General features: G+C 41.8%; 2 protein-coding genes across 3 annotated transcripts; one reads left to right on the top strand and one right to left on the bottom strand.

Moving 5' to 3' along the window:
* Positions 1-227846: 227846 nt before the first annotated feature.
* Positions 227847-755922, bottom strand: COL11A1 (collagen type XI alpha 1 chain). Its single transcript, XM_033916645.1, has 67 exons — positions 755487-755922; positions 713428-713595; positions 682541-682754; positions 657920-658082; positions 631261-631389; positions 617165-617281; positions 616451-616558; positions 611426-611683; positions 597041-597103; positions 595696-595737; positions 590956-591018; positions 567326-567400; positions 558800-558886; positions 554664-554720; positions 551776-551829; positions 551615-551668; positions 550922-550975; positions 545256-545309; positions 531195-531248; positions 529217-529261; positions 526020-526073; positions 525447-525491; positions 523600-523653; positions 520972-521016; positions 512022-512075; positions 503044-503088; positions 496247-496300; positions 496114-496158; positions 491459-491512; positions 487254-487361; positions 483988-484041; positions 475534-475587; positions 468322-468366; positions 466751-466804; positions 466374-466418; positions 456046-456099; positions 445505-445558; positions 426187-426240; positions 421781-421888; positions 412348-412437; positions 408672-408725; positions 397348-397455; positions 396175-396282; positions 386433-386486; positions 378680-378733; positions 371594-371701; positions 355030-355083; positions 351560-351613; positions 351426-351479; positions 315291-315344; positions 308923-309030; positions 306223-306276; positions 301959-302012; positions 300481-300534; positions 281364-281417; positions 278565-278672; positions 278412-278465; positions 262096-262149; positions 258919-259026; positions 253213-253266; positions 253054-253089; positions 252911-252964; positions 252543-252792; positions 245285-245397; positions 240473-240541; positions 235313-235546; positions 227847-229453 (listed from the first exon to the last, which is right to left on the bottom strand). The coding sequence occupies exons 1-67, from the start codon at positions 755602-755604 to the stop codon at positions 229307-229309; spliced, it is 5454 nt and encodes a 1817-aa protein (XP_033772536.1). The 5' UTR covers positions 755605-755922; the 3' UTR covers positions 227847-229306.
* A 295830-nt stretch (positions 755923-1051752) lies between these two features.
* RNPC3 (RNA binding region (RNP1, RRM) containing 3) lies at positions 1051753-1152001 on the top strand. 2 transcript variants are annotated; one of them, XM_033916508.1, is made up of 15 exons: positions 1051753-1052048; positions 1057633-1057680; positions 1066850-1066968; positions 1071703-1071786; positions 1076448-1076559; positions 1099859-1099927; positions 1106578-1106729; positions 1108574-1108699; positions 1111296-1111420; positions 1111621-1111782; positions 1115714-1115808; positions 1115909-1115967; positions 1124924-1125056; positions 1131147-1131217; positions 1151819-1152001. In XM_033916508.1, the coding sequence occupies exons 1-14, from the start codon at positions 1051908-1051910 to the stop codon at positions 1131204-1131206; spliced, it is 1485 nt and encodes a 494-aa protein (XP_033772399.1). In that variant the 5' UTR covers positions 1051753-1051907; the 3' UTR covers positions 1131207-1131217; positions 1151819-1152001. The 2 variants fall into 2 exon arrangements, with proteins under 2 accessions (XP_033772399.1, XP_033772400.1); XM_033916509.1 differs by lacking the exon at positions 1151819-1152001 and adding an exon at positions 1143860-1146154.
* The last annotated feature ends 1432 nt before the right edge of the window (positions 1152002-1153433 follow it).

Here is a 1153433-nt window from a genome sequence, read left to right as displayed (position 1 = left end):
ACACTGTGTGGTGCAGGGGTTAGAGCTACCGCCTCAGCACCCTGAGGCTGTGGGTTCAAATCCCTCGTTGCTCCTTGTGACCCTGGGCAAGTCACTTAATCCCCTCATTGCCCCAGGTACACTAGATAGAGTTTGAGCCCACCGGGAAAGATAGGGAAATATGATAAAGTATCTGAATGTAAAACCACTTAGGATATAAGTGGTATATAAATAATAATATAAATAAATAAATAAAAATATACAGCAGGGATAGCCAGCTATCTGTGACTTAATCGATCAGTGCTTGCTGCTGACTGGTTTGAATATTGGGCATTGGTGTACTGAAAGTGAGAGGCACCTGGGTGGTGGCACCCCTCCCCCACCATCTTCTCCACACACCCCACCCCATCTGCTCCTTCCTCACTGCCACGCACACCCCTTCCCTTCCCCCATACCTCTTTAACCTTCATGGCGTGAGCAACAACCCCAACCTGCTGCTTGCACCAGCGTTGGCTCTTCCTCTGACATCACTTCCTAGGCATGGGTCCAGGAAGTGACATCAGAGGAAGAGCCGACGCTGGTGCAAGCAGGAGGTTGGGTTTGCTGCTCACACTGTGAAGGTTAAAGAAGTACGGGGGAAGGGACACATGCATGTGCAATAGTGGGGGCAGGGAAGGAGTAGGGAAGGAGAGGAAAATGGGCGCTGGCGCCCTTACTAAGACTACACCTGGGGTGGACCCCCTACCCCCCCTTACTATGCCACTGGGTGCTGGTATATTAGGCCAGGTGTTATCAGGCATAATTTACCAGTGCCTAACTCAGATTCCTAGTGATGCCTAAGTCAACCACACCTATTCTCCACTCCTAACCATGCCTACTTTTCAGGTAGATATTGGAAGGCACCTCCTCTTAGGAGTCGCTAAGTCCCCCATGGAATTCCATACATAACTTTTAATTTTAATTTTTTTTTTAAGCATTCAATTAATTTCAATGGCGTTATCAATTACCACACAATACAAAGGAAAAGTGCGACCCTATGTATATATGTGGAAACCAAAGAAAAGTGGGCAAGCAACACAAGTCAAACTGCTGTAGGGACAATCAATTTATTAAAATATCAATAAATTTTAAAATTAAAAATAACAAGTATACATATATAACATATGCAAAGAATGTGGCAGGCATACACAAGTCCTTTATGATAAAATATATACTGGACCCAGTCCTTCAGATTGTAATGTACACTGGACCCCAATACAGTCCGTGTTTCAGACAAAAAGGCCTTCTTCAGGGATATAAAGAATAGCCCAGTAGATGGTGCCAGAGTCCAATAAAAAATCAAGACAAATCCTATTGCCTGGCACAAATTTAAACATAAAAATACGCAGTCCTGAAAAAACGCCGCAGGAACTCGGGAGTCGCTGCTTGATTTTTTTTTTTTTTTTAAATCTGGCGCCATCTACTAGGCTATTCTTTATACCCCTGAGGAAAGCCTTTTTGGCCAAAACACGGACCGTGTACATTACTATCCGAAGGACTGGGGTCCAGTATATATTTTTTCATAAAGAACTTGTGTATGCCTGCCACATTCTGTGCATATGTTATATATTACATTACATTACATTAAGGATTTCTATTCCGCCATTACCTTGCAGTTCAAGGCGGATTACAAAAGAATTATCCAAGATGTATTACAACAAGAACTTACAAAAAAAAAAAAAAAATTGGTCATTTTCATAAAGAGTGAGAAATGGGTAAGGTTATTTGTTTGGGGTAGTTGGCTTTAGTGAGAGGTGGAGTTTGAGACTTGCAGTATTATTTCTTTTTTCAGAGTTTTCTTGAAGAGTATGGTCTTTATTTCTTTTCTAAAAGTCTTGTAGTCGAGGGATGCCCTCAGTAGATAGGCGATTTGGTTGTCTAGTTTGGCTGCTTGAGTGGCCAGGAGGCCATCATATAGTTTTTTCCGTTTGACCTCCTTAATTGGGGATATGAGAATGGGGTGTGAGTTTTCCTATGTCTGGTTGCGGTGTTTTGGATGAGGCGGTTATTCAGGTAGTTTGGACTGTCTCCGAATAAAGTCTTAAATAGTAGGCAGTAGAATTTAAATTGTATTCTTGCTGGGATCGGAAGCCAGTGCGATTGGAGATATACTTCTGTAATGTGATCATGTTTCTTTAATGAGTAGATGAGTCTTAGTGCTGTGTTTTGAATAGTTTGTAGTTGTTTTGTTATGGTTGTAAGGCATGGGAGGTAGAGGATATTACAGTAGTCAAGTAGGCCTAGTATTAAGGACTGAACTATGAGCTGGAATTGAGTTTTCTCGAAGAATTTCCGAACTTGTCTTAAGTTTCTCATGACTAAGAATGACTTTTGTATTGTTTTATTGATTTGCAGTTGCATGGTACAGCATCTGTCGATAGTTATTCCTAGCAGTTTTAGGGTTTGTATGGAGTAGTTGATTGCGTTGATTTCAATGTTAGTTATGGTTGGTATTTTGTTCTTTTCTAGGAAGATGAATTTCATTTTATCTGGGTTCAATTTCAGTTTGTGATCTTTCATCCAGGTTGCTATTGATTTTAGTGTTTGGTATATTGTGTTCGTCATGGAGAGTTCAGGTTGATTGAAGGGTATGAGAATGGTAATGTCATCGGCATAGCTGTAGGAAGTTATGCCTTGTTTGTCCAGGTGAGAGCTGAGGGAGGCTTTATAGAGATTGAAAAGAGTCGGGGGTAGAGGGGATCCTTGGGGAACTCCGCAGGGGTTTGACCAAGGTTCAGATTTTTGTTTGTCTGATTTTACTCTATAGGTTTTTGATTTAAGGAATCCTTCAAACCATGTGTATATTTTATCTGTGATACCTATTGTATCCAGGATTTGTAGTAGAATGTTATGGTCCACCAAGTCGAATGCAGCGGTAAGATCTAGTTGTATGAGCATCATTTTTTTTCCTGTGCTGAGATGTTGTCTGGCTGTGTCCAAGAGAGATCCGAGTAGTGTTTCCATGCTGAAGTTGTTTCTGAAGCCGGATTGTGTGGGATGGAGTATGTTATGATTTTCTAGGTAATTGGAGAGGAATTTGGCAACTAGTCCTTCTATTATTTTGACGTAGAGTGGAATATAGGCAATGGGTCTGTAGTTGGCTGTTTGGTCTATCGGTCCTTTGGGGTCTTTGAGGATCGGGGTGATGATGATTTTGCTGAGGTTGGTAGGGTAGTGGCCGTTTATTAGCGAGATTTGTATCCAGTTTAGAAGAAGAGCGCGGAATTTTGTGCTGGATGTATACTTGTTATTTTAATTTTGAAATTTGTTGATATTTAAATAAATTGATTGCCCCTACATCAGTTTGACTAGTGTCCCTTCCCCACTTTCTGTGGTCAATTACCACGCCATATAAATTAAATCAATTAATTTAGGTTAGGTGCTGATTTTAATCAGGCATAGCCAGCTAGCCTTAATTAGGGCCCTCAGTTCACTTTGTAAATTAGAGGCATTAAAATATGCATTAACTAAGCCCAACTTTATAAAATTGTTCTCATTGTGGGTAAATTTATGCAGCAATTTCCATGTATAAATGTTTAACAGTTATATTATGCGGAGCTAGACACTTGTTTAAAGTAGCTGAATCACAAAACTGTGCCTACTTTTATAGGAAAAGTGCAGAATCTTTCTTACGGGAATAGTTTTAAAGAAATTATTAGATACACTTTTATATGTGTGCATGTTCTTTATGTATTTACATCTTAATTAGAGAAGCTGTGAATTTATGCAAAGAGGATTTGTAGGCTACTAGAGGTCCAATTTAGAAAAGCACATGGGTGCCTATGTGCCTTTATAAAATAAAACCTCAACACTGAGAAAGAAAGAAATCAAATATTCATTTTAAAAAAAATCTCTCATATGCCCCAAGAACTCATAACTGAAAACACACAGAAAAAAAATTTGACCCATTAGAAGAACGAAAACCTCTGTCCCTCAATTATGGTGAATCTCTCAAGCTCAATCAGTCTAGAGTAATTTGAAAAGTAGGCTGATGATTGAACTTGAATGTTTCACTGTAAATGAATAACAGCAGTTTATTTCTTCTAATATTTTGAAAATTTGTATTTTACATTTTGGAGGGATCCCTTGATCAAGCTGGTGTGATTCTCTAACCAGCGCCTGTTAGAGAATCAGGGCAATTAGGTGGGGTTAGGCATCTGTCCATGATTCTGTATAGGATACCGGTGTGCAATTCTCAGCTGCTTCCTAGGCGTCTGCTGAGACTGGCGTCCTATACAGAATCTGCCCCAAAAAGTGCAAACTGGTTGCACATGCATGTGCTATCAGGAAAAAGCGCAGGTTGTTTGCAACTAGTGTATACTCTTTGCAAACAGTACACACTCTTTTATGCGTGCCGTGGACCAGCAGAAGAACTAACAAATCGATTCTGGAAGAGATCAAACTGGCTATGTCACTAGAAGCTCAAATGATGAAGATACGACTGTCAGAAGAGAAAGATCATTGGAGATGGACATCATGTTTGGAAAGATTGAAGAAACCAGGTGAAGAGGAAAACCTGCAATCAGATGACTGGACACATTGAAAACAACCATGAGGATGACACTGGAGGACCTTACTGGACTAGTATAAAATGATATATTTTTGAATCTGTAATTTATCAAGTTGCTAGGACTCAAGAACAAGTCGATGGCATTTAAGAAGAAGAAGATGACACACTCTTTCAAAATAATGCTTGATCTTTCAGAACAGTGTGTGCAATCGCCAACACAAAAAAGTAACGTAAAATGTAATGTTTTATTTCCTGCTCATTTTCATTTGATAACACGAAATGGCATGGGAGCTATCATTCAGTATAACAAAAGAGCATGGGAGCTATCCTTGACATTTCCTATATTGTTTCAAACAATTGCACATCCCTATGACCTGATGGTTAGAGCAGAGGGTTGCACACCATAGAAGCCATACTTTGTTATGTTAAGAAAATCACTTAACTCTCCATTGCTTTAGGTGCTAATTTAGGGGTCCTTTTACTACAAGCATTAGATGCTAATACATGCTTACTACAGCAAAAGTGACCTAATGCAGGCTGCACTAAAGCATCATGCATTAGTTTTTGAATGTACGCATGCTGTGAGGTAAATATTTCTTTGGAACTTTTTCAGGAGGCATGTCAGTGGTGAAGAATAGATGTTCCTGCTTTAACCAGTTAGTGTATCTACATGACCATGTGCTAATTATCTAGCACATGGATAATGTGGGAGCCCCTTATCGCCTGCCAAATAGGTGGCAGTAAGTGCTACCATAGCAATTGTTTAAAATGACCTCATGTTAACAGCAACATTAGTGACTGGCCATTAGTGAAATAAATATGAAATAGGAGGTTTCAAATCTGACAAAAATGGTCTTGGCATGTGGGAATGACACCTCCCCCCCTCTTAACAGACCACTAAGGATATTTGTTACCACGGCTTAGTAAAAGGACCCCTTAGATAGTAAGTCCTCTGGGAACAGGAAATTATCCACTGTACCTGAATATATAACTTGCCTTGAAATTCTACTGAAAAAAAGGCACAAGCTAAATCCATGACGAAGTTGGACAAGAAATTCTCTGAGATGAAGCAATGAATAATACATTGATGAAGTTGATGATGGATTATATGAGATGATTCTAAGGGCTCCTTTTACTAAGATGAACTAGCGTTTTTAGCGCACGCACAAGATTAGCGCACGCTAACTGAAAAATTACCGCCTGCGGGCGTGGGGCATTTTAGCGTGCGCTGTGTGCGCTAAAACCGCTAGCGTACCTTTGAAAAAGGAGCCCTGAGCTATGGCCAAAGTCTAAAATCTCACATAAAGGAGGTGTACTTGGCATAAGAAGAGTCATTGGATACAAATAGATCTATTTGTCAATGTCAGTAAATAACTTTCATCCACAAATCTCTTAAAGTCTAAAATGAATGCAGCATTATTAACAATCTGAAGGTGCTTCTCATAACATTTTATGGATTGATGTGCATATCATGATAATTCCATTGCAATCCATGATGTTCCTCAAGGGTTAGAGGAGAACTGATGATTGGCCGGGATGCCATGAATAGTTTTATGCTGGTAATTAATGTTTCCTGCTGAGACAATAACTTTCAATTATAAATTTATTTATGCATAGTATCGTATATAAACATATATTATGTTAGCAGACATAACAGTCTGGAGGTAATGAATGACATAACTAAAGAGTTTCAGGTCATAATTTTAAAATGAACAGCCTTTAAGAGTATACATCCATTTTATACTATTGAAGCTATGTATGTATTAAAAAGTAAAAAATAATAACATTTCTACTGATGGCTTGAATAATTAGGAAGAATAAGAGTTTGATAACCATATTTCAAATCATTTGCTATTATTTCTAGAATATGTTGCATTGTTTATTTTTGAATATGTGCAAAGTAGCTTTGGAGCTGAATAAATAAAATACAGTTGATTAGATTTTGCTTTGCCAATGTGACACTTTATACCCCTTCCAAATTATATTTTGTTAAAATAACTATTTGTATTTTTTTTCATGTATAAAATATTCAAAAGCTCTTGGCAAGTGAAACAATTCACATGGAAACATATAAATACTGCAATTCTATGCTATTGAATCTTTTTTTTTTTCCTTTTCCTAATGATTTTTAAGCTTCTGAAAATAAGAGAGAGGTGTACTATACAAGATGTTCCTGATTTCCAATTAGTTTTATTAGCAATTATTTACTTTCTATAGGACAAAATGGTGCCTAATTGTAGGTCTATCATATGAAATTAGAACTTGATTTAGATGATAATACTTTAGATTGTAATGAAGGCATTCGGATTTGAGACCGTGTATTAAAATAGGTAATGATTACATAATGAACTCAAAGGTAAAAAAGATCAGTGCACTATAATCCTCTTGTATGGTTGCAGTAAGGTTGGTGAATATCATTGCAGATGTTAGGTTCAGACATTTTCCAGAAACTTCAGCAACATCTTATTCAAGTTTCAAGTTTATTAATTACTTGATATACTGTCTATCACAAATATCTAAATGGTTTACAATAAAATTAATAATATAGGGGTCTTTTTACTAAGGCACGCTAATCGATTTAGCGCGCTAAATGCTAAGGTGCCCATTACATTCTATGGGTGCCTTAGCATTTAACAAGCGCTAATCTGTAGCGCTCTAAATCAGTTAGCGCACCTTAGTAAAAGGACCCCATAAAAAATAAAAACAGCTCTAGTTAAAAATAAAGGGGAGGAGACAGACTAAATGAGACTAACATGAAACCAGGAGGAAAAGGGGGGCATAGGAAATATAATTACATCGAGATAATATATATATATATATTTTTTAAGTAAGGGAAATGGAAAATCACAATAGGGTTAGAATCACATCTTGGAAAAAGTTTGTCAACCTCAGCTGGAAAGTTGAATGTCAAGTACTAAAAGCATCTTTGAATAAGAAAGTTTTGAGTTTAGATTTGAATTTCTTCAAAGAAGATTCTAATCAAAGGTCAAGGGGCATAGCATTCCAAAGTGAGGGGGCCATAAGTGAAAAAATTGTCTTATGGGCAGTGTCATAGACAATTCATGGATGGAGGGGATTACAGATAGATTCTGATTGTTAGACCTCAGAATCCTTGAAGAGGTATAACGGGTAAGAAGTTTATCAATAAAAGCTAGACCGGTGCTATTTAACTTATTTATAAATGATCTGGAAATTGGAACGACGAGTAAGATTAAATTTGTAGATGACACTAAACTGTTCAAAGTTGTTAAAACGCATGCAGATTGTGAAAAATTGCAAGCGGACCTTAGGAAATTTGAAGACTGGGCATCCAAATGGCAGTTGAAATTTAATGTGGACAAATGCAAAGTGATGCACATTGGGAAGAATAACCTGAATCACAGTTATCGGATGTTAGGGTCCACATTGGGGATTAGTGCCCAAGAAAAGGATCTGGGTATCATTGTAGACAATACAATGAAACCTTCCGCCCAATGTGTGGTGGCGGCCAAAAAAGCAAACAGGATGCTATGAATTATTTAAAAAAGGGATGGTTAGCAAGACTAAGAAAATTATAATGCCCCTATATTGCTCCATGGTGCAACCTCATCTGGAGTATTGTGTTCAATTATGGTCTCCTTATCTCAAGAAATATATAGTGGTGCTAGAAAAGGACTAAAACAAGCTTCATCGCTTTTTACCCTAACCTATTGTTTTTCCCTTTTATTGTGCTCTTTTTCCTCACAATTGTAGTTCTCACCCTTCCTCCCTACTTTTTGAAGTTAGTCCATACATCTCATTATGCGTCTTACTAATCTATGTTGGTATTGTTTAGTATCCCTAACTTTTAAATTGTTTTTATGTAATTTTTATATTGTACACTGCTTAGAAACCTGCTTAAGTGGTTTAAATTTTTTTTAATAAACTTGAAACTTCAAAGAAGAGCGACCAAGAGGATGGAACTCCTCTCGTATTAGGAAAGACTAAAACGGTTAGGGCTCTTCAGCTTGGAAAAGAGACAGCTGAGGGGAGATATGATTGAAGTCTACAAAATCCTGAGTGGAGTAGAATGGGTACAAGTGAATCGATTTTTCATTCCGTTAAAACTTACAAAGACTTTGGGACATGCGATGAAGTTACATGGAAATACTTTTAAAACTAATAGGAGGAAATTTTTGTTCACACAGAGAATCGTTAAGATCTGGAACGCGTTGCCAGAGGATGTGGTAAGAGCAGAGAGTGTAGCTGGTTTTAAGAAAGTTTGGACAAGTTCCTGTCGGAAAAGTCCATAGTCTGTTATTGAGAAAGACATGAAAGAAACCACTGCTTGCATGGAATATTGCTACTCCTTGGGTTTTGGCCAGGTACTAGTGACCTGGATTGGCCAACGTGAGAACGGGCTGCTGGGCTTGATGGACCATTTGTCTGACCTAGTAAGGCTACTCTTATGTTCTTAATGTAAGAAGAAATATGGGCCAGTAGATGAGACAGGCCTGTGATAGAGATTTTTTTTCCCTCTGGTATCTTGTGCAATGGCCATAATGAGGGGGCATGTCAAAATGCACCAACACCTAGGTAAGTACACACTGTATCTCTCATCTTCCCCCTTCTCTGCAGTTCTAGAGTTTGCTGACCTCTTTCTCTACACATCAAGCTGCATAGGCCTGTGACGAGTCACCTGTACCTCTGGCTGCATGTGTGGCTTTTTTAGCTTTAGCTGCTTAAATAGTCACTGGATGCATCTCATTGCTGAACCTAGCTATTCCGTTTGTCAACCATAGCCACAACAACCTCAATGACTTTGATCTTCATGTGAAATTGACCCATTTTTGCCATTCCCATACTTCATCTAGTTGAGCTAAATTGCTAAGCTTCTTTCCTGCGCCTTGTGGTGGCTTAACTTCATCATTATCCTTGCTACAGAGTGTGTTCCTTATTTGGCCCTTGCTTCATTCATGCCACAGAGGGCATTCACCAGATATACTGTTTAGCCAATGTTTGCATCTGCTAAAATGAAATTTCAAGTTGGGGGACAATGGAAACCTTTTTGCTGCTACTGCATTACTTGAAGCTGTGGCTTTTTCATGTGACCGGTCATGGATTTGATTTACCACCTTTCTGTGGTACAATTAAAATGGTTTACATACATTCTCTGTCCCTACTGAGCTCACAATTGAATCTCTGTACCTGGGGCAATGACGAATTAAGTGACTTGTCCAGGGTCACAAGGTACTACAGTAGGAATTGAACCCAATGCCTCCAGTTCACAGCCCACTGCACTAACCATTAGGCTACTCCTTCACTCAGTAACACAAATTGCATTGCATTTTTTATCTTGAATTATGTACACTGATTCTGGCACGATTAATAATTGAGAGGCATACAAATAAAGAAATTCAAAAGTTCCCAATAGATACAACTGGGAAACATGGCTATATGGGTAATCGAGGCCAGCAGCGTGCCAGATTTTAGGAATAAAGGGGACGCCCATGTGGGATCCCTACGTGGGTCAGGGCAAAGGGTCTATAGAGTGGGCAGACTTGATGGGCCTTGGCCCTTTTCTGCCGTCATTTTTCTATGTTTCTATGTTTCTATATGGATATTTTCATTTGATTTCACATCTTACCCACCCACCCCTTCCTCTTCCCGTTAAAGCTATCATTGAAATGCTTTCATGCTTCCCTTGTATATACTGATATTTGCCAACATTTGTTTATTTCTGATATGAAGAAGAAGGATTACCTTTGAAAGCTCATCATAACATGCATTGAGCTAGTCCAATGAAAAATGTATTACCTTATTTCCTTTGTTTTTGTTTTATTTCTATATAACACTTTATGAGGTTACTCAAAGAGAGGAATTCTATAAATTGTGTTAAAAAAAATCTATAAAGGGCACTGAACCCAGAACACCCTGACCCTCTGGGGTCAGTGCCCTTTATAGAATAATACTTAGGGGTCCTTTTACTACGGCACGCTAATCAATTTAGCGTGCACTAGAAATTAGCACGTGATAAATCAGGTTTCAAGTTTATTAAGTTTTTATATACCGCCTATCAAGGTTTTCTAAGTGGTTTTACTTTTTCCCTATCTGTCCCGGTGGGCTCACAATCTATCTAATGTACCTGGGGCTATGGAGGATTGAGTGACTTGCCCAGGGTCACAAGGAGCAGCACGGGGTTTGAACCCACAACCCCAGGGTGCTGAGGCTGTAGCTCCAACCACTGTGCCACACACTCCTCAGTTAGTGCACCTTAGTAAACTGACCCCTTAGAGATGATTTCATGTCCAAAGTTGGGCACAGGTATTTACACTGACTGAAACCTGATATAAATGCAGGTGACCAACTTGGTGTGCTGAAGGTAATTGTTGTGGCAATTCTGAACTATGTTTGAAAATTAACCTCCCCTTTTACAAAACCATATTGCAGGTTTTAGCGCCAGCTTTGGCGATAACAGCTCCAATGCTCATAGGAATTCTATGAGCATTGGAGCTACTACCACCACAGCCAGAGCTAAAAACCATGCTATGGTTTTGTAAAAATGGGAGCGGGGGGGGAGGGGGATTGAAGCATACATAAATATTTTGTATATTTATTTTTTTCTGAGTATAATTTTTTTGACAATTGATTTGAGTGCACAGTCTATAAGTTTTTATTTTTATTAGTAAATTGAAGAAAATTTCATATAAAGTATAGTGGTACCTCGGTTTACGAGTGCACCGGTTTGCGAGTGTTTTGCAAGACGAGCAAAGCATTTGCAAACTTGGTGCCTCGTAAACCGAGCTTGCCTCGCTGTACGAGCGCCCCCCCCCCCCCGCGAACCGGCACCCTCCCCCCGTGATCCGGCACCCCTCCGCCGCCACCCCCCCTGCCGCCATCGGGCACCCCCCCGCCGCAACCTGAGATCCCCCAACCCACCCGAACCCTCTTCTTACTTCCAGTGTAGCCTCCGCATCGGCACCGGCACCAGCATGTCCTGTGCGTTGGTGCCGGTGCCCGAAAATCTGCTTCCTGTGCTGGGCCTTGAGCATGTGCGCATGCTCAAGGCCCAGCACAGGAAGCAGATTTTCGGGCACCGGCACCAACGCACAGGACATGCTGGTGCCGGTGGCAATGCCGATGCGGAGGCTACACTGGAAGTAAGAAGAGGGTTCGGGTGGGTTGGGGGATCTCAGGTCGCGGCGTGGGGGTGCTGGTGGTGGCGGGGGGGTGCATGATGGCGGCGGGGGGTGCACGATGGCGGTGGGGGGTGCCGGATCACGGGGGGAAGGTGCTGGTTCGCAGGGGGGGGCCTTCGGGGGGAGCAATGCCGGTTCTCGTGGGGGGGGAGCAGCGCTGCTGGCCTCGGGGGGGGAACATATCAAAGCAAGTTTCCTTTACTTCCTATGGGGAAACTTGCTTTGATATACGAGCATTTTGGATTACGAGCATGCTCCTGGAACGGATTATGCTCGTAATCCAAGGTACCACTGTATTATCAAGAAGTCATGAAATTTAAAACAAACTTGCTTTTTGGACATATGTAGAGGTACAATGGAACAGTCAAACACAAAGGGTTAGATTCCATAAAGGACACCTACATTCAGTGCCACTGGACACCCTAATTGCAGACGCCTAGTGATGCCTAACTAAAGTCCGTGTACAGGCTAAATTGTTTTAACTAGCTTTAAAAGGTGTGGTAATTGATTGCAACATTGAAGTTAATTGATAATTTTTTTTTTCAAAATATAACTAATTAACCACTTCTATCTTACTGTAAAAGTACAGTATAGACCAGACATGTGCAACTCCGGTCCTCAAGGGCCGGAATCCAATCGTGTTTTCAGGATTTCCCCAATGAATATGCATTGAAAGCAGTGCATGCAAATGGATCTCATGCATATTCATTGGGAAAATCCTGAAAACCCAATTGGATTCTGGCCCTCGAGGACTGGAGTTGCCCATGTCTGGTATAGACAGTCTTATAAAACAAGAGTCGTGTCTCTTACACATAAAAATCTTGTGAGTACTGAATCTCAGAGAATAGGCATGGTTGACTTACTGGTGCCTACCTCTAGGATACCTATCAATGCCTAAGCATGCGTAGGCATCAAAACCAGGTGGATCAGTGCCTACAATGTTGGTGCATTGTATAATCTGGCCCAAATTGTTTAGTCTTTCAAAAATACAAAAGACACAAAATAGTATATTCAGAATAAAAAAGGAGAAAATACTTTTTTTCAGTCAATACACTCCGGCCCCTATTCTATTGTATATATGTCACCTAAAATACCAGCGCCAACTAGTGCAGCACTAAGTGTGATTTTATAAAAGTTAGACACACTATGTAGACTCAGGTTTAGCACCACCTAAGTGGCTTTAGGTGCTGTTAGGCATCCTAACTTTTAGGCATACCACATGTATGCCAGGGTTTTCTAGGCCTCAAAGCCTGCACCTAAGTTAGACGCACAATGGTATCTATATCAAAAACAGGCACCTAACTGGAAAACACACCCACAGTCAGCTTCTAATCATGCCTACTTTTAATTATACGCTTTGAACTAGGTACCTACTTTTTATAGAATCACGCTTTTCAAGTTAGGCACTTAAAACTTTTAATAAGTTCAATTAAAGGCAATTATGAGATGGTAAATATTTAATTGGCACCAATTAAGCCTACCAATTAAGTTAGACACCTACATTGGCTATGCGTACCAATGTGAGTGCCTAACTTTAGGTAGACTTTATATAATTTGGGATCAATTCATAATTAAGCTCTGGATGTAATTAAAAAAAAGTTAATGTAGCATGGATTAAAAAAGGTTTGGACAAATTCCTGGAAGAAAAGTCCATAGACCATAATTAAGGTCGATCTGAGAAAAGACACTGCTTATGCCTCTAGGTGAGTAAGATAGAAACTATCTACTTTCTACTATCTACTTTTGGAGATCTATCAGGTAGTTGTGACTTGATTTTATCACTGTTGGAAAAAGGTTACTGGGATGATGAACCTTAATTTTGACACAGAATGTCAATTCTTATGTACTTAAAATCACGACTTTGATAAATAGGGCCAATTACCTCCATAAAAATATCTAAGTTAACATATCTATGACTTTTAACATTCTTTGCTTTGCTTTTCTTTTGATGTTCAGTGTGCATTAAAATCTGCAGTACTTTGAATTAATTGTTTTAAGAAACAATTCAATGGCATTTAATGATATGAGATACTGGGAGTTAATTAAATAATAACAGGCTGTTAATGGAATAATAGTATAATTAACTTGCAAAAGTTAAAATTAAATGTTTCTAAATAGCTTTCTTTCAACATGGGATGAGTTAGGTAATGAAAGTTGAAGTTAATCTTGAAACAATAAAAAAATAATAGGTTTATATTTAATGGTTCATAGTATTTCACATTTGTGCATGTGATATGGGAAGGTGTGCTCAATTGTACTGTGTGATAGCTGTCACATCATTCTTTTGTCTAGTCAGAAAGGATGCAGATTTGGAGAGGATAATTTTATCCCATTTTCATGCACAAAACATAAGAATTATCATACTGGGACAGACTGAAAGTACATCAAGCCCTGTTTCCAACAGTGGCCACCCCAGGTCCCAAATACCTAACAGAAACCCAGAGTAGCAACATTCCAGAGCTGAGATTGTGATGTCATAATGCCTCATTCCACCAATGCCTAAGAGCCAAACTCATAAGTGAGGTCACAATGGCTTGATTGTCCTATACTTGGCTCACATAAGAATATAAGAATTGTCATACTGAGACAGACCAAAGGTCCATCAAGATCAGCATCCTGTTTCCAACAGTGGCCAACCCAGGTCCCAAGTACCTAGCAAGATCCCAATAAGTAAAACAGATTTTATGCTGCTTATCCTTGGAATAAACAGTAGATTTCTCAAAGCTATCTCTAATTTATTTATTCAGTTTTCTATACTGTTCTCCCAGGGGAACTTAGAATGGTTTGCATGAATTTTACTCAGGTACTCAAGCATTTTCCCCTGTCTGTCCTGGTGGGCTCACAATCTATTTAATGTACCTGGGGCAATGGGGGGTGTCAGCATAGCTATTGCTAGCAATCAGCATTTGCAGTTGGCATAACTAATGTCAGCAAAGGCCTATGGGAAATTATATCAATCTGACTCTGGCATGTGAATGCAGATAGACCCTGAGTGCAAGAAGACGGTTTTAAGTAGCCCTAATTAAATCAACTTGCAAATCTCTTTCTCTGTCTATCATTTTCTTTATCTATGGAACCCGAAGCTTAGACCATCACCCCATCCCCCTTTCTCTCTCTCTCTCTCTCTCTCTCTCTCTCAGGCTCTCCCTAGAACTTCAGACTCTCTGTCTCTTTGCCTCTGAACTATGTAAGGCAGGGAAACTGCTTTGCTCTCTACTTAATTGTAATGCTTCTAAATATTGCTTTTCTGTAAGCCTATTTCTATAATATATTCTTTATGCAAACACCTCTGGCTGTGTTTCTTATTTGATTCTACTCCTGGTGAATCTTCTGTGAGGGAACTGAACCCGGGACCTGGCATGTGTAAGGGCGCCTCTCAGGTAACCCCTACCACCTCACCTTGTGGGGGACCTGACGATTCAAACCTTACAGGGGGATTAAGTGACATGCTGAGGGTCAGAAGGAGCAGTGTGGGTTTGAACCTACAACCTCAGGGTGCTGAAGCTGTAGCTTTAACCACTGCACCAAACTCTCCCCTTATGGGCTTCTCGTTTAGGAAATTATTTAAACCTATTTTAAACTCTGCTAAACTAACTGATTTCATCACATTCTCTGACAATGAATTCCAGAGTTTAACTGCATAGGGTATGAAAAAATATTTTATCCGGTTTGTTTTAAATCTACTACTTAGTAGCTTCATCACATGACACCTAGTCCTAGTGTTTTTGGAAAGAGTAAACAAGCAATTCACATTTACCCTTTCCACTATACTCAATATTTTATAGACTTCTATGATATTCCACCTGAGCCATCTCTTCTATAAGCTGAAGAACCCTAGCCATGTTAGCCTCTCCTCATTGGAAAGTTGTCCCAAACCTTTTATTATTTTTGTTGCTCTTCTCTGTACCTTATATAATTCTGCTAAATCTTTTTTGAGAAATGGTGACCAGAACTGTACATAGTATTCAAGTTATGGCTGTACCATAGAGCGATACAAGGGCATTATAACATTCATTAATATTCAACAATTTTTTATTGATGACTGCATAAGAATACAATAAGACAGATAGTATAACGTATTCACAATGAACATGAGGAACATAGCATTACAACTGAACAGGACAATGCAGATCACCTATTATAAAATAGAAGAAACATCCCACCCTCGCAACCCCCTGCCCCAAAAAAAACCCCAAAACCCATGACCGATGTCTCATGCCTGTCAGCCATCACCAGATCTATCATTGTTACATGGAATTCAAAATATCACTGTGGGCTCAGGATGGTAAAGGCTGGATATAAGGATCCCAAATTTGAAGGAAAAGTTTTTATTTGCATTTGGGGCTAAGTCTAGCCACTCTATGTTTGAGTGACAACAGGTCATGCAATCTATGTCTCCAATATTAGTAAGAAGGGTGATCTCCCCCATCCCAAAGAGAAAGAATCACCTTCATCCCCAACACTCCCACTTTTCTCATAAAAGAACGTTGACCACGGAAAGGAGCAAAAGTACTATTACAGACTCCCATTATGCCAAAAAGTACTTGCACAATAAAGTGATGTAAGTGGTGTTTTTAGAATAGGGATGTTCCATGGATGAGATTAGGTCAGTAGTCTCAAACACTGCCTCTTCCAAAATGGCAGGCCTTCTCCTTCCTGGTGCATTCTGGGATGCACTGGGAGTGGCCTATGACTCTGATTGGCCAGATACCAAAGGCCAAGCCTATGGGAGTATTGGTTGCCTTATCTAAAAAAGATTCAAATAATAGCAACCAAGATGATAAAGGGGATGAAACTCCTCTTGTATAAGGAAAGACTAAATAGGTTAGGGCTCTTCAGCTTGGAAAAAATATGACTGATGGGAGATATGACTGAAGTCTGCAAAATCCTGAGTAATGTAGAATGGGTACAAGTGGATTGATTTGTTTACTCTATCAAAATTACAAAGACTACGGAACACTCAATGAAGTTACAGGGAGATAGTTTTAAAACCAATAAGAGGAAATATTTTTTTACTCAGAGAATAGTTAATCTCTGGATTGACAGAGGACGCATTAACAGAGGACATGGTAAGAGTGATTAACATGTATAGTAGCTGGTTTTATAAAAAGGTTTGGACAAGTTCCTGGAGGAGAAATCTATAGTGTGCTATTGAGGCAGACATGGGGGAAACCAATCCTTGCCCTGTTTTGGTAGCAAGAAATGTTGCTCCTATTTGGGTTTATGCTCAAGAATTGGCCACCATGAAGGCGGGATGCTGGACTAGAATAATCATTGGTCTTACCCAGAACAGGCTGTTCATATGTTCTTATGCATACCTCAAAGTAGTAGGTGCCTACCAATTAATTAATTTTTAATGGTTATTAATGGCGCTTTCAATTAAGCAAATTAAATTAAGTGCCTAGATTGACTAGGTGTGCCAATCTAGGTGCCTAACTATAGGCATCATTTCTAGAATCCGGGCCTAAGTTAGCATTCTGTAAAGGTCATTCACCTCAGAGTGCTCTTTGCAAAATTCTAATTTAGCGACGATCATTTCAGCACCTAAATTCTCTCTGTTGAGTGTAGTTACCTGTGTAGAATTAAGATGACCTTTATAGGGAGAAGAATTGATAGATTATAGTTCTGAAAACACATGATCCTTGCCAGAATATAATGTGTCAGGGCTAGATTCTCAAAATTCCACATAAAAATACCAACGGGCCGCTATTGCAGCCATTATAGTAGTGAGTCATTCTCCATAAAACGCTCATGCAAATGAGGTTGGTGGAAAATAGTGAATATTCGCTAAATTTGTATGTGCCCATCGCTGGTGATAGTGATGGGCACATGCATACCCCCAATAAAACACCCCAAACAGCAAACCAAGCTGGCGAAGTCAAGCAACCCTCCAACCCACAGCGGGAAAGATGCCCATTCTCTGCCCATCAAGCAATACCCCCCAGCACTCTCTTGGCATCAGTGAAAGAGATGCCCACGCTCCTCCGCTGCCAAGCAACACATACCCCAACACCCCCTTGGCAGCAGGAGAGATGCTCATGCTTTCCCGCAACTACCCCATGTCTCTGACGACCCCCCACCCTCTTCCCCTTACCTTACATAGATGGCTGGCAGGAGGGATGCCTACTCCCTCCAGCCAGCTGGTCTACCACTTCAAAATGGCCGGTCATCCTCTCCACAGGATGCCCTAGGATGCACCAGAGAGAAGCCTAAGGCTCTGATTGGCCCAGATGCATAAGGCCCTTTAAACAACCTGGCCAAAATTTAATCCTACATACCACGAGAAGCCAATTATGCTACATGAGGAATGATGCCACAAAGCCAAAAGGCTTTGCATGATGAATCAATCTGACAGCTGTATTTTGTGTGATTTGAAGCCTCCACTACCTATCAGCCAGATTCAATTATAAATTTAGGTGTTTGTTTTTCAGCTCATTAAAAGTTATTTGAGGACACAAAAATTCAGTATATATTGATGTTTCCAAATAATAGTTATTATTGCCGGGTACGTTTTCTAGTGGAATTAACACAGAAAAGGCAGAAAAACAGAATGGAGGAGTCAAACCATGCTGGTGAGGGTTAGAGTACTAGAAGTGGGGTTTTTTGTGTTGATTTGATAAACACTTATTTTAGGGGATCTTTTACTGAAACACATTAGAAAATGGGCTTAGGATGTTTTAGCATGGGACCTTCCTATATATTAAAGCCCATTTTTAAGGTTTCCTTAAAACAAGGCTTTATTTCCTTTTGCATTTTGCCCTTATTTATTTCAAAATTTTTATACACAAATATCCTATGTGGATTAAAAGCAAAAACAAGCAAAACATTTATTTAAAAAAATAATAAAACAAAACATCACATGGACTTCATATCACCAATACTCTCCTCTCCATATGCTTCCATATGCCTTCCTGCTACTATCACACTTCACAAGATGTGCTAAAATATATGGGATAACTTACTGCCTCCTATTTTTGCTCCTGGGGGAATTCTGCTTAACTACACAATGCAGAATTTGTGCTGAATGCCTCAGCAGTGCAGAACATTTCTTAAATTATGCATGATCCATTCCATCTCAAACCTTTTATTTCCATCTGTTCTCAACATTTTAATTCACTCACTTGTGCTAAGCCATATAGACTACTGCAATTCACTCTACTCAGGCATCAACATAAAAGAAATACAATGTTTATAATTAATTCAGAATAAGGCAATAAAACATCAATGGAAAACGAAATTTTGGTAATTTGATACCACTCTTAAATTCAGCTTACTGGCTACCAGTACATCATTGACTTACTTATAAAATACTGCTCCTGGTTTACAAAATTTGCCAATCACAAGCTTCCCCCCCCCCCACCTCACTTTATCTTGAAAATCTTTTAATCTGCTACATACCCTTTCATACCACTCACAACATCTTCTCATTGTACCCTCTTTCAGACAAATAACTTATTAACTAATTTGTAAAACTATCTTCAGACCCACCTCCTGGAATTCTCTTCCCAATGAACTTAGAAAGGAATCTACCTAAGATTGCTTTAAGACAATGCTCATGACATTTTTTAAAGGACTTTTTCACATTTTTTTCAATGACACTTTCACTGTTACACATACCACACCTTCTTCTCCTTTAAGATTCTGAATCTGAGAGGAGGGCACAGAAGTCTAGCTGTACTTTCCCTACTCCTATCCTGTCAATTGTAATTCCTTTTTATCTCTCTTCTTTTCTATACATCTCTCTACTAGAACTATTTAAATGTTATAATGTAAACTGTATTGATGTTTTACAAAATGCAGTATATTAAGCGTAATAAACTTGATCATGCAGAATTTTACCTTTTGTGCACAGATTCCAGCTGCAGGAAGATGAGGAGAAACATACAGGGGCCCCTTTACTAAGTTGTAGCAAGCACTAATGTGAGCTTACTGCAGGGTAAAAGGCATTACTTTGGGGTGCACTCATACAGCTCATGGTAGTTTTGTGTTTGGCGTGTACTACCCATGCACTAAAAAAATAGAAAATATAATAGTGCAGCTACATCACCATGCAATAACTGATTAGCATATTGTTAGCGGGGGGTGGGGGGAGGGGGTTATCACCTAGACATCTCTGCAGGCTTTTTTAGCAGTGTCTCAGGAAGATCATATAAATTCTCAGTGAAGTTATCTCTTATCTAATGGCCACCCTCAGCTCCAAATAGCATCTGTTGCAAAATTTCACCAGCTGGGGGTCTACTCCAACTTCTTTATATGGAAGGATTACTCATGAGTCATGACTGGCATCACTAGAACAGAATTCTGTATTAATGATCCTCCTGCTCACATTTGATCCAGCAAGTGTCGGAATACCTGAACAGGAAAGCTATAGAAATAGAGTCCTAGCATCTGGGTTCAGAGTCACTTTGGGCCAGAGGAACGTTCCTTACCACCCTCTATGGTGGATGTTCCTAGCAGGCACTACTGCATATGTAATTGTTTCTCCTCTGCATGCCAAACATAATTATCAGTCAATTCAATGATAGGAAGCTTAGCTGTCTTTGATCACTAAACACATTTATGGTTCCCCATTGTTATATAAGAAATAAAGTTTTCCAAATGCAGCCTTTCAACTCATGTTGGCCATCTTGAATCCTCAACTTGCAGCAACCATCTTAGATCCATATTGCCAGCCAATGTTAATATACTATAAGCACATGTTTTTCTTTATAGTTTACAATGGTTTAGAAATGTACAGCTAGCCAATAAAATGCTGATGACAGATCATTAGTGATCAGAGGTAGAAAATAAAAATAAGACAAATAGCAATAAGAATAGAATACTAAAATCAGAAAATGAACCCAGCAGTCACCAACAGGGAACATAAACAAAAAAAAAAGGCTACTATCAGCCATTTTTGAATACATGTAGCATCAAAATTATATTTGACCCAAAGAATCTTTGAGGACAGTTTTAATAACTATGTGTTGTAGAGCTACAACTCTGGACACAGTCAAGTTAGATGCCTAATTAAGCTTATGTCTAAACAGAAAAAAAATATCTGCTTTCATTAAATTGGTCCTATTACCTTCTTCTTTAAATGGAGCCCCTAATAAAGTCTTTAGGGTAAAGCTTTATTTTTTACTAGCAGGTAATAAACTTCCTCCTACAAACAAGGGAGTCATACAGAAGACTGCACTCCAGCTGCCTGTGGTGAAATGCATGCTGGAAGTGATTCTCTCATCTCATCTCTGGCCTCTAAGAGCAGATACTAGCCAACTTTTTAATAATGCAGATAATGAAACCCCATGATATGCATAGTTTTAATAGCGATGTGGTCCTGTTTGTTGACCAAACAGGAGTATTTAACGTAGGTGCTTAGCAACAGAAAATGTTCTAATTTAAAATAAGTACTGGAGAAGAAATAGTTGCACCTCATTAGCAAAATGTCACTAAAGATCTCTATTTATGCAACTGTCACTTTCGTCAAAGGTTAACTCCTGCAGCAGTTTTTGGGAAGTTATATCATGCATCCAATTGACTTCAGTGTGATACTCTAGCAAGCACTGATTAGCTAGATATGTGAGGAGGAGGTGATAAAATAAAAGTAAAAACAACGCTAATGTACTGATTATATCACCTGCTGAGTTGGAATTTATTTCAGCTGAGCAGGAAACGAGTATTAAGATATGATATTCTGATACACTGTAAAGACGGGCTTGGGACAAATCTATGGGAATAAGTGCTTTCCCATTTAGTTTACTTGATTTCTTTATCCTCTTTCTTTTCCTATTGCTTTATGAATGGATAGATTATTTTTATTTCCTTTGAAATATATATTTATATCCATATATCTCTCTATATATATGTAAATCTATCCAGATAGAAAGATGTAAAGAGAGAGAGACATATTTGTTTTGCCTTTTTCTTATGCCACTATATTTACAGTGATATTATTGTTTAAAAGCTTATACATAAACATTTTAATACACCCCTGCAGGCTGAAGAAGTATGTTGGGGGAGGCGGCGGAGTTTATGTGTGTGAAGGAGAGGGGTTATTGTATTTAATTTAATTGCTTTGTGTTTTTGCATACTGTGATGCTGTTCTTATGTGTTGTGATGGTCTCTGAATGTTTTTTTGAAAACCCTCTAGTGTGCTTTTTTTTCTGGATATGATGAGAAATAAATAAGTAAATTGAATTGAGATCTATTGACACCATCTTTGAATATACAGTTGATAGGAACCTCAGAAGCAGGTTTAAGCACACTGGCCTGGAGGTAAGTCTGCACTGATACCTCTCTGGCTGCAGCCATCATCAGAACTTCATTTTGGGGCTTATTCTATAAAAGGCGCTTAAAATTGGGTTTACTAAACTGTGAAAGAACTTCTTACTGCAGGCCAGCAAAGTAAATGCTCTGACGCTCATAGAAATTAAATGAGCTTCGGATCATTTATCTCACCAGCCCACAGTAAGAAGCACTTCCTTAGTTTAGTAAAAAAACATCCTTATTTGGCAAAATACCCTTAATAGTCTCTATAATTGGGAAAAAAATAATTGGGCGATAGGCATCTGTCCAATTCTGTAAAAGATAAGTGCTTATCACATGGTGCTTAGTGGCGCCTAATGCCTAAGTGGGCATTTTCTATGGGTGGAGCATGACTTAGGCACTGCTAAATGCAGACCGCTTCATTTAGCTGCTTTTGCAGTTTGGCATACTGCCAACTCCTGCTGTAGCTGCTCCACTTTGGCATTTGCAACCTCTATTTTGGCCTGATAGTTATACCTCTGAACTGTTAAAATGCAGACTTGTCCTCTGCCCCCCCTTACTATGCATTGGCCAGAGAGATGGGAGGAAGGATGAAGGGGGAAGGATGGAAGGAGGAGGGAAGGGGTCAGGCAATGGAAGGAAAGGGGAGAGAGAGGAAGATAGGTGTTGGATAGGTGGAGAGAGTGGATCAGGTGCTGGATGGAAGGGAGGAGAAAGAGAGTAGGTGCAGACATTGGGTAGAAGAGGAGAGAGGGGCAGATGCTGGATGGAAGGGGAGATGAAATAACATTGTATAGAAGGGAGGAGAGGGGGCAGATGCTGAATGGAACAGGAGAGAGGAGGTTAGGCTCTGGGTAGTAAGGGGAGGGGAGAACTGGTCAGGTGCTAGATAGAAGGGGTAGGGAGAGAGGGAGTCAGGTGCTGGATGGAAGGGGAGATATGGGCAGACACTGGATGAGAGAGAGAAGGGGAAGATGCTAGATAGAAGTGGGAGGAAACAGACTGAATGGAAGGGAGGATAAGGTGCAGTCTCTAGATGGAAGAGGAGGGAAGAGGTCATGTGCTGGATGGAAGGAGAAGAGAGATGAGTCAGGCACTGGATGGAAGGGAGGAGAGAGGGGTGCAGACATGGATGGAAGGGGAGAGAGGAGGTCAGGCACTGGATGGAAGGGGAGGGGAGAAAATGGTCAGGCACTGGATAGGAGATAGGAGAGAGAGGAGTCAGATGTTGAATGGAAGGGGATGGAGGGAGGGAGGGGTCAGGCACTGGAAGGAAGAGAGGTAAGAGAGAGATGGTGTAGACACTTGATGGAACGGGAGTGAGAGAGAGGGGCAGATGCTAGATGGAAGGGGTAAGAGAGGAGGTAAGTGTTGGATAGAAAGGGGATGTGGATCGGGTGCTGGATGGAAGGGAGGAGAAAGAGAGGGTGCAAACACTGAATGGAAGAGGGAGAGAAAAGGTCAGGTGCTGAATGAAAGGGGGAGAGAGGTCAGGCACTGGATGGAAAGAGAAGAGAGAAGAGGCAGACACTAGATATAAGGGAGGGAAGAGGGAGGGACAAATGCTAGATGGGGAGAGAGGGGCAGATGTTGTTTGGAAGGGGAGAAGAGGAGAGGTAGCAGATAGTAAAATTAAGGGGAAGAGGGAGGAGGGGCAGATGCTGGATAGAAATGGGAGACAGAGTTAAACGCTGGATGGGAGAGAAGAAAGAGGATAGAGTTAGTGAGAGACTGGGAAATAAGAAGAAATTAAATAAGAGACCACAGTGAGGGAAAGATATAGAAAGCTGTAAGTAGATATTCTTAAAAAAAAAAAAGGAAACTGTAGACTGTATAGTAGGATATAATTAAATCAGGACATTGGCAGAAAAATAAATTGAAGAAAGCTAAGTGGAAAAGGAGAAGAATGAAGAGAAAAATGACAAATTGACAGGAAATCTTGGCAAGAGAGTTAAGCGTGAGAATTAAGAGGAAAATAAGGAAAACAGAAACCAGAGACTGGGACAAACCTATTTAGAAAAAGTAAATTAGCAGATAACAGAGGTAGAAAAAGAATGAAATTTATTTTTAGTTTAGGCTAAAAGTACTGTGACAGATGTTTTAATAAATATTAGCAATGAAAATGGAAATAAGGTGATATCTTTTCATTGGACTACTTTTCATACATTTTTTATTCATGTTTGGAGACCAAACCCTTCTTCCTCAGGTCAGAACAGGATACCATAACTTCTGTATAATGTCTTGACCTGAGGAAAGAAGTTTTAAGGCTCCTTTTACAAATCTGCACTAGCGGTTTTAACACATGCACCGGATTAGCACACGCTATAACGCATGCTAGCCGGAAATCTACCACCTGCTCAAAAGGAGGTGCTAGCGGCCAGCGTGTGCGGCAATTTAGCTCACGCTATTCCACGCGTTAAGGCCCTAGCAAAGCTTTGTAAAAGGAGTCCTTAGCCTCTAAAAGCTAATTGAAAAATGTATGTAGTCCAATAAAATGGTATATTACCCACATATTGTTTTCTTTGTATTTGTTAACCGATATTGTAATGATTGTAGTGTATCAGTTTTTGAAATTTTCTTCTGCTATCTTTATATTTTGCATAATACAGGGAACGTGCATCATTTTTTCAGTGTTGCACTGTAGCTTCTTGGGTAAGCATCGGGGAGTAGGCTGGAGAACATGGGAGGGGGGGCGCTGTAGAGGATAGCATCAAGGAGGGGGTTGTAGAGCTGTCCCAAATATTGTTTATAACCCATTATCAGTAGTAAAATAATATTTTAGTAGCTTTACGATTTTCATTTTTCTGCCACGTTCATCTTTTTGAGTTAATTAGATATAGAATGGTACAGCTGAATTAAATATTGTTACACTAGTGACTAGTAGATGGAATTCCTATTAAAGCAGCAGTTATTGGGGTCTGAGAGAGGAGAAGCTTTTTGATGTGATGATCTGGGTATTTGATTTTATTACATTTTTAAATAGAGGTAAAATGGGGTTGATTAGCCTTGTTGTTTTTGCTGCTTTAAAAGAGAAAAAGGAAGCATTTCTTGTAGAACATGGCATTAAGGAAAGCAGATGTTTCAGTGTGCTTTGTGTAGTTTAATTTTGTGGTTACCATTATATATTGTATATTGTTATTAAGATTATATTGCATGTACCGGTATATAATGAATGAATGGAAGAAATGTCATTACAATTAATATTATTATTATGGGGGTAGGGTCTGAGGTGGTGCTTGGGCACCCCCAAACAAGTAGGTGTTCCGCATCCCCTGCCTGAGCCAGTTATCACTCAGGCACTGACAGGAAAGGTGACATTTAACAATGAGCTGTGGTTTACTGCCGTCATTTTAACTTTGCAGTAATTTGCGTACTCATTGATTATAGCATGCGGTATTTTTTTTTTTTTTGCACTGGTTTGGCAATAGAAAGTGGGCTCTACCACGAGGCTTTCTACATGGGCCCCTCAGTCCTCTGACTTGTTAAGTAAGCAGATAAAGCTAGGCCAGCATAAAGGATAAACTAATTTTATCCTCCATGCTAACCGTACACCAGTGGTCTCAAACTCAAACCCTTTGCAGGGCCACATTTTGGATTTGTAGGTACTTGGAGGGCCTCAGAAAAAATAGTTAACGTCTTATTAAAGAAATGACAATTTTGCATGAGGTAAAACTCTTTATAGTTTATAAATCTTTCCTTTTGGCTAAGTCTTAATAATAATATTGTCATTTATAGCTAAAGAGACATATGATCAAGAAACTGTTTTATTTTGCTTTTGTGATTATGATAAACATACTGAGGGCCTCAAAATAGTACCTGGCGGGCCGCATGCGGCCTCCGGGCTGCGAGTTTGAGACCACTGCCGTACACCAATCTAAATATCGGTCGGTATGCTGTTGGGTTCTGGTGATCTCTGCAACCTGGATACTCGATGCTGGTGCCCAGACACAGCCCAGCATCAAATATCCAGGCTCAGTTCTGGGTGCTGCTATAAGTGGCTTAAAAACAACCAACCACTGTGAGCCTAATATTGACCCCCCTCCCCCCCACACACACACATTTTACAGTTTCTAATATTTATTTATTGTTCAAGTGGTTGGTATTAACTAGAAATGAAAGTTGCAGGATTTTTTTTTTTAATCTAGTTAAGTGAATATCCATCAATCACATATGCTATGTGAGCAGTATTTGTTTCACACAAGAGATATCTTTAAAGCAGAAAAATAAACAGCTCATTGCACTGCATTTGGCAAGAAAAACACTGTTTTGTAAATGATCTCCCATTCTCTTTTCTAAGGTGGGACATATTATTTGTGCTATTGATTAAAGCAGGTCAGAAATGTTAACTGTTCTCCATCATCTATCACAGCAGCAAAAGGTAAGCCTAAACATTACTAAATTCCCAGCAGTCAGATCTAGAAACAAGACTAAATTCCACTGCCATGACTCTAAAAACTACAGTTTATTTGTGCAAGTTTTGCAAAAAGCAATTAACAGCAAGCAAGAATTTAATGAAATAATGTTGCGGTTCCCATAGGCACCATTTGGAATGAACATTACAAAGATCTAACACTTCCAAACAGTTTACATTAAGGCATGATTAATGCCATTAGAAAATATATAGATTCAAATGAAAAGATATAGCTAATTAAGAAAGCATTAATTTTACTGTTTGCAATTTACTGCTTACATCTCTAGATGTTTTTCCTTGAGGACTAATGGAATCCAAACTGGCATTCGCAACATAAATATTTATGCCATCTACGCTAGGGCTCAATTTAAAAGACTGGTTCCAGCTTATAAAGCTTTGTACAGCTTGGCTTCCTCCATCTTTCTACATGGCTCCTGCAGAATATTCCTGTGAGGCCTATTTGATTTGCTCAGGAGACCCTTGTAGAAATATTTTCCTCAAACTGAGGTGAAACTAAAGTACCTGTAAAAGATCCTTTCCTGAGATGTTCCCCATTTACAGAATGATCTGCTAAAACAAAACTGTGCTGCAGACAGTGGTTTTAAACCTCTCTTGATGTGGCTTTTATGTCCCGATGACCTGACTTATTTTCGGCTTATTAGTTTTGTGGAAAATTCATAATTATACATTTTTGGAAAACAAGTTTACTTTGATACCTATTTCCAGATTTTATTAGTTTGTTTATTAGATTGTTTGTTTTTTTTTTAAATATTGTGTATGTGACATGGGTAATACTTTCAGAAAGTAATTATATAAAAAGGCCATTAGCTTTAGGTACTAAAGATATGATGAAGGAAAGACAAACATCTAGATAAGGATGTGCCCAATTTCACCTACCATATTTTTTGTTCCATAAGATGAATCCCCCCCCCCCTCCCAAAGTGGGTAGAAATGTCTGTGCATCTTATAGAGCAAATATTGCGTCACAGACCATGATGTGCAGTGTTCTCCCTGGCATCTTTTAGCGCTTTACCCGACTAATTTAGGTGAGCCAGGGAAACTTGCAGTATATACAGGAGGGATCCATCCCAGCCGACTAACAATTTTTTACCCCCTCCCCCCCTCGGTACCTTTTTTTGCCTTTTTTAATTCTTTTGGTCCAGTGGTGAATAGGCAGGAATGAGCTTTTTGCACTCCAGCCTGGCCCCGCACTGCTCCCTGAATGGCTAAATTTGCCCATAGGGATTTACTCATTCAAGACTAAATATGGAGAGAAGTGGATAGAATGGTTTGTGTCTTCCCTTTCAAAAATATTGAAACAGTCTATCATCGAACATTGGCATGTTGTACATCTTATATCAGAAACTTTTGATGAACCCCCATAATAACATTCACCAGGGGTAAGAATATAGGAGAAATGCTTGCCAAGCATAGATATCAGACCAAATATACCCATTGTGGAAACTGTCAATGGTGTGAATACACAATTGAGGGTACTGAGTGGGTGGTACCACTAAAAGGTACAGTATAAGGATTACTTAATATACCGATACTACATAAAAAAGCAAGAATGTATTGTGATATATGAAATAAAAGTCCATGTGATTTAGTATAAGTTGGACGCAGTGGTAGATTGATACACATTCGGCTCAATGAACATAAGTCAAAAATCACTACACAAAATCAACAATCAACCTTGGTACAACATTGGCAAGAACAGCAACACCAAGTGATGAGTCATTTATCAAGTTACAGAAGGATGGGAGGGAGGTAATTACAAACGTTTATTAAACTATAAGGAACAACGGTGGATATACCAACTAAATACAGTAAATCCAAATGGCTTGAATTTGGAACTTGAATGGTCAACTATTTCATAAAGGAGAATCTATAGTTTAATTACACTCACCTATTAAGTTTATTTTTTATGCCTATTATTTGTGTATATATAAGGAGATATTTCTTTAAATGGGTCCAGAGTGTCAGAGTGTTGTTGTCAATAAAGTTCTATATGAAGCCATCAAAAAAATGCCTCAAGAAGAAGCAATGTTTATTGAGGCTTGTTTAAGTATGGTTTATTTCAGATATTATTAGAAGACTAAATCTTGATTTTGGTTACAGGGGACATTCTTGATACAGCCAATATAGGTGAAACATGTCGGAAAAACCTGTCCCAGGCTGACAATCAGCTAGCACACAGATAGGTGCTGCATAGCTTTGCAAAACATATGTGAAGTTTTATATGAAGTTCTATACTAAACTAAAAAAGCTGATCAATTTCAACAAGAATTGATGTAGAATGCCGTGCAAGATTCCAGTTGGTATAATAATTAACCATGGGAAAGCACATTCTGAAGTTATAGCTTAAATGCTTAATATACACCTTCAAATTTGTAATTAGAGGGTACACCAATACATATGATTGGTAGAAAAACATCCAAGTCAAAAGCACAACCCAGTCCCACCCACAGCATGGATATCTGTCTAGATAGAATATAAGTTTCAAAAATAGCAAATTGGAAGGATTTGACAAGAAAAACATCTATCTGCCCCTTAATGCCACAGTTTGGACATTTTTTTCTTTTCTTTTCTTTTTAAATGAGCGCCATAATGTTAGAACTTTATTCAAATTTGAGATAGTATTTTCAAACAACAATTTCTAATATGATAATAATTTCAAGGCTATATTGCCAACAGATAATGAAACATGCCTTATTTGAAAATGCTGGAAAAAAGTAGTAGAATATGAATCAACCCTAGGAGGTGCAGAGTGAGTGCTCGCTTGGTTTGGATTGTTTTTGAGTAGTCAACAGTTCTATGTGTGGCAGGGAATAAATTACTGTACCTGGATTACTGCTGACTTGGAAGTGCCTCAGGGATCATCTCTGTTGGGCCTGCTTTTTAATATCTACAGAACATAGTCCGGGTATTTAAGCTGCTTTCTTGTTTAGCTCTGAACAATACACGTTATGCTGATGACTTAGGGTTTTTTCCCTGTTGAAACTTCAATTAACTCAGCCACTGAGTACTTGGCTTTCTGTGTAGATACCATAAAAAAGTGGATGACAACAAATCAATTTCAATCGAATGTGGGAAAAATACAGGAGATGTTACAATCCAGATCTAATATGTGCCCTGCCCAGAAAGTTTGGTGGCTGAGAGATGTACCATCCCACCCACTATTAAAAGAACTTCGGTATCTTGATATTACGTATACTAGATACCTCTCATCCAGGAAAGAAATCTTTCTAGCCTGTTAGTTCAGTTTTGTAGGCATCAAATAAACCTTCACAATTAAAAGAATAATGGGAAGGCAAGTTACATAGAACCATCACTTTCAGATTCCTAAATGTAGAAACTATAGGATAGATATTCAGCCCATGGTGGTCAATGTTTTTATTTTTATTTTTTTAATGCTGATAGCTGAATTATCCCAGATATTAAGGCCTCCTTTTACTAAGGTGCACTAGCATTTTTAGTGCACGCTGGATATTACCGTGCGCTACGCCACTAGAACTAATGCCAGCTCAATGCTGGCGTTAAGGTTTAGCACATGCGGCAATTCAACGTGCGCTATTCCGTGCGTTAATGCCCTAACGCAGCTTAGTAAAAGGAGCCCTCAGTGTCAGGTCATGTCTGGGCACCAGCATTATATATTGAAAACTAATTTTGCTAGGGCTGGCTGCTGGAGCTTATGCAGCTCCTGGTAAATATCCAACCAAATTTAAATTCAAAAATATTGAAATGAGTCCTACAATAACTTATATATTTTGGCCAAGATGAGGAGAGAGAGATATTTTAAAAAAAAAAAAATCAAGGGGCCTCTTGTTGAGCTTGTTAGTGTTTCTGTCCCCTAAGAACTATTTTAATATTTAAAAAGCTTACCAGAAAAATGTAGTTTTAAAATTAAGAACATGTAAACTGACTAATTTTGTTAGCTATAATAAATTATTTAATAATAAGCCAAAAAATAAATATAGGAAACAGAATGCCGACCAGGGTTCAATAGATATAAATGTTATGGCTAGTATCCCTTAATCTGTTCAATTCCTTCCTTAAGCTTTGTTATCCCAGAGGTGATAAAATGCACAGAAGCACAGCTTGAATTAAATAAGTTTATTGTAAGAAATTAGTTTAATGAAATTACAGAGAAAAATCTTGTACAAATGGTTAATGTGTAACTGGATGGCAAACAACTATATTTTCAAACAAACTTGTCAAATATTTAAGTTCTTCTAAGCTCTCTTTCTTCTTTTATTTCATTAATCTGGATCAGTTCTCTCTCCTACATGAAACTCAATCTGGTTTTAGACCGTTATTCAGTACTGAGACAGTAATTGCGGCTATTTTAGACAATCTGCGCCTACTGTTTAGTAAGGGCCTTAATGCCCTGGTTATGCAATTCGATATAAGTTCTGCCTTTGATCTAGTAGACCACGGGAAACTGCTGCAATGCCTAGACGCCATTGGTATCAGGGACGAGGTGCTGAATTGGTTCCGTGGCTTCCTTATGTCCCGCACTTATCAAGTACGTTTTAATTATGAACTTTCAGAAACCTGGAGCAATCCATCCGGTGTGCCACAAGGATATCCGCTATCTCCATTGCTCTTCAACGTCTACATGTCCTCACTAGGCACGCAGCTAACCCAGTTAGAGATAAAACTATTTAGTTATGCAGATGATTTTACGATCATCATCCCATTCATTAATGCTATCTCTGAAACTATTCCTAAAGCTTCAGAAGCCATAAACGTGATAGAGCACTGGATGACAACCTTTAGCTCAAACTTAATTCAGAAAAGACAACTTTCTTAGTTGCTTCGCCACATCCGCTTGACACCAAATCACCACTATGTATCAATAATCTTAATTACCTTATCCAACCTACCATAAAGATACTAGGTATAACTTTGGATCAGTGCCTAACCATGAGAGACCAGGTGGACTCCTTGATCAGAAAGGGATTTTTCACTCTCTGGAAACTCCGATCCATTAAAGCTTATTTCGATACAGCAGCATTCAGAACCCTAGTCCAATCCCTCGTACTGAGTCTACTTGACTACTGTAACATCGCCTATTTAGCAATTTTGCAAAAGAACATGCAGCGTTTACAATTGATGCAAAATGCAGCGGTCAAACTGATCTTTGGGCTGAGGAAGTTTGACCACGTGACACCCTACTACCGGCAGCTGCATTGGCTGCCAATGGAGGCGCGCGTAAAATTTAAATTTGCCTGCTTCTGCTTCAAAGCACTACACGGACTTGCCCCTAATATATAACTGACCTTTTCATCTTCTCAGCCAATAGACACAAGAGAAGCTCACATTCCAACTTCGTTTCAGCCCCAGTGAGAGGTTGTAAACTGAAAAAACACCATGAACATCTTCTCTCGCACCAAGCAGCATCATAGGGTAAAGACCTAGAACAATTGCTTTCGCCCACTACTTATGAGGAATTTAGGAAACGTCTGAAAACACACCTGTTCCTAAAGTATCTAGACAACTGATCCTCTCTTCTCTCTCCCCTCTATAACGATTAACTTGTTCTATTGATCACTCTCTCCTCAAAAATGGATTTCCTGTCCTATTAACCCTCTTTCTTCCTCCCCTCTTAAAGTCAATCAATTTGTACCTTTGCTTAATCTTTGTAAACCGCATAGAACTTCACGGTATTGCAGTATATAAGCTGTTATTATTAGTATTAATATATATATATTACCCAAGTGTCTCTCTTAGATTGGCCTTCAAGCTTCACGGCAGCCATCTTCATCAAAGGAAAGGAGGAAGTATTCTTCTCTCAACCTCTGACTCAGTCTCTTATATATCTTAAACCACACATCTGTCTGAATGGAAAAAAAAATCCCCAAATGTCATATTATTGTGTCCTAAGGCAATCTGATTATGCATTCTTCCGGGGGGGGGGAGGGGCTCTTAAAAGTAGGTGTACTCTACCCCTGCAAACCCTATATTCTCAAATTACCTCATTGGTGCAGCTCCATACAGGCCATCAGCCTTTCTCAGAACTCACTATCTTATCTGGGTCATTATGAGCTTCATTACCTTAGGTATCAGTTTTGCAGGGGACAATGTCATGTTGACCCAACAATATGTATCCCTCATTGGATATGCCTTGGTGCTTCTTGAACATATACTGAATGGGGATTCAAGTCAAATAGTGTGATTTGGGAAAAATATTTGAAAAACAATCAAAGGTGACAATCATTCTGAAAAACAGCCAGACTTGCCACATAAGCTTTTCAGCCATCTTAGATAGACAAACTTCCCCTGTTATCTATTTTATATAATTTACATTTAACTTACTATTCCACTGTTATCCCAAAATTCATATAACATTGTTATAGATATTTTTATCTTAAAACTGACAACGGTGAATATCGACAGTGAAGGTAGTTAAGGCCAAATTGTACATTTACCCTCTAATGATCATTAAATGGTAATAACCTGCATTATACAGTATTACTATAATGTATATCAATATAAGTTAATGCAAGGACATAGATGTGAGATACTTGAACTCAGTGCTGGCAGGAGAAATTGCAAATCACTCCTGGGGTAGAGTGGGGGCACAGGATGGTGGGGATATTTGGTGAAGATAGGGATATTCAGGAGTAGAAATATTTTTGGGGGAGAGATTAGTGATGAATGTTTGGGGGGGGGGGTGAATTGTGATGCAGGGGGTCTTCAAGAGGGGGTTGTGTTTCCAGTATACTTTTGAGGGAGAGTACTCTATTAATGCTCATCCCCTTAAGATGTTGACCAGAAGCACTGGGCTGTGGGATAATGGTCTGATACTTTGGGGCAGTATGAATAAGGCTACTTGCGAGGTTAATCACAAACTTCATCATTATTCATGTACCGCAGTAGTCACTAACTTGAGGTATAGACAATTTGCAGATTGGTGACTCCTGCAGTGATGATAAAAGGTGTTCTTCTAATATAGCTTAATAACTAAGCCCCCCCCCACCCCGCCCCCACAATCAAAACTGTGGTGGAACCTGTTGAAGGAGTTGGTTATAGAGGCAAATAAGGGCATAATCAAAAAATAAATGCTTCCAAAAAACACACCTAATTCAGCACTTGGATGTTTTGCTTGCCAGTTTTTGAAACCAGTTTTCGGGATGTCTACCAGGACATTTTGCCCAATGTGCATCCAAGGATCAAGGGGGCATGTTGGAGGCATGTAAATGAGTGGGCTTAGACCTGGATGTTTTGCAGCTATAATTGAACATTTCTTAAGACGTCCTGGATAGAACTTGGACGTTTTGAGCTAGAATTGTTTTTGAAGCATCTAAGTGCCAAAAAGTTACCTAAACTGAACAGATGACCACTGGAGGAACTAAGTAATGACTCCCCCAGTGGTCACACTCACCCAGTGGTCACACATCCCCTCCCACCCCACAAAACTGAATGAAAAAAATATATACCTGTCTCTCAAATAGTACCACCAGGTATAGGAAAGCCTACTAGATTAGCACACAAGTGTCTTAAGTAGCCTATTGAGTGGGCTAGTGAACCATAGAAGGAGCCAGGCCCATAAGCCAGTCTAACCAATACATTTATGGTGGAAAGTATGAGCTCACCAAAACCCTACTATACTGCTATATAGGTGTCACGTGCAGCCATAATGATTATTGGAGTCATAGGCAGGTGGTTATTGTAAGCATTAGGGGAGTTTTGAGGGGCTCACCCTAAATTATAAGGGGGTTATGGTGAGATGTACAAGTGGTACTCTTTAGGTGAAGTTCACAGCAGTACTTTCTAAGGTGTCCCACTGCTCTGTTGGTATGCACCTCCTACGTCCCAATGCAGACCATTTGGATGTTTTCAACTTGGACATTTTTTTGGGATCAAAAATGGGGTATAACTTTGGATATTCTGATGGTTTAGATATCCTTACAGCCTGGATGTCCAAGTAGACCATTTTTTAAAAAAATGGTTGCTTGGATGCTTCCAACTTTAGACATTTTGCGGGAAACATCCAAAGTCAGACTTAGATGTCCTTTATAAAATGGCATTCCACGTGTAAGAATAGTGGAAGAGTAAAATCCAGTTCCATGTTATGAGTATCTGAAGTTAATAGAATTTCTATACCATGGAGTCCAAGATAGGAAGGGCCTATCACCAGCGTGTGTGTTATAGAAGTAACTTTATATAAAACATTTTCCACATGTACCGGTAAATCATGTTTTGCATGCTAAAAAGAACTCTAATAAAATTGTTTCTAGGTATATAATCTGTACATAGGTGTTTCACAGGGCATAGTGTAGGTGGAGATAGGCTGACATTGCAATGTACAGAATATGTTAATTTTATATACAAATATATTTTATTGAGCAATCAAAAACACCAACAGAGCAACGATACAAAAGACAAGTCAGCTCAATATTTTTGGTATGCAAAACCCAAACCCCACAAACCGCAGCCCCTCCCCCCGAACAAACCCCCCCCTACCCCTAAGTGTGTTAATTTTATAAAACATGTACGTGAATATATAAAGGATCATTTTATATCATTAAGGCTAGAAGGGGAGGTAGGTTCATATTTTAGGCCTATATCATGAAGACCCCTTTTACTAAGTTGTGTTAGGTGCTAACACATATCTAATGCAACTTAAAATGCGGTACTGTGAGATGTACTGTCAAATTAACAGTATGTTAAAAAAAAAATTTTAGTTCAATAAATTTGTATTATATTTACAAATATAAACAACCCATAACAGATTTACATAATAAAGGCAATAGGGATTAACCTTGCCCATACAATATTAGTCACAGTTAATAAGTTTATTAACAGGTAATCAGGACACACAATGATGGTAGTACTAATACCAACTACCAATAAAAATATTTTGCTGTCTTTTTCTGTTTGCTTTTGGATGGTGTATGTCAGGGGTCAGAGAGTGGGCATTCCTGTGCTAAACTGTTGTGCTGAGCTGTTAATTTTTCACCGCTGGGGGGAAAAAAAAAATTCAGGCATGCTGCCATTTACAATTATATCATGGGATGTTTGCAGTTCTCTGAAAAAGCGTTACTCCTATATCTAAGGCTTTTTATATTTGGCCAGAAACTGCTTTTCCCCAAACAATATTCCCTATCATCTAGGAACTGGAGGTGTCATCACCAGAGGCTGTTTTGAGAAAAATGGTTTAATTAGATTTGTATTAGAGCCTGAGCATGCATCTATTTACAGTATCATTAAAGCCTTCATGGGATCTAGGGTCGGAACCTTTCCTGGTATTATTCACATAAATCAGGAGGAAAGGAAACATTCCCTTGCTTTGCTTGCTGATATATTAAACTGTGTGTTACGTCTGTTCTGCTAAATGCTAAATTGAGGCGGTCCAGAGGAGGGCGACGAAAATGATAGGAGGCTTGCGCCAGAAGACGTATGAGGAGAGACTGGAAGCCCTGAATATGTATACCCTAGAGGAAAGGAGAGACAGGGGAGATATGATTCAGACGTTCAAATACTTAAAGGGTATTAACGTAGAACAAAATCTTTTCCAGAGAAAGGAAAATGGTAAAACCAGAGGACATAATTTGAGGTTGAGGGGTGGTAGATTCAGGGGCAATGTTAGGAAATTCTACTTTACGGAGAGGGTGGTGGATGCCTGGAATGCGCTCCCGAGAGAGGTGGTGGAGAGTAAAACTGTGACTGAGTTCAAAGAAGCGTGGGATGAACACAGAAGATTGAGAATCAGAAAATAATATTAAAGATTGAACTAGGCCAGTTACTGGGCAGACTTGTACGGTCTGTGTCTGTGCATGGCCGTTTGGAGGAGGATGGGCAGGGGAGGACTTCAATGGTTGGGAGGGTGTAGATGGGCTGGAGTAAGTCTTAACAGAGATTTCGGCAGTTGGAACCCAAGCACAGTACCGGGTAAAGCTTTGGATTCTCGCCCAGAAATAGCTAAGAAGAAAAAAATAAAATAAAATAATAATTTAAATTGAATCAGGTTGGGCAGACTGGATGGACCATTCGGGTCTTTATCTGCCGTCATCTACTATGTTACTATGTTACTATGTATATAAAAATGTTGATTAGGAAGTTACTTTTTGTCAAATATGCACATATTGATTTTAAAGATTAACCTCAATGAAACTACAAGCACGTGCGTATACCTGCTTTTTCCTATGCACAAAACCTTACATGAATGTTCATGTAAATCCAAAATTATGCATATGAATTCAACCCCTGCCCCAGGGTCTATTATAACAGTCCAAGATAATCCTAACTCTTCTCACCTTGGGGTCTACATCCCCAATTCTATATGTCATGTCTGTCTGTCCAAGTTAGATTGTAAGCTCTTCAGAGCAGGGATCGTCTATTAAATGTCAAATGTACAGCACTGTGTATGCTTTTCAGTGCTATAGAAATGATACATAGTAATAGTACAACTACGTAATCCAGAACGCAGTGGCTCACTTAATTTCTAAACTTTCTAAGTTTGATTATGTGAGTCCTATTTTTTATGATCTTCACTGTCTCCCAATGCATGAGTGAATTACCTTTAAGACACTATCACTGTTTCTAACTAAACTGCAGAATAGCTTCTTACTGCAGGCCAGCAAGATAAATGCTCCGATGCTCATAGGAATTGAATGAGCATTGGAGTATTTACCTCACTGGCTCGTGATAAGAAGCTCTTTTGCGATTTAGTAAAAGGAGCCCTTTAGTTTTTAAACTTGGCAATGGATTGCTGCTCCCTGTGACCCTGGGCAATTCACTTAATCCTCCACTGCCCCAGATATATTAGATAGACCGTGAGCCCACCAGGACAGTTTGGAAAAATGCTTGAAGTGCCTGTACGTAAACTGCTTTGAGTGTGGTTGTAAAACTACAAAAAGTTGGTATATAAGTCCCAATCCCTTTCCCTGATGTCATAATGTCTCATTCCACCAATACCTAAGAGCCAACCTCATCAGTGATGTCACAATGGCTTCATTGTTCTATACTTGGCTCACTTCTGATATTGTATTGGAGGAGAGTATGGCACAGTAGTTAGAGCTATAGCCTCAGTAATCTGGGGTTGTGGGTAGAGAATGACACGGGGACAAATTTGTCCGCGTCCCCATAGGAACTCAATTTCCCCCGACCCGTCCCTGTGAGTTTTGTCGCTGTCCTTGTCCCTCCCCATTCCTGTAAGCTCTGCCTTAACTGCACAAGCCTTGAATACTTATGATTTTAAAGTGTTTTAGGTTTGTGTAGATGAGGATGGAGCTTGTAGGGATGGGGCAAGGACAGGAAAATAACTCACGGGGATGGGACAGGAAAATGAGTTCCCATGGAGATGGAGAAAAATTTGTCCCCGTGCCATTCTCTAGTTCTGGGTTCAAACCCCACACTGCTCCCTGTGGTCCTGGGCAAGTCACTTAATCCTCCACTGCCCCAGGGGGGACGGCTATGGGATATTGATGGGCAGGTCAGGGGCATTCCCAGAATTTAGGTACAATGTTACAGAATATCTGCATTTGCTTGACTAACTGCTATTAGTTGGGCATCTACATCATCATTTGGCAGACATAAATGCTCACACCCAAACTTAGGCACAAAAGCCCTGATTCTATCAAAGACATCTACAGTTATGTGCCTAGATTGATGCGTGTAGCCATTCTAGGCGCATAACTTAATTTTATTTTAATTGGCCTAATCAGCGCTGAAAGCACCATTAAAAACAAAAGCTCGGTAAGCGCCTACCACTTCGAGGTAGGCATCTACACCAGCAAGTAGGCATGGTTAGTGGTAGATTCAAGGCAGATTCAGGGTAGAGTTTGAGCATGGTCTGACTTAGGAACCTACCTTAGGCACACTTATTTAGGCCAAGAAAACCCTGGCCTAAATGGCAGTGCCCCTAAGGATTCAACACCTATCAGTGCCAAAAAAATGCTTAGGCGCCAGTAGGTACAATTCTATAAATTGGGCCTAGTGTTAGATTGACATCTATGAGAAATGGTGCTAATGAGTTAGATGCTGTTTATAGAATCAGGGCTGAAAAGCACTCAACTCTACAGCAGTATTCCAGAAAGGATGCTCCACACTGAGAGTCCTTTACAGAATACTACCTTAGCACGGATCATTCCAGCACCTAACTTAAGAACATAAGAACATAAGCAGTGCCTCTGCCGGGTCAGACCAGAGGTCCATCCCGCCCAGCAGTCCGCCCCCGCGGCGGCCCAACAGGTCATGACCTGCCTTAATCACCAGAAGGGGCCCCCTTTGGACGTCATTTATTGAATCTAACCATAACTAAGCGCACTTGAGTAAAAGGGGTCCTTTATGAGCTTTCTGTTTATGAGCAGTTTTAGACTGGCACTACACAAAGCTATATCTCCCTTCCTTAATTATTCTAGACAGTATGTTGGCACTTTTTGTGCCTTCCTGAGAAGCAGATGTATTATTGATGCAGGAAAAAAAACTGCATGATGTTATGCTAGGGGACAAAAGATCAGTTACAGAATAATAATGTTCATTAATGTCTCTGTGATAAGACAGCATAGCATCTAAAAGAAAGGAAAATGAAATTATTGATGTATATTTTATATATTTCCTGAAGAGTGTCTATCCTCACTGGATATCATGCTATGGTTCTATTTTTTCTCTCTACTTAAGCCTTGTTGATGTTTCTTCCTTCAATATTCTATCCAGCTCTTTTGTTTTGCATTCATTGCTTGAACTTTGCTCACATTGAATCGTGTCTTAAGAGTTTCTCTGCCATTTGCTGCTTATATACTTGTGCTTTCTTCATCCAATAAGTGGCTAATAGTCCAAAAAAATCATTATCTTTGGACGCGCAAGATCATTTATGTAGTGCAACCTGCCTTGGCAAGCATTTGATTGTATGTGTGCAAATGACTCCTATTGTGCGAGAAGTGACATGGCGCTCTTACCCAACATGGCTTTTCTGAATTTCTGAAAGCTGGCACTGTTATTTGTTTATAGACAGGTATCCTGTTCAGTTTTGACTAGAAGTGGATGATGGGGAAAGCAAATAGCATTTCAGTCTTTGATCTGTCAAAGTCCATAATAGAAAAAAACAATTGTAAAATGTACTTAACAGCCAGTTGCAGCACTGGAATTGTAAAGTTTAAAACTGTTCCATATAGAAATATAAGGCTGCTGTGACTGCAATCAAGTACATGTAGGTGCATTGATACCTGGTTACAATAGTTTTCTCTAATGGAATCTGAGCATTCAGATGCTGTTCTGGAATAGGCTCTAACCACTTGGCATCGAGCACCTAAAAAGAGGTGCCCACTTATATGATTGCTTTCACACTCCTATGCACGTACTTGTATATTATATAAAATACACATGTACATCTCCGCTTCAACAAAATTAAACTATACCTTTGAGAATTTTGGGGCACAGATCACTCACCTAGGCTCTTACCATACTTTCTGTGTGCATAGTTTTTACATGTGCATGCAATTACACAATTATATAAAAAGTGTATTTCTGTGGCTAAGACAGGCATTACCCACAAAAATGGCTTGTAATATGCATGTGTCCACTACTTGATATGATGCTCTTATAAGTAATTGTTTTTAATTCTGCCTTTAATTTTAACATATATATTTATTCTACAGTATTTGTTAGTTATCCTTAAGAAACAGGCCGGAGTGACTAGCAAGGCCTGCCACAAAAGGAAGGGCCTCCCGGGTCGAGATGAGGAGAGAAGCAGAGGGGAAGGAAGGAGCAGAGAAGCCAATAGGGAAGGGGGTGGGGCAAGGCGAGTGGCAGGCTTCCTTTAAAGTGGGTCATCACTCAACATAGCAATCTTTTCAGTGGCACCCTCCCACCCTCTGTGCTAAATGTCAGCGTACTGCCAGCATAACTGCTAGGGCAGCATCTGAGCTTGTTGTAGCAGGTAGAATTGGTGGCTCAGGGGGCCACAAGATGAGCAGGGGGGCCCATGTAGGAAGGAAAGGTATTAGGATTTGTGCCACTCTAAAGTGAAGGCTTCTACCCCTCAATGGCTGAGAAGCCCCTCTAGGATGGAGGGGAATGCCTGAGAAGTGACCAGCGGTACCCATTCACTTGAATGGTGAAAGGGGAACAGGGGCAGTCAGCAGGGCCTGAGAAGCTTGGACGGTGGCTCGGGTCAAGTGGGAGTAGAGCACAGCTTGAACGGTGGTGTCTACTCAAATACAATCAGCTACACACTCAATGAATGACTATTGTAAATGGCTGTGGCCTCAGTTTCCCCTGCTTTGTGTGATAGTGTGGCCCCAGGGTCAGTAGGACAGCTACTAGCCAGGGTAAAAATTAGTAATAGATAAGTAGTTATTGTTAATGATAAGCATTACTGTACCTAAGTAGAAATTAAGTTGCATGTTGGTGATAATTGCTGTATTGATTATCATTATGTAATCATGTTGCGACCTAAATAAACTTCTCTTAGCAGCAAGAAGACCTGGCTGAGGCCTCCCCAATTTTGTGTGATTTTTCAATGTGTTGTATATTCATAGGTGTGACACTTGTCCTTATATCTGACACTGAGGTACCTGCTGTCAGTGTTGGGCAGCTATTGAATATTTGGATAATAGGACAATACAAATGTACTATTATGGACTACTATCACAGGTTGCTTTATTAATAAATTATATTTTGATGGCTACTGGCTGTTGCCATTGGCTGCTTCTTTGCTGGACTTACAGCTTACAGCAGCCATTTTTTGTGCCTCTTTCTTCTGGGTTTATAAAAGTGTCCACCATTGGTGCAGGAGTTTAAGATTCACCTTATTTTATTGGTTGTTTATAAAATGACCCCCATGTATATTTATAATGATTTTATTATGTATGTATGTACATTATAATCACATCCCTGAGAATTTTTATATTTATATCTCTTCTATTTTGATTGAACTTCACTGGCTTTCAATATGTTATAGAGTCTACTGTAAGTCTGTCTGTCTAGCATACAAAGTAGTCTACAGTATAAACTAATGAATAACGAGCTATGTGACCTTTTCTCTTCATAAACTCCTGACAGGATATATCCTCTCACATTTCAACTTTATTTGATACACTGACAATAATAAAAAATATATTTAAACAGTTTACAATAAAATTGAAGGGCAAAAGAAAATAAAGAAACCACATAAAGAGCCCCAAGACAGTCATATTACTATACATCAAGGGTTCTCAACCCATTTCTCAGAACACACCAAACCGGACAGGTTTTCATGATGTCCATAGTGAATAGGTCAAAAACAAAACAGCAGACCAGCATAAAAACTATGGGGCTCATAATCGAAAGAGAAAAACGTCAAAAAACCAGCCTAAGTTGGCACTTGGACGAACATTTCTCAAAAACGTCCAAGTGCCGATAATAAAAATGGGTTTTGGACGTATTTCTAAATGACCTAGGCCTTCATAGTGCCGTTGAACAACCAAAGCTAAACAGGGCGTTTCGGGAAGCATGTCGAGGTGGGACGTGGGCCGGCTTAGACTTAGTCGTACAGCATGTATAACCAGAAGTTTTACAACAGAGCCTAGATGGAACTTGGACTTGTGACTTAGACCATGTAAAACATGGTTTAAGTCACAAAAACACATCTAAAGTCACCAGATAAATACTGCAAACACATAAAACAGACTCCCATACACTACCCCAGTGATCACCAACCCCCCCACCCCCATAAAAATTTTAATCATAACTTTAAAATTCAGCCTTCAGACCATCATCACCTGGCCGCCTGGCATAGAAAAGCCTAGTTGTCCGCCCAGAGGCAGCTTAAGTCGTCTTGGGGGTGGGTTAGGGACTCATGGAGAGGAGGACCCTTGCCCATAAGCCCCTGTAATCACTGCATTGATACTTAAACATGTGCACTCTCCTATACACCCCCAAGACCCTTTTGTACTGGCATATAAGTGGCTCCTACAGCCATAAGGGCTATTGGGGTGGTAGAAAAGTTGGTCTAGGGGATTCTGGAGATGGTTTGGGGGGCTCACCCTCACCTATAAGGGAGCTGTAGGAAGGAGAAGACATGGCACCCTTTTTATGAAGTTCACAACAGTGCCTTGTAAGGTACCCCACTATTTAGGTAGCATGTCTGGGTGTGCAGTCTATCACTTTGCAGACTCCTCCCATGTCCAACAGGGCTTGTTCTAGATGTTTTGGACTCGGACGGAAAGTTGGATGAAAATGTGGTATAAAGATAGACAATTTAGTAGCTTGGACGATCAGATCGGCAGGGCGTATAATTAGACGATTTTCAAAATGAAAAAAGGTTGGATGTATCTTTTGAAAATGTGTCTTAAGCTGTTTTTTACTTTGGATGACTTGCGAGATGGACGTAAACGGACTTAGACGTCCCTTTCGATTATGCCCCTCTATGCGTTCTGAGAATCAGATGAAACTTAAAATTCTGTCATCGAAAGTGGTAAGATCAACTAGAATTTGTCAATCTATGCTGTCAATACAAGGAGCAGTACTGTGGCATCTTCAAATGTAATGCAATTTAGAAAATGCATAAAAACTATCCTCCTCTTTTACAAATGCATAGCGCGGGTTTTAGCACCAGCAGCGGCAGTAACTTCTTCGACGCTCATAGAATTCCTATGCCCGTTGGAGCAGTTACCACCGCTTTTGGCGCTAAAACCCATGCTATTCATTCATAAAAGAGGGGGTATGTTATTTGAGAGGGAATATAAATGAATTGATTTTTCTTGACTTTTTGGCAGGCAGGCCTGTTTATTTTTGTGTTTTTAAATAAATTTCTGTGTATATACGAGTAAATACAAGAAAAAGTGTACATTTTAATGTTTTAATTGTATGTTGAATATTTGTTTGACATTGCTGTATTGCAGCCTTGACTTACTGTTGAATGTTTAATTTACTGTGAATGTTATTTTTTGTAACCCGTTCTGAGCTCCTGGGAGGACGGGATAGAAATTGAAATAAATAAAGTATTATGAATGTTGTTATGTAACCTGCTCAGAACTGTGGATGTAACAGGCTATAAAATATTTAAATATATATACAGTATATATATTTTATTATTATTATTATTGTAACAGACACTGACAATTCTCAATTGCCTGAGCTGGCCATGTTTCGCTCCCACTGGGGTTGCATCAGGGGCTAAGGCAAAAACAGGTCAGTGACAATCTACAATTGTAAACACAGCACACAGCAGTCTACTTTTAAGCACAGCTTTCTGTTCAGGTTGCTAACAGTTTAGCTGTGGACATAGCTCTTAGAACCTGAGAACCACTTCTAAATGCTATCTAGAATGTGTATTTTAAGTCACTTAGAAGGTCTTTCCCTTTGGCAGTATATTAAATGATAATAAACTTGAAACCACTGCTATAGAGATTGGGGGAGGGGAGGGGAATAGAACAGTAATTCCCCAGAACTGTCCTGGGGAATCTCCAGCCAGTTAGATTCTCAGGATATCTACAATGGATGTGTCCGAGACAGATTTGCATACTAAGGAATCAGTGAATGCAAAATTAACCTCATGAATATTCATTGTCAATATCCTGAAAACTTGACTGGCTGGTGTATCACTGGAGTAGAGGGAAGAATTTCTTATTGTGTCTTTTCAATGTTGTGAACATATTTGGAATTTGTACAAGAACATTCTCTATTGCCGAGTGACAATATTTTCTTAAACCATTTAAACCATTCTTCTCCAATAAAGCTTTTGATGACTGCCTACAACATTAATCTTATTTAGGTTTGAAGTGTCATGGCACACATTGAAAGTGTTCTAGCATAACATAGCTGCTAGAGCCTGATAACATCTTTGGATTATTATACGTATTAGTATTTGCATATAAAGATGATGATATTTTGACTTGTTTGTTTTATATCTGACTTGATATGAAATGCTTTGACTATACATTGTTCAGATGTGCAATGATGGCTGGTTTAAAATCCTAATAAACGAAAATAAAATGAAAAAGTATGGAAACCACATAAAGATACCTATGCTTTTATGGCATGATTACTTGTATGCAAACCATTGTCCTCATGTAAACCATGTTTTATAAAATTATCCTATATTTGGATTAGGTAAATGGCAGCTTTAATTAAAAAGGAAGGCTACCAAAAAAAGCTTATACCAGACTATTTTACTCAGTGGGAAGAAAAGCATCTGACTATTTTGATTAAGGTCTTTTTTGATGCCTCCTTTTTTAATGAAGCTGACATTTACTCAATCTGTAATGTTTTGTCTGTTCTTTCAATATATTCGTTTAATCCTTTGTTGTTTATAGACTTCATAATTCTTAAATGGCCAGAAGGTGTTCTATAGAATGTATTTTATAGTACCTGGCTTCTATGTTAATTTTGCTGGAGAGTGTGGCGCAGTGGTTAAAGCTACAGCCTCAGCACCCTGAGGTTGTGGGTTCAAACCCACGCTGCTCCTTGTGAACCTGGGCAAGTCACTTAATCCCCCCATTGTCCCAGGTACATTAGACAGATTGTGAGCCTGCCGGGACAGACAGGGAAATATGCTTGAGTACCTGAATAAATGCATGTAAACCGTTCTCAGCGCTCCTGGGAGAACGGTATAGAAAATTGAATAAATAAATATTGAAACTGTAAATTAAAGCATGATACATATCTGGAGTTTTTATTGGTTTACAATTGCAAGCTATTTCTTAGAAACCTTAGAGCTAATGTAAGGGATGACACTATGAGAAGTTTTTCTTTTTAATAATCAGTGCTGCATACATCTAGCATTGCTATAGAAATAAGAGGATTAGCTGGCCAACACTCATTTTGGTGCCTTAAATGTTAGACCTGTTTCTGGGTATATTTGGCCTGCTAATTCCAAAAATGGCACCAGTTTTCTCCTATCAGCTCTAGTTCAACACACAAGAAGCTCCTTTCATAAGACTTCCAAGAGTGGGATCTGCTGGAACAATCTGCATAAGATTCCAACAACAGTCTGACACCACACGCCACACTCAACTCATGTACAATATTAAACTACCTTCAGCAAATGATTTAGCACAGCATTTCGACTCAAAAATTAAAAACCTAAGAAAAAACTGTTTGGCAAATGACACTAACGGTAATCAAATAGCCAACATACAAGGAAATGAAATACCAGCAAACATGATCTGGAGTTCCTTTCAAGATTTAGAATGGAACAAGTATATCAAACTATATAACAAATACTCTAAATCATACTGCAGTCTGGACACATGGCCCCCAGAAATTATGAAAGCGGCTCCTTTAGAATTTAAACTATCTCTGCTGAATTACTTAGCCCATAACCTAAAAAATGGAAAATTCCTCACTAATAATGGTCACATAATAATAACCCCAATTCCAAAAAATAATAAAGAATCATCAGCGCTGGTAACCAACTATAGACCAATAGCATCCATTCCATTCATCGTAAAAATCATGGAAGGATTGGTACATTCCCAACTGATGGAATATTTTGATCAGTTCTCTCTCTTGCATGAAACCCAATCTGGCTTTAGACTTCTGTTCAGTACTGAGACAGTAATTGCGGCTATCTTAGATAATCTGTGTCTCTTGTTCAGTAAGGGCCTTAATGCCCTGATCATGCAATTTGATATAAGCTCTGCCTTTGACCTAGTCGACCATGGGAAAATGCTACAATGCCTAGATACAATTGGCATTAGGGAAGAGGTATTGGACTGGTTCCAAGGCTTACTTATGTCCCGTACCTATCAAGTACATTTCAATTACAATCTCTCCAATACTTGGAGCAATCCATCTGGCGTACCGCAAGGATCACCACTATCCTCATTGCTTTTCAATGTCTACATGTCCTCACTAGGTGCGCAATTGACCCAGCTGGAGATAAAACTATTCAGCTACGCAGATGACTTTACGATCATCATTCCATTTAATAACTCTCTCTCGGAAATTACTCCCAAGGCATCAGAAGCACTAAATTTGATGGAGCAATGGATGACTGAATTCAAACTGAAACTTAATTCAGAAAAAACAAAATTTTTGTAGCTTCGCCACACCCGCTCGACACCAAAACACCGCTATGCATTAATAACCTTAGTTATCCTATTCAGTCTACTATGAAGGTACTGGGTGTAACACTAGACCAGTGCTTAACCATGAAGGACCAGGTAGATTCCTTAATCAGAAAGGGATTTTTCACTCTCTGGAAACTCCGATCCATTAAAGCATATTTTGATAGGCCAGCATTTAGACTCCTGGTACAATCCCTCATACTGAGTCAAATTGATTTCCCAAAAGAATATGCGACGATTACAATTAATGCAAAATGCAGCAGTCAGACTGATTTTCAGGCTGAAGAAGTTTGATCATGTGACACCTTACTACCGACAGCTGCATTGGCTACCGATGGAGGCACGCGTAAAGTTTAAGTTCGCTTGTTTCTGCTTTAAAGTACTATATGCAGTAGCGTACCTAGGGAGGACAGGGGGGGGCGGTCCGCCCCGGGTGCACGCCCCAAGAGGGTGCACAGGAGAGAGCTGAGTGTTCTCCCTAGGGCAGGGGTGCCCAATTCGACGGGTAGCTCGCCAAGGCAAAGTGAATCGATCACCCAGGACTCACTTTGCCTTGGCGATCTATCGGGCCGATCAGTCTTCCTCTCCCCAATGTCAATTCTGCCGTCGGAGAGGAAGTTCGGGCTAGCCAATCGCTGCCTGGCTGGGCGGAACTTCCTCTCCGACGGCAGAATTGACGTCGGGGAGAGGAATGCTGGTCGGCCCGAAGCAGGGAAAGCATGGGGCGTCGGCGGTGTCGGCGGCGGCTTTGTGGCCTGTTATCAATTGGTGGTGATTTGGGTCCTGTTCCCCAATGGCAGCAGTAGTGGCAGTGGCTTGGGGAAGGGCAGGGAGAAAGAAAGAAAGGGGGCAGACAGGGAGACAGAAGGAAAGAAGAGAAACAGAAAAAAAGAAAGGAGGCGTGAAGAGAGAAAGAAAGAAAGGTCAGGGAGAGAGGAAGAAAAAGTTGGGGGAGGGAATGAGGTGTAGAGGAGAGGAAGCATACAGGCTGAAAGAAAGATTGGATGAATAGTCAGAAGAAGAAAGTGTAACCAGAGACTCATGAAATCACCAGACAAGGTAGGAAAAATGATTTTATTTTAAATTTAGTGATCAAAATGTGTCTGAATTTATATCTGCTGTCTATATTTTACAATATGGTCCCCTTTTACTAAACCGCAATAGTGTTTTTTAGCGCAGGGAGCCTATGAGCGTCCAGAGCAGCGCTGGGCATTCAGCGCAGCTCCCTGCGCTAAAAACTGCTTTTGTGGTTTAGTAAAAAGGGAGGGGGTGGGTATTTGCCTATTTTTGTATGGTTGTTATTGAGGTGACAGTGCATAGAGTCATCTGCTTTGACCTCTTTGAAAAAACCCCGGAATAGGAATGATAATTAACAATTCTATGCGTACAGTGTGCGTTGTGTTTTTTTTTTTAATTTTATTGTTGGTAGATCATTTTGACTTGGCCACAAAGGTATGGGGGAGGAAGGGAGGGGAGCTGCTGAAAGACATCTAGTAATCCTTGCAGGCTTGACTGTGCAGGGAATTATTTTTGTAAAATCATGTTTTGTTATGTGACTGGCATTATTTAGACTTTAATTTCTATGAATGAATAGAATGAAATTGCTTGTTTTTATGTGTGTGCGCTGAAGGAAAGTGGAGAGTGAGTGGGCTGAGGACGCTGAAGGGAAATGGGGAAGAGAGAGTGGGGAGAAGACGCTGATTTATAAATTGACAATTGTACAGAATATTGTTTCTTTTTATACTTTAATATAAACAATTCAAAGCTTGTGTGGATGGAATCAGGTGGTTTGCGGGGATGGGGACCGAGCTTACGGGGATTAGTCCAATAAAATGGTATTTTTTATTTCTTATTATTTGTTTTATTTTTATTTGTTAATTTGTAAAGTTGTGATTGTTATGTATCGGTTTTTTCAAATTTACATCTACTGTCTTTATATTTTGCACTGTATTAGAGGACATGTGTTACTGTTTTTGTGGTGTTGCATTGTATCCAGGGTCTGGTTTCTTGGCGGTTCAGTTTAACTTTTGTCTACATATTTCTATTTTTAGTTTGTGATTATTCCATATTGGGCGAGGGTGTATCTCTGTTCTGTGTGTATGAAAAGAACATAGTTTTCAGTTGGCATTGACTACAGGATCAATTGACTGTACGGGATCTGGCTTGTTTAGTTTTACAATGTATGTGTTGGTGTTCTAGTGCTCATTGCAGTGTTTAAGATGCTGCCTTTTCCTAGGTACACTCTTGTTCTGCGATATGTGGATTGTTACTAAAAGTCATATTTTTCATATAGATGGGGGGGGGGGGTGTCAAAAAATGATGGGCCCCGGGTGCCACATACCCTAGGTATGCCACTGACTATATGGACTAGCTCCTAAATACATAACTGAACTTTTCTCCTTCTCAGGCAACAAACATAAGAGAAGTTCACATTCGATCTTCGTTCCCCTTCCAGTTAGAGGATGTAAACTCAAAAGACACCATCAACACCTTTTCTCACATCAGGCAGCACTATGGGGTAAAGGTCTAGAACAATTGCTTATGCCTACTACTTATGGGGAATTCAGGAATCGCCTAAAAACATATCTGTTCCTGAAATATCTAGGCAGCTGACCCGTACAACTCTTTCTCCTCAATAACTGATCCCTTGAGCTGTTAATCACTAGCTTTCACCCTGTTAAGTTCAATCTATTTGTACCTTCTTTTAATCTTTGTAAACCGCATAGAACTTCACGGTCCTGCGGTATATAAACTGTTGTTATTATTATCATGTATACATCCCATCTTCCTTGGTATCTGGCTTCCATTGCTTTTATGCCTTGGTGAAGACTTTCAGATTGCTCTTCGCTTAAATCACCAAGGTTCTCTGAAAAGCGATCTAAGTGACTGTGCAGATAATGAACTTTAACACTCATGTTACAGTCAAGCTTGTTAAAATGAAAGAGCATATCCTCTACTAATTGTGTCTAGTTCTCTGCCTTCTTGTTGCCAAGAATGTTTTTCACGAAAAGAACAAATGAAGACCAGGCACATGATTTGATTTCATTCACTTATGCAATGAAATGTGGATCATTTATAAGTTGTCTGATCTGTGAACCTTCAAAAATTCCTACCTTCAATTTTTCTATTGTAAGTACATGTAACATATATGCAATAGGGCTCATAATCAAAACAGAAATACTTCTAAAACCCGCCCAAATCAGCACTTGGACAACCTAAAAGACAGGTTGTCCAAGTGCCGATAATCAAAATGGGTTTTTAGATGTATCCAGAGACTTTTTAGGCCTCTGAATCCCACTGTGTGCCCAGAACTAAAAGAGGTGCTTTTGAAGGAGTGGGTAGCGTGGGATGTGGACAGAATGTGGGCCTACCTAGACTTAGTCATACTGCAGGGATAATCAAAAGTTTTATGAGGCTGCCTGGATGGAACTTATACATTGTGACTTAGGCAATCTAAAAACAAGTCTAAGTGCCCAGAAGGTATCCAAAGTGCCCAGATAATCACTGCAGACACAAAGTACAGACCCCCACACACTTCCCCAGTGATCACTGACATCCAACCCCCACACACAAACACACACCGCCATAAAAATCTGAATATAAACGTACATACCTGCCTCCAGAACATCAGCGCCTGGCATAGGAAAGCCTAGTAGAGCTGCACAGAGGTGGCTTAAATAGATGGCGGGGGGGGGGGGGTTAGTGAACAATAGAGAGGAGGATCCAGGCCCATAAGCCACTCTAACCACTACATTCATGATTGAAAATGTGAGTCTACCAAAAAAAAAACCCTAAACCCTACTGTACTGCCATATAGGTGACACCTGCAGCCATAAGAGCTATTGGGGATATAGACAGGTAGGTATAGTAGGTTTTGGGGGGCTCACCATGACCTGCAAGGGAGTTGTGGTGAGATGTTTATGTGGCACCCTTTTTGTGAAGTTCACAGCAGTGCCCTGTAAGGTACCTCACTACTCTGTTGCTATGTCTGAGTGGTCAGTCCATCATTTTGCTGGCCCCTCCCACATCCTAAAGGTCTTGTACTAGGTGTTTCAAACTTGGACAATTTTTGGGAAGAGAATATAGTATAAAGATAGACATACTAGCTGCCTGGATGATCAAACGGCTGGATGTAGAAGTAGACAATAGATTCCTAAGGTCTTAATTTTTTCTACCAATTGAAAATCTAAACAATTGATCCTAGGCACCAACCACAATCAGTTTTTTTTGTGTTTGTGTGTGTGTGTGAAACCTACATATCTACTGGGTTTTTTTTTTTTCAAATTCAATAACAATTCATGGCTACCAAACCAATCATATAGTTTCTCTAATTTCTCATTGATATCTATCATCATCTTGAATGTCTTTTACAAAAAGCAACAGCTGGATGTCGTCCGCAAATAGATGAAACCAACAATATGGCTAGAGGAACCAAACAACAAATTAAATAAAAGCAGTGATAGAGATGATCCCTGTGGATACAAATGGCAATATCAAGGCATGACCTGCAATTAAAAAAAAAAAATAGGGGAATGCCCCAAAAAGTGTCATGTAAAATTAGCAGCTACTGCACAATAAAATCCCTTCTTAAGTTGTGATAACTGCAAGTTAGAGCATGTTTTAGTAAAAGGGCCCTTAAATAGTGCTAATTAATGAGTGGGTCTATGTAGCAAGCTTTTGACAATGGGGTATGTAGGAGTTGTCGACGGCAGAAAAGAAATTATCACCTCAGAAATGCTGTGACATCCCTAACCCTTGAAGGGGAAATTTGAAAAAAGAAGATCTAGGGGAAGAAAGATAAACAAATCCTCTTATTCTAAAGCTCTAGAAAATAATTCAACAGCTAACACAGCAATATAAACTTACAATAACCAAACAAATCTTATTTTTTAGATAAATCAGGTAGAACTCTTGATGTCAAAGAAAAAGAAAAAAATTACCTCAATTTGCAATATTTCTTCCCTCAGGAAGGTGGAGATTTGAGATCTATAGGCTTTTATAAAGCTCTGAAATATTGACTCCCACAGTGCTGGGACTTCAAAGAGTACAATTAATTTGCCTCCCCCTTTGAAGTGGAGATAAAAGAAAAAAAAATAAGTGCTAGAGCAAGCAAACTTAAAATCCTTCAAACAAGAAAAATAAACTAATCTACTAAAGCTATAGGTCCCAATATTGAGAAAATACTGAGGTCTTGATGCTCATAGCTCAGACAACACAGCATTAAATACCATGTTGGGAGTGATATATATATATATTTTTTTTACTGGTGATGCTCAGCACAATAGCATACAAAGTTTTTGTAAACCCAGTGTACCGTATTTTCACGCATATAACGCGCGCGTTATACGCGTTTTTACCTACCGCGCATACCCCTCGCGCGTTATATGCGTGAGCGCGGTATACAAAAGTTTTAAAACATAGTTCCCACCCCGCCCGACGCCCGATTCACCCCCCCAGCAGGACCGCTCGCACCCCCACCCCGAACGACCGCTCGCACGCGCTCCCACCCGCACCCGCATCCACGATCGGAGCAAGAGGGAGCCCAAGCCCTCTTGCCCGGTCGACTCCCCGACGTCCGATACATCCCCCCCCCCCGGCAGGACCGCCGACTTCCCGACAATATCGGGCCAGAAGGGAGCCCAAACCCTCCTGGCCACGGCGACCCCCTAACCCCACCCCGCACTACATTACGGGCAGGAGGGATCCCAGGCCCTCCTGCCCTCGACGCAAACCCCCCTCCCCCCAACGACCGCCCCCCCCAAGAACCTCCGACCGCCCCCCAGCCGACCCGCGATCCCCCTGGCGACCCCCACGACCCCCCACCCCCCTTCCCCGTACCTTTGGTAGTTGGCCGGACAGACGGGAGCCAAACCCGCCTGTCCGGCAGGCAGCCAACGAAGGAATGAGGCCGGATTGGCCCATCCATCCTAAAGCTCCGCCTACTGGTGGGGCCTAAGGCGCGTGGGCCAATCAGAATAGGCCCTGGAGCCTTAGGTCCCACCTGGGGGCGCGGCCTGAGGCACATGGTCGGGTTGGGCCCATGTGCCTCAGGCCGCGCCCCCAGGTGGGACCTAAGGCTCCAGGGCCTATTCTGATTGGCCCACGCGCCTTAGGCCCCACCAGTAGGCGGAGCTTTAGGATGGATGGGCCAATCCGGCCTCATTCCTTCGTTGGCTGCCTGCCGGACAGGCGGGTTTGGCTCCCGTCTGTCCGGCCAACTACCAAAGGTACGGGGAAGGGGGGTGGGGGGGTCGTGGGGGTCGCCAGGGGGGTCGCGGGTCGGCTGGGGTGGCGGTCGGAGGTTCTTGGGGGGGGCGGTCGTTGGGGGGGAGGGGGGTTTGCGTCGAGGGCAGGAGGGCCTGGGATCCCTCCTGCCCGTAATGTAGTGCGGGGTGGGGTTAGGGGGTCGCCGTGGCCAGGAGGGTTTGGCTCCCTTCTGGCCCAACTACCAAAGGTACGGGGAAGGGGGGTGGGGGGGTCGCCAGGGGGGTCGCGGGTCGGCTGGGGGGGCGGTCGGAGGTTCTTGGGGGGGGCGGTCGTTGGGGGGAGGGGGGTTTGCGTCGAGGGCAGGAGGGCCTGGGATCCCTCCTGCCCGTAATGTAGTGCGGGGTGGGGTTAGGGGGTCGCCGTGGCCAGGAGGATTTGGGCTCCCTCCTGGCCCGATATTGTTGGGGAGTCGGCGGTCCTTCGGGGGGAGGGATGTATCGGACGTCGGGGGGGGGGCATCAGGCTTTCAGGATGGGGACAGACCTTCAAGGGGGGACAGTGCACGGAAGTCAGGGGGGGGTGAACGGAGAGTCGGGACAGCGCACGGAAAGTCAGGGCGGGCGAAAGGAGCGTCGGGCAGCATGCGCGGTATACCCGTGAGCGCGGTATACCAAAGTTTTTGTACATATCATCGTGATTTCTGCGCGCTATACCCGTGTGCGCGTTTTATACGGGTGCGCGTTATTTGCGTGAAAATACGGTATATATTTAAAAAAAAAAAATAGAGGCATACTATTCGTGTGGTAAAAGAGGGGAAGAACGGTGCCTGGTGCCTGCTCAGAAGAGCAATCACTAAATACAGCTCCTCCTCCTGCCTGCAGCCTCCCTTCTCCTTCCTTCTGTCCAGCTGCCATTAGCTGAGAGTCAGCAGAGGGGAGAGCAGCAGCTGCAAGCATAGCTGAATTGTGGCTTTCTGGCAATGGAATCGCCAATCAACTGTTTTGTTTTTTGTTTTTATGTGAGCAGCTCTTGTGCGTGTGAACACAAGAGCTGTGCCCATCCCTACCTCCCTCACATCCATCGATACCCCCAGCAGTCCATTGCCCTCTATCTCCCCTCCTCTTGAACCCCCTAACACCCAAAAACACTTGGGGGCCTCTTCTACTAAACCATGCTGAATGACTCGTGCTGCTCCCGATGCTCATAAGAACTCTATGAGCGTCGGGAGCTGCGCGGGCCATTCAGCGCGGCTACCCGCGCTAAAACCGCTAACGCAGTTTAGTGGAATAGGGGGTTGGTGGTCCAGTGGGCCATTCCCTACCTGGCTATGTGCCCTGGGACCCCAACTCCCCACACCCGTACATTGTTGTAGAAAAGTTTGGCAGGAGGAATGCCCACTCCTTCCTGCCTCGGATCCTCCTCTTCAAAATGAAGGGCCTTCTCCTTCCTGAAGCATTATGGGATGCGCTGGGAGGGACCTAAAGCCCTGATTGGCTCAGACACCTAAGGTTCCTCCTAGTTCATCTCAAGATGCACCAGGAAGGGGAAGGTCCATCATTTTGAAGTTGGGCCTGAGGCAGGAGAGAGTGGCCATTCATCCTTCTGAACATTTCTACAAAATGGATGGGGGGGGAGGCAAGGGGGACTATGGACATCTGGAGGGGATTGGAGGGAGAGATGAGATTATTTTTAATGTATCTGAGCTGTCATATAGTTTTACTTTCCTGTCAGTGCCTAAGCCAATCAGCACTAAGACACCAATAGAAAAGTAAGGCTACATCAGCTCAGACTCTGCCGTTAAAGATGTCTGATGGGCTCAAGAGATCTTTAAGATTCATCTGGCACATGAATGCAGTTCTTAAAGGGAGCTGCTTGAAAGCTTCACCCAAACTCAAGACCTCCCAATATCGACATATTGCCTTCACTACTCTAGAGATTCCAGGGGAGTATTGTAGGACACATCACTACTTCTGCTTCCTGAATGTTTATCATCTTCAGATTCATAATTGAGTCATTTGCATTGTACAAGGCTGCAAAGTAGACAGTGAAGAGGTTTTTTTTATGCCAGTGAGGTTCCCTTTACCCCCCAAAAAATCTATCATTGAATTTATACAAAACGATAGGTGGGGTTCTGAGGCTTTTTCCTCCTCCATATGTCATTCCAAAGTAGCTATAATGAAATTTTTGTGACTCAATGTTCTGAATAGCGTTCACAGTATATACGATTGTTGTGTGAAGTTTCAATAAACAGTAGTGTTTGTTTATTGTGCTATTATCAGTTTTTGAGTGAGAGACATTAAGAACAGAGCTTAGATCCGATTTCCAATGCCAGACTTTTGATGTGAGGATTTAAACCAACTGAAACATGTTGTAAATTTTATAAACTGTATATGTGATTTTTTAAAGATTATTTTTCATATTTTATATATATATATCTGATATGTTTTTATGATTATTTTTAATAAATTGTTATTGCCCTAAATATAGATGTGTATAGTCCCTTCCCCACTTGTTTTTTGCTCTGTTCTGCTCTGTAATAATAATAATAATAATAATAACATGGGGTTGAGTTTTCCTGTCTCTTGTGGAGTAAATTCTGGAATGCAATTTAGGCACAGATCTACAGTATTCAGTAATACTGCACGCATCATTAGGGAATGTCACCTACCTCCGTGCCCCCTTTTGAGTTACATGGTATAAGATTTACGTGTGGAATATGTGTGTGCACAAATCCAAATTGTTGCCAATTAATGCCAATAATTGTCAGCACACAATTACCAGTGCTAATGGCTTATTAGCCAATTTAATTGTACACAAATCTCAGGATAGCTGCAATTTTGCATGCCATTTCTAGAATCCTGGGATAGGGGATAGTCTAGACCCAATTCTATCCAACCTCTTCCCAGAAATCTACTTGTTTACGTAGATGTTATTTATATAATAGGTCTGAGGTGGGCACCTATTTTTATCCAAGTTTATAAAGACACATAGGCACCTGCCCAAGAAAAGCTGTACAAATTGTGATGGCTCCAAGGTGGTGGAACACCCTTCCAAAAGAATTAAAACTAGAAAGGGACAGCAGAAATTTGTGCACATGTGCACCGGGGCAGGGCCTAAGGCCCACATTCGCGGTGTGCAGGAGGAGAAGGAGCAGCAGGACTTTGTGGTTCATCCTGCTCTGGAAGACAGCAGCGCTGGAGGCCTAAGGAGCAGGAGGGACTGAGCACCTCTCCTACTCCCAACTTTTAGGTTCAGGGGAGGTGTCGGGCCAGTTCGGGCCAGTCCAGTCAGGGTGGTGTGGTGGGCCGGTCGGGGGGTGGGCTGGGCCAGGTGGTGACTCGCGTGCCTGTCGTAGGGGGGGGAGGAGAGTGATGGGGTGACTCAGTTGGTAGCAGGGCAGGAGGAGTTTGCATCCCTCCTGCCATATTTGTGCGGACTGGGATGGCAGCATCTGGTGGTGGCAGGAGGGAGTGGGCATCCCTCCTGCTATTTGTGGGTCACTGGGGGGGGATCATGTTTGTTGGGGGAGGGGGCCCTCAGTCATTTTTTGACAGGCCTGTCTGTCTTTTCATTTTTTTTTTTAATGGGGCAGATATTTTGCGTGTGTAACACACGCAAAATATCTGTGCCATGGGAAAAAATGAATACAAAAGACAGGCAGGCCTGTTAAAAAACCTGCAGACCTGTCGGTAACTTACCGACAGGTCTGCAGCAGTTGGGTTTGACAATAGTCAAACCTGATTCAAAATAGCAAGCAATTGTTAATGAATCAATCGCTTGACTATTTTGCATGGGGTTTTACTAATTTGCATGTGAAGATCGGAATCGGATCGCTAGAGGCCTTAGTGAATAGTGCAGGAGGGAAATCTGGTCGCAAAGGGGTCACAAACTGATCGGTACACGATCGGTTTGCTTTGTGAATCTAGCCCTATGTGCGCAATTAAGCAGAATTAGTATGAACGCAGTACACAATACCAATTTAGGTGTATACAGTATATAAAAAGATAGACTGAATATGGTATAAATATGTGCATATATGATGATGATTATGTTTAATTATGTCTGTATTGAAAACCATCTCAGAAAACGCTAACGCTGTATTGTAACACTTCTACTAAAGCTCATGTATTATAACACCTTTACAGAAGCTCATGCGACACCTTTTCAGAAGCTAATGTAAACCACACTGAATTGACTCCCCAGCCAATAGTAGCAGTATAGAAGCTTTCAATAAACAATACAATGAAACCCTGGACACTTACACACCACTTTGATCAACACGAGATTTGCATAATAATGAGGTGTTTTGCACTATTGATCAACGACATGCACTATTTATCATTTGGCACATTATTCTTCTATGGTGTGCCTATTGACAAATAAAAGTTTATTTTACATTAATTTATCTTATCTTTAGGGGACAGACCTTGATACAGCGGCTAAGGTGAAACATGATTCATGTCAGCAGAGTAGTCCCCTGACCAGCCTGGATTTATCAAAGATAAGTTGGATTTATTTTTTTTTAAAAAAGAAAAAAGTATTGATTTGAAAATTAAGAAATATGTGAAATATGTGCCTGGAATGAAATTTAAAGAGCAAATCTGTGGAAGCAGGGCCTGTGCTAATGTATAAATCCTGGGTTGCTATGAAATTTTGAGCCATTTTGGATGACATCGCTGAGGTCCCGTTAAGGGAATGAGAGTATATTTCTAGCGTAATTTACAGACAAGGACATTTAGGGCTCCTTTAACAATGCTGCGCTAGGGCCTTAATGCGTGGAATAGCGCATGCTAAATTGCCGCACGCGCTAGCCGCTACTGCTTCCTATTGAGCAGGCGGTAGATTTTGGGCTAATTTGCACTATAGTGCACGCTAATCCAGTATGTGCATTAAAAACGCTAGCGCACCTTTGTAAAAGGAGCCCTTACTGTTTAACACCCAGAGACCCAGTGTTGTAATATTACAACATCACATTTAAGGCTACAAAATAAACCCTCCCCCATTTTTTTTCTTTTTAAAACTTCATGTACATTACTAATAGAACCTATTGTTCAGTTCTGCAACACCATTGGATGGTTGAATGTGTAAATAGGTCTGTTTATCTGGCCATGAAGTCATACAACCCTGTTGCCTGCTTTGGAGTATATCATCTTGTTGTTTTGGACGGGATACATCAGGACTAAAGTAAGTAAAAAGCTTGAAATATTTTTTTATGTGATCATTAATATGTGTAGATCATGCAGATTTTATGACATCATTGAATATACTGATTTTAAGAGATTTAGAGCTGGTTATTTCTATGTTGTAATTTTACAACAGTGGGTCAAAGTGATAGCAAGGTTTTGTCTGCACTCCCCTGAGACCCAGTGTTGTAATATTACAACATCACATTTAAGGCTACAAAATAAACCCTCCCCCATTTTTTTTCTTTTTAAAACTTCATGTACATTACTAATAGAACCTATTGTTCAGTTCTGCAACACCATTGGATGGTTGAATGTGTAAATAGGTCTGTTTATCTGGCCATGAAGTCATACAACCCTGTTGCCTGCTTTGGAGTATATCATCTTGTTGTTTTGGACGGGATACATCAGGACTAAAGTAAGTAAAAAGCTTGAAATATTTTTTTATGTGATCATTAATATGTGTAGATCATGCAGATTTTATGACATCATTGAATATACTGATTTTAAGAGATTTAGAGCTGGTTATTTCTATGTTGTAATTTTACAACAGTGGGTCAAAGTGATAGCAAGGTTTTGTCTGCACTCCCCTGAGACCCAGTGTTGTAATATTACAACATCACATTTAAGGCTACAAAATAAACCCTCCCCCATTTTTTTTCTTTTTAAAACTTCATGTACATTACTAATAGAACCTATTGTTCAGTTCTGCAACACCATTGGATGGTTGAATGTGTAAATAGGTCTGTTTATCTGGCCATGAAGTCATACAATCCTGTTGCCTGCTTTGGAGTAATGATGTCCATTCCCTCTGCACACCACTGGAGTACTTTCAGAAGTTTGTGACAGAAGATATGATCAACGCTCTGGCAGATAACACAAATCAGTACAGTTTTCAGAAGAAAGGATCATCTATAAACACAAACACAAAGGAAATAGAGCAAATGATTGGCATGTATCTGAAGATGGGTCTTGTCCAAATGCCTGGAGTCCGTATGTACTGGGAAGCAGACACAAGATACAGTCCTGTCGCTGATGTAATGTCACGAAACAGATTCCAGTCTCTGTTGACATCATTACATTTTGTGAACAATCTAACCGTGTCTGAGATGGAACAAAAAAGTGACAAACTCTGGAAACTCAGACCATGGCTTGATGCTTTCAGAGAGAAATGCCTAAAAGTGGTCCCTGAAGAACATAACTCTGTTGATGAAATGATGATCCCTTTCAGGGGGAAATTCAGCAGCATCAAACAGTACATGCATGGCAAGCCAAACCCATGGGGGTTCAAGCTGTGGGCAAGGACTGGAATCTCTGGTATACTTTGTGATTTTGATGTGTACCAAGGCAGTGTGAATGGAATACGGGCAAGATCTGAACTTGGACTATCAGGGGATGTTGTGATGAAACTTGCTTCCACACTTCCACATAGTCACAACTACAAGATCTATGCAGACAACTTTTTCACCAGCATCCCATTGATAGTTAGGCTGCTGGATTGTGGAATTCATTACACAGGAACAGCCAGACAAGTGCACCTTCCAAACTGTAATCTTGAGGATGAGAAAAGCTTGAAGAAAAAGGGAAGAGGAAGCTTTGATGTCAGAGTGGAGTCAAATCACAACATTTGTGCTGTGAAATGGTTTGACAACAGACAGGTTACACTTGTGTCTTCCTTTGCTGGCCCACAACCAGTGGAGAAGATTCAACGCTGGGACAAAACTGCCAAAAGATTTGTTGAAGTTGAGAGGCCTTATATCGTGGCTGCCTATAACAAATTCATGGGCGGAGTGGATTTGTTAGACTCATTTGCAGCAAAATACAAGTTTCCACTGAAGTCCTACCGCTGGTACCTTTACATCTTCTGGCACACCATTAACCTAGCTGTGATCAATGCTTGGCTCCTGTACAAAAGGGACTGCAAAGCTTTGGATATCCCAAAGAAACAGATGCTAAACAGGAGAATGTTTCAGGCCCAGTTGGCATCTTCTCTTATCCTGATCGGAACGGCTGGGTCAGTGTCAAAGCGAGGGCGACCATCTGCAAGCCCAGTTTCATCAAGAAGGGGCACCTTGACTTCCCAAAAGAGGCAGTTTACAGATGATGGAGGTTCTTCAGCTGCCATGACAGCCAAAAAGTCAAATGCACACCCTCCAAAGGAAGTTTGCAAGGACATGATTGGACATTTTCCCATCAAAGCCGATAGAGGACGGTGCCGACACTGTGCAAAAGGCTATACCAACACACTTTGCAGGAAGTGCAATGTTCGCCTGTGCTTTTCAGAGCAAAATAACTGTTTTTGGAACTACCATAACTGAATAAATGAACAAATAAAACATGCACATATAGGGCTCGATTCACAAAACCGTGCTATGAAGATAGCACAAGTGCTATTTCATAGCGTGGCCGTTTTTACCCGTATTTGCGCTAACATGAAATTTTTTGTGCAAAAACACGAAATTTCTTGATTACCGCTGATAGAAGTCAATGGGCGCTTCACAGGGAAAAATTTGCGTTTTTATATGATACTCATTTTTTGTATTAAATTGATAATAAAAATTACTTTTTTCTTTATTATACTATTGTTGTTGTGTATATACATAAACTTAGGTGGGTCTTTATAAGCTGTAAAGTACAAATAAACTTTTAATTATTCCTTACATGTGTTCAGAGAGAGAGTGACACTATTGAAATTCTGCTACCTTACAGGCCCAGCGTTGCAATTTTACAACATCCTCCCCAAAAGTTACTAAAATGTCAAAATAAAAAAAAAAAACACTGATTTAGGGATCACAAGCCTCCTATAACAACATGTGAACGTTCGAAAACATTTTTTTACATTTTTTTCTATATTTGGGTCTCTGGGGGATATTGGCAAATAGTGTGCATTATTGAGAAATGGATTATCAGTGTACACAGTGGTGGTGGATTTTAGAAAGAGCATATACCTATAAATCAGAATTGAGACATCCAAGTTGGGACATCTCAGTATTTTAGAACAGATTTTGCTGAAGCAGAGTCTGTCTTTTTGTTGGTGGTGGTTTTTTTTTGGGGGGTACTGCTTTTCAAAACCATGAAATTCTAAGACATTAAAATGAAAAGTACATTTATCTCCAAAACAAAAAAAACAACAGAGCTTTCTTTTTAAATAAATTAATACATTATCGATAAACAGTACTATGCTAGCCCCCATATAGGAGAGACCAAGAATAGGTAAGTTTAGAAGAAGATAGGCAATAAAAAATAAAAAAGTTTACCCACAAGAGAAGCATGGAAAAGTGCTCCCCCCCTTCCATATACACTTATGGTCCTAAGTTACAGTAACACTATGGAATTCCTTTGGAATAATTCCTTTATTATCCAAGAAAAACTGCAGCTGAGAAGGCAATAAAAACACATATCTAACACCATTCAAATTTATTAAGTATTTACATGGATAGCACAACTGAAATGTTGCACCAGGAGTCAAATCATGCAGATAAAAATCTAAAAACAGCTACCTTTTTGTTCTGTGTCTATCTTAATATAGCTGTGAAGCTGCAATCTGTTTTCTTAAAAAAAATATTCACGATAAAGCTTCTCTATTCTGAAAAAATACAAAAGATATAAAGTGGATCTAGACTTTTGCTGAAGTCTTCAAGATTTCAGTCAGACTCTAACTAATCAGAAGATATCTGATAAACTAATCAGAAGATAAACTAATCAGAAGATATCTCAACTTATTCCAATCTTACCTAGGAGCTATGATGCTTTTAAGTTGGCAAAGGAATATAATATATTTTATTCAAAGGAGGGAGACCTGACTCATCATATTTAAAGACTTACTTATGGAATCTATAAAATACATCATCATATCCTGAGCAAAAGTAGGCCGTAAAGATTTTACCTTTAGGGGCTGATTCTATAAACGGCACCTAAATCAGCCAGCGCCTAAACAAACTTAGGCCATAAATAAATTTGGGAACAATCTATTTCAGAAAGACTGTTGCTGCCAATAGGGATGTTTAAACAAAAAGAAAAAGAAAAACAGCAGCATATTTCAATCAATTAATTTTGTGAAATTCCACAGTGCTCAGATTAAGAAGACATCTTAAACAGCCAAATGAGAGATTACAATCTCCAAGAAGAGTTTGGAAATCGGGTTCTTTGAACTAGCCCTAGCCGAAACACATCAGAACCTACCACTGGCAAAAATTGAGATAAGTGCACTTTCAAGTAATAATTCAGTCAGCATGATATCGGATAACTGAAAACTAATATGTGATATTACCTCACTTTTTTATGCTGATTCCAGAACTGTTCTTAGTTTTCTTCTATCACGTACAGTTTTTTCACAATTGTTTTTTTTTTTGTTCAAATATTTTATTGATTTTAATATACAATGTACATTAAGTACAAAAAGAGAAATGTTAACGAGGCAAGATACAGACATGTTGAACATATAAATGAAATGCATACAATAATATCCATGTGATACAACAAGCTGATCTAAGCCTAAAGATGTATTGCTGTGCCAGTAGGTAATGAGTATTGTTGGTGGGTAAATTCCCCAATACTTGGAGGGAAATTTCTCAATACAGACCTGCTAGTTGTTATTTTGTGACCTTGGAAGTGTTGTTTATCTCAGACGCTTGCATTACCAGTGCTGTTCTCATTTTATTTTTCTATTGTGATTGCAGGTACGCAAGTTTGTGAACAATCCAAACATTTTCTGTTAAATTTGTGGAAATTATACAGTGCTTAAGCATAGAACGGATATAACAGACTTTGTGAAAAAAAGATTACTATGCTTATTTTAAAGTGAAATTTGGTGACCAGGATAAGGCATGGGTGCCAAAGAAAGTTTGCCGCTATTGTGCTGAGAGGTTAAGACTGTGGACAAAAGGAAAGAAAACGTGCGTGCCATTTGCAATTCCTATGGTGTGGAGAGAGCTTAAATACCACCTTAATGACTTACTTCTGTTTAGTTAATTTTCAGGGGTGCAATTCAAAAAATAAGAACTAAATTGTGTAACAAAGCATTCCTTCAGCCATATTAGACCAGTTCCAAATGGAGAAGACCTGCATGCTCCTCTTCTTCCAGCTGTTTTAGAGAACCTTACAAAGAGACCCACAAGAAGGCAAAAAGGTCAAGGGTTCCCAGAGTGGTAGTGAAACAGTGCCTCCAACAAAGGTTAAATCAATAACCAATAAATAGGTATCAGGATTTTACTAATAAGTATCAGGATTTTACAAGGGACAGCGACGGGAGCAAGGCGCCAACACTTCACGCATCAAGGTGGCGCCGGGAAGGCGTACACCTACACACCATCATAGGATACCAGAGTGTGTGTTTTTAAATCAAAATAACACTATCACCAAAAAAGTGCAAAATAAACACAGGGCACTGTTACAACAACCAAACAGGGAACCTCCCAGCCAACTACCAAAAATTTTTTTTAAAAAAGCAAAACTTAGCTTCAAAAGATTTTCATCCAATGTCCAAGGGAAGTGAGACAGGGCAGATGGAACACCAGAAGACCAGGTTTCAACCAGCCTGGTTTCGGGAACAAGTCCCTTCCTCAGGAACCCATAACTGAACAAATCAATCAATGGCAATCCTCCAGGAGATCTGGGAAGAAAGGAGGAGCCTACCATTCTTGGGAACCCTTGACCTTTTTGCCTTCTTGTGGGTCTCTTTGTAAGGTTCTCTGGTAATTTTTGTTTTGGGAGTTTGTTGTAAGTTTTAGAGAACCTGGCAGAAGATGATATTTGAAAGTATACTTGACGCAATCACCAAAGATGATACTGATGTTGTGTACCAGCCTGAATACGACTTTATTCCACAACAGTTCTCAGAGCGAACTTAATGACCTAGTACGTGATTTGAATTTGCCTAAGGAATCTGCAGGTCTACTTGGCTCCCAGCTTAAAAATAAGAACTTTCTGGAACCAGGAACACATTACTCACGGTACAGACACAGAGAAAAAGAACTACCGGTAGTTCCTTTATTCTCACATAATGATTCCTTGGCATACTGCAATAACATAAATGAGTTAATGCACTTCTATGGCACTGAACATTAATGGAACACTGTTTGCTTTTTGTTTTGTTACAGGGTAGTCACAAAATAAATTAGGACAGTTCTTTACAATATTTTTAAAACGTGTTTGTTATAAAAACTGACCTCATGTGAAATGGTGTTTGAATACATTTGCGCTTACAGTAGTTAAAATCGTGAAAACATAACTTCTTATTTTGTGTAAAAACCTGATGTGATAGGCAAAATGGACGTCATTTCTAGAGTCAGCATACAAAATTGATACTAGAACGACTACCGTTAAGAAATCATCTGAGTAAAAGTTTTAAAATGCAGACTGGTGATATGTTAGCAAGATATAAGGGTCCCACTAGTTTTGACTGGTGGGACTATAACATTAGATAAGCGAGTCATCGGAAAAAGGTTAGGGGTAGATATAGGTGGGGGGGAGGGATAGGATGGGAGAGAACATTGAGGTAGGAAGAAAAGAAAAAGGGGATTGGGTGTTTGTCAGGGTTGTGAGGGTGCTTGTGAGATTGTAGAAGCAGGATTGGTCAAGAAAGGTGGGAATGCTGATTGGAGGAGAGTTTGTGTGGAGTTTGAGCGGGAGAATCATTTTGGGAATTGGAGGGAGGTAGGCGGTTGGTTTGGTGGTTGGTGGATAGGAAGTTTCTCGCCCGCCCACCCGTATTGGAGGAGGCTGGAGGGATTGTTGGGAACGGGATGGTGAAGGGGAGAATTTATGGTTCCGGGTCTATGGGTTAGGGAGGTGAGGGGAGGGTAGTCACAGCTTGACTGTGGGGAGGTTGCCGAATGGGTTAACAATATTATGAAATGCGGCTAGGGGATTGAATTAATATGTTGAAGGGGGAATTGAAATAGCTAACTCATGGGCGACACCGCCATGAGGTGGGGCATCAATGGGCAGCACTCATGGGCGGCACCGCCATGAGATAGGGGGGGGATGACCTGATGATACCGTAGGTCATCTTAGGGTGGAAGTGGGAAGGGTTTGAGAAGAGGAAGGAGCTACGTTCGTTACCCGAATAGCTCATGGGGAAAAGGGGTTTGGGGGATTGCCGCATTTGTGAATTGTGAATGTTAATAAAATTAAGTATTGAGTTGTAAGCATTGTTTGAGTTATTAAATAAAGCTGCGGCCAATTATTATGCCACATGAAGAGGTTGTATGTGTTTTATTGGAATGTTATAGACAATGTTAAGATGACTGATTGCGAATTCTAATGTTAATGATTGGTGCATTCCATAAGACATGCAATGATTGAGAGAGTTGGCTCAGAAGCGGTACAGCAGGCTTGATCCAGAGATCTTGTCTACAACCTCTGAGCACTGTGGAATTTCACAAAATGAATTGATTGAAATATACTGCTGTTTAATCACACTTAGGCGCCATTTACAGAATCTCAGCTAGAGGCACGTATAGAAAAACTTAGGCACCTGAAATGTAGGCAAGGGTTTTAAAAGCCCACATTTCAGGCGCCTAAGTTTTTGGAGAATCACACTTAATAGCACCTTAATAGCTCCACCCATAGAAACACCCACTGCTAAGAACCATCCAATAGGCGCCTATCTTTTATAGAATTTTTTTTTTTTTTTTAGCAATTACTGTCTATTAAGGCTATTTTGCCAATTAATCAAGGTATGAAAATGAAATAAACCAAAATGTTAATTAAATATCCAATACAAGATTAATATATAATAGAATTCAAGTTTCAAGTTTAATAGAGATTTTATTAATCACTTAATCATAATTCTAAACGATGTACATAATAATAAAATTACAAAATGTGGGGAACAATACAATAAATAACAAAAATCAGGTCTGACAAGACTATTGACAAATGTAACAAAACTAAGAACATAAGGGAAGAGAGGGATAAGAACTACAAATTATTTAAAAGTTAAAGAGATGTATAAGGAAGATACAGAAGGAAAGGGAAGTTAAAAATTACTTCAATAAAATTAGAGAGAAAAAGTAAAATTGATTGGAAGACTAAATGGCTAATTTTCAAAGGCGTCTTTAAAAAGAAAGCTCTTTAGTTTACTTTTGAATTTTTCTAAGTTGTGTTCTTCCCTCAAGTGAATAGGAAGTGAGTTCCAAGTTTGGGAGGCTGTAACAGAAAAATCAATTGCCGTCTAGTATTAATAATTCTAAGAGAGGGAATCGTCAGCAAGTGCTGTTCAGTAGATCTTAACATTCTATTGGAAGTATATGGAATTAATAACTTATAAATGAAAGCTGGAGTTTTGTAAAGAAGGGATTTGAATGTGAGCAAACATAGTTTATATGTTATCCGGTGAGCAACTGGAAGCCAGTGTGCTTTATTGAGAAGGGGTGTTACGTTATCAAACTTCTTGGCTTTGAATATGAGCTTGATAGAAGCATTCTGAATAATTTGTAGACGCTTGATTTCATTTTGAGCTATTCCCTTGAATAGGGCATTGCAATAATCGATTTTGGAAATCACGAGAGAGTGGATAAGAATATTGAGGGATTTAGTGCAGAGAAATTGTGAAACTGAGCGAATTTGGCGAAGCCTAAAGAAAGTTGATTTGATAATGCTACTAATGTGATCATGAAATCAAAAATAATTCCTAGAATCTTAATATTACTTACTGGTTGTAAGGGAGAGCCCTTAATAGAATGCTGTATTAAAACAGTAAATGATGGCAGATCCTCATTTTACTCCTCCTGCTGACTTAGCATTTTGATGTAATTATACACTTAATTGTAATAAATACAAGTCAGCTTATTCGGCTGATTAGGTTGTGTGTTTTTTTTGAAAGTTACTGCAAAGAGTCCATCATGAAGTATCCTCTTACAAGATTAACATCAAGATGCTAAAAACATGTACAATAGAGTTAGGCCCGTCAAGAGCTGTAGTCAGTTAGAATATTATAGTCCATTTTCTGTAGTCAGTACTATGGAGAATCAGATCAGTTGAAAGAGGGAACCTTATTGCCTGATAGAAATGCATTTTGGATTAAGTTGTGCAAGGGGTTTACATATTATCTATGAAAGTCACTGATTAGAAATGATTTTACACCTAATGTAAAGTCCTGCTTCATCTATGAAAAGGAGAAGGCATTGCTGAGTTCCTGAACAGGAACGCTGACCTAGAGGAATCTGCCAGTCAAAGAATATTTTCGAGTAGAATAAGAGGAAGATGACAGAGAGGCACTGCTATCTCAAAGTTATATACTGTAGGAAAGATTTGCAAATCTTTCAAAGCTAGATTTGCTAGAAAACTCACAGTGCTATGTGCTCATAATTATTAAAAGCATTATAAAAAGCATGCCAGTGATAGATGACTAATTCTGACATGAATGTATTCAGCTCTAATAAGATTTTTTTTTTCCAGAAAGCTATATCTTTTGAACTTCTCTGAGGTGTACTATACTTTGTTTCAGGTCCCTGTGGAATGTGTTGATGTTCTGTCATATGACATAAAAATTCAGTCAAATGCCTGAGGGCCTTTCAGCATCACTTTATCTGCTGCTATGATCAGGTTTAAATATATTCTTGAAGTCTGGCTGTAATTGTATAAAATAATATACTTCTGGAAAAAAATTCTTGGCATGAAAAATACAGAAAATGCATTTGGTATTCAAAAAACAGAAGGTCAAATACTTGATAGTCAGAATTAAATGGCATGGTACTTACCTTCAACTGAAAGAGCACACATGATGGTTTGACTCATTGGTTGATAATTTTTATATACTCGTATATTGCTAGATATACTGTACTGTGGATAAATACAGTTTGGCAAAGACTGGGTTATACTTATAATGTAGTATTCAAAAGCAAGGAGGTAACACTCCAAATGAAGATCAGACTTCTCCACGCACTCATTTTCTCAGTGGTCAGTTACGGATGCAAAAGCTGAACACTTTGGAAACAAGACAGAAATAATGACTCATTTGAGCTTTGGTGCTGGAGAAGGATTTTAGGCATGCCGTGGACCACCAGAACAGACAAATCAATTCTAGAAGAAATCAAATCAGCTATGTCACTCGAAGCCCAAATGATGAAGTTACAACTGTCTTATTTTGGTCACACCATTAGAAGAGAGAGACTGGCAAATGAAATTGATTGCATTGAAGGCACTGGAACAATTAACAGATAATCAACATGGACACTATGATTCAATTAATGATTTGTGGGTCCGACTAGATCTGATTTTACAAGTCTCCAGTAAAGAATGCTGAAATCTATGTTGGTTTAAAATTATATCAGTATGACAACTTGGTAACCAAGATATTTATACGACTATACTAGAAAAAATGATTTAGGGTTTAAGAATGGGAGGGGGGAGTAGAAAGGGGGAGGGAAGGAAGGGATGGAGGAGGGGAGGGGATGAGTATAATTGTATGATTATTCTATATGATAATTGTTGTAATATGTTGGTTCAAATAGCCCAGGAGGGGCTTAGAATTTGTCAATTATTTGAGATCTCTTTGGATTTTTAAATTTAAAAATAAATATATATTTTAAATACAGTGGCATTATCTGCAGATAGAGATTGGATATTGAAATTGTTCTTTAAAAATAGGATAAAGGATTTTTTTGGGAATGAACATTCAAATCTTTTCGATATTTCGAAGGATACCCAGAAAAGGTGATGTCAGTTTCTCTTGTTAAAACCTGAGGTGTTACAGATTGGAGGAGTTTTCTTCTTCCATTATCCATATAAATGCATAGTTAGGTTTCAATCCTTAAAATATGTTTTCTTTGATCCGAGCCAATTTTAAAATGCTTTATCCTGCAAACTCTTCCTCAAGCTTTCCCGCCACTGCCGTATACATTCAACCTCCAGCCCTGAAAATCCCTCCCCTCCCTCTTCCTCCCTTAGCACATCAAACAAATCATGTACCAACTCATCAGAGGGCTGCGGAGGCAATGAAAGGCCTGAGCTCGCAGCAACAGGAGCAGCCGCTGGTCCACTGGATATTAATAGCTGACCCAGATCAGGAATGGTCAGCTCAGTAACCTCAGATGCCCATCAGTGAGGCTGAGAAGCTGGCATGGCTTATATTACCCTTCCACCAGCAGACTGAGCACCTCTGACCCCAGAACATCGCCCCTGTCAGTTACCTGTACTTTGGGGACCCCTTCAGCTCTGCTCCAAAGACCCTTTCCCTCACCCAGCTTTTTTCCTGGTGTTGGCATATGTGAACCCTTATGAGGAGCCATCACCACCTGCTGTACCACTGCAAGATAGTTATTTTATTCAAGCTAAAATAATGCACACAAACACAAGACTCCACACAATACCAACAAATTCCCCCCCCCCCCGCAACTCTCCCTCTTCCAATCCACACGGCAGACTATCCTCACTAATAGACCATACCAGTAAAACACAGCCTCTCTCTACTGGCTCACCTTAAACCGCCAGTCAACCAAGGGATTCCTCAGGCCACAGAACACACTGCTTCCATTGATGGCGACGCCTACGCCATAAAGGCCAAACTGTGATGCTGACCATGCACATAATGCCAGCCCATGCCCTCGACTCTCCACACACAGCACCAAACCCAGAGAGATGCACCAACCTAACCTGGCCTGAGGTGCTGCTGCACACCAGAGCCCTGCCACACAGTCACTGACACCCCGCCTCACTATGAGAGATTTGTGGATCACAGCAACCTACCTGAATGTGCAGTGCCTCAATACTGGCCCATATTAACCCATATTAAGAGGTGTTCCCAGCTGGGCCCACCAATTGCCCACCGATGCATGCTCAAGATCCCCACCCCAGGACCAAACAAATGACTGCTACAGCACAAGGTAAAAGACACACAAATTTCTCAATTGCAATTCCTTACAGAAAACACCTCTCCCTCCCATACCCACCCATACTACAATAACCATGCCAAACCTGCCAAATTCCATTTCCCTCCTTTCCTTCCCAATCTCCATCCCACCAATCACCTGCTATCCCTGCTCCACCAATCAAATCCCTTTTCCTATTCAAATCCAAATCTCCAAATATAATTTTCCTATCCTATCCACTATCCAAATAACACCACCCTATACTTATTTATTTATTTATTTAATTCATTTCTCTCCCGTTTTCCCCAAAGAGCTCAGAACGGGTTACAGGTTAACATACATAATATACAATTAACAGGTTACAATTTACCATAGTTACAGTACAACTTTTTGATACAAGTTTTTATCCTAACTTGATATATACTAGAGATCTAATATCAATATACATATTATACAGTTTATAGGTTAAATTTGCCATAGTGACAGTTCAAGATGTTTCAATATAAGTTTTGTCCTAATGTGACATATACTAAGGATCTTGTACCAACATACATTTCTTTTTGATCCATCAGTCATGGTGGGAGAGTTAGGTGAAGAGGTATGTTTCTATTGCTTTCTTAAAGTTGAGGAGTCCTTCAAGGGATCTGATCTGCAGGGGCAGTTGATTCCAGTGACTCGGTGAGAAGTAGGAGTACGGACGTCATTTGGCAGTTTGCAGTTGAAGGGGATGGCCAGGGAGTTTTTTGAGGAGTATTTCATCCTGGGAGTTTCGCGATCTGGGCGTCACGGTTTACTCCTAGCGGTAGGTATAGTTGGGTGTCATCCGTGAAGGAGTGAATCCATTTTTTATATTTGCGAGCATATAGACAGTGGGTAATGTACAAAACTGGTTTTGTGGCTTTTTGAAAAATAGATCCTATGAAGTATATAGTGAAGGTAAATATTCCTCTTCATGGACAAAACTCATGTGGAGTTCCGCAGGGCTCCCCTTTGTCTCCAACATTGTTCAACATATATTTATTTCTTTGGCTCATCTATTACAAAGTTTAAATGTGATATTATATATATATGCTGATGATATTACAATACTAATATCTTGTAAAGCCTTTTCAAGTGAATTAATTAATCTGATATCAAATGTCTTGGAAAAGGTAGAACTGTGGATGTTGTAGTTCAAGTTGAAACTTAATTCTAAAAAACCCAAGATTTTTTTAGCTAGCCCCAATGATAAAATCCAGGAAACGATTATTCAACTGAATGGTCAAATTCTGGAAATAACTTTAGATTGCTGTTTAACTTAGGAAGCATACTGATCAATTGATCAAAAAATGCTATGTGATTCTATGGAAATTGAGGACTATTAAGAAATATTTTGATACAGAGTCTTTTAGGCTATTGGTTCAGTCTACTATATTGTCCACCCTAGACTATTGTAACATCATTTATCTGGGATTAACAAAAAAGACATTATTAAGACTGCAATTGGTTCAAAATGCCACTGTTCCTTTGATTTTTGGACTAAAGAAATATGACTATGTAAGTTCCTTTTACATCAAATTGCATTGGCTTCCATTCGAGGCCAGAGTGATTTTTAAATTTGGGTGCATCTGTTTTAAGGCACTTTTTGGTTTATTACCTTTTTATTGGTTTCTCATTTGAAATTATTTAAGTCAAATAAACATACAAGAAACTCCAGTATGTTAACCTTCCCCTCTTCAAAGGCGTGTCGTTATAAAAACTTCCTGGCTAGAACATTAGCATTTCAAGCAGGGAAGATGAACTCCTGGATATGTCCTTTGATTGTTCAATCTCGATCTTATTTCAAATTTAGGAAATTGTTGAAAACTTATTTATTCGACAAATTTGTATGTTAACTTTTAACAATATATTAGTGATGTTATATTTTAAATAGGTATAAGTATTTTATTGAATTGTATTTCTTCACTGAAATGTTTCAGTTTTTTCTTGTTGTAAACCATCCAGAACATCTGGTAGGGCGGTATATAAGAAAATAAATTATTATTATTATTTATCTATTTTATCCTGTAATATAAGTTTTCCATCCCTCCCAATTAGTAGCCTTGTTTAGTCAATGTTAATAGCCACTCAGCTTAATCTAGGTGACTGCTCAATTGCTTTATGTTCTAGGGAAAACAGAGTTAAGCACCAGTCAGCTATATTAGCATAACATAAATTTTTTGCTGCCTTAAACTATCTTTGTACTGTCTAGGGATTTATATTCATTTGAAACCAAAGTAAAAATACAATGAAACAGGATGTTTCTTTTTCAAATTAAATGGAATAAAGCCATCAATGGAATTTATTTGAATCGTAATCCATCGAGCAAAATTTCATGTTCAAAGCAGCTTACAGATTCACATTCATAATTAAAACTCATAGGTAAAACAAAGACATCCTCCCTCCCACATTATAATCTTTATTATCTGCCCAGAAGACCCATTATAGAAGAATGCTTTCAGGGCTTTTTGTTTAAGGGGTTACTGAGGGGTACCGAGTACTGGCACCCAGGGCAGGATTAATTCATTGAGGGCTCCTAGGCACACAAGTAACCTGGGCCCCTCTGCCCCGCCCCACCCCACCATGCACCCAGGTGGAAACAGGAAGCTACGTCAGAAGGAAGCTTTAGGCAAGCAGCACCACTTGCAAAATTACAGTTCCCGCTGCCTTTCTTACCTGCATTGCTTGTTTGTCTTACTTTCCGTCAATGGGGGGGGGGGGCCGCGTTCCCGATCGGGGAGGCCCATGTTGCCAATCAATGTTGGAGGGGCCCATCGCCGTTTAGAAAAAACAATGTTGATGCTCTCCTTCATCGGGCCCCCCTGACCATTTCGGGCCCTAGGCACGTGCCTACTTGGCCTATTGGTTAATCCTGCCCTGCTGGCACCTTTTCTATTGCTTGAGAAAAATGGTCCATGGTTCTCAAGTATTGATAAAAGATTTCAGGTTCTGTATACTCTGTGCCTGGTTACCCATATTACAAACCTCCCTGAACCAACTTAGTTAGTGGAGATATTCAGCTGCACTGCTAAGCTAAATGCCACTGAATATTGAGGCCAGTCATCTCTGTGTGAGTCTCTCATGCCTGGTTCGACCCCTTTGAATACCGAGCTCATTTTGTTTTATTTTGGTTTTTAATTGTGGCCCATATTCTATAAACAACACCTTAGATCAGGAACTCTTAGGTGCTCTACGAGGCTTAAATTAAGTGCAAAACGCCATTAAAAAAGTAAGTATTTTATAAAAAAATGTATCATGGCTACAGAGGCACTTTATGGGGCCTAACACCACTGTAGGCATGGCTAAAGCCAGAAGTCACACAAAATGTCTGGAAACTACGTATATTGCAATAATCCACTGGTATTCACACAATAATGCTGCATTCACAACGTCAATAAACACGCATTAAAAGATCGATTATCTAGCTGCTGGAAAAGATCCAAGATGGCTGCTGCAGTTTGTAGCTGCTGAGACGCTGTAAAAGTTTTCCTTTATTCTTTGAGATTTACCTCTTACAATGCCGAAGAGAAGGGGAAAGAGTGCTGGTGCAGCCTCCCGCCGCTCAGAAGTACCCTCATTCGGCTCAATTGATCAGCTTTTGCGGTGACTTCAATGAGAACAGACTGTGCCGGGGAATCGCCCGATTGAGAGTCTGCCGGGGAGTGATGTTAAGGAGGAACTCCCAGGGCTGGATACCACCTTGAGCCCCGACATTAGAGCTCTGCCTCCACAGCCCCAGAGAGCGAGCTCTCTGTGTGTGTTGGACATGTCCGAAGAGGCAGTGTTCTCCCCGCAGGAGACTAGTGAGAGCTCACTGATAAGCTCCGAAGGGGATTCTGGTAGTCCCGCGGAACAGCTTGTGACAGGAACATCAAGGGAGACAGACCAAGGCCGACAAGACGATTGGAATATGAGACATTTTCTGCACTTGGAGTTTTTCCTATATTAAATAAACCTCCTGAAGTTACACTGACTGCACTGTGGGACCTCGTAGCAAAGTTGGGAACTTCTTTAACTACGCAAGTAAAGGACTTGGGAGAAAAGCTAAAGGTACAAAGAGAGGAAATCACCATATTAAAACATATAATTTCAGTTAAAAAAGAATATCAGCAAAATTCCACAGAAGTAGTTTCAATTAAAAAAATACAGGAAGCCTTGATTACTGATAATTCTAAGGAGAAAACTAGAAATGCTGGAAAATGCGAGCAAATAATCTTTGTTTGGTGAACTTTCCAAAATTTTCCACAATTACATCAATAGATATGTTGAAACAGTACTTCATAGAAGTTTTAAAGATACCTGAGCAATCTATTCCTCCATTTGTTAGAGTGTACTTTCTTCCACAAAACCAAGAAAAACAGTTGAAAAGTAAAAACCAACAGCAGACACCGCTTGATGTTTCAAATCTTCTAGACGTTTCCGATACGACAGTGGCTACTCCATCGGCATTGTTGTTAACGGTAGCTTTGCTACCAGACAAGGAATGGATCCTCATAATGTTTTTTCAAAACAGATTTAAGGAATTCCTAAATCATAAGATTCTGATTTTTCCAGATGTTTCCAAGGAAACACAAAGAAGGAGGCGACAATTCTTTATTTTGAGACCAGCAGTAACTGAACTAGGTGGTATATTTTACCTGAGATATCCATGCAAGTGCATAATAAGATACCAATCGATTAAATATGTTTTCCTAGAACCTTCTCATTTATCCATTTTATCTCATTTATCCATTTTGTCCCTTAAACGCCCTGGAAAAGAAGAAAGTGCAACAACCTCAAAGAAATGAAAGATTGTCGACCAGCTACAACTTCAGGTTTTCCTATGTTTTTTTCATACCTAATTACTTTGTCACTCAGATTTAACCTTGGATCCTAATTGTTTGAGGACTTGAGATAGATTAAGAATGTTCTGTTTTCTTGTAACTGAGATTTGATTTATGTTTAATTAGACACTTTCAATTCTTAATCTAAGTTTTCTGCACAAGATATTGAATGCTTGGTGTATTAATTTGAAATTATATTTAAAAAAAAAGATCACTCCATTTAAACCAATTAAAGACAATTAGGTTGCACGCAGAACTAAGGCCCCCTTTTATCAAGCTGTGGTAGAGCATTTTAGCACTCAACGGTGAAGTAAATGCTACTGCGGCTTGATAAAAGAGGGCCTAAGTTAGGTGTTGCTAGGCATCTGTGATTAGGGTGCCTCGTGACGCCTAACTTGGGCACCAATTATAAAATCAAGCCCATAAGGGACTATCTTGAACTATGGTGGGTTGGGAGTGAGTTGAAGATGATACTGGAAAATAAGTACTTAGCAAATCCCTGCATTGGGTACAAAGTGCGCATACTCATAGAATAAAGCTATGATTTTTCATTTACAATAAATGTCTGATATCCTCTTTGTCTATGAAAAATTCAGAGGTAGGAAGAGCCAGGATGATTGCAACCTCTCATCTGATAAATAAGTTAATCGGCATGAAAAAGTAACCAATGTTTTAAATAAGTGAATCTTGTAAGAAAATAGTGACTCTTTTTTTGCAGCCTTTGGCAATTCAAAATGAAAGAGATAAATAGCCAAGTGCTCTTTTGCCTTATTTGCCTAAATGGGGGCTCTTTTAAAATGCAAATTTACAATATATACAAACTGAGCCAATGCAACAAGCTAATCCACTAAACTCAATCAAACTAACAAGAAAAATGAACCTTGAGAACTTGCCTAAGGCACGGAGCAACATGGGCATAGAATTTATGCATGAACATCTGTTCATTTTAATGAAATGTCTGCAATAACTAGCAATAAAACATTATTTTTCATTTTTTCTCTCTCTAGTCTTTCATTAGAAAGTGCATTGCTACACTAAAATTCATTAATTCATTTAACAATGTTAGAATAAAGAAAAAGGTTGATAGTATTACATTTTCAAAGATATTCACACCATACACAGTAACCATAGCTTTAAAATAATTACACAAAAAGGTTTAATTTCAACATTGTTAATAGTAGAGATAGCCGATAACAGTGTCAAAAACAGGTCTGTTATTCAAGGCAACCTCATGATTATTCATGAAGTTCATTGGCATACATGGATTCTTCTGGTTTATTTATAAATTGTGATACTTTTAAATAGCAGACTTATGTACAATGTTGAAGAAACAGAAAGTATGGATTCAATTCTATAAATGACGCCAAAAATTTGGCGCCAATAAAAAATATATTCTATAAACGGCACTCAAAGTTAGCCGCCATTTATAGAACAGCGCTTAGTGTTAGGATCTGTGCCTAACTTTAAGTGCAAGGATTTACACCAACTAAACTCTACTGAAAATTCTTGCACCTAAATTAGGCTATAGCAATACGCATAAATCACGTGAATGTCTCTGATTTATTTGTTAATTCAATTTTCTACACTGTTCTCCCAGGGAAGCTCAGAATGGTTTACATAAATTTATTCAGGTACTCATCATTTTTCCCTGTGGGCTCACAATCTATTTAATTTACCTGAGACAATGGGGGAATTAAGTGACTTGCCTAGGGTTACAAGGAGCAGCATGGGTTTGAACCCACAACCTCAAGGTGCTGAGGCTGTAGCTTTAACCACTGCTCTATTCTCCAGACACCTGAAGGGTTTCAGGCTAGCTGAACCCCTTATGCCAAGTGTTTATTTGGATGTTACAGAGTGTTACATCAGTAAGTGGGAACTTGTGTGAAAGGTTTTGTCCAAGTTCACCAGGGTTCAACACCGCCAAATGAACAAACGTGCTTGGCAGACATTACCCATTCACATCATTTTAAAACACTCTGTGGGCTAATCTAAAAATCTATAATTCATAGTGCAAAACAGTTTTTTTAAAGTGCTTTTTTACTTTTTCTCTTTAAGCTATAAATTAATGCAAGAATTGTTATCAATCGTCCAAAACCCTGGTGTCTATATTGTGTGGAGAATTAAATTTAAATAGGATTCAAATAAATAAATCAACAATGTTTTTAAATGACATTGGTGAAAAGCTCCTAAGAAGTATAAAGCCTGGTGAATTTTAAACCCTTAATAAAATGGCTGAAAAACAGAAACTTATCTGCAAACCACTGTTTTATTTTTTCATGCGGGGTGTCAGCTGATTGCCCTAGAGAGCTCCATTTTGTGTCCTTCGTCAGGGGCAACCTCAAGGACATCTCCCAAAGCAGTACGGCTCAAAAGCGGAGAACCAGCCCTCCTCCATCTATCCCTCCTACCCTCAAGCTCAAAGTGGCAGAAGCAGTTGACCCTCCTGAGCTGTGAACCCCCTCACTCACTCCCTCTCTCTCTTGGAACAGGCTGCTCATGACCGTCTCTGGCAGGGCTTTATCTCTGATGTGTCAGAAGTAACATGTCAGAGGAAAGGCCCTGCCAGGGCTGGCTTTGCACATCCTGTTTTGAGGCTGCCTCTTGCTGAACGCTGTGCTTCGGCTAAGAGAGGGAGCGAGGGAGTTTGCAGCTAAGGATCACCGTCTGTTTCTGCCACTAAGGGGCTTGAGGAAGGGAGGGAGTAGGGCTTTGAGGCTTAGGACCATTGTCACGCTGATACTTCAGGTTGAGAGGGAGGGGGGTTCATAGCTTCTTTGGGGCTTGAGGGAGGGAAGAGGGCTTTGCAGCTCAGGACTGCTGCCACACTAGTGCTTCGGGACGGGAGAGAGGGAGATTTGTAGCTGCTTCGGGGCTTGAAGGAGGATTTGCTGCTCAGTATGCTGCTGAATAGGTACTTCGTGTCAGGAGGGAGGTAGCGTTTGTGACTCAGGATTGCCACTGCTGGTGATTCAGGGGACACTTTTTTCCCACCGACAATTTTTTTGCCAGTTGGGTGAGAGTCACAGTTAACTGAAACTCCACTGTATATTTTATGGTGAGTCCTTCAAAACCCACCTAAAACTTATTGTACTCTCATGTACACCATAACAGTAGCCCTTATGCTTGCAGGTGTCATCTTTATGTAGGTACAGATGGTTTTGGTGGGTTCACCATACAATATAAGAAAGTTATATTGACCTGAGACATTTAAGATGACATTCTCTGCAGTAATTCTTAGAATGCCCTTCTGCGCCAATGTATGAGAGCCATATGGCTCTATTATACAGGCTGGACAGTACTGGTTTTTTCACATCTTTGGGTGGTGGGAGGGGATCAGTGACCACCGGGGGAGTAAGGAGGGGTCATGCCTTAATCCCTTCAGTGGTCATCTGGTCAGTTTGGGCATCATTTTAGCATTTAGATACTTTTAAAACAGGTCTAGCTCCAAACATCTAAAAAAAAAGCCCTGGACTTTTTTTTTAAAAGGTTTGATTATCCCTGCCAAGCGTCCAAGTCCTAAGCCTAACTAAAACATGCCTCTAAAATGCCCCCTTAAGATTTAGACACACTGGAAACAAAACAACCAGAAAGATGTCTAGAAAGTCTGTTTTGAGAATGCCCACTTGGATGTTTTGACTAGTAAGATGTTCAAGAGCTGGTTTATGCTGTCCTTTGGATGTCTATCTTTCTTTGAAAATGAGCTCCCTAGGCTATATACAGTATATATATAATTTAAATTATACATACATAAGCAATCCACATAGAAGCTGATATTCAGCATGCTACACAACAGCAAGATATGCAGATATTATTTTTAGGAAAGCTAAGTGTAGGCAAAATTTGAGTGGCTTAGCAGTTAAAGCTTCATCATAAAGTCTATGAAGAGAGAGTTAAAGATCTCAGTATGCCTACTTTGGAAGAAAGGCTGTTGACGGGAGATATATTAAAGACTTTTAAATAAAGCTCTGGAATGAAGGTGCCTAAAATGAAGGTGAAAAGAGATAGACTTAGGAGTAATCTAAGGAAATACTTCTTCATGGAATCAGTGGAGAACGTGTGGAAAGGAATGGCCTCTTGGTGGAGGTGATGGAGACAAAGACTGTATAGCAAAGCATAACATAACATAACATAGATTTCTAGACTTTATAACCTTGCGGTTTACAAAAGACTAAAATAAAATATAGCAAATTGGAAAATAAGATGAAAGTTTATGACCCAAAACTTAGTAAACAAATAAGTTTTCAAGTGTCTCGTAAATTCTAAATAATAAAATGAAACAGTGAACAACTGCTTAAAATCCTTATCCCAAATAGCTGCCTGTTATGAAAGCATATGTTCATTATACCATCCCTTCACCGATGAATAAACATAAAAATCATGGGTTTTACAAGAATATTTTTGAGTGGAAGCTAAAAATAAATTGATCAAGTACAATGGAACTTGACCCATCAGGACTCTATAGTAAATGCAACCTAGCTTGAAAATAATGCGTGCCTCAACCAGTAACCAATGTAATTCCTGAAACAAAGGGGTGACATGATCAAACTTTTTCAATTTATTACAGCATGTTCCTGAAATGGACACTGAACCCTTCAAATTTACCACTTAGTAGTTTTGGGTCAACAGCTTATGGATAACACAGCCTATGAAAAGCAAAAGTGAGTGGAGAAAGAGAAGATATTCAAGTACCAAGCAATACACTCAAAAACCATGAAACATTAGAAGACACCAAATGATTTCTCATTTTATTCAGTTTTAAAGACTTGATTAAAATGTTTATTTATTTATGAATTTAACATTTTATCAAACATTAAACCATCTTGTACAGAAAAGTTTTGAATAAGTGTAATTATACAGGTAATTCCTGTAAAATTATACAGGAATTATAAGTATAATTATACAGATATTGTAATGCATAATATTCGTATAGTTTAACTTAAACAAATCTCAAGTCCTCAATATATGATCCAAGATTTAAATGAGTGATTTAAAAATCAAATTTAAACTAGAAAAGAAGAAAACTAAGGGCTCCTTTTACTAAGCTGCACTAGCAGTTTTAGCACGCGCTACATGCTAACACCTCCATAGAGCTGGCGTTAGTATTTTCCACATAGCGCAGGGGTTAGCACATGCTAATCTTCAGCGCGCGCTAAAAACATTAGCACACCTTTGTAAAAGGAGCCCTAAGGGATCCTTTTACGAAGCCGCATTAGCGGTTTAATGTGCGTAATAGCGTGTGCTAAACTGCCGACCATGCTAGACACTAGCGCCAGCATTGAGTTGGCGTTATTTATAGCAGTGTAGCATGGGTTTAGCGCACGCTAAAACCTGCGTGCGCAAAAAACGCTAACGCGGCTTCGTAAAAGGAGCCCCAAGTATCTGTCGGTGAGGTCCGGGAAACATAAACTACTCCCTCAAGTCATTGTTCTGAAAGAAATGAATTTTCAAGTCTATCTTGCATGTTATATCTTACAAACTGCAGAAGAAAACTTTCTATGGCAGGATGCAACTACTATAGCAAGTGCCAGAGATTGAAATCATACTCCTGGCTTAGAAGTTAGGTTCATTACTGTCATGGTATGCATAAAATTAAGGAACGCAACAAATTCTTCTAAAAACAAGCCCCCTTATATTCAGCATTATTTAACCTGTCGGAAAAGGCTGCTGATTGGTTAAAAGCATTTTTTGCATATTTGGTGGGAGATAACCATTTTCTCCCACTGAATATTTGTGGTTAATGCCTACTGCTAAATCGGCTATGTTGTGTGACTTATCTGATTAGGAACGGATATTCAGTGTATGCCCCTAAAGTGGATATTTTAAATCAAAGTGCAGGAGATTTCCTTCTAGTAGCTAAAGACTGCAACGTGCCATGCTTGAGGTTCTCTCTGGAGCTGGGGAGCTTCCATAACTGTGAAAGCAGCAGCACTGGAGCTAGCAATTATTCTCATTGGCTGACCATGGGATTGCTTAATTAACTTCCTCGCTGCTTGCTCCATTTTGCTTATCCCACCCCCTTTGTGAGCAGGGGTATAAAACCTGTTTCTAAATGCAGGTTAGCAATGTGCTTGTTTAAGGCAAATAAATACCTGCTCCAGGACTATTTCTGTTCCCTTGAACCTTCTGCTCTGCCTCAGGTCATCCCTGCTGGTTTTCTTCACTGTGTGTATTAGGGTTTTGTACCTATTCCCTTCCACAATATGGAGTTCATAATTTAAAAAAAAAACAAAAAAACACGTCTAAAAAGTGTCCTAAATGACTACTTGGACGATCAAAAAGTCTGATCGTCCAAGCACCCATAACCAAAGCTGGTTTTTAGATGTATCTAAAAACAGCTTAGGCCTTTCCCCTGCCTCTAAATGCACAGAGAGAAAAGAGGTGTGTTTAGAGGAGGGGAAAGGGCGGGCAGTGGGTGGGAGGTGGGCCGACCTACACCAACAACACAACACATATAACCAAAACAGTTGACAGGTTGCCTAGTCGGCACTTAAACCTTTTTGACTTAGACGAAGTCAAACCAGGTCTAAGTGCCGAAAAAGGGGCCGCTGAGCTGATGGCCACTGGTGCGTTCAGTTCAGCGGCCCGGCAACCTACCCACCGCAACCATCACGGCAGGAGAGATGCCCAATCTCTCCAGCCGTGATACATCACCCCCCCAACAACGTTGGGACAAGAGGGAGCTCAAGCCCTCCTGCCCCGCGATCGCTAACCCCCCCGATTATGGTCGGCCAGGAGGGAGCCCAAGCCCTCCTGCCCCACGATCGCTAACCCTCCCCCCCCGATTACGGTCGGGCAGGAGGGAACCCAAGCCCTCCTGCCCTGGGCACCCGCGGCACCCCCGACAAGATCGGGGCAAGAGGGTACCCAAGCCTTCTTGCCCCGGCAATCCCCCCACCTACACGAATGGGCCAGGAGAGAGTCCAACCTCTCCTGGCCCCGGCGACACCTCCCCCCACACACCTACACGAACGGGCCAGGAGGGAGCCCAAGCCCGGCAGACCTGCCGGACGGGCGGGCTTGGCACCCATCCATCTGGTCAACATTAAAGGTACGGGGAAGGGGGGTGGGAGTGGAGGGGTCATGGGGTCGGCCGGGGGGGTCACAGGTCGGCGGGGGGTGGTCATTGGGGGAGGGGGATTGTGTCAAGGGCAGGAGGGCCTGGGATCCCTCCTGCCCATATTGTAGTGTGGGGTAGGGGGTCGCCGGGGCCAGGAGTGCTTGGACTCCCTTCTGGCCCGTTCGTTTAGGTGGGGGAGTCGCCGGGGCAAGAGGGTTTGGGCTCCCTCTTGCCCCGATGTTGTCGGGGGTGCCGCGGGTGCCTGGGTAAGGAGGGCTTGGGTTCCCTCCTGCCCGACCGTAATCAGGGGGGGGTAGCGATTGCGAGGCAGGAGGGCTTGAGCTCCCTCTTGCCCCGATGTTGTCGGGGGGGCCGCGGTTCGACGGGGCAAGAGAGCTTGGGCTCCCTCTTGTCCCGATGTTGTCGGGGGGGGGGGGTCGCGGTTCGACATGGCAGGAGTGCTTGGGCACCCTCCTGCCTGGATCATTGTGGGGGGGGGGGGGATTCTGTAACCGGTGTTGTTTTTGACAGACACCGGTTACAGAATCCAGCTTTTAGGCGAAGGACTGGCTCCTCCTTCGCCTAAAAGCCCTTCTGTTGGACGTTTGGGTCTTAGGCGTTATTTTGGTTCATTATGGCCAAAATGTGTAGATGTCGTGGGGGTGCACTTTTAGACGTAGTGGTGATCTGGGTGTTTAGTAGAGGCAGGCCATAATCAAAATAAGGACGTTAGTTTTGGTTATGGACACTTTCCCTGCTTCTGCTTTGAACATTTAAGGACTAAGGCCAAAAAGGGACTTAGATGGTTTTTTTGATTATGCCCCTCTACATATTTAAACAACTGGCTATGCAGAGTCTTATATAGTAAATAGATCTAATCTTTTATAATTGCTGTATGATTGGTGTTCATCTGTCCCTTGAGAGGTCACTAGGTAGATTTGTACTTCATCAAACTATAATGCATGATGACTTGGGATACAGGAAATCCTGCACATAGTGGGTTCTCAAACAGCTTACTGATCTGCACAAGCAACAGCATCGGAAGGTTATGACCCGGTTCCTGAGACAATATATGAAGATCTGAGTATTCTGGAGAGAATTGTCACCAGCAACGAGACATGAGAGTATCACTATGACCCGGAAAGCAAAAGACAAAGCATGGAGTGGAGGCATCTGTCTTCTCCAGTGAAGAATAAATTCAAACATGAGTCCTCCTCCCAAGAAAATTATGCTACTCTTTTTTGGGAACATGAAAAAGCCTATTGGCACATTTCCAAGTGCAAGGGCAAACAATGAATAGTGAAAATTACTGTGCATTGCTTTGAAATGAACTTAAACTTGCAATTTGCAGCAAAAGAAGAGGAATGTTGTCCAAAAAAGTTTTGCTGCACCATGTGAACCCAGGTCCTCATAAAACAGCAGCGACAGAAGAGACAGTGCAAGAGTTTGGATTTGAACGTCTTCCACATCCTTCTTACAGCCCAGATGTGGCGGCTAGCGATTATCATATCTTCAGTCCACTGAAGGAAATGCTTTGAGGTTGCAGCTACCTCTGATGATGAAGTAAAGGAAACAGTGCTCACCTGGCTTCAGGAGCAGCTGAAAAACTTCTTCTCTGCAGGAATGCAGAAGCTAGTTGAATGAAACAACAAATGTGTTGTCTTGCATGCGGACTATGTGGAAAAGTGATATGTTTAATTGCTCATAGTTACTTCTATTAAATGTATTTTGCCTTTACTTTTTGATTTACCCTCATACATTGGTGGCAGTAAACCCCATTTTGTATAGGATATTTATAAAGGAAATTGATACATCCAGAATTCCCCCTGGTGTTTTAAAAAAAAGCTCTGCAAAATGTAGTCTTTCCTAAAATATATAAGAGGATGCTGACAAATAGAGGTGTACTTATATGTGCCAGCACATATTGCAAAAAGCATCAATTTCACAAACCTAATGTTTAAAAAAACCCCAGTGGTACCACTCAGCAGTTTCTGTGTGTAAGCACCAGGCATAATACAAGTAAACACCATTGTTTGCTATTTCCATGTGTAAGCACTGACAACTGTTCATATAAGAGCCATGTTCCATAAAATTATATACAGTACATAAGTGCAGCCAAGTAATATGCAAATCCCCAAATAGAAATCTTTTCCCAAAATGGAAATGAAGCCCTGGTTGAAATGAGCGTTTTGCTAAAACATATGCATACTTTTGAAGAATTACTAAAGCTGATAAGGATATTTTAAAACTATACGTGTTTCCATTGTAAAATGGGAAATATACAGTACATATAATTTTTGCACCACCCAAACCATACACAAACTGCATCTTCTTTGACTGTACATCCTGGGTCTCTACAAGAGTAAATAGTGGCATTCAGAAACTGCCATTTATACATGTAAATGCCATTATTTATACCTGCAATTGCTGCACAAGGCTTCCAAATTGACCTCCAGTGTATTGTAAGTCATGTTAGGCTTGTTTTATGGAGTGACATTTAAACTGAAGTTAATAAATAGAATAAATAAATTGATGCAATGACTTTAATGCAATACTTTTCTATTGCCTTTGAAATCTTTTCAAATTGATATCAACTACATCCATGATAGCACCCAGTGCCAAGTGGGTGGAATGTGTAAATGACAAATCTCCTCCTTTATTTCTTAGATTTAACTATTTCATCCATTGCTACATACTTATTTTTCATGAAAAAAATGTAGGAATTTTCTTTATGCAGTTTAAGTTTTTGAACCTTTAAAAAAGAACAAAATATCGAAACAAACTCAAGTCAACTGCTTAAATCTTGTAACTGCATTAAAAAAAATTGCCATCTGTGGGAAGAAGTGAAATTCTTTTACTATTTGGATAGAATAGCTTTGAATCCAAACTATAAAGAGACATCCAAGTCTCATTACAACAGAAATCTATTTTTCTTTGTTTAGGCAACACTCCAAATAAACACCATTCGCATCAATCACATCAGCATGTACTGTATACGACAAAATGGAGTATGACTGATATTCCATGGCTGGCACATTCTGGTCCTAAACTGTAGAACCACTGAGCAGAATAGAGTTGATTTGCTTCATTAGGCTTAGAGGAATCATTTTGGGAAAAGGAAACATTCAAAATGCTAGAGATGAATGACATTACTTTTGTTTTACATTTTGGATCTGAAGGCCAGACTGAATGTTTTGTGTGACTTGAAATGTCTAATGTATCTCTATCCTAGCAGAAAATATGTCAGATTGAAATATTCTTCTACTGTTATGCAGCATGATAAATGAATTAAAATTGAAAAATAACAAAAAAAAAATATTGAACCAATATTTAAATTGTGTGGATGGCATTTTTTTTTAAAAGCCAGCCATGATGTTTGAATATACACCCAAATATTCAGCATTGGCTATCATCTAGATATTGGCTGTGAATATCCAGGTATGTTAGATAAAGGTGATGTTCACTGTCATTGTCTGGCTATCAATCCAGGTAATTTAAGACAACTTTTTTTTTCTCTCCTATGATTGTCGGATACCAATGCAACTCCTGGCTCTGCCACCATGCCACCCTGGTGGTGTCTGAATAGTCTACAATGATTTTCAATGTCATCCAGAAAACCTTGATGAACATCTATGGATGGCTCATATCAATGGTAGCACATGCTGCTATACAGATAACTCTCTTTGAATATTGAACCCTATATTTTTGCTATTAAATTTATGAATTTCCTTTTGATGTTGTTTTAGCTGCCATCTTAACTGCAGTTGGGTTTATCAATGTGCAAGAGACCTATTAATATGACTAAGTAGATAGGGCACAGAGAAATCTCTAGCACAATTTCTCTCATAATCATTTCACATTTTCACTCAGAGAATAGTTATGATCTGGAACACGTTGCCAAAGGTTGTGGTAAAAGTGGATAGCATAGCTGATTTTAAGAAAGGTTTGGACAAATTCCTGGAGGAAAAGTCCATAGTCTGTTATTAAGACATGGGGGAAGCCTCTGCTTGCCTTGGATCAGTAGCATGGAATGTTGCTACTCTTTGGGTTTTGGTCAGTACTAGTGATCTGGATTGGCCACCATGAGAACAAGATACTGGGCTTGATGGACCATTGGTCTGATCCAGTTTGGCTATTCTTATGTTCTTACATGAGCCAAGTATAGGACAATTAAACCATTGTAACATCACTGATGAGGTTAGCTCTGAAGCACTTTGGAATGAGGCTTTATGACATCACAATCTCACCTCTGGAATGTTTCTCTCATTGGGTTCTGGAATCTTGCAATTCTTTGAGATGCTGGAATGTTGCTACTCTTTGGGTTTTGATTTCAACAATAAGGGGTTAAAGGATATTTCACAATCACTTTATATTATTATAATTGGCATAGATATACCTTCAAACTATTTTTATTTTTTAAAACATATTTTTTGTCCTTTTTTTTTTCATTTATGACAAACCCAATTAAAACACCCTCAAGTGATCAACTAGGAGGATGGTATATCATACAATATGAACATTTTTCAGTGCATAGGACCTCACATAACATACGTTATCCCAAGTCCACATTCTGTCCAGTTTTCAAAAAAAATAATCATTTATACTATTACTTCCATCCCATCCCTTATCTTTCTATAATATTTCTATTAATGTGTATCTGTGCTTCAATTGTGTTCAGTTTCATCAATCCAACTGCCCCGTAGAACAACTATTTTTTCACTTGCTTAATATATAACTTAATTTTTCAAATCAGCAACACTTATCTTATACAGCAACCTGCTGATCCAACGTTGGATCACTGAACTTAAACTGCCCAACGCTCCACTTTTACTTGAGCGTTTCAGTCAACTGACCTTCATCGTGGGATATTGTAGTTGCTAGATTGAAACATTATATACAATCCACTGCGCAACTTCTTAGACCAAGAAGTTGTGCAGTGGTTTGCGCGGTGGATCGTATATAATGTTTCAATCTAGCTAACATGCTCTAGAGAAAGACTCCACGATTTCTTAAACTCCACAGGACTAGCTGAAACATTAGTCATAAAAAAATAGTCCAGTAAATTTCATAGACTTAAAAAAAATGTTTCCATTATCATTATAAATAGTGCACCATCATATACAGCTGGGTCACAAAATCAGTTATGCATAACTCTCTGGTTGTTTCCTAAGCATTGATCCAAAATAGCCCTTTTTGACAATTTCTTTCTAGTGTGCATTCATAAAAATGTTTTTAATCTCAGCAATTTACTACTACTACTTATCATTACTATAGCAGTACTAGATGTATGCAGCGTTGTACATTAAACATTCAAGAGACAGTCCCTGCTTCAGTAGAGCTTATAATCTAATCAAACAGGCAATCAGGATAAGTAGGGGGGTTAGGGAGTTTCTCAGGCATGGCTACTTTATAAGCAAATGGGTTAGGAGTTAAAAGCAACCTTGAAAAAGTGGGGTTTTAGCCTACATTTGAATACTGCCAGGGATGGAGCTTGACGAACTGACTCTAACAGTCTGTTTTAGGCATATGGTGCAGCATGAGAGAAAAGACATAGTCTGGAGTTGTCAGTAGAGGAGAAGGGTTCAGATAAAATAAAGGAGAGATGAGAAATGAGAGATATTGTGTTCAGAGTGAATGCACTTGTATGTCAATAAAGAGGAGTTAGGAATTGTATACAGAACTGGATAGGGAGCCAATGAAGTGACTTGAAGAGAGGAGTGATGTGAGCATAGTGACTCTGGCAGAGTATGCTATGCAGTAGAATTTTGAACTGATTGAAGGGAAGATAGTTAAGTTGAAGACTTGTGAAAAGCAAGTTGCAGTAGTCTAGGTGAAAGATGTTAAAGGTGTGGATAAGGCTTTTGGTAGAGTGCTCAGAGAGAAAGTCAGATTTTGGTGATATTATATAGAAAGAAATGACAGCTGTTGGTGGTCTGTTAGATTTACGCAGAGAAAGAGAGAGAGGTGTCAAAGATGACCCTGAGGTTGTGAGCCTACGAGACAAGGAGGATGAGAGTATTATCTTCTTAGATAGAGAGCAGGAAGAGTGGAGAGATAGGTTTAGGTGTAAGGATAAGTAGCTCAGTCAACAATTTGTGTCATAGAAACAGAAAAAGGAAGAAGGAGAAGGAAAAAAACTTGACCTTAAATGAATCCGTTCATCAGATGTTTTCTGATGCTTTGACAATCCTCCATTCATCCATCACTCATCTGACATATAAGATCATGTTTGGCCAGCTGAGGATGACTGGCTCGGTTCCATTTTTACTGATGATTAGAAAACAAAGGCTGTGCTCTACCAAATCCATTCTAAGCAGTATAGCCCACTATATAGAATTATAAGGGTAATATTTTTCTTTTGGAAGACTATAAAATGCATTAGAATGGTGTTTTTCATTAATGAATATTTGATAAGGCATGCATGTGCGCTTTTATGAAATAGTCTCCTGGAGTAATCCCCACTAGTGGAGAAATCTGCCTATATAAAATTAAATTGGCTCAAAAGTAGGTACACTTTGTTCATGTGCATACATTCCTCATGACTCCTCTCCTGTTCCATCTAAACAACACATCAGAGAACTCTTGGGCCTGGATTCTATAAATAGTGCCTATGTCAGCTAGCACCTTCAAAAAACAGTGCCAGCTATGTGTCAATAGATTAGTACTACCAGCAGCAAATAAAATAAATGGGGAGTTGGATCAAAGGATTTTTTTATTTAGTACCTAGTCTTTGGTGCTAAATATACTGTCCAGGACAGTTAGAATTGTGCATCAATGAGATATTCTTTTGAGACATGCTAGGTGGCGTTGAGTAACTTCAAACCTCCTGAGAAACCTCCTTGTTTCCTTTTGTTGATATCTGTTTTCATCTCCAAGCTACAGCAGTTTTTGTGAAAGTATGTTTTTGTGATCGGCTATTTTTTATCATGTGCGACCTCAATGAGCAGCATTACAGCATGAAGTTCTGTTATAAACTGGGCAAGACTGCTACAGAAACTTATGAAATGTTGAAAGCGGCTTATGGAGAACATGTCATGAGTCATGGAAGGTGTTTTGAATGGAATTCACACTTCAAAAGTAGTCATGAATCAGTAGAAGATGATTCATGAACTGGAAGTCCATTAACAGATGATGATCATGTTGATCAAGTGAGGGTTCTTGTGTGCATTAATCAGCAATTAATTGTTAGAAAAAAGTTGGGGATGTCTCGCGTTGTGGCAAAGTTTATTCCACAGTTGATGACCAACGACTAGAAGAACAACTGCATCATGATTTATCAGAATCTTCTTGAGCAGGCAAATGAAGATGAAACATTTCTTGATAACATAACTGGTAATGAGACATAGGTCCACGGTTATGACAGTTATGATGTGGAGAACCAAAACATTGCCAATATTGAAAAAAGCTCAAGAATACAGGCTATACACACCAGTCACTGCTGGCTCTACACAGGTACATGGGCTATATGCACCAGTCTATCAAAGTCTATACACCCTCAGTTGGCCAAACTGATCAAGACAAAGATATATAAAAATAAAAGATATTAGAGAGTACAAGTGAGGCAAGGGGCCAAAATGGGTCCCAAGCCCCCTCTATAAACAGCCAGGGGTCACCAATGAAGAGGCCGCTGCTAGCCCATCCAATGTATTTAAATGACCTCACACCGACAACCTAATTGCTGTATATAATATATGTTTAATAATAAGAAACAAAAGTCAGCTTACATTGATGCTTCCAAATAGGATATAGCAAACAGCAGTTAGGCTAACGGAAGAATAGTACAGAGTACCGGTAAGTCATGTGCCATCCAGTCCGTTCTAAAGCTTAAGTCAGCAGGTATGCTACTTTTATACCTTAGTTTAGTAGCCTAGGGTTAAGATTGCTACCTGGTTACTAATTACATACTTAAGAGCAAATTCTATAAGAAGCACCCAAAAGTTAGGCGCCGATATAGGCACAGTTCAGTGTGATTCAAGCACAATTGGGTACTGTTTAGTGAATTACGCTGAGCAGCACCTATTTTGGAGATGTCCATTAAATAGGCCAGCTCTAGGCACAACTAAAAGTAAGGCGCCCATGAGAATGCTTAAGCACGTGTATGAGCAGTGATTCTGTAAGAAGGCACTTAACACCTAGCCATGCCCACGCCTAACATGCATAGCACCTATTTTTTTGAAGGCCGCCTAAATTTTTAGAGGTGCCTTCTTACAGAATCGTGCTTTTATGATAGGTGCCTATGTTTCAATTAGTGCTGATTAAAAAGATTAATTGAGCTTGTTATTCAATTTAGATAGGTGCCTATCTAGATGGGTGCCTCTGAAATAGGTCCCTAATATTAGGTGCCAGTTACAGAATTCGGGCCTTAGTTTCTATTGGATTGTCACACTTGTCATTTTTGTTGATTGGATGACATACATACTGGCAATTGAGTCATAATAAAACATGGTGTCACTTGGTGTCAAATATGACTTCTCTGTTTTCCCTGACAATGCATTCTTAATACTAAGGTCAATGATCCCTGAGGGTGGGCACCCTCGCCCTCACTCCTAATCTTGCTTGTAGATTATCAACAGTGTTATTTACAGATGATATCATTTTGACCATGTCATCTTGACCTGACATTGTGGCTTTCTTGTGGCCCAAGCATTTCTTGGAATGTCCCAGAATAGAACATCCACAATTTGTCAAAGTCAACAGATGTTTGTCAGCTTCTAGGGCAAAGATGAAGTCCCCTTGCAAAAGTATTATTTGTGCTGACAGGAAAATATGCACCTTTCGCACAATTCATAGACCTTTAGGTAGGTTTGATTCAGCAGCACATAGCTCCTTCTGAGGGGAAATTTGGTCGAATGTCAGAGTGATGTTAACAGTTTTTTTTGACAGTCACAACATTGTTCACTATGAATTTCTGCCACAAGGACAAACTGTCAACCCAAATTACTATCTGAAAGTGTTGAAACGACTCTGTGAGAGAATCAGAAGGAAGCAACCCAAACTTTGGAGGGAGCAGTCATGGTTCCTACATCATATAGTGGACTAAAATACCTTTAAATGAAAATTATGTAGGTAACTATTTCCCATCTTATTATTTTAACTCCTGTATTCATTTTATTTGTTTATGAATTGTAATTAAACCTATCCTCCTCTTGTGTCCTGTAGTGCCATAGTTATAACAACGGTGTGGTTTTTGTTTTTGTTGGGGTTTTTTTTTCTTTTCTTACCCTGTTTTTATTACTATTTGTAAATTGCATTGGATTATGATATTGCGATCAAATCAAATTTATAAATAAACTTGATAACAATGCACCCACTCTTGCCATCATCAAAATTCACAAATTTTGCACAAAAATGTGATGACAGCCACCTTATTCTCCTAACGTGGCCTCTGCTGATTTGTTTCCTAAACTTAAATCCACACTGAAAGGGAAGCAATTTGACACCATTGAAGCCGTAAAGCAAAATTCAATGCAGCAACATTTGGTGATTCCTGAAGATGCGTTTAGGGACTGTTTCCAGAAGTGGAAACAAAGTTGGGAAAAGTGTATGTAACCATACCCCTTATAGAGGAAGCCCTGCCTTACTTTACCTTTAATTGTTGTAATCACTAAACAGGCCGATACCTCAGGCAGTACTTCTCTCTGAGGAGCGTGGGCACAATTAAATAGGGAAGGGGATAGGAAACTCAGTAAGTTTTTAAACAATGAGTTAGTAAGAATAAGTTAGATGATGAAATCTTACTTTAATATATAATAAATAACATATAATAAATAAATAGCATTATAATTAGTTTGGTTTTATAATTATATTTTTATCTAAAAAATTGCCCCAACTGGATCCAGCTCACATATCTAGGATAAATACAGTTTAAAAAATGATAAATTCTAAAAAAATAAAAATAAATTAAATGTCCCATATATATGGGCACAAAAATTAAATCTTATCTTCAAGATCAAAAATAATGGGGGATTATATATTTTGTTGGTTGAGATAGCTATTTTCAAACTGAGGAGCCTGATTTGAAAAAGATGCTTATATAGAAGGAAGATGTTTTCTTCCTTTAATTTTCCTTTGAAATAGATTTCTGTTATTAAATAGTGCACCTCTTCTTTTAATGAGGGCTAGATGGAATTTATGATTTTGTAATGATAATAATTATGTAAAATGATTTGTTATGTTTCCATATCTTGTTATTTGAAATTTCAAAATTAAAAAAAAAACAACAAAAACTTATCTTCAAGTTTATTTTCTTTGCCTTGGCTGGCTTAATTTTTCCTCCACGTTCAGGCTCTCAGGAATTTTGTCTGTCTTCTTAGTCTTCAGAGTATCAGCTGCAAAAAGGAAACTTACAGATCTTTACGTAGGTACGTCAGTCTTGCGCGCATTTGACTATGAACCCTAGGTACCATGCTTAGATGCATTTCTGGTGCCTACTTTTTAAACAACTTTTTAATTAGTTTTTAATGGTGCGGTCAATTACCGTGCCAATTAATGCAATTAAGTTAGCAATGGTAGGGCTTGTAAAGCATGCTTAACATATGAAATATGCTTTCTAAACTTTCTCCAATTAGGCACAATCATCAATACAAAACAAAATGAGAATTAAAAACCCACTTCTTCAATTTAGTCATGATCAATTGCTTATTGGAAGAAACAGGTCTTCACTTTTTTTTTTTTTTTCTCAGAATACTAAATGGTGAGGCTCAAGATGAAAATATACAAACTTGGGTGAGGCTGTGGTACAGATGAAAGCCCAGAGAAGCAGACGGAAACCGCTAAATAACAAAAACAGCAACATCAAAAATTTGAGAGAAGCAAAAAGCTAGGGAGCGCTTTGGAAAGTGATGAAACAACACATCATAAAATCCTGACATTAATGGCAATCTAGCTTAATTGATATTTAGGAACCTGGTGTTTGGCAGTAATACTCTTTATTTATGAGTTTTACTTTTTCGTGACTCTCTTTTTAAAGTGGTATCTAGCTAACTGATTTTATTTTCTGTTCTAGAGTACTGTATAGGAGTTGGTTATGAAAACTATTGTAGACAAAATCAGTTTTCCCAAATAGCATAATATAAATAATGGGCCAGTTATCTTGTCAGGAAATAAATATTCCATTCCATCAGAAGAGAAATAGTGCAGGAAGACAAACAGTTATAAAAATACATCAACAATGTCTGAGGTTGCAGGGGCGGATTGACAATGATCTGCACGTCCCAGGCACTAAGGGCAATGGGTCCCTAACCACCTTTCAAAAATATATTAGTGAAATTTGGGGAGAAGGGGCCCCCTTATTGCTCTGGGACCTTAGGCACTGCCTATTGTTTCAAGTTTCAAGTTTATTTCAGTATTTGATTAAACGCTTATCCTAAGGTACAAAGCGTTGTACAATAAATTTTAAAATTTATAGGATTTCAAGGAAACAAACAGTTTTTATTAATTAGACGTACATAACTTCTCAAGACTTAAAGAAACATTGGGAATGAAGGGAGAACTACAATTTTTATATAGGAAAAGTACATGAAAGGAAAAGTGCCATTTTAATAAATCCCCTTCCTTTTAATTGCTATGGGCAAGAAAAACTTATTCAATAGGCATCCTCACAAGATTATCGTATAATATTTTTTAGAATAATCTGCAGATTTCTTAGGGTAGTAAGGAATGGATTATATTGAGCTATTTAACATTTATTTATTTAATTTGTTTTATATCCCCTCCTCCCCAATGAGCTAAGAATGGGTTACAGATTAACAAACGTAAATTAGTCAAGGCAGGTTGCAGCATCTATGGAGTGGTCTAGATCCATATATATTTTGTACACATTTGTTTGGGAGGGACAGACTGGGAATCATTCAAGCTGGAGGATTTCTAATTAGCCCTTTGGAGCCAGTCATTTCAGATAGAGCATGTAGGCTGTGTGACTAAAAACACGCAGAAGGTGAGTTAGTAATTGTTTTAAGGCAAACAAAGTAGAGCTGCTCATTAAAATATTTCTGCAGTAGGAGATAAATGAGTTTGTCCTTTTAGAAGCATTCCTATTGTAAAGTTTTAAAACAAGGGAGCAGATGAGCTAATGCGAATTAATGCAGTGCTGGGAGAGACTTGAAAATTTGAGATGTACTGACTAGTTCTGCGTAGTTTGCAGCCACATTAAAAAAAAGTCTACAGGATTGCCTAGAGACAACCTTGAATTAAAAATGCAAATCAAAGGAAGCATTCAAATGAACATTTGGTCATACAAATGAAGTTAGAAAATGCACCAATTACAAGGTTTGAAGTTACTCTGCTTAAGAGTTAAGTCTGAAATATAAAATGTACAGTATATGCACATATATCCATTTGAATGTAATGATGTTCCTCAAGTCCTGTGAAGGCGATGTACTGGAATCATTCCTAGAAACTCAGGTGCTCTCTGGAGAAATTTCTGAAGAGAAACTATTCCAGAAGAAGAAGAAGAAAAGCATCACATTGTTCATTATAACTGAAGGATGGAAGAAAGATTAGAAAATAGAAAAAAAAGGGCTTGATTTGAAGGGTCTCAATATGCCAACTTCAGGTCCACTTCAACTAAGCATGCTATATTTTAGGAAATGTGAAATTGTTTTCCACAAATCCCAACAGTACATTTGTTATAGAAAAATATGAAAAAAAACTTTTGCAAAGTACAGTGTTTGCATCCTTCCTAAAATGAACGGCCTATTGACAAATGGGATTAAGGCCTTGGAACATCCTCAAAATAGTTCTTACCAAGAGGTTCTAGTAAAATGTATTTATTTAATGTATTTATAACCCACATTATCTCATATTTCTAAGTGGGGTACAAATTAATAACACATACATAATGAAACAATTAACAATCCTGACATACAATAAAATTATGAATACATTACAATCAGAATTTTCAAATAAGATCTTAAACAGGTCATTGCTGGTTAAATGTCATAAGCTTTGGTAAAAAAAACAAAACAAAAAACCATCCTTTACTAAAGTGTAGCGCGAGTTTTAGCGCCGGCAGTGGTGGTAACTGCTTTAACGCTCATATAAAGGAAGGGGATAGTGCTTTTGAAATTGTAACAGCCCTGTTAAGGAATGCAGCTATAATAGTAACTTATTCCACCTCCTGGATCCTTCATTCTGAAATATCAATTCTCTGTATACTGTACAAACAATCTAAATTGTCTAAATGACAGAATATCCAACAATTGTTTATCAATTGAACGCAAACTGCATAAGGGCATATATAAGAGCATAACAGTTACAAGGAATAGGACCATCATTATTCAGCACCTTAAAAGTCAAACACATTGAGGGCATTTTCAATAGGATGTCTATGTCTGACTCTGGACATTTAAGGGAAACATCCATCCAAGGGTTCTGAAGGAACTAAAGGAAGAAATAGCAGAACTACTGCAGCAAATTTGCAACCTATCTCTGAAAACAGGTGTGATTCCGGAGGATTGGAAGATAGCCAACGTAACGCCCATCTTTAAAAAGGGATCAAGAGGGGACCCGGGAAACTACAGACCGGTGAGTCTGACCTCGGTTCCGGGGAAAATGGCGGAAGCACTGATAAAAGAAAACATCGATGAACATTTTGAAAGAAACGAACTTCTGAAAACCAGCCAACATGGTTTCTGCAGGGGAAGATCGTGCCTGACTAACTTACTGCACTTCTTCGAAGGAATTAACAAACAAATGGACAGAGGAGACCCCATAGACATCATATGGATTTCCAGAAAGCCTTTGACAAGGTGCCTCATGAACGTCTACTCCGGAAACTGAAGAACCATGGGGTGGACGGAGACGTGCATAGATGGATCAGAAACTGGTTAGAAGGTAGGAAACAGAGGGTAGGGGTGAAGGGCCACTACTCAGACTGGAGAAAGGTCACGAGTGGTGTTCCGCAGGGCTCAGTGCTCGGGCCACTGCTTTTTAACATATTCATAAATGATCTAGAAACAGGGACGAAGTGTGAGATAATAAAGTTTGCGGACGACACCAAACTATTCAGTAGAGCTCGGACAAAGGAGGACTGCGAAGAATTGCAAAGAGACTTGGACAAACTAGGAGAATGGGCAGAGAGATGGCAGATGAAATTCAATGTTGGGAAGTGTAAAGTATTGCATGTGGGAAGCAAAAACTCGAGGTATAATTATGCGATGGGAGGGAAGTTTTTGAATGAGAGTGCCCAAGAAAGGGACTTGGGGGTGATGGTAGACATGACAATGAAGCCGACAGCACAGTGCGCAGCTGCCGCTAAGAGAGCAAATAGAATGCTAGGTATAATCAAGAAAGGTATTAAAACCAGAACGAAAGAAGTTATCCTTCCGCTGTATCGGGCAATGGTGCGCCCACATCTTGAGTACTGCGTCCAGTATTGGTCACCGTACCTTAAGAAGGATATGGCATTGCTCGAGAGAGTTCAGAGGAGAGCAACACGACTGATTAAGGGGATGGAAAGCCTTTCATATGCTGAGAGATTGGAAAAACTGGGACTCTTTTCCCTAGAAAAGAGAAGATTAAGAGGGGATATGATAGAGACTTACAAGATCATGAAGGGCATAGAGAGAGTAGAGAGGGACAGATTCTTCAAACTTTCAGAGAATAAAAAAACAAGAGGGCATTCGGAAAAGTTGAAAGGAGGCAAATTCAAAACTAATGCTAGGAAATTCTTCTTTACACAACGGGTGGTGGACACCTGGAATACAATTCCAGAGGAAGTTATAGGGCAGAGTACAGTACTGGGGTTTAAGAAAGGTTTGGACAAATTCCTGCTGGAAAAGGGGATAGAGGGGTATAGATAGAAATTTACTGCACAGGTCCTGAACCTGTTGGGCCGCCGCGTGAGCGGACTGCTGGGCGCGATGGACCTCGGGTCTGACCCAGCGGAGGCATTTCTTATGTTCTTATCCAAAAATCAGGTGGAAAAAACATCTTTTTTTATAAAAAAAAGAAATAGCACAGCTAGAAAGCTCTTTCTTTTTTTTTTTTGCCATTATTTAAAAAAAGTCTAAACTAAAACATCCAAAACAAGCCATTTTCATGTAGGAGGGGCCAGCAGTTTTAATGGACTGGCCAGCAGTTTTAATGGACTGGCCATGCAGATATGCTAGCAGAGGGGGTACTGCTGTGACCTTCAAATTAAAGGTGACAGATACACATCTTGCCATAACCCCCCATAAATTATACATTGATCCCTCCAAAACATCCCCAAAACCTACTGTACCTACCTGTCCACCACCCCAATAACCCTTATGCCTGCATATCATTTATATCCAGTTCATCAATTTTTGCAAATCTTCATATAACTTAATTTCACTTCTTAAAAGATGTTCAGTTAGTATTTATAGAGCCATCAGAAGCGGCACCCCAACTACACAAAGTAGAAACTCGAGGGGCTTTCTTGCCACTAACACTTCCTCATAGGCTTCTATACTAATTTATCAAAGTTATTCCTAAGTTAATAAAGTTTATAATATAGTTTATAGCTTTTTAAATAATTTAAATTGTCATCTTTCAGTAGATCTTTCAATAGATAATGCTGAAAATTTCATCAACTTATCTTTTTAATCGTTCCGGTTCAGAAAATCTGATTCCAGGAACAGTAAGCCACCAACGCCGACATGCATGTTTCGTAAACAATACTTGTTCAGAGCATGGCACAATTTTTTATAGTTAAACACTCATTTAAACATGGCGGGAATCAGCTCTAATCCAGCGATAATGTTTCTGAATCATTATCGCTGGATTAGAGCTGATGCCCGCCATGTTTAAATGAGTGCTTAACTATAAAAAAAATTGAACTAACGGTTATGCGGTCTAGAATCTGTTATTAAATTATGTTATGTTATGCCAGACTGTGCTATCCTGGCGTGGGGGCCTGTAAAGAAGAGCATCGGGGAGGGGAGGCTGGAGAGCTTTTCTATGGACCTACTCCAAAGAGTAGTCACCAGGATTGTACATAATATTCTAAATGTCCAGGACCAGTGCATACAATTTTTTCCACATTTTTTTGTTTCAGAAAACTCTTAAAACTGAGATGAAGCAAGCCCATTACAGACTTTTTCCAAAGGAAACAAATCAAAAGACATGAAGGAGCACCACCACTTCCAGAGCTGGCAAAGGACAAACCAGATCTCCCTAATGATGCTGATAAAATGCACCCACTCCCGTCGACCTACTTGGATTGTGCTGCTGCTATAGTCATGACTGCTTCAGTGAATGCTGCATAGATCTTGCCAGACCCAATCAGCCAGAACATCCTATGGTATTGGCAAGTACTAAAAAGCTGCAAGGAGCTGGATCATCACAGTGAACTAGATCAGTTCAGTCAAATTGGTTCAAAGAGTTCAGCTGGCTAACTTTGTGTGAAACACGAGGCAAACTGTTCTGTACACAGTGCCGTTTCTGTTCAAGCAAAGGCCTAAACATGTCCCCAAAAATGGATGGTGCATTTACTATTAAAGGCTTTCAAAATAGGAAAAAAAAAAGCCATCCAGTGCTTCAAAGACCACGAAAGAACACAATGTCACCAGGAAGCCCCAGCTCAGATGCAAAGATTTATGCCGCATCAACCAACCCTTGCTACACAGCTTGATTCACAACTAAAGACTCAACAAAAATCAAATCGAAAAATGCTAGTTATGCAGTTAACATTGCTTCGTTTCCTTATGGCACAAGGACTAGCAACAATGGGTCATGATACTGAAAATGGCAATTTTTATCAACTTTTGCAACTTCGCTGTGAGGATAATCCTGAGCTTAACCACTGGCTTTCTATGAAAAAGTACATGTCCCGTGACATAATCAATGATTTAATTCACCTCCTTGCAATGGATGTCATACGGAAATTGCTAACAAGATCCATGAGATTGGAATTTACTCTCTTCATGCAGATGAAACTAGGGATATTAGCAACAAAGAACAGTTGGTCACTTTATTTCGCTGAGTTGATGAAAATTACAGTATACATGAGGATTTCATTGACCTTGTTGATATACCTAAAACAGATGCCTCTACCATCTATAATGTGCTCAACAATGTTCTGATACGTTGCAACATGCCAGTGGCACTGTGCAGGGGTAGGCTTATGATGGTGCAGCTGATATATCTGGTAAAATAAATGGTGTTGCTGCTCAGTTTAAGCAGAAAAATCCTGCGGCCATTCACATCCATTGCTTGGCACACTGCATAAATCTGTGCCTGCAAGATGCAGGGAAAAAAATGTAAAGTAATTAAGGATGCATTGGATTTGCTGCTAGAAGTGACCCATCTTATCAAGCAGTCTCCAAAGAGAAATCATTTATTTGAATCTTTGAAGACACAATTTAACCCAGAGAGTCAAAACTTGCGTACCCTTTGTCCAACACAATGGACAGTCTGCGCTGGTGCAATAAAATCCATCATAGATAACCACAAGGATGATTAAGGGCATGGAAAGCCTTTCATATGCTGAAAGGTTGGAGAGGCTGGGGCTCTTTACCCTGGAAAAGCGGAGACTTAGAGGGAACATCATAGAGACTTAAAAAATCATGAAAGGCATAGAGAAGGTGGAGAAGGACAGTTTCTTCAGACTAACCGGGCCAACAAAAACAAGAAGGCATTCAGAAAAATTGAAAGGAGACAGATTCAAAACGAATGCTAGGAAGTTCTTCTTCACTCAGAGAGTGGTGGACACCTGGAATGTGCTCCCAGTGGAGGTGATAGGGCAAAGTACAATATTGGGCTTCAAAAAGGGATTGGATGACTTCCTGAAGGAGAAGTGGATTGAAGGGTACAGATAGAGGGTAACTATACAGGTACTAAATGAATAGGGAATAAAGAATTTAGGTTAAGGACCACTTACAGGTCACGGACCTGGGGGGCCACCGTGGGAGCAGACTGCTGGGTACGATGGACCCCCTAGTCTGACCCGGCAGAGGCAATGCTTATGTTCTTATGACACAAATGAGTGAGGAGTCCCAAGATGAATATGATAGAAGAGCTTCTGGCATTTTGGCAATGCTAGAAAAATTCAATACATTTTATGGTCTGCGTCTCTCCCATCTTGTTTTCTCTGCCACTAAATAATTATCCAAATCAGTGCAAGCAGTTAATACAACACTACAGGATGCACAGACAGCAGTGAAAATAACACGTAGCTTTCTACTGCAGAAGCAGTCAGAAGAAGCCTCGGCAAATTTCTCTAAGTTAGTAGTGGAGGATGAAACAGATCTGACACATCTGACCAAGACACATGAGAATCCCAAAAAGGCTGGATGGGGGACAAGCTGGCTATGCTTTTCTGAGCCCAGAAGAATATTGCAGATGACACTACTATGAAGTTTTGGATCTGCTGATATGCGAACTGGCCCACCGTTTTGATCAGAGAGACATTGATGTGGCAGTTGAACTGGAGAAGCTTCTGCTCACAGCAGCTAAGGGAGACAATGTCATTTTTGGTCGCACAACTTTAGAATTGTATGCTAATGATTTTGATTTTGATTGTTCGCATGCACAGCTAAATATGTTGCCACATACTTTGAGAGAGTCTGGAAATGAGCTGCCAACAACAGTAATGACCATCAGAGCAATATCAGATGCAATGAATGCAGTGCCTGTGGCAAAGACACTCTTGCCACAGGTGCCCAAGCTTATACAATACCTGTGACAACAGCAACAGCTGAGAGATGCTTTTCTGCATCACGTCGTGTTAAAAATGATCTGCGATCTACGATGACACAGCTGAGACTAAATGAATGAATGTGTACCTATTGCCATAAAAAGCTCCTTGTACAGACAAATATTTCTGCAATTGCGTCAGAGTTTGTACTACAAAATGAGTGCAGAATAGCTTTCTTTGGAACGTTTGTCAAAAATGGACAATAAAATAGATCTTCCTAGCATCTCTCTAGACAGGTCCAGACAGTTGAGTTATGTACTTTAACCAGCAGATGGAGAAAAATTGGCTTCTGAAAACCTCCTGCCAAAATGCCAGCAGCTCTTCTACCATGTCCATTTGATATTTTAACTGTTTTACAGTTTATACTTATTTTGTGTACTTGTGATATATGCCCTGGGATCAGTAGCATGGAATGTTGCTATTAGCTGAGTGTCGGCCAGGTGCTTGTGGATTGGCCAGTGTGTGGGGCACAGGCCAATCCACCTAGAGGCTTTTAAGAGTTTGGGGTTAGAAATTGGGAGGGGGAGGGGACATAACTATATTGTATTTGTGTTGAGAGTGGGTATTGAATAACTCACAATGCTTCAAAGTTTGTGCAAGGGATGTTAATTAAAATTACTTAAAAAAAAGGAAACAGGATACTTTGCGAGATGGACTATTGGTCTGACCCAGTGTTTGTATTCTTATGCTCTTTGCAGGGCTTTGTATTACCTCTTGATGTATCTTGATCTACTTGTTTGACACTGAAGGGGAGTTTTCTGTAGCAGTTAGTGAGGTGCATTGCATATTTTAAAGTCATCTGCCTTGACCTCTCTAAAAAAAGTAGAATGTTATAAATAAAATTTTCTTTGCGTACAGTGTGCATTATGTAGTTTAATTTTGTGGTTATCATTATGTATTAAGATTATATTGTGCGTGTATGAAGAATGAATGGAAAAAATTATATTACAATTAGTATTATTATAGGGGTAGGATCTGGGGCGGAGATTGGGCAGGTCTGGGGCGGAGATCGGGTGAGTCAGGGGCAGAGCTTTCAGGCCCCCCCAAAAACAAAAAAGTGTTCCACTGCCTATGGAGTGTATATAAGGGGAATTTATGTGAAAGGACAAGATAGGATAGTTGAAGTGAGCTATGATGATAAGTTGGATGGTTTAGAAACATAGAAACATGGTGGCAGATAAAGACAAAATAGGCCATCCGGTCTGCCCATCCGCAGTAAGCATTATCTTTTCCTCTCTCTAAGAGATCCCACATGTCTATCCCAGGTTTTCTTGAAATCAGACACAGTCTCTGTCTCCACCACCTCTACTGGGAGACTGTTCCATGCATCTACCACCCTTTCTGTAAAAAAGTATTTCCATAGATTACTCCTGAGCCTATCACCTCTTAATTTAATCCTATGCCTCTCATTCCAGAGCTTCCTTTTAATTGAAAGAGATTCGACTCATGCGCATTTACGCCACATAATAATAATAATTTTATTTTTTGTATACCACCCAACCAATAGTTCTGGGAGGTTCACATCAAGAGAACTGTTATATTTTAGTGAAGGTACAAAATCAGAGAATACAAGAAAAAAGTTAGCGTACAAATTTTTCAAACAGGTAAGTTTTCATCAACTTTCTAAATACATATTAAGATTGTGAATGTGCAATCAAGGAGTTCATCCAAGAATTAATTTTTCCTGCTTGAAAAGCCAGTGTCTTATCCAAAAAACTTTTGAAACGGCAGGCTTTTGGAGTAGGGTACATAAACATACTAGAATTTCTTGTATTCTTACTTGACATGAATAATTTCAATTGAGAAGAGAGGCATGTTGGTAATAAACCAAAGAGTGCTTTAAAACAAATGCAACAAAATTTAAAGATGACTCTGGCTTCAAAAGAAAGCCAGTGGAGCTGCAAATAGAAAGGACTTACATGATCAAATTTTCACAAGCTGAAAATCAAACGTACTGCTGTATTTTGTACCAAACACAGTCTAGTAAATGTTTTCTTGGTTGACCTCAGGTAGGTGATATTACAATAATCTATAGCAGGGATCTCAAAGTCCCTCCTTGAGGGCCGCAATCCAGTCGGGTTTTCAGGATTTCCCCAATGAATATGCATTGAAAGCAGTGCATGCACATAGAACTCATGCATATTCATTGGGGAAATCCTGAAAACCCGACTGGATTGTGGCCCTCAAGAAGGGACTTTGAGATCCCTGATCTATAGGGTAGATAAAATAGTGGATTGTACTAGTATCCTAAAAGAAGCCAAGTCAAAGTACTTTTTTATAGTTCTTAATTTCCACAAGATCACAAAACATTTTTTAAATCACTTGGTCAGTATGATTCTCAAAAGTTAAGTGACAGTCTAGAGTTACTCCTAAGATTTTAATATTAGCAGCTATTTCAAAGTATTGGCAATTGAGTCAAATAGTAGTCTCCCTAAGTTTGTCATTCAATGAATGCTAGAAATATTCAATAAAAGGTGGACCGATGGAGATAGAAACAATCAGAAGAAATGTGTGCCTGATTGTATTCTGAAGGTCTATACAATAAAAATAAGTATACCAAGCTAAAAGATGTACCCTATAGTTTGGATGAATGGATTCAGCAGTACAATTTTATACTGGTGCTCATAGAAAAGATAAGTACCCCACCCTATAAGGGGGCAGCGGCGACAAAATGACCGAGGCCGTTGCCCAGAGAGGGAAGTGAAAGGGGGGAAACAGGGGCAGAGAATAGACAGGGTTAGAGGGCCAATTAGGAATTTAAGCATGGAGGGGTGGGGAGAGTGAGGGGGAGGGTGAGGGTGAGGCGATCCGAACTGAGGCAGAAGTCTCAGTTCAGCCTTCGCTATGGGAGCGTCGTGGCATTTGATTGTGCTCCTTGCAGCCAGGTGGGCCCGCTGGGTGAGTCTGGTCTCCATTGGCGAGGGCTGGAGCTTGTGGATTGGCGGCAGTGAACGGCGGGTCAGGGCTCGGTTCACCACGAGATGGAGTGAGGGCATGTGGAAAGGCAGTGCATGCCGGCGGTGAGGTGCCGCATGGATTCAGCAGTACAATTTTATACTGGTGCTTATAGTATGTAATTGAAAGTGATTGTATCAGTATATAGTAGCTCTAATTTTCAAGCAATATCTTCTACATTGGTGCCATGGCCTCTGAAATTGTGAATCAGGAGGTCTTCAGTTTCTCAGAACAACGGAGTTCTTTGATACAATGCCCCGCTATCCATGATGTGGTTGGGAATAGATATATGTTAGGTAGTTGGATGGACTTGGAAAATTTACACAAATGGTTCATCAGAGCTGAACTACATGAGAACACACTAGCACAATATGTGTCTAGGAAGATGATCCCTAGAGGATTAAGGATGCAAAAAGGCCCTACACTGTTTGCATCGGATAAGGCCTTTTTGGAAAAATGGTGTGCTATACTGAATAAATGCAGTATAGATCTCATGCTGCTTATTATTGAACAGATCATGAATGCTGAACAGGAATTAAAAAATAATACTGATAGCATGACAAGTTTGATGAAAGAGAAATATGATCAGCAGGAATTTGATAAACAAAGGGAGGATCTGAATAAAAACCTTGATGCGTTCAAAGATTCTGTAAAGCAAACTAAGATTAAAAAACTGAAAAGGGACGAAAGGGACTATAATTACAATCACGTCTATACATGGACGTTTAGAAAAAGTAAGATTCAGGTGAATAAACCATTTGATGAGGATCAATCCTCTACAGACACTGCATCCAGTACTGATGGGAGTTTAGTCTAGTCTTTGGTTTATATACCGGGTCATCTCCTAATAGAGCTCGACTCGGTTCACAAATAATTAAGACCAGAATATATAAAAGAATACGAACCTGAGAAAGAGAATGTGAAAATGCTATCAATTAGTCACTTCAGTAGGCAAACCATTAAGATATTGTGTGAAAAACAAAGTTTTTAAGGCTTTGTAAAATTGTTGTAACTGACCTATCAATCTTACAGAGTCAGGGAGCTTGTTCCAAATTTCTACCAGTTTGAACGCAAGAGATTGGCTAAGCTTCCCAAAAGATTTAATTCTTCTAAAAAAGGGGAACGATAATTTATATCCTCGAATGTAATCCTCGAATGGCAAGTTCTAGTAGTATTCCAATATAATGGAACTAAAGAATCAAATATTCCATAGAGAAGCTTAAAGATAACACATGCACACTTAAACTGGATCCTAAAAAAGAACTGGAAGCCAGTGGAGCTTTCTATCATTCAGATGGGTTGACCCAGAAAATATATTTAATTTGATTTACCTAGTATTTGTTTTACTTCTAAGATTTTAAGAAAGGTATTAAGTCAATCCATCACTGTGCAGCTCTGGCAAATGAAAAGCTAGATAAACCATATCAGATAATAGAAAGCTCACATCTGTCTTGCTGACTTGCTGTTCAAAACATTCAACTATAACAAAATCAAGTGCCATCAATCTTATGCTGGGTATTTAAATCTTTCAAAGAATATACCCTAATGCCGTAATTTCAGATTGAACTTCTTTAATTTCCATCTTCCACCACTCACATGCACCTAATGCCAAAACAGCATAATGTAGTTCCAATTGTGAGATAATGATAGCTTGGTTAGAATATTATTTGGAAATCAAATGATATGCTTACCAATAGAAACAAAAGCAGAAAATAAATGCATTATAATATACTCTTTTCATAGCCTTCATGCCTCTTTTTTGTGGTAAGTCATGTCTAACTACAAACCTCAACTCAATATTCCAAGGAAACTCCTTAAGAGCTAATATTTTTATATAATTGAATTATGAATATGTATTAAAGGACCATAAATTAGGGCTGAAACCCAGAGGATTGGAGTTACTATTTACAAGGTTCATACTTGTGCTAATTCAGTTTCTTTTTGTGCCTGTTACTTTGTTCCCAGTGTAGAAATACATAATTTATTTGGAAAAAAGAAAATGTTCCATTTTATCTATGCAGTACAGTTCATTGATGTTATTAATGTGTAGTAATATAATTCTGTCTAAGAATTAATTTCAGTGATTTGAATTGTACCTGAAGTATAATCATTTTTCAGGAAAATTCTAGGTGGTGACTACAGTTCAATCTATACTTAGAGATGTTATAAGACAAAAATACTCTGAAAAAACTTCCTATGTGATGAAATCTATTGAGAATTCTTATTGTTGCAAATACAGCTATAGTACCTAAAATTCTGATGCTTACAGTCAGTGGTTGATTCACCAGCACAGAAGACAATGTGAGCAAGTTTCAACAATCTTAAATAGGTGTGGTTTTCAAGACAGCTTTACTTTAGGTTGCATTTAAACCCCACATATAAGAACATAAGAACATAAGTATTGCCTCTGCTGGATCAGACCAGGGGTCCATCGCTCCCGCAGTGGCCCTCCAGGTCCTTGACCTGAAAGTTCCCACCACCTGAATTATTTATGCCCTAATCCTGAAGTACCTTTTATAGTAACCCTCTATTTATACCCTGTAATCCCTTTCTCCTTCAAGAAGTCATCTAAGCCCTTTTTGAAACCTATTATTGTAGTCTGTCCTATCACCTCTCCTGGAAGCGCATTCCAGGTGTCCACCACCCTCTGAGTGAAGTACTTCTGAGCATTCGTCTTGAATCTGTCTCCTTTCAGTTTTTCTGAGTGCCCTCTTGTTTTTTATGTCCCTGCCAGCCTGTTCAGTGTGGCTTACAAAATAGTCAATAGGACCAGTGTTGAATTAATAAGATACACCGATACACAAGTATATTTAATAAATCAATTTAAAGATTTTTAAAGATTGCTATATTTTGCACATTGGAGAAATTTAGGAGGAGGACCAAGGATTAAAATATGCTTTTATTCAGCTGAACAGCTGTCTCAGCTGACTTGTATGGAATGAAAAACCTGTCTGAAGTCCTTTCTCTTTTCTCCCTTCTCTTTTCTCCTCAAATAGATATGATGGTCTAACATTTAAAATTATAGAACATTTATTTAGAAGAATTTGGCTTCCTCCAAGAATTGACTATACAGTATACTTAATTATATATATTTCACTTTGGATGTAATTCGTTATTTGGGAGTGTGGAACAAGTACTTTCTTGTTTGTATGTATTACAAAATAATCAAACCAGAGAACTCAAATTCTATAAATTAACCACAATACATATAGAAAACATCATCTATATATATAAAATTGGAGGTATGTATGTGTGTATGTATGTGTGTGTGTATGTGCCGCGATCACGCAAAAACGGCTTGACCGATTTGAACGAAACTTGGTATGCAGATCCCTCACTACCTGGGATGATATGTTCTGGGGGTCTCGCGGCCCACCTGCACACGTGGGCGGAGCTACAAACATAAAATCAGATTTCACCCATTCATGTCAATGGAAAAAATGTAAAAAGCTGCCATTCTCACAGTAATTCAAAAACGGCTTGACCGATTTGAACAAAAATTGGTATGCAGATCCCTCACTACCTGTGGTGATATGTTCTGGGGGTCTCGCGGCCCACCTGCACACGTGGGCGGAGTTACAAACAGAAAATCGGATTTCACTCATTCATGTCAATGGAAAAAATGTAAAACGCTGCCATTCTCACAGTAATTCAAAAACGGCTTGACCGATTTGAACGAAACTTGGTATGCAGATCCCTCACTACCTGGGGTGATATGTTCTGGGTGTCTCCCGGCCCCCATGCACACGTGGGCGGAGCTACAAACAGAAAATCAGATTTGACCCATTCATGTCAATGGAAAAAATGTAAAAAGCTGCCATTCTCACAGTAATTTACAAACGGCTTGACCGATTTGAACGAAACTTGGTATGCAGATCCCTCACTACCTGGGGTGATATGTTCTGGGGGTCTCGTGGCCCTCCTGCACACGTGGGCGGAGCTACAAACAGAAAATCAGATTTCACCCATTCATGTCAATGGAAAAAATGTTAAAAGCTGCCATTCTCACTGTGACCAATTTGGACGAAACTTGGTATGCAGATCCCTCACTACCTGGGGTGATATGTTCTGGGGGTCTCGCGGCCCACCTGCACACGTGGGCGGAGATACAAACAGAAAATCAGATTTCACCCATTCATGTCAATGGAAAATATGTAAAAATCTGCCATTCTCACTGTAATTCAAAAACGGCTTGACTGATTTGGACGAAACTTGGTATGCAGATCCCTCACTACCTGGGGTGATATGTCCTGGGGGTCTCACGGCCCACAACTCTATTTTGCTTGCTCAAGGGTGGGTTCACCCAAGAATTTATATGTTCTTGCTCCAGGAGGTGAACCTAAAATTGTTGTTTATAATCACGTTTTGCGTTAGTTGTATTGTATTCATTTTGTCAAATATTTCACTTTATAATTTGAATATTGTACTTTTTATTAAGCTGTAAAAAAATACTTTCATTCACCACTATAAAGTATCTTTATTTGAATCCATTTACAGTGTTATTGCTATAATTAAATACCCGTGCAACGCCGAGGCATCAGCTAGTATAGCTAAAAAGAAAGGGCAGCCATTACAGATAAACATCAACGAATGCCCAAAAGAGTGGAGAAAAAGAGACATAAGAACATAAGAAGTGCCTTCACCGAATCAGACCTTAGGTCCATCTAGTCTGGCGACCCGCACACGCGGAGGCTAAGCTAAGTGTTCCCTGATGAAGACCCTGTTTTCCCGTATCCCTCAATGTGATTTGCAAGAAGGTGTACATCCAACTTGCTCTTGAATCCCAGAATGGTGGTCTCCGTCACAACCTCCTCCGGGAGAGCATTCCAAGCGTCCACCACTCATTGTGTGAACACTTAGGGCTCCTTTTACTAAGCTGCGCTAGCGGTTTCAGCGCACGCTTAATGCGTGCTAGATGCTAACGCCACCATTGGCGCGTAGCGCGGGAGGGCAGCGCATGCTAATCTGCAGCACACGCTAAAAACGCTAGTGCACCTTAGTAAAAGAGGGGGTTAGTCCCAATGATCCAGTCCAACAGTCCTGTTTAGGAGATACAGCATAATCACAGGTATTGTAAAACAAATCTCCACTCAAATGACATCCCAAAATATCAAAAGTGGTAATACACTTATCTTCCCAGCTGTATCCTGGGAAGTTCTGAAATAATCAAATCAAGACAGGTTTCTAGGAGACACGCCTCAGTGTTTCAACTTTCCTATACTTTCAGCCAACAAGCAAAGATTATTTAAAAGTTACAGAAAATCAATTAACTTCTAATAAAAATTTCCTGAACAAAAATGTTTTTTTAACATTCTCCAAAAATGCAGAAAATTAGTTTGAATTCAAATATCCAAAGGCAGACTTTTCCTCCAATTTGTAGCTTAGAACAAAAAAACAAATGAAAAGAGAGGTTTATATCTCACCTTTTTACAGGATGGTAAAATGCAATCTTCGAAATCTCTTGCTATGGCAGAAACATTGACTACTGGTAAGTTAATCAAGTGTAGCATGCAGTTAGAAGACGTCATAGATTATTTGACAGACCAGTGTACACAATTGATCGTATCTCAACTGGCAACCGATGTAATTTCAGTATAAATGGTGTTATACTCAAAGTAGATGATGGCAGATAAAGACCCGAATGGTCCATCCAGTCTGCCCAAACTGATTCAATTTTTTTTAAAAAATGTATTCTTCTTAGCTATTTCTGGGCAGGAATCAAATCTACCCGATACTGTGCTTAGGTTCCAACTACTTGAATTTCCGTCGAAGCTCAGTCCAGCCCATCTATACCCTCCCAGCCATTGAAGCCCTCCTTAGCCCATCCTCAACCAAAAGGCCATATACAGACACAGACCTGCAAGTCTGCCCAGTGCTGGCCTTAGTTCTTCAATATTTACTATTATTTTCTGATTCTAACATAGAAACATAGAAACATAGAAATAGACGGCAGATAAGGGCCCACGGCCCATCCAGTCTGCCCACCTTAATGTCCCTCCCCTACCTTTGCCCTGTGAATAGATCCCATGTGCCGATCCCATTTGGCCTTAAAATCAGGCACGCTGCTGGCCTCAATCACCTGTAGTGGAAGACTATTCCAGCGATCAACCACTCTTTCAGTGAAAAAGAATTTCCTGGTGTCACCTCGTAGTTTCCCGCCCCTGATTTTCTACGGATGCCCTCTTGTTGTCGTGGTACCCTTGAAAAAGAAGATATCTTCCTCCGCCTCGATGTGGCCCGTAAGATACTTGAACGTCTCGATCATGTCCCCCCTCTCTCTGCGCTCCTCGAGCGAGTATAGCTGTAATTTGTCAAGCCGTTTTTCGTATGGTAGATCCTTGAGTCCCGAGACCATCCGGGTGGCCATTCTTTGCACTGACTCCAGTCTCAGCACATCCTTGCGATAATGCGGCCTCCAGAATTGCACACAGTATTCCAGGTGGGGCCTCACCATGGATCTATACAATGGCATAATGACTTCTGCCATACGACTGACGAAACCCCTTCGTATGCAGCCCATGATTTGTCTTGCCTTGGACGAAGCCTGCTCCACTTGATTGGCAGACTTCATGTCCTCACTGACGATTACCCCCAAGTCTCGTTCTGCTACCGTTTTTGCTAGGATCTCGCCATTAAGGGTATAAGACTTGCATGGATTCTGGCTGCCCAGGTGCATAACTTTGCATTTTTTGGCATTGAAGTTGAGTTGCCATGTCCTAGACCATCGCTCCAGTAGGAGTAGGTCGTGCATCATGTTGTCGGGCACTGAATCTTTGTCTGTTGTGCATTTGCCCACTACATTACTCAGTTTGGCGTCATCGGCGAATAATGTTATTTTACCTCGAAGCCCTTCTGCCAAGTCTCTTATAAAGATGTTGAATAGGATTGGGCCCAAGACTGAGCCCTGTGGTACTCCACTAATCACCTCCGTCATTTCGGAGGGGGTGCCGTTCACCACCACCCTTTGGAGCCTCCTCCAAGCCAGCTCCCAACCCATTTCGTCAATGTGTTACCTAATCCTATAGAACTCATCTTGCTCAGTAACCTGCGGTGTGGTACGCTATCGAATGCTTTGCTAAAGTCCAGGTACACGATGTCCAGGGACTCCCCAATATCCAGCTTCCCCGTTACCCAGTCAAAGAAGCTGATCAGGTTGGATTGGCAGGATCTCCTCTTAGTAAATCCATGTTGTCGGGGATCCCGTAGATTCTCCTCATCCAGGATCTTATCTAATTGGCGTTTGATTAGAGTTTCCATTAGTTTGCTCACTATCGATGTTAGACTCACTGGTCTGTAGTTTGCTGTCTCCATCTTTGAGCCTTTCTTGTGGAGTGGAATGACGTTAGCCATCCTCCAGTCCAACGGGACGCTGCCTGTACTAAGGGAGAGGTTGAAGAGCGCGGACAGTGGCTCCGCCAATACATCACTCAGCTCCCTAAGCACCCTGGGGTGCAGGTTGTCCGGCCCCATTGCTTTGTTAACCTTGAGCTTTGACAGCTCACCGTAGACACTGCTGGGCGTAAACTCAAAGTTACTAAACGGGTCAACTGAGCCAACCCTTGTCTGTAGCTGAGGGCCGAGCCCTGGCGCTTCTCGGGTGAAGACTGAGCAGAAGTATTCATTTAATAGTTGGGCTTTTTCCGAATTCTTTTCCACATAGTCTCTGTCTGGTTTCCTAAGACGTACAATCCCGCCTGAGTTTTTTCTTCTATCACTGATATACCTGAAGATAGATCCTCTTTCTTCATCCCATGCTTTTCTGAACTCCGTCACTGTTTTCCTCTCTACCACCTCTCTCGGGAGCACAAATTTAAATAAACCAAACTTAAATAAACTAAAAATTAAACATACTGCAGTTTTCAGAGCCGATTGAAGTCAAATGATATTCAGATGTTTCATAGATTTTCTTTGAGCTTAGCCTATTTCCATAATAACTGAACTTGTTTCTGTCTATACCAGAACTTTATATTCATGAAGTGGAACATAAACAAAAAGTCAATATTCAAATGATGTAACTGGCTAGAAAAGGCTGCTTGTCAGTTAAATCACTTGTTTGGGGCTATCCACTAATTATCTGTGGCACATTATACATTACAGAAGCTGAAAATGAATAATTGGGGCCCAATTCTTTATTGTTTACCTATAAAATTGACACTGACTACTGTGGTGCTAAGTACAATTCTATAAAAGTTAAGCACACAGTATAGAAGCACATTTAGGGTTCCTTTTACGAAGCCGCGTTAGCGGCTTTATCGCACGCAACTTTTTAGAGCTAGCCGAAAAACTGCTGCCTGCTATTATGCGCGTTAAACCGCTAATACGGCTTCGTAAAAGGAGCCCTTAGTGCCATCTAAGCAATATTAGAAGCACAGTAACATGATGGTAGATAAAGGCCAAATGGCTCATCCAGTCTGCCCATCCGCAGTAACCATTATCTGTTCCTCTCTCCAAGAGATCCCATGTGCCTATCCCAGACTTTCTTGAATTCAGACACACTCTGTCTCCACCACCTCTTCCGGGAGACTGTTCCACGCATCTACCACCCTTTCTGTAAAAAAGTATTTCCTTAGATTACTCTGGAGCCTGTCGCCTCCTAACTTCATCCTATGCCCTCTCATTCCAGAGCTTCCTTTCAAATGAAAGAGACTCGACTCGTGCGCATTTATGTCACGTAGGTATTTGAACGTTTCTATCATATCTTCCCTCTTCCGCCTTTCCTTCTAAGGTGTCGCTAGGTGTCCTAACTTCAGGTGATCTGTATTTATGACAAAGTTTTCTTTGCTTAAATGCCTGCATAATGGCTCCAAATTCAAAAAGAGGTGTTTAATTGAAAAACGTGATCTGTTCCTAACCATGTCCACCTTTAGGTAAGTGTTTTGGACTAGGCACCTATATTTATAGAATTGTGCTTTTTGTGTTAGGCTTCTAAACTTCAATTAAGTCCCAGTAACAACAATTATGAGGTGTTCAGTGCCAATTATCGTTAATAAGTCTATTAACTAATTAAGTTAGTCATGCCAATATAGGTGCTTAACTTGAGGTAGACTACCGTATTTTCACTCATATACCGCGCACCCGTGTAAAACGCGCACACGGGTATAGCGCATGGGAAACTGTAATTTATGTAAATAAATTTTTATATACTGCGCACACCCGTATACCGCGCATGCCGCCCCGACTCTCCCGTCGCCGCCTGACTCTCCTTTCGCCCGCCCCGACTCTCCTCTGGCCACCCCGACTCTCCTTTCGGCAGCCCCGACTCTCCTCTCCCCCTTGAAGTCCTGTCCCCACCCTGAAAGCCTGATGCCCCCCGATGTCCGATTCACACCCCCCCCCGCAGGATCGCTCACACCCCACCCTGAAAGACCGCTCACACGCACTCGCACCCGCACCCCGAAGGACCGCTCGCATGCACTTGCACCCGCACCCGTACCCCCACCCCCACCCCGAAGGAGCGCTCGCACCCCCACAGCCTCCCGCCCCCCCCCCCATCATGTAGAAGCTCCTACCCTTGTCTTGCTGCTTCCTCTTCCGGCGGTCCCGGCCCTTCTGTGAGCCCTGCGTCTGCGCTGCTTCCTCTTCCGGCGGTCCCGCCCTTTCTCTGACGTGTGCGTGAAAATACGGTAAATAGAATTTGCTAGTTAGTGCCATAGATAGCTCTGAGTGGTGCCTACATTATAGGTGCGGCTCAGCACAGTTGTCCATCAAGAAGGTGCCGTTTATAGAATCATACCTATCAGTGCCTAAGCAGGTATCAATAGGCATCCTAGACATAGGTGCTGCTCCATTAGACCAGCTTTTCACTTGCCTGATTTGGTGGTCCCTATGTCAGATGCCTAACAACGCCTAACTCTGCCCATAACCACACCTACTTTTTAACATAGGCATCGTTAGATGTCGTTAGACATTGGATGATACCTTCGCTTAGAAGTCACTTAGGTATCCTAAGAATTCAGTGCCAAACTCTTAAATGGCTTAATTTTTTAAAAATTATTTTTTGCTGGTGGAAACTGGTTGGTCAATTGCCCCATCAATTAAACCAAATAAAAAATTAACCACCACCCCATTTACAAAATCGTAGCACGGTTTTTAGCACCAGCCATGGCAGTAACAGCTCTGATACTCATAGGAATTCTTTGCATGTCGGAGCTGTTACTGCTGCGGCCAGTACTAAAAACCAAAACCGCATTATAGTTTTGTAAAAAGTGTATATTGGTGGTGGGGGTGAAGGGGGAAGTAAGTTTGGCACAGATCCCAAACTTTGGAGTTGCTAGTGGCCACAATAAGTGTGCCTTTTATAGAATATGCCCACATGCCTATTTTGGGGCATTCTGGGGGCAGAGGCAGCACTTAATCACCAGGTTAACCACATAAATAAGGCTGACTTTTATGCTGTCCTATCTTTATGTGGTAATACACAGCTGCTTAAGTGCTGTCTATCGACTTAACTGGCTTTGTGTTAGCCGGCTCAGCAAAAAAAAGATATTTAATGCAGAAGCCTGGACAAGGATCAGCATTGAATATCTGTGAATAACACTGACGGTGGTCAGCAAAACACTCGCTGCCACTGGCTAAATATTTATGCCAAAGTGATTAAAAGGCAATTCTATCTGGATTTTCTTCTCCAGGTGAAACAATGATATACAAATTCATCAATGCTTACTCAGAATAAAATATTTTGTAATGATCTTGACGCACTGGTGAGGCACTGGTGAGGTTGTCATGGAATTACTGCCTCCTTCAACGTTCTAGAATAAGGTCATATTTTTCTTTTCTGACTAACCCCCTCTTTTACTAAGGCGTGCTAGCCAATTTAGCCTTAGTAAAATGACCCTCTTAGTGAGCTCTTGCCACCTCCAGGTCCTGAACGTATATCTTTAACCCTTTATTTGGCATTGTTGCTCACAAGCAACAAGTGTTTTCTATGCCTCTTACGGGAGATCTGCATCTCCAAATACCTGTTACTTATCACTGTTGCTCTCATTCAATATCAAGTTACATAAAGCAGCCATTTCACCATCTGCTAATTAAAAGGTTAAAGCTTTTTTTAATATAGTTATAGAAACCAGATGAAATTTTGCTAACCTGCTGGCACGCAATTTATCAAGAGCTGTTGGTGATCTTTCAATATTGTGTCTTACGTAATTTGAACATATACTTTGATGATTTACCATATATACTTGAATATAAGTCAATCCGAATATAAGTCGAGATCCCCATTTTCTCCATAAAAAGGAGGAAAAATGGTTGCCTCGAATATAAGTCAGGCAGCTTAATATTCAAGTGCCCTGCCCTGTCAGGCTCTGCACCCAGTTGAATTCCCTACATCCCCTGTCAGGCTCTGCACCCAGCCCCCTCCCTGCCAGGCACTCTACCAAGCCACCTTCTCTCCCTCCCCTGTCATGCTCTGCACCCATCCCCCTTCCTTCCTTCCTTCCCTCCCCTGTCAGACTCTGCACCCAGCACCCCTCCCTCCCTCCCAGGCTCTGCACCCTGTCCCCTTTCCCTGCCCTGTCCATCGTACCTCCTCTGCCAATCCCTGGTGGTCCAGAGGTACAGCATGCAGGAGTGAGCTTTCCATGCTCCTGCTCCACTGCTAACCCAGTCGGTCAGTGGCTGCCGCAAGTTCTGGTTTCTTCAGCCACTGAGCAGCACTGAGCAGGAGCGCGCTTTGGTGCTGCTGCTCAGCGCTGAGTGGCTTCCTGACTGGCTCCCAGGCACATAGAAAAATGCTGCTTGCAGGCAACATTATTTTTTTACCATGGGCTTCAGCAACCTGTGGTACTGGGATCTGGTGCAGTAAAAGGCACATTTTTATTGTAGCTTGAATTCCCCCCCCCCCCTTAATGCCCATATATTTCATGTGTAAATTTTGACACACTTTCTTGAATCTACTCCTAAGTGTGGTGAGAGGGGATTTTAGAGTTGGGGGAGCATCGCCAGCCCACAAACCCCTGTTTATGTAGGGGTAGGGGAGCAGGTTTTGGGTTTGCTATTTGGGAAGAGTGCCTGAATAGTGTGAAGCTTAAGCACGATTCTATAAAAGGCAGGCACACTTTATAGAATCACAAATAGTGGCACCTAAAGTGGGCTTAGGCATTGATAGGCATCCTAACATTAGGCCTACCCTATTTATGCCAGGGTTTCTTTGGCTTAAATGAGTGTACCCTAAGTTAGGCGCCTACTGGCACCTAAGTCCAAAACAGATGCCTAGATTTAAAACACACCCTTGATCTACCCCTTAACCATGCCTACTTTGGACTAGGCGCCTAACTTGAAGTGGTAGGTGCCTACCATCCAATTAAGTCCAATTAGCATTGATTATGAGGTACCGATTGTCAATTAATGGCACATATTAAGCCTTTTAATTAATTCAGTTAAGTGATTAGATTGGCTAGGCACACTGATCTAGGCGCCTAACTTACTACATCTTATTTAGAAGATAGTAGGTGCATCCATACTAAGGGGGGAATTTATCAGCGTGTGCTACTCTTAAGATGGGTTATTTTAACACAAGTCGTGCTATTGTAGCACAGGGGCCCAATTTATGCAATGAGACCTTGTGCTAAAATACCCTGACTTGTGGTAAAATAGCCCGTCTTAATGGTGGCACGCATTGATTAATTCCCCTCTACTGTATCAGTGCCAGCATGTGGTATGGTGCCAAACATTACCTGCAAAGTGGTCTATGTCCTAACCTTATCCCACTCTATAACAATCTATGTAGTTAGCATGAATAAGTGGTATTTCCATGCACCCAGGAAATAGTTATTGTCCACATATACTAACACAGGGTATTTATTTATTTATAACCCTCAAATCCACAATTCTAAGCAGGTAACAGAATCATTACATACATAATAAAACATATTAAAAACACAAAAATGCACACAGTCTAAAAAATAAATCCTGTCCCCATAACATAAGACTCAGACAATCATTAACAAAACAGACAAATTGCCTTAACGCTAACAACAAAAAACCTGAACTCAAGCAGCTAGCAACTTACCTTACAAACTGCGTGCTGTGGCAGATTCTAGGTGTGCCGTGAGACGCTGGCAAGGAGGCGAGGCGCTGGCTCCGGCTGATTGCTTACAGGACGTGCCTCGTGCGGTGAGAGGCACATCCTGTAGGCAGGAGCCTGTCCTCCTCTCCGCAGCTCTCCTTTTCTAGCACACCCCCACCACCACCACCACTGACGGTAATAGGAGGCTCAGGGCTGCGGATGAAGGTCATCCATGCATGTGCGGACATTGACATGATGATGTCACACAGGTGCGTGAGATCATCACATTGATGTCCGCGCATTTCCGGATGCTCTCCAGCCGCGGCCCCGCATTTATTGTGCTGCAGCTTCAAAACGTTTGCGGCACACTGCACTAGTGGCATGCAGTAATTCATAAGTAAAAGGGTCCTTAGGAAAAGTAAGGAGAAAATCAGATGCATGTGGAAATGTAGTCATGATAGCAATGGTTTGAGCTTAATGTTAATAAAAAGCATGTTCATGCAGTGAAGAAACTGGATACCATATCCAACATTTATGCTGCCAAGCAGTAGATAGCCCTCCAAAGTAAGCTCATTTACAGTCTGCCAAGGCCTAAAACTTAATTGTTCAGCCAGAAAGGTACATTCACCTGGCACAGCAATGGACGCCATGATTTTGAGAATGTAATTTTCCTTTAAATTGGAACAGCTCCCCCATCCCTTGTCCTGAAATTACTTTTTGAGTAATAAGCTAGATTAAAAACTAAGAATTTATTCTCTTACTTGGATTTGGGAATAGTAATGAAAAAAAAAGTATGTATCCAGTTTTGATGATAATGGTATCATCATATTTGGAATATACCTAAGGGTATCATGAAATATGCAGTACCGAGGTACAAGATATTGAGACTCAGCTTTGATGGAATGCAGAATGAAGTAAAAAAGTAATAATCATTTTCTTATTACAGAACGTAAATGTTTATTTAAGAAACTGTTATGAAAAAATCATTTCACATTCATTTCAATAAAGGCAGGTATGCAATCAAAAAATGAAATCCTTTTCGGTTCAATGAAGATGAAGAGTACCTGAAAGATAAAATGGAAGCATTTAGAAGTAAAGTGTCTCACAAATGGTTGAAAGATTGAGCAGAATATTAAAACATCTAGCAAAGGCAAACAAATTCGGTCTGAAAAACAGTGATTCTGTATCCAAGCAACTTTCATCCTGAGTATGTTTAGGAGGAGTAGAGGATGGTCCTAGTAGACTGTATAGTTGTCTGAAAGTCTGGGTTCAAATCCCACTAGTGGTCAGTAGGGAGGGGAGCACTGGCAAGCTTGTTTAAAGATGGCCACTAGATTCATTCTCGCCTATCCCAGAACTCCTGCCTAAGTAATTTTATGCATTTTTCAGAAGTCTATGCTGCCTACTTTAATATATTGTCTTAGTATATGCCCCTGTGGATTAGTTAAGCAGGTGGGAGAGGCAGTGCACACACCCAGGTAGCCAGAACACGGTCAGACAATTCAAAGGGAACGTGGTTCAGTACAGTTTCCATCAACAACCAGTAGTTTGGTTCTTCTCCTCCCCCACTCTCCCAAGGCTCTGATGGAAAGATCCTCAAAACTAAAATCTGCCTTTAACGTGCTCACTAAACCGGTTCCAGCCAGTTTAGTGTGTATGTTTTTTAGCAGCAGAATATCAAAACAACTTACCGAGGTCTTTTCTGAGTTTTCTAGCAGTCTTTGATACGGCCATGCAAATGTAATACAACGAGGTCATTAATATTACCCAATAACCTCTCTGAGTGATTCTCTAACCTCATTGTGCCACATTTGCAGCCAAAATCTGCCGCCAGGTCTGAGCTGTCATTGCCTTACTTTCTGATAAGAGCCTGAACACTGATTGGCTCAGGCACCGACAGGAAAGTAAGGTTTGACATCTCAGTCCCCCCACCAATGAAAATTAAAATAAAATAAAAAATTGAAGATCAGCAGGAGAGATGCCCACTCTCTCCTGCTCCATCACACAATCACCCAACATTGCTACACCCCCCTGCAGCGGGAGAGACGGCCACTCCCTCCTGCTGCCAAACAATGCCCCACCAACACTCCTCCAACAGCGGGAGAGATGCCCACTCGCTCCTGCTGCCGCCATCAAGCAATCCCTAACCTGACACCCTCCTGGCATTGGGAGAGATGCCCACTCCCTCCTGCCACCACACACCATTCCCACAACAACCCCCTGTGCCTCTCACAACTCCCCATCCCCCTTATATTGCTTACGATGGCTGACCGGAGGGATGCCTACTCCCTCTGGTCAGCAGGCCAGCCTCTTCAAAATGGCGGGCCTTCTCCTCCCTGGCGCATCCATGTGCTGTGGAGGGGCCTAAGACTCTGATTGGCCCAGGTTGTATAAGGCACTATAGGATGGGCCTTAGGCACCTGGGTAAATCAGAGCCTTAGGCCCCTCCTTGGTACATCCCAGGGTGAAGTGAAGGGGAAGGCCCATCACTGTGAAGAGGCGGGCCTGGCAGCCAGAGGAAGTAGGCATCCCTCTGGCCAGTCGAACTACAGAAGGTAGTGGGGGAGAGGGGTGTTGGGGGAGGTTGGGATTTTTGGGTTGGGGTTCAGGTCTTGGGGGTAGTGTCATGGGTTTGGGGGGGCCTGCTAGCAGGATGGAGTGGGCATCCTTCTTGCCTATTGCTGATTGGGGGTTTGTTTTGGGGTGGGCATCCCTCCTGCCAGTGGGCATCCCTCCTGCCAGTGTTGAGTGGGAGTTCAGGGGTGAGGGCAGGAGGCATTACACATCCCTCCTGCTGTGGACTGTGTCGGGTGGGGGTTCAGGGTGGTATGGGAGGGATTTGGCATCCTTTGTACTGTGGACAGTGTTGGGTAGCAGTTTGGAGGGGCAGCGGGAGGAATTGGGTTTCCCTCCTGCTGCTGACAGTGTCGGGTGGGTTCACCGACTGAATTGCGGTAGGGTTCAGAAGTTCCCTGTTGCAGCCACTCAGCTGATTGCAGCAGGGAGATTTCCTTGCCGCCATCAACTTAGCAGCCTTGTCTATTTGAAATGTAGGCCAGCATTTTAATGGCCTATAATTCAGGCACCTATTGCGGCCCTAGGGAGATACCTAGGGCCACTTCAGCTCGCCCAAGGCTACTTCTGTGCAAAACCACACCCATGCCTTGCCTTGGGTGAGCATCCCTAGATGCCTCACTGCACCTGCAACAGACACCTAAAGTGCAGGCAACCTGTCTCGGGGTTTTGTTGGTTTTTTTTTTAGAAAGTGTGTAGCCTGATTGACTGGTTCGACAGCTGTAGAATGCCTACAGCTGCCTACAATCGGGATGCCACTTATAGAATTTGCCCCCAAATGGATTAATATGCAATGCAAACAAATAAAAACTATTATAAGAGCACTTAAACATATTTCAGTATTTTGTGTCTTTTTGTATAATTTCCTAGAAATTCTAGGTCGGTAAACAACATATTACACAAAATTTAAAGCTAGTTGTTGATCTTCCCCATGAAATTGTGCTTTTTAAAATTATGGCATCTCCAAAATTGACACACCCTAATATACCAGACCCATTTAGTGAAAGAATTTTTTTTTTGTAGAAAGATCTCAGTCATCAGTAAAAATAGCTTAAGTAACAATGAAAAATAATGAACAGTGTGCGCTAATAAATAAAACAGTTGCTGAATCAATTAAATAGTGCAGAATAAATCTTTTAAAAATTTGATTGTAAAAAATGCATGAAACTATCAAAGTCAGAGGAGATAAATATTGTGCTAACTTTATGCCTATAATATTTAATTAAGGAATGACACAAAGGCAAAAAAAAAACAACCCAAAAACCCTAACAACAGTGTGCTTGGTGCAATGCTATATGTTTTGTTTTAATAACTATATGCAAATAACTGCATATGTTTCAGTGCCAGGAAAGCAGTCTGCCAGTCTAGCAATCCAGCCATTATCAATCACTTTCGAAATTTGACAAAGTTAAATAGTGTAAGTGAAAAAGGGGGACTCAGACTTGTTACAAAATTCTATAGCAGCAGTTCTATAAATTGGCACCTCCTTTTTTGGCACACCATTGCAGTGTAGGGAACATGAATTATCAGGACACTCTGATGCTATTACAGTATAGTAGTTGAGGCTGGTGTTAAAAGGGGGCAAACAGGGCAACTGCCCTGGGCCCCACAGCACCAAGCGCTAGAGATTTGATGTGATGCCAGTGACCCTCTTTGCATTTTAAAAGGTGAGGGGAGCTTCAGAACCAGGTAGGAAGAAGGAAAGGATATCCTAGCCTAAGGGGACTCCCTGGAGCAGCTATGTTTTAAATAAAGGGAGGGATACTGCATGGGAGGGTTTGTGATGGACCTGGAGGTGGAAGGGAAGGAAGGAGGAGGAAGGGGAGAGATGCTGGATGGGAGCACATTTGATTGGTGAGGAAATTGGATAAGGGGGCAGGGAGAAGAGGAATTGGGAGCCCTCTCCTTAATTTCTGCCCTGGGTCCCAGCATGTTTAACAATGGCCCTGATAGTAGTATAAGCCCACATTGATACATCAAAAAGAAGACACACTTGTTTATGCCAAATCAATGGCAGGCATAGGACAGTATTCTATTAGATGACACACCCACATCCCACCCATGCTGCTCCCCCATGTATGCCCCTCTCTCCATTGCAATGGTATGCCATTTACAGAATAGTGCTCTGGGCAAGCGTGAATGTAAATGGTGCCTATTCTGCATTTACATGCATCTACTACTGCTATCCATTCAGTCGCGTCTGACCCTTGGATACTCAGTAGGCCAGTCCTCGCCACGCTTCCCTGTTTTCCACGGCTTCTTTTACATAACATACCAACTACGGCGGTCGTGTGGCTAAGTTCTACGGTTTGGGGAAAGACCTGGTGACCAACCCCATAAAACCTTCACCATGAAACTCTGTGCATCAGAATCAATATGCTTACATGCATCAGACATATCTAATTGTAGATGTGCTTTATATAGAATTGCTCTGCACACAATAATCTGACATTATGTGGAAACTGACATAAAGGCTATTTCACTAAAATGGAATTTATGCATCGAGATCTGAATTTGATACACAGAACACGCAAACCCATTGTCAAGGGAACTTTTTATGGCACATTTCTGGAAAGGCTTATCCTCCTGATGATGACAAATCACCCTCTGCAATCCAGAGTCATTCAAAATAACAGCCTCATTGTTCGGGTTTTGAAAAGCTTCCAGCTTGGGACCACGTTGGGAAGGCATCTGTGCATGTGTGAATGCAACGCGGTGATATTGCGCGCATATGTGATGTCATCGCGTCATACCTGCATATGTGCAAATGCCTTCCAGATGTGGCTCCGAGCACAGGAACAGGTTGAGGGAGCGGGACTGGGGGGCGAGGCTTGGGAGGAAGGGGGTGTGACTTGGGTGGAAGGGGAGGGGCTACGAGTCTGGATTTTACAATAGTAAAATCTGGGTGAAACAAAGCCCACACACAGTCATGGGCGACCTTAGGCGGCCTTACATGTCTCCCCATTTAAATGTGTTGCTGATCTACAGCATTTAAAGACTATCTTTTGAAGTAGAAAGCCAGGGATATGAAATTGATGGAGTCCACTGCCATTTTCAACATACCAATTGCTCCTCATCTAGGTTGCCAGACATCCGGATTTACCCGGACATGTCCTCTCTTTAGAGGGCATGTCCGGGCGTCCGGATAGCTTTTCAAAACCCGGCACTTTGTTCGGGTTTTGAAAAGCTTCCAGCTTGGGACCACGTCGGGAAGGCATCTGCGCATGTGTGAATGCAACGCGGTGATATCACGCGCATAAGTGATGTCATCGCGTCATACCTGCATATGTGCAAATGCCTTCCTGATGTGGCTCCGAGCACAGGAACAGGTTGAGGGGGTGGGGCTGGGGGGCGAGGCTTGGGAGGAAGGGGGTGTGACTTGGGTGGAAGGGGAGGGGCTTCGAGTCTGGATTTTACAATAGTAAAATCTGGTAACCCTATCTTGGTCTATACATTTTTCTCCACACTTTGCCTAGTCCTGGCAGACTCAAGCAAAGCAGAGGTAGAACTGTCTATCAGATGTCTGGTATTTGGCTATCAGAGCAGAATTTAATTATGCTATATTCAAATATGTTGTCTTTCTTGCTACAATATAAATAAAGCAAATTGCAATACCATGAAACAATTCAAAATATCTAATACATACAAGACAAATAAAAAAAATGCAAGCAGAGGTAAGGACTATAAAGCTCCTCAAGTATCAATAAATGCAATAAAAGACTAAGAAAAAGTGGCAGAGAGATACGATTGCCCAAATTGTATCACGCACCACTAACCTGCTTCTTCTCTGGTACACAATTTCTTTCCATTTATCTTAAATCTTCCTTGGGCTTCTTGAAGAGAGAAACAAGAGGGCTTATAAAAATTGCCATAGTGGGACAAACTGAAAGTCCATCAAACACAGAATCCTATTTCCAACAGCAACCAACCCAGGTCCCAAGTACCTAGCTAGATCCCAAATATGTAAAACAGATTTTATAAAGCCAATGGACCCCATATTTTGTTTAAAAAAAACACTGTATCCCAAACAGTCAGCATTAATTTTCTCATATTTGTATGTATTACATACATTTGTCCACCAAAATGTGTAATTTAATCTATCATAATTTTTCCAATTTTTTTGGGATCATTTGAACAGCTATTCCAGTAAAGATCAGGAAGAGACAACTTTTATATTTATCGAGGGGAAGTTTAATGTGTAACATAGTACCACATATGTTAGTGAAATATCAGATTCTAATATAATATTTATTTGTCCCCAAATTGACTTCCAGAATTTAAATATCAGTGGACAAAAAAATAACAGATGATCTAAGGTCCCTATATCAGTATTACAGTGCCAGCATCTATTAGATTTGGAACTATCAAATTTTTGCAAACGAACTGGGGTCCAAAAAATCCTATGTAATAAAAATAACCATGTTTGCCTCATGGATGCTGACACTGTACACTTCAGTCTCCAAGACCAAATTCGTGGCCGAGATACAGAAATATACTGTTTAATCTTGAAGCTTCAAATATCTCTGAAACTATTTTTAGGTTTTTTATTCAAAATTCAGAAATTAATTTATACCACTGAGCAGGCTGATGTCCTACTAAATCTGCCTGTTAACAAATTAAGAGTTTTGGTTGTTCTAAGATTTTATCATTACACATCCAGGAGGGTGGGAGGTAATTGGAAAATATATATATATATATATTAAATTTTTGTTTTATTTGTTTTTTGTTTTTTTTTAATTTCTTTATTGATATTTTGAACTTGACAATGTATACATTTGAAAAATCGAGAAAAAAAAAACTATATGAAAATACACTATTAACATCAGAAATATTACAATAAAAATTTTAAATCCCTTCTTAACCTATAACAGTAATGATATTATATTATACTCATCAATATTATAGAATATTATGAAATTTATACCTCTAAATAAATAATACACCCCCACCCCCCACCCCCACCCACCCTGGATGTGCAAAGGAATCTAACATAAAGAAAAAGGAATCACTTTAATTATAATGTGACAAAATTAGTTAATGGACCCCAAATCCCCTTAAAGGATTTAACAAACCCTAAACGCTCTGCCATAATCTTTTCATATTTATATGTTGCACATACAGTTGCCCACCAAAAACTAAAATTAATCCTATCATGATTTTTCCAATTAGATGTGATCATTTGAACCCCTATTCCTGATAAGATCATGAAAAGGCGACTATTATTTCTATCCAAAGTGGGTTTATCATGCAGAATCATTCCAAAAATTATTGCTTCATATGTCAAAGGAATAGAGGATTGAAGAATATTATTAATTTGCCCCCAAATCGACTTCCAAAAGCCAAGTATCAATGGACAAAAAAATAAAAGATGATCCAAAGTCCCAATATCAATATGACAATGCCAACATCTATTAGATTTAGAACTATCTACTTTATTCAACCGAACTGGAGTCCAAAAAATTCTATGTAATAAAAACAACCATGTTTGTCTCATAGATGCTGACATTGTACATCTTAATCTCCAAGTCCAGATTCGTGGCCAACGAGAAACAGAAATATGCTGTTTTAACTCGATACTCCAAATATCTCTAAGACTATTTTTTGGTTTTTTATTTAAAAATCCAGAAATCAATTTATACCACTGGGCAGCCTGATGTCCTATTAAATCTGTTTGGTAGCAAAGGATTTGCAAGCTAAAATAAGTTTTCAAATTTTTCCATTCTGGGAACCCCATCTGAATAGCCTGCTTCAACTGCAAGCACCTATATTGTTGAGTGTTTGAAATACCAAATGAATGCTGCAGTTGTGAAAACTCAAGCAGATTACCATTAGAAATAAGATCATCTAATGTCCTAATATTTGCCTGCATCCAATTCTTCCAAGCGATTCCAGCACCGCCTATTTGAATCTTGGAGTTTAACCATAAGGACTGTAAAGTAGATTTCATTATTGGTACCTCTGTTAATTTATCAATAAATTTAATAGTTTTCCAAGTATCCAATAAAATTATATTGTCCTTAGCATATTTATGAAATCTGATACTTAATACATGTGGAAGTCTCATAGGGGACACCAAATTCCGTTCCAAATATAACCAATCTGGTTGATGATCAATAAGCTCAGGGAGGATCTAATACATACCTTGACGCAATATATAGGCTTGATGGTACCTATAAAAGTTTGGAAAATTTACCCCACCCTCCACAATTGATTTTTGCAACGATACTAAAGCAATTCTTGGTTTTTTCCCAAGCCAAACAAATTTTGTCAAAATATTATTTAATTTTTTGTAAAAGGACTCTTGAAAATAAACTGGTAACATACTCATTTGGTAACAAACTATAGGCAAAATCATCATCTTTACTGTTTGCACTCTCCCCCACCAAGAAATATGCAAAGGATTCCATTGCTCACACAATTCTGTAACTTTTAGTAATAAGGATTTTTCATTTACCTTCATTGTTTCTTCCAATGTACTTTTTATCCAAATTCCTAAATATTTTATTCCATCTTTCTTCCAACTAAACTGAAACGAATCAAATAAGCCTTTTATACAATGTACATTTAGTGGAAGAATTTCTATTTATTCCAATTTATTTTATAACCTGAAAATTTTCCAAATTTATCAATCAAATCCAATAAATGTGGAATGGTTGACTCCGGATTTCTCAAATGAATCAAAATATCATCTGCATAAGCAGAAATTTTATATTCCCGACATGCATAAGGAATACCTTCTATCTCCTTTGATTGTTGAATAGCTAAAAGTAGAGGTTCCAAAACAATATCAAATAACAAAGGAGATAATGGACAACCCTGTCTAACTCCCCTTTCTAAAAAGAACCTTTCTGAAAAAGTATTATTTATATATAATCTAGCAGATGGGGAGCTATACAGGGATTGAATCATTTGTATAAATCGAGAACTAATACCAAACCAATCCATTGCTTGATACATAAAAGTCCATTCTACCCGATCAAATGCTTTCTCTGCATCTAAAGAAACAAAGAAAGCCGGATCTTTCATATCCTTTGTTAAATGTAAAATATGAAAAGCTAATCTGGTGTTATTTGAAGAATGTCTTTGAGCAACAAAACCTGTTTGATGCATACCAATAATATAAGGGAGAGCCTTATTCAAACGCAAAGCCAATATTTTAGCTAACAATTTCCCATCAAAGAAATAGGCCTATAGTTTGAAACCAACATGGGATCTCTGTTTGGCTTAGGCAAAACTATTGTTAAAGCTTCTGCCATAGTACCTGAAATACAACCTTTATTTAGTTGAAACTGATATAATTTGAAAAGATGGGGTAACAAAATAGTTTGAAAAGAGTTAAAAAATTCTACCGCATATCCATCACTTCCTGGAGCAGATCCAACTCTAAGGGACTTTAAAGCCCTCTGAATTTCTTTTTGTGTTATAGGTGCTTCGAGATTTTCTTTCATATGATCAGGAATTTTAGGCCCATTAATCAACTTTAAAAATTCAAAACCATCTTTCTCTTTATTAAAATAATGCTCAGAAGAATACAAGCTTTCATAAAATAATTTTTTTTTTGTTTGTTTTATTTGTAATAAGTTACTTGGTATTATTATTTGATAGAAGGGTGGGTGAGTAAAGTAATGCTTTTTATATTAATTGTATGAAATGGTGTATTCTATGAAAATTGTTCTGTAATAAATGTAATACTCTAATGTAGTTTATAAAATAATAAAATAAAATAAAAATAAAACAGATTTTATCCTGCTTATCCTAGGAATAAACAGTGGATTCCCCCAAGCCATCTCAGTAAAGACTGATACGCTCTGTTTCGGCTTTTCTAGAACCAAAATCTATCAATATACTTATTCATTCTATGATTATGTCCAGATTAGATTACTGCAATTCTCTGTTATTTAATGTAACACAAAAAGAAAAGAAGAGACTTCAAATAATACAAAACACAGCAGTAAAACTCATTTATAAAGCCCAAAAATATGATCACGTTACACCTTTTTTAATCAAATCACATTGGCTGCCTATTAATCACCGAATTACTTTTAAAGTAGCTTTCCTGGTATTTAAAATACTATTATTTAATGAACCTCAGTTTATATCCAGAATGATCATACCATATCATTCATTACGTTCTCTTTGTTCGTCCTCCCAAGATTTACTATCAATTCCATCTTTAAAAATTGTAGGAACTAGGAGAAATGAAATGTTTTCTGTTATAGCCCCTCTAACCTGGAATGCTTTGCCACTTTTTATTAAAAAAGAAAAAGATCTTATCTCTTTTAAAAATCTTTTAAAAACTTTTTTATTCAATGATGCTTTTAATGATTAATCGACTAAACCATTCCTTTTTTATTTTTATTATTATTATTATTTATTTTTTTTCCTCTTCTCCTTCCCCTTCCCTGTGTTTTTTTACCCATTTTATGTCTTTTTTCCTAGTTAGTCTATTGTAACTTTTTACCCTCTTTTCCCTCTATATCAAGTCTGTCATTAAATTGAAGTAGGCCGCTGTCTAGGCCTACCTCGGAATGGAGACTCCACACACTATATACTGGTTTCAATAGGTATACATTTATTAACAAATCAGTAACAGCTTACAATTTCAAATCATTCAGCATATAATGGAACAGATGTGATCCTCAGGCCTGAGGGTCCTCTGATGTCTGTTCACCTTACTTCTGCTTATAGGCCTGATTTTATACATTTTTTGGTGGTCAATACCACGTTAGCCTAAATCACATGATACATCTTTATTGGTTGTTTTTCTTATACGTCAATACATAAGTAGATTCATTTATTGGCTTATCTATTTGTGTCATCTTATACGTCTGTCCAGTTTGCCGTAAGGCCTAACCTTTTCCCGCAAATGTCCTTTTCCCTTTACCATATATGCAATTCCGAGTCCAAAATTCCTTCTCTGCTGTGGTAACACATGATATATCTTGCTAAATAATGTTCTTGAGTACTCTGTTTTTCTGACCATGAGCTGTGTTCCTCTTTGCATAATATCCGGCCAGGTGCCATGCATCGGAATTGAAGTCTTGTTTCTTACAAGTTTTTGCTTACCATAGCTAACTCAGAAACAGAACATTTCTCAATCACTATAGGCCAGCTGGCAAGTGGGTTATGAAATATCTTTTACAGTTAATATACTGATTTATTAGAGCACGAGGGAGGGGAGGGGGTTTTTCTCTTGTGAGGTCTGGTTACTTCACCTTTATCCAAAGGACTTGTTTTGCTTCACCTGTATCACACCAGGTCTTCTTCTTCTTCATCTCATCCTCTTTTCCCTCTCATCCCCTCTTCAAAGCCCCTTCAGGTGGCTTTGACATCCGGATATTCGGGCAGGAGGTAGATTGTGTCAGTGTTCATACAGCACAGGCATAGGGCCACGTACTTGAAATTGTATATGGTAAAAATGAAAAGGACAAGTGCCCACCCATACTATACTAACCCGGAACAGAACAGCATAACATGTCACAATAAAATTATTAGTACAAGGTGATAACATGCGATCAATAACTAGGATAATATGCAACGGAAAAGTCAGGTAGGCATGACTGCAGAGCTTACACTAGTGTGTTAGAAACATCAGAATAAAGTACTGACGCGGTGGCGACAGGTGGAGGCTCTTGAGAGGGGAAATCAGCTGTTGGTGTTTCATAGGGAGGTATATCAAAATCAGCCAAGTCAAGATTATCAAAAATGTTGTGGATGGGTCTGTATAGGGGTCTCTATTTCAACATTTGGGATAGTTCGAGCAACTAGGCATCTGCAGGGGTTCATAATTTAATCTGATACGTTTTAATATATTCTCCTTTTATGGCTTCATCCTGTTATGAGCATACTACATCCAAAAGGGATGGAGGGATAAATTAACAAGTTAGATTATTTCCATGCTCTTCCAAAATAGCTGGGATCAGTGCAGACTCGGCTGGGTCCAGACGCCAGGGGTGAAAGTCCAGGTAACCACATCAAATCTTACGTCATCATCCTTCAGCTGGGCTCATTACTTCTTCTTCACTGCACTTCTCCTCAGCTTAGCAGCAAGAAAGGGGATGGAAAGAATCTAACTGGAAGGGAAAATAACTAGGGAGATATTGTGGGAGTCAAAACAGGATGAAAATGCATAAAGTCACAATCAAGAAAAACACCCAAATCTTGCAATAGGGCTGTTAGAAATAATTATCAACACATGAAAAAATATATATACTAATACTGCATGAGTCCATAAAAGAGTTAAAGTGCAAATTAATAAGTCCATAATTAAAGCTGTAGAAGTTCAAGGTCATAAAGGTCATCCTGTCTTTGGTAGCAACAGTCAGGAAGTCTTTGCTGGTAAGTCTAGGCGCTTTCTCTGGTAGCACGATCCTTCCTTTGGGGCTCATCCGTCATCAGGGTTTCATACAGCTGAAAATTTTTCATCGATGATATTTCAAATAGCATTAGTCCATAATTATGTAAATAAGTCATTAATTAATTAAAAGGGTGTAAACACGGATTCTCATGTAGCATACAGCTTCCTCTGATATGGCAATTGTCTTTGTGAAGTGATCCACAATTAATAAGGCAGAAATATCTGTACTGTATATATCATCTAACTTGTTTCCAACAATACCTGAGCAATATTACTAACAGGATAGGTACAGCGTTAAAAGATGACATACAAAAGAAAACAAAAACGTATCTGCTTTAATTCAAATAGACTAAGGTCTAATATATGTAATGGCTGAATTATATTTGTCAGCCTAAGGGATTTATAGTTACAATGGCATATGATGTTCAAAGGACAGGAGTAATATGCTAAACATAAATATGAATTAACAAAGAGTCAAACCCAAGCAAAAGGATGGCTAAGCTATAGCCTTAGACTTATTAACACATAGGTTATATTGAAACATACTAAAATAAAGATGATAAACCCTAAAAATTAAAAAATAGGATTTATGGGAGAAATGTCCTTCCCATGGGATTCTATCGAATCATGGGTTCAATTTTGTTTGACTCACTAATATTCAATCAGCAAAAAGACCTAAACTAAAATATTTTTGAATTCCAATCAATAGGACTAGACATTTCCTTCAGCAACTTATTAGAAAAGTTCTTAAGCAACAGTTAGAACCATTTTTTTTTAAATAAAGCCAAACGCTGATTGTATTGTATTAAACCAGAAAGTATTCCTGCGTGTATCAGAGAATATATAAGAAAAAGAGGAAGTAACATTTCTTTTACAAGTTCCAAGAAAAGGCAGAGAGAGAAAGACTGCTAGAAGTTTTTCAAAACTGTTATGATAAGTAAAGGAACAATAGTTTTTCCTTTTATATTGCTAATTATATTGAGTACTCATAAATGGAAATCTAGCAAAGTCATAGTTGTTTAGCTCATAATATATTTCATTAAGGGAAAAAAACCAAACAGAACAATACACATTGCTTAAAGCTAGACAAATAATTTCTCTAACAAGAAGTGAACAACCTTTAATGGGTTAACATTATAGAATATGTTTCTTTGTTGGAACACTCAAAAACTTGGCTTGGGGCTTAAGAAATAAAAAGCAGAAGTTATTCTCACTTCGGTATGTTAGCACAACATTAATTAATATTACCATTTGGGATAGGAGTGGATCATAAGAACCCTATGCAATATGTCCCAATTATTGTAGAACAAAAAGAACTCCCAAGCCCCGAGGCGAAAACTGTGATCAGGGGTAGAGACCGCCCACAAGGAGAATGGAGGAACTGAAATGTTCCACTCAAAATAACCTAAGAAAATATAACCATTTTCTTCTATTGCTTTCACGCAGCAGCCGTAAGATTGACCGGCTCCTGCTTAGCGTCAGCTGTTCCTGAGGAAGGGGGAGTACTCCCCCGAAACGGAGTCCCGTAGGACGTGTGGTGATACGCTGATCGCCTTTTTTGAAGAAGTTAAGTATCTTCTTTTGAACTTGCTGGTCGAATTTGGACACTTGTTTTCTGCTTGCCCCCCTGGATCAGGGGTAGAGACTACTCACTACGAGTGAAGATTAAGTAAGCACTTTAAGCACTTTTTGTGTTATTTTGCACTAAACTCACTGAGAGCCCAAGGATGTTTCACAGTTGACACCTTTTGGTGTAAGCCAGTGACAGCCGTTGCCTCCGTTCGGAGGTGGCTGTGTGACTGAGGGCTCTCTACACAATTCTAAGTTATATTTTCTTAGGTTATTTTGAGTGGAACATTTCAGTTCCTCCATTCTCCTTGTGGGCGGTCTCTACCCCTGATCACAGTTTTCGCCTCGGGGCTTGGGAGTTCTTTTTGTTCTTTGAGTGTTGCAGCTCCCATCTTTCCGGGTTTTTCTAGCTTCAGTCCAATTATTGTAGAGACATGAATAATGAAAAAAACAAAAAGAAAATAGCAACTAATAATTTCAAGTTAAAGAAATAGAGCACTACATTTCCCAGTGTCCTTAAACATAGACACATCAACCAGGAAGTAGCTCGGTATGTTTGTGTAACGGAAAAAGAGGAAGAAGAAGCATAACTCATTTCTTAAACTTTGATCACAGACAAAGAATAAGGTTTGAAATCGTTGTGGTGAGTAGTGAAAAATTAAATCTTCTTTCGTTATATTGGTAATTATAGTGAGCGCTCATAAATGGAAATCCACTCGTATTTCCATAAACACTGAAGTTGACACATGTCATAATACAACAAATAATAACTCATGTACTGGAAAACGGACCGACATAAAAATTATTTTTTTTTCTATTTAGAGTATTAGCATTAGGTGTTCTCTTCGAGTGCACTGTAGTGTTTCCTAACTCTAGAAAACAAATGATCGTTAGTAATGGGAAACGCCCATAATAAAAATCCCAGACCTAGAAAGACAAAGGGTGCGTTTATTTTTACATTGTCAGTTATACTTAATGCCTGTCAGTTATTTGGTTAGACATAATCACTCGTCACGAATCCTTCCTATTTACGTACACTATCTTTCTATGAACTTCAATAATTTGCTTATATATTCACTTCATTGCCAATCTAACATAACACTTTCTATTGACTTCCGGTATATGTCTCTTATCCCTTCTTTCCAATACTCTTTGTCTTTATATATAAAAACAATAGTGATCCTAATCTTTTCTGTAATTTTGTTCTTCTCTTTCTCAAAAACAATCCTTTATAATCCAGCAAACTTATATGAAATAAATAATTGTTTTAATGAAAGCTTATGGTAACATTGAAACACAGTTAAAATATATACTTCCCCTTTCAGTCTCATTCAATCTCATCCCCCTCACTCCCCCCAGTTTTTTTTTTTTTTTTTTCCTGGTTCGTGACCACAAAAGAACAGGAAACAAGAACCACGAGAGCAATGCTTTCGCTTTCCCATAAAGTGCCATATATTACACAGGCCAGTACACAAGCGACAGCTAAAATGTAAAGCATAAACGGAAGAACAAAGGAAGCCATCAGACAGCATGACAAGCTGAAAATATTACAGTAAAACGCAGACTCAGAGCTGTACTAAGGCTAGAAGACCCTCTCTTGTAAGTAGCAAAAAAAAAAATGAATCCATAAAAGCAGAACTAATAAGCCAAAACCCATACAAAATAGTGACCACACATGATAATACCACTTACACTAATAAAATCCAGGAAGACAACATATCAAGCGTAAATAAAGAAAGCTTGGCAAGGCAAGATGGTATGTCAGGGAAAGCAACGTCATAAGCAAGCAGTATGGTGACATCATAAGGGGCTAGGTAACACAAAGCACAATGCAGAGAAGAGGTGTATACTTTCGGCTCAACAATGGTAGGAAATATGGGGGCAGAAGGAGGAACAGGATTGTCTAAGCAATGGCTTAACAGAAGATCGGTGAAAAACCAACGGCAGATGGAAACAAGAGGGAAAAGGCAAGAGAAAGAAAAACTAGGGCTAGAGGCACAAGACAAATAATCATGGCTAGCACTGGCAGCCAGAGAAGAATAAAACAGGGGGATTCCTAATGTCAGCAAGAGTAGCGGGAGAAATCAGACATAATGGGCATGCCTGTTCAAGATGTGGATTCCCGAGACAGGAACACTGCCGTCTTCCCTGACTCTAAGAAACAAAATAGTCATTAGTAAAAAGAAAGAAACGTAGGTGGCAATATTAAAATCCTGGACCTATAAAGACAAAAAAGGTTGTTTTTTTTTTGTTTGTTTTTTTTTCCTTGCATTGTCACCTTGTCTATTAATTGGACATATATTTATTTCTTGTGCAAATACAGTTTCTGCTTTCTTCGTGCATTATCTTTCTCTGATCTCCAGTAATCTGTTTATAGTGTATGCGAAATCCGTCTGTGATCAAAAAACAAAAATAATGTCACCTTTATTCACCCCCCTCTTCACAGCTGTTGAAATGGAGCTCAACAGTTGTGAAATAACCTAAGAGATAGCAAATGGTGTGGTTAGTTTGGCAAGCCCCCACAGTCCACCTCTCTGGGCAGCCCACCCCTCTGGGTGGTCAATAATATACAAATCTACAGGGAGAGATTGTGATGGTAACAGGAACGGAGGAGCTTGTTTCTAGGTCAGACTAATAATGTATGTGTAAGAGGGGTTTATAGCCATGGGGCGCTTCCCCTCTGGATTCCCTTTAGAGGCTTATTAGACTACAGGAATAGATAAGAAATTAGGATGTGGAGCAGATCACCAGTGAGATGCTGACACAGGAAGTTAGTGTATGAGTCAGTGTCTGGTTGTGATCACAGACGAACAACGATGTGTGTCCCTGAACCCCTGTAGGTCATGTGCAATGACCCTGGGAAAAGATATCAGGACTCTCATGGAGAAGAGAGACTGAGAAAGATAGATTTGAAGACATATATTTCATGGGCGGTCAGTAGAGATTACTGGCATAAAGACCGCCCTCAAAAATATGCCTGAACACCAAGTATGCACCAGCCGGTACCAGGAGGAAAATTTAGGAAGAATGAGATAAAAGAAGTCAGGTATCAGTTCCCCAACACTTATGATAATGAAGGTTCACAAAGATGTATGCTGACAGAAAATGAATATATATAGATAACAGTAATAGGTCAGATTTAGAGATTATTTACCAAAGAGATATATATAGGTGACTGATTTCACATGGCACCAACGATGCGGATGCAGAGAAACATCAAAATGTAAGACAGTGGATTCATAGAAGCATCAAAATACAATATCACTATACAATGTAATATTACAAAATGGTTAACCTATGGACAGAAAAATGGAAGGCCAGGCGTTATCCGAGCAGAGGAAAGAATTCAACCAGCAATTGAATCAGTGTCTGTACCAAGGAAAGAGTTTGGAGAAGAAGTAAACATAAGATTTACACAGAGATAAAGTAATAACGGCCGTAAATATTGCTCCACTATATATGCTATCCTGGCTTCTTTTCTCACCAGTCTTTATGCTATGCTGGCTACTCTAGCACCAGTCCTTATGCTATGCTGGCTACTCTAACACCAGTCCTTTATGCTATGCTGGCTACTCTAACACCAGTCCCTTATACTACGCTTGCTACTTTAATGCCAGTCCTTACACTACGCTGGCTACTCTAACGCCAGTCCTTATACTATGCTGACTACTCTAACGCCAGTCCTTATACTAAGCTGACTACTCTAACGCCAGTCCTTATACTATGCTGACTACTCTAACGCCAGTCCTTATACTAAGCTGACTACTCTAACGCCAGTCCTTATACTATGCTGACTACTCTAACGCCAGTCCTTATACTATGCTGACTACTCTAACGCCAGTCCATATACTACTCTGCGTTACCCCCAAGTTCTTGTTTTATTTATTTATTTTTTTTCCTAACTGTAGCGTGAAGGACCAATAGGACAATTGAGGATGGGAACCCGGTCCCGGGCAAGGCAATGCAGAAAAACCGCTCCAGGGTCCGGGACCATCCAAATTTGACACCAGTGAGTCCTACGTAAAAACAAAAAGGAAAAAAAAATTAGTGCTGAAAAAGAAAATAGTGTATGAGGCAGAACATATTCAATTGCTGGTGAAAAAAGGAAATGAAGGAGAAGTGCGGCATAAAAAGGGGAACAAGATAAAGCAGGCAACACAGCAACTCTGTAAAATAAGGAAGTTCAGTTGAAAACAATGCATAAGTACAGAAATAAAACCCAGAATCAAACTTTCGGCCAAAAGTAATGGAGAGGCAATCTGACAAGCAGATTTTATGCCTGCAATCCAGTGAGGTCGTTTAAGGCTCGTGTCCTACACAGTCGTGGGTCACCATTGAAGTAGGCCGCTGTCTAGGCCTACCTCGGAATGGAGACTCCACACACTATATACTGGTTTCAATAGGTATACATTTATTAACAAATCAGTAACAGCTTACAATTTCAAATCATTCAGCATATAATGGAACAGATGTGATCCTCAGGCCTGAGGGTCCTCTGATGTCTGTTCACCTTACTTCTGCTTATAGGCCTGATTTTATACATTTTTTGGTGGTCAATACCACGTTAGCCTAAATCACATGATACATCTTTATTGGTTGTTTTTCTTATACGTCAATACATAAGTAGATTCATTTATTGGCTTATCTATTTGTGTCATCTTATACGTCTGTCCAGTTTGCCGTAAGGCCTAACCTTTTCCCGCAAATGTCCTTTTCCCTTTACCATATATGCAATTCCGAGTCCAAAATTCCTTCTCTGCTGTGGTAACACATGATATATCTTGCTAAATAATGTTCTTGAGTACTCTGTTTTTCTGACCATGAGCTGTGTTCCTCTTTGCATAATATCCGGCCAGGTGCCATGCATCGGAATTGAAGTCTTGTTTCTTACAAGTTTTTGCTTACCATAGCTAACTCAGAAACAGAACATTTCTCAATCACTATAGGCCAGCTGGCAAGTGGGTTATGAAATATCTTTTACAGTTAATATACTGATTTATTAGAGCACGAGGGAGGGGAGGGGGTTTTTCTCTTGTGAGGTCTGGTTACTTCACCTTTATCCAAAGGACTTGTTTTGCTTCACCTGTATCACACCAGGTCTTCTTCTTCTTCATCTCATCCTCTTTTCCCTCTCAAAATCTCAACATTTTAAAATACCCATCATAAATTTTGACTTTTTAATGTTTTGTTCTAATATTTGATTCTTAAAATGTTGTTTTATTTTAATTGTCCTAACAAATTTTGTCTCTTAAAATGCTGTTTTAAAAATTGTCTTAAAACTTGTATGTTTCCCTACACTGTTTTTTTTTAAATATTGTTCATCGCTTAGAATGTTTTAAATAGGCGATTTATCAAATAAAAATGAACTTGAACTTGAACATATAGACTTCTCTTTTAGACATAAAATTTAATTATCCAAACCTTTTTTAAACCCTGCTTATGAACCCACAGGAATGCAGTTGGTATGCACAGGAATGGTGGCAGGATGAATTGGGTACTCTTCCTTCTGTGGACATTCAGGAGTGGGGCTTCAGGAGTTCCAGCAGGAGAGACTAGGTATCCCTCCTGCCAGCCAACACTGTGGGGGGGGGGGGATGGGATGGGTTCCCTGTTATGGCTGCTAAACTGATCATGGCAGGGAGATTTCCTTGCTGTGATCAGTTCAGTGGCCACGTCTATTTGAAATATAGGTCAGCATTTTGCTAGCCTACATTTCAGGCACCTATTGTGGCCTTAGGGAGACGCCTCTAATCACCTAAGCTTGCCTAAGGCCACTTCTGGGTGAAACAAAGCCCACACACAGTCATGGGCGGCCTTACTTGTCTCCCTAGCCTCGTAAAAATGCCCAATTGGCTGGTTAGATAGCAGTAGGACACCTAGCACCGCCTACAATCAGGATGCCATGTAAAGAATTTGCTTCTTTGTGCAATACGTCCACAAACCCAGTAGGAAAAATGTCCACTTTCAAAGCTGTCAAACATCTATATTTTATTTTTGAAAATGAGCTATGTATAAGTTTTGGTCCTTAGGATGTCTATCTTTTTTGCCCATTTTCAAAAAAAAGTTTTGTAGACGTACCCACCAACTACCTTGTCTGATCGCAGCAGAGGAATCCCCATCAGCCCATTGGTTACCCATCAGTCACAGAATTTCATTCGAAACTCTTTTAGTAGCATTTAAAGTTCAATTCAATCACTCTCCCATGTTCCTTGACAGACTTCTAATCCCTTACGAATCCTCTAGGTCACTGAGATCATCTCAGCAACATCTACTAACCATTCCTTCAATCCGGCAGCTTTTTCACAACATAGCAAGTAAAACCATCTACTCAGTAGATGTACCAACACTTTGGAACACACATCGTCTTACCCTATGGCAAGAAACTAATTTCAATAACTTTAAAATTAATCTTAAAACTTTTCTCTTTAAAGATGCTTATGAGATCTACGATTGATAACAGGGAAAAAAATTCTATTAAATCAGTAAAGATGCTTGCTCTAATCAACCCCTTCCCTGATGTTTTTCCTGTACCTCTTCCTTTTATTTTAATATAGTATCCTTTTCTCCCCTCATTTTATTTTTGTCTCAATGGTTACTTTTAGTTTTATTTGTCATTCCCCTGATTTTTAACTATTTTTAAAAACATTTTAAAGATGTAAACCGCTTTGGTTTGTAAAAGCGCTATATCAAGACTAAACATGAAACTTGTTTCGGAAATTCCTGGCGGCTCAGCTGATGAGGATTCCCCCTGTCAGGATCAGCTGAGCTGCAGAGCCCTCCACTCCTGCACCTAACATCCCGCTGACATCCCTGGACCTCCCCCAACATCTCCTGACATCTCCCACATTCTCCTGACATCCTCAACATTGCCCTGACATCCCGGACCTCCTCTACATCCCCTGACATCTCCGCCCCCTCACATCCCCAATGTTCCTGGGAACCCCCCCTCCCATATCCCAGGCCCCCCCCCCCCTATCCTGGTACCTTCAGATGAGAAAATGACAGGAGGAAAGCTCACTCCCTCCTGCCTACAGGGCCATGTGCTGCAAATGACGGGGCTTCCCCCCTCCTAATGCATCCCTTTTCAATTCTTGCAAGCTGCAACCCCATACCTATCACCTACCTTCAATGGCATAAAAACCTCTCCCAATAATTCTTTCATCAACAACTCTACCTCACCCCTCTTCCCAGCTTTCCTACCCTAAAATCAAGTTTACCAAAATCCTCCCTATACCCACTTTCTTCTCCATATCCTTCAATCAAGGACCCACTCCCCTGTTACCAACCACTTTCCTTTAACCCTTCCTTTCCAAACCTCTCCCTATACTTCACTCTTCCCCCTTCCCCTCATGCATTCTCAGCAAAAGTTAATACACCCATAGCTGAGACCATGAGTGTTCCTAATCTCTGGAAAGCAAGGTTGCTTGCCAGTTATTAAAGGGAAAAAACCCCCCACAACTATTGAAGCAGACACGGTTGGAAGATGAAGCAAGAACTTTATTAATAGCTAAATTAAAAATTTAACTACTAAGAAAGTTCTTGTTTCATCTTTTATAATCTCTGTACATACTTGTGAACTCTTTCCACACTCTGTCCGAACCTACTGGCAAAATGCTCACCAGGTTATGGTTTGCAATTACAGTATATGCCATAGGTATTTCACAAGAACCCATTTACATGTGTAAATAGCATTTTACACACAAAAATGATTTACAAAATTACATATACAGCAGCACTGAATGTGAGTATTAAGTAAATGCTGGCGCCAGCATTTAAATTAAAATGCTGATGGCTACCACAGAATATTACTCTGAGACTTTTTTATGACTCTGAGAAACTATTTTCAATAATCCCAGAAAGGGTTATTTAAATAAATTCAGTTAACAGTCAACACTGTCTTAAGCATGAGAATCCTGAAGGAGGCAATTTCAGAAGCTTTAATGAAAAGTGTCATAAAAATGAATCTTATGGATTGCAATGGGACTCCCACAAAGTCATTATTTAAGCAACAGCCTAGGGACAGCAGTGAAACTAGAGAGTCGATAACTTGGCAGCATTTGTTGGGTAAAGGCTTAAAACAATGTTAAGAATCAGATCAGAGATTAAAGAAAGTAAGTGAAATATAGTTTCATGAAAAGAAAGTCATGCCTCACAAAGTTCAGAATTGTTTAGTGATAATGCTTGTTGTAAACTGAATAGATCTATGTCTATCTACAGATAAATGATTTAAATTTCAGCAAAATATTTTATGAAGTTTATTTTATTTATTTAATTCATTTTCTATCCTGTCCTCCCCAACGAGCTCAAAACAGGTTCCAAAAGAAACGTCTAAGTCCGATTTGGACATAGGGTGCTAGTCGCCCAAAGTTGGCACCGGTAAAATGTCCATTCTCAAAAAGTACGTCTAAACTCTTCCACTTTTCAAAAATCGTCTATCTGTCCAGACCGCCACTATGTCTATCTTTATACCACATTCTCAATCAAAAAGTCATCCAAGTTCCAAATGCCCAGAACAAGACCTTCTGGACGTGGGAGGGACCAGTATTGTGATGGACTGACACCACCCCCCCCCCCCAGACATGGCAAAAGAGCAGTGGAGCACAGCTGTTAACTTTACAAAAAAGGGTGCCACATAAACATCTCAGCAGAAATCCCTTATAGGTTATGGTGAGCCCAACAAAATACCCCAAAAACCCACTATACCTACCTGTCTATAACCCCAATAGCCCTTAGGGCTCCAGGTGGCACCTATATGGCAGTACAGTATGGTTTTCGGGGATTTTGATAGGCTCACATTTTCCACTATGAATGTAGTGGTTAGAGTTGCTTATGGGCCTGGGTCCTCCTGTCTGCAGTTCACTAGCCCACCCCTAGACTACTTAAGCCACCTCTGTGCAGCTCTACTAGGCTTTCCTTTGCCAGGTGCTGATGTTCCAATGGCAGGTATATACGTTTTTATTCTGAACTTGGGGGGGGGAGCAACGGGGTCAGTGAACATGGGGGAGTGTGTGCGGGTCTTTACTTTGTCTCTGCAGTGTTTATCTTGTCACTTTTGATACCTTTTGGGCACTTATATCTGTCTTTACATTGTATTCTAGACAGTGTTGAACTAAAGGCTCTTTAACAATTGTTCTTTTTATGTTAGATTTATGTTCTGCCAGACGGGTTTTAAACGGTCTCATTGTCATACCAACATAAACTTTGTGGCATGGGCAAATAATCAATAAATTAATAAATTAACAGTTTACTCAGGAGCCCTCCCTCTATGCTTTTCTTTCAAAATTCTTCTTCATATATCTTCCAATTTTAATTTTCAAATACACACTTTATTGATTCATTAATTTATCCATATAGCTTTTCCTAGGTGCACGTTCTGTAGCAGATGGTTAACTAGTCTTTTCTCTCTTTTTCTTTTTCCTAACCTCACTATAGCACTAGAATATACTCTCATGAATACCATCTCCACCACCACAGCAACTCCTTCAAAATAGTATAACTCACTACCGTATCCCGAATGTATTATTATTATTATTATTCATCACAGTAACCTATTATATACCTACTCTTTGCTTTGTAATTCTCCAGGAAAGGTCCAGACTTTCAATGTAACTTGCTATACACATGACTCTTTGTATTGTATTGATAACCCTCCTAGAAAAGTCCAGACTTCTAATTTGTATACTTACTCCTTGCTTTGTACTCTCCTGGAAATGTCCAGAGTCCAGACTATCAATTGTAACATGCTATATACGTGATTCTTAGTATTGTAACGCTCCTGGAAATGTCCAGACTACTAATTTGTAATCCGCTTAGAACCACAAGGTACAAGCGGAATAGAAATCACTAATGTAATGTAATGTAATATTAATCAAGGAAGAGTAATAAAACCTAAGGTGTAATCTAATCTCCTGATGAAGCTCTTAAGAAGGTGAAACGGAGACGCTCCGTTGAGCGAATTCAAAGTGCTAATGAATCAGCTGCGATCAGTAAATATTGGTTGAGTTGCCTGTTACAGCTTCCTGTCGCAAGAAACTGTCAGCTCCACAGCTATAGCTGTACTATATAAGCTAAGTACCATTTATTTTATTTAACAAATTGGGGTTGATGAAACAATGTGAGTTAAAATCAAAAGTACTGCCCTGAAAGGATACTGACAGATTTCTTTCACTACTAATATAGGTAGAAATAATATACAAAAAAATAAACATATAAAAAGAGAGAAATATAAAAAAAAGAGAGCACATATATTAGGCAAATAAAGACCAGTGATAGTTCACATTAGGTTGTCTGGGCAAGATTATATTCAAACCCAGTCAGCTGTTAACACTTGTGATCTTTCAGCCTATAAAAAACATAAATCTCCACATCATAAATTAGACAGTGGGTTGTATGTTAAAAACCTCTCTACACTTATCACTCTTTAAGGGGTACTTGTCTTAGGGCTCCTTTTACAAAGGTGTGCTAGGGCCTTAATGCGCGGAATAGTGTGCACTAAAATGCCATGTACGCTAGCCGCTACCGCCTCCTTTTAAGCAGGCGGAAGTTTTTCGGCTAGCGTGCACTATAGCGCACGCTAATCTTGTGCGCATGTTAAAAACGCTATCGCACCTTCATAAAAGGAGCCCTTAGACTTTATATACAGAGGATTAGTGTGTTCCAACATTCTGTGCCAGTGTTTCCTAATCTTTTCAAGTCCAAAGTGTATCCAACCTCCACAGAGTTGGCATGTCCAGTCAGAATTCAGCAACATGGAATTTACTAACATGCCAGCATATAGACAGAGCTGGAGGTATGTTCAAGGATAGGAATCTGTGCATGGTAATGAGCAGATGGTAGGGAAAAAAACAAAAATCCATAGTGAGAAATGAAGGCAGCAGAATAAGGAGCTGGGGCATATGGGTGATATACCCATGTTAGGTATCAGTTGAGAGCTGTCCATAGTGAAATAGAGCAGCAGATGAAAATAGAAGGGGGGGGGGGCACTTTATGAAGAATGAAACTGAACAGTGATTAAAACCCAAATAAATGTTACTGAAAAAAGAACTGCTGCAGATGTAGATAACCCAAAAAAGCATCTTGGAGATGGTAGGGAAATTTATGGGTAACAAGTGGACAGTTGGCAGGATAACATCAGCAGCTGCCCACTTTATATATACTGTACATTTCTGTTTCTCTCTCTCTCTCTCTCTCTTTCTCCTTGGAATCTGAACTTAATCCATTCCAGAACCCCATTCGAGTTCCAAAACGTTTGAGTTCCAAGACAATTTTTCCCATTGAAAAGAATAGAAACTGGATTAATCCGTTCCTTGGTCTTACAAACTCTGGCAGAAACTCTGGCAGAAACAGCAAGATCAGGCCCCCCAGCAGCAGAGGCAGCAAGATTGGGATCCCCAGCAGCAGAGGCAGCAAGAGTTACTTTGTTACTTGGCTGTGAGGGGGAAGATTTCCAGCCAATGGAAATCTATGGCTCCTCTATTGCTGGAGGGTTCATAGACAAAACTGCGAAAGACAAAGGCGCGCCGACAATTGAGCGCAAGACGGAGGCGCGCGCCAAAGAAAATTACAGTTTTTAGGGGCTCCGAAGGGGGGTTTTGTTGGGGAGCCCTCCCACTTTACTTAATACAGATCGCGGCGGCGTTGTGGGTGGTTTGGGGGGTTGTAACCCCCCTCATTATACTGTAAACTTAACTTTTTCCCTGTTTTTAGGGAAAAAGTGAAGTTTTCAGTAAAATGTGGGGGGTTACAACCCCCAAACCCCCCACAACGCCCCCACAACGCAGCGCGATCTATTTAAAGTAAAGTGTGGGGGGGTTCTCCCCAACACACCCCCGTCGGAGCCCCTAAAAACAGTTATTTTCTTCGGCACGCACCTCCGCGCTGCGCTCAGTTGTTGGCGTGCGCCTTTGTCTTCTGCGGTTTTGACCTGACACCTTGCTGGAGGGTTGGTTAGAGATTTAGGAAATTATTCCTTCTAGGACAGTTGATAGCAATATGGTGCCATAAGAAAGACAAAGTTTTAGAGTTATGAACTCAGCTCCATCACTATTTAAACCAAGGAGAATAGGAAGGGGTGGGAAAGAGGTTACTTCTGACTGTTAATATGTGGTGTTTATTGTTATGCTAGGTTGTTAAAATAGATATGTAATATGAATGCATCTGAAAATTAGTGTTTTGGTTTCTAACAGTGGAAATAAAAAAAAATTAAAATTGCCAAATAAATTGTTTCCAGTTCTGATCTATTTTTTGGTAGTTTAAGGGGGAATTCATTAATGAGTGCTAACCAATTTTGTACAGTAACTTAATTACCACATGCTAATGATTAGCATGTGCTAAATACTAAGATGCCTATTATATTCCTATGAGCGACAATAAAAATTTTAGAGGTCCAATTAGATTGGAATTTATCAATAAAATCACAGACGTTTTAGTTCAAAAAGGATTTGTAATGCTATGGAAGTTAAGGTCCAATTCATACTTATTTTGAACTTTATCCATTTCAACTGTTGGTGCAATCTCTTTTATTAAGTATCCTACATTATTGAAATATAATATACTTTGTGGGGTCCTATAAAAATTTCCAAAAGTTACAAATAATCCATAATTCTGCAGTGCATCTGATATTTAATCTGGAGAAATATGATCATCTTTCCATTTTTTACCAGAAATTACATTGGCTTCCAATATAAACCAGGGTATTATTCAAACTGGAATGTTTGTTATAAGATCATGTTTGATTTATGGTCTATTTATTTATTTAATGTACCAGTCTGTCCTGGTGATGAAGTGTCCCAGTGATGAAGTGTCCCAGTGATGGAATGTCCCAGTGATGAAGCATCCCAGTGATAGAATGTCCCAGTGATGAAATGGCCCAGAATGTCCCAGTGATGAAGTGTCCCAGTGATAGAATGTCCCAGTGATGGAATGTCCCGGTGATAGAATGTCCCAGTGATGAAGTGTCTCAATGATGAATTGTCTCAGTGATAAAATGTCCAGGTGATGAAATGGCCCTGTGATGAGCTGTTCCTGAGATTACGTGTCCAGGTGATTAAGTGTATCCGTGAAAAAATGTACAGGTATCTGGATGATGAAGTGTCCACGAGAATAAATGATTCTACTTTATCTCACTTTTCTATTTGCTAAACATTTCGAAAATTAATCTCTTTTCAAATTTTTCTTTTTTATTTTCTTCAGTTTTTATTTAATTGTTGTAAACTGTGTCGAGCTTCCTTTGATTGAAGACCCGGTATATAAAGTTAACCTTTAGTTTAGTTTAAAATGTTGCTACTCTTTGGGTTTTGGCCACTGTGAGAATGGACTATAGGGCTTGATGGACCACTGATCTGACTCAGTAAGGCTATTCTTATGTCCTTATGCACTAACAGAGTGGTTCACAAAATTTTTAAAACATACAGTAAAAATAACTATTTTACTAAAAGGAAAATAAATTTTTTTAAAAATAAAATTAAAAACTATTAAAAATAAAAAATAAAATAAAATTGTAGGCTACAGTGTTAGTAAATCCTAACCATTAGTTCCTTATTACTTATATTTTTTTATTTATCTTTGTTCATCATTTTATTTTCTTTACTAAAACAATCTTTGCAAATATTACTTATTTCGTTTTTCCATCAGTAATGGATGCAAGTATAAAAGATATGTAACCAATCTACTTTCCTACCAAGTTGCCAAATGGGAATCTATAATCCGACCGTTAATTTCACGATTATTCTCATACATGCATTTTAGAAGATTAATGAAAACTTAATTATTTAGTAAATTCAGAAAATGATTATTGTATGGTTTTAATTGATTGCAAAATCAACAGTTAATGTGCTGGTTTTATCTTTTTTTAAATCCCATGGACACAAGGTATTTGTGATTTATAAATAAAGTTTTATGTTATGTTATATACTAATGTAGCTAGCATGTGATAAATCACTTAGTACCCATTGATGAATTCCCCCCTTAATATTAGAGACTGATGCAGGTTTTTTTCTGAGTCTGGTCTGAGACCTTCTGATGAGTGATGAGTGATTGAAGTACTTCATTAGCCCTTAATGTGTACTTCTCTTATCAGCAACCATTTCTATGGATAAGTCATCTGATTCCTTTTTTGAATCCATGTTAATGTCATGTACTTCCATTGTTCTAATTATGAAGGTACTTCAACCTCTAAACCATCCACGATGTAAACCCCGCATTGTAACATCCATAAACCGAATGTAGGCCCTGTTTTTTTTTTTTGCTCCCTCAATAAACCCCTGGTAAAGGCCAATTCTAGTCACCATCCATCCGAACCCTAATGTCCACCCTGTGACATCCATAACCCGAATGTAGCCCTGATTTACAACATCAAGAAACTCTATGTAAGCCCTATGTAGCGCCCGATTCCAGTCGCCATTCATCCGCACCATACTGTCCAGCCTGTGATATAACACCATTCATAACCTTCGTAAAACAGAGCGTTCGTTCTTACCTCCCAGATGTTGACTCTCCTTCTGAGTAGGGGACTCTTTACGGTCTTATCTCCCTGATGCCTGAGAGTGATGTAAGCTGGTCCCAAGGCTAAGGTCTCCGGTAATAAGGTAATCAGCGAGGTGGTAAGTGATGATAGCATGGCCATGTAGCTGATGAAGTGAGTTGAGTGAGGCAAGAAAACAGTTAATAGAGGAGGTACGCACACATCTGTTGTCAGTAGCATCACCCCATATAAGGGCCCGGTATGGTCAAGGAGACCTCGAGGAAGGCAAATATGAGGGCTCAAGGCCTATGTCTTACTTCCCGTTCTGCAGGTAATAAGGTCATAAGCACGGTGGTAAATGATGATATCATGGCCGTGTTGCTGATGAAGAGAGTGAGTGAGGCATGAAAACAGTTAATACATGAGGTACGCATGAAGTGAGGGCAACACAAGCCTTGTCTGTAGCACCCCGTATAAGGGGCCGCCATGGTCATGGAGAAAACTCAAGGAAGCCAAATATGAGGGCTCAAAGCTGTAAGGTCTACGTCGTAGTTCCCCTCTGGCTAAGTAGGAATTCGTAGATGAATGGAGGAAGAAAATGATACCATGGAGACCAAGAGGATTCAGGGAGGATGAAAGTCTTGAGTGGTGAACAGACCCTGTTAAGGATGGTACCTAGATGCATAACCCTGGCGTGCTTAAGATGAGGAGCTGCTCCTGGCGCCCAACTCATGGGCGCCCCTACCCGGGAATGATCCATAGAAGCGATCTGTTGTTAGTCCCATCCTAAGGCCACTGGTAGAGGACATAGTGATTCGTTGGATAACATATTAATGATGAAGCAATTATGAGCTAACATTTATGATGTGGAAAAGGCTGGGATATGAAAGCAGATATCATTGTGTGTCTCCCATCACCTCTCATACAAGAAGTTGGTGGCTAAGGAAAGGGGTCTTTCTTTGTAACTCCACCAATCGGGACTCTCCAGCATGAGTTGAGTCTCTCGGTCTCAGGATAAATAGATAATGATTACAGCAGATGGGCAGCCTAGATGGTCCTGATGGGTCTCCCTCGCCATCCGGTTTATTGAAATACAGGGGACACATCATGGAGTGCCGTATATAATAGTTCCTCTGTAAAAAGGGGCAAACTAGGTGGACTTGATGAGGCTTCTTACAGAGGAGCAGACTCGCCGAGGGACAGACGTGATAGGCCACTTGGGGTCGGAAGGCCGAAGAGTGTGATATTCTTGGAACGGCCTCCCAGTGGAGTTGGTAAAGATAACAAATGTATATGAATTAAAGGAGGCGAGGGACAAGTACATAGAATCTTAAAGGGAATAAAAGAGTATGTATGGCATGGATGGGCCGAATGGATAAGCCATCTGATCTTTCCATGCTTATCACGTGGAAGTGTAAAGTGATGGATGTCAGTAAGCACAGGATGTTCAGGGCCGTACTTAGAGAGACTCCCCAGGAAAGAGACTTGGGAGTTCTGCGTGATAAGTTGATGAAGCTGTCCGTGCCATGTATAGCGGCGATGAAAAGGGGGGAAAACAGAATGCTAGATCGCGAAGGAATCAAAAATGACACGGTACTACTCGAAAGGGTCCAGAAATGCGACAGATGGTTACGTGGTAGGAGGAGGTGCCGTACTGTGAAAGATTACAGAAAATCGTCCTCTTCTTCCTCAAACAGAGGAGACTGAGAGGGGACATGATCGAAACATTCAAGGTACTGAAGGGAATAGACTTAGTAGATGAAGATAGGTTGATCACCTTCTCCAAGGTAAAGAGAACGAGAGTGCACTCTCTATAATCTCAAGGGGATAGGTTCCATACGAACGGCAGGAAGTTCCTCTTGACCCAGAGAGTGGGAGAAAACTGGAATACTATTCCGGAGTCTGTCATAGGGGAAAACACCCTCTATGTATTCAGGAGAAAGTAGACGAGTTCCGCTGAACCGGAACATATGCAGGCAGGGCCGACCAGAAGGCTGACACGTGAGTGGACTGCTGGGCACGCTGGACCGCCGGTCCGACCCAGCAGCCACAAATCTTGTGTTCTTAACTTCGGTGCTAAATTAATAAATGAAAACATACATATGTGAGAGAACAATAAAGGCAGTTGTGTGAGGAAACAAAGGTAACATGAGTGCAGAAATTTTTTTTTTTTTTTTAAACTTAATAAGAAACTACCCCATAATACAATCTGTCCAAATTGCTAAGCTATTAGATTTAAAGGTCCTCCGCAGTCAAATCCCCAGGATAAGAATTATAGTATCATTATAACATGATGATTGGACAGATGGCTAAGGTAGACATAACCCCGCAAAGCATAACATCCCCAAACTAAAACAGTAGTGAAGGCAGGTTCCATACATTTAAAACAGGCTGTGGCTTCCCCCATGTCTTTCTCAATATCAGACTATGGACTTTTCCTCCAGGAACTTGTCCAAACATTTATTAAAACCAGCTACAGTATCCGCTCTAGAGCTTAACTATTATTCTCTGAGTTGAAAAATATTTCCTCCTATTAGTTTTAAAAGTATTTCCCTGTAACGTCATCCCCCAGTCTGTGATTTTTTGATGGAGTGAAAATTGATCCGCTTGTACCCGTTCTACTCCACTCAGGGTTTTGTAGACTGCAATCATATCATTTCAAAGCTGAAGAGCCCTACTCTTTTTAGTCTTTCCTCATAGGAGAGGAGTTTCTTGCTGCCTCCTGGTGTTATCTCTGATCTGGTGAGAAAGGAATCACTGACAAGGAAGAAAGCTCTACTCTGAGGGCAGGTCCTCTGGATCAACAACAGGGCATAACACTGGAAATATGCCATAATTGGCCTACCTCACCCTCTGGCCCCTAGAGCAGGGGTGCCCGCACTTCTTTGGCTTGCGATCCACTTTCAAAATGACCAAGTGATACTCCTGACGCCGAGCGTGCCTCCGCCAGAGAGTACACGCCGCCAGCCAAGTGGCCGCTTGCGCTGCGGCCTCCACCCAGCTCCCGGCTAGACAGATCCCACCCGTGGGGCTGCCTTGCAAGCAGCGTCCCGGCGGGCCCCTCAGCTTGATCCAGTGTTATCACCAGGAATCCTGCTGTGTACATGCTGGGCTGGCGCGGTGGTGGCTGCGTGGCGACGAGGCCCGCGCTTCCCAGCCCCTCTCCTCCCCGCTCAGCCCAACACTCCATCCTCAGCCCGAAAAGGGGCCGAAGACCTGGCCGCGCAGGGCCCCAGGCAGGAGACGCCACGTGTACCGCAGGCCGACTCTCCATTTCGGCCCGGCCCCAGGCGCAACCAGGATGCTGGCCAGAGCACAACATGCCGCGTGTGCGGCGGCCATACTCCCGCTCCCACCAGGAAGGTGCTGCGCCGCCGGAGACGCCAACCACCCTTTCCGCGACGCACCGCCTAGGCACGTCGGGCCCGCGGCGTGATCTGGGCCGGCGACTCCCCTCCTTGGCCGTGGGCCGCAATGGGGCCAGCGGCTCGCGGCAAAGACAGTAACCGACCGGCGCTCCGGGGCGGTACACCCCCTGGCCGCGTGTGCAGCAGCCCAACCCCCTCTCTGCCTGGACTCACCTATCTGGCAGCTGCCTCAGTGTCCCTGTGGGGAAACCGACACCAGTCACAGACACTCCGGTGTGCCGCCGTCGGAGAGAGGACGCAGGAGAGGAAAGTTTGCCTGCACAGGTGAGGGAACAGACAGCAATGGAGGGTGGGAGGAAGGGAAGCCGCGTCCTTCTCCCGGGATCGCCGTATCGAAAGGGCGACCTCCCTTCCACTCACCACTATCCCCTAACCTGCCCACCCCCCCTGCTTCCTCAGTTGATTGGCCCTTCCTTCTCTTCCCTTCCCCCCCCTCCCATCCTTTTCGCACCGGCTTCAGCCGATTTGGCCACGCTCCTCCCTATACGGGATCGGAGCTTGTTCTTTCTCATTTATGAAATGATTGAAGGGCAGTTTTACTGGGAATGTTTGTTTCCACACCAATCGCATGGCATTTGTGATCTTTTTGTTTTGTCTGTGTCTTTGTGATGCTGGAGTTAAGGCTGTGTGTGCATACTTATTCCATGTGCATTATCTGTTACAGTCCTAAACTTTAACTGGGCTTGTTCCTCTTTCAGTTCTTGCAATGTCAAGCGCTTTAGTTATCTCATAAGATTTGCCTAGGCAGTCTTGTCAAACATTTGATTATACCTGCAACACAACTAAGTCTAGGTCAACCCACATCACGTCCATTTCCTTCCCTAACCACTCTTCCAAAACTGCCCCTTTCAACAGCGTCCTGAAGCTGTCCGTGGGGACAATGGGAAAGGCGATCGCTTCCCCTCCCTCCAGTGCAAAAGCCTGCCCCCCCTCGGACCAAGTCCCGCTGCTGCTGCCTACTGCCACTTCAAACACACACACACCCAGTCCGCCGCCACTGCTGACTGCCGACCGCTGCAACTAAAGCAGTAAGGTCCAGGCACCGGCCCACAAACCTTCTTCCCAACGTCAATTCTGATATAAGAGAGGAAGTTCCGGGCCAGCCAATCTGTTGTCTATATTTTGCACTATATTTGTCTATTTTTCTATAGTTACTGAGGTGACATTGCATATTTTAAAGTCATCTGCCTTGACATCTTTGAAACCCCCCAAATATAAATGATAATTAACATTTTCTCTGCATATAGTAGTTTTGTAGTTTTTTAAAATTTTATGGTTACCATTATGAATTAATAAGATATTATGTGTACATGAAAAATGAATGGAAGAAATTGGGGGCAGGGCTAGGGTGGGATTGGGGGCGGGACTGACAATTAATAGATGTCCCATTTTGATGAAAAAAATAAATAGTCACGTTACACTTGGACGACCTGTCTTTTAGATTGTCCAAGTGCCAACTTTGGCGGGTTTTTAGATGTGTTTACGTTTTGATTATGAGCCCCATAATATACAGTTAGGTTATAATTTTCATAGTTACAATACAAGTTTTTATTCTAATGTAACACATATTAAGGATCTAGTACCAATATATATTTCTTGGTAATCCACCGGCTGTAGGCAGGGGAATTAGGTGAAGAGGTATGTTTTTATTGCTTTCCTAAAGTTCAGGAGTCCTTCAAGGGATCTGATCTGTAGGCACAGTTGATTCCAGTGGTTTGGTATGAAGAGGAAGTAGGAAAATCGTTTGGTGGTTTGCAGTTGAAGGGCACAACCTGGAGGCATTTCGAGGCATGTTTCACCCTGGGAGCAAAGTGGCCTGTTCGGGACATATGTAACCTGGAGCCATGTTGTGCAAGGATTTCAATTCTAGAATCAGGCCCTTAAAGACACAACGTTTGGCTGGGGGACAGGGTCGTGGGCATGGAGGTTCTTTAGGAGTCTGACTGTTGCGTTTTGCATATGTTAGAGGCCTAGGGCTCCTTTTACTAAGCTGTGATAGCGTTTTTAGCGCGCTCAGAATTTTAGCACGTGCTAAACCTGCATTACACAGCTAGAACTAACTCCAGCATGTGCAGCAATTTAGCATGCGCTAAGCGTGCACTAAAACCGTTAACGCAAAAGGAACCCATAGAGTAGTTGGGTGAAGTGAGACTCAGAAAAGTAGTTCCTTATTTTTTGGAATTGTCACAGGTAGTAGAATCAGGAAGAGAGTTTCACATAAAAGGTTAATACTTAAGATGCAAAGTTACCCACAGTAGACTGACAATTTTCTGAAAGTCATAGATTAAAGAAGAGATTTTTCAGTCTTTTACCTGGATGGATATCTGCCAGGGAAAAATCACTTGACTGAATACTACACTACTCAAATGCAGCCAAATGCAGATGTGGATTACATAATAGGCAATAGTATAGGCTGGAGCCTAAATTTAGGCACCAAAACACACCTAGTTTATAGAATATAATGTTTAGGTGCATAATTGCTGCAAATAATTAGCTTTATGAGTATATGTGCTAGGTACTCATTTAGGGGCTACTTTATTAAGCTATAGCTTAGTTAACCCTTACAAAAGTCTCTTCCATGCACTATGGCCACTTTTTGCCACAGCTGGAAAGTGGCCAGTTTTCATAAGAACATAAAAGTTGTCAAACTAGGACAGACCAAAGGTCCATCAAGCACAGTATCTACCGTATTTTCACGCATATAACGCGCGCGTTATACGCGTTTTTACCTACCGCGCATACCCCTCGCGCGCTATATGCGTGAGCGCGGTATACAAAAGTTTTAAAACATAGTTCCCACCCCGCCCGACGCCCGATTCACCCCCCCAGCAGGACCGCTCGCACCCCCACCCCGAACGACCGCTCGCACGCGCTCCCACCCGCACCCGCATCCACGATCGGAGCAAGAGGGAGCCCAAGCCCTCTTGCCCGGCCGACTCCCCGACGTCCGATACACCCCCCCCCGGCAGGACCACTCGCACCCCCACCCCGAAGGACCGCCGACTTCCCGACAATATTGGGCCAGAAGGGAGCCCAAACCCTCCTGGCCAGACCGCTCGCACCCCCACCCCGAACGACCGCTCGCACGCGCTCCCACCCGCACCCGCATCCACGATCGGAGCAAGAGGGAGCCCAAGCCCTCTTGCCCGGCCGCCCCCCCGACGCCCGATACACCCCCCCCCCCCGGCAGGACCACTCGCACCCCCACCCCGAAGGACCGCCGACTTCCCGACAATATCGGGCCAGAAGGGAGCCCAAACCCTCCTGGCCAGACCGCTCGCACCCCCACCCCGAACGACCGCTCGCACGCGCTCCCACCCGCACCCGCATCCACGATCGGAGCAAGAGGGAGCCCAAGCCCTCTTGCCCGGCCGACTCCCCGACGTCCGATTCATCCCCCCCCCCGGCAGGACCACTCGCACCCCCACCCCGAAGGCCCGCCGACTTCCCGACAACATCGGGCCAGAAGGGAGCCCAAACCCTCCTGGCCACGGCGACCCCCTAACCCCACCCCGCACTACATTACGGGCAGGAGGGATCCCAGGCCCTCCTGCCCTCGACGCAAACCCCCCTCCCTCGAACGACCGCCCCCCCCCCCCAAGAACCTCCGACCGCCCCCCCAGCCGACCCGCGACCCCCCTGGCGACCCCCACGACCCCCCCACCCCCCTTCCCCGTACCTTTGGTAGTTGGGCCAGAAGGGAGCCCAAACCCTCCTGGCCACGGCGACCCCCTAACCCCACCCCGCACTACATTACGGGCAGGAGGGATCCCAGGCCCTCCTGCCCTCGACGCAAACCCCCCTCCCCCCCAACGACCGCCCCCCCCCAAGAACCTCCGACCGCCCCCCAGCCGACCCGCGATCCCCCTGGCGACCCCCACGACCCCCCCACCCCCCTTCCCCGTACCTTTGGTAGTTGGCCGGACAGACGGGAGCCAAACCCGCCTGTCCGGCAGGCAGCCAACGAAGGAATGAGGCCGGATTGGCCCATCCATCCTAAAGCTCCGCCTACTGGTGGGGCCTAAGGCGCGTGGGCCAATCAGAATAGGCCCTGGAGCCTTAGGTCCCACCTGGGGGCGCGGCCTGAGGCACATGGGCCCAACCCGACCATGTGCCTCAGGCCGCGCCCCCAGGTGGGACCTAAGGCTCCAGGGCCTATTCTGATTGGCCCACGCGCCTTAGGCCCCACCAGTAGGCGGAGCTTTAGGATGGATGGGCCAATCCGGTCTCATTCCTTCGTTGGCTGCCTGCCGGACAGGCGGGTTTGGCTCCCGTCTGTCCGGCCAACTACCAAAGGTACGGGGAAGGGGGGTGGGGGGGTCGTGGGGGTCGCCAGGGGGGTCGCGGGTCGGCTGGGGGGGCGGTCGGAGGTTCTTGGGGGGGGCGGTCATTGGGGGGGAGGGGGGTTTGCGTCGAGGGCAGGAGGGCCTGGGATCCCTCCTGCCCGTAATGTAGTGCGGGGTGGGGTTAGGGGATCGCCGTGGCCAGGAGGGTTTGGGCTCCCTTCTGGCCCAACTACCAAAGGTACGGGGAAGGGGGGGGGGGGGGTCGTGGGGGTCGCGGGTCGGCTGGGGGGCGGTCGGAGGTTCGTGGGGGGGGGGCGGGCGTTGGGGGGGGGGGGGTTTGCGTCGAGGGCAGGAGGGCCTGGGATCCCTCCTGCCCGTAATGTAGTGCGGGGTGGGGTTAGGGGGTCGCCGTGGCTAGGAGGATTTGGGCTCCCTCCTGGCCCGATATTGTTGGGGAGTCGGCGGTCCTTCGGGGGGGGGAGGGATGTATCGGACGTCGGGGGGGGCATCAGGCTTTCAGGATGGGGACAGACCTTCAAGGGGGGACAGTGCACGGAAGTCAGGGGGGGTGAACGGAGAGTCGGGACAGCGCACGGAAAGTCAGGGCGGGCGAAAGGAGCGTCGGGCAGCATGCGCGGTATACCCGTGAGCGCGGTATACCAAAGTTTTTGTACATATCATCGTGATTTCTGCGCGCTATACCCGTGTGCGCGTTTTATACGGGTGCGCGTTATTTGCGTGAAAATACGGTAGTTTCCAACTGTGACTGCCCAGGTCACAAATACCTGGCAAGATCCCAAGGAGTAAAACAGATTTTATGCTGCTTGTCCTAGGAATGAGCAGTGGATTTTCCCCATACCATTTTAATAATGGCTTGTAGGCTTGTCATTTAGGGAATTATCTAAACCTTTTTAAAACCCTGCTACGCTAACTGCTTTCATTACATTCTCCAACATCAGAGTTTAATTACATGTTGAGTGAAGAAATATTTTCTTCAGTTTGTTTTAAATCTACTACTTAGTAGCTTCATCTCAAGCCCCCTAGTTCTAGTATTTTTGGAAAGAGTATACAAGTGATTCACATCTACCTCTTCTACTCCACTCTGTATTTTATAGAGTTCTATCATATCTCCCCTGATCTGTCTTTTCCAAATTAATGGTCATGTCCTAATGTGTGCCATTAGCACATGGCCATTAACAAAAATTAGTGCATGAGCCCTTATCACCGCCTATATTGTAGGTGGTAAGGGCTCATGCGCTAATCCTGTGCTAATCAGTTTGTGTGTAGTAATTCAGCTGCACTAATTGATTAACACAGACACACCCACTCCCCACTTCCAGGCATGCCTCTTGCAGTTTTATACGAATATTCTATAAACCTCCTCAAACTTGAAAGGGTTTAATTACATCATCGGCAAAAAAAAAATTCCAGTCAATTAAACAATGCACTTTCTTATAATATGTAATGTCTTTGTTGTCTTTTAAATGTTGAAAAATAATAATGAAAAAATAATCAAACTTATCTTCATCAAATGGAGTAAATGGCACAATGCGGTCCTTCCGATGGTGGGGAGTATTTTGCTGACTGGCATTTTATGGACTAAATCTGAAAGAAAAATGTATCGTGAGCTCACCACTTCATACTTTTCAATCTACCAAATCCTCTAAAGTAAAATCATATTTAATATTGACACATATTTGTGCTCACGGCTCTGCAGAAAATTGCTGCCTGCTCCAGACTTCATCTTTACGTGTTAATGACCTCACTTCCGACCATGATTTTAACTCTTCAAGAAATTAACTTTATTAGAATTGCAATCAAAGCAAAACATAAAATATATGTAAATATATATATATGAAAAAATAAGGAATATGAAAAACACGTGAAGTATATGTTAAAAAAAGGTATGAGATGCATGTGAGAAAAAGAAGATTACTAGAAAAAAGTGTCACCATTCTTCTCGTCTGTATTTACAAACGAAAACACGTCCAACATACCGGAACCTGAGCAATTCTTCAACGGAAGTCAGGCAGAAAAATTAACATCCATAGAAGTGAGCCTTGAGGACGTTCGTAGGCAGATAGAAAAACTAAAAACTGACAAATCCCCGGGTCCGGATGGCATACATCCAAGGGTTCTGAAGGAATTAAAGGAGGAGATAGCGGAACTACTGCAGCAAATTTGCAACTTATCCCTGAAAACAGGCGAGATCCCGGAAGATTGGAAGATAGCCAACGTTACGCCCATCTTTAAAAAGGGATCAAGAGGTGACCCGGGAAACTACAGGCCGGTGAGCTTGACTTCGGTTCCGGGGAAAATGGCAGAAGCACTGATAAAAGAAAACATCGATCAACATTTTGAAAAACATGAACTTCTGATAACCAGCCAGCATGGTTTCTGCAAGGGAAGATCGTGCCTAACGAACTTATTGCACTTCTTCGAAGGGATCAACAAACGGATGGACAAAGGAGACACCATAGACATCATATATCTAGATTTCCAAAAAGCCTTTGACAAGGTGCCCCATGAACGTCTACTCCGGAAACTGAAGAACCATGGGGTGGAAGGAGACGTACATAGATGGATCAGAAACTGGTTGGAGGGTAGAAAACAAAGGGTAGGAGTGAAGGGTCACTACTCCGACTGGAGGAGGGTCACGAGTGGTGTCCCGCAGGGCTCGGTGCTCGGGCCGCTGCTATTTAATATCTTCATAAATGATCTAGAAACAGGAACAAAGTGCGAGATAATAAAATTTGCGGACGACACCAAACTATTTAATGGAGCTCGGACTACAGAGGACTGCGAAAAGTTGCAAAGGGACTTGAACAAATTAGAAGAATGGGCGGCGAAATGGCAGATGAAGTTCAACATTGAAAAATGTAAAGTATTACATGTGGGGAGCAGAAACTCGAGGTACAACTATACAATGGGAGGGATGTTATTGAATAAGAGTACCCAGGAAAGGGACTTGGGGGTAATGGTGGACATGACAATGAAGCCGTCGGCACAGTGTGCAGTGGCCGCTAAGAGAGCTAATAGAATGCTTGGTATAATCAAAAAGGGTATTACAGCCAGAACGAAAGAAGTTATCCTGCCATTGTATCGGGCGATGGTGCGCCCGCATTTGGAGTACTGTGTCCAATATTGGTCGCCGTATCTTAAGAAGGATATGGCGCTAGTCGAGAGGGTTCAAAGGAGAGCAACACGTCTGATAATAGGTATGGAAAACCTGTCATATTCTGAGAGATTGGAGAAGCTGGGTCTCTTTTCCCTGGAGAAGAGGAGACTTAGAGGGGATATGATAGAGACTTACAAGATCATGAAGGGCATAGAGAGAGTAGAGAGGGACAGATTCTTCGAACTTTCGAAAAATAAGAGAACAAGAGGGCATTCTGAAAAGTTGAAAGGGGACAGATTCAAAACAAATGCTAGGAAGTTCTTTTATACCCAACGTGTGGTGGACACCTGGAATGCGCTTCCAGAGGACGTTATAAGGCAGAGTACGGTACTGGGGTTCAAGAAAGGATTGGACAAATTCCTACTGGAAATGGGGATAGAGGGGTATAGATAGAAGATTACTGCACAGGTCCTGGACCTGTTGGGCCGCCACGTGAGCGGACTGCTGGGCACGATGGACCTCGGGTCTGACCCAGCAGAGGCATTTCTTATGTTCTTATGTTCTTATATATTAGTATTTAATCTTTGTGGTTCCTCAGAATTCAGACGAAAGATCCATTCTTGCTCTTTTTTTCAATAGCATGGTCCTCCTATCTCCATCCTAGTGCAGGGGAGAGACATAATCAATAACAGCAAATTTGAGATCACTCAATCAATGATTGTCCTTAACCCAATGTTGTACAATAGGTTCTGTAACCACAAGAGTGGAATTGTCCAAAACAGAGAGATGTGCACTGTAAAAAAGTGTCCTCCAATCCGTCTGATGATATGAAGATCTTTATTGTTCAAAACATCTAAATGACACATTCACGACTCAATGACACGACATGCACATGTTCCGGCCCTCAGGCCTGCCTCAGGAGTCTATAGATACATATATGAACATATAAAAAATAAATAAGTAAATCAATATGTTTTATATGTTCATATATGTATCTATAGACTCCTGAGGCAGGCCTGAGGGCCGAAACATGTACATGTCGAGTCACTGAGTCGTGAATGTGTCATTTAGATGTTTTGAACAATAAAGATCTTCATATCATCAGACGGATTGGAGGACACTTTTTTACAGTGCACATCTCTCTGTTTTGGACAATTCCACTCTTGTGATTACATATTCAGTTTTGTGGTGTTGTTTCCCCCCCCCCTTTTTTTTCTCTTCAGTACAATAGGTTCTTCCATTTTCTGATATGTTATGCTGCTTCTATGTTCACCCATCCTTGTGTGGAAGAACTGTGACGTTTGTTCAACATATAACTTAGGACAAGGACAAAAAAATCCTATATTCCACATGATCTGTGCTGCAGTTGGTTAGAGATCTTACATAATACTTCTGATTGTTTTACAGATGCTCAAAAAACTTACATTTACTAAACTTGGAGTGACCACCTTCATATTCACTTCGAACGCTGTTCACATTTGCAGAACTTAATCTTTCTTTTAAATTTGACAAACAACTATATGCTAACTCTCAATATTTTACTCTCAAAAGTTTTTTGAAGCTGTAGAACTGACCTGAACTGTATCTTAACACCCTTGTAAGCATTCAATCCTGTTTATTATTAGTGCTAATTTGAAACAGCAACAACAAAAAAATCTCTATTTAAATAGTTTGCTGTAGTGTGTGTGGGTGGTATTTAAAATAGACTCTGGATACCCCCTATCCAATAATCAGGTTTTCAAATTCTTGGACTGCTTCTCAGTGGCGTACCTAGGGTATGTGACACCCGGGGCCCATTGTTTTTTGACACATCCCCCCCATGTAAAAAAATATTTTTAGTAATATTCCCTCAAGTGCAAGCCATGAGGGGGGTGTTCCCAGCCTGGGAGTCTTGGTCCGGGAACTTCCCTTCTCACAGCCCGGATCCAAGGCTCTGGGTAGTCCCCGTGGCTCAGCATGTTCCCAGCCTTCTCTCCTAACCGATGGCCCTTTACCTTCCATGAAACTGAAAAAACTGCCGGCCTCGGCAATGATTCAGCTATGTCGCTCACGGCTCCCCTTCCTGCTTTCTGTGTCTGCCTCTGCCGCAATCCACCCAGGTGGAAATTGAAAGATGCGTCATTGGCAGACGCGGAAAGCAGGAAGGGGAGCCACGGGTGATGTAGCTGAATCACTGCCGAGGCTAGCAGTTTTTTCAGCTTCACAGTCGGAAAATGGCCATCGGACCAGACAGGCGAGAAGGCTGGGAACATGCTGGGTCATGGGGACTACCCAGAGCCTTGGGACCGGGCCGTGAGAAGGGAAGTTCCTGGACCATGACTCAAAGCTGGGCACACCCCTATCATGGCTTGCACCTGGGGTGGACCGCCCCTCCCCTCCTTGGTACGCCACTGCTGCTTCTTGAACTCACAAAAATCTGAACAAATTCTTCTAAAATGTACCAATGGTAAAAATAGCAAACTTTTCTTCAGAGCCATAGGATGGCAATTTCCAAAATCCAATAAAGTGTTTCTGTCTGTGTTCTTCCTATATACAATTTTTTTCCCTCTGAAGCAGCTGACGTGACCGACAAAAAATTTAGTTCTGCTTGACGAATGAAGTTGGAGTGTGTTTGAAGGCTGCTGTGAAGATTTTATCAGCGGAACTTCCCAGATTAGCTTTGCCTCATTGTGCATGCATGCTTCGGTTTGTGAATTTCCTTTGTTCACTGCAAGATGGACTGAATGGAAGCTGGAGTTTTTTTTATGCCGATGATTTTATGTAACAATATTAGCATTTGCTGGTTAATATTGCTAACTGTTTCTGAGGCTTTTTTTCTCCACCTCTTGTAAAGTGTTGCAGTGCATTTTTGGGTCTCTCACACTGTTAGTTTATTTTCAACAGGTTTAAAAAAATTTTGGGGATCAAATGTCTACCTATTGAATTCCCTTTTTATGTTGTGTGTTACTCAAAATTTAACACCAGAAAAAATCTGTGCTGAAAAGTATTCTATAACAGGCATTCCGAGACTGTGACCTCTTAAGAATAGCGCATAGTGCCAGGATCTGTGCTTTGGATGCAACTAAAACCAGGTGTAAATCCCAAATACTTGGGGGGATATTCTATAAATAGCTCCTACTCTTTGGAATTCGCTCCCTCTCAAACTTCGTATAGAAAAATCATTTCCAACATTTAAAACTCAGTTAAAAAGTTCACTATTTCTCTTAGGCATTTTCCTCATAAATTTCAGTTTTTAGGATTTTTTTTTTAACATATAGTACCTTTTCTTTTCTCCTTCCCTTTATAGCCTTTTTGTTTAAGATTTTATTGTAATGTTTTCCTATTCATCCCTTTTGTTCCAGTCGTACTTGTACGATATTGTTAGCTCGTTAGTTTGTTTTAATGCCCCTCCCCTTTTTATTCTTTTATTGTAAACTTCTTAGCTTTTAATTTTGGTATTATATTGGCGGTATATAAAATAAATTGAACTTGAATCTGCTGGCGCCTAAATAAAAGGTGCTGGAATTTGAGCCTACGTAGGCCCTTTACTGCACTTAACGCAACTATGGCTGTGGCTAATGCCGGAAGTGGCATTAGGCATCATAAAATGCCTACATAGATAGATGCACCACATAGATAGGCACCAGACATGTTGGCCTGGAAAACTCTATCATAGAGGCGCGATTGTAGAGCACCGTCGCACGACTGACGCATGATCAGCTGACGCTTGTTAGGCAGCTGCCGATGTCGGTACCCTGTGAAGAATCCAGGCCATAGGCACTATTTATAAATGGGTATGTAAGTGTGTTATTGCATGGATCTACCATTTTTGCTCCATTTCGGCACCTTACGTCCATTAGAGTGCTATTCCACACTGAGGCCCTCTTTTACCAAGGTGCGCTAGCCAATTAGCGTACACTAATCGATTTAGTACACGCTAAACACTAATGCATGCATGTTAGTGCATTTTATTAAAAGAGGGGGGGGGTGAATGTTTTGGATGGAAATAGCACTTAATGTTCAAAACCATATACAAAATCCCCCTGTACATTTAGATGGAGAGTCCTCAGAATGACATTTGGAATAAGTTGATCACTCTTGCTTAGGAACAGAATGGGAGCCCAGGAGTCTATTATGGGCTGGTGTGTGAACACCCTGCGAGGCAAGCAAGCATGATCTGGATTCAGCAAATTGTTATATTCACTTGACTAAATGATGGATGTCTGGGAGAGTCATACAGTTGGCTTGGAGAAACTCCAAGAGAATGAGGTAGCACGAACTAAGTTCAGCAATGATTGGGATGATGACAGGGACTGGGAAATTTATGTTGGAAAACATGATGGAAATGGAGCTCCAAGACTGTCAAGTTGAGATCACAGTGGAGCGATAATTAGTTCTAAAACAGGCACGTGTAAGAATTTCTGTAGCTTTTAACTCCTAAGTTTATCTTATTGAGTTTGGGGTTTTATTATTTATGTCTTGATGGACTGAGGGATGAAAGATGTGGCATCCAGATCGGCCATGGCCATTAATGTTATTAATTTTGTCTTTAGAAGATAATTGGACCAGCAACACCAATTTCAGTATCAAAGGACCTACTGTATAAAACCAATATTGTTCATTGTTTGAAATATTACAGTAAATACAAGAGGTTACTACTGTATAGTAAAAATGTAACAAAAATGTTATTTACAACCTGTCATTTTATGAAAGATATGTTTTTCTTAACTCTGAGAAAACATATTTCACAATTTATTGTATATATTGATTTGTATAAGCTTAGCTCACAGCTTATTTTCTTCACCAAACAATCTAAAAATGTAAAGCGTTCATGCCAAAAATGTTTATTAGCAAGCATACATAAATTATCTATTAATTAACTTCCAGTCTGCATGCCTTCTTGCTGTATGTTCCTCCAGGGTTTCCTTAGTGTAAAAAGGCAATTACACAAAAATGCTAACAAAGCACTGTAACAAATCCATCTGAAACAGCCCCTAAGTTGCTGGTACAAGTGCAATTATGAGAGCTCAGCTGAGTAGCCTTGCATTATTTGTTGGCGTTTATATAAGAGATCATAAATTTAAACAATGAATGTAGAGAGTGTACTTTATTTGAATTGATTTATAAACTATTCAGTCAAGCAGAGTCACTTTTAATAAACACATATCCTAAATCATTATCTGCACATGATGCATGTCTATGCAATGTTTGGCAATGGATAATATGTGCTAGAATCATTCAAAGTCCACCAGGGGGCAGTAATTAAAAGGTTGTGGATATTTTGGATTGTTTTGGTTTTAAAAACCTGTGCTTTGAATAATTGTGCCAAAATAATAGCATGGACAACCTGGACTATCAGCCTTCCTTCACACGACCTCCTTTCCAATCTTACCTAAAAAGATCTGTTCTCAATAAATATGGACAGCGAAGTTGGGAATAAAGGGCCACAATTTTATTGCCATCACATAGGCACGTGGTAATGTTCAATTCAATAAACCATAATAAAAACCCATTGCTTAGTCAACTATGCTGTGGCCTAGAAAGATGGTGTAGTGCCAGATCATCCCCAATTCCAGTCATAGGTCAATCCAATGCCACCTCCCTCTAGGTTGTTGCTACATCCCAGTTAGTATGGCCTCTCTGGATGTGACTGCATCCAGTCAAACCAATAGCATCTAAGAATGTCCCATTAAAGCCTCCTGCACCAAGCTGTGATAGTTTGTCTTTCTGTCCAGAAACTAATACAGAGAGGAATGAAGATATGATTAAAGAGGTCCATTCAGTTTTGCGCTTTTGTTTTAGAATTTATGTGCATTAAAAAACTGCACATTTACTACATAAAGGCCACCTTTTATCAAGCCACATTAGGGGTTTTTTTTATCACTGGTCTCTGTGGTAAAAGCTCCAATGCTCATATAATTCCTATGAGCGTCAGAGCTGCAGTGGCCGTCACTAAAAAACCCTAACGTAGCTTGATAAAAGGGGGCCCTTATGTGCATAGCCCCCCGCCACCCACAAATTGATTTAAAATTTATTTATGGGCATTTTTATACTGCTTAATCAAATTCTATAGGCATTACTTTTTGCAACATACCAAGGGACCCTTTTACTAAACTGCAGTAAAAAGGGGTCTTAGTGTGTGCTTATGTGGATCATTCCCTCATGCTAAGTCCATTTATCCCATAAGGGTAGAATTGCCAGTGTTTTCTATTTTTGAATTATTGACCAGTCAAATTTTCCCATTAGCGCCTGGCCATCTATTTTTTCCTAGGTGGTAAAGACTCACACACTAACCACATGCTAATCAGTGTGCAGAGATATAGGGCTCCTTTTACTAAGCTGCAATAGATTTTTTAGCGTGCGCAGAATTTTAGCATGTTAAACCCGCACTAAGCGGTTAGAATTAACGCCAGCTCAATGCTGGCATTAGCGTCTAGCGTGCATGGCAATTCTGCGCATGCTAAGCGCGTGCTAAAACCGCTATCACAGCTTAGTAAAAGGAGCCCATAGCTGTGCTAACCAATTAGCATAGAACACACTTAGGGTTCCTTTTACAAAGCTGCGCTAGGGCCTTAACACGCAGAATAGCGCGTGCTAAATTGCCATGCACGCTAGATGCTACCACCTCCTTTTGAGCAGGAGGTAGATTTTCGGCTAGCATGCTCTATATTGCGCGCTAATCTGGTGCACCTTCTTAAAAGGAGCTCTTACTCTCCACCCCCTGACCTTCCCTAGCACTATAAAAATTTAATCTGTTTCTTAGCAAGCGGGAAGTGTGTGTCCCACCATAAGGCTGTTTTTGCTGTGGTAAGCACTGGTTGGTGTTTACTGTAGCTTCATAAAGGGACACTTTTCTCCCGGCAGTGCACATGTGAACAGTTTCAGTTTTGATACAGCGAGCATTTATCTACTGACTTCCTTGAGTTGATGGAATTTGCTTTATCAGCTTCATGTGAGGACCTTTGGTGTTATCAGTTTACGAGTTGAATATCATATGCAATCCTGTCTTTTGATTTGATAAATCAACAATCGACCACTGACACATGTGGGTATGCCGAAATATGGCCCATGGCCCATGGAAATTTTGAGACTGTTAGTCCTGAGACAGAGCAATGAAGTATATTTTACCTATAGATTCTGAATCAAATTTTAAAAAGTATGCAGCTATTTTCTCTTTGAAACTTGTCATAGGTGCATGGAATTAATGTACTTTCCAGTGGGTATGCGAAAGAAACAGATCCCATATGGAATGTTCCAATACAAAATTTATTTATTAAAACAATCATAGAAACATAAGAGTTGCCATACCGGGACAGAATGAAAGTCCATCAAACCCAGTATCCTGTTTCTAACAGTGGCCAGCCCAGGTCACAAGTACTTGGCATGATCCCAAGGAGTAAAACAGGATTTTATATTGCATTCTAGGGAAATAAACAGTAGATTTCCCCAAGTCATTTTAATAATAGCTTATGGACTTTTGTTTTATGAAATTAGCTGAACCTTTTTTAAATCCTATTAAGATAATTGCTTTTACCACATTCTCCGGCAATGAATTCCAGAGTTTAATTACACATTGCGTGAAGAAATTTTTTTTTCCATTTTGTTTTAAATCTACTACTTACTAGCTTCATTGCATGCATCCTAGTCCTAGTATTTTTGGAAAGAGTAAACAAGCAGTTCACATCCATTCAGTATTTTATAGACCTCCATCTTTCCCTGAGCCTTCTCCAGGCTGAAGAGCCATAGACACTTTAGCCTTTCTTCATAGGGAAGTTGTCCTTCCCTTTTATTATCTTTATCACCCTTCTCTGTAGCTTTTCTAATCACACAATGTGATCCACATCTCAACCACTCTTGGGCTTCTTCAAAGGTATAATACTAAAAGTGGGAAGGCTAAAGGATTGAAGATCCTAACCTAAAATACACAGCAACATTCAATGCTCACAGCAGCATGGACACAGAGGGGCAGATTCTATAAATGGGCATCCTGATTGTAGGTGGTGGTACTCTGTCTGGCAGCCAATCAGGACACACTTTTTTTAAAAAAAATCCCTGAAACAGGCCACTTACACTGTAGGCGTTTGTCACGGGTGCAGGGAGATACCTAGGGCCACTTAAGTTTGCCCATTTTTCAGAGGCGGGCCTGCCGGCTGGAGGGAGTTAGCATGGGGGTGGGGGTAGTGGGTGTTGGGATAGTCTTAGATGTATGGGGTGGAGGTCTAGAGGTTTGGGTGGTCTGGAGGTTCAGGGGTGGCCCTGGTTGGGGGTGTCAGATTTGACCTTTCTTTATTAAAGGTATGGAGATGAGGGTAGGGGTATCGGGATGGTCTTAGGGATGTAGGGTGGGGGTCTAGAGGTTTGGGGTGTCAGGGGGATTGGCAGTTTGGGGTGTAACCGGTTACAGGGGTTAAGGGGGTTAAGGGTGGTGGCAGGAGGGAGTTGTCATCCCTCCTGCCAATGGTGTTTCGTGGAGGTTGGGGGATCACAGGCCGGTGGCAAGAGGAAGTGGGCATCCCTCCTGCTGATCTCGTGGGTACTTGATGGAGGGTCCCCTGCCACAGCCAATCATCTGATCATGGCAGGGTATTTTCCATCTGATCAGCTGATCCGGCAGGACTCCCCAAAGTTGTGGATTCTGGGAGGGCTGCCAGCTCATCTGATCGGGGATTCCCTTGCCGCAATCAGCTGATGGCAAAGGATCTCTCGATCAGGCAGTCACAATTCTGTAACTGGCGATAAGGGCACCAATTAGAGAATCAGGGGGTGGGGTGGGTAAGGCATCTGTATAGGACACCAATGTGTGATTCTCAGTCACTTCTTAGGAAGCTGCTGAGACCAGCATCCTATCCAGAATCTGCCCCAGACTGTTCTCAATGCCAACAGCAAACCAGTTGGTAGCAAACCTCAATAATTGGTTGTTAGTATCCAATTTTGTCTCATTTTAAGGAAAGGTACCAAGTCTTAGTGAACACTTACTTGAGAAATGAGGCAATAATATCAATTAAACTCCTATTTATTTTTTGAATTATACTGTTAATTGAAACGCTTTATCTGTGGCACATGAAATGATAGAAAGATGTGGTTTGTTGCATTGGAACCAGCATCTTCTTGATTACTTAGCCAGCTGAATAACTCAGTTTCCAAAACTTAATCCCTTTTCTTGGATTATGACACAATTATTGATGGTTAACATCTTATTAGCCAATTAAGTTTATTTATTTCCATATTTTCTAGACCATGCTATCCTGACATACTAGGCAGTTTGCAACAAAACATACATCTAATCTAATTTTCTATTTGTACGTCGTACATACCTAAACAGGCTCAATATACATAATATAAAATTATCAAATAATCTGACATAAAATAAAACATAAAACAAAACTCATGCTAAAATAAGTAATAAAGCACTAATATTCTGAATGACAAAGATTCTAGAGGCCCTGATCCTGATCTGACCCTTGAAATGGTGAAGTAATGGAAGTTGGGCCTTCTTGTTTTATCACTGGTAAATGGATGTCTTCTTCAATAAGGAAAGGAGTTTCTGGAGTCCAGGAAGCTCAGGAGATAACCTGGAGAGTAGCACCCCTTAACTTATCCAGAAAGGGAGAGATGTCCCTAAGATTGTCAAGGAAAAGAGAAGGTTTGATAGACCCTGGGAGGTCTAGACTGGAAAGGTAGCCAAGGTGGTGGTCCAGGAGCAGCCAATACACCAGGGCTCAGTGTAGAAGTATCCTTGATTCGGGTGGGGGTGGGGGGGGAATGAGAGTATTTCTATATTAGGACTGTGTTGATGAAATAAAACTATATAATTTGTGAGAAATAGGAATGGAATTCCAGATGGTCTAGAAATAAGAAATTATGTTAGTCATTGAAATGTGTTTGTCTTAATTTATTATTAAAAGGTTCTGCCTTTATGCATGCTTTGGGTTTTGATCTAAGATGTGTTCTCCATAAAGATGCTTCCCCGTTTAATGAACTACCCTTATGGGACATTCATCAATGCAAGGAGCTCGTCATCAATCAATAGCAAAGTAGATTAATTGCCTTCTTCTTTCATGCAATGTATAGCTTCAGAGTGATATAAAAGCAAGGATAGAGGAATTCAAATTAGAACTATGAGCAAAAAAACACTTCATGTTGGGGGAAGAAAATCATATGATGCTGATAATGATTAAGATTATTTTGGATCACATTCTTTTTGCAAAACAGTCTTGCAAGTCTCTTCTTGATAGCAAAGTATCTTCTGTTATAAGAATGTTAAGGTAAAAAAGACCTATCCTTACTGTATGAAAAACCAAGAGCAACAGAGGAATTTAATACCTGACTTGATAACTGATTCAATTTAGATTAGAATGGAGGGCCCTCAATAATCACAACTCACATGAGGGGAAATAAAAACCTTTAACAGAGAGTTGTCACTCAATAACCCACAAAGGGTAACTTGTGATACATCCCTGGGCCCTTATCGTATATTTGTGAAGTGCAAAAAGTGCAAAAATTATATGTGCCTTAAACAATAATCATGATGACTTAAACAGTACTAAGACTCTGCTGCTCTAAGAGTCATACATCAGCATCCAATTAAAGGTTACCACTGTAGCGATGTACACAGGGCAGGATTAATCAACAGGCCAAGTAGGCACGTGCCTAGGGCCCGAAATGGTCAGGGGGGTCCAATGAAGGAAGGCATCAACATTGTTTTTTCCAAACAGCGATGGGCCCCTCCAGCATCGATCGGGCTCCCCCTCCGATCGGCAACGTGGGCCCCACCCCCATCGACGGAAAGTAAGACAAGCAAGCAACGCGGGTAAGAAAAGCAACGGGAACTGTAATTGTGCAAGTGGTGCTGCTTGCCCAAAGCTTCCCTCTGACAAAGCTTCCTGTTTCCACCTGGGCGCATAGTGGGGTGGGGCAGGGCAGGGGGCCCAGTGTACTTGGGTGCCTAGGGGCCCTTGACCAATTAATCCTGCCCTGGATGTACACTCGACCTTGCTGGATCAAAAATGTAACAACAAACTGTACTTATCTTCGGGGTTGAAAAAGAAAAGTTCAACTGCCCCAAGATCGCTACACATGCTCATAAAGTCCAACAGGGCTCAGTTTTGAAGGAAGAACCTTCTTCATTGGGAACTACACACTGCTTCACATTAAAGATTTACTGTCAGCAAGTTGAAAAACAAAAAAGCAAATTTGAAAATGGCACTGCCAGAGAGGGAATGCCAACGGAATTTAAACTGCAGACCAAAAGCAGACGTCAAGCCATAAAAACAGCTGACCTGCGTGGAGACATCAGAATTAGTTAAGACCCAACGTCACCATAGCTAATATTACCCAACAGAAGTTTTAATAAAATACTCCAGACAAAAATGAAAAGAAGGAAAAAACACAAAAAAATACACCAGTGGTTAAATAGCACAGTTCCATTCTATGTAATCGTTTAACCCCTGTGGGGAGACACTTTGTAATTCGAAGAACCAAAACTGTTCCCACTGACCCAAAAGTGTCCCTATGATAATTGTCCGGTATTCTTTCAATAATAAACCATCTGAGGTCAGCAAACTGATGGTTATGCTCTAAACAATGAGGCATTGAAGGCGAGTTCTCAGATTTGGTATTGATCCTACTACGATGCTCGATCAATCTTGTGTGTACAGTACGTTGGGTCTTCCTCACATATATTAGCTGGTATGGACACATGATCACATATATGACCCAAGTAGATCTACAGGTTGTAACAGCCCTGAGTGTATAACACTTGCGTGATTTGGATGAGTCCAAGATTCACCTATAATGGCAGTGAAACAGATGTCACATTCGTCTTTCAACATGTGGAAACCCTTAAGATTACTTCTGCTGGGTTTCTGGAAACCTGAACACAGTGGCGTACCTAGGGTATGTGGCACCCGGGGCCCATCATTTTTTGACACCCCCCCATGTAAAAAAATATTTTTTGTAATGACCATGAAACGGAATAAATGGTCAGAATAGAAACAGGCAGTGAAAATTTTCTTATATTCCAAACATAACATAACATAACATAAATTATGTCTGAATTGTCATGACATCAGAAGTACATATGGAGTAGTTGCAGGTGATGCTTGGGACAGTTCTGATTGTGTTAGTTCGGTTTTATGTGTTTTTTTGAATAGAAGGGTTTTTATTTCTTTTTGAAGGTTTTGCAGTATGTGGTCGATGTCAATTGGTTGTAGGGTTGGGGGTCGAGTGTTGCAGCTCGAATGGCTAGGAGGTTGTCGAACAGTTTTTTTCTTTTGACGTTTTTGGTTGGAGGGTGTGTGAATGGTGTGTGAGTTCTCCTATGTCTGTTTGAAGTGGATTGAATTATTTAGTTGAAGAAATTAGTTACCCCCTCATCCCACACACATTAATTATCTTCCATTTTTGTTCCCATTATAAAAAACACTGATAAGTTCCCAGAAAAAAAAATACATTAAAATAAGAAGTGAAAACAAAGGCCCCTACAGATGAGAACATAACATAAGAATAGCCTAACTGGGTCAGACCAATGGTCCATCATGCCCAGTAGCCCATTCTCATGGTAGCCAATCCAGGTTACTAATACCTGGTCAAAACCCAAAGAGTAGCAACATTCCATGCTACCGATCCAGGGCAAGCAGACACTTCCCCCATGTCTTAATAACAGATTATGGACTTTTCCTCCAGGAATTTGTCCAAATCTTTCTTAAAACCAGCTACACTATCTGCTTTTACCATAACTTCTGGCCACTTCATTTTTAAGTTTAGATCTTTCCTTTCAAACAGAGACCTTGCTAGATGTCAAATACAGCACAAGGTAACTTCACATGGACTTAGCTGTGCAGGAAATGTGAATCTCCTCATACACCCACCATATAGTGCAAAAATGTGCAAAGGTCTGTTTTTTTCTTTCGATCACTACATAGCCTAATGCCACACAAGCAGCGCTGTTACAAACATATTCTGTAGGTCAATGCTAAGGATAACAAAGTTTCCTTCCTTGGACCAGAAGGAGATACTGATAAACCACTGGAAGAGATCCCAACACAACACCCAAAGACCCACTCAGTGTGTGAACCAGTTGAGTGGAGTGGACTAACTGGGGGGTGGAAATGGGCCCGGAGTTTGCTCAGCAGAATTTCCCAGACCACCTCTTCCTCTCAACACATTGACACGCTGCCACCACCACCACTAGAAACACCTCACTGGGTAGGCCAACTATGCTATAAACTTTATAAAACACATTATTATATTTTCTTATAAAGCACATATTTTAACTGAACTCTCTGACATCCTCAGCCTTTCCATTCACAAAAATAGAAGGAAGAAAAGTTCCCATTTCCTGCTGTTTCATGTCCCCGGCCTATACAATATTTTTTTTCTGCAGACCCTTCAAAAGTCTGACCAAATCCTCGTTTCACTTGCATTATAAAGTACTGAGGATGCCATCTCTCCCCAATCCCAGGTCCTAAAGTCTAAGACAGTAGCGCAAACTAATGCTGCCAGATTCAGGAAAAAAAATTTCGATTCGATTCAGCCTATTGAATTGGTTTTTCAATTCGATTTTCTTGCCCAGTTGGGTGATTTTTTTTCAAAACTCCTGGTGAGTTTTATAGCTTTTTCACCCCCTTTGGCTTCTCCTAACCACACTGGCGCTGTGGTGTAAATAAAATAAAGAAACAAAAAGGACTTTTCCTCTCTCTGTTAAATCCTAGCTCACGTTTGCAGTCCAACACCAGCTCTGTCAGGATACACATTTCAAATCTGACATATTATAATCACAAAACAGAAAATAAAATTAATTTTTCTACCTTTTGTTGGCTGGTTATATTTCAAATCTTGTTGGTCCAAGGCTCTGGTTTTCTTCTGATAACTTGCTTGCCAGGGTCTCCTTCTTTCTTCTTTCTGCGTGCTAACCATCCATCTGCCAACTCTGTCCTCCCTTTCCATTTCCCTTCCCTCCCCAGGAAGTCTGGTATCTTTCCTTTTTTTCATCTCCCTACACAGATCCACCTTTTCTTAACTACCCTTTCATCCGGCATCTCTCCCTCCTTCCCCACCACCCCAGAGTCCACCATCTCTCCCTTTCTTTTCCCAATTACCCTCCTATCCAGTATCTCTATCCCTCCTCCACACCATCCCTTGTGTCCAATTTCTCTCCCTTTCAGTTCCTTCCCTCCCTAAATCCCATGGTCCATCATTTCTCTCCCTCTCCTCTATTTTCAGACCCATTATTTCTTCATCCCCCCCCCCAAAGTTTGGCATATGCACATCTCTTTGAACACCCCCTTCCCTCCGTGTACTTCTAAACCAGGGTCCCCCCCAAAGGCCTGTCCCCCCTTAAAGGTCTGCCTGTCCCCCCTTGAAGGCCTGCACCCCCCTTGAAGGCCTGTCCCACCCCCTTGTAGGCCTGTCCCCCCCTTGAAGGCCTGTCCCTCCCCCTTGTAGGCCTGTCCCCCCACCTTGAAGACCTGCCTGCCTGTCCCCCTCTTGAAGGCCTGTCCCCCCCCTTGAAGGTCTGCACCCCCCCCGAAGGCCTGCACCCCCCTGAAGGCCTGTCCCACCCCCTTGTAGGCCTGCCCACCCCCTTGTAGGCCTGTCCCCCCTTGTAGACCTGTCCCCCCTTGAAGGCCTGCCTGCCCCCCCCTTGAAGGCCTGTCCCTCCCCCTTGAAGGTCTGCACACACCCCCGAAGGCCTGCCTGCCCCCCCTTGAAGGCCTGTCCCCCCCCTTGAAGGCCTGCCTACCTGCCTGCCCACCCGCCCCACCCCGAAGGACCGCTCGACCCCCTGGCCTCCCCGCACCACCTATGAAGCAGCACTACCTATGCTCCCGGCCTTGCCGTTCAGTCCCCACCACCACCACCACCACCCCCGAAGGACCGCTCGCCCCACTGACCTTCCTGCACCACCTATGAAGCAGCCGCAGCAGGATCGTGACGTCAGCTATCCCTGCGCTGCTTAGGCGCTGCTTCCTGCGCCGCGTTCCCGCCCCTCCTCTGACGTCAGAGGAGGGGCGGGACCACGGCGCAGGAAGCAGCGCCCAAGCAGCGCAGGGATACCTGCCCCTACCGCCTCCCCCTTGGTACGCCACTGCCTGAACACACTATTTTATCAGCTAGATTTTTGGGACGAGAGTAGGCAATACAAGGTTTCTCTCGAAATGCCTCATGTAGCTGAAGTATGTGCCAATGGCATCGTATACTTTTGGCTATCCGGGTTGCTTGATTTGAAAAGGTCAATACACAGACCATTCTGTCCTTATTGTTGGCTATATTGTTTTGTTGAAGAAGCAGTTCATGGTTCATGGTTGGCATAAAGTGCTCTAAAAAATGCTATTTGAAAAACGTTCCGAGGATAGCCCCACTTAAGGAAACGTCTGTACATTACTTGTGCCAGATTTTTAAATTCTTGAATAGTAGAGCAAATTCTGCTTGTGCGCAAAAATTGGCTTACAGGTAATGACTGTTTCAAGCATGTGTGGTGGCAGCTGTTATATCGAAAGTAATTGTTCTTATCGACTGGTTTTCTGTAGACCGTGGTTTCTAATACTGGAATGTTTTTGTACACCTGTGCATCCAGGAAGGAGATCTTATAATGGTTATACGTGATGGAAAATTTTAAATGCATGTCCTAAGTTGTTAATCCATTCCATAAAATCAGGTAATAATTCTTCAACATTGTCGATTAAGTGCAGCCAACCTTTAATGTGTTGGAACCAATAGGAAGAGTAAAGGTAATTTTCTTCAAACCTTGTGACATAAAGGTTGGCTATACTCGGAGTAGCAGCTGTCCCCCATGGCCACCCCGTGGTTTTGGAGAAAAAATTTATCATCAAAATAAAAATATTTATGTTAGAGCACTAACTTGGTCTTTGGGTTATATTTTTATAACAATGTTAAGAACATTCCTGAAGTTTTCTATATTTTCTCTTAGAAGAGGTTTGGTATGGTAGCATAGTAATATTTGGGCTATGGTTGGATGAGTCTGTCTCTCTTCCCAGTTCGATTTCACAATGAACTCAATTCACTCAAAGTAATTGTACCTAGGAGATGAACATCAAAATATCTGTACAAAAATTATTGTTGCCAAAGCCAGAAAATAATTGTGAGTTTAACAAAAAGAAGAGATATCAGGTTCACTGGAATATGTATTGTTCTCAGTCACATTCTGAATGACAAATTAAACAATTTCCAGAGTGCACCTTCTTAGTTTTAATTTGGATGCAGATTTTATATCTGTCAAACTTGTTGATTTTTTTTTTTACCATACAAATATTCATATCCCGATTCCCGAACACATGAAAAGCAGACTGGCTGACTGTATAGTTAAATGCCGCTAAATATCCCCACTGGTGGTAGGAAGCGATATGAATGGGCAGGAGGGGTCCTACCTATTTAAATCACTTTTATATCAGCCCCAGTGTTTTTATTTTACTTTCACCACTCTGTGTTTTTTTGTGCCTGACCATGTTCTTGTTTACGCTGCTAAGTGTCCTAGTTCTAATATATTCCTATTATTAAATGAAGATAGAGGTTTTGTGGCATGCAGAACATGTTTATAATTAACTCAAAAGAAGTTATATACTGTGTCAGACCAAAGGTCCAAGAGGATCTTCTATGCACTGTGTCACATATGCAAACATCATCTTTCAGGTGTACCCCAGTTGAAAAACGGTTGAAAACAACTGCTTGAACACACAATTTTGCTGTTCATCAGTCATTGACCCTTCAAAATCCTGTGTTGCTCCTTAAGAGCCAAGAGTATTGATTGAATATTAGGCAGTTAGAGCATCTGACTGCAGTCACATTTGAAAAGGGCAGACCAAGTGAAATGTGTGGGGGCTTTGTTTTAAGTTCACATACATTTGAGTTGATTTATTAACTTTATATGCTGCTTAACATGGCCAGAGTTTTAAAGGGGTCTGTAATAGAGGTTGTGTGATTGGCGTGTGTATATGCTGTGGTTTGGCAAAATCTAATGGGCGTGGTTATTTCTTTTTTTCACTTAATATCTTTTTGTATTCACTTCAGCAAAAGATGGGGATGAAGGTCCTAGATGTGCAATTTGGCATGCTGTCTATTGGAAGTTGTGATTGTTGTTTCCTTATTTAGGCTCGGTTCAATCTCTTTGAAGGGGATAATTTGCAGCATTGTTTTGCTTTTGCCTAGATCTTTCACTGGGAGGGTGAATCATGTAGGCTTGGCTGCTGGTTCATGTAGCTAATTTGTAAAGGCATCTGGATGGTAACATCATAGATGAAGAATTGCCTTTAGAAATTAGTGGCATTTAAATGATTTAGTACATTGTATGGTTCCCTAGTCTTAAGTATTTGCAAGATTTATATTGTAAACCTACAGTAGGAAGGAGCTGGCACTGCATCCTTCTGCTCCTGCTCTCAGGCTCTTTCAGCTTCTATAGCAGGGGATTAGAGACGAGAGCTGTCAGCTCCTGTAGCCCATGATAGGCTTCCTATCTCTCCACATGCCTGTTTGTACAGACACTAGAAAGGGGAGACAGCCAATGAGAAGCAATGTAGTGATAACAGAACTATCAGAGACAGAGAACTAAGATGAATAGACCTGTGATGCAAGCATGCTGACTTGATAATTGCAAACTCTTTCTTATTAGCCTTTATTTTCTTGTCATTATGAGCTTTTCAAGTTTCAAGTTTCAAGTTTCAAGTTTATTATATTATTTGATTAAACGCTTTTCAAAATACAAAGCGTTTTACAAAGAAATAAAATTAAATTTCTAAAATCACAAATACATTAGAATTAAAATTAACTTTTTTAAATTAAAAACAAACTGGGGTAAACAAACCACACGAGACAATGGGAAAGGAGGGAAAAAGAAAAAAAAATACAATTTGTAAAAAAAAAAAAAAAAAAAAGGAATCAGGTTTGGTTAGTACATAGGGAACTAGAAGAACTAAAAAGAAGGAGAAAATAATCTGAATTTGATGAAGAAAGAAGAAATTCGGAATTAATCATAAAATTAAACTTTTAGTTAAAAGCTTCTTTGAAAAGAAGACATTTTAAACTATTCTTGAATTTTTTCAAATCTTGTTCAAGCCGTAAATATAGGGGGAGTGAGTTCCAAATAGATGGGGCAGTAACTGAAAAGATCAGGTCACGGCGAGTACCAATGATTTTTAATGAGGGAACATAAAGGGTAGCTTGAGAGGAAGATCTAAGAACTCTTGACGAACAATAAGGAATTAGGAGCCTATCTATAAATGCAGGAGTATTATTTTTAATTGTTTTAAAAACTAAAAGAGCTATTTTATAAGTTATTCTGTATGAAATAGGCAACCAATGAGCGTTTTGAAGCAGAGGCGTGACATGATCGAATTTATTAGAACCTGAAATAACCTTTATAGCGGTGTTTTGTATGATTTGGAGGCGCCTTATATCCTTGAGATAAGCCCCCTTTAATAAGGAATTGCAGTAGTCTAATTTTGAAATTACTAGTGAGTGAATTAACACAGTTTCTCATAGGAGGATCTTGAACAAACTGAATGGGTTGAAGTTAGGACCCAAAGTAGTGAATTGGATTAGAAACTAGTCGATGGACAGATGTCAGATTGTGGTGGTTAATGGAATTCGTTTGGAGAAAGGAAAGGTGAGTATTGAAGTGCCTCAAGGATTGGTGCTGAGGCCTATTACATTACATTATATTTCTAGACGACAAAACCTTCCAGATCGATGTGGTTTATATAGAGACTGTACAATAACAGTGATTTACAAAAGAGCCATCATAATTATAAATTCCCCAAGAATCTTACAAATAAAGTACATTTCAGTAGCTTTCAAAAGTGCATATATGAACCTGAAGAAGCAAACAAATTATGAAGTTCAGTGTCCTAACTAGCTGCCTGATATGTAACCATTCATTGTAAGAATTTCTTGTAAACACAGCCTTGCATAGGGGGTAAAAACAAATAATGAGGTAACCCATAAAGGGTGATCTACCTTAAAAAGCATAAATTGATCCAATAGGTACCCAGGTGCTTGGCCATGTAACAAAGTATCCCAAATTTAAACATTACCCTTGCCTCAAATGGAAGCCAGTGAAGCTTTCTATAGTACGGGGTGGCATGATCAGATTTCCTCAAACCAGAAATCTGATGTACTGCTGTGTTCTAAATTTTATGTAATCTATCTAAGTTTGGCCATTGTCCTGCAAGCTGGGCCAAGTTACAATAATCTAATGTTCTAAATACCAGGGACTAAACCACAATTCTAAATGAAATAGGGCTCAAGTAAGATTTAGGGGTCCTTTTATTACGGCGCGCAAACTGATTTAGTGCACGTTAAAGATTAGCAAGCATTAAATGCTAAGGCATCCATTATATTCTATGGGCGCCTTAGTATTTAACGCGTGCTAATCTTTATAGTGCGCTAAATCAATTAGCGCACGTTAATAAAAGGATCCCTTAATCATGCGCAACTTCCATAAAGTAAAAAAAACATTTCTTAACCAGAGCAGCAGTGAATGTTTTCATGGATAAGTTCCTGTCCAAAAGGGCTCCTACAATTTTGATTTCTGAGTCAGTAGTATAGGTGACCCTGCTCAATGTCAGATTTTTTTTCTATTATCTTATTGGAAGGAGAAGTATAAAAGAACTTAGTTTTATCCAAATTAAGTTTTAATTTATATTCCCTCATCCAGCTGTTCACAGTATGTATAGAGGAGCATAATCAAAAGATACGTCTAAGTCCGTTTTGGGCCTAAGTTGCTAGTCGCCCAAAGTCGGACATGGGAAAAGTCCATTTTCGAAAAATACATCCCCAATTTTTTTTTTTTAAAAGCATTCAGACTGCTAAGTTATCTATCTTTATACCTAATTTTCATCCAAAAATTTGTCCAAGTCAAAAATGCCTAGAAAAAGACCTTTTGGATGTGGGCGGGGACAGAAAAGTGACGGACTGGACACCCAAACATTGTACCAGAGTATTGGGTTATCTTACAGGGCACTTCTGTGAACTTCACAAAAAGGGTGCCACATACGCATCTCACCGCAACAACCTTAGAGGTCATAGTGAGCCACCCCCAAACACCCCCCAGAACCTACTAGACCCACCTGTCTACCACCCCAATAGCCCTTATGGCTGCAGGTGTCACTTATATGGCAGTACATAAGGGGTTGGGGGGGTTGGGGGTTGCACATGTTACACCATGCCTGCAGTGCTTAGAGTGTCTTATGGGTCTGGGTTCTCCTCTCCATGGTTCACTAGCCCACCCCCACAGACCACTTAAGCCACCTCTGTGCAGCTCTACTAGGCTTTCCTATGCCAGGCTGCCAGGTGCTGATCTTCTGGAGGCAGATATGTGACGTTTTTATTACAAATTTTATGGTGATAGTGGTGGTAGTGGGGGGTCAGTGATCACTGGGGGAGTGTGTAGGGGTCTGTACTTTGTCCCTGCAGTGGTTATCTGGTCACTTTGGATACCTTCTTGTGACTTAGACCTGGTTTTAGATGGTCTAAATCAGTGATTCCCAACCCTGTCCTGGAGGAACACCAGGCCAATCGGGTTTTCAGGCTAGCCCTAATGAATATGCATGAGAGAGATTTGCATATGATGGAAGTGATAGGCATGCAAATTTGCTTCATGCATATTCATTAGGGCTAGCCTGAAAACCCAATTGGCCTGGTGTTCCTCCAGGACAGGGTTGGGAACCACTGGTCTAAATCACAACATCGAAGTTCCGTCTAGGCAGTGTTGTTAAACTTTCGGTTATACATGCAGTACGACTGCCCATGTCTCGCCCATGAGCTCTTTTACAAACATAGACAGAGTCGGATGACATAGGCAACCCGGGGGACCCTTGATACAGCACAGACGGTGCGAAACATGTCGGGTCATGTTCCCAGGGTTTAGCTGGCATAAGATAAGTACACTGAACCTCAGTATTTCTTACTATTACCTAATAAATTATTTATTTAAACATACTATTTAAACAAAAAGCACTTATAAATGAATGAAATAGCCAGTGATGATTGCACCACGTAATTTCTTCCTGCAGTAACAAGATATTACAGCGGTGGAGTGGTGGGGCTGAGGCTTTTTCATTTATCCACTCATGAGTCTGCAAGGTTAAGATTCTTATCCAGTATACACTTTTTATAATAGTTCTGAACTTATACTGGAATAAGGACTACTGAAACTAGTGCCATAGTTCTAACGAGCTTTATGTGATAGATCAGAGACATCAAAAATAGATGTAACTAATCTAAAAAGCTCCTTAGTATCTGGTTTAATTGGGTCAATTTTTGCTGAATAATGTTGCTTGTGTTTTTCTTTTAATTTCCTCTTGTATTCATTTATGCCCTTCCGCCAAGTTGATTTATCCTCCTTTGATTTAATTTTTAGCCAGTGCTTGTGAGCGACATTGCCAAAGAGTTAGAAGGTAAGGTTTGCCTTTTTGCAAATGATACCAAGGTTTGTAACAGAATGGACACTCCAGAGGGAGTGGAAAACATACAAAACTGGGAAGAATGGTCTATTTTATGGCAACTAAAATTCAATGCAAAGAAGTAAAGCTGGTACCTGGCAGACCTACATGATCTATATCCCGTATATAGCAGTTCGGTTTAGGATAGGCTTGGGAAGGCTTCAATGGGAGCCCCAGAAATTTGAAACGCGAGGTGGACTTTCACAGTCTGAATCCCGCAAACAATGAGATGGTTTGATAGGCTGAAGTGAGCTTCAACAGCAACTCCAATAGTTGGAACCAAAGGACAGTACTGGGCAAACTTCTAAGGTCTAAGGCCCAGAAATAACAAAGAAAAAAGACACTTTAATCATTAAATGTAATGCATGTAATTATAGGAAAAACTGTCTAAACTAAACTAAACCTTAAGTTTGTATACCGCATCATCTCCATAAAGATAGAGCTCGACACGGTTTACAGGTAATTCAGTAAATGAGGGAAGGACATAATAAGAAATTAGTGGTTATGAAGAGGATAGCTAGCTTTACATTTTAAATAGATAGCTTTACGTTTTGGAGAAAAGCCAAGTTTTCAGATGTTTTTGGAATAATTGGAATGAGCCTAGGTTCCACAGCTGTCATGTACTATGGGCTCCTTTTACAAAGGTGCGTTAGCGTTTTTAGCGCACGCACCAGATTAGCGCGCTACCTGAAAAACTACTGCTTGCTCAAGAGGAGGCAGTAGCGGATAGCATGTGCGGCATTTTAGCGCATGCTATTCTGCACGTTAAGGCCCTAACGCACCTTTGTAAAAGGAGCCCTATGTTACTATTAATAGCATTATTAACTCTAATTTTGAAACTGATTTATATTGATGTAGGCACCTACACTTTAGGTGCGACTTACAGATTTTGCCCCTATGTGCCAAGAAGGATTACTGTTATGTATAAATATGGTATTCTTGATGACTTGCAGTATACTAATAAAGAAGATATGAGAAAAAAGTGCACAATCTTAATTCTGTATAGACACCTTTTATTAAAGCGCGCTAACCAATTTATCACACGCTTTAGCATTTAGTGCACGCTAATCTTTAGCGTGCGCTAAATCGGTTAGCACGCCTTAATAAAAGGACCTCTATATGATCAAATGTGGATAAACAGCCATTAATCACCTTACTACACTTAGGCACTATTTTATATATTAGCACCAAGTGCTCTTATGCAAAGGGGTCGTGCACATGGGTAGAGCATAATAACATAATAACTGTTGACCAATAAAGATCTACATGGTTCATCCAGTCTGCCCAACCAGGATGCCAGAGTTGAATCTTGACGCTTCTTCATGATTAAACGCCGGTAAACTTAATCTCTGTCTCTCCCTACCAAACTGGGACAGGTCGTAGAAGTCTGCCCAGTACCACTTCTGCTTTTCAAATTGCCATTGAAGCCCACTCCGGCCTTGATCCCAATCTGGTTTTTTTGCCATTTAGAGGAGCAGACCATAGAAGTCTGCTCAACATTGGTCTTACTTCACAACCTCTGAAGCTGCTGTCAAAGCTCCCTCCACTTATGAGGTCATTTAAGTTTTACTTTAATTGTATCCCTCCTTTTTTCTAAATAGCATTACTCTGTGTTTATCCCATGCCTTCTTGATGGGGCCGATTCTATTCAATATGTTTGTGAGTGACATTGTCGAAGGGCAAGAACAAGTTGAATATGCATGAAAGCGATTTGCATACAATGGAGGCAGTGTATGCAAATCAACGTCATGAATATTCATGGTGGATAGCCCATAAACCTGACTGGCAAAAGGATACTTTTGAACCGATTCGGGAAACACTGACATATAGTGCTTTGCTGTTATATTTTTATTACTGGTCAATCATTTAAAATATTTAATATTAAGTCAATAAAATGGAAGATTTTTTTTTCAGATAAAACAGCAGTGAATCATAAAAACAGCAAATCAAAAACAAATGAACTTTGAGATATTTGGTAGGACTCCCTGGTTAATAAAACTTTCCACCCCCAACCCCCAAGTAGGGGTTTTCAATCCAGTCCCTCAGGACATATCTAACTAGTCAGGTTTTCAAAACACCCACCATAAATATTCATGCATAACCATTGTGTGTATCCTGCAAGTCTGACTGGCTAGACATGTTCAGAGGACTGGGTTGACCTGTCTTGCTGTAATACATTCTGAAGTTCCTAGAACACCAATGTCTGCAAACCAAAGCTAAGCTCTTCCAGATAATGAAAGTGTTAAAGCAAGTAGATGCATGCTTAAACTTTGCATACTAATATCCATGGCTGCCAACTGAAGTCAATTTATCCTGACTTAATTTGAATTAACTTGATGGGTCTTTTGACACATGCTATACTAACTAATTGTTGCTTATTTGGGTGCACTAAATCAGTCAGCGTGGCAATCAAAAGCTAAGCCAGATGTTCTTCGTTTTTTTTGATTGCCCAGAGCTTTAGGTTGTGAGTGGAGGCAGAAGAATCATTTTGCTGATTGACTTTTGTTAGCATCTGTCAGGACACCAATTGCATTACAGATACAACTGTCAAGCTAAGCAGAATGTCACTGCACAGAGTGGGAAATCACCACACTAAACACTGATTACATTTTTACCTTCTGACATGTTTGTACTCCTGCATTTTTCAATGTGTTTAATTATGCACTTGTGCAAATGGTGTGCATATGTATGGAGTGTATTATATGGGTTCATGTGTGTGCATGCATGCATACACACATGTGCACACACACTCACACATACAGTCATAAATATGTTTGGATCTTGGAAAGAAGAGGCATACATTAAAATTCCCCTCCATGTTTGATTGGTGAATTATTTGCATTATGTTAAGCTATTTTTACAAGTACCAAAAAACATATTCTATATTTATTTATTTATTTATGCATTTATTAGTATGTATCAACCTCTTTTTCATTATGACATTTACTCAAAACGGTTTACAATACACTAAATAGTAACCAGATACTCTACAGTACTGTATATAGGGTGCAGAAATCAGTGCTATTCTAAAGTATAAGCTGTGCTTAAAGTTAGATAGTTTACAGAATGCCTGGGAACAATGACTAAATTTAGGCACAGTAATTTGCACCAAGGAAAAGATGGTGCAAATGCCTGCACCTAAAAATGTACATCTCATTATCGTTAGGGATTTAAACGTCACATCTTCATCGGCCCCACTTTATCATCAACCTTATGCTACTCTCAATTTTAATGCATTTGGCCCCTCTTTTATAAAGGTGCGCTACGCGTTTTAACGTGGATTTAGTATGCACTAAATCAATGCGTGCGCTAACCACTTGAAATCCCTAAAATTGCTGAATTCATGACCACTAGTGTAAGGTAGTGGTGGTTGACAATTCCCTTCTGAGGGGTACAGAAGCATCCATCTACAGACCAGACATGGTTTCCCAGAAGGTATGCTGTCTGCCTTGTGCCAAAATCCAAGATGTTATGAAGAGATTGCCAAGACTTATCAAGTCTGATTATAATGCTGCTCATCTATGTTGGGTACTAATGATATTGCCAGGTACACCTGCAAACGTATCAAAAGTGACTTCATGGCTTTGGGAGGGAAAGTGAAGCAGTCAGGTGCGCAGGTGGTATTCTCATCCACCCTCCCTGTCAAGGGTAAGGTTCAGGTCAGAGAAGCACACAACCTGGAGATGAATGTGTGGCTAAGTGGATGGTGTTGTCAAGAGCGTTTTGGCTTCCTGGATAATGGGATGATTTTCCAAGGGCTGCTGAGAAGGGTTGGTATACACCTATCAAAGAAGGGAAGAATAGTGAAATGTCTTCAGTGGCAGTCTAGCTAATCTACTGAAGAGGGTTTTAAACTAGAAGTGATGAGGCAGGGTGATCAAAACCCCTGGGTAAGTATAAGCCCTCAGGTATGTAAATCACTGAATACTTCTACATGGATGGGAAAAGGGGGCAATGTCTGGAAAGTAGTATATACTAATACTTAAAGTATGGGAAACAAGTTTCTGGATCTAGAAACTATGATGGAAGAAGATGAGTTGGATATAGAGGCGATCACAGAGATGTGGTTCACAGAGAACCATGACTAGGATGTAGTTATACTGGGCTACAATCAGTTTAGGAAAGACAGGGTAGGAAGAAAAGGAGGGGAAGTAGCTATATACGTTAAAGATCATAGTAAACACAAAAACAAAAAAACTCTACAAGTTCAAATCACTCGATATCATAAAAAGTAGAGCTACAAAGAATACCAATTTCAAATAATAGCATCTGCAATATAAATGATCAGCTGATGGCAAGAAATAAGGCATAATTCTCTAACCAGCCCCTGTGATGTAGGCGCCGGTTAGAAAATCAGGGTGGTTAGGTGGGGTTAAGCATATGTTCATTAGGGCAGATGCGATTCTGTATAGGATGCCAGTCTGCGATTCTCAGCCGCTTCTTAGGTGGCTGCTGAGACGGCATCCTATACAGAATTTCCCCTTTTGTGTATGCAACCAAAATTTTGATTGCAATTTTTGATTGATTTTTTATTACAATTTTAGAGAATTTGGGGATATATGTAATTCCATGAGCATATACTTTCCTTTTTAAGCAGTGTCATAACCTGCTAACTAGATGGTTTCATAACAAAGAGTATAGAGAAAGTGGAAAAAAATGTCTATTTAACAAAGGAAATACATGTGAATACAGAAAGGTCCCAAATAGCACATAAAAACATAAAAGCTGTGCACATTGCCTATGGATGTTACATCATACAAACTTCAGAGGAAACTCTCTTTGACAGTGGTATAGTGTGTGTGTGTGTGGGGGGGGGGGAGCAGTCCACCCTGGGCGCCATTTTGGTGGGGACAGTGGCACTCTTCCTCCTCTCCGGTCAACAACGTGCTCTTCAAGACCCCATCGGCTCTCCCGCTGACATCAGAGGGAGAGCCAGCGGGGTCGTGAGGAACACGTTGTTGACTGCTATTAGATAATAAGAAAGCTGGATTTAGGAGAGTCCCTGGACATCGTGTACCTGGACTTCAGTAAAGCTTTTGATAGCGTCCCCCACCGCAGGTTATTGAGCAAGATGAAATCGATGGGATTAGGTGAAACACTAACCGCATGGGTCAATGATTGGCTAAGTGGTAGACTTCAGAGGGTGGTGGTTAACGGTACCCTCTCTAAAATGTTGGAGGTGACCAGTGGAGTGCCGCAGGGCTCGGTCTTGGGCCAGATCCTTTTCAACATATTCGTAGGAGACCTGATCCAGGGGCTTCAAGGTAAAATAACATTGTTTGCCGATGACGCTAAACTATGTAACATTGTAAGCATTGTAAGTAACAGCAATTTGTCCGACAGTATGACGCAGGACCTGCTTTTATTTGAACATTGGTCCTTGACCTGGCAGCTGAGCTTCAACACTAAAAAATGCAAGGTCATGCACCTTGGCAACAATAATCCGTGCAGAAAGTACACATTGAATGGTGAGACCTTGGCTAGAACTGCAGCAGAACGAGATTTAGGGGTGATCATTAGTGAAGACATGAAAACTGCCAATCAAGTGGAGAAGGCTTCATCCAAGGCTAGACAAATGCTGGGTTGTATCCGTAGAAGTTTTGTTAGTCGGAAGCCCGAGGTCCTAATTCCATTGTACAGAACCATGGTGAGACCTCATCTGGAGTACTGTGTACAATTCTGGAGGCCACATTACCGTAAAGATGTGCTGAGAGTTGAATCGGTTCAGCGAATGGCCACCAAGATGGTCTTGGGGCTCGAAGATCTCTCGTACAAGGAAAGGCTGAACAAATTGCGGCTATACTCTCTCGAAGAACATAGGGAGAGGGGAGACATGATTGAGACATTTAAGTATATCACTGGTCGTCTCGAGGTGGAAGATGATATTTCCTTTCTTAAAGGGCCCTCGGCCATAAGAGGGCATCCGCTGAAAATCAGGGGCAGAAAATTTCATGGCGGGACACCAGGAAGTATTTCTTTACTGAAAGAGTGATTAATCATTGGAATGAGCTTCCAGTGCAGGTGATTGAGGCCAGCAGCGTGCTAGATTTTAAGAATAAATGGGATGCCCATGTCGGATCTCTAAGAGGGTAGAGTTAAGGGGATGGGTCATCAGATTGCGATCTCTCAGAGGGTAGTTAAAGGGGAGGGTCAATAGAGTGGGCAGACTTGATGGGCTATGGCCCTTTTCTGCCGTCATTTTTCTATGTTTCTATGTTTATGGGGAAAGGGATCAGGAAAAGAGCGGGTGGGGGGAGCAGAGATTAGATATGTGTTTTGTGGGTTGTACCTTGGTTGTCCTTTCATATAGCTCTGTAAAATTGTTTCTCTGTACATGGAAGGACTTTAACATGCAGTCCTGAGGGGGCGCTGTGTAGCTGAGCATGTAAGAGGTTGTATTTAGGTGAGCTCCCACGAGGCCTACCTATATATTGGAAATAATTCACTGCTAATTTGAAGATATGACCTACATTTGCTTCTGAGTATAGTCCCATATGGCTGAATCAAGAAATCAGTCTTCGATGTGGCATTTACTGCTGTTTAGTCTGCTAAAAGATCTAAAACCGATCCTCTGTCTCCCCAGAAGGCAAGCACCATCAATGAACCATCAAATACCACTTTGGCATTGGTGATAATAGAGGAATTCACTGAAATCAAGGAGCTTCTGCATAACAGTTATTTAGCCATTAAAGACCTACAGGCAGGAGTCAATTCTCAAATAGAACAATTCCAAGTGCTGTGTCAGAAAATTCAAACACTAGACCCCCCCCCCCCTACAGTTGCTCTTGAAGTTAAATCCACCATATTGAATTTTCAATCCAGAACGATCCCTCTATTTGAAATTGAAATGGAAGACCTCACTAACCACAGTAGAATAAATAATCTGCATATTCTTGGAATTCCAGAATCTGCTGATGCGAATGACCTGATTGGTTTTTGTGTTAAACTTTTTCCAGAACTTTTAAATCTTCATTTCGATCTCCAGTGGAAACTGAAAGAGTTCATTGAGTCCCTTTGAGCAAGCTACACACCTCTATTTCCCAGAGTAATGTTGCTTAAGAACTTATTATCCGCTTATCTCCTAAGCGGCTTACTAGTAAACATACACAGTTGAGGTCAAATTTTGCCATACATTTTCCAATACATTATAAACATCAATCAGCTTTAATTTATTTATGTACGGTAATTTGTTTTCTAATCCGTTCTCCCCAATGAGCTCAGAATGGGTTACTGGTCAGCATACATAATATATATAATTACTGAGATATCAACTGATATTAACAACACTTATTGCAGCCAAAGCTAAAGCTCCTTTGAAATGCCAAGACCACACTATCCTCACATTACCTGATTTAGCTAAATCTACAGCGTTTAAGTGGAAACAATTTCTTGCTAGGTAGCTTGGACTAAAAAAAAACACTCAATATGGCTTGCTCTACTCAATTCATATGTGTATTACTCTCAATAATGTTACCAAAAATGTTGATTACCTAGAAGAGCTGCAGGATTATCTTCATCAACAAGGCTATAAATTGATGGATAATCAAGGATATCTAGCTACCTGAATTTTCTCATCTGAGGGCTGATATCACATCATACTTCTTGTTCTACTGGTCATATCTATTCAACATTGTCCCAAATGTTCATACTTTTAGGGCCTCTTCTATCAAACTGTGCTAGCAGTTTTTAGCACAGAGATCAGCGCTGAATGGCCCGCGCTGCTCCCGACACTCATAGAGTTCCTATGAGCATCGGGAGCAATGCGAGCCATTCAGCATGGCTCTCTGCTCTAAAAACTGCTAGTGCAGTTTGATAGAAGAGGCCCCTAATGTTGTTCCTTATGTTCTGATGTTCTGAAGAAGGCCTCTGGATCTCCTGCCATGCCTACTACTATCCCAACACATGTTTTTGTTTGGGGATTTTTTTCAATTTAATTGGGAATCACTTAGTTATGCTACCGTTTTCTTCCTGCCCACTAGTTATCCCCGTTGTTTACTGTTATGTACAGTAAGAATGTGCTATCTAATCTGTTATATTCACGTCTTGTATTAGATCTACAAAATTCTCAATGTCTAGTTTCTAGTAATCTAGAAACAGGATAGCTTCTGAATTTCACTATGTTTCTTTAAATGACAATGGCCTGAACAATGTGATTAAACAAAAGAAGATACTTATTTAGGTTCCCGTGAAAATAACTCGCTTGTTTATTCAGGAAATGCTCTTAAATCATAAAGAGTCATTGAAGTTGCAGACAAATTGGGTTAGTCAATAAGTATTTGCCCCTGCATTGGGGAAACATAATGGCATAGCAATCTTAATACACAAGCAAGCCAATCTGTCTATACTGTATCACAAGTCTAACCCAAACAGAAGGTGGGTTTTGGCCAGGTGTTATATAATGGTTCCATTAAACACATTGTCTATTTATGCATCCAACAAAGATGACCCTTGTTTTTTTAAGGTAGTATTCCATCTTCCAGAACTTGTCAGCCCTATACTACTATTGATTTGTGAAGAATTTAATGTATGTCTAGATCCATACTTAGATGGAAACTTTACAAGCAGAGGCTTTATCTCTAATACTCACCTAGCCTTGCATTCCTTCATGGTAGAATGTGGATTAGTGGATCCATTGATATTACTGAATCCAACTGGATATGATTATACATGCCTTTCTGATCCCCATTCTTCCTATTCATGTATTGCTTACTTTTTATTTTCTAACAACCAACTTGTCTACCAAAATCCATAGTATATTGGTTTCAGATCATGCAGCTATTAGTATAATACCTGAAGGTGACTTTTGCCATAGTCTACATTCCAGATGGAGATTTAATACATCATTACTCTCAGATCCATCCTTTATCATGGCAGTTGAACATTTTATTTCAGAGTATTTTCAGTTTAATGATGACATCTCTACTTCCATGACAATACAATCAGATGTTATGAAAGCTTCCCTTAGAGGTTTCATCATTAATTATGTTGCTAAAAATTGTAAATCAGATTTGAAAATTAAAGTTCAACTAGATTCACAAATAAAAAGCTCTAGAACTACATTATGCCAAAACAAATAGCACTATGCTTTATACTGATATATTGTGTCTTAAATACCAATATAAATGATTTGCATTGAAGAATCAGTAACTTTCTTATTTAATAGATTTGCTAAGTATCATGCTGAAGGGTATAAAGCAGGTTGTCTTATGGCGGCTTATTTGAAAACTAGAAAGCAAAAACAAAGGATATTGGGTATTAAATCTCCATCTGGTTAAATTGTTACAGATACTTCTCATATAAGTGAACTCTTTGTTGATTTTTATCACTGTTTATATACTTCTGAGAATGTCTGTTGAAGGCCAAGATTGAGGACTTTTTCCAGGATCTACTTCATTCTACTTTATCATCTGATGACCGTGAGCTTCTTGAAGGTCCTATAACCACTCAAGAGACTGATTTTGTCCTTAAGAGTATGAAGTCACATAAATCCCCTGGCAGTGATGGACTCCCAGTTGAATTTTATCATGCATTTCATGCTCAATTAATATCAGATTGCTTAAACTTTTTCAGTCCATCTCTAACAATCCTACTACTCCTTGTACATTTGATGAAGCTACGATTGTTGTGATTCCAAAGCCAGGTCGAGACCCTTTACAAACTAAAAGTTATCATTCCATTTCCTTAATCAATGTGGAAGCAACAATGAATGCTAAATATTAATCTCCAGATTAGCTCTTTTTAATGTAAACCGCCTAGAACTTTTGGTTATGGTGGTATAAAAGAATAAAATTATTATTATTATACCCTGCTTCATTCAGACTAAATATGATTCGTTCCCAATCGCTACTCCACTTCTAACACCTGCCTGTTATGCCATATGCTTCTTGCTGCTATAACTAAATTTGAACAAAGATGAGTCTATAAGCTAAATGTTGCCATTACAAAAAATTGGTATTTTTTGAAAGGTTTTTGAACTTTTTTTTACAGATATTAAGAGATTAAGGAATTTTCATGGTAGTGTAGAATGTTGATCATTATTGAATCAGTTCAGTTGGAGGTGGAGGTGGACAAATGATTATACAATTGAAGCCCAAGATGGAGATCTGGAATAACTGTGTATTATAAGAGATCCTACGATCTGATAACATGAAAAAATATATGATGTCTTTCCCCTAGTAATAATAGTTTATGATTACTGTTCAGTGAAGATGTTTTTTTTTTGTCTCAACCCCTTGTTTTCTGTGTTTAAACTTGAACCCATGGCAGCTATTTTTCTTGATGTGGAAAAGGCCTTTGATAGGGTCTAGTGGCCCTTTTTTATGTTTTGTGTTGGTTTGGGTTTGATAGGCATGTAATTGACATAATTTGTGTTTTATATATACAACCTAAAGCTCAGTTATGGATTAATTCCCATCTCTCTCAGTCTATTGTTTTATCCAGAGGGACCAGGCATGTTTCTCTCTGTCCCCTCTCCTTTTTGATCGGGATTTGGAACCCCTGGCAATTGCAATCTGTTATTTCACAGATATACAAGGTATTAAAATAAAATCACAGGAAGTTAAAATTTCATTATCCTTCTCCTTTACAAAGCTGCACTAGCGTTTTTAGCACTGGCCGCAGTGGTAACAGTTCAGATGCTCATAGGAATTCTATGAGCGTCGGAACTGTTACCACCACGGCCAGCACTAAAACGCTAGTGAAGCTTTGTAAAGGAGAGGGTATATGCAGATGACATGGTGGTGTATCTCTGATGTCACTCATTCGATTCTCTCCTTAATGAAGTTTATTAATGTGTTTTTTAAGATCTCTGGATGCAAGGTGAAGTGGGAAAAGTTTGATAATTAGATAACCAAAAAGGAAATAAAAACTATACTTTTCAAGAAATCCCTGAAAAAGGCTTAATACGAGTACCTTCCTTCTTCCCATCTTCTCCCTAACTCATTGATACTACCTGATCTACTCTTTGGAAATGACCTGTGATCTTACTTTGTAATCCTCCTTCTATAACTCTTTTGTAATCCGCCTTGAACTGCAAGGTAATGGCGGAATAGAAATCTCTAATGTAATGTAATGTCATCTTGCCTCTGAATATTTACTGTTGGAAACAAGAATGCTCCCAATTTCCTTTTAGTTGCACTTCATCAAAAATCAAATATTTAGGTATTCAGTTTTCTACAGATTTTGAGACAACCCTCTCTATCAATCATACCCAAGTGATTTCTACAGTTGAAGACATGTTGAAAAATTGGTCCACTTTATATCTCACCTGGTGGGGCCATCTTGAGACAATTAAGATGATGGTGACACCAATCATTAATTATACCTTAATGATGATGCCTTGTCTTTTAGACTATTCTTATTACAAACTGTTGGACTTTAAACTGATTTGACTTCTTTGGTTCAATAAAATTCCTAAGATTTCTTGGCATACTCTACAAAATACCAGATTTCATGTTGGAGTCAACTATTCTAACTTTTATAAATGTCACTGGGTATTTTTACTTTGACAAGAATGATATTGGTTTCAACAATATTCATCATCTTCTGTGACATCTAGATGGGTTGAGGTGGAACGACTTCTTTTTTCTCCTTTGGAATTTGGTTCTTTGATCAGCCATAAGATTCCACCACTAGTGTATCAGCAGTTTAGGATTTTCCCACATACAGTTATCACTAGCGATCATACAACCTGAGAGCAGTGTATATCACTAAGGGCTCCTTTTATGAAGGTGCATTAGGGCCTTAACATGCGGAATAGTGCACACTAAAATGCCACGCGCGCTAGCCACTACTGCCTCCTCTTGAGCAGGCGGTAGTTTTTCGGCTAGCGCACGATATAGCATTTTTTAGCACTGGCTGCATTGGTAACAGTTCAGAGGCTCATAGGAATTCTATGAGCATCGGAACTATTACCACCACGGCCAGCACTAAAAACACTAGTGTGGCTTTGTAAAGGTGGAAGGGGGTATATGCAGATGACATGGTGGTGTATCTCTGATGTCACTCATTCGATTTGCGCGCGCTAATCCAATGCGTGTGCTAAAAACACTAGCGCACCTTCATAAAAGGAACCCTAAGTTACTGAAGTTCTTTCTTACAAATATTTAATTAGTCTGATTCCTTACAGACTTTGTGCTCTCTCACCATTTAATTGTAACACATTTAGGAGTTCTTTATGCAATTTGATTTAGAAATTACTCCTATAGGAAATATTTTTGATTCAAGTAATCTAAAATTTGACCATTAACACATAACAAATTAACAGCACTCTGTTCTCTTTCAAGCACCTATGGGCCACTTCTCTTTTTCTAAGCAGGGAGAGGTGGAAAATGGCACATCTGGGAAGTGTGGTGGGAATATTCAGACCTGGGCTTAAATCTACTTATGTTGTCTCCTCCTTTCCCTGAACTAATCCCATTAACTCAGCTTTCACATTCATGAATGAGCTCTTCATTATTACTACTAATCATTTCTGTAGTGCTACTAGACATATGAAGTGCTGAACCCATTGTATTATGTGTGACTACCATGCCAGTCTGATAACTGGTTTCCTTTCTCCTTCCTTTTTTTTTTTTTTTTTAAGTTCAATAAGTTTTATTAAGTTTCAGCAGAAAGAAAAATAGGAAAAAACAACTGTATACAACAATAACAGTTCATGTTCCCAACAGCAGTAATACAGCTTATGCATACAATCCAGTACCATTATAGGTAAATTTTTTTTTTTTTTAAGTATCAACCAACAGTGTAGCAGTAGGTAAGAGATGGCAGAGAAATAGTCAGACATTAATTAAGAGAGTAAGAAATAACATTAGACCACATTGAGATAAAAGAATGGTGAGAGGGTCTATCTTTGTCCGCTAGGGACTTTTCATATTTGGCATATAAGCAAAAGGTGTTCCACCATTCATGTACATTGAGAGCTGAGAAGTCTTTCCAATGGGACAATATAGTCTTTATAGCTACCAGTAACATACATTGCAATAGCTTGCTATCTTTCTTATTAAGTTCACAGGACAGAGCAGCACTCCCTACAATAATTATCGCATAAGAGATATTATCAGTGATAGGTAAGATGTCACATATGATAGACCAAACCTTGGCCCAATAAGGACGCAATAAATCACATGAAAATAGCATATGTTCCAATGTGCCAACTTGTGAAGCACAAGACCAACAAAGATTGGAGGAAGTAGCAGACAATTTAGATAGTTTGTGGGGGGTCCAATACGCTTTGTGATACAAGAATAGGACCAATTGTTTGATCGCAGCTGATTTTAGAGCACCATACGATGTGAGCCATATAACCTCCCAAGCTTTGGGGGTTATTGAACACGATAAGTCTTTTATCCATATATCATACAAAGCACTGGGAGGTTGAAATTTCGTGAGTTTTAATAACTTGTACCAACGGGAGGCCTCTCCTTTCTTCAAGTTATATTCCTCACACCAGGATAATATAGTGGGAGTATCCGTGTGTAGTACAGTTCTTTTCATATAGTCACGTAAACAGTGATGTAATTGAAACCAATTATAAAATTGCAATGGAGAGAGTTGATACGTATCAGATATACTTGCAAATGTGGATAAATTTCCATTTACCATTAATTGTGAAATTGACCATATTCCAGCCTTAATCCAAGACTTCCATTCTATATGTTGACCTTGAATTTTTATTTGAGGGTTCAGCCAAATGGGAGAAAGAGTTGTAGAATTCCATTTAATATGTGCTATATTGTCCAATTCTCTCATCGCTGTAGCAGTAGATTGCAGGATCGGGTTAGTTTTCCTTTTGTTGGACAGAGTCATAAACGGAGAAAGACGCAAAAAGTCTTTGTGGTATAATTGACGTTCCAAAGTGAACCAAGTAGGAGTGATAGGAGATTGTCGGTCAATTATCCATTGAGAACCTTGTCGCCCCAAAAATGCAAGATGATATTCGTATAGACTGGGGAAATTCACACCCCCATGCTGTTTAAGACATTTCAGCTTTTTGAGATAATACAAAACACCGCCATTAAACTGATCCACAAAATAGGTAAATTCGAACACGTTACTCCGCTCCTTAGGGAGGCTCATTGGCTCCCAGTTACACACCGTATAACCTATAAAATTCTACTACTCTCCTTCAAAATTAAATCCTCTCATCTGCCTCTATTCTTAGACAAATTGTTAATCCCTCAAAGCTCTCCCCGTGCTCTGCGATCTACAGACCAAAAACTCCTCTTCGTCCCTTCACTAAAAGAATCATACTATACTAGAAAGACTAACTTTGCCGTAACAGCACCTACGCTATGGAACTCTCTCCCTCAATTCTTACGGGATGAAACCCATTTAGCCAAATTCAAAACTAATCTTAAAACTTTTCTATTTCAAGATGCCTTTAATAAATCCTAATCTCTTTTAACCACTTACTTATTACCTTATACCAACAGTCCTACTTCTTGCCACCAAAAATCCTACTTCTTGCTTTTCTCATTCCAATTTTTCTTGAGGATACCACTCACACCAAGCACCCTTGTCCTTATGTTCATTCCTCCCCTCTATCCCATTTCTTTTTATCTTATGTAACTTTTTCCCTCCTTCTTCTTTTAACCCCACAGTCACGTCTGTCTGTATATGTCTAATATGTTCTACCAATATATTTCTACACCCCATAACTAGTTTTTACTCTTATTTTAAAAAAAAAAAAAAATTTTATTTTTATTGTTAACCGGTCAGATATTTATTTTATGATCGGGATATCAAAAACCAATAAACTTGAAACTTGAAACTTGAAACTTGAGCGCTATTCTTGGAGATTTGTGATTCCATAAAAAGTCTGTTAATCTAGATTCCAGTTTAGCATATGTTGTAATAGGGAAGAGAAACGGTATCATGGAGAGAATATAGGTAAGTTTGGGAGCCAGGACCATTTTAATGGAATCTAAACGGCCCCACCAACTGAGTTTCAGGGGAGACCATTTTGATGTAACATCTTGGACAATTGATAGCAACAATTCTTCATTATAAAGCAATGTTTCTTCTATAGATGGAGCAAAATAAATACCAAGGTATTTCAACTTATTGGCTGAGTATTTAAGACCACATTGACGTACAACATCACTACAGTTATCGTTAGCCAAAGGCATGACCTCAGTCTTTGTGGAATTCAACTTGTATCCAGATATGGCAGAGTAGTTTGAAATGATCTGCAATAGTGAGGGAATGGAATCCAACGTCGAATAGATCATGATATCATCCGCATATGCTGAAATCTTAATGTCACAATCATTAATACGCATTCCAATGATATCAGGCGAAGAACGAATGGCAATTAGTAAAGGTTCCAATGCCATGTTGAATAGAAGCGGGGATAGGGGACAACCCTGTCTTGTGCCCCTGGTTGGTTGAAATGGCTCAGAGAAAACCTCATTAATTCTGATTTTGGTGCTAGGATGTGAGTATAATACCTTCAGCATGTGAATAAAAGCCTCTGGCACACCAAACCACTGTAATATTTTAAACATATAGACCCATTCAACACGGTCGAACGCCTTTTCCGCATCCAAGGCAATGGCCACCATTGGTTTTGAAGACAACGGTGCCTGTAAAAGCATATGAGCAAATAATCTAGTATTGTCACTAGAAAGACGGTTTTTCATGAATCCATTCTGATCTGGAGATATAATGCTGGGCAGTACCTCCGATAACCTATTTGCCAATAGTTTTGCATAAATCTTCGCATCAACATTAATCAGCGATAATGGTCTATAATTAGATACTTGTGTCGGATCTTTACCCGGTTTCGGTAGAACAATTGTAGTTGCTTCAGTGAACGTACCAGATGCTTCTCCTTGTTGAGCTAAAAAACCAAAGTATTGAGATAGGAATGGTAGAAGCTCATTCTTAAAGGCACAGTAAAATTCTACTGGTAATCCGTCAGGTCCTGGAGTTTTTTGTTTAGCCATGGATTGTAAGGCCTGTTCTATCTGAATGGATGAAATATCTTCAGCAAGTAGAGCTTGATCCGTATCCTGGAGAGTAGGGTGTTGCAAGCTCGAGAGAAAAGGTTGGAATAAATCAGAATCAGGATTTTCAGAGGTGTAGAGGTCATTATAAAAAGAATGAAATTCTTTACATATGTCCATACTATTATTCAGTATATGACCTCCGGGAGAACAGATTGCCGGAATGGAGGTTTTTTCAGATTGTATTTTTAAGTAGTTAGCGAGCTGGCGACCGGATTTGTTCATATTAGTATAATAATGTGCAGATTTCCTAAATATTTCTTTGGAGGCTTCTGAACTCAATAATAGATTATATTGGAATCTAAGTTTGTGTAATGAAGCTAGCGTATCAGGATTTGATAAGTCAGATAGGTGTTGTTGTTCCATGTTCTGAATTTGTTGCTCTATTAATCGAATTTCATTTTTGCGCTGTTTGCGTTTGTTTGCCGAGTAAGAGATAATAACACCTCTTATATAGGCCTTGAAGGCATCCCAGGTATATTGCCAAGAAGTATCTGTTACCAAGTTGAAATCAAAGTAATCCTTTATATATTTCTTAGTATGTAGTAAAAACTCGTCTTCAGACAACAGGGATGTATTAAGTCTCCACTGGTTCAGCTTAGGAGGGTTTCCTAAGTCATTAATTTGGAGTAGGATTGAGGCATGGTCAGAAACCGATATAGAGTTGATCTGCGCATCCATGATGTGTTGAGAAAGAGAAAAACTGATCAAAAAATAGTCTATCCGGGAGTATGAAACATGAGGTGGAGAGTAAAATGTATAAGAACGTTCACCTGGATGTAAAATACGCCATATGTCAATCAATTTTGTTTGGGACATTAGATCTTGAATACTAGTCCATGATTTGGTCGGTCTGTAAGATGACTTAGATTGTCTATCAAGCGTTTTATCTAGAATTTGGTTAAAATCACCTCCCAGTATGCAAGGTAAATCACCAGATGCAGCTATTAGATCAGCAATAGAATGGAAAAAGTTGGGGTCATCCACATTGGGGGCGTATATATTTATGATTTGCAGTGTGAAGTCACCAATCGCTAATGTTACAGCAATCCACCTCCCTTTATCATCTGTTTTATGTGATAATATTTTTACATCAGATCTTCTTTTTATCAAGATAAGAGTACCATTTTTTTTCCCCATTGCTGGAGAGAATATGGGGGGATAGGCCCATTTAGGTGAAATCTTGGCGGATTCAACTTGGGTTAAGTGAGTTTCTTGATATAGCACTATATCAGGGTTATAGTGTTCAGTATATCTAATTATTTTACAGCGCTTTATAGGGTTATTAAAACCTTTTACGTTTAAGGAAAAACAAGTAATAGTCATGACATAAATTATGAAAAAGATGTATTAGTACTCGTTAATGGATTTGAACCTGGAACAGAAGCACAGCACTCCAGTATCAGTATGGTTATACAAGGCGTCCAACCCCTCATAGATAATAAAAGAAACAAAATTATTAATGGGACATATAAGTCTATAGTATACATTAAGAGCATAATGAAATACTGCAATCTAAAATGCGACAGCGATACACTGCAAAGTATAGAACTGCAAATTGACAAATTGAAATTGCATATCAAATAAGTACAGCTACCGTTACTAGGAATCAGCAGTGACAATAATCTCAGACTCTCGTTAGCCCATAGACACTTTGAGATCTTTAGTAAAGTGGAAAATTGGCATGTCTGAATATGAACAAAGATCGTAAGTGCACAAATTCTGAGAGAGTAGTAAGGTACATCTGATACCCAGAGTGAGATGACAGCTGAAGTTAGACCTTTAATAATGTACATATAATGAAGAGGGAGTACCTTACAGTTAGATAAAAATAAGGATTTCCAAACAAGATATATTAAAAAAAAGAAAGAAAAAGAAGCAAGGAAAATCCAGAGTGATATAGGGTAAAAGTAAGGAGAAGTTTGTTTGTTGGTATAGTAAAAGCAGAGAAAATGTATTATATGTAGTGCTACTGGGTTGTAAGTACATGTTTGAAAAAGCATGACTGCTGTGAAAAGGAGAACATGAAATGAACAATAATAAGTAGAAAATACCATGGGTGAGCGAGCAGTACCTAGGGAGCATGGTAAATGTAACAACAGCTAAAATAACACACACTATTAGAAAAACATCTATAGGATCAGGGAAGTGCTAGCAGAAATGTAGCTCTTGGCAGATAACACAAAGCTCTTCCATAACAGTAATATGAGCAAACCAGATACCAAACCAATATAAAAGGTCAGTAGCAGGCAGAAGCAATACACATGCTTAGGTTTTGTCAATAGCAGTAGGCTGAAGACTCTCAATATAGTCGGCAAGGTCTGCTGGGTTAGTAAAGTCTCTGGTGTTATTATTGAAAGTGACACGCAGCCTAGCAGGATACAGGAGGCCATGTTTAGCTCCCATGGCCGATAGCTTCTGGCGATAAGCTAAAAGCTGCTTTCGTTTCTTGGCTGTTTCTTTTGAGAGTTCAGGTACAAACATCAGTTTATTGCTCTCAAACATATTTGGTGCATGCAGCTTCGCCTTTTGGAGTATAAGCTGAACATGAGCTTGGCGCAAGAACGTAATCACTATCGGTCGGGGAAATTTCGATGGACGAGCCACGTGCTGTGGAACTCGGTAAGCTGTATCAATCTCCAGTTTGACCTCAGGTGGTATTTTTAGGAGCTCTGGCAGCAGCGCAGCTAGAAATTCGGCGAGATCGCAAGCTTCCCTCCCTTCGGGTAAGCCGAGCAAACGCAAGCTGGTGCGTTTCGCTCTATTCTTTTCATCCTCCAAGGCTGCCTCCAGTCGTGTGATACGAGCGGTTTGTTTAAACAGTACCTTAATAGAATCTTCGGAGACCTGTAGTTTGGATTCAAGGGTGTCCGTCCTGCTTTTAACATTTGCGAATTCTTCTTTGAGAGTAGTGAGATCCGACTTCATATCATTTATATCCTGTTTGGTATCCAGGATAAGATCCCGGATCGAGTGCAACTCCACCATGAGGGAGGCCGCAGTTGGTTCTTCAGACTTTTCGTCTGTATTTTTTTGCGGAGACGGCGGCTCAGCGTTTTTACGTTTACCGGGTTTGGAAGTAGCCATCGTGAGCTATCGAAATATGTTGCCGGTGTAAACAAAGAAGGTGATAAGTAGACGTTTTTCTCGATTTATATTAAATTAGAGCTGGAGCACATTCACCATGCAGCCATCCCAGCCAGTGCTCACCAGCGCCCCCTCTCCTTCCTTTTTTGATTTTTTTTTTGTCCTTCTCTTTGGTATCCCTATCTTTTGCTTCCCATTTTGGCCACTTGTTTTCCCATCCTATTTTTGCCTCTACCTCTATCTCAGCTCTGGGTGATTTGCCCCTGCTCTCGCGATGGCATGGGTTCCTTTTAAAACTCATGCATCTTTAATTATCAACATATCATAAGTAACTTGCATTCAAGCCATTCACAAAAAGATTATGGAAAGCATGAGAAATAAAGGAACACATTTTGAATTACTTCTTTCCTGAGGTGTTCAAGAGTCATTTAATAAAAAAAAAATTCCCATATGTGATCTGTAAATGCTGGGTTATTTTTTACCTGTCTCTGTTTCTCTCTTTCTCTAGAGTTGCTAATGAAATTGTTAGAGAAACTCCATTATCATGTAATAAACAATTCTCGAACAGAACAGGATCATTTTATTATCTTTCCTTGGAGAGACACATAAATATGATTTCATTGCACTGTGTTTTAGAAATTCAACCACAGTAGAAGTAAAATGGTGACAATTTTTCAATAGACATTTCTTCTTTCTAATTTAGGAGCCTGTTTATTAAGCCATAATAAACAATGCTGAATTTGGCATGGGACATGCAGCTTTTAACAGGGAACATATTCTGTGCAGATGAAATGCGCATAAGACATGTTCATTTTGTAAAGAGAATTTAGGGGCAGATTTCCATAAAATAGCCTCCTTGAATGTGAACACCCATAGTAACATAGTAAATAACAGCAGATAACGACCTGAATGGTCCATCCAGTCTACCCAACAGTCACATACATTCAGAGACGTCGGAATGTTGCATGGTTGGGGGGGCAGGAGCTCCACTTTAGCCCCGGTGGGACCCTACAGCGCAGGTGCAGCCTCTCCCCAGTTCCTGACTCCCCACCCACCTCCTTCCAGCGTTGTAATTGTAAGTCTTCAGGCAGCCACTGCGCAGCGTCAGTGAGCAGGCTTGCCCCGGAAGTAGAATGAAGTGCTCCAGAGCAGGCTTGCTCATTGACTCGGCAGCTGCCCGAAGATTTAAAATTAGAAAACCAGGAAGTGAGTGGGAAGGCGGCACCATGAGAGAACACCAATCTTTGGGGAGGCCATGTGGCCTCCCCTGTTCCGACACCTATGCATGTATTATTAATTCATGATTAAATTGCCTTTCTTTAATAATAATAACAGTTTATATACCGCAGGACCATGAAGTTCTATGCGGTTTACAATGATTAAAAGGTATTACAGATTGAGTAGAATAAACAAAGTTCAGAGTTAGTGAATAACAGTTCTAAAGATCATTTGTTGAGGACTAAGATTGTGTAGGTCAGGTACCTAAGTACTTCAGGAACAGATGTGTTTTTAGGCGTTTGACACTTTATACTTCTGGGACATAAACCATAGAAGTCTACCCAATATTGTCCTTAGGTTCCAACTTCAGGAGTTGCCGTCAAAGCCCACTTCAGCCTATCCAAGCCATCTTGTCATTTCTGGGATACAGACAGTTTAAGTCTGCCTGGTGCTATCCTCTTGTTCCAAATTAATGGAGTAAGAACATAAGAATTGCCGCTGCTGGGTCAGACCAGTGGTCCATCATGCCCAGCAGTCCGCTCACACGGCGGCCCTCTGGTCAAAGACCAGCACCCTAACCAAGACTAGCCCTAACAGTGTATGTTCTTGTTCAGCAGGAACTTGTCTAACTTTGTCTTGAATCCCTGGAGGGTGTTTTCCCCTATAACAGCATCCGAAAGAGCGTTCCAGCTTTCTACCACTCTCTGGGTGAAGAAGAACTTCCTTACGTTTGTATGGAATCTATCCCCTTTCAACTTTAGCGAGTGCCCTCTCGTTCTCCCTACCTTGGAGAGGGTGAACAACCTGTCCTTATCCTATCCTATCTTAAACCAAATTATCATATGTAGGACGCAGATTGTGCAAGTCTACTCAGTACTGGTCTTAGTTCTTCACAGCTGGAGTCACTATCTATGCACTACTTGATACAAGTCACCCACACCTATGCATGCTTTCAGGTTTGCACAAATGTCCTGGCTTATTTCACATGTATCTGGGCATATTGTAACCCCTAACTACACCCAAACCCAGCCCCAAGAAGCTCTGTACTTATCTGAATAAAAGAAAGTATGAATTGGATCTATGTGTGTATTTAAGGGCTCCTTTTACTAAGGTGCGCTAGCGGTTTTAGCGCATGCTACAATGCCACACGCGCTAGACGCTAACACCTCCATAGAGCTTGTGCTAGTATTTTTCGTGTAGCGCATGGTTTGTGCACGCTAATCTTCAGTGCGTGCTATAAACGCTTGCACACCTTAATAAAATAATAATAATAATTTTATTCTTGTATACCGCCATACCCAAAAAGTTCTAGGCGGTTCACATTCATTAATTACAGTCCGCGGTGACACACGGATTTACAAAATTTTTAATAAAATTGCAGGCAATGAAGAAGGGGGTGTGGGGAACTCTATAACTGAGATTTAGCAGAGGTAGCGGTAAGACAGAGGGTAGGGTTGGTAAGCGCTAACGAGAGTGAGACCAAGTGTGGAGAGGGGGGGGAGGAGAGGGAACAGAAGGAACAGGGGAGAGTAGGAAAGGGGAGAAGCAGGGGGCAAGGGGGATTAAAAGCCCTGTTCGCGGAAGAGGTGCGTTTTGAGAAGTTTTCTAAAACTAAGGTAAGAGGGGGCCTCGAGTATCATTTGGGCAAGCCAAGGAGCCCTAAGTCTATTTCTCAATATTATAAATACTTACATCTACAAGTAAAATGCTGTTTTACCTGCAGATATGTTTTATAGGAGGGGTAGTTGAACACATTTTTCCTTGGGAGTACCCTAGTCCCAAACTCTACCTCCCCCTCCTCCCCTGGAGATTATGTCACCGAGTTTAACACCATTTCTTCTATTCATTCTTTACATAAGAATTGCCATACTGGGACAAGCCATAAGTCCATCAAGCCCAGTATCCTGTTTCAAACAGTGACCAACCCAAGTCCCTAGTACTTAACTAGATCCCAAGTAGTAAAACAGATTTTATGCTGCTTGCTATATAATCTAACTTAATAACTACAGAATGCTAACCGCAAAATTAAGTTACACACACACACACAAAAAAAAACCCAGGGCAGAGAAACTTATACTTAACTGTCATTTATATTCTGCTTTATCCAGGGAGTTCAGACAGATATGACATTTACATTTTAACTGTAAAACATCATGTAGACATGGAAGGCCCATTTTATTGCACATTTTAATCTTCCCACTTTTTTCTGAAAGATCAACTACAATGTCAAATTATACACCTGAAGATCTGCGTCCAACCAAAACTGCTCACCATGCTTAATTTATCTGGTTTTACCAAGAAAGACTTCAAATCTAAGAGATCAATATATAACCCCAAACCATCTAATTATTAGCTTTGTTATGGACATATGAACTATATGTCTGGATGGGCTTGTATTGTTAACATGTCACTAACCTTCTTGCTAAGGGTTTGCTGTGAACTCTCATTTGCTTAGGATGCAAAATCTGAATAGTTAGCTATCATTTTTTCCCCTTTCGGCAACACAAGTAAAGTCATTGACTTTGACCTATGGTCACATTCATAATGCCAGTCAAAGAACTGGATTATGTGCTATACTACCACTAAACATTTCTATAGCACTACAAGACATATTCAATGCTGTACACTTCTCCCTCCGTATTCGCGTTTAAAGCATTCATGGTTTTGATTATTCACGTTTTTTATCTTAATGGCTCCTCCCCCAAATTATATCAGCTTGCATAGAGAAATCGCTGATTCCAAGTGTTTACAGAGAAAATTGCTGGTTCCCAACACTTTCTTCACTGTGTTTTGCCTCTCCTTCAGGAACAGGCCAGGTCTCCCATCATGTTATTAATGGTTTCACTATATTCATGATGGTTTTTAATAGAAAACAGCGAATAACATATGAAAAAGTTATTTGCATTTTTTTTTTTTTTTTTGTATTTTGGTTCTGTTAATCCCCCATCACAGCGAATACGGAGAGAGAAGTATACATCAAAACATAGAAGAGGCAATCCCTAGGAGCTGGTTTCTTCCTTAAATTTCCATGTAAGTGTTTAATATCTTATGGAAAAGACAAGTACTGTATACTGCATATTTGAAGATTCATCTCAGAGAATTTCCTAAAAGATAAATTACCTCTTGATAAGAGTTTGAAAACGAATGCAGTGGTTGATGATAATAAGGACATTCAATTTAGGCCTTTATTTGCCTGTATGTGATATTTTTTTAAATTTCCTTTGTTATATTATAATGTTATTCAGCCCCACTGATGTGGACTAGATCATTGATACAATTTTATATTATCTATTCTTTACCTTTGTATTTTGATGTACCTAATTTTGTTATGTTTCTAACAAATATAAATCAATTAAAAAAAAAAGAAGAGGCAGTCCCTGCTCAAAAGAGGGATAGGGAAATGGATTGGGACTTGTATACTGCCTTTTTGTAGTTATACGACCACACTCAAAGCAGTTTACATACAAGTACTTCAAGCTTATAGTCTAGTCAAGACAGACAAACTGGACAAGATGCTGCATATATACAAAGTGCTTAGGTGGGGGAATTAAACAGAGGGAATGATAAGACAGATATTGGTGCTTAGAAGGTGGGTTGGAGTTTGGAATTGAAAGCATTTTCAAAAAAGTGGGCTATGAGTCTGGATTTGAATACTATCAGTGACGAAGCTTGACGTACCAAGTCTGGCAGCTCTAGGCATATGGTGCAACAAAGTAGAAGGGGAGAAGTCCGGAGTTGGCCATAAAGGAGAAGGGTACAGATAAGCGGGGTGCCGGAGGTGGGTGGGGGGAGTGTGGGAAAAGAGGAGAGATACTGAGGGAGCTGCAGAGTGAATACACTTGTTTTATCAATGCAGAATGCAATGTCTACCTTTAAATTTCAACAGGGATTTATCATAACTATCAGAAAGATTTCAATTCCAGGCTAATTTCACACAAACTGAAATATTGTCTTTGTGTAGGATTAATTATATTCTCACTTATCTATTTCACATTACTTTCATCACCACTTACTCTGTACCGATATTGTAACAATTTTATGTTTTCATATATTTTTCACCAGATCCCCTGAAGAAGACGTGTAGTTTGAAACACGGACCGTGTTGGGTCTCATATTTTAAATAAAGTGGTCTGTTTGTGCGCAACAATCTGTTTGTTCTAAATAAATTTTGGCTGCTTCTTTTGCATTGGTCTGCAGTACCTTTCTTTGTCTTTGGTTCATCTTATTTTTACTGCAGTTTTGTTGGATTTCCATTTTGTCCTTGTTGGATTAATTATAAAACCTCTGGATTTAGTGTTATTTTGAAGTAATTACCATAGTATGGGATTCATAATGCTGCCTTTTTTAACTTCAGTCCTCTTCCACTCCCCTCCTTGGTATGCAAATCTATCTCATGTATATTCACTGTGGATATCCAGAAGCCCCAACTGTCTTGATTGTACCCCAAGGACTGGGTTGAGAAGCACTGATCTAATTTATCATACATTTCAGCACAAGTGATGATGGAGGATAAAAGAAAAAAAACCAAAAAACATACAGAGTATGAGAAACTTTTAAAGATAAGATTAAATTGTATAGGAACGGTCAATGATGTATCTTCACAAAAAAAACCCATAAACACCAGAAAAAGAACCAGTCCAAAATTACAAAACACACAACAATATAATCTGAGAGTAAAGGTCCTTCTGAGCCACTAGCTAATCTCAGAAATGGAGAAAAAAAAGATTTTAGACACATTGATTTCCTCCTTTTACTTCCGTAATTCAAAGGTAGGGGCCAGAATACCATCATCTATCATAAAAAAATTTCCACTTCATTCCAGATTACAGCAAGAACGGGACAAAGGCAGGAACACCGAGTCAAAAAACAACATCAACACACTTATATCAACACACAATCCTTTCTTCTTTATCGGAAGCCCTCTGGCAGTTTGCTTTCAATTTGGTGTTCCTGCCTTTGAGTTTGGTCTCTCTGGTGTCCGTGAAAGGACATCTGAAGAATGGCATGTAAAAAATGGACGTCTGAAGAATGGCGTTCTGAGATAAGTGCATTAATGTTTTATTTTCAATTTGGTGTTCCTACCTTTGAGTTTAGTCCCTTTCTTGTGGCTGGAAGCTGGAATGAAGTGGAGTTTTATTTTGTTTTTTTTAATGATAGATGATGGTATTCTGGCTCCTGCCTTTGAATTACTGAAGTAATAGAAGGGAGTTTGTGCTTCGAGCTGAATCGGTCCAGCGAATGGCCACTAGAATGGTCTCCGGACTCAAGAGTCTCCCATACGAGGAAAGACTGGATAAACTGCAGCTCTACACTCTTGAGGAGCGTAGAGAAAGGGGAGACATGATTGAGACGTTTAAGTACATCACAGGTCGTGTCGAGGCAGAAAGCGATATATTCTTCCCTAAGGGTCCCTCGGTCACAAGGGGGCACCTGTTCAAACTCAGAGGAGGGAAATTTAGTGGTGACACCAGGAAGTATTTCTTTACGGAAAGGGTGGTGGATCAGTGGAACAAACTTCCGGTGCAAGTGGTCAAGGCCACCAGTGTACTCGACTTTAAAAACAAATGGGACATCCACGTGGGATCCTTATGGGGGTCGAGCTAGGGAACTGGGTCATTAGCACTCAGACTTGATGGGGTGGGTCAGAAGAGTGGGCAGACTTGATGGGCTGTAGCCCTTTTCTATGGGCCGTCATCTTTCTATGTTTCTATGTTTCTATGTTTCTATGAGTTGATGTGTCTGAAGTATTTTTTTTTCCACTTCTAAGAGAAGCTAGTGACTCCAGCCTCAGAAGGGCCTTTATTCTCAGATTACATTGTTGTGGCTTTTGTAATGACGTATCTTGTCATTTGATATAATTTGCTAAATAGAATGATTGAAAAAAAAAAAAAAAAGCCCAATTAGAACTATTGACCCAAACAACTACTTTATTGGTAACATTTCCATTAGAAATGGACCAAACTTTGGTTCTTAAATCTTATTTCTGTGTAATGGATAAACAGAATTTTGGTTCAAAGTTAAAGATATTTCCTGATTTATCAAGAATTACCCCCAAACAGCACCAAGAATTCCTGTTTTTAAGACTTAGGGCTCCTTTTACTAAGCTGTGATAGTGGTTTTAACACGCGCTTAGTGCGCACAGAATTGCCATGTGCGCTAGACACTAATGCCAGCATTGAACTAGCGTTAGTTCTAGCCGCGTAGGTTTAGCTCATGCTAAAATTCTGTGTGTGCTAAAAACGCTATCGCAGCCCTTAGAGTTATGGCGCATAGTCTGAAGTTCATTTTGAGATTTCCATGTTCATATACTATTTTTGATAATGTTCTTTAAACCTAAACAGCTGTCTGAGTTTCTTATGACAAAAATAGCTGAGGTTGGCTGATAGGTGTTCAGCAGTAGAAATGTGTTGTATCATTTTTGAAAATATTTCCTTAATTTTATTGCGCTTGTGATCTTGGATTCTAATAATTTGTGGTCAAAACTGAAATTTTGGGCTCCTTTTACGAAGGTGCGTTAAGGCCTTAATGCGCAGAATAGCACGCACTAAAATTCCACGCATGCTAGCCTCTACCGCCTCCTCTTGAGCAGGTGGTAGTTTTTGGCTAGTGCACGCTATAGCACGCGCTAATCCGGCGCGTGCGCTAAAAACGTTAGCGCCCCTTTGTAAAAGGAGCCCTTTATTTCCTACGTATAATTTCTTATTCCTGTTATCACAGTGGTATCACTTGTGATTGTCAAATGATAAATGGAATACTTTATACTTCAATAATAAATAGAAAAAAAAAATATCTAATTCTTCTTTCATTGGGTGATCAATAACACATGCAAATCTTGATACGTAATGCAAATTGCTCTTAGTTTTCACTATTCATGCTAAGCATACACTATTTGATATACTATTGCTATATGCGATGTAAGCAAATAAAATATCTGAAAGAAAACACTTCTTGAAGCAAAACAAATGAAAATCACTAGAAAATTTTAAACATAAAAAAACATGAAAATGATTTCAATATACACTTCTATTTAAAACTTAAATAATAAAGAAATTCTAGTATTTTTGCTACAGAAGAATCAAACCAAGATATCTAGCTGAACTCTGAAAGTCAAGCATATCTCAGGTGAAAAGACTGAACTATATAGCATGCAGTAGAAATGTACATAATGATATATGAAAGAATTGAAAGCACTAAATTCAGTTCACTGTGCTATTAAACTCACAGAAACATTATTCAGTGCTATTTTTTAATAACACTTTTGCACTGAATGATGTTTCATTCTTTATTCATTTAGCTTTATAACTGTCATTGTATTTCCCTTTCAGCCAGAGTATCTGCATCTGATTGCAATGTGTCATGGATATTGAGGACCAGAGTCACAAAATGTTAGATAATGATCTGCCCGTCTAGCTCAGTTAATTGCATCTACATATCAGTATGTTTGCTTATTAAATATATAGCTTCACTTTTAGAGAAAAATACTATTTATTTTTGGCAGAGTGGAAGGATAAGCCATTAAAGCCTTTTGCAGTGGTTTTAATATCCAAGGTATAATAGCATTAAGATATCTCCTGTGGTGATGCACGTTGTCATAGTAACAGTTCTCTTGTTTTGAGTCATTCAATATCATTTTGTCTTTCATTTCATGCCTTAATAAATACCTAGGATATACAAATGGCAGCAATGGAAATCACATCTCATTTCAGATCTTCATACAAACCAGCAGTGAGCATGATTATGACCGTTCTAGACAATGCTTAAAAATGATGTATTAAAATAATGATACCATTTCTGACTGCTGCATAACATCACGACTTCTAATGTGACTCTAGGATGGTCATTTTCAAAGCCCTATCAGTGATCTGGGAACATATCAATTGCCATTTAGATGTGCACTGTAAATCAAAATCACATGGTGAGAGAGGGACTTTGAGCTTTTTGGAATGCTGTGTACTTTGAGTCCTCAGTGAGCAGTTTCTAACTCCATTGATGTCACTTCTGGGTTCACTATCCTCTAGTGCAGGGGTAGGGAACTTCGGTCCTCGAGAGCCGTATTCCAGTCGGGTTTTTAGGATTTCCCCAATGAATATGCATTGAAAGCAGTGCATACAAATAGATATCATGCATATTCATTGGTGAAATCCTGAAAACCCGACAGGAATATGACTCTCAAGGACTGGAGTTCCCTACCCCTGCTCTAGTGGAATGGTCCCCAACCCTGTCCTGGAGAACTACCAGCCAGTCGGGTTTTGGGGATAGCCCTAATGAATATGCATGAGAGAGATTTGCATATAATGGAGGTGTCAGGCATGCAAATCTGCCCCATGCATATTCATTAGGGCTATCCCGAAAACCTGACAGGATTGCGGTCCTCCAGGACAGGGTTGGGGACCACTGCTCTAGTGTTATTTTGCCTAAAGCTGTGTGAGCCAGACCAGAGTTAAACATATAATAAAAAAATAAAGGTGAAAAAATAAAAAGAGAAAATCAGAAAAGAGATTTCTTTTTTTTTAATTTAAATCTTTATTAATTTTCAAAACTAATACAAAGTGCCATAAATTATACATTAATAACAAAATAAGCACTTAAGTTCCATTAATAACAATGCAGATAATGAATATCCCTCCCCTCCCATCCAACAATTTATACATATCCAGGATAGGGTGGGTGGGGGGCACCCACCTTATCCTGGATATGTATAAGAATAAACAAAAAATTTAAACAAAGACAACTATGTTGAATTAACAAAGGATGTCAATGGGCCCCAAACCAATTAAAATAATTTGCTCTTCTCTAACATGCAGTTTCATTGAGTGTCCCCCTAGTCTTTGTAATTTTTGATGGATTAAAAATCAATCCAATTGTACCCATTCTACTCTACTCAGGATTTTGTAGACTTCAATCATAACTCCCCTCAGCCATCTCTTTTCCAAGCTGAAGAGCCCTAACCGTTTTAGTCTTTCCTCATACGAGAGAAGTTCCTTCCCCTTTATCATCTTGGTCACTCTTCTTTGAACCTTTTCTAATGCCGCTATATCTTTTTTGAGATAAGGAGACTAGAATTGAACGCAATACTCCAGGTAAGGTCGCACCATGAGCGATACAGGGACATTATAACATTCTTAGTCTTGTTAACCATCCCTTTTTTAATAATTCTTAGTATCCTGTTTGCTTTTTTGGCCGTCACCGCCGCACACTGGGTGGAAGGTTTTATTGTATTGTCTACGATGACGCCTAGATCCTTTTCTTGGGTGCTAACCCACAAGATGGACCCTAGCGTTCGGTAACTGTGATTTCGCTATTCTTCCCAATGTGCATCACTTTGCATTTGTCCACATAAATTTCATCTGTCACTTGGACGCCCAGTCTTCCAATTTCCTAAGGTCAGCCTGCCGTTTTTCACCATTAAACATAATTAAAATGTGGGCACAAGCTGTTTGCTAGGTGACCATTTTTCTTAGTACTGTACAGTTATTTTTGATTGAAATTGTTTTTGTTTATTCTTGAATACGTTTACTATAAATTTTGACTAATATTTCATTGATTAATAGTATGAGAAGTAGTGATGTTATTACATGAGTGAATTTCCTATGATTTGTTAATGGTATCTCTCATTTCTTGTGACTGTTAATGGTATTTCTCTTTTCTTTTGACTCCTTCTAACTAGCTTTGTGAGTAGTCATTCTTCAAATTAATTCTCAATTGCTTTCCTTAGGTGCTTCCTTTTATTGTTAATATTTGGTGGGATTTCAAGGTAATAATTGTTTTCTTCACAACTAGAGAGATATCTTCATGATTAACAGGCTAGGGTTTAGTTCATTTTTAGTGAGTGAGTGGTCTGTCCTAATTTGATGTGGTATGTGGAGTTTGATAAGGAGTTCAGCAAAACATGATGATTTGATAGAATGATTTCTTTTAGGGGAAGGCAGATAGTAAATGATTTTTTTTTTTTTTAGCGGGGGAGATCCATGTCATTTCCAAGAATGTTATTCATTTTCATTTGGTCATTTTTTCAACACAGAAGCAAAGTAGCTGAGTGTGCACTCTTTAGAAAGAGGGCACATTAGGTGCAAACAGAGCTGTAGTGTTGTATCTGACGCTGTCTTTGGGCGAAACGTAGTCACATCAGGCATTTCTCACTGCAGATCATTTGCCTGCTTTACATTCCTGTAAATGATAAAATATAAGAACATAAGAACATTAGAATTGCCCCTGTCGGGTCAGACCGGAGGTCCATCGAGCCCGGCAGTCCACTCACGTGTCAGCCCCTCAGGTCCAAGACCTGATAGTGCTCATACCCTAAAACTGTTATACGCTTTTTGCTTATGACCTGTAGAGTAACCTTCTATCTATACCCTGTAATCCCCTTCACTTCCAGGAAGTCATCCAGCCCCATTTTGAAACCCAGTATTGTACTCTGTCCTATTACCTCATTTGGATGCGTGTTCCAGGTGTCCACCACCCTCTGAGTGAAGAAAAACTTCCTTGCATTCGTTTTGAATCTGTCTCCTCTCAGTTTTTCTGAATGACCTCTTGTTTTTGATGTCCCCGCTAGTCTGAAAAATCTGCCCCTATCCACCTTCTCTTTGCCTTTCATGATTTTATACATCTGTATCATGTCTCCTCTCAGTCTCCGCTTTTCCAGGGTAAAGAGCCCCAGTTTGTCTAACCTTTCGGAATATGAAAGGTTCTCCATTCCCTTTATCATCCTAGTCGCTCTCCTCTGGACCCTCTCAAGCACCGCCATGTCTTTCTTAAGGTACGGTGACCAGTATTGGACACAGTATTCCAGATGTGGTCGCACCATTGCTCGATACAATGGCAGGATAACTTCCTTCGTTCTGGTAGTGATACCTTTTTTGATAATGCCCAGCATTCTGTTTGCTTTCTTTGAGGCCGCTGCACATTGCGCTGCTGGTTTCATTGTTGTATCCACCACTACCCCCAGGTCTTTTTCTAGGGTGCCTTTCCCCAGCACCCTTCCTCCCATCGTATAGCTGTACATGGGGTTCCCTTTCCCCATGTGCAAGACCTTACATTTCTCCACGTTGAAGCTCATCTGCCATCTTTTTGCCCATTCACACAGTTTGTTCAGGTCGCTCTGTAATTCTTTGCATTCCTCAACAATTTCAACAATTTTTGTATCGTCCGCGAACTTGATAACTTCACACTTCGTGCCAGTTTCCAGATCGTTAATGAATATATTGAACAGCAGCGGTCCCAGCACAGAACCCTGTGGGACACCACTCGTGACCCCTTTCCAGTCAGAGTAGTTCAAGTTCAAGTTCAAGTTCAAGTTCACTTTATTTTTGATGAATCGCTTATTTAAAACATTCTAAGCGATGTACATTTAAATACAGATTATAAGAGAACATTCAGTCATATTAGTAAAACATTAAAAAAAACAATAAAGCACGTATTTGTTAAGTAATTAAAATTAAATAATACATTAAAAACAAACATGAAAAAGGGAGGAAAGGGGGGAAAAGTTACATATTTTCTAATGATGAAGAAAAAAAACATATATTAGGAAAAAACATAAAGTAGGGATGAAAAATAAAAAGAGAAAAATTATTCATTAAAAGCATCATTAAATAAAAAAGTTTTTAAGAGTTTTTTAAAAGAGATAATATCTCTATCCTTTCTAATAAAAAGAGGCAGAGTGTTCCAGAGTTGGGGAGCTAAAACAGAGAACATATCGTTTCTCCTTGTTCCCACAATTTTGAGTGAAGGGACCAAAAGTAATTCTTGTTGTGATGAGCGAAGAGTTCGATTAGAATGATAAGGGATAATCATTCTAGATATAAATTGAGGGGTGTTATATATTAGAACCTTAAAGACTAAAAATGCTATTTTAAAAGTTATGCGATGATTAATAGGTAGCCAGTGTGATTTAATAAGAAGGGGTGTTACATGGTCATATTTTTTTGCTTTATGTATAAGTTTTATGGCCGTATTTTGGATTATTTGGAGTCTTTTCTTTTCTTTTTGGGAAATATTGTATAGCAAAGAATTACAATAATCTAATTTGGAAATGATCATGGAGTGGACAAGGATATTAACAGATTTTGGTTCTAAGAAGGATGAAATGGATCTTATCAGACGTAATTTATAAAAACAGGATTTAACCGTTTGACTTATGTGATCATGAAAAGATAAGTTCGTATCAATTATAACTCCTAATATTTTTATGGATGAGACAGATTCAATTGGATTATTTTCAAGCAAAAAAGGAGAAATTAGTATAATGTCTTTTTTCCATGTAAATAACATTGTTTGTGTTTTTTGTATATTTAATGAGAGTTTATTATTACAGAGCCAATTTTTTATTGTATCCAATTTGGAGTTGATGGCTATAATTTCATCATATTTTCCGGGATCAAGTGGGTGGAGAAGTTGGATATCGTCAGCATAGGAAAAAGTTGTAAAACCTAGTGATTGACAAATTGTAAGAAAAGGTGAAAGAAAGATATTGAATAAAAGAGGAGATAGAATAGAACCCTGAGGTATACCAAAAGGCGAAGTGTAAGGGGTAGAGTAATCTTCTTTGATTATGACAGTTGAGGATCGGTTGGAAAGAAAGGATTGAAACCATTGTAGTACTTGTCCTCCAATACCGAAGGATTCCAAACGATTGAGTAGGAGAGCATGATCTATAGTGTCAAAGGCTACTGAAAGATCCAAAGAAAAAAGGGCGACCGATCTGTGATGGTCTAAGTAGTAATGAATGTTGGATACCAAGCCTAACATTGAATACTCTGTGTTATGGTGTTTCCGGAAACCGGTTTGATTAGGGTGCAGTACATTTGATGACTCAATGAAGTCAGTTAATTGTTCGAAAACCAGTTTTTCAGTTACTTTTGCTAGGAAAGGCAAGTTTGAAATTGGGCGATAATTGACTACGTCATTACGGTCAGCATTATATTTTTTCAATATTGGGGTGACGATAGCTTTTTTCCAATTAAGAGGGACAGTAGATGTAAGAAAACTCTGTTTAATAAGCGACTGTATATAGGGACCAAAGCAAGAAATGAATTTTTTCAAATAAAAAGGAGGGATTAGTTCTGAACGAGAATTTTTTAATTTAATTCTTTGAAGGACGCCTTCTATTTCTTTTAAGGTTGGAGTTTTAAAATTTAAACATTTGGATGTAGGTAGCGTGAGGTCAGTGTTATTGTGTAAGGTGTCGTCAAATTTCTTTGTAGTAAAAGTTTCTCGTATTAGTACAATTTTTTTACAGAAGTAATCAGCTAGATCTTGAGCTTTGAGTGTATTTTCCAAACTTTTACTACTACCCTCTGCTTCCTATCCGCCAGCCAATTTTGGATCCATCTGTGGACGTCCCCTTCCACCCCGTGGTTCCACAGTTTCTTCAGCAGGCGCTCATGGGGTACCTTGTCAAAGGCTTTTTGGAAATCCAGATATACTATGTCAATGGGGTTACCTTGGTCCAAATGTTTGCTTATCCCCTCGAAGAAATGCAGTAGATTCATTTGGCACGATCGTCCTTTACAGAAACCGTGCTGGCTTGTTCTCATCAGTTTGTTTTTTTCTATATGCTCATTGATACCTTCCCTGATCATTGATTCGACCATCTTTCCCGGAACTGAGGTCAAGCTCACCGGTCTATAGTTCCCCGGGTCGCCTCTCGATCCTTTTTTGAAGATTGGTGTAACATTTGCTATCCTCCAGTCTTCCAGGATTATCCCTGTTCTCAAGGATAGGTTGCATATATGCCTGAGTAACTCAGCTATTTCGTCTCTGAGCTCTTTCAGTATTTCGAACAGCTTTCAGAATTCATCGAATCCACTAACGCATTACACCCCAACCAAACAGGTTTTCGAAAATATCACAACACCGAATATTCTATGATTGGCCTTGTTACAAATATTCACTACTTTCTGGACCATCACAAATCCGTAGCACTCTTTTCCTTAGACTTAACGGCAGCCTTCGATACCATAGACCACGAAATTCTTCTCAACCGTCTACAATCATTAGGGATTGACGGCCAAATCTTACGCTGGCTAACATCCTTTCTTTCAAACCGAACTATGAGAGTTAAATTTAATGAGTCCTATTCCGATAATTTTTCCTTATCTTCGGGGGTTCCACAAGGATCTATATTATCCCCTCTGTTATTTAATATTTTCTTATCCCCATTTATCACAATGTCTCAGTCATTAGGATTTACAACCTTTTCATATGCAGACAATATTCAACTACTGCATCCTCTTAATCCAGAAAATATTGAAGAAATAAATACTATCACTAACAAATTAGAAAAAATGAAAACATGGTTAAACAATAACAAATTGGCTTTAAACACTCAAAAAACAAAAACCATGCTTTTTACTTGGAAGGGAGACATACTTCAAAAAACACCATTCAAACTTGACAATATTCCATTAGAATCAGTACCCAAATTGAAAATCCTCGGTGTAATAATCGATGTTGATTTATCCTTTCATGATCACATCAGTGCAATAGTTAAAACCTGTTTCTACAGATTACGGCTTCTACGTTCGATCTCTACTTTCTTGGAAACTAAATCTCTCAATATCTTAATCCACTCTCTCATCATTTCTAAACTGGACTATTGTAACGCTCTCCTAATTAACATAACCCAAAAAGAAAATAGACGTCTCCAAATTATCCAAAATACAGCAGTTAAATTAATATTTAATGCAAAGAAATTCGATCACGTTTCCCCCTTACTAATTAAATTACACTGGCTGCCCATAACCCATCGAATTACCTTTAAAATATTATTTTTAGTATATAAAACGTTAAGCACCAATGAACCCCAATTTATTTCAAAAATGATTGTCCCACACAATTCTGCTCGTTCTTTAAGATCTTCTTCATCAAACTTACTTTCAGTCCCATCGTTAAGAATCATAGGGACTAGACGCAATGATATATTCTCAGTAAAAGCTCCCACACTATGGAATGCCCTCCCAAACTTTATTAAAAATGAAACCGACCTTGTGGTATTTAAGAAAATCTTAAAAACATATTTATTCCAGGACGCATTTGACTTATAAAACATTGTCCTTTTAGGTTTCTGTATTCTTCTTTTTTTATCTTAACCCATTATTACCTTATTTGTTTTTATCCTTTGATGTCAAACTCTAACAAATAATAAGATTGTAACTTCTCCCCTCACTTCCCATCCTTTCCTGTTTGTCAATCTTCGTTTGTCCCATAAGTGATTTTATTAAATTAAATGTATGTCTGTCTCTTAAGTGACTTTGTAACCTAAATTTTATTACCACACTCTGATGGTTTTTTAACTGTACATCGCTTAGATTTTATGATAAGCGATTCATCAAATAAAGGTAAACTTGAACTTGAACTTGATCCCATCTGGGCCAGGAGATTTGTCAATTTTTAATCTATCTATCTGCCTGAGAACGTCTTCGAGGCTTACCTCCATGCATGATAATATTCCCTCTTGATTCCCCTTGAAGATTTTTCCGGTTCCGGTACATTAGATGTGTCTTCTTTTGTAAAGACCGATGTGAAGAACTTGTTTAGTCTATCAGCCACCTCTTTTTCCTCCTTCACCACTCCTTTCCTGTCTCCCTCATCCAGAGGTCCCACCTCCTCCCTCGCTGGCTGTTTCCCTTTTACATATCTGAAAAATGGTTTAAAATTTCTTGCTTCCTTGGTTAGTCTCTCCTCGTATTCTTTCTTGGCTTTTCTGACCACTCGGTGACATTCTTTCTGATGCTTCCTGTGCTCTTTCCAATTTGCTTCAGTTTTGTCCTTTTTCCACTTCCGAAATGATGTTTTCTTGTCTCCTATCACTGTCTTTACTTCATTGTTTATCCATGCTGGGTCTTTAGTCTGATTCTTATTGCATCCTTTCCTAAATCTGGGTACATATAGGTTTTGTGCCTCGCTTACCGTGTCCTTGAGTAGGGACCAGGCTTGCTCCACAGACCGAGCTTTCTTGGAGCTGTTTCTGAGCTTTTTCTTCACCATTTGTCTCATGGCATCATAGTTCCCTTTCTTGAAGTTAAACACTGTTCCCTTTGTTCTCTTCCCCTTTGGTAATCCTACTTCCACTTGGAACAGTATCATGTTGTGGTCACTGTTTCCTAGCGGTCGCATTACTTCCACTCCCTTTGCAGGTCCTTTTAGCCCGTTGAGGATCAGATCCAGGATCGCTGCCCCTCTCATTGGAGTCTGGACAAGTTGTTCCATGAAACAGTCTTGGACGGCTTCCAGGAACTCCATTTCCTTCGTGCATTTTTAATTTCCAAGACGCCAGTCTATCCCGGGGTAGTTGAAATCTCCCATAACTATAGTGTTAGCGTTCTCGCATTCCCTCTTCAGCTCAGCTACCATTTCTGTATCCTCTGCTTCCGATTACCCAGGTGGACGGTAGATCAGTCCCATCTTTATCTCGGATCCGTTTTTTCCTGGTATTTTAACCCACAATGACTCCAGTTGACCATTTGCCGCTGCTGTATCCACACTAGTTGAGTGAATGGATTCCCTTATGTACAGTGCTATTCCTCCTCCTTTCCTTTTCATGTTTTTTTTTTCCGCTCATTTTCATTTATAATGACAAACAATAGCAAGGGATATGTCATTGACATTTTGCATATCATTACAAATGAATGTCCATCCCTAAGAGCTCCTTTTACAAAGGCGCGCAAGTGGTTTTAGCGCACGCTATAATGCCATGCGTGCTAGCCGCTACTGCCTCCTTTTAAGCAGGCAGTAATTTTTCGGCTAGCGTGCGCTAATCTTGTGCATGCGCTAAAAACGCTAGCACACCTTAATAAAAGGAGCCCTAAGTTTATTTATCCCTGCTTTTTAAAATTTGTTTTCATGGTGATTTTTTAGAGTTTTTTTTTTTCCATTCTCTGAAATGTAGGCCAAAAGGGCTAATATAAGTGCCTGTTCTGATTTCTTTATATTTTTGTCTTTTTGCTTATAATTTTCTGTATAAGGGTTATTAAAATATAAAATTAAAATGAGTATATGTACATATTGCAAAGAAGCATGGTATGGATATGTTTTGCGTGGGACGGGCATTCCTTATTTCAGCTGAATTCTGCCTGTGTATGTCCACCCGAGATCAACATTGAGATTTTCCCTGCTCCCAGGGACATCTAGGTTATATAAAGGTGCTTGTGTTGTACAGCACTCTATTGGAAGGATTAGGGATTTTCACTTCCTTAATGCCCCTAGTTCCCCACCACCACCACAAAAAGCATAACACTGGCATTCGCATCACTCCTTATATAAATATTACTAAATAAAGACACATAACACTTAGTAATGGCAAGGCATGGGCCGCAGCTTTATTAAACTTAGTCATCAATTAATTCATATAACATAACATTTCATAATAAATAATTCAGTGTAGCTTAACAAACATAAACCTTAGAGCTATTCGGTGTCGAACTAGCTCAATTCACAAAACTCAAACCCCTTGATGCTAATCGGTGTCGAATTAGCTCAGCTCACCAAATTCATCACATTCCAGCAAACCCCACTTCCCCCAGCATGACTCGCGGTGTTGCAGAATCATGCCGGCCACCCATGGCGGTTCCTCACATGAGCAGACTAAGCACATATAATACATAACTTTATAAGCCACACTGTCCACAATTCACCCCCATAACACATCTCCGCAAAAGCTGCGACCAACCCATCCGCCACCCACCAAAACCAAACAACCAAAAAACTGGGAGGGCGGGCAGGGAACAAATTTAATCCTGCCTACCCACCTCTTCCCACACTCCCACCCTTTCCAAAAATTATTTAACCCGCCAAAAATCACCCTCAATCTCACACAATTCCTCAACCAATCACCCTTCCCCTTTCCTAACAACCAATCCTCCTGTCCTAGCACCCCGACAACCAATCCCTGCCATCCTTCAGCTCCCACTACCAACCCTCATATTCTAACCTCCCCACACCCCAGCTCACTATAACCATTGCATAAGGGTTCACTCAGCCACTGTTATCAGCTTACAGCTAAACTGTAAGCTCCCAAACTGGCAAATAGTGAGCACTGGGACAGCTTGGAGAACGTTTCTAAAATGACATGCATGCGCATATCAAAAAACCTATCACTTAAATTACTATCTGTGTTATAAGAGTTGTTGGGGGTTCTCGGAGAAAAACAGACCTCAGTCAACAACTCATAGAATAATATAATGCATATTCATTAGAGCGCAAATTATCATGGGTCTGAAAAAAAAAACCTCCACTAAAATCAAAAAGAAAAATCACTCATGCGTAGATACAGTCCATGTTTCTTAGTGAAAGTCCACAAGCAACTAACTTCTTAAATAATGGCAACGGTGATGTGCTTCAATCTCAATGGTAGTAATAAAAAAAGCTGTAGTGCAATCTTTCAGCAGCGTCATATAGAATTGACAAAAGCAGCATATAAGCAAAAATTAACAAAAAAACCATAACTTATCTTCATTGCTGTCTTCACCAACTTGTGTTGACATGTTGACCCCCCCATTAAAATTTCGTATGTTGACATTTGCAAAATGGATGCTGCCACTGAATAGAGTCAGTTCGCACTTGGCCATTCCTCATCGTACTTTAGAAAAGGCTCTACATTTGCACATCCTTTTTCTAAAATACCAGAGGAAATTGACAGATCCTGACTTGGCCATCTCAAATACGATTTGTACATTCTTTCTAAAATCTGGCTGGAAATAAATAATGAATCTAAAACACTAAGACCCAATAGAGGTTTTTACCGTGGCCCAGAGTGCTAAATGCTCCGATGCTGCTCTATTGTAGCTCAGTGAAAGGGGGTAATATTTTCATCCAAAATATATTCAGCTAGAGCTGCTACATTCGCTAAAAGGTTATACAACCCAGGCAATTGCCTTTCTATAAAACACGCTTTATACTCTCTTTACCCACATGCATTATGTATTAAGCAAAAGAGCAAATTCATTTCCAGCAAACTCTTCTGGAAAGCTTTGTTTATGCTTCTTATTTGCCTTTTATGGATTTTAAGTTTCAATGACATGTTTAAGGTGAGTATTTTGCTTTAAAATAACAAGTTTTCACTTTTTCCTATAATAATTTGCTGCTGCCCTGAAGAATATATTAGTGTACTAAGAACTGCATCCATTTAAGCCTCTGATCAACATGATGTATAAAGTGTCATTCATGGCAATAAAGCTCTGTGGTACAGAGATAAATGTCTCCTTAAACCAGCCTAACAAACATTTATTAAATGAGGAAAAAAAACAAAACACTGAATATTTGTACGTATTGCTTCATTTATGTGCCTCAGGGACATTATAGAATAATAACTTCTGTTGAATAACAATTATTAGTAAACTTGGCCTCTGGATATTAGATCAACATATGTATTTAAACGGTCTTTTACATGTGAGTGGGTACTTAATGTAGATCACTTGTTGTAGGTCTTTTTTAATTATGCCAGATAAAAGATTTAAATAGGATGTTTTCATTGGGAAATAAAATGAAGATAAGTTTGTCACTGTGACAGCATATTTTCTGTGCCCTCCTTTAAACCAGTCTAAGATCTGATTCTGTTCAACCTGTCACTGAGTCCACTAGCACTTTTTGGTTCAGTCTCTAGAGCTTAGCACCTTTGTTTTTGCTGATGACATCTAACTGATTATCTACACTGATCCACCTTGTCCTGATCTTTTTCCCTCAAATGACTATCTCTTTGCAAAGCTCTATCTAATTTCTAAAGCAATTTAGAGAACAGGTTGTGTCTCTCAGTCCATATTATTTTGTCTGTTTTACTAGGCCATGATCTCCCTTTAAAAACTTCCCTTAAAATCTTAGGATGTTTCTTTGACCCTCAGCTATCTTTTGATTATCAGATTGCTGCAGTGGTTAAGTATCGTTTTAAATTCTGCAGATCATCTGAACTGTTTGACATTTCTTTGACAAATCTGCTCTTCTTATATTGGTGCTCACACGCCTAATTTGTAGGTTCGCTATTGCAACTCACAGTATAATGGTGTACCTCTTATACTTGTATGTCATCTGCAAATAGTTCAGAACAATGCAATTAAACTAATGCATGGAAATATGAGCTTGTCACACCACTCTGTTCAAAGATGCTCATTGGATTCCAGTCTGTTATAATAGCATGTTTAAATTATTCATCCTGGTTTCAAAGTTGGTGGCCAAAATATAAACCTGGACTATGTAGATGATACAACGCTCAGCAGCAGAAGCAAAGAAGAAAAGCCAAAGTCGAAAGTCGTAACATAGAATTAGAACTGAACATAAACAAGATGAAGGTCTTGAACACAGAAAATGATGATTTTAAGCTTGAAGGTGATAGAAGAGAATATATAAAGTATTTCAATCTCCTGGTCTCTTTTGTAAACAAAGAAGCAACTAGCACGGAAGAAATACTCCACAGAATAGCACTTGGTTGCTCTTCATTGAAGGCTCTCGGCAAAGTATTCAAAGGCAAGGAAATAGCAGTCCAAATGAAGATCAGACTTGTCCATGCACTCATTTTCTCTGCGGTCAATTACGGATGTGAAAGCTGGACACTACAGAAACAAGACAGAAAGAAGATTGACTCATTTGAGCTTTGGTGCTGAAGAAGGAATTTATGCATGCCGTGGAATGCCAGAAAAATTAACAAATCGATTCTGGAAGAGATTAAACCAGCTATGTCACTGGAAGCCCAGATGATGAAGTTACGATTATTTTGGTCACACAGTCAGAAGGGAAAGATCATTGGAGAAGGGCATCATGTTTGGGAAGATTGAATGAAACAGGCGAAGAGGTTGACCTGCAATCAGATAGCTGAACACATTGAAAACAACCATGGGGATGATGCTGGAGAACCTTACTGGACTAGCACAAATTTCTTTTTAGATCTGTAGTTCATCAAGTTGCTAGGACTGGGTACAAGTCAACAGCACCTAACTAGCTAACCTTTTATGCTACTTATGTAATCTCTGGATTCCCTACTAGATACTTAAGATCCCAAGGACAAAACTGGAGGAACTGTGGAAATCCATTCTGAATTCTTGCTGCATAAATTTAAAAACATGCGTCTTTAATCAAGCCTTTGCAGATTTTATTCCTTGAAAAGATCTTTTTCTTTAAGTTATTTCTATTTGATGCTGTCTTACTTCTATTGTTTCTAATTTGCACTGTGCTATTTCATTTCCCCTCCTGTTTTGGCTCTTACTGTTGAAATCTTTGGGGCCAATTTTCAAATTATCAGAAACAGACGACTATCTCTGTTGGTTATGAAACCAGAAACCCAATGCCAGTCAATAGACACAGCGCCAGCATTGAATTTCTGGGTTATTTTTGGCTGGCTAAGATATAGGGCTCCTTTTACTAAGCTGCGATAGTGTTTTTAGCGCGCGCAGAATATTAGCACTCGTTAACCCCTCGCTACACGGCTAGAACTAACGCCAGCTCAATGGTGCCATTAGTGTCTAGCATGCGGGACAATGTAGCGCACGCTAAGTGTTCGCTAAAACCGCTATCGCAGCTTAGTAAAATGAGCCCATAGCCATCTAAGCTAATATTCATTGGCTAGCCTGCTAAATCCTAGTACCTAAAGTTAATTCTGCTTTTTAGGCAGATCTATTTGGCTGCTGAACTTAACTGGCCAGCTGCTGAATAGTGGCAGTGACGGGCTGTGTTGCGTGACATAACTGGTCACCATGCTAGTCACTGACCAGGATATTCTGCAGGAGATAGCCAGCTATCTTCCGCTGAATAACGGCAGATAGCTGGCTATGTACAATTTAGCCAGCCAGGAGCTGTTCCTGGCTAGCCCAAATAACACTAACCCCCCTCTTTGACAAAGGTACGCTAAGTTTTTTAGCGTGCGCTAAACATGCACTAAATGCTAACACGTGCATGTTATCCTAGGGACGCATTAGCAGTTAGCGCATGTATTGATTTAGTGCAGGCTACATCCTTGCTAGAACACTTAGTGCGCCTTTGTAAAAGAGGGCCTAAATATTAGGCAGTTTGTCTTTTATTTGATTTTATGTGATTTTATTATGTTTCTGGAATATGAATATTCTCCTAGTGTACACCTGAATGATGTGCTTTCCAGTGGTGGTATCAAATTTGTACATACATAGAAAGGGATTGTAGAACTTAATAGCAAGAATGAATGGGAAGTCTTGATAGGCCATATGGTTTTTATCTGCTGTCATTTTCCATGTTTCTGTCTGCCTCCGCCACCCTTGTTACCCTGAGATTTTAATAATCAGATTTAATTATCATGTTCATCCTGATACCATCTCTCTGGCATCTCTCCTCTGTCCCCCCACATACCTCTTGAAATGTTCACCAGCATGGCTAGCATCTTCCACTTGGTGGCTCTCTTCTGACATAGCTTCCTAGTCGTGGGACCAGAACGTGATGTCAGAAGAGAGCTGACACCAGCGCGAGCAACGAGTGGATGACGCTGCTTGCGCTGGTGAACATTTCAAGAGGTATGCAGGGGCAGGAGTGCTCAAGTGACAGGGAAGAGTGGAGGGACACATGGCACAGCAATGCTGGGTGCCAACTTCCCTCGCTACGCCATTGGCTCTGTTTATCTTTGTGACCTGTTTAAAATGGTAATTATCATATACTAACAATTGGCAGGTGTGTACTCTTAATACATTACTGTGAGCCTTTCAGGGACAGGGAAATATCTAGTGCAACTGAATGTAACTCACCTGTAGCTATTACTATAAAAGATGTGAGCTAAATCCAAATTAATACAATGCATGATGGCATATAGCAGGAAAAGTAACCTTAAGGATGTGCTGTGCCACCCAGATGTATGGGCAGCTCCCACTGTGAAACCTTGTGACTGCCTGAATGCAGTACTGTAATTACACAAGACCAGGGTGCTATATCTGTGGGTACTCGAATACCCCCGATGTTGAGCAAACTCCATCACTGTGAGGAGGGAGCATTCCTTTGAGTTGTGTGTAGCACTAGGGTACTCCTCCACGCTATGAAAAATACCATTTTGAGATGAGGAAACGGTACAAACTGTACTTTGTTTTTAATGTGTGGGTCTTTATCATGTATCAGCTGTTAAAATGGCAGATAATACACTGCAGTCAATGCCTTCAGAAAAACTGAAGTGATTAAGGTGCATTACAGCAATGTTGCTCTTTCACATGTGTTAAAAAGCAATAATATGTGCTAGATTGCCATAATGCATGTTGAGGTACCATGGGAAACACAGTAATGAGATATAATGCATGAAAATGCATGCAAAACAGCTCATTACTATGTAAATTGAATATTGTAGCTTGCAGCGAACAACAAAAGCTCTGTTATTCCTGGAAAAAAATAATGCCAGCAAAAGGTTGGGTGTTATTTACCCTGGCCAGGAACATTGGGTTACTAAGCTGCAGTTTGATGCTCCCTGGCCAGCACATGAAAGCTGCAGCTGTTTTCTCCTTCTTCCTCTTAATGGCTCCTAATACAACTCTCATCCCAAAGCTCCTCCCAGCCCCAAAAGACCCACATCTACCCTTCATTAGGTTGCCCCATCCCCGCAAGGCCAAACCTCACAAAATCCTTGGTGTCTAGTGGGGTTAAGGGCAGGAACAATTCTCAGCCTCTGCTGTTCCTGCTGGTGCTTGGTTAAAATGGCACCAACAACTCTAGTGGTAGTCTGGTAGTACTACAGCTGGGATCAAGCTGCCCTAGGTTAGTAACTTTCAAGATAGATCTATGCAAGTGAAAAAGCAATGGATGTATTTTTACTACTAAGCTGACTATAGATAGCAGGGTTCCACAAGAAAGTTGTCTGAACTTCTGTTCAATCTTTATCTGACATCGGTGAGTAACATATTTCATAAGTTAGGTATTAGTTATCATCTGTATGCAGACAATGTGCAGATTTTCTTTTCTCTGTCAGATTGGCAATGTGAGTTGAAGGATAAATCGACATTGCAATTAATGATTGGATAGATTGTCATAGATTAGTTTTGAATCTTGCAAAAACGAAGTTCATGTGGGTAAGAAGAGCTGAAGATCCATTATGGCCAGAAGTTGTTGAGGTAGATAGCATGGTGCTTACAGTGTGAAAGAAAAGGAAAGTTTTAGGTGTTTGGATAGATTCTCTTTTATCTATGAAGGATCAGGTTTTATCTGTCATTAAATCTGCTTTCTTTCAGATGCAGTTTTTGAGCAGATTAAAACCAATGCAGTCCCCTTATGATTTTCGTCTTGTCATTTAGAGTGCTGTATTGCAAAGTTTGGATCATTGTAATGCACTGTTTTGGGGTATGTCATCATCCAAATGTAGATCTTTACAAGTGGTTCAGAACGCTGCAGTGCGTTTAATCGTTGGTGGCAGTAAATTTGAGAATGTGACACCTTTACTATAAGAATTGCATTGGCTATCTTTTAAATCTCGAGTAGTGTTTAAGGTGACATTGATTTTTCAAGTAATTCACTAAGGGATACCATAATATCTTTCACTTGCCTTGATATTACATCAGCCCCATTAATCCTTAAGATTGGAGAACATGATGTGTTTATTTGTTGATGAGTTACATCATGTGAGGTATGCTAATAGCAAAGTTAGGGCTATTTCGGTGGCAGGGTTGAAGCTTTGGAATAATCTGGTTGGACAATTGAAAATGAATGAATAAAATTCAGTGTTTTAAAGTATTAAAAATATCTCTTTTTATAGAAGCTTTTTAAGTGGTTAAGTGACTGAAGGAATGAAGTGATTAATGGAAATTTTTTTAAATTTATATACCATCTAAAAACTAAGGCCCTCTTCTATCAAACTGCAATAGCAGTTTTTAGCGCAGGGAGCCACGCTGAATGGTCCGTGCTGCTCCCGATGTTCATAGGAACTCAATGAGCGTCGGGAGCAGCGTAGGTCATTCAGCACAGCTCTCTGCACTAAAAACTGCAAGCTCAGTCTGAGAGAAGAGGCCCTAAATGGTTTACAGTAATAAAACATACATAAAATTAATATTACAAAATAGGGTTATACAATCTTTGCTCTTAAAAAGTATCTTCTGCTCCAAAATCAACCAAATACATCACAAAAATGCTGTAACAAATAGCTGAGTTTTAAACTTTCTTAAATTGTAACCGATTTGAACATAATCATAACTGACCTACCACAGCTTAACACCAGCAATTAAAAAAGCCATTGCTCTGGTGTCTGCATATCTCCCCTGTAGTATCGGTTCCAATAACTTTTAGTTTTTGGATCGCAAGGATCTATTTGGTTCATAAGGTACCAGAACTTGGCGAAAATACCATGGTATTTGACGGTAAATAGTTTGATGAACCACAGAAAGCAACTTATACTGAATCCGAAATGCAACTGGCAGCCAATGCAATTTCTTTTAAACATGTGTAATATGTGCCATCCTATCAATTCCCATGACCAACCTAGCTGCAGTATTTTGTACTAACTGCAACTCTTTCTCTCGCTTTTGAAATGTTGAGGTAGAGAATGTTACAGTAGTCCAATCTTGACAAAACCATCCCTTGCACAAGTCCTAAAATCAAAATGGGAAATCAGCGATTTCAAATGATATAGCATGTGAAGTTGGATAAAACATACCTTTACAGTCTTAACTATCTGCCTTTTTATAGCTAAACCTGCTTTGTTTTATTGTGTTTTATATTGAATTTTGGTGTTTTTATCTTATGCTTATGCTTGTTTTTTTTTTTTTCTAATCTACTTAGGTATAAATGGAATATAAGTTAAAAAAAATAATTATAATATCCCCCCCCTTTTACAAAACTGTAGCGTGGTTTTTAGCACCGGTCACGATGGTAACAGCTCTGACGCTCCTAGAATTCCTATGAGAGTCGGAGCTGTTACCACCGCAGCCAGTGCTAAAAATCACTCTATGTTTGATTTTTTTAAGGGGGGGGTTATATAAACAAATAAATTAAGGTGTGGTAAAATCTCAGCTTTTACTGTACTTTAATACTCCCCCCCAAAAAAAAAAAATCACCTGTTGTCTGTCTTGCAAATACTTTAATGCAGTAGCCAACTTTTCTCTGGCTCAGAATCATGGTAGCCCTTTCAAAAATGCTAAAAAAATGTCCCCAATAGCTAACAAAGAGGTTTTTCAGTTATAATGAACAGGAAACATAATTAGACAACAACTTATCAATATCATATATGCATGTGTGTGTGTAAAATGTAGGTGACTAATGAAAAACTTTTAGGGATCCTTTTACAAAGGTGCGTTAGGGCCTTAACGCGCGGAATAGCGCGCTAAAATGCCACGCACGCTAGCCGCTCTTGAGCAGGCGGTAGTTTTTTGGCTAATCTGGTGCGTGCACTAAAAACGCTAGCGCACCTTTGTAAAAGGAGCCCTTAGTCTGGTAAGTGGTTACTTTAGTAAACAAGCCATTTGAAAACTGTCCACCCTTTCAGCAGATAAAATTAAGGATTGATTGGTATTTGAGTTTGTGTAATAGTAAGAACATATTATTTTGCTTTAACTGCATCAGTTTGTTCTCATTCTACAAATGCTGCTGTTCTAGACAACCACTTAGTCTGCCTAATGGTTAAGTTGGCACCATCAAGCTAATTATTTATTTTGGACATATAAAGTCACTCTGTTGTCAACAACAGCTGGAATTGGTTGGAGGAAGCTTACTGAGTGTGCTGAAACAGTGATCTTTGCTCAGTCTAAAGGCAAAATGCCAATAAGGATTGTCTACACATCAATTTCAAGCTGCCTCATTTACAAATCTTCAAATGCATATTTAGTTAAAGGATACAAAAGGAGCAGATCAATAGAAAAACGTAGAGAAAGGTCTTTGTTAGAATTTTAAAAACCCTCCCAAACTGGCATAACTAAGTACAAAAAATGAAGTTCAGCTTTTGTGAAATCTATTCAAAAATAAATCATATACTGAAAAAAATGTATCATTGAATGACAAGTTTTCTACCCCTTATCTAGAAAAGCACAGTTCCATTGCGTTCAGGCTCAGAAATCAAAAAAACATAGACGTCCAAAAGACTTCCTAAATCAGCACTTGGAGTGCCAATTATCAAAACCATTTTTCTGTATGTCTAGCGAGGTGTACGTTCAGAGCACATGATGGGCGTGGTAGAGGCGTGTTATGGGTGGGCTAGATATGACGTATTGCAGCAATAACACTGGTCAACATTCATTTTGGTGCCTCAAATGTTAGACCACATATAAATATGAAAGACTGATGGTGTAATGTTTGGGGACTAGTAAGTCCTTTAATGATGTATGGAGTCCATTGACTACTTTTGTTGCATTACAGTAAGGGTCATGCTTCTTCCCTTTTCATTAGATTCTTTACACATCCAGGGAGGGTGGGTGGGGGGAGGGAAATGTACGTTGAGGAGTTAAATTATTTAATTATAATATTGAAATCACATCATATGTATTATTGTATTAATAATTCAGATGAGGATGGGAGTAAATGATTGTTTAATGTAATCTATATATATAAAATCGGAGGTATGTATGTGTGTATGTGTGTGTGTATGTGCCGCGATCACGCAAAAACGGCTTGACCGATTTGAACGAAACTTGGTATGCAGATCCCTCACTACCTGGGATGATATGTTCTGGGGGTCTCGCGGCCCACCTGCACACGTGGGGGGAGCTACAAACATAAAATCAGATTTCACCCATTCATGTCAATGGAAAAAATGTAAAAAGCTGCCATTCTCACAGTAATTCAAAAACAGCTTGACCGATTTGAACGAAACTTGGTATGCAGATCCCTCACTACCTGGGGTGATATGTTCTGGGGATCTCGCAGCCCACCTGCATACATGGGCGGAGCTACAAACAGAAAATCAGATTTCACCCATTCATGTCAATGGAAAAAATGTAAAAAGCTGCCATTCTCACAGTAATTCACAAACGGCTTGACCGATTTGAACGAAACTTGGTATGCAGATCCCTCACTACCTGGGGTGATATGTTTTGGGGGTCTCGCGGCCCACAACTCTATGTTGCTTGCTCAAGGGTGGGTTCACCCAAGAATTTATATGTTCTTGCTCCAGGAGGTGAAACTAAAATTGTTGTTTATAATCACGTTTTGCGTTAGTTGTATTGTATTCATTTTGTCAAATATTTCACATTATAATTTGAATATTGTACTTTTTATTAAGCTGTAAAAAAATAATTTCATTCACCACTATAAAGTATCTTTATTTGAATCCATTTACAGTGTTATTGCTATAATTAAATACCCGTACAACGCCGGGGCATCAGCTAGTAATTGTATAGTTATTAGTGCGTTCTATGCAGTATTTATGATTTACCAATTGTATTGCAGTATCAAAGTTTGAAAATCAATAAAGATTTAAACAACAACAACAAAAAGTTAGACCTCTTTCTGGGTATATTTGACCTGCTGATTCCAAAAATGGTACCAGTTTTCTCTTATCAGCTCTAGTTTTTGAGATACAGAACATGTGCCATGTCACTCCGCACTCTGCTTGTCCATTACAAAATCAGGATACAACTAGCGGGAAAAAAAAATTAAACCATATCTAAGAAACTAGAGCTGATGCGGTCTATCCAGTGCAATTTTCTGAATCAGCACCTTACATAATCCCAGGAACAGGTAAAAAAACACAAGGCACTAATATATATATATATATTTGTGTGTGTGTGTGTGGGGGGGGGAGGGGGCCTTTGTAATCAAACATTTTTCAGGACACATTGTGGGATTATTTTGAACATGATACTAAACTTCCAGTGGGCAAGTGAGAAGCCTGGAACAACCCATTCACATTTGTATTTTCCAAGTATGTGCTTTATTTTGTTGGAAAGAATACTAAAGACAAAAAGAGCTGCAAGTATCTGGTACTTTCATTTTGACAGTTGATGTAAAATCCATGGGTAGAAGTTATCTGTAGCCTTTTAGTTGTATAGGCAGGATAGAAATTGCAACCATACTGTGATTATTTTCTGTAAATGATTTTTGGAAATAATTTAAATAAAGCTAGAGGATCAAGATCTAAGGTCCTCTTTTACTAAGCTGCAGTAGAGGTTTCTACCACGACCCAGAGTTCTAAATGCTTCGATGGTGCTCCAACGCTCAACCTGACAATATGAATACTTCTATTTAAACAAAATTTTGAAAAATTGCCTTGAAAGGTTGACTTTCTAAATAGGTTATTTGCAGTATAATAGCTGAATTGGAGAACCCCTTTTCAAATCAGAGGCCTGAATACCACAACCAAGCATGATTCCTTAGCAGTATGCAGGAGCACTATACTGTACATGAAGAGGGATCAAGTATTTTTAAGATATGGACATCCAGACAAAAGCAAACCATTTGCGCTGGGTTTTACTAAACTGCGGAAAAGTTTTCTTACCGCAAGCCAAAGAGGTAAATGTTCCAGCACTTATAGGAATAGAATGAGCTTTGAAGCATTTACCCCACAGGCCCACGGTAAGAAGCTCTTCCACAGTTTAGAAAAAGGAGCCATTGGATTGGCAGAACAGACATTTAAAATAAATAAAACATCAATTTCACATTAAATTGAACTATATTGATTTTTCAAACCTTCTATTGAATACTGTTTTGGTTTCAATGATAGGTGGTGTTAGCTGTTTCACTCCTGTTTCTTCTTTTCCTTCTTGATTGGATGTACACTTTATTTTGAGCCATCTTGTTTTAGTATTATTAGTCAACATGGCTTTAATATGTTTAGTTTACATGTTTTGAGAATAAAATGTGAGTTTTCTGTCATGAGTTAATGCCATTATGTGTACAAAAGCACAAATCAAATATATGCACCACTGAGCTACAATTTTGAGGTTGATACATCTGTTGAACTTTAGGCCTCCAGTTGGTGAATATTCACATTTACTTGTACAGGCCCCCTTTTACTAAGCTACAGTGGAAGTTTCTACCGTGGGCCGGCAAGTTCAATGCTCCAAAGCTCACAGGACTTCTGTGAGCATCGGAGCATTTACCTCTACTGTGACTTTGTAAAAGGATGAAGAGCAACAAAAAGAGATCCAACCAAATCTGCAGTGAAATCACCAAACCAGGAAAAACAAACCAAAACTGCAGACCATGTACAAGATGCAGGCAAAATTTATTGTACCAAAGTTAAAATGCAGTGATAGAAAACCTTTTTACCAACCAAGGATGATCATAAAAAGGTCTAATATGAAAATACATATTAAGGGCTAGAAAAGATCATTTGAAGATCGCATTCAAGACGCCAATAGTTTTTGTCTATGAAAGAACAGAAATTATGAGCCCGTGTACACAGACTTGGCTTTATTGATAACATTCATATTTACTCTTTGAAATGATGTTACAAACTTTGGTTAAAAATAAAGGAAACTCTAAACAACAAAAAGTTCACGTCATCCAAATTTTACATGCCTTGTTTTCATGATGCAAAATCAGTAAAAGTGAGCCAGTGGAATATAGAACCAAATAACTTAACAACTTATGTATGAAATAGTGACAAACATTTCATTTCAAGTCTTACAGATATCAGGAAAATAATTACAAAGGCGTTGTGTTGCAGATTTAAAATGCTAGTTGAGATAAAAAACCACACCAGTCTTCAGCAAGATTTGAATTGGGAATTGTTTTAGCTTCAGGACAGAAGGCAAGCAGTCCTCTCACATGTTGCTTAGCAACGAGGTAGAATCACATGACCTAGACATTGTCCTTAAATTGAAATTATTAGAAAGGTTACATGAATGGACTGGACAAATACAGTATATGGGTATGAAAAGGGATCTGCTTAAACAGAATCAAAGTAAATACTACACAAATCCATAAATAATTGTTTTAGACTCCAGTTTTAATATTTATATTGATCAAAGAAGCTATGCAAAGCAAATTCAAATAGGTACAAAAGCGGAATAGGCCTATGTCTCTGCACTGACTTCATACAGACACATTTTTTTATACATAAGTATTTGAATGTTCATACACATTCCCTCTCCCAAAAATATAAACTTGTTTATCTTAGTTATATACAGGTATGTAAATAAATTCTGGGATCAGATAAAATTATGAGGTATAGCATCAATGAACATTGCATCTTAACAGATGTTTCACTTGTTCGAAAATCAAACACTAACAGAGTTGCTTTGAATGAGTTCCTGACGTTCTTCCAGGTTTGTAGCTGTGGATTTGAGGAAACCTTTTTTGGGGTGATGACAAATAAACTGAGCTCTTCAACATCAATATATACAAAGAAAATTTATTAGAATCACAAAATCCAAATTAGATTCACTAGAAATCCCAATTTTCTTTTCCATATTACACAATACTCATTGTCAAGGTGATTTGCAATTGCTAAGAGAATCAAATGCAAGTGAAAGAGACAAGCAAGTTCTGCAAATGGACACAGAAATAATAGTATAGTACATAAAATAATTACACTTTATTAAACACATTTTAGCACCTTTTTTTGTTGCGTTGGAAGGAGCACCATGACATTCATTTCATATAGCATAAAAGGGAGATGCTCATAATGTTTATTTTATGTTTGTATGCCTCTGCCACAGCATCTTAGGTCCTTCAAAGTTTGCCAAATAAGTTTAAGTCATGTGATGCTGGCCAACAAATATTTTATAGATAGCATATACATATACAGCGAGACATTTTCAACCCCATCTTTATTTAAAACTTGCATGTGGCATGAAGTGAGTTGGTGGCACCAAGGTGAAATTGTTTGGTGGATCTGCTCTGTGTCTTAAGATTTAGCCCAGGAAACAGGCAGGGCCAACTTCGAAACCAAATTTCTGGTTCTGGTCTCCAAAGTCATTAAACATCACATCTACAATAGGCAGCTGGTCTATTTTTAGTGTGTTGATTTCAAGCACAGTCCTTCCATACCCCTTCTTCAACTGTAAGGAAAAAAAAAGAAGAAAGAAAAATTGCAAATCAAAGGCTTAAATATGAAGAACATTTATTTATTCAAATGTATTCAAGTACTTAATAATGTAGTAAGATCTATACATTCCTAAGCCAGAAGACATCCATAACTGCCCTTCAGAAACCTTCAAGATCATGAAGGGCATAGAAAAAATAGACAGGGACAGATTTTTCAAATTAAGGGGATCAACAAGTACAAGGGGGCACTCAGAGAAATTGAAAGGGGAGAAGTTTAGAACAAACGCTAGGAAGTTCTTTTTCACACAGAGGGTGGTGGATACATGGTACGCGCTATCGGAGGATGTGATAAACAGGAGCACGCTACAGGGGTTCAAAGAAGCTTTGGATAGGTACTTGGAAGACAAAGGGATTGAGGGGTACAGATAAGAGTAGAGGTAGATTATAGGGATGGGATTAGAGGTAAGTTATAAAATTAATCAGGGATCACTGTTCAGGCACTAGGCCTGATGGGCTGCCGCGGGAGCGGACCGCTGAGCAAGATGGACCTCTGGTCTGACTCAGCGGAGGCAACTTCTTATGTTCTTAGTGCTTATGATTTTGTCATGCATAAACATATGTTCTATTTGTTTTATGCATAATTTTAGTTAATGTTTTGTCAGCAGAAACTCAAGCTATTTTCTGGTGCAGTAGGCATTTCTCTAAACCCAGTTTTGTTTTGTTTTTACCTGAAATCACAGAGGAGGTAATAACTTGCCTAGATCAAAAGGAGTCTTTAATGGCAGAAGTAGGCTTTGAATCATGGCTCAGCCTGCCACTTTAACCACTAACCTACTTCTCCACTCTGCTATTTTAATTGTCCATATTCATGTTATGAATGCAAACATTTCCCAAACAGAATTTGATTTCATGGCTTCAAATGTTGTTAGAAACTCCTGATAATGTTAACCACTTTTGTGCGTGCTCTGGTACACTTAATTCTTTTACTCTGTCAATTTAATAACACTGTTGTGAATTATTACATAGAAATACAATTTAAATAGAAAAGAACAGGAAGACACACACCAGTACATTTTCTCAGTTAAATAACACTGAAATATGTTTAGCTAGAGAAAAAGTCTATCCACTGGTGACATGGAGGGGCATTTTCGATAGGACGTCTAAGTCCGACTTTGGACATTTCCACAAAGACATCCAAAAGTCAGATTGGGAAAGTGAACAATTTTGAAACCACAAGATGTCTATCTTCTTTTTTTCGAAAATGACTTATCTAGACGTTTTGGCCCTTAGGATGCCTATTTTTTTTGACCATTTTTGAAAATCAAAACATCCAAGTGCAAAATGTCCACAACAAGCCCATTTGTATGTGGGAGGGGCCAGCATTTTAATGGACTAACCACACAGACAGTGGGGTAGCTTAGAGGACACTGCTGTGAACCCCACATAAAGAGTGGCAGGTACACATTTCACCATAAGCTCCTTATAGTATATGGTGAGCCCTCACAAACTCCCACAAAACCTGCTATACCCACCTGTCTACCACCCTAATAGCCCTTATGGCTGCAGGTGGCACCTAGATGGCAGTCCAGTAAGTTTTGGTTGGGCTCACATTTTCCTCCATAAATGTCATGGGTAGCATGGGATCTGGATCTGGATCCTCCATCTATGATTCACTACACCATCCATCCACCAGGTTACTCCAGACACCTGCTTGCTGCTGTGCTAGGATTTCCCATAATATCTGCAGGTGTCATAGAGGCTGGCATGTACTGTTCCTTTCACATCTTTTTTTTTTTTTTTTTTTGGGGGGGGGGTATCAGTGACCACTGGAGGAGTATAGGGGGATTATGCCTTCATGCATCCAGTTGTCATCTTGTCAGTTTTGATAACTTTATTGCCTTTATTCACTTTTAAAACAGGTCTAACTCCAAGGGCCAAATTCTATAAACAGCGTCCCGATTGTAGGCGGTGGTATGCGTTCTACCGCTGTCTAACCAGCCAATGGGGACTAACATTTAAAAAAACAAAACCAAGGCAGGTCACCTACACTGTAAGTGTTTTCACAAGCCAAGGAAGATGTTTAGGGCCACTTAGGCTTACCTAAGGATAGGCGTAAGCATGGTTTCTTCCGGAAATGACCTTAGGCAAGCTTAGGCATCCCTAGGCATCTCCTTAGGGCCGCGATAGGCACTTGAAATGTAGGCCAGAAAAATGTTTGTCTACATTTCAAATTGGCGTGGCCGTTCAGCTGATCGTGGCAAGGGAATTTCCTTGCCGTGATCAATTTAGCATCCTCAACAGGGAAACTGTCTCCCCCCCATGAACTTGGCCAGCAGGAGGAATGCCCACACTCTCCTGCCAGCACCCCCCCCCACACACAAATGTCTGCGGCAGGCCCCATAGGAGGGGTCTTAGGCGAATGGGCCAACCAGAATCTTAGGCCTCATTCCCTGTGCATTCTGTGATGCACTGGGAGTGGTCTAAGACTCCGATTGGCCAGTTACCTTAGGCCACTCCCATAGTGGCTGGGGGGTTTCCTGCCACAGCCACTCAGCTGATCACAGAAAGGAGATTCTCTTGCCACGATCAGCTCAGTGGCAACACAATTCTCTAACCAATGCCTGTGACATGTATGCCGGTTAGAGAATTGGAGTGGTTAGACGTCTGTCTGTGATGACAGATGCAATATTATATAGGATGCCCATATGTGATTCTCAAAAGCCTCTTAGGCAACTGCTGAGACCGGGCATCCTATACAGAATCAGGCCCCAAATTTCTGTTTTTTATTTCTTCCCCCTCCCTAATGTTGTTTTGCCCTTATAGGTTTCCTTTACTATTTTTTAAAATTGTATTTCTTTACCTACTCCCTTCCTTCTGTATCATTAATTTGTCTTGTCAGTTGTATTTACATTGTCTGTTTCCCTTCAACTATTGTAATTTAATATTTTATACTTTGTACATCGCTTAGAATGTCAATAAGCGATTAATCAAATATTTAATAAACTTGGAAACTTGGTTTGATTATCCCTACAAGACATCCAAGTCCTAAGATCATCCTAATTACATCTCCAACATGTCCCTTTAAGATTTAGATGTACAGGAGGTAAAATGACCTGGAAGACATCTAAAAGGTCAATTTTGAAAATGAACACTTGAACACTTTGCGATTAAAACATTAAAGTACTGGTTTATGCCATCTTTTCTGGGTTGTTGTTTTTAAAAATAAGGCCCTTAATGAATATATTTTCTTGTATCAGGTATGTTTTCCTGTAATGAATATGTTTTCCTATAAATAAAACTAGAGTATACTATATATATACCCAGATATAAACCTATCCAAGTATAAACCGAGCTAGGAGCCCCCCCTCCAAAAAAAGGGGAAGAAAACTTAAATATAAACTGGGGGAAAGGTTATATAAATTCCGCTCCTTCCTCTCTCCCATGTGGTTTACCACATTTCTCCCTTTTCTCTCTCCCCTGTGGTGTCCAGCAATTTTCCTCTTACCTTCTTTCCCTGACTGATACTGTGGTAAGGAAGAGCAGAGTCCCACAGGTCAATGAGATTGCTGAATCTCTGAGTCCAAGGTGGTAACTTTCTCAGCTGATGCTGACAGAATCACAGTAAGCTGGTGCAGGGGCCTAGAACATCTTTAAGGGGTGGGAGTCAGCATGCCTTGAGCATATGCAGATGTTCAATGTCCCTGCATCAGTTAACTGCAATATTGTCAGTGTCAGCCAAGAGAGTTACCATCCCAGACTTGGTGATCCAGGGGCACTGTTGACCTGAGGGACCTGAGGGACTGTGCTCCTCCTTCTCACCTCATCCATCAAGGGAGGAAGGTAAGTAAATGCTGGCCACAACAGGGGCTACTTTTTGACCCTTTTTTAGGGGAGGGCAAACATTTAATGATTTATATTCAAGTACTATATATCTGGTAGATGGATAGAGGTCAACCACAACCCCCAACAATAAAACATTTTGAGTTCTAGATTCAGCACAGTAGTACCTATATAATTTTTTACATGTGGAAGGCCATTTTCTAAAAGGACATCTAAGTCTGATTTGGGCGTTTCCTGTAAGATATCCAAATTCGGAGGCACAGAAAAATCCATTTTCGAAAGGCGAACTGCTAGATGTCGTTCCCCCCTCCCTCTCCCCTCCCCCACACACACAATTTTTTTTTAATCACCTACTTGAACCTCTTGGATGACAGGACTTCCAAAGGACATTCAACCTAAGGATTAACTTTATACCCAATTTTTGACCACCGAAACATCCAAGTCCAAAACGTCCAAGTCCAGACCATTTGGGCATGGGAGGGACCAACATTGTAATGGACTGGCCACATAGACATGCTAACAGAGCAGTAGGACACCTCAGAGGGCACTGCTGTGAATTTCACATAAAGGGTACCAGATATATAACTTACATAACCCCCTTATAATTTGTGATGAGTCCCCCAAAACCTACTAAACCCACCTACCACCCCAATAGCTCTTCTGGCTACAGATTGCACCCATATGGTGGTTTTGGTGGGCTCACACTTTCCACCATAAATATAGTGGTTAGAGTGGCTTATGGGCCTGGGCCCTTCTCTCTATAGTTCACTGGCCCATCCACAAGACTACTTGTGTAATGCTTTACTAAGCTTTCCCATACCAAGTGCTGCTGTTCTAGAGACATGTATGTACTGCTTTATTCAGATTTATTCCATAGGAGTGTTTCTGTTCATAGGCATTTATAAATCATAAATATTGGTTTTTATGTTCAATATAATTAGGAGTTCTTTGGGGATTAAAAAAAAAAATACATATATTGTTGTCACTCATGAGTTATCAACACAGAAAATCGAGACATTCAAGTATCTCATGGGCCGCATCGAGGTAGAAGAAGATATCTTCTTTTTCAAGGGTCCCGCGGCAACAAGGGGGCATCCGTGGAAAACCAGGGGCGGGAAACTGCACGGGGACACCAGGAAATTCTTTTTCACTGAAAGGATGGTTGATCGCTGGAATAGTCTTCCACTTCAGGTTATTGAGGCCAGCAGCGTGCCTGATTTTAAGGCCAAATGGGATAGACACATGGGATCTATTCACAGAGAAAGGTAGGGGAGGATCTTTGGGGTGGGCAGACTAGATGGGCCGTGGCCCTGAATGGGGGATAACTGAATGGAGGATACAAGAAAACTAGGGAAGATTCCCTCCCCTCCCCCAGTATTTATCCAATTTATTTATTATTTGCATTGGGAGTGTTTTATTGGTGCTTATATAGGATGTATGGTTAAAAGTATATATAGTTTCATTTGTAAAAAAAAAAAAAAATCAGGAACCGTTCCTTGTGACCTTGGGCAAGTCACTTAACCCTCCATTGCTCTAGGTACCTTGGTTAGATTGTGAGCCTGCTGGGACAGATAGGGAAAATATTTAGGGCTCCTTTTACTAAGGTGCGCTAGGGCTTTAACACACAGAATAGCGTGCACTACATTGCCGCGCGCACTAGACCTTAATGCCAGCATTAAGCTGGCTTAGTTCTCGAAGTGTAGTGCACAGTAATTTCCTGCATGCGCTAAAAACGCTATCACACCTTAGTAAAAGGAGCCCTTAGAGTACCTGAAAGAAAAAACTGTATAATGACCTTAACTTCTCCAAGACAGGGTAGTATATCAAATACCAGTAACCATGAACACATGTAACATTCTACTTTTACAAGTTTGTTTGAAAGATATGATAGCTCGTTAAAGAGTCTTTTTACTACAGTACATTAAGATTTTGCACTTATGATGTGGTAAGTACAAATGCTGTACAATGACTTTTGAGTACGAATACTAATCCGTCATATTAAAGGGAAAAAATGATTCTGAATTTTTACTTACTGCACAACCATCATGAAGGGCTTTGATGTAAGGGTTGTTGTCATAAGACATTTCTTCATCGTTTGATCCTAGGAATCTCAGCGCTTTGTCATAGTTGTCAGATGATGCATCGTGCCAAGCTACTGACTGGTGACAGTTATAAGTGAAATTTTGCCTGGCAGAGGAGCTCAGTAGTTTAAGGAATGTCATTTGAACCATATTAATTGGATTTTCTTCAACATCCACATATGAGAGCTGAAAATAAAATCACAGAAACATTCAGCTTTTGTGGGTTGTTTTTTAGTCCAAACCAATGATTGCTGTTCACAGAAAACCGTATGAAAAGCTCAGTATTACCTTCATACAAAATCAGTTTCAGATATATTATACCTGCTTGTAGATATCAAGTAGAGAATGACACGGGGACAAATTTGTCCCCATCCCTGCAGGAACTCAATTTTCCCATCCCGTCCCTGCTGTCCATGTCCCTGCCCCATTCCTGTAAGCTCTGCCTTAACTACACAAGCCTCAAACATTTATGATTTTAAAGTGTTTGAGGTTTGTGCAGATGAGGACAGAACTTGCAGGAATGGGGCAGGGACAGGAAAAGAACTTAGTGGGATGGGATGGGAAAATGAGTTCCTGCAGGGACAGGAAAAAAATTGTCCTTATGTCATTCTCTAATATCTAGCATGGAGTTTCATTGTGAATCTCTACACATAGATCTATTAAATAGCAATAACTGAAATGGTGCTATATAGGAGTAGTTTTATATATATATATATATATATATATACACACACACATATATTTTGCATGTAAAGTATGTTTTCTGTGCAAAAATTAGCCCTTATGATGGACTTGGGGAAATCCACTGCTTATTCCTAGGATAGGATAAGCAGCATAAAATTTGTTTTACTCTTTGGGATCTTGCCAGGTACCAATGGTATGCCACAGAGGGGGCAGGGTGGTCCACCCTGGGTGTAGCTCATAACGGGATGCTCCGAGGGCCAGCATCATGGTTGGGAACTTTTTCCCCTTCTGGCAGAGCAGCAGCAGTTGTGATGGCTGTGCTGCCGATGGTAGAGGGGGAGTGACAAAAAAGATAAAGGGAGAGAGCAAGATACCCATTACAGGGAGAAGGAGAAAAATGCTGTGCCCAATTAGAGGGAAAGGGAGATGGAAGACCAGAGAAGGGAGAGAAGAGGAGAGAGAGAGGCCAGACTATATAGAAGGGAGGGAAAGGAAGGAAGGAAGGGAGATGCCAGACCATGGAGGGGAGGGGAGAAATGACAGGGCATAGAGGAGGAAGCAAAGGAGACAGATATGCCAGACCACAGGGAAAGGAGGGAAAGGAAGGAAAGATACCAGAGCATGAAGGGGGAGGGGAAAGAGAAGTGGAAGGGAAGGAGAGAAGGGAGAGACCAGGGCAAGGGAGGGAGGAAGGGAAGCAAACAAAGATGCCAGACCATGGAGTGGGTGGGGTGGGAAGTAAAGGAGAAGAGGAAATGCCAGAGCATGGAGGAGGGGTGGAGACAGAGAGAAAAATGGAGAGGGGGTGAAGCTGAAATGAATCCTATATAAAGAAGATAAAAGGCACAGGATAGACAGTTTATGGAAGGGGCATAGAAAGAGGGAAGATGCCATATGGAAGGGAGGGAGGGCACATACCAGATAGAAGAGAGAGGGTGGATAGTAGATGGAAGGGGCAGAGAGAGCGGTGTGATGCTGAATGGAAGGGAGAGAGAGGACATGTTGCATGGAAAGAAGTGATTCCTCTGTCCTATTAATCTCTTTCTCCTCAACAACGCATTTCCGGTCCTATTAACTCTCCTCTTCCCCCTCTTAATTTCAATCAATTTGTACCTCGCTTAACCTATTGTAAACCGCATAGAACTGAACGGTATTGCGGTATATAAACTGTTATTATTATTATTAAAGCAGAAATGACAAAAAGTAGATTTTTTTTTGTTTCATTAGAATAAAGTAGTATTGTAGCTGTATTAATAAACATTTGTAGTAGAAAATGGAAATAGGTAATCTTTTTACTGGACTAATTTTAATATATTTTTTTACTAACTTTCAGAGACCAAAACCCACTTCCTCAGATCAGGACAGAATACCATAACAGCAGTATACTCTATACTCCACTGACCTGAGGAAGTAAGTTTTGGCCTCTGAAAGCAAATTGAAGAATATATTAGACTAATAAAATGGTATTTCCTTATTTTTCATTTTTTGTCTTATTTCTATTTGTTAATTTGCAAGGTGATGATTTTTATTCGTCAGGGTATTTTTTTCAAATTTACATCTGCTACATATCTTTATATTTTGCACAGTATCAGGGGACATGTGCCATTATTTCTGTTTCTGTGGTGTTGCACTGCATGCAGAGTGTAGCTTCTTAGAAGTTCAATTCAATTCCATACTGGGCAAGGGTATATCTATGTTTTGTGTATATGAAAAGGACATGGTTTTCTGTTACCCTGACTGTGTAGGATCAATCTATATTAATCTGGCTTGTTTAGTTTTATAATGGACGTATTGATGTTCTAGGCCCTTTTCTATCAAACTGCGATGGCAGTTTTTAGCAAGGGGAGCCACTCTGAATGGCCTACATTGCTCATGACACTCATTAAGTTCCTATGAGCGTCGGGAGCAGCGCGAGCCATTCAGCATGGCTCCCCATGCTAAAAACTGCCATCGCAGTTTGATAGAAGAGGGTGCTAGTGCGCACTCCTGTGTTTAAGATGTTGCCTTTTCCTAAGTGTATATATAATTTTTTTTATATATAAAGGAGAGGGTGTTAAAAAATGATCAGCTCCGGGTGTGAAATATACTAGGTATACCACTGCCAAGTATTGTGACCAGTTACATAGTAGGGGGGCAGGGGGCAATCCACGCTGGGCACCATCTTGTCCCCCCGCTCCGTCCCCATCCATCTGTCGTGCGTGTGCAGTGCTTCCCTTCCCCCATGCCTCTGTAACGCTCCTGGCGAGAACAACCCTCAACCTGCTGTTGCACCAGCATCGGCTCTTCCTCTGACGTCATTTCCTGGACCTGCACCTAGGAAGTGACATCATAGGAAGAGCCGACGCTGGGATGACCGCAGATCGGGGGTTGCTGCTTGCGCCAGGAACGTTACGGAGGTACGGGGGAAGGGAAAGTTGTGTGTGTTCAGCAGGAGGGGGTGGGGAAGGTGTGTGTGGAGGTGGTGGTGGGGGTGTGGAAAAGATGGAAGGGGAGGGGTGCCACTGCCCTGGGAGCCTCTCATCCTCACTACGCCACTGATTGTGACCTGGGTTGAATACTGTTAGAAACAGGATACTGGGTTTGATGGACCTTCAGTCTGCCCCAGTAAGGCAACTCTTAAGTTATGTTATGCTATATTGTAAAGGGGATATATGCTGTCACAAAAGGATCTGCTCCAAGTCTGCTCTTGGGCCAGGATCGCAGCCCTCACACTTCTTACTGTTCGACACGCAGAAAATTGAATGGCTAAGTACAACGTTATATTTGCTGCATTTATCCAGCCATGTCCCCAAGCAACACAGAGCTTTCTTGTACCATTCTATACAGAACTACTTTCCAATTAAATAATATGGCTTCCCTCTCAACAGCCTATAACCTTAGTCAGTAAAGCTACAGCTGCTCATAGTACATACGAGTAATTTAGCTTTATTTTATACACCGAGAGTCATAACATATCTATGCAATTTACGAAAATATATATATATAAGGGGATACTGACACAAGGAAGGATCAAATAAGAAGATCTCAGGTAGAGAATAACATGAGTACTAATTTGTCTTCTTCCCCGCAGGAACTCATTTTCCCATCCCCGCGAGTTCTTTTCCTGTTCCTACCCTATTCCTTTAAGCTCTGCCTTAACCACACAAGCCTCAAACACTTATGATATTAAAGTGTTTGAGGCTTCTGCAGATGAGTGCAGAGCTTGCAGGAATGGGGTAGGAACAGGAAAAGAACTCGCGGGGATGGGAAAATGAGTTCCTGCGGGGATGGGAAAAAATTTGGCCCTGTGTCATTCTCTAAGCTCAGGTATAATAAAAGATTCATAAGTGTGTTCGTAGAGATGGGCAGCCAAAAACATGTATCTTTTTATTCATTCTGGACTAAATGTTATCAACCGTATATACTCTTTGCAAAGGAGTATACGCTAGTGGCCAGATTCAGTAAATAGCACCTGTTGGGCACTATTAAAGATCCCTGGTAAGTGCCAATTCTACAGCGGTCACTTAGTGCTAAACAACCATTATACTGTAGAACAGTACTTAGCATATATTCCTGCACCCAACTTTAGCCCCCTTTTATGAAGCCGCTTATCGCTGGCCGCGGCAGTATTAGCTCTGACGCTCAACAGAATTCCTATGAGCATCTGAGTTAATAGTGCCATGGCCAGCAATAACAAAGCTAACGCAGCTTCATAAGGGGGGGGGATGTTAGGCATGAGGACTTTTGTCTGCTGAAACCTGGTGTAAATTTTTGCACCCAGCTATTGAGAAAGAGTGAGGCCTCGTTGCATGTAAGAGGTAATTCCATTAAAGTCACCTGAAGTTAGGGGCTAGGATGCTGGGTGCTAAGCATCCTCAGATTGTGTGATAGAATACAGGAGTAAGTTGCATTTTAATATCTAACTGTAGTCATGTTATGTCATAAATGTCTTCCTCAGGTCTCATCAAAGGCAGAGAACCTTTGCCTTTGATGAGACCTGAGTAAGACATTTATGATATAATTTGATTGAAGATACAATAGTGGCTTCCTTATTGTAGATTAACTGAAGTCATGAGCACATACACCATGGAAAATGCCCCCCCCCCCCACTGTTAACAGAGAGTTTGGGAATTATCACACATTAATTTTGGCTCTTATCGTGCAGTAACTGCAAAATTTTATAATGCTTTAGCAAGTATGGCTCTATATGCATAAATCTATTCTTTCTGAATTTTTTATTTTATGTTTATTTATTTAAATTATTTATATATAGTAGGCATCAATAAGAATCGTTAAAAATATGAACTTCTTTTGTGACTTTCCTTTTGTGTTATGACAATTCAACATCAGCTGGATAAATCTGTTGAAATCTAATTTAGAAAATGCAATTTATAAAATACCTTTTATTTGCTATGGTCCGTTAAACTCATTATTTGGTTGTATACTTACCAGTTTACCTCTTTTAAATTCACTGAACCATGTTCCTGGATTTTCTTTTGGCCATGATGCAATTCTGACCTAATGGAAAGTTAGAATAAGAACTGTGAAAATTGAGTAAAGCTTCAGCCATCTATTTCAATACTTCTTGATTTAGGGGCCCTTTTACTAAAGTTAGAGCGCATGAGATGCCATGTAGTCCATTTTACATCTATTGTTATGTTATGTTAATCAGGTTCTCTATTCCGCCTTTACCTATTCAGTTCAAGGTCAGATTACAGGAGGTTGGGTCAGTTACCTAGGAAGGTACAATGAACAGTTTGACATGGACATTTCATAGGGCTGCTAGTACAGGTAGTACAGTATAATTATTAATATAGTTAGGTCATAGTTACAAATACATAGTTACAAGTACAAGAAGGTCATTGTTGTCTCTTCATTTTGTCCCAGGAGTTGCATTAGACAGTTTAAAAATGGGCTTTTACAATTACCATTTCAGGTACTTCAGAGTTAGCTCCCTATCTTGGAACAGAAATGCTTTTAAATGTTTTCTGAACCTGAGATAGTGGTCACAAGATCATAGTGTAAGCAGTAGTCGGTTCCAGCATTTTGCTAATTGATATTGGATGGATAAGGTAATTTGCCTGGCAAACTTTATATTGTTGCATGCTGGGAATTTTAAGTGGAAAAGATTTCTGATAGAATATCTGCTGGAGGAACCCTGGAGGGAGTCGGGGGGTCATTCTTAGCAGTTAGCACACTTGGTTTCCCCTTCAGTTTGTGAACATCAACTAATCTGAGTAGGATATGTTCCTTTGCATACACAGGGGCCACTAAGCTTTGTTAGACGCTAACGCACAAGCCTATCATAACAAAAATGGCCTAACACAGAACATGCTGAAGTTTTCTGCATTAGTTTTGCTATATGCATGCAGCTTTTGTTTTTGTTAAGAGGGGGAATGTCAAAGGTGGAGAATGGGTACGGAACCATTATTCAGCTAGTGCATTGACATTGATACACACTAACCAACATTATCTTTAATTTTTACTGGCTCCCGCACATGTGAAAAACATTTTCCCCTGAATTTTATAAACAGCGCAAAAAATTGTGCATGCAAATTTGGTAACGGGCTCAATTTGCAAGTCCATTCTAAAAATGGGCTCAGAGCATGGAAAAGTCCTGTGTAAGAATATGCTAAGCTCATTTCTTAGAGCAGCTTGGTAAAGGGCCCATAGTTTGGTTTCCTCTATTTCTTATACTTTTTGTTTTTTTTACTGGTTTAATATTTTGGAAACATGTTTACTTTTATTTTTAATTATGATATTCTAGAAATAAAAAAAGGTTTTAAAAAAAAGTAAAATCATAGAATGACATTTTTTTGAGAAATTGCCAAATATGTATTGTTAAATATATAACTGTAGAACAGTATTTATCACCTACCCCTAGTAACTGATCAATATTTACATAAAATCAAAGGATGCTGAAGAGAATTGAATGACTGCATTGTATATGCTTAGCTTAATTAAGAGATCACAGTTTACATATGACTCAAGTTCTCTGTTATCACAATGGAACAAATTGTCATTGTTGATGACTAGAGATAAAGCAACTAATATGAGATTAGTCTGACCCACTTCAGAAGCGGAAAAAGTTTTTAGTTCAGATTTTCTGAGTTCAGCAGGAATCAAATGCCGTTGGCTTGAATCTCATACAATTTTAAATCTCTTTTATTTTTTATAAATTTTATAATTTTCCTCACCCTTTCCCTTCATTTCTTCCCACTGTTTTTTTTTCTTTACTATAAAATTTTAATTTTCTTCCATATTTCCCTTTTGTTTAATTCCTTCTTCCCGACTTAGTATGCCTGTCCTTGTATTGTCTGCTCTAGTATTGTCTTTACCCATTATTTTATTTCTGATTTTAATTGTACAATGCTTTGAAATATATTGTAAAGCATTTTATTTCATTTTAAATAAACTATAGTCATTATTTAAGAAAAAAACATGACTATCTTTGAGAAAAGGTGACTAAAGAAATAGATTCAAACTGTTGAAAATGGCAGATTTGTCATGCCATGGGTCCATAAACAGTCTGAAAAAGTTATATGTTTTGTAACTTTTTTTTTCACATAAAAGGTTGGTAGATTGGACTGCTGTATGACAAACTGATTCCTCTAACAGGATTCATTTTTTGTTTCTGGTGATTTTAGTCACTTTTTCCCAGAGATGAACAAAAATAAATCTAAAAAAGTTAGTGGAAAACTCAGAAATCATGAGGACGTCATTAACTAGAAAAGAAAAAAAAAGTTGAAGTTTTCTGCATTAGTTTAGATCACATAGTTTAGAGCTGTGTCACCTGAATTCAACGTTTATCTCAAATTCTTGACTTCTGAGGTTGATCAGGGTCAGGAATGAGGCAGGCCTGGATTGGGTATAGGCAACAGAGGTATTTGCCTAGGGAATCAAATACTTAGACCAAAGAAAAGTGTGTTCCCACTTACTGCAGGGCTATGTGTAAGAGAACACTGTCATGGCACTCCACACCATGCCTCTACATGATTTCTGCTTCTATAACCTCTTGATCTCTGTTTCTTAATCTGCACTCTGATTGCAGGATTCTGGAAGACCTAGTACATAACTCCTGGCCAATTACTGTTAGTGCATTTGCTGGCCTAATATAAGCAGCACAGAATATTTCAATGGTTTATTTATTTTTAGTATTCATTTATCACTTATAGCCTAAGTGGTTTACATTCAGAGTACTCAAGCATTTTCCCCTATCTGTCCCGGTGGGCTCACACTCTACCTAATGTACCTAGGACAATGGGAGATTAAGGGCTCCTTTTACAAAGGCGCACTAGCGGTTTGACGTGTGTAATAGCACGTGCTAAACCGCCGGACGCGCTAGCCGCTACCGCCTCCTCTTGAGCAGGCAGTAGTTTTTGGCCAGCGCGGGGGTTAGCGCGTGATGAAAAGCCACGCGCGTTAACCCCGCTAGCACGGCTTTGTAAAAGGAGCCCTAACTAACTTGCCCAGGGTTACAAGGAGCAGCATGTGATTTGAACCTATAACCTCAGGGTGTTGAGACTGTGGCTCTAACCACTGAACCATACACTCCCCTATAAAGCATTTATATGGGCTGTACCTGCTGCTGACTGGGTAAGTATTTGTGAATATTGTCCCCCCCCCTTAAAAAATATGAAGTCAAACCACCTAATATTCAAAGCTATTTAATAGCTCCTGGCTGGTTAAATAGTGTTTGGCTGGTTGAGAGCTAATATTCAGCAGTAGATGGCAGCTGATTTTAAATGGTGATTGGTTATGCTTAGCGGCTAATTCATGCCATGCAAATAGCTGTTCTATCTTTGCCTGCTATTAGCAAACCAGCCAGAGCTTAAAATCAACTTAGCTAACTAAGTTTCAGCCAGCCAAAAATAGACCGGATAACCAATGCCAGTCATCGGAAATAACCCGGCATTAAATATCAGGGCTCAGTGTCAACCATGGGAGTTAGCCGGTCTCCCTCCTGCGGACTCAATATCAGCCACAAAATATTTTTGACTGGATGTAGAGAATGTCCTGAGCTGCAAATATCTAATTGTCTATTTATGTGGCTCATGAATTTGTTAGAAACAGAGACAAGAACAGTCTGATCTTTTATGCAATTCCTATGTTTAACATTATGGGGCTCATAATCAACACTTTAAAATGGCCAAAAACCAGCCTAAGTTGACACTTGGACATCCTAATAGCAGGGACGTCCAAGTGCCGATAATCAAAACCATGTTTCGAGCCAATCAGGGCCTTTGGCCCCTCCCACTGCATCCCAAAATGCATTGGGAGGGGGATGCCCCGTCATTTGCAGCACACAGCCCTCTAGGCAGGAGGGAGGGAGCTTCTCTCTTGACATTTTCTCATCCATGGATGTGGGAAGGAGGCCCAGGAATGTTGGGAAGGTGGGGGGTGGGGATGTAAGGGGAGATTTTGGATATCAAGGGCATGGGGATGTCAGGGGATGTCGGAGGAGGTCCTAGATTGTCAGGGAGATGTGGGGGATGTCAGGGGAAGTAGAAGAGGTCCGGGGATGTCAGGGGGAGGGGTGTAGGACTCTGCAGCTCAGCTGATCCTGGTAGGGGGAATCCTCATAGGCTGAACCGCCAGGAATCCCCAAAACTGACTTAGCTGATGAGGATTCTTTCTGTCGCGATCAGAAAAGGTAGTTGGTGGGTATGTCTACAAAACTTGCTTTTGTATGTTTTTCACGTGGACGCTTTTATTTTTGAAAATGGGCAATAAATGGAGATGTCATAAGGACCAAAATTTATAGTTAGCTCACTTTCAAAAATAAAAGATAGATGTTTGGCAGCTTTGAAAATGGACATTTTTCATAATGGGTTTGTGGACGTTTTGCACAAAACGTCCAACCTCAGACTAAGGGCTCCTTTTATCAAGGTGCGGTAGGCGGTTAACGCGCGGAATACCGCGCGTTCAACCGCCTGCCGCGCTAGTCGCTAACGCCTCCATTGAAGAGATGTTAGGTTTTTGGCTTGCCGCGGGGGTTAGCGTGTGATGAAATGTCCGACGCACTAACCCCCGTAGCGCACCTTGATAAAAGGAGCCCTAAGGCACACTTTAGATTATGCCCCTCCATGTCTGGTAAATCATAATTATAGAAAAAGAATTCTTATTTGAATAGTACTATTACTATTGTTAATACAGCAGAAAAAGCAGCATGTCAGGTTCAACAAAATAGTTTTGGCAGTGAAAAATGCAATTACATGAAGGTCTAAGAGACAAATATATAAAAATGACAGTAGTACTTACGCCTTCTGACTTCTTGTCTGCAAAGATACATGTCTCGCCCCCTGCCGTGAAGTTGCAATAAACTTTAAAGGAATCTCCAGTGCATCCCTGATTAGGATCAATCCAATATTCCCCTGAAATGTATCAAATATGTTAGAAATAAAATATTATCTCTTGCATTGAAAATTATTTAGTGGCAGTCTGCCATCTAGGTGCATTTTGATGATGTAACATGATGTCAAGATTGTGCATCAGACACGTTCACTTGCGCTGAACTACAAGCCATTTTCTGTGAGTAGTGTATTTCTTTTAGGGCCTCTTCTATCAAACTCTTTACCCACCCTCCCAATAGAAGGTTTAGTATATATATATATATTTACTTAAACAATGCACATTTTGGCCCTGATTCTCTAAAAGTGCGTCCCGATTTTAGGCAGCTGTAGGCGTCCTACAGCTGTCTAATCAGCCAATCGGGATGCACGTTTTTTTAAAAAAAATGCTCCCCAGGCAGGCTGCCTATATTGAAGGCGAGGCCCGCAAGACACCTAGGCCCTGATTCTGTATAGGACGCCCGGGAGAGGCGTCCTATTCAGAATCGGCCTAAACTAAACCCCGATTCTGTAACCGGCGTCCATGTTACAGACGCGGGTTAGAGAATCGGGTTAGATTAGACACGGCCCGCTACACTTATCGCGGCAAGGGATCTCTCTGCCGCTATAAGTATAGCGGGCTGTGGCCCCCTGACCGATCGCTGGCAGGAGGGTGCCCAAACCCTCCTGCCCGAAGACGCACCCCTCTCCCCGACACTACCGACCGCCCCTCCCCCACTACCAACCGCCCCCCCCCGACATTACTGATCTCCCCCCCGACAATATCGTTCGCTGACAGGAGGGTGCCCAATCCCTCCTGCCCGAAGACGCACCCCCCCGGCACTAACAACCCCCACTCCACCAAACCTGTTCTTACAGATGGGTCTTGCACGTCGAGCAAACAGGCACGCCTCGTCGAAATGAGGCAGGCCCACCCCTTCCCGGCCCATCCCGCCGAAGCCTAAGGCCTGATTGGCCCAGGCTCTAGAAGCCTGGACCAATCAGGCCTTAGGAATAGCGGGTCCGCCCATCCCTACTAAGTCTAAGGTCTGATTGGCCAATCAGGCCTTAGATTAAATGGGGATGGGCGGACCCACTATGCCTAAGGCCTGATTGGTCCAGGCTTCTAGAGCCTGGGCCAATCAGGCCTTAGGCTTCGGCGGGATGGGCCGGGAAGGGACGGGCCCGCCTCATTTTGACGAGGCGTGCCTGCTTGCTCGACGTGCAAGACCCATCTGTAAGAACAGGTTTGGTGGAGTGGGGGTTGTTAGCGCCGGGGGGGGGTGCGTCTTCGGGCAGGAGGGATTGGGCACCCTCCTGCCAGCGACCGATATTGTCGGGGGGGGGATCGGTAGTGTCGGGGGGGGCGGTCGGTAGTGTCGGGGAGGGGGTGCGTCTTCGGGCAGGAGGGTTTGGGCACCCTCCTGCCAGTGATTGGTCAGGGGCCACGGCCCGCTATACTTATAGCGGCAGAGAGATCCCTTGCCGCGATAAGTATAGCGGCCGCGTCTACTTACAATGTAGACCAGCATTTTGCTGGCCTACATTTTTAAGCTTCTCATCTACTAGGGAGACGCGTAGGGCCGCCTAGGTTCAGCCTAAGGCCCGCCTAAGGCCCTTAGACGAGCTTAGGCATCTTGCGGGTCTCCCTAGGCTCCCGGAGGCACCTTCAGGCCTGCCTGGGGAGCATTTTTTTTTTAAAAACGTGCATCCCGATTGGCTGATTAGACAGCTGTAGGACGTCTACAGCTGCCTAAAATCGGGACGCACTTTTAGAGAATCAGGGCCTTTATGTACATATAAAATGTGCATTGTTTAAGTAAATCATTATTAAACATATTTTGAGCATAAAATCAACCTGGAGTCCTCTTTAGCTGAAAAATAAAAGACCCATTCAGCTATATGAGGCTGCATCAAGCACGCCTAAGGGACACCTAAGTCATGTCCATCTAAGTTGCACCTAAATAGAGCCCAAAATACCTAGTTTTACAGTTCACATGCAATTTAGCAGCTGAGTGTGTGGTGCAGTCGGTCGGTCGGTCGACTCGCAATGGGAGGGTCAGTGAGGTCGGCTGCACAGCGGCGGTAGTGGCGGGGGGGGGGGGAGAGATGGAAACATGCTTCTCGAGGGTTATACTGCAAAGGGGGATGGGAGGGAGGCAGGCAGGCAGGCTGGTGTGTGGGACAAAGTCTGGAAAGCAGTGAGGGGGACGTAGGAAGGGGCACTGAGGGCACTAAGGACATAGGAGGCACTAAGGACATGGGAAGGAGGCACTGGGGACACTAAGGACACGGGCAATAAGGACATGGGAAGGAGGCACTGGGGGCAATAAGGACATGGGAAGGAGGCACTGGGGGCACTAAGGACATGGGAAGGAGGCACTAAGGACCTAGGAAGAGGCACTAAGGACATAGGAAGGAGCACTGAGGGCACTAAGGACATAGGAAGGGGTACTAAAGACATAGGAAGAGGCACTAAGGACATAGGAAGGAGGCACTGAAGGCACTAAGGACATAGGAGGCATTGAGGGCACTAAGGACATAGGATGGGACACTATGGACATAGGAAGGGGCCACGGAGAGACAGGCAGGCAGGGCGCAATATAGAAATACAGGCAGGCAGGGAGCCAGGGAGACACAGACAGAAAGAATGACAGACAGACAGCGTCCAAGAATAGAGAGAGACAAAGAAAAAAAAAAACCAGACAGACAGACATCTACTCTAACACTAGTAATATTATATTTCCTTAATGGAATGTACAGTTTCACTGAGGCCTTTTCCTCCTTGTACTAGAATTGTTAAATAGTGGTGTAAGCCTAGACATATTATTGTTAATTAATTAATTAACAGCAGCAGTGGGAGAGGGCAGTGTGCTTATTGGTTTTTCAGCACGCTTGGGCTGGATACCACTGGCCACTGGTGTAAAAATTGTTTAAAAAATTCAGGCAAAAAGAGAAGCTGGAGTAGTTTTGGTGGTAGGAGGGTGGAGTCAGTGTTGAATTACATGTGTAAATTTATATATTACTCTACCCAAAGTGTATGGGGCTCTTTTACTAAACTGTTAAGTGCTGATGCATGCTTAAGAGGGGGAAAAAGCTTGCCACAAAATGTGTTAAAGCATTTTTCTGTAATTTGTCTCTCAGTGAATGACAATTGTGCATTATTTTTTTTTTTTTTGGGGGGGGGTAATTTTTTGGGGGAACAGAGCATGCCATGGACAGGGAATGGACCTGGAAGTGTTATTCACCTAGTGCATTCATATTAGTGTATACTAATTGGATAATGCAGAGTTAATGTGAGATCAGTTAGCACTTCCTAAACAAGAAATGGTAAGGTCTCCCCCATTTAAAAAATAAATAAATAACCCCACCTTTAACCAAACCATGGTAGAAGTTTCTACCGTGGGCCGAAGCGGTAAATGCTCTTCCGCAGCTTCGATGCTCATAGGAATTCTATGAGTGTAAGAGCAGCGTCAGAGCATTTAGCACTCTGGGCCATGGTAAAAGCCTCTATCACGGCTTAGTAAAAAGGAGAGAGAGGGAAATAAATAAATATATTTGTTTGAAGTCCTACACACTACTGGAAAAATGAATGTAGGACCTAGAAAAAAAATTTTTAAATACGAGTGCCTTAAATATGGACTTATTGTGTAGGAAATTCCTTCATTAAAATGCAGTAAGCATATATTTTAGTGTGTTTTAGTAAAAAGGGTCCCTTAATTAGATAAACTAGAGAAACTGCCCTCCCTTTTATGATGCCACCCTAGTAGCTGCTGTGCAGCACAAGACCCGAAGCCCTTTAAATCTCTATGGTCTTCAGGAAAGTTACCACAGCGTCAGATGTTAGTGTGGTTTTGTAAAGGGGGAGGGGCTAATTTGGCCTATACTAACTAAACTAAACTAAACCTTAGGTTTGTATACCGCATCATCTCTACATTCGCAAAGCTCGACACGGTTAACAGGAGTTAGGGTAGAAAGGAACTCCAGAGGAGGGAAGGATGAAGAGGAAATTTAGAGGACTAGAATAATCAGAGAGGGAGGAAGAGTTACATTTTTGAGAATAACCAGGTTTTCAGATGTTTACGGAAGAGTTGGAGAGAGCTCTGATTCCTAAGAGGGGAGGTAACGTTGTTCCAGAGCTCAGTGATTCTAAAAGGGAGGGAGGAACCTAGTTTTCCTACAAGGGAGACGCCTTTTAGAGAGGGAAAGGAGAGTTTCAGTTTTTGGGTGGATCTGGTGGAATTGGGGTTAGAGGAATTTCAAGAAAGAGGAATAAAGGGGGGGGGGGAAGATGCCGTGTAGGATCTTGAAAGTAAGGCAGACACATTTGAAGTGGACTCTGGAGATTATTGGAAGCCAGTGGAGCTTGGACAAAAGCGGTGAGATGTGGTCGAATTTGCTTTTTGTGAAGATAAGCTTAGCAGCAGCATTCTGAATCCGCTGGAGTCTTTTGAAGATTTTTCTTTGTTAGGCTTAGGTAGATAGAGTTGCAATAGTCCAGTATGGAAAGGATGGTGGATTGGACAAGGACGGCAAAGTGTTTTTGATAGAAACAGGTCCTCACTTTCCTCAGCATGTGAAGGCTGAAGAAACATTTTTTTATTAGGGGGTTGAGGTGATCATTGAAGGAAAGTGTGGAGTCAATGATGACTCCCAGAATTTTACTTGAGTATTCAAGATGCAGAGTGGGGCCAGAGGACAGAGGGATGGAGGTGGACAGTTGGTCCAGTTTTGGGCCGAGCCATAGAAGTTTTGTTTTGGATTCGTTCAGTTTCATCTGCACAGTGTGGGCGCAGGATTGAAGGTTCGATATACATGAGGATATATTCGCAGAGAGGTTGGTGAGGTTCCGGTCGGTCTCAAGGAGGACAAAGATGTCATCTGCGTAAGTGTAAAGTGTTTCAAGGGGAGAGAGATGGAGGAGTTTAAGGGAGGACATATAAATGTTGAAAGGATAGGGGAGAGAGGTGAGCCTTGTGGGACTCCACAGATCGGGTTCCAGGGGGAGGAAGAAGTGCCCTTCATGTTGACTGTGTAGGAGCGGGAGCCTAAGAACTTCAAGAACCAGTCAAGGACTGTGGAGTTAATGCCTCTCTCGGTGAGTTGGTAAAGTAGGATATCATGATGGACGACATCAAAAGCTGCAGAGAGGTCGAATTGAAGAAGGACGAGAATGGAGATGTTGAACTAATAAACGTAGTACTTAAAACCATGGCAATATTAAAGGCGAAAACTAATATGATCTATCTATATATATAAATCATCAATTAGGATTGCAGCAACAATTATAGGAGAAAAAAAAGGCCTCAGCCTTTATGGAGTTAATCAAATCTGCAGGAAGATTGAACTGCATTTATTAATATGAATGAATAAGCCGGATAACTGAAGAACAGCTAAAAGACTATCTAAGATAAGTGGAAGAATATTAAAAAAATATGTAAAACTGTTTGGATGTTTATAAGCACAGTGATATATAGCACAAATTACTCGGATTTGTGAAAAATCAATAATATAATGAAACACACTTTCACAAGAAAAAACCAACAATGTCATGTAAAGAATGTAGGCAGTGCTGCTTTAGTTCCAGGGAGAAAGTTCAGACTGAACTGGAGGAAAAGCCTCAGACAAAAGCCCTCCCATCACCACAATGGTGGATAGAGGTGGTAGGGTGGTAACCTCACTGGCAAAAACCTCCGTTATACTCCCAACGTAATAAACTATAAGCAGGGCTGTCTATGCTTGATGCTTGTACCGATCAATTGAGATAAGTGGAAAGTTTTTTCTTCTATCAAGCATAGACAGCCCTGCTTATAGTTTATTACGTTGGGAGTATAACGGAGGTTTTTGCCAGTGAGGTTACCACCCTACCACCTCCATCCACCATTGTGGTGGTGGGAGGGCTTTTGTCTGAGGCTTTTCCTCTAGTTCAGTCTGAACTTTCTCCCTGGAACTAAAGCAGCACTGCCTACATTCTTTACATGACATTGTTGGTTTTTTCTTGTGAAAGTGTGTTTCATTATAAGCACAGTGATGCCAGTAAGAAAGGCTGAACAAATGGACCAATGAAGAGTGGAGCGAGCGATTCATATAATTCTGAAGGTCCACAAAATTTCTTGATAAGTTTTGTGAGATTTATAGATTTTGATTAGTCCATCAGAAATTGTTTGGTAACTAGTTTTACAGTGCATTCATTATTGAACACACAGAAATTTTTGGGTGGTCACACTAAAAAGCCTGTAAGTTTGCTTTGTTTAAATATAATATTCTACTTGGCACATAAACCTAAACAGTAATAACAAATGAAGCATTAAAATTTTGCATTGAAATTCCAAGCGGTTGCTGAGAAAACATCCCAAAATCTAAAGGGTTGCTTTTTTTGCCTCATCCTGTACTAAATATTTTAAGGCACATTAATGAAACAAATGTGTGTTAACTAATACACATCCATAGGTATCACATAACTTATAAACGCTCCAATTTCCCCAAAGCAAAATATGCTGCACTATAATCTTTAATTATAATAGAATGCTCTGGGCTTTCCTTCATAAAGATTTGTTTTAACAAGGGAATAGAAAGAGAACCAGTCTTTCTTGAATAAGGCCTATATTTGATGCATTTTCCATCTTAATTATAAATAGTACAAAATGACTTCATTCTTAGATCAAATAATATCATTGTTATTTCAAGCGAAAAATCTATTTTGTACTTAAAAACTAAATGGATTTAATGAGTCTTACTTTCATGTAGAAATGGGATTCTTTTCTTTTCAAAATTCACAATTTTCTGCTTTTTATTTATATATATCCAGGTAGAATTATCTCAGTACTTAGCATTTTTTATTGATTCAAGGACTAGCAGGAATGTCTCCTGTGAGACTACACCTCCGTTGTACTTCTGTCAGCATGGGTTACAACAGTGTTGACTGCCATGTTATCTGTCTCCTTAGTCTGAAGATGCTTCTATGTTGTAAAGGAGATACAGCAGGCATTCAATAAATATAAACATGATACAGGACTGTGATGGCTTTTACAGACAGCAGACTGAAATCCGCACCTACTGCAATGCCTACATGAAGCACAAGTCTGGTCCCTTACAAGTTGCTTAAATCATGAAATTATAAAAATTGCAATTTGCATCTTGGAAAATTGTCATCTCATTATTTTTAGGTTTCCCATATATCATTAACATACCGTCAGGGAATTCTGGATGGCACAACTGTAGATCTTTGCAAGTTCGGGCTGGGTTATTGTGTGTGCCCATTGGGTACTTCATGTGCTCAATGTCCTGCTTCAGAGAGTTTAGCGATCCAAAGATCTCTTCCATACCATCAGTATATTCCAGGATGTCATCACCTGCATCAGCCAGCATATCATCAGAGGACCTTCTTGACTTTTTAGATGAAAGGATTGGCAGAGGCTGTATGACATCTCCAGGGGGACCCTGAAAATTGAATACAATTTTTATAAAACCTCACTATCTTAGTTCAAGCTAAAATTTGATTAAAGAATATTTTACTAACTCCATAAAACTGTAATACTCATCACTGTATAATACTTACAGGAGGACCAGGTAATCCAGGTAAACCAGAATCACCTTTCTGACCAGCAAAACCCTACAAAGAAATGAAATATGAGGAGTACTGAAAGCCATGAAGCAGGTTTAAAGATGTGTATGCTACAGCTTTGGAGTCCGAATACTTACTGATGAACCTTTTGAGCCTTTAGATCCTTGAGGACCCTTGAAAACATAATAAAAATATAATTTATTGTTCATCTTTGCATATTAGAAAGTATGTTGAAAAATGTGCTGTATGAAGCTGAATACTAGACAATATTGTCTCATTTAGAAACAATTACTTACAGGTAAACCAGGAGGGCCAGGTGGCCCAAGAGGTCCAGAGGGGCCAGTAATACCCTACGGAAGACAGTTACACATAAAAATTTACCCTGTGTGTATATATAAACTTTAAAAAAAATATACTGAATGCTCTGTACAATAAAGGGCAATTTTAAATAATCAATGTGGGAGTTAGATGGTACGTGCTTGTGAACCCACATAACGTGTAGCTATACATCACAGATAAACTACCTGCAAGTTTCATTTTGAAAATTAGGTACAAGTTATGAAGCTATAAGATTAAAAGAAAGAAACAGAGGTAGAGAAAGGAGCATGTGAAGAGCAATGGAGACAATAGAAAACCCTTCAGATAATGAAGAGCTACATTTTCTAGGATTTGGACCATTCTACCATATCTTAAACCTATTCTTATTTAAAGATACTATTCAGTGTTTCTTTTCTAGCAAGATCAGTGTAGACCAGGGGTGTCAAAGTCCCTCCTCGAGGGCCGCAATCCAGTCGGGTTTTCAGGATTTCCCCCAATGAATATGCATGAGATCTATTAGCATACAATGAAAGCAGTGCATGCAAATAGATCTCATGCATCTTCATTGGGGGAAATCCTGAAAACCCGACTGGATTGCGGCCCTCGAGGAGGGACTTTGACACCCCTGGACTGTAGACCATGCTGTCATGCCTTCAAATTTGAAAAAAAAAATGGGTCAGTAATTTTAATACAGTCTACTGGAATGGTAAATTGTAATCTCTATATCTCTTGTGGTGCTTGAAATGTCATTACATGAATTATCCTTTATTACAGTGGATCTCTTACTGGACTCTTTCCTGGGACATGCTGAGTACTGCTTCAGGACTGCTCCTTGGTCTGGGTCTCGTTGCCTGGGATGCCATAATCAGCGCTTGAAGATAAGGAAGGGTGCTCTCTCTCTCTTGCTATTGGCTTCTAATCCCTTTCTCTTTTATCCAACTTTTATTTTTCTACTCTTCCTTTTGCTTCCTTTCCATGTACTAGTAGGATTGTCCAGAAAAACCTAAAGTTGGAAAAACTGTGTGAACTGAAGTTTTTCCCATGAACTTGATTGTGCTTGATCAGAATTTTTTAAAGCCTATTCTTGGGTCCCTCAAAGCCACTGATTATATAAAGCTCCATTTTTTCTTGGCTGTGTTGTTAACCACTTTCCTTACTGCTGAACAGTTTGTCAACACATTGAAGGTGGCTAACGACACAGAGGAGTGAGGTGTTAAACTGGTAACTGACTTTGCCACAGGCATCACCATGAAGTCTTGTTGCAAGAAGTTGAACAGCATCACAGCCTTTACCCTAATTACCTCAAGAAGACATTGATGACCAGATTCTGTAACCAGAGCCCATGTCAGTGGCTGCCTTAAAAACGGCTGCCAATCGTGTGTTGATCACTCGACAGTGCTGGTTACAGATTTGTGCCTGATTCAGCCAAGATAAGTGGCTCAAATGTAGGCCTGGAAAATTATGACCTACATTTCTGCTGCCTATCTTTGCCACTAGACCGCAGCAGCCATGAGCTGATTGTGACAGGGGAATTTATTCCCGATCAGCTGAGCCGGCAGGGCTCCTTGAAGCTGCAACTTTGGGAAGTCCTGCTGGCTGAGCTGATTGAGGAGGGGGGGAAATTCCCCCTTCCACAATCAGCTGAGCCGGCTGTGGCAGGCAGAGGACCCCCAATCGTAGGAGAGATGCCCACTCCCTCCTGCCTGACACCTGACCCCCCAACTGCGATAGGCAGGAGGGATGCCCATTCCCTCCTGCTGCCTGACACCTGAACCCGACACCCTTCCAACCATGATAGGCAGAAGGGATGCCCACTATGCATTAGGTATCCAGGCCAATGGAAATGTTTCGGATATCAGGCAAGACAAAGCATCCCTCTTGCTGATTGGGGAGGGGGGTGTCCTCTGTCCACTGCAGCTGGCTTAGCTGATTGCAGAAGGGGAATAAATAGCCCCCCCCCCCAATCAGCTGAGCCAGCTTTGGGGAGCCCTGTTGGCTCAGCTGATGGCTTCTGCGGTCTAGTAGCAAAAATAGGCAGCTGAAATGTAGATCAGGGTTTTCTAGGCCTACATTTCAGCCGCCTATCTTGACATGAATCATGGCTAGGTAGCTGCTTTAGCCCGCCTAATGTCACTTCCGGCATTGGCCATGCCTACTTTGGCGCTCTGTAGCCTAAAGTGTCTACCTAGCCATGATTTCAGCCGCCTTTTATTTAGGCGTCGGTAGGCGCTTCAACACTGCAGTTTTTTGCTGTTTCTTACGGTGTTTTTCAATTAACTTAGGCTTCGGCAGTGTGCCTACTGCCGCCTAAATTTAGGAACTGGTTATAGAATTTACCCCTGAATGCTTGAGTGTTTGAAACACCATTGGTAGATGACTACACTGAAGTGTATGGGTTTAGCTATTAATGAAGTATTTAACATTTCTGTTATTTTCCACAACAAATTGCAGATATTGAAGGTTCATACTGCTAGATCTTTTTGCTTAAAATGTCTTTTTATCGATGGATCATTGCTGAGAATGAAAACGTAAAAGTTAAAGCTATAATGCCGAGAAAGTTGCTCCATTAACAAAGCTTTATGCAATCAGTGGCTTTGAGGGACCCCAGGATGGGCTTTAAAAATGTTTTTTAAAAATTATTTTCTGATCAAACACAATCAAATTCATGGGATAAACTTCAATTCGCCCAATTTTTCCAACTTTAGGTTTTTCTGGACAACCCTAATGTACTAGCATTACGCAATCTTCTAGTGGCTTGTTTCCAAGTGGCCTAAATGCCCGTGCTTTTATGCTTGTCTTAACTGAATGATTTCCCAAGGTAAAGGGCTCCTTTTACTAAGCTGCGATAGCGTTTTTTGGTGCATGCAAAATTTCAACGTGTGCTAAACCCGCGCTACGCAGCTAGAACTAATGCCAGCTCAATGCTGGCGTTAGCATCTAGTGCATGCAGTAATTTAGCCTGCACTAAAGCGCGTGCTAAAACCACTCTTGCGGCTTCATACAAGGAGCCCATATTGTGGGTGATGATATATTACATGACTTTTTTGACCTAGTCATATAGCCCTCATATTAGAGAAATACAGTGGAACCTCGGTTTGCGAGTAACGCGGTTTGCGAGTTTTTTGCAAGACGAGCAAAACACTTAGCAAACTTTTGTCTCGTCAACCGAGCATGTTCCGATAAATGAGCACCTCCACCCACTCTAACCGGCATCGCACCCCCCGAACCGGCATTGAAAACTCCCTTCGCGAACGTCCCCCCCCCCCCCCCCACGAGAACCGCATCGCACCCCCGTGCTGGAAGCGGCATCCACCCACCCTCCCTCCCAAACATGTTCCTTACCCCATCTGCTGCTTGTGCGAGTGAAAGAAAGCTCCCGCCTCTTGCCTGGGCTGGGCCTTGAGTATCTGCGCATGCTCAAGACCTTCTGGCTCTCGTTCTCTCGAGATCTCGGAGAGAACGAGAGCCAGAAGGCCTTGAGCATGCGAATATGCTCAAGGCCCAGCCCAGGCAACAAGGCGGGAGCATTCTTTCACTTGCACAAGCATCAGATGGGGTAAGGGCTGAGCCTTGAGCATCTGCGCATGCTCAAGGCCTTCTGGCTCTCGTTCTCTCGAGATCTCGGAGAGAAAGAGAGCCTAAAGGCCTTGAGCATGCGCAGTTGCTCAAGGCCCAGCCCAGGCAACAAGGCGGGAGCATTCTTTCACTTGCACAAGCAGCAGGTGGGGTAAGGGCTGGGCCTTGAGCATCTATGCCTGCTCAAGGCCTTCTGGCTTTCGTTCTCTTGAGATCTCAGAGAGAACGAGAGCCAGAAGGCCTTGAGCATGCGCAGATGCTCAAGGCCCAGCCCAGGCAACAAGGCAGGAGCTTTCTTTAACTCGCACAAGCAGCAGATGGGGTAAGAAGCATGTTTGGGAGGGAGGGCGGACACATGCCACTTCCAGCACGGGGGTGCAATGCGGTTCTCGGGGGGAGGGGGAGATTGCAATGCCGGTTTGAGGGGTGCGATGCCGGTTAGAGCGGGGGGGAGGGGTTGATGGAGCAGCGCCGGTAGCCTCGGGGGGGGGGGGGGAGGGGGGGAGAAAGGAGAAGGTAGAACAAATCAAAGCGAGTTTCCATTCATTCCTATGGGGAAACTCGCTTTGATATACGAGTAACTTAATTTATGCATGCTTCTGGAACGAATTATGCTCGTAAACCAAGGTTCCACTTTATATAAATACTGCACCACATTTCTACATCTTACAGATTGCATTCATCAGTTATTTATATCTTAAGATAATTTTGGAACATTGCCAAAATTATTGCACTTTCAGTGAATATATCTACTCCTCAAAATATCTTCAGTTTTCTTCGATCCAATAATATACACAGTGGCCAGATAAACAAGACCTCTTACATACTTTCAAAATGTTTTGCAATTGTTTAAACATTTAGGGCTCCTTTTACTAGGGTGCGTTAGGGCTTTAATGCGCAAAATAGCATGGGCTAAATTGCCGCACGCGCTAGACCTTAACGCCAGCACTGAGCTGACGTTATTCTAGAAGCGTGCCATGCAGTGTAGCGCGCGGTAATTTCATGCGTGCGCTAAAAACGCTAGTGCACCTTAGTAAAAGGAACCCTAAGTATGACCTTTGAAAATACATTAGTCCAAACTTTCTCCTCCTTTTGTCAAGCTGTGGTAGAGGTTTTTAGCACGAGCCAGTGAGGTTAAGTGCTCCGACAATCACATGAATTCTATGGGCATCAGAGCATTTATTGAGCCAGCCTGCACCAAAACCTCTAGCACAGCTTGAGAAAGGTGGGCCGGTGGGGGGGGGGGGGGGGGTTATTAGGAATCTCACTTACCAAACACTTTGCAGCATATGCGTTATTTTGATGCAAAAAAATTTAAAAGCAATTTGATCTTCTTCGCTAAATGCCATTTTGCTAAAACAGACCTTAATAGTCATTTTTTGAATGATGTCATTTTGAAAACAGGGATCATCCAATTTTTAAATCATCTTGCAGCAACACCTTCCAATTATTGTCTTTTTTAAAAAAAATAATCATACATTTTTGGGGAGGTTATTTTGAAAAATGTGTGTGTGGACGGAATCCTGTTTTTTTCCAGACACTTGTACTGATATTCAGACCACCACCTGGCTACTTCCTGCAGTCTGCGGCGATCCCGAATATTCAATGCCACTGGCTCTATCCGACTACTGGCATTGAATATCTGGACCCAAGTTCACTGTCTTGGACTTAGCTAGCCAAGAGCAGAGCCACAAAAGACCTGCTTTTTAGGTGGGTCTATCCAGTGCCATAGTAAGAGGGGGCAGGAGGACTGCCCTGGGTGCCATCTTGGTAGGGGAGCTGACATATATCTAATTGCTAGCCTTAGCCAGCCAATCACTAAAAACTGGTGGTAACCGGCTATGTCGCACAACTTTGCCAAATACTGGCCAATCTGGCAAACCAGATAGACAGTGGGAGATAGCTGGTTATCTCCTGCTGAATATCGATGGATAACTGGCTCAATGGCCAGTGTTCCTGGCCAGCTAAGCACCACTGAATATCAGGGGGATTAGGTATAGTGGACATGCTGTAACATTATAAGCTATTCATGTAATAAATACCTGAACTAAACTAAAATTATATTCTGCAGAAAACATTTAAGTGAAAGAACAGCATAAAATACTAACAGAATCACCCTTGGTGCCAGCGGGACCCTGTGGGCCAGGAAGACCCCTGTCACCTTTTTCACCTTGCTCTCCAGGAGGACCAATTAAACCAATTAAACCTGGATGTCCCTAGAAAATATGCAAAGGAATAAGTTAGATGATATAGAACAAAATGCAAAAAAAAAAAAAAAATCCATTATAAATAGCAGTTCAATGTATACAGATATTCGAAGATTTGCTATTGGATTATTCTCTCTAGAAACATAGCAAGACCATTAAGTGAACAATCATGCTCAACATAATTTTCAGTCAAAAACATTATGAAGGAATAAGAACTTCTAATTTCTAATTTATGATGATGCCATATTTAAATGTTTATGTACAATTAAGGAATAATTTTACTAAGCTGCGGCAAACACAAACATGTTTACCATAGGGTACAATCACTGTCATGGGGCATTCTCGAGTGTCCTATGGTAGTTTTGAGATTGGTGTGTGCCTTCCACTCACTGAAAATTAGATTTATTTTTTAATCTCTGGGGGGGGGGGGGGGGTCAGAGGGTGGAGAGTATGCATGTACTGTCCTAATTGGCCTAGAAAATAGGTATCACAAGAGCTCACATGAAAATAATGTGTGGCCATTAATAGGGAAATGGAAAATTGGGCTGCATTAAAAGTGGCCTCAGCGCACATGAAAAGCCCATGCTGGTAAATAAAAGGACCCCTAAATTTGGACCAGATTCTGAAAGCGGAATCATTAGGAAGGTGCCGGTAGGCACTCTACCGGCACCAAAGTTAATTGTTTTAATTGGCTATTAAAAGCATGGAAATTGAACTATGGAGTTAAAAAACAATTAAAAACAAATTAAAAGAAAAAAAGTAGGCATCACGAGATGCCTACACAACACAGCAGACAGGCAAAAAGAAGTATACCTTGCCTTAGTGTATAAACAGTCTTACAAAAGGCAAGGGAGACAGATGTCTTTTCAATCAATGATCAAGTCTTTATGGAAACTATTGTCCCACCAAGGATCCTAGTTTCTGTGTATTGAAGTCGCCTTCCTCAGGCATAAACATGGTATAATAAAATCAAATGGCATTTAGACCCTAATACAAAACACATAAAGAGTGTGCATTAAAATAAACAGACTGATACCATAAAAAAACATATCATCAAAAAAATATGATACAATGATATTCAGAAAACAAAGGGCTCCTTTTACTAAGCTGCGATAGCGGTTTTAGCGCGCGATGAATTGCCGCACACACTAGACCTTAATGCCAGCATTGAGCTGGCGTTAAATTCTAATCTAATCTAATCTAATCTAAACCTTAAGTTTATATACCGCATCATCTCCATGAGAATGGAGCTCGACACGGTTTACAAGAACTTAAAATAGTGGGTAGAGAAGAAGAAAAAGGATTACATGAACTTATGTGTAGAAGGGGGGAGAGAAAGGGGGGAAGGATAGAGCTACAATTTGCTGAAAAGCCAGGTTTTCAGTTGTTTGCGGAATAACTGAAGGGAGCTCAGGTTCTGCAGCGGGGTGGTGAGGTCGTTCCAAAGACCTGTGATTTTGAAGAGAAGGGATTTTCCCAGTTTGCCTGAATAGTGGATGCCGCGTGGAGAGGGGAAGGCTAGTTCTAGCCGCGTAGCGCGGGTTTAGCGCATGCAAAAATGCTGTTTGTGCTAAAAACGCTATTGCAGCTTATTAAAAGGAGCCCCTGATCATTGGTTGAAAAGACGTCTCCCTTGCCTTTTGTAAGACTGTACAAAACACAGCGCCAGAATCAGATCTACGCAGATGCTTTGCGGCACCAAACGTCAAAAGAGGCATGGTTATGGGCGGAGTTGACCTTTGGCACCACTAAGTAGGATTCTACATTGAAGTTAGGCACTGGAAATGTAGGCCTGTAAAATCCTGGCCTACATTTCCAGCACCTACCTTTGGCACAGGCTGTGATTTTTAAAGGCGTCGCAATTGGAGTGACACATGACAATCACCATTTTTTCAGGTGCCTGCTGATTACGGCATCACTTTCAGAATCCGCATCTATTGCATATATATCTGCTTCCTCAATTTGCAAGAAGTCCAAGGCCTCTCTATACGTTAGAGTTGCCAAGGTTTCCCAGATGTCTAAGATAGTGACCATATCGTATAAACATATAAGAGGATGGCACTCTAAATATATTAAAGTGATAACATTTAGCATTTGAAAGGCTTACACTGTATATAAACTAAAATATATATCAAAAGAATATTAAGATATATGGCACAACAACCTCCTCCCCCTCATACTGCTCTTCCCCTTCTTCCCCTCCTCTTTTTGACTCTCTCTCTCTCCCTTCCCTTCTAACCTCAACTACATCGTTGCTTGTAACTGATAAAATGTTGTGAATCCGCTTGTAATCTCGGATCTTAATTAATTGATGTGAACCGCCTAGAACTCCCTGGGTATGGCAGTATACAAAAATAAAATTATTATTATTATTTGAAGGGTATGATTTTAATAGCATGTGGTGCTGAAAAGTTCTCAGCCCAACCAACCAGCTTCCTTAATTTTGAGCATTATTTTGTCACCATAGCTGAAAAAAGTGTTATTTTATTTCATTAAGTTTCAATTTGCAGAAGCAAAATTCTATGTTTTGGCATTGTTTCAGATCATTGATTGAATCATATCCAAGTCATTCTCTTCTTGGTTGGGCTGAGAAGTTTTCAGCACCTCCTCGCATATTTGGCACACAATAAAGTTAAATGGTTGAGATGATTATCTACTAACCTATCTTACCTTGCAGGAAATCCTATATGACATTAACACTTTGCTTAAATAAAGTGAATAATTCAAAAGAATTGCTAAGCATATTCAAATTTTAAAGGCATTTTTCAAATTGAAAATGTACAATTGAAGCCCAAGAAAAAGATACTAATAAAGAAAAAAGTAATACACGTGCTTAATCTTACAAAATATACAAAAGTCTGGATGGTGTTCAGACCACTCAGATCACTAATTCTATTTAAGTGATGGAACTTTATAAACAGACAGAGATTTCTGGCTATGAGGCATGCTTTTAAAGGCCCAATATAGAAGAAAATACATAGTGTAAATGGTCCTAAAAAAACATGACCAGCATTATAAATGCCCTAATTAACTCTAAAAAACTGGATAAAAATTGCTAATTTTGATGAAGGTACTTACTTTTTCACCTTTACTACCGTGATCTCCTTTCAGTCCAGGTAACCCAGGTGGACCCTGAAGATAACAAAACAATTCAGTTTATTAAATGTATCTACTTTTCCAAAGTTTCAAAGAACAGTTATAAAATTGTTTTTAAAACATCAAATTACAAATAAAATATCAGTATACAGATGCATTGCTTCACTATAGAAAAAAATGACAAATCATAAACAGCCAAATCTTATAACAGATTTAATAAAAACAGTAAACATTATTATCATGATCATACCACAGGGACTCAGAAACAGAACTGCCAAAAGATATAGGGGTCCTTTTATCAAGGTGCGGTAGGGGTTTAACGTGCAGAATACCGCGTGTTAAACCACCTGCCGCGCTAGTCGCTAACGCCTCCATTGATGAGGCATTAGTTTTTAGGCTTGCCGCAGGGGTTAGCACGTGATGAAATGTCCGACGCGCTAACCCCCGTAGTGCGCCTTGATAAAAGGAGCCCATAGTTGTGCCCATGCAAACAATTTTGAGGGTCTGATCACGCCCCCTGCCCCACCTCCTGTCACCCTCTCATATGACTTCCTGACACTACAAAGGGGAGGTTGGTAAGGTTTACTCCTGGCGGAATTCTGCCCACAAAAAAAATCCTTTCTGTGCACATAATTTGCAAATTCTGCAAGTTTATTTAACAACATTTAAACATATTTGTGCTAATTACTATCTAGAATTTCAGTACAATTCAGTATTTTCATTAATTTCCCCCCACCCTTTTTACAAAATTGAAGCGTGGTTTTTAGTGCCAGCCATGGCAGTAACAGCTCCGAGGCTCATAGAATTCCTAAAAGGGGGATAAATTATACTCGAGAAAACAAAGAACCTTCACGTTTTTCTTGCTCAGTGACTTTCTTCTAGCAGCACCTTTGTAAAAGCCCACCTTAGTGGTTTGATTGGTTTGTTTTCATAGTACTTCACATTGCCTTTATGTTGTTGAAAAACATTTCTGAAAGCTAACATAGTTCAATAAATTCAGAATAAAAAACATTTTTTTTTTTCTATTTTTTTTTTTGTTGTTTGTGCCATTTATTTTTCCTTTCACTTAGATCCCAGAGTCCCTTTTCTGCTTTCTCTCACCCCTGCCTCCCAGCCAGAATCTCATTCACCCCGTCCCCCCACCCAGCATTTCATTCACCTCTGCCACCCAGCAAGCATCTCTCTCACTCCTGTTCCTATTTGTCAGATATTGGGCTGGATATACATATTTCTGCACACCCTACAGGATTTGATTCATTCTATGAGTTGGTGGTTTGAGTGGCCGCCGCTTAATGGGGAGCAATGATATGCTGGGGGCTCTCACCATTTTAGCAGGTGTATGAGGGCATGAAACCAGGTGGCCAAAATTGTTGGGAAAAAGGGGGTGTTAATTCTGTGCAGTTTCTGTGTGAGAAGATAATAGTCTCGGTGTGAAACCACTGAGCTGAGGTGAGGTCTTAGCATCACTATAAGGCTCACTTTAATTTACATAAAGTATTCTCTGTGCTTTGTTGAAAAGAATGCTGGGTATTTGGGCTAGGTCAGCCTTTAGATGAAAAGGTTTAAGGGTAGGTAAGGTTGTCTGGATAGAATTGGGTTAAGATGTTATCTTTGACTAAAGTTGTGTTTGAATGGAAATAATTTAATAAGAGCGCTGCAGCCAATATTTCTCCATTAAAGTGCTTTGTAGTTTTATTGATTTAGGCATTTGCATTAATTGGTTTGATGCTGTGCAAGTGCCAGGGTTATGAATATCCTCTCATTATAAAGATAAAAATAACTTTCAGGAGTTGCAATAAATAGCAGGGTTTTGGTAAATTCTGTATTTTTTAAAATCTCCCCTATATTGGGTTGTGTTATTTTGAAATTGATAAGAATAACCCATAGATAAAACAACCCTGGTTTACTGATAGGATTTTGAAATCAACATTTCTTGACTTATAGATAAGTATACATGACATACAAGCCATAAATTTTAGCGGGAAATGTCTACTTTATAAATGGATCTGCCCACTATAAATTTATACATGTATGTCTACTTTATAAATGTCTACTTTATAAAGAATGGCTATAAAGAAGGAGAAGCTATGCTATAATGTCCAGTTCCCACGACCTTGAGAAAGTTCGGTGAAATACGTCGGGAAGGGGAATGGACTTTGAATAAGCTAAGTCTATTATTTATATATTTATATAAAATAATTGAAATAAGTAAATAGTTGGGAAATAGTACTAGGAATCCAGTGAGTGCACTAAAACCACTAGCGCGGCTTTGTTAAAAGAGCCCTATGTCTTTTATCCGCCTTCATAAAGCTATCTATTTAAAATGTAAAGCTAGCTAATCAGTGTTCCCGCTAAGGTGCGCTGGCCTGCGCTCGCGCACAAAATATTACATCGCAGCGCAAAGTTTCTCTTCACAGCGCACACACGCGTCGCAAAGGTAAGGGGAGGTAAGGTAAGGGGACGCATTGGGGGGATTGCACTTCCCCACAATTGCCATGCTTCGGTTCCTCTTCTTCCTTCCTTCCTCCCCCCCCCCCCCCGCGGGACCCTGCGGCACCATCAACTCTTACTCCCTCTAATGTCGGCCCTGCAGCTCCAGACTTCCTCGCACCTTCTCCCCTCCCCCTTTGGATCGCTATTATTTTAAATGTTATAGCCGCGGAGCTGTATCCATCAGTGGAGATGTCTAACCTCGGCCTGCCCCGGAACTCTTACTGCAACAGTGACTTCCTGTTCCTGCCTAGACGGGCGGCTGCTGCAGTAAGAGTTCCGGGGCAGGCCGAGGTTAGACATCTCCACTGATGGATACAGCTCCGCGGCTATAACATTTAAAATAATAGCGATCCAAAGGGGGAGGGGAGAAGGTGCGAGGAAGTCTGGAGCTGCAGGGCCGACATTAGAGGGAGTAAGAGTTGATGGTGCCACAGGGTCCCGCGGGGGGGGGGGGAGGAAGGAAGGAAGAAGAGGAACCGAAGCATGGCAATTGTGGGGAAGTGCAGAGCTGCAGGGAAGAGAGTTGCGGTACCCAGCGGGAGGGAGAAGGAAGAGGAGGGAGGGAATTAAAGGAGATGCCAGGGCTTGGAGCATAGGAGGAAGGTATGCCAGTCTAAGGGAAAAGGAAGGGGGAGATGTGAGAGCATGGAGGGGGAGCGAAAGATGGAAGAAAAGGAAAGGAGAGAGATGCCAGAGAATCAGGGAAGGGGAGATACCAGACTATGAGGAGAGGTGTGGGAGAGGGAAGGCGAGGAGAGAGATGCCAGACCAATGGGGTGAAAGGAGAGATGGAAGGGGGAGGCATACAGTTTCTGGAAGGGGCATAGAAGGAGAGAAGATGCCATATAGGGGAAGAGAGACGGCAGACAGTGAATGGAAGGAAGAGAGTTACAAGAAGATGAGGAAAGGAGAAACCACAGAAGACAAAGGTAGAAAAAAATTTCTATTTATTTATTGCTTTAGGAGACATGTGTCACTGTTTCTGTGAAGCATTGTATGCAGAGTCCAGCTTCTTGCTGGTTCAATTTAACCTTTGTCTATGTATTTTTATTTTATCCCCCCTTTTACAAAACTGTGAAGCGTTTTTAGCACCAGCCTTGGTGGTAGCAGCTCTGATGCTCAGAATTTTATGAGCATCAGAGCTGTTACCTCCGTAGCTAAAATCCACACTACAGTTTTGTAAAAGAGGGAGGGGTTAGTTTGTGATTACATATTCCTTACTAGACGAAGGTGTTTTCTGTGTTCTGTGTGTTCGAAAGACATGGTTTTCTGTTAGGATTGACGGTGTAGGATTGATCTGTGCTGGTCTGGCTTGTTTAGTTTTACAATGGGTGTATTGATGTACTGCTCACTGCAATATGTAAGATGCTGCCTTTTCCTAGGTACTCATGTGTGACGTGTGGTTTGTTACTAAAAATCATGTTTTTCTTACAGATGGGGGGGGGGTGCCAAAAAATGATGGGCCCCGGATGTTACATATGCTAGGTACGCCACTGTATGTAAAGATACCAGAAAGCTGGCGAAGCAAAAACTTCTAAGTTTTGAGTATTTAACCCTCCCACAATCTCACGGGCACTCGTTTCAAGTTTATTGAGATTTTGATTTAAACGCAATATCAAATATTTTCAATGCGTATAACAAAAATAAATTTGGGGAAATAAATAAAACCATTTGAACCAGTGTTCCCGCTAAGCTGCGCTGGCGTGCGCTGGTGCACAAAATATTACATCGCAGCGCACACGTTTCTCGTCACAGCGCACGATCGGAAGAGGCGTACAGCAGATGGCAGGGCGGCGAGAGGAGAATCGGGCGAGTTGGCTCATAACTTGCTGGCGCCCGATATTTTTGGCTCACGGTGAAAAAAGTTTGCTCACAACACCCGCCCGCTTAGAGGGAACACTGCTCTTCATAACCTCTAATTTCTTATTATATCCTTCCCTCATTTATTGAATTTACCTGTAAACCGTACTGAGCTCTATCTTTATGGAGTTGAGGCGGTATAACTTAAGGTTTAGTTTAGTTTGTTTCTAGGACAGTCCTTGTGGCTTTGGGCAAGTCACTTGCACAAATTTAGATTCTAATCCTGTGGGGACAGCAAAATATCTACTGTACTTGAATGTAATTTGCCTTAAACTATCACTGAAAAGGTGCGAACTAAATACTAAATAAATAAAATAACATCATTCATATGAGAAAGTGTTTACAAACAACTTGAAAAACTAAAAGTGGATGAAGCCATGGGGAGCAGATGAGATACTCAAACTACACCATTCATATTCAGTCTCATTATGAACCCAGATACTCAGCACTCTCAGAGTGAACAGTGGAGAAAAAGCCTCTGCTATAAGGAGCTCCCTCCCTGTTGAACCCCAACGGGGAATGTAAAACAGGTAGACTCACCCTCAGTCATTGGCTGAAAAAAATAACATTTTAACTGAAATGGATGGTGAATGCCTGCAACGCCCTCATTGGAAGTGGTTGGGACAAAAACAGTGACAGAATCAAAAAGGTGCGATAAATACAGAGGATCTATATTTAGCAATTGGAAAGTATCAAAGGAAAACAAATGCCAAGTGTAACCTGCAGAGAGTGGCAGGTACAGTCCTATATAAAGACACAGAGGCCCTGATTCTATAAAAGGCACCTATGTTTGGCACCTAGATTGTTTAATCAGCACTTTATAATTAGCTTAAATTCAAATTAATTGGGTGTTAGGCACCTAACACTAGAGAATGACACGGTGGATGCTACCTGCGGCTAGCCGCGAGTAGCCACGGGTAACCCGCCAAAACGGTGGAGAGGGGAAAGGTGCTCACCGCAGGTGCAGGGACTAGGCCATCCACTGCCCCTTGGAGCGGTGAATGGCCTTGTCCCTGAAGTTAAGGGAGGGAACGCAAGCGGTTGCCAATTGTACGCTACCCCCTCTCTCCTTCCTACCTTCCTACGAATCTATCTCCTTCCCTCCCCCTTACCTTTACGGAACATTTTAAGGTTTCAGAGTACTTGTTGAAAGCCGCCGGTGCCTACGTTCATTGCGTGCTTGTGTGGGCAGAAAATTCTCCTCTGACGCAACTTCTGGTTACATCAGAGGAGAAGCTTCTGCCGACACACGCACACGATGCACGTAGGCTCCGACGGCTTTCAAGAAGTACTCTGAAACCTTAAAACATGCCGAGAAGGTAAGAGGGAGGGAAGGAGATGCACGGACCGCGCGAGGGGTGCCAAAGGGCAGTGAGGTGGCAAGAGGGAAGGGTGGATGCTACGGGGACGAGGCAGTGAAGGTGACGGTGGGGACGGGGTGTTGAAGGGGATGGTGGTCCAGTGACGGGGCAGTGATGGGGACAGATTTTTTTCCCCGTGTCATTCTCTACCTAACACTTTCAGGTACACGCCTAGCCCAAGGCGCCTATCAGAAACTGGGTGTGGTTAAGGGCGGATCATGGGTGGATCTTGAGCATGATTTCTGTGTAAGCACATAAAATGGACTTAGGTGCCAGAATTTAGGCCAAGGAAACCTTGGCTTAAATAGGAGGTGCCTAAGTCCATTTTAGGCACGATTCTATAAACAGCGCCTAACTGAAGATTGACAGGCACTATCGGCCTCTTTTACAAAGTCACGCTAGCGGCTGCTCTGCGGTAACAGCCCCGAAGCCCATAGAGATTTAAAGGGCTTTGGTGCTGTTGCTGCATGGCAGCCGCTAACGCAGCTTTGTAAAAGAACCCATATGTGTTGGGTTCCTCGGTACCTATACCTTAGGCGCCATTTATAGAATCATGGCCAGAGGAGGTAACTTGCATGTTCTGCATAAATCAGCAAGTAAAAATTCTAGCCACCTTTCTTTGCAGAACAGATGGACCATGCTAGTCTTTATCTGCCATCTGTTACTATGTGATTATGTTATTTAGTACAATAAGTTCAAGTTATTCCCTTATTTTTATGTGTCTTTTAATTGTTGTGCTTTTAATTATGGGTCATTAGATTTAGACCATGTAATTTTAGATTTTTTATATCATTATTATTCATATTGTTTGGAAATTTTCAAAACAGCAGAGTCTCATAGCAACCAAAGATAACTTCAGCTTCTTTAGAATAAGTCAAAAATAATTGGAATGAAATTGTCTCTTTGTGTTCTGCTGTATCTTAAAAAATGAATAATCTAAAGTTTCAGATAATAGCAAATGTAAAGTTCTGGTGGTTGTAAAGAGATTTACATTTTCCAAGGGCTGCTCAGCAAAGATGATGCCCACCTATCAAAAAAGGGACAAAGGGGGAAATTCTACAAATAGTGCTGAAATGTAGGCACTGAAAAGATCGACTCTCAGCTGGTATTCTATAAAGGGCATCCAACCGTTATAGAATACCAGCACAGTGCACAGATTGGCCCGGATTCTATAAATAATGTCCCGATTGTAGGCGGCGGTAGGCGTCCCACCGCTGTCTAACCAACCAATCGGGACTCACGTTTTTTAAAAAACCTCCATTGGAGGTGCCTCCGGGATCCTAGGGAAGTGCGCAAGCCCTCCTAAACTCACCTAAGGCTAGGCATGGGTGTGGTTTGGCCCAGATGTAGCCTTAGGTGAACCTAGGCGGCCAAACACATCTCCTTAGGCCAGCAGGAGACGTGTGCAATGTAGGCCAGCAAAATGTGTGTGAGAAAAGATAGACATCAACTGATAGAATAGCATGCAGGGGAGATCTGCACACAGCTTCAATTAGGGACCAATACCCTGAGGTTGTGGGCTCAAATCCCATGTTGCTCCATGTGACCCTGGGCAAGTCACTTAATCCCCTATTACCCCAGGTACATTAGACAGAGTGTGAGCCCACCCAGAAAGATAGGGAAAAATGCTTGAATACCTGAATATAAATCACTTAAGCTATATACGTGGTATATAAATATTAGAAATAATAAGTGTTTTTTAAATCTCATTACATTATGCATGGTTCTTGGATCCGCTGTCTGGTCAATGCTCCTATAGGGTTAACAGTGGTCCCAAAGAAGGCTATATGTGATCTCAAGAAGGCCATATGGTCTCAAGAAGGCCATATGTGATCTCTGAAAATAGGAAGGAGATTGGGAACTACAGGCTGGGTAATGTGACTTCAGTAGTGAATAAATTGTGGAAATGTTGCTAAAGTAGAGGGCACTGCAGTTTCTGGAATCTAACATATTGCAGTATTCAAGGAATGTGGCTTTGCAAGAGGTAGTTTTCTTAGACTGGATGGCCAGAATGTTGGATTAAGGGAGACTGCTATTTTTCAGCCAAACCTTTCACACTCTCTTACATAGGCAACATATAAATAAACTAGGCACCCCAGTTACAGCTTTAAAATGGCTGTGTTAGAATCTGATTAAATAAAACTGATTGTCTCATTGTTTCTGCCACATTAGAGTCTTCTCAGGAAGAGAGCCCTTTAGATCTACTTCATTGGTGTCATTCATGCTTCTTCAGGATAAAGAAGCACTCCTGTGTGATTATTTTAAATCAAGGATATTGTCAGATTCTATACAAGTGCCTCTGGTCCAACACTGGAAATCATTGAAGCATGAGGTTAATAATATTTGATGGAGGCTTATAGATCAAGTGAATGAAGGGTAGGAGGGTAGTCATTATGAAAAATATTAAACTTTATGGAACAGAAATGGATTTATACGTTAAAATCAGTTGTCCTATTGGGCTTAAATCAGGAAATTGAATAGATGGCATTTCTGTAATCTGATTGGCTGATTTAGAACATGTGATTATTTCCAAAGGGTTTAAAAACATTAAAAAAAAGAAGCTATAGCCCTCTTTATGCAGAAGCAAGTACAGTATATGGATGACTAGCTGCAGTAATAAAGGGTGAGTGCCAAGAGAAGATTTATACTTTTGCTCTTATCTTAAAGTTATGATGGAGATCATTTGAGATAGAGAAGATATTTATTGAAGTTTTATGTTTATACGGGATGTCTTGAAAAAGCCAGAAGTTGAAACATGTTGGTATTGTAGCCGATGATATCAGATAAGTAAAATTCATAAAGCCTAAGGTTAACAAAAGATAAGTTGGTTTAAAAGGGAAAGAGAAAGGGAATGTGGTTTTTATATACACCAGTTGGACAAGGTGTATTAAACAGTTTACAATCAGGTACTCAAGCATTTTTCCTTATCTGTCCTGGCAGGCTCACAGTCTATCTAATATACCTGGAGCAGTGGAGGATTAAGTGACTTCCCCAAGGTCACAAGGAGCAGCACTGTAGCTCTAACCACAAAATGTTAAAAATAGTTTAAGGTGATGCTGCAGTGACTATGAAGATGGTTTACAAGTTGTGATTTCATAATGGTTACAAATCGGTTGAAGATAAGGAGAGATCGGGATGTCTTTCAATGTCAAAAAACCAAAACCCAAGAGAATGTTGAAAAAGTGAGCAAAATGATTTGATCAAACAGGCGATTGACTATTAGGGAAATTTCTGAGGATCTAAAAATCTCTTATGATTCCATTCAAAACATTTTAACAACAGATTTGAACATGAGGCGAGTGAGTGCGACCTGAGAAATGGGCAAATGGTTTCATCCTCCATCATGACAATGCTTCATGTCAAACATGGCTTCTAGTATGGCAATTTCTGTCAAATATAAACATTACAATGTGCCCTCATCCATTTTATTCGCCAGATCTGGCTCTGTGCATCTTCTGGTTCTTCCTCAAAGTCAAAATGATCTTGAAAGATAAACATTTTGAATAGATTCAGAACATCAAGGCAGCCACGATAGCACAACTAAAGACATTCACGAAAGAGCCCTTCCAGAAAGTGGCATGAACGATGGGATAAGTGTGTTCAAAGCCAGTTTCAATTGGCGTCTAATTTCTTTACTGAAAAGGTGGTGACTACATGGAACTACTTCCCAAGGGTAATGATAGAGATGAAGTACAAGCTGGTTTTACTGACCCAGAACAGCAGTTTTGTTTTTGTTTTTTTGAGAATCAGATCAGAGGGTTCACCGGTGATAAGAATTTTTAAGGATATCTTCAAAAGTGGTTTGGGGTTCAGTACCTGATGAACTATCAAGTTTGCACCAACATATGTACAGAAGAGCCAAAACATATAGGGCTAGTAATCAAATATTATTATCTACAAGACCCCCTGTACCCCACTATTTATTTCAGGTTACTATCCAATAAGCTGTAATGTGACCACTGGTGTATAGGATGCAGCATTATTTTGTTCTGTTACATTCATCAATGCCATGTGTGGCAAGCCAGCCAAGGTTGCTAGTTGCTTCCGCCAAGATAATTAAAAACTGAAATATTAAAATACTTAGGCAATTTCAAGTTTCAAGTTTATTATATAATTTGATTAATCGCCTATTCCGAATTCTAAGCGATGTACAGACTGATAAAAGTTACAAAGTTAAGGAAAACAAACATAACTGACAAGTGCTAAATCTACAAAAACATTTTAATAAGTCAACTTGCACATACAATCAAAAACATAGGGAAAACTAGGAATGAAATACAATCTGGTTATAAAGAAAAACAATTAGGGTTAAAAACAATAGGGAAGGGAAATAAAAACTATCAAAAAAGTCAAAAATAGATTAAGAGCCATAAGCAATTCATTTAATCATTGAATGCATCTTTAAAAAGAAGACTCTTGAGTTTGCTCTTAAATTTTTCGAAATTCTGATCCTCTCTTAGATAAATTGGTAGGGCATTCCAGGTTTGAGGTGCCGTGACTGAAAAAATAGACTGCTGCCGCGTGTTAATAATTTTAAGAGGGGATGACCAATAAATGTTGGTCATTTGACCTCAATAATCTAGATGAAGTATAAGGGATTAAAACTTTATAAATAGAAGCTGGGGTTTTAAATGTCAAAGACTTAAAAGTGAGCAGGCATAATTTGTACATTATACGATGAGCAACTGGAAGCCAATGTGCTTTTTTAAGTAAATGTGTGACATGATCAAATTTTTTGGCTTTCATGATAAGTTTGATTGCAAACAGTCAGAAGGAGTCAAGTTAAAATAGTTGCCTGCTGACAGAAAGAGAAAGACAAGGAGAGAGGAGAGGGCAGAGAGAGGAGCCCTTCCAAGAGAGAAGCAGCCTGCAGGAGCAAATGGACTATTCAACCAGGGGCAAGGAGAAACCCAAAGTAAGGGTTGAGTTGGCTGCTGTAAACGGACAGGAGAATGAACATGGCCATAAGAATAGGGTTTCCAGACATCCGGATTTCCCCAAACATGTCCTCAAATGGGGTCCAGACGGCTTTTCAAAACTCGGCACTTTGTCCGGGTTTTGAAAAGCTTTCCTTTGGGTATGAGGGTACCCGCGTATGCGCGAATACGACATGATGATGTAACATGCACGCGCGTGTGCGCATGACATCATTGAGTTGTATTGGATGTCCTGCCCAACGAGAACAGGCAGTGGGGGCTGGCCTGGGATGGATTGGAGGCGGGGCTGGGGCGGGCTTTGGGGCGGGATTGAGGGCATGATGGGGTGGAACAGGGGCGTGAATGTGTGAGACTGGGCAGCCCTGGTGGGCAGGTCCAGGGGCCTGGATTTTCCAGATAGAAAATCTGATAACCCTACATAGGAAAGGCCAGAGAACCCAATGAAGAGAAGACCCTGGGCATGTAAACCTTGGAGGAAACCTAGATAAGTTCCCAGAGGGTGGGAGTTAGTTTCTGAGTTGCAAGGTGCTGTGTGGTATACTAACTTCCTTGGCAACCCTGTGTGGGCAGTGTGCAGAGGTCCCTGTCAGAGAGGGAGAGTTCCCTGAGAAGGAGTGTCCCTGAGAACCTGGGAGAGGTCCCCAGGGGAAGGGCTTTCTGAAGCTGAGTGAAGCAGAGAGGGTCTAGAATGGAAGGACTTCCCTAGCAGTGAGAAGTACTAAATTAGAGCCCTGGGAAAGAAGAGAGCCTGCTAAGCTGAGATGGTTGTTGAGCCGCTTGCTGAGTGGGTGGCCAGGGTAAACCACTGTATGCTGAATAAGCTGTATGTCATACTATTTTGGAGCATGAGAAAGCCTAAATACTATAGTAGTGGGACTTGGTAAAGCACATGATTACAAGAGATTCAGTCTGTGGAAATGTTGATGTCTTTGTGTTGAACTAAGAGTTTATTTTGAACCCCATGCCTATGAAGAAAAAAGACTCAGAGCTTTGTACAAATAAAAGCTTTTTGTTGCAACTTCTGGAGTGCACAGATTGTGTGTCTGAGAAAGTCCAAGGTTTATTGGAAAATCCAGCCAGGACCGTGGCATATGGTCCCTACACTACCAACTTGGTTTATGATATGGGATATTTTTTTTTTGTAAAATTTTCATATAAACCACTTAGATTATTCAATAGGCAGTATATCAAAATAAACGTGAAACTTTTAATCTCCTGCTACAGTCTTTTCGGATGAGTATCCTGCAGACTTATTCCAGTGGCTTGTGACACATGTTGCTGAGTGTGCACTCAAGTTCATTTTATGAGATATTTCTAGGAAAGAAAATGTATCATGGTCTTTTGCATTTAGACTGTTCACCCTCAGAGTCTAAAATCTCACGCTCCACAGTTTAGCAGTGAAAGGATCCTTGCATTATGTAGGTTTTCATAGCTATAATTCAGTGGTTGGCAAAGAGCTTAATTTAAAGTCAAGGTGTGAAATATCAATAAGATGCTGTTTAGACCTCCCACGGATGCCATGGAAGTGACTGCAACGTTTACAAGGAAAACCATGCAAAGGAAACAATAATAGTTGAATTTCAGTATCTAGAATACAGCATTTTCCATTTCTGTAGGTAGTGCTCTGTTGTAGGCTACAGTATATCAGTATTCTTTCCACAGCTGCAGTCCACCGAAGTGCAAACAAAAGCAAGCAATCATCTGATTTGTAAGTAATGTGTTATGGCATAATTTAATTTTCTGGAATGAAAATACATTGTTGTATTGCACTTAGGCTGCTTGCTCAATTCCCAATAATTTACAATATAAAATATGATTTTCAATGCTATGTAAACTTAGACCCTGTAGTACCTAATGACTTTTAATTGATTTCCGCAAACAAGTACTCTACAATGGAAACAAAAGTATATAGTTGAAATGTGCTATCGCTTTTTGTTGTTCAATTTGTGAAGTGTAATTTTAAGCCAGTTTGCCTAGCTTGAGGGTAAGAATGCCTATATTTTTAGCCTACTTTGTAAACACATATACATCTATGGCTCTTATTTTAGACACTTTGGGGCAAATTCTAGAAATGGCTTCCCGATTGTAGGCAGTGGTAGGTGTCCTACCACTGTCTAAACAGCCAATCTTGAAATATGTTTTTTTGAAAAAATCCCCGAGGCAGGCCACCTACACTACAATCGCTGTTTGAAAATCAGCCAGAGAATCGACCAACAGTGATTGAGTCGCTATCTTTAGTGAATCTAGACCTTAGCAGTGTTTTTATAAAAGATAGATGCCTTGTCCAAAACACCTACCTAATAACGAGCATAGTTAGGGCTGGATCACAGGAATGTTTTAGAGTAGAGAGTTGCGCAGGGACAGAAATCCCACCCATCCCCACCCGTCCCTGCCAGGATCCTCTCCGTCCCCGCCAGGATCCTCTCCGTCCCCACCCGTCCCCGTCAGGATCCTCTCTGTCCCTACCCATCCCTGCAAGGAATTACCTCCATCCCCGCCCGTCCCCATAAAAAGCAGCAATTACTTCTGACAGGATCATCAATTCCACAGTTTCTTTTGTGTTTGCGCTGCTGTTTTCCTTGTGGAATCTCTTTGGTGGAACCCTTTTTTGTTTTCTGTTCAGGTAATTAACTTATAAACCCCCTCTTTTACTAAGGCTGACGTGTCCATTATATTATATGGACGAAACCTGCTTCCAAAGCCTTCCATCCCCGTGGGAGTCCTGTTGGCTAGAAGGGGGTCCCCGTGGGAGTCCCGTTGGCTAGAAGGGGGTCCCCGTGGGAGTCCCGTTGGCTAGAAGGGGGTCCCTGTGGGAATTCCGTGGCCAGAGGGGTGTCCCCGTGGGAGTCCCGTGGGTTAGAGGGGGGATTCCCACGGGACCCCCGGGATTCCCACGATCCCCATTCCCGTGCAGACCTCTATTTTAGAGTTAGACTCCTTTTTTGACAAGCATCATTGTGCACCTTAGGCGCATGCATTTAAGCCATGAAAACCCTGACACAAATATGGTTATCCAAAAAGCTAGGATGCTTAGAGACACCTAACGCTGCTTAGTCAGTATTAAGCATGATTCTTTATAGTACATCTAACTTTTATAGACTCACACTTAATGCAGCAGCACTAGTCAACGACAATATTTAGGTGACCTATAAAGAATTGGGCCATAGTGTGCTTTTCCAGTGGTTTATTCCATTTTGCTTTTAATAATCTGTTTTATTATAATTATTAACCAATAATGTAGTAATAAAACGTATACTGTATTAATTTCTCTAGCATGTGAATTCATTTCAGCATAACAAATGGGAGGAGCAAGACGGCAAATATATTTTGGATGTGTTCCCTTTGCATTGTATTGTATTGTCCAGGGAGGGAATTAAGGTCTGAAAATGGCATGGAGAGAGAGGAATGTGATGCATGTAAGGCACAGGTGTCAAAGTCGGTCCTTGAGGGCCACAATCCAGTCGGGTTTTCAGGATTTCCCCAATGAATATGCATGAGATCTATTAGCATACAATGAAAGCAGTGCATGCAAATAGATCTCATGCATATTCATTGGGGAAATCCCGAAAACCCGACTGGATTGCGGCCCTCAAGGAGGGACTTTGACATCCCTGATGTAAGGGTTGGGAATTCTTTGTTTTCAGTAGCAGGGTTGAAGTTTAGGAATACATTGCCAGGTCAGTTGTGTTTATGCAAGATTAGAGCTATCTTTAAAAAACCCCCAAAACGTTTGAAGACACAGTTATTTGTTGATGCGTTTATATGAGTAAAATAAGAATGGTCAGTAGGGTAGGCGGCAGGACAGCTTTTATTGAATATATGATGTATTGTTTTTAATTACTTTGTATTTTTTCAGTCACTGCACCTCAAATTTGGAATTCTCTCCCTATTTACTTAAGGGAAGAACGTAATCTGGAGAAATTTAAGAGTAATTTAAAAACTTTTCTTTTTAAGGATGCTTTTGATAATTAGTTAACAGTCCGCTGATTAAAATTTTTATTTTATTGTTTAATATTATGATTTATGTTTTCCTTGCCTTTCGTTTTTTACCCTGATTGTCTTACTTTTCTTTAAGGAATTTGTATTTCTTTCTCCGTTTTCCTTATGTTCACTGTTTGTTAAGTATGTCTTTTAGTCTGCTTGTATGTAAAAATCGTTAAAGTATTGTATTGTTTCCCTAATACTGTAATTTTTTTTTTTTAATGTTCATCGCTTAGAAATGTGATTAAGCGATTAATCAAAAATTTTATTAAACTTGAAACTTGAAAAACTTGAATGCTGATTGTAAACCACCTAGGATTTTTAGGTGGTATATACATTTTAAAATAAATAAATGATAATGGTAAGAATGAAGAAATATAGAAATTTGATGGCAGATAAAGGCCTCCTTCCCTTGCTATGTTCTGGTAACAGGTGACCTTTTACCAGATGTTGATTTACCACAGAAATCACCAATCTGCGGTATAACATTCCTGCAGGTTGCTGAAAACTGAAGTCAATTAACAATGTTATTTGCGAGCCACTCCACAAATAGTGTTATTCTAGCACCCTGGAGAATCAGACTTCCAAGCTGCGACCCAATTATCCTGGCTAACTTCCAGGATCTCTACCTCTCTGAGCCCAACCCTCTCTCTGATCCAAAAGCTCTTAAAATGAGCCCTCACCAAGCAAGACCCCCCCTTGATCCAGCCTACCCCAATCAAGACTCCCCCCTTTTTTCAACCCTCTGATCAAGCTCCCATTCATCAAAGGATCCCTCTAACCCCAGTGGTCAAACCTCTTAATTTCCTAGTGGTACAGTGGCTCCCAGACAAGAACAATCCCCAGTCACTCCTGCCCTTCTGGTGTCAATGCTCAAAAATGTCACCTTTAATAGTAATAGTGTGGACACCCCTAGCAGTAATAGTGTAAGGCTACAACTAGGAACACCGTTTTGAAGGAGGGCACTGGAAGGATAGGAACTACCAGGGATCACTTCTGCCCCAGGGACTCTTGTTCAGTGGGAGGCAGCATTGAAAGGGGGCTTTGTAAGTCATGGCAAGGAACAGTGGGCCAAAGCTTGGAAGCCTGAAACTCCAGGTTAGCAAAATAACCCCAGCTTTTACCTGGGGTTATTTTACCATCATTTTAAGTTTATAATGCGACTTTCAGTATGAATCCAATGTGCACCACAAGTTACATTATAGCATTTACATAGTAGTGAGCTGCTTTACATGCATGTGCATGATTTGCATGTCATTACTATGTAACCCAGGGTGACAAATATTGCTGCTTTAGGGCAAGACAACCTGTATTTGAGCTATTGTCTAACGGAAATTGGTAATTTCCCCCCTAAATGTTGCTGCTATCCACATCATTCAGATATTCAGTGCCAGCCACTATCCTGATAACGGTGCTGAATTTCTGGATATTTTTTAACTATTGTGACCAGAGTCTTAAAAATAATGGTAACTGCAGGGGTGAATATTGATGTGGTTATGATTATTCTCTAGTCTCTTCTTTATTTCCAATACGTTTGTAAAATAATTGTTTCTTGGCATTCTATTTTTGAAAGAGATTAAAAAAAAGATTTTTATGAGAAAGAAATAGCACCAAGTAGTGCTTTTCCTGGAGAGAATACTGAACTGCTAGAAGGATCAGCACTCACCATAGGACCAGGTGGACCATCCTGGCCTGCAGCTCCAGGAAGACCTTGTTCTCCCTATATAAACAAAAAAAGAGGTGACCAGATTGATATAGGATAAACACATTTGCAATATTAAAGCAATGATATTAAAAGTAGCATATTTTAAGTATTTACCACAGGACCAGGAATACCACGGAGGCCTTCTGGACCAGGTTTTCCTGTTGGACCCTGAGGACCAACTGGGCCTGTTTTCCCTTCAGGACCTTCTGCACCAGGTTCACCCTAGAAAAGAAAAAACATGTTTTTGTCTTTTCTTAAATTGGCACTTGCTATACCACAATTCTGAAAGGTTAAAGCGGCGGAAAAGACCTCCATAATCAGAAAGGATAGCACACATGCATTCATGAATAACAGGAAGCAATTGGCACGTATACATTCAGAGACAAAATTATGCTCCCAGTATAGAGACCTGGAGAGCTACTCATAAAAAAGTTAGTTAAAGACTTGCTCGAAAAAGTAGGGTTTTTGGGGGTTTTTTTTAGTGCTTTCTTGAAGATGGAAAGGGTTGGGAGACTCCTAATAGAGTGAGGCAAAGTGTTCCACAATTTTGGGGTGGCAAAGAAAAAAGCCACGTGTCTGGTTGCTATATAGTAGGCTTTGAAGAAGGGAGGGAGAACCAACTGATTGTCATCCAGGGAACAGAGTGATCTTGCTGGGGTGTAAGGAAGTATCAGATTAGCAAATCAGGGGTTCCTTCATGAAGTGTATTATAAGACAGATGCAAAATCTTAAACTGGAAACAATGTGATTGTGGAAGCCAGTGAAGAGATTTTAACAGAGGAATACCATGATCAGAGAGGCCTACAGTAAGAAAAGATAGCTCTCAGTTCAATGCAGCAAAATTTTCAAGATTCTGTACAACAGTGGTCCCCAACATTTTTGACACCAAGGACCGCTTTTATAGAAGCAAAGTTTTCCAGGGACCGGAAATGGGGGTAGGGGGAGGATTTGGGACAGTAGCACTGAACAGGCTGCTTCGCTGACTTCCCCGCCAGGGCCTTCCCTCTGCCATTGTGTCACTAATGATGTCATCAGTAATACAGTGGCAGAAGGAAGGCCCCAGGGAAGGCAGCGAAGCAGCCTGTTGAGTGCTGCTGCTGCTGCGCATTTCAGAACAGAGGTGGGATGGGAAGGAGGATTGGATACTCTCGCGGCCCGCTGTTCAGTGCTGCCGCCGCTGCACTTTTCAGAACAGAGGAGGAATGGGTACTCTCGAGGCCTAGCTGTCAGATGGCTGCGGACCGCTAGTGGGCCACAGACTGTGGGTTGGGGACCCCTGCTATACAACACTTAAATGTGCTATAGAGCTGTTTCTATTGGGTAGCACGTTTTCATAGATTTTTATATTAATATGCAATTTTCTAAACTTCTATACCTATGTCATTTTCAGGCATTTCTTACATGTCCAATTTATTTATTTGGTCCATTTTAAGGAACAGGGATCATAGTGATAAGAAGAGAGGAGGGAGATAGTAAATATACGTCCAAAATATATATATTTTTTTGAAAATCATCTGTCTGGACATCCAGGCGATTGATTGTCTAGACCGCCAGAACACATATCTTTATACCACATTTTCGACCAAAAATTAGTGCAAGTCCCAAACATCCAGACCAAGACCATTTGGACAGGGGAGGGGCCAGCATTGTGATGGACTGGCCACCCAGAAATGGCAATAGAGCAGTGGGGTACCCTATAGGGCACTGCTGCGAACTTAACAAAAAAGGTGTCACATAAACATCTTACCAGAACTCACTTATAGGTTATGGTGAGCCCCCCCCCAAACCCACTCTACCCACCTGTCTACAAACCTAATAGCCCTTATGGCTGCAGGTGGCATCTATATGGTAGTAGAGTAGGGTTTAGGGGGGTGGCCTCACATTTTCTACCATAAATGTAGTGGTTAGAGTAGCTTATGGGCCTGGGTCCTCCTCTCTATGCCTACCCCCAGACTACTTAAGACACTTGTATGCAGCTCTACTAGGCTTTCCTATACCAGGGACTGATGTTCAAGAGACAGATATGCACACTTTTATTCTGATCTTTGTGGGGGTGTGAGAGGGTCCCTGATCACTGAGGGAGTGTGTGTGTGTGTAGGGGGGTGTCTTTACTTTGTCTCTGCAGTGGTTATCTGGTCACTTTGGATACCTTTTTGGTACTTATACCTGTTTTCACTTTGTCTAACTCACATCGTATAAGTTTTGTCCAGGAAGTCTTGTAAAACATGGAACGCGCTTCCGGAGGTTGTGATAGGCCAGAGCACGCTACAGGGGTTCAAGGAAGGTTTAGATAGGTTCCTAAAGGATAAGGGAATTGAGGGGTACAGATAGAAGTAGAGATAGGTTATATGAATAGTCAGGGAACACTTCACAGGTCACAGACCTGATGGGCCGCCACGGGAGCGGACCGCTGGGCGCGATGGACCTCTGGTATGACCCAGTGGAGGCAACTTCTTATGTTCTTAACATTTGATTATTCCTGCAGGATGACTAAGTGTAGGTGCCATCACTGATTCTCCATTCATGGTTTATGGTTTAAAAGGGGACACTGGCAATACAATTCCTTCAAGTAGTGTGATTTGATTAGGCAGGGGAAGGGGATGGCAATAAAAGAGCATGGCTTGACGAAGTCACATATCATCAATAATACATCTTTTCCTCAACCATAGGTTATACTGCAGTGATTCGGTGGGACAAACCAATTCTTTTTCAAGGCAAACATATGCAGACTTTAGCACAGTTGTGGAATTGTAGTAGACCGGAGTCCTACTTATAATGTAATGAGTGCATTACATTTCAACAAAAAATTCCTTTCATAATACGAAAAACGAATTTACCAACATGAATGTGCATGGAAATATATTTATTTTTTTAAATAAAATCTTAAGATGAAAAAAAAGATTGTATTTTTACCTTTGCTCCTTTTTCACCTTGTCTTCCCCCAGCACCTACAGCTCCTGGAGGGCCCTATAAAATTAGAAGATAAAATAGTTCTATTAAAGATTTAAACAATAAAATAAAGCAGTGATAAATATGGTTAAGTCCTTTCTCGAAATCAAATTATGAATGTTGTTTATACAAACTGAAGTCATTCATCTGCAAAAATCAGCTCATCATTAAGAGAAAAATGGCTGCCACTATCATTTTGGAGATCAACTACTAATAGATTAATGCCCCTGTTTACCAAGATACATTATGGTATAATAAGATCCTTTTATTCAAGTGTGCTAAGCAATTAGCAGGGATTTTAGCACATACAACCATGCTAACTGCTGCCGCACATTCATAATGGCTAGTGTGGTAAAAATCCCACTCTAAGGTGGAAGTTCTTTAAATGGGCACTTCCTGTTAGGTGCCCCAATGATCTTCAAGGAGAACTTATTCTGTAAAGGCAGCAGGCACCCAAATTCCATTACAGAATACTAGCCTAACCTGGTATTAGCATGCCTTAAATTTAGGTGTTTGAACTTAGACCAGCCATAGAGCTAGCACAAGTCCAATGTCCGAATGCTGCAATAGAGTGTGTAACTTATAGTATTCTGCAAATTATGCATGCACCTGGGAGCCTACCTATGCTTGTCATATGCTCCACCCATGTAAATGCCCATCTCACTCCTCATTTTACCTTAAGTCACGTCAATAAGAGCTCCCGAAGAGTGCACTTGTTCACATATCCTTCAATAAAACTCTGTCACTACAAAAGGTTCCTAGAGAGAACCTTTTCTTTTCAGTCGGCCAAAATGAATACATGGCTTGCAAAAATCGCTTTAGACGCTTCCTCCTATCTAGACTTTAGAAAACAGATAAAAACCTATCTATTTAACAAGCCAGGATCTTAATGTCATTTTTTTCTTAATTCATTTTTACCCTTTTAAATTGTTTCTATTTCTCAACATAGTCAACTTTATTGTGTTGGTCCTTCTAATCTGATGTATACATTTGTACTGTTTATTGCATAGTATGTATTTGCATGATTGCTGTAAACTGCCTAGAACTTTCAGGTATACAAAAAATAAAATTATTATTATCTTGCATTTGTACACCTTTATAGACTAGTGCTTATGGCACTAAAAAGCAATGTTACTTACCGTAACAGTTGTTATCCAGGGACAGCAGGCAGCTATTCTCACTAGTGGGTGATGTCATCCGACAGAGCCCCGATACGGACATCTTGCAAGCATGTCTTGCTTGAAGAAACTCAGAAGTTTCGAGATGCCCGCACCGCGCATGCGCCAGTGCCTTCCCGCCCGATGTACCGGGCGTGTCTCCTCAGTTCAGGTAGCTAGCCTGAGAAGCCAACCCAGGGGAGGTGGGTGGGACGTGAGAATAGCTGCCTGCTGTCCCTGGATAACAACTGTTACGGTAAGTAACATTGCTTTATCCCAGGACAAGCAGGCAGGTATTCTCACTAGTGGGTGACCTCCAAGCTAACCTCAATGGGATGGTGGGAGAGTTGGCAACTTAAGAAAACAAATTTTGTAACACTGTTTGGCCAAACTGTCCATCCCGTCTGGAGAAAGTATCCAGACAATAATGAGAGGTGAATGTATGAACCGAGGACCAAGTGGCAGCCTTACATATCTCCTCAATCGGTGTCGATCTGAGGAAGGCTACAGAGGCTGCCATTGCTCTGACCTTATGGGCTGTGACCTTACAGGGAAGGGATAATCCAGCCTGGGCATAGCAGGAAGAGATACAAGCCGCCATCCAGTTAGAGATGGTGCGCTTCGATACAGGTCGTCCCAACTTGTTTGGATCAAAGGAGACGAAAAGTTGAGGAGCAGTTCTGTGTGGCTTTGTGCGATCCAAGTAGAAAGCTAGAGCACGTTTACAGTCCAGAGTGTGCAAAGCAGATTCCCCAGGATGAGAATGAGGCTTTGGAAAGAACACTGGAAGCACGATGGATTGGTTGATGTGAAATTCAGAGACCACTTTAGGCAAGAATTTTGGATGAGTACGGAGAACCACCTTGTCATGATGGAATACAGTGAACGGTGGATCCGCCACTAGGGCCTGAAGCTCACTGACCCGGCGAGCTGACGTGAGGGCCACCAGAAAAACCACCTTCCAGGTGAGATACTTAAGTGGAGCCGTGTTGAGAGGTTCAAACGGAGGCTTCATAAGATGAGACAGGACAACATTGAGATCCCAAACCACGGGAGGAGGTTTGATAGGAGGATTGACATGAAAAAGTCCTTTCATAAATTTGGAAACCACAGGATGAGCAGACAAAGGTTTCCCTTGTAGAGGCTGATGGAAAGCCGCAATAGCACTCAGGTGGACTCGTATAGAGGTAGACTTGAGACCAGACTGGGACAGGTGTAGAAGATAGTCCAATACAGAAGATAGGGAAGCTCGCTGAGGTTCCGTGGCATTGGAAATACACCAGGAAGAAAATCTAGTCCATTTTTGGGAATAGCATTGTCGAGTAGCAGGCTTCCTGGAAGCCTCCAAGACCTCCCTCACCGCTTGAGAGAACTGGTGAGGAGTTATGTTGAAAGGAACCAAGCTGTCAGGTGGAGAGACTGCAGGTTGGGATGAAGTAGTGAACCTTGATGTTGAGTAAGTAGTGAAGGAAACACTGGAAGAAGTACTGGCTCCCTGCTGCACAGTTGAAGTAGAAGGGAGTACCAAGGTTGTCTGGGCCACCGAGGAGCAATCAGAATCATGGTGGCATGGTCTGATCTCAACTTGACCAGAGTCTTCTGAATGAGAGGAAATGGAGGAAACGCATATAGGAAGCGATTCCCCCACTCCAGTAGAAAAGCGTCTGCCTCGAGGCGGAGAGGAGTGTAGATCCTGGAGCAAAACTGAGGCAGTTTGAAGTTGTGGGGGGCTGCAAAGAGGTCTATCTGAGGCGTTCCCCACAGAGCAAGGATCTGATGAAAAGGTTTGGAATGGAGCGTCCATTCGTGAGGCTGAAGAAGATGACTCAATTTGTCTGCCAAGACGTTGTCTTTCCCCTGAATGTAGACTGCTCTGAGGAAGGTGTTGTGGTGAACCGCCCAATCCCAGACTCGAAGAGCTTCCTGACAAAGAGGGGCCGAGCCCGTGCCCCCTTGTTTGTTGACATAATACATGGCGACCTGATTGTCTGTGCGAATAAGGACCACCATGTCGTGAAGCAGATGTTGAAAAGCTTGGAGAGCATTGAAGATGGCTCTGAGCTCCAGAAGATTGATTTGATGGATTCGTTCCGCACTGGTCCAGAACCCCTGAGTGCGAAGACCATCCAGATGGGCCCCCCATGCATAGTTCGATGAATCGGTCGTTAGAACTTTCTGGTGGGGAGGAGAATGAAACAGCAAACCTCTGGATAGATTCGAAGAGGTTATCCACCAGAGAAGAGACTGCCGTAGAGCAGGAGTGACCACAATGTGACGGGACAACGGGTCGGACACCTGAGTCCACTGAGATGCCAGGGTCCATTGAGGAATTCTGAGATGTAGTCTGGCAAAAGGCGTCACATGAACTGTAGATGCCATGTGGCCCAAGAGGACCATCATGTGTCTCGCCGAGATGGACGGGCGAGAAGACACCGACTGGCAGAGGAGAAGGAGAGCATCCATGCGTTGAAGAGGAAGGAATGCTCGAAGTTGAATGGTATCCAGAACAGCCCCGATAAAGGGGAGAGACTGGGAGGGCTGCAGATGTGACTTGGGGAAGTTGATCTCGAAGCCCAAACTCTGCAGGAAACAAATTGTAGTCAAGGTCACCGAAATGACCATGGAGCCGACGGTGCCTTGATGAGCCAGTCGTCGAGGTATGGAAACACCTGAAGACCCATGTTCCGAAGTGCAGCGGCCACCACCACCAGACACTTTGTGAAGACTCTGGGAGATGAGGAAAGGCCGAATGGAAGCACTCGATACTGCAGATGTAGATGTCCCACCCGAAATCTGAGAAACTTGCGGGAGGCCGGATGAATCGGGATGTGAGTGTAGGCTTCCTTGAGGTCCAGAGAGCATAACCAATCGTTCTGCTCGAGGAGGGGATAGAGAGAAGCAAGGGTAAGCATGCGGAACCGCTCCTTGACCAAAAACTTGTTGAGGACTCGAAGGTCCAAAATGGGACGCAGATCGCCCGTCTTCTTCGGGACCAGGAAGTACCGGGAGTAGAACCCCTGGTTTTGCTGATCTAATGGTACCGGCTCGACGGCCCGAAGCCGAAGCAGAGCCTGAGCCTCCTGGAGGAGAAGGGCGGTCTGCGTCGAGTTGGAAGGATACTCTCTTGGCGGGTGGTCCAGGGGGACCCGTTGGAAATGAAGAGAGTATCCCTCTCTTACGATGGTAAGGACCCAGAGGTCCGTGGTGATTGCCTCCCATCGATGACAAAAATGATGGAGACGACCCCCGATGGGAAAAACGGGAGGAGACAGAACGAAGTCGGTTATGCTCCCTGGAAGAGAGTCAAAAAGGCTGAGTAGCCTTGGGTGCAGCCGGCATCTGAGGCTTCTGCTGAGGCTTCTGAGGAGGCTGTCTCTTCGCAGGCTGCCTTGCAGGAGGAGTCTGCCTCGGCGGCCTAGAGGGACGAGACGGCCTAGAGGGACGAGACTGCTGAGGCTTAGGCTTAGGCCGCAGAATCGACTGGAAGGACTTCTCATGGTCCGAAAGCTTCTTAGTAACAGTCTCGATAGACTCATCGAACAGATCCGCCCCCGCACAAGGCACATTTGCAAGTCTGTCTTGGAGGTTCAGATCCATATCAATAGTATGAAGCCATGCCAGGCGACGCATGGCGACCGAAAAGGCCGCAGCACGTGCGAGAGTTCGAAGGCATCGTAGGAGGATTGCATCAGCTGCAGGCGTAACTGAGAAAGGGTCGCCACCACCTCTTCAAACTCGAATCGAGCCTGAGCATCAATAAAAGGGATGAACTTGCGGAGCACCGGCAAGAAGAAGTCCAAATATGAAGAGAAGAAGAAATTGTAATTGAGCACTCGAGTCGCCATCATCGAGTTCTGGTAGATACGTCTACCAAATTTATCCATCGTCCTCCCTTCACGGCCCGGTGGTACTGAGGCGTAAACCTGGGAGGGATGAGATCGTTTGAGGGAGGACTCGACCAGAAGTGACTGATGGGAAAGTTGCGCCCCCTCAAACCCCTTGTGATGGACGATGCGGTATCGAGCATCCAACTTACTGGGAACTGCAGGGATGGAATACGGTGTCTCAAAACAACGCATGAAAGTCTGATCAAGCAGTTTATGCAGAGGAAGGCGAAGCGTCTCCGCTGGGGGGTGAGGCAAGTGCATGGTGTCCAGATACTCCTTAGAATATCGAGAACCAGTGTCCAACGTCACATCCAAATCATCCGTCATTTGTCGAAGGAAGGATGAAAAAGATAGTTGGTCCGCCAGCGCCGGCCGGCGAGACGGACTAGAAGAAGTGGAAGCCTCCGGATCCAGAGAGAGCTGATAGCGGCAAGGAGAATAGGAGGTAGATGGTTCCTCATACTCCGGACCCTCAGGCGGGGATAAATCTGACGAGGAGTATCCCATACGCTGGATCTTCTTTTGCGGGGACACCTCCGAATGACGTGAGGAGTGTCGAGATGAGTGTCGAGATCGATGCCCCTCCCGGTGACGGGATGGGGAGCGAGATCTTCTGTGCATTGCACGATCCCCCGAAGCCTCCAAGGAATGGATGGGACTCGATGCAGTGGATCGCAGAGGTGGTAAGGATTCGGACTCACGCAGTGCCACCCAAGTCTGGTATGGAGTGCGGAAGAACTCTTCCTGCGATGCAGTATGCCCAGGACTTCGACTATCAGGGGCTGACACAGCACTCTGCTGTCGAGGGGGGCGTGATGGGCTCCAAAGGCGGCATATCACTAAATGAAGCCCGCCTGGAAACACCCGCCGCCCTCCGCCGATCCTCCTCGTCGAGCAGAGAGATCGTACGACGAGGAGGAGGGGGCGGGCCGCCCCCCGGGACCGAGACCGGGAGGTCACCCTGAATGGAGGCGATAAGCCGGGGTCCCATAGACTGCATAAGCTCGACAAATTGAGCTTCCAGCAGGGATCGCAGCGAAGCCGATATGGAGGGATCCGCACCGAAAGGGGGTCCTCCAGCACGGTCTTCGCGCTCCTTAGTGGCCAAGTGCTTTTGCTTGCTAGCTTTAGGCACTTTGATGACCACCGGAGGGACAGTGGAAGGCGGTACCTGAGCCGAGGAGACGGGGACAGGCACCGATGCTAAACCGGAAGCAGAAGTCGGAATGAACGATGCCGGCTTCACGATGCTAGATGCAGGAGTTGTCGATGCAGGCTTCGAACGAACTGGTGAAACCGCAGTGGAAGTTGAAGCAGACGGCTCTTTAGCAGACTCCATCTTAAACATCGACTCCCAAAGTAAGCAGCGCTGTTTGAACGATCGCGCAGTGAGCGTGGAACAAGGCCGGCACGATTTCGGAACGTGTTCTGGACCAAGACACTGAAGACAGCGTCGATGCGGGTCCGTCAACGAAATCGCACGCTGGCACTTGCTGCACTTTTTAAAACCGGTGATTGGCCGGGACATAGGCCGGAAAATGGTCGTCGCTAGGTCGAAGGCGCTCGGCCTAAGCCACGAGGCCGGCCCGGCCGAACCGCCGGAAGAAATAATTTTAACTTTTTTTTTTTTTTTTTTTTTTTTAAACAACTTAAAACTTGAAATTAAATCAAATAAACAACAAAACGCGGTAGTAAAGAAGGCAAATATACTGAAATTCAGTCAGCGCAGAATGAAGTGAAACTTCTCAGCTCCGCGGAAAGAAAAGAACTGAGGAGACACGCCCGGTACATCGGGCGGGAAGGCACTGGCGCATGCGCGGTGCGGGCATCTCGAAACTTCTGAGTTTCTTCAAGCAAGACATGCTTGCAAGATGTCCGTATCGGGGCTCTGTCGGATGACATCACCCACTAGTGAGAATACCTGCCTGCTTGTCCTGGGATAAAATGAGCTACTTCTTCGCTCATATACACATGCCATATACACAGGCTTCTAACTGCTGGGCAGCTATTTATAGAGTTGCTCATTAACTAGTAAATTTGTGCATGCAATTTAATTGAATAATAAGCCAATTAGCACCAATAATTGGGTGCTGACAATCAATTATCGGTGCTATTTGACAGCAAGGTCTGAGAGGCCTCAAACGGTGTCAACTCCTGAAATGGTTGACCATGTCCAGGACCTAATTTTGGCAGATTGTCAAATATCGGCTAAAACAATTGCTGAAACACATCTGGGTATGCAGAAGCTGACAGCCAAGTAGGTGTCCAAATGTCTGAATGCTGATGAGACACGAAGTCAAGTGGACACTTCCAAGTTGATTTTGCAGAATTTTGGGAATAACTAGTTGTGTTGATGAAACATGGTTACACCATTACGATCCTGAGACAAGACAATAGTCCATGCAATGGTGGCACTCAGATTCTTCAAGGTCAAGGAAATTCAAGAACCAAAAGTCAGCAGGAAAGGTCATGGCCAAAGTGTTTTCAGATCAGGAATATGTTATAATGAATGACTATCTTTTAAGGGGAAAATAGTTAATGTAGAATACTAGTGTGCTGTACTTAAAGAAGATATTAAAAGATAGAAGAAAATGCTTTTCAACTTATCTTCTGTTGATCGGTACACCAACGGTGGCCAGCGTTTCACAAATCTGCTGCCTCAGGGTGTAACACGTCCGATCAAGCTTTGAGTGGGACATCAAACGCGTCTCCTGCATCCAGGATGCAGGAGGCCCGTTGGTGTACCGATCAACAGAAGATAAGTTGAAAAGCATTTTCTTCTGTCTTTTAATATCTTCTTTTAAGTACAGCACAGCACAGAGCTTTTTTCATTTAAAAGAGGTTTTTTGCCAATGAGGTGAACGCCTAACCACCTTTAAACTACCTTTTGTGGAGGTGGGAGGGCCCTTGTCTGAGGCTTTTTCCTCCGTTTATAAATTGTCATTAAGCCTGAACTGTGTTGTTATTACACCATTTGACATGGTGCATTTTTCATAGCGAAAGCGTTTTCATACCTCTAATACTGTATGTCATATCTCAAAATAGATATAGCTTAATTAGAAAAGGCACAGAGAGGGTCGACTAAAATTATAAAAGAAATGGGATGACTTCCCTATGAGGAAAGGCTAAAGCAGCTAGGGCACATCAGTCTGGAGAAGAGATAGCTCAGGGGAGATATGATAGAAGTCTATAAAATATTGAGTGGAGTAGAACAGGTAGATGTGAATTGCTTGCTTACTCTTTTCAAAAATGCTAGTACTAGGGGGCATGTGATGAAGCTACAAAGCGGCCAGTAGTTTTAACTCCAGCAGCCTCCAACATGCTATTCACTATTATAACAGTGATATAACAATGGAGTTTATAACAGTGAATGGCGTGTTGGAGGCTGCTGGCGTTCAAATTACTGGCCTCTGAGGTTGAACAGTTGTAATGAGTTTACACCGCAATGCTGGAAATTCTAAGTGCTTAAAGCTAAGTAAAGCTTTTGTAAATTCTATCCCTGTGTAGAGTGGTGGGCTTGGACCTTAATTGAAATCTGCATTTTTTTGAAGTGGAGCTTTTTGGTGCCTATGATAAAATATGAGCAGCTAAAAATCTATGTTGATTGCCAAATCTATTAAAGTGCTTGAGGCTTTTTATCCACTTTATTATTAAATGTGGTTTTGTGGGCAAACCAACCGCAGGCTGGTAATATTGGTATAATCTGAGAAGTGTTACTTGTTACCAACATTATCATTACTTGTGTAATAATTTATCAGTTGAATAAAATGTTGTTCATGTCCAACATGATCCTTCTTCATTTGGATAACTTCTTACCATTGTTCTTCCAAAGTGGGCTGTGTATTAATTGGAACATCATATGAAGTTGCACACATTAGACATAAACCATCATAAGGAGTTAGCTTAGCAGGGTTTAAAAAAGGTTGGTACAATTTCCTAAAACTAAGGGCTCCTTTTACTAATCTGTGGTAGCGTTTTTAGTGCGTGCTGAAGATTAGCGCGAGCTAACCCCCTTGCTACACGGAAAACTAATGAAGGCGTTAGTGTCTAGCACGCGCGGCATTGTAGCGCGTGCTAAGTGCGCACTAAAACTGCTAGCGCAGCTTAGTAAAAGGAGCCCTAAAGTCCATACACCATTATTGGGAGGGATCTACAGCTTGTCCTGGGATAAGCAGCATAGAATCTATTTTATTCCTTGGGATCTTGTCAGGTACTTGTGACCTGGATTGGCCACTGTTAGAAACAGAATACTGGGCTTGATGGACTTTCAGTTTGTTCCAGTATGGTGATTGTTATGCTCTTATGTTATTTAGGCACACCCTATTCATGGCAGGGTTTTCTTGGCCTAAATGCCTGTACCTATGTTAGGCACCCAATGCTCCTAACTGAAATCCAGGTGCCTAACTTAAATACATGCCCATAATCTGCCCCTAACCGAACCCACTTTTAACTATGGGCTCCTTTTAATAAGCTGTGTTAGCGTTTTTAGCGCATGCAGCATTTTAGCACACGCTAAACCCACGCTACGCGGCTAGAACTAACGCCATCTCAAAGGTCTAGCGTGCATGGCAATGTAGTGCGTGCTATTCCGTGCATTAAAGCCCTAACGTGGCTTAGGTAAAGGAGCCCTGTGTTTTGTCCTAGGCGCTTAACTGTTGCTGCTCAGATATGTGGATATTGTATAGGGGAAAGTATACAATAGCTGTCTGCACAATTTCCTTTTCTGACAAAGCAATTATAATTTAAAGATTATACTGTATATAATTCTCAATGATTTTACTATATTTGACTAAAGTTGTGGCCAGCTTATTTCATAAAATATTAGTATGTGATCTTTATTTCTTTTTAGAGGGGAGAATGTTATGGAGGGTTGAGGCTGCAAGTGTTATAGTGGAGACAATGACCTCTATTGCACCTCCCTCCCCTCACACACACACACACACACACACACATGCACACTCCTGACTGAAAATAAATGCAGCAGGACAGAGAGATTAGACTTCTAAGTTTTTGCAAAACTGATCTTCATTGGAACAACAGAAAGTTCCAAAAATCAATTTTGAACTGTATGGGGGTTTTGATTACAAGTGCAGAAATCTGATGAAATTAATGACAATCCATATCAAGTAGGGCAGGCAGTACTTTTTGTAATGGTGCATATTCTCAGATTTTGGTTTGTATTCATCCTATTCCATCAAGATCAATAGGATCTTCAGAAAGAGTATCTTTCTAGCAAGCTACCTTTTCATCCTCCATTTCACAAATGCGTCCATTCATATGATAACCATTTGCATTTTAAAAAGATTCCAAAAGTTAACAATGAAATGTTTTCGCATCGAGGAGATGAAAGTGGCTTGATCTGAAGAACGCTTTCTTGTGAAACATTAGATGCCGTCTTTAAAATCAAGGAATGCAGCTGCAGCATCAATTAGGACCGCTAAAAACACTGTGATTGCTAAATTATAAATACAATGAATCATGATTGCCAAACAAAGGGGTTGCCTTCATTGTTAAACACTGCTTACACTGCAAAGATGCTGGAGGAACAGTTCTTTCTGACAAACACCACTGGCTTGGCACAGATGGTGCTTCTCCACAGAAAAAAAAAACCTGTTAATTGTTATTTATCTTACCCTCCTACATGTGAGTTCTCGTAGTGTCTTGTTAAATTTTAACTTGCATAAGGAGACTCCTCAACAATCATTTGAAATCCTGAAATGGTGCTGCATGAATGCATTTATTCTATCATCATAACATATTATTTCATTTGCAACAGATTTTGCCAGGATATTCTATCATGGCTAAAGAGCTGTGAGGCTACAATTTGTACAAAATAAGAGTGTTTCTAGGCCTCAGATTAAAATATCATATTTTTCCAGTTTGGGAAACCCTTCTTTAGCTCCTCACACTTTTATTAATTATGACAGTAAAACATTGTGTGTTATACAGTAAACCTCCGGATCATTAGACCTACCCAGATATTCAATGCCCAGAGCACTATATGCCCCAGCATTGAATATTGTCACAACCCCAGCCTTAAGACTAGGGTTGTGCCAGGTCTATCTCCTCCAAATCCAAGCCTTACCCTAAAAGGGCTAATCAGAGGGACAGGCTAAACTCAGACAAACAGATAGGGTCAGAGTTCCTATCAAACCATCAGGTTACAGAATCCTGGGGAGGGGAAGATGAGTGGGAGAACAGCCTGGAGCAGCGGGAGGTGCCTTACACAAAAGGACAGCCTAAGAGTCAGGCTCAGAGCTCAGCTAATGAACCACTGCTGGGGCCAATTAAGGCTAAACAGAAAACTCAGCAGAAGCAGCAGGTTGTTCCTCCCCCTCACAGGTTAGGGCGTGTCCAGCTCAGGGCTTTAGAGGCTGTGCTTAGGAAGAACAAGGCAGTCTACCCTGGGTCAGCCCAGGAAGGAGGCTCGAGGGACTGGGCTCCTGAATCCCCACAGAATCAGGACATTGAAATGGCAGATGTAACCACTGTCCCTGAGGCAAACCAGCCAGCCAGCCAAGACGCCATAGAACCTATGGATACTTCCCTGGAACCAGAGGAAATACACATGGATCAAAGTTAAGTTGGATTTCCTTGCTGTTTGTTTGCTTTTGGAATCTAGTTTTCTTTTAGGGCTGTCTGGAAGCACAAGGCAAGTGCAGACAGCGTGAGCAGTGCTGGGCTCACTGCTGCAGCTGTGCCTTATTGTGGGGACAGAGAAGAAAGTGTTTATTTTGAACATTTTGACTTTTGCCTTTTTCTATTTTGAGAGGGCTTTGTGAATGACTGTGTGAAAGGGGTAGTAGCGTGGGGAGAATCCATGTAAGATCCTCAGGGTGGGATTGTGGGGCCAATTCTTTGGCAATCTTTAAATAAAGTGGATTCAGCTACTCCCCTCCCCCACCAACTACCTGTTAAGTTGGCTGGGGTAGGCCTGCTAAAAACCAGGCCTAGGCAGCCCGTTCTGAGAGTGTTTAAAACACGGCGAATGACCAGTGTAAAGGCTGGGTAATTCCTGTAGCCTTAGTTTGCCCTTGTGACTGTGGGACTGACAGGGCAAGGCTACACTAGAACCATTTGAACTTACCTGCAAGAAAGGTGTGGGCTGTATTTTTTACAAGTCCCAATTTTCTGTTTATATTTGATTTTTGAGTTCAAAACTTGAACTGTGGCACTTTTGCTATTTGCAGAACTGTGATAAGCAATAAAGTTGGACACCAGTTCTTTTGGAAAAGCTTTATTGTTCCTGACATTTTTTTTTTTTTTTTCAACAAAGTTCCTTATAATGTCCAGCAGGAGGCACTAAAGATCCCACTCCTGATACCAATTGTGAGCCTGCCGGTGCCGGGTTTTGCAAATGGCCACCGACCAGGACTCAGAAAACACCGAACTTGTTGTGCCTTCAAAGGATGTTGAAGGTCCTGCTGGTTCTTATGAATATAATAATAATAAAAAAAATAACCCAAATGTCAGGAACAATAAAGCTTTTCCAAAAGAACTGGTGTCCAACTTTATTGCTTATCACAGTTCTGCAAATAGCAAAAGTGCCACAGTTCAAGTTTTGAACTCAAAAATCAAATATAAACAGAAAATTGGGACTTGTAAAAAATACAGCCCACACCTTTCTTGCAGGTAAGTTCAAATGGTTCTAGTGTAGCCTTGCCCTGTCAGTCCCACAGTCACAAGGTCAAATTAAGGCTACAGGAATTACCCAGCCTTTACACTGGTCATTCGCCGTGTTTTAAACACTCTCAGAACGGGCTGCCTAGGCCTGGTTTTTAGCAGGCCTACCCCAGCCAACTTAACAGGTAGTTGGTGGGGGAGGGGAGTAGCTGAATCCACTTTATTTAAAGATTGCCAAAGAATTGGCCCCACAATCCCACCCTGAGGATCTTACGTGGATTCTCCCCACGCTACTACCCCTTTCACACAGTCATTCACAAAGCCCTCTCAAAATAGAAAAAGGCAAAAGTCAAAATGTTCAAAATAAACACTTTCTTCTCTGTCCCCACAATAAGGCACAGCTGCAGCAGTGAGCCCAGCACTGCTCACGCTGTCTGCACTTGCCTTGTGCTTCCAGACAGCCCTAAAAGAAAACTAGATTCCAAAAGCAAACAAACAGCAAGGAAATCCAACTTAACTTTGATCCATGTGTATTTCCTCTGGTTCCAGGGAAGTATCCATAGGTTCTATGGCGTCTTGGCTGGCTGGCTGGTTTGCCTCAGGGACAGTGGTTACATCTGCCATTTCAATGTCCTGATTCTGTGGGGATTCAGGAGCCCAGTCCCTCGAGCCTCCTTCCTGGGCTGACCCAGGGTAGACTGCCTTGTTCTTCCTAAGCATAGCCTCTAAAGCCCTGAGCTGGACACGCCCTAACCTGTGAGGGGGAGGAACAACCTGCTGCTTCTGCTGAGTTTTCTGTTTAGCCTTAATTGGCCCCAGCAGTGGTTCATTAGCTGAGCTCTGAGCCTGACTCTTAGGCTGTCCTTTTGTGTAAGGCACCTCCCGCTGCTCCAGGCTGTTCTCCCACTCATCTTCCCCTCCCCAGGATTCTGTAACCTGATGGTTTGATAGGAACTCTGACCCTATCTGTTTGTCTGAGTTTAGCCTGTCTCTCTGATTAGCCCTTTTAGAGTAAGGCTTGGATTTGGAGGAGATAGACCTGGCACAACCCTAGTCTTAAGGCTGGGGTTGTGACAATATCCAGGGTTAGTTCAGCCCATGGCTGGAAGCAGCTTGCCATGGCCCGGATTCTGCAACCTACATTGTTGTCAGTGGCCACTTTAAAAACAGCCACCAATCATGTGTCAATCATGGGACAGCATCCGATATAGGTAGGAGCCCGAAATGTAGGCCAGGCACAATTCCGGTACTGAATTTTTAAGTGCTAGTAAGCACCAAATATTGTTTAAATGTTGTATTTTACTGAGCTTGGGCACCTACCAGTGCCTAAAAAATTGCCGCTGGTTATAGAATCTGGGCCTCACTGCCATAAGCTAAATATTGACCCCATAGGGCCATATTCTGTATATAATGCCTAAAAAATTGGTGCCAAAAAGGACGTAACTTAGACCTATTCTATAAACTGCACCTAACCTCAGAGGTGCTTTACACAAGAACAATATCTGCCCCATTAAAAAAAAAAAAGAGTTGCTCCTTCCCTCCCCCCCCCCGATGACAGTCCCCTCGCCACCCGTAACCAAAATAGAGGCAGGAACGTTGCTCATTCGCAACCCCCCCTCGCACCAGCTAAACAGCCTCACTTGCACTTCAATAAAAATCGGCAGGAGAGATGACAACTCTCTCCTGCTGCTGTGAACTTTCCTGCAGATTTGACCCCCTGCAGGACCCCTAAACCGACCCCTTCCCTCCCCTTCCCCATTTTACCAAAAATCAGCAGAAGGGATTTCCACTATTTTCTTCCACTGCATACCCCTCTGCCGCCCCCCACCCCAAACCACCCCCCCAACCCTTGAACCTCCCCCATACCTCTAAATTAATGATGACAGCAGGAGGGATGCCCAGAACCCTCCTGCTCGAAGGTCCGCCACTCCAAAATGGCAGCCCTTCCCTTTCCCAGTGCATATAAAGCAGAGCAAAGCTGCTGAGAGTTCCTTAATGAGAAACTGGATTCCATATCAATGATCATGCGTAGTTATACAACAAAAAGCAGCAAAGATTAAACTTTCAGAAGCCCATGTTTTACTATTTTTCTCATGATTTTATCTAAGTAAACTCACACAAATTAGACTTACTTTTAATTTGGTGCCCAATGTAAACTGCTTTTAAGTAGGAAGTTGCAATTTGGTATATGACATACATGCAAATTGATGATCGTAAATGAAGCCAAACTGCAGCTTTAGTAATCGGATCACTAAGTCACAGTGATCATTTACACCATTATAGATTTGCTTCTATTTGGTGGAGCTAAGAGTTGATTGTGTTATGGGCAAAAAAACAACAATAACAACCTATTAAGCATGTCAAGTTTATCCAAGCCTATTAAAGAGACCAATTTACTGTATTTTGTTAAACAGCCTTCAGCTTAAAGATGTAATTTATTCTAAAAGATGTAAAAACTGAGGCAGACCTAAAAATTGATGACTCTAGCACAGTTTTGTGATAGTATTGTTAGTTTACAGGTCCTGATTAATGACAGTGATAACATATAGCCTTGTGAGATTTTTCAGACACAATGTAGTAGAACGATATGATCAATCCATGGTCTACAGGAAATATAGCATTGATGTGCAAATTTGCTTCTATATTTATAACACAAAGAAGACATATTTTGAAAACAATAACTTAGTTGAAATGATTTATTTAACTTATTAGTGTAGACTAGAACTATAACATACCATCTGTGCTAACAGTAACCATAAAAGGATCATGCTGTGCTCTATGTACGGATAGCATAATTAAAAGGGTTGCTCATGTACAGATAGCCTAAGGCAGGGGAGTTAAAGTCCCTCCTCGAGGGCCGCAATCTAGTTGGGTTTTCAGGATTTCCCCAATGAATATGCATGAGATCCGTTTGCATGCACTGCTTTCATTGTATGCTAATAGATCTCATGCATATTCATTGGGGAAATCCTGAAAACCTGACTGGATTGTGGCCCTCGAGGAGGGACTTTGACACCCCTGGCCTAAGGGAACAGATACCCATGACCAGAGATCATGAGGCCAGTAGTTCAGTATCTGGGGACATACGTCCATGTTGACTACCACACAGGGAGAAGGTCATGTCTAAGTTTCAGGATCATCTAGTGCTCCTCTAGTAGCCTCTATATGCATCTACCCAACTGGCAATCCATCAAACCTGAGTAAAGGTCAAGACTAGGTCAAGGGGACATGGAAGTACACTTTGAAGGGATGAGGAGAAGTGGGGAGGATAAACTAAGGGGTTCTGATAGTGCTCTGGGCTTTTCTTTTTATGTCCCTTGCTGGAGTCATTGCATATTGTCTTCTCTCCCTGTCAGATTATTGGCTCAATTTAAAGAAATCTTGCTCTGAAGACATTTTAGGCTAGGTAAGTTTTGATACATTTTGCTTATGCATTGTTGAGGATAGTATTTTTAACCATATTAATAGTTTGCAAACTGTGATAAATTGTATTTACTTGATGGACTATTTGGATAGAATATGCCATTTTTGTCTTATACAATTATTTTTAGTGGAATTGAATTTCTCAGTAGAATTTGGAGGTAATCATGAGGAAGGTATGAATCACCCCGAATGGTGGAGAATCCAGACAACTGTAAGTTCTCTAGCATGAAGAACTCTGTTTGCTCTCTTGTCCTGACTATTAATCCATGACGCAGTTACAGTCTATTATTATTTGAAGGATCGATGATCTTGTTTGAATGGGACAGGCTGACTAGTATCATCTGGCAAAAAGCTGTCTCCAGAAGAGAGTTTTGATCTTGCTTGCTTGCATGAGGTGAATCAATGATTTGGGGGCAACTCGTATCTTACTCATACCCCTTGTTTGATTCTTCGCCTTCCTCCTACCTTTCTGGTAAAGGGCGGAGCTAGGAAACAGATAGGAAGGCTTGGGTATCTGGACTAGATTCCCTTGTTAAGTCATAATAAAACTACAATATTTTGTATTTTCACTTGATCAAGCAGTACCTGTGTATCGATTATATATTATGTCATTTTATAAGGGATAAGAGTGAGCCTGGGTTGATGATGGTTATGTTTGGGTATTTCATCAAGATTCACCAGAGATTTAGAATATGTACAAGGAATCTACGGGCCTGTTTTGCAAAGCCACGCTAGCGGCTGCTGCGCGGTAACAGCCTGAAGCCCATAAAGATTTAAAGGGCTTCGGGGCTGTTGCTACGCGTCAACCGCTAGCGTGGCTTTGTAAAACAGGCTGTATATCTCATGAATGATAAATGCTAAAAATAAATTAATTCATAGAACGCATGAAGTCTCTGAAATGTGATAACTGTTGCTGTATTTTTATATCATCTTTCCTTTTTTGATAGAACTTCTTATATTTTGTAATTTTTTATGTAACTTTAGAAACATTGAAAGATCAATATGCAAGAGTTAATTTTAAGAACTTTATTATACGTTAATTCCAAGGGGGTCAAATTTGTTTCCACATCAGGTCAAAATATAAATATAAAAATAATGAATGTTAAACAGGCCGACTGCAAATTTGTACATATTTGAATATTAAATTATATGCATGCTTTGCTTCTTCATTAAAATAATTTTATGGCATTTCTTTTGTATCCAGATAATTTATTTGGTCCTTTATGTGGTGGAAGGATGGAATCAACCTGGGCTACTGTTAAGATGTGTCCTTTCAACACTAACTTATGCTACCTTAGCACAGGTCTCATTTAATGCACCAAGACCTTGTTACTAATAACCCACATTAACAGTAAAATAACTTGGTTAATAGTAGCTCACACTGATAACTTCCCCCTTCAGTAGGAAAGAGAAAGGAGGATATAGAATAGAAGGGAATAGATGGGAGATGGTGAGAGAGAGGAACTCAGAATAGGGAAAGGAGAAGAAATCTTAGGTGGTAGGTTTGGAGGCAAGGGATCCTGTATTGTGAGAAGAAGGGATAGTCCACTCAACCCTACAGCCCTTTTGATCCTGAATACATCCCATAGCACCTATGATATCCCTAGTCATATCCCACAGCATATTCAGTCCTCTCACCCACTCTCTCCCCACACTGAAGCATTTGTGCCCTCTCCTCACTCACCTCGTCCTTTCGTGCTTATCTCTACAATCTCAGCTTCTGTCACTAAGTTTTGCTCCCCAAACAACTCATCTCAGTCACTTGCCTTTCCGTCACATATCACATTCTACTTCTCTCTCCAACTATCCCTTAGCGCATATATCTGTTTTTACATTGGTCCCATGTTGGCTTTTCATTTCCTTCTAGACCTTATGAAATGTATTTAATCTTTTCATTGTTGTGGGTTCTTGTTTGCTGCAGCATCAGCTCTCTCTCTCATCAGCTGTTTACCATTTCAGCATCCCGCTAACCCTCCTGCAAACCCTGGCCGCAGTGGGAGCTAATACAATTACTCCATGGCACTTTCTTCTTCCTCTCTCTTTGGTTGTATTTTCTCACTTGCTAGAAATGATCACAGTAACACTTCCATATTCATGACTTGGATTGCTACTGATCACTGCAGTCATTGTTTCCTCCTTCTTTGATCCCCAACAGGATGGATGAAGGCTAAGCCAAGCCAAATGAGAGACTCAGCAAGCCAGAAACAGCCTATGAGCTTAATGGTTGACACCCTTGCCTTCACTCCTCTAAAGGTATTTTTTTAATTTAAGTTCTGAAAATGAGCTCTTTGTAGTGGTAACTCCTAGGTAGTTATGGTGGTTTAATTGCATGTTTTAATGCAAAAAGAAACTATTTATTTAAAATATCATTTTCTATTTTGGAGCTACCATTTGCATAATTTTGGGCTATAAATGCCATGTACAATCTAGCAATTACACTAGAGATGGCACTATTTATAACTATACTTTTATAGTTGGGGATTCAACACCAAAAATATCAAATATATCACCCAACTTCCAGAATATTTAACTCTCCTACCAGTGTGCTTACAAACTTTCAACATGCTCTTATGATGTATTTTATATAACCGAATGTGGCCTCAGGTATACATCCTCCACTCCTGATAATGCTTAGTATCCAGTGAGAATACCGGTGTTCATAATCCTCATTGGCCTACATTCTTTTTTCCGGTTCTTTAAATTTTTTTTTAATTTGTGATTTTTTTTGGAGTTTTAGAAGTATTTTTGAAGTTTTTCTATATAGAAAAACTTTTATATAGAAAAACTTTTATATAGAAAAACTTCAAAAATACTTCTAAAACTCCTAAAAAATATCACAAATTTAAAAAAATTTAGGCGTATTTACCAAAACACGACCCATGTCATGTCCTAATAAAGTGAGCTTCCTTTATGTCTTGAAGGCACTTTGTGCTTTTTTTCTTCTCTAACAATTTACAAAAGCATGAAAATAGGCACAAATGAATAACTTACCCTCTTGCCTGGGGGACCAGGTGGACCAGCTTCTCCAGAAGGACCAGGAGGACCCTGAAATCATTGACATTTTTTTTATTTTAACATTAAAAATGACATTTCATATTTGTACATAACTATTTCCTTGAATTACATAAGCCAAATTTGAGTGCCGCATAACATTATGAAATTGTCTTTTCTTTACATTTTTCATATGTCACAAACATATACATAGGAATTTTAAAAGGCATTTTTACACATAGACCTCAAAACTGACATTCTGAAAATTCCCATCCTTGTTCATGAAACTTATATGCGTATTGCTACCACATGTATATGGAGGCTTACCTGGGGCAGGGTTAGAGAATGGAATAAACACACATGCAAACTTCTGTATTTCCAAAATCATGCTTATAATTTTACCTGGGAAAGGAACCCACACAATAGAATGTACAAATTTGTACATGTACTTTTATCTTGGTACGTTTCCAATGAAACATTTTTCCCTTTCTAAAACTGGTGCAAAGTTGGCGGGTAGAAACCACCTACAGATTTTTCATTTGGCTGCACAATTTGAAGCTTGACCGCAGAATGCAATATATTCTCATGACTTTTATACTCCAAAAACTGGACTAATCATTAACTTGGGATGGGAGCTTTTACAACCCCTGCAAAATATTTGCAATAAATGATGGGGTCGATATCCAAAATGATTGAAATAGCTCGGAGAGACTCCTGGCCATTTAAATCACCTGTCCAGGGTTAACCTGGAATTTTAAGCGGCACTTAACTAAATGGTGCTGCTGAAAATGCCCGGTTAGCGCCCAAGCCAAAACTGGCTATTTTTGATGCATTCTGGGGGAGGAGTTGGCACTTAACTGATTAAGTGCTGATTTTCAACATTTAATCTGCTAAGATAACAACATAAGTAGGACCACATAAAAACACTTAACTGGCCAAATTTTGTGTGGGTGTGTACATGTGTTATTAAAAGTCAGAGCTCGGACATGGCCCGGCATTGAATATTCAGGGATAAAGCTGCCAATGGTTAACAAAACACTGATTGCCACGGGCTCAATATTGGGCCCAATATAATTATGGAAGCATAAGTTATAACTGGTGACTCCCATATTAAGTTTAATATTTGCTACTATTGGACAGTTGCTTTTCTTTCTATCATTTCTTTTATGACTTATCTTATTTCTAATCAAGATAGTAGCAAAAAATGCCATATTGCACTCTAGCAAAGGTTTCCATAATTAGCTTCAATTTGTAAGATTTCAAGTTTACAAGATTGCAATTGTTAATAAACCCAAGATTAGCTCCTTAAGCTACAGGCAAATAGCTTTTAAGTCTGCTACAAATTGTCCTAGTCAACACCACTGAATACTGCAGTGGGTTGCTATTGCATACTTAGCTTTGTTGTAAAGTGTCACACATTTAATTTAACTAGAACGATTATGCACACAGATATGCACACATGAGGCTATTTTACTCACTTGTTGTCCAGGTTCACCATCCTCACCTTTGTCACCTGAGCCACCATCTTGACCCTAAGTGTGATAAAGAAAAAAGGGTAAAAGTTATATCAATCCATTATGGAAGTTATTCTTCTAACGTTATAAATTTAGGGATAAATATTCCACCTCCAATGGTCAGTGATTTTATTTTGTCACTTCTGCCAGCTTTATGCCTGGATATTCAATGCTGGGCCATGTCTGGGCACCTGCATTGAATATCCAGGTATGTTTGGACGACTGACACTTAACTGGTTAAGTTAAACCAGCCACAGAAAGGATTGCTATTGATGTGGTTCTATTTGGTCAGGTAACTTAACCATTTATGGGCTGAATATCAGCATTTAGGAGGGAATTCATCAATGTGTGCTACTGTTAAGATTAGGTATTTTGCCACAAGTTATGCTATTTTAGCACAAAGACTCATTGGATAAAATGGGAACCTGTGGTAAAATAACCTGTCTTAACAACAGCTTATATTGATTAATTCCCCCCTTAACCAGTTAAGTGCTGACTCTATTCTGACTCCACTACATAGCTTAAGCAATTACCGTATTTTCACTCATATACCGCGCACCCGTGTAAAACGCGCACACGGGTATAGCGCACGGGTAACTGTAATTTATGTAAATAAATTTTTATATACCGCACACACCCGTATACCGCGCATGCCGCCCCGACTCTCCCGTCACCGCCCGACACTCCTTTCGCCCGCCCCGACTCTCCTCTGGCCACCCCGACTCTCCTTTCGCCCGCCCCGACTCTCCTCTCCCCCTTGAAGTCCTGTCCCCACCCTGAAAGCCTGATGCCCCCCCCGACGTCCGATTCACCCCCCCGCAGGACCGCTCGACCCCCCACACCGAAGGACCGCTCGCACGCACTCCCACCCGCACCCCCACCCCCACCCCGAAGGACCGCTCGCACCCCCACAGCCTCCCGACCTCCCCCCATCATGTAGAAGCTCCTACCGTTGTCCTGCTGCTTCCTCTTGCCGGTCCCGGCCCTTCTGTGAGCCCTGCGTCTGCACTGCTTCCTCTTCCGGCAGTCCCGCCCTTTCTCTGACATCAGAGAAAGGGCGGAACCGCCGGAAGAGGAAGCAGCGCAGACGCAGGGCTCACAGAAGGGCCGGGACCACCAAGAGGAAGCAGAAGGACAACGGTAGGAGCTTCTACATGATGGGGGGGGGGGTCGGGAGGCTGTGGGGGTGCGAGCGGTTCTTCGGGGTGGGGGTGGGGGTGCGGGTGGGAGTGCGTGAGAGCGGTCCTTTGGGATGGGGGCGCGAGCGCTCCTGCAGGGGGGGGGTGAATCGGACATCAGGGGGGGGAACTATGTAAAAAAAAAGTTGTAAAACGCGCTCACGCGTATAACACGCAAGGTTATGCACGGTTTGTAAAAATCGTGTATAACGCACGCATTATATGCGTGAAAATACGGTAGTACCCGATTCTATATATCGCCATTCACTAGTGTGGTGTTAAGCGTGATTATATAAAAGTTAGGAGCACCGTATAGAATCACGCATAAATGTGTGTGCGTAAATGGTGCACACGACATCTAAGTCAAAAACAGATCCTTAACATGAAAACATGCTAAATGATCTGCCCCCAACCATGCCCACTTTTAAGTTAGCGCTTTGGCCTAGACGCATACCATTTTGTGGTATGCGCCTACCAAGTTGTATGGTTAACATTTAATTAACTCCAATTAACATCAATTATGAGGTTTTAATTGCCAATTATTGGTGTCGATTTGGCCTATTAATCAATTAAGTTAGGTGCCTATATCAGTAGTAGCCTTCTTCTGGACCAATTCCATCCTGTTTATATCTTTTTGAAGGTACAAACCCCAAAATTGTATACAATATTCTACATGAGGTCTCACCAGAGTCTTATACTAGAGCATCAATACCTCTTTTTCCTACTGGCCATTCCTTTCCTTATGCACCCAAGCATCTTTCTAGCTTTCACCGTCACCTTTTAAACCTGTTTGGCCACCTTACGATCGTCACATATTATCACACCCAAGCCCAGCTCCTCTTTCATGCACAAAAGTTCTTCACCTTCTAAACTGTACTGTTCCCTCTGGGTTTTGCAGTCTAAATGCACGACCTTGCATTTTGTAGCAATAAATCTTATCTGCCAAATTTCAGGCCATTCTTTGAGCTTCGCTAGGTCCTTCCTCATGCTATCCGCATTATCAGAGGTGTCTGCTCTTTTGCAGATTTTGGTATAATCCACAAAGAGGCAAATCTTACCTTAAAGCCCTTCTGACCCAGTCCATCACTTTGGGGCCCATACCACCTCTAGTGTACTCCCTCTCAGGGCAGGATTAATTCATCGAGGGCCCCAAGGCACACAAGTACACTGGGCCCCCTGCCCCGCCCCACCCCACCATGTGCCCAGGCGGAAACAGGAAGCTGCGTCAGAGGGAAGCTTTGGGCAAGCAGCACCGCTTGCACAATTACAGTTCCCATTGCCTTTCTTACCCGCATTGCTTGCTTGTCTTACTTTCTGTCGATGGGGGGGGGAGGGGCCGCGTTGCCGATCGATGCTGGAGAGGCCCATCGCCATTTGGAAAAAACAATGTTGATGCCCTCCTTCATCGGGCCCCCCTGAACATTTCGGGCCCTAGGCATGTGCCTACTAGGCCTATTGGTTAATCCTGCCCTGCTCCCTCTATCTAATTCTCTGGTTACCCAGTCAAAGAAATTGATCAGATTTATCTGACAAGACCTGACTCTAATGAATCCATGTTGCCTTGAATCTTGTAATACACTGAATTCCAGAAACTTCACTATTCTGATCATCAGTGGCACTATCTGCTTAAATGCTGCTGAATATCAGCAGATAGCCCCACCCAGGCAATTTAACCAGGCAGGAGCTTGTATGGGGTAAGCTAAATAGTTTACAGTTTATTATTTATATTCCAACTTTATACAAGGCAGATCAAACATCACATACATAATTTAAAACAATAAAAAAGTAGAAAACACTCATGCATGCATACTGCAAAACTGTCAGTGTAACATATATCAATGAGAACTTCAACACATTAGTCTTTCAAAAACAAAGATGCATCATTAAGGGGCATATTTCATCTGGCAAAAAATATGTCACGTCAACATTTTCATAAATTGACAGAAATCTTTCTGTTGTCGAAGATACACTGGAAGCATGTTCCATCCATTGGCCCAGCTCAGGAGAAAACACTTCTTCTTAATGTTTAATGTTGTAGAATTTTATGAGTTGAAATAACCAGGTCAAATAAAATAAAGTATCAGGCATACTAAGGGGTCCTTCTACTAAGCTGCAACAAAAATTGGCCTTAGCACAACTTTACGTGGGCCTTTTCCACGTTCTAGGGCCACTTTCTGCTAGCAACCAAGAAATGGCTAATTTTCCATTTTCTTTTCTTTTTTTTTTTTCCAAATCTTTATTCATTTTAACATATACATCAAGTGTATATTAAAATATGAACACAACATATTACATTATCACTTGATATACCAATGTTGCCATTAGCATGTGGCCATTAACAAAAAATTAGTACTTTAGCTCTTAAGCCCGGATTCTCGAACTGGCCAATCGCGTGTCAATTACACATCGGCACTGGTTTCATAATCACACCGCCGTGAAAGATAGGCACCAGAAATGTAGGCCAAGGTTTTCCAGGCCTGTATATCCAGCACCTATCTTCGAATGAATCACGCCTACATGGGTGCTTTAAGCCACCCAATGCCACTTCCAGTGTTGACCATGCCTACTTTTATTATCAGCAGCCTAAAGCATCTACATAGACACGCTTCCGGTGCTGATCTTTTAGGGATTGCTAAGCGTCTCAAATCTCAGTTAAAAAAAGCTGTTTGGATAGTGTTTTAAATAGAGGTATGGGAGTCTTCTGGTGCCTTGAAAATTGGCATAGGTTCGAGAATCCGGATCTTACCGAATTCCTATATTTTAGGCACTAAAGACTCACATGCTAATCTTGCAATAATCAGTTAGCTTGCAGTAATGTTGATGTATTAACAGATTAGTACAGACATGCTCACTCTCAGAACCCTCCAGATATGCCCCTGTGGTGAAAAAAATTAATATTATTTTTTAGCATGCCAGCAGTGCCTGATGGTATACCATTTTAAGCTGAAGTAAGCACGTGTTAGTGCTTACCACGGCTTGGTAAAAAGGCCCCCTAAGTTACGCTTGAAATAATGAAACTTTGTTTTCATAAATGTTGGTTGCATACTTACAGCAGTTCCAGGCTCACCAGGAGGACCAGGATCTCCAGGGAAACCAACAGGACCCTAACGAATGCAGAAAAGAAAAAAAAATGATTTTACAGGTCATCTGGAGATATAATAAAGCCATTGTGGGCATTTCTTGGTTAGGATTTAATATCTTTTGGGCAGATTTGTCCTGTTCGTCTATTTTAATTAGATTGTGAGCTCCACTGAGCAAGAATTTTCTCTTACATGTTTAATGCACAGCACTACATATGTCTAGCAGTGCTATAGAAATGTTAAGTATTTATTTATTTATTTATTGTTAGTATTTATATACCACTTATAGTCTAAGTGGTTTACATTCAGTTACTCAAGCATTTTCCCTGTCTGATCCAGGGGGCTCACAATCTATCTAATGTACCTGGGGCAATGGGGGGATTAAGTGATTTGCCCATGGTCACAAGGAACAGTGTAGGATCTGAACCCACAACCTCAGGGTGCTGAGGCTGTGGCTCTAACCAATACACCACACGGTAGTAGCAGTAGCAGTCATACTAAAGATCTCAGCTTTGTACTACATACTGACATATATATTTATGGGCTTGATTTTGACCTGCTAATTCAGCACATTATCTTTCTTTTAGAGGTTGATCTACTATTCAGTGGAGTTTCCTAAGGATTAGCAGTCCCATCTTACAAATGTTTGCTACAGAAGAAAATGAGCTTGGTAATACCCTTTCATTACCAAAATAGATCTGGGGCAGAGTCAATACCAGTGTAGTGAGCACCCTTGGCGAACCTTTAGTCTTATATCCCTCCCCTTTCCCCAAAATTAACTTTCAGGCCCTTAGCCTGCAGCCCTCTCACCCATCAAACTATGATAATAAAGCTCAGCAATCAAGCATTCTATCAAAAAAGCTGGTTAAAGAGTTTACTGATGTTTCTTTGAATTGTTGTGGATGTTATGATCTATTGTTTTGCTTTGATTTCAGCTGCAATCTGCTGCTCTGGGTAACATCCTGGTCTTACTTAATGGTTGGAACTGTCCTGCTTCATAGAAACTGGCAAAAAAGATAACTACATGTCACTGAGATGTAGCTATTTATTTTGTAAAAACTGACCTGTGTGCCAGTGTTTGAAAAAGTTTTAAAGAGAAATGAACAGCAGTGCATAATCTTTTTATGACTATAGATATGTCTCTATATATTTAAAAATAATAATAAAAATAAAATAAGTTAATCTTGATTCCCAGCAACTCAGTATTATGAAAGAACATTTCATGCAAAATGGAATATATACAAAATTTGATTATTTAAGATATGGCAAGCTTGCATTGTTTTCAAATGTGGCAGCATATGAAAAGGGTAAAATCCTTATTTCTTACCATTTTTGGAGTGTTTCAGGGTATTTTGTATGCTTTTTTACACACAAGCATTTGTAAACTAAATACATTAATTAGTGCATAAGCCTCATTGGGAGTTTATACACTGTATACTGGAAATTCCCCCCAATTCTATAAAAGGCGCTCCCAAATCGCACACAAAAATGTGGGCATGTGTCTAATTTGTGCAAACGATGTAATTCAGTAATGAATCAATTCGAACCAATAACTGGGCACCAACAATCAATTTTTGGCACTAATTGTAACAATTTGAATTTACATGCACATCTTGCATAAATTTTTTCTGTGAAAAGTGGGCATGACCTTTAGAGGGGAATGGGCAGGCCAAGCTGTTCAATATAGATGCTTGCAGTATTACAGAATGCAGGAGATCTGTGCCTAAATTAGTTGCAAGTACTGCATTTCCCCATATATAGGCCATAGCCTATATATTGGTTTTGCAAGCTGGCCCAGTGGGTGCGGCTTGCAAAACTGAGGCGGCCTATACAAGTTTTAACAATCATCCCCCCCACCTTACCTCCCTCATTGGACGGCCTGAATCGTTGCCGCCTCGAATCACGGCCAGCGGTGCAGGGCAGGAGAGATCGTTTCTATCGCCATCCTGGCCCCACGCTGCTTCCTGCTTGCCGATGCCATCAGTTCTTGCGGGACTTGCGAGTCTCGCGAGAACTGAACTGATGGCATTGGCACCTTTTATAGAAAGCACTCAGGGCCAGATTCTTTAAATGGTGCCTCATCTTAGTAGGTGCCAAGAAAAGTGGCACCTATTCCATGTCAATCATGTTTGTAGAATCACACTTAGTGGCGCCTAAATTGACATAGGCATGAGTAAGCGTCATAATGTTAGGCACCAGTATATTAAGCTAGGTGGTTTTTTTTGGCATAATATACCGGCACCTAAGGTAGACGCCTACCAGTGCCTAACTCAATTCACACCCAAGCTCCACCCCTAACTATACATACTTTCTGTGTAGGTACTTTGGTGTAGATGCTTGCCGAGTTAGGTACCTACCGGCTAATTCGTTTGGGTTTTTTATGGCTTTTTAATGGTACTTTCAATTAGCAACACCAATTAAACAAATTTTAAAAAATTTGTTAGGCACCTAGCTCAGTTGGCTCCCTGATCTAGGCACCTATTGATAGGCACTTTTTGTAGAATCAGGGCCTCAGCACTCATTTTTTGTGGTGCCCAAATTTTGGCACTATTTATTGAATCTAATGCTAACTAGCTTGTCTTTCATAGTGTGCTGATTCAACCAATTCAAATCTTGTGTGATTTGAAGAATAACTTTGCCCTTCTATGTAAGTTTTTTAGGATCACTTACTGGGTTTCCTTTTGGGCCATCTTCTCCTGATGGTCCCTTACCACCTGGAGGTCCAGCAGCACCATGCGGACCTGCTTCACCTTTTTCTCCCCTTTCACCTTTGGGCCCCTGGAAAAAGAGATGTGTTAATAGATGAATGCAAACTAAAGCTATTCAATCACAGAACACATGACAGAACGTCATGGCACATTTAAAGCTTGAATTACTCCTTTTACAAAGACTGGCAGCTTTCCTTGAGTTCTTTGGAATTCCAAGCCCATAGGTTTCCCTCTAAAGTAACCTGATCTTTCATATTTCCATTTTAATTCAACGAGTGTCTAGCAATTCTTTGTTGACCTAGGTTGCTAACTCTAGTTGAACTTTCCTAAAGGCATCATCACGTGACATTATGGATTTAAAGCTTCCTGAAGATTAATTTTATGAAGACAGTAGTTTTCCCCAGTGGAAAATAAGGGTAGAGTACAGGAATGCAAAGTATTACATAAAATATAATCCACATTGAAAATTGGTTAGTCTGTAAATCAGATCTCTTAAAGGGCAAAGAAGTTTATTTTGCTTTTGAGGCATGTTTCAATTGCATGTGTGTTAATTCTGTTATGGTCTTTAAAAAAATCCTACAAGGTAACACATTCAAAACATGACCAATATATTTGAAATATGCTTATTACACTAAACTATAAATGCTATATTTATCTTATAAAAATATGGGTTGCTTCTGAGCTTCTCTGCTCATCTTATCTTTGGCCTTTAACTTTAACATTAAAAATTTCCAGGAATATCTTAAAAAATTAAGAAGCCATAATGAATGAAAATCTGATTCACTGTTTGGTATCTTTCTTTAATAACAATAATAATAATAATAACAACAACAATTTATATACCACAGGACCGTGAAGTTCTATGGGGTTTACAATGATTAGAAATGTTACAGATTGAATGGAATAAACAAAATACAGACTTAGTGATCTAGGGATCGTTTGTTGAGGGCTAAGATTGTATAGGTTGGTTTCCTAAGTATTTCAGGAACAGATGTGTTTTTAGGTGTTTCCTGAATTTCCTATAAGTAGTAGGCACGAGTAATTGTTCTAGATCTTTACTCCATAGTGCCGCTTGATGTGAGAAAAGATATTGGTGATGACTTTTAAATTTACAACCTCTAACCGGTGGAGAAACAATGTTCGGGTGTGAGCTTTGCACCTCCCCTCTCACACACACAAAAAATAAATAAATAAATAAAAATCCAGGATCTATTAGATTCTAGAGCAGTGGTTTCTAACTTGTGGTTTGAGGACTCCTGTGGGTCTAAGAGATTGTTACAGGGATTCTTCAAGACACAGAGAAGATCAAAATATTTTCATGTTGTTGCAATTCATGTGAGCAGAATACAGAAACTGATGAAGAGTTGGAATCAGAAGTGGCTGTAGAGATGACAGTAAAGCATCAGGGGCTGTAGGGGCCAGAAGATGCAGCAGCTATTGGGATGGGATTAGAATTGGCTTCATAGGCTGAAAATAGGATCAGATAGGTGGTGGGGCTAGCAGTGGGGGTGCAATTAGAGGCAGCCTCAGAGACTATAAACAGGAGAATCACAAATAGCATCAGCCTGGAGGGCCTGTAAACAACAATGCAGCATCAATATGTGAGAAAAGGAAGAGGCACTGATGATAGGGATTAGCTGGAGGTAGGCAGAGAGAAAAAGAGAAAGGAGTGAGAGAGACTGCTAGTAACTGGCTGAGGGAGAGAGACTGAGAATGTTGGAAATTGACTAGGGGAAAAGAATGAGAGGCTGGTTATCAAGTCCCACCATCTTCAATCTTTCTCTCTCTCAGCCAAATCCTCAGTTGTTCCTACAAGTGCTCAGATTCAAAATGGCACTAGTTGACTCCTTGTGGTAGTCTCAGGATATTATTAGAGGCAGTGCATTTTTTCTAGCAAATACCAGGCCATTCTTCAGATGATCACTGAGGGACCCATCCCACAATAGACAGGCCCCTACAACCAACCACAGAATCCACGAAAGGCAGTACTGAGTGTACAGAACCTGAGGCTTAAAAAAAAAAAAATACTTGGGTAATTTTATCAAGCAATAGAAAAGGTGCCAGTACTCAGTACTCCTGAGTATCCCCTCAAAAGAAGCCCTGGCTAAGGGTAAATTTACTAAATAAGGTATTTACATCTACTAGCCACTAGAAAAAATCCATGATAGGGACTTGGGGATGGAAGGGTTTTTGCTTTGCATTGGGAGAATCAGGGGAAAGGAAATTTGTGCTTTTTGCCAGGAGTATCAAAGGTGAGGGGTTTATGTTACTAGCAATAGGCCCTTTGATGTTCATTAGGAGCATGGGACACCAACAGATGGCCTGGTGCTCTTGGGATGCCTCTTAAAGGTACAATGCCTTCACTTGCACCACTCTGGTCACCACTGGTAGTCCAATCTCATCCCTGATATCCCCCTGATAGTCCAATTCCATTTCCCCGTTCCACCAGAACCAACCAGTAGGGTTCTCTGAAGGCTAACAAGAGGGAGGAATAATCTCTAGTAACTCCTTCCTTGTTGTCTGGTGGCATCAAAATGGTCCCTGTAGACCACAAGCGGTCACAAAACTATTACTAGGATCAAAGAGCGCACACCCTAGTAGAAGCACTGTAAAGTAATCTCAAGGCGTTAGCTGGTGCCACTTTGAACCTAATAAGTGATGGGGGAGGTGCAACTTCAGATTACTCCTATCTCACTGACCAGGAAAATCCCAGCAGGTGATAGAGAGGTTTATGGGTGTGGGGATGTCAAGAGGGTCTGAGCGGTGGGGGAGATTGGACTTTGAACATTTGAGTGTTTAAGGATTGGATGGGAGGATAGGACATTGAGTCATGAAGATTCAGGGGAATAGAATTTTGAACATCTAGGGTTTGAGGGATATGGAGATGGAGCTTTGAATAGTGGGCTAGCTTGGAGGTTGGGAGGATGGGGCTTTTAATGCTGAGAGAGTTCAAGGAAGGAATTTAATTATCAGGTGTTGGGGATTGGGGAGATTTGCTGTTAGAAATGTTGGAAGGTGGGAGGGGGGGTAAGTTAATGCAGCCCAAAATCAGATTATTTAATATTAGTAGTCCTATCTGTTTTATTTCAGCCAGGAATCAAGTTTCTTTGGACTTGATGTGCTGCCCATCGTGGGAACATCTGGGCTGTTTACAACAATAATATTAAAGAGAGGGGGGAAAAAAAAAGAAAAATAAAGCAAATGATAAAAAATAGTAAAGGGAGAGGGTAAAAAGAAAGGGGAGTAAGAGGAACTACATTTATTCATAGGAAAGATGAGAAGGTAATAAATATCATAACTGTTGACACAGATTGTCCTAGCTGAAAGAGAAATGGAAAAGGTCAGGAGATTAATTGTATGCATTATTAAAGAGAAAAAAGGGTTTAAAGCAGATTTGAATGTGTGATATTCCTGGCAGAAGCACTGAAAATTTATGTTTACAGCAGGCGTTACCTGTGCTAAACTACATTATTTTACTGCAGCTATATAACAACACATTTTAGTTGGTAATCTCTGCTTTGCAGTGCAGTTTAGGTAGACAACCTCAGCTGTGCAAATATCAATTCTAAATCAAACTGGTCAAATTATGATTGGCTATATCTAGGGACATTTTCAGCTGGAAACCTAGCCTGAAAATTAGCCAATTATCTTCTCTGTTACATAGTTACATAATAAAGGCAGATAGAGACCTGAATGGTCCATCCAGATTGTCCAAGCATACACTCTCAATAATTTAATTTAAATTGTTCTTTTTCTTAGATATTTCTGGGTCAGAAACCCAGAGCTCTGCCCAGTATTGTGCATCTACTGGAATCTCCGTCGAAGCTCACTCCAGCTCATTTAAACCCTTCCAGTCCATCCTCAACTGAATGATCATATATATGACACAGACCGTGCAAGTTTGTACATTGGTGCAACTCTGTTCATTGGTTCTTGAAAAATTGACCCCCAATGGAACTAGAGTAAATATTTCTAGCATAGTAATGTGCAACTGATCCTCCCCCTGGGTGATCTGGCTAGTCACTGACCAGTCAATATTCAGTTGGTGGCGGTCAGTTTTTCTTTAAACATTTTGGCTTCTACCAGCTAAATTAGACCTGGATATTCAGTGCTAGAGCCTGGATATCTAGATCTGGAGAGGCCACCAGGATTTTGTGTTCTCCTAAGTTAACCCGGTAGCTATCCAGGTATTGCAAATTAATACTGGAAGTGCCTTCAAAACTCCTGATCACTATTTCCTCTAAGTTGAGTGGGAATCCTCCATCTACAAATCTGCCAGTGGGAGATACTGTTTCAATATCACATTTTCAATAGGGAGGGACAGGCAAACTGTGCAGGACTCTAGAGAACCTGCCATGTTTCTATGTGAAAACACATAGAAATATGATGGCAGATAAAGGCCAAATGGCTCACCCAGTCTGCCCATCCACAGTAACCATTATCTCTTCCTGTCTCTAAGAGATCCCACGTGCCTAACCCACACTTTCTTGAATTCAGACAAAGACTTTGGGTTCCTTTTACGAAGGCATGCTAGCAGGGTTAACATGCGTGACTTTTAATCACGCGCTAACCCCCGCGCTGGCCGAAAAACTACTGCCTGCTCAAGAGGAGGCGGTAGTGGCTAGCGCGTCTGGGAGTTTAGCGCGCGCTATTACATGTGCTAAACCACTAACACACCTTCATAAAAGGAGCCCTTTGTCTCTACCACCTCTTCCAGGAGACTGTTCCACGCATCTACCACCCTTTCTGTAAAAAAGTATTTCCTTAGATTACTCCTGAACCTATCACCCTCTCATTCCAGAGCTTCCTTTCAAATGAAAGAGACTCGACTCATGCACATTTATGCCACATAGGTATTTATATGTCTCCATGATAGCTCCCCTCTACAGCCTTTCCTCCAAAGTATACATATTGAGATCTTTGTCTGTCTCCATATGCCAATATTGAAGTGCCTTTCTACTCCCCTCCCCCTACACACACTAGTAACAATGCAGTTAGAGGACTCCCAATCAGATTACAGGGAACATTACTCCTGACTAGTGCTGCCCGATTTCCAATTCAAATCGATTCACTGATTCGAATCAACTCGTGTATAAAAAAAAATTGGCCTCACCAATTCGGTAACCAATCCTCCCTTCTCGCCCCCTAAAGCAGGAGCGGCAGCGCTACTTCTTGCTGACTTGCCACTGCCGCTGCTGTTTTAGAGGGTAATTAAGAAAAGGAGAGATGGTGGATCTGGGGATGGTGGGGTCCATCACTGCGGCTGCGGGGATGGAGACCAAGAAAAGGAAAGATGCCAGACCTCCATGGGAGGGAAGGGAAACAGAAGGGAGGACAGAGATGGAAGATGGATGGTTAGCGCCGAGAAAGAAGAAAACGACAAATGGGCAGGAGACCCTGGCAAGCAAATTATCAGAAGACAACCAAAGCGTGGGACAAACATGATTTGAATAATGACCAGACAACAAAAGGAAGAAAAAAATAATTTTATTTTCTGTTTTGTGATTACAATATGTCAGATTTGACATGTGTATCCTCCCTGAGCTGGTGTTAGATCGTGAACGTGAGCTAGGATTTAACAGAGAGAGGAAAAGTGTTTTTTGTTTATTTTGTTTACACCACAGCACCAGTGTGGGTAGGAGAGGGCAAATGGGGTGAAAAGGTTATAAAATAAACTCACCAGGATGTTTGAAAAAACACCCAATTAGGCTGGAAAATTGAATTGAATCAAATCAAAAAATCGATTCAATAGGCTGAATTCAATTGAGTCAAATTTTTTTTCCCCTGAATCGGGCAGCACTACTCCTGATTGCCCTGGCACTACAGTGCCATAATGGTCAGAGCAGATATTCAACCAGGTAGCCACATTCAATATTGACCCCTGAAAGATTTAATTCTGAATGAATGATTTGAAGTGTCTTGAAAGTGGAATAAAAACTACCTGCTGGTTTGTGTCCTCCCAAATCATTAATCATAAACATTGCCATGATTATAGTTCTTTTTCTAGATTTTCTCAGTTTGCTAAGCTATCTATTTAAATAGCTTAGCAAACTGAAGAAATCTAGAAAAAGAACTGTAATCATAGCAATGTTTATGATTAATGATTTGGGAGGACACATACCAGCAGGTAGTTTTTTATTCCACTTTCAAGACACTACAGATCAAGATATGCACTATAATTAAAGCAATAGTTTCATGCTTCATTGACACTGGGTATTGTTTATAGCAAAGACAATGTCAAGGAAGCACCTGAGACAAACATCAGTAATTTAATTACATAACTAAAATGCTTAATTATTTCTTGGATGCAGAGGGGAATCAAAGACTTACAGATGTGCCAGCTTCTCCGGGAGGTCCTGGGTTGCCAGCATCTCCTGGTTCACCCTATAAATAAAAAAAAAAAGATCAAAGTCAGAACAAGGAAGCATAGATAGTAGTTCATTTTCTTATTTTATTTATTTATATATTTTTTTAGTATCATTGTATATTCATTTTACAGTCAAATGAGTGAGTATTGTTTCATTAGGCACTTTATGATGACTAACGCCACTTTTGGCATTAGCTACACCTACAGTGGTGCAAGGCATCTTAAAGCACCTCCATATGTATGATTCTGGTGGTGCCTACATTTTTTCTTTTAAATGATTTTTTTTTCTTCTTTAAACGGTGCTTTCAACTTAAGTTAGGTGCCTAACTTAAGGAACCATTTATAGAAACCAGGTCAAAATATATATATTTTTTCCTTGGACAATACATACCATGCTGTTTTTAAGCACATCCCCCTAATAAATAAACTTGCTTAATTCTTATATTTTTTTTCCTCTTTGTCTTTCTTCAGTTGGTTGTAAGCTCTGTAGATCAGGAACTATTTCAGAGATGTATTAGTATAGCACTGTGTATGTGTAGCAATCTCGACTTTAATGCCTCTTACTCTGAACTGTGCTTTATCTACCAACCCTCAATCCACAGATCAATCCTCTCTTTCAACTTCTTCATTCCCTGGCTTCAACCAACCCTCTCAATCTCATCATATCAAGGTGATTAATTACTTGAAGCCTTCTTCAGTCACTGAGTCACTACCTGCCTATTTACTTAAGTGTTTTCTGTTCCTTTTATTACCTTTTATCTACTCCATGATAACAACTAGCCTGAACTTGGTTATGTTCCCTAATTCTTAGAAATGAGTTATCATAAGACCTTACCTTAAGGATCCTAAGGCAGATCCTTCATTGACTAGTGGCCAATTGCAAATCTTCCATTTCTATCTAAGATTGTAGAAAAATGTGTTTTTGCTTAATAGCTGATTACTTAAACACCACAAATGTTCTTCATCCTCAGAAGACTGATCTCATTTGCATCCCTTCACTGAGAAACTCTTTTGGGCTCACTAACTACAAATGACTAATCACTGATGAGATAATGCGGGAAGTGTGTGGTGAAGTGGTGCAGTGGTTAAAGCTACAGCCTCAGCACCATGAGGTTGTGGGTTCAAATCCCATGCTGCTCCTTGTGACCCTGGACAAGTCACTTAATCCCCCATTGCCCCAGGTACATTAGAAAGAGTGTGAGCCCACCAGGACAGATAGGGCTCCTTTTACGAAGGTGCGCTAAGAATTTTAGCGTACACACCGGATTAGCGTGCGCTATAGCGCACGTTAGCCGAAAATCTACCACCTGCTCAAAAGGAGGCGGTATCGGCTAGTGCGCATGGCAATTTAGCGTGCGCTATTCCGCACGTTATGGCCCTAACACGCCTTCGTAAAAGGAGCCCATAGGGAAAAATGCTTCAGTACCTAAATGTAAACCACTTAGGCCATAAGTGATATATTAATCTATTATAATAAAAGGTAAGCCGCGCATGCGCACTTCCTATGCGTGCGTCCGTTTTCCGTGAGCTGTAGCACACATAGGAAGTGAGCATGCACAGCTTACGGTCTGGCCTCACAAGGCAAGACAAGTTGATGTCGGCCGCGGCGGCTGCTGGTTTAAGTCCTATCTTGCATTGTTTACTGCTATAGCATATCAAACCTCTTTCATTTAGTGTATCCCAGGGTTCCATATTAGACCCTATTCTTTTCAACATGTTCTTAGCACACTTTGCCCTTCTTATCTGCATTACATTACATTAGGGATTTCTATTCCGCCATTACCTTGCGGTTCAAGGCGGATTACAAAAAAGTTATGAACATTGGATTACAAAGCGATATATGGTTCAGGTGGTTAGAGAGAGAGAAAAACAAAGGGAATTCCAAAAAGATCTGGTCATTTCTAGTCCCTGGATCTCACTTTTTATATTTATGCAGACAAAATCCAGATCCTTTTTCCCTCTTGATTCCCACTCTAATTTACCAAGGTCTTCTGGATTTGCTCACTGATTGGTTATTTGATAATGGCCTGAAATTTAATATAGGGGTCCTTTTATCAAGCTGTGGAAGGGGTTTAACGCACGTAATACCGCGCGTTAAACCGCCTGCCGCGCGCTAGCTGATAACGCCTGCATTGAGCAGGCGTTAGTTTTTTAGCCGGCCGCGGGGGTTAGCGCGTGATGAAATGTCCGACGCGCTAACCCCACTAGCGCGGTTTGATAAAAGGACCCCTAAGTCAAATCAGAAGCTATTTTCCCCTCTAACAACCAATGTCCCTTCTTTCCCGATCCAAGAATAAAAGGCACTTCTTTGCCCTTGAATGATTCCTTTAAAATTCTTGGTGTGATCATTCATAAAACTCTAACTTTAGTTTCTTTTTAACCCTTAGACTGTGTATGTTAAAGAGGCCGAGCCTAGGGTAGTCTGTCCAACATATTCATGCTGGCTTTGGTAGTCCCTAAACTTGATTAATGTAACTTATTATACCTGGGTATACAGTACTTTCAAATCAAGAGGTTGCAACTAATTTCAGAACATAGCCATTCATTTACTATTTGGACTTAGGAAGTTCCTCCATCTATGAGAACCCATTACCTGGATGAACACTGGCTCACCAATGTCTATTCAATAACTTTAAAAACACTAGTTATCAAACATCAAGTTTTGTCCTTGGTTTCTCCTTCCTTTTTGACAAATCTCTTCATTCCTTATACACCATCAAGAGCACTAATATTATCAAACTAAAACCACATAACCACACCAACTCGCCAGACAAACCCACCTTTACCAGTGAATTCTATATAGTCCACCTAAAGTTTTACACCTACATCAGCATTCCTAGCTGATGTAGGTGCCTTACTTAATTAATAGCCTTAATCAGCAGTGAAATTGGCTCTTACCACCTCATAATTGGCTTAAATTGGACTTGTTGGGGAGTCATCAAGGGGTGCTAACTGATTTAGTCCGTGCTAATGATAAGCGTATGCTAAACTCCAAGATGCACATAGGAATATAATGATGAATTCCCTACTTAACTGAAAGTTAGGGTTTGATTTGCTTCTCCTACCCACTTCCTTCCTCATCCACCAAGTCTGACCAATCCGTTGTAAATCCGATAAATTTGTTGTAATTCTGCCCTCTTCATCTACGAATTTGGCTAAATTTGTTGTAAATTTCCCTTTTTCATCTGCCAAGTTTGGCGACAGTTGTTGTAAATCCGATAAATTTGTTGTAAATCTACAAGTCTATGCGGATCCTAATCTAATTTATTGTAAACCGCCTAGAACTTGCTGGGTATGGCGGTATATAAGAATAAAATTATTATTATTATTATTATTATTAACCTGACACTCTGCGCCCGATCCGTGCAGGTCCGACCAATTCACGAAACAAAAAAATTAAAATGAGGGCGATCGGAGGAACGCCCCCCTCCGACCGCATGGATCGCTAGTGTGCGATCCTTATGCATGTGCAGACCATCTGCTTTCCCTGTAGATGGTCTGTGCATGGGTTTGGTGTCCGTTTTTTCCGGGTTGTTTTATTTTTATTGCCCCTGCTGGATTCACTAGTGACTTTAGGAGAGGGTAGGCAGCTATTAGTATCTATATCGATTCAATTGTATTTAAACTTGGCTCTCCCAAAATATAAAAGGGTTATGACTCCAGGAAGGTAAATTTCTACAGTAGAAGACCATCTGCTCTCTGCCCCTTCCAGCCGAGCGCTGCTCTTTCAGCCCTGACTCTCCTACTCTCTGCCGCCCTTCCCCGTAGTGCAGCCCCACTATGAAACCACGGGCTCGCACTGCGGGGAAAGGCAGCAGAGAGCAGGAGAGTCGGGGCAAAAAGGCAGGAGAATCAGGGCTGAGCAGGGCGGCCAGAGCAGGAGACTCGGGGCAGAGAGCAAGGTTTTAGCACAAGCGACTGGTCCTCGCCAGCCGCTAGTTTTTTGATCGGCCAGCCAGTCGGTGTGCCAGAAGAAAGTTTAGTGAATCACATCCTTCCTGCTTTGCATGCCAATTCCCCTCATTTGCCTGCACGGAACAGATCGGTACACAGGTTAGTGAATTGGGTTGGAGGGAAATCGGGTCACAAAGGGCTCACAAACCGATCGGTACACGATCGGTTTGCTTAGTGAATCTAGCCCTTAGTCTCCTAACATAAAAAACAAGACAAAAAAAAAACAATTCTATAAAAAGAAGGCACCTAATCCAAAGTGCCTACCTAAATGTGGGTGTGATTAGTGTGGGTGTGATGAGTGTGTTTTTGAGTACACCGGAAAGTACAAGAATTCCTACCTGCAAACACACTTCACTCTGCACAACCCCACACGTACAACCAGAAACAAAAACCCAAACTTTGCATACCCAAAGATCACAGGCTGCAAATACAAATCCTTTCTAGACAGAACCTTCAGGTTCCAAGCAAACAGACAGCAATCCTGGCTGGGAAACCACATAAATAAAGCCAGACAGACCTACAACACATTCCGAAAATCAATTAAAACCGCTCTATTTGACAAATTCCTTGCCTAATCAGATGACCTCTCTCAGGTATTATGTAACTTCTTTCTCTCATGTATTCCTTCCCTATGCTTCCCTAATCATCATGTAACTTCCTTCTTCTTGCATTGTGTAATTCGCTGATTGTCCAGCCTTCTTTCTATGTGAACCACCTAGAAGTCAGTTTGACTATAAATAATAATAATAATAATAATATTTTATTTTGTATACCGCCATACCCAGGGAGTTCAAGGCGGTTCACAACAGGTAGATGAATTACATACAGTGCGATTCGAAAAAAGAAGAACATAACAAGGCAATCGTGGGGACGAACTCGTTTACATAAACGATTTAGGAGGGGGAAGGGCTAAATACGGGATACATACAGTGTGCTGCAGTAGGATACAATACGGGATACATACAGAGTGCTGCAGTAGGATACAATAGAGTTTAAGAGAGGAAATTAGATAAGAGCATATTAGATGGAAACAGGGGGGGGGCAACCAACTTGGAGGAGGGGTGGAAAAGTAAGGGGGGGAGAGGGGAGAGGAGGGTTTAGATGGGGGAAGGGGGGGCTAAGGGATAGGTCTGTTGCAAAGGAGGGGTTTCATCAGTTTTCTAAGGAGGAGAGGGGGTAGCGTTACGGCGGACTATGGTGGAATAGAAAAATAAAGTTGTTATTATTATTATTATTAAGAAAGGGATAAAGATGATCCTCTTCACAGACTACTTTAGCCAATAATGCAACATAGAGGAGATAGCAGACTAGTACCCTCTAGGAACAGGATAGGATGAACAAAGTAGGGAAACCCAGAATTAAAAAGGATATGATAGACAAAGCACAGATAAGTAAAATTTCAGGAAGTTTGTGAATCCAAGATGAACATAGAACATGAAAGAGGTACTATGTGCTCAATTAAGTAGGATTAGTACGAACACAGTACACAATACCAATTTAGGTGTATATATAAGCAGGTAGATTGATTATGGGATAAATATGTGCATATATGATGATGACTGATTATCTTTAATTATGTCTGTATTGAAAATCATGACAGAAAATGCTAACTCTGTATTGTAACACCTCTACAGAAGCTCATGTAAACCGCTCTGAATTGACTTCCCTGTCATTAATAACAATATAGAACCTTTAAATAAACAATAAATAAAAAGTTAGGCTCAGGTATTTAAGCAAAAAAAGCCCTGGCATAAATAGGGTACCTAGTGACACTGGCCAACATTTCTGATGCCCAGGGTCTGTGGTAACGCTATTCTGGAAGAGACACCTGTCGGTGACTGACATGTAGCAGGTGCCCATTTTGTAGACATCTGTCACAGCAGGCATCACTTCCAGAATCAGCCCCTTACTGCCAGATTCTCTAAATGGCGCTGTTGGCGGCAGCCACCTTAAAAGTAGCCGCCGATTGGGTGTCAATCATGCGATGGCACCTCCGGGAAAGATAGGCACCAGAAATGTAGGCCAGGCCTACATTTCCTGCACCTGTTTTGATGTGAATCGCACCGAGAAGGTGCTTTACAACTTCTTACACCCCTTCCAGCTTTAGCCACGCCTGTAGTGGCATTAGGTGTCGGTAGGCTCCTTTGGAGGCACGATTGTTTAGGTGCCAGTAGGCACTCTGAATTTAAAGTTAGTTGGTATTTCAAATGGTGCTTCTGAGTTAACTTAGGCGCCAGTAGAGCGCTTACTGGCACCTAAGTTAAGGCACCGTTTATAGAATTTCCCCTTTAATGTCTCAGTCTCTACTGTTTAGAGTCATCTTTCCTTTTATTTTAGATTTGAACCCTCTCATCCATAGGTTTAAGTCACTATTAAAGACTCATTTTTTCTCCATGGCCTTTCCAACCAGATAACTGAAGCCTATAAACACATTTAATAATTATTTTTGATGACTGATACCAGTGCCCTCTGTTTTGCCCTCTTTCCTTTCTCCTTAAACATAACTATGTTGTGCTCTTTGGTTTCATATATAGTTGTAGTATAGCAGTTTTTTAAAAAATATCTATCCCTTATTTATTCATTTAAATTATTATAAACTGCTTAGCTGGTTTTTTTTCTTATGATTTGCAGTGTTTTAAATAAAAATGACCTTGACCTAGAAATATACGAGAGGAGTGCTGAAAAGTCCTCAGCCCAACCAACCAAATTCTGAGTATTATTTTGCCACTGTAACTGAAGAGTGTTTTCTTATTTTGTTAAGTGCCAATTTGCAGAAACAAAATTCTACGGGCTCCTTTTACTAAGGTGCGCTAGCGTTTTTAGCGCGCGCTAACCATGCACTAAATGAAAAATACTAACGCATGCTCTATGGAGGCGTTAGCGTTTAGCGCACGTGACACTGTAGCGCGCACTAAGCGTGAAATAAAACCGCTAGCATACCTTAGTAAAAGGAGCCCTATGTTATGACATTATTTCAGATCATTGATTGAACAATATGCACGTCATTCTCTTCTTGGCTGGGCTGAGAAATGTTCAGCCTCCTCGCTGTGTGAATAGTTTCAGTCTCTGGTAACCAGAGCTGAGATTATGATGTCATAATGGCTCATTTCACCAATAAAAGCTAACCTCATCAGTGAAATCACAATGGCTTGATTGTCCTATACTTGACTCACTTTTATTACATACAAGGAGGTACTGAAAATTTCTCAGCCCAATTAACCAGCTTTCTAAATTCTGAGCATTATTTTGCCACTGTAGCTGAAAAGAGTGTTATGTTATTTCGTTAAGTGCCAATTTGAAGATGCAAAATTCTATTTTTTATATTGTTTCAGATCATTGATTGAACCATATCCACATCATTATTTTTTTGGATGGGCTGAGAACTTTTCTGTGCCCCCTTGTAGGAATGCTAAATATAAAAAGTAGTATGATTTCTGATATCTAATATAATAAAATGATAGGCCGCGCATGCGCACTAAAAAAACATGTTCCCTTATCCGTCGCGAAAACACGAGTGCGCATGCGCGCGTTTTACGTCATCACCTACTCTCCACCTCGCGCCACCGATCACTGTCATCACCTGCTCTCCACCTCGCGCCACCGATCACTGTTCCTCCTGCACCATGCCATGCCAGGCATGTCCGCCGCCGGCTTCGAGCTCCTGGGGGCCGGCGGCGCGAGCCGCCCGGCGGTGCTGTGCTGAGGTCCCGCCTCCCGCTTCCACCCTACACGGCGCCGCCAGACCCGGCCCTACACTGAGATCCGCGATCAGGGTTGCCATGGAAACCCCGCCGCAGCCTCGTGGCTAGGTAGGGGGACAACAATCGCGCTTATGTTCAAGCCGCCACCACGACTCCTCTCTCGAACCGCACCAGGATCGAGAGAGGAGCTGCGGCGGGGGCTTGAGCATAAGCGCCATTGTTGTCCCCCTACCTAGCCGCGAGGCTGCAGCGGCCTTCCTCACCCAGCTCTCACGGCTGGCGGCCGGCGAACCCTAATGCTGACATTGAATCCAAGTAAACAACCGGGGCTGCCTAAAGAAACAAAGTTTCATGGTGCTTGACCCACCAAACAATTCCTGCCGTTGCTGAAATTTGCCCCACCGTTCCTTCCCTTCCTCCATCAGGTACAGTTCAGCTCCGCCTATGTTAAAAGGAGCTGCTTTGAAATTGGAGCCCTGCCGCCACCGTAACACGTTCCCTCTGCCGCGGTCTCATATGTCAGAGAAGGGGCGGGACCAAGGCAGACGGGGACGGATGCGGGAGGGGCTGCCGCTGCGAAGGGCTTTGGAGGGGGAGCCAGCCAGACCGCGAGTGTGGGGACGTTGTAAGCACGGATTGGTCAAGGAGCCGCCGCTGCCGAGGCTTTGAAATTGCTCTCCCACCGTCACTCCCTCCCGCCCCGGCTCTGCCTCTGCCCCTGCCCAGGTTCAAAAGCAGGAGACATCAAGCACCCGTTAATCTAACGGGCTTAAACACTAGTGTGTGTATGTATGTATATATATATATATATATAGAAGGGAACATATTCTCCAAATCCTAACAGCCTGGACAAAATCGAAAGAAGAAACTGAACATACTGCGCATCTCAAATCAATCTCTTTCAGATATGTGTTTCTATGTCTAGTTATGGGTGATTATTTTCTAGTTCAATGAACTGAGAAATCTACCCATATAATACTAGATTTCTAGTTAAACGGCCTGGTACTACGTTGTGTTTTTAGAATTACATATCTATGAAAATATAATACGATTTCTTCTACAACTGTGAAGGAGGGTTTGGTGGAAATGACAGCAACCCACACTCTTGGGTAATAACTTGCATTAAAATGTATAGCGTGGACCCTGAGTTGATTGAGTACATCAAGTTTATTGTGAAAATGTGCCAAACTATCCTCTATATAATTATCCTACGAAGGGCTACATGTCATTCCTAAAATCTAAATCCCTTAAGGAATATTTCAGAGAGATCCTCTACCTCCACTCTTGTGTTGTCTGACATTAACCTCTCCCTCTTTTTTACAAAATCATGGAAGTGGATTTTAGCACAGGCCGGCACGCTGAATGCTCTGCGCTGATCCCAACACTCAAAGGAACTCTATGAGTGGTCAGGAGCAGTGCAGAGCATTCAGTGCGCCAGCCTGTACTAAAAAACGCTTTTGCAGTTTTGTAAAAAAAGGGTGTGTGTGTAAATTTACATCATGCTCTTATTAAGTCATCAGACTTGGATGTAATCTTAATCTTACAGGCATTGATGAATCTCAACACACCTACTGTTTCTGGATAGCTCAAAACATAACTCCAGTGATCATCATTTGATGCACATTGGAGATCGCTCTGAGGAAAGGGATGTTACCAGTGGTTACCTCAAGGTTCTGTTTTTGGGCCTGTTCTTTTTAACATTTTTATAAACGATATTGCTGAAGGGTTGTCAGGTAAGATTTGCCTCTTTGCAGATAATACCAAAATCTGCAATAGAGTAGATACGTTGGATGGTGTAAATAGCATGAAGAAAGGTCTGGTGAAGCTTAAATAATGGTCTGTAATTTGGCAACTAAAATTTAATGCTAAGAAATGCAAGATCATACATTCGGGCTACAAAAACCCAAGGGAACGGTACAGATTAGGGAGTGAAGAGCTTATGTGCACGACAGAAGAGTGGGACTTGGGTATAATTGTATGTGATGATCTTAAGGTGGCCAAACAGGTTGAAAAAGTGATGGTAAAAGCTAGAAGGATGCTAGTTTGCATAGGGAGCGGTATGGCTAGTAGGAAAAAGGAGTTATGATGCACTGTATAAGACTTTGGTGAGACCTCATTAGAATATTGTATACAATTCTGGAGGCCGCACTTTCAAAAAAGATATAAAAAGGAAGGCTACTAAAATGGTATTTGGTCTTCATCATAAGGCATATGGGGACAGAATAAAGATCTCAATCTGTATGCTTCGGAGGAAAGGCAAGAGAGGGGAGATATGATAGAGATGTTTAAATACCTACGTAATGTAAATGCGCATGAGTCAAGTCTCTTTAATTTGAAAGGAAACTCTGCAATGAGAGGGCATAGGATGAAGTTAAGAAGTGATAGGCTCCGGAGTAATCTAAGGAAATACTTTTTTACAGAAAGGTTGGTAGATACATGGAACAGTCTCCCAGAAGAGGTGGTGGAGACAGAGACTGTGTCTGAATTCAAAAGGGCCTGGGATAGGCACATGGGATCTCTCGGAGAGAAAAAGATAATGGTTACTGCAGATGGGAAGACTAGTTGGGCCATTTGTCCTTTATCTGCCATCATGTTTCTATGTTTCTAATATACTACCTAATCCTAATCCCTTCTTCAGGGACATGGTGAGCGAGGCGCAAAATCTGTATATCCCCAGATTCAGGAAGGGGTGTAAAAAGAATCGAACAAAAGACCCGGCGTGGATAACCAAAACATTGAAGGAAGCGATAGGCAATAAGAAAAAATCATTCAAGAAATGGAAAAAGGACAAAACTGAGGGGAACTGGAAAGAGCACAAGAAGCATCAAAAAGAATGTCACCGTGAGGTTCGGAAAACCAAAAGAGAGTATGAAGAGAGGCTAGCCAGGGAAGCAAGAAATTTCAAACCATTCTTCAGATATGTTAAAGGGAAGCAGCCGGCTAGAGAAGAAGTGGGACCGCTGGACGACGGAGACAGGAAGGGAGTGGTGAAGGAGGAGAAGGTAGTGGCAGAAAGGCTTAACATGTTCTTCTCGTCTGTATTTACAAACGAAAACACGTCCAACATACCGGAACCTGAGCAATTCTTCAACGGAAGTCAGGCAGAAAAATTAACATCCATAGAAGTGAGCCTTGAGGACGTTCGTAGGCAGATAGAAAAACTAAAAACTGACAAATCCCCGAGTCCGGATGGCATACATCCAAGGGTTCTGAAGGAATTAAAGGAGGAGATAGCGGAACTACTGCAGCAAATTTGCAACTTATCCCTGAAAACAGGCGAGATCCCGGAAGATTGGAAGATAGCCAACGTTACGCCCATCTTTAAAAAGGGATCAAGAGGTGACCCGGGAAACTACAGGCCGGTGAGCCTGACTTCGGTTCCGGGGAAAATGGCAGAAGCACTGATAAAAGAAAACATCGATCAACATTTTGAAAACCATGAACTTCTGATAACCAGCCAGCATGGTTTCTGCAAGGGAAGATCGTGCCTAACGAACTTATTGCACTTCTTCGAAGGGATCAACAAACGGATGGACAAAGGAGACCCCATAGACATCATATATCTAGATTTCCAAAAAGCCTTTGACAAGGTGCCCCATGAACGTCTACTCTGGAAACTGAAGAACCATGGGATGGAAGGAGACGTACATAGATGGATCAGAAACTGGTTGGAGGATAGAAAACAAAGGGTAGGAGTGAAGGGTCACTACTCCGACTGGAGGAGGGTCACGAGTGGTGTCCCGCAGGGCTCGGTGCTCGGGCCGCTGCTATTTAATATCTTCATAAATGATCTAGAAACAGGAACGAAGTGCGAGATAATAAAATTTGCGAACGACACCAAACTATTTAATGGAGCTCGGACTACAGAGGACTGCGAAAAGTTGCAAAGGGACTTGAACAAATTAGAAGAATGGGCGGCGAAATGGCAGATGAAGTTCAACATTGAAAAATGTAAAGTATTACATGTGGGGAGCAGAAACTCGAGGTACAACTATACAATGGGAGGGATGTTATTGAATAAGAGTACCCAGGAAAGGGACTTGGGGGTAATGGTGGACATGACAATGAAGCCGTCGGCACAGTGTGCAGCGGCCGCTAAGAGAGCGAATAGAATGCTTGGTATAATCAAAAAGGGTATTACAGCCAGAACGAAAGAAGTTATCCTGCCGTTGTATCGGGCGATGGTGCGCCCACATTTGGAGTACTGCATCCAATATTGGTCGCCGTATCTTAAGAAGGATATGGCGTTAGTCGAGAGGGTTCAAAGGAGAGCAACACGTCTGATAATAGGTATGGAAAACCTGTCATATTCTGAGAGATTGGAGAAGCTGGGTCTCTTTTCCCTGGAGAAGAGGAGACTTAGAGGGGATATGATAGAGACTTACAAGATCATGAAGGGCATAGAGAGAGTAGAGAGGGACAGATTCTTTGAACTTTCGAAAAATAAGAGAACAAGAGGGCATTCGGAAAAGTTGAAAGGGGACAGATTCAAAACAAATGCTAGGAAGTTCTTCTTTACCCAACGTGTGGTGGACACCTGGAATGCGCTTCCAGAGGACGTTATAAGGCAGAGTATGGTACTGGGGTTCAAGAAAGGATTGGACAAATTCCTACTGGAAATGGGGATAGAGGGGTATAGATAGAAGATTACTGCACAGGTCCTGGACCTGTTGGGCCGCCGCGTGAGCGGACTGCTGGGCACAATGGACCTCGGGTCTGACCCAGCAGAGGCATTTCTTATGTTCTTATGTTCTTACTACAACTGTGCAATGTTAAGTTTCTCAGGTCACATCAGGATGATGTCTGAACAAATGTACAAAAACAAATTTCCATAGCCGAAAACTAAAGCAAACTGAAAATATCTCTCTGATAGAAAACTATAGTAGCAGGAGGGTATACCATTTTTCAAAATAATGGGTGTACAATAAGCAAATTTGGCTCACAAATAAGCCTATGATAGAGCTATAACATAAAATGTTCATGCGGTAAATATGTAGCATGATAAATATGAAAAGGTATGTGTCCCTTATAGAATCAAGCTAAGTGTCATTGTAATTTGCACCGATTTTTTTTTTTTCAACATATATAGAATCAGGCCCTTACTGACAAGAGATAAGGAAGAAAAAAAACCAGTTGGAAAATTAACCCACCCACCCCTTTACAAAGATCAATGATGCGGTCCTTTATCAGCGCCTCTACCATATTTCCCGGTACCAAGGTCAGACTCACCGGTCTGTAGCTTCCCGGATCTCCCCTCGAACCTTACTTGAACATCAGCATAACATTTGCCACTTTTCAGGAGGGGAGGAGGGGATCTGAAACCCACTGAGTGGAGGGGAGGGGCAAAGTTCCTTCATATTATATATTTCAAAATTTTTTTTAAAAACTCATTATTTTAATTGATTTATTAGAAATTTTCTGAGAACTTTGATGTATTATTATTAAATATTGTTATCCGCCTAGATGTATCTTTGTTAAATATTGTTGTTATCAGCCTAAATTCTGATAACTTAGAGCAGGCTATAAATGTTATACTGAATATAATCTTAATTTACCCACTCTGTTACGAGCATGAGCCCTTTGGAATAGCCTCTTAGAGTTTTGAAAATTATTCTTAGCACCTTTAAAAAGGAATTTTAACCCTCTGTGGCACTGGAGTAAGAGTTAATAAAGGTCATTTTTCAGTGTTATTTAATGTGTACCTTTCAGCTCACAATACCCTTTTTAAATAGCAAATACATTATAATGAAGTTTCTCAATAATGTGCTGTGATCTTCTTTTCTATTGATATTTCTCTTGCTGATACACTGGTTCTTGGAATTTAATCATGCTGTTCCAGAGTCACTCATGGATGAAGAGGAGTTTGTGAGCTCTGTCAGTCGCATGCTAATTAACCATTGTTGGGTGTGATCATGGAGCCCAGAAAGCACCAATCTCCTAGCAGAATAGTGATACAAAAAAGGAGATATCATCCAAGGAATTAGAGATAGAGATTAAATGTATTTTCAAAGCACTTAAGACACTCAAAGTTCCTTAGGTTATTGTGGTACTTTGAATGTCTAAGTGCTTTGAAAATTAGCCCCAATATGATCACAGGAATGGGAAAGGTATAAAGTGGAGAAGGTATTCCACTAAACTGTAAACTCTGAATCCTGATAAAGCTGTTTGTTAAGAGTTCAAGAGGGCATTGGTTAAACTGTGGGAAAGACAACCTTCGTAAGGCAGGTGAAGTGAAAGAAAAGACAGAGCAAGTCTTGGGATTTAAGAAAGTGAAATCAAGCTTTTCCGTTACATGAGGATGATGATATGCAATTATAGGCCAAATACACTATCTAAAGAACCATTTTAGTAAGAAATGTAAGAAAAGCAAGATTTGGGGGGGGGTAAATATTCAGCTGATGGCAGTCAGCAATTCTTTTTTTTCGTTGCCATAAGCTTTATGCACAAATAAACTAGTCAAAAATAGGATTGCTATTTATGCCGTCCTTTTTGGCCAGTTTAACTTTATTGGTTAAGGCTAAATATTGGCACTTAACCTGTTAATAATAATAATTTATCTGTATGCCGCCATACCGGGGAGGTTCTAAGCGGCTCACAACACAGGAAACAATACATACAATCCCATCAAAATATCCTGGTACAAGGAGCTACACATACATTTCAATAATACATCAGACTAAAAAGCATGCCATATAGATAGAAATAATGCAAGTGGTAAAAAGTGATAAAAAACATAATTAAGTTAAAAGAAAAACGTTAAGATATCAACTTATTTAAAAAATAAGTCTTTAACAATTTCCTAAAATCTAAATAAGAGGAAGCTTCTAACATCATTTTACTGAGTGCAGACTCCACCCTGACCTGCCCCAGACTGCACACTGAATCTAGTTTTTGGCGCCAAAAAGTTAGAGGGCAAATTCTATAAGAAGCGCCCAAAAGTTAGGGCCCCAATTCTGTAACCTAAAGTTAGGCACCTATTTTGGAGGCGCCCAACTAGATAGGCGTCTATCTAAATTGAACAACAAGCCCAATTAAGCTTTTCATTCAGCACTAATTGGAACTTAGGTGCCTATCAAGAAAAAGCAATTCTGAAACAAGGCATCTCTAAAAATTTAGGCAGCCTTCAAAACAATAGGCGCTATGCATGTTAGGCATGGGTGTGGCTTCTTGTTAGGCGCCTTGTTACAGAATTGCTGCTCTTAAGCGTGCATATGCGCTCACATGGGCGCCTACATTTTAGTTGTGTCTAGAGCTGGCCTATTCGCTAAACAGCACCCCATTGTACATGAATCACGCTGAAAGGTGCCTATATTAGCACCTAACTTTTGGCCACTTCTTATAGAATTTGCCTCTAAGTGACTTGCCCAGGGTCACAAGAGAAGTCCATAGGCCATTATTGAGATGGCTTAGGGAAATCCACTGCTTATTCTGAGGATAAGCAGCATAGAATCTAGTTTGCTACTTGGGATCTAGCTAGGTACTTGGCACCTGGGTTGGCCACTCTTTGAAACAGAATACTAGGCTTGATGAACCTTCGGTCTGTTCAAATATGACAATTTTTATGTTCTTAGGTGATCAAAGTATAGGACAATCAAGCCATTGTGACCTCACTTATGAGTTTGGCTCTTAGGCATTGGTGGAATGAGGCATTATGACTTCACAATCTCAGCTTTGGAATGTTGATACTCTTTGGGTTTCTATTAGGTACTTGGGACATGGGTTGGCCGCTGTTGAAAACAGGATGCTGGGCTTGATGGACCTTCAGTCTGTCCCAGTACGGCAATTCTTATGTTCTTAAATCATCAGTAATTATGAAGTTTCACAGATTGTAGAGAGCTGTCACACATCATCCTGTTGGCCCTTACTCTGAGCAGAATGTAATGCATAATAAAAAATTAAGGGGTTGATATTCAAAGTGATTTACCCAGGTTATCCACTAATATTCAGAGGTACTCAACCGTTACAGCCTGTTAGTGCTGCGGAATATCACCACAGACAGCTAAACTCAAAGCTGATCATTTTGTGAGTAGTCCGGGGGTAGGGTTGGACAAATATGACTGCATAAAATGTAGTCCTATCTTTTCCTTGTTTCCTGAATATCGCACTTAACTGCATAAGGGATAGCTGGCCTCACATAACCAGATTTTTCATGCCAGTGACTGGATATGGCCTAGCACTGACTATCTGGGCATAACACTGCTATTAGCCAAAATATTACTGACTATTTCTGGATGAATATTTACCCCTAAATTGTTTAATATGAATAAAAAGCAACCTTAATTTTATTTATAGACATGGGCCTCAGCAAGGCTGGTGGAAACTCTCAAGCTACCTAATTTCTAATGTTGTGTAGGGCCTATCTGATTCTGCTTCTTATGAGTCACAGGATAATGAGGCATTTGTAAACCATTAATGCAATTTTTGTTGTTTGGGCAAAATATTGGTGATTGTTTCTGACATGTAACTGTTTGAAAAATCACCATTTTAATTGCACTAGAAAGATATGCATAAAACCACATTCTTGGGTAGCACCATGCATTGGCTACTGAACAATTTAAAAAAAAAAAAGGTTAAAGCACTGAAAGAGAAAAATAAAAGCTTATACGATTAATTAAATAATCTATTTTTGTCTCATCACACAATAGGAATGGACACGGTTATGCTGTCTTCTCCTAACCATAACCCTCATGGCTACATTGTATGAAAAGAATAAAAAGGTCACATATTTCATGAGAGATAAAGAAGTTACAAAGCAATTAAAATAGTTTTTAATTTGCTCATGGCTTGTCTGTGCCTTTTATTTTGATTTATATTTTAACAGACATATAAATATTTTCATGAAAAATAAATGTGTGTTGTATTCATAATGCCAAGAGGTAGAATGCTGTACCGTGACATTAGAACTGCTGAGAAAAATTTGTTTTGGCAGAAATAGCACTTAGAGGGACAATAGTAGCTGCCGAATCCATGGATGACTGGACACAGGTGTCAGACTACAGTGGGACATAATATAATTGTCTGCAGGGTAAAAAACACTGGACTCCTAGGAGTTTAACACAACCAATGGGTTTATTTCATCTCATCCATTTTAAATAGCATCAAATCAGATCAGATAATTCACTAGTCACTGACAGTACTTTACGGGTCAGATTTTCCAGGGTTTCCAAGTTCTCAGTGGTCAGGCTCAGAGCACACAATGGTTCTGAGCAGATTCAAGGATACAGGTTCAGCATGCAAGAATATAGGAAGTCCTCTGTTTTTGAAGAGGGCTAATAACACTGGGAGAGCATTCTGTGAGCCTGGGAGGGGAATAGGTATAGCTGGGGAGTTATTTGGGGGTAAAGACAGGATTGGGATAATTGTGGAAGGGATGGGGAGTTTGAAGGGAAGGAGTAAAGGGTTAAGGAACTGCAGGGAGATAGGGTTGGTGAATAAGGACTGGTTGGGATCGTGTGGTAAAAGAAGGGAACAGGAGGATTGGTAGAGAGAGGATAGGGGTGAGGAAACCTGAAAGAGAAAGGTGAAGAAATTGGGCAGGAAGAGAATTTTGTTTTGGGTGGTGAGGGTGGTGAGAGGCTGGGTGAATAAAGTTGGCCCGCCTGGCCCTCCCTATATGGGGTGGAGAAATAAGGGGGAGGAATGGGTTGAGAGTGGTCGCAGCTAGCGTGGAAGAGAGGGTTGGAATACAAGAAGGTAATTTAACTAATCAGTAAGATGGGGGGTTCAGTGTATTTTAAGTGAGGTTCATGTGAGATACCACCTTGAGATGAAGCATGACCTTGAAGTATTGCAGGGTATGCATATGGAGTGGGGGAAAAATTGAAGACTGTATGAGGCAAAAGGGCAGCTAGTATGGTACCATCTAGCTGTAGAGGAAGCAAAAATTGTGTTATAATCTGATTATGTTAATTTTACAATTGTTAATGAATATTTTGTGTTAAAATAAAGCTGTGGCCAATGTTTTGCCACTGTGGATATGAATTAAAGATTAATTTGGGGTGGGGGGTTGAATGAAGTAAGCAAATACCAATGTTAGAATATTGGCTCTTGGGGGCGGAGCCTGACTGCCACGGAGATCAAACGCATGGAGTGACTGCTCCTCTGCACCTGCACCTACAAATCGTCAAAACGGCTTATCGGGTGTTGTTTCACCTAAAATAAAAGATTGCAGCTCTACCCGCACTCCTTATGTCTCCTCCGAAACTGTTCAAAACTGACTCTGGTGCGCCCGCGCCACTCAGCGGTAAGAGGCCTAAGCCGGACCTGTGCTCGCCCAACAAGATGGCGGCGAAGCATGACGACGCTTCGTTTGATCTCCTCCTTAAAGAGAAATGCTCTGTTCGGCATATAGTGCAGGAGCAGATTGAAGAAACCAAACTCCTGCGGGGGGAAATTGAGGCACTTAATTCCCAATTTGTAGATGCGTGTCACCGCCTCGATGCTCTGGAGGAAAAAGCTGCCACCATAAAAACGACTCAGGCGCTGGTTAACAAGCACGACAAGCTGATTATTTCTCTGCAACGGGACCTCGAGGACCTCTCCAATCGCAGTAGGAGATCCAACCTGAGAATTATTGGGCTGCCTGAAGGCTCAGATATGGTCTCTTTCTTATCTGCCTTCCTGCCTGCAACCCTGGGCCTCACCTTCTCGCCTCCTTTGGAGATAGAACGCGCTCACCGCGTGCCATCCCATCTTTCTCCACAAGCCTCTTCACCTCGACCCATACTAGCTAAACTACTCAGATTCCAACATGCGCTTCAGATCCTCACAGCTGCAAAATCTCGATCACAGCTGCTTCATCAGGGCAATAAATTTTTCATTGTTCTGGATTTGGCCAAGTCCACGGCGCTGAAGAGGAAGGCATTTCTGTCTCACCGGCAAGAGCTTAAAGATATTGGGGCCAAATATGATCTCATGTACCCAGTGCGGATGAAAGTGACCTACAACACCCGTACCACTTCCTACACAGATCCCGATGAGCTAGCAGCGTTTCTGGAATCTTTGAAAATGCGCTGATATGCTCTTGGCTGCTAATCTTTCTCTTTATGCTGTTTTATATGCACGCCTGATTAGCCTGGTTTTTTCTCACATTGCTTGTTTAGTTTTTAGGTGTGGAGATGTGTTAGTTGTTCCTACATGTGTTTCTTCTTCGTGCTCATAGGAGCACCCTTTAATTGTATATTCGCATGCATGAATGTGTGGCCCATTTCGGCTGTGCTTTGTGCTGATCTGTCTAGCTTCTTTTCTTTTTCCTTCTTATTCTTTTTCTTTCTCTACTTCTTCTCTGACAGGAGTGTCCTTATCATTAAGTTGATTTGTTCTTTGCTCTTATTGAACGATAGCAGAATTTGCTGTATTTTTGTACTGTTTATCTCTGCTTATGGCTGACTTACATGTTTTTTCCTTCAATGTGAATGGTTTGAATCATCCTATTAAACGGAAAAAGATAGCTAACTACATCAATGCCAAACATCCAGATGTAGTTTACCTACAAAAGACTCACCTTCCCCATGCTGCTGCTCTGAAATTTCAGTTGAGGGGCTACTACACTCATATAAGTTCTCCTGCAACTCCACGCAAAAAGAATGGTGTATCCATTCTGTTTAGTGTTAAATTATCACCAGTCATCCATTCCTCCAAAACAGACACTGAGGGTAGGTGGTATTTGGTACATGCTGCATTGCACTCAGTAGACTTCATATTCCTCAATATCTATGCCCCTGTTCTGGACCACCCAGAATTTTTCAGAGATCTTCAACTTACTTTATTAGACTATGGTTCCTGTTCTTTAATATTGGGTGGGGACTTTAATCAACTTCAAGATATTTATATTGACAGATCGTCGTCTTGTAAGCCCTCTAAATCCAAGTCTTTTTCAGCTTTGCATGCTCTTAAGGAAGCTTTCTCCCTTGTTGATCCCTGGCGCCTGTTACACCCGAAGGGCAAGGAGTACTTTCATTTTTCACCGCCACATAACACTTACTCCAGAATCGATTTTTTTCCTTCTGTCTTCTTCCCTCACTCAAACCCTGCTGGACGCTATCATACATCCGATTTCCCTCACTGATCATGCAGCAATCTCTCTACACATGATTACTTCTGCTCCTCGCAAAGATTCTTCTTCCGGCGCTTAAACAACTCTCTTCTCCTGGATGATGATATCGTTGAAAAGATTAAACTCTTTACTGTGGAATTTTTTGAACTTAACTCTAAAGATCCTGAGATTTGCCCCTCCATTGTCTGGGAGGCTTATAAAGCTTCTCTCAGAGGGGAATGATCAAACTTGCTTCCTGGAAAAAGAAGCTGTCTCTGAAAAAAGAGGAAGAATTGGAATCCTCCATCAAGGCCTTGGAACTGCAACACATGTCAGCTCACATATATGATCCGTCTATATTCCAACGTATCCAAAATCTTAAATATGAATATAATACTCTTCTTTCTTGTAAAGCCAGACGGGATTTATTTATCTCTGCTTCAGGTCATTATATGGGAGACAACCTTATGGGACGTCCACTGGCTCGATATCTTAAGACCAAATCAAAACGATTACATATCACAGCTGTTCAAACTCCATCCGGACAGACTGTTATGACCCAATCTTTGATTTCCTCTCAATTTGAGGAATTTTATTCTAACCTTTATGAATCGGACTTCTCCTCCTCAGAATCAGCTATAGACTCTTTTTTTGGCCTCCATTGACCATCCGACTTTACCAAACTCTCTCAAACTGGATTTAGATACTCCCATTGCAATATCCGAGATGAAACTGCAATAACCTCATTAGCTAACGGCAAGGCTTCTGGCCCTGATGGATTCACTAATGAATTATTTAAAAAGTTTCATGCTCTCTTAGCTCCGTATCTTCTCACATATTATAATTTCCTTCATTCCACACCGGACAAACAATTTAACTTCACTGAAGCCACTATTGTAGTTATCCCTAAGCCGGACAGAGACCCTACTTTGGTTAAAAATTTCAGACCCATCTCTCTTCTAAATCTTGATTATAAGATTCTGGCCAAACTCCTCTCTATGAGGCTTAATAGAGCGATCTCTTCTCTAATCCACAAAGATCAAGTGGGCTTTATTAAGAATAGGTTTATAGGGGATAACATAAGACTTTTTCATCATATCAATGCACACGCTAAAACTCTCCCTGAACCAGTGGTTGGCCTAGCCATTGATGCTGAGAAGGCTTTTGACCGTGTGGAATGGCCTTTTCTATTCCGGGTCTTGAATTGGTATAACTTTGGCCCATTTTTCACGGAGTGGATTAAAACCTTATACCGGCAACCTACCGCACGCATTCTGATTAATAACTCCCTCTCTAACAAATTTTCCCTTCACAGGGGGACCCGTCAGGGCTGCCCCCTTTCACCTCTACTGTTTAACTTGGCTTTGGAGCTTTTCCTCTCTGCCATTCGACAATGTCCCTTAATTAAAGGCATTACTTCTACTCACCGACAGATCAAGTTGGCAGCCTATGCAGACGATGTCCTCCTTTTCATATGGGAGCCCCTTGATTCTCTTCTTCCTTTTATTAGCATTGTTTCCCAGTACTCCCTGCTCTCTGGGTATCTAGTCAACTGGGAGAAATCGGAGCTTTTTCCCCTTAACGACCACATTTTATCCTCGGATCTCTCACATTTCCCTTTCCATTGGTCACAGGGGGCTGTGAAGTATCTGGGAATTCTAATTCACAAAGATCCACTTCATGCTCAAGACCTTAACATATCTAAACTTAAGTACCAGTTCCTAACTACTACTTCTCAATGGTCCCCGCTCTTCTTATCCTGGTGGGGCAGAATAGCTTCAATTAAGATGACCCTAGCCCCACAAATCAACTACACCCTTTCCATGCTTCCATCTTTATGCAAAAAGTCATTATTTCAGTGGCTCAACACCAAAATTTTGGATTTTATCTGGAATAAGAAAAAGCCCCGCATAGCTCTCATTAAGTTGAAGGCCTCTAAAGTTCATGGTGGCTTGAATTTGCCTGTTTTTCATTTATATTATACCGCCTCTTTGGCCAAATATGGAGCCCACTGGGTAAATGATCCACACCCTAAAGATCCTCCCTCCTGGCTTGAAATGGAGCATTTTATTTGTGCACCTTTCCATATTTCCTGCTTGACAACTATGCCAGTACCCAGATCACTGAGGAAGTATTCCCTGTTGAGTGCAACGCAGCATGCCCTTCATCTTTTACACGCAATGGAAGAGATTTCCATCAAAGATAGCCCTGATGTGTCCCTTTGGAATAACCCTATGTTCCAATGTCATGGTAAACCTGTTTCATGGAAAAAATGGCTACAGGCAGGTCTTTGGTTTCTTCATCAGCTGACTACTCCTACCTCTGTTGTTCCTTTTTCCACATTATGTTCTTTATATCAGCTACCTTTGTCTGCTTACTCACCAGGACAGCCAGAAGCAAACGACCTGGACCTGGAGGCCGAATTGAGACAGGTGTGCAAAAGTGGAAGGGTGGTGGTTATGGGGGATTTCAACTACCCGGGAATAGACTGGAACATTGGACACTCAAATTGCACGAGAGAAACTAAATTCCTAGAGGCGATGAGGGACTGTTTCATGGAGCAGCTGGTCACGGAACCAACGCGAGGGGATGCCACTCTGGACCTAATCCTCAATGGGCTAGAGAGACCCGCAAAGGAGGTGGTAGTACTAGCACCATTAGGGAACAGCGATCACAACATGATCCAGTATAAATTAAACATAGGAACATCAAAGGTGAAAAGAACCACAACGATAGCACTCAACTTCAGAAAAGGAAACTACGAGGCCATGAGGAAAATGGTGGGAAAAAAGCTCAGCAACAGCTCAAGGAAGATGAAGACCGTAGAGGAAGCCTGGACCCTGCTTAAGGGCACAGTGCACGAGGCACAAGACCTGTACGTCCCAAGGTTTAGGAAAGGGTGCAAAAAAAATCGAACTAGAAACCCAGCGTGGATAACAAATGCAGTTAAAAAGGCGATAAGCGACAAGAAATCATCCTTCAGAAAATGGAAAAAGGAACCAACAAAGGCAAACCAGAAAGAACACAAAATATACCAGAAAGAATGCCATCGAGAGGTCAGGAAAGCAAAGAGAGAATATGAGGAAAGACTGGCGGGAGAAGCAAGAAACTTCAAACCCTTCTTCAGGTATGTGAAAGGGAAACAACCAGCCAGAGAGGAAGTGGGACCACTGGACGACGGAGACAGGAAAGGAGTGATAAAGGAGGAAAAAGAGATAGCTGACAGGTTAAACAAATTCTTCTCGTCAGTCTTCACGAGAGAGGACACATCCAATATCCCAGAACCCGAGGAGATTATAAACGGAGACCACGATGAAAAGCTGGTCCAACTAGAGGCGAGCCAAGAAGATGTACTCTGACAGATAGACAGACTAAAGAGCGACAAGTCACCGGGTCCGGACGGCATCCACCCAAGGGTAATAAAAGAACTGAGAAACGAAATAGCGGAAACACTTTGTCAAATATGTAATCTATCCATGAGGACTGGGGAGATCCCAGAGGACTGGAAAATAGCAAATGTCACGCCCATCTTTAAGAAGGGATCAAGGGGTGACCCGGGAAACTACAGGCCGGTGAGCTTGACCTCGGTTCCGGGAAAGATGATGGAAGCACTGGTAAAGGACACAATCTGCGAACACATAGAAAACAAGGGACAACTAAAGGTGAGCCAGCATGGCTTCTGCAATGGAAGGTCGTGCCTCACAAACTTACTGTACTTCTTTGAGGGAATAAACAGCCAGATGGATAAGGGGGAATCCATAGACATCATTTACCTTGACTTCCAAAAAGCCTTCGACAAGGTACCTCACGAATGGCTACTTAAAAAGCTGTGGAACCACGGGTGCAAGGGGATGTCTACCGATGGATCAAACACTGGTTGGCAGGCAGGAAACAGAGGGTTGGAGTAAAGGGCCAATATTCAGACTGGCAATGGGTCACGAGCGGAGTTCCACAGGGGTCGGTGCTAGGACCTCTCCTGTTCAATATATTTATTAACGACCTGGAGACGGGGACAAAATGTGAGGTTATCAAATTTGCTGATGACACCAAACTCTGCAGCAGGGTTAGAAGCACAGAAGACTGTGAAGACCTGCAAAGGGACCTAACGAGACTAGAAGAATGGGCAAAAAAGTGGCAAATGAGTTTTAACGTAGAGAAATGCAAGGTCATGCATGTAGGGAAAAAGAACCTGATGTTCAGCTACAAAATGAGGGTGAGTGAGGGGTGAGCAACCTCGAAAGAGACCTGGGGGTGATGGTGGACTCAACATTAAAAATATCGGCACAGTGTGCGACAGCCTCAAAGAAAGCGAACAGAATGTTGGGTATCATTAAAAAGGGTATCACAACCAGGACGAAGGAAGTCATCAGGCCGCTGTATCGTGCAATGGTGCACCCACATCTGGAGTACTGTGTCCAGTAATGGTCGCCGCACCTCAAGAAGGACATGGCAGTACTTGAGGGGGTCCAGAGAGGAGCGACTAAACTGATAAAAGGTATGGAAAATTATTCATACGCTGACAGGTTGAAAATGCTGGGGTTGTTCTCCCTGGAAAGGCGGAGACTTAGAGGAGATATGATAGAAACCTTCAAAATCCTAAAGGGCATAGAAAGGGTAGACAGGGATAGATTCTTCAGACTGTGGGAAACCACAAGTACTAGGGGTCACTCAGAGAAATTGAAAGGGGACAGGTTTAGAACAAATGCTAGGAAGTTCTTTTTTACCCAGAGGGTGGTGGACACATGGAACGCGCTTTCGGAGGTTGTGATAGGCCAGAGCACAGTACATGGGTTCAAGGAAGGTTTAGATAGGTTCCTAAAGGATAAGGGGATTGAGGGGTACAGATAGAACTAGAGGAAGGTTATAGAAATGGTCAGAAACCACTTCACAGGTCACAGACCTGATGGGCCGCCGCGGGAGCGGACCGCTGGGCGCGATGGACCTCTGGTCTGACCCAGTGGAGGCAACTTCTTATGTTCTTAAATAAATAAATTAGCCGCCTAGATCGGTTAAGCACACTAATCTAGGCGCCTAACTTTAACATTTTTGTACGTAACATTGCTGAATGGTTGTCTGGTAAGATTTACCTCTTTGCAGATGAGACCAAAAGCTGCAAGAGTAGACACCCCTGATGGTACAGAAGACATGAGGAAGGACCTAATGAAGCTTGAGCAATGGTCTGAAATTTAGCAGCTAAGACTTAAGGGCAAATTCTATAAGAAGCGCCCAAAAGTTAGGTACCTAATTAGGCACTGTTCAGCGCGGTTCAAGTAAAATTGGGTACTGTTTAATGAATCACGCAGAGCGGAACCTATTTTGGCGGTGCCCATGAAATAGGCCAGCTCTAGGCATAACTAAAAGTTAGGCACCTAAGCATTTAAGCACGCTTATGAGCAGTGATTCTACAACAAGGCGCCTAATATGTAGCAATGCCCACAACTAACATGCATAGCTCCTATTTTTTTCAAGGCCGTCTAAATTTTTAGAGGCTCCTTGTTACAAAATTGCACTTTCTTGATAAGCGTCAGTTGGTCCAGGCGCCTAAGTCCCCTCCTCAGAGGATGGCAGGCCTGCCAGGCAGATGGGCTTGGGACCCGGCCACCAAGCCAACTAACTATAAGTGGAGGGGGGTGTCGAGGGTGGGGGTTGGGGGGTCACAGGGTTCAGGGAGACCAATTGGGGTTTAGGTGGGGCGGTCATGGGGGGGTGCATCATGGGCAGTAGGGCCTGGGATCCCTCTTGCCCGCATTGTAAGGGGGGGGGTTGCCATGGGCAGGAGGGCCTGGGATCCCTCCTGCCTATATTGTAAGGGGGGTGGAGGGGTGTATCATGGGGAGGAGGGCCTTGGATCCCTCCTGCCTATATTTTAAGGGGGTGGGGGGTCACGAGGCTCGCACCTCGGCAGGAGGGGTCGGGCTCCCTCCTGCTGGTATTGGTTCTGGGTTGGGATGTGGATCGCAGCAGGAGAGATTGGGCATCTCTCCTGCCATGATCACGATCACCCCTACAAACCACGGCATGAAAGATTGGGCATCTCTGTTGCTGCGGGTCGTGGCAGTTCGGGGTAGGGCGATCGTGATCGCGGCAGGGGAGATGAGCCATCTCTCCTGCCGCGATCGTTTCGGGGAGGGGGGGGGTTAGATTCTGTGACCGGTGGTGTTTTTGACAGATGCCGGGTACAGAATCCAGCTTTTAGGCAAAGGACTGGCCCCTCCTTCGCCTAAAATGTCTTGTTTTGGGCATTTGGGACTTAGGCTATTTTTTTGTCGATAACGTGATGTAAGTTTAGACGTAGTGGTGGTCTGGGCGTTTAAACTGCTGAATATAGAGGTAGTGTATATTTAGTTTAACAGAAGGACTTCATTCATATCACATCAAAAGACACAAAGGACAAAAAATGATAAATAACAAAACGGAGAAAAACAAACCTCACACACAGGCAGCCATAGAGGTAGGCCATTCTAAAAAAAAAAAACACCCTCATTTTGGGACATTTTTTTGAGAATGGACATTTTCCCTGCTGCTACTTTCAGCGTTTAGGGCTTTAGGCCAAAAGGGGATTAGACTTTTTTTTTTATTATGCGCCTCCACGTCACTTATCTGACAGTTCTTCAGCAGTGAAAAACCAAGTATTTTGCTGCACAGAGGGGTGAAAACTGTTCCTTTGTAGGCTGCTGTTCTGGTTTTATTTTTTGTTTTTCACTGCTGAACTGGCATGGCAACATCTGTAAAGACCTTTGAACTATGTCAATTTCAATAATGTTGGAACAGAACTTTCTCAACTGCCAACATAAGAACATAAGAATTGCCGCTGCTGGGTCAGACCAGTGGTCCATCGTGCCTAGCAGTCCGCTCATGCGGCGACCCTCTGGTCAAAGACCAGCGCCCTAACTGAGATTAGCCCTACCTGCGTACGTTCTGGTTCAGCAGGAACTTGTCTAACTTTGTCTTGAATCCCTGAAGGGTGTTTTCCCCTATAAAAGCCTCTGGAAGAGCATTCCAGTTTTCCCCCACTCTCTGGGTAAAGAATAACTTCCTTACGTTTGTACTGAATCTATCCCCTTTCAACTTTAGAGAGTGCCCTCTCGTTCTCCCTACCTTGGAGAGGGTGAACAACCTATCTTTATCTGCTAAATCTATTCCCTTCAGTATTTTGAATGTTTCGATCATGTCCCCTCTCAATCTCCTCTGTTTGAGGGAGAAGAGGCCCAGTTTCTCCAATCTTACGCTGTACGGCAGCTCCTCCAACCCCTTAACCATCTTAGTCGCTCTTCTCTGGACCCTTTTGAGTTGTACCGTGTCCTTCATCATGTACGGCGACCAGTGCTGGACGCAGTACTCCAGGTGAGGGCGCACCATGGCCTGGTACAGTGGCATGATAACCTTCTCCGATCTGTTCGTGATCCCTTTCTTTATCATTCCTAGCATTCTCTTTGACCTTTTCGCCGCCGCCGCTGCACATTGCACGGATGGCTTCATTGACTTGTCGATTAGAACTCCCAGTGATTGGAATAGTGATTTTAACACATTTTTGGGCCCAGGTTTCTAATTGCAAACCAAATTTTTTTATAGAAAGATTTCTTTGGTACATTATGTTATGTCACCCTGATTTGTTTGGGTCCATATACAAATATATGGGAGCAGTCCCCTGCTGTACATGTTTTGTCGAGAAAGAATGCATATTCATTAGGGATATTATGAAAACCATTCCCTTTCCTTTGTCTGTACCTCTAGGTGTTCACCATCACAAGCAACAAGGACTTCAACCTGCTCCTCGCGACCCCATCGTCTCTCTCACTGACGTCACTTCCTATGCGCAGCCCCGAAGTGATGTCAGCGTGAGAGATAACGCGGTCATGAGGAGCACGTTAAAGTTGCGGCTCACGGCGGTGATCAATTTGAGGTTTCGTGGGGAAGGGAAGGGGGCGCGTGCATGGCGAGGGGAAGAGTGGGAAGAGGTGGGGCTGAGAGGGGGAGGGGTACTGGCATCCCCACAAACATGGCGCTCGGGGTGTACTGCTCCCCGCCATCCCCCCCCCTTTACTATGCCACTGGGGAGCTGTTTGGGGGAGGTTGGAGAGATATAATTGGATTGGCGAGGGTTTGACCCTGACACCACTCTCCCCTTTAGAAGATAGTGGGCTCAAATTCGGGACCGTTATACCTGTGATGCTGGAGCAGAAATACCTGGCATTTCCAATCTACAACATACAAGGTCAATATACCGAGTCATTAACCAACAGATTAGTGACTCATGAAGTAAAACTGTAGCTTTTATCACAGCATAGTAACTAGCCCTGTTACTTTTAAAAAACAGGTCAAAATAAGAGTCTTTTGGATATTCCACATATATGCATCAGCTATAAAAAGCCATAGCATCTATTTTTATGTGATATATACTGTATATGTAGGCAGGTCAGGAGTAGAGAACAGTAGATCAGGGTGAAAATTCTATTTATTTGCAAATTGCGTGATTTGTGCCTATTATTTTCAGCACATACAATCACACACATCTACCTGCCTCAAAACAGCTTCAAAATGTATGCACCTACTGTACTTTCACTGGGGTGGTTTTATAAAGGCATGAAACACACATTGCCTTTTAAAACAGGTACAACCTATGCATTCTCTGCACCATAGCCTGAGTACCCTGTTACAAAAATACCCTGGATGTTAGTAACATGAGTTGTCAGCTTTTTACCTGAAGTTAGTCAGGAAATCGCAAGGCTTGCCACTGGGTTGCTAACAGTTCCCATTTCATGTAATGGCACATTTGGAATTCACAGTGGAAGCAACATATTTCCATTCCATTCCTTTTTTTTTTTTTTTTTTTCAATCTTCTAGAAACAGTGATCCCTTGGAAACAGGCTCTAACTATGGAGATTGTTTGAGATAATGCCAGGTACATTGCCCTCAGCTCAAAACATTCCTGTTGCGGGCAATTACCATAGGATAGAGCCTAATACTGCAGGAACAGCTGTTTGAAAGAAACGTTACAGGAAAAAAATGTTTGACGTTTAATAGTAAATTTAAAATCTCATGCTGAAAAATAAAATCTCATTCAGATTGCTGAAGTCAGGAAACTAGAACAGCCATGACATTTCTTAAAAGATAAATTTAGTGTTCTGTATCATGGCAAATCAAACTAAAGATATTACTACATTTATTTGTGACTAACTGAGCGAAAATAAGAACATATGAACATAAGATTTGCCGCTGCTGGGTCAGACCAGTGGTCCATCATACCCAGCAGTCCGCTCACGCGTCGGCCTTTAGGTGGGTTGCAAATGACAGAGATGAAAACTATAAAAATCTGGAGGGGCTACTTTTATTTTTGAATGCTTTATGTACTATAGGGATCTGTAGATTTGGAACCATATATATATTTTTTTTTTCACAACTTTGATATTTTTCTTATTCTACAGCCTAAACACTGCAGGTATCTAAAGTGGGGTATATGGTTTCTGTGATTAATTACTTTTTTATTGATAAACGTCTCCTTTTTTAAAGACATACGCTGGCTTTTACAAAGCCGTGGTAGAGATTTCTATCATGGACTAACAAGGTAAATGTATTTACTTCACCGTTCCATGAGGGCTGTAATTAGTCTATATCTGAGGCTGAAATTTTTCAGAGTTGTGCAGTTGGTATCCCTCTAAGTTGCATATCCCACTTTTGCTATCTTTTTGCTCAGAGGGTCACATTTTAATTTCATATTTATTAATTTATTATGTATTATTTATTTATTTATTATTATTTATTTATTATTAATTAATTAATTAATTTTAAGCTAATATGGCAGACAATACGATTGTATTGTCTGCCATATTAGCTTAAAATCCGTGATGGTGATTAACAGTAGAAAGCATACCTCATAGTGGTGCACTGTGGGGCATTCTGGAGGAAATTCCCAAGTAGGCATACACTCTGGATCATTGGTACTCAACCAGTGTGTATGCCACCATGAGGTTAGAGGGTTTTCTTGGCCTAAATACTGGTGCCTAAGTCCAAAACAGGTTCCTACATGCCAAACACGTCCACAATCTGCCCCTTACCATGCCTACTTTCTGGTAGATGTCTTAGACTAGGTGCCTGCTAGACAATTAATTGTAATTTAAGCCAATTATGAGGTGCTAATTGTTTGTTATTGGTGCTGATTAAGCTTTTTAACAAGGGGAAAGCCGATAGTTGATCTGACCTCGACACATCGGACCACAGTATCAAACAAGGATACTGAATCAGGAAATGGCGATAGAGGGCTAGAGACTGAATGGACACTTTTTGGTCATAAACCCAAAGATGCATTACAGGGACCCGAGAAGCAAATAGAGCTAAAGAGCAAGAAAAGGAGGAAACAGCCAGAACCAGAGGGCTACCCAAGCACAAAGAAGCGGGCAGAGGACGGGATAGACATACTACAGGAGAGGGATGAAGACGACACAGACACAGACACACCACAGGAGGAGGGTGAACAGAACGAGGCTCGGGGACTGGCAGCCGTGAGGAGATCGGCAGGAGCATCAATTCACGAGGAGATCCAAAAGAAAAGGTAACAAACCGGGACTTAAATTGCCTATACACAAATGCTAGGAGCCTAAGGACTAAAATGGGGGAGCTAGAAGTTATAGCCAGAAGTAAGGACTTAGACATAATAGGAATCACAGAGACATGGTGGTCCGAGGACAACAAATGGGATGTGGCCCTGCCAGGGTACAAACTCTACAGGAGGGACAGGGCACACAAGAAGGGTGGAGGAATAGCACTGTATATAAAGGACTCCATTCCTTCATCCAGGACAGAAACAACAATAAGGGCAGACAGTTTGGAGTCACTATGGGTTAAGCTGACAGGAGGGGAAGGAGCTGACATCAAATTGGGACTGTACTATCGCCCACCAGGACAGCCAGAAGCGAACGACCTGGACCTGGAGGCCGAATTGAGGCAGGTGTGCAAAAGTGGAAGGGTGGTGGTTATGGGGGATTTCAACTACCCGGGAATAGACTGGAACATTGGGCACTCAAATTGCACGAGAGAAACTAAATTCCTAGAGGCGATGAGGGACTGTTTCATGGAGCAGCTGGTCACGGAACCAACGCGAGGGGATGCCACTCTGGACCTAATCCTCAACGGGCTAGAGGGACCCGCAAAGGAGGTGGTAGTACTAGCACCATTAGGGAACAGCGATCACAACATGATCCAGTATAAATTAAACATAGGAACATCAAAGGTGAAAAGAACCACAATGACAGCACTCAACTTCAGAAAAGGAAACTACGAGGCCATGAGGAAAATGGTGGGAAAAAAGCTCAGCAACAGCTCAGGGAAGATGAAGACCGTAGAGGAAGCCTGGACCCTGCTTAAGGGCACAGTGCACGAGGCACAAGACCTGTACGTCCCAAGGTTTAGGAAAGGGTGCAAAAAAAATCGAACTACAAATCCAGCGTGGATAACAAATGCAGTTAAAAAGGCGATAAGCGACAAGAAATCATCCTTCAGAAAATGGAAAAAGGAACCAACAAAGGCAAACCAGAAAGAACACAAAAGACACCAGAAAGAATGCTATAAATCTGGAGGGGCTACTTTTATTTTTGAATGCTTTATGTACTATAGGGATCTGTAGATTGGAACTAGAGAATGACATGGTGACAAAATTCATCACCGTTCCCGTCCCCGCAGATAACCGCGGGAAATAATCCCATGTCATTTTCTAGTGTCTATTTCAACCTCAGTCCTTCTACACCAGCATTCTTCAATGCAAAGCTTGAGGGTCAGTGGTTGTGGCCATTCATACCCTGATTCTTCCCTCTCTCCTTAAAGAATGACATGAAGATGGTTTACCGCGGTTATCCGCGGGGACGGGAACGGTGATTAATTTTGTCACCGTGTCATTCTCTAATTGGAGCCATATAATTTTTTTTTCACAACTTGATATTTTTCTTATTCTACAGCCTAAACACTGCAGGTATCTAAAGTGGGGTATATGGTTTCTGTGATTAATTACTTTTTTATTGATAAACGTCTCCTTTTTTAAAGACATACGCTGGCTTTTACAAAGCCGTGGTAGAGATTTCTATCATGGACTAACAAGGTAAATGTATTTACTTCACCGTTCCATGAGGGCTGTAATTAGTCTATATCTGAGGCTGAAATTTTTCAGAGTTGTGCAGTTGGTATCCCTCTAAGTTGCATATCCCACTTTTGCTATCTTTTTGCTCAGAGGGTCACATTTTAATTTCATATTTATTAATTAAAATCGTATTGTCTGCCATATTAGCTTAAAATCCGTGATGGTGATTAACAGTAGAAAGCATACCTCATAGTGGTGCACTGTGGGGCATTCTGGAGGAAATTCCCAAGTAGGCATACACTCTGGATCATTGGTACTCAACCAGTGTGTATGCCACCATGAGGTTAGAGGTGAGTCATTTGCCACAAACTTTTCTTAACATAAGAATAGCCATATTGGGTCAGACCAGTGGTCCATCTAGCCACCCTTTATCCTGTTTCCAACAGTGGCCAATCCAGGTTACAAGTACCTGGCAGAAACCCAAATAGTAGCAACATTCTATGCTACTGATACCAGGGCAAGCAGTGAATTCTTGACTTATGTTTGAATGACTTTGAAATTAAGTGTACAGGCAGTCCCCATTTTATGATCATCTGACTTATGTCAAACTCATACTTATGAACGGGGGTCCTCGTTCTACCTTAGGTGTCCCAGCGGGCCCCTCTCCCTGCCTCCCAAGTCTCAACACGCCCCTCTTCCTCCGTCCCATGTTACAACATTCCCTCTCATCCCTCCCCTCCATTCTTTGCCCCAAGTATGTGCCTCCCTCCCATGGGTGTTTATCTTCTTCTGGCCAGCTCCTTTCTTCCAGCTGCAGTCATTTCTCTATACAGAGCCGTAGGCAGCAGCTCCTACACCCATCCCACATCTCAACCGGAAGCCTTCCCTCTGAGGAGCCGCTGCCCGTTGCTTTATGCAGAGAAATGACTGCGGCTGGAAGAGGGTTGGAGCTAGCCAGAAGAAGGTAAACACGCACGGGACGGAGGCACATACTTGGGGGACATAATAGAGGAAGGGAGGGAGGGAGGGAGAGGGTCATGTTGAGACACAGGAGGGAGAGAGAAGGGCGTATTGAGACTCAGGAGGGATGGAACATAAACTTCAGACAAAGGATGGAAGGAAGGAGAGAGGGGGCATTAATTTGGGACACAGAATGGAGGGAGGGGGAAACATGAGCCATAGGATGGAAGAATGGAGGGAGTGAGGGGAAGAGATGCTGAGGTGGGGAGGAAATAGGGGAATTGGGTGTTTGAGTGAGAAGAAAAGAGTGATTGTGCACATGGGGAGATGAAGAAAGAGGAAAATTGTTGGGCATAGGGAGGGAGAGAGAATTATTGGACATGGTGGTGGGAGAGGAGTGAGGTAGAGATGCATGGGGAAGAGAGAGATGAGAGGGAGTAATGTTGGATGTGGTGGTGGAGAGGGAAAAATGGGATGGATGGAAAGTAATGCAAGAGGGGCCTCAATAAGGTGAAGAAGATGAGAAGAATACTAGGATCCAAATTACATATAAATTCAACATAAGAACAGTTTAAAAAAACAGAACCCGGTCTTAACCCAGGGACTACCTGTACTATAGTTTTCTTAAATATTGCATTTCTACAGTGTTTCACATCATGGTCTATATAGCTTAATATACTGTGACATCAATCCAAATATGTATAGCTAGAGTAAGTGTTCCACCATAACAGCATGCTCTAGTACCATTAACACATATTACTAGTAACTAGGTTCCAATGCTTAAAATGGGACCTCTACCAAAATAATATACGTTCAAGTTCAATTTATTTGATATACCGCAAATATAAAATCAAGAGGCAAATCTAAGCAGTTTACAATAATAATTTAAAAAAGTAATAAAAACAATTAGATAATTTAAAAAAACGTTTAAGTCCCCGTTTGGCCTAAGACCCTAAACACTGAAAGTAGCAGCAGGGAAACGTCCATTCTGAAAAAAAACCATCCAAAATGAGGTATTTTTTTTAGAATGGCCTACATTTACGTTCAGCAGTTTAATCGCCCAGACCACCACTACGTTTAACCTTAAAACACATTCCCAACCAAAATATTGCCCAAGTCCCAAACGTCCAAAATACACATTGCTTTTATAAAGCAGGTAAAACCTATGCATTCTCTGCACCATAGCCTGGGCACCCTATTACAAAGTACCCTGGATGTTAGTAACATGAGTTGTCAGCTTTTTACCTGAAGTTAGTCAGGAAATCGCAAGGTTTACCAATGGGTGGCTAACAGTTCCCATTTCATGTAATGTACATTGGGAAGGTGAAGGAGAGGCCAGTCCTTCGCCTAAAAGCTGAATTCTATAACCGGGGTCTGTCAAAAACAACACCGGTTACAGAATCCATCCCAAACGATCGTGGCAGGAAAGATGCTAATCTCTCTTGCCACGACCACGATCCCCCCACCGAATGGCCGCAAACCGGTAGGACGGATCCCAAGCCCTTCTGCCGGCACACGTAAACCCCCAACAACACCGGCAGGAGGAAGCCCAGGTCCTCCTGCCGAAGATGGCCCCCACCCCACGTTAACCCCTGTGAACTTCACCACCATCTCGGACCCCCCTATACTAACCATAACTTTGGTCGGCAGTCCCCGGTCCAGCTGTCCAGCATCCCCCGATCCTAAGAATGGCGGGCCTGCCCCTTCCCAGTGCATTGTGGGATGCACAAGGAAGGAGCCCAGTTGTCTTAAGCACCTCCTATGGGTGGGGCCTTAGGCACTTGGGTTGGGTTGGCCTTAAGTGCCTGAGCCAATCATGCCCTAGGCCCTTCTGAGGATGGCTGGCCTGCCGTCTGGCTGGACCGGGGACCCATCCGGAAGCCAACGTTAAGGTTAGAGGGGGATAAGGAGTAGTGGTGGGGGGTCCAGGGTGGTGGTGGGTTGTTCGGAGGGTGGGGGGTTCGCAGGGGGTGGCGGGGCCATCTTCAACAAGAGGGCCTGAGCTCCCTCTTGCCAGTGTTATCAGAGGTTCAGGGTGTTAGCAGGAGGGCTTGGGATCTCTCCTGCTGGTTTGCGGCCGTTAGGGAGGATCGCAATAGTGGCAGGAGAGATTAGGCATCTCTCCTGCTGTGATTGTTGCGGTGGGGTGGGCAGGTTGCCAGGGCTGCTGAGCTGATTGTGGCAGCCATGATTGGCTCAGCGGACCCTATTCGGAACTTATACCTGTTTTGACTTGGTCTAAGTCAAAACGTATAAGTTCTGACTGGGTGATCTCCTTATACTTTTGGTTATACTTGCAGTACGACTAAGTCTAGTTTGGCCCATCTCCCGCCCACCTCCCGCCCTTTCCCCTCCTCTAAAAATGCATCTTTTCACTCTAGGCATTTAGAGGCAGGGTTAAGGCTTAAGCTGGTTTTAGATACGTTTAAAACCAGCTTTGATTATCAGTCCTTGGACGATCTGTCTTTTTGATCGTCCAAGTACCGATTTAGGCCACGTTTTGAACGTTTAAAAAAAATTATTATTATTATGAGCCCCTTAGGGTAAAAACAAAACAAACAATCAACAACAAAAAAGTAAGTCAAAAATGTGAAGAAAAACTATTGAGAACATGAGGAAAGAGGGAATCAGCGGATTACAATAAAAATAAAAATGTAGAGGAGAGGGATGAACAATGTGGTAAGGGAGGAAATAGAGAATTCAATTCAATTCTGCCCACACAGTAGAGAGGAAGAAGTATATTAAGAACTAAAGACCTTTAATTGTCCCTTAAAGGTTGCAAAGGATTTCTCTGAGTGAAGGTAAAAAGGAAGAAGAACACATTAATAACTAGCTGTTAAATATTTATTTCAAAAAACTTCTTATTTTCAAAGGTAAGTGACTATTTCAATGTGTTTTGAAAGTCAAATATAACTTTATGTGCTATAATTATGCATTGATATATACTTTAAAGGTGGGTAGTAATTACAGTCGTTATGTCTGACATTTAAGAACTGCAGATGCAATATTTACTCTTTCTCTTTGACATTTTATCACTAATGAGGCAATTTTCAGTTTGTCTGCATGCTTATTTTTAAAAGGAAACTTCTTATGGTCCCTTTGAAAATTTCTAGCTTGGTTCTATACAGAGGAACATGGAGCATTTGCTGGTATAACTGCCCAGTTGGAAGTACTTGAGGGGAGTTAAAATAAGTTTTCCACATAAACATAGCCCAGGGCAGTCTTGGCGCCCATTCTTCTCTCCTGTCAGGAATTGAAATTGTATTGCTTTTTGTAATGTAGCATGTTCTGTAATAAACTTGTATGATAAAAGATAAATACAACAAAAATGAACTGTATTTTACTCCGACTTAGAAGTAGGTGTTAATATCTGCTTTCTTACCTTGTCACCCACATGACCAACTGTGCCAACTGGACCTGGAGAACCTTGTGGGCCCTATAAAAAGAGCAACTTGGCTTAGGATGATATGCCTTTTTAACATCATATTTTATGCAAAAGTAATATGGGATTCTTACATCGGCTCCATTAGGACCTTGAGGACCTCTTGGTCCTGGAGGACCAGGTGGACCCTGTTTAAGAAAGAAAATAAAAACAATAATAAGTATCATTCAAATATTAATGTACTTGTGATATCATACATTATGGCCCTTATCCTAGAAGTTCTAATTTTGATTTGCATGTGCAAATACATTTATATGTGTATATCACAGATGTATTTACATGTAAATATAAGCTTTCTGAAACTGGGTATTACAAGTATAAATCCTCACCACACATAAATATCAAGTGGATGTGTTGTGGGCATATTTTGGGTATGTCAGAAATCTATACATGTATTCCCCATTTCATAAAGAGAATGTATGTAGATGACTCACTATTTGAGCTCATTTGGGACAGCTATTACAGAAGGGATTCAGGGAGTTCTCTCCCTTAATCTTTCCACTAAAAAATAAATATGGATTACAGACTTGGTTGTTAAATAATGGCATTGGCTGGCCGGCTAAGGATAACGGCCAAATATAGATCAGTCTTTTCGGCAGGTCTATCTGGCCACATGCCTTAGCAGGCCAGTTGATAAAAATCGGAAGAGTCCAGCTACGTTGCATGATTTAGCTAGTCACTGGACTGGCCAGTCAGTATGATATTCAGCAGGAAATAACCAGCTATCTCCCACTGAATATCGGTGGATAGCGGGCTAAATGGGACTTAGTCAGTCAGGAGCCACTCCTGGCTTGCAAAAATTCAGCTAAATATCACCAAAATAGCCTTGCCAATATCTTACACTAGGGTTACCAGATGCCCAGATTTCCTCAGACATGTCTTCTTTTAGAGCAGTGTTTTTCAACCTTTTTACACCTATGGACCGGCAGAAATAAAAGAATTATTCTGTGGACCGGTATCGGTCGGTGGACCAGCGGTTGAAGAACACTGGGCTAAGTTGTGGGCCAGACCCCGCCCATCTCTACACAATCTCCACCCCAGACACCGCCCCCATAATAGTACTAATTGTACCTTGGACGTCTCGTGCCTCATCTGGAAGCCTTCCCTCTGACGTTGCAACGTCAGAGAGAAGGCTTCCGGTTCAGGCGCAGGATGTCCGTAGGAGCCATCGCACATGGCTTTGTGCACTGAATCAGTTAGGAAGAGGGAGCTGGCTCGAAGATAATGCCGCATCGATCGCACCGTGGACCGGCAGTTGAAGAACACTGTGCTGGGCCTGATGCACTTGCTGGCCCTGTGGACTGGCAGGAAATTTCTGTGGACCGGCACTGGTCCATGGACCGGTGGTTGAAGAACACTGTTTTAGAGGACATGTCTGGGCGTTTGGACGGCTTTTCAAAACCTGGCACTGTGTCCAGGTTTTGAAAAGCTGGTGAGATCGGGGCCACAGGCCGAAGAGACGAGGTTTGGATTGTGGAACAGGGTGGGGCTGGGGTGGAACAGGGCAGACCCAGGAGCAGAACGGGACGGACCTAGGGCGGGGTCATGCATCCTCTTTTACCAGATGGAAAATTTGGTAACCCTATCTTACACCAAATATCATAAACAAAAAATCTCAACAAAAAACATTAAAAAGGAGGAAAGAGACATGCAAGCTGAGGGGTTTACTAAACAGTGTTTGGATTTAGCACTTAAGACAGGCTAGCACAGACATGGGCAAACTACGGTCCGTGGACCATATCTGGCCCGTTTCATTTTTTTAAACCAGCCCGCCGATCATCCAAACCCTGTCGACCGGGAACCCTACATACCTCCCTCCAGAGCAGCGTCGGGCCGGCAGCAATCTAAACAGGCTGTTTCGTGGCCTTCTCTCAGCGGGGAATTCCCTCTGTCACATCACTGATAATGTCATCAGTAACGCAGCACATGGAAGGCCCCGACGAGAGAAGGCTTCAAAGTAGCCTGTTTAGAGTGCTGCCGGCCCAACACTGCTCTGGAGGGAGGAATGTAGGGCTCGAGGTTGGGGGGATTTAGATGGGAAGGAAGGATGGAGTGTCAGCAGGGGTTCGGCTGCATGGCAGGGGTGGGTGCTAAAGGGTTCTGCTGCACAAGGGATGGGAGGGAAGGAAGGATAGAAGCTGGGCAAGGGTTCTGCTGCACAGGGGGATGGAGGGACAGAAAGATGCTTTTGGTCCGGCCCCTCTGTCAAATTTAAGAAACCACTGTGGCCCACGAGTCAAAAAGTTTGCCCACCCCTGGGCTAGCAGGTAAAGTCAATGGGGTCCTTTTACTTAACACCTTATAAAGGCTTACCATGGGACATGTGCTGGTATCCCGCTGCATATTTGCCTTTCTGTGTGCAAAAATATATTTTTAATTTTATTCTAAGGCATGTGTTAGGGGTTGAGAGTGGGTGTGGCAGAACTAATCAGTTAGTGCGTGAGGCATTGCCACACGGTAATTGATTAGCATGTACAAAATAGGCATCATAGGGGCTCATGATGTAAAGGTTTTTTTAATGGCCACACACAAATGGCAAAGTTAGCGCATGGCCACTAATTCAGAAAATGGGAAAAAGTACCATTTTCTGACCATGGATCAAGTGGCCTTTGTGTGCAGGAAAGACTCATATAACGGGCACACTAAGGGCGCCTTTTACTAAGGTGCGCTATGCGTTTTAGCGTGCGCTAAATATACATGCGCGCTAAACGCTAATGTGCCCATTATAAGTCTATGGATATGTTAGCATTTAGTGCACGTTAAAATGCTTGGCGCGCCTTTGTAAAAGAGGGTATAAGTCACTTTTGCTGTGGCTTTAATAAAAGGGCCCCAATATATCTTAAGTGCAAAGTCCACACAGACAAGTACTCAAACATGTTTTATCTATCAGTGCATAAGCCCTAACACTACCTGCTGATGTAGCAGCACATTTAAAAAATAATTTTATGGTTTTATTTTTAACTCTTTCTTTTTTTTTTTTTGTTTGTTTGACTTTGGGTTATTATTTTCTGACTGGTCACTCCTATGGAATGCTCTTTTTTTTAGATGGTGTTGTCATGTTTTGATGGTTTTTAGATGGGCCTGTTGATGAAATTCTTGAAAAATTTTACTTCAGATGATATACCACCCTATCTGGATTGCTTTCTAAGTTGTTTTAGCTCGTATTAATATGCACAATATTTTTGTATCAATTTGTTGTGTGATCATTTCCCCCAAACTTTAGGCCCCTTTAACAAAGCTGCAGTAGTGAGTCTTGGCATGGCAAATGCCACGCAGCCCATAGGAATTGAATGGGCTGTGTTGCATTTGCTGCATTGTGAATCGCTACCACGGCTTTGTAAAAGGGGCTGTTTGGTTTTTGGATATATTGAAAATGGCTATTCACAGAGGTTTAAAAGCTATTTGCTTCTACTTCTGTTAATACAATATTTTAATACCTTTTAATGGTGTGATCATTTCCACTGCTCTTTGGTTTTTGGATATGTTGAAATGATTACAAGAAGAGTTTTGAAGGGATTTTACTAATTTAACATAAAGTACTTACCATTGGACCAACATCACCATTTTCTCCCTTCTCACCGGGTGGGCCAGGTAGACCCTAATAATATAAAATAAATGTAAATATATTTGTGTATGATTGTTTCACACACATTTTAAAACATATTTTAAAATGAAATAGAAAAGCAGGATTCTTTTTAATATGCAAGAGGACAATAGAATATATTAAATAATTTTCACCTTATAGTAAAATATAAATGTACATAACCTAATGCCGTCATATTTCTATGTTTCTATAGAGAGAGAAAGAGATAATGGTTACTGCGGATGGGCAGTCTAGAAACACAGAAACATTTGACCTTTATCTACCGTCATGTTTCTGTGTTTCTCTTTCTAACTAAACTAAACTAACTAAACTAAACCTTACGTTTGTATACTGCATCATCTCCACAGAAGTAGAGCTTGGCACGGTTTACAAGAATTGATATAGAAAGGAACTACAATGAAAAGTAGAAGGACTTAGTAAAGAGAAGTTTAGAGGGACTTAGTATATCGAAGAGGGAGGGATCATTACATCTAACAATCCCACAGAAGCAAATGCAAAGACTACAAGTGATACAAAATGCAGCAGTCAGGATGATTTTCGGGCTGAAGAAGTCCGATCACATAACTCCTTCCTACCGACTCCTACACTGGCTGCCGATGGAGGCGCGCACGAAGTTCAAACTAGGATGTCTCTGCTTCAAAGTATTAAATGGTCTAGCCCCAGAATACATCACAGACCTCTTCTCATTCCCAACCAATAGACATGAAAGAAAAACACACATGAAATTTGTCTCCCCACCGGCTAGAGGGTGCAAATATAAGAGACACCATCAACAACTACTATCATATCAAGCAGCCATATGGGGTAAAGACCTAGGAAAACTAATCGCGCACACAAACAAATATGAAGAATTCAGGAAACACCTAAAAACCTACCTATTCCTGAAATACCTAGGCAACGAACCGGAACATCAACCCCCCTCGTAATATCACCACATACCTGAACTTGCAAACTATTAACCCAACCCCCAATCACTAAATATGAACACTCTATTCAACTTACGGAACATTTCTACTTCTGTGTAAACAACTTGGCACTTCCTGGCCTTGCAACACACAAACTGACGTTAACATTATTAATGTTATCAGATGTACACCGCTATACTCTTTAATTCGTTGTACGAGATATTCACTGCTATACTCTTCAATTCGCTGTACGTAAAGTTTCTCTTTATTTTTATTGTATTTACAGTTTCTTTTATTGTAAACAGTTTCTTATATTGTAAACTGCCTAGAAGTCGCAAGATTGTTGGCGGTATATAAAAATAAAGTTATTATTATTATTATTATTATTTTAGAGAAAAGCCAAGTTTTCAAATGTTTTCGGAAGAGTTGGAGGGAGGTCAGGCTCCGAAGCGGGGTAGTAAAGCTGTTCCAGAGTTCGGTGATCCTGAAGAAGAGGGAAGTCCCTAATTTTCCTGCATGAGATATGCCTTTTAAAGAGGGGAAGGATAGTTTGAATTTTTGAGTGGATCGGGTGGTGTTGGGATTAGAAGAGTTCCAAGATAGTGGAAAAAGGGGAGGCAGGATGCCATGTAGAGACTTGAAGGTTAGGCAGGCGCATTTGTAGTGAACCCTAAGGATTACTGGGAGCCAGTGAAGCTTAGACAGAAGCGGGGAGACGTGGTAAAATTTGCTTTTTGCGAAGATTAGTTTAGCTGCGGTGTTCTGAATCCGCTGGAGTCTATGAAGGTTACAGTAATCCAGTCTGGAAAGAATGATGGATTGTACGAGGACAGCAAAGTGTTGATGATGGAAGCAGGATCTCACTTTCCTTAATATGTAAAGATTGAAAAAGCATTTTTTTACTAAGGAATTAAGGTGGTCGTTGAAGGACAGTGTGGAATCAATGATGATGCCTAGAACTTTGCTTGAGTGCTCAAGCTGCAATGTGGTGCCAGAGGATAGTGGGATGAGGATGGGTAGCTGATCTAATTTTGGGCCGAGCCAAACTAGTTTTGTTTTGGTCTCGTTTAATTTCATTTGTACGGTGAGGGCCCAGGATTGGAGGTTCGATATACATGAAGAGATGTTCTTAGAGAGATTGGTGAGGTTAGAGTCGGTCTCGAGGAGGACATGGATGTCATCGGCGTAAGTGTAGAGTGTTTCCAAGGGGGACAGTTGGGAGATCTAAGAGGGAAATTATTAAGTTGTGGTACAGTAATAACACATGTATTTTCCTTTTAATTCATGTTAAATAGCAAATAATGTTTGTTATATCACTAGAACACATGCTAACGTATATTGCCATAGCATACAAAATAAGAGGCAAAGCATGGAAATGTATACAAAACACCTACCGGTAAATCAATGGCATAACTTTGCAGTTAGGTATAGTGTGGGTAGAGCAGCTATAGTGTGGGTAGAGCAAGGCCAGGATGCACAATTTCATGCATAAATGATTGAATACTGTGATGCTCTGTGATGTTCTTTCACAGTCTAGGTATATGCATTTATACTAGTTCTTTGGCTTGTGCAAGTGTTTGCACCTAAAATATTGGTGTGCATTTTACCTCTAATGCTAGCATTTATTAAAGAAAAGTAGGCACCTATTTTTATATAGAATAAGCTCCAAATAGGTGTTTTCTGGTGCCTATATAAAGATACATCTTTATATCCTCTTACGGCCTGATTCTATAAATGGTGCCTAACTTGGTAGATACTAGGAAAACAGCACCTACCACATTTCATTCACAGATAGGTTCAATTTGCAGAATTGTACCCAAATCAAGTTAGGCGTAGGGTTGCCAAAAGTCTGGGAAAAACCAGACATGTCCTCTTTTTAAAGGAGTGTCTGAACTGGCATTTGTTTTGGAAAACTCCGACGAGCTCCAGCCATGCCTGGAGGGCCTTTGAGCAAATGCAGATGATTTCACACACATATGCGCATGCTCCAGGCCCTCCAGATGCGGCTGGAGCTCATCCGGAAGAAGAGAGGAGGCTTTGTGTGGGTGGGGCTAGGGCAGACCAGTGGGGGGCTGGAGGCAGGATGGGGCAGGATCATGTGTCCTGGGTTTCCTGGAGAAAAATATGGTAACCCTAGTTAGGTGCAGGTAGGCATCTACAACTTAGCTGCCGGTAAATTAGGTCAGGGTTTTATTGGTCTAAAATACCGGCACCTAACTCAATCCATATGCCCCTAATCATACCTGCTTTTTATGTAGGTGCTGGTAGGTGCTTCAGTGTAGATGCCTACATCCAAGTTGTAGGCCCCAACAGGCAAATTATTTTTTTTTGTTTTCAATTTTCAGTGCCAATTAACAAAAGGGAAAGGGGTTGGGATTTGTATACCACCTTTTTGTAGTTTTACCAGCACACTCAAAGCAGTTTATATAAGGTACTTCAAGTATTTCCCCTGTCTGTCCCAGTTGGTTCACAATCTATTTAATGTACCAGAGACAGTGAAGGATTAAGTGGCTTGCCCAGGGATACAAGGAGAAGCATGGGGTTTGAACCCACAACTTCAAGGTGCTGAGGCTGAAGCTCTAACCACTACACCACACTCTCCTCAATTAGACACCTACAATGGCAGGAACCCCAATCTAGAATTAGGGCCTTAGTGTCAGGGGCATCAAGAGCACATGAAAAATGTGAGCCAGAGGTTATTGGACACTTTAATGTCTGTGCATAAATGTTAATTATATTGTAAGAATTAATCTAATGGACCCTTTTACTAAGGTACATCGGGCACTTACCCTCAGCTTACAATTAGGGGAATGGATCCCAGATATGCAGGTAATGAGCTGTTAACAATCAATTAACTAGCACTAATTAGGACTTACAAGCAGCTCTACCTATGTGCTATTCTATAATGCTATTCTATAATTCTAAATTGTCTCATGCGCAACTGAAGAGGAGATGTGGCCTGCGGAGGCCATGGGTGGCTCAGGTACATTCACAAAATTTCTGCATCAACCTGCCATTGGCTGCATATCAGCATTTAGACCAGTTTCATTAGGCATAAATCCTCACACCAAAGTTAGGTGTGAGAATCCATGCTAATCGCTAGTCTCTAAAGGTTGCTTAGTGTAAAAACCTACATTTGAGTCTATGAGCTCTTGTAGCATATCTATCAATAAAGTGACTTTTGAAGTATATACCCATGGGCGATTACTTGACATCCTCGCAACTCCATTGACATCCTCGCAACTTCATTTGGGTGCCATTTACTGGCCCTTAATGTGAGGTTAACGTGAAAACAGGCTAATGCACAACTGTCTTAAGGTGTTTTGCATTAAGGAATTTTTCAGAAATTTTCTCAGGGAGTATACTATGGGTCGGGAATAGGTGTGGAAAAATTAGCCAGCTATCTCATTATACCTACCACATTCTAACGGGCTAATCAAGGAAGTGCTAAGAATTCCTGCATTAACTCTGAGGAGGTACCATGTGCTAATGGGAACATATATATATGTTTCCAAGTTTTATTTAAAATTTGATTAAATGCTTATACAGATTTCTAAGCGATTTACAATTATGTCCTGAATAAAGAATATAATACTATAAGTACCTCTACTACCGTATTTTCACGCAAATAACGCGCACCCGTATAAAACGCGCACACGGGTATAGCGCGCAGAAATCACGATGATATGTACAAAAACTTTGGTATACCGCGCTCACGGGTATACCGCGCATGCTGCCCGACGCTCCTTTCGCCCGCCCTGACTTTCCGTGCGCTGTCCCGACTCTCCGTTCACCCCCCCTGACTTCCGTGCACTGTCCCCCCTTGAAGGTCTGTCCCCATCCTGAAAGCCTGATGCCCCCCCCGACGTCCGATACATCCCTCCCCCCCGAAGGACCGCCGACTCCCCAACAATATTGGGCCAGGAGGGAGCCCAAATCCTCCTGGCCACGGCGACCCCCTAACCCCACCCCGCACTACATTACGGGCAGGAGGGATCCCAGGCCCTCCTGCCCTCGACGCAAACCCCCCTCCCCCCAACGACCGCCCCCCCCAAGAACCTCCGACCGCCCCCCAGCCGACCCGCGACCCCCCTGGCGACCCCCACGACCCCCCCACCCCCCTTCCCCGTACCTTTGGTAGTTGGGCCAGAAGGGAGCCCAAACCCTCCTGGCCACGGCGACCCCCTAACCCCACCCCGCACTACATTACGGGCAGGAGGGATCCCAGGCCCTCCTGCCCTCGACGCAAACCCCCCCCCCCCCCAACGACCGCCCCCCCCAAGAACTTCCGACCGCCCCCCCAGCCGACCCGCGACCCCCCTGGCGACCCCCACGACCCCCCCCACCCCCCTTCCCCGTACCTTTGGTAGTTGGCCGGACAGACGGGAGCCAAACCCGCCTGTCCGGCAGGCAGCCAACGAAGAAATGAGGCCGGATTGGCCCATCCATCCTAAAGCTCCGCCTACTGGTGGGGCCTAAGGCGCGTGGGCCAATCAGAATAGGCCCTGGAGCCTTAGGTCCCACCTGGGGGCGCAGCCTGAGGCACATGGTCGGGTTGGGCCCATGTGCCTCAGGCCACGCCCCCAGGTGGGACCTAAGGCTCCAGGGCCTATTCTGATTGGCCCACGCGCCTTAGGCCCCACCAGTAGGCGGAGCTTTAGGATGGATGGGCCAATCCGGCCTCATTCCTTCGTTGGCTGCCTGCCGGACAGGCGGGTTTGGCTCCCGTCTGTCCGGCCAACTACCAAAGGTACGGGGAAGGGGGGTGGGGGGGTTGTGGGGGTCGCCAGGGGGGTCGCGGGTCGGCTGGGGGGCGGTCGGAGGTTCTTGGGGGGGGCGGTCGTTGGGGGGGAGGGGGGTTTGCGTCGAGGGCAGGAGGGCCTGGGATCCCTCCTGCCCGTAATGTAGTGCGGGGTGGGGTTAGGGGGTTGCCGTGGCCAGGAGGGTTTGGGCTCCCTTCTGGCCCGATATTGTCGGGAAGTCGGCGGTCCTTCGGGGTGGGGGTGCGAGTGGTCCTGCCGGGGGGGGGGATGTATCGGACGTCGGGGAGTCGGCCGGGCAAGAGGGCTTGGGCTCCCTCTTGCTCCGATCGTGGATGCGGGTCGGGTGGGAGCGCGTGCGAGCGGTCGTTCGGGGTGGGGGTGCGAGCGGTCTGGCCAGGAGGGTTTGGGCTCCCTTCTGGCCCGATATTGTCGGGAAGTCGGCGGTCCTTCGGGGTGGGGGTGCGAGTGGTCCTGCCGGGGGGGGATGTATCGGACGTCGGGGAGTCGGCCGGGCAAGAGGGCTTGGGCTCCCTCTTGCTCCGATCGTGGATGCGGGTGTGGGTGGGAGCGCGTGCGAGCGGTCGTTCGGGGTGGGGGTGCGAGCGGTCCTGCTGGGGGGGTGAATCGGGCGTCGGGCGGGGTGGGAACTATGTTTTAAAACTTTTGTATACCGCGCTCACGCATATAACGCGCGAGGGGTATGCGCGGTAGGTAAAAACACGTATAACGCGCGCGTTATATGCGTGAAAATACGGTAATTGCCGTCTTAGATTTGCAGCTATCATGAAGCAACATCTCATCTTTTGTAGTGTTAACTGCACAAGTCACAAAGGCCACTGATAAATAAAATAAGTGCTCTCAGTACCCTAAAGTGGCTGATTGGCTTAGAAAGTGGTTAAGTGGAAGGAGACAGAGGGTAGTGGTAAATGGAGTTTGCTCTGAGAAAAAAAAAGATGTTTTTAGTGGTGTGCCTCAGGGATCTATTCTTGCTCCATCTCTTTTTAACATTTTTATGAGCGATAGTGAGGAAGGACTGTCTGGTAAGGTTTGTCTCTTTGCAGATGGTACCAAACTCTATAATAGGGTGGACACCCCAGAGGGTGTGGATAGCATGAGGATGGATCTAGAGAACCTTGAAGAATGGTCCAGAAATTGGCAACTAAGATTTAATGCTAAAAAAAAAAAAAAATGCAGGGTTATGCACTTAGGCTGCAAAAATCCAAAGGAATGGTCTTGTATACGGGGTGAAGTCCTTCTGTGTATGAAAGAAAAGTGGGCCTTCGGGGTGATCATATCTGATGATCTTAAAGTGGCCAAACAGGTAGAAAAGATGATGGTCAAAGTCAGATGGATGTTTGGATGTATAGGATGAAGAATGCTATGCAGGAAAAAAAAGAAGTGATAGTGCCCTTGTATAAGTCTCTGGTGAGGCCCCATTTAGAATATTGTATGCAATTCTGGATACCACACCTACAAAATTGGTCAGTGATCTCGGTCATAGAGTAAATGGATACAGGCTTATAGATCTCAATATGTGTGCTCTGGAGGAAAGGTGGGAGAGAGCGGATATGATAGAGATGTTTAAATATCTCCTTAAGAAATTGGAAGGCTGGGTAGATGAAATTCAATGTGGACAAATGTAAAGAGATGCACATTGGTAAAAATATCCAAATCATAGTTACTTGATGCTAGGTTCCACCTTAGGAAACAGCACCCAAGAATAACATCTGGGTATCATTGTAGACACTACACGGAAATCTTCTGTCTCAGCAGTGAGAGACACAATAGTAGTTGGTGGTTCCTATGAGGGCTACTATCGTGTCTCTTACTGCTGTTTTTGATTGATACAAATCTGGACCTTACTTGTTTGTGATATTTTGCCAGATGAAGCTGAACTGAGGTTTTTTCTCCACATTTTTTGGGTTTTTTGGGTTGATGTTTGAGCGAGTGGGTCTGTGCATGAGTGCAGTGAGTGGACCTTGTTGTGTCGTGATGGGTTCCCTGGTTGTTTCCAATAGGGCATACACTTGAGTTCATTGGGATTAAATGATTTGCCCAGGAACAAAAATATTTACCGGTCGATATTCAACTGAAAGGAGGAAGTTCGGATAACACCCGTGGTCAGCGCTGAATGTTGGGCAATTTCCAGTAACTGGCATTTAATATCCAGGAATGGGGGGGGAGTTAGCCACTAAAAATTTAACTAAGTCAATATTCAGCACTGAATGGTTATGTCTATAGCAGCTAAAGATAGGACTGCAATTTACGTGGTCCAATTTAGTTGTTTCTAGCCTCTCAGCACTGAAAATTTTCAGTTATCATGCAATATTGCTGGTAAACCTTTAGCTGCTAACCATGAATATTCAGTGGAAATAACCAGTTATCTTGTCCTGAATATTTGTATTTAATCAGTTAAGTACTATTTAATTAGTCAGTGTCATTTATAGCCAGTTAAATAGTGCTTAATATCAGCCGGTTAACATTTAAAATGTTAAATGCAAAGGACCAAGCATAAAACAGCTTGTAGAAATCTTAAGGCTCTTCTCCATTAAAGAACAGATATCTTTAGTGACTTTATTAGGATAAAAGAGTTTAACTTTTTTTTGTACCCTAACAGTTCTGGAAGAAGAGGATGAAAGACTTCTCAGGAAACTACAAAGCCATGGAATAGAGGGAGATATACAAAGGTGGATAGGCAAATGGCTGGAAAACAGAAAGCAGAGAGTGGGCATAAATGGGAAGTTCTCAAACTGGGAGAAAGTGACTAGTGGTGTGCCCCAGGGCTCGGTACTTGGGCCGATCCTATTTAATATTTATATCAATGACCTGGAAGACGGAATATCCAGTGAGATCATTAAGTTTGCAGACGACACAAAGCTATGCCGGGCAATCAGATCGCAGGAGGATAGCGAGGAACTCCAGAGTAGAGAGTTGCGCGGGGACAGAAATCCCACCCGTCCCCACCCTTCCCCGCCAAAGTCTCACCCATCCCCACCCGTCCCCGTGAGGAATCCCACCCATCCCCACCCGTCCCCGTGAGGAATCCCTCCGTCCCCACCCGTCCCCATGAGGAATCCCCTCTGTCCCCGTCCGTCCCCGCCCGTCCCTATAAACTTCAGAAATAGTTATTTCATTTAATTATGCTACTGAATTAAAGGCTCTGGTAGAGACCCATTTACAAATAAGCAAAAAGACTTTATTAATTTGGAAATATTAATTGGGAAGAATACATACTTTGTGAACGGGTTTCTACCAGAGCCTCTTTTGTTTATAAATTTTTATCAACACAACTAATATACTACTTTATCCTGAAGCAAAAAAAAAGAAATAGAATTCTTTTCCTTCCTTTGTTGCCTGGTTTCTGCTTTCCTCATGTTCTCATTCAGTTCCTTCCATCCACTGTCTCTCTTCCTTCTGCGTCTTCCATTTGCTCTGTTACTGTGCCTCTCCCTTTCTCCCCCCTTCCAAATTGGTCTGGCACCCATCTTCTTCCCTCCGCTCCCCCCATAGTCTGACATCTCTCTTCTTCCCTGCCAGCGTCTTCTCCCCACTCTCTCTTCTCCATTTCCTTTCAGCGTCCTTCTCCCCCCCCATCTTCACCATGTCCTGTCAGCGTCCTTCTCCCCCCTCTGCTTCCCCATGTCCTTTCAGTGTCCTTCTCCCCCCTCTGTCTTCCCCATGTCCTTTCAGTGTCCTTCTCCCCCTCTGTCTTCCCCATGTCCTTTCAGCGTCCTTCTCCACCCCTTTGTATTCCCCATGTGCTTTCAGCGTCCTTATCCCCTCCCCGTCTTCCCCATGTTCTGTCAGCTTCCTTCTCCCCCTTCTGTCTTCCACAAATGCTTTCAGTGTCCTTCCTCCCCATCTTCCCCATGTCCTGTCAGTGTCCTTCTCCCCCTTCTGTCTTCCACAAATGCTTTCAGTGTCCTTCTCCCCCCCCCCCGTCTTCCCCATGGCCTTTCAGCGTTCTTCTCCACCCTCCTTCTCTCCCGCCCCGGGTGCAGCACAGCCGGCCAGGTCCCCTTACTTTTGTGGCGCTTCCCCGACCGACCGAATGACAACAGCCCCGGTCTGACAAACCTCCCTGCCCTTAACCGTGAATCTAAATTTCCTTCTTACAGCTGCTGTAAGAAGGTAATTTAGATTTGCGGTTAAGGGCAGGGAGGTTTGTCGGACCAGGGCTGTTGTCGGTTGGTCGGGGAAGAACCACAAAAGTAAGGGGACCTGGCCGGATGTGCTGCACCCGGGGCGGGGCGGATCGCCCCCCTCCCTTGGTAGCCACTCGAGCCGCGAGGCTACTCCTCCTTACCTACCCTGCCTGCAGCACAGAGCCGAACGGAAGTCTTCCCGACGTCAGCGCTGACGTCGGGAAGACTTTCGTTCGGCTCTGTGCTGGAAGCAGAGCAGGTAGGGAGAAAAGCCGCGCGACTTAGTACATACAGCCCCGCAGGAACCCCGCGACCCTCGGAGGCGTCCCCACGGGATCCCCGCGACCCTAGGGGGCGTCCCCATGGGATTCCCGCGACCCTAGGGGGACCCGAAGGGGGACCTAGGGATGCCCGCGGGTCCCGCAGGATTCCCATCGTCCCCGTTCCTGTGCAGCTCTCTACTCCAGAGCGACTTGTATCAGTTAGAGAAATGGGCAGAGCAATGGCAGATGAAGTTCAACGTGAAGAAATGCAAAGTAATGCATTTAGGTAGTAAGAATAAGGAACACAAGTATAGAATGTCAGGCGCAACTCTGGGTAAGAGCGAACAAGAAAAGGACCTGGGTGTACTGATAGATAGGACCCTGAAGCCATCGGCACAATGCGCGGCAGCGGCAAAGAAAGCAAACAGAATGTTAGGCATGATAAAGAAAGGAATCACGAGTAGATTGAAGAAAGTCATAATGCCGCTTTATAGAGCAACTAGTCTTTAAGCCCGTTACATTAACGGGTGCTAGAATATATGTTTGTTTGTCTTTCTTTATTTCTGTCTCTCTCTGCCGCTGACTTTCTTTCTTTCTGTCTCTCTCCCTGCCCCTGTCTCTTTTTTCTTTCCTTTCTGTCTCCCTCCCTCCCACTATCTGTCTTTCTTTCTCTCCCCACTACTTTCCGTCTGCTCCCCTTGTCCCTCAGACTTCCATTCAGCGGCTGTCCCTCCTCTCCCCCACACTTGCATTCAGTGTCTATCTCCCTCTCTCACCCCTTTTATCTACTGTTCACCCTCTTGTTTTTCCCCTTCCATTCACTGCCCTCTCTTCTCTTTTCATCCAGTGTCCGCCTTCTGTCTCTCTCTGTTCCATATGGCATCTCCTCCTTCCTTTCCCCCTTCCCCCTTCCTTTTCACTTGGTGTGGCATACCTTCCTCCTTCCCTGCATGCCCTGCCATGTCTTCTTCCCTCTAAGCCATTCTCTCCCCCTCTGCTCCCTTTCCTCCTTGAACTTCATCGAGCAGCAGCAGCATTCATAATTCATTGCTGTTGTCAGGCTTCAGGTCTTCCTCTCTGGCCGGTCCTGTCTTCATGAAAAAAGGAAGTAGGCAGGACCCGCCAGAGAGTAAGGCCTGAAGTTGGCAAGAGCAGCAAATTTTAAATGCTGCTGCTGCCCGAAGAAGCCAGGCCTTAACAACACAGCTTCCTCTGGCAGCCGCGAGTGCGAGGTAGGGATACCGCTGGACTACCATGTTTAAAAAAAAACCAAAACAAAACAACTTACCAACGATGGCGGCAGTGGGGGAGGGGGGGCGGTTTGAAAAGCCATCGGCCGTGAAGTACGCCACCTGCATACTTCACGGCCGACGGCTTTTCCGGACTTTAAAAACTTAGCGATGGCGGCAGTGCTCGGGAGGATTTGAAAAGGTGCCGCGGCTCCTCTGTCTAGTTTAAGTCCGAGGTAGGGTGAGAGGAGCCGACACGGAGAGCAGGAAGTCCAGCGCTAGCGGCAAGTGGTAGGTGCTTGAAACTTAAGTAAAGCTGGGGACTCGCACATGCGCACTCCTGCTTGGCCGCGGACCTACAGAACATGGAACAGGGATTTCAGATCACGAAAGTTGGAGTGCGCATGCGCGGCTAGCGTTTTATTATATAGGATGGTCAGACCACACTTGGAATACTGTGTCCAACATTGGTCTCCCAACCTAAAGAAGGATATAAAACTGCTGGAGAGGGTGCAGAGACGAGCAAAAAAGCTAATAAGAGGTATGGAGAACTTGGAATATGAGGAACGACTCAAGAAACTGGGACTGTTCTCCCTTGAGAAGAAGAGGCTGCGAGGGGACATGATCGAGACGTTCAAAATACTGAAAGGCATCGATAAAATAGAGCAGGAAAATAAATTATTTACATTGTCCAACGTGACACGGACAAGAGGACATGGTTTGAAGCTAAGGGGGGACAAGTCCAGGACAAATGTCAGGAAGTTCAGCTTCACGCAGCGAGTGGTAGACGCCTGGAATGCTCTCCCAAAGGAGGTTATTAAGGAATCCACTGTGCTAGGATTCAAATGCAAATTAGATGCATATCTCCTTACGAGAGGCATAGAGGGATATGGGTGACTAAAACTACATCAGGTGTATACCTGACTGGGCCTCCGCGTGTGCGGATCGCCGGACTCGATGGACCATGGGTCTGATCCGGAGATGGCAGTTCTTATGTTCTATCCTGCCAATGATTGACAATGGTAGGAGGAGTCACATCTTGGAGGGAAATTAATGGTATAAATCTCTAGCCAAGGGAAGTTTCCTTTGTTGTTGGCTCCTGCTTCCCTGGCTTTACACTAAACCTGAAGAAAAAAGGATTAGGGGGCAATGATAGATCCTATAAGGCTACTATATTTTCCACAAGTGACCAGCCTACCACCATATTCTTCCAATTAAAAATGGAGAAGTGCTGGATGATGAACAAGCCTTCAGAAATGGGGTGGAGAGACAGAGGGGGATCCTTGAAGAAGTACAAAATAAAGAAAGCCCATCTGAGGGCATTTACACTTAAAAGGGCTCCTAAGGACCTGAATAATCAGATAGGAGATTTACAGAAAAGCTTTCCTCTGGATAGAGGAGTATTCCTGGAGAATAAAACTGCAAAACAATTATTAGGAACTAGTGTTTAAGCCCGTTAACGGGTGCTAGAATATATGGCTGTCTGTCTTTCTTTCTTTATGTCTCTCTCCCTGCTCCTGTTTCTTTCTTCCTTTCTTTCTGTCTTTCTCCCTCCTGCAATTTTTTTCTCTCTCTCCCTGGCACCCTTTGCCTGTCTGTCTTTATTTCTGTGTCTCTCTGGTCCCCTGTCTGTCTTTATTTCTGTCTGTCTCTCTCCCTAGCCTCCTTTGTCTGTCTGTATTTCTTTCTGTGTCTCCCCCCCCCCCCCCACTTTCCTTTGCAGAAGCAGCAGTGCTATTTCCCTTCCCCTCCAGATCCCTGTGAAGTAGTAGCAGCATTTCCCCCCACCCACCCCCCATTCCCTTCTCTCCCCCCCCCACTTTCCTTTGCAGAAGCAGCAGCGGTATTTCTCTTTCCCTCCAGGTCCTTGCTGAAGCAGTAGCAGCATTTTCCCCCACCCCCCATTCCCTTCTCTCCCCCCCACTTTATTTTGCAGAAGCAGCTGTGATATTTCCCTTCCCCTCCAGATCTCTGAGAAGTAGTAGCAGCATTTCCCCCCACCCACCCCCCATTCCCTTCTCTCCCCCCCCACTTTCCTTTGCAGAAGCAGCAGTGCTATTTCCCTTCCCCTCCAGATCCCTGTGAAGAGGTAGCAGCATTTCCCCCCACCCACCCCCCCATTCCCTTCTCTCCCCCCCCTCACTTTCCTTTGCAGAAGCAGCAGCGGTATTTCTCTTTCCCTCCAGGTCCTTGCTGAAGCAGTAGCAGCATTTTCCCCCACCCCCCATTCCCTTCTCTCCCCCCCCACTTTATTTTGCAGAAGCAGCTGTGATATTTCCCTTCCCCTCCAGATCTCTGAGAAGTAGTAGCAGCATTTTCCCCCACCCACCCCCCATTCCCTTCTCTCCCCTACCACCACTTTCCTTTGCAGAAGCAGCAGCGGTTTTCCCTTCCCCTCCAAGTCCCTGCTGAGTAGTAGAAACATTTTCCCCCACCCCCCATTCCCTTCTTACCTTGAGCTGCCTTGCTCCGTTCGGCCCCTCCCCCTTCCCTTCCCGTGTGCTGGCCTGCTGCGGCTGAAGGTTTTTTTCGGCGACTCCTCCTGTTAAAACTCCCCCCCCTCCTCCTCCCGCAACCGCTCCTGTTCAAAGCGGCCTGCTGAGGTTCGCGGCCGCTGTAACGAACCTCGCAGGCCGCTCTCCATCTCGGTAGCGTGTTCCCTCTGACGCGATTGCGTCAGAGGGAACGTGCTACCATGTGGAGAGCGGCCTGCGAGGTTCGTTACAGCGGCCGCGAACCTCAGCAGGCCGCTTTGAACAGGAGCGGTAGCGGCTGTTGCAGGAGGATTTGGGGGGGGGGAATTCTTGAGCGGCGGCAGGACCATGAGGCGGGATTGAGTTTTTCGGCTTCCCCTATCTGGGGAAACCGCCGTGCCGAACTGAGCTGCGGTGGGGCCGTAGTAAGCGCAGGGCATGCTGCAGTCTTTGCGGCCACGGACATACGGATCATGGAAGCACGCTGATAAGACTGCGCATGCGCCGCCTACGGTTTTATTATATAGATTATGTCTATCAGGAATGATGTCTATAAGAAAACCTACTAAAGATTTTTACTGTTAGTTATTAAATTATTATTTACTTCTGCCTGTAAATAGTTGATGTTAAGAAGTTGTTCCATTGTTTGCCTGAGTAGCATAGGTTTAAGTAAATCTTTCTTGGGGTTCAGCATAAAATCTGTCCCCATACGCCTTATGAAGTAAACCACTGACTGACTAAAAGCAAAAGAGAATTGTGAAATGAATGGCTTACTCGTGAAAGCTCTTTCTGGCCTTGAACTCTCTACAAACTGTAATATGTTACTAACCAAAAAAAAAAAACCCATTGGGCAAGAAAGGGTTACACAATTCAATAGGGAATAATAGTGCTCTCACAAGGCATACAAACTCTAGTATTTTACAAAAGTAACCTGCTGGGCAAGAAAAGGTTACGCAGCTTAATGGAACCAATAGTGTTCTCACCAATTACCAAGCATTGTCTTCTTGCAGTTATATATTTTAGTGACTCACTCAATTTTATCTCATTTCTGCAACCATTTCTCTCCCGCTCCTTTCACTTTATAACTCTCCTGAACTTTGAGAATAAATGCCACCATGTAATGCAACCAGTAATGAATTTGTATATTCAGCTAATATCCTCTCTAGCTCACTTTGTATTGATCTGATGAAAGATAATAGCTCTTTTCTCCAATGTATTAAGGTGATACCATATATACTGTGCTTGATTTATTTCTATAACTCTTTCTTAATAAACTATAAGGAATGCTTAGGTGAAGGCTCAGAATCAAATTGTCTCCTGTCTTTTACAGTTCTATGAATGTCTTCACCCTTAGAAACTGTGCAATTTGTGAGCAAATGGTATCCAGAGCAATGCCAATACCTGTCCCATTTCCCTCATATGAAGAGCACTAAATAATTATGAAGTTTGGGCATCTGCTCTCATAAATGGAGGGCAGTTCAATAATCTCAAAAGCCATTTTATCTCATGGTGACTGAACCAACAAATCATATGTAAAGCTCTTTTCTACCAGTTTCTACTCCCACTGCACATTTTTTTCATCAATAAACCTTGAGTTATCGTTGCAATCAGCAGAATTTTTAGATGCTCTTGTTTTATGTACACACGTTATTCAGGTTTATTGTTCAATTTAGCCATTGCTGGCAATATTTCATTGATAAGGTGGTGGTTGTCAGAGGCTTTGCTCTTACCATGAGAACCATGACAAAGAAGGACAAAGAACTCCTAATTTTCAGAAAGAATTTGTTGAAATGTATGCATAGAGCAGATGCAGAAAAAAAAGAAGCAAATGAGGAAGTCCACTGATTTGGATCTGTGTTTATTTGAAGAATTTCAGAATATCTCATTCCTTAGTGTTAGTTAAGATGATGAGAAACCTATATCATCATGACCCTGTTTCTACTTTATTGAAATTGATAAGGGAGGGGGAAATTCTGTATAAGACGCTGTTTTCTGGAGGCGTCTAAGAAGAGGCTGAGAATCACATCTGCCCTAAGAGACAGATGTCTAACTGGCTCGATTCTCGAACCGGTGCCCATGTCACAGACACCGGTTAGAGAATCATGCCTGATCCCTACCTATCAGATGATCGAAGCACGGGAATTCTCCAGCTGACATCAGCTGAGTGGCTGTGCCAGGAAACCCCTCAATCCCCCCAATGAACTTGGCGGCAGGAGGTATGCCCAATTCCTCCTGCCACCACCCTCGAACCCCCCTGACACTGTCCGCAGCAGGAGGGATGTCCACTCTCTCCTGCCACCGACCCCATCAATCTCCCGAACCGCTGACACTCCTGACACCCCATATACATCCAATTGGCAGGAAGGATACCTACATCCTCCTGCCTCTGGTCCCGTCAATCCCCCGAACCACTGACACTCCTCAACACCCACCCAACACTCCCCAGCAGCCACCCAACACTCACCTGACACTCTGATACTCCCCAACACACCCTGACACTCCCTCACACACTAACATCCCCCATGACTCCTCCTGACCCTCCCCCCTCCCATACCTTTAGGAGATGGCAGGCCCGTCTCTTCCCAGTGCATTCTAGGAAGTGACCATGATCGTGGCCTTTGGTATCTGATCAATCGGAATATCTTAAGCCAGAATGCACTGGAAAGGAGGCCTAAGACGCTGGTTGTCCCCGGTACTTAAGGCCCCCCTTCCCATGTTAACACACCTGAAGACCGATGGGACCGGGTGGACCAGGAAAACCACGTGATCCTTCATCACCTTTCTGTCCAAACATTCCCTGCTGACCTCTTGGACCATGTTCCCCATCGCTTCCCTATAAAGTAAGAGAGAAACATCAATTTTAATTGTAAAGACTTTTTAATAAACTTTTATATCAAGATTATTGTCTCCACATGTGTTGATTTTTTTCTGATAAAATAGACAATAGCTGATACAATTTCTCAGCAGTCTCTCGGTGTTAATCAAATATTACATTTTGTGGACAATAAACTAATGTTAACAAAGCAATAAATATTTAATATCTTGCTAATACTTCTGTCCTAAAACTGCAAATTGGTTCACTTCCTTGGTTATTTTTTCATTTATTTTAGTTGGCAATACTCAAACAACTCAACACTTACGGGCCTTTGAGTCTTTATAAAATAGTACCTAAGTAGGGGCCTAATTGGCTTCTTAATCTACAGGCTCTGTTAGAAAATTACCCTCATATCATGTGCTTTATCTTTATATTTATAGACGAGTGGCCTAATGGTTAAAGCAGCAGGCAGAGAAACAAGGGAACCCAATTTAGATCCTATTGCAGCACCTTCAGACCATAGGAAAGTGTTTGAGGGGCATACATATCAGCATGGGCTACTAATAGAATGGGTTATTTTAACCACTAACATGATATTTTCTTATAGGTTCCATTTTATGCAATGAGATCTAATAATTGAGGTTAACAGTAAAATAACATGGCTTAGCCCATGTTGATAACTTCCTCCCTTAATTCTCCATTGCCCTAGGTGCAAACTTAAGATGGTGAGGCCTCAAGAGACAGAATGTAATAAGCGTTGAGTTGCAGCTATAAAGGTGTGAGCTAAATCCACATCCCATCTCATATACCGCATGGAGTGCAGCAGAGCTGTTTGCACATTGTCCCTTCCTTAAGCATGAGTCAAGTATAACTCATTAAAATTGCTTTTCATGTTTCACAAACATGCAAAAACTAAACTTTCAGCTGCGGCAGTGACTCTGTTAATTGAAATACCAGCACTGACATTTAAGGGGCACTATCACTAAAGAGTGCTAAGCTCTTAACATGTGCATAGTGCACACTAGCAGGTTATCACAGAATGCGTTAAAACTGCTTTGTAGTAATTTGACTGTTTGTGTATGCTAACCTGCACATTAGTTATTTTTAAATAAATATTTTTAGGAGGGTCCATGGATGGAGAGTGAGCATTTTTACATTATCCAGCTAGCATATAATGATTAGTGCACACTAACTAGATTAACACAGAGTTAAATGGGAGGCAAAAAGTGCTCCCACGTTGACTTTATGCAATTGCCACATGCTAATGACAATATTAACACATGACCTGCATTAAATATAATTTTTTAAAAATCTCTCCATCAGTGCCAAATTAAATATGAGCTTTGCATGCAGGAAAGTCCTGTGTTAAAATGCATTAAACTCAGATTTCACAAGGGTGGTTTAAAAAGTTTGGTAAAAAAGCAACTTAAACAATACACAAAACTGCGCTAGTTTTTTTTTTTTAGAGCTGGTCGCGGTGTTTAGAACTCCAGTGCTCATAGAAATCCTATGAGTGTTGGAGTTCTAAACACCGCGACCTAGGTAGCTGATTTGCACAATCTCTCCCATCACAATTTCCCATCTCAATCTCTCCCATAACAACTGATCCCTTAAACTGTTAGCCACTAATCTCCATCTATGTAAGTTCCACTCAATCTGTGGCATTTTCCTATTCATTGTTAACCACATAGAACTTCACGGTCCTGCGGTATATAAACTATTATTAATAATATTATTCTTACCACCATGGCCGGTGCTAAAAATGCTAGCGCAGCTTTGAAAAGGAGGGCCATAGTGTCCATCGAGGGCTATACTCTTAGTCCAGTTTTTTGGTAAGCTATTTTTCCTACAATAGTAAATAGTATTTTTTCCCCAATTATTGAGGCTATTAAGGGTATTTTGTCAATTAAGGTTCCCTTTTATCAAGCCACGTTAGGGTTTTATATCACCGGCCGCTGTGGTAAAAGCTCTGACACTCATAGAATTGCTATGAGCATCGGAGTTTTTACCACAGCGGCAAGCGATTAAAAAACTCTAATCAGGCGTGATAAAAGGAGGCCTAAGTTAGGTTCTTAAGAGGTGCCTTTTATAGAATCAGCCCAATACTGTGCACTGTCTCAAAAGAGTGCACACTATTATCAACAAATGATAAAAATAATTTTCAGATTTTTTTTCTACTTGATTTCATTTGATAACTGCATGCAATGACATACGCTATGGGGCTCATAATAATAATTTTTTAAAAAGTCTAAAAAGCGGCCTAAATGGGTACTTGGACGTTCAAAAAGCCTGATCGTCCAAGCAACCATAATCAAAGCTGGTTTTAGATATATCTAAAACCAGCTTAGGCCTTTCCCCTGCCTCTAAACGCATAGAGCCAAAAGAGGCGTTTTTAGAGGAGGGGAAAGGGCGGGTGGTGGGCAGGAGGTAGGCCAACCTAGACTTAGGCGTACAGCAGGTATAACCAAAACTTTAGGCAGGTTGCCTAGTCGACACTTATACGTTTTGACTTAGACCAAGTCAAAACAGGTATAAGTGCTGAAAAAGGGGCCGCTGAGCTGATTCCTGCAGCTCATCAGCCCCAGCAACCTGCCTATTGCTGCAGGAAAGATGGATCATCTTCCCTGCCGGCGATCCTTACCCCGAAGTGCCGCGGTTCAGAAAGGGGTGGGTGATCACCATCGCTGGCAGGAGAGATGAGCCATCTCTCCTGCAGTGATCAGCCCTCCCACCCCTACAACAATCCAGTCAGGAGGGAGCACAAGCCCTCCTGCCCCATGGCACCCCCGAACCCCCCCCCCGACACTATCGGGCAGGAGGGAGCTCAAGCCTTCCTGCCCTCGACGCAAGGGCCCCCCGAACCTCCGATTGCGACCCCCCCCCCACTGACCCGTGAGCCTCCCGTTGACCCCACGACCCCCCTCCCCATACCTTCAAAATTGTTGGTCTAGAACTGGAAACTGAAATAAGAGATGCCAACCTAGACGTGGTGGCGATATCTGAAACTTGGTTCACAGACGCACATGGGTGGGATATGGCTATACCGGGGTACAATTTACTTCGCCAGGACAGAGAGGGCAGGTTAGGTGGAGGGGTAACACTATACATTAAAGAGGACATCAAAACCACCAGGATCACAGACGTCAAGTACACCGGGGAGTCCCTCTGGGTAAACCTGGCAAGAGGTGGCAAAAAATGCCTGTATCTTGGTGTGGTATACAGACCTCCAAGACAACTGGAAGACAAGGATGCAAAATTAATTGAAGATATAGAGAATATCACTCTACAGGGCGACACTGTACTGCTAGGGGACTTCAACATGCCTGATACAGATTGGAACACATTTTCAGCAACAACCAGCAGCAGCAGGAGGCTTTTGACCTCCATAAAAGGAGTACATCTCAGACAGATGGTAACGGAGCCCACTAGGGCCCAGGCGATCCTAGACCTGGTACTCACCAACGGGGAAAGCGTCTCAGAGGTCTCGGTAGGAGATACGCTAGCTTCCAGCGACCATAACATGGTGTGGTTCAACCTTGGGAAAGGATTCCCTAAATCAAGCACAAAAACAAAGGTACTCAAATTCCAGGGCACCGACTTTACCCGCATGGGAGATTTCGTTCATCAGACGCTGCAGGACCAAGCAGAGACCGGTAATGTGGAAACTATGTGGTCGTACCTGAAATCATCCATACACGAAGCAACTAATTGCTACATTAAATCAGTAGATAAACGGCAAAGAAACAACAAACCCCAATGGTTCACTGAAGAGATTTCTCACCTCATTAAGGAGAAGAGAAAAGCATTTCTTTCCTACAAACGCACACAGAGAAGAGAAACTAAAGTAGAGTATAAGACCAGATATGCAGCGGTCAAAACAGCGGTTAGGGAGGCCAAACTTCGAGTGGAAGAAACTCTGGCAAAAAACATTAAAAAAGGGGACAAATCCTTCTTTAGGTACATCAGTGATAGGAAAAGGAACACAGACGGTATAGTACGCCTTAGAAGATCGGACGGAAACTACGTGGTGGCGGATTCCAAAAAAGCCGAACTACTAAATAAATACTTCTGCTCAGTCTTCACCTGCGAGGCACCGGGATACGGACCACAGTTGAAGGCAAAACAAAACGTGCAAGACCCGTTTCAGAATTTTGAGTTCACACCTGGGGATGTCTACAGTGAACTAACAAGGCTCAAGGTAAACAAGGCCATGGGACCGGACAATTTACACCCAAGAGTGCTCAGAGAATTGAGAGATGTTCTGGCGGAACCGTTGGCAGTGCTCTTCAATCTCTCACTAAGTACGGGGAAAGTTCCGTTGGACTGGAAAACAGCCAACGTCGTTCCTCTGCATAAAAAGGGCTGCAAGGCTGAGGCTTCGAACTATAGACCGGTAAGTCTCACCTCAATAGTGTGTAAACTCATGGAAACACTAATTAAACATAAATTAGATACGATCTTGAATGAGGGAAATCTCCGGGATCCCAATCAACATGGATTCACCAAGGGTAGGTCATGCCAGTCCAATCTTATCAGCTTCTTTGACTGGGTAACAAGAAGACTGGACTCAGTAGAGTCCTTGGACGTCGTATACCTGGACTTTTTTTTTTTTTTTCCTTTTTTATTAATATTATAAATTATTTAAATTGTATTTCCACCTTTTACCTACATGTTTCAATTTGTATTAATAGAACATAATGATTAGTCTGTATTTTGTCTTATTTGTATTTGTATTTGTCATCCCTGGTTTCTATTGTACATTACAATTATGTAATACGCATTGAAATATTTGATATTGCGTAAAATCAAAATTTAATAAACTTGAAACTTGACTTCAGCAAGGCTTTTGACAGCGTCCCACATCACAGGCTGCTGAACAAGATGAATTTGATGGGGCTGGGAAAGACTCTAACTGCATGGGTTAAAGATTGGCTTAGTGGCAGACTTCAGAGGGTAGTGGTTAACGGTACCCTCTCTAGAATGTCGGAGGTGACAAGCGGAGTGCCGCAGGGTTCAGTCCTTGGCCTACTCCTCTTCAACATATTCATTGGGGATCTGACTCAAGGGCTTCATGGTAAGGTAACCATATTCGCTGACGACGCCAAACTATGCAATATAGTAAACGACTACAATCTACAGGATACTATGGAGCATGACCTGCGTACTTTAGAACGTTGGTCCTCGATCTGGCAGCTGGGCTTCAACGCCAAGAAATGTAAGGTCATGCATCTCGGTAACGGAAATCCTTGCAGAACTTACACCCTGAATGGAGAAACTTTAACCAGGACTACGGCAGAACGAGACTTAGGAGTAATCATCAGTGATGACATGAAGGCTGCCACTCAAGTGGAAAAGGCTTCATCTAAAGCACGGCAGATGATAGGTTGTATCAAGAGAAGCTTTGTCAACAGGAAGCCTGAAGTCATGATGCCATTGTACAGAGCCATGGTGAGACCTCATCTGGAATACTGTGTGCAATTCTGGAAGCCACATTACCGTAAAGATGTGCTCAGAATTGAATCGGTTCAGCGGATGGCCACCAGGATGGTCTCGGGGCTAAAGGGTCTCCCGTACGAAGAAAGACTGAGCAAATTGCAGCTCTACACTCTCGAAGAGCGTAGGGAGAGGGGAGACATGATTGAGTCATTTAAGTACATCACAGGACGGGTCGAGGTGGAAGATGATATCTTTCTTCTCAAGGGACCCTCGACCACAAGAGGACATCCGCTCAAACTCAGGGGAGGGAAATTTCGTGGAGACACCAGGAAGTACTTCTTCACGGAGAGAGTGATCGAGCATTGGAACAAGCTTCCAGTGCAGGTGGTCGAGGCATGCAGCATCCCAGACTTCAAGAACAAATGGGATACCTATGTGGGATCCCTACGAGGGTCATGCCAAGGGATAGGATCACTAGGGTATGAACTTGAATGAGCGGGTCAGTAGAGTGACAGTATAAATACAATTATACTTTAGGGGGTCAGTAGACTTAAGAGGGTGGGTAAATAGTGTGGGCAGACTTGATGGGCTGTAGCCCTTATCTGCCGTCATCTTTCTATGTTTCTATGGACGGGTGCCAAGCCCGTCCGTCTGACAGGCCAGCCATCATTGAATGGCTGGCCTTAGAGCCTGATTGGCCCAGGCGGCTCAAATCCTGTCCACAGGTGGGGCCCGAGACGCCTGGGCCAACCGGAATAGGGCCAGTAGGCTTAGGCCTCTCCTGTGGGCGGGATTTGAGCCATCTGGCCAATCAGGCCCTAAGGCCAGCCATTCAACGATGGCTGGCCTGTCAGACAGACGGGCTTGGCACCCGTCCATCCGACCAACGATTCTGAAGGTACAAGGAGGGGGGTGGGGTGGGGTGGTCGTGGGGTCAGTGGGGGGGTTGCGGGTCGGTGGGGGGCAATTGGGGATTTGGGGGGATCCTTGCATCGAGGGCAGGAGGGCTTGGGCTCCCTCCTACCTGATAGTGTTGGGGGGGGGGGGTTCGGGGGTGCCGGGGAAGGAGGGGGGATTCTACTGCCCGGATCATTGGGGGGGGAGGGGGGATTCTGTAACCAGTGTTGTTTTTGACAGACACTGGTTACAGAATCCAGCTTTTAGGCGAAGGACTGGCTCCTCCTTCGCCTAAAAGCTCCTGTTTTGGGCGTTTGGGAGTTAGGCTTTTTTTAGGTTGATTATATGGTGTTAGTGTAGACGTAGTGGTGTTCTGGGCGTTTAAACAGCTGAACTTAAGAGGCCGGCCATTATGGCCTTTATCAAAAAAACTTCTTTTTAGACGTTTTTTTTTTTTTTTGATAATGGACATTTTCCCTGCTTCTACTTTCAATGTTTAAGGCCTTAGGCCAAAAGGGGAGTTAGACTTTTTTTTTTTTTATTATGCCCCTCCACGCCACTGGCATTTCCCATATAGTTTCAAACAAATGCCCATCCCTATATGATCCAATTTGGAGATAACATAATAGTGTTTTGGTGTGCTCTATAAATGACTTTACTCACTGCTGGACCAGGTGCTCCAATGGGACCTTGAAGACCAGGTGCACCAGGAGGCCCCTGGAAATAAAAAGAAATGACAATGAAATCTTTGAACTGTGAATTTTAAGAGACATGCAAGTACATTAATCATATTCATGCACTACACTAAACAAAATGTAATATTTTTAAAAGGATTATGTTTATTTTGTATTTGATATACAGTACCACCTTACTGTTATAGGCTGTTATAGGGTAAAACACCCTCCAGGGATTCAAGACAAAGTTAGACAAGTTCCTGCTGAACCAGAAAGTATGCAGGTAAGGCTAGTCTCAGTTAGGGCACTGGTCTTTGAACTAAGGGCCGCCATGTGAGCGGACTGCTGAGCACGATGGACCACTGGTCAAACCCAGCAGTGGCAATTCTTATGTTTATCCAATGAATGGGTCAAGGTAGTGCACAAAACCTATAAAATCATAAAACAAGAGTAAAGAGCCCTAATAAAAAAAACAGGATAGAAGCAATCAAACACACATGATAGGCACAAGCACTCTCAAGCTGCTGTGATGTCAGAGATTGTTGGCTGGACACCAGCTTGTCCAGTCAAATCTTGAGAAGCTTCATGAAAAAATGAAATGCTACTTTAATTTTTTGAAAGCAATGTTCAGAGCGAATATGAACAAATATTCCATTAGTTTGTAATAAGAAAAACAAAAATAAAACAAGCCCAAAATCTCTCCACATTGGTACAGTCATGAATTGTTTAGACATGTCTGCAGTCAGGAGAAAGGACAAATCTCTACCCTAAGGGGGCTTGAAGCAGGTCCAGGAGAAGTAACTGGGGCCTGACATAAAGGGAAAAGAGTTTCCCAATATCAATGTCTCCAGTTCAAAGCTAGGAAGTTGTACTTGGAGTGGAAGTAAGATCCCCAGGGGGCATTGGGAACTTAGGGAAGAGTGTGCATGTTCTCACAGCCATATGGTCTTAAGTAGAGACATGTGGTGGTATATATTGTATATGTGTGTGTAGTGCTTGTGGTGCTGGTAGGGGAGGGGGGTTACCAAACGTTTGGTAAAACCCGGACATGTTCTCTTTTTAGAGTATGGACTTTCCAAAACCCAGCAGTTTGTCCAGGTTTTAGAAAGTCCCAAACTCCGGCCACATCTGGAGGGCCTCCGAGCATGCACGAATGATGTCACACACATCTGCGCATGCTCGGATGCCCACCAGATGTAGCCCAGAGCTCGGGAAAGAAGAGATAAGGTTTTGTGGGAGTGAGGCTGAGGCATAATGGAGTGGGGCTGGGGGTAGAATAGGGCAGGATCATGTGTCCAGGATTTTTCGTCACTAAATATGATAACCCTAAAGCACAGTTACTTACCTGTAACAGGTGTTATCCAGGGACAGCAGACAGATATTCTCATAGATGGGTGATGTCATCTACAGAGCCCGATATGGACAGTGCTAAAGTCTACTGTCACTTTAAGCTTTAGCAAAGCTTCGAGACTGCCCACACCAAGCATGTGTGAGTGCCTTCCTGCCCAATACCAGCTCGCGAGGTCATCAGTTCTATGCCCAACTACAGAAGCCATCTAGGGGAGGTGTGTGGGCTGTGAGAATATTTACCTGCTGTCCCTGAATAACACCTGTTACAGGTAAGTAACTGTGCTTTATCCCAGGACAAGCAGGCAGCATATTCTCATAGATGGAACTCCCTAGCTTAACTGAAAAGTATGGAGGGAGAATTGGCCTTCCAGAAGAAAATAAATTCCGTAGCACTGCTTGGCTGAACTGACCATCTTTTCTGGAATAGCTTTCCAGACAGTAGTGAGATGTAAATGTGTGAATTGAGGACCAAGTAGCTGCTTTGCTAATATCCTCAATGGGAGTAGAACACAAAAAGGCCTCTAATGCCACCATAGCTCAGATATTGTATGCTGTAACACGTCCCTTGAATGGCAGCCCAGCCTGAGCATAGCTAAAAAGAAATGCATGTCACTAACGATGTGGAAATAGTTCATTTAATTAGAGGCACTCCTAATCTGTTAGGGTCAAAAGAGATGAACAGTTGAGGTAAAGACCTGTATAGCTTAGTCCTTTGTAAATAGTAAGCCAAGGCATGTTTACAGTCAACGTGAAAGAGCCATTTTCCCAGGATGAGAATGAAGCTTTGGAAAAAAACAGGGAACACAATGGATTAAGGTGAAATTCTGTGACTACTTTTGGAAGGAATTTAGGATAAGTTCTGAGGACCACCTTGTCGTGATGAAATACTGTATAAGGTGGGCCACAAACTAATACTTGAAGTTCACTCACTCATTCAGCTGAGGTGACACAGATCAAAAAGACTGCTTTCCAAGTGAGATACTTAAGATGAGTAGTTGCAAGAGGTTCAAATGAAGGCTTCATCAGAATAAAGAGAACTACACTTGGATCTCAACAACTGGAGGCAGTTTTGAGTGGATGTTTTGAGTTCAAGAGTCCTTTCATAAACCTGGAAATTAGCGGATGAGTAGCTAGAGGTTTATTATTGAAAGGGACATAATATGTAATAAAAATACTGAGGTGAGTTCTGACAGAAGTGTTTTTAAGCCCAGAGTTGGAAAGGTGCAGAAGGTAGTCCAACACTGAAGGAATGGAGATTACACTATGTGGTAAAATGGGTCCACTTGAATCACTAATATTTCTGAGTAGAAGTTGTCTGGAAGCAGCTATAATGGCTTCAACTGGGACAAAAAGATTAAAATCTTCTGAGCTCAATTTGAGAGGTACCAGAGACTGCAGGTTGGGATGTAAAACAGAACGTTGACTCTGAGTGAGCAGAGATGATAATATCTGTAATGAAATTGGATCTTTTACACTTATAAGCAGTAGGGAGAACCAAGGTTGTCTCGGCCACTGAGGATCTATGAGAAACATGGTGGTGGGTTCTCACATGAGTTTGAATAATGTTTTTAGAACAAGAGGGATTAGCGGAAACACATACAGGAACTTGTGTGACCAATCCAGAAGACATGCATCTGCTTCCAGAACTGTCTGGAGTAGAATTGATCACTTTATGGGAGTCAATCAAGGGGACGCAAAAATGTTTATCTGAAGAGTCCACCAAATTGAGAAGATGTGGCCCAAGACCTTAGAGTTGAGAGTCTACTCCTGCGGCTGAAGAAATTTGTTGAGCCTATTGGCCAGAGCATTCTGCTTTTCTTGCATGTATACTGCTTTGAGGAAAATATTTTGTGAAATTGACCATTTCCAGATATGAAAGTCTTCTTGAAACAGAAGAAGAGACCTTGTATCTCTCTGTGTGTTGATATAGTGCATTGGTACTTTATTGTATGTTCTGACAAGGAGAACCTGGATGAGAAGATGATCCCAAAATGTCCTGAGAGTATTTCAGATTGCCTGAAGCTCAAGCAAGTTAAAGTGTACTGCACTCTCTCGAGTGGACCGAACTCCTTGAGTTTGCAGACCATCAAGGTGAGCCCCCTGCAAGTACTCATGGAAACATTTGTCATGAGTACTTGCAGGTGTGGAGGCACATGGAACAGCAAACCCCTGGACAGATTTGCTGGCTGTTACCACCAGTTGAGAAATTGACTTAGAGGTGAGGAGACTTTGTTCCTGTGGGATAGTGGATCTGTGGCCAGAGACTTTTGAAATGCTAGAGTCCATTAGTGCAGATGGGCGAAGGGGTCACATGAACTGTGGATGGTACATGTCCCATGAGACACATTATCTGTCTTGCTGAAATTTTTTGAACAGTAGACATATGAGTGCAGAATTAAAGCAATGTTACCTGTCTCTGCTGGGACAAGCAAGCGCATAACAGATTAGTGTTGAGTACCACTTCTATAAACTGCATGATCTGAGATGGTTGAATATGAAAGCTTTGATAATTTACTTCAAATCCTAGAAGAGCTATGGTCGCCTGCGTAGCTGACTGGACTGCATGAGAAGATGCAGCTTTGATTATCCAGTCATCCAGATAAAGAAGTACTTGTCATGCAGGAGCAGAAAGAGTTGATGCTATCACAGTTAGGTATTTTATAGATACTGTGCAAAGGCTAGCATCTTGTGCTGAGGAAGGTGATGTCCAACGCAAAAGCAAAGGAACTTTCCATGGGCTAGATCAGGGGTAGGGAACTCCGGTCCTCGAGAGCCATATTCCAGTCGGGTTTTCAGGATTTCCCCAATGAATATGCATGAGATCTATTTGCATGCACTACTTTCAATGCATATTCATTGGGGAAATCCTGAAAACTCGACTGGAATATGGCTCTCGAGGTCCGGAGTTCCCTACCCCTGGGCTAGATGTATGGTGTTGTGTGTATATGCATCTTTGAGGTCTAGAGAGCACACTCACTCATCTTTGTCTACAAGTGGGCATAAAGATCCTAGGTATAGCATGCAAAACTTCTCTTTGGCCAAAAGTTGTTGAGAGCTCGGAGGACGAGAATTAGACGAAAGGCCTCCAATCATCTTTGGGATTTGAAAGTATTGTGAGTAAAAACCCTAATTTTTCTGACAAGGGGGTTCTGGCTCTATGATGTTGAGTTTTAGAAGAGACATAATTTCCTGAAGAAGAAGGGAAGTCTGTTGAGAATTGAAAGAAGGCTCCCTTGGAAGGTTGTTAAAGAGGCATGTTCAAAAAATTACGCACATGAGTAGCACTGGAAAGTGCATGAAGAACCTGGTTGATTCTGCTAAGAACCCGGATCATCCTGTTGAGAATCTGGGTGATTCTACTGAAAATAGGATTGACCCTTTGAAGGTGGATACGCTCTGCTGGTGACAAGTAAGCATTTGTAGAATCTCCTCCATTTTGTCACCAATAAGTGTTTGCCTGAACAAGGAATGTGTGATAGGCGATCTTGGACAGTGATCTGAAAGTCAGAGACACGGAGCAAGGAGATAGATCAGATGGAGTCTGAAGACTCCGGCCTCAGAGAACTTAGGCTCAGGGAAAGTGCATATTAAGAAAGGTTGGAGATAGATATAGAAGAACTGAAATGAAACTGGAGCTAAAGGCGAATGTGTGCAGCAGAGAACAAATTGCATAAAAAGTACAGTGGGATAGGTGTGTGGATTGCAGAGGTAGGTCAATATGGTACCGACACTCTGGTCCACACACTAAAAATCCCCACTTGCAGAAATCAGTGATACACATGGCCAGAGTGCAACAAATGCAGTTGACTGATGGTATGCATTGTCTTACTCAATGCTGAAGATACCTTGCATATATTGAAGCAGCATAGTAGATGCAAGTTGTGAATGGAAAACTTGTCATGCCCATCAGTATATGTTCATTGATAGATAGTACACGCTGGAGATTTAATGCTAGGATGTCCATGGCACTGTCTGGAAGAAGGACTGTGATAAGCAAATGGGAAGGGACATTTCATGGAAGAAACGGTACCGAGAGAGTCCTCCATCATTTAGTACTGCTACATCAATGTGGAGAAAAATAAAATTTGTATTTGTATTTATTTATTTATGCCCCGCCTTTCCCAAGGCGGGTCACAATAGAGTAATACACAAACAAAATTACATACAATACAACAAGCCTCCTAAAATTTCAAAGAGGCTACCATCACCTCACATCAAAAAAACTATAAATCAAGTCCCATATTTCATCTTACAGAAGAGGTGTTTCTTCAACATTTTCTTAAAACTACTCAAACTTGTTTTCTGTTGTAAATATCCCAGAAGCTTATTCCATTTCCGAGGACCCACACACAAAAATATGCTAGCTCTAGACACAGCTAGCCACAGCTGTTTCACTGTTGGAATATGTAGGTCATTGCGAGTCCCCGAGCACAACATGTACTGTGGTTCATATGGCAGAATGCTATCCATGAAACATTTCGGTGCCTTATTGTGTATACAAAGATGCACCATGACCAGTAATTTATAAAGAATTTGATGTTCTAATTTTAACCAATACAAATATATATATAGCATTCTGTTACATAAGAACCAGTACCAAGCACTGATGGATCTCAAATTATGACAAAGAGTGAGATCTGGTATCATATGGCCTCGATAAAAGAGGGTACTGAGAAATAATAACTGGTACCGAGCATCAACGGATCTTGACTTATGATAGAGAGAGCGAGATTCAGTACTGTAAGACCTTAATAAACTATATACAAGCTGGGCCAGTACTGATGTAGATGGGAAGGGCTTCAATGCCAATTAGCATTACATCTTCTTTGCCAGCCCTCCACAGTACAACTCCTGTTGTACATGCTGAAGTGGATGCACTAGTACCATGTACTATGAAGTAGGTGCATAAAGTGCAGCAGAGTGTCAAAACATTGGTAACCCCAAGAAAGAGGCACACTTCAGAAGTGACAGCCCGTATCGAAGAATGATGGCATTGATGTAAGAAATGTGAGTGACTCGATGCTATGGATGCCTTGATGCTTGTCTAGAACATAAGAATATAAGCAGTACTTCAGGTTTCTGTTTCCTACATGCAAGACTTTACATTTCTCTACATTAAACTTCATCTGCCATCTCATCGCCCACTCTTCTAGCTTATTCAGGTCCTTTTGTAATTCCTCGCAGTCCTCTATAGTTCCAACTCCACTGGCGACACCAGAAAGTATTTCTTCACAGAGAGAGTGGTTGATCATTGGAACAAGCTTCCAGTGCAGGTGATCGAGGCAGACAGCGTGCCAGACTTTAAGAATAAATGGGATACCCATGTGGGATCCCTATGAGGGTCAAGATAAGGAAATTGGGTCATTAGGGCATAGAAAGGGGGTGGGTAAGCAGAGTGGGCAGACTTGATGGGCTGTAGCCCTTTTCTGCCGTCATCTTCTATGTTTCTATGTTTCTATGAGTGAAAGTTCTGTCGGAAAACCATTGATGCCCTCAGTAAGGCTGAAGGCGTACAAGGTGGCAACAGGCCCAAAGTTAAAAACTAAGGAAAAACATATGATACAAAAAACTATGGTAGAGACACTAACTTAAAAAGAAAATAGCGGTTAAGAATAAAAGACAATTGAAGCGGGAAGGCAAACTTGACTGGAAGAAGTCCAGATACGTCATCTTCACTTCACATAAAATGAAAAACTGATGACCTTGCGAGCTGGCGTCAGGTGGGAAATCACTTGCACATGACACTTTAACACTGTCTGTAACAGGGCTCCGTAGATGATGTCACCCATCTGTGAGAATATGCGAGGTTTAGTGTATGGACACTAAACCTGCCCTAAGGGAATGCCTTTAGTGATTATGAAGTACTCCAGGCTCAGGAAAGAAAGGTTGAAACCTGAAGTATCTGGAGAAGTAATGGGACTAGAAGTGATGGACACCACTTTATAGAATGTCTACAAAGTCGTGCTCGTAACTTCTAATGAGTACAGCTCTGCAATATTCCTTTTAATTATTATTATGGACTGTTTATTTTACAGTACATCAATGAACCAAATTGTACTGGAACAAGGAAGCTTATTTGGAATTTTTCAAAGTGCAAAGTGCAAATAAAATGTATTAAGCAAAGTTCAGGACTTTGAAATGAATCCAGTGAATTTTAAATGCATGGGAAAATAGTTTTCACCTAACGCATCAAACAGTCTCAGATCTACAATCAGAAATGTGTGCAATAAAGGCAAGTTTGGGGAAAGTAAAGTCTAGAGAGGGAAAACAAAGCAAACTCTGCCTCAAACAGAAGTAAAATGCAACATGCAAATGTAATCTAAACATAATGAAACATGTATAAGGATGCACTATTCAACTGACTACACAGAAATGAGCAATTAAGAACTTACACTTTCTCCTTTATCACCTTTCCCTCCTTTCTGTCCAGATTCACCAATTTCACCCTGTAATTAAAAGACAGAAGTTAAGTTTCTTGTTCACAATGACCTACCATTTAACAGCAATCGTTATCACAGCATCTGTAAATGTCACACCTAACATGGTTATGGGGTGTCTCTTTTATTCTGTAATTTCAAGTGTGAAGGCCTTAGGGGTACTTTTGCATTGATTTCTCAACTCACATTGACAGACTAATCCTTGCATTGACTGGTAAACTGCAAAGCATGAAGAGACCTGCCTTTTACAATACACCATTTTTTTTAACATAAAATAAAATGCTACTTTTTAAACTTACTATGTTGTGTATTAATAACAATAAAGTCTTGCATAGCTGTTTCAACTGTTTTGGAGTGCCTTGAAAACACAGCTTGATACAAAATTCTATATAACTACTATGCTATATGTGGAAACAATTTATGTAGCTATAGCAGAACAACATTTCTAGTACTAATGCTAGGTCAGGCTTCTAGAAAAAATGCAAAACATCTAGATGTTGGCATATAAACCTGGGATATGCGTGCTGCCCTTTTTTGACAGCCTGACCCCTTGTGGTAGAACTTGGAACACAAAGGAGCAGAGTTAAGTGTGCAACACTCCTATTCCTACCGGACACCGCAGAATATGGGAACTTGGTAAGAGCAAGGTTGAGGGGATTGGGGTTGGAGGGTGGGGGTCTGCCCAGGAGCTTTCAGGTGTGTCTTTATGTAGGGGTGAGGTGTGATCAGATGCCTGGAGGGGGGTGTTGTTTCTTGTTAAAGATGAGAATAGGTTGCCTGGAGGGGAAGGGATGAAATTGGGTGGTAGAGGTGGCCTTGGCCTTTATACCTGCCTCTTCCAGTAGGCATGCTTTGGAGCATATGTGAATGCTGACATCTAGATTTTTTCAGAGCAACATGAATTCTTCTTGTAAAACATAGAATGTCCAAAATTAGAAGCACGGAAACATCCATTTTTGAAAACCAAACTGCTAGATACCCCCCAATTTTTATTTTTAAATGAAAAACACCTACTTGGATGTCTAGGTTGACAGGCTGTCCAACCCTCAGGATTTCTAACTTTATATGCCATTTTCTACCAAAGAAATGTCCTAGTTGAAAACTTCCAAATTCAGATCATTTAGATATGAGAGTGGCTAACATTGTAATGGACTGGCAACACAAACATGCCAACAGAGCAGTGGGACCTTAGAGGATACTACTGTGAACTTCACATAAAGAGTACCAGAAGTACATCTCACCATATACCCCTTATAATATATAGTGAGCCCTCAAAAACTCCTCCAAAACCTACTAGACCCACCTATCACCTCAATAGTCCTCATGGCTTCAGGTGGCACCTACTGTATATGGAATCAGAGTAGGGTTGTGGTGGGTTTTAGTGGACTCATACTTTCCACCCTAAATGTAGTGGTTAGAGTGGCTTATGAGCATGGATTCTCCTCTCTATGGCTCTTTAGCCCATCCACCAGGTTACTTGAGACACCTGTGTGATGCTCTACTAAGCTTTTCCATACCAAGTACTGCTGTTTTAGAGGGTGACGGGTCAAAAGCGCGCGAGGACAGAGGCGCGTCAACAACCCAGCGCAGACAACTGAGTGAAGGGCTTGATCGTGCCGAAGAAAAAACGTATTTTAAAGGGCTCTGACGGGGGTGTGGGGGGAACCCCACCCCCACTCTACTTAATAGGGATCGCGCTGCTTCACGCTGCCATGTTGGGGGTGTGTGGGGGGTGTAACCTAAAAAACAGGGAAAAAGTTAAGTTTCCAGTATAATGAGGGGGGTTACAACCCCCCAAATCCCCCACAGCCTCAGCGCAATCTCTATTAAGTAAAGTGGGGGGGGTTTCCCCACCAACACCCCCCGTCGGAGCCCTTTAAAATACGGTTTTTCTTCGGCGCGATCAAGTCCTGCGCTCAGTTGTCTGCGCTGGGTTGTCGGCGCGCCTTTGTCCTCGCGCGCTTTAGACTATGAACCATTTTAGAGACAGGTATATACTGTTTTATTCAGATCTTTGTGGAGTGGGAGAGGATTAGTGACCATTAGTGGAGTGGAGGGGGGGGTCATTATTTAATCCCTTCAGTGGTTATCTGGTAAGTTTAGGTATCTTTGTGGCACTTAAGACACTTCTAAAACAGGTCTAGTTCTGAACATCCAGGATGTTTTGAGAAAAATTCAAATGTTGCTACAAGATGTCCAAGTTAAACATGCCCAAAACATGCCTCCCAACACCCTTTCCCCCACCCACCCCCCGGAACTCTGTTTGCATAGCGAATGAAACATCTTGCTAGATTCACAGAAAAATGGTTTTGATTATTGGCACTTGGATGTCCCGATGATTGGGACATCCATGTGCCGACTTAGGTGGTTTGTTGGATGTTTTAGTTTTTTGATAATGAGCCCCATGGTGTTCATCACCATATGTAAATAGAGACTATCAAAAATTGCTATTTGTAGGTGTGTGAGGATCTACATATTTAAAAGCAGCTATGTACATGGAGGGATGCTTCTAAAATGAGGTTCATAATCACTTCTCTTTGTGGTTTTGAGCCGAAGAATACAGGCAGTCCCTTTTACCCAGGCTTAAAGTTAGTCATGGTTCATGTCTGTCTTTTATATGTTCCTCCTATGCCCATTTTTTATTATTGTAAATTGCTTAGAAATTTTTTATAAGTGTTTTTATACAATTTTAAATAAAACTTGAAACTTAAGAACACCCAACTTACGTCAGACTTGTACTTATGAACAGGGATCCTGCCTCTCCCTTCCTGTGTCAATGCGCCCCATCCTCCTCCCTTCCTGCCCAAACATGACCCTCCTCCTCCCTTCTGTGTCCCAACGTGCCCATCATCATCTTTCCCTCTGTTCTGCGTTCCAAATTTGTGCCCCCCACGAGTGTTTATCTCCTCTGGTCAGTTCCCTTTTCCCATTGCAGTTCTCTTTGCAAAGCCGCGGTTCACGGCTGACCCAGCAGTCTGACCCTTTGTGCCTCCTCTGGTCAGCTCTCTCCTCCCAGTGGCATTTCTCTTTGCAAAGTCACAGCCGCTGGCTCCAGCATGTGGCTCACAGCTGACCTGGAAGCCTTCCCTCACGTCAGTGGGAAAGCTTCTGGGTCAGCCGCAAGCTGTGTGCTGGAAGCAGTGGCCACGGCTTTATGAAGACAAGTGCCACTGGGAGGAGAGAGCCAGCCAGAGGAGGTAAACACCCACGGGAGGCATGAAGGGTCAGGCTGCTGGGTCAGCCGCGAGCCGCAGCTTTGCAAAGAGAACTGCGATGGGAGGGAAAGATGATGAGGGGCACGTTGAGACATGTAAGGGAGGAGGAGGGGTGTGTTGGCACTGGAAGAGAGAAGAAAGGTCGTGTTGGGACACAAAAGGAAGGGAGCACAAACTTCGGACAAAGGATGGAAGGAAGGAAGAAAGAAGGGAGGGTGTATGAACTTGGAAGATTGGATGGAACAATGGAGTGAGTGAGGGAAAGAGATGTTGAGGTGGGGAGAGAATAGAAAGTGAGCATTATTTGGCTTGGGTGTCTGAGTGAGAGGGAAAGAGAGACAGTTCACATGGGGAAATGAAGAAAGAGGTGGTGGGAGAGGCCTGAGGTACAGATGCATGGGGAAGAGAGAGATGAGAGGGCGAAATGTTGGATATGGTGGTGGAGAGGGAACAGTGGGACGGATGAAGAACAAAAGTGTAAACCTGCTATCTTTTCTTTATATTTAAAAAACATGTACTTTGTTTTGAAGACTGTTTCTTTAATGTTTAATGTTTTTACAGACTGTGTACTGTACAGGATCAAGTTCCATACAAATTCAACTTAAGAATGGTTTAAAAAACGGAACTTATTCTTAACTCGGGGACTGCCTGTACTTCAAATGGGTCTAGATTTGCAAAACTTTTCTGCGCAACTCCTCTTCTACCAACCTCGCTACGCTCATGTCACCCCTCTCCGTAAATCATTTCACTGGCTCCCTATACGCCTTCACATACAATTCAAGCTCCTATTGCTGACCTACAAATGTGTTCATTCTGCTGCCCCTCAATATCTTTCCTTGCTTCGCTCTCCTTATACACCTCCCAGAGAACTCCGTTCCTCAGATAAGTCACTTTTAACGTTACTTTTCTCCTCCACTGCCAATTCCAGACTTTGTTCCTTTCATCTAGCTGCCCCCTATGCCTGGAATAAATTACCCGAGTTTGTCCATCAAACCCCAACCCTTGTTTAAAAGCAGACTGAAAACTCACCATTTTGATATAGCTTTCAATCCTTAACCCTACTCCTCTTTGCTCCAGCCTACTGATTAACCGTTCCCCTTAACTGTATCCATGACATCCTGTTTGTCTTGCCTGTTTAGATTGTAAGCACTTTCGAGCAGGGACTGTTTTCTTACTCTTTGTGACTCTGTACAGTGCTGCATGCATCTGGTAGCGCTATAGAAATAATTAATAATAGTAGTATGTTGATGCTACCCACTTCCACTATCATCTCTAAAAGGTCCGACGGCGACAAGAGGACATACATGGAAAATCAGGGGCGGGAAATTGCACGGCGACACCAGGAAATACTTTTTCACCGAAAGAGTGGTTGACAGCTGGAATAGACTTCCACTTCAGGTGATCGAGGCGAGCAGCGTGCCTGATTTTAAGAAGAAATGGGATCGTCACAGAGATAAATAGGGGAGGGTCATTGGGGTGGGCAGACTAGATGGGCCGCGGCCCTTATCTGCCGTCTTTTTCTATGTTTCTATGTTTCTATGTCAACACGAGGCCCCCTATCCTCCTGGAGTACTGATTTTCAGGGAGGGAGGACTCTTCCATTCCCTTTCTACCTCATGGGTCAGAATTGAATAATAGCATCTAATTATAAAATTATGCAGACTTGGGGGATCTTTGTCAAAAAAAATGTTATAAGCAGATAAAATACCAAAAATGATTTTATGTTATGATGGAACTCAATTGACCTAAATTCTAAAGTTTTCAGTGTCATTCTTAACTCTGCATCAGAGATGAATCATCAGATCGCGCGTGTTTCTCAAAAGATATTTTTTAAATTGAAAGAGTTGCAATTAGTATGGTCTTATTTTCTCCAAATTACTTTAGAATACTTGTAGAGTGATTCATTTTATCAAAGCTGGACTATTGGAATTCTTTATATGCTTGAATAAATGAGAAACAATTGATTAGGCTGTTTCATTTGATTCCGAATATAGCTGCTAGAATGATTTTTATTTTTATATTGGTTACCTCTGAAGGCTTGTATAATTTTTAAACTCTGTTGTCTAGTCTTCAAAATCTTAGAAGGAATTGTCAAAGGTTCTGACTCAGTCTATTGCTTTAATAGGAAGTTCTTATGATAGCCAAGCTCAAAATGATCTTAAACAACTTAAACAAATATCTTGTGATAACATATTCCAAGATTTTATCATCTGAAACAAGCAAACTTTATATTAATATACATATATCGTTCTTTTAAGGGTATCAGGCGAAAATGTGTTTAGTAAATTTTGCTTGTTTCAGATGATAAAATGTTGGAATATGTTATCACAAGATATTTGTTTAAGTTGATCATATTTTCAGTTCCATAAGTCCTTGAAGATTTATTTGTTTTCAAAATTTTTATGTAACTTTTAATAAGATGTCCTGCTTTATTTTCCTGACTATATGCTTCAGTTTCTGCTCTTATTGTTAACCTGCTATGAACCTAGATTTAGGGATAATGTGGAATAGAAATATCTATTACTATTAAATGTTCCTAAATTCTGATATAACCCGTTTATGAGACTCTGAGGGCCAGAGTTGACCCATGAAATCAGGCTCCTGTAAGGACAAACAATCAATTATAAATAGAGAATGCATGGGTGCTGCCAATCAAAATACAGTACTAGGATCCCAGAACAGTATACATGAAAAAAAACCATACATGAAAATAGTTAGTTGTGCTTTTGAAAGGTATTGATTATACAGGGTTTATGTGCAGTTGGGGATTGGGTTGAGTGCGAGTAGGTTATTGGGAGGCTGAGGGAATGATTTGCAGTGTTTTATAATAAATAAAATTTGCTTGGCAGCCATATGATTTGGAGCTTATTTTGATCCAGAGGTTTCCTACTGCTCCTTTATATAAACAGCCCTGTTAAATCCAAGGCATGGCTCTTGTACCTTCAGCCCTGTTGAATCCAAGGCATGGCTCTTGTACCTTCAGCGTACATTTATAACTTCTTAGGGATTCTAGAGTTTCTATACAACTACACTTCTCCCTCCGTATTTGCGGTTTCAGCATTCGTAGTTTCGATTATTCACGTTTTTTAGCTTGCTGGCTCCTCCCCCCAAATTACATCAGCTTGCATAGACAAATTGCAGATTCCAAGCATTTACAGAGAAAATCGCTGATTCCCAGTACTTTCTTTCCATGTTTTGCCTCTCCTTCAGGAACAGACCAGGTCTCCCACCATGTTATTCGTAGTTTCACTATATTCACAATGGTTTTTAATAGAAAACAGCGAATAACATATGAAAAAGTTATTCACGTTTTTTTCTGTATTTACGGTTCTGTTAATCCCCTATTACAGTGAATACGGAGGAAGAAGTGTCTGGTCCAGGGCAATAACGAGCTATAACTCCACCCAGAGCAATCACGGGCACTGCGCACTCCACTCTGCTGCAAACACGGAATGCCTCCCTGTCTTCCTCCCACCCCTTTTCTCTCAACGCAGCATCTCCGTGACTCCCTTTCCTTCTCCTCCTCCCCAACTTCCTGAATCCCCCTCTCTTCAAACTTTCTTGTCCCGGCTAGAGGATCGCATCCAAAATGCACAGCAATTCTCTGCGGCACTTTCTGCCCCAGCACATTGCAAAGCACTTCTGGCTCCTGCTCACATAGCAACAGGAAGTGTGTGTTAAAAGGGATTGGGACACAGGAGTGCCTTGCAATGTGCTGGAGCAGGAGATTCTGCAGTATTGCTATGCATTTTGCAGTTCTAAAATTTGATGCCTAGAAGTACACACCACTTAGATACCTCAAAGGCATCACTAATTGACAGTTACCTATGTATACTGGTGCTACCTTATAGAATAGCATCTAAGTGCCATAGTGCCCAACTGCAAGTGCAATAGCACCCAACTGGGGAAGTCGTGAGTGTGTCTCCTAGTTATGTGGGTCGTAAAAGGACACACTTAAATATGGATACATCAATGCTGACATATGCTAGTATTCTATAATGGAATCTAGGCACCAAAATGCCATTTCAGAACTTGCACTAAGCACATGGCATTAGTGCCTAAACTTAGGCACCGATTTATAGAATCGCCCCAATATATTATACCTCTAGCTGAGCTGTACAAAAGCAGATATACCCAGATCATTATTTATAGCATAGGTCACCCATTCAGGAACTGCTGAAAAATTATCATTTGTGGCATGAAGCCTGATGTCTTTGATCAACCCTTGATTATCACTTAGGTTATTCAAGGCTATTATCACAGTCTGATTTGTCCACCTCTTTTACAGTCTCAAGCCTAGAAGGTTCGAGTGGGCGGTATAATAAATTTTAAATAAACTTGAAACTTAAAATTATTGACTATTGGGAGATACACTCAGAATGTTTCCTAAATGATCTAGGGAACTACATGATACATTTGTTTTGGGCAATAGAAATTTATAGTGTGCCTTATAAAAGTCAATGGGCTTTCTTGAAAAATCATAAAACACTGTTTGCCAATCAATGGCAGATTTTTTTTGTAATTAATTGACAAGACAAAAAGGAATGATATGACACCGAGTGATGCTGATACTCTGGTAGGTAATAGGAAAAACTCAGATGCTCAATAAAAAGGACGCAATATTGCTCTATTTCAATTAACATTTTAGGATCATGACTACAGGGGTTAAAAGGAAAAAAAAAAAAACACTTTAGGGTTGACTCTTCTAAAATGTCTGGACAAAAATGAAAAGTACAAGTATTCAAATATTATTCTACCCAGAACTCAGTGTTCTGCCAATAAATGCACTCTTGTAAAACAGCAAGATGTAGCTTTGCAGAATGACATGCAACTCGTCATTGGGTGAAAGTAAGAGGTGTCAGGTTAACAGTTAATCCAATGCCTTAACTGGTCAAATGACCTCTTTATCTCTCATACTGTCTATCTATTTGCACTGACTGAAACCTGGCTCTGCCTTGAAGACTCTACTTCTGACACTGTTGTCCTGGAGGTTACCTTCTCTCCCATACGCCTCGCACAGCTGGTTGTGGGGGTGGTATTGGGTTACTATTTTCACCATCTTATACATTTCAACCACATCTTCTACCTCAATCTCAAGTATCTCCTCCTTTTAAGCCTATTCCATCCAATTATTTGTTCTTTTACCTCTAAGAATAGCTGTCATTTATTGACCCCCCCCCTAGCAAGTCCCTCTCTTCCTTTCTCACAGATCTCGACTTCTGACTTTCCTTCTTTCTTGAACCCTTATCTCATTCCCTTATTCTTGGTGACTTCAACATCTATGCTAATGATCCCTCTTACACCACTAGGTTCATAGCTTTAATATCCTCATTTAACCTTCAGCTGTGCTCCACCACCCTTACACACCAGAATGGCCACTGCCTTCAGCTTGTCCTCTCCTCCAACTGTTCGATCACTAATCTCTTCACCTCAGTTGTTCTCTTTTCTGACCATCATCTGATAACCTTCACAACCCATCATCCTCTCTGTTTCCTCAGCTCCAACCTTGGGATCATCTATGACTCCTCTCTCTCCTTCTCTGCACAATCCACCAGATCACCAAAACCTGCCACTTCTTACCCTATAATATTGCCAAAATCTGATCCTTCCTCTCTAATAACACCACCAAAACCCTTATCCACACCCTTATCACCTTTTGCCTTGACTACTGCAATCTGCTTCTCACTGGTCTCCTGTTAAACCACTTTTGTCCCTTAAAGTCCATTTAAAAATATGCTGCATAACTCATATTCTGCCAGAGTCGCTATGGTCAAATCACCTCCCTCCTTATCCTTCTCTGTATATAGTTCAAACTACTTTTATTGACCTACAAGTGCATTCACTTTGTGACTCCTCAGTATCTCTTCTCCCTTATTTCTCCCTATACTCCTCCCCAGGAACTCTGATTATTGGGCAGGTCTCTCTTGTCTGTGCCCTACTCCTCCACAGCTAACTCCAGACTACATTCCTTCTCTCTTGCTGCACCATGTACCTGGAACAAACTGACTGAGTCAAGCCCTATCCCTGGCAGTATTCAATTCCAGACTAAAAGCCCATTTTTTTTTAGGTTGCTTTTAACACTTAACCCCCTCATCCTAAGGTGCCCAATGCAGCCTTCTTGTGACCCTGGGCAGATCACGGCACTGCATTGCCCCAGGTATAAAACTTAGATTGTGAGCCTGCTAGGGACAGAGATAGTACTGCGTATAATATGTACAGCGTTGCATAAGCCTAGTAGCTCTATAGAAATGATTAATAGTAGTAGTATAGTAGTAGTCGTATGGTGAATTCTACATTAACAGCTAATGCAGACAGAGGAGAAGAATAAGTGGAGGTTGTGCCTTACTGTTATTGTGACTAAGTTAACAACAAATATGGTAGATTATGAGGATTACTTAATGGCCCTGAAGGGGTGGCATATGAATAGTACCGTTGGTAAATATATAATCAAAATTGTAATATAAGAAATGGAAATTATTTACCTTATCTCCATCTTCACCTGGAGGGCCCTGTGGTCCAGCAGGGCCAGGAAGACCCACGGGACCTTGTATACCATCACGTCCAGCTGGACCTTGAGGTCCTTTTTCACCCTTTTATTAACAACAGAAACCATTTAACCTCATAGTAATCACTTAGACATTGCTTTTTTGTTATTATTATTAGAAAGTCTATTGCATATGTATATAAATGGCAACTAACTACTGAAATGATACAGGTCAGCTTAGATATACTGGGCCTGATACTCAAATGAACTTATCCTCTTCAATCCAAATAGTGCCGCTGAAATGTATCTAATTAATGACGACATTCAGTCCTCTAACTGGATAACTATCTGGAGAAAATTAGGACCACAGAACAGCCATGGTAGAGGTTTCTACTGTGGGCCGGTGAGGTAAATGCTGACATTACTAGAATTCCTAGAAGTGTTGGAGCATTTGCCTAGTCAGCCCGTGAAAGAAACCTCCAAGAAATAAATATACACAGCCAAGACTTGTGGAAAATTTTCAAATTTTGCAGCATATACACAAAAGTTTGCTATGTGCAAGGGGGCCAATTTGGAAAGTTCTTATACATGAGGCCTTACAAATATAAAAATACATAAAACGCTGACACATGTTTTAAATATGCAAAAAATCACCTCTGTATAAACACCAGCAAGTTAGTAAATTGTTGTCAATTGACCAAATACATTTTCTACTGTTGCAAGGTCAAAATATGAAGGAGCCAAAAATACATAAGATCAAATTAATGGACACAAATTTTACAGATATCTGAATGAATCAATAACAAAAATGTAGTATTACAAAAAAACAAAACCTCCTTTGAGAATTACATTGCAGCAGTGAGTTTATATAGTTTTAATCATGTACAGTTTTTCCAATTAAACATATTTAAAAAAGATCATCTAGCTTCACACACATAAATTATTGATAGTGCTTAAAGTCTTTAAGTAGAATAATTTCATAAAATAGAATAAAATTAAGACTCACATTTAATTGAATTTGAAAATTTTTTATAGTGTAAATATAAAGGGAGTACAGTGTTTATTTTGGATGCATGAAGAGAGGTAGTGAAGTGAAAAGCTAATAGTCTTGAATAAAAAATAATGTGTAAAATATAGCAAGACAGTACTCTTGTTTTCTAGAATTACTTACAGGGGCACCTTTCTCTCCTGCTGGACCAGGAGGACCTTGAGGACCTGGTCGTCCAGGTAAACCAATTGGACCCGCAGTACCAGCAGCTCCTCGTTCACCAGGTGACCCCTAGAACGGCAGGTTTATTGTTATTAGCATGTTGCATTTGGAAATGAAATCTCTATAAAACCTTGAAATATGAGGGTCATTTCATAAATAATGCACAGACTGGCAACATTGGGGAGTGAATGATACAATTGCAGTAAACCTTGTTTCACTTTCACTTCCGTGCTTGAAGCAGCAGGATGTGTGCTTAGGAGCTCTGTAGTCTACATAGTGTGGCTGTGACAAGTGTGGGAAATGGAGGCTGCAGGTGTCTCGGGTACTGTGTCTGTTGATGATCAGAGGTCGTACATTAAGATTGAAACTTTATGTGGCAAAAACCCAACAGAGTGGTGAGTTAACAGTGGACCGTTAAGAATAAATGGGATATCCACGTGGGATCCCTACGAGGGTCGAGTTAAGGAACTAGGTCATTAGCATTCAGACTTAATGGGGTGGGTCAATAGAGTGGGCAGACTTGATGGGCTGTGGCCGTTTTCTGCCGTCATCTTTCTATGTTTCTATGTTTCTTTTTTTTTTTTTTTAAGTTCAATAATTTTTATTAAGTATTTTAAAGGATACAAGAATCATTTAAAGTACATAGAAACAAAATAAAGCTTTCTGTATATAAAATATATAAATCTATGTTTAACTGTATAGGAGCAAAGGCTCCAATTATTAAAAATGTATGTAAGGGATATATAAGATAAAGATGAGAGAGAGCAGTAAAGAAAAAGGAAAGAAAAATGAAAGAGAGAAGAGAGGAGAAGAAAAGGATAACAGGAGTGTCTAAGAAGATGAGCGTACATAGGAATCTAAGAATGACCATGGAGATTTGTTGTATTTCAAGTTCATGCAGGTTCGGAATGTAACTCTCTTCTCACATGCGTAGGATTCAAATCTATGATACATACTCAGAGAGTTCCACCAAAAGGTATAATCTAATAGCGAGGGTGATTTCCAATTTTTTAGAATGTGCATGAGGGCAGTCACCAACATGGTATCAATGAGTTTGGGTGGACAATTTGATTGTGTGAAACATGGGTGTTGAGAGCGAAGGATTACAATGTCTATAGAGATTTCTTCTGAGCAGTTAGTAATAGATTGTATGGTGTTCCAGACATAGGTCCAAAAAGAGCGGACTAGAGTACAATGAAATAACATATGATCAAGAGTTCCTTCCTCTTTCAAACAGTTCCAGCAAACAGAGTCTTGCTTTAAGTTAGCTTTCCACATGCGAAGTGGGGTCCATATTGCCTGCCACATAAGGAAGTACATTGATTGTGATACTCTAGAAGATAAGAGCGGGCGATTTGTTGATGACCAGAAAAGCTCCCAATCAATGTCAGAAAGCGGAGTGGTAAGTATAGCGTCCCAGTGCTTCATAGAGTGAGGTGAAAAAGTGAAGGAGTGATCTCTTAAAATATTGTAGAAGGATGATATCGCCTTGCCTTTTAATAGAGACAGAGAAGACCAGTTGTAAATAGTATTTTTGGAAGTCATATAGTCAAATCGTATATGTAAAGACGGCAACACTCCAGTGAGAGAACGCCATTGTGAATAAGTAGAAGGAGGCAGCGAGTATGTAGAGCACAGTATATCGAATGGAATTAACGAGTTGAGGGTAGACAATTGATGGACAAACCATATACCTGCCCGCTGCCACCTTTTCCATGATAGAGATTTGTCGTGATTTTGAATTTTGGGATTGTTCCAAAGGGACATGAGTGGACTAACCTTAACTGAGATTTCAGTCAATGTATCTATAAGATAAAGAGCATGCTGCGTTGCACCCAATAAAGAGTATCTCTTTAAGTGCCTTGGTATTGACACCGTTAGTAAGCATGAGATGTGTAAAGGCGTACATAAAAAACATTCCATTTCAAACCAGGCAGGAAGATCTTGAGTGGGAAGATTTTGAGTGGAGGAGTTAGTGAGCCAGTAAGCTCCATATTTGGCTAATGAAGCAATATAATAGTGATAGAAATCAGGAAAGTTGAGACCACCGTTGATCTTAGAGGCTTTCAATTTGGCGAGAGCAATTCGAGGTTTTTTCTTGTTCCAAATGAATTCAGATATTTTCATATTTAGCCAATGAAATAATGATTTCCGGCATAACAGAGGGAGCATAGAAAGGATATAATTAATTTGAGGGGCCAGAGTCATTTTGATGGATGCAATTCTACCCCACCAGGATAGAAAGAGTGGAGTCCATCGAGATGTAGTGTTTAGAACTAGATTTTTGACTTTAGATATATTAAGATCTTGAGCATGAACCGAATCTTTATGTATTAAAATCCCCAAGTATTTCACAGCTTCATGTGACCATGAGAAAGGAAAATGAGCCAAATCTGATGGAAGTATATTATCATTTAAAGGGAAGATCTCTGATTTCTCCCAATTAACAGAGTATCCTGAAAGGAGGGAGTATTGAGTGATAATATGAATAAGATTGGGAAGGGAGAGTAAAGGGTCTCTCAGAAAAAGTAAAACATCATCAGCATAAGCTGCTAATTTGAAATCTCGATCAGAGGAGGGAATACCTTTAATTGAGGGACTTTGTCGTATAGCTGAAAGGAGTGGCTCTAACACTAAATTAAATAGCAATGGTGAGAGAGGACAGCCTTGTCGAGTACCTCTATGGAGGGGAAATTTATTGGATAAAGAGTTGTTAATCCTAATACGAGCTGTGGGTTGATGATATAGCGTTTTTATCCAGTTTGTAAAAAATGGGCCAAAATTATACCACTTCAGGACACGGAAAAGGAAAGGCCACTCCACTCGGTCAAAGGCTTTTTCAGCATCAATAGCTAGGCCTATTACAGGGTCTGACATTGTTTTAGCATGAGCGTTAATATAGTGAAATAGGCGCAGGTTGTCTCCTATATATCTTTGTTTAATGAACCCTGTTTGATCTTTATGTATAAGCAGTGGGATTATTTTGGTAAGTCTTAATGCAAGTAATTTTGCCATTATCTTGTAGTCTAAATTGAGGAGAGAGATGGGGCGAAAGTTTTTAACTAAAGTGTCATCTCTGTCAGGTTTAGGGATTACTACAATGGTGGCCTCAGTGAAATTGAATTGCTTGTCCGGAGTGGAGTGGAGGAAGTCATAATATTTAAGGAGATGAGGAGCTAGTAGGGTGCGAAATTGCTTAAAGAATTCGTTCGTGAAGCCGTCTGGGCCAGGGGCTTTCCCAGCAGGTAAGGAAGATATGGTAGTTTCGATTTCTAATATAGTTATTGGAGAATCAAGTTCCAATTTAACAGATTCTGGAATGGTCGGATGAGTTAAGGAGGTAAGAAATGAGTCTATATCTGCTTCAGGAGTGGTAGATTCAGATTGGTATAAAGAAGTATAGAATTTTTCAAATTGAGAGGAAATTAGAGATCTGGTTTTGACTAATTGACCTGATGGATTCTGAATAGCCGTTATATGTAGTCTTTTAGATTTATTTTTAAGGTATCTGGCCAAAGGACGACCCATTATATTATCTCCCATGTAATGACCAGAGTTAGAGATAAAAATATCACGCCTAGCTATATATGAAACTAAAGTATTATATTCATATTTAAGATTTTGAATACGTTGGAAAGTATTTGGGTCATGTATGTGATTAGACATATGTTGTAATTCTAAGGTTTTGATGGAGTTTTCTAAATCTTTTTCCTTTCTCATGGACTGTTTCTTTTTCCAAGAGGCAATTTTAATCAATTCGCCTCTAAGGGTTACTTTGTATGCTTCCCAGACAATGGAAGGGCAAATTTCAGGATCTTTAGAATTATTTTCAAAAAACTCCGCAGTGAAAGAATTGATTTTTTCAATAATTTCCTCGTCTAGCAGTAAGGCGTTGTTTAGCCGCCATGAGGGGGATTCCTTATGTGGGGCTGAGATGGATATATATAAAGAGATGGCAGCATGATCCGTGAGAGAGATTGGATGTATAATGGTATTGGTGAGATGTTTCTATGTTTCTAACAGTGGACCGTAGTACAGCTTCTCAGTGGAAATTCATTTTCAGAATGGTCATGTGAGCATAGATGATGATGCAAGACTAGGAAGGTCGAAATCAACAACTGATGAACGATGTGCGAAACGCATGGCTGATGCTCTTGAACAAGATCGTCATGCAACCTGCGAGGAACTGTATGAAACCATAGGGATTCCACCGACATCAATACACTGAATTCTGACAAATGATTTAAAAAAGAGAAAAATTCCCTGTTGATAATTCATTTTCCCATCCTGTCCCCTCGAGTTCTTTTCCTGTCCTTGCCCCATTCCTGTAAGCTCTGTCCTCATCTGCACAAGTCTCAGACAGGAACAGCGACAAATCTCATGGGGAAATTGAGTTCCTGCGGGGATGGGGACAAATTTGTCCCCCATGTCGTTCTCTATTGTGCATCACATTACTTTTAGGTTCACCCATTTAGACCAGCTAAAATCAGGCCTAAATACTTGTGCCTAAGTTGTGCACAGATCGGGCGTATTCTATAACAATGCACATAACTTTTAGAAATGCCCATGATCTTCCAATGCCCCTTCCCTGCCCGTGCCCCCTTTTCAAATTCATGCATTAGAAGCAGCACAAACTTTTTATAGAATCACACTTTTCAAGTTGTGTGCCTAACTTTTAATTAGTGCCAGTTAACATCAATTATGAGTTATTAATCAAGTTTCAAGTTTATTAGGTTTTTTTATATACCGCCTATCAAGGTTATCTAAGCGGTTTTACAATCAGTGCTGATTAGACCAATTAATCAAATTTTGAACACAAATCAGCTGTGCTCACCGATTTGCAAACACAATTTACAGCGCCAGATACAGAATGGGGGGGGGGGGGTATCATGTTTGGTAAGTGCAAAAACTTATTGCACTTTAGCAAAAGGATCTCTAAATACAATAAAAGTTAAACCTTTATCTGAGCCTAATTAAAAGCCATCCTAAACAAATGAACTTTCAATCCCCTATAAAATGCTAAATCTTTCTTCCACTTCTGCAATTCAGGTAAGGAGCTGTACAGATGTGGACCCATTATCAATAGAGAATGTGATCAAATAAATGTATCCTGGCTGTTTCCCCTCTCAACTGTGCCTCCTGAAACAAAAAGCTATTTGGATTTCATTGTTCAGCATATGTTGACTAGAGATTAGATGTTCCATTCACTTTCTCATGGGAATTTCAGCACTTTAAGGTATACTGAAAACACATTCAGAATTGTGAAACCTTCTTATAGCTGTTAAGGAGGGGTCATCTGTTATACAACGCCTCTGACAAATTGCCTTGATTGGCTTGTCTCCCTTCCCAGTCACATCAATGAGGAAGTGAGACCCAAGGTCATTTCTGCAGTACCACCTGTCATCCCTATATAGCTTTGTGACATTTACCAATTAAACAATACAAGTTTAGGGCAAATATTTATTGTAATGGTGATAACATATATAATGCATGAGCACTAATTTAATTGAGCCAGTTCATTAAAACTATTGTATTGGTTCCATTGCATAATAGCAAAATGTGCTGTATAATTGAATCCCTTAAGGACCTATTACAATGTGCACCTTTGAAAAAAAAAGCACACATTATTCTTTAATTAGATTAATTTATACCTGACATAGTCCTTAATATTATTCTTGAATCCTCAAAATCATAAATATACAAAAGGGAGTCCATGGCTAAAGGCAGTGTTATTTTCAGCCTGAAGTAGCTTGCAAGTTGGTCGAGGTGCAATTTACAAGCACTATTTAATCATTTGCATAAATAATGTAACATCTGGAGTGGTTAATATATCTAGTTAGATCTCCTTGTAAGAAAATTCACATAAAGCAAGTTGGTGCTATCTGGAAGCTATAATTTGAGGAATGAAAAGATACAGTACCACGGCAAGTAATTGCTAATTTTAAAATGTCTAGTCCTCACATTAATGATAAATCTTCAACATTGTGCCAAGAGGTTTAAAAATATTTCTAATCAGTAAAATAAGACAGAAAATAATAATTTCATGTATTTTGCATGAAACAAAAAGGTTTTCTTAGAAGAACACCAGATTCATCCGGTGTGAGCTGAGTTGAGGTAATATTTATTGGATTGGTAATATTTATTGGACTGGTATTTTTTGCTCTGGTAATATCTATTGGACTGGTAATATTTATTAGGTGGTGGGGTGGATGAAGGGGGGGGCAAATGGGAAGTATATTAGGTTAGGTCATGGGTTTATAGAGTAAGGATTGACATGTGTAGAAGAGGAGGTAAGAAAAGGTTAATAGACAGAGCTGGTAAGAAAGAAAGGGATTGGGGAGGTTTTGAAAAGATAGGGGTAGAGCAATCATGGGATTCGTTGGATGATTACGGCAGTATGGAGGGATTTCTGCAAGGAAAGGAGAATAGTAGAGCAGTCTCTTGAGGGCAACAATTATCTCACTCTTCCTCCCATGTGTGCTGGTGGTATGTTTTGTGTCAGTGTTGAGGGGGTTGCTTTACAGGTTTTATGTGGATTTGGGTAGGTTTGTTTGAGCTTTTGGGGTTGGGGGAGGTGGTCACAGTTTTGGGCGAGATAGAAAATGGAGTGTTGGCCAAGTTGGAGCTGTGAGATCAGCAGTTAATAAATAAATAAATGTAACACACGTAGGCGACACTGCTGTGAGGGGAAGCATGCCCTATGGGTCGTGTTTTGGGGGAATGTTATAGAGTTTAAAGGCTTAATGGGATCTAGTTTCAACACCGAATAGCTCCCTGGGGGGGGGGGGTGAAATATGCATTGGAGGTTTGTTAGTTTTGAACACGGATAGTATTATACATGGAGATAATATTAAGATAGATAATAAAGCTGCAGCCAAATATTTATTCCAATAAAATTGAGTTGTGCGATTATTGGTTGATGGTGTGTAGTTTTCAGTTGCAGGTCACAGAGTGTGAATGCTAATGTTATCAACCGCTGACACAGCAGAAGGAAACAATTGGTTAAATGTGGCTGCAGGACTAATATCTCACTTTCAAAGGCTTTATTGAATTTTTCCAAATGTTTATGTTTATTAAAAAAATTGGGTTTGCAAAACTTTACCATAGTTCAGTAAAAGATCTCCTAAATCTGCAATTTACTGCATTCCACAGATACGCTTTTCAAAAAGCAGAGAACTTGAAACAGTCATGAGCAGAAGATGGGTCTAATGAGCTGTTACTGTTTTATAAGTAGTTATTTTAAGGTTTTGCAGTTTATAATTTCTGAAATGTGTTTGGCATAGATGTAAATCCAGAAGCTGGGTGCTTTAAAGTGTAGTCTAGAGAGCTATCAATGTTTCACACCACTAACTTCTCATCCTGGATATCAAATTGGCCTGAGCTAGGTAATCTCATTGCCAAATAAATCCTATTTATGATTTCATGCTGAGTATGGCTTCCAAAAAAGACACAACCCAACTATAATTCAGTTCTATTCAGCTTCAATACAGATTGGGTTCCAGACTTATCAAATATTTTGTTACTTTTAACTGTGCATGACTGGAGAAATCTTCAATAACAGAAATCCGGTTAAATGTTTCACATTCTGTGCATCACTGTGGGCTCCTTTCACTAAGGTGCGCTAGCATTTTTAGCGCACACAGGAAATTACCGCGCGCTACACTTCTAGAACTAATGCCAGCTCAATACTGGCATTAAGGTCTAGTGCATGCGGCAATGTAGCACGCGCTATTCCACGCGTTAAAGCCTTGGCACACCTTAGTAAAAGGAGCCCTGTATTTCACTCTAACTTCTTTATTCTGTACTGGCCAGCTATATGGTCTGTCAAATCAAAACATCAGGTGAACTCTTTTGGAGGTAAAGTAGTGGGGAAAAGAGGTGGAGGTTTTAGGGTTAATACACAGACGTTCACAGTTGTGATATTTTATCAATACTCTATTTTTATGGAATAGCAAGATCTATATTAACATAGGTGTTTCATTTTTGCATATCATTCAAAATAATGCACATTAAAATGTGACAGCTTTTTAGGTAATCATCAATTTTGGGTATAATTTTATTATGCATTTTCCACATGCGGGACAAAGTTAATATAAAATTCAGCCAATGGAGTATACATGGTAGAACATGTATAATTTTATGGACAACATTTGCATGGAGTTACAAGGTGCATCTGTGTTTTATAAAATATTGCATACACTTCTCCCTCCGTATTCGCGGTTTCTGCACTCGTAATTTTGATTATTTGTGGGTTTTAGCTTGCTGGCTCCTCCCCCCAAAATTACATCATCCATGGGTGCAGATAAAAATTTTGGTGCGTTTTTCCAAGCACTGATTCCCAGCGTGCACAGAGAAAATTGCTGATTCTCACCACTTTCTTCACTGTGTTTTGCCTCTTCTTCAGGAACAAGCCAGGTCTCCCACCAAGTTATTCGCGGTTTAATATAAAACTGCAAATAACATATGAAAAAGTTATTTGCAGTTTTTTCTGTATTCGTGCGTCTGTTAATTCCCTATCAAAGCGAATACGGAGGGAGAAGTATATATGCATACAGCACACATATATAGTTACACTACCTGAGAGCATCTCTGCGTTACTGGGAATAATTATGGGAGATATAAAATTACTTTATCAGCATAATAGAAACTATTTTACACCTGGCTACATAAGTGGATGCAACTGGTAAATATGTAAATAGTGGTTACCTTTTTATGTGAGGAGAAAGATAAAATTGATATATTGATATATTGATACATTTGTTCAGGAAAAGATTGGATCATTTTCATGGTTCTCCCATATATGTTTATCCTGATGTTTCTTGCAGAACTCAATTGATTTGGCAGGCGTTTCTTAAAATGAGATCCAGTGCATTGTACCTGCAAATGACCTTTTGCCTGAAATTCCCTAGACAGTGTCAGGTGAAATTTCAAGGAAAAGGATTATTATTTTCTGGATCCTTCTCAGCTAGAGAGTTTGATACAAGTCCAGGAGTCAGCCAGGGTCACATCACATGGACAATTAAGAGGGAGGAATGCATGATTATGTCTATTGAGTTGTAATAGTATTTCAGGTATTTCAGCACCACAATCCACTCAGAGTGAGTGGACAGCTCCCAGCAGCACTAGCAGCTCCCAAGCAAATCAGATCCATATTATCATGCTCTCTACATGAGCTCCGCTACTTTGCTGGAATGCCAGTGACAGTGAACTTTACCCTGTCACAGTCTCCAAGGTGGTTTTGCCAAGTTTCCCTGCTATCTCTGCATTTGAGATAGCAGGGACACAAAGGCACACTACCAAATGCAGGACTTGCCACAGTGGACCAAGTTATTTGAAACAACATCAAATGGAAACCACTGGTAGATCCCCAGAAGGTGAAAATGCTACCACCACTGCACATCAAATTGGACCTATTGAAACAATTTTGCAGAGCTCTAGATGAGGAGTCGCCAACCTTCAAGTACTTTCAAGACATCTTCCCTAATCTGTCTGAGGCAAAAGTCAAAGCTAGTGTCTTCATCGGCTACAGATAAGGAAAATCCTGGAGTGCAAGGAATTTCCCGAGAAGCAAACTAGGAAGGAGAAACAGGCTTGGAACATCTTTGCTACAATTGTTTGTGGCTTCTTGAACAATCACAAGGCCAAAAACTATATGGAATTGGTTGAGATTCTGGTGAAGAATTACAGTAAAATGGGCTGTAGGATGTCTCTCAAAAGTCCATGTCCTTGATACTCATATTGATACATTCAAGGAGAACATGGGAGCATACTTAGAGGAGCAAGATGAGCACTTCCACCAGGATATACTAGACTTCAAATGTTGCTATAAAGGACAATATGAGAACATGGTGGAAGACTATATTTGGAGACTGATTCATGAAAGTGACTGACTTACAATATAATTGCAAATCTCAAAAAACTACTTACTTCTAAATCTTCTGTGGTCATCTTTGTATAACTTCAATATAAATACATGTTAATTGTGATTCATACATTAATTTTTATTACTATCATATGTGAATGAAAAGATGAAAATTTGACATTTTCACATTTTAAATAGCTAAATTACAAAATTTGGCTATCCTGATCACTAAAACAAATTTTTTTCGAAATAACAGACATTTTTTTAATACTTTTTAGGTATGAGCAAGTAAGAAATTACACTTACTACCAAGGCACAAAAATCACGTTACATAATGTTAAATTTACTGACACGAGTTGTTTAAAGTTGTTAAATCACAAGAGGATTGTGAAAAACTGCAAGTGGATCTTGTGAGCCTGTGAGACTGGACATCAAAATAGTAAATGACTTTTAATGTGACAAAATGAAAAGAGATGCATGTGGGAAAGAGGAACCAAAACTATAGTTACTCGATGCAGGGTTCGATGTTAAGAGTCACCTCCCAGGAAAAGGATCCAGGTGTCATTGTTGAGGATAAGTTAAAACCATCAGCTCAGTGTGTGACAGCGGCTAGGAAAGCAACTATAATGTTAAGAATTATCAGGAAAGGAAAGGAAAGGAAAACAAAGATGAGAATTTTATAATGCCCTTGTTTCACTCCACGGTGCGGCTGCACCTCAAATACTGTGTGCAATTCTGGTTGCCATATATCAAAAAAGATATAGCAGAATTAGAAAAGGTACAGAGATGGGTATATAGGTTGGAAACCCCCCGACTACAGTTAGAAGTGCTGGTGCTCCTGTTGGGGGGGAACCCCCCCCCAATACACTTAAAACTCCCATTTTTTCCTGTTCAGGAGTTTTCAGTGTAGTGGGGGGGGAGGGTTTCCCCCATACACCCCCAACGGGAGCGCCAGGACTTTTAACTATAGTGGGAAGGTTCCCTCCACACACCCCCTCAGAGTGTAAAAGATAAGGCTTTAAATAGGGTGAACCAGCGACGTGCATATGTCCGGTGCATTTTTGTTGGCGCGTGCTTGTAGACACAGCTTTGTGTGCCGCATTTTCGATGTGTCACCGTCTTAATGCTACATTTCCTGGTTTCAAGTGAATGTTCCCTAATGCATGTCACTGGACATTCTTGAAAAATGATAAAACTATGGCAGAATCTTTTAGTGAAATGTCAATACAGAAATGGAAATTTCTGACACAGTGAGATGCTGATACCCTGGTAGAAACAGAGACATTACAGATAATATATTGAATGTCTCAAAATTCCACTGTTGACATGATGCTGTGGGTTTTTCCTTATATGATGGAAAGTGCTGACAGACACATCACAGTATTCTAATAAATAATTTAAATTGAATGTTATTGCTACTCACAGCTGGGCCAGGTGGACCTTGTGGGCCTTCTCCTCCTTTAAGACCTCCGGGACCCTTAAAATGAAACAATAAATATTAATGACCTGATTAAAAGTAAAGAAGTATAACCTCATTTTATTGGTTTGCAAACATCAGAGTGGCTTATGTCTTAGTCACAGTCACTATACTGCAATACAAGGATTCCTATGTTTGAGTATCATGTCTTGCTATTTTTGAACTGGAGGTATTTGTGTCACGGAGTTAATGTTAGGACTCCTTTACAAAGGTGCGCTAGTGTTTTTAGCGCACGCACCGGATTATCGCACGCTATAGCATGCGCTAGCCGAAAAACTACCGCCTGCTCAAGAGGAGGTGGTAGCGGCTAGCGCGCGTGGCATTTTAGCGCGCGCTATTCTGCGCGTTAAGGCCCTAACGTACCTTTGTAAAAAGAGCCCTTAGTATGTCTAGGGAAGGTGCAAATTAACATATGGATAAGGGTGACAGAGGTATAGCTGGGGAGGGGCACAATGGGAGGGCTGCTAGTGATTGCAGTGGGTAGACCTGGTAGTGTCTAGGTAGGTCCTTCCTATGGTTTCCAATAGGGCATAATTCATTAGTTTTAGGAGTTTTGTATGTCCTTCCTGAGATTTTTTGGGGCTGCTACTCCCCCAATGGGACTTTGAATGAAACAACACCTATATGGATTAGTCCATCAGCCTCCCACCTGTGCCTATTTTATGAAAGGCCTGCTCACTTTGATGTCAAAGCCTGGCTACAGTTCTGACAGGCAATAGAAAAGTAAGTAATGACCTCCTGTTGGCTGGAAAGTGGTTAAAGTATAGGACGCAGATTAGGACTAAATGGTGTGTTTTCTGAATGGATAAAGGTAAAAACATACATTGCCCTAGAGACCTGTACTGCGACCAGTGCTGTTTAATATATTCGTAAATGAAATAGAAAAGAGAACAGAGAATGAAGTGATCAGATTTGCAGGTGAAATAAAACTATTCAAGGGAATATATTTTAGAAAAAAATTAGGTGTCATTTACATATGTGAAAAGTGAATTGTATACATGTACACTGTGTATCTATTTATCTATATACAACGGAATAAATTCTATATATGTTGCCTAAAAAAGTTGGCATTGAAAACATTGGTGCTTAATGCTATTCTATAAACCACCTCCAGAGTTAGGCATGATTTATAGAATCAGGCATAATGCTCATAACGCTTAGGCTCAGGCATTGATGCCAATGAAAGCGAGGCCTAAAGGCCTGTGCCTACGATGTGCGCAGATTGGACATATACTATAACAGTGTGTCTAACTTTTAGGAATGTCACCGTCCATGCTCTTCCCTTGGCCATGTCCCCTTTTAAGATCTGCACACTAGAATTTATATGCACCACTTTATTGAATATGTTTATTATCGTATGATAATCGGTGGGATTATCGTATGATACTGTATTATTTGGCATGTCAATGAGGGCTAAGAGCCAAATATCATCTAAAAATAATAGGCTTTTACTTATTATGACAGGAGTTGCCATGCAACAAATGACAATTGGAAAAATTGGAAGAGACTCAACTACAGTTTTGGGTGGAATTTGTATAAAATATATATAATGGAAAGAACATTAGCCACACAAAAAGGGAATTTTAATAAATTTTAAGATGTTTGGGGGCCATTAACAAATTATTGTAATGAATAGATACCATCTTTCCCTTAATAGTACAAGTGCATGAATGGGGGAGGGGGTAGTTTTTGGTCTTTCATTAATTGTATGGATTGATAGGAAATAATTTATTATTTGGTATATATGTACTATATTTGTTATGAAGGGAGGGGGATAAACTTTATAAATTGGATCATTGTAGAAAATCAAGTATTGTATCCATCAAAATATTGCTATTTTTTGATACACTTGTAAGTTATAAAAATGAATAAAGAATATTTAAAAAAAAAAAAAAAAAAAGAATATGTTTAGAAAGTAGGGTGCGTAAAATCTAATTTGTGGCAATTAGGCCTGCATTCTGTAAATGGCACTTTTGGCAGCCGCCAACTGTGTGTCAATCACATGACAGTGCCATTTAGAAAATGGTACCTCCAGCAAAGGTAGTCACCAGAAATGTAGGCCAGGGTTTCCAAGGCCTACATTTCCAGTGCTTACCTTTGACGTGAATTGCACCTGCGTAGGTGCTTTATGATGCCTAACACTACTTCTGGTATTAACCACACCTACAGTGGCATTGTGTGCCATAAAGTACCTATGTAGATGTGATTCTGACACCATTTTTTTAGGCGATGGTATATGAATTGCTCAGTTCACAATTAATCTTGTAAATTGCACTATTCACAGTGACCAGGAAATTTAGGCCACAAAGCCATTACCTGATGCTCCCAGGTGTATCTTAAAGGGGTCAGTTCACAATATTCTGTTCCTGTTTCCCTTCTCTTAATGATTCCTTCAATTGTATACCCCCTATGGAGCTCCCATCCTTCAAGGCAAGACCTCATTCCTGAAGTCCACTTACAGTATATGGCCTTTTGACCCCCACGCAGTACTGTAAATTACTGCTAGAATTTGTTTTTGTCTAATTTGAACCCTGAGCCAGAGCAACCCGGGATTGTTCCTGTTCCAACCCCACTAAAATTCAAGGATTATGCCAGGTAGGCCTGCAGAGAGGAGGAGAAGGCCTTTTGTTAATTGGGGAGGGGTTTGGGAAGAGGTTCTTGACTTAAGAACTTTTGAGAGAGGAGTGTGTGTTTGAGGGGACATCAAGAGGGAGGAGACAGGACAGCTCAGAATAGCACATGCCAACCCCTTTATAAAGTACCCAGGAGCATCAAACCATGACTTGGCAGCCCAGTGCTTCTGGGATAGAAAATTGCTGCCAGCTTTTTGGTAGGCCCTCATGCACCATAAGAACTACTTCTCTTTATTTCTAATCTATCAAGTGGACTAACATGGAACCCACACCACGTTATTTACTATTTTTCAAAATTCTCATGTTTTTGTAAACCCCCCCCCCAAAAAAAATAAAACAAAACCACTAAAGCTAATTCAACAAATCCTCAAACTTCTTTCTAGCTCATATATCTCTAACCAGGAGCAACCCCTTCTTACACAAGAGTGGTGCTACAGTATTTAGTCTCACTTGAGGCCACACTTCTCAATTCTTGTTCAGCAAGTTTAATCAAACTCTGGACAAGAGGCGTGAAAAGTTGAGAATGAAAAAGCAAAAGAAAAACTGATGTGGACTAGTTTTGGAACATTGTATAATCTGTTTCTTGATATTAATTCTTCAGCATTAATAGCTAGATTTTCTAAAGTGTGGTAGTTATTAACCATGATAAAGGCCTTAATACATGCTATAAATAAATAGTCCCGCTGCATAAAATGGGACCTGTGCTATACAGTATACAAAAGCATGCGTTAATGGGGGAGTGCATCTTAGGACATTCAGCTCTAAATGTTTCCTTACATTTACTATTCATGGGGAAATATCCTCATGAATGAAGGCTTAAGAGATCTGGAGGTAATGAATTTTTAATATAGATATATTGACGTGATATCAAATGTTTCTTCTTTCAGTGGAAAAATCCAACCTAGCAAATTCTTTTTATGTGTTCCCATTTTGCTTTTGCAAGTCAACTGTTTTGAAATTGCTATCATCATTATAGCTTGATTTCATACCTGAGCTCCTCCAAGACCTCTCTCTCCAGGAAATCCACGAAGTCCTGGTGGTCCACTTTTTCCACCAACTCCTTGAAGACCAGGATCTCCCTTTAAAATGAGTTAAATTGTGATCATTATTGATACCTGCCAATATTAGCCAGAAATTTCTCAGAATATACTGGAGTCTTAGACTCCTTTTAGCACCTGAGAGAAAGCATAAATCAGCCTTAAAGTTATTAAAAATATAAGAGTGAACATAGAAATTAATTGAAAATTTACTAATAAACCTTTGTGTATTAGTTCTAAAATAATCTAGAGCAGTGGTGCTTAAAACCTGTCTAGGAGGACCCCCAATCAGTTGGGTTTTCAAGATATCCCTAATGAATATGCATATTTGACTTTAGGACTTATCAATTCTATTCAATAGTTTTACTAATCCTATAGATTAGATAATACATATCATGAAAAATGATTCACTTAATAAATATCTATAATAATAAAACCCTAAGCGCGCATGCGCACTCCCACTTGCGTGTTCCGTGGTCAGTAGGTCCCTGGCAGATAGGAGTGCACATGCGCGCCTAGGGTTCTGTTTTCCTCTAAGCTAGTTCATTGTCGTCGCCGAACCTGAACCCCCATTGACCCTCCCACCCGAGACGACCACAAACCTCCCAGCTCCAGCAGCGTCCGCAGCACTCCAAACACGCTGCCTCGCGGCCCTCCACCACACTAGCAGAGGAAATCAGTGAGGTGGAGGGCCGCGAGGCAGCGTGTTTGGAGTACTGCGGACGCTGCTGGAGCCGGGAGGTTTGTGGTCATCTCACGGTGGGAGGGTCAATGGGCAGCAGCAGACTGCAAAGCAGCGCACCCAGAGCCCTGCGGATGCTGCCGGAGCCAGGAGGCCTGTCGGTCGACTTGCAATAAGAGGGTTAGTGGGACCGGCTGAACGGCGGCAGTAGTGGCAGGTGGGGAGGAAATGGAAACATGCTTCTCAAGGATTATATTGCAAATGGGGATGGGAGAGAGGCAGGCAGGCAGGCTAGCTTCGGAGGGTGGGGGTGGGACAAAGTCTGGAAGGCAGTGAGGGGGAAGGGGCACTGAGGGCACTAAGGACATAGGAGGTACTGAGGGAACTAAGGACACAGGACAGAGGCACTGGGGGCAATAAGGACACGGGAAGGAGACACTGGGGTACTAAGGACATGGGAAGGAGGCACTGGGGACACTAAGGACACAGGACGGAGACAATGGGGCACTAAGGATACAGGACGGAGGCACTGGGGGCAATAAGGACATGGGAAGGAGGCATTGGGGGCACTAAGGACACAGGAAGGAGTCACTGGGTGCACTAAGGACATGGGAAGGAGGCACTGGGGCCACTAAGGACATAGGAAGGGGTACTAAGGACATGGGAAGGAGGCACTGACATAGGAAGGGGCACTAAGGACATAGGAAGGGACACTTATTTATTTATTTAGATTTTTATCCCGTCCTCCCAGTAGCTCAGAACGGTTTACAAGTAAACATTCACAATGGAGTGAATTGGACATACAAGATTATACAGTAGATTTAAATACTTGGACATACAAGACTGTGCAGCAGTTTAGATATAGGGACTATACAGCAAATTAAGAACAGTAGTTTAAATATAAGTAGTTTAGTTTAGATACAAGTTATTTGAGTATAGGCTGAGAGTGGACTATACAGAAATTTAGGCAGAAGTTTAGAATGGAGAAAGAAGGGTAGAGGTGGGGTTTAAGGGGGTTGGGTGTATACTGAGGGTGACCTTTAGTTGAAGAGGAGGGTCTTTACCATTTTCCGGAATGTCATTAGTGAGTTCTGTAGTCTGAGTTGAGGGGGGAGTTGGTTCTATAGTTGGGGAATGAAGTGGCTGTAGGAGCGTTTGCGAACGGTTTCTGAGAGGAGGGACCTTCCGGGGGGAATGCATAGGCGTATCTCCGTTTCTGAGCGGAGGATGCGGGTGGGGATGTAGATGGGTAGCTTGGATTTTATGTAGGAGGGGGTGGTGGCATAAATTATTTTGTGTGCTATTGCCAGGGCCTTGAATGCACAGCGTTGGTTAATTGGGAGCCAGTGTTCAGCGCGGAGTGCTGGGGAGATGGGATCATGGTAGTTGAGGCTGTGTAGGAGGCGGATAGCTGCATTTTGGACCCGTTGGAGGCGCTTGAGATCTTTTTTGGTTATTCCATTAAATAGGGAGTTGCAGTAATCCAACTAAAGACATAGGAGGCACTGAGGGCAGTAAGGACATAGGAAGGAGACATTGAGGGCACTAAGGACATAGGATGGGACACTATGGACATAGGAAGGGGGCCATGGAGAGACAGGCAGGCATGGCGCAACAAAGAAATACAGGCCAGTGAGACAGAGAAAGAAAGAAAGGGAGACAGACAGGAGGCCAGGGAGAGACACAGACAGAAAGAATGACAGACAGATAGCATCCAAGAAGAAAGAGAGAGAGAGAGACAAAGAAAAAAAAAACCAGACAGACATCTACTCTAGCACCCATTAATGTAACGGGCTTAAACACTAGTAAGATATAACCTTTTTATTACAGAGTAATTAATTAATTTATCAATGTTATCATATAAATACCAAAATTAAACACATTCCATTCATCTAACAACCTTATTCTTAAAATATCACTAGGCTCCTAAATTTAGCAGCATAAAAAGTAAATGACAACAGGGGTAGAATTAGGGAAGGGATAAAGTTAGGAGCTTAGCAATGATTTTAAGCACGCTAGGGTCTGATTCTATACAGTGCAACCAAAGCTGTGTGCTCAAACCTATGTGCATAGCCGATTTGTGCGAGCAACTTAGGGACCCTTTTACAAAGCAGCGGTGGTGATGCTGCCGTGGTAAATGCACCAAAGCCCATAGGAATTGAATAGGCCTCAGCACATTTACCTTGGCAGCATCACTACTACAGCTTTGTAAAAGAGGCCTTTAATTGTTTAACAAGCTAATCAGCAGCAATGATTGATAATTAACATGAATTGGCACTAATTAGAATTTGCATGCGCAGCTTTCTAAGCATAAGGTATTCTAAGAAGTGGTGCATGTAAATTCTAGTGTATGAATGTCAAAGGGGGCATGGCCAGGGGAGGAGCATGGGCAGGTTGCGGGCATTCCTAAAAGTTAGGCGCACTGTCATCTGATCTGCTGATCTGCACACAACTTAGGCACAGGGATTTAAGCTTGGTTTTCATTGGCCTATGAGTGTGCCTAAATACTAGTCATGCATACAGGTGCAAAGCACGATTCTATAAACTTCAGAAGCATTTTAAAGACCTGCATTAAGCATCCTTTTCAGCACCAATTTATAGGCGTCATATATAGAATATGGCCCTGAGTTCATAAATTAAGGTCAGAAATCTAGGCAAATAGCAGGCCTAAATTTATAAGGGATGCATGCATAACTTAAACTCCTAAATTGAGATCAATTTTCATCTGAAAATGCAAGCTCTTAAGTTTGGTTAAAAATAGGCAACAATTTTAGGAGCCTAACTTAGAATCATAAATTTAAGAGCTCTGCCTCTTTTTTTTTTCTGAATTGCTGGTCCTTGCTGTTGGCATATATATAGAACAAGCTCCGATCCCATATAGGGAGGAGCGAGGCCAAATCGGCCGAAGCCGGAGCGAATAGATAGGTGGGGGGGGGGGAAGGGAGGAGGATAGGAAAGCGCCAATCAGCGAGGGATGGGAGGGGGGAGGGTTAGGAGAAGAAGGGGAAGCGGAAGGGAGGTCGCCCCTTTTCCCGACGGCGGTCCAAGGAGATCGACGTGACTTCCCTCCCGCTCACCCTACTGAAACATTTGTTTTCTTCTCACCTTGCTCCCGCGGAGCCAGAGGTCGGCAGGGCTTCCTCAGGGCGCCTCCGGCTCCAGTGTCCGTGGGCCAAGTGTGGGTTGGGATGTTGGGCCGCTGCACACGCGGCCGGGAGCATTTCCCCATCCATCGGCAGCGGAGGGGAGGTGGGGACGCGGCTTTCTGTGTCTGGTCCCTGTCGGGGCGGCCCTTGGCCCGGCTGCCAGCGTGCACTCTCCGGTGCACGCGCGGCGTGCTTCGCCTCGGATGCGCCTGCCTCTCTTGCTGCTGTCGGCCAGGGTACAGCCCGGGGGGAGGCGCGCACCGTGGGTCCTCGGCGTGACCAGGAGGTGGGATCGGGCCAGAGCGGCGGCCGGTCGCGGTCACGGCGTGGCCGGGATATGGGGTCGGGCCAGGCACGGGCGTTGAGCGCTATGGGAGGCGGGTGGCCGGGTTTGAGCGTCGAGCGCTCGGGGAGGCGGGTGGCCGGGTTTGAGCCACACTGCAAGCGGCCACTTAGATGGTAGAGCCGACTGCAGTGGGGGAGGGGGGCTGAGTGGCGCCCACGTGGCCGGAGTTCGTCCTCAGCTCCCCGATTGCTATGCGGGCCGCGTGCGCTGTGCTCGAGTCCCGATTTCCAATGAGGAGAGGGGGGGACGGCCCGCCCCCCACGGCTGTTCTTTCCGCCGCCCTGTTCGCGGCGTGCCTTCGCCCCAAAAGAATCTTGGCTTGCCTGACTTGTAGCAATTTGCTCATCTGAACACTCAAGACCTGATTTATCAAGGGAATTCTAGCATTCTGCGTCTGTACAGGAAACCTTTAAAAAGTTGAACTCAGAGTGTTTTAAAAGAAGTAATTTGTTAGCTTGCCGTCTGTGCATTCCTTAACGAGCTAAAAGAGTCTTTTCTTCTTTAGCTGAGTCTTAGGTCGGGATACAGAAGCATAGAGACATGATGGCAAATGGGGGCCAGGTGGCCCGTCTGGTCTGCCCATCCGCAGTGGCCATTATCTCTTGCTCTCTCCGAGCGACCGCTAGGGGGAGGGAGCCAATCCTGTTAGGGGCCGCTGCCCTCTCGAAGAGGTTGCCGCCAAGGTAGGCCCTGGTCCTCCCTATGGATCCAGCAGAGAGCTTCTGCGGCTCTGCAGAGGCCCGGCAGAGTGAGAGTTGACCACCCACGTGGCCCCTCTCTGCTTGAGCCTGCCTGAGGAGTTCTCAATGGGTATTACAAAATAATAATAATAATATATAACTAAATAAATAAATTTCCTTATTTTAGCTATTTGCCAATTATATGCTATTTGATTATATGCTATGCTATGCTATTACGCAATTATATCCACAGCTTTTGAAGGACATGCTATTTGATTAAATGCTATACTATTACGCAATTATATGCTATCCACAGTTATTATATTCTATTTAATTACATGCTATGCTATTACGCAATGATATGCTATCCACGGCTATTATATGCCATTTGATTGGGAGGGGGGAGGATTAAATGCTATACTATTACGCATTTATATCCTATCTACGGCTATTATATGCTATTTCATTAAATGCTATTAGACAATTATATTATATCCTAGGTCAGGCTATTTATGCTATTTCAGACTAGTATATGCCTTTAAAGGCCCTGCTAATAAGGCTATTATGCTATTTAAAGGCTCTTATATGCTATTTAAAGGCTATTTATATACTATTTAAGGCTCTTGTTGGTTATTCAACTGCTCTTATAGGCTATTCAAAAGCTCTTATATGCTATTTGAAGGCTCTTATATGCTATTTAAGGAGATTATATGCTATTTGAAGGCTCTTGTATGCTATTTGAAGGCTCTTGTATGCTATTTGAAGGCTCTTATATGCTATTTAAGGATATTATATGCTATTTAAAGGCTCTTGTATGCTATTTAAAGGCTCTGGTATGCTATTTAAAGGCAAGGCTCTTGTATGCTAAAAGGCTATTATATGCTATTTAAGGCTCTTATATGCTATTTAAAGGATCTTATATGCTATTAGATCCCATCATGTGATCCCAGAAGGAGTGCTTTACTAATACTAGGGCCTGTCTCGGGTTCCAATACACGTAGAACGTTACTGACAGTATTTATTCTTTTAGTACTTATTATAGCCATGCCAGCTCAACGTAAGCCACGATCAACAACTGCTGTGCTGCAAAGCCCACGGCTAGGAGTCAAAGACAGACGAGGACCACATGCGCTACAACATCAGCGGTGGCTTCTACGGCCACAACAGCAGCACCGGCTCCTACGGACGCACAGCCTCAGCACGGGGTGCGGTCGACGTCCGTCCCAGGTGAGTCATCACAAGCTGCTCCTACACCGACACACCTACCTCCAGCACCTGAGATTGCTACTGGTTAGCAGAGGAAAGGATGATATCACATGTGCTGTAACCACGCCCGCTTCACGAGTCTTATTAGCAATTCCTCTTCAACAAGACTTCGTATCCTGGGTATCATGTTTCTCCTCCATTCATGAATGATTTCCTCCTTAGCCAGTTAGCAGGCGTAAGAGTTGGGCGCCAGGAGCAGCTCCTCATCTTAAGCACGCCAGGGTTACACAGTCCACCACTCAAGACTTTCATCCTCCCTGAATCCTACAATCAAGGGGACCATATCCAGGTTGTATCAATCCCTCTGAAATAAGACTCTTAGTCTCCAGGGTTCATTTTCTTCCTCCATTCATCTACGAATTCCTACTTTGCCAGAGGGGACTACGATGTAGACCTTGAGCCCCCAAATTTGGCTTCCTCGAGTTTTCCCCATATACGGGGTGCTACAGGCAAGGGTGGTCTGGCCCTCACTTTATACGTACCTCATGTATTAACTGTTTTCGTGCCTCACTCTCTCTTCATCGGCAACATGGCCATGATATCATCATTTACCACCGTGCTTACAACCTTTAATGGGAAGACAGATGTAGGCTTTGAGCCCTCATTTACCATCCTCGAGGTCTCCTTGATCATACCGGGCCCTTATACGGGGTGATGCTACTGACAACAGATATGTACGTACCTCCTCTATTAACTGTTTGCTTCCATCACTCAACTCTCTTCATCAGCTACACGGCCTTGCTACTTACCACCTCGTTAATTACCTTATTACCGGAGACACATTCGCAGCCATCAGGAACATAAAAACGTAAGGAGTCCCCTACTCAGCAAGGAGCATCAACATCTGGGTTATTGATCTTGTAATCTGGGTCTACATTCGGGTTATGGATGATGTAGGGTGCCTAGAATTGGCCTTTAACAGTAAAATTAATTAGGTTACATAACCGCATGAGCGGCACCACCTTACATTTGTTGCGGGGTTTGCATCGTTTACCTTATAGTTTAGCAGAAGGACCTTCATAATTAAGTGACATTACCTCAACTGTGTTTTTACCCTAGATTGGTAGCAAAAGTTACAATTAGAAAATCATGGATATACATTCGGTTTATGGCTGTTACTATTCGGTTTGCATCAGAGTTAGGGATGAATGTTGCCTCGCATTTTGGTTCACAGTACCTCAAGGACCTTCATACTTATGTTTTACATTACGGGATTTCACGTTCGGCTTACTGCACCTCAAGAGAGGCTGAATGATCTTCATAATTACATTACCTCAATAGCGGTCCAACGCTTGAAATTATGTTTTGACTGGTCCCACATTCCGGGATTAGGGGGTTGACGGGATACTTAGGGTCAGGGGGTTAGTTACTGGGTATACGTACCTTGGGTATTGGTTTAACTTTGGTTCCGTGGGCGCTAGAGACCACGAACATTACACTTTGTCAAGAAAATGCGAACTGATAGTTTATCCTTAGCCAGCAGGCTTCCCCTCACTACCTTATTGTGGTCTGATATTATGTGGTCTGATATTATACCCCGGTGTGGTCTGATATTATGTGGTCTGATATACCCCGGTGAGTATGAAAATGTAGACAAATTGTTATCCTCAGCCAGAGACCACGAACAGTGTACACTTTCTCAAGAAAATGCGGACTGATAGTTTATCCTTAGCCAGCAGGCTTCACAAGTTAAATGTAGACAAATGGTTATCCTCAGCCAGCCAGCAGGCTTCCCCACATTACCTTATTGTGGTCGCATATTATACCCAGGTGAGTATGAAAAGGTGCGAGTTCTTACACAGCCGTGGAGATAACTCTCAAAAAAAATAAATAAAATAAAATTAACATCGGGCTAGATATATTCACCAGTTCTATCCAGATTGGCATATGTTACCGGGTGCGGGGCCGCAGCCATGACACTTGGGGGGAACCCGCGATAAGCGAGGTTTCGCTATCACGGGTAGTGGCAGGTAAGCACAGCATATGGGTAGAAGGCTGACATCTTTACAGTGGTTAAGACATGGGGCACGTCGCCTTGCTTGGACGGCAGGGGGCCAGGCCATGATCTTCACAACAACGTACAGCTGATGAGGGGACACCTCCTTGAACGGGAAGGGTCCGGTGAGATGGGGAAGCTTGTACGGCGCCCCACATTGTGCGGGATAGAGAGCCAGATGCTGTGCGCCTGACCATCAGTTCCTTATATGTTGCCCGGTGATGTACATCGTGTGTTATGCCATTTTCTGAAGTGCGGTTACAGTGTACAGTTCATCACCGTTCATGCTTGATTATGATGTTCAGTTGATAAGTTTGATGTAATTGTGCTGTTATGGCTGCGGCCAAATAAATTCCACTTGAGTTGACAAGCGCCTGAGTGTCATCATTGTGCAACGCTAGACCATGAAGGGTATGAGCAACAGTGCTGAGTGCACGATTTGAGAACAAGCTCCGATCCCATATAGGGAGGAGCGAGGCCAAATCGGCCGAAGCCGGAGCGAATAGATAGGTGGGGGGGGGGGGAAGGGAGGAGGATAGGAAAGCGCCAATCAGCGAGGGATGGGAGGGGGGAGGGTTAGGAGAAGAAGGGGAAGCGGAAGGGAGGTCGCCCCTTTTCCCGACGGCGGTCCAGGGAGATCGACGTGACTTCCCTCCCGCCCACCCTTCACTACTGTCGCAGCCAGTCTGGCAGGTAAGCACAGCATATGGGTAGAAGGCTGACATCTTTACAGTGGTTAAGACATGGGGCACGTCGCCTTGCTTGGACGGCAGGGGGCCAGGCCATGATCTTCACAACAACGTACAGCTGATGAGGGGACACCTCCTTGAACGGGAAGGGTCCGGTGAGATGGGGAAGCTTGTACGGCGCCCCACATTGTGCGGGATAGAGAACCAGATGCTGTGCGCCTGACCATCAGTTCCTTATATGTTGCCTGGTGATGTACATCGTGTGTTATGCCATTTTCTGAAGTGCGGTTACAGTGTACAGTTCATCACCGTTCATGCTTGATTATGATGTTCAGTTGATAACAGTTTGATGTAATTGTGCTGTTATGGCTGCGGCCAAATAAATTCCACTTGAGTTGACAAGCGCCTGAGTGTCATCATTGTGCAACGCTAGACCATGAAGGGTATGAGCAACAGTGCTGAGTGCACGATTTGATCACTTTGGCAGCTGTATTGTCATATGCATTTGCCATTTAGATTCAATATTATCTTATCTAATGCACGTGTTCATTGTTTGTAATTTTTTATTAGTAGAACATACCTTTGCTCCTTCTTTGCCTGCTGCACCTGGAAGGCCTTGTTCACCAGGTGGGCCAGGAGGACCAGGATGACCCCTTTCACCAATTGGACCAGTCTCACCAGTAGGCCCCTGAATGCAAATGTAAATATATATTTATCCCAGTGCTATAGCTTGAAAAATAGCTGATTATTTTATTTTGCTCCAGAAATAAATGCATTTTCTGATATTCAAATATTCAACCTTTCATCTCTATCAGATCTGCCAACTCTTCTCCCTCATTTTATGTTCTCAGTTTCATTCTAAAGTTCCTTTCTGTCTCTTACCCTGTTTACCCCAATTCATCTCTCAATTCAAGTTCTGCGTTTTCTCTGTTCTGGTCTGCCTTCTCATCATTTAATCCACTGGTCTTGTGAAATTGTGGCACTGAAGATTTCCATAAGATTTGTTTCTTAGCAACCATGTTTGATAAAAGGGCAGTAAAGTTCAATTGTTCTCACTGTGAAATCACCACATTCTAACCCCACTCTTGAAGAGAGAAAGAGCAAGTGTGTCAACATGTTTTCAAAGTTATAATTTTTCTTATTTTTTAAAGGAGTGCTTTTGAAGAATTATCACCCCTTTCATGAAGCCACATTAAGTTTTTTTTTAAATCGCAGGCCACGATGGTAAAATCTCCAGCACTCAAAGGATTTCTATGAGCGTCGGAGCTTTTACTGCTGCAGCCTGTAATTAAAAAAACCTGGACCCATGTCTAGGAAGTGACATCAGAGGAAGAACTGACACTGGCATGACAGCAGCTTGGGGGTTGCTGCTTGCACCAGGAATGTTACAAAGGTACAGGGGAAGAGAAGCAGCGTGCACGGCAGAAGGGGACAGGGAAGGAGCATGTGGAGGTGAGGGGCAGAGAAGAGGGCAGGGGCATCACCACCCTGGGCACCTCTCACCCTCACTGCGCCACTGCGCAGGTTGTCAGTTTATTAGAGACAGGGAAAGGAATAAACCCAGCAGCTGCTCTTCTCTGCTTCTGGGATGTGACTCTAGATTCCACCCTACCAATAGAGAAGAGAAAGAGGAGGAGGACAGAACCATCCTCCAACACAAGTCAGGTGAATTGTGAGTGATTTGTGGGAAAAGAGAGGAGATGGATGCTAAAAGATACAAGAAGAATAGGATAAGGGGATAAATGTTGGGGGGAGGGTGATTTGAGAAAGTGGTGAATGCAGAGCAGGAGATGAAGGAGTGATGAATGAAGGGGATGGTGAGTCAAGAGTAGGGATCAAATGCTATACATGTTAAGGTGGGGATGGGGAGAGGGTTAAAAATAATGAAAGCCAAAAAGGCCAGTTTCTTTCTTTCTTTCTTTTTTTTTTTTTTTTTTTTTTTTAGATTTTAAACAGGTTTGTGTTCTTGTTTGTATAAAAACTTGCTAACCATGCAAGTGATTTTTTGGTACTGGAACAGGTCTAGAAAAAGACAAGTTATTGAAGAGTAATTATTTTCTTTGCAGAGACTATGTGATGACAGTTTTGTGCATGCATGTTAACAAAATTTAAAATTAATGAGCAGCTTTGCATACTTATTTATCACAATGGCTCATTCATTTTTAATTGAAATAAACCTTCTCTCATCATAGACTAAATACCAGTGTTTATGACTGTGATGGAGAAATTTGTAAAAACTTGCTCAAAATGGGGGTTTCCTCAGTAAAATATGTGATGGGGCAGATATGGGTGGAATAAGGTGAGCCTGGGGCGGGTCTAAGGGGTCCAGATTTTCTGAACTGAAATCTAGTAACCCTAGGTATAAAGTATTATAGTTTTGCTGTACATCTTTGTATGTTAAGGTGCCAGTTTGAGAAGAACTTGATTAAAGTTCTTGAAAAATCAATTCATCAGTTGGAATTCATGACTATTTGGATTGATTAATGGCACCATCACTTTAGATTAAACATTAATCTACTGAAGCAGGCTAAAATTGAAGAAGAGGCCTATGGTTTATGCTGTGTTACATATCTTACACATCCTCACCACTTCTCGAGTATAACCCCTTCTTCAAACACAACTTTGTCAGAGCTTTTTTCGGGCTTCAGTACCATCACTCCTCCGCTGTTAAAATTTCTTTAGTGGGAAGAATTACGTGAGGGATCCTCGCTGGCCCATATTATTCATTTAAATATTTTCACTATTTGTAATACTTTAACTTTCTTTCATAAATATAAAGTGCAAAGTGCTTTATTATTTCATAGCTTATCTTTTTTGTTGCTTTTTATATTCAGCTGATATATCCAGTGCTGTTCTTTTTCATTTAAAGCCTTCTCTAGATTCTAGAGAATGCTTTAAATCAGGGGTGTCCAACCTTTTGGCTTCCCTGGGCCGCATTGGCTGAAAAAAATGTTTCTGGGGGCCGCACAAATGCGCAAACGCTGCAATAAGACAGAGGAGGGAGCCAGCAAGATGGTAAACACCCAGGGGCAGCAGAGGAAATCACTGCATTGCCCTCGACCGGGGCCACACAAAATCCTTCACGGGACCGCATGCGGCCCTCAGGCCGCAGGTTGGACACCCCTGCTTTAAATGAAAAAGAACAGCACTGGATATATCAGCTTGATACTGTAGAGCCAAGGGGGTTGAACAGTGAGGTGGAATGGCGTCTCTGATTGGCTAGCTGTTGCCCAATGAAGCGTGGGGGAAATCAGCTCTGATGATTGGAGGGGAAGATTTAAGTGAGGAGAAAGAGGCTGCCACCATCTTGCTCTTTGAAATCAGTAGGAGTCGGATGACAAAATCGACCACAGTAAGTGTAGGTTATGAGTTGGTATAAGGGAGGAGCGTTTTGAATGTAAAATGTTATTCTTAATGCTCTTATTTTGTATTGTAGGGAGATCTTTGAAACAGCATTCTGATGCAAAACATGTCGGGTCTGTCTCTCCCGGGTCTGAATATAAAAAGCAACTAAAAAGATAAGTTATAAAATAATAAAGCACTTTGCACTTTATATTTATGAAAGAAAGTTAAGGTATTACAAATAGTGAAAATATTTAAATGAATAATATGGGCCAGTGAGGATCTTTCATGTAATTCTTCCTGCTAAAGAAATTTTGACAGCGGTGGAGTGGTGGTACTGAGGCCTGAAAAAAAAGCTCTGACAAAGTTGTGTTTGAAAAACGGGTTATACTTGAGAAGTGGTGAGGATATGTTAAATTATTAAGAACATAAGAAGTTGCTTCAGCTGAGGCAGACCAGAGGTCCATCTCGCCCAACGGTCCGCTCCCGCGGCAGCCCATCAGGCCCATTGTCTGAGCAGTGGTCCCTGACTAGCTCTATAACCTATCTCTACTCCTATTCCTATAACTTACCTCTACTCCTATCCCTATTATTCCCGAGTAGAGGATTGTTTGAAAATACATCATTTATATCTGAACCTGTGTGTTACATATCTTGGCATACACATAAAAGGGAAGCTGAATATAATATATTTTAAGAGGAAAAGAAGTTTATGTCTGAAAAATTCAATCCTACATTTGATATACTTATGTTATTATTTCCACATCGTGAGAAAAGGCACTTTAATAGGTGCATGATGGAATAACAGAGAGAATGGAAAAACGTGTGTAATATTCACACTCTACAAAGTGTTCTTAAACCAGATAACTGACACATAGTACATCCATTTATTTGATAATTAGCAGAACCACAGGACATTCAAGAGTAGTAGAGATATAGTATGCTATATGATATATAACTTGCAAGCCTTCACGAGCACAGAATATTGTTTTTAAGCCTTAAGCCATTTTAAATGTTCTAAAAGTTCTAATATGTACTTTCCCATGTTTCTTCATGAAAAAGACCAGCCCTAGATTTTCTTATCACTTAAGCAGCCAGCAAGAAAATCATGGCAAAGGGGGTGGGGATGTTTCTATTGTCTGGCAGGAAGGAGTTGGCATCCTTCCTGCTGGTTGGGTGGGGATCCTCTGTCTGCCACAGCTAGCTCAACTGATCATGGCAGGGGAATCTGCCCCCCCCACCCCCACCCCGGAGCCATGCTGGCTCATCTGATTAGGGGGATACCCCTGCCAAGATCAGCTTATGGCTGCCGCAGTCTAGCAACAAAGATAAGCACACTGAAATGAAGGCCAGGGTTTTCCAGGCCTACATTTCAGCCGCCTATCTTGGCATGAATCAAGGCTAGGTAGTCACTGTAGCCCGCCTAATGCCACTTCCAGCACTGGCCATGCCTACTTTGGCATTCCACGGCCTAAAGTGGCTACCTAGCCCTAATTTCAGCGGCCTTATATTTAGGCGTCAGTAAGTGTTTCAACACTGCCATTTCTTGCTTTACAGCTATATTTCTGCAAGAAAATACCACAGTTTAATACAGTCACAAACAATTATTTTACTATGTGCAGTAGTAAATGTATAGGATGGTACCTGTGGACCTACGACCCCTCCTGGACCTGGAGGACCAGTTTTGCCTTGAAAGCCCTGAAAAGAGATCACATACAATAATTATTTTAGGTAGCAGCAGAAACAAACACCATATTGTTTTCATTATATCTATTCTGTCAGTAGAAAATTCAAAATTATTCATAAGGAGATTGTGGTTAAAAGGAAAAAAATCCTGTTTTGGGTGTCAGCAAGTGTAATAAAGAATAAGCAGCATATATAATTAACATAGGCAAAGCATTGAAAATAAAATCATGAATTTGATAGATCTAGAAATTAGAATAAATGCACCACTCAGACACTCACAAAATTGCAATGAAATTCTATAACAGCAATAAACTGAACTAAGACCTTCTTTTACTAAGCCGTGGTAGAGGTTTCTACTGTGTCCGGAGAACTAAATGTTCCAATGCTTTTAGGAATTCTTTGGGCGTTAGAGCAGCATTGGAGCATTTAGCATTCCAGGCCATGATAGAAACCTCTAACGTGGCTTAGTAAAGGGGGGAAGGGGTAAATTAGAAATACAGATCTAGCTGCTGTATTTGGAACTCTTGCTGTTACAAACTTATAATTCTATAATTTCAGTGACTTTCAAGAAATTTGTAAAATTTTATAAGTATTACAGCCCAGATTTTATAACAGCACCTGAAGTTAACTGGCTAGATTGGCACATCTAGCTGATCTAGGTGCATAAATTAGGCCATATGCTGCCCATATGCTGAGAGGCTGGATAAACTGGGGCTCTTCTCTCTGGAAAAGAGGAGGCTCAGGGGGGATATGATAGAGACCTTCAAAATACTTAGGGGCATAGAGAGGGTGGACAGGGACAGGTTCTTCAGACTAAAAGGGACGACAGGTACGAGGGGGCACTCAGAGAAACTGAAGGGAGATAGGTTCAAATCAAATGCAAGGAAGTTTTTCTTCACCCAAAGGGTCGTGGACAAATGGAATGCGCTCCCGGAGGAAGTGATCCGGCAGAGTACAGTACAGGGATTCAAACAGGGATTGGACAGATTCCTGAGGGAAAAGGGGATCGTGGGGTACTGAGGGAGGTGCTGGGGTGTTGCATAAGTATAGACAGCTCACCAGGTCGTGCTGGTGCAAGGCCGGAGGGTTAGGACATTGATGGGAAGATAGGACTTCGATGAGAAACCTAGGGGGCAAGGGGGCCCCTTCTGGTGATTAAGGCAGGTCATGACCTGTTGGGCTGCCGCGGGGGCGGACTGCTGGGCGGGATGGACCTCTGGTCTGACCCGGCAGAGGCACTGCTTATGTTCTTAATTGGTGCCAATAATTGAAAAGCACCATTAAAAACTAATAAGCAATTTAAAAATGAATTCCTTGGTAGGTGCCTGGAAGAAATTGCATTACAATGGGACGGGGTCTAGGGTGGAGCTTGGGCAGGTCTGGGAAAGGGCTTGAGCAGGTCTGGGGTGGAGCTTGGGTGGTTGGTGGTCGTGGGTACTCGGTTAACATTTGTTAGATTTAGGGGGGTACTTGGCTTGAACAAGTTGAGAAACACTGTGTTTGAATATAGACATTCAGGCCCTGATTCTCCAAAGTGCATCCCGATTTTAGGCGTCCTACAGCTGTCTAATCAGCCAATCGGGATGCACGTTTTTAAAAAAAAAAATGCTCCCCAGGCAAGCCTGAAGGCGCCTCCGGGAGCCTAGGGAGACCCGCAAGATGCCTAAGCTCGTCTAAGGGCCTTAGGCGGGCCTTAGGCTGAACCTAGGCGGCCCTACGCGTCTCCCTAGTAGAGGAGAAGCTTAAAATGTAGGCCAGCAAAATGCTGGCCTACATTGTAAGTAGACGCGGCCGCTATACTTATCGCGGCAAGGGATCTCTCTGCCACTATAAGTATAGCGGGCCGCGGCCCCCTGACCAGGAGGGTGCCCAAACCCTCTGCCCGAAGACGTACCCCCCCTCCACTACCGACCGCCACCCCGACACTATCGACCGCCCCCCCCCGACACTATCGACCGCCCCCCCGACATTACCGATCTCCCCCCCCCAACAATATCGATAGCTGGCAGGAGGGTGCCCAATCCCTCCTGCCCGAAGACGCACCCCCCCCCGGCGCTAACAACCCCCAAACCTCCACTCCACCAAACCTGTTCTTAGATGGGTCTTGCACGTCTTGAGCCAGCAGGCACGCCTCGTCTAAATGAAGCGGGCCCGCCCCTTCCCGGCCCATCCCGCCGAAGCCTAAGGCCTGATTGGCCCAGGCTCTAGAAGCCTGAACCAATCAGGCCTTAGGCATAGCGGGTCCGCCCATCCCCACTAAGTCTAAGGTCTGATTGGCCGTCTGTAACATGGATGCCGGTTACAGAATCGGGGTTTAGTTTAGGCCGATTCTGAATAGGACACCTCTCCCGGGCGTCCTATTCAGAATCAGGGCCTAGGTGTCTTGCGGGCCTCGCCTTCAATATAGGTGGCCTGCCTGGGGAGCATTTTTTTTTTAAAACGTGCATCCCGATTGGCTGATTAGACAGCTGTAGGATGCCTACAGCTGCCTAAAATCGGGACACACTTTTAGAGAATCAGGCCCTCATTCCCCTTCTGAAATGGGAATTAAATGTTCATTTTTTAGTCCTACCTATAACAATCCCAGACCACGTCTCCTTGCCATTTCACTTTCTTCGGCTTTAGACGTATACAGTATATCCTGCCTTTGTAAAGTTGGAACGTAAACATTTATCTTCCTTAAATGTCTAAGTGCCAGTTTATGCATGCCTAAATCACAAATGCTGCTTCTAGAATGCACATCATAATGAAGATGCAATGATATGAAAACCTAAACAGTAGAAAAACTGTTTCTCAACAGTGGCTCTTATTATTACTAACTTTAAAAAAAATGATTTGTACTTGTCTTATTTTATTCCTTGTGAAATATGAGATTATTTTTTTCCCAAATAGAGTATTATACTCCCTAGGAACTGCCAAGATCGCCTGAGGCCAATTACATGCTGTGTTATATTGTGGTAACTTTGTCAAGCTCTGAGCAACAGCCTGTTGATTTGGATCAATTGTGAAACATTAGTTCAGAAAAGGAACATGGATGTGTTATCCCCTAATCTAGTACTCAATGAAACAGTCCAGCTATCCAGTTTATAAATTCAACACCCCCTTCCCCCCCCCTTTTTTTTACAAAGCTGATGTAGCGGCTGCCATGTGGCAAATGCCCTGGTGCCCATTAAATCCTTATGGGCGTCGGAGTGATTACCATAGCAGCAGCCGCTACCGCAGCTTTGTAAAAGGAGACCTCAGTTTGCTGACTGAATTAATTCTCCTTTTCCAAAGTGTTTGTTCCCATTTGATCAGGGCCAGAATTAAATTGTCCCCAAACTGTGCAGACCCTACATGTGCTCTTTCTTTAGTAGCAAGAGAAGGGAATGCTAGTTTCAAATCTGTCTGTCCTTTGAGGTGTTGTAGATGTCAGAGAATAACAAAGACCTTCGAACACAGCCCAGCTGAAATTTAAATTGGTGCTAGATTTGATATGCCGCTATTTAGATAAGTATTAAGCAGTGCATAGCAGTTAGACATAGATTCCACAACAAGATTACAGTGGCTAACAATTAATTAAAAATACAGGGGTCCTTTTATCAAGGGGCGGTAGCGGTTTATCGCGCGTTAAACCGCCTGCCGCGCTAGTACCTAACGCCTCCATTGACAAGGCGTTAGGATTTTAGGCGCTAACCCCACAAGCGTGGCTTGATAAAAGGACCCCACAATTTACAAATGAAAATAACTCCATTATTAAAATAGAAAAGACCTACCGTATTTTCACTCATATACCGCGCACCCGTGTAAAACACGCACACGGGTATAGCGCGCGGGAAACTGTAATTTATATAAATAAATTTTTATATAGCGGGAACACCCGTATACCGCGCATGCTGCCCCGACTCTCCTTTCGCCCGCCCCGACTCTCCTCTCGCCGCCCCGACTCTCCTCTCCCCCTTGAAGTCCTGTCCCCCCTTGAAGTCCTGTCCCCACCCTGAAAGCCTGATGCCCCCCCCGACATCCGATTTACCTCCCCGCAGGACCGCTCGCACCCCCACCCCGAAGGACCGCTTGCACTCGCACCCGCACCCCCACCCCGAAGGAACGCGCACACCCCCACAGCCTCCTCCCCCCCCATCATGGAGAAGCTGCCTACCATTGTCCTGCTGCTTCCTCTGCCGGCGGTCCCGCCCCTTCTCTGAGCCCTGCGTCTGCGCTGCTTCCTCTTCCGGCGGTCCCACCCTTTCTCTGACGTCAGAGAAAGGGCGGGACCGCCGGAAGAGTAAGCAGCGCAGACGCAGGGCTCAGAGAAGGGGCGGGACCGCCAGCAGAGGAAGCAGCAGGACAACGGTAGGCAGCTTCTCCATGATGGGGGGGTGGGAGGCTGTAGGGGTGCGAGCGGTACTTCGGGGTGGGGGTGCGAGCGGTCCTTCGGGGTGGGGGTGCGAGCAGTCCTGTGGGGTGAATCAGACGTCGGGGGAGGGGAACTATGTAAAAAAAAATTTGTACAACGCGCTCACGAATTTAACACGCATGGTTATACTCGGTTTGTAAAATCGTGTATAACGCGCGCGTTATATGCGTGAAAATACGGTACCTCTGTCATACTAAGAACCTTTCACACTCAAAATATCAATCATTTTCATAATTGCAGATATATCAGTAAATCTTTACCTCTATTTCCTCAGACATATAAAATGTTTGACAAAAATAATAACTTTTAAGCATATTCTTATTTTTTTTCCTCAGCACACAAACATTTTGGGAGACCATTCCACAACTGTGGAGCTAAACAAACAACCAAAAAGTTCTCCCCCTTCAAATTCATATCTTGTTCTAGCTAAATGGGGAATTACCATCCTAAATTCCTGCAAAGATCTAAAAACCCAACCAAGAAGGGAATGATGTGGAGCCATGAAACTTACAAATTATTCCACATTTTCACCCCTAAGTTCGACACACTTAGTACATCATGTCTGAAGTTTCTGCAACCATTCCACAAAATACTCTGATGTTTGGTCACTGAAACACTGCTCTAATGCTGCAATCGCCCCTGAATCACTCAAAAATTGTCACCCTGTCAAATTATTTTTAAGATTTGGAAACTGAAGGTAGTCAGATGGAGCAAGATTAGGTGAGTAGGTTTTGTAGGTGGTAAGGCCCTGATTCTATAAATGGCACCTGAAGTTATATGCCTAGATTGCCATTCCTAGCTGATCTAAGGGCCTAACTTAATTTTTCAATTAGGCTTAATCGGTACTGATAATTGAAAAGTGTCATTAAAAGTAAATAAAAAGCAATTCATTCAAAAATTAATTATCTAGTAGGTGTCTAACTTGGTAGGTGCCTACCACTTTGATTTAGGTGTCTACTCTGAGATGCCTACCAGAAAGTAGGTATGGTTAGGAGCGGATTCTGGGTAGATTTTGGGTGTGGTCTGACTTCGCTGCCGGTAGGCACTTAACTTAGGTGTACTCATTTAAGCCAAGAAAACCCTAGCATAAATATAAATGGTAATGTGCCAAAGGTTTCAATGCCTACCAGTGCCTAAGACCTCTTAGGTGCCGTTAGGTGTAATTCTATAAACGGTGCCTAGCGGATGATTGGCAATTGCGTTTAATGGCGCCTTCAAGTTAGGCACCATTAATAGAATCAGGGCCTAATCCTGTATTAATCAGTTAGGGCATGGCAATGCCCATTTGCTAACCAATTAGTATAGCTGTGCCCGCTCTTTGCCTACTAAACATCCCCCAGTGCTAAAAATTAAATTAAATTTTTAGCACGTGAGTGATTTTAGCACGCTGTGATTACAAAACTACCATGAGACACCTGAGCGCACCCTGTAGTAGTGCATTTTTGCCTACGGTAAATGTGTCTTAGTGCATCAAGGGCCCCTAAATTTTGGATCTGAGGCAATGGAGGGCTAAGTGACTTGTCTAAAATCTCAATGATCCTCAGCGGGATTTGAACCCCGACTTTCCCTGGTAATACATATTATCTGTTCCTAATGTTTGGTAACTCAGCAGCAAACTAAAGGGTAGCAGAGCTGAAGCCTGGTGGCCATTTGGTAGCCAACTCAAAAACACTGGGCCCCTTTTATCAAGCTGCGCTAGAGGTTTTTTAGCATGAGCCTGTGCGGTAAATGCTCCGACACTCATTGAATTCCTATGAGCACTTATCTCTCCAGCCTGCGCTAGATAATCCTCTAGCGCGGCTTAAGAAAAGTGTGGTGGTGATGGTGGTGGGGGGGGAAGGGGGATTGATAGGTAAATTATTTTATTGTTGCCAGTAACCTCAGAATTTTTGTTTCTGTTACAGTACTGTTGAACATTACTTTTCACAAGACCAACAGGAAGATGCTGGACTGGGGAGCTAGGGCTGACTGAGAGCACAAATGTTGAAGAACCTGCATATACAGTATTTCCAGATTATCATATATGCTATTCTCTTCAATAAGTTGTATTAACATAAGAACATAAGCAGTGCCTTCGCCGGGTCAGACCATAGGTCCATCCTGCCCAGCAGTCCGCTCCCGCGGCGGCCCAAACAGGTCACGACCTGTCTGAATCACCAGAAGGGGCTCCCTTGCCACCTTGGTTTCTCATTGAAGTCCTATCTTCCCATCGAAGTCCTAACCCTCCGGTCTTGCACATGCACGACCTGGTTGGGTTTCTATACTTATTACCTGGTTAGCTTTCTATACTTGTGTTACATCCCAGCTCCTCCCTCAGTATCCCACGATCCCTTTATCCCTCAGGAATCCGTCCAATCCCTGTTTGAATCCCTGTACCGTACTCTGCCTGATCACTTCCTCCGGTAGCGCATTCCAAGTGTCCACGACCCTTTGGGTGAAAAAAAACTTCCTTGCATTTGTTTTGAACCTATCTCCCTTCAGTTTCTCCGAATGCCCCCTTGTACTTGTTGTCCCCTTCAGTCTGAAGAATCTGTCCCTATCCACCCTCTCTATGCCCCTCATGATCTTGAAGGTCTCTATCATATCTCCCCTGAGCCTCCTTTTTTCCAGAGAGAAGAGCCCCAGCCTATCCAACCTCTCGGCGTATGGGCAGTGTTCCAGCCCTTTTACCAGTTTCGTTGCTCTCCTTTGGACTCTCTCAAGTACCGCCATGTCCTTCTTGAGGTGCGGTGACCAATACTGAACGCAGTATTCCAGATGTGGACGCACCATCGCTCAATACAATGGCATGATGTATCAAGCGATGGTGCGTCCACATCTGGAATTATTTTTCCACCAATGTACTCAGTTCACTGTTTGGCTAAACTTCATCTGGGACTTTTCAGATATTCCATAAATCACTAAAGGCTCCTTTTACAAAGGTGCGCTAGCGGTTTTAGCACTAGCTGCTACCGCCTCCTTTTAAGCAGGCGGCAATTTTTCGGCTAGCTCGTGCTAATTTTGTGCGTGCGCTAAAAACTCTAGCACACCTTAGTGAAAGGAGCCCTAAATTTTCCTAGCATATCAAATCATATTCATAGGACTAACTTATAAACCACTGAATATTTTTCTAAAGTGTGTAGAATCCTCAGAGGGCTCACTTTCCTTTATTTAGAGTTCATAGAAGGATAATATGAGCCAATATCTTCAGTGGATCCTTTTTTTGGTTTGGTGGAGGCGCTCCCGTAATGCACTTTAAGAATAAGATAAGCTCTCATGCATCTTTTATTTGTTACTGCTAAGTTTGCACAAAAAACGGCTGCATTTGCACTTTATATACAAGAAGAAAAAGTAAAAAAAAAAACAAAAAAGGATCCGCTGGAGTGCATACATTGTGCATAATGCCATAAGTAACAAAGAGGGGAGATAGACAGTGAAGAAGTTTTCTTCTCTACTGTGTTCAAAAGTGCCCCTTCTATTCCCCCCCCCTTTTTTTTAAGAGTGGTATTCATACTGGGGAAACAGTTTCCCTTTTAAACTGTGCTAAACATTCAGCATCTGACTAAAATTCAGAGTAGCTATAAATTACAGGTGAACAAGTAGGGAAAGCATGCAGAGTATAGCTCGAGCACTTCTTTCCAACCTCCCTGCGAGCATTTATGCATGTGTGTGTCTGCGAATTTGTGTATGGGCTGTATCTGTTAAAAAAAAACAACAACAAGGAAACAACTCAAATGGAACATTTCTGCATTGTGCATTGTATGCACAACTCACAAGGTAATGTAATGAAAAATTTTTGCTCACATCAACTCGTCCTTTACTTGAAAAGAAAAATTGTGGCTTATGTCAACTCAGTCCTTAAGAGCAGTGTCTCGCAAACTTTGCTAAGCTGCGGCACACTAAACGTGGTGGTCACGGCTCGAGGGCGTCTGGGAATGAGAGGAAATCAACATGATGATGTCATGCACATGCGAAGGCCCTCCAGATGGGGCCCTGAGCCGCCAGTGAGTGGGGGTGGGGGGTGGGAGGGGGGGGGTGCTAGAAAGGAAGAAGTACGTAGAGAAGGAGAAGTGCCAGCACCGGCTGACTGCCTTCAGGATGTGGCTCTCACCGCAAGAGGCGTGCCCTCCTCCTCCCCAGCATCTCGTGGCACACAGTCTGCGATACACTGCCTTAGAGGTAACATTGGAGCTGCTGTCTCACTATTGTATGTTCAGAGTGGATGCGGGGACCCAGTCCCCCTTTCTACCCAGGTCAGTGTGGAAGGAATATCCCCCTCCTGTTTTCTAGAGGGGAGGGAGGACTCTGAAAAATTTTGCTTGGGGCCTGAAATTTAAACTAATGCCACTGACTCTGATTACTTTTTTATATATATGTACAAGATCATAAAGGGTATAGAGAAGGTAGAGTGGGGCAGATTCTTCAGACTGGCGGGGGAAACAAAAACAAGAGGGCACGCAAGAAAATTGAAGGAAGACAGATTCAGAACAAATGCTAGGAAGTTCTTCTTCACTCCAGGATGGTGGACCTGGAATGCGCTTCCGGAGGAGGTGGTAGAGCAGAGTACGATTTTGGGTTTCAAAAAGGGGTTGGACATGTTCTTGAAGGAAAAGGGGATTGAGGGGTATAGTTAGAGGGGTACTATAAAGGATAAAATGTCTTAAGTAAAGGATCACTACAGGTCACGGACCTGGGGGGCCGCCGCGAGTGCGGACTGCTGAGCACGATGGACCTATAGTCTGACTCAGCAGAGGCGATGCTTATGTTCTTATATCTTTCCATCCAAAACAACAATATGTAATTTAATTTCACCCGCTATTTGGCATATTAGATTTTAAAATAATGTATACTAAAGGGATCCAGGAGACAAAGACTTCAGGATATTATTAGAAATTAACATTTTGAACATATGAATCTCATCTATCATGCTTCTGCTCCTTCCCACCTATGCCCTCTGATTGAATGATATGAAAATTGCAGACCAGCTGTAAGTTGCAGGCATCATTTCAATGAGAATTATAAGAATGTGAATTTGTCATAGCAATTGACCCTTGATTTCTCAATGAAGACACTATGTAAATGCCAGGGTCAGGTCGTATAATTATTCTCCCTAGCTATCAGCAATTCCTCTATTATTTCTCCCTCATTTGCATGGGATGGCATCCAAAACATATCATATTTAGGAAATAAGTGCCAGCTTTTCTGGCATCTATAATTCAAAGGAGGACTTCAATTTGATCAGGTTTTTTGGTCTCTCTAACAGAATATCTATTACATGTTGTCATGTATGTCATCTGTGTGATTCACCCACGATGCTCAGTGCAATTCAGATAGTAGGAAAAAAACATATCTCCTCAAACCCATTTGACAATTAAGCAGAGAATCCACAAGCCCAAGCTACAATGGGTGCAAGGGACTACCATGGACTTTATTTCTCTGACCATGCCAATGAAGGCAATGATCAGAGCATATGTCAGGAAAATATATCCATAAGAATGACCCTGACTATAATGTAGTATTCAGAAATGCATAGCTGTAAGGAAATGTACCGGAAAGTGTTTAATCTCAGGTGCAATGAGATAAGTAGACTGACTGAAGTGTGCTCAGTATTACCTATTCACACCTTGCTCTTATTTTGTTTGCAGAATAAAAAGAAGGCTTAAGAAAATGCTGTGGCCTGAATCTATATCTTGCAGTTCAAACTATATCATATAGTAGAAGGTATTTGTCAAACCAATGTTAAAAGATGAACCTCTTCAGTCATCTCTTAAGTACCTTCTATTAAATCTTACTCTTCAGGCCCTCAGAAATGCCACCAGATGTTTAACACCTGGCTTTATGCATTCAATCTTCACCGGGTCACTTATGACAATAATTTTCTTAACTGCATTAGTACTTAACTTAGGTGGTGATGGTAAGGGATAAGTACGCCAACATGTTTCACCCTTAGGGGGTTTCCTCAGGGCCACAATCCCTCAACTAAAGTCTTTTCCATGCAATGCGACCACTCAATGACTCTTATTGTCATAAGTGACCCGGTGAACATTGAATGCATAAAGCCAGGTGTTATGAAAGGTTGTTGAACATCTGGTGGCATTTCTGAGGGCCTGAAGAGTAAGATTTAATAGAAGGTACTTAAGAGATGACTGAAGGGGTTCATCTTTTAACATTGGGTGGCCTGAATCCAAGCATGTGTGCATGCATGCGTGTCTGTGTGTGTGCAAGTGCACATTCATGCTTGCATGTGCATTTGTGTTTGATTGTCTCCTGTTTAATTACTCTGGTGTTGTATCCAATCCATACCAAATTTTCAGGACATGTCAGAGGAAGGAGAGCATGATGATACATGCATAGTGCAGACTGTAGATGCATGCCAGAAAGTAGGCTCAATTAGTTCTGGATGGAATGCCTTGGTTTTATCAGTTAAGTAGTGCAATGCATTCCATGACTTGAGCTTGTAATTGTTTTTGTTGCTGCTATTAGATACCGCAAATTAGATACCGCAGATTGATTTAAAATTAAATGGTGTGACTTAAGTTTGTTTAATTTAAGGTTGTAAATCACTCTTTTAATTGTTTTATCCTATGTAGTTTATTTTGTATCATAATTGACTTTTTAGATTTATTTTATATTAGATGCTTTGCAGCTGCTGTTTGACCAAAGTAAAATGGAAATCAGAAAAAAATAAATAAATCTAACTTTGCACATACATATTATTCTTTATTTTATTCATGTTGTAACCCATTTCTTTAGATTTGATTTTAAGAACAAGCTCCTATCCCGTTTAGGAAGGAGCGAGGCTAAATCGGCCGAAGCCGTTGAGCGGGAAGGGGGGGGGGGGCGAGAAGAAGGGCTAGGGCACAGAGGGCCGAGATAGGGATAGGGGAGGGCCAACGAAGAAGGCCAATCAGGGAAGAGTAGGAGCCGGGAAGTGGAGATAGCTTAGCCAGGGCGGAAGGGAGGTCGCCCCCTTTTTGGATCGTCACCCTTGACTACTGTCGCAGCCAGGTTGTTAGGGGTAAGCACAGCATATGAGTCACAGAGACACCTTCGCAGTGGTTAAGCAAAGGGGCAAGCCTCCTTGCTTGGACGGCGGGGAGGCCAGACCATGGTTTCACAGCAAAGTACTGCTGATGAAAGGACCCATCCTTGAACAGGCTGGGTCAGGAGAGCAGTGGGAAGCTTCTACAGCACCCCACAATGTGAGTTAATGGAGAGGCATTTGCTGTGCACCGGATCATGTGGTGGTTATATGTTGCATACTACTAACACGTGATGTATACAGAGAGTGGTATGTCATGGTTCATATGTTCAGTTGTGATGTACATTCGATTGTTGTTCATGACTGGTTATTCTGCTCAGTTGATTATGATTCATGCTTTGTTGTATTGTGCAGTTATGGCTGCGGCCAGAATAAAATTCCACACTGGTTGACGAACACCTGAGTATTGTCATTGTCTCATGATCAACGGTAAAGGGGGTAGAGCAACAAGTGCTGAGTGCACGATTTGTGTATAACTGGAACAATTTTCAATATGACGCACAGTGGGTTAGTTACTAAGGTGTGTTAATGTAATAACACACAATAATTATTTGTTCCTTAATGCATATTAAATGACAATAACCTGTTATATTACCACAACCCATTTTAGCTTTGGGTTACAGCAAGCTATCTAATGATGAAATGCAAAGCAAGCAAATACATGCAAAACACCTCAACCACAAAAATTGAGTGGATAAAAACATCTCAGATAGCTTCATGGTTGGGAGGGGGGGGGGGAAGGCTCCTGGGTTTATGCCATAGTGCCTGTAAAGATGGTGTTATAATGGTGGTTATAGAATAGCCTCAAGAAAATAAAATAAAAGTTATTAAATTTAAGATAATAAAGATAGAGTATTGTCAACTTAGGCGGATTGATAGTTCGCATGAGGCAGTTCTGACAAAGAAAAGTTCTTTAAATCAGACTGCCGTGAGCACTTGAGGTTTTCGTATCCCTATTGAGTCATAATCGTCTGGATATGAATAATTCAATTGATGGTGTATAAATGTTATTAATATAAGAATAAGAAAAAAAAGAACATAAGAGAAAAATATTTCTCCAACTCATCATTCTTTTCGCAAGGGAGGTTTGTCATTGGCATTAATATTGTAGGCTATAGGGTTGTAGAATAGCCCCATCTCTGTGCCATATTGTTTGGAGTTGGATACCAGCATTTACACCAGGTTTCAGCTGGTGTTATTATTTATTGGAGTGGAGATTTTTTTCTGATCCATGAAGCTATCTGAAATCTTTTTCTCCATTCCATTTTTGTTGTTGAGTGTGTAGAAAATTGGTTCCGTTAAGTGTTGTTTTTTTGTTTGGGGGGGAGACTGCTATTTTAATGCTATAGTGCCTATAAAAATGTTGTTATAAAACGTGGAATTAGAAGACACTTGGTTCCCCATAGACAAGGACGTAAGGCTGTTCTATAACCCCATGTGCAACTTTTAGGTACACCCCTACCACTCTCATGGCCATACCCCCGTTTTGAGTTGTACGCTAGAGATTGTAGGCACGTGAGGTTAAAAAATAGGGGCGCTATTCACACATTTCAATTAACTGAAATAATTAATATCCCCGGGAATGGGGCGCCCCAGCCAATCAGGTCCTTAGGCCCCTCCCACGTATCAGATGATGCATCGGGGCATGACCTAAGGCCACACTCGTCGGCAGAGGAGGTATGGAGCAGGGGGTACTGAGAACCCCTCCTGCTCCCAACAATATTAAGGTAATGGGAGAGGATGGGCCTTGCCCAGTCATCCTGCTGACCTCGGGGTAGGCCTGGAGCAGGAGGGAATGAGCACCCCTCCTGCTCCCAATGATTCTTAAGGTAGGGGGGGAGTAGCTGGGCCTTGCCCGCCGGCCTAGGTTGAGCTACAGGCAGGCAGGCAGGCAGGTTTAAACCACGGGCTCGCAGTGTGGGGAAGGGTGGGAGAGTCGGGGCAGGCAGGCAGGGTGTTCAGGTTCGGGGCAGGCAGGCAGACAGCGTGTTCAGGGCTGCAAGATAGGGGCTTACAGGCAGACAGCAGGGCAGCAGAAGGCAGGGCAGCCGGAAAGGGCTTCAGCAGTCACTTTTTTTTGATCGGTCAGTCCAGTCGGTGTTTCAGGGTTTTCTTTAGTGAATTGCGTCCCTGCCTATTTTGCATGCCGTTGCCCTCATTTGCATGCGTGGATTGGAGGATGGTCAGAAGACAGGTAAGTGAATCGGGACGGGGTCGCTAAGGGGTCGCAAACCGATTGGTGCACAATCTGTCTGCTTTGTGAATCTAGCCCTTAGTCCGCTCTGTGGTTCGATCTCATGCAGGCTGACTGATTCACAACGGGCCTGTATTCAAAGGAGGAGATCAGAGGAACACCCCCAACAACCTCACGGATCGCTCTTTAGCGATCCAGACACATGCGCAGACCCTCTACTTTGCCTGTTGATGGTCTGCACATGGTTTTGATGTCTGTGTTTTAGTTTTGTTTTTGTTTTTTTAATACTTTACTTTTTACTCGCGAGCCTATGGTTAAAACCACGGGCTTGGGTCGGAGCAGGAGAATCGGAGCAGAGATTGGGGTAGGAGAGTTGGGGCAGAGCTCAGAGTAGACAGCGGGGCTGGAAGATCGGGGCTGGAGATTCGGAGCAGAGATTGGGGCAGGAGAGTCAGGGCAGAGCTCGGGGCAGACAGCAGGGCTGGAAGATCGGGGCAGAGAGTAGGGCAGCAATGGAGCAGGAGAGTTGGAAGGGACGTGTATGACTGGTCCAAAGCAGTCGCTTCTGTTGATCGGCCTGCCCAGTTGGTGTCCCAGATTTGTTTAGTGAATCGCGTCCCTGCCTACTTTGCATGCCGTTTCCCCTCATTTGCATGCATAGATCGGAATCGGATCGGCACAAAGGTTAGTGAATCGGGTTGGAGGAAAATCAGATTGCAAAGGGGTCGCAAACCGGTTGGTACACGATCGGTTTGCTTAGCGAATCTAGCCCTAAGTGCCAGCTGAAAATCCAGCTCAAACTAGCTACTCCAGACCCCTCATAAGGTAATAAAATATAATTATTAAATGTATAGATTTCTTTAATTCTGTTTCACAGTTGAATTGCTATTTAATAGCGCTTCTTTAAGAAAATTTGGCAACTCCGCTGTATAGTCCAACACTATTGAATTTAACTGTAAAAGACAGTTATTATCATAAGTGGGCTTTTATATTTTTTTATAATGCACTTTGGAAAATCTACAATTGTTACATAAGAAGGAAGAGCTGACTCAGAATTGTTTAGTATGATGTTTTCAGAAATGGGTCTCCCAAATCAACAACCCCTGTTCTTTCATGGTTAGGGATTTCAGTCTTGCATAATTCTTTGCACAGCAGAAAGATTTGGGTTGGCTCGTGTCCAATGTGCTTTAATTAGCAGATATAAAAGTTATTAAGCAACACAAACTGTCCAATATACTATCAACAAATTAGGGACAAGAAAAGCTGGCTAAATAATTGGATACTTAAACAGAATATTAAAAAAAAAAAACTCCCACAAAATTATTACTTTGAAAAGATGTGAAAGAAACAAAAAGATTAAGTTTATTTAGGAATAACTGGAAGTGTTGAACTACATGGATGTGTGCAAACTTGCTCATTTTGAAGGGCAGTGTACCAGGTTTGTTAAACTGATCTTTATGCTAACTTCTTGCTTAAGAAAGGAAGCAATCGTAGTTCCACAATAACTTTTTGAGCAGCTGAATGTCTTGTTTTCAACTAAGAGAACAATACTAGGAAAGCAGATAAGCTCATAGTAGATGACGGCAGATAAAGACCCAAATGGTCCATCCCGTCTGCCCAACCTGATTCAATTTAAATTTAATTTTTTTTTTTTTTCTTTTTAGCTATATCTGGGCAAGAATCCAAAGCTCTACTCGGTACTGTGCTTGGGTTCCAACTGCCGAAGTCTCCTATTTTTATCAAATGAGGATGATTCAGCAGCAGAAGCCATATTAACGTAGGCACTCACACACCCTAGATTTCACTCCCACTCACTCTCTAACAAATCCATTAACACCCAAAACAATTACATTACATTACATTACATTACATTAGTGATTTTTATTCCGCTTGTACCTTGCGGTTCAAAGCGGATTACATAAGAAGAGAACTGGACATTTCCAGGATGGTACATGACAATAGAGAATACAGTTTGAGGATAGAGACTTAATAACAGAATGATAGTAAAGACTTAATAACATCGGAAGATGTTTTGGACGGCAGTGTTTTGGTTTCTTGGGGGATGGGGTGAGGGAGGTTAGGTAGATTGTATATGCTTTTTGAACAGCAGTGTTTTGATTTCTTTACGGAATGTCTTGAGGTCTGATGTTGTGGTTAACAATCTGGTGATGGACGGTTCGAGTTTTGCAGCATGTGTTGCCAGGAGGCTATCATAAAGCTTTTTGCGGTGAGTACCCTTGAGTGGTGGGTATGTGAATGATGTCAGTTTTCTTCTTGTTCTGGTTGGAAGGTTACGGTTTAGGCGGTCATTTAGGTAGGTGGGTGCAGTACCGTTAATTACTTTGAAGAGTAGACAGTATGGTTTGAATTGAATTCTGGCTCGAATCGGTAGCCAGTGTGAGTCTAGGTAGGCATTGGTGATGTGGTCAAATTTTCCGAGTGAGTAGATTAGTCTAAGGGCTGTGTTCTGAACAGTTTGAAGTTTTTTGATCATGTTTGTGGGGCATGGTAGATAAAGGATATTGCAGTAGTCCACGAGACCTAGTACCAGGGATTGTACAATTATCCTGTAGTGTTCTTTGTCAAAGAATTTCCTTATTTTTCTTAAGTTGCGCATTGTGAAGAATGCTTTTTGGGTAGTTTTGTTGATTTGGGTCTGCATAGTGCAGCATCTGTCTATCTGCACTCCCAAGATTCTGAGTGAGGTCTGGATTGGGTATTTGGTTGCTTTAATTTCTAGGTCTGTTATGGATGGGTTTTTGTCCGTTTCAAGCATTAGGAATTTGGTTTTGTCCGAGTTTAGTTTCAGTTTGTGGTTTGTCATCCATTTTTCTACTTCATCCAGAATTATTTCCAGGTGTCCTGTTGAGGTGTGGTCTTGGATTTCAAAGGGGAGGAGAATAGTTATGTCATCTGCGTAGCTGAATGATGTTACATTTAGGTTGTCTAAAGTGGTGCCGAGGGAGGAGATGAAGAGATTGAATAGAATGGGCGATAGTGGTGGCAAGAATACGGCCGCAGCTTTATGACCTTTTTGAAACATACCAGCATCGCATGTCAATATATCAGCATTACATCGCTTAAAATGGATTTCCTGTCCTATTAACCCTCTTTCTTCCTCCCCTCTTAAAGTCAATCAATTTGTACCTTTGCTTAATCTTTGTAAACTGCATAGAACTTCACAGTATTGCGGTATATAAGCTGTTTTTATTATTATTATTAACCTAGCATAAACAATGTCATATCCCTTGTCATTTCCCAGCAAGACAGTGTCATACTAGCTGCTAGGGTCAACTCCTCATAGGTCCGCGATACCACAGAACCTGAAACCCAAAATGCTTGAGGCGATGACGCACTCAAGCAAACCATATCCTTTCATCAAATTGACTGCCCCACAAACCTCAAACCCACTCCTCTTTCCGCCAAAGTTGTGACTGAGTTGTGCAAGCTACCCCACACCACTGGCTGCTCCTTTCTACATATAGTTTTGTCTAAAGCACTAATTTGGGTCAGCCCTTTAAGAAGGGATTAAGGAAGTTCACTCCCTTAATCCACCATTGCTTATGTCCCCTTCCAAATGAGAAATATATAAGAACTGTGGCATAATGGCAGACTTACACATATATGTGTCTAACACAGAGGCATACCTAGGGTATGTGACACCCGGGGCCCGTTGATTTTGACACCCCCTGCCATCATTTTTGACACCCCCCCTAATGTAAAAAAATATTTTTAGTAATGTTCCCCCCAGGTGCCAGCCATGAGGGAGTGTTCCCGGCCTAGGAGTCATGGTCAGGAACTTCCCTTCTCACGGCCCGGTGCCAAGGCTCTGGATAGTCCCTGTGGCCCAGCATGTTCCCAGCCTTCTCTCCCTTTACCTTCCGTGAAGCAGAAAAAACTGCCGGCCTTGGCAGTAATTCAGCTACATCACCTGCGGCTCCCCTTCCTGCTTTCCGTGTCTGCCTCTGAAATCCACGCTGGCAGAAACAGGAAGTTGCGTCATTGGCAGATGTAGAAAGCAGGAAGGGGAGCCACGGGCGACGTAGCTGAATCATTGCTGAGGCCGGCAGTTTTCCCGGACCATGACTCCCAAGCCAGGAACATCCCCTCATGGCTGGCACCCGGGTCAGACCGTCCGGTTCATAGTCAGTCGCGCGTGAGACACCAGCATGCCGACAATCGAGCGCTGACAATTCGGCGCAATAAAGAAGCACACCATGGGAAAACTTAGTTTTAAAGAGCTCCGAAGCGGGGTGTGAGTGGGAACCCCCCCCCTTTACTGTATAGTGTTTGCGCTGTTGTTGGGGGCGGTTTGGGGGGTTGGAACCCTCCATTATAGAGAAAACAGAACTTTTTCCAATTTTTGGGGGAAAAGTTCTGTTTTCTCTATAATGGGGAGGTTGCACCCCCCACACACCCCCAACAGCAGCACAAACACTATGCATCCACACACACCCCGTCAGAGCTTTTTAAAACTAAATTTTCTCGTGGTGTGCTTCTTTTTTGTGACGAATTGTCAGCGCTTGATTGTCAGCGCGCCTGTCTTGCGCGCGATTATCCCGTCACCGACCGCCCCCCCCCCCTTGGTATGTCACTGGTCTAGCATTTACACGTATGTGAAATACTCACTCACACCACATATCTAACTTGCTGAGTTTCCTCCATTCAGTCTTTCCATGTCCACCTATAAGGGGAAGGTGTATCTCACTGGTCGAGCTGCTGCCCCTGCACCCAGAGGTTATGAAATCAAATCCTAGTGCTGCTCCTTGTGACCCTGGGCAAGTCACTCAGCCCTCCAGTGTCCACCACTTTGAATGTCAGCTTTGAATGCCAAAGGCAGCACACAAGTCCCCATTCCCATCTTTGTGAAATGGCTGCAGGTAAATACAATCCCCCCTACACGCGTTGCAATATCCTAGAACAATTCTCTTGTGGGTGGGAAAGACTTCAAGTGCTCACAGATACTGCACATCGGATAGAACTAGTGCCATACCTTAAATGTGAGCTATCATTAGTCTTTAAAAAAAAAAACCTGAATTGCTTACTTTTTACTAATTTAAATTTAAATGTACTCCTGTATGCATTTTAGAAAAAAAAGGCTCTGTGTCGGCAGATCCTTTTCTAAAATATAACCAAAATTATACATGTCTCTACCTGGATTTGCCAATTCTTATTTCTAAGGTCTATGTGAAACGAGGCTTATTGTGTGCACTTGGATTCATCCTGTGCATAAGCTCAACCAATTTGCAATGACTTCTTTCAAAATTAATTCTGATTGTGCTTTTAAAGTCTTGGCTTCCGTAGCTGGCAGTTAATACTGGACTGAACTGCTGTGAGATGGCTCGTCCAGATAAAGGCAAGAATTCGGCCACTGCTCATGGATATTCTTCAAAGCAGATACTGTTGTTAATGTCATATATTGACACCTACAAATATTATTTTCATTTCAAAGTAGAAATAAAAACATTGTACAAACACCTGCTATTCGTGGGTTTTTTTTTCTATTTAAACATGCTCAGAACCTGAATAAAAGAAAACTGTGGGTTAATATTCAGAAGTACTTATGCCCCACTGAATAGGTCTCATATCTTTTACAGTTAAGGCATGGAACTCTTTTATATTATGTAACAACAAATGTTGTCCTATTCTGAATAAATGCACTTACGCTTTCTCCTCGCTGACCTGGATGACCAGGTAATCCGTCCTTTCCAGGTGGTCCCTAATTGGCAAAAGAACTGTATTAGTTCATCTCATAAACATCAGAAAAATAAAACTTGATAGAGTCTAATTTATTAAACTACATTTTATCCTTTGGATGTAAAATTATTATCATACCAGTTTATCAACAAAAAAACAACTGCATATGGTTGGGTTAGCCTATCAATTAAGGTTAAAGAGGGACCTCTAGTGGTAACTAATATTTATTTTAGGAATTATAACCTACGAAGAGTGTCGTCACGCTAGCACTCAAGAATATACAGAAATATAGTTTAACAAATAAAACAAAAATTAAAAATAGATAAATAAAATATAAAGTAATACATATTGCGCGGCATGCGCACTCCCATCGTGTGTTCCATTTTCCGTGCGCTGTAGGGCACAGCAGATAGGAGTGCGCATGCACGCAAAACACTCTCTCTCCTCCCCCGAGGCGGATGTCGGATGCGGCGGCTGTCGGCCGTGCTGTTCTTCGATCTGCCCTGCTCCTTGCCTTAGTATATTTTTAAGTTGAAAGACGAGGCAGATGTAGGACGCGGTGGCTGTCGGCCGTGGTGTTCTTCGGTCTGCCCTGCTCCTCACCCTGCTATTTTTAAGTTGAAAGACGAGGCAACGGCTCCTCTCAGGATCCCCACCTGCGTCAGAAGTCTGATGCAGTAGGGGATCTTGAGAGGAGCCGCAGCCGCCGCGTCTTTCAACTTAAAAATATACTAAGGCGAGTAGCAGGGCAGACCGATCTTCAAAATGGCCACAACTACAAAGTTGTTAAGGCAAACACTTTCACTAGAAATATGAACAGGGTGTCATGAAAAGTTAGTGCTGCTATAATTCCAATTAAGGGGGTGAGATGGGAAAGGAAGAGTTCTAAGACAGTCTGGAGCATTCCTAATGTAGCCGAGGCTGAAAGGGTTCACGAGGCACGTTGCCATTTGCGATGCAATACAGGAGAGGATAAGCAGTGATGCGGTAGGTTGGTTATGGTTTGATATTTTGTATTTTGCTTATGAGGATATGCTAAGGGTTATTTTACAGCTGCTTTAAATTGTTAATGAGGCCAGTGACTAGACCGTGCAGGGGGAGCAGGAAGGAGGTGATGATGGACAGGGGGGAGGTAAAACAAAGGGAGAAAGGCTGCTGCTGGATAAGGTGAGCAGTAATGGGGTGGTGGAGGACACAGGGGAGGTAAAAGGAAGGGATAATGGACAGGGAGCAGGCAAGGGGTGGTTGTGACAGCCAAGAAAAAAAAAAAAAAAGAAAAGACAGAAATACAGAAAGAAATAAAGACAGACACACACACATATATTCTAGCACCCGTTAATGTAACAGGCTATAAGACTAGTATATATATAATTATTATTTTTTTTTTTAATAACAAGGAAAACACTACCCACATGCTGTACTACTATACATATATGTGAGGAAATGATTTTAAAGGCATGGTCTTTCTCCTGAATCCCCATTAGTTTCCAGGATTTACTAAACTGACTTTCTGAGATATTTTGAAAAGCTTCAGACATCTTTAGCTCTGTCTCAGAAGAATTTATGTCTACACGTAATATTTTGAACACCACAGAGTTTAGGAAGATAGAGGATTTCATAAATAAAAATTCAATATGGTGAGAAAACAAGTTGATATGAAAATGAGCAAACACCAGAATCTCATATAAGAGAAACAGCAACAGAACTGTATTCTATTTCAGGGAATGTAATAACTATCCAAAATCCCTCTCTATCACACTGGGTGTTATTTAGATCTCTATTCTGTGAAATGTGCAGTGTGCACAAGTTATTATGAAACAAAGTAAATTCCTGTGAAATAATGGTTAAATATCCCCTGGGATAACTGAAATATGTTTTGAGCTCTGAGATACATATCTAAAGATACTGAAAGCCTTTAGTGGCTCAGGAATCTAGCAGCATAGTAGACTAAATGAGCGACAGTGAACAGAGGAGGAGGGAAAAATGAAACTATAGTATGATACTGCAGACTAAGTGAGAAAAATGAAGTCGACTCCACAGACATTTAAAGCAAGAATTAAAATGAAATGGCATGGCGCAAACTATGGGGTCCTTTTACAAATCATGATAAAAATATAATAAGACAAAACATGGTATGGTGAGACATAGCATGGTGAGTATAGTTCGGCTAAACATAGCAAACTAGGATTTAAAAGCAAACTAGATGCATATCATGAAGTTCTGCTTCACTCAGAGAGTGGTTGACACCTGGAATGCTCTCCCAGAGGAGGTTATTGCGGAATCGACCGTCCTAGGATTCAAAAGCAAACTAGATGCACATCTCCTTATGAGAGGCATTGAAGGATATGGGTGACTAAAAATTACGCCAGGTGTACACTTGGCAGGGCCTCCGCATGTGCGGATCGCTGGACTAGATGGACCGAAGGTCCGATCCGGAGAAAGCGCTTCTTATGTTCTTATGTTATCTCCTTACGAGAAGCATAGAGGGATATGGGCGACTAAAAATTACGCCAGGTGTACACTTGGCAGGGCCTCCGCTTGTGTGGATCGCTGGACTAGATGGACCGAAGGTCGATCCGGAGAAGGCGCTTCTTATGTTCTTATGTTATCTCCTTACGAGAAGCATAGAGGGATATGGGTGACTAAAAATTACGCCAGGTGTACACTTGGCAGGGCCTCCACTTGTGCGGATCGCTGGACTAGATGGACCGAAGGTCGATCCGGAGAAGGCGCTTCTTATGTTCTTATGTTATCTCCTTACGAGAAGCATAGAGGGATATGGGTGACTAAAAATTACGCCAGGTGTACACTTGGCAGGGCCTCCGCTTGTGCGGATCGCTGGACTAGATGGACCGAAGGTCCAATCCGGAGAAGGCGCTTCTTATGTTATCTCCTTACGAGAAGCATAGAGGGATATGGGCGACTAAAAATTACGCCAGGTGTACACTTGGCAGGGCCTCCGCTTGTGCGGATCGCTGGACTAGATGGACCGAAGGTCCGATCCGGAGAAGGCGCTTCTTATGTTCTTATGTTATCTCCTTACGAGAAGCATAGAGGGATATGGGTGACTAAAAATTACGCCAGGTGTACACTTGGCAGGGCCTCTGCTTGTGCGGATCGCTGGACTAGATGGACCAAAGGTCCGATCCGGAGAAGGCGCTTCTTATGTTCTTATGTTATCTCCTTACGAGAAGCATAGAGGGATATGGGTGACTAAAAATTACGCCAGGTGTACACTTGGCAGGGCCTCTGCTTGTGCGGATCGCTGGACTAGATGGACCAAAGGTCCGATCCGGAGAAGGCGCTTCTTATGTTCTTATGTTATCTCCTTACGAGAAGCATAGAGGGATATGGGTGACTAAAAATTACGCCAGGTGTACACCTGGCTGGGCCTCCGCGTGTGCGGATCGCCGAACTTGATAGACTGAAGGTCTGATCCGGAGATGGTGCTTCTTATGCTCTTATTTTCTTTTACTAAGGTGCGCTAACTGATTTAGCGCACGCTAAATATTAGCGTATGCTAAATGCTAATGTGCGCATTGTATTCTATGGACGCATTAGCATTTAGCACGCATTAAATTGGCTAGGGCGCCTTAGTAAAAGAGGGAGTCTAAGCACTATTTAGTGTTTATGGACATATTTAGAATATTGTAAGGCTGAGAGATGGCTGTCCCAATTTTTTTTTTTACATCTACTTAGATATGTTCAGCATGAATACAGTTTGTTTAAAAATACAAATAAGTCTTTTAGGGGAAAAATTGTAGAGGTCGGTCAGATCCTCTAAAATGTTGGTGTTAATTTGTCATAAACAAAAATGATTTTGTTTAAATAAAATTATATTTTTTCTTGTGTTATATGTATAATGAGGTTTTATGTTGATTATAAAAGAGTTCTATATATCCTGGTTAGATACAGGAACTAGTATGTACATACATGCGTGAATGGAGGGGGCAATTTTGATAGGATGTCTACGTCCGACTTTGAACATTTCCGCAAGGTTGCCCAAAAGTCGGATCGGGAAAATGACCATTTTCAAAACTGCAAGACGTCTAATATTTTTTTGAAAATGACTTGTCTAGGCATTCTGGCCCTTAGGACATCTATCTTTTTTTGGCCATTTTTGAAAATCTAAACTTCCAAATGTAAAACATCCAAAAGAAGCCCATTTGGATGTGAGACGGGTCAGCATATTAATGGACTGGTCACACAGACATGCCAGCAGAGCAGTGGGGCACCCTAGGGGGCACTGCTGTAAACTTCACATAAAGGGTGACAGCAGTGTTCCCGCTAAGCTGCGTTGGCCTGCGCTCGCGCACAAAATATTACATCGCAGCGCAAAGTTTCTCTTCACAGCGCACACACGCGTCGGTAAGGTAAGGGGACGCATTGGGGGGATTGCACTTCCCCACAATTGCCATGCTTCGGTTCCTCTTCTTCCTTCCTTCCTCCCCCCCCCCCCCCGCGGGACCCTGCGGCACCATCAACTCTTACTCCCTCTAATGTCGGCCCTGCAGCTCCAGACTTCCTCGCACCTTCTCCCCTCCCCCTTTGGATCGCTATTATTTTAAATGTTATAGCCGCGGAGCTGTATCCATCAGTGGAGATGTCTAACCTCGGCCTGCCCCGGAACTCTTACTGCAACAGTGACTTCCTGTTCCTGCCTAGACGGGCGGCTGCTGCAGTAAGAGTTCCGGGGCAGGCCGAGGTTAGACATCTCCACTGATGGATACAGCTCCGCGGCTATAACATTTAAAATAATAGCGATCCAAAGGGGGAGGGGAGAAGGTGCGAGGAAGTCTGGAGCTGCAGGGCCGACATTAGAGGGAGTAAGAGTTGATGGTGCCGCAGGGTCCCGCGGGGGGGGGGGGGGAGGAAGGAAGGAAGAAGAGGAACCGAAGCATGGCAATTGTGGGGAAGTGCAGAGCTGCAGGGAAGAGTGTTGCGGTACCCAGCTGGAGGGAGAAGGAAGATGAGGGAGGGAATTAAAGGAGATGCCAGGGCTTGGAGCGTAGGAGGAAGGTATGCCAGTCTAAGGGAAAAGGAAGGGGGAGATGTGAGAGCATGGAGGGGGAGCGAAAGATGGAAGAAAAGGAAAGGAGAGAGATGCCAGAGAATCAGGGAAGGGGAGATACCAGACTATGAGGAGAGGTGTGGGAGAGGGAAGGCGAGGAGAGAGATGCCAGACCAATGGGGTGAAAGGAGAGATGGAAGGGGGAGGCATACAGTTTCTGGAAGGGGCATAGAAGGAGAGAAGATGCCATATAGGGGAAGAGAGACGGCAGACAGTGGATGGAAGGAAGAGAGTTACAAGAAGATGAGGAAAGGAGAAACCACAGAAGACAAAGGTAGAAAAAAATTTCTATTTATTTATTGCTTTAGGAGACATGTGTCACTGTTTCTGTGAAGCATTGTATGCAGAGTCCAGCTTCTTGCTGGTTCAATTTAACCTTTGTCTATGTATTTTTATTTTATCCCCCCTTTTACAAAACTGTGAAGCGTTTTTAGCACCAGCCTTGGTGGTAGCAGCTCTGATGCTCAGAATTTTATGAGCATCAGAGCTGTTACCTCCGTAGCTAAAATCCACACTACAGTTTTGTAAAAGAGGGAGGGGTTAGTTTGTGATTACATATTCCTTACTAGGCGAAGGTGTTTTCTGTGTTCTGTGTGTTCGAAAGACATGGTTTTCTGTTAGGATTGACGGTGTAGGATTGATCTGTGCTGGTCTGGCTTGTTTAGTTTTACAATGGGTGTATTGATGTACTGCTCACTGCAATATGTAAGATGCTGCCTTTTCCTAGGTACTCATGTGTGACGTGTGGTTTGTTACTAAAAATCATGTTTTTCTTACAGATGGGGGGGGGGGGGTGCCAAAAAATGATGGGCCCCGGATGTTACATATGCTAGGTACGCCACTGTATGTAAAGATACCAGAAAGCTGGCGTAGCAAAAACTTCTAAGTTTTGAGTATTTAACCCTCCCACAATCTCACGGGCACTCGTTTCAAGTTTATTGAGATTTTGATTTAAACGCAATATCAAATATTTTCAATGCGTATAACAAAAATAAATTTGGGGAAATAAATAAAACCATTTGAACCAGTGTTCCCGCTAAGCTGCGCTGGCGTGCGCTGGCGCACAAAATATTACATCGCAGCGCACACGTTTCTCGTCACAGCGCACGATCGGAAGAGGCGTACGGCAGATGGCAGGGCGGCGAGAGGAGAATTGGGCGAGTTGGCTCATAACTTGCTGGCGCCCGATATTTTTGGCTCACGGTGAAAAAAGTTTGCTCACAACACCCGCCCGCTTAGAGGGAACACTGGTGACAGGTACATATTTTACCATAACCCCCCTTATGGTGAGCTTTCCAAAACTCCTCCAAAACTTAGGGCTCCTTTTACTAAAGTGTGCTAGCATTTTTAACGCACTGCACGCTACGCTTCTAGAACTAACACCAGCTCAATGCTGGCATTAAGGTCTAGCGCGTGCGGCAATGTAGCATGTCCTATTCCGTGGGTTAAAGCCCTAGTGCACCTTAGTAAAAGGAGCCCTTACTATGTCCACTTGTCTACCAACCCAATAGCCTTTATGGCTGCAGGTGTCGCCTACATGATAATACAGTAGGTTTGGGGTGATTTATTTAGTTAGTTAGTTACCCCCCTTTTACAAAACCGCAAAAGCATTTTTTAGTGCAAGCCGATGCGCTACATGTTCTGTGCTGCTCCTGACGCTCATAGGAACTCTGAGGGCTCCTTTTATTAGGTGCACTAGGGTATTAGTGCGCAGAAAAGCGCTTGCTGAATTGCCGTGTGAGCTAGACCTTAATGCCAGCATTGAGCTGGCATTATTTCCAGCCGCGTAGCGCACGGTAATATCCTGCATGCGCTAAAAACGCTAGCGCACCTTAGTAAAAGGAGCCTTGAGTGTCGGAAGCAGCACAAAGCATTCAGTGCGCCAGCCTGCGCTAAAAAAAATGCTATCACAGTTTTGTAAAAGGGGGGGGGTAGTTATTCACTTTTCTATACCATTCTCCCAGGGGAGCTCAGAACAGTTTACATGAATTTATTCAGGTACTCAAGCATTTTTCCCTGCCTGTCCCGGTGGGCTCACAATCTATCTAATATACCTGGGGAAGTCTGATAAAGATGGCAAAATAAAGTTTACAAATCATGATAAAAGTATAATATGACAAAACATGGTATGGTGAGACATTGCATGGTGAGTATAGTTCAGCTAAACAGCGTGATAAACATAGTATTACAAAGCATGGGTAACATAGTATGATATGACTAGCAAAAATGGTTAGGCAAGCATGTATGACAAAACATAGCATGGAAGACATGGAATGGCAATATTGTGTGGCAAGTATGGTATGAAAGATTGTAGCAGGACCAACATAGTACACTAAACAAAGTATAGTAAATATGGTATATAGTAAAGTATTGTAGGATAAGGATGGTGAACAGTGTGACAGAATGTGGTTGAACATTGGATGACAAAACATGACATGGTCAGAAAAGACTTAGAATAGCTAGACTTAGAACGGAGCATATCAGCTTTTGAGACTCGAGGCAGTAGAGAGTCAAGCCCTTTGCCAGAAGGTCTGTGGAATTTGGGTTTGTATACTCTCATAGAGGGTCAGGGTAGAGGTGAGCTTTAATTGCCTTCTTGAAGTTCAGGAGAACTTCTAACGATCTTATGTGGGTAGGTGGTTTGTTCAAGAGATGCAGTAGGTAGTGCGAGTAAGATCTTTTTTGGGCATTCTCAAGGTGGAAGGCATGTCCTAAGGGAGCACACAATCACTTTTCTTCTTGCAAGCAAAGCGGTCAGTTCTGTGCATAGGATGGAAGTTTGGAGGACATATAGGCCGGTCCCATGTCATAGAAGAGTTTGTAGGCCATTACTAGGCCTTTGAATAGACATTGTTTGTCAATCAGCATCCAGTGGGCAGCACGTAAAGTTGGGGTGATCGGGTCTCATATGTGGGGGTTCTTCAGGAGTCTGATGGCAGCATTTTGTACTTATTGTAGTCGATGGAGGTTTTTTGTAGTGAGGCCATTTAGGAGCGCATTTGCAGTAGTCCATACTGGAGAGGACAAAGGCGTAGAGTATCTGGGAGAAGTCCGATTCCAAAAAGTACCCTAAAATATAGTGGGTTCGTGGCGTAGCTGTCAGAGGTAGTAGAACAAGGTGGAAACTACTTGGGAGATATGATCAGAGTGAAAGGTAGCCGTCAAGGATCACCCCTAGGCTGCACACTTTTATCTTTGGCCATCAGGGTGCTCGATTCCCAGGAGATTGGGTGGGCAAATTCTGCGTCACTTCTCTGTATCCAGAGGAGCTCGGTTTTTGCCATGTTTAGTTGCAGCTTGTATCGGATCATCCAACTTTTTATTTCCGAGGCAGAGATTTGGGCATCTCGGTTGAAGTCTAGCAGTAGGTACATTTGTATGTCATTGGCAAATGAGTGGATTTTTATGTGATGTTTTAAGGCAGTCTATCACTGGTCTGATAAAGATGTTGAAAAGCAGGGGGGACAGGAGAGTGCCTTGCGGTACTCCATACTTTATTGGTTTGCGTTGCTATAGAGTAGATTTTAATAGGATGTTTTGAGTCCTATGGCACTCGATCACCGATTCCAATATTTGTGAGTCTGGCGAAGATGCAGGGGTGATTAATTCTATCAAGTGCGGCAAATGATGTCAGAGAAGGGGAGGGACCTTGGCAGAAAGAAGACAACTCGGACGACGTATGGCAGCTTGCAAAGATCGCTAGAGCCAGCGATCTTATGCAGGCTGCTGAATTTAGGTAAATTGATGCGGGGAAGGCCTTTTGGGGGGAGGGGGACTGTAGTCCTTCGTGGGGGGGTGCAGGTCTTCCGGGGGAGTGGTACATGCCTTTGGGGGAGGGGGGTTGTAGCCTTCCAGGGGGTTACAGGCCTTCAGAAGGGACAGGCAGGCCTTCAGGGGGGTGCAGGCTTTCAGGGGGGGGCATGTAGGTATTCAGGGGTGGGGTGTAGGCCTTCAGTGGGGAACATGCAAGCCTTCAAGGGTGGGGTGTAGGCCTTCAGGAGGGGACATGCAGGCCTTCAGGGGTGGGGTGTAGGCCTTCAGGGGTGGGGTGTAGGCCTTCAGGGGGGACATGCAGGCCTTCAGGGGTGGGGTGTAGGCCTTCAGGGGGGTGCAGGCCTTCAGGGGGGGACAGGCTGGCCTTCAGGGGTGGGGTGTAGGCCTTCAGAGGGGGTGCAGGCCTTCAGGGGGGACAGGCTGGCCTTCAGGGGTGGGGTGTAGGCCTTTAGGGGGGACATGCAGGCCTTCAGGGGTGGGGTGTAGGCCTTCAGGGGGGTGCAGATGTTCAGGGGAGGGGGCCCTGGTGTAGAAGTACACAGAGGGGGGGTCAAAGAGACACGCTTATGCCAGACTTTGGGGAAAGAAATAATGGTTTTAAAAACAGAGGAGAGGGAGAGAGATGGTGGACAATGGGATTTAGGGATGAAAAGAACAGAAAGGGAGAGATGGTGGACCCTGGGGTGGTGGGGAAGGAGGGAGAGATGCTGGATGAAGGGGTAGTTGAGAAAAGGTGGATCTGTGGATGGAACCAAGAAAAAGGAAAAATGCTAGACCTCCGGGAGAGGAAAGGGAAACGGAAGGGGAGGACAGAGATGGAAGATGGATGGTTAGCACAGAGAAAGAAGAAGACCCTGGCAAGCAAGTTATCAGAAGACAACCAGAGCCTGGGACCAACAAAATTTGAATAATGACCAGACAACAAAAGATAGAAAAAATAATTTTATTTTCTGTTTTGTGATTACAATATGTCAGATTTGAAACGTGTATCCTGCCAGAGCTGGTGTTAGACCGCAAACGTGAGCTAGGATTTAACACAGAGAGGAAAAGTCTTTTTTGTTTGTTTATTTCGTTTACAGCACGGCGCCAGTGTGGTTAGGAAAGGGTAAAGGGGGTGAAGAGGCTATAAAATAAACCCACCAGGATTTTTGAAAAAAACACCCAATTGGGCAGGAAAATCGAATTGAATCGAAAAATCGATTCAATAGGCTGAATCGAATCGAATTGAAATTTTTTTTCCTGAATCGGGCAGCACTAGTGCCTAGCCTAGGTAACATTTATAGAATTGGGGCCCAAATGTGCTTACGCCCACCACAACAGCATACTAATTTCACTCTTCTCACAGCTTCAGCATAATGCACAGAAAACCCTCTCAACAGCTGTGCATAAGCATCTATGGTAAAGAGTGTGTGGTAATTCATACATCTATTTGGGATCCACTCTTCATTGTTATTGTGTAAATTCTAATCAACGTCAATTAGTGATGATAATTATTACCACCCAATTGTCAGCACTAATTGGCTTGCTACTTGTTTTGAATATCAGCCCAAAAAAGTCCTAAACTCTACAAGCTGAAAGTCATTTTAATAGCATCCCATAAAACCTCAGCTATTAATTCTATTCAAACATAGTTTAGCAAAGCAAGGTCAACAAAAGATACTTACATGGGGTCCTTTTGGTCCTGGGAATCCAACAGGTCCCTGAGGTCCTTGAGGACCCTAAATATAGATATATAAAAATAAATAAATTCAATCAGATCCTATTAACATTCTCAGATTCAATTGGACAATGCATAAGAGTTTCTAAAAATATAGTAACGCAAAATAGTTATTCAAGGCATGGGCCCTTATGTAAATAATCTTAATACCTCAATTCAAGCGTTCTGACGTCTTAAGGATTCCTAGTAAGTGCTACAGGTCACAGCTCAAGCTGTGTAAATATAATTACATATGTAATTATGGCTGTTTCTGCCCAACTCATTAAGGAATTTGGAAGATTTGTCACTCTTCTCCCTCAATAGGTGGTAGAGCTGCTGCCTCCGCACCCAAAGGTTGCAAGATCAAATCTCATTGCTGATCCTTGTGACCCTGGGCAAGTCACTTAATCCTCCATTGCCCACCCCTTTGAGAATCAGCTTTGAATGCCAAAGCCACAAAAAGGTGGTACACATGTCCTTATTCCCTTTCCCTTTCTTAAATATTAAAATTAATGCCATTGTAGCAACCGTGGAAAACTGGTAGAATATACTATTTGTTTGGCTAGATATGTCTATTTTCCTGCATCCACTTTATTTTTAATTTCCAAAAATTGATCCAGAGAAAGATCTGCAATCCCTAGACTTCAAGGGGCCAAATTTATAATTGGGTATCAAGTTAGGCACCTACAGTAAATACAGCATGCTGACTGTGAATTTTATAATGGCATCTGGCATCAAGATTCTGTTATATAATACTAGGATAGGGGTGCCCAAAAAGTCGATTGCGATCGACCAGAAGATCGCGAAGGCAACGCGAGTCAATCACAGAGCTCATCCCGGACTCCATGATAGACTTGCATTGCCGTCGCATTCTACCTGCTTCCCGATGCGGTAAACAGAAGCACCTGGCCGACTAGCCTTCCCCTCCCCCCCCCAATGTCAATTCTGACACCGGAGAGGAAACCAATCGCTGCCTGCCTGGCCCGGAACTTCTTCTCTGACCTTAGAATTGGTGTCAGGGGGAAGGCTGGTCAGTCCGGCGCTTCTGTTTACCGCGTCAGGAAGCAGTGAGAGCTCACAACTCGGCGGTGGACGGCTTGGAGGCCTGCTCCCCGATGGTGGCAGCGGTGGCTTGGGGGAAGGGCAAGGAGAAAGAAAGACAAAGAAAGAAAGGGGGCAGGCAGAGAGACAGAAAGAAGGGAAACAGAAAGAAAAGGGGGGACAGGGAGACAGAAAGAAAGGAAACAGAAAGAAAGAAAGAAGGGGGCAGGGAGAAATAAAGAAAGTGGAGGGGGCAGGGAGAAAGGAAGAAAAAGTTGGGGGAGGGAATGAGGTCTGGAGGAGAGGAAGCATACAGGAGGCTGAAAGAAGGGAAGAAATATTGGATGCACAGTCAGAAGAAGAAAGTGCAACCAGAGACTCATGAAATCACCAGACAACAAAGGTAGGAAAAATAATTTTATATTCAATTTGGTGATCAAAATGTGTCCTTTTTGAGAATTTATATCTGTTGTCTATATTTTGCACTATGGCTCCCTTTTACTAAATCGCAATAGCGGTTTTTAGCGCAGGGAAGTGTCGAGAGGAGCGCAGGGCATTCAGCGCAGCTCTCTGCGCTAAAAACCACTATCACGGTTTAGTAAAAAGGAAGGGGGTATATTTGTCTATTTTTGTATAGTTGTTACTGAGGTGACTTTGCATCTGCCTTGACCTGTTTTTAAAAAACCCCGGAATATAAATGATAATTAACATTTTGTCTGCATACAGTGTGCTTTGTGTTTTTTTTAATTTTATTGTTGGTAGATCATTTTGACTTGGTCATTTTAAAAGTAGCTCGCAAGACCAATAAATGTGGGCTCCCCTGCACAGTGGAACCTTGGTTTACGAGCATAATTCATTCCAGAAGCATGCTCGTAAACCAAAATACTCATATATCAAAGCGAGTTTCCCCATAGGAAATAATGGAAACTCGCTTGATACGTTCCCACCCCCGCAACCCCCTGAGGTCAGCGGCGCTGCTCCCCTCCCCTGCTCGCAAAGCCTCCCCCCCCCCGCGCAAACCAGCACCCCCCACCCGAACAACTTGAAACTTACCCCCCGTCTGGCACCGGCACTCAGCCCACAGGACGTGCCGGTGCCGTTTGAAGAACTTCCTGTCTCTGTCGGGCCTTGAGCATGCATCTGCGCATGCCCAAGGCCTTCTAATTCTTCCTCTCACTGAGATTCTCGGAGATCTCTGAAAACCTTGGCGAGAGGGAGAATTAGAAGACCTTGAGCATGCGCAGATGCATACTCAAGGCCCGGCAGAGGCAGGAAGTTCTTCAAGCAGCACCGGCACGTCCTGTGGGATGCGTGTCAGTGCCAGACGGGGAGTAAGTTTCAAGTTGTTTGGGCGGGGGGTGCCAGTTCGAGCAGGGGGGCCTTTGCGAGTGGGGGAGAGCGATGCCGGTTCTCGGGGGTCTGGGGGGTGCTCGCAAATTGAGTCAACACTCGATTTGTGAGACAAGTTTTGTGAGAATGTTTTGCTCGTCTTGCAAAACACTTGCAAACCGGGTTACTCGCAAACCGAGGTTTGACTGTACTAGGATATGGCTCCTGACTGGTTAAATTACCTGTTTGGGACTAACTGCTAATTTTCAGTGGCACTTAAGGGAGATTTTAAAAAGGCTGCTAAGTGTATTAGGAGAAAGGGAAAAGGGATTGGAACTTGAATATTATCTTTTTATTGTAGCTTTACAACCACACTCAAAGCGGTTTACATACAAGCATTTTCCCTGGGGCTCACAATCTACCTAATATACCTGGGGCAGTGGGACTCAAGGAGCAGCGTGGGGTCGAAACCCACAACCTCAGGGTGATGAGGTTGTAACTCTAACCTCTGTGCCACACTCTGTGAGTGTAATCTCATTAGCGCATGCTAACCACTAACATTATATCCCTACGGATATCATTAGCAGTTAACGTATGCTAACATAATTAAATACGCCAATGCGTTAGCACATGCTGTCGCATTATGCACTCTTTGTTGAATTCCCCCTTAACTGGTTAATGCCACTGGAAAAAAAATTAAAAAAAAACTTAGGGGGATATTGTGTGAACAGCGAAAAACTTAGCTGTCTCTGCAAACCCAGAAATTCAATGCTGAGTACAGCTGGCTGCATATTGAATTCACAATAATTAGGAGTGCCCACTTATGTCATATCCATAGCAAGTGTAAATGTGTGTGCCTATATGTGATACTTGAGAGGGGAAATTCTATACGTGGCACTTACAATAACAAAAATCAGTTTCAGAGTTAACTGAATCATTAATGAGCTTTAACAAGCTTATAATGACAAAAAAAAATAAGGTTAACGGGGTGATAATAATAATAATAATAATAACAATTTATATACCGCAGGACCATGAAGTTCTATGCGGTTTACAATGATTAGAAATGCTACAAATTGAGTAGAATTAACATAGTTAAAATCTATTGATTAACAGCTCTAGAGATCAGTTATTGTGGGAGAGACTGTGCAAATCAGCTTCCTTTGTACTTTAGGAACAGATATGTTTTTAGGTGTCTCCTAAATTCTCCATAGGTATTGGCAAGCGTAAGTAATTGTTTCAGATCATTGTCCCATAAAGTTAGGCATGCTTTAGGCACCCAATCTAAATGGTTAATGAGCCAATTAAGGGGTCTTAACACCTAAAACCTGATTCTCTAAAGGACACCTAAAAAGTTAGACGTCTAAACAATGCTGAACGCTGCTGAACACAATTCTACAAAGGACGCCTAACTTAGGTGCCTAACTTTAGACGTGTTTTGCAGAATCATGGCCGAAATGTACGGTTCATAGACAACGGCGCGAAAGACAAAAGCGCGCGCCGACAATTGAGCGCAGTGCGCGCCACCGCGCCGCTCTAAATTAGTTTTTATGGGCTCCGACGGGGGGTTTTTTTGGGGAGCCCCCCCCAGTTTACTTAATAGACATCGCGCCGGCGTTATGGGGGGTTTGGGGGGTTGTAACCCTCCACATTTTACTGTAAACTGAACTTTTTCCCTAAAAACAGGGAAAAAGTGAAGTTTTCAGTAAAATGTGGGGGGGTTACAACCCCCCACACCCCCCACAACGCCCCCACAACGCAGCGCGATGTCTATTAAGTAAAGTGGGGGGTTCCCCCAAACACACACCCCCGTCGGAGCGCTAAAAACAGTCATTTAGAGCAGCGTGGCGGCGCGCGCTGCGCTCAATTGTCTGGGCGCGCCTTTGTCCCGGCGCGCTTTTGACCTGACACCGAAATGTACATTCACCCATAAAAGCATGGGACAGGCATGTGGGATCTCTTAGGGAGAGGAGGAGATAGTGGATGCTGCGGATGGACAAACTGGATTGACCATTTGGCCTTTTATCTAATGTCATGTTTCTATGTTTCAAAAAAGATATAGTGAAATTAGAAAAGGTAGAAAGAAGAGCAACAAAAATGACAAAAAGGAATGGGACGACTTCCCTATAAGGAAAGGCTAAAGAGGCTAGGGCTCTTTCTGGTGCCCAGAGTTGGATTTGGAAACTGGCGTGCACTTTTTAAAGAATAGTGCTTAGCGCCAATCTTTTCCAGTGCCCATTTTAAATGTCATTTAGAGAATTTCCTCTTTCATGTACAAAATACTAACACTTATTCACTTAACACACTCAAGAGGCATGTAAGGGTATGAAGGAAACTGTCCTTCAAGACTTCTTTCCATAAAAACTGTTTCTAGGCTCTTACACTATTATTCTACTCTTTCTTTGGATTCCTTGGGACTTGTGCAGAGCATATTTTATCTGGTATTTGGTTAATTTTCTTGACCTTATTTTTGTGTACATGCTGCCTAAATTTTCCAGAAATTTATACCCAGTTAGTTTAACAATACCATTTACTTGAGACCCTAGACAAGGTGCAGTTATATTCTACAGAATATAAGTTCTCTCCTCCAAAGGTTAATTTAATTATCTATACTGGTGAGGACAGCATCTAAGTGTAGCTGATTTTTCCAGCCTCTGGATTAAAATGATGCTTTAGACCAGGGGTGTCTAACCTGCGGCCCGAGGGCCGCATGCGGCCCAGTGAAGTATTTTGTGCTGCCCATTCGAGGGCAATACAGTGTTTTCCTCTGCTGCCCCCGGGTGTTTACCGTCTTGCCGACTCCCTCCTCTATCTTGCTGCAGCGTTTGCACATTTGTGCAGCCCCAGAAACATTTTTTTTCCACCAATGCGGCCCAGAGAAGCCAAAAGGTTGGACACCCTGCTTTAGACAGAGCTAGCTTTAAAATCATTCTTAGTTCTGAACATATAATAGAAATGATTCCAAATGTGAATGAGAGTATGAAATATATACGGTAGCACAGCAGTCTATATAGCCACTAGCATTTTGTGCCAGTAAATTCCTTTTTTTTGCCACATTGATCCTTAAAACAACAGGCTGCCCAGCATGCAAACTTTGTACTCTTTACAGACACAATAGATTTTGTAGATTTTCTAACCACTGAGCTTCCAGCTCCAAGGATATATGTGAGCAATAACCAAGAATATGAATTCAGTACAAGAAATGTTGTTTCTTCTGGCCTTAGAAGCTATTCTATAGTATTTACACATATTTCGCTAATTGATACAGACTTAACAAGGTAATTTTAGAAGAGGTGAGCAATCATTTTCATACATAAACACATGTTTACAGCAGGGGTGTCAAAGTCCCTCCTTAAGGGTCGCAATCCAGTCGGGTTTTCAGGATTTCCCCAATGAATATGCATGAGATCTACTTGCATGCACTGCTTTCATTGTATGCTAATAGATCTCATGCATATTCATTGGGGAAATCCTGAAAACCCAACTGGATTGCGGCCCTCGAGGAGGGACTTTGAGACCCCTGGTTTACAGGTTTAAACTAGCAAACATAAATCAGCAGCTATTTTAGGCTATTTTTATGTATGTGCAGTGGCAAAATGAGATTTAAAGATGGTCTGGCCAATTTTCAAAGTGGTTTAAGTGGAGATTTCAACAGGCATTTTGAAATGGAACCACAAGAGGCAGGAGCACCATGGGGGATGTGTTCCTGCACCCGACCCCCACTGGACCACCATGGAGACAGGTAGGCCTGGGGAGGCTCATTTGGAGGGAACTTAGAGCAACACAGCCTAGGGGTCCTATTGGTAAGGGGACTATTGGAAAATCCAGGAGAGTGATCAGGAATGTTTACATAAGAAGAAATATTATGTGGATGTCGGCCTGATATTCAGCTGGCGCCCTCCTTACTCTCTTATGGGGCCCTGACTGAATTTCAGCTGGGCCTGCATAAACTCTGGCCCCAATATTCACGGCCTCTTTTACAAAGCCGCACAGCAACAACCCCGAAGCCCTTTAAATCTCTATGGGCTTCGGGGCTGTTAGTGCAGCCGCTAGCGCGGCTTTGTTAAAGAGGCCGTTAGTGTTGGTGCTGAGATATTGCCTGGCTCTGAATACTGGGACCTAATTTAGCTGGTGACGGTTAGCCTCTAAAAAAAACGATGTCACTGACTGAATATCAGGAGGAGAGAGGTGGTATGATCTAGTATACATGTCTTCCATATTTTAGAATGACATATGAGGCAGTTCTATAACTGGGTACCCTGAGGCTGAGCAGTAAGAGTCTATTCTGTAACAGAATTTAAGCATGCCTCAAATTTAGCTAGCTCACTTACATCAGCCATAGAGGTGGCATCAACCCCTCCTTTTACAAAAGTGCAGAATAAATTTTTAGCGCCGGCCAGCACACTGAATGCTCTGCGCTCCTCCGACGGTCATAGAGTTTCTCTACTACGCCTTTTGTAAAAGTTGGGTGAAGCCGATTTCATAGTAGTATTATACTACAAAGAGACTAGCACATTAATTAGGAGATACAATTAAAAAAAAAAAAATCACTTAACATAAAAATTTCAGAAATAACAAAGTTTTAAGGATATGTACCCTGTATAAAATCACAATTAGTGCTGATTTTTTCCAGTGCCACCTAAGAGACATGTTTTATAAAATGCCCCCAAATCATCACCAACTAGAACAGCGGTGCTAAGTGTGATTCTGAAATGGACACCTAATTTTTACAGAATCAGGCTTAGCGCCATACTATTCAGCGCTGATTTTTTAGGTGACATATAGAGAATCGGGCCCTAAATGTTGTTCTATAAAAAGCATACACCTGTTAAAACAGTGCATAGCGCCAATTCCCACACCTAATTTTAAGCGTCAGACTTATCTTTCTGCTGAAATCTGGTATAAAAATATGGGTGCCCAAGTTTGGTGTACTGAGGCAGTATATTATAACTATGCGTACCACTCTTAGAACACCCCTGACACGCCTATGGCCATGCTCCCTTTTGACTTAGGTAGAGTTAGGTGCCATGCCCTAAAGAATAGTGCTCAGCTAGATGTGTGCAAAAAATTTTAATGAGTGCCTGTTAACTTCAATAATTTAGGGCTCAGTTATTGCTAGTTAAGGGCTTGTTATGCAACTAATTTTGTGCGCTCATATATGGGCGTACAAATCTGGGCACCATGTAAGAATCTAGAGGAAGGTGTTTAGCCTGTTACAATTTTTTGCAATCTTTTATAAAAAGATAAACTGTTTCCTAAGAGCCCTTCGACATTTTTGAACTGAACTAAACAGTGATGGGTCAAAAGCGTGCGAGGACTAAGGCGCGCCGACAACCGAGCACGGACAACTGAGCGCAGGGCTTAATCGTGCCGAAGAAAACCCGTATTTTAAAGGGCTTTGATGGGGGGGGGTGAGGGGGAAGCCACCCCACTCTACTTAATAGGGATCGCGCTGCCTCACGCTGCCATGTTGGGGGGCATGAGGGGTGTAACCCCCCACATTATACTGAAAACTTAACTTTTTCCCTAAAAAACAGGGAAAATGTTAAGTTTCCAGTATAATGAGGGGGGGGTTACAACCCCCCAAACCTCCCACAACGCCAGCGCAATCTCTATTAAGTAAAGTGGGGGGAGTTCCCCACTACGGTTTTTCTTCGGCACGATGAAGTCCTGTGCTCAATTGTCCGCGCTCGGTTGTCGGCGAGCCTTTGTCCTCGCGCGCTTTAGACTATGAACTGAACTAAACTGATCTCCCTTGTGCACTATACTATAACTTGGCGCTTAACTTTTGATGTGTACAGTCCACAAGGGGACGTGGCCATGGAAGTGGAATAGACAGGTCATGGGCACTCCCAAAAAGTTAAGCCTCAAGTTATAGAATAGTGCTGATCCATTCCCAACTTTGGGCGCTGAACATACACAAGGCATAATCTAGCGCCGAAAGGGAAAGAGAAATAGGATGGGACTTGATGCATCACTTGCCTTTGGTTACAATCAACGTAAATTACATATTATACACAGATACTTATTTTCTGCACATGGGACAATGGAGGGTTAAGTGACTTGTACAGAGTCATAAGGAGCTGTAGTGGCAATTGAATCACATTCCCCTGGTTCTCGGGCCATTGCATTAACCAACGGTTACTCCCAAAGTTAAGGACGGCCTGCGATCTAGGGTCCTGATTCTGTAAACAGCACCTAACTCCTAGGCGCTGCTCGGCACGGTTGTCAATCAGCTGCTAGGCGCCATTTACAGAATGTCTACTATTTCCTAACTTGACATAGGCGTCGCAAGGCATCCTAATGGTCGGCACTAGTACATTTACCAGCATCTACCATGGATACCTAATGACGCCTACGTCACACCACACCTATTCTCGGTTCCTAACCACGCCCACTTTTCAAGTAAGCATCATTAGGAACTCGACTTAGGTGTCAGTAGGTGCCATGCTGAATTCCATGTGTAACTTCAACTGTTAATGTTTTTTTTGTTTTTTTTTTAAATTACTTTTAATGGCGTTTTCAATTAAAACATCAATTAAAGTCAAATTTGGAGTTGCATGCGGAATTCGGCTAGGCCCCATTTAGGGCACCATTTATAAACTTTCCCCTTGGGTGCCATTTATAGAATAGGGGATCAGCATGGATTTTTCTTGGTGTGTAACATTCAGCGTTAGGTATAGAAACCCTTCTTAGCATGCACAATTTCGTATGCAAGCTATAGAATAGTATATATGATTCAGCAGAGAGAAATTATCTCACGGCATTAACCACCTTCATTCAGTTGTTTATTCATTAGTTATTCACTGTTCCTCAGCGGGCCACCACACACTCAAGCATTCTCATAGTGCATGGCTTTATGCTCCCACTCCTCATTGGAACCAGTTTATATTTTTGATATTATACTTATTTGCAATTATTTATGAATAAATATTAAATACTAAGAATACTTAGCTTTTGGCTCTTAGCAAGACGCTGTGCAGGGGGAGTTTGTATAAATACACCGACATGTTTCGCCCGTGCAAGTTAATGGGCTTTCTCAAGGTTCCCACTCCCTCTCACAAACATGCAACCACCATAGCGTCAAAACGAAGCATGTCGGTGTATTTATACAAACTCCCCCTGCACAGCGTCTTGCTAAGAGCCAAAAGCTAAAAGCTAAGTATTCTTAGTATTTAATATTTATTCATAAATAATTGCAAATAAGTATAATATCAAAAATATAAACTGGTTCCAATGAGGAGTGGGAGCATAAAGCCATGCACTATGAGAATGCTTGAGTGTGTGGTGGCCCGCTGAGGAACAGTGAATAACTAATGAATAAACAACTGAATGAAGGTGGTTAATGCCGTGAGATAATTTCTCTCTGCTGAATCATATATAGTTTAGCTTCTTCATTCTGAATTGACTTTAACATAGTGCCAAAGTTCACAGCTATAGAATAGTGGCAGTTATGTACATAGCTTAATTTATTAATGAGCTGCTAATTGAGGTTAACAAGCAATAATATACTTTAATTAACTGACGCTTATCGGTACTAATTTGCAGTTACACACGTAGCTGCCCCTAGTCAAGATTCTAGAAATTGGGCATGCAAAATCCATAGCATGCAGCCACAAGGGGGATGTGGACCTGGGGGAGAGGAATGGGGGTCAGGGGTCATGCTCTTATGAGCATGGGTTCTAGAATACTATCAGTTACATAACTAACTGCCAGTGTTAGGTGTAAGCATTTACACTAGCAATCTAGCTAAGAGCTCATCATCCTAGAACCCAACTTTAGGCGACCTTTAGATAATTTCCCCATAACTCTTAAATTTAGACTCCCTGTTATAGAATGAAGAAGTTAGTGTACAGGCACCATAATGAATGGTAAAAAAAACAGATGTAATACATTTTAGTATTCTTAAAATAATCTTTCACTTACACGCTCACCAGGTGGACCAGGAGGGCCATCATTGCCTGAAGTACCCTGTAAACAGCAGCAGATTAAGGGATTATAATCATGCGCAATCTGGATATTCATGTTTCAGAAGCAGTTTTTCATAAATTGAAATACGAGGGGCTGCTGAAAAGTTCTCAGCCCAAACAAGATGAAAATGATGGGGAGCCACAAAACTTTGCAAGGCATTCCACGCTTTCCTTGATGCTTTTCATTTCATTTCATTTCATACCACTGAAATGAAAAGTGTCAAGAAAAGTATGGAATAACTTATAAAATTCATGGCTCCACATCATTCTTTTCTTGGTTGGGCTGAGAACTTTACAACAGCCCCTTGTACATATGCAGCTACTGATAATTACCTTTGGACCTGGCTTTCCTGTGGGACCTCTTATTCCTCTAGAGCCACGTGGACCCTGAAAGGTTCATAACAAATGTTATACAACAAAGTAAAAGAAGACAGACAAAGACCTGCAAGGTCCAAGAGCCATACCTTCCACTCTGTGCAGGTTACAGTCATTCATGCTTAAACACTGGTTGGCAATTTGCTATCATTCCAACCACATATAGGCAATAAAGTATGATGGAGTCTTGAAACAGTATATGTTCAAACCCAAAGTGCTGCTAACAGTATTTAACTTGCTAATTTCCACATTAAGATACTTTCTCCTCCCAAGAGATATGCGCTGAAACATCTCATATACTTTCTAAAAAACTGAATCAAAAATGGAAATTCTATACAGTGGAACCTTGGTTTACGAGCATAATTCGTTCCAGAAGCATGCTCGTAAACCAAATTGCTCATATATCAAAGCTAGTTTCCCCATAGGAAGTAAGGGAAACTCGCATTGATTGGTTCCATCTCCTCCCCCCCCTCCCCGAGGCTACCGGCGCTGCTCCATTCCCCCCCTTGAGGAATCTGACGCTGCTCCAAACCCCTCCCCGCTATCCGGCTTCCCTCCCCTGCGAACCGGTATCCTCCCCCCACTCGCGTTGCCCCCCCTCCACCGCGATCCTACTTCCCCCCCCCGAGCACGTCAATGACACTTCCTTTACCCCGACTTGGCACCAGTGCCAGTGCCCGAAGATCCTCCCTCTTCTGGCGCAGCCTGAGCTGGGCGGTGCGTTGGAGATCCTCCCTCTTCTGGTCTGGGCTGGGCTGGACTGGCTTTGAGCATTTGCACATGCTCAAAGCCTTCTGGTCTCGCCCTCTCCGAGAGCGAGACCAGAAGGCTTTGAGCATGTGCAAATGCTCAAAGCCAGTCCAGCCCAGCCCAGCCCAGAAGAGGGAGGATCTTCGGGCACCAGCACTGGTGCCAAGTCGGGGTAAAGGAAGTGTCATTGACGTGCTCGGGGGGGATGTAGGATCGCGGGGGGGGGGGGGCGCAGACGCGAGGGGGGGATGCCGGATCGCTGGGGGGGATGCCGGATCGCGGAGGGGGGCGATCGCGGAGGGGGAGCGAGGCAAGCTCGGTTTACGAGGCACCAAATTTGCAAATGTTTTGCTCGTCTTGCAAAACACTCGCAAACCAGTGCACTCGTAAACCGTGGTACCACTGTAATTCTATTTGAAATAAAAATGCTCAAAGCCAGTCCAGCCCAGCCCAGCCCCCCACACATACACACACACCTTTATAAAACCACTAAAGTGTTTTTTAGTGCAGGCTGGCACGCTGAATGCTCTGCACTGCTCCCAATGCTCATAGAGTTCCTATGAGCGTTGGAAGCAGCGTAGAGCATTCAGCATACCAGCCTGCGCTAAAAACTACTTTCACAGTTTTGTAAAAAGGGGGGGGGGGTTATTTAGTTAGTTAGTTAGTTTAAAAATGTTTATACCGCATAAAACCTATGCAGTTTACATAAAACATACATAAAAATAAAAACAGTACTTACATATATGTCAACAATAATAACAAACGCAAATGTTACACACCGTTGGTCCTCGTTGCCCCCTTGGTCCTGATTTTCCAGCCCCACCCTGTTAAACACATTTTGAAATGCATTTTAATACATTGAATACAACAATGGAACAATGTTTTTAGATTCATAGCAACAGTGTGCAGACCCCTATGAGACAAAATGTTCTTTTTACATTGATTATGTGTATTGTATTTTATTTCACTAAAAATTACAATCAAGGGAGTGCTATTGGCAGTGAAATAGTCTCACTGGAATTTTCAGTTAAGCACTCAGCCATGCAAGACTGATTTATGATTGCAACATATTCTCTAATATAAAGCCCATGTACCTAATTTATAAGGAGCTATTGCTTATGTACTATTCATTGATGTGTAAAAAAAGAAAATAATTTAAAAACAATGGAATATAATAGAGCAAAAGTTTAGAAATTGTCCAAACTAATCTTGCTACAGAAGAAATATTTACTTAATGTTTTCAAGCTTCAAAAGACATTCCTACTGATCCATGAATGTTACAGTCTGACAGCTTTTCAAGATATCTGAGCTTAATAGGCATGACATAAATCTGCATAACCCAGGGTTACACAAGATTATAGAACAATGGAGAAAAATCAACTGGTCTGACTTTTCAGTCCACAGCTTCTGATCATAAATGTAACTCCTGCATTATGAGACAGCAAGCCACCACAGAGCTTGAAGTCACAAGTCCCCCTGACATTTCAAGTGATACAGTTGCTTATGCAAACAAACTTGAGAAGTTATGATTTCTTAGTGAAAGCAATTCATTTTCTTCTGTCATTTCTATGTATTTTGATGTTATTATTTTTGCAACTGGGCAGGGATCATTTATTTTGTTAAAAAAAATGTTTATTTAATTACATTTGTTTTCTTTTTCATTGGAAATAAGTACATGAAACAGATAATGATACAAAAAGGAAAAATCCAATTAAATAAAAATTATAAAAATGTCTGTGCATGTTGCCACTTGTTAAAATATGGTTGATTTTCAAACATAGAAACATGATGGCTGATAAAGGCCAAATGGCCCATCCTGTCTGCCCATCCACAGCATTCACTATCTTCTACTCTCCCAAAGAGATCCCACGCTTTCTTGGATTCAGGCTAGGCTCTTTGGCTGCAGTGCATCCAAAGTTCAAGGGGGGAGCATGTTGGAGGTGTTATGGGTTGGCTTAGGGCGGGCTTTCCACTTGGAAATTTTGCAGCCATAATCAAATATTTACCAAGATGTCCAGGATGCCATTTAGGCGTTCAGAGATAGATCTTTTTTAAAAGGGAATAAGGGCCAAAAAGATGCCCAAACTGATCAGATGACCACTGGAGGAATGAAGGCACTGACCCCCTCCCACCTACCCCCAAAGATCTGAATGAAACAGTACATACCTGTCTTTATAACAACAGGACATGGTATGGTAAATCCTAGTAGAGCAGCAAGCAGGTGTCTGGAGTAACTTAGTGGTTGGAGTAGTGAACCTTAGAGGGGTCCAGGGCCAATATCCCACTCTAACCACTACATTTATAGTGAAAAGTGTGAGCCCACAAAAATCCTACTACACAGACATATAGGTGATACCTGCAGCCATAAGAGCTATTGGGGTGGTAGACAGGTGGGTCTAGTAGGTTTGGGGGTTGTTTTGGAGGGCTCACCATATATTATAAAGGGAACTGCATAGGATATATGCAGTATATAAACTTTTAAAATAAATAAATTATAGTAAGATGTGTACCTGGCACCCTTTATGTGAAGTTCAAAGCAGTGTCCTCTAAGGTGTCTCATTGCTCTGCTGATATGTCTGTGTGTCCAATCTATTAAAAATGATGGCCCCTCCTATATGTAGACGGCTTATTTTGGAAGTGTTTAATCTGGATGTCCTATTTTTTAGAAAATGGCCAAAAAAAGATAGACATCTTGCTAGCTCAAGACGTCTAGCAGGTCATTTTCAAACAAAAAATGATAGACGTCTTGCGGTTTCAAAAATGGATATTTTCTCTACTGGATTTTTGGATGTCTTTCCCAAAACGTCCAAACTCAGATGTTGTTTTGAAAATGTCCCTCTGTGTACATAGAAATACCTCCCATCTCCCAAATTCATTAAATGGTGCTTGGAGTTGTGCATCCAAATTTGGGTGTATGTCCAATCTGTGTATGCAACTTAATTGAATAACGAGCCAACTAGCACTGATAATTGGCTTCTTAACAAGCAATTATTAACATTCAATTGGTTTTAGTTTAAATTTAGGTGTAGGATCTGCGCCTAAAATTTTATGTCCGATGTCAAAAAGGGGGCGTGGAAATGGGAGGGTCATGTATGGATCAGGGGCGTTCTTCAAAGTTACACGTATGATTATAGAATAAGGGGCATCTGCACCTAACATTGGATACAAGGGTTTGCACCATGTTTCCACTAGGGCGTAAGCCCTATTCTATAAACCGTGCCATCTGAACAGCATTTTTAACAGACTTTGGGTGCCTATTGGCACCTAAAAATCTGAACTGGTTTGAGAATCTAGCCCGAAATATAGAATTCAGTCCTGTATGGGTAAGTGCTACTGAAATTCCAGGTTACACCTTGTGAGTGGGAGTTATCTGGGTAGGAGTTTCTCCTAACCAGGTAACTTCTATTGAACATTAATCCCATTCGATTTAAAAATTGAGACTAGTATAATTTATGCTATGTGTAGGAAACCTTTTATTATCAGATGCTGGTGGTAAATGCATATTACACAATTCCCAACAGTATATTTGAATTGACCTCTATGAGCTTAATGTTCAAAGTGGCAGATATGTACTGCTGGTTTCTGACTGCCAAATAAACTTGATTGACAGGATAATGATGCATATTTATAACTGCCATTCTGAGATATCAGCATTTATGATCTCCAAGCTGCTATATCAGTTCTAAACAGCAGGATGACCTGTATCTAGTTGAGCTTGAAATAAAATGAAACCATGAAATTCTATGCAATCTACAGTTTATTATTACCATCTTTGGAAACAACATATTTCTATACTGGGTGATATTATGTTAGTCAATCAAGATGCACTTTATTAAAAGGAGACCCGCAATGCTGAGCGGGGTAGAAATGGTCTCTGTATAAGGTTAATGAACCAGAAAGGGACCATTTATTGACCTACTGAAGACAGTATATTTACCTAAAAACTTAGATCATTCCTTTTTAAACAATGTATCTTTTTTTTCCACTACTGAAGATAGTATCTCTACCTATTTAGCAAAGTTGCTTACCTGTAACAGTGGTTCTCCTTAGACAATTGAGAAATGCAGCCATGCTTTCTAGTGACATTCTATGTAACCAAGATGTCCAGCACTGTTCCCTCTAAGCTGAGGAGTCCTCCAATTGCATTGCTGCCAGTAGGTGGTGCTTTAATATTGTGCAGGTTCCCTGAAGTTCTGCAGACTTTGCCTGTCCCTAATTATTTAATATGTGATAGTGAAACAGCACCACTTACTGGCAGGACTGTAGATAGAGGACTCCTGCTCAGCTTAGAGTAGGGTTACCAGATTATTCAACAAAGAAACCCAGACACAAGGCCCCACCCCATTCTGGCCCAGCCCTGCCCCATTCTGCCCCCACAAAGCCTTGTCTTTCTCTTCCGACCTCCGGGCTACATCTGGAGGGCCTCTGAGCAAGCGAGGATGCATGTGACATCATCCGCACATGTTCAGAGGCCCTCCTGACACAGACAGGAGGTCGGGGCTTTCCAAAACCCATACAAATTACCAGGTTTTGGAAAGTCCATCCAGGCACACAGACAGACCTCTAAAAAGAGGACATGTCCAGGTTTTCTGGATGTCTGGTAACCCTAGATTAGAAGGAACAGTGCCTGTTACCCAGAGCCCTCCTCCAGCTTCAATTGTCTTTTTCTTTTTTTTTTTTTTTGTCTTAAGCAAGTCTGTGCAGAGATTCCTGGGTTCCTCTAAGCCAGTGTTCTTCAGCCACCGGTCCATGGACCAGTGCCGGTCCACAGAAATTTCCTGCCGGTCCACAGGGCCAGCACGTGCATTAGGCCCAAAACAGTGTTCTTCAACCGCCGGTCCACGGTGCGATCAATGTGGCGTTATCTTCGAGCCAACTCCCTCTTCCTAACTGATTCATTGCACAAAGCCACGGGCACTGGCTCCTACGGGCATCCTGGAAGGCTTCCAGATGAGGCGTGGGACGTGCAAGGTGCAATTAGTACTATTATGGAGGCGGTGTCTGGGGTGGAGATTGGGTAGAGATGGGCAGGGTCTGGCCCACAACTTAGCCCAGTGTTCTTCAACTGCTGGTCCAGGGACAGATGCCGGTCCACAGAATAATTATTTTATTTCTGCCGGTCCATAGGTGTAAAAAGGTTGAAAACCACTGCTCTAAGCATTCTATGAATATTCAATTGCCCTAGAGCTAACACTATATGAATTTTTTTGTGTGTATGTATGTAAGTGAAGAAAAAGTGATAGCTTAGCCATTCTGTAAGTCTTTTTCTTTTTAAGGGGTAAATTGGGAGGGAAGTGTTACTACATTTCCCTGCTGTCTACAGAGAATCTCAGTTTCAGGTAAGGCAAGATGTCTATTTCTTTGAATGACCTATGTAGATGTTTTGGCCCTTAGTACTTCTGTTTTTTTTTGGCCATTCTCAAATATAAAGACATCTGCATGAAAAACACACAAAAGCAATCTTTTTGGACATTCAAGCAGTCAGCATTCTCAGCTGTTCACAGATAGCTAAGCATTCTTAAGCACAGCAGAAGGGCACTCTGAGGATTACTGCAGAGAATTCCATATTAAATGTCCCAAGTACAGATGTCACGATAACTTGCTTATATTGTATGGTGAGCCCTCCAAAACCCACCCAAAACTTACTGTACCCATCTATATACCACAACAATAGCCCTTAATCCTGCAGGTATCATCTTTATGTAGGTACAGCAGGCTTTGAAGGGCTCACCATACAATATAAGCAAGTCCCACCTGGGACTTTTAATGTTATGTATCTCTATAGTAACCCTTAGAGAGCCATCCTGCTCTGCTATGGAGATGTAGGAGGGGGTACTGAAAAGTTCTCAGCCCAACCAACTTCCTAAATCTGGTGTTATTTTGCCACTGTAGCTGAAAAGAATGTTAATTTAATTTTGCAAAGTGCCAATCTGCAAACGTTAACGAAATAATCTAAAATAACACTCTTTTCAGCTACAGTGGCAAAATAACGTCAGAGTAGGTTGGGCTGAGAAGTTTTCAGCACCTCCTCATATGTGAGCCATGTGAATCTGTCATACAAGCTGGAAAATATTTTTCACATCTTTGGGATGTAGGAGGGGTTCAGTGACCACTGGGGGAATAAGGGGGGGGGGGAATCATGCCTTAATCCCTCTAGAGGTCATCTGGGCACCTTTTCAACTTTTAGATGCTTTTAAAACAGATCTAGCTCCAAACATCTAAAAAAAAAAACAACCCAGGACGCTTTATTAAAGGTTTGATTATGCCTGCTGAGCATACAGATCCTAAGCCTGCCAAAATATACCTCTAACACGCCCCCTTAAGATTTGGACGCACTGGAGTGAAAAGAAGCAGAAAGATGTCTAGAAAGTCTGTTCTAAGAATGCCCACTTGGACATTTTGACTAGTAAGACGTCCAGGTGCTCTGTCTTTTGGACATATCTTTTTTGAAAATTAGCCCCTTAGTCCTGCAATTTTCCTTTTTTTGGGTTCTATATTTTTCCGATGGAACAAAAAAAGTAGAAAATCACTGGGCTGTTTAGCCTTTGATAGAGACTGCCCCAACTTTGTTGATGGGGCTGAGAACTTTTTAGCAGCCCCTCATATGATATGCCACAGTGGGGAAGACTGCTTTCCTGGCTGCAGTGTCATATACACCATTTGAGGACTGAATAAGATGGTAGCTCAATTTCTGAAAGTCAATGTGCAACTGTTCTTGCTAAGAAGTAGGTGGCAACTGATCTGAATCTTCAAACTGTTAAAGCATCTGAAGTTTATGAACATTAGTTTTCAAATTCCACACTGCGCTTTGAAAACTTTTTTTCCCCAATAATATTGAGAGCCTTCTGATCCTTTCCAAGTGGAGCCTAGGGATTTGATTTATAAGATTTTGACTTTTTCAGAGCCACTTCTGATATTATGAATGAGGAGGTATCTAGAGCTGATCATGTCCTGGAACTGGGAGGACTTTTATCTCAAATCTAGAGACTGTATGATCTGGGAAAAAAAGGAGTCTTCCACATTCAGGGGTCCTTTTATCAAGCCGCGCTAGCAGGGTTAGCGCGTCGGACATTTCATCACGCGCTAACCCTCATGGCCGGCTAAAAAACTAACGCCTGCTCAATGCAGGCATTACTGGCTAGCACGGCAGGCGGTTTAACGTGCGGTATTACATGCATTAAACCCCTACCGCAGCTTGATAAAAGGACCCCTAAATGTAGATCCTATAAAACTTGATATGCTGGTAATACAACAATTTTAATAGGGTATCTTTCTGAGAAATATGCTTCAGCTTCTCCTTTTCTTTCTGAATAAAAGGAATCAGGTTTGGAAGCCACCTTATAAGTTGTAGGTGGACTTAGTCCTGAGTGAGGCAAAGTGGGGTTGGAGCTACAGTCCCAGGACTAAGAACCTAGCATTTTGAGATGAACTGCTGGACCTAAGAGAGGAAGCGCTCTCAGACTCAGCTGAAGCCACTTAAACTGGTGCTACCCCAGGGACAACCAAATCTGATCCTAGTGGAATAGACATAACAAATGGAGTCATTTTCTCTGGCAACCCTCACATCATGAGGGGTCACTGAGAACCATCAAAATAAAAGTAAAAAATGATAGCAATTTAAACTGGTGGCATGCCATTATCCAATAATGTTCTGCTCTGAGAGAGGAGGGAAGGGAAAAGGGCTGGCCAGTGGAATGAGAAGACTGGATCTTCATAGGCTGCTGAGGAGATGGAAATCTCTGAACAGATTCACTGAAGAAAAATATAAATGATCATTCATGCTGGAGCAGGGTTCTAGGCACCCTGGCTATTATCAGATAATATCACCTGCATATATCTCGCAAAGCAAACTAGTTGTTTGTATGTTTTTCTTTTTATGCTCACATCTTTCCTCCTTGTGAAAATAAAACAGAGTTCTTCAAAAGAGAACAAAAGTATAATTCTATTGTGATTTACCCACTTTTATAAAGATTTAGCAGAAGAAATCATACCCGTGCTCCTTTCTCTCCATTAGAGCCTGCAAATCCAGGGAAACCGATCGAACCCTAACAGGAAATTAAAAAAAAAAAAAGCAATTATAAGACATTTCCAGAAGACATTAATGACAGCACTGAATCTAGCTCTAAATAACCAGAATATATTTATTTATTTAAAATATTTAGAGACCACGTTATACAGGCAGGTAACAATAAACATATACAATAAGCCAAATAAGGCAATACTAGACAATGATAATCAAGCATTATATAACGGTATCTGCACTGAACCATACTCGTGGGTTACTGGTTTAACTTATCATGCAGGTCTTATTAGTGTCGGAAATATAGCTTACCATAAGACTTCAGATCCTGAATGCATTAAAGATATTAACAAATTTATATACACTTGAGATTAGTATTTCAATTCTCATTACTAAGCTCAATACTAAAATAATTTATTGGCAAGCGCCACTTCTTACCATTCTTTTGCAATGCTAGAGTTCATTTGCTATCAACCTAGTCAATTATGCTATCATGCAAGCTGATAGCAATGTATTTCTAATCACAACACGTGTCCATTTCGTAGCTTTAATTGACAAGGTAGCAAATGAGCTTCTTAGGGATGGAAATTGATCAGTTTCAAGAATGTACTGTTATTAGTGGTACAGATTTAATTACTTTCAAGGGATCCTTCTGGGTCAATAGTTGCTGTGCAGTGTTTCAAGAAAACCATAAATTCACATTTTGATAGAAGCGATATATTTAAAATTAGATGATAGTAGTGATATACTTAAAAGTAGACCCTCCCCCAAAGAGATACTAGTAGGTAGCGTTCTGTGATAATCAACTGCTTAACAGAGGAAAATGTTTGTCATTGTAAAGAATGACTCACATTATGTAGATATGTGAATGAACATTAGAAGGAATGGATGTTTAACCATTTATGAAAAGACAAATTGTTCATCCTGTAGAGGAATCATTTCCACTTTGTTCAGTGATTCCAGATCTTTACTTTGTATACAAAGTTAGTGGTACGACAGAGAAAATGTTGATAAATGAATGTACTCTAAGGAGAGCTTGGCAAAGCAATGTGATAAATCTGAGTCTCTTTAAACTAAAACAGCTATGAATTTTCAGAACGGCGGTTGTATTTACAAATGGTCTGAAAACCAGTTCCAAAAATTGCCTTGAAAACAGTACTCAAGCATTATAGGTTTCAGTCGCAGGTTTGTGAAAATTATCCCAGTAACTAAAACTGTCACAAGTAATATAGCAGTAGCCTACATAATGCTCATATAACAGATGGAGAGTGGGGTATAAGGGTTACAGCTACAGCTTCAGCACCCTGAGGTTGTGGGTTCAAACCCCATACTGCTCCCTGTGACCCTGGATAAATCGGTTAATCCTTCACTGCCTCAAGTACATTAGATGGTTCATAGTCAGTGGCGTGCGAGACACCAGCGCGCCGACAATCCAGAACTGACAATTCAGTGCAAGAAGCGTGCCACGGGAAAACTTATTTTTAAAGAGCTCCAACGGGGGGGGTGTGGGGTTAAACCCCCCCCCAACACACACACACTTTACTGCATAGTGTTCGCACTGCTGTTGGGGGGTTGGAACCCTCCATTTTAGAGAAAACGGAACTTTTTCTGATTTTTTTGGGGAAAGTTCAATTTTCTCTATAATGTGGGGGGTTGCACCCCCCTGCCCCCCCCCCAATGGCAGCACAAACACTATGCAGAAAAGTGGGGGGGGGGTTCCTCCCACACACCCCAAGTCGGAGCTCTTTAAAAATAAGTTTTCCCACGGCGCGCTTCTTTCTTACACCAAATTGTCAGCGCTGGATTGTCGGCGCGCTGGTGTCCGGCGTGCGATTATCCTGTCACCCATTAGATTGATTGTGAGGCTGCAGGAGCAAGATAAGGAAAATGCTTGAGTACCTGATTTATAACCTATTCTGAGCTCCTCTGGGAGGACGGACTAAAAAAATAAATAAATAAGCAAGCAGGATTATCAAGATAGAAGACAAGGCTGATGTACTGAGATGTCACTGCACAAGTATTCTTCATATGAGAAAAAGTGCAATATACCTACAAATGTGTAAAGATGGGAAAATTGCAGTATTTTGTCTCACTTCCAGCTCACCACACAATTGTTTCCCACGTACTCACCTTTATAGGACCCCCAGGGACCCCTGAAGAAGACTTTTTGTCGAAACGCGGACCGTGTTGGGTCCTGTATCCCTAGTGGACTAGGTCCTTTAAGGCTCTTATGTGGATGATTTACTTTTATGTGGATGGAATTATTTTATGTGGATGATTTTAGTGTACCTTTGGAACTTTGATACTTTCAAATAAAGTCCATTTAGGAACGTCGTCACTCCACAGAGTTTTTTGGTTTTCTCTGGATTTTCTTCTTTGTGGATATTTTGGGGTCAATTCCTTTTGTTATTTGCTTTTTCTATACAAAGCACATTATTGTGAAATGAGTTTGCAACAGCCTGCTTTATAATGGTAAACTTTCAAACGGATTTTGCTGCATGTGAAAACCAATTTAAATTCTGCATTTATGAGCTATTGTAATATAGAATCATGTTAAACAATCTCTTGAATGAGGAAACTTACAAAATCAACCTATGAAAAATGTCTTACAAACCTATTTTCAGAAAAAAAAAAGCAAGAAAAAATAAATACAGTTCAATGAGATATAAATATAATTTTTGATGCCTGTTTTGCAGCCCCTTTGTACAGAATGAGCATGTGTTTACTGAAGCCACTACACTTCTCCCTCGGTATTCACAGGGGTTAGGGGCAGAGCCGGACCGTGAAGTGTGAAAAATCGCGAATAACTTTGTGCCGGCTCTGACCCACCCCCGGACCTCGAGAGACTACGGGAGCTCACAGCAGCCATTTCCTATTGGCGATCTACACAAGGCAGGAGCATAGGAAGATTGCTCCTGCCCTGAAAGCCCGCTAGACCACCAGGTAAGGCCGGGATGCTGGGGGAAGGCGGGAAGGAGGCGGGGAAGGTCCGAAATAAAGGGTTCCCCCCCTAAAAATAACTGAATCCGCGAATGTTGAAACCGCGGATTCAGAGGGGGAAGTGTACTTCCTGTCAGATTTCCCCCTCCCACCCTTCCAGAGGGCCTCAAAACTCTGGGGGGCTAGAGGCCCACTATCATCTTCTTCCCCAGCTTGGGCCTTAGATTGACAGTGAAAAAACTTGCCTCCATCCCACTAAGTTCTGTTAACCTCAAGGTATTCTTTTCCCCTTCCTGAAAAACAAGATATATCCCAGGACTCCCCTGCATCCACTCCCCTTCAATCCTTCAGACCCACCCCAGAGTTTCAAATCCTGGAGGAGCCTTGGGCCCCTGTGTCATAGGGTGCATCAAACCTGCCTGAAGTTGAAAGAGGGGCAGCCTGCAAGCAAGCTTTGAGCCTCCCCCCCCCCCTAGGGTCAGTCCTGGGCCCCTTCATGTCTAGCATGTAGGAGGCAAAAATAATTCAAGTTTCACGTTTATGCAGAAATCTTCTATCCTACCCATCAGAGCTCTGTCTGAACGGTTTACAGAGTAAGAAAATAGAAGAGAGGGCTCACAGGAAACAGAAGACAGAAAGTCAGGGAAAGAGGGGTAGAACTACAATGTTCATAAGAAAGCAGGGACCAAAACACACAAGGGCCAAGTACAGCAGTTCGGTCTCCCTCTAGCACAATCCATTGAAAGAAATCAACTGTAGGTATCGACAAAGAGAAAAGATTGTATACCTATTTTAAATTGCTGTTAGGATGATATAGATCTAAGGTGTTGTGGGAGCTTATTCCACAACTCAGGACCTTGAACAGAGAAAATTGCATTGTGGGTAGTAACATAGATCATTTTGTGGAACAAGGATACAAGTGATCAGGTTGGGCAATAGGATTGCAGGCGTCATGAAAGAAACAGATGCTCACTGGAGCTACAGATTTTGTACACAAGTAGTGAGATCTTCTCTGTGATAGAGTGAGTGGGCTGCTTTGAGAAGGGTTGTATTTCCTTTGTCTATTAACAAGTTTGATGTCAGTGTTTTGCATTCAATTGGGAGAACACAGGAAAATGTGAGGAAAGATGGTAGAAAGGGAAGGAAAAATGGTTAAGGGAAAAAAGATAAATGAAGGAAAATAAGAATGTGAGGATAATTTGTAAGAAAGAAAATGAGGTAGAAATGAGGGGAAACAGGAAGGAAAAGAAAATAGAAAGAAAGAAAAGATAATGCAAGGAAAGGAGAAGGAACAATTCAGGCACACATAAGAAGGGTTAAAACTATTTGTTAAAGCTCTCTTGTTTGGAAATCCTCAGAAAGTAAAATGGCACTTTTTACCCATTGTATAGCAGACAAAATGTATGGAAATGTATGCAAATATGCTCCTGAATCATTTTAAAGAAAATCTATACTACAGAATTTACCACTCTGCTGCCAGAAAAAAAAAACAATAACAAAACCAGGGACTGTAATTATGGTGAGTTCAGCCTTTTGTGGTTGTTCATTATCAATCCAAATAAATATATATTTATGTACAAGTCACCTTTTCATGGCATAATCATTTTGAAGCACAAAAAGAAATATCATGGCATTTTTCAGAGCATCATGGTATTTAAGAAACACCCTGAGAGAAATGCCATCAGTCCTGAGGAAGAAGAGAGCTTCATGTGCCACTGGAGTGTGAATTCTACTGTTTTATAAGTCACAGGAAAAAAACAACAACGTTTGGAAATAAGATCTCCTTCCTACATGGGCATCAAGGGCTACAATAACACTACAGGAGGGAAGCAATGTAAATAGTAAATATCCCTAGGAGCCAGATAAGAAATGGAGGCTGAGATTATTCTGCTCATGTCTGCGAGTTGAAGGTAATTTTAGGAAGTCATTTTACACATATGTGACACATGCGTTTGAAAATTGTCTCATATAAAATACCTGCTGGAATAAGGTGCACACTTAGGCATGACAGCACATACTTTGCCAGTGTGTGTCCATTGGGTAGTGTCATTCAGTGCTATGGATAGTGAGTTAATTGCTTTCTGGCAGAATTTCAGTGGCTCTATTGAGTGGTGTAGTGAGGGACGTTAGCGCCTGGGGCGGTGGATCCCTGCATCGCCATGCTGTACGCCCTCGCTCTGGCCCGCTGCTTGAGCGCACCCTCTCCACCCAATCTTTTCATCACTTGAGCATCCCACAACCAGGAAGTGAATCATAGAAACATAGAAAATGACGGCAGAAAAGGGCTATAGCCCATCAAGTCTGCCCACTCTATTAACTCTCCCTAACTACCCTCCTAGAGATCACACTCAAGTGGCAATACCTTTACACTGCCCTCGTAGAGATCCGACATGGGCATCCCACTTAATCTTGAAATCAGGCACACTGTTGGCCATGATCACCTGCTCTGGGAGCTTGTTCCAATGGTCTTCCACTTCATGCCCCTGAGTTTCAGCGGATGCCATCAGATGGGAGCTTAGGCGGGTGTAAGCAGCAAGTGGAAGATGCTGCTCACGCTGGCAAATTTTTAAGGAGGTATGTGGGAGCAGAGAGGAGGAAAGGCACCAGTGCCCCCCCCCAAAGATGGCACTTGGGGTGGTCCCCCATCCCTCCCCCCCCCCCCCCCCCCCCCCGCTTACTACGCCACTATCTCTATCTCGTCTGAAGAGGCCTGTGAGAGCCAGAAGCACTTAATATTTTGCTGGCAGTTAAACCCAGATATTCAATGCCAGGCCATGTTCAGGCTTTGGCACAGCATTGGCTATGGGAGGGGCATGGGTATGTTAGGACATTGGCTTTGGCACTGGTTTTGCAATTAATCAGCTATGGGTCACTGCCATTGTTCCCTCTATGCTGAGCAGGAGTCCTGCATCTACAGACCTGCCAGTGAGTGGTGCTGTTTCACTATCACATTTTCAATATTCAGGGACAGGCAAAGTCTGCAGGACTCTAGGGAACCTGCCTGTCTCTAGTGCAGCGTATTGCATACTGTGTGCTGCAGTGGATTCTAGCTGTGCCGCGATATGCTGGCAAGGAGGTGAGGCGCTAGCACGGGCTCACTGCTTACAGGACATTCCTCTTGCAGCAAGAGACAAATCCCTGTAGACAGTCATCCGGCACTGATGACTCTCCTCCCCAGTGTCTCTCCTCCTCTCCCATTTCCCCTCCTCCAGGATCCCCCACTGGCGAAGTGACAGGTTCAGGGACAAGGCAGGAGGGCCTCCACACATTCACAAACATCAACGTATACATCCCAGGGTACTAAAAGAACTCAAACATGAAATTGCTGACCTAGTGTTAGTGATCTGTAACCTGTCGCTAAAATAACCTGTACTACCTGAAGATTGGAGGGTAGCCAATGTTACACTGATTTTTAAAAAGGGCTCCAGGGGAGATCCGGGAAATTACAAACCGGTAAGCCTCACTTCGGTGCCGGGCAAATTAGTAGAAACAATTATAAAAAATAAAATTGTGGAACACGTAGACAAACATGATTTAATGAGATGGAGTCAGCATGGGTTCAGCTGAGGGAGATCTTGCCTCACCAATTTGCTTGACTTCTTTGAAGGTGTGAATAAAGATGTGGATAAAGGTGAGCCGGTTGATATAGTGTATCTAGATTTTCAGAAAGCTTTTGATAAAGTTCCTCATGAGAGGCTTCTGAGAAAATTAAAGAGTCATGGGTTAGGTGGCAAAGTTCAGTTGTGGATTAGGAATTGGTTATTGGATAGAAAACAGAGGGTAGGGCTAAACGGTCATTTTTCTCATTGGAAGAAAGTAAACAGTGGAGTGCCGCAGGGGTCTGTACTGGGATCGGTGCTATTTAACTTATTTATAAATGATCTGGAAATTGGAATGATGAGTGAGGTGATTAAATTTGCAGATGGCACTAAACTGTTCAAAGTTGTTAAACCACATGTGGATTGTGAAAAATTGCAGGCAGACCTTAGGAAACTGGAAGACTGGGTGTCCAAGTGGCAGATGAAATTTAATGTGGACAAATGCAAAGTGATGCACATTGAGAAGAATAACCCGAATCACAGTTACTGGATGCTAGTGTCCACCTTGGGGATTAGTGCCCACGAAAAGAATCTGGGTGTCATCGTAGACAATAAGATTAAACCTTCTGTCCAATGTGCGGCAGCGGCCAAAAAAGCAAATAGGATACAAGGAATTATTTAAAAAGGGATGGTTAACAAGACTAAGAATGTTATAATGACCCTGTATCGCTCCATGGTGCGATCTCATCTGGAGTATTGCGTTCAATTCTGGCCTCCTTATCTCAAGAAAGATATAGTGGTGCTAGAAAAGATTCAAATAAGAACAACCAAGATGATAAAGGGGATGGAACTCCTCTCAGATGAGGAAAGACTAAAATGATTAGGGTTCTTCAGCTTGGAAAAGAGAAGGCTGAGGGGAGATATGATTGAAGTATACAAAATCCTGAGTGAAGTAGAATGGGTACAAGTGGATCAATCTTGCCAGGGTAAATGCAAGTGAAGAAGACCAACGGGGTGAGTATTAGAATATTAGAGAAAAGACGTATGTAAGGACGTACTGAGAATTGAGTCGGTTCAGCGCATGGCCACTAGGATGATCTTGGGGCTTAAGGATTTCTCATACAAGGACAGGCTGCACAGATTGCGGCTATACTCTCTCGAAGAGCGAAGGGAGAGGGGAGACATGATTGAGACATTTAAGTACATCACTGGCCGCATAGAGGTGGAAGACAACATTTTCTCTTTCAAGGGTCCGTCGGCCACAAGAGGACATCCGCTAAGAATCAGGGGCGGGAAATTTCATGGGGACACCAGGAAGTATTTCTTCACAGAAAGAGTGGTAGACCATTGGAACAAACTCCCAGAGCAAGTGATCGCGGCCAGCAGCATACAAGATTTTAAGAATAAATGGGATGCCCAAGTCGGATCTTTACGAGGGCAGTGATGCCACCTGTGAGCGACCCCTTAGGGGGTTGTTTGGGGAGGGTTAATGGAGTGGGCAGACTTGATGGGCTATGGCCCTTTTCTGCCTTCATCTTTCTATGTTTCTAAGGCATGAAAGAGAAGGAAGGAGGGGAAAGGAGGATAGAGGAGAATGAGGGGAAATAGACTGGGGGAAGAGAGGAAATAGTGTGAAGCAAAAGGAATAAGAAACTGGTTAAGGGGAAGAAGATTGATGATGGAAAATAAGAAGGTGATGTTCTTTTGGGAGTTAGAACCAGTCTCCTCTTCTCCTGCCAAAAATATATATTTTTTAAATTGGTGATACATGTGAAAATATGAAACATACTACAAGACTTGAATTAATTTCTATAGTAGCTTGTTGGCATGTGTTACCACACATTCATGTTTTTTAGTGGCCCCTATATGAAATATTAGGTAAGACAGTTGCAGATTATACAAGACTTGTTCACAGCATAAAGTTTCTCAGTCTAGAATAAAAGTACCTTTTGTCCTTGTCTTCCTGGATATCCTGGGAGGCCCGGGACACCGAGTTTACCCTGCAATCCAATTAGATGCAAATGCAGTATTTAGTAAAGTAAATTGTTTCATACAATTCCTATAATACCATTTTTGCTTATAATTGATATATTAAGGATAGAAACTCATTATTGCACATTCAGGTTGTTCAAGCACCTTAAAAGTTCTAGTGCAATGCATGCAAGATTACATTTAATGTGTACGAGTTACTTATGAGTTAATGTGGTGCAATCAATTTGTACATGTTATAAAGTACAAACACATGTTTTTAAAACAGTTATTAAACTGAACGTGTGAAATAATGAAAGAAAGGACCCCAAAATCAGAACTTTGTGTGGTAAATTATGCAAAAGTGGAAAAATACTTTTCGTTTTTGCACTTTTTTACCACATGAATCCCACTTTTATGGTCATTTTACAAAAGCCTGCTTCACAGTAGGAAACTCTAGCAGAGTATACATGACAGTTAAATTTCACATTCATAAGCTCCTGCAATATGGAAGAAAGCAGGCATGCAGAATGTCATGTCCATTTTTTTTTTTTATCAGTTCAAGCCTTTTATTGAAATTTTAACAGTACAATACAATACAAGAACCAAACCAAACCAAAAGGCAGGAAATATATGGCAAAGTACCAAAATATTAACTCTTACAAATGTGGATGCGGAAAAAAGGAAATACATAATGGAACATCGATTCTGCTGCAATGTGTCTGAAAGCAAGTTTTTTTGTAGAGCAAGGTGCCGTCTAAAATACGTGTGTGCGGGTGAATCCCCCGATGCAGGTCCATTGACCGAAACACTTCTAAAGGGTCAGTATATTAGCTGCACCCGAGCGTCGGGAGAACAATCTGAGCAGCGCTGGAGTCCTTGGGGACAATTAAATTAATTCTCACACGTTGTTTACTGTCATTTTAGAGTTCATTGCAGTGGAAGTTGATATTATATTTATTAAAGTTGTGTGAATAAAGGGTAGGATGGTGGGGGGGGGGGGGGGGAGAAACAAACGATTAAACAAATTTGAGACTGCTGAAGTGGGTATTGAAATAGCTGTGTGCTTTAGGAGGCCCCATGATCCTGATCCAATTTGTTCTGATTTTTCTCTCCTTCACCTTTATATCATCTCCTTTGCATATAAATATACTTTTTTTGGATTTTGGGTTGTTCTACAAGCAGATTTATTAAAAATATTTTGTAAAGGTGTTATAATAAAGGATAGCAGACTTTCTATGATATAGAGTCAGGGAGGTTCTGGTACACATTTTGAAGAAGATACAATACTTATTGCTACCTCAATTTCTGTGATGGTAACTGTGTTAACAATAGGTCTGTCAATGGCACAGATATTTTGCATGTATTACACATGCAAAATATATGCTCCATTAAAAAAATGTCCCCCGCCGAAGCCGCCCCCCAACCCAACCCAAAACAAATGGCAGGAGGGATGCCCACTCCCTGCTGCATCCAGACGCCTACCCAATACGTGGCAGCGATATGGCAGGAGGGATGCCCACTCCCTCCTACCACCGAAGGTCCCCTGCCGTCCCCCAAAGCCCCCAAAATGGCAGGAGGGATGCCCAATCCCTCCTGCCACCAGACTCCCCATGCCCCCCTACTGAACCACTGACACCCCCCAAAACCTCTGACACCCTCCCACCCCCCACCCAACACTGAAAGCAGGAAGCCCACAGAGAGGCCCCTGCTTCAGCCGCCGGGACCAAAATGATGCACTTCCCCTCCCTGGTGCATCATGTGATGCAGAAAGAGGGGCCAAAAGCCCTGATTGGTTAAGTCGCCTAAGGGACGTCTACTCACAGGGTTCACAAGTTGCCCCTGGCGCACCCACCTATCCCCTCCGCCCCCCCTCCCAAAGCAAATAGTTTTAAATTGGAGATTGAATATTTGCTGGAGGAGGGTTCTAGGCACCCTGACTATATCAGATAATATCACCAGAAAATGTGCCTGCATATATTTTGCTTTTCTACATAGCAAATTAGTTGGGGGGTTTTTGTTTGTTTCTTTTTATGCCCTACTTTGTCTGTACAGCAAAGAACAATTTCACATCTTTTCTCGTTGTGAAAATAAAATAGAGTTCTTCAAAAAAGAAAAAAGTATAATTCTATTGTGATTTTTACCCATTTTTATAAAGTTTTAAACTGGAGAGGGGTTATTTGAAGCTTTGAATAAGTGGTTGTTAATATGTTGAAGGTAATTGTTAAGGGAGGGGAGAGGGACTGGAGGGAACTTGGATTATTGCATTTGGGGATAGACACATCGGTAAGCCATGATGGGTATGCCTCAAATTCTGTATTAGAATAGTTGTTTACTTTTTGCTTTTGTACAATCATCAATAAAATAATTAATAAAAAATAAAATAAATACTTGAAAGGTATTAATATAGAGCCAAATCTTTTCTAGAGAAGGGAAAATGGTGAAACTAGAGGGCATAAATTGAGGCTGGGGGTGGTAGACTTTGGAGTAATGTTAGGGAAATTCTTTTTCATGGAGATGCTGGTGCATGCCTGGAATGCCCTCCTGAGGGAGGTGGTGGAGCGAAAAATGATAATGAAATTCAAAAAAGCATGGGATAAACACAGAAGATCTCTAATTGGAAAATGAATGTTATAAATTGAACTAAGGCCGGTACTGGGCTCACATGCACAGTCTGTGTCCCCTATATGGTGATTTGAGTTAGGATGGGCTGGGGAGGGCATTGATAATAATAATAATAAATTTATTCTTCTATACCGCCAATAATCGTGCGACTTCCAGGCGGTTCACATTTGAAGAGAGCTGGACAATCAATGAATTACAATATGCAGATAGTCAGTGAAATTACACTATGTAGAATCTTGAAATACAATATACAGTTTATTTGGTAGTTCATAGGGGACCTGTTAGGAATAGGAGCAAATTATAAAATACAAGTAATTTGGAACATGAAGACGTTGCTGGGCAGATTTTACAGTCTGTAGTTCACAAACGATGAGATGGTTGGATAGACTGGAGTGAGCTTTGATGGCAACTCCAGTAGTTGGAACCTAAGGACAGTACACTTTACAGTCTATGGCCCAGAAATATCAAAGAAATTTAATTTAGTCATGAATTTATAATGTGTGTAACTAATGGGCAGACTGGATGGACCGTTCAGGGGTTTATCTGCTGTCATTTACTATATTACCATGTTACTATGAATCCCTTAATCATTTCTTACTGTAACAAAATACTTATTTACCTTTTCACCTGCCAGGCCAGCACCTCCTGAGTCACCCATTGGACCTGCTCGACCTTTTGGACCTTCTGGACCATCTTCACCTCTTGGACCTAACTGCCCATTTTCACCCTACAAATTAATGAATTTGCAAATATTATTGATGATACTGCTTGTAATTTAAGCCCTTTATGTGCAAGGATTGATACAAATGGACGGCGCAGGTCCAGGGCATATGCGCTTTTTTATATAAATAGTGTCTTCTAAGCACACTTTATAGAATATCACTCAGCGGGAAGTTTTTTTCTGCTGATTTTTGAGACACCATATGAGTATATAGAATTCAGTTCTTAGTTTAATGCATTCATTTTAATATACCTTTTCTAATGCAAAGTATAAATTTTTAACCATGGAAAATTGACCATGCGCGGATTTATTCATAGGTTAATACAATTTTTCATTTAAATTTTCATAAATGTATACAATAATCTATCTCAGTTAAAAAATATGCCACAAACAATTATACCCACTTAAGAGAAGGAAAAAAAAACGCCATGAAGCAACAATCTACCCCCCCCCTTTTTTTATACAAAATTGCGCAAGAGGATTTTCATGCCAGCTGGCACACTGACCTCCCCCCTCCTTTATAAAGCCACGCTAATGTTTTTAGTGCCGGCCATGAAAGTAGCAGCTCAGATGCTCATAAAAATTCTATGAGTGTCGGAGCTGTTACCGTGGCAGCCAGCGCGAAAAACGCTAGTGTGGCTTTGTAAAAGAGGGGGGTGAATGTTCCGCGCTGCTCTAATGGTCACAGAGTTCAGCGTGCTGGCCGGTGCTAAACACCTGCCACATGGTTTTTGTAAAAGGGGATGGGGGATAAATGTTAATTGAACTTTTAATTGACTTGGTGCATTAAGGGGCATTATTTACTAAAGTAGTAAGTTATTGCACTTACTGTATATTAAGGGCCATATTCTATAAATGGGGCAGAAGTTTGGCAGCTGTAGGCACCCTACCGCTGCCTAACTTAATTGTTTTAATTGGCTCTAATCAGCAGGGTAATTGACGGTATCGTTTAAAACCAATTAAAAACTAGTTTAAAAAAGTAGGCACCGAGAGATGTCTAAAGTGTAGATACAGGAATTGCATCTACAGCAGGATGCCTAACGGTGCCCTACGCCTAAAGTGGACATGATTAGGGGTGGAGCAGGGGGTGTGATTCACTAAAGAACTTAGCTGTCTGCAATGTAGGCCACATTGCCGGCGCCTAAGTTTTCTGGTAGGCCCCGTTAGCCACAATTCTTTAAACAGTGCCTAAGCGTGATTGACAGGCGGCCAGTGACATTTTCATAGGCGGCTGCCTATTTAGGCGATGTTCACAGAATCTGGCCCTAAGTGTAAAACATAGGGTGCAGTAAGTGCAAAGTCCATCTGATAAATGCAGGCGATGAGACCAGCGTCGTCCCTACATTTTCCACAAAGGGCAGACAAAGCTTGGGACCTGCTTATATGGCAGAGGGCATGTGTCGATGTAGGCACTGTGCAACTGGTACAAGAAGTTGCAGCAGCCATTTTGAAGAGCCTTCAACAAAGGGTAAGGGCGAGGGGGCTTTGCTCCTGTCCCCCATGCCCCACTAAATCACCAGGAAAAAAAGTTAAACTGGGAGGGCCCTACCTAGACCACAGAGAGTTGGGGGGGGGGGGGTGGGGACACTGCATGGAAATGTGGGGTCAGCATCTTTTCCATCACACAGGCTATGGGGAAGGGGAAGGAAGAAGAGGCAAGTTGGGTTCATGGGCAGTAAAAAAAGAAAGTTATGTGGGTGCCGGTAATATTCATTGTTGGCACCCACATAGCTAAACAGCTTTTGAGCTGTCCTAAATTTGTCCTCTCAGCTATGCGAATGCCTAGGGTTACCAGATGTCCGGATTTCCCCGGACATGTCCGGGGGTCCGGATGGCTTTTCAAGACCCAGCACTTTGTCAGGGTTTTGAAAAGCCTCTTCAAATCGCGTCAGGCAGGGAAGATATCTGCGCCTGCGGGACTTCCGCCCTGCCCGACAAGAGCAGTCAACGAGGGGGAGTGGGGCTAGGGCGGGGATGGGCAGAACTGGGCGGGCCTGGGGGCAGGTCTAGGGGTCGGGATTTTCCAATTGGAAAATATGGCAACCCTAAGGATGCCGGCATTGAATATTGCCACCACTCGAAAAACGGCCAGCTCCTCCATGTTACTTCATATTTTCATATCACTGCATTGGCTGACCATGGAGTACAGAGTGAAGTATAAGTTGTTATTATTGTTTTATTTAAGTGTATATAATTTGTCACCAAAATATCTACAGGATGGTGTGACACCTGTGTGCGCTATCGACCACTGCACTCTGCTACACATTGTAATTTGGTTATTCTAACTCATAAGAAATTATGGGCTCCTTTTATCAAGCCGCGCTAGCGGGGTTAACGCGCGTGACGTTTCATCATGCACTAACCCCCGCGCTGGCCAAAAAACTACCGCCTGCTCAAGGAAGACGGTAGCAGCTAGCGCGGCCACTATTACATGCTTTAAACCGCTAGCGCGGCTTGGTAAAAGGAGCCCTATGTTTACAGTCTATCCCCCCCTTTTACAAATTGCATAAGAGGTTTTTTAGTACTGGCCATGCACTGAATTATCTGCGCTGCTCCAATGCTCACTGAGTTCCTATGAGCGTCGGAGCAGCGCAGAGCATTCAGCACGCAAAAGTGGGGTTTGAGATCTAAGGGGACCTGCTGAGTGGAATGTGCTGCCAGAATACATCAAATACTGTAAATTAGTCACTCTATGAAGTCATTTGCAGTGGCTAAATACGATATATAACTATGCTCAGAGACATGAAGGCAGATACCACAGCCTCACCACCCAATCATCGCATTGTTCAATACAGTTTCAGATGGATAACGAAGATAAATATTTAAACATGCTAAAGCCACACAGGCTATAAGCTCTACATCTTATATTAATAACTTGAAAAGCATTGAAAATTGCAAAATCTTAGCTGGTTCTGACATGACACGTTTTGGTACTGCTTCAGGGAACCGACAATGCACTTCAACCAAGGGCTCCTTTTATCAAGCCGCGCTAGCGGGGTTAACGCATGTGACTTTTCATCATGCGCTAACCCCCGCACAGGCCAAAAATAACAACCGCCTGCTCAAGAGGAGGCGGTAGCGGCTACCGCGGCCGGCAGTTTAACATGTGCTAGCGCGGCTTGATAAAAGGAGCCCAAAGTTTCAAAAAAAAATGGGTAGTGTAGTCTCGCAAAAATGTCAAAAATCTTTTTAGTCACTCAACATTCATAATCAGTTGAGTTACTTGCCCTTTCTTTGATTTTGACTGGGCCAGAATACATCAAGCAACAAAAAGATTTGTGTAAATGTAAAAAATTGGTTAAAGCGGCATCTGTTTTATAAGATGATGGCTGATGCCATTTATATGATGTGGCGACTCTAATGTTTTTTTGACATATTTGTTTTGTTTTCTTATTTTTTAATTGTGCGTGTTTGATTGTAATTCGCCTTGTTTAAAGGCACGATATAAATAATAAACTATAAACTCCTCCCCAGCACTGCCCCATGACCTGACTGATGTTTATGGGTGGTCAGAGCTGATATTCAGTGACACTTCCCTGTTCAGTGCAGCTGAATATCAAGGTTTAGGTGTACAGCCTCTGTCTATTAGTACTCCCAGGAGTTTTAAAGTGGGTTGGAAATGGTATGTTGTAGAGTTTATGACAAGGATTGTTATGGTTGGGGTTTTGTTATTTTCGAGTAGGATGAAGTTTGTTTTGTCCAGATTTAGTTTTAGTTTGTGGTCTTTCAACCAAATTGCTATTGCTTCAAGTGTTCTGTGTATTTTTTCTGTCATGGATGGTGCTGGTTGATTGAACGGAAGGAGAATGGTGATGTCGTCTGCATAGCTGTAGGAAGTTAGACCTTGTTTGTCTAGGTAGGAGCCGAGGGAGCAATATATAGGTTGAAGAGTGTGGGAGAAAGAGGTGATCCTTGGGGTACTCTGCAGGGGTTATACCACGGCTCAGATTTTTCTTTGTTTTAACTCTGATGATTTAACCTGCTGGGATCCTTTCCTGCCTGCTTAAATGGCTTTGAATACTGGGCCCTAAATATAAACAAATGCTACCAACCAAATCTGTAGTTAAAGAGGTAAAAAGCATATTGCTAAAAATAATACTTACTCTATCACCTTTAAGTCCCATATCACCTTTAAAGCCTGGGAATCCATCTTCACCCTGAACAATAACATACATCACAAACAGATGATTTAAAGGCCTTACAGGTAAAACAATGGGTTCTGTGTAATATGTTCTGCATTAAAAAAAAAAAAAAATCAGTTTATAACTGATAACACTTTTATATCAAACTTTGAACAGAGTCCAATTTAGGGCTCCTTTTACTAAGGTATGCTAGCGTTTTTAGCGCGTGCTACATTGCCGCGCACCCTAACCCCATGCTACGCGCCAAGAACTAACGCCAGCTCCATGGTGGCGTTAGTGTCTAGCGCGCGTGGCAATGCAGCGCGCGCGAAGCATGTGCTAAAACCACTAGCGCAGCTTAGTAAAAGGAGCCCTTATTTTATTTATTTAGGGGTCAATATTCAAGTCAATTTAACCAATGTGGCTCCTGGCCGGTTAAATTGCTAGTTGGGGGCAAACCAGTCATTTTATGCAGAAATTAACTGGTTAGTGCCAATAAAAATGACCAGTTCGCACATAATTTATTTATTTATTCAATTTTCTATGAACAAAACCATAGAAAATTGAATAAATAAATAAATTATGTGCGAACTGGTCATTTTTATTGGCACTAACCAGTTAATTTCTGCATAAAATGACTGGTTTGCCCCCAACTAGCAATTTAACCGGCCAGGAGCCACATTGGTTAAATTGACTTGAATATTGACCCCTAAATAAATAAAATAAGGGCTCCTTTTACTAAGCTGCGCTAGTGGTTTTAGCACATGCTTCGCGCGCGCTGCATTGCCACGCGCGCTAGACACTAACGCCACCATGGAGCTGGCGTTAGTTCTTGGCGCGTAGCATGGGGTTAGGGTGCACGGCAATGTAGCATGCGCTAAAAACGCCGATATTCTGTATTTAGTCAAGGTCACCACATAACTAGGACTGCATTAAAGTCCATAGGCCATTATTGAGATGGTTTGGGGAAATCCACTGATTATTCCTTGGATAAGCAGCATAAAATCTGTTTTACTACTTGGGATCTAGCTAGATCCTTGGGAGGGACCTGGGTTGGACACTGTTGGAAACAGGATACTGGGCTTAATGGAACTTCGGTCTGTCCCATTGTGCCAATTCTTATGTTCTTATCTTTATGTAGCACCCCATAGCCAGTTATGTGCTGAATATCACACTTACACTGGTTTTTACTAAACTGCGTAGAGGTTTCTACCGCGAGCCAGTGACGTAAACGCTCCAATGCTCATAGAATTCCTTTGAGTGTCGTAGCATTTGCCTCGCTGGCCCACGGTAGAAACCTCGACCATGGTTTAGTAGAAAGAGCCCTTAGCTAGCTATGGTGTTACTGGCTCTGTAAACCTGGAAATTGAATACAAGTGCCTGGACTTTAGATGTTGACCAAAACTTTTTTTTTTTTTTTCTTTTCGGATGAAACCGAAACTGCTACTGAAACTGTCCAAACACTTTCAACCGAGACCAATACTGCAGACAAAACTTGCCGCTTGGTTTCAACCAACGTCAAAACTGAAAACCAAAATTTGGTTGTGTGAACGTGAACCAAAGAAAACTAAGGACTCCTTTTATGAAACTGCAATAGCAGTTTCAACCGCGGGGAGTTACGCTGAATGGCCTGCGCTGCTCCCGACGCTCATTGAGTTCCTATGAGTGTCGGGAGCAGCGCGGGCCATGCAGCTATCGCGGTTTCGTAAAAGAGGGGTGACCGTAGTTCTTGTAGTCTGAAGCCCTTTGTTAAACCCAGAGGAGATTGCCCTCCGGTCCCATAAACTGGGAGCGCCATTTTAACGAGGACTTCTCAGCAAGTTTGTCAATTTAGGTTCCTAAGTCAATGCTGATATATGCTGGCTTTTACAAAACTATAGTAGAGGTTTCTACCATGGGCTGGCAAGGTAAATGTTTTAAGTTTCAAGTTTATTTAAATTTTATATACCACCTATCATGACTATCGTGAGTGTCGAAGCATTTACCTTACTGGCCTGCGGTAGAAACCTCTACTGCAGCTTTGTAAATAGGACCATAGTTAAATATCCTCTGAGATAGTAGCTTTGTCAGAACATGTTAAAAAAAAAAATCATGATTACCAGCTTTTTATGCATACACAAACTGTTTACAAGTAACAAAAGAAAGTAGCATTGAGATATTTCCCATATTGTAATTAGTAATACAAATGATTAAGGATGAGTATGATATAGAGTCTTAATAAAATAGGTAAAGGATTCCCAATCCCGGTCTATACTGCAAACATTATACCAGCCTGATGCACAATCCAGAACAAAAGAGGTCATTGATGTTACTGAATGCAAGGACTATATGCTCTGAAAAATTACAATCAAGAGCAATACCCTTCTCTAATTATTTTCTAATATATAAATTTTATTTCATGGTAATATCATTTTCCCATTAACACTATAAGCTGACCAGTAATTATATTTGAAAACATCTTCATCATACCCAACAGGGCCTGGAAATTCTTTAGAATCACCCAAATAGCATCCAATCCAGAATGCAAATAAAAATTTAAGTAAGGAAAGGCCATATTTTACCTCCAAGCAAAATTGCCTCCGCACAGATGGACCTCAGCTAATGAAAACTAAAACTAAAAGCCACAGTGCTTTTACAATGGTTGATGTTGAGCCACAGTTAGAGCTAATGTCATATCTCCACAGAGAGGCTAATGCCTAAGGAGCTTATCAGCTCAAATTTACAGATTTAAATTCCAAGAAAAAAAAAAGGATGCTATGGGATAATGTAAACAATCAAAACAAATCAACAAATCCCCTCAGAAAAACTTAAAACTACCAAGCATAAGTCATAGCAAAGAGGTGCTGCAAACATAGCAAACTGAAAGAAAAAGCCTCAGTTATACTGGCAAGGGAAACCCACTCCACCATCCATCCATCATAGGCAGAAAAAAAAAATCTTTCATTGCTATAAACATGCACCCTCTGTGATACAAAAAGGTCTAATTTGAAAAACCAGAGGAAAAACACATTTCTAATCCGCACAAAAGAAAAATAGCACATAAAACTATCTGTCACAAGCCAGCTTACGATTGTTTTGTAGTCTAAACTCTACTTCTTCAGGGCCTTCCTCATGCAGACAACACCACCTGGTGGGGACGCAGAGGAATGGCACATTAAACTGCTGTGCTATCTGCATGAGGATGGCCCTGAAGAAGTAAGTGTAAGGATCATTTGGGTGTTAAAATTATAGAATGCTAGCTCTTATGTGAGTGAATGTACATGTGCACAGTGAGTGTTGGATGAACGTCCAAAATATGCCCCCTTACTCTTTGGACATACTGCAGTGGTGCGCATTCCTTTTCTGCCTTTGCAGAATCAGAATTTGGACATTTCAAGCACATGGATACCATTTGGGCATTTTCAGATGCATGTATGCTTCGAAAATAAGCCCCTTGGTCTAGTCATCTGAGCAGCAGTTTTTTTAAAAAAAAGAAATTCACGGGGGTTCCGTTTCAGGAACTCCCGCAAATTTTGAAAAACCGCAAATACAGATTTTAGGCAGGGGAGACAGGAGAGGGCAGCTGTTTTGACACGCAGCTCCTGATTGGTAAAGCCCGACTTTAGTACAGGAAGAGGTGGTCGGAGCATACAACGAGTGATTTCCTTCACTCGCTGGTGCTATGGCTGCCCTCTCCTGCCTCTCAAGCTGCCCTCTCCTGCCTCCTCTGCCCGGTCTTTTGCGGTTGGAAAATACCGCCAATGACTGGGACTGCGAACCGCCGACCACAAATTTGCAGGGGAGCACTGTAATAAGACAGTTATTTGAGCAGATTTCTACTTTCACTTAAATTAAACCTATTCCCAAATATGTTGTTGTCACACAAATAGAATTTCAATGATACTGTGCGTTAGTGGTCCGATTCTGATAAGAATGCATTTTATTTATTTAGACACTCATCTCCCAGGAGTGAAGAAACTAAACCCCTATTTTACGAAACTGCAATAGCAGTTTCTAGCGCAGGGAGCCGCGCCGAATGGCTCGCGCTGCTTCCGACACTCATAGAAACTCAATGAGCGTCAGCAGCAGCCATTCATCGCGGCTCCCCACACTAGAAACTGCTATCGCAGTTTCGTAAAAAAAGGCCTAAGAGTTAACAAAATATAAAAAGAAGAAAAAAGCATGTGTGTGACAGTATTCATTTTTAGAAAATAAAATCTGAGGATTATCCTTTATTGGCTTTTGCTAACATATTCATTCTTAAAGCACTGAGGCGTTGAATCAAATTCAAGATTTGTCAGGGACAGTGAGTTAACAAGACGGTCTGTGCATGAAAAGCTTTGGGGTACCGGTTGCACTATCGGTGTGACTGAGTCAATTGTTTGCAGAACAGAAGGATATGAGTTAACATAATTATTCTGTACTCTGCCTACACTTCACCAGCAAGAACAAAGGTGTCATGAGAAGATAAAAAGAATGAGAGGCAAAATGAACGGTGGCCAGAATTATTCTGACATGCATCCGACTTCCACAGAGGTTTTAGATAACAAATGCTGCAACGTTCACTTGTTAACTAAATGCTACTTGGAAAATAGATTTTTATTGTACCCATGTAGAAGAAACAAATAACCACAAATGATAGATCACGTTATTCATACCTTTTCACCTTTGACACCTTTATGACCACGGACACCATCAGCACCCTATATGGAATGATCAGAAAAGTGTTACAGAGGCAATGTAGAGCGTTAGCATATTTTAAAGTCCTTTAATAAAATACAACAGGCATACCTTCACACCACGAGGACCGGGATAGCCAATGGGACCCTGCGGACCTGAAGGCCCCTACAACATACAGAAAAGTTAAAGCTTTTAGTCTATCACAGTCCATATATTACCAAAACAGCTCTACAAAGTACAATCAATTTTCTTTGACTGAGCAAGCTTATTGCAGTTGGAGTATCATTATAAATCTGGGAAACCGTGATCTGACATCCTTGCTCAGTTTTCCAGACTGCTACTGAAGTAAAAAAAAAAAAAAAAAAAATTGGGGCAGTGCAAGCAACTTTGAAAATGCAATGCAGATGTTACACACTACGCTTGTCAGCCTGCCAATGTCATCAGCTAGTGAACCGCTAACCAACTGGCCATAATTTGAAATGGAATCGATATGAATGGTACAGCAGTAAAAGTGCTAAAATAAATCTGAGCTCTCTTTTAAATATTACATTTGTAATGCAACATTCCACGAGTCGGGAGTTTACAGACTCCGTGACAAAAATTCTAAAGTTCAAAATATTAGAAATAGAATATAAAATAATTTATAACAACTGTGAGCCGGATTTTTTCTGAGACTGTCGGCATGATGTTCAGACTGCAGGACACATCTGTCTGTCTCTCGTGGTCCCCGGTGAAACGAGAAATGCAATGCCAGTGCCGTATCTGGCGACCGGCATTGAATTACCAGAATTTTGGGGGGGCCAGTCAAGAATAGCCGGCTACGCCGAAATTCAACAGCTGACTGGTCAAAGATAGACCCACTTTTTATGCAGGTCTCACAGGCTGCTGAACTTAGGTGACAATATGCTGCATATTGGCAATGATCGGTTATATTGCACAACATAACTAGTCCAAATTGATTGTTTTTATGCTTCCTCTGCTCCTGGTTGTATGTTCCCTTTGCAATTGTTAATAAAGATAATTGAAAAAAAAAAAAGAAAAGAAAAATAGCTTGTGCAACTATATATGAACAAACTGATTGCAACTGATTATTATATTTACCAAGATCTCCAAGACCCAAGACACTACTTGAACTTGTTTTGTGTCCTTGCTGGGGTGACATACTCATCATCGATCTTGTTGGATTTTTTTTTTTTTTAATATATAAATCTTTATTAATTTTAAAATGTTAACAGTGCCATATAATAAATTTAAACATAAACACTACACGGAACGCACTTTAAATATACAAATAATTTAAAAAAACAATAATTTTCTCCCCCCCCTCCTCCCCATAATTAATAGAAGAAGAAGTACATATTTAATTTCAATAATATAGATCAGTGGTTCCCAACCCTGTCCTGGAGGACTACTAGGCCAATCGGGTTTTCAGGATAACCCTAATGAATATGCATGAAGTAGATTTGTCACTTCCATTATATGCAAATCTCTCTCATGCAAATTCATTAGGGCTATCCTGAAAAGCCGACTGGCCTGGTGGTCCTCCAGGACAGGGTTGGGAACCACTGATACAGATAATTAAGTATAGCAAACAATAATACATTCCCCTCCCCTCACCCACCCACCCTGGATGTGTAAGGAAGTCAAATAAAAGGAAAGGTACATGACAGTTATTGTGACTCAATAAATGCAGTCAATGGGCTCCACACTATTTTGAATGCGTTACTATATCCCAAACATTCCACATTCATTCTTTCATACATGCAACTGTTGTTGGAGTTTTAATGCAGGCATTGATACCTTAATGCATCTATGTGGTGCTATATGTAATTTTAGGAAGAGCGCTTAACTTGTGGCCCGACGGCTACCCAGCCGTTTCACTGGTATGTTTCCTCAGGGGCAGTTGCTCTTCTCTTCAGTGTAATTTTTTAACACTGCTGAACGAGCTCTTACGACACCCCAACAAGGACACGAAACAAGTTCAAGTAGTGTCTTGGGTGTTTGAGGTCTTGGTAAATATAATAATCAGTTTGTTCAACATAGCTAGTCACCACACTATTTGTCGAACAGGGTATTCAACAGGATATAGCTGGTGATCTTCCGCTGAATATTGGCAGATAGCTAGCTATGGGCTGTTTATCTGGCCAGCTAAATAACAGTGAATATTGGGGCTTGTGACGGCTGGATGGAGTAAAGTGGCAGTGGCATTTCTTTACATATATTTCAATGGTGCCAGCTGTTCAAATGGAATGTATGCGTAAGTGGCAGCCTTGTCACTATTTCTACATATCAGTAGCACCTGCTTTTTCAGTAGCCTAACGTATGCAAAATAATTATGTTCAGGATGGCTGAATTTGTTGCTCTATGTATAAAGGGCAATTCTATAAAGTGGAACTGGTATTCAGACCATAGGAGGCCGGCCGGCTAACTCCCACGGTCGGCAATGACTATGGATATTCAATGTTGGCCCTTTTCTGGTGACTGGCATTGAATATTGGGAGGGGATGGGGTTGTGAGCGTAAACATAACGGACAAAATCAATATTCAGCGCTGGTCAGTTAAGTTTATAGCAGTCAAAGATAGAATTGCTATTTATGCAGCCTGATGTGGCCACTAAGGGCTCCTTTTACAAAGGTGCGCTAGTGTTTATAGCGCAGGCACCGGATTAGCGTGCGCTAGCCGAAAAACTACCGCCTGCTCAAGAGGAGGCAGTAGCGGCTAGCGCGCACGGCATTTTAGTGTGCACTATTCCGTGCGTTAAGGCCCTAACACACCTTTGTAAAAGGAGCCCTAAATGTGGCTGGTCAACCCTGAAAATTGCTGCTTATTGCACAAAATATCTGGTTAACTTTAAAAAAAAAAAATGATTCTTTATTTGGTGCAAATAATACAAGACGCAATAAACAAAAGGCAAAACCATGCCAAAAGAGTATACAATATGCAATACAATCATAAGGATAAACGACAAAAGTCAAATCCAGGTTCAACAAACTCTCAATAGGCACGTCAGTATTAAAGCACCAACCATTTTATATTAATAATAATAAAGTCCTAATTGCATAAGCCCGGAAGACAAAATAGTAAAAATGAAATGGAGATAAAGAGCTAAAGAAATTCTCCCTCCCCTCCTTTCTCACTCCTCCAAGTCTAACAGAAAATTACCAAACTGCTCCTGTTGTTTACCACACCCAAACAAAGCAATAGGAAAAAAACTTTATGCAATACCACAATATTATCAACATATCTGTTTAACAGCAGACTACGTTCCCTATGTGGCAATGATAACCAACATAGTTCCCAGATAGTTTGAAATTTCTTCCACCTGGGAGAATCCCCAGAACTGACTTAAAAATTTAACAGTTGGGTGAAGGCTTTAGAGACTCAAGACATCTGATTTTGTCTTTTGAAGCAACACCAAGGGGGGAAAAAAATGATGGAGGCTTTTATATCACACTGTCTAGCAATGCCATGGTGGGTGGGTTTCCCCCAAAATACCAGCTCTGATTCTATCATACAACTAACTAGAATGTTGGACTTACAGAGACCATGGGAAGTAGGGCTGATGCAAATACAATATCCCCATACTTAGAAGAATATTAAGGCATAGGAAATGTACACCACCACATTACAATCCGGAAAAGATATTATATGACCATGGGGAGTTTTTTTGGAAAGCATGAATGAAGACATTAGAAGCATCTATAAACCTACACCACCAAGAATCATATAGGACCCCAACACGCTTAGGCCCTGTTTATAGAATCTGACCCATAAAGGGTGCCTAACTTAATTGGCAAAATATCCTTAATAATCTCAACAATTAGTAAAAAAAGAAATGTAATTGGGTGATAGGTGCCTATCCAATTCTATAAAAGACAGGTGCCTATTGCATGGTGCTTAGCAGCACCTAACACCTAAGTGGGTGTTTCTATGGGCAGAGCATGACTTAGGCACCACTAAGCATGATTCTCCAAAAACTTAGGCGCCTGAAATGTAGCCCCTTTAAAACCCTGGCCTACATTTCAGCCACCTAAGTTTTTACATAGGTGCAACTAGCTGCGATTTTGTAAACGGTGCCTAAGTGTGATTGACACACGGCCAGCACTACTTTTGTAGGCACCGGTTGATTTAGGCACTGTTTATAGAATCAGCCCCTTACTGCCTAGATCAGGGATGCCCAAGTCCGGCCCTCGAGATCTACTGACAGGCCAGGTTTTCTGGATATCCACATGAATATGCATGAGAGAGATTTGCCTGCACTGCCTTCTTGGTATTCATGCATGTTCACTGTGGATATCCAGAAAACCTGACCTGTCTGTAAATCTCGAGGACCGGACTTGGGCAACCCTGGCCTACATAATAGGCGATGGTAGGGGCCCATGCGCTAATGGGAAAATTAGCACGTGGCCGAACATAGAAAAAAAAAAGTAGAAATTTAGCCACTTTACCCATATGGTAAAAATGGATTTAGCATGTAGAAATGACCCGTGCAGGCTTGCACTAATGCCACTTTTTACTAAAATTTGGTAAAAGGTCCTCTAAAATTTCAGGTTGTATTTTTTTTTTTTTTTGGTCTGGCAATCTTTTCTTTTTGTGATTTCAATTGCTTGAAACTTGCTTCAGTTAGAGCTATGGTATAAGTCTTTGTTAAAACGATACTGCATTTACCCCTCCACCAATAAAAAAGTGGAACTTCAGCTATAGTAAGCACACATTAGTAAAAAGGCCCCTTAGTCTGCAGTTCTGAATTACTTATAATTCAATTGCTTAAAAAAGAGCTCTAGTTATGAAAAGCTCATTTTAATTGAGGTACATTATTAATTGCAATACATGATTGAAATCGATTCCTTCCTTAGGTAGCTTCAAGTATTTTCACCAAATATAATAATAATAATTTTATTCTTATATATTGCCAAAGCCATGGTAGTTCGAGGTGGTTTAAAACAAGAAGAGCTGGAACAATCAGCGAAGAGGTTACAATTCAAAGTCGTCAATACAATCTTACATAATAGAAGAAGTGGAAAGCTAAATATTTCTTAGGTTACTGGTTGAATTAACAGCTATAAAAATTCTTAGTTTACAAATCGGTTGAACAAACTCGTTTTTACCAATTTTCTAAAATTGAAATAGGTTGAGGAATACGTGATAACGTTATTGAGCCAGTCGTTCCATTTGCCTGCCTGGAAAGCAAGTGTTCTGTCCAATATAGCACTAGGCCACATGATTAACCTTTTTTTTTTTCTTTCCAAAGCAGATAAAATGTTTAATTTTTAGAGGCCATGGCTGCTGGATAGCTTAAAATACCGCCATTGGCACTTTATAAAAAATAAAAAAATCACCAGCTGTTAAAATGACTCTGTTGAATATTCATGTACGAAGCATCCATATAACTGCTTCTATGCATAAGTTAGAACTGCTTTTGTTGCTGGTGTAACTATGGAAGTTATATACACAGAGGCCGAATTTCACTGTTCTGTGTACCAAGAATGTAGCCAGCCCTCCAATTTGGGGGGAGCCCAGGGGTGGACTAGGGGAGGCAATATTTTCCTCCTAACCCAAGCACGTTAAACATACCTTTACTTGTGGGGATGATGAAGCCCCGGCCAATAACAACAACATAAAAAATGCAGTGCCTGAGCTGGTTTGCCACCTCCTTGCACTGCTTTTGTAATGCAGAAGTCAGTGACGTCACCAAATCCAGGACTCCTGAAGCATTCCCAAACTGAGCATGTGCGAAAAGTCCCAAAGCTGGCAGCACACTGCACAGAGAGTGTTATAGAATAATGCTTAGAGGCAATTCCCTTCACCTGGTGTAAATGTTGGTGCCCATCTCTGAGCATTTTGGTGCAAAAATGGAGCTAGTCTATAACCCTGCATGCAACTTTTAGGAATACATCTGCCATTCCCCTGGCCATGCTCTCTTTTAACTTGCACGCTACAGTATTTTGGCACCAGGGCCATATAATAGAGTGTGGGGTGATGCTCATGCAAATTTCAATTGTTGCAAATGATCTACAATAATTGCAGAGTTGGTTTAAGGGAATACAGCACCCTGAGTAAACTTTTTCAGTGGCGATACCCCCACCTGGAATCTGTAATATCTCCATCTGCTGTCATCACCCCTCCCCAAGCTCTCATCCAGTATCTCCCCCTCTCTCTCAAGTCCCCTCCTCCTACTGGACCAGATGAGGCACTTTTGCAGGGCACTAGTTATAAAGGGCACCAAAATCCCAGTCCAGCATCTATGCCTCTAAAAGTTTGAAGGTAGACCAAACAGGAATTTTGGTACCCTTTATCACTGGCATCCTGGCTAGGGCTTCACCTGGTACATAGGTTGAGCCATCCCTGAATAATTAAGTTCAATTAATTGCAATTAATTAGCTTGAAAGCTAATTCATTTGCATGCAGATCTTTGATCCATGTGCAAATTTTGGTGCTGAGATTTCGGAGTCATATATAGAATTCGGTAGGGGGAGGGGCAGTAGTGGCCAGCATGAAACTGGAAGTTGCAATTCATGGTGAGTATTATTCTACTATGACCTGAACAAAGTTTATGATTTATTTATTCATTCATTCATTCATTCAATTTTCTGTACCATTCTCCCAGGGGAGCTCAGAACGGTTTACATGAATTTATTGAGTTACTCAAGCATTTTTCCTTGTCTTGACTAAATTCCTATCTATGCAACAAGTATTCATGACATAGCCAGAACAGCAATTAACTCGTACATAGCTCCAAGTCTAAACATTCACTAATAACTTACTGTGGGCTTTTTTCATTATGTTAATCCCTTAGCAGCTTAAAATAAGCAAGCTGAAGTGTTGGTTAGTTGCAAACATTTTTTTGAAGAGATAAATGAGAAGCGTGAATATGTTCACAGGAAACCATACAAAGGCATGAAACATACCAATGCGCCTTTCTCTCCAGATTGGCCCTCTTTGCCAGGATGACCCTAAAGACAAAAACAAAGGCACATGAACATAAACCAGATTTACCCTAGAAATTTTTTTTTTCCTTCTATCATTTCCACATTATAAAATACTGAAAAAGAGGCTTTTAAAAATTCAGTTATCTCTCAGGTAGAAATAGCCATGCTTCTAAGATAGGGGTGGACGACCACGGTCCTCGAGGGCCACAACCCAGTCATGTTTTCAAGATGTCTACAATTAATATGCACAAGATTGATTTGCATTTACTGCTTCCATTGCATGCATATTCATTGTAGATAGGGTTGCCATATGGCTCCAGAACAGGAGGACGGATTGAGACATCCGGGTTTTACTTCCATTGCTCTCAGTAGAAGTAAAACCCAGATGTTTCAATCCATCCTCCTTTTTCTGGAGCCATATGGCAACCCTAATTGTGGACATCTTGTTGAAAACCTGCCTAGATAACAGGAAACCAAAGTTGCCCACCCCTATTCTAAGAACTCCCAGATAAACTGACCCTGAAATCCTAAACTTCCCATACAGCTATTTATTTATTTGGTTTTACATCCCCATCCTACTAGGAGAGCTCAGAATGTGTTACATTTTTACATACATAATAATGCATCTTTACATACATAATAGTAGATGGCATAAACATTCATTTTAAAAACATACAGAATATTGATGTGTTCCAAAACTGTAACATAGCCAGTTATTTACGAGTAGGGTTACCAGATATCTGGATTTCCACGGACATTTTCTCCTTTTGAGGACATGTCCGGGGGTCTGGTCGGCTTTTCAAACCCCAGCACTTTGTCCGGGATTTGAAAAGCCTCCTCTCAATCACGTTGGGTAGGAGGCAATCCGCGCATGCATGGATTGCCTCCTGTCCGATCAAAGCAGGCAGCGGGGGAACGGAGCTAAGGCGGGAATGGGGCTGATATGGACGGGACTGAGGGCGACTCTAGGGTGTCCGGAGTTTACAATCGTAAAATCTTGCAACTCTATTTGCGGGCACATAATCAATTTTATTGTAAATGGCAGCAATAGCAGTAATTTTGAGTTCTAACACAACCAGTTATATGGCGCAATATAGCTAGTTAAGTCTGAGATCTTAGAAACAAACCAGTTATTATCTCAATGCCTGTGGCATAGCTACGGGTGGACCCGGTCGGGCCTGGGTCCACTCAGAATTCTGGAAATTTTTATAGAGAGTGCACAAGCAGAGAAAATGGAAGGTTACCCACAACACCTTAGTAAACCTGTCCATCCAGGCCTGGTAAAAGAAAGGAATTCTCTTACTGAACGAGTAGCTTAGCTATGTTCCAACTATTAGCAGTATTTCTGAGACTGTAATGTTAACTACACTGGTTGCCTTTTAATTTCTATGTATGAGGAACTAATCAAGGACAGTTACAGCTGCCTAAGATAATTAAAGACATCTGATACTAGAGTTCAGCTAATAAACCTTTTGGCAAAGACCTTGCAATGAATGACCAGCTGGCAGCTTTTGCTTTTTTTTTTTCTTTATGAATAAATTGTTAATTTCTGTACATAACCAATTTTGCATCTTTAAGATACATTATTTACTTCGAAGAACAGATAGTTGAAAAAAGATGTCTGAGAATTTCTCAAATTAATCGATAAATGTTAATATTCTTTTTTTTTTTTTTTAGTTTCATTACTGTTTCACTAATGTATTATTAACTTAAAGTTTGTTAACCGGGTCGAGTCCCCTTGGGAAATGATCTGGATTATATAAGACTGTAGATTAGATTAGATGAGATCTAACAGTAGATGCAATTAGCAACGATTTTTGTGTCACTTTGCTTTTCTGCTAGATATTTTTCATGAATGGCATATCATCTGATTTGTTTTAGACCATTCTTTTTTTTCCCCGCAATTAAATGCTTTCCTACAGAATTAAAAATTTGACAATAAATATTCATTTCAAAAATTCAGACACAAATTTCAGAATTGTTATAGGGCAAAAAAAAGTCTATATTTTAGTTGATGAGTTCTGCAACTTGGTACACTACATCTTACAGTGAAGTTGCCAGTGGTTTAGCAAAAGGACTATTGTTCTGCCATCACTTTCAGCCTCTTTTACATAGTCACGTGGCAACAGCCCTGAAGCCCTTTAAATTTCTATGGGCTTCGGGGCCATTAGCGCAGGGAAGCCGCTAGCGCAGCTTTGTAAAAGAGGCCCTTTGTGTGTGCTTATTATGCTATTTTGTATTTTTATTCCAGTTTGTATCTTGAACTACCTTCATGGCCTTACTTCATGGTGGTCAGTGCCATAGCGAGGGTGAGACGCACCTGGGGCGGTGTTCCCCTCCCCTGCCCTTGTCTCCGCCCTCCCGCTCCTTCCACAATCCCCCGTTCCCTTCCCCTGTATTTCTAGTTGTTCACCGCCATGAGCAACAACTTCAACGTGCTCCTCGCGACCCCATTGGCTCCCCTCTGATGTAATTTCCTATGCATTGTGCCTGAAAGTGATGTCAGTAGAAGAGCTGATGTGGCCACGAGGAGCACGTTGAAGGTGCTGCTCACGGCGGTGAACAGCTAGAGGTAAGGGGAAGGGAAGAGGTGGCGCACATGTGGTGAGGGGAGGAATGGGAAAAGGCAGGAGCAGAGAGGAGGAGGGGTGCCGGCCACCTGCCCCTCCCCCTTACTACGCCATTGATGGCACGACGAGTGAGGTGATTAATTTTGCGGACAATACAAAGTTATTCAGAGTAGTGAGGACACAGAAGGATTGTGAAGACCTACAAAGAGACATAAATATGCTCGAGGAATGGGCCACAAAATGGCAAATGGGGTTCAACGTGGATAAGTGCAAAGTGATCCATGTCGATAACAAAAATCATATGCACGAATATAAGATGTCTGGAGCTATACTCGGAGAAAGCCCCCAGGAAAGAGACTTGGGAGTACTTGTAGACAAGTTAATGAAACTGTCCGCGCAATGCACAGCAGTGACGAAAAGGGCAAACAGAATTCTAGGAATGATTAAGAAGGGGATCACAAACAGATCTGAAAAGGTTATCATGCAGTTATACCGGGCCATGGTACGCCCCACCTGGAATACTGTGTCCAACACTGATCGCCGTACGTGAAGAAGGGTCCAGAAAAGAGTGACAAAAATGGTTAAGGGACTAGGGGAGTAGCCATACAATGAGAGGCTATAGAAACTGGGCCTTTTCTCCCTTGAGAAGAGAAGACTGAGAGGGGACAAGATCGAAACATTCAAGATATTGAAGAGAATTGACTTAGTAGAGAAAGAGAGACTGTTTACCCTCTCCAAAGTGAAGAGAACGAGAGGGCACTTGCTAAATTTAGATGGGAAAAGATTCTGTACAAACGTAAAGAAGTTCTTCTTCACCCAGAGAGTGGTAGAAAACTGGAACGCTCTTCTGGAGGCTGTTATAGGGGAAAGCACTCTTCAGGGATTCAAGACAAGGTTGGATAAGTTCCTACTGGAACAGAACATACGCAAGTAAGGCTAGACTCAAATAGGACACTGGTCTTTGATCTAAGGGACACCGCATGAGCGGCCTGCTGGGCATGATGAACCACTGGTCTGACCCAGCAGCGGTAATTTTTATGTTCTTATAACTCTAAGCTTCTTGATCACCTTGAAGCATGTAAATCCCCTAAATAGGTGGCAGTAAGTATTCACATGGTAATATTTTTTATTTTTTAATGGTCGTGAGCTAATGCTAAGATGCCCATTATATTCCTATGGGCATCTTAGCATTTAGCACTCACAAATTGATACGCTAATGCGGTTAGCATGCATTAAATTGGTTAGTGCTCCTTGATCAGTTCCCCCCTTAATGACAAACAGCTGATGTCACATGCAAGCTACTTGCAGAAATAAAAAATATTCTGTGATAATATCCATATGACTTATTGTAACTCAAATTCCTTCTTTTTAAAAAGTTCACATTCTTTGTTTATATGTGGTTTATGCAACCTGCTATTTGAAAGTCAAATACTACATGCAAATTCTAATGTTTTTTGGGGTTTTTTTTACATTTGGTAGTGGTTAAAATAATAATCCTAATTTTGTAAAGAGCTGCTACTTTAAGAACATAGGAACATAAGAATAGTTATACTGGGTCAGACCAATGGTCCATCTAGCCCAGTGACCAATCCAGAAACCCAAACAGTAGCAACATTCTATGCTACCAATCTAGGGCAAGCAGTGGCTTCCCCCATGTCTGTCTCAATAGCAGACTATGGACTTTTCCTCCAGGAACTTGTCCAAAACATTTTAAAACCCACATCCTCTGGCAACTTTATAAATCTTTAGATTTCTTAGCTTTGGAAGCTTTCTACTTTTGATTACAGGGCCTCAGGTTTAGAAGGCAACAAAATATTCATCCATGGCTCTTCCCAGTAGACAATTGTGGTGTATAAGAAACAATATGGTATGGTAACTATCATGTTTCACCTTTTCCTCACCTATGATCAAAGGTCAGATTAGGACTCAGGACTCCTGTTCTGCCATGAGATGGCCCACAGATGTCACTATTAAAGAGGTCTTAGATTCTCTCTTCTCCCCAAAAGATATGAAATTCTCACAACACTCCCAATCTTAACTAGTCCACAGTAAGGATGAACCGATTTCTGACTATTAGAATAATCCTTATATTTAACTTTTCTATGCTAGCAATAAATCTTTAACAGTATTGAAAATGACACACCTCCCATATACAAAGACATGCTAGGCGGCTGTTGCACAGCAATGGCCCCAAAGTCCTTTAAATCCCTATAGGCTTCGTGGCAGTTACCGCAATGGTCCGAACTAAACGGTTTCATAAAAGAAGCCCTAAGCTATGTTAAGTGATTTCTTGTGATTAATGCGTTTTGGGCCCTTTTTTATCACACCACGGTAGAGGTTTTGACCATGGACCGGCAAGGCAATGCTGTGATGCTCATTCAATGTCTATAAGTGTCGGAGCATTTACTTTGCCAGCCCACAGTAAAAACCTCTACCGCGGTTTGATAAAAGTAGCCCTTTGTTTTATTCTAGCAACAATAAATTTTGATTTTTATCTCTTGACTTCCTCAGTACAACATCACGTTCAGCTAGGGATGCATAACTCAAATCACAAATAATTATCAGCCTATAGAATCCCCAGCAGTCATGCTGATCACATTAAGTGGAGCTGCAATTTTGGAGGTCTATTTGGGACCAAGTAAATAATATATTAGAAAATCCAGTGGCTTTATCTTAGGATACTATTTTATTTGGTATTCTTATGAGAGCTAAAAGTCAACTATCTGTGAATAATAACAAGCTTCTATTAGTAATGACAGGGGTTGACATGCAGCTTATTTTGAGAAACTGGAAAAACTGGGATATGTTAAGTTATTCATTTTGGTGGGAAACCCTATGTTTTACTTATAAAATGGAATGTTGTTTGGCCACACAACAGGGACGATTTAAGAATTTTATGGATGTTTGGGAGCCATTGGCTAAATATTGTAAAGAGGAATAATTTTTCATTTTGTGGACATGTAAACATGCACATCCTGGGGCAGGGGGAGGGGGGATGGAAATGGTATTGATATAGGAATTTATGAATAGTTTCATGAAGATTTTAATATATTTGTATTCGGTGGGAGGGAGGGGATAAAAATAATACAGCATTAATGTTATACATTTGTTGTGCATGGTTTGTAATACCCATATTTGTGATTCATTTGTTGCACAATTGTAGCTTGCAAAATCAATAAAGATTTATTAAAAAAAAAAATTGTGGATCCATCTCTTTGCAAAGGAACAAATCTGGGTGGAAATGTCCAATCAGAAAGGTGCACAATAAAAGTGTCTTTCAACTCATCTGATTGATCTTTATTCATCCAAAGTAACTCGCCGTCGTACCGCAGCCTTGCAGTAAAAGCCTTTAATTTTTCATTTACTGCAAGGCTGCGGTACGACGGCGTTTTGATACAAACGACATTTCAAGTGGTTTACATTATTGTTCATATATCCAAAGATCTTCAAGACTCCTGACGCAGGCCGTAAGGCCGAAACATGTACATGTCAGGTCGAGTTACTTTGGATGAATAAAGATCAATCAGATGAGTTGAAAGACACTTTTATTGTGCACCTTTCTGATTGGACATTTCCACCCAGATTTGTTCCTTTGTATTTTGTGGATTTGCTTCCCCTGTTATCTGTGCTCCATCTCTTTGCAACCAACTATAAACTGCATAGGCAACTCTAGGCATAGTTATATAAATGTTACTTAGCAGATAATTGACAATTGCACTCAACAGCGCCTACGAATTAGATGCTGTTTATAGAATCAGGGCCCTGATGGCTATTATAGTAGTGTATCTTTAGATGTAGTAGGTTTGTATCTGTTCCTGGAGGGCTTTTAATAACATATACAGGATTTAAGGTTAGATTTGTACCTGGGTCCCATTGTTTAAAGTTCACTGGACTGACCACTAGGCTGCCCCTTTGCTCTGCAGAGACATCTGTATGGCTACTTTTGTAGAATTGATACTAGATAGATGTTTTTGTGTCTGCTTTTCTGGCACTCATATTTTAAATATTTCATTTTGGAAAATGGTTGTTCATTTTTATGTCCCAATTCCTACTTGTACTGCACATTTTCATGATCCTCAGCTGGCTCTTCCTTCATGCATTTATATATAAAGTAAAAAATACATATAAAGTATGTATGTATGTATGTATATATAAAAGATCCGAGGACGATAATGGCTCATGCATATAACATTTATAATGCATAAAAGAAGAGCCAGCTGAGGATCATGCGAATGTACAGTATAAATCATTAAGGGGTAATTTTGTTTGAAAATATTAGTACTAAACCCCTATATAGAATAGTCAGAAGTACTGATCTGTGAAGACCAATTCTGACTTGGGCATTCTTTTGAAAATGTTCCTTTAAGAGTATAAAGTGGAATATGACTTTGTTTTGTTTCATTTCAGTTTTACTGTAAGTAGTGGGGGTGAGTTCATAAGGTTTGTGATGAGCTGGGAGTGAAAAGGAATGTTAAGGCTGGCCTTAGGTGTATGTTTGCACTACATTTTGTTAGCTCATGGTAGGTTTTTAATATTTATGTTTATGCATTTGATAATTTATGTGTTACGAGCTGAGGTACAGGGCACAGGGACAAATTTAACTCCATCTTGTCCTTACAAACTCTCTCTGTTCCTGCCCCATCCTTGCAAACTCTATCCTCATCCACACAAGCCTCAAACACTTTCAAATCATATGTGTTTGAGGCTTGTGTGATTAAGGAAAAGCTTTCAGGAATGGGCAGGGACAGAGTTTGTGGGGACAGAATAGGGATAAATTTGTCCCTGTGCCATTCTCTACAAGAAGCCGCTTTGACCATCCAGACATTGTGTTTTCCTAAGTAGCAAAAGTCTTCTGCTTAAATGATAGATGATAATATTTGGGTTAAGAGTTTGGGTGGAGAGGATTGGTCTATGTTAGTAGGAAAGGAATATGAAAGTTGGATGCTTTACAGGAACCTAAATTATGGTAGAAATATTGAAAATGATGGGAAATAAAAACTAGGGGCCTGATATTCAAAGAATGCATGCCCCTACCTTTAGAAAATTAAATTCCTAAAGTAAGATGGATTTTCAGCTGCAAAGTTAGACTCCTAAGGGCCTCTTTTACAAAGCCACAGTAGTAATGCCCCAGCAGCAAATGTATCAAAGCCTTTCACTTCCTATGGGTTTTGGCATATTTGCCACAGCAGAATCACTTCTGCAGCTTTGTAAAGGGACCCTAAATATGGCTGAGAATAAGTCAGAAATTTATGAGAATAACTTAAGAGCACAAATTTAGAAGTTGAGCTTTTTTAAAAAAAAAAAATGTTGGCCCTCTATGGGCCTGATTCTACCTAACTTGGTAGAAGCCTCCCAAAAGGCATCTACCGCATGTCATTCAAATTTAGGTGCTGTTTGTAGAATCATGCCTAACAGCACATAAATTGAGTTAGGCACCAGTGGGCCCACACATATTAAGTCAGGGGTTTCCTGGCCTAAAATATTGGGCATACTGGTACCTAACTCAATTTATTCCCAAACTCTGCCCTTAGCCACGCCTACTTTCCATGTAGGCACCAGTAGGTACATCAGTGTTGACACCTACATTGAAGCTTTAGGCATCTTCCGAATCTATTATGCCCGAGTCTATCGTCTATTACCTTCATTCAGTGTTTCCTTATGCCTGTTTTTTTCAGTCGAAAGAAACCTGCCATATCTCCTCTCTTCTTCCTCTCTTTCAAAGTATACATATTACATCTTTAAGTCTGACTCCATACGTTTTATGATGAAGACTGCAAATCACTATATTGTGATTACTGCCCTCTGGACTGACTTCATCTTGTTTATATCCTCTTGAATCTGGCCTCTAGAAATGTACTGAGAACTCCAAATGAGGTCTCACCAGAGAATTACCAGTATACAGAGACACTACCAATAGTTAAGCTCTGGAACGTGTTGCCAGAGGTTGTGGCAAAAACGGATAGTGCAGCTGGTTTTAAAAAGGGTTTGAACAAATTCCTGGAAGAAAAGTCCATAGTCTATTATTAAGCCATGGGGGAAGCCTCTGCTTGCCCTGGACTGGTAGCATGGAATGTTGCTACTCTTTGGGTTTAGGCCAGGTACTAGTGACCTGGATTGGCCACCGTGAAAACGGGCTACTGGGCTTGATGGACCATTGGCTATTCTTATATTCTTATGTTCTGGTCAATCCTCTTCCTATGCACTGAACCATCTTTCTGGCTTTTGATTTCACCTTTTCTATCTGTTTCCATCTTAAGATCATTAGATATGATCACCCCCAAGCTCTGTTCTTCTTTTGTGCACAAAAATACTTTACCTCCTTAGATGTAATACACATTGATTTTTTTTTTGGGGGGGGACTTGAAAATTTGACATATTATTACTTACAGGAGGTCCATCAGAACCAGAAAGTCCAGGAAGACCAGGCTTGCCGTGTGGCCCCTAGACAATAAATCATGAGAGTGTTAACATCAGACTAAGAGAAACACATTGCATAGTGCTAACACTGCAGAAAAGAATGGAGAAAAGGAAAGGGAAAATGTAATACGTTTACATCAAAGATAGGAGAAGATAATCCTAAATTTATTTTTATAATGCACATTTCTTTTCTTCATCTCTCACATGTTTTATCTTGCAATCAGAAGCCATATTGCACTTTTAAATTATGTAAAATATATTAGAGTCAACACAGAAAATTAAGGATAATGAACAAAAACACAACCAGCAAACAGAAACCTTTAAATTCTGGAAACATGAAAAGCTATTTTACTTTATAGCAATAGTTCTTAACATAGGGATCTTTTACTAAGGTGCGCTAACCGGTTTAGTGCACGCTAACGATTAACACGCACTAAATGCTAAAGTGCCCATTTTATTCTATTGGAACCTTGGCATTTAGCGCGCTAATCTTTAGTGCGCACTAAATCAATTAGCAAGCGCTAAATCGGTTAGCATGCCTTAGTAAAAGGAGCCCCCATAGTCTTTTGGGTTAGAAGCAGCAATTTGGGTTTCCAGGATTACCACAATGCATATACATGAGACAAATTTGCATGCATTACCTCTAATGTATGCAGATTTCCCTCATGCATATTCATTGTAAGTATTCTGAAAATCTTCCTGAGAAATGGATTGAGACCTACTGTACTGCTTCACATGTTCAAATATTATACAGAAAGATAATTCCTCTTTATGAAGAAAAACACCACATGGAAATGAGGACATTCTTTAGCCCTGAGCAATTACAGTATCTTGGACAATTAGTAACAGATGAAAGGTAAAATTTTGTGAATGACGGGGTAAAGCATATGCATTCAGTACGAGAAAAGCAAAGTCTGCTTTTCCTATCTCCACAGACAAAACAATATTGAATAATGTTGGAAACCTCTACATCAAAACGTGGCCTTTAACCAAGAAATATCATTTAAACATTGCTTTATTATTTTGAGTTTCAAAACGAGATGGATCATATGGGATTCTAATTGGTTCAAGACCAGAGCTAGATGAGAAATGATTTTATCAGGCTGGACTAAACTTTCTTTTCCTTCAGATCAGATTGAAGCTGAATTGTTATCCATTCTTAACACATAATAAATAGAATTACTCATTAAGGCAATACCACAGGCTCCATCTTCAGATAACTATCCTAAACTCGAGTTACATTTCTGAGATTATTTTTTCTGTGGAATTGCCAGCGGCTATCAAGCATGTAGAAAGTTAACATTACAGAGGAAAGATGGCTTTGGCTTTAAAGCAACTGGATACTACAAAAAGTTCACTGTTGAATTTTCTTTTATAGTTAAAAAAGTATGGGCCAGATTCTATAAACAGCACCTAAATTGACAGATGGCTTGAAAAAAGGCCCTGGCTGTATGTCAATCATCCTTAGGCACTGTTTATAGAATCGCACCTATGTTCTTTTCAGATTAACAGCGCCTATCTCTGTTTCCACCCACAAACATGCACATTTAGGCTTTAGGTACTGCTAGGTGCCATTCGATAGGTGCCTTCATGTTATAGAACTGGGTAGGCGCATATTGGCCAATTATGAGCTTGTTAGGTAATGAATGTAGGCACGGATTCAGGCACCTAGTGGTGCCTAACATTGGCATCCCTTATATAATCTGGCCCTATGGGAGAAATTCTAGAAATGGCACTTAAACTTAGGCGCTGTTTTAAGCTGAGCAGGAGTCCTCCACCCACAGTCTCACCAATAGAGGGTGCTGTTTTACTGTCACATTTTTCAATTGTGAGGGACAGGCAAGTTCTGCAGGACTCCAGGGAACATACCTGTCCTTAGCGACTGAAAATATTCCACCCCCTAGTGGTAGCAATGCAGCTGGAGGACACCTGCTCAGCTTAGAGGGAACACTAGGCGCCCTACTGGCACCTAAGTTAATTAACAAACTCTGTTGAAAATGGCAACAAAACCACAATGTTAAAGCGCCTATTGGTAACCAAAGAAAAGGTACCAGAATCATGCCTACATAGGTGCTTTACGGTGCCTAATGCCACAATGGGCATGGCTAAGGCCGAAAGTGACATTGGGTGCTGTACAGCACCTACATAAGCATGATTCATAGCAAGATAGGTGCCAGAAACGTAGGTCTGGAAAATCCTGGCCTACATTTCCGGTGCCTAGTTTTCTTGGAGGCATGAATCTCTATAGGTGACCACTTTTTAAGTGGCTGCTGATATCGGCACCCTATAGAGAATCCAAACCTTTGTGTCTATACTCCTATTTGCTTTTTAATTGCTATAGTAACATAGTAACATAGTAGATGACGGCAGATAAAGACCCGAATGGTCCATCCAGTCTGCCCAAACTGATTCAATTTAAATTTTTAAATTTTTTCTTCTTAGCTATTTCTGGGCAAGAATCATTTGCTAAAAATGTTGAGCACCTATTTTCACTGTTACAGACCCAATAGCAGCTATATTTTTCAATGATGACATTATTTTTAAATATTCTAGTCTAAAAATAATTCAAGTAAATCCATGAATAGTGTGGCAAGCTAGGAAGTTTGTCACTGGATATATAGCAGTTCACTACCAGAAGGACCCCAAGAGAATATACGAGGACAGTTTGAAAAGTTCAGTAAAACAACAAAAACAAACAAGATTAATATTTTTTAAAAAATTGTCAAAACGTATTTGTCCAGTGGGATGGAAAACTGAACGTTTGCTGGACTAAGAGTACAGGCCACTATGAAAAATACGTATGTTGAGAAAAATAACTGGTTTAAAAAAATATATATTAAAATCAAACTTTCAAACCACCCTCATATAAACACTCTAATAGGGAATGAGCTCATGACATTCTGGGAAATGTTGTCCTTAAGAGTCCTAGACTGATAGGAAGTGAGCCCATACTGGACAAAGGCAGTCTGAAAGATATAGAGAAAACCGTTAGCAGAACACAAGTAGTTAACCACCTGGAGTCAATTTAGAAAGCTGCTGGAATGAAACCAAATGCCTATGGAACCAAAATCAAGACAGTTGGCAGAAAAGGATGATTGGCAGCAGGATGGACAAAAGGAAAGGCGATGCATGGGCTCAGTTTTCAGACTTTGAAGTGAGGTGGGAGATTCATGGAAAGACGTACTAGAGTTTTAATGAGGAACTGTCAGCATATTTGGAAGCTCACAAAGACAATGGCAACAATTCTATAAATTGGCACCTCATTTTAGGTGCTACAAAAGGGCATACTTACCCCCTCTTTTACTAAGGTGCGTTAACCGATTAGCATGTGCTAATTGAATTAGTGCATGCTAAACGCTAATGCGTCCATAGACTAACATGCACGCGTTAGCGTTTAGCGCATGCTAAATCAATTAGCGCACACTAATCGGTTAGAGCACCTTAGTAAAAGAGGGCCTTAGTGTTAGTTCTATAATGGCTAATAGCACGCCTAAGTCATTATAGAATACTAGCACAAAGCTGCATTGGTGCACTGATTTTAAGACAACCACTTAATGGCCGGCATGTGAACATCCCTAAGTGCTCCATGAAACAGGTACAACTGATAGTATTCTATATGTTGCAAATATACATAGATTGGTGGCACACCCATTCTCAGAAGCAACAACAAAGGAAAAAGGCAAGGTAGATGTCCTATTCCTGCCAAAGATAAGCTTTATTGGTATAAATATAGTCCCAACAAGGATCCTGGTTTTGGCAGAAAAACTGCCTTCTTCAGGGGACAGAATAACTGAAAATGTTGTAAAATGGTGGACTAGTAGTAAAACCCTTTATAAAATCATAAAAACAAGTAAGACCAATTTTTTTTAAGATTTCATTTTACAACATTTCCAGTTATTCTGCCCCCTGAAGAAGGCAGTTTTTCTGCCGAAACCAGAATCTTTGTTAGGACTATATTTATATATATTCACATCAATGCCCCACGGAGTTCATCACATCTCTATTACATCTTGCATTAACAGAAAATTTCTTCACGGATGGGGACTCCTTATATTTACAAAAGAAAGGGGTAGCTATGGGTGCTACATGTGCCCTATCTATCGCCTGTCTTTATATGAAAGACTTTGAAGAACAATTCATATACGACAATCAGTGGGTACAATATATCAGAAGGTGGAAGAGATATATAGACGACGTCTTTCTTCTATGGGCAGGCTCTGATCAACAGTTAGCTCTGTTCTTTGAATGGTTAAATTCTAGAGACTCTCATATTGTATTTACAAAGCAACAATCATTGACCGGCATTAATTTTCTTGACATATGGATTTCCATCAATAACAACAAGTTGGAGACAAAATCAACGGACACTACCAGCCTTCTTCAGTATAGTAGCTGTCACCCTACAACTTTGAAGGACAGTCTACCTCTTTCTCAGTTTTTGAGGTATCGTAGAATTTGTACACACACTCAGGATTTTAAGACATCAGCAAAAAAACTGTTTAAACCTTTAAGGGATAGAGGATATCCTAAGAGTGTTTTGAAATCGAGCTATAGGAGGGCCAGATATAACCATCAAGACTGGCTACTACATAAAGACAATAATCAACAAATATCTCAGGAGTCTGAAGACCTTCAGGACTTCATGACGTGTGTACTTAGACATAATGTAGAGTCTCCTCAAATATCTAAAATCATACGTGAACACTGGAGAATACTATAAGGTCTTCCTTGTTTTGATAATGTTCAATTACGGCTAGCATACACGAGATCTCGAAATTTGAAAGAACATCTTAGTCTTAAACCTGATGATTCTACCCAGCGAGGGGACACTGCCGGCTATCATGCCAGTTGCGGAAGGTGCCAAATTTGTCCCTTAACAATACAGGAGTCCTCGTTCATTAATCCATCTAATCACAAAACATACATGTTAAGACATAGTACATCTTGCAGGTCGGATTTTGTCATTTATATGATACAGTGTCCTTGTCAAAAGTTGTATATAGGAAAAACTACGAGACCTTTCCATATTCGTATGTCAGAACATAAATCTTGCTTACATCTACAGAGGAAGGAAGCTCCTCTAGTAGCATATTGCTTATTGCAACAACATTCTTTTCAACAACTGAAGTGTATGGTTATAGATCAAGTTATAGCATCTTGCAGAGGGGGGGATAGGGGGAAAAAGTTACTTCAGGTAGAACAAAAGTGGATTGACAGACTTCAAACTGTTCATCCTAAAGGGTTAAATCTTTCCCTTAACTGGCAGGTTTTTTTCAATTAAACATTTCTTTTAAGTTAACATGCTTTTGACTAAACATTTTTTTGACTAAACATTTTTTCAATAGATAGTGTATTCAAAGTTGCGATCTTTGTACATTGCTTAATCACTGTTTGTGAATTTAATAGTACTTCATGCAAATATCAGGTTTTTCTTAATAATACAAATCTTAAATGTTCTTAAATATGTTTGCTAAACAAAATAATAATAACAATACCATACGTTTTCTAAACAACAAAAATTAAACAAAAAATAATTAGAGTCTTTTAGCACAAAATGGCTCCCAAACCTTTTGATTTTCCGGAAGTGAGGTCAGACGCCAAGAGAGTGCTTTAAAGTTTGAGTCTCCCGCTGATTTAGTTTGCATTTACACAGCGGGGAAGTGGGACTCAAACCGCAGTTCAGTAAGTACACAAAGTTAGTTTATTCCGAAATTCAAGTGCTTCGGTTTAATATTTATGATATGTGGTTGTTCTGGGGGGTTTTCTAGGACACTTTAACTCAACACGTTTGTGGAGTTGTGTGTTGGCCTAAGATAGGAGTTGAACTTAGGTTATTATTTTGATTGAGTATTTGAGGACTATATTTATACCAATAAAGTTTATCTTTGACTGGAATAGGACATCTACCTTGCCGTTTTCCTTTGTTGTTGCTTCATTGAGGTGAGGTTTGCCTCCCTTTTCCTTTGAGTTTGGCTGTGTATACCCATTCTCTGCCCATAAGTGCTCTATGGTCCTGATGATATAAATGATGCCTAAAACATAGGCACTAAGGAATGCAGTACTTAGCGCTTGTCAATCTTAGGTTAGGTGCTGTTTATAGAATTGTGCCTTGTGGTGCCTAAAGTGGACTTAGGTGCTGGTAGGTATGCTAACCTTAGGCGCACCTAAGTTAGGCGGTGGCACCTAATGGCACATAAATCCAAAACAGGTACCTAAATGCCAAACACACCCATGATCCACCCCTATCCACACCTCCTTTCTGGTAGGTGCCTTGGTCTAGATGCCTACCTGAAAGTGGTAGGCACCTACTGAGTTAGATATCTACCATCCAATTAATTTTCATTTAAACCAATTTTGAGGTGCTAATTGTTTGTTATAAGGGCCAATTAAGCTTTTTAAATAATTAAGGTCTCCTTTTATCAAGCAGCAGTAGAGCATTTTAGTGCTGGCCAATGAGATAAATGCTCTGATGCTCATTCAATTCCTATCGGCATTGGAGCATTTATCTCACTGGCCAGCATTAAAATGCTTTACCGCAGCTTGATAAAAGGAGACCTTAATTATTTAAAAAGCTTAATTGGCACTTATAACAAACAATTAGCACCTCAAAATTGGTTTAAATGAAAATTAATTGGATGGTAGATATCTAACTCAGTAGGTGCCTACCACTTTCAGGTAGGCATCTAGACCAAGGCACCTACCAGAAAGGAGGTGTGGATAGGGGTGGATCATGGGTGTGTTTAGCATGTACGTACCTCAATAAAAGGGGACCTAAGTTAGGCACCTAGATTGCCTAGGCGTACTGATCTAGGTGCCTAACTTCAGGCATCTTATATAGAACCTGGGCCTATATGATTTAAGCACACTGTATATAGAATAGCGCCTAGCACTTTCATGAATATGCCAATTATTGGGGCAAATAAATGCTGGTGTTTTATAAATCTGGTGTGCTATCGGCATCTATATTTAGGTGCCAGTTTATAGAATTGCATCTAGAATTGCATCTAATATATCAAAAAGCTGCTGATTTGAAACAATAGTGAATTCTTCAAATAGTGTAAGAGCTCATACACACACAAGTTCCCCAGGACCTCAGCAATACCACTCGGGGTTCGATTACTCTCATGGCCCTAGAGCTTTAAGTATCCAATCGTCAGTGGTCCAATATTATTCTTACATCGAGCTCTGAGTGGTATCGGTGAGGTCCTGGGGAACTTGTGTGTATGAGCTCTTACACTATTTGAAGAATTGACTATAGTAAGCTTAGGAGCTCTAAGAAAATAGTTGTATTGGTGGTTGAAATTATAGTGAGGCATCCACTTAGTAGATTGGCAGATGGTGAAACGGTTGCTTTATGTAACTTGATGTTGAACGAGAGCAACAGTGCCAAGTAAACAGGCATTTGGAGTTGCAGATTTCCCATAAGAGCCATAGAAGACACGTTCCTTCCATAAACTGTCCCTTTCTTTGTCCCTTCCATAAACTGTCTACTCTCTCCCCGTTCCATCCAGCCTGTGCCCCTTCTCTTCTTTATATATAATTCATTTCAACTTCATCCCTCACCATTTTTCACTTTCCTCGCTCTGTCTCCACCTCTTTCTCTTATGCTCTGGTATCTCTCTTTTTTATTTCCTTCCCTTCCTTCCCCCTTCTGGCATCTCTGTCTCCTTCCTTTCCCTCCCCGCTAGCATCTCTGTATTCCTTTTCTTCCCTCCCTCCTGGCATCTCTGTATTCCTTCCTTTCAGTCCCTCCTGGCATCTCTGTATTTTTTCACCCTCCATGCCCTGGTTAGCTAGCTGGCATCCATCCATTCATTCATCCCTCCCACTTCCTCCCTGTTATGACCTCCCTCCAGCCCTGCTCTGATATCCCTCCCATCCTCCCTCCCTGCTCTGGCATCCATCCTTCCATCCCTCCCTCCCTGCTCTGGTGGTTCTCCTTCCCTCCCCCTCCCCCCTGTGGTATGAACCTCTGCACTCTATCTTAATATCCCTAGTGATCTAGTGGCCTCTTTGGGGGCAGGAAAGAACTCAACTCTTTCCTGCCCCTGCCACTCCAAAGATTTTAAAGATGGCTTCTGAGACTTTGGCGGCAGCCTCGCGAGACTTTGTGAAATTTTGTGAGGCTGCCGTTTGAAGTTTCAGCAGCTATCTTGAAAAGCTTCAGAGCTTTGGCGTCTATAGTGGCAGCAGGAGCAGGAAAGAGTTGGGTTCCTTCTTGCCCCCAAACAGGCCACTAGACCATCAGGGATGTTAAATATTCCCATTGCCAAGGTATTACCATGCCAGCAGTTCCTATTTCCATGGCATTACCATGAATGGTCCACAGCCGTTGCATTAATATCAGGCATTTTGGTCTAGGTTGTCCCTGTTATCGTGAATCACAGAATTACTTTAGTAACAATTACCTTGTCACTCTACTGTGCATGCATAAATGTCAGGCACACCAATGCCAGGTTACGCTAGTATTCCATAATGGTATCTTGGTGCCCAATTGCCATTATAGAACAGATGCTCACTATGCCACATTAAGAAGCTGACGGGAGAGGCTGGTTTCCCTCTGTTGCTCTACTGTAACTGTACCATCTCTGTAGATTTCCAAGGAGGGTGAAGTCCTTGTATATACCAAGCTTTTTGTATTTGCACTTTTGGTTTCAGTGTTGTTCCTGTATCCTGTTGAACCCTTTCTAATAAAAATGATTAAAAAAAAAAAAAGAAGAAGTCTAATAGAAAACACCTACTTGTACAACAGCCAGCTTAATACACAGATCAAAAATCCAGGCTTAAGATTCCAATCACTTAGCAAATCACAGAGCAATAGTCAGGAAATTCAGCTATCATTAAATATTGATCTCTCTGTTATGAATTTGCTTATCTATATTTACCATATTCAAATATAACTAAATAACCTAGTACTTACTTTTTCACCAGGAGGGCCAATAAGACCTTGAGGACCAGGAAGACCCTATTAAAAGAAGAATTTGGCTTATTAGAGACCGGTCATAAAAATGTACATATACTTCCATCAGAACCAACAAACTGTTACATTTCTCTCTATTGGGACAACAGTGCTAGCAGATAGCAACATTTCTAACTGTTAAAATAAGCACAAAATGTACAACACCCATCTTTAGTTTAAAACAGAAGGATTAAAAAAACAAAACACTGGGACATACTGTATATGCAAGAGAACAAATTAACTAGAGACACAAAAGGGGGGTGGAGGGGGAAAATGCAATATTCAAACAAATAAAAAGTCAAAGGGGCTTACATAGTAGGAAGGGGTAAGGTTAAAATACTGCACTACTTAGGAATGAAGAAATTTTAAGGAGCAAAGGCATTCTTAAATAGAAAAGTCTTTAGATTTGTCCTGTATATGGGTAAGGAGGTTTCATTTCTGACATGGCTAGGAAGAGCATTCCATAAAGATGGGACTACTACAGAAAAGATTGTTTTATGTGTTGTGTCATAAAATATGTGACGAAGTGAAGGAATTGAAAGGAGATTTTGTTGGGAAGATCGTAATAATTGCGATGTGTGAGGGATTCATAGTATGTCAATGAAAGCTGGTGTGTTTTCTTGTTTTATTTTGAAATATGCATACTTGAAAATAATTTTCCTATCAATAGCCACCATAATACCAAATAATACTAGACACTTTTATTTCACTTGATAATATTTAATGATCTTTGGGATCTTTTTTACTAAGCTGCAGTAAGTACTAACACATGCTTACTGAAGGCTACAAAGCACTACTGTAAGTTATGTCCAGGTAGGGTTACCAGATTTTACTTTAGTAAAATCCGGACCCTAGACCCGCCCCCCCCAGGCCTGCCCAGTTCCACCAATCCCTGCCCCTGTTAGTGAAAGGGCCCTTTTATTTCTAAGGGCCCCTTTTACGAAGCCATTGTAGCCGTGCTGGAGTGGTAAATGCACTGAAGCCCATTCAATTCCCATAGGCATCGGTGCATTTACTGTGGCTTTGTAAAAGGGGCCCTAATTTTGTGAATTTTAATCCATATATTATCATGATTTTGTCCTCCTTCATTGCTCATTCCTTTACTGTGTTAATTTTTGGTTCATTATTTTTTTGTAATATAAATAATTAAAAAAAAGAAAACGCATGCCTATTTTTAATAATATTAACACATTCTTATGCAATATTTATGCAATATTTATATCTCAGTCAATATTTAGCTGCCTTGGTCAGTTTTTGTTTTGTTTTTAATGCTGACTGTAGAAGTCAAGTAACACCTAGATATTCAGCCACATGTCTGGATAGTGGCTGGCACTAGATAAGGCATCCAAATAGTGTCAATATTCAGTTTTCTATCCAGATAGCTTATCTGGAAAATTTAGGACAGATTTTATGTACTGCATTATCTGGGAAGCAGCGTGAATACTGTCCACCCATGCTCCACCTGGCACTATCCAAATAAAAGTCAATTCTATAAACTCAACATTAACAATTATGCATGTTATTTATTTATTTGTTTATTTTTATAGCCCATCTTCCCCAGGAGCCCAGAACAGGTTACAACAAAATAAAATTAGGTTCCATATTAATGGAAGCAGGTTATTTGTGTTGAAGTGTGTGTTTAATACTATTTTAACAAATATATACTACCTGTAGCAGGTCACTGCAACCCTACCTTTAGGGATGATTCCCCCAGCTCCCCTTATGTAATATGGGACATTTCTAGTAACTTTTGACTTTCTATCACACTGGACTGGTAGCCTCTGTGTTATTTTCTACTGTTCTTTTTTTTTTTTTTTCCTCTGTCTCAGTAGTAGCAAGCTCCATGCTTAGTTAACTGCATGGCTTGAAAAATCATTGTTCTGTTAAAAGCTTTTTACCATTTAGTACTGTTATCTCTAAAAATACAACATTATCCACAGCAAGCAGCTGAAATGCCCCTCTCAGTCCCTGAAGAAGGAAATTACACTGGTCGAGGGTGGACAGGAGCCATAATTATTCATAAGCAATAAACTTCAAGTTCATTTCTTCCTTTGTTTTGAGTTCTGTATTAAAGAATATTGCTTAAGGAATTGAGAGTCCAGTTTGATAATGTTCTGAGACTACGGTGCTGAAGGTTTGAGCTGCTGGTATCCTTCAGGAGAGCCAGAACAATGCATGCATTGCTAGGGGATGTATACATGAATGGAGTATGGATAGGCATAGGCAGAGCTCACACTTATTCAGGTAACTTATAGAAAACCCTACATTACATGCATCCCTGCCTCATTTAGGTATGTGACTAAATGTTAGGAGTGTTAATCACAGATTACATTAATATTCTATAATGCTAAGGGTCTAGGTTTCATTATAGAATAGGCTCCTACTACTTCCCATGGGGCACTTAAGTGGAGGCACCCATAATGCTGAGGCAGTCTATACTGATATTCAGCAGTGTTACCTGGGTAAGTGCTTTGAATACTGACTTATCTAAATACAAACATATCTGTGCATTCTAGTTCACAGGTAAAATAATATTTTTTTTGAAAAAATAAATTGTGCACTAGAAATGACTTGATTTTGTAAACTTACTTGTGGGCCTGGAATTCCTTGCTGGCCAGAGGGCCCAGGTTCACCCTGAGGACCCTAAGAAGAAATAGAGAGAAAAAAAAAATCATCAGATATCTTTTGCTTAAAATCTCTAAAATACTCTTGTCTTGAGAGCATTAATTTTTTATGAGGCTAGTTACTAAGCTGTGGTAAAAGTTTGCATTTCACTGCAGCTAAAAAAAAGTCACTAATCTCAGTATGGCAGCTTAGTGGCTCATGGTAAATGAATAATGCAACTTGTGATCAACCTTGCAATCTATCCCCTACTTTTATGAAGCCACTGCCACGTTAGGCTTTTTTTTTTTTATCACTGGCCGCAGTTGTAAAAACTCTGATGCTCATAGGAATTCAAAGAGTATCAGAGTTTTTACTGCCTTGGTAGGTGATAAAAAAGCCTAACGTGACTTCATAAAAGTGGGGGTTTGTTATTTTTCTCCTTGGCGTACACTTAAAGGGATCAGTATTTGCCAATTGCCATGTGGACCACCAACCTTCAGTCAAGGCCCTCAACTTTTCTGGAGAATCCCTGGACCCAGTGAAGTCCTCACCTCTAACCCCTGACCCACCTAAAGAAGATTCCTTACCCTTCTGAAAGACCTCTGCCCCTACCCCTAAAATAAACCCTTGGTCTTCTGCCTCCTCAAAATAAATTTCTTCAACTCTGACTCCCCTAAAAATTACCTCAGAAAACTTTCTGGGGTATATAGCAGCTTGACTTCTAACATAAATACTACTGTATGAAACCACTGTTAGGAATCAAAAGGCACTATTTTGAACCCAGAGCCAGACAGGACAAAAACAACTGTGGATTTCTGGGAGAGGAGAGGTCCTGATGGGTGTCTACAAGGGATGAAAGAGCTTGACTGGCTTAGTAGGATCTAGGGGGATGTTCCAACAGGAGGATTGGGGTGTCATGATTGAGGATAGGAGAGGGTTCCACATAGCAATTATCAAGCACTAGCCTTCTGTGATGGCCAGCATCAATCCAATGCTCTTGGATATTTTTTCATGAGTAATGCAGCTTGCAAAGTTCAACATAAACTTAATATTTTATTTGCATGATAATAAGGTGATTTGCATGCTTATTATACATTCCCATGTTGACTTAAACTAACATGCATTACAGTAAATTCATGCATATGGTTTTGCAATTTAACACACTTCGGGCTCCTTTTACTAAATATGTCTAACTTCAGGCATCTTATATGTGATTTAAGCACTGTATATAGAATAGCGCCTAGCACTTTCGTGAATATGCCAATTATTGGTGCAAATAAATGTTGGTGCTTTATAAATCTGGCGTGCTATCGGCATCTATATTTAGGTGCCAGTTTATAGAATTGCATCTAGAATTGAATCTAATGTATCAAAAAGCTTCTGATTTGAAACCATAGTAAATTCTTCAAATAGTGTAAGAGCTCATACACACACAAGTTCCCCAGGACCTCAGCAATACCACTCAGGGTTCAATTACTCTCATGGCCCTAAAGCTTTAAGTATCCAATCGTCACTGGTCCAATATTATTCTTACATCGAGCTCTGGGTGGTATCACTGAGGTCCTGGGGAAGTAAATGCTCCGACCCTCATAAACCTCTAGTGCTATTTATTAAAACCCAGTGTTTAAGAGGCAAACATTATCAGGTAACTTAATAGAAAGGCTTTAATACATCTAAGGTAGTCTTTTACTAAAGATTAATACCTATCAGCAGAATAGCCTGTAGGAATACGTAAAATGGGCCCTGTGGCAAATAAAACAAGTTAATCTTTAGTAAATCTTTTAAGCATATTTTCTTAAATATATATATATATATCTAAAAAGAATACATACCACATTTCCTTTGGGACCTGGTGGCCCATCAATACCAGCAACACCCTTTAGTGGGAAAAAAAACACTACTAATCATATCAGGGATTTTGTTTTGATGTCTAAATATAGTAAATGGAATAAATAAATATATTGATATATATATTTTTCAATTGTGATAATAACTTAAATAACTATATTCATATCACAATTAAAAGAATTAATGATTAATTTAAATATTGCTCAGACCCACAACAAATATCTTCCAGAAGTTATTACTTATTAGTATTTGCACAAGCACTTTATGACACCAGCTGCTTATTAGGTGACCATCAGAGAAATAGTAACCACCACAAAAGATAAGTTTATATTATAGTAAATGGATGTTGGATTGTTATATGGTGTTATAGACATCAAGAGTGCCATGATGGTCTGATGGCAACTGGTGTTGTGTGTTTTTACACTAGAACACTAAGGTTGTGGGTCTGAGCACTATTTAAATGAATAATTAATTATTTTAATTGTGATATGAATATAGTTATTTAAGTTGTCTAAATATAGTAGTCATTAGTAATGCAAGGGCTAAGCACTACATACAGGTTGTCCTGAAGGTCCAGACGGTCCTCTTGGCCCCAATAATCCTCTTGGACCCTAAAGGAAAAAACCCAATTCTTCTGTTTAAAATCTCTGGAATTAGTTAATTTGCATAAACAGTTTCTGTGTAAACAGCTTAAGCAATGCATGCTGTACATTTGATTTCTTCTGTTTACAACTACATTGTTATAACAGAGAAATACTTTTAAAACATTAAAAAAAAGTTCTTCTGCATGCTAAAATATATCATGTTAGTAGCTTTTTTCCATTTATTTTTATTTTCCAAAAACTGAATGCTATATATATTTCTAAATTAATGCATTTTGGATTCTTCTCTTAGTGACCACATTTTGTGTAACGCTGTTGTATTGCAAAAGCCAAAGAGACTGCAAAGATTCCTGAGTATGGGATGTCCATGAATATCATTGTAAAAGAAGGAAGATACTAGAAGCTGAGGTGGCAGTAATATAATATGCTAAAATTATAAAAAAAAGTTCTTTAAAACTGTCTGTCTGATACAAGCTTCTATTTGTATGTTATAGGTTGGTACCCGCATGATCAATTGGTATTATATAGACTTCTGACACATTTTATGTTTTGATGTTTATATTTTTATGTTAATACATTTATAAGTCAAATACAACCAGAAATAGAGTGATAAGAAATTTAGAAAAATGCAATTTTTGCATGTAACATTGTTTTTTAAGAAGGGGGGGGAGGGGGAACGAGGTGCGCCTTTGTCTGGAATATCTACCCCTTCCACTCCCAGGGTACACTGGAAAGGGGTCAGGAACCTGTGCCAATCAGAGCCTTTGGCCTCTCCCCAGTGCATCCCAGGATGCACCGGTATGGAGAAAGCACGCCACTTTGAAGGTTTGAGTGGTGGGGTTGTGGAGGGGGATTGGGGGTCACCAACCCTGGGACAGGAGTGAGTGAGCATCCCTCCTGCCAGTTTTTGGAAAAATGTATGGGGAGGTCCAAGGAAGGGGACGGCCCACTAGACCACCAGGCTTGTGTGGTGTGGGGTTGTGGGGGGAGTTGGGGGTCAGGGGTTCCCATCCCTGTAGCAGGAGGGAGTGGGCATCTCACCAAAGCCACTTCCTGCCCCCCAGACCTCCCCCCAACATATCTTCAAGATACAGGAGTGATGTTCACTTCTTTCCCATACTGCTGTCTTGCAAAACGGTGGTGTCTGAACCCCATGCAATGCATCCTGGGAATGTTTCCTTTATGTGGTAGTATGAGTGCAGATTACCAAATACAGCAAGGGGGGGGGGAGAGATTGGTTTAGTTTGGTTTGATTCGGAGAGAGGCAGGGGGGGAGGTCAGGGCTCTTAGACTATCTGGGATAAAAGGGGCCCATGCAGAATGCTATTCTGAAAGCAGGGGGGTTCAGGTCAGTGGGCCCTCTTTATTCTTCTTTGCTGTCTCAGACAGTACATTTTTAACATTGTGCTCTTTCAAAAATGTTTCTTTATTGCCATGGTTTCACTAATAGCTTCCTTAGCATGCATTGTGCAGCTGGTAATATGAACATAGATTGCTCATTTACCATGCATTCTGCCCACAGGAACTTTCTGCATCTCAACCCAGTCTTTCAGAAACTCCCAACCAGTTGAGCTTTCAGGATATATACAATGAATATCCATAAGATAAATTTGCATACAAGGAATGCATGCAAATCTGCATCCTTCATATTAACTGTGGCTATCTTGAAAACCCAGCTGGCTGGGGGTATCCCAAGAACCCCTGCATTAATATACATGGTACTTTTTTTTGTTCATTCTTATGACCCAAACTTACTCAGCTAATATCATACATTTTCACAAGGGTACGGTGCAACAGTAAAGATCCATAAACTGCGAGGTGCTGTTTTTAATATCCATGTACCATGTTTGGACAGGTTATCATTTTGACAGTGAAGTGTGTTGTTCATGTTTGGGGGTAACTTGTACTTTTCACAGATATAATAAGAATAAACATAACATGGCAAATTTACGTTAAAATGCTGTTCAGAGTTCTTCACGCGGCTCTTCCAATATACACATGAATCCTTGAAACTGTTTATTAAGATGGGGGTCTCAGAGCATGCATTCTTCTTGCCCTGCCTGTAGCTGGAAATTTCTGCTATTATAAAAATGTTTTCTTAATGTCCCTCAGTCTATCCATCTAAAATTGGATAATAATAAGAAAAGTACAACATGTGCAACTTGCCTATTATTTCTTCCTCTTTATGACTCTTTATTTAAAAAAAAAAACAACTATCAAGCAGTGTATTATATAATTCCATAGAAAATGAAATTTTATGCTATGCATTCTGAGGACAACGTTCAAAAGCTTATACACCTTTTCCAGAGTAAGCCCACCTAACAGAGGTAATTATTAAGCTATGGTAAAAATGTAATATTTTAACTCGGTGAACACAAAAAAGAATCCAACAAAGACTGCAGTAAACAAAAGGATGAGCAAAATACAAAACAAAAACTGCAGATAATCGGCTATTGTTGGTCTGATTACTTTCTGAAGGTCCATACAAATAAAATAATATACTTATAATGAAGTTTCAAAGTTTTACACCAACAAGGAATATGAGTTAAGGTGGATTCTTAGCCGTGGTTATGATATTATAATAACATAGACAACAGTTATATGATTTAATTGATGATACAACAGCAGTATTTAGTGAGTGTTTTATAATACCACTTCCAGCATTAGTCACATTTACAGTGGCATTAGGCATCGTAAACCACCTCCCTAAGCATGATTCATGGAAAAGGTAGGCACCAGAAATATAAGCCTTGAAAACCCTGGCCTACATTTCCAAAGCCACAATTTTGGAATTAAAGTACCCTGAGGTGCATTAAGTGGATCTGCACTAATGGTTAAGGCACTTTAAAACAGACAGATTCCCCTCCTCTCCCAATACCCCTGATAGTATGATTTCCCCAAGGTCTCTTGCTGGAAAGAGGAAAGGATGCTTCCTAGTAGTGGAACCACAAAACTACCACTAGGGGGTTTTCATGCCATTTTGGTTCCCAGTTCAGTCCAGGTGGGAATGAAGGGGATCCACCTGAGCCCACTGGACTCCCCAATGGGCTCGAATAAACTGTAAAGTTGAACTGTAACTCCGCATGGACCTTATGGAGTCTTCTAGCCTTACATTTTCATAAGTATAGACGTTAAAATTGAAATCTGCTTACCGGTTCACCTGGAAGACCTCTTGGTCCAATCTCTCCATCTTCTCCCTGTTATGATGAAAATGAAAGGAATCATGGAATAAGGAAGAAAGCAATAGCATATGTAATTCACCCAAGTCTTGGAATGGGAAGGGGGCAATATCCGAAGGCTCAGTGGCACTTAACTGGGTAGTACCACTGATTATCAGCTCTAATTGGCAATGCACACACTGGATAGGTTAGACTATTGGGGGTAGAGTTTGGGCAGAGCCATTACTTATCCAGTTAACTCAGTCCACTAACCAACTAAATAAATTTATAAAGTTAGGACAGTAAAAAGACTGTTCTAATTTTGTCTACTAAGTTAACTGGGCACCAGACTGAATATCGGCCACTGCTCAGTTAACTACTGGGTCACTGCACTAACCTAGATATTCAGTGCTGGAGGAGCATTGATTATCCAGAGTTAATTCAGTCTGTGGCTGTGAGTGGCTTACAAGCAGAGAATGACATGGGGCATTTGTCCCCATTCCTGTCCCCACAGATAACCGCAAGACACCATCCTGTGTCATTTTTTAGTGTCTATCTCAAGCTCAGTCCATCTACACCAGCATTCTTCAATGCAAGGCTTGAGGGCCAGTGGCTGCGCCCATTTATACTCTGATTCTTCCCTCTCTCCTTAAAGAATGACCCGGGGATGGTTTCCCATGGTTAACCACAGAGTCAGGGACAGTGACAAATTCTCCCACAGTGTCATTCTCTACCACAAACTGAATATTTGAGCCCAGGATATTACTCTTTGGAGTATCCATAATTGTTCAAGGAAATCTATTTATGACAGTGGGACTTGTGCAACCTACCAGCAGAATTGCAAGCAGACAGGAGGCGTTATGTGCATGTCTGTGTTGTCTCTCAATTTTTGTGGACTTGTATGTACAGTAGATGTTATAATATGTATACACACTGGATGGTCAGATGGATGGAGAAGATCTTCATTTAATACATTCATCTTATTCACAAAAACCCCCACATAAATATTCTTCCAGAAGAGCAGCCAAACTAGTCTATAACATCATAAACAAAAAAGAAGCTTGTGACACCTTATGGACTAACCAATTTATTAGAACATGAGTTCCAAGAATAAGAATCCATTTCATTTATTTTGTAAACAAAATAAGCAATTTTTTTTTTGATCCTTCACAATTAAGATTCTTTTTAGAAGGTAAGGGTTCTACTATATGTAAAATCTTGTCTTCATTGAGCCTTATCAGGACTTAGGGATCCGCTTACAAAGCCGCGCTAGCGGGGTTAGCGCATCGGACATTTAATCACGCACTAACCCCCGCGGCAAGCCAAAAACCTAATATCTCGTCAATGCAGGCGTTAGGGACTAGCGCGGCAGGCGGTTTAACGCACGATGTTCCGCACATTAAACCCCTACCGCGGCTTTGTAAAAGGTCCCCATAATATTTACCCCCCCTTTTTTTTTTTAACTAAGCCGTGGTAGAGGTTTCTACTGCGGCCCGGGATGCTAAATGCACCAATGCTGCTCCAATGCTCAAATAATTCCTATGAGCCTCGGAGCATTTAGCGCTCCAGGCCAAGATAGAAACTTCTTCTGCGCCTTAGTTAGAAGATAATTATTCCTTTTATCCTTTGTTATCTCATTGTAATCTCATCCTTCTATAGTCCAGCAGTGGACTATGACAGTTATAGGTTTCTTGGAATGCTGAAATTTTATTTCTGAATTTTGATTTAAAGATTGATTTTTAAAATTGTGCCTATATGCATATAAAATAATAGTAGAAAAAAGAGGGCAAGAATTTCTTCAGCTGCATCTGATAGAGTGGATTCTTGTTCTCAAAAGTCTGTGCTTTAAGAAATTGGTTAGTTTGTAAGATCCAACCAGTTCCTTTATTATAAAAATGGTTGGCTTGTATGCTGAAGACTAACTTTAAAATGTGTGCAGAACATAATTTTAAGAAGTTTATTGATAACTTACTCTTCCTCCATCATCGCCCGGGGAACCAGGGGGACCTTGAGTACCTCGTTCTCCCTGCAGAGAAAAATCACACTTATATTAAAATATAAGACTGAAATATAATGATTATGTTTCACACAGTTTATATTGGTGATAAAAGTAACACTTATTTATGGCAGGTCACTTTTCTTACCTTAAAATATCAAATTGCTGAACTATACAAAGTTAGCACCATGTCAGGTAGAAGCTATCAGGGCAACTACTGTATTTGCCAGCGTATAGGACACACTTTTTCCCCCTCAAAATAAACTTAAAATAAGGGGTGTGTCTTATACGCCAATAATCTACGTAAATTATGAGCTCTGCACCCTGTCCATCCTATCTCCTCTGCTGCTGGAATCCCTGGTAGTCCGGAGGTGCAGTGGGCAGGAGCTAGCTTCTAGACTGGCTCCGTGAATTCTTGCAAGAATTTGCGGGAGCCAGTCAGGAAGCTGGCATACTCTAGTTATCCTATAATGAAATCTTGTTGCCAGAATGCTTTGAAAGGACTTTCTCAAGAGAGTTTTATTCCTACAGAAGGAATGTGTGCTTTGTCTCAGCCACCATCACCTCCACTTCCTAAAATGATTTCCATCAAGCCTGTGGTATCTCCCCATAAAGTCCCAGAGCCAAAATTGACTTCCTCATAAATATATTTGATGGATGTTTGGACTGTGGTGAAATGGAGCCTGGAACACATTGCCAGAAGATGCGGTAACAGTGGTTAATGTAAATGAGTTTGAAAAAGGTATGGATAAATTCCTGGAGGCAAAGTTCATAGTATGCTCTTGAGACAGACATGAGGGAAGATACTGTTTGCTCTAGGATTGGTAGCATGGAATGTTGCTTCTACTTGGGTTTCTGTCAGGATTGGCCTTTGTGGAAACAGGATAGATGGACCATTGGTCTGACCCAGTATGGCTATTCTTATGTTCTTATGGACTGAAGCAAAGCTGCAGTGTTCAGTACAGCAGCTCTGTGATTTCACTCAGAATGTGGTTTCTAAAGCGGAGGATATAGATCAAAAGATTTCTCCTTTAGATGTCTCCTTAAAGAAAGTAGAATCTCAGACTGGTGTTTTGCAGCAAGCAGGGGCGTCCAATGTTAAGAATAGTCTGTTATCTGCACAGGAAACCTTAGCTGATGGAAAATTAGATGAGATCTTTCAATCTGAGATTTTTAAATTTTCATGTTTGCTCTTTACTCTCTGCAGAAATTCTACTAAGGAAATATCTGAAAGAAATGTTAAATTTGCCTACTGCTGACTCATTAATTATTACAAGATATTGGGGTTTTTTTGCCAGAGAGGGATTTAAGGAGAGCAGGCGGAGGGGGGTAGATAAGATCATAAGAATTGCCATACTGGGACAGACCAAAGGCCCACCAAACCCAGTATCCTGTTTCCAACAGTGACCAACCCAAGTCTCAAGTACCTAGCTAGATCCCAAGTAGTAAAACAGATTTAATGCTGCTTATCCTAGGAATAAGTGGTGGATTTCCCCTAAGACATCACAATAATGGCCTATGGACTTCTCTTTTAGGAAATTATCCAAACCTTTTTTAAACCCTGCTAAGCTAACTAATTTCACCATATTCTCCAGAACAAATTCCAGAGTTTACACGTTGTGTGAAGAAATATTTTCCCAGTTTGTTTTAAATCTACTACTTTAGTAGCTTCATTGCATGTCCCCTAGTCCTAGTATTTTTGGAAAGACTGAACGAGCGATTCACATCTATCCTTTCCACTCTACTTGGTATTTTACAGATCTCTATCATATCACCCCTGAGCAGTCTCTTCTCTAAGCTTAAGAGCCCTCGTCACTTTAGCCTCTCCTTATAGGGAAGTTATCCCAAACCTTTTATCATTTTTATCGCCTTTCTCTGTATCTTTTCTAATTCCACTATATCTTTTTTGAGATACGGCGACTGGAACTGCACAAAGTATTAAGTTGCAGCTGTACAAGGGCATTATAACATTCTCATCTTTGTTTTCCATTCCTTTCCTGATAATGCCTAACATTCTATTTGCTTTCTTAGCTGCTGCCTCACACTGAGCTGAGGATTTCAACGTATCCTCAACAATGACACCTAGATCCTTTTCCTGTGCAGTGACTCCTAGCAGAGAACCCAGCATCATGTAGCTGTAGTTTGGGTTCCTCTTTCCTATATGCATCACTTTGGATAATTTAACAGTTTTTCTTGAAACTTCTCAGGATGATATTGCCCAGCACTCCACTCTACTTGCTTTCATTTCTTTTGAAACAGATAAAGTATTGATCCTTAAGTATTATTTTAAGAAGGATTACTTGTGGAGGGAAACTACAGATATTTCCTGATGTATCTAGGACTTCCTAAACTAGGCAAAAAACAGTTTTTTCAATTTAAGTCAAGAGTTGGAAGCTATTTTTTTCTTAAAATTTTCATCCAAATGCTTGATTTCTTTTTCAGATACTAGTCATATTTTCTTTGAACCAGATCAACTGCAAACACTGATGCTGGATAGGAAAGTTAAATAGCATAATCATATGTAGGTTGTACTGTTAAGATCGCCTTAAACAAGATCAGGTCGCTTGGAAGTTTTCCTGGGAGCCATCATCATACTTCAACATCCCCTATAAATGAAATTATATTTAAATATCAGTATTAAGTTGAAGCCAGGCACTTATCTAAGGGGATGTCTTGGTGAATGCAGACATTTTGAATTGAGCACAGGGGGTTTTGTATTATTGAAGATGCTTTCCTGTTGAGTCACTTTGAACATTGATCAGCATTTCAAGTTGAGGCATCTGAGTGCCTGCAGTAATTCAGATAAGTGCCTGGCTTCAACTTAACACTGATATATAAATATAATTTCATTTATAGGAGACATGGGAGTGTGGTGATGGTTCCCAGGAAAACTTCCTAGTGGCTCATTTGCAGGAGTTCTGGGTATTGAACACTTCACATTCACAAAGTGACTGTTGTATCATTTTGATTATTGGAAATTCTAATAAGAATACATCTTACATCTAAAAATTTGTTTTCAGTATTTATATAGGATCTTGTGATAATTTAATGGGAATATTAATTTGGAAAATGGAAAAATGCCCTTTTTCTGGCTGCAGTAAAAATGGCCTGAGCAAGCTGAAAAGACCTGCATAAGGGCGCTCTAAGGTAACTTTGTAAAAGGACCTCTAAATTAAGTTAGATTTATAAATGGCACCATTCTATAGCCAAATAAAAGGTAAAAGTAGAACACTGAAGTTCCCAAAGTGTAGAACGGTACACCAAAACAAAAAATAGGAACTTTGACTATTTCAGCCTTTGTAACCAAAGCGGTGCTCAGAACCGTATAACGGTGAGAAAATCACGAGTCGGGGAATGCTCCCCTGTGAGTGTTTTCAGTCGTCTATCATTACACCATCTTCATCTGGTAGAAAGGGGATGAAATAGACTTCAACAAAATCGAATAGGAAGTGATGTAATTTTGGGAGCAGAGGAAAAGTTTTACTCTTGATTACAGTCAGCAAATGGGGGTTCTCTGAGGAAGCCACTGGCGAAACACGTCAGGACCCACTGGAGTGAAACAACTTCCTTTCTCCTTTATTTCAGTTAAGTTTAAAAAAACTTTTTTTTGTTAATTTATGAGATTTAGAACTTTTTTGGAGTTTGTTCTACACTACTAAGTACACTTGAGATTTTGTTGAAGTCTATTTCATGCCCTTTCTACCAAATGAAGATGGTGCATTGAAAGACGACTGAAAACACTCACAGGGGAGCATTCCCCGACTCGTGATTTTCTCACTGTTACACGGTTCTGAGCACCGCTTTGGTTACAAAGGCTGAAATAGTCAAAGTTCCTATTTTTTGTTTTGGTGTACCGTTCTATAGCCTCCATAAAAGCAAAAATTAACCAGTAAAAGAAAAAGCCTCAGAGCATTGGAGGTGTGGACCCACACACGCCCACCCTTACATTATCGGAAAAAATCATTTGCATGGAGGATAAATTAGCCTTTTGAGAGATCGCTAATTCCAGTGGGTGGCCCTGAAGCAGTGGCGATTTTGCCACAAAACGATTGTCAGCCCTTATCACTGCTATCTACATTAAAACAATGTGGGGCTCATAATCGAAATGAAAATATGTCTAAAATCCCACCTAAATTGGTACTTGGGCGATCTAAAAGACAAGTCATCCAAGTGCTGATAATCAAACTGGGTTTTAGACATATCGAAAAACGACTTAGGCCTTTTCAGTGCTGCTGTACACCCAGAGCTAAAAGGGACATTTTAGGAGGAGTGGTGAGAGCGGGATTCTGGAGGGACGTGGGCCGACCTAGACATAGTCGTACTACATGTATAACCGAAAGTTTAACGAGGCTGCCTAGACAGAACTTATAAGCAGCGACTTAGGCGATGTAAAAACAGGTCTAAGTGCCCAGAAGGCACTCAAAGTGATCAGATATCCACACACATTCCCCCAGTGATCACTGACCCCCCACACCACCATAAAAATTGGAATACAAACTTTACATATCTGCCTCCAGAACATCAGCACCTGGCGTTGAAAGGCTAGTAGAGCTGCACAGAGGTGGCTTATGCAGTTTAGGGGGTGAGCTAGTGAACCATAAAGAGGAGGACCAGACCCATAAGACACTCCAACCACTGCATTCATGATGAAAATGTGCACCCACAAACCCTACTGTACTGCCATATAGGTGCCACCTGCAGCTATAAGGGCTATTGGGGTTGTAGACAGGTGGGTATAGTAGGTTTTGGGGGCTCACCATGGCCTATAAGGGAGTTGTGGTGAGATGTTTATGTGGCACCATTTTATGACGGTCGCAGCAGTGCCCTATAAGGTGCCCCACTACTGTGTTGCCATGTCTGGGTGGCCAGTCCATCACTTTGCTAGCCCCTCCCATGTCCAAAAGGTCTTGTTCTAGGCGTTTTTGACTTGGACAAATTTTTGAATGAGAATGGGGTATAAAGATAAACGACTTAGCGGTCTGGACGATCAAACGGCTGGATGTATAATTAGACGATTCTCGAAAAACAAAATATTTTGGACATATTTTTTGAGAATAGACTTTGGATACTGCCAACTTTAGACAACTAGCGACTTAGGCCCAAAATGGACTTAGATGTTTCTTTTGATTATGCCCCTCTGTGTGTCTAATCGATAATTTTTTTGCTTACCTCAAGGCTAATTTAACCTCTATGCAAAAGTTCTTTTGCCAATGATGTAAGGGTGGGTGAGTGTGGGTTCACACCTCCAACTCTCTGAGGCTGGTTAATTTTTGCTTTGATGCACAAGCACTATTTATGGAGTGTATTTGCTTTTGATTTGAATTATTTTTTCTCCATTCACTGCTTTTTGACTATTTTATAGCCTGCATATTCAGCTATGCATGCTGCCCCCCTATAAAAAGTGCCAAAAACTGCATGCAGAATTTTGGTCATGTGCCCAAATTGCATGTGTAATTTAACTAAATTATAAACTAATTAGCACTGATAATTGGCATATTAATAAGCAATTATTGGCATTAATTACAATCAATTAAAGTTATGTGCATAAATTTATGAACTGGAGCCTAAATTTTATGGGTGAGTCAAAAAAGGGGTACAGAAATGGGTGGGTCATGGACAGATTAGAGGTGGCATGGATTACAGAATAGAGCTATTTTTTAGTGCCTATTTTTGGGGCACCATATATATAATTTAGCCCTAAGCATAAAATTGTGCAAGCAAGTTTGTAGAATGAAATCTAAAATAGATCTGATCATCTATAGGAAGCAGATATCAACATGCACTTTCCTTTAATTTTTACATGAATAAAAAACTTTCTCTGACTTGTGATTCTGTTATAATTACATGTTAAAGAACTGCCTACAAAGTGTTTTCTCCTCTTTAATCTTTAATTTTTACAAACTGAAACATCTATGCTCCCAATAGATTCAATTTTCTTTAATTTATGTTACGTTAACAAACATATGATGGTATTTCTAAGTAAGAATGACTACCCTAAGGGAGCTTGTAAGTACAAAACAGATGGGCAGCTCTAATGCTGCCTGACAGCCAGGAGAGAAGGCTGGATTTTTTATATTTTTTTTTGTCTCAAACCATCTAGGACTTGAGCAGAAGGGTATGTGACATGAATTGTAACTAGTATAATAATGGTACCCTCTACTGGCCACTAGGCAGATCTGCATATTCTTCAAGGGGTATCCTCATGGTGATTTTTTAGAAAAGAACAAAAAAGTACAGCTCTATATCATTGATTAGCTACAAAGACTAGGCTTCTACAGCATATGAACAGACTATCACACTAATATCACACAGTGCATGCAGGGTGAAACCCAGACTGGCAATGAACAAGCATGAGCTTCTGAATCAAGGAGTAGAAGAGAATTTTTAAACCTTAAAATATTAATAAGAATCCAGTGGACAGCATACTACAGCTCAAAGGCATACAAAATATATCTATGGCATGTTTCATACTTATGATGAATGTGTTATTTGTCTTAGGAAATGAAGGTCACATAATAAACTGCAGAGTTGCACACTCTTCTAGGATGTTTTGCACACTACTCATGGTTTAATTTTAAATTTGTTATACCTCTTTTTGTAACCATAATAGACAGGTTTATAATTTAAACTAGCATAGGGAGCAGGGGATTCAGTTGTCCCTGTCTGGAGTGCTATGGAAGAGGGGAGCAGAGTCCCGGAGGAGAGGACTGTTGCCAGCATCTTATGTCATCTGCAGATGCCAAGTTGTGGCAGATTTAAACAGACTCGTGCCACAGTCCTGTGCCTGATTGAAGCGCTGTGCCTTATTGAGGCGCTGTGGAGAAGGAGGGGAGGCCATGAGGAGAGAACTGTTGCTGTCGTCTGACTTCATCTGCAGACACCAAGCCGTGGCAGATTTCAAGAGCTTAGTGCTGTGGTCACGTGCCCATGAGCATGTGCCTGAAGGGGCATGACCAAAGGGGCATGCCCCTTCGGAGCCATTGAGATGCCATCGAGGACTTATTGAGGTGTACCTGAGGATTTGAATCTTTCTATTGATTGGCTGCTGTAATCTTCACTTTTCAAGGTATTTCGTATTTTCTTCTTAAAATTATTGATATGGGGAAAATGAAATGATCAGTTAGAGGACAACAAAGGAAGGTTCAAGATCCTATGGACTCCTTTGCTGTAATTAAAAATGTTTCTTCCACCACTGGTGTGAAATCCAGTTTTCCATTAAAGAGTAAAAGTAATTTAGAGGTTCCTTCTCCGAGTCCCGATCCACACTCACCACCTAATCCACCTAATGTGGTAGCAATCTCTGCTCCTGTAACTTCTGGCCTCTTAACAGCAATGTCTGAGATGATGTTGTCAACTACTGAGTTGTAGTCTAATGATAAGATGATTACAAAGTCCTCCCTTAAACCAGTTACATTTGGAAGCTGTATGAGGCAAGATTTTGGAATGATTGTTGCTGTTTTTGGAGTCTCGCCGCAGTGAGATCCAGAAAACAGCAACAATCATGACACTAGCCACAGAAGCCTAAGAGAACAAAACTCTACACTGGCAGAAGCGGTGGCGTGAACTTTCCTGCGTGCATATGTCGCCATGGGATTGTCGGTGCACCAAAGTTATTTGCACTTTTGACGGGTCACCAAAGACTATAGACTATGGATAATGGTCATTTAGTTTTATTGATTTATAAGTATTTTTTCAGATCCCTTACGTGCTTAGGATACTTCTGATTTCAGGTCTTTATCAACCTAGGAGTTGATATTCAGCCAGTATTTTATGACCACCACTGCTGTGATTGGAAATTCAATGTTAAGCTATGTTCAGGCTTTGGCACTGAGGGCTGGATTATGTAACTGGTGCTTTTTTGGCGGCCACCTTAAAAGCGACTGCCAATCGCGTGCTAATCATGCGATGGTGCCAGGTACAGAATAACACCTCCAGCAAAGGCAGGTGCCATAAATGTAGACCAGGGTTTTCCAGGCCTACATTTGTGGTGCCTACTTTTGATGCGAATCACACCTCCATAGGCGCTTTAAGCCACCTAATGCCACTTCCAGCATTAGTCACGCCCACAGTGGCATTAGGCAGCCTAAAGCGCTTACACAGGTGTGATTCCAGAGCCAAATGTTTGGGCACCAATAGGCACCTTGAAACTCATTTAAAAATAGTATTTAAATGGTGATTTTTACTGAGCTTGGGCACCTATTGGTGCTTAAAAAAATTGGTGCCAGTTAGATAATCTGGGCCTGAATTTCCAGGTTTATGGAGACAGCTAAAGCATAGCTGGTTAGGTGTGACATTCAGCACTTAACCAACTTTGGGGTACCATATAAAGATAGGACTGACTTTTATGTGATTATCTTGGCCAGTTAAGTGCTGAATATCAGGCTTGGTGTGGTGGGGGGCTGTTAGGGGGAGTTTATTCTCGGAGGGAGGGGGAACTTGCTGTCAGGGGGAGTCAGAGGAGGATGACCCACTAGACCATCAGGATTGGTATGTTGGGAGGTTGTCGGGGGTGCTTGCTATCAGAGGAGGTCCTGACCCTGCAGCAGGAGGGAGTGGGCATCCCTCCTGCCGATCTTCTGCATAGAATGGGGGGGGGGGGCATTGGCAGCGGTGGCAATGACGGGGGGCACTAGACCAGTGTTTTTCAACCTTTTTACACCTGTGGACCGGCATCGAACCATGGACCAGCGGTTGAAGAACACTGGGCTAAGTTGTGGGCCAGACCTTGCCCATCTCTACCCAATCTCCACCCCAGACCCCGCCCCCATAATAGTACTAATTGCACCTTGCACATCCCGTGCCTCATCTGGAAGCCTTCCCTCTGACATTGCAACGTCAGAGAGAAGGCTTCCGGTTCAGGCGCAGGACGCAAGTAGAAGCCACTGCACGTGGCTTTGTGCACTGAATCAGTGAGGAAGAGGGAGCTGGCTCGAAGATAACGCCGCATCGATCGCACCGTGGACCGGCAGTTGAAGAACACTGTTTTGGGCCTGATGCACGTGCTGGCCCTGTGGACCGGCAGGAAATTTCTGTGGACTGGCACTGGTCCATGGTTGAAGAACACTGCACTAGACCACCAGGCTTTTCTAGGGCTCCATTTACAAGGAATTGAGGCAATTTGTGGTGGTGGGTCTCAGCTGCTTTAGTTTCTTGTCAGTGCCTGAGCCAATCAGCGCTCAGGCACTGAAAGGAAAGTAAGGCTACAACAGCTCAGACTCTACCAGTAAATATCAGCCCAAATTTCTTGTAAATGGAGAGGCATTCCTTTTTGAGAATCACCTAGAGAAGTCATTTTAATATTAATGACCCTATTATACAACAGTTTTAATATTAATGACCTCATTGTACTACATTTGCATGGTACAATCGGAGGCTGCTAGAAAGCACAGAAAAGACTACGGTGAATCATTTTGATAACCGGGCAGTAAAATCTGTGCATTTATGATTGTTTAGCGCCATTGTTAAATGCACTGTGACTTTAGAGAAACTGGCCCTGAGTGCTGAAGCAAAGTGTGAACTTGGGAGCTCAAGCCGCTGGTTACCAAAGCTATATCCTGTGTAAAAGATTTAAATCAATTTTTAAATCTCTTATCTGATTTGCTATTATCAGCTGAGGATCTTTTTGCAGTTATGGGGTGTCACTATGGGGGCTTCGTTTGCCCTCTCAGCAGCAAATCTCTTCATGACTGAATTTGAACAAAGATGCATTCGTTACAGGAATTTGCAAGTGTGAAATGTTAGCTGTGGTACATCGATGATGTTTACATGCTTTGGAGTGGATCTGGGACCTTCTTGGACTCATTTGTAACTTTATTAAATTATTTGCATCCAACTATAAAATTTGATCTTACATTGCAGTGCATATCATTTCTGGAGGTAAAAATGCAGAATGCTGGGGGACGACTTTATACCTCTATGTACACTAAACCCAGAGATCGAAATACCTTATTGCAATTTGACAGTATGCATCCTATGCACTTGAAGCAGAGTTTTCCGTATTCCTAATTTCTACAATTTCTGCATCTGTGATTCATGGGCTTAATTTAAGCATGACATTGATGGAGAAATTCTATAAAAGAGGGTATCCTAAAATACTGGTTCGCTCAGCTTACAAGCGAGCCGTATACAGTAATAGGGATTTACTGCTACATCCAATGAAAAAGGAACAGGATGATCAGATGATAAACTGTATATTAAAATACACCTCAGTGTCACATGAACTGTCTTGCTGTATTGGTAAGCATTGGAATATTATGAAATCTCTTCTGCTGTTCTCTAATGTCAGATGTGTGATTTCATATGCTTGGAATAAGAACCTAACAGATAAATGATGTCACTTTGATGGCTGGTCTTCAGTGAGCAACAATAATTTTGGCCATAAGCGATGTGGCCAATGCTCTATTTGTGCTGTGACCAAAGAGGGTAATTCATTTACTATACATGATAAGGAATTTCAGATAAAGAGTGTGACTACCTGTCAATCTAAAGGTGTTATCTATTGTTTTAGACGTCACGAGCATTTAAAATAAGAATGATTGAACACCGCTCCTGCATTTCCACTCAGAAAACTGAAGCTCCAATAGTGTTGTGCTGTGTGGAATGGGGACACGGGTTTGAAGAGCTCTGTTGCACAATAATATCACAATCTTAGCTGAAGAGAAGGGACAATTTAAAATTTTCCCTGTGGCGGAAAGAACAGCAGTGGATCTTCAGAACTAAGACAGTGGAACTCTTAGGGCTTAATGGCCCTATTGAATGGCAGGCATTTTTCTAATGGACAATTATAATTTACATGTCTATAGTTAGAAGAATTTTATGCAGGAAGGATTAGAAGCTAAGCACTTTCCAGGCTATGGAGGATTAACTTCCTCAGATTATTTGAAGTGCATGTACTTTTAAATTTGAGCTTGTTTGTTATTGGGTCTGTTCCATAGCGTTCTGTCTTTTAGTACCATATATACTTGAATATAAGCTGAGATTTGGGTGCTAAAAAATGGCCCAAAAATGGGGGTCTTGGCTTATATTCGGATCAGGGCCCACTCACCCCGTAACCCAGACCTGTTGCAGATCTCCACTGGGCCTGTCATAAGACCTGGTGGGCCAACAGTGGGCCAGGACAGGATGGATTTCTACTGCCTCGGCCAACTGCAATGATTTTTATCTCCTTCTGGCCTCCCCTGTGTACCTTTGAAATCCCTAGTGGTCAAGCAGTGGGGCAGAGCAGGAGTGGTTTTTCCATGCTCCTGCCCCATGCTGAGCCACTAACTGAATGGCTGGTTTGCACTGCTGCTTATTCCTTTGGAGGGATTTTATTTTCAGGATTCAATTTAAAATTTTCTAGATCTTTGGATCACAGCAGTTTCAATGTATCCAGTAATCAGTGATGTCATAAGGGCGCCACCTACTGGATGTCTCTTGCACCCCTGAGGCAGGCTTTCATGCCAAAACATGGACCACGTCGGGTCTATAACACAAACTGAATATATGATAGAGACTGTTTTAACTTTTTAATAAATATTTATTCATTTATTCATCTCTGGTTGATATGCAAGGTTCCATCCCCACTTGTACTTTTTCATTGCTTCCTCATGGGGTTTGTTTCCTTGTTTTTGTTTTACAGTTCATAAGAAAGTACATAATAGGGAGTCGATATGTAAAGCAGAATGTAAGACTTGCTCACTGGTATCCACACAGCTCACTATCGTCAATGAGAGAAGATAGTAGACTGGAAGTATGTTTTTATGCCTCTTCATATTTGCACCCTATGTGGCTGTACCTCTCATACACTGCTTGGTATGGTTCTGATGGGTACACATTTACAACAGATATTTGATGTGGAGGATATTTTTTTAATGAAAAACCACAATTACTTTTGAAAATACAGAGCAAAAAGTACACATGCACTTTTGCTAATGCTACAGGTTCTAAAAAGACCCCTTAAAGAAGCATTGCCTGTAGAGAATTCAAAAAGTTCCTCAAAGTTGTGAGATCAGCCAACCTTGGCACCCCCGACACGATCGGGGCAAGAAGGAGCTCAAGCCCTCTTGCCCCCCCCCCGACTCCCCGACACGATCGGGGCAAAAAGGAACCCAAGCCCTCTTGACCCGCCGATTCCCCAACTCCCCGACAATATTGGGCCAGGAGGGAGCCCTCCTGGGGGCGGGGCCTGAGGCACATGGGCCCAACCCGACCATGTGCCTCAGGCCCCGCCCCCAGGAGGGACCTAAGGCTCCCGGGCCTATTCTGATTGGCCCAGGCGCCTTAGGCCCCACCAGTAGGCGCAGCTTTGGGACGGATGGGCCAATCCGGCCTCATTCCGTTGTTGGCTGCCTGCCGGACAGGCGGGTTTGGCTCCCGTCTGTCCGGCCAACTACAGAAAGGTACAGGGAAGGGGGTGGGGGTGTCGTGGGGGTCGGCCAGGGGGGTCACGGGTCGGCTGGGGGGGCGGTCGGAGATTCTTGGGGGGGCGGTCGTTGGGGGGAGGGGGGTTTGCGTCGAAGGCAGGAGGGGCTGGGATCCCTCCTGCCCGTAATGTAGTGCGGGGTGGGGGTAGGGGGTCGCCGTGGCCAGGAGGATTTGGGCTCCCTCCTGGCCCGAACAACTAGGGGGGGGGGGGGTCGCCAGGGCCAGGAGGACTTGGGCTCCCTCCTGGCCCGATATTGTCAGGGAGTTGGGGAGTCGGCGGGGCAAGAGGGCTTGGGCTCCCTTTTGCCCCGATCATGTCGGGGAGTCGGGGGGGGGGGGGCAAGAGGGCTTGAGCTCCCTCTTGCCCCGATCGTGTCGGGGTGCCAAGGTTGGCTGGGGCAAGAGGGCTTGAGCTCCCTCTTGCCCCGATCGTGTCGGGGAGTCGGCGGGGCAAAAGGGGAAGCAGCAGGACACCGGTAGGAGCTTCTACATGATGGGGGGGTCAGGAGGCTGTGGGGGTGTGAGCGGTCCTTCAGGGTGGGGGTGCGTGCGAGCGGTCCTTCGGGGTGGGGGTGCGAGCGGTCCTGCGGGGGGGGGATGAATCGGACGTCGGGGGGGGGGGGGCATCAGGCTTTCAGGGTGGGGACAGGACTTCAAGGGGGAGAGGAGAGTCGGGGCGGGCGAAAGAAGAGTCGGGGTGGCCAGAGGAGAGTCGGGGCGGGCGACTGGAGAGTCGGGCAGCATGCGCGGTATACGGGTGTGCACGGTATACAAAAATTTCTGTACATAAATTTTTGTTTTCTGCGCGCTATACCCGTGTGCGCGTTTTACACGGGTGCGCGTTATCTATGTGAAAATACGGTAAATAAAATAATACTTCACTAGTGATATGGGACTATGTGGTTCTACGTATTCCTCAAAATGATATGAAATATTTGCATGTTTCAGATAGGCAGGTTATAAGTGAATATATAATATTTCAGGAATGGCTCTCTGCATGGACCTACTGGACCTGGGGGGGGGGGGTGTCACATTATCAAGGTAGACGTTGCATAGTAGCCTACTCAGTTAGTTAGAAGATATGGAGAATAGAACCAGAAGGAATAACAGGAAACTGAGACCTATGAGGATAAAGTACAAGTTTTTCAGAGACTTTCCAAGAGATTGTCCTTATTGGGGAGTGGAGACCAGTCACAGAGCAGCACTTGCTTAAAGCTGAAAAGAGCTCATAGAGAGCTAGAACTGAAGAGATGGAAAGCATTTCCATGAGAAAGATATGTTTTTGAGGAAAGCTATGAGTCACTATAAGAGAATTCAAAGATTGGAATCTTCGATGACCTGTCTAATTTAATTAAAACTTTTTAATGCATACTATTCAGTATATCACGTTACTCTGAAGTTTAACATGCATTAAACTGTTGTAGCACATGCTAAATTTTTATTTTAAAGCACTTTAACAGATGGAATATGCACTAACAAAAAACACATCCCTTAAAATCATAATTCTGATGCTGCATTACCCTTTACTAAGGCTAGCCTTTTCATATGAGAAAAACAGTCATAAGCTGATATAATTCCTTTGTAATAAGATTGCAGTGGTCCCATTATATAAACAAGCACTTTAGTTCGTACCCTGTGGCCTTTATCACCAGGAAGACCAGGAAGACCATCAAAACCTCTATCACCCTGTAACAGAAAAATAAAATATGAATATTACCTACTGCACACCCTTACTGATGTATTTTAGTGTTAATCATTGTTATGTTATGTTAATCAGGTTTTCTATTCTGAGTTTACAGTACAAGGTCGGATTACAATGTAAGAAGTTGTGTCAAGAAGTATATCGATTACTCCAAAACTCAGGATTTTGGCATAATTGATACACTTCTTGACACATCGGACAAACTTTTTCATAAGTTACTTTGTTCGTTTTGCTTACCAAATTGAATTTTTGTTCCAAGCATTACAGTTATAAGGGAGAAAAGAATTGCAACATAATACTCCGCATTGAGGTTCAGACTCCTGAGGCAGGCGCCTTACGGCCGAAACACATACAGTTTATTAGCTCAAAATGCGTAAGAATGTTGAAAGAAAAAAAAGATATATATAGCTCAAATCAAATACAGTAGTACCTTGGATTACGAGTATAATCCGTTCCAGGAGCATGCTCGTAATCCAAAATGCTCGTTTATTAAAGCGAGTTTCCCCATAGGAAATAATGGAAACTTGCTTTGATGCGTTCCCCCCTCCCCGAGAACCGGCATTGCTCCCCTCAAAGGCCCCCCCTGCGATCAGGCACACCCCCCCTGCGATCCGGCACCCCCCCTGCCTCGAACCGGCACCCCCGCCACGATCCGACACCCCCCCGACATGATTGGGCACCCCCCGACACGATCCGACCCCCCCGACACGATTGGGCACCCCCCCGACACGATCCGATATCCCCCACCGACACAATTGGGCACCCCTCTCCCCCCCCCGCTGCTTCTTACCCTCATCTGGGCACTCTAGAAGGTCGGACTCCTCGTCTGCTGGACCTTGAGCATCTGAGCATGCTCAAGGCCTGCGAGTTCACGTTCAGAACGTGAACTCGCAGGCCTTGAGCATGCTCAGATGCTCAACGCCCAGCAGACGAGGGCCGATCTTCAAGAGTGCCCAGATGAAGGTAAGAAGCGGCGGGGGGGGGGGTCGGATCGTGTCGGGGGGGTCGGATCATGTCGGGGGGGTGCCCAATCGTGTCGGGGGGGTCGGATCATGTCGGGGGGGTGCCCAATCGTGGCAGGGGGGGTCAGATCGTGGCGGGGGGGTGCCGATTCGAGGCAGGGGGGGTGCCGGATTGCGGAGGGGGGGTGCTCGTAAATCGAGCCATGCTCGGTTTCCGAGGCACCGATTTTGCAAATGTTTTTCTTGTCTTGCAAAACACTTGCAAACCGGTGCACTCGTAAACCGAGGTACCACTGTAGTTATTTTTTCCAGCAATCCCATAAGTTTAATTTATAATGGATAGTGCTACTGAATACTTCACAAACCAAGTTGGCAATATCCAGATAGTGCCAGGGTAGTCCGGGATTGGAGTCTGGAATGGAGGACATATTATTCCAATAGCACCATTTTTCAGCACTGCTATCTATATTCCTTTAGACATCTCAGAATTAATTTAATTTTTCTAGAAAAATAACTGTCTGGTGGAACTGTTAACTCTTTTATTCTCCAGCTGAAAAGTATATCAAGTCTTTTAAGAAAATGGAAGATCATATTTTAGAGACACAGTCTATAGTGTAATGTCCCTATAACTCAGTCTGATTTAATATATATGTTAAATCAGACTGAGTTATATGGACATTACACTATAGACTGTGTCTATTTTTATGTTTCTTAATTTAATAAAGTATTCCCTTGGTTGATTATTGGACAAAAATTAGCATTTGGCCATTAATTCATAAAAAGGGGAAATGTGCCATTTTTTGGCCATACACAAGTGGTCTTAGCGCATGGAAAAGACCCACATAAGGGGTACGCTAAGGCCACTTTTACCTTGGTTTTGGTAAAATGCCTCCATTAAGTGCAAAGGCTGCACCTTGTATTTGATGAGGGCATGCAAAGCATATCCTATGTAATTAGCATGCATTAAACCTGATTGCAATTAGCATGCATTCACTTACCTGTGGATTCTATATATGGGTGCCAAAATGTGTGCACGGATCAATGATGCACATACAAATTAATTAGCTAAGAAACCATAATCTAGCAATAAAGTGATGTCAACAATCTATAGTAGTTAATAGGCAGTAATTAGATTCTGTGCAAGCATCTTCCTAAATGCTAGTCTATAACACCATGCCTCTAAACACCCCTAGCGTACAACTCAAAAGAGGGTGTAGCCAAGGGAGGGTAGGGGCATTCCAAACAATTGTTCATGTAGTTATAGAATACTACCATTTCTGTGCCCAAATGCCAAGAGTTGGGTGCTACTTCGTTATAGCAAATTACAGGGACTGTCTATAAACAATAGTCAGTAAAAGGCTATGTATATAATGGGAGACTGACTATATAATAAAGAAACTACCAGTGTGGAGAAAATGAATAACTCATTAGCTGTACACTCAGAGAAATGAAACTCTGAAGAGGGGGTGAGAACCTCCTCTTGGGGTAAGAGTTTACCATCCAATCATTGCATATGTTTCATGAAAAAACACTCTCTGAACACTGGTAAAACATGTATTGATAATTAGACTTGCTTGTAAGGCTGGCGTAAATATTCAAATTTCTTATGCCACAAATCTCACTGGATTGCTAGTTTGGAACACTTATCTTGTAAGTATAGCTCTCAAGGGTCTCAACGCGGCCCCGTTTCGTGTTCTGCTTCAGGAGACCCAGAAACACTTAATTGAACGATGTTCTCATTGAGACTCTGTACAAGAGTTACAGCTTTCCATGAGAAAATCTAAAATACAAAAACTTAAATCAGAACCACACAAACCGTAGAAAAATATACTTAAATAGTCTACGCTGTGGGAAAAGTTAATGTCTTATTGGCAAAGATGAGGCGGGAAACACAAGAAAATTCAAAAAAGTACATACCAATTGCAAACTTCCAAACGCCGGCATGTTTTAGCGGATTTGAAATTCTCAGTATTAGACACCATTGTTTCCACGAGAGGTGGTGACACAGCTAAGCTACTCTGGCGAAAGGAACAGAAATGGATACACGAACGTAATACTTTGCACCCTCAAGAACTTAACAATGAAATAGAATGGGTGGCTTTTCTCTGATGTGTTTGGGACTTTTCACAAATATCTTTTTACATTTTTTCATTTTTTACAGTTTTTTCATCTTTTCAATCATCTTTATTTACAGTGACAGTTGTTCATCCACAGCTGTAACTTTTTTCACGTTATGATGTCATCACGTTTGCATACAGAGCTCCCCTCCCCCTCCCTCCCCTTTGCTTTAAATCGGGTGAGGCAGGCAGGGCTCTCTGTTGCTTGGAACTTTGGAAGTTTGCAATTGGTATGTACTTTTTTGAATTTTCTTGTGTTTCCCGCCTCATCTTTGCCAATAAGACATTAACTTTTCCCACAGCGTAGACTATTTAAGTATATTTTTCTACGGTTTGTGTGGTTCTGATTTAAGTTTTTGTATTTTAGATTTTCTCATGGAAAGCTGTAACTCTTGTACAGAGTCTCAATGAGAACATTGTTCAATTAAGTGTTTCTGGGTCTCCTGAAGCAGAACACGAAACGGGGCCGCGTTGAGACCCTTGAGAGCTATACTTACAAGATAAGTGTTCCAAACTAGCAATCCAGTGAGATTTGTGGCATAAGAAATTTGAATATTTATGCCAGCCTTACAAGCAAGTCTAATTATCAATACATGTTTTACCAGTGTTCAGAGAGTGTTTTTTCATGAAACATATGCAATGATTGGATGGTAAACTCTTACCCCAAGAGGAGGTTCTCACCCCCTCTTCAGAGTTTCATTTCTCTGAGCGTACAGCTAATGAGTTATTCATTTTCTCCACACTGGTAGTTTCTTTATTATATAGTCAGTCTCCCATTATATAAGAGTTGGGTGCTGGCATTTATACCAGATTTCAGCTGGCATAAATACGAGTAGTTGGGTGCTATCGACTCATGCTCGAGTCCTAGTGGTTTCATGAATTACAGATCTAAAAAGAGATCAGTTTTATGCTTAAATACCAGCACTCAAATTTGGGCACAGGAATGGGCTATAAGGGCCAGATTCTATAAATGGCGCCAAACTCAGTAGGCACCTTGAAAAGCAACATCTAAAGCATGTCAATCAGTTAGGCGCCGTTTCTAGACTCGAACCTAGTGGCACCTAAATTGACATAGGAGCCAGTAGACATGTATGCCTTAGATGCCAGTATATTAAGCCAGGGTTTTCTTGGTCTGAAACACTGATGCATAAGGTAAGCATCTACAGGCGCCTAACTCAATCCATGCCCAAACTGCACCCCAAATTCGTGACTACTAGCAAATTAATTTAATCATTTTTTAATGGTGATTTCAATTAAGCCAATTACAAAAAATTAACCCTTCCCCCTTTTACAAAGTTATGCAAGAGGCTTTTAGAGCCAGCCGGTGCGTTGAATACTCTGCATTGCTCCGACGCTCTTAGGAACTCTGGCCCAAATTCTGTAACCAGCGCCTAAAGTTAGGCACCTATTTCGAAGGCGCCCAACTAGGTAGGCGCCCATTCAAATTGAATAACAAGCTCAATTAAGCTTTTTAATCAACGCTGATTGAAACACAGGCGCCTATCAAGAAAGAGTGATTCTGTAACAAGGCGCCTCTAAAAATTTAGGCGGCCTTCCAAAAAATAGGCGCTATGCACGTTAGGCGTGAACATGGCTACATATTAGGCGCTTTGTTGCATAATCGCTGCTCTTAAGTGTGCTTAAGCGCTCAGCTAGGTGCCTAACTTTTAGCTGTGCCTAGAGCTGGCCTATTTTCTGGGCACCTCCAAAATAGGTTCCGCTCAGCGTGATTCATTAAACAGCACCCAATTTTTCTTGAATCGCACTGAACAGTGCCTAATTAGGCACCTAACTTTTGGGCGCTTCTTATAGAATTTGCCCTTCTATGACCGTCAGAGCAGCACGGAGCATTCAGCACGCCGCAGGAGCTAAAAAAAACCTCTTATGCAGTTTTGTAAAAGGGAGGGGGAGGAGTTAGGCACCTTTTATAGAATCAGTCACTACATACTATTCTATAAAGAGCGCTCAGTTTGGAATGCTCTTTATAGAATGGCGCTCCACACCCATTTTTTTTTCCAGTTACTTAATATGGACCTTGAGGAAGCAGTAAATGAACCCTTGTGGCGCAGGGTAAGTACCATGTGCTAGCTGCAGTACGCAATCGATGCCCATTCTCTGCTCATGACCTGTCTAATCCCCACTCCCTAACACAGGGGTGTCAAAGTCCCTCCTTGAGGGCCGGAATCCAGTCGGGTTTTCAGGATTTCCCCAATGAATATGCATTGAAAGCAGTGCGTGCACATAGGATCTCATGCATATTCATTGGGGAAATCCTGAAAACCCGACTGGATTCCGGCCCTCGAGGACCGACTTTGACACCTGTGCCCTAACACAACATGCAATTAAGAAGAGAATTAGTGTGCTCTGTTATGACACCGTGGTAACAGTTACTGTGCTTGTGTGATAACAGCGCACACTAATTCAAGTGTTAACCGCTTTAATTGGCTTTATTAAAAGGGCAACATTGTTTATAAACTACACCTGGCTGCTTTAATTCTAAATGGTCTAACAACATACTTTTGCCCCAGATTCTCCTGGCATTCCCCTAGCTCCGTCAGCACCAGTACGACCCTATAAAACAAAACAAAAAAAGAAAACATGAAATTCTAGCATCATAATAACCATAATAATCAAGTATACATCTATGGTCTGTTTCCAAAATGACAAAGACAGGTCAGGATCAAATATGTGTATTTTATATCATGTATATATTATATGCTATGAGTATGGGTATTACATAACTCTATAGGAAAGGGGAACATATCTTAAGGTTGAAATTAGAGTAAAATGTTCTTAATTAGCAATATAGTTAAATTAGCAATATAGTTAGCTTAATCATTATCACTTTGATCTAATTAACTCTAATAAAGGCTAGTGGTATCATTTAGAACTCGCTATATGTGGTAAGCATGGTAGCATATAGAACTGCCTATAGGGGAAATGCATGAATACTTGAATAAATACATATAAACTGTTCTGAGCTCTTCTGGGAGAACAGTATAAAAAAAATTAACAAATATACAAAAATGAAATAGATATGGTAAGAAATTTCCAACTGCTTTGGTTGTGATGCCAGTGTTCAAACATGAAGGAGTGTAACCTGCAAAGAGTGGTGGACGCGGCTCCACCTGCCTTGTTGGGCAGATTAGATGAACCATGCGGATCCTTATCTGCCATCATGTACTGTGTTACATCGTGTCTGTTACATACCCTTTTTCCAGATTTTCCATTTGGACCAGCAGGACCTTGAATTCCTCGAGGACCCTTCATGCAAAGAAAATATTTTTGAGACAATGTAAATGAATGGACTGTAGAGAAACATCTTGCCAGTAATAAATAATAAAAGGATTTTTTAAAATCACATAGTTTACCTGTGGTCCCCCGTCTCCACTTTCACCTTTAGAACCAGGAGCTCCAGGTCCGCCCTATGCAGGATATCCAGAAAAGAATATAAGGATCAATTGCCAAAATCCAGAATTGTAATTAAGATATACTACTGTTATTTTTTATTCTGGATTTGTGTATGTGATTATTATAATCTGTTTAGAATATAAATTAGAATTGTATAGAATTATGTGCATAACCAAGATATAAATCCTATATAATAAAACGCTAGCCGCGCATGCGCACTCCTATCTGCGTGTTCCATGATCAGTAGGTCTGTGGCCGCAGGAGTGCGCATGCGTGAGCCCCCAGCCTTCTTCCCAGAACCTACCTTGGCCGCCAGCAGCGGCGGCTCCTCTCACGAGCCCCCAGCGCTTTCAGCTCCTGCTGCACGGGGCCCACGCCGAGCCATCCGACATTACCAGAGGCCTTATGCACGGCACGCATAGACGGCTCGGGGACCCAGTGAGAGGAGGCCAGCATCAGCAGACCAGATCTTCCCCATCCGAAGCCCTACGTCCGTTGCTATGCCCCTAAACTCCCACGCAGCCGACCTTGGAATCACTTTTAAAATCCGAAAACACTCCTTTGCCGGCTCCCCACTCGGTAAGGTTTTTCGCCATTCTGACCCTCCCATCCCTTCCCGACGTCTGATGGCTCACTTAGTCCTTTGCCGCCCCCCCCCTTCCCTTCCCACAGTCCCGACTACGAACCTGGCGATTGCAGCAGCATGTGCAGCAGTCTTCACACGCTGCTTCGGGCCCTTCTACTGCCCTGATTTGCTCTGCCGCATGTCTAATGATGTCATCAGGGACGTGCCAGAGTAAATCAGGACAGTAGAAGGACCCAAAGCAGCATGTGAAGACTGCTGCACACGCTGCTGGAATCGCCAGGTTCATAGTCGGGACAGCGGAAAGGGAAGGGAAGGGGGGGTCGGTAAGGGACTAAGGGAGCCGGACAGACCGCGGGAAAGGAAAGGGGGTAGAGGAAACGCTACTGCTGCTGCATAGGGAAGTGGTGTGGGGGGAGGGAAATGGAGGGGGAGGGTATGCTGCTTTGGCTGCTGCACAGGGAAGTGGTGGGAGAGAAATGCTGCTGCATAGGAGGCAGGGAGAGAGACAGATAGATAGAAAGAAAGACAGACAGACAGACGGTGGGAGGAAGGGAGACAGAAAGAAAAGAAGAAAGACACAGGGGCAGGGAGATACACAGAAACACAGACAGACAAAAGGGGCCAGGGACAGAGACAGACAGAAAGAAAGACAGCAGGAGGGAGAGAGAGAGATAGAAATAAAGACAGACAGACAGACATATATTCTAGCACCCGTTAATGTAACAGGCTAAAATACTAGTGTTAGCATAATATTTATAGAAGAAGGTAATTCTATAAAGTAGATTCTAACATTTACACTCCAGTTTTGCATGTGTATGTTTAGAATATTAGCATATATGTGCATATATGTCAATATTCTTCCTAAGTGCTATTCTGTAACTATGCACATATCTTCAACAGCATTTTGATTACAGGTAGTCACACACATAGATTATGGGAGGAGTATGGGCAGAGCTCACAATTACTTGCATAACATATAGAATACTATAGGTTATGTGTATATCTCTGGAACAGATGTGGGTACTTATTTCAGCTCTATGGCTACTTTAAGGGCTCCATTTACTAAGATGCGCTAGCGTTTTTAGCGTGCGCTAACCACACGCTAAATGAAAAATACTAATGCAAGCTCTATGGAGGCATTAGTAAAAGGAGCCCCAAGTGTTCACGCCTAAGTGCATACTTGTGTATTTATAATGTTAATATTCAGTTCAGGAAAATAGAACAGGTGATTGAGGCCAACAGCGTGGCAGATTTAAAAAATAAATGGGATATTCATGTGGGATCTCTAATGATGTAAGGGCAGGGGGTGGTGAGCAAAATCAAGGAGAAGGGTCACTAGAGTGGGCAGACTTGGTGGGCTTTGGCCCTTTTCTGCCGTCATTTTTCTATGTTTCTACATCTCTTTATAGAATAGGCTCTTACCAGGTGCCCTCTGAACCTCTAATTATAGGTGAATTACCCCCTTTGCATGAGATAATTCCCGTATTAATTGACAAAACTGAAAGAATGGGGAATTTGCAAGGGATGGGTGAGACCAGTGCTTTACATGTTCACTCAAAGATTCTTTTATTTTTTAAGTTTGGTGTAGAGTTTAGTCTGCTCATAAGTAGCTGGTCCTTAACTCATGCTTGAAAATATAGACTAAATCTATAGATAAATGAATTTCTAAAAATGGTGTGATTTTATGTTTAGGGAGCATCATTAACACAGTTGTACACAAATTCCACGGTGCTACACTATCTCTTAGGTTATATTGTTTTCCAGAGTTAAAGAGATAAGTATAGTCTTTTAACACTTCATTAGCTTGTTTACTGAAAACTTAAGTTCTGTGAAGTTTTTGCGTCCAAAGAAAGACATCAGATGGGCTAGACAGGTGATTCATCACCCCTACATTATGTTGTGGGTGTCTAATATACAATTAGGAGACTTCTGTTTTCAGAATAAATTGTTTATCTTGCAAGAGAAAACATAGCAATACAATAACTTGACTCAATTTACTTAAGCTTAAAGATGATTTCCATGGTTTGCAAAGGTCGTTGTAAGGATACGGGCTGAATACTGTGCTTGAATTCAATATCAGGACCTGTGATGTTAGTCAACGAAGAGCAGCACAGCCAAAAAGATGTGTAAAAACCAAGTTCAGTTTTATTGTGCAGGCATCAGATAAAACCCAAGTAGGAGTGGAAGTATAATCTGCTTACTGGAGTAAAAGCTATAGGTATTTAAAATTTTAAATTCAAAATTATATTTTGTTTTACATACCATTGGACCTGATCTTCCAGTAAGACCCATTGGACCAGGTGGACCTCTCATAGCAAGCTAAGAGACAGTAAAACAACAAAATTACCCGTTTTCAAGATGCACAGTACTGGTTATATAAACAGAGGGCCCAATTTCCTTTTATGAAGCTGCACGATTCTGTATTGTGATTCTATCACCCAATTCATTTTATTTTATTTTTCAATTATGAGCTTGTTAGAGCTCATAATTGAAGCCAATATACTAATTAAGATAGGCACATACAGAGTAACTTAGGTGCCTATTTATTTCGGTGCCTAACATTAGGCGCCCTTTATAGAATTTTCCAAGCAGGAAATGTGACAAGGCCAATTCGATTTATATGGGCTTCATTGCATTTGCCACATGGGAATTGCTCACAGATCACCAAATCTTCCCAGCATACCAAGACATAACGTTCATAATACTATCTTGTAGAACGTGAACTCTCAGGCCTTGAGCCTGTGCAGATGCTCAAGGCCCAGCAGAAGAGGAGGCCAATCTTTGGGCACCGGCACCAAGCAGAGGACATGCCGGTGCCAGTGCCCAGATGAGGGTAAGAAGCGGCCGGGGGGGGTGCCTGATCATGGCGGGGGTGTCCAATCGCGGCGGGGGGTGCAGGATCACAGGGGGGGCCTTCGGGGGGAGCAATGCCGCTTCTCGTGGGGGGGGGGAAACCCATCAAAGCGAGTTTCCATTATTTCCTATGGGGAAACTCGCTTTGATAAACGAGCATTTTGTATTACGAGCATGCTCCTGAAACGGATTATGCTCGTAATCTAAGATACCACTGTGTATTTAAACTTTTTCTTCTTATATATACAGTATTATGAACGTTTATGTCTTGATATGCTGGGAAGATTTGGTGATCTATGAATATCTGAATAGTCCCAGAAGAAGTTTAGCCAAATAGTGGACTGAGTACATGGGAATTGCTAGCATGGCTTTGTAATAGAAGTCTTTGAAGAGTTAAGCTCCTAAATCAGCCTCTGGAAATTTGTTAAGGCCCTTTTTACGAAGCCACTGTAGCGATGCACCAAAGCCTATGGGGTCCTTTTACTAAGGCCGTTTTAACGCATGCTAAATATTAGCGTGCGCCAAATGCTAACACATCCATTATAGTCTATGGACACGCTAGCGTTTAGCACGAGCTACAACGGCCTTAGTAAAAAGACCCCTATAGGAATTGAATGGGCTTTGGTGTATTTACCGCAGCAGCATCTGGCTTTGTAAAAGGGGTCCTAAATTTATAATAAAAATTTCACTAACTCTCCATTTTACAAAAGCACAATAGTGGCTACAACTCAGCGAATGCTCCGATGCCTACTGAATCCCTATGGGTTTTAGAATGATTACCGCGGCTCACCACGATAATCACCTTTGTAAAAGGGTGACTAAATTCTAGGTGACAACAGAGCTGGATATAGGGCATGGGAACAATGTTAAGAGTTTAGCACTAATTTTCAGCAGGATATTCCTAAATTAGATTCATAAATCATGGCTAATAAATGGAAGTCCAAAATGTAAACACAATCTATCTTTTCGAGTTGTTCTTCCTACATATACCTTCTCAGCCTGTCTTTATTTAGGATGAATATATTCCTTATATGGATAGCTCAGTTCTTTGGATTCCAGTTTTTGGGATCTTCATATTTTTACTTAGAAACAATTTTGATTGAACATTTGGGGCTCCTTTTACTAAGCCGTGTTAGGGCATTAACGTGCGGAATAGCGCGTGCTAAATTGCTGCGCGCTAGACGCTAATGCCAGCATTGAGCTTTTGTTAGTTCTAGCCATGTAGCGCGGGTTTAGCGCGTGCTAAAATGCTGCATGCACTAAAAACGCTAACGCAGCTTAGTAAAAGGAGCCCTTAAAGAAATGAAAACAATTTTAAATCTCAAAAAAATTTGGGGAATGACATTATACAGGAAGCATTCAGATAGAAACATTTTTTATACATTTTCACACTTTCCACCCTGGTAAGTTGAAAGAAGGATTGCCAATTAGTCAATATTTACAGCTTTACCACATTTATATATCAATCTTTGAAATTACAACTGATATAATAATATAATTACAACTGATATATATGGGTTACTAAAATAAAACATATTTACAAGCATGCTATGCACAAAGATCTTCTTTAAGTGTGTGGTACAAACACAAATAAAAGACACAGAAACCATCTAATGGTATAAACTGACTATACTGTAGTCCATTCAATGAATTGTCATCTTTAAATGCCTTTAAGATCAGCTTAAAAACATTCTTGTTCAAAGGTGCCTTTGGACTATAATCGTCCTTTTTAGGACATTTTAATCATTTCTCGATGCACTTTATTCTGTACGACTGTTGGTTGTTTTGTCTTCCCCCTTTTACGTTCCTCCCTTCTCCCTCCTTTTTCTTTATATCTTGTTCTTTCCTGTTCCCTATTGTCTCTGTCATGTAGGTGTATTATTATATTTTTCTTTTATTATGACATTGTACCATGTTCATTTGATTTTGTATTTTATGTATTTTACCTTTGTAAACTGCCTTGAAATTTGATTAGATGGTATAACAAATAAAACTTGAAACTCGAATATCATTGTTTCAAGCTAAACTCAATCAAAGGAATATAACTTATCCTCAAAATATAAAGATGATATTCTTCACAGAACACAAATAAAGAAACATTTAGGGGTGGTGGCAGCATGGAGGAAACAGCAGGCTACCCCCCACTTGGAACACAAAAGGGTGAACTCACAAATAATACATGGAAAGACGAGTGTATTACAATATGGAAACAATAATAGTATATGTACTGTATAAATAGGTAAGATTTACATTTATTTAGCTCATGTATTGTAACACCACTACTGAAGCTCATGTATTGTAACACCTTTGCTGAAGCTCATGCAAACTGCTCAGAATTGACTCTCTAATCATTAGTAGAGGTATAGACGCTTCCAATAAACAAAAAAAATACCCATTGACATAAATTCTATAGCACTGAAACAGCCAAGAACTTCAAAGCGCCTCTGGTTCAACAAGTCCTGTTTTCAAAATCTTTCTCAGGAACCAGCAATGGAAACTTTTTCAGGTGGTGCACCAGTGATTAGTAATAGCGGACATTCTCTCTCCGGCAGTTTCTCACTTTTTGCATTCTTCTTACTTAGCCGCAGCCAATCTATGGCACTCTGTTAGAGTCCTTGCAGTGCTAACATTTCAGAACTTCCCCAGTCAAATTCTCTGCAGGTTCCTAAGTGGAGGGCTCCTCTGGAGGCGTTTTAGAACTATTTTAATTCAGGCATTTGGCAATATCAGTGACGCTGAATTCATGTCAGCAGGCATTATTAAGATGTCATTACTTTTTTGATTGAGTTTAAGCTTAAAGCAGTGATATTCATTTGAATTTGCAGTAACAATTTATTGAAGGGTCTACAGTGAGTTACTCTACCACAAAAAAAGAAAGCACAACCCCACGTATGGAAATATTACAAAGCAAAAAAAGTGGGAAGGGACACTCCACGTCAGCCACAGAAACAATCAATTTATTACAAACATATAAATAATAAAAGCATATACAAATAAATGGCTAAAAATAAAGCATAAGGCAAGCTAGACCCCAGCACAAAAAGGACTTAAGGGCTCTCTGTGAAGCTTGCCTTATGTTTTATTTTTAGCCATTTATTTGTATATGCTTTTATTATTTATATGTTTGTAATAAATTTATTGTTTCCGCTACAGTGAGTTATCCCATTATTGAACATTATTTGGAAGTTTTATTTCTGTTTGCCCCATGCACATAAAGATCAATGATGGCCACTGAGTCAAAAAACTGATTTAGCAGGTATGTCATTGCATGTTAGGCTTTGACCACATTGGTAGCAGTGGTTTCACTTCCGATATCTTTTTCTTCTAAATACATACATTTTTTTAAATTATGATTTGATGGTGCCCATTTCATTTTTAAGGTTTTAGTCATTTGTTTAGTTGGTTTCTTAAATCAGTTTTAAGGTGTGCATTTTGGGGCAAAAAAAGCATACTGAGATATCTCAGCACCTTCATGAGGAATTGCGGTTTCAGAGCACCGAATTGGAAAGTTCTTAATTTTAAATAATCTGCCAATGATATTTTACCCTGGCCTGCTGAAGGATAGCCTGGGCTTGAGCTTCCTGGGCTGAAACAGCTGGACCCTTATCACCACCGCCACCAGCAAATCTAAACTGTAACCATTTGAAAAAGAAAAGAAAAAAATCATTATATATTGAATGAAATATATATCAGGTACTTACTTCATTCGTCATAACTTTGTGCCTGTTACTGAATAGATTAGTTTTCATCTCAGCCAGAGAAAAGTCAAATGGAATTTGAAAACAAGATATTTGTGATTTGTTTTCCTGATTATGATTCCTGATACAGAGTAGAACCTGAATTGGCAACTCCACATTTCTTTTTATTATCTTAAAAAATTTTTGTTTATAAAGATTGGACACAGAGAGTCCCCTAATCTCCAAATAATAAATTACAGAGACAGTTATTTCTAACTACTAATCCAGATTGTGATCAGAACATGGTGATGCAGTCCAGAAAGCTAGTCACAAGTTATACCCTACTGCAGGGGTAGGGAACTCCGGTTCTCGAGAGCCGTATTCTAGTCGGGTTTTCAGGATTTCCCCAATGAATATGCATGAGATCTATTTGCATGCACTGCTTTCAATACGGCTCTCGAGGACCGGAGTTCCCTACCCCTGACCTACTGTATCAACAGTAAATTAGAAGAGGGTGCCCAACCAACCAACCTCCTAAATTTTTATTTATTTATTTATTCAGTTTTCTATACCGTTCTCCCAAGGGAGCTCAGAACGGTTTACATTAATTTATTTAGGAACTCAAAAGCATTTTTCCCTATCAGTCCAGACGGGCTTACAAGCTGCCTAATGTACCTGGGGCAATGGGGGGATTAAGTGACTTGCCCAGGGTCACAAGGAGCAGCGTGGGTTTGAACCCACAACCCCAGGGTGCTGAGGCTGTAGCTTTAACCACTGCGCCACACACTCCCCTTTGAGCATTATTTTGCCACTGTAGCTGAAAAGACTGTTAAACTTATTTTGTTAAGTGCCAAATTTTCAGCAACAAAATTTTATGTTTTGACATTGTTTCAGATTATGGATTGAACTATATCCATTCTTTTCTTGATTGGGCTGAGAATTTTACAGCACCCCCACGTACTCAGACCATCTCTAATCACTTCATGACAGGGCAATACTAGTGATGAAACTTTAGAATTTATTTAGAAGAATGGGTCTACAATGGGCACCTGTCGAGACAGAATTTCAGTCTATGAAACTATTTCACAGCTCATCAATTATCATAGAACAGTTCTAAAACCATTCAGTTCCAACATTCATCTGAATTATATTGTTATGTTCCATAATGATTCATTATTCAGCATTGCTGACATTAAACAGTACTTTGGTTTTGGTGAAAGCATTTCAGTGCATTTAAACACATTTAATTTCATTCTTACCATATTTTTTATTTTTATTAATGATAATCATTGAAAAACAATATTGTTAAGAGCAATCACACTTTTTCTTTATTCTTATGATTCACAATAATAGGAAATGTGAGCCACCGAGACTCAGATTCTATAAACAGTGCTGTGGCAGCTGTCTTAAAAATGGCCGCTGATCGCATGTCAATCACTCAACAGCACTGCACCTTTGGGAAAGATAGGCACCAGAAATGTAGGCCTGACTTTTTGAGGCCTATATTTCCAGTGCCTATCTTTTAAGTGAATCACATCTGGAGAGGTGCTCAATGATGTGTAACACCACTTCTTGGCTTTAGTCCGCCTAACTTGGCATTAGGTCATCATAAAACACTTCCATAGGTGTGATCACGGTACTGTTATTTTTAGGCTCCAGTAGGCACCTAAATCTTTCTTTTAACAATTTTTTTCTGTTTAAATGGTGTTTTCAACTTAAGTTAGGTGCCACTAGGGTGAAGTTTATAGGTTCCAGGCCTAAATTTCTATTCCAGTTATAATTAAATTCACATTTTGGTCATAGCAGGAATTTTGTTTTTATAGAAATGAAAGCAAACAAAAATAAATTTCAGTATGATCAGACCTGGATTTATACACAAGCAAACTAGGCCTGTGCCTAGGGTGGCAAATTCTGGTAGTAGAACATTTGCTGAACCCTGCTGCCCTGTAAGTGACCAATGTACTTTGATTGCCACTTTGTATTGACAGCAAAAGGAGGTGAGCAGCAAGGCCAAACACAACCAACCTCTTGCCTACACAGCAAAAGCAACTGAGAGCCAGAGACAGAAATGGGCTGTTTGACCTCTTACCACCACCAAGAAGATGCTCCGTTGCTCCTGCCACTCTATAACTCCATTGCCATTCCCCGATGACCTCCCATTCTCTTTGGTTGCTCACTCCAGCAGCTTCTAATCTGATATGACTCCCTCCCTCACAATCCAACTAGCAAGTTCCCCGATTTCTTTCACTCCCCTTTCCTACAACAACTAACCTGAGTGTTACAGCTACAGTGCTGGTACTACTTTTCTCATAAGACAACATGTGTGGGGAATGAGTGAGCCCATGACCATGCGCTCACAGGTGCTGAACTATCCCCACCCTTCCATGTTTCCATATAAGCGGTGGAACCTGTAAGTGGAAGTGGATCATTCAATGCCTGCATATGCCACTTTTTGGCAATAGCAGAACTAAAAAGAGGACATGTCTGGGTTTTCCTAGACGTCTGGTAACCCTAGGCATAAAGTCAGCTGACATTAAGTCTTTCTGCAGTCTGTCTCTTCCTCCCCTGCAGGATCAGGTGGCAAGAGGAGGAAATAAACCACTGCACATCAGGTCACTTCCTACTCCTCTGCTGGCCTAGACTCTACTGTTTATGTGAACAATGAAGATGCATGGAAGGACTCATGTTTCATATAAGCAGTCTGGTCTAAGCCAGCAGAGCAGGAAGAAGTGGCTGCAATTCTCTTCCTCTTTCCTCACAATCTCTGTGGGAGATGGGGAGAGAGATCAAAGAGATCTTATCATGACTTCTTCACAGATTCTGCACAAAGGCCCTGATTCTCCAAAAGTGCGTCCCGATATTAGGCAGCTGTAGGCGTCCTACAGCTGTCTAATCAGCCAATCGGGATGCATGTTTTTTAAAAAAAATGCTCCCCAGGCAGGCCGCCTATGTTGAAGGCGAGGCCCGCAAGACACCTAGGCCCTGATTCTGTATAGGACTCCCGGGAGAGGCATCCTATTCAGAATCGGCCTACACTAAAACCCCGATTCTGTAACCGGCGTCCATGTTACAGACGCTGGTTAGAGAATGGGGTTAGATTAGACACGGCCCGCTATACTTATCGCGGCAAGGGATCTCTCTGCCGCTATAAATATAGCGGGCCGCGGCCTGTCCGATCGGATGCCCCCCCCTCCAACACTACCGACCGCCCCCCCCCGACACTACCAACCGCCCCCCCCCCCGACATTACCGATCTCCCTCCCACCCCAACACTACCGATCGCTGGCAGGAGAGTGTCCAATCCCTCCTGCCCGAAGACGCACCCCCCCCTCCTTGGCACTAACAACCCCCAAACCTCCAAACTAACCTGTTCTTCAGGCCAGATGGTTCTTGCCCGTCTAACCGGTAAGCCCGCCTCGTCGAAATGAGGCGGGCTCGCCCCTTCCCGGCCCATCCCGCCGAAGCCTAAGGCCTGATTGGCCCAGGCTCTAGAAGCCTGGACCAATCAGGCCTTAGGCATAGCGGGAGAGATCCCTTGCCGCGATAAGTATAGCGGCTTCGTCTACTTACAATGTAGACCAACATTTTGCTGGCCTACATTTTAAGGTTTCTTCCTCTACTAGGGAGACGCGTAGGGCCACCTAGGTTCGCCTAAGGCCCGCCTAAGGCCCTTAGGCGAGCTTAGGCGTCTTGCGGGTCTCCCTAGGCTCCGGAGGCACCTTCAGGCCTGCCTGGGGAGCATTTTTTTAAAAAAAACGTGCATCCCGATTGGCTAATTAGACAGCTGTAGGACGCCTACAGCTGCCTAATATCGGGACGCACTTTTGGAGAATCAGGGCCAAAAAGTACAGAATTCTGCATGTTGTAAGGAGGTGCACAATTGTACAGAATTCACTCAGGAGTGCCTCTTATAAAAGTACCTTTTTTCTGATGGTTACCACTTCTGTCCATTGTATCAATTAACTGCAGGCATTAATGCATTTACAGATTCTATATGCATATATTGTGACCAGCCAGGTATCCTCCCTGCCCAGGTCCCAGTTAGGACAAAAGAAAATGGAGGAGAAAAGAAATCAAGGAGAGGAATTGGGAAGGGACAGGTAGTTTCTGAGCTTGATAATTACATTGACCACCGGGGGAGCTCAAGAGGCCCTTGGAACACTGCCAGGGCTGACACTGCAGGGCGTCGCCCCAAGATATTTAAACCTGGTGCAGAGAACAGGAAAGGAAGCCAGCTAGGGAGAAGCTTTAAGCCCTTTCTCCCTAGAGAGCCCAGGGAGCCAAGCAGGTGCAACAGGCCTATTCCTATGGAGGTGATAGAGGCTGGCCAGGCTGAGGAATTAAATTTTCCAGAAGAACAGGACATGGAATTGGAAGAAAGCCTGACAGAGTTTGCTCCTGTGATTGTTGAGCCTATGCAGGTGAACTTGACTTCCACCTTCAAACAGTGAGTGTTGTTTGTGCTTATGAACTGTTTGAGAGACTATTTTTTTGAATACAAGCTAAGGAGTGATTGTATTTTGGGGAGAGGTTTTGCATACATCCTGGGTGGGAATTTTTGAAAGTCTATTTAAGGACTTTGTTTTGGCAAAACCTAGCACTCTCCTGACCTGGCAGTGAATGGAACTGGCCAGAGGCTTGTGAGGACTTTTAAGGCACTTGTGCTGAATGTATGCTATGAACTATTCTTGATTTGGGTTTTTGAAACTGCCTGCTTGGGAGCAGACAACCCTAGGACTGGGAGGGGGAGCAATCAAACCCTCTGCCACAACTGAAAAGAAACGTTGCTGAGCAAGTTAATGACTTTATTTGGGACTGTTATTTTTGCTGGTTGTGGTTTGCTACTTTTTTGGTGTGTTTTTTTTATAAAGAACATTCTGATAAGTTTGGCATCCATTTTTGAAAGTCTACTTACCTGGAGGATAAAAAGAAATAAAAGCTGATATTATTTTGATATTGAGAAGTAATTGTGCTGACTTTTGCTTTCTGGTTTTCTTTTCTCTTGGGTTCCTGTCTGGAATCCGGTCCTGCAGGGTGGCTCCAGTCCGGGCCACACGTCGGGGTGTTATTTTGTGGGCTATCCACTGAGTGTGCTATTAAACACTGGTTTTGGAGTTACAGTGGGCCACAATATATGATAATCATGTGGTCTTGTGTACTTCTACAAAGTTCCCAGTGGAAGAGTAAGGAGTTATCTTCCATGAATGCTACCATTCCATATCCATACAGCAAGGGCTACCAGCCCAACACTGAGCGGACTACATGTCCCAGACCATACTGGGCTTTATAGCTCAGTGCTGAGCTGCCTTAACAAGGTAACCCTGATGAGTGAGAGGGTGTGGTTCAGCAGGGAGGTGTTTATCTGCCACAGAGGGAATCATTGGAGAGAGGTCCCCATGAGAGAGAAAAGTCTCTGAGGAAGGAAGAAGCCCCAGGAAGAGAGAGATTTCCCCTTTCCTAGCTGCAGGCTGAAGGAGCCTTGGAAAGGTTTGGAATGTGTACAAGAACTTCAGGGGTAACTGGTCTCTACTGAAGCAGGGTAAGCCAAGCCCATAAGGAAAATAAATGTGGAAATAACTTAAGACTAAGAAAACTAAGCAGTTGTTTGTGCCTTTCCTGAGTCTGTGAGGAAACACTCAGGTCTCTAGAAAAATAAAAACTTTTTTGTGGTTGCGACTTTTTATAGTGGTTTTTTGTGCTGCTTTGAGTGCATGTGAGCAGGGTTCTGGGTGAGTCTGGAGTGGACTGGACTCTGCCACATTCCTTCCTATAGTTGTTTCTGATTTCCATATCAGTCAGCCTGAAATTATGCTTCTGTTCTACCCTCCATCATATGTAAATTCACAAAAATAATATATTCCACATGCTGGATTTTAAAGGTGCTTTATAAATCTATCTGCAAATAATTAGTTCTGGCAGCAGCAGGACATTTGTTTTCTTTAACTCTAATAAATCGGGTATGTCAGTCATGAATAGAAAATTGTCCATACATCAGACTGTATTTCATTAAAATCAATATTTAAAACAAACTAAGCAGCAAAACTAGACAAAGATGTTGTCAGAATCTTAGGTGTCATACCAGATTATAGAATTTTCTGGAAAGAAATCAAAACAATGTAATTTAGGCAATATGTCCTGCAATTCTAATCCAATGTTTTTCTAACAATAAGCCTTGAAACGTAATTCCCTGGAAATGTCCAGATACCTCCTAATGTAATCTGCCTAGAACTGAAAGGTTAAGGCAGAATAGAAGTCAATAAATATAATGTAAAATCAATATATAAAACAAACTAAACAAGTCCCAAAAACTGGGGAGGGGGGGAGACCTCAGTAAGCAAAAGATGAACTAACAATTTTTGCCTTAAGCATATTCTTAAAGGTTTCAACTTACCTTCTCCACCTGTATGTCCACTTGAGTTGTGAGGACTTAAAAACAGGCTAAGAACTCATAGCAACCCTCAGCTTGGGAGGCACCATTGAAATGCCTGTAGTGATCCTGTTTATCCATGAAGAAAATGTAGTTGCATTGCTGTAAAAGTGCATTTCATACATAGCAGGGTCCTACAACTAGATAATCCCTTCCATTCATGCCATGGTTGAAACTAGCTAGAAGGGTACTTTACTGAAGTGCAGGAATCCTGACACATGCTCAGAAAATCTTTCTAGAAGTTTCTGTGCTCTCAGTGAGTTGTTCCAGCTGGCTCCATCCAATGATGTTAACACTTGCGTGGCTATAGCATCCACCTGCTCCAGGTATGCAGCTATGCTTTCTCTTTCACTGTTTAGAATTCATCTACTTGAGATTCTGTTGCTATGATGCAATGCCCACCCTTTATTGTTGAGTTCCATATGGTTGCCATAGAGCACCCAATGAATACAGGTTCCATTGGCAGGTGAAAATGCACTAGTTTCATTAACTAGAAAGACATGAAGGCAGCTTTGGCAGGGGGCATCTAGAGCAGAAAAGGGAGGTCTAAATCTAAACTAAACTAAACGTTAGGTTTGTATACCGCATCTTCTCCGCAATCGTAGAGCTTGGCATGGTTTACAGGGCTAAGATAGAAAGGAACTCCAAAGGAGGGTTATAAGATTAAATGTAAAGAAGATATAGAGGGTACTAGGGTACCAGAGAGGAGGGAGGTGTTACATTTTTGAGAAAAGCCAAGTTTTCAGATGTTTTCGGAAGAGATGGAGGGAGCTCGAGTTTCGGAGAGGGGATTTAAGGTTGTTCCAGAGCTCAGTGATTCTAAAGGGGAGGGATGTCCCTGGTTTTCCAGCATGGGATATACCTTTTATAGAAGGGAAGGATAGTTTTAATTTTTGGGAGGATCTGGTGGAATTAGGATTAGATGAATTCCAAGATAGTGGAATAACGGGAGGAAGAATGCTGTGAAGGATCTTGAAAGTTAGGCAGGCACACTTGAAGTGGACCCTGGAGATTACTGGAAGCCAGTGAAGCTTGGACAGAAGTGGTGAGACGTGATCAAATTTACTTTTTGCAAAAATAAGCTTAGCTGAAGTCTGTGGAGGCTTTTCTTAGTTAGGCTTAAGTAGATAGAGTTGCAATAGTCTAATCTGGAGAGGATGATGGATTGTACAAGGATGGCAAAGTGTTTTTGATGGAAACAGGATCTCACTTTCCTCAGCATATGAAGGATTCCAGTTTATTTTATAAAAAGCTCCCAGTCCCAGTGGTTTTTTTTTTATAAAATATATATGGGGCCGAAGGAAATACAAGTGCATTCCTCTTCCATTCATTGGGAGTAACCATTTAAAAAAACCCAAGCAAACAAAACAAAAAGACGCGTTAAAAAAGAGCAGCATCAAAAGGCTTCAAATGCAAGTAGCAGAGCTTCACCTTTAAGTACCAATTCTGCAACCTACATGCATAAGCGCCATAATTTGGACATTGAACTACCGGTATTCCTTGCTTTTACAAAGCCGTGTTAGGCCTTTTTATTGCCGGTCGCGGTGGTATTAGCTCCATCGCTCATAGGAGTTCTATGAGCATCGGTGCTAGTACCGCCATGCTGGAGATAAAAAAGCCTAATGCGGCTTTGTAAACAAAAGGGGGGTAATATCAGGTATAAATTAAGGATCCAGAGAGTTAAGTACAATTGCCTCCCCAATCACTTTTATAAAACTATGACTGAAATGAGCAGTTTACTAATTGATGCAATTTTTTTTTTCTTCAATTAAATTGAATGTGTAAAACAAACCAATGATTGGGAGAAATATTCAAAAAAATGCCTGAAAATGAACTGGATATTTTTTACCTTCTACATTCTCGCTTTTTACTTACCTTGCTGTTTATTCTCCATTATCCTATAGTCTTGTACTTGCAGGACTGGGAAAAGAAATATAGATCTTGCATCTCAAAATGTGTATACTTACTGGTAACATAAACATAGTCCCTGGTGGACCTGGCAGCCCATCGGCTCCTGGAATACCAGCACGCCCTGGGAGACCCTATGAGAGTAAAACAATTTGTATAATAACCAAAGGAATCAAGTAAAATTATTTAATAAGAGAGTATTATAATGGAAAAACAAGTGCATCTGGACTTCAGACTGCAGCAGCAAAGCAGTGATATCAGCTTGTCTTGGTTGCCATTAATGTGGTGAGCTTTGGCAACCAGGCTCAGAATGCGAACTGCCAGCTGCAACAGATACCTCATGCTAAGGCAGTTATAAATTGTAGATTTACATGTTTATTTTTCAGCTAATGCAGCAGTGTATCTCAAACTGTGTGCCAGGGCTCAGTGGTATACCCCAAAGAGATTCCTGGTGTGCCATGAGAGATTCCAGAATTTTATTTTATTTTTACAAATTTTTCTTCATAGCAGACTACACAACATGTACATTGCATATGTAAGAGTCTGTCAATGTTATGAGCGTCTGTGCACGCAAGGATACAACTGCCCAGACAAGCGTCTTTCTTTGACATGATTGGTCCTTGAAAACTAATGGCAAGTAATTTTATTTTCACTGTTTAAGCAGTGGTTATCCTAACTTGGGCAACAAAGCAATCAAGGCTTTGTTACCGTTTGGATCTTCTTGTCTTTGCGAACTTGGATTTTCAGCTCTGACGGAAATTAAATTGGAAAAAAGAGAACGACTGCAGATGGTGGATGATGGAACGAGTTTTTGCTTGTCAACTATCGAACCACGTTTTGAGTCAATTTGCACTTAAAACAAGCACATCCATTGCATTGATTAGCAATTCTATCTATTTTACAATTACCTATACATGGTTTAAAGAACTTTAAATAAATAACTCTCAAATTTAATTTTTGCTGGTTTTGCAATTTTATAATTTCAGTTATAATATCCCTGAAAAGCACTTGCTCCATTTAGTGTGCCAGAGCTAAGAAAATTTTGAGAGATACTGTAATACAGCATTCCTTGAGGGTACAACAACCCAGCGTTTTTCAGTATTTTCATGATCTAGGCATCAAATATATACATTTAGAGAGATGTTGCCTTAGAAAATCCCAGGCTGGCAAGTAGAAAGGTGGGAAAATATTAGAAAGTGTGATTTTCTGGTATTTATCCAATAAAATCCTAGGTTTTATATCTAGAGTTTTTAAACATATTTTACTCAAGCAACAGCACCTATCAAGGTGACTTTGTCAGTCTGTCCATCTGTATTTGTAGGCATAAAGACACAGACATACATGCAGTAGCCTAATAAGGGGAGTGGATCGCCACAGGTGCAGTCTTCACGGGGGTATTGGTGCTGGTGCCTCTCTTCTCCACTCCCTCTTGTGGACCTCTTTAAATGTTCCACTTGCTCTTCACCCCAGCCCGGGCTCTAAACTGACGTCGTTGAGCATTTCATGAGTTACGTGGGGACGTGAAGCAGTGAGGCAGAGATGCACAGCACGGCGGGGAAGAGCAGGGGGACACATGGTGCAGTAATGCCGGGCACCACCGCCCCAGACACCAACCTCCCAAGCCATGCCACTGCATACATGCAAACCCCCTGACTTCATACAGCCCCCACAACCCTAATGAGACACACTTTACCATGACTTTTCACATACAGACCAACCGACATGCACACATTTGCAAACGGAGGAAGGGAAGCACTCCGTTTTCTTACACTGTAAACGATATGCAAAATTTAGTGCTGAAAAAAATTGGAGCGCAGTGGTATTCTATAAAGGCTACTCTTGGATGGGAGCCCTTTATAGAATAGCAATCCATGCTCATCTTTGGTCACAAGGTGTAAATCCCAACCTGTAAGCTAGACACGGACCCTGATATTCAGTCGTACAACACACATCTTTAGTGAATGCCTCTGGAATAACCATGTTCCCTTCTGAGTTGTGTACTACAATATTCATGCACGGATCTTTATAAAATAACGCCTAGGAAGATGCATGCTCAAATTGGTGCCAATTAGCACTAATAACTGATTGTTAACACAATTATTAGCATTAATAGGCTCGTTTAGTGAATTCAGTTGTGCGCACATCTGGAACAGCATGCAAATTTGTGTGCCATGTATTGAATTGCCCGCCACATGTGCACGTTTCAGCTTGTTTTAGTGGAGCTCACGGTTAAAGCCCATAATCAGAGGCTTTGCTTATATATGATGTTTCAAGTTTCAAGTTTATTTTAATTTGATGAATCGCTTATTCAAATTTACTAAGCGAGTCACAATTAAAAAGAAGATAAACATGTATTTAGACATATCGTTTAAAATTTAAAAATGATGGGTTAGACCGACAAACTTACAGACTAATCGATACATAAGGAATGGAGGGATAGAACTACTATTCAATGCTTTAAAGTAGAAAGAAGAACCATAGATGGAAAAAACATTAGGGAGGGAGTAGTATAAACCTGGAGGGTAACTAATTTAAGATTTGAGCATAATTTAAAGATTAAAAGCGTCTTTAAAAAGGAAACTTTTTAAGTTATATTGGGGCAAAGTGTTCCAAAGTTGCGGAGCCATCACTGAAAACATATCATGTCGTCGAGTTCTGATAACTTTCAGGGAGGGGACTACTATGAGATTTTGGTTAGTAGAGCGGAGAGAACGCGGTGTATTATAAGGGATAAGCATTCTATTAATAAATTGTGGTTCGTTGGTAGAAAGAGTGTTTCTGGAGATGTATTTGGCTCTAAAACCTATTGAGCCGTAAAGTGACGCATGCTATCATGAAAGGTGCTCTGACGGTATTTGTCCCAAAGAAAACCAGAAAAGGAGCAGAGGGGTGAAACTTCCACATAAACAAATGTGCGAAAGAAGGCATTATTTGTGGAAACAAGGACTGTGTTGGATCCTGTTACACACTGCTTCTGTTATGACCTGTTATCTCATTTTTGAGCTTTTATATTTTACATTTTTTAATAAACCTTTTTTACATATTGTTTTACACTCCTGTGTCATTCTTATCCTGTGTGGCCTTCTTCTACTTCTGTTTTTCTTTTGGACTCTCTGACAGTATTTGCCAGAGGTTAGAGCCCATATTGAACTATATTCACTGGAATAGCTTTCTTCAACCATTTTGATTCCTGTGCCTGGGATGTTCAGACATGGCTGGTATGCAACTAGACAAATGATTTGAATGTGACCCACTGTGCATAGCAAATCTCACATTTACACTGATTAGTCTTGCCTGTGGGCATCATTCTTTTTTTTTTTTTTTTCCAGAAATGAAAGACCACATAGTGCATTGCTAAGAAAAAAAAACTATACAGGATGGGCAAACTATTGGAAATAATTATTTGATACAAACACTGCCTTCGTTTTGTCCAGGTTCTGATTAGGTTGGATTTGGATTTAATTACTCTCTTTTCCAAACCCATGCTCAATGTGAGTTAAAATTCAGATATAGTAGGAAGGTTCCTTCCCCAGAGAGCTTACATTCTCAGTTGGCAGCTGAAATAACAGAGGGGGAAGCAATTTGTTTAACATGAAAAGGAGCATTAGTGTGTGTAGTAGCCACCATTATACTGTTGAAATCCTAAGATTTGGAAAGGAGAAGTTCAATCATTTAGGATTAGATTGTAAGCTCTTCTGAGCAAGGACCGTGTCTTAGATGCTCTAATTAACAGCGCTGCATAGCAGTGTTATAGAAATGATAAGTAGTAGTAGGCACATACTGCCTCTTTTAGAAAGCCGCGCTAGCAGCTGCTGCATGGCAACGGCCCCAAAGCCCTTTAAATATCTATGGGCTTCGGGGCATTAGCGCAGCACAGCAGTTAGCACAGCTTTGTAAAAGAGGCTGATAGTAAATGATGGCAGATAAAGACCCGAATGGTCCATCCAGTCTGGCCAACCATACCGCTCTATAAATTAATCATTTAATTTAAATGGTCCTTTTTCTTAGATATTTCTGAGCCAGAAACCCAGAGCTCTGCCCAATAGTGTGCTTAGGATCTATCTACTGGAGTCTCCATCATAGCTCACTTCAGCCCATCTAAACCATCCTAGCCATCGAAGCTCTCCACAGCCCATCCTCAACCGAATGTCCATATAAGGAACACAGCTGTGCAAGTCTGCCCAGTACTGGCCTTAGTTCCTTCAATATATGAATACACCATTATTTTCTGATTAGAGATCCTCTGTGTACATCTCACACTTGTTTGAACTCTGTCACCGTTTTCCTCTCCGGTACCTCCCTCGGTAGTGCATTCCAGGCATCCACCACTCTCTTCGTAAAGAAGAATTTCCTAACATTAGTCTTGAGTCTACCACCCCTCAAGCTCAGATTATGCTCTTTGGTTTTATCATTTTCCTTTCTCTGGAAAAGATTTTGCACTACGTTAGGTATACTAGAATGTAGTTCACCACAATGGTTGCTTTCTGTGGTGAAATAAAACTGCATAACTATTTTAATCAAATTTATGTAAAATATATTCTACTACTTACTGCTACTTGTCATTTCTACAGCGCTGCTAGACGCATGCAGCACTGTGCATTAAACATGCAAGAGAATCCATGCTCAACAGAGCATGCAATCTAATTAAAACAGACAAGTAGGAGTTAGGGAATCTCTCAGAGAGGAATAATAAAAAAAGTCATGGGTACTTTAGAAATGAGTAGGAGTTAAAAGCAGCCTCAAAAAAGTGAGCTTTTAGCCTAGATTTGAATACTGTAGGCTCCTTTTACAAAGGTGCGTTAGGGCCTTAACGCGCGGAATAGCGCGCGCTAAAAACGAGCCCTATGGCTATCTATGGTTGCCTTTTATTTGATATAATGCCATTCCTCCACAGATATAGTAGTAGTAGATATCAAAGTGGTTTACAATACATTAAATAGTAAGAAGGTACTCTAGGGATGGTTAACATCCATTATCTTAACATTTCTAGACCAACTGGTTACTGTGTTTTTAAGAGGTCTCCATTAGGAGATACCTATTTAAAAAAAGCTTGGCCTTACCATAATAGACAATGGCAATGCAAAAAGAACATAAAAAAACAATCCAGGGCAAATAACAAAATCCCAAAACATGGCCCCGGGAATAAGACGATAATTGAGCAAGGCCAAATTCCCCATCCTTCAAATTCAGAGAGCTCTCAAAGTAGACATTAAAATCACCTAAAACACACAAATTTGAATACCAAGAGGCTACCTCAGAGATGGTTAGAAAAATCTTGTGCAAAACCGCAAAGAATAAGGGTTTCAACAGAACAACAAAACTAACCCCCCTTCTTTTACAAAGGTGCGCTATACTTTTTAGCACGCGCTAAATAGTGCTCGCTAAACACGGGCTAAACGCTAATACGTGCATGTTATTCTATGGTTACATTAGCGGTTAGCGCGCGCGTTGATTTAGCACGCACTAAACGCGCACTAAAACGCTTAGCGCACCTTTGTAAAAGAGGGCCTAAGTCCACCTTACTGCTGAAAAGGATTAAAACCACAGAGAGAGCGAATGACAAGATTTCTTGTTGGGTTTCCATCTGAATGGAACTGATCCTTGGGCAGCATTTGGAAGCTATAGAGCTGTGAGAAAAAGCACAGATTTAAAGAACAAGCTCCCATCCCGTTCAGGGGGGGAGCGCGGCCAAATCGGCCGAAGCCGTTTCGAGGGGGGGGGACGGTAGGATTAAGGGTTAGGGAGAGGCAGAGAAGGGCAGGCCTGGATAGAGGAGGGGAGGGGCAGTGAGGAAGGCCAATCAAGGAAGAGCGGTCTAAGAAAGGGGAGAGGATAGCGGCAGTCTTGATGTAAAGTTGATTACTGTTCATGATTTATTGTACTGTGCAGTTGATTACTGTTCAAGATTTGTTGTATTGTGCAGTTATGGCTGTGGCCAAAATAAATTCCACACTTGTTGACGAGTATTGGAGTATTGTTATTGTCTCGTGATTGACGGCGGGGTTGGGATAGAGCAACAAGTGTTGAGTGCACGATTTGAGGACCGTACCAGATAAGTGACCTCTAGTGTACCTTTAACCCAGCTGTGAGTATTTCAACTATGCTGCAAGGTTTGGTTATACAGGTTGGAGGGTTTTTTTTTAATGCCAATGACTGATTTCATGACAGCGTTATACTACCAATGTTTATGATTGTCACTTTATTCTGCTACCATAGCAAATAGATTGTTATTCACTCTCTCTGTGGTTTTAATCCTTTTCAACAGTAAAGGACTAATTCAATCCACCTCAACCAGACACAGGAGAACCCACACACTATTCACACACCCACCAACCAAAAATGTCAAACAAAGAAAACTGTATGACAATCTACTGGCCACCAGAGCAGCGAAACTGGACAGACAACTCACCAACCTGCTGATTTCGACCACAGACTACAAAACCTTTAAAAAAAGAAACAAAAACTCTACTCTTCAAAAAATATATAAAACCAATATAACACAACCAGATCTGTCCCAGCTTCACCTGCAATACTATATACTCCTTAGCAAATTAGAAAATGTTCAAACTATTCCTTATGTATTTCTTAATATCATGACAATTCTTATGTAATCCGCCTTGAACCACAAGGTAATGGCAGAATAGAAATCACTAATGTAATGTAATGTAAAGTAGAGTTAATATAGAAAACTCTTGTCCCAGTCTGCAACAGTTAACTACGGAGAGCTATATATCAAAAGACTATGAAATGGAGGAACAGCAATCTGTACTATAATGGTATCTATACAGGGAAAAGAAAGTGCACATTTCCCAACTGGAGATATTGCTATTAAAACAAAGAGCTATACCACCCCCTGCTTTATTGAACTTGCTCTTAGCTAAAAAATTAAAATCAGGAGGAGAAGACTAGAATAATTCACCTTCCTCAAACAAGTCTCTGTAGCACTGGAAAATCTGACAGCCGTGTTCTACGATAAGGTCATTAACTAAAGCACATTTATTTCTAATCAATCAAACATTCAGCAATCCAACAGATACCTGATTCAATAAGATTTGAGAAACTGAAGCAGGTGAAGACGCAGGAATTGAATTTAAAAAAAAAGGTTTAAATTTCCATCCAACATCTAGTGCATGCTAAAATGTTTCTGCAAATGGGGTGATGTTTGTTACAATATCCTTCAAAATATCTAAATTATTTGATTTATTATATTCATATTGATGCTTTGTTATCTTCAGTTTACAATTTTCATTTAATCCCTACTTTTCTACAAGTTCTCCTATAGGTTTATCAGAGAGAACCACAAATGTTTTGTAATAAGGATAATCATTTTTCCTTTCTCTGTCTTTTAGATATAATTTTTTAATACTTATATAAGAAAACAGACAACCATGCAGTTTATATTAGATGCAGAAGGGGGGGGGGACGACACCTTTAGTACCTGATTGTAAAACCGCTTAGATAATCTTGATAGGCAGTATATAAAAACCTAATAAACTTGAAACTTATAGGTTAATAACTAGGGCAGATGCAAGAAAAATCCAAATTATTGCTAATTAACTCCAATTACTGATTGTTTTCACCTTGCTTGCTACTTAATTTGCATACACATCTGATTGAGCATCCATCTTTGAGCAACTACATAGAATTTTCCCCCATCCTGTTTAACCTCTTCATGAGTGCCCTCGGAAACATCAAATTTGATGATGAAAGCATAATGGCCTACGCAGATGACATTCTGCTCCTCATCGTCACAACCAACAACCAATCAGATGTCACCAACAAAGTCTCAATCAATATTGAAAGAATCCAAAATTGGGCAATAATCAAGACCAAACCAAAATCTTATACTTCCACACAGCCCAACAGACAGCACCGACACGCATCACTCGCCGATCGAGCCACACCCTCGCTGTCGATAAAATCTCCAAAATCCCAGGCTGCATTCTTGATTAGAAACATAGAAACATAGAAAGATGACGGCAGAAAAGGGCTACAGCCCATCAAGTCTGCCCACTCTACTGACCCACCCCATTAAGTCTGGGTGCTAATGACTTAGTTCTTTAGCTCACTTAGTTCTTTAGCTAACCATGGAAGCTCAAATCTCTAATATCCGGAAAATGTCCCTCTTCACCATGAGACAACTAAGACTCATCAGACCATACTTTCATCAGCATCACTTTGCTCTGATTGTACAGTCGATAATCCTACCACAGCTGTAACTGTGCCTACATGGGAATCAACACCGCTCTAATCCATAAAATGCAACTCATACAAAACACAGCTGTAAGACTAATTTTCAACCTGAAAAAATATGACTCGATATCAGCCTTCATCAAGCACTGATTACCCATCCCATCACAAATAAAATTTAAAACTTTGTGCATCATATAGCAAATAATTCACGGAAACTCAGCAGCTCCACTCATCCAGCTCTTCTCAAAGGCATGGTCTACCTCCCATTAAACCCTTAAAAGGATATTACTAAACCTTCCTTCAACAAATAATCTCCAATACAAGCAAATTTCTCACTCCATGCTTACCTTCCTAGGAGGGAAAACCTGGAATGACCTCACTGAAACGCCCAGAATGGAACCCAACTACACCACATTCTGGAAAAAAATGAAAACTTCCCTCTTTGACACTTGAACATCTCAGATCTTCCCCTGCCCAAATGTTCCCCCATTTCTCCTCCCCTTCTCTCCCAGACTCTCTCCGCTCCTCTCACTTCTCTTTGTAAGTCGCCTTGAGCATGCTTAGGTATGCGCGTTGCAGAAATAGAAGATTAGATTAGATTATACATTCTTTGAGTTGGGATTTTACTTAAAGCCTTTTGCAGCCAGCTCCTAATGCTGATCACATAAAGGTTTATGAATGCTGAAGTATGAGATAATAAAGGGTCTATACAGTATACAGTATAGGGTGAGCTAAATGGGTAGGAGGGCATCCTAATCGGTTAACTTATGCTGACTGAGTCCTGGCCTGAGAGTCGGTGGAACTGAACTGTGGAGCACTGCTGAATATCAGGGCTGACTGCTTTTGTGGTATCTGAGTACTAAGGGGAGGTACAAGGTGAAACTAAGACAAAGCCTGAAGTGATAAGGGCACCACTGATAGTCAACATTTGTATTCAGATTACTATCTGGGGAAGCTGGGCTGGATAAAATGCTATTCTAATCTATTTGACCAACTGACAATAAATTTCAGTGATATTCAGATACTTTCCAGGGCTTCATGATGAACTGGAAAATCAGTACCTATATCCAGGTATGGTCCAGTGCTTAATATTCAGTTCTAAATCAGTCCATGGTGGCCATTAAAAAAAAAAAAAAAAAAACCCCAAAACTGACTGCTATAGGCAAGGGATTCTCCTAAGGTCATATTGATAATCTAGGCCAGGGGTTGGCAACTTTTTTTTTAAAGCAAACAGTCATTTTATCCTAAATGTTTGATCCAAGGTTTACAAAGAGCCGCAATGGACAGAGAAGGGGGTTTGAGAAATTCCACGTCTCTCACTTTCTTTTCCATCCCCAAGGTCTATTTTATTTTTTCTTTCTCCCCTCCAACCCATCGCAGGTCTCTCCACCTCTCATCCTTCCTTTCCTCCCCTGCTCCACCCCCCAATCCATACCCCTGCCCCACCCCTCCAACCCATAGCTAAGGCTGTCTTCTTTCCCCAGGCCCCGACCCTTTGATCTCCCTCCCAGCCCCATGATTCCCCTTCCCCCCAAGATCCTACCTAGGTATCGGGTCCAGTGTAAGGGGGAGCCTTCAGGACAGGAGCATTGCCCTTTCATGGTAGCTCAGCTCAATGCCCTCCATCCCCCTCTACTCTGCCATGTATAGAAGTAAGAGGAACTGACTACAAAGTGCTGAGATTAAATCTGATACTGAAAATTGTTAAGTGTCCCATAGGAGTCAGACCTCGGATAATTTGCAAAGAACTGAACACACATTAGTTAGGGAATTTCAGCTGAGTAATGTTTGCATCAACCATTTCAAACACGTGATATTTTTCTCATTTATATCCAAAGTAATTTAGAGGCCAAATGTGTGCAAACATGTACTGGGTTCTAAATGAAAGTTCAGGACAAAGATGAATGTCAAAATGTGCGATGAACAATCATTCTATCTGTTGGGGTCACTCAGAAGCAAACATTTCAGGAAAATGCTAAATTCTTCCCTAATCCCTTCATTTCTGAATCAGAATGTCACATCAGGGGAAAAAAAAAAGCAGTTTTAGAACACATGCTGTGTGCAAATGCAGCAAAAGCCTAAGTATTCAGAATTGCAATAATGGCTAGATCAATATTTTCTCTAGCTTTCTTTAGTTGCAATAATGATGAAGTTTCTAAGAAATAATTTACTGATAAAAAGTTTCTCGAAGCCATCAAAGCCCTCCCCAGCCCATCCTCAACCCAACGGCCATATACGGACATAGACCATGCAAGTCTGCCTAGATCAGATAGGGGGTGGCGCTGATCAAAGTGTCTAACTTTAGGAATCATTTATAGAATTGGGGCCTAACTGCAAAGTGCAGTTTATGCCCAATCTTTGTCCATATGCTGCTTAGTCCACACCACTGTCCCGCATTAAGCATTTAGCCTAGGATTTTACCACATTGGGGGGACCCTTCAACTATGGTACGCTAACAAACTATCGTGCGTTAGTACCACACAGCCCATATGTATAACATGGGCCTTGTTGACACGTAAAGCTTGGTACAATGAAATGCTATTGAGTTCCAAGTGGTGCCGCTGAGGATCCTTTAAAACTGTATGGGAAAAATAGTAAAACCATAAGGGTATTCAAATGGTGGAATAATTATACTACCATATGTGAAACATTCTTGATTAAGGACCCTTGTGAAATTTTGATTGTGTTATTAGTGAATTTATTAACATGGGCCTTGTGGCATTTCATATGCACTAAATCCATTAGATCACTATTGGAAAAAGACCCCTGAATGTTTTAGTGCATGACAGCCATTAGCACTCACTTGTACTAACTGCTTTTTTGTAGTTTAGTAAAAGGGCTGCTACATAAATAAACCTCAACTTTTTGTTTTACCAGTATTAAAGGAGTAAAGGGAAAGTAAATGGTATGGATGAGCAGATTGGAAAGGTCATATGGTCATTATCTGCTGTCAGTTTCTAGGTTTCTATGGTAGTAGTTGCTGCATATTCTCGTTGTTAATCTGAATGTTTTATGGCAGATCTGTGTTCAAATTGTAATTGCTTTCCCTGTACAGAAAGTTGTATAGTTCAACTGCTTGCCTTATGTCTAATATATAAGGGGCAATTCTATAAAGTGGTGCCAAGAGATAGGTGTCCAAAGCACCATTAACTGTATTAGGAGCTATTCTATAAGGTAGCATCTAAGTGCCAATTGCATAGGGGAGCATATACGTTGGAGGAGTATGAGCAGACCAGGTATGCACATAGGCCTGGATTCTGAAAATGGCGTCAAACTGGCGGTTATCTGAAAAACAACAGGGGTCGTGTGTCACTCTGATTATGGGTGCCATTTTCAAACTCATGACCTGCGTCGAAGGCAGGTGCTGGAAATGTAGGCCAGGATTTTACAGGCCTACATTTCTGGTGCCTACCTTTGAGGTAAAAATCACGTTTAGGGGCGCTGAATGTCAACCCTAACCTTAAATATACCTCTTTGGACATTCAGGCCCAGATTCTCTAAAAGTGCGTCCCGATTTTAGACAGCTGTAGGCGTCCTACAGCTGTCTAATCAGCCAATCGGGATGCACGTTTTTAAAAAAAACAAAATGCTCCCCAGGCAGGCCGCCTATATTGAAGGCGAGGCCCTGATTCTGTATAGGACGCCCGGGAGAGGCGTCCTATTCAGAATCGGCCTAAACTAAACCCCGATTCTGTAACCGGCGTCCATGTTACAGACGCGGGTTAGAGAATCGGGTTAGATTAGACACGGCCCGCTACACTTATCGCGGCAAGGGATCTCTCTGCCGCTATAAGTACAGCGGGCCGCGGCCTGTCCGATCGGATGCCCCCCCCCCCGACACTACCGACCGACCGCCCGCCCCCCCCCGACACTACCGACCGCCCCCCCCCCCGACACTACTGATGCTGGCAGGAGAGTGTCCAATCCCTCCTGCCCGAAGACGGCACATCCCCCCCCCTGCTGCCCGAAGACGGCACACCACCCCCCGGCGCTAACAACCCCCAAACTAACCTGTTCTTCGGGCCAGACGGTTCTTTCCCGTCTAGCCGGTAAGCCCGCCTCGTCGAAATGAGGCGGGCTCGCCCCTTCCCGGCCCATCCCGCCGAAGCCTAAGGCCTGATTGGCCCAGGCTCTAGAAGCCTGGACCAATCAGGCCTTAGGCATAGCGGGTCCGCCCATCCCCACTAAGTCTAAGGTCTGATTGGCCAAGTGGGGATGGGCGGACCCGCTATGCCTAAGGCCTGATTGGTCCAGGCTTCTAGAGCCTGAGCCAATCAGGCCTTAGGCTTCGGCGGGATGGGCCGGGAAGGGGCGAGCCCGCCTCATTTCGACGAGGCGGGCTTACCGGCTAGACGGGAAAGAACCGTCTGGCCCGAAGAACAGGTTAGTTTGGGGGTTGTTAGCGCCGGGGGGTGGTGTGCAGTCTTCGGGCAGGAGGGGGGGGGTGCGCCGTCTTCGGGCAGGAGGGGGGGGGTGCGCCGTCTTCGGGCAGGAGGGGGGGGGGGTGCGCCGTCTTCGGGCAGGAGGGGGGGGGTGCGCCGTCTTCGGGCAGGAGGGGGGGGTGCGCCGTCTTCGGGCAGGAGGGGGGGTGCGCCGTCTTCGGGCAGGAGGGGGGGGGGTGCGCCGTCTTCGGGCAGGAGGGGGGGGGGGTGCGCCGTCTTCGGGCAGGAGGGATTGGGCACTCTCCTGCCAGCATCAGTAGTGTCGGGGGGGGGGGGGCATCCAATCGGACAGGCCGCGGCCCGCTATACTTATAGCGGCAGAGAGATCCCTTGCCGCGATAAGTATAGCAGCTGCGTCTACTTACAATGTAGACCAGCATTTTGCTGGCCTACATTTTTAAGGTTTCTTCCTCTACTAGGGAGACGCGTAGGGCCACCTAGGTTCGCCTAAGGCCCTTAGGCGAGCTTAGGCGTCTTGCGGGTCTCCCTAGGCTCCCGGAGGTGCCTTCAGGCCTGCCTGGGGAGCATTTTTTTTTTTTTAAACGTGCATCCCGATTGGCTGATTAGACAGCTGTAAGACGCCTACAGCTGCCTAAAATCGGGACGCACTTTTTGAGAATCTGGGCCTCAGTGCCACTAAGCATCTGCGTAGATGTGATTCTGGCGTGATGTTTTGTAGGTGCCTCGTGGCATCTATATTTTTTTTTTAAATTGGTTTTAATGGCATGATCAATTACCACGCCATTAATAGTCAATTAAAACAATTAACGTAGGTGCCAGTAGAGCACCTACCGGTGCCTTTCTATCAGCGCCACTTTCAGAATCTGGGCCATAGTTTATAGAATACCAGTGCTTTCTTTTCTAGGAAAAAAGGTACCAGTACTCATACAGGGCCAGCCTTAAGGGTGGGATCACAATCTATGGCTTCCCCCTTATAGTAGGCCTCCCCCCCGAATCCAAATCCATTTTGGGGATTATAATCGATTGTCATCTAAACTTTGAGGAGCGAGTTTCATCCGTGGTCGCTAAAGGTTTTGGGGCACTGAGACAGCTTAAAACCATTCGAGATTTGGGGGATGAGGCATCATTGCATATGTTAATTCATGCCTTTCCCCCTCTTCTACGAAACCGCACTAGCGGTTTTTAGCTCACAGAGCCACGCTGAATGGCCCGCTCTGCTCCCGACGCTCATTGAGCTCCTATGAGCGTTGGGAGCAGCGCAGACCATTCAGCGCAGCTGTCTGCACTAAAAAACGTTAGCACGGTTTCGTAGAAGAGGGGGTTTGTATTGTCTAAATTAGATTATGGTAATTCAGTATATGCAGGTATAGGGTCGGGACAGTTGAAGCACTTACAAACAGTGCAAAATGTTGCGATTAAAATGTTAGACCGTGCATATATTTGTGATCATGTGACACCTTTGTATTTAAAATTCCACTGGTTACCAATGGAATTTAGGATCAAATTTAAGATCTTGATGTTGGCATATAGAGCATTAGTTCAGCTACAGCCTTCATATCTTTCTAACTTGGTGTTATTTTGAGCCCCAAGATGTTTATTACGATCTTTGAATAACAAAGGAACAAGTGCTCTGATTTTACAACTAGACTTCAGCAGTGCTTTTGATCTTGTTGATCACAAAATAATGCTACACTGCCTAGATGAAATAGGATTTATGGGAAGAGTAAGGAACTGGATACAAGGTTTCCTAACAAAGAGATCATAACGTGTGGTTAGTGGTGGGACATACTCAAACTCCTAGAAAAACCTCTCGGGAGTACCACAGGGTTCACCACTATCACCTACTCTATTCAACATCTACATATCATCCTTAGGACACTTACTGCAAAAGCTAAACTTAAACTAGTACATATATGCAGATGACATATATGCAGATGACATTGTCCCAGTGAACAGCATAACAAACGAAACCTCAGAATACATTTCTCATATTATGACCAAAATAGAACATTGGACAATCAACTTCAAACTGAAAATAAACACAGAAAAAATAAAAGTCTTCCTTGCAAGCCCAACGGACAAAATTACCAAAACAATGTTACATATAAAAGATCACGACTACCTGATTACTAAAACAATAAAAATATTGGGAGTCACATTAGACACACATTTGGCAATGGTTGAACACACGAACATAGTGGTAAAAAAGTGTTTCCTGGCATTATGGAAGTTAAAGACCATCAAAAAATACTTTGACCCATTATCATTTAGATTATTAGTGCAATCGCTAGTGCTTTCTACACTGGACTATTGCAATATCGTTTATATGGGAATACCCAAAAAAACAGTGAGGAAACTTAGAATTGTTCAGAACATGGCAGTCCGCTTGATATTTGGATTGAAAAAAAGCGACCATGTTAGCCCCCACTACAGACTGCTGCACTGACTGCCAATGGAGGCACAAATAATATTCAAGTTCTCCTGCATATGTTTCAAGCTGGTTTGGGGACTAGCTCTTACCTACCTGCTACCTCACTTCGTACTATGCAGCCCTACAAGACAAACCAGAAACTGCAATCTATTTGCATACCCAAGCATTACCAGCTGTAAATACAAAACCTTTCTAGATAGAACATTTATGTACCAAGCAAACAAACAACAACACTGGCTAGACAACTACATTAATGGAGCTAGACTGACCTATGACGCTTTTAGAAAAGCCATAAAAACTGCCTTATTCGACAGTAACTACACCAAACACTAAATCAAATTCTATTGTTATTATTCTATTATTTCTAACATGTCCACCCCTATGTATAAGTCTGAAATTTTTTAACAATCTGTATATTATAATTCGCACATATTTAAAGATTCTGCATACTGTAATTCACTGACTATCTGCATATTGTAACTCGCTGACTGTCCAGCTCTCTTCAATGTAAACCGCCTAGAAGTCTAACGATTATGGCAGTATAGAAGAATAAAGTTATTATTATTATATCTCGAAGGAATATTTTGCTTCAACTAAAGAATGTGCATTCTTTTATTTAGTTCTGCGGTTATGGAATAACTTGCCCAAAGATATGAGAAAAGAAGAATCATACATAAATTTCAAAAGACATTTAAAAAGCACATTTTTTCCAATTGGCTTTTTCAAATTGACAAAATGAGTATGGGACAGTATAAATAAATCTGTATTTATGTAATGATTGATTTTTAAATGAAATTTTCAATTTGGATTAATTAGTTATGGTTTATTATTGAGATTTTGATTGTTATAGTATTTTATGAATTTAAAAACAAAAACAAAAAAAAAATAACATTTGCTTTTATTCTTTTCTTTTCTATTTTTAAATGGAGTTCTTTTCTTATTGAATGTGAAATATATATTGTAAACCGCTGGGTCCTTTTAGGCTGTTACGCGGCATATAAAGTTTTTAATAAACATAAACATTTTACGAGCTATGGAGCATATGAAAAAGCATCTTTGAAAAAAAGTACACACCCATGAGGCAGTACCTTTCCCTCATCTTTCCTCAGCCCTACCCTAAGTTAACCACTTTCTTTTTTCTTCCTTCAGAAGAAACCTCAACCCCACCCCCTTAGTCCAATACCTCACACTCTTCTGCCCTGTGCTCCCCTGTGACTCCAGCACCTCACCTTCTTCTACTTTGAGTCCCCCCATGGATCAAAAAACTCACCCTCTTCCGTTTGAAACACCCCCCAGGACTTCAGTGTCTCACCCTATTCTACGAAGCCCTCCATGACTCCAGTATCTCAGCTCCCCCCAGTGGCATAGTAAGGGGGGGTGGTCCACCTTGGGTGCCCTCGGTGATGGCACCAGCACCCGTCCTCTTCTCCACCCCCTGTTCTTTTCCACTCCTCCCCCCTGCCGGGCGCATGCCTTCACTTCCTCTCCATCTCTTTGTCGGCATGAGCAGCAACTTCAGCCAGCTGCTTGCACCAGAGTTAGCTCTCCTTCTGATGTCATTTCCATGTCCCATGCCTAGGAACTGATGTCAGAGGGAGAGCTGATGCTAACATGGGCAGCGAGTTGGCAATGTTGCTTGCACCGGTGAAGTTAAAAGAAGTACGGGGTAAGGAAAGGGTGTGTATGTGGCAGAGGAGTGGGAAAGGAGCAGGGGGTTGGAGAAGAGGGTGGGAACTTGGGCACTTCTCACCTTTGCTACGCCACTGGTTCACCCCTCCCCCATGTATCCAGAGCCTCACTCTCTTCTGTCTGCAGCGCCAGCCCCCTCCCCGAGTGGTTAAACCTCATCTCTATGCCAGTAGCTGCAGTCAGAATGAACTGCCTGGGCTGACCTGGAGCTTTTTCTCTGCAGTACGCCTGCCCCTCTGATGCAACTTCCTGTTTCTGCATGGATGGGACAGCTGCAGAAGAAAGTCTCTAGGTTGACCTAAGCAGTTTGCTCTGATTGCTGCTGCTGCCAAAGAACTGAGGTTTGACTGCTGGGGGGGATGAGTGGACTGGCAAGTATGGGGGGGGAAGGTGCCAATAAACTGTAACACTAAACACCAGCACAAAAACAGCCCTTTGATATTATTTGAAGGGTGATATATCAAGTATTTTAAAGTATTAAACTATAGAATTCTATAAATTTACACTTCACTTGGTGCACCTCAGTGCATCAACTTATTTCAGCCATTGACATGGTGTATAGGGGCACGCCTAAATATGGACAGAGCAATGACAACTTAGGCCAGTATTCCATAACAGAATCTAGGCTTGAAGGTTCCATTGCAGAATTGGTGCTAAGCACATGGCACTGGGGTAAGGCACATGCCACTAGACCAGTGATCCCCAACCCTGTCCTGGAGGACCTCCAGGCCAATCGGGTTTTCTGGATAGCCCTAATGAATATGCATGGAGCAGATTTGCATGCCTGTCACTTCCATTATATGCAAATCTCTCTCATGCATATTCATTAGGTCTAGCCTGAAAACCCGATTGGCCTGGTGATTCTCCAGGACAGAGTTGGGGACCACTGCACTAGACTAAAGAGCCAATTTATAGAATTGCCACCATAATGGATTGAATAAATATGAGAAATAGAACAAAAAAACAACAACCCAGTTTCATTTACCAAAAAGTATAGTATAATATGAGAGTCTACACTATAGTATATAATCCATTCCTACAATTTGATTCTTCTTCTAAATGTATAGTTAAAATATACAGAAGTAATACATACTGTATGATAGTATCTCAGTTTTCCTAGTCAATTATACATCTTAGAAACATATGGAACTAATCTAAGCCAACATAAAGAGGCTGTGGTTTTCATATGGGTCAGTAGTAAAATATGTCTAAAAAATTAAGGTCAAGAATCAGATAGCAATTTTTGGGTTATAGACACAATTCTTTTTTTGTCCCAGAAAATACTAGCTTGAGTCAAAAAAGAGAACAGCTCATGTTATAATTAAGGCATAGAACTGCTGGGACACGGCATTTGATACAATTCCATGTTGGGATATAGTTCAAAATAAATGATCTGAAAACAGAAAACGGAGCTCAACCTTTCAGTTTTCCTAACCATATATTAAGTGCCTTTGGTGCAGTAGCATTGACATAATTACATAGAAGACTAGGTTAAAAGAAGACTAGAGGTTTGATAACCATGAAAGAAGCTGAACTTGGCAAAGTTAATGCATCAGGAATAAGAAAAAAGAGGGAGACCAAAGGCTTACCAGGCATTTTCTTAGCATAGTATTCATTTAAACTGTGATATGATGATGACGATTTAACTCTTATTTATTTAGGGCTCTTTACCAAAGCAGCAGTAGAGGTTTCTATTGTGGGCTGAAGAGGTAAATGGTCCAACACTCATAGGAATTCTATGAGCATTGGAGCATTTACCTCACCGGCCCATGGTAGAAACCTCTACCATAGTGTTGTAAAAGCCAGTGCTAGCTAGTTATTTGTATAATCTTGATATACTCCTTTTCAGATAATGACCAAAGAAACTCAAGTGTTCACATCCCACTGTAAGTGGAATATTTCCAAAACAGAAGAACTTAAAATGAACTATCACCGGTTCAAAAATGCCATATATCTTTTGCTCTAATATTTTTTTAAAATTAGTATATACTAATTAAGTTGGCTGATTTAAATACAGTGGAACCTTGGTTTACGAGCATAATTTGTTCCAGAAGCATGCTCGTAAATCAATTTACTCATATATCAAAGTGAGTTTCCCCATAGGAAGTAAGGGAAACTCGCTTGATATGTTCCCCCCCCCCCCCGAGGCCACCGGTGCTGCTCCATCTTATCCCCCACCCCCGAGGCCACCGGCGCTGCTCCACACACCCCTTGTGATCCAGCACTCCCCCCGATCTGGCATCCCCCCCACTCGCGTTGCCCCCCCCCCGGCTGGCGCAATCCGGCATCCTCCACTCACCCACCCACCCAAGCACAATCTCTTACCCAGGAGAGAGCGAGAACTAGAAGGCCTTGAAGGCAGATGCTCAAGGCCTAGCACAAGGAAGAGGGAGGATTTTTGGGTACCGGCACCAGCATGTCCTGTGTGTTGGTGCTGGTGTCGGTGCCACATCGGGGTAAGAGATTGTGCTTGGGTGGGTGGGTAGGTGAGTGGAGGATGCCGGATCGTGGTGGCGGGGGGGGGGGGCAAGCGAGCAGGGGGATGCCGGATTGCAGGGGGATGCCTGATCGTAGGGGGGGGAGCACTCGCAAGTCGAGTCAACGCTCGGTTTGTGAGGCGCAGATTTTGCAAATGTTTTGCTCGTCTTGCAAAACACTCACAAACCGCGGCACTTGTCAACCGAAGCTTGACTGTATATCAAAAGATAAATCCAAAAATAAAACAAACTATCAGATATTGCACCTGTGAAAATATATAACCCCGGATAAGCAACATATAACTTTATAAAGCATAGAATACTTAGCTTTAATCCGGAGCCCAGGGCAACAGGAGGTCCTAGAACTTTATATTTTTGGAGGTATTGTTAATCTTGATATACTGCCAATTGTGTGTTAGCACATCAAGGTGGCTTACAATATAATTAATTAGTTAAACTAAACACTTTCAGAATGGTAAGATGCACTATGTCGGATGGTGTATTGGTGACACAGGACAGGCTAAATGAACATTTTAAAACGGAGGTAAAAGCCTCAGACAAGGGCCCTCCCACCTCCACAAAGGTGGAATAACGGTGGTGGAGCGTTCACCTCACTGGCTAAAAAACCTCCTTCAGATGAAACAAGCACTGTACTGCGTTGTAAATGGCTTAGAAGAAATCCAAGATAGATGAAAAAATAAATTCAACTTATCTTCTGTTGATCGGTACAATATAATTAAGCCAGGAGGAGGAAAGGGGGAGAGCAATAGGCAAAGAAGGAAAGGAAGGAAGTGGGAGACCAGGGGATTTATCTCTACTTGTCATCATATGCACACACATACTTACACATTATACAGTTGGTCTGACCAATGCATGTTGTTGCTGGTTAATAGGCTCGGAGGATATACTCCAAGATTTACTGTTCCTTCAACTAATAGGCAATCTATATTCTTTCTTTTTCTAGGACTAAGGGCTCCTTTTTCTAAGCTGCGTTAGGGCATTAACACGCAGAATAGCGCATGCTGAATTGCCGCGCGTGCTAGACCTTAACGCCAGCATTGAACTGGCGTAAGTTCTAGCCACGTAGCACACCCTGTTTCACGCGGTAATATCCTGCATGCACTAAAAACACTAGTGCACCTTAGTAAAAGGAGCCCTAAATATGTGACTGTGACTTTAAGTGTGATTTGCCCCAAATTTTGAGTACTTCTGAACAAGAATTTTCATCCAGAATTAAAGAAACTTAATTGAAAAAGTTCATATGCACATATCAAAGCCCACAATACTGGCCCGTTTATTTGGGTGACATTCAGACTACAATACAATATTCAAAATATATCCCATCAAGGTTATAATATTTATTCAAGTAACACCAAGAATTTGCTGAATCATCAGCAAATGCTTCAAATGGATTCACTTCATACCATTCAAATATTGCATAGAAGCTTGTCGTTGATCAATGTTATCATATCCATTTTAAATTCTCAACCATTTCCATTCTTTATAAGGTAAAAAAGAAAAAAAGACGTATCTGCTCATTAGAAACTGTTGCCTGGGGATTGCTTGATCCATTATGTTTCACCATAAGGCTGTCTCAAGGATGTCTCCTAGAGAATGACACGGTGATAAAATTCATCACCGTTCCTGTCCCCGCGGATAACCGCGGGAAATAATCCCATGTCATTTTCTAGTGTCTATTTCAACCTCGGTCCTTCTACACCAGCATTCTTCAAAGCAAAGCTTGCGGGTCAGTGGTTGTGGCCATTCATACTCTGATTCTTATGTGAGCCAAGGATAATGAAGCCATTGTGACATCACTGATGTGATTGGCTCTTAGGCACTGGTGGAATGAGGCATTATGACATCACAATATCTGCTCTGAATACCAGAGACTGTCATTCTGTAGTGTCTATCTCAGCCTCAGTCCTTTTACACCAGCATTCTTCAAAGCAAAGCTTGAGGGTCAGTGGTTGTGGCCATTCATACTCTGATTCTTCCCTTTCTCCTTACAGAATGACATGAAGATGGTTTCCCGCGGTTATCCGCGGGGACGGGAACGGTGATGAATTTTGTCACTGTGTCATTCTCTAATGTCTCCTATAAAATGAGCAAAGCTTCCCAACTTCAATTCACCGATTCCTATCACTACCCGTGTGTTTCAAACATATTTAGAACTTTATAGTGGTTTAACCTAATGTTGCCACATCACTCCTTCTCAACCGCTGAACTCTTGTTAAGATGGCAGCGGTGTTTTTTCATTTCCTTATAGTCATGTGATGACATCACAGAATCTGGATCCTCCCTCTAAAAAGGAATAGCTTCAAACGAGCGTCATCCAATCTATCTTTATATTCAAACCCTTTGGTGCTACTGTACTGAGTATAAATATCCATTACTGTTCTTCAAGACCTTTTAATTATAGGCACCCACCCTTCAGTCCCTTGAACAATGATTCTCCATTTAATCTCAGCAATTTGATGATTCTTATCATACCAAAGTTGGACTAATGGCGCCTGTAATGTTTTAGTTGCTAATCTTGACTTATGCTCATTTTTTCAGATATGCTTGGGTCTACTACTATGTCCTACATATATATTAAATCACATGAGCACTGTATTGCATAAACTACATTCCTGCTCTTACAGGTTATCAAAGTTCTTAATTTAATTGTTATATCTCTTCCAGGTACCTCCACTCTGTGCCTTCAATGACACTATCACACCATTGACAGGCTCCACAATGTGTATGTGTCTGCATCTCTACTTCTTCTTAACATTATGTCTAAGTTTTGTCATCAATTCCCCTATGTTTTTCCCTCTCCGATATGCCACCATAGAGGGCTCTACAAAATCTGGAATTAACAATTGCAAACCATGCCAATGCTTCCTTATCAGTTATCAACTGTGCCAATTTGGTGTGTGGAATTACACATACCAGTTTGTTTTCTTTCTGAGGAGTCTTATCTTGAAGTTAAAGATGTCTGTGGGCAAATTTTGCTCGTAGGTAAGTCTTCTGCACTGATTCTTTTTAGAGTACCCCCATTCCAAAAAACATTGTTGAAGGGTTTTAGATTCTTTTTTAAAGGACTCCATAGTATAGCATATCTGCCGCAGTCTCAAAAACTGACTCACCGGTACATTGTATTTCAATGTGTAAGGGTGAAAACTATGAAACTCAAGCAACATATTTCTTTCAACCAGTTTCCTAAATAATGAAGTGACCAGTCTATGTTATTGCTTCACTATGGTCATATCCCAAAATTTCACCTTTTGAGAATCATATGTCATTACAAATTTTATAATGAAAAGATCTTGAATTATAAAGAACAAAAATGAATATTTATACTCAGTACAGTAGCACCAAAGGGTTTGAATATTTCTATAGCACTATAGACGTACGCAGCACTGTATAGAGTCACAAAGAAGAAAACAGTCCTTGCTCGTAAGAGATTGGCTGACGTTCATTTGAAGCTATTCCTTTAAGAGGGAGAGTTTAGATTCTGTGATAAGGAAATGAGAAAACAAAGCCACCATCTTAACAACCACTGATGAGTTCAGCAGTTGAGAAGGAGTGATGTGGCAACATTAGGTAAAACCATTATAAAGTTGTAAATTGTTTGGAACACGTGGATAGTGATAGGAATCGGTGAATTGAAGTCAGAAAGCTTTGAATGATGAAGAGTAATGATTTATTTTTTAGGGGGCATCCTTGAGACAGCTTTATGGTGAAACATGTCGGATGAATCAGTCCCCAGCTGACAGTTTGAAATGAGCAGATAAGTCTTTTTTCTTTTTTCACCTTATAAAGAATGAACATTCTTGAGAATTTAAATGGATATAATAATACTGATTAATGATGAGCTTCAACACACTATTTGAATGGTATGAAGTGAAAACAATTGAAGAATTTTCTGATGATTCAGAAAAAAAAACTTAGGGCTCCTTTTACGAAGGTGCGCTAGTGTTTTTAGTGCACGCTAGCCGAAAAACTACCACCTGCTCAATAGGAGGAGCTAGCACGTGCGGCATTTTAGCGCATGTTATTTTGCTCGTTAAGGCCCTAACGTGTCTTTGTAAAAGGAGCCCTTAGTGTTACTTAAAGAATTATTATAACTTTGGTGGGATATATATTGAATATTGATATCATATCTACTATATAGCCCAGGCATATGCATATAGTATATCTAAAATAAACCTCAGTCTTGTCAGAGTCCTTATACTTCCTCTAATGTATCCTTAAAATTTGGTATAGAATCAACACCACAACGGATGCATTGGAGAGTCAAGTAAACTCACAACTCTGTTCTACTAAGGGTTGCCTGTTACTTTAATCAACGTTTAGGCTTGGCATGAGAAGGCAGTACTGCTATTTTAAATATGCTAAATATGTATTATGGTTAATTTTTAAATCATTCTATCATATTATGAATTCATTCTCAATCTTTCTGCTATATAAACGATCTAATGCTCACAGGCTATAGAAAGTAATCTACTTACCCTCTCACCAGGATCACCAGCAGGGCCAGGGGATCCATGTGAACCTGGAGAGCCCGTATGTCCCTAGAGAAAAAAAACCCATTATATCACATTTATAAAATTCAATTGACTTTTAAAAGATACAAAAATGATTACGCTTTCTCGTATTCATTCTGATTTAGTATCAACATTTCTGAGGATAAAGCTATGTTTAAGTCATAATATATCCTTTATTTCAGCTCCTCCTTCTAGCTGAGATTAAGAAACATCACACCCAGACTCAAATTAATTTTCATAGGATCTTGGCGAATGAAACAATGATCACAGGATATTTATTTTAAGTAAATGTCAATAAGCAAGATTTTTAATGTGAAGACAGCCCGTATCACTGCAGAATGGACTCAGGGAATGAGATTTTGGGCACAGGTTTCTAGTAAGCTGCACCATTTCAGGTGTGCTTGTAACATATGTACTTTTTACAAATTTTAAAAAGGAACCAATCCACCTGTTTTCATTTGGAAATTAGCAGTTGCAAAGTATGTATGCTAAATGAGTCCCTATAATGTGTAACTAGTTCAAAATATCATGGATAAAATGAGAATTCCCTGGACACGTATTATTTTTGTCCCATGATGCACTCAAATACACCCACCCATTTTTAATGCAGCTAAAACTTGTAGAACAAAGAACGTATACTTCTCACTCCGTATTCTCAGTTTCAGCAATCGCAGTTTCGATTATTTGCGGTTTTTCGCTTGCTGGCTCCTCCCCCCAATTACATCAGAGAAAATTGCTGATGCCCAGCACTTTGCTATCCGTGGTTTCAACATATTCACGAGGGTTTTTACTAGAAAACCGCAAATAACATATGAAAAAGTTATTTGTGGGTTTCTGTATTCGCAGGTCTGTTAATCCCTTATCACCGCGAATACGGAGGGAGAAGTGCTGTTCATATTCTGTTAGCTGCATTTGAGGACAGTTTACTTGGTTAATCCCTTTGAAAAATGCCATCTTTAAAAACAATTGGGCAAAACTACAATAAAAAGTATTCCATCTCATTCTGATTAGCATAAAGAGCACATTATAAGACAAATAAACAAGAAACAATAAGAAACTAGGAATACAATAAACACACACAAGAAAAAACAGCAATGCCATCAAGGAAAAACAGACTGATACTTAGAAGAGTGTAGTTACTATTGCCACTTTAAGAAAAAACAGTTTAAAATACTCAACAGCAATTAGCAAATGCTTTGCAACATTCAGGGGTGTAGTTACCAACATGGGATTTCATTAGACATGTTTCTTATCATTAATGCATGCTATTTTGGCACAGGTCTAATTTTATACAATGAGATTTGGGAAGAATTCACTAAAAAGCTTTAGAACCCTAAGTCACGTTAATTGGGCCTTAATATGACTTAAAAGGCCCTGTCGTTGCCTGACCTAAAATACCGCTGTGATAAATAAGTCACTGCAGGTTAGGTAGAACATAAGAACATAAGCAGTGCCTCTGCTGGGTCAGACCAGTAATGAGATATAAAATATGCAAATGTCCTAAGCCTGCTGGAAACTAAAGGTGACATGGCCTAGTGGTGGGTTTTGGGGGTCTCTTTCCAAATTTCTGCCCAAGTCTAATACTCGCACTGGCAGGATAAATATTTAAATTCTAACATATTCTAATCACAAAATAGAAAATAACATTATTTTGTTGACTGGTCATTTTATTTTTGAAGTCATGTTGGTCCCAGGCTCTAGTTTCTGTATCCCTTGTCAAGGTCTCCTGCTCATTTGACATTTCTTCTTTCTTCTTTATTTTATTCAATTTTCTACACCGTTCTCCCAAGGGAGATCAGAGTGATTTACATGAATTTATTTGAGGACCCAAGCATTTTTCCCTGTCTGTCCTGCTGGTTTCACAATCTATCTATTGTACCTGGGGAAATAGGGGGGGGTGGAATTAACCACCCCACCCCCACCCATTTTATGAAGCTGCATTAGGCTTTTATATCACCGTCCGTGGCGTTATTAGCTCTGATGCTCATAGGAACTATATGAGTCTCGGAGCTTTTACTCCACCACCAGTGATAAAAAAGTCAAACATGGCTTGAGAAATGGGGGGAGGGGATAAGTGATTCACCAAGAGTCACAAGGAGCAGTGTGGCTATACCTTTAACCACTGCACCAAACTCCCTCCCCCCTTTGCTCACCATTCATCTTTCATTTCTGTGTACTTATCTTTCCCTTCTCTCTGTCCCCATATAATTCTCTGTCCAGCATCTCACCTGTGCTCATCTCCCCACTTTTATCATCACTACTCTATGAAGCTCTTTTCTCTATTCATATTCCAGGAGAGCTGCTTTACTCACGTTACTCCTCTCTAAAGTCACTTCATTGGCTTCCCATCCATTTCTGAATACAATTCAAACTCCTCTTACTGACCTATAATTGCACTCACTCAGCTGCCCCTCACTATTTCTCTTCACTTATACCCCCTATGATTCCCCCCATGGGAGAGGCCTTAGGTGCCTGGGACAGTTAGGACCTTAGGCCCCTCCCCAGTGTATCCTGGGATACACCGGGAAGGGGAAGGCCCGCCTTTTTGAAGAGGTGGGCCAGTCAGCTGGAGTGAGTGAGCATCCTTTCTGCAGGTCTTCGAAAAAAGGTACAAAGGAGGGTCAGAGGGGTGGATGGCCCACTTGACCACCAACCTTGTGTGATGGGGGCTGTTGGGGAGAAGGGGGCTTTTTTTTATATATGTGCAGCCCTTATGTGGGTGCTGTGCATAAACAACAGCTGCACCCATTAAAAAAATAAATAAATAAAAAGCAGCCCCTGTTCTACTTGCTTGCCGGTTCAGGAAGGGCGAGCAGGGGCTGTTTTTTTTTTTTTTGTTTGTTTGGTTTTTTTGACAAGTAGGCAGGCAGGAGGAGGAGCAGGGATTCAGCAACCTGTGGTACTAGGATCCTGCATGTTGCAAAATCCCACGAGGCATCAAGACGCTGTAAGGGGCAAACTTTCACTACAGTTTGATGAATTCCCCCCAAAGGGCTAGATTGACTTACCTCGTTTCCTAGCCCAATCCGTGGCCGATCCCAACAGGCCCGACTAAGTCACAACATCCAAAAATTCAAATGAGGGCAATCCCTCTGACCGCGCGGATCACTAGTGTGCGATCCTGATGCAAGCGCAGACCATCTGCTTTCCCTGCTGTTGGCTCTGCCTAAGCATGCGTTCTGTGTCCGTTTTTGCATTTTTTTTTTTTTTTTTTAACGGGCCCCGACTCTCCTGCTCTCCCAACTTTTGTAGAAGGATGGCAACTTAAGGCTGGCTGTTAGGCAGAGATATGGGGTGGGTCACAGTCTCATCGCCGTAATTTTTTGCCCCGCAGAGCAAAACCAGTTAGAGAGATGAGGGGCAAGGGGGCATTGCTGTTTGTTTGGTCTTCCCCAGCACCAGAAAATCTACTGGAAATGCAAAGCAAGTCAAACACAGTGGCAGCCTCTTAAAAGCAGGCAATTGTCTCTTCTGCTCTCTGTCGCCCTTCTCCGCAGTGCAGTCCAGCTTTAAAACCACAGGCTCGCACTGCTTTTAAGAGGCTGCTGCTGCGTTTGACTGGGGCCTGGACCTGTTTTTACTTGTGAACACAGCTCCATCCCCTCAAAGGTGGTTTACTTTGCAGAGTCACTACTTGCTGGAAACAAGGACCAGTGAAAAACCTGGATAAGAAATTCTCAGTACAGACACATGACCCAAAACTGCCCCCCAAGCGCTGCTAGACATATGCAGAGCTGTATGCATCCTTAGCAGGCACTTCTTCTGTCCCCAGTGATCTGCCGCTGTTGTTGCAGCCACCGCTGACTCCTCTTTCCCGCTAGAAAAGTGCATCCATCCATCCACCTGCCCCCTCCCCCCTCCAGCCTCCGGTGCCAGGGAGAGCCAGAGCTTGCCAAGCAAGCCCGGAGGCCTGTCTCGCTCCAGCCGCCGAGGCCTGAGGCCTGGACCGACCCCAGCCTGGCCAGGGCTCTGCAGCCAAAGGGCATGTGAGAAAATGGATGCGGCCGGAGCACCCCCTTCCCGCCGCCTCACACCCCCCCCATAGCATTGTCACATGTATAATATAATGTTGTGGATGTCACCAGGGCAGGACCACTTGGCTCTCTGCCCTGGGCTGTTGGCTCTGCCTGCGCTATGCTGGTTAAGGATAAATATTAGCAGTGACTCCTTCTCTCTGCCCTGTACTCTTCTTCTGGGGCGGCAAGAGCAGGACTTGGCAGAGATGGGCTGCAGGGCTGGGATTTCAGGCCTGAGGACAGTCGGAAAGGACGTTTGTGACTGTTCCCCAGCAGTCGCTTCCTGTGTTGATCGGCCAGCCCAGTCGGTTTCAAAAAATTTCTTTGGTGAATCGCGTCCCTGCCTACTTTGCATGCCATTCCCCTCATTTGCATGCATGGATCAGAATCTGATCAGCACTGAGGTAAGTGAATTGGGCCGGAGTAAAATTGGGTCGCAAATGGATCGCAAACCAATCGGTACATGATCAGTTTGCTTAGTGAATCTAGCCCTTAGGGTCTACTAACTGGGATTAGCATTAAAATAACACATCTTAACTGTGGCCAACATTGAGAACTCCTCCCCTATGCCTATTAATTAGTCACACACTTGTCCAAACATACTTGGCACATCTACGTTTAAATAAATTAACAAGACAGTAATCACAATTATTTTTTAAGATCATAATAAAATAAGTAATATACATACTCGTGGTCCTTCTGGTCCAGGTGGCCCTTCAAAAAGCATCCCCTATACAGAAATATATACCATAACATAATTGAAATACACTACCATGTCTACATTCTTATAGTATCAATTGTATTCTTGTACCATTTATAGATTACTCAATTTATAATGATAATGCATAATAGTTTGCCTATAAAATGTGTCTGAATACTAAAATCAATATTAGCACATGTAGCCAATCTACATATAACATATACTTTTTTAAAATTTTTATTTATTTATTTTATTATTTATATACCACTTATATCCTAAGTGGTTACATTCAGGTACTTTATCATTTTTTCCTATCTGTCTCAGTGAGTTCAAACTCTATCTAGTGCCCAGGGTCACAAGGAGCAGTGAGGGATTTGAACCCACAGCCTCAGGGTGCTGAGGCTGTAGCTATAACCCTTGCACCACACACTCCCACATGCTGCTTTTTACACATGGAGATGGTTTAAAAACAAGGGCCTTTAATATGACTGGAGTCAGTGACATAGTGGAAAGCCCTTGTCACATCAATAGGCAGAAGCTGAGGGCAATATTTTTCTTTTGAAGAAAGAAGTTAGGCCATGAAGGGTATATTTAGGGACAATTTTAAAGCCTGCATGAACAAACACAAAAGTTGTCAGTTTTTTGTTACCTGTGGACTTTGCACATATTTTCAGACTGAAAGTACAAGTGGGCTTGATTTGCTCCAAGAAACATAACCCTGTGCAATTACAAGGGGCCACTGAAAAGTTCTCAGCCCAACCAACAAAGTTGAGGTAATCTCCATTGAGGACTATATAATTAGACCAGTGATATTTTTTTACTTTTTTTTGTTCTGTCAGAAATAAACAGAGCGAAAAATGTGGACAATTTCTGGACTAAGGGCTCCTTTTACTAAGATGCACTAGCGTTTTTAGCGCACGTAGGATATTAACGCGTGCTACGCGGCTAGAACTAATGCCAGCTCAAATACTGGCGTTCAGGTCTAGCGCCTGCGGCAATTCAGCGCGTGCTATTCCGTGTGTTAATGTGCTAACGAAGCTCAGTAAAAGGAGCCCTAAGTGTATAGCCCTCGATGGAGAATACCCCAACTTTGTTGGTAGGCCTGAGAACTTTTCAGCGACCCCTTGTACAGCTGCTAATTTTTGTAGGTAGCTTTTTTGCAAGAATAAGCATACATATTTTGAAAGGAATGAAGGACTGTCAGTAGTGGTCTATGTAGCTTTTTGTATCCATCTAAACTATGTCACTTAAGGTCATTTGCATCAATGTCCCTTCTCAGAACTATTGAATCTTCATAGTTTTCATTATTATACTTTGCAACAAATTCACTTACAGGCTCAATCACAGCAGGTTCTCCTTTTTGGCCCTTTTCCCCATATGTACCATAGGTATCTACCTGTGAAAGTAAAAAAAAAAAAAAAGAAGAAGTTGAAAACTCAATGCATTCTAATTATGACCATCCCTGGGGAAGGGTGATTAAATAGCAGATCCAAAATGCTGAGAATGGCCGATTTTTCATATCATAAATCCATAAGTAGTTTGAAAAAGTTACATGTTTGAACTTCTGTAACTTTTTATTATTTTTTTGTTTCTGGGGAATTTAGTCACCTTTTTTCCAGAGATGGTCATGATTGGGTAAGAAAAAATCTGTGGCTTACTGCTATTGTGGGTAGAAAAAAATGTAACATGTTGCAATGAAATTTCTGAACCATATTTAAAATCACCATATGAACACTTTAGAACACAGTTTAAAAATAAAATTCTTAACTTTTTAAAAAAATGGTTTTAAATACAGTGGTACCTCGGTTTACGAGTGCACCGGTTTGCGAGTGTTTTGCAAGACGAGCAAAACATTTGCAAAATCGGCACCTCGGAGATCTCGGAGAGAACGTGAACTCGCAGGCCTTGAGCATGCGCAGATGCTTAAGGCCCAGCAAGAAGAGGAGGCCGATCTTCGGGTACCGGCACCAACGCACAAGACATGCCAGTGCCGGTGCCCAGATGACAATAAGAAGCGGCGGGGGGGTGCCGAATCGTGGCGGGGGGTGCCGAATCACGGGGGGGGGAGGGTGCCGGATCGCAGGGGGGGCCTTCGGGGGGGAGCAATGCCGCTGGCCTCGTATCAAAGCGAGTTTCCATTATTTCCTATGGGGAAACTCGCTTTGATAAATGAGCATTTTGGATTACGAGCATGCTCCTGGAACGGATTATGCTCATAATCCAAGGTAACACTGTATTTTAAATGACTGAATGATTGATACTATGGGACTTGTTTACTAAACGGAGGTGAAATTTTGAACTTTCTGCACATTAAAAGCAAAAATTGACTTGTCTGAGCTTTGGTCAGCATCTGTCTTTTAGGGCTCCTTTTACGAAGCCGCGTTAGCGGCTTCAATGCACGCACCTTTTTAGCGCGCGCTAACCCCCATGCTAGCTGAAAAACTACCGTCTGCTGAAGAGGAGGCAGTAGCGGCTAGCGCAGCTGGCAAATTAGCGTGCGCTATTTCGTGCATTAAATCGCTAATGCGGCTTGGTAAAAGGAGCCCTTAGTTACTGTACAGGACAGACATTTGCTGCATGATAAATGCATTAGTAGATAGGGCACTAAGGCCCTGATTCTATAAAAGATGCCTACAGTTAGGCAACTAGATCAGTGTGCTTAAATAATCTAGGCACCTAATTTATCTCCCTCCCCCCTTTTACTAAACCTAGCTTTTCCTCCTCCCTTTTTACTTTTATCTAGGCATTCAATTATCTCCTCCCCTCCCTTTTACTAATATATAAAATCATTCAAGTTTCTACTGTGGCCCAGGTGCTAAATGCTCTGACACTGCTCTGATGCTCATAGTGCGGCTTAGTAAAAGGGGGGGGGGGGGGGTTAATTGGCTTAATCAGCATTGATAATTTAAAGTGCATTAAAAAAACAATTTTTAAATGATTTTTAAAAATTAATGTGCCAGTGGGCACCTTTCGGGGTGGGGTTTGGACGTGGATTGACTTAGGTGCCTACCTTAGGCACACTCTTTTAGGCCAAGAAAATCCTAGCCTAAATGGCAATGCTCCTATGGATTCAGTGCCTACAGGTGCCTAAAAATGCAGCACAGGATCAATCTGTATTAATCTGGCTTGTGAAAGTTTACAACGGGTATATTGATGTTCTAGTGCTCACTGCAATGTTTAAAATGCTTCCTTTTCCTAGGTGCACCCTTGTTGTGTGACTCATAGATCATTACTAAAAATATTTTTTTTTTATATAGAAGAGTTGGGAGGTGTTAAAAAATTATCAGCCCCATCTGTCAAATATACTAGGTATACCGCTGCCTCTTACCCAAGAAAAAGGTGGCTGTGGGAGCTTCCGAGCTGTGTTGCCTGGCTGGGCTGACCCCTGACTCCTCACAAGCAACATGGTTCATGGCTGGAAGCTCATCCCTTCAAGGCCTTGCCCTCTCAAGAGAGTGGGCCTATCAGAGCACTTAGGCCTATCCCCTTGCTGGAGCAGGCCTATGATTGGTGGAACTACTGGCCATGAGCAATGCAAGGCACGCTAGGTTTGGACGCTCAACATCCAATCGTAACATGCCTTCTAGAGAGGCTTGGGACACTGAAGCAATTACAGTATTTCAACCATGATCTCTCTTCGCTGAGCTATCGGTTGGAGGTTTTCCTGCTCCTGTTCACATGAAGTTGCTTCCCTGCCTTAGTCTGCCTGGATCCACAAATTTTATGTGAAGGGGTAGTGGAAATCGCTGTTGAGGAGGGAGGGGGGTAGAAATCCCCAAAACCACTGTTTGGGGGGAGGGTGTAGTGCAGCAGTCTCAAACACAAACCCTTTGCAGGGCCACATTTTGGATTTGTAGGTACTTGGAGGGCCGCATAAAAAATAATGTCTTATTAAAGAAATTACAACTTTGCATGAGGTAAGTACCTACAAATCTAAAATGTGGATTATCTTAAATCTGAAATTATCAGAAGGAATTAAGGAAATATTGATAAACTATAGTTAATAAATCTTTCCTTAATTGCTTCTGATCATTTCAGCTATACACAGCTGAAAGCAGTGCAACATGCAGAAAGTATAAAACTATCAAAGTATCAACTGCAAAGATTTTGGACCAAATACTTTGGACCAACTATTTTGAGGCCCTCGGTATTAAAAAGAATGATTCTTTATGGAAAACTTGTGCCTTAAGTGTCCGGTAGTTGCATCCCCAACCACCTTCAGCTCTCACCTCCTCCAGCACCGGACACACGCACAAGCTGCACTGCCTCCAATGGTTATCTTATGTTCTGGAACGTTACCCGACTCACGCAAGCTCTTTCCTGCGCCTGTACATGATTGTGAGGTGGAGTGGAGAGGTCAATCACGTACAGATGCAGCAAAGCACTTGTGTGAGGTTACAGCAGTGAGGCAGGCAACGTTCCAGAATGCGAGTGCCGGACACTTAAGGTACAAGTTTTCCATAAAGAATCATATTTTATAATACCGAGGGCCTCAAAATAGTACCTGGCAGGCTGCATGTGGCCCCCGGCCCGCGAGTTTAAGATTACTGGTGTACTGGAAACTGCAGTATGGGGGTGAGGATGGAGAAAATATTCTGGGGCAGGAAAAGAAGGAAAGCTGGGCAGAGAAGAGAAAATATTCAGGGGCAGGGGGATGTTGATAGGAAGGAAGAATTAATTTTTTTAGGGGGGCAGTAAAGCAGAGGAAGCTGCTGAAGCACATGAGGGGAGGGGTTTATACAGGTCATAGGGATGGATGCTGAATGGAAACATCACCCCCACTTTAGCACATGGGAAAGATCCCTATAAGGGGCGTGCTAAGGCCACTTTACATGGCTTTAGCAAAAGGGCCTCTTTGTTAGTGAGAAAATTATCAGTTGTGATTATTTAAATCTCATGAGTATCCTTAAGCAGCTGTCTTAAACTCTACATCTTTTTTATTATTATTTTCTTAGGTTATATTTCCCTTCTTGATTCCCAAAACGGGGTGGATGAAAGTTTATTGATATTTCCTATAAACTTGGTCTAATTTCTGTTTCACTCAAAGTTCTTTCTTTGAATTTTAATTTAAAATTGTTATAAATAAAACATAAGAAAAATAATGTCTTCCTGTCCTGGTATAAACTGCAACCTCAGGGCATCATCTTTTTTTAATATACATTACAAATTGCTACATTTTCTTAAGAGCACTATGAAAATAAAACTGTGGTAGAGCTATTATTTTTATTGAAAGCATCAATGTTTCCACTAAGCTGTGCAGGAGTCCTCCATCTACATTCCTGCCAGTGGGGGGTGCTGTTTCAATATCACATTTTCAACAACAAGGATTCTGCAGGACTCCAGATGACCTGCCTGTCCCTAGTGCAGTGATTTCCAACCCTGTCCTGGAGGAACACCAGGCCAATCGGATTTTCAGGCTAGCCCTAATGAATATGCATGAGAGAGATTTGCATATGATGGAAGTGATAGGCATGCAAATTTGCTTCATGCATATTCATTAGGGCTAGCCTGAAAACCCAATTGGCCTGGTGTTCCTCCAGGACAGGGTTGGGAACCACTGCCCTAGTGATTGAAAATACAGTGTTGAAGTACTACCCCCTACTTGCAGTAATGCTGGTCTCAAACTCAGTAATGCTGGTCTCCAACTCAAAACCTTTGCAGGGTCACATTTGGGATTTATAGGTACTTGGAGGGCCTCAGAAAAAAATAGTTTATTTCTTATTAAAGAAATGACAATTTTGCATGAGGTAAAACTCTTTATAGTTTATAAATCTTTCCTTTTAGCCAAGTCTTAATAATAATATTGTAATTTATAGCTAAAGAGACATATGATCAAGAAACCGTTGTATTTTACTTTTGCGATTATGATAAACATACCGAGGGCCTCAAAATAGTACCTGGCGGGGAACCCTGCATATCTTACAGGCAGAAAGCACTAGACACATTTGTTATTTGGGATTACATAAAAATGGCAGTTTGTAACAGCTTTCTCAAGCAACCAGAAACTACATTTATCCAGCATCTATCAATCCCCATGGGTGCCTGTTAACTGAGAGTCTACTGTATAATATACAGTATATATTTATTTATTTATATATATATATATATATATACAGTAGACTCTCATTTAACAGGCACCCATGGGGATTGATAGATGCTGGATAAATGTAGTTTCTGGTTGCTTGAGAGTTACTATTAAAAAATAGGCCTAACTAATATTATACCCTATACTATGCCATACCATAAACTGTTCCAGACAAACTACCAGACATGTGGTAGGCAAAGCATGGATGTACTCAGGTGTGGCGTGCCAGGTTTACACTTAAATTTTCACCAGAAATTGATTTTATTTTCATTTTTATTTAAAGTATTTCTTAGATTATTTTCTGGTTGCTTGAGAGTTCTGCTTAATTGAGTTCCAGTTAACAGAGAGTCTACTAGACTCTATAGCAGTAGAAATGTAATACAAAGATAAGTTAAAAATGTGAGGGTTAACAATGCATGACTACAAGATGCTGTTTAATCACTGCCCAACCCCAAAAACTCATTTAGGAGGGGGGGGTTCAAGATAGTTCTATACTTTTAGAGCTTAGGGATCCTTTTACTAAGCTGCGCTAGTAGTTTTAGCACGCGAGCTAGACGCTAACACCACCATCGAGCTGGCGTTAGTTCTTGGCGCGTAGCATGGGGTTAGCGCACGGGGCAATGCAGCACGCGCTAAAAAATGCTAGCGCACCTTAATAAAAGTAGCCCTTAGACTCCCACTGACTTGGAAGAAAGCCTTCAGTTACAGAGCTCCCATGATTTGGAATGATCGACCATTAAAACATAGGCCAGTTAACTTCTTCATTACTTTTAGAAAGCAACTGAAGGTCTTGCTTTTTTTTCTGTGTATTCTTTGGAGTAGTTTAAAAGCATTCATTTGTGATATACTATTTTATGTTATATTTTTGTTGCAATATTTGGTCTGTTTTAATTTATATTTGTGTGCTTAAATATTTTTGTGGGATTTTCTATGATTTTACTGTGAACTGTCTTATTGCTTTTAAATGTAGGTTAGGCAATCCAATGTTAACATAAACACACTGTTCATTTTGCAATTACAGAAAGGGTCCAAATCAGGATGCTTGGGGCTGGATCCTAATCCCCCTTTTTCCTTTTTGTTCCCCTGTCCATTTATTAAGAACATAAGAGTTATTGCTGCTGGGTCAGACCAGTGGTCCATCATGCCCAGCAGTCTGCTCATGCGGCGGCCCTTTTGGTCAAAGACCACCGCCCTAACCAACACTAGCCCTACCAGCGTACGTCCTTGTTCAGTATAAACTTGTCTAACTTAGTCTTGAATCCCTGGAGGGTGTTTTCCCCCAAGACAGCCTTCGGAAGAGCGTTCCAGTTTCCCACCACTCTCTGGGTGAAGAAGAACTTTCTTGCGTTGGTACGGAATCTATCCTCTTTTAACTTTAGAGAGTGCCCTCTCGTTCTCCCTACCTTGGAGAGGGTGAACAACCTGTCCTTATCTATTAAGTCTATTCCCTTCAGTTGAATGTTTCGATCATGTCCTCTCTCAATCTCCTCTGTTCAAGGGAGAAGAGGCCCAGTTTCTCTAATCTTTCCCTGTACGGCAGCTCCTCCAACCCCTTAACCATCTTAGTCGCTCTTTTCTGGACTCCTGCCCTTGGTATGTACCGTGTTTTTCTTCATGTATGGCGACCAGTGAGGTACGCAATACTCCAGGTGAGGATGCACCATGGCCAGGTACAGCGGCATGATAACCTTCTTCGATCTGTTTGTGATCCCCTTCTTTATCATTCCTAGCATTCTGTTCTCCCTTTTCGCCGCCGCCGCCACACATTGTGTAGACAGCTTCATCGACTTGTCTATCAGAACTCCCAAGTCCCTTTCCTGGGAAGTCTCTCCAAGTACCGCCCCGGACATCCTGTACTCGTGCTTGAGATTTTTGATACCGACATGCATCACTTTACACTTATCCATGTTGAACCTCATGTGCCATGTCGATGCCCATTCCTCGAACCTGATTACGTCACGTTGTAGATCTTCACAATCCCCCTGCGTCTTCACTACTCTGAATAACTTCATTTAATCACCTCGCTCGTCGTACCTATGTCCAGATCATTTATAAAGATGTTGAAGAGTACAGGTCCAAGCACCGAGCCCTGCGGCACCCCACTGGTGACGCTCTTCCAGTCTGAGTATTGCCCATTGACTCACTCTCTCTGTTTCCTATGCTTTAGCCAGTTTTTAATCCACATGAGTATTTCTCCCTCGATTCCATGGCTCGCAATTTTCTGAAGTAGTCATTCATGCGGAACCTTGTCAAACACCTTAAAGTCCAGAAATACAGTGTCGACCGGGTCGCCCTTGTCTATCTGCTTGTTTACTCCCTTGAAGAAGTGCAGCAAGTTTGTCAAACAAGATCTGCCTTTGCTGAAACCATGCTGGCTGGTCCTCATCAGACCGTGTCCGTCGAGGTGATCAATGATGCATTCCTTTATCGGCGCCTCTATCATCTTTCCCAGTACCGAGGTCAGACTCACCGGTCTGTAGTTTCCTGGGTTTCCCCTCAAACCTTTTTTGAAGATCGGTATAACATTTGTCAATTAACAATATAGAAGTAGAAGGGGGATAGAAAGGGTATTTAAATTGGGGGATGCTCAGAGGGGGAGGGGAGTTATCAACATGAGCTGCTGTTAAGTTGGGTTATTTTAGTACAGGTTCCCATTTTATGAAATAAGATCCTGTGGTAAAATTGCAAGGGCTGCAAGCTAATCACAGCTTCAGCTAATGTATTAATTAGTAATTGCAATATATTTTTTTTTTTTTACCACATTGTAGCATTTCCTGTTTCCTCCAAATGTCTCTTTCTCTCTCTTCCACTCCCAACTCCTGCCCTTGGTGTGTTCTGGCATCTTCCCCCCACTTGTGATTCAAAATAATACCATCTGCATTAAGTATCTTAAAGATGGTCTTCTGCCCATGCAGAGACAGGAAATGATTTATTTATTATTTATTTATTTATGTTAGTATTTATACACACTGCTTATAACCTAAGTGGTTTACATTCAGGTACAGTGGTGCCTCGCATAACGAACGCCTCGCACAGCGAACGCTGCGCACAACGAACTTCATGTCTTGCTTCCCACAATGAACTTCGTTTCACACAACGAAGTCGCCCGAGCTGCATCTTTCCGCGCAGGCACCGCGCTTAACTGCCCTCTCTCCGCCTGGCTCCCTGTGCAGTGGCGGACCGTCGGCTCGCAGGGGCCCGGCGCCTACTGCTGATGCGTTGGGGGGGGCGGAGCTACTCTTGCCGCTTCCCCGCCAGTAGAGCAGAGATCTGCCTTGCAGAAACAACTGCCCTCTGACCGGCCTTTATCGCTGAAACAAGCACTGGCGCTACAGCCGACACCCCGCCGAGAAGAGAAAGTGATGTCGGCAGGGAAAGAAGCACGGTATCAAGCAGCTGTGGGTCCTGCACCGCCGATAGCGTCCACATACCCTGCAGCGCATAACCCCGATGGTGTTTGCCGCTTCCCACACCGGAAACAACTTTTAACCACCTCTGCTGCCATGTTACTGCACCGAAAAAGAGAAAAAACTAACACCACAGAACATGAAAACCACCGGGCCAACCAAAAATAAGCCAAGAAAAAAAAAATGAACAAGTAAGTCCCAGTTTTTGCCGCTGAGACTCTGCCCTCTCTCACTGTAAAATTAGACTCTACTTAGTCTGTCTTTAAATTTAAAAAATGTGTGTTGTTTTAAAAAACAATTATGTTTTTAGATGTATCTAAATAAAAATAATAACAAAAAATTTATCTTTTTTTATGTCATCTTAGCATATTTTATGCTACAGAAAGAATTATTTTTTTTAACATGTATTGTTATGGGAAAACGCGTTTCACATAACGAACTTTTCGCATAACAAACTTGCTCCTGGAACCAATTAAGTTCGTTGTGTGAGGCACCACTGTACTCAAGTATTTCTCCCTATCTGTCCCAGTGGGCTCACAATCCGACTAATATACCTGGGGCAATGGAGTGTTAAGTGACTTGCCCGGGGTCACAAGGAGCAGCGCTGAATTTGAACACGCAACCTCAGGGTGCTTAGGCTACAGCCCTAACTACTAGGCCCCTCCTCCACTGTCAGAAGAAGCAGAATGGGCCACAGGGAAACCTGAGGGAGGAAGACTGTTGGTTTACATTTTATATACAGGTACTTATTTTGTACCTGGGACAATGTCGGGTTAAGTGACTTGTCCAAAATCACAAGGAGCTGTAGCGTAAAAAAAAATAAATAAGAAATAAAATACCTTAACTTGTGGGATCATGATTACATTTTTTAAATCAAATAATTGTGATCAAGAATTTTAATTGAAATGCATCCCTAAAAATAACCCAACTTTAGCCCACAAAAACTCCCCCCCCCTTCTGCCAGATGTCACTCCCTACTTTTTGATGAGATTCTCCACCCTTCTAAACTGACACATTAATCACATTGATACAGCCCACCTTAAATTAGCAGACTAAGGTTTGCCAGACATACCAGTAATAATTTACAAGTTGCACAGATATTTGTTAAAAAATGGAATGTGTCATAATTAATGAAACTGCAGCCAAATTTCATTGCGGTTTCTGTGTCAATGTGATTAATGTGTTAGATTTCTGTTCCAGGGGAGCAGGCAGGGTCTGTAATAGCTGCCACGGTTAATGTTGTCACAGGATCTGCAGTAAGGGAAGGGACGTAAGATAAATCTCGGGAAATGGTTACAGGTTTTAAGTTACATGTGATGTGTTTTAGAGGAAAATCAGATGGGATTTAAAACAAGTTAATTACCAAAAAAGAATATAGCAAAGACACCTATGATAAGGTTACTGCAACTCATTCATTTAAATTGTGGAGAAAAAAAGAGACCTCAGAAACAGATATGCCCATATACCTCAGCTGAACAATGTCATGCAAATGGAGTTAATCACAGATGTTGGTCTCTGAAAAAAAAACTCCACAAAGCGTAAATGTCAACGACATCAATCTTTGTATACTCATGCAGTGCAAACTTCTTAAACATAGGAGTACCTAAGGACAGAATTCAAAACTCAAAAAGAGTCCAAAATAAGAACATAAGACTAGCCTTACTGGGTTAGACCAATGGTCAATCAAGCCCAGTAGCCTATTCTTACGGTGGCCAATTCAGGTCACTAGTACCTGGCCAAAACCCAAGGAGTAGCAACATTCTATGCTACCAATCCATGGCAACCAGTGACTTCCCCCAAGTCTTTCTCAATAACAGACTATGGACTTTTCCTCCAGAAATTTGTCCAAACCTTTCTTAAAACAGCTCCACTATCCGCTCTTACCACAACCTCTGGCAATGCGTTCCAGAGCTTAACTATTCTCTGAATGAAAAAATAATTCCTCCTATTAGTTTAAAAAGTATTTCCCTGTAACTTCATCAAGTGACCTCTAGTCTTTCTAATTTTTGATGGAGTGAAAAATCGATCCACTTGTACCTGTTCTACTCCACTCAGGGTTTTGTAGACTTCAGTCATATCTTCCCTCAGCTATCTCTTTTCCAAGCTGAAGAGCCCCAACCTTTTTAGTCTTTCCTTATAAGAGAGGATTTCCATCCCCTTTATCATCTTGGTCGCTCTTCTTTGAACCTTTTCTAGCACTACTATATCTTTCTTGAGATAAGGAGACCAGAATTGAATGCAATACTCCAGATGAGGTCATACCACGGAGTGATACAGGGGCATTATAACATTCTTAGTCTTGTTAACCATCCCTTTTTTAAAATAATTCCTAGCATCCTATTTGCTTTTTTGGCTGTCGCCACACAGTGGTTCAAAACACAGGTGAATAATGCTAGGCTGTCAAAAAGCCAATTTCAGTTCTTATCAACTAACAAAGTTTCTTCAGCCAGAGCCGACAGAGGCCACGTTTCACATATCAGCTGTTTCAAGGGCACTGACAAAAGTATTTTCTCTAAACCACTAACTTATTAAAACAAAAAAAGAAAAAGTCTCCCATACCAGGCTCACCAGCAGATTACTAAAATTGTTGGGACAGGGTGATCAAAACCCTCAGGTAAGTGAATCACTAAATACTTCTACACAAATGGGAAAAAGGGGCAATGTCTGTGAAGCAATATATATACTAATGCTCAAAGTATGGGAAACAAGGTTCCAGATCTAAAGGCTGTGATGGAAGAGGCTGAGTTGGATTTAGTGGTGATCACGGAGATGTGGTTCATGGAGAACCATGACTGGGATATAGTTAATCTGTTCAGGAAAGGCAGAGTAGGAAAAAAAGTAGGGAGCGTGGTGTTATATGTTAAAGATCATATTAAAGCCACACAATTTCAAGATTTACTGGGTAAGGAAGAGGCTCTTTCTGGAAAGAGAGAATGGGAAATACATTTACATTGGTATGGAATACAGGCCTCCTTCACAGACAGAAGTGGACAGTGATTTAATAGAAGACATTCAAAATGTAGCAGGAAAAGGGGAAGTACTACTAATAGGTGACAACATCTGACAAGACCTGCCTCTAGTGAATCCATATTGTCTCGGGTTCTATAATCCACTGGATTCCAGAAATGTCACTATTCTCCGTTTTAAAAGTGTTTCCATTAATTTATTTACCACAGAAATCAGACTTAGGGCTCCTTTTACAAAGGTGCGCTAGCGTTTTTAGCACACGCACCGGATTAGCACACGCTATAACGTGCGCTACCTGAAAAACTACTGCCTGCTCAAGAGGAGGCGGTAGCATCTAGCACTTGTGGCATTTTAGTGCACGCTATTCCGCACATTAAGGCCCTAACGCACCTTTGTAAAAGGAGCCCTTACGGTCAAAACTGACATTGTGAGATTCCCTGTTCTGGACCCTCACTGTAACAGAGATGTTACAATCAGAGCAGTGATACTGAAAGGATAGCTAGGATATTACTCTCTCTCTCTTTCTCTCTCTCAGCCTTGTCTGTGCTGTCATTTGCTCTCCTACCCCCTTTTATGAAGCCACATTAAGGGGTTTTTTTTAACATAGGCCATGGCGGTAAAACTCCAATGCTCATAGAATTCATATGAGTATTGGAGCTTTTACCGCAGTAGCCTGCAATTAAAAAAAACTCCTAACGCAGCTTCATAAAAGGGAAGGTTAGCTATTTATTTCAAATTAACTATACCTCTCAAACTGCTTTCTCAGATTTTTTTTTCAACTCTGACGTCAGCAACATTTTTCAGTCTAGTACAATTCTCTGTGTCCTGTGTGTCTGAAAGCAGGATAGAAAATGATGCTGTGCTCTGCTTTCTATCGCTTGAGGTGTTGATGATATAATAAATCTTGGATCTGGTTATATATATATTTTTTTTTTGCCAGAGAAAATAGAAGATGTGGTTTCTTGATGAATTGTTAAGGAGATTATAAATTAATTTCTCACTACTTTATTTGGGATGATTAATTTGTTTTGCTCTCTGTTTCAGGCAGGATATATATATATATATATATATATATATAAAAAGCTGAGCTCCTACATTTATTCTCTATATAATTAGGCTCCTAAATTTGTGTCCTATTTTCTTTTTTAATTTTATCACTAGTTTTGATTGAAATTCTGAGATTAACACTTTACAACTGAGCATACAGCTTATATTCTATTTCGGAAGGAGTATGAAGCAGTTAGCAATAAGTAAAATCTCCGAGGGAACATTAACTATTAAAGTGCAATACAATATCAACAATTTGAAAATATCAATAATTTAAATTATCTCTTCCTTCCAAGAAAGGGATAAAAGGAGTCAAGATTTTTACTCAATCTTTGATTTTTAAGCCCTCTCAACTTTGAAATGATTTTCCACTCCTATTAAGGAGTTCCGGTTCACTCCAACTTTTTCGTAAATCTTTAAAAAACCATTTTATTTGCTAAACACTTCGAAAATTACCGTAATCTTCCGAAACTTAGTCTTATTCTTTATGGTTTTTATTTGTTAAGTTAATTATTGTAAACCGAGTCGAGCTTTCTTGGACTGATGTCTCGGTATATAAAGCCAAGCATTAGATTAGATTAGATATTACTCACCCATATTATCTTCTGAATAAAAAGGCATTTTTATGGCTTTATGAAACCATGAATAGGATGGTAACAATCTTATTTGTGATGGGAGATTGTTCAAAATTCTAGCTCCCAAAAACGTAATCTTCCCTTTTACAAAGCCTCATTAGGTCTTTTTTTTTTTTCACTGAAGGAAAGCCCGGTTTTGACTTTTGAACATTCCTAGCAATCAAGCAATTATTTGGTAATAAAATATATTCAGTGAGGCCTTCTGAAATAAGACCAGAGAAAGCTTTAAAGATCATACAAGCAACCATAATTTCCACTCTTATGAACTATAGCGGAATCTGGGGGCCTGATTCTATAAACGGCAACTAGCAGCGCCTAACTCCTAAGCGCCATTAAGTATGGTTATCAATCAACCGCTAGGCGTCATTTATAGAATTGTGCCTAGTGGCATCTAACTCAACTTAGGTGCTGGTAGACATCATAATGTTAGGAGCTGGTATATTAGGCCAGGGTTTTTCTGGCCTAATTTACCGGCACCTAATACAGATGCCTACTGATACCTAAGTCATACCATACCTATTCTTTGCCCCTAACCACACCTGCTTTGTAGGTAGGCAAAGATAAGCATGAGTAGGCGCCTCTTTGTAGGTGTCAGTAGGCCCCAGGCCAAGTTCCACCTCATAATTAGTAGGTTTTTTTAAAAATTTAGTTTTTAATGGCATGGTCAATTACCAATCCAAGTAAGCTAATTAAACAATTTTGAGTTCTATATGGAACTCAGCTAGGTGCTCCGGAACTAGACACCACTTTTAGAATCAGGGCTTAGGTGTCCAGATGCCATTATAGAATCCATGCTCCTCAGGCTGCATCAGCATACCTAAAAGAAAGTGTCCACTTATAGAATTACCACAGTAATGTGGGATATGAATGTTAAATCAAATTTAAGAGAAACAAGGCAGGAATAGGCTTATTTGACTGCTTTTAAAAAAAAACCTGTTAACATGATCACTAGTATTGTGTGCTTCTGCCTTTTCTTCCTCCAAAACTTGTTTCAGTTTGTCTGCCATCCATCTTCCCTGTGGATGCGATTGTCTGCCAAAACTGAATGGGATGAAATGGATCCCTTATTCATTTGATTTGTTTAAAGGTATACAAACCAAAAATGTCCTCATTTGTTTCATTGTACCATTCATCCAGAAACCTATATGCATCACTAATACATGTATAAAAATGCAACTTTTTCAAATGTGATCCTCAGTGATACGATTGTGATTCCTGTAGTGATACAATCATGATACCAGAAGTCCCAAAATATGCTATACCAGTAAAAAAAATAAATAAATAAACAACCCCACAAATTTTCAATGCATTCACAATTATTTCTGTCATTTTTGGAGATGGCAGGCCTGATTATGAACCTTAGAAAATACTTTAATCCTCTGTAAGGGCTTCTCACTAATATTACTACAGAGAAATCTATAGCATTAAGGTAAGTTATTTAAGAGGCTGTACTGGATTGAAAGAGTAAAGAATTCTAATTTACTAGCACCTATAAAAAAAAAACATAGTAACTTAGATTTTCCAGTACGAACACCATGTGAACATGTGGTGTTCACCATGTGATCATTATAACTTACATTGGTTTCTGTGACATCGATCTCAGCTGGTACCCCAGGACCAAATTCCTCCTCCATTGTGGGACTAGTTGGTTTTTCTTCATATTCTTTGTATTCATAAAAGTCATAAGGTCCTAAATCTCCATCTACCAGAACTTCAGGTTCACTGAGATCTACTTCTTTTTTCTCGTATTCTGTATCGTCGGGTTTTTTGGCCTCAGAATCATATTCCTCGCCTGTTATGTACTCTTCAGCAAATGATTCTTCAGTTGGCTTTTGCTAGGCACATAAGCAGTCAATATTGGGTGACATGAGGAATATGAGGTTAGTGTTAGTAAAAGCGAGTTATTCTTTGCCAGTTTTGCATGTTGACTTTTCATACAGAAACCAACAAGTACACCTGCTGCGTATTATCTTTCAATTAGTCACTGAAAATCTGCAGCCAATCTTTCAGATAAATCAAAAGATAATAATTTGTAAAACAGCTGCAAAGCAGTTATGCATTATTATTCTGTTCCATTAAACAATGTTAATGTTCTAGTAGGCAAAATAAACATTTGCTAGTTAAGGGCTAGAGCAAAGTAGCAATTCTTAGTTATACTAAGCAATTTCCCCATAGATGATTTGGGACTAATTGTATGAGGGCCCGCTGAAAAGTTCTCAGCCCAACCAAGAAGAGAATGATGCGGAGCCTTGAAACTTACAAGTTAATTCCACACTTTTCTTGACACTTTCATTTCATTTCATACCATACCATTATCTTCTTGGTTGGGCTAAGAACTTTCCAGCGGTCCCTCATGTAAGCCTTTTGTATTTCAAACAAAATTATGAAGGTACTTCTAAAAGGGGGCACCTTCTCTTAGATGCTTTGATGCCAAATGGTGAGAGATTATTCTATAATGACATCTGGACGCACAGATTCCATTATAGAACACTAGCGTAATCCAGCATCAATATGCCTAAAATTTATGTACCCTGAGTTGCACCAGCCATAGACATGATGTAACTGCAGTCATGTAAATCTAGCAAGGGCATGCATATCTTACAGCATTTTGTAAGTTATGCGCATAAGTGGGAGTCATGCCCATGCCCCGCCTATGCTCTACCCATGAATGTAACCAAACTTCCTTTTCAAGTTTTTGTTTGGTGCAACCAAACTTAGGCATGAATGGACATTATTCTATTATATGACACTTAACTTTTGGGAATGCCTATGACGCATGGGAAAAGTTAGGCACCAAATGTTGTAGAATAGTATGTGCAACTCCAATTAAGTACTTGTTAACACTAATTAAGTGTTTACTTGGTGCTTATCACCTATTAATCAATTGAGTTGCTGTGCAAATTCCAGACCAACTTTGCATGACTTTTATAGCATCTGGGAGGCAGCATTTAGTGCAGGCTAATTCTGTTAGTGCTCACTAAGCTTTATTAATTAGGCATCTATACCTTGTATACATGCCTTTACCCACAAACATGAGGTATTTTATAAATTTACATATGCAAGTGGTGCATAAAAGTAGACATTCTTTTATAGAATTGTTCTTCACACAAACAAAGTAAGCACTTATAAAATTGCCATAGGGTATACCGCACAAAAGAATACACTGCTAACAAGTAGGCACAGCATATGTGACATATGCTAAAGTGTTCCCAGGGCAGATGTTGGGTGGAGCTGGGAGGAAGTTGAAAGGTATGAGCATATATTATAGAATAGATGCCTTTCTTAGGTTGACCATTTGTGCCTGCCTCGTAGCAGGTGTACATTTGTATTCCTACTTTTCAGTGGGATCATTGGATTAACACAAATAAAATAGGAGCTGTGGAACTCCTTTTTGGTTTACAGGCCAAGGAAACCAAACTCCGCCCCCTCCCTCAAGCTTTATTTTTGCTGAACTCTATTATATAAAATATTAGTCAGCCCATGGGCCCAACTGGCCTCACCACTTCACTATTAATGTAAAATAAGTGCAACATATGCATGTATGTGCTTTTACAGTCTAGGAGCCCTATTATAAAATTACCCTCCATAAGGTGCTTTGGAACTGTGTGCATGGAGTGTTGCTACTATTGACTATATTTGTGACTTGAATGTTACACTTCTCCCTCCAGATTCGCGGGGGATAGGGGCAGAGCCGGACCGCGAATGGTGAAATACCGCAAATATCTTCTGGTCCGGTTCTGACCCACCCCCGCCTCCCTCCTGCCTTCCCCCCTGTATCCCGGCCTTACCTGGTGGTCTAGCAGGCTTTCGGGGCAGGAGCGATCTTCCTATGCTCCTGCCCCGTGCAGATCGCCAATAGGAAATAGCTGCCGTGAGTTCCCATAGTCTCTCGAGACTATGACGGGAACTCCCCACAGATATTTCCTATTGGCGATCTACACGGGGCAGGAGCGTAGGAAGATCGCTCCTGCCCCGAAAGCCCGCTAGACCACCAGGTAAGGCCGGGATGCCGGGGGGAAGGCTAAACTGTGGGGTTTTTTTCTTTTTTTTCCCCCTCCCCAAAAAATCGCGAATATGTGAAACTGTGATTGCCGAAACCGCGAATGTGGAGGGGGAAGTGTATATGTAATTTTATATTCTGATGTATTCCATGGTCTTGTCTGTTTTATTGGTTATAATGAGGTTCGTCTGATCCAGCCCAGGTGGAAGATTTTATTAAAGAGAAACCTTTGTTGAAAATTTAATTCCTAATATTCAGTTTATTTTTGGAGGATGATGTATAATATATATAATAGCCATTTGCCTGTTCCTAGATAGTAGATAGAAAGATTTGCTTTGATGTCTTATTTGTACTGGCGATCAGTTTTAATGTGGACTAGGACATGGTTGAATTAGTTTCCTTATATTATGTTAATCCCCGTTAGGGAATTTACATTTGTATTTTCTGTGTTCATTCATGCATGTTTGTTACAAAGATATTGTAATGAATAATCAAATAAATAAAGAATACAAAAAAAATAAAAAAAATAATGAGGTTCGTCGTTGAAATGACTTGTATGTTGAAGTGACTTGTAATTTTATATTTTGTATGTAAGTGTGCAATTTGTTTTATAGTGATGTTTGTGTTGATGTGATTTATATGTTAAATGTAATGCTTTATTTTGTATGTAAAAGTGTAACTCGCCCTGGATAAGGGCGGGGGATAAACAAACAAACCTGGATGGGCCACTTTTGGAAACAGAATTTTGGGATAGATGGACCATTGGTTTACCCACCAATATGAACACATTTGCACGTTAAAAATGACCTGTTTAGAATATGTGAATTTTCAGAAGCGTGCACACATTAAGTGAAATAATGCTGTCATGGAATCGCTCTTTTTGATGTAGGGGTAAAAGAGCCACATACAGGCTGGACATGCATTTTTTTTAGCCCAGCAGTAAACCGGACAATTTTTCAGTTTTTGTATTAATGGCCACATGTTAATGTTAAAATAATATCCTTAGTCAACCCACTATAGTTATGCTATCACTTAGAAGGGGTTATAATAAACATTAATCAATTCTAATTTTTTCTTACTCAATAGGGAAAAAACCTGAGTCAGAGCCATTAACCCATAGGGATCACAGAAGTGACATTTCACTCAGCTCACAATATAGTCATCAGCAAAATAATATTAAAAATTAGCAAAATTTGTGGCTAATATTTAGCACGCACTAAAACAGCTAGCATACCCTTAGTAAAAGGACCCCTTTATGAAATAAGTTATATTAAAGAAAAGAGAGATAAAGTTATAAAAGAGAAATAAAAGAAAAAAATTAATAAAGGTTTTTTTTGCCAATGACTGTATTGTGAGCTGAGTGAAATGTCACTTCTGTGATCCCTATGGGTTAATGGCAATGACTCTGACTTTTCAGCTGCGGTACGGTCGGTATGGCATCCGATGTTTGGTCATTGCTCCATGACTTCAGACAGCCGCGTTTAGAGGATGTGCGCATCTTCATACATTGTGTTTTTTGATACATCTGTTGAAGACTCTAAAGACTCCTGAGGCAGGCCGGTAGGCCGAAACATGTGCATGTCGAGTCATTGAGTCATTGGATGAATTTATGAGACATTGGATGAATAAAAGCATTTGAATTATCAGATGAGTCGAAGGACACTTTATTGGTGCATACCATTCTGATTGGGACAATTCCACTCTGGTTCTGTGCTTTTGAGTTTGTGGTTTTGTTTCCCCTGTTTTATTCTCCACACATTTATTGGGCATGACTCCCTTTATAAGATGGTTCCCACCAAGCTAAGCAAAGATGAAACAATATTCATATGAATAGTAAAAAAGTTTTTAAAAGCATTATTATAGGCTGGAGTGTTTTAGAGGTTTTTGTGAAATTTAAGCCATCACTTCCTTTGACAAGAGAGACATATGTTGTAAGGGCAATATAAGGACTTATGTGCTTTTTGAGCAAAGGGCTCCCAGAGCCAGCCCCAGAAGCATGCAAATGCTAATACAAAAAAATTACACCTGCTCCAAAAAAGATACTTTACCCAAACTGTGCCACTGAGAACACCTATGTGCAGATCATGTAAAAATAGGCACGCACTTTACAAAGACATACATTTTATACATCTATGGACATGCATTTTTATACATATTTCACCATGTAAATAACAAGCATTGCCCTAAATTTATAATAAAAAAACTCCAAATGCTGATTGGCCCAGGTGCTTAAGGTTACACCCATAGGAAAGGCCTTAGGCGCTTGGGCCAACCAGAATTGGGCCAGTTGCCTAAGGCCCCTCCTATGGGCGTAGCTTTAGGGTTAGGGGACCAATCAGTCCCTAGGCCCGCCATTTCGATGATGGCGGGCCTGCTGGCTATTATTTACTTACAGCACAACTGTAAGTTCTCAAATAATGCTCAGAATTTTGTTTTTTTTTGTAATATGTTAAAAATCTCAGTAAACATATTTAAATGGTGGGGAGGATTTCTTTGACAACATACAACTGAGAACCTATTAGTATTTCATTGAGCGTTATATGAATCTATCTAGGATTCTGAAATGTTTTTAGCCTTTTTCTTTTCAAAGTGTCATCATTACCTCATTTGTTCTAGTAGTTTGAACAGGAGATTCAGTTTGGGAATTTTCTGGAAATCCATAGTCAGTTTCCTCCACATTATACTCATGGATATCCTCCACAATGTTGGCCTAGTATCAAAGACAGAAAAAACATTATAAGGAAACCAGTGCATAATCAGTTTATATGATTAGCTAAAAAGGTATGCATCTAGTGGTGATAGGTCTATCTACATCTTGTGATCAGAGATCTTCCATTTCGGGAAGATATTGATCACATGTATGCTTCCTTTACCCCTAGTCTGTCTCTAGTTGCTTCTTGGTGATTGGTCAGGCCCTTCTTCTTCTGACTTGCAAATGTTTCCAATTTTTGGGATACGATCTTTCTAGAATTTTCCTTTATAATATAGGGCACTGTATTTATCTTCTTTTTGGAACTGAATTTCTCTTTCTGGAAAATGCAGTGAAAAAATGGAATGGAAAACATGAATAAGAAGAAAGGTCGTGCAGAGGATATGAATAAAGGAAGCAGAGCAAGACCAAATTCAAGGTCACCAGTCTTCAAGATTTTAGCTGCTAAATAAACAATTGTTATGGATTTGAGGTAAAAAAAAAACACAAAAAAAAACAACAATATACAACTGAGTGAAGGACTGAATGAAAAAGAGATGACATCTAATGACATTCCACATAATGATACCATGACACCGCACAACAAATGGACCAGGCTTGTTTTACCTCAGTTTGGGTTATTAAATCTTCAGTTTGTGTGGGTTCCTCTGTTGCAAATGGAATATCTTTATAATCCTCTTCCCCATACACATAGTCATAGTCGAATAAATCTTCTGGTGTGTACTATATTGCAAAGGAAAATATACCAGGAATTCTTAAGTTAGGTGCTGGAAATCGTCACATCAGTATTGAAAAGATGTCTTAATTTTTACTTTTTCAGTAAAAGTTAAGAAAATAGAGCAGTAAGTATGATGATGTTATCAAAGACCATTCAGAGAAAAAAAACCACATCACTCATACATTAGTTAGAGTGGTTTTTCTTTTGGTTGGTTTAATGCAGTGTTAATAAAGTAGCAAATAAAGGGTTCCTTTTATAAAGCTGCGGTAGAGGTTTCTACCGTGGGCTGTTAAGGTAAATACTCTGACGCTCATAGGAATTCTATAAGCGTTGGAGCATATATTTTGCTGGCCCGCAGTAGAAACTTCTACTGCATCTTTGAAAAAGCCAGCAAAGATCTTTGTGGAATTATTTAAGGGCTAAGGGGGGAATTCATCAATGGGCGCTACTGCATTAGCGCACACTAACAATTAGCGCACACTAAGGGCTCCTTTTATCAAGCCACGCTAGCGGGGTTAACGCGCGTAACTTTTCATCACGCATTAACCCCCGCACTGGCCAAAAACTACCGCCTGCTCAAGAGGAGGCGGTAGCGGCTAGCGTGGCTGGAAGTTTAACATGCGCTATTACGCGTGTTAAACCGTTAGCGCAGCTTCATAAAAGGAGCCCTAAATGCTAAAGACGCCACAGGAATATAATGTGCATCTTTAGTGTTTAGCACATACTAATGCATCAGCCCTTAAATTTTCAGTAGGGTTCCTAATTTTGCATGCCAAGGGGGTAATTTTATAAAGCTCTTTTCTTTATGCAAAGCCTGCATTACACACAAAATAGGGCTTTTATAAAATTGCGTAACTAGATATGCTTATAAAGAGAAGGCGCACAGAAAAGGCAAATTCTATATAGGGTGCCCAAAAAATCAGCTCTGAAAAAAATTCCTTAGCACTATTCTACAAACTGGATCTAAAGTTAAACATGGTTTATAGAATAGCACTTAGGGCTCCTTTTACTAAGGTGCGCTAGCGTTTTTAGTGCACACACGAAATTACCGCACGCTAAACCTCACGGAGCCCGTAGTGCAGAGACCCACAAGTAAATTTAGGCATGACCATTTACATCAATTAAAACCTGGGGTAAATCCCAGTGTCTAACTTAGGCACAAATCAGGCATATTCTATAACAGTGCACGTGAATTTTCAAAACTCCGAAGACCCACCCGTGCCCCTCCCATGGCAAAAGCCCCCTTTTCAGTTCCATGCACTAGAATTTACATGCACCTCTTTATAGAAATATGCCTAAAAAGATAAATGCGTAGATAATAATTAGTGCCAATAATTGCTTGTTAGTAACCAATTATCTGCGCTGATTGGCTCATTAATTAAGTTGTGCGCACATCCAAATTCACGCATGCAACTCAAAGCACCATATATAGAATCTGAGGATAAGTGCATGCCTGCCTTTATGTGATTTGCATGTACATTTTCTCAGGGTCATAATCTGGCTGGAGCAGAAGCAGGTTTGCAATGTACTTATGTATTTTGTGAAACACACAAGTACATGCATAGAGTACACACACACATATTTACACCTTCTTAGAAGCAGGTGTAAATTTGTGCATGGAAATTTGTATACTAGTCGAGCTAGATCTGGAGGTCTATTTAATATTAACACATAGGGCTCCTTTTACAAAGGTGCGTTAGGGCCTTAATACGCGGAATAGCGCGCGCTAAAATGCTGCGCCTGCTAGCCGCTACCACCTCCTCTTGAGCAGGCGGTAGTTTTTCGGGCAGCGCACGCTATAGCGCGCACTAATCCAGTGCGTGCGCTAAAAACGCTAGCGCACCTTTGTTAAAGGAGCCCATAGTCATCATCTTTATTGCCTTTATAAAATGGGTGTATTGTTGGACTTCTTACCTTGGTATCTTGTTAGCAAACCAAGCCCTAAAGATGCAATATTCAAAAGTTGCAGTCCAAGGAAAAGTTCATTTGAATATGTCTACCTTATTAACTTGACTCTATATAGCATACTATATAGGAGCAATTAGGTCCAGTCATGTTCATCCTGCTAGCTCTGCTATTCAGTTTTGTCTGGTTACATTTTAAGGGCTTCCTTGGAATACCTCTGATTCTGCCTCTACATAAGCAGATAAATTTTTTTTTTCTACCAGCCTTTTGATTGGTCAAACATTACTGGTTTGGGAGAATTGAAAACATAAAGATTTGTGTGGATAACTCATAATGTAACCAGAGATGTCTTTTGAATATTGCCCCCCCCCCCCACCATGCATAAATCCAACTAATATTCAAAGATCATATACCTGTGTGTTTTGTGTTTGAATAGTAGCTTTTTTTTGTTAAAATTATTTATTTAGATTTTTATCCCATCCTCCCAGTAGCTCAGAACGGTCTACAAGTAAACATTCACAATGGAGTGTAATTGGACATACAAGATTATACAGTAGATTTAAATGTTTGGACATACATGCAGATACATAACACTATCTTTTAAACAATGATATTATATGTGCATTTCCACTATGCATGAAAATTCCTGAACCTTTAATGTACATAGAAAGTTTTCTCCCATGACCAACTTTTGCTCTAGAGTCTTTCTCTTTACTAAATGTAAAATTATGTTTTTCTCAGATTCTGTGCTTGCTTTTAGCTGACTAAAAATCAGTACTGACATTTACATTTAGATTAAGACACTGGTATAATAGGTTTTAACAGCCATAGTTCCAATTAGAGGTCTAAATGTTATGGTGTGCTTGGTATTTCCAGTTACCATTCAGTAATGAGTCTAAATTAACAAGTAGTACTGTAACTGAAAACCTTTCAATGTTAATTCTTAAGACATTTCCAGAATATCAGGGAAGACAGCTTGTGCAGGTAGCACAAAGAAAAAGGCTGTACCTCACACTAACTGCACAGTAGAAAATTCATAATGAAGTTGATTACATCTCTTGATGTATAGATAGCTATAGCACGTTATCTGCCATGCCCATTCCATCCCAGGATATACCAGGAAGGAGGCCTAAGGCCTTGATTGGCCCAGATGCCTAAGGCCCATCCTACAGGAGGGGCTTTAGGCATCTGAGTCAATCAGAGCATTTGGCCCTCCCCGGTGCATCCCAAGATGCACCAGGAAAGGGAAGGCCCACCATTTTGTAGAGATGGGCCTACTGGCCGGAGGCAAAAAGCATCCCTCCAGCAAAGGTACAAGAGATGGGGGGGTACAGGGTAGTCTTAGGGGTATGGGGTTGGGTTCTAGAGGTTTGGGAGTGACGGAGAGGTATGGAGATATGTAGGAGGGGTGGCAGCAGGTATGTGGAAGGGAGGTATATGGGAGGGGGTATGTGGGAGGAGGCAGGGGGTATGTAGCAGGAGGTATGTGGAAGGGGTGGCAGCAGGAGGGAGTGGGCATCCCTCCTGCTGGGCTACTTTTTGGGTGTGGTGGGGTTTGAGGGGTGGCAGGAGGGATGAGCATCTCTCCTGCCATTAGTGCTTCATGGAGGAGTGTTGGGGGATTGCGGGCCAACAACATGAAGGAGTGAGCATCCCCCTACCGATTTCAGGGTACTTTTCGGGGAGTCCTCTGTCACAGCCACTCAGCTGATCACAGCAGGGTTATTTTCCCCTGATCAGCTGAGCCAGCAGGTCTCCCCAAAGCCACGGCTTCAGGGAGTCCTGCTGGCTCAGCTGATTGGGGATTCGCTTGCCGGAATCAGCTGAGCTGGCCGTGTCTACCTTTAGATTTTGAAATGTAGGCCAGCATTTTGCTGGCCTACATTTTAGGTGTCTGTCACAGCCCTAGGGAGACACTTAGGGCCATTTAAGCTTGCCCAAGGCCACATCCAGGTAAAACCATGCCCACACTCAGCCTTGGGCCTGCTTAAATGCCCCTAGGCATCTCTCTGTACCCATGACAAATCCCTATAATGTAGGTGACCTGCCTCGGGGTGTTTTTTTTTTTTAACATGCATCCCGATTGGCTGCCTAACGGCGGTAGGACATCTATCACCACCTATAATTGGGTCATCCATTTATGGAATCTGCCCCTTAATGCCAATCTTTTCCATTTTTGAGTGCCTTCTATGTATGGTAAAAACAGCTGCAAGATGCCAAAACAGGGTAGAAACGGCAAATCCATGTGAAAACATGCCTGCCTGTTTATAGAATAGCAGGTGTGTGTGTCCGCATGGATCTGCAAAGGCGGGCGGGACCATGGGAGGGGCATGGATGGGCCAGGGGCATTCCCTTAACATACACATAGCCCCTATTTTACAAAGGTGCGCTAAGCGTTTTAGTGTGGATTTAGCACGCGCTAAATCAACGTGTGTGCTAACTGCTAACATGTCCATAGGATAACGTTTAGCGTGTGTTTAGCATGCGCTAATATTTAGCGTGCACTAAAAAGCTTAGTGCACCTTTGTAAAAGAGGGGGATAGTATTATAGAATTTAAGGGAGCCACACATAACTTGCATGCTGAGAGTTACACGTGGAGGGGCATAACAAAAAAAAAGTCTAATTCCGCTTTTGGCCTAGGCCCTAAACGCTGAAAGCAGAAGCAGAGAAAATGTCCATTCTCAAAACAAAACGTCCAAAATGAGGGTTGTTGTTTTTTTTTAAATGGTCTACCTCTACGTTCAGCTGTAGACTACCACTACATTACCAACCAAAAAACAGCCTAAGTCCCAAATGCCCAAAACCAGACTTTTTAGGCGAAGGAGGGGCCAGTCCTTAGCCTAAAAGCTGGATTCTCTAACCGATGGCTCATATCCCCTGCCGCGATAGCGATTCCCCCCCCCAACCCCGAACTGCGGCACTTTGAGGGGAGGATCGTGGCAGGGGAGATGAGTCATCTCTCCTGCCACGATTGTCGCAGTGGGGATCGGGCAGGTTGCTCGGGCCGCGATCAGTTCAGCAGACCCTTTTTCGGCACTTATACCTGTTTTGATTTGGTCTAAGTCAAAACGTATAAGTGCCGACTAGGCAACCTGTTCAAACTTTTGGTCATACCTACTGTACGACTATGTCTAGGTCGGCCAACCTCCCGCCCACCTCCCGCCCACCTCCCGCCCTTTCCCCTCCTCTAAAAACGCCTCTTTTCGCTCTATGCGTTTAGAAGCAGGGGAAAGGCCTAAACTGGGTTTAGATATGTCTAAAACCAGCTTTGATTATCGATACTTGGATGATCTGGCTTTTTGATCGTCCAAGTACCGATTTAGGCCATTTTTTAGACCTTTTTTTGTTCTGATTATGAGCCCCCTAGAGTTTTAGGTGTCCAATTGGATAATTTGCTGACAGTGGACTATCAGGTCAAATTGGTTAGTAAGAAATTATTTGGGCTGTTAAGAAAACGTGGGGCTGTTTGAAAATATTTTGATAAATCAGTTTCTGTAGTTTTGGTTCAATCATTCATCCTATCCCAGACAGACTATCGCAAGTATGAGCAAGTATTTTATCAAATTTGTTTTAAAGACTACTACCAGTTACAGTAGTTTCATGGAGTATCCTGTAGTCCTAATACTAATATTTGACAGAGTAAAACCCTACTCTATTATCTTGATCCACATTGCAAAAAAAATGTAAACTCATCTATCACATTCTCTCTCAGACGCCTCTTCTCTTTCCTGTTTAGACTGTCTTTATAAAATTCATTTTTTTGTCTCTGCTTCCTTTCTACCTTTCTCTGCTCTTTTTTTTTTAAATTATTGTTTGCTATATCCTTTTTGGAATGCAATGGCCAGAGTTGCACACAACACTCAAGGTACGGTTACACCATGGATCAATGCATAAGCATTTATTACATTCCCATTTTTGTTTTCTATCCCTTTGTGAATAATTCCTAACATTCTATTTGCTTTTTGGCTGCTGCAGCAGAACTGGCTTTTAAAATTGCCCTCTGGTTTACGAAGTGCACACACGCAGCAGTTTGCTTTTCTCAAGTTGCCATGAGTTAGAACAGAATTGCCTTTGTATAAATGCAATAACCATCTGAAATAGTCATCAGTAGCACAGGGAAAAATTAAAACTTGTTATTCGCTGGCGGTAAAAGTATTTCCATCATGATCTCATAACGTCTTCACTAGCGTTAGCAGCATTCTTGAACTGCATCTCCAGTACGTGTGCATTTTCAATTAAGGGCATAGGCTGTTTTGATCATCAGACGCATTTCACAGGGAAGAAAAAAAAAAAATACCAGTAATTTGATCTTACTGTTGTGTCTCGAATGAATTATATAGAAGGACTGTGCCAACTAACTCTAAAGATACCAGGCTCCATTTTCAAAGAGGTTTTAAGCTAGGCACAACATAGAAGAAACTGTATTACAAATACACCACACAGTGGCTAATAACAGAAGTGGTATGAAAAGAATTTGTCAATGGGGAATTGCAACCTATACAGCAAAGAATGATGCCAAACTACAACAAATGCCTCTTCCAGTGTGTACTGCTTGTGTATCAATGTTAATATCTCAGCCGGCAACTTCTTCCTATCCACTTATCAAGAGGTAAGTGGTACAGTTAGTCCAATAACAAGGCATCACGTATATTTTTCTTGGTTTTTGTGTATACAAAGCCAGATGAAGTTGGGTGAACGGTCTGACAAGACAAATATGAAGTTAAGAGGTGATAGGCTCAGGAGTAATCTAAGGAAATACTTTTTTTACAGTCTCCCGGTAGAGGTGGTGGAGACAGAGACTGAGGCTGATTTTAAGAAAGCCTGGGATAGGCAAGTGGTATCTCTTAGAGAGAGGAAGAGTTAATGGTTGCTGCAGATGGGCAGATTGGATGGGCCATTTAGGGTTCATAGATAGTAACGCGGAAGACAAAGGCGCGCGTCGACAACTGAGCGCAAGACGGAGGCGCGCGCCGAAGAAAAAGACTGTTTTTAGGGGCTGCGACGGGGGGTTTTGTTGGGGAGCCCCCCCCCCACTTTACTTAATACAGATCGCAGTGGCGTTGTGGGGGGGTTTGGGGGTTGTAACCCCCCACATTTTAGTGAAAACGTAACTTTTTCCCTAAAAACAGGGAAAAAGTTAAGTTTTCAGTAAAATGTGGGGGGTTACAACCCCCCACAACGCGGCATGATCTTTATAAAGTAAAGTGGGGGGGGGGTTCCCCCCACACCCCCCATCGTAGCTCCTAAAAACAGTCTTTTTCTTCAGCGCGCACCTCCGCGCTGAGCTCAGTTGTCTGCTCGCGTCTTTGTCCCGGCACGCTTTTGACCTGACACCGCCATTTAGTTTTTATCTGCCATCATGTTTCTATGTTAGGTAAGAAGCCTGGATGAGAGAAACCCTCAACTTTAAAAACGACAAGCCTGATGTTTTGAGTAAAGGTATTGCTATCCCTGCATTCAAAAGCTAACAAAAAAATTTTTGTATCAAGCACTTTCTTAAAAACTGAATAGAATTTTAAACACATTTTTGGCAGAAGAGGTTTATATTTTTCTTTAGCATGACTTCACTGATATTTAAACGTTTGACTTGCACAGGACCAGCTTCAGCCATTTTTATGGTCTTTGACCTACAATATCTTGCTCTGCCTTGTGAAAAATAACAGTGCTGCTTTTTGCTGGCCTATGGTGGCATAAGTTCTTCCGCCAACTTTAGGGGGAGAGAGTATAGAACCCTTGTTTTTATCTTTCAATCAGTTCTCCCCTTACAGTGTGTTGAGAACTGGGCAGTGCAATGACTTCTTCTGATTGAGAATATAATATAGTCCTTCCTCTCTTGCCCAGGACTAATGCTACCCTTTAGAGGCTTGGTCGTGATGCAGCGGATCAACACTGAAGGGGGGACTTCTTCTTGGCAAAACATGTCGGAGATTACAGGTCCCTACCCGATGTTAAAGTTTGATTAACAGCGACTCATGTGATCAGCAAGCATGAAAAGCTAAGTATAAAATATAAAGTCGCTTAAGTATTGAAATTTTTAAAATTATTTATAGCACTAAGAGAAGCACTTAGTAACACACAAAATTTTTTAAGAATAATAAAGCCTGATGAGGATCAACTTGCCTTGAAACACCTCAACCAGGAATCAATCGGTTGGAGGCTGGCATATTCTGAAAACTTAAAATAAAAGCCTGAACACTCAATGAACACTTAAGAATATGATACAAGCTGCTGTATTTTAGTAATGGCAACCCTTTGAGTAAGATACCCAGGAGCCTATTTACCAAAGATACAATGTAATGTGCAGTTCTTTACACTTCATTTCAAAAAAGATATAGCAAAACTAGAAAAGCTACAGGGAAGGGCAACAAAAATGATTGAAGCTCTTGCAATGCAAACAGGCCAAATAGTTCAGGGCTCATCAGCATGGAAAAGAGATGATTGAAAAAGGATACCGTTGAGCTTTATAAAATTATTTACCCTGCCAAACAATACTAGTCCTAGGAATGCTCCATGAAATTAAGTCATAGCAGATTTAAAACAGATTAAAGAAAGCATTTTTCCAGTCAATGCACCACTTAGATGTGGATTTTGTGGATGGAGGTTTGGACACATTCTTTGATGACATATCGATTAATATTTAGCCAGGAGTTTATCACCTCTGTCTTCTAAGAGTGAATACTATGGAATGGGCTCCTCTGTTTCATACGTCCTGTTTGAATGAACTACTGCCAAAGACAGGATGCTGTACTCGACAGACCATTGGTCAAGCACAGCAAATTCTAATGATGTCCTACTAGGTACTTGTGACCTTGATTGCTACTGTTAGAAATAGGATACTGGGCTTGACGGACATTCATTTTGTCCGAGTATTGTGTTACTTACTCATATGTATGATAGCTCCAGAAAAAGGAGGACAACAGATTGAGACATCCAGGTTTTACTTCCATTGCTTGCAAGTAAAATCCAGATGTCTCAAGCTTGTCCTCCTTTTTCTGGAGCCGTATGGTAACCCTACTTGTATACATTTATGAGGGGTCTGCTGAAAAGTTCTCAGTCCAACCAAGAAGAGAATGATGTGGAGCCATGAAACCTGCAAGCTATTCCACACTTTTCTTGACACTTTTTCTTTCAATGATATGAAATGAAACAAAAAGTGTCAAGAAAAGTGTGGAATAACCTGTAAGTTTCATGGCTCTACATCATTCTCTTATTGGCTGGGCTGAGAGCTTTTCAGCGGACCCTCATATTCAAATGTAAAGCCCTCCGAATAACTGGAGGTGATCAGTGTATTTTTAAGTACACTTCCCTCTCCCCATTTGCGGTTTTCCTACTCGCGATTTCACATAATTGCGATTTTTTTTTGTGGGGGGCAGGAGGGAAAAAAACCCATATTTTTGTCTTCCCCCCGGCATCCTACCTTACCTGGTGGTCTAGCTGGTTTTCGGGGCAGGAGCGATCTTCCTACACTCCTGCCCTGTGCAGATAGCCATTAGGAAATGGCTGTGGGGAGTTCCCGTAGTCTCTCGAGAGACTACGGGAACTCCCCACAGCCATTTCTTAATGGCTATCTGCACGGGGCAGGAGCGTAGGAAGATCGCTCCTGCCCCGAAAACCGGCTAGACCACCAGGTAAGGCCAAGATGCCAGGGGAAGGCGGAAGGGAGGCAGGGGTGGGTCAGAGCCGGATATTCGCGGTTTTTCGCCATTCGCAGTCCGGCTCTGCCCCTATCCCCCGTGAATAATGAGGGAGAAGTGTACTGATTGTTGTCAGCTAAATTGTGCTCTGTTATTCAGTGCTAGGCCATGCCCGGCCATCAGCACTGAATATTGAAGCATAATTCTGCATAGCCTGCCCAGCCAAAATTCAGATGAACCCACATAAGTAGTTTTACCTCGTTTAAAAAAAATATCCATTCCCCTTCCCACTCTCCAATGCTTCTACTCTCCTCCCTCCTCCCTCCCCCTGCTCACGTCAAAGCCTCCCTGTCTGCCCACCCCTCCTAATGTGTACCTAGTGGTCCAGCGGGGGTCTTCAGGGGCAGGAGCACAGCCTCTTGCGCATGCCTCCTCACAATGCTTTTTGAAAATGGATACCGCGGCTGCTCGCAGTACCACATACATAAGTCATGGCTCCTTCCCAGCATCACTCCCTGATCAGACAATATTCAATGGCACTGCCCAGCTTAGTGCCACTGAATTCGGCATTTAACTGCCAATCATTGATTTAAGCAGGGCAGAGCATCTCTTGCCTGCTTAAATCACTCTGAATATTGAGCTCAAAGAGTTGTTATAATCTTTGGAATTAGTCAAACAAATGCCAATGCCTAAAATTTCATCCCTACTCAGTGGATACTTTAGCGCTGCTACAAATGGCAGCGTTGTAACATATAGTTTAATTTTGATTAATCAGTACTGATATTCTGCACTGATAAACATTCTGTCAGAGCAGACTTAAGCTGAATATCGGGGGTATGCATGGAATATATTCTCTTCTCCTCTTTGTTTTTGGCTTTCTTTTCATTACTCTTTGTTCTTTAAAATGAATTAAACTGAAAGAAGAAAAAAGGGTTGCACCATATTCCTTCCCCACCGCCAAAGTTTTTAAAAAGCTCCCCGCCCCCTCTGGCTCAGTATCAACTACAACATCCCTGTAGAGCCCTTTGACCACCTCCTTTGCACCATTCATGGGACTTCTATAGTCAGGCAAGAACCTCAACACTCCTTCTCATCTTTACTCAAAACAGTGCTGGTGTCGGTGCACTATTTTCAAAACTAGCAGCAAAGGTGAGGGGGTAAAAGGGACCCGAGGGATCTGATGTGTTCTGTGAGGCCTGTGGGTTTCAGAAGGAAGAACACTGATCCAAGTGGAAGACCAGAAGAATGCCCAGGCAGAGATTTTTTTTTATTTTTTTTTGGGGGGGCAGCAAAATGAAATTAAAAAAAATAAGCATTGTGTTCATTTTTCTCTCGTTTCATGTTGTATATTAAATGAAAATAAGAAATTCTGGGGCTGATATTTAAAAGCATTTAGCTGGGCAGCAACTCCTTCTTCCCACGCAGTATAAATGCCACTGAGATGTGAACATGCGTGGCATGGAGTCACAGATCACGGAGTTTGAAGTGCGCATGCGCACCAAGGATTTTATTATAGCGGTTAATTCATTAATCATGTCAATATTTCCACCATTTATAAATGTAGGCACAGATGGCCAGATTCTATAATTATGCACGCAACTGAAAGTAACGCCTCTCATCTGCACATGACCCACCCATTACCAACCCATTTTCACGCCCCCCTTTTTCAACTCATACCTTTTACACGCATAACTTGAAATTGATTTTAATTAGCACCAATAATTGCTTGTTAAGAAACCAATTATTGGTGCTAATTAGCTCGTCATTCAATTAAATTGTGAACAATTTGGGTACCTGACCAAAATTGCACACATAATTTTTAGCGCTTTATATAGAATTTGGGGTGAAGTGCTTGCATGACATCTGTGCGCTGACCAGTTAGCATCCGGTAATGTCAATGTGCTAACTGGTCAGAGAAGGAATATCCACTCTTTGCCCCTGCGCCCCCCTTCATAAAAATATTATGGTGCATGTTCTCAGTTATGGCCCCACATTCATGGAATCTTTTACCACAATACATTAGAGAACTAAAAGATCATTTAAAAAAACGTTAAAAACCTTTCTTTTTAAAGATGCGTACGGATCATAGGACACTAAAAAAATCAATTATTTTTTAACTGCAACCTGGATTCTTTTTTTTTTTTTTTTTTTTAAACAGCTATTATTACCCCCCTTCTTGTTCTTCCCTTTTATGTTTTTTCTTCTCTTCTATCAAAAATTGTAACTAGTCCCCCTCTTAACCACACATGTCTTGTAAGTCTTACCCACAAAATTATTTTAAAGTTATGTCTACACTCAGTTTGTTAAGTTTGTTAAATTTTAACTAACAACAAATTTGTTTTTATGTCAACATTAACATTTTATTTGTTTAATTTTATTAATTTATGTTGTTATTATTGTACATCGCCTAGTAATTTAAATAGGCGATTCATCAAGAATAAATAAACTTGAACTTGAACTTGCAGAGTAAGCACACGCACATTTGGAAGTTATCAGAGGACACCTGACCACGTCTCACAGTACGCCACTTCTGGCTATGTAAGACACGTGCTAGCGTCTAGGGCAGTTTAGCAAAAGGACCCCTTAGTTAGCAGAAATTTCAGCACTGCTACTTTCCACTCTTTTTGGATAATGAATGGTGACCCCTATCTGGATGTACTTTTTTTTGGTCCATTGTGGCCAGTGATTTTTTTTAAAAAAAAAACTGATCACCATGGGCTTAATATCAGGCAGTCTATTATTATTTTGTAACATTTTCATACTGCTTATGCTTATCATACACTACTATGTGATTGGAAAAAGACAATCCATCATTTTAATGAAATGAAATATCATTGCCATTTCCTATTTCAATCCAATTTTAAATCTCATGTTTAAATTAGGAAAGGTTAAGAAATGTAAGATACTCTTCCATTAAAATGACAAAGAAACACAGAGTAAATGGTAGGAGCAGAGATATCTACCATTATGATTGATTTGCTGGGTTTTCTTGAGACATTCACTTCTCTGCCTCATAAATGTCACAGTGTACTTAGGCACAGGACACAGTTTACCTTCTAAAGGACTATTGAAAGATTGAGAAAATAGGGGACTGCGATGACTACATAAGTCGTCCCTGGCCATATGGGAAACATTACTATGTAAGAAAGAAACAGGGGAAAAAAAACAACACCACAGACACAAATATGCAGCAACCAGAGTGGAATTGTCCAAAAAAGAATGATGTGCGCTAAAGAAGTGTCCTTCAATTCATCACTACCATTTCCAATCTACTGATCAAATCAATAGACATAAAAGAATTCCGAAAATAAATCAAAACTCATCTCTTCAAAAAATACTTTCCATCATCTTAACCTCAACATAGCACTAGAAAATACACACACGATCACCCCACCATAACTATACCTAAACATTGTACAACTCTCTTCATCAACCTACTATTCATCTACTATGAGCTCTAAATTTCTCCTGGAAACTTCCAGACTAATAATTGTAACTTGATACATTCCTGATTCTATGTACTGTAATATTCCTGAAATTGTCCAGTCTCTTAATTTGTAATCCGCTTAGAACCGCAAGGCACAAGCGGAATAGAAATCTGTAATGTAATGTATTGTAATCAGGTGAAATGACGATCTTTATTGTTCAAACATCAAATTGACCAATTGACTCGACGTGCGCATGTTTCGGCCATCAGGCCTGCCTCAGGAGTCTTGAAAGTCACTAATGATGATGTATGAGGTATACTAACACTCGAATGAATTTGACCACAAATCAATCAAAGAAGAGTGTCATGCCACGAGAAAAACGAATGCTGTCAGCGTTGTGGTTTTGCCCGGCTTTGCTCGCTCCTCCCTAGGAGTGTGAGCCATCTAACAGTACCCCTCCTGACGAAGATAATTACGAAACTCGAGTCGGGGGGTAGGAGAAACCCAAAGGAGTCATGTTTACAACAATATAGCACTTTTTGCACAATTTCACTTTCACAATTATCCAGTGGTTAAGATTGAAATCCAACCTGAGTAGAGATGCCAGATAAGTTGTTTCCAACATTTTTTTATTATCTGGTAGGAGGTTGGTAATGGGGCGGAAAAGACTATGATGGCCCCAGATTAACCACTGTGTATGTCATTTATGCACTGATGGTTTTATGGACTGAGCACTTTACTTATTTATAAACATTTAATTTTTGTATCGTTTTTTAAAGAAAGATCAATAAAGCTCTGATTTTAAGAAGTTGTTGAACAATAAAGATCGTCATTTCACCAGACGAACTGAAGGACACTTCTTTAGTGCACATCATTCTTTTTTTGGACAATTCCACTCTGGTTGCTGCTAAACATTACTATGTAAACACATAGATATCCTTAGCATTTCTTTTAAATATGTATTTGGCACACTTAACCCCCCCCCCCCTCACCAGATAAATGCTTCTGTTACTTACATTCTCAACTTCGGGGTCCTGAGCCTGAGCAGCATCGGGCCCAGGAGAATCACAGTCGGGACTGTAATGTTCACAGTAATCATAAGCTGCCCTGGGATCGTCAACAATCAAAAACTGCTGGATATCACCCTATAAAAAAATTTTTAAAAAAGAAACATAAATTCTGTTATCAAACATTTCACTGTACATATCATACTTTAACATAAAAAAGGGAAGAAATGCAACTTCTGGATATTATAGGGAGGATAATTTTATAAAGGTGTTTGTCATATAAAATTGAGTTTTAGATGTCGAAAAAACCATTTATAAAATACTGTGGCAGAAAAATGCTAATTGTTATCAAAAATCAAATATAAAACCATTTTTTTTTCTTTTGCATACAATATCCGTTCCCTTTGGAATGCAAACTACTTGTATTATCAATTGACCATAATGGAGAGTCAATTATAACATGGACTTTCCTGTGCTGGGTTGGCATTTTTTGTCAGTAGAAGAAAGAATGCCTGCCCTTGCCTAAAATTAAAACTTCTTGAAGAAGCAAGATAAGGCTTTCTCCTGAAGAAGCGGCAAGCAAAATGTGTTGAGAAAGCGGAGTTGCTTTTAAAGTCACTTTAGAAACATAGAAACATGATGGCAGATAAAGGCCAAATGGCTCATCCAGTCTGCCCATCCGCAGTAACCATTATTTCTTCCTCTCTCTAAGAGATCCCCCTTGCCTATCCCAGGCATGAAATCAGACACAGTCTCTGTCTCCACCATCTCTACTAGAAGACTGTTCCAGACTTCTCTCACCCTTTCTGTAAAAAAGTATTTCCTTAGATTACTCCTGAGCCTATCACCTCTTAACTTCATCCTATGCCCTATGAGATAATTTAGGATGCTCACATTATACTGTACTTGAGAGCACTATTTATGTATTTTCACTGAATAACCACCTGAGGGAATGAACAAGTATACATCATGCAGCAGAAAAGTTGACTTTTATAACTGACTCTCTGTTACGGATAATGAATGAATGTATGCAAAAGGGAAAAAAAATGATTTTGTAATTGCATTTTTTTGCTACTTCAGCTTGTCTGCGGTGTTCTTTGCTCACATGTTTAGAACAAGCTCCGATCCCGTATAGGGAGGAGCGTGGCCAAATCGGCCGAAGCTGGAGCGAAAAGGATGGGAGGGGGAAGGGGGAAGGAAGGAGAAAGAAGGGCCAATCAACAGAAGAAGCGGGGGGGGGGGTTAGGGGGATAGTGGTGAGCGGAAGGGAGGTCGCCTTTTCGATACGGCGATCCCGGGAGATTGTCATCATTGTTCCACGCTAGACCATGAGGGGTAAGAGCAACAGTGCTAAGTGCACGATTTGAAAGACAATAGACTGTTTTCAGTCCAATTCTTTATATGTGAGTTTGCAAACCATTGGACCCCTGAGGAAGGCGTGTTCGCTGAAACACGGACCGTGTAGGGTCCGGTTGGATTTTTATCACTGTATTTTTTATCATTACACTTTTTTAATTGAATTTTCATGTTTTTATATGTCAGTGTTCAATAAATTATCTCCAGAACATCTGTATCCACAGTTTTTTGTTTTCATCGGTGAATTTATTGAGAGACAGAAAATATATGGGAATGTTGCTCCTCTATGATGGCCTCCATAATACTGGTCTGTAACAACATGACTGCACAGGTGCAGCTTTAAGCACACAAGAACAATTATTAATAGTTATTTAAGGCTACGGTGAAGAGTATAAATAATTCTGTACCATTTAAATATTGGTGTTTGAGCTGAGTGGGTACTAGGACATATTGCATTTCCCTTATTGATATAATTTACTGTAATTGTCAAATCAACAGAAATAACTTACAGTTGAAGGCGCAGTATAACAATCTTGCCTTGTCAACTGAAAGTCCGTCTCAACCAACTCTCTCTCTCCCTCCAAAGAAGAGAGTTGAGATCCTCAGCACTTTGCTGAGAAAGATGCTGTAAATACTTTTCTTCTGTTACTACTGATACTACTGGTGAACACTCTGTAATATTACAGGTGTTTGCAAGAATAAAGCTTTAGCAGCTACATACTGGCAAGCATGTTTCTCACTAACTGCTCCAAGAGGGAAACTCGGAGGAGTGTGTGGTGTAGTGGTTAGATCCACAGCCTCCGCTCCCTGAGGTTGTAGATTCAAATCCCACACTTCTCCTTGTGATCCTGGGTAAGTCACTTAAACCCCCATTGCCCTATGTACATTAGATAGAGTGTGAGCCCACCAGGACAGATAGGGAAAAATGCTTGAGTACCTGAATGTAAACCACTTAGGCTATAAGTGTTATTTTTATTTACCACTTAGGCTCTAAGTGGTAAATAAATAAATAGTTTAGAGAACCAGGTAAGCTAATAAAAAAAGAAAAAAACAGTTCCATAATACAGGGATCTATTTTTAAATGCACAGATACCACATCTGCTGCAGGCAATGCTAAATATAAATATTGGGCTCTATATAATGTAATTTGCTTTTTATTTTTGACAGTTACAAATGAAAATATGAACTCAGATATCCAATAAAACAAGTAAGTGATTAAAGTGATCAAAATCAACCTGCCTGCCTGCCAGCAAACCCAGTGGGTAGTTTAGCTTTGATAATTGCTTCTCCGAAGATACCACCACAAAAGTGAAAATTTTATGTTCAGATACTTTTAAAAGCAGTCACTTTAAAACACAAGGCATATGTGTAAAGTCTAAGACTGTGCAAGCTATGTGTAGCCAATGCAGCCATACAGGTCGCAAGGAAAGCTGCCCATTGGCTTTCCCTTGTGATGACATCATAAAAGTGGGCGGGTCAGGAGTGCACCACATCTGTTGTGGGTGTGTCATACAGGGTGCTTTTGACACTTGCAACGCTCCTACAATCAAACTCATAAATACCACTGCTCACCACTCTCATGTACAATTCTGTCATAGAAGTCCTATTCTTTCTTCCTTGCATTCTGATCAGTAAAATATGTCAGTACACAAACTTCCATAAAGAAGTACAGTGTTGCCCCGGTCGTTTGTGGTTGGCGGTTCGCGGTCCCGGTCATTCGCGGTATTTTCTGACCACGAACCGCCGACAAGGAGAGAGCAGCCGAAGCGCTGCGAGTGCAAGAAATCACTCACGGTACGCTCCGACTGCCTCTTCCTGCACTAAGTCGGGCCTTATCCAATCAGGAGATGCTTTGACATGCAGCTCCTGATTGGATAAGGCTCGACTTAGTGCAGGAAGAGGCGGTCGGAGCATACCACAAGTGATTTCCTGCACTCGTGGTGCTCCGGCTGCTCTCCTGCTGCCTTCTTCAGGCTCCCCCTTGAAAAACCGTATTCGTGTTTTTTTGAGATTCGCGGGGGTTCCTGGAATGGAACCCCCGTGAATATCAGGGGAGTACTGTAGAAACATCTAAGATAGAAGACTGAATAATGCCAGTCATGTCTTTTTTAAAAAAAAAAAAACTTTATTAAGTTTTCAAAGCTAACAAAAAGTGCAAAACAATATACATACATATATTAATAATCATAATAAGCACTTATAATCAATTAGTATCAATACAAAAAAAGAAACCCTCTCCTATCCAACATTTTCCATCAAGGAATAAAACCAAACAAAAGATATACCCCCACTCTCCCCTGGATGTGTGTGTGTTAAAACAATGGAAAATAAAGATGAAAGACCACTATAATGAATCAACAAAAGATGTCAATGGACCCCAAACTAATTTGAATATCTTAGTATGCCCTAGCACAGGGGTGTCCAATGTCGGTCCTCGAGGGCCGCAGTCCAGTCGGATTTTCAGGATTCTCCCAATGAATATACATGAGGTCTATTTGCATGCACTGCTTTCATTGTGGAAATCCTGAAAACCCGACTGGATTGCGGCCCTCGAGGACCGACATTGGACACCCCTGCTAGCATGCCAGCATTCATTTTCTCATACTTATAACTTAAGCATAAATTTGCCCACCAAAAAGTAAAACTAAGGCGATCCCAATTTTTCCAATTACGAGTAACCATTTGCATGGCTATCCCGGTCATAATAAGGAAAAGCCGACATTTATATCTATCCAATGAGGGTTTAAGATGCAATATCATCCCAGATATGACAACATCATATGTCAATGGAATCGATGATTCCAGTATGGTATTGCACTTCTCCCTTCGTATTCACGGTTTCCATATCCACGGTTTCGCTTATTCGCGATTTTTCGTTGGCTGACTCCAACCCCCCCCTCCCTAATTATATCACTCTGAAAACTCCTTCCCACCCTCCCACCTTCTATGTAAGCAATCCCTCGGTTTCAAATCACTTTTGCTAAGGTCCCGAGGTTTCCTTTTCCCTAAGAGCAGCCTTTCACTTGACCTGACAGTGTAGCCTCTTGTCATGCCTCAGGCACCTCAAGAGGTTCACTTAGTCTTGAGACCCCATTTGCACCCGAGCCGAAAGGCAGAGAGAAACTTCCCACTTACCCAAAATCATCGCTTCCCTGACAGCGTCAAAGCCAGTGCTTAAAAAAAAGAAGCAACAATCCCCATCTTCTTTTCCAGGGGAGAGACAAAAAAAAAACAATTCCCCCCCCCTCATGTTGGAAATCAAGAGCTCGCTGCAGCTGGCGGAGAGGAGGGCTTTGAACGCTCGTCTGCTCAGCTGGAGCTGAAGGCTCATTGCCGGGAAGAAACGCCGGGGAGGAGGAGGAGAGAGAGACAGCCCCATATCGCAAGTGGCAGCGCTTCTTGGGGCTGTGGACACCCTGCAGGCAGGTCTCTGCACACCCTGCCATTGGCTGCAGAGGAAACTGTGACTCAGAATGAAAGGGGAACAAAAAGCGTCACGCACACAAATACACGGGAGGAAGGGGAGGGGGGCGAGCAAAAGGTGCAAATGGAGGGGGCCTGGAGCACGGTGAGCCGCTAATCGTTTACAAGGTAAGCAAGGGGCGGGGAGGCGATCATTGGTGCCGGCCGCCATGCACTAAACAGTGTGTACTTTCCCTCTGCTCAGGAGCTCTTTTAAATCCCCGTAGTACACTACTGCATTTGCGGTTTTAATGGTAAAAACGCCGACTTTTACAGAAAACCGCGAATAACGTATCAAAAAGTTATTCACGGTTTTTCCATATTCGTGCCTATATCCGGAACACATCCACTGCGAATACGGAGGGAGAAGTGTAATCTGTCGCCATATTGACTTCTAAAAGTTGAGTATCAAAGGACAATAGAACAGCAGATGATCTAGTGTCCCTATATCAAGATGGCAGTGCCAGCATCTATTAAATTTTGAACTATATGCCAGTCATGTCTAATGCCATTCTTTGAAAGACATCAACTGCCAGTACTGCAAAGATGTTATTACTTTCACCTCAATGTAGCAAACAAACTGAGTGAAAGCAAAACAAATCCTACATCAATAACAATAATTATCCTGGATAAAGACAAGACAAAATAAATAAACCATTTTTTTTCAGTGCCACTGTTAACAGAAGTTCTTAGCAAATGGTTTGTTTGTACTGTATACTCTTGGCATACAGCTCATTTTCATTATGAATATTTGTATGCTAACCTACATTAAAAAGAGCTTCTGACAACAGTGGTTTTCAAAAGTTTGGTTCTTTTTTTTTTGTTGGTGGTGGTGGTGGTTGCTTTTGACTACTTTTACCTGAAAGTGCAAGCTGTAAGAGTGGTTTCTACAATTCTGGAGATGAATCCTTTCGCCAGCTTGAATCTACTCAGGCATTCATTTTCCTCCAGTATGGGTCAAAACATTCTGCTATAAGATGTTATGCGTATCCTACAATTTGCATAAAATAATAGATGACTAAGCTTTTTATCCTGCGTTTATGGGGAGAAAGGTTTATAAATCATAAGAACAAAAGAATTGCCGCTGCTGGGTCAGACCAGTGGTCCATCGTGCCCGGCAGTCTGTTCCCGCGGCAGCCCCCAGATCAAAGACCAGTGCCCTAACTGAGTCTAGCCTTACCTGCGTACATTCTGGTTCAGCAGGAACTTGTCTAACATTGTCTTGAATCCCTGGAGGGTGTTTTCCCTTAAAACAGCCTCCGGAAGTGCGTTCCAGTTCTCCACCACCCTCTGGGTGAAGAAGAACTTACGTTTGTACGGAATCTATCCCCTTTTAACTTTAGAGAGTGCCCTCTCATTCTCCCTACCTTGGATAGAGTGAACAACCTGTCTTTATCTACTAAGTCTGTTCCCTTTAGTATCTTGAATGTTTCTATCATGTCCCCTCTCAGTCTCCTCTTTTCAAAGGAGAAGAGGCCCAGTTTCTCTAACCTCTTTTTGTACGGCAATTCCTCCAGCCCCTTTACCATTTTAGTCGCTCTTCTCTGGACCCTTTCGTGTCCTTCTTCATATGAATCACTAGGGCCCTTTTTACTATAGTGTGATAAATGTTTGCAATAAGTTTAAAAAAAAAAATAGCATGTGGCAAGTGCAAAGCCTGTATGGTAAATTCAGGGGGCCTGAGCATTTGCCCTGCATCTAGCATACAAGGCAGACACTTACTACAAGAACACTGCATTACATGACTGGACAAATCCACCAGTGTTATCTGACCAAGCATGTAATATGGCCCTGTCTGCCCTGCACCAGATCTGATTCCTCCTTGATCAATCCTGCCCAGATGTCACCCAACCTATCCAATCTTCTCTAGAAGACCATCCCCCAAGCTGATGAGAAAGTTCCTGGAGGAAAATTCCATAGTCTGCTATTGAGACAGACATGGGGGAAGCCATTGCTTGCTCTGGGATTGGTAGCATGGAATGTTGCTACTATTTGAATATCTTCTAGGTAAAGTCTTGCACATAGGGAAAGGGAATCCGATGTACAGCTATACGATGGGAGGGAGGGTATTGGGGGAAGGCAACCTTGAAAAAGGCTTGGGGGGTATTGGTGGACACAACGATGAAGCCAGCGGTACAATATGCAGGGGCCTCAAAAAAGGCGAACAGAATGTTGGGCATTATCAAAAAAGGTATCACTACCAGAATGAAGGAAGTTATCCTGCCGCTGTATAGAGCAATGGCACGCCCGCATCTGGAGTACTGCGTCCAGTACTGGTTGCCGTACCTTAAGAAGGATATGGTGATGCTTGAGAGGGTCCAGAGAAGAACAACAAAAATGTTTAAGGGCATGGAAAACCTTGCATATACCGAAAGGCTGGAGAAGCTGGGGCTCTTTACCCTGGAAAAGCGGAGATTTAGAGGGGACATGATAGAGAAGGTGGAGAGGGACAGATTCTTCAGGCTAGCGGGGACATAAAAAACAAGAGGGCATTCAGAAAAACTGAAAGGAGACAGATTCAAGACGAATGCTAGGAAGTACTTCTTCACTCAGAGGGTGGTGGACACCTGGAATGCGCTTCCAGGAGAGGTGATAGGACAGAGTACAATAATGGGTTTCAAAAAGGGCCTGGATGACTTCTTGAAGGAGATTACAGGGTATAGATAGAGGGGTATTATACAAGGTACTTCAGGATTAGGGCATAAACAATTCAGGTGGTGGGAATTTACAGGTCAAGGACCTGAGGGCCACCGCGGAAGCGGGCTGCTGGGCACGATGGACCCCCTGGTCTGACCCGGCAGAGGCAATACTTATGTTCTTATGTTCTTACTTGTAACCTGGATTGGCCACTGTGGAAACAGGATACTGGGCTAGATGGACCATTGGTCTGACCTAGTATGTTATGTATTGTAGCTCTTTGGTGAAAGTCTTCCTCCAGCACAAATCACTTCTCTAGCTATTCCAAGTTTCCAATATTATTTAAAATTTTCTATCCCACCCTATGGAGAATCTTCAGGGTGGCTTATAGTCTAAAACAAAATTTAATAACAATACAATGTACAAAAAATAAAAATGTCATGATACATAACATTAGGGGTCAAGAGGAGAAATACAAAAATTATAGCATGAGGAAAGGAAAATAATATTAGGGTCATTCTTCTGTTTTCCAAGATGCCAAAAGCTCTGCCCATTAAACCTGAGAGTTTGCATCGGGGAAAAAAGGTAGGTTTTCAAATTTTACTTGAACTTGTCAATGGAAGTTATTGATTTAAGGGCTCCTTTTCTGAAGCCACGTTAGCGGTTGAACGCGCGTAATAGCCCGCGCTAATTTGCCAGCCGCGCTAGCCACTACCGCCTCCTCTTGAGCAGGCGGTAGTTTTTCAGCTAGCTTGGGGGTTAGCGCGCGCTAAAAAGTTGCATGTGATAAAGCCGCTAATGCGGCTTCGTAAAAGGAGCCCTAAGCGTCAAAGGTATTGAATTCCAATACTTTGGACCGTTAAGAGAGAAAATTGTTTCTCTTATATGTTCATGTACAACATACAATATGTATACAATATGATATTTGACAGGGAGCTAATGAGCGTTTTCATAAATGATGATATATGATCAAATTTACAAAGTTTATGAATTACTCTAATAGCTGTGTTCTGTATTATCTGCAGTACTCTAGCTTAGAGGTCTACACGGGAACGGGGATCACGGGAATCCCGCGGGGGTCCCGCGGGAGTCCTGCAGGAATCCCCCCTAACCTACGGGACTCCCACGGGGACCCCCCTCTGGCCCAAGGGACTTCCACGGGGACCCCCCTCTAGCCAACGGGACTCCCACGGGGATGGAAGGCTTTGGAAGCAGGGTTCGTCCATATAATATAATGGACACGTCAGCCTTAGTAAAAGAGGGGGTTTATAAGTTAATTACCTAAACAGAAAACAAAAAAAGGGTTCCACCAAAGAGATTCCACAAGGAAAACAGCAGCGCAAACACAAAAGAAGTAATTGCTGCTTTTTATGGGGACGGGTGGCGATGGAGGTAATTCATTGTGGGGACGGGTGGGGACGGAGAGGATCCTGACGGGGATGGGTGGGGATGGAGAGGATATTGACGGGGATGGGTGGGGACGGAGAGGATCTTGGCAGGGACGGGTGGGGATGGGTGGGATTTCAGTCCCCGTGCAACTCTCTACTCTAGCTATCATCCAATTTCTCATTGTCTTTGTATACTAAGGTGCCTCAGAAAGCTGTTCTAGATCAACTTAGCGGCTTTATCGCACGCACATTTTTTGCATGCGCTAACCCCTGCGTTAGCTGAAAAACTACCACCTGCTCAATAGGAGACGGTAGCGGCTAGCACGGCCGCCAAATTAGCAAGTGCTATTACGCACATTGAACCGCTAACACGGCTTCGTAAAAGGAGCCCTTAGTGATTTTGTGAGCAAAAGGCAAATTTTACATAAATGTCAATCGGGGTATAGATCTTATCACAGCACAGAGTCTCTTTTGATATCTATTCTTAATGAAATATAATGGGTGGTCAGAGAAACGATGTATCAGAGCTGTTCCCGCCGCAGCCAGTGCTAAAAATGCCAGCGCAGCTTTGTAAAAAAGGGGGTAAGTTTTAGTAAATGTTGAAAAGGAGGGGGTAAGTTATGGTAGTTGTTCTATAGACTTGCATTGGTTTGAATCACATTTCTCTAATTGCTCTCAATTTGTATTTTGGAATCACGAGTCATCTTCTCATAGGAACTTAGAGACAGGTGTGCCACAAGGTTCGTTGCTTTCACCTCTGCTTTTTAATTTATATATTGTCCCTTTGTCAGTACTATTAGAGGGTTGGGGGTTTACCTTTCATCTTTTTGCTGATGATGTTGAAATAATTGTGTTTATAAAAGAAGATTAGCTTCAGCTGATGTCAAATTTCAATTGTAATCTAGGGGTCCTTTTACAAAGGCACGGTAGCGGTTTAACGCGCAGAATACCGCGCGTTAAACCGCCTGCCGCACTAGTACCTAACGCCTCCATTGACAAGGCGTTAGGATTTTAGGCTGCCGCGGGGGTTAGCGCGTGATGAAATGTCTGACGCGCTAACCCCCGTAGCACGCCTTGATTAAAGGAGCCCTTAGACTTCTTGGAAAAATGGCTGACAGATTACATTTTAAATCTAAATATTGAAAAATCAACTGCAATGAAGTTATCTCATAAGAGGATGCAAGGCCAATCCCTCTTAGAGATGAAATAACTATTTTGTGATTTTGCTGTGATAGTTTTCTGAAATTTAACAAATTAATCATGTAATTAAATTTTGCTTTTTTTTCCATTTAAGACAGGTTCGACAGCTGAAGTCTCTTTTGACTTAAGCCAATTTGGTGAAATTGGTGCTTGTATTTATCATAAGGCTCAACTGATTAAGTCCTATATCAGTGATTCAACAAAACTAAAGTCAAAAAGGACTCCAGTCAGTCCAAAATACCACAGCTTGTCTAAATAGTTGGCAGCAAAAGAGCAGATCATGTGACACCGATTCTGACTAACTTGCATTGGCTGCCAATATCAGCCAGAATTATTTTCAAAATCTTGTGTTTGGTCTTTAGACACAACAAAGTATCTTTTAGACACAGCAAAGTATGTTTCAGATACTTTAGTCAGACAAAATCATCAACATACTTTGCATTCTTCTATTTATTACAGCTTCCTTTACTTCAGACGATTACATTAACTTCTACAAGAAAAAGAGCTCTTAGTTATGTGGGACCATTCCTGTGGAATTCATTAGCCGGTGAAAACAGTTTAGCCAGATATTTTGGTTTTCACAAGATTTTGAAAACTTCGATATTCTAGAATGCTTCTTAATGAATTTTCATTCAACTTTTGCTTGTCTATCATTGCTTTGTAAGCTTATTTATTTGTACATGCAATGAGTTGTATTTTCTGTTGTATAATTGTATTTATTTAACTTTGGTATAAAGCGGTATATTGAATTAATAAATTAAATCCATTTTTAATCCCCACCCCCACCCCAGCAACCCCTGGGACTTACCTAGGTTCCACATTTTCTAATTTTCTCATGCTGTATATAGAAATTGCCTCACTACTATGAGGCCTGAGTCCATCGAGTCACTACCAAACAAGCTTCCTATTAACCAAACATCTAGCCCCTTCAGAATATGGCTATGCCTCACTATTTTTTGAAGAATATGCCTCCTATGTCTCTAACCACTGTTATGTAACCCTTTCTGGGATCTTTTGGGATGATGGGCTAAAAACAGCTAAATAACTAAATAAATAATATAATATACATGTAACTTAATATATTAATTACAAGGAAATACTTTTAAAACCAATAGGAGGAAATATTTTTTTTTTTCACTCAGAGAATAGTTACGAGGATAGCGTAGCTGGTTTTAAGAAAGGTTTGGACAATTTCCTGGAGGAAGAGTTCATAGTCTGTTATTGAGACAGACATGGGGAAGCCACTGCTTGCCCTGGATCAGTGGCATGGAATTTTGTTGCTCTTTGGTCTTTTGCTAGGTACTAGTGACCTGGATTGGGCACCATGAGGATGGGCTACTGGGCTTGATGGACCATCCATCTGACCTAGTAAGACTATTCTTATGTAGCTATTAATTAGCATTAAAAAAATAATTATTTGCTATAATTGGTATTAATTGGCATGAGTTGGCACTATCCCTATTCATCTAGGGGAACAGGGCAGAAATATTCTCCCTCTATTTCCATCTCTGGCTCTAGGGATCAAAATTGCACTTGTGATCTCTAGTCCTAGTCTTGAAGTACTACCATGGTAATACTACTAGTAGTCAGTCTTCTATTTCTTCTTATATGGAAGACTAATCCCTAGCTATAATACCATAAGACTACTTCTAGGAGTTATCAGTGTCATTTTGACACTCGGGGCTCCTTTTACTAAGCTGTGCTAGCGGTTTTAGCGTGTGCGCTAGACGCTAACGTCTCCATTGAGCTGGCGTTAGTTTTTACGTGTAGTGCGGGGGGGGGGGCAGCGAATGCTAATCTGCTGTGCGTGGTAAAAACGCTACTGCAGCTTAGTAAAAGGAGCCCTCAGCGTCACCAGAAACCAGACCACTCCCATCCTGTCTCTGTAGATGACCAAAGATTATGCCTGTGTAAGTCACAGGGTCGCTCTGCAGGAGAAGGGGGTATTTGGAGTGAGAGGCATGATCTTTTCACCGTAGAAGGGTCTTTACTATGGAGTCATATTTGAGAGGGGCTTGGGAATCAGATTAGTTGGGGGAGGGGGCTTCTGTGGGGCTTGTGAGGGTCCTATTAGCAGAAAGCAGAAGGAGAGAGCATAAACATGTGTGGCTTTATGTTTTGTAGACGATTAAGGGTAGCCAAGCTACCAAACTGCCAGTAGTGCTAAAAAGGTATCAAAGCAGACTAGATTATCACTGGAGGGATGTAGGCATGACCTCCCATACTTCCCCAGTGGTCACTTCGCCATGGATCACAAAAGCTACTTACACTATTCTGTCAACTGATGCAATTTTATATAGGTGTATAATTAGTGCCAACTCTATTCAACGGTCTCACGATGAAGAACATACAACGTCTCCAGCGTGTACAAAATGCGGCAATCAGACTACTATAAAACCTCTGTGCCTGTGGCCCTGTCTCTCAGGCTCTATCATTGGCTCACTGGCTGCCCACAGCCAAACATTGTGTCTTCACGGGCCTGATGTGAGAACTGACTGCAGCCAATTAGGGAGTGGCGCCGGACCAGGCAGGAACACAAACAGCACGCGCCTGCCTTCTGCGCCGCTCTGCCCGGCCCTGAACTGAAGAACCGTCCGGCGAGGAAGACAGGCAGGAGTGTGGAAAGGGGACTTAAAAAAAGGTATTGGGGGGGGTGGTGTTTGTGCCTGTGCTGCCTAGGGGGGGGAGGTGTCTCTGCTGCCTACGGGAGTGCCTTTGCTGTCTACAGGGGAAGTGCCAGTGCTGCCTAGCACCTAACTGGCATCATTTACTAAATCTACCCCTTAAAGGGCAAATCTGTAACTGGGTGTCTCCATTTATGTACCACTCATGTGTATCAATTTACAGAATACTAATACTTTCATAAGTACATAAGAATAGCCTCACTGGGTCAGACCATTGCTCCATCAAGCCCAGTAGCCCATTCTCATAGTGGCCAATCCAGGTCACTAATACCTGGCCAAAACCCAAGGAGTAGCAACATTCCATTCTAACGATCCAGGGCAAGCAGTGACTTCCCCTATGTCTTTCTCAATAACAAACTATGGACTTTTCCTCCAGGAACTTGTCCAAACCTTTCTAAAAACCAGCTACGCTATCCACTTTTACCACAACCTCTGGCAATGTGTTCCAAAGCATAACTATTCTGAGTGAAAAAATATTTCCTCTGAATCTAAAAGTAGATTTATTTGCTTATGGTTTTCTTGGGATTACCGGTACTTCACCAAGGAGAAAAATTCTCACTAGAGCATGAAATGGAAGTAAAGAACAAATTCCATAGAACACTGCTTTTACCAAAATGTGCTATTGTGTTTACAAGTTTATTTCTTCACTTTATAAACCACATTTAACCCAAATAAGACACTTGGAAGTGAAATGCAGTTGTCAAAAGAAAAAAAAAAGAAGGAAAAGGAAAGTCAAGAATGTCTTCAGATGGAAAGAAACAATGGGTCATAACTCCCACCCTTGAACACACAGAGACAATTGCAACCGCCAAGGCCCAGGTAATCAGATAACCAAATAACAAGAGTTACTGACCATACACTTATGAGAACAGAAGTGTTTTCAGAGCAGTCTTAAAACTGGAATAATTGGCTTTGCCCCAAGGCATGGAAGAAGAGCATTCCAAGAAAAGAAAAAAAAAAGCAACAAAACTAAAGGGAACATTTCTGGTTGTTTATAACAGTAAAATTACAATTTTGTTGGACTGAAAAAATTTAGCTCCCCAGTGCATAAAAATCTGTAGGCTTCCACCGTGTTGTCATTCTCTGGTACTTGTTCACTAGTTCAACTTCATGGGTGAGTATTTGTGAGTTCCTGGCTGCTTTAGATTGCAAAGCTCCTGGATTTTTATAAATTTTAGAGTGAGTTCCATTCTCAGGCAGCCATTTCCTGGCATGACATCACGAAGCTCCACATCTAGAATGCTTAAAGTATTTGTGCACTACTGCAACAAAGTCAGAAATACACACATACTCTGAAAGTCTTACCAGGCTATACCCATAACAGCTCCTCCCCCTTTTAAACTGTTCATGCTACAGTTGTAAATACTGACTTCTCCAAAATCTCTTACACATTTACCCCTTAGTTCTATATATGGTACATCAAAATTGTGCACGCAGACTTGGGTGTGTGCACACAGCAACCACATGTGAAGGTTGATTGAAAAGATTGGTAAAAAAAATCAAAGTGAAGCATATTTTTGGGAAAAAAATCCATTTTATATCTCACTTAGGCCCTTTTTCACAAAGGCACGCTCACGTGTTTTAGCGCAGATTTAGCATGCGCTAAATCAATGCGTGCGCTAACCGCTAATGCGTCCATAGGATAACATGCATGCGTTAGCATTTAGCGCGTGTTTAGCTTAGTGCACCTTTGTAAAAGAGGGGATTAGTCTCCATTGAGTGCACTTAGTCCAGCGAGTTTCCAGGCTTTGTCAACCTCTGCAAAATATCCATTGATTGCATTGATGACATCCTCATTCACCAACAATTTCTTCCCACTGAGCCAAATTTTTATGTTTGGGAACAGGAAAAAAAGTCAGACGGCCAAGTCCGAGGAATAGGAAGAATGAGGAATCAATTCAAAGCCCAATTCATGCAATTTTGCCATTGCAACAGCTGATGTGTGGAACGGCACATTATCCTGGTGAAAGAGCACTTTTTTTGTGCACCAGTCATCTTTCAAACAGTTCTTTCAACTCATCTTCCAAACAGTTTAACAATGCTGCATAATAGGCTCCTGTCACTGTTTTACCCTTTTCCAAGTAGTTGATCAGGATTATTCCTTGGGAATCTCAAACAACAACTCCATTACCTCCCTAACTGACAAAACGGTCTTCGCCTTCTTCAGTGCACTTTTACCAGTTGTTGTCCACTGCTTTGACTGCCGCTTTGACTTAGGTGTATAATGGTGGATCCAAATTTCATTCATGGTCACGAATCAATGAAAAAAATTCCTGCAGATTGTGATTAAACATCGCTAAACACTGCACTATCCTATTGTGTGCATTTCTGGTTGACAGTCAACAACGCTAGGAAGTTCTTTTTCACTCAGAGGGTAGTGGACACATGGAACGCGCTTCCAGAGGCTGTTGTAGACAAGAAAACATTAAATGGTTTCAAAGAAGGTTTGGATAGATTCCTAGAAGAAAAAGGGATTGGGGGGTATAGATAGGTATAGACCATTGCTCAGGCAATGGGCCTGATGGGCCGCCGCGGGAGCGGACCGCTGAGCAGGATGGACCTATGGTCTGCCTCAGTGGAGGCAACTTCTTATGTTCTTATGTTCTTAACAATCGAGACACCCATCGCTCACACAGCTTTTTCATGTGCAACTTTTATGCAGGATATTGTGCACTTGTTCACTTGAGATGCTTAGTCTCAGCAATCTCACGCACTTTCACTCGGTCTTCCTTAACAATATGATGGCTTTTTCAATCACATCCTTCATGGTGACCTCAACTGGGCATCCAGAGTATGCTTCATCTTTGGTGCATGTACGGCCATGTTTAAACAAATTTATCCAGAAATAAATAATCTTCAATACTGGTGCAGAGTCCTCTTGAACTTCATCCAACTCCGTTTTCACCTGCATGGCCATCCACTTCTTCAAATAAAAATGTTTTACTTTTGCACGTAACTCTTTTTTACCCAATTTTGTGATAAATATTAACATGGTTGATTCAAATTGTTGTCAAACATTAACTATGCTTCACATCTGATGAAACTTTGTCACAGATGGTTTGAAGAATGAAGCTACCAAACAGTGATGCCACTTAAAGGACTGTGGTACCATCTCATGGAAATTTACCAGACATTTCAAACAACCCTTGTAGTAACACACCATATAGCAATTTTCTTCCATCATAGTGGGAACCAGAAAAATTACCTATCAATCATAGAACACCTTTTAATACTTCAAACAATCCCCATGGCTTTCATTCAGTGTAATAATTGTGGCTCATTTGTTCTAAGGACAGTTATTTGGTAATTTAAGGCTTGCTCCATGTGTCTTCAACTGTCTTCTATGGGGGAGGAGTTCAACAGACTCAGACAAGAATTGACTGCAATTAAAGGATCTTCCAAAACTGCATTGCCTGCAGCCAACTTACCACCACTGTCACAGAGGTTAAAACAGCCTTGGAATAGATGGATAACTATAGCCTCTGGTAGAGCTTCATTAAGGCCTCCCGGGGATATGGAGTTTAATTTGAACATCCATCTAAGTTCACATAGGTTCAACCTACGTTCAGTATTACCTCCCTCCAATCCCACAATTATTTGATCTAGATCCCTCGGATTGGATAGCTCAGGTAGATCTGTAGTCTCTTTAGGAGGGGGTTCGCAGAACTAGACTCTGTTTATATATATATATATATACAGTATTTTTATTTCCAGCGAGTTTAGTTGTTAAAATAGAATCTTATATTGGATAGATTTTGAATTTCCCGGGGGCCGGATGTGATGTCATAGGGGTGGGAGTATTTCTGTCCTCAGCCAGTATGCCACGGCCATCTTTTGGAGAGCCGACGGCTGGATATGTGAGATATAACTAAGTAGGTGAGAGAAGCTTGCATGAATGAACAAGAGCTAGGGAATGTATCTCTTGAACATTAAATGTTATTGAAACATAATATGAGATTCTTTTGATTTTCAGCTTCTCCACTCGCCTTGAAAAAGAGAGCGAAACGCGTTGGCGATCGAGGGGATCTTATACTTTGGCTGAAAGTTGAAAGCTAAGTACATTCAAGCAAAAAATGAAAATAAAAGTTATATAAAAGTATTAAGATACAAATGATAATTTAATATAAAAAGTGAAAATTAAGAAAATATTATAATAGAGGTTCCTCCGGGAAATATGAGGAAGTAACCCTCTCGAGCTATGTTGCTTGGAGGGTAATCTGATATCCCTCTGGGCCTTTAAGGAGTAGTTTCAACGCTGGCAGTGTGACTGAATTGTATGTGGTTAACGTTAGAAGTGGCATTACTACAGAGGCACAACCCACATCAAAGGTAGGCATTGGAAATATAGGCCTGGAAAACCCTGGCCTACATTTCCAGTGCCTACTTTTGCCTGAGATGCAATTTTGTACCTGGTGCCCTTACATGATTGGCACACAATTGGCAGCCACTTTTAAGTGGCCGCCAAAAATGACATCGATTGCAGAATCCAGGCCTCAGTACCTAAATAGATATATTTAGTTGTCAAATAGGACTACATAAATAGCTGTCTTATCTTTAACCGCTAAAAATGTTAACTGTTCCGTACAAAATACCAACATAACCGATTTTTTTTTTAAAGGGTGTTCAATGCCAATGACCAGAAACAGCCTAGCATTAAATATCCAGGCTTAAGGCCAGCAGTGAACAATAAAAAGGCTGACCCTGCCTAGTGAATATTGGGCCCTACATTTTCAAATCATTGCTCATATTTTGTGCAACGTTCCTTCATATTTTTATCATCAGGTACCTGTGTAAGCAAATTTGCAAAAGAAAAACTCTGTTCACACTTTTTTTGTTGTTGTTGTTGTTTTAACACTGCGTGCCAGGTCTGTGGGTACTAAACAATCTACACATTTTGCGCCTTGGAGGACGGCTGGGAATTCCTTCAAAATGATTAAAAAAACATTTTAAAAGAATTTACTTAGCATATGTGGTTGTCCGCTGCTTGATAAATTAGTGGGGCTTACTGCAGCTAATGATCACAACCGCAAACTTTCAAGAAAGCCAGTAAAGTCAACACTTCATAAGCCTGCCACTTATAACCATTTAAACATAACCCTTTAAAAGTTTCCAAGGTAAGCCTCTGAAATAAGCCCAAAATTTAGATTGTGGTGTTTATTAATGTTCTACACAAATAAAGTGTTTTTGAAAGGATTAATGATCACAAATGGCATGCAATCAATTTACTCTGACAGTAGCATTTATTTAACTTGGACATTAAGATCAATTTGGTGAAATAGGTTTGGAGTAGATTTCCACGGTACGTAAATGTGGTTTCCTTGGCCTAGAAGCACAAATACTCTACTTATTTCATTCTCAGCATCTTTATACAGTAATGTCAGGCATTACTGTGTTTATTTTCAAGGTATAAGCTTTAAGTAAAAAACACTAAGGGCTCCTTTTACTAAGCTGCGCTAGTGGTATTAGCGCACGCTATATCGCCGTGCGCGCTACACGCTAATGCCTCCATAGAGCTGGCATTAGTATTTTTTGTGTAGCGTGAGGTTAGCGCGCGCTATAAATGCTAGCACAGCTTAGTAAAAGGAGCCCTAAGGTCCACGTCATATACCTTGTATGTGATATGATTGACGAATAGAGTACTGTTCCTTTTAAGCTGAGCAAGTTTCCTCCAACTGCAGTGCTGCCAGTAGGGGGTGGTCTTTCAATACTGTGTTTTCAATCATTAGGGACAGATAGATTCCCTGGAGTTCTGCAGAACTTGCCTGTCCTTCACTATCAAAATGTGACAGTGAAACAGCACTATCCATCTGCAGGACTTTAGGTGGAGGGCTATTGCTCATCTTAGAGGGAACAGTGGACCTAGAGCTGATGAAACTCATGAAAGTGGTTTGTTTTGAAAGTTGCATATTCACCATGGACAATGCCTAAAGAAGCCTAAGAAGTAATTAACCAGTGGAACAGGGAGTATATAAAGATAGGAGGAAATACTTTTTCACTGAAAGAACAGGTACACTCTGGAATGCTTTGCCAGAGGATGTGGTAGCATAGATTGATTTAAAAAAAGGTTTAGACAAGTTCCTGGAGGAAAAGTCCATCGACTCCTATTGAGACATGGGGGAGCAATTGCTTGCCCTGGGTTCGGTAGCATCGGATGTTGCTATTCTTTGGGTTTTTGACAGGTACTTGTGACCTGGATTGGTCACTGTGGAAACAGGATACTGGGCTAGATGGACCATGGGCCTGACCCAGTATGGCTTTGTTCTTATGTTTTATAAATGCTGACCACTACTGGCTAATGTGGACCCAGATATTCAGTGGCAAGACATATCTAGGCACCAGCACTGAACATTTGGGTCAGTAGTAGTACCCATATATTCAATGGCACACCCGCATAGCTAATGAAACTATTTACGCCATCCTATTCTTGCCCTGTTACCTATTTGGGCACTGCTTCTGAATACCACTGGTGCTCAGCTTCTGGCTTTGCCCAGTCTCTGCTCGCAAACTGCCCTGGCACTTGCCAGACATTGCAATGGCAATCAGAGAAGATATTCAGTGACACTGACTAGCTATTTAAGTTTGTTTGACTATCCGCTCTTGGCCTGTTCAATGTGATTCAACCAGGCAGTAGCCTCTCCTGACTGGTTAAATCATTTAAAGTATAGAAACAGAGAAAAATGAAGGCAGATAAAGACCATATGTCCTATCTAGTCTGCCTATCCATGTCATCTATTATCCCTTCCTCTTCCGTAGAGATCCAATGTACTTATCTTAAGTTTTCTTGAATTCAGATAGAAACATGACGGCGGATAAAGGCCAAATGGCCCATCTAGTCTGCCCATCCGCAGTAACCATTATCTTTCTCCCTCTGAGAGATCCCACATACATATCCCAGGACCTGTTGAATTCAGACACAGTCTCTGTTTCCACCACCTCTTCTGGGAGACTGTTTCATGCATCTACCACCCTTTCCATAAAAAAGTATTTCCTCAGATTAATCCGGAGCTTATCACCTCTTAACTTCATCCTATACCCTTTCATTGCAGAGTTTCCTTTCAAATGAAAGAGACTTGACTCATGCACATTTATATTACGTAGGTATTTAAATGTCTATCATATCTCTCCTCTCCCGCCTTACCTCCAAAGTATATAGATTGAGATCTTTAAGTCTGTCCGAAAATGCCTTCACTGGGAGGCCGTTCCATGAAAACATATTTTCTGAAGTTACTTCTGAATCTATCTCCTTTCACTTTCAGCCTATGCCCTCTCATCTTTATTTAAAAGAGACTCACCTCAGGCACATTTAAGAGCCATGTAGGTATTTAAACATCTTTATTATATCTCTCTTCTCAAATTCATATATATTGAGATCTTTAAGTCTGTCTCATGCACCCTAAGACAAGGACCTCTGATTATTTTAGTAGACTTCCTCTGGACCGATTCCATCCTGTTTATATTTTTTTGAAGGTGCAGTCTCCAGAATTGTATACAGTAATCCAAGTGAGGTCTCACCAGAGTCTTATACAGGGGCATCATTACCTCCTTTTCTCCTATTGACCATTCCTCTCCCTATGCACCCTAGCATCTTTCTAGCTTTCATCATCACCTTTTCTACCTGTTTGGCCACCTTAAGATCACACCCAAATCCCGCTTTTTCATGCACAAAAGTTCTTTACTCCCTAAACTGTATCATTCCTTGGGTTTTTGCAGCTCAAATACAGCTGTATTTCTTGGCATTAAATCTTAGCTGCCAAATTCTGGACCAAATTTTGAGCTTCACTAGGTCCTATCCACACCATCAAGGATGTCTACCCTATTGCACATTTAGGTATACCTTACCAGACAGCCCTATAGCAATATAACTTTCAAAAATTCCAAAAACAGCAGTCCTAAGAACTGAACCGCGTGGCATACCACTGGTTGCATCCCTTTCCTCAGAGTGAGGTCCATTTACCACTACTCTGTCGTCTTCTACTCAATCCAGTGGCGTAGTAAGGGGGTGAGGTCCACCCTGGGTGCCATCTTTTTTGGGACACCAGCATTCCACCTTCTCTCCATCCCCCCATGCCACTCTTCCCCTTGCCCCGTCCCTTCCCCCACACTTTTTATTACTTTGGCACGAACAGCCACCAACTTGCTGACCGCATCGGCTTCAGTCCTCTCTCTGATGTCACTTCCGGGACCCACATCTAGGAAGTGACGTCATAGAGAGCGCCAAAGCCAACGCGGGCAATAAGTTGGTGGCTGAATGCGCCAAAGTTAAAAAGTCCCCGGGAAGGGGTATGCGTGGGCAGGAAGGTGGGCGGGGGGAGTGCCACCGCCCCAGGCGCCGCTCACCCTCGCTACACAACGGACTCAATTGGCTCCTAATCCAGCCCATCACTTTGGGACAGATATCAAGGGTGCTTAGTTTATTTATTAGATGCCTGTGTGAAGCAGTGTCAAAGGCTTTGCTAAAATTTAGCACTGTCACTCTAGCCAACTCTCTGGTCACCCAGTCAAAGGCATTGATCAGATTTGTCTGACAAGACCCGCCTCTAGTGAAACCATGTTGCCTTGGGTCCTGTAATCCATTGGATTCCAGAAACTTCTCTATTCTCTGTTTTAAAAGCATTTCCATTAATTTACTTACCACAGAAGTCAAACTTAACAGCCCATAATTTATGTATATACCTTTATGTAGATATTCAACCTATCTATACGTTCCAGTCTGAGCGATGACTGTATCTTTATTTGGGCAAATTAACCATTGAAAGTTGTTACTCCTATTTCACTTTCAAATAATGTAGATTATAGCTTTTCCCAAATTCTGACCACTTTAAGGAGGTAATTTCTGCTACTTTATCCTTTGTGTTTTATAAAGACAAATAGGTGCTATAGTTAGGATTACTAGACGTCCAGATTTCCCCAGACTCGTTCTCCTTTTGAGGACATTCCAGGAGTCCGGATAGCTTTTCAAAACCTGGCACTTTGTCTGGGTTTTGAAAAGCCTCCTCATATCACGTCAGGCAGGGAGGAAGTCTGCGCATGCACAGACTTCCTGCCTGCCTGACAAGGTGGGACTGGAGGCGGGATTAGAATGGGGATGGGTGGAATTGGGTCTAGGGGGGTCCAGATTTTCCAAAATCTGGCAACCCTAGCTATAGTCAATATTTTTCCTTGCTGATTGATGAAACATTTTCTAAACACTTGCCACCACTGCTGAAGATAATCCCAGTAGTCAATATCAGTAACCAAACAGTGGTCAGCAGTGAGCCCCAGATTCTGTATAGGTTGCCCAAAGCTGGTTTATGTCACAGGTCAAACTGTAAAACAATCTTCCAGAAATCAACTGAGAGTGATTTTTTCCAAGTCCAAAGGGCATGACATTATCAAAAATTGTTATTTCCTCTTTTTTATATTTGGCAGCATAGACATGGAATTCTTTATCTACAAAACTAACCTCTGAATCAAATTATCTTCTTCTAAGAAATTATAGGGTTTTTTAAAGCCCTCTTTTACTAAGCCGTGGTAGAGGTTTCTACCATGGCCCGGAACACTAAATGCTCCGATGTTGCTCCGACGCTCATAGAAATTCTTTGAGTGCTGGAATAGTGTCAGCGCATTGAGCGCTCTGGGCCATGATAGAAACCTCTACCATGGCTTAGTATAAGGGGGAGACGGTTAGTTTGTTGACTTGATAAATCTGAAATAGATAATATTGATGTAACTCCAAGATAATTGATCTTGTTTTTGATTGTAATCCGCATGGTGTTAAATATGTTGACAGTATAAAAAAAAAGACAAATTTAGGGCTCCTTTTATGAAAGCGAGTTAGGGCCTTAACATGCGGAATAGCCCCACATGCGCTAAATTGCCCCACGCGCTAGCCGCTACTGCCTCCTTTTGAGCAGATGGTAGATTTTTGGCTAGCGGGCGTTATAGCGCGCGCTAATCTGGTGCATGCGCTAAAATGCTTAGCGCACCTCTTCTGCACTATTTCATGCTCCTGTATGACTCAGCACAGAACCGTTTGCTCCCACAGAGACCCCTTGAGATGCCCAAAGTCATAAAAGGATTTAAAATCCAGAATTCTGGAAAATAAAGTACATTTCAATTTAGGAGTTAGAAGTTTGGGGGTTTTTTTTGGTAGAAGTGTTTGACCTCAAAGAAGATTATAAATCAATCACATTTTAGATTTGGCTAGAGCAAAACAATCATTTAACTCATGTAATGAATATCTATCATATTAAAGTCTTCTCTAATTAGGAAGATTAACTCATCTTTCAGTAATGTAAAGATTTGATGACTATCATTTTGGCAATTAACCAATATATTTTACTGGGTTAATATGGCAGTACAACTCAGTATCTAATTTTTAATGTGGTTTAATACCTCAACCTGTCAACAATATATGCTGCTTCAACTCACTGCTAATTTCGTGTAAAATTAAATATTGCTCTATTAATTCTATAAGTGTCCACTATGACCAATATTTGCAAACCACTCTTCTGTTTTTCATATCCTGGCATCTTCTACAATAAGTCGATTTTCTAAAGGTATAGATGATTAATTGGAATTCCCAACATTCCTCATTTTTATTTCCAATCTCAATTTCCTATGTTCTTGATCATCTTAATAGGCAAATCTTAAGATAGAGAGTACAGTATCTGAACCTGCCTGGGTCAATATTTAGCTAGGGTGGTCAGCATTTTTTTTTTTCTTCTTCATGTGGCTGAGTTAAATCTGAATATTCAATGCAGATATTGAGATAGTAGATGGTACCGAGTATCTGGATTCAGCTGTCTGCTGGTGCTATCTGTATTGCAGCAACATTTGGCCCACTATTCCCCAGATTCTCTATAGGTCACCCAGAGTTGGGTGCTGGAATATCCAAGATCCACGTGTAACATAATGAGACAATGAGCGCCAATTGGCTACTTAACTGCTGCTAATTGGTGCTTGAAGTTGAGTGCAACCTCCCTTATAAATTGGAGCCTAACTTTTCCATACAATCATATAACCATAAAAGGGAAATGGCCATGGGAGGGACATAGGAAGGTCATAGACATTCCCAAATGTTAGGCACCAATTTATAGAACGGTGTCAATCGACTCCTAACTTTTGGTGTCAGAATTATACCTATGTAGGTCTGCTGTCCAAAGTTAGTTCACATAGAGGGGCATTTTCAATAGAACATCTAATTCTAACATGGGACGCTTCCCGCAAGACATTCATGGTGGGGAAATGTCCAGTTTCAAAGCCACTAGATGTCCAAATGTTTTTGAAAATAACCAATTTGGATGTCTTGGCCATTAGGACGTCCAACCTTAGGATGCCTAACTTTGTTTGCCATTTTCGACTACAAGAACATTCAAGTTCAAAATGTCTAAATACAGACTATTTGGTCATAGGAGGGTCCAGCATTGTAATGTATTGGCCACAAAGATGCCAACAGAGCAGTGGGTACCTTAGAGGGCACTGATGTAAACTTCACATAAAGGGTGCCTGATTTACATTTCACCTTAACTCCCTTATAATTTATGGTGAGCCCTTCAAAGCTCCCTCAAACCTACTGTACCCACCTGTCTACTACACCAATAGCCCTTATGGCTATAAGAGGTACCTATATGGCAGTATAGTAGAATTTTGGTGGCTCACACTTTCCACCACAAATGTAGTGGTTAAAATGGGATATGAGCCTGGGTCTCCCTTTCTATGGCTCACAGGGGGCAGAATGGGGAAAGCCACGTGTCATTCTTTTTTAAAGAGGAAATCTGGTAAACCAACACCTCCCAGAGACTTAAAAAAAAAACCCCTACATTTAAAGCCCTGGTGGTCCAGCAGTGAACCAGGGCAGGAGCGACCTTCCTATACTCACACCCCATGCAGAGCCACTATCTGAAATGGCTGCCACAAGTTCTTGCAGCAACTTGTGAGTTCCCGTGGTCTCGTGAGGTTGCCATGAGAACTCGCAGCAGCCATTTCAGATAGTGGCTCTGCATGGGGCAGGAGCGTAGGAAGTTCGCTCCTGTCCCAGTTCACCACCAGGACTTCAAAGGTAGTTTGTTTGTTTTTTATCTGGGAGGCGGGAGGGAGGTGGGATGTGTCAGAGTCAACTGAGATAGGATGCAGGTGGGATCCCTCCTCTCTCGGCCCACCACTCGACCACCCGGGCTTATGGCAGGCCCGAGGGAGGCCTGCAACAAGTATGGGAGGGGGCAAGTGGTGTCAGGTCAAAAGCGCGCCGAGACAAAAGCGCGCACAGACAACTGAGCGCAACGCGGAGGCGCGCGCCAAAGAAAATGACTGTTTTAAAGGGCTCCGATGGGGGTTGTGGGGGTGGAACCCCCCCACTTTACTTTATACAGATCGCGCCGCGTTGTGGGGGCATTGTGGGGGGTTTGGGGGGTTGTAACCCCCCCACATTTTACTGAAAACTTCACTTTTTCCCTAAAAAACAGGGAAACAGTTAAGTTTCCAGTATAATGAGGGCGGTTACAACCCCCCAAACCCCCCACAACGCCGCCGCGATCTGCATTAAGTAAAGTGGGGGAGTTCCCCAACAAAACCCCCCGTCGGAGCCCCTAAAAACACTCTTTTTCTTCGGCGCGCGCTTCCGTCTTGCGCTCAGTTGTCGGCGCGCACCTTTGTCTTCGGCGGTTTTGTCTATGAACCGGGCAAGTAGATGCTAACCCAAATATAAACTGAGACCCCCCATTTATGGGTCATTTTCTTAGCCCATAAATCTCAGTTTATATTTGATTACATACATTACAGTACTTCTTTCCCAGGTACATTTCTAAACTCTAAGACAAATGGTATGTTTTCTTTTTTTTTTTTTTTCTGACATTTTTCTATCTTTATATTTGCCCTCTAGGGGATGAGAGCATAATATTTCTCACTTTTATCTCTTAGGCTGGTTGATAGAGCCAACTCAACCATTAGGCACATTTAGGTAGCTTCCTAGGGCAGTAGCTTCGGGGTAGGGATAGGGGGCAGCAAAGGTCAGCTTCAGTCAAAGCAAAATAATTGAGTTTGGCTCAGGATCTGAGACCCATAAATGTGTACATTCACCTATAGGAAGCATGGCCACATTTCAAATAGCTCTTTAATTTGGTAAATGACTTTTAGAAATTGCTGTCATTTTGGTGTGGGTGAGTGAGTACACACAGCACTGTTAAATATTTATAATCATGATTTATTGGAAGAGATGGGGGGAGATAGATGACTTAAAGCTAATTGAAGGGAGGGGCTGAGGCTGAAGTTTGCCTAGTGACCCTTGAGTGCTTGCACTGGCCCTGCTTTTGAGATCCAGGAGGAATTGGATGCCGTCTCTCCCTGAACTTTACAATGGTAGTGCCTACCTGAGGTATCAGTGGTTTGAAGTAGTGGCCCTTTTGCAAATTAATTGCATATTAGCTAAGAGAAACCAGAGGAATGAGTTGCCCACCTGAAACCTCAAGGATATAGAAGTAGAATCAGTGAGGAGTTCTTCAAGTCCAAAGATTCTGAGGTTCTACATCTATACCTTAAGCAATTTACAATTATGGATTTATCCTTCTGAACTGTTTTTTGGACTGGTAAATGGTTTTCTTATTGAAACAGACCCAAAAAGCATTTTATTCATTCTAGCTTTGGCCCTGGGCATTGTCTCTCCAAACCCATCAGGACTCTTATCTAATCTGTGAACTGGTACCAGAAATTCTCATTCTTTTGTTTGTTTAAAGTATCAGCCATACTGCTTTTTTTTTCTTTCTTTCTTTCTTTCTTTCTTCTCTTCCAATTACACCCTTGCCCCTTGTAGGATGTCCCCTATACTTCCAACTATAGTTTCAACAATATATCTCCAAGGTCACCATATGAATTCTCTGACCTTGCCTGTTTTTACAGCAATATCAAGAATTTCTGCCAAGCGTTTTTTTCTACTGAATCACAAACAGAAAAATAACAAAGTCTTACCTCAAAAACCTCCTCGTCAAGAATTCGGGTTCCAAAGACTGAGATACCACTTGTGTCAATAATTCCTTTGTCGTGTCTGTCAAGTGGTTTTGTGGTTTTCTTTTTGCAGTCTACAATCATAGTAACAGTTTTCTTTTCCACACTGATAGCTACTCGATGCCACCTGACAAAGAATCAGAAAGCATTGCCTGTAATATAACACAGTATGCTCACAAATGTAATTTTCCTTGCAAAATCTGACCATTATAAGATATAGCAGAATTAGAAATGGTTCAACCAAGATGATAAAAGTGATGGAACTCCTCTTGTATCAGGAAAGACTAAAGAGATTAGGGCTCTTCAGTTTAGAAAAGAGATGGCTGAGGTGAGATAAGGTGTAGTGAATCAATTTTTTACTCCATCAAAAAATACAAAGACTGGAGGACACCCAATGAAGTTACAAGGAAATACTTTTTAAAATCAATAGGAGGAACTATTTTTTTTACTCAAAGAAGAGTTAAGCTCAGAAACTCATTGCCAGTGGATGTGATAACAGAGGTTAATGTACGAGCGGGTACTGAAAAGTTCTCAGCCCAACCAACCAACTTCCTAAATTCTGAGTGCCAATTTGTAGAAACAAAATTCTATGTTTTAACTTTGTTTCAGATCATTGATTGAACCACATCCACATCATTCTCTTCTTGGTTGGGCTGAGAACTTTTTAGCACCCCCCTCATAGATGGGTTTAAAAAGGTTTAGACAAGTTCCTGGAGGAAAAGTCCATAGTCTGCTAGTAAGACAGACATGGGGGAAATCAATGCTTGTTCTGGGATTAGTAGCATGGAATCTTGTTACTATTTGGGGTTCTGCCGGGTACTTGTGACCTGGATTGGCCACTGTTGGAAGCAGGATACTGGACTAGGTGGACCACTGGTCTGACTCATTATGGCTATTCTTTAAAAAAAAAAATAATAATAATATATGGCCTAATGTAATAAAACCACAGAAAAAAATCCAAGCTAAAAATGAGTTTACTACCATATTTAGAGGCCCAGTTACAAAACAGTGAATCTCTTCATAAAGGCAGTTTATAAAACCCAATAAATAAATGGGCTTAGTGTGTATTAATGTTGCATAAAAGGGTTTTTCGTTGTTTTTTTTTTAATTGCAGGTCCCACGCTCATTCTTCCATTAGCACACAAGACTTGCAAAAAAAATTAATGCCAGACCACATACTACCTCCTGTTTAAGCTAATGCTAAGTGCTTTTGCATTAACTAAGCGTTAGCCGGGTTGAGAGTGGCGCTGGGAGGTAAAAAAAAAGAAAGCAGGATGGCTGTAACTTTTTTTTTTTAAAGGAGAATGGGAATAACACCAGTGCTCTAGCTGATTATGCTTCCATGCACATTCTTCACCCACAACACTTCCCCTTCCAAAAATATTAGAAAAAACTAGTTAACACACTGTTCATATGCATTTACAGGCAAAATGCAGCAAAATGCTTTAAAGAATTAAGCCCACATTCTCCCTAATTCTCTAAAAAGCGTTGAAAATTGTGTCCAAAATTTAGGTACGTACCTAATTTGCACATGCAATTTAATTGAATAACCAACTAATCAGAGCCAACAATTGTCATTTTAAAAAGCAATTAACGGTGGTAATTAGAATTTATTACAAGTCATGTGCATATATTTAGGCATGGGATTCATGGGGGCACAGAAACAAGTGAATCATGGGCAGCTTGGGAGCGTTCCTTTAAGTTAAGCAGATAATTTTACAGAATAAAGAGCATATGTGCCTAAATTTAGGCATGGATATTTGCACCATGTTTTCATTGGTGTAAATGGCTGTGCCTAAAGTTAGGCATGATTCCGGGCTATTCTATTAACCATGCTTAACTTTAAGGGATCCTTTTACTAAGCTGCGCTAGCGTTTTTAGCACGCACTACACGCTAATGCCTCCATAGAGATGGTGTTAGTATTTTTTGTGTGGTGTGGGGTTAGCGCGTGCTAATCTCTAGTGCGTGCTAAAAACGCTAGCGCAGCTTAGTAAAAGGAGCCCTAAGTGTGGTTTATAAAATAGTGCTTTTTTAGATGCCATATATAAAATTTACCCCATTAATGCTTATGCCCTTTAGCAAAAGAGCCCCTTAGTTAGCTAAGGGTGTACAAATGAGGGTCCACACACAATATCTGAGCTATTCATAAAAATCATACTTAATGCAAGTTAAATAAAAATCTGGAGTAGAAATTACTTCTGTTCTATTGGAATTTCAAAACAGAAAATTAACTACTGAAATCTGAGCTGATAATTTCTACTTTTCAGTTGGATCTCTGGATATGCCCTCTCAAATAAAAATCAGTTCAAGGTAAGATAAGAGTGATGGGGTACATAAGAACATAAGCAGTGCCTCTGCTGGGTCAGACCAGAGGTCCATCACGCCCAGCATTCCGCTCATGCGGCGGCCCATCAGGTCCAGGATCTGTATAGTAATCCTCTATCTATCCCCTTCTATCCCCTTTTCCTTCAGGAAATTATCCAATCCCTTCTTGAACCCCAATACCGTACTCTCTCCTATCACACCCTCCGGAAGTGCATTCCAGGTTTCCACCCCCCTTTGGGTGAAGAAGAACTTCCTAGCATTGATTCTGAATTCGTCCCCTCTTAATTTTTCCGAATGCCCTCTCGTTCTTGTAGTTTTCAAAAGTTTGAAGAATCTGTCCCTCTCCACTTTCTCTATGCCCTTCATGATCTTGTAAGTCTCTATCATCTAATCTAATCTAATCTAAATCTTAAGTTTATATACCGCATCATCTCCATGAGAATGGAGCTCGACACGGTTTACAAGAACTTAAAATAGTGGGTAGAAAAGAAGAAAAAGGATTACATGAACTTATGTGTAGAAGGGGGGGAGAGAAAGGGGGGAAGGATAGAGCTACAATTTGCTGAAAAGCCAGGTGTGGGGAGGCATGGTCAGACTTGCGTTTTGAGAAGATCAGTTTGGCTGCAGTATTCTGGATTAGCTGGAGTCTTAGAATACTTTTTTTTGATAGATTTAAGTAGATGGCGTTGCAGTAATCTAGTTTGGAGAGGATGATGGATTGGACAAGGATGACAAAGTGTTGTTGGCTGAAGTAGGATCTAGCTTTCCTCAGCATGTGAAGGCTGAAAAAGCATGATTTTGCCAAGGAGTTGAGGTGGTCATTGAGGGAGAGAGAGGAATCGATAGTGATACCAAGGACCTTGCATGAGAACTCGAGCTGTAGTGTATCGCCTGTGGGTAGTGTGAAAAGTGTGGGCTGGTGTTCGAATTTTGGGCCGAGCCAGAGTAGTTTTGTTTTAGATTCGTTTAGTTTCATCTGTACCGAGAGGGACCAGGCACGGAGTCTCATTATGCAAGCTGTAATGTTTTCGTGGAGGTTGGTGAGGTTCTGGTCAGTCTCAAGGAGGACAAGGATGTCATCTGCATAAGTGTAGATTGTTTCCAGGGGGGATAGTTGAAAGAGTTTCATGGAGGACATGTAGATGTTAAAGAGAATAGGGGAAAGGGGTGATCCTTGAGGGACACCGCAAGATGGAGTCCAAGGAGTGGACATGGTGCCATTTGTGTTGACGGTGTAGGAACGGGAGCGTAAGAAGTTTGAGAACCACATTAGGACGGTGGAGTCGATTCCAATCTCGGAATCATGTCCCCTCTAAGTCTCCGCTTTTTCAGGGAAAAGAGCCTCAGTTTCTCTAATCTTTCAGCATATGAAAGGTTTTCCATACCTTTTATCAATTGTATCGCTCTTTTCTGGACCCTCTCGAGTATCGCCATATCCTTCTTAAGGTACAGTCACTATCACCCCCAATCACCACTGAGAAAATGCTGCATGGAACAAACACTATGCTAAAACCTGCTGGGTATAGGCTGTTCCCAGCAGGCCAAGCAAAGGAAGCTCATTTGCATGTTGAGTCAAATTGGAACAGATCTCACCCCAAGAGAAACAGGAGCTTGCAGAGAAGACCAAGAGCTCAGAAAGACAAGTGAGAGTTCCTGCCAATAGGAACTCTAAGAGTGACCCTTGGGAGGATGCATGCTGACATCCGCCTAACTCCCAGTAAGCTTAAACCTGAATTAACCAGTGACTAGTGGGTCCATGCGGTGGCGTAAGTAAGGGTGAGTGGCACCCCTACTCTACTCTCTTTCCTCCCCCCTGCAGCGTGTGCCCCCTTCCCTTTCCCCATACCTCTCCCCGCTTACTACGCCAGCGGTGCCATAGGGATCAAGGTACCGGAGGAGCATAATTGACTGGTGACCAGTGGGTTTGTGGGGACCAAGGTACCAGGAGAGCTGAATTGACCAGTGGTGACCAGAAGAGACCCAAGTGACCAGTAGTGAATGGGCGAGACCAGAGAGAAAGAGAGACCAGAGATGCCTGAGTGATCAGTCAGTAGTCTGCCAACAGTAGCAAAGTGACCGCTGAACAATAAGAACAGCTGGCTCAGTGCCATAAAACGCTGAGAGGCCCTTTTACCAAAATGACCTATGAGGGTGGTTTGAAAAGTTTGGTAAAAGAAATGTTAAACAAATATATATATTTTTTTTAATCAGTTATATTTTTCAACATATTCTCCATCATGGCCTGCACACTTTATCCAGCAAGTGTCCAGTTTTTCCATCTCGTCAGAAAAATAGATTTTGTCAATTTTTTTTTTTTTAATTGTTTAACTTGTGTTTTTACCAAACTTTTCAAACTGTCCTCATATTGTGGTGCCTAATTTAAGGCATCAAGTTACAGAATTACTGCCTAAATGACCACTTTTAACATTGGTTAGATCAAGCAGTTTTCACTACGTTGTGATATCTGAGTTTTAATTTATTATTTGATTTAACATTTTATTTTAACTTTTAAATTAAAAAAAAAATGTTCAAGTACCTTTATTTCTCAGTTTGACCCTTAGAAGTAATATCACAAGAATACTGCTAGAGGAAAAAAGGTGCCATTTTGCAGCTGACAGCCAACAGGGCAAGAGACTCTGGTGACTCTTCCTGCCTACCTCCCCCACTAGACACCAGGGAAATTCATGGTAGAGTGTGGGTGGTGAAGTAGGAGGATAAAGGTGTGATTGGGGGTAGGGGGGTCTGGATTGGGAGTGGTGTCCAGGTTCAGGAGGGATCTGATGTGGAGTTCCTGATTGGATGTATAAAGGTCTGAATGGGTTGATTCTGAATGAAGTAATCTGATTGGTGGGATCTCAATCAGAAAGCTAAATTTGGTTTGGAGAGGTCTGATGGGAGAACTCTGTTCAGGAGTAGGATTTGTTGTGAACATTGGGGCAGGCAGTATCCTTTGTAGACCAGCAACCCCTTTAAAAGATAATGTTCTCCATTATTCACATTGCTGCAGCATGTGATGCTCTGGCTTCAGCAATGCAAAAACCAAATTTACCATGCAAGTTACTAACCTGACTTGCACGCTAAATTGAGCTACGGTTAGATATGATATTTTGATGCAGCTTAGTAACTGCCTCTCTAAGTGAATGAATGGTCCATATACATTTTCATATGATAAACTTAAATGCTGCCTTTTATGTAATTCTATAATAGAAGCTATACGAGGGGGGTGCTGAAAAGCTCTCAGCCCAACCAAGAAGGAGAATGAAGTGGATATGGTTCAGTCAATGATCTGAAACAATAGTCGGTTAGGCTGGGAACTTTTCAGCATCCCCGCATAGAACAGATGCTTTACAAAATCTGTAAAACTGTCCTGCATAAAAAGACAAAAGGGCATTAATAAAGGCTGTTTCCTGAGGTTTACTTCCTTAAAAAGGAGGTATTGAATTTCATTTATATCAAACGGTTCTTCAGATCTCAGTAGTTTAAGTCAGGCTCAAACTTATAAGAATTATCAGTGCCTGCTCTAGAAATGTTGACTCTGCTCCCCATGCAAGTCTTTAAACGTATCACTAGGTTGCAAATGTAGATTAAGCTATTCTTTCTTCATTCTACCAAGTAATCAGATTCCTTTCATATACTATTTATCAACATGTAGGATTACCATATTTCTAAAAGTAAAAAGAGGACATGTGCCCCCCCCACCCACCTTGCCTCCCAGACCCACCCTGTTCTACCCCAGCCTTGCCCCCTTACAAACCTCATTTCCTCTCCTTCCCTGAGTTGGGGGCCATGTCTGGAGGGTCTCTGAGCATGCACAGGTGTGACATGATGACATCACATGGATGCATGTGACATCATCGTGTCGTATGCACTCATGTGCGGCAGCCTTCCAAGATGCAGTCCCGAGTTCTGACAGAGCTAGAGCCTTCCAAATCCTGGACAAACTGACAGGTTTTCCAAAACCTGTCTGGACACCCAACTGAAAAGAGAAACCTGTCCAGACACTCATCCAAAACCCGTCTGGACACTAAAACAGGGGTATCCAACCTGCGACCCATGAAGTATTTTGTGCAGCCCCGGTTGAGGGTGATGCAGTGTTTTCCTCTGCTGCCCCCAGGGGTTTACCATCTTGCCGGCTCCCTCCTCTGTCTTGCTGCAGCGTTTGCGCATTTATGCGGCCCCAGAAACATTTTTTTTCGGCCAATGCAGCCTAGGGAAACCAAAAGTTTGGACACCCCTGCTCTAAAAATAGAACATGAACGGGCAAATTCATACTTCTGGTAATTCTACCAACAGGCATGCTTCCACAGCAAAGCAGGGAATCTATATTTTCCTAAGAATGTGGTTTGTCTTTTAAATTTACTTTATGTTTTGACCTTGTGATATTTTAAGAGTGAGAAAACAGCAAGGCAAGCAGTCTACTAGATCTAGTAAGGAGGACAAAGAAGAAGTAGACCTTAGAATCACATTTTGACCCAGGAGAGGAAACGTTTGCCAGTTGGTAAAGTTTGTGGTTTTTACATCTATTGTTTCATTGTCCCTGACACAGCCTGTGTATGGCAAAACATGGTCAATGCCAGGCATCAGCTTTTAATCCCTGGGACTTTATGGGGCTCATAATCGAAAGAGAAAAATGTCCAAAAACCGGCCTAAGTTGGCACCTGGACGAACATTTCTCAAAAACGTCCAAGTGCCGAGAATAAAACCAGGTTTTGGACGTATTTCTAAACGACCTAGGCCTTCATAGTGCCGCTCAACGTCCAAAGCTAACCAGGGCGTTCTGGGAGGCGTGTCGAGGACGGGAGTTGGGCAGGACGTGGGCCAGCTTAGACTTAGTCGTACAGCATGTATAACCAAAAGTTTAACAACAGAGCCTAGACGGAACTTGGACGTTGTGACTTAGACCATGTAAAAACATGGTCTAAGTCACAAAAACCCACCTAAACTCACCAGATAAGCACTGAAAACACATAACACAGATCCCCACACACTACCCCAGTGATCACCAACCCCCCCCCACCCCCATAAAAATTATATTCACAACTTTAAATTTCAGCCTCCGCCTGGCATAGGAAAGCCTAGTCGTCCAGCCCAGAGGCAGCTTAAGTCATCTTGGGGGTAGGTTAGGGACCCATAGAGAAGAGGACCCATGCCCATAAGCCCCTGTAATCACTGCATTGATACTTAAACATTTGCACTATACACCTCCAAAACCCTTTTTGACTGGCATATAAGTGGCTCCTGCAGCCATAAGGGCTATTGGGGTATTAGATAAGTGAGTCTAGGGGATTCTGGAGGTGGTTTGGGGGTTCACCATCACCTATAAGGGAGCTGTAGTGAGAAGAAGCCATGGCACCCTTTTTGTGAAGTTCACAGCAGTGCCCTGTAAGGTACCCCACTATTTAGATTCCATGTTTGGGTGTTCAGTCCATCACTTTGCAGACCCCTCCCACGTCCAACAGGACTTGTTCTACGCGTTTTGGACTTGGATGGAAAGTTGGACGGAAATGTGGTATAAAGATGGACGATTTAGCGGCTTGGATGATCAGATCGGCAGAATATATAATTAGACGATTTTTGAAAGTAAAAAAAAGTTGGACGTCTCTTTCAAAAATGTGTCTTGTGCTCTTTTTAACTTTGGACGACTTGTGAGATGGACGTAAACGGACTTAGACGTCCCTTTTGATTATGCCCCTCCACATGCACAAATGAAGACTTTTATTGTGACTCTAAGGTCTACTTCTTCTTTCTCCTTTTGATATTTTAGGCATTTTTTGCAATACTGAAGGGAAACATTTTAATCAATTTTCAAAAAGATTTAAGCCACTCTGAACTTTTTTGAAAAAAAGAAAATCCTTCAGGTTGAAACTTATTACAAAGAAAAGAAACAAGGAGACCTACTGCTAACAATTTTATTTTACTAATACAGCCAACAAAATCACAGGAATTTCAAAAGACAGTTCTCATATGACAGCTCAAATGTACATAATTACAGTAGTGCCAGATGTCATGGTTTAAAAGTAACCATTCCTTTTCTATAATTTAAGACCTGCTCATTTTCTATTCTGTTTTGTGTATCTGTTCTAATGCATTCCGAAGGTTGTTTGATATCCATGGGGAGGACAATTTTATTAAAGGTGGCTTAACTTGTGTGGCAGGTCTGCACGAAAGACATACTAGGTTTTTTTTTTAAAAGAGGAAATATGCACATGTTCCCTTTGAAAATTACCCAACAGAAAGTACACACACATATATTTTCCATGCTTATGGACATATTTGATCACGTACATTTGAACATTAACCCCTTCTCAGTCCAGCTAGCCCTGGGAACGTTTCTTTTTTTTTGTAATTGTTTATTTAGAACATGCTTGCTCAGAACAAATACTATACATCAAATCCAAACATAGAATAAACACCCCCCCCCCCCATCTGCCAACAGCACAAGCAATGCAAGAGCAAGATTATCAAATATAGAAAACCCCAATACTACTCCCCCCTAAAGGCCCCCTCCTATTCCCCGAACAGACTACTCCCTCTCTAACCCTCCTGCCTACCCCTCCTTCCCCCCCCCCGCCCTCCCTCCAGAAGAGACAGTAGTAATACCCCATATCCCACTGGGCTTCTAGCCCAGAACACTTAGTAGGCAAAGTGCAAAATAACCAAGGAAAAAAGGAAAATACAGGGCTCTCAACAAATTTTTAGTCAAAGAAAAATTTTGAATGTTGTCCCTGGCATCCCTTTATCCCCTTCTAGATCAGAACGACTGGTTATGCTCTCTGGATCTCAAGGAGGCCTACACTCCCATTCATCCGACCTCCCGTCAATACCTCAGATTTCGGGTGGGGAAATCTGCATTATCAATACAGAGTGATGCTCTTTGGCCTCGCTTCCTCCCCCAGAGTGTTCACCAAGTGCCTGGTAGTGGTAGCAGCAGCTCTAAGGAACCATGGTCTTCAGGTATTTCCCTATCTAGACGACTGGCTCATCAAAGATTCGACATCTCAGGGGGTTATTATAGGGACCCAATGGACTATGTGGTTCCTACAAAGTTTGGGATTCGAAATCAACTTTCCCAAATCCCAACTTCAACCCTCACAGAATCTACAATTTATCGGAGCTGTTGTGGATACTATCCAACTCAGAGCATTCCTTCCACAACAACGTCTGGAAAATCTCCTTCAACTCTGTCATACAGTGTCTTCCCGCTCTTCCAACTCAGCGAGACACATGATGGTACTACTAGGTCACATGGCCTCCACAGTACATGTGACTCCTTTTGCCAGACTTCACCTCAGAATTCCTCAGTGGACCCTGGCTTCTCAATGGATACAGGTTTGCGACCCACTTTCTCAACACATAACAGTCACTCCTTCTTTGAAGCAGTCTCTCCGTTGGTGGATGCTCTCTTCTAATCTCTCCAGAGGCTTGCTTTTTCAAACGCCCCCCTCATCAGAAGGTCCTCATGACAGATTCTTCGACCTACGTTTGGGGCGCTCATCTCGATGGTCTCCGTACACAAGGCCACTGGACCAGTATGGATCGTCAATGTCACATCAATCTGTTGAAACTCAGAGCGATTTTCAAGGCTCTCAACACTTTTCAGCATCTTTTTCACGACTAGGTAGTCCTCATTCGGACAGACAACCAAGTCACCATGTATTATGTCAACAAACAGGGAGGGACGGGATCTGCCTCCCTTTGCCAAGAAGCTCTGAAGGTTTGGGACTGGGCAATCCGCCACCAGGGCCGGATTTTCCTATAGGCTAACTAGGCTTCAGCCTAGGGCCTCAAGATCAAGAGGGGCCTACATTCAAATTGTTAGCAAAATTAAAATTACACTATTCTACAAACAATGAACACTAAAACACTGAGTCCTGGTGGCGTGAGGTGTGCTTCTGTGTCACTCCTCATGGCGCCTGCGCCAGCGACTCATCAGCCGGGGGTGGGGAATCTGAATTGAACATGTGCTCCAGCTCCGGATCGGATCCCGCTGCTCCTCTCTCCCCCCCCCCTCCTACCCCTTTCCTGGCTCCGGAGGGGAATTGGTCTCAGCCCCGGGTGGGGGCCTCCGGTTCAGGTTCTCGACTTTTTTTTATTTATTATCCGTGTCACATTTTTTATGAAGGTTAGTACCGATAACAACATGTTTCATTTAACATATTGATATATATCACAGTAATGATGAATTTTATTATCTTTCATGTAATTTACAAACTTAAAAATGGGAGGTGCAAGGGCCTCATTAGTGGAATAGCCTAGGGCCTCTTTTCATCTAAATCCGGCTCTGTCCGCCACAACACCTTCCTCAAAGCTGTCTACATCCAAGGGGTGAAAAATTGCTTGGCGGACAACTTGAGTCATCTTCTGCAACCTCACGAATGGATTCTCCATTCCTCGCCTCTTCATCACATTTTTTCACAGTGGGGAACACCTCAGATAGACCTCTTTGCAGCTCCCCACAACTACAAACTGCCTCAGTTCTGCTCCAGGATATACTCTCCTCATCACCTCGAGGCAGATGCTTTTCTTCTGGAATGGACGAATCTCTTCCTCTATGCGTTCCCTCCATTCCCTCTCATTCTCAAGACTCTGGTCAAGTTGAAGAACGATCATGCCACCATGATTCTGATTGCTCCTCGGTGGCTGAGACAACCTTGGTACTCCCTTCTACTTCAACTCAGCAGCATACCTTCTACCAGTTTTTCCTTCTCTGCTTACACAGAGTCAGGGATCTCTGCTTCATCCCAATCTGCAGTCTCTACAACTGACAGCTTGGTACCTCTCAACATGACTCCTCTTCAGTTTTCTCAACCTGTCAGAGACATTTTAGAGGCTTCTAGGAAACCTACCACTAGACAATGCTATCACCAAAAATGGACTAGATTTTCTATGTGGTGTTTTTCTCATGATAAGGAGCCTCAACATTCCTCCTTAGCTTCTGTTTACGATTACCTTTTGTACTTATCCACTTCTGGCCTCAAGTCTACATTGATCCAAGTCCATCTCAGTGCAATTGCGGCTTTCCATCAGCCTATTGAAGGGAAACCCCTCTCTGCTTATCCGGTGGTTTCCAATTTCATGAAAGGACTTTTCAATGTCAAACCTCCTCTCAAACCGCCTCCTGTGGTTTGGGACCTCAATGTTCTTCTTGCTCAATTGATGAAACCTCCATTTGAACCAATGTCTATTGCTCATCTGAAGTATCTTACTTGGAAAGTGGTGTTTCTCATTGACCTCACTTCTGCTTGAAGAGTCAGTGAGCTGCAAGCTTTAGTTGCTGATCCACCTTTCACTGTGTTACATCATGACAAGATGATACTCCGTACTCATCCTAAATTCCTCCCTAAAGTGGTTTCAGAATTACATCTCAACCAATCCATTGTTCTTCCAGTGTTCTTTCCAAAGCCTCATTCTCATCCTGGAGAATCAGCTCTTCATACTCTGGACTGTAAAAGTGCTTTGGCCTTCTATTTGGAATGCACCAAACCACACAGAACTGCTCCTCAACTTTTTGTCTCCTTCGATCCAAGCAAGTTGGGACATCTGATCTCTAAGCGTACCATCTCCAACTGGATGGCTGATTGTATCTCATTCTGCTATGTCCAGGCTGGATTACCCCTACACAGTAGAGTCACAGCCCATAAAGTCAGAGCAATGGCAGCTTCAGTAGCTTTCCTCAGATCTACACCTATTGAGGAAATTTGCAAGGCTGCTACTTGGTCCTCGGTTCATACTTTCACTTCTCACTATTGTCTGGATGTTTTCTCCAGACGGGATGGCCAGTTTGGCCAGACAGTATTACAAAATTTATTTTCCTAAATTGCCAACACTCCCACCATCCCATTCTGGTTAGCTTGGAGGTCACCCATATGTGAGAATAGGCTGCCTGCTTGTCCTGGGATAAAGCACAGTTACTTACCGTAACAGGTGTTATCCAGGGACAGCAGGCAGCTATTCTCACAACCCACCCACCTCCCCTGGTTGGCTTCTCTGCTAGCTATCTGACCTGAGAAGACGCGTGGTGCGGTCGACTCGAAACTTCTAGTTTCTACAAGCAAGTCTGTTTGTGAGGCTTCTGCATCCGGGCTCCGTCGATGACATCACCCATATGTGAGAATAGGCTGCCTGCTTGTCCTGGGATAATCTATATTTCTCACAAACCCAACTCAAATTCTCCTGCATCATCGACAGAGTGGGCACCATAGGGCTCTCCCAATGAAAAGCCAGTACCAACCTGGCTGCCGTGAAAGCCAAACGGGCCAGCTTGTCTTGATTGCCACCCTTCCCGGGATCACCCCCAGCAAAGCAGTGTCTGCTTGGACCTCTATCTGGCACTGGAGAAGTTGACCCACATACCCAAACACCTCAGTCCAATACCCCGTGACCCTAGGACACACACACCACATATGGAAGAAGGCACCCTCGCCAGCAATCATCTGTACATGAAGTATACATTTTGCTAAACAAGGCTGGTGTAACATACCAATATACCAAAAGCTTAATTGCATTTTCCACTAACTGCGGTGCCACCGCTACAAGATGAATGCGCAGAGCAATCTGTTCCCATTCATCCCCAGTGTATTGGACCCCCCAAAATCCACCTCCCAGGCCCTCATATATGATGTCTTCTGATCTTTGTCGACCTGTAACATGATACAGGGCCGCCTGGGAACATTTCTAATCAGGTCATAATAACATAAGAGTTGCCATACTGGGACAGACCGAAGGCCTGGCAAGATCTCAAACAGAAAATAGATTTAATACTTCTTTTCCTAGGAATAAACAGTGGATTTTCCCAAGTCTATCAAATACACATATATGCATACAGACTATATGCATATACTCCAGGTAATCTTATAAAATGTTATTTTACATAATATACTGTTTTACCCATGGCAATGTTTTTTAAGACAATTCCTTAGTTCCTATTTGCACATAAAGGCAGAAATTCTATATATGGTGCTGAATGTTAGGAGCTACTTTTGTTCCACATTTTCAGCATGGGAAAGCATTCTGATAAATGCACAGCACTGAACTGGGGGCACAAATGGCAGAATTGCATGGCAACACACTTATGAGGGGGTGCTGAAAAGTTCTCAGTTCAACAAAGGAGAGAATGATGTGGACATGGTTCAATCAATGATCTGAAACAATGTCAAGAGAAACAAACAAAACTGCAGACTGTGTACAAGATGCAGGCAAAAATTTATTGTACCAAAATTAAAATGCAAATAAGTAAAATAAAACCCTTTTACCAATCAAGGGACCCGACACGGTCCGTGTTTCGGACAAACCTCGTCAGGGGTCCATGGTGAAAAAGGATGGGACATACCATAAAAAATGAAGATAAGTAACAAAGTGCCTATATATTGTGTTTGCCGAGTGTCGGGTCCCTTGATTGGTAAAAGGGTTTTATTTTACTTATTTGCATTTTAATTTTGGTACAATAAATTTTTGCCTACATCTTGTACACAGTCTGCAGTTTTGTTTGTTTCTCCTGCTTGTTTTTTTCTGCAACAAATAAGGCAGAGATAGTCACACCAGGGTTCACTAAGGGGGTGCTCAGGACCAAGACTGTGCACACCACGCAAACCGCGTACACACTATTATGGATAATATCAAATTTAAAGGGTGCTCTCAGTGTGAACAAGCAGCAATAGGAGTCAAGCTCCAACACTTCACGAATTAGGTAGAGGTAATATACCCCCACCCACACACCATCATTGAGCACCCTAGGTGTGCTGTAAATCAAAGTGAAAATATCCACCAATCTAAACCAATAAATCAAAACAGGTGAGTTAACAGGTGAAACCTGAGCGACCCCTGAATGAACCCTGCCAGCCAAGACCTCGACGCAACTCAATGAAACTAAATAAAAATCAAAAATCAAAATCAAAAAATCAGTAAACTTAACTGAAAGATGAAAACCGCATCACTGAAGCACCAAAATAAATCACGCCAGGCAAACAGGTTCAACCACGCTGGTTTCGGGGACGAGCCCTTCTTCAGGAACCCATGAACCCGACTGAGACAAAGGGGAGTCGGCTGGAGGGCGGGGTGCCCGAGAAACAACGCACCCACGCTAAAAAGCAGACAGCAAGCAACGTCATACACACATCAACCAATCACACGGGAGCACAAACACCAATCACACTAAAGTCCAGAGAGCCCTAAGGGAAAAAATAAAGAGAGCTCCAGGACAAGGCAGAAAACAACAGAAAAAGGCTAAATTATAGTGTGCCATTCTACACTCTCATTAAGCCCGTTAGGACAAACAGACTGTAATTGGAAAATCCAAAACTGCTCACGAAGGTTCAAATGAGCCTGTCTGTCGCCCCTGAAATCCCTGGGTACTTGCTCAAGAACGAACCAGGAGAGATCAGCGAACTGGTGGCCGTGTTCCACACAATGGGATACAAGGGGGGCAGAATGGATGGTAGTGTGAATCCTGCTCTTGTGTTCCTGGAGTCTAGTTCTGATCCTTCTGCTGGTACGTCCAACGTAGAGTAATGCACAAGGGCAGACGATGACATAGATAACCCATTCAGAGTCACATGACGTGTGATCCCTTAGTTGATAGGTACGTTGGGTACGAGGATGTTGCCAGCAAGAGATAGACAACGATAAGACACACATTTCACAGTGGCCACAAGGCTTGTGACTGCCCCCAGAACGATCCCGACTCCTGGTGGATAATAAGTCCTTTAGATTCTTGGGGCGGGAGAAAGCTATGCAGGGAGCTTCCCTGAACACTGCGTGGTGGTCCAACACATGCCAGTATTTTCTGACAATTTCGGCTATCTGATGGGCTTGACTGGAGAACGAGATGACACACACTTGATGAGCCCGCAAGAGCTCAGGGTTGGCGTAGCACGCTCTGCGATACGCACGTTTGATGGTCCACTCAGGATAGCCGCGAGCTTTAAAGCGTTGAGACAATAACTTGGCCTGAGCCTTAAACTCGGTCAACGTTGAGCAAATGCGGCGAATCCTGAGAAATTGCCCCACAGGAAGAGCCTGTCTTAACCTAGCCGGATGACAGGTGGTGTAGTGTAAGTAAGAGATCTGGTCAGTAGGTTTCTATGTCATCATCTGCCCTTGTGCATTACTCTACGTTGGACGTACCAGCAGAAGTATCAGAACTAGACTCTAGGAACACAAGAGCAGGATTCACACTACCACCCATTCTGCCCCCCTTGTATCCCATTGTGTGGAACACGGCCACCAGTTCGCTGATCTCTCCTGGTTCGTTCTTGAGCAAGTACCCAGGGATTTCAGGGGCGACAGACAGGCTCATTTGAACCTTCGTGAGCAGTTTTGGATTTTCCAATTACAGTCTGTTTGTCCTAACGGGCTTAATGAGAGTGTAGAATGGCACACTATAATTTAGCCTTTTTCTGTTGTTTTCTGCCTTGTCCTGGGGCTCTCTTTATTTTTTCCCTTAGGGCTCTCTGGACTTTAGTGTGATTGGTGCTTGTGCTCCCATGTGAAAATATCCACATGCGCTAAATTGGTTGATGTGTGTATGACATTGCTTGCTGTCTGCTTTTTAGCGTGGGTGCGTTGTTTCTCGGGCACCCCGCCCTCCAGCTGACTCCCCTTTGTCTCAGTCAGGTTCATGGGTTCCTGAAGAAGGGCTCGTCCCCGAAACCAGCGTGGTTGAACCTGTTTGCCTGGCGTACTTTATTTTGGTGCTTCAGTGATGCGGTTTTCATCTTTCAGTTAAGTTTACTGATTTTTTTTATTTTTATTTTTTATTTTTATTTAGTTTCATTGAGTTGCGTCGGGGTCTTGGCTGGCAGGGTTCATTCAGGGGTCGCTCAGGTTTCACCTGTTAATTCACCTGTTTTGATTTATTGGTTTAGATTGGTGGATATTTTCACTTTGATTTACAGCACACCTAGGGTGCTCAATGATGGTGTGTGGGTGGGGGTATATTACCTCTACCTAATTCGTGAAGTGTTGGCGCTTGACTCCTATCGCTGCTTGTTCACACTGAGAGCACCCTTTAAATTTGGTATTATCCATAATAGTGTGTACGCGGTTTGCGTGGTGTGCACAGTCTTGGTCCTGAGCGCCTCCTTAGTGAACCCTGGCGTGACTATCTCTGCCTTATTTGTTGTTTCTAGCTTAGGTTTTTGGCAGTTTTTTGGAGTGTATTTTGTGTTTGGTTTTTCTGCAGACAAAGTTGGACGTTCTCCTTTGTTTTGTTGCCCTGAAACAATGTCAAAACATAGAATTTTGTTTCCACAAATTGGCACTTAACAAAATAAGATAACACTCTTTTCAGCTACAGAAAAATAACATTCAGAATTTAGGAAACTGGTTGGTTAGACTGAGAACTTTTCAACACCCCCTTCATAAGAATAGCAGCTAAGGCCCTCTTTTACAAAGGTGCACTAAGCATTTTAGCACGCATTTAGCGCGTGATAAATCAACGTGTGTACTAACCGCTAACGCGTCCATAGGATAACATGCACGCATTAGCGTTTAGCGCATGTTTAGCGTGCACTAGTATTTAGCGCAGGCTAAAAAGCATAGCGCACCTTTGTAAAAGAGGGGGGGTAAGTGTTTCTGTGTGGATCTTGTGACAGGGAAAAGGCAGACGTCCCTAAAACCCCTACGTTTCAGTCTGCAAGCCATGAAATCAGCCCTGTCACCGAGAATAAACCCAAGAGTGAGGTTAATCGAGGACAGCAAAAGGCTCTAGCGATTAAAGAAATTCCTAGTCCAAAGGCTTATTTGCCCTGGCATAATAAAGGTCCTATGAATAAGAATCCAGGCCCACATTCCACATTTCTCACACCAGATAAAGACAAGAGAGGAGGTGGGGGTGGAACAAACAAGAGCAAAGAAAACACAGGAGAAAACTCTAGGGCACACAAGCCGGCTGCCTAAGCAGCAGCCAATTAGAGCCTCAGATTCACTTGTGGAAGTAGTTAAGCAGGCAAGGAATCTGCCATGAGGCAGGAGAGAGAACCTCATTCCAGGAGAAAGCTTCAACTGCTACTGCTATTTATCATTTCTATAGCGCTAAAAGGTATATGCAGTGCTGTACATTTAACATACAATAGTCAGTCCCTACTCAGAAGAGCTAACAATCTAATTTGATAGACAGGACATAGGGTTGGGGAGATTATGGTAGAGGAAATGATACAGTGGGTAAAGGTATCTGACAGCAGTGAGTGGGAGTTAAGAGTTGAAAGCAGTTTCAAAAAAGTGGGCTTTTAGCTTGGATATGAATACTGCTAGGGATGGAGCATCACAGTAAATCACATATAGAGTCTTACTTAGCTTATTAATCTTATTTATCTTATCTTATAGACCTCAGCGGTGCCACCTGTATACCAATAAACTTTTTGAACATACAGTATTCAGGCATCCATAGTCGTCATTGGCCTCAATATTTCACACTTTAAATGGTTTAAATGATCTATTTTAAATATTTATTTAAATATAGATACTCATCTTCATCAACATGGGTGGGGGTAGGCACTCCGACATAAACCTATGTTTCGCCCCAGAGGGCTTTATCAAGGAATTCCACCTTAAATCAAATGGTTCATGTTTCCCGCGTTTGCAGATTTAATCTGGTTAACGCAGGGAACATGAGCCATTAACCTGGCTTATGCGGGGAACATGAGCCGTTTGATTTAAGGGGGAATTCCTTGATAAAGCCCTCTGGGGTGAAACATAGGTCTATGTCAGAGTGCCTACCCCCACCCGCGTTGATGAAGATGAGTATCTATATTTAAATAAATATTTAAAATAGATTATTTAAACTATTTAAAGTATGAAATGTTGAGGTCGATGACGACTATGGATGCCTGAATATTGTATGTTCAAAAAGTTTAGTGGCATACAGGCGGCACCGCTGAGGTCTATAAGATAAGATAAATATGATTAATAAGCTAAGTAAGACTCTATATGTGATTTACTGTGATGGTTTGAAGTGGAGTCTGGGAAAAAGAATATAAAGTGAGCTGGTTGTCCAATTTGTATTGACAAAGGGATGGAGCATGACATATTGATTCAAGCAGCCTGTTCCAGGCATATGGTGTGACAAGAAAGAAGGGACGGAGTCTAGAGTTGGCAGTGGAAGAGAAGAGTACAAATAAGAGGGGCTTGCCCGATGAATGGATCTCATGGGGAGGAGCATAGGGGGAGATAAGTGAAGAGAGATATTGGTGGAGTTTGAACTGTATACCGAAATGAATGGGGAGCGAATGAGGTGACTTGAGGAGAGAGGTAATGTCAGAATAGCGGTTCTCATGGAATACGAGTCTTGTAGCAGCATTTTGAATGGATTGAAGAGGTGAGAGATGGGTGCGCGGGAAGCCTGAGAGAAGTACATTGCAGTAGTCTAAGCATGAGGTGATGAGAGTGTGGATAAGGATTTTGGTAGTATATTCAGAGAGGAGAGGATGGATTTTGGTAATATTATAGACGATGAAGCAACAGGTTTTGGTGATTTGTTGGATCTGAGCAGTGAAGGAGAGAGAGGAGTCAAAGATCACTCCAAGGTTGCGAACTGATGAGACAGGGAGGAAGATAGTGTTATCCACAGAAATAGAGAATGATGGGGGGGGGGGGGGGGAGGTGAGTTTAGGTAGAAAGATAAGGAGTTCAGTTTTAGCCATATTCAATTTGAGACATCCAAGCGTCAATATCGGACAGGCAGGCTAAGATTCAGGCCTGAATTCCTGCAGAGATATCTGGTGTGGAGAAGTAGATCTGGGAGTCATCAGCATAAAGGTTATATTGAAAACATGAGAGGAGATCAGTGTACCAAGAGAGCAAGTATATATGGAAAAGAGGAGAGGGTGCAGGACAGAGCCTTGGGGTACACAAATAGACAGTGGGATGGCAGTGGAGGAGGATCCACCGTAACATACACTGAAAGTACGATGGGAGAGATAGGAAGAAAGCCAGGAGAGAACAGAACCCTGGAAGGCAACCACAACAGGCAGCTGAAACCAGAACGCTCTATTCCTTTGAAGCAGTAGGGCAATTACAGATGCCCAACAATCACAGCCATTATTTATTTATTTAATTCATTTTCAATCCCATCCTCCCCAAAGAGCCCAGGGTGGGTTACAGGTCAACATACACGATATATAGTTAACAAGTTACGATTTGCTATAGTTACAGTCCAGGTTTTTTCAAGTACAAGTTGGTTGGTTGCGCTAAGAACTTTTCAGCACCCCCTCGTATGCATCCATTTATAGAATAGCAGCTAAAGTGTTTCTGTGTGAGAAAGGCTGACAAAAAGAACCCTTTAGAACCCAATCAAGCAGATAAGTCTCTACAGGGTACAAAACTAAAACCACATGAACAGGAGACATAAATGTTCTCACTGTCTGGGGAAAGTGGGAATGGGCATGGTTAGATGAAAGTATGGATTTTGAGGCATGTATTTCTGTTTGCTCAGATGGTGACAGAGAAATGCAATGGGAGTCAGAAGTTCAGACTTAATGTATGAGTGGTTTTAGCATGAGTGTGGTATTTATGAGTGTTAATGAGTGGTTATGAATGTTAAGCCAAGATGGAAGTAAGGTTAATATGCTGTCACAGTATTTTTTGTTATGGAGGAAATTTCCCAGTGGGGTGAGGGATTAATTAATCCTTCTTTACCAGAGATAGTAATATTTAAACCTTATTACCAGAGTATGGGAGGGGATACCATCCAAGGTAGGAATGCACTACAGTACCTCACTGAGTTAGATATAGTAAAGGCTCAGTGAATGACTGTTTCTAACAGCGAATAAGGTGAGAATAATTTAGCCTAGTGCACACTGCTATGAAAGAGCATGAGGATGTCTGGTAGATTTGCATAGTGGTCAGTTAATCCTGGAGGAATATAAGAAAACTGAAGCTACTTATAAGCAAGGCCAAGCTAAAAGCCAAGCTGGAACCGTGAGGGTCTGAGTGGAAAGCCCTATGTTGAACTGTGATGTACAGCCTGTTTAAACAAAGACTGACAGAAGCCAGTAATAAAGAATCCAGAACTTGAGGGCCTGGGATAGGCACGTGGGATCTGTCAGAGAGAGAAAGACATAACGGTTACTGCGGATGGGCAGACTAGATGGGCCATTTGGAAAGCCAAAAGGAAGAAATACTTTTGGGGCTTAATTTGAACTGCTATCCTGAAAAAGCAGCATGTGAGATTAGACTGTGGGAATACTATTATTTATGGCAATAATGTTGCACTAAATTTGGGGTGCAAATGAAGATACCTGCATGAACTCTTTTGTGTTTTGAAGTTTGTGGAATAATTAAGAAAGTTCACACTTATTTTGTAAGACATATTTTATTTTGAGTTTAAAATCCTACTTGGCCACTCCAGTTCCACTCGGCTGATGCAATGTTAGGGTTAAGGACAAGCCACTCGCTTCCCTTATATCTCGCCATAATCTGCAAAGGAAGCACGGCCTTGGGACGGGCAGGTGTGGGTTGGTGCATTCCCTTAAAATGCACACAGTGCTACAGAATTTGAGAAATCAACACCCAACTTGCTTGCCAGGATTTATAGCTGACTTCAGTTGGTGTAACTCCATGCACCCAAAGTTGAGCATGGATCCTGATATTACGCCGATTCTGGAACACCCATTTATAGAATACCATTCAGTGCTGACTTTTTTTCAGCACTGAATTTAGAGTACCATTTAGAGAACTTCCCCCAAAAGTCAAATTTAAAGATTGGCTTAGTTACACAGTTTGGAAACAGCTCATCTTTAGAGCCTGGTTTTAATTTTCTTCATCCTCTGGGATAAATCAGTGAGTAGAACCTGGTGGAAAAAAAAATTTCCTCTAATTTTTTTTTCTCCTTCGTCTCGTAACTGGAGTTGGTATGCAGTTCTTTGACAGCTGGATTAGCTTTGTGATGATTAGCAGCAGTAGCATTACCAATGTTGACATCTTCCCTTTTCTCCGCATCTGCTGTGTCTACTATAACTGTTCCTCAGTCACATGAAGACAATTCTGTAATCTTGGCACCTACATTTACATTTTCCATGCATGTATAAATAATTTCTCTGTGATTAGAATACTAACACTTACATGCGTAAGTATATGTGACCTACTGAGCAAAAAGGTAGCAAAAGTAGGGCATGCAACTTATTTATACCACAAGATAGAGGGATATCAACTGCATAACCTTTCAAAATTTCAGCCTCAGGTATGGACTAATTACATCCTTTAAAAAATGAGAAATATTTAACAATTCTAAAAAAGTCTGTTTTTCAGAAAAAATATAAAGAGATTTTTGCGCCAAAAATGGCCTAAAAATAGAGATCTCAGTTTATATTCAAGTCTCCTTGTAGTTACTGGTATTTCTTACTCTAGACCAGACATGGGCAACTCCGGTTCTCGAGGGCCGGAATCCAATCAGGTTTTCCCCCATGAATTTGCATTGAAAGCAGTGCATGCAAATAGATCTCATGCATATTCATGAAGGAAATCCTGAAAACCCAATTGGATTCTGGCCCTCGAGGACCGGAGTTGCCAATGTCTGCTCTAGACCCATTCCCCCTCCTTCATGGTTACCAGACTTTTTTCCTCTACCCTTGCTTGGCCTCTGTACCCCTTACAGTTATCAGGATTGTGTTGCGGTTCTTACTTCCTTCAGCAGATGCTGATAAATAAAGCTATGTGATGGGCTGGTGTTGCTGGCTCCTATCCTTTCTGAGTCTCTTGGAGAGGATGGAAGCTGGCAGGCCTTGAGCATGTGCAGATGCTCAAGGCCCAGCATGTATCTTTGTTTATCAATGTCTGTCGAATGAAGTAAGAACTGGAAGCAAAATCCTGATAATTGCATGGGATGTGAGGGGAAGGGGGTATGGAGTAAGAAATGTCCATCATCGGGAAGGATATTTGAGTTAACAGTTTTTTCTGCATTTTGGGGGAGAGGGAACTTTTATCTCAGTTTATATTTGAATAGGTATGTATTTGAACATATACAGTACTATAGTCAACGGAGAAACTAGTTCAATACGTCTATCAATTTGTTTTGAAGGGATCTCTCGGAAGTACTATATCAAATAGTTTAGGAAGGTTGAACAATTATAAATTAAGTCTTCTTTTAAAATTTACACGTTTACTCTTTCTGTGTATCATCCATTTATCCTTAATCAGGGCAAAGGTTACTTTTTGACCAGATTTAACTTCAAGTTTCAAATTTTATAAAATTTAATATACCGCTCATCATCTTTAATTTGCTAAACTTGCCTAGAGCTCTCCTTTAGCTATCCTGAAGATTTTGAGATCATCAACTCCAACTTCGTTAATACCCTCCAGACGCCATCCAGGGTAACTTCTGCAGGAAACAGAAAATTGGGATGTTTTATCATTTCCCTCTCTGGTGTTGCTGGAACCACAAGGGAGCTTTAACAGTGTCTTCAGCAAACAACGTCACCACTGCCTATTCCACTGACTCTGCAGGGCATAGAGGAGGACAACAATCCAGAGGAGATAATGATGATAAAGAAAGGAATCACGAGTAGATCGAAGAAAGTCATAATGCCGCTTTATAGAGCAATGGTCAGACCACACTTGGAATACTGTGTCCAACATTGGTCTCCCAACCTAAAGAAGGATATAAAACTGCTGGAGAAGGTGCAGAGACGAGCAACAAAGCTAATAAGAGGTATGGAGAACTTGGAATATGAGGAACGACTCAAGAAACTGGGACTGTTCTCCCTTGAGAAGAGGAGGCTGCGAGGGGACGTGATCGAGACGTTCAAAATGCTGAAAGGCATCGATAAATCAGAGCAGGAAAATAAATTATTTACATTGTCCAACGCGACACGGACAAGAGGACATGGTTTGAAGCTAAGGGGGGACAAGTCCAGGGCAAATGTCAGGAAGTTCTGCTTCACGCAGCGGGTGGTAGACGCCTGGAATGCTCTCCCAAAGGAGGTTATTAAGGAATCCACTGTGCTAGGATTCAAAGGCAAATTAGATGCACATCTCCTTACGAGAGGCATAGAGGGATATGGGTGACGAAAACTACATCAAGTGTATACCTGACTGGGCCTCCGCGTGTGCGGATCGCCGGACTCGATGGACCATGGGTCTGATCCGGAGATGGCAGTTCTTATGTTCTTATGATTCCAGGTCCAAGCTCTCTAATGAGCCTTCCTTAAGAAGAGCAACAGGTGTCTCGACTCCTACCTATTCCCTTCCTTTTCCAGATAGAGTGTGAGCCCACTGGGACAGATAGGGAAAATGCCTGAGTACCTGATTGTAAAACCGCATAGATAAACACCTAATAAATTTGAAACTTGAATAGAGAATATAGCAAAGTCTTAGAGGTATGAGTGCAAATTCTACTCGGAGTGACTCCAGCTCAGATTGTGTATCCATATTGACTCCGTCCCAATACCACTATTAAAAAAAAATGCCAGTTCTAGGTATGTTAAATTATTCTTATATTCATTGCATGAAGGCAGATTTTAGATAGAATGTAGAAATCTGAACTGAGAGTCCCAGAAAACACCATGTTGGATATCTATTTTCAACAACCTGGAACAAGACTGGTGAATAAAGATAAGTTTTAATCTCATTCACCTACTGTTATCATTGGTTTTCCATGTTGAAAATGGAACTGGGAATCCAGCTTGAACATGCCAAATTCTAGTAGTATTATAGAAAATGATCAGCCAATATATAGCTTTTTTCCAAAATACATGCAGGAATGGACATACATGTGCTGGCCATTTTCCCGTGGAAGATTTTTTGAAGCAGTTGCTCTCTTTCTAAAGATATTCCCCTGACGCAGCCACTTGGCGAAACAGGGCCTGTCGGGAATACTGAGTTCATTCTTTGAAAAGTGTGTCTGGTTCCATATTGGAGCAACGGATATTTATTTCCACTACTTGTGAGAGATGAATGGAAGATAAGTGCAAGTTTTTACAGTTTTTTGCTGGTTTTTTTTTTGCAGTTTAACTTGTGTATTTTAAACTGTATCTTTATGAATCTTTTCCATGGAGTTTTTTGACCTGGGATGTGTTTTGTATGGCAGTTTAAAACTGAACATATAGTTTCTTGATTATTTCCTTGAAACACTGAGGTCTTTTTCTCCATGTTAGTTACTTGCCTTTCAGCCTGTTTCCTTCCACTATTAGCAGTTTTATTCTGAATATTTGTTGGTTATTTTTTTGATTTTTTTGGGGATATTCAGCTTGTATACTTTTTATTAGATATATAAATGTAATCTAATCTACAATATGTGAATGCACAATGCTAATAAATGTTTTACTTACTTGCCATCTGCGATGTTGGTGCCTTTGAAAACAGGATATTCTTCAGAGGAAAGTTTACCATTTTGGTCATCATATAGGAAAACAGGAGATCTACCAACCTCGACGCCCAACTGCAGAATACCAAGTTCACTGTAAATTGATAGAAGGAAAGACTGGAGGCCTTTGGTAGGTTTTATTGTAAGCAAAATTGAAAAGTCTTTGGGAAAAACTCCACCTGAAAAACAAGAAAACAAACAAAGTTGATATATGCCTAGTCTTCCTAGAAATCCACCAGTCAAATAATATATATATACATGCATATAGTAGGCTACATTCTCACTCTGAGGGCTGCCACATCATTTTAAATGCATACATTTATGTTTATGCAGATTCACTGAAGTGGTGTCCGTCCAATTGGTGTCACTGAAAATCTTTGTATAACTTTAGATGGATATTTGGGGTTTTGCCAGGTACTTGTGACTTAGACTGGCCACTGTGCTAGATGGACCATTGGTCTGACCTAGTATGGCTATCTCCCAGGGTTCTCCATTGTCTCCAATCTTATTTAATATCTACATGAGTTAATTGAAACATTACGATTTGAATACCCGAGAAACTTTACTAACATATGCTGATGATATCTTCATATTACTTGAGGCTGATCCACATTTCGATAATTTGATATCCAATATTAACCATTGTATTATCAAACTTCAGTCCTGGGCGACAATGGTACAGATGAAATTAAATGCTGCCAAGACTAAGCTTTTATGGCTTGGCCCAAAGTTAGATTCTCTCCCTTCTGCTGTGATCTTAGACTCAGGAGAATCTTTGAAAATTGAATTTTCCTCATTAATACTGGGTATTGTTATCAATTCTTCACTTACATTTAAGGGCCAACTAAACTCGCTTATTAAAAAGTGTTTTTTCAGTCTCCGTGCTCTGAGAAGAGTGAGAGCATTTTTTCACCAATTTCTCTGTATTGGTTCAATCATTTTGTCAAGGTTAGATTACTGTAATTCAGTGTATTTGAGTCTTTCAAAGGTCAGTCCGCAGAGACTTCAATTAATACAGAACACTCCAGCTAAACTTTTTTTCAGTAAAAGTAAATTTGATCACGTAACCCCTCTGCTCAAGGAATTACATTGGCTTCCAGTGTATCTCAGAATTCAATTTAAGTGCATTTAAGATCCTATTTGACATTTTTGCCACTTTGATTCCCTTAGACTGGAATGTTCATAGATCTCATCTTGCCAGAAGTTCTCAAAATTAAAACTTACATTTCCCTCTCTCAGTGCTAAAAACAGAACCTTTAAGAGATTTAGTTATTCTTTTGCTTTTAAATTAACCGAGTTCTGGAATGCTTTACCACTTACATTAAGAAGCTTAGGTTCTTTTGCTATATTCCGGAAAGTTGTGAAAACTTTTTTGTTTGCTAAACATTTTGGAAATTAACTATTTCAGTCTACTCTTCCTTGTCAAATTTGTGTATTACTAGTTTTCTTTGTCCGTTACATTAACGGGTGTTAGAATAGATGTGTAGACTTAGGCATTTCTTTCTTTCTTTCTCTTTCTTTCTGTATGTCTGTGTTTTTTTTTCTCTCCCTGGCCCCCTGTCTGTCTTTCTTTTTTTCTGTTTCTCTCCCTGCCTGTTGTCTGTCTATATTTCTTTCTTTCTTTCTATCTCTCCCCCCTGTCCAGTAGGAATCCTTCCCTGCTCCCCCTGTCCATCAGTAGCCCTTCTTCCTTCCTTTTACCTCCCCCTGTCCAATAGCACCCCTTCCCTGCTCCCCCTGTCCATCAGTAGCCCTTCTTCCTTCCTTTTACCTCCCCCTGTCCAATAGCACCCCTTCCCTGCTCCCCCTGTCCATCAGTAGCCCTTCTTCCTTCCTTTTACCTCCCCCTGTCCAATAGCACCTCTTTCCTGCTCCCCCTGTCCAGCAGCACTTTATCAGTTTCCGTCCTTCTGCCTTAAACTATTAAACCTTTCCTCCCATTCCTCCTTCGTATTTCCCAGTTCAAAGCCACACCTGTTCCACTTCACTATTGGTTAGGAGAGTGGTGCGAACACCTCTCCCATTTGTTATTTTGGAGAATTTGTGCCTGTTACACACATTTGAGGGTGGAGTTGTTGGGGTTGCCAGAGCGATAACGTTGGATTAGAATTTTTTGGAGTGACGACGTTGGATTAGAGTTTTTGGAAGCCGTGGGGGGGGCGGTCTGTAATCCGCTATAATAAACACACTGACTGGAGGCGGGAGGGATCCGCTATAAACTTTGTGGGTCCGTGATCAGCTGAGGCAGGCACTGCGCGCATGTGCGGGCACGGCACCACAGATCACAGACCCACCAAGTTTGAAGTGCGCATGCGCGCTAAGGGTTTTATTCTAGCGGATGTTTTACATTATTGTTAACCGAGTCAAGCTCCTCTTGGTTGATAACTCAGTCTATAAAACCAAGTTTTAGTTTAGTTCACTTAGAATTACAGCTGCTATTTGTATAGTGGCTCTTAGAGGCATAGTTATCAACATGAACTACTGTTAAGACTGGTTATTTTACCACAATTCACTATGGAATAAATTGACAGGACCATTGTGATCACTTTCTGATATTCTGAAATTTAAAAATGTATTGAAAATTACTCTGTTTATAGAAGCTTTTAATTAGGGAGTAATGCTGTAATGATTTTATAGAATGTTGTTTTTAGGTATATGTTCGAAGTTATGTATGTATTTTTGTAAGCCGCTTAGGTTTATTTGGGTTAGAAATGTTATAAATAAATAATAAATAGAAAATGTGTGGATTCATAGGAATAATGGATATAATGTAAGTAATGACAGATGTCGTATGTGTCTCAGTGTTATGTATGAATATGTGACTTGCTCAGTGAAAAGGTATCGAAAGTGGGGTTACAAATAACAGAGATAAAAGTTTTAAAAGTCTGGGGGGAGGGTTAATTTTGGTTAACTTTAATTGTTGAAAGCTTTGTGTACTATAGGGTCAGTAGAATGAGTCGATGCAATTTTTTCAAAACTTTGATGTTTTTCATGATGTTTGCTGATGTTTGCTCATGTTAAAGATGTAATTAATCCATACCCGAGGCTGAAATTTTGCAAGATTATGCAGTTGATATCCCACTTTCTTGTGGTCACATACCCCACTTTTGGTTTGCTCAGCACGTCACATATTTAACCACATAGAGCTGTTTATGTATGTGGATGTCTGTGGTAGATGTCAAGGCATGGGGTGATGTGTGTCTGTCAGAGTATGTTGGGAGTGTGAAACTGTGGGGTTATGCTGGACATGTGTGTGAGTGTGTGTTTGGGAAGAATGAGAATGTGTTGGAGATAAGGGAATGGTATGTGTGTTGGACATTTGTGTATATTGGTATATGTATTGGGTATGCTGAGTGGATTAGATGTGGATGTAAGACAGGGTGAGTTCAAGTTTCAAGTTTATTAGGATTTTATATACCGCCTATCAAGGTTATCTAAGCGGTTTTTACAATCAGGTACTCAAGCATGGTGTGGGTGGAATGAGGGGTTGAGGGTATGCCACTATGTGTTGGTTGAAAAACTGGAGAAATTGAGTGTTTGTGTGGGAGAAGTTGGACAGGTTAGGCTTCTTTCTCCATCCTTCTGCATTAACTGTGTACCTACCCACCCACTTGAATTATTCCCCTTCATCTGAGTCATCCTCCCTTGTGTACTGTGACAGGTATAGGTCCTGTCAAGCTGGGAAAGGGGTTATCTTAGCATGAAGAAACCATAGCAGGGAGTTCTAGAGCCCTGATGGTGTCACCTGAAGGAAATAGCAGTGTTTCCTCATAGGATACAGGAAACTACATCTACCAAAAGGGCGAACAGAATGCTAGGAATGATTAAGAAGGGGATCACAAACAGATCTGAGAAGGTTATCATGCCACTGTACTGGGCCCTGGTGCGCCTCCACCTGTAATACTGCGTCCAACACTGGTCACCGTACATGAAAAAGGACATAGTACCACTCGGAAGGGTCCAGAGTAGAGCGACAAAAATTGTCAAGGGACTGGAGGAGTTGCCATACAATGAGAGGCTAGAGAAACTTCTCCCTTGAAAAGAGGGGACATGATCGAAACATTCAAGATATTGAAGGGAATTGACTTAGTAGAGAAAGAGAGATTGTTCATCCTCTCCAAGGTGAAGAGAACGAGAGGGCACTCTCTAAAGTTAAAAGGGGATAGATTCCACACAAACGCAAGGAAGTTCTTCTTCACCCAGAGAGTGGTAGAAATCTGGAACGCTCTTCCAAGAAGGTTAGATAAGTTCCTGCAGAACCAGAACGTACGCAGGTAAGGCTATACTCAAATAGGCACTGGTCTTTGACCTAAGGGCTACTGCATGAGCAGACTGCTGGGCACGATAGACCACTGGTCTGACCCAGCAGCGGCAATTCTTATGTTCTTATATCACAGAATCACATGAGCCCATCTCACAGACATCCACAGAACTCCAGAGGACCCATTCCTAAATTTTTAAAAAAGTCCCCAGGATCCCTCCCAAGGCTTAACAAATACCCTGGTGGTCCAGTGGACACCTTCTAAACCCCTCTGGAATGCTCCCTCACTTAGAAAGCCCTTGGTGATCCAGCAGACTCCTTCCTGGACCCTTCTAAATCCCCCTGGCCAAAAAAATATCCTTGGTGGTCCAGCGGATCCCCAACTCCAACAAGTCTCAACACATTATCCCTATTAGTCCAGTAGTTAAGTCGGACCTGCATCCCAGCTCAACCATCCTCCCTCCCTCTTCTCCATGTATGCCAGGACCTCCCCCAACCCCCTCCCCCCCAAAAAAAAAATGGTGGTACCCTGCCACTGCCTAGTGCATCCTGTAAGAGTTCTTTTCACCAGATAATCTGGGATGCCCTGGGAGAAGAAAAATTTATATGGTGTTTAGGTCTCTCCCAGGGCATTGATTGCTAAAATTAGACCAGTGTTTCTCTGGCACTGTAGCTCTACAGCACCAGAGGTTTGTGCATCTGCCCCTTGTAACAGATTCAGGTAAGGTGCGCCTGGTGTTTTCTCCTTATTCCAGAGGGATGGGCTGGGGGACTTTACCGCAGTGTACACTTCCTTTCCTTTCTATACCCCTGCACTCTCCCAGTACTTTCATGCCATCCATCCTGGCATCCCCTACCTACCTTCTTTATTACCCTCTTTCACTCCCTCCCTCTCCCTTCTTGTACTATTTCCACCACGAGGATGAGCGTTATAAGTGTAGAAATAGGGGGCTGTAGCAGCATGTAGATGGTATGGGTAGCTGTGGGTATATAGGCTTATCTTTCCTTTGCATTTTCATCTACTCCTGCACATCTATCCTCTTTGGGGTTTTTTTTTTTCCTTTTTCTACCCTTTGCTGTCCTCTCTTCTCCCTTACCCTGCCACAGAAACTTGCTCTCTTCCAATACATGTCCTCCCTCTCTATTCTATCTCCCTATATGTTCCCTTTTTTTCCCTTCTCTTTAATACTGTCCCTCACCTTACCCTCTCACATAAGAACTTAAGAACTTAAGAACATAACAGTTGCCGCTGCTGGGTCAGAGCGGTGGTCCATCCTGCCCAGCAGCCTGCTCACACGGCGGCCCCAGGTCAAACACCAGTGCTCTAAATGAATCCAGCCTCAACTGCATATGTCCCAGTTTAGCAGGAACTTGTCCAGCTTAGTCTTGAAACCCTGGAAGGTGTTTTCCCCTACAACAGCCTCCGAAAGAGCATTCCAGCTCTCCACCACTCTCTGGGTGAAGAAGAACTTCCTTACGTTTGTATGGAATCTATCCCCTTTCAACTTTACAGAGTGCTTTCTTGTTCTCCCTACCTTGGAGAGTGTGAATAGTCTGTCTTTATCTACTAAGTCTATTCCCTTCAGTATTTTGAATGTTTCGATCATGTCTCCTCTCAGTGTTCTCTTTTCAAGGGAGAAGAGGCCCAGTTTCTCTAATCTTTCACTGTACGGCAACTCCTTCAGCCCCTTAACCATCTTAGTTGCTCTTCTCTGGACCCTTTTGAGTAGTACCGTGTCCTTCATCATGTACGGTGACCAGTGCTAGACACAGTACTCCAGGTGAGGGCACACCATGGCCCGGTACAGCGGCATGATAACTTTCTCCAATCTGTTCGTGATCCCCTTCTTTATCATTCCTAGCATTCTGTTCGCCCTTTTTGCTGCCGCCGCATATTGCACAGACGGCTTCATCAACTTGTCAATCAGAACTCCTAAGTCTCTTTCATGGGAGTGCCCTCCAAGTACCACCCCGGACATCCTGTATTTGTGCATGAGATTTTTGTTACTGACATGCATCACTTTGCACTTATCCACGTTGAGCCTCATTTGCCATGTCGATGCCCATTTCTCGAGCTTGATTATGTCACTTTGTAGATATTCACAATCCCCCTGTGTCTTCACTACTCACCTGTCCCTCTTCTTTTTTCTTTTTAACCACACCACTTTCTTTATGCCCCACCCTTTTCTTTCTCCTGTCTTCCTTTAAACACACATCTTTTATGCTATACCTCCCCATTCTCTCCTCTTTAACTGAATTTCTGCCTTTTCTTTTTCTCCTCTCTAACCCTACCCCTTCCCTTTCCACTCTATCACCCCTCCCCCTTTTTTCCTCTATCCACTTATTTCCTTGTGCTCTGCTCCCTCACTATTCCTTCACTTTCTCTAACCCCACTCCTTTTTCAGCCCGCCCTTTCTCTCTGAGGCTCAGCCTAACTTTTCTGGCAGAATCAGGGGACTCCCACCAACTTTTCAGTGCATCTCAACCTCCTTATTGTAGAAAGGACTGGGGACAGCATTCTCTGCTGGTAGGACCTAGGAATTCCGGTCAGCTCTTTACTTTTCTCTCTGTTCTGATGAGGTGTGCTCATCTGTTTGTTCATGTACAGTGTGTGGCAGTGGCCAAAAAAGCAAATGGAAAGCTAGGAATTATTAGGAAAGGGATGGTAAATAAGGCTAAGAATATTATAATGCCTCTGTATCACTCCATGCTGCAATCTCATCTTGATTATTGCATTCAGTTCTGGTCGCCATATCTCAAAAGAGATATAGCAGAATTAGAAAAGGTTCAAAGAAGAGCAACCAAAATGATAAAGGGGATAGGACTCCTCTCGCATAAGGAAAGTCTAAAGAGGTTAGGGCTCTTCAGCCTGAAAAAGAGACAGCTGAGGGGTTGATATGATTCATGTCTACAATATCCTTAGTGGTATATAACAGGTAAAAAGTTAATTGATTTTTCGCTCTTTCAAAAAGTACAAAGACCAGGTGACATTTAATGAAATTACATGGAAATACTTTAAAAACAAACAGGAGGAAATAATTTTTCACTCAAAGAATAGTTAAGTTCTGGAACTCATTGCCTGAGGATGTGGTAATAGAAGTTAGCATTGCAGAGTTTGGATAAGTTTCTGGAGGAAAAGTCCTTAGTCTGCTACTGAGACAAACATGGGGGAAGCCACTGCTTGCCAGGGATTGGTAGCATGGAATGTTGCTATTACAAGAATTTGGAGTTCAATTTACAGCTTTCTACATTTGTGTGTCTTGAAAAATTCCAGCTAAAACAATTTTACAGTTTTGCTGCTTATCAAATTCTTCTCTCCCTGTATGTAAGTAGTAGTTTAACCTTTTTTGAAAGATATGTCTAGATTAGAAGAAGCAAAGTCAGCAGACTTTCAGCTTGGAACTACAAGCTACAGCTGGTAAAATATGAAAAATGAGTTGTTTATATTGTAAATCAGTTGCCAAGAACATTAAGTCAAGTATGCAAAATGGAGAATATAATTTTTATAAAGAATGTCATGGATATTAATTAAGGACTATGATGAACACCACAGAAGATTTTCCAAGACCTCATTGGGGCAGAATTTATTGTGTTCAGTCCACCAGTAAAATGAAAGATAAAATTCAAGTCCCTTCTTGCTGCACAAAAGATCCATGGAAGTTCATTTGCAGTAAAACTACATAATTTTAAAACTAGCATATACTTTCAAAACACAGGGGCCCCAGGACTTGGCACTCTTTCCCTTTGATGGCCCAACCTTATTTCCTATTTCCACGAAGTCAAGCAATTGTGCTTTCCTGGGGCTGCCTACTCCGCTGTCTCTACTGGTCCAATCTATCCATTCTGATATCAACAGTGGGCTCAAGGCTAATGCTTGAATCCTGTGGTGCTCAGGCCAGCAGAGTGTGTCCATGCACTGCTACGAATTATATCACACTGATATAGACAGATGGACACCAGACAAAAAGCAGAAACCAAACTTCTATCATTGTGTTTTGATAAAATGATACATTATAGCACTCCCAGAGGATTAAATTGAAATGTCAAAAAATATTAAAATGTGTTTGCCCAGTAAGTAAACCTAGGTCAATATTCAAGAGAGTTGTACTGTTTACTTTGAGAGTTAACTACACAGCTCTTTCTTTTTCAAAAATCTCATAATAGCAACTACAGTAGTTAAATTTTTACCAGACAGATACTGGCACTGTTCCCTCTAAGCCAGCGGTCTCAAACACGCGGCCCGCGAGCCGCATGTGGCTCTCCAGGTTTTATTTGCGGCCCGCGGTCTGAAGGCATAATTCTCTTCCTTTTGGAGCAGCAGCCGGCTTGTACGCTCAAAGCCGCGGGTTGGCGGCTCCTTGCGCTATCCACTCCTGTATCAGAAGCCTCTCTGATGTCACAACATCAGAGAGGCTTCAGACGCAAGCGCGGATCTTGCAAGGAGCCGCCACCCGCGGCTTTGAATGAACGAGCCGCCAGACACGCTGCTGCTCCAGTGGCGTACCAAGGGGGGGGGGGTCCACTGTTCTCTTCCCTGCAGGGCCGACCAACTCTGGTGGCCCGACGTCAATTCTGACGTCGAGAGGACGTTCTGGCTAGCCAATCACTGCCTGGCTACCCGGAACGTCCTTTCCGACGTTAGAATTGACATCGGGCAGTGAGAGTTGGTCTACCCCGTGCAGAAGAGAAGCAGGGAGATGGCCTGTTCCCGATAGCGGCAGCAGCAGCAGCAGCCTATTCCGCGGCGGCGGTGGCATGGGGGAGGGCAGGAAGGAAGGAAGAAAGAAAGAAAGAAGGTGGGGTGGGGACAGGGAGCCAGAAAAAAAGCAAAAAATGGGGCACGGAGGAAGGAAGAAAGAAGGAGGGGGGACAGGGAACCAGAAACAAAGCAAAAAATGGGGCACGGAATCAGAGAAAGACAGACAGAGAAAGAAAGAAAAAGTTGGGGGAGGGAATGAGGTCTGGAGGAGAGGAAGCATACAGGAGGCTGAAAGAAGGGAAGAAGTATTGGATGCACGGTCAGAAGAATAAAGTGCAACCAGAGACTGATGAAATTACCAAACAAAGGTAGGAAAATGATTTTATTTTCAATTTAGTGATTGAAATGTGCCAGTTTTGAGAAAGAAAAGATATTAAACTTTAAATGTGAGTGCTGCAGAAAAAATAGAGTACTTGGAGGGCCGCAGAAAAAATAGTTAATGTCTTATTAAAGAAATGACAATTTTGCATGAGGTAAAACTCTTTATAGTTTATATATCTTTCCTTTTAACTGCTAAAGGAAAGTTTTATAAACTATAAAGAGTTTTACCTCATGCAAAATTGTCATTTCTTTAATTAGGCATTATCAATTTTTTTCTGCGGCCCTCCAAGTACCTACAAACCCAAAATGTGGCCCCGCAAAGGGTTTGAGTTTGAGACCACTGCTCTAAGCCAAGCAGGTGTTCTCCACAGAGTTAGAGAAAGGAGTCCACAAATAATTGTGTTTTTAACTTGTATGTGTCCTTTATAGAATTTGCCCCTAAATGTCCAGAAGCAGTGAATACTGATTGTGATTTTTTCCAATTGGCAAGCTGAAGGTCTTGGAATATTTGGAGTAACAGCAGTGCAATAACTTATTCTGAAGGTGCTTAGCAAGAATGATGAATAGCCAGAATCTTCTTTGTCTACTGGTGTAGCAATCTAGTTGAGACTGAAAAGGGTTGACATTTTTTTTGCAGGAATTTTGGATAGGAATATTCCTCCATGTTTTCTGGCTGGACCAGCAGTAGGACTAGAGAAGGCAGGTTTAAGTCTTTATGGCAGTATTATCTGGGTCTGTCTATGCCTCTGTAGAGGCTGTACTATGAGGTGGAAAGAAACAAATGGAGGTGCATGGGTCACAATCCATATCTTGCAGAGGATCTGAAGTAATAGATGTGGTAGGGTGGCATGGCTGGTTTGTCTATAGAGGACAGTGCTGTTCTGAAACAAGTGTGGAGGGGGAGGGGGGCCTTGTAACAGAGCAGTACTTTCCTGTATGAATTTTTGTAGGAGCTAAAAAATTTTGGAAACAGACTATATTGGATTTGTCTGCTGAGGAGAAGCCTCTTACATTAGAGATGTCATAGTGGGCTGTTTTAAAGGCACAGGTTCAGATTCTGAGGGTCCCTAGGAGGAGCCTGAAGTTTTGACTTTCCCTGACTCTTATCAGAAGCAGGGGGTGGGGGACAGAAATGCTTGATTTAAATATTTTTGTGGATTTACCTGATGTTGAAAGGACTGCGAGGCTGAAACTGTGCCCATGGGAGCCTTCCCAGCTGCTTCCCTGCGCTTAAGAGAAGGAGACAATCCTTTCTTGGTTCACTGCTTTTTCCTCCTGACACCGGCGAATGTCTTTTGCCCTCCACTAGAGGTGCCAAAACAGGGCCCTGTGGGTAGGGAATGAGCAGTGCAGCCTGTGGCCTCGATGATATCATCTTGCCTCATGCGTGAAGAACCGCTGATGAGAGGCCTTTGATCAAGGTGTTTTCTGGGAGCAGAGTTAACATATTTTGGGTCGAAAACCCCCAGGTACATGGCCCCACCCCATTCTTCCCCAGCCCCGCCCAGTTCCACTTCAAGTACCTCCACTTTCTGCCTTCAGCCCCACCCACACAAAGCCTCTTTTCTTCTTTGATGAACTCCAGCCGCGTCTGGAGGGCCTGGAGCATACATGGATGTGTGTGATGTCATCTGCGCATGCTCAGAGGTCCTCTAGGTGCAGCTGGAGCTCGTTGGGGCTTTCCAAAACTGCTGGGTACCTGGACAGTCCTTTAAAAAGACTATGCCACTGGTGAACAGGAGAGAGGACTGATGCTGGATAAAAGGAGGGGATAAAGAAAAAGGGCAGACGGGGTAGAGGATAGAATTAGTGAGATACTGGTGGAATAAAAGGAAATGAAATAGGAGAGCTGGGGTAAGTGAAAAAGGTGGCAAGCTATAGGTAAACACAGTGAAAAGAGGGAAATTGAGGACTGGTTGCTAAGAAAGAATTTAATCTAGACAGAGGCAGAAAATAAAGAAAGCTGAAAGGAAAAGGAGGAAAGAGAAACACAGACAGGATATCCTGGCAAGAGTACAAAAAAAAAGGAATTCAGAAACTGGAGACTGAGACCGGTGGCATAGTAAGGGGATGGGGGTGGTGTTCTACCCCGGGTGCCATCTTGGTAGGGGCGCCAACTCCCGTCATCCTCTATGCCCCTCTCCTTCCCCACCCCACCCCCAACCTGCTTGCTCATGCCAGCATCGGCTCTTCCTCTGACATCACTTCCTGGACCCGCACCTAGGAAGTGATGTCAGAGCTAGATCCAACACTGGCACGAGCAGCAGGTTGGGGGTTGCTGCTCGCACCAGGAACATTAAAGAGGTACAGGGGAAGGGATGGGGTGCGCATGCATGTCAGGAGGGGGTGGGGAAGGAGCGGATGAGGTTGGGGGAGAAAATGGTGGGGTGCTACCACTACAGGTGCATCTTACCCTCGCTACGCCACTGACTGAGACCAATTCAATTGAAAATAAAGGTAGAAAAAAATGTATTTTCCATTTAAGATAAAGTAGTGTATGAGGGGCTGCTGAAAAGTTCTCAACCCAACCAAGAAGAAAATAATTTGTGCTATGAAATTTACAAGTTATTCCACACTTTTCTTGACACTTTTCATTATGGGTGGGGCTATAGCAGACTAACCTAGCAAAGTGAAAAAAGTAAAGGTTGGTTATAAACCAGTCAGTCTGAGAACCTGGGACTGGAGAAAGAAATGAAAGTACAGTATCTCCAGACTGGGATAGTAATTGACTTATTTGGACAATTGAAGTGAGAGAATTACTGTGTTTGAAACATTTAGGGGATATAACTAAAAATAAACCACTGTAGGACTTCTGGGGACTAATTGCCATTAATAAATTTGCATATTGGGGTAAGAACAATTTGCTTGGTTAGAGACTTTTCTCCTCTTGAATTAAAAACAAGGCAAAATCTTTGTATTGGTGAAGATCTTTTGTTGTGTTGATTTTGAGAAATGGTGAAATTTCTCAAAAACAGATAAATCAGTCTGAGTGTACTAGATAGCACCAAAAGGGACCCCTCTAAATTTGGCACTATGTCAACAATATGGTCCTCTTTTATTAAGCTGTGGTAGAAGTTTTTACTACTGCCTGGGTTGTTAAATGCTTCTCTGATGTTCATAGGAATACTTTGAGCTCCAGGCTGCTATAGAAATCTATACTGTGATTTTGTAAAAAAGGAATGCGGGGACTTGTATAAGCTGCTTTGGCATTTCAAAGCTGAAGGCACTGGAGGTATAAGTGACTTACCCAGGGTCACAAAAACACCAGTAGGATTTGATCTCACAACCTGTGGGTGCAGAGGCAGCAGCTCAACCAGTGAGCCACAGCCTTCTGGAATTTTCTAGATTGGAATCTTCCCTGGAGCTCTCAGAAGTAGCAGACAGGAATACTGTGCTAGGTACACAAGTCTCATATAACCTATCACCTTAGCAAGACATCTTTTGCTATGACTGTTCAGTCCTAAATGGATGAGGAGAAAACACTATTTTGCTACCCAATAAATGTTCATTTTTCAACTTAATAACTTTAGTTATAAATCTTTTAATACGAGTTCTTTCCAGCCGCCACAAAAGCAATTTTCTGGCCTTATCAATATTTAAACACATCTTAAACATTAAGCAGTATGAGAAACTCCCATGGAATTTAGTTCCTTTTTCACAATGAGGAGCTGCAAAGTATCTTTATCCCTAGTCAATGTATTAATAATTGTTCTTTCAGCCTTTTCAGCTTGGCCATATAATTTACCATATTTCACCTACGGTTTTTCTGTTGTTGCTGTGACTTTTTAAATTTAATTTTTTTTTTTTTTTTTTGCAAAGTTATCTATCTGTATCTTCAAAACTTCTCATCTATATCTCCCCTTCTAAATTAAGTTTTAGCTGTCCTAATAACAAAGAATCTGAATTCTTCAAAGGTATGTTTTTTGGCTTTACAATGTGTAACTAATGTTTTTTTTTTAAAGTCATCTTTTGATAATAGCTTTGGTGTTCAAGAATTCTCATCTTCAAGCATCTTTTTGCCTTGCTTACATATTTCTGACACAGATATACTAATGTGCTACACAGTGACATAGGACTAGATGGGCCTTCCCATGAAATTATCTCTCCCGAGGTAGTGGGGACCAGAGTGGGGGAGAGGAGGAAGAATCCTGTCAGAGCTCCAGTAAACAAATCATACAAAAAAAAAACAAATTCCAGTCTTTTTTTTCTGTTTTCAAGAAGATCCTTGGTATGTGTCGCGTTAGGATAAAAACTTGTATTGAAAAATCTTGCATTGTAACTATGACAAATTTAGCCTGTAAACTGTATATTATGGGACTCATAATCAAAACTTAAACGTGTCTAAAAACCCACCCAAGTCGGCACTTGGACGACCTAAAAGGCAAGTCGTCCAAGTGTCGATAATAAAACCGACTTTCTAGATGTATTCAGGGACTTTTGAGGCCTCTGAATGCCGCTGTGTGCCCGGAGTGGTTAAGGTGATTTTTGGGCGGGATGTGAGCCAACCTAGATTTAGTCGTTCTGCAGGAATAATCAAATGTTTCACGAGACTTCCTGGACAAAACTTATATAATGTCAGTTAGGCGATGTAAAAGCAGATATAAATGCCAAAAAAGTATTCATTGTGACCAGATAACCACTGATCCCCTCACACTGCCACAGATATCAGAATAAAAATGTACATACCTGTCTCTGGAACATCACCACCTGCTATAGGAAAGCTTACTAGAGCTATATTCAGGTGTCTTAAGTAGCCTGGGTGTGTGTGTGTGTGTGTGGGGGGGGGGGGTAGTTAACCGTAGAAAGGAGGACCCAGGCCCATAAGCCACTCTAACCACTACATTCATGGTGGAAAATGTGAGCCAACTAAAAAACAAACAAACCCTATTGTACTGCCAAATAGGTGCCACTTGCAGTCATAAGGGCTATTGGGGTTGTAAACAGGTGGGTTTAGTGTGTCTTGGGAGTGTTTTGGGGGGCTTGTCATAACCAATAAGGGAGTTCTGGTGAGATGTTTATGTGGCACTGCTCTGTTGCCATGTCTGAATAGCCAGTCCATTACAAGATTGGCCCCTCTCACATCCAAATGGTCATGTTCTTGACGTTTGGGACTTGGACAGAATTTTGGTTGAAAATGTGGTATAAAGATAGACATAGTGACGGTCTGGATGAACAATAGCCTGGACGTCAAGATAGATGGTTTTTCAAACAAAAATATTTAGATGTATTTTTTAAGAATGGACATTTTCCCACTGCCCCCTTTGGGCATCTAATGGCATACGACCAAATTTGACTTAGATGTTTGTTTTGATTATGCCTCTCCATGTATATTGGTATTAGACCCTAAGTATGTGTAAAGTTAGGATAAAAACTTGTACAAAAACTTATACTATAACTATGGTAACTTGTAGCCTGCTAACTGTATATTGTGTATTTTGACCTGTAACCCATTCCAAGCTCACTGGCAAGGACAGGAACGAAAATGAATGAATTAATAAATAAATAAATATGACAATAAGAACATAAGAATAGCCTTATTGGGTCAGACTAATAGTCCATCAAGAAGAGTAGCCCGTTCTCATGGTGGCAAATACAGTTCACTTGTACCTGGCCAAAACCCAAAGAGTAGCAACATTCCATGCTAAAGATCCAGGGCAAGCAGTGGCTTCCACCATGTGTTTCTCAATAAGACTATGGACTTTTCCTCCAGGAAATTGTCCAACCCTTTCATAGAACCAGTTACGCTATCCGCTCTTACCACAACCTCTGGCAATGCGTTCCAGAGCTTAATCATTCTCTGAGTGAAAAAATATTTCCTTCTATTGCTTTTAAAACTATTTCCCTGTAACTTTATTGAGTGTCCCCTAGTCTTTGTAATTTTGAAGGGCCCTAACCTTTTTAGTCTTTCCTCATGAGAGGAGTTCCATCCCCTTTTCAACTTGGTTGCTCTTCTTTTCTAGTGCCGCTATCTTTCTTGAGATAAAGAGAACAGAATTGAATGCAATACTCCAGGTGAGGTCGCATCATGGAGCGATACAGAGGCATTATAACTTTCTTATTCTTGTTAACCATCCTTTTTAAAATAATTCCTAGCATTTTCTTGGATTTTGGCAGCCGCTACACATTGGGCAGAGGGTTTCATTTTATTGTCTACAATGACACCCAGATCCTTTTATGGCCACTAACCCACAAGGTGAACACTTACATCTGGAAACTGTGATTTGAGTTAATCTTCCCAATGTGCATTACTTTGCATTTGTCCATATTAAATTTCAACTGCCACTTGGACATCCAGTCTTCCAATTTTCTAAAGTCTGCTTGCAAGTTTTCACAATCTGCATGCGTTTTAACAACTTTGAACAGTTTAGTTTCATCCGCAAATTGAATCACCTCACTCGTTGTTCCAATTTCCAGATCATCTAATATAATAAAATGCTAGACGCGCATGCGCACTCAGTTCTGCGTGATCTGAAATCCCTGATCCGTGAGATGTATGTCCGTGGCTTTGCAGACGTGTGCATGCGCGAGTCCCGAGCCTTACTGCTTCCCAGCCGCAACCCTTGCACTCCCTGCTCTCCAGATCGCGGTGTACAGACCGGTAGGGCACTGGGAGCTAGGGAGAAAGCAAGGGCTCAGTCTTCGTCGTCGTCTTTGCCCCTCCCCCCCCCAATCCCCGTTGAGCCTCCCACCCGATTTTCTCTTCTCACGGTCTGGCCGGCTACCTTAGTCCCTTGCCGCCGCCGCCACCCCCTTCCCTTCCCGCGGTCGACAAACCTCTTGGCTCCAGCAGCGGCCGCAGCACTGTGAACACGCTGCTTCGCGGCCTCTACTGCCTTGATTTGCTCTTCTGTTTCTCTGATGATGTCATCAGGGACACGGAAGAGCAAATCGGGGCAGTAGAGGCCGCGAAGTAGCGTGTTTACAGTGCTGCGGCCGCGGCAAGGGACTAGGGGAGCTGGCCAGACCGCAAGAAGAGAAAATCGGGTGGGCCACGAAGAGATAGGGAGGAACTGGGAAGAAGGAAGAGGAAGAGGGAGGAAGAGGGAAAGGGGCCTGCTTTGGGGGAGGGGTGTGCTTGGAGGCACACAGCTTTGCTTGGGGGGGAGACAGAAGGGGGGCCACGGAGAGACAGGGAGGAACTGGAGCGGGAGAGGGAAAGGGGCCTGCTTTGGAGGAGGGGTGAGCTTGGAGGCAGACAGTTTTGCTTGGGGGGGAGACAGAAGGGGGGCCACGGAGACACAGTCAGGGAGGAATTGGAGGGGTAGAGGGAAAGGGGTCTGCTTTGGGGGGAGGGGTGTGCTCGGAGGCAGACAGCTTTGCTTGGGAGGGGAGACAGAAGGGGGACCACGGAGACAGTGTCAGGGAGGAATTGGAGGGGTAGAGGGAAAGGGGGCTGCTTCGGGGGGAGGGGTGTGCTGGGAGGCAGATCATTTTGCTTAGGGGGGAAGACAGAAGGGGGGCTACGGAGAGACAGTTAGGGAGGAACTGGAGGGGGAGAGGGAAAGGTGGCTGCTTTCTAGCACCCGTTAATGTAACGGGCTTAAAGACTAGTTTATAAATAAGTCCCGCTACAGATCCCTGTGTCACACCACTGTTTACTCACCTCCATTCAGAAATGACCATTTAACCTTACCCTCTGTTTTCTATCCGATAATCAGTTCCTAATCCACAACTGAACTTTGCCACCTATCCCATGACTCTTTAATTTTCTAAGGAGCTTTTCATGAGGAACTTTGTCAAAAGCTTTCTGAAAACCTAGATATACGTCATCAACTGGATCACCTTTATCCACATGTTTATTCACACCTTCGTAGAAGTCAAGCAAACTGGTGAGACAAGATCTCCCTTGGCTAAACCCATCCTGACTCTGCCTCATTAAATCATGTTTGTCTATGTGTTCCACAATTTTATTTTTTATAATTGTTTCCACCATTTTGCCCAGCTTACTAGTCTGTAATTTCCTGGATCTTGTCATAACATTGGCCACCCTCCAATCTTCAGGTACTACAGACATTTTTAACGACGGGTTACAGATCACTAACAGCAGGTCAGCAATTTCATGTTTGAGATTTTTAGCACCATGAGATTTTTATACCATCCAGCCCAGGTGACTTATCACATTTTGACTTATCAATTTGGCTTAATACATCTTCCAGATTCACCAAGATTTCTTTCAGTTCCTCTGCATCATCATCCTTGAAAATCATTTCCGGTTCAGGTAGATTTTTTTTACATCTTCTTCTGTAAAGACTAAAGCAAATAATTCATTCAGTTTCTCCGCTATGGCCTTATCCTCCCTGAACGCTCCTTTTGCTCCTTGATCATCTATTGGTCCCACGGATTCCCTCACAAGTTTTCTGCATCTCATGTACCTAAAAAGCACAGTTACTTACCGTAACAGGTGTTATCCAGGGACAGCAGGCAGATATTCTTAACGTATGGGTGACGTCACCGACGGAGCCCCGGTACGGACCTTTTTAACTAGAAAGTTCTAGTTGGCCGCACCGCGCATGCGCGGGTGCCTTCCCGCCCGACGGAGGAGTGCGTGGTCTCCAGTTAAGATAAGCCAGCTAAGAAGCCAACCCGGGGAGGTGGGTGGGTCGTAAGAATATCTGCCTGCTGTCCCTGGATAACACCTGTTACGGTAAGTAACTGTGCTTTATCCCAGGACAAGCAGGCAGCATATTCTTAACGTATGGGTGACCTCCAAGCTAACAGAGAGGGAGGGGGGATGGTTGGCCATTAGGAAAATACATTTTGTAACACAGATTGGCCGAAGTGTCCATCCCGTCTGGAGAAGGTATCCAGACAGTAGTGAGTAGTGAACGTGTGAACTGAAGACCAAGTGGCCGCCTTGCAGATTTCCTCAATAGGCGTGGAACGGAGGAAAGCCACAGAAGCAGCCATAGCTCTGACCCTGTGGGCCGTGACAGCTCCTTCCAGTGACAGGCCGGCCCGAGCATAACAGAACGCAATACAGGCAGCAAGCCAATTGGACAGCGTTCGTTTAGAGACAGGACGACCCAGACGGTTGGGATCGAAGGTCAGAAAAAGTTGAGGAGAGGATCGGTGAGCCCTGGTACGGTCAAGGTAGTATGCAAGGGCACGTTTACAATCCAGTGTGTGTAAAGCCTGTTCCCCAGGATGAGAATGGGGTTTCGGGAAGAAGACAGGCAATACAATAGATTGGTTGAGGTGAAAAGCCGAAACCACCTTGGGAAGGAATTTAGGATGGGTACGCAGAACCACCTTGTCATGGTGAAAAACAGTGAACGGTGGATCGGCGACCAGTGCATGCAGCTCACTGACCCTCCTGGCAGAGGTGATGGCAATGAGGAAAAGCACCTTCCATGTGAGAAGTTTGAGCGAAGTAGTAGCAAGAGGCTCAAAAGGAGGTTTCATGAGGGTTGACAAAACCACATTTAGGTCCCAGACGACAGGAGGAGGCTGTAGAGGTGGTTTGATGTTGAAGAGGCCTCTTATGAAGCGGGAAACCAGAGGGTGAGCCGTGAGAGGTTTTCCGAGGATAGGCTCATGAAACGCAGTGATGGCACTGAGGTGGACTCTGATTGAGGTAGACTTGAGACCAGCCTCGGACAGAGAGAGCAGATAGTCCAGAATGGTCTCTACCGCCAATGAGGTGGGATTGTGATGATGCAGGAGGCACCAAGAGGAAAACCGGGTCCACTTCTGATGGTAACATTGGAGCGTGGAGGGTTTCCTGGAGGCATACAGAATGCGACGGACAGGCTGAGACAGGGTATCTGGAGAGGTCAGCCCGAGAGAAACCAAGCAGTCAGGTGGAGGGAAGACAGATTGGGGTGCAGTAGAGACAGATGCTGCTGTGTAAGCAGAGTAGGAAACACAGGAAGAGGAATGGGCTCCCTGGAGCTGAGCTGGAGCAGGAGGGAGAACCAGTGCTGTCGGGGCCACCGGGGGGCGATGAGAATCATGGTGGCCCTGTCCTTGCGGAGCTTGAACAAGGTCCGCGACATCAGAGGGAGCGGAGGAAAGGCATAGAGGAACCGATCCGTCCAGTCGAGTAGGAATGCATCTGGGGTCAGACGATGCGGAGAGAAGAGTCTGGAACAGAACTGGGGCAGCTGATGGTTGTGAGGAGCTGCAAATAAGTCCACTTGCGGGGTGCCCCAGCGAGCAAAAATGGAGTGGAGAGTAGGAGGGTCCAGGGTCCACTCGTGAGGTTGCAGGATGCGGCTGAGCTGGTCGGCCAGGGAGTTCTGTTCGCCCTGGATATAGACAGCCCTGAGGGACAGATTGTGGGCTATGGCCCAGGTCCAGATTCGGAGGGCCTCCTGACAAAGGGGACGAGATCCGGTGCCGCCTTGCTTGTTGATGTAGTACATGGCGACTTGGTTGTCCGTGCACAGGAGAAGAACCTGAGGGTAGAGGAGATGCTGGAAAGCCTTGAGAGCATAAAACATGGCTCTGAGCTCCAGGAAGTTGATGTGATGTTGACGCTCCTGAGGGGTCCAAAGTCCCTGGGTGCGGAGATCACCCAAGTGGGCCCCCCATGCATAGGGGGAAGCATCCGTGGTTATGACCATGGAATGAGGAGGCGGATGGAAGAGAAGTCCCCTGGAGAGATTTGAGGAGTTCAACCACCATTGAAGAGATTGCTGAAGAGACGATGTCACAGAGATGGGATGAGAAAGAAGATTCGTGGTCTGTGACCATTGGTTGGCAAGGGTCCATTGAGGTATCCTGAGGTGGAGTCGTGCCAGAGGAGTCACATGGACTGTTGAGGGCCATGTGGCCTAGAAGGACCATCATCTGGCGAGCAGGGATGGATGGATGAAGGAGCACCTGCCGGCAAAGGTGAAGTAGCGTCCGGTGCCGGTCGGCAGGAAGGAACGCCCTCATCTGATTGGTATCGAGAACTGCTCCGATGAACTGCAGGCGCTGCGTAGGAAGCAGGTGTGACTTGGGATAATTGATCTCGAACCCCAAGAGATGGAGGAAAGAGATGGTTTGATGAGTGGCTTGCAGCACAAGCGGAGATGTAGGTGCTTTCACCAACCAATCGTCCAAGTATGGGAACACTTGTAGGTTGTGGGACCTGAGAAAAGCCGCTACCACAATCAGGCACTTGGTGAACACCCTGGGTGATGATGCGAGACCAAAGGGCAGCACCTTGTACTGATAGTGGTGATTTTGTATCTGGAATCGGAGGTAGCGACGCGAAGCCTGATGGATTGGGATGTGAGTGTAGGCCTCCTTGAGGTCCAGGGAACATAGCCAGTCGTGTTGAGATAGAAGAGGATAAAGCGTGGCCAGGAGAGCATTCTGAACTTTTCTTTGACCAAACACTTGTTGAGGTTCCTGAGGTCTAAGATGGGACGAAGATCTCCCGTTTTCTTGGGTACCAGGAAGTAGCGGGAGTAAAATCCCTGACCCCTTTGGTCTGGAGGAACTTCTTCGATGGCATTGAGGAGGAGGAGGGATTGGACCTCCCTGAGGAGGAGAGGAGTTTGGGAGGAGTGAGAAGCAGACTCTATGGGAGGATGATCTATGGGAAGAGTCTGGAACCTTAGTGAGTATCCGTGGCGGATGATGTTGAGAACCCACAGGTCTGATGTGATGGCCTCCCAGCGTTGGAGAAAGATGGTGAGGCGGCCTCCGATAGGTTGAGGAAGAGGCATCGAAGGGTGGAGACTGGCTATGCCCTGGAGAAAGGAGTCAAAAGGGCTGAGGAGGTTTAGTCTGAGGGAGAGGCTTGGTCGCCTGGTGAGACTGAGAGCGAGCCTGAGTGTGCTGTTGTTGGCGAGGACGGCGAGATTGCTGCTGAGGAGGATTCAGCGGCCTGGCAGAGAATCGACGTTGATAAGAGGACTGAGGCCTGTATGGTCGTGCCGGTGGAGTTTTCTTTTTGGGTTTAATGAGGGTGTCCCATCTGGTCTCATGAGCCGAAAGTTTTTGTGTTGTGGTATCAAGAGACTCCCCAAAAAGTTCGTCACCAAGACAGGGCGCGTTGGCGAGACGGTCCTGGTGGTTTACATCAAGGTCAGACACCCTCAGCCAGGCTAGGCGTCGCATGGCCACAGCCAGTGCGGAGGCTCGTGAAGTAAGCTCGAAGGAATCGTAAATCGAGCGCACCATAAACTTTCTGAGCTGAAGGAGGTTGGAAATCTGCTGTTGGAAGAGTGGGACCTTACGCTCAGGTATATATTTTTCTAGAGCAGAAAGTTGTTGGACCAGGTGTTTCATATAAAATGAAAAATGAAAGGTGTAATTGTTGGCTCTGTTAGCCAGCATGGCATTCTGGTACAGGCGCTTTCCAAATTTGTCCATTGTCTTTCCCTCTCTGCCAGGAGGGGTGGAGGCATAAACGCTGGAGCCTTGAGATTTTTTGAGAGTGGACTCTACAAGGAGGCTCTCATGGGGCAATTGGGGTTTGTCAAATCCCGGAATAGGGATGACCCGGTATAAGCTGTCCAGTTTTTTAGGGGCACCTGGAACAGTCAACGGAGTCTCCAAATTTTTATAAAATGTTTCCCGGAGGATATCATGTACAGGAAGTTTAAGAAACTCCTTGGGAGGTTGGTCGAAGTCCAAAGCTTCTAAAAAGGCCTGGGACTTCTTAGAGTCGGACTCAAGGGGGATGGAGAGAGCCGCTGACATCTCCCGAAGGAACTTCGTAAAGGAGGATTGCTCAGGCTTAGAAGTGGTTTCAGCCATGGAGGGTTCCTCATCTGTGGAAGAGGCATCCTCCTCGGTACCGAGTGGGGATTGTTTCCCATAGGTCTGGGTCCCTGATAGCCGGTTCAGTATGGCGGGTTTTAGAAAGGGACTTGCCAGATCGCATGGATACGGTGCCGGGGGATGAAGACCGGCGTCGATCTCTGTCCCTGGAGGAATGGTGCCGATCCCGATCCCGAGACGACCGGCGTCGATCTGGGGCCTGGGAAGGGTCCTCTGCCGAGCAAGTCTGAAGTGCAGGCTGAGCAGATAAGACCGGCATGGATGTGTTCAACGGTACCGAGGGGGTGGATACCGGTGGAGCGGTGCGAAGCTCGGGCTGGACCGGTACCGGAAGGAGCGGTGCCAGTAAGGTTGGAAGGAGCTGTTGGAGTTGCTTCTGTAGCTGCTCCTGAAGCTTGTCCTGGAGGATGGCCGAGATTCGGTCCTCCAATGGGGGCACCGGTACCGCTTTAGATTTCTTCGGTACCATAGGTGCTGCTCGACGCTCCGGCGATGAGGAGGGCCGATGACGAGGCACTCACCGTGATCGGAGCGGAGCGTTTACGGGAGCGGCGGGACGTCGGAAGAACCGGGGTCACCGCTGTAGCTGGAGGTCGCTCAAGGGAAGTGGAAGGCTTCTTAGCCGGCTTACCTGGCGCTATCGACCCCGAAGGAGGATCAGGCGGTGTCGATGTGGTCGGTGCCGATTTAGGCGGTGCCGTCGACGTCGGGGCCTGATCCATGGTAGAACCGGTACCGAAAAGAATATTTTGCTGTATTTGCCGGTTCTTAAGAGTGCGTTTCTTGAGAGTAGCACAGCGGGTGCAGGTGTCAGCCCGATGCTCTGGACCCAAACACTGAAGGCACCAGTTGTGTGGGTCAGTTAAAGAGATCGGGCGTGCACACCGCTGGCACTTCTTGAAGCCCGGTTGAGGGGGCATGAAGGGAAACACGGCCTCCGCGAAATCAAACCCGGAGGCTTGGATGATTACAACAGGCCCCGCCGGGGCCGGCTGTAAAAATAAGGAAAAAGACACGAAAAGAATTTTTTTTTTTTTTTTTTTTAGAAGAATGAAGTCGAAAGACAAAAATAGAACCAAAATTGGATCAAAAATCGCGAGCAGGAAGGCAAATTGAGAGTTTTCAACGGCCGTTGAAAAGCACATGCATCTTCTTCGCTCCGCGGAAACGAAGAAACTGGAGACCACGCACTCCTCCGTCGGGCGGGAAGGCACCCGCGCATGCGCGGTGCGGCCAACTAGAACTTTCTAGTTAAAAAGGTCCGTACCGGGGCTCCGTCGGTGACGTCACCCATACGTTAAGAATATGCTGCCTGCTTGTCCTGGATAAAAATTGTTATGAGTTTTTGCCTCTTTTGCAAGTTTCTCTTCATATTCTCTCTTAGCTTTCTTTATCAATGCTGTGCATTTAACTTGCCAGTGCTTCTGTCTCTTCTTTTTTTTCTTCATTCAGATCCGTTTTCCATTCTTTAAAGAATGTATTTTTTGGGGCTTTAATAGCCTCTGTCACTTAACCTTTTAACCATGCCGGCTCTCATTTCCTCTTCATTACATCTTTACTAATACGTGGAATACATATAGTCTGGGCTTCCACTATGATATTTTTAAATAACATCCACGCTTGGTTTACAGTTCTAACCTTTGCAACTGATACTTTTAGCTTCTTTTTAACCATTTTCCTCATTTTATCATAGTCATCCTTTCGAAAATTATATGTCTCTACAGTATATTTCTTTTGCGACACCACTCCCAGTATCAGCTCAAATTTGATCACATTGTGATCACTGTTTCCCAGCAGTTAACTCCTGTACTATGCCTTGCATTCCATTAAGGAACAAATCTAAAATAGCTTCCTCTCTTGTTGGTTCCTGTACCAGTTGCTCCAAGAAGCAGTTATTTATGATATCTAGGAAATTTACCTCCCTAGTACTCCCTGATGTAACATTTAACCCTTCATATGCTGAAAATAAACGAGAAAGACCATTTTTCTACCTCAGCTTTTCATGCAAGGTTTCTGCCCATTGTTCTTCTCCATCCCACTGGCAATTCCATTGCCTTTTTACCTCACCCAATGTTCAATATTTTGCAACAGTTTGGTAGTTATTTCAACAGTCTATTTTAACTACACTTGATGTAGTGTATTCATTTATATGTATTAAATAGCAGTTAAGAATTAAGAGGTAGATTCAGTTAATCTAATCTAATCTAATCCTTAGGTTTGTATACCGCATCATCTCCACATTCGTAGAGCTCGACGCGGTTTACAGTAGGAGAAATAGGAAGGAACTACAACATAGGGTTAGAGGTAAAAGTGTGAAGAAAATTTAGAGGACTTGGGATGCCAAGATATAAGAGTTTCCTTGATTCCTAAGTTGGAGGGAGACTTACATTTTTTGAGAAAAGCCAAATTTTCAGATGTTTACGGAAAACTTGGAGAGAGCTCAAGTTCCGAAGAGGGGAGGTAAGGTTGTTCCAGAGCTCAGTGATTTTGAAGTGGAGGGAGGTCCCTAGCTTTCCTGTGTGGGAAATGACACCCAAAGTTAGGTACTAGCTGGGATAATGTGTGCTAAGCGCAAATTCTATAAAGGCAGTTCCGCATGGAACTCTGTCTTCATAGAATACTAGTTAAAGTGATTTTCGGGCTTAACTTTAGGTGCAAGTAATTACGCCTGCCGATGGCTTGTGTGAATACTCATGCCTTAACTATTGTCGGGTGCGGAAATAGAAGCACTGTATTCTGAATTCTGCACCTGAATTCTGAGAACTCCCCTGGCCATGGTCCTTTGGAGTTGCATGCAAGATGAATTAAGTGTGCAGGTTAAAGACTCGGAGCTAAAGAGGTTAGGGCTCTTCAGATTGGAAAAGAGATAGCTGAGGGGAGATATGATCGAAGTCTACAAAATCTTGAGTAGAGTAGAATGGGTACAAGTGGATTGATTTTTTACTGCATCAAGATTTACAAAGACTAGGAGACACTTGATGAAGTTACAGAGTAATACTTTTAAAATTAATAGGAGGAAATATTTTTCATCCGGAGAATAATTAAGCTTTGGAATGTGTTCCCAGAGGATGTGGTAAGAGTGGTTAATGTAGCCGTTTTGTTTTGTTTTTTTTAAAACAAGGTTTAGACAAGTTCCTGGGGGAAAAGTCCATAGTCTGATGTTGAGACAGACAAGGGGGAAGCCACTGCTTGCCCTGGATCAGTGGCATGGAATGCTGCTATTATTTGGGTTTTTGCCAGGTACTTGTGACTTGGATTGGCCTCTGTGAAGACGGGATACTGGGCTAGATAGACCATTGGTCTGACCCAGTAAGGCTATTCTTATCTTCTTAACCAATAATCAGTGCACATTAGCGCTTGTTAAGGCCAATTATTGATTGTTATCACCAATTTAGCCAATTACTGTAGCTAACTTTGTTTGACCTATACAGAATTTGGTTGGCAAGAGTTTGTCTTCTCCTGTATTTGTTGGAGTAGTTTAACTAACTAATAACTACTGAGACCAGAATAATGACTGAGTTTTAGTTTTCTATACGATGAGCACTATAGTAAACATAGTAACATATTAAATGATAGCATATAAAGACCCAAATGGTCCATCCAGTCTTCCCAAACATACACTTTCTATAATTTAATGATTTGATTTAAATTGTTCTTTTTCTTAGATATTTCTGGGCTAGAAAACAAATTATGTTTTCATTTACTAAAAGATCATATAAGTCAATAGTTTAAATGCTTGTCTGAATTTCATATACTGTACTATCAAAATTAGCAAATCCCAGATATAAAGAACATCTACTTAAACTATAGCAAAAAGTTCCAAAAGTGTCACTGTAGTGCCTACTGAGGGGCGCAACAAAAGGAGGATAATAAATAATATAATAAAAAATGATAGTAGTATTAAATGTGTGAGAAGACCTCAGTGCGGATTAGACAGTCAGGTGAATGAATTAACCTTTTTACACCTATGGACCGGCAGAAATAAAAAAATTATTCTGTGGACCGGCATCGGTCCATGGACCGGCGGTTGAAGAACACTGGGCTAAGTCGTGGGCCAGACCCTGCCCATCTCTCCACCCCAGACCCCACCCCCATAGTAGTACTAATTGCACCTCGCACGTCCCTTGCCTCATCTGACGTTGCAACGGTTCCGGTTTCGGAGCAGGATGCCTGTAGGAGCCACTGCCCATGGCTTTGTGCACTGAATCAGTTAGGAAGAGGGAGCTGGCTCGAAGATAACGCCGCATCGATTGCACTGTGGACCTGCGGTTGAAGAACACTGTTTTGGGCCTGATGCACCTGCTGGCCCTGTAGACTGGCAGGAAATTTCTGTGGACCGGCACTGGTCCATGGACCGGTGGTTGAAGAACACTGTTCTATACTATAATCTGTGTGTGGGTATCAGCCCAACACACCACACCATCATCGAGTCTTCACGTGTGTGCAATGAAACAGTGTAATAATAGTGTAATCATACCAAATAATTAATAAATCTATGTGCTCTCTATAGCTGTGCCCACTCATTCGGCAAAACAGGATAACTGCACAACATCAAAGGAAAATCAATCACTTATCTCGAAAGGAGCTCCAAAAGAATCTGGCTCCCATAGACGCTGCGGGGCTGCAGATGAAATAGAGACCACTCAAAAACTGTTGGTTCAACTTACTTCAGTTTCGGATACACATCCTTCTTCAGGAACCCTTAAAATTATTTGAGAGCTCAAAATGCTAGCAGCGAGACAACACGTCAGAGGCAGTTGAGAGGTAAAAACTGAGTGTTTGCCTTTTGAACAAGAGGTCGTAAAAGACGTCACTGAAAGCTCACAGGTTAAAATTCAAATAATAGTATTCCATTCTATGTTCTCATTTAGACCCTTAGGAAAAATGGAATTAAGTTCATAAATCCAGTATTGTTCACGATATTGAATATATTGTTTTTTTTTGTTACCAGTGAAATTATGAGGTAAGAAGTCATTGATAATCCATCTAAGTTGGTCAAACGTATGATGAAACTGCAAGCAGTGAGGAATCATGGGGACTGTAGTCATGGCAGTGTGAAGCCTGCTTTTGTATTCTATAGGACGAGTTCTAATGCATCTAAACGTGTGGCCCACATAGAGCAATTAGCAAGGGCAAATGATTATATACACAGCCCAAGACGTAATGCAAGATGTTTGTTGCTTAAGAACATAGGTTTTCTTGGTTTGAGGATTGCTCCAGGTGTTGTAAGTTAAAGAGGTATTATACATAGTGCATCAATTTGAATGTTTAATGTTGATCTAAGAGAGTGATCGTAGGACTGGTTTCTAAGCAGAATATATGACGATTTTAACGGATTGTGAACACTTTGAACACTGATTGGGTTAAGCTTATGGACTGCAGCAACAGAAGAAGAAGAGAAAGGAATTTGGATGGATTCATCTTGAGTTAAGTGCACACTGATTGTTTTCAATGAACTAAATACCTTAATGAATTTTGAAGATTAACAGATTATTCTAATTGATTAAATATGCAGGACAATGATAGCTCAAACCATTTTTTCACTGGATAGCACCTTGCACTTTAAAATTACTTTATTTTGTAGTCATATATATTTTATATAACATTATATAAAATATATATGACTACAAAATAAAGTAATAGTTCTGAGTATAGTTTAATGAGATAAACTGAATGTTAGCTAGTTTGTTTGACTATCCCATTGTGTAAGTTTGTGTTTAACCAAGGGATGTGTCACAGGGCAGACACATTCCAGAACCTTCCTAACCAACATACAATATAAAAGGCAGCCTGCTAAAGAAGGAGAAAGGACAAGTAAATGGAGCTGCCTGTGACATAGTGTGAATTAAGGAGAAACCTGTTTGGAATTGCTGTATGAGGATCTTAGGTAAAGGAATACCTTGGCAAGGCAAAACATTTATGAAAGGTACTAAATTTGAGAGAAAATCAGCTTAATGTTTTTCTTTTGGGTGTTTTCATTTCATTGCCAGCTGGGGTATAGATGGTAGGGAGGAAGCAAAATGTGTTTTGGGATCATAGGGCGTGGAAGCTGTTTTTTAAAAAGGGGGAATGTTGATGTAAAGCCTCCCAGAAGCGGTGGTCAGCTTCCATAGGAAAAGAGCTGATGTTTAGCATTTCACCATGAGTATAATAGTTCTGAGAAATCTGATAAAACAGAAGGTCTGTTTCAGAGCTTTTTCTTAGAGGCAAGAACCTGCAGTGTTGCTAGGCAGGATTGGCGGACTTAGGGAGTGGTCTTTGAAGGTGACTTTTCTGGTCTGTTCCTGAAGAAGTCCTTGGCCCTTTCATCCAGGAAAGCTGGTAACTGATGCAGATGAGGAGTACCCGGCACCTTCTCATCCTTGAGGGGTTGGCCAGGAGCCTCACCACCATGTATATTTCCTTTATAGAATGAGGAATGTACTGTACATGTAGGTTGTAGTCCCCAAGACCCAAATCAAGCTCAAATCACATCCCCCTGAAATCTCTGCTTGGTGTTGATCTCTACATGTAAGCAGTGGCTTTCTGAAATTGGTGTTTTTAGGTACAGTACAGAGCAATATGCCGGTGTAAGTGTCACTATTGCATAGTGCCAAAGAAAGCTTGTATTCGGAGTTCATAATTTTATGCATTATTTATTTTATTAATTATAGCCCATTATAACTATGCAGCTCACAAAATAGAAACATACGTAATAATAAAACAAGACAAGATGTAATGTTTACAGGCATCTTATAAAGTTATACAGTGATACCTTGGATTACGAGCATAATCCGTTCCAGAAGCATGCTCGTAAATCCAAAATGCTCATTTATTAAAGCGAGTTTCCCCATAGGAAATAACGGAAACTCGCTTTGATACGTTCCCCCCCCAACGAGAACCAGCATTGCTCCCCCTGAAGGCCACCCCTGTGATCCGGCACCCTCCCCCCAGCGATCCGGCACCCTCCCCCACTGTGATCTGGCACCTCCCTCCCCCCCCCCGCGATTCGAAACCCCCCCCGCCGCGATTGGGCACCCCTCCGCCACGATCGGGCACTCCCCACCCCCGCCACTTCTTACCGTTATCTGGGCCTGGGCACCGGCACCGGCATGTCCTGTGCGTTGGTGCCAGTGCCTGAAGATCTGCTTCCTCTTCTTGCTGGGCCTTGAGCATCTGCACATGCTCAAGGCCTGCGAGTTCACATCAGAGAGAACGTGAACTCGCAGGCCTTGAGCATGCACAGATGCTTGCCGGTGCCGGTGCCCAGGCCCAGAAGACGGTAAGAAGCAGCGGGGGGTTCCCAATCGTGGCAGGGGGTGCCGGATCGTGGGGGGAGGGTGGCCGGGTTGCAGGGGGGAGGGTGCAGGATCGCGGGGGGACACTCATAAAATCGAGCCACGCTTGGTTTCCGAGGCGCCGATTTTGCGAATGTTTTGCTCATCTTGCAAAACACTCGCAGATCGGTGCACTCGTAAACCTAAGTATCACTGTATTTGAAAATTATTTTTAGTCGCCTATGGCTCCCAGTACATTGGAAAAAGCTTTTTAAATACTTTTTGCCATATTTTCTTTGACTGAAATTTTTTTGCATTGATTTTCTCCCTGTCCACATAATTCTCAGAATAAATGCCATTTAACCAATGCCTCCATAACCAATGCTACTCAGGTGGTTTTTTTTCTCTCCTTTACCATAATATTAGTTTTCTTGTATCAAGTGTTTTTATTGCCTAGAATTGCTGTGCACCAGGTTATTATAACCTCTTTATTCTCCCTAATTTTCTGAGGGTCATGATCTCAAGACTTTTCTGGTTAACCACAGGAAACCATCCCCGTGTTATTCTTTGAGGATAGAGGGAAGAATCAGAGTATAAATAGGTAGAGCCACTGACTTCAAGCCTTACATTGAAGAATACTGGTATAGAAGGATCGAGGTTGAAATTGATACTAAAGAATGACACGGAATGGTTTCTCGCAGTTAACCGTGGGACCAGGGACAAATTCTGTCCCCGTGCCATTCTCCCCTTCTGTATAGGAATTTTTTTGTCATCAGAACTCCACAGCCAGCTATGAGAACAGTAATTGTTTCCATCCCTTACAGAATCTATTTATGTCTATCTATATAAACTTGCTATGAACCATCTTGTCTCTAATCCGCTGTTACGGGCTGTAGTTATCAATCACTCATCCTTAGTTCTTAATTCACCTGTCTGCAACATTCATGTTTCCAAATTAGATCAATGTTTGGTTCCTGGAGTAAAACATTGTATTTCTCTCTGTATTTGTGCATTTGCCAACTTGTTTTTCCTTGATTGTTTATTATTTTTTTCCCTTGTTTTCAGGGGCATAACCAGCAGTCAGTTTGGGGGGAAGGCCCACATATATTTATTCCATTTTCTATACCATTCTCTCAAGGAACTCAGAATGGTTTATCATGAATTTATTTATTTAATTTGTTTTCTATCTGTTTTCCCCAAAGATCTCAGAAGGGGTTAGACTAGAGTTAAATTTATTCAGGTGCTCAAGCATATTTCCAGTCTGTCCCAGTGGCTTTCATCTAATGTACCTAGGGCAATGGGGGATTAAGTAACTTGCCCAGGGTCACCAAGGAGCAGTATGGGATTTGAACCCACAACCATCAGGGTGCTGAGGCTGTAGCTTTAACCACTGCACCAAACACTTCCTTGTGCTCATCATTTCTTCCCCTCCCCAGCCCGCATTATGATCCTACCTCTGCTGGCAATGTAAAAAAAAAATTTAACAAAACAAATTATGACTTAAAGATATTATACTGGCTTTCTCAAAGACTTACCTGGGAATAACTGTTTTGTTGGAGCACTGAGTTGCGCATGTTTTGAACTGTGAAAGGCAGCGTCGGATCCTCGTGAATCTTTTCTGTTTGTGCAAAATCCTTCAGTTTTTGAAATTCCGTCAGGTAAGCTGTGAAATCCTAAGGCTTTTAGTACATCAGTGGGTTCAGCTGAGGAAAAAAATGAAACAAAATTAAATTGTTAGTGATCGCTTGACCACATCACAATAAATATGGACCAAATGATTTAATACCAATGTGGCAAAAATTTATATTGGTCTGAGAATAAAATTTGGTATCATTTCACTATTTTATACTTTCATTTTAAAATCTGCTAAAAGGTTTTGGGGTGCTTTTACTAAGCTGTGACAAGCACTACTGCAGGACACGCTTAGGCATTCCATAGTAGTGTTTAGTGCTGGGGGAGTGTTTAGGGTGGAGAGTATGCTCTGCAGTGGTGTAGTGAGGGTGAGAGGCACCAGGGCAGTGGCGCCCCCTGCCCTCTTTTCTGCTGTCCCCCCTGGCTCCTTCCCTGCCAGGCATGTACGCCCATTCCCTTCCCCCATACCTGTTTAATTTCTCTAGTGTTGGCAGCAACTCCAACTTGGATTGACTGCAGGATTGATCTGTACTAGTCTGGCTTATTTAGTTTTACAATGGGTGTATTGCTGTTGTATTTTTCACTGCAGTATGTAAGATGCTGCCTTTTCCTAGGTACTCGTGTGTGACGTGTGGCTTGTTACTAAAAATCATGTTTTTCGTACAGATGGGGGAGGGTGCCAAAAAATGATGGGCCCCGGGTGTCACACATGCTAGGTACGCCACTGCAGGAGGGAACCTCCCCCACCCCCGAACAATCGCGGCAGGAAGGATGCCAAGTCCCTCCTGCCTGGCACCCTCGAACCTCCCCCCCCCCCCCCCCCCGAATGATCGCGGCAAGAGGTGGCCTAAGGGATCTAGCCATTCGGAATCTTAAGCCACTCCCAGTGTATCCCAGAATGTACTGGGAGATGGGCCTAAGATTCCGGTTGACCCAGGTGCCTAAGACCCCCTCTTACAGGAGATCCCTCAGCGGCCGCGTCTGCTTATAATATAGGTCAGCAATTTGCTGGCCTACCTTGTACGCGTCTGCCACAGGCTTAGGGAAATGCGTATGGCTGCCAAGGTCCACCTAATACTACTTCCAGGCCAAGCCATGCCCACACCTAGCCTTAGGCGAGCTTAGGCAGGCTTGCACGCCTTCCTAGGTTCCCGGAGGCACACATTACGAGTGTTTTTGCCTCCAAGGCAATCTTCTTTTCAAATTCTCATTGCCTTCCTTACAGAACTTTGACTTCCTATTCCTTATGCTATTTCCTATTATCATCAGTCTGAACATTCTTCCATTTTATGAAGAATTATCTTTTAGTTCTAATAGCTTCTATCACCTCACATTTTAGCTATACTTTCTGTTTGGCCTTCCTTTTACCTTTTTTAATACGTGAGGGTATTTTTGAATACCTTTACTTCATGTAAATTTTTGACCTTTACAGCTTACCCAAGTAAGGTAGTCTGCTGTCACTTGCCTGAATATCTAGAAGCATGTTGAGTGCTTGTTAGTGAGCTACCCCAAACATACTACAGAGTCCATATTTTTGCATATGGCATATCAGTTTCACAGAGGCCTAGATAAAGGCTAGGACTGTGTTATTCAAGCTACTACTATTCTAATGTTCAACACTTCATGCTAGTGATCCCAGGGCAAGCAGTAGCTTCCTCCATGTCCAGGAACTTGTGCAAACCTTTCTTAAAAATCCAGATATGCTAACTGCAATTACTACATCATCCGGCAATGAGTTCCAAAGCTTTACTATTTTAATATTTAATATTAATATTTAATATTAATATTTATATCAATGACCTGGAAAACGGAACATCCAGTGAGATCATCAAGTTTGCAGACGACACAAAACTCTGCCGGGCAATCAAATCGCAGGAGGATAGTGAGGAACTCCAGAGCGATTTGTGTTGGTTAGAAAAATGGGCGGAGAAATGGCAGATGAAGTTCAGCGGCAAAGAAGGCAAATAGAATGTTGGGCATGATAAAGAAAGGAATCTCGAGTAGATCGGAGAAAGTTATAATGACGCTTTATAGGGCAATGGTCAGACCCCACTTGGAATACTGCGTCCAACATTGGTCTCCCTACCTAAAGAAGGATATAAAACTGCTGGAGAGGGTGCAGAGACGAGCAACTAAACTAGTGAAGGGTATGGAGAAACTGGAATATGAGGATCGACTTAAAACACTGGGATTGTTCTCCCTTGAGAAAAGGAGACTGCGTGGGGATATGATCGAGACCTTCAAAATACTGAAAGGAATCGACAAAATAGAGCAGAGAAGATTATTTACATTGTCCAATTTGACACGGACAAGAGGACATGAAATGAAGCTAAGGGGGGACAAGTTCAGGACTAATATCAGGAAGTTCTGCTTCACACAGAGAGTGGTTGACATCTGGAATACTCTCCCAGGGGAGATTATTGCGGAATCGACAGTCCTAGGCTTCAAAAGCAAACTAGATGCATATCTCCTTGAGAGAGGCATATAAAGATATGGTTGGCTATAAAATAAGCCAGGTGTATACCTTGCAGGGCCTCCGCGTGTGCGGATCGCCGGACTTGATGGACCGAAGGTCTGATCCGGAGATGGCGCTTCTTATGTTCTTATGAGTGAAAAAATATTTCCTCCTATTGGTTTTAAATTATTGCCATGTAATTTCATTGAGTGTCCTTTAGTCTTTTTACTTTCTGAAAGACTAAAAATCGATCCATTTTTACCCATTCTGTACCACTCAGGATTTTGTGGCCCTCAATCATATTCCTTCCTCCTCCCCCCCCCCCCCCCCGAGTCATTTCTTTTCCAGTCATAACCTTTTTAGCCTTTCCTCATATGAGAGGAGTTCCATCCTCGTTATCATTTTGGTCACTCTTCTGTGAATCTTTTCTAATTCTACCATATGCTTTTTTAATTTTATTTTTTTAGATACAGCAGTACTCAAGGTGAGGTAGTACCATGTAATGATATAAAGGCCTTATAATACTCTTAATCTTATTTACCATCCCTTTCCTAATAATTCCTAGCATCTTGTTTGCTTTTTTTGTCCACCACCACACACTGGGCAGAAGATTTTAGCATACTATCTACAATGACACCTATATTTTTTTTCTTGAGTGCCAACTCAACTATCAAATAACTAAGATTTGGATTATTCTGTCCAATGTGCATCACTTTGCATTTCTCTACATTATATTTCATCTGCTATGAGGATGCCCAGGATTCCAATTTCCTAATGTCTTCTGCAATTTTTTTCATAGTACACATGTGTTTTATCAACTCTGAATAGTTCAGTGTCATCTGCAAACAATTGTAAGGATAATGTTATTGTTAATCTAAATGCATGTGTGACCAATGTAGAACTCTGGTTAGCCGCAAATAAGTTGAAGCTAAATTATGACAAAAATGTTCTGGGTAAGAAGGTCGCACATTTTCTTTCCGTCCCTGAGATCAAAATGAAGAAGGTGGTTTTAACTTACTCCATTAGAAATTCAGCTCAGAATGTCAGATTTTAGGAAAGGAGTTTGGTTTGACTGATTCTTGAATATAAAAAAACAGATAGGTTCAGTTTTTCATCTATAGAGCATTCATTATCTGCATCCATATTCATACTAATTATACCTCTTCTAGACTGTTGCAGTGGCAACTTATATTCTTATGTAAGTTACACAGGTTGATGGGAGACATACCCGTGTCTTTCCCAAGCTCTACCCATATGCAACTCCCCCCTCCCCGCCAGCATTTCAGTGTGATGCAACTTACATGTGCCTCTATAGATTAGTTCTCAGGGCAAATGCCGACATACACAGCAATTAAGAAGCCATTCATATGAACATGTGACACCTGACTGCTTTAGAGAATGGCCCTTCATGTCTTTTTTTTTTCTAGAAACTGCTCTCCTTGGAATAGGTTTTGGCTTTTAAACCATCAGAGGATTTGCTTCCCTTTCGGCAACTATGTAAACTGTCATTTACACTGGTTAACCATTTAATTTTTGTGTGTTTGCTGCTCTGATTGTTACTGCTTATATGTTGTAAAACTGCCTTGCAGTATTTTTAGGATAAGCTGGCTTTAAGAATAATAAAGAAAAAAAAAGAAAGAATGGAAGTGTAAAACCATATGTACAAATTATCAGTTAAAATAAACTAACCCCCTCCCTTTTTTTTTTTACAAAGCTGTGGTAGTGCCTGCTGCGCGGCAAACGCTCTGATACCCATTAAATCCCTAAGGACATCGGAGCGATTACCACAGCAGCAACCACAACCGCGGCTTTGTGAAGGGAGCCCAAAATCATTGTGATCCTCCAAATTATCTGTGTCACCGTTACAGGGCAGGGTTGTCAAAACTATTAGTACTCACTGAAAGTATATTGAGCAGAAATCTAGCAAGAACAAATGGAAAGTGGACTCTAAGAAGATTTTCATACCAAAGCAGAAGGCCTCAATTATGTGTGCTTAGAAGATCTAGGAAAAATATTAAAAGGAGAAGGAATGGGGCCAAGCCACAACAGCAGGAAAATATTCACCTCCATTAGAATGGTATGTGAAATAAAAGCCTTCCTGACAAAGAAAAACCTAAGGCAAGTGATTCAGTTGGCAGTCCTTTCCCATGTGGAGTACTGCAATTCCGTTTGTTTGGGTGTGCCTAAAATAAATTGATTCCTAGGTTACAAATCAGGCAGAACACTGCTTCAAAACTAGTATTACGTGGCACCAAATGGGATCAGGCTACACCTGTTTTGCTTCAGCTTAGTCAATTACTAATTGGAAAAAAAAGGATTCTGTAAAATTTTAACAAATTATTTCTAAAATAATAAATGGGTTGGTGCCATGCGAGCCAAATGAATTGGCCAAAGTATATTGTCCTAACAGAACACTGACATCAGAGAGAGAATGTCTGTTGGAATCTACCAAAAACAGTATTGACTACTAGAGGGTGAACATTAAAATGCAAAGATGAGTAAACTAAATAAAGAAGTCTTGAGCGTGATAGACTTTAAGTTTTGTGACTATTCTTTATATTCCGCCTTTATACAAGGCGGATTACATTATATTCAAAATTTTAAATACAAAAAAATGCACAAAATGCTTAAATATACATACCACAAAACTGTCATTGTAACATATATCAACAAAGAAATTCATCACAATCGATTTTCCAAAAAGAAGGTGAGCTGATTACCAGTCAAAACCACAAATGTCCGCAACATTAAGAAGCATATTTTATCTGGCAAAAAAAATATGTTGCTTCAAAAGATAAAGGCTGAAGGGGTTTGAAGCATTGAGTTCTACCTTTTGGTAAAAGAAACCTTAGCTCTATTCTCTTATACCCTTTCCAAAATGCCCCTGCAGGCCCCCTTTTACTGTGAAGTATAAAATTCCCCTCCCCCACAAGTGAGAATGCCACTCAAAATGCCAAATAAAGATTTTCTTCACATGTGCATATACAAGACTAACCCCCCTCTTTTACTAAGTCCGATAGCATGGGCCAACACATTAAATGCTCTGACGCCCATAGGGATTGAGTGTGTGTTGGAGCATTTCACACATGGCACTCGGTCCCTCAGTTTAGTAAAAAGGAGCCTAAGTACTACACTGCATTCCCATTTATTAGAAATATAGCATTAAAATCCACTCCTATGCAGATGACATCCAGTTGCTCCTCCCACTAGGTGAAAACCGGTCGTCCCAAATTGCTAACCTCCAACACTGCCTCTCTGACATGAAAACTTGGATGTCAAACAACAAGCTTCAACTGAACGCCTCTAAAACCGAACTCCTATGGATCAGGAAAAAAAAGCACCAAATACACACGTCCTACACTAGCATGGGACTCTGCTCTACTAACGGCAACAGATCAGGTATGCAGCCTAGGAGTAACCTTAGACGGGCACCTATCCCTATCTGCACACATATCTCAAGTAGTCTCCACCTCCTTCTACTACCTTCGCCAACTGAGAAGGATTAAGCCCTACATCTCCACACCTGACCTCGCCCAACTCCTCTACGCATATGTCCACTCCAGAATGGATTACTGTAACTCCCTATTTAATGGCCTAACCAAAAATAATCTCAAACGCCTCCAACGGGTCCAAAATGCAGTTATCCGCCTCCTACACAACCTCAACTACCATGATCCCATCTCCTCAGCACTCCACGCCGAACACTGGCTCCCAATTAGCCAGCGCTGTGCTTTCAAGGCCCTGGCAATAGCCCACAAGAGATTTTATACCACCACCCCCTCCTACATAAAATCCAAGCTTCCCATCTACACCCCCACCCGCACCCTCCGCTCAAAATCAGAGATACGCCTATGCATTTCCCCCGGAAGGTCCCTCCTCTCAGAAACTGCCCGCAAACGATCCTACAGCCACTTCATTCCACATCTCTGGAACCAACTTCCCCCTCAACTCAGACAACAGAACTCATTACTGACATTCCGTAAAATGGTAAAAACCATCCTCTTCAACTAAAGATCACCCTCAGTCTTCACCCCCCCAAGCCCCACCTCTCTCTTCTCTCTTCTGTCCATCTTCTCCCTAAATCTCAGCACAGCCCTCTCTCAGTCTGTACTCTAATAAATTGTATCCAAACTCAAATAATTTGTACCAAACTAAACTACTTATACTTAAACTCTATTCTTAATGGCTGTATACTCCCTGTATTTGAACTACTACTCAGTCTTGTATGCCCAAATATTTAAACCTATTGTATATCTTAATGTCTAATTTCGCTCCATTGTGTATGTTCACTTGTTAGACCGTTCTGAGCTACTGGGAGGACGGGATAAAAATCTAAACAAACAAATAAATAAATAAATATTACATCATGACATAGTAATATGAAGGCAGATAAAGACTAACATAGCCCATACAGTCTGCCCAGAAAAGATGGCCAAGGTTGTACTAGCAACTTGTGGGGAGGTTGACTCCCCTTTGTCTTTTGAGTAACTGACATCTGGTGCAGTCTTCTCAGCTCTTTGCCTTTTATTGTTATTCTTTCATATGTTGAGTGGAAATGCTCAAAATGTATTTAATTGTAATGGTACATAGGAAACCTCTATGTTATCCCTTTTTGAATGCAGTCATTGTTTTTGACCCCACCACTTCTCATGGAAGAGAATTCTAGGCAGCCTCCATTTTCTCTGTACTGTTAACTGTGAGATATGAACACAGGATATCTCTTAGTATTGCCAAATTAGTACATATAGACACTTTCCCTAGGCTCTCTGTGGGATGTTAGTGGTAAAATTTGCATGGTGTAAAATTACAGGGTTCATATGCAAGTGATCATTTACTAACTGCCTATGACAATGGTGAACAGTAGAGAATAGTACAGCAAAAGAGGCAAGGGATGAATCCAGACAGTCAAGGCAATCTTTATTCAAATGTATAGTCCCAACAAGGATGCTAGTTTCGGCATCTAAAGAACGCCTTCCTCAGGGGACATAAAACTGACACTGTCGCTTGTAAGACACGCTGAAAATATATCACCAAACAAGCGATTGCCTTGACTGTCTAGACACCTCCCTTGCCTCTTTTGCTGTACTGTTCATATTTTGAGGCGAGGTATTTCTTCTTTCTCTTTGGTGAACAGTAGAGAATGACATGATGACAGAATTCATCACCATTCCTGTCCCCGCAAATAACCGCGGGAAACCATGCCCTTGCCATTCTTTAATGAGAGGGAAGAATCAGAGTATGAATGGGCACAACTACTGGCTCTCAAACCTTGCATTGAAGAATGCTGGTGTAGAAGGACTGAGGTTGATATAGATGCTAAAGAACAACACAGGATTGTTTCCTGCGGTTATCCGCGGGGACAGGAACAGTGATGAATTCTGTCACCATGTCACAACAGCTCCATAATCACCACTTCATGAATATCTCGACTGTCTCTCCCCAAACTTCACAGCATCAGCCTCTGTGCCCCTTCTCCCAGCCTCAACATCAGCTTCCAGTCCCCTCCTTCTAGTCCATGACTTCATCATCAGACTCAACCCCTTCCTCCCAATTCCCAGCATCAGCTTCAGCCTGCAGCTCCCTCCTCCCAGTCTTCATCTCTAGTATCGACCTCAACCTCCAGCTCTCTTCTCCAAGTCCCCAGTTTCTCTTTCAATGCCTAGTTCTGGTGGATTTCCCTGCCAGTTCCGAGTTGAATTTTTTGTAGGGCTAATTGAAGAATATTAGGTACCCAAACCTTCAAGTTTGTCCTGCTGACGCATTGTTCTGAGGCCTATGTGAGGTCAATAATAACAGGCTTCCTCTTTCTGCTGTGTTCACTGTTGAGAGTATGTAATTCTACTGGTAGGTGGCAGGGACCCTCTAAAAATGCTTAAAAAGTTGTAGGACCTCTCAGGAAGTCAGGTGTGCAGCGGGGGGGGGGGGGGGGGGGAGGTGTGGAATGGAGGATGGATGGATGCAAGTCCTGAATATTCGAACAGTTGGCTAGGGCAAGTGAGCTTTATTTTCTTCAGTTCATACATAGTATTGCGGTTGGAGGTGGGGGGGACAGGCAATGGTAGGTCTGAGCACATTTTGTTCTTTTGCTGGCACTTCATGGGTAGGGTTACCAGATTTATTTTCCATAAAAAAGAGGACATGTGACCCTGCCCCCATTCCACCCTGTTCCACCTCTAGCCCAGCCCCATCTCCTTTTCCATGCTCAGGGCTGTGTCTGGAGGGCCTCCAAGCATGCACAGATGTGATGCAATGACATCATACATCATAACATCACACTCGCGCATGCTCGGAGGCCCTCCAGACATGGCCCTGAGCTTGGGAAACCTGGTCAAATTACCAGACTTTGAAGATCCATCTGGGCACCTGGACATGTCTGGGTTTTCCCGGATATCTGGTAACCCTATTCATAGGCATACAGGGAAGCCAACCAGTGGGTTGGAAGCAGCAGAAAAAGCATTGACATTGACCAGGTAAGCCATGTGAAGAGAGAAGGTTGCAGCGTGCCAGATCATGGGTCTTTCTCTTTCTGCTGACATGGTGAGAGTAGAGAATGACACAGGAAAAAAATTGGTCCCTGTTACTGCCCTGTCCCCGCGACCATCGTCCCTGTCACTGCCCTGTCCCCGTGACCACTGTCCCCGCCCCATTCCTGTCCCCACAACCACTGTCCCCGCCCCGTCCCCATGCCCTCCCCGCAACTATTGTCCCCAAAGCATCCATACAAGCCTCAGTTCTGCAATATTTAGCTTATTCCTTCCTTATAAATCAAAGTTCTGGCTGCTAAACTAGAGAAAGATGTTCAGCTGGCAGGGCTTTGTTTTAAATTTTTATCAACATAACTAATATACTACTTTATCCTAAAGCAAAAAAAAAAAAAGAAAAGAAACAGAACTTTTTTTTCTACCTTTGTTGTCTGGTTTCTGCTTTCCTCATCGTCTCATTCAATTCCTTCCATCCACTGTCTACCTTCTCTCTGCATCTTCCATTTGCTCCATTACTGTGCCTCTCCCTTCACCCCCCCCCCCCCCCACCAATTGGTCTGGCATCCATCTTTTTCCCTCCGCTGCCCCCACAGTCTAGCATCTCTGTCTTCTTCCCTTCCAGTATCTTCTCCCCACTCTCTGTTCCCCATTTCCTTTCAGCATCTTCTTCCCACTCTGTCTTCCACATTTCCCTTCAGCGTCTGTTCCTCCCCAACCCCCCTTCTGCATCTGTTCCATTCCTTTCCACCACCGCCCTTCCCGCTCGCCACCCCGTTCAACGTCTGTTCCTTTCCACCGCCCTTCAGCACCCTGCAGCTCAGTCTGAGCATCTTCCTCCCTTCCCCTTACGTTCGTGGCACATTTGTGTAATTTGTGCAAGCCGCAGGAACCTTCCTGATGTCGCATGCATCTCGGGCAGAAGCTTCACCTCTGACGCAACCGGAAGTTGCTTCAAAGGAGAAGCTTCCACCCACAGACGCACGTGATTTCAGGCAGGCTCCAGTGGCTTGACAAATTACACTAACGTGCCACGAAAGTAAGGGGAGGGAGGGAGGGAGATAGATGCGGCCGGTAGGTAGGAAAGAGGTAGGGGGCTGCGCACAATCGGTGATCGCGCACGTTCCCTCCCTTAACTATAGAGACAAGGCCATTCACCACTCCATGGGGCGGTGGATGGCCTTGTCCACGTAGCTGCATTGAGCGGCCTTGTCCAAGTACCTGCAGTGAGCACTTTTTTCCCCCCATCGTTTCGGCAGGTTAGCCACAGGTAACAGCCACTGTGTCATTCTCTAGGTGAGAGGCTTGGAGGAGAATAAAGGAATCAGACCTTATGCTGCACTTAACTAGGGTTACCAGATGTCCTGGCACTTTACCCAGGTTTTGAAAAGCTTCCAACTTTGGGACAGCAACACAGTGATGTCACACGCCCACGCACGATGTCATCTCATTGCATGCATGGATGCCATCCTGACGCATCAACAGGTTAAGGGGGGTGAGGCTGGGGATGGGACAGGACGTGGTGTGATGTGATGTGGGCAGAACTGGGCGGGCTTGGAGGCATGGCCATGGGTCCAGATTTTCCTTCAGGAAATCTGGTAACCCTACACTTAACAATATTACCTAATGAAAGACCTGACCCTGTATATTTTGTATATCTTTTTGTTATGTTCCATGAGCTGTTTTTTTAAATTTAATTATTTATTTATAACTTTCAAATTAAATATCAAGCATTGTAACTTGTACAGAAAGTAATTAAACCTGTGAACATATTCTAATAAAGTTTCCACTTTAACAGTAAAAAATAATAAAGAAAACAAAAACATAGGTTTAACTTTACTCAAGTCCTCAAATAAGATCCTAGATTTAACACTTGGCGAGAAACAAAGAAATAAACAAGAAAGAATCATGGCTTAAAGCTGAGAGCAAAATGTCTAAATCAATCATTGAGCTCTTGATTTTTCTTTCTCCAAAAGGGAAAGTGACAAAAAGGTAGTTAACTGAAAGGGTTCAAAGAATACATACTTGTCTGGTGATACACAATACACTTACAGGGATGTCGTAAATAAAATGTAGCCCCTAAAGCTAAAACTCTTGGCTTAAGAAGAAGAAAATCACGCCTACGCTTCTGCGTCTCACGTGACAAATCAAGAAACATTTGTATTTTATAGCCAAGGAATTATTTCTGCCTATTCTTAAAGAATAGCTTCAAAATCCATGCTTTGTCAGGTTGAAGAGCTACTGATATTATTAATGTTGCTAGAGTTGCAATTTCTTTATCTGATGTCTCAAGCAAAGCTGAGACATCTGTTGCTTCTTGGTTAGTAGTCATTTGATATTGAACTTGACTACCAGAAGGCAAATTGTAAACCTGAGAGAACGGAGGTAAATGTTCCTCCGAAACTCCCATAATTTCCTGCAAATATCTTTTAATCATATCCCTAGGAGTCACCGTAGCGACCCTAGGGAAATTGATCAATCTTAGGTTGTTACTGTGAACACTATTCTCTAAAGTTTCAACTTTCCTCCTAAGATTTATATTGTCTTTAATTAGTGTCCCATGAGCTGTTTTTTAAATTTTGCTTTTTCATATTACATTGGATCTTGATAACCTGATGCTGCTTTATAAGTTGGAGTGAAGTACCGTATTTTCGCGGATATAACGCGCACCCGTGTAAAACGCGCACACGGGTATAGCGTGCAGAAATCACGATGATATGTACAAAAACTTTTGTATACCGCGCTCACGGGTATACCGCGCATGATGCCCGACGCTCCTTTCGCCCGCCCTGACTTTCCGTGCGCTGTCCCGACTCTCCGTTCACCCCCCCTGACTTCCGTGCACTGTCCCCCCTTGAAGTCCTGTCCCCCCTTGAAGGTCTGTCCCCCCTTGAAGGTCTGTCCCCATCCTGAAAGCCTGATGCCCCCCCCCGACGTCCGATACATCCCCCCCCCCCGGCAGGACCACTCGCACCCCCACCCTGAAGGACCGCCGACTCCCCAACAATATCGGGCCAGGAGGGAGCCCAAACCCTCCTGGCCACGGCGACCCCCTAACCCCACCCCGCACTATATTACGGGCAGGAGGGATCCCAGGCCCTCCTGCCCTCGACGCAAACCCCCTCCCCCCAACGACCGCCCCCCCCAAGAACCTCCGCCCGTCCCCCAGCCGACCCGCGACCCCCCTGGCCGACCCCCACGACACCCCCACCCGCCTTCCCCGTACCTTTGTGTAGTTGGGCCAGAAGGGAGCCCAAACCCTCCTGGCCACGGCGACCCCCTAACCCCACCCCGCACTACATTACGGGCAGGAGGGATCCCAGGCCCTCCTGCCCTCGACGCAAACCCCCCCCCCCCCCCAACGACCGCCCCCCCCAAGAACCTCCGACCGCCCCCCCCAGCCGACCCGCGACCCCCCTGGCCGACCCCCACGGCCCCCCCACCCCCCTCCCCCGTACCTTTGGTAGTTGGCCGGACAGACGGGGAGCCAAACCCGCCTGTCCGGCAGGCAGCCAACGAAGGAATGAGGCCGGATTGGCCCATCCGTCCTAAAGCTCCGCCTACTGGTGGGGCCTAAGGCGCGTGGGCCAATCAGAATAGGCCCTGGAGCCTTAGGTCCCACCTGGGGGCGCGGCCTGAGGCACATGGTCGGGTTGGGCCCATGTGCCTCAGGCCGCGCCCCCAGGTGGGACCTAAGGCTCCAGGGCCTATTCTGATTATCCCACGCGCCTTAGGCCCCACCAGTAGGCGGAGCTTTAGGACGGATGGGCCAATCCGGCCTCATTCCTTCGTTGGCTGCCTGCCGGACAGGCGGGTTTGGCTCCCGTCTGTCCGGCCAACTACCAAAGATACGGGGAAGGGGGGTGGGGGGGGTCGTGGGGGTCGGCCAGGGGGGTCGCGGGTCGGCTGGGGGGGCGGTCGGAGGTTCTTGGGGGGGGCGGTCGTTGGGGGGGGAGGGGGGTTTGTGTCGAGGGCAGGAGGGCCTGGGATCCCTCCTGCCCGTAATGTAGTGCGGGGTGGGGTTAGGGGGTCGCCGTGGCCAGGAGGGTTTGGGCTCCCTTCTGGCCCGATATTGTCGGGAAGTCGGCGGTCCTTCAGGGTGGGGGTGCGAGTGGTCCTGCCGGGGGGGGGGGATGTATCGGACGTCGGGGAGTCGGCCGGGCAAGAGGGCTTGGGCTCCCTCTTGCTCCGATCGTGGATGCGGGGGCGGGTGGGAGCGCGTGCGAGCGGTCGTTCGGGGGTGGGGGTTCGAGCGGTCCTGCTGTGGGGGTGAATCGGGCGTCGGGCGGGGTGGGAACTATGTTTAAAAACTTTTGTATACCGCGCTCAGGCATATAACGCGCGAGGGGTATGCGCGGTAGGTAAAAACGCGTATAACGCGCGCGTTATATCCGCGAAAATACGGTACTCTCCCTCCTGGCTACTAGGAGAGGTGAACTTGTGAATAGTGGATGTCTCAAGGGTTCCATTAGCGGTCAGGGATATGAAAGTAGAAAATCTTAGATTTGACATATCCTCACTGACCACCTTGTGAATATTTTTCTTTAAATGCATATCACTATCCATCATGGTAAGCTCTCATATTAAAAAAAAAAAAAAAAGAGTTAATTTTGTTAAACGATAGTAAAAAAAAAAAAAAAAAAAAGGCCTCATGTACAATAGTGGCAGTGACTGCATAAAAGAGATATGCATTTTGTTATAGGTTTCAGTTTAGAAAATGTATGTTTATAGGGAACAAAAACAAGAAACTCACAAGTGGAAAAAGCATGCAAAGCAGCTCAAGGAGTTCCTGTAGTTCCTTGTAATCGTAGGCAAGTCACTTAACTCAGTTTGTACTATGTAAGGTACAAACTCAGATTGAGAGCCCCCCGGGCCAGAAAACCAGAAAAATAGCTACGGTATGAGTGTACAGTGTTTTGATTGCTTTTAGGCTTATATTATATTATATTATAAAAATTAAAATAAAATTCTTTCAAGTCCCTCTACATCAGTGGTCTCAAACTCGCGGCCCGCCAGATACTATTTTGAGGCCCTCGGTATGTTTATTATAATCACAAAAGTAAAATAAAACAGTTTCTTGATCACATGTCTCTTTAGCTATACATTACAATATTATTATTAAGACTTAGCCAATGAGCTGGAAGAAGTGTCCATTTCTTTATAAAGCTGCTATCTCCAATAGATTAAAATGCTGGAGTGAGACAACTTCCTAACAACCTCATCTTTATTGCCAAGTTAAGTTATTTTACAACACTTGCACTTTAATCTATTGGAGATACCAGCTTTATAAAGAAATGGACACTTTAAAATAATATATTTATTCAGACACAATTTAAACCTTTCTACCGATTGAAGATGGTGTAATGACAAACTCTTGAAAACACTTACAGGGGTTCGTCCCCGGTTTCGTGATTTTCATACCATCTACTGGTTCTGAGCACCTTCTCGGTTATAAAGGATTATATATAATTTTTCATTGTCCCTCTGTTTTGTTTTGTCTTGTCATAATAAAAATTCAACGTACACTACATAAACTTAAATCAAACAAACATATCTCGTAATTGCAACATCAAAAGTCCTACAAATGGAGAAGGTTAAACAAACCCTTGACTCTTCATTTGACTTGAATCAATCAAGCTCCTCTCCATATCTCCATTCTCCACAGCCCCATCATAGAAGGCCACATTACTACATCCCTCTGTATGCTTCATTTCAAAAGGTATCCAATTCCACATGAGGCCCAATAACATAAAAATACTAAAGCCCAATATTGTTCAAAGTTAACCACTTTGTGAGACAGCACTTCCAGTAAAGACTTATTGGCTGATCTCAAGGACCACATCGGCTGATAAATATGTAGCTTTGAAGTGACTATAGCTGAAGTCTGTCCAGCTCAACATTTTAAAAACTGTACAAAGGCTTTTAAATTTTAGTTTGTATTCAATCGGAAGCCAATGCAATTCCGCCAGTATCAGGGAAATATGAACAAAGCAATTACAACCCACTAAAACCTTGTAAGGCCTTAAGCAGTAATCAAAGTAGGGTAATACAACATTCTGAAGTTAGCAGGTGCCAAAAAATCATTTGGTCCCTCTTTTACTAAGATGAGCTAACCGATTAGCGCGTGCTAAACGCTAACGTGTGCATGTTAGTCTATGGACGTGTTAGCATTTAGCGCGCTAATCGGTTAGCAACCTTAGTAAAAGAGGGGGTTAATCTTCTTAAGATTCATAATTTCAAAAATACTTTTTTTAATGATTTTCTGTACCTGACATTTCATTGTAAGTAAACTAACTAAACTAAATCTTAAGTTTATATACCGCATCCTCTCCATAATTATAGAGTTCAGCATGGTTTACAAGAACTTAATATAGGACGAATAACATAATGGGTTTGGAGGTTGAGTACAGGGAGGAGGAGAGCATTACATTTTTGTGAAAAGCCTAGTTTTCAGGTGCTTACGGAATAGTTGGAAGGAGCCCTGATTCCATAGTGGGGCAGTAAGATTATTCCAAAACCCTGTGAGGAATCCATCGTGACTGTGTTTTGAAGTTCACTACTGCCTGTCTGGATAACGTTTTGGATAGCACCCAGTCTGCCCCTAATACCATCTCACAAGTATTTGTTTATTTCATTCTTAATATAGTGCCTTTCTCTGGTACAATTCAAGTGGTTTATATATTACATAGCGGTGCTTTCTCTATCCCTAGTGGACACATCATCTAAGCTTTGTAGATTGGGCAATGGAAGGTCAAGTGACTTGTCTAAGGATCAGACTCACAAGGAGCCACAGTGGAAATTAAACTTGGTTCCCACTCCTCCATTTTATCCCCAACAAATTTTATGCATATAAGTCACCACACTGAAGTGCAAGGATAAGACATTGAGGATCCAATATTCAAAGTGATTTAAGCAGGCTGAAGAGGCTCTGGACTGCTTAAATTGCTGTTGCTGACTGCCAATATTCAAGCTGCCATGACCGCTCACGCAGCTTGACTACATGCTGCGGTGAGTGGTTGTGGCAGCCACAACAGACAGAAAAAAGGAGCAATGCTCCTGCTTTCAATGACCACCACTGCATCACTAGGGATCAAGGTAGGTCCAGGGCAGGGGGTGGGGGGAATACCTGACCCACTAAGGGATTGGAGGTGTGAGGGGAGGTTTTGGGGAGAGAGGAGTGGTTTGTGACTGCAGGCTGGGGGAAGGGAGGTTCAAATTTTGTAAAATAAGCTTATGTGGGTTCCAGCCCGATAATCAGCCAGGACCTATATAACTGTCTTATACGGGCACAACTGAATATTGTCCAGGGGCACACAAGCTCCAGGAGGCCAGGCTACCCAGAATTTTCCACAATATTCAATGCCAGTGCCCAGAAATAGCCCATTACTGAATATCAGGGGATACTTTAGCTGGTGACGATCAGCATTTATTTTTAAAAATGCTGAACGGCACCGGCTGAATATTAGAGGGGTGTCTGTTTAACTGACAACCAATATTTGGCTCCCTTTATTCATCCCCCCCCCCTCCATTTTATAAAACCGCTTAAGCAGTTTTTAGTGCCAGTCGGTACGCTGAATGCTGTGCGCTGTTCCGATGCTCATAGAGTTCCCATACGCACTGGAGCAGTGCACGACATTCAGCGTGCCAGCCAGCGCTAAAAACCACTTTTATAGTTTTGTAAAAGGGGTCGGGGGTTAGATTAGTACATTTTAAATCATTTGTACACTAACATGTTCGTTAAGTACATAGCTTTATCAATTCAAGTGGCTATTTCAGTTATGAAATTGCATACATAAAAATATCAGCTAAACTTCCTGGGTAAATGAGAGAGGATGAGGTTACTTGAGCTCATACTTAACTGCATATGGAATAACAGTGCACACAGTATAATTGCAGATGTGATTTTGCTTCTGTTCACTAACGGCACTGATTAAATCAGATTTTGCATCAGTAGCATAATTGTGGGCCTAAAGTTTTCCGTTTTAGAACAGCAAAATTCCTAAACCTCGCCTTGCAGTGCTCAGAAGTAGTGAGGCTATTAAAGTCCGAAGAAGGGGAAAGAGAGAGAAAATGAAAGGAAATAAAATGAAAGAGAAAATTAGAGGAAGAGAACTGAAACGAAGAAAAAGAATGCAGTAACCTTGAGCTTGATGCATTAAACAGCTGTGAGATAAAGGAAGGAACTTGAGTGACCCCTACAGACATGAACATCTGTTTAGCTGTTAATGGCTGCGTGTGGTGTTTTTCTGAATTCCTTCAGTCATAAAAGGCAAAATGTTATTTAGGTTATACCTATTGAAAAAAAAGAGAGATTTTGGAAAGCACAAAGAACTGAGCAACCTTGGTTGCCCCTTTGCTCTGCCCACAAACAATTTTTCTTCAATGATTTTACATAGGTTTTACCCAATTCTCCAAGGGCTCTAGTTCAAAGAAATCGACTGCTGCTCAGTGCCCAGGTGGTCTTCCTTTTGCATAGCTCACATATGGGATGGTGTAGGAAAGGCTCACTATTTTTAGAGTGTGGGGAGAGCACATACTTTAAGAAGCCATATGGCACACTATGTACTCTTTCAGCAGAATGCATTTGCGGTAAAACTTGCGCACCCACATATGCTAGAAAGGCAAACAGTCTGGAAATGACTTCATCATTCATATCCTATTTCTTAAGATCACACTACCAGAAACTAAATATAGCAAAGCTACCTACTAGCAGGCACAATGAGCTTCTGGTTGTAGTTAACTGTAAATGTGCAGACCTGTGTGGCAGGGTCAGAATGCAAGAATTAAAAAAAAAAAAAAAAAGAAAAATGCGACGCAGTGACATAGGCCTTCCCCTAAACCCCTGAAACAACCTTATACCTTCATTTTACCTCCTGTACTATAGACGTTTACATATGTATGCCCAGTTTTTTGCACTCACCTGGCTTCAACATGGCAAAGTGCTTTCTGTTTTTATCTCGCCTGCACTTTGAAACGCGCTTCCTCAGTCCCTTTGTACAGATCCTTCTTTCACCAAATGTAAAATTGAACTTAAAACACACCTCTTGGATCAGGTGTGCCCCTGACTGAAGTAACTTCAGTGATCATTCTGAGCCAAAATATCTTTTGACTCAGTTTCTCTCCCCTCCCCTCCATCCTCCTATCCCACTCAGTTTTTAGTTTTTTTTAACTGCCCCATTAATTGATGGTGTTCTTTTCTAAATCTCAGTTTATGCTTTGTAAACCACCTTGATATACTTTCTAGAAAAGGTGGTATATCAAATACAAAAAAAACATAAACCACAGAGCGCACCCTTCCAAAGTCACAGAGCCTATCCCAAAACCCTTTCATTCTTATTCCTCTAAAATGTATGGACTCCTTTTATCAAATCATGCGTTAGAGCTTTTTACCATGTGCTGGCGAGGTAAATGCTCGGATGCTCATAGAAACTGAATGAACATCAGAGCATTTACCTCACTGGCCTGTGATAAAAAGCTCTACCATGGTTTGATAAAAGGGGCCCCATGATTCTATATGATCCCCCTTTTCTAACTATCTTCCAACTATCAAATGAACCACCCAAGACAATCAGCCATCTTCTCTTTAGCTGCTGAATGATACATCACACAATAAACCACATGATCGATCCAAAGTACGATGCATTACTAAGATACAACCACAAAGCAAGCCAAGAAAAGATAATTAGTTTGACAATGCATGCCATAGGCAGTAGAATAGGTTGAGCCACTAAGGCCATGGGTCTATCGATATTTTTCCTAAATCAGCATCAGCAACTTGAATATTTGGTAGGGGCAGGGCTGGAGACTGGTTGCTATGGCCCTCCAATCAAAAAACCATAACTTCAAGCCAGCCTGGCTACAAACCCTTCATTACACACTCATTAATGGTCAAATTAATATTATTCAGCCTGCCATTCAACTTATTTTCAGTCTTTGAGTAGCATTTTCATTTGCTGAACCTTGTAAAACAGATGTTTATTACAGCCTTCTTTCCAAATCTGAAATTGGGTGAATCGAGCCTGTATAAAGAGGATCCTTCGGTAACAAAGCCATAACAGATTATAAATGAGCTTCTACAATAGAGGCCTTTTATCAGCAGCTATTCCTAAACTAAACTAAAACTTAGATTTATAGATCAGGTCATCACCAACAGGAGCTTAACTCGGTTAATAGTAAGAGAAAAAGGAGAATGGGCTAGATTACAAAAATATAGCTAATTTCCAAAATGTTAGCAAACAGGAATGTCTTTAAAGCTTTCTGAAATGAAAAGAAAAGGGATTAAGCTTCTTAGAGGATTTGACAAAACTGTTCCAAAGCTCTGTCAGATTGACTGACTATTTCTGAGAGATTTAGATTTATTCTTAAAAAGAAGGGAAAGAACGTTTCCATTTTTAAGAGCTTCTTGCCAGGTGTGATCTGTATACATACCAGTCTGAAGGAACAAGAGTGCTAAAAATATCAAATAAGATCTTAAATACAGTTTTGCTGACCTGCAGGTACTTTGCCATCATACAATTTTTTATAGGGGAGGGGGGGGATTAATTAATGGCACTAATAGATTTAGGCCCAGACTGTGTAACTAGTTGTCCAGCAGCCGTCTAAAAGCAGCCGCCGATCACGTGTCAATTACACGACGGCTGCCCGGGTACAGAATTGTGCTCCAGCAAAGGTAGGCACTGGTAGTTTAGGCCAGGGTTTTCGGCCTACATTTTACGGCGCCCACCTGTGGTGCTTTAGCCACCTAACACCACGTATACATTTGCTACGCCCACAGTGGCATGAAGCAGCCTAAAGCGCCTACAGAGGTGCAATTCTGGTGCTGATATTTTTAGGCGCTGGTAGGCGCCTTGAAACTCAGTTAGAAAATGTTGTTTCACCCGAGTTCTTTTACTGAGTTAGGGCACCATTTAGAGCAGGGGTGTCCAATTCGTCCTCGAGGGCCGCAGTCCAGTTGGATTTTCAGGATTACCCAATGAATATACATGAGGTCTATTTGCATGCACTGCTTTCATTGTATGCTAATAGATCTCATGCATATTCATTGGGGAAATCCTGAAAACCCGACTGGATTGCGGCCCTCGAGCACCGACATTGGACACCCCTGATTTAGAGAATCTGAGCCTTGGTACACTCTAACCAATTTAAGCGTTAGTGAACTCTAAATGTTAAGACACCCATAGGAATATAATGGGTGTCATCATTTACCCCCTTTTTACTAAGGTGCACTAAACGCTAATGTGTCCATAGACTAACATGCATTAGCGCGCGCTTAGTAAAAGAGGGGCCATTAGCAATGTGCTAATTGTTGGTGCACTCAAAATCTGTTAACGCCCCTTGATGAATTCCTCCCTTCACCTGTAAAGTGTGCACAGGGAAAGTGCGTGAAGCAAAGGGCGCTTTGGGATTTCAGAGTGAAATTCTAACTCATGCTCCAGTTGACCTGTCCATACCCTAGCACTGTCCTTTTCCCTATACGGAAAAAAAAGAACCTGTGCTGTGGACAGTGCATGTGCTTTTCCCTGCACAGAGGGAAAGCAATTTCCAACGGATGGGTAAACATGCATTTACCCCTGGCAATCATTTCTGAGATCTGCCCTCAATCATGAATTTGCAAAGGAGAAAATGGTTAGTAAATATAAAAAGTATGTACACCCAGTGGCTTAGTAAGGGTGGGGGCAGAGTCCGCCCCCGGAACTGTCTTCGTGAGGCACAGGGCACACGTTCTTCCTCTCTGCCCCCCCCCCCATGCCACATATGCATACCACTTTCCCTTTCCCCGTACCTCTGTAACGTTCCTGAGCAAGCAGCAACCCCCAAGCTGCTGTTGCGTCAGCATCGGCTCGAGTCCTCTGACATCACTTCCTGACCTGGACCTAGAAGTGAGTCAGGAGGAAGAGTCGACGCTGGCATGGACAGGAAGCTTGGGGGTTTGCTGCTTGCTCCAGGAACATTATAGAGGTCAGGGTAAGGGAAGCGGTGTGCAATGCGGCAGGAGGGGGAGGGGAAGGAGCAATGTGAGGTGGAGAAGAGGGCAGGGGAGGGGTGCCACCACCCCAGGATCCTCTCACACCTTGCAGACGCCACTGTACACACCTAAAGCAAGAGAGGGAGGTAGACATCTGTAAGATATTGTTCCCTAGAATCTGACTGAAACTCTTTTATTCAGTCTGACACTGCCTAGAAACATAGAAACATAGAAAGGAATGACGGCAGATAAAGGGCTATAGCCATCAAGGTACGTCCCACACTATTTAACCCACCCTCTTAAGTTCTACTGACCCCCTAAAGTAAAATTGTAGATTAATACTGTCACTCTACTGTACCCGCTCATTCCAAGTCCATACCCTAGTGACCCTATCTCTTGGCATGACCCTCGTAGGGATCCCACATAGGTATCCCATTTGTTCTTGAAGTCTGGGATGCTGCGTGCCTCAACCACCTGCACTGGAAGCTTGTTCCAATGCTCAATCACTCTCTCCATGAAGAAGTACTTCCTGGCGTCTCCACGAAACTTCTCTCCCCTGAGTTTGAGCGGATGTCCTCTTGTGGTCTAGGGTCCCTTGAGAAGAAAGATATCATCTTCCACCTCGACCCGTCCTGTGATGTACTTAAATGTCTCAATCATGTCTCCCCTCTCCCTACGCTCTTCGAGAGTGTAGAGCTGCAATTTGCTCAGTCTTTCTTCGTACGGGAGACCCTTTAGCCCCGAGACCATCCTGGTGGCCATCCGCTGAACCGATTCAATTCTGAGCACATCCTTACGGTAATGTGGCCTCCAAAATTGCACACAGTATTCCAGATGAGGTCTCACCATGGCTCTGTACAATGGCATCATGACTTCAGGTTTCCTGTTGACGCAGCTTCTCTTGATACAACCTATCATCTGCCGTGCTTTAGATGAAGCCTTCTCCACTTGAGTGGCTGCTTTCATGTCAGCACTGATGATTACTCCTAAGTCTCGTTCTGCCGTAGTCCTGGTTAAAGTTTCTCCATTCAGGGTGTAAGTTCTGCAAGGATTTCCGTTACCGAGATGCATGACCTTACATTTCTTGGCGTTGAAGCCCAGCTACCAGATCAAGGACCAACTTTCTAAAGTATGCAGGTCTTGCTCCATAGCATCCTGTAGATTATAGTTGTCTACTATACTGCATAGTTTGGCATCATCAGCGAATAAGGTTACCTTGCCTTGAAGCCCTTGAGTCAGATCCCCAATGAATATGTTGAAGAGGAGTGGGCCCAGGACTGAACCCTGTGGCACTCCGCTAGTCACCTCCGACATTTTAGAGAGGGTACCGTTAACCACCACCCTCTGAAGTCTGCCACTAAGCCAATCTTTAACCCATGCAGTTAGAGTCTCTCCTAATCCCATCGATTTCATCTTGTTCAGCAGCCTGCGGTGTGGGACGCTGTCAAACGCTTTGCTGAAGTCCAGGTACACGACATCCAAGGACTCTCCTGAGTCCAGTCTTCTTGTTACCCAGTCAAAGAAGCTGATTAGATTGGACTGGCATGACCTACCCTTGGTGAATCCATGTTGACTGGGATCCCGGAGCCTAGAGCTCTGTATTTGCACCACTGACAAAATATGCCCAGAAGCTATAGTGATCCACAGAAAATAGTTCTACAACAGGAAGGATTAGATACCCTGTTTTGCTATGCCAACCTTGACAGTATAAAATCAGAATCATTTGTAAAAAACGAAATAATAGATATTTTCCATTGTTGCTTTGCCTGAAGTTATACACATGCAGTGGGGTTCACCGCCTCACTAGATCTATGCAACCCCCCCCAAAAAAAAAAACAAAACTCATAAACCTTACGTTGGGTTTTACAAAACTGCGGTAGAGGTTTCTACCACAAGCTGGCGAGCTAAATGTTCCGATGCCCATAGAATTCCTTGGAGCATTTGCCTCGCCAGCCCACGGTAGAAACCTCTATTGCGGCTTTGTAAAAGGAACCCTTAATATGTAATGTAATGTAATGTAATTTATTTCTTATATACCGCTACATCCGTTAGGTTCTAAGCGGTTGACAAACCTTCTGTACTTCTTTGAGGGAATAAGCAGTCAGGTGGACAAAGGGGAACCCATAGACATCATTTACCTCGATTTTCAAAAGGCCTTTGACAAGGTGCCACATGAAAGGCTGCTTAGGAAGCTGTGGAACCACGGGGTGGGCGGGGATGTACACAGATGGATCAAGCACTGGCTGTCAGGTAGACTACAGAGGGTCGGAGTAAAGGGCCAATATTCTGACTGGCGGGGAGTCATGAGCGGTGTGCCGCAGGGATCGGTGCTGGGGCCGCTACTCTTCAACATATTTATCAATGACCTGGAAATGGAGGCAAAGTGTGAGGTTATAAAATTTGCAGACGATACCAAGCTCTGCGCCAGAGTTAGGACCAGGGAGGAGTGTGAGGAACTGCAAAGGGACCTCGATAAGCTGGAGGACTGGGCAAACAAATGGCAAATGCACTTTAACGTAGATAAATGCAAGGTCATGCACATAGGGAAAAAGAACCCGTTGTTCGAGTATAAAATGGGGGGGAGATTGCTGGAAGACACCGGACTTGAGAGAGACTTGGGTGTGCTAGTGGATCCATCCATGAAACCATCCGCACAGTGTGCAGCAGCCTCGAAGAAAGCCAACAGGATGCTGGGCATCATCAAGAGGGGCATATCAACCAGGACGCGGGAAGTCATCATGCCGCTGTATCGAGCGATGGTGCGCCCACATCTGGAATACTGCGTTCAATATTGGTCGCCGCACCTCAAGAAGGACATGGCAGTTCTTGAGAGAGTCCAAAGGAGGGCAACGAAACTGGTAAGAGGGCTGGAAAACTTCCCATATGCTGAGAGGCTGGATAAACTGGGGCTCTTCTCTCTGGAAAAAAGGAGGCTCAGGGGGATATGATAGAGACCTTCAAAATACTTAGGGGCATAGAGAGGGTGGACAGGGACAGGTTCTTCAGACTAAAAGGGACGACAGGTACAAGGGGGCACTCAGAGAAACTGAAGGGAGATAGGTTCAAATCAAATGCAAGGAAGTTTTTCTTCACCCAAAGGGTCGTGGACAAATGGAATGCGCTCCCGGAGGAAGTGATCCGGCAGAGTACAGTACAGGGATTCAAACAGGGATTGGACAGATTCCTGAGGGAAAAGGGGATCGTGGGGTACTGAGGGAGGTGCTGGGGTGTTGCATAAGTATAGACAGCTCACCAGGTCGTGCAGGTGCAAGGCCGGAGGGTTAGGACATTGATGTGAAGATAGGACTTCGATGAGAAACCTAGGGGGCAAGGGGGCCCCTTCTGGTGATTAAGGCAGGTCATGACCTGTTGGGCCGCCGCAGGGGCGGACTGCTGGGCGGGATGGACCTCTGGTCTGACCCGGCAGAGGCACTACTTATGTTCTTATGTTCTTATGTTCTTATACATTAAGATTAGAAATAAGAAAGGTACTTGAAAAATTCCCTTACTGTCCCGAAGGCTCACAATCTAACTAAAGTACCTGGAGGATAATAGAGAAGTGAAAAGTAGAGTTAGAGGAAAAATAAAAATAAAATAAACATTTTAACAAGACAGCATTGATCTAAATACTTTGGAAGGTAGAAGAGAGGAGAGAAAGGAATAGAAGCAGAAGGGGGAGCCGTTGAACAATAGAATTCTGGAGAAATTTAAATGATAGAAATAGAACAAAACAAAGACAAAAGGCAAAACAATAGATAAGATTAAAGATAAATCATAAGCTGGAAAGAAAAATAAAATAAAACTTTGTCTTCAATCCACGGTTTCAGCGTCAGTGATGAAGTGGAGCAAGTAAGTTTAGGAGGAGCGATTGACGTTTCCAGAAAGGGCTTCTTCAGGGAAGAGACTTGGCAGACAGTCCCAGGATGCCTATGTCTCTTCCCCTGCGATGTTCTCCCATCCATGCATTCCCTCCCAGACACACTGCCCGTGCCCCAGCCGTTCCAAGGAGGCTGCCCCAGATGAGGCCCACGGTGAATGCAGGATTCTCTCCTCTGCGGGAAAGCCGCCCGGAGCCGACAGTCGATCTTCTTAGCGGATTGCATGGGGGGAAGAGTTCACACTCTTGGTAGGATCGGGTCTGTGTGCTCTCGGTGGTTGCGGCTGGTCTCGTTGCTGCTTAGGTGTAAAAGCAGTTGATCTCCACTGCTGCTGATATTTAAAAGCAGGCAGATTGATCTCTCCAATGGACTGCAGGGGAGGAGTTCACACTCCTGGCAGGATCGGGTCTGTGGGCTCTTGGTGGTTGCGGTAGGTCTCGCTGCTGCTTGTATGTAAAAGCAGTTGTTTTCTACTGCTGCTGATATTTAAAGCAGGTAGATTGATCTCTTAAACGGGATATAGGGGGAGGAGCTCACATGCCTGGTTGGATCGGGGCAAGGACTCCTATTATAGGCTGCTTAGGTGTAAAAGCAGTTGATCTCCTACTTCTGATAATATTTAAAAGCAAGCATATTGATTTTTCCAACGGAATGCTGGGGGAAGAGCTTACTTGTTTGGCTGGATCAGGGCAAAGGGCTCTCGGTAGTGGTGGCTGGTCCTGTTGCTGCTTAGGTGTAAAAAACAGTTGATCTTCCTAGTGGACTGCAGGGGGAGGTGGAGCTCACACTCTTGGCTGGATCGGGTCTGTGTGCTCTTGGTAGTTGCGGATAGTTCCGCTGCTGCTGAGGTGTAAAAGCAGTTGATTTCCCACTGTTGCTGATATTTAAAAGCAGGTAGATTGATCTCTCCAATGGACTGCAGAGGGAGGAGCTCACATGCCTGGCTGGATCGGGGCAAAGGGCTCTTGGTAGTGGTGGCTGGTCCTGCTGCTGCTTAGGTGTAAAAGCAGTTGATTTTCCTAGCGAACTGCAGGGAGGGTGGAGCTCATATTTTTGCAGGACCGGGACTGTGGGTTTTTGGTGGGTTGGTCCCGTTGCTGCTTAGGTGTAAAAGCAATTGATCTCCCACTGCTGCTGATATTTAAAAGCAGGCAGATTGTCCAGGGAGAGGAGCTCTGCACTCAAACTGCCATCCTCCTCGCCTCCAAGTTCCGGAATTAATAGTGATCAGAGACATTTTATATGTGCTTTTCCAATAGGAATTGCCAAATATTTTGAAACACAATAAAGCTCAAAGCTCCAAATTTGTGACCACAGCAACTTGCAAAGAATAGGAACCAAGATGGTAATGATTTTGAATCGCTCTCAAAGTGGACGGGAATAGAACAATTCAACTAGAGATAAAAGCTTCTGTAAACGTTAGGAAATTCTCTCGAATTGTGTAGTTCTCCAATATCACCAACATCAATTAACGGCAACTCGATAAACGGAGGCAAAGGGAAATTAAATATATATTTTGAAAGATTTAGGGACACTTTTACTCAAACGTGTTAAGCATGAATTAATGCATCCTGGTGTTGGGAGATTTTAAGTTGTCAGATGTGGATTGAAATGTCTTTTCTGTAGAAGCTATCAAAAGTGGAGAGATCCTGAACTCTGTACAAAAGGATTCTTCTTGGGCAGATGGTAATTGAACCCAGAAGAAAAAGAGTGATACTGGACTGTATTTTTATACATATAAAAAGATTTCTAATGGCTTACTAGGTATCTACCTAAATTCCAATGACCTCACAGTATGATTTGATATAGCAGCCAAAGTGATTCCTGAATTTCAAAAACAGTGGAGTAGAAAAATGGGAAAACACCTACATGATGGGTAGGATGGGAAGATGTAAGAGATGTAAAGGTTCAGTGGAGTAAACTGTAAGAAATTATTAAGAAGTAACAAATCAAGTTGACTTTTCAAAAGAGGCAGTTGCGAAAGTACAAGAGTTATCTGAAAGAGACACAGAGAAGAAATTAATTCACTCCTAGTTCTCCTTCTTTTTCAAACCCTCATCTCTTTCTCTTATCTTTGGTGACTTAAGCATCCATGTTGATGACCCCTCTGACTCCTACACTTCCAGGTTTTTTATCCTAAGATCCTTAAACAATCTCCAGCTGTGCTCCACCTCCAAACTGAGTTCTCGCGGGAAGTGGCGCGGGACCAGGCAAACAACCTTGTGCACCGCTTCACTAAAGAGGAGTCAGCCAGCAGTCGGAGGAAGCCAGCCAGCCTGGTGCGCCGCTCTCAGCGAAGCGCCGCATCCAAAAGTTTTTTTTTAAAAAAAAGGTACGCGCGGGAGGCATCAGGGAGGAGGAAGAGGGCCAGGGCCTGCCTGCCACCTGCCTGGGGGGTAAGGAGGAAGAGACCGGGGCCTGCCTTGTGTGCCGTGTCCAGCGAGGGAGAGCGGCCGCATTAGAATAAGGTAAGGGGGCACACTTTGGGTATTCACTCCATAAGATGCACCCTAATTTCCACCCACTTTTTTTGGGGGAAAAAAGTGCGTCTAATGGAGTGAAAAATACGGCAAATACATTTTCCATTCTCTCGTTCAAGATTAACCCACAGTGACTCTTCCTAATATGTGATTTTAACATGTCAGATGTTGATTGGAATATCCCTATTGTGGGACCTTCTAGAAGAAGGGAAATCCTGTATCCTCTACAAGGAGAACTGCAACTGTTTGAGCTTTTGGTAATGGAGCCCATGTAGGATGTGCTATATTGAACTTAGGGCTCCTTTTGTCAAGCCGCGCTAGCGGTTTAACGTGTAATAGCGTGTGTTAAACCGCCAGCCACGCTAGCCACTACTGTCTCCTCTTGAGCAGGCGGTAGTTTTTGGCCAGCACAGGGGTTAGCGCATGATGAAAAGTCACACGCGTTAACCCTGCTAGCGTGGCTTGATAAAAGGAGCCCTTAGTGTTTACAAATGAGGAAAATGTTTTTGATGTTATAGTGGGAGATCATTGGCATCCAGTGCATGGTGCATGGTGTGGTTTAATATTAAGGTGTAGAGAGGTCTCTTTCAAAAATAAAGAATCTAGACTTTGAGAGTGGTTATTAAAAATGTTTTTTTAAGTATAAAGATATTACATTTCTGAATCAAAAAATTAGAATGTACCCAGACGTCTCCAGAATAACACAAAAAATGAGGAAACAATTTTTGCTTTTGAGACCCCAGGTTTTAAAATTAGGAGCAACTTTTGTATTAAGATTTCCATGCAAATGTTTGGTTAATTTTAAAGGAATTAAGTACATTTACTTTGATTCCACACAGTTATCTAGATTTATTGTAGATAGCGCAGTGGTGACAGTGAGCACCCCTACCAATAGACAAATATAACACTCGTAATTAGGAATTTTTGGGTCCATTTCAGGCTGTCTTCTTTTTTTTTTTTCCTTTGATTCTATTATTATGATGAAGTAATAATATCTGACTATTTGAAAACTCCTTCTCCAATTATTGTGGACTAATTTATGGTAGAAATATATTATATTTTCCATTGGGCAAGTCCCTCCTATTCATACCCTTCTCCTCCACTGCCACCTCCAGACTCCGTCCCTTCTATCTTGCTGCACCATATGCATGGAACAAACTGCCTGAATCATTACATCAGGTGCTGTCTCTAAACAGTCTTCAAATCCAAGTTAAAGGCCCACTTTTTCGATGCTGCTTTCTACTACTAACTCTCACTCACCATAAAATTATCCTTGTCCATCCTACCTCTGCAGGAAACTCCCCAACCCTATACAGTATGTCCGAAGAGCTGCATATGCTTTTCAGCACTATAGAAATGATAAATAGTAGCGGTAGAAGTAGTAGAAGTGAAATTGCAAAATTGGAAAAGATGAGGAGAAGTTGACGGGAGATGAGTTAAAACAGATGCTCAAGAAGGACAAGATAAAAGCAGAAATGCTACAGAATTTTGTGTGAAATTTATTGAAGGATGGCTTAGGAAATCATTGCCACTTGTTGGAAAAGATACACTTTGTAGAATAGTATACACCGCTTACACAACAAAGTGTTTGGTAGAGCTAGAAAAACCCGAAAGTTGGCAAAACCATGAGAAGCAGGCAGCTCAGATTCTGATGAGTATGCTGAAAGATCTGTTCAATGGCTCTTTGGAGATAGTTGTGGTTACGTGGGATGAGAGAAGGGCAGATAGGGTCAAAAAGGCAGCAGGGTGGAGGTTAGAAATTACAGACCTGTTAGTCTGACGTGGTGGTCTGAAAATTAATGGAAACTCTGTCTGAAAAAAAAGGATGGTACACGATTTCGAATTTGGTAAGATGTGTGATGTGAGGCAACGTGGGTTTTACTAAATAAAATCTGATCCATTCATTTGAAAATGAGATCAAACGCATTTGCTAGGGATGTGCATAAGGCAAATATTTTTAGTTCATTTTCTGTTTGTTTTACACTTTTTGGGGGGGTTTTCTGGCTCGTTAAATAAAACTTTTCACCCACAGTAGAATTTGTTAGTGCTAATTGATTTGATGTGTGCTAATTTGTAGCTTTGTGCTTGTTAAATTGATATAGTATGCACTAAACTTAAGGTCTGCTAACAAACCAAAGATCCCTTTGACAAGCCACAGTAGTGATTCCCACGCAGCAAATGCATCACAGCTACTCAGTTCCTATGGGCTCTCTTGCATTTGCCACACCAGTACTCACTACTGTGCTTTCTAAAAGGGGCCTCAAATGTGTGCCAACAAGCTGCATACATTGAAAACAAATTTCAGGAAAATACGTTGTTTCTTCAACAAAGTTTGGTTAATCTAACTAAATTTTGCAAACCCTGAATCAGAATATAGCCATGCAATATTTCTGTTGTGCAGGATTTGGCTGAAATGTGTAATTCACTTTCCACATAGAACCATGTACATCAGTGGTCTCAAACTGAAACCCTTTGCAGGGCTACATTTTGGATTTGTAGGTACGTGGAGGGCCAAAGAAAAAAATAGTTAATGCCTTATTAAAGAAATGACAATTTTGCATGAGGTAAAACTCTTCATATAGTTAATTAAATATTTTCTTTAACTTTTAAAGGAAAGATAATGCAAATATAGAAATTAGAAATTTTTAAAAATGAAGAAAATATTTCTCTAATTCATCAATATTATATATAAGGGAATCTTTCTGCTCTCACCATATCTATTTTTAGGTAGTCAACTGTTGAAGTGTCATTGATTCAAAATCTTCAACCAATTATTTTGCATGTACTTTTTGAAGCTGCTTGGCTGCCTCCCTGATTTCACTTCAGAGGCTCAGGGCAGAAGAGCCTAAAAGGGCAATTCTATAAATTGACTCTTTTTTTTTTTTCCTTTATTCATTTTCGAACTTACACTAAGTGTGACAATATATCCAAATAAATTAACAATAAATATATCACTTAATAATCATCAATGGTATAAATGATGTGCTCTTATCTCCCACCCTTCCCACCCTTTCCTATCATATAACCAATACCTTATACAATAAGTAACAATAAAATTACCCCTCTCCCCCCTCTCACAATTTGAACTTGTAAATTTAAGGGAAAAGAATGTCATCTAATCAGTACAATACTTTGTTTAATGGCTCCCACACATCTTGAAATTTTCTTATAAATTGACTCTTAAAAATAGGCAGCAATTGTGCGTATAAGTTATGGGATAATAGCACTAATGTACGTGACTGGCGCCATTAATTAGCATTTATGCATGCAGGCGCTATCTGCTGCTATTACATAATCACATAGTAAATAATAGCAGATAAAGACCTGTGTGGTCCATCCAGTCTGCCCAACAGTCGCTTTCATTATCAAGGCCATGTGGAACCATTTGACTTGCTAAGTTCCACTAATGAGAAATTTCTCAGTCCCTCTTGATGGTATTTAATGTTCATCTGACCTAATAGTGACACAATCACTTCTGCAGTTTCTTGCTGTGAGCTAGTGACAGGTGGCAAAATCTATAAAATGGCATAATAGATTTAGATGCCCCATGCCTTGTGCCACTATAAGTTGTCTATCCACCATCCCCACCCCCCGAGACATGCAAGACCTATACTCAGATGATATGAATGTGGGACAAAAATATGCACACTAGCTCCTGATCCATCCTTGCCATTTTCAGGGCTTATTATATGAATGAGAGCTGTATAGGCATAGCATATCTAAGATGATGCATTGTAGCACCAGTATATCAGCTCAAGTAAATTGCTCTGTATTAATACATCAATACAGAGATTAGGCTTTTTTGACACCATTGTATGAACTCGTAAACCATTCAGATTTGACTGGTTTCAGTCATTAGAAGGCGGTATATAAGCTTTGAATAAACAATAAATAAGTCTGCCCTGCATTGGCCTACTTCCCAGGTACCGAGGTAGCATCAAAACCCACTCCAACCCATCCCGATCTGTCTCGCCACATCTGGGACACAGACCTTAGAAGTCCATCTGGGCATCGGAATCGCTTCCCCACTGCTGGAGCTGCTGGCAAAAGGCTAATTTCAGCCCATCCCAATCTGTCTTCCCACATACAGGACACAGACCATAGAAGTCATTCCAGCATCGGCTTCACTTCTCCACTGCTATAACATATGCATCAAATTTGCTTACGGTGTGTCCAAGGGGGGCATAAATGAATGGAGTATGGCGAATCATGAGCGCGTATGAGATAGTCATGCAACTTACAGACATTTTAGAAACAGCTAAAACCTATCTTTTCTCCAAATACCTGACTAGTTGACTCATTCAAATAAACGATTTGTTAAATGTTTATAATCTTTTGTAAACCGCCTAGAACCTTTGGGAACGCGGTCTATAAGTATAATGTTAATGTTATGCACACTTAAGGGCACACCTAGGTGTAACTGCTGGCACCAACTTAGGCTAATATGCTATAGAGAAAGATGTTAGCTCTAACCGCACGGCATAGGGGAACCTTAAATACTTATGCCAGTTTATAGAATTGTCCACCTAAGTCACTAGTTACATAGAAAGAAAGAGCCGAAGCGATTTAGGGCTCCTTTTACTAAGCCGCGTATCGCGCATGCTAAATTGCCACCTGTGCTAGGACCTTAACGCCAGCATTGAGCTGGCATTAGTTCTAGTCGCGTAGCGTGGGTTAGCTGGCGCTAAAAACGCTACGCGGCTTAGTAAAAGGAGCCCTTAGTCACTATTAGATAAATCAGATAAACATTAAAGACTAGCAAGAGGAACGGATAACTTTCTTATTAGAAGCTAGAAGATAAATTAGCAACAGCATACCTGTAGAAATCTTTTGCCAACAAATCAAAAATTCATCATCTGGAAAAAAAAATAATCTCCACAAATATTTTTTTTTTTCTTATCATTGAGATAAGAAGACTGTGGCCCCTTTTACAAAGCTGTGCTAGTGATTCTGCCGGAGTGAATGCCCCAAAACCCATTCAGTTCCTGTGGGTCATTTACCACAGCTTTGCACAGGGGCAGCTTTTACCACAGCTTTGGGAAAGGTGCCCCTAGTCAGCATGGAGACACTCGGTTTTAGAGTGGAGGAGTGGCCTAATGGTTAAAGCAACGGGTTGAGAAGAAAGGAAGCCCAGTTCAAATCCTACTGTAGCTCCTTGTGGTTTGGGGTAAGTCAGGGGGGAATTCATCAGTGTGGGCTACTGTTAAGACAGGTTATTTTACCACAAGTTATGCTATTTTAGCACAATGTCTCGTTGTTTAGAATGGGCCTTATTTTTTAAAATAGCACAACTTGTGGTAAAATAACCTGTCTTAACAGTAGCCCACATTGATGAATTCCCCCCTTAGTTCCTGGGAGTCGTCCTTGACACAGCAGAAATAAAACACTTCACATACCCAGAAGACATCACAATTGTGCTTCCAATATCGACAGCCTCACCCGACGCCACTACTACCATCAACTAATGTTTTCACATTATAGAAAAATTGATCCTCATCTCAGCCCAGATAAGAGCAAAACCAAATTCATCTGGCTGGGTCCCCCCAACCAACCCACTGTACTCGCTGAAGATCACATGTGGCAACAAAGATTTACCCCCAGAACTATAAGCCCGAATTCTAGGAGTGGAAATAGACAACTGCCTAACCATGAAACACCACATGCATGCAATAATTAAATCATCATTCCACATGAAGCGAAACTAAGAACCATCAGAAAAAACTTTGATGAAGGAGCTTTCCAAATCCTAGTGCAATTCATAATTTTATCTAGGCTAGACTTCTGCAGCATGACACTTGCTCTTTGCTCAAAAACACTTTTATCCCACTTACAAGCAGTCCAAAATGCAGCAGTTAGCTGAAAATTAGAGAATGACACGGTGACAAAATTCATCACCGTTCCCGTCCCCGCGGATAACCGCGGGAAATAATCCCATGTCATTTTCTAGTGTCTATTTCAACCTCAGTCCTTCTACACCAGCATTCTTCAAAGCAAAGCTTGTGGGTCAGTGACTGTGCTTATGTGAGCCAAGGATAATGAAGCCATTGTGACATCACTGATGTGATTGGCTCTTAGGCACTGGTGGAATGAGGCATTATGACATCACAATATCTACTCTGAATACCAGAGACTGTCATTCTTTAGTGTCCTATCTCAGCCTCAGTCCTTCTACACCAGCATTCTTCAAAGCAAAGCTTGCGGGTCAGTGGTTGTGGCCATTCATACTCTGATTCTTCCCTCTCTCCTTACAGATATGACATGAAGAATGGTTTCCCGCGGTTATCTGCGGGGACGGGAATGGTGATGAATTTATGTCACCGTGTCATTCTCTACTGGAAATCTGAACACCTATAGCCCTTCTACATAAAACTACACTGGCTGCCCATAGCTGTGAGAATCAAGTTTAAAACATCACAGCCTTGAAGATCTTGGTGGGAAACACCCCCACCTATCTAACTGAACTAGTCACACAGCTTTGAGGTGCTGCCAATAGATACTCCACCCAAAACCTGATGCAACTCAAATTCCCATAATGCAAAAACATCAAGTCCATGAAACAACTCATCACGTCATCCACCCAATATCAAATAACAGAGTTCTGGATCCTCTACACTACGATTCTGTAATCATTACCTTAAATTCAGAAAACTTGTAAAAGCCTATTTGTATCAAGATGGAGAACCAGCCATGAACATATACCAATGATTAACTGGCATAATGATTCATCACTGACTAATAAAACTTCCTGAGAATATCTACCCTAAAGCTACTGTAACGGTACCGTCAATAACTTTGGACATTGTAATCTCCAGGGTAATCCTGTAACTGTAACCACAATAACTGTACACTGTAACCTTCTAGGTATTGTAACTCAGCTTCTGACATTGAACTGAATAGGTAAAGGTGGAATAGAAAACCTGATTAACATAGCATAACATTCTCCCATGGCAAATGTACTGAAGCCCATTCAATTCCTATGGGCTTTCGTGTATTTGCTGCGGGAGAATCGCCACTGTGGTTCTGGCAAAAGGGTCCCTTAATTCTCTATTGGCTAAGGTACAAACTCAGATTGTGAGCCCTCCAGGGATTAGAAAAATACCTACTATACTTAAATGTACACCACGTTCAATCTTGCATATGGTATATAAGAAATTAAAATAAATCCCACCAGCATGCTTATCTGCACAAAGTCAGATATTTTTTTAGCTGTGCATATACTCTGCCAGCCAGATTTATGGATAAAATGGTAAGATTTTTTCTCTTAAGAAAGGATGTATATATGATTTAAAAAATGTCATATCTGAACTTGAAACTTTTTTTGGAAAATTCTTTAAAAACCGACCCCCACTTTTACAAAGCCACAGTAGAGGTTTCCTACCGTGGCCCGGAGCACTAAATGCTCCAACGCTGCTCTGATGCTAATAGGAATTCTATTGGCGTCAGAAAAGCATCGGGAGCATTTAGTGCTCCGGGCTACAGTAGAAACCTCTCCCAGAGCTTAATAAATCGGGAGGGGTTGAGGGGGGGGGGGGAGTTGCTGAATGCAATTACCTAATTGGTTGAGTACATTAGTACAATGTCATATTCATGAATCCTCTGACCTATACACAACAAAATTTTACGACTTAAATGTGCACCAAAATGTGTTGAAAGTACTGTAGCAGAATTCACTAATCTGTCCAATCTGTATTTTGGTTTTGTTTAATATTTAGGGCTCCTTTTACAAATTTGTCCCCCGTGTCATTCTCTACTACTGTACCCTTCTCTTCAACCACCCAATTCTAGACTCCGTCCCTTCTACCTTGCTGCACCGTAAGCTTGGAACAGCCTGCCAGAATCCTTACAGCAGGCTCCATCTCTGGCAGTGTTCAAGGCCCAGTTAAAAGCCCACCTCTTTGAGAGTGTTTTTGACTCCTAACTCCTCTCACCTTGGATTCTGCATCCCCAACCCTAGATGTCATGTCTGTCTGTCCAAGTTAGATTGTAAGCTCTTCCGAGCAGGGACCATTTATAAATGTCAAAATGTACAGCGCTGCATATACCTTTCTGCGCTATATAAGTGATAAGTGGTAGTAGTCATTTTACAAGACAATATACAGCAGATGTATCTCCATCATAGCCCAAGCAGAGCTTTAAAAACAATGTCATGTTTATTCTGTTATTTAAATAGAGCCCATTAAATTGAACAAATTAATCCCCCCTTACAAAACTGTAGCAGTTTTTAGCGCTGGCCGCAGCAGTAACAGCTCTGACGCTCACAGAATTCCTCTGAGTATCGGAGCTGTTACCACCGCGGCCGGCGCTAAAAAACGCGCTACAGTTTTATAAAAAGGGAGGGAGGGTAAATATTTATATAACAAGAAAATTACTAAATCTGAAACAACTGTAAATACGCTTAGAGTAGAGTATATCATAAAGCACAGATCTAAACTTTTGTATGCATTAATACAATTTTCTTCTATGTACAGTATTCAAAAAATCCTAAGTATTTCAATGGTATTGTTTATTCTCTCTTTCCAAGTCTTCATTTCCATCTGTGCTTTATAGCAAGTTTTATTAGGGGGAAAGGGGGGTTGCAAGCAAGGCCTTTTTATAATTCTGATCCTATGTAGCATTAAAGATACTTTATACAAGAGTAAGAAAGAATTTGAAATTCTTCTAAGGGCTCCTTTTACAAAGGTGTGTTAGGGCCTTAACGCACGGAATAGCGCGCGCTAAAATGCCGTATGCGCTAGCCACTACTGCCTCCTCTTGAGCAGGCGGTAGTTTTTCGGGTAGCACGCGCTATAGCGTGCGCTAATCTGGTGCGTGCGCTAAAAATGCTAGCACACCTTTGTTAAAGGAGCCCTAAATTTTCTTTGCACATATTATACTTTTGTTGAAGCTGGCAAATGTGCCTTCAGCAAAAATGATTTTTCTTCTTGTCTATATAGCGATCATACTTCTGTGTCAGCAAACGCTCCTACAGCCACTTTATCCTTCGACTATGGAATCAGCTGCCTGCACAACCAGAAACACTAGACTCATTGGCTTTCCAAAGAGCAGTACGGACTCTCCTTATTCTGTTAAAATGACATCACCAAAGAGACTCCCTGCCCTATATGCCTCCTTCTATGTACTTCCTGTTTCTATCTAGTCCTGTCCTCGGATTTAGTTTGTGACTGTCTTCTTGTAGCCTGTTCTGAGCTTTTTGGGAGGACGGGATAAAAATCGAAATAAATAAATAAAAAGTGTGGCGGAGGCAAAACAAAACTGTTGACACATCCGTTTGGAATATCAATGTTTAAAAAAAATTTTAATTAGAGCAACTCGAACTGATCAGGCTCTCTGTCCTGTGCTCTGAAAGCATTTGCTGTGGAGATTGAACCATTTCACCTGCTGATCCCTGGGACTCCAACAATTTTTGGAAGTGGGACCACCAGCAGTAACTCAGTGTTTCCTTACGTTTCTCTCATTCATTTTTGTTTGATTGTTTTTTACTCTTACACTGTGAGAGAGATAGTTGTACGTCATGGTGGGGGGAAATCATGTTTGAAATAAGCACTTTTACCTTAACTGCAAATTTGCACCTATTTATTTTGAAAAACAAATGTCTAAAGTATGCCCTATAGCAGTGGTTCCCAACCCTGTCCTGGAGGAACACCAGGCCAATTGGGTTTTCAGGCTAGCCCTAATGAATATGCATGAAGCAAATTTGCATGCCTATCACTTCCATCATATGCAAATCTCTCTCATGCATATTCATTAGGGCTAGCCTGAAAACCCGATTGGCCTGGTGTTCCTCCAGGACAGGGTTGGGAATCACTGCCCTATAGAAATAATAGAGATATCAAAAGATTCTTTTTATACTTTGATTAATGTTTTACACCTCTCTTTATGAAGCTATACTAGTGTTTTTTATCGCTGGCCGCAGCGATAAAAGTTCCAATGCTCATAGAGCCAGCGATAAAAAAATGTTAACGTGGCTTCATAAATTGGGGGAGGAGGGGTGTTTAATGTGGCAATATAACCTTTGCTCCAGGAAGACTCTCACCGTGGCAGTGGCCCATCTTTGTTTCAATCAACACAGGCCCCAGATTCTTCTGAACATTTGTTGTGTACCCACTTTGGCATTTTTTTCTTTTCGAACACAGAAATCTCGGGACCCCTGGGGGAAGATGTTTTAATGGAAACAAGGACCGTGTCGGGTCCCCATTTTCTAAAGCAAATGTGGATTTGAACCGTCACGTGCTACTGCGCAACATTTTCTTGGCTGCGTCAAGTACATCTGTTCTGCAGTTTCCTTTGTTTTGGGGTTTTTTTTCATAATATAATCTATTTAATACATTTGTGAAACAATAGAAAGGCATCAAAATCGCATGTGACTTATTAAATAATTTTTGGCAAGACCCTCACGAAATATATAGGAGCTCCTTTACTAAAGCTGTTGCAAAAAGTTGTCTTAGTGCACCCCTTATGCTTTTCTGCACAGTAAGGCCACTTGAGCCCCAGCCGGAAAATGGCACATTTTCCCATTTTCTGAATGAATGGCCATGCGCTAATTTTGCCATTAGTGTGTGACCATTATAAAAACTTACCACATGAGCCCCTACTATCATCTATTATGTAGGCAATAAGGGCCCCCACACTGCACCCATGCTAATCAATTAGCGCAGGGCAATGCCTCACATGCTAACTGATTAGCTTTATCACACCCACTCTCCACCCCCTAACACACCCCCTTTGAGCAAAATATAAAAAACAGCATGTGGTATATGTGAGTAAGAAGTCACATTTACCATGGGGCGCCAGCACACTATGCTCTAGTGCTTACTGAAGTTTAGTAAAAGGATCCCATTGCAAATGTGACCTTTATTAGTGATAAACATTAACATCACATGTCATTGAGGGCTCTGGTATATAGGAACCCAACAAAAGGTGATATGCTTTTGAAATCGTCTCTGCGAGATGAAAAGAGCAAATTATATAGGTTGTGAGAAGGATTTAAAGAGATGCTTTTTAGAGATTAAATATCGTTTGTCTGCTCCAACTCTTTCTTCCATGAGACAGAGAACCCGAGGGGCCTGACGGACACCTGCTCTTTAAAGTAGTAAAATATATTATTAAGGGAAGCCCTTTTTATAGGTAAATCAATACATTATTATTACTAAGATTATAAGTAAACTTACTAAATAATCTTAGGAAATGTGACTGCTCTGCTGAGTTCAAAGACACACTTTATTTTGTAAACTGAATATTCTACCTAGTACCATTGTTTTCACCATTACACTTCGCCCTATGTATTCATGGGGGTTCGGGGCAGAGCCGGCCCGCGAATATGAAAAAACCGTGAATAATATTTGGGCCGGTTCTGCCCCTAACCCCCGCTTCCCCTGGCTATTTTAAGCCTTGAAAGCCCCCCCTTAAGCCTTACCTGGTGGTCTGGTGGGTTTTTAGGCAGGAACGATCTTTCCATGCTCCTGCCCCATGCAGATCGCTCACAGGAAATGGCTGCCTTGAGCCCCCGTAGGCTCTCGAGCCATTTCCTGTGAGCGATCTGCATGGGACAGGAGCGTGGGAAGATCATTCCTAACTGAAAACCCGCTAGACCACCAGGTAAGGCTTAAGGAGGAGGGGGGGGGGCTTTCAGGGCATAAATAGCCCGAAAAATGAAAGTGATTTTTTTTCATTTAAAACCGTGAATAAACGAATCCGTAGATACAGAATTCGTGAATATGGAGGGAGAAGTGTATATAAAATGGCACCATTGATACTCTCACTGGCGCCATTTATTATAATGCTCACACCCCCTCTTTTACTCATTTGCGGTAGAGGTTTCTACCATGGCCCAGAGTACTAAATGCTCCAACGCTGCTCCAGCACTCATACAGTTCCTAAGAGCGTTGGAGCAGCGTCGGAGCATTCGGCACTCCGGGCCGCAGTACTACCGTGGCTTAGTAAAAGGGACCACAGTGTTAATCATGGAGTCTACCCAATTGTGTACACTACCTAAAGATTCAAGGGGGGCGCTGAAAAGTTCTCCGCCCAATCAAGAACAGAATAACCTGGAAATGGTCCAATGAAGCAATGCCAAAACATAGAATTTTGTTTCTGCAAATTGGCACTTGACGAAATAAGATAACACTCTTTTCAGCCACAGTGGCAAAATAATGCTCAGAATTTAGGAAGCTGGTTGGTTGGGCTGAGAACTTTTCAGCGCCCCCCCTCATAGATCCGAATGACACATTAAATGGAATTGATTTAATCAAATCCTGGTGAAATAGAATGTGCAGTGATTGTGATTAAACATGAAAGTATTTTAAAATAAGGAGCCTATTGTCAGTAAAGTTGTAAACTGCGAGCTATTATATAGAGCAGGGGTAGGGAACTCCGATCCTCGAGAGCCGTATTCCAGTTGGGTTTTCAGGATTTCCCCAATGAATGTGCAGGAGATCTATTTGCATGCACTGCTTTCAATGCATATTCATCGGGGAAATCCTGAAAACCCGACTGGAATACAGCTCTCGAGGACCGGAGTTCCCTACCCCTGATAGAGGAACTGCTTCATTCATGATTCAGCCAAGTGATCACGACAGCAGTCTTTTCCAGCACCCCAAGTGACTATTCCTTGACTTTGAAGTTTTCATAATGATAGAGAATATCTAAATACTATTATTTTTAATTACCTCCTTGGTACTCTATGTGGGAAAATTTAGCACCCCTCTTGGCTAGAAATAAACTACTTCAGGAAGCTTAAATGACTATGTTCTTTTCCAGCAAATGTAAGAATGGGGACACGACCTAAAGATGTAATCTAGTATTTTAGGCTGTCCAGTTTTTTTCATTCTCTCCAACACTAAAAACTATCATTAAGCTTTTTAGCAAGTCAGATTTGATTTTCTTTGCTTACTGAATCTTACCTAAACTTTTCTATTATATGAACAGTGCTTTTATTTAGGAAAGAATGGATGCTTTATTACTAGTACTGTAGAATTTGCTTAAACACGCTGTCCTAACAACGATATAAGTTTGGAATGTTTCATACCTGATCAAATTCCCACATGATAAATGTCTACCACACCTTCTTTCTATTTGCAAATTTAATTACAAAATCATACTTATGTACCCAGATTTAACCAGTGCTGCATTATCAGTTATTATCCCGAGTTTGTTCATTAAACCAGCAGGGGGCAGAACAAACCAACATAGTTAACCAGGTAAAGACTGAATGGAAAACCTGATCACCTTTTTTAAAATTTCCTGCATACTAACAGGCAACTTCAAATTGGGAGCCAGCACCCTAACTAGCATATCACATTCCAAATCAAAGCAGACCAGAAGGCGTGCATAACAAGAAGCACACTGAAAAGATCATAGCCCTTAACATTTTAAGCGTGCTTTGAAATTCCTGCCAGTGGTTACCAATAAGATATCTTTAAATATGTGCACAGAAGTAAAACACCTCCAGCTGTGGGGTTTCTTTTAATACAGACGCTTAACCTGGCAGCTCCTGAAACTAGAGGATTAGCTTTTTGAAATGAATTGAGCTGTTGCAGGCAGTGGGTACAGTTTCTTGACTGGCTCTGTTATCCAATTTCACCCAGGAGTTTACGTTAAGACAGGGGTCTCAAAGTCCCTCCTCGAGGGCCGCAATCCAGTTGGGTTTTCAGGATTTCCCCAATGAATATGCATGAGATCTATGTGCATGCACCGCTTTCAATGCATATTCATTGGGGAAATCCTGAAAACCTGACTGGATTGCGGACCCCTCGAGGAGGGACTTTGAGATCCCTGCGTTAAGGTTTACGTTATTGCCATATCCCTCCCCCTTCCCTTCCCTGTACTTGTCTGACTGTGACAGTCCCCCCCCCATCCCCCAACGGAGAAACCCATCCATCTCTAGAAGGCTCATTAAACTCAAAAGGAATTCCACCCTGCTAACCGTGTTCATAGACACCTAACGGACCACTAGTCCCACTGGGCAACCGCTTACAGGAAGAAAAAATAAATCCTTCATGGCTAGCTTTAGCAGAAGCATTTACTGTTCATTTCTACTGTTTTACTATGCTATAACATCCAAGTCTTATTTCCAGATGGAATGTTTTCTTCTTGTCCCCCTATGATCCCTTTCATATCTTAATCTGGAAAAAAAGCAGTTTTAGAAACCTCCTGTATACAAGTAAAGGGCTGACAGAAGACAAAAAGTATGACTATTTTAACCCTTCTCTGTTTTCTATGAGGAAAAAAAAAAACAGCAACCCTGCTCAAGTCTTAAGATTTCATATCTTGTAGAGTTATTTCAAGGGAATGTAGCTGAAAAAAGAAAGTCACTGTCTACTTTGAAGCTGGCTAGAATTTACAATAAACTGTTGATAAAAATTAAATGTGGTCACAGTTGGCAAACCCCCCCCCCCCCCCCCCCCCCAGATATTTATGATCAGCAGGTTTTTCTCGTCTACTGCTTGTCTTTCTGTAAATGGACTAAGAATCTCCTTGGGGACTTAATTTAATTCCAGAAGTGATGCTTTTGGACTTTCTGGTGTTGAAACAAGGATCCCCCAATAACAGTCCCGTGTAATCTTATCTACTCAGCCTGTAGATCTGCTCCTCTAAAATCTTTCAGTTGTACTATTGATTTTTTTTTTTTTTTTCCTGCCACCTTTTCGGGGGAACTGACAAGGAGCGGATCTTTTGACGGCTTAGGAAACGATCCTTTCCTCTCTTACCTCCTCTGACCTCTGCCGCCTGCAGAACGAAAGTAAAAGTGACGAGAGCAGCGGTGATCACGGAATCCCAGCGCCGCCTTTTCGTCTTCCACCTTGTGGACCACCTCCGCACCTCCATGATCACAACCGAGAATAAAAAGCGGGGCAGCTTCACTTTGCACCACTTCCGACCCTTCCACAATCCCAGATGTAATTTCTCATACAGCCATAAGGGAAAACCAAAAGTTTTGGCTTTGCGATGGGGGGGAAAGAGGATTCCTGATGCGCTTGGTTGGGACTGGGGAGGGAGGGGGGGTTGGGGGACTACTTTTCTAGCCAGTCAGGGCAGGCCCTAGCTGCGATGCTTCCTCCCTGGTGTCCTTCCTTCAGACTGAGGAAGGCACGCGGGCTTTAATCAAAATGCAAAGAGTTTTCTCGATCCTCCTTCATGCTCCTCTGTCAGGGGGCAGGGCCACATCACCCAAGAGCCCCCCCCCCCCCAACCCACTGACATCCCCAGCTGTCCCCAGTAGCAAATCATAGACACGCTCTACCAAGCCAGGACCCCTCCCCACGCCAGCAGCTCAAACTCTGACTGTGTCCTCACCCTCCCTCTCTTCCCCCCCCCCAAAAAAAAAGGTGGGGTGGGGGGATATTTTACCAAGAATGAAAGGAATGGTAGGGAAGAGTGAGACTGAAGCAAACGGCTTCACTTGAAATACTAGCTCCTTTTTTTTTTTTTGCTGTCTCAGCTGTTCCTCCATCTCTTTTCTTGGAATTACCTTACGTTCACTGATAAAAGGATTGTGCAGAGGAGGGGCACTTAAAATCCATGGTCTGTCCCAAAAGTGCAATGCCCCTTCATGGGAAAATATTGACGGGCTTTTGATCCCGCTGCTTTATTTTGAACTATTCTCACTGACAAGGAACTGGAAATTGCAGGAAACAAAATACTGTAACGCATCACAGAGAGACATGGGACCCAGGCTAAATCTGTCAAGTCCAATGAATGCACTAAAAAAAAACAACAACCAAAAAAGCCAACATTCTGGGCAAATGATTAATACTACCCTCGCCTCAAATAGAGTGAATTAGTGAAATAGTGGAGTGTACACTGTTTTATTTGTGATTATTGTACTACAATCATATTGTAGTCAAATATCTGCCAGCAGGAGATCACTATAACATCGTTAAATTTCAGAATGCTTAGATATAATAAAATTAAGAAGCAAACCGTTGTCTATTGGAGTCATAATAAAATATGTAATCGTGCAACCTGTTTAAAAAGTTGTGTGTTTTTTTTTAAATGCAGACTTAAACTGGAAGGATCAGCTTTTTCCTAGGGAATATTTTCTAGGGAATAATTTGAGCTGGTGTCGATGAGTAGTAATTCTCGACTAGCTCTGTAATCTGATTTCGCCCAGGAGTTTGCACTAAGGCTACGATGGCCATGCCTTGTGTCCCTCCCCCTTCCCCGTACTTGTCTGAATGTGACAGTTCCTCATTTCAGGAAGCAGAAACACATCCAGCTAAAGAGGGGATCGTTACTTTCAAAGGAAATCTACCCTGCTAGCCACATTCACAGACACCTAAGAGACCTCTGGTCATTGCTCTCAGAATTTTAAAAAAACCTTCCTTTCTAGCTTTTACCAAATCAAAAGGGATGTTATCAATGTGGGCTACTGTTAAGATGTGTTATTTTACTGTTAGCAATTAGGTCTCATTGCATAAAATGGGACTTATAGTAGAATAGCACATTAGTGGTAAAATAATGTGTCTTAATGGTAGCCCACATTGATAACTGCTAATCATTTATACTCTTTTTCAGAGTTTTGCCTGATTTAACTACATATCCATGTCTAGACAATTTTCCTGTCCTGTGTGACCTGTTTCATTACCTTACCTTACATTACATTAGTGACTTCTATTCCGCCTGTACCTTGCAGTTCTAAGCGGATTACAGAGTAAGATAGCTGGACATTTCCAGGAATTTACAAATAACAGTATAAGGTAGCTAGACATTTCCAAGAAGTTACAATTTACAGTATAAGATAGCTGGATAACAGTATAAGGTAGTTGGACATTTCCAGGAAGTTACAATTTACAGCATAAGGTAGCTGGACATTGCCAAGAAGTTGCCTTTTTGGGGATGATTACATAGTAGATGCAGGGGACGCTTATATAGGGGATGCAAGGGAATTACAGAGTAAGGGTGTTGAATAGAAGGGAGTAGTTTTAGAGACCCCAACACTTCCTTGCAAGTGATGCATTTTAACTCACACCTTTTTTTTCCAAGGCAAGTTATGCTCAGATTTCCCTTCCCCTAGTGATCTCAAAATCTAAGTTTGCACCTGAGGGTTAAGTCAGGAGTGTCACAGCTGCTTTGGTGCATTCCTGCCCCACCCAGTTTGGTAACATCAGCATATGGGAGGCCAATGGATGGTTTACATTGTCATTGCAGCCTGCACAGCTGCACTGGCCACACATAGCTATGGCCTTGGGTTAAGTGACTTTCCCAAGGTCGCAAGCAGCCACGGTGTGACTCACACCAAGCTGCTTCATATGGCAAAAAAAAAAAAAGCTCCACTTCTTGTAAAGCAAACAGACAAAATGAGACCACTTGCACACGTGTGAGAGATAAGCAATGGTAAAAAAAAAAGAAGCACTGTAGCAGCCCTCAGAAAAACCACCATATAGAACAGCACGCCAAAAAGCTCATAAATCAATCATGTGGAATCAATTGTGTTTGATTAATACCCATTCTGTATGCAGGTTATTCCATAATGTGATGTTATTTTGCCAATAGGGTTTAGAAGTTATTTTCAGGTGCAGGTTTGCACGAAATTCTGAGCAAAGGACAAAGGAGAAGAGTTGAGTGAGTGGAATGTGATAAGTTTCAAGTTTCAAGTTTTTATTTGTATTTGATGAATCGCTTATTCAAGTTACTAAGCGATTTACAACTTCATAAAACAGGTTTATATAAGTAAGCAAAATAACTTAAAACTAACAGTTTTGAGACATACACGAAACGTGAAGGATAGAGGGGTAAAGTTACATCTTCAAAGCTTAAGAAAATAGACAAAAGACAAGGAAAAAACAATGGGATGGGTAAATAAAACTGCACCATAATATCTTCATCTAGAAGAAAGAAAGTTAAGGTGTAAAGTTTGGTGGGGGCACTGTAACCACTGGGCACCCACAGAGGTCATGAGTGCTGGACCTGATGAAAAAATCCAGGGCAAGGTACAGAAAAATATCTTTCTATATTATAATCACAGTGTCTTTTTTAATTCTTAATTAAATATAGTGAATATCTCAGAACCAACACCCGTGACTGGTGAATTCACCAAAATGGGGTTAATTGGGGGACCATCATTGAAATTCACTGTCCCCTCACCATCCTAATTTGTATATTTAAAATTTCAAAGTATAGTCACTTATCTTATAAATCGGATGGTTAGATCTTCATGTTATTCCCCATCGGTGAAGTATTTAACTTATGTGTATAAAGTGTTAAAAACCGCTGTAGTAACTCCTCCAAACATTATCCGGGTCCCCCCGACTCGAGTTTCGATAGATATCGTCTTCAGGGAAGGACTCTGTTAGAACGAGGATACAGGGTAATTATAGCATTAAAATATACTTTATCTTGAACATATTCGTAACGTGAAACCGCCACATTCATTGTTGATACTATAACTTAACTTTAACTCATTCAGCATGTATCATCTTATAACTCATTCAGCATGTATCATCTTATAACATTTTAAGAATTTCAACGGGGATCTTGATAAGAAAAGAACAAAGGTTCATCTATGAATGGGGTACATTAATCCCTAAGGGATTGAATCACGAGATAGAATGGTTGTCCCTTTAAATGGAACGGTATCAATGTAACAGTCTTCTTCCCCTCTGACATCACTTCCGCCTTCGATTGCGGCGTTTTCTCTAGACCTGTATATAAGGCCCGCACACAGGGTTTAAGTTCATTTAGCAACAGATGTCAGCCCTAAGCCTCTAAAAGGAGCCGATATAAGGTAAAAGACTATTGTTATAAGATGATACATGCTGAATGAGTTAAAGTTAAGTTATAGTATCAACAATGAATGTGGCGGTTTCACGTTACGAATATGTTCAAGATAAAGTATATTTTAATGCTATAATTACCCTGTATCCTCGTTCTAACAGAGTCCTTCCCTGAAGACGATATCTATCGAAACTCGAGTCGGGGGGACCCGGATAATGTTTGGAGGAGTTACTACAGCGGTTTTTAACACTTTATACACATAAGTTAAATACTTCACCGATGGGGAATAACATGAAGATCTAACCATCCGATTTATAAGATAAGTGACTATACTTTGAAATTTTAAATATACAAATTAGGATGGTGAGGGGACAGTGAATTTCAATGATGGTCCCCCAATTAACCCCATTTTGGTGAATTCACCAGTCACGGGTGTTGGTTCTGAGATATTCACTATATTTAATTAAGAATTAAAAAAGACACTGTGATTATAATATAGAAAGGTTTAAATTAATATCACAGTATATGAATTACATCTCTCCTTATAGAAGTGACAGAAAAATATCTACATGTTCCATTTCTGCTGGTCATTTCCTCCATAGTCCCCCACCTTATCCACCTCATCATTCCCCTTCTAATTCCCTACTTGAGCAGAGTATATAGATTCACCCTTTTGTCCTGTGTATCTGTTATAATTAGAGTGTAAGCTCTATTGGGCAGGGACTGTCTCTTGCATGTTTAACCTTTTCCTATCATAATAAATTTTACGTTACGCTGGTTCCAATCGTAATTATTTTAGCAAAGTTTTGTATTATTCACCGTTATCATTTACGCTATTGTAAACATAATGCAAATAAGTCATAAGTCTGTAAATTCAAATATTTTGTGTTCCTGGTTCTTTGTTAGTCCATACAGACTGTTTATCCACTATGTCATTTTTGGAATGTCCCGTCATCCGGGACACACGATAGGAAAAGGTTAATGTACAGTGCTGCAAGCGTCTGGAAGTGCTGCAGAAATAATAAGTTATTGTTGTCAAGTTCACAGAAGATTAATCCTTGGGTCATACAGATGACCAGAAGCCAGCAGTGTTGTAGGACAGGGTCTCCCAGGGCAGCCGTTTCAGATTTTGTCTGTATATCAGGTTTGTCAAAGTCATGAGTAATGATGGGTCACTATGGCAGCCACACATTCATTGATGGCCACACTAAAATATTCATCTTCCATTTTCTCCCCATTGCAATTACTTAGGATCCAATTTTATGTTAAATTTAGAATGCACATTAGATACTAAGATGCGGAACATGGAACTTTCATGTGAGTCACATGGCTGACACCCTGCTGTATAGCAAGCACATGGAATGCTAAAGAACAAGTCAACATAGACATTTGTCTCTTCTTGTAGTGGAGGAATCAACTAGCTGTTGGAGTAGTGGGTTGAGAATCAGGGAAACCACTTGCTCTGACATCTGTTGTGACCTTGGGAAAGTCACTTAAGCCTCCATTATCTCAAGAACAACTTTGATAAAAAGCTATACCTAGCTATACCTAATAGTAGCTATACCTACTAGGGATATATATATTCACTTTCAAACTTATAGTAAAAGAGGATGATTGAGAGCTTTCTTGTTTTGTTGACCTTAACTTCAGAATGAGCCAAATCCTAATCCACGTTCATTCACTTCTAGTGCCATTGCACTCTATATAGTCAGGAGGCACTTTGGGAGAGAGAGAAAGAAATGCTAGTTTTCCGACCTATAAAGTTGAAAATTTTGACAAGCAGCCAAAGAACTCTATCCCTGCCTCATTTCTCCCAAATGCTGATGATGGCAGCAAGTTCAGCAGCAATCTGAAAGCACAAATTTTGCTCTTGCATTCAAACATAGGAGCAAACCTCTTTATAATGGGAATGATGTCTCGCAATCAGGGTCCCATGAGAATATTGAGAGACACTTTTTTGAGGGAAGGCGCTGACCTGTGTGATAGCAGAATGCATGCTGCTGCCTGGCATCTCTGAGGAACCAGCCAGTGTCACCCCTGGTGGGTGGGAAGAGGATTTAGGATTGTGGGTACAGTTTGCTTTATGGGTGCAGGGTGCAGAAGTCAGGGTTTAAATATTGGGGTGGGAGGTTCAAAGAAGGGAGATCAAATATTTGAAGGGAGCCACTGGGGTTTGACTATCAGGAAAGATTAACAACAATGTGGGATGTTAGAGAGGAGTGCTACCATGGGAGAATGGCCACCTGCCATTATTTATGTTACTAGCTTGGATTTCACAGGTTATAAAGGTTCGGTCTCCAGAATTGTATACAATATTCTTAAATGAGATCTCACCAGTCTTATACAGGAGCATCATTACCTCGTACTACTCACCATTCCTCTCCCTATGCACCCAAACACCCTTCTAGCTTTCACCATCACCTTTTCTACCTGTTTGGCCACCTTAAGATCATCACATACAATCACACCCAAATCTTGCTCCTTTTTCGTACACAAACATTCTTGCGAATGAGTCGATGGCATAATGAAGAGAACGTCTTCACTGATAGTGCAATTCATCCACCTTATAGCAACAACTGGTGATAGCCTACTGAGGCTGAGTCAGAGGGACAGGGCTCAGACCAGACTGGAATTAAATGCCCTGAGGCTGAATAGATCAGAAAGGCCCTGAGACAAGAGATCTCCTGTAGAGGTCCTGAAGGCAAAGATTTTTGCAAGGTGATCTGGCTTAGGTTATAGTATCTGGTGGAGTTCCAGGAAAAAGGGAGGCCCTAGTCCAGACCTTGTATGCTGAGTGAGAGAATCCCAATACTGAGTACTTATAAGAGAGAAGGCTACTAAGGTAGGCTTAGCATCCCTAGATTGCTGAACTATGGTTGTGAGTAATGAAGACATATATGGAAGAGAGTAGCCATGCTTGTGGTGGACTAATGAAAGAGAGATTGTGTTTGAGAGATTTCTGTGACAAGTATTGAACCTGTGAGGAAACAAGCTTGTTTATTTCCCTTTTGACCTGAAACTGCCCTCTGGTGTATTTTCTGAGGGTTTCGTGCCTTCTTGCCAAATCATGTTATCACCATTGCTCAAGTTTCTGCAGCTCACATGTACGACCCTGCATTTGTTAGTATTAAATATTGGCTGCAAATTCCAGACCATTCCTCAAGCTTTGCTGGGTCCTTCCTCATCTCTACCCTATTGCAGACTTTGGTTTCATTCACAAAGAGGCAGACTTTTCCAGACAGCCCTTCAGCAATATCACTTACAAAATTGTTAAAAAGAATCAGCCCAAGAACCAAACCTTTTGCCACATAACAGGTAACATCCTTTTCCTCAGAGTGAACTATTTTTACCACTACTTTCTGTTGCTGTCCCCTAAACCAGTACCTAACGCAGTAAGTTACTTTAGGACACATACCAAGGGCACTCTATTTATTACTGTGTTTCCCTGAAAATAAGACCTACCCCGAAAATAAGCCCTAGCATGAGTTTTAGGATAGGTCTTACCCCTGAAAATAAGCCCTAGTCACCAGTAGCAGCAGCGCGTCCCTCCCCTCCCCCCTGCCACGACCCATCTCTCCCTCCCATCTGAACCGCGAGAAAGGAATACCTTATAACAACATCAGCAGCAATCTACACAGGCTGCTTCACAGCCTTCTATCTCCTGAGCGTTCCTCTTCCGTATCACTGATGATATCATCAGCAATGCAGCAGAGGAACACCCAGGAGATAGAAAGCCACGAAGCATCCTGTGTAGATTACTGCCGATGCTGTTATAAGGTATTCCTGTCTTGTGGTTCAGATGGGAAGGAGAGATGGGTCAGCGGGGGTGGGGTGGGGTGTGCGCAGCGGGCGGTGGGGAGATAGAAAGATGCTACATGGGGGGATGGGAGGAAGGGAGGGATACAAGCTGAAAAGCTTCTGCTGCACAGGGGGATGGAAGGGAGGGATAGAAAGATACTGCACAAGGGGATGCGTGAGAGGGGAGGAAAGATGTTGCACATGTGGGGGAGAGAAAAGAAATAGGAAGGATTGGGGTGGAGGAGAGAAAGGGAGAGATGATCATTCCATGAAAAAAAAATAAGACATCCCTGAAAATAAGACACTGTCATATTAATTTGGGGCCCAAATAAGGTACTAGGTCTTATTTTTGAGGAAACACGGTAATTGTCTATGTAGATCCAGGTCAAAGGTTTTACTAAAATCGAAATACACCATATCTAGTGCTCTCTCTTGATCCAAGTCTCTGGTCACCCTATCAAAGAAATTAATCAGATTTGTCTGACAAAACCTACCACTAGTGAAACCATTGGATTTCAAAAATTGAATTATTCTCTGTTTTAAAAGCTTTTCCATTAATTTACTTCCACAGAAGGAACCACATTCACCCTTCTCCAGTCTTTCAGTACCACTCCTGATTCTAGAGAAGCATTGAAAAGGTCAGCCAGACTCTCTGAACTTTCCTAAGTTCCTTCATTACCCTCATATGTATGCATCCGTATCCATTGTTTCTATCAATCAAACACTTGTTCAAATATTTTACAAAAGGGAAACTACCACAACCCACCCACTCTACCAAAACCCAACAGAAATGAGGTGTGAGATGAACAGGAAAAAACAAACAGACAAGCAAACAAATAGAAAATAAGGCAAAAAGTCAAAAGTTCAAAATATGACTCCTCACAGCTGGAGAAAAGGAATTCCAAAAGGCACTCCAAGTACAGTACGTGCAAATTTTTTTCCGGGTACTGAATCCATATTACGTATCTGGGTGCATTCCATTTTAAGAAAAGTAATCATCTGAAGTCTCCATTGATGTATAGAAGGACCGTTCGTATCCAACCATTTGAGCAGGATAACCGTTTTGCTATGAAGGACTGCACTCTTTAGAAAGGCAGAAAAACCTGATGGAGTGGGGGATTGCAATGAAAAGGTATCAAATAAAATTTGAGGTTCAAGTTTAACTCCACAAGTCCAAAGAGAGGAGATGGCTTGAAGCAACAAGTTTCAAGAATGTTGTACAGAGGGGCAAAGCCAAAACATATGTCCCAAGGTAGCATCTGAGGATCCACACTTAGGACAACAAGAGAAGGTGATGCCCAATAGGTGTGACCTCCGGGGTGAGATATGCAGGCGGAATGCAAACTTATATTATAACTCCCAAACAAGCGACATCCCATGTGGATTCCACTACCAACTGCTGAAATAGTTCTCCCTATTGAGAATCCCAGAACTCACTACTTCTGTAGGACCTTGCAACAGTTGGCATGTTAAAATCACCTATTAGTAGTACTTCCCCTTTCACAGCTATAGTTGAATGTTCTCAATTAAATCTCTGTCTATTTCTTCTCTCTATGAAGGAGGCCAGTGTAAATAATTTTCCATTCCCTCAGTGCCTCTTCTTTATCCTGTAGGCCTGGCAAATGTGTGTCTTTAACATTGCCATTAATACCTGCCACTCACTCTCCTTTTTTTTTCTATCTTGTCTTTACTGAACAGATTATAGCCCAGAATAACTATACCTCAGTCATAGTTCTCTGTGAGCCATATCTCTGTGACCATCATTAAATCCAAATCAGACTCTTTCACCACAGCTTCTAGAACCAAAACCTTATTTCCCATACTATGAACATTACAGTAGCTTCCAGACATTGCCCCTTTCCCAATTTTTGTAGAGGTATTTAATACTTCACTTGCCTGAAGGTTTATACTTACCCGGGAGCTTTGATCATTTAACTCCAATGATTCTAGTTTAAAGACCTCTTCATTAGGTTAGCCAGTCTGCTGCTGAAAACACTTCTTCCCTTCTTTGATAGATGAACACCATATCTGCTCAATAGCCCTAGGAAAAATATCCCATGGTCCAGGAAACTAAAACATTTTCAATGATACCATTTGAGCAGCCACATATTCATCTAGAAGATGTGAGCTTCTCTGTCTTTATCTTTACTCATGACAGGGAGGATTGACAACAATACCACCTGTGCTGCACCTGTCTGATTCACCTTCACTTCCAGAGCCATGAAGTCACTTTTGATATATTCCATGGAGTACCTAGCAGTATCATTTGTGTTAACATGGATGAGCAGCATCAGATAATAGTAATTAGGCTTGATGAGTCTCAGCAAACTTTGTAACATGTTTAATTTTGGTACCGAGCAGACACCATACCGCCCAGGACATTATGCTTGGTCTACAGATGGATGCCTCTGAACTCCTCAGAATTGCTAACCATCCCTATTTTTCACTTCCAGTAGTCAAGGATCCAGCAACTTTGGAGATTTTGAGCTTCAATTCTTCTTCACCCTGGGATGATCTCACTTCCTCCATTTCCAGGGCTTCAAACAAGTTCCTCAGTTCAAGGAAAGGTGGAGTCATCCTGGAGTGTGTTGTGATTTGAGTCCAGTTGTCCTTCTTCCCAACTATTGGAAACTTTTATTGGACTAATAATGCATTTAACAGCTTTCAAAAGCAACACCTTCTTTCTGACCCAAAGAAGGTGTTACCTTCAAAAGCTAGTCAAAAAAAGTAGCTTTTATTACTAATAATTATTTTTTATTTTTAATGTAGTCCAATAAAAAAAGTATCATCTTATCTTTGTTTTGGAAGCAAGGACTCCAGTGGCAGAGAGAAAGCCTGAACGGGTCTCTAGCAAGGGGGCCAACGAATCGGTAAGTCCGATTTTCTTCAATAACAAACCAATTCAAATCGATTCACCCAAAGTGAATCGGAGAATCGATTTGAATCGCGAATCGGGCAACACTGGTCTCCACCACTTCCTCTGGGAGATTGTTCCTCACATCTACCACCCTTTCTGTAAAAAAGTATTCCTTTAAATTACTCCTGAGCCTCTCACCTCTTAACTTCATCCTAGCTCCTCTCATTCTAGAGCTTCCTTTGAAATGCACAAGGGAGAAAGAGATCAACAATCACTCCCTGTCCTGGTGGCTGCAGTATAGTGGACCAGGGAGGGGGGGGGGGGGTTGCTAGGGAAGAGGGAGGACTTTGTTGTTGTTCCTTTCTTTTTTTTTTTTTTTTTTGGAGGGGGGAAGGTGGAGGGTGTGTGTGTGTTAGTTTTGTGCAGTCCAGGATAAATCTGAAAGAGAGAGAATCAGAAGGGTTCCATACTCCTAGCCTGTGCTGGAGATTATCCTGTTTGGTCTTGAGATTCCATTTGCTTGCTGGATTGAAGAAGAGGACTCCCAGACTTGTGAAGCTGCTACAAATTTTATGCTTGGAAGACATGCCAAGAAAGGCTGATTTGAAACTGTTCAGGAAAAAGTATTCCAATTATTCTATTGGAAAAAAGACATCTGCAGGTGCACTGTGAGAGAACTGAGAGAAAAAAATTATCTTGAGCTGAAAGGATATGCAAAGGAAACCATTTTGGCTCATTTTCAGAGTTTTGTCCTTTTATCCCAGTTTTTAGATACTTTATAATAATTCATATCACACATTGGGGATGGGAGACACGTTCCTATTAAAATGTTTTATTGCTCATTAGAACTGTTTAACATGCACAGAGTGACTTTAAATGCATTTTTATATAGATAAATATGCATTAAATTGATTTCACATGCACAAACGTTTTTTTCTGGTGAACTAACAAATGAAATGCATGTGCTAATGACCGCATGTTCCCTTTGCACATCAGATCTCTGTGCTTCTTTTGAGTTTTATTTTTCTACAATTTGGCCCCTTTTTTCTGTCCTGCTTTTCAGTCTCTGCTGACTTATGGAAATAAGGTCCTGCAATAAGCCTCAACACATGACTGCATCCCTTCAGGCTGCCCTGTTTATCTGTATGGATTGCACATAAGAGGTTATTCATTTGCATCAAGTATACCAGTGAAGGAGGCAAGTCTATTTGAGGGCCATGAAACTTCAAGTTATTCCTCAAAAAAACCCTCACTATATCCTACATAGCCTTCCAACTATAACCCTATCTCCCTCCTCCCCTTCTTATCCAAGCTATTAGAACATGCTGTTCACTGCCAGTGCCTGGACTTTCTTTCATCTCAAGCTATTCTTGACCCACGTCAATCGGGCTTTCACCCACTCCATTCCACAGAAACTCCCCTTGCTAAAGTCTCTTATGACCTGTTCCTGGCCAGATCCAATGGCCTCTACTCCATTCTCATCCTTCTATCTGCTGCTTTCATACTTTGATCAGTATCACCTCTATGCTGATGATTCCCAGATCTACTAGATCACACTAGATGTCTCTACAGGAATCCAATCCCAAGTCTCAGCCTGCTTGACTGACATTGCCACCTGAATGTTTCACCACCACCTAAAACTGAATATGCCTAAGACCAAGCTCCTTATCTTTTCACATAAACCCACTTCCCCCCTTCCACCATTCTCTATCTTTGTGGAAAACACTCTCTTCCTCCCTGTCTCATTGGCTCACAACCTCGGGGATATCTTTGACTCCTCTCTCTCCTTCTTTGCTCAAATCCAACAAACTGCTAAAGCCTGTTGTTTCTTCCGCTATATTATTACCAAAATCTTACCTCTCCTTTCCAAGCACTCTACCAAAACCCCTATCCACACTCTCATCACCTCATGCTTAGACTATTGCAACTTTCTTCTCTCAGGTCTTCCGCTCAACCATCTCTCTCTCCTTCAATTTGTGCAAAATTCTGCTGCACAGCTTATATTCCATGAGAGCCGCCACACTCACATTACCCCTCTCCTCAAGGCACTTCACTGGCTTCCCATACATTTCTAAATACAGTTTAAACTCCTCTTACTGACCTACAAGTGCACTCACTCATCAGCCCCTCAATATCTCTCCACACTTCTCTCCTCCTGTGCACCTCCCCATGATTCCATTAATCAGACAAGTCCCTCCTATCTGTACCCTTCTCCTCCACTGCCACCTCCAAACTCCATTCCTTCTATCTTGCTGCACCGTATGCATGGAATAAACTGTCTGAGTCATTACAGCAGGCACCATCTCTGGCAGTATTCAAATCCAAACTACAAGCCCACTTATTCGATGCTGCCTTCAACTTCTAACTCCCATTTACATTCTCTTTGCAGAGAACTTCCCAACCCCTATATGTCCTCTCTGTCTATCCAATTAGATGGTAAGATCTTCTGAGAAGGGACCCTCTATTGCATGCTGATTGTACAGCACTTTTCAGTGCTATTGTGACCTGTTCCCTTGCTTGGAAGAGATTCTCACTCCAGATTTATTTTTGTAGTCTTCTCACTGAGGGTTTTCCTCCACAGCAAGAGAACAGGTGTACAAATAAAATATTACTTCACCCAAATAAAAATATAATAACAGGTGAAACAGAATTGTAACATAGTTTAAGTTTCAAAATGTCAACAATTTTATTTAAAGATAAACGCTATATTTAGTGGAGAGCTAAATGTATATAACAATATTATAATTTTTGTTATCTAATAAAAGGGAAATTTGCATTTGTTTGACTATATAATAACATCCATTTCACAGATTTCAAGACAATTCTCACAATTTTATTCTCATGAACAGCTTCTAGCCAGCAAATCAAATAAGTAAAAATTTAACTTTACTGTCTAAACCTTTACTGCAATCAGCTAATCTATAACCAGTTAAGAATTAATGTCTTTTAGAATTTGATGCTTTGTGGTTTAAAAATTTTTTTTTTTCTTACTAATATCCCAGGAATGCTGGACTGGACACAGTATAAGCAGGTAAATACAAAACAAAGAAAAATCCAACGGGTGCAGTAAAAGGTGAATACCAAAAACAAAGAAAGGATTGAAGAGTAGAATGTACAAGGTACAGGAATGTTTATTAAAAGTCTATACCAGGGCTGCCCAAGTCTGGTCCTTGAGATCTACTGGCAGGCCAGATTTTCTGGATATCTACAATGAACGTGCATGAGAGAGATTTACATACCAAGAAGGCAGTGCAGGCAAATCTCTCTCATGCATATTCATTGTGGATATCCAGAAAACCTGGCCTGCCAATAGATCTCAAAGACTGGACTTGGGCAGCCCTGGTCTATACAAAATCGTAATTCAAAGAAAAGGCTCTCATATAATGGAGAACGGACCCAACACCTTCTGTGTTTCTGAGAAAAACTCCTTCCTCAGGGGTCCAAGATATCCAATGTATCACAAATAGAGAGTCATATGGAGAACAACAATATTGTATAAAATAATTGAAATTTTTGAATTGAAGGCAAAAACTTCTTCCAGGTCTGTGATAGGGGGATTAGATAGTACGGAATCATGTTTTGTTATCAAGTTAAGCTGTGGGGTTGGTTATCTTGGGGTATTCAAATCTTTAGTACTTTGCATTATTCTGTAGGTAGATTTATGGGTATAACAAGTTAGTGCTACATAAACAAGTCACGTGCATCTCTAGTTCCTAGGGCAATCCATAAATACCTTCTCAGATTTGGTAATTTTTGCCTACTTATACGAATACAGAGACCAGAGTTTTATGAAAGACTTTTATTATAGATATAAAAATATAATTCATAAGCCAACAGCAAATAATAACTAATTATTGTTCACAAAATATCCGAATACATATATAAAACTCAGTACATTATTATCACACAATACTTGCTAAGTAAATGAGTAAATACAACTAATTCTTATACACTAGGTAATACCTTATAAAAATAAATCCTTGATTATAGCAGCAGTCTAAAAATAGCTTATCACTAAAGGAGCTTCACTTTCCTTATCCCAAAGACAATAGAATTCTATCTAGCCCAACTGAAAAAAAATATAATTCCTTTCTCACCCTCAGATCAGGGAGATGGAATACATCCGTTTCCTCAGCACAGCAGCGGATAGAATTCTTCTGATCAGGAACAGTCCGTTAGTCACTGGAAAAGCTGTAAATTAGGTCTGCCACAGTTCCTTATGTGAGGTAAAAACCAGATCTGTATAAAGAGTTCTGTTTTCTTCACTCTGGCAGAGAGCTAGTCATAAGAGGTATCTTATCAGTTTTTATTACATTGCGGTGTGCAGAGAAACTTATGCGAAGATCCAAGCTTCCTTACATCCCAGCATAGACTACTTATTAATTAGACACCTTCTCCTTAGTTTTCAACAGATGACCTCCTTGGACCAATCCAGAAACAACACCAATTAGTAGCCTTTCTGTGTCTTCGTGTACCGGCCTTGAGAGAGAGGTTCCTCAGTAGATAAGAGACACATACCGATCATGGCAGCTCATCCCTCCTCCAACTTTCTCAGGAGCTGAGCTGGGCAGATGTCCTTGACTGAAGAAACACAGAGTTCTTGTAAACAAGCCCAGAATGCACCTGGCAGGCAGCAGAGGTGATTTTCTTGCAGCAGATGGTTCATACTTTTTGACATCAGTGAGAGAGAGGCCTAACGTTAGGTGTGAGGAAGGAACCACCCCTACAATTCAATAAGAAATAGTGTTCTGTATATGGGAGGTTTTAGGAGAGGTACATCACTGTTAACAGTGTCGTATAAGAAATGGAGGCGTTTTGTTAGTTGGCACCTTGATAGAAAGAGAAATTAGTAGTAACAGGTACTGTGTAGAGTATGTCATGAGAGCCGCACTGAATGACCTGCACTGCTCCCGACGCTCATAGGAACTCTATGAGCGTCAGGAGCAGCACGGGCCATTCTGCGTGGCTCTCCACGCTATAAATTGCTAGCGCGGTTTCGTAGAAGAGGAGATTAGTTTTCTAAAAGGATGTTTGACTCTATAATAATTTATTTTTTCTTATTCTGTTTTAGAGATGGTGCGGGCAAGAGTTATTTATTTATTTCTAAAATTTCTAGATCGCCTATACCTAAGCGGTTAACATTAAAACATTCACAATAGTTCAAGACAGCATACATAGATAACACTTTCAATTACAGTACAATCACATAGTAACATAACCTCCTCAAGATAACCTCAAAAACTAGAGGAAGTGATATATTATCAGTCTTTACTAAATTAAATCACAATGATCACAGTTCAAGATAACCTAACTAACTCTACAACAAGAATTCAGAAAAAGGCCTCAACATATAGTTCGGTCTTTAACATTTTCCTGAACTTTAACTGGACAGAACAGGTCCTCAGGATGCCAGGGAGGTTAGAGTGCCTATGACAGTTAGGGTCTTCTGAAGTAGCGATTAGTGAAACGCGTCAGGACCCCAGACTTAATACATACAGTATTGTCTCAAAAGTCTTCACCAAGTTGTCCTTTTTCATATAATTAAGGTTTTCAAACACTGTGGGCTCCTTTTACGAAGGTGCATTAGGGCCTTAACGCGCAGAATAGCGTGTGCTAAATTGCCCTGCGCACTAGCTGCTGCCGCCTCCTTTTGAGCAGACGGTAGATTTTCGGCTAGCGCATGCTATAGCACACGCTAATCCGGTGCATGCACTAAAACGCTTAGCGCGCCTTTGTAAAAGGAGCCCTTTGTGTGATATCAAGACTATAAACACTAAAAAGGAGCACTTGTGCAGTGATTGAGAAACAAGCCATTTTTGTGGCGGCCTATTTTAGCTCACTGTACGGTCTCTCTTCAACAGAGGTTCTCTGAGGACAATAAGTGACTTCTGTTAGTGGTATAAACTACTAATATACCTGAAGAATTATATTTAGCTCTTCACAGCCAGAGTCGCCATCAAAGCCCCATTCATCACATCTACACACATGCATCCATTTAAAGTTTTACTTCTTTTTTTTTAATGTCATCCATTTGTTGAAATATTTTCATTAAGTATTCCACATTAATATTTTATTTTAGATTCAATTATTTTGATTAATTTAGAAGTTAACACCCTCTTTTATAAAATCCGACTGCGCAGGCCAGTGTGGAAAATGCTCCAAAGCCCATAGGAATTGAACGGGCGTCGGAGCATTTGTCATGCGGCTCTCGGCTGCACAGCTTTGTAAAAGGGGGCCTAAATTTTGTTTTGTATTAGTGTAAGAGCTTTGGGCTCTTCACTGTAAACCATTTTCAAGCTAATAGGAGGAGATGGTATGCAAAAATTATCTTTATTGTTATATTTTATTATCCTAGACACATAGTTGACATGTTTATTTATAGATTTATATCCTGAGTTTATAAAATACCATGGCTTATTTTAAAGTTTTCAGCTTTTTTCTTCAGTTTATAGATGTCTGTTTCCCACCCAATCATACGGAGTACTGTAGTTTAATGATTTGGCAGAAAGTGCTACAAATGAAACCCATTATTTTATTGCTTCAGCAATCTGCCTAGCAAAAAGTAGGGTCTGGCTTGCTGCCATCCCTTGTAGACATGTTTTAACTTCCAATTTTTCCAACTATGCTGATAGTTTTTACAGGGCTCACTGAAATATGAAAAATAGATTGTTGCCTTCAAATACTAGTTGAAAAAACTTGAGAGGCCTTCTAGTACGAGTTGTCACATAGTTTTCAGGGCCTCTGTTCACAGCGAAATTATGGAAAATAGCTTTGAAAGTGGTTATACAGCATTACAACTCACAGCAGTCCAAACCAGGTATTAGTGAATGATTGAGCCTTTTCCAAAGGTTGGAAAGCTATAGAGCTAGAGGACATGATGTGAAGCTACCTGGAGTAAACTCAAAAGAAACATCTGGAAATATTATTTCACAGAAAGGGTGGTGGATGCTCAGAAAGCCATTCCGAAGAGGTGCTGGAATTCTAAAAAAAGAATGGGATGTATACTCTGCATCCCTAAAGAATAAGAACGTGGAACCACCTAAGCATATATAGAACACCTCAGCTAAAACAGTTGTGAAATAGCTTTGCACTTTTTTTTTAATTTTTTTGCTTATCGCTGATCTGAAGAAGGATTAACCATGATCTAGTTAGTCAAATAAAAAAGGTATCTCTTCTTTTTATTTTGTTTTATTTCATTTTATTACTACATATTTAGGGCAACCAGATTTTCCAAATGGAAAATCCAGAGCCATGGCCCCTCCCCCATGCCCTGCCCCATTCTGGCCGGCCACACCCCATAGCCCTGCCCCCAGCCCCGCTCCTTAACCTGCACGAGCAATGAGTGACATCGGATGGCATGCATACATGCACTGGTGTGATGCAATGATGTCACATGCATGCACGTGACATCACCATGTTGCATCTGCGCATGTGTCCGCGCACATGCGAATGCTGTCCCAATGTTGCTCATTGCCAGAAACTTTTCAAAACCATTCGTATCCCCGGACATGTCCTCAAAAAGAGGACATGTACGGGAAAATCCGGACATCTGGTAACCTTATACATGTGGAGGGGCAAAATCAAAAAAAGCGTCTAAGTCCCCTTTTGGCCTAAGTCCCTAAACGTCCAACCCAGAAGCAGGGAAAGTGTCTCTGCCTAAACGCCCAATCAACCTAAGGCTCCCGGGCCTATTCTGATTGGCCCAAGCGCCTGAGGCCCCACCAGTAGGTGGGGCTTTGGTTAGGCTGGGCCAATCCAGCCCCACTCGTCGGAGGACTGCCGGACGGACGGGCAGGTTTGGCACCTGTCTGTCCGGCCAACTTACCTAAAGGTACGGGGAAGGGGGGTGGGGGTGGGGGGGTCGTGGGGTCGGGCCGGGGGGTTGCGGGTTGGCTGGGAGGGGCGCCAATCGTGGGTTCTGGGGGGGGTGGACGTTGGGGGGAGAGGTTTTTTTTTTGAGGGCAGGAGGGCCTGGGATCCCTCCTGCATGTAATGTAGTGGGGGGTGGGGGTAGAGGATCGGCTGGACCAGGAGGGCTTGGGCTCCCTCCTGGCCCGAACGAGTCGGGGGGGGGGGAGCATGATCGGCAGGGCAAGAGGGCTTGGGCTCCCTGTTGCCCTGATGGAGTCGGGGAGTCGGGGGGGGGCAAGAGGGCTTGGGCTCCCTCTTGCCCCGATATGTCGGGGGTGCCGCGGTTGGCTGGGGCAAGAGGGCTTGAGCTCCCTCTTGCCCCGATGTTGTGTGTGGGGGGGAGTGATGCATCGCGGCAGGAGAGAAGCCTCATCTCCCCTACCGCGATGCCGTCACTCCTCTACCCGAACTGCCGCGGGTTGGGTAGAAGAGTGATGGCATCGCGGTAGGGGAGATGAGGCATTTCTCCTGCCGCGATGGTTAGGTTGCCGGGCCGCTGAACTGATGGCGCCAACGGCCATCAGCTCAGCGGCCCATTTTTCAGCACTTAGACCTGGTTTTATTTCGTCTAATTGAAAAAGGTCTAAGTGCCGACTAAACTGTATTGGTTATACCTGTTGTACACCTAGGTGTAGGTCGGCCTTTCCCCTCCTCTAAACACACCTCTTTTCTCTCTATGCGTTTAGAGGCAGGGGAAAGGCCTAAGTTGGTTTTAGATACGTCTAAAAACCAGCTTTGGTTATGGGTACTTGGACGATCAGGCTTTTTGATCGTCCAAGTAGCCACTTAGGACACTTTTTAGACGTTTTTTTAATTTTTTTAATTATCTTTAAGAATCATAGGGAAAGTAACTTAAACAGTGCAGTAGTTGTAACCCTAAGAACTAAGGGATGGTAGCACAGTGTGGCACTTACAAATCTAACCATCTTATTTGTCAAACTGGATAGGCCATATTGGTCTTTATCTGAAATCATTTATGAGGGGGTGCTGAAAAGTTCTCAGCCCAACCAACCAACTTCCTAAATTCAGAGTGTTATATTGCCACTTGTAGCTGAAAAGAGTGTTGCCTTATTTTGTAAAGTGCTAATTTGCAGAAATGAAATTTTATGTTTTTGACATTGCTGCAGATCATTGACTGAACCATATCCTCATCATTCTCTTCTTGGTTGGGCTGAGCCAATTTTGGCTTAGGCACTAGCGGTGAAATTCTATAACCAGTGCCTAAACTTAGACGATGCCTAAGTTAATTGAAAAACACCATCAGAAATGACAAAAAACAGCAGTGTTGAAGTGCCTACCGACACCTAATTAAAGACTAAAAAGGTTAGGGCTCTTTAGCTTAGCTTGTAAAAGAGACAGCTGAGGGGAGATATGATTAAAGTCTACAAAATCCTGAGTGAAGTAGAACGGGTACAAGTGGATCGATGTATCACTCCATCAAAAATTACAAAGACTAGGGGACACTCGAAGTTACAGGGAAATACTTTTAAAACCAATAGGAGGAAATATTTTTTCACTCAGATAATAGTTAAGTTCTGGAATGCGTTGCCAGAGGTTGTGGTAAGAGCAGATAGCAGAGCTGGTTTTAAGAAAGTTATCCCCAATCAGCTGAGTTAGCAGTGCTTCCTGAAGCCGTGAATTTAGGGAGTCCTGCCAGCTCAGCTGATCAGGGATGAAATACCCCTGCCACGATTAGCTGAGTGGCTGCAGCAGGGGACTCCCTGACATCAGCAGGAGGGATGCCCACTCCGTCCTGCTAGAAACCCTGAACCGCCCCTCAAACCCTGGCAGCAGAAGGGATGCCCAATTCCTCCTACCTGCAAGCCCCCCAGAACCAATGACCTGCCCCAACTTCTGATACTTCCCCCCCACACCCCTAAGCCCCAACCCTCCGACCTCTCCCCCCTACTTTTTGCTGTAAGGCCGGCCAGAGGGATGCCTATACCCTCTGGCAGGCAGGCCCACCACAATGGCAGGCCTTCCCCTTCCTGGTACCATCTTTTTTCTGTTTTAGACTTGGATAAAGTAGTGTGATTGCCATGCTTGTCCATTTTAAAGGGAATAAACACGAATAAAATCAAAAGAGGAAAATAAAGTGATATCTTTTTTGTTGGACTAACTTACATTACATTACATTACATTAGGGACTTCTATTCCGCCTATACCTTGCAGTTCAAGGCGGATTACAAAAGAGCTAACTGGACATTTCCAGTGAAGTTACAACAGTTTTGGGTTTTGTTTTTTTTTGGTTACAAGGGAGGAGAGGTACCTGGATTAATTTCGGAAGAACTTGCAAATTGGATATTAAATTGACTGTACGTTACTGTGTGATATAAAAATAGATTACAGTTAGAGTACAAATAAGATTACGTTACATTTCAGGGATCTGAATACTTGGTTGGTGTTTTGGGAAGGAAGAGATTATTTAAGTGGAGGTTTTGGTGAAGAATTTATCTTGGAGGAGGGGGAAGGGTTAGATTAAGATATCTGGATAAATTTTTTGAAAAGTAGGGTTTTGATTTCTTTTCGAAAAGTTTTGAAGTCGCCCATTGCCGTCAACAGGTTGGAGATGGAGTGGTTAAGTTTTGCTGCTTGCGTCGCCAGAAGGTTATCAAACATCTTTTTGCGCTGAGTGCCCTTGAGTGGAGGGAAGGCAAAAGGGTTTGGAGTTCTTCTTTATCTTGAGGTGAGGATCTGGTTTAGGCGGTTGTTTAGATAGGGGGGGGCAGAGCCGTTTAATGCTTTGAATAATAGACAGTAGAATTTGAATTGAATTCGTGCTTGCATAGGTAGCCAGTGAGAGTCTAGGAAGGCAGTTGTAATATGATCATTACACCAACATTACACCAACCTAATAGGCACAGAAACCCAAGACACCAAAAAACTATTCCAAATATTAAAAGATCTAACTAACACCAAACCCTATTTGACCACTAACAATAACTCCTCCCCTTCAGCCTCCCTCCTTGCTGAACACTTCAAGAATAAAATTACAAACACCAGAGCTACTCTCATTAGTAACCCAACCCACCTACTCGAAGTCACAATACTCCCCACAGAAAATGAATCTTGTGCTGCAGACAGATCTTGGTCCCAATTCCCTAAGATACATTGGACCGAATTCAACAAACTCTACAATAAGTACAGCCACGCATCATGTGAACTCAACCACTGCCCGCCATATCTCCTGTCATCAGCGAGCACTAAGTTCCGTACCTTACTCCTACACTGGATACAAACCATGCTCACAGATGGCATTTTCCTGAATGACCTCAGCGAAATCATCATCACCCCAATCTTAAAAGACCCAAAAGGACCAACAGACCTCTCATCCAACTACAGACCAATAGCCTCAATACCTCTATATATCAAACTAACAGAAGGATTAGTAGCCAAATTCCTCACCAACTATCTCGAGGACCATAACTTACTCCATCCCACGCAATCCGGCTTCAGAACTAACTTCAGTACAGAGACACTACTAGGCTCCCTTATCAAGTTTAGTTTCAAGTTTAATAATTGTTTTGATTAATCGCTTAATCATATTTCAAAGCGATGAACAAATTAAAATTACAATTTATGGGAAACAATACATAACAGAACAATACATAATGACATTCGAAATTAAAAATTGAACATTACAAACTTATATACACAAGGAAGGGGGGGGGAGATGAAATACAAAATCAATATAGAAAAGTAGAACAAAAAGGGAAAAATACAAAATGAGCAACAGAAAGACAATATAATATAGTACAATAAAATAATCTGAGCTGCGGAGAGTTTTGTTAATTATCAAAAGCATCTTTAAAGAGAAATGTTTAACAGCAAGACAACATCTCAGCATTGGAAAAAAATGCTGCTCATACAGTTGGACCTGACGGCGGCATTTGACCTGGTAGACCATAACATCCTACTGCAAATCTTGGACTCAATAGGCATCTCAGATAAAGTATACTCATGGTTTGAAGGTTTCTTAAAATCCAGAACATACAAAGTAAAATCAGACAAAGAAAAATCCAAACCTTACCTGAACAAACAAGGCCTATCCTCTTATAGCTATGCTGATGACATCACCATCCTCATTCCTTTCGACCAACCAGTGCTCTTAATGTCAGACACACTACACAGAACTCTAGCTACAGTTACGACTTGGATGGAAGACCACAAACTGAAACTCAACCCAGACAAAACTAAATTCATCCTCCTAGAAAATAACAAAATCCCAACCATAACCAATTTAATAATAATAATAATAATAACTTTATTCTTATATACCGCCAACAATCTTGCGACTTCTAGGCGGTTTATAATGAAGAGAAACTGTACAGACAGCGAATTACAGAGTATAGCATTGAACATCTAGTGATAGTAACAGGAGAGTTACAGGGTCTGTGTATTACAATTTAGAAATCAACTCTATCAACTACCCTTTGCAAACCACCCTAAAACTTTTAGGTATGACTATTGACAAAGGCTGCACCATGCAACCACTAATTAACAAAACAATACAGAAATCTTTCGCAGCTATGAGAAACCTTAGACAAGTCCGAAAATTCTTCGAAAAAACACAATTTCAGCTCCTAGTACAATCTCTAATCCTAAGTATCCTAGACTATTGCAACATCCTCTACCTCCCCTGCCCTGCAATAATGATTAAACAACTACAGACAATTCAGAATACAGCTCTGAGACTCGTCTATTCATTGAAAAAACATGATCACATTACTGAGGCATTCATCAATTCTCATTGGCTTCCAATCCAGAAAAGAATACAATTTAAATTCTACTGTATACTATTTAAAACTATAAATGGAGACAGCCCAACCTACCTAAACGACCGCCTCATCCAAACCACCTCTACCAGGCATAGAAAAACAAACACCCCATTCACTTACCCCCCAATCAAAGAAGTAAAACGGAAAAAACTATACAACGGACTACTGGCCACTCAGGCAGCGAAGATAGACAACCAAGTCTCCAACCTATTGACAACAACCCCAGACTACAAGATGTTCAGAAAGGAAATAAAAACTATACTCTTCAAGAAATCCCTTAATAAAGCTTAATACCATGATAAAGCTTAACCCCCCTCTTACCATCCCCTCCCTAACCCCAGATCCTACTTTTCCCTCTCTTGGAAACCTTCTCTGATCTAACGTTGTAACCCTTCTTCCATAACTCTTTTTGTAATCCGCTTTGAACCGAAAGGTAATGGCGGAATAGAAATCTGTAATGTAATGTAATGTAATCATATTTTCTCAGGGAGTAGATCAGTCTGAGGGCAGTGTTTTGTATAGTTGGCAATTGTATAATTGGAAACCTCCAATTAGGTATCCGGAGGGTATACGATAAGAACCTATTTTATAAAGGAATCTAGTTGCATGGAATTCTAGCAAAATTGGTTTTAAACATGCCTAACATTTAGTTTTGAAGTAAGTAGGTTTACCTAGGTATGGCAGCGATGTGAGTACTCTGTATAATATACATGTAAATGAGAGCATTGCCTTTGTTCCACCATTGTGCTCACCCCTTGCAAATACATGTTATATAAGCTGAGCAGGTATTTTCAGAACAATGCTTAGGTATCATATTACCATTTGCATCATAGGAACAATGCTTAGGTATCATATTACCATTTGCATACGTAAGTGTGAATACTGTACGAGGGGCTGCTGAAAAGTTCTCAGCCCAACCAACAAAGTTGGGGCAGTCTCTTTCGAGGTCTATACACTCAGTCCAGTGATTTTCCATGTTTTGTTTTTGTTCCGTCGGAAAAATACAGAACGGAAAAGGTTACCTTGGTTTATATTCAGATGGGTTTTTTTATTCGAATATATACAGTATATGGACTGATGCTCAGAACTCTGGTGCTAGAGCAAACAGCGCCCATCCAATGCCGCAGGAACAGTGTTGAAATACTGTCCTCCAATGCTGAAAAAGCATAATATATTCTAATTATATGTGCACTGTTTAAGGGGGAGGAATGTGTCTGGCACGTGTGCACGAGTTTCACTGAAGGGGATGCAAGGGGGAGGAATGTTGGGCATAGTGATGGAGGGAAAGATGTGGCATGGTGTTGGAGAGGGGTGATAGAAGGAGAAATGGGCATAAGGCTGGTGGGCAGTGGTGAAAAATGCTGCACATGATCTGAGGGATGAAAGAGGAAGAAAAGTTGGACTCATGGAAGGACAGAGAGAGATGTTGCTTAGGGAATGGAATGAGGTCAGGAGGAAGGAAGAAAGAAAGAAAGAAGTACAACCAGAGACTCATGAAATCACCAGACATCAAAGGTAGGAAAAATGATTTTATCTTCAATTTAGTGATCAAAATGTGTTTTGAGAATTTATATATGCTGTCTATAGTTTCTACTTTATTTATCTATTGTTCTATACTTGTTACTGAGGTGACATTGCATATTTTTAATTCATCTGCCTTGAGCTGTTTGAAAACCCCCCAAATATAAATGATAATTAACATTTTCTCTGTGTACAGTGTGCTTTGTGTTTTTATAATTTTGTGGTTACCAATATATATTAATAAGATTACCGTATATTGTGTGTATATGAAAAATGGATGGAAAAAATTACATTACAATTAGTACTATTATTATGGGGGTGGAGTTAGGGGCGGAATTTGGGCGGGTCAGGGGCAGAGTTTGGGCAGGTCTGGGGCAGAGCTTGGGCAGGGGTACTTGGTTGGTATTTGTTAGGCTTAGGGCAGGGGTGTCCAATGTCGGTCCTCGAGGGCCGCAATCCAGTCGGGTTTTCAGGATTTCCCCAATAAATATGCATGAGATCTATATACATGCACTGCTTTCAATGCATATTCATTGGGGAAATCCTAAAAACCCGACTGGATTGCGGCCCTCAAGGACCGACATTGGACACCCCTGGCTTAGGGAGTACTTGGCTTGAAAAGGTTGAGAAACACTGATCTAGTCTATTTTTGGCTGTTCTGAACTTAGCTAGCTACATTGATATTAAGCGCTGTCCAGCTAAGTTTATAGTGGCTAAAGATAGACCAACTATATAAGTAGTCTGATTTGGCTGCTAAACATTGCCAGTTAGTGCTTTAAATTTTGTGGATAACTGGCTAAACTATCCACTAGTTGCTAAGTGCTAATATTCAGTGGCCATCTCACATCAAATATTATCACATAGCGCTATGTAAGCAGCCATAAACCGTTCTTAGCTGGTTAAATATCAGGTGGCAAGTCAAATACAAAACAAAATAAATGTAATACATATAGATGTTTGAGCATGTATTTGTGTGTGGGGGGGTGGGGAAGGAGACAGAGAGAGAGACGTTGTAAGTATTTGTTCTTGGAACTTGTTAAAAGGTGAATTTGCATAATTTCTGTTTTGATTTGTTTGACTTTTGTTACAGAAAGACTTCTTAAAAGATAAACCTTTCCCCTTTAGAAAACCGATTCTAAAAGACCTGAAGTGTTTAGCAAGTTTTTAGAAAGTGGAAACTGGTCACTGGAGTTAATCAAAGAGGAGACGCAGGAAGTGTGCAATCAAGGAAAATTCAACACAGTGGGATTTGAAGCATATTGTGAGCTAGTACAGCTGATGCTGTCTGATGACTTTTAGTTCTGGCCACAAGTTGAAACTACCAATTTTTTGCCTGGCTTCCAGCTGTGTGAAACACATGAAATAACTAAATGCAAGGATGAAACAATCCATTTGTCAAAAAACATTCTCTTCTTTAAATAATGAAACGAATACAGTAGTAGGATCCTGGAAAGATTAGTAATAAATTATTTGATACCAATGCAATTCCCTCCATGCAAAAAAAGTAAGAGAGACGTTTATTAGATAAACAGAAAAAAATACCTCTTCCCCTAGTAGTCTCACATCCTTCCCCTTGTCTGCCTTGAATCCTTCATTCTGGGCTGTTGTGCCATTTCTTTGCTGACAGCTCCCCAGCTGCACAAATACACAAATAAAATTCCACCAGAAAAAAAAAAAAAAAAAAGATAACCAGTAATGGTACCTTTGATGCAAAAGCACCAATAAATGCTCATGTCCACATAGAATCCCTAAATAGCTGAAAGATAAGTACCTAAGAATAGAAATCATTCATATTTTATTTTATAATGGATAAATGCTGTGCTGTTTTACTATTAGCCCGCTTTTATGAAGCCGCATTAGGCTTTATTTTATTGCCAGCCATGGTGGTATTAGCTCCGACATTCATAGGAGTTCTATGAGTGTCCGAGCGTTTACTAACATGGCCTGCAAAAAAAAAAAGCCTAAAGCGGCTTCATAAAAAGTGGTTAGTTCTAGATTTCTCTTACTTCATATAATTTAATCACAGTCAGAAATTATATCAGCTCTTGGGAGTGCGGCGTGGCTACGGTGCCGACCGAGATGGATACATGCTAGTGTAGCTCCGTGTTACCCTGGCCTTTATGGTGATTTTTCAGCTGGTATAGCAGTCCCATTTTGCTTTCTGTGCAGTTTATCTAGTGGAAGCAGCTTTGCTCCTGTTTTTCAATGAGTGTTCGGATCCCGAGTCTGGATTTATCAAGTTTTGCATATGTACTGGAGGAGAGGCCTGCAAAACGTGTGGCCATGTCAGCATCAAGTAAATAGCAGGCAGCTGGAGCTTCAGTTGAAGTTCTGCCTTTGGACTCTTCCCAGAGTGTTACGGACTTGGCAGAGCTGATGCAGTTGGATCCTGTCTGCAAAATCTATGTGGGGATGAAAGAGATTCGATCCGATCTTAAAGCGGGGCGGGTGGATGTGGCTTCTCTTGGGGTGGAACTAAAAGCAGAGATCGTGGAGCTGTGTAATCGAGTAGATGAGCATGCCGAATCTTTGACTACGGTAGATAAGCATTTAGTCACCCTTCGTGAAAACTGTACTGCCCTGCAAGACAAACTCGAGGACTTGGAGAACTGCAGTCATCGCCACAATCTGCGTTTTCGGGGGTCTCCCTGAAGTTCCGACATATAACTGTTGGCGCTTTGCTACAGGTTGAAGAAGACACCATCCTTTTCGACAGAGCTCATTGGGCGTTGTGCCCGGGATGGGCCATTCGCTCAAAAGATATTGTGGCTTGTTTTACTAGCTATCCACTTAAAGAGCAAGTGTTACAAGCTATCTGGAAAAAAGATACTTTCTCCTGGGACTCTTATGTTATTGAGGTCTACCAGGATTTGTCTAGTGCCACATTACGTCACCAGGCAGACATGAAACCTTTTACTAGACATCTTCATGAGCTTAATATTAAGTATAAATGACAGCATCCCTTTGCCCTACTTTTTTATAAGGAAGGGAAGTTATGTCAGGTTCGGAATCTGCAGGAAGCGCAAGAGGTTTTTCCTCAAAAGTCTATGCTTACTACCTTGCAGGAGACTTCAGGCCCTTTAGTATTGAATTTGCGCCCTCAACCAAAATGGCAGCATCTTATCAAGGGCAAGGGATGTTTGTGACGCTAAAATGTATCATCTGGAGAGTCTGAAGTGAAATATGCTACCTGAGTTCTTGAACATCTTATGTCTTTGGACTTTTTTTCTGGTTTACTTTCAGCTACATTGTTGTTGATCTTGCGACACTCTAATTTTGCTGATTGCTGTAATTTTCTGCATTGCTAATTCTGATTAGTGGGGTTCCGCTTGCCAGTTATGAATATTGTTCAGGGTTGGCCTTAGTGTGCTCCCTCTTTTTTTCATTTCTGCTGTTATTGGTCTGGAATATTTGGTGTCAGGACCAGACTGTAGAATTTTGTTGGGGGACGGGCTGGGATTTTGCTAATGTTGGGGAGAGTTTGGGGACTCTTGTGAGTCTTTTGTATTTTTTATTTGGCTTTATCTTGTTTTGGGGGTAATGTTTATATTGAAGAAGTGAATTCTGCTATGTATGGGAGGGCTGTCTGGGTTGTGGGTTGGGCTTTCGTTTTATTTATTTTTTATCATCTTTTTCTGGTTAACTCATGACTGTCCTTAGGTGCCTTTCCTTGAATGTGAAGGGTTTAAATTCTTCTCTCAAGCGTCAACTTCTGTTCAGGGATTTATTACGCTCCTGAGCCCAGGTGGCCTTCATCCAAGAAATGCATTTGTTGGCAAAATATGAATATTGTTGTACACATCATGCTTTTTCTCAATTATATTTTGCCTCAAGCCTTCATACCAATAAGACTAGGGGGGTATTGATAGCATTGATAAGGGATTTGCCCTGGCAAGTTCATAAAATTATTAAAGATAAAGAGGGGGGGGGGGCGCTAGAGAGCCCGATCGATATGGTGGCTTGAGTCGCGAGCTCCCGTCCACAGCCCCGTTATTTTGAACTTTTCACTCATTTATCTGCATTGAATCTCCGATATCTATAGCTGCAACGATGCCTCAACCCAAGCAGGGTAAGATTGAGGCAGCCTTCGCTAGTACCTCAGGCGCCAAATGACCGAAACAGGATCCCCCGACGCCTACTAAGGGAGAAACGAACAGATCACGTGTTGACTCAGAGGCCACGATATCGGAGCAGCTGCAATTCATATCTAACATGATGTCTGAAAGCAAGGACGATATCAAAGATATCAAACATGAAATTATGAATCTTACCGAGAAAATATCAACCATGGATGCGAAAATGCAGGTGCTGGAACGGAAGTGCCTGTGTGTTGACGAGATCGCCACGAATCAGCACATGGATCGCAAAGCACTGCACGCACTAGAAGCGCAGCTAGAAGATCTGGGCAATCGTGGCCGACGCCATAATTTGCATCTGAATGGCCTTCATGAAGGGTCCGAGGGATCTAATGCCTGCAAGTTCTTCGAGGAATGGCTACCTAAAGTGATGTCTCTCACTTTCGACAGAGCCCTGGAGATTGAAAACATAATGTTTGAATTTTGGTTAGTAAGATCGTAACATTCATATCTAGCGTGTCCTGCCAGGAGCTGCAGAAACGGATGCCCAGGTATTTAAGATAATGGGGACACCACGTAAGGCCAAAGGGGGATATCATCATCTGAGTACAATACGAATTTAAAGGGAGTACCTCAATTTTGTCCCAATTGATGGTATAGCCTGATAAAGCACCAAAGTTCGAAAGAAGGGTAAGCACAGCCGGTAAGGTGGTCTCCGGATTGGAGACATAGAGAAGCACATCATCCGCAAAGGCGGACAGATGCACCTCTCGGGGGCCCACCTTTATACCCTGAATTGCAGCAGAGTTATCTAATCGTCATAGCAAGGGCTCTAGGCCCAGATTGAACAGGAGGAGCGATAGGGGACACCCCTGGCGAGTTCCTCGAGATAGGGAGAAATAAGAGGAGAAATGACCATTCACATTCAATCTGGCCCTAGGATTAGAGTACAAAAGGCTCACCATATCAATGAAGACTTCACCCAGTTGGAACCAGTGTAAGGTGTAAAATAAATATTTCCATTCCACATAGGCGAAAGCCTTTTCGGCATCGAGAGACATCACACATTGAGGAATGGAAACATTATGGGCGGCCTGCAACACATGACAGAGTACTCTAGAGTTATCAGCCGTAAGTCGGCCCTTAACAAAACCACATTGAGTAGGATGTATGAGCAATGGTAAAACCTTGGCGAGTCTATCTGCTAGAATCTTAGCATAGATTTTACAATCATAGTTAAGTAAAGATATTGGTCTATAATTTTTGGGTAGCAATGGGTCACACCCGGGTTTGGGAAATACCACAATATCCGCTTCAGCGAAAGTTCCCCCACTTGAACCCTTTTCCATACAGTCATTATAGAGCCGTAGGAGCAAGGGAATCATGGTGGTTTGAAAGGTTTTATAAAAAGCCAAGGGGAGACCATCACCTCCCGGGGCTTTACCAGAGCGTAGTCCATCAATGGCCACATTGACATCTGAAGCTGATAAGGGTTGATTAAGCTCCGCATGCAGTTTAGATGGAAAAGAAGGAGGCAACAAGTCCCGAAAGAATTCAGCAAAGTTGCTCTCAGAGGGAGTAACCCCCGAGGTATATAAGTTCTCATAAAAGGAGCGAAACTGGTCAGCTATGGCTACAGGGTCAGTGATGAGAGAGCCCCCTGGTTTAAGGGCAGTAATATGATGAGCTCTTTTTTTTGGTTTAAGATAGTTAGCTAACAGGGTACCCGCCTTGTTTCGATGTTCATAATACAAAGCACCCTCATGAAGCAACATTACGCCAGCTTGCTCAGACAGAAAGGTATTATATTGAAATTTCAACTTACAAATTTGTAGTAGATCCGAGGCATCTGAAGAGAGATGATATCTGACATCTAGGGATTTTATCTGGGCATCTAGATCTAGTAGGGATCTTTTACATAATTTGGCAAGATGAGCCGATTAAGCTATAATTCGACCCCTCAGGTACGCCTTGTAGGCATCCCAGACAGTCTGATATGAAACAAGCGGCGTATCATTGTGTAGGAGATATTCTGCTGTCCACGTCTCTACTTGGGATATGAACTCGTGGTACGTCGATAGAGCAATATTCAAACGCCATGAGGATGCTGAAGTTGAGGAGGTTGAAAGAATATAAGTTATTGAAATAGCTGAATGGTCCGAGAGAGGACAGGAGAGTATAGACGATGATTGTATAGAGCGTATGAGTGAATTAGAGAGTAAAAAGTAGTCCAGCCGCATAGCAGACGTGTGGGGCGCTGACCAAAAAGTGTATTCTAGGTCTTTGGGGTGAAATAGACGCCAAACATCAGCGAGATCATAGGACTGGAGAATATAAAGCAAAAGTGAATGCGTCGACGGTGGGCGATAAGAAGATTGAGACTTACGGTCCAAGTGTGAATCAAGAACTAAATTCCAATCTCCACCCACAATGATATTATCAGTAGAAAGGGAAGCCATCTCTTTAGATATCTCATGAAAGAACTTCGGATCTGCATTATTAGGTCAATATATCGAGATGAATGTATATCTACTAGAGGCTATGTCAAGGGTGACTGAAACCCATCGACCCTGAGAGTCATGGGAAGAACCAACTATAGTGTAGTGAAGGTGTTTAGAGAGTAAAATAGCAACCACCCCCCCCCCCCCTTAGTGGAAATAGCTGGGGAGAAAAAGCAATGAGAGACCCAATCCCTCTTTAGTTTGGCAGATTCAGTGACATTCAACTTGGTTTCTTGCAAAAAAAAAACCACCTGTGTGGAATGATGTTTACAATACAGCAACATTTTTTTTCTCTTGATTGGATGATTTAAGCCTCTAATGTTCAAGGATAACACTTTACACACTCCCACCATGGGAAAACATCATCAGAGTCAATATCAATAACAGTACTGCACCAGTGCATAAATCCTCATGCCAAGCAAATATCATATGTGGAAGCTGCTGCCGTGAGCTAAACCCAAATAGAAAAACCCCATACATACACACAATCACACATCCCCCCATCCCCCCAACAGTCATAACAACTCCCTCCCACCCACAAGGCAAAGGCCTTGCAACCATCCGCCCAACTGGCGACCCAAGGGCCTGGGGAGGGGAAGAGAGACACTCGACAGGGGGGCTATAAGTCAGCAGCCTCCCCTCCAGCAGCCCCGTACAACACCATGATGGCAGGATACAGTAGAATATAACAAAAGAACCAGTCACTCATAGCATAATATAGAACATTACAATAACATCTATCCAACTTCAAATTACTTCCCAGTCTAGTCAGGAAGAGAGAACATAAAAGATGACTAAGCAGTGACAGTAAATTAGTCAAGTATCCATGCGATGCAGATCTTCTTGTTCCTTCAGGAAACGGTCAACTTCGTCAGGATCTGTATAAGTTTTCGTACTGTTTTGGTATGTGATCTTAAATCGAGCCGGTGACAAAAGGCCATAGCGCGCCTCAATAGCTCTCAAACGAGGGCGCATGGCCAGAAACTTGCGTCGCTTTTCTGCAGTAGCTTTCGTGTAATCCGCTGAAATGTAGACGGTTTGGCCCTGCCATTCAGTTTTCTGCATGGTTTTCATTTTGTCCAAAATCAGGGCAACATGAGGAAAACGTAAGATTTTCATTACGACCGGTCTCGCCCGCTGCATTTGACCTGGTGGGGTAGACTAGAATCCATACGCATGATGATGACTCCCCAAATTTTATACGTACTACAAATGTTCCCTCTTCCTTTTCCACCTCTTTTCTTTAAAAAACTGGATAAGATTCTTGTACAATTTCTTTGGAATGGGAAGCCACCTCGCATTGCTCTGTCTACCCTTAAAAAGCCCTGGCATCTGGGTGGAGTGAATTTCCCCCACTTCTCTATATATGCCTCTGCGGCACTGTTACGAGGAGTCAGTAAATGGTTTCTGCCCCCGGAAAGTCCTGATTTACCTTATTGGGGGAAGCTTGAGAGGGATTTGGTGACTCCCTACTCTCTTGATAAGATCTGCTTTTCCTCTGGGGCTCCATGTCTTAGGAAGTGGGTGATCCTTTCTGGCTCTCAGAAGGCACTTCTACACCTTGGACGGGAGTTGCATTATCCCCTTTATTTATCTTTATACTCTCCTGTATGGGGTAACCCCCAGATCACTGTAGGCTCCCGAATGATCTATTGGTCTGTATGGATTGCATGTGGGATCTGGTATATAAGAGACTTACTGAGGGCAGGCACTCTGATGTCATTTTCCCAATTGCAGTCCGCCTACGGATTACCTCCCACCCAAACATATAGATGCATACAGCTCAGACATAGCATCTTTGCTACCTTTGGGGCTGATAAGCGACGTCTCCATCACACTCAAGTATCCCCTATCGTTCCTCTGCTGTCAGCTTGGAGTAATAAGCCTCATGTCATGTCTGTGATATATAATGTTTTCCGGACTACGGGTCCGCTCACATTACTGCCTGTACAAAGATTGTGGGAACGGGATCTATCTCTTTCCGTTTCTGAGAGTCAATGGAACCAGGTCTGGCGGCGATGCAATAGACCCCTGCACTCGGCCTCTATTAGACAGTCTCTGTTTTTTGTTCTTCACAAATCGCTTTGGACTCCAGTTAAACAACAACGAGCTGTATCCACTTCCTCCAATGAGTGCTGGAGATGTTTAACGTCTGTTGGAACTTTACAACATATATGCTTTTTGACTGTTCCTATGTTTCTGGTTTTTGGATGGAGGTTGGTGATATTGTGAGCCATATTATCCCCTCTCCTGAAGTACTGACTTATGATATGGTAATATTGCGATCAGCAGTATTTGAGCCTCCTCTCCCTCATCCTATGGAGACCTTGTTTGACATTCTTTGTGGATTGGCCATTAAGACTGTATTGCTTAATTGGAAGAAACAACGTCCAGTGTCTACCTCTCAATGGTGGTCTATGGTTCTCTCTGCCTATAAGTACGAGTCCAGAGTGGCCGAGTGCAGGAGTTCTCAATCGGCTTTTCGTAATGTCTGGGCTCCATTGATATCCTATTGTGATTGTACATCATGACCTGCTCTTCCGCTATGTACTTTCTGCAGCACTGTATATCCGGTGCCATTGTGTCCTAGACACTACTTATCTAAGTCATGCCTTCGTGTCTTAGTAAGCTTGCCATCTATGTATTTCTTATTGGATTGTTTATTTTGCTGCCTTGTGCTGTTGTGTTTATTTTTTGTATACTGTGTTTCTTTTCTTTAATAAAAATTGATTGACTTAAAAAAAAAAAAAAGATAAAGAGGGAAGATATTTGTTGCTCAAAGTGGCTCTGGGGACACAAATTTTTACTTTGGTGAATGTTTATTTTCCTAATGAGGGCCATGTTGCTTTCCTCCAATCACTTATGCAACTTCTTCTTCCTATAGTAGAGGGATATTTGCTTATGGGTGTAGACTTTAATCTAGCTCTTCGTCCCTCTTTTGATAGTTCTGCTTCTCAGGTGTCCTATGGTGCTTCTGCTAGGTTGGCTTTGGATAAATTTTTGACACTTTGGAATCTTTATGATCTCTGGAGGGAACTTCATCCAGGTATATGAGCTTACACTTTTTATTCTGTAGTACACAAGACCTTTTCTCGTATTGATTACTGGTTTGGAGATGCTTCTCTCCTTAGTCTATCAGTTGATGCAGAAATTTTGACTCATTCATGGTTGGATCATGCCTCAATGATTTTAGAGTTTTCTCTTCCACAACTTAGTTGTAAGGCTTTTGGTTGGCGCCTTAATGATGCCTTCTTGTTAGATTTTCAAAATTTGGAGCAGATTGAATAGGAACTTAAAGACTATCTATTAATGATATTCCTGATGTTACACCTGATATTCTCTGGGAGGGCCATAAAGTAGTTTTGAGGGGGCGATAGCCTTACAATCTTACCTGAGCAAAGTTAAGCTAGAACAGGAGACTTCCCAGATTCATGTTTTAGAAGTGAGGCTTAAAGTTCAAGAGAACTCATTTCATTGATATCATGATTTGCGACTTGACTTGCATAAGTTGCATTTGGAGACTTTGGAATGGGCGCGTCAAGTACATTTTGATTTTGGGAATAAGGCCAATAGGCTTTTAGAGCAAAAATTGAAACAGCAGGCGACACGAAATGTCATTTCTCCGGTATATGATTCTGATGGCTCATTATGTGTTTCTTCGGATTCTATTAGTGATGTTTTTTACTCAGTATTATTCTCAGTTATATACTCCAGAGCATTCCGCTTCATTAGCGGATATTGAACAATTTTTGGGATCGGTTTCTTTTCCTTCTTTGTTGTGCTCGGCCTTAGAAGACCTTTCTCATCCTATTGAGCTAGATGAAATTTTGGCTGCTATAAAAGCATTGTTGCGGCGCAAATCACCTGGCCCTGATGGCTTTTCTAATCACTATTATAAATGGTTTAGTGAAATTTTGGCCCCTTTACTTCTCCAGGTTTTTAATTCCTTGGACCAGCTGAGCAGCCATCCTTTTTCTTGGCACCTGGAGGCTATTACATTGATATTAAAACATGACAAGGATTCTTATCAGTGTCAATCTTATAGACCAATCTCTTTGTTAGGGACTGATTATAAGCTTTTTACAAAAATCTTAGACACATTGATACTTACCTGATTTAATCCATTAGGATCAGGCAGGCATCATTAGGGGTCATCACACCTTTGATAACATTCGTAGAGTTCTTCATGCCATTCAGGTTGCTAGAGATATGGATATTCCACTGTTATTATTGTCTCTCAACGCCAAAAAGGCATTCTATAGAGTGCATTGGCCTTTTCTATTTTCTGTTTTGCAAAAGATGGGTTTTGGGGGAGCTTTTTGTTCTGGTTGCATTTTTGAAGGTAAATCATTCTCATTCTGTAATTTTTTCCCTTAAAAGAACGACTAGGCAGGGGTGCCCCCTATCCCCGCTTTTGTTCACGGTGGTTATGGAGCCCCTTGTTGAATCTATTCAAGCCAGTGAAGAGATAAGGGGTATTTCCTGGAGTGGTTTCATTTGAAAGTAGTTATTTTTGCAGATGATGTCTTATTGACTCTTACGTGCCTGGAGCAGTCTTTGCCGCCAAAATTGTTGTTTTTGTTTATGGACAATCCACTTCCATATCCTAGATTGTTTTATTGACATCTTAAGCATTGGGTTTATCGTTACATTTGGAATTAACGACCTGCTTTGGCGATACAGTGTCCTAGGCGGAAAGGAAGGATGGGGGTTCCAAATTTTTATCTTTATTATAAAGTTGTTTGGCTTACTCATTCTTCTAAATTATGGATGCATTTAGAACAACAATGGATTTCCTCTACCCCTTTGTGGGCAGTACCCTGTCTGCCTGCCCCATTTATTCGAGCTATTGCTCGTCAAACTCCTTTGGCATTGCAGAATATCATGAACATCTGGGGAGCAGTTTGAAAGCAGTTTTTTACTGATAGAAAATTTTTTCTACTGACTTCTTTGGGTTATGTGCCTGATTTTCAACCAGCCCTTACGAATAGAACTTTTTTTTAGGTAAGGAAAGTCTGTGCTTTATACTCTTGGACAGCTCTGGGAGGAGAACCGGGTAGTTTCTTTCCCATTTTTACAAGATGAATATGGTTTATTAGCTCCTGATTCTTTTCGTTACACTCAAATACATACCTTTCTACAGCATTTTGCAGCTGATGACTTACCCCCTCTTTTACAAAGGTGCACTAAGCTCTTTAGTGCGCTAAATGCTAATGCATGCATGTTATCCTATGGACGCGTTAGTGGTTAGCGCACACGTTGATTTAGCATGTGCTAAATCTGCACTAAAACGCTTAGTGCGCCTTTGTAAAAGAGGGCCTTAGTGTTGGCTGAAACATTTGGAAAGAGCATTGGATAAAAGTACGTGTCGGGGGGTGATTTCTAGGATCTATTTGGCTCTAGTAAATTAGGTTCATAGACAGTAACGCAGAAGACAAAAGCGCGCGCCGACAACTGAGCGCAAGATGGAGGCGCGCGCCGAAGAAAAAGACTGCTTTTAGGGGCTGCGACGGGGGGTTTTGTTGGGGAGCCCCCCCACTTTACTTAATACATATCGCGGCGGCGTTGTGGGGGGTTTGGGGGGTTGTAGCCCCCACATTTTAGTGAAAATGTAACTTTTTCCCTAAAAACAGGGAAAAAGTTAAGTTTTCAGTAAAATGTGGGGGGTTACAACCCCCCAAACCCTCCACAACGCCCCCACAATGCGGCGCGATCTGTATTAAGTAAAGTGGGAGGGTTCCCACACACACAACCCGTCGTAGCCCCTAAAAACAGTCTTTTTCTTCGGCGCGCACCTCCGCGCTGCGCTCAGTTGTCTGCTCGCGCCTTTGTCCCGGCATACTTTTGACCTGACACCGTAAATTATGGAGATCTTATTTCTGCTTATAGACAGCGTTGGGAGAGGGACCTTCATTTAACTTTTACGACCCCGCAATGGGAGCATAGTATTTCTTCATTGCTAACGGTGTCTATAAATAGTACACTGTGGGAAAATGGTCATATAATGCTCTTTTGCTGGTATTATACACCAGCTCGGTTACGAGCTTGGTTTAATTTGGGTAATGGGGCCTGTTGGCGTGAGTGTGATGGGGAGGGTGACATGTTTCATATTTGGTGGGCCTGTCCCAAGATTTTTTGGATTTTGGAAGTCAGTTTATATTTTTAGCTCACCAGTTTACGGGGGTCTCCTATCCTGAACGGGCGGAGAATTGTCTTTTACAGATTTGCCCGTCTGGAGCAGCTCCCCTAGTTCATCGTTTGGTTTCCCATATTTTTGTAGCAGCCCGGTTAGTACTTGCTAGAGCTTGGAAATCTTCCTCACCCTCATCTGTGGTAGCTGTCCTTCATAAGTTGGATTTTGTTTTTCTAATGACTAAATTGACTGCATTATAGCCTGGATGAATAGTGGCTTTTCACAAAGTATGGGATCCATATATTACCTGGAAGACTTCTCTTTAGCTTTTTCTTTTTGAACATTCTTTCTGGCCCTTGAGAGTTCCTGGAAGGGATGGGGGTTCAGTTGGGATTGGGGGTTTTGTTTGTTTGTTTATTGTTATTGTGTAGTACATTTTTTTGCTGATCTACTGACATTTGTAGTCATCTTTCCTTGTTGGAAATTTATTGTGCAAATTATGTACTTTGGATTATCTTATAATAAAGAATCTTGGAAAAAAAGAAAAGAAATTATAACAGCTTTTAAGGGGAAATTTTCAGAAAGCAATTTATAGTTGAGTATACAAAGGGGTGCTGAAAAGGCCTCAGCCCAACCAAGAGGAGAATGACGTGGATGTGGTTCAATCAATGATCTGAAACAATGTCAAAACATAGAATTTCATTTCTGCAAATTGGTACTTAATGAAATAAGATAACACTCTTTTCATCTACAGTGGCAAAATAACGCTCAGAATTTAGGAAGTTTGGTGATTGGGCTGAGAACTTTTCAGCACCTCCTTGTATGTAAGAAAAGTGAGCCAAGTATAGGACAATCAAGCCATTGTGACATCACTGATGAGGTTGGCTCTTATTGGTGGAATGAGTCATTATGACTTCACAATTTCAGCTCTGGTTATCAGAGAATGAACCTCTTCACACAACGAGGAGGCTGAAAAGTTCTCAGCCCAACCAAGACGAGAATGGCATGGATATGGTTCAATCAATGATCTGACACAATGTCAAAATATAGAATTTCATTTCTACAAATTGGTATTTAACGAAATAAGATAACACTCTTTTCAGCTACCATGGCAAAATAACACTCAGAATTAAGGGAGTTAGTTGGTTGGGCTGAGAATTATTCAGCATCCACTCATATACCTATTTAAAAAGTAGGGTTTGCATGCCAACATTTTTCACTTTTTTTCATTGAATGGGTGATTTCTGCAGTGTTCCTTTTACTTGAATATTACATTCATTTTGTTTTGCTTTTGGTATGCATTATTTTTGCATTGCTTACAAATATGTTTATTGTCCTCTGGAATTATGCAAAAGTACTCGTATTCATAGGGGTACCGTATTTTCGCGGATATAACGCGCGCGTTATACGTGATTTTACGTACCGCGCATACCCCTCGCGCGTTATATGCCTGAGCGCGGTATACAAAAGTTTTTAAACATAGTTCCCACCCCGCCCGACGCCCGATTCACCCCCCCCAGCAGGACCGCTCGCACCCCCACCCCGAACGACCGCTCGCACGCGCTCCCACCCGCACCCGCATCCACGATCGGAGCAAGAGGGAGCCCAAGCCCTCTTGCCCGGCCGACTCCCCGACGTCCGATACACCCCCCCCCCCCCCGGCAGGACCACTCGCACCCTCACCCCGAAGGACCGCCGACTCCCCAACAATATCGGGCCAGGAGGGAGCCCAAACCCTCCTGGCCACGGCGACCCCCTATCCCCACCCCGCACTACATTACGGGCAGGAGGGATCCCAGGCCCTCCTGCCCTCGACGCAAACCCCCTCCCCCCAACGACCGCCCCCCCCCAAGAACCTCCGCCCGTCCCCCAGCCGACCCGCGACCCCCCTGGCCGACCCCCACGACACCCCCACCCGCCTTCCCCGTACTTTGTGTAGTTGGGCCAGAAGGGAGCCCAAACCCTCCTGGCCACGGCGACCCCCTAACCCCACCCCGCACTACATTACGGGCAGGAGGGATCCCAGGCCCTCCTGCCCTCGACGCAAACCCCCCTCCCTCCAACGACCGCCCCCCCCAAGAACCTCCGACCGCCCCCCCAGCCGACCCGCGACCCCCCTGGCCGACCCCCACGACCCCCCCACCCCCCTTCCCCGTACCTTTGGAAGTTGGCCGGACAGACGGGAGCCAAACCCGCCTGTCCGGCAGGCAGCCAACGAAGGAATGAGGCCGGATTGGCCCATCCGTCCTAAAGCTCCGCCTACTGGTGGGGCCTAAGGCGCGTGGGCCAATCAGAATAGGCCCTGGAGCCTTAGGTCCCACCTGGGGGCGCGGCCTGAGGCACATGGGCCAAACCCGACCATGTGTCTCAGGCCGCGCCCCCAGGTGGGACCTAAGGCTCCAGGGCCTATTCTGATTGGCCCACGCGCCTTAGGCCCCACCAGTAGGCGGAGCTTTAGGACGGATGGGCCAATCCGGCCTCATTCCTTCGTTGGCTGCCTGCCGCACAGGCGGGTTTGGCTCCCGTCTGTCCGGCCAACTTCCAAAGGTACGGGGAAGGGGGGTGGGGGGGGTCGTGGGGGTCGGCCAGGGGGGTCGCGGGTCGGCTGGGGGGGAGGGGGGTTTGCGTCGAGGGCAGGAGGGCCTGGGATCCCTCCTGCCCGTAATGTAGTGCGGGGTGGGGTTAGGGGGTCGCCGTGGCCAGGAGGATTTGGGCTCCCTCCTGGCCCAATATTGTCGGGGAGTCGGCGGTCCTTCGGGGTGGGGGTGCGAGTGGTCCTGCCGAGGGGGGAGAAGAATCGGACGTCGAGGGGGGGCATCAGGCTTTCAGGATGGGGACAGGACTTCAAGGGGGGACAGGCAGATCTTCAAGGGGGACAGGCAGACCTTCAAGGGGGACAGGACTTCAAGGGGGGACAGGCAGACCTTCAAGGGGGGACAGGCAGACCTTCAAGGGGGGACAGGACTTCAAGGGGGACAGGCACGGAGAGGCGGGGCAGTGCACCGAAAGTCAGGGCGGGTGAACGGTGAGTCGGGGCAACCAGAGGAGAGTCGGGGCAGTGCACCGAAAGTCAGGGTGAGTCGGGGCAACCAGAGGAGAGTCGGGGCAGTGCACCGAAAGTCAGGGTGAGTCGGGGCAACCAGATGAGAGTCGGGGAGGGCGAAAGGAGAGTCGGGGTGGCCAGAGGAGAGTCGGGGAGAGCGAAAGGAGAGTCGGGGTGGCCAGAGGAGAGTCGGGCAGCATGCGCGTTATATGCCTGAGCGCGGTATAGAAAAGTTTTTGTACATATCATCGTGATTTCTGCGCGCTATACCCCTGTGCGCGTTTTACAATGGTGCGCGTTATATCCGCGAAAATACGGTAGTTAGATGGTTTACATATGAGCTTTAAATTTAGATGAAATTGGTTATGAATTATTTTAATTGATTACCTTATTCAACAGGGTTTTTCAGCCCAGTCCTCAGGGAACCACAAGTCAGTCTGTTTTTTAAGACATCCATAATGAATATGCATAAGATATATTTGCATATAACGGAGGCAGTGCATATATTTAAAGTGTGCTGTGTCAGTGGTACTTATTTTTCATCAATCAGCAGTCGATTCTATGATCTTGGGATGTAATAATAATTTTCACAGTTAATGACATTTGTTTCCAGCTCCCCCCCCCAAAAAAAAAAAAAAACAAGAGTCAAAAAATTTCTGGATGTCCATTCCTAATATCAACCTGGCTATGCCATGGTCTGCAGTGCCCCCAAATTTATTCAGCATTTCAACTCTGTCCATACCACTGTCTTCCATATCTGACTCAAGCATGCCCTGGATTTATTACAAATCCTGACCTACCTCATTTCCACCAATAGAGTATCCTAGAGTTTGTCATCTTCTTTTTAGATTCTGTAATAAAATCAGCAAGGTCGTTATTCAAAACCATCTGGCCTCCCCATACTCATTTGTCTGACTTTTAACCATGTTCTCTCTTTGCAGACAACCCCACCCTTCATGGAAGCCTGATGCAGCCAAACAACCTTTGCTAGAATCCTGAGAAGGCAATTATGATATAGTACAGGCTCTAAACAGATTTATTTTTTTGTAAGTAGACTATGCAGACATCAAGAAACCACATGTGGAGATTATTAATACATCCCAGAAACACCACAGGATCTACTGCTGATTGATTAAACAAAAGCAGCACTGGCAAAGCACACTTTAAATACAAAGGTAAAATTTTGCATGAATCTTCTGTGTGCAACTCTGGTCACTACATCTCAAAAAATACCTCATTTTGGATCTAGCCATGAACTTGTGACCTGGATTGGCCACTGTTGGAAACAGGATACTAGGCTTGATTGACCTTTAGTCTGTCCGGTATGGCAACTCTTATATTCTTATGTTCTTAAACTGCTTAGCCCAGGTTTTCTCAAAGAGACAAACCAAATTGTTCTCTTACTCCTGCTTACATCACCGGCTTGAACCCATCCTACCTACCTTTTAAATTCAGTAATGAATTTGATGAATGAATTAAAGTATTGTAGTATTAACTGAATTTAAAAGGTAGGTAGGATGGGTTCAAGCCGGTGATGTAAGCAGGAGTAAGAGAACAATTTGGTTTGTCTCTTTGAGAAAACCCGGAATGGGTGCAACTCCGTGATCCGAGACTTGTTCCCTTATTAATAAAATCCTTTCAGTATCATTTTGGTTTTTGGTGGTTTATATATTTGATTTAATTAATAGGCAACCACCTGGGTTTTTTAGTTTACTCTTAAATTGCTTAGTACACAACCATCATGGAGGTATACTGTACACATGGGCATATCACTTAGTGATGCACACAACTTATAGAATACTATCAGTTGTGCATATTACGTGGTATACTTAGGTGCACACACTTACCCCAATCATTGACCTATCATAATTCATGTCTAACTTTTGATGCATCAATATGGCTTTGTGCTAATATTCTATGAGGCATGCCCTTAAATCATTATAGAATTGGAGCTACACACACCTTTGTGGTACCAATGAGGGACCAATTTTTAGAATTGCTACCTAAGGTTTAAATTTCTATATCATGCATTTCTTTTTTATAAATAAATCCAGTGAATATTCAAAGGGTCTGTATGTACCTTCAACAACACTGAAGAATGAGGTTAATACCAATTGCCTACTACGGGCCTGCCCGACCTTCAGTTAATCAATCATATTCTCGGTTGCAATCTCAAAACTCGGATTCATTGATTGGTTCATCAATCCTGGGGTTAAGATCAATGCCACATACTACCAGGACATCCTCGTGATGCAGAAGCTGTTGACAACGATCTGTCACATGTTGGGAGATCACTTTATCTTTCAACAGCACATCAGGCAAAGGACACTGTAGAAGTGCTACATCGGGAGACCCCAAACTTCATTGGTCTAGACCTCTGGCTTGTGAATTCACCAGACCTAAACCCAGTTGACTGCTGGATCTGGGGGATGATACAGGAATGGGTCTTCCAGACAGCGATATTTGACATCAATGACCTTAATCAGCATCTCATCTCTGTTTGGGCTGAGCTGAAGCAGAACGTCATTGATAAGTCCATAGATCAGTGATGGCCAAAGTAGAGGGTGTAACTTCATGCAAAGGGAGCACACTTTGAACATCTGCTTAATTGAATCAATACTTCTTGACTTTACGTTTATCTGCAAGATATGCCATAAAACATTTTGATATGTTCTTATTCAGTTCACTTCACAAGGTAATGTTGTGGTATAGGGGAAACATAGAAACATGATGGCAGATAAAGGCCAAATGGCCCATCCAGTCTGCCCATCCACAGTAACCATTATCTCTTCCTCTCTCTAAGAGATCCCACATGACCAGCCCAGGCTTCTTGAATTCTGACACAGTCTCTGTTTCCACCACCTTTTCCAGGAGACTGTTCCACGCATCTAACACCCTTTCTGTAAAAAAGTATTTCCTTACATTACTCCTGAGCCTATCACCTCTTAACTTCATCCTATGCCCTCTCATTTCAGAGCTTCCTTTCAAATAAAAGAGACTCAACTCATGTGCATTTACATCAAGTAGGTATTTAAACTTCTCTATCATATCTCTCCTCTCCTGCCTTTCCTCTGAAGTATACAGATTGAGATCATTAGGTCTGTCCCCATACACCTTATGATGAAGACTACGCACCATTTTCGTAGCCTTCCTCTGAACCGACTCCATCCTTTTTATAACTTTTTGAAGGTGCGGCTTCTAGAATTGTACACAATATTCTAAATGAGGTCTCACCAAAGTCTTATACAAGGGCATCAATACCACCTTTTTCTTACTGGCCATAGCTCTCCCTATGTACCCTAGCATCCTTCTAGCTTTCACCGTCACTTTTTCAACCTGTTCAGCCACCTTAAGATCTTCACATACAATCACACCCAAGTCCCAGTCTTCTGTAATGCAAATAAGTTCTTTACCTCCTAAACCAGGAATGTCAAAGTTCCTCCTCAAGGGCCGCAATCCAGTCGGGTTTTCAGGATTCCCCCAATGAATATGCATGAGATATATTAGCATACAATGAAAGCAGTGCATGCAAATAGATCTCATGCATATTCATTGGGGAAATCCTGAAAACCCGACTGGATTGCGACCCTCGAGGAGGGACTTTGACACCCCTGCCCTAAACTGTACAGTTCCCTTGGGTGTTTGCAGCCCAAATGCATGACTTTGCATTTCTTAGCATTAAATTTTAGCTGCCAAATTTCAGACCATTCTTCAAGCTTCGCCAGGTATTGCTTCATGTTATTTACACCATCCTGGGTGTATACTCTATTGCAGATTTTGGTGTCATCCGCAAAGAGACAAATCTTACCCAACAGCCTTTCAACAATATAGTTTATAAAAATGTTAAAAAAAGCCCAAGCCCAAGAATAGAATCTTGAGGCACACCACTGGTAACATCCCTTTCCTCAGAGTGATCTCCATTGATCACTACCCTCTGTCGCCTAACACTCCTTGACCCAGCCTGTCACTTTGAGACTAATCCTGAGGGCACTCAGTTTTTTTATTAGATGCCTGTGTGGAACACTGTAAAAGGTTTTTCTAAAATCTAAAAATACCACATCTAGCACACTCCCTCTATCTAATTCTCTGGTCACCCAGTCAAAGAAATTGATCAGATTTTGTCTGACAAGACCTACCTCTAATGAATCAATGTTACTTCCAGTCCAGTAATCCACAGGATTCCAGAAACTTTATCATTTTCTGTTTTAAAAGTGTTTTCATTAATTTGCTTACCATAGAAGTCAGACTTACTGGCCTGTAATTCCTTACTTCCACTTTTGTGGAGAGGGACCACATCCACCCTTCTCCAGTCCTCCGGTACCACTCCCAACACTAGAGACTCATTGAAAAGGTCAGTCAGCGGAGCCACCAGAAGTTCCCTAAGTTCCTTCAGCACCTTTGGATGTACACCATCCAGCCCTATCGCTTTGTCTACCTTTATTTTTGCTAGCTCCTCACAAACCATACCCTCTGAAAATTGAAAGGGTCTACCACTCCTCCATTCCTAGTCATGTTTGTCTTCTGAAGTCCTTCTCCTAGCGCTTCAGCCATAAACACAGAATAGAAATACTTGTTAAGCAATTCATCCTTTTCTTTATCAGCTTCTACATATTTCTCCCCTTCACCTTTGAGTCTTACAATGCCACTTTTACACTTCTTCCTATCACTAATATATCTAAAAAATGTCTTGTCTCTCCATTTTACCATGTCAGCTATTTTTTCTTCCATTTTCATCTTTGCTTTCTGATAAGATCTGCAGCCAAACTTATCATTTCCTGACTACTCGACCAGCCTATCTTAACTTTTCCAGATATTTTTGCTTGTCTTCCTCTTCCTGCAATCTTTTATAGTTTATGAAAGCTAACCTCTTATTCCTTATCTTCTCTGCTACTACTTTTGAGAACCAAAGCAGCCTTCTTTTCCTCTTACTTTTACTTACTTGCCTCACAAAAAAGTTTGTCACCCTTACAATTGTTCCTTTCAGTTTTGCCCACTGCATTTCCTCTCCTTCCAGATGTTCCCATCCAGACAACAATTCCTTGACATAAACCTATGTGGGTTCCATTACCAACTTCTGGATCAGTTCTCCTTGTAGAGAATCCAGGATCTCCCTTCTTCTAGAAGATCCCACAATAGAAATACCCCAATCAACATCTGGCATGTTAAAAACACCTATTAGTAAAACTTCCCATTTTTTAGATATATTCTGAATGTCTACTATTAAATCTCTGTCTACTTCTTCCATCTGTAATGTAAATATATTCACCATTCCCTCCACAATTTATCCACAGTGCCTCTTCCTTGCCCTGCAAATCTTGCAATTGTGTGGCTTCAATCTGATCTTTAACATATAATGCTACTCCCCCTCCTTTTCTTCCTACCCTGTCTTTCCTGAACAGATTATAGTCCGTTATAACTACATCCCAGACATGGTTCTCTGTGAGCCACATCTCCATGATTGCCACTATATCCAATTCATCTTCTTCCACCACAGCTTCTAGATCCAGAATCTTGTTTTCCATACTTTGAGCATTAGTATATACTACTTTCCAGACATTGCCCCCTTTTCCCATCCATGTAGAGGTATTCAGTTATTTACATACCTGAGGGCTTATACTCACCTTGGGGCTTTGATCACTCTGCCCCATCACTTTTAGTTTAAAGTCCTCTTCAGTAGATTAGCCAATCTGCTGACGAAGACACTTCTTCCCTTCTTTGATAGATGCACACCATCCCTGCTCAGCAGCCCAAGGAAAATCATCCTATGGTCCAGGTAGCCAAAACTCTTTCAATGACACCATCCACGTAGCCATGCATTCATCAACAGGATGCGAGCTTCTCTGCCCTGGCCTTTACCCTTGACAGGGAGGATGTACGAGAATACCACCTGCCACCTGACCGCTTCACCTTCTCTCCCAGAGCCACAATGTTGCTTTTAATACGTTCGCAGGGGTACCTGGCAGTATTGTTTGTGCCAATGTGGATGAACAGCATCAGATAATAGTCATCAGGCTTCATGAGTCTTGGCAAGCTCTCCGTAACATCTTAGATTTTGGCACCAGAAAGACAGCATACCTCTCGTGACATCATGTCTAGTCTGCAGGTAGATGTTTCTGTACCTCTCAGACGGGAATCGCCAACTACCACTATCTTACATTTTACATCAACTTCATTCAGGACGCAACGCACTAAATGTAATAAGAATCGGTTGAGTTTTGTGGAAGACACAACAAAAATATTTTGGTGTGGGGTTTTTTTTGGTTCACAGTGTATATGCGAGCTGCCAGAAACAGGATATTTATGTCCTGAGGCAGCTTTATAAGTAAAACGCTGGCCAACGTCGACATGTCAGATCGTCTGTACAGATAAGCACTGTTAATTTTTGTTCATTGCACAGAGCCATCTATTTAGGTTTCATTTTCATGAGGAGGTTTTTTATGCCTATGTGGTTTTGTTAACTAGTTATTTTCTCCACTCGATTTCTATAGGGTAGGGATGGGGATCTGAGGCTTTTTCCTCCTCTTCTTGAAAAAACTCTGGGATGTTTGGAGGGTCTGTTTATTCATTTGTGTAAGACTGGTTTATATGGTTTTGTTTCTAGTACCTGTTTTCTTTTTAATTTATTGTAGCACAAGTGTTTAATTGAGGTTTAATATTTTATTAATTCTCCAATTAGCGCACAATATCTGGCCACAACAAATGTGAGAGCATTGGGGTCCAGATTCTCAAACCGGCATCAATATCAGCAGCCGCCTTAAAAGTGGCCACCAATCGCATGTCAATCATGCCTCAGCGCCAGTTTCGGAATCGCGCTGACATGAAAGATAGGTGGCAGAAATGTAGGCCAGGGTTCTCCGGGCCTACATTTCCTGTGCCTATCTTTCCGTGAATCGCTCCTATGTAGGCACAATTTCAACACCAATTTTTAGGGGCTGGTATGCGCCTAAAAACATGTTTAAAAATATTGTTTGGGCGGCGTTTTTAACAGAGGTAAGAAGACCTACAAGCACCTAGAAAATCGGCTCCGGTTTGAGAATCCAGGCCTTAGTGCCTCCTATTTAAGAGACAGAAAGAAGACCCATGTTAACTGAACATTAGTCAACTAGTGAATTATAAATGCAGCATGCTACCTGGCTAACACTTCAACATGGATTACTGCACGGTAACTGCTAAACTAACCCCAAACCCCTTAACACAGTTTTGTGCTAGTAGTCACTGCATGGATTAAATGTTTAATGCACTTTAGTAAAAGGATCCCTAGTGTCAACATACCATAAGATGTTTATCTGTTCGCTGACCACATATTTAAAAGAGCATTTGCAGCAGTACCCCCACCCTCTACAAAGAGTACTGCTGGAAAAGCTCTTAAAATACCCACCCAAACAATTTTAAATAACAGAAACGTTTTGTTTGAAATCAAAAGCAAAGAAACAACGCAGAAGAGGTTTGCTTCAGATTTATGGAAAAATGGCTGTGTGGTCTTTATTAAAAATGAAATACAACATGTATCTATACGCCATGTGCAAATCTGTGAGATATTTTCAAGTTTCATAAGAACAGTGAAGTACTATGCATCATCTGTATACATGCTCAAGTGGTTTGCAATGATCTTTGAGGAAAAAAAAAATGGTATGAATGGAAGTTGTACTACTTAAAATGTTATTTAATAAAAAAATAATTCATGTAACCTCCATCATAGTTTAGTTTATCGATGCTTGATATACTGTCTCTGCTGGCACACAGATCAAAGCAGTTTACAATTTTCAACCAAAACAGACAATAGCAAAGGAACTATATAATACAGGAAATGGATGATAAGGTCACATCCTGAAGATAAATCTAAGGAAATAGCTAAGGCCATACAACCTTTATCTCGCATAGCATGGAATCCACTGAGAAGTGAGATCAGAGTGGTCTCTATTTTATGTTCTGACCTAAATCCAGATTGCCGGGGGTCAGGGCAAAAACGTTAATGGCATGATCCACCAGCCAGTTATAAACTAATTTTTTCTATCAATTTGTGAAGGAAACAGAGATTGGAGATTGATCCTTAAGTAGCAGAATCTCCAGGGTCACGATTTCCCTTCTTTAGAACTGTCTGTATGATAGCTGTTTTTCCAGGACAGTGGGACCTAGCCAAATGTTAGACTCTAGACAATTATCAAAGGAGTTAGTGGGAGTAATCCATGCCTTGATTCATTGATCCATTGAGAGGCAATCAACACAAAGTTGCATGTTGTCAATTTCAGTGAACTAAGGTCCTGATTCTATAAACGATGCCTAACTTCTAGGCACCAGTGAGTGTAATTGTCAACCATCTGCTAGAATCACACCTAGTAGTGCCTAAGGGCTCCTTTTACTAAGCTGCGATAGTGGTTTTAGCGCGCGCTTGGCGCACGCAGAATTGCACCGCATGCTAGACGCTAATGCCAGCATTGAGCTGGTGTTAGTTTTAGCCGCATAGTGTGGGTTTAGTACGCGTGGAAATTTTTCGTGCGCTAAAAACGCTATTGCAGCTTAGTAAAAGGAGCCCTAAGTGGTCTTAAGCACCAGTAGGCATTGAAGCCGTAGGCGCACTTTCATTTATGCCAGGATTTTCATGGCCTAAATGAGTACGCCTAAGTCAAACCATGCCCAATATTTGTTCAGAATCCATCTCTAACCATGCCTACTTGCTGGTAGGCGCCTTGGAGTAGACGCCTACCTTGAAGTGACAGGCACCTACCAAGTTAGGCATCTACCAACTAATTAATTTTTTTACTTGCTTTTTAATGACACTGTTCAATTAACAGTGCCAATTAAGAAAATTAGGTGTCTAGATTGGCTAGACACACCGATCTAGATGCCTAACTTCAGGCGCTATTTATAGAATCAAGGCCTAAATGCCTTAGACCAGGGCTGCCCAAGTCCGGTCCTCGAGATCTACTGACAGGCCTGGTTTTCAGGATATCCACAATGAATATGCATGAGAAAGATTTGCCTGCACTGCCTTCGTGGTATGCAAATCTCTCTCATGCATATTCATTGTGGATATCCTGAAAACCTGGCATGCCAGTAGATCTTGAGGACCGGACTTGGGCAGCCCTGCCTTAGACAAAGCACAGAATGTGCGCATTCAATTTTTTTTTAGTTCAAATCTTTTTAATGGAAGCATATCAAATGTTGACCACTGATGAGATAGGTGGCTGCTGATGTGTAGACTCCCAGCAACCTTGGCGGAAGGCGATGTTAAAGCATCCAAAGCTGTAGAGGTATCTGTATTAAAAGTTTATTGTAAGGTCTGGTTATTTTTGTTGAAATAACATGCTAAACTAGGGCATTTGCACTGGGCATGCTAGAATGAACTGAAGGGGATCTCTTGTGACTGATTTCTAAAACAATAGAGAACATTGTACAGACTGAGTTTGTGACTTAAATTATCTCCATTTGATTTCATTTATCCCCACTTGACTTAATTTATCCACTCTTGACCTAAATTAACTTGACAATTTAACTTGAATCAACTTAAATTAGCCCTAATTAACTTAATTTATCCCAACTTGATTTAAATTAACCACCTTAAATTAATCCAACTTGACTTAATTTTTCCTGACTGGGCTTAATTTATCTCTAGGCAACTTAAATTAACTTGACATGGTTTTATTTTTACTCACTTGATTTAAAATAACCTAATGGGACTTGTATTATCCAAACCTGATTTATGAACTGGTGTTCTATATAATAAACCATTTTATAAAAAGGAGACTTTGCATCTGCTAGCTCTTACTGTGAATATTAGTATAGAGTGCTTGTCCCAGCCCTAGTACATATATGTATTTTCAAAAGTAGCGGTTTGCCATCACCCTCTTTCAGGGCATGAAGAGTTAAGTGACTTTCCCAAGACCACAAGGGGCCAACATTGGATTTGAACTTGACCCTTCTGGTTCCCAGCCCGCTGCTACTCCTCTGCTCGGCAAAAGTCAATTTAGCCCATTGAAATGAGAATCAGAAATGAACCAAAAAGACATCAAAAATAGAGAAATAAGGCCAAAATCCAAAAATGTTTCACTCTTTGCACATTCCTAATATTTGAACAGTGGGCAAATAAATGCAAGTGACCCCTCCCCCCTTCAGCTAAATGCTAAGCCACAAATAGGAATACAATGGGTGGCTCGTCATTTAGCTTGCACTGCTCAGCTTGATAAAAGGGGAGGAAAGTTAGCAGAGGAGAGCTGTTCAGAGGAAGATCATGAGCTAATTTTTGACATGACATGTCCATAAGAACATAAGCATTGCTATACTGAGACAGACCAATGGTCCATCAAATCTAGTATCCTGTTTCCAGCATTGGCCAATCCATGTCACAAGTACCTGGATAGATCCCAAATAAGCAAATCAGATTTTATGCTGCTTATCCTAAAAATAAGCAGTGGATTTTCCAAAGTTCAACTTAATAATGGTTTATGGTCTTTTCTTTTTTTTTTTTTTTGTAAATTGTTTATTAATAAATTTTTCAAATATACAAAACAAAGACACAGAGGTTAAGCAAACAGATATCTACAATGTCACATTTTCTCCAACCTCTTCCCCCCAAATTATTATGGTCTTTTCTTTTAGGAAATTATCCAAACCTTTTTTAAACCCTGCTTAGCTAACTGATTTCAGCACAATCTCTGACAATGAATTCCAGAGTTTAATTACACATTGAGTGAATAAATAATTTCTCTGATTTGTTTTAAATCTACTACTTAGCAGCTTCATTGCATGCCCTCTAGACCTAATATTTTTTAGAAAGAATAAACAAGTGATTCATGTCTACCTATTGTACTCCACTTAGTATTTTATAGAACTCTTATCATACAGTAAATCCCCTGAGCCATCTCTTCTCTGAGCTGAAGGGACTTAGCCACTTTAGCCTTTCCTCATAAGGGAGTCATCCCTTCCACTTTATCATTTGTGTTGCCCTTTTCTGTACCTTTTCTAATTCCTCTATAAGATCATAAGAGTTGCCATAATGGGAGAGACCGAAAGACCATCAAATCCAGTATCCTGGTTTGCAGCAATGACCAATCCAGATCACAAGAACCTGGGAAGATCTCAAAGAAGTATAATAGATTTAACACTGCTTATTTTAGAAATATGCAGTGGATTTCCCCAAGTCTACTTAATAAAGGTTTATGGACTTTTCTTATAGGAAATTATCCAAACCTTTTTTTTTTAATCCTTCCTAAGCTAACTGCTTTTACCACATTCACTTGCAACAAATTCCAGAGTTTAATTACACATTGACTGAAGAAATATTTTTTTTCAGTTTGTTTTATGTAAATTTACTACTTATTAGCTTCATTGCATATCCCCTAGTCCTAGTATTTTTTGAAAGATCAAATATGTGATTCATATCTACTTGTTCCACACTCCATTTAGCATTTTATAAACCTATATATCTCATCTCTGCTGAGCTGACACTTCTCCAAGGTAAAGAGCCCTAGCAACTTTAGCCTTTCCTCATAGGGAAGTCATCCTATCCCCTATATCAGGAGTGCCCAAAAGGTCGATCGGGATCGACCAGATCGCAAAAGCAGCACGAGTCGATCGCAGAGTCCATCCCGGGCTCCATGATAGATTCGCATTGCCTTTGTGTTCTCCCCGTTCCCTGACACTGTAACAGTCCAGACTGCAGAAGCACCAGGCACACCAGCCTTCCCCCCTCCCCCCAACATCAATTCTGACGTCGGAGAGGAAGTTACAGGCCAGCCAATCACTGTATGGCTGGCCCGGAACTTCCTCTCTGATGTTAGAATTGACGTCAGGAGGAAGGCTGCTGGCCTGTTACTGCAGCAGGGAGCAGGGAGAACTCGGCGGCAACGGCAGCTTGGGGAGGTTGTTTAGCAGGCTGAGTTCAAGTTGCTGAGTGATAGTGCAGTGGCAGTGGGGGATATTTTTTGTGTTTGGGAGCTGTTGTAGAGGGAGGTATTTGTTGGGTTGAAAGGGAAGTTTTGGGAGTGATGAGTCAGTTGCCGGGGCTTTATTTTATCAGGTGGGGCATTTTGATGGAGGTAGGGCAGTGGTGGGGAATAATTTCAGAGTAGGGGCAGTTTGGAGGGTTGGGAGATTAGAGAACAGGGAGAAACAGCAGAAAGGAGGACTTGCCTAACTGATATGTACAGTATTCATGCAAGTGTCTGTGCTATAGGACCTGGAACTGCTTTTCTCTTTGAAATGCACTGAACCTTTTTTTTTTTCTTGGGAGGGGGAGGGCTTATTTCATTGGAACCCTATGGCTGCTGTGGCCCATTTTCAAAATCAATGTATCTTTTTATAATTTTTCCCACATGTCAAGTTTCATCCTATTCTGTTAAATTTTCAGAGTTATTTTGCCCTCAGTCAGACAGACAAAAAGTGAGACTTTCTCAATCCCTTTTGTACAATTCTTTCCAACTTCTATTGGTTTGGAAAGAATAAAAAGGAGGGGGAAAAAGTTTATTGTAAATGACTGTGGTGGAAGCTCCATTTAGTCTCAGTTTGGGGAGAAAGAAAGGACAGACAGAAAGAAAGACAGGTAGACAGACAAACAGGGAGACAGAAAGAGAGGGACAGAGAGAAATACAGAAAAAAAGAAAGGGGGGACAGGGAGACAGAGAGAAAGAAAGGGGGATAGGGAGGCAGAAAGAAAGAAAGGGGCAGGGAGAGAGAAAGAAAGGGGAGGGGGCAGGGAGAGAGGAAGAAAAAGTTGGACAGTCAGAAGAAGAAAGTGCAACCAGACTCATGAAATCACCAGACAACAAAGGTAGGAAAAATGATTTTATTTTCAATTTAGCGATCAAAATGTGTCCGTTTTGAGAATTTATATCTGCTGTCTCTATTTTGCAATAGCGTTTTTTAGCGCAGGGAGCCTATGAGCATCGAGAGCTGCGCAGCGCATTGAGTGCAGCTCCCTGCGCTAAAAACCGCTTTCGCGGATTAGTAAAAAGGGAGGGGGTATATTTGTCTATTTTTGTATAGTTGTTACTGAGGTGACATTGCATAAAGTCATCTGCCTTGACCTCTTTGAAAAAACCTCAGAATATAAATGATAATTAATATTTTCTCTGCGTACAGTGTGCTTTGTGGTTTTTTTTAATTTTATTGTTGGTAGATCATTTTGACTTTGACATTTTAAAAGTAGCTCCCAAGACCAAAAAGTGTGGGCACCCCTGCCCTATATCATTTTTTTTGCCCTTCTCAGTACCTTTTCTAATTCTGCTATAAGAACATAACAGTTGCCATATTGGGACAGATTGAAGGTCCATCAATCCCAGTATCCTGTTTCCAACGGTGGCCAACTCTGGTCTTAAGTACCTGGCAAGATCCCAAAGAGTAAAACTGTTTTTATAATGCGGTCACACCATGAAGTGATGCAAAGGCATTATAACATTCTCATTTTTCTTTGCCATTCCTTTCCTAATAATTCTTAACATTCTATTTGCTTTCTTTTCTGCCACTGCACACTGATCATCAATGATGATTCCTAGATCCTTTTCCTGGACCGTGATTACTAAATGTGGAATCTTACATCACGTAGCTATAGTTTAGGTTCATTTTTCCAACATCCAGTCTTCTCCAGACTATAGACCAAACAAAGCATTCTCTGTGTGTGTGTGTGTATGTATGTATGTACTTAGGGTTATCAGATTTTGACCCTGTGTCATTCTGCCCCTAGCTACGCCCTGTTCTGCCTCCAGCCCCACCCATCCTCAAAGCTTCATATTTGTTTTCCGACCTCCAGGCCGTGCCTGGAGGGTCTCCGAGCATGCACGGATGATTGTGACATCATCCGCACCTGCTCAGAGGTCCTCCAGACCCGGCAAGGAGGTCTGGGCTTTTTGAAACTCAGACAAACTACCAGTTTTTGGAAAGTCTGTCTGAGCACCCAGATAGTCCTCTCTAACAAATCTTAATGGTTTTATTACTAATGTTATGTATGGCATCTTGTGATTATGATTCCCAGAACTATGATGTTTAGTTTTCTTTTGTATAGTTATGATTATTTTGCTAAAACTTCAATAAAAAAACTTATTGAATTTTTTTTAAAAAAGAAGAAATGTCTAGGTTTTTCTGGATGTCCGGTAACCCCATGTATACAGTACACATGTGTGTCTGTCTGTCTCAGAAACACAAACGTACACTCTTTCTGACTTTCACTCTTTCTTTCTCAAGGGATTGTGAGAGCACTTTGGGAGAAAAGGCTGGGTGTGTTTGGTGTGAATTTGATCCATATGTAAAGGAACTGCAGTTTTCCTGTTTTCTTTTCCTCGTTTATGGTTTATTTTTCATTTGGTTGGAAGGGTGGAGCAGCTGGTTAAGTTGACTTTGGTCAGGAAAACCGTCTGAGGTGGCCAGTTCAGGTGGAAAATCTCTGCTTAGTGAAAAATGTGAAGTCTTTAACACTCTAGCATAGAATAAGAATCCTTCCTCCAGAAAGCGCTTCTGTGGAGGTGGACAACAGCAAGCTTAATAGTTACAAGAACATAAGGTTTACTTCCTGAATGAACAAAGCGCTTGAGGCTTTTGTAAATAGGCAAGTACAGTGGTGCCTCACACAACGAACTTAATTGGTTCCAGGAGCAAGTTTGTTATGCGAAAAGTTCGTTATGTGAAACGCGTTTTCCCATAACAATACATGTTAAAAAAAATAATTCGTTCTGCAGCATAAAATATGCTAAGATGACATAAAAAAAGATAAATTTGTCAAAATGGTGAAAATGGTGGTCTTGCTGAGGCCAAACTCTTTGACGAGGTCACACTGTTTTACCCCACATTCACTCCTTCTAATTATTTCCCGTTTCATTTCAACAGAAATCACCTTCCTGCTTTTTTTAGAAGCCATGATATATAAAAAATATTGAGTTTATCTTAAAAGGACGACTGTATACAGTGAGAGAGGGCAGAGTCTCAGCGGCAAAAACTGGGACTTAACTTTTCTTTTTCTTTTTTTTTTCTAGCATCGGGGAAGCGGCGAGAGTAGCTCCGCCCCCCCCCCCAACGCATCAGCAGTAGGCGCCGGGCCCCTCCATAAAAGGAGGCGAGCCGACGGTCCGCCACTGCACAGGGAGCCAGGCGAAGGGCTGTGAGAGAGGGCAGTTAAGCGCAGTGACTAACGACTGCCTGCAGTGCCTGCGCGGAAGGATGCAATACATCGGCAGCTCGGGCGACTTCGTTGTGTGAAACGAAGTTCGTTGTGTGAAACGAAGTTCGTTGTGTGAATCAAGACATGAAGTTCGTTGTGTGCAGCGTTCGTTGTGCGAGGCGTTCGTTATGCGAGGCACCACTGTATAGCAAAGGCAGTCATTTTAGAGGGGCTGTTACAGATGCTGCTTTTATCTCATACAGCTGCCCACTTCCTCAGCTCAAGTTTCTATTTCAACTGTGCCACCATTTTTGAGCAAAAAGCAATTAAGAGACTTGGGAGGAGGGATTTATCAATATGGGCTGCCATTAAGATGTGTTATTTTAGTAATTAGGGCCCAGATTCACTAAAGATAGTGATTCAATTGCTGTTGGCCGATTCCTGGCTGATTTTGAAACAGCGATTGATTCACTATCTTTTTTGTATGCACATGATTTGCACGGAGGTGCAAATCATGTGCATGCAAACTCTCCGACTCAATCATTCAGTGAGCGATTGAGTCGGGGCAGAGCCCTGACAATAGTGACAAGAGAAGCAGCCTCCTGTCACTGCTGTCAGGGCTTCAGCCGTTTTTATTTTTCCCTTTTTTTTTTTAATGGCACTGATATTTTGCCTATATTACATACACAAAATATCAGTCCAATTTTTTTTAAAAATTAAAAAAGCCCCCCCGACAAAGTTCCCCCACTTCCTCCCTCCATGAACCCCCCCTCTCTCAAAGCCCCCGCTGCCTGCCGCTGCCCGGCACTGCAAACGGATGGCAGGAGGGATGCTGACTCCCTCCTGCCATCGGCGCTCCCCCCACGCAATCCAAAATATAGCAGGAGGGATGCCATCAGACCGGCTCCTGACTCCCCCCCTCCAAAAAAAAAACAAACAGCAGGAGGGATGCCCACTCCCTCCTGCCACTGGACACGGATGCCCCGCTCCCTGTTTCCCTCTCCCTCTGTAAAAAAGTTGGGAGCAAGAGGGGTGCTCAGTCCCTCCTGCTCCGGAGGCCTCAATCCTGAACTGCAGGCCTTATGCGCCACCCCTTGGGAGGGGTCTGAGGCACCTAAGCCAATCAGGGACTTCCTTAGGGAGTAGCCTAAGAAGTCCCTGATTGGCCAAAGCCACTGTGCTGAAATGCTGCTGATCAAATAGAGAAACATGGCCGCGGCATTCTCACTGTGCTAAAATTCAAAAGCAAAGGACAGTCCCCTAATGTCACAAAGGGAATCCAAGATCTCATTGGAAGGGACGCTCCACTACAGAAATCAACAAAACTGATAGGTTCAGCAGGGTAGGATTAATTCTTTGAGGGCCCCTAGCCATGCCCCGCCCACACCCAACCCTCTGCCCCACCTACCCCACACCCTGCTCCACCCACATCCCGCCCCCATTTATTTACCTGTTTCTTATTTACTTCTTTATTTCCACTTGTATTTATTTTTTTCTTTTATTATAAAATTAAAAACAAACAACAAAAATTACCATACCAGTGCCAGTGTACAGTTTTAGTTCTATGCAAGCCCAAAACATCTCTGAACAAATCCCCCCTTCCTTCCCTTCCCACCTATTGCTCAGGACTTTAACTCTGAACCCTTTCCATATGTATATAAAAGTTTTCAAATGCATTGTAAAGCAGTAATACGTAGAAGGAAGAAGGTGTAGATGCCCCTGTACAGGTCATTGGTAAGGCCCCACTTGGAGTATTGTGTTCAGTTTTGGAGACCGTATCGGGCGAAGGGAATAAGAAGACTTGAAGCGGTCCAGAGGAGGGCGATGAAAATGATAGGAGGCTTGCGCCAGAAGACGTATGAGGAGAGACTGGAAGCCCTGAATATGTATACCCTAGAGGAAAGGAAAGACAGGGGAGATATGATTCAGACATTCAAATTCTTGAAGGGTATTAACGTAGAACATAATCTTTTCCAGAGAAAGGAAAATGGTAAAACCAGAGGACATAATTTGAGGTTGAGGGGTGGTAGATTCAAAGGCAATGTTAGGAAATTCTATTTTACGGAGAGGGTGGTGGATGCCTGGAATGCGCTCCCGAGAGAGGTGGTGGAGAGTAAAACTGTGACTGAGTTCAAAGAAGTGTGGGATGAACACAGAGGATCTAGAATCAGAAAATAATATTAAAAATTGAACTAAGGCCAGTACTGAGCAGACTTGCACGGTCTGTGTCTGTATATGGCCATTTGGTGGAGGATGGGCTGGGGAGGGCTTCAATGGCTGGGAGGGTGTAGATGGGCTGGAGTAGGTTTTAACGGAGATTTCAACAGTAGGAACCCAAGCACAGTACCGGGTAGAGCTTTGGATTCTTGCCCAGAAATAGCTAAGAAGAAAAAATTTAAAAAAATTTAAATTGAATCAGGTTGGGCAGACTGGATGGACCATTCAGGTCTTTATCTGCCGTCATCTACTATGTTATTATATGTTAAGTCTATATTAATACCCAAGTTTGCAACTCCTCTCCACTGCCTCACTCTATGTTATCCAACTTTAACCCATATGTATGCATAAACAACCAAATCTGTAACTCCTCTGGTACATTCCACTCCACGTATGTTAATTTGTAACAAAACAACAAGGCTAGCGGTCCACCAAAGAATCCAACGTGGAACAAAAGAAGATCGGCAGACAATAAGGAGATTCAATTCAGGTTTATTCAAGGTTCTCCCAAGAAGCCATGCCTGATGCATTTCGCCAAACAAGGCTGGTCAATGCTAACAGAAAACCATGTCTTTCATACACACAGAACCACCTTCACCCAGTATGGAATAAGTAATCACAAACTACCCCCCCCTCCTTTTTACAAAAGCATGGAAGAGGTTTTTAGCGCTGGCGGGCTGAATGTTCTGCACTGTTCTGACGATCATAGGAATTCTATGACCATCGGAGCAGTGCAGAGTATTCAGCATGCTGGTTTGTGCTACAAACCAAAGGAACTGTACAGTTTAGGGGTTGAAGAAACAGCGGTGCATATCCCCCAATACTGAACAAAATATAAAGACAGCAGATGCAAATTTGAAAAAAAGAGAAATAACAAATCACTTTACAAATTAACAAATAAAAATAAAACAAAAAATGGAAAATAAGATAATACCATTTTATTGGACTAATACATTTTTTAATTAGCTTTCAGAGAACAAACCCTCTTTCCTTAGGTCAATAAAGTATACTGCTGTTACAGTATCCTATCCTGACCTGAAGAAGGAGAATTTGGTCTTTGAAAGTTTGTCAAAAATGTATTAAAATTAGTCCAATAAAATGATCACCGTATTTCCATTTTCTGTTTCTAAACATTTATCAACACAGCTACAATACTACTTTATCCTAAAGCAAAAAAATAGAATTTTTTCTACCTTTGTCATGGGGTTTCTGCTTTCCTCATCTTCTTGTCATTCTCTTTCTTCCATCCACTGTATGCCCCTTCCAGAAACTGCCATCTCTCCTCCTGCCCCCCCTTTGGTCTGGCATCTATCATCTTCCCTCTGTTCCCTCATGATCTGGCATCTCTCTCCTTCCATCTGTACTTCCCTCCCCTTGTGGTTTTTAGCATCTCTCTCTTCTCATTTCCTTCACTCAGATCTGATATCTCTGTCTCCTTCCCCGTTCTCTAGCATCTCTCTCTCCTCTCTCTTCCCTTTCCTTTTTTTCTCTGGTCTACCTTCTCTATTTTCTGCCTCCGTCTAAATTAAATTATTTCTTACTATTCAGTCCTCAGTTTCCCTCTTTTCACTGTGTCTACCCACAGCATGCCACCCCTTTCCTTCAGCCCTCCACTATCTCACTAACTATATCTTCTTCCCCCATCCAGCATATGTCCTTTTTCTTGATCTCCTCCTTCCATGCAGTATGTGTTCTCTTTCTCCACTTCCATTCAGCATTTGCTTTCCCCTCTCAACTGACATCTGTCTACCCTTTTCTCTCCCCCTTCTCCCCACTTCCATCATCTGCCTCTTCTCTCAATCTCTCTCTTCTCCCCCCTTCCATCATCATCATCTGTCCCCTTCTCTCAATCTTTCCCTTTTCCTCCCTTCCATCATCATTATCTGCCCCCTTCTCAACCTCTCCCTCCACCCCAGGCCCATCTCCCTCCCTTCCCCTCACCTACTTTCTGATTTTTTTTCCAAACAGCAACAAGTAAGATCAGTAACGCCCCCCCCCCCCCCCAGCGACAGCACTTAAGATTGGCTACGGGCCCCCTCACATCAACAGCACTTCAGATTGGTATCATGGTGCTCACTCCAAAGTTTTCAAATTTAAGTTTCAAGTTTATTATGGATTTGATTAATCGCTTATTCAAAATTCTAAGCGATGTACAAAGGAGTAAAATAGTGAATTACAATTATCAAGGGGAAACCAACCAGATAAATACGACTGACTTGTCAAAACATATGGTACAAAAGGAAAAAATAGGGAAAGAAATACAAATTAAGTAAGACGAGTAAGAGAAAAACAATAGGAAGGGGGAAAACGGTGAGCTTCAAAGAAATTAAGAACTAAGGTTCAGTTGATGTACCTAATCTGATTTACTATTTGGTATACCTAACCTAATTTACTAGTTGTCAAATGCATCTTTAAAAAGAAAGCATTTTAACTTGCTCTTAAATCTATCTAAATTATGTTCTTCCCATACATGAATTGGGAGTAAATTCCATGTTTGGGGTGCTGTGACGGAGAAAATAAATTGCCGCCGTGTATTTATGGTTTTAAGTGAGGGAACTATTAAAAGATGTTGGTCAGTAGACCTGAGTAATCTTGTTGATGTATAGGGAATCAATAGTCTATGAATAAAGGCGGGAGTTTTATAGAGAAGAGATTTGAAAGTCAATAGACTTAATTTCTATGTTATGCGGTGTGCAACTGGAAGCCAATGCTCTTCCTTAAGTAGAGGTGTTACATGGTCAAATTTTTTTAGCTTTCCCTTATGAGTTTAATTGAAGCATTTTGAACGATCTGTAAACGTCGGATTTCTTTTTGGGTAATTCCTTTAAATAGCGCATTGCAATAGTCAATTTTTGAAATCACCAGGGAATGATTTAGTGTATTAAGTGACTCGGGGTATAAGAATTTAGAAACTGAACAAATTTGACGTGGTCTAAAGAAGGTAGACCTAACAATACTACTAATATGTTCATGATAGGTAAGTTTGCAAGCTTCCCTGTGATGCAGAAACAGGAAGCTGTGTCAGAGGGGAAGCTTTGGGTTGAGCACCATGTTGCCGATCTGAAGTGCTGTTGATGCTGTGGGGGCCCGTTGCCGATCTTAAGTGCTGTTGCAATTTGAAAAAAAAGGCAAGCTGAAGGGAGATGGTAAGGCAGCTGCTCTCTGTTTGCCCTCCTTCAACGGGCCCCCTCCCTTGATAATTTTGGGCCCTAGGCACGTGCCTACTGCGCCTATCCTTTAATTCGGCCCTGAGGTTTAGTGCTCAAAAAAAGCTCGCTGCGAGGGTTGACCTAATTGTTAAACACAAAGCTATGCAAGTTAATTTAAAAAATTAAGGCATAAGAGAAAATGTGAAAGCTTCCCCATGCTTTATTCTTTCTAGCAGCGATGTTTTAAGAGCTGAAAACCACTTTTAATCCACCACAGCCAGCCATTCTGCTTCCTCATTTAGGCCATATGGGACTACTGTATTCAACTCAAAGATCCATCTGAGCTCCTTTAAACTCAGGGGTTTTTTCATGATTGTCACTTTCCCACCCTACTTGTATCATGTCGATCACACTCCACTGCATGTCTTGTAGTGTGTGCTATAGGCGTATAATAAAACTTGAAACTTGAATGATGTACTAAAGGAGCTGTTTTTTGCGCAAACTTCTTGGTTAGAATAGCTGTGTGGGCTCTCAGAGCCATTTTTCTTTTAAATATTGACTTGTAAGGACTGTGATTTCACCACCATTAGATTACAGACTCCTGAGGCAGCCCCTATTGGGCCAAAACATGATCATGTCGAGTCTTGTGATGTAATAAAAGGAATTGTCCTTCGCTGTTTGATTTCAAGTAGTGGCTGTAGCCAGAAAGATGCTAGGCTGTAATGAAAGAAGAATAACCAATAGAAGAAGGAAGTTGTTGATGCCCCTATATAGGTCATTAGTGGGGCCACATTTGGAGTATTGTGTTCAGTTTTGGAGGCCGTATCTGGTGAAGGATATAAAAAAACTTGAAGTGGTTCAGAGGAAGGCAATGAAAATGGTAAGGGGTTTGAACCAAAAGAAGTATGAAAAGTGACTGGAATACATAACTATCTATATTCTGGAGAAGAGGAAGAGCAGGGGAGATACAATACAGATGTTTAAATACTTGAAAGCTATTAATATAGAACCAAATCTTTTCCAGAGAAGAGAAAATGGTAAAACTAGAGGGCATAATTTGAGGTTGCAAGGAGGAAGACTCAGGAGCAATGTTAGGAAATTCTTTTCCACGGAGAGTGTGGTAGATGCCTTGAATGCCTTCCTGAAGGAAGTGGTGGAAAGGAAAACAGTGATGGAATTCAAAAAAGCATGGGATAAACATAGAGGATCTCTAATTAGAAAATGAAGGATGTAAATTAAAGAACTAAGGCCAGTACTGCACAGATTTGCATGGTCTGTTTCCCATATGTGGTGATTTCATGTAGGATGGGCTGGGGAGGGCATCAATGGGACCTCCACTAACTTGGAACATGAAGATGTTACTGGACAGACTTTATGGTAGATATCCTGCAAACAGGATGGTTGGATAAGCTGAAAAATGTAAAGTTGAAAAATGTAAAGTACTACATGTGAGAAGCAAAAACCCGAGGTACAGCTATACGATGGGAGGGATGTTATTGAAGGAGAGTACCCAAGAAAGGGACTTGGGGGTAAAGGTGGACATGACAATGAAACTGACAGCACAGTGCGCAGCGGCCGCTAAGAGAGCAAATAGAATGCTAGGTATAATCAAGAAGGGTATTACTACCAGAACGAAAGAAGTTATCCTGCCGTTGTATCGGGTGATGGTGCGGCCGCATCTGGAGTACTGTGTCCAATATTGGTCGCCGTACCTTAAGAAGGATATGGCATTACTCGAGAGGGTTCAGAGGAGAGAGACATGTCTGATAGAAGGTATGGAAAACCTTTCATACGCTGAGAGATTGGAGAAACTGGGACTCTTTTCCCTGGAGAAGAGGAGACTTAGAGGGGACATGATTGAGACCTATAAGATCATGAAGGGCATAGAGAAAGTGGAGAGGGACAGATTCTTTAAACTTTCAAAAAATAAAAGAACAAGTTTAAAGGGGACAGATTCAAAACGAATGCTAGGAAGTTCTTCTTTACCCAATGTGTGGTGGACACCTAGAATGCGCTTCCACAGGGTGTAATAGGGCAGCATACGGTACTGGGGTTCAAGAAAGGATTGGACAATTTTCTGCTGGAAAAGGGGATAGAGGGGTATAGATAGAGGATTACTGTTGGGCCACCACGTGTGCAGACTGCTGGACACGATGGACCTCAGGTCTGACCCAGCGGAGGCATTGCTTATGTTCTTATGCTGGAATGAGCTTGGACAGCAACTTCAGCAAAGAAGAGACAAGTTAATTTAATCATGTATTTTTAATGTGTATAACTAATGGGCAGACTGGCTGGATCATTCAGGTCTTTATCTGCCGTTATTTACTATGCTCCTTTCCAGCTCTTCAGTTTTTGAAGACAAAAGGACAACAGCTTTATCCAAATCTGCAATTGCTTACCAGATCTAATCACAGAAGCTGGACAGGAAAGTAAAAAGGCAGGCAATTATAGCTCATCAAGCTGAGACAAAGTATTCTTTTCTGATTTGACTAAAGTTTCTGGTAGAACTGAGCCTAAAGGTTCTCCAATTTCACATCCAGCAAAGTTCACTTTTGTCCTTACCTCCTGAGGCTTTTCATTTCACTGCTTTCTGTGTTTGCAGATCCCCTCACCAGTTGAGACTCAGTACTGTATGACAGAGTTGCAGTAGGCCCAGGAAGCAACTGGCCATGCAATTACAATTACGGGGGTGAAGTGCAGGGATCTGAGCTCAAGCTGACATCACTCCCAAGAGAGTAATATGAAGCGTTGGACTCTCGTATTTGCTCCATTGGGTCAATAGATTCCACCGAAACTGAAGCAGTAGTCGTAAATTTGCCTATTAGACCTTGAATAGATGGTGCCTTTTGCTGAAGGGGTTGAGTAGTTGCCCATTCACAGAAAGAGGACACCTGCAGTGTGTCAGCATGTGGCAGTCATCTTGCCACCCATATTTGATTTCTATTTATTTTCAGCATAATATCAATGTCAGAATTTTATATGCCAGCACAAAGAAAAGGATCAACTCTTTGTCTGCCATAAACCTGCATTCTCCTCAAATTTCAGATTTTGCTAGTACTTCTGTGCCAACTTCAATATGGTCACCAGACAAAAAGTGTAATTGGGTGCAGGCATATGGTAGACAAAAAGTTGAAAAACTGGTACCTTGACCCTGTTCTAGCTGTTTCAGAAATTCCATCTATTCAGGATTTACAGAAAGAGTTAGAAAATTTTAAACTATTAAATATTATTTCATATTGGGACAATCTTCTCCACATGCAAATTATATAAAAGACCATTTTAAATACCTCAATGTTCCCTCTAAGGATTGATGAGGTGTGTGCAAATAAAAAATATGCATGAGGGACAAGTTACATACTCCACAAATTTATGAGCAGGCGCGCATGCGTACTCCTATCTGCGTGTTCTGTGAAGTCTAGGTCCGTGGCCGCAGGAGTGCGCATGCGCGAGTCCCCAGCCTTACTAGTATGTTCATGCTGTTTTTCAGTCTGCCCTGCCCCTTGCCTTGCCTTAGTGTATTTTTAAGCTGAAAGACGTGGCAGTGGCTCCTCTCACGATCCCCACCTGCGTCGGAAGTCCGATGCAGTCGGGGATCTTGAGAGGAGCCGCCGCTGCATCTTTCAACTTAAAATACACTAAGGCGAGCAGGGCAGACCGTAGATTCAAAAAACATTTCAGGCAGCGGTGCGGAGCGGCGGATGGAAAAAAAAAAGGCTCTGAGGAGGATGCGCAGGCACGGCGTCGCTCGATGGAGAACGACAAGTGCCGGACTCGCACCGCTTCCGTCCCCCTTTCGTGGTGCCGGCACCGGCGCTTGGCCTGAGCTGGCCGCCGCCGCTTCCTCTCACCTCCGCCCGCGCTCGATTCCAGTCGCCGCCCACTGCGTATTTTAGTGAGCGACATGAGAAAAATTATGAGCGATGCCAATGAAAATAGTGAGCAATCGCTCATGCGCTCAGCTTAGAGGGAACATTGCCCCTGATGCAGGCCTTTGGCCGAAACATTGGCAGTATTGGGTATTTGAAAATAAAAAAATATTTAGTCCCCAGTTCTGTAGGCTTGTACACTTTTTTGTTACTATAGAATTTTGTATGTAACAGAGATATACAATAAAAAATAATAAACCAATTTTGTAAATGTTTAAAAGCTAATAACGATGAATACAAATATAAAGATAACTTTTCTATTTATTGAATGTCTTTCTTTTCTTTGAATGCTCTGTATGGTACTTCACAACATTTATTTACAATGAGGAATAAGTCTACTTGTATAACCCTGAATATTAATGGATGGAGAATGTTAACAAAAGAACTGTTGTTTTTAAAAAGCTGATACACATAAAAAAAACAATATTTCCCTGTTACAAGAAGCACATACTGATGAACAGAATCAAGCAGATTGGTTCAAAGTTTGGAAAAGAGATGTTTTTCTTAGCCATCGTTCAAATAGAAGTGCTGGGGCGGTTGTTTTGTTTTCTGAAAACTTTTAACTTGATTCAGGAAACAGGTTCTTCCTTTTTCAAAAGTTGAACACAATTGTACCATACTGTGGGTTTGACAATATTCTTGTTTGTGTGGGAGATTTTAACTGTACAGTTAATGAATAAAATGAAACAAAATGGAAACTTCAATCAATTTTCCCATCTCATTTCAAATGAAAGTCAACCCTGATGTAAAAGGGGTATTCCTTAAGGTCCCAGTCTTCATTCCCAGTCCCAGACAGCCAGCAATGTGTCAAGCGTTTTTTTTATGATATACTTAATTAATATGTATGACAAATATTTGAATGCCTATCACCTCTACTGCATGCAAATATCTCTCATGTGTATTCATTAGGGATAGTCCAAGAAAGCATATGGGCAAACGATCCACAAAAATCCAAGAAAGTAGAATGCCAGTATAAGAATCTCAAAATTTATTCACTAAAACAAATGAAATACACAAATACTTAAGCCTGACACGGCCATGCTTTGCCCTACAAAGGGCCGCGTCAAGGGCTAAATGAAACTGTGGTGTTTTCCAAAAAAGTGTCATTAATTGGTAAAACTTACACTATATCCATGAACTGCTGCTAGAATGCAAGGTTTGCCAATTGGTGATACTTTTTAGAAAATGTCTCTTGGTTTCATTTAGCCCCTGATGCAGCCCTTTGTGGGTTTTAAGTATTTATGCATTTTATTTGTTTTACGTGGTGAATAAATTTTGAGATTCTTACACTGACATTTTGTCTTGCTGCCATATTCATTAGGGATATCCTGAAAACCTGACCTACTGGTGGTCCTGAAGGACTAGGAGTGATAGAAATCCAATGGGGCCTTGATATAGTGTCGGTTCTTAAAACAGCACTTAGGTATGTCTAAACCATTATAGAATACTAGCATAAAGGCTTGTTGGCACAACGAAACTTCAACATGCCCACTAAGTGAATTTGATACATACTTTAGAAAATAGACCTAGCACTTATGTTTGTAAATGTCAATTATTTATGTCAATGATGCACTGTTAACATCATTTATAACCTAAGGCCCGGATTCTCTAAACAGCGCGATCACGTGTCAATCACACGATGGCGCCATTTAGAGAATTGCGCCTCCAGCAAAAAAAGGCACTGAAAATGTAGGCCTTCATTTCTGGCATCTACCTTTAACGTGAATTGCACCTACATAGGTAAATGACATTTTTCACTTAACTTAGGCACCGGTAGGGCACCTACCGGTTTCTAAATTAAGGCACTGTTTATAGAATATGGGCCTAAATGCTTAGCATATGGTGCCAGCTTATAGAATTGTCCTTCTTGGCCTTAAGGAATAAACGAAAGTGGTAGGTAAGTAATGAACACAATATGCATATTACCTTATTAGTCATTCCTCTCTCCAAGCTATCAATACATATTGTATTTTACTCATCATTCCTCAGATTCTATACATGGTGCTATGAGCTGCACACACAAATTTGGGTGCTTATCCAATTAGCCTGTGCAACTTAATTGAATAATGAGCTAATCCGTGTCAATAATTAGGCAGTAATAATCAATTATCAACACTAATTGGCAATAATTAGCATTTACACATGCATCTTTTTAGGCAAATTCTAGTGCGCAGATCCAAAAAGGGAGCATGGCCATGGGAAAGGCATGGGGAGTCCAAAAACAAAAAGATGGAACAAAATGTCTCTGGATGCTATGAGTCTTTTGGCCCGGGGCCATAAAAAGTTATATAGCAGCATTCATGCATTTAACTTTGGCCCGCATTGAGGTGTCTCATCTTTATTAATTCTTATTTATTTCTAGCCAGTGGATAGTCTTTGAGAACTCAATACAAGGGTGCTGCCAATTCCTTTTCTGTTCTGTTATATTATAATTTTGGCAGTTTTTTCAGAGTTTTTTTTGGTTGCCTTTTTGGTAAAATATGATGCAGCCCGTTCAGTTTCCCATAGGCTGTGTTGCATGTGCTGCACTGGTATTCACTACTGTGGCTTTGTAAAAGGGGCCCTAAATGAATAATAGCAATGCTGCTGCCTCCTTTGTATAGCAGGGCTGAATACAGTATATGTAAACTCCACAGCTGGCATTTCACTTACTATGGTGACCGCAGCTGCTGAAATTTTCCCATAATAATAATAATGATCATAATACTATCAATCATTCTGAAAACCAGACTTGCTAGGGGATACTCCAAGATCAGCTTGAGAAACACTTTTCTACAGGGCTAATGATATGTATTATCATCTGCAAAATTAACAAGACAAATTGTTGTGTGAAATAATTAGTCCAGGCCATTCTTAACCTCCATTTATTCTGTCAGTTGTGTCGTATCATATTTTCTACTGAATAAATTCTGTATTGAATAAAAAAAAAGTTAAAGCAGGAATTGATGATGTACCTCTGAAACTTCTAAAATGAATTCAGTGGTTAAAATGGAATATAAGGCAAGCATTTGTGGACATCCCTTTTCAGGTATATGAAACTTGATGAATGAATGATTCAGCTTCTAGATTTTTTTTTCTGGTTTGTCTCCTAGTGCGCACATCACAAAGATGCCCTTTTTACTCACTAAAATCGGAAGACAAGACTACACCCTGTAACAAAATACCTACAGTGCAGTCAGAACTCTGTCAAATGGAATAAATAACTGCTGACAATAATTTAAGATTCTTAATGGGGTTTTTTTTTTTTTAGTCCAACATACCCCAATTGGTGTTTCCTAAAAACATTTCGGTCACCAAACCTTACTTGTATCATATCATCTCTCTTGCGCTCTCCTTTTCTCTAGCATATACAAATTCTCCAGTTTCTTCTCATATACTGTATCTTATGGCACAATCCATATACCATTTTTGTTGCCTTCTCTGAATAGACTCAAGTCTTTTTATGTCCTTAAAGAGATATGTCTTCCAAAACTGGATACAGTACTCCAAGTAGGGCCTCACCAATGACTTGTTCAGAGACATCAACACCTCCTTTTTTCTGCTGGTTACATCTCTCGCTGCAGCCTAGCATTGCTTGGGCATCATCCAATGCCTTGGTATACTGTTTCACCTTGAGATCCTCAGTCACTATCATCCCAAGGTCTCTCTCCTGATCCATGTGTGTCAATCTCCCACCCTCTAGCCATGTCAAGGCTTCAGATCCATAACCTCCAAGAATGGTTTGACTGACTGAATCATGCCACGTGTGAAAAGAGAAGAGCTCACCAGAACAGAGATTTCTAATTGGACACCCATACTGATGTATTCTTTTTGAAAGGATCAGCAGAGATTCCCAACCAAGTCTTTGGGACATACCCAGCCATTCAGTATTTTACGATACCCACACAATGAATATGTATGAAATAGATTTGCTCTCAATGTCCTCCTGTGGAGAGGAATCACATCTGTCAATCTCCAATTTTTCGAAAGTACTCCTGATTTTAATGAAGTATTGATAAAAGTTAGAAAAAAACTTGAAGAACTCCCATAGTTTACTTTTCTTATTTAATATGAACCCCAAAATACAAAATGACTAGACATTTTCAGGTAGTTAACAATTTTGGTTACAATGAAAAAGTACTGTATATTTGGGAGGCAACAACAAAGAATCCAACAGAACTGCAGTGAAATATCGAGTCGAAGAACAAAAACAAAAACTGCAGTGATGATGTACAGGACGCCACGTCTTTAATAAACAATCATAAAAATAAGATAATAAAACAGTTTGTATCCAAAAGGAATGATAAGACCGGACCCAATACTCCTTCCTCAGGGGTCCTAGAGTGTGTCAATACAAGAAAACCTGATGGATAAAATCTGGAATCAGCAATGAACAGCTGAGCAGACGTGAAAGCTCCTACTTGGTGCAGGGCAAAAGCAAAAGTGTATATTTGGACCACTCTTGGAATATTCAGCTTTGAAAGGCTGCTACTTACTCAAATGCATACTTATATATTATCTCAAAATATTGCACACATTAAGGAGAAAATTCTGGGAAGTTCCTAAAGTTAGGTACCTAACTTAATTAGTAAATTGTCTCCAATTATAAGCTTTAACAAGCTCATAATTGAAAAAAATAAAATTGGGAGATCGGCGCCTATCTTCTTGGATTGATTCTACAAAAGATAGTGTGTTTAGGGGTAGAGAAAGACTTAGGGCTCCTTTTATCAAGCCGCGCTAGCGGGGTTAACGCGCGCGATGTTTCATCACGCATTAACCCCCGCGCTGGCCTAAAAACTACTGCCTGCTCAAGGGAGGCGGTAGCGGCTAACGCAGCCGGCTGTTTAGCGTACGGTATTACACGCATTAAACCGCTAGCGCGGCTTGATAAAGGAGCCCTTAGGTGCAATTCTCTAAAGCAGTGTTTTTCACCTTTTTTGGGCAAAGGCACACTTGTTTCATGAAAAAAAATCACGAGGCACACCACCATTAGAAAATGTTAAAAAATTTAACTCTGTGCCTAATATTGACTATATATAAAGTAATTCTCTTGAATAGGAATCAAATAAACACAAAGAAAGTATTTTATAATTACTTTATTATGAAATATTAAGTAAACAGAATAGTGAAAAATTATAAAATACTTTATTCAGTGCGAAACCTGGGCCTGTTTGGCTGAACACAAAGCTGATATTCTGGCTGGAATCAAAGAAAGACACACACGTAGCTCTTCATCAACAGCTCTCTGTATTTGGTTTTTATAGCATACAAAAATAGACAAATATACCCTCCATCCTTTTTATTAAACCACAATAGCAGTTTTTAGCGCAGGGAGCTGCGCTGAATGCCCAGCGCTGCTCTTGACGCTCATAGGCTCCCTGCGCTAAAAAACCACTATTGCGGTTTAGTAAAAGGTGACCATATTGTAAAATATAGACAGCAGATATAAATTCAGAACTGTGCATAGTAAGTGAAGGGAAGTTTTCATCTCTGGGAATTTACCCAGTTAACTATTAAGTTATTTGGGCAAATTCCTTTGAAAACTGTGGTAATACTGCCTCCCACTTGCTAAATTTAAAATAAAATCATTTTTCCTACCTTGTCTGGTGATTTCTGGTTGCACTTTCTTCTTCTGACTGTGCATCCAATCTTTCTTCCCTTCTATCAGCCTGTATGCTTCTCTCCTCCACACCTCATTCCCTCCCCCAACTTTTTCTTCCTCTCTCCCTGACCTTTCTTTCTTTTTTTCTGTTTCTCTTCTTTCCTTCTGTTTCCCTGCCTGCCCCCTTTCTTTCTTTCTCCCTGCCGTTCCCCAAGCCACTGCCACTGCCGCTGCCATCGTGGGAACAGGACCCACCAATGGATAACAGGCCCCAAAGCTGACGCCGTACGCATGCTCGTCCCTGACGTCAATTCTGCAATCGGAGAGGAAGTTCCGCCTAGCCAGGCAGCGATTGGCTGGCCCGAACTTCCTCTACCGACTGCAGAATTGACGTCGGGGAGAAGAAGACTTATCGGCTCGATAGATTAGATCGCCAAGACAAAGTGAGTCCTGGGTGATCGACTCACTTTGCCTTGGCGAGCTACTGGCGCCCCTGCCTCGGACCCCTGTCAGCTCCGGGCCCCTGAATGCAGGACTGGTAGTACTGCCCTGATGGCGGCCCTGCGGCACACCAGGCAACATCTCGCGGCACACTAGTGTGCCGCGGAACAGCGGTTGAAAAACACTGCTCTAAAGGACCTTTAGGTGAATATAACGTAGATCTTTAAAACCCTGGCCTATATTACAGGTGCCTAGGTTTTAAGTTAGGCGCCACTATGCATGATTCTGTAATGGGCACCTAAGTGTGATTGACATACGATAGGTGCCTAACTTTTTTTAGGCACCAATTATTGAATCTGACCCTAAATGAATATGATTTCTTTGTGCAAAGGTCAGAGCAGTATCAATCTTGCATTTAGGGGTATATCTACCAATGCGCGCTAGCAAATGAGCTTAAAGCATGCTAATGTAGGATTTCCCTGTGCACTGAGCTCATTTCTAGAGTGCCCAGTATAACCCTTGTTTACCTGGATACTGGCAGAAGGGTCACACAAAGTTATTTATAAGTTTAAACCAAGGCTGGGACCAACTTTCATGCTGGCAGGCCAAAACAAGGACACATCAAACCAGTCCTCTCAGTACAAATAAGGGAGACCACACCATATATTGAACTCCAAAAACTCAGCTTTACTCTTCCAATTGTTGAAAGGGCACTTGCTTGAATCAGTAACAAAACGTCCAATTATAAACCAAATCTCCTCTTTATTCCATACTTCTTATTACCCTCTTCACATAGTAGTCCTTCCAATATCCTTTTAATGGTCAGTTGGTGAGAGATGACCCAAAAGACAAATTTGGCACCAGAACTAGCCCTTAAAACTCCTCTGGAGCAGTAGTCATTTCATTAAACTACACCCCCACCTCCCAGGATGTCCAAGGACTGTCTTGGCTTCTACTATGTTGAGCCTCTGGAAACTGCCAAAACTCACGAGATAGGTCCCTAACAGCTCCCCTGGAGCCAGCAAGTCTGTCCACTGCCTGAATTCTTTCTGAGCCCATATGCAGGTGCAGACAATTTTAAACCCCCAACTGTCAACTTTGCTAGGCAACCCTAATTACTAGTGCTGCTTTCTTTTTAAAGATGCATACGATTGACGTATCTCATGCATTTTCAATCTATTCTTACCTTTTACAAATTTTAATTATCCCCCAATCCTTTCCTTTCGTTTCTTTCCTCTATTTTTAATTTTTTTTAAGAATTGTAATTTTCCCCCTCTATCATTTTTGCCTTTCCTCCCCCCCCAAGTAAGTCTGTTTTTGTACTATTTTTTTGTTTATTGTATTTTTGATTTTAAAGTGTACAACGCTTTGAAATGTTATGTTAAATGTTTTATCAAATTTTAATAAAATATGAAACTATGAAACAGACAAGGGAAATATATACCGTATTTTCACTCATATACCGCGCACCTGTGTAAAACGCGCACCACGGGTATAGCGCGCAGGGAACACAAATTTATGTAAAGAAATTTTTATATACCGCGCATGCCACCCCGACTCTCCCGTCACCGCCCGACTCTCCTTTCGCCCGCCCCGACTCTCCTCTGGCCGCCCTGAGTCTCCTTTCGCCCGCCCAGACTCTCCTCTGGCCGCCCTGACTCTCCTTTCGCCCGCCCCGACTCTCCTCTCCCCCTTGAAGTCCTGTCCCCCCTTGAAGTCCTGTCCCCACCCTGAAAGTCTGATGCCCCCCCCCCGACGTCTGATTCACCCCCCCCCGCAGGACCGCTCGCACCCCCACCCCGAAGGACCGCTCGCACTCGCATTTTCACCCGCACCCCCACCCCGAAGGACCGCTCGCACCCCCACAGCCTCCCCACACCACCCCCCCCCATCATGGAGAAGTTGCCTACCGTTGTCCTGCTGCTTCCTCTGCCGGCGGTCCACCCCTTCTCTGAGCCCTGCGTCTGCGCTGCTTTCCTCTTCCGGCGATCCCGCCCTTTCTCTATACAACGCGCTCACACATATTATGCGCATGCGGTTTGTAAAAATCGTGTATAAACGCGCGCGTTATATGCGTGAAAATACGGTACACTCTATACACTTCACCTAAGGGCAAATTCTATAAGAAGTGCCTAAAATTTAGGCACCTAATTAGGCACTGTTCAGCGTGATTCAAGTAAAATTGGGTGCTGTTTAATAAATCACGCTGAGCAGAAACCAAGAAATAGGCCAGCTCTAGGCACAACTAAAAGTTAGGCGCCTAGCTGAGCATAGAAGCACGCTTAAGAGCAATGATTCTGCAACAAGGCGCCTAACATGTAGCCACGCCCAAAAAACTTTCATGTAAAAATCGCATTCAGTCTTGCTGGTTGCAAAGTAAAATCATATTTTTTTTCTCCCAGATTAAAAATTTGTCTGTGGAGCTTTGGCATTTTAATAGCACAGCCAAAATAAAAATGTTGTTTTAGAAGGAATAGAAGATGTCTTCATTTTAAATATAATTCCTGTGCCATGCTCCATGACTCTTAGGGTTTCCTCCCTTGAAGCCTTTCCGTTGCAATTGGCAACACTTGCTGTAGAGCAGAGCTCTCACAGCTGTATTGGTCAAGGAGAACACTGGAATCTTTGTAGATTTTTACTGGACCAACAAAAGAGAAGATGTTTTATAAGAGCAGTTAAGATCATATGGGTCCCTTCTTCAGATGTCAGTAGTTCATGCTGTGTCTGTAATATCGCACAAAGATTCATTTCTTTTTGTAAGCAAGAGGTAAAAACTGTCCTGTTCCTCACATGAAAGCATTTAAAACGCCCGGTGGATTGTAAACCATTGAAACACATTTTCAAAGGCTTACAAGTGGGTGCTGAAAAGTTCTCAGCCCAACCAACCAACTTCTTAAATTCAGAGCATTATTTTGCTCCTGTAGCTGAAAAAAAGTGTATCTTATTTTGTTAAGTGCCTATTTGCAGAAACAAAATTCAATATTTTGACATTGTTTCAGACCATTGATCGAACCATATCCATGTATCTTCTTGGTTGGGCTGAGAATTTTTCAGCACCTCATAGTTAGAATCACCTCTTGTCCAATAGACCAAGGGCTCATTTTATCAAGCCTCGCTAGCGGTTTAATGCACGTAATACCACACGCTAAACCGCCGGCTGCACTAGCCGCTACCGCCTCCCTTGAGCAGGCGGTAGTTTTTAGGCCAGCGCGGGGGTTAACGCATGATGAAACGTCGTGCGCGTTAACTCCGCTAGTGCGGCTTGATAAAAGGAGCCCCAACTGTTGAATCTTTGCTTATGGATTTTCAGTATCTTGAAAGAGTGCACAGACTTTCACAAATCACACACTTTTCCAGAGGACAACTGAAGGACATGTTTAAAAATAATAGATTAAAAATAAACATGTGCATAGATTAAAAATACACATGTGCACAAGAATGAAATATTAAAAAGCAATATCTGTGTTTGTTTCCAAGTTTTCAAGTTTATTTATCATTTGATATACTGTCTATCAAGCAGTAGCTAAACGGTTTACAATAGGCATAATATAAGAAAAATATAGTAAAGTAAAAAAAAAAATTAAAACCAATATCAGGTATGATATAATAAAACTGGGGTTAAAAATAGACAAGAACAGAAAGAGTTATGGGAGAGAACATTGGGGAGTATAATTACATTGAAATACAAAAAAAAGTAATAGTTTCAAACCAAGCATATAACTTGTACAATGCCTACATGGCTTGTACAATGCCAATGGGTTATATACTGGCACATAAAAACAAGCACAAGATTGACCCTTAACCCCACAGAAAATGCAAATTCAGCGAAAATGAAAACTCTGTGGAGATGGTGATGTTCAAGATGCAGGCTTTATTTAAAAATATACAAATTCATAATCCACATAAAATACATCTAGGACCCAAATCGTTGGGAAATATGGACCCAACACGGTCCGTGTTTCGACAATGTTGTCTTCCTCAGGGTTCCCTAAAAATCCTGATATAAAAACATGTGGATTAAAAACTGAAACAATAGTGAATCTTAATTCTGCGCCAGACATCGGGGAGGAGGAGAGGCACTAGCACTGGCTGATTGCCTACAGAATCTGCCTCTCACGGCAAGAGGCGTATCCTGTAGGCAGTCAGCCGGCACCAGCACCTCTCCTCCTTCCCGGCCCCTCTCCTTCTCGCCACATCTCTTCTCTTCCAGCATCCCCCACGGAGGGCCTTTGTGCGTGCGTGTGTGTGTGGATGTCGACGTGAGGAGATCACGTATGTGCTTGATGTCATCGCACCGATGTCCGTGCGATGCGGCTTTGCAAAGTTTGCGAGACACTGCATTACATGTTAGTTTAGATTCAATTTCATTATCAGCCCTAGGCAAAACTATTGAAGGTGGAGAGGTGGCCCAATCATCTAAAATTTTATTGATTTTAAATAGGCAAACTATAATTTGTTATAAGTGCTCACAGTTTAACTCTGGCAAATTCTATATAGCCCACCTAAAGTTAAGTGCCTACATCAGCATGCCTAGCCAATGTAGATGCCTAACTTAATTGGTTAATATGGGTAATTGGCACTTAACACCTCATAATTGCCTTTAATTAGACTTAATTGAAAGTTAGACACCTAACTCGAAAAACGTGATTCTATAAAAAGTAGGCACCTAGTCCAAAACACCTACCAAAAAATGGGCATGGTTAGGGGCATGTTTTTGAGTTAGGCACCTCTTTAGGTGCAGGTGTTTAGGCGAAGAAAATCCTGACATAAATATGTTGCATCTAAGGTTAGGATGTTTAGCAATGCCTAAAATTGCTTAGGTGGTGCTAAGCATGATTCTGTACCTGTGCACCTAACTTTTATAGAATTGTGCTTAGTGCCATACTAGTTGGCACCGATTTTTTTAGGCACCTATATAGAATCAGGCCCTATGTGCATATAACAGTGGCTTAGACAGTCTGAGTAAGGGAATTTAGGAGGCAAAGGTTGGGGGTGGGTGGTGATATAGTCAATATTGATTTAGGTGACAGAGAATACTGTGACCAGTCAGACTCTGTGCCTGACATGTTCCCATTTAAAAGCGCCAGGAAAGTCAGAACTAAGGCCAGAAATATTATCCCCAAGCCCAGAAAAGTTCAGCAGCCTAGGTTCCCCAATTACACTAAAGAGAACCTTGCAGAAAATGAGTTCTTCTCTGACAGCTCAGGGGTAGAATAAATGGAGATTCAGCCTAGCTTTGGAAGGTTTGTCTCCAAACCTATTAATATAAGGTTCAGGCAAAATGCCTGTTAGAAAGTCTTGTACTTTCCCGGACATCCACAGGGGGAGCCCAAGAGAGCCTCAGAGCAATACAGGCACACAGAGACAGAGAGCAGGGCATGGCTCATACACTGAAAAGCCAGCAGTGTTTGTTCCACAGTTAGAGAGGACAAGGAGAAGAGCTCTGACAGCCAGACCAGAGCAACCTAATAATCGTAAACTCATGGAGGTAGATGAAATAGTTCCAAGCCTGGAAGCTGAAGCCCTACCTCAGGAGGAACACTTGGAGATTTTTGAGCAGGTATTTCCAGAACCTGAAGCTATGGAAGTAGGTGTTGCCTGTAAGGCCTGCTGACTTTAAAACTTTTTTTTTTCAAAGTTTCCAAGACAAGCCACTGCTCTGAACAGTTTTGTTTGTGAATGCTGTTTGGGGGTTTTGTATGGACAATGTGTTGAATAACCAGCGACTAAGTTTGAAATAGTTTTTTTATTTTTGCTGCATGGGCTCACAGCACTGCTGAGGCCCGATCCAAGACCCCAGGTGGGGGCAGGGTACCTTCTTGTGCTACATAAGGGCCGTTGCTGGTGCACTACAATTTTGCTGAAAATGTTTTGCTTTGTGGAATTATATTTTTAATGAAGGAATTCAGAGGTAACTGAGAATTGTTTGGGGAGAAGTTTGTCAAGACCTTGGGTGGGATTCTATGAAAGCTTGTTTAGCAGTGAAGACAAACTTGACAATTCTCCTGCCTCAGCTCAGGAGCAGAGCTAAAGGTTTCCTGGATATTTCCTTTTGTGTTTTTGTATTTTGAAAGCTATGCAAGGCCTGGTTATATGTTAAAGTAGCTGGACTTTTGCTCCTTTCTGAGCAGGCCTGATTGGAAGGTCAGAGTAAGGCCTAGGCCCAAGTGAGGCCTAGTTTCTGCAGTTTGTGCTGGATTGATATAGGGCACAGTGACATTTATAAATCCTGAACTGCTGTTATTAACCTGGATTTTTTTCTACAAGTTTTGTGTTTTGCCATTTTGTTTTGCACAGTTGGGGGATAAAGAAACCTGAACGAGAATTCTGCAAACTTTGGAGACACAGCATTGAATGGTTTCATGATTCCTTTTTGATTTTGTTTGCTTAATACCTTGCCTGTAGGGCTGGACTCCTATTGAGCAGTACACTCGGTGCAGTAAAGCTGTGGTCCTCTAGGGGCTTTATCAGCCTAACCAGGGCCCGGTGGCCAAAATACTAAGAGAAAATTCAATAAGGATGGTGGTGGGCAACAGGGAATGGTTGGCTGGGAGAGAATAGGGCTGTGATTGGAGGTTGGTAGGGGAGTGAGCTGATTGGAAGTGATGTAATTTTGGTGTGTGTAATTTATTTTGGTGAGAGAGGACAAAAGGGAGGAAGCAGGTGGTGTGTGGGAAGTTAGTGAAGTATTTCCTGCTCTTTCTTCCCTGTTTTGTGGTTTGTTGCGGGGTGTTTGTAGGTATGGTTCTTCTTTGGAGAGGGAGGTTGTTTGCAGCTTTTGCTGTGGCAATAAAGAACTAGGAGCTGAAGGATGCTTTGCCTCAGTGTGGCTGGAAAATTGAGACCACGGGGAGCAAAGATGTTATGGAGTCTTTTTGTGTGTGACATCATCTCACAGGTACTGGTGGGGTCCAGTGATACCATGGGTCCTACTGGGGGAAGTGGAATTCTTGTGGATCTTGTGAATTTTGTATGTGAGGCTAGTTCAACATTGAATGACTCCATAAAGGGGATTGTAAGCCACAATGATGTGGAGAATATTTTGGAAACTGTTAAATTAGAAAATGTTAATTCTCATTTTGCTAAGACCTATGTTTTGCCACTAGCAATGTGTTTCTGTGTTATTTGTTGAGAGTATTCATGTTTTCTGGACTACAAAGAGTATGTGAATGTCATGTTATTTGCAATATATCAAGTAATAACTGGAACTTGAACTCAGTTCTGCTATATTCCTATTTCTAAAAGAACCCCATATCTGTAATTATTATATTTAATAAAACTCCACATATTTGGTAATTCTACCTTTCTTTCCATCACAATGACAGGTAAAGAAGAAAGATTTTTTGTGGAAAATGTGGTTCCTGCTACAATGGTGATGGCTTTGGCCTTGAGTTATGATCAACAGTGGATGATGTCTTTATGAATTAAAAAACTAGAAGAGACATATCTATGATTTGGACTGGTAGAGAAGAGACTCTCAAACAATTTTACAATTATTTCAATACATACCATACTACAATCAAATTCAAAATTGACTATTCCCCAGAAAAAGTCAGTTTTCTAGATACCACAGTCTCTATCACCAATGCTTACATACAAAAATCTATATACCCCCCCCCCACACACACACAAACTACAGAAAGATGCAGCTTCCTCCACAACTCCAGCTTCCACCCCAATAATACAAAGAAAAATTCATTATACACAGCCAAGCCTCACAATACCACCGTATCTGCTTTGACCCATGAGAAAGAGATAAACATCTACAAAAAGGATACAACCCATAAATAATCTCCAAGAATATTGTTTCATCCTTTAAAATACTAGAAAAAAACCTATTACACTATAAGAACAAGAAAGCCACAGAAAGGACCACCTTGGTAGTGACATACAATTCAGAGCTGGAAAATTATAAGAGATCTACAACCACTACTCTAAGAAGATGAATTACTAAAAGAAAAATCAGCCACCTAATCTGAAACAGAAACTGGTATAAAGGAAACTCCCTACACAAACCCACAAAGAAGAGAATGGCACACATCCTTGCAGTGTAGCAAGCTGTAAACTCTGCGAGCACATCTCAAAGGATCCCATGGTCACTCATATGGGAAAAACATTCAACATAAGGGGATCTTTCACATGCTGATCTTATAATACGGTATATGTCATTCAATGCAAAAAGTGCAAAGAAGGATGCCAGTTTGGTGAAACAGGTCAGATGTTAAAGACTAGGATTAATTTACACAGATATCATATTAAAAACAGCAATGTCAACCAGGATGTCACCTATTTCGGACAACACTGGATAAACTGAGCACCACATAAATGATTTTATGGTGAGGATACTAAAAGGAAATTTTTAAGACAATTCAAGAATGTAAGACCTTTGAAATCAAAATGATGAAATATTTTGATACCTACCAGACAGGACTTAACACAGAACTTGGCTTTCTTTCACTCTACAAAACATTTAATCTGTTTTGTCACCTTTCTGTCTCCTACTTAGCCAACCAGCCTTTAGCCATGTGACAGCCATGAGGTCAGAAACATGGACACTCCATTGCAAGATTGCATTATTGAAGAACAATGTGCAGTAGTGTACTTTCTTTGGGCAGAGGGAGTGAAACCTGTGGAAATTCACCATCGGATAATGACTCACTATGAACATAGCACCATGAATCAGCGAAAGGTTTATGAGTAGATAAAAAGGTTTAAAGCGGGAAGAATAGGTATAATCAACAAAGGTCATTCTGGTTGCTCATCAACATTGCACACACAAGAGCACATTGACAGGACGGATGCCTTAATTAGAGAAGACTGATGAATAACGGTGTCTCAATTGGCTGCAGATTTGAATATCTGCATTTGCCATAATGCATAATAATTTGCAAAATAGGTTCCCACACAGCTTACTGATCTGCACAAGTAACAGCATGTGGAGGTTGCGACCCAGTTCCTGAGATGGTATGAAGAAGATCTGAGTATTCTGGAGAGAATTATCACAAGTGATGAGACATGGGTGTATCACTGCAAACCAGAGAGCAAAAGACAAAGCATGATGAAGTAAAGGAAGCGGTGCTTACCTGGCTTCAGTAGCAGATGAAAAACTTCTTCTCTATAGGAATGCAGAAGCAAGTTGAATGATACAACAAATGTGTCATCTTGCATGGGGACTATGTGGAAAAGTGATATGTTCAATTGCTCACTTTTACTTCTATTAAAGTCGTTAAATGTATTTTGCATTTACTTTTTGGTTTACCTCGTATACTGATATTTGTTAACATTTGCTTATTTCTGATCTGAGTAAGAAGGGGTTACCTTGTTGCTGGACATTGTGCTCTTTTTCGTTGATGCCTCTGTTTGACCATTTCATCCATGTAACCTGGTTGTTTCTCTTGTGGACTCCCTAATAAAAATGATTAAAAAAAAAAAAAAAAAGCTAATCATGAAATGCATTAAGTTAATTCACCTTATTTTCTTTATGCTTTTATTTCTGTTTGCGGATGTCTTTTTTAAATAGACATGAAGTATTGTTTACTAAGAAAGAGCCAATGAAAGATGTTGATTTTATATCATATTAGTGATTGTTTTATGTTATTTGATTTGATTTTATGTATGGACTATTGTAACCCATTTTGGTTTTAAGCAGGATATGAGACTATTAAATATATAATAAATATTACCTTAAATTTGCATTTTATCCATACTGTTATTCAATGAGAATCAGCATTGATTGTAACCTGCCTTGAACTCCACTTAATGAGGATTTGGAGGGATATAAGACCATATCTAACATACTGTAACATAATAAAACCAAAATAAAATTAGCTATACTTCAAGGAAACGTTGTCTCGTCTAGGGCTCAAGGAAACAACGCTTCACTTTGTAGATTTCTTCCCAGCCTCTTGGTCTAAGTAACCTAGATCTGCACTCCATATCCATGTGAATGCTATCTTTGGTTGCCAACTGGTTCAAGTTGGGGACACTCCCCATTGCTCTGACAGCACCATTTCCACAATGGTACCAATTAACTACTGAATTTCAATTGCTTGTATCACATGTAAAACTTATTACAGGTGCCAGAATTTGGAATTATGTGCCACTACTATTACAAGACGAACACTGATTGCCAGCTTCATACAGGATTCCCTTTCAAATAGGGAACTCTTGATAATCTTTTTTCCTTTTGTGTTGCCTACTTCCAAACAAAACCATCAAGAATCCCATGTTCTGTGGATCAACATCTCCTAATTGTTCCTTTCCTCTGACATTTTGACTACTCACCTAGCTCCTTTTTTGCTGCCATAAGTCCATTTCACCTACTGCCCAGTATTCAGCCCAGGGCTCACAGCTGTGAGCTGAACTGACCACAGATCAATGCCACGGCAGGCACGGCTTCCAGGATTTAATATCTGGGTATCAGCAGTCACCCAAGAAGTTAACTGGCTACTGACCAATATTGAGACTGGTTTCTGGTTATCTTTAGTGCTTAAGTTAAGACAGCCTTTTTGCTGGCTTAACTTTATGTGATTACTTAGCAGGTTAGCAGACTGAAAATCGCTAACCCATGCATCAGCTCTACCCTACCATATCCAATCTATCTTACGTGTACTTTGTAATTTCCTTTCTCCCATACTCAATTCTCATACTTTTATGACTCATAATGTACTTTTTGCAAACTGCTTAGTTAGTACCTGGATGGGCAGTATATTCAGAACTTAATACATTTGAAATCTGAAGTTGTGCCATTTCTGTGTGGAACAACTGTGTATAACTTAAGTCCCTTCTGGATCACAACCAAGGATAAGGAAACTCTGATGGTGGTAGTAGGTAATTGGAAATTCCCACTTCCCCACTTGACCCCAAGAACCACAAAGGATGCTTTTCATTGGAGGTGGTTGACTCTGGTCCTGGCAGCCCAATAGCCTTCCAAATAATTTGTGGGTGTTCCTATGAATGCAAGGAAAATGTCTTGAGATAGTTACAGATGCTAATTTACATCCATAGTTAAATATTACTGAAAACTAGCCTTAAACTGTGATATCTAATTGGCTGCATTAATATTTTCAGAAATAATCAGTGTCTGTTGGTGTTATAACAATAATCTGAATGCTAAAATTTGAAGGGAAATATTCAAAGTCATTCTATGCAGGCAAATAGTGATATATATTCAAAAACTGGTCATCTGAAAATTGTCCCCTCTCCATCCATTCATACTGCTGAAAGTATGTATATTCTTCACAGTCCCCTGGATTCTATAGATGGTGAGCTGTGTGCGCAAATTTGGCCACATGGTCAAATTGCTTGTGCAACTTAATTGTTTAGTGAGCTAACAAACAATTATTGGAACTACTTGGCACAAATTAAAATTTACATGCACAACTTTCTAAGTGTATTCTATAAAGTGGTGCACGCAAATTCTAAGGCATAGATCTGAAAATGAGAGGGGCATGGGCAGGCTGAGGGCAGTCCTAAAAATTACGCGGACTGTTATTGAATATACCTGATCTGCATAGAATTTAGGTGTGGGCATTTACACTAGGGGCTCCTTTTACAAAGCCGCGCTAGGGCCTTAATACGTGAAATAGCATGTGCTAAATTGCCGCATGTGCTTGCCGCTACCGCCTCCTTTTGAGCAGGTGATAGATTTCTGGAAGGTTACAATCAATGCTGATTCTCATTGAATAACAGTATGGATAGAATGCAAATTTAAGGTAATATTTATTATATATTTAATAGTCTCATATCCTGCTTAAAACCAAAGTGGGTTACAATAGTCCATACATAAAATCAAATCAAATAACATAAAACAATCACTAATATGATATAAAATCAACATCTTTCATTGGCTCTTTCTTAGTAAACAATACTTCATGTCTATTTAAAAAAGACATCCGCAAACAGAAATAAAAGCATAAAGAAAATAAGGTGAATTAACTTAATGCATTTCATGATTAGCTTTTTTTTTTTTTTTAAATCATTTTTATTAGGGAGTCCACAAGAGAAACAACCAGGTTACATGGATGAAATGGTCAAAGAGATTTCCGGCTCCGGTGCATGCGATAAAACCGCTAGCGCGGCTTTGTAAAAGGAGCCCTAGGTTTTCATTGATGTAAATGGTCATGCCTATATTTTAGTCACAGGCCATAACGTTAGTTATGGTTTATAGAATTATTACATTACACTATATTAGTGTTTTCTATACCACCGATACCTTTCAGTTCCAGGTGGTTTACAAAAAGAGTTGGTCTGGGCATTCCCAGGGAGCTTACAGAGTTGACAGAGTGAGCTTATACGAATTGAAAACTAGCATGAGTGATGGGTTTTGGGGGAGGGTTTTAAAAGGTTTTTGATAAGCTCATTTGACAATTTTTTTAGAAAGTATAGTTTTCAGTTTTTTCCTGAATGTATACACACGTCACATCATCACAACTGAGCCAATTATGTTAAGCGCATTTCTTTTCCACATCGACTTTTCCGGCACCATATATAGAAACTGGCCCTATGTGTTTAGTTTAGGCTGCGTTTAGGAAAGTGTTCCTGGAGGCATGGTTTGGACTACACTGGAAAATAATAATTCAAACCTATCTGAAGCAAACCAAACCCACATTAAAAAACGGATACACTTGTGGTTCAGAATCAGATAGACAGAGCACAAGCATTAAAAGATGGTACCGAGTTCCCATGAAGTTTGTCCAAAATCAGATAGTTTGACAATTGACCTAATAACTTCATTATAGTAACAAGAATAGGAAATTTTTACAGGCACTATGTGATTTGAAATTAATAGCCATGTCTCTTATTACAACATTGGGTTTCGTACATTTCTGTACTCTCCCTGTGGCTTCTACTACTACTGAATATACGTCATCTAATTTGAAACAGACTTGCTGCTGGTTTGTGGACTGGATATATGAGATACCACTGAACAAGATCTAAAATACTGTTGCTAGACATTCCAACTAGAACTTTGCAGACAGGAATGTTCATCTGTCTGGGCAAGTCCCTTATAGCTAGAGGTTCCCTATAAATCTCAAAATGACAGCATCTACAAACTAAAGGTAGAATTAGAGTAGCTTTAAAAATCATAAACTTTCTAAACTAAACTAAATCTAAACTCTCACAGATTTAGAGGCTCCTCAGACTAATATATAGTGGATCCTAAGCTATTTTATTCAAGACTAAAGCCTGTGTTCTAAAATTTAAGGGGGCCTTTACCAAGATGCAGTAAAAAGTGTCCCACACTATTATTAGCACATAGGTTTCCCGCTCGCAGAGGCAACTTTTAGTGTGGCTCTAAAATGGCAGCATTTTCTTTCTTTTTTTTTTAATTCTTTCTTGATTTTTAATCAAAAACAGTGTCATACAAATGAAAGAACAAAAGATATTCCACATATTACACTATTATCTATACAGGTAACATAAATATCATTCAATAATTTCATTTTCCTGCATATAATAATATCATAATATATCCTAATATACAATACAAATAAAGAATAAAGTTACCCAAATATCACTATCAATATTTATTCCCCTCCCTCCAATCCCCCACCCCCCTGGATATGTAAAGATAAATAAACCAAAGAAAAGAAGAGATATGATGAAAATACATTATTATGTTTTTACAAATTTAATCAATGGGCTCCAAATTTTATTAAATACCTCACTATAACCCCTACATTCTGCATTAATTCGTTCGTATCTGTATGTAGTACACACATTCACCCACCAAAATGTATAATGGCAGCATTTTCTATTTTCTGAAAATTAGCGTGTGACCAGTAGCACGAGTGCTCATATTGCCACCTATATTCTAGGTTGTAAGGTATCCTGCACTAACCACGTGCTAATTAGTTAGCACATGATGATGTAGCTGTGCTAACAAATTAGAGCAGGGCATGCCTATGCTCTATCACCAAGCACACCCCCACACTTAAAAATAAAATCTATTTTATAGTACAGGGGAAGCACGTACTGATCCCATACCTACCATGAGTTGCCTGGGTGCATCCCACAGTAGTGCATTTTTAACCCGAATTAAGCACACATTAGTTCTTACTGCAGCTTAGTAATAGTTTCAAGTTTCTTTATTTTTGATATACCGTCTATCAAAACAAGTGTTTAAATGGTGTACAATATAAAAAGATTGTAGAAAACAATTAAAATAGGTAAATAAAAGTGATATTTTATCAAATATTAAAAATACTAGACAAATTCACATTGACGTACATGGAACAAAAGGGAAGTTGGAGAGGGAAAGGTTGTTTAAAATACATCGAAGTAAAATTAGTAAGAAAAGAAGGTAAATGGGGAGTGGTAAAACATTAAGATGGGGATCGCTTCAGAAGAAGCATTTGATGTTTCAAGGCTTCACAAGAATTAAAGGTTAGAGATGCGGAAGCTGGTACTAGAGAGTAAAGGCATCTTTAAAGAGAAAAGTTTTAAGTTTGGCTTTAGAACCTATACAGTAATATATATATATATATATATATATATATATATATATATATATATATATATATATATATATATATATATATACAATATTATATATATTTGGACCTGGAGGTGAGCCTAGTTTGTTTGTTTTTTTAATGCTTACTACTGAGTTTAATAAAAAAAAAAAAATATATATATATATGAGCCAGCCAATACTCAGTGCAAATTAACTGGCCAGGAACAGTCACTGACTGGTTAACTTGTGTCTTGGTGACTAACCAGGCATTTTCAGTGGCATTTAACTGGTTATCACTGGTGAAAAGACCTGGTTACGGCTAAAAAATAAGCCAGCAATATTCGGGGCATTCTCGGGGTATTCTGGAGGGCTGACTGCTCAAGTCCTGATATTTAGAACTTAAGCAGTCAGGTATAGTGGGCAAATAAGGCCTATTTTGGGTCACATGAACATCTTCTTTTCATATAGGTGCTAAAGTAAATATATGCCTATTATACAGAACTGCAGCTAACATATATCTGGGTAAATACCAACTAGTGGCACCTCTTACCCACATATTATAATTTTCTTTCTTTGTTAAAAAAAAAGTTTTATCCCACATATCACATCAATCTACACAGTTTACAATATACACACAAATAAATTAATAAGCAAGGAAGTGATAAATAGTAGTAGTAGTAGTAAGCTAACAACTAGGCTGTAAAAATTAGAATAAAACAGTGACAAAATACTTTTGGCAAATGAAAACAAACTATGATGGATATATTATCAGCCCTCACCCTTTCTTAGGTAGTACTAAAAGCTTTCTGAAAAAGATGCACTTTAACCCTTTCAGGACCATAAGGATCGTAGGCCAATTTTTGTAGTTTTGACGACATTTTTATGGTAAAAAGGGCTTGCAGATGCCAAAAAATTGATTTTTTTTGTGAAATATCATTATTTTTTTTTTTAAAAAATCAAACTTCTGGCTTATGGACAGTGTGGCAAGTGAATCTTCTCGTCAATCTGGCAACGACGCTAATGAATGAATGTCGGAACCAGTTTGTTTACATAAAGGCAGTATCATATGGAATCCGTACATATCAAATTTAGAACTGTAGACTATCCCAATCAAAATTTATAGGATTTTAAAGTTATGGGACAAATATGTCCCTTGGTCCTGAAAGGGTTAAAAGTCTTATGAAAAGTAGATACACTGGGATCTGACGAATAACATCAGGCAGGGAATTCCACATTTGTGGCCCTACCACACTAAAAACCCTAGAATCGGGGCAGGATTAATTTGTCAAGGGCCCCTAGGCACACAAGTACACTGGGCCCCCTGCCCCGCCCCACTCCACCATGTGCCCAGGCGGAAACAGGAAGCTGCGTCAGAGGGAAGCTTTGTGCAAGCAGCACCGCTTGCACAATTACAGTTCTCATTGCCTTTCTTACCCGCGTTGCTTTCTTGTCTTACTTTCCGTCGATTGAGGGGGGGAGGGGCCGCATTGCCGATCAGGGTGGGACTCGCATTGCCGATCGGGGAGGGGGGGGGGCCCGCGTTGCCAATCGATGCTGGAGGGGCCCTTCGCCGTTTGGAAAAAACAATTTTGATGCCCTCCTTCATCGGGCCCCCCTGACCATTTCGGGCCCTAGGCACGTGCTTACTTGGCCTATTGGTTAATCCTGCCCTGCCTAGAATGATTAGATGCTTTGTTATTAGACCCCAAAGAGGGCACATCCAGCAACTGCCATGATTCTGACCGTAATGACCAAATAGGCTCATACGGTGTAACAAAATCTAGCATTGCCCTCGCGGTACATGTTGAAGGCTCTTAAACATCAACACCAAGATCTTGAAGTAGACTCTTCATGAAACCAGAAGCCCATATAACTTAACCAATCCGAGAAATACCTCCAATCACTCTTGCAGCTGCATTCTGTGCTACTTACAGCGCCTTCAACACTATTTTTTAGGAAGTCCACAAAAGAGGGTATTGCAATAAGCAAATGCAGTAAAACAAAACATTGCATTACATGTTGAAATTTTTCTGCAGATAAAAGCTTACGCAGTCTCAATACTACCCAAATCTTTAAAAAAAACACCTTCCTTACTACTGAGGCAATATGCCCTCGGAAAGACAGAGAAGAATCCAATAATACCCCTAAACTTTTTATCTTTTGCTCTACTGGTATTACCACTCCATCATATTCAAGAGACAGGAGCATTCTGAAAATCAGTAACAGATAGCCACAACATTTTTGTCTTTGCAATATTCAGACAGTCCATTGTTTTTCATCCACTCTACAATAGCATCAAAATAAGCAGATAGCAGCCGAAAACCCTCGGAACAATCAGCAGGCACCTCAAAAAGAAATTGCAAATCATCTGCATATAGCCGATAATGAACTCTTAACTCCAAAAACAACTTGCTAAGTTGGACCATATATAAATTGAATAACATAGCAGATAGCGCCGAACCCTGAGATACTCCACATATGAGATCAAAAAATTCCGTTCGTACGTCTCCATTGGCCACACAAAAATCTGTTAGCAAGAAATAACTCAAATCATTTCAACACTGTTCCAGCCAATCCAAATGAACGCAGATGCTCTAAAAGTTGAAATAAGAAATGATTTTTCTTTTTCTTCTTCTATATCTCACCAACCGCTTTCATAAAGCGATCCCATCCCATTTGTTTTTTCCCTCTTCCCTCTTTCTCCCTTCTTCTTTTAACATGTAACTTTCCCCCACCCTCCCCATTTTGCCTCACTTTCAAGTTTGTCTAGTTATGTCCTCAGTGTGCACTTAGAATGTTCTTAAACTACCTATTTATTCAATTTTCTCATATTATTTTTATTGTACACCGGCCAGATACTTGCTGATGGTCGGTATATTAAAAACCAATAAACTTGAAACTTGAAATGCAGTAGCAACATCCAAAGACACTAACAGAAAATATTGCTCTTTATCAAAACCTTTACGTATGTGCTAGTATTCTCTACCATACCATACCATCCATCTATAATTGTGAAATTACAGAATTATCTTTTTTTACCTTTCTCTTCATGCATCATAATGTAGTCAAAACCATGTATCATAATTCTGTATACATTTCCTATCATGTGCTATTGGGCACTAATACTTAAAATGCATGCTTAAATCTCTGGACTCTACATCAAAATTTTAGGGAAATAAGCACAAAAATAGCTTTAGACCAATTTTTATGATTTTTCTGGAATCTTATCCTTAAAGTTGTACATTCTAGATATCTTAATTTATGAAGCCACGTTAGGCTTTTTTTTTTTTTATCACCGACCGTGGTGGTATTAACTCCCAAGCTCATAGGAATTTTAGGAACGTTGGAGCTAATACCACCACAGCTAGCATTAGAAGTCTAATGTGGCTTCTTAAAAGGAATCTTTAGTGTGGAGGGGCATTTTCAATATGATGTCCAAAAAAAACCAGTAGAGAAAAAGGCCATTTTCAAACCAGAAAAATGTCTCTCTTTTTTCAAAAAATAGACATTTCCAAGATTTGTTTGTCCTCAGTTTAAAAAAAAATATCCAAATGAAAAAGATTTGTTTGTCCTCAGTAAAAAAAAAATCCAATTGAAAAATGCACCAAACCAGCCATTGGGATATAGAAGGGGCCAGCATTCTTAGCAGACTGGCCACCCAGATATCCCAGCAGAGCTGTAGAGCAACCTAGGGGGGCACTACAGAGTGAACTTCACATAAATGGTTCCAGGTACACATCTCACTATTATTCTCTTACATTGTATGATGAGCCCTTCAAAACTCACTCAAAACTAGGGTTGCTAGATTTCCCAATCGGAAAATCTGGACCCCCCTAGACCCGCCCCAAAGCCCACCCAGTTCCGCCCATCCGTGCCCTATAATGCCATAATCCCGCCCCCTATCTCGCCCTAGCCCCCCCCCCCCCTCTTGTCGAGCAGGGAGGAAGCCTAGGAGATGAAAAAGACAAAATAAGAAAAAAAAGCTACTCACTAGACAACCCGATCCAAATATTAAATTTGCTAGTTCTCATTTCCCTGGAGAGATTCTTAAGATCCAAAAAAGATCTCAATTGATCTGGAACACAATATACATACTTATTACCAAGATAATGGACCATACATTTACATGGATATGCTAACAAAAAGGATCCCCAAGTCTCTTTACTTCTTCTCAAATTGAAATATATATATATATTTTCTTCTATCTTGTGTCACTTTCACTATGTCCGCATAAATCAATTTTTTTGTCCACAAAACAGCTTTTGAGAGTTACAAAAATATAATTTCATTATTGTATTTAGATCTTGTTCAAAAACTGAGACAATCAAAGTTGCTTTTTCCAACACATTTGTAAGTTAGGTCTCTAACAACTTTATACAACTTTTTGGATGATTTTTCTCTTTTGAAAATGAGCCCCTTAGTATCATATAAAGTATTTTTGTGCATGCTATAAATCAAAGTTCTGATGAGATCACAAATTGCAAGAGGAAAGCTAAAAATGTTTAGTAAAGTGCAACATCATCAAAAGAGTCCAAGCCTGGTATGTAATTTGTAATGTATCTGTACATTTATCTTTTTCTATATGCTATTGTTTAAGAGCCAGAAAAATTGTCATATGCCCTGAGTATGCTGTGAGGCACCACAAATAACTACGTATATGATTTCAAAATACCTGAGTAATCAGAAATAAGTATTCATGGGTTCTGTTCCAACAAGTAATCTCTTTCAATTTTTTGTATATAATCCTAATTCTTTGGACTTCATTTGCCCAAAGTTAGGACTTCCAAGAAGTTGTAGCAGAAAGTTTTATTCTCTAAAGTCTGCAAATATATGCATGCTGGGCCAGATTCTCTAAGCAGCGCTGTTAGCGGTGGCCACTTAGAAAAGTGATTCTGATCATGTTTTAATACTGTTTAGAGAATCGCATCACGTTGAAAGTAAGTACCAAAAATGTAGTCCAGAGTTTTACAGGCCTACATTTTCGGTTTCTACTTTCGATGAGAATTGTGTCCATAGAGGCACCTAACAGTCCCTATATCCGCTTCCAGCGTTAAGCACACCTACTTTAGACATAGGCACTAGTAGGCTTCTCTATGGATGAGAGTTGGATGCTGTCATTTGTAGATGCTTGCAAGTGTCTACATATTTATTAGATTTTAATTGGTTTTAAATGGTGCGGTCAATTACTGTGTAGTTTATCACCAATTAAATGAATTAAGTTAGGCATCGGTAGGGCATCTACTGTTACCTAATTTATGGCACATTATAGAGAATTTGGGCCTTTGTGTAAAACATGTTACAAAGGAGACACTAAAGCCGTTGAAAGTTAGGCGGTGATAGCTACCCTACCACTACCTAACTTAATTAGTGTAATTGCTTTTAATCAATGCAACAATTGATAGCATCATATAAAATCAATTAAAACATAATTAATAAAAAAAGACGGTGCCTCCACAAATAGCACCAGAACCATGACTATGGAGGCGCCTACCAGTGCCTAAGGGTAAAATAGGTGTGGTTAATGCCAGAAGTACCCTTAGGTGTCAGTAGGCACCTCTGTAGTTGCAATTCTCATCACAGATAGGTGTCAGAAATGTAGACCTTGAAAACCCTGGCCTACATTTCTGGCTCCTATCTGTGACAAGGCCGTGATTCTATAAGTGGTGTCAATGCATGATTGACATGCAATTGACACCGCTTTTGTGGTCGTCTGGCGATCACGGCGCTGCTTACAGAATGTAGGATGCCTACATTAGCTTTAATCCCAATCCCAGTCTACTTTTAATATATGTACTACCAACCCTCTCTAATAGAACATATGAAATGAACAAGCTAGGTTGGTATATTTCAATATGAAAATCTTCACTGAAATACCTCAGCCCCACCACTCCACCGCTATGTCAATTTCAAAAGCGGGAGATTTATGTGGTGCCTCATCATAGGTAATTCATTATTAAACGCTGTGTTTGTGTTCATACAAAAGTTTTTTTCTTTTTATACTTTTTTATAATAAATAAATTAGTGCAAAAGTGTATACTTAGCTTCTACACACATCTTTCACAGAATCTGCACTTGTGAGTCGGATGACTACGGCGACCTCGGTAAGCTAGAATTGAGATGGGGAAAGTTGGTTGTGGATTGATTTATGCATGGGGGGGAAGGTAGTACATTGAGTAACAGCTTCCCTAAGTATTTCTGTTTTACTTTCACACAGGGAGACCCTTGAGACAGCACGGTTTGTGCGAAACATGTCGGGTCAGACTCCCAGGTTCAGCTGTGTGTAGAAGCTAAGTATATACTTTTACACTAATTTATTTATTATAAAAAAAGTATAAAAAGAAAAAAACTTTTGTATGAACACAAACACAGCGTTTAATAATGAATTACCTATGATGAGGCACCACATAAATCTCCCGCTTTTGAAATTGACATAGCGGTGGAGTGGTGGGGCTGAGGTATTTCAGTGAAGATTTTCATATTGAAATATACCAACTTAGCTTGTTCATTTTGGATGCCTACATTAGGCACCATAATCAAGGATGCCTAGTAACACTTAACTTTGGAATCCATGGGCAACTTTTTTTTTAAATTGGTGTGGTAATTAACTGTACCAATTATCATACAGTCAAAAAAAAAACCCCCAACTTAAATCACCAATTAAGAGTTCCACATGGAACTCTTAGGATGCCTAAGTTGAGGCATTGTCCGATGCCTAATAATGCCTATCTGAAAAGTAGGTATGGTTAGGAGCAGATAATAGCCATGGTTAACTTAGGCATCTCTTGGCATCTGAGTTAGGTTCTGGTATATTAAGCCAAGTAAAACTTGGCCTAATGTACCGGCGTCTACCTCTAGGATGCCTAGCAATGCATAAGCATGCCTAGGCACCGCTAGGCAGGATTTTATAAAGGACACTTAGCAGTTGATTGTCATTTAGGCGCCATTTATTGTATCTGGCCCTTAAAGGGTGAGACAATGGTGTGTTTCATATAACATTTAGCAAAGTAGAAGAAATTGTCAAGAGGCTTCTGGTGCCTTACCACAGTTAGGCTGTTGAATTCCTTGGTTAGACATTGCCTCAAGCATAACAGCTAAATATAGCTACTGGGAAAAAAAATGGACATTCAGGATGCAGAGTTATGTTTGGAAAGGGAAAATATGCATGCAGAATATTTAAATGTGCATGCATTTTTCCAGCATGAAGTCAGACCACAGATTCAGCAAGTTCTAGACACGTGGATTATTATTTAACCTTAACTGCTTTATAGAATAATTTCAGAGTACCATGGTAGTCTCAATTTGAAAATTAGAAACAAGGTACCTGGAAAAAACAAACAAATAGTGAAGTCAATATTCTGTGCAATTTAAATAGCCAGAAACAACTCCTGGCTCATTAAACTGCCTGTTCGGGGCTAATTTTCAATGGCACTTAAGTGGTTAGCACGGGTGAAAATAACCAGTTAGTACCTAACTCAAAACTGGCTTTTGGGGTGTTCCTGGGGTGAAGGCAGCACATAACCACCCAGTTTAACTGCATAAAAGTTGGTCCTATCTTTATGCAGTAGCCCATAGCTGGTTAACTGCTGAATATCAGATTTAACTGGCTCAGCAGATAGGGTCTGGCACTGAATATCTGGAAATAATGCCAGAGGCCGTCAGAAAAGCACTGAGTGCCACCAGCTGAGTATCGATCCCAATACAATCCCATGCATTGAATTGCCTTGCTGAGAATTGAATCCCTACAACAGTGGTCTCCTGTGTGTGACCCCCCCCCAAGTTCTCCACTGCGGCACTCAAACAGTGGGGTTAAATGTTCTTTAAATCCTGTAAATGTGTTAATTTCAATTTTGTCCACTTGATGTGGAGGGGCATTTTCAATATGATGTCAGTAAATCGGTAAATATTTTTGGGAACATTTAGAAACATCTATTATAGAGGTTTCACATTATTCCAATATTCAACAGGACTATGAGACAATTCTATAATAGGGCTTGTTGAACGCTAAGAATATTAGCATATAGGTGCATATGGGTGTAAATGCCAAAACACTGCTTAAGCGCAATTTTGTAAGTAAACACACATTAATTCATATTTGTAAGGGGGCATAACAAAGATGACTGGCGCCTGGGGCAGTGGCACCCCTCTCCTGCCCTCTTCCCTGCCCCCCACCACCATATGTGCCCTTGCCCTTTCATCCTTTGGCTTTTCCCCTTACTGTTTTAACTTTGGCACGAGCAGTGAAGAACTGACTGCCCGCATCAGCTTTGGAGATCTCTCTGACATCACTTTATCCCAGAAGTGATGTCAGAGAGAGCTCCGAAGCTGGCACGAGCAGCCAGTTTTTAATTGCTCACGCCAAAGTTCATAAGGTATGGGGAAGGGGTATAGGCACGCGCAAGTGGCAGGGGGGAGGAGTGGGAAGGGGCAGAGAGAAGGAGGGGTGCCAGTGCCCTGAGGAAGACCATGCCTGGCATGGACCACCCCTCGCATCCCACCCTTACTGCGGCACTATGCATATACATAGGCTGAGTCTGGGGAGGATTCACATTTATGTGCATAACTTATTGAATATTTACATGCATCTCTCTGACATTTAGACCCAGATTCTCTATAGGATGCCTTGTCTCAGAAGCTGACGAGCGTCCTATATAGAATCGGGCCTAAGGCTGCCTAAAATAACCCAATTCTGTAACCAACATCAATGTTACAGACACCGTTTAGACAATCGGGTTATTGTAGACGGGGCTGCTACACTTATCGCGTCAAGGGATCTCCCTGCTGCCATAATTATAGCGGCCGCCAGTCCCCCCACCCTCCGAACGAATGCTGCAGGAGGGATGCCCAATCCCTCCTGCCCAGAACACCCCACACCCACCCCGAAGATCGCCGGCAGGAGGGTGCCCAATCTCTCCTGCTGAACCCCCCTCTGAATATTGCCAGTAGGAAGGTGCCCAATCCCTCCTACCGGAACACCCTTCACCCACCTCAAAGATCGCCGGCAGGAGGGTGCCCATTCCCTTCTGCCAGAACACCCCCACCAACCCCAAAGATCACCAGCAGGAGGGTGCCCAATCCCTCCTGCTGAAACACCCCTCGAAGATTGCCAGCAGGAGGGTGCCCAATCCCTCCTGCCAGAACACCCCTCCCTGAAGATCGCAGAAACCCACACATACTCCATACTCCATGGACCACCTCAATGAACCCCCCACCCTCCCTGTCCCTCAATGAAACCCCCCCAATCCCCCCCCCCGGATATCCTCCCCGCATGCTAACTTTTAAAGATGGCCAGACAGATGGGTCTTCCATCAGAATGAGGCAGGCCTGCCCCTTCCTGGTGGCAAGGGGGGACTGGGGAGGGTGGGGGTTTTTCAATGGGGGGTCCGGGGAGGGTGGGGGGTTTCTGCAATCTTTAGGGGGGGTGTTCCGGCAGGAGGGATTGGGCACCCCAAAAATAAACTGGATATGCAATGCTGGACACTGGGAATGGCTTGGCATTGAATATCTGGGCTCAGTACTGACCACAGGAGTCAGTCTGGCTAACTCCTGTGGTCAGAATATCAGCCCTTCTTTTGTACCTGGGGCAATGGAGGGTTAACTGACATGCCCAGGATATCAAGGCGCAGTTGTGGGAATTGAACCCAGTTTTCAGTGCCCTCAGCTAAATATAAGCATCATAAGATGCCAAATAATCTCTATGCTCCTCAACCCACCACTTTTGTTTTATACTGTATATTGCACTAGGGGGATACGTCTATACAAAAGCTATAATCCGCTCCAGGGTATTTAGTGTCATGGGCTCATGGCTGTGGAATGCACTTCCAGATGCGATACGTCAGATCCCTCTTTACTCTCCTTTTGAAAAGCCTTGAAGGCTTATTTTTTCCAGGAAGCTTTCACTGACTTATGAAAGGGAAAAGTGTACCTCAGAAGTGTATTTGTGGTGTTTTATTACAATTTTAATTGTAATTTTAATGTAATATTGTTTTATTTTATTGGTATGTATTTTGTAATCCACATAGATCTTTGTGATTTGCGGAATATAAATGTTTTTAAATAAATAAATAAGAGGCCACCTAGAGTTAGAAAGCAAGAGCACATGTACATTCTGGTATTCTAATCTTTTACACATGTGTGAGGACACATGCATGTGTACATGACCAAATCCTGGCCACACGCTATACTGTAGGTACATGCCAGTCTTCAGTGGGATATACTTTGCAGGTGGCCATTGACATGGGCGGGTTCTGGGTAGAGCAAATGGTGTTCACAATTGTGTGCCTAGATTATAAAATACTATGGGCTTCTTCTATCAAACGGCGCTAGCAGTTTGTAGCACGGTGAGCCTCACTGAATGGCTCACGCTGCCCCCGACGCTCATAGAGTTCCAATGAGCGTCGAGAGCAGCGCGGGCCATTCAGCGCGGCTCTCTGCGCTAAAAACTGCAAGCGCCGTTTGATAGAAGAGGCATTAAGATTCTATGGCAGGTATAAGTGCTTGTGTCTAAAATATTCTGTTACACTAGTATTCTGCAAACAAGTAGGCATTTTTATTTGTGGACTTTTCCTCCAGGAACTTGTCCAAACTTTGTTTTAAAATCAGTTATTCAAACTGTTGCTACCATATCCCCTGCAATGAATTCTAGAATTTAATTATTTCTTTAGTTATTTATTCGATATTGTAGCCCATCCTCCCAAGGGAGCTCAGAACGGATTGCAAATCAGGTACTCAAGCATTTTCCCTCTGTCCCAGTGGGTTCACAGTCAATCTAATGTACCTAGGGCAGTGGAGGATTAAGTGATTTGCCCAAGGCTACAAGGAGCAGCGTGGTATTTGAACTTACAACCTTACAACCACTACTTAATATCTTCATGGTATATCCCCTAGTTTTTGTGCTTTTTGAAAGAGTAGAGAAATGTGCTTCTATGGTTTGGATAGTCTGATGCAACTCATCATTCTGTACTTGCTGCTTTCTCAAATGTTGGTTCAAATCTCCTGGTTGCTTATTTAGGGCTCCTTTTATGAAGCCGCGTTAGCGGTTATAGCACATGCAGCTTTTTAGCGCACGATAAACCTACGCTACGCAGCTAGAACTAACGCCAGCTCAATGCACGGCTGGCAGTTTAGCGCATGCTATTACGCGCGTTAAACCGCTAACGCGGCTTCGTAAAAGGAGCCCTTAGCTCCTTCTGAGCTTCCCCTGTACAGTTAAGACTATATCAAGTTCTACAGTAAAAGCATAATATCTTTTTTAGGCCATCTCCCACACTGCCACTGGGGAGCCTGGATCTCACACTAAATGGCCTTCCTGTCCAATAACAGCAGGAAACCCCTTCATAAACCATTATTTCCTCCTGCTGCTGACCCTGCGGCAGCAGCAGATTATGGGGTTATTTTTATGAAGGCATTTCCTGGTGCCGCTGGATGGGGAGGCCACTTCTGCCACTAGCCACAAGGGGGGAGCTATAGGTAGGGTTGGGTGGACATGGTTGAGATGGGAGGAGCTAGGGGCAGGACTGGAAGAACTGTGAGTGGAGTGCGGTAGGGTAGGGTGTGGGCCTAAATCTCTCGCTGAGTGAGCTGGCCTCTTTGACAGTTCTGTAATATGACAGTTCTCACCTGTAAAGAAACCCAGGAACAGTGAGCAGGCAAGGTCCACAGGCAGCTTCTCAAAAACATGTAACACCTGTAGCCTGGAGGAAAGCAGAAATGATCTTCCAACTGCACCAGCTGACTTCCCTCTGGTGCTGGCAGAATATCAGATATCAGGTAAACTTCAAATGAGGATTTTAAGCAAAAATATAAGGATACTTACTGAGAAGACACAGTATAGATGCATGGATTCCACAGAGAAAAATCAGGATCAGGAAGGCAGCAAGGAAACTAAAGCACTAAGCAACACTTCAGAGGTCGAGACCAGATTCTGCAAAGAGGCCAAAGCCTAGGTTTGCATAAAAATGCAGCAGTAAAAAGAAGAAGTGACAAGCACAGAGCAGACTAAGATAGCCATCCAGTCAGCCTAGTGGAGTTTGCTGGCTGGAAGGTCAGAGGTTCAACCATGCAGGACCTTCCCAGGAGCTGAGCCCCCTGCAGATTGGTAGCAAAATCCCAATACTTTAAGGGATTGTGCCAGTTACTTGTGAACCGGATCAACCACTTTAGTAAATAGGATCTTGCTGGACCTTTGGTTTGACCCAGTAAGGCAACACTTATGTTTTAATGTAACTAAAGGGAAGAATAGTTAGAAATTAAGAGAGATCTTCACATTGGAATATCCCCACAAATGTAAAATAAAGCCAAAATGACTAATGTAAATTATCATATCAGCCTTTATAAAATAGACATTACATAGTAATCTTTTATATGTTTAGATACACATAGACAACCGGTTATGAAATTACTCCTATGTGTAACATTCATACCACACATACACCTAATCTATATCCCAGAAGTCCTCCTTGGAGTATTTATTTTTATGTGAATAGGTTAGTCTGCATATTTAAGATATAGGTACAGTTGAAGGTAGGGGATATTCCACTGTACCAGTTGATTCAGTTGAGCCCACTCTATTTTTAGTCATATAAGAGGCAATTAATGGTTTGAAAACGTACCCATAAATGCAGAAACTTATGAGCACAGCTTTTGATATTGAAAAACCGAGAACTAAATTTTGTAATCAGAAAATGGGTCCAGTACAAGACTAACATAATGTCTCCAATTTTGTTTTCAAAATTAGATGGATAAATTCTAAAAGATCTTTTCAGAACACAGCACTGAATCACTCTAAGTCCTATTAGCTGTGCAGATGCTTTCGTTGTTTACCCATCAGCGGGCTAATGCCTTAGGTCACTATTCACTCTGGTATGTCTGAGAAGCCAGAACTATAGGTTGTTTGAGGTTTTGCAGAGTAATGCAGTATAATTGCATCTGGCTAGTTATTTGCTTGCATCCTAATGTCAAGTAAAAGGAATTGATTGTTGAGATATTGCTAACTTTCTCTTAGAAGCATGAAAATGAAACACCAAACAGGAAAACTAATGATCTGATTTACTGATATTTTCTCCCCATAGACACACAATGGATGGAAATCAGACTGTAAGAAAGGTTATATGAGGGGAAACACAAATTAATTACACTTTAGGAAAAACATTAAAGCCTGGTATTATAGGAAATGTTTTAATAGACAAATTTCAGCTTTTAATTAGGAAGTTGAAATCAAGCATGATCAGAAACGCTCCCATTCCATGCTCAGGACCCAGTTGTAGGCTGAGTTCTTAAGTTTCAGTGCTTGAATAAGATGATGCATCAAAAGAGCTCTACCTTAATTATTAATTGAACAATATTTGGGGAAAGGGTAGCCTATCCCAAAAGGATTGGTTCTGCCTTAATCAGAGTACCATTAAAAAGGACATAGAAGTTTTAAGTTTCAAGTTTATTTCAAATTTACTATACCGCCCACTCAAACCTTCTGGGCGGTGTACAAAATACTTTAATATTATGCCAATTAAAAAATAATTTAGGCTAAAACAGGCCAGGAGGAGAAAAAACCCCCCAAAAACAACCCCTCAAAAAATGATTTACAGATATGGACGAACAGGAAGAAGGGATTGGAAATTGCAATTGATAGAAAAAGAGAAAACACTTAAAGGGAAAAACAAAAGGTTGGGGAAATAGAATGGAAACATTACTTAAAAATAAATCTAAGTTGTCCTGAAAAGGACAGTTTAGGTTACAAAGGCATCTCGGAAAAGGAATGTTTTTAACATGACCATGAATTTGATCAATGTTGTATTTTCCCGCAAGTAGTTGGGTAGGCTGTTCCAGAGAAAAGGTGCATTAACAGAAAAAATTGTATTCCTCATAGTACTGATCTGTTTTTAAACTAGATTATGGGGTGGGGGAGGGAGAGAAAAAAAAATACAGCATTCACTCAGGAACACACATTCAGATTGAGTTATTTTCAAAGGATACTGGAAAAAATGTGAAAATGTGAATATTTTGATAGGGAGGATGTCATAGAGGCTGAAATAGCTAAGGTGCATTTTAATAAAGAACACACAAATATAAACAATTCCACGTTGCTTCTATCAACTGCTAGACAGGTTGTCAATAAAATAAAAATCAGACTTTGAATTGTGTTTAAGCAAGTGCCAGAAGTCTAAGAAAAGATAGCAGAGCTAGAATGTGTAGTTCCAAATGAATATCCATAATACAATATCAGTAAAAAGCCTTTTGGGCAATTTCTAATAAATTTATTGTCAATCAATTTTTCAAGCTTTTTCAATTACATACATTTATAAATACCATTTATATAATCACACTATGCACATAACTAAATTCATATATTCCTTATAAAACTCAAAGGAGAAATTCAAGAAAAAAGATCCCCAATGAGATAGAAAACTCGGAGTGGATTTAAGTTCTTTCAATCACTGCTCTTTTCACTTTACCACTACCAGTTCCCTAATGTCTCAACATTGTATGCTATATGCTGCCTCAGTGATAAAATTTCCAATGATCTTAGCTGCAACTGATGTCCTGGTTTTCCACCACTCCAATCCTTAATGAAAATTTTTCTTCACCCAGCTCGACACCACATTATGGTGACACCGCATTGTGTTTCGCTGAACCAGCGTCTTCAGGAGCTGCAACTGCTTTGAGTTTTCATTGCACTATTCCATCGTGTCATGCTGTTGTTTTATCATATAGCTGCATCAACATGAGTTTCAAAGCCTCCGTATCAACTTCCTATACTGGTGCCAAAAGACAAATGCATTAAAATATATTATAAAAATTATTATTAAATGGATGGAACTCCACCAATAATGTATATCCCTCTCTGGCTTAGAGAAACATCTATTATAAAGAACTATTAATTTGGGGAAAGTTAGCTCACTTGGTTAAAACTTAACTAATTAAATATCAAGAACTAATGGGCTCCTTTTACTAAGCCGCGCTAGCGGTTTTAAGGCACGCACCGGATTAGCGCGTGCTATAGCGTGCACTAGCCAAAAATCTACCACCTGCTCAAAAGGAGGTGGTAGCAGCTAGTGCAAGTGAAAAATTAGTGTGCGCTATTCCGCGCGTTAAGGCCCTAGCGCGGCTTTGTAAAAGGAGCCCTATGACTCAGAACATTTATAAGCAAACTGAAAATTTATTTAAAAGCATTAAAATCAAGCAGGTACAGCAGTTACAGATAGGACTTTAAGCAAAAATAATAGTATTACTCAAGACAAAGTTTCTCTAAGGTTAAATGATTAAAGTTACTCACAAATGCTGGTTGAAAAGTCTTTAGGTCCGAGCACGTTTGCAGGAAGCACATGTAAATGCTGGTTGAAAAGTCCTTAAAAGGCCATCCTGTAGGTCCAAGCACATGTTTGCAGAAAGCACATGGCCATCCCCAGGAGAAAAGAGAGTGTCCAGCCTGGTTGGGATCCGATAGGAAAGAGAGAGAAGACCACATGGTATCCAGGCTTTTATAGATGTGGCTGGCTTGAAATGGTACCCATGATGCATAGAAACTCAGGGGCAGTCTCTGGCATAGATCAGGGCATTACCTCCAATGATCACAGAGTAGTTCTTCACCCCCTAAACTGTAGGGGAAAATAATTTCAACTATAGTTACATGATGCTGATTCTTTATTAGGAGTCATTACCCAGGAGAAGAATCCTGGGATTACTAGGACAGTCAGTGTGGTCACTATATTAAGCTAAGAGCTTGCACTGGCACTTAATAGTCTCCAGGTTGAGCTGGTAGAGACAAAGACTGTGTCTGAGTTCAAGAGAGCATGAGACAGGCAAGTGGGATCTCTTAGGGAGAGGAGGAGATAGTAGATGCTTTGGATGAGCAGGTGGGCCATTTAGGCTTTTATCTGCCTTCATGTTTCTAAATATAATTTGAAATGCTATCCATTTAATTAAATAGTGATCAGGAAGCTTGAAATAAAAAATTCACTGTTCAAAATAAACTGAAATAAACCCAATAAAGGAAAAAAAAAATACTTTTAACAAAGTTAAAATTGAAAATAAAGAAAATGTAAATGAGAGAAAAATGCATTAACATAAAACATTATATAAAAGCTATTTATCACTACTCCATTTTCCATAAGTCATAACTTTCGCAAACTAACTTTTGTTTCATCTGTCCAGCTACTGTTTTTATACTTTCAAAAAGCAGTGGTTAAAAGCTACCTTTGTACGATTTACAGTAAGCTTATTCAGCCTTAATTAATTATTCCAAACTGTTAGGCCAGTCTATGTCTCCTGCACAGAAGATTGGTTGACTTGATTAGATCTGGCATGTTTCTTATGCAAAGAATCTATGATGGTCTAGCCGCAGGAGCTGAACTGGTTTTGCCAAGAATAATGAAGATTCAATCATAAGCAGTGTCATTTACTACCAGCACTCGCTTCTACTGCTGAGGTATAATATTTGCCAAAGAACCCAATGCATAAAATGAGCCTTGCTGGAAACACTCCATGTTAACGGCATTAGTAAGTGCCGTCAGTAAAAGACCTCTAAAACAAGTAATCAAAATGTGGCCTCATCTTCAAACTCCTGTGATTATTTGTTAAGGGTAAAAATCGTAGTCCTTCTTTTATCAAACCACAGTAGAGCTTTTAACCGCAGGCCGGCGAGGTAAATGCTCTGACACTCATTCAATTCCTATGAGCTTTGGAGCATTTACCTCACCAGCTCACAGTGAAAGCTCTAACACAGTTTGATAAAAGAGGGCCATAGTAAATATCTTAGATCTTAGATCATTCAATCGGGTGGCCACGTCGTATAGAGCACACACAGTTCTGAGGGATTGTGCCCTGAGGAAACCCGAATAGGGTGAAACATGTTGGCAGTACTCTATCCCTCTTGGCTGAACCACCCAAGATAAGTTCTAACTTTTATCAACTATTTATTGAATTAACACGAAAATATAGCATTGCACAAAAAAAACTTTAAAAAACTAAAGAGACCCGATGACGATAGGGGGCATAAAGCCAGATGCTATGAGACATAATTGAGCATCTGGTGGCACCTCTGAGGGCCTGAAGACTTTTGTTAATAACCAGTTGCAATATAGAAGATATTGTGGGGAGGGCTATAATGTATGGTAAAACCACAAATCAAATACTGTAGAAGTGTGTAATATCCAGTAAAACTGCAAAATCACTTCCTTGCACACCTATATCAAAATATTCTATTTTTTATATATAAATTATGCCATGCCTCAGAGACCAAAGAATCAAACAACACTTGTTGAATCTTATATCGGTCAAAGCTCTCAATCATTGGCAGATGGCATTTTTTTAGTTGCTTAAACTTTTGCTTAAACTTTTTATAGAAAAGATTTTATACTTTTAATAAATTATCTTATAACTTTTAAATATAGATGTCAAAACATCTTATTTTCGCCACAAATATCATGAGGGTAATATCATAAGTGTCTCTATTTAAAACATGAGCACTTATCTTTGTAAGATGTTTGCACTGCTTTAATCCCTACGGGGCCACCGTTTCACCTGGCTTGGCTTCATCAGGGGAACGTGGACAGTGCCTGTAAAAGATGTTAAAGTGCATTTTTAACAACACTCAGATATTTGTATAAAATTCAATTACAAACTTTAATTTTAGGTATTGTAAACTACAGCAGACTTACGGAAACAGAAATTCCCTCAGCATACAAACTCATGAAAATGGCGCCGGAACCACCCGACGCTGAGCCCTTTAAATTACCAGCTGATTGAATGCCGGTGCGCCGTGAAAAACGTCAAAGACGCCAAAAACGTCCTGACGTTTGGTGAAATTCACCTGATCAAAAGGATCCAAAAAAAATTTTTTTTGGATCCTTTTGATCAGGTGAATTTCACCAAACGTCAGGACGTTTTTGGCGTCTTTGACGTTTTTCACGGCGCACCGGCATTCAATCAGCTGGTAATTTAAAGGGCTCAGCGTCGGGTGGTTCCGGCGCCATTTTCATGAGTTTGTATGCTGAGGGAATTTCTGTTTCCGTAAGTCTGCTGTAGTTTACAATACCTAAAATTAAAGTTTGTAATTGAATTTTATACAAATATCTGAGTGTTGTTAAAAATGCACTTTAACATCTTTTACAGGCACTGTCCACGTTCCCCTGATGAAGCCAAGCCAGGTGAAACGGTGGCCCCGTAGGGATTAAAGCAGTGCAAACATCTTACAAAGATAAGTGCTCATGTTTTAAATAGAGACACTTATGATATTACCCTCATGATATTTGTGGCGAAAATAAGATGTTTTGACATCTATATTTAAAAGTTATAAGATAATTTATTAAAAGTATAAAATCTTTTCTATAAAAAGTTTAAGCAAAAGTTTAAGCAACTAAAAAAATGCCATCTGCCAATGATTGAGAGCTTTGACCGATATAAGATTCAACAAGTGTTGTTTGATTCTTTGGTCTCTGAGGCATGGCATAATTTATATATAAAAAATAGAATATTTTGATATAGGTGTGCAAGGAAGTGATTTTGCAGTTTTATTTGAGGGCTATAATGTATCCCACCCCTTAGGTTGCAACAGTATGCATTCTTCTATAAATATTTTCCATCTATAAGCCTATATATCCAAGACTCAGACACTTACATCAGCTATAGATCTGGTGTAAATGCTCACACTTAGGTTACAGAAGACCACAATAAGTATAATCTACAAGGGACCCGCTGAAAAGTTCTCAGTCCAACCAAGAAGAGAATTATATGGAGCCATGGAACTTACAAGTTATTCTACCCTTCTCATGACACAACGTTTATGTCTAATTTGGACATATGGCGCTAGACGCCAAAAGTCGGCAGTGGGAAAATGCCCATTTTTGAAAAATACATCTTGAATTTTTTTTTCTCTGAAAAATCGTCTATCTGGACGTCTAGACTATTGTTTGTCCTTACTGCCAGAATGGCCATCTTTATACCACATTTTTGCCCAAACTTTTGTCCAAGACCATTGCCCAGAACAAGACCATTTGGATGTGGGAGGGGACAATCTTGTAATGGACTGGCCATCCAGACATGGCAACAAAACAGTGGGGCATCTTGGAAGGCACTGCTGTGAACTTCACAAAAAGGGTGCCATGTAAATATCTCACAGAACTCCCTTATAGGTTATGGTGAGCCCCTCCAAAACACCCCCAAAAACCACTATACCCACCTGTCTATAACCCCAATAGCCCTTATGGCTGCAGGTGGCACCTTTATGACAATAAAGTAGGGGTTTGGGGTGTTTTGATGGGTGAACATGTTTCTTCCATAAATGTAGTGGTTAGAGTGGCTTGTGGGCCTGGGTCCTTCTCTCTATGGTTCACTAGCCCACAACCCAGGCTATTTAAGACACTTGTGTACAATTCTACTAGGCTTTCCTATTTCAGGTGCTGATGTTCCGGAGGCAGGTATGTACTTTCTTATTCCAATCTTTATGGGTGTGTGAGTGGGTCAGTGAACACTGGGGGGGAGTGTGTAGGGGTCTTTACTTTGTTTCTGCAGTGGTTATATGGTCACTTTGGATACCGTTTTGGCACTTGTACCTATTTTTATATCGTCTAACTTACAATGTTTAAGTTTCATCCAGGATGTCTATTAAAACATTTGATTATTCCTGCAGGACGACTAAGTCTAAGTCAGTCTCCATTACACCCACATACAGCCCTAACCACTCCTCCAGATACACCCCTTTTAGCTCTGGGTGCACAGCAGGATTCAGAGGCTGAAAAAATCCCACAACACATCCAGAAAACCGGTTTATTGGCACTTGGACAAACTGTCTTTTAGGTCATCCAAGTGATGACTTGGGTGGGTTTTTAGATGTGTCCAAGTTTTGATTATGAGCCTCATAGGGAGCAATACTTGAGTATTTGTATTTATATCCCATCCTTCCAGAACAGCTCAGAACAGGTTACAAGTTTACATACATCATAAAACATAACAGGGTATAGTAATGTAGAGCATGACAGTACATTTTAGATCATGACAGAGTAGGACAATACATAGGGGAGCATGGTAATACTTATTAGTACATGACAGGACAAGACCTCATACAGTGGTGGGGATGTTATGAGTTTGGTATGACATTGTGGTAACTAATAGAACTTGACAGTACATTATAGTGCCTGACAGTACAAAGCATATAATAGTGCATGGCAGTGGATTATGATGCATGATAATACATGGTATGGCAGACAATACAATTAAGAGCATGGCTGGAACATAACAGTACATGACCTGGTAGGACAATGCATAACTGTGAAAGCATGGAATGTCTAGCAAAGTGTGGAAGTGTCATTACCTGAATATAAACCGCTTAGGCCAGGGGTGTCCAACTTACGGCCCCGTGAAGTATTTTGTGTGGCCCCGGTCAAGGGTGATACAGTGTTTTCCTCTGCTGCCACTGGGTGTTTACCGTCTTGCCGGCTCCCTCCTCTGTCTTGCTGCAGCATTTGCGCGTTTGTGCGGCCTCAGAAACATTTTTTTCAGCCAATGCGGCCCAGGGAAGCCAAAAGGTTGGACACCCCTGGCTTAGGCTATAAGCAGTATATAAATACTAAAAAGAAAGAAAGAAATACTTCCCCATAAGGACAATATTTGTTTATTTTAACATGAAGCAAGACCTATTACTAACATATTTAGGGGTTGATGTGGACACTCTGTAAGACATTGCAAATCATATAAATTTCTGCAGTTTAATTTTTGGCACTAGGAAATGTGAGCATGTCACCTCTACTGCAGAAATTACATTGGTTGCCTTTGAAAAATCATATTATATATAAGGTCCCAGTTTTCACTTACTGGTATCAGATTTTATACCAGGGAGGTCCACCCACAGTATTTAAAAGATGTGATACAGTTGTAAACTCCTGTATGCTCTTTGCGTTCAGCTACTGAGAGGAAGCTATCTGTACCAGCATTAACTACTTTTCACTGGGTTGAAACATCAGCTTTTCTGTATCTGGCCTAAGAGTATGGAATGCATTACCAGGTCATTTCTGATTTTGTTTGTCAGTACAGCAGTTTAGAAAAGTACTTAAAAAAACACTTGTCTATGCAGGATTTTTCCAATTCCTGAGTTTCAGTATGACAGTCTTTCAGTCTGCCTTTCTCGATATACTGTTGTTGTAAAGGTTTTTGTCAATACCTGTCTGAATTTTTTATGTATGGTTTTAAATGTAAGCCCAGTCAGAAAAAGCCCAGTTTTACTGACAGTTTGTTTGGTTAAGCTGCGCACATGTCATCATTGTTCGTACAACATGGTGACGGTACTAACATTTTAAGTCTGTGTCGGCTTTTTCTGACCATTAAGCAAAGCAGGAAATAATATGAAATGCCACCATGCTGAACTTTACCTACATGACAGGTACCTTTCTCAAGTAGGCTGGTATTGTTTAAAATAACCTTTTTTGTTTTGATTGCTTATTAATATCTGCACGATGTTTTTAACACAGTTTATTTCATATATATTCTTTGGCAGAGTGCACATTTTTGAAATTGCAGTATCACCCTAACTGATCGATATTCAAGCAATATTTTTCTTCTGCGGGTTCCTTGAAACAGATTTATGAAATGTGGTCCACGTCGGGACCCTTAAAACCCTGAGAGTTAAGTAAAAATTACTTTTGTTTCAATCAGATGCTTTAAGTTTCAGAATTTCACTATTTTTGAAAAATTCTTTCCTAGTATTTCATATGCAATGATCAGATGGCAGGTCTGGCTAAAGGGGCTTCTGTCCTTGGCAAGATTACACATTTCTGAGTATATGAAATTTCAACTAAGCTGTAGTGACTACATTAGATTTACAATTAGAGATCTCTGTTTTTTTGTGGTTTTAAATGTAAGCCACCTAGGGAGAGGCACAATATAAATTTTTTTAAATAAATAAAAGATAATGTTGAATGTAGCCAACTATAACCCAGGCATGCACCATGGAAGATTCCCTAAACTCTGCCGTGTAGCTCTAGCCTGCTCTGTATTTCCTCTGCTATTCTAGTCTTGCATCATTCTTTCCTGACCTAAGACTGACAGCTATGCTAAATTGTCCCAAAACTATGTGGCAATTTTGCTGATGTGAACAAATTCTAGGAATGAGCTTTGGTGAAATAACCTACATTTCCCCCCCCCCCCCGCTTGTTAAGCTAAAACATACTGTAATATGTTTAATTTAAGAACTCAAGATGTTGTTAATAGTTTGGGACTTTACTGAAATAGCTTTAATGACATTGTACTGGAAATTATTATTATTTTTTTTTTTTTAATATCACTCATTGCTTTGGGGTTCATGTAAATAAGTACTGAGGCAAAAGCTAACATTTTTTATGTTCGACCATGGAAACTCTTGTCATGAACACTGATTTAGTTTCGTTCCTTTTATTGCTCAAGTTAGTCACATGAAATGTTTTTCTTTGTTCACATCCAGCCCCCTGGCCTACAGTAGTTATTTGGCTGATTACTGGCACATGTTGTAGAGTAGTTTGCTGACCAAATGACCTGCAGAGTAAGCAGAAGAAAAGAATTAGGGTCAGAGGTTCCGCTCGTTTAAACTGAGGAATTGTGTGTTTTGCAGAGTGAGGTCATAGGATCCTTTAGGACAGGCCTGCATTGCAAACATAAGACTGAGGGACCTTTAAGACAGGCCTGCACCACAAATTGATGGACATGGCTTCTGCAGTTTTCCTTTGGTTCTTCGATCATTTAACATTCACTGCAGAGTTGTTGGATTTCCTTTCCTTCTGTAAAACATGTTTCTTCTTGCTATCCAGTGACAGTCTACTTTTCATTCTTAATATTTCCATACAATGGAACCTGTTCTGCTGACTTGCTCACATTAGCCCTTTTCTTTCTGAACAGTGTAAAATGGCACATAATATCTACAGCAAGAGAGGAAAAAAAAGCAAGTCATTTCACTCTCCATGCAGAACTCTTATCATTAGTCTTGTTGCCACATCATTTTCAGGGTCATTTTTAACTCTTGTTCAGTCACTAGGACTGACTCCATTTGTATATGCTGATGACCTGTACTGTCCCTTGAAGATTCTCTACCAACCACTATTTCAGATCTCAATCAAAAACTAAACCAACTATCCTCATGATTCCTCTCTAAAAAAAAACTCAAACTGAAAAATCCAGAGCACTGTTATTCACTAGACTCGCTTCTTCCATGCCAGACTTTAACACTTCTATAGTTGGTACCTTGGTTCCATTTGTCCTCACTTTAAAAATTCTAGGAGATACCTTTGATTCCGCCTTTTCATTCAGACTCACATCTCCCTGCGTTCTGAGAATTTGGCCTTACTGAAGACACCCGTGAATCCAAGACTTGTTGAGACAGGCAAAAGGACTTTTTGTTGTGCAGGAGTTAAGTTGTGGAACTCCTTAGTGGGCCAAATATGAAACTGCTGTGAAAAGGGTAGGTTCAGAAAAAGACTAAAGACGCAGCTTTTCGTAGATGCCTTTTTTTTTAGTTATCTTAGATAAAATTTCTGAATTATTCAAGAGCCCTATATGAGGATTGTAAGTAATTTTACTTTTATTAGATGAGTATTTTACTATTTATTTGTTTTTATTTTGTTGTCATTTTAACACTGTGTATGTAAGCCATGTAAACCGTTTAGTTTTAGACGGTATATAAATTTTTAAAATACAGTATATAAATATTATCATAAGTTCAAAATGATATCATCCCTAAGTCGTCTCTTCACTAATCAGGCGTTATGAGTATTCTATCATTCCCTATTAATCTCTCAATTGGACTGTTGTAACAGTTTATTGTATGTTATTATCAGTTTGAAAGAAATACACAGACTTTAATTAGTGCAATACACTGCTATCAAACTTATAACAAGCTCTAAGAAATTTGGACATGTGACACCTCTCCTCAAAGCAGAGCACCAGTTCCCCCATTTCTCATAGAATAACCTTTACTATGCTCTCATTAGGCATAAGGTATAGTCCTCTTGATACATTATTCCATATTCCCCCTCTTGTACCCTTTTATCAAACTGCGGTAGAGGTTTTTTAGCGTGGGCCGGCAAGTTAAGTGCTCTGACACTCATAGGAATTCTATGAGCATCGGAGCATTTACCGCACTGGCTAAAAACCTCTAGTGCAGCTTGTTAAAAGGAGCCTTAAGATCTTCTCAACCCAATCTATTACACATTCTATCACTCTGCTAAATCTGTCACAATTTCATTAGAACAACCTTCAGTGTACTAATATTAGAATTTGCATTCCCATCACCTGCAATTGAAAGCTAATCACCATCAATCAATAATCACACAACTCAATTTTATTGGAATAAATATTTGGCCGCAGTTTTGTTTTCTATCTGAATATTATCTCCACTTACAATACAATCCGTGTCCAAAAACCAACAAACCTCCAATGCATATTTCACACACCCCCAGGGAACTATTAGGTGTCGAAACTAGCTCCCGTTAAGTCTTTAAACTTAAAACATTCCCCCAAACATGACCCACGGTGATGCAAGGCCATGCTTCCCTTCCCCCCAAACATGATCCACGGTGAAGCAAGGCCATGCTTCCCCTCACAGCGGTATCGCATACGAGTGTTACATTTATTTATTTATTAACTGCTCATCTCCCAGATCCAACTGGGCCAAATCCCATTTTCCCCCTACCCAAAGCTGCGACCACCTCTCCCCAACCCCATATGCTCCACCAAACCCACCCAAGTCGACATATAACCTGTACACCCCCCTCTCCCCCACACATACACCCACAACACTGACACAAAGCATAACACCAGCACAAATGGGAGGGAGGGAGGGATAATCTTTTCCTGAAGAGACTACTCTACTGTTCCCCTTTCCTCACAGAATTCACTCCAGCCTGCCACAACATCCAACCAATCACGTGATTGCTCCACCCCATCACCTTAGAAACCTCCCTAATCATTTTTCTTTCTTACAAGCTCTGCCTATTAACCCTTTCTTAGATCCTCTTATAAACTTGTCAATCCTTATTCTACAGACCCTTGACAACACCTCATATATTCCCCTCACTCTCTGCCCTCCTCCCCCCATTTTACCCACACCATCATTCAATAAATATTACCAGCAGGTGACATCAACTCAGCTAATGTTATATCACACCAGATGAATCTGGTGTTATTCTTTATCCCCGCATTTTGGAATGTTCTACCCCTCCATCTTAGATTATCAACTTCTTATTCTGAATTCTATAGTTCGCTTAAGGCCTATTTATTCTGAGATGCCTCTCCCAACGAATTCAATACTATCACCCTGATTTCCTTTTAACGGTGATGGTCTGGATTGCAGTACTTTGGCACTATTTCACATCCCTTCTCTGTTCTCCTTATTTTGACTACTCTTTACGATCAATAAAGGAATTCATTTTTCCAACCCTCTCCTTTCCCCCTCCTTTCCTCTTTTAAATACTCTCCTTTTTATTACATAAGCATTAGCTGCTCAGTTAAATTTATTGTTAAATGCGTTGATGGCTCATTGCCATGAGCGGTATAACAAATTCTTAATAAAACTTGAATTTTAAAGAATAATGACAGTAGATATTGATAAATTGAAAATGTTGCTTTGCTTTGTAATCCCAGCTGGTTTGCTGTCAATGAATTTACAACAATAGTATGTCATGGCTGCTTTTCAATATCTATACTGTTTAGTGTGGATCTTGCAATTAACGGACACTGGATTTATCCCTGCTGAAACCTGGTGTAAGGCCAGCACCCAACTCAAGCACAGAAGTGGCATTATTGTGTAACATTGTGCCTAATCTGGGCATGTTCTCTGATCTGCCCATGCTCCTTCCAAGCATCTAAGGGCCATAAAGACCAGATGACCACTGGAGAGATGAAAGCATGGCCTACCACACTCCCCTAATGGTCACTGACCCCCCTCATACACCCCAAAAATGTGAAACAGTACATACCAGCCTCTATGACAGCTGCAAATATTATGGGCCATCCTAGAAGAGCAGCAAGCAGGTGTCTGGAGTAGCCTGTTAGGCAGTGTAGTGAACCATAGAGAAGTGGATCCTGGCCCATGTCCCATGCTACCCACAACATTTATGGTAGAAAGTGTGAGCCCACCAAAACCCATCCAAATCCTTCTGTACTGCCATATAGATGACACCCACAACAAGGCAGTAAAGTCAAGGGTTCAGAGAGTGGCCGCTGAAGACCCGTGTCTAAAACACAGCACAAATAGGTGCATAAATCACTAATAATAAAGAATAAATATAGGTGCCCTCAGTGTGAAGGAACAGCGAAGAGAGACAATGCTCTAACGCTAAAGCTTACAGGAGGGGGTCATAAACCACCACCCACACACCATCATCGGACATCTAAAGTGAAGTCAAAACAGTGAAAACACAATAAAAGTGCAAACTAATCAGGCAAAACTAATCAGTCAATCAGCGACCACTCTAAGAACCCCCCCCCCAGCCAACTCCCCAGGGCAAAAAATCAAAAAGCAAAAACTTAGTTGGTCTCCGGTGGCTTCTCATCTGCCCTACGGTGTGGTATCTGGTGGCTTCTTCATCTGTTCCACCCCCACCTTTGGATGAACTCTTTATTTCATCAGCAGAGTTTAATTATACTCATTTTAGCTGCACGTTCTAGTCCACATTTTACCCAGATGGTTGTTCACAGCAATGGACCCCCGATGAAGGCAAATGCATCTTCCGCGTAGGATCCCTTGTTTCAGGTCATCTACTGAAGCCCATTGCATTGCAACATCGTTTATCAGTTGATTTGCTGCATTTGGATTTAAATTCAACCACCATTAGTTTGTCAGTTACATTAGCACCATTTGGGACTAGCTACCGTATTTTCACGCATATAACGCGTGCGTTATACACGATTTTTACAAACCTTGCGCGTTATACGCGTGAACGCATTTTACAACTTTTTTTTTACATAGTTCCCCCCCCGACGTCCGATTCACCCCCCCGCAGGACCGCTCGCACCCCCACCCTGAAAGAACGCTCGCACGCGCTCGCACGCACTCGCACCCGCACCCCCACCCCGAAGGACCGCTCGCACGCACTCCCACCCACACCCGCACCCCCACCCCGAAGGACCGCTCGCACCCCCACAGCCTCCCGACCCCCCCCCATCATGTAGAAGCTCCTACCGTTGTCCTGCTGCTTCCTCTTGGCGGTCCCGGCCCTTCTGTGAGCCCTGCGTCTGCACTGCTTCCTCTTCCGGCGGTCCCGCCCTTTCTCTGATGTCAGAGAAAGGGCGGGACCGCTGGAAGAGGAAGCAGCAGGACAACGGTAGGAGCTTCTACATGATGGGGGGGGTCGGGAGGCTGTGGGGGTGTGAGCGGTCCTTTGGGGTGGGGGTGCGGGTGCGAGTGCGTGCGAGCGGTCCTTCGGGGTGGGGGTGCGGGTGCGAGTGCGTGCGAGCGGTCCTTAGGGGTGGGGGTACGAGCGGTCCTGTGGGGGGGGTGAATCGGACATCGGGGGGGCATCAGGCTTTCAGGGTGGGGACAGGACTTCAAGAGGGAGAGGAGAGTCGGGGCAGGCGAAAGGAGAGTCGGGATGGCCAGAGGAGAGTCGGGGCGGGCGAAAGGAGAGTCAGGCGGCGATGGGAGAGTCGGGGCGGCATGCGCGGTATACGGGTGTGCGCGGTATATAACAATTTATTTACATAAATTACAGTTTCCCATGCGCTATACCCGTGTGTGCGTTTTACACGGGTGCGCATTATCTACGTGAAAATAAGGTACTTATTTTATCGGCACAACATTTGGAACTTTATGCTTCACGATTCAGACTCATTGCCATTCTCTATTGTGAGCTATTAGTTGCCCTTACTGGATTATATATATATATATAAATATAAATATATATATATATATATAATTTTTTTTTTTTTTTACTATGTACATTGTTTTTATTATTTGTCATTTATTACTTTCATGTTAATAAACCTGCAACTTGCTGGTTCATTTACTCCACTTTTCCTGCTTCCCTGAATACCGGGTTTTGTTTGTTGGAAAGCCACTTGCCACAATGCTACTAGAAAAAGAAATTCTGTGGTGGTTGCCATGGCGGAGGATTTATGGAGAACCAAGAAGTTGACTATAGGAGATCAAACCAGCGTTTCTCACTATCTTTTCAGTTACCTATCCTTGCTAGTAGCAATCAAGAACGTTAAAATATCAGCCAGTACCCAGATAAAAAGAACTTCAGTTCCTTTTTAAACCATATATAGTATATTGTTGACTGCTTTGTGTCATGTAGCTATGCTCAAAGATTTCTCCTATTTTATGCTTACAGGAAACAATGCTAAGAAGATATGACACAAAATATTAGAGCTGTAGTTTATTTTCTAGATCCAAAAATCTAGGCAAGCTACAAATAAAACATCTGAAGTTACTAGTCCATCAAGTTAGGTTAAAGAAAGATTCAATTTGCCATTGCAATTATACAAACCAGTGTGTTTGTTTACCAAATATTAGCTGCATTTGCTTTGGCTCTCAAAGTGCTCTTGCTGAATCTTTGCCTCGTCGTCAGTTTACATGGGCAACTCTTCTGTTAATGTTGGCTGCCTTTAAATCAGTAGCACATTTCTTATATTTTGAGATGAAGACATAAAAAGATCTCTCTTTTTTTATTATTGTTTTAGAACAAAATTATGCTAGTTTAAGATTTGTATCGTGAACCCCTCCTCACACTACCTCACGTTTTCTGAGAGATAAAGGAAAGGATTATTTTGCTGAAATACATTTCCAAGCACAGGGGGGTGGTAGACCTTACACGCTTCTACAATATAACATAATCCATCGGTGGGTAAGCAAGCAACTGTGATACTGAGACTAGAGGGAACTGCAGTGGTGGGACATGCAAATAGATGGCGTTCACTAATTTGAGAAAATCACATAAGACTAATCTTTATACACATAAATATTTTAAACATTAAAAACTCAAAGACCATATATCTATATATATCCATATAGCTGTATTTATTTCTATCTATTACCCATGAAAGTGTTAGCGAGTGTTGCGTGCCAACTGCACAGAAGCCCATAGGAAGGAAGGAGATCGAGAGGGCTTTAAACTGAGGAGAGGGGGAAAGCCGACAGCTGATCTGATGTTGACGCTTCGGACAACAGTATCCAGAACAGATGCTGAACGGGCTGACTGCAGGGAGGAAACAGAGGGACCGGAAGATCTTAGAATCAGACAGCGAGGGAAACATCAGGTAAAGGGAGCTTGCTGGGAGAAGACTAAGGGGCATGGGGACACAGGGGGACTGGGTGGCACGAGGGCGAAAGCCGAGGGTAATATAGAGGTACCACAAGGCGAGGGGGATCAAACAGAGGCTCAAGGGATGATAGCCCAGGAGGGGGCCGGTAGGGCTAGAAAACCCAGAGGAAAAGCGGGGAAGTGGGGTGGCGGGAATGTGGGGAAGCTGAAAGCTAAGAGGGTAAAGGCTGAGGGCAAAGCAGAAGCACAGAGAGCGGGAAAACTGCCAGAAATCCAAGGGCAAGTGGCCCAGGTAAATGCAGAGGTGGAAGAAAAACGACGGGACCTGCGGTGCTTATACGCAAATGCAAGAAGCCTCATGGCCAAGATGGGTGAACTAGAAGTCGTGGCCAAGGGGGAGGACCTGGATATAATTGGAATTGTAGAAACCTGGTGGACAGAGGAAAATCAATGGGATGTGGCATTGCCGGGGTACAAGCTCTACAGGAGGGACAGGACCCACAAGAAGGGGGGAGGCATAGCAATATATATAAAGGACTCTATCCACTCGGTCGGGATGGATATGGCAACGAAGGCAGAGGGGCTGGAATCGCTATGGGTCAAATTACCGGGAAACAAGGGTGCAGGCATAAAACTGGGGCTGTACTATCGACCACCTGGTACGCCAGAGGGAGTCAGACATGACTTGGAAGCGGAATTGAGACAGGAATGCAGGACTGGAAGTGTAACAGTGATGGGGGACTTCAACTACCCGGGGATAGACTGGAGTACGGGTCACTCCAACTGCACTAGGGAGACAGGATTTGTAGAAGCTGTGAAGGACTGCTTCATGGAGCAACTAGTCAAAGAACCGACGCGAGGGGGTACTACTCTTGACCGCATCCTAAACGGATTAGGGGGGCCTGCAAGAGGGGTAGAAGTGGGAGGACCACTAGGCAACAGTGATCACAACATGATCAGATTCACATTAGAAAGAGGGACACCCATAGTAAGGAGGACCGCAACAACTGCGCTGAACTTCAAGAAAGGGAACTATGTTGCTATGAGGGAAATGGTGGGGAGGAAGCTCAGAAACATCTTTAGGATGGAGACTGTGGGAAGCACCTGGACCCTATTCAGGGACACCCTGCAGGAAGCACAGAGAATGTACGTCCCCAGTTTCAGGAAAGGCTGCAAGAACAAGCGATCAAAGGACCCGGTTTGGATGTCAACAGAAGTAAAGAGGGCGATAAATGACAAAAAAGTATCTTTCCGGAGATGGAAAAAGGACCCAACAGAGGAAAATCACCAGGCGCACAGGAAATGCCAAAAGGAATGCCACCGGGAGGTTAGAAAAGCAAAGGGGGAATACGAAGAGGGGCTGGCCAGGGAGTCGAAAAACTTCAAGGCATTCTTCAGTTACGTTAAGGGGAAGCGACCAGCGAGAGAGGAGGTGGGGCCGTTGGACGATGGGGACAGGAAGGGAGTGATTAAGGAGGATAAAGAGGTAGCTGAGAGGTTGAACATGTTCTTCTCATCGGTTTTCACGAGCGAAGACACATCTAATATACCGGACTCAGAGGAGCTCATGAGTGGGGAACAGGCTGAGAAATTAGAGCACATAGAGGTAAGTAAGGAGGATGTCCTCAAACAGATAGACAGGTTAAAATGCGGCAAATCACCGGGCCCGGACGGGATCCACCGAAGGGTTCTGAAGGAACTAAGACAGGAAATAGCGGTCACAATCCAACATGTTTGCAACCTATCCTTGAAAACTGGTGAAGTACCAGAGGACTGGAAATTGGCAAATGTCACACCTATCTTCAAGAAGGGATCGAGGGGTGACCCCGGGAACTACAGGCCGGTGAGCCTGACTTCAATTATAGGGAAGATGGTGGAAGCTATGATCAAGGATGGCATTTGCGAGCACATCGAGAGGAATGGCCTACTGAGAACAAGCCAGCACGGATTCTATAAGGGAAGGTCGTGCCTAACGAACCTTCTGTACTTCTTTGAGGGAATAAGCAGTCGGGTGGACAATGGGGAACCCATAGACATCATTTAACTCGATTTTCAAAAGGCTTTCGACAAGGTGCCACATGAAAGGCTGCTTAAGAAGCTGTGGAACCACGGGGTGGGAGGGGATGTGCACAGATGGATCAAGCACTGGTTGTTGGGTAGACTGCAGAGGGTCGGAGTAAAGGGTCAATATTCTGACTGGCGGGGAGTCACAAGCGGTGTACCACAGGGATCGGTGCTGGGGCCGTTACTCTTTAACATATTCATCAATGACCTGGAAAAGGAGGCAAAGTGCGAGGTTATAAAATTTGCAGACGATACCAAACTGTGCGGCAGAGTTAGGACCAGGGAGGAGTGTGAGGACCTACAAAAGGACCTGGACAAGCTGGAAGACTGGGCAAACAAATGGCAAATGCGCTTCAACGGGGACAAATGCAAGGTCATGCATATAGGGAAAAAGAACCCGTTGTTCAACTACAAATTGGGGGGGGTATTGTTGGGAGACAGCAGACTCGAGAGAGACTTGGGTGTGCTGGTGGATGCATCACTGAAGCCATCTGAACAGTGCGCAGCAGCCTCGAAAAAAGCCAACAGGATGCTGGGCATCATAAAGAAGGGCATAACAACCAGAACACGGGAAGTCATCATGCCATTATATCGAGCGATGGTGCGTCCACATCTGGAATACTGCATTCAGTATTGGTCGCCGCACCTCAAGAAGGACATGGCGGTACTTGAGAGAGTCCAAAGGAGAGCAACGAAAATGGTAAGAGGGCTGGAACACTGCCCATACGCCGAGAGGTTGGATAGGCTGGGGCTCTTCTCTCTGGAGAAAAGGAGGCTCAGGGGAGATATGATAGAGACCTTCAAGATCATGAGGGGCATAGAGAGGGTGGATAGGGACAGATTCTTCAGACTGAAGGGGACAGCAAATACGAGGGGGCATTCGGAGAAACTGAAGTGAGACAGGTTCAAAACAAATGCAAGGAAGTTTTTTTTCACCCAGAGGGTTGTGGACACTTGGAATGCACTACCGGAGGAAGTGATCAGGCAGAGTACGGTCCAGGGATTCAAACAGGGATTGGACGGATTCCTGAGGGATAAAGGGATCGTGGGATACTGAGGGAGGAGCTGGGATGTAACACAAGTATAGAAAGCTAACCAGGTAATGAGTATAGAAACCAACCAGGTCGTGCATGTGCAAGACCGGAGGGCTAGGACTTCGATAGGAAGGCAGGACTTAAAGGAGAAACCAAGGTGGCAAGGGAGCCCCTTCTGGTGATTAGACAGGTCGTGACCTGTTTGGGCCGCCGCGGGAGCGGACTGCTGGGCAGGATGGACCTATGGTCTGACCCGGCAGAGGCACTGCTTATGTTCTTTTGTTCTTTAAGCCCATAGGGATTTAAAGGGCTTCAGTATAGTTACTGTGCTGGCCCATGCTAATTGCTTTAGTAAAGATATCTATATCCATATCTATTTATCTCTCTCTTGGAGCCAGTTCAAATGGTATGGCTGGTTCAAATGGAATGGCTTTTGTTGCCACACTCAACATCAGGGATATCAGCATGCATGGACTTTCTCCGACGTGTGGGAACTACAATACCCAGAAACCAATGGGAAATAACATCAGTAGGAGAAGGTTTGGGAAAAACTCATCTGTGGCTATTATGAAGCTTGGGTCTAGCTCCCAGTTCAAATTTACCCATATTTAACATCAGTGCTTTAATTTTTTTCTACATTAATCTTGAACCCTAAAATATGCAAGCTCACCTATGAAAGCTGATTTGGAGGTATTAGAGTCTTGCATGAAACCATGGTATCATCAGCATACAGCAATATCTTATGGTCCTCCTCCTCCTACTATTTATCATTTCTATAGTGCTGAAAGGCATTCGCAGCACTATACATTGGATAAGTAATAATAGATGATCCCTTCTCTGAAGAGCCTACAATGTAGTTTGGACAGACAGGACATATAGGGGTAAGGAAGTTCCTTGCAGAGAGAATGATAGGAAGGACAGTCATAGATGATTTTATGGTGAGTTGAAAGCAGCCTCGAAAAAGTAGGCTTTTAGCTTGGATTTGAATACTGCAATAGTTGGAGCCTGACAATGACTCAGGCAATCTGTTCCATGCATATAGCAGAGTAAGATAGAAGGGATGGAATCTTGAGTTGGCAGTTGAAGAGAAGGGTATGGTTAGGAGGGACTTGCCTGATGAATGGAGTTCATGGGGGGAGGGGGAGCAAAGGGGGATATAAGTGAGGAGAAATACTGAGGAGCTATGGAGCGCACTTGTAGGTTAATAAAAGGAGCTTGAATTGTATTCGGAAATGTATGGGGCGCCAACGAAGTGATTTGAAGAGAGGGGTAATGTAGGTTTGGCGTCTCTTGCGGAATATATGTCGTGCAGCAGAATTTTGCATGGATTGGAGGGGAGAGAGATGGTTTTTAAGTTTTATAGTTTAAAGTCTGTACGTAGATTACAACTTTACATACACAATAAATATACAAAACATCATATGAAAATATCTCATTCATCTAATACAAACGAACATCAATAACCATATTGAGAAGACCTGAGAGAAGCAAGCTGAAGTAATCTAAACGAGAGGTGATGCAAGTGTGGATAAGGGATTTGGTAGTGTGCTTGGAAAGGAGAGGTCAGATTTTGGTAAAATTATAGAGGAAGAAACAAAAGGCTTTAGCAGTTTGTTGGATCTGAGTGGAGCAGGAGAGAGTAGTCAAAGATGACCTAGAGACTGCAAGTTGACAAGACAGGGAGGAGGAGAGTGTTGTCCTCAGAAGTAGAGAATGGGGGAAAGGGAATATGGGTTTAGGCGGAAAGATAAGGAGCTGAGTTTTAGCCATATTCAGTTTTAGATAGCTATGAGACATCCATGTGATAATGTTGGACAGGCAGGCTGAGACTCAGGTCTAGATTACTGTAGAGATATTTCTTGTGGAGAGGTAGATCTGGGAGTCATCAGCATCTGAACTGGTCTAATCCTTGTATTTCTACCACTAAAATAGGAAATCTTAAAATTTTCCCTTTTCCATTTAAAGTTCTCCTCCCCATTCTTTTATATAAAATTCTGTTCTAAATTTTTTTGTATATTAATTTATGAATTTCATCATCTTTTTATAGTGGTTTTTATAGGGTTAAATTTGCAATGAGCTCACTTGCTTTTCGTTTTTATTGATATATTTTGTTAAATTGAAAAAGAAGTTCTTGTTTCTGTACTTTGCTCCCAAATGAACAAGGGGCATTGTTTGCTATGTTTGGTTTTGACCATAATTATTAATTTCATGGGGGGGTTAATGGCAATTGTTGTGTACCTTTACATATTATGTCATTTACTCCCATTTTACAAAACCGCAATAGTGTTTTTTAGCGCAGGCTGGTGCGTGAATGCTCTGCGCTGCTCCCGACACTTGCAGAGATCCTATGAGCATCAGGAGCAGCACAGAGCATTCAGTGTGCCGGGCTGCGCTATAAATCGCTATCGCAGTTTTGTAAAATGAGGGAGGGGCTTAGTTTGTATGCTTTTTACTAAAGCGTGTTAAGATTTTGCACCCTGACATTAGAAATCAGTGCACATTATGTGTAAACACTGCACGCTGATTGCTGAGTGCACACCCAGCATGTCCTCAGGAATTAATACATGGGCAAGTGCATTAGCATGCATAGGATCTGATCGCAATTAGTGCAGCTGAATGTAGTGCCTCCTGTTGAGGAAGTGATAAAGTGAAGCCATGCTAAGTGCACAATGAAAGTTAGTGTACACTAAGTGACATGCGCTCAGGGCCAGATTTTGCATGGTGCGACCAAAGTTGCACACGCAAATCAGTACATACTACCAATTTGCATGCGTAACTTAATTGCTTAACAAGCTTGTCAGTGACGATAACTGGCAATTAACAAGTAATAACTGGTACTAATTAGCATTGATTATAGTTTATAGTTTATTTATTTATATTCCACCTTTAAACAAGGTGGGTCACAATAGTACACACATATTAATCATTACAAACATCCATAAATAACAAACAACGGGAAAAGCTCCAAGATAAAAAATATAAGCGCTCAACTCCATATTTCATTTTATAAAAAAAGATAGTGCATCAATAGTTTTTTTAAAGTATTCAAATCTCCATGTTGTTTATGTAAAATGGAATATTATTCCAAGTATCAGGGCCGACACAGGAAAAAGAACAGACTCTTGTTGTATGCAATCTCATTTGCTTTCAATTAGGGACATCCAAATCCCCAGCATCGACTGAGCGTAACCTTCGAGATGGCGTATATAAGGAAATGCGATCAATCAAGTATTTTGGTGCTATCCCACTACGCATAATTATGTTAGCAACAACAATTTGTGCTATATCCTGAATTAGAAGTTACACAAACAGTTTTCTAAATTAATTCTATAACGTGGTGCATGTAAATTCTAGTATGCTAATCTGGAAAGGGGGCTTGGCCAGGAGAGGGGCACAGGTGGATCATGAGATTTCCTAAAAGGTAAGTGCACTGGCGTAGAATGCACAACTTAGGTACAGGTATTTAGGCTTGGTTTTCATTGGCCTGAATGGATACGCCTAAATGTTAGTCATATATATGGGAGCTAAGTGTGATTCTCTAAACTGGGCATAAATTAATAGGTGTTTTATAGAATCGCGCTAAGCACTATCCTTTTTGGCACTGAGTTTTAGGTGTCGTATTTAGAATACGGCCCTCATTGTCTTATCCAACCAACACCCATGGCCCGCCCAGTTCTTGCCCCCTAACATCAGTCATATGGGAAAAAGATCTTTAAAATGTTACAACTGTTTAATGTGCTCAAATTGATTGCATGCATATTAATTCATAGGTTAATGCATTCTAAGTCAATATTGCTAGCACTACATTTTCAAAGGCACTCTAATGGACGAAATGCACACTACCAAATGTGTTTCATTATCATTTGGTCATCCAAACCTCACTAGTTTAGATGTGGTTCAGATAATTCAAAGCAGTCTGCCCAGAGAGTGAAGAAAATGCTTGCTTACTTCCTGAGAATTGTCAGACCTAAATAAGGCAAATTACATGGTTGGGAAGCTCTGGCCGCAGACAAGTTTACAGTCTAAGATCAGGGAGACAGTGTGGCTTATTCAAGGTATGAAAGAGGGCAATGGATAGGGGAATTAAATCTGAGTCATCAGACCTTGTTAAGTTTTCTGACCACCGTCCTGCTGTGGCAGTCCAGAATCACCAAAATAAAATTCAAGTGTTTAGACATCTTCAGAAAGTAACACAGTTTCTTTCAAACAAAGGTGTAAATTGTATTTCCTAAGAAACATAGAAATATAGGAAATATAGGCAGATAAATACAACGTGGCCTATCCAATCTGTCCATCCATGCCATCTACTATTTCTTCCTCTTGGTTTGAGATCCTATGTACTTGCCCTGAGCATTCTTCAATTCAGATAGTCTTCATCTCTACCACCTCCACCGGAGACATTCCATGAATTCCCCACCCTTTCCAAGAAGAAGTGTTTCCTCATGCTCCCTCATTCCAGAGCTTCCTTTCAAATTGAACGAGACTCACCTCCTATGCATTTATGCTACAGGTGTATTTAAGCATCTCTATCATATCTCTTTTATCCCACCTTTCTTCCAAAGTATGCATACACATTATTACATAGGCCACTGACCATTTTAGCAGCCACCCTCTGGGCTGACTCTATCCTGTTTATATCTTTTTGAAAGTGCGGTATCCAGAATTTTACACAGAGGCATTATCACTTTCTTTTTCCTGCTGGCCCTTTCTTTTCCTAGTCGAACAAAGAGACAAAATCCAACAAATCTGCAGTACGGGCACAGTAAATCAAAGACAAAAGAGAAAACTGCAGACCACTGTACAAGATGCAGGCAATGTTTATTACAATAAACAATTTGTGGTGTACAGATAGACCACCTTAGGACAGGTAAAGGGACCCGACACAGTCCGTGTTTCGATCAACACGTCTTCATCAGGGGTCCCTAGGGTGGTGGTGATAAAGTATGCTTGCAACAAATTTGACTGATCTGTAGAATGTGGTGTCCGCTAAAACTGTCACTGCCGAGCATTCTTCTATCACCTTTTCTACCTGTTGGCTCCTATAAAATCATTCACCACCAAGAAAGAATGTCAAATATTCTATATCCAAAACAACATCCAATATACTTCAGCACTACCTATGGTATACAACAAAAAAGGAGAAAAGACCTCAGTGTCTAATAGGGGTTCCAAACAAACTACCCTCATAGACAAGCCAATCTCATAAACTCAAGTTTGAGACCAGCAGACACATCCTCGGTCAAAAACTCCATGATAAGTGGTATTACATTATAAACAAAATACAATCTTTCAATATCATCGCTTATCTGAAAATGTTTAGCTGCTGTGCTGTTTCTATGCTCCACTGTGCCAATTTTTTCCTGCTTCTACGTTCCAGCACTATGTCTAAGGACTTTGGGAAAACCACATTTTCAGATAAGCGATGATACTGAAAGACTGTATTTTGTTTATAATGTAATACCACTTATCTTGGAGTTTTTGACCGAGGATGTGTCTGCTGGTCTCAAACTTGAGTTTTTGAGATTGGCTTGTCTATGTGGGTAGTTTGTTTGGAACCCCTATTAGACACTGAGGTCTTTTCTCCTATAAAATCATCACATATGATCACATCCAAGTCCTGTTCTTCTGTGCACAAACGTTCTTCACTTCCTAAACTGTGCTACTCCCTTGGGTTTTTCTATCTCAAATGCATGACTCTGCCTTTTTTAGCATTAAATCTTAGCTGCCAAATTCTGCATTGCCGCACGCGCTAGATGCTAACGCCACCATTGAGCTGGCATTAGTTTTTACGCGTAGCGTGGGAGGCAGCGCACGCTAAAAACGCTAGCGCACCTTAGTAAAAGGAGCCCTTAGCCAATCAGATTTTCAGAATATCCGCAATTAATCTGCATGCATTGCCTCTTTTCTAAGCAAATCTATTTTGCGCATATTCCTTGTGGATATCCTGAAACCCAACTGGTTAAGTGTCTCTCAAAGACTGGGTTTGAAAACCACTGCTCTATGAGATGTACTGTATATGTTTACATTGCACAGAGACATTTACTACTACTACTGCTGGACTTATCATGGCCTACAGCCTAGCTGCCCTGGGTAGGCCCACTCTTGCTATCAGAAGCTAAACAGGGTCAGGAGTAAAGAATGACACGGTGGTTGTTACCCGTCAAAACGGTGACCAAAAAAAAGGTCACCGCAAATTCGGTGACAAGGCCATTCACCGCCCCATGGAGCGGTGAATGGAAGCACGGGGCGGTGAACAAGTAGTGAATGTGCGGTGAACGAGCGTTCGATCTGGCAGCCCACTCTCTCCCGCCGTCCGTCCATGCATCTCCCTCCCTCCTTTTCCCTTATCTTTTCTTCTTGAAATTGGCGATTTCTATAAGGCTACGAGCTGTATTACAGCCGGAGCCTTGAAGTCGTGTCGCATTGCCTGCTGGAAAAAGTCTCCTCTGAAGCAACTTCCTGTTTCCGGTTGCATCGGAGGAGACTTTTCTAGCAGGCAACCCGACGCGACTTCAAGGCTCCGGCTGTAATACAGCTCGTAGCCTTATAGAAATCGCCAGTTTCAAGAAGAAAAGGTAAGGGAAAAGGAGGGAGGGAGGGAGGGAGGGAGGGAGGGAAATGCACGGCTGGCCAGCGGGAGGGAGCTGCTGGACCGCGTGAAGGGTGCTGGGGATGGTGGGATGGAGAGGAGAAGACGCTGAAGACGGTGACGGTGACGGGGCGGTGAAGAGGACGGCAGAGACAGGGACGGGGCGGTGAAAGAACCAGCGGGGACGGGGTGGTGCAGAGGTTGGTGGTCCGGGGATGGGACGGTGGTGGGGACAGAATTTTTCCCCGTGTCATTCTCTAGTCAGGAGGATGGGGGACCACTGGTGAGTACCAGGGTCTCATGTTCAGCAACAGAAACATTGGGCTCCTTTTACTAAGCTGCGATAGTGGTTTTAGCGCGCGCGCTGGACACTAATGCCAGCATTGAGCTGGCGTCAGTTCTAGCCGTGTAGCGCAGGTTTAGTACGTGCTAAAATCCTGCATGCGCTGAAAACGCTATCGCAGCTTAGTGAAAGGAGCACATAGTGGGGCCACACATCGTGTGGATGAAGGCAACGGCAAACCACTCCTATATTCCTCAAAACATCACAGGGAGGATTCCTCACTGTGCGTGCAGCCAGGGGTCAGTGGTTGACTCACAGCCATACACACACTGTACTCATCATTTCTTTCTCTTTTTTTGTAGTTCAGAATTTTTATTGAATTGTGTAATTTTAACATGACAATAGCCATGAAATGATACATAGCATTCAATGTGAACATCTGAAATCAAAACAAAAGAAGTCTAGCTCTCCAATAACATCATATACAATAAATCACAGTCAAATAAAAAAAACATAGGGGCAAAAATAATATGAGAAATAAGAGAAGGGTGACAGTAGAGCAGTGATTCCCAACCCTGTCCTGGAGGAACACCAGGCCAATCGGGTTTTCAGGCTAGCCCTAATGAATATGCATGAGAGAGATTTGCATATGATGGAAGTGATAGGCATGCAAATTTGCTTCATGCATATTCATTAGGGCTAGCCTGAAAACCCAATTGGCCTGGTGTTCCTCCAGGACAGGGTTGGGAACCACTGCAGTAGAGAAATAAAAATCACTCATCATGCAAGTATGTTTGATTTTCAAATGCATCTAGTAGACTAAGGGCTCCTTTTACTAAGCTGCGGTAGCGTTTTTGGCACGCGCTGCAGATTAGCGCGCACTAACCCCCCCCCCCCCGCGCTACACAGAAAAACTAACACCAGCTCAATGGAGGCATTAGCGTCTAGCGCGCATTGCACTGTAGCGTGCGCTAAGCGCACACTAAAACCGCTAGATGCAGCATAGTAAAAGGAGCCCTAAGAATCATTTTGAGTCTTATTTGAAACCTTAACATTCCCAACATTTTTTTAGTGAGCACATACAAGAAGCAGAAATGCTACATAGAAAGGAAAATATTACTATTACTAGACCTGCAGCAGATGCAGCCATCAGGTAACTGCTTTGCTTCCTTCTCCATGGTCATTCAATTGTGTTGCGTAATAGTTTTGTAACAAAAGATTAGTTTGGTTGCCAAAATGTAAATGGTTCACTAAAAGTAATCTGTATATCTGTACAGTCATTATACCACCTGCTATCTAGTTGAATATATCACAATAATAGAAGAGTAGTTTGGATATCATAGATAAATTAGGAACAGCAAAACAGAAGCCAATGCTTCAAATAAACAAGCAGGGGCAAAGCTATATCCATATTTTATCTATTGTAACTAAGACTTTAAAGATCCTTTATCTGTTGTAACAAGCCCCATTCCGGGCTATAATAGGATGACAGGACATTTATTGTCTTAATTGCCTTTTCATTTTGCTCTCAAGGATGTGCACATTGTAAGAATTTAGAAATGCCAGGAATGCCAACAAGTTTGTTCTAGTCATGCCTATATTTTCACACTAAGAACAGGTGGGGGACAGGATACCTGTTTCATAAGTTCCCTACGTCATGCTATATGAATGCGTTGAAGTGGCAGTCAGTGAGGTATTTTGGAGTGGATGATGGTTCCATTTCTCTCAGGTACCTTTTAAAGAGATTAGTCAATGATTTTTTGACACACAGGATCTTCTGGAAAATGTTGGATGCAAGAGTTTACCCTGGGGGGGGGGGGGACGTTACTATAATGTGATTAAAAATCTGGTATTTTACAGCCGTTTTGTGACCCCTGTGATCAAATTTGCAAGCTCCCAAGAAGCCCATTTTATAAGGGGTCAGTGCTATCAAATAGAAGATTCGCCTTCTCCAAATAAAAACTCCATTAAAACGTAGCCTCAGCTCCCCCCCCAGCTAAAAATTTATTTTATTGATCCTCAGGCTTTAGCCAAATAAACACTGCCCCCCACCCCCACCCCTTTTATAAAGCTATGCTGCTGAGCAGCACATGCTAAATGCTAAGCCGCCCATTGTAAAGTTAGTACTTTTAATTAAAGAATTGTAAGGACATCTTTTTTATCTAAGGAATTATATTTTTCCATAGAATTATTATGGCTTCTTTTTTATATAAATCGCCTTGAGCTAAATGATTTTAGAGTGATTCAGAAATCTTGTATTAGATTAGATTAGATTGTGGAATAGGGTCCATTCAATATGAATTAGAAAAGATACAGAAAAAGATAATAAAAATGATAAAGGGGATGGGATGACTTTCCTATGAGGAAAGGCTAAAAGCAGCTAGAGCTCTTCAGCCTGGAGAAGAAATGGCCCAGGAGAGATGTTATGGAGGTCTATAAAATACTGAGTGGAGTGGAACAGGTAGATGTGAATTGCTTGCTTACTCTTTCCAAAATTACTAGAACTAGGGAGCGTGCAATGTTGCTACTAAGTAATAGATTTTTATATATATTTTTTAAACCCAGAGAAAATATTTCTTCACTCAAGATGTAATTAAACTCTGAAATGTGTTGCCAAAGAATGTGTTGAAAGCAGTTAGCTCAGCAGGGTTTAAAAAAGATTTGGCAACCATCCTAAAATTCCAAAACCCACAGTTTATTCCTAGGATAAGCAGCATAATATCTGTTTTACTCTTTGGGATCTTGCTAGGTACTTGTGACCTGGTTCTGGCCACTGTTGGAAACAGAATACTGGGCTTGATGGACCTTTGACCTGTCCCAGTAGGGCAACTCTTATGTTCTAATGGATTAAGTTTGAAGGACCAAGACTGAGAACAAGGTTGTTGACTTGTTTAGTTAGCTATATGCTGAAGAACAACAGTGTGTAATATTTTGGATGATGGAATCCTGAAACCTAGCTATTGCATTTGTTTAAATTAAAAAGTAAAAGCAACCTCTATCTTATCTATTCCTATTTTAGGAAAACTTTACATATTTATAAGAAACATAATCTTTGTTATAATTAAATTTGGATTTCAAATTTGGCTGCTAACCATCTTTTCAAACCTGAGCTCAAGGGAAGAGAAAGGAGGAGTAAAATTGCAATACAGTGAAAGTTATTCCCATATATATATAAGTTTCTAAACCATGCCCATTTCTCTTTAGGATCTTCATTGTCTAACTGTACATATATTTTAGCTAGTGTTGGCAGGTTACCTCAGGAATGAAAGCATGACCTGAGATCTCTGCTTCTGACCTTTCTATTTTTCTATGAAGTTTCAAACTCATAGACACACCATGTGGAAATATTTCATTCCAAATCTAACAGCAAGAAATAATAATCTACTCCCTCGGTTATAATGAAGACTATTTTGATTTTTTTTCCCCAAAATGCAGAGAAAACCAAATGATTCCTGAATTGGTCTGATTTAGTATGGCTAACTAATTTATTCTCCTACAATCATGTTGTTTTAGTGGAGAAAGGAATCTCATAGTATCCTGAGATGAAAGTTTAAAAGAGAACAGAACTGACTAAACATCACAAAGATAATTTCATTTATAAGTTCATTAGGTCATGAATTCATTACTATTAAAGGATTTTTTTACGGGTTGGTCCCTGGTGGTTCAGGGACAAATGCTGAGCACTGCCATATGACGATCTGGATTCAAATCTAGGACCAGGCTTCTGCTTTAATAGAGAGGCAGCATTAGGATGCTGTGAAGACATTCTGGAGACAACCAAGGAGTAGAGTTGGCCAATGGAAATGGAGGCGTGAATCATCGGTGCCCAAAAAATCTTTATTAACTGACCCAATATGGACATGTTTCAGAACAATGCCTGCATCCTTTTGCTAACATAGTTCACCATTCTTTCTTACAAAGAGGTTCTTAAATGGTTTTTGTAGCTACCAAATTCTTGGAAAGTCTTCTTATTGTGATGCTATTTCTTGGCTATCTTCTGTATTTCTGTAACCTAATGAGTATCTGTCATTTTGCATATGGTTTCCTCATTAGGGAACTGTTTTGCATAATTACAGTGGTTTGCTGTTGTTACTATGTATTATGTTTGTTGTTGCTAAGTATTATGTTTGTACCACAGCACCTTCCTGTTCTAATGCTGTTAAATTGCCAAATGATTCTAGTATCCAGGGGTTGAATATGAACTGTGAAGTTGGGTTGCAGGCACTACAGCTGTATCTCAGAGTCACATTTCTGTTTCAAACCAGATTTGTCACTGTACTTTTACGCTGATCTACACAGGTGGAGAATTCTGGAAAATGGTAGCTGTCATCCAACTCAACAGCGTCAGTTACAAACATGCACTTCTGTCTTCTTCATTAGTGAATGTTAACATCATTAACATTATTATTAACTAGGTCCCATGAGATCCTGCAGTAAAACAACACGCATTAACGACACTAGTGCGATCTGAGGCAGTAGCACATGTTAGTAACTCTAGCTTCTAGTCAGAAGTACTTTAAAAAATCAAAGCACAGTTTCCCAAGAAAACAACTTGATATTAATGATTTTTCAAGGGCCAGAAGACAGAGCAGACAATACAGGTGCATATTATAAAACCATCATTTGTGTTTTGGTATCTATAAACTGGCACTTAGGGGCATAATTATTGACTAATCTTACTAATTTTAAGTGTGTTTTACAATCTGTGGTGTTATCCCATTTGGACTATTGTAACTTGATGCTGCTAGGTGTTCCCAAGAGTGTGATTCAGGCGTTACCCAGAACTAGATTATTCAAGTTCTGTTCGGTATTGGGAAATTTGACCATGTGTCTGAATTTTATGTGAAACGTGAAGATTGATTGAAACGTGAAACGTGAAACGTGAAGATTGATTTTAGGATACAATATAAATTGCTGCTATTAATCTATCTTTGCCTTCATGGAATGGCGCCGAGATAAGAACATAACATAAGAACATAAGAATTGCCGCTGCTGGGTCAGACCCGCTCACACGGCGGCCCTCTGGTCAAAGACCAGCACCCTAACTGAGACTAGCCTTACCAGTGTACATCCTTGTTCAGTAGGAAATTGTCTAACTTTGTCTTGAATTCCTGGAGGGTGTTTTCCCCTATGACAGCCTCCAGGAGAGCATTCTAGTTTTCCACCACTCTCTGGGTGAAGAAGAGCTTCCTTACGTTTGTACGGAATCTATCCCTTTCAATTTTAGAGAGTGCCCTCTCATTCTCCCTACCTTGGAGAGGGTGAACAACCTGTCCTTATCTACTAAGTCTATTCCCTTCAGTACCTTGAATGTTTCGATCATGTCCCCTCTCAATCTCCTCTGTTCGAGGGAGAATAGGCCCAGTTTCTCTAATCTTTCGCTGTATGGCAACTCCTCCAGCCCCTTTACCATCTTAGTCGCTCTTCTCTGGACCCTTTCGAATAGTATTTAACTAATTGTACAGTATATCTGAGTATGTACCATTACGTAGTTTATGTTCAGTCCAAGCTGGAGAGCTATATGTTCCTACTTTAAAGCAGGCAAGGTTGAAAGTCACAAGAGTGGGAGCTTTGTCTTATGCTGGTCCAGCTGCGTGGAATGCCATTCCGTTGTATATCAGAAAGCAAAAAGATGTGATTATTTTAAAGACGCTTTTGAAGAGAAATCTTTTTTGCGAAATGAAAAGCATGGATGGTGAGCATCTGTTACTAGTCAAATTGTGTGATATGTTGATGAAATTTTTATATGTGTGTCTTATGGCTGTTTGTAATGTGTCTTATGGCTATATGTGAATGTGGCATTGTAACACACTTTGTTAAAGGGGGGATAAAATCAAATCAACTATAAACTTGGGCTACCGTTAAGACTTGCTATTTTACTACTAACTCATGCTATTTTAGCATGAGACCTAGTTACTAATGACTGGGGTTAAGAATAAATAATCCACAAAAAATACGAGCTGACAAGCCGACAGCTCAAGCAGAGAGTGCCACAGTTAACTAATATTGTAGCAGCCCAAGAGAACCTTTGAGAAAGTCGGTGTTCCTGGTGAAACGAGTTCCGTTGGACCATAGCTCCCTATAACCACTAATATATGGCATGGTTGTTTGAGCATTTCATACTTGTTCAAGTATGATATATTATTTTAAAAATTTGCATGAAGTTAATTACAGTATATTTAAACAATAAGAATAGTAAAAATTGAATAGTAGTGAGAGGTTTTTCAGGACTGATGATAGAAATGTAGAACATTCTTAGTCTTGGTTAAGGTTTATTCCTGAAAATCAAGCTGGTTTCTGAGATCCTTTTTCCACTCATAGAAAGATATTTTATTTTGTTGGTGGGATTTTTTTTATGGATTGGTTCCAACGGATCCCCCATATCATCTTTCTTTGTATACCAGTTAAGAATAAATAACATATCTTAACATTAGCCCAAGTTGAGCTTGGATGTCAACTTCAGCATTTGGAACCTAGGACAATACCAGGTGGACTTTACGGTCTATGACCCAGAAATAACAAAGAAGAGACAAGTTAATTTAATCATTATTAACCCATTATCAGTATTTTTAATGGGTATAACTAATGGGAAGACTGGATGGACCATTAAGGTCTTTATCTGCCGTCATTTACTATGTTACTATAACCACTCCCTCCCTTCAAGCACTGTTAGAAAATTGATCTCTATATTTTGAAAAGCAGGCTGAGGGCGTTATAAGAGTGTGGATATCCTTGTGTGCATTTTATATCTGCTAGAAAGCAGGTACTTTAGTACCAGATTTTCAAAAGTAGCAGCCTATGGAGTTACAAGAAAGGTACATTTTTAGAGTGTATTAGAATGTATACTGATGTACATCTTTCTGTGCAAGCTAGAAATTTGTTTAGCAAATATATAAAATCGTATTTAATCAAAAAATGTTTATCATTTTTGAGCATAGCCACTTGTTAGGGGATTCTTTTTGTCCATGTATAATCATAAGAGTCAATATTCAAAGCAATTTAACTGGACAGGAGAATATTCTGTCCAGTTAAATTGACTGTGTTTGCCTATTCACTTAAATTCAGTGGTACTTAACCAGGTATTGCTGCTGAAAGTCACCACTGACTGCCCCTGTACTATCCAGGGCAGTCGGGGGGTGGGGCGATATCAGGGAATGTTTTAACTTTGCCCGGTTAACTATCGAAGTACAAGCACTGAACGTTGGTGCCCGGATAATTTCCAGGTTGTAGCCTCATCCTTGAATATTGCTTCCTGGTGCCCCTCACAACATTTCTCCAACCCTATCAAACAATTTACTCTGCTCCCTAACTCTCCTGCAAAGAGCAGACCCCTCCTTGACCCCTTTCCCCCCCCCCCCCAAGAGCAGTCCCTACTCCTCAAACTCCCCTAGCCTTTCTGACACTACTCAGGACTCCTTTTACTAAGCTGCGATAGCATTTTCAACACGCGCAGAATTGCCACGCGCACTAAACCCACACTACGTGGCTAGAACTAACACCAGCTCAATGCTGGCTTTAGTGTCTAGCGTGCGTGGCAATTCTGCACGCGCTAAGCGTGCGTTAAAAACACTATCGCAGCTTAGTAAAAGGAGCCCTCAGTGGTCTAGGGAGGTCATCAGGGCAGATGTGAACTCCAATTGCTCCTGCCAATGCCGGCTCCAGCAGCCTTGAAATGGTGGCCCTGACCTCTAGCCATAGTCTTACTTTGACCTTGAACTGATATTCAGCCTGCTACCCAGCTAGTTAAGGCAGCAAGCTGAATATTGCACCTACATGCAGATATTCAGGCCATGGCTAGAGGTCAGTGCAACCAGACATGCAGTTCTGGTACCCATATAGGTGTCAAGAGTGAATATCAGGGCCTATTTCTATCCACTGCAGTCAGTAAAAAAAAAAAAAATGCTCTCTGCTGTTGACTGATATTGACCAGGCAGTGCTTATTTTAACCAGCGGTAATGATGTCTGTTTTTCCAGTATCTCAACTCAGTGACATACCTTAAGGCAGGGGTGTCCAATGTCGGTCCTCGAGGGCCGCAATCCAGTCGGGTTTTCAGGATTTCCCCAATGAATATGCATTGAAAGCAGTGCATGCACATAGATCTCATGCATATTCATTGGGGAAATCCTGAAAACCCGACTGGATTGCGGCCCTCGAGGACCGACATTGGACACCCCTGCCTTAAGGTATATGTTTCATTTTATCCTGCAACCTTTGAAACTGCTATTAGTTTTGCATTGCAGCTTAGAAGATATACATGCTCTTAGAAGATATACATGCTCAGGGTTTGGATAGGTTCCTGGAGGAAAAGGGGATAGAGGGGTACAGATAGAACTTGAGGTAGGTTATAGAAGTGGCCAGAAACCACTTCACAGGTCGCGGACCTGATGGGCCGCCGCGGGAGCGGACCGCTGGGCGAGATGGACCTCTGGTCTGACCCAGTGGAGGCAACTTCTTATGTTCTTATGTTCTCTTAGAACAGTTAATTAGCTCTAGATACAGAGCATGGTACCTCTGAAATTCATGTAAATGACATGAAACCTCCTTTCAAAGAATACAAATTAGACGTGATCTCACACTTTTGCATGGAGGCCATAACAAAGACCAAGATTCTTTGCAGTTGTTAACCTTTATTTTATCTTTAATTGTTCTCCTTTCTATATTCAAATGTGGTAAAATGCCCATCGATTTCCATCATGAAAGAATTCTGTACCTCTGAACTCTGTTGATACCAACCATTAAATAATGTGGACTGGATTATTTTAACTTGCCACTGCATAGAAGGCAACATCTTCAATTAACTACTGATGAATCAGTGGAGGGAATGAGCTTTTCAAACACTAGCTTGATACATTCAAGCCAGGGTCGAATAGGCTTCCTTTCTATGAGATGGTCATAAATCTAAAGCAACCTTAAAACTTACACTAATATTACAAGGGCAGCACGTTGTGGAAAGACAACTGTAATACATTAATACACTTTATAGGCTAGCTTTATGCACATTTAGGAGAGTTTATATATATATATATATATATATATATATATATATATATATATATATATATATATATATATAAATCATATCAATTTATTTCCAAGAAAAAGTTGTGTTTCAGATTTAGAGTTTACGATCTATGCATAATCTCATCCACTCAGAATGATATGGAGTTAGGAATTTATTTTTCTGTTGGTGTTTGGGAAGGCAATGAGATTTAAGAGATTTACCCACAGAGAGTTATTCCAAAATATTACAGATGGAATTACTTTTCCAATTTTATTGTGGGTTGTGCCATGGATCCAATTACATCAGAAGATAACATGTTCAGAAGATTTAATCAAGGTCTACTAAGTTGAGCACAAGTTTACTTTATGTTGACTCTTATACTGGAACTATTTTTGAATGTTTTCATAGGTACCTAACTGCAGATGTGTTCAGTTTTTAATAGAGTTCAAAAAATAAAAAGCAAATTCTTGTTTGATCCAAGATTTTTGGCCAATCAGGATAAGAAAAGTAGGAGTCTATGTACTAAAGAACTAAGTATGATAAGAACATGTATATAGCCCAGAATCTTGCTTCCAGCAGTGGTCAATTCAGGTCACAAATACCTGAAAGAATCCTATGTTTACATGATTCTTTGCTACTGACCTCAGGGAGAAGATGTAGTGGCCTTCCTCATGTCTACCTGAATACAAGAATGTGTGCACTCCTATTTTCCAGTAACTTATCCAAACCTTTATTAAAGCTGGATACATACAGCCCCAATTCTATAAATGACACCTAAAGTTAAGCGCCTAGATCAGTGTGGCTGTAAAAAGCCTTAATTGGCACTGTTAATTGAAAATTGCAATTAAATTGCAATTAGTTACATGGTAGGAACCTACCACTTTGAGGTAGGTGTCTACTCCAAGGCGCATACCAGAAAATAGGCAGGGTAGATCATGGGTGTGTTTTGCATTAAAGGGGTAGATTATGGGCATGTTTTGACTTAGGAACACTCATTTAGGCCAAGAAAACACTGGCATAAATAGAATGCACCTAAGGTTTCAATGCCTATTGGTACCTAAGACTACTTTAGGCATCACTAGAAATGATTCTATATATGATGCCTAACTTAAGACTGACACTTGTATTCCTCGGCATCTACATGTTAGGCTTTGTTAACCATATCCTATAGCAACAAATTCCAGAGCTTAAAAATTCATTGAGTAAAAAATATTTTTCACCTATTTGTTTTAAAAGTATTACCATTTAACTTTATGGAGCATCCTCTCATCAATTCAAGTCCACTGATTCTATTCCACTTAGGATTTTGCAGATCTCTATCACATCCTCTCCCAGCCATCTTGTCTTCAAACTGAAAAGACCTAACCCAGTGGTCTGCAACCTTTTTCATGTAAAGAGCTGCAGTGTGAATGAGAGAGAGCTCCGAGGTCCACCAAAAAGTTTCAAGCTTCTTGGAGAATCTGGTCCAGGAATCAACAAGAGGGGGAGCTACTTTAGATTTAATCCTAAGTGGAATGCAAAGCATAGTACAAGAGAAAGTTATACAATAGTACGAGAGGTAACGGTGTTGGGTCCGCTGGGAAACAGTGATCATAATATGCTCAAAATTGAGCTGATATCTGGAATGACATCACTAAAGAAAACTACTGATAAAATGAGGAAATTAGTTAAAAAGAAGCTAAAAGATTTGGTGACTTTAAATCAAACATGGATGTTATTTAAAAATACTGTACCATTGTGGAAGCTCAGACCAGATGAATTCTATACATTAAGAAAGGTGGAAAGAAGAGCAAACGAGAGCCAGCATAGTTAAAAGGTAAAATAAAAGAGCATCATTCAAAAAAAAAAAAAAAATGGAAAAAGGATCTGAATGAAAGAAATAAGAAGCAAAATAGGCACTGGCAAGTTAGATGCAAAGCATTGATAAAGATGGCTAACAAGGAATATGAAGAGAAACTTGACAAAAAGGCAAAAACTCATAGTAACAACTTTTCAGGTATATCAAAAACAGAAAACCTGTGAGGGAATCCGTGGGACTGTTGTATCATCAAGGATCAAAAAGGGTACTTAAGGAGGATAAGGCTATAGCATATCTTTACAGAAGAAGATGTAAGAGATCTACATAACTGGAAATAGTTTTCAAGGGTGACAATGCAGAGGAACTGAAAGAAGATGTACTAAGCCAAATTGACAAATTAAAGAGTGATAAATCACCTGGACTGGATGATATACATCCCAGGGTACTGAAAGAACTGAAGCATGAAATTGCTGATCTGCTATTAGTGATCTGTAACCTATCGCTACAATTGTTGGTACTACCTGAAGATTAGAGGGTGGTCAATGTTAACGCTGATTTTTTTAAAAGGGTTCCAGAGGAGATCTGGGAAATTATAGATTGGCGAACCTGATTTCAGTGCCAGGAAGAATAGTTGAAACCATTATAAAAAGTAAAATTACAGAACAAGTAGGCAAATAGGTTTAATGGGACAGAGTCAGCGTGGGTTCAGCCAAGGGAGGTCTTGCATCACCAATTTGCTGCATCTTTTTGAAGGTACGAATAAACTTGTTGATAAAGATGAGCCAGCTGACGTATTGCATTTTGATTTTTAGAAAGTTTTTTTTTATAAAGTTCCTCTTAAGAGGCTCCTGAGCAAATTAGAGTCATGGGATAGGACTCAATGTTTTGTTGTGGATTAGGAATTGGTTACTGGACAGAAAACAGAGGGTAGGGTTAAATGTCCATTTTTCTCAATAGAGAAGGGTAAATAATGGTGTGCTGCAGGGATCTATACTGGGACTGGTATTATTTAACATACAGTATTTATAATTATATATAAACCACTTATATCCTGTGTTTACATTCAGGTACTTTATCATATTTCCCTCTCTTTCTTGGCAGGCTCAAACTCTATCTAGTGTACCTGGGGCAATGAGGGGATTAATTGACTTGCTCAGGGTCACAGGGAGGGATTTGAACCCATAACCTCAGGATGCTAAGACTGTAGCTCTAACCACTGCTCCACACATTCCACCAGTAATAAATGATCTGGAAATTGGAATGAGTGAGATGATTAAATTTGCAGATGACACTAAACTGTACAAAGTTTTTAAAACGCATGTGGACTGTGAAAATTTGCAGGCAGACCTTATGAAATTGGAAGACTGAGCATCCAAGTGGCAGATTAAATTTTTTTCAGTTCGATCATTTTTATTTATTTATAATAAAACACGCCATATACAATAATTACACAACAATATCTTCATCGTACATATCTATGCTATCGAAAATAGTATCCAAACAGAATACTTAATACCCCCCCCCCAGAAAAATAGAAATAGAATAGAAAAAGCAGCATGGATGTACACTATAAACAGCAATAATATGAGTGATGATAAAATTAATTTGTTATTTATGAATGTTATTGTTTACGGGCGTATAACTATATTGAATAAGAGGATTCCACGTTTTCTTAAATGACCTCAATGCACTCAACTTCTCAGCAGCAATCTGCTCATATTTGGCGGTGATACATACTAAATTCCACCATGTGATATATTCCACTGCAGAAGTATCCTTCAAGTGCTGAAGAATTATTTTAATTGCTACCGTTAGTAGAATGCGGAGTAATTTCACCTGACCTTCTGCCAATTTTAAATGAAGACCATGATGACCCAGGATCTTCGAAGGAACTCTTAAATCAAGCAGCCACCATACTTGAGCTCGCTAGCGCCCCCCCCCCCCCCTCGTGGCAGATGAAATTTAATGTGGACATATGCAAAGTGATATGCATTGGGAAGAATAATCCAAATCATAGTTACCAGATGCTAAGGCCTACCTTAGGGATCAGTGCAGAACTGTGTGCTATACTCGGGGCAAGATCGCACCATGGAGAGATACAGAGGCATTAAAATATTCTTGGTCTTATTTACCATCCCTTTCCTAATAATTTCTAGCAACATTTTGTTTTTTTTTTCTTTTGCCTGCCACCACACACTGAGCAAAAGATTTCAGTGTAGTGTCAACAATGACACCAAGATTTTTTACATGGGTATTGACTCCTAAGGTGGACCCTAGCATCAAATAACTAACCACTTAACCATAAAGATAGGACTGAATTTTATGCAGTCTTATGTATATGGTTAATAAGGCCGATTAAGCATTGAATATTAGCACTTAACTGGCCAAATGCTAACTTCGCACACGGAACACCCCCAAAATAGCTGGTTTTGAATTTGGTACTAACTAGTTCTTTTTTACTAGTTTTTTAGCCCGTTACATTAACGGGTGATAGAATAGAAAAATAACAAAACCCAACCAACAACCGTCAAGGGAATTTAAAAAAAAAATAAAAAAATACCCCATACCTTTTAAAATCTCTCCTGTCCTCGCTAGATAGCTCTCATACTCAGATTAGGAGTACGGATGTGAAGAGCAAGCGGCGTGCCGAAGCGGGAGCGCATAAGCTTGCTCCTCACATCCTCGCTCCTGACCTGCACAAGAGCTGTCTAGCGAGGGAGGGATATCGCTGGACCACTAGGCTTTTAAAAAAAAAAGGTACCAACGATGGCAGCAGTGCTGGGGGGGGGGAGGGCTTGAAAAGGTGCAGCGGCGGCGGTGCTGGGGGGGGGGTTTGAAAAGCCGCTCGCTCCTGACCTGAGCGAGAGCCGTCAACTTCGGTTGTTTAAATTTGCCACAGCAACTCCTATCTCGATCCCTGCCTTTGTAAACTTTGGCTGTGCAGTATGTCAACTTCGGCCTTGAAGTATGCCGCCTGCATCGACTTCGGCCGTGGAGTATAGGGTCTGTGACAGAGGGAATTTCATGAGCGCGCAAGCGCACTCTTGCCGGCCACAGACCTACAGATCAGGGATCAGGGAACATGCTGGTAAGAGTGCGCATGCGCGCTTAGGGTTTTATTATTATAGATGACTTGGTAGAACAGAACAGGCAATTTAACTGGCCAGGAGCTGATTCTGGCCAGTTAAATTTCACTGAATATCAACCCCTTAATAGAAAGGAAAATTCAGCAGTTCTGGTTCACTGCATTTATATTTCCTTTACATTTAGATAACACTTTTGCTTTACAGATGCAACTACCAGGTAAAATGAATCTGGCTGATATTCAAAGTGATTTAAACAGGCAGGGGAGGCTCCTGCCCATTTAAATCCCGTGGGGCTACCTAAACCCCAATATTCAGCAGTACTAAACCGGGTAGTGCACTAAGGGCTCCTTTTCCGAAGGTGCGCTAGTGGTTTTAGCGTGTGTATAGCGTGCGCTACAATGCCACGCGTCCTAGACGCTAACGCCTCCATAGAGCTGGCATTAGTGTTTTCCTTGTAGCGCAGAGTTAGCGTGCGGGGCATTGTAGCTTGTGCTAAAAACACTAGCGCACCTTCTTAAAAGGAGCCCTACGTGACACCTCTGACCATCCATAAAATACTGGGCAGGTCAGGGGCAGTACAGGAGATGGTGCTAGGGAGGAGCCTGGGTTATGCAGGCGTTGGCAACTGCATAGCTAGGTGGACAAATTTAGGATAACTCAAAAGCTGTCTTAATTCTACCCACATAGCTATATGGGTGCTAACCGAATATTGGTTGGCAGCTGCATACATTTTATAGTATATTATAAAGCTGCCTCCAATCCCTTTTCCAGCCTCCCAACACAGCATGAGAGGCCATGGCAGCTATTTTCTATGCAAAGCCACAAGATGCAGGAGAAAGAGTGTCCTGACCTTTCACTCTCAACTCTGAGAATTGTCAAGTAGCTTAAACTCATTGAATCTATAGGCTATAATATTACCAGGCTGGACTCTGTGATTCCTTAAACAACTTTCTTTAATACAGTTCAATTGCTCTCAAGGATTTCTTCTTCCGCAGAATCTACACTCAACCAGCACCTCCTATGACACAGACAAGTCGGGAATGTATTTTAACACATTTGGGGGGTCTTTTACTAAGAGGCATGCGCTAATTGCTAACGCGTCCATTATATTCTATGGATGCGCTAGCGTTTAGTGCGCGCAAAATCGGCTAGCACGCCTTAGTAAACGACCCCCTTTGTGAAGTGGTAATACTATGCTCCAACTTCTCTCACTAAGCTGTATTTCAGCTAGAAAACTTCAAAGATTAAAAACAGAAGGGGATCAGTACTTTCCTAAAGCTATGTGCAACTCTAAAATGGAGTCAGCTATCTTCACACATGAGCAGCAACCAGGAGAAAGGGGTGCTCAGACCACCAAGGATACCGAAGTGCACTCTGGGAGCTTGTCTTAAAGAAACACTCTCAGTGCTTACATATATGTATACACAAGTAATCTGCATTCATGAAAATGGAGGCAGAACAGAAGGGAATTCACTCGTGCCTCTAACAACCCTCAGAGACCACCAGGGACAGCAGGTAACATAACATAACATAAATTTTTTTTTTATATACCACAAAAGCCTTTCGATTCTATACAGTCTATGAGCATCAGAGTAGTGTCAGAGCATTTAATGCTCTGGGCCACAGTAGAAACCTCTATTACGGCTTAGTAAAACGGGGAGATTAATGAATATGAATAGCTGAACATAATCGGCACAGATATGGAATTTTATGTCTGCAGCTTTTGATTCTATTAATCATTAGTTTTTATTAGAAAAGCCTCCATCCTGAGGTTTGGTTTTAAATAGTTTTATATTAGTTCTGTCCAAAAAATATAGCAAGTAGTGATAAGGAATGACAGATCACTTTCTTGGTTTCTGAAAAGTATATTGTGACTGGTATAAGATTGTTTGCTAATGATATACAGTTTTTATTTCCTGTGTATGATGCCTATGATTACATGGATTCAATCTGTTTTTAATTTGGTTCAGAAATGGTTTTGTTGACACAAATTAAAATTATACATTGTAAAAAAACAGATTTATTATAAGGGGAGAGGAAGATAAAATACTTAAGAAATGAGAAATTCTGAAGCTTGGGACTGAAAAGATCGTAATAAATGTTTGGTTAGAGATGTAGAGTTTGGTTGGATCCAGATGTGAAGTTAAAGGGCCATGTTTCAAATATTTTTTAATTTAAAAATTATTCTCTAATTGTGTCCTTATTTGGTCCATGAGCATTTTAGAACTATTGCTCAGCCATGGTTATTACTTCATCTGTACTACTATAATAGTGTTTTAGCTAGTCAAAACTTAATATTTCATCTGAAACTAATGCAGAAAACAGCAATTTTGAATTCAGTTTAAGCTACCACTAATTTTTTGGGCTTAGCTTAGACCACGGTCTTTTGTATTGCAAAGGAAAATTTCCAACTATATTTCTCCTTACTTTTTCATTTTCAAATGTACCCTCTTTAGTAGATATTCATCCAGCAGAGTTTAGCACATGGTCTTTTTTGGTACTGTAGTTGCTTGGAAGTGGTAGAATGAGCTGCCCCTAATGTTACAGGTGGACAGTGATTTAAATGCATTTTAGGGAAGCAATTAAGGGCTAGATTTTATAAAGGACGTCTAACTTTAGACATCCACAATGTGGATATCCATCGATTTAGGCATCCAAATAAAGTGGATAATAAGTCCAATTAATGACTTTAACAAACTGAGCATACTAACGTGTCTACATAACACCTAAAATATAGGCGTTGCAAAAACAGGTCTACTTTTGAACGTGAGCTGGGCATTAGGGAGATGTGACTTAGGCGTCAATTGGGTGTCCACAAATAGGTGATCATGGCTTTATTTTTTGGGCTAAGGAGGACTCCAGGTTGATATTAAGGTCAATATATGTTTAATAATGCATTACTTAAGCTTAATAATGCATTACTAAGGGCTCATTTTACTAAGCTGCGCTAGCGGTTTTAGCGCATGTGCTAGATGCTAATGCCACCATTGAGCTGGCATTAGTTCTTGGTGCATAGTACGGGGGGGAAGCGGGTGCTAAAAACGCTACCGCAGTTTAGTAAAATGAGCCCTTAAGCAAAGCAAATGAAAAAATATATATATATTGCATACAAAACTTCTATTTTGGGGCTGAGGACTCCTATTTGATAATAATTGAAAAAGATGTTTAATAATGCATTACTCAAGCAAAGCACATAATATATATATATATTGCATACTAAACCTAATTTCCAAAAAGTTAAGAAAAAAAAAAAGAGATACACTTCTCACAATGGCTGTGCTTCAGAACAAGTAGATGTGTCTGATGTGCAATCTTGACATCATTATGATATCATCAATATGCACCTAGATGGCAGAATGCCACTAAAAAATAATAGGAACCCCCGCCAAAACAAAAGTTCCTTTGCCTCAGTTGTTAAACTAAACTAAACCTTAAGTTTGTATACTGCATCGTCTCCACAATCTTCTTTTTGGTCTCATAAAGAGTATGGATTGTGGACTTTCCAGGGCCTAAAAGGAAACATATTTACCCTGAGAAGGTTATGATGTCCTAAGGTATCTTCTCACATGGCAGGAACCCCTGCCGAAAAGAAAGCAGTTGTGGCTCCGTGGTTAAAGGAACTGCTGCCAATCAGGCCTTAGGCTTAGTGGGAATGGGCAGGGATGGGTGTACCTGCTATGCCTAAGGCCTGATTGGTCCAGGCTTCTAGAGCCTGGGCCAATCAGGCCTTAGGCTTAGCGGGGATGGCCCTGGAATGGGCGGGCCCGCCTCATTTCGACGAGGCGGGCTTACCGGCTGGACGGCAGCAAGATCCGTCCGGTTGGCCAACAATTAAGAGGTTAGTTGGGGGGAAGTTAATTGGGGGTAAGTTAGAGGGGGTAATCGGGGGGTATTAGCGTGAGGGGGTGGCCTTCCGGCAGGAGGGGTTGGACACCCTCCTGCCTGCGATTGGACAGGTGACCGCGGCCACCATACTTATTGCGGCAGGGAGATCCCTTGCCGCAATATGTGTAGCGGCCGCGTCTACTCAATAACCCGATTCTGTAACTTGGACGCCGGTTACAGAATCAGGGTTAGTGTAGGCCCGATTCTATATAGGACGCCCCTCCTGGGTGTTCTATACAGAATCCGGGCCTAAATGTGTGTTTCTTTCATATTGTACAGTATATGAGTATTTATAACTTATTTCAGAAATCTATTTGATATATAGATGAATTTTAATTCTTTTTTTTATACAGTGTGCCGCTATTTTTCAATTCAGATTCATAGTGGATTGCAAGAAGAAGAACCCTACATTAAGGGGAGCACTTATACCTAAAAGTTATTGCACAAAGAGATAAAATATCAAGAATAACATTTATCAAAAAATTAGGTCTTTAAAACTTTATGAAAAATAATATACAAATTCAGGACTTCTTATTTCTAAAGGAAGATTGTTCTATGTTTGAACTAAGAAAACAATCATACCAGATGACTCTTCCTAATTATTCTAAAAATGGTTGGAAACTGAAGTTTAAAGCTATAGTTACTCCATGTAGTAATACAATTAGCTGGAATATATAAAAGAGATGTAAAATTGTTTTGGAGCATTACCAAATAAATCCTTATGTACTAGACATGATACCTTAAACTTAATCCTGTTTCTAATTGAAATCCAGTGTAGTGTATACACAAGAGGTGAAGCCCATTCAAATTTTCTAACCAAAAAGATTAGTTCAAACCTTTTCAGATGTTCCATAGTAAATAGAATTGCAGTAGTCCAAATATGGCAATAATATTATTGACAAAGTTCTTCATATTCAAAAGGTTTCTACAGCTAACTCTGGAAGTTATTCAGATAAATCTTGAGTTTTTAATTCCTCCTCTTCCCACCAGCCAATTCACCAGCTAAATTTGGCCTGGAAAAATTCTTATCCAAGCAAAATTTAGCCTTTTAGGGAGAAGTAGAACTCTTACTCTTCATGAAAAACAGTTTGATTTTTGTCTGGCTGGTGCTGGCTAGCCAATGCCATTTTGATAATTCTTGTTGGCTAGATATGTGTTTTTAAAATTAATCAAAAAACTTGGTCTGGTTAACTGAAGAAAAAATATTTAGTCTGAACAAATTAGCTGGATAAAGTTAATTGCACTAAGGGCATTTGCAAACAATGACATTAATCCTCTGATAGGAGAATTTTTTTTTTTTTCAGGATCCAAAGCACAGGACTGCAACAATCCAGGAAGTAAGGATATGGATGTTCACTGACTTTCTTTTATTTTTCAATCATGTTTTGTTTATGAGATTCCACCTATTGTGGAGGGTACTTTTGTTTATCTGTCTGTCCATCCATCTATATTTAAAGATTTGTATGTCATTTAGCAAGCCTAACTTCAAAAGTATAACTTGTCCATTTAGCAGTCAAATTTTGTCTCAGAGGAAATAATTTTATAAAGCTATTTTCACCTGGAGGTGGTTCTAAATAGAAACATATAAACATGATGGCAGATAAAGGCCAAATAGCCCATCCAGTCTGCCCATCCACAGTAACCATTATCTCTTCCTCTTTCTAAGAGATCCCACATGTTTATCCCAGGCTTTCTTGTAATCAGACACAATCTCTGTCTCCACCACCTCTACTGGTAGACTGTTCCATGCATCTACCACCTTTTCTGTAAAAAATATTTCCTTAGGTTACTCCTGAGCCTATCACCTCTTAACTTCATCTTATGCTCTTTGATTCCAGAGCTTCCTTTCAAATGAAAGAGACTTGACTCATATGCATTTACGCCACATATGTATTTAAACATCTCTATCATATCTTCCCTCTCCCTTATTTCCTCCAAAGTATACAGATTGAGATCTCAGATTGAGATCTAATCTAATCTAATCCTTAGGTTTGTATACCACATCATCTCCACGTTTGTAGAGCTCGACGCGGTTTACAGTAGGAGAAATAGGAAGGAACTACAACAGAGGGTTAGAGGTAGAAGTGTGAAGAAAATTTAGAGGACTTGGGATGCCAAGATATAAGAGTTTCCTTGATTCCTAAGTTGGAGGGAGACTTACATTTTTTGAGAAAAGCCAGGTTTTCAGATGTTTGTGGAAAACTTGGAGAGAGCTCAAGTTCCGAAGAGGGGAGGTAAGGTTGTTCCAGAGCTCAGTGATTTTGAAGTGAAGGGAGGTCCCTAGTTTTCCTGTGTGGGAAATGCCTTTTAGCGAGGGGAAGGATAGTTTTAATTTGTGGGAGGATCTGGTGGTATTAGGGTTTGAGGAATTCCAAGAAAGAGGGATAAAGGGAGGGAGGATACCATATAGGATTTTGAAAGTTAAACAGGTGCATTTATAGTGGACCCTGGTGATTATCGGAAGCCAGTGGAGCTTGGCCAGGAGCGGGGAGACATGGTCAAATTTACTTTTAGCGAAGATGAGCATGGCCGCGGCATTCTGAATCCGTTGGAGTCTGTGGAGGTTTTTCTTAGTTAGGTTTAAGTAGATAGAGTTGCAATAGTCCAATCTGGAGAGGATGATGGATTGGACAAGGAGGGTAAAATGTTTTTGATGGAAGCAGGATCTAACTTTCCTCAGCATGTGAAGGCTGAAAAAGAATATTTTTTACCAAGGATTGGAGGTGGTCATTGAAGAACAATGTGGAATCAATGATGATGCCCAAGACCTTGCTCGAGAACTCAAGCTGCAGAGAGGAGCCAGAGGGTAGTGGGATGGAGGTGAGTAGGTGATCTAGTTTTGGACCGAGCCAAAGAAGTCTTGTTTTGGACTCATTCAATTTCATTTGCACAGTGTGGGCCCAGGATTGTAGGTTCATTATACAAGAGGATATGTTCTTAGACAGGTCGGTGAGGTTCGAATCGGTCTCGAGGAGGATGAGGATGTCGTCTGCATAAGTGTAAATTGTTTCAAGGGGGGATAGGTGGAGGAGTTTTAGGGAGGATATATAGATGTTGAAAAGGATAGGGGATAGTGGAGAGCCTTGTGGGACTCCACAATTTGGTTTTCATGGGGAGGATGAGGTGCCATTCATGTTAACAATGTAAGAACGAGAGCGGAGGAATTTAGAGAACCAACCTAGGACTGTGGAGTTGATACCTATCTCAGAGAGTTGGTAAACAAGAATATCGTGGTGAACAACGTCGAAAGCAGCGGAAAGGTCAAATTGTAGGAGGACGGTGAACTTGTTTCAAGAGTGAAGTTGATGAACCCTTGAAATCAGGGAAGACAGTAAGGATTTGATGCTGAAGTTAGGACGAAAGCCTTATTGATAGGGTAAAAGAATAGAGAATCTCTCTAAGTATGATGAGAGTTGGGAAGAAATGATGGACTTTAGTTAGGAGAGGGATATTTGCAATTGGGCGATAGCTGGATGGTATGGAAGGGTCAAGGTCAGATTTTTTCAGTAGTGGGGTCAAGGCGATATGACCCATTTCTGGGGAGAAATGGCCCGACTGAAGGGCGGAGTTTATGAGAATGGTGATAGAAGAAATAGCCTGAGCGGGAATGTTCTCCTATAGGTAAGAGGGGAATGGGTCCAAGGAGCAATTACAGGATTTCAGTTTGAGGCAGAGATTGAGGACCAGGGATTCAGATACGTGCTCAAAGGTGGTCCAGGATCTGTCAGCTGGGATAGGGTTAGAGACCATTAGGGTGGAAGTGGAATCGGTGGGCACTAGGGAGTTGTAAGAGACTGAAGGAGGGAAATAGCATCTCAAGGAAGAAAGGAGATCTTTAAACCTGCCCCATACGCCTTATGACGAAGACCAAGCATCATTTTAGTAGCCTTCCTCTGAACCGACTCCATCCTTTATATATCTTTTTGAAGGTGCGGTTTCCAGAATTGTACACAATATTCTAAATGAGGTCTCACCAGAGTCTTATAGAGGGGCATCAATACCTCCTTTTTCCTACTGGCCATACCTCTCCTTATGCACCCTAGCATCCTTCTAGCTTTCACCATCATCTTTTCAATCTGTTTGGCTTTTTATGAAACACCAACCAGTATAAAAATAAGCACCGTGATATAATGTCATGCATGACAAATAGTTCATGTGAAATGTTGAGATGGCCTAGTAAACACAGTGACCAGATATGACTGACAGTCTGATATGGTAGAATCACTAGCAGCTCAGTCTGCCTGATGTGTTACAAGTTCTGCTTTAACTTGGCACAAGAGAAAATATGTAGCAAGGTCAGTTAGCAGGCTATTTAAGAGGTAGAATGTGCACTACGAATGGTTGTTACTGCTGGTTTGAAGATAGAATCATATTAGTAGCTGTGGCTCTCTGGCAGATTGCAAGTGTAGAAGTAATTGGAAGATCTAGCTGAAATACAGGTGCTCACAAGGCCAAGTCTCCCTGGCAAAGTTTTACAGCGGGTCTAGAAGACTGGTTGCTCAAGCAATGACTACATATTTTTGACTGTATTATTACAGAGCTGTGTGGTTAGACATGGAAACAGTGGGATACTGGAGGAAGTAGGTATCCTGCACATTCATTTACCCAAAACGGTAAAGCAAAAGTTATGATAACTGGTCTTGGTTCTGTACATATATAATTCTAGAGGCCGAATGCATAAATCACAAGAAAGATGGAAGTTGAAGAGGCTGACTTTGACTTTTGTGTAAGACCTTAATACTTACCAGCTGCCACAAGTGCTCAGTTCTTCTTCCTTGATTCACCATTACTGGAAGATTCTTAACAGGGAATCCCTAGACCCCCATCTCCTTGCAGAGGGACATCATTGCATTGGGAATATGCCCCTCTATAGGTTGACCTTTTCATTGACAAACTGCTTCAGGGCCGTGTTTAGCTGTGGCCCTTAGTGTGGGCTATTAGATTCTATTCTTTGGATCTTTTGTAGGCTATTCAGCCTGGTTTCTGTAACCGGCACCGTTGTTGGTGGCCACCTTAAAAACGGCCGCCGATCATGTGTCTTATCACGCGATGGCACTGGATAAAGAATTGCGCCTCAGGCAAAGATAGGTATCAGAAATGTAGGTCAGGGTTTTCCAAGCCTACGTTTCTGGCGCCTATCTTTGAGGTGAATCACACCTCCGTAGGCACTTTAGGCCACCTAACGCCACTTCCAGCATTAGCCATGCCCATAGTGGCATTAGGCAGCCTAAAATACCTACAGAGGCATGATTCTGGCTCCAATATTTAGGCGCTGGTAGGTGCCTTGAAACTCAGCTAAAAACATTGTTTAAATGATTTTTTTTTACTGAGCTTGGGTGCCTAAAAAATTGGCACTGGCTAGAAAATCTGGATCTTAATATTTATTAGTTCTAACTTGGATTGGCTACATAGAGTACAATTTCTAAGAAACATTTTTACTAAAGGGCATTAAGCCCTAGTATACACTTAGGGCTCGATTCTATAAACAGTGCCTAATTTCTAGGTGCCATTGAGTGCAATTGTCAATCGTCCGCTAGGTGCCATGTATAGAATCATGCCTAACCACGCCTAAGTGATCTTAGGTGCTGTTAGGCATTAAAACCTTAGATGCACTCCCATTTATGCCAGAGTATTCTTGGCCTAAATGAGTGCACCTAAGTTAGACACCTACCAGTGGCAAAGTCAAAACATGACCAAACTTTGCCCAAAATCCACTCACATTCTGCCCCTAGCCAGATCTACTTGCTGCTAGGTGCCTCATAGTAGATACCCACCTCAAAGTGGCAGGTGCCTACCGAGTTAGTTGTCGACGAGCTATTTTTTAAAATTGTATTTAAATTGCTTTTTAATGGCGCTATTCAAGTCCCACATGCTCATGGAAAAATTAGCACAAAACCACAAAATAAAAAAATAAAATAAAAAGCTATATATATCACTACATTGAATCTGGGTTTAGCCCACGTTAAGATGCGCTAAGCTGGGTAGTGGCTAAGATGGAGGCATGAGCGTTTGGTGAAGAGTACCTGGTTCAACTTTGCAGAGAATAGTTTCTTTTTGCTTTGTTTAATATGCCATATACAAAGAGGGAGGGGACAGTTAAAGCCGTTCTCTCAATGGTTGCCACCTCTTTACCCATCCAACAGAAACTGGACAGGTACGCTGTCTAAGTCCTGCAATTTTCAGAAGGGAAGGGTCCTGCTTTAAGTGTGGAGGAAGGAGCATCCATGCTGTTGGAATCAGATACTTTATTGTTCCTGCCAGTTCCCAGCAATCCACCTTGTCCAGGGGAGCAGAGCTTTATGAGATGGAAGCTATCAAACAGACGCATCGAGTGGAGGGAGACAGACCCAATGAGTAAACTGAGGAGCAGGTGAACATAGGTGCTGCTATTGTTTTAGCATCTCTCAAGGTAGTAAGCTTGGAGAACATTCCATAGCAAGATTCACAAAATTAACCTTGAGTTCTCAACTGAACAGTCTCCCTCTCCTCCTGCCATTTCTGCTGACCCTTTGTTGACCCCTGCCACCCTTTCTTTCTTCCCTGAAATCACTGAAGGGGAAACTCCACACCTTCTTTCCTCCTCCAAATCTACCGCCTGTTCCTCTGATCCCACACCACCCATCTACTGATCACCATATCCCCTACTGTCATCCCCTCTATCTGCCTCAACCTATCGCTCTCCACTGCAACCATACCTGATGCCTTCAAACATGCCGTAGTTATGATAATCCTCAAAAAACCATCACTGCCTCTCCAGTTATGCCTCCTCCCCCTTCTTCCCTTCTTATCCAAATTATTTGAACAAACTGTCCACCACCACTGTCTTGACTTTCTTTCGGCTCAAACCATCCTCAACCTGCTTTAATCAGGCATCTACCCTCATCATTACACGGAAAATGCCCTTGCTAATGTTTCCAATTACCTTCTCCTAATCAAATCCAAAGGACTGTACTCATTCTCCTTGATCTATCTGTAGTGTAGACTACTACCTACTCATCAATCCGCTGTCCTCGCTTGGGTTCCAGGGCTGTTATTTCATGGTTTTCCTCATATCTTTCCCCTCACACTTTTATCTTAAGCTATGGAGGATCCAACTCTGTTGCTATCCCAGTCAGTGTACTTCAGGGCTCTGTCCTGGTACTCCTTCTTTTCTCAATCTACACTTCTTCTCATGGTACTCTAATCTCCTCCCATGGCTTCCAGTACCACCTCTTTGCTGATGACTCACAATCTACCTCCCTACACCGGAAATCTCTACAGGAATCCAGGCTCAAATCTCAGCCTGCCTATCTGACATTGTTACCTTCTTATCTTTTCTCTTAAACCCCTCCTCCATTCTCTATATCAGTGGAAAGCACTCTCATCCTCCCCATCTCAATGACTCACAATCTTGAGTCGTCTTTGAGCCATCTCTTTCATTCTCCTTGCAGATCCAATAGACCACCAAAACTTGTCACTACTTCCTCTACAATATCCCTAAAATCCATCCCTTCCTTTTTGAGCACACTACCAAGACCCTCATCCACACCCTGGTCACCTCTCACCTGGATTACTGCAACTTGCTTCTTGCAGGTCTCCACTAAGCCACATATCTCCCCTTCAATCTGTTCAGAACGCTGCTGCACGCCTTATATTCTGCCAGTGTCATTATGCTTACATTACTCCTCTACTCCCTAGCGGAGTAAAAGGAGCCCTTAATATAATGCAAATGAACAAGATAAACAACCTTGCAATCCAATAATAAATTAATTACATACCCCTCCCCCCCACCCATCCTGGATGTATATAATCAAAGGGCTAAATCCAATAATCAATCTTTACAAAATTTTGTCAATGGGTCCCAAACATCCTTAAATTTTTTATAATGTCCCAATTGTATTGCTCTCATATGTTCAAATTTATGTTTGGCACAAGGATTCTCACCAAAAACTATAGTTTAATCTATCCCAATTTTTCTAGTTTTTCAGAATAAATTGTTTAGTGACTCCCGTCATGATGAAAAGTAATTTGTTGTTATGGGAAGTTATTGGACTCTTGGCCCTCATTAATGTGCCAAACAGCACTGTATCATATGACAATGCCACTGGATTTTCGAATATTCTATTGATTTGACTCCAAATAGATTGCCAAAATTTAAATATCAAGGGATAAAAGAAAAGCAGATGATGCAGTGTCCCTATATCGAGATGACAGTTCCAGCATTTATTTGACTTAGAACTATCTAATTTTTGTAATCTAACAGGGATCCAAAAACTTCTATGCAACAAAAAAACATGTTTGTCTTATAGATGCTGACGTTGTACATCTCATCCTCTAAGTCCAAATTCGTGGCCATTGAGATGCAGAAATCTGCTGCTTGGCTTGTCACATCTTGATTTCTTCAAGAAATATTTGATTGAAAATTTAAAGTTGCCACAAGAAGCTATACCGTCTCTCAATAAAATATATTATTTACCTAATACAGGGGTAGGGAACTCCGGTCCTCGAGAGCCATATTCCAGTCAGGTTTTCAGGATTTCCTCAATGAATATGCATTGAAAGCAGTGCATGCAAATAGATCTCATGCATATTCATTGGGGAAATCCTGAAAACCCGACTGGAATACAGCTCTCGAGGACCGGAGGTCCCTACCCCTGACCTAATACATCAAAAATGGGAGAGGTGTTGAGAGAAGTTCAGTCCCAGATTGGTTTACCAGATGAGAAAAATGAACTTTCTTCTATTCTGGAAGACTCAATTTCTGAAATTCAAGAAAGAGCTACTTTGCTAGTTTCTATTGTTTTTGAGCAGGATTTAAATGCCATCATAAGTTTGTACTTCAGGCATAAGCAGACCTTGTTCTGTGGACAGAGAATATAGATTTATCTGGCTGTTATGAAATCTACCCAAGAGAAAAGGAAGGAATTTCTAGCTATGAGGGAGTATTTAGAAATAAAACAAAAACAACGGAAATAAGGTAATATTCTTTTTTTAATGGACTAACTTAATGCATTTTGGGGGATTCTCTTACCAGTGCCTTCATTGGCTAATAAGAGAATTGCAAATGATGTCAAAAATATGGAAATGCAGGCCAGAGTTTTACTGGCCTATATTTCTGGTGCCTATCTTTCTGTAAATTGCAGCTATGGAGGCGTATTCCAATGCCTAAGGTCACTTCTGGCATTGGCTACACCTATTGTGGCATTAGGCATCAGAAGGCATCTCCATAACCATGACTCCAAAGCCACTGCAGGTGACGATGGTAAGCCGCTATATTTCCTCTCTTAATTTCCTTGTAAGTAGGCTTTTAGAGCCACGGGACTCTTAAGTTAGGCAGCGGTTTACAGCTGCCTAACTTTGGGCATCCCATTAGGAATCTGGCCCTTTATAATTAGTTTTCAAAGGTAACCCCTTCTTCTTCAAAGAAGAAAAGAAGTTGGGAGCCTCCTTTTTACTGGCTTTTCCATACAAATTCGTTATCTTGGGATAAAATATGTTTTCTTTGCCCCTGATCAACTGAGGGCTTTTCTGGATCTGAAGACATTCTTAATGGGACAAAGTCATCTAGAAATTAGCTGGTATTATATAAAGTGGGGGATTACCGTATATACTCAAATTTAAACCAATCCGAATATAAACCAAGGTAACCTTTTTTTCCCCAAAAAAAGGAGGAAAAAAAGGTTGACTTGAATATAAACCGTGTGTGTGTGTTTAATATTCAAGTGCAGTGCCCTACCCTGCCAGGCTCTGCTTCCAGCTTTCCCCCCTCCCATCCCTCCCCTGCCTGGCAAGCTCTGCACACAGTCTGCCTCCCTCCCTGCTAGGCTCTGCACCCTGTTTGCCCTCCCTCCCTCTCTGCTCTGCCAGTCTCTGCATCCCTCCCTTACTCCCTTGCCTGCCTTACTTACCTTGCCCTTACTCTGCATCCCCTCCCTTACTCCCTCGCTTGCCCTTACTCCCTCGCCCGCATCCAGTCTCCCTCCCTCCCTGCCCTGTCAGGCTCTGCTTCCATCCCCCTCTCTCACTCACTCCCCTGCCAGTCTCTATACCCAGCCCACTTCCTTACTGCCCTGCCAGGTCCTTTACCCTGTCCCCTCCCCCCCCCCACACACACCTTCTGATGCCTTACAGGCCTCCACTAAATACTAACTCAATGGAAACAAGTCTATTCAATCACTAAATCAGCTACAACAACTTATATGAATCATTATCAACCTATTTTTTACTGTGCTCTCAGATGCCTGCACTGGTGAATCATCCAAGATATCTACCCAGTTGTTTTGCAGAAGAAAGGTATCTTTCATCGAGACCAGTATGATTAGAGATTTAAAAGTATAAATATGCTGTAATCAAGTGCAAAATAATCTTATATTAAAGTGCTTTAGTGCAATTAAACCAAAACAACAAAATAACAGAAACCAGCACTTATCTTTAAATCACTCTAGCGCCAGTATTTTAGTTGTAGCAATATAAAGTTCTTGTTGCCCAACGGGGACCCGTTTCACCTGTTTTAAGGCTTCATCAGGGGTCTACAATGTGGTGTGCAGCTACGTTCTACTAAAGAAGCAAAATGGTGCCTTACAGGCCTCCACCGGGTCTACCATAAGTTCTGGTGGGCCAGGAAAGGAGGGATCACTCCCATCTCCTGCCTCAGACAACTTTAACAATTTTTATCTCCCTCCTGCTAACCCCATCCCTCCCCCTCCCCCCATTTGCCTTTTAAATCCATGGTGGTTCAGCGCTGGGCCGAGACAGGAGGGATACCTTCTGTCTCGTGCCCCAGCCAACTTTAAACAACTTTTATATCCCTTCCGCTCACTCCACGTATCTGTTAAGTCCTTGGTGAACCAGTGGTGAACTGCGGCAGGAACGACCTTCCTTCACTCCTGCCCGTGCAGAGACGCTAGCTAATTGGTTACTGCAAGTTCTTGCTGGACCGCGAGAACTTCCGACAGCCAATTATCTAGTAGGTCTGCATAGGCAGAAGCCACCTTCCTTCATTCCCACACAGTTAGTGCATGCCAATCTGAAACTTATTGCACGGAGCGGGAGCATAACCCACGGTAAGCCATTTTAAACTGCAGAATGTGCATTCTAGCGCTTACTACAGCTTAGTAAAAGCCTCCCCGACCCCCCATTTTAACATCAGGCCCATGATTTATTTTCATAGAAAGAAAGATAACTGTATCCTTCAACCTAAATTACTTACTTTTTACTTTTGTCAAATGTATTATAGAACATTCAATTTGTCAACTGGACTTTCTGACAGATATATAATTACTATAGTTGAACTGAATGTTCAGGAAATATATAAAAAGACTGGAAGCAATATAATATAGTACTTAGATTCTGGTGCCTTGTGATTTCTAAAAGCTAAAAGTAAATTCAGCTTTTTGAAGCAACTGTAAGACTGCATGTTCCCAGCCACAGACATTTGTCTAACTTATTATCTGGACCCTGGCAATTACAGCTTATTTCTAAGGTCTTTATTTGTAAAAAAAAAAAAAAAATCCCTCATAGTTACTGTGGTTACATATTTTCCCATGGTACTGCTTACCTTTGCATCTGTATATATTTAAATTAAATTACTGGAATTCCAGAAATAACATGCAGATCCATATAGACTTGGGTACTGGATATTATGGTGATATATATGTGTGTAAAAACCTGGGGCTCCTTTTACAAATCCGCGCTAGAGGTTTAACATGCGTAATAGCGCGTGCTAAACCGTCAACTGCGCTAGCCGCTACCACCTCCTTTTGAGCAGGCGGTAGTTTTTTGGCTAGCGTAGGGGTTAGCGCGTGATTAAAAGTCATGTGCGATAAAGCCGCTAACGCGGCTTAGTAAAAGGAGCCCCTGGTTTACATGTTGAAATAGGCATTCAATGTAAGTAGAGATTTTAGAAAGGTCATTGCTTGCAAGTATACTGCATATATGACTTACAGTTGTTTCAAGTGGGTATGTTTAGGACATGGTTTTGGTGGGCTTTACAAGTATTTGTGTTTTAATGTTACAATGACAGTACACATATACTTCAAATAAGTTCCCCTTAGTATTTACACCTGCTCTGAGTCATGCCTAAGAGTCAGTTTTGCTCAATGGGACTTGGATTGTGCAATAATGATTGAGTGAACAACTGTGCTTATCTCTCTGGTATTGGAATAGGTTACCAATAGGACTTCGATGTCAATCAAATATGAGTCAGTTTAAACAGTTATTGAAGTAGCATCTGTTTCTTTAGGATTGTTATTCTTATTGGTTTGTTGTTTTAATACTCATATTATGTATTTTTGTACACTGTTTGGAATAAGGCGGTATATAAATTTTTAATAAAATGAAATGAAATTCCATTTTCTTTCTAGGACCCTGCATTCCAATTTCAGTGATACAGTCATTCAAGAGTAGTTGTGCTGTCATTGCTATAAAAATGCCTCCAAGTAAACGTAAGGCAATTGGCCAAGTGCAGCTACATCTAGAGCTTCAGAAACAGTCCAGCAGTGTGAGATCCAACTACAGGATATGAAAGAGAGATCTGCTACATCTAGAGCTTCAGAGACAGTACAACAGCGTGAGTAATAGAAGATTAGAATAAATAAATACCCAGGCAAAGCTGGGTAATCAGCTAGTATAGATATAAAAGGGTAAGTACATTACATTACATTAATGACTTCTATTCCGCACATACCTTGCAGTTCTGGGCGGATTACAAAAGAAACTAGCTGGACATTTCCAGGAAAATTACAATTTAGGGTTTTGGATTACAAAAAGATGACTGGACAGTTCCAGGAAATTTATAGTTTGGGGAGCTGTTTACATGGTTGAGACTTTGAAGAGAAAGAATTATGGAGAGGTAGAAAGTTTGAGGGGGAATTTGTAAGGAAGAAGGAGAACAGGGGGTAGAGTTAAGACATCTGGATAAATTTTTTGAATAGCAGGGTTTTAATTTCTTTTCAAAATGATTTGAAGTCACTCATTGTTAATAGCAAGTTGGAGATGGTGTGGTCAAGTTTTGCTGCTTGCGTCGCTAGTAGGTTGTCAAACATCTTCTTGCGCTGAGTGCCTTTGAATGGGGGGAAGGTAAATGGGGTCTGGGTTCTCCTTTGTCTAGTAGTGAGGTTTTTTTTTAGGCGGTTGTTTAGGTAAGTGGGGGCAGTACCATTTATTGCTTTGAATAATAGACTATTATTATTATTATTAAGTACTATTAAAAGGTGATTTTGATATCCCAGATGTTGATTGGGACATCCCTTTAGCAGGGTCATCTAGAAGTAGGGATATCCTGGATTATCTACAGAGAGAACTATTCCAGCAGCTGGGATGGGACCATTCTGGACTTATTCAAAATACTGCCATAAAAATCATCTTTAACGCCAATAAATTATTCTTGTTACCCTTCTTAAAAAAGCTCACTGGTTACCTATTTCCCACATGGATACCTTCAAAACCCTTCTTCTTGCTTTCAAAGTTCCATCCATTCATATGCCCCCATTCATAGACAGACTGCTAATCCCCTATGAATTCCATCGGTCACTACACTCTTCTCAACAATATCTTCTTGCAGTTCCTTCCGTCCGTCAGTCAGTTGTTTTATGATACAACATGCAAAACAATCTTTTCAGTTACCACCTCCCACATTATGAAACACCCAACCCCTGACCCTTAGACAAGAAACTAAACTCAATAACTTCATATCTGGTTTTAAAACATTTCTTTTCAAAGATGTTTATGAGATCTATTCCTAGGATTTATACCTATGAGACTCAGACTATTGGCTTAACAATAAAGACTACCTTTATCCCTTCCATTCTTTCCTTCCCCTTTCTATTAGTTTCATGCAATGTATCCTTCCCATTTACCCTTATGTAGCATGTTACGTCTGTATTTTTTATGTAAGTCAAGTTTCCCACTTTTTAAATATATTTTTTAAGTATTTTTTAAATTCTGTATAATTTTAAACTGCTTTGCATTTTAAAAGCGGTATATCAAGACCAAATAAAATTTAAACTTGAAACTTACCCCCACTTCTATTAAACTGCGCTAGCAGTTTGTAGCACACAGGGCCACGTTGAATGGCTTGTGCTGCTCCCGACGCTCATAGGAACTCTATGAGTGTCGGGAGTAGTGCAGGCCATTCAGTGAGGCTCACCGTGCTAAAAACTGCTAGCGCAGTTTAATAGAAGAAAGGGTTAGTGTTTCTGGTATTTTAATGGGTGATCAGAAGAACATAAGAATAGCTTTACTGGATTAGACCAATGGTTCATCTAGTCCAGTATCCCATCTTCATGGAGGCCAATCCAGATCACATATCAGGAAAGACTAAAGAGGTTAGGGCTCTTCAGCTTGGAAGAGAGATGGCTGAGGGGAGATATGATTGAAGTCTACAAAATCCTGAGTTGTGTAGAATGAGTATATGTTGATCAATTTTTTTACTGCATCAAGATTTTCAAAGACTAGGGGACACTCAATAAAGTTACAGAGTAATACCATTAAAACCAATAGGAGGAAATATTTTTTTCACTCAGAGAATAGATAAGCTCTGGAATGCGTTGCTAGAGGATGTGGTGAGAGAGGTTAATGTAGCTGGTTTTAAAAAAGGTTTGGACAAGTTCCTGGAGGAAAAGTCCATAATCTGCTGTTGAGACAGACATGTGCTGAAGCCACTGCTTGCCCTGGATCGGTAGCATGGAATGCTCCTACTATTTGGGTTTTAGCCAGGTACTTGTGACTTGGATCGGCCTCTGTGAAGACAGGATTCTGGGCTAGATAGACCATTGGTAAGACCCAGTAAGAATATTCTTATGTTATTCTAGGTAAATCATATCTGGTTCTATATTCTAGGTAAATCATATCTGGTTCTTCTAGAATACATCTTGTGCATGGGAGATTAATAAGTGTATTCCTTCCTCTCTCCTCCCTTATACCAACAGGTATCTATCACAAGTAAATTATCCAAAAATCTCAGTTGCTTGCCTTGCTTCCTCTGGCACCTCTCCCTGCTTCTCCGCGCCCCTAGTACTATCAAATTTAAGGTTACTCTCCAAATTAATATCACTACCAAACATCCCCCTCCCCTGTCCTTCAACATGTCGCCCACTTTCCTATAAACAAACTCTCCTTGCTTATAACCTTACTAGAATCATGTCCACCCCAGCTATTTTACCCAATATCTACCTGCTCTCTCTTTTGTTCTTTTAATACCCTTCACCACTTCATAACTTGAGCTGAGGACCTTACCATGCCAAGACATTACTTGAAGTTCACCTTTCTTGCCTTGTGTCCCACAGCAAATTTAACCAGCAACGAGGACAGTGCATGCAAATGTCTCTCTTGAATATTCATTGTTGATATCTTGAAAACCTAACTGATTGGGAAGCGCCCAGAACAGGTTTAGAAACCCTCTGCACTGAAATCTAAAGTGAGAATAGCTTTGTTTGTGGAGGGATGAGCAAGGACGGTGTCTATCTCCCCTTCAATTTATTTTTACAGAATCGAACAAATGAAGCTTCGTAAATTAATGTCAAAATCAGACTAAAGGATTTGCACACTTATGTTTCTCTTCCAAGTACTCAGCTAATACAAAACACACAGACACAACATACAGAGCATATGACAAATGGTTCAGCCTGCATTTAATTTAGGATCCATGTATAAGGTTAAAATGCCTTACTTATCATCAGTTCATAAACAAACATCACTAATAACTTTACAAGGCTTTTATTTATTTAATCCTGTAGCAATATATTTCATAAAGTCTTTGTTCGGATCTTTATATTATAAGCAAGTTGTTCTGTGCAGTCTTTTAACATAGCAAAATAGAGGCACGTTTACTAAAGTGCCTTAGGTTTTTGTACTTAATGAGGGCTAACAGCCCAAAACAATTCCCATTGTTTACTAACGCGCAGCGCTGGTTTTAGCGCCAGCAGCAGCGGTAAAACCTACGCCACACATTAGTAAAGAAGGGGGAATGTGTGTTAAGCATGAAGACTCTTCTGTAAGAGTTGGGAGTCCAGCGTTCTCCCAGTAGATTCCATATAGACAAGGTCTCTAATGCGCATTACTCCATGGCAAGATGAGCACTGATATACCCAATGTAGGGTTAAGAACATAAGAAGTTGCCTCCGCTGAGGCAGACCAAAGGTCCATCTCACCCAGCGTTCCTTTCCCGCGGCGGCCCTTCAGGCCTATTGCCTGAGCAGTGATCCCTGACTATTTCTATAACTTACCTCTTACTCCTATCCCTATAACCTACCTCTACTCCTATCTGTACCCCTCAATCCCTTTGTCCTCTAGGAACCTATCCAAACCTTCTTTGAAGCCCTGTAACGTGTTTCTGCCTATCACAGCCTCCGGAAGTGCGTTCCATGTATCCACCACCCTCTGGGTGATGAAGAACTTCCTGGCGTTTGTCCTAAACCTATCCCCTTTCAATTTCTCCGAGTGCCCCCTTGTACTTGTGGTTCCCCATAATTTGAAAAATCTGTCCCTGTCTACTTTTTCTATGCCCTTCAGGATCTTGAAGGTTTCTATCATGTCACCTCTAAGTTTCCGCTTCTCCAGGGAGAACAACCCCAGCTCCTTCAGTCTGTCAGTATACGAGAGGTTTTCCATTCCCTTAATTAGCTTAGTTGCTCTTCTCTGGACTCCCTCAAGCACTGCCATGTCCCTCCTGAGGTACGGCGACCAGTACTGGATGCAGTATTCCAGATGTGGGCGCACCATTGCACGATACAGTGGCAGGATGACTTCCTTCGTCCTGGTCGTGATACCCTTTTTGATGATACCCAACATTTTGTTTGCTTTCCTTGAGGCTGTGGTGCACTGCGCCGACGATTTCAGTGTCGTGTCTACCATCACTCCCAGGTCTCTTTCTAGGTTACTCACCCCTAGCGGTGATCCCCCCCATTTTGTAAGTGAACATCGGGTCCTTTTTCCCCACATGCATGACCTTGCATTTCCCTATGTTGAAGCTCATTTGCCACTTTTTGGTTACCAGATGTCCGGATTTGCAGATAGGTCCTCTTGTTAGAGGGCATGTCCGGGCATCTGGACAGCTTTTCAAAACCTGGCACTTTGTAAAGCAGATCACGTCAGGGACAACTGAGGCGACAAGGCTGAGGGGCATGTCAAGGGGGCGAGGCTGGGGTGTGGTGTGGGTATAACGGGATGGGGATGGGTGGAACTGGTCAGGCCTGGGGGTGGGTCTGTGGGCCCAGATTTTGCATAAGTAAAATCTGGTAACCCTAACCCAATGCCAGCCTTTGAGGTGGCATTAAATGAAAAAGCATTAATTGCACATTTAGCAGTTAGCACACATTATCTACCATGTGCTGACTGTGCTATGCAGTACACACCTACTCTCTCCCATCCCCTGCTTAGTCCCCTTCCATCTATTCTAGGGTTAGTGCTAGATATTTAATACACACTAAGCATTAGTGCACTTTGGTGCTTTCTGCCAGCACTATAACTTGCACTAAGGGCCAGACTCTATAAATGGCGCCTAAGCACGTCTACATTGTAGGTGCCGCTCGGTGCAGTTGTCAATCAACCGCTAAGTGCTATTTATAGAATCCTGCTTAGTGGCACCTAGGCATGTTTAGGTGTTGCTAGGCGTCCTAGAGGTAGGCACCTGTATATTAGGTTAGGTTTTACTGGGCCTAATTTACCAGCACCTAACTCAGACACCTAGGGATGCCTAAGTCAACCATGCTTATTCTCCACCCCTAACCATGTCTACTTTTCAGATATGTGTCGGAAGGCGCCTCTACTTAGGCGTCAATAGGCTGAACTCTTAATTGCTAATTTAAAATTATTTATTTTTTGAATGGCTGAAAATCAGCGCGGTCAATTACCATGCTGATTAAGCCAATTAAAAAAAAAGTTGCACATGGATTCCAAAGTTAGGCATTGCTAGGTGGCTGCAATTAGGGTGCCTAACATAGACATCCTTTATAGAATGTGGCTCTAAGGCCCAGATTCTCTAAACGACACCAGTATTTTAGGCGCTGGTAGGCGCCCAAGCTCAGTGAAAACTGCCATTTAAATGATGTTTTTCACTGATTTTCAAGGCGCCTACCAGTACCTAAACAATTGGCACTGAAATCGCTCCTCCGTAGGTGCCTTACAGCGACTAATGCCACTGTAGGCATGGTTAATGCCAGACGTGGCATTAGGTGCCGTAAATTGCCTATGGAGGTACAATTCATATCAAAGTTAGGTGCTGGAAATGTAGGCCTAGAACAAATTTATTGTACATCCATATGAATCCTGAATGGGTGGATATATAATAATAAAAAATGTTGAGACATTTCTCCCGAAGAAGAGTCATTTTTTTTTCCAAGCAGATAAGAACCTGCATGGTCCATCCAGTCTGCCCAACAAGGTGGCCAAAACCGTACTTGCCATACCCTGCAGATTACATTCCTTCTTCATTAACCACTGACATCATAAACAGGGCAGATGACAATTTGCCACAGCGCCATCCACTCATAAGAAGTTATATATGATGGAATCCTGGAACAGAATACCATAACACCATGCTAATTGTTCAAAGAGTGATTTTATTATGGTTGCAGCATATTCACATATCAATACATGATTAAATCAACAGTTCAACAATATTGCTAACTAACAACATTTTCCTTGCTAATTTCGACCTTAAGCTGTCTCCCCCTTCTCCATTTAGATACATTGAGGGGCATAATCGAAAGGGACGTCTAAGTCCGTTTACGTCCATCTCGCAAGTCATCCAAAGTAAAAAACAGCTTAGGACACATTTTTGAAAAATGCGTCCAATTTTTTTTTCGTTTCAAAAATCGTCTAATTATACGTCCTGCCGATCTGATCGTCCAAGCCACTAAATCGTCTATCTTTATACCACATTTTCGTCCAACTTTCCATCCAAGTCCAAAATGCCTAGAACAAGCCCTGTTGGACGTGGGAGGGGTCTGCAAAGTGATGGACTGCACACCCAGACATGCCACCTAAATAGTGGGGTACTTTACAGGGCACTACTGTGAACTTCACAAAAAGGGTGCCATGTCTTCTCCTCCCTACAGCTCCCTTATAGGTTACGGTGAGCCCCCCAAACCACCACCAGAATCCCCTAGACCCACTTATCTACCACCCCAATAGCCCTTATGGCTGCAGGAGCCACTTATATGCCAGTACAAAAGGGTTTTGGGGGTGTATAGGGGAGTGAACATGTTTAAGTATCAATGCAGTGATTACAGGGGCTTATGGGCATGGGTCCTCATCTCCATGAGTCCCTAACCCACCTCCAAGACGACTTAAGCTGCCTCTGGGCTGGACGACTAGGTTTTCCTATGCCAAGCGGCCAGGTGATGAGGGTCTGGAGGCTGAATTTTAAAGTTATGATTAAAATTTATATGGGGGTGGGGGGGTTGGTGATCACTGGGGTAGTGTGTGGGGATCTATTTTATATGTTTGCAGTGCTTATCTGGTGACTTTAGGTGGGTTTTTGTGACTTAGACCATGTTTTACATGGTCTAAGTCACAACGTCCAAGTTCCATTGACCTGGGCTGTATATATACATGCTGTGCGTCTAAGTCTAAGCCAGCCCATGTCCCGCCCAACTCCCGCCCTCGACACGCCTCCAGAAATGCCCCATTTAGCTTTGGTCATTCAGCGGCACTATGAAGGCCTAGGTCATTTAGAAATACGTCCAAAACCCGTTTTTATTTTCGGCACTTGGACGTTTTTGAGAAATGTTCGTCCAAGTGCCAACTTAGGCCTGTTTTTGGACGTTTTTCTCTTTCGATTATGAGCCCCATAGCATCCACGTTCATAGCATATGATATCAATGTGATAAAAAGTATGCATACTTGTTTCTGATTTGTTTTTGCCATAAATAGTAGTTATTCAGATGGTGGTGCTATGCTTTAAAATGGAAAATCAGAACTCTGCCACAGTTAAGTTACACCATCATCTTTGTTTAACTTTCCTCAAATAATATTGCAAAGAATTTCCAGCTGAGTTTCAAAAACATTCCACCTTGTTATACCTGCACTTGGAATGTCTCATACTCCAGCTTTAAAGATGGATCTCATTTTATGCAGGCAGATGAATTAGGAATGTGAAAATGGAAAATATTTTAGGCTCATTTTTAGATATCTGGCCTTTTTCTCACATTGAATGTTTTAATCCATGGAAACTGACTGTATATACAGTATGTTAATTTGTAGGCGAACATGCATTAAGTCATGAAAAGGGAAAATAATTGTAAATTTACAAAATCTTAGTTAGGGGATTAAAATAAAAGTCTCCAAGGTAAGCAAGTATAAAACCAAAACTCTCTAAAAATTAAAAGCACAAAATGACATTTCAGCTTATTACAGGGTCTTTCTGCATCTTTTCATTAGTTAGATGACTCAAATTAAATACTTCACATTATTATTAGATGATGATGATACAACCTTGATGAATCCAGCATTATCAGGTCTTAGCTAGAATTTTCATATCAGAATCCATGAGAGATTTTTCCAGGAGCTTGTCCAATATCCTTTCCTATCCAACTATATTAGATGCTCTGACCATGTCTTCTGGCAACAAATTCCACAACTTGATGGGCTTCAAATCAATAGATACTGTGTCCAATTAGTTTCAATGCATGTCCCCTAGTCATAGTACCATTTGAAAAAGTAAATAATCATTGCCTATTCATCTGTTGTACTCCCTTGTTTCTTCTATGGCCAGAGTAAAAGTTGTCAATACTGGGTTAAAGTGACCATAAGCAGCGGAACACATTTTCATTGGTGGGGGGAGGGGAGGGCAAAGGCTCCAGCCTAGCCCCAGCAGGATCCTGTGGCACGACCTCTCTCTCCAGCTACCAACTTCCCCACCCCTTCCCTGGTCGCTGTAATTTAAAATCTTCCTGCAGTCACCATGCAGCTTCAATGAGCAGGCCTGCCCCGGAAGTCTTCATTCTGCAGCGACTGGGAGGAGACTGGATGGGGGAGTAGAGCTATAACTGATTCTGACAGCCAATTTTTGTATGGAGGCCATGGCCCCTGTGGTTTCCCCCTTTCCAGCGCCTATGAAAGTGACTAGACTGTGAAAATATGGGAACGTACTGTAAAGATATATATTCATCAGTACCATTTACTATACATATGCTAAACTAAAATCCTTTTTAGGATATTCATCACTTCACAGCAGTTAAAGTATATTATATGTTCCTAACAAGAATATCCCTGACACTTGCTGGAGAAGATATGAGAAGAAAGGAACCATTAGGCATATGTTACAGGACATTAGCAAGCTGAAAACTTTCTGGGAAGATTTGACTAATGCTAAATATAATACAGTAGAATCTGTTATCCGGCATCCACGGATATTGGTAGATGCCAGAGAACTGTTTTCCCAGTTGATTGAGAGTGCTGTGTTAGAACACAGATCTCAACCCCCTTTCGTCCTTCCCTGAAGCACCAGTGAGACAGCATTCCTGAGCCACAAAGCCCTCCTCCCTCGACGCATCAGAGAAAAAGATCTGACAGGGCTGGCCACAAGCAGCCTGTTTTGAGGCTGCCGCCTGCTGACCAACTGTGCTATGGGTAAGGAAAGGAGGAAGTAAGGGAGGGAGCGAGGGGTCTCGAGGCTCGTGGCTGCTGCCTATTTCTGCAACATTGGGGCTTGAGGGAGGGGGGAGGGCTTTGTAGCTCAGGACCGCTGCCATGCTAGTGCTTTGGAACAGGAGGGAGGGGGGTTTGTGTCTCAGCTGTTTTGGGGCTTGGGGGCTTAAGGGAGGGGGATTTGCAGCTCAGGACGTTGCCTCTGGTGCTTCAGAGGGATTTTTTTTTCCCACCGGTGATTTTTTTTGCTTGTTGGGTGAGAGTGCCAGTTAACTGAGATTCTACTGTATGACATTGATGGAATGGTCTGTGATACCATTAGATTCTTCTCAATGTGATTGGACTCTGGGCATAGGCAGGGGAAGATAACAAATTACTTAATTTTAGCAGCAAGTCTGTGTACTGCATCAAGATGTAGGGAGATCCTTTGTCCAACAAAAAATTAACAGGATCAAGAATCTGCTCCACATTGTGTGACCAAGATCAAAGGGACTCTACAGATGTTTGAACAGATCTGGAGGCCTGTCCAGATCTTCTTGGAAAGTGGCTGACTAACAATTAGGTCTCACTGTATAAAACATTTTCCTCATTTTGGTGGGAAGTTATCAATGTGGGTTATTTTGCTGTTAACCCAATTATAAATAATATAAATAATCAGCTGGCAGAGCTTAGCATTTTTTAGCCACTTCCAGCATTACTCCTGGAAATTCAGTGCCAGGCTAGGTGAAGAGTTACCAGATTTCCTCTTTTAGATAACATGTCCATGCTTCTGGATGACTTTTCAAACCCAAGTTTTGAAAAGCTGGTGAGATCGGGGCCGGGGCTGGAGTGCATCTACACATGCACAGACGCACTCCAGCCCTGGCCCGAAGAGATGAAATTTGTGTGGGGCTGGTTTGGTGAGTGGGGCTGGGCTGGGGCCGGAGGGGTGTGGACCTGGAGGGCAGGATGGGGAAGGCCCAGGGGCAGAATGGGGTGGGGCCAAGCATCCTCTTTTACCAGATGGAAAATCTGGTAACCCTAGCTAGGTGTGATATGCAGGATGATAACGGAGCACTGAGATTCACCAAAGTGTCTTCTGTCGCGGCCAGGTCAGTGATGAAATTGTATTCCATGGCTTCTGATTTCCAGCAAGTATTTCCTCCGCCTAAGGTGGATTCTCTGGTGGCACAAGTTTCTAAGAGAACTTCTCTGCTTAATGAAGGATATTTAGGATCGCAGAGTGAACTTAGTTCTCAAGAGGCAGTTTGAGGCCTTAGCTTTAGGCCTTGAAGCTGTGGCTGTGACTTTCTTGTGATGTGGGCCTGCCTTAGGATGCTTTGCTAGACTTAAATGGAGGCACCAGGTTAAAGAATTGCTTCCCATGTATACTTTCTCTCTCCTGACCTAACTTCATCCATCTATTTTTAAGCAGTTAAAAAACATATGTACTATAAAACAGTGTGCTTACTTTAACATATTTAATGGTTGCAATAATTTTTAAAAATTTCTGCTATTGCCTCTGATAATAAGTTCACTGGGAGACCTATAAGCCAAGCTCTATGATTTCATGATAGTCTACAGTCTCATTAGTAGACAATGGTTTGTTTCAATGTGGTTTGCAAGGTGTTTCTACTAATGCAAGTCCATTTCCCATGGTTTTGCCCCATAATTCAACAAGGCAGAATAAAAGTTTGTGTTGGAATCTTCTAGGTTTTTTTCCAGGGGATTTTAAAATGATTTTTATTCACTCTCAGTGGTAAAGTTAGCAAAAATTGCAAAACTTTATGGATTTCATCATATCACATCTGTTTTTTCAAAGTGAGGGAATTGTTAATTTTATAGCTGTAGACTGGTGTCAAGCATCTTAATATGGAAATTAGTTTGGGTAACAAATATTGATCTGCTTTGGATTATGCTGAATTTGGCAGTGTCTAGTCAAGCAATTAGATTTCTTGGAAGAAAGGTAAGTATTCTATAACTAACACATGCTCACATCCATTGAATTTGCAGAAACCAGTGGTGACTTCACTCTCTAGTATGACATATCCACTTTGGCAGTGCTTCTCAACCCTCTCCTGAATGCACAGATCCCCACAATAAAAACGCATGAGATAGTTTTGCATCCAATGGGTCTCTTATATATATAGATCCATCCCATGCATATTCAGTTGTGGGAATTCTGAAAACCCAATTTTTCCCCTTTAATGTGCATTAACTTGATTAAGTTTCATTTTTATTTTGATATACCAACTATCAAATTGTCTAGGCAGTGTACATACATATTTAAAAGCAGAACATAGGTGTTCAGGGGAATCAAAAATACAAACATTAGACAAAGACATAGCATAAGTGGTAGGGAGGGAAAAACTAGTTATTCCTATATGCCTAATAACCAACACAAACAACAAAAAGAAGTGATATGTTAGGAAGTGGGGAAATATCTGTGCAGAAGAAAAACTAGAGAGACGAAAGAAAAAGAAGAAAAAATGAAAAAAAAAAAATTTTTTTTTTGAGGAAGGGAAGTTAAATAGCAAAAGCATCTTTAAATTAAAAAAGTTTTAAGATTAGATTTAAAGTTGCTCAGATTATCTTTCTTTCGAAGATAATTCGGAAGGATGTTCCATAAGTTGGGTGCTGTAACAGAAAAGATTGTTTTCCGAGAAGAATCAAAAAAAATATTGCGAACTGACAGAACCATGAGAAGATATTGATCTGCCGAGCGGAGCGATCTGACAGGGGAGAATGGTATTAGCAGACGATCGATGAATTCTGGTGTGTGTTGGCATCATGTTTTAAATGTTAACAGTGCAATTTTGTATGTTATCTGATGGTTAATGGGGAGCCAGTAGACGTTTTGAAGTAGAGGTGTGATGTGGTTGTATTTTTTTTTCTTATGAATAATTTTAATGGCAGTATTTTAAACAATTTGAAATCTTCTAATCTCCTTTTAGTAATCCCTTGATTAGTACATAATAAAAAAATGCAATTACAATGAATGTGTAAATGTAATCCTCTCTTCAAAAAAAAAAAATGGTGATGGAGCATATTCTAATTGTGCTCCAGAAACCAGCATGCCGACAATCGAGTGCTGACAAATAGGCACAAGACAAAGCACGCCGCGGGAAAACTTAGTTTAAAAGAGCTCTGACGGGGGTGTGTGTAGGGGAACCCCTCCCCCACTTTACTGCATAGTGTTTGCGCTGCAGTTGGGGGGGTGTGGGGGTGGAACCCCCCACATTATAGAGAAAATAGAACTTTTCCCGAAAAAAATCAGAAAAACTTCTGTTTTCTCTATAATGGAGGGTTCCAACCCCCCAACCCCACCCCCAATAGTAGCGCAAACACTGTGCAGTAAAGGGGGGGGCTTCCCACTCACACCCCGCTTCGGAGCTCTTTAAAACTAAGTTTTTCCGCGGCGCACTGGTGTCTTGCGCCAAATTGTCAGCACTCAATTGTCGGCGTGCTGGTGTCTCGTGCATGACTGACTATGAACCAAAAAAACTCACCTCTAAATCAAGAAAAATTCAAGGACAATGAAGAGCTTTTTATGTCTTGCTCATATTCTAAGTTTTTCATCTCCGATACTTTAAAAAAATACTTTTTTGACATTATGTTTTGTTTTGACGCTGAGAGCGGCATTTTTCATCAACGAATAAAGAAACACAACGTCAGAGCGATGCATTGCCACTTTCGAGTCTGATGTAGAAATCTTAGGGAGAATTTAAATCCGGGCCGATGTGGAGTAGCAGCTATCTTTTGTGCGTGGCGGCTTTCATAGAGAGTCCCTTTTTGAAGGTATGTTTGATTCAGCACGGACTCTTTTTGTTCTTGTATAACGGGGTTAGGAAAAGCTATGCTATCATATATTAATTTAAAATGTACATAAGAACATGAGAATTGCCGCTTCTGGGTCAGACCAGTGGTCCATCATGCCCAGCGTACGTCCTTGTTCAACAGAAACTTGTCTAACTTTGTCTTAAATCCCTGGAGGGTGTCTTCCCCTATGACAGACTCTGGAAGAGCGTTCCAGTTTTCTACCACTCTCTGGGTGAAGAAGAACTTCCTTACGTTTGTACGGAACCTATTCCCTTTCAACTTTAGAGAGTGCCCTCTCATTCTCCCTACCTTGTAGAGGGTTAACAACCTGTCCTTATCTACTAAGTCTATCCCCTTCAGTACCTTGAATGTTTCGATCATGTCCCCTCTCAATCTCCTCTGTTTGAGAGAGAAGAGGCCCAGTTTCTCTAATCTTTCGCTGTACGGCAGCTCCTCCAATCCCTTAACCACCTTAGTTGCTCTTCTCTGGACCCTTTTGAGTAGTACTGTGTCCTTCATGTACTGGGACCAGTGCTGTACGCAGTACTCCAGGTGAGGGCACACCATGGCCCGGTACAGCGGCATGATAACCTTCTCCGATTTGTTCGTGATCCCCTTCTTTATCATTCCTAGCATTCTGTTCGCCTTTTTCGCTGCCGCCACACATTGCATGGACAGCGTCAGCCACCAATCTGTACTGATACACCCTGAGGCAGCAGATAAGTTGAAGTTCCTGCACCTATTTTGTTAAACTCTAGTTTTTTGCATCACACAGAGCCTAAATTAAATATACAATATCAAGGTTGTTTTTTTTCTGCCTATGAGGATGGTGGGAAGGGCTTGTATCTGAGGCTTTTTCCATCCTTGACATATTGTATTGTTTGGCCTGTGTATATGCAGTTAATACCTTGTTGCATGGTCCATGTGAATTTGTGATTTATTTCAAAAGTCAGCATAAACCAGCATTCGGACATCTTACTAGTCAAAACGTCCAAGTGGGCATTCTCAAGACAGACTTTCTAGATGTCTTTCTGGTTGTTTTGTCTCCAGTGCTTCAGGGGGTGTGTTGGAGGTGTGTTTTGGGTGGGCTTAGGACTTGGAGACACTGCAGGGATAATCAAATCTTTTTTAAAAAAACATCTAGGGCTTTTTTTAGACTTTGGAGTTAGACCAGTTTTAAAAGTGTCTAAATGCTAAAAAGATTCCCAAATAGACCAGATGACCACTGGAGGAATTAAGGCATGATTTCCACCCCCCCCCCCTTACTCCTCCAGTGGTCACCGACCCCCCCCCCCCCCCATCACCCAAAGATGTGAATAAAATACCAGTACTGTCCAGCCTGTATGATAGATTCACATGGCTCACATACATCAGCAGAGCAGAGGGGCACTAAGGAATACTGCAGTGAATGTCATTAAAAGTCCCAGGTACAGATTTCATGATAACTTGCTTATATTATATGGTGAACCCTCCAAAGCCTATTGTACCTACATAAAGATGACACCTGCAGGCATAAGGGCTATTGTGATGTACACGTGGGTAAAGTAAGTTTTGGGTGGGTTTTGGAGGGGTCACCATACAATATAAGCAAGTTATAGTGACATCTGTGCCTGGTACTTTTAATATGGCATTCACTGCACTAATCCTTAGAGTGTCCCTCTGCTGTACTCAGGAATACTCAGCTGTCTGTGACAGTTTGCTAAGAATGCTGGCTGCTTGGACATCAGAAAAACTTGCACTTGTGCATTTTTCATGTGGACATCTTTATATTTGAGGATGGCCATAAAAAGATGTACTAAGGTCCCAAACATCTAGATAATTTCTTTTCAAACATTTTCTCTACTGGATTTCTGGACGTCTTTCCCAAGACGTCCAAACTCAGACTTAGACGTCCTATTGAAAATGCCGTTCTGTAGGTCTAGAACGTGTTTGCTTTTCACAGGATTTGTTTGCTGGCGCTTTGAAGGGATTCCTCCTTCTCCTCTGCTTTGCTTTGATATTTGTGCTTGCTCTGCAAAATTATATTTTCCTTCTAGCCTGGATTTTTATTTAGACTACCTCCATAACAATTTGACTTGCTAAGGTTTATCTCCCATGCTGTGTTTTGAAGAATCAATCACTAAATCAAGACACCATCATGTTAATTTCTATGACTGGGAATCCACAATTTTATTTTTTTTTTGAGGGGGGAAAAAGCCTTGCGAACTACTTTTGATGCTAAATAAACCATAATGTCACCATTAGGACTTAAATGAAAATTGAATGTCGACTGTCATAATCCCCTCCCCCCCTTTTTATAAAACTGCACTAGCATTTTTTAGTGCAGGTTGGCACACTAAATGCTCTGCTCCCAACACTCATAGAGTTCCTATGAGCATCGGGAGCAGCGCAGAGCATTCAGTGTACATGCATGCGCTAAAAACCGCTTTTGCGATTTTGTAAAAAGTGTGTGTGTAGGGGGGAAACATTAGGTACTGCTTGATTTTTTTGTATTGTTTTGTTAACACATGTCAGTCACCTTACCGTCTGCACAAACAAAAACTAAAAAGAAAATGCTGGTGCAAAGTACTGTCAGACTTTCTCTCTAGGTTGAATTATTTGAAAATTGCTTGCTAAAGATACAAGCTGACACTCTGTATAGTGGCATCCACCAAACTTTCAGAGAAAGGGGACCCACACCAGAGATGTCAGAGTTGGACACAGTGGGCCTGTGACCTGAACTTCAGGAAGGAAAGTACAGAACAAGTCTTTGGAGTTCATCCTGCTGCTGCCGCTATGGCTCTGCATCTTGCACTCTCTCTTAGTTCCTTTTGTGCATATCTGCATATCAGGCACCTTCTTTAAAATGTGCAGGTGATACCCTCTCTGTCGATCCCATGATACTGGTAATCAGTACGCAGGAAAAGTCAGCTATGAGTGCCGGACATATGAGGAAAGACTAAAACGGTTAGGGCTGTTCAGCTTGGAAAACAGACGGCCGAGGGGAGATATGATTGAAGTCTACAAAATCCTGAGTGGATTAGAATGGGTACAAGCAAATCGATTTTTCACTCCGTCAAAAATTTCAAAGACTGGGGGGGACACTCGATGAAGTTACAGTGAAATACTTTTAAAACCAATTGGAGGAAATTTTTTTCACTCAGAGAATAGTTTAGCTCTGGAACGCGTTGCCAGAGGTTGTGGTAAGAGCAGATAGTGTAGCTGGTTTTAAGAAAGGTTTGGACAAGTTCCTGGAGGAAAAGTCCATACTCTGTTATTGAGAAAGACACGGGGGAAGCCACTGCTTGCCCTGGATCAGTAGCATGGAATATTGCTACACTTTGGGTTTAGGCCAGGTACTGATGACCTGGATTGGCCACCATGATAACGGGCTACTGGGCTTGATGAACCATTGGTCTGACCCAGTGAGGCTATTCTTATGTTCTTATTTATTTTGTTTTCTAGCCTGTTTTCCCCAAAGAGTTCAGAACAGGTTACAGGTTTTGCTTGCTGTGCCAGCACAGAGCCTTAGGGATACAGAGACAATGGAAAGTGCAGGTGGGGATTATAACCAAACTGACTTCCAACAGCTTCTACCAACAAGGAGCCTCTCTGTGCTCTGCATCTCCTCTTTATTGCACTGCAAAGTGAAGCAAATGTACTTCATGATTCAGTGCTACCCTATTTTGCCTTGATGTTTGCTCCTCACTCACCTCCAGAGCACTGATGTCTCACGACTGCAGCCGATAATTTGGTTATAGGCTGAATGGCATTCGTTTTCCTAGCAGGGTCAGCCTTCCTCAGCCAGAAGGGTTGCTGGAGCTTTTGAGCCCTCGGGCAAAGACCCTTGCCCCACTACACACTCTTCAATCTTCCTCTGCAATTCAGTGTCACTTCCCTCAGATGCAGGATAAGTGTAAGATGCATTTTCTCTTCAGAGACCTTTTGCATGCAACAAAAATTAAAAAAATTATAGAAAACAGCTGCAGTTGCAAATCTGACAACAGCCGATGACACCATCTTAGATATATATATATGCAAATACTGGAGCTCTTGGTTATACAATTTACTAAAGTGATCTGTTGTTCTCATTTCAACATTAGAAGCTGTGTCTCCTTATTAGAAAGATGAATTCTTTCTTATGTTTAGAGGTTGATATTAATTTAGTTATGCATTTTTGGACAAATGTTACCGGTAAACAGGGAAAACTGTCAAGAAAAAATTACCGGTAGTCACAGAAATTAGCAACCGCTTTTTCAGTGAGCCCTTTCTCTATGAAAAAATAACACAGTTTTGAAAATGTAAAACTACATATCATTGCCTCCCCAAACCTAATTCCACCTCAGGAATGCTGCCATGACTTGTGGTTAAAGATGGTGGAGACCATGCATGAAGTTTTGTCTCTTTCTGAACTGCTCCAAGATCTGTGAATAAAAGTGCCCCTGGACTTTACTTCTAAAATGCAGACTTTTGAAAACTGGGCTATCAAAAGTGAATATTGTTTATTATTAGTTTCCACTGTTGAATGCTCCACAGCGAATGGCAAATAGCTTCTGTATTTGGCAGTGTTATTCCACTGGAATAAGATCTGTTGAGTGGCTAGGTTCCAGTATGTACATTTCCATTCTAGTATAGATAACATAAAGGGTTTCCTTCATGCAAGATTATAAAAGCCTTGACACTGGATGGAGCTTGACCATATATCATTCTTGATTGAATTCCTTTATCATAGAATTGCTTCCAGCAGCAAGAATATTCAAGCAAAACAAAATTCTACTTGTGTCAGGAAAATACCTGGAATGCATCCATTACTCCTAGAAATGGAAACCGTGTATTTAATAAGACATCTGTCAGATACTAAGGAGCCTAAACAAAATCAATGCATAGTTTGTTTGTTTTTTTAACGTAATCAGATTGCCCATTGGAAAACTCATCTATTATTTCTTTGAACTATTAATAATAAAAATTATGGTACAATAAATTACAGAAACCATGCAGAGTAAGATACAACTAACTGAAACAAGAAACCTTGAATACTGTCTGAGGTGCCTTTGTAATATTTTCCACAAAGTAAGGCTGAATAGTGGCAGCACAAAATATGTGTGGCAGGGAAGTAAAAGAAAATGAAAGAGCTCTTTTACTAAAGAGCTTTCAGTAGTTAACACTTGAATTAGCTCATGGTAACAGCTATTTCACTGACATGCCTTCAAGGCACTATCCCTCAAATTCTATATACAGCATCTAAAGTTGCGTACATACATCAGATGTACGCACAAAGCTTAATTAATTGATCGAATTGGCACTGGCCGTTGGTAATTAATACACAATAATTGATGTTAATTGGAGTTAATTGAAACTTACATGTACAACTTGGTAGGCCCACTACGCAAAATGCTAGGTGTCCAATTGAATGTTCGATTTTGGTAAAGGGGGAGTGGTTAGGGGAAGATTGCCGGTGTTCTTTTAAGTTATGCGCAAGTTATCAGCTTATGAGCCAATGTTCTCATAATTTAGGTGCCGGCATTTAGGCCATGTTTTCCTTAGCCTAAATGCGTGCACCTAAAAGTTACAATGCATAACCGGCGCTAAGGGTGATTCTACAAGTTAAGCATACATTTTTGTTGAATCGCACTTAGCACCACACTCGTTGGTACCAATGTTTTAGGCATGATATATAGAATCAGTCATATGTGACCCATTAAGCTAGACGATACCAAAAGTGAGGTATGTGACTATTTATACCACAAGATAGAGGGATATCAATTGCAAAATCCTGCAAAATTTCAGCCTTTGGTATGAACCTAATTGCATCTTTAAAAAGAGAAGCCTCTATTAATAAAAAGTACATTTTTCCAAAAAATGCTTTTGAAAAATGGCAGACTTAAAACAACGATATCTCTGTAAGTCAAAGGAAGTTATAGATAAAATTTTGTCCATGTTTTGTACAAATTGTGATCAAATTTCAAAAATGAAAGTTGCCCAAATTTACCCTACCAAGCTTTTAAAGCCTTTATCTTTTTTTTTTTTTTTTTTGTAACCCCACATTTTTGGCACTGTTTTGCTCAGTGGGTCACATATCCTGGAATGAGTAATTTATGCACAGGGAATAGGCATAGACTCCTTCTTGCATTTAAAACATGGTAACTGATACAGATAGCAAAGGTGCCCTTAATACCTCATAGCAGTCACTGGACTTACTATGTGGTAAGGCTTTATTTTTTCAATAAATAGCCCCCTCTTTTACAAAGGTATGCTAAGGGGCTCATAATCGAAAGAGAAAAACATCCAAAAACCGGCCTAAGTCGGTACTTGGACGAACATTTCCCCAAAACATCCAAGTGCCGATAATAAAAACGGGTTTTGGACGTATTTCTAAACGACCTAGGCCTTCATAGTGCCGCTGAACGACCAAAGTTAAACGGGGCGTTTCATGAGGAGTGTCGAGGGCGGGAGTGGGGCGGGATGTGGGCTGGCTTAGACTTAGTCGTACAGCATGTATAACCGAAAGTTATACAGCCCAGGATCAACAGAACTTGGACGTTGTGACTAGACCATATAAAACATGGTCTGTCACAAAAACCCACCTGAAGTCACCAGATAAGCACTGCAATCACATAAAACAGACCCCCACACACTACCCCAGTGATCACAGACTCCCCCCTACCCCCATAAAAATATTAATTACACCTTTAAAATTCAGCCTCCTGACCATCATCACCTGGCCGCCTGGCATGGGAAAGCCTAGTCGTCCAGCACAGAGGTGGCTTAAGTCATCTTGGGGGTGGGTTAGGGACCCATAGAAAGGAGGACCCATGCCCATAAGCCCCTGTAATCACTGCATTGATACTGAAACATGTGCACTCTCCTTTATGCCCCCAAAACCTTTTTTTACTAGCATATAAGTGGCTCCTGCAACCATAAGGGCTACTGGAGTGGTAGATAAGTGGATCTAGAGGATTCTGGAGGTGGTTTGGGGGGCTCACCATGACCTATAAGGGAGCTGTAGTGAGGAAAAGACATGACACCCTTTTTGTGAAGTTCAAAGCAGTGCCATGTAAGGTACCCCACTATTTAGGTGCCATGTCTAGATTTGCAGACCCTTCCCACGTCCAAGAGTGCTTGTTCTAGACATTTTTGACTTGGACGAAAAGTTGGATGGAAATGTGGTATACAGATGGACAATTTAGCGACTTGGACGATCAGATCAGCAGGACGTATAGTTAGACGATTTTCGAAACAAAAAAAATTTTGGACGTATTTTTTGAAAATGTGTCCTGGGCTTTTTTTTTGTTTGGACAACTTCCGACTTAGACGCACACAGACTTAGACGTCCCTTTCGATTATGCCCCTCTATGCGTTTTAGTGCAGATATAGCGTGCGCTAAATCAACATGTGTGCTAACCGCTAACGCGTCCATAGGATAACATGCATGCATTAGCGTTTAGCGTGTGTTTAGCATGCACTAATATTTAATGCACCTTTGTAAAAGAGGGGGTAAGTGTTCCTATTACTGAACGGCATTAGAGGTTTTTAGTGCTGGCCAGTGAGGTAAATGCTTCAACATCCATTAAAATTTCTATGAGTGTCAGAGCATTTACCTCACCGGCCCACGCTAAAAACCTCTAGCGCCGTTTAGTAAAACTCAGCATAGATGGTCAAGTGCTGAGAATGTCCCCAACAGTTAAAACAAAGGCTTTGCCATTACTGCATGGTAATTTGGTCACTTACCATATGGTAAGTACAAAACCCTACAGCACTTTAGATTTTAATTTCTTTTTGAATTCATCCAATGATTGTTCCAATCTTATAGGTGCAAGAAGGGCACTCTGGAATTTGTAACCAGAGAATGTGGTGAAATCAGTTAGCTTAGCGGGGTTTAAAAAAGGTTTAGACAATTTCCTAAAAGAGACGTCCACAGGCCATTATTGAGATGGCTTGGGGAAATCCACTGCTTATTCCTAGGATAAGCAGCATAAAATCTATTTTACTACCTGGGATCTAGTTAGGTACTTGGGACCTGGGTTGGCCACTAGCGGAAACAGGATACCGGGCTTGATGGACTTTTGGTCTGTCCCAGTATGGCAATTCTTTAGTTCTTTTAAAAAAAAATTATTATTATATATTTATTAGTTTTTCAAACTTAATTACCAAACATAACTTGAACAGAAAGCAAATATTAGACATATACATCATATTAAGCAATGTTAACAATAAGAATAAAAATAAACTGGCTAATTATGCTCAAGTCCTCAAATAAGATCCAAAAAGTTAATTTCTAGCGAGAACAAAAGAAATTCAATAAAGATTAAGGCTGGTTATAGCGTTGAGTGAAGGTGTATATTACATTTAAACAGGGCTCAAGTTTTTTCCTTTTCTAAGCAGGACAACGACAAAAAGGTTGTCAACTGGCTTGATTCAAAAAACATCAATGTAGTGGGTAACTAAGAAAGTATTCATACCAATACACCAAGAGAATTATAGCAACGGGAATTCAGATTTTGACCTCAGAGTTTAAAGTACTCATCCGGTCTGTCATTCGTCATTAATCCCTGCTGATATTCTCATATTTTATATACTTTTTGTAATCTTTTTGTTTTATATTCTATCACTTGTGTTGTCAATAAAATAGTATTATCAATAGTATAATGTTTAGATCACTTAGCTTCTTTTGCGAATATGCATTCTGTGATCTACTGGTTCACCAGTGCTGTCCCAGCATTAGATTAAATGTTCCCCCATGCCAACACGTTTCGCTTAACTTTATCAAGGCTGGGGAGTCTGCGGGAACATAAAGCACAAAGAAAACCCATTAATGTACAGTAGTAATTGCTTGGTGCAAAATATTAAGAAATTAGCACAACTTACCATAGTTTTAACTTTCATACTAACACGCCGGTAATAACCAAAAGATGGCCGCGGCGTGCACCCCACAATATAAATACACTCATCCCTTGACGTCACCTCCAATAGGGAGCGAACAGCTGAGAAATACAAAACTGTCAGAATACTAACAGGCTAGTTAGACGTCAGCCTGAGCTAGCCAATCAGAGGCTTCATTCAGTCCCTCCGGAGCCATAGAACCTAGCATGAACATCCAGCGCAATTCTTTTAAATTGAGATTCCTCTCTATATTTCCACCCTCCCACCCTACATAGACAGAGTCCAGTACCCTCCACCTCAGGTCATCCAGAGTATGGCCACATAGTTGCCAGTGTCGGATTCAAAAAAGACATATTTAACAGCATGATATAAAACAATACATTTACAAGGGTGCCGTAAATAAAAAGTGGCACCCAAAGACGTAACCCCAGGTTTCATCAACAAAACTTCACGGCGACGCTTCTGCGTCTCTCATGTCAAATCAGGGAACATTTGGGGCTCCTTTTACTAAGCTGCAATAGCGGTTTTAGCGCGCGCTAGACGCTAACGCCAGCATTGAGCTGGCGTTAATTCTAGCCGTGTAGCGCAGGTTTAGCATGTGCTAATTTTCTGCGTGCGCTAAAAACGCAATCGCAGCTTAGTAAAAAGAGCCTTTTTACTTTAAGACCTATAAATTCTTTTTGTCTGTTTTTAAAGAAAAGTTTTAACAACCATGTTTTATCAATTGAAAGAGCTACTGATATAATCAAAGTGGATGGCACTGCTGCCTCTTTATCAGATATTTCCAGCATTTCAGATACATTTAAAGGCTCTTGATCTGGTAAGGTTTTTAAAACTTGATTTTTATCAGGAAGATTGTATACACAAGAAAATGGGGGTAACATTTCCTCTGAAATTCCCAATGTTTCTAGTAAATATCTTTTAAGCATTTTCCTAGGTGTTACAGATGTAAGCCTAGGGAAGTTAATCAATCTTAAATTATTAAAACCTAAATTATTTTCAAGCATTTCCACTTTCCTTCTAAGATTGACATTGCCCTTTATCAAGTTCTCATGCAATTGTTTAAAAGTTATTATTTCCTGGTCATGTTTCTGAAGCAAGATATTAGAGGCAATCACTTCAACTTTCATATCTTTTAACTCTTTAGAATGTTCAAATAGTTTCCTTTCAATTTGCTGAAGATTGTGACTTATAATAATAATAATAATTTTATTCTTCTATACCACCATAATCGTGCGACTTCTAGGTGGTTTACATTGAAGAGAGCTGGACAATCAGCGAGTTACAATATGCAGATAGTCAGTGGAATTACAGTATGCAGAATCTTAAAAAGTAGCAAATTACATAACATTAGCATTCGCACTGCAACTGAAAGCTAATCACCACCAATCAATAATAACACAACTCAGTTTTATTGGAATAAATATTTGGCCGCAGTTTTATTATCTATCAAGGGACTGAGAGAAAATTCTTGGGCAAAGGGACTATGAGAGGCTTCTTGGATAAAGGGACAGAGGGGACACTTTTGGGCAAAGGGACCGAGTGGGAACTCTTGGACAAAGGGGCTGAGAGGGACTTTTTGGACAAAGGGACTGGGAGGGAACTTTTAGACAAAAGGGCTGAGTGGAAATCTTCAGAAAAAAGGCCCACAGATGCAATGCAGGGGCCCAGTGCCCAAACGAATCTAACAGGCATGGTTGAAAGAGAACAATGGGAGCAAGAGGACCATCCAAAAAAGGAGATACTGGATGGGGGCAAAACGGACACGCCACGGGAGGTGGATGACCGAGTAAAGGCAAGCCAGGTGGGAGCGCCGAGCCATGGAAAGAAAACAGCAGGGCGGGCGACAAATCAGGACCTATATTGCCTCTACACAAATGCGAGGAGCTTCAGGGCCAAAATGGGAGAGCTGGAAATTATAGCCAGTCAAAAAGCCCTGGACATAATTGGAATCACAGAAACGTGGTGGGCTGATGACAATAAATGGGATGTGGTCATACCAGGGTACAAACTTTACAGGAGAGACAGGACACACAAGAAGGGTGGAGGAATAGCGCTATACATAAAAGACTCCATACCCTCAACCAAAATGGAAACAGCAGTAAGGTCGGAAGGCTTGGAATCAATATGGGTTAAGCTACCAGGAGGATCTGGAGCAGACATCAAATTGGGTCTATACTATCGTCCGCCTGGCCAATCGGAAGAAATCGACCGGGACCTGGAGACGGAACTGCGGCAGGTATGCAAGAATGGAAGTGTGGTGGTGATGGGGGACTTCAACTACCCTGGGATAGACTGGAGTATCGGGCACTCAAGTTGCGAGAGAGAGACCAAATTCCTGGAGGCCACGAGGGACTGCTTCCTGGAACAGCTGGTCACGGAACCTACACGAGGAGAAGCTACTCTTGATCTAATCTTCAGTGGACTGGGGGGACCTGCAAAGGAAGTAGCGGTATTAGACCCACTGGGGAACAGCGATCACAACATGATCCAGTGCAGACTAGAACTGGGATCATCCAGGGTGAAAAGAACCACAACAACAGCGCTCAACTTCAGAAAAGGGAATTATGATGCAATGAGGAAAATGGTGGGGAAGAAACTCAACGGCAGCACAAGGAAGATAGAGTCCGTAGAAAGCGCCTGGACCCTGCTCAAGCGTACGGTGCACGAAGCACAGAACCTGTACTTCCCCAGGTTCAGAAAAGAGTGCAAGAAAAATCGAATAAAGAACCCAGCATGGATAACAGCAGCTGTAAAAAAGGCGATCAGTAACAAGAAATCATCGTTCAAAAAATGGAAACAGGACCAAACGCAGGCCAACCAAAAGGAACACAAGGAAAGCCAGAAGGAGTGCCACCAAGTGGTTAGGAGAGCAAAGAGGGAATATGAAGAGAGACTAGCGGGAGAGGCAAAAAATTTCAAATCATTCTTCAGGTACGTAAAGGGAAAGCAACCAGCGAGGGAGGAAGTGGGGCCCTTGGATGATGGGGATAGAAAGGGAGTAGTGAGGGAGGAAAAAGAAATAGCTGACAAGTTAAATGACTTCTTTACGTCGGTCTTCACGAGGGAGGACACATCCAACATTCCGGAACCAGAGGAAATAGAAAATGGAGATCAAGATAGCAAGCTGGTCCAATTAGAGGTGAGCCAGGAGGATGTCCTCAGGCAGATAGACAAGCTAAAGAGCGACAGGTCGCCAGGTCCGGACGGCATTCACCCAAGGGTGCTCAAGGAATTAAGGAATGAAATAGCAGAGACACTTCAGCAAATATGCAACCTATCCCTAAAAACTGGAGAGATCCCGGAGGACTGGAAAATAGCTAATGTCACGCCCATCTTCAAGAAGGGTTCGAGGGGCGACCCGGGAAACTATAGGCCGGTAAGCCTCACATCGGTCCCGGGAAAGATGATGGAGGCACTGATTAAGGACAGCATCTGTGACCATATCGAAAAAAATGGACAGCTAAGGTCGAGCCAGCATGGGTTCTGCAAGGGTAGGTCGTGCCTCACAAACTTGTTGTATTTCTTTGAGGGGGTAAATAACCAGGTGGACAAAGGAGAACCCATAGACATAATTTACCTAGACTTCCAGAAAGCCTTCGATAAGGTATCTGGTGTTCTATATACAGTTTGTTTAGAATTTCAGAGGGGCCCTTTTAGAAAGAAGTAGCGAATTACAAAATACCGTTTGTTAAGAATTTCAGAGGGGGCATATTAGGAAAAAAAGAAATGGAATTAGTGTTTGGTGTAGTTAATGTTTAGGTGATATATCTGTCGAATAAAGCAGTTTTTATTACTTTTCTAAAAGCGACGTAGGTCAATCTAGCTCCATTAATGTAGTTGTCTAGCCAGTGTTGTTGTTTGTTTGCTTGGTACATAAATGTTCTATCTAGAAAGGTTTTGTATTTACAGCCGGTAATGCTTGGATATGCAAATAGATTGCTGTTTCTGGTTTCCGGCCATAAGATCCCATACAGACTCCAGGGTTACCACTGCAGGTTTTTCAAGTGATATTAAGGATGTAGTAGTAGAAAAGTGCTCACCAGTCTGTAAACCTTCTTGTTGTCCACCCATTTGACCCAATCCGTCCACCGAAGTTGGAATTGACCCAGATATTCCAGTTGGACTCCTTTGAATTAGGGTTCCAACCTCCAAGCTCACCGCCGAGAGGTTACTTGCCTCTGGGGAGTAGAACGCACCAAGCTCCGGGGTTTCCTCGCTTCTGGGATAGCTGGCAATCTGAGGCAGTGGGGGCAGGGCTCTTACGTCAGGGCTCAGAGTTGTTTCTAGCCCAGGAAGAACCGCAGTGGTCTTGCCCATTCCCTGCGTCCACTGCAGGCTGCTTCCTGACTCCACCGACACCTCCTGCATCCGTCTCAAGAGCTCATCTATGTTGTTGAAAACAGGCACCCCGGTGTGCCGTGAGGTGGCAGCGGCACTCTGGCCTCTCTGTTTTGGCATCTTAGGTAAGAAAATATTCCTCTGCAGGAACTCTGCTCTGGAATGATCCTCTCACCGCATCCAGTCAATTCCATCTTGGATCCACCCCCCCATTATTATGTTCCAAAGGGAAGTCCCAGAGACACTGAAGATTTTTTAATGGTATCCAAGGTGATAACACAAAAGGGTGGTACTGACAAAACAATTTTTGCTGTAGGAAACATAATGCTTGGTTAGAATATAGAGAATCAAAAAACATGAGAGATATTCTGGAAAGCCAGTATTGAAGACCTTATAAACTAATACAAGAATTTTAAATAGGATCCTATGCCGAAGTGGTAACCAGTGTTCCTGATGGCGTCATAAGGTCACATAGTCAAAATTTCTGGAACCAGTTTTCAGTCTTTTAGCCTTGTTTTGAATTATCTGTAACCCTTTGATATCAGAAGCTTTGATACCATTAAGATGGTACAGTAATCATAAGAACATAAGAATAGCCTTACTGTTCTCACGGTGGCCATTCCAGGTCACTAGTACCTGGCCAAAATCCAAGGAGTAGCAACATTTCCTGCTACCGAAATAGGGCAAGCAGTGGCTTCCACCGTGTCTTTCTCAATAACAGCCTATGGACTTTTCCTCCAGGACTAATCACAAAGTCATGCACAAGAATCCTCAAATCTGCAGTTATACATAAAAGTTATACTGAATAAAGTCTATACAACTGAAATAGATATCTTTATCTTACATTCAGGCAGTCCAAGTCTAGTATGTGTAAAATTGCTTTAAAATTCTGATTTTTGAGGTTCTTTCTCACCCAAGTCGACATATAACATGTACACCCCCCACCCCACCCCACAACACTGACACAAAACATAACACCAGCACAAATGGGAGGGAGGGAAGAAGTGCTACTTCATGCACTTCCATTAGAATTTCAATTTAAGGAGGATTTGATACAATTTAGGAAGAAAAAGGCTCAATTTTTTGTTGGAGCCTTTGAAACAGTGCTATTTATTTATATTTCTTACAAAATTATAGGCATAGAGGGAAATGGGTGACTAAAATTATGCCAGGTGTACACCTGGCTGGGCCTCCGCATGTGCAGATCGCCGGACCTGATGGACCGAAGGTCTGATCCGGAGATGGCAGTTCTTATGTTATATTGTCTAACTGGTTAGGTCCCAGTTCCTGCTATACTCCACCCAAGCTCTGCCCATGGACCACCTTGGCATTAACTGAACAGTGCAAGTCAGTCTGTGGTGATATTCAGTTGTGATATCTGGTGAAGTGTGGTTGACTATCAATACTTGGGTGATCAGAAATGATTTAATCTTGCAGGAGCCTATCTTTGAATATTGGGTGATCTCTAGGATAACTATATTTTGAATATCATATGCATTTCCAGTTGCCCTACGTCAAAAAATATGATTCATATTCCCCTTATGAAGAAAGGTGAACAGATTAGGTCTTTGGGCTTAAAGGAGAGAAAACAGAGATGGGATAAAATAGAGGTTTACAAAATCATGAGTGGGGTAGAACTGGGAACTAGGGAATGGCAATGCCTTTAAACCATACCATTCCATGAAACTAACAAGTAGTAGATTTAAAACAAATTAGAAAATATACTTTTTTACCCAATGAACAATTTAACACTACCAAGGGTGCAAAACAAAACCAAAATCAAATCTACACAAAATTTAGAAATTCTGCAAAATTCTATGCTCTGCTAATTATCAAACTGAATTTTATTATAATCCATCCCTCATTACTCCCAATCCCAAGTTCTTCCCTAAATCTCAGCAATACAAGGTCAACATGGTTGTCTCATACCAGTTCAGCTTCATCAGTGCCGTGTCACTCCAGTTTTTTCCACATAAACTGCTTAGGTCTCTATTATTGGCCAAAAACTGCTAGTACCATTCAGTTTGTATTACAGAACTGTTTCGAGAGGTATGAATGAGTTTATTTAACACATTTATATCAAACATTATATGGTCTTAGGTTACAAATAACAAAATAAGGACTCCTCTTACTAAGGCAAACTAACATATTTACAGTAGCTTACGCTTACAATTAGTGTACACTGGGGCAGATTCTTTAAAGGACATCTAACTTTAGGCATCCACAATGTGGACATCCATCAACTTAGGCATTCAAATAAAGTGGATAAGCCAAATTAATGACTTTAACAAGCACTAATTGGAAGTTAGACGTCCAAAGGCTGGACATGATTCACAAAATAGGCATCTGCAATTTCGTGGATGCCCATCGGAAAAAGCTGCGTCTAAAAGGATAGGTATGAGCATGGCTAAGAAATAGATGTCCATTTACAGAATCACATGCCGCTGAGCATGCTAACGTGTCTACCTAACGGCTAAAATGTAGGCATTGCAAAAGCAGGTCTACTTTTGAGCATAAGCTGAGTGCTAGATGGATGTGACTTAGGCGTTACTTATGCATCTGCATATAGGTGAATGGGGCTTTATTTTGTGGGCATTACTTAAGCAAAACACATGCAAAAAATATATTTATTCCATACTAAACCTATTTTATTGGGTAAAGAGAACTCTTCTTTGATAATGATAAAAAAATATGTTTAATAATGTATTACTCATGCAAAGCACGTGAAAAATATATAGTATACCAAACCTTATTCCCATAAGGCTAAGAAAATAAGAAGAGAATCCCTACCCACAACGGCTGTGGTTCAGAGCAAGTGGACATGTCCGATGTACAATCTTCAAATGTCTGCACTATATATTCCTTAAAGGTGGCTAAAACATTCAACCCACAGTTAAGCCAGAATTTTATTACTCCAGCTAGACTAGCACCTTTATCCAGTCTTATCAAACCCTCAGCGCCACCACTCAGAACTTAAACTTCTCATTGTTTTAAAATTTACGTGCCAGCTCGTCATTGGGTTTGTTGTTTTCTTATCTCTATTCAAGAGCTTAATAGTTTAATATTTTTCTTTTTTATTCTATTTGTTCATTTTCAATAAGTTAATACTTAGCTTAGGCTAGAGATGTCAATGCCGTTGGGAATGTCAAAGCCAACATGTTTCGCGAGAACCGCTTTATCAAGGCTCCACCCCTAAAACATAACCAACAGAACCTCTTGTTTCTGTCAAAGTAATCATAGCCTTTAATATCTTCTTAAGCTTACCTTATCTCTGCCGACAACCATTGAATCTCTACGAGGCCGACGGCAGCGTTCTTATTTTTAAATATTAGAGGCCGCCCAATAGGCCCGGGCCACGTAATGATGTGTGCCCAGACGTATGGATCCTCCCCTTCAAATTACTCAGGATTCAATTGCAAACTCAACTTTTGTAATGTATTGTTTCTAGTATTGCTAATGTTGTGCTGTTTGAGATGAAAATTAGATTGGATTGGTCTGTAGCTTGTAATAGTTATTAAAATGAGTATTGTGTGAGCTAAAGTACACCAGCATTACATTCTAACCATTATTCTAACTGCTGTGCTATAGAATGAGCTATAAAATAATACCAATTCAGCTTTTATTATACTCTTCCGTGTAGGCATCGTTATGGCTACAGCATAGGCATTCTTACTGTGCCGTTTCGGAGCCCTATATTCCTTTTCTTCACTATTTCAAGATTGTAAGCTTTAACATAATAAAAAAATTTTAAAAAAACTAATATACTATGCCAACTTTAAAAGGATATTTAAAATATTTTAGTTTTGTTGAGATGTACTGACTGGGAACATCAGTGTAGAAGGGTGGAATTTTAACCTTTGTGCTATACAGGAAGCTGCATAGCAATTGTAAAATTTGCTCCTAGAAGGAATAGTTGTTTGAGCATTGTTTGGGTATTAGATAGATGTGGTTTGGACTTCAGAAAGACGTTAGTCTGATAGATGTGAGTTCTATGCATGGTATTTAGGCAACCATGTAAGTCATTCTTTGAGCTTTGTTTGGGCATCAGCTAGACGTTATTTGATACATGTTTCTATGAATGGGATTTAGGCAGATTTGGGACCTTTTCAAAGTGAACTTCAGGGATTTTATTTAGTTATCCAGCTACCACATAAACAGGACACATCCATACAAGCATACTGAATTTAAAACTGGCTAAAGAGGCAATGTTATTAGCACTCAAGACTTGAACCCCTGATATATGGAAGATAAAAAGCAGTGCCTTAAGGAATAGAGCTAAAGAGAGAAGTTCATTTAGAATTTGGTAACAGAGTCTCTACAGACTAAGCAGATGAGAAATGGCTTCTTGTCAAAGCTTTGAGAAGTAAAAAAAATGATTAAAAGTCAGTACAGGTGTGTTTGCCCAAACCACACCTAAAGCACGACCAATCAAATTTGAAAGTTTTCTGGTGGGATCAGATGCTGCTTAGTATAATAAGGTCCATCAAAGCAGCGTTTTTCTCTTTTAGGACTCCTATTCTGTGTTATTGCTTATGCTGATTTCTGAGACTTTACTTTTCTTGATTATCTTTTAACCTTTTCATTCCTATATCTGCCACAACTCTCTCCATTTCACAGGACTATTAGCAGCTATAGTAATTTGCAATTTTGATGTCTTTCTAACTTTTTTCATCTTTCCAGGTGACCATCCCACCAAGCCTAAGGCCTGATTGGCCCAGGCTTCTAGAGGCTCTGTTATCAAATTCTAAACAAAGTTCCCTCTATAGCTCTATGCCGCAAGGCACTGCTTTTATCTTCCATACATCAGGGGTTCAAGCCTTGAGTGCTGTTAGCAAATATTTGATATTCATTTTTCTACCAGAAAACCTTCAAACTGTATAGCCATTCCTTTGCTTAAACATATTTGAGTTGATCTTTAAAATGACCTGCAGCAATTCTCAGATGTCTAAGGCAGCATGTTCTCTCTCATCCTAAACCCCCTCCCCCACCCCAACACACACTCCTCAGGCATGAAACCACAACCAGCCAAGCTGAATTTACCAACAGGAATGTCTCTAGGATACATCTAAAAAACATGTACCTTCCTTCAACACCTGTCCAAGCCCTCTGAAGTTTTAGTAAACTCTTATACCTGTTGCCCTGTTTGGATATAGCATAAAAAGAAATCAGTTCCTTCCACAATGGCTTCTAGCTGAGAGCAGATTAATATATCTGATGCACCTGTGCATGCAAACTGCAGAATGCTGATGAAAAACAGCAAAGTCCACCAATTATGAGAGTTGTTAGGATACTGTTAAAATGAATGAAGGTGAGAGTGGGATTTGAACTGGTGAGCTTGAGAAGATGGATAAGGTGCAACAAAGTGCATTAACTTGGTGAACCACAAATGTCTTTGCTTTGTTATAGGAGAAGTTTCCTCCCATGACAGCTTAGGATGTCATAGCCATGGGAAGGTGAAAATAAGTTTTCCTGGAAAGGGAAATGTGCTGATAAAAACAGCAAAGTCCACCATCTACCAGGGGTGTCCAACCTCGGCCCTCGCCAGGTTGGGTTTTCAGGATTTCCCAAATGAATATGCATGAGATCTATTTGCATGCAATGGAAGCAGAGCATGCAAATAGATCTCATGCAAATTCATTGGGGACCTCTTAAAAACCTGACTGGATCGCGGCCCTTGAGGGCCAGTGTTGGACAACCTTGCTCGACCCTCTTAGAACAGCTAAAAGGAAGCTGTTAAAATGGGATTTGAACCAGTGAGCTTGAGAAGATGGACAAGGTACAACAAGGCACATTAACTTGGTGAGCCACAAATGCTTTCTTTGTGGTGACTGTGATATTCCTAAGCATATGATACATAGGTAGGTCAGTCAACTATGATATGACAGGACAGTAAGATCCACCTGACTAGAAACTGATGTAATTCAATGTGTTAAAATCCTGGGCTGATCATACAGAGGTTATAAGTTCAATAACCAGCACATCTTTTAATTGTGGCATTCTACCTTGAAGGTGCTCCTTGATGATCTCACAATGAGGTCAGCTTTATGCAGTTGCACATCTCCATTTTCAAAGAAGGAAAATGCATATTAAGGTCTGTATCTGGTTTTTCTATTTTTAAACTTTGAGAAATGAAGTAATGTGTGCAATATTGATATCTTTTTCATGTTCTTTCTTTGCTCTCTTAAAAGAGCTGATTGCAGCACTGTTTGGTGAGAAAAAAGGGGGTTCTTTTTAAGCAGGAAAGCCAAAGGTGGTGTATTGAGTAAATCATATTACTGTTTGGGCAGAAAAGTACTATATTTTCCATGCAATATGTGCATATTGATGTAACCTATTGATATGGTGGCTTATTAAATCTATTAGGAGGAGAAAAAGAGGAAAAAAATGATTCCTGAAGTCTATGTAGAAAATGTCATTTCAGAAGCCCAAAGCATGTCTATGTTCCTCCCATAGAAACTCGCGGTCAGCCCAAGCAGAAACCACATTTAGACCAGCTTTTCATTTGCCTACAATCTCCACGATGTTTAGGCGCAGTCTCCCGCCCAACTAGCGTCTATCTGGTATCTATCTTTAACCACGCCCAGGTTATGCCCTCGTTACGCCCACATCTATATAGTTGGATGAGACTTATCCAAACACTCACGTCTACCTAGCGTTTATATTCGAACTATGCCTAGGAGATGCCTAACCCCATCTAACTCCCAATTAACACTTGTTAAGACCCTCAAATCACTCGTTAACCACTTAAATCGGATGCTAAATGACACCTAACGTTAGGCACACTTTACAGAATTGGCGCCTTAGTGTATTCCTCAGATATTCCTTAGGCAGCCAATAAGCTGCAGAGGAGACAGGGCCATCAGGTTATAAGATATCAACCTTAAGTCCAGTTCTTCCCTGCAGCCTATTGGTTGGTTAAGCTTCCTTAGGACTGTCTGACCAATGGGCTACAGTTATCTTTGTATCACTTTCCATGCATCCAGCTTGAATTCACTTCATCTCTGTTCTCCCTTTTACATTTCATTTCTCTCTCCTCAGCCCCTCTTCCCTTGACAATCCTTTACCTATACTTCAGCTGTCCTGGCTTCTGTGCTGTTGGTGTATTCCTCAGACATTCCTTTTGGTTTAATTTTATTTAATATACAACCCTTTCTTAGATATTAATAGGGCATTAATATACTACCATTCCTTAGGCATAAGAACATAAGAATAGCCTTACGGAGTCCATCAAGCCCAGTTAGCCATTCTCACAGTGGCTAATCCAGGTCACTAGTACCTGACCAAAACCTAAGGATTAGCAATATTCCATGCTACCGATCCAGTGCAAGTAGTGGCTTCCCCCGTGTTTTTCTCAATAACAAACTATGGACTTTTCCTCCAGGAACTTGTCCATACCTTTCTTAAAACCAGCTATGCTATCCGCTCTTATCACATCCTCTGGCAATGCATTGCACAGCTTAAATATTCTCTGAGTAAAAAATCCTCCTGTTGGTTTTAAAACTATTTCCTTGTAACTTCATCGAGTGTCCTCTAGTCTTTGTAATTCATGACGAAGTGAAAAATCGATCCACTTGTACCCTTTCTACTCCACTCAGAATTTTGTAGACTTCAATCATATCTCCCCTCAGCCGTCTCTTTTCCAAGCAGAAGAGCCCTAACCTTTATAGTCTTTCCTCATATGAGAGGAGTTCCATCCCCTTTACCATCTTGGTCGCTCTTCTTTGAACCTTTTCTAGCGCCACTATATATTTCTTGATATGAGACCAGAATTGAATGCAATACTTCAGATGAGGTTGCACCATGGAGCCAAACAGGGGCATTATGACATTCTTAGTCTTGTTAACCATCCCTTTTTTAATAATTCCTAGCATCTTGTTTGCTTTTTTGTCTACCACTGAACATTGGGCAGGTTTCATTATGTTGTCTACGATAACACCCAGATCCTTTTCTTGGGCGCTAATCCCCAAGGCGGACCCTAGCATCCGGTGATTCAGGATATTCTTCCCAATGTGCATCACTTTGTATTTGTCCACATTAAATTTCATCTGCCATTTGGATGCCCAGTCTTCCAATTTCCTAAGGTCCGCCTGCAATTTTTCACAATCTGCATGCGTTTTAACAACTTTGAACAGTTTAATGTCATCTGCAAATTTAATCACCTCACTCATTGTTCTAATTTCCATATCATTTATAAATAAGTTAAATAGCACCAGTCCCAGTACTGATCCCTGCAGCACTCCATTGTTTACTCTACTCCGTTGAGAAAAATGAAAGGAACTCCATATCAAAAGTAAAAAGGACAGCATAGGATGGAAAAAGGGAAAACATAAAATAAAATAGAATAAAACATTCTGCAAACTGCCTCTCTAGTAAACCCTCATGACTCCAGAGTCATCTAACTGAATAGAAAGTGTTTTCTCAAAAAAAGGAGCATCTTCAGAAGTGTTCTAAATTTCAAATAAATTGATTTGATATACACTGTATTTGGAAGGGAATTCCAAAGGGATGGTGAAATGCAGAAAACAACTCTCTCTAGTTAGTTCCCCAGCCTGTTCTATGACCAGCATATTTAAGTCTTTCTTTTATTTGCTGCCGGCAGCCTTTCTGTAAGATGATCGCTTCCTGGGTTCAGGTTATGTCTTTAGAAAATGACAAAAGCGAAGATCTCTTTCTTGAAGAAATATTCTACATTCTTGAGTACAACTGTCATTAAAGCAAGAAAGAGGAACTGCAGAGGTATTTTTAACAAACTTAGGCTGTGTTTGCCTTTATGACATTCCACAAAGCATTCATATGGTTAGTTGCATTGATGGAATAGGCAAACAGTAAAAGATACTAAGACTCCTGATGCAGGCCATAAGGCCGATACACGTTCCTGTTGAGTCAATTGAGAAATTTGAGTTTGAACAATAAAGTATCACAACAGCTTTGGAAGTGCCTCCTAAGGTGCCCCACTGCTCTGTTGGTATGTCTCTGTGACCAGTCCATTAAAATGCCAGCCCTTTCCACATCCAAATGGTATGGATTTGGATGTTTTGAACTTGAATGGTTTTGTGGTCAAAAATGGTGAATAAAGTTAAATGTCCGAAGGGTTGTATATCCTGGCGACCAAGACATCTAAGTAGGCGATTAAAAAAAATTTGGATGTCTTGTGGTATTGCTAGTTTCGAAAATAGCCATTTCTCTGCCTACAACTTTGGATGTCTTGTGGGAAACGTCCAAAATCAGACTTAGATGTCCTATTGAAAATGGCCCTCCACCTGGTAAATGTCTGGGGAATTTAATACAGTATGTTATAATGTCTGGAAATTAATTTGACGATAATGTTTTACATGTGGAAAATGCAAGATGTTTAAAGTTTTTATTTTGATAATTGGTTATCAATTTATAAGTGAGAGAGGAGTGCAAATGCTGATATTATGTTAATGGTTTGATTTTATTTATTTATTTTTATTTCTTATATACTTCTTGCAAGCCCAAAAGCTATCCAAGCAGTGTACGAGGGCTGTTCAAAAAGTATCAGACCTTTATTCATAAAAAATACTCATATTCGGATACAACAATCTTATACTAATCTCCTTGGGACTTCCAATGGTTCTGCCATTGTCGGAAGCAGCACTGGAATGCCTCTTTTGAGATTGCTCGCAACTGGTCCGTCGTATTCTGCATGATGTCTTCTCTTGACTGAAATCAGGGTCATTTTCAACTTAGAGAAAAGCCAGAAGTCACACGGAACCATGTTGGGAGAGTAAGGAGCCTGAGGAATCACAGGTTTGTTGTGTTTGGCCAGGAAACTCCTACTCAAATGTGAAGAATGGGCAGGTTCGTTAGCAGCTTTGGCACAAACTTCACTGAAATTCTCCTGAAGCCCAAATTTTCTGTCAAAATGGAATGAACAGATCCAACACTGATGCTCGCCTCGTCTGCAAGTTTTCCTGATCATGATTTGATGATCCTGCATCACTAGGGTCCTCATTTGGCCAATGACAATCTAATTTCTGGATGTTGAGGGCCTACCAGAATGTGCTTCACTCTCCACTGATGTGTGGCCATATCTGAGGCGGTTGTACCACTCTTTTATCTTTGTGGTGCCCATTGTTTCATGCCCGAAGGCCTGTTGAATCATATGGATTGTTTCCACTTGGGAATCACCAAGCTTTACACAAAATTTAATGCAGTAGCGTTGTTCAACTTTTTCTGTCATTTTGTCAAAAAAGAAAATTCGATGGATCTCACGTACACTTCCTCACCAATTGGCGGTCTGAAAGCAATTGACAGCTTCTGTAGGCAGGAAAAAATTCAAGCATGCACATTAGGGTCCCTACACCAAACTGTGCCTCCTTAGCTTTATTTGTTTACATAAGAAAAATTAAGGTCTGATACTTGGAGGACTTGCAGTCTAAGGGCTCATTTTACTAAGGTTGCCAATGGATATAGTGTGCACTAATAATTAGTGTGCTCTAAATGCTATGAAGCCCATTTTATTCCTATTGGCATCTCAGCATTTAGCATACAATAAATCCATTAGCACACTTAAGTAAAAGGAGCCCTAAGTTTGTAAATGAGGTAATCAATGGTTAAATGCTTGCCTAAGATCAAAGGGAGCTGCAGTGGGATTCCCCAGTTCTCAGTTTGCTGCTTTGTGTGTGCTTTATTTCTGAAGATTAAGTAAGTTCATGTTGTTAACAGCTTAGGAATGTTGGATAGGCAGTCTATAAATGCTTAAATGAAAATGAAATAAAGATTTGTTGGAACAAACACTTTGTACTATAGTGTAGAGCAGTTTCCTCAGGACAACTAATCTGGCTTTCAGAATATCTATAATTAATATGTATGAGATGTATTTGCATACTCATTGTGGGAATTCAGTTCTGAAACCCAACTGGTTAGGTGTACATTGATGACTGAGTTGAGCAACTAGATTATACACTGATTTCGTTATACATATACAATGCAAGCTGCATGAAAAATTGCCATTTCTGGGTATGTTGAAGTTGGAGAGGAGGGACATATGCATATATTAGATTTTCAAAAGTTATCAGTACATTTTACAGTACATAAGTCCATCCCCAAATCTAACAGGTGCCTTTTTACATACAGTGCATGCTCTTGTACTCATGTATTACTTAATTTTCAAAGAGAAGTCAGTTGAATAGCTTATTTCCAAAATAAGCTATTCAACTGAAAGCTGAGTATACAGTATACAAAACAACGGCTTATCTTACTGCTAGGGGATTTACAGAAGGTTGCCCTGTATATTTCTGTATAGTTCAGCGTTTTCGCTGAATTATTTTACACGGGTTACTTGGTTCTTCAGCTTGCAGACAGATGGTACATTATGCTGAAGATCTAACTCCCATTTTTTATTCATGTTTCAGCAAGAATTTATCTTATTTTCAGTCTAACAGTTGTTTCCTATTTTTTTAAAGGGAGACATTGTCTGAAAGTTGAAATGAGAACCTCCTGTGATAAAATTAAAGCAATATTGTCTTTGTTCTGCTCTCCAGCTTGAATTTACAATAGTAGCTGTCTCATTTCTTTGCCAACATGTTCTACATATTTATATTCTCCACCCCACCCCTTTTCTGCTTACTAAGGAGCAGTACTGGAATTAATTAGGAAAACACCAACTTGACTATAAAGTAAGACAACTATTCTACTTTCATTTCTAATTAATTTTATTTAGAACAAACTGTTTTGCAACTTTTAAAATTTTATAGTAGGGAACAGATGATTGGAAAGTGTTGACATCCATCTTCCATCTCCAAGAATCCATCACCTATAAGGTTTTGATTTGGAAGTCTAAAGGGTTAACTAAGCCCCTCACTTGTAAACAGTAGAAGTTGTTTGACTTCCTTATTATGACGGCCCTTGAAGTTATCATGCATAATTGAACATATGTGTTGCCGTACTGGTCCATCTAGCCTAGAATGCTGTTTCCAACAGTGGTCAATCCAGGTCAACAAGTACCTGGCAAGATCCCAAAAGAGTAAAATAGATTTTATACTACTTATCCTTGGAATAAGCAGTGGTTGTTCCCAATTCCATCTTAATAATGGCTTATGAACTTTTCTTTTAGGAAATTATCCAAAGCTGAAAATTGGGCATGAATAATTAACTACAGGGCTAACTGGTATCAATTAAAATTTGTGTGCAATTTTTAGGCACCAGGATCTGGACATAAATGCTAAATGTGTATCTGAAAAGGGGGCACAGCAGTGGGAGGGGTATGGGTAGATCGAGAGGATTCCTGGAATATATATGCAGTTTTATAGAATAAAGAAGATATACTTGAAATTTAGGCATCAGGTAAATCCTTGTACCTAAAACTAGGCAAGGATCTCTGTGTCAAATGCTATTTTATAGACAGGGCCCAACGTAGTACAAAATTGTATTGGCACTGTATACAGAATCCAGCTCTTGGTAACCATAAACCCTCAAGATAAGTTTAAAAATATTTGAAGGACTTTTTGGAAATTCCTATGAGCAAATTACTCCCATGTGCATAGGTGCTTTATTTGCCTGGTAGATTGGAGGAACAAAGTGTTACTCCAGATGTAATGACCCTAGTCCTGAGACAGGAAATATTACTGCATTTTTGGAAACATCAGACTCAGATTTCAATACATCTGCCACCATGTTAGTAACATCTGCCTTGGTTGCTGATGAGGAATAGCTTATGAAAATGCATTGGCATAATTTGTTTACAATTTGAATGTCTGGGGCTTATCCTACAGAAAAAAAAATGAAAGCAATTTTTTGATGCGTCCTGGGGCACTAGAATTGGAGGCTTCTTTCTTCCCCTGTAAGGGCTCCTTTTCCAAAGCTGTTGTAGCGGCTACTACTGTGGTAATCGCTCCGATGCCCATAGGGATTTAATGGCCATTGGCATATTTGCCGCGCAGCAGCCGCTATCGCTGCTTTGTAAATGGTGGGGGATGGGGAGTGTGTTGTCTACTTTTCTTGCTTCAGCAGAGTTTCTGTGAGGTTGCCTGATCAGGTAGCTATCAGTATTTCTGAAAGATTGTCTCCAGTGAATTAGTTCTTCAGCCTAATTCTTAGTTCGCCACCATTTTTTTCTTTTATAACAGATAGTATGTTTTCTATGAGCGTTGGAGCATTTAGCACTCTGGGCCCCTGTAGAAACTGCTAGCATGGCTTAGCAAAAGGGGGAGGGGAGTTAACTAGATCATTAATGAAAACAAATTAAGGGATCGTTTTACTAAACGGCGGTAGAGGTTTCTTCCACAGGTCAGCGAGGTAAATACTCCAACACTCATAGGAATTCTATGAACATTGGAGCATTTACCTTACCGGTCCATGTTAGAAACCTGTACCACCATTTGGTAAAACCCAGCATAATACATTAAGGGAAAAAAATAATCAATCTAACCTATCAATTAAGCGAATAAGGAAATATACTATTTGGAAATATACTTATACATTTCTCTGTTAAGTCCACAAAAAGAAGGAAAAAGAGGCAAGGCACAATTCCAAGAAAAATATAAAACAATTTTAGGATAGAAGCTTCAAAACAGGCTATATAATTACAAAGTAGATGCAGATAGTTCAGCTTCATGTGGACAAGAAGCCATGAGCAGCAGCCTAGAGTCCAAAAATGAACTAAGATGTTGTGGTTCAAAAAAATACATATTTTGTTGACTGTAGCTGAACACATTTACAAGGAGAATTGAGCCAACCCCCCTCCCCCCCCCACCACCACCACCACCTGACTGCAAAACCCTATAACACAATTTCAGAAATGCCTGATGCTGTTGCTGGGTTTGTCTAGCAATATCAGGAAAAACTCCAATTTTGTGGTTCAAAAACAATTCTTGCAAACGGTGAAAAAACATTTTTAACATCCAGTCTATCAGGTTGCAAGACAAAATCTACTATCAATGTTGCAGTCTGTACCCCTACATTTTAATTTTCAATTGTCTGAATCAAGTTCAAATTATCAAAACTTATTTCTGATCCTTCTGCAATTGGTTGTTTTGTAGTTTTATTTGTATAAGGTAACAAAAAATTAAATCGTTGAAACAGTAGGATAAGATTATTCTGGTATCTTAAGTATTTCAGTCAGATACTGTTTAAATACTATAAGGGGGGCAATAGATGGAGACTTAGGAAAATTAATAAAGCATAAAGTCTTCATTCTCTGGTGATTTTCCAAAACTTTAATTTTCCTTTGCATAAAACATTCCCTTTAATCAATGTCAATTGCCCCTCCTTAAGTTTCAAAATTTCAGATTTATTCACTGACTCAGTTACTTCAAAAGTTTGTAGCTTATTCTCAATTTCATTTAATTTACCTCAGGAAGACTGGCCTTAAGTCACCATAGTAGATAGTTTCTGAGAAAAAGAAGACTCCAAACCCAGCAAAGCGTCCCAAATTGAATCTAATGTAATATGTACTGGTTTAACAAGCAGTAAGGACTTATTCAATTACCTTGGATAATCTCAACATGCTCTTCCTGCTTTCTCTCCACCTCGTTGAACAACCTGACAGAAACACTAACTGCAGCATCCCGTGCTGCAATTCTTGGTGGTTGTTTGCTTTAGTCTGTCCCTGCATATAGAATCTGAAAACCTTCTTCAGGAAACACCTGGGACATATCCAAAAGCATAGCCACTGGCATCATCAGGGTTCTTCAAACATTGGGGCTGAAAGAGATGTCTGCTACAAGCAAGGGGGGGGGGGGTCCTGTTCACCTTCCATTGCACAGGACCCGCAGCGAAGATGCTGGGACTACAAATCGATTCATGGGTTCCACAGGAACAGGAGCTGCAGGGTAAGCTCTTTGTTTTCCCCTTCTTTTAGGCATAGGTTGAAAGAAGAAGAATAACCGCTTAGGATATAAAAGTTGAGGAGCAAACAGAACAACTCGCAATGCTTCCTTCAATCCATCATCTTGACCCTGTTGATTGTTAATGGCTCATTAACTAATTAGTTTGCACACAGATCTTGAATTAGCACCCAAATTTGCATGCTGACTTTGAGCAACCTAAAATATATAGAATATGGGGGTCAGTGTAGAAAAGTGATTGAATTTATAAACCTCCAGAGACAGTGGATGAAGCAGTACTAAATAATGAACACAAATGCTCCAAAATGGTCTGCATTTGGACAAAAATATGCATTCCTCAGGGAGAAATTCTGTTGCCTAATTAACTTCTGACTGCATATACTCGAATATTCAATGATGGAGCCCAGACTAGAAGTCTGCATGGGAACGGGGATCGCAGGAATCCCGTGGGTATGGCGGGGGTCCCGTGGGAATCCCCCATAACCCACGGGACTCCCACGGGAATCCCCCATAACCCACGGGACTCCCACAGGGACCACCCTCTGGCCCACGGGACTCCCACGGGGACCCCCCTCTAGCCAACGGGACTCCCATGGGGATGGAAGGCTTTGGACACATCAGCCTTAGCAAAAGAGGGGGTTTATAAGTTAATTACCTGAACAGAAAACAAAAAAAGGGTTCCACCAAAGAGATTCCACAAGAAAAACAGCAAAAGAAACTGTGGAATTGATGATCCTGTCAGAAGTAATTGCTGCTTTTTATGGGGACGGGCGGGGATGGAGGTAATTCCTTGCGGGGATGGGTGGGGATGGAGAGGATCCTGGTGGGGACGGAGAGGATCCTGGCGGGGACGGGTGGGGACGGAAAGGATCCTGATGAGGACGGGCGGGGATGGGTGGGATTTCTGTCCCTGCGCAACTCTCTAGCCCAGACGTGGCCTGGCATTGAGTATCGAGGGTTAATTTAGCCCACGACTATATGTGGCTTTAAAAAGTACTACTAAGGGCTGAATATCTGCCATACTGTCTTTAGCTAGGGAAGTTATCAAAGTGGGCTATCAGTAAGAGATGTTATTTTACTATTTACCCAAGTTATTAGTAACTAGGTTTCATTGTATAAAATAGTAAGTGAGATAAACTAACACAAGTAAGTTGTAAACTTACACATTTTAATGGTAACCTATGTTGATAACTCTCTCCCCCCCCTAAGTGGTTTTAACTATGTAAAGCTCCTTATGTTGGAGCCAATTCTGTTTAATATCTTTGTGAGAAACATTGCTGAAAGGCTAGAAGGTAAGGATTGCCTTTTTGTGGATAATACCAAGATTTGTAACAGAGTGGACACCCCAGAGAGAGTGGAAAACATGAAAAAAAGATTTGCAAAAGTTAGAAGAATGGTCTAATGTTTGGCAACTAAAATTCAATTTGAAGAAATGCAGAGTGATGTATTTGGGGAGTAGATATTTGAGGGATCCGTATATACTAGAAGGTGAGAAGATGGGGGGGGGGAAGGACCTTGGGGTGATAGTGTCTGAAGATCTGAAGGCAACAAAACAATGTGACAAGGTGATAGCTCTAGTCCATGGAACTCAAAGTCTCTCCTTGAGGGCTGCAATCCAGTCAGGTTTTCAGGATTTCCCCAATGAATATGCATTGAAAGCAGTGCATGCACATAGATCTCATGTATATTCATTGGGGAAATCCTGAAAATCCGACTGGATTGCGGCCCTCAAGGAGGGACTTTGAGATCCCTGCTCTATTCAGAAGGATGATAGGCTGAATAGAGAGAGGTGTAACCAATAAAAAAAGGAGGTGTTGATGCCCCTGTGCAGGTCATTGGTGAGGCCCCACTTGGAGTACTGTGTTCAGTTCTGGAGACCTTATCAGGCGAAGGATATAAGAAGACTTCACGCAGCCCAAAGGAAGGTGACAAAAAAGTGCCAAAAGATGTATGAGAAGAGACTGGAAGAGCTGAATATATATATACACTAGAGGAGAGACAGGGGAGATATGATACAGACGTTTAAATACTTGAAAGGTATTAATAAAGAACCACATCTTTTCCAGAGAAGGGAAAACTAGAGGGCAAAAACTGAGGTTGCGAGATGGTAGACTTGGGAGTAATGTTAGGAAATTATTTTTCACGGAGAGGGTGGCTGATGCCTTGAATGCCCTCCTGAGAGAGGTGGTGATAAAAATAGTGATGGAATTCAAAAACACATGGGATGAACACAGAGGATCTCTAATTTGAAAATGAATGATATAAATTGAAGAACTAAGGCTGATACTGGGTTGACTTGCACAGTCTGTGTCCTATATATGGCAATTCAGTTTAGAATGGGCTGGGAAGGGCTTCAACAGAAACTCTAGTAATTTGGAACATGAGGACACTGCTGGGTAGGCATTTACGGTCTGTATCCCACAGATGAGGAAATGATTTGGATAGGCTGGAGTAAGCTTCAAAGGCAACTCCAGTAGACTGGAATCTAGGCAACTCCAGCTGCAGTAGGGAGACCAAGTTCCTGGATGCTGTAAGAATGGAAAACCTTTCATACACTGAGAGATTGGAGAAACTGGGTCTCTTTTCCCTGGAGAAGAGGAGACTTAGAGGGGATATGATAGAGACTTACAAGATCATGAAGGGCATAGAGAGAGTAGAGAGAGACAGATTCTTCAAACTTTCAAAAAATAAAAGAACAAGAGGGCATTCGGAAAAGTTGAAAGGGGACAGATTCAAAACAAATGTTAGGAAGTTCTTTACCCAACGTGTGGTGGACACCTGGAATGTGCTTCCAGAGGATGTAATAGGGCAGAGTACAGTACTGGGGTTTAAGAAAGGATTGGACAATTTCCTGCTGGAAAAGGGGATAGAAGGGTATAGATAGAGGATTACTGCACAGGTCCTGGACCTGTTGGGACGCCATGTGAGTGGGCTGTTGGGTGCAATGGACCTCAGGTCTGACCCAGCGAAGGAAAATACAAGAGGAAATGCAATTCTGGACTTAATTCGAAATGGTCTATGAAGACCAGCACAAGGTATAGAAGTAGAAGGGATGCTGGCAAACAGTGATCACAATATGATTTACTTCAACCTGGACACAGGAACAAAAAATCAATCCAGAACAACTGCCATGGCACTGAACTTCTGAAAAGGGAACTACGAAGGGATGAGAGTCATGGTGAGGAGGAAGATTAGGAAGAGGATAAGCTAGAGCAAGCATGGTCCCTTTTTAAGAACATGGTCACTGAGGTGCAAAATCTATATATACCACGTATCAACAAGGGTTCCAAGAGGAAAAAGAACAAGGAACCGGTGTGGCTCACTGCATCAGCAAAGGAAGCGATCAGAGACAAGAAGACTTCATTTAAGGAATGGAAAAGGACAAAAATGGACGAACACAGGAAAAAGCACAAACAACATCAAGGCAAGTACCATAAAGCGGTAAGAGGGGCCAAAAATGACTATGAGGAAAAAATAGCCAAGGAGGGAAATAATTTTAAGCCGTTTTTTCAATATATTAAGGGAAAACGACCCGCGAAGGATGCAGTGGGGCCGTTAGATGACCATGGAATAAAGGGAGTACTAAAGGAGGACAAAGCTATGACCGACAAACTGAACACATTTTTTGCGTCTGTACTTACATTACATTACATTACTGATTTCTATTCCGTCTCAACCTTGCAGTTCTGGGCGGATTACAAAAGAAACAACTGGACATTTCCAGGATAATTACAGAGAGAATTCTGGTCATTTCCAGGAGAAGTTATAAGAATAATTGAGCTGTATATTTCAAGAGCTACAAGATGCTATACAAATAGAAATAATGCAGATCCAGTATATATACCGTTAGGGAAGCAGTTGACATGCTTGAGGTAAAGAGAAGGGAACTGGTGAAGGGGGGAGGAGGGGGGAGTTGTGTTGAGGGGGGTCCAGTTGGGGTTAAGCCATCTGTATAAATTTTTTGAATATGTGGGTTTTGATTTCTATGCGAAAATATTTGTAGTCGTTTGTTGTTATCAGCAGGTTGGAGATAGTGTGGTCCAGTTTCGCTGCATGCGTCGCCAGCAGACTGTCAAATATCTTCTTACGCTGAGTGCCTTTGAGTGGGGGGTAGGTAAAAGGGGTCTTAGTTCTTCTTTGCCTAGTGGTGGCGTTTTGGTACAGGCGGTTGTTTAGGTAATTGGGGGCTGTGCCATTTATTGCTTTGAATAATAGACAGTATAGTTTGAATTGAATTTGTGCTTGCATTGGCAACCAGTGTGAGTCCAGGTAGGCCGCGGTGACGTGGTCAAATTTTCTCAGTGAGTAGATTAATCTGAGTGCAGTGTTTTGGATTGTCTGTAGTTGTTTTATCATTGTTGCAGGGCAAGGCAGATAGAGTATTTACTGAAGAGAATACATCCAATATAGCAGAAGCCGACAGGCTATACACAGGAAATGAAAAAGGGAAACTGACCGGGTTGACGGTCAGCCTAGAAGAGGTATTCAGGTAGATTGATAGGCTTAAAAACGATAAATCCCCGGGCCCAGATGGCATCCACCCGAGGGTAATCAAGGAACTGAAAGGGGTTATAGCTGAACTGCTTCAACTAATAGCCAATCTGTCGATCAAATCAGGAAAGATTCCGGAAGACTGGAAAGTGGCGAATGTTTTCAAGAAAGGTTTGAGAGGAAATCTGGGAAACTATAGACCATTGAGTCTGACTTCGGTACCGGAAAAGATGGTAGAGGCACTGATAATGATCACCTTGACAGACACAATCTGATGAGGACCAGCCAGCACAGCTTCAGGAAAGGAAGATCTTACTTGACAAACTTACTGCACTTCTTCGAGGGAGTAAACAGGCAGATAGACAAGGGTGACCCAGTTGACATCTTATATCTAGATTTTCAGAAGGCGTTCGACAAGGTCCTGCATGAACGTCTACTTCGAAAAATTGCAAGCCATGGAATCAAGGGTGATATACTCACATGGATTAAAAACTGGTTGGCAGATAGGAAACAGAGAGTGCGGGTAAATGGACAATACTCGGACTGGAAAAGCTTCACGAGTGGAGTGCCACAAGTTTCGGTGCTCGGGCCCATGCTCTTCAACATATTTATAAACGACTTGGAAATTGATACGACGAGTGAGGTGATTAAATTTGCGGACGACACAGTTATTCAGAGCAGTGAGGACACAGAAAGATTGCGAAGACCTACAACAAAACATAAACGCACTCGAGGAATAGGCCGCAAAATTGCAAATGAGGTTCAACGTGGATAAGTGCAAGGTGATGCATGTAAGCAACAAAAATCAGATGCACAAATACAGGATTCCGGCGCTGTACTCGAAGAGAGCCCCCAGGAAAGAGACTTGGGAGTGCTTGTAGACAAATCAATGAAGCCGTTCACGCAATGTGCGGCGGTGAAAAGGACGAACAGAATGCTAGGAATGATTATGAAGGGGATCACAAACAAATCTGAGAAGGTTATCATGCCACTGTACTGGGCCATGGTGCACCCCACCTAGAATATTGCATCTAACACTGGTTGTCGTACATGAAAAAGGACATAGTACTACTCGAAAGGGTCCAGAGAAGAGCAGCAAAAATGGTTAAAGGAGTGAAGGAGTTGGCATAAAATGAGAGGCTAGAGAAACTGGGTCTCTTCTCCCTTGAAAAAAGGAGACTGAGAGGGGACATGATCAAAACATTCAAGATATTGAAGGGAATTGACTTGGTAGAGAAAGAGAGATTGTTCACCCTCTCCAAGGTGAAGAGAATGAGAGGGCACTCTCTAAAGTTAAAAGGGGATAGATTCCATACAAACGTAAGGATGTTCTTCTTCACCCAGAGAGTGGTAGAAATCTGGAACACTCTTCCAGAGGCTGTTATAGGGGAAAGCACCCTCGAGGGATTCAAAAAAGAGTTAGGTAAGTTCCTCCTGAATTAGGTAAGGCTATACTCAAATTGGGCACTGGTCTTTGACCTAAGGGCCGTCACATGAGCAGACTGCTGAGCACGATGGACCGCTGGTCTGACCCAGCAGCGGAAATTCTTATGTTCAAGGACAGTACTGGGCAGACTTCTACAGTCTTTGACCCAGAAATATCAAAGAAAAAAAAATACAATTTAATTTAATCATGAATTTATAATGCATGTAACTATTGGGCAGACTGGATGGACCGTTCATGTCTCTATCTGCTGTCATTTACTATGTTACTATGTAACACAGGCCAGTTTTGTCCTCTTTATTCAAATTGCTACTGTAGATTTTGTATCCCTTACTCACTTCATTAGCCAAAACTTACTTAATGTCTCTTGCGTACATCTGTCTCTGATTATGATACCTTCCCTGCAGCATCAACTCCTCCTCCAAACAATGTTTTAAATATTTTTACATCAACATGCAAATTAATCATATTCTTGAATTTTAGTGATGACAATAACATGCGTTGTATGTCCTCATTTCTGTTTTCCATTATCTGCTAACATTTAACTTGCAGAATTCTACAAAGACAGTAGCTTAGAAATAGAATGCATGTCATTTTTGACTGTTGTCTGCACTCCTGGAACTTGTCAATGTCATTCCTTTTTCAGACATAAGCACAGTCTTTTCCAATTGTGCATGTTCTTTTAAGACAAAGATGACCAACATGACTCTGTATTATTAATTATAAAATGCCTTTAGACTAAGATTTGTGAACTATAGTCCATAAATCATTGAATGAGAATGGCAAGCAACAAAATTGTGGCTCACTAGCTGGATTAAAAACTAATTAGAAACAAAAGATGGCAGCAAATGGAATTTATTCTAGGAACAAGACGGAACCCATTTTATTTTCTTAATTATTTTTTTCTGCTTTGTTGTTGTCTTTCTTTATGCTCATCTAATTCTTAGATTCCATTTCATTGTTTCCTGCTATCTGATATTTCAGCCAGTGCGAGCAGTGCTTTGACTGCCCACTGCCAGTGTTAAACCTGGATATTCAATGCTGGGCCGTTTCTGGTGACCGGCATTGAATATCAGGGTTTTTCAACACCGGCTAGTGCATGACCAGTTAAGGCAATATTCAGACTTAACCAACTATGGCTTTGCATGCAAAGATAAAACAACTTAAAAAGCCAACAAAGCTAAATATCTGGATTTCAGAGGTCATGCCCCGAGAATTCTCCCAACATTGCCAACTTATTTTTTTGGTTCTAACAAGGGCATTTTCAGAGGCGATAACTGCAAATGCCTGGCTAGCCACCAAGATGCAAATTAACCAGTTGGCAGCTGTACCTGGCCAGTTAACTTGTGCTTGTATTTTTCTTTACCCAACATAAATGCTACCAGTCTCTACTCTCTCCTTCCTGCTCTCTCACACACATCCCTTACTTCTCTTCTCATACATTCTTTCTCACCACTTACTCATCTTTTCATTCTTCTCCCCATATGTGCCTCATCTTGCACATCTCCCTCATTTCTTCCTCTTCCCTCTTTGCTTCTCTATCCAGCAAACCTCCTTCTCCCTCTTTCCTTCTCTCTCCACTTTTGTTTTCCTACTCATTTCTTCTCCCACCATCTTCTCAGCTCTTTTCCCCCTCTTATCCTTCCTCTCCTCATGCCTTTTCCCACTTCTTCCCTCATACCTGGTCTCCCTTCTTTATCTCCTCCTCCCTATATCTTTCCTTATCTCTCCCCTCTTATCTCTCTCTGTACTTCTTTAATCCCATCTCTCACCAACCCCTCTCAAGCTCTATGATTCTTCCTCCCTCCCTCCCCTCTTACACTTCCATCCTTGCTGACACATTCTACCTCCATCCTACCTCTCCCCAAGTGTCCTTCCTCCCCTCTTCTTTTCCCCCCTAGGCATTTTCTTCATGTCTCTTTTCCTCCTCCTCAAACTCTCTCTTCCTCCCTTCCCTTTTCCCCCCCTCTTGGCAACACTCTCTTCCTCCCTCTTCCATCTCCTCCCTTGGCACATTATTTCTCTCCTCACTATCACATCCTAGGTATTCTCTCTTACGATTTCTCTCCTCAGGTACTCCTGTTCTTCTCACTTCCCCAGCATTAGCCCTCTTTCCTATCCTTGCCTGTTTTCCTAAGCGAAGAAGCTACAAGTTTCAATCCTTTTCTCTAAGCCCCATCATCTGCCCCTGTCTTACAGCCCCAGCATAACATCTCCAATGTCTGTACCTTCTTCCTACATCCAGGATCTACCTTTTTCTCTAGCTTCCAGCTCCCACAGCATCCCCCAACCCCTTCACTAAGACCAGGTCCCCCAACAGTCCTTGTCCTTTGTCCCAATCCCAGTATCAGTCCCTTCTCCCTGTCTAAGCCAGAGCATCGGCCCCCTTCTCCCACCTGCTCCCATATCAGCCTCCTTCTCTCATCATTATTTCTGTCCCTTAAATAAATCCCCTTATCCATTCTCCATCCCCAGAATTTTCCAGCATTAGCCCCTTTTTCTCACCCTCATCCCTAGAATCTTCCACGATCCCCCCTTATTTCATCTGCAGCCTACTTCTCCCACTCCTACCCTCAACATCAGCATCTCCATCCCAGAATTTTCCAGCATCAGCCCTCTTTTTCCAGCTCTATCTTTCATCATCTGCCCCTTTTCACCTATGTTGAACTAATGATTCCCTTCAGTGGCAGGAGCTTCCTCCTTCAATTCTCACTACTCTGTTAGTCTCAAAGAAGCTGTTTGCATTCAAATACATTTCCAAAACCTGAGGACAGGTTTAAGATGTTTAAGATGCGAGAGAGAGAGAGACTTCTATAATTTAACCAGCCAGCACTCAAAATTGACTTAACTGATTAAATTTGAAACAGCCAAAAAAATGGATATTCAATGCTGGCCAACAGAAATGGCTCAGCATTGAATAGTCATGGCCGATGCTGACCGCAGGAGTTAGCCAGCCTGCCTCCCATGGTCTGAATATCGACTAGAGGGACTTTTGCACAAACTAAGGGGCCAATTTACTAAAATGTACTGCAATCTGGGCTTAGCAAATTTTAAGTGGGATTTTCCCCACATGCTAAGCCCAGATTTTACACAGCACATCTGAGACTTAAAAAATATATATTTTACACAGGTCATGTGCTAATATATTATATTTCTTACTTAATAGGGAGATAAAACTTAGTATTCTGTGACAAGAATTATTCTGTAATATTGTGCTCACAGCTATAATTTATTAATAATAATATTGCTTTCCTTATATTGTTTTAAATATTATTGTGAAGTGCTCAGACCAAGTAACCCAAAATATAGTGAAGTCACTACAATGAGGTTAACAAGGGGACCATCATCGCCTTCACCTGTCCCCTGCCCTCCCTGGATGACCACAGACATTTTCAGATTAGTTTAATTTAATATACTTATCTGAATAGGAGGGTAGTTGGTTTCGTTAATTCTCATTGGTGACTGTGTACTAATAAAACTCATGTGCTCCATTAAAATTCTAGAACTGTTCATTCATTCTTCCAATCCCGTCCCCCCGACTCGAGTTTCGCCTCTTCATCAGGGAGGGACACTAAGGAAAAATCAAGTTCAAAATTCACAATTCAAACTACTTGAAACATAGTGTAACAAATCAGATTAACCCTAATGGTTCTGAGTACTATTTACTAAGTCCCAATGTATTGACTTAATCTTAATCTTTAAAGATCTTAAAGTTCCTATATTACCTGGTGATGGCTCACTGAAACCAGACTCATTCAAAGCAAACGGGCCAACTGAATCTATCTGCTCAGCTTGTGAGTTTTTAAAGCAAACAAACCGGAAGAAACTGCCAGAACGGCAACCGGAAATCAACTCTAAATTCAATTGAATTCACTGGAAAAAGAGTCATACTTTTAAACTGCTAGCCAGTCAATGTCTAAATGTAAACCCTTTGGGGCCAAGGTCTGCCAATTATATATGAAGCGTTGCTCTTTTTGTATTAATGCTTTGGATATATCACCCTCGGCAATATGTGTTTGAATCAATACCGTGTATTTCAGATCTTCTAATGAGTGAGACTGCTCCAGCCAATGGGAAACCAGGGGGGCGGAGATTCGACTTGTCCTGATGTTACTTAAATGTTCAATGATTCGGGTTTTAATCATTCGGATCGTTTGCCCTATGTAAATTTTTTTACATGGGCACTGTATATAATAAATCACCCCCCTAGATTCGCAATTGGTCCCTGTGTTCAAAATGAAATGCCGTCCGCCTGAACACAGTATTTCCACAAAGGTGGCCTCCAATATATAACGGCAGACCTTGCACTTGCCGCAGGGCTTATGGGGAGGCTTAGACACCGATCTCTGGTTATGCAAATTATGTTTTAACTGTTCACCCAAATTCTTTGCTCTTGAAAAGGCAAATTTAGGCAACTTTTGTAATATTGGATAATACTGTAGTATTGCCCAATGTTTTAATATAATATGTTTTATAGCGTTGCTATTGTTGGTATACGGCATAACGCAAACAATATTCTGATCTTTTTGTTTATTTTGATCTTTTAACATTAACCAGGGTTGGTGGCAATTTTTAGCTCTTTTCCAAGCCCTTCTAACGATTTTCCCAGGATATCCTCTTTGTGTAAACTTAGTGTACATTTCATTAGCCTCTTTATCGAAATCCGATTCCTCCGAGCAGATTCTCCGTATACGAAGAAACTGCCCGGTAGGGATACTGTTTCTCAGTGCTCGAGGATGAAAACTCTGGTATTGCAATAATGTATTACGGTCTGACATTTTTTTGTGGAGAGTGGTGGAGATATGTTGATTTTGTTTGAAGATCTTTATGTCTAAGAAAGATATTTGATCCTTATCTGATTTGTACGTGAATGCTATATTAGCATCCCTTTGATTGAGCTCCTCCAAAAATTGCTTTAGCATCTTCCCCACCACTCCACACAAAAAATGTCATCAATGAATCGCTTCCAGCAGGAAACGAATTGGAAATAAGGAAAATTGTAAACATGTGTTTCCTCATACTGAGTCATATATAGGCATGCCAACATGGGGGCAACTGTGGCCCCCATGGCCACTCCCTTCGTTTGGAGATATACCTCACTTTCAAATTTAAAATAATTATTGAAAATGACTATTTCTGCCAGATCTTTTAACAGGCGTCTCTTGGAGTTTGAAAAATTCAATTTCAGCAACTGGGATTCAACTAATTTAACTGCTTCATGTTGGGGTACATTAGTGTACAATGCAACTACATCAGCAGTTACTAAAATTGAATCTCCCGAGAACGTCTGTTCAGAACACTGTTCAATGAATTGTAGAAAATGAGTTGAATCCTTAATATATGACTCAGCATGAGGAACCAAATGTTTCAATTGACTGTCCAAATACTGGGAAATGGGTTCTAACACCGACCCTATCCCAACTACTATCGGGCGTCCCGGAGGTTTTTTGTCAGATTTGTGTATTTTGGGTATGAAATGTATTTTGGGAATCCTGGGAAAATCGTTAATAAGGAATCTCATTTCTTTAGGAGATAAAATTTGTTCTGTCTTAGCAGTATGTAATAACCCATCAATTTTTTGTTTGACTTCGGTTGTCGGATCTTGAGTCAGTAGCGTGTAATAGGAGCTATCCTGTAGTTGACGTAACGCTTCCCTCTTATAATCCCGATAATCCTGAATAACGATTCCCCCACCCTTATCTGCCCTGGAGATAATGATTGAACTGTCATCGTGTAGATCTTGTATAATTCTCCTCTGTTCATAGGTGAGCTTAGAATGACTAAACGATCTATTATGGGACTCCAAGCTTTGAACGTCCCTTAGTACTAATTTCTCAAAGGTAGTTATTAGAGGGTCCGGTTGATCTGGAGGCATCCAGGTAGATTTATATTTCAAACCTTCAGGTAAGGAGGAGTCGTTAGTCGGATTATCTTGGAAGAACTGTTTCAGTTTAATAGACCGGAAAAATCTCTGCAGGTGAACTCGAGTGTCAAAGGCCTTGTTAACCTCATTGTAGTGACTTCACTATATTTTGGGTTACTTGGTCTGAGCACTTCACAATAATATTTAAAACAATATAAGGAAAGCAATATTATTATTAATAAATCATAGCTGTGAGCACAATATTACAGACTAATATATTATATTACATTAGTGTCTTTTATTCTGCCAATATCTTGCAGTTCTAGGCGGATTACAAAACAAGTGTTCTGGACATATCCAGTAGAATTACAAAATAGATATCTAGTTGGAATGTTAGGATCCGGGGATAGTTATTCAGGGATAGTTATCCGGGGATAGTTATTCAGTTATATCATTAGCTTGCTTTGATAAATTTCCTGAATAACATGCTTTTTATTTCTCTCCTGAAGGTTTTGTAGTCTGGTGTTGTGATCAGTAGGTTGGAGAGGTGCTGGTCTAGTGTCGCTGCTTGAGTGGCTTGTGCCGTCGTACATTTTCTTGCGTTGTATGCCTTTGATTGGCACATGTGCTACCTGCTAGGATTCACACGTGAGCACTTACCACCCCTCAATTTAAGAGGTACTAGATGCTCTCATGTTAATGCTGTGTTATCGTGATAGTCCCCGCATGTCTGGCTACTGGCATTGAATTTCTGGTATATTTTTGGCTGGCCAAGATATAGCTGGCTCTGTCAGTATTCAGAGGCTAGTCGGCTCTAAAACTCATTGGCTACCCTTTTAGGCGGTTATCTTTGGCCACCAAACTTAGTCGATAAACTGCTGAATATTGGTGGTGAACGGCTGTGTCATGCGACATAGCAGCTCACCAGCCAATCCAAAGACCAGGATATTCAGCATGAGATAGCCTTCTATCCTCCACTGAATATCAGCAGATAGTCGGTTATGTGTTATTTAGACAGCTAAATACTGGGCCCCATGTGCTTCGCACACAACAGGGAAATTACTGCAAAAATTAAGGACCCCATAAGTGTGTGTCATTTAGGGGTTGTTATTCAGCCAGCAGTGGTGAGTGTTTTTCTAGTTGCTGCTAATGTAATTCCTGAATATTCAATGCTGGGCACTGAATTTGTATTTACAGAGCCAGCTATCTCTTATACTGTTAAGTCAAATATTCAGCCCTTAACCATATAAGCAACACCGCATAAAGATATGCAGTCCAACTTGACCGCTAAACTTAGGTGGTTAAATGTTGATAGGGTTATCAGACATCTGGGAAAACCCGGATATGTCCTCTTTTTAGAAGACTGTCTGGGTGTCCAGATGGATTTTCAAAACCTAGCAGTTTGTCTGGGTTTTGGAAGGCCCCGAGTCCAGGAAACATCTGGAGGGCCTCCAAGCTCAGGGAAGGAAAAGAGAAGAGGTTTGTATGGGGGTGGGGGCAGAATGGGACGAGGCTGGGGATGGAACAGGGCGGGACCACATGTCTTCTTTTTTTCTTATACAAATATGGTAACCCTTAGGGCTCCTTTTACTAAGGTGAGCTAGGGCATTAACGCGCAGAATAGCGCACACTACATTGCCGCACGCGTAAGACCTTAACGCCAGCATTGAGCTGGCGTTAGTTCTAGAAGCGTAGCGCACGGTGTAGCATGCGGTAATTTCCTGTATGCGCTAAAAAACGCTAGCGCACTTTAGTAAAAGGAGCCCTTAGTGTATCGACATTTAACCACATAAGTGCCATCTTTGCCCACAGACCTCCCACAAAATAGCCAGCCTTGAATCCAGTGGTTTGTGGTGAAATTCAGCAGTACTAACTGGTTACATGCCACTGACTCTCAGCACAAGCGATTTAACTGGCCAGGAGCTTCCACGAAAAATCTCCATTACAGACGAGTGTTCCACTCCATGTTTACATTCATGGGCGTAAAAACTTGGAACAACCTACCAGAAGCAATCAGAAAAGAAACTAGTCACACGCTATTCTGGAAGAAGCTGAAAACTCTTCCCTTTTGACACTGAATCTACGCACTTCACTCTTCTCCTCTCCCTCATTTTAGACCCTCCTTCTAGTCCTCCTTCTGGCCCTCTTCTGACCCCCACTATCTGTAAGTCGCCTAGAGCCTGAATAGGTATGAGCGACACACAAATGGAAGATTAGATTAGATTTCTGGCTGGTTAAAACACTTTGAATATTGACCTCTTATTTTTAAATACTGAATACAAAGGATTCATGATGAACTAGAATTTTCATAATTACCAAACCATTTTTACATACTGGAAAATGAATAACCAGGGTAATTGAGATGCATATCCTCCGAGACAATATTTCCAAGTCCTGGAAAAAATATTAGATATCACAGCCAACAAAATTATTCATCATTCCATAAAAGGTTTTACTGCTTCATGTTTTCATCTTGAGACCTAAATGGTTTGCCAAATGAAGACTAACTTTTAGTACAACAGCTGCACTATGTTTTGACTTTTATTTTTTATGGGAAATTATTTATCTATTTATTCAGCTATGATTATTAGGATTTATTTACCACGTTTTTGAAGAAATTCATCAGAAAGTGCACAGCAAATATACTTCAGATATACATAATAAACAATTACAACAGTAAAAATAAAAAACAACAGGATAGTATGCTTCTTACAATGTGACTACGATACACATTACAAAAATCTTAGACCGTGAATAGTGTAAGTAGAGGTAGAACATACAGATAATAGACAGATAAAGAAGATAGAGTCAGGAGTTTAGAGAGAAGATAGGCGTGACTACTTCAGGAAAAGGTGCAATTGTAGTAAGTCTTGCTACAGTAAGTAAAGTCAATGTTAGTCCTTTGGGGTTAGATTCTGTAAATGGTGCTCAAAGACAGGCACTGAAATGATGTGCGCTAAGCTAGTATTTTGATGGCAGTTAGGCACACAAATGCAGGTACAGTAAAACCTTGGTTTGCGAGCATAATTCATTCTAGAAGCATGCTTGTAATCCAAAGCACTCGTATATCAAAGCGAATTTCCCCATAGGAAATAAATAATGGACACTCAGACGATTTGTTCCACAACCCAAAAACTTTAATACAAAATAATATGCGTACTTTTATTGCAAGACCTCGCTCGTTTAGAACCGTCACTACTTTCCCGCAGCGTCAGAGAGAGAAGAACCATCAGCTTAGTTGTGAAGTGTGTATACTGAATGTGCATGTAATGCAAGAGTTAAAATTTAATCAAATGTTTTGCTTGTCTTGCAAAACACTTGCAAACCAAGTTACTTGCAATCCAAGGTTTTACTGTATTGTATAACATCATGCCTAATTTCTGTGAATGCCCCATGGCTATGCCCCTTTGGAGTTATGGACTAAAAATTTTTAGGCATAGGGCAGATCTGCACATAATCCCTAATTAACAAGCCCTTAATTGATAGTGCTTATTAGTGTTTATTAATGCCTAATTAGCTAATTAATTTATACATGGATCTGGGATCTGTAACAAACCGTAGGCGACCTATATAGAATCCAGTGGTACATATGTGACTAGCTAGTTAGTTGCCTTTTCACTTAAAGGCTTTCACCTGCTATATATATATATATACACATATATGAGGGAAGCTACTGCTTGCTCTGAGATGGGTAGCATGGAATGTTGCTACTATCTGGGTTTCTACCAGGTACTTGTGACCTGAATTGGACACTGTAGAAATGGTTTTACAGCCTTCTATCAGTTGTACTGTGACATTCTGAATCAACCGGAGATGGTTCAAACATTATGTAGCCACACCAATATAGAGTGCATTACAGTGATCCAGCCTGTATACAGAGAGGAGAATTTTCAACAATTGTACCCTGATATGAATTGTGAATAATATTTCCCTCCACCCCCTTTGTTAGCGTAGCACATAGCTCCATAGTGTGAATATGTCTACTAAAGTTCAAAGGGGAAGGACCAGTACGGAATGCACAGAAATTTCATTCCAAAATCCTAGTGTTTGCTAGCCGATGCCACCTTTGCCTAGCTGCAAGCAACACAGTCTACAGTACACAAATGGTCCCCTCTTCAAATGCAGGATAAGTGACCACAACCCAAAAGTATTAACTAATTTATTTATTTATTTATGCATTCATTCAGTTTTCTATACCATTCTCTCAGGGGAGCTCAGAACGGGAAAGTATTAATGTACACAAAATTTAAACTGAAACTCTAAGATGCAAAACTCTGCTTGCAGTTCAATAACAGAGAAAGATAGGCATGAATTTCCTCCTGTACAGTGCAAAATATAAAGCCAGCGGATGTATTCGTAACTTCTTAAACCTGACATATTTGAATATCTGAATTGAAAATAAAATCATTTTTTATCTTTGTTGTCTAGTGATTTTATTTTTCTAATCATCTTGTTCCCAGTGTCTAGTTCTGTTTTTCATTGTCTGTGGTTCATCTCTCTCTTTCCAGGGCCTCCTGTCCATTTGCTATGTTTTTTCTCCTCTTTTCTTCATTATTTTCTGTTCCAACATTCTTCTTGGTATTGATCTTTCATGTTCGTTTTTTTTTTCCATTTTTCAGCCTTCTCAAATCTATTTTATTTTCCATCTCTTCTCTTTCTCTCCATCCATGTGCAGCATCCCTCTCTTTTTCCTTCCATCCATGTGCAGCTTTTTCTTCCTCCCTTCCTTTCCATTCACATGAAGAACCTCCTTTTTCCCTCTCTCTTCCCTTCTCCTTCCCTCCATTCACATATATCTCCTTTCTCCCTCTTCCCCTTCCCTCCATCCATGTGCTGTATTTCTTCCCTTTCCTCATCCCTTCCATCTATAGTATGTGCAACATTTTCATCCAACTCTCTTCTCATCCATCGAACATTGCTCCTTTGTGTCCAGCATTTCTCTTTTAAAAAAAAATGTATTAATTTGTTACAAATTATATAACAAACATAAAAGAATATCAATTACAGACATCAGCATAAAGAAAATGCTCAATAATACAATCTAAAGGAAAAGAATTCAATGATCTAGTCCACATTATCTGGCCGCTAGTACCAATTTTAGCACATTTGAACCTGTTAACCTCTATTACATTCCGAGGGTTCCCAGGAAGAGGTAGATGAAGGGGAAATTGATAAATTAGTTTCACCTGATAGTTTGGATTTATCTCAATTTTTGGAGTCATCCAAAGGCACAATTACAAAACGGGCTACACTCTTGGTAGTTTTCAAAACGGAGTTAGAGAAGCAAACTATTTGAAGTTATATTTTACTTAAAAAAACAAGCTCTGTTTTGTGGCCAGCGAGTGATGATTTTCCCCAATGTCTCTAAACAGACTCAATTCAAAAGGAAGTAATTCCTAGCACTTAGGCCTAGAGCTTTAGCGATGGGTGCGACCTTTTTCTTGAAATTTCCATGCAAATGCCTTATCTCACATGCAAGTGATAAATATGTCTTCACAGACCCAGTCCAGTTAGATAGTTTTCTAAAAGATAAATCAGTGCAGACTGTACCTTTTGTCTCCTTATCTCTCCTACTTTTTTAGCATTGTTCCACCGAGCCCTTGTCCCTATGCCTCCTCCTCATTCAGCACCTCTTTACTGTGTCTCTGTTCCTCTCCATGTCCAGTTTTTCTACTTTCTTATCTATTTGATTTTTTAGCCCATCCTCCCAAAGGAGCTCAGAACGGGTTACAAATCAGGTACTGAAGCATTTTCCCTATCTGTCCCAGTGGGCTCACAATCTATCTAATGTACCTGGGGCAGTGGATGATTAAGTGATTTGCCTAGTGTCACAAGAAGCAGCAGAAGGTTTGAACCCACAACCTAAGGGCGCTGAGGCTGTAGCTCTAACCACTTCACCACATTCATATCTTCCCTTCTTTCTGTACCCCCCTCCAACTTCATAGCCAATATCTGTTCTTCTATCTCCCTTGACACTCCCAACCCCATGGTTCAATATCTCTCACTATCTCCTTCCACCATAGGTCCAGAATATGTTCCTTCTCTATCCTCCCCCCCCACCCAATTTAGACACCCTCTCTTCCCCTCTTATTTCTCTCTATCCTCAAAGATACAGTATTTTTCCCTACCTCTCTCTTCTTCTCCCCTCTGTGATCCTACAAAGCTGAATATCTTTGTCAGCAACAACTAATCCAGTATGTTGTCCCTGAGGCCTTCTCTCAACCATGCCCCATGTACATGGCAACAGACGTTGAGGCAGAGAGAAGCCCCCCTCCCCAGGGTCATTCAGAGGCAGCCTGGTTTAATTGCTGCTGGTGAAGACATCAAGTTTGGAAGACCTTGGGATAGGGAAAAGGAGAAATGTTGGAATTGCAAGAAGGGGGAAGGGAAGAGAGAAAAACCCAACATTAGGAGAAAGACTTGCCTGAGCCTCTGCTGTTCCTTCTGTTGAAAACCAGCTGGCAGAGAAAGTGAGCTCTTCAAAGACCTAATGCAGTGTTTTTCAATAAAAGGCCTGTGACATGAATCTAGCAGTTAAAAAAAAAAAAAGCCAAAATAGAATGATGGTGAGGACTTCCCAACCACCACCACTGTTTGATAGGTCTTACATTGAAGAACCCTGTTCTAGATTGTTCTTTTCTTCTTTAATGGTTCTTTTCTTCTTTAATTACCTACAAAAATGTACATCTTATATTTTTGCTCAGCAAATTGTACTTCTATACTACTGCCTTCTTAAGGTCGCTGCTCTCTTTATTTCCTCTGAATATTTGCATATTGTATTTTGCTGAATGTCCAGCACTCTTGATTGTAAACCGCCTAGAAGTCGCAAGATTGTGACTGTATAGAATAATAAAGTTATTATTATTATTATTAAATTTGTAGGCTTGATTTGATAACTGCTCATTTTCAGTATCAAGTATTTCTTGATACATGCTTTCAATCCAATGTGTAAAACCTGCATGCAAAATAGATATTTATCTAGCTGATAATTAGTTTCCATTTACTAAAAAGGCAAATATGCATTATCCAATTTGGCATGCAGTAGTAGTGATGTTTGAGCATAAAGTGATCATTGCTTAATTCTGCAACACTTTAATACATTGGCTTCTATGTGTTATCATAGGCAGTTACTATCCTGATGCTGCCACAGTGACCGGTTTCTATTGCCCGGTTGGCATTTGGGGAACAATAAACCACTGGGAAATTAAGGAGGCAACCCCCTTCCTAAACCCTCCAGTGGAGTGCTGCTCAGTAGCAGCTGTTTCAGAAAAGCTAAGGGCTCCTTTTACTAAGCTACGATAGCGTTTTTAGCGCGCGTTAAACCCGCGCTATGCAGCTAGAACTAACACCAGCTGAATGCTGGCGTTAGCGTCTAGCACGTGTGGCAATTTAGTGCACGCTAAGCATGCGCTAAAACCGCTATCGCAGCTTAGTAAAAGGAGCCCTAAATGTGCTCAATAGCACATTGGGATAGTAATTCTCAATGTCAGTCTTCTAAAAAAGGGATTAAATGTTACGCCCAGACCATGCCCCCTTGCCATCTGTATGCATTTGGGTTTGATACGTGTAAAATGAGGACAAATGTTTATCCTGCATAAATGCATAATCCTTCATAAGTGCTAGTTTATGCATGTATCAAATGTGAATGAGGGCCTTAAAGAAATCATGTAGGCTTAACTGATCAGGATATATAATTTAAACTGGGATAGTGCCATTTCATATGAAGCTGTCTCTAGGGCTAAGCAAGATCACACTGGTAAAAGTAAGACTCCGTTTCCTTCAAATCTGACTAAATGGTAACTACTTATCAGGCATTTCTACCACCAAATGTGTATATGTATGTATGTAGATATGTAAGAGGGCATTTCAAAAAGTAACAGCAAATTGAATATTTTGAGATATATAATTCAATTAGAGATACAAATTATCCCCCCTTTTTACAAAACCACTATAGCGGTTTTTAGCGCAGGCCAGCATGCTGAATGATCTGCGCTCCTCCCGACACTCAAACAGTTCCTATGAGCGTTGGGAGGAGTGCAGAGCATTCAGAGCACCAGCCGGTGCTATAAATCGCTATCGTTTTGTAAAAAAGGGGGGGGTTATATGTCATTTTTCTATATGATCACCCTCCTTTTCAACACACTTCTCACACCATTGTACCACCTTCATTATTCTGTTGGAAAAAAACCCACAAAACATTTTGGGTTATGCCTTCAACCAGGAATGCACCACTTCTTTAACCTTGTCATCGCTTCCAAATTCTTCGTCCTCTCAAAGCGACCTTCAAGGGTCCAAACACATGATAATCAGAGGGACCAAGATCAGGGCTGTTTGGAAAAATCTCAGTCTCTGAATGGTGTCAAGAATTACAGTGGCCGTGTGAGGGCGTGCGTTATCATGAAGAGAAGAACGCCTTTAGACAAAAGTCCTCTGTGACGGCTCCATATTTTTGGCTTCAGCTCTTCCTCCAACATTGCACTGTATTGGGCACTTTTCATTGTTTTACTCTTTTTCTGATGGTGCTCCAAAATTGGACCATTCATATTCCAGAAGAGAGTGAACAGGACCTTTCCAGCAGAGGATTGAGACTTGAACTTCTTCTTGACTTGAGATGATGTGTGACGCCATTGTGAAGTCTGCCTCTTGCTCTCAGGCTTGTAGCAATACACCCAAGTTTCGTCCCTTGTAACTGTTACAAAATTAATATTAAATGGATGGAACTTCACCAATAAGCTATATCACTCTCAAAGGGAGGAATATAACAAAGAAATATTAATATGGGGAAAGAAGCTCGCTTGATTAAAATTTAGCTCTATAATAATAATGTATTAAGTCAAAAAGACCAAGATTCAAAGCATTTGCAAACAAACTAGAATTTTATTTCTTATAGAGCAGGATTAATTATACAATTAAAATCAAGCAGGTATAGCAATTACAGATAGGATCTTTTGAGCTAGGAAAAATAGTACCACACAAGACAAAATGTTGCTAAAGCAGAAGACTCAATTTATCTGGATTCAAAAAAGTTACTCACGATGTGAATAGTCCTTAAAATGGTGAAGAGGCCGCATGGCCTAGTTGAGCACATGGCTGGTGGAAGCACATGGTCATCCCCAGGAGAAAAGAGAGTGTCCAGCCTTGGTGATCCAGGGAAAAGAGGAAAAAGAGAGAGTATGCAGAGTGTGTGTCTGGCTCTATAGATGTGCCTGGCTTGAAAACTGTACCCATGATGCATAGCTATTGTCCCATCCTGCAGCGCCATTTTCATTTGAGGTTTTTTTGCCTTTTGGCTAAGTTTGCTCACCTCTTTACCTTCTCCAGTTCAGTGCTACCACTCCAGAGGGAGGAAAAGTGATCCTCCGAAACAGAGCCCCATAGAGCTTCAGTATCGTAGCAAGAACTATGGACTGAATGTGTCTTACTGGACGCCTTTATATTGCAAGGATAAGTACCTGTTTTTCTAACTAATTGAACTGTTTGAATTTTGGACATCAGAGGAAGAACCTTGGTAGCTGAATCTCAAATAGACTTTGGACTCAGTAGCATTTATATGCATAATAGTGTATTAGAGAGATGAATGGTGATTGACATTGATTACATGATTTTGCACTTATTCACTGTAAAAAAATTTGGTCCAGGGATGTTTCACATTTGAATAACCCATTTGGGTTAATACAACTCTCAACCCGATGTTACAGGCTGGGTCTAATAATCGAGTTGTGAAAACTGAGGACCCATCACACACAAAAATTAAATTTATTAATTTATAAATTCTTTATTTACTCATTTCATCTCCAATAATCTCTCAATATACTATATTTTTTTTCCATGAAGAATTTGTTATACCATCCCTGAGGCTGGCATCACATCCAATCATGGAGCAGTCTTCAATTCCCTCTGTTTATAGGCAGATGAGGTCATCTGATTGAATCTTCTTTGAGTGGCTTAAAATAGTATGATGAGCTTCTATTGTTCTTGCACAATGGGGTAAGATACTGGCCTACATCCTGTTAAAGTTCTGTTTAGCTCTGGTATCCACCCTGGCCATGTCTTTGTCATGTACTTGACACTGTCTTAGGGTATATGGATCAGTCTTTTCTTTTGTAATAGGTACATTTAGCACAACACCTGGATAAGATGGCTGGAGGCAGGGCTGGACTCAAAACTTTTCAGAATCCCAGTTCAAGCAAACAATTTACTTCCAACAAAACTAGTAAACTTAATTTACCTCCAACAAAACTAAAAGCACACATTCTACTAAAGATGCAATTTCTCTTTTTTTTTTTAATTAAAAAATTTTCAAATATACATAATCAAGATTAACTTGTACAGAAAGCAAGATTCATGGGATAAAGAAAAAACATTCCAAAGATTATACAAATTCATAGAAAATAAAAATTTCCTAACTTAAATCCAGCTCAAATCCTCATTATAAGATCCAAAATTAAATTTAAATGGATTTAAAGCAATTTATTTATAGGAAAAAAAACAGTTATAGGTTGATCTGTGCTAAGGGCAGTCATCTATCTTTCATGAGCATTCTCCAGCCTCGACAGAGACAGTAATGTTGTCAGTTGTGAGAGCTCAAAGAAAACAAATTTATGTGATTTATAATGAATTATTCATTTACAGGGGTATCAAAGAAAAAAAATTAGCGCCCAAGGCTGTAATACCAGGTCTTAACAAAAGAAATTCTTTCCTACGCCTCTGTGTATCCCTGGCTAAATCAGGAAACATTCGAACTTTCAAACCTAAGAAGTCTTTGTGCTTATTTTTAAAGTATAATTTCAAAAGCCATGTTTTATCTAAAGCAAGAGCGACTGAAAGAAGCATAGCAGCCGGAATGGCTACTTTCCTATCAGAAGTCTCTAATAAGTCTGATACATCCAATGGATCTTGAATCACTTCTTGCTGGTTCTTTTGGTCCTTAACAAGAAGATAATAAACCTGTAGTAATGGAGGTATAGAGGACTCAGATATTTCCAATATTTCAGTTAAGTAACGATTTCCCTAGGAGTTGTTGTAGCAATTCTAGGGAAATTAATTAATCTAAGATTGTTACTTCTTGAAAAATTTTCTAGTGATTCAAGTTCTCTTCTTAGATTGGTATTATAGTATCCTTAATTAGTGTCTCCTGTATTAATTTTGAGGATTTAATGTCCTGTTGCTGATTTTCTAAATGTCATTTAAAGTCACAAGTTATTTTTTTCAAATCAGAAATATCTCTATCATGTTCTTTAAGTCGAGCTTCAATCTGTTGAATTTGGGGGGGTTATAGTTTTAGGTATATTAGCCACCAAGTCACACAGGGCATCCAAAGTTACTTCCTGGGGCTTATGAAATTGAGGAATTTGTAAATGTAAAGGCTTTAGCTCACCCACTGGCAAGTCTTCCTGTTGATGTTCTGGCTGGACTACACCAACCCCAGCAGCTGTTCCTTCCTCCAGATCCATGTTCAGGTTCCCTCAAAAAAGCTGGGAACCTGATTCTCCATTCCCCATAGTGATCTCCACTGCCTCTGGAGGAGGAAGCACTCCGACTCCCGGAAGCTCCCCTTCTCTCAGGGAACTGGTAGTCTGGGGATGCGGGGGCAGTGCTCGCATGTCAGGACTGAAGGTCATCTCAAGCCCCAAGAAGGACTGCTGAGTACCGCTTCTTTGCAGCGTCTCCAGCGGGGAGGTCTCTGATGCTATCGGCATGCCCTGCATGCGTCTGATGAGTTCCTCAATGTTGCCGACCATGGGAGCCCCTGAGCGTCACGAGGCACCAGCAATGCTTCTCCCTGTCCTCTTTGACATTTCTCAGGTAGGAAATTATAGTTACACCACTAAAAGTTCTTTACTAGAAGGAAACTCAGTGGAGCAAACACACAGCCAACCTATGCTGTCGCCATCTTGGATCCGCATCTATTTTTCTAAAGATGAATTTCTATAACAAACTATATACAAAATACTTATTAAATCTTGAAAGAGAGGAAGAGAAGGAAAAAGGTAGAGAGGGAAAAGAGAGAGAGGAGCTAATATAAAGAAAGAAAGAGAGACCTTTTTGTGTACGGAGTGTAGTAACATATGACAAAGTGGTATTATCATGCTACATAACGATATGTGCTAGGAAGCCTTCGCCTTCATCATTATATTGCACCAAAAAGGCTTTAGAAGTCTGCACACGAATCACCTTGTGCTCATCAGCATCCTAGGCACCAACTGTGCACACAACTTACTATACTTGAGAACCTCTGTGACAATGGTATGTGCAGGTCCATTTTCAATTACATGGCCAGAATTTCTAAAATGTGCCTGTTTTCACAAATGAGGGCGTCAGCATGACCCACCTTCTCATCAGTGATGGCTATGCATCTACCCATTCGTACACTTTTCTCTTACCAATGTAGGCATCTTCATACTGTTGCAATATTCTTCTATGAATTTCACAAGGTTTCACACCCTTTGACCTCAAAATTCTGATGACTGCTCGTTGTTGCTCCTCTACCAAGTAAACAGCTAAAGGTGCCACCATTTTGTATATGGTGCCCTACTGATTGAGTTTGCCATGCCATCTATTGGGCAGTGTTGACACTTCTTCTAAGAATGTATTTTCCCTGTGCAGGAGTTTGAAATGCTAGCAATGTTAATTTCATGAAATACTGTCAAGTTGCAGTTACTGTATTTTTCGCTCCATAAGATGCACTTTTTCCACCCCCAAAAAGGTGCAAATACACCTCCCCCTCCCCGAATACACCTTTCCTTCCCCCCCTTCGGTACCTTTTTAAAATTTTCTGTGCTCTCCTGCCGGATGGCTGTCTTTGTAAGCAGAGCAGAGCGGTGCGGCACGACACAGGAGCGTGACCTTTGCGCTTCCTGCCTGCCTCATTGAGAACTGACATCAGCCAATCACTGAGTGGTGCGGGACCAGGCAGGAAGCGCAAAGGTCGTGCTCCTGCGTCACGCCGCTCTGCTTTGCTTACAAAGACAGCCCAAGAGAGCACTGCAGCTTTAAAAAGGTATCGGGGCAGCTTCGGGCTGGCGGCTTCAGGTGCGGGCAGCTTTGGGCAGGTTCCTTCGCTGCAGGCAGCTTCAGACAGATTTCTTTGCTGCAGGCAGCTTCAGGTGCAGGCAGCTTCGGGTGCAGGCAGCTTCGGGTGCGGGCACTTCGGTCAGGTTCCTTCAGCTGCATGCAGCTTCGGGCAGGTTTCTTTACTGCAAGTAGCTGCAGATGCGAGCAGGTTTCTCTGCTGCAGGCAGCTTCGGGTGCAGGTGGCTTTAGGCTGCGGGAGGGCTGCTTCATGCTGCTTAGCACCAGACGTACCAGACCACCAGACACACTCCCCTGTAGAGGAGGAAATTTTTTTTCTTTGGTTTTTCCTCCTCTACAGGGGGGTGCGTCTTATGGAGAGGTGTGTCTTATAGACCAAAAAATACGGTAATTTTGAAATGCCCATATAAAAAAAAAATAGAAAAGGAGATCTAGAAATAAGACCCAAAGCGGAAGCAAGAGCTAAGACAGTTTGATATTTTGAGAAACTGAGGTGGTATACTAGCTTTTTTTCTGTAAAATAATAATCAGCAAAATAAAAAGTACTACAACCAAGATAATCTTTAAAAAAAGGAAGAAGAAATTGAAGCTGTCTTTTCCATCACCTTCAAAAGGGGAAAGGAATCCATGGCAGGATAGACCAATGTATTAAAAGGAGGTTACAATTATGCAAAAGGACAATAACCTGTGCCAGAGTAGATTTGATATTACAATAAAATGGGAACTTTATGCTGCTGTTAAATGAACAAAACAAGTATCTTAATACTCCCCTTTAACAAAAAATGTATAATGATGCCAAAATCAACAACAATTATGTAGCCTCGATTTCCTGTTATATATATATATATATATATATATATATATATATGTAACCAAGGTTAAAAACCCAGCAATTAGTTTAAAAAAATTTACCTTTTGATCCGCATTTGTGCTGGATCAAGTGCATGTTCGTAGTTCTCCTGAGCCGTGGTTGCGGCTGGTTTGGGGCCTGGGGGCAGCCTATGATGTCGGGCTGCCTGGATTTTGGGTTGGGGCAGAGCTCCCTGTCTGCCACGACCTGCTCGTTGTCAAGGGGCAGGTTAAAGTGGCGCTGGAAGCGCCAGAAGTTGGCCCAGCACACGGATACGGCAGTGGCAAAGGCCGCATGTGCTGGCCGTGTCCGTGCACATCAGTGGTGAATTTGCAGCTGAGATGCGCGCTGATGACGTCAGCGCACATATGTGTTGATGTCATCGGCGAACATCCACGCATGCGCGGAAGCGTATTTTTCCCAGCTTGGGCCTAGGAGGTCCGAAGAAAACTTTATTTTGGTGCCAGCAAGTGCTGGTGAAGAAGGGAAGGTCCGGAGGAGATGGGGGAACAGCTCCGGAGAGCCTTTTCCAAATATTTTAAAGCACAGGGGTTTTTTTATTTTTGAATTTCAGCGCATGCCCTGCCAGCATGAGGGTGCTGGGCAGGAGTTGTATGGTCGGCATGGCAACTGTGTCACTGGTTGGCTCATGTCTGGAACTTGCTGCTGGCTCGTGGAGGAAAAGAAAGTTTTAAAGAATTTTACTGTGGAAGAAAACTTCTTTTACGGTAAGGTTTTGGTAGTTTATTACTTTTCATTACTGCTGCTGGTTTTATTTTGTATTTTTATTTGGTAGAGTTTGGAATGTTAGCTTACTGACTTCTGCTCCAGGTTAAAGTTCCACATGTAGAAGTCAGCAGCCCTGCGGTTTTCTAAACTGTCACGGTGACAGTTTGGGTGGGTTTTTCTGTAGACAGCTGTGTGTTGGAAGTTGTCTGTGTTTTTGAAGGTAAATTTTGAGTTTATTAAAGAACGGTAATAATTTGGATTTGGTTAGAATACAGTATCTTGTTTGGAGTAATTTGTGTTGTAATAATAGTATTTCTGAAACATTTATTCAATGATTGGGGGTTTTTTTTTCCAAGTTTTAACCTTGGTGACATGCACTTGTGTTTTGGGGTTATAAGAGGTTTATTAAAATATTAGTTAATTGTGGTTGGGTATAGTTTAGGGCTATCTCAATTATTTATCCTTTTATATAGCTAGTTTAAAGTGGAATCTTGGGGAATAAGTTTTCTTTATTGATTTATTAATAGATAGAGTAGTAGGGATCATCAAGAACTCCAATCAACCGCTAGCCCACGCAAGAAAGAAAGAAGAGAAAAAGAAATACCTGTTATCTGAAGTGATCTGGCGAGAAACCTTCATTTGTGCTGAAAGATTTCTATTAGATGACCAGGAACTTGGACTAGGCAATTAGAGAAACTTTTTTCTGCGCTGTGTGGTAGCCATATCATATTGTTAATTTTAAATGCAAATTAAATTTATTTTATTGGAAATATTTGAGTGAAATAAATTTTTTATGCAGCTTTGGCTATTTCCTGAGTCAATGGAAATTGCCAGGGTTACATGTATATTAATAATTTATTTTAAGTGGTCAGTCTAGGAAACCACTGTACTACTATAGAAAGAAACTTAATTTATGTATCAGATGATTAAATATGTCTACTAATGTGTTGTTCCGCAAAATAAATTAAGCGGATAAAGTGATTCCTTTGCCACATGGTACTTTGAGGTGTCTATGTGCTTTACATATTTTTTACTATGACAACAGCTGACTCCTTTAAAAAAAAAAAAAAAAAAAAGGGTTATTTGTTGATCTAGCAAAAATATGTGAATACGTTTGTAAGATTTGCGGACTGCTTTTTTTTTTTTTTTTTTCAGAGTCCTTCTAGATGTACAGAACAGAAGGCTGATTTTAAAAGTCTGTTTCCACTCAGGGAATCCAGCTTTTCATTTTCCAAGGCCTTTTGGGAATACATTTTCCTGGTCTGCATTCCAGTAGCTTTTTTATTTCCTGTAGCTGTGTCAAAAGCATTAATAGGAAAGCTGAAGAATGGAACAGGTTACTTTATGATATGTCAACCATATGGTTTCACAGCACTCTTTCTCCACTCGTTTGCAAATTATTGTGACGGATAGAAGTGACTTTGTTCAGTAATTACTGGCTCTTGTGAAAGACTCTTAGAAGGGGAAACCAAGGAGCATTCAGAATTTGCCTCTTTACTTACCTACACTGCTGTTTTTTGTTTTTTTTTTCTAAAGTAACCCTTTGGTTATTGGTAACTGAAGTGAAATAAAAAGCTCTGTATGATTCTTTCAGGAGCAAACATCAGCATTTTATTTATTAAAAAACACAATAGTGATGTGAGCTCTAGACAGAATCATTCTAAGACCCTGGTTCAGGACATACTGAAAGTCATTATACTTTGCCAAAAAGGCTGTGGAAGTCTGCACATAGATCATCTTGTGCTCATCAGTCAGCATCCTAGGCATCCAACATGCACACAACTCATGTAGGCACAATTCACGCAAAGATAAGCGTCAAAAATGTAGGCCTGGAAAACCATGGCTTACATTTCTGGCATCTATCTTTGCCAGGATCCCGAAAATAGTCCACAGCTTGCCATTAGCTGATCACAGCAGAGGAATCCCTGATCAGCTGAGCCATCAGGACTCCATGAAAGAGTGGTTTCAGGGAGTCCTGCCAGCTCAGCTGATTGGTGATTCCCCTGCTGCGATTAGCTGAACCAGCAGAGAGATCCCTAATTCCTCTCTCCCTCTTCCATCCACCGATCCCACCCAGCACCCTCAAAAGAGAGACCCCTACCACCGATCCCAATACCCCACACACTCCTCCATACACTCCTGACATCCCCACACACCCCTCCATACCTCTCTTATACCTTTGGATGAAAAACTGGCAGGAAGGATGCTCATAACCTCCTGCTGGCAGGTCCACCTCTTCAAAATGGTGAGCCTTCCCCTTCCTGGTGCACCCTGGGATGTACTGGGAGGAGTCTATAACTCTGATTGGCCCAATACCTGTAGGAGAGGCCTTAAGCATCTGGGCCAATCAGAGCTTTGGCCCCTTTCTGGTGCATCCTGGGATGGGGACCTTAGGTCCACCATAGTAAGGACCTTAGGTATCTGGGCCAATCAGGCCCCTCCCAGTGCATCCCAGGGTGCACCATGAAGGCCCACCATTTTGAAGAGTTGGGCCTGCCAGCAGGAGGGTATAAGCATCCCTTCTGCCAGTTTTTCATCCATAGGTAAATGGGGTGTGTAGAGGGTTGTGTAGGGATGTCGGGGGTGTATGGAGGAGCGTGTGGGGTGTCATGGTCGGCGGGAGAGGGCTTTGTTCGGAGGGAGGAAGGGAGAGAGGAATCAGGGATCTCCCTCCTGGTTCAGCTAATTGTGGCAGTGGAATACGCAATTAGCTGCCTGAAGTTACAGTTTTGGAGAGTCCTGTTGGTTCCTGATTGGGGATTCCTCTGCCGCAATTAACTGATGAAAGCTGTGGACTATTTTCAGGATCCCTTGGCAAAGATAGGCACCAGAAATGTACGCCAGGGTTTTCTGGGCCTACATTTCCAGTTCCTATATTTGCATAAATCGCGCCTACATACTATACCATACCATACTTCATACATGCTCCTCTATACCACAAGTTTCATCAAGTCAATGTGATTGGTTTACAACAAGTTTTTTAATAAATGGTCATATGCGCTTTAGGCTGCCTAACACCACTTCTGGCATTGGTCACGCCTATTTTTGCATTCAGCAGTTTAAAGCACCTATGTAGGCACGATTCTGGTACCTTTTATTTAGGTACCAGTAGGCATTTCAACCCCGTTGCTTTTTGCTATTTCTAGTGGCGTTACTCAGTTAACTTAGGCGCTGGTAGATCGTCTACTGGGTATCTCTTTGCTGGTTTAGCTAATTGCTGCAGGGGAATTTCCCTAATTCCTCTCTCCCTCTCTTCTATCCACCAATGCCAGATTCATTAAATGGCACTCAAATTTAAGTGATCAAATTTCATAGCTTTCATTATAAGTTTGAGTGATGCATTTTGGATGATCTGTCACAAACCCTCTGCAGCGGCGGGCTGTCGTGTGACAAACACAAGGATTCTGGCGTGTCCCCTCTAACCAGGGGTACCTTCAGGACTTTTCAGGTGGCTCTAGGCGACCGCCTAGGCCTATGAGAGACAAGGCAAGCAAAGAGTTTCCAAATATCACCAGTGAAACCAAGTTCTTCAAATAGGAATATGATGTTTATTCTGACCCAGAGGTCAAAAAGATGCAGCATAAAACAAAAATCACTTTTGCATTTCATTCAAAAATAAAGTCAATTGTAAAATAAAGATATCACAAAACAGCAATCTCCTGTAGTTGATTATTCCTGAGGTCATGTGCTCTGACTCAGGATTGCTTTACACTGGTGTTCACTCATAATTCAAACTTTCTCTCAGCATTAATATCAAAGGCATGTAACAGCAGATTTCAGCAGCCAAATAAAGTTTGAAATAAACCTTTGCTGTAAATCCAAATTAAACCAAAACTCTTTAGGCAATGTAGCTCTTGCAAAAGGATCAGCTTTTCCCTCAGCTCCCTGTGCAGGCAAAACAAACAGCTGAGGGAGATAAGCTAATTAGCTCTTCAGGAACGGGAACCACAGCAGGATTTCTAAAGTTCAAAACACAAACTTAAAATGTTCTATCTTGAGCTTCTTGTTTCCAAACTTGACTTTAAATCACTTCCATAGTTTAGGATTCAGGTAAGTGTTATTCTTAACCCAAAAATACTCATAAAGTCCAAACCTATCTCACATTCTTCAGGCTTGTTTGCACAGCAGAAAAACATAGGCAAAAGGGGAAAAAAACCACAAACCACTAATGGTTTCCCAGTTACTCACTTTCTTCATTCAGTTTCCATACATTCTGTCTGGCTCTCTAGCATAGGGCCAGCTACTTGTACCTCCATGCTTTCCACATGGTCTGGAATCTGGAAGTTTGAAGTGGGAAGGATTTCTTCCAAATCCTGCATGGGCCAATCTGGCACGGTTGTCTCTCCTGCTCTGCTCCACAGCTCCTCACCTGCCTTGGGCTGTGAGAGTGACTCACCCTGGTCACTCGCTCCTCCTCCTCCTGCTTGTCTCAGCCTGCTTTTAAACAGCTCAGAGCCAATCCCCTTCAGCCGGTAGCAGGAGATGGGCTTTGGCTCTAAAGCAGCTTTTCTCTGCCTGGGTTTATCTAATGCAGCTATATTCCTTTTGGCTTCTCTAACTGCCCTAAAGCCCGGAGGCTGCTGTTGCCAGTCTGCCTGCCTCTGCTCCAGATCACTACTGCTCTGATCATAGGGGCAAGGGAGGTCAGCCTCAAGTTGAGCGCCAGAATCAATCTGATCAGCTCTTCTGCACCCGATCCTATTAGGGACCGAACTAGTGCTGGTGCTGGGTTTGTCACAAAACGTCTGATTTCATTTTGGGCTATTCCCTTGAATAGGGCATTGCAATAATCGATTTTTGAGATAACCAAGGAGTAAATTAATATGTTAAGAGACTTTGGACATAAAAATTTTGAAACTGAATGGATTTGACGAAGTTTGTAAAAAGCTGATTTAACAATATTACTAATGTGATCATGATAGGTTAGTTTATCGTCGAAGATGACCCCTAAGATCTTAATGCTACTTATAATCTGTAAAGTTGTACCCTTAATAGAAATTGGAAAAATTAGTTTAGAACTATCTTTCCAGGGAAAGAACATGACATTTGATTTATTAACATTAAGAGCTAATCTGTTAGCATCAAGCCACTGGTGAATCTGTTCAAGTTTCTTATTAATTGCTATTGTTTCGAGAGAATTATTGGGATCAAGCGGATGTAAAAGCTGAATATCATCTGTGTAAGCAAATACAGTAAAGCCAATAGATTGGCAGAGGGTCATGAGGGGTGCAAGAAAAATATTAAACAGAAGTAGTGAACAGTTTGAAATTCCCCCTTATATTTTTTGCATTTGCCAATAAAACTGCATGATTTTTACCTTCTTGGTTTCCATATGGAGTGTTTCTGGTTCCTGGAAGCAGCTGTGAGATAGTGTGCATCTGAGTTTGCATTGGTCAAATAGTTATCCTGGTAGGATGGGTTTTAATGATGGCATGGCACACCTAATTAAGCTGAGAGCCAGAGGCAGCTATCTGGTAGAAATGTTACAGTAGCCTGTTTGTACTGCTTTTGTGGGACCATGTGATGTGACCCGGAAGCACATAACTACACTACTTTTGAATGTACAGGCTGTTGGCATGCATCAGCATCAACAGTAATTTGTATATGTGCTCCAGCAGACAATTCTTCTCATTTGGATTTCTACAGTCTCTTGACTGAAACCAGCAGATTCATTTTGAAAGACCACTGGCCATCACCAGCGATATCCTGATGCAATACAGCCCAAACAAGCCATAGCTGTTGCAATAATTTTAAATCATTTTTTACTCTTGGAAACAGAATCAATTGGTATTTTTCAAAGTCCTTTAAGTAGCAGTCCCTAATACCAGATTCTACCCACAAGAATTTCCCAAGTGCTGAGCCAGCTTAGATCATTTGTACTTAAGCCAGCTGACAACCAAGAAAATGAGAGATTTTATACATTTTCAAGAATATAATTAGTACTGTTCTCAGACCTAGAAGAAAAAAAATGGAAACAAATAACAGTATACCAAAACAAGAGCATAGAAACAGGCAAATGGAATTACACACGAATGTCATGTGAAAAATAAGATACAGCTGAATAATGATACAATCAGAATGCCACATTTAGCAAAAAATAGTTTGCTAAATAGGAATTATCTTGACAAGTTCTTAATCTTGTCTGCTTATTTCTCTAAAGGCCCATGAATGGATAATCCCCTCAAAAGTAAGACAAGTAAGAAGTCTACAAAATCCTGAGTGGAGTAGAACGGCTGACTGCCTACAGGATGTGCTTTTGCCCTGCACTGCGTAGGAGCTCTCACATGTTTGTTTGGCTGACCATGGCCGATTCCAGTTGTTATCCATTAGGTTTCCTGCATAATACCAATTAGGACCCCTGAAGAAGGAGTGTTTCGTTGAAACATGGAACATGGGTTCACCCAGGGTAGATCCTGCCAATCTAATCTGATTAGCTTTTTTAACTGGGTTACTAGACAACTGGATGCCGGAGAATCACTAGACGTGGTATATTTGGACTTCAGTAAAGCGTTTGATAGCGTCCCATACCGAAGGCTTTTGAACAAATTGAAATCGATAGGATTAGGAGACACTCTAACTGCATGGGTTGGGGATTGGCTGAGCAGTAGACTTCAGAGGGTGGTGGTGAACGGTACCCCATCCGAGACGTCGGACGTAATCAGTGCGGTGCCGCAGGGCTCAGTCCTGGGCCCGATTCTATTCAATTTATTCATAAGGGATATGACGCAAGGCCTTAAAGGAAGGGTAGCACTGTTCGCTGACGACGCCAAACTTTGCAACATAGTAGGCAAAAACTTATTACCTGATAATATGACACACGATCTACTGCTGCTGAAAAGATGGTCAACTACTTGGCAGCTAGGCTTCAATGCTAAAAAATGCAAGTTAATGCACCTGGGTAGGAGAAACCCGCATAGAACTTATGTACTGAATGGCGAGACCTTGGTTAAGACCACGGCAGAACGCAATCTAGGGGTGATCATTAGTGAGGACATGAAAGCTGCCAATCAAGTGGAGAAGGCTTCCTCCAGGGCAAGACAAATGATGGGTTGTATCCGTAGAGGTTTTGTCAGCAGGAGACCTGAAGTCATGCTGCCGTTGGACAGCTCCATGGTGAGGCCTCACTTGGAGTACTATGTTCAGTTCTGGAGACCACACTACCGTAAGGACATACTGAGGATCGAGTCAGTTCAGCGAATGGCGACCAGGATGGTCTTGGGGCTCAAGGATCTCACATATGAAGAAAGACTAAAAAAAATTGCGGCTGTACTCACTTGAGGAAAGAAGAGAACGGGGAGACATGATTGAAACGTATAAGTACATCACGGGACGTATCGAGTCGGAAGATGATATCTTCTGTCTCATGGGACCCTCAACCACCAGAGGGCATCCGCTGAAAATCAGGGGAGGGAAATTTCATAGCGACTCCAGAAAGTACTTCTTCACCGAGAGAGTGTTGGATCAGTGGAATGGACTCCCACTGCAGGTGATTGAGGCCAGCAGCGTGACGGATTTTAAGAGGAAATGGGATACTCACGTGGGATCTCTAAGGGAGTGAACTCTGGGGGGCGGGCACTTGGAATCGACAGACTTGGTGGGCTATAGCCCTTTTCTATGTTTCTATGTGGGGTCCGGGTTCATCAATCCTTTTGGATACAAACTGTTATATGATTATATTTACTACTGATTCCTTACGACTTTTTAAAGACTATTTTTTATGATTGTTTAATTAAAGACTTCGGGGTCCTTTTATCAAGCTGCGGTAGGGGTTTAACGCGCGTAATACCGCATGTTAAACCGCCTGCCGCGCTAGCCACTAATGCCTGCATTGAGCAGGCATTAGCTTTTTAGCCAGCCGCGGGGGTTAGCGCATGATGAAATGTCCGATGTGCTAACCCCGCTAGCGCGGCTTGATAAAAGGACCCCTTGGTATCTAGTACATCACTACTGCAGTTTTTGCCTTTGTGGTATTTGTAACCCACCAAAGCTTTAGGTGGGAAAGAAGTTTTAAAATAAATAAATATGAGTTTGCATTTTTGCTTATTTGGATTAATAATATTCAGATCAAAATACATTTCACCCTTAGCATTTGTATTGACATCTTTAGCTTTTATCCACATTTTCTTGTAGGTGTAGTTACAAATAACTATGGGGTCCTTTTACTTAGGCGCACTAGCCGTTTTAGCGTGTACAAAATATTAACACATGCTAAATGCTAATGCGTCCATAGAGAGTCAGAGAGCAGTTTAGAATTTAAGAATGTACCCGGAGCAGTTGCAGAGTTGTACACTTGCCACCATGCAATACAGATAAGTAACAACTTTCTTATCTATGTAGAGTTTTTAGGTGTAATTGGAAGCAGGTGGCAGAGATGGTGAACATGCTATGATGGTCTCATTTGCAACTGGCTCCGTGAAAAATCACTAGAATTCAGGTTGTGGGTCTGAGCGTTCACTTAATAGCACTTTTTGAAGCCAGTTTTGATAGTGCATTTTATTATATTCATTATGACAGAGTTGTTAGATTATCACCACTGGGTAATTTAAATTTTCCTAGTACAGTGGAACCTTGGTTTACGAGCAAAAATCATTCCAGAAGCATGCTCGTAAACCAAATTGCTCATATATCAAAGCAAGTTTCCCCATAGGAAGTAAGGGAAACTGCTTTGATTGGTTCCACCTCCTCCACCCCCCCCCCCCCCACGAGGCTACCGGCGCTGCTCCATTCTCCCCCCCCTTGAGGAATCCGACGCTGTTCCAAATCCCCTCCCCGCGATCCAGCTTCCCCCCCCTGTGAAACGGCATCCCCCCCCGCTCGCGTTGCCCCCCTCCACCGCGATCCTACTTTCCCCCCTCCCGAGCAGTCAATAACACCCTTTACCCGACTTGGCCCCAGTGCCGGTGCCCGAAGATCCTCCCTCTTCTGGTGTGGCTGGGCGGTGCGTCAGAGATCCTCCTTCTTCTGGGCTGGGCTGGGCTGGACTGGTTTTGAGCATTTGCACATGCTCAAAGCCTTCTGGTCTTGCTCTCTCCGAGACCAGAAGGCTTTGAGCATGCGCAAATGCTCAAAGCCAGTCCAACCCAGCCCAGACCAGAATAAGGAGGATCTTCGACGCACCGCCCAGCCCAGGCCGCGCCAGAAGAGGGAGGATCTTTGGGCACCGGCACTGGTGCCAAGTCGGGTAAAGGGTGTCATTGACTGCTCGGGGGGGGGGTGGGGGGGTGGAAGCAGGATCGCGGTGGAGGGGGGCAACGCGAGGGGGGGGGATGCCGGATCGCTGGGGGGGATGCCGGATAGCGGGGGGAGGGCGCTCGTACAGCGAGGCAAGCTCGGTTTACGAGGCACCAAGTTTGCGAATGTTTTGCTCGTCTTGCACTGGTGCACTCGCAAACCGAGGTACCACTGTATATAGCATAGAATATAATGGACACGTCAGCGTTTAGCGCACCTTAGAAAAAGGACCTCTATGACCTGAATTGAAGTTTAATGAAATTAAATACTTAAAACTGCAGCTCTTCCTCAATGTTGATGGGGGGTTAGGGGCACAGCTCCTTCGTAAATACCTCAAATTAATGAATAACATTTCCCCTCCATATTCATCGGTATTTGGGTTATAGTCCTCGTTAATAGCATACATTTGTGAATACAGTATACATTCCCTACATATTTGAGGGCCCTTTATAATGTCACTCTCTTTGTCTCCAAACAAAGCAGCCTCACTCATGTGGTCTCATCTCACCCTCATAAATCTCTTCTTCACATCATTCCCAGTGACAAGAGAAAAACATTTTTTTAAAAAAAGCACAGAATCGGTTAGTGGAGGCTGGTATGGGATAATAACCCTGGACTGAAGCAAAACTTAAAGTCACACTTCAACGGCGCTGGTCAGGGCCTTTTCTCTTGGGAACCCTTGGTGGGGGGCGGAGTCAGCTCTTTTCCGAGCCTGACCACGCTGCAGCAAAACTCAGACACACAGTTCTCCGGCAAACCTCTCTGGTGTTGGTCAGGGCCTTTTCTCTTGGCAACCCTTGGGGGCGGAGTCAGCTCTGTTCCAGGCTCAACATCGCTAAAGTAACAGTCCTGGGCAATTATGCTTTCCATTTTATAAATGTGACACAACAAATTCCACCAGAATGTATAATTTAATCTACTGCAGTTTTTCCAATTACTTGTGATATTTTGAATGGCGACCTCTGTCATAATCAATAAAAGTTTATTGTTGTTTGATGAAATCTGACTCCTTGTTCTCATTGATGTACCGAATCGTATCATATGATAATGCTACATGATTCTCTAATAAACAATTAATTTGGGACCAATTTGATTTCCAAAAGGCCATGATAAAGGGACAATAGAATAATAAATGATCTAGAGTCCCTGCTTCAAGTTTACAATGCCAGAAATTTAAAAAGATCTGGGGGCCATTGACAACTTATTGTAATGAATAGACACCATTTTTTAGTGAAAGTATATTTGCAAATGGGGAGAGGAGGGTGGTTTATAGTTTACTGTGGGTTTAATCAAAAGAAAAAGAATATTTATATTGTATATTTTTGATTAAATGTTAAAGGAAAGGGGGTGTGGGTAGGGAATAAATTTATATATTTGATGTTATTTTAGAAAAAAATTAAAGTGATGTATTTAATTTCAAATGTTTTATTATTTGTACACTTGATGTAAGATTGAAAATGAATAAAGAATTAAAAAAAAAAAAACCAACAAAAAAAAAAAACAGTCCTGGGCGAGATGAAACAGCGCAAATGAGACTGCTTTAGTGAATTCTAACTTTTTACAAAATTTAATTTACAGTTCAGTACTACAGTATTTATTGATGAAAAAATCATGAATAACTGAACCTGCAAATGCTGAACCCACAAATATGGAGGGAGACCTGTTACTATGGAGTTTCCATGTGCAGCAGCAATCATGGGTTAAGACTGCGGACTCTTAAGTTCCATTTTGCTTGTGGAAATACATTTTGGTTTACAGCTTTTTTTTTGCATTCAACAGAACAAATGCTGGTTAAATACTGATCTCATTGGGGATATTTTGAGTTATAAACAAACTTCAAACAGTGGGGATCAAAAGCACATTTTCTTTCTAATTACATAAGCTGAGCTGTTCAGCAGACCCTTAAGGGGGTCAAATAACATGGAAAACCACATCTTACTCTGCTTTATGAAATAGATTGTCCATGGATGGTTCCATTAGTAGATAAACCTTTTCTTTTCACATACCTCAGTTTGCTACACTTTCAAAGAACTTGAGGAAAGAACAGCATGACTAAGACTAAAGCTTTTATGTCTTAGTGGGGAAGTTATCAGAGTGGGTTACCTCTAAGGTGTTTTACTGTTAACCCGCAGGTTTCATTTGAAGGGAAATCTAAAATGGGGTTTTTTTTTGGGCTGAAACCAAAGCCCAAACCAAAACTCCCCCCCACCCAAACCATAGCAACCTTCACTCCCTCCTCCCTCCTAAACAAACAAAAAAAATCCCTCTACTCTTTCTTCCCTGTATCTCTCTCCCCCCAAAACAAAGGTATCCTCCTACTCCCTCTACCCATAGCACTTTCAGCCACACTCAGCAATCCTAGCTCCTGCTCCTATACCGCCAACAGGAGTAAGTCCAATTCCTCTCCCATCAACAGGAGCATCCTCTACCCCAGACCTACCCATAGATTTCCTCCCCTCCTCCCCTCCCAACCTCCTTTTTCTGGTCCTCCTTACAGTCCCTAGTGATCACTCCTGTTCATACTGCTCCAATCTCACAATGGCTTCTGTATTCTCGCAAGACTGCTGCTGGGTTTGCAGCAGCCATTTTGATCGTGGAGTGACTGAGGATTGTTCCTACTCAAATAGACACTAGACCACCAGGGACTCCATTTCAGTTTTAATCAAAATGCTTAGACAAAAACAAGTTCAAATTTAGATTTTGGGCTGGTTTCGGTGCCAAAACCGAAACTGAAATGCAGTTGCCTCTAGTCTCATTCTATATAATAGGGAGTTATGCTAAAAAGAATATCTTAATGGTAGAATAACTATGCCCATTACATTTTCTTTCCATGCCACTGAATTGTTAGATGCTTTCAGAATGGTGGAAAACAAAGGTTTAGTTGCAGTGTTTATATATCGAAATTTCAACTGAAATCAGTGGTGTAATCATTGGGGCAGGGAGCCTTGAAGGCCTGGGCCCCCCACTTTAGGTATGGCCCCCTTCCCCCCATCAGACCTGCAGAACCCCTTTAAACAGCTGGCAGGGAAGCTGAAGCCTCCCCAGCCAGTACCCAAGCCTCTCACCCCTCCTCATCCTGGCACTAATTTCAATGGACAGGATCAGGCACTACAAATCCCACACTGCTTTGGGATATAAATTCAAGACAGGACTAGATATAATATCTCCAGCCTGGAACTGAGATACTTGGCATCTCTGGGTGGAATATGCTGAATCTGGAGAATGAAATCTGTTGTACATAAAAAGCCACAAAACAACGTCCTGCATCAGAGCTCTAGTTAGGATGTGTCCAATTCTTAACAGTTTTCTGGTTGATATTCAGTCAGCAGACTTTGGTGTTGAATTTTGGATCTTTTTTTAGCTGGATAGAAAAGGACCAGTTGAATTAATATTCAGACTTAACTGACGATGGGTTAGCACATAAAGATAAGATAGCTATTTGTGCAGTCTTCTTTATGTGCTAACTCTTGCCAGTTAGGTCAGAATATCAAGACCTAACCGGCCTCCTAAATGCCCCCAAAACAACCCAACATAGTCTGCTTTGAATTTGGCACTAATCGGTCATTTTCAGCAAGGATGACTGGTTAAATGCCTTTAAAAATGAGCGGATAGTTGCAACCGAGCGAGTTAGCAAGTCAGCAACTATTGTTAATTTACTTTGAATATCATTCAGTTTATAAATACACTTCTCCCTCCGTATTCACGATTTCAACAATCGTAATTTTGATTATTCACTATTTTTGGCATTCTGGCTCCTCCCCCAAAATTATGCCATTCGATAAAAATTTTGGCACTTTCAAAGTATCAGCTACCGTTTTCTATTCATCAGAGAGCTGCAAGAGACACGTCTTTAAATCCCTAGCGTCACATAAAGAAAAAGACCAAAATACAGTACCTAGAAACATCTCAGCCCTCCGCCACCAAAACTCTAGACAAAGTCCAGTTAAGAAGTTTAAGCACCATATTACCTGTTAGTCTCTACATGGGGGGAGGAAAGAGAAAAGAAAACTCAACATTACCCCAAATAGATAGGCGACCCAACTTAGAGGAGTCGTGTGCAAGGCAGGAAGGAAGGCCAATTGGCAGCCATGACTCAGCCGAAAAGAGGGCGAGGCGGGGTCAAAGCCGTAGGAGAACAACCTGACCGTTGCGTTCTCTATTAGCCATTGATAACAAAGGGAGGAACAAAGGGGCGTTACATCTCGTGCGACTTTTTATTTTTTAGTAGCCACCATTTACTGCGTGTGGAGAGAAGTACAGTACAGCCACAAAGTTATTTGCGGTTTTTCCGTATTCACATGTGCGTTCATCCCCTAATCACTGCGAATACGGAGGGAGAAATGTAGTGACCAGACAAAAACAAATCACCTAAAAATAAATCTCAGTAAAGTTAGGGTTACCAGACGTCCGAGAAAACCTGGACGTGTCCTCTTTTTAGATGACTTTCTGGGTGCCTGAAAAGATTTCCAGAACCTGGCAGTTTGTCCGAGTTTTGGAAGTTCCTGAGCTCCGCCCCCAAAGCCCAGAGACTCTCATCGCTCTCCTCAGAAGCAGCTCCCTGTCTTCGGGGCTGCTCCTCTCTTCGGCCCAGTGACTTCGGGCAGAGTGGGAGCCCTGCTCCGCCCCCGAATTCCCCTGCTGGACCGAGTTTTCTTCGAGAGCAGCACCTCTGCCATCGGGTGCTGCTCCTCACTCCAACCGCCACTTCGGGCCGCGTGGGAGCTGTTGCTCCGCCCCTGAAGTCCAGAGACTCTCATCGCTCTCCTCAGAAGCAGCTCTCTGCCTTCGGGGCTGCTCCTCTCTTCAGCCCGGTGACTTCGGGCAGCGTGGGAGCCCTGCTCCGCCCCCAAATTCCTTCACTCTGGCCTCTTAACCTCCTTCTCGCCTCCCACAAACACTTCCCACTCCCAAAAACCTCTTCCCAAACTCTCCCGATGCTACATTCCCCAACAACATCTGTCCTGGACTCAGAATTCCCATGCTAGTATCCTCCAGACCCCATCATTTCAAAAAACACCGAGGTGCAAACCTCTCCTCCCTAAAACCTGTTCCCCCAGCAAACCTGCCCATTCTTACCTCTGACTCTCTCACCCCAGTCCCTACTCTCTATTGTAATGCCAGGTCCGTCAGAAATAAGAGACAAATAGTAAAAGATTTACTTGAGGATTTTGATCCGGGTTTTTTGTGCATCACTGAATCATGGATCGAAAAAGATGACTTACTCACACAAAATGAACTCTGTCCCCCAGGCTCGAATTCCTTCACTCTGGCCTCTTATCCTCCTTCTCTGCTCCCTCACAAACACTTCCCACTCCCAAAAACCTCTTCCCAAACTCTCCCGATGCTACATTCCCCAACAACATCTGTCCTGGGCTCAGAATTCCCATGCTAGTATACTCCAGACCCCATCATTTCAAAAAACACCGAGGTGCAAACCTCTCCTCCCTAAAACCTGTTCCCCCAGCAAACCTGCCCATTCTTACCTCTGACTCTCTCACCCCAGTCCCTACTCTCTATTGTAATGCCAGGTCCATCAAAAATAAGACCCAAATAGTAAAAGATTTACTTGAGGATTTTGATCCGGGTTTTTTGTGCATCACTGAATCATGGATCGAAAAAGATGACTTACTCACACAAAATGAACTCTGTCCCCCAGGCTACCACGGTCTTTTCTCTCCTAGATTAAATCAAAAAGGAGGCGGTCTAGCCCTTCTCTACAAATCATTCTTTAATGTTGAGCTCTTAGAAAAGGGTAGTCACCCCTCCCTGGAATTCATGCTAGCCTCAATAAACGACGAACTTCGCCCCCACCCATTAGGCATCCTGCTACTTTACCGCCCACCCAACCCCTGGAATAAATCCTCTGACTTTGTTCTTGAGACCATAACAAAGGCCTATCTAAAATTCCAAAGACTACTGATCATAGGTGACATAAACCTTCACCTAGACGACAACACCAACAATGACTCAACTGAGTTCAAAGACTTCCTCACCTCCTTAGGTTTCACTGCTTCCCCGCCCACCTCTACCCATGAAAAGGGACACTCCATTGACATCATTAGCTTTCTTGACCTGACTGAGCATAAAATTTCCAAAGATACGACCCATTGGGAACATGTCCCCTGGTCGGATCACCTCCTAGGCTCTTTCTGCCTCCCTGTCTTCATGTCAGCCCTTGACACCCCAACCCGTGCCACAGACTCCATCACCTACCGCAAAAAGATCTCAAATGAACTATTCTGGTCCCAGTTTCTCAACAAACTCCCTCCCCTTCCCACTCACACGAACCCTGACTCAATCTGGCACAACTGGGTGACTCTTTCCGAATCCACGTACCGTGCCCTTGCCCCTCTAACCACTAAAACCATCTCCTATTCTCACAAGGCTCCCTGGTACCTCCCTTACCACAGAGAATTAAAACAGAAATGTCGGGCCCTGGAACGGAGATGGAAAAAATCAAAAAAAAACCCTAGATAAGCAATCCTGGAGAGAAAACATCAAATCCTACAACTCCGTACTAAAAAAAGCTAGGAAGAATTACTATGGAGACAAAATCTCCAGGTCAAAAAACCAAAACAGTACACTGTTCCACATCTGGCGGAACCTAACTTCTAAAAATGACTCCGCCCCCTCCCCCCCTCCCATCTCCAAATGACCTAGCCAAATTTTTCAACGAGAAGATCACTACCATAAAGAGCTCGTTTCCCTCAGCTATCTCCTACAACTCTCTCCCCCCGAAAGACTCCGACGCTATCCCTGCCGACAGATCATGGACTACATTCAAACTTGTATCCGAGACCCAGATCTCTAAACTTTGCCTCAAACTTAAATCCTGCAAGTGCATCCTAGATCCCTTCCCATCCTACCTTTACGAAAAAATCCCTACACAGGCCATCTCTTCCCTTACTAACCTCATAAACAAAGTCTTACTATCGGGCTTGTTCTCCACCGAAATGGGACACATTGCCTTATCCCCCCTTCTGAAAAAACCCGATCTTGACCCTTCCTCACCATCGAACTATCGCCCCATAGCAAACATCCCTCTTTTAACAAATCTTCTAGAGACCATAGTCGCCACTCAGCTCTCCTCTTACCTAGAGAGATTCTCCATTCTCCAACACTACCAATACGGATTTAGGCCCAATTTCAGCACCGAGTCCCTCCTAGTTTCCCTAATCTCAAAGGTGCAACAACTACACGCCCGAAACAAATTTGCTGTTCTCCTACAGTTTGATCTCTCCACGGCTTTCGACGTCGTGCATCACGACATACTAATCTACCAACTTTCCGAGATTGGTATAGACTCTTCTGTCCTAAAGTGGTTCTCAAACTTCCTTCACGATCGTTCCTACATTGTCAACATAAACGGCTCCAAATCCGCTTCATGGATACCATCCTGTGGTGTTCCACAGGGCTCTCCCCTATCCCCTATTCTCTTCAACATATATATGACCTCCCTGAAGCTCCTTAAACTATCCCCCCTTGAAACAATTTACACATATGCAGACGATATCCTCATCCTCCTCGAAACAGATCCAAACCTTACAAACCTCCAAAAGAACATCACATCATGCATAATGAGACTTCACGCCTGGTCCCTCTCAGTACAGATGAAATTAAATGAATCAAAAACAAAATTACTCTGGCTCGGCCCAAAATTAGCTCACCTGCCCCACCCTCTTCACCCTACCCACACGCCCTGCTCTACACCTTGAGTTCTCAAGCAAGGTCCTTGGCATCACTATCGACTCCTCCCTTTCCCTCAACGATCACCTGAATTCCCTGGCAAAATCTTGTTTTTTCAGCCTCCACATGCTGAGGAAAGTTAGATCCTATTTTCACCAAAAGCATTTCACCGTCCTTGTACAATCCATCATCCTATCCAAACTCGATTATTGTAACGCCATCTACTTAGGCCTAACGAAAAAAAGTCTTCGCAGACTCCAGCTTATCCAGAACACTGCGGCTAAGCTGATTTTTGCTAAACGCAAATATGACCACGTCTCCCCTCTACTTACCAATCTTCACTGGCTCCCAGCACTTTCCAGAATTCATTTCAAATGCTCCTGCCTGGCTTTCAAGATCATTCACGGCATCCTTCCTCCCCTAATCCCTCTATCCTTCCTCGCCCCGACACCAACTACCACCAGATCTGCCCACAGACATAAACTATCCTTCCCCTCTCTACACGGCATCCTCCATGCAGGTAAACTGGGTAGATCCCTCCTCTCCAAAATCACCGGCCTCTGGAACGACCTCACTGTCCCGCTGCGGAACCTGGACTCCCTCCAACTATTCCGAAAACAACTGAAAACCTGGCTTTTCTCTAGCATATAATAATCTCTTCTCCTGATTACATCCTCTCTTTTTATGCTTTGTAAACTCTTTCTCTTCTCTCTTCCCATATTTTTTAAACTCTGTAAACCGTGTCGAGCTCCACTTCAGTGGAGAAGATGCGGTATATAAACCTAAGGCTTAGTTTAGTTTAGTTTGAGGCCGCATCTGGAGGCACTCTATACATGTGTATATGTTGACACGATGATATCATATATGCGTGCACATGCATGTGACTACTATTACTACTACTAAATCATCGTGGCAACATCCATTCATGCGCAGAGGCCCTCCAGACCTTGGGGAAGGAGACAGGAGGTTTGACTGGGGGCGGGGCTAGGGGAGAAACAGGGCGGAGCTGGAGGCAGAATGGGGTGAGCTGGGGCAGAGTAGGGCAGGGCCAGGTGTCCTCTTTTTTTTTAAAGAGGAAATTTGGCAACCTTAAGTAAAGAAAAAGCTGAGAGGCAAATCAATATTTTAATGTGAACATCATGCATCTTAAACTTCAAAGATTGTAAGTAGCCCCAGGAAAGTCAGCTTAAAAATATAGGACAAGCTTGACAGGGAGAATCATTCCATCATGAAACAAGGTAGAAACCTTAAATGTTGTACTTTGTCAAAGTTGTAACATGAGAAGTAGCATGGCAGTATTTTGCCAATGTATGATTCTTACTATACCGCTATGTTTTTAAACCATTTTCCCAAGCCATTTTTCCTAAGCATTAAAAACTTTGGGTCTGATATCAGAAACAATTTAACTGGGCTAGAGAGGCTCCTGCCTTGTTAAAGTGGGTTGTCAATTCCAAAGCCGGATATTCATCAGCACACACCTAGATAGTGCCATTAAGTATCTGGGCAAATCAACATAGAATTGTCTGGATAGTGCTGGGGTAGTCCCTAAAGTTTATCTGGGTACCAGCAATATTTAGCACAGTGCCCAGAAAACATCTGGCAAGTAGAACTGCATAAAAATCTCAAGCAAATAAATAAATAATTCTAGACAAGGGATGTTCTTAGAAGTCCCATCTGTGCACCATATTGGAGGTTCTCATTTTAGAAAGAGAGAAAGAGCCTGCTCTGGCGGTTCCTATAAATTGGAATAAACTGCCATTTGAACTCTGTATGATTGAGTGTTATGAGAGATTTCAGAAAGCCTTACCTAGCTTTTCTCTGAGAGGCTGGTGGTGGTTGAGAAGGAGCTTGATTATGTTGTGGGGGGAAGGAGAAATGAGGAACCAAAGGATTTTTTTATGCTTCCTCATTTTGAAGGTATAATATTGGATGTGGGGAAGAGGGAATTTGATGAAAGGATGAGTTGGTTGGTTTTTGTTTGTAAATTGCTTTGTGTTTTTTTTAAACTTGTAAGCAGTATATAAAAACTTTATAAAATAAGATAAATTAAGAAGGGAACAGTACAAAAAAATAAGGCAAAAGAAAAATCAAGAAAATATAACATGAAACAATAGGAAGTGGGGGGGGGAAAAAAAGTCTTGAAGCCCCAGAAATAATCTTTAAGTTTACACATATCCTGGGGAACTATCACCTCAGATATGGAAATATTATCCCTCTACAGCAGGGGTTTTAAACTCATTCAGTGGGACTAAGCTAGCCAGTCAGATTTTCAGGATACTCACAATGACTATGCAAGAGACGGCTGAGGGGAGATACTCAGGGCAGGATTAATTCGTCGAGGGCCCCTAGGCACCCAAGTACACTGGGCCCCCTGCCCCGCCCCACCCCACCATGCGCCCAAGCAGAAACAGGAAGCTGCGTCAGAGGGAAGCTTTGGGCAAGCAGCACCGCTTGCACAATTACAGTTCCTGTTGCCTTCCTTACTCGCATTGCTTGCTTGTCTTACTTTCCGTTGATGGGGGGGGGGGCCCGCATTGCTGATCGGGATGGGGCCCACATTGCTGATCGGGGGGGCCGTGTTGCCAATCGATGCTGTAGGGGCCCATCGCCGTTTGGAAAAAACAATGTTGATGCCCTCCATCGGGCCCCCCTGACCATTTTGGGCCCTAGGCATGTGCCTACTTTGCCTATTGGTTAATCCTGCCCTGGAGATACTGTATAAATGAAGTCTACAAAATCCTGAGTGAAGTAGAACAGGTACAAGTGGATCAATTTTTCACTCTGTCAAAAATTACAAAGACTAGGGGACCCTCAATGAAGTTACAAGGAAATACTTTTAAAACCAATAGGAGGAAATATTTTTTCACTCAGAGAATAGTTAAGCTCTGGAACGCACTGCCGGAGGTTGTGGTAAGAGTGTATAGTTTAGCTGGTTTTAAGAAAGGTCTGGACAATTTCCTGGAGGAAAAGTCCATAGTCTGTTACTGACATGGGGGAAGCCACTGTTTGCCCTGGATCAGTACCATGGAATGTTGCTACTCTATGGGTTTTAGCCAGGTACTAGTGACCTGGATTGGCCACCGTGAGAATGGGCCTGGGTTTGGTGGACCATTGGTCTGACCCAGTAAGGCTATTCTTATGTTCCTTACCTAAAGTGCAGATATTCTTCTTTTGCCAGCCAATAAACTGCAGAGAAGACAGGACCCATAGGTTATGAGACTTCAGTTCTGCTTTTGCCTGTAGCCTATTGCCTGCAGCCTCACAACATTCACTACCATTGTATCTGTAAACGGTAGTGAATGTAGTGAGTATATAGAAAGGAACTGTATATACAAGATTAGCAACCTGCTTAGCAGCCTTCAGTCCTGTTTTCCCTGCAGCCTAGCTTACTTAGGAATGTCTGACCAATGGGCTGTAGGGAGAAGAGAGAGCAATACCTACACTGCTTAGCAACCTTCAGTCCTGTTTTTTCCTGCAGCCTAGCTTCCTTAGGAATGTCTGGCCAATGGGCTGTAGGGAGAGGAGGGAGCAGTACCTACACTGCTTAGCAGCGTTCACTCCTGTTTTTCCTGCAGCCTAGCTTCCTTAGGAATATCTGGCCAATGGCCATAGTGAGAGGTGGGAGCAGTACCTACAGAGACAGTGTCTTAGTAACCTGCTTAGCAACTTTCAGTCCTGTTTTTCCGTGCAACCTAGCTTCCTTAGGAATGTCTGACTAATGGGATGAAGAGAGAGGTGGTAGCACACAAACAGTGCTTAGCAACCTTCAGTCTTGTCTTTCCCTGCAGCCTATTGGCTAGGTAAGCTTCCTTGTCTGACCAATAGGCTGCAGGCAGAGTTACCAGACGTCTGCAAAAATCCAGACATGTCCTCTTTTTAGAGGACTGTCCAGGCTCCCAAAAGGACTTTCCAAAACCCGGCGGTTTGTCCGGGTTCTGGAAAGTCTCGACAATCTCCAGCCGCATCTGGAGGGCCTCTGAGCATGCACAGGATGATGTCACACACATCCGCACATGCTTCAGGTCCTCCAGACATGGCCAGAGCTCATCAAGGAAGAGAAGATGCTTTGTGGGGCTGGGACTGGAGGTGGAACTGGGCAGGCTGGGGCTGAATGTAGTGAAGCTGGAGGCAGAATGGGGCAGGGTCATGCATCTGGAATTTTCCAGACTAAAATATGGTAACCCTAACTGCAGGGGGAGGCGGGCATATCTGTAAAATCCCCGTCTGACCCCCCAAATAAGTTTTGCTGAACTCCAACCTAACAAAATCGCTTTTCACACCAAAAACTGTAGAATGACCCAATTTCATCAAAATCCTTAGAGCCATTTTCAAGATCACAGTCAGAGCTTGCTCACTTTATATAATAAGATAAACTAGCCAACATAAACATCAGTGTGGTAAAAATGAAGTTACAGTCTGGGAGCTTTCTATGTACTGTGCAGACAGGCTGTAATGATACCCTTACTGACAGGGTACTCCCACTGAACCAGTAGGGCTAGCACTTTCCCATCTGCTGCAAGGCGCTAAAGTTCAGTTCTTTAACCTCGCTCAAAAGGGATAGTTATGGCAGATCTGGAAAGAAACACCCATATGATGTAAAGCTGGTGTGGATTTCCTGTGCTAATGAAAGGCTACTTTTACAGAACTACTTATTTGTCTCACTCACAAGCTCATTCTTACCTACCCTGATAGACAGATTGTAGTATACTAGTAGAAGGTATAATTTTTCTTTCTTTTTTTCAATATAAAAGCTTGCAAAGTTTTACCTTTTAGTGCTTTTTTTTTTTTTTACAAACATAATTTAGTAGAATTTACATGTGGTACCGAATGAAAGGAATTTAGTGGAAAGGAAGAGACTGTTTATACAACCAAACAGTCCCTACAGAAATACCTTGAGGCCCTGTCTTTGCAATGGATTATAGGGAACTAATTCCAACATCTGTTTGACAAATAATCATAGTATCATGTTTCAAATTCATCTATGCATATAATTTACCTACAAATGAATTACATTTTTCTCTGTTAAAATTTAACAATGTGATGGCTTAAGCAATACCAGTATACTGGAATCACATCCTCAGTAACCAATATCAATTCTTACTATTACATACCCACTGTTATGTTTTTAAAGTCGTTGAATACTTATGTGTTCAGTATAAACAAATGAACTATAAACATAGGCGTAGGTACGCAGTTAGTAGGAATTTATGTTAGCAGGGATGTGATTCTGGCATGCAAATTCTGGCATAAAAGGTTTTTTAAAAAAATTGAAAGAACTTACGGCCTCTTTTACAAAGCCGCGCGGAAACAGCCCCGAAGCCATTTAATTCTCTATGGGCTTCGGGGCTGTTCGCGCAGAGCAGCTGCTAGCGTGGCTTTCTAAAAGAGGCCGTTAGCTCTATAAACATTTTTTAAAATATTTGTATGGTTTTATAAGAAAATTGTATCTGCCACAGTAGAAGATATGGAATGCAGGTATATGTGTGCCCCCCCCCCTCCCCTCACACACACACCTCTGCAAACTTAAGTCATACCATAAAGCAGGGGTAGGGAACTCCGATCCTCGAGAGCCGTATTCCAGTCGGGTTTTCAGGATGCAAATAGATCTCATGTAGATTCATTGGGGAAATCCTGAAAACCCGACTGGAATACGGCTCTCGAGGACCGGAGTTCCCTACTCCTGCCATAAAGGATTTGGTTGAGGATCTGAATCATTGCAACACACTTTGCTAGAAAATAAATATCATAGGGTAAATATTTAGCCAGCAGGGATGAGTATTTTGGTGACAGGGCCATATCCAAGCTTTACTATACTATACTACAGAATACTATACTACATAAAATTTATAACTCACTCTAATCTCAAAAATAGATTCTAGCGGATAACAACACTTAAAAATTACAGCAGTTTTTGCAGACCTGGCTAAAGTATAGCTGGTTATGTCGATATTCAGAACCTTAGGCGTCTTATCCTGCCGTTGTATCAGGTGATGGTGCGTCCGCATCTGGAGTACTGCGTCCAATATTGGTCGCCGTACCTTAAGAAGGATATGGCGATACTCAAGAGGGTTCAGAGGAGAGCGACGCGTTTGATAAAAGGTATGGAAAACCTTTCATACACTGAGAGACTGGAGAAACTGGGGCTCTTTTCCCTGGAGAAGAGGAGGATTAGAGGGGATATGATAGAGACTTACAAGATCATGAAGGGCATAGAGAAAGTGGAGAGGGACAGATTCTTCAAACTTTCGAAAACTACAAGAATAAGAGGGCATTCGGAAAAGCTGAAAGGGGACAGATTCAAAACCAATGTTAGGAAGTTTTTTCTTCACCCAGCGGGTGGTGGACACCTGGAATGGGCTTCCAGAGGGCATGATAGGACAGAGTATGGTATTAGGGTTCAAGAAGGGATTGGACAATTTTCTGAAGGAAAAGGAGATAGACGGGTATAGATAGAGGATTACTACACAGGTCCTGGACCTGTTGGGCCGCTGCGCGAGCGGACTGCTGAGCACGATGGACCTCTGGTCTCACCCAGCAGAGGTACTTCTTATATTCTTATGTTCTTATGTAAGATAAAACTGCATTTTATGCAGCCCTATTTATGTGGTTAACCTGGCCAACAAATATCAGCATGTAACCAGCCAAGTGCTAACATTGCTCCCCAAATGCCCCAAAATAGCCGGTTTTTACTTAGGTGCTAATTGCTAATTTCCAGGAGCAATAACTGGTTAAGTGCTGCTGAAAATTCATGGATATCCCCAAGCAAGCAATTCATCCAATCAGCAGCTGTTTCTGGCTGGTTAATTTGCTTTGAATCAACCCCCCCATGCTTACTCACAAACTATAATGCCACCATGTCCACAGCTAGGCTCTACATTTTTCCCTGATACATCTGAAGAGATGAAAAACAAAGGGAGGGGCCAGTAGTGAGAAAATATATAAATCTGGAGGGGGGGGGTCCATGGTATGGAGGCCCACAAAAAAAGTTTGCTATGGCCTAATATAGTGTTAATCTAGCCCTAAAAATATTAGTATGGGGCTCATAACTGAAACATGTCTAAAAACCCGCCCAAAACGTTGTCAATCTCCTTGCGCTGTTGATCTTTCCCAGGTGGGGGGCAGGCCCACGTTGCCGAAAGAAAAAAAACAAACAAACACCTGAGTCTTCTTTGTTTCTTCAGCGGGCCCCCCTGACAACTTCGGGCCCTAGGCACGTGCCTACCGGGCCTACCCATTAATTCGGCCCTGTCCATACACACATATATTTGGCATTTAGGTGCTCAAAATTGCACAAGGTCTATGGGAAGGGGAACTTGTATATCACCTTTATTGTGGCTTTGCCATTTGTGGCTGGCATGTGTATGTTCCTAAACTGTAGATGCATATATACCCAGTTAGGTAAGAATGCTATGAAGGAAAGTAGCTGGGTCCCATATTCTGTAAAAAGTGGTCTATTTATACACAACAATCTGTTTGTTCAAAATAAACTTTGCCTGCATCTTGTACATTAGTCTGCAGTCCGCTCCTTTGTCTTTGGTTCACCGCATTCTTACTGCAGACCTGTTGGATTTTCTTTTTTATCCTTGACTTAAGAGCACTCATTTAGGCCAAGAAAACCCTGACCTAAATGGGAGTGCGCCTAAAGTTTCAATGCCTTCCAGCGCCTAAGACTGCTTAGGCACCACTAGGCACGATTCCATAAACGGTGCCTAGCAGATGATTGACAATTGCACTGAACAGCACCTAGAAGTTAGGCACCGTTTATAGAATCAGGGCCTTTGTTAATGTCAATTCACATATTAGCTGCATTCTGTGTTAGGGAGTAAGAATTGGTGGGTTATGGGTAGAATAGTGGCATTGACAACACACTTGTGCCCTGTCATTTGGACAGTTAGTACGGAGGCTCTTAACACTTTGCTCACGAGGACTGCGTTGGCACTGATTACAAAGTCTTAACATGTGGTAAAGAACTTTTCAGTGCAGTAACCGCAAAAAACATGCTGGGCATGCACCCAAGAGTTACCACCCAGCTGTTAAAGCACAGTAAATACAAAAGCTTAATGCACTTTAGTAAAAGGACCCTTTAACCCCCTATTGTCTTAGGGACAAAAGTCTTGGGAAGGAACACAGTGTACCCAACCAAAATGGATCTCTGTAAAGTCCATTTAATCCATACACCAAAAGATTCAATGGTTATTTAAGAGAGGCAAAAGGATCTCAGAAACCTGCTCAGAAAAAAATCACTTAAATCAGATAAGACTTTCTGGTGTGCAATGATTAAAAGCACGAGTCAAGTAGAACCCTTAGTCTGGAGGAGAAAAAATCTCAAAAGGTACAAAAAATCTCCCCCACCCCGAAAAAAGATGTTAACAGAATAGGAGGGAAGAGACAACTGGAACTAACCACCTTAATAAGAGATTAAATGAAGTCCAATATTATAGTGAAGGAAAGCCCTCAGTCACACAGCTAACCTGGGGAAAAGTAAGAAAACCCCAAGGGTACAGCTGTCACAGGAATAAACCCAGAAGGGTATTAACTGTGAAACATCCCTGGGCTGACCTCACATATTTACTGAAATAATCTAGTGTACAAACAAATGTACTACAGGTGAATCTAAATATAATATATAAAAGTGGTAGTAGAACTCATCTCTTTCCCTCATTCAAGGGGGAACAGAGCAACCCAAGTCAACTGATCAATCACAATCAAATCAAACACTGAGCACTTAGCTTCTTGTGTATGTATAAGAGCAATGCCAGCTGAGATGAAATTCGTCCAACAGGACTCCGTTTTGGGGATACACGACCCCCTTCCTCAGGAACCAGCCAAGCGGTAAGGTAAAGTTGACAACACCAACTCCGAGAAGATGCAGAGCAGAGAATGGCGCTAGCCAGGAGGGGAACGCCTCCTGGAATTTAAAAGCAGCTGAGTTAAGTGTCTGGCGTCGAGTATCAAGTGAAGCTAGCCCGGGAAAATCAAATGTGTTTCCTCCCCATATATCAAAGCGCAGCTGAACAAACTTCAGGGACCCCAACAGCGAAAGGGCCTAAAACAATAAACAAAAAACAACAAACAACCAGCACCAAAAGAAAAACACCAGAAGAAAGTTCTGGTGAGAAAAAGGTTATAATGAAAAAAAGATTATAATGAAAGAAATTATATATGTGTATATTCAGAAGGTATGTTGAATTAAATGACCCATTGCCACTCAATATATTCATTGAGCCCCTCCGGATGTAACGATTGGAGCTCATAAATCCAATTCTGTTCTCTTTTAGCAAGAAAAGTCAGTTTATCTCCATCAAAATCCTGGGGGACTTGTTCGATAATGTTCCAACATAGATCGTAAAATGAATTTTGATGTTGAATACAATACGGTACGATGGGAGAGCTCATGGACTGGGTATGAATCCTGTTTCTATGTTCAATTAGGCGAATTCTGATAGATCGCTGAGTGCGCCCCACATAGAGCATTTGACATGGGCACGTGATGATATAAATCACCCATGTGGATCTACAATGAGTGATGGATTTCAACATGTATGTTTTGTGAGTGCAAGAATGGGTCCATTTTTCACATTCTACAGTGTTTGTACATATATCACAGTTCAGAGTACAACTGGCGTGTTTGCCCTTGCAGGTGCCAATCCTGCCATTGGAACTAAATTTAGAGTGAACTAAATAATCTGCTAAATTTTTTGTCCATGAGTACGCAGTGCATGGATGATCTTGCAAAGAAGGGTGCAATTGCAAGACATGCCAGTGACATTTGACAATTTGGGCTATGTTGCCTGCTTGATCTGAAAATGTCAGCACACAGATTGTCTTGGTGTCCTCAGAAGTTGGATTATTCTATAGTAGTAAATCTCTATTAGCATAAAGTGCTCTAGTGAAAGCCCGCTCTAGTGAAAGCCCTGCTCTAGTGAAAGCCCGCTGCAAGGCCTGATGGGGATAACCTCGCTGTCTAAAACACTCGTACAATATGTGGGCCTGGATTTGAAACTCGCTATCAGTCGAACACAATCTACGTATACGTAGAAACTGGCTGATCGGGATGGACTGTTTAAGCCGTTTAGGATGACAGCTAGTATAGTTTAAGTAATTTTTGAGTCAATGTTGACTTCAACTTTTTTCCTAAATACTGTGGTGGTTAGACACGGAATCTGTTTCTGGATGATGACGTCCAGGAACGCTATCTGATCCTTGCTGGTAGTTATAGAAAATCTTAAGTTGAAATCTTGAGAATTGAGCCAGTCCAGAAAAAATGAAAGCAGTTCAGAGGGGCCAGTCCAAATGCAAAAGACATCGTCGATGAACCTCAACCAGATTTTGATGTACCTGTACCAAGGGGAAGGGTACGGGTACATCACAGGTAAAGCACAGCCTAAAAATCAGCCTTCATTTATCTGGCTCCATTTTCAATGTATGGTATGTCGTATGCTGAATTCAGCTTCCTTTAAATTTAGAAGTGTTCTGTCCCATACGTTAGACCCCTGAAGAACCCAGAAACACTTATGAAATGGTTCCCTTCGGGATTTAACTAGATAATTGCGGACTGACTTTTGCGTCATGTTTTTAAGCATTAATTCATAAAAAATGAGGCATGGTGGAGGATGTGTTTTTTAAGCATTGTATTTTTGATAAAAATATTTTTCTAAAAACTTGGGCACATGTTGAGAGATTTGTGTATTTTGTGCACAGAGAGTTTATTTAAGGATCAATGATTGAAATCTGTAACCAGTAAGTCTCAGTTGATTTAAGTGATTTCTTCTGAGCAGGTTTCTGAGATTCTTTTTTCTCTCTTAAATAACTATTTGAATCTTATGGTGTATGGATTAAATGTACTATATAGAGACCCATTTGGGGTGGGAGTAATAAATACTAGTGGGGCCCTGTGACATCATTTGATTTATGAGGAACACAGTGTACCAGTAAATAACTTGTCCTAAATGCATCTGGAACGACGATCAATCCAGTCAAAGTCTGCTCTGTCTGTAAATGTGCTCACAGTCACACTGGAATTTGTAGCTTCTCTCTATACCATATTCTAACTGAATATATTTCTGCTCTAGACGAGCACAACTTCAGTCATACCCATGCATCTTCATTAATGAGTATCCTCTTAGATGCCTTAGGAACTGCTGGAAGCTGTGAAGCCATCAAACACTTCATGGACAAGGGAGAAAACAAATTTCCAAGGCCTTTAGACTGTAGTTCCTTTCAGAATTTTAGGAGACAGAACCTTACAGCCACGTTAGTTGAGGATGTTCTACAAATAAGTTTAGTGAAATATTTATGAAGGGTAAATGAGTTAACAATATGTGTATTTCTTTCCAATGATATCCATACAAAAAATAAAATTCCAAGGTACAGTCTATGATTTACAGTCACTTGCTCAGACCACTAGGCAAATTTTCTTTCCCCTCTTGTACTAGGAAGATATGCTTTAGAATTCTTCCCACTCTGAAAATTTCCCTATATTCTACCTTACTTTGATTTATAAAACATTACATTCAGATAATCCAGATTTGGCAACATTAATTATTCCCTATTTACCATCTTGGACTTTTCATTCATTAACAGATAATAGACATATGATGCCTAACGTGACCATTTATTTTTTTTCATCAGAACGGGACATCTATTAATTGTCCTGCACACAGCTTTTACGGATCAGTTTATTTCCAACCGGCATTTTTATCTACGTGTCTTCACCATAGGATTTCATAGGGACCCCTGAAGATGACATTCTGTCGACACAAGGACCGTGTTGGGTCCAGGGTCCAAAGCTTTTCAGCGGACTGTGTCCTAGAGGTTTTTATGTGGTTTGCCAAGTTTTAATATTATAAATTGGCCAAGAAGTTTAATAAAGTCCATCTCAGGAACATCAGTTCTCCACTTTGGGGTTTTTTTTGTTTGTCTCTTCTTGGATATGTCTGTAGAGATCATTGGGTCAATTCTCTTGTTTCCGTATCAAGTAAATAAACATAAACTCTAACCCATGTACCTCTTTTACTAGCAGTGAATTCTGTACCCCCAGTTCTCTTGACTGTCATCCTTTGACCCCATAAAGCAGTGGTCTCCAACCTTTTTCATGTAAAGGGCCACAGTGTAAATACGAGAAAGCTTTGAGGGCTACCAAAAGGTTTCAAGCTTATACATGCTACTAATTTTGTAAACCGCCTTGACCTGCCAACATTGATTCTACAACACTTCAAGGATATATTTTAAAAACTCGCTTTATTTTGGATTAACAATAGTAGCAAATTCCATAAATGAGATGCCTGAGTAACTCACTTAAGAAATTGTTTGCAGTGGGCAAGATTGAAATTAATGCATTTACAGGATTTGAAGAGCATTGCAGCAATGGAGAATCTTGGGGAGCCAAGCGATGGAGACTACTGCCATATAGGATCCCTGGTGGCCCAGTGGCCCATGACCCCTACACCACATAGATTTCCCTGGTTGCCCATGAGCGCCCCCTACTGACCCTTTTGTCAGTTAATCCTGAGGCCTTTGAGCTGAGGAGTAGCCTATTAGTAGAGCTGCAGAAGTTGTGAGATTGAATCCCAGAGCTGGGAGAGTTACTTAATCCTCCATTACTCTAGGTATAGGGTTACCAGATTTTACAAAAGTAAAATCCAGCCCCATTGCCATGCCACCAGGCCTGCCCTATTCCTCCCAGCCCTCCCTGTTACTCCCCAGCCCTCACCCCTCAACCTGTTCATTTGTTCAGAGCGGTATTGGGAGGGTGGCTGCACATGCGCAGGTGTGACACAATGATGTCACACACATGCGTGCATGCATGCAACATCGCCGCATTGCAACCATGCATGAGCAGATGCCCTTCCAACGCTTGCTCCCAGCCTGCTGGGTTTTGAAAAGCCGTCCGAACGCCCGGACATGTCCGGGTAAATCTGGACGTCTGGTAATCCTACCCAGGTACAAACTAAGTACAGTAAAACCTTAGATTACAAGTACCTTGGTTTGCAAGTGTTTTGCAAGACAAGCAAAACATTTGATTAAATTTTAACTTGATATACAAGCAAGTCTTGCAATATGAGTACATACAGTATACATGCATCACATCATCACAACTGAGCCGATGGTTCTTCTCTCTCTGACGCTGCGAGAGTGTAGTGACTGTTCTAAACGAGCGAGATCTTGCAATACAAGTATGCATAGTATTTTGAATTAAAAATTTGGGGTTGTGGAATGAATCGTCTGAGATTCCATTATTTCCCATGGGGAAATTCGCTTTGATATACGAGTGCTTTGGATTACAAGCAAGCGTCTGGAGCGAATTATGCTCGCAAACCAAGGTTTGACTGTACTTGCATATATGTAAACAAGTTTGAGGATGGCTGTTGTCACCTGCCGGGGTCCCTGGAAGCTTGTGGAGGACCACCGACAGGCGGCAGCATGACCCTGGCGTGGCTCCCAATGTGGGAGACCTTACTGATGCCCAATACCTTGTTTTCGCTATAATAAACACCAGCGAAAGCCAATTCAAACCAAAAAGTCAAAGATTTAATTGGTTATCAAAAAAATAGAAAACCAAAAATAATACAGTCCAAAGAGGAACAGTTCTAAACACTATCCTTGAGTCCTGGACTTTAAATCATACAGTTTTGTTTCTTCACCAGGCATTGTCATATACTGCATTGCAAAACAAATTTCAAATATGAAGAGAACGAAAATGCAGTATTGCAGTCTTTTGATAATTTCCAGCAATGGCACCTCTGCAGTCCTTTCCCCTGCTGGGTAACAGAATTGCTGGTTCCCCTTTCTTAAATTGCTTTAATAAGCTCCCGCAGAATCCCAACCCTTAGATCTTCGGGGATCCTACCCCAATTCTGAAAGTCCCATGGAGTATAACAAGAAACAGGGAAACTGCTCCACAAGCCCAAAAGAAAACTCCTTTCAGTTTCCCCTGGCTTTTGCACACCTGGAGTGCAGCAATGTAATTAATGCTAATGCTGCAGCAGCACTGCTCTCAGCTTGGTTTTTCAGTAGAACCAAAACTTTTATACCAAAACAAATAGTCCCAATAACTATCTCCTTATGGAAACCAGTACCTCCAGTCCTTAGTGAGAGACTGCCAAGCTGACATCCATGGTTTCCACGTTCTCAGCTCCAGGCAGCACCTATTCAGCTGTGTCCATGTTTTCTGGAACACCCAACTGCTCTGCTGACTCTTGGTCAATGGAATCCCCCCATTCCATGGGCTCCTGTGCGATGTCTGGCCTTTGCCTGGCCAATCTTCTCTGCCAGGTCCTCATGTGCAGCCTGCCTTACTGCCTTGGAGAGTTGCTTAAGAGTGTTTGTGCCACTCCCTGTTATAGCTTTCGTGCTCTTTGGCTCCCCCCCAGGTTGCTGGGCAGAATACAACTGGGAGCCTGATTAAACCTCTTAAGTGAGCTGGGTTTTTTACTGGGACATGGAGCTAATCTGTATTCTGGCTCCTGCTCAGGTTCAGATGGCTCAGGATAGGCAGCTCTGCTTTCATGATCACCTGCCTGATCATTCTCGGTCAGTCTCTGGTCTCGGTCACAGGATTTACTATGGGGTTTTGCTCTGACATGATCGTCTTGGGGAGCGGAAATGTCACACTGTGTAACTACACAAAGTCAGTATACGAGTCCCAATCCCCTTCCTCCTATTCCTTTGGGGCTGCACAGTCCTGGGAATATAAAAGAGTGTGCTTGTTTAACTACAAAAAGGCAGTGTACAAGTCCCAATCCCCTCCCCTCCCCTTGGGGCCACATAGGGGGGCTCCTTTTATGAAGGTGCGCTAGCATTTTTAGCACAAGCACACGATTAGCGCGCACTAGCTGAAAAATTACCGCCTGCTTTAAAGGAAGCGGTAGTGGCTAGCGTGCACGCTAAAACCGCTTGCGTACCTTTGTAAAAAGAGCCCATAGTCCTGGGGTGTAACAAATGTGTCTTTTTAAAATCAAGGGAAGGATGGGAGGATGGGGGGGGGGGGGCTATCTCTTTTGGTTTTGTTTTATTCCTTGATTAAATGTATTAGAAGGGAGGGGGGGTTATTCTTTCTGTATTGTTATTGATTAATTATAAGTGCTTTCTCTGATTATTAATATATGTGTAATGTTCTGCACTTTTTATTAGTCGTGAAAACTTAATAAAGATTTTTTAAAAATATAAAATCAAGGGATATGTGAACAGATAATTTACCAGGACACCACTGAGCACTTTTTACATTCAACTAAATGTGTTACATATAGCCAATTTATAATTGAATACACTGGAACTTTTTAAGACATTTCATATAATTATGCAGGCTTGGATCTCATTTCTACTGTGCACTTGAAGATGTTCTATACTAGTCAGCAAAAAAGAGCAGCAGGCAGTACTGAATCATCACATTTTGCATAATTTGGGGATTAAGTAACTTTTTTACATAAAGTAGAATCTTGGCTATTCTGAATTGATTCCATAGGCCTTTATTATGAGATGAAATCATTTTGTGGTATATTGTATCTCACTGAGGATTGCGCAGATTCTAAATTTTTGCTTTTCCTACCAGACAACGTAGTGACCCCCTGTATTCCTTTCCTTTAATTTGTGGGGTTTTATATTTTCAATTTCTGGTTTAAAGACGCATGAAAGCTACTGTGAATGAACCTGTGGTACATCTTACAAAAGTACTTTTAGAGTTGCGTTAGCCTTTTTGCCCACACTTGGAAGAACTTAAAACAGAAATTGGACAAAACCTTTGAAACTGATTAGGCCTCTGCAACAATCTGAAGGGCTACCAGGGATCTAAACTGCATTTTCCTGTCACCAGCTATATATAAGCTGTCAGTACTTCTGCCATAGGCTCTGTCTTCACTCCTTTTTTATTTTTATTTTTTCACTCCAACTATTTTTTTTTTGTGCACTGGATCAAATAACTGCCCTGCTCTCTTCACCTGTGAAATTTCAGAATCTATTTGAAAAGGGCCATTGTTTCATAGGAATGTCAGGCTGAGTCCAGGGAAGAAAGTCTTCATTTGAACAAGAATTTGGAGTCTGCCTGAGAAGGCCATGCAGTTACCAAGTGACTGCTATGGCACATTCATTCAAGCTTCGAGCTGTTAATTAGCACCAACTGGGCCTCTCCCCTACTATTTCTTCTGTTTTCGTCTATTGGCATATGCATTTCTATATCAACATATGAGATGTGCGATTGCAGTAGTAGGGAGAGGGTTGCTCTATCAACGGTTTCTTCTTCAGACATAACGTTCTTCTGTTTACTTTCATACCTTCTTATTATGTACTGATGCTTGCTTTTATTTTTACGAATAACATTTAGGGTTCCTTTTACAAAGCCGCGCTAGGGCCTTAACGTGCGGAATAGCGTGCGCTAAATTGCCACGCGCGCTAGCCGCTACCGCCTCCTTTTGAGCAGGCAGTAGATTTTTGGCTAGCGCCCGCTAATCCAGCACTTGCGCTAAAACCGCTAGCGCGGCTTTGTAAAAGGAGCCCTTAGGAAATGAACTTCTAATACAACAAAGTATATGTATCTATTCTTGCAAGTAACATTTTAAAAAAGTGATATTTCAATAAATCTATATCAAGTTTTATTTAAAATTTGATTAAATCGCTTATCATACTTCTAAGTGATATACACAGATTAAAATGGGGACAAATAGAGGTAAAATTCTATATATTGTGCCTAAAATATTGACACAACCCCCCCCCCTCCCGAGTGGTAGTCTATAAACCTAAAGGTAGGCATGGTTTATAGAACCACGCTTAATTTTAGGCACATCCAGTGCATCAACTAGAATGAGGTGCACAGCTTCGTACCTAACAGGCGTGAATGTTCCTTATTCTCTAATTATGTGTGTAAATTTGAGGCATACCCGCCTTACCCACCCTTGACCCTCCCATTTCTGCACTTCCTTTTTCGCACTGTGCATATATTTTAAGAAATTTATGTGTATAGATATAAATTATATCCAATTAACACTAATAGGGCCCCTTTTAGAAAGCCGCAGTAATGATTCTCCCCACTGCACATGCACCGAAGCCCATTCAGTTCCTATGGGCTTTGGTGCTGCTGTTAAAAAGCCAATTGTCAGTGTTAATTGGCTGGTTAAGTTGGCCACGCCCAAATCTGCACATTCAACTCAGGCCAGGATTTTCAAAAACCCACGTTAAAAAGTGATGGTCTGCTAACGCAGCAGTTTTGATAGCGAAATGAAAAAAGCGAGACATTCTCAAAGAACTGCACATGCAAATGAGGTCGGCGGACAGCAGCGAAGAATCGCTAAATTTGCATGTGCCCATCGCTGGTGATAGTGATGGGCACATGTGCAGAAAAAAACTCATAAAGAAACCTCCCCCCCCAAAACAAAAAAAAACAGAACAAGAGTGGGAGAGATATTCAATCTCTCCCACTGTCAACCAACAACCCCTCTCCCCCCTGCAGCAGGAGAGATGCCCACACTCTCCCACTGCCAAGAAATCCCTCCCCCACCGCAGTAGGAGAGATGCCCACTCTCCCCCGCTGGCAAGTGACCCTCCTGCAATAGAACACCTCCCCTCACCTCTGATGCCACCTCCCCCTTACCTCCAAATTGATGCACAAAGTGATGCAGACTCCCTACTCCCAGATGTCCTGCGTCATCAAAAATGGGCCTTCCCCTCCCTGGTGCATCTTGGGATGCACTGGAAGGGGCCTAAGGCTCTGATTGGCCTGGACACCTAAGGCCACTCCATTTGTTTATGATTGCTGGGGGTACTCTTGATAACCTGACATGGGGTTTCATGTAGGAAGAATGATGAGTGTGACTTTATATAGAAAGGATGTTTGAAATGGGTTGTTGAATGTAAGAATGTTTGGCTACCCATTTGTGTACCTCTGACAGAACCGGGTCTTATATTTTTATGTATGTGGTGGGGGGGTTGTGGGATGTTATTTCTGCACTGAAGGGGGTTAAGAGGTGGTATTTTTTTTAATGTTATCCCTCTAGCTAGGGGGGTGGTTGTGTCTCTAGTATGGGTGCTGGGTGCTTGTGTGATGTACTTTTTGAAATGGTATGATCCTTTACTCAGGCTGTAGTTTTGACGTCAGCATGTTGAAGACGCCAGGAAAGACATTTTAGTGTCCTGCTTGGAGGAGCGATGGCATTTATAATTTCAGCCAGTGAAGAACATGGAAGGCATGTTGGAACTTTTCCCCTGACGCAGCGGATGGATCTGCGAAACAGGAGCCCCATCAGGAGTTTCTTCAACCACTGGGAAAAGCGCTGTTACAACGGAAAAGTACTGTTAATTGTGACTTGATTTCGGAAGTGTTTGACTCTCAGTGTGTGTATTTGAACTTGCTTCCTTATGCTTTCGGAACTGTTTTGATATTAAAAACCAGACTATTGCAGTTTCAGTAACTGACCAATTATCCTGGGAAAGGGGTCAATGCTTTAATCAATGCTTTAACTAAAGAGCAGAATATGCAAATAAAAGGGAAACCATACCACGGAGCTGTGTGGAGTCATCTGAAACGCTAAGGGGCTCATAATCAAAAAAAAAAAGTCTAAAAAGTGGCCTAAATGGGTACTTGGACGATCAAAAAGCCTGATTGTCCAAGTACCCATAATCAAAGCTGGTTTTAGACATATCTAAAACCAGCTTAGGCCTTTCCCCTGCCTCTAAACGCATAGAGCCAAAAGAGGTGTTTTTAGAGGAGGGGAAAGGTCGGGCTTTGGGCGGGAGGTGGGCCGACCTAGACCTAGGGGTATAGCAGATATAACCAAAACTTTAGGCAGGTTGCCTAGTCAGCACTTATACGTTTTGACTTAGACCAAGTCAAAACAGGTATAAGTGCTGGAAAAGGGGCCACTGAGCCGATCGCTGCAGCTCAGCGGCCCCAGCAACCTGCCTATCGCTGCAGGAGAGATGGCTCATCTCTCCTGCTGTGATGGTGATCGCCCACCCCCCTCCGAACCACGGTACTTCGGGGTGAGCATCGCGGCAGGGCATCTCCCTTGCCAGCGATCCTCACCCCAAAGTGCTGCGGTTCGTAGGGGGGTGGACGATCACCATCGCAGCAAGAGAGAAGCCATCTCTCCTGCAGCGATCAGCCCTCCCCCCCCACAACGATCGGGCAGGAGGGATCCCAGGCTCTCCTGCCCTTGATGCAAAGTCCCTCCCAAACCCCCGATCACCGCCCGCTGACCTGCGACCCCCTCCAACCCCACGACCACCCATCCCCTTCCCCCCTCCCTGTACCTTCAAAATCGTTGGTTGGATGGATGTGTGCCAAGCCTGTCCATCTGACAGGCCAGCCATCTGTTGAATGGCTGGCCTTAGGGCCTGATTGGCCCAGTCAGCTAAAATCCCACCCACAGGTGTGGGGGGGGGGCGATCGGAGGTTTGTGGGGCCCTTGCGTCGAGGGCAGGAGGGCCTGGGATCCTTCCTGCCCGTATCTTAGTGGAGGTGGGAGGGTTCGCCTGGGCAGGAGGGCTAGGGCTCCCTCCTGCCCGATCGTGTCGAGGGGTTCGGAGGTGCCGCGGGGTAGGAGGGCTTGGGCTCCCTCTTGCCCCGATCTTCATCGGGGGTTCGGGGAATTGCCAGGGCAAGAGGACATGGGTTCCCTCTTGCCCCGATCTTCATCGGGGGTTCGGGGAATTGCCAGGGCAAGAGGACTTGGGCTCCCTCTTGCACCGATTGTCAGGGAAGGTCGGGCTCACTGGGGCAAGAAAGCTTGGCCTCCCTCTTGCCCCAATCTTTGTCGGGGGTTGGGTATCGCCCGGGCAAGAAACCCTCCTTTTGGACGTTTTTTTTTTATAATGGACAATTTCCTTGCATCTACTTTCAACGTTTAAGGCCTTAGGCCAAAAGGGGACTTAGACGTTTTTTTTTATTATGCCCCTCCACGCTTTTCTACTAGCAGGCGCTGGACTGGGCACTTGAGGGAGGCTGAAATCAGCTGTGGAAAGCCCCACTATTTCTAACATAAAAGGGAAGCCATACCGTGGAATGCAGTCACACTCTTGTGGGCGCGTGATCAAAGGGGTAAGTTTTGCCCCTTAGGAGCCCCTTTGGAGCACATGGGAGCTAGGAGCCCGTAAGTAATCCCCTGAAGATGGGGAAACATAAATTTGGAAAGAAAGATTTGGCCCCAGTGACGGTTGTGGGGCCTATGGATTTCCATCTTCAAGATCTGAGACTTTTGAATACAGATTTGAATATTTTTTCACCATCGTCAGATCCCTCTTTTTCCTCCAGGAGACCTCCCCCTCCCCCACAACCGTTGCCTACAGTAATTAATACACAATAAGATGCTGAGAAGACCCTCAGCACTACACCATTACCGGAAGTTTCTTCTGTTAATGGTAATGTTGCTGCTAATTTTTCACGATTTGATGGAACTTTGTCTGATATTCAGGTACTTACTCCGGTAAAATTTGTTAGCCACCATTTAGGTGATTCTGTTCTATCTAAAGTAGATAATGTTTCCTTGAAAGATATCTTTGTAGCTATTGTCAGTATGGATAAGAATTTAACAGAAAATCTTCAAAGCTTTAGTCATTTTACTGAGCAAACCATTGCTAAATTTCAAGAACAAGAATTGAAGATTAATTCTGTTCAAGATAAACTAGATAAAGTGGAAACCCAATTGGTGGGCCATCAGGCTACTCTGGCTATGAATGCTAAGGATAGCCTGATGATTCATTTACAAAAGGAATCCTTGGAAAATACATCTAGGAATTTGAATTTAAGATTTCTGAATTTTCCTGTCATTCATTTGCTTTCTCCTATAGAATTTCTTAAAGTTTATCTACGTGAGGTATTAGAGTTAACCATTAACGAAGAGGAAATTTCAAATGTGTATTATCTTCCTAGAGGTGTATAATCAGAGAAACCTGAAGGTGAATTTGATAACTTGACCATAGCTTTTGAAATCCTCTCAAGAAACTATTTTGAGAAGGGCAGCATTGTTAGTTTCATTTAAAAGAATAGAACAAAAAATGTTGGTATTAAGAACTTTTTTCTGAAGAAAAGTGTATTGTTTTATGGGCAAATAATTTTCATATTTCCAGATGTTGCCAAGTCAACGCAATTGCATAGGAAGGAGCTTCCTCTTGCTCAAACCAAAAGTTTTGGCAATTGGCGGTTCCTTCTTTCTTAAGTATCCATGCAAATGCCTGGTTACATACAAAGAAAATTCATGTTTTTCTTGACCCAATATATTTGGAAAATTTCTTGGTAGATAAAGTTCATGTTTCACAGTAATATGTTTCTTAGTAGGATTAAAAAGGGTAATAGAAATAGAAGAGCTTTTTAGTGATAAAGAACTACTTTCTTTTCTCTTTTATTTTCCTGTTGACTATATTTGTATGTGTCGTTTTAGTATATCTCCACCATTAATGTGGACTAGAATGATTTAAATTCTGAATTATGATATATTGATGCATTTTTTGTAAATTTGTTTTTCTTGTTTGGATCCTGTAATTAAAAAGGAAATTTAATAATAATAAAATTTCATCCTATGCCCTCTCATTCCAGAGCTTCCTTTCAAATGAAAAGATTCACCTCATGTGCATTATTGCCATGTGTATTTCAAGGTCTCCATCATATCTCCCCTCTCCTGCCTTTCCTCCAAAGTATGCACATTGAGATCTTTAAGTCTGTCCGCATATGTCTTATGACGAACACCACGCACCATTTTAGTAGCCTTCCTCTGGATCGACGCCATCCTTTTTATATCTTTTTGAAGGTGCAGTCTCCAGAATTGTACACAATATTCTAAATGAGGTCTCGCCAGAGTCTTATACAGGGGCATCAATACCTCCTTTTTCCTACTACCGATTAAAAAATTATTGTAATTGGTAAATAGAGTTATGCGTTGATATCCGTGCAGTGTCTGGTGACGCCTGAGTCCAGGTGCCCTCTGACTCCTAACGACGCCTACCTGAAACATAGGTGTGGTTAGGGGGCAGAGAATAGGCATGGTAAACATAGGCATCACTAGGTATACGAGATAGGCGCTGGCAAATTAGGTAAATTTTTCTAGGGACTTTGGCCATCACATATTATGGCCAAAATATGATAGAGGTCCTTTCACTAAGGTGCGGTAGCCGATTTAGCATGAGATAAAAATTAACTCACGGTAACGTGTCCATTATATCCTATGGACACGTTAGCATTTCTCTCGCGCTAATTTTTAGCACGAACTAAATTGGCTAGCATGCCTAAGTAAAAGAGAAGGGGATCCCAATGTACAGCTATACGATGGGAAGGAGGGTACTGGGGGAAGGCAACCTAGAAAAAGACCTGGGGGTATTGGTGGACAAATCAATGAAGCCGGCGGCGCAATGTGCAGCGGCCTCAAAGAAAGCGAACAGAATGTTGGGCATTTCAAAAAAGGTATCACTACCAGAATGAAGGAAGTCATCCTGCCGCTGTATAGAGCAATGGTGTGCCCACATATGGAATACTGCGTCCAATACTGGTCGCCATACCTTAAGAAGGACATGGCAATACTCGAGAGGGTCCAGAGGAGAGCAACAAGGATGATAAAGGGCATGGAGAACCTTTCATATGCCGAACGATGGGACTTTTTACCCTGGAAAAGTGGAGACTGAGAGAGGACATGATAGAGACTTATAAAATCATGAAAGGCATAGAGAAGGTGGAGAGAGACAGATTCTTTAGACTAGCGGGGACAACAAAAACAAGAGGTCATTCAGAAAAACTGAGAGGAGAAAGATTCAAAACGAATGCAAGGAAGTTCTTCTTCACTCAACGGGTGGTGGACTCGCTTCCGGGAGAGGTGATAAGACAGAGTACAATAATGGGGTTCAAAAAGGGACTGGATGACTTCCTGGAAGCAAAGGGTATAGCAGGGTACAGATAGAGGGTTACTTCACTGGACATTAGGCGAACAGGGTATGGAAGTTGTAGGTTAGGAGCACTTACAGGTCATGGACCTGGGGGGCTACCATGGGACTGGACTGCCAGGCACGATGGACCCCCTGGTCTGACCCGGCAAGGGCAATGCTTATGTTCTTGTTTCATAGTCATGTGAGCTTCTAGTGAGAACTTCTGTTTTGCTTGGTCAAAAAGCAAAATACATTAGCAATAATTTGACTCTTTCTACTTTATAAATCTTTTGCAAAGACTTAATACAAAAATAAATAAATTGCTCAGTATATCCAGTGAAGGTATAATAATTCCCAGCGTTTTCTGACCCTCTGCTCACAAAGATATTTCCTGAATATACCATTAGTGAAGTACCATTATCTGTTCTTAGACCCAAGCTTACATTGCACACAAAAGGAAGCTTGTCCTTTTGGGATCTGGTTTTAAATCAATTACAGGCGAAAGAAAAATACTCTTTTGTGGCTCGTAAGTTCCAGAAATGAATCCTGGCAGTCTTAGCCAATTCCCTAAAGTAGAGTCCACATTACCAGCAAGAAATTGGCAGCTTGAATGTGCAATTCCCAGTAGAGAGAAGGCAATGAATGGACTTCGTTAAGGTGCCCTGACTCATCAACAGTATGTAGGGTACAGTACTTTCTAAGACTCTTGTTCTAACCTCTGAATGCTGTTGCTTAAAGAAAAAGAAAGGTTTTACTGTATATTTGCCTGCCAGCGTAGCACAGGTTTAGCATGCTGTCTTGCTTCTTTTAACCCTTTATGTGGCATTGTTGCTCAGAAGCAACAAGTGTTTCTGTGGCTCTTAGGGGAGATCTGCATCTCCAAATGCCTGTTCCTTGGCACTGCTGCTCTCGTTCAACATCATGGGCTCCTTTTACAATGCTAGCATTTTTAGTGCACGCACAAGATTAGCACGCGCTATAGCGCAAGCTAGCTGAAAAATTACCGCCTGCTTAAAAGGAGGCGGTAGCGGCTAGCGCACGCATTTTAGCGCATGCTAAGCGCGCGCTAAAACCGCTAGCGCACCTTTGTAAAAGTTAAGTAAAGCAGCTCTTTTCACCATCTGTCAATTAAAGGGTTAAAGAGTTACCTTTTTCCTCCTGATCAGTAAAAATATACCAAAGGAAGCACAATTTAGAGTGGCTGAAGGTAGACATTCATCCTCAAAACTGATCTGTAAATGCTTTTTAATGCACTGCTATATTTTGTACAATAGCCTTTTGCTTTTCATCTGTTTCTGGAAATGGTAGAATAAAATAACTAAGCCACAATTCTGCTAAATTTCATATAAATTCTGCATAAGTTATAAGTAGGGGTTTATTGTTTGGAATTTTATAGGCAGTTAACAGCTTTCCCAGAGTCAGAAAAATAGGGGTTTATCGGTGCATTTGTATCTCATAAAAATGTTTGTGGCTTTTTAATTAGATTCCCTTCGATGAAAAAACTATTTTCAAGTAGTTTTATGCTGACAGCCACCTTGTCCCAATTCCATTCTCAGCATCTGCCAGATCAGCTTATTCTCTCAGCTCCATTTTCCCAGGCCCAGCATCATAGTAACATAGTAAATGATGGCAGATAAAGAGCTGAACGGTCTGCCCATTAAAAATACCCTTTAAAAATACACAATTAAATTAGAGTAACTTGTCTCTTCTTTGATTTTTCTGGGTCATAGACTGTAAAGTCCACCTGGTATTGTCCTAGTTTCCAAATACTACAGCTGCCATCCAAGCTCACTCCAGCCTATCCAAACATCCTGTTTTCAGGATATCTACCATAAAGTCTGGCTAGTAACATCCTCATGTTCCAAGTTAGTGGAGTTCCCATTGATGCCTCACCAGCCCATCCAACACCAAATCACCACATATGGGATACAGACCGTGCAAGTCTGTCCAGTAGCGGTCTTAGCTCTTTAATTTACATCCTTTGTTTTATAATTAGAGATCATTTATGTTTATCCCACGCTGTTTTGAATTCCATCACTGTTTTCCTCTCCACCACTTCCCTTGGGAGGGCATTCCAGGCATCTACCACCCTCTCCGTGAAAAAGAATTTCCTAACGGAGAGGGTGTGCTCTTCTCCCATCTCCAGCCACAGCCACTGTTCAAGGAAGGACATTGACATCCCATGTCTTTTAGGATATCTTTTAAGATCCTTATTCTCATACACTAATCCCCAAATTCTCTTTATCACACCTAAAATTGTGTGCCAAAATTTGGGCACAGATCTAAGATGCATGTGCAGTTTAACTACGAAGCCCTTAATTGCCATTAATTGGGAGCTAACAACCAATTATTTTAGTTATTTGGTTTTGATTGGAATTTCTATATGTATCTTGTTTTATGCTACTCTATAAAGATCCGTGCCTAACTTTTCTATTGCATAACTGAAAAGGGGGCATGATAAGGGACGTGACGGAGGCATTCCCTAAAGTGCATGGAATTATAATTACGTGTATGCGCACCTAAGTTGGGTTTGGCATTTACACCTCGTTTCAGCACGTATGAATCCGACACCTAAAAGCATGGCATGGGATCGGCATTAGGCATGATTCTACAAACTGCATGCATCCTTTATAGAATTGCATTGAGTGCCGATTTTTGGGGTGAGGAATTCTGAGCCCAGTTACCAAATATAGCCCCATGAGTGTTTCATCTTTTCTCTTCAGTTCACCTATTTGTTACGTTCCTGTTCGTTTCCTTAGATCATCACAACAGAACTTTTTGTCATCCCCTTCTATATGCATATATGGCTGGACTTCAGCAGGCGATCATTTTTCAAGGCTGGTGTGCCTAGTCTATGCTTTGAGACATCTTTTGTAAAATTTAAACTGATTTAAAAACAAACTGTTCAATATTCAGCCTGCAGGGACACAGACTCTCTGGGGCTAATTCAAAATATGCTACCTGCCGGGTGTTATGCGAGCCCCAGATAAATATCTGCTGGGACCTTCATAAGGACAAGTAGGTGTATGCGCACCTAAGTTGGGTTTGGCATTTACACCTTGTTTCAGCAGGTATGAATCCAACACCTAAAAGCATGGCATGGAATCCTCCCCAAAGAAAAATCAAGCTCCCATCTTCCTGCCCAATCACTAGAGAGATTCCAAGTAGGCCCAAGGGTGTCAGTGAGGGTGGGGGATGGGGACTTGAACAAAGGCTTAATTTCTCTTGGGGGGGAGGGGGAGATCCCAGAAGCCCTGATTTAGCAATCCGGAAGTTAACCGGGCACCAACCAATATTCAGACTGGAGCCCGGTTAACTCAGCAGAAAAACTTAGGACAGCTTTTTTGCTGTCCTAACATTAGCTACTTACTTAACCAGTCTGAATTTGAAAGCTGCACGGGAATGGGGCTGATGGGAATCCCGCGGGGATCCCATGGGTTCCCCTTTGGGTCGCGGGGATCCCGTGAGGATGTCCCCTCAGGTCGCGGGGATCCCGCGGGGTTGGAAGCAGCTCAAGCCGAGGGGCTCGAATATCTTGGTGCGCGCGCCTCCTTTTCCTGCCCTCCATCTGGCTCCTCTATGCAGCGTGCAGCGCTCCCAACACGCCACCTGAAAATTGCATTCTAGGTCCGGCTGTTCGTGAGTCCTGAGGCTGACTACTACCAGTTCCGCAGCTTCTCTTCAACAGTCATAAACAGAGATGAAACAAAGGAAAGAAGATGATACCTTTTTCTTGGACTAATTCAATACATTTATGATCAGCTATCGAAGGCAATACCTTCTTCAGATCAGTAATGAGCAAATGATGACACATAAAAGCCTTCCAATGACAGTCTCATGGGGAAAGCTAATAAAAAAATGTATTGTTAGGCCAATAAAAAAAGATATCATTTTATTTTATGTTTTATCTCTATTTTATTTATTTATTTAAAAAATTACACCCCGCTTAAACCTAAGTTCACAAGATTTAAAAAAAAAAACAACAAATATTTTTTAAAAAATCTCTCCAAGTAAGTAGCTTTCAAGAAAAGGCCTCTATACATAAAGTTGTTTTAAAATCTCTGAATGTCAGAGAGCATCCTAAGTGACCCTGTCAGATTTTTTCGTAATGTACGCTTGTCAGCCCTTCACTATTTATTACCTTTAAAAGTGGACTAACACAGCTACCATATCACTTCACTTCAACAGTCAGAAATCCTATCATGGAACATTGCTTAAAGTGCATTGAGGTTTGGTCAATGCATTCTTCCATTTCACAAGCAATAGCCAAACAGCCACATGCTTCTCGACAACTGAGGCGAAGTAAGCAATTTCAAAGAATAAGTGAACTCCTGTTCATGAATTATGGAAGTGGAAACATTAATTTTCATTTATACCCCCCCACCCACCCCCAACACACACACACACACTTTTTACAAAACTGCAAAAGCGATTTTTAGCACCGGCTGGCTCACTGAATGCTCTGCGCTGCTCCCAACACTTAGCTCCCCATCCAGCTGCCACTACTACCTCTGTCAGCCTCATAGCCACTGTTGTCAGTACCACAGCTGCCCCCCTATGGAACCCAGTGACACCGCTGACCCCCCCCCCCATGAAGATATGCTAGTGCCACCGCTGCTCCCCACCCTGCTCCCCCACCCTGATAGTTGCTAGTGCTGCCATTAGTCTACAGCCTAGAAGCATAGGGCTCCTTTTACGAAGGTGCATTAGGGCCTTAACGCGTGGAATAGGTAATGCTAAAATGCCATGCGCGCTAGCCGCTACTGCCTCCTCTTGAGCAGACGGTAGTTTTTCGGCTAGCGCGCACTAATCCGGTGCTTGCGCTAAAAATGCTAGTGTACCTTCGTAAAAGGAGCCCATAGAAGCATGACGGCAGATAAAGGCCAAATGGTCCATCCAGTCTGCCCATCCACAGTAACCATTATCTCTTTCTCTCGCCGAGAGATCCCACATGCCTGTCCCAGGCCCTTTTGAATTCAGACACAGTCTCTGTCTTCACCACCTCTTCCGGGAGACTGTTCCACTCATCTACCACCGTTTCTGTAAAAAAAAAAGTATTTCCTTAGATTACTCCTGAGCCCATTACCTCTTAACTTCATCCTATGCCCTAAGCTTCCTTTCAAATGAAAGAGACTCGGCTCATGCGCATTTACATTACGTAAGTATTTAAATGTCTCTATCATATCTCCCCTCTCCCACCTTTCCTCCAAAGTATACAGATTGAGATCTTTAAGTCTGTCTGCCTTATGACGAAGACCACGCAGTATTTTAGTACTCTTCTTCTGGACCAACTCTATCCTTTTTATATCTTTTTGAAGGTGCAGCCTTCAGAATTGTATACAATATTCTAAATGGGTTCTCACCAAAGTCTTATATAGGGCATCAATACCTCCTTTTTCCTATTGGCCATACTTCTCCCTATGCAATCTAGCATCCTTCTAGCTTTCGCCGTCACCTTTACAACCTGTTTGGCTTGTAAGGTATTACTGAATCTAATGTGTGAAGTTAAGCGTTTTGGGATGGTTTTCTTTTTACTTCTTCAAGGATGTTACTTTTGCCACTTGTCCAAACCAGAGGTTCTCAATATGTGTTATGTGTACCCCTAGGGCAGGCAACTCAAAGTCCCTCCTTGAGGGCCGCAATCCACTCGGGTTTTCAGGATTTCCTCAATGACTATGCATTGAAAGCAGTGCATGCACATTGATCTCATGCATAGTCATTGGGGAAATCCTGAAAACCCGACTGGATTCTGGCCCTCGAGGAGGGACTTTGAGACCCCTGCCCTAGAGGTATGCAAACTTCTAGTGGGAGGTACACAATACTGCGTGGATCTCTCACCCTCCTTTCTCCTAGTTATCAGACATCCAGATTTCCCTGAGGACATGTCCAGGGATCCGGACGGCTTTTCAAAACCTCACACTTTGTCCGGGTTTTGAAAAGCTTCTGGCAACATGCGATGTCGGGATGGCTTTCGCACAAGCACAGATGTAACGCGGTGAGGCCACGCGCATGCGCATGACATCATCACGTCACACCAGCGCATTCGTGAAAGCCATCCGACGTCGCTCGTTGCTCACGCAGATCAAGGGAGATGGGGCTGGGGGCGGGGGTGAAACAGGGTTTGGCCAGTTGGAACGGAGGGGGCCTAGGGGCGGGGCCATGGGTTCGGATTTTCTGTTTGGAAAATCTGGTAACTCTACTTTCTCCTCAACCTCTTGGTGGAGCCACTGTTGTCACTGCTGCCGCCCCTGCAATTAATTTTGCAGTCTTGGTTCTGCGGTCCCTGCTTCTCCCGCACTACTCTGTTGCTTTAAACGGGTTAGCGGCAGTAATTCCTACATGCTACCTGCCATTAACCCTGAAGCCTCTCTTCTGCCATTTCCCGCCCTCTATCAGAATTTCCTTTTTCTGCTTCCAGGTTAGTGGCAGGCAGCATGTAGGAATCGCTGCCACTAACCTGTTGAAGCAAGAGGGAGCATGTTAGTTGTGAGTGTGGCTGGGGTTGGGGGAGGGAGGAGAGCATGTTAGTTGTGAGTGTGGCTGGGGTTGGGGGGAGGGAGAAGAGCATGTTAGTTGTGAGTGTGGCTGGAGTTGGGGGGAGGGAGGAGAGCATGTTAGTTGTGAGTGTGGCTGGGGTTGGGAGGAGGGAGGAGAGCATGTTAGTTGTGAGTGTGGTTGAGGTTGGGAGGAGGGAGGAGAGCATGTTAGCTGTGAGTGTGGCTGGGGTTGTGGGGAGGGAGGATAGCATGTTAGTTGTGAGTGTGGTTGGGGTTGTGGGGAGGGAGGAGAGCATGTTAGTTGTGAGTGTGGCTGGGGTTGGAGGGAGGGAGGAGAGCATGTTAGTTGTGAGTGGGATTGGGGAGAAGGTAAGGAAAAAATAAAATTGTTGCAGGAGGGGCACAAGTGATGAGAGAGGGAGAAGGGGTGGAGGAGAAGTAGAAATAGTTCATGGGGAGATAGCGTGTTAGTTGTGAGTGGGGTTGGGGTTTTGGGGAGGGAGGAGAGCATGTTAGTTGTGAGTGTGGTTGAGGTTGGGAGGAGGGAGGAGAGCATGTTAGTTGTGAGTGTGGCTGGGGTTGGGGGGAGGAAGGAGAGCATGTTAGTTGTGAGTGTGGCTGGGGTTGGGGGGAGGGAGGAGAGCATGTTAGTTGTGAGTGTGGCTGGGGTTGGGGGGAGGGAGGAGAGCATGTTAGTTGTGAGTGTGGTTGAGGTTGGGAGGAGGGAGGAGAGCATGTTAGTTGTGAGTGTGGCTGGGGTTGGGGGGAGGGAGGAGAGCATGTTAGTTGTGAGTGTGGCTGGGGTTGGGGGGAGGGAGGAGAGCATGTTAGTTGTGAGTAGAGAATGACACGGTGACGGTTTACCCGCGGCCACCGCATTTAAGCCGCGGGTCACCGCCGAAAACGGGGAAGAAAACTAGCAGTCGCTGCGGTGACGGGGACAAGGCCATTCACCGACCGCGGAAACGGTGAACAGGTTTGTCCCCGCGGGCCAATGTACCCCCTTCTAGGAACCGCTATTTACCTGTGTTTCACCGTGCTCCTCATTTGTCAGATCAACCCTTCCTGCCAATCGCAGCAGAAGGGTACCCAACCCCTCCTGCCGGTCCTCCCAATGGCCTCCCCTAAGATCGCCGGCAGGAGGGTACCCAACCCCTCCTGCTGGACCCCCCCCCCAACGAACCCTCCCACCCCGGAACCCCCTTAGTCTTACTTTCCAAGTTGGACCGGACAGCTCCTCGCTCGTCTGGCCAGCAGGCCTGCCTCCGTCCAAATGAGGCGGGCCCGCCCCTCCCCTCCCCTGTCTAACCCACAGGATCCTAGGGCCTGATTGGCCCAAGCACCTAAGGCCCCTCCTATAGCGGGAGTGGCTTTAGGTGCCTAGACCAATCAGGCCCTAGGATCCTGTGGGTTGGGCAGGGTAGGGGCGGGCCCGCCTCATTTGGACGGAGGCAAGCCTGCTGGCCATACGTGTGAGGAGCCGTCCGGTCCAACTTGGAAAGTAAGACTAAGGGGGTTCCGGGGTGGGAGGGTTCGTTGGGGGGGGGGGTCCAGCAGGAGGGGTTGGGTACCCTCCTGCCGGCGATCTTAGGGGAGGCCATTGGGAGGACCGGCAGGAGGGGTTGGGTACCCTTCTGCTGCGATTGTCGGGAGGGCCGTTGGGGGGGTCTACAGGAGGGGTTGGGTGCCCTCCTGCCGTGATCGCTGGGGGGAGGGGAGACTTGCAGCCGTAGCCGCGGTCACTATGCTAATCACGGCAGGGAGATCTTTGCCGCGATTAGGTACAGCGGCCGCGTCTAATTACCATATAGGCTAACATTGTAAGCATTTAAAGTACATGTCGTGTTTGTTTTTGCATTGCTAGCCCCAGGGGTGGTGGAAGATTAGTGATTGAAAAACTGTATGAAAAATAACTATTTTAAATTTAGTGATCAAAATGTGTCAGTTTTGAGAATTTATATTAATTAATTTTTTCTCTGCGTGTTTTGTTTTTGTATAGTTATTAACTAATATTTAACTAAGTTTTAAAGTTTTAAAGTTTTAAAGAATGTTTCCTTTATACGTAAATAAAGAAAAGTGAATGGGATTGCAGTGGTGGTGACGGGGCGGTGAATGGGGTGGCAGTGGCGGTGACGGGGCGGTGAAGAGGATGGTGAGACGGGGACGGGGCGGTGACGGGGATGGTGAGACGGGGACGGGGCGGTGACGGGGATGGTGAGACGGGGACGGGGCGGTGACGGGGACCAATTTTTTCACCGTGTCATTCTCTAGTTGTGAGTGTGGCTGGGGTTGGGGGGAGGGAGGAGAGCATGTTAGTTGTGAGTGTGGTTGGGGTTGGGGGGAGGGAGGAGAGCATGTTAGTTGTGAGTGTGGATGGGGTTGGGAGGAGGGAGGAGAGCATATTAGTTGTGAGTGTGGCTGGGGTTGGGGGGAGGGAGGAGAGCATGTTAGTTGTGAGTGTGGCTGGGGTTGGGGGGAGGGAGGAGAGCATGTTAGTTGTGAGTGTGGCTGGGGTTGGGGGGAGGGAGGAGAGCATGTTAGTTGTGAGTGTGGTTGGGGTTGGGGGGAGGGAGGAGAGCATGTTAGTTGTGAGTGTGGATGGGGTTGGGAGGAGGGAGGAGAGCATGTTAGTTGTGAGTGTGGCTGGGGTTGGGGGGAGGGAGGAGAGCATGTTAGTTGTGAGTGTGGCTGGGGTTGGGGGGAGGGAGGAGAGCATGTTAGTTGTGAGTGGGATTGGGGAGAAGGTAAGGAAAAAAGTAAAATTGTTGCAGGAGGGGTACAAGTGATGAGAGAGGGAGAAGGTGTGGAGGAGAAGTAGAAATAGTTCATGGGGAGATAGCGTGTTAGTTGTGAGTGGAGTTGGGGTAGGGTTACCAGACATCCGGATTTCCCTGGACAGCTTTTCAAAACCCGGTACTTAGTCCGGGTTTTGAAAAGTTTCCCGACATAATCACAGATGCAATGAGGTGACATCACATTGCGTCGTGTCCGCGCATGCGCATATGCCGTCTGGGGGCTGGGTTGGGGGGCGAAACAGGGTGGGTAAGAGACGGTATTGGGCGGTCCTGTGGGCGTGGCCACTAACAGATTGTCATACTATCCCAAGCAGAAATCCAGTCAGAATCTTATTTATTTGGTATAAAAGTCATTTTGTTCTTACAACATTGTAAAGAAGCTAATAAAAATCAGTCATTTAAAGACAAATTATTGACTTCATAGTATGCTTAAAACCAAGATAGACAAGAAAGGGACTGTGACTTACAGTATAAAATGTCTAAATCAAAAATCTCACAGATACATTTTACACATCCACACAGTTTCCATTCAGTTCTTACACTAGTTGATATGAACTTATTTCTGCAAAATTTCTGAGCCACACACATGAACAAATATGGGGGGTATACTTCAGTTTTTGGCATATCTCCATGTTTCACAGAATAGAAGTCTATAATTTTTAAAGGAAGCAAAATAAATGAGAAAAGAAAACAGTGTAGTAACAAAATTCACATTCAAAAGTTAGACACTTTGAACTTTCCCATCACCTTACTCAGTGTTTCCCCACAGGCAGTCTAGAAGACAACTCAGCAATGTCTGAATGGAACTGTATACAATGACTCCTTCACAGGCAGGTCTATAATTGATTGCGGCTGTGTTTAGAAAAGCAAAAGCAAATTTACACAAAATGACAGATTATGTTCTCATTCAAAAGAGTTTATTAACATTATTAGTGAAGATGGTCCTTTGTGAATGAAATCAAAAAAGCTCCTAGAGAATATTTCAGTGTTTCTCCATCAAATGTATTTGCATAGTTTAAAATAGAATAGAAACAACAAATTATACAATCTGAACACGACATAGAAAGCACACACTGCCTTCACTATACAACTATTAAAGGACAATGGAGAAAGAAGGAAGGCTGTAAACTAGGATTCATTCCAGCTGTGGTATTGCTTTTGTCTATTTGCTGAGCGAATTGCTAGCTACTGTTTGCAGATACAAATTTTAGAGCTGCAATAAAAAGGTGAGGCCTACATTTCTCTGTTTAGAGTGACATCTAGGGGTCAGATGATATAAAAACACTTTATTCTTAGAAAATACTGTACCGTAAATTTGCTCCAGTTGTCTCTAATGGTAAACATTTTGCTTGTCAAAGGACATGACAAGTTAGAATCATCATGCCATTTTCAGAGGTTTGGGGGTTTGTTTGTTTTTTAAATCTTCAATAGCACTAGCTGACTTAAAGACTGGCTTCAAAGAAACTTAGATAATTTACTGAATATTGAGTTATTAGGACTTATGAAATCCATCCATTGATCTACTTATGGCATTGATACTGAATTAGAAAAGTGCCTCATACCTTTACTGATTCAGATTCAAACAGTGCATTTGGTGAAAAAATATATGCTATTATATCTTAACCATTCTAAAACTATTAGAGAATCAGTAAAAGGGTGAGAGGCTTTTTTAAATTTAACATTGATGCCATCACCAGGTCAAAACCAGAGCATCTGTAGGTAGTAATGAATAATTATAAAACAAAGGAATACAAGAATGTAAAATAAGCCCCACTGGGTCAAACCAAGAATTGAAATCAGAATCATGTATTTTAGAGTGGGCAGTCTAGGTTAGAAATACCTAGCAGGTCCCCAAAAGTAGACCAATTTCTCATTGCTTATTTCTAGGGATAAGTAATGACTTTAACAATTGTACCTGTCTAATAATTTTTGTGGATTTTTCCTCCAGGAACCTAGCCAGAGTCTTTTGAACCCTGCTAAGTTGGCTGCCTGAACCACATTGTTTGGCAAAAGATAGCACACAATTACTGTATGTCATCACCGTGAAATAAATATGTTTTCTTTGAACCTTTTCAGCTAACTAACTTCTTGGCATTATCTCGTATGGAGAAAGGACATCATTAGCTCTTTAGATTAATTTAGGCATTAGCTCTCAGCCCTAGAGCTATAAATCTTTGACTATTTACTTATTTTTCTCGCATTTTGTTAATATTGGATCCCTTTGTAGGACTTGAGTAAAGTTAAACATATATTTGTTCTTTCTTCTGATTCTTGCAATGTCAACTTTGATTGATTTTGATTCTAATGTTTAGCTTCTTTCTGTACAAGTTATTATGCTTGATATAAGTTTGAAAATGATAAATAAAATTTTTTTTAAAAAAATTACTGTATGTGCTATATGGAAAAATACTTCCAATTCATTTCCAATTGGCTGGTTGTTAGTTAAATGAAGTATCCTCTTGTCTTAGTGCTGGTTGAAAGGCCACTCATGAGGAAAACATACAAAGTAGAGAATGACACGGGACAAATTTGTCCTCGTCCCCGCAGGAACTCAATTTCCCCATCCTATCCCCGCAAGTTTTGTCACTGTCCCTGTCTCATTCCTGTAAGCTCTGTCTTAACCACACAAGCCTCAAACACTTATGATTAAAAGTGTTTGAGGCTTGTGCAGAGGAGGACAAAGTTTGCAGGAATGGGGCAGGGACAAGGAAAAGAACTCGCCGGGATGGGAAAATAAGTTCCTGCAGGGACAAGGAAAAATTTGTCCCCGTGCCATTCTCTAATGCACAGCATGGCTCATGGAATTCTTTCCAATTCTTCAGTGTGTGTAGTTGTATTGTCTCTCTGTAAGCCTTTTGATTTAGAGGAGAGATAGAGAAGAGGGTTGCTTTCTTCATGGGAGTTTGAGTACTTTTTGGAAGTAGTGGAAGTGGAAATAGTGCATTTACATGTATTTCATGAATACTCATAGTGGACATCTTGAAAACCAGACTAGCTTGGCGTGTCCTAACACCTGGGTTCAGAACACCTGGTCTAGGGAGGGGGGTAGTGTCTATGGTCAAAGTAATTGGGGGGTGAGAGTAATTTTTTCACAGTGCAAAAAAATTTGACCACGTCACACCCTTACTTAAAGAATCTCATTGGCTTCCTGTAGCACACCGTATTTTATTTAAGATATGCTTACTCACGTTTAAAACTCTTATTTCTCAAACTCCTGCTTTTATCCATAGAGTCTTAATTCCTTATACCACTTCTAGAACATTGAGATCACAGGATCAACATCTATTAACCATTCCCTCATTAAAAATCATTAATACAAGACGTCTCACTATTTTTTCGGTGACAGCCCCTCAGTCCTGGAATGATCTCCCAATATATATAAGAGAAGAAAAGAACCTCGAAAAATTTAAGATTAAGCTCAAAAGTTTCCTTTTTAACGATGCTTTTAGTGAATAATAATCTTTTATTATTTTTATCTATCTTTTTTTATTGTCTTTTTCCCCCCCTATGTTTTTACCTTTGTTTTTTGAATTTAACATAGAATGTAACCATTAATGAATTTTCCCATTGTTTCGATATAATAAGTAACAACTTAATTTTTTTTCTTTTTAAATTGGGTTTGTTTTTTGTAATTTTGTCCATTTATATAATATTTTACCTATGTTTATAATTATTAGTATTATCTTGTACAGCGCCTTGAATGTAGAGTAGGTGATTAATCAAATTATTTAATAAACTTGGAAACTTGGTAAACTTGGAATTGTGAGACATATAATAGGCACCTACATTTCTTTATAAAATACTAGCACAATTGGCAGAAAATGTGTTCCACTCGTATGGCATCATAATTTGGGCGCACTGCCAAGATGAGCAAGCAATTTAATTGGTGAATAAGTTCTTAAGCATTAATAACTGAGTGCCAACAACCAATTATTGAAGTTATTTGGCACTCATTAATATTTTGTAGATGCATTTAGCTATGTGCTGCTTTATAAGGCAGGATTCCTAACTACCATAGAACAAATCCCAAAAGAGGGTGTGGCCATGGAGGCCTGGGTATTGAAGGAGCATTCTGTAAAGTCACACATGTAGTTATTTACTGGAATACTGGGTAAGCAAGCCTACCTTGAGCAGCAGCATTTACACCGCCTTCAGTGAATCTCTTCATATAGGCAGTCAATAAATCCCAATAAATAAATAAAATAAATTACATCAGCAGGAATAAGTTGGTGACCAAAAAGCAGGGGAAGCGGCACTTCATGCTACAGAGTTAGATCCAGGGAGGAGTGTGAGGACCTGCAAAGGGATCTGGACAAGCTGGAAGACTGGGCAAACAAATGGCAAATGCGCTTTAACGTGGAAAAATGCAAGGTCATGCATATAGGGAAAAAGAACCCGTTGTTCAACTACAAATTGGGGGGGGGGGGGCATTGTTGGGAGACAGCAGTCTAGAGAGAGACTTGGGTGTGCTGGTGGATGCATCACTGAAGCCATCTGCACAGTGTGCGGCAGCCTCGAAAAAAGCCAACAGGATGCTGGGCATCATAAAGAGGGGCATAACAACCAGGACGCAGGAAGTCATCATGCCATTGTATCGGGCGATGGTGCGTCCGCATCTGGAATACTGCGTTCAATATTGGTCACCGTACCTCAAGAAGGACATGGCGGTACTTGAGAGAGTCCAAAGGAGAGCAACGAAACTGGTAAGAGGGCTGGAACACTGCCCATACGCCGAGAGGTTGGATAGGCTGGGGCTCTTCTCTCTGGAAAAAAGGAGGCTCAGGGGAGATATGATAGAGACCTTCAGGATCATGAGGGGCATAGAGAGGGTAGATAGGGACAGATTCTTCAGGCTGAAGGGGACAACAGATACGAGGGGACATTCGGAGAAACTGAAGGGAGATAGGTTCAAAACAAATGCAAGGAAGTTTTTTTTCACACAAAGGGTCATGGACACCTGGAATGCGCTACCGGAGGAAGTGATCAGGCAGAGTACAGTACAAGGATTCAAACAGGGATTGGACGGATTCCTGAGGGATAAAGGGATCGTGGGATACTGAGAGAGGTGCTGGGATGTAACACAGGTATAGAAAGCTAACCAGGTAATATAGAAACCCAACCAGGTCGTGCATGTGCAAGACCGGAGGGTTAGGACTTCGATGGGAAGATAGGACTCAATGGGAAACCAAGGTGGCAAGTGGGCCCCTTCTGGTGATTCAGACAGGTCGTGACCTGTTTGGGCCGCTGCGGGAGCGGACTGCTGGGCAGGATGGACCTATGGTCTGACCCGGCGGAAGCACTGCTTATGTTCTTATGTTCTTATATTATTTTGTTACAGAATACTGTTTAGTGCCGATTTTTACAGCATCAATTTCTGAATGCTGTTTATAGAATTCCCTCCTTAATATGAGTGCACTTACTCCTTTCCTATAGCAGGCATAAATGCCCATGCCTAGATGTTAGCTAGAACATGGGCAAATTATACAGTAGTGTTCTATAATTTACCTTATGTATTTACACATGTGAGGGAGTCTATTGGACTCTAACACTTCCCCTGTTGGAAACTCCCTCACAATGTCAGAACCACCTTAACATAGGTAGGGGGAAGTAACACGGAAAAGAGAAGTCAAGGAAGCAGCTACCAGGAAATATAAGAGGCAGGGCTAGAACTAGGTTAAGGAAGCCCAGAGGGAGAAGGAGGAAGAAGTGGCCCCAGTATACTCCTTAACTACAACCACTAGACATTTTGCTTGCTGAGGTAAGCCAAATCTTTTCTAGCTGAATAATTGGGAGCTTGACTCTTAGGTTTGGCTAGGCCCAGACCTTGTTATCTGGCTGAAGGAAGACTATTACAAGACTGTGTTTGGGGTGTGGCCGTTATGAGCCACAGTCCACATCTTGGGTTCAGTCTTAAGGATGACATTTATGCACTTGCCAATGCTTGGAAAGATGTAACTAAATCAGGATTTAAAAATGCTTGGTATAAACTTTGGTCATCAACAGGGCTTTTGAACTAAATGACTGTTCCTTGTATGCCTGGCCCTGTGAACTAACAAGGTTCGGGATTTTCCTTTTGAGTTAATAAATAATTTTTCTTTACCTTTTGTGCTTGTGTCTGGCTGGCTATGTACTGGCCCAGACCCAACCTCCGCTCATGTTGTTACATGACTTGACGGCTTTCTGGTTTCACTACTTCGGTCAAAGAAGTCACTTCTGAATGTAAGTCTAAGCACTGTATCGTCCATAGAGAAATGCTGGCTAGCCAAAAAATGTCACCTCAACTTAACATTTTGCATGATGTGATTAAAATTATCAACCATATCAAAGTACATGCCCTTAAGTTGCATCTGTTTGAGCAGCTCTGTGAGGATATGGACGCAGAGTACAAACGTCTTCTCTTATATACAGAAATGAGATGGTTTTCTAAAGGTAGATTGCTGACCAGAGTTTTTGAGTTTGAGAGCCACCTCAAAAGACCCCCAAACTGGGAAGGAATGGATCTGCAACCCATTTGTGAAAAAGCCACGTGAATTGTCTTTGTCCAAGCTAGAAAAAGATCAACTATTTGAGATCGCAAATGATGGTAGCCATAACGTTACAGAGAGTGTACGGGACCGATGATAGCTCACTGTATAGTTACTAGCCTTGAGAAAAACATCGGGCTTTTAGCTGTGAGTGCTTGAGACCCCTAGTTCCTCTCTATGCTACCTATTTTGGGTGGTTATAGACTTGTGTGGTAGCCAAGTCTTAAGTGATTAGAAAAAGCCAACATCCCCAATGTTTCAAAGGTGTACCTGTAGACTATTATGCTAACAAGGAAGCATGGGTAACCAGAGAAACATTTACACTGGCTTTTACTAAAGTGTTGTAGAACTTCTGTCCGCAGGCCGTTGAGGCAAATGCTACAATGCTCATAGGAATTGAATGAGCATTGGAGCATTTACCTTGCCTACCCATAGTAAAAAGCTCTACCACAGTTTAGTAAAAGGAGCCATTAGTGATTGGTTCAATAACCACTTTGTGCCAGCAGCAAGAGCTCATTGTAGAGAAGCAGAACTGGAAGAGAACTGTGAAGTTTTACTGGTTCTAGATAACTGCTCTACACATCAACCTCAAGAACTTATTGTGAAAAATGTTTCTGCCATTTAACTCCCACCCAATGAGACATCCTTACTACAGCCTTGTGACTAAGGAATTTTTTGTTCCATGAAGACCAAGTATAAAGATGCTTTTCCAAATTGCATGCTTGATGCAATTAAGAGAGGCATAATAATGCAAGACTTTCTAAAGTTCAGTCTTAAGGATGACATTTATGCAGTTGCCAATGCTTGGAAAGATGTAACTAAATGGGTATTTAAAAATGTTTGGTATAAACTTTGGTCATCAACAATGTTTGATGAAAATGAACCTGTAGAAGAAAACTTTGTATGTTTCCAAGTCAGTGATGAAATGCTGATGATATCAAATCTCATTGCTTATGTAAGTTGGGCTTGTTCCTACCCCTGAAGACATCACTAGACCACCAGGCCTTCCTAAGATATGCCCAGGGAGGGCATACATGTCATTGGCACAACATGTATTTTGTAGCTGTTTGAAAATGCCGGCAATCTGCATATGGATAGCATTCCCATCCCACATCGAAGAACAGCACAACCACAAGTAAAACATGAATAAGGATTTTAAAATAAGGGCCTATATTTGTTTCGTAATGACCCAGGATATTATATTCATTAAACATCAAGTGCAGGAATTCAAGGCATATCCACAATGCAACCCAAGTGAAGAAAAGTTTTCCTTTGTCAGTCAATGCTAGAAGTCATCACTTTAGCTCGCTGAATTACTGTTTCATTTTCTTTCATATATTTGCTGGTTTAGACCATCAAAGATAATGAGATACCATAATTCACATCTGTATATTTGTATATGCACCACTCATTCTGCAATATGCTGAGTAAAACTGGTATTCCATATAAATACATATAAAATATGAATAAGGAAAAATAAAGGTTAAGCAAAAGTGGACTTATGGAATGTTGTTTTTGAGGGACAAGGCCTTTAAAAGACCTTTAAAAGAGAAGAGGTACCAAAATAGCAAAGAAAATTTGTAACAGCGGCCATGCTTGAGATGAAAAAGAGGTATTTTAAAGTTCTGAATGAAAGTAGAAATGCCCTCGGGCAAGATTTGGGGAAAGAGCTACACATAAAATGGACAATTAGGAGTTATGGACTGCACATAAAAATTAACAAACCAGAGAGAACACTGTAGCATGGCCTTTGGCAACAGTTCAAAGATGCTTCTCCCAATGGAACATGCGAAGTACAAAATAGGAAAAAGGGAAGTTGGGGGAGGTGGAAAGGGTGAGTAGCGGAGGGGTATGAATATATGAGCTGGGTAGAGAAAAACGAGGTTTGAAAATGAAAAAGATCCAGAAATTTGAGTTATTTATTTGATTATCAACGTGGCAGTTTGTTAATGTGGATTGGAAGTGCATGTTATATTTAGATAAACACTGTATTTAATGGATTGTTAATAACACAAAAAAGCTGTATGTGATACCTTCATTGAACTAACAACACATTTCTGACTACCTTTCAAGTGCTATTCTGCCTTCTTCCAGTCAAAACAGAATCCTTATGACATGATAAATCTGAAGGATGCCTGGTTTGATATCAAGGTATATGTATCATGCAATCAAAGTTAATGTAAACCCCTTGCCTCTGGAGCAATGTAATTACACTTTGAGATACTAGTATTACTTGTGTCACAATTTCCCAAAGTAACTCTGCACTACGTTGACGCCTGAAGTCAGGGCGGACTTAAAACAGGAAGTTGGAAATGTTTCCTCCATTTCTGGTGAGCATAATGGTCTGTTCAGAATGGAGTGTTAATTGTGAGGTAAGGAAGAAAGAAAGTTTTAAATAAAACATAGATAAGTTATTGACTGGTTTTAAACGGGAAAATGTAAGAGTAATATATTCCGTGAGAACAAGCATCAGGTGGTCATGTCGTGATAAATTAGTTTAATCGAGGGATTTTAGCCCTGAAGAAACCCCCCAAGGGTGAAACATGTTGGCGAACTTATCCCTTGCTGTCCACCACCTAAGCTAAGTATTATACACTTATTTCACTTAGTAAAGTTGATGGTTTTACTTAACTCATTGAAATTTAAAGCAAAACTAAATAAGTGACCCGATGACGATTGGATGCATAAAGCCAGGTGTTATGAAAGTTTATTGAACACTTGGTGGCATCTCTGAGGGCCTGAAGAGTTATAAGAATAGAAGGTATTTAGGGGTGGTTGATGATACCATCTCTTCACTCGAGTTCTCATATATGGAAAAGCACATGTATCTCATCAGAAGCTTTTTTCATGAATATCAGGCCCCGATAAGTACAGGGATACAATAGGCATCAAAAGCCAATAGTTTGTAAATATTATGAAATTGATATTTGAAGAGAAGTGCAGATTGAGAAAAATGTGTGTCCCCCAAATGGTTTTAGCAATCATTTTATGCAGAAATAACATTGGGAATAATGTGAATGACTTAGCTTATTTTTAGTACCACAAACACAATTAAGAAATAAATTAAGCTTGATGAAAAGTATGCATATATAGTATGTTTATTTGTATGATAATCATCTACCTGTTCTCACTGAGAGATTATTTTGTCTCAGTATACAAAAATTTTTCTTGGAAATTAATTAGCATTATAATATTCCTCTTTAATATCTAATTTCTAAACCTAATGTAGCATGTAAATTTCTGAAAATACTTCTAATAGGATGTGTCACGACTAGCAGAGCTCTAAGCGTTTACATGATTTACATACATCAAAGTCACTTTAGATTTTTATGAATTATCATTAACTTTCTAAGCAATGAATTAGAGCTATTTTCTGAGGAATTTGTTAATTTGCCTACTTTGTTAAAAAAGAGTCACATGTGAATTAACAGTTGATTTACTCCATGGCAATAAAAGCATGATGCAACAAGAAGAGAGAGAGAGAGAGAGAGAGAGTTATTGGGGCAGTCTATGATTTCTTTCAGAGACTGATTTACAGATTTTGTGCTTGTGGGTAAAGAAACATTAGTAAACCAGACCCTTTAGGTGCCTCTGCAATCAATGGTAGAAGCCAACAGACCCACTTCCCATAGCTGTATGACAGCAACCCTTGATAGGTGAAGGAAAGAGGTAATTGTCTCTTTGTTTTACATATTACCATGGCCTTGCTCCTCTCTTACCTCTTTCTTACACTTATTCTCCTCCCCTGTCTTCACTCAGTCTCTCTATTTCTTTCATGTCGAGTTAGACTACACTGAGCTGGCATCTGGTGATATTCAGTAGCATTTATCTGCCCAGGTTGAATCTGGGCAATGGAGGGACGGCCTGGAGACATAGTCAGCGAGGTGTGAGGAGTTATGTGATTATTGGTGATACTCGTACTAGTGCCTGCATATGTAAGCAACTAGATAGGACTGCATAAAAAGCTGTTCTAACTTTGGTTGCTTAGCTATGTGGATGCCCATACTGAATACTGCATAACTTCTAGGTCACGGACAGAATATTAATCTGTTTGACACTCTCTTCCCTTAGATAAATGTATACTCCTCTCCTGAACACCCCAAGCAGAGCTTAGGTTCCCTCTCGAATTCCCTAAATGTATAGGCCCCCTCCAGGTCCTAACCAGCCAGAGCATAGCCACCATCTCCGCTCAGGAACTCCCACACACACACAAACACACCAACCAGAGCATAGGCTCCCTCTGGAGCTCCCACCCCTATGACTAGCCCTCTTCCCAGTCCTCCCCCATATGCATTTTCCTTTCCACTGCCCTGTGGGGCCCTCAAATATATTTTAGGATCCCTTATGGTCTAGGGCTTAGGCCAGGTAGGAGAGAATCCCAAACACAGGTACAATCTCAGGTACAAAGTGGTTGCTACAGTTTACAGGAAGTTGGGTGGGGAGATCAGGGGGGGGGAGTCTATAATGAGAGCTGCTCTTGTAGGAAAGTTTAACTAGCCAGGGTCTATATTGTAGTGCTATGTAGGAGTTTTACTCCCAGTTACCCATTCCCCCTCTAATTCAATGGGGTTAGCTTTTAAGATTGCTAGGCCACTTGAAATACTAGCTAAAACAAAAACAAAACAGTAGAGGGTGCATTCACTCATAACCCAATAAGACAATAGGAATATTCTCACTAATACAACATATTCTGGTACTGTGATATGGTAAAGCATTGTTCTTCAATACAAGGCCCGGGGGCCAATGACAGCCCTTGGAGATCTCAGAGGTGGCCTTCATCATCACTCTGGCTTTTATTTTCTGCTACTCTCTGTCTCTCTAACCAAATTCATGACAGAAAGAGGGAAGTAGATATAAGGAAGAGCCACATGCTTGAAGAACAAGGCATTTCTCAATCGGTGAAGAGAATGCATTTAGAAATGCTCATCTCCTTGAGGGCATACCCAATAAACAATCTGAAGGTGGGATGGTGGGGTGGATGTCACTGACACACATTGCTCAGCAGTGTCGTGACCTAACATGGGCTGATAATTGGGGGCTGAATAGATCCAAAGTGACCCCAGCTTAAAACTTAGTGAAGACCACTGAAGTAAAGCAAAGTAATAAGAATCAGTAATGTAGGCATGATTCATAAACAATATATGAGCATATGATGTAAGATTGCAAGGAAATCAAACAGCATTCAATATAGATAATGTCCTTTGAAATGCAGTTAAGTGACATGAATAACAAATAATAAACCAGGTAAGTCAAATGTTTTTATGGCTGCAAGTCAAATCCTTGCAGTACTGATAACTTGAAAGTTCATGCAGGCAAAACCACTTTGCAGCATAGTTCATGTGACAGCTTGCAATAAGCTTTGAAGCAATGAGACAGAATGCTGCAAATAAAGTGGATGTGGCATATTGGTTTGAGAATGTGGTAAAGTTCATGACAAAATATAAGTGCTTGCAAATCTAACAAAGTACAATAGGATTCAATCCTTAAACATGCAGCTTATGAGTCCATAAGGAAACAGTATACCACATAAAGTAAGCATTGCAATAACACAGGCAATAATAGAAATGTATAACATCCATATCATAAACTAGTTCAGATGCAATAAAGCAATAATAATACATGTGTATTGCAACAAAACTATCCTATTGGCAATGCAATGGAAATGTAGTAAAATAACATTTGCGATATGAAAAAAAACGACATAATTTATTTGCACTAAATTAATATTGTCGTAAATGATAGCAACAGCTCTTGAAGGTTGCTTGAATTTGAGGGATTAGAGTAAGAATTGAATCCAGCTGTTTCCCATGGTTTCTGACTTGTGATTTGAGGGGGGAGTTCATATTCCCAAAAGAGACTTTTATGTCAGGTATATGACAACTTGTGTTAGGGACCTACAGAAGATCGGTAGTCTTTGGGGGGGGGGGAGGGTTTGACACGGGTTTCCTGGGCTGCTAAACTGATCGTGGCAGCCACAATCAGCTCAGCGGCAACCTGATCAGACCTTATATCTGTTTTGACTTTGTCTAAGTCAAAATGTATAAGTTCCATCCAGGCAACTTCATCAAACTTTCGATTATCGCTGCAGGATAACTAAGTTTGGTTGGCCCACAACATGCCTACCTCCCACCCTAACCACTCCTCCAAAAATGCCCCTTTTTACCCTGGTCATACAGCGGCAGTCAAAAGGCCTAAGCTGCCTCTAGATACATCTAAAATCCATTTCAATTATATGTACTTGGACAACCTGTCTTTTTGATCATCCAAGTGCCGATTTATGCGGGATTTTAGATGCATTTTCATTTCGATTATGTCCCTCATAGCGTTTATGGTTGTGACCATAAATTTCAATTTTGGTGTCATCACTCCAAATTATTTTGTTCCAGAAATGTTGACGCTTCTCTAGGTGCTGTTTGATGTATTATAACAAAAGATTAGGTTCTTACCTTTGCTAATCTTCTTTATTGTAAATCCACACTTTATTCCAGGACCAGTGGGTTATTTCCGTCTACCCGCCAGGACTTTGTAGGAAACCTCAAACTTCAGAGGCTTAAACCCCTCCCTCTCATACCACATGGGGTGGTATTAAATATTGGGGGCTAGTCTAGCAGGTAACGGTAAGCGTTTAAAAAATGCTGAACGTTGCCAGCTGAATATCAGGTGGGGGTGGGGGAGGTTTTTCTGACCAATGATTGTTCAATATTTGGGAACATTACATGAACGCTTTTTGGGCTTCGTAGTTTTGTTTCATTGAGCCCTTGAGGTCTTTTCCTCCACCCAAGATATTTGTCACACCTATTTTTGCTTAATAACTTGGTCAATATATTTGCGGTGTTTGATGACATTCAGTTCACAGCCTTGGTATTATTTCTTTGGGTTTTGTGGATTTTTCATATGATTTTTTGAGTAATTGATATAATATAATAATACTGAAACCATCAGTAATATTTATCAGTGGTACTATCCAGACAGTGCTTCAGAAAATCAAGGCACGGCCCTGTCAGCGGCAGTTATGTTGCTATCCAGATAAATATGCCTGAATGTCAGGTACTATGTGCATTGAGGAACATACTTTTAATACATAGGATTCTTAAACAGATGTGAATCCGTACTGAAATCTTTAGATCTAAAATATTGTTCTGAATCAAGTTCTTTTCCTTTAAAATTTAAAATTCTAAAGGTTAAGAAGAGGATGACATTCATTTTGTGATAGTTATACCAGAAAATAACTTCATCTTTGAACACATTTTAACAAAATAAATGAGTGTGTTTTTGGATCCCCATCTATGACTCAGTAGGAAACTATGACATTTGTCGTTTTCACATGGTCAATCTGCAATATTCATCAGCCTTCCAATGATATTCACAGAGCTCTAGTGCTAAATGAACCTATATAACTTCTCTTTAGTCCAGATACAATTTTCCTAAGGTTATTAAACAACACTTTTTGTTTTCTTTAGCAACTTATTGATTAAAATTAACAGAATGTAGGTTTGCTTTAACAATGATAAAATATCTAAAGTACCCATGAATATAGCATTTATTTATTTAAGAGGGAATTCTATAAATGGTGCCTAGTGATGCCTAACTGAATTCCATGCACAATTTAATTTTTTTTTTTAAATTACAGTAGGTTAATTGGCATTTTAATTGAAAATGCCATTAAAACTTAATTTAAAAAACATTTAAAAGAGATTAGGTTCTTACCTTGCTAATATCTTTTCTAGCAGATAGGTGTGTCATTCTGGACAGATGGGTAATATCCCCATGCTCGAGAGCCATGCAGAATGAATCCACTCCAGCATTTGAATCTCTCCTTCACTAGAGGGTTTGGTTGCCTCCTTCAGTTTGTACTAAAGCAGGCGATAGCCCCATATAGAAACACAAGTGAAGGAGAGGTACGGGGAAACTTCCCAAACAACAACTCTGTTCTGCTCTGAAAAAATAACAAACATGTTAAACATTGCCATTGAATAATCAAAACAGTGAAACAATCATGCCAAACAGAAAACTTTATGGAGCTCAAATAATACCCCAATGTGTTATAGCAATAGATTATTCTTCATATCCTTAAGGTCTGACTGACATCCAAATTTCAGACTAGACTCAAACTTTCTTATTGGGACAGTAGGCAGGCATAAGAGATAAATGACTAGGTGGGGCTCCAGAATGACCCAACTATCTACTAGAAAAGATATTAACAAGGTAAGAATCTAATCTCTTTTTCTAGTGTAATAGGTGTGTCATTCTGGATGAACATGATGTATAAAAGCAGTCCCAAAAATCTAGGGCTGGACCACTACACTGGCTCGTAACTCTGAGGACCCAAAGGCGGAGTCCTCCCTTGTCGTTACATCCACTCTGTAAAACTTGGAAAATGTATGTAGAGTAGTCCAAGTTGCTGCCCTACAAATCTCCTCAGGGAAGACCGCCCGAGCTTCTCACATCCAACTTTTTCAGAATCCGGTCCTTCTTCTTAGAACCTGTGGACTGGAAATCCGGCAATCTGACTTCTTGAATGACATGTAAAACCTTTGGCAAAAAGGATGGAATGGTGCACAAAGAAGCTCCGGCCTCTGTGAACTTGAGGAAAGGCTCTCTGCAAGGAAGAATCTTTAGCTCTAAGATTCTTCTCTCTGAGGTAATAGCCACAAGAAAAAACATTTTGCATGTCAGATCCATCAAGGATGCATGGCTTGTGTGGAGCCTGACTGAGGCTTTGCAAAACCACGATGATGGAAATGGATATTTTAATGGGAGGTCTGAGCCATAGTGCCCCCTTTAGGAATCTGGCTATGTCCAGATGAGACACCAAAAAAGCTTTATGCTCTTGAGCCCTGAAATAAGATAGTCTCACCACTTGGACTCTGAGGGATGCCACTGTAAGACCCTTGACAAGGCCAGCCTGGAAGAAAGCTAACACCACTGAGATTGGAGCAGAGAATGGCTCCTCATTCTCCTTTAATAAGCCAAGGCTGAAATGTTTCCCATGCCTTAGCGTAAGCAGAGATCGTCATAGGCTTTTTGGCTCTGTGCAAAGTAGCTATGACTACCTCAGAGTATCCCTTGTGCGCTAATGCAATACGCTCAAGAGCCATGCCTTAAGAGCAAAATGATCCGGGACCTTCTATGACCACTGGTCCCTGAGAAAATGTCATATTACGCAGTACGGAGTTTCCTTTAGATGACTCCAGCTTGTTCTCTTGGGGTCTGTAGCCTCCATGCCATTCTGGGACTCTAGAAGGGATATACTCCCAACTAACAGACACCCCCCCCAACCTTTCCTCAGTCATAGAGAGCAAAGGGGAAGGTAAAATCAACCACTCCTGCCCTCCTTCATGTACTGTGTGGCACATGGCATACGGGTGCTCTTCAGGTGCCCATCCAGCACAAACCTGGCTCTGAATTAGGGGTAAAAGAGCCTGAAGACTCCATCCCTGCCAGTTTTGAGGGAACAAGGTGAATTGAAACTTATGAAGAACTTCAAAAAAACGAAAAACAACTGGGAAATCCAAGATGGTCTCGGTGGCAGCATTTTGGCTCCAAATAAACTGCTCCAAAACACCTTAACTAAGTAAACGCATGTTAAGTCCAGAATCCAATGTCACGCCTAAGCAACTGACTTCTCTTGACAAGACAACTTTGGTACTGCCTAAAACAAAATGAGAAAGAATATCAGATAGTACTGATCTCCCCAATAGAAAGTGATTATGAGTTATACAAGCCATCTGTTAAGATAGGGATTGGAACTGAAGGCAGAAGCGTAATAAAGTATTTGATGCGGATGGATGAGCGTGTCATATCTACGAGAGTAAGTTAATTATCATACTTATATCTATGATATATTTCCCACATAACAAAACTGAAAAATAGGAGTGATCATAGACTACACTCAAGCAGTTAGGCTAAAGCAACATGGCAGCTTAAGAGAATCGATAATTCAATGTATACACATGGGTATATAATTCTTCAGTTGCAAACACAGCATTAGAAAGTTAGTTCCCTGAGTATTCTGCTAATGCAGCGTATGCCAAAAGCAACTTGTTTTCTTCAATCCTGCTGGGCCTTATCAATATGTCTGCAACCACTGGCAAGATTTAGCAAGGAGCTTAGAGATCACCTTGCAAAGCATTTTAACTCCAGCCATTTTAACTCCAGTTAGAAGCAAAAAGTTCAAATAAATTGAGAACACTCTTATTTGCTGGAACACAAAGTACAAATTCCCAAGAAGTATGCAGTTTTATTGGCTTTTACTACTACTACTACACTTCTTCCTCAATATTTGCGGGGCTTAGGGGCAGAGCCAGCCCACAAATATTTAAAAAACACAAATAATGTTTGGGCCGGTTCTGACCCACCCCCTGCTTTCCCCCAGAACTAAAGTTGTATTCTGGACCTTCGCCGCCTCCCTCCCGCTTTCCCGGAATCCCTTAAGCCTTACCTGGTGGTCTAGCGGGTTTCGGGGCAGGAGCGATCTTTCTACGCTCCTGCCCCGTGCATATCACTCATAGGAAATGGCTGCCGTGAGCTCCCGTAGTCTCTCGAGACTACGACAGGAGCTCACAGCAGCCATTTCCTATGAGTGATCTGCACAGGGCAGGAGTGTAGGAAGATTGCTCCTGCCCCGAAAACCCGCTAGACCACCAGGTAAGGCTTAAGGGATTACAGGGGAAAGTGGGAGGGAGGCAGAGAAGGTCCGGAATACTGTTTTAATTTTAAAATTAAAAAAATTGCAAATAACCAAATCCGCGGATGCTGAAACCGCGGATTTGGAGGGAGAAGTGTATTTATCAATTCTATAGCACTGCTAGATATACACAGTGCTATATATTAAACATGTAAGAGACAATCCCTGCTTGAGAATGTTTGTATCAAATCTTCTTTTTTTTTTTTTTAATTTCCTGTAAGCAATCATATTTAACTTGCTATAGTATCTGACCCCTTTGGACAGGCAACTTAGACAGGAAGGACAGAATAATCATCTGAGGAGACAACAATCTTTGCTCTTCCAATCTGTCTACAGTTCAGTCTACCTCCCCTATCTTAGATAGTTGCAGTCTATCCTCTCTTTCTAAGACAAATGGCCTCTTTTACAAAGCCACGCTAGTGGCTGCTGCGCGGCAACAGCCCCATAGCCCTTTAAATCTCTATGGGTTTCGGGGCCGTTAGCACAGCGCAACCGCTAGCGCGGCTTTGTAAAAGAGGCTGAAAATCTCTCTCTCTCTCCTACATTAATATTTCAGATTTTCTCAAACCTTGCATTCTCAAGAACACAGATCTCTGACAAATCCGGTCTCCTAATGCCTTCCATTTTTTATGTTTCTCTCGCAAACGTGCATTTTAATTGGCTATGAAGACAGAGTAGCCTAATGGGGAGAGCAGTGGGCTAAGAAACAGAGAAGCCTTCTTCAAATTAGAGTTACCTTATGGCTCCAGAAAAAGGAGAACAAATTGAGGCATCTGGGTTTTACTTCCATTGGTTTAACCTCATTGCATCCAATTTACCAGATTTCATAATGAAAAAAAAGAGGATGTGTGGCCCCGCCCCATTCCACTTTGTAAAATTGCTATTTGCACATAATCTCCTTAGTTCTTACCCTTTCATGGGCAGAGCTGGCACAGTCATAAGATAGGACTAACTAGTCACCTAAGGCAGCAGGTTCTGGTGGTGCTACAAAGCACCTGCAGACAAAGCAAAACAAAAGTTTCTTACAATCGCACAAACTCAAAGAAATAATAGGAGGTACATTTACATTACATTACATTGATGTCTTCTATCCCGCCTATACCTTTCAGTTCTAGGTGGTTTACAACAAGAAATTAGCCTGGGCATTCCCAGGGAGATTACAAGGTTGATAGCTATAGTATGCTTCGGGATCTGGAAAGGGCCGATACGGTTTGGTTAGATCATTTGACAAATTTCTTGAATAGTATGGTTTTCAGGTCTTTTCTGAATGTTTTGTAGTTGGGCGTCATGGTCAACAGATTAGAGTGGTGGTGGTCTGCTCTGGTGGCTAGTAGACCATCATATATTTTTTTGCTTTGCATGCCTTTGATTGGGGGTGGGTAAAATGTGCTTGAGTTCTCCTTGGTATGAATGTGTTTTTCCTGATTAAGCAGTTGTTCAGATAGCTTGGTCCATTTCCATTTAGGACTTTGAATAGGGTACAGTAGAATTTGTGTTGTATGCGTGCTTGTACTGGGAGCCAGTGTGAGTTTTGGAAAGCTGAAGTAATGTGGTCGAATTTTTTCAGCGAGTATATTAGTCTTAGGGCTGTATTTTGGACTGTTTGTAATTGTTTTAGCATGTTGGTGGGGCATGCCAAGTAAAGTATGTTACAGTAGTCCAGGAGTCCTAGGATTAGCACTTGTACTATGAGTTTGAATTGTTTGTTGTTGAAGTATTTTCAGATTTGTCGTGCATGGTTGCGAATGCCTTCTGAACCGTTTTGCTGATTTGAAGTTGCATGGTGCATGGTGCAGCTGGGAGGGTGGGGTAGTTTTCAAAAAGCCCATTTACTCTGATTATTCTGTGAGGCTAGTGTTATGGTGATTAAGACTGTTGGATGACAGGGGGGAGGGACAGCAAGGCTGAAGGTTTTTATAGGGTGCAAATACACTTGCACTAGTAACATAGTAAAACAGTAACATAGTAGATAATGGCAGAGTAAAGATCCGAATGGTCCATCCATACTGCCCAACCTGATTCAATTTAATTTTTTTTTTTTCTTCTTAGCTATTTCTGAACAAGAATCCAAATCTCTACCCAGTACTGTGCTTGGATTCCAACTACGGTGTTTCCCCGCAAATTTGTGGTTTGCGACTTACTAATTTGTGGTATGCTCCGACCGCCTCTTCCTGTACTAAAGTCAGGCTACACCAATCAGGAGCTGCGTGTCAAAGCAGCTCCCGATTGGTGTAGCCTTACTTTAGTAACAGGAAGAGGTGGTTGGAGAATACCGCGAGTGATTTTCTGCATCTGCGGCGCTCCAGCTGCCCTCTCCTGCCTTTTGATAGGTGTTTTTTTGAAATTTGCGGGGGTTCCTAGAACGGAACCCCCACAAATATTGGGGGAGTACTGTACTAAAGTCTCTGTCAAAGCTCACTCCAGAACCATCTACACCCTCCCAGCCATAGAAGTCCTCCCCAGCCCATCCTCAACCAAAAGGCAAGTCTGCCCAGTACTGGCCTTAGTTCTTCAATATTTACTATTATTTTCTGATTCTAGATCCTCTGTGTTCATCCCATACTTTTTTGAACTCTGTCACCATTTTCCTTTCCACCACCTCTCTCGGGAGCGCATTCCAAGGATCCACCACCCTCTCCATAAAGTAAAATTTCCTTACATTGCTTTTGAGTCTCCCATCCCTCAACCTCAAATTATGTCCTCTGGTTTTACCATTTTCCTTTCTCTAGAAAAGATTTTGTTCTACATTAATATCTTTCAAGTATTTGAACATCTGAATCATATCTCCCCTGTCCCTCCTTTCCTCTAGGGTATACATATTCAGGGCTTCCAGTTTCTCCTCATATGTCTTTTGGCTCAAACTTCCTATCATTTTCATCGCCCTCCTCTGGACCGCTTCAAGTCCTATTCATAGCAATGGCCACCCCACTTTGGGTTCAGGCTCCTCCAACATTGCAGCAACTTCTACTGCTGTGCCTGGTGGGGATCCCCAAGCCCTCACCAGTGAAATATGTCCTCTACTGGCATCCTAGCAGCTGGCAGCACTTTCCAGAGAGCGGGGCGGGACGGGGCGGAAAACAGAGGACAGGGTAAAATATTGAGGTAGAGTGAACATTTCTCTGCTCACAAAGGGTTTACAATCTTAGGGCTAGATTTAATCAGGACCTAAGTATGTATTTCAAGCAGTGTAGGATTACAGCATACCCACAATGAATATCCCTGAGCTAGATGTTCCTACAATAGAGATTGAGCAAGCAAACCTCTCATATGTATTTGTTGTGGATATCCTGAAAATTTGACTGGCTAAGTGTGTCCCAAGGACTGTGTTAAGAATCCCTGCTTTATATAGTTGTTATCCATGGCAGCACATGAGTGTACATAGCCACTAAATGTATTTATATACCACTTATAGCCTAAGTGGTTTACATTCAGGTACTCAAGCATTTTTCCCTATCTGTCCTGGTGGGCTCACACTCTATCTAATATACCTAGGACAATGGGGGATTAAGTGACTTGTTCAGGGTCACAAGGAGCAGCATGGGATTTGATCCTACAACCTCAGGGTGCTGAGGCTGTAGCTCTAATCACTGTGCCACATATACTGTATATAACATATAAAGTTATGTGGCTGACCCACTGCTGAACATCGACCCTATGAGTCAGATCACAATTGCAAATATATATTAAATATAGAAAAGATTCATGAAAGAGACCTGATGCCTAATTAATAAAGGATTTTCCTATTTTGTGGATTTATTGAATGAGATTCTTGAAGTACAAATTTTAAACATTGAACCAAAGTGGAACTCTAGCAACATCTAGTGGTCTAAAACATTTTTTTTCTAAGTTTTTAATTGACCACAAGACAGTTTCTTTACAAAAGATATGCCAGTTCTAAAATAAACAAAAACAACTATACTTATATACCATATTATCTCTAATGATTGCCCAGTCTATTATTAGAAACAATGGGCCCCAATTACAATACAAAACCACAGTAGTAATTCCCGCGCAGCAAATGCAACGCAGTCCATTCAATTCTTACGGGATTGAACAGATGGTGCACAGACGGAACTTCTCCCTGATCAAGTGCTACCAACGCCTCTTGCTGGGACCCCATGTCTCACAAGAGTGAGGCATCACTCTGTGTCTTTAAAGGCATAGACCCAGATTCCCCATCTTCCAAGTCTCTTTCAGACTGGTCCAGAGCATCTTGAATATGGTCACAACTATAAACGCTATGAGGGACATGTGTTCTGGGAGGAGCACACTCAGCAAGGGAAACCCCCCTTGCTTGGCCTCTGGGGAGTCTCCAGGCAGCGCAGAATTTTGGCAGCTTAGATAAACTTTCCACATGAGACTCACAAAATCAGGAGTGAAACCCTGATGAGATCCCCTTAGGGGACTCCACATTCCTCCTCTTGGGTTCTGTGTTATCTACGCCCCTGCGTTTTGCCAAGTCACAGTCTCGGGGTTCTGAGCAGTGGCATAGTGAGGGTGAGCAGTGGAGCCCCTCTCCTGCCCTCCTGCCATACACGTGTGCCCCTCCACAGTACCTTTTAACTTTGGTGCGAGCAGCCACCAATTTACTGCCCGTGTTGGCTTTGGTGCTCTCTCTGAAGTCACTTTCTAGGCATGGGTCCCAAAAGTGACGTCAGAGAGTTGGTGACTGCTTGCATCCAAGTTCAAAAGCCAGGCTGGGAGACTTGAACAGAAGGGCCAAAAGAATTTTCATAATGGGCTCCCTCTCCCAATATGATTGAACAAGGGATTCTGTTCTGTAAATTCAAATAACTCAGACATGGAAGTCGTGTAACAATTAAATTCATATCTGGGGAGAGGCATGCACGTTACCCATTTTCCTTCCTCTCTAACGAAGGAATGCAAGGCAAAGATATGTTAGAATGGCATAGTTGATCAAATGACCTCCTGGTTAGTGCAACAATTCCCAAACTGAGCTGTGGCTCCCTGCAAAGCCGTGACTGACGTACAGGGGAGCCACAGATTATTCTTACATTAGACATCTTTTACAACATTATTTCTCAACATGCGGTACCGAGCCAGTTGTTGGGAGAACGTGGTAGTGCTGCCCGATTCATTCAAATCGATTCACCAATTCACTTTGATGAATCGATTTGAATTGATTTGTTTCCTCCGGGTCAAAGCAACAGCAGTGGTGCTGCTCCTGGGCTGCCCACTGGGGCCTTCCCTCTGCCATGCCACTGATGACATCACTGATGATAGTCAACAGGAAGTGCAAACAGAGACTTATGAAATCACCAGACAACAAAGGTAGCAAAAATGATTTTATTTTCAATTTAGTGATCAAAATGTGTCAGTTTTGAGAATTTATATCTGCTGTCTATATTTTGCACTATATTTTTCTGTTTTTCTATAGTTGCTACTGAGGTGACAGCATATTTTAAAGTCAACTTCCTTGTCCTCTTTGAACCCCCTTGTCTGTCAAAGAATTCACTCTGCCGCGTTACTGTTTAGAGCAGTGGTTCCCAACCCTGGCCTGGAGGGCCACCAGGCCAGTTGGGTTTTCAGGATAGCCCTCATGAATATGCATGAGAGAGATTTGCATATAATGGAGATGCCAAGCATGCAAATCTGATCCATGCATATTCATGAGGGCTATCCTGAAAACCCGACTGGCCTGGTGGGCCTCCAGGACAGGGTTGGGAACTACTGGTTTAGAGTGCTGCCAGCCCAATGCTGCCTTGGATCAAGGTAGGGCTCGCTCGTAGTCAGCGGGGAAGGATGGAGGTTCAGCAGGGGTTCGGCTACACGGTGGGGGCGATGGGAGGTGCTAAAGGGTTCTGCTGCACAAGGGATGGGAGGGAGGGAAGGATAGAAGCTTGGCAAACTGCTGCTGCACAGGGGGATAGGAGGGGAGGAAATATGCTGCACATGTAGGGGAGAGAAAGAAAAGAGGAAGAATTGGGGTGAAGGAGAGGAAGGGAGAGATGATCACGTGCATACTCCAAAAATAAGACTTAGTATGTTTTTGGGCTCAAAATTAATATGACACTGTCTTATATGGGGGAAACACGGTAGTACTATTATTATGGGGGTGGGGTCAGGAGAGAAGCCTGGGTGGGCTTGGGGCAGAGCTTGGGTGGGGGTACTTGGTTGATATTTGTTAGACTTAGGGGCATAGTTACCAGGTCTGCAGTTTTTTCGCCCAGTTGGGCTGCTTTGGAACGCTGGTTATGGGAAATTTTGAGCAGCTGTGGGTTGTGTTTTTTTGGGCTGTTTTAGATTTTTGTTGCTCCAATTTGGGCTGCATCATGACACGGTATTCTCGGCAAGCCATGCCGCATCTGGAGGGCCTCTGAGCATGCACAGATGATGTCATACGCAGTCGCGTATGCTCAGAGGCCCTCCTGACCTGGTAGGAAAGAAGAGATGAGGCAGTGTTGGGATGGGGCTAGAGGCAGAACAGGGTGGGGTTTGGGGCAGAATGGAGCAGAGTTTGGGGGGGTGTTGGGGTGGACTGGGGCGGGGCCATGTGTCCGGGATTTTTTACATAGAAACATGATGGCAGATAAAGGCCAAGTGGCCTAGTCTAGTCTAGTCTAGTCTAATCTGCCCATCCACAGTAACCATTATCTCTTTCTCTCTCTGAGAAATCCCACACACATCAAATATGGTAACCCTAGAAATTAGGCTGTTTTGGGCTGCTTTTTCAAGGTAATTGGCTGGGATTATAAAAAGTATCTGGCAACACTGCTTAGGGCAGGGGTGTCCAATGTCGGTCCTCGAGGGCCGCAATCCAGTCGGGTTTTCAGGATTTCCCCAATGAATATGCATGAGATCTATTAGCATACAATGAAAGCAGTGCATGCAAATATATCTCATGCATATTCATTGGGGAAATCCTGAAAACCCGACTGGATTGCGGCCCTCGAGGACCGACATTGGACACCCCTGGCTTAGGGGGTACTTGGCTTGAAGAAGCTGAGAAACTGTATTATATCACAGAACTATGATTTGACCTGGGGAGCTGTGGAAAAATTTTGAAACATTAAGTGAGCCGTGAACAGAAAAAGTTTGGGAACCACTGGGTTACCGGGCAGTTTTTTTTTTTTTTTTTGCTACATTAAACATGCACTAGTAGTGCCTACAGTAACCTTAATAATAGGGTCCCTTAGATTGTAATCCCTTTGGGGACAAAATATCTAGTATACCTGAATATAACTCATCTTTGGTTACTATTGAAAAAGGTGTGAGCTAAATCTAATTAATACAGTTAGAGTCCCTGATTCTACCCCTTGGAATCAGCCTGACAAGACTGCAGTAAGGAGCCATATGAATACTGGATTGCGCTGTCTTGCGATCAGGACCTAGGCACTTCTCTCATTCTCATGATACACAGAGATTACTACTACTACTAATCACTTAAATAGCGTATGCAGTGCTGTACATTTTGATATTTATAGACGGTCTCTGCTCAGAAGAGCTTACATCTAACTTGGGCAGACATAACATATAGGGTTGGGACTAAAGAACACAAGATGAGAGGAGTTAGGCGTCGAAAGCACTCTCATTTCATTTTTCAGCATGAATGCACATCTTCGTCCCAGGCATCATGGCAACTGTCATCCAAAGTGTTAGGACACTGACATGACTGGGAGTCAGAAGTCTGAATGCTAACTGGAGGAACATGGATGAAAGATAGAGGAGGAACACCAAACGCAGTCTCACCCCCCCCCCCCCCCCCGGCAGGAGATCAACCACGGAGAGGCGCTAGCGCTGCGAGCCACTTCTAACCCCACAGCTGGGAACTCTATAGCCCTTTCGTTTCCGCTGCTGGACCCGTCCACTTCTCGCGATGTTTGCGAGGCGGAAGCTCGCTCGCGAGAGACCGCAGGTGCCCGGGGCCGGGGGATGCGGCTGCGAGCGTGCGCGCTGAGCTCCGCCGCGTTCGTTTTCGTGACCTGATGGCAGAGCAGGTGGTGCCGAAGACCAGGACTCTCCTGGTGAGGCATCTCCCCGCCGAGCTGAGCTACGAGGAGAAGGAGGACCTGCTCAGATACTTCGGGGCCTCGGTCGTTCGAGTTTTTTCCGATCAGGGGAGACTGGTGAGTGGCGGGAGACGGGGCGGGGAGCAGCTAGGAGAGCGGGGATGCCACCTTTCCCGAGGAGAAGTCGGGTGGAGTAGGGCGCGGTGGAGAGAGCCAGAGTCTGCGGTCCTGACCCTGGATGCCGTCTCTGAATTTAGGGACAAGCGTTGCCCAGTACCTGAAACTGAATAGTAATAGTATTGTGTTTATTTAATTGTGTGTAGATAAAAACGAGTGTTGTAAACCTAAATCGGCTGTGGTGGTAGTTTTTAGCAATGCGCAGGTTAGTAGTGTTTGATCTGGGGAAGTTACGTGATTTCCCCCCCCTCCCCCCCCGAGCTATGCATAGGAGCCAATTTTTCATAATGATTGAAGGTGCTAAACCCAAATGGAAATTACCCCTCTCTAGATACGTTTGCTCGGTATTGGGGTACTCGAGTACCTATGGAGCTGGCTACCTACTGTACTGCTTGGTAATAAAATTGGACACAAAAATTAAAACTGGTGAGATCCCAAAGAGTAATACAGATTTTATACTGTTTATTTAAGAAATAAGCAGTGGATTTCTCCAAATCCATCTTAATAATGGTTTATGCACTTTTGTTATAGGAAATTATCCAAACCTTTTTAAAACCCCTGCTAAGCTAACTGCTCTCACCACATTCTCTGGCAAGGAATTCTAGAGTTTAATTACAAAATGAGTGAACAAATATTTTCTCTGGTTTTAAATCTACTAGTCAATGCAAGTCATGATAGGAGCTCAACAGAAGACTCTTTGTGTCAGTGTGCAGTCATAGAAACATGATGGTAGATATAATATTTTACCTATGTTTATAATTATTAATATTATCTTGTACATCGCCTTGAATGTAGAGTAGGCGATTAATCAAATTATTTAATAAACTTGGAACTTGGCCATAGAAATCTACTTTGTACTGTCCTTAGGTTACCATCAAAGCTTACTCCAGCCTATCCAGAACTGAATTGCCATATATGGGGCATAGGCTGTGCAAGTCTGCTCAGTACCGGCCCTAGTTCTTCAATTTATTTTATACCATTAATTTTCTAATTAGAGATCCCACTAGATTCATGCCACTTTTTTTAAAAAAATTTTTTATTCATTTTTTAATCTTATAACAAGTGCACAAATAATAAAACATTTAAAATTAAATACATCATTTGAATTTCTTTCTAGTATAACATCAAATAAATAAATTTATTCCCTTCCCACCCACCCTTTCCTTTAGCATTCAATCAAAAATATACAGATATAAATATTCTTTACTATTGATTAAACCTATAGTAAAACTTTAATTCACCCTCCTCCCCCCCATTTGCAAATATACTTTCAATAGAAAATGGTGTTTCAAGTTTATTCAAGTTTATTAGGATTTTATATACCGCCTATCAAGGTTATCTAAGCGGTTTTTACAATCAGGTACTCAAGCATTTTCCCTACTCATTTTGTCTACTCATTACAGTACATTACACTTTTTTGAATTGTGTCACTGTTTTCATCTCCAGCACCTCTCTCTGGAGGGCATCAACCCTTCTCTCCATGAAAAAGAATTTCCTAACATTACTCCTAAGTCTACTACTACCTTGCAACCTCAATTTATGCCCTCTAGTTTTACCATTTTCCCTTCTCTGGAAAAGATTGTTTTTGTCTGTGGTAGGTTTGACAACTGCGAACTTGGTTTGGCCATGGCTGATAGAAATATAAAACAACCCGCAAATAGTTTACAGAAATGTGGGCAAAAAAGTCATAGCATAAAAGGAGCAATTGAGTAATCTGGATTTATGCTTGTGACAGTGGTTGTGGTACTCGAGCTTATCACAGTTTCCTGTTCTGTGTGTTTGAACTTGTTATAGTTGGTGTTTTCCTCAAGTGTTGTTTTACTGGAAAGTTGATTGTTTTCTACTTTAAGGGCTCCTTTTACTAAGGTGCACTAGCATTTTTAGCGTGCACTAAATGAAAAATACTAACGCAAGCTCTATGGAAGCATTAACGTTTAGCGCGTGTGGCATTGTAGCTAAAACCGTTAGCGCACTTTAGTAAAAGGAGCCCTAAGTGAAGTGACTTTTGGTAAAGCAGGATATAAGATTAAAAAAAGCAAGTTCTACTGGAACTTTGTAGTATGCATTATTAGCAGGTAGAATGTGCTGAGCCTGTTTTTTGTTCTACCAGCAAACATTAAATGACTAGTGCTTCCCGATTCAGGGAAACTTTTTTCAATTCCATTTACTTTTCCTGCCCATTCTGGCGTTTTTTTTCAAACGTCCTGGCAGGTTTATTTTGTAGCCTCTTTACGCATCCCCCCCTTTGCCCTCTCCAACCCCACACCTGTGCTGTGGTGTAAACAAAAAATACTTTTCCTCTCTCTGTTAAGTCCTAGCTCATGTTTGCTAACACCTGCTCTGGCAGGATAAATATGTCAAATCTGATGTATTGTAATCAAAATAGAAAATTATTTTTTCTACTTTTTGTTGTCTGGTCATTCAAATCATGTTGTTCCCAAGCGCTGGTTTCTGTTTGTCTCCTGTTAACTTGCTCACCAGTGTCTCCTGCCCATTTGATGTTTTCTTCTTTCTCCGTGGTCACCATCCATCTTCCATCTCTGTACCTTCCCTTGCCATATATCCAACATTTCTTTCCCACTGCCTACCATCTCTCTCTCTATCTCTCTCCCTGCCTTGTGCCGTGAGTCAAACCTATTCCCCTGCATTCAGCATCTCTCCTTTCCTCCCATCCATTATCATGTGCAATATTTCTTTCTCTCTCCCCATGCATCTTCTCCCTGCCCTCCAACATTTCTCCCTCACTCTTTTCCATGCATGTCTCCCTCTCCTCCACTAGATGCAGGATTTCTCCCCCTCACCACTTTTTTACTTCTTTTTTTTTTTTTTTTTTTGCATCTCTCCCCTACTCTCCTCAACCCCATGCCTAACAATTCTTTCTCTCCCTTCCCATTTGCAGCAACTTTCCATCCTTCCCTTCCAGCCCCCTGTACAGCAGCTTTCCATGCCTTCCAACCCCCTACGTGGTACATTCTGACCTCCTAAAGCAGCAGAGGCAGTGCTCTCAACATGCTGTTCACGGCCTGCCCACCAGGGTTTCCCTCTGCTACATCATCAGTGACACCCTCATCACCTTGCACTTAGACTGCTGCAACTCGCTACTCTCAGGCCTTCCGCTTAGTCATCTCGCTATCTTCCAATCCGTCCAGAATTCAGCTGCACAACTTATATTCTAGGCGAGCTGCTATACTCACGTTACCCCTTTCCACCACTTGATTACTGATGATTAGGTGGCCCCAGGCAATTTAATAGAGCAAGAGCCTCTCCTGTGTGCATACATTACTTTGAATATTAGCTGGACAGTGTCTATTACATCCTTTCTTAGGTAATTCAACACTTTTTTGCTCACGTTATCAGAGTTCAGTCTGCCCACATCCAATGTTACTTTTGTGTCAATCATCATTTGTCTACCTCAATGGCATAGCCAGAAGGCAATTTTTGGGTGGACCAACAGGTTGAATAAGTGGGTACTAGGGTTGACAACTTTTTGAAAGAGAAACTCCCGCCAACTGATGCGCCTGTGCACCACCACTACCCCAGTCAACATCTTCAATAAGGGTAGCAGTGGAAACTTCAGTGGCTGCAAGCTACACTGAGGACTAGGGGAACACAAAGCACACTACACAGATGAAATGTTAATTATCATTTATATGCGGGGGGGGGGGGGTGTTCAAAGAGATCAAGGCAGATGACTTTAAAATATGCAATGTCAATAACAACTATAGAAAAACAGAAAAATATAGTGTAAAATATAGACAGCAGATATAAAATTCTCAAAACTGACAAATTTTGAACACTAAATTGAAAATAAAATAATTTTCCTACCTTTGTTGTCTGTTGATTTCATGAGTCTCTGGTTGCATTTCCTTCTGACTGTGCATCCAATACTTCTTTCTTTCTTTCTGCCGGATCTCATTCCCTTCCCCAACCAATATCTCTCTCTGTCCCTCTATGAGTCCAACATTTCTCCCTCTCTCATACCCTGTATCATGAGGAGCATTTTCCACCACTGCCCATCAGCCCCATGCCCATTTCTCCTTCTATCACCCCTCTCCAGCACCATGCCACATTTTTCCCTCCATCACTATGTCCAACATTCCTCCCCCTTGCATCCCCTTCAATCTGTCCCTCTGTTCCCTCTACACAACCATATCCAACATTTCTCCCTCTCACCCCTTTCTACCTATTTGTTTACTCCTGGCAGAATTCTGCACATTTCTCCATCACTTCATTCTACTCCTGGATCCAACATCTCCCTCCTTCTCCCCTTTCACCTCCTGTTTATCTCTCTCTCATCTACCCCCTTGCTCAACACCTCTCTCTCATTTCCTTGTGCCCTGTGTCAAATCTGTCTGTCCCCCTCCATGAACCATCTTCCTTTCCTCTCCTCCATTATTTCCAATTTCATCTTCTCCCCTCACCATGCATGTCTCCCTAAACTCCCCCATCTTTTCTTCTTCTCACCCTCCCCTCCCTCATTGCCACCAGATTTTCTTCCTCTTACCTCTTCCCTCCCCCTGTGCCATCAGATATCTTTCCTCTCCTTCCCTGTACTCCAAGGCTTGCTTCTTCGGGTCGTGGTATCGGCAGTGACTCTCATGTGCTACCTGCCACTAAACCGGAATTCTCCCCTTTGCTGTGGAGAGACTGCTGAGTCAGCAGCAGGCAGCATGTGGGAATGGCTGCCGATATTGCGATGAGATTCGATGCTGATTCACTCCCCCTGCCTCTGATTCTGATTTGCCCCCGGCTCCCATCTCTGACCTAAAGCAGCAGTGGCAAACAAGCTGTTTGGTAGCCTGCCCTCCAGGGCTTCCCTCTGCCGCATCATCAGTGATGCAACAGAGGGAAGGCCCCAGTATGCAGGCCAGGAGCAGCCTGTTTATCGCTACTACTTTAGGTTAGAGTAGGAGACAAGGCCAATGAGGGGGGGGGTGGAATCAGCATTGAATCTCGTCGCTAATCAGCAGGCAGTTCTCACACGCTGCCTGCCTCTGTCTCGGGCAGCGCTACCATGTACCGTGTTGAGAAGCACTAGTGTAAAACAAAAGGAAAAAGTGGTATACAAGTCCCATCCATCCCTTTATGTGTGTTTCCCCCCCCCCCCTCCATACTTTTCCATCCAGCAATCAAGGACTTGCTTCTTTCATGCTTCCTCTTTGCTTTTATTTTTTATTTTTTCCTCTCTTTATCTCTTTTCTCGTCACAAACATATATAACCAATTCTGACACAGTCATAAAATGCATGTAGATTAGAAATTCCATGAAGCATACTTCTTTTCTCTCTTCCCCTCTTTACTCCTAACACATGACTGTCCTTGTTTGGCTGATTCAGGTGTGTATTTCATTTTTTATTGTGAATTTTACTGTGAAACCTAGTTGCTACATCATTTTAGTGTTTTACGTTAGTTACATTTTTGAATGGTTTGTTGCACACGTTTTAAAACCAAATCACAGTGTTGAGAAGATTTGCATTCAAGATTTATGTTGCTTTAAGTAATATACCCTATTATTTCTTTTTCAGAAGCATACTGCGTTTGCAACCTTTTCCAGTGAAAGCTTGGCTGCAAAGGTTTGTTCCAATTTCTTTACACATGGTGCCACAACTGCAGCTAGGAAGTATCAAACTGAGTCATACAAGCCAGCTTTACTTTAGGTATTTTAACAAGTAATGATGGAAGATTTTTTAGGGCATATCAGATAGGGGGAATGGTTTATCAGACAGAAACAAAAATGGTTTATCAGACAGAAACAAAAATCACTGTCGTGCTTCATTTGTTACATTTGTTTATTTTAGCATGTAATTGCAATGTTTTATTAGTTGAGTGTGAAGGATAGTGCAGAGTTAATTCTCATTCTCATTGTAAAACTAGTGCAAAACAGTATACTCAAGTGGCCATTTTTAGAGTTTATTAGAATATCCTCTCTCATAAATTAAGATTTCTATCTGAACTAGACTAGAATAAACCAGTTTAGACATTGAAAATCTAAGGGGATATACAATATCTATCTAATCTAATCTATAGCTCAGAACGGTTCAAACTAGGGATCTAGTACAAACAATTAGATTTTCCAGGTTACAGTTTGCATAGTTATCCTTGGCAGTGTTTTTTTTTTCAATACAAGTTATATTTCTTATGCAGGGTATTATTTTATTCCTGAGTTAGTGTCCATGAAGTGAAGATTCTGACTGCATCAAGTTTTGCTTTAGAGCACAGGTGGCAAACTCAAGGCCTGTGGGCCGAATTTGGCCCGTGGTGCAATGCGGCATTTTCATTGCTGCCCCCAGTGCTATCTTCTGGCCGGCTCCCTCCTCCTCATAGAAACATAGAAATAGACGGCAGATAAGGGCTACGGCCCATCAAGTCTGCCCACTCCAGTGACCCTCCCTATCTATCTTTGCGGATAGATCCCACATGTCTATCCCATCTGGCCTTAAAATCCGGCACACTGCTGGCCTCAATAACCTGAAGTGGAAGACTATTCCAGCGATCAACCACCCTTTCAGTGAAGAAGAACTTCCTAGTGTCACTGTGCAGTTTCCCGCCCCTGATTTTCCACTAATGCCCCCTTGTTGCCGCGGGACCCTTGAAGAAGAAGAAGATGTCTTCTTCCACCTCGATGCGGCCCGTGAGATATTTGAATGTCTCGATCATATCTCCCCTCTCTCGACGTTCCTCGAGTAAGTAGAGCTGCAATTTCCCCAACCGCTCCTCGTACGGGAGCTCCTTGAGTCCCGAGACCATCCTGGTGGCCATTCTCTGGACCGATTCCAGTCTCAGCACATCCTTGCAGTAATGCGGCCTCCAGAATTGCACACAGTACTCCAGGTGTGGTCTCACCATGGATCTATACAGTGGCATAATGACTTCAGGTATACGGCTGACGAAACTCCTGCGTATGCAACCTATGATTTGCCTTGCTTTGGATGAAGCTTGCTCCACTTGGTTTGCAGACTTCATGTCTTCCCTGACAATCACCCCTAAGTCTCTTTCTGCTTCAGTTCTTGGCAGGATCTCGCCATTTAGGGTGTAAATCTTGCATGGATTTTGGCTTCCCAGGTGCATGACTTTACATTTTTTGGCATTGAAACTGAGTTGCAAGGACCTAGACCAGTGCTCCAGCAGAAGTAAGTCATGCACCATATCGTCTGCCATTGCTTTTTTGTTTGTTGTGCTTTTGCTCACTACATTGCTCAGTTTGGCATCATCGGCGAATAATGTTATTCTACCTCGGAGCCCTTCTGTCAAGTGTCTTATATAGATATTGAACAAGATCGGGCCCAGGACGGAGCCTTGTGGCACTCCACTTATCACCTCTGACATTTCGGAGGGGGTGCCATTCACCATCACCCTCTGAAGCCTACCTCCAAGCCAGTTCCCAACCCATTTGGTTAATGTGTCGCCCAAACCTAAAGAACTCATCTTGTTCAGCAACCTGCGGTGTGGCACGCTATCAAATGCTTTGCTGAAATCCATGTAGACGATGTCCAGGGACTCACCAACATCCAGCTTCCTCGTTACCCAGTCAAAGAAGCTGATCAGGTTGGATTGGCAGGATCTCCCCTTAGTAAATCCATGTTGGCGGGGACCCTGTAGATTCTCCTCGTCCATGATCCTATCCAATTGGCGTTTGATTAGGGTTTCCATTAGTTTGCTCACTATTGAAGTGAGACTCACTGGTTGTAGTTTGCCATCTCATCCTGGAGCCTTTCTTGTGTAGTGGAATGACGTTAGCCATCTTCCAGTCCATCGGGCCGTTACCTGTACTAAGGGAGAGATTGAAGAGTGCGGATAGTCAAGACATCACCCAACTCCCTGAGTACCCTAGGGTGTAGGTTGTCAGGCCCCATTGTCTTGTTGACCTTGATTTTTGACAGCTCGCAGTAGACGCTGCTGGGTGTAAATTTGAAATTACTAAACGGGTCTACTGATTTAATCCTTGTCTGTGGCTGAGGGCCGATTCCTGGCGCCTCGCGGGTGAAGACTGAACAGAAGTATTCATTTAACAGTTGGGCTTTTTCCGAGTCCGTCTCTACATAGTCTCCGTCTGGTTTTCTGAGTCGTACTATCCCGCCCGAGTTCTTTTTTCTGTCACTAATATACCTGAAGAAGGATTTATCTCCCTTCTGGATGTTCTTTGCTAGAGACTCCTCCATGCGGAATTTGGCCTCCCTAACTGCCGCTTTGACAGCTCTTGATTTGGTCAGATTTGGGAGTCCTGTGTCCCTGATTGTTTGTAAGAGATGAATGCTTTTTTCTTCTCTTTGATGAGGTCCGAGATCTCCATAGAGAACCACTGTGGCTTGTTGTTCCTACTCCGTTTGCTTACTGATTTAACATAGCGGTTTGTTGCTTCCTGTATGGTGGTTTTCAAAATTGATCACATTTCTTCCACGCTGTCGGTGTCTGCTTGGATTTGTAGCGCCTGGTGAACGAAGTCTCCCATATCTTGGAAGTTTGTGTCCTTGAACTTGAGAACCTTGGTCAGTGTGGTAGATTTCGTGAAACCTTTCCTGAGATTGAACCATATCATATTGTGGTCACTGGAGGCCAAAGTTTCACCCACCGAGACCTCTGTGATACTTTCTCCATTGGTAAGTACCAGGTCCAAAATTGCCTGATCCCTTGTTGGCTCAAATACCAGTTGCCTGAGTCCTGCTCCATTCAAAGAGTTTAATAGCTTCCTGCTGCTGCCGGAAGCAGAGGAAAGCGTGACCCAATCCACATCGGGCATGTTGAAGTCACCTACCAATACTGTATCCCCCCGCAAGGTGATATTCTCTATATCTCCGATTAATTCCATATCTAGGTCTTCTTGATGTCTTGGGAGTCTGTATACTACGCCAAGATACAGGCATTTGTCCTTCCCTCTGGCCAAATTTACCCAAAGGGATTCCCCAGTGTACTGTACATCTGTGATTCTGGTGACCTTAATGTCATCTTTAGTATATAATGCTACCCCACCTCCCATTTTGCCCTCCCTGTCCTGACGAAGCAAGTTGTAACCTGGTATGACCATGTCCCACCCGTGGGAGTCTGTGAGCCAAGTCTCAGATATCGCCACCACATCCAGGCCGCAATGCACAAATCCACTGGCGGCAGCTCCTACCTGTGTCCTGCGCCTGAACCGGAAGCCTTCTCCGACATCGGGACACGCGAGGAGCCCTCACCCGCGGCTTTGTGCACACTGTGGTGGTGAAGAAGAGGGAGCCGGCCAGAAGATAACACCAGGGACGGCAATGAAAACACACATCACACCGCGGGCCGCATAAAACGGCTAGGCAGGAACTGGCTAGAAGGTAAGACATCCACTGGAGGGAGGCACCTAATTGAGGCACAGCATGGAGGGAGGCAACAAAGGAATGATTTTATTTTCAATTTAGTGATTGAATTGTGTCAATTTTGAGAATTTACATTTGCTGTCTATATTTTGCACTGTTCAGAAAGAAAAGCATTTATTTCTATTTCTCTGGTGTTGTACTGCATGCAGAGTCTTGAATCTTAGGGTTTCATTTGTATATATTAGTACTTTTAGTTTCTGGTTTTATATTTGCATAGGGGTTATCGGTTATCTGTGTTCTGGTAGGAATGAATGTTGAGAAGCATACAGTGTGCTTTGTGTAGTTTAATTTTGTGGTTAAACCAAAAACAACAAATTGACCCTAAGAGATCCACAGAGAAGAAAAACCAGAAGAAACCAAAAAACACTGTGGAGGGACAATGTTTCTGAAATGGACTTTATTGAAAATTTCAAAGTTCTAAAAGTATAGTTGAGCAACACACATAAGAAATAAAATAATCCACATAAAAACCTGAAGGACCTAGTCCGCTGAAATCGTGAGACCCAACACGGTCCGTGTTTCGACCAGGTAGTCTTCTTCAGGGGTCCCTGAGAGTCCTAACACTTGTTACTCCGCATATCTACTACCATAGAACTCTCAGGGACCCCTGAATTAGACTATCTGGTCAAAACATGGACCTTCAGGTTTTTATGTGGATTATTTTATTTCTTATGTGGATTGCTCAATTATACTTCTGGAACTTTGAAATTTTCGATAAAGTCCATTTCAGGAACATCGTCACTCCACAGTGATTTTTGGTTTCTTCTAATTTTTTGGTTAACCATTATGTGTTGTTAATAAGATTATATTGTGTGTTTACCGTATTTTCACGCATATAACGCGCGCGTTATACGCGTTTTTACCTACCGCGCATACCCCTCGCGTGTTATACGCGTGAGCGCGGTATACAAAATTTTTTTTACATAGTTCCCACGCCGCCTGACAACCCGATTCACCCCCCCCAGCAGGACCGCTCGCACCCCCACCCCGAACGACCGCTCGCACGCGCTCCCACCCGCACCCGCATCCACGATCGGAGCAAGAGGGAGCCCAAGCCCTCTTGCCCGGCCGACTCCCCAACTCCCCGACAATATCGGGCCAGGAGGGAGCCCAAACCCTCCTGGCCACGGCGACCCCCTACCCCCACCCCGCACTACATTACGGGCAGGAGGGATCCCAGGCCCTCCTGCCCTCGACGCAAACCCCCCTCCCTCCAACGACCGCCCCCCCCCAAGAACCTCCGACCGCCCCCCCAGCCGACCCGCGACCCCCCTGGCCGACCCCCACGACACCCCCACCCCCCTTCCCCATACCTTTGGTAGTTGGCCGGACAGACGGGAGCCAAACCCGCCTGTCCGGTAGGCAGCCAACGACGGAATGAGGCCGGATTGGCCCATCCGTCCCAAAGCTCCGCCTACTGGTGGGGCCTAAGGCGCGTGGGCCAATCAGAATAGGCCCTGGAGCCTTAGGTCCCACCTGGGGGCGCGGCCTGAGGCACATGGTCGGGTTGGGCCCATGTGCCTCAGGCCGCGCCCCCAGGTGGGACCTAAGACTCCAGGGCCTATTCTGATTGGCCCACGTGCCTTAGGCCCCACCAGTAGGCGGAGCTTTGGGACGGATGGGCCAATCCGGCCTCATTCCGTCGTTGGCTGCCTGCCGGACAGGCGGGTTTGGCTCCTGTCTGTCCGGCCAACTACCAAAGGTACGGGGAAGGGGGGTGGGGGGGTCGTGGGGGTCGGCCAGGGGGGTCGCGGGTCGGCTGGGGGGGCGGTCGGAGGTTCTTGGGGGGGGCGGTCGTTGGAGGGAGGGGGGTTTGCGTGGGCCCAACCCGACCATGTGCCTCAGGCCGCGCCCCCAGGTGGGACCTAAGGCTCCAGGGCCTATTCTGATTGGCCCACGCGCCTTAGGCCCCACCAGTAGGCGGAGCTTTGGGACGGATGGGCCAATCCGGCCTCATTCCGTCGTTGGTTGCCTGCCGGACAGGCGGGTTTGGCTCCCGTCTGTCCGGCCAACTACCAAAGGTACGGGGAAGGGGGGTGGGGATGTCGTGGGGGTCGGCCAGGGGGGTCGCGGGTCGGCTGGGGGGGCGGTCGGAGGTTCTTGGTGGGGGGCGGTCGTTGGAGGGAGTGCACGGAAAGTCAGGGCGGGTGAACGGAGAGTCGGGACAGCGCACGGAGAGGCGGGGCAGTGCACGGAAAGTCAGGGAGTGTGAACGGAGAGTCGGGACAGCGCACGGAGAGGCGGGGCAGTGCACGGAAAGTCAGGGAGGGTGAACGGATAGTCGGGACAGCGCACGGAGAGTCGGGGAGGGCGAAAGGAGAGTCGGGGTGGCCAGAGGAGAGTCGGGGCGGGCGAAAGGACAGTCGGGCTGCATGCGCGGTATACCCGTGAGCGCGGTATACAAAAGTTTTTGTACATAAAATCGTGGTTTCTGCGCGCTATACCCGTGTGCGCGTTTTACACGGGTGCGCGTTATCTGCGTGAAAATACGGTATATATGAAAAATTAATGGAAAAAATGGTGTTACAATTAGTACTATTATGGGTGCGGGGTCTGGGACGGAGATGGGCGGGATCTGGCCTGGTACTTAGCCTGTGTTTTTGGATTTCAGCCCCACACCCCTGCTTTAGAGATAAACTGGAAACCCAAAGCATAGTGATTATCTTAGGTTGTTTTGGCTTTTGATATAGAGGAGGGGGACCTAACCCAGTTATCTAGCACAGGTAGGTTTAAATTTAATTTTCTTTTGCTATATCATGTTTAGATATAATAGTATTTCCAGTGCAATAGGTGAGACATTCTAGACCAGGGATCTCAAAGTCCCTCCTTGAGGGCCGCAATCCAGTCGGGTTTTCAGGATTTGCCCAATGAATATGCACTGAAAGCAGTGCATGCACATAGATCTCATGCATATTCATTGGGGAAATCCTGAAAACCCGACTGGATTGCGGCCCTCAAAGAGGGACTTTGAGACCCCTGTTCTAGACAGATAGGTAATATCCCCATAGCCATGTGCATCTGCAGAAGGAATCCACTCCGTATTTTTCCTCTTGCCTCTGCTGTACTTCATTGGGCTCCTTAGCTCCTACTACTGTTCTTTCTTTCTGCATGTGTGCCTGTTCTGCTCTCCCCATTTTATTTTGTTTGGTTTATTTTTTGTCCCTTTTTGGGGATTCTGGTGTTTGGAGCATTTTTTTCAGCTCTGCCTGCTTTGAGAACACACAAAACTTGTGGTCTGTAGCTGATGGGCCGATCCCACTGGGTACCTGTTAGCCAGCCTGCATAGTTTTCTTTGGAGCTCAGGGCTGTCCCCGAAGTGGTCTCGCTTACTGTTAAGCAGGGGTCGAGTGCAGATTGTTGGGTGCCTTTAGGAGACTTGGCAGTGTCTTGCAGGGGTGCTGGCTGCATCTTCTTGCCTCTGCCTGTCTTGGTGCATATCCATTGGTCCGCAGGGGTGGAGGCATAAGTTCTGACTGGCAGCCTGAAGATCAGCTTTGAAGAAGCATCCCAGTACTGAGGCAGTGATTCTCTCATCCAGCTACTGTGAGAGAGCTGAGGCAGGCACAGATATTCAGACAGTTTGTGCTGAATCATTCGGTCTTGGAAGCATGGTGCTCCCTCTTCCAAGACCACGATTTCCAGATGGATCCATAGGGCCATTTCATCAGCGTACATTCTTTCTGGGAAACAGTCCCCTGTTTCCATCAGGGTGCATTCTACCAGGAGTGTGGCTTCTTTGTGAGCTGAAGCTAGAGCTGTCTCCACTGAGGAGATCTGCAAGGCGGCAACATTGTCTTCTCTTCACATGTTTGCCAAGTTTTACGGAGTAGGTGTGGTGGCAAGACAGGATTCTGCTTTTGGGTTCTTGGTCTTGAGGGTCGTCGCAGCAATCCTGCCCTAGCTGTTTGGGAACTACTTTTGTATGTCCCATCTGTCTAGAATGTCTCACCTATTGCACTGGAAAAAGAGATTATGTACTTTCCCTGATAAGCTCTTTTCCAGTAGATAGTTGACATTCTAGACTCACGCCCAGTCCTTCCTGTGTCTGCCTGCTATTTGTCTGTATGCTTCTCCAAGCTGATTCTTGGATGCCTGTTAGCCTTTAGGGGCTGGGAATAATTTTGTATATATGTAGTTTCCGAGCTCCTTTGAAACCTTTGTTGGCAGTTAACATTACTGTTTGATTTATTCTTGAGTAGAACAGTTTGTTATTCAGCCTGATTCTACTGGTGCCTCTACTTCATGTGTATTGGGTGGCTCAGTACTTGGGTACTAACTGTAGGTGGAGCTAAGGAGCCCAGTGAAGTACAGTGGTGCCTCACACAACGAACTTAATTCGTTCCAGGAGCAAGTTTGTTATGCGAAAAGTTCGTTATGTGAAACGCGTTTTCCCATAACAATACATGTAAAAAAAAATAATTCGTTCTGTAGCATAAAATATGCTAAGATGACATAAAAAAAGATAAATTTATCTTGTTAGAGCTGTTAGCATGATATAGAGGGGATATATGTGAAGGGGAGGGGAGACAGGGGTTTTGTTGATCCTTGCTGTGTATTATAATCACCCCCCACATACTCCCCAGTACCTTTTTTAATTCCTCCCATCTTTCCCAGCCAGTGGCGTACAGGCCAGAAGCGCAGAGATCAGGAGCAATTCCTCTGCACGCCTGTGTGGGCCCATGCCGATCTCCGAATGGCTGCAGTTAGTTCTTGTGAGTCCCGCGAGAGCTGGCTGCAGTTAGTTCTTGTGAGTCCCGCGAGAGCTGACTGCAGCCATTCAGAGATCAGCGCAGGCCCAGGCAGTAGCACAGAAGGCTTGCTCTTGATCTCTGCGCTTCTGGCTGGGAAATTTGCTAGACCACCACGAGTGAGCGGGTGAGATTAAAATTGCAGCAGTGGTGGCTTTTTTAAAAAAATATGTGGCGGCGGGGGGAGGTTTAAAAATATGCGGTGGCGGCGGGGGGAGGTTTAAAAATATGCGGTGGCGGCGGCAGGGGGGTTTAAAATATGTAGCGCCGAGAGAGGGCAGTTAAGGATGCAGCTCGGGCGACTTCGTTGTGTGAAACGAAGTTCGTTGTGGGAAGCAAGACCTGAAGTTCGTTGTGCGCAGCGTTCACTGTGCGAGGCGTCCGTTATGCGAGGCACCACTGTACAGCAAAGGCAAGAGGAAAAATCCAGAGTAGATTTCGTCTGCAGAAGCACGCGGCTATGGGGGATATTACCCATCTGTCTAAAATGTCTCGCCTATCTACTGGAAAAGAGCTTACCCCAGGATAAGTACATAAATCTCGTTCTCCTGCCAGTAAACAAAAACTAGGAACACTGTTGCTTTTAAGATATATATTTATTTCTGATTGGTTTTAGTATTTGTATTTAATTGTCCTCTCTTTAATTATAGGCTTTGTCCAGATTACATCAGTTGAAGCTCTTAGGTCACACCTTAGTTGTTGAATTTGCAAAGGGACAAGATCATGTTCAATTACAAGATCAACCTACATATTCTGAAAAAAAGAAAAGGTATGTTGTTTTTTAAATTTGTTCTGAATAATTGTGTACAGTTATTTATTTATTTTTTTAAGTTATTTGATTTGATGTAATTCTTAAAATATAGGACAAATAGTATGAGTGAAGTGGTGTTGCAGAAAGTAAACAAACTGTACTTACATGCTAGCCACACAGGTAAGTTTCTCAGCATATGTGCATAGGATTTTTTTTAGGTATGTGGTACCACAGACTTAGGGCCCCTTTTACAAATCCATTGTAGTGATTCTCTCACAGCATATGCTTCAAAGCCCATAGGAACTGAATGGACTTCGGTGCATTTGCCCCGGGGGTCTCACTACCACGGCTTTGTAAAAGGAGCCCTTAGTTAGGTCTGTGGCTTTTTTCACCCTTCCTTGTTAGTAAGGATTCTCTGCATTCTGGAATTCCACTCCTGTTTCTGTGCATCCTGCTTATACAGTAGCATCTCGGTTATCCAGCACCCACGGGGATTGGTGGATACCGGATAACCGTTTTTTTGGTTAATTGAGAGTGTGTTAGAAACCTTCTCCAACACACTCTCAATTCCCCGCCCGCCCTGAACCACCAGTGTAACAGTAGTCTTGAGCCACAAAGCCCTCCTCCCTTCCTCTCTCAAGCCCCAAAATGGCAGAAGAAGGTGGCAACGGTCTTAAGCCGCGAACTCCCTCCCTCCTCTCCCTTTCTTAACAGAGTGCAGCCGGTCAGCAGGAGGTGGCCAGCCCTAGCAGGGAGAGGAGAGAGCAAGGGAGTTTGCCACCTGCTTCTGCCACTTCGGGGCTTGGAAGGAGGGAGAAGTGCTTTGTGGCTCAGGACTGCTGCCACACTGGTGCTTCAGGGCAGGAGGGGGGATTCAGAGCTTCTTCAGGTCTTAGGGGCCTTAAGGGAGGGAGGGAGGAGGGCTTTGTGGCTCAGAACCGCTGCCATGCTGGTGCTTTGGGACAGAAGGGAGAGTATTCATAGCTGCTTGGGGGCTTGGGCGAGGGAGGATTTACAGCTCAGAATGCTGCCGCTAGTGCTTCAGGGACACTTTTTGTTCCCCCACTGGTAATTTTTTTTGCCGGTTGTTTGAGAGTCCTGGTTATCTGAGACCCAGTTAACCAAGACTCTACTGTAGTTCCATGCTCAGTACAAATATGACTACAAATTTTTCTTCAATCACTATGGTGCCAGTCATTTGGCAAAGAAGGAAATTGAAATGACAGTTTATGAAACAAAAGAGAAATATGGAAATATAAGTTTCTTCATCATCTCTCCAGAACGGCACTGATGGGTAATAGCTCATCATGACCAGCAAGTGGAGACCAGCAGCTCACTGATAGGTAATAGCTCATCATGACCAGCAGGTGGAGACTGAGACAAACTTTTGGCTGTAGTACAAGTGGCTGTGCAGTCCCTAATACACTCTGTCTGTTTTCAGTTTCCAGGCGGTGGTGGTAAGCTGTTGCAGTTTTCCCTGGTTTAGTGTAGGGCTGTTGGAAGTTGTTTACCAAATGTTCAGAACCTATTTCCATGGACATTATAATCCTTCGTTCTCAACACCCTTGCTTCGCACTATCAAACTGTCCTCCCAAACTCATTGACACCATGTTTGTGACAGCTCTTATGCACATTTTAAAAAATTGGAAATCATCTACATTACTAGACTACACCTTTTGGTGGAACTCTTTGAGCATGTACCATAAATTTGAATCATATGCATATGAAAAGAACATGATATCTCGTTTCTCTACAAAATTGATGCGAAATAAATCACCTTGGTCGTTCTTAGATTCATATGTTCATTCTGCCTCGTAGACACTTCTACCTCTCTCTTTTTCTCCCTCTTTCTCTTTCTCCTTCTTTACCTTTCTTTTTTCTTTTACTTCATCCTCTCTGCTTATCTACCCTTTCTATTTCTTTTCTTAGCAGTTTCAAATACTCTGAATTCTTCTTAATAATTTGTTATATGCAAATGAATGCAATTACGGTTTCTTTTGTTTCTACATCACTATTTCTTATTCAATTTTCATGTACTTGAACTGCTTTCTGTATATTATTTATAATATTCAATAAAATTATTGAACTCAGGAAGTTGTTTAGTGGCCTTCTTGTCCTTGTCTGGTGCTGGACTGAGCTTGGGGGGACCGTTTCAGGGGTCCATCCGATCTCTGGGGTGTCACACTCAACGGGTCGAGTCCCTCCCCCCATTTCCTTCACCTCCCCAAAAATTTTTCTAGAGAGGCATATGGCTTAGAGAGCCCTTTGCGAGTGCCTTGTGCATCAGCAGCAGGCAGTGGGGAATCCCAGGCTTCCCTCACCGTCCACACAGGGATTCCCCCAGCCACCGACTGTCAGAGAAATAAGGTTTTCCTTACCGCCGATAGTGCTGGGACTCCCTTACCACTGCTGCCGGCTTGCCTGCTTTTGCAACTGGGGCGGTTCAGGCCTCTTTGCCACTGGAGGCCTCGGGGGAGTATTTTCGGTGGGTTTTATGCCGGTTTTGGTGGGAAGCTCCTCCATCTTGTCAGGTGTCCTTCTCCCTGTTTTGGAGAGACATGGGCAGGTTTCTGCTGGGTCTCCTGCTTTGGCAGTGAGTCGCATGGGGCCACCAGGGATTTTTTTGTTTTAGCCTTGTGCAAGGCTTATCTTCAGGCAGCCGGGGGTCCTGCTTCTGCCCCAGGGGTCCCAGGTTTTTTTGGGTTTTTTTTTTTGGGGGGGGGGGGTTTGCTTTCTCTGTGTCCAGCCCTGTTCGGTCTCCCTCTGTGCTGGTTTCACTCCCATCACCCGCAGTTTCGTCCAAGTGACCTAGGGTCTCTTGAGATGAAAACTTTTTTGGGGGGGAGCCGTTTTCGGTTGAAGAGGACTTGGACCCCTTGATAGACCTCCAGGATCCTTTCGGGGGGACGGATGCTGCTGGCGGAGGTTTCTCGGAACTGCCTACTGACGAGGATGTGTCTGTGGTGCACATTTCTCAGTGGATCGAGCTCGAGAACGACGCAAAGGAGCCTCCGCGTGTGTGGCTTCTGGGAATCTGTTCAGCTTCCTGCTCTTTTCCTATGCATCAGGATATTCTGCATATTGTGCTGGTAAAATGGAAGGCGCCAGAAACACCTTTTCATTTTGCGCTGCCTAAGGCCCACTGTATCCCATTCCGGAGGGTGATAGGGATATCTTGAAGTTGCCCATGGTGGATGCGGTGATTTCAGCCATCGCAAAATGACATATAGTGCTGGTAAAGGGTGGCTCGGCTTTGCGGGTCTCTGAAGAGCGTAAGTTTGAGTCCCTTCTTAAGCAGTTTTGCCCTGGCGGTTGGAGTCCCTTCTTAAGCAGTGACTGCCCTGGTGGTGAAGACGGTGATGTGTGGTAGTCTGGTGGCTCGGGCTTGTTTTTGGTGGTCTGAGCGGGTCCTTGATTGGGAGTCTGATGACTGGTCCTTGGTGGATCAGGAGTTAGCTAAGATTGAGATGGGCGCTTCTTATCTCTCGGATGCCATGTACGATCTGTTGCAGGCTTCAGCCAAGTTCATGGCTCTTGGTGTGGCTACGTGTTGCACCCTGTGGTTTGGTCGGCAGACGTGGTGTCGAAAACAAAACTTATGAAATTTCCCTTTCAGGGATCTTTCTTGTTTGGTGAGGATCTGGACAAGTTGGTACAGACCTTGACTGATTCTAAGGTGTCCCGTCTTCCTGAAGACCATGCTGGCGTTGCTTGTGGGCGTTTGTGTGATTTTTGCTGATACCGCTCTGGTTGTGAGGTTATTTCTTTCAGTGCATGCAGTCCTTTTGGAAGCATGATTCCTCCACAGTCTCTCCGCCGCCCACCCTGCCCAATGACTCCTTGCGGACTCTTCCCCTGGTGCCAGTAGGGAGTTTTACCAGGGTAGGCCAAGATCACGACGGTTCAGTGGGTCCTGGAGGCGATTCGGGAATGATATGCTCTGGTGTTTTCCAGGCCCTTGCCAGATCCCTTCCTATCTTCTCCTTGTCAGGTGGCATGGAACAAACGGGCTTTTCGTCAGATGCTACAACGGTTGCTAGACCTCAAAGTGGTAGTTCCAGTGCCTCCTCAGGAGTTTCGTACAGGCAGGTATTCCATTTACTTCGTTGTGCCCAAGAAAGAGAGATCTTTTCGGCTTATCTGGGATCTGAAGGGAATAAATCAAGGAAAACTTTTGTTGTTTACCTGCAATTGTATCACTTTCTTTTCCAGAGATAAAATTTTAAAAAAGATTTGACATTGATATGAGAACATTTCTTAAGAACGAAGTGAATATTTCATGCAGTGTCCTAATTTTTTCACATGACTTTAGATGTCTGTCATGCATAGATATCTAAGTGCTGATTTATGGATGTCTAAAATGTGAGTGGTGCAGCACTCTGGTAAGTTCATTAGTGGTCTAATGCATAAAGCAGCCTATGGAATCACAGATCTGTGTCATCGTCTGTAGTTCTAACATTTATTTTATTTTCAAATGAATTAGGTGAATAGGTGTATGTTGTTTTTTTTTTTCAAATCAATTAGGTAAATAGGTATATGATTTTTTTTTTTTAGTTGAGTAAAAAATTATACAACTTGTAACTTTGATATTTACACTTTCACTGTAAATAACAAAGCTACAAGTTGTGATATATTCAAAGTATATTTTTTTTTCTCTGTGAAAATTTCAGTGCTTTCAGCAAACTTTGATGTCATTTGTTTTCACATTTAATATGAATTTGTATTTAAACTTACAACTCTTCTTGTACCTAGATCTGATGACTTGGATAAAGAAGAGAAAGAGATTAAAGAACCACAGCATCCAACTATAGAGTGTGGAATAGCACCAAGTCATGGGTTAGTCTGTAATGGAATTTTCTCCTGATTTTGTTTTAGCCATTTAGGTGATTTCTGTTTGACACACACAATAGACTTATAGTTTTGATATGTGGAGGGGCATAAAGAAATGTCTTAAGTCAGATTTGGACGTATGAAGCTAGACGCCCAAAGTTGGCAGTACAGTGGTATCTCGGAATCCGAACACCCCAGAACTCGAACATCTTGGAATCCAAACTCTTTTTAAAATTAAATATTGCCTCGGAATCCGAACGCTGCTTTGAAATCCGAACGTACGGGAACTGCAAGCAGTGCTCAGCCCAAAGCTTCCCGACTGACACAACTTCATGTTTCCGCCTGGGTGGTTCGCGTCAGAGGGAAGCTTTGGGCTGACCTTCTTGCCGTTGCCAATCTTGCTGTCTATGCCAGTGGGGGGCCCAATCTTGCTGTCTAAGCCGGTGGGGGGCCTGATCTTGCTGTCTCTGCCAAGTTTGTGGGACCAAGGAATAAATTAATCCAGTTTCTTTTATTTTCAATGGGAAAAATTGTCTTGGAACTCAAACGTTTTGGAACTCAAACAGTGTTCTGGAACAGATTAAGTTCGGATTCTAAGGTATCACTGTAGTAAAATGTCCATTCTCGAAAAATACATCTAGAATTTTTTTTTTTTTTTAAATCGCTTATGTGGAAGTCTAAGCTGTTGATCGTTCAGACCACATTTTCAACCAAAAATTCATCTTAAGTCCCAAAGGCTCAGAACAAGACCATTTGGATGTAGGAGGAGCCAGCATTGTGATGGACTGGCCACCCAGACATGGCAACAGAGCATTGGTGCACCTTACAAGGCACTGCTGTGAACATCACAAAAAGGGTGCCACATAAACATCTCACCAGAACTCCCTTATAGGATATGGTGACCCCCCAAAACAAACAACAAAAACACCCCCCAAAATCCACTATACCCACCTGTCTACAACCCTTTATATATCAGTTTGTATCAGTTTGTGTTAGAATAGATTTAATCTGTATATAATGTCATATTTTGTCTACCCTTTTTTATTGTATCTATTGGAAAACTGTAATACGCATTGAAATACATGATTTTGCGTAGATAACAAATCTTATTAAATTTGAAACTTGAAACTTACATGACAATACAGTAGGGTTTTGGTGGGCTCACATTTTCCACCATGAATGTAGTGGTTAGAGTGCCTTGTGGACCTGGGTCCTCCTCTCTATTGTTTACTAGCCCACTCCCCAGGCTACTTAAGACACCTGTATGCTTTCCTATAGCAGGTGCTAATGTTTCGGAGACAGTTATGTCCGTTTTTATTCTGATATTTGTGACTGTGTGAGGGGGTCAGTAATCACTGGGGGAGTGTGGGGCGATCTTTATGTTGTTTCTGCAGGTTGAGGGGTGGTAGACTCGAGCAATGTAAGGAAATTCTTCTTTATGGAGAAGGTGGTGGATGCCTGGAATGCACTCCCGAGAGAGGTAGTGGAGATGAAGACGGTGACGGAGTTCAAAAAAGCGTGGGATGAACACAGAGGATCTAGAATCAGAAAATTATAGTAAATATTGAAGAACTAAGGCATGTACTGGACAGACTTCACAGTCTGTGTCTGTATATGATCATTTGGTAGAGGATGGGTTGGGAGGGCTTCAATGGCTGGGTTGGTGTAGATGGGCTGGAGTGAGCTAAGTATTTGGAACCTAAGAACAGTATGGGCAGAGCTTTGGATTCTTGCCCAGAAATAGCTAAGAGAAAAAAACCTCAACAAATTTTTAGATTGAATCAGGTTGGGCAGACTGGATAGACTATTCGGGTCTTTATCTTCTGTCATCTACTATGTTACTATGTTATCTGGTCAATTGGGATACCTTTTTGCCACTTATACTTGCTTTTACATCGGAAAGGGTGGTAGATGCATGGAAGTCTCCTGGAAGAGGTGGTGGAAACAGAGACTGTGTCTGAATTCAAGAGGGCCTGGGATAGGCACATGGGATCTCTCAGAGAGAGAAAGATAATGGTTACTGTGGATGGGCAGACTAGATGGGCCATTTGGCCTTTATTAACCATCATGTTTCTAACTCACAACGTATAAGTTTCGTCCTGGAAGTCTAGTGAAACATTCTATTATCCCTGCAGGACGACTAAGTCTAGGTTAGCCCACATTCCGTCCAAATACCGCCATAACCACTGATGGCAACAGCACACAACAAAAATGCAACTCGGTTTTTCAGCTGAAGATACGAGACTGGAAGTGTATAGGGCTGGACCCCCTGGTGTAACCACGGCCGAAGTCCATACTGCTCTGTGTTTCCTCCATGACCCCTGATAGGCCAAATGGTCTGCTGCATAGCATCTCACCCAGGAAGGGTGATTCTCGTGACCCTGGATTGATCCATGCAACCTTGGTATGCAAATCTAGTATGCCTACAAATGTACAAATGTTTCCGGCTTCAGGTGTATCCGGATTTTCTCACACAGGGGCCATTTGTTCTGGAACAGAGATCTCAAAGTCCCTCCTTGAGGGCTGCAATCCAGTCGGGTTTTCAGGATTTCCCCAATGAATATGCATTGAAAGCAGTGCATGCACATAGATCTCATGCATATTCATTGGGGAAATCCTGAAAACCTGACTGGATTGCGCCCCTCAAGGAGGGACTTTGAGACCCCTGCTTTAGAAGATCTGCGTTATTTCGGTCTTACAGCATGGCTCTTGATCGAGCTGCGCTCACCAAAAGAGGATATTCAGAAGTGTTCATTAACACCTTACTGAAGGCTAAGAAACCATCACTCTTTCAGCATTTGCCACAGGATAATTTTCAGCGGTGGTGCAATAGGGAGAATCTGGAGCCCATCAAAGCCCCAGTATCGTCGGTACTGGCCTTCTTTCAAGAGGGCCTGTACAAGGGATTAGCAGTGGCATCTCTTAAGTGCAGATGGCAGGCCTGGCTTGCTTTAGAGGCAGAGAGAACCGAGTCTCCCTGGCTGCTCACCCAGACATTACTAGATTCTTCAAAGGATCCCAGAGGCTCAGGCTTCTGATCCAAGATCCCTTCTTTTCCTGGAATCTCAACATCGTGTTAGAAGGTCTTCGGAGGGCCCATGTAAGCCTTTGGAGTAAGCTTCTGTCATGGATCTTATGATCAAAGTGGTGTTCTTAGTTTCAATTACCTTAGCTAGAGAAGTCTCAGAATTGCAAGCTTTGTCATGCAGGGAACCGTTTCTTCGGATCACAGAATCAGAATAATCAAAATGTTTAAAAAAAGCACATTGTTAAGCATCATATCAGCCAGTGTTCAATCTACAGTAAAGCTTTTTTTTCAAACAGCTAGTTTTCAACTCCTTGTGAAAAGCAGAATAATTTAAAATATTATTTACCGTATTTTCACGCATATAACGCGCGTTATACACGATTTTACAAACCGTGCATAACCATGCGCGTTATACGCGTGAGCGCGTTTTACAACTTTTTTTTTACATAGTTCCCCCCCCCCGACGTCCGATTCACCCCGAAGGACCGCTCGCACTCGCACACCCACCCCGAAGGACCGCTCGCACCCCCACAGCCTTCCCCCCCCATCATGGAGAAGCTCCTACCGTTGTCCTGCTGCTTCCTCTGCCGGCGGTCCCGGCCCTTCTGTGAGCCCTGCGTCTGCTGCTTCCTCTTCCGGCGGTTCCGGCCCTTCTGTGAGCCCTGCGTCTGCTGCTTCCTCTTCCGGCGGTCCCGGCCCTTCTGTGAGCCCTGCGTCTGCACTGCTTCCTCTTCCGGCGGTCCCGCCCTTTCGCTGACGTCAGAGAAAGGGTGAGACTGCCGGAAGAGGAAGCAGCGCAGACGCAGGGCTCACAGGAGGGGCGGGACCGCCGGAAGAGGAAGCAGCAGACGCAGGGCTCACAGAAGGGCCGGGACCGCCGGAAGAGGAAGCAGCAGACTTCAAGGGGGAGAGGAGAGTCGGGGCGGGCGAAAGGAGAGTCGGGGCGGCCAGAGGAGAGTCGGGGCGGGTGAAAGGAGAGTCGGGCGGCGACGGGAGAGTCGGGGCGGCATGCGCAGTATATAAAAATTTCTTTACATAAATTACAGTTTCCCGCGCGCAATACCAGTGTACGCGTTTTACACGGGTTTGCGGTATATGAGTGAAAATACAGTAATTCTTCAGGTAAAAAAATCCAAAGTAGTGTACCTGCATAGCAGATCTCTGGATGGAATCCTGGGGGGGATAGTAGAGAGAATGCGATCCTGGGTCTAAAGACCTCAGAAGGGGTGGTGATCATTCTCATTCTTCCCTTCATTCTCACACCCGGAGAAGAGAACCAGAAGCCATGGGGACAGATGTTCTCATGCAACCTTGTTTTTTTTTTTTAAATCTTGCCTCTTTGGCCTCTCTTTGTCAAGAAGATCCAGACGATTATGACTTGTATAAACCTGGCTTTTTTAATTGCTTCAAACTTGCAGTTGAACCCTTGGTAATACTGACTTGGTCTGTTATTTACGTTATAACATGGTGAAATTGACAGCACAAATTAGGTGAGTTGTTAAAAAAAGTCCCCTCCCATTCTATATAATTATTAAAAAACCCCAACAAAAAACTGATACTGAAACTAATATTCAGGCATTCTACCTAATTCAGTGTAAATTTATGTTTATATTAATATTATCATATTCTTATTCCACAGATTGGCATTTCCTATGAATTCTTTGTTGAAATATCTGTATCCTCCACCCTCAAGTGCAGTTCTGACAAATATAGCTAATACATTGGCAAGTGTGCCAAAATTCTATGTTCAGGTAACTTCTGTTTTTTTGGGGCATTTTTTTCTGTAAAGGGAAATATACATGTTTTATATGCTATTACAGTAATGTACAAGTAAAAATCAATATAAGTTATAAAGGATATTTACTCCAGTATAGGCTGAGACCATGCTAACAAAAGATCTGTTTTCTAATCTTAAGTTTTTGCTAATACTGAACATTAAATGATTTGAAAGGAGTACAGTACTCCCCCGATATTTGCCGGGGTTCTGTTCCAGGAACCCCCGCGAATCTTGAAAAACCGCAAATACAGTTTTTCATGGAGAGACTGGAGAGGGCAATGGGAGAGGCAGGAGAGAGCAGCCGGAGTGCCGGCTAGTGCAGGAAATCACTCGCTGTATGCTCCGACCGCCTCTTCCTGCACTAAATTGGGCCTTACCAATTAGGAACTGCATGTCAAAGCAGCTCCTGATTGGATAAGGCCCGACTTAGTGCAGGAAGAGGCAGTTGGAGCATACAGCGAGTGATTTCCTGCACTCACTGGAGCTCCGGCTGCTCTCTCCTGCTTCTCCAGTTGTCCTCTCCTTGTCGGCGGTTCGTGGTTGGAAAATACCGCGAATGACCGGGACTGCGAACCACTGACCGCGAACGACCGGGGGAACATTGCATATTCAATGAGAATAATATGTAAGCTTCTGTGAAGTGCAATCTATAGTTGGGCTTTCATTTGCAATTATGAACCATAATACATGTGAATTGTACATGGTTCTTAATTGCATGTGAACTGTATAATGAATACAAAATTCAAACACATACTTTAATATAGTTAGATGCCATCAACTCGTGTTTGAATCCTAGCGACTTGATGAATTACAAATCTAAAAAGAGATTGGTTTTGTGCTAGTCCAGTAAGGTCTTCTAGAGTCATCCTCATGGTTGTTTCCAACATGTCCAGCCATCTGATTGCATGGTTTCTTTGATCTTCCCAAGCATAATGTCCTCCTCCAATGATATTTCTCTTCTAACAGTATGACCAAAATAAGACAATCACAACTTCATCAATTGGACTTTGAGTGACATAACCGGTTTGATCTCTTCTGGAATCAATTTGTTAGTTTTTCTGGTGGTCTATGACACACATAAAATTCTTCTCTAGCACCAAAGCTCAAAAGAATCAGTCTTCTTTCTGTCTTGTTTCCGTAGTGTCCAGCTGTTGCATCGCAGACCACAGAGAAAATGAGTGCATGGACAAGTCTGATCTTCATTTGGAGTGTTATTTCCTTGCCTTTTAATACTTTATCAAGAGCCTTCATTGAAAAGTGACCCAGTGCTATTCTGTGGAGTATTTCCCTGCTACCGTGTTTCCACGAAAATAAGACACTGAGTATATTAATTTTGGGCCCAAAAAACGCACTAGGTCTTATTTGGGGGGTAGGTCTTCTAACATAAGAACATAAGAATTGCCACTGCTGGGTCAGACCAGTGGTCCATCGTGCCTAGCAGTCTGCTCCCGCGGCGGCCCTTAGGTCAAAGACCAGTGCCCTAACTGAGTCAAGCCTTACCTGTGTACGTTCCGGTTCAGCAGGAACTTGCCTAACTTTGTCTTGAATCCCTGGAGGGTGCTTTCCCCTATAACAGCCTCCGGAAGAGCGTTCCAGTTTTCTACCACTCTCTGGGTGAAGAAGAACTTCCTTATGTTTGTACAGAGTCTATCCCCTTTTGACTTTAGAGAGTGCCCTCCTGTTCTCTCTATCTTGGAGAGAGTGAACAACCTATCTTTATCTACTAAGTCTATTCCCTTCATTATCGTGAATGTTTCCATCATTTCCCCTCTCAGTCTCCTCTTTTCAAGGGAGAAGAGGCCCAGTTTCTCTAATCTCTCACTGTACGGCAACTCCTCCAGCCCCTTAACCATTTTAGTTGCTCTTCTCTGAACCTTTTCAAGTAGTACCGTTCCTTCTTCATGTACGGCGACCAGTGCTGGACGCAGTATTCCAGGTGGGGGGCGTACCATGGCCCGGTACAGCGGCATGATAACCTTCTCCAATCTGTTTGTGATATCCTTATTAATCAATACTAGCATCCTGTTCGCCCTTTTTGCCGCCGCCGCACATTGCTCGGACAGATTCATTGACTTGTCAACCAGTACTCCTAAGTCTCTTTCCTGGGGGTCTCTCTGAGTACTGCACCAGACATCCTGTATTCGTGTATAAGATTTTTGTTACTGATATGCATCACCTTACACTTATCCACGTTAAACCTCATTTGCCATGTCGCAACCCATTTCTCGAGTGTGTTTATGTAAAGTTGCAGGTCTTCGCAATCCTTCTGTGTCTTCACTACTCTGAATAACTTCGTATCGTCTGCAAATTTAATCACCTCACTTGTTGTACCAATTTCCAGGTCGTTTTTTTCATGTACAATTATCATCTCTTCCTTCCTCTCCTTCACCTTCAAATCTTCCTCTTTCCTTTCTCCCCACTGCCCCCTCCCCTGCTCCATGTGCAGCATCTTTCCTTCCCTCTCACCCATCCCCTTGTGCCTTCCCTCCATCCAGGATTATAATGTTAGGAGGAATGTTCCTCCTTCAATTCCCCTGTAAATGTGTGATAACATTAAATTCTACACGTTATATTTACTTTGATCCTACCTAAAAAAATTTGATCAAGTCACACCTCTTCTGATAAAATCTCACTGGCTCCCTATTCAACATAGAATAACCCATAAAATCATACTTTTAACATTCAAAACACTCTGTAATAACCAGCCAGAATTCTTAAACAATTTTCTAATTCCCTACACCCCAACTAGAACACAGATCACAATCACAAAACCTTTTAATGGTTCCATTTCTCATAATAACATAAGAATTGCCGCTACTGGGTCAGACCAGTGGTCCATCATGCCCAGCAATCCGCTCACGCAACAGCCCTTAGGTCAAAGACCAGTGCTCTAACTGAGACCAGCCTCACCTGTGTACATTCCGGTTTAGCAGGAACTTGTCTAACTTTGTCTTGAATCCCTGGAGGGTGTTTTCCCTTATAACAGACTCAGGAAGAGCGTTCCAGTTTTCCACCAACTTTGGGTGAAGAAGAACTTCCTTACGTTTGTACGGAATCTATCCTCTTTTAACTTCAGAGAGTGCCCTCTCATTCTCCCCAGCGTGGAGAGGGTGAACAACCTGTCTTTATCTACTAAGTCTATTCCCTTCAGTATCTTGAATGTTTTGATTATTTCCCCTCTCAGTCTCCTCTTTTCAAGGGAGAAGAGGCCTGGTTTCTATAATCTCTCGCTGTACGGGAACTGCTCCAGCCCCTTAATCATTTTAGTTGCTCTTCTCTGGACCCTTTCGAGTAGTACCGTGTCCTTTTTCATGTAAGATGACCAGTGCTGGATACAGTATTCCAGGTGAGGGCATACCATATTATTAGCACTATACGAACAACAAACTTTTCGTCAGAATCATATCTCTTTGGAACTCATTATCCCTGGAACTACTGGATGAACTTGTGCTAGATCTTTTCAAAGGAAAACTAAAAATGTTTCTTTTTAAAGATATGTTCAACCTCTAATGCACTTAACTTATGAAACATTATCTTCATTTCTGCTTTGGTTATCAGATGGGATCCCCCTTTCTTTTGTATTTCCTCTATATGGCTATCTTTCCTATTTTATAATGTACTTCTTTACCTTAATCCTATCGTTCCAGTAGGTCCTGTATGTTTTAATGTATGTTACCCTATTTTACTATTTTTATTATGTACAAACGCTTAGAAGACTGATAGGCGGTAAATCATTCTTTTTATTTTATTAACTGAATTCTATTGTTTAATGGTTCCTCCCTTCTATTCCTTTTTACATATTACTTTAATTCATTTAGATGCTCCTATCTGCAAAGTTAGGAATTTCTATGAAATATTCTACATGCTTCTCTCCTCTCCACTCCTTCCTGCCCTCCATAGTCCTCCCTACCCTCTTCTAACTCCTTCCTCTGTAATGTTGCCTAGAGCTTGTATAGGTATGTGTGAAGCACAAATGGAAGAAATAAATAAAAATAAATATCAAATTTTTATGAAACTTGAAACTATTATTTATTGATAAAGAAGGATCTGTTGAGGGGTAAATGAATGAGTAGATATAAATATATTTTAGAAGGTTTGAGGAAAGGTATGGGGTCTGAATTGCATTGAGTGTATTTCTTTGATCATTTTCCCAGCTGTTTCCCATTGATGTGGACTATTATTACTTTGTATTTCATTTTGTGTGAAATATGTATATAATGCAAGTTATTTCTAGTGCAAAAGAGACGTGAGACTTGACCAGCGGTTATTCTCCTTTACTTGTGCATTTTGCAGAAGAAATCATCTACAGCTTTGCATCTCCGCCTCCTTATGTCCGTGGGCAGTGCCCCATCTCCTCAGGTTTTCCTTCGTCAAGGGAGTTGAGATGGTGTCTTTTTCTTTGCTCTACAAGTGATTTTTTTTGTGTGTGTGTTATTAATCTGACATTTGAGGTTTTCTGGTGCTCCAGAGGTTCCCAGGATTTCAGGGACCGCTCTGCCTGGGAGAATACAGTCTCTTATTCAGAGGATTGCAGCTGGGGGGGGGGGGCACACTTCTTTTGCAGGCACTTACCTAGCCGTATTGCACTATCACTTAGGACAGCTCAGGTGCGTTCCCCTGTGAATCAGCTCGCCTGTGATTTATTAGACGCATGAGCATAGGCTGAGTGGCACAGTGTCAGTTCAGAGGTATGCCCAGCTGCACCCTCCCCCCCTCTTCAAAGACTCGTGAGGAACTAATGGGATCAAGGGTTTTGGACTTTTCAGAGCCTGTGTAAAAGGCAGTCTGAAGAGACAAGCGGCTGGAGGATGCTAAATGTTTGTCTGAACTGACCTCACTTCAAAAAAGACCCATCTGTGAAGTGTGATCAATGTCTTTTAAGTCGCTCAGAAATGTGAAACTCAACAAGGAAGGAATACACCTTCCTAGAATGGAAACACAGTTTACCTCCCAGTCATTGCAACTGTTTCAATAGAGATCGCACTTCAAGTCGGATACAAAATGATAGAAAAATTGTATCACTGTCCTTCAAGTAATTCAAATGCTGGTTTTCTTTCTTCATATGCTTGTCAAAACATCACTCAAAACACAACAGCCCACTCCCCAATATCGTGCTTACCATTAGCACTGGAAACATATTGCCGCTGTCAATGCTTTATTCTGATCCAGTGCGGAGCTTTGAGCATCTGTGCATTCTCAAAATCTGCCAGCTCCTGCCCCCTCCGAGATTCTCAGAAGGCGGGAGCAGGCAGGCCTTGAGCATGCGCAGATGCAGAAGGCCCTGCAGCAGATTAGAATACAACATTGACGGCGGCAGCAGGTTTCCAGTGCTAATGGTAAGCACAATGTCAAGGAGTGGGGCATGCATGGAGGAGGTTGGTGGGGGTTTGTGTGCACAGAGGATAGTGGCTTCGAGGTTCATCATGGGGGGGCATATTGTCAGAGGAGAAGCATTGGGGCTGCCGCGTCAGGGGCTCTCTGAGAGCAAGAACTTTGGTTTTGAAAAGCGCCTCGAAGGTGAGGAGTAGGGAGGGAGGGAGATGGCTTATTGTGTGGAGAAAGGGGGGACGATGACAGACACTGAATGGAAGACGGGTGGGGAGTGAGAGAAGAACAGATGCTGAATGAAAGTGGAGAGAAGGAGCAGATGCTAGATGGAAGTGGATGAACAGAAGCTGAATCGAAGTGCGGAGGATAGCAGACGCTAGAAGGAAGTGGAGGGAGGGGAGAGCAGATGCTGGATGGAAGTGGGGAGGAGAGAGAGGAGTAGTGGCTGGAAGGAAGTGGGAAGGACAGAGAGGAGCAGACAATGAATGGGAGAGAGAGGGGGAGCAGACACTGGAAGGAAGTGGAAAGGAGAGAGAGCACATACTGGATGGAAGGAGGGGATAAAGGTAAAAGGGCACATGCTGGATTGGAGGAAGAGGCTAGAGTTATTGAGATACTGGAAGGGGTAAGGCAAAGAAGTGGCAAACTGTAGGTAGACACAATGAAAAGAGGGAAATTGAGGACTGGATAGTAAGAAAGAATTTAATCTAGACAGAAGCATAAAATAAATTGAGAAGGAAGACCAGGGAAGAAAAGGAAAGGGAGCGATGCTAATCCAGGGGGGGAGGGGAAGGAGACAGATACCTTATCTAAGGGGAGGAAAGGAGGATAGAGATACTAAAAACCAGCTGAGGAGGGAGGGAGAGATTGAAGGGAAGAAGACAGAGATGCCAGACCATAGGAGGAGCAGAGGGAAGAAGATAGATGCCAGGCCAATTGGGGGGTGGGAATAGTTTTTGGAAGAGGCATAGAAAGAGAGCAGATACCATATGGAAGAGGCAGAGAGAGGACAGATAGTGGGAAGGATGAAAATGAGGAAAACAGAAACCAGACAATAAAGGTAGAAAATAATTTCTATTTATTTAGTTTGTTTTAGGATAAAGTAATATTGTAGCTGTGTTGATAAATGTTTATAAATAGAAAATGGAAATAAGATAATCCTTTTTATTGGACTAATTTTAATACATGGAAACGGACATCAGATCTTGTTGCCTATTCTCTTAATTAAGAATATAAGAGTTGCCATACTGGAACAGACTGAAAGTCTATCAAGTCCAGTATCCTTTTTCCAGCAGGTCACAATTATCTGGGAAGATTCCCAAAAAATAAAACAGATTTTATGCTGCTTAGCCTATAAAAAAGCAGTGGATATTCTCAAGTTTGTGTAGACTGGCTCACCAGGATCACCCAAATTTGTAATATCTCTTTATACTTGTCATCCTTTTTTCTTCCTTTTTTGCGGGGAAAAAGATCACCTCAGTTTATATTCAGATTGGTTTATATACGGTAATCAATTTCTATGGACACCTTAGGCCAGTGGTTTCAAACTCGCGGCCCGCCAGGTACTATTTTGAGGTCCTTGGTATGTTTATTGTAATCACAAAAGTAAAATAAAACAGTTTCTTGATCATATGTCTCTTTAGCTATAAATTACAATATTATTATTAAGACTTAGCCAAAAGGAAACATTTATAAACTAGAAAGAGTTTTACCTCATGCAAAATTGTCATTTCTTTAATAAGACATTAACTATTTTTTTCTGAAGCCCTCCAAATAACTACAAATCCAAAATATGGCCCTGCAAGGTTGAGTTGGAGACCACCGCCTTAGGCCTTTCTGGCTCTGTATCATGTCAGCTTTGTGCTGGATGGTCAGCTAATTAGCATCCATGTGTCACATGCCGCAGGGCCGGTGGGGGGGGGGAGCGCTGGGCTTTGCACCCATTAGTCCCTCATAGGAAGCTCAAATGTTGGGTCAGAATTCTCTCCTAGGGCTCCCAGATTTGACTTTGTGAGTTTAATATTTGAAGCTAATATAAATTATAAAGGGTCGTCTGCATAGTCTAGTAGGATGCTGGTGCCTGTTCAGGGGGATTTTCTTACAGAGCATTTGTCTAGTGCGGACAGGTGCTCTGCAGGAACTAAAGGTCCAGTTGGAAAAGGACTGAGATGAATGGGGTCAGGGTTGATTCCTTTTCTCCTACACAGTGAATCTTCAAGTTTAGAGGATTCTGGATCACAAGTGGGCGCTACTAGCCAAGAGTCTGTGGCAGCCCTGGACCAGGGAGCAGACCCAACATTATGCAGACTATTCAAACTGGTGATGGAAGTCATTACAGTATCTCTGATAGACTTGAATTTAGATTCATCATAGACTTCCATGACTCAGATGTCTGTTATGAGAAGTTCTAAGATCCAGTCCACATTTTTTCCTTTGCATCTAGAGATCCACCATGATGCTAACAGAGTATTGGGAGCCACCAGAGGTGCCCTCTTGAGAGTTACCAGAGTTGTGACAAAATTGTATGCGACACAACGCATAGACTCTTACATTAGGAAGTTGAAGAAACTACACAAAGAGTATTTGTCCATAAAGAAACAAAGAACTCAATGAGAAGGTGATAAAATGAAGAAGTCTTTAAAAGTGATCTCAAATGGTTGTTATTTCAAAAAAAGATGTTATATAAGCTTAAAAATGAAGATCGAGAATTCCTACAGAAGCGAAGGCAGAATGTGTTTTCTTGCTATATGAGTGGAGTTAACCTTCAAACAACTGCAAAAGAATGCAGAAAGAGGCAGTGCAAAGAAAAGAAAATCATGACAAAAGTAGGTATGAGAAAAGGCAGACCAAAATAGTTACCTATATAACATCTGAATTTTTCTTCAACATCATCTGGAGAGTCTGAAATCAAAGATGAATATCAGCCTATGAAATCAGGCCCTGATTCTCCAAAAGTGTATCCCGATTTTAGGCAGCTGTAGGCGTCCTACAGCTGTCTAATCAGCCAATCGGGATGCACGTTTTTTAAAAAAAATGCTCCCCAGGCAGGCCTGAAGGCGCCTCCGGGAGCCTAGGGAGACCCGCAAGATGCCTACGCTCGCCTAAGGGCCTTAGGCGGGCCTTAGGCGAACCTAGGTGGCCCTACGCATCTCCCTAGTAGAGGAAGAAACCTTATAATGTAGGCCAGCAAAATGCTGGCGTCTTCGGGCAGGAGGGATTGGACACCCTCCTGCCAGCAATCGGTAGTGTCGGGGTGGAAGGGAGATCGGTAATGTCGGGGGAGGGGGCGGTCGGTAGTGTCGGAGGGGGGGCATCCTATCGGACAGGCCGCGGCCCGCTATACTTATAGCGGCAGAGAGATCCCTTGCCGCGATAAGTGTAGCGGGCCGTGTCTAATCTAACCCGATTCTCTAACCAGCGTCTGTAACATGGACGCCGGTTACAGAATCGGGGTTTTAGTGTAGGCCGATTCTGAATAGGATGCCTCTCCCGGGCGTCCTATACAGAATCAGGGCCTAGGTATCTTGCGGGCCTCGCCTTCAATATAGGCGGCCTGCCTGGGGAGCAATTTTTTTTTAAAAAAACGTGCATCCCGATTGGCTGATTAGACAGCTGTAGGACGCCTACAGCTGCCTAAAATCGGGACGCACTTTTGGAGAATCAGGGCCTCAGTGTCTACTGAATTTGCCAGTACTGCATCACTGATTAAAAAAAAAACCCACCTAAGAATATCTTGACATCTTCTATGGTTGTTTGTATTTTAGATCATGTCAATGTTTCCAACCAGAGTGCTGTGTTTGTTGCTGGAGCCATTGCTCAGGCCCTTGGTCATGACATTACTGATATAACACTCTCAAGACATTCAATCAGACGATCTTGAATGCAAGTTAGGAGAGAAGTTGAATCAGCAGATGAAAACAAAATTGTCTTTGAAGGTCCTTTTCTTTTGCACTGAGATGGGAAGGTGTTGCCTGACATTAATGGATCCAAGACAAATGTAGACCTGCATTTACTGTCACTGGAAACAGCCAGGAAACATTATAAGATAGAGAAAGGAACAGGAGAGTCACAAGCAAAGGCTTGTATTGATGATATCCAGAAATGGAACCTTAGTTCCAGAATTAAAGGACTTGTCTTTGATACGACAGCAAGCAATACCAGACTTCACAAAGAAGCGTGCATCCAAATAAAAAAAGCTTTGGAAACTGAACTAATCTGGATTGCCTGTCACCATCATATTATGGAAATCATGTTGTCTAGCATCTTCTCTTGCTTGCTTGACCCAACCAAAGGCTCACAAACTGAACTATTTAAGCTATTTCAGAAGCAATGGTCATCAATAAATCAGTCTGATTTTGCAGCTGCGAGTGACAATCTCAGCAGCCTGCATCAAAAAATGGGCCAATATTTACCCTGTGCGCTTCAAACACAACAAACATGGGATGAAATATTGCACTTGTCTCTCTTGTTCCTTGGAAGGCAATGTCTAGGTAAAGCAATTTGAGCACCGGATCCTACACACCACGTGAGATGGATGGTCAGAGGGATTTACACACTGAAGTTATTCCTTTTCAGAGGACAGCATAATGACTTAGCAGTGTAACTGTCTTGGCTTTGTCAGTCTTGTGTACATTCGACAGTGGAATGAAGCACCAATGGGAATTAAGACTCCATATAATGGCACTGAACTGTTGTCTACTCTCAACACATATCCATGTAAAACTGTTGCAAACAAGGCGCCCACAGTCATTTCTAGATATCTATGGTTATGTCAGAGTACCTAGCAGCATTTGCCCTTTTTTGATGACAAATACGCACCAGAAACAAAGCTACAAATGATGCAAAACTTACAGCGTCAACCGTTGCCAGACATTCCATGACATCTCATGCGTACAGATGAAATAGAACTTGTGACCTTTGAAAGTCTTGTAACACAGAGAACAGTCATTTTTTGATCTCTTGATTGAAGGAGGATCAACAAAAGCGAAAATATTCCTGAATAAACATTTTAACAACTTTGAACAGTTTGGTGTCATCTACAAATTTAATCACCTCACTCGTCGTTCCAATTTCTAGATCATTTATAAATAAGTTAAATAGCACCTCTCCCAGTACAGATCCCTGCAGCACTGTTTACTCTCCTTCATTGAGAAAAATGACCATTTAACATATCTTCTATTTTCTATTTATAAAGCCAAAAAATTTGATCATGTCTCTCCACTTCTCAAAAAAGCACATTGGCTCCCAGTTGCACACCGAATCTTATTTAAAATATGTCTGCTTACATTTAAATCATTATTATTTAAAACCCCCGCTTTTATTTTTAGAGTTTTAATTCCTTATCATACTTCGAGACAGTTAAGATCGCAGGATCAACACTTATTGGCAGTGCCCTCACTGAAAGTTATCAATACAAGGCGTCACACCATTTTCTCAATAACAGCTCCTCAATCTTGGAATGATCTCCCACTATTTCTTCGAGAGGAAAGGAACCTAGATAAATTTAAATCCAAACTTAAGAGCTTCCTTTTTAATGATGTTTTTAATGAATAAATTTTATATTTTAAAAACTTTTTTACTTTTCACTTTTTACTTTATATATTAAATATAAATTTTATTTGTTACCCCTCCTATTGTTTTTTCCTTAAATGTAATTAAATTAAATTAATATTGATTGTAATCCTTTAATAATCTTTCCTTTGCCTTGAAATTATATGTAGAAATTATGTATAGCAATGTTTGTAATAATTATTTTTAACTCATTTTGAATATTGTTTGTTAGATTTGTCATCCCAAATGATTTCTAATGAAATTGTACATCGCCTAGGAAATGTGATAGGCGATTAATCAAATTTTTCTAATAAACTTGGAAACTTGGAAACTTTCTATCTGATAGCCAATTCCTACATGTTTCACAATTTTATTTTTTATAATTGTTTTCACCATTTTGCCCAGTGCTGAAGTCAGTCTTAACAGTCTGTAATTTTACAGATTCTCCTCGGAACCCTTTTGGCATAACATTGGCTACTCTCCAATCTTCAGGTACTACAGATGATTTTAGCGACAGGTTACAGATCACTAACAGCAGGTCAGAAATTTAATATAATTTATCGTGCCCAGGAAAGACTCAGACAACTAAAGGTGCCTAAGTTCTGAATGGAGACCGTGCATCCAGTCATTGCCTCGGTTGTGCTAGGGGAATTTGACGAAGGCTTACTTACATATTCCCGGAACACAGGCAATTCCTCAGGCTGCTGCTAGGTACTCTGACATAACCATAGATATCTAGAAATGACTGTGAGCGCCTTGTTTGCAACAGTTTTACATGGATATGTGTTGAGAGTAGACAGCAGTTCAGTGCCATTATATTGTAGACGACATCGTCTACAATAATCTGCATTTTCTATTTATCACAGAAACCTGGCTCACTGAAGGTGACATAGCCTACCTATCATATTGCTGTCTCCCCAATTATGATTACTTATTACCACCGTCATAACCGCAAAGGTGGAGGTCTAGCAGTCATTTACAAACATAATCTTTTAAACCTACATGATCATTCTCCAAAAGCTGCTACAATTGAATATCTTCACCTTAAATGTAACTTAAATAATCAACTTAATTTTGTACTACTCTATGTTCCCCCCCACCCTCCCATAGGACAAAATAAACTTTCGCTCCTTCACGATATTATATTCGATTTTTGCTCTGGGACAACTATTCCATTTATCTTAGGAGATTTTAATATTCATTTCGATGACTCTTCCAATCCATACACCAAAGATCTATTAAATATTCTAAAACCTCTCAATATACATCCAAAAATAACTGAACCAACTCATATAGCAAACCATACATTAGATATGATTTTCATCCCACTATCTCATCATCTTACTTTTTCTGATTTGTCAGTAGTACCTGTCCCCTGGTCAGATCACTATTTCATATCTTTCTCTCTTGACCTACTCAAACATAGCTTGCCACAATTCTTACCTAAAACTAAAACCATTATCGTCCGAGATTACAATAAATTGGATAATACAGACATAACCTCTTTTCTTGATCCAATAATCTTAACGTCTTTCACTGATTCTATTGAAAACCAACTATCTGCCTGGAATATATCTCTCACATCTCTTCTAGACAAAAAAACCCCATCAATAACTAAAACCGTCTCTGTTCACAAAATTTTAAACCCCTGGTACACGGCAGAACTCCGCTTGATCAAACAACAATTGCGCTCTTTAGAATGAAAATGGCGACACAATAAAACATTAGCTAATCTTCAAACCTATAGGGACAACGTCACACTATATAAAACAAAAATCAATCAGGCAAAAAAAACATACTATTCCAATAAAATTGATAAAGCTAAAAATCTTCCACATTGTACAATATTCTAAAATCAATAGATTCAAAAAACAAAACAAACAACACTACCCAAAAATCTACATTAAAAGCTCAAGAATTAGCTGATACTTTTACTCAAAAGATCAATAATATTCGTAATTCTTTTTTTTTCAAACACAACAAACAACTCTTCAGGTCCTGATCAAATTAAATCCATACCAATAGCAAGATGTTCAAACTTTAAAATCCCTTCAATTCAAGACATAGAATCCCTCTTTAAACAAGTTAACCTAAAAAGTTCCCGCTCCGATATCATTCCTCCTTTTTATCTAAAAAAACATTTTTCTCATTTTGGACCTTTCATTCATTCTCTTATTCAGACTAGTCTACTTACTGCCACAGTCCCATCCCAATGGAAGACTGCAATTAGAGAATGACACGGTGACGGTTTACCCGCGGCCACCGCATTTAAGCCGCGGGTCACCGCCGAAAACGGGGAAGAAAACTAGCAGTCGCTGCGGTGACGGGGACAAGGCCATTCACCGACCGCGGAAACGGTGAACAGGTTTGTCCCCGCGGGCCAATGTACCCCCTTCTAGGAACCGCTATTTACCGCCCGACGCCCGATTCACCCCCCCAGCAGGACCGCTCGCACCCCCACCCCGAACGACCGCTCGCACGCGCTCCCACCCGCACCCGCGATCGGAGCAAGAGGGAGCCCAAGCCCTCTTGCCCGGCCGACTCCCCGACGTCCGATACATCCCCCCCCCCCCCGGCAGGACCACTCGCACCCCCACCCCGAAGGACCGCCGACTTCCCGACAATATCGGGCCAGAAGGGAGCCCAAACCCTCCTGGCCACGGCGACCCCCTAACCCCACCCCGCACTACATTACGGGCAGGAGGGATCCCAGGCCCTCCTGCCCTCGACGCAAACCCCCCTTCCCCCCCAACGACCGCCCCCCCCAAGACCCTCCGACCGCCCCCCCAGCCGACCCGCGACCCCCCTGGCGACCCCCACGACCCCCCCCACCCCCCTTCCCCGTACCTTTGGTTAGTTGGCCGGACAGACGGGAGCCAAACCCGCCTGTCCGGCAGGCAGCCAACGAAGGAATGAGGCTGGATTGGCCCATCCATCCTAAAGCTCCGCCTACTGGTGGGGCCTAAGGCGCGTGGGCCAATCAGAATAGGCCCTGGAGCCTTAGGTCCCACCTGGGGGCGCGGCCTGAGGCACATGGGCCCAACCCGACCATGTGCCTCAGGCCGCGCCCCCAGGTGGGACCTAAGGCTCCAGGGCCTATTCTGATTGGCCCACGCGCCTTAGGCCCCACCAGTAGGCGGAGCTTTAGGATGGATGGGCCAATCCGGCCTCATTCCTTCGTTGGCTGCCTGCCGGACAGGCGGTTTTGGCTCCCGTCTGTCCGGCCAACTACCAAAGGTACGGGGAAGGGGGGTGGGGGGGTCGTGGGGGTCGCCAGGGGGGTCGCGGGTCGGCTGGGGGGGGGCGGTCGTTGGGGGGAGGGGGGTTTGCGTCGAGGGCAGGAGGGCTGCAGTGCAAACATAAGCCTTTCATTAAGACAATCCTGGTTCGCTTTTCCAAGTTAAAACAATTAGAAAAATATTTCTGGAGTGCTGTAATAAATTAAAATTAATAGTGCTCAGAACCCCCAAGGTAACTTCAGGCATCATTTTGAAGCTGGGGGGGGCGGTCGTTGGGGGGAGGGGGGTTTGCGTCGAGGGCAGGAGGGCCTGGGATCCCTCCTGCCCGTAATGTAGTGCGGGGTGGGGTTAGGGGGTCGCCGTGGCCAGGAGGATTTGGGCTCCCTCCTGGCCCGATATTGTTGGGGAGTCGGCGGTCCTTCGGGGGGAGGGATGTATCGGACGTCGGGGGGGGGGCATCAGGCTTTCAGGATGGGGACAGACCTTCAAGGGGGGACAGTGCAGGGAAGTCAGGGAATTTATATTAATTAATTTTTTCTCTGCGTGTTTTGTTTTTGTATAGTTATTAACTAATATTTAACTAAGTTTTAAAGAATGTTTCCTTTATACGTAAATAAAGAAAAGTGAATGGGATTGCAGTGGCGGTGACGGGGCGGTGAATGGGGTGGCAGTGGCGGTGACGGGGCGGTGAAGAGGATGGTGAGACGGGGACGGGGCGGTGACGGGGATGGTGAGACGGGGACGGGGCGGTGACGGGGATGGTGAGACGGGGACGGGGCGGTGACGGGGACCAATTTTTTCACCGTGTCATTCTCTAACTGCAATCATTACTCCCATTCTTAAAAACCATAAAATTAGTATCAACGAACTCTCCAATTATCGTCCGATAGCCAATATACCATTCTTAGCTAAACTGACAGAAAAATTGGTTTTTAACCAACTTTCTGATTTTATAGAAAATACTAATGCACTCCATCCTAATCAAACAGGATTTCGAAAATTTCATAGTATAGAGTATTCTCTAATAGGTCTAACATCGAACATTCAATACTTCTTAGACCACCATAAATCCGTCATTCTTTTCTCTTTAGACATTTCTGCCGCCTTCGACACTATAGATCACAATCTGCTCTTAAATAGGCTAGAAGAAATAGGCATAAATGAGAATGTTCTTTCTTGGTTTACCTCGTATCTTGCATACCGTACTTCCTTGATCAGGTTTAATAATGACGAATCCTCAACTTATTCTTCCTCATTTGGAATCCCTCAAGGATCTATTCTGTCCCCTTTACTTTTTAACATTTTTCTTTCCCCATTATTAGGTATCTGCCAGTCCATAGGTTTTATTCCATTTTCTTATGCTGATGACATTCAACTTATTCATCCCTTGGACCCAGAAAATAACACTGAAATCACATCTATCAACCACAAATTGGAAATAGTACAAAACTGGCTCAATACAAACAAATTAGCGCTAAACATAAATAAAACTAAATCAATGTTATTTTCTTGGAAAAAAGACTTAACTCTGTCAAATCCGTTCATCCTTAATAATATCCCACTTAACTTAGTCTCCTCTGTTAAAATCCTCGGAGTAACAATAGACGATAAATTGATCTATCATGAACACATTTCTTTTACTGTTAAAAACTGTTTCTATAAATTACGACTGATCCGCTCAATTGCTAAATTTCTCAGTCTAACTTCGATCAAGATACTCATACATTCTTTAGTAAAATCAAAACTTGACTACTGTAATGCACTTCTTCTCAATATTACCCAGAAAGAAAAAAGAGACTTCAATTAATACAAAATACGGCCATCAAATTAATATATAATGCGAGAAAGTATGACCATGTTACACCTTTACTAATAGATGCCCACTGGCTGCCAATCGGTCATAGGATTATTTTCAAAATAATGTTGCTCATTTTCAAAACACTAGCATCTAATGAACCTCTATTTATATCTAGATATCTAATCCCACACAGTACTCAACGTCCACTTCGTTCATCTGGACAAAATCTGCTTTCAGTACCCTCTCTGAAAATTATTGGAACACGAAGATCAGATATGTTCACAGTGATGGGATCTCAATGGTGGAATGCCTTACCACAATACATTAGAACTGAAAATGACATTGCAACATTTAAAAAATTCTTAAAAACTTATTTATTTAACGATGCTTTTAATATTTGAAACTTTTATACTTTCTGGAGATGCTCTTAACAGTGTTATGGATTAATTACCCCTTACCTTTTGTTTTTCCTTTGTTTTTCTACCAAAAATTTAATATTGTAACTTTTAACTTTCTCCCTCCCAACTCATGTTTGTATTATATGTAACCATATTGTTAAATGTTAGCCTCTTTTTATTATTCTTTATTGGATTTTGTACATCGCTTAGTAATTTTAATAGGCGATTTATCAAATGTACTAATAAAACTTGAAAACTATGTGCTGGAGGAGCATTTTCAATTTTTGGCACTTCTTTCAGGTTGGCAACAGCACCTTCACCAAGGTGGTAGTGGCAGCAGTGCACCTGCACAAGGCAGAGATTCAGGTGTACCTATACTTGGACGATTGGTTAATCCTCTTCAACACTGCAGAAGGCCGTGTTTTTTTCTTCCAGAGTTGTGCAAGCTGAAGTTAAGAACCCAAATTTTAGAGTTCCTGACAATGCCAACACCTACAACTTGGCACTACCTCCAAGTACTGGGGTTGATGGTAGTGGTACTGTGGGCGAATGCTCATTTATGCCCTCTTCAGAATGTGCTGTTATCCCGCTGGTATCCGCAGATAAACTCGCTCCAGATGCTATTTACCTGGACAGCAGAAGCATGTCAAAGCTTGAGTTGTTGGCTGTGGGTGGACACACTGTCCAAAGGCTTGCATTTACGCATTTCTTCTTGGGTGATACTGATGACAGATGCCAATCTTTATGGCTGGGGAGGTCTTTGCCAGGATCATTTGATCCAGGGCTGATGGTTACCCTCTCAGAGAAAATGGCCCTTCAACAGATTGGAACTGAGAGCTATTCGCCTAGTGCTGCAGTCATTTGAAAAGACCTGGGAAAGCAAAGTGGTTATGGTCTTCTCGGACAATGCCACAGTGGTAATAGACGTCAACAGACAGGGCACCAAGAGTTCTTCGTTGAAGCTAGAGACTCCGTTATTGTTTCGCTGAGCAGAATCCCTCCTACTAGCCATTTTGATGGCACATGTAGCGAGGGTGGAATATGCAAGCAGATTATCTCAGTCACCAGACTATGGATCCAGTGTAGCGATCCTTTTTCCCAAGCACTTTCAACAAAATGGTAAGGATCTGGAGGAGACTTCGGGCCCCCTCGGTGATCCAGCGGAGAGGCGCGTGGGAGCCCTGCTCCGCCCCTCTCCAAGACCAGCGGCGGACCCAGCACTAAACCACATCGCCAGCGGCACACATTCTCCGTCGGTGATCCAGCGGAGAGGCGCGTGGGAGCCCTGCTCCGCCCCTCTCCAAGACCAGCGGCGGACCCAGCACTGAACCACAGCGCCAGCGGCGCACATTCTCCTTCGGGCCCCCTCGGTGATCCAGCGGAGAGGCGCGTGGGAGCCCTGCTCCGCCCCTCTCCACGACCAGCGGCGGACCCAACACTGAACCACAGTGCCAGCGGCGCTCAATCACTTTCGGGCCCAAATTCATTAAAGTGGTGAGCAAAATAACTCGGAACCCCCTCACCAAGAACAGGAAGCTCATCACATACATCCACTCTTACGATCAACACTAATAGCTTACTAAACCACAGACCTCACAAAAAAAAAAAAAAAATGGCATTGCATACGCCAAAACTCATCCTTGTCATCATACTAACTGCCACATTTATAGCAAAATGGAAAACAGCAGGTTACCAAATCCGCACCATCCCTATCCTAACAACAACGCACAGACCTGTTCAACATACCAGAATATTCTACACCCCTAGAACACTAACTCCATGTCCATCCAGCCAAGCTAACATTCCCACTATCTGGGGAAAAAGACCACCACCAAAGCCCAGCACAATCACACAAAAATACCAATCTTCACCAAGAACCATCATCAACACAACCACTACCCCCACCACAAAATTCACCACAATAGATTGCACATATATGAACATCAGATCCATTAGCCCAAAGGCAGAATTAATCAAGGACTGGCTGATCAAAGATAATCTAGGCTGCCTCTTCCTAACCGAAACATGGCTCACCTCGGATTCAGATCCATGCATTACAGAATTCTGCCCCAAAGGATATAAACTAGAATTAGTATGCAGAGAAAACAAAAGAGGAGGAGGTTTAGCAATCATAATAAAAAACAATCTCAACATTGATGTCCTAACCAAGTACTCCACCCCTTACCTAGACCTGCTAGCCTGCCAAATATCTGACAAATCACTAACCGGAAATCTGAATTGTCTTCTTTGCTACATTACTCCAGGCAAATGGAACACCTCAAAACAAGAACTTGAAGAATTCATCTTCCAGAACTCTCTCTCCTCCACACACAACTTGATCCTTGGAGACTTAAATCTCCACTTAGAAGATCAATCATCCAAACAAGCAACAGATATACTCTCATACCTCAATTCCCTATCCTACCAAATTCTCAACCCAGAACCCACTCACGAAAAAGGTCATCAACTTGATATAGCAGCTTACTCACCTCCAAACCAAAACACACAAAAAATTCACATCTCAAACGGGTCCTGGCACCCCACCCTCTGGTCAGACCATTACAAATATTCATTCACTATCAATTGGGCTCAAAATAACAGCAAACCCATCCCAAAAAAATCGCACATCAAGATCAGACCGAAAATCGAACATACCACATTCTGGAACACAGTTGACCCCGAAATAGACCCCAATAACCCCAAAGACTTCATAAACAGTTGGCGGACCCTCAGTGAAACCACACTAAACGAACTAGCTCCAATAAAAAACAAATACAAAATAGACAGACCATCCAATAAATGGTTCGACGACGAACTCTTACAATTAAAAAGGAAATGCAGACAACTAGAAAGGTCATGGAAAAAACAGAAACAAAATCTTACCAAAGATGAATGGAAAATCCAACTCAAACTATACAATACCAAACTGAAGGAAAAACGAAAAAACTTCTACTCTAAACTCATTGGCACAGAAAAACCAGACACTAAAAAACTTTTTGACATTGTAAGAAACCTCACCGACACCAAACCATTTCTCGCCACCCAAGGAAACCAAACTCCCACAGCCACCCAATTAGCGGACTATTTCAAAAACAAAATCATCACAACCAGATCCACATTCAACAATTCACGAACCAACTTAGAAGAAATACAAATCAATCCCACAGTAGATGAAGCAATACCAGCAGACAGGATCTGGAATACCTTCCCAAAGATACAATGGTCAGATGTGGACAAGCTCTACAAAAAATACAGCAAATCATCATGTGACCTGAACAACTGTCCCCCATACTTACTAACTACAGCCTCCACCAAATTTAAAGCCACCCTCACACTATGGCTTCAAACTACACTAAGGGAAGGTCACTTCCCACCAGAACTAGGAGAAATCATAATTACTCCTATCCTAAAAGATCCCAAAGGTCCTATAGACAATCCTACAAACTACAGACCAATCGCCTCAATCCCACTATACATCAAACTAACAGAAGGCCTAGTCGCACAATATCTCTCCAACTTCCTTGAAGACCATCACATACTGCATCCATCCCAATCTGGATTCAGATCTAACCATAGCACAGAAACTCTACTGATATCACTATTAGACACAGCCCGACAACACCTTAGCAAAGGAAACAAACTACTTCTCATTCAACTCGATCTCTCTGCCGCATTTGACCTAGTTGACCACCCCACACTACTTCAGACATTAGACGCAATAGGAATCTCTGGTAATGTTCACAACTGGTTCCAAGGCTTCCTTAAAACTCGAACATACAGAGTCAAGTCAAAAGAGCATCTATCCGACCCATGGTCAAACCCATGTGGAGTACCACAAGGATCGCCACTATCTCCTATATTATTCAACCTCTTCATAGCATCCCTCGGCATTACCCTAGACGCCCTAAACACAATATCATTCAGCTATGCGGATGATATAACAATTCTCATCCCCTTCAACATACAAAACCCCTTATCAACAAACCACCTGAAAATAATAATGGAAACGATAGAAAAATGGATGTCAAGTCATAAACTGAAACTGAACTCGGAAAAAACTAAATTCCTACTATTAGAGAAGGAAAAAAACCCATCATGCACAGAACTGGAATTAAACACAATCAAGTACCCAATGCAAAGCACACTCAAGATCCTAGGAATTCAACTAGACAGAAATTGCACAATGCAGACCCAAATCCACAAAATCATCCAAAGAGCATTCTTCACAATGCGTAATCTACGAAAAATAAGAAAATTCTTCATCAAGGATCAATACAAGATAGTAGTTCAATCCCTAGTACTAAGCATAGTAGATTACTGCAACAGCCTTTACCTATCATGCCCAAACTACATGATAAAACAATTACAGACAGTTCAGAACACAGCCCTCAGACTCATCTACTCCCTCAGCAAATTTGACCACATCACAAATGCTTACCTTGACTCACACTGGCTACCAATAAAAGCAAGATCCCAGTTCAAATTCTACTGTCTACTATACAAAGTAACACACGGAACGGCACCCAGCTACCTAAACAAAAGACTACACCGTAATCGCTCACACAGACTAAGGAGAACTCAAAACCTATTCACTTACCCTCCTCTCAAAGGTACACGACGTAAGAAACTATACGACAGCCTTTTAGCCACTCAGGCAGCAAGAATTGACACTACCATTTCCAATCTACTGATCAAATCAATAGACATAAAAGAATTCCGAAAAGAAATCAAAACTCATCTCTTCAAAAAACACTTTCCTTCATCTTAACCTCAGCATAGCACTAGAAATTACACACACGAACACCCCTCCATAAATATACCTAAACATTGTACAACTCACTTCATCAACCTACGATTTATCTACTACGTGCTCCAAATTTCTCCTGGAAACTTCCAGACTAACAATTGTAACTTGATACATTCCTGATTCTATGTACTGTAATATTCCTGAATTTGTCCAGTCTCTTAAATTGTAATCCGCTTAGAACCGCAAGGCACAAGCGGAATAGAAATCTGTAATGTAATGTAATGTAATGTATTCCCCCATAGCCAGTGATAGACCAGATTATTTGAAGAATAGTGACCCACCAAGGGGTGGTGATTCTTGTGCACTGGATTAGCTGCAGTGTACTTGTTATGCGGATCTGATTCGGCTACAGCAGGACAAGTGCCTCAGACTGCCACTTCAGCACTGATCTCACAGGGGCTAATTGCCCTGGAGAGTCAAGAATGCTTTAGATTTAAGGCATGGCTCTTGAGCATGCAGCTCTGAGGAAGAATAGTTATTCAGAAGTGGCCATAGCTACCCTCCTGCGATACAAGAAGCCAACTACAGTTGCAAGCTATGCTAAGGCTTGGAAGACCTTTCAGCACTGGTGTGTAGAACAGAAGATAAGAGCCTTTTTGGGCTCCTATTTCCACTTTCCTATCTTTCCTTCAGGGTGGTCTCAAACAAGGTCTAGCAGTTGACACACTCAAGGTACAGGTAGTAAGCCTGTTGTGCTTTAGGGCCCATCTGGAGAAAGACTCTTTTGCTTCCCATCTGGATGTGTCCAGGTTTCTGAAAAGAGCGTTGCAATTGCATCCTACAGGGCGACAGCCATTTCCAAGGTGGAATCCTTCATATTGTGTTATAAGCCCTTAGTAAAGCCCCATACGAGCCCTTATAGGAGGCATCACTGGAGGATTTGACCCCTGGTAGCTATTGTCTCAACAAGAAGAGTCTCAGAACTTCAGGTTCTGTCATGTAGAGAGCCGTTCCTCAGATTTGCAAAGGTGGCTCTACGTATAGTGCTTTCTTTTCTGCCAAGGTGGTGTTGGCATTCCGTGTTAATCAGGAGGTTCCACTTCCTACATTCCAGGCTTCAGGCATAAAGAAAAAAGCTAAAGTTTTGACATTATTGGATGTGAGGAGAGTTCTTCTCCATTATCTAGAGGCAGCAAACAATTTTCAACTTTCAGATCATCTTTTTGTCCTCGCCAGTTCTGGCAGAGCTGGGAAAACCAGGCTCCAAGGCTTCTATTTCCAGATGGATCCACATGGCTATTTCATCTGCATATATTGGCTGTGGTAAATAGCCACCAATCTCTTTGAAGGCACATTCCACCAAAAGTGTGTATTCCTCATGGGCAGAATTCCAGGCAGTCCTGCCCGAGGAGATTTGCAGGGCAGCTACATGGTCCACTCTCCATACTTTCACAAAGTTTTACAGAGTGGATATGGCTGCACAAATGGATACTGCATTTGGGTTCTCGGTTCTAGAAGCAGACTCATCTGCCTCATCCTGGACTCAGGGGACAGTTTTGGTACATCCCAATGGTCAAGACTCGCATCTCTTTTGCACTGGAAGGAAAGATTAGGTTCTTACCTTAATAATCTTTTTACCAGTACAAAGAGACATGAGTCTTGACACCCACCCTGTCAAATGTCAATTAAGCCTACTTACTGTCTAAGACTTATATGTATGCTTCCAAATGCTTGTGTTGGAGCAGCCGAAAGAGTAAGAAGATAATTGTTTTTAGCTGTTATTCAAGTACATGTTGTGATAACTCACTATGACAAAAGCCTGTGATTAAAGCTTATAACAGCTATATATATGTTAGGACTGGTTGCTTGCAGGTAGGTAGCTTGTTTGGGTCCACCTTGTTATATTTTCTTAGGTCTAATTAATTGCCTTTATTGCAGAGCAGAAAAGACGTCACTTGGTCAGGGAGTTTCCTGTTCCACCTTTGTTATTTCTTCTTTTTTAGGGATGATCACCTGCTTTGGTATGAACTGAAAAGATGGGTCACTGCCCACTGACACAAGGAAGTGTAGCTGAAAAGCTATAGTTGATTCCTTCTGCAAAACTCATGGGTAAAGGAGAAGAATCACTACTGGTCAAGACTCACGTCTCTTTATACTGGAAAGAAGATTATTGGTGTAAGAGTCTAATCTTCCCTTTTTTCAATATCTTTTAGGTTCTACATCTTATGAATAAAATGAATCTACCCACTCCCTTTGGACCTATGACTGCTCGACCTCCCACAGTAAGATAGCTTTGAAAATGTATATTAAATTTACAGTTGAATTTAGTACCTCTGTAGAAGTGAAAAGTAGACTAGTTACATTATTCTGCTATTTCCAGAGGTTAGCTGCAGATAACAAAGAAACATATATTACATTACATTAGTGTTTTCTATCCCGCCAATACCTTTCAGTTCTAGGCGGTTTACAAAAAGAATTGGCCTGGGCATTCCCAGGGAGCTTACAGAGTTGATAGATAGTGAGCTTACACGAATTGAAGACTAGCATGAGCGATGGGTTGGGGGGAGGGTTTATAAGGTTTTTGATTAGCTCATTTGACAAATTTTTTGAAAAGTATAGTTTTCTTTTCTGAATGTTTTATAGTTGGTTGTCTTGGTCAGTAGCTTGGAGAGATGGCTAGTAGTTCGTCATATAGTGCAATGGTTTGCAAAATTCTGGAATTGGTTTATTTGCAATGTGGAATTTCAGTATCTTTGGCATGCATTTCATTTCCATTTTAAAAATTTGTGTTTTCTTATCTCTCTCCAGACTAATCCTGACAAGTAGGTATATGCTTTCTTAACAGCCAAATTTTGTCCTCCATTTTCCTTGAATCTTCCTATCAATCACTACAAAAGTGCTCACAGTTGGACAGGTTGCTGGTATTACAGGTGATTGTGCCATTATCTCAGGAAGAGAGGTTCTGGCATGTATCCATTCAATTTATAGTGTCCAAAAAGGTACCTTTCATCCCATCTTGGATCTGATAAAGGTAAACAAGGCCTTACAAGTAGCCATCTTTCACATGGAAATGCTGGAGTCCAGTGATTGGTAGTTTGTTGGAGGGGGTTCCTCACTACTTGCATTTTCCAAAGCATATCTTCACATCCCTATTCATCCAGACTATCAGAGGTTCTTGCACTTTGCGATTCTGGATTAACATTACCAGTTCAATTCGCTACAAGTTCATGGTGGTTTTAGTAGGCCACCTCAAGCCAGTGATTAGTTGATATGAGCAAAATTGTTAGAGAAAAACAGGCATTCCACCTCCCAGGTGGTTGACCTATTGCAGCACCTGCAGTGGTTGGTGAATTTGGCCAAAAGCTTGCTGATTTCCATCCCAGGAGTTGGAGTATTTGGGAGTCTGTGTCGATACATGCAAGGGCAAAGTCTTCCTCCTGCAAGCACAGATTCAGATTGTTCATGCCCAGATCTGCTCCTTGATTAAGCGCCTCTAGCTGCTGGCCTGTGAAGTATTGCAGTTATTGGACTCAATGGCAGTCATGATCAAGGTTACTCCCTGCATGAGGATTCATATACAGCCATTTCAGGAGGCCTTGTTAATAAACTTTTCTCAAGGGGATGCAAGATCCATTCCATCTTTTTGAGGCAAGTGGTGAGGTTAGATTTATGATTAGACAAACTATTTTTTCAGAGAATGATATGGAGTCGCTAAAATGGATTGTAGTGACAGCTGATGCTAACCTAACAGGTTGGGAAGCACACTGTCAGAGCTAAGTGTTGCAGGACTAAGGGTCATCAATGGAGGCTTCATGGCCCATCATCATTTGAAAACAAGAGCCGTTTACCTAGTGCTCCTGATGTTCAGCATTTCATTCACCTCTGTAATATGTCAACTGCCAGGAGCACATCAAATCATCAACTGGAATAGGAAATGACCTAACTCATGCTAGGCAGAGTGAAATATTAACCTGCTTTCAGCAGCTCATGTGGAAGGGAGTAACAATGTGTATGTGAACTATCTGAGAAGGAACACTGGACCCAGGATAGTGGGCTCTGTCTACGCATTTCAGAGACTATCGGCTTGTTGGGGTGACCAGTGATGGATTTCTTGGCCACAGAAAGGACAGGTTGTCTGAACAAATAGGAACATAAGAATTTGCCTCCGCCGGGTCAGACCAGAGGTCCATCCCGCCCAGCAGTCCGCTCCCGCGCCGGCCCTTCAGGTCTATCACCTGTGCTGTGGTCCCTGACTATTCCTATAACCTACCTCAACTCCTATCTGTACCCCTCAATCCCCTTATTGTCTAGGAACCTATCCAAACCTTCTTTGAAGCCCTGTAACGTGCACTGTCCTATCACGGCCTCCGGAAGCGCGTTCCACGTGTCCACCACCCTTTGGGTAAAACAGAACTTCCTAGCGTTTGTTCTAAACCTGCCCCCTTTTAATTTCTCCGAGTGCCCCCTTGTACTTGTGGTTCCCCACTGTGTGAAGAATCTGTCCCTGTCTATCTTTTCTATGCCCATCAGGATTTTGAAGGTTTCTATCATGTCTCCTCTAAGTCTCCGCTTTTCCAGGGAGAATAGCCCCAGCTTTTTCAACCTGTCCGCATATGAGAAGTTTTCCATACCCTTTATCAGTTTAGTCGCTCTTCTCTGGACTCCCTCAAGTACTGCCATGTCCTTCTTGAGGTATGGCGACCAGTACTGGACACAGTACTCCAGATGCGGGCGCACCATTGCACGATACAGTGGCATGATGACTTCCTTCGTCCTGGCTGTGATACCTTTCTTAATGATACCCAACATTTGGCTTGCTTTCCTTGAGGCCGTCGCGCATTGGGCCGACGCCTTCAATGTTGTGTCTACCATCACTCCTAGGTCTCTTTCAAGGTTACTTACCCCTAGCAGTGATCCCCCCATTTTGTAGCTGAACATCGGGTTCTTTTTCCCTACATGCATGACCTTGCATTTCTCTATGTTAAAGCTCATTTGCCACTTTTTTGCCCACTCTTCCAGTATCGTTAGGTCCTTTTGCAGGCCCTCGCAGTCTTCTGTGGTTCTAACCCTGCTGCAGAGTTTGATGTCATCCGCAAATTTTATAACCTCACATTTTGTTCCCACCTCCAGGTCGTTAATAAATATATTGAACAGGAGCGGTTCCAGCACCGACCCCTGCGGAATTCCGCTTGTGACCCATAGCCAGTCCGAGTAGTGGCCCTTTACTCCAACCCTCTGTTTCCTGCCTGCCAGACAGTTTTTGATCCATCGGTGGACATCCCCTTGCACTCCGTGGTTCCACAGCTTCTTAAGCAGCTGTTCGTGGGGTGGCTTTTTGGAAGTCAAGGTAAATGATGTCTATGGATTCCCCTTTATCCATCTGGCTGTTTATTCCCTCAAAGAAGTATAGCAAGTTTGTGAGGCATGACCTTCCCTTGCAGAAGCCGTGCTGGCTCGCCTTCAGCTGTCCATTTTTTTCTATGTGCTCCCAGATGCTGTCCTTAACCAGTGCTTCCATCATCTTTCCCGGAACCGAGGTCAAGCTCACCGGCCTGTAGTTTCCTGGGTCACCCCTTGAACCCTTTTTAAAGATGGGCGTGACATTCGCTATTTTCCAGTCCTCCGGTACCTCCCCAGTTTTTAAGGATAGGTTACATATTTGGCGAAGTGGTTCCGCTATTTCGTTCCTTAGCTCTTTGTGTACCCTTGGGTGGATGCCGTCCGGACCCAGTGATTTGTCGCTCTTTAGTCTGTCTATCTGTCGGAGGACATCCTCTTGTCTTACCTCTAGTTGGACCGACTTTTCATCCTGCTCTCCACTTATGATCTCCTCGGGTTCTGGAATATTGGATGTGACAAGAAGAACTTATTTAACCTGTCAGCTATCTCTTTTCCCTCCTTTACCACTCCCTTCTTGTCTCCATCATCCAATGGTCCCACTTCTTCCCTGGCCGGTTGTTTCCCCTTGACGTACCTGAAGAACGATTTGAAGTTTGTTGCTTCCCTCGCCTTGGTCCAAACCTGGCTCAGTCCAGGGGCTTCTTTGTGTGTTTCATCTGTGGCTCTTGATAGGTCCTATCCTTCAGAGAAGCTTATTAAGGACTAATGATCCTAGCAGCACAGAATTGGCCAAGAAGGCCGTAGTATCAGGATCTTATGAAATTGAAAGTGGGAGATTCTCTATCATTGCCAATGTTGGTGGGTGGAGGTATCAGACTCCAGTGTCAAGTTACATTTCAATTCAAGAAGTGGACTTTCTGTCTTACAGCATGTCTGTTGAAGGGGCATGGTTGCTCAAAAAAGGTTATTTGATTAGAGTCATCAAGATCTTTATTAAGTTCCAGGAAGCAGCCCACATCCTTAGCTTATGTCAGTGCTTGGAGGAGTTTTGAAGAACGGTGTGAGGACAAGGAGTCACTCTGCTTATGGCATCTGTAGGTGAAATCTTGGAGTTCCTCCAGGACGGTTTAGACAAAGGTTTTGTATTAACCTCTCTAAGAGTTCAGCTGACAGTGATTGCTTGTTTCCAGGGTTCAGTTCAATCTTGGATCTTATCTCTTCATGTGGACATTTATCCGTTTCTTAGAGGCGTTAAGCACATTAGACCACCATTCAGGCCTTGGATTTGAATCTTGCTTCCTGGCCCTGGTCCAGGCACCCTTTGAGCCCCTTTCTAAGGCCTCGCTGAATAATGTTACTCAGAAAGTGGCATTCTTGGTAGCTGTCATCGCAGCTAGGTGGATTTTGGAGTTGCAGGCTTTTTCCTGTTGAGTTGTCTCTTCTTATGTTCCAGGTGAAGGTGACTCTTCATTTGGTACCATCTTTTACGCTCAAGGTAGTTCTCCATTTCATATGAACTTGTCTATTGCTCTTCATTTGTGCAAGAGGAAACTGCGGATCCTATGTATCATTTAGATGTGTTCAAGGTTTTGCATTGCTATTTGTAGAGAACAGAGAAATTTAGGAGGCCTGTTGGGCTTTTTGTGGTGTTTGTAGGCCAGAAGAAGGGTGAGGCGGACCCGAAGGCCAAGGTGCCCAGCTGGAACAAGGAATCAGGTGTGACAGAGGAGTTGAAGGCCTATTTGACCAAAACCTAGGCTTCATCATGGATAGAACTTTACTTGATTCTGGCACAGGAGATATGCAAGGCGACAACTTGATCAACATTTCACTCATTTGTGAAACATTACAGATTAGATACCCATACATGGCAGGATGTGGTATTTGGAGCAAAGCTGTTGGCAAATGAGTTGTTAGTGTCCTGCCCTAGTTGAGTACTGCTTTGGTACTTCACACTTGTCAATACTGGTCTGGAGAGATCAGGAAGGTGAAATTAGGTCTTAACTGCTAATTTTCTTTTGTTTAGTTTTTCCAGACTGTCCCCAAACCCTCCCTGTTTGAGCACCTGCCTGTTCTTAGAAGTCTGTGGTTTGTTATATTGCAGACAGAATTCCTCTAAGGTTCATAATTAGTATAGGTGATATGATTTTGGAGTTAACAAAATAAAAATAAAAAAGTTCATTAAGTAATGCATATGGTCTTGATTGGTTGTTCTTTTCCTGGGTTTGGGGAGGTTTTTTTTTTTCCTTCTTTTTTTGTTCTACCATCCTGCTAGTTCAAAGCCCACAAGACACTTAAAAGGGTGATGTCACACATCCAGTAGTTCTTGGTTTCCATCTTGACAGTAGGTAAGTATATATCCACTTTTCAGGACTGGTCTGGAGAGATTCAAGGAAATAAAATTATTAGATAAGGCCTTATTTCTTATTAGTTAGAGTGGCCTTCTGCAGAGATCCAAAGGTTGCAGGTTCAAGCCCTACTGCAGCCTAATAGTTAGTGCAGTGGGCTAAGAACTGGGTTTGATTCCCATTGCAGCTCCTTTTAACTCTTGGCAAGTCACTTAACCCTCTCTTACCCCAGGTACAAAATTAGTAACTTTGATTACCATATATATTCAAATATAAGCCGGGATTTTTGGGCTAAAAAATTGGCCCAAAAATGGGGGTCTCGGTTTATATTTGGGCCAGCGACCCCTCCTAGAATTATTGTAGGCTGCCGCCAGGCTCTGCATCCTGCCTCCCTCCCTGACCTGTCCTCAAACCTCCTCTGCCGATCAGTGGTGGTCCAGAGGTGCAGCGGGCAGGACTGTGCTTTCCTCGCTCCTGCCCCACTGTTAACCCAGTCAGTCGGTGGCTGCAGCTAGATCAGGTTTCTTCAGCCGCTGAGCAGCACCGAGCAGGAGCATGCTTTTGCGCTCCTGCTCAGCGCTGAGCGGCTTCCTGACTGTCTCCTGCAAATTATGAATTCTTTTGCTAAAGTAGTGAAACTTCTGTAGTTACTGGAGTGTTTGACGATTTAAAGACTTGAAGATTTTGTTTTTCTAATTTTCCTGTGCATAGACAGTGGTTTGTACCTTTTTGAGATATGGAACAAGTTTTTTGTTGAGTTTTTTATGCCAGTGATAAGATTGAAGGCAGCTAGAAGTGTCTGTATTTATGCTGCTACTTAAGTTTGAGGCTTTTTTCTCTATATGTTTGTGACTGCTAGATACTCTGTAGGTTCCTTCTACTGCCTGGTTTGGTAACAATTTAAATATAACTGTGACATTAGTTTTTGTTATCTTTTATATTGGATTTTGTATGATACTAAGAACTTGTCAAACCCATCATTGTTAGATGTCACCTATTTGTGTATGTGATTTGATTCTGCTATCTACAGAGAACACCTGTTTCAGGAAAAAGAATGTTGTTTTGTGGAACAGTACAATATGAAACTTATTTTCTGATGGTTGCCTTTTGCATAAGAATTCTACTGTATGTCCCTGAATTCATGATCATTAAGGTGCTGGACTAAATTAGGTTCATTTAGTAAAAGACTTGAGATGTAACAGCATGTGTGTTTTTATATTTTTATCCATTTCCCTTGCAATTAGTATGAAGAGTATTTACCAATGCCTGTGTTGCCACCTCCTATACCACCTTTTCCTCCAGAAGATCCTCCTTTGCCAGAAGAAGACTATGATATGGAAATGTCTAGTAGAGAAGAATCAGAATATGAAAGTGGGGATGATGAAGAAAGAGAGAGGTACTATAAATTTTTTAAGCAATAACAGAAACAGAACATAACATTTGATAAAAATTATATACCCCACCAATTTATTCATCCACACCACTTTCCCTAATATTATAAATTCAAGTCAACAAGAAGCTTATTCCAAAACTCTGGTGCTGCTCCCCAAAAGCATTCTCTCTGCATTTTCACTAGTCTAAATTCATTAACTAATGTAAGTTCTAAATTCTGTACATCTAGAGAATCCTACTTTTCCTTTTTATAATATAATGTATTTAGGAAGGAAATAGATTTTTTTTTTTTAAATCTAAAACAAAGTAATTGTATAGCAGGGAAAAGAAACATGTGCTATAGGCTGTCTTGGAAAGAAACAATGGCCCTACTGTGGCTTTGTAAAAGGAGCCTTTAGATATAAAAAGACAAAAGTGCGACATTTTCGATAGACAGTTCATGCAATCCAAACAAAAGAATAAAACTTGTGCAGCTTACTTTGCTGTTACACAATGAGCTAAGGAGGGTAAGCTTGATGAAAATCCAAGGTTTCAACTCAATCTTAAAATTCTTTATTAACAGCTCACTATGGGCTCCTTTTACTAAGCTGCGATAGCGTTTTTAGCACTAAACCCGTGCTATGCGGCTAGAACTAACGCCAGCTCAATGCTGGCATTAAGGTCTAGCGCACATGGCAATTCAGCACTCGCTAAGCGCGCGCTAAGGGCTCCTTTTATCAAGCCATGCTAGCGGGGTTAGCGCGCAACTTTTAATCAAGTGCTAACCTCTGCGCTGGCCAAAAAACTACTGCCTGCTCAAGGCAGGTGCTAGTGGCTAGCGCGGCCGGTGGTTTAACACTCGCTATTATGCGCATTAAACCGCTAGCGCAGCTTGATAAAAGGAGCCCTAAAACCGCTTATCGCAGCTTAGTAAAAGGAGCCCTATGTGTATGTAAAGGCAAATTATTCCATAGATAGGGGTGCTAAAAATTAGAATGTAGTATTTCTAGTGGATTCATGTTGAGCTGCTCTAGGCCCTGGAAGAACTAGGCAGTGATCATTTAACAATCTGAGCATATGAGTAGGAGTATAGGGGTATTGTCAGAATATTAAGATATTAGGGGTCCCCTAATCTAAATGCTTTAAAAGTAAGGAGCAGAATCTTATATTTAACCTGTTACTTAGCGAAAGGAGGGGGAGACCAGTCATGGTACTGTAAGATTGGCACCAAATAAAGAGCAATTTATAGAGAGAAATAAGAAACAAACAGAAATACTAAACAAAGACTTCTAATCAGTATGTATTAAAAAAAAGATTTAGAACAGAGTAGCTGATGACTACTAGCAAGAGAACATTTAGAAGTAGAGCAGATGAGCTGCCATTTATAGAATAGTGTATTTATGTGGAACTAACAAAGCTGAAAATGGCCAAACTCAGGGGGTTAGATTGGATGCATTCTTGAATACTCAGGGAGCTCAGAAAAGAGGTCTTTGAGTATTCTGTTCATTAGATCTTTAAAGATGGAAGCGATCCAATGGAGTTGGAGAAAGGCAGATTTGGCCCCTTTTCATAATGGAGATGAGGTCTGGAAACAAAGGCCAGTTACCAGGAAAATTAATTGGGTCTCTACTGAAAGAAAGGATAATGAACAATCTATAGCTGGCAACATGGTTTTACCAATAGTGAACAATCTATTGTAGCAGCCTGGTTTTACCAAAAGCATATCATATCAGATATATCAGATTTATTTTTTAATTAGATAACTAGGAAATCTTTAACACAACAACACTAATTATCAGCCCCTGTTATTTCAAATTATGATTGTTTAACCAGTATATGTGTGTTTGGGTTTGGGTTTTTTAAATACAGAATGGCTAGACTTATGAAATTAGCATCTGTTCAGCCCAAAAGACCACAAGCTACAAAGCAACCCCGTGTGAGAAAACGACAAAAAATACAGGATTTATTAAATGTACCAACATCAGCTGCTCATAGGTAATATCTCTATGGTGTATTTCTTTATGTATATGTCATGTCTTTAAAACAAGATTTTTTTCCTGAGGACAGATTACAGGCAGCATGCTAAATGCAGTTAAAGAATTTGATTTATTGATACTTCAGCATAATAAGCAATGTTTTTTGTCTTATCACAAGTTGATAAATCAGGCTACTAGTAAATGCAAAATTTCCCCCCTCTTTTACTAAGGTGTGCTATCCGATTAGCGCACGCTAATTGAAATAGCGTACGCTAACGTGTCCATAGATTAACATTAGCATTTAGTGCATGCATTCATCACCTTTTCCATAAAGAAGTTTCTTTAGTTTATTCCTGGGTCTATCTCCTTTCATCTTCATCTTCATCATATGCCCCCTTGCTCCACAGCTTCCTTTCAAGTGAGAGAGACTTGTCTCCCTTGAATTTATGCCATGGAAGTATTTAAATATATCTGTCATATCACCTCTATCTTTGCATTTTTTCCCCCAAAAGTATACATATTGAGATCTTCTGTCTCCATATGCTTTATAACAAAAAAGAAAATTGAACATTTTAGTAGACACCAGATCAACTCCATCCTGTTTACATCTTATGTAAGGTGTGACTCCCAGAATTACACATAGTACTCTCAATGAGGGCTCACCAGAGACTTACACAGAGGCAGAATTACATCTTTTTCCTGCTGGCCATTCCTCTCCATATGCACTCGAGTATCCTTCTGGATTTTGTTATCACCTTTTCTATCTGTTTGTATCTGATAATTTTAAAGTGGCCAGTCACCCCCAAGTGTCACTGTTCTTTCGTGCACAGAAGTGTTTCTCCCTCCTATGCTGTAAAAGAGCACCTTAGTAAAAGAGGGCCTTAGTGTCTTTATGGTCCTAATCTCAATTCTGGCTGAAATGTGAATATACTAGCATGCTCATTCACAAAAACCTCAATATACAATCTTAGCGTGTTTTCTCTAAGACCTTGGTGGTGTTCCTGCATGGAAAGGGTTCAACACATGCAGACTATACACACCAAAATCGTCATCGGTCAGTATTGCAGTTAAAGTGCTCAATAGTGCCATTCCTTGTGCCATTTCTTAAATTATTTTTAGTCAAATCCTTCTTCCACTTTCTGAAGGTCTTTTAGCTCTAATAGCTTCCTTCACCTCACTTGCCAACCACACCGGATGCCATTTGTGTCTTCCTTCCTCCTTTTTTAATACATTAAATATTTCTAGTCTGGGATTCCAGAATGTTATTTTTGAATAGCATCCACACCTGATTTAAATTTTTGACCTTTGCAGCTGCTCTTTAAGTTTATTTTTTTACCGTTCTCTTCATATTATCATGGTGAGTTGGCTCAGGGCACTACTATTCCTTGAGCCGGTCCTTCTCCCACTTCCCTGTATTGGCTACAAATGGGACTGAGGTAATTCTATGCAGTGGCACTAACAAAGGAGCTCCTACAGTTGTGGCAGTAGAGCTCTCTAGAACTTGCTAAACTTGGCTTACGAGTTTAGTGTCTTATCTTTGAGCACTGGCAAATGACAATGCTCATGTAAGAATTGATATTTTCATGTATGAATATACCTGTTAAAGATAAACAACTTGCTCAATCACAGGTGTGGCAGTTTTTCACAGTTATGTGAAACAAATGATTACAGTAGTTTTCTGTTTAGAAATGTAATATGTCAAAGCCTCGTCTACTCTTGACCATAAATTATCATTAAATCATTTCATTACAAATATGTTATGAAAGTGGTCTCTGAAAATGATAAACTATACCAAATATTTGTATGTGCGGAAATAAGTTAATAATGAAGTTTAGATGGTCTGTTGCAATGGTACTAAATTCACATTTCTATGTGGCTGAAAAAATGAGGTAGTGTATATTATAAGTTATAAAAATTTATTTTAACCATAACCAACTGGTGATGAAAAGAACACAGTTAAAATTGTTTAGATGAAGTTTAACTTTATACATAAGAATAATCTATAAGCAAGACTAGTTGATACACATTCTGATGAGATGCCTTATGCCAAAAGATAAAGGGTAATGCTAAATGTTATTGTTGCTTTTTGTAAATCAATGTCACATGAAATCAGTAGAATATAATCACTGTATAGTTGTTGAGATACCCCTTGTGAATGTCTTTTGTATGCCTCATATGGTAACATACAGTTAACATAGTGGTTGATGTCAGACAGAGACGAGTGTGGTCCATCCAGTCTGCCGAGTAGGGTTGTCAGGACAGTACCTTCAGTGAAGGTTACTTTTCCTGTCCCTGTTTTTATTTTAAGAAAGTAGTACCTGCCACACAATGCAGGTTATTTCCCCCATGATTTCTTCCGATAAGCACAGCAGTTGTTTCACAGCTCTTTTGAGTAGTTACATTCTTAGTTTCCATCCTCTTGCCCTTTGGGGATCTACTGTGTTTATTCCACTCCATTTTTGAATTCCAAACACACTGTTGCTTCCACCACCTACTTCAGGAAGAAATTCAAGGAATCCTGCAGTCTTTCTGTGAAGTTTAGTTAACTGGGATTTAAATGTTTAATTGTATCACTTCTCAGAGCTTATAGTGATAAATGTCTTGTTTTTAAACAGCAATATGCACCCTGTACTGTTGCCATCAGATGTGTTTGAACAATCACAGCAACTAGGTCAAAAGAAAATTGAGTTACATATTCCTACAGATATACCAATAGCACTGGAGAAAGAGCAAAACAACGGTAAGATGTATGTTTGAAGATGTCCTTTGTTTTGGAAGCTACATTGTATTAGAGCTTTTTGCATTTTTTTAAAATAATAAAACCTGGGGTGATTCCTTCACAAGCCTATACTTAGCTATGATTGTTCTCGTATAGTATTCCTATATTAAAAATAAACTTGTACATTGAGATGTTTGTAAAATTTTGTGCTACATTTTTAGGCCTATATGCTGCTAATGAAGAAATAAACAATGAAGGGTTTGGAAAAATCTATCCAAGTCTTCTTTCTGCTGAAAAAGAAGACAGTGAAGATGATGACGATGAAATCCCTTCAGAATTCATCTCTAGAAAAGAACTGGAGAAAGGCCGCATTTTCAAAGAAGGTGTCATTTTGAGACTTGAATACAATTTAAATAAAATTGTAACAATACTTTGTTGTTACTACTATTGAAATGTTAAGTTTTGAAAAATTAATTCTGAGTAATATATTAAGAATTCTATGCAAGATATATTTTAGTTAACTCAGTTCAGGTAAGCAATCATTAAAAATAACTTACTTTTACCAGAGCAGGGAGTCCAGCGCTGGAGGCCAGTCCTGCCGGCGAGTGTAGTTAGGTGCTGTAAGGCTGGGGACCCGCGCATGCGCACTCCTGCCACCACGGACCTACATCTCACGGAACAGGGAAAATGGAACACGCAGGTAGGAGTGCGCATGCGCAGCTAGGGTTTTATTATATAGGATTACCATACTTCACTACAAATCATAAGTTCTTCGCCTTGCCGCCCCCCCTTCCCTTCCCTTCCCGCGGTCCCGACTCCAAACCTGCCGACTCCATCAGCGTCTGCATCACTCTACACACGCTGCTTCGGGGCCATAGAAGGCCCCGAAGCAGCGTGTGTACAGTGCTGCAGATGCTGCTGGAGTCGGCAGGTTTGGAGTCAGGACCGCGGAAAGGGAAGGGGGGGGAGGCGGTGGCAAGGGACTGCGAGAGCCGACCAGACTTCTAGCACCCGTTAATGTAAAGGGCTAAAATACTAGTTCAGATATATAGTGAAAAAAACTGAACAGGTCATTAGTGAGCCATTTGTGGTGGGTGTTCCTAAATACTGACTACCACCAGCTAATTTAGACCCAGATATTCAGTGGTGGGCTGTATCTGGACTCTAGCATTGAATATCTGGCTCAGTTGTTTTGCAGGTACAATTGATTTCAGTGCCATATCTGCATAGCTAACTGGGAAAAGTTAGGACTAATATATAGCAGTCCTACTTGCTCAGTTAGCTATGCAGGCACTCATAATTTTGAGGACTGCCATGGCAGTCAGAGGAAGGTATTCAACAGCACTGCACTGCTAGGAGCTACTGAATATCCTTTCCTGGCACATTTCAACATGATTTAACCAGGCAGTTATGGTTAAATCATTGGGATCACAAATGATAAGAGTGAAAGGGAGTGTAATAAAGGTAACAAATATGCCTGTGTTTTTTTTAGAATCTAGATAAGCTTTATGGAAAGCATTTTTGTTTAACAATAAAGCCTAGAGTTGTGGTTCTTTCACAAGTAGGTTGCATTTTAAGGAAACTGGCAGAATATAGTTTCCAGTGAAATAGGAATGGTATGCTGAACCTTAGGGTACTCTGGCCATTCTCACAAGCATACTGCAGAAAGATGTCAATCACAGCTTTCAGAACCTCCTCCTCCAAGTAATCTGCTGCCCCCTTCAGTTTCTCATTTTGCAGGCAAGCATGAAAGGTGTCTTCTGATCTGTTCGTTTTTTTAATTTTGTGATAGTTTTGCAGTTTTTCACTCTAGTTTGCGGTCTTTTTTGTGAAATCAGAGATTAATTTTGATAATCTACTCTGCCTGTGTGGAAAGGAACAGATTTTAACTGTGCAGTGGCAGGTGTATCCTTCGGGGAGCTGTTTCAGCCTGCCTGCTAAAGATTAGTGGAGTCCAGGGTCCAGTCCCCTGGTGTTTGCTCGCCCCATCGACTTGGTCAGGGACTGGAGCGCAGGCTGTGTAGGAGCAAATAGCATTCCTTAAAGGGCTTTCACGATGCTGGCAGCAATTTGTCCCACAGCTAGGACGTGACGTTAGAAGGGAGCTGATACCAGCGTGAGCAGCAAGTAGGAGATAATGCCCAAGCTGTGGAACATTTAAAGAGGTACACGGGGGTGGAGGGCAGAGAGGAAGAGAGGAACCAATGCCCCCCCACATAGATAGTGCCCGGGGCGGAACACCCCCTGTCTGACCCTTAGCACACACCTCTAAGAATCCTCAAAGTGCTTCATCTATAAGAACGGAGCTTCTCGCTGTCCTGTCGGACAGGATTCAGGGGATGAAAGTTCAATCTTGATCCCCTTACTGTCTTAAAGCAAGGCTTCCCTGATGGGAAATTTGGCCTCCTATGTTGAGGATCAGGGTGGATTATATCAAAAGAAATCCAGTTAAATGTAAATCTTCGAACATTCATAAAAGAATACTCATAAGGAAATACTTTGATACTCGATCCTCAGAGGGTTAATCTCCCGTTGGTTCTAGTGGACAGAGCCCACCGAAATTAAGATACGTATGAATGAACATAAATCTAGAGTTCATACGGTAACGGATACTGCCCCTATAGTAAATCATTGGGTAGAAAAGGAACACACATGGCTTGATATAAAGTGGCGTATTATTGATTCTGTAAAAATAGGGAAGGAGGGTGGGAATTATAAAAAAGCTCTTAATATAAAGGAACAAAAATGGATTTACATGTTAAATGCTTTATCACCTAGTGGATTAAACGAGGAGATCGATTGGATGTCCTTGGTTTGAATTTGTTTACAGTCCCTTGTAAGGTTTTCTGATGCAATGCACGATGGGTCCCTTGGGGGGTTGGTTGTCTCAAGGGTTTAAAAACCGGATATGACGACAGACGCTCTAAACTAGAATGATATTACATCGAACGGAGCGAGTTCTGCTGAGCAAAATAGTAAACTGAAATTTAACAATATTATAATATAAGACATGGTGCTTGACTAGCCATATGAAATTAATTATTAATTATTTGTCATTATAAAAATAGCGATGGGTGAATGCTTGATATTTAAACATTCGGTGGGCTCTGTCCACTAGAACCAACGGGAGATTAACCCTCTGAGGATCGAGTATCAAAGTATTTCCTTATGAGTATTCTTTTATGAATGTTCGAAGATTTACATTTAACTGGATTTCTTTTGATATAAATCACATGGACGTATTCCAGTTATAAGTATAGCCACTAGAGGATTTTTCTATATTGAAGATCAGGGTGGAGTCACTATCGGAATAAAGAAGATGATGAAGTGAGATTAAATGGAACCTTCCACAAATATAGGTCAACCCACTTCCAAGTGGACTCTATAAGGAAGGGGTCAGCACATACATATATGAAGTTGAAATTAAAAAGGTTAATGTCTTGATCCTTAACCCTTATTGCCACCTCCTCCTTGATGTTATGCAAAAATCTTACTGTTACTAATTTACTTTATAGTTGAATTTTAATGAAACATCACAGTATGTTTTGTCACTTATCTTTATTATGCAGCATTACTAGGCAGCCCGACAGGACCCATTTCGCCAAATAATGGCTTTTTCAAGGGTTCTAGAGGAGCTATTTTCAAGCATCCATTCTCTCTTTAGAGCTAGATTGGAAAAAGAGATCAGTTTCTTACCTTGATAATAATTTTTCTAGTAGATAGGAATGGTATGCTAACCCCCACCTCCATCCCTGATCATTTCTGATGCACCTATTTCTGCCTTATGCTTCATGGTCTTCTCCATAGCTAAGACCCAGTCAGATAATGGGTTCAGCATCAGTTGGTAAATAGAATCTCAATAGGTAATTGAGCTGTTTTTATTTGATGTGTTTTACTGTTCAATGGTAATGTTTGTTCATTTATACTTTACAGTTTCATTATTTACTCTTAGAAAGTTGTATGAGCAGATCAGAACCTTTGTTTTGGGGAGTTTCCTGTGTCCCTCTTTCTCCTGTCTTTTACAGTATAGTTCTTACATGCTTTGGAACAAACTGAAGGGGGCAGCATACTTTTGGGAGGAGGAGGACGAGTAGTTTCAAAAGCTGTGATTGGCATCTTTCTGCAGTATGCTCGCGAGAATGGACAGAGTACACTAAGGTTCAGCATACCATTTCTATCTACTGGAAAAAATATTATCAAGGTAAGAAGCTAATCTATTTTTTGCAGTTGGAAGAATATAAATACATCATTTAAAACATTTTATACATTTTACTAAATTGCTGAAGAATTTATTTGTTTTTTTGCCCTTTAAAGAAATGGACAAAACTTCTGCTTTTAAACACTATAAGCCAGGAGATCCAAACTGTAGAATTTATGTGAAGAATTTAGGAAAACAAGTTCAGGAAAAGGTAAGTGTAAAATAGTATATAGGTTTTTCATTTTTAATTGTTGATGTTTCCTTCTAATTTCATGTATTTTTTTTCTCTGCCATGCACTTTTCCATTACAGGATCTTAAGTTTATTTTTGGAAGATATGTTGACTTTTCATCTGAAACAGAAAGGATAATGTAAGTTGGAGTATTTGTAATCAAATAATATTGATAAACTGCTCATAATCTGTCTTATCTCCAGTTCTTTTCTAACACTTATTTTTTAACTTGATTTCATTCCAATGGAATTCTGGCTCTTGAAGTCTGGCTGTTGGCTCAGTGCAGGGAGCATATGTGCTCAGCATTTCTTGTTGAGTGTTCAGTATTCTAGTATTTTGTCAAGCGCGTTGTTTTCAGTAATACTTGTTTGCTTTTTGTGTTGGATGCACTTCTTGAAGTTATATTTGCATTAAGACTTCAGCAGTTCCAGTTCTTGACTTGTCTGAGTTCCTGGTGGTAGCGCTTTATAAATAATAAATGGTAGTAGTAGGGACACTGTGACAGAATGAGCAAGCCAAAGTAAAGGTACTGAATGAAGTTCTCAGCCACCTAAATAAAAAAAGCTGGGCTAAATTTGAGTCGAACCCAAAAGGACAGTGGGGGACGGCACAAAATGATAGTGCCATTAAACTTCAGCATATTTTATCAGTGATGATAGCTACCATAATTTTCATGTTGGAAAGCAGCCACCTTCTAGGAGAAAGTATTCTGCTTCTTGAGAGTCTGTTATAGTCAGCCCATGCCTGGATACAGGTTTCTGGTGATCTTATTTCTTGTCTTCGGATTAGCCTAGTAGGAAACAGTTCAGGGCATACTAAGCATTCTCCTCTGGGCTCGTTTCCTGTTGCTTCAGTATTGTTGTCTAGTTGTGTCCCCCTCTGGATGTGACAGTGTGTTCTGCTGCTGTTTTTTGGGACCTCAGTTTTGTGGGCAGGCTCTTCCTAGCTTCCATGGCTTTGGTACGTCATCTAGTGTATTGAATCCGGAAGGGACGTAACAGAATGGAAGATTAGGTTTCTACCTATAATCTTCTTTATCCCAGGACAAGCAGGCAGGTATTCTCACTAGTGGGTGATGTCATCCGACAGAGCCCCGATACGGATATCTTGCAAGCATGTCTTGCTTGAAGAAACTCAGAAGTTTCGAGATGCCCGCACCGCGCATGCGCCAGTGCCTTCCCGCCCGATGTACCGGGCGTGTCTCCTCAGTTCTTTTCTTTCCGCGGAGCTGAGAAGTTTCACTTCATTCTGCGCTGACTGAATTTCAGTAAATTTGCCTTCTTTACTACCGCGTTTTGTTGTTTATTTGATTTATTTCAATTTTACGTTATATTTTCTAAAAAAAAAAAAAGTTAAAATTATTTCTTCCGGCGGTTCGGCCGGGCCAGCCTCGTGGCTTAGGCCGAGCGCCTTCGACCTAGCGGTGACGATTTTCCGGCCTATGTCCCGGCCAATCACTGGTTTTAAAAAGTGCAGCAAGTGCCAGCGTGCGATTTCGTTGACGGACCCGCATCGACGCTGTCTTCAGTGTCTTGGTCTAGAACACGTTCCAAAATCGTGCCGGCCTTGTTCCACGCTCACTGCGCGATCGTTCAAACGGCGCTGCTTACTTTGGGAGTCGATGTTTAAGATGGAGTCTGCCAAAGAGCCGTCTGCTTCTACTTCTACTGCGGTTTCGCCGGTTCGTTCGAAACCTGCATCGACAACTCCTGCATCTGGCATCGTGAAGCTGGCATCGTTCACTCCGACTTCTGCCTCAGGTTCAACATCGGTGCCTGTCCCCGTCTCCTCGGCTCAGGTACCGCCTTCCATTGTCCCTCCGGTGGTCATTAAAGTGCCTAAAGCTAGCAAGCAGAAGCACTTGGCCACAAAGGAGCGCGAAGACCGTGCTGGAGGACCCCCTTTCGGTGCGGATCCCTCCATATCGGCTTCGCTGCGATCCCTGCTGGAAGCTCAGTTTGTCAAGCTTATGCAGTCTATGGGACCCCGGCTTATCGCCTCCATTCAGGGTGACCTCCCAGTCTCGGTCCCGGGGGGCGGTCCGCCCCCTCCCCCTCCTCCTCGTCGTACGATCTCTCTACTCGAAGAGGAGGATCGGCGGAGGGCGGCGGGTGCTTCCAGGCGGGCTTCATTTAGTGATATGCCGCCTTTGGAGCCCATCACGCCTCCTCGACAGCAGAGTACTGTGTCAGTCCCTGATAGTCGGAGTCCTGGGCATACTGCATCGCAGGAAGAGTTCTTCCGCACTCCATACCAGACCTGGGTGGCGCTGCGTGAGTCCGCATCCTTGCCACCTCTGCGATCCACTGCATCGAGTCCCATCCATTCCTTGGAGGTTTCGGGGGATCGTGCAATGCACAGACGATCTCATTCCCCATCCCGGCACCGGGAGGGGCATCGATCTCGACACTCATCTCGCCACTCCTCACGTCATTCGGAGGTGTCCCCGCAAAAGAAGATCCAGCGTATGGGATACTCCTCGTCGGATTTATCCCCACCTGAGGGACCAGAGTATGAGGAACCATCTACCTCCTATTCTCCTTGCCGCTCCCAGCTCTCTCTGGATCCGGAGGCTTCCACTTCTTCTAGTCCGTCTCGCCGGCCGGCGCTGGCGGACCAATTATCTTTTTCCTCCTTCCTCCGACAAATGGCGGATGACTTGGATGTGACTTTGGACACTGGTTCTCGATATTCTAAGGAGTATCTGGACACCATGCATTTGCCTCACCCTCCGGCGGAGACGCTTCGCCTTCCTCTGCATAAACTGCTTGACCAGACTTTCATGCGTTGTTTTGAGACACCGTATTCCATCCCTGCAGTTCCCAGTAAATTGGATGCTCGATACCGCATCGTCCATCACAAAGGGTTTGAAGGGGCGCAACTTTCTCATCAGTCACTTCTGGTCGAGTCCTCCCTCAAACGATCTCATCCCTCCCAGGTTTACGCCTCAGTACCACCGGGCCGTGAAGGGAGGACGATGGATAAATTTGGTAGACGTATCTACCAGAACTCGATGATGGCGACTCGAGTGCTCAATTACAATTTCTTCTTCTCTTCATATTTGGACTTCTTCTTGCCGGTGCTCCGCAAGTTCATCCCTTTTATCGATGCTCAGGCTCGATTCGAATTTGAAGAGGTGGTGGCGACCCTTTCTCAGTTACGCCTGCAGCTGATGCAATCCTCCTACGATGCCTTCGAACTCTCGGCACGTGCTGCGGCCTGTTCGGTCGCCATGCGTCGCCTGGCATGGCTTCGTACTATTGATATGGATCCGAACCTCCAAGACAGACTTGCAAATGTGCCTTGTGCGGGGGCGGATCTGTTCGATGAGTCTATCGAGACTGTTACTAAGAAGCTTTCGGACCATGAGAAGTCCTTCCAGTCTATTCTGCGGCCTAAGCCTAAGCCTCAGCAGTCTCGTCCCTCTAGGCCGCCTCTGATTTACCAGCGGCGTTATCAGCCGAGACAGACTCCTCCTGCGAGACAGCCTGCAAAGAGACAGCCTCCTCAGAAGCCTCAGCAGAAGCCTCAGATGCCGGCTGCGCCCAAGGCTACTCAGCCTTTTTGACTCTCTTCCAGGGAGCATAACCGACTTCGTTCTGTCTCCCCCCGTTTTTCCCATCGGGGGTCGTCTCCATCATTTTTGTCATCGATGGGAGGCAATCACCACGGACCTCTGGGTCCTTACCATCGTAAGAGAGGGATACTCTCTTCATTTCCAACGGGTCCCCCCGGACCACCCGCCAAGAGAGTATCCTTCCAACTCGACGCAGACCGCCCTTCTCCTCCAGGAGGCTCAGGCTCTGCTTCGGCTTCGGGCCGTCGAGCCGGTACCATTAGATCAGCAAAACCGGGGGTTCTACTCCCGGTACTTCCTGGTCCCGAAGAAGACGGGCGATCTGCGTCCCATTTTGGACCTTCGAGTCCTCAACAAGTTTTTGGTCAAGGAGCGGTTCCACATGCTGACCCTTGCTTCTCTCTATCCCCTCCTCGAGCAGAACGATTGGTTATGCTCTCTGGACCTCAAGGAGGCCTACACTCACATCCCGATTCATCCGGCCTCCCGCAAGTTTCTCAGATTTCGGGTGGGACATCTACATCTGCAGTATCGAGTGCTTCCATTCGGCCTTTCCTCGTCTCCCAGAGTCTTCACGAAGTGTCTGGTGGTGGTGGCCGCTGCACTCCGGAACATGGGTCTTCAGGTGTTTCCATACCTCGACGACTGGCTCATCAAGGCACCGTCGGCTCCAGGGGTCATTTCGGCGACCTTGACTACAATTTGTTTCCTGCAGAGTTTGGGCTTTGAGATCAACTTCCCCAAGTCACATCTTCAGCCCACCCAGTCTCTCCCCTTTATCGGGGCTGTTCTGGATACCATTCAACTTCGAGCATTCCTTCCTCCTCAACGCATGGATGCTCTCCTTCTACTCTGCCAGTCGGTGTCTTCTCGCCCGTCCATCTCGGCGAGACACATGATGGTCCTCTTGGGCCACATGGCATCTACAGTTCATGTGATGCCTTTTGCCAGACTACATCTCAGAATTCCTCAATGGACCCTGGCATCTCAGTGGACTCAGGTGTCCGACCCGTTGTCCCGTCACATTATCGTCACTCCTGCTCTACGGCAGTCTCTTCTCTGGTGGATGACCTCTTCGAATCTATCCAGAGGTTTGCTGTTTCACTCTCCTCCCCACCAGAAAGTTCTCACAACCGATTCATCGAACTATGCATGGGGGGCACATCTGGATGGTCTTCGCACTCAGGGGTTCTGGACCAGTGCGGAACGACTCCATCAAATCAATCTTCTGGAGCTCAGAGCCATCTTCAATGCTCTCCAAGCTTTTCAGCATCTGCTTCACGACATGGTGGTCCTTATTCGCACAGACAATCAGGTCGCCATGTATTATGTCAACAAACAAGGGGGCACGGGCTCGGCCCCTCTTTGTCAGGAAGCTCTTCGAGTATGGAATTGGGCGGTTCGTCACAACACCTTCCTCAGAGCTGTCTACATTCAGGGGAAAGACAATGTCTTAGCAGACAAATTGAGTCGTCTTCTCCAGCCTCACGAATGGACGCTCCATTCCAAACCCCTTCATCAGATCTTTGCTCAGTGGGGAACACCTCAGATAGACCTCTTTGCAGCCCCCCACAACTTCAAACTGCCTCAGTTTTGCTCCAGGATCTACACTCCTCTCCGCCTCGAGGCATACGCCTTTCTACTGGAATGGGGGAATCGCTTCCTATATGCGTTTCCTCCCTTTCCTCTCATTCAGAAGACTCTGGTCAAGTTGAGATCAGACCATGCCACCATGATTCTGATTGCTCCTCGGTGGCCCAGACAACCTTGGTACTCCCTTTTACTTCAACTGTGCAGCAGGGAGCCAGTACTTCTTCCAGTGTTTCCTTCACTACTTACTCAACATCAAGGTTCACTACTTCATCCCAACCTGCAGTCTCTCCACCTGACAGCTTGGTTCCTTTCAACATAACTCCTCACCAGTTCTCTCAAGCAGTGAGGGAGGTCTTGGAGGCTTCCAGGAAGCCTGCTACTCGACAATGCTATTCCCAAAAATGGACTAGATTCTCTTCCTGGTGTATTTCCAATGCCACGGAACCTCAGCGAGCTTCTCTATCTTCTGTATTGGACTATCTTCTACACCTGTCTCAGTCTGGTCTCAAGACTACCTCTATACGAGTCCACCTGAGTGCTATTGCGGCTTTCCATCAGCCTCTACAGGGGAAACCTTTGTCTGCTCATCCTGTGGTTTCCAGATTTATGAAAGGACTTTTCCATGTCAACCCTCCTATCAAACCTCCTCCTGTGGTTTGGGATCTCAATGTTGTCCTGTCTCATCTTATGAAGCCTCCGTTTGAACCTCTCAACAAGGCTCCACTTAAGTATCTCACCTGGAAGGTGGTTTTCCTGGTGGCCCTCACGTCAGCTCGCCGGGTCAGCGAGCTTCAGGCCCTAGTGGCGGATCCACCGTTCACTGTATTACATCATGACAAGGTGGTCCTTCGTACTCATCCAAAATTCTTGCCTAAAGTGGTCTCTGAATTTCACCTCAACCAATCCATCGTGCTTCCAGTGTTCTTTCCAAAGCCTCATTCTCATCCTGGGGAATCTGCTTTGCACACTCTGGACTGTAAACGTGCTCTAGCTTTCTACTTGGATCGCACAAAGCCACACAGAACTGCTCCTCAACTTTTCGTCTCCTTTGATCCAAACAAGTTGGGACGACCTGTATCGAAGCGCACCATCTCTAACTGGATGGCGGCTTGTATCTCTTCCTGCTATGCCCAGGCTGGATTATCCCTTCCCTGTAAGGTCACAGCCCATAAGGTCAGAGCAATGGCAGCCTCGGTAGCCTTCCTCAGATCGACACCGATTGAGGAGATATGTAAGGCTGCCACTTGGTCCTCGGTTCATACATTCACCTCTCATTATTGTCTGGATACTTTCTCCAGACGGGATGGACAGTTTGGCCAAACAGTGTTACAAAATTTGTTCTCTTAAAGTTGCCAACTCTCCCACCATCCCATTGGGGTTAGCTTGGAGGTCACCCACTAGTGAGAATACCTGCCTGCTTGTCCTGGGATAAAGCAATGTTACTTACCGTAACAGTTGTTATCCAGGGACAGCAGGCAGCTATTCTCACGTCCCACCCACCTCCCCTGGGTTGGCTTCTCAGGCTTGCTACCTGAACTGAGGAGACACGCCCGGTACATCGGGCGGGAAGGCACTGGCGCATGCGCGGTGCGGGCATCTCGAAACTTCTGAGTTTCTTCAAGCAAGACATGCTTGCAAGATGTCCGTATCAGGGCTCTGTCAGATGACATCACCCACTAGTGAGAATAGCTGCCTGCTGTCCCTGGATAACAACTGTTACGGTAAGTAACATTGCTTTTTGTTAGGCCCTGGAGGATTCCATACGACCCGCCCTCTCTGTGTACATTCAGTTCTTGATATAGCCAGCTCCTTTCTACCTCTGTTACTCTCCTCAGGGGTGTCAAACTCAGTCGTATAAAGGGCCGAAATCTGAAAAAAAGGCTAAGTCACGGGCCAAATTTTTTTTTTTAGATACTTAGGGGGTCCTTTTATTAAGGTACGCTAACCGATTTAGCGAACACTAAATGCGCACCTTAATAAAAGGACCCCTTAGTCTTAGTAGAAGTATAGGGTTACAACCTCTCCAACCCCACACCAGCTCTGTAATGTAAACTAAATAAATAAAAAAGACTTTTCCTCTCTCTCTTTTAGGTCCCAGTTCACGCTCGGTAACACTAGTTCTCCTTCTTTCTTCTTCCCTTTCTTTTCTGGAGTCTGAGGGATAGATTGAGCAGTGCCAGGCTCATTTCTTCCTCTGCTTGCCCCATGCAGCAGTGTGTGTATATGAGAGCTTCCCAGCACTGGGGATCAGAAGAGCAGTGGAAGATATTTCTGTGTCTGCTTGGGACCTGACTCTATAAGTTCACACGGCCTGCAGAGGATCACTGGTCGGCAGTAGTGATAATAGTGGGCTGCTGTAGCCTCAGCTGCACGTTCCCTCTGGTGCGGTCCCTCATGTCAGAGGAGGGACGAGACCGCACCAGAGGGAACGTGCAGTTGAGGCTACAGCAGCCCACTATTATCACTACTGCCGACCAGTGATCCTCTGCAGGCCGTGTGAACTTATAGAGTCAGGTCCCAAGCAGACACAGAAATATCTTCCACTGCTCTTCTGATCGGCCTGCTAGGATCGCTACTGCCGACCAGCGATCCTCTGCAGGCTGCGTGAACCTACAGATGATGCGGCGTGAACCTACAAATTATGCGGTGCTTGTACCGGCGGGCCAGCTTTGGGGGACATTTTAAATTGGCTGGTGGGCCAAATTTCGGTACCCTGCGGACCAGAATTTGACATGTCTGCCTTAGAGGCTTGAAGATTTTCCAGCCAGCTGACACATTAACACGAACACAGCTGTGAGATACTGATATACCAAGGTTATGAAACCTTACTGAGTTGTTTGTACAGTGCTGCCAACATAAGCGCATCGAGACAAGTTCACAGACTTAATTGTCAGACCTCGTTATTTCTTCACACAAAAGTGTAATTAAACTCTGGAATTTGTTGCTGGAGAATGTGGTGAAATCAGTGGGGTTTAAAAAGGTTTGGATAATTTCCTAAAAGAGAATTCCATAGGCCATTATTGAGATGGTTTGTGGAAAATCCACTGCTTATTCCTAGGATAAGCAGCATAAAATCTGTTTACTACTCGGGATTTAGCTAGGTACTTGGGACCTGGATTTGCCACTGTTAGAAACAGGATACTGGGCTTGATGGACCCTTGGTTTGTCCCAGTATGACAATTCTTATGTTCTCTCCGTAATCTTATGAAGGAGGAATTTTAAAAACTGGAAGTCACCACTCTATCCTAGTAGCTCCATGCAAGTTGGACACACTATACTGAATCCAGTCATGCCCGGCTTTGACAAATGACAGTTAACAGCACCAGTGATTGGTTGTGGAGTCTGCCTTGAAAAAGCAAACAGTGCTAGAACTTATGCTAGTACTCCACCAGGAAGAAAGTGTTCCAGGGCACCATTCTATCTAATAGAATATTGAACTACTCATACATTTTCTAAATGACATTTTATATGAGATCACTCATCCAAAATATGTCACTTTATAAGCATTATATACCATCAGAACATCTCAATTCCTATCAACATGTCTCAAATAACTTACTAGAAACCAAAAAATACACGATGCATTCTTCTTTTGCTGCTTTGATTTCATCTCTAGCACATCAACAGTATCTATTGCCATGTGAAGACGAGCATGACTCAGAATCTCAGACCTAGGGATCCTGATACCAGGTAGCTCTTCAATGAGCAGCTGTCGAAAAGGTATAAGAGACTCCAAGCTGTGGCTAAAGATAAAACTTTGTTGCAGCAGCTGTATCCACAGGGCTGAACCTCATAATGCATGTAAACTTAGATTGTGAACCCACTAGGCAAAGAGAAAGTACATGCATATAAATGTAAACTGCTTTGGTTGTACTATGGAAAGATATATTAGATTATTATTTTATTGCCAATTTCTTCCTTTCAGGTTTGATATTCGCTTGATGAAAGAAGGTCGCATGAAAGGACAAGCTTTTATTGGGCTCCCTAATGAAAAAGCAGCAGCTAAAGCTTTGAAGGAGACAAATGGATTTCTTCTTTATGACAAGCCCATGGTAGTTGTATCCTTTTTATCCTTTCCAGCGCAATGGAAGTTGGAAAGAATTATACAAAAGGGATCAAAAATCTCTCTCTGCATCCGTCACACTAGGGAGATAACTCAGAAAATTTAATAGAATATGAGTTGGCATGAGGGATGAACCAGTATGAAGATAGAGGGAGGTTAAAAATTGGCCATATTGTATCAGGGTTTTCAGCGAAAGAAGCTCCCCTCAACTCCCCTCCTAATCCCCCCCCCCAAAAAAAAAAACATGATCCAATATATTTCTATGGGAAAAAGAGCTCCAGCTTATGTAAACACAGAATGTAATGTTCTCTTAGGCTTCTGGGGCTGGCTTCATGATAGTTGCAGGTGTCCAGCTCTTGCCACATCTGTAAGTGGAACCCACATTTCAACCATTGTGCTGTGGCTTTCTTTGGGGTATGATATCAGATCTGCAGTTTGTCTTTATATTGTATATTCTCAGACCTGATTGGTTGGTTTCCTCAGGAAAGCAGGAGATTTTGACAAGAAAGTCCTTTGGTCATAAATTTTGAATTTTAGCGGATAAATCTATTGGTCACAAGTTTGAATTTGGTGCCAAGGGCAATTGACTGCCCCCCACACCCTTCTCCCCTATTCAAAACCCATAAAGTTCCCCTACCTTTCCCCCAAAGCTATTTACTGTGGAACTGCACCACTTCCCTAAACAATCTAAGCATCCCAAAGACAATTCTAGTGCAAGTCACTCCATTCCTGAACGTGTGGGTAGTCAATCCCTTCTCACAAGAATTGTTGTAGGGAGCTTCATTAGCATTCTTTTGCACTATCTCCCATCCTTCTAGGCTGTCCTCTTATTCCTCAGTTGTCTCTCTGCAAGCGAGATGGTAGGAGCCAGTCTTTTCTATTCGTGTTTATTTTTTAATTATATTCATTTTTTGGACTGTTTGCGAGGCTTTTTGATGCTGCAGAGAATCCCATTCTTAGGGCATTTCTGGCTGCGGGAGAGCACAGACTCTGAGGTCGAGAATCTGCTTCCAAAGGGCAGACTGCTTTATAATGTACCCACTTGGACAGCCTGCACTTCAGTTCAGGGGCTCAGGGACCGATCCCTTGGGAACAAAGCTCTCCCCAGGTTTGTCCCAGTGGACTTGAGCGCAGGCTGAGTAGCTCCATAGCATTTTTTTCATGATTGGGGCTGACTGCTTCCTCCCCCCGTTTGCGTGTGCAAGGTCCGATAGGAGTTGAGGTCTCCGGCCGGTTTGTTGGGCCTGAAAGGCAGTCCGAAGACACAAGCAGTCCAGATTCCAGTCTTGTTGAGGCATGTTTTCCCTGTAAGCTGTTTGTAGCTTCAGCACTTGCAGCTACCAGTACACAGCATTGCACAGTGAGTAAAAGGCTGCCATAGAGCCTGTACCAGATGAAGACTTGCGTTCTGGCAGATGCTTGATATACTTCAAAGTGCCCAAGAGAGAAGACTGGAGGCGATTCTAGACCTCAAAGCAGTGAATGCGGCCCTTGAGATACCCCGTTTCCAAATGGATACAGTGAGGTCAGTGATTGTGCCTGTGGTGCTAGGCGAATTTCTCACCTCTTGGATTTGACAGAGGCCTATTTGCACATTTTCATTTTTTTCCAGAGCAAAGGTTTTTTGGTTGTCTTTTTGCGATTCCATGTGCTGGAACAACACTTCAATTCACTGCTATGCCCTTCAGGCTGGCCACGGACCTTTCACCACAGTAATGGTAGTTCTTTCAGCTCACCTGTGCAGAGCAGGCATACAAGTATATCCATATCTGGCCAATTAGCTAATAAGAGTCCAGTCTGATCCCGAAGGCAAACTAGTGGTTCAAAAAGTGATCAAACTATTGCAGAAGCTGAGCTGAGTGATCAACTTTCTGAAATGCCACCTGGAGCTGAAATAGATCTTGGAGTATCTGGAAGGCTGGTTCGACACAAAGGAAAACAGTGTTCCTCCCAGAAGCCCACAGAGAGAAGCTTCTGCATCAGATACGGGAGTTTCGGAGTGAGACTGTTCCAATGGCCTGACATTTTTGGGAGGTGCTGGGATCAAAGGTTGTGACAATGGACAAAGTCCCCTGGGCAATAGCACACTTGTGTCCATGCCAGGATGTGCTCCTCTCCCATTTATGCCCATAGAGATATGCACTCCAGTAGTAACTCCCTTGGACAGCGGATACTCGGCGCAGTCTAGCCTGGTGGTTTGGACTCCAGTCTCTCACCAGCTTGTACAGCTGGGGAGCACATTGCGAGGGGAGTACGGTTCATGGACGCTAGTCCCCTTCCCAGAGGAAGTAGACAATTTGCCACTTGGATCTTCAAGCCATCCAACTGTCACTTCAGGCGTTAAGGAGTGCACTGCAGAGAAAAGTAGTATGAGTTTCTCAGGGAGGCTACTGCAGTGGCGGTAGCCTGTGTCAGTTGCCAGAGGTCACCAAGTGTGCTGCTCTATGTTTGGAAATCCAGATGCAATTTCGATGGGCGGACCCTAGTTCACAGGGAGTGATCACTGTCTCAGGAAGCCTTTACCTACATTATGTATTAATGGAAGCACCCGACATTCAATCTGATGGCATCTCAAAGGTGACTTTGTTCTTCAGTAGAAGATACGAGCCAGGAAGCGAGGGCCCGAATGCCCTGGTGCAGTTCTGGCCAAAGGCAGATCTTCTTTACGTCTTCCCCCTGTATCACATGATAGACAGCATTCTGCGCATGAGCATGGCACGCCAGGGACTGATGATTCTAGTAGCACCAGACTAGTATGCAGACCTGGTCCTTTTGTAAAAAGATCAGGGTCTCAAGCTTCCATGTCATCCCCGGCTGCTCATGCAGGGTCCAATTTCCCTGCAGCATCCAGAACACTTTTGGTCTTACAGCATGACTTTTGAGCATTTGGCACTAGCGCGTAAAGTCTATTTGGATAGAGTGGTCTCCACCCTTCTAAGATGTAGTAGCATATGCGAAAGCCTGGAGGTATTTTCAAGCTTGGTATGCTTAAAGAGTGAGGACCCGAGCTCTACGCCGATCTCTGGTGCTCACCTTCCTGCAGGAAGGTCTGGAAAAGACCTAGCAGTTAGCTCCATGAAAGTTCAGATTGTGGAGTTCTCCTGTTTTGGGCCTAGGATTAATAAAGAGCATTGTAGCCGCACATCCAGATGTGGCCAGGTTTTTGGAGAGTGCATTATGCCTCCATCCTCCGGTGTGTAAGCCTTTTGTGGCAGGGAGTCTTAATCTAGTCCTCCAGGTGCTAGTGAGAATATCCTATGAACCTCTGGAGCAAGCATCAGATCATTTGTTCGTATTGGTGGGGGCTGCCCATAAAAGTCAATTAGCCTTGAAAACGACCAGTTTCAGATGGATCCATATAGTCATTTGCTCTGCCTATATCGTAAGTGGAAAACGTCTACCTGTATCCATGAAGGTGCACTCCAATAGAAACATAGCTTCCTTTTGGGCAGAATCTTCAGCACTGTCCCCAGAAGAAATATGTAGAGCTGCCATTTAGTCTTCTCTCCATTGGATGTGGTTGCCAAATGGCTCTGCATTTGGATCTTCAGTTCTGACAACAGGCTCATCTGTCCCATCCTAAGCTCGGGGGACTGCTCTGATTTGTCCCATATATTCAGGAATGGAGTGTCCGTTGCACTAGAAGGAAAGATCAGCTTCTTACCTCAAAAATCTTCTTTTTAGTAGACAGACACTCTATTCCTGAAGCCCCCCTGTCAGATATTAATTTGCCTGCTTACTGCTTCAAAGGTGCTGGGGAGTCCGGACATATTGTTTCTTTTCTTTGTCCAGCCTTGGCAAGAATTGAGGACGCGACTGCCTCATTGATGAAGCTGGATAAAATCTTCCACACTCTTAGTGCAGGTTGTGCTCCAATTGGTGACTTGTTTGTTTTTCACCTTGTTATATATTGCAAATGGTTAAGGAATGGAGTGTCTGTCTACTACAGTGTATTGTAAATTATGTGCTGCAGCGAGATTTCGGGTATGTCGCGAGATGCCGGCGAGGAGGAGAGGCACCGGCTGACTGCCTACAGGAGATGCCTCTTGCCCCATTAAAAAAAAAAAATACTTCCACAACTGCCCATCTTAAAAATGACCCACCTTGTCAACCATGTGTCATTCTGCAAACTACCTCACTCCCTAAAAAACACTATGTGAAACTGACAAACTAATCTACAAACTGCCCTCACCTCCCCCCCCAAAAAATCTCTCACTGCTACTATGCCACCACAAATTGTCCCACCTGCTAAACAAATACTTCACAACTTCTCCTATGTGCTGTGGGTAGGGCTGGATTGTCAGTGGCAAACTTTGCACAAATGTTTTGTCCACATATTTAGGGGGGGGGGGAAGGGGAGGTCTGTGATGTACTCAGATCTCAGAAGATTAGGATCCTAAACTATATATTTTTTTAAGTCAGCAGAATTTTTTTATGTACATACTTATACCTGCAATAGAGCTGTGTAGTTTTATGGTTATGTTGGTATAATATAAAGGAAAATAGACACCTGAATTACATACGCATACTTGATCTTGATTTGGCCTTGCCATTTTCAAGGCACAGACCATAGAAGTCTACCTGGTACTAGCCTTATTCTCCAGCTACTGAAATTGTCATAGAAGCCTTACTCCATCCCATCCAAATTTGTCCACTTCCTTTATAGAATAAATTTGGTTATAAAATTACCCTTCTCTACAGTGTGCCTGCTATGCCTTTTCCCAGGGTAACTAGCAGTGGAAAGTGGGGTTAGGATCCAGCCAGTGAGAAGGCTGAGGGGGTGGGGTACTGGAAGGCTGCTCTGCTAATAGAAAAGGTGCTATGCTGGGACAAATTAATGTGCTATAGATATGAAGTTTCTGCATGTGGTAGGAAATGGAAGAGAAGTAGCTGCCCCTCCAAATGGGAAAAGCAGTTTTTAGCAATTGCATCATTCAAACACTGATTCATAGTAACACAGTAATTATAAAATTGTTTCTTTCAAACAGTTGTCCCCTCAGAACCAACCCTGCTGTAAGTATAAACTCGCTCACAAACACATGCAAGTATACACTGACATGCAAGCATATATAAAAATATACACATATACGTGCCACAGGCACACAATACAAACACATTGTAAACATATAAAACAGAATTATTTTCTAATTATTGAATTGTTATAAAATTGCCATGTTGCACCTTCCAGCCAAAAGGTGGTATTTCAAAATGTTAAATGAAGTAAATTCAGCAAACTACTCTAACCTTCCCCCCCACACACACACATACATACATACATATAAACACGTTTTACAAATCTATGGACTAGTCTGTACCAGAGGCAACAGAAAGTGAAATAATTCTCACAAGGAGTGCCAGTGGGTTTTGAGCCCTTGGTTCTCACCCTCTCACTAATCACTGGCCTACCCTCCTACTCCTCACTGAAAGCTTTTTCAGCAGGTTTGTGTTGGATGCAAAAAAAGTAAATGTCTCATTAAAAGTAGAATGTGAGCCATGTTTAGGTCACCAGGAAGCCTTTTTAAATAAGGTGGCCTTAGGATCAAATATCTACATACATATTTAACAAATATTTGTTGTGAAAATTCTGTAAGTCAAATCTATTTCTAGCAGTCAAGAACCTGCATTTTACTATCTCAAGCAGCTAATTTATAAATAGAAATTTTACACCCTGTGTACATGAGTCAAAAGCTGCTTTTTATGCGTGATTAAAAAATAACTTATGTGGATATTGTAGTTTCCTTCCTATTTTTAGTATGGTCTTTGTGTCCTGTTTGCAAGTAATTGCTCATGTTGACATTATGATTTCAAATGCATTTCAAATACTTAGGGCTCCTTTTACAAAGGTGCGCTAGCGTTTTTAGTGCATGCACTGGATTAGCGTGCGCTACCTGAAAAACTACCGCCTGCTCAAGAGGAGGTGGTAGTGGCTAGCGCGAGCTATTCCGCGCGTTAAGGCCCTAACGCACCTTTGTAAAAGGAGCCCTTAATTTCTATTACTAGGATGCTTTTGTATTTTAAGATTGACAGACAGGGAGATAAAAAGTTAAACATTCAAATTTTTAAATATTTCTTAACAATATGCTAGCAATTTGCTCGATCTGCCAGACCAAAAGAGAATTCCAAGGAAGGTCAAAGAAAAAGATAGAAAGAATTCAAGTAAGTCTATTTGAATAAGTTCTGAAGTAAAATATCTGGTAGAAACAATAGAAGCCACTACGCTGAAGGACTTTTGTTTTGCATTTGGAGGTGATTTTGAGTGCTGGATAGGTCAGCAGTATTCCCATTTAAACTTACTTTCAAACCCCAGATTTAAACGAAAAGTTAGCAAGAACTTTGACTGTTCTAAATTGTAGAATAAATATGCATGTTGAAGGACTGCCCAGACCATGTCTCCTTTAAATCTGTTTAAGCAGCACTTGTTTTAAAATTGCTGTTTATACATTAATTACATTAATACAGATTTACACATGTGTATGTGTGTGTGTATATATACACATATACTGCGTGTCAAAGCAGCTCCTGATTGTATAAGGCCCAATTTAGTGCAGGAAGAGGTGGTTGGAGCGTACCGCGAGTGATTTCCTGCACTCGCTGCGCTCCGGCTGCTCTCTCCCGCTGCCCTCTCCTTGTCGAGGGTTCGCGATTGGAAAATACCGCAAATGACCGGGACCACAAACTGCCGACACTGAACGACCGGGGGAACACTGTATATATACACACACTGTATATTCTAGGGATGAGCTTTTTGCAATGACATAGGATCTGTCAGTGACAGATACTATGTTAAATGTTGTTACCAAAATGAAAATGAGTAGAAAAACATGATGATTTGTATTTTATTGTTTGCCTATAGTGCATACTTTTTGAAAATGGTGCTGTTTCAGAAATAATGCATAGTTTACTGATGGTGGAACCACCATGCATACATATGCGCAAGCTCAGGAAGATAGTGTGCATACTTTCCACATTGTGCACTATTTTCAGAGTGAACAGTTTTTCAAGAGTACAGTTTATTTATAGTACAGGGTCAAAGAACTAATATCCAATCAAAACCCCGGCACAGTTCATAATCATTCAGAATTTCAAAGCTGTGAGTGAAATATCCAATTGGTAACTTTTGCACTTTAACATATCGCTTTCTGCCTTTAGAAATCCTCTGGATAAGGCTGTATGTGGGACTCTAACACAACCACCCATTCCAACATTGGATTTTCACCTTCACTGTGATTACTATGTGAATAATTTAAATTTTCCAAAATCTCCTTTTTAATAAATTGAATATAAATAGAATAAACTTAACTTGCACTTCAATCACTTAATCGGACCACTGCCGTCACGGCCAGTATTTCGCTTTCTGCGTCAGGGTAGAGGTCCAATTCATAGCATTCTTCTTATTCTAGCCCTATTTACACAGTGTGCACTAAATTATCAGAAAATGACAAAATGTCCAGAGAACCCCAAATAAAGCTAAAATTCCTATAAATGACACAGGAAATTACCTGAAACAACAATTTTCTGGCTGCCTATCCCTATACTCTTTATATGTTCAAATGGCACATAAATCTACGATTGTTTTCTTTTATGTAGAAGAAAACTAAGCTGTGATACTGGTTATAAATTACTGGTATGGAGTTCTGAGTTTGCTGCTTGCTTGTGTTTGAAATTATCTCCCTGGATTTGTTTACTGAATTCCATAGGGCAGAAACAACCTTCACCCAATTTCACACTAGGTACGCCTGACTCTGGACTGTAAAGCATTACAGAAGTCAGTTAAATTATTCAATTACATTTAGCACATTAAAGGATCCATTTTATTAAAGTGTATTCTTTTTCATTTTTATGTGTGTGGAGAAAAAAAATTTAGAACTAGATTATTGTAAGCTTTTTATTTTGCTTTCGATCACAGACGTAGATTTTCTGATGTGTGGCTAATTAGTTAGGGGCCCTTTTTGCTAAAGCTTGGTGTGCACTAACAGAATTAGTACGCTCTAAATGCTAAGAAGCGCATAGATATAAAATGGGCTTCTTGGCATATAGCGTGCACTAATCTTTAGTAAAAGGGCCCCTTAGTTTTAATTTATACTGTTTTATAAAGGTGTATTATTGTTTATTATAGGCTTTTGAGAGTATTGGTAGTACAAGCATAGCTGATTTGTATCAGCAAATATTTTTTTTGTATTTTGTGATGTCAGATAAGTGCTACAGCAGCAACTGTAAAACATGTACTTTGAAATGTAGCACTTGCATCATAATCAACCACAAAAGAGAGAGAAAATGTCTTAGCTCAGGTTAATGTTCAATTTTAATCAGTATTCAAACTTGAAACATTTAACCATGCTCTTCATTTGGTTGCTCATTAAACTGGTCAACAAGCATTTTGCTACTGGAGTTCTGTCACCTGTACCTTAACAAGGGCCACATGCTGACTCCTTTTACAAAGGTGCGCTAGTGTTTTTAGCGCACGCACTGGATTAGCGCGCACTAGCCGAAAAATTACCGCCTGATTAAAAGGATACCCAGCTCCTGACACGCAGGATTAAAAGGATATGCAGCTTTGGCACGCAGCTCCTGATTGGTAAGGCCCGACTTAGTGCAAGAAGAGTCGATACAGCGAGTGATTTCCTGCACTCGCTGGCACTCCGGCTGCTCTCTCCTGCCTCTCCCGCTGCCCTTTCCAGTCTCCCCCATGAAAAACCGTATTCGCGGTTTTTCAAGATTTGCGGGGGTTCCAGGAACGGAACCCCCGCGAATATCGGGGGAGTACTGTACTCTAATGCTCTCCAACAGATTTGTCATGAGATTTGGTTTGTTGGGAGGCTTAGTATGATTCTTAAAAGGATCCAAGATTATTAGCAGTTGTAGAAGCTTCACACCCTCTGCTCAGGTATTATGTAGAACTAGTTCTGTGCATAGGTTAGTTGGGTTGTCTGTTAGTTCACGTGTATTTTGAAAGTCTGTAAATTTGTTATAGAAATATGTTTTCAATTGCTTTTTTTATGCCATCTAAAACCCTGGTGGTGAGTTGTCATTGCTTCTTCTTGTTTGTAAATGGCTCCTTCACCAAGAAATCTAGTTTACAATGTATGTTGATAGCTCTGCCCAAGGTAAAAACATGCAATAGGAATTAAGGGTAATTAAATGACTAATGTGGCATAAAACCCTTAGCTCTTCTAAACACTACAGGAATCTCTCATCCGACAGTTCTTTTATAAATTCCTGCTTTGTGTTTTAATAAACTTACAAGAATAAGCAGATATATAGTCCTCACACATGGTGATGACATCCAGTGGAGCTCAGCCAGCAAAGAAGTTCTCCAAGATGTTAGAACTTCCTGGCACAGTAAGCGATGCATGTGCAGGTCTTCCCACAGGGTCATCTAAAATTTTTATTTTTCCTTTCGCAGAGTCCAACAATAACAGTTTTTTGATTGCACTCAAATGAGTATTACTTTGGATTTCACATCTTTTTCCTCTTAGAAAAACACTAAATAGATTTTTTTTTTAATTATGTTTAATGTTTTCCTTAGTTTTGCTATAGCTTTGATCTGCAACAGCATTAAGTGTCACGGGACAGTACATTGTTTAGATGTATTTTGTTTAGGCAATAGTGCCTATTGTGGAGAGTCCATCTGTTAGTCTTTACACAGCTGTTGGCACATGTGCAGATAGATGCACACTGAGTGATCAAGTACTGTCAAGAGAAACCCACAAAGAGCAGGTCATGAGAAGGCCAGGCACAGCCACTCCAACAAGAGAGAAGCTGATAAGGGAGTGCTGTGGAGTTGTTGCAGATGGCAAAGATTTCAGCTCACACACACACTTTTATGCAAAAAGTATCATTGGAAATGCCGCTGCAGGAGAGGAGTCTAGCCATGGCCCTGGCAAAACAATAAATTAGCAGAGCCACTGAGGTACAAAGGAAGATGGGAGAAAGGCAAAGGTGAGTGGATATGTGTGTCAGGAGAGGGAGCTGAGTCAAGAGTGAGGGTGAGAATATAGGGCAGGTGAAGGAGGAACAATTGCAAGAGAGAGGAAGGGTGACAAAAATGATTCTCATATGAGGAAAGGCTAAATAAGGGCTCTTCACTTTAGAAAAGAGATGGCTGAGGGGAGTTATGATAGTCTATAAAATCCTGAATGGGGTGGAACAGTGATTGTTTACTCTAGCAAAAAAAGTGCAAAGACTGAGGAACATACATGAAGTGCTGCATAGTAATACATAAAATATTTTCTCCTATTTTTTTTTTTATTCATTCGGAGGGGCATAATCAAAAGATACGTCTAAGTCCGTTTTGGGCTTAAGTCGCTAGTTGCCCAAAGTCGGACATGGGAAAAGGTACATTTTCAAAAAATACATCCAACATAATTTTTTTCCGAAAATCGTCTTAACTGTACATCCAGCTGTCTGACCGTTCAGACCGCTAAGTCATCTATCTTTATACCTCATTTTCGTCCAAAAATTTGTCCAAGTAAAAAAGCCTAGAAAAATACCTTTTGGACGTGGGCGGGGTCAGCAAAGTGATGGACTGGAGACATTGCACCAGAGTAGTGGGGTGCCTTACAGGGCACTGTTGTGAACTTCATAAAAAGGGTACCACATACACATCTCACCACAACAACCTTATAGGTCATGATGAGCCTCCCAAAACACCTACCTGTCTACCACCCCAATAGCCCTTAAGGCTGCAGGTGCCACTTATATGGCAGTACATAAAGGTTTGGGGGGTGCACATGTTTAACCATGTATGCAGTGGTTAAAGTAGCTTATGGGCCTGGTCCTCCTCTCTATGGTTCACTAGCCCACCCCCCAGACCACTTAAGCCACCTCTATTCCGCTCTACTAGGCTTTCCTATGCCAGGCTGCCAGGTGCTGATGTTCTGGAGGCAGATATGTAAAGTTGTTGTTACGATTTTTATGGCAGTGGGGGGGGTGTCAATGATTATTGGGGGAGTGTGTAGGGGTCTGTACTTTGTTCCTACAGTGGTTATCTGGTCACTTTGGATACCTTCTTGTGATTTAGACCTGGTTTTAGATGGCCTAAGTCACAACGTCCAAGTTCCGTCTAGGCAGTGTTGTAAAACTTTCGGTTATATATGCAATACGACTCTAGGAAGGCTCACGTCCCGCCCAAATCCCGCCTTCAACACTCCTCTTAAAACGCCCCTTTTATCTATGAGCATATTGCAGCACTGTGAAGGCCTAAGTCATTTTTAGATACGTCTAAAACCTGGTTCGATTATCAGCACTTGGACATCTTGTCTCACTGATCGTCTAAGTGCTGATTTAGGCCGATTTTTAGACGTATTTCCATTTTGATTATAAGCCCCTCAGTGTGTAGTTAAGCTGTAAAACTCATTGCCAGAGCAAGTGGTTTTCAAGGTTGATGATGCAGAGGAACTGAAAGAAATCTCAGTGAATCTGGAAGATGTACCAAGCCAAATCGACAAGTTAAAAAGTGATAAATCACCTGGACTGGATGGTATACGTCCCAGGTTACTAAAAGAACTCAGACATGAAATTGCTGACCTGCTCTAGGTGATCTGTAATCTGTTGGTAAAGTTGTCTGTAGTACCAGAAGATTGGAGGGTGGTCAATGTTATGGTGATTTTAAAAAGGGTTCCAGGGGAGATCCGGGAAATTGCAGACTGGAAAGCCTGACTTCGGTGCCGGGCAAAATGGTGGAAACAATTATAAAAAATAAAATTGTGGAACATGTAGACAAACATGATTTAACAGGACAGAGTCAGCATAGGTTCATACAAGGGAGATATTGCCTCACCAATTTGCTTGACTTCTTTGAAAATGTGAATAAACGTGGATAAAGATGAGCCGGTTGATGTAGTGTGTCTTGATTTTCAGAAAACTTTTCACAGAGTTCCTCATGAGAGGCTCCTGAGAAAATTAAAGAGTCAGTGGGATAGGTGGCAAAGTTCAGTTTTGGGTTAGGAATTGGTTATCATTTTTCTCAATGGAGGAGAATAAACAGTGGAGTGCCGCAGAGATCTGAACTGCGACCAGTGCTATTTAACTTATTTATAAATGATCTGAAATTGGAATGGCAAGTGAGGTGATCTAATCTTGCAGATGACACTAAACTGTTCAAAGTTATTAAAACTCATGCTGATTGTGAAAAATTGCAGACCTTAGGAAATTGCAGACCTTAGGAAATTGGAAGACTGGGCATCCAAGTGGCAGATAAAATTTGATGTTGACAAATGCATATTGGGAAGAACAAACCAAATTACAGTTACCCGATGCTAGGGTCCACCTTGGACCCAAGATAAAGATCTGAGTATCATTGTTGACAATACGATGAAACCTTCCGCCCAATGTGTAGCAGCGGCCAAAAAGGCAAACAAGATGCTAGGAATTATTTTTAAAAGGATGGTTAACAAGACTAAGAATGTTATAATGCCTCTGTATCGCTCCATGGTGTGACCTCATCTGGAGTATTGCATTCAATTCTGGTCTCCTTATCTCAAGAATGATATAGCAGCACTAGAAAAGGTTCAAAGAAGAGGGACCAAAATGATAAAGGGGATGGAACTCCTCTTGTATGAGGAAAGATTAAAAAGGTTGGGGCTCTTTTGCTTGGAAAAGACGGCTGAAGGGAGATATGATTGAAGTCTACAAAATCCTGAGTGGAGTAGAACGGGTACAAGTGGATCAACTTTTCACTCCGTCAAAAATTACAACGAATAGGGGACACTCTATGAAATTACAGGGAAATACTTTTAAAACCAATAGCAGGAAATATTTTTTCTCTCGGAGAATAGTTAATCTCTGCAACACATTGCCAGAGGTTGTGGTAAGAGCGGATACCGTAGCTGGTTTTAAGAAAGTTTTGGACAATTTCCTGAAGGAAAAGTTCATAGTCTGTTATTGAGACAGACATGGAGGAAGCCACTGCTTGCCCTGGATCTGTAGCATGGAATGTTGCTATGGCCTTATCCTCCCTGAGCGCCCCTTTTGCTCCTTGATCATCCAACCGTCCCATGGATTTCCTCACAGGTTTTCTGCTTCTGATGTACCTAAAAAAAATTGTTGACTTTTTGCCTCTTTGGTAAGTTTCCCTTCATATTGTTTCTTAGCTTTCTTTATCAATGATTTGCATCTAACTTGCCAATGCTTGTGTCTTCATTCTGATCCTTTTTCCTTTCTTTAAAGGATTTTTTTTCTCTCTAATAGCCTCTTTCACTTCATCTTTTAGCCATGCCAACTCTCGTTTCCTCTTTCCACCTTTGTTGATACGTGGAATACATTTGGTTTGAGCTTCCACAATGTTACTTTTAATAACATCCACCCCTGGTTTACTGCCCTAACCTTTGCAACTGGTCCTTTTTTAGCTTCTTTTTAACCATTTTCCTCATTTTATCATAGTTGCCCTTTCAAAAATTAAATGCCTCTACAGTAGATTTTTTTTTTTAACGTCACTCTAGGTCAGTGGTTCCCAACCCTGTCCTGGAGGAACACCAGGCCAATTGGGTTTTCAGGCTAGCCCTAATGAATATGCATGAAGCAAATTTGCATGCCTATCACTTCCATCATATGCAAATCTCTCTCATGCATATTCATTAGGGCTAGCCTGAAAACCCGATTGGCCTGGTGTTCCTCCAGGACAGGGTTGGGAATCACTGCTCTAGGTAACAGTTCAAATTTGATCATATTATGATCAATTTTTCCCAGTGGACCCAACACTCCTGTACTATGCCTTGCATTCCATTAAGGACCAAATCTAAAATAGCTCCCCCTCTTGTCAGTTCCTAGATTAGTTGCTCCAAGAACCAGTCATTTGACATCTAGGAATTTTACCTCCCTAGCACTCCCTGATGTAACATTTAACCAGTCAATGTTGGGCCAATTGAAATCACATATACAAGTAAAGAAATGTGCTAGCACCAGTTTGGGGAAGCTCATTCACAGTAACGCTTCAACCTACACAGTGTTATTGTGAATGAGCCTCTCCAAACTGGTGCTAGAACATTTCTTTACTTGTATATGTGACATAAGTGTGCTACCTAGATAGTGAGAGTAATTGAAATCACCCATTATTATACTGTTGCCCAATTCGCCAGCTTTCCTAATCTCTGTAAACATTTTTTCATCTGTCTGTCATTTTGTCCTGGGGGACGGTAGTATAGCTCTATCTTTATATTTCTTCCCTTCGCACATGGAATTTCTATCCATATTGATTCCACACTGCTATCTATGTCATGTTTGATGTTTATATGATTTGATTTAATTCTCTCTTTAATATATAGCACAACCCCTCCCTCCAATTTAATCTACTCTAGCCTTGCAATACAATTTGTGCTCAGGTAACACAGTATCCTATTGATTGTCCTCCTTATACCAGGTCTCTGAGATGTCTATTATATCTACCTCATCATTCAGTGCTATATACTCAAACTCTCCTGTTTCATTTTTTTTGGCTTCTAGCATTTGTATACAGATACTTCAAATTGTGTTTTTTCCTTGTAACTACAGGCTGCTGAGAAGACAGGAAAATTTGAGTCTTTTACTCTTGACTTCCTCTTCAACATTTCTAGCATTCTTTCACCATTTTTGAAACCTCTCTACTGGAACTCCCTAAATATCTTGTTTCAATAGTATCCTTCACCGAAACATCCACTCCTGAGCGATTGTCGGCTTTTCCCCGCATCTCAGTTTAAAAGTTGCTCTATCTCCTTTTTAAATGTTAGCGCCAGCAGCCTGGTTCTATCCAGGTTAAGGTGGAGTCCAGCCTTTTGGAACAAGCTCCCCCTTTCCCAGAAGGTTGCCCAGTTCCTAACAAATCTAAAATCCCTCATCCCTGCACCATCATCTCAACCAAGCATTGAGACTTTAGAGCTCTGCTTGCCTCTTGGGTTCTGCACATGGAACAGGGAGCATGCTTGAGTACTTGATTGTAAAACCTTAGATAATCTTGATAGGCGGTATATAAAAACCTAATAAACTTGAAACACTTTTGAAAATGCCACACTGGGGGTTCTGGATTTTAACTTCATACCTAAGAGCCTAAATTTGGCTTCCAGAACCTCCCTACCGAACCACATGTACCAAGACAGCAGATTCCACCTCACACTGCCTAAAATCTTATCTAAGTGACTCATGAGGTCACCCACCTTTGCACCAGGCAGGTAAGTAACCAAGCGATCCTCATGTCCACCAGCTACCCAGCTATCTACATGCCTAATGATCGAATCTCTCACTATAACAGCTGTTCTAACCCTTCCCTCTTGGGCAGAAACCCCTGGAGACGCATCCTTGGTGCAAGAGGACGTTGCATCCCCTGATGTGCAGGTCCTGGCTATAGGGTTGCCTCCTACTTCACCAGGGTGATTCTCTCCTTTATGAAAACCTCCCTCCTCTGAGGCAGCACAGAGGCTGTCAGACTGGAGTCTTACTCTGAGTTGGATATCTTCTTCCCCAAATGACGGATCTTGATGAATGTGTCAAATAGTATAGATAATCCACTCTCAGCCAAAGCTTGAAAAACTACGAGTTCTGTGGAGGCCCTCCTGGTTGTGGGCTGTGGCAGCACAGGCCCGATGTCGGTGGGATAAGGAGGGACTGATGTGCTTCCTCCTTACCCTTCTGGAACTCGATGGGCCTAAAATGGCCTTGAATTTTGTTGGAAGTAAAGCCCTCACCCCCAGTCATTTTGTGTTGGTACCTCAGCATGAATCTGATCAGCTGATGAAAACTTTTTTGGTAGTACACCCAACACACAGTTTGTTTTTTTTTAACAAAAGGATAGGCTTTTTTTTCCTGTTTAAGATGGTGTCAAATTTCCCCCTTTATCAACCAATCAGCAGTTTTTTGCCCACCCATATCACATCTTGATCTGGGCCTCCCATGATAAAACACACGTTCCTTATTTTATTCTGTTTTAATTATTAAGCTGTACTGTATTTTCTGCCTCTTTGAAAAAAATTATCCAAGGTTTATGTACAGGATCAATCAGAATCATAGGCAATAAACAATATCAATAGAAAAAAAAGATTCAAACAATATATATTATGGCATTGTATGCAGCTTAGCAATACCCAATAAAACATCTTAGTAGATAGCATAGGGTGAGCATATAGATAGATAAGACAGAGTAATAGGAGTTAGAGAATAAGGGGACTAACAACCCAGTCCTTGGGATGCACTCAGCCGGATGAGTTCTCAGTTTTATCTACAATAAGTATGCATGAGGTAGCTCTATAAGCATTACCTTCACTGGATGCATATCTGTCTTATATGTAATCATAGTAGATATCCTGAAAGCCTGTCTGCCTGGATGTGTCCCAAGGACTAAATTAAGAGCTATTGTTTTAATTGGATACCAGATTGTATCTCTCTTATTTATGCTGAGGTGGGCTTGACCATGAAAGGACATGCCAAAACTCATCATAGACCTATCTGAAGTCGGCCTATGTGGGAAAACAGCTGCAAGTTTGTAGTATGATATGAATATGTGACAAAATCCATATTAGTTGATAGGAAATTCTCAATGTGACAGTAGATTTGGCCAAATTGTCCTGAAGGATTTCTTTTAATAAGGCAAAATGGCCTTTTAACAAAAAAAAGTTTGTTGTTGATAATTGGTACTATGACACAAAAAGGGATAACGGAAAAGCAAAGGTGAGCTGTAGGTAGGAATTTGTGTGCAGTGAGCATATATTTTGCTTGTCCTCACAGAAAACAAAATTGTTTACTGTAACATGTTTTTCTGAGAATGGGATATTGTTCCTCAGAAGTTGACTTCTAAACTAAACTAAACCTTAAGTTTATATACCGCATCATCTCCACAGATGTGGAGCTCGACACGGTTTCCAAGAACTTAAAATATAGGAAGAGAAGGAAAAAAAAGGTTTACATGAACTTATATATAGAAGAGAAGAGTAAGGGGGGATAGAATTACATTTTAGTGAAAAGCCAGGTTTTCAATTGCTTGCGGAATAATTGGAGGGAGCCCAGGTTCCGCAGCAGGGTAGTAAGGTTGTTCCAAAGACCTGTGATTCTGAAGAGAAGGGATTTTCCCAGTTTGCCTGCATAGCGAATACCTTGTAGAGAGGGGAAGGATAGTTTATACCTTTGGGCGGGTCTGGTAGAATCAGGACTCGAGGAGTTATAAGATAGTGGGATTAAGGACTTCTCTTAATAATAGCTGCATTCAGGACTGAAGTGGTTTGGACTACGATGCCAGTACTGGAGGATCTACACCAGTGGTCTCAAACCCGCGGCCCGCCAGGTACTATTTTGAGGCCCTCAGTATGTTTATCATAATCACAAAAGTAAAATAAAACAGTTTCTAGATCATATGTCTCTTTAGCTATAAATTACAATATTATTATTAAGACTTAGCCAAAAGGAAAGATTTATAAACTATAAAGAGTTTTACCTCATGCAAAATTGTGATTTCTTTAATAAGACATTAACTATTTTTTCTGAGGCCCTCCAAGTACCTACAAATCCAAAATGTGGCCCTGCAAAGGGTTTGAGTTTGAGACCATTGCTCTAGAGTAAAAGTGTGCACTGTCAGAATATTCCACCGGCTTGGGGGAGGGGGGATTACATTTTTTTTTTCAGCATGGGCTTTATTATATGACATCAATATTAATATCCTACTGTCCTAGAGGAATGGTAAGTGACTTGGCATTATTTAGATTTAGGATGCTACAGTGAGTGCTTGTTTTTTTAAAGACGTAAATCAAATATTTAAGGAGTAAAACAGTCACCCAAATGTGAAAAAACTAATAAACTGATTTCTTCATGTTAAAAATGTTATGACTGAGTTCAAGTCACTGCTTTAACTAATATGCAGGGGGGAGGGGAGGAAGTGTTTTATTAATTAGATCTGTGAGTTAAAATCAGGGAATTGAGGATTCATTCCGCCTTTCTTATACTGGCACTTCTTGTGATCTTGGGCAAATCATTTTGCCTTCCATTGCCTCAGTTAGAAATGTATAGTCTCTTTTACTAATGTGTTAAATAACGTAAGCTCCATTTGTCATTGAGGGGCATGATTTGGTGACAGGTGTTTCATTATGGAATAATCTGACTGGACTATTAAGGTTGCTCCCTAATATGCAGAAATTTAAGAAGGTATTGAAAGCAACTTTGTTGTGGAAGCTTTTAGCTGATTTGATTATAGTACTGATTGAGATGAATTTTAGATAAGTTATGCTGTGTTTGTTTTATTTTTACATGGCAAACTATGTTTATGTTTGTAATTTGTAAACCTCTTAGGGTTAAGCAGGTTAGAATTTTTTTAAATAAATAAATATGCAGTTAATACAAATTAAAACATGTTAATGAGTTCATGCACATTTGTAAATGAGGCCTTTAGAGCCAAGTGGTTCAAGGAAGTACCTATCACACTTTTAATATGTCTTGGGTTTATAAAGGCAAGTAATTAAATCCAAAATCCATTAATGCTTCCAATTAGTACTTCATTTAGGTTCTTTTCCCCATGTACCATGATTATATGTAGAGCTAGAATAAAAGATGAAAAACATATCCCGACTGAATAAATTATATGAAAAAACCCTTCACCTTACATTTATTCAGTTACAGCTGTTATTTCTTGTATCTATCTTCTTGGAAGAATAAATGGGAAACTCGAGTATCATTCTCACCATTTTATATGATACACTGGAAGAAGTCTTCTCAGGTTCCTGATGTGGAAGCTAGGGTTCCTTGGTAATTTAGACATCCATTTAATATAAAGTAGACTTTATTTTTTTGAAGTTTACTATCTAATAATGAAATCTGGCAAAATAAAACAAACATTTTGTTCTTCTTTAGAAAGTTTCCTGTATAGTACTGCACTCCTATATGGCATGAAAAATGTATCCTTTCTAACTGTATCCTTTTAACAAAATGCTTTTTGGTAAGGGTAATAAAATTTCAAAATAAAATTTAACAGTTCCCCAATTTTCAGGTAGGTTTGATTTTGGAGTAGCGGTTTTCAAAGTTTACATCTTATTTAGTATAAAGAGAAAAGCAGTTATTTCTTCCTACTTAAAATAATCATTTTCTAGTGGAATGGGACCCCTTCACGTTAGGTAATTCTCATGCCCACGTTCCTGGCAGGAGAGGACAACAATGTGGTGGAGAGATTTGAATAAGTCCTGTAATCATATGAATGATCCCTAGACAAAGAGATAGTAAACAAAATATTTCACGAGTGAGGTAGATCTCTTCTAAACAGTAGTATTCCTCAGAACTGTTCGAGGATAGGGCTATACAACAAATTAACTTCAGCTTCAAGTGCCTTGGTTCTAGTGGAAGATTTGCTGGGATAAAGCAAAACACTGTGTACTTTCTAACACGCTCATAAGATTTATACAAATAGGGGCTGATTTTATAGATGGCACCTAACTTGTGGCACTGCTCCACATGGTTGCCAATCAACCACTAGGTGTTCTTGTGGTAGGTGACCCAGTTCCTGGCCTAATTTAAAGGCACCCAACGTCTAGAGATACCTGTCAACTATGCCTATTCTCTGCCCCTAACAACGCTTACTTTTCAAATAGGCAGCAGAGGCCACCTTGGCTTAGGCATTGCTAGGTACCATGCAGATATCCACATGCCACCTTAATTGTAAAAAGAATTGTTTTTAATGGTGTGGTCAATTACCTTGCCATTTAACCAACTGAGTTGCGTACATATTTTTATTAGGCGTCGCTAGGCATCTGCAATTAGGGCTCCTAGCGGCGCTTAACCTATGCACCATTTATAGAATCAGCCCTATAGGAATTAACAGGGAAGTCTGTCATGGATGGTAATGATGCAGAGAGGAAATACAAGGCAATTCTATAACAGACTCCTTCATTTAGGCATCATTTTACTGCGTGTAATGAGCCTGTTCTATAAGAACACTTATGCAGGTATGTGTCCATATAGAAAATAGCATAAAGCTGCACCAACACACTAAAGTTACTTCAAAGTATTGTGTAAGTTTTATGTGCGTAAATGTCAGCCCCAGCTTTGCCCCTCACTTGTAAATGTTCCTCTAAGAATTGTATCATATTTAATGCATGATTATAGAATAGTGATTACTGCCATTTATGCACTTAAAACCAAATGCTATTTTTTTTTTTAAATGAGCATTAAGCACTATTGTATAAACAGCACTCGAGGTTGGGCACTGTTTCTAGAACAGCACTTAACGACGCGAGGATTTACACCAGCTGAAATTTGGTATAAATTTTTGTGCCTAAATTTGGCATGGATCTCCCTCATTCTGTAACTTGTGTGTGCAAATTCAACAAATGCCCCTGATTCACCCATGCTCCCCGCAGTGTCCGTGCTGTCTTTTTCAGATCTGCACTTAAAATTTGCTTGCGCACCTCGCGCCTAAAGATGCATGTGCAAATTTAAATTGAGGCCAATTTTCACCAGTAATTGATTATTAAAGCCCAATTAGTGCTAATCGCACATTTGGCAATTGTGCATGCAAATTGGATCTGCACCCAAATTTACATGTGCAGTTTTGATAGGTATATATAGAATTAGGGTGTTAGCACATACTGCTGTTTGTGCATGTAAATGTACACTCAATCACGTGGATGGCATTATTCTATCTAATGCACAAAAGGTGCTTAAATTTAGGTGACCTGATGTCGAATGATGAGCACAGTATCTAAGAGTGTTTTAAGTAAAAGCGGTATTGCCTATAGAAAGCACCATCCTTACCTAATAGGTCACTTTTATCCATTATTAAGAAAAATGTGATTGCTTTCTTTGTTTCCTCTTGCCTCCTATTTGAATGGCTTTTTACAGAGCAATAGTTCATTTATACCATTGTAGAAATGGATATACATATATTAAGATACCAGCACACAAGCCATGGAAGTATAGGTGCTTTGACCTTACCCCACATTAAAAGTTTCCAAGTAAATTTGATCAGTGCATACCATAACAGGAATGAAATTTAGTTTTTAGCCATGTCATATTGGCTATGATCTGATATTTTCAGATCTATTTCTTATAAGAACATAAAAATTGCCATACTGGGGCAGACCGAAGGTCCATCAAGCCCAGTATCCTGTTTCTACCAATGGCCACCCAGATCCCAAGTAGTAAACAGATTTTATGCTGCCTATCCTAGGAATAAGCAGTGAATTTCCCCAAGCCATCTTAATATCCAGACCTTTTTTAAGCCCCGCTAAGCTAACTGATTGCACCACATTCTCCAACAACGAATTCCAGAATTTAATTACATGTTGTGTGAAGAAATATTTTGTCTAGTTTGTTTTACATCTACTGCTTAGTAGCTTCATTGCATGCCTCCTAGTCCTAGTATTTTTGGAAAGAATGAACAAGCAATTTGCTTCTACCCTTTCCACTCTAAACATTATTTTATAGACCTCTCATCCAAGTGGATCAGTTTTTTACTGCATCAGGATTTACAAAGACTAGGGGACAATATTTTTAAAGCCAATAGGAGGAAATGTTTTTTCACTCAGAATAGTTAAGCTCTGGAATGCGTTGCCAGAGGATGTAGTAAGAGCAGTTAATGTAGCTTGTTTTAAAAAAGGTTTTGACAAGTTATTGGAGGAAAAGTCCATAGTCTGCTGTTGAGACAGACATGGGAGAAACCAATGCTTGCCCTGGATTGGTGGCATGGAATGCTGCTACTATTTGGGTTTTTGCCAGGTATTTGTAACTTGGATTGGCTATTCTTATGTTATTATTGTAACACTATAAATGTAAACTGTAACCCATTCTAAGCTCTTTGGGGAGGATGGGATATAAATCTAAATAAATGAAAGTTATTCCCATCTCTAGGTTGATAGATATGTTAAAAAGTAGCAGTCCCAGCACAGACCCCTGGGGAACCTCCACTATTTATCCTTTTGCATTGAGAATATTAACCATTTAAACCTACTCTGTTTTCTGTCTTTCAACCAATTCTTAATCCATAGGACATTACCTCCTATCCATGACTTTCTAATTTCCTCAGCAGTTTTTCATGAGGTACTTTGTCAAATACCTTTTGAAAATCCAAATGCACAATATCAATCGGCTTACCTTTATCCACATGTTCATTCTCCCATTCAAAGAAATGTAGTAGATTGGTGAGGCAAGATTTCCCTTGACTAAATCCATGTTGGCTTTCTCTCATTAATCCATGCTTATGCATGTGTTCTGCCATTTTGCTCTTTATAATGGTCTCTACCATTTTGCCCAGCACTGACATCAAACTCACTGGTCTATAATTTCCCGGATCACCTCTAGAACCCTTTTTAAAAAGTAGTGTCACATTGGCCACCCTCCAGTCTTCTGGTACTATGCTGGATTTTAGAGAAAAATTACTAATAGCTCTACAAGTTCATTTCTCAGTTCTATCAACACTCTGGGATATTTATTTATTTTTGTTTTGTTTGGGGGGAGGGGAGACAAGCTTGCAGTTTGCAGCACCTCATTCTTTGAGCTTCCTGCTCATTTTGGAACTGCATTTGGATTTGGCACCATGAATCTTCATTTGTAACTCTAGAGCAGGGATCTCAAAGTCCCTCATTGAGGGCCGCAATCCAGTCAGGTTTTCAGGATTTCTCCAATGAATATGCATTGAAAGCAGTGCATGCACATAGATCTCATGCATATTCATTGGGGGAAATCCTAAAAACCCGACTGGATTGCCGCCCTCAAGGAGGGACTTAGAGGTCCCTGCTCTAGAGGAATGTTGACCTAGTTCATGTCTCCTAATTTACCTATCTCTATCATTACAGCAGTAGTCATTTGGTAGTGTTCATGTATCAGGGTGCCCCACTGACTGTTTCCATTGTATAATGGCAAGGAAACAGTAGAGAGTTGCGCGGGGACAGAAATCCCACCCGTCCCCGCCAAAGTCCCACCCGTCCCCGTGAGGAATCCCCTCCGTCCCCACCCGTCCCTATAAACTACAGAAATAGTTATTTCATTTAATTATGCTACTGAATTAAAGGCTCTGGTAGAAACCCATTTACAAATAAGCAAAAAGACTTTATTAATTTGGAAATATTAATTGGGAAGAATACATACTTTGTAAACGGGTTTCTACCAGAGCCTCTAATGTTTATAAATTTTTATCAACACGACTAATATACTACTTTATCCTAAAGCAAAAAAAAAGAAAGAAATAGAATTTTTTTTCCTACCTTTGTTGCCTGGTTTCTGCTTTCCTCATGTTCTCATTCAATTCCTTCCATCCACTGTCTCTCTTCTCTCTGCGTCTTCCATTTCCTCTGTTACTGTGCCTCCCTTTCTCCCCCCCTTCCAAATTGGTCTGGCACCCATCTTCTTCCCTCCGCTCCCCCCATAGTCTGGCATCTCTGTCTTCTTCCCTGCCAGCGTCTTCTCCCCACTCTCTCTTCCCCATTTCCTTTCAGCATCCTTCTCCCCCCTCTGTCTTCCCCATGTACTTTCAGCGTCCTTCTCCCCCCCCTGTCTTCCCCATGTCCTTTCAGCGTCCTTCTCCCCCCCCTGTCTTCCCCATGTCCTTTCAGCGTCCTTCTCCCCCCCCGTCTTCCCCATGTCCTTTCAGCGTCCTTCTCCCCCCCCCGTCTTCCCCATGTCCTTTCAGCATCCTTCTCCCCCCCTATCTTCCCCATGTCCTGTCAGTGTTCTTCTCCACCCCTTTGTCTTCCCCAGTGCTTTCAGCGTCCTTCTCCCCCCCTCAGTTTTACCTTAAGTGCCTTTTCCTCTCCACTCCACCTTTCCTCCCATTCTCCCTCCCTGCCCCTTACCTTTGTGGTGCTTACCCGCCCTACTGACAACAGAACAGGTCCGGTCCAACAAACCTCCCTGCCTTGTAGCCGCGAATCTAAATTACCTTCTTATAGCAGCTGGAGTATTGAAGCTGCTGTAAGAAAGTAATTTAAATTTGCGGCTACAGGGCAGGGAGGTTTGACGGACCGGGCCTGTTGTCGGTCGTTCGGGGGAGCTGGCTGGCTGTGCTGTAGCCGGGGCGGACCGCCCCCCTGCCTTGTACCAATGCCTTTTCCCTGCCTGCCCTACCGCACACAGCCGAATGGAAGTCTTCACGATGTCAACGCTGATGTCGGAGGGAGGGAGGGCTTTGCTTAAGCCCTCCCTCCGACGTCAGCGCTGACATCAGGAAGGCTTCCGTTCGGCTGTGTGCGGCAGGGCAGGTAGGGAGACGAGCCTCGCGGCTGAATACATCCAGCCCTGCAGGAACCCTGCGACCCTCGGAGGCATCCCCACAGGATCCTCATGACCCTAGGGGGCGTCCCCGCGGGATTCCTGTCGTCCCTGTTCCCGTGCAGCTCTCTAGGAAGCAGCCCCCCCAAATATACTACCAACACAGCATCCCTAATCTTGATTGAGCTGGGTTAAAAGAATCCCTGTGAGTCAGACCACTTTCTTCTGCATGGTAATGCTTGCCACTGCTATTAAATCACTGTATATAATACAGTGATGTAAGTAAATTCCTACTTATATCACTGGGATCAGAGTAATGTACAAACATCCATGCATAAAGTAGCCAATTTAAAATAATTTAAGACAGCTATTATAAAAAATATTTCAATTATACTTGTAAAAGTCAACTAAAAATGGAAGCACTCTGTGATAAAATTACCCATCATAATCTTTTACAGGTATGTTTTATTTATATTATTTTATTAGGTATTTATATACCGCCTATCAAGGTTATCTAAGTGGTTTATAATCAGGTACTCAAGCGTTTTCCTGGCATAGTTTAGAGAATCTGGGCCCTAGTTCTTATCCCTGTTATTTCCTTGGAGCTGGCAGCCCTTTAGAATAACAAAGCTACCTGGCACATTATTTGATCTATTCACACATTAATAAAATATTTTTGTTATAATTCCTAATTCTGTGACTTCATTCCTGATTTACTCCCCTTAATGTCACCATTTCCTGATGAACTTAGATAGTCTGTGTAATAAATTTCAGGAGATGGGGGACATTCTATAATAATTTCTTTTGGTATGGTTATATACTATATAATATATACTGTTATGTATTTTTCTGTAATTTTGTTGCAAGGGACTAATATGACAAGCTTTTGGAAAACAGGGTTGTTGTTTTTTGCTTAATATAAATTTGAGATTTCAGCAACAAAAAGGACTTGAAAATCATGAAACTGTATTTGTAGCATTGTTGATTGATGTAATGCAGTTGTTACTTAGTGAAAATGTTGCTTGATAGAGATTGAAAAATACTTTACCAAACAAAGCTGAACATATATAATTAGAAGTGAAATATGGGCACTCTATGAGAAAGAAATTGCTGATCTCTAGAAAGTAATCTTTTGAGGAGTGTCAGAACATACTTGTACTGTACTATAGGGGCAGTTCTTCAGTGGGATGTATATCGGGATGAAAGAGATTCCCAGCATTCACCCAATGGCACAATTGTCACTTTCCCCTTTTTGCCATAGATCCATAAAACAGCTAAATTGCTTTATGCAAATTGGAGGAGACAGCAGTATGAATAGTGCAGTATTAGTGTAAAAAAATGGGGCAGCTGCTGTCAAGCAGGGGACAAGTGCTGGGGCTGCAGAATAGGTAGATATGTCAGTGTATGCTATGTTTTCCTTTGGTGATTTACACAAATGACCAGGAGTCTGTCCAGAGGAAGGCTACTAAAATGGTTGGTAGTCTTCATCATAAGGCATATAGGGGCAGACTTAAAGATCTGAATAGGTATACTTCGGAGGAAAGGCAGGAGAGAAGAAATGTGATAGAGATGTTTAAATACCTACATGGCATAAATGTGCATGAGGCAAGTCTCTCATTTGAAAGGAAGGTCTGGAATGAGAGGGCATAGGATGGAGTTAAGAGGCTCAGGAGTAATCTAATAAAATACTTTTTTGTAGAAAGGGTGGTAAATATGTGGAATAGTCTCCCAGTAGAGGTGGTGGAGACTAGGCCAGTTACTGGGCAGACTTGCACGGTCTGTGTCTGTGTATGGCCGTTTGGTGGAGGATGGGCAGGGGAGGGCTTAAATGACTGGGAGGGTGTAGATGGGCTGGAGTAAGTCTTAACAGAGATTTCGGCAGTTGGAACCCCAGCATAGTACTGGGTAAAGCTTTGGATTCTTGCCCAGAAATAGCTAAGAAGAAGAAAAAAAAAAAAAATTTAAATTGAATCAGGTTGGGCAGACTGAATGGACCATTCGGGTCTTTATTCTGCCGTCATCTACTATGTTACTATGTAAGACTAGATCTGAATTCAAGAAAGTATGGGATAGGCACGTGGATCTCTTAGGGAGAGAAGGAAATAGTGGATGCTGCCAATAGGCAGACTGCATGGGCCATTTGGCCTTTATCTTCCATCATGTTTATATGTTTCTAAATAGGTTTTAAAACCGTTACAAAATCATCCGTTAGTGTGAATGAGATATCTTGCATATGATAGAGCAAGCATACACCTATAAAGCCAAGCCAACAGTGGCAAATTTTAACAGATGTCATGTTTATATGTTTCTAAATAGGTTTTAAAACCGTTACAAAATCATCCGTTAGTGTGAATGAGATATCTTGCATATGATAGAGCAAGCATACACCTATAAAGCCAAGCCAACAGTGGCAAATTTTAACAGATGGAAAGCAGAACACTTCCAGGGACATTGAATAGGACTGTAAACCTAAGATATCATATCATATATAAACAGACACAATAAGGTGCTTTAGGGGTTTTTTTTCTGTCAACTTTTCACTTCATATCAGAAGGAGCACACTTACTTCCTAGCAGTTTCTCTTTTTAATTGGTTGTTTTTTTTCTAATGTTCTAGGCTTGTTTTGAGGTCCATGTCTACAAAGCTGTGGAAAGAAGCTGTTGGATCATCAAGACTAACAAAGTAATAGTATATTTAAAAATATTTCACTGTATATTTTAAGCTTCAAGACCTTTGAGTTTTGACAAGCATATGTTCATTCCACTTTTTATGTTTCTAATAAATTATTTTTTATTATAATGGTGTTGTGTTCTTTCATTGGTATGGCACTTTATATCAAGGTTCCAATTTTCTATGGATATATAGAGAAAAGAAAAGCAAGGAAGGGGGTGCACATATCTTTTGTTCATCGTAACTAGGTCTGCAGAAACTGGGATTTGCTAAATCTGAAATAAATTAGTAATTTGGTACCTTTACTATAGATCAGAATAGAAGTTACCAAATTAATCCTAAGCAAAAAAGGATATTTTGCAGATTATCACTCCCCCCCCCCCAGCTGCCGCGGTGGTAACTGTCCTGAAGCCCATAGAGATTTAAAGGGCTTCAAGGCTTTCGCTACATGGAAGTCACTAGTGTGGCTTTGTAAAAGATATGGGGGGGGCATACATGTCAATTCTGATGGCACTAAAATCTTAATCATAAGCAATATTCAACTGTAAAAGTAAAGTATTCTCTCTCCTGTCTTTCTGTCCTTCACTCTTTACTTTGTTCATTTCTCTCTTTTTATACACTCCTCCCTCCATATTTGCGGGGGTTAGGGGTAGAGCCGGCCCGCGAATATGAAAAATTTGCGAATAACTTTTGGGCTGACTCTGACTCACCCCGCCTCCCTCCTGGGTCCTGGACCTTACCCGGTGGTCTAGCAGTGACTCGGGGCAGGAGCGATCTTCCTATGCTTCTGCCCCATGCAGATCCGTCATCCAAAATGGCTGCCAGGAATTCCCATGGTCTCTCGAGACTACAATGGGAACTCCAGGCATCCATTTTGGAGGACGGATCTGCACAGGGCAGGAGCTTAGGAAGATCGCTCCTGCCCCGAGTCACTGCTAGACCACCAGGTAAGGTCCATGGGTAAGAATATTATTAGAAGGGTGATAAGATTAGTGCGAGAATGTTCATTTCACGGAGGTAGGTGATGACTTTCTGACTAGCAGAATTTTCCAAAGGCAGGACTTACATGTTAGTGCATATTTTGTGTGTAAATTGTGATTACCCATGTTTCACCTAAACTCAACCCCAGAGCACACGTACTATGCAGGTATATGCTAACTTGCACACTGCATACTTTTTAGGAGTGACCTACTTTTTATAAGAGGTCTTTTTCACACATATATCAATGGTTTTACATGCAATTAAGGTTTCCAAAATTACCTCTGTTTTATACCAGATAGGGCCATTCTATTTAATGTTGTTTGACAACAGTTTCCAATTTAATCATTTTTTTAAGTAAGTTTTTTATATATTAGTGAATTTATACTTTTATGTCAATATATCTTATCAAAATACTGATCGGTAAGCTTCTGAGCAATTCCCAACACTGACAGTATTTTACAGTTATGCCTTTCATATTCCACTAATTCCTGTCAGTAGTTCTAAGTGGATTGCAAACAAAAAGACTAGATTATATATCTAGGAATTTACAGACTAATACAAGATAAAGACATAGGGGTCC

This window comes from Geotrypetes seraphini, chromosome 12 (assembly GCF_902459505.1).
Source record: "Geotrypetes seraphini chromosome 12, aGeoSer1.1, whole genome shotgun sequence".
In the NCBI taxonomy this organism is placed as follows: Eukaryota; Metazoa; Chordata; class Amphibia; order Gymnophiona; family Dermophiidae; genus Geotrypetes; species Geotrypetes seraphini.
This window is presented reverse-complemented; position numbering and strand designations above follow the sequence as displayed.

Coding starts and splice junctions, on each gene's coding strand:
- COL11A1 (XM_033916645.1), bottom strand. CDS start 755,604: ATGGAGGTGCGGAGGTGGTCCACAAGGTGGAAGACGAAAAGGCGGCGC. Junction 658,083..682,540: donor ACCAACATCGCAGATGGCAA/GTAAGTAAAACA, acceptor ATTCTTTGTCAG/GTGGCATCGAGTAGCTATCA. Junction 396,283..397,347: donor CAGGAGAGAAAGGTGCCCCT/GTAAGTAATTCT, acceptor TGTTAATAAAAG/GGTGAAAAAGGACCTCAAGG.
- RNPC3 (XM_033916508.1), top strand. CDS start 1,051,908: ATGGCAGAGCAGGTGGTGCCGAAGACCAGGACTCTCCTGGTGAGGCAT. Junction 1,115,968..1,124,923: donor TCTGAAACAGAAAGGATAAT/GTAAGTTGGAGT, acceptor TCTTCCTTTCAG/GTTTGATATTCGCTTGATGA. Junction 1,125,057..1,131,146: donor ATGACAAGCCCATGGTAGTT/GTATCCTTTTTA, acceptor ACAATATGCTAG/CAATTTGCTCGATCTGCCAG.